General features: G+C 47.0%; 1 protein-coding gene, 1 long non-coding RNA gene and 2 pseudogenes across 7 annotated transcripts; 2 read left to right on the forward strand and 2 right to left on the reverse strand.

Moving 5' to 3' along the window:
- Positions 1–9,554: 9,554 nt before the first annotated feature.
- On the reverse strand, positions 9,555–269,067 carry LOC134927658 (uncharacterized). Of its 2 annotated transcripts, XR_010177699.1 has the most exons (7): positions 268,917–269,067; positions 210,516–210,552; positions 120,255–120,356; positions 112,705–112,806; positions 105,132–105,233; positions 93,109–93,181; positions 9,555–11,120 (listed from the first exon to the last, which is right to left on the reverse strand). It is a non-coding gene; the product is annotated as an uncharacterized LOC134927658 (long non-coding RNA). The 2 variants fall into 2 exon arrangements; XR_010177700.1 differs by lacking the exon at positions 93,109–93,181.
- Positions 209,120–915,309, forward strand: LARS2 (leucyl-tRNA synthetase 2, mitochondrial). Of its 5 annotated transcripts, XM_063922423.1 has the most exons (22): positions 209,120–210,258; positions 280,968–281,038; positions 344,982–345,231; positions 366,329–366,457; positions 464,114–464,205; positions 520,876–520,936; positions 618,007–618,096; positions 657,982–658,125; positions 706,160–706,267; positions 708,297–708,456; positions 720,667–720,771; positions 722,301–722,416; positions 722,538–722,821; positions 724,050–724,148; positions 761,113–761,250; positions 775,849–775,952; positions 783,935–784,117; positions 805,297–805,466; positions 814,675–814,752; positions 884,292–884,403; positions 914,189–914,316; positions 914,536–915,309. In XM_063922423.1, the coding sequence occupies exons 3-22, from the start codon at positions 345,001–345,003 to the stop codon at positions 914,713–914,715; spliced, it is 2,712 nt and encodes a 903-aa protein (XP_063778493.1). In that variant the 5' UTR covers positions 209,120–210,258; positions 280,968–281,038; positions 344,982–345,000; the 3' UTR covers positions 914,716–915,309. The 5 variants fall into 5 exon arrangements, 4 of the variants coding, with proteins under 4 accessions (XP_063778493.1, XP_063778494.1, XP_063778492.1 ...); XM_063922424.1 differs by lacking the exon at positions 280,968–281,038; XR_010177698.1 differs by lacking the exons at positions 209,120–210,258; positions 280,968–281,038; positions 914,536–915,309 and adding exons at positions 268,567–268,665; positions 889,964–890,078 and having other exon boundaries at positions 914,189–914,275.
- Positions 364,749–364,866, forward strand: LOC134929763 (5S ribosomal RNA; annotated as a pseudogene).
- Positions 915,310–1,135,888: 220,579 nt separating the features above from the next.
- On the reverse strand, positions 1,135,889–1,136,006 carry LOC134930241 (5S ribosomal RNA; annotated as a pseudogene).
- Positions 1,136,007–1,153,433: the final 17,427 nt, after the last annotated feature.

Below are 1,153,433 nucleotides of genomic sequence, written 5' to 3' on the forward strand. Positions count from 1 at the left end.
TGGGAGGGCAGCTTGCTTGACTGCAAATATGTCCAGTTCCTGGAAATAGATTTCTTAGCTTTCAATGGGATAAACAACAAGAGAGAACCACCTTTTAGGAGGGCCTGGGGACTTGGTGATCAGATTTCAGGAGCCAGAGCAATCCACCAATGAATATATAAAACTGCACACAAGGCGTGTGGAGCTGGAGCAGGGACCAGCTGCTGGAATGCTAATATCTCTGGTTATGGGCATAGTAGAGACAAGCTGTCAGTGTCCACCAAAAGGGGAGAGTCCCAGCTTTTGGAGTATATCCTCTGAGAAACTCTAAGTCAGACAGAACTCGAGATATTTGGCTTGGAAGAGCAATTAACAGGCTTGGATGGGGACCACTGCTTAGAAGGGAGATATCTCAGGTTCCGCATGGACAGTTTTCAAAAATCTGGTACCCCTGGAAAAAAGGGACCCTCAGTTATCAGCCTAGGGCCCTTAGACTCCTGGGGCCCTTGGGCAAGTGCCCCTTGAGACCATACGAAAAGACGGCCCGACCAGTACTGCACTTTCTAAGCACACATTCCCCAACTCATGGTAAGGCACCTGTCTCTTCTTCCTGGTAGCTACTCTCTGGTCCAGGTCACTGATTGAGGACTCACATCCACACACACCGCAATTTGGTAGAAGCTGCTACCACTGGGCACTTTGAGCAACTATGCTCTGTCCCTTAAACTGAATGATGTGGTGGCAGCTCTAGTAATCCTATTATATACCATTGCTATTGTTGTCATAATTTGAGCCACATGCCAAGAGGAGGGGGGTTTCTGGGCAACTGGAAACCCCCCTGCGTTTGCCTATGCCGGTAAATCCTTTTCTCTTAGTCCGTAGAGGATGCTGGGGACACTTCAAGAACCATGGGGTATAGACGGGATCCGCAGGAGACATGGGCACTTTAAGACTTTTAAGGGGTGTGAACTGGCTCCTCCCTCTATGCCCCTCCTCCAGACTCCAGTTATAGGAACTGTGCCCAGGGAGACGGACATTTCAAGGAAAGGATTTATAGATAACTAAGGTGCGACACCAGCTCACACCTCAAACATGCCGTACAACATGGCATTTAACAAAACTCCAGTCAACGGCATGAACAACGTCAGCAACAGGCTGACTACAACTTAACACAACCCGTGTGTAAACATAACTAATAACTGCCGATAGAGTCCGCACTGGGACGGGCGCCCAGCATCCTCTACAGACTAAGAGAAAAGGATTTACCGGTAGGTATTAAAATCCTATTTTCTCATATGTCCTAGAGGATGCTGGGGACACTTCAAGAACCATGGGGTTTATACCAAAGCTCTAGAACGGGCGGGAGAGTGCGGATGACTCAGCAGCACCGAATGACCAAACCTGAAGTCCTCATCAGCCAGGGTATCAAACTTGTAAAATTTCGCAAAAGTGTTTGAACCCGACCAAGTAACTGATCGGCAGAGTTGTAATGCCGAGACTCCACGGACAACCGCCCAGGAGGAGCCCACTTTCCTGGTAGAGTGGGCCTTTACTGATTACGGTAACGGCAATCCAGCCGTAGAATGAGCATGCTGAATCGTATTACAGATCCAGCGTGCAATAGTCTGCTTGGAAGCGGGCGTTCCAATCTTGTTGGCAGCATACAGGATAAACAGCCGCTGTTTTCCTAAGTTGAGCCGTTCTGGCGACATAAATCTTCAAGTCCCTGACAACAACGAAGGCGTCAGTAGCCACTGGTACCACAATAGGCTGGTTCATGTGGAACGATGAAACCACCTTCAGCAGAAATTGTTGATGAGTCCTCAACTCCGCTCTATCTTCATGGAAGATTAAATAAGGACTCTTGTGAGACAAAGCCGCTTACTCAGATACCCGCCTTGCGGATGCCAAGGCCAACAGCATGACCACTTTCCACGTGAGAAATTTCAACTCAACCTTCTGTAAAGGTTCAAACCAATGTGATTGAAGAAAATACAAAACCAGGTTAAGACCCCATGGTGCCACTGGGGGCACAAAGGGAGGTTGGATGTGCAAAACTCCTTTCACGAAAGCCTTAACTTCCGGAAAGGAGGCCAATGGTTTTTGAAAAAAAAACGATAAGGCCGAAATTTGTACTTTAATCGAGCCTAACTTTAGGCCCGCATCCACACCTGCTTGCAGGAAATGGAGAAAACGCCCTAGCTGAAATTCTTCCGTAGGAGCCTTCTTGGATTCACACCAAGACACATATTTCCTCCAAATACAGTGATAATGTGTAGACATCACTCCTTTCCTAGCCTGAAGAAGTGTGGGAATAACTTCATTGTGAATACCCTTTTGGGCTAGGATCCGGCGTTCAACCGCCAAGCCATCAAACGTAGCCGCGGTAAGTTGTGGTACACGCATGGCCCCTGTTGTAACAGATCCTCTCGAAGAGGAAGAGGCCAGGGATCTCTTATGAGTAATTCCTGAAGATCTGGATACCAAGTCCTCCTTGGCCTCCTTTGTTCTTCTTATGATCTTTAGCACCTTTGGAATGAGTGGAAGCGGAGGAAACACGTACACCGACTGAAACACCTATGGTGTTACCAGCGCGTCCACTGCTATTGCTTGAGGGTCCCTCAACCTGGAACAATATCTCTGAAGTTTCTTGTTGATGCAAGACACCATCATGTCTATTTGAGGAATTCCCCAAAGACTTGTCACTTCTGTGAAGACCTCTTGATGAAGACTCCACTCTCCTGGATGGAGATCGTGTCTGCTTAGGAAGTCTGCTTCCCAGTTGTCCACTCCTGGAATGAAGACTGCTGACAGAGCGCTTGTATGTCTTTGCACCCAGCTGAGAACTTTTGTGGCCTCTGCCATTGCCGCCCTGCTCTTTGTTCCGCCCTGGCAGTTTATGTTCGCTACTGCTGTTATATTGTCCGATTGTATTAGGACGGGCAGGTTGCGAAGAAGAAGTTCCGCTTGAAGAAGGCCGTTGTAAATGGCCCTTAACTCCAGTATGTTTATGTGTAGACGAACTTCCTGGCTTGACCATCTTCCCTGGAAGGTTTCCCCCTGTGTGACTGCTCCCCAGCCTCGGAGACTCGCATCCGTGGTTACTAGGATCCAGTCCTGGATCCCGAACCTGCGTCCCTCTAGGAGGTAAGAACTGTACAGCCACCACAGGAGTGAGAGTCTGGTCTTGGAGGATAGGACTATTTTCCGGTGCATGTGCAGATGGGATCCGGACCACTTGTCCAATAGGTCCCACTGAAACACTCTGGCATGGAATCTGCCAAACTGAATGGCCTCGTAGGCCGCCACCATCTTGCCCAGCAACCGAGTGCATTGATGAATTGATACTCTCGCTGGTTTCAGAATTTGTTTTACCAAACTCTGAATTTCCAGAGCCTTCTCTTCTGGAAGAAAAACTCTCTGTAATTCAGTGTCCAAAATCATTCCCAAAAACAACAGCCACTTCATCGGATTCAACTATGACTTCGGCAGGTTTAGGAGCCAACCCTGTTGTTGCAGCACTGTCAGGGAGAGTGCAATGTCCTGCTCCAGCTTGTCTTTGGATCTCGCCTTTATCAGGAGATCGTCCAGGTACGGGATAATCGTGATTCCTTGCCTGCGAAGGAGGACCATCATTTCCACCATTACCTTGGTGAAAATCCTCGGAGCCGTGGACAGACCAAACGGCAACGTCTGAAATTGGTAATGACAATCCTGAGTAGCAAACCTCAGGTAAGCCTGATGCGGAGGATATATGGGGATGTGTAAGCAGGCATTCTTTATGTCGACCGACACCATGAAGTCCCCTTTCTCGAGACTGGAGATCACTGCTCGGAGAGATTCCATCTTGAATTTTAATTTTCTCAGGTAAAGATTGAGGGACTTTAGGTTCAGAATTGGTCTGACCGAGCTGTCCGGCTTCGGGACCACAAACAGGCTTGAATAAAAGCCTTCTCCCTGTTGTGCCGGGGGAACCCTGACAATGACTTGATTTAGATACAACTTTTGTATTGCATCGCATACTACCTCCCTGTTTGGAAGAGAAGCTGGTAAGGCTGATTTGAAAAAACTTAGAGGGGGAACGTCTTGAAGCTCCAGTTTGTACCCCTGGGACACTATTTCTAAAATCCACGGGTCTGGGGCCGAACGAACTCAGAAATGACTGAAGAGCTTGAGACGTGCCCCCACCGGTGCGGACTCCCGCAGAGGAGCCCCAGCGTCATGCGGTGGATTTGGCAGAAGCCGGGGAGGACTTCTGCTCCTGAGAACTTGCAACGGCCGGAGATCTTTTACCTCTGCCTCTTCCTCTATTAGCAAGGAAGGAATAACCTCGGCCTTTTTTGAATTTATTCGCCCGAAAGGACTGCATCTGCAAGTGGTGCGCTTTCTTTTGTTGTGGAGGAACATAAGGCAAAAAAGATGACTTACCCACGGTAGCCGTAGATACCAGCTCAGCTAGACCTTCACCAAACAATACACCACCTTTTTACGGTAGAGACTCCATAGCTTTCTTAGAGTCAGCATCAGCATTCCATTGATGAATCCACAATGCTCTCCTAGCTGAGACTGCCATGGCATTGGCCCTTGATCCCAAGAGGCCAATATCTCTCGCCGCTTCCTTTAGGTAGGCTGCCGCGTCCCTGATATAACCCAGCGTTATAAGGATGGTATCCCTGTCCAGGGAATCTATATCAGATGACAAGTTATCTGCCCATTTTTCGATAACACTACTCACCCACGCAGATGCAATAGCTGGTCTGAGTAGTGTACCTGTGGTGACGTAAATGGATTTCAGCGTATTTTCCTGTCTACAATCCGCAGGATCGTTAAGGGCTGCCGTGTCAGGAGACGGTAAAGCCACCTTTTTAGACAACCTTGATAACGCCTTGTCCACAATGGGAGGTGACTCCCACTTTTCTCTATCCCCAGAGGGGAATGGATACGCCATTTGAATCCTTTTGGGAATCAGAAACTTTTTATCAGTTAGATACAGTAGATACAGTATGAAAGTACAGATTGTAACATGGGAGCAGTATATATGAAAAACAAATATGGCCAGAGGTAACAATCTTGTAAAACATTTCGACAAAATGAAAGTCAAGATGAAAAACATTAACATTTGGGCTAATTAACAGACTACTGGAACAAAATTACATATTTATGGTGGCCAATCCCGGGATCGGGATTGGCAGGATCCTGGATTTTGCCCAAAAAGCATCTGGGAATCAATCCCAGGATTGGAGCTTCCAATCCCGGGGATTTTCGGGATTAGCATACCCCTTTCGTTTTTCTTTGCCAAGCAGTGTTGAGTGTCCTCATGTGGTTCAGACGCTACCTGACTCCCACTGCTCAGCTCCCCATGCCTCTGGCTGTTTGCTCTGCTTATCGCAACGTTATGTCACAGGTCACACTGCACAGCCTGACGCCAGCCACTCACTGCTCGGATCTCACCGCCTGCACTGTCCCACAGCGAGTACACTCCCCACCCACCGTGCAGACGATGGTGAATTTTGTGTGCTAGGCTGGCGGGGCGGAGGGACACATTGAAAACAAACCAATCCCGGGTATCGCAGGAATCCTGGGATTAATCATTTTTGCCCGGGATTGGCCACATTAGACAGACTAGTATGAAATATTAGTAGTCCTAAATTATGGCCATATAATACGGCCTACACCTGGTGGAAAGGGAAGGGGTAGGATAAGTATAGAGTAAGAGGTTGGGGGAGACTAGAAGAGTGAGAAAGAGGACGAAGAGGAAGGACCAGAGGAAGGAGGAGGTACGGCCTGAAAGTAGTCTCTCCAAGGCATTCAAGTGTTAATAAAGTTAGATGGAGTATCATGTAATATCATGGAGTTTATTTGTACGATTCTATGGGTGGACCACATTGCATTGATAGTGGCTGACAGGGAAGGGGGTGTAGCTAATTTCCATTCTGTAGTGATCTGGCATTTTGTAGCACATAATATATGATTAGTTTTTGGAAATGGGCGTAAAATGTGCGGAATGGGCCGGGGCAACAGAGAACATAGAGGGGAATTTGACATTTGCAGTCCGGTGACTAATTAATGAAGTCATAAACCTTTGCCCAAAAGGACTGAACAAGAGGATAGGACCACCAAATATGCAGCAGGGTTCCTTGATGGGCTTCCTCTCCAGGCTAACTGACCAGATTCCGAAACTGCACACATACCCTTCATAAACTTTCCTATTCAATTTACATTCCCACTGTACAGTCCACACATATCCTGTCATATTTTCTCTCTCTTCACTTTCACATCCTCCTGACCCCTGCCCAACATTGCTGTGCGACCATATCTTACAGCCCACAAAGAATTTTTGCAACATGGTGGACCATTATGCAATAGATAACACTTATTCTTTTGTATCAATGCCTATTACCCTGTAAATTGTATGCTTGCTACCTCTATAACTGTTATTACCCAGTTTTGTTTTATCACTGTTGTTTCCAATTGTAAAGCACAATGGAATTTGCTGCGCTATATAAGAAACTGTTAATAAATAAATAATCACCAACATTGGTCAGTAGTAGCAGGGTAAATCGAGTGGAGACAGGTAGGTATTAGGTACCAGCAAAAGTAAAGCTTATAGGAATTTTCTTTAATGCAAACAGAGATGGGTCTCTTAGCTACTGACAGTCTAATTTTAGACCACTCCTCGGGAGTCAGTCTCACTCGCAATTTGGGGGTGAACATCAAAAAAGGATAGATGAGCATATAACTAGGGTATCCATTTCTATAGCTGTCCATACTCTGTAGCCAGATGGGGCATGCCATTGTAAACACGGTGCAAGGTAATATTTAATGAGATCTGGGACACCGAGCCTCCCCCCCCAGAAGTGTGATGTTTCTTTAAAAGCACTTTCTGTAAAGACACTTTGACCCTGAATTGTTTGGCTGCCCATATAAAATTGGTAATCTCACCCTAGAGATGTTTTAGTTTTTTCGTAGCAATAGTGACTACCAAAGGTGGAGCAATGTTCTGTTCTTATCCATTCTAGAGTGCTTTTACCTATGTGTTTTGGGTCATTATCCTGTTGGAAGACACATGACCTGTGACTGAGACAGAACTTACTGACACTTTGCAGTATGTTTCACTTTAAAATGCCTTGATATTTCATTGTCCGCTACACAGATTCAAGGCACCCCGTGCCAGACACAGCAAAGCATCCTTAAAAATAACCAAGCCTCCTCCATGTTTCATAGTAGGTATGGTGTTCTTTTCTTTTACAAATGAATTATTTCATCTGTGAATATACAGCAATGTGACTTGCAAAAAAGCTCCAGTTTTGAGTAATCTGTCCAAAGAACATTCTCCCAGAAGCATTGTGTCAATATGTAGTTTAGAATATTTGTTTGGAGTTTTTTATGTTGCTTTTTCAGAATGAGGAGCCCTCCTGGGTTTTTTTTTTCCATGGAGCCCACTGTCACTCAAAATTGAGTTATCAGACACTGACTCACAGTACACTGACATTGTCAGCTTGCAAATCTTTGAAAATTTTCCATGGCTCTTTCTTTTTTTTTTTTTTTTAAGGTATAACATTTTTTTATTAAAACATTGCTTCATGTTACAGAGTTGGTTGCATCGACAATAAATAGATACATACAAATAGTGTCATAACATGATGAGATGAGAACATAAAATGTTCGTTAATGAATCTTCTCAGATATATTACGTCATCTCACAGATATCATATAAAGGAAATTGCAAAACAAAAGTATATACTAAAGACCTGCCAGTCTAACCGTAGCAGAGATATGAGGAGGCCGGGGCCTCGTGGCACCCTCAACCCCTAATCCGTCAGTACTATGGGAGGATCCCTAATTGCCATTCGTGTTTCAAACCATTCAGTGTTTTTTAGTGAAGTTTGAATTCTAATTCGGAAATCTACCGGAAGGGTAGCCATATAGCTTAACATTCTCTATCCTTCTGTTTAATCTGGAGTTGATTTTACTCTTGTGGCGGCATCCAGAGAGGTTAGCTACAGTTCTATAGACTTTAAACTTCTTAATAATATATGCATCTGTTGTCAGAAAAACATCAAGCTGCTTGGACACAGTCTTATGGCCTTTAGTTTTAGCTTGCTTGTCTATATTTCCTTTCTGTTCTCCTTGCACAACTCTCTGCTATGTCTGGTCCATGGGCCTAATTCAGAGTTGATCACAGCAGCAAATGTGTTAGCAGTTGGGCAAAACCATGGGGGTCATTCCGAGTTGTTCGCTCGTTATTTTTTTCTCGCAACGGAGCGATTAGTCGCTAATGCGCATGCGCAATGTCCGCACTGCGACTGCGCCAAGTAAATTTGCTATGCAGTTTGGAGTTTTACTCACGGCATTACGAGGTTTTTTCTTCGTTCTAATGATCGGAGTGTGATTGACAGGAAGTGGGTGTTTCTGGGCGGAAACAGGCCGTTTTATGGGAGTGTGTGAAAAAACGCTACCGTTTCTGGGAAAAACGCGGGAGTGGCTGGAGAAACGGAGGAGTGTCTGGGCGAAAGCTGGGTGTGTTTGTGACGTCAAACCAGGAACGACAAGCACTGAACTGATCGCAGATGCCGAGTAAGTCTGGAGCTACTCAGAAACTGCTAAGAAGTGTCTATTCGCAATTCTGCTAATCTTTCGTTCGCAATTTTGATATGCTAAGATTCACTCCCAGTAGGCGGCGGCTTAGTGTGTGCAAAGCTGCTAAAAGCAGCTTGCGAGCGAACAACTCGGAATGACCCCCCATGTGCACTGCAGGGGAGGCAGATATAACATTTGCAGAGAGAGTTAGATTTGGGTGGGTTATTTTATTTCTGTGCAGGGTAAATACTGGCTGCTTTATTTTTACACTGCAAATTAGATTGCAGATTGAACACACCACACCCAAATCTAACTCTCTCTGCACATGTTATATCTGCCTCCCCTGCAGTGCACATGGTTTTGCCCAGTTGCTAACAGAATTCCTGATGCGATCAACTTGGAATTACCCCCAAGTGCACTGCAGTGTGGGCAGATATAACATGTGCAGAGAGAGTTAGATTTGGGTGGGATGCGTTCAAACTGAAATCTAAATTGCAGTGTAATAATAAAGCAGCCAGTGTTTACCCTGCACAGAAACAATATAACCCTCCCAAATCTAACTCTCTCTGCAAATGTTATATCTGACACACCTGCAGTGCACATGGGTGGTCATTCCGAGTTGTTCGCTCGTTGCAGATTTTCGCTATATTGCGATTAGTCCAGGGCCGGTGCAAGGTTTCTCAGCACCCTAGGCAAAACTTCTGCCTACTGCCCCTTCCCCATACCCGCCCTTCAGGTGAAAGACATGTTGCTGCTCTCCCCCACCCCCAGTCTGTTGCATGGCTGCTCTCTTCTCCCCAGTCTGTGTGGGTGCCTGCAGCTCTCACCCCCCCACTCTGTTAAATGTCTGCTGTTCTATCTCCTCCACATCTGTGTGCGTGCTGCTGCTCATTCCCCCCCCCCAGACTGTGTGCATGCCTGCTGCCCCCCCCTCCACAGACTGCTGCTCTCCCCCTCTTTCCTTATCAAATGCAGAGAGTGCACTGTGCAGCCACCTTACCTGCAGGATGCGATGCAGAGTTGGGACTGAGTAGTCTGCGAAAGAGCCTGCAATGAAGAGCAGCGCCACATGTCACCCCCAGCCAGGACTCCAGCAGCTGTCAAAGAAAGGCGGAGCTGGAGGCTGCAATACGGGAGCTTGCCAGTTGCGACTACTGTAAGATACGAGTGCTGAGGGGATTGCGGCGACTGTGAGGTAGGCCCATGCTACCTTTTTCAGGCAGCTGTAGCAGACGGCCCCCTCAGGATCCGGCGCTCCTAGGCAGCTGCCTAAAGCTGCCTAGTGGAAGCTCCGGCACTGGATTAGTCGCTTACTGCGCATGCGCAAGGTTCGCAGAGCGCATGCGGTTAGTTATTTTACACAAAAGTTAGGTATTTTACTCACGGCATAACGAGGATTTTTCATCGTTCTGGTGATCGTAGTGTGATTGACAGGAAGTGGGTGTTTCTGGGCGGAAACTGCCCGTTTTCTGGGCGTGTGTGAAAAAACGCTGGCGTTTGTGGGAAAAACGCGGGAGTGTCTAAAGAAACGGGGGAGTGTCTGGGCGAACGCTGGGTGGCGGCTTAGCGTGTGCAATGCTGCTAAAAGCAGCTAGCGAGCGAAAAACTCGGAATGACCACCATGGTTTGCCCAACTGCTATCAAATTTGCTGCTGCGATCAACTCTGAATTACCCCTTATGTTCAGTGGGGTGCACACAATGATACCAAACAGCAGAGTAACTACTTTTCTCCAATTAAATAGGCTGAATGACTGAGTACAAGTTTGAAGATATGTGTGAATCTAATTGAGAAAAACTATTACTTTGAAAAATCACTTTAATCAAATTGTATATTATCTTTTCTAAGGTCTACCAACAATCTCTCCAGGCCATTTTAGAATGTCTTTGGAGAATAAGCAGCAATTTGCCTGTTTTCAGTTTCTTTGCTCTATTCTATAAAATAGCAAAAGCATCCAGGTACACATTAGACAATAGCTTTTAATTGCATCACTTTTTAGGACAAATTTGTCCACATCTGTATTGTGTTTGTCAAGAACCACCCCAACATGTGTGTTTGTTGGTCCCTTGCCAATGCAGTTTGTACAGCTTATGTTTCCAAATTTAAATGGCTTACATGACAACCAGTAATTCCTCTTTAAATACGTTTTAGCATAATACCTTTTTGCATAAGGCCATATTCACACATTCTGTAAACATTTCATCCCATCATCTTTGTTGATTCCAATGGGGTTTATTTTCCCTTTAATTAGCGTGATTACTAAGCAATAGCCTGCAGTCTCTAGCAATACAATGAATGAAAGAATCATAATTCATTAAGCATTCCTGAAATATAAGAATTATCTGTCTTGCTAATGATATGCAGTTTTGGATACGACATCTGTTATACCAAAGGATCATACAGCACGTTGCGATTGCAGTGTTTGGTTTCTGTGTTGTTAAAGAAATAATGATCTCTTGACAGCTTGAGATGATTCATGTACTTGGCCCACACCCAGGGCTTCTATGTGGTCTTTTCTAATTTGAGTACATTGCTTTCAGTAATCCCCTTAGTGTGAAATACCTAAAATAAGAAGAAAAAAAACAGTCATGAATTGGCTGGAAATCAACAAGCTCTTGAAGTGGCAACATTATAATTGATTGATTGATATGCAGGTGTTTAACTGATCAAAATAAAGGCATTGTAAAAGTAAAATAGTCCCCAATTATGTGTAGAGTTTATTTTCACTCTATAGGACTAATTCACTGATATCACATTAAGGTACAATTAGCACTAAAATATAGCAAGTAATTTATTTTTATCAGTCTACTGCAAACTAGACAATGACAGATGTGTGATTGCGATGGGTTATTGTTAATTTACAGTTATAGGCAATGTTAGTAAATAAGCCCTTATATCAGAGGTTCTCAAACTCGGTCCTCGGGAGCCCACACAGTGCATGTTTTGCAGGTAACCCAGCAGCAGGGCTGTTTCTAGACAATTTGGCTCCCAGTGCGAGATTTGAAAATGCGCCCCCCCCCCCCCCCCCTTTGTTATAAAAAAAAAAAACCTGCGTCCCCCTCCCCCCATATAGCTATAAAAAGAAAATGCATGCGCTCGCCGAAGGCGCGCGCGCTCCCGACAAGGGTAAGTGGCCTGATTAAAATGGGTGTGGTCTCATTAAAGTGGGCATGGCCTCATCTGATATCATCACGCCCACCACAGGGGAAAAAAAATAAAAATAAGAAGTCCCCATTTTACACATTACAGCAGGCAAGTGTACCAATTTAAACACAGTGCGGCAGGCAGGCGTCCCAATTTAAACACAGTGCGGCAGGCAGGCGTCCCCATTTTACACAGCGCGGCAGGCAGGTGTCCCCATTTTACACAGTACGGCAGGCAGGTGCCCCCATTTTACACAGTACGCAGGCAGGTGCCCCCATTTTACACAGTACGCAGGCAGGTGCCCCCATTTTACACAGTACGCAGGCAGGTGCCCCCATTTTACACAGTACGCAGGCAGGTGCCCCCATTTTACACAGTACGCAGGCAGGTGCCCCCATTTTACACAGTACGCAGGCAGGTGCCCCCATTTTACACAGTACGCAGGCAGGTGCCCCCATTTTACACAGTACGCAGGCAGGTGCCCCATTTTTCACAGTGCGGCAGACAGGTGTCCCCATTTTACATAGTGCGGCAGACAGGTATCCCCATTTTACATAGTGCGGCAGACAGGTGTCCCCATTTTACATAGTGCGGCAGGCAGGTGTCCCCATTTTACATAGTGCGGCAGGCAGGTGTCCCCATTTTACACAGTGCGGCAGACAGGTATCCCCATTTTACATAGTGCAGCAGACAGGTATCCCCATTTTACATAGTGCGGCAGACAAGTATCCCCATTTTATATAGTGCGGCAGACAGGTATCCCCATTTTACATAGTGCGGCAGGCAGGTATCCCCATTTTATATAGTGCAGCAGACAGGTATCCCCAATTTATATAGTGCGGCAGACAGGTATCCCCATTTTATATAGTGTGGCAGACAGGTATCCCCATTTTTCACAGTGCGGCATGCAGGTGTCAAGTGGGGGGGAAGGAAGAGGGAGAGAGATTATACTTACATGTTCCCGCTCTTCAGGTCCGGCCGCCTCACGTCCGCCGGCCGCCTCCTCCTTCCACGCTTATCTTCTCTCCTCCCTCTTCCCGAGCGCTCCTGCTCGGGGGGCGGAGTTTCGCGGAATGACGCGTTTGCGTCGTGACGTCACGACGCAAACGCGTCATTCCGCGAAACTCCGCCCCCCGAGCAGGAGCGCTCGGGAAGAGGGAGGAGAGGAGAAAAAGACCCACGAAGTGCCGCGGCGGGCGCCCCGTGCGGTTGCACGGCTCGCCCGCCGCTAGAAACGGCACTGCCCAGCAGGTGCACAGGTGTATTAATTACTCACTGACACATTTTAAAAGGTCCACAGGTGGAGCTAATTATTTCACTTGCGATTCTGTGAGGAGACCTGCAAAACATGCACTGTGTGGGCCCCCGAGGACCGAGTTTGAGAACCTCTGCCTTATATCATCCAGAGACACAGGTTTCAGACACTGGTGGAAATAGTATAACATCTTCTTAACTTTACTGAGAATATTATACAGGTTGAGTCTCCCTTATCCAAAATGCTTGGGACCAGAGGTATTTTGGATATCGGATTTTTCCGTATTTTGGAATAATTGCATACCATAATGAGATATCATAGTGATGGGACCTAAGTCTAAGCACAGAATACATTTATGTTACATATACACCTTATACACACAGCCTGAAGGTCATTTTAGCCAATATTTTTTATAACTTTGTGCATTAAACAAAGTGTGTATATATTCACACAATTCATTTATGTTTCATATACACCTTATACACACAGCCTGAAGGTAATTTTAGACAATATTTTTTATAACTTTGTGCATTAAACAAAGTGTGTCTACATTCACACAATTAATTTATGTTTCATATACACCTTATACACACAGCCTGAGGGTCATTTAATACAATATTTTGAATAACTTTGGGTATTAAATAGTTTGTGTACATTGAGCCATCAAAAATCAAAGATTTCACTATCTCACTCTCACTCAAAAAAGTCCGTATTTCGGATATTTGGATATGGGATACTCAACCTGTATTAGCAGACCAGCTTTGGAGCAAAGTTCCAGTCTGTGATTAAAAAAAGGCTCTTCGATACTAGTGATGTGCACCGGAAATTTTTCGGGTTTTGTGTTTTGGTTTTGGATTCGGTTCTGCGGCCGTGTTTTGGAATCGGACGCGTTTTGGCAAAACCTCCCTGAAAATTTTTTGTCGGATTCGGGTGTTTTTTTTACAAAAAACCCTCAAAAACAGCTTAAATCATAGAATTTGTGGGTCATTTTGATCCCATAGTATTATTAACCTCAATAACCATAATTTTCACTCTTTTCCAGTCTATTCTGAACACCTCACACCTCACAATATTATTTTTAGTCCTAAAATTTGCACCGAGGTTGCTGGATGACTAAGCTAAGCGACCCAAGTGGCCGACACAAACACCTGGCCCATCTAGGAGTGGCACTGCAGTGTCAGACAGGATGGCAGATTTAAAAAATAGCCCCCAAACAGCACATGATGCAAAGAAAAAAAGAGGTGCACGAAGGTCGCTGGATGGCTAAGCTAAGCGACCCAAGGGGCCGACATAAACACCTGGCCCATCTAGGAGTGGCACTGCAGTGTCAAACAGGATGGCAGATTTAAAAAATAGTCCCCAAACAGCACATGATGCAAAGAAAAAAAAGAGGTGCACCAAGGTCGCTGGATGGCTAAGCTAAGCGACCCAAGTGGCCGACACAAACACCTGGCCCATCTAGGAGTGGCACTGCAGTGTCAGACAGGATGACACTTCAAAAAATAGACCCCAAACAGCACATGATGCAAAGAAAAATAAAAGAAAAAAGAGGTGCAAGATGGAATTGTCCTTGGGCCCTCCCACCCACCCTTATGTTGTTTAAACAGGACATGCACACTTTAATAAACCCATCATTTCAGCGACAGGGTCTGCCAGACGACTGTGGCTGAAATGACTGGTTGGTTTGGGCCCCCACCAAAAAAGAAGCAATCAATCTCTCCTTGCACAAACTGGCTCTACAGAGGCAAGATGTCCACCTCCTCCTCATCCTCCAATTCCTCACCCCTTTCACTGTGTACATACCCCTCCTCACAGATTATTAATTCGTCCCCACTAGAGATGAGCGGGTTCGGTTCCTCGGAATCCGAACCCGCCCGAACTTCATGTTTTTTTTCACGGGTCCGAGCGACTCGGATCTTCCCGCCTTGCTCGGTTGACCCGAGCGCGCCCGAACGTCATCATGACGCTGTCGGATTCTCGCGAGACTCGGATTCTATATAAGGAGCCGCGCGTCGCCGCCATTTTCACACGTGCATTGAGATTGATAGGGAGAGGACGTGGCTGGCGTCCTCTCCATTTAGATTAGAAGAGAGAGAGTGAGATTGATTTGAGACAGAGACACTTGATTTACTGGAGCTTAGGAGTACTGTAGAGAGTGCAGAGTTTAGTAGTGACTGACCACAGTGACCACCAGACAGTGCAGTTTTATTTAATATAATCCGTTCTCTGCCTGAAAAAAACGATACACAGTGACTCAGTCACATACCATATCTGTGTGCACTGCTCAGCCCAGTGTGCTGCATCATCTATGTATATATCTGACTGTGCTCACACAGCTTATAATTGTGGGGGAGACTGGGGAGCAGTGCCAGTTATAGGTTATAGCAGGAGCCAGGAGTACATATTATTAAAATTAAACAGTGCACACTTTTGCTGCAGGAGTGCCACTGCCAGTGTGACTGACCAGTGACCTGACCACACTGACCACCAGTATAGTTAGTAGTATACTATATTGTGATTGCCTGAAAAAGTTAAACACTCGTCGTGTGACTTGTGTGGTGTTTTTTTTTTTATTCTATAAAAAACTCATTCTGCTGACAGACAGTGTCCAGCAGGTCCGTCATTATATAATATATACCTGTCCGGCTGCAGTAGTGATATATATATATTTTTTATATCATTATTTATCATCCAGTCGCAGCAGACACAGTACGGTAGTTCACGGCTGTAGCTACCTCTGTGTCGGCACTCGGCAGTCCATCCATAATTGTATACCACCTACCCGTGGTTTTTTTTTCTTTCTTCTTTATACATACATACTACATCTCTTTATCAACCAGTCTATATTAGCAGCAGACACAGTACAGTAGTCCACGGCTGTAGCTACCTCTGTGTCGGCACTCGGCAGTCCATCCATAATTGTATACCACCTACCCGTGGTTTTTTTTTCTTTCTTCTTTATACATACATACTACATCTCTTTATCAACCAGTCTATATTAGCAGCAGACACAGTACAGTACGGTAGTCCACGGCTGTAGCTACCTCTGTGTCGGCACTCGGCAGTCCGTCCATAATTGTATACCACCTACCCGTGGTTTTTTTTTCTTTCTTCTTTATACATACATACTACATCTCTTTATCAACCAGTCTATATTAGCAGCAGACACAGTACAGTAGTCCACGGCTGTAGCTACCTCTGTGTCGGCACTCGGCAGTCCATCCATAATTGTATACCACCTACCCGTGGTTTTTTTTTCTTTCTTCTTTATACATACATACTACATCTCTTTATCAACCAGTCTATATTAGCAGCAGACACAGTACAGTACGGTAGTCCACGGCTGTAGCTACCTCTGTGTCGGCACTCGGCAGTCCGTCCATAATTGTATACCACCTACCCGTGTTTTTTTTTTTCTTTCTTCTTTATACATACATACTACATCTCTTTATCAACCAGTCTATATTAGCAGCAGACACAGTACAGTAGTCCACGGCTGTAGCTACCTCTGTGTCGGCACTCGGCAGTCCATCCATAATTGTATACCACCTACCCGTGGTTTTTTTTCTTTCTTCTTTATACATACATACTACATCTCTTTATCAACCAGTCTATATTAGCAGCAGACACAGTACAGTACGGTAGTCCACGGCTGTAGCTACCTCTGTGTCGGCACTCGGCAGTCCATCCATAATTGTATACCACCTACCCGTGTTTTTTTTTTCTTTCTTCTTTATACATACATACTACATCTCTTTATCAACCAGTCTATATTAGCAGCAGACAGAGTACAGTAGTCCACGGCTGTAGCTACCTCTGTGTCGGCACTCGGCAGTCCATCCATAATTGTATACCACCTACCCGTGGTTTTTTTTTTCTTTCTTCTTTATACATACTACATCTCATTATCAACCAGTCTATATTAGCAGCAGACACAGTACGGTAGTCCACGGCTGTAGCTACCTCTGTGTCGGCACTCAGCAGTCCGTCCATAATTGTATACCACCTACCCGTGGTTTTTTTTTCTTTCTTCTTTATACATACTACATCTCATTATCAACCAGTCTATATTAGCAGCAGACACAGTACGGTAGTCCACGGCTGTAGCTACCTCTGTGTCGGCACTCGGCAGTCCATCCATAATTGTATACCACCTACCCGTGGTTTTTTTTTCTTTCTTCTTTATACATACTACATCTCATTATCATCCAGTCTATATTAGCAGCAGACACAGTACAGTATGGTAGTCCACGGCTGTAGCTACCTCTGTGTCGGCACTCGGCAGTCCGTCCATAATTGTATACCACCTACCCGTGGTTTTTTTTTTCTTTCTTCTTTATACATACTACATCTCATTATCAACCAGTCTATATTAGCAGCAGACACAGTACGGTAGTCCACGGCTGTAGCTACCTCTGTGTCGGCACTCGGCAGTCCATCCATAATTGTATACCACCTACCCGTGGTTTTTTTTTCTTTCTTCTTTATACATACATACTACATCTCTTTATCAACCAGTCTATATTAGCAGCAGACACAGTACAGTAGTCCACGGCTGTAGCTACCTCTGTGTCGGCACTCGGCAGTCCATCCATAATTGTATACCACCTACCCGTGGTTTTTTTTTCTTTCTTCTTTATACATACATACTACATCTCATTATCATCCAGTCTATATTAGCAGCAGACACAGTACAGTACAATAGTCCACGGCTGTAGCTACCTCTGTGTCGGCACTCGGCAGTCCATCCATAATTGTATACTAGTATCCATCCATCTCCATTGTTTACCTGAGGTGCCTTTTAGTTGTGCCTATTAAAATATGGAGAACAAAAATGTTGAGGTTCCAAAATTAGGGAAAGATCAAGATCCACTTCCACCTCGTGCTGAAGCTGCTGCCACTAGTCATGGCCGAGACGATGAAATGCCAGCAACGTCGTCTGCCAAGGCCGATGCCCAATGTCATAGTACAGAGCATGTCAAATCCAAAACACCAAATATCAGTAAAAAAAGGACTCCAAAACCTAAAATAAAATTGTCGGAGGAGAAGCGTAAACTTGCCAATATGCCATTTACCACACGGAGTGGCAAGGAACGGCTGAGGCCCTGGCCTATGTTCATGGCTAGTGGTTCAGCTTCACATGAGGATGGAAGCACTCAGCCTCTCGCTAGAAAACTGAAAAGACTCAAGCTGGCAAAAGCACCGCAAAGAACTGTGCGTTCTTCGAAATCCCAAATCCACAAGGAGAGTCCAATTGTGTCGGTTGCGATTCCTGACCTTCCCAACACTGGACGTGAAGAGCATGCGCCTTCCACCATTTGCACGCCCCCTGCAAGTGCTGGAAGGAGCACCCGCAGTCCAGTTCCTGATAGTCAGATTGAAGATGTCAGTGTTGAAGTACACCAGGATGAGGAGGATATGGGTGTTGCTGGCGCTGGGGAGGAAATTGACCAGGAGGATTCTGATGGTGAGGTGGTTTGTTTAAGTCAGGCACCCGGGGAGACACCTGTTGTCCGTGGGAGGAATATGGCCGTTGACATGCCTGGTGAAAATACCAAAAAAAATCAGCTCTTCGGTGTGGAAGTATTTCACCAGAAATGCGGACAACATTTGTCAAGCCGTGTGTTCCCTTTGTCAAGCTGTAATAAGTAGGGGTAAGGACGTTAACCACCTCGGAACATCCTCCCTTATACGTCACCTGCAGCGCATTCATAATAAGTCAGTGACAAGTTCAAAAACTTTGGGCGACAGCGGAAGCAGTCCACTGACCAGTAAATCCCTTCCTCTTGTAACCAAGCTCACGCAAACCACCCCACCAACTCCCTCAGTGTCAATTTCCTCCTTCCCCAGGAATGCCAATAGTCCTGCAGGCCATGTCACTGGCAATTCTGACGAGTCCTCTCCTGCCTGGGATTCCTCCGATGCATCCTTGCGTGTAACGCCTACTGCTGCTGGCGCTGCTGTTGTTGCTGCTGGGAGTCGATGGTCATCCCAGAGGGGAAGTCGTAAGCCCACTTGTACTACTTCCAGTAAGCAATTGACTGTCCAACAGTCCTTTGCGAGGAAGATGAAATATCACAGCAGTCATCCTGCTGCAAAGCGGATAACTGAGGCCTTGACAACTATGTTGGTGTTAGACGTGCGTCCGGTATCCGCCGTTAGTTCACAGGGAACTAGACAATTTATTGAGGCAGTGTGCCCCCGTTACCAAATACCATCTAGGTTCCACTTCTCTAGGCAGGCGATACCGAGAATGTACACGGACGTCAGAAAAAGACTCACCAGTGTCCTAAAAAATGCAGTTGTACCCAATGTCCACTTAACCACGGACATGTGGACAAGTGGAGCAGGGCAGGGTCAGGACTATATGACTGTGACAGCCCACTGGGTAGATGTATGGACTCCCGCCGCAAGAACAGCAGCGGCGGCACCAGTAGCAGCATCTCGCAAACGCCAACTCTTTCCTAGGCAGGCTACGCTTTGTATCACCGCTTTCCAGAATACGCACACAGCTAAAAACCTCTTACGGCAACTGAGGAAGATCATCGCAGAATGGCTTACCCCAATTGGACTCTCCTGTGGATTTGTGGCATCGGACAACGCCAGCAATATTGTGTGTGCATTAAATATGGGCAAATTCCAGCACGTCCCATGTTTTGCACATACCTTGAATTTGGTGGTGCAGAATTTTTTAAAAAACGACAGGGGCGTGCAAGAGATGCTGTCGGTGGCCAGAAGAATTGCGGGACACTTTCGGCGTACAGGCACCACGTACAGAAGACTGGAGCACCACCAAAAACTACTGAACCTGCCCTGCCATCATCTGAAGCAAGAAGTGGTAACGAGGTGGAATTCAACCCTCTATATGCTTCAGAGGTTGGAGGAGCAGCAAAAGGCCATTCAAGCCTATACAATTGAGCACGATATAGGAGGTGGAATGCACCTGTCTCAAGTGCAGTGGAGAATGATTTCAACGTTGTGCAAGGTTCTGATGCCCTTTGAACTTGCCACACGTGAAGTCAGTTCAGACACTGCCAGCCTGAGTCAGGTCATTCCCCTCATCAGGCTTTTGCAGAAGAAGCTGGAGACATTGAAGGAGGAGCTAACACGGAGCGATTCCGCTAGGCATGTGGGACTTGTGGATGGAGCCCTTAATTCGCTTAACAAGGATTCACGGGTGGTCAATCTGTTGAAATCAGAGCACTACATTTTGGCCACCGTGCTCGATCCTAGATTTAAAACCTACCTTGGATCTCTCTTTCCGGCAGACACAAGTCTGCTGGGGTTGAAAGACCTGCTGGTGAGAAAATTGTCAAGTCAAGCGGAACGCGACCTGTCAACATCTCCTCCTTCACATTCTCCCGCAACTGGGGGTGCGAGGAAAAGGCTCAGAATTCCGAGCCCACCCGCTGGCGGTGATGCAGGGCAGTCTGGAGCGACTGCTGATGCTGACATCTGGTCCGGACTGAAGGACCTGACAACGATTACGGACATGTCGTCTACTGTCACTGCATATGATTCTCTCAACATTGAAAGAATGGTGGAGGATTATATGAGTGACCGCATCCAAGTAGGCACGTCACACAGTCCGTACTTATACTGGCAGGAAAAAGAGGCAATTTGGAGGCCCTTGCACAAACTGGCTTTATTCTACCTAAGTTGCCCTCCCACAAGTGTGTACTCCGAAAGAGTGTTTAGTGCCGCCGCTCACCTTGTCAGCAATCGGCGTACGAGGTTACATCCAGAAAATGTGGAGAAGATGATGTTCATTAAAATGAATTATAATCAATTCCTCCGCGGAGACATTGACCAGCAGCAATTGCCTCCACAAAGTACACAGGGAGCTGAGATGGTGGATTCCAGTGGGGACGAATTGATAATCTGTGAGGAGGGGGATGTACACGGTGATATATCGGAGGATGATGATGAGGTGGACATCTTGCCTCTGTAGAGCCAGTTTGTGCAAGGAGAGAATAATTGCTTCTTTTTTGGGGGGGGTCCAAACCAACCCGTCATATCAGTCACAGTCGTGTGGCAGACCCTGTCACTGAAATGATGGGTTGGTTAAAGTGTGCATGTCCTGTTTATACAACATAAGGGTGGGTGGGAGGGCCCAAGGACAATTCCATCTTGCACCTCTTTTTTCTTTTATTTTTCTTTGCGTCATGTGCTGTTTGGGGAGGGTTTTTTGGAAGGGCCATCCTGCGTGACACTGCAGTGCCACTACTAGATGGGCCCGGTGTTTGTGTCGGCCACTAGGGTCGCTTATCTTACTCACACAGTCAGCTACCTCATTGCGCCTCTTTTTTTCTTTGCGTCATGTGCTGTTTGGGGAGGGTTTTTTGGAAGGGCCATCCTGCGTGACACTGCAGTGCCACTCCTAGATGGGCCCGGTGTTTGTGTCGGCCACTAGGGTCGCTTATCTTACTCACACAGTCAGCTACCTCATTGCGCCTCTTTTTTTCTTTGCGTCATGTGCTGTTTGGGGAGGTTTTTTTGGAAGGGACATCCTGCGTGACACTGCAGTGCCACTCCTAGATGGGCCCGGTGTTTGTGTCGGCCACTAGGGTCGCTTATCTAACTCACACAGCTACCTCATTGCGCCTCTTTTTTTCTTTGCGTCATGTGCTGTTTGGGGAGGGTTTTTTGGAAGGGACATCCTGCGTGACACTGCAGTGCCACTCCTAGATGGGCCCGGTGTTTGTGTCGGCCACTAGGGTCGCTTATCTTACTCACACAGTCAGCTACCTCATTGCGCCTCTTTTTTTCTTTGCGTCATGTGCTGTTTGGGGAGGGTTTTTTGGAAGGGACATCCTGCGTGACACTGCAGTGCCACTCCTAGATGGGCCCGGTGTTTGTGTCGGCCACTAGGGTCGCTTATCTTACTCACACAGCTACCTCATTGCGCCTCTTTTTTTCTTTGCGTCATGTGCTGTTTGGGGAGGGTTTTTTGGAAGGGACATCCTGCGTGACACTGCAGTGCCACTCCTAGATGGGCCCGGTGTTTGTGTCGGCCACTAGGGTCGCTTATCTTACTCACACAGCGACCTCGGTGCAAATTTTAGGACTAAAAATAATATTGTGAGGTGTGAGGTATTCAGAATAGACTGAAAATGAGTGTAAATTATGGTTTTTGAGGTTAATAATACTTTGGGATCAAAATGACCCCCAAATTCTATGATTTAAGCTGTTTTTTAGGTTTTTTTGAAAAAAACACCCGAATCCAAAACACACCCGAATCCGACAAAAAAAATTCGGTGAGGTTTTGCCAAAACGCGGTCGAACCCAAAACACGGCCGCGGAACCGAACCCAAAACCAAAACACAAAACCCGAAAAATTTCCGGCGCTCATCTCTAGTCCCCACTGGAATCCACCATCTCAGGTCCCTGTGTACTTTCTGGAGGCAATTGCTGGTGAATGTCTCCACGGAGTAATTGATTATAATTCACTTTGATGAACATCATCTTCTCCACATTTTCTGGAAGTAACCTCGTACGCCGATTGCTGACAAGGTGAGCAGCTGCACTAAACACTCTTTCGGAGTACACACTGGAGGGGGGGCAACTTAGGTAAAATAAAGCCAGTTTCTGTAAGGGCCTCCAAATTGCCTCTTTTTCCTGCCAGTATACGTACAGACTGTCTGACGTGCCTACATGGATGCGGTCACTCATATAATCCTCCACCATTCTTTCAATGGTGACAGAATCATATGCAGTGACAGTAGACGACATGTCAGTAATCGTTGGCAGGTCCTTCAGTCCGGACCAGATGTCAGCACTCACTCCAGACTGCCCTGCATCATCGCCAGCAGGTGGGCTCGGAATTCTTAGCCTTTTCCTCGCAGACCCAGTTGCGGGAGAATGTGAAGGAGGAGCTGTTGACGGGTCACGTTGAGCTTGACTTGACAATTTTCTCACCAGCAGGTCTTTGAACCTCTGCAGACTTGTGTCTGCCAGAAAGAGAGATATAATGTAGGTTTTAAATCGATGATCGAGCTCGGTGGCCAAATGTAGTGCTCTGATTTCAACAGATTGACCACCCATGAATCCTGGTTAAGCGAATTAAGGGCTTCATCCACAAGTCCCACATGCCTAGCGGAATCGCTCTGTTTTAGCTCCTCCTTCAATCTCTCCAGCTTCTTCTGCAAAAGCCTGATGAGGGGAATGACCTGACTTAGGCTGGCAGTGTCTGAACTGACTTCACGTGTGGCAAGTTCAAAGGGTTGCAGAACCTTGCACAACGTTGAAATGATTCTCCACTGCGCTTGAGTCAGGTGCATTCCCCCTCCTTTGCCTATGATGGTCCTCAGTTTCCGTAAGAGGTTGTCAGCTGTGTGCCTCTTATGGAAAGCGGTGATACAAAGCGTAACATGCCTAGGAAAGAGTTGGCGTTTGCGAGAAGCTGCTACTGGTGCCGCCGCTGCTGTTCTTGCTGCGGGAGGCAATACATCTACCCAGTGGGCTGTCACAGTCATATAGTCCTGAGTCTGCCCTGTTCCACTTGTCCACATGTCCGTGGTTAAGTGGACATTGGGTACAACTGCATTTTTTAGGACACTGGTGACACTTTTTCTGAGGTCTGTGTACATTCTCGGTATCGCCTGCCTAGAGAAGTGGAACCTAGATGGTATTTGGTACCGGCGACACACTAACTCAATAAATTCTCTAATTCCCTGTGAATTAACGGTGGATACCGGACACACGTTTAACACCACCCAGGCTGCCAAGGCCTGAGTTATCTGCTTTGCAGCAGTTTGACTGCTGTGATATTTCATCTTCCTCGCAAAGGACTGTTGGACAGTCAATTGCTTACTGGAAGTAGTACAAGTGGTCTTCTGACTTCCCCTCTGGGATGAGGATCGACTCTCAGCAGCAACAACAGCAGCGCCAGCAGCAGTAGGCGTTACACTCAAGGATGCATCAGAGGAATCCCAGGCAGGAGAGGACTCGTCAGACTTGACAGTGACATGGCCTGTAGGACTATTGGCTTTCTTGTCTAAGGAGGAAATTGACACTGAGGGAGTTGGTGGTGTGGTTTGCAGAAGCTTGGTTACAAGAGGAAGGGATTTAGTTGTCAGTGGACTGCTTCCGCTGTCACCCAAAGTTTTTGAACTTGTCAATGACTTCTGATGAATGCGCTCCAGGCAGGGCCGGTGCTAGGGTGTCCGGCGCCCCCCTGCAAACAATAAATTTGCGCCCTCACTCCCATGTGTAGTAAAGGGACAGTGCTCGCCAAAGGGGCGTGGTCTCACATGGAAGGGGCATGGCCATATAATAGTGTCTCCAAATCAAACTACGCTACACAGTATCACAATCATATTAACATTATACCACACGTAGTGCCCCTGATTCATATTGCACCAAATAGTTGTGTATCTAATTCACATTATGACACACAGTAGTGCTCCTTATACACAATAACCTGTCAAAGTCAGAAAAATATCTCTATGCACACTGCCATATTTGCACCTCATTCAGGTCCGCGCTGCGCATGCGTGCGCTCTCCCGTGAGTGCGCATACCCGCTGTTGCGTGCACCCGCTGGTGCTCGGTATGCGTATTTACGGTAAAGTTTGTGTAGTCGTAGCGTGCGACTCAATCGTTACATATTTTCACTAATAAGGTATTTTATAGATCATGGTCCCTTTGATAGATTCTGAAAGTTTGGTTAACATAGCATGTTCCTGAACAGAGAGATCCCTCTTTGTATTGTACGAAGGGTCTAACAGGGGTCATACAGTAGTGTTTGGTACCCATCAGAAGAGTATTTAAATAGCAATATTCCGGTGTTGGTTTGGAGCGGATTAATCGCTCGTGCGAATGGTTATGGACATAAGAAGTTTATGTCCATTTACTATTATTTGTTCTTACTTAGTCATGCGGCGGGAAACCCAGTATCCCACCCACCTGAACAGTTGGAAACAGTCACAGCCCACCTGTATGAATCAACCTATGACCTTTTGTTATAATGCGAAGCCGAATTCCTGTGTCCAATGGACAATGAGATTGTAGGGACCATTGAATTGTATTGTGTGTGGGGCATAAATAGGCAGGCCGACCATATCCAGATTCACTCTCATCAACGGTTCTCATTGCTGATAATCGGGAGCTGGATATCGAGGCGCATGCGATCGTTCCCCTTGTGCGTAAGTTTTCTCCGTAATCATATTGTCTTACTGTGAGCCATCTCTCTCTCTCTCTCCCTACTCTTTCTCTCGTATTTTCCTTTAATTGTATTGTATTGTATTTCCCGTGTAGTTATCTGGTTAGTTAGTCTATGTTATATTGTAGTGTATCATTTGTACTGTGATTCCTTTTGCAAGTATAATAGTTATAATACATATAATAGGTTTTGGACCCTAAGCCCAGGTATCTGTGTATTCTTTATAGGGTTAAGTATTCTCTGAGCGTCGGTGACGCTCAAGCAACTTTGTAGTTAATCAGGTTACACCAGGTTGCACTTACACTCTGTCTCTACACTAAGGTATACTGTGTATCTCATTGTTAAAGGTATAGATATAAAGGTTTTAACGTTGTAAGCGTCTGCACCGCTGGTGATCTCCTCGTGGTCCCGAGCGTACGCTACGCTATAGCGAATCATTACGTTAGTCGGCAGCCAATAGCGTGCCTGCCTGTGATCACTGGGCCGTAAGCGAACATGACGCTTGAGCGTCTCGACTACGGTTGAGCGATCGCTACACAACTTGCGTACCCTTACGGTACTTCTTACGTAGATAGCGTACAGTGTTCTTAGACCTCTTAAAGTGTTTTATATACGATAAATATTTAGCTTTATCAATTGGCGGCTCGCCCGTCCCTCACATATCTGCACTAGGTAGATCAGCAGACATTATCCAGCAGCAAAGGGCGGGAGATCATATTCCTCGTAGTGCTGTTTGGATAAGCGTCTGCTTCTCTTAGTAAAGGGTGCTGAAGGAATCCGGGAACCGGAGGTAAGAACAAAACGCTAGTGTCTTTTAAAACTGTTTATTTTTCTGTCTTGCGTACACACGCACGCACACATATATATATCTGCATTTCTTTTTCATTTGTGTATTTTCGTATATCACTCTCCTGTCTGCCAGTTTTATAGTTGATAAAAGTGCTAAAAGAGAGTTGCCGTTATTTCATAGTTTAAGAATAGATAACATAGTTAAAGGATAGACAAACACACAGTTTTGCCTGGGAGATAAGGCGAAGTCAGTGTGTTGTGTGGTAGATGATCAAGGATCATCTACATTGATAAAAGTATAAATTGTGTTACGGTGGATCTTTGCTTTGCGTATACGTGTCTCTAACAAAGACTTGCGTACGCAATCCAAAGGCCGACGCACGCAGCGTACGTTACGCAACGGAGCGTCCGGTTACGCCCACGTAGCTCAAAGTCACGATAAGTTGATTTTTAATGCAAAACGATAAATAACGCAAAGCGATAAATAACGCGAGGCGAGAAATAACGCAAGTCTATTTTTGGGTGTCCGAAATTTAATTAACAGATCCTGCTCCTAATTGGTAACACACCTGATCTAAAGAAAAATTTCTGCGCAGAAATAGAAATAGAAACAAAAGTGTACATGTGATGAGTGAGTGTTTTTACAATTTTTAAAGGCTGAACCACAAGAAAAGTCGAGTACTCGTGAGGTACATGCGTGTAAGTGACGTGCACGGTGGCTAGGGAGGCATCCCTGGTTAAATATACAATTTTGAGCATTAGAGTATAGCAGACCAGGAGGTCATACTGTAACAAGACCAGGAGGTCATACTGTAACAAGACCAGGAGGTCATAGCAGACCAGGAGGTCCAGGTACAGCCGACAAGGAAGTCCGCTATACAGTTCACAGGCACAACACCGAAAAGGGTTGGTGCAACACCCATATAGGCCATATAAGCTCTGGCTGAAGGAATTCGCAGCCGTAATTTTCGATTCCATTGGTCTTTCCGTACATAAGCTTAGTTGTTTGTGTACTGAACGATTGGACCGCACGTAATTGTGTACATTAGTTAGTAATCTGACCTAATACCATTAGAGTAAAGGGGTCACAAATGCTATTTGTACACTCTAACGTGATTTGTGTAATTTTTTTATTTTAAGGGAAGTTTGCTGCTCACTCAGGAACTATCCAGCAACCAATAGTTACTGGAAAGAGTAAGTGTTCTTCGGATAACCCTCGCAGGTTCCAGTAAATAGAGGTTCAGGTCGCAGGGGCCCTAGGTCGAGTACGCCAGCACCATATCGGTGTGATCAGGTCGTATTGGTCGGCGTGGGCGAGTGAGTGGGGTACTCGGTAAACCGCCACCGTCAGCCTATTTTGGACATTTGGTTTTGCGTAAGAGTTGGCTAAATAAAGCAACACTTTCGAACTATGGGGGCCACTTGTTCAGGTAGGGGGCGATCAACCTCGGTTCGGGTTGATTCAGTGGTCCGACCAATTGGGTCGGCCAGGTATATAATGTGTGAGAAATATGGAAGTCACACAGAAACTTTATGTGATGAATGGGAGAGAATGACTGTACATGACGGGGAGAAATTCCCAAGAGTAGGTAGCTTCAGCTCAGAAGTGTTACAAAATTTAAGGAGGAGGATATGTCTCATAAAATCAACAAAGAGACGAATCCAGCATTATGATTATTTACAGTTGTGGCAACAGGAAGGTGAGATACAGAGAGGTTTGGCTCAGGCGGCGGGATCTGGCTCTAACAGAAAACTGATTGCCACGGCCCCACCGCCACCATACATATCAGGAGAGAAGTTGATTGCGGAGAAAGACGCACTAAGGTGTAACACAAAATCACTTAGTAACTGTGTAAATGTTAATGATAATGTTAACCCATTAACCCATGCAAGTATTAACCCGTGCAAGTTGTACCCTGTTTTGAACTTTCCTCAGGAGTGTGATCAAGAGGACGAATCGGCAACGATTTCAGCGCTCTCTCTAGCAGCCACCATAGCAGAGACCACAGTAGGCACAGCTCCACCCACGAGATTAGTAAAGGCCCCTAGCGGAGGGATAGGTGAGGTCGTATCAACTGGTAAGTACGGCACCATGCATTATGCTGAGACTATTTCACCACAGCCTGTAGAATCTACACAGAATGAGGTTGTTAGAATTACACCTGTTAGAGTAATAGCAGTGCCAAATGGGAAAACAGACACATCAGGAGCCACTCCCATTAGGAACATTGCCATGTACACCCCATTTTCCCGAATGGAATTAAGGACCATAGTGTCTGAATTTCCTGACCCTAGAAAAGACTTAGTTGCCAGTCAAAAATACATCAGAGACTTAGGTAACACTGTAGAGCCCAACAATAAAGACTGGCAGATATTGCTGAGAGCATGTTTACCCTCAAATGTCGACGCAACTCAATTTTTAGCTGATTGCGGACTAGATCATGATGTACCTCTTACAGATGTGTACAACCAAGATAATGTGAAAAGAATAAACTTGCAGTTAAAAGAGTATTTCCCAGCAGTAGCTAAATGGAATAAGATATTCTCCATTAAACAGAAGGAGTCAGAGACAGCTGCAGAGTATTTTCACAGAGCATTATTAGAAATGGCAAAATACACAGGCATAGAGGACATTAAAACAGACACAAACCATCGGGAAGTAGCAGTATCGGTACTGATGGATGGTTTAAAAGAGTCATTGAAGACTAGGGTACAGACCACACAACCATGTTGGCGAGGTCTGTCTGTGGCTACTTTGAGAGAGGCTGCTATTGATCACGATAGAAACATCACCAGACACAGAGAACAACAAGGTGATAAATTAATGTCAGTAAGTATACAGGCTCTGACCACAAGGCAGCCTTTGTTTGTATCACCAAATCCTGTGGGTAAGTCAAGTATGGTTACTTGTTATTCTTGTCACAAACAGGGACACATGGCACGAGATTGTAGAGTAAAGAATCCACGAAACTCATACCAACCCCCTAGACAACGACACGACACACGACATTGGGATCGGGGTCCACAGAAACGGAGTTATGAGCCACATACAGGGGAAACAAAAAGATATCCCCCGAACAGAGACTGGCATGCCTCTGGTAGTTCCCAGCTAACTCCCTCACAAGTAGTTGCTGCCAGCGGGATTCAGGAAGGTCACCATACCCAATAGGGGTGTGGCCATACCTGTAATCTGCAGCCAGTAAAATTAATTGCCAACCTTGGAAGTGAACCCGAGATCGCAATTAATGTAGCTGGTAAAACTTTAAACTTTCTTGTAGACACAGGGGCGGCCAAGTCAGTGATAAATTCGACAGTGGGCATGAGAACCACTGGTAGGACAATTCCAGCCATGGGAGTAACAGGAGTAGTCCAGCACTACCCTGTTAGCAAACCAGCCGAGATTACAATAGGGCCTTTGCATACCAAGCATTCCTTTTTGCTGGCTGCATCGGCACCAACCAATCTCCTGGGAAGAGACTTACTGTGTAAAATGGGGTGCGTCATTTATTGTACTCCTGAAGGTGTATTCTTGGACATACCTGAGAAACACGCTCAGGAAGTGCGAGACATGTTAGACTCCCCATCAAAATTAATGTCACATACCATTATGACAAATAGGAATCCATCCCAAATAGAAGAGATGACATCTCAGATACCAGAGTCACTTTGGACAAAAGACGGACAAGACACTGGATTAATGGCAAACGTAGCTCCAGTAGTTGTACAAGTAAAAGATGGTAGGATAGCTCCAAAAATCCCACAGTACCCTCTGAAGCCAGAGGTGGAGTTAGGAGTTTACCCAGTCATAGAGCGCTTGCTACAACAGGGCATTCTGGTAAGAACGTCCAGCACTGCCAATAGTCCCATCTTCCCTGTTAAAAAGAGTGGGGGGAGGGGTTACAGACTAGTGCAGGATCTAAGGGGGATTAACAAAATAGTTGAGAGTCAGTTCCCCGTAGTGCCAAATCCAGCTGTCATCCTAATGCAAATCCCTCCCACTGCCAAATTTTTCACTGTTATTGACCTCTGCTCCGCTTTCTTTTCGGTACCTCTGCACCCTGACAGCCAATATTTGTTTGCATTTACATACAGAGGAGTCCAATACACGTGGACTCGATTACCCCAAGGTTTCATAGATAGTCCAAGTATATTTTCTCAGGCTTTGCATGATTGTTTACAGTCTTTCCAACCAGACAGTGGATCAGTATTGATACAGTATGTGGACGATTTACTGCTGTGTTCAGATTCACTGGAAGCATCTCTGAAGGATACGAAACAGCTCCTGTTTCATCTTTCAGACACCGGACACAAGGTGTCCAAAGACAAGTTACAATTATGCCAAACTAAGGTAAAATATTTGGGACACTGTCTAACACAAGGACTGAGACACCTGACCGCTGATAGAATCCAAGCAATTAGAGACATGACTCTGCCACAAACCCAGCAACAGATCAGAACGTTTTTAGGAATGTGTGGGTATTGCCGTAATTGGATCCCAGGGTTTTCCATTTTGGCGTTACCTTTGCAGGAAATGGTCTCCTCAAACAAACCTGATCGGATTTCGCATACAGACGAGTCCGAAACAGCATTTGAGAGACTTAAACAGTGCCTAACACAGGCACCAGCACTAGGTATGCCAGACTATGGAAAACCCTTTGAACTATACGGAACAGAAAGTGCTGGTTGCGCGGCAGGTGTACTAACCCAAAAACACGGTGATGCCAGTAGGCCAGTTGCATACTACAGCGCTCAGCTAGACACGGTAGCGCGATCCCTCCCCACATGCTTGCGAAGCGTTGCTGCGATAGCATTGCTAGTGACAAAAAGCGAAGATGTCGTGCTAGGCCACAACCTCACAATCCATACGCCACATGCAGTATCAGCCTTATTGAATTCTGCCCAAACCAGACACGTCTCATCAGCGAGGTTTACAAGATGGGAATTGGCACTAATGGCCCCCGTAAACATCACCATAAGGAGATGCAGTGCAGTAAATCCTGCAACGTATCTCCCAGGTGTGCCTGGTCAGGCACAAAGGGTGGAAGGTGAGAGTGATGGGGAAGGAGGATTTAATATAAAGGAAGATACACATGATTGTATGGAATATTTGACCCAAAATTTTACCGCAAGGCCTGACATCAGTGACAACCCACTGGAAGATGCAGAACTCACGTTCTACACGGACGGTAGTTGTCATAGACAGTCAGACTCGGGAGACTTGTGTACTGGATACGCAGTCGTAGATGACCAAGACACCATAGAAGCGGAACCGCTAGGCCCACCTCACTCAGCCCAGGTTGCTGAACTGGTCGCCCTAACCAGAGCATGTGAATTGGCTAAGGGTAAGTCAGCCAATATCTACACCGATTCTAGATACGCATTCGGGGTAGTCCATGATTTCGGAGCCCTATGGCGCCTCAGAAATTTCATGACGGCAGCTGGTACACCGGTAGCGCATGCAACTCACATAAAAAGGCTTCTAACAGCGATACAGGAACCCGACAGAGTGGCTGTTATCAAATGTAAAGCACACACATATAGCCAAGACCCGGTATCACTTGGTAACAGCCGAGCAGACGAAGCTGCTAAGTTAGCAGCTGCTACCCCCATACAGACAGACACCACACAATTGATGGTATTTAATACCATTAACACACAGAAGTTGTGTGAAATGCAAAATTTGTGTTCCACACAGGAAAAGGCAGTCTGGAAGGCAAAGGGATATGGCCAGGAGTCCTCAGGACTCTGGACGGATGGACATGGTAAACCAGTGGCCCCCAGAGCATATCTTCCATGTCTGGCTGAAGCAGCTCACGGGCTGACTCATCTAGGCAAGGAAGGGATGTGCAAATTGGTGAGAGCATATTGGTGCGCCCCAGGATTCTCCTCTCATGCGAGTAAAAGAGCAATGTCATGCCTTACCTGTTTGAGAAAGAATATTGGAAAGGCAATACCTACAGAACCATCCCATATCCCACCTGCCGGCGGCCCTTTCCAGGTAATACAAATTGACTTTATACAATTACCCCCTTGTCGGAATTTGAAATATGTACTTGTTTGTATAGATGTTTTCTCAAATTGGGTCGAAGCATTTCCTGCGGCTACAAATACTGCTATGTTTACTGCTAAGAAAATTGTGCAGGAATTTGTATGTAGATATGGTATCCCTAGAATAATCGAAAGTGATAGGGGTACCCATTTTACAGGTGATGTCTTTCAAGGAATGTGTAAGTTGATGGGAATTGATAGCAAGCTGCACACTCCGTACCGTCCACAGGCGAGTGCGAAGGTCGAAAGAGTGAACAGCACTATTAAAAATAAATTGAGTAAAGTGATGGCAGAGACAGGATTGACATGGCCAGAAGCTTTACCCATTGTATTGTACAGTATCAGAACCACTCCCAGGTCCCCCCTTAATCTGTCTCCCTTTGAAATCTTGTTTGGTCGACAACCGCATGTCATGATTAACCCTCAGGATGATTTGAAATGTAACAATGAAGTAACTATAAAGTACTTGATTAACATGAGTAAACAGTTAAGGAATCAAAATGATAATCTGAAGTTGGTGATTCCTGATCTACCTGATAGTAATTGTCATGACATTGAACCTGGGGATTATGTAATGATACGGAATTTTCTACGCTCAGGTTGCCTTATTGACAGATGGGAAGGACCATACCAGGTCTTATTGACTAGCACTACAGCATTGAAGGTTGCTGAGAGAGAGACTTGGGTCCATTCATCCCACTGCAAGAAGGTTGCTGATCCAGAGAAGTCCCGTGATAAGGAACAGACGGTAGAGGTTGTATCACTGGAGTGTCTGTTCCAGGAGGACTGAGGCGGCACCTGAGCCTTGAAGACCGAGAGCTGTTGTCGACTCCCCACTCCCTTTTATTGTTTTCCTCCACTTCCCATCCCCTCTCCCTCAAATTTCTTTTTCCTCCTTCTCATTCTTCTCCGTTTCCTCCTATAAGATGGACTTGCCCCAAGAGACTGTGATCCGGATTTTCCTGTTGACCATGATGTTGACCAGAGCAGTCTGTTCCGGCGAGAGTACCATGGAGGTCGATAGAGGTTCTGGAATGGGTTCTGATGATAAAGATGGAGGCGTAGTTTTCCAAGATCAACCTAACCAACAAGCAAAGGCGAGTATCAGAAAACGATCCGATAGCATTGACCATAGAAGGAATTGTGACGGATTGTTAGCTGAGGAAAACTGTATCTGTAGGCTCTGTAACAATGTCATTGAAGGTGGGTGCATTAAGAAATGCCAATCCAGTTTTAATATCCATATGGACCGGCATCCATTGAGTGACTATCACTCCTTAGTGGGTAATGTGTTAAACAAAACAGATTGTTGGGTATGCTCTCAAGTACCTCAAGGTCATAGCAAATCAGGGCTAGTACCATTTCCTTTAACGATAGGGGAGGTACTTGAGTTAAATGGTGGGAGACCGGTGGACAGGAGGTTTAATATCTCCAGCCCTCCTAGTTTGAAGCTCCACCAATACCATGTGGATAGGTCCCTATTATGTTTCAACATCTCTAATCCCAGAAAGCCGGGAAATTGGGAAGTGTCATGGAGTAACCACACCATGACCTTTTCGCATAGAGCAGATAGAATGCCTACAGATACAGAGCTTGTACGCCACATAGCTAGTAGAGGAAAATCTTTCCGGTATAGGTACACCTTAGGAAATAGGATTACGAGAGTTGGAGAAGTATCACCAGGATACTGTGCACATATCGTACAACCTGATACGTGTATTAAGCAGATGGAAGAATTAGGGTTAGGAGATTTCACCTGGAAGGTGTGTAATATGGTTATGTCCTTCTCCGTCCCATATGTTCTCCCCTATGATGCATATTTCATATGCGGGAGAAAGGCGTACAAGTGGCTTGCCCCAAACTCTGAAGGATTGTGTTATATTGGAAAAGTATTGCCTGAAGTAATGACTGTAACACATGATAAAATGAAAGACATACATCGTGGTGCCCAAGCTCCTTATACTCACACCCATTACGAGCACGTTGTTAAAAGGCACCTGATAGAGAAGACAGAGCATCCGGCCTCTGATCTGATAAGTGAATCCACCGGGATTCAATTCTTAATCGCGTTAGATTTCACCCGCACCGCTAGAGGAGTGCTAAATTATAAATACATATCGGCGCTCGCAAATTTGTTAGATAATATCACTGAAATGTATGATGACACGTTTAGATATACTGGAAGGGAACTTCAAGCTTATAAAACAGAACTGGTGCAGCATAGAATGGTTCTTAATTACCTCACAGCAGTGACAGGCGGATATTGTGTTACATTGGCAACACAGTACGGCGTGAAGTGTTGCACGTATATCACAAATAGCACCGAGGATCCGGTCGAGGTCATAGACCAAAAGATGGACGATATTCTCCAATTGAAGTGGGAATTTCGCCGAAAACACAATCTCACTCTTGCTGCTGTAGGTAATGAGCTGACTGGTTGGGTGTCATGGTTGAACCCGCGAAATTGGTTCTCCGGTTTGGGAGACTGGGCTCAAGGAGTCATAATGGATGTTGGGAAGTTTCTCCTATGTATCTTAGGTGTTGTCATATCAATTGGCTTGATATTTAGATGCGGGCAGGCTTTAATGAAGTGCAAACATCGTACCAGGGTAATGAGTTTGAGGAGTGAGGAAACTGTAATTAACCTGGATTTGATTTATGACCCAATGATAGAAATAATGATGTAATGAAAATGCGATTATACGGTCCGTTTCTTTCACCTGTTTTTCTGGTTTTTCTCCAAGATAAAAAGACCCACTTGGACGAGGAAGTTGACGAGACGCTATACAGACAACAGATAGACCAAAGAAGAAGTTTTGACCACTTGAGATACGGACATTTGATGAACTTTGCCATGGATCCCCAGTTTCCCTAGAATTCTTAAACTTACGCTAGCCCAACATTTTTTGTAAATCTAATGGCATTGACAAAGCTTTTTGCTCACACCTAATGGGCAACACAGCGCAAAGAAGACGACTTTCAACTGATACCGAACAAAACTTCAACCGACAGATGTACATTAACCTGACATAGAATACTACTGCATTTTCCATAAGTGTTCTTTATCTTCATCTCTACAACCCTCAGGTAATGACACACATAGTCGATAGGGAATACAGGTACAAATGTCAGCAACCACATACCTCCCCTAATCATGTATCATCAACTAAAATGTGCTTCCCCATTTTGTTACAACCACAGCCGAAAAGAGCTCGGTAGAGTTTGACAGCCCATCCACAGACCCTTAATACGGGATAAGAAGGAATTCAAATGTATACTTCGCAATACCTCGAAGCTTGATGTACAACACGTACGGCACGATGATACATGACCCCCCAAACATGGACTCATACACACATGCTTCTGCTATCTCACTAGGTCATACCCTCTTCCCACCTACTCCTCTCTCCTCCCTTACCCAACCATGGAAATGAATTAACCCCTGACATATATTTTTCTCCTTTTGAAATGTTTTAGAAGGTGGCAGTTATTATTGACTGCCAAAGGGTGGACTGTCAAAGTCAGAAAAATATCTCTATGCACACTGCCATATTTGCACCTCATTCAGGTCCGCGCTGCGCATGCGTGCGCTCTCCCGTGAGTGCGCATACCCGCTGTTGCGTGCACCCGCTGGTGCTCGGTATGCGTATTTACGGTAAAGTTTGTGTAGTCGTAGCGTGCGACTCAATCGTTACATATTTTCACTAATAAGGTATTTTATAGATCATGGTCCCTTTGATAGATTCTGAAAGTTTGGTTAACATAGCATGTTCCTGAACAGAGAGATCCCTCTTTGTATTGTACGAAGGGTCTAACAGGGGTCATACAGTAGTGTTTGGTACCCATCGGAAGAGTATTTAAATAGCAATATTCCGGTGTTGGTTTGGAGCGGATTAATCGCTCGTGCGAATGGTTATGGACATAAGAAGTTTATGTCCATTTACTATTATTTGTTCTTACTTAGTCATGCGGCGGGAAACCCAGTATCCCACCCACCTGAACAGTTGGAAACAGTCACAGCCCACCTGTATGAATCAACCTATGACCTTTTGTTATAATGCGAAGCCGAATTCCTGTGTCCAATGGACAATGAGATTGTAGGGACCATTGAATTGTATTGTGTGTGGGGCATAAATAGGCAGGCCGACCATATCCAGATTCACTCTCATCAACGGTTCTCATTGCTGATAATCGGGAGCTGGATATCGAGGCGCATGCGATCGTTCCCCTTGTGCGTAAGTTTTCTCCGTAATCATATTGTCTTACTGTGAGCCATCTCTCTCTCTCTCTCCCTACTCTTTCTCTCGTATTTTCCTTTAATTGTATTGTATTGTATTTCCCGTGTAGTTATCTGGTTAGTTAGTCTATGTTATATTGTAGTGTATCATTTGTACTGTGATTCCTTTTGCAAGTATAATAGTTATAATACATATAATAGGTTTTGGACCCTAAGCCCAGGTATCTGTGTATTCTTTATAGGGTTAAGTATTCTCTGAGCGTCGGTGACGCTCAAGCAACTTTGTAGTTAATCAGGTTACACCAGGTTGCACTTACACTCTGTCTCTACACTAAGGTATACTGTGTATCTCATTGTTAAAGGTATAGATATAAAGGTTTTAACGTTGTAAGCGTCTGCACCGCTGGTGATCTCCTCGTGGTCCCGAGCGTACGCTACGCTATAGCGAATCATTACGTTAGTCGGCAGCCAATAGCGTGCCTGCCTGTGATCACTGGGCCGTAAGCGAACGTGACGCTTGAGCGTCTCGACTACGGTTGAGCGATCGCTACACAACTTGCGTACCCTTACGGTACTTCTTACGTAGATAGCGTACAGTGTTCTTAGACCTCTTAAAGTGTTTTATATACGATAAATATTTAGCTTTATCAAACCACAGTAGTGTCCCTTATACACATAACACCCGCAGTAGTAGTGCCACACAAAATGCCCACAATGATAGCGTGCCTAATACATAATGCTCACAGTAGTCGTGCCACACAGAATGCCCACAGCAGTAATGCCACACTGAATGCCCACAGTAGTTGTGCCACACAGATCGCCCACAGTAGTTGTGCCACACAGAACGCCCACAGCAGTTGTGCCACAAAGAACGCCCACAGCAGTTGTGCCACAAAGAACGCCCACAGCATTAGTGCCACACAGAACGCCCACAGTAGTTGTGCCACACAGAACGCCCACAGTAGTTGTGCCACACAGAATGCCCACAGAAGTAGTGCAACAATTAATGCCCCTTACACTTAAGTCAACCGGAGGGGAGGGAAGGAGATAGAGGTGGTGTGTGGTACTTACCGCACACAGATCCGTGGAGAGTGCTGCCAGCGCCGCTGCCTAAAGTGCAGTGAGGAGGGAGAGAGCCGGAGGGACCAAGCCAGAGCCGTGCTTCACGCTGCTGAGCGGGAGAGCACCGGCTCTGTGCGGATTAAGCTTTAGGGGGGCCCGGAGCACTTAAGACATTTGCGTTATTATCCAACGCACATTTCGGGCCGATCGCCCATCGTAAGGGTTTGTCCCTGAGGACAGGCAATCGGCTTGGATAATAACGTAAATAAAGATGGATTCACTGTGGTAACAACGTCTCCTGAGTGCCGCCTCACCAAACCTGCATATATATGGCTATATATATACATATATATATATATATAATATCCAGAGGTTTGGCACTCCATGTAAATGAACAGGGGGAATTTATACAATCACACACACACAGGGGGAAAAAAATATGTGGGAGGGCACAGTACGATATATATCTCATAGAGCACCACTTTATTCCTGGCACCACAGCAGGCAGAAGAAGTGGCCAGTAACTGCTGGCACACTGCACGGGGGGTACAGTTCACGGTACAGTTCTCTCCCCCCCCCCCCCCCGTCCCCGTCTGTCAGCTTACAGTTGTTTGCAGCAACTTCCCCGGCGCTGTGTGGAGCGCTTCAGAGAAGTGAAGCTGCTCCCTGGGTACTTCGCCGGGACAGACCGTTTGCGGAGGTACTGTCCCGGCAACTGCTTTCAATTAGTACTGCCCCTCAGCCCCTCTCCTTTAATCCAGCTCGTGCCGGCGCTGCCTAAACTGCAAGAGGAGGGGGCGGAAACAGGAGGGAGGGAGCCAGAGCCGCGCTACACGCTGTCTGCGTCTGTCATACAGTGTGACAGACGCAGAGGCAGCCCAGAGCCAGCAGCAACAGCAAAGCGGGGAGAGCGCCTCTTCCGACCAGCGCCTCCCTGCTTTGCAGGAGCTGCTGAGCGGGTAGCGCCGGCACTGGCTCCAGGTGACGTATAAGGGAGGATGTTCCTAGGTGGTTAACGTCCTTACCCTACTTATTACAGCTTGACAAAGGCAACACACGGCTTGACAAATGTTGTCCGCATTTCTGTTAAAATAATTCCACACCGACGAGGTGATTTTTTTTTTGTAATTTGACCAGGCATGTCAATGGCCATATTCGTCCCACGGACAACAGGTGTCTCCCCGGGTGCCTGACTTAAACAAACCACCTCACCATCAGAATCCTCCTTGTCAATTTCCTCCTCAGTGCCAGCAACACCCATATCCTCATCCTGGTGTACTTCAACAGTAACATCTTCAATTTGACTATCAGGAACTGGACTGCGGGTGCTCCTTCCAGCACTTGCAGGGGGCGTGCAAATGGTGGAAGGCGCCACCTCTTCCCGTCCAGTGTTGGGAAGGTCAGGCATCGCAACCGACACAATTGGACTCTCCTTGGGGATTTGTGATTTAGAAGAACGCACAGTTCTTTGCTGTGCTTTTGCCAGCTTAAGTTTTTTCATTTTTCTAGCGAGAGGATGAGTGCTTCCATCTTTATGTGAATCTGAACCACTAGCCATGAACATAGGCCAGGGCCTCAGCCGTTCCTTGCCACTCCGTGTCGTAAATGGCATATTGGCAAGTTTACGCTTCTCATCAGACGCTTTTAATTTTGATTTTTGGGTCATTTTACTGAACTTTTGTTTTTTGGATTTTACATGCTCTCTACTATGACATTGGGCATCGGCCTTGGCAGACGACGTTGATGGCATTTCATCGTCTCGGCTATGACTAGTGGCAGCAGCTTCAGCACGAGGTGGAAGTGGATCTTGATCTTTCCCTATTTTACCCTCCACATTTTTGTTCTCCATTTTTTTATGTGTGGAATTATATGCCAGTAATATATCAATAGCAATGGCCTACTGTACCGTACTGCTATATATATATATATACTGTTGGTCACAGCAAAATTCTACACTGTCCTCCTACTATATATACTGCGCACAACTAAAATGCAGCACAGGTATGGATGGATAATATACTTGACGACACAGAGGTAGGTAGAGCAGTGGACTACTGTACCGTACTGCTATATATATACTGGTGGTCACAGCAAAATTCTGCACTGTCCTCCTACTATATGCTGCGCACAACTAAAAATGCAGCACAGGTATGGATGGATAATATACTTGACGACACAGAAGAAGGTAGAGCAGTGGACTACTGTACTGTATTGCTATATATATACTGGTGGTCACAGCAAAATTCTGAACTGTCCTCCTACTATATATACTGCGCACAACTAAAATGCAGCACAGGTATGGATGGGTAGTATACTTGACGACACAGAGGTAGGTAGAGCAGTGGACTACTGTACCGTACTGCTATATATATAATGGTGGTCACAGCAAAATTCTGCACTGTCCTCCTACTATATATACTGCGCACAACTAAAAATGCAGCACAGGTATGGATGGATAGTATACTTGATGACACAGAGGAAGGTAGAGCAGTGGACTACTTTACCGTACTGCTATATATATATAAACTGGTGGTCACAGCAAAATTCTGCACTGTCCTCCTACTATATATACTGCGCACAACTAAAATGCAGCACAGGTATGGATGGATAGTATACTTGACGAAACAGAGGTAAGTAGAGCAGTGGACTACTGTATCGTACTGCTATATATATACTGGTGGTCACAGCAAAATTCTGCACTGTCCTCCTACTATATATACTGCACACAACTAAAAATGCAGCACAGGTATGGATGGATAGTAAACTTGATGACACAGAGGAAGGTAGAGCAGTGGACTACTGTACCGTACTGCTATATATATATACTGGTGGTCACAGCAAAATTCTGCACTGTCCTCCTACTATATGTACTACGCACAACTAAAATGCAGCACAGGTATGGATGGATAGTATACTTGACGACACAGAGGTAGGTAGAGCACTGGACTACTGTACCGTACTGCTATATATATACTGGTGGTCACAGCAAAATTCTGCACTGTCCTCCTACTATATATACTGCGCACAACTAAAATGCAGCACAGGCAGTGGTGCAAGTAGAAAAAATGTCTTACAGGTACTGTGTGCCAAAAAATGGGTGTGGCCAAATGCCATATGGGGCGTAGCCAATGAAAATGTGGGCGTGATACACATATGGGGGAGGGGCAGATACACATATGACCCCCACAGTGCCAGATACATGTTGCCCCACAGTGCCAGATACACGTTGCCCCACAGTGCCAGATACACGAATGCCCCACAGTGCCAGATACACGTTGCCCCACAGTGCCAGATACACGTTGCCCCACAGTGCCAGATACACGAATACCCCACAGTGCCAGATACACAAATGCCCCACAGTGCCAGGTACACGAATGCCCCACAGTGCCAGATATACATTGCCCCCACAGTGCCAGATATACATTGCCCCCCACAGTGCCAGATATACATTGCCCACAACAGTGCCAGATATACATTGCCCCCCACAGTGCCAGATATACATTGCCCCCCACAGTGCCAGATATACATTGCCCACAACAGTGCCAGATATACATTGCCCGCCACAGTGCCAGATATACATTGCCCGCCACAGTGCCAGGTATACATTGCCCCCCACAGTGCCACGTATACATTGCCCCCCACAGTGCCAGATATTCATTGCCCGCCACAGTGCCAGATATACATTGCCCCCCACAGTGCCAGATATACATTGCCCCCCACAGTGCCAGGTATACATTGCCCCCCACAGTGCCAGGTATACATTGCCCCCTACAGTGCCAGATATACATTGCCCCCCACAGTGCCAGGTATACATTGCCCCCTACAGTGCCAGATATACATTGCCCCCCACAGTGCCAGGTATACATTGCCCCTTACAGTGCCAGATATACATTGCCCCCCACAGTGCCAGGTGCAGGCTGCGCTCTCCTCCCCTCACATCAACGGTAGCAAGAGGCGTCCCGTCGGTGTGGGTACGGTGTACCCACGGCAAAATTCTTAAGGGTACGCCGTACCCACCCGTACCCGCATACTTGCACCGCTGAGCACAGGTATGGATGGATAGTATACTTGACGACACAGAGGTAGGTAGAGCAGTGGACTACTGTACCGTACTGCTATATATATATACTGGTGGTCACAGCAAAATTCTGCACTGTCCTCCTACTATATATACTGTGCACAACTAAAAATGCAGCACAGGTATGGATGGATAGTATACTTGACGACACAGAGGAAGGTAGAGCAGTGGACTACTGTACCGTACTGCTATATATATACTGGTGGTCACAGCAAAATTCTGCACTGTCCTCCTACTATATATACTGCACACAACTAAAATGCAGCACAGGTATGGATGAATAGTATACTTGACGACACAGAGGTAGGTAGAGCAGTGGACTACTGTACCGTACTGCTATATAATACTGGTGGTCAGCAAAATTCTGCACTGTCCTCCTACTATATACTACAATGCAGCACAGATATGGAGCGTTTTTCAGGCAGAGAACGTAGATATTTTCAGCACACTGAGCACAGATATTTGCAAGCACACTGAGCACAGATATTTGCAGCACACTGAGCACAGATATTTGCAGCACACTGAACACAGAAACTGAGAGAACGCTGCACGTCCTCTCGCTATCATCTCCAAAGCACGAGTGAAAATGGCGGCGACGCGCGGCTCCTTATATAGAATACGAATCTCACGAGAATCCGACAGCGGGATGATGACGTTCGGGCGCGCTCGGGTTAACCGAGCAAGGCGGGAAGATCTGAGTCTGCCTCGGAACCGTGTAAAATGGGTGAAGTTCGGGGGGGGGGGGGTTCGGATCTCGAGGAACCGAACCCGCTCATCACTATTCGATACCCGTCCTGTTTCACTTAAACCTAAATTACAAATCATCTTCAGCACAATACTTAGTGTGAACTAAAGCTGGGTACACACTAGACTATATATCGTATGATCTGGCCGATATAGGTCGGATCGTACGATATATTGTTCGCATCGTCTAGTGTGTACGCACTATTAGGGTAATTCAGATCGCAGTCTGAAGCCCTTTGTGGAGGGCGCTCGCGCACCCCAGAAGGCCCAGTGAGATGCTAACAGCATCTCAGGGCTGTGATCACCTCTGCCTGATTGACAGGCAGAGGCGGTCGCGGGTGGGGAGTGCCAACGCAGGTGTATCTGGACCATTGCGGGGGTGGGCCGCGGCGGCTGCGTGGTCACACACGACATTGTGCTGGGTACACATCATCTAGTGTATACCTTGCCTTAGAATGGTGGCTGCAGATCCTGCTTATCAATTTACCCCTACCTCTACTGCAAGTCAGTCTTCTAAGGTGTGATTCTGCATCATTTCTTTTTTGTTCTTGGGAAACGTGCAGTAGGCTCAGGTACAGTGCCAGATTATTCACTGCGAATGTGCAATGGGTGTGGGTAGGGAGCACACTGATATTGCACAAGGTAAGACACTCATACTAAAGCAAACAACACTAATAATGACAATTGTAACAATGAGTAACAACATATTGGTAAGAAAATAAACACTACTTAAATGTGGAAGAAACTAAAGATCTATGTATAAATTGAGGTATATGTGAATAAAAATAATAAAAAATAAGTAGTGAGATATAGTAAAACTTAAAGATGGTAAGCATGTCGTTGGCATGTCTAACACATTAATGGATCACTGGCTCAAGAAAAGAAAATACAAGGTGATGTAAATGCATAAATAACTTACAAATGCATGAAGGGTAGGTAAAGAGAATAAAATTAGTGACAATCTCAGCTACAAAAAAAGATGGGACCCAAATAAAGGTTACCAATGATAAAGAAGATACATGGGAGGGAGTGGGTGTCAGGGGAAAGAAAAAAGGACTACCAGGAAGCACTTAGCCCCTAGGGAAATTATGAGTCCACTGCAATCTGTGACTAGGGAGGTCGATTTTTTTTCAATCCTGGGATTTGGGACTGTAAAATAATCATTCCCAGGATTGGGTTAGTGGAAAAATAAATAAAATGAAGGGAGGGATCCTGACTTCAGCTCTGTGCAAGATCATCGCAGCGGGTGAGTAAGTCCTGAGCTGTGCAGAAACTGCACAAACTTTTGTTTGTGTAGCTCTCTGCACAGCGGTTCGTAGCCCTGCACAGCGGTTCGTAGCCCTGCACAGCGAATCCCCCCTCCCCTGTAGGCGGTGTCTACCTGATCGCAGCAGTGCCAAAAGTAGCCTGCTAGCGATCAGGTCGGAATCACCCCCTTAATCTTTTCTATATCTTTTATAATCAGTTCATTAATAATGCTCTACTAGCATAAAAGAAACTGTTGTGATAAAGTGTTTGTTGATGTTTTATGATAAATGGTTCTCCAGCCAATCAGCTCCTAACTGTCATGTGTTTGGAAAATGATAGTTAGAAGCCGATTGGCTGGAGCATCATTTATCATACACAACAAGTTTTATCATTCGCAACGAGTTTTATCACTCGTTGATAAATAGGCCCCCTAGTGTGAAGAGATCGTGTAGTCTTATCTGCACACTGGATACAACGCTTACACTGCATACCATAAATCACACGATTTGACTTGCAGTTGATTGGTTATATAAAATTGCTCATCAGTACTGTTAGACATTTATCTCTGCCACATAATAAAAAAGCCTTAAACCTCCTAATGATAATGTGTGGACCCCTTATTCAAAAGTAAAGCATTCAGTACCTTTAATACCAAGAAATAATGACACGGAGACTTGAATTTGGCAGAAAATTGTTAGCTATTTATTGTACCTTAACCATTAGAAAACCTGTAAAATGAAAATTTTAGTTAACATGCCGATTCAGCCGGCATATGGTGGCAGAAAAAAGAACGGCTATATTCAACTGACGATAACCTCAAAACATTAAATTTCCAAACGATCCTAATTTAACACAAACTATATAATAGGTAATAGGTGCCCGACTCAGACCCCCACGGTGACTACCCACCCTGATGGGTGATGACGCTGCCCCCGGACGGGTGGTCAAGCGGCCTTAAAAGTCAATGGAGGTGAGTGCACCTAAACCACACCAAACTGTAAATCACTGCAACTAACAAGACAAACTACAACCTGCCGTTCTTTTCCGCCAACAGCGAAAGACTCCTCCCCAGAGTCTTCGCACCGCCACCATACCCTCAACCTAACTCCTGCAACACCAGAAACAGATCCTCCAGGAAAAGCATCATCCCCTCATTGGACAGATGCACACCATCAGGCCGAAAAAGGTGACTGTCACGAAACCGAATCCTAGGGTGGCGAACCACTTTGCCTCCGTGGGTCAACACCCACTTCGCCACCGCCCCATTCACCTTTTGCCTGGCCTCATCAATCAGGCGACCGTTCGCCACACCTCGCCAACTCAACCTTGGCACCATCATAGAGAACACCAAGACACAATTGGTCCACGCTGCGGCCACACTGGCCAGATCCTTCATCATGGCCCACCGCAGCTCCAAAGATGTCCTCTTCCCCAGGTCATTGCCACCTAAATGGACAACCAGCACCCTAGGGACTCCATGCTCGCTGACCTGACTGACCAATCTACTCTTCAGATCTTTCCACATCATCCTCCGCCAACCAAGCCAACGAACGCCATGAGCCCTAGGAAACATCTGTGCCCCCTCCGAGGCCAAAATCCTGGCTGCCCAGTAAACATAAGAGTGGCCAACCACCCAGATTGCCAAATCATCGTCTACCCAACCTGAAGAGAAGGAAAGGGGTAAAAAATCGGTTAATAAGAATCTAAAGCAGAGTTTATTAAACGCATTAACCTGAAGGATCTGCCAAAAGAAAAAATGGGGTTTCCGTGTCTTGCAGAAGTCACGGCCTAGCCGATCTGCACAAGCTTCCAGCCAATTGAAGCAGAACATAAACACACAACGGGAAAAATAAAAATAATATAAGGAAAATAAACGGGGGGGGGGGTATAAAATGGGAAAAAAACATGTAAGAACTCAGCTGGAGGTGAAAGCATAAAAACCTGCTGAGGGACTTTGATTTGAACTGATCAGCCGAATTGTAGATCAGAATTCAGTCCGTCAAGTCAGGCAAAAAATCGCAAAAGAACTCCAGACCCCCGCTGCCAGCAGCGGCGAGTGGCTAATCCCTGAGTAGGATAAACAGGGGAGACAAACAGACACACAACACAAGGACGTACTGAACTTTACAACAAGACTTATACAACTACAAATAAACAGAACCGTTAGTCAAACAAACAAATCATGCAACGGGGCGAATATATCGTCTGTAACTCGACGACTTCCATCGCCCCACTGCCTGGATTTCCGCCACGGAAAGCCCTGCCGACGCAGCCGACGACGCAGCCCCGATGCGGAAGGAATGCGTCCCGAAAGCAGCGGGTGGAAGGCCCAAGCTCGCCAGACAGCGACCCAGCATCCAACGAAACTGATATTTAGTCAAGGGCAGACCGTCATAATGCAGCAACCACGACCCCCGACCACCGGGCCGAACTGCCGCATACGGAACCAAGGTGACCCATCGCCCTCTACCTACCTGGTCCGTCTTAGAGCGACGCAATCTGCACAGCAAGGACCTCTCACCCACCACCACATCCTCGAGAAGCATGCGCGAATCCGCCCGCTTAGATGGCGCTACCAGCTCCGAAACCCGAAAGGCTCCGTGGTAAGCCATGGAGAACGCCAACTGGAACAAAAGCGATTAAAAAATTGACGACGCGATACCGCCAACCGCATCGATGACAGCCGGTAGCAAGGCCGCATCGATGGGCCGTCGCCTATCAGGCGGCGTTGGCGCCACGCGCGCCCACCCTTTCATCGCCTTAACCAGAAGCCCGCTCTTTGTCACGTCAGGGACCCCCTTGATTTTATTAAAGAACGAAATCCCTGCTAAATACCGGGACACCACCACTCTGGACCTTCCCGTGACAAACAGCTGCCAAATAAAAGAAAGCATCATCCGATGCCCGCTCTTACCTTGTTGACTTCGTCCTCGGACAAACTCCTCCCACTCGCTCCAAGCTTGTCCGTAAGCCTTGAGCGTGTCCGGAGCCACTGACCGCATCGCTAGACCCTCCAGTCTGGCCCGATCACCTGCCAGACATAACCGGGACATTGAAACCCTTGCTCATCGGCCTCGGGTGCCAACAAACGAAATCTCTCCCACTGACCTTGTGACAACGCGTCGGCAATTCCGTTCTCCAGACCAGGCACATGCTGCGCGCGGAACCACACATTCCTATGCAAGCATGTCAGCAGCAACCGCCCCAGCACCCTCAGGACCACCAGCGACTTCGCCCTCTGGTTATTGATCGCATGCACCAAGCCTAGATTGTCACATCTAAACAAGATGCTGCGATGAGCCAGACGATCGCCCCAAACCTCCAGTGCCACCATAATGGGGAAAAGCTCCAGCAGCAAAAGGTCCTTAGTTAAACCCTCGCGATGCCATTCCTCCGGCCACGAGGCCACGCACCAAGATCCTCAAGGTAGCAACCGAACCCAGAGGAACCCGCCGCGTCGGTAAACAGCTGCAGCCGAGCGCTGTCGACCGTTGGGGCCTGCCAGATACGCACCCCGTTGAAGTCCCCTAGGAACGAGGCCCATACGGCCAAATCCCTCTTAATCTCGGAGGACAAGCGGATGAAATGATGCGGCCTGGCACACCCCGCAGTCGCCCTCTCCAGCTTCCGGCAGAAAACCCTGCCCATCGGGATTACCCGACAAGCAAAGTTCAAAAGGCCCAGCAAGGACTGCGCCTGCCGCAGCGTGACTTTGCGCGACCTTACGAACTGGCAGATAGCTTCGCGGAGCTTCGCAACCTTGGCCTGAGGCAGGCGACACAATCCTGCTACCGTGTCGATTTCGATCCCCAAGAATGACAAACAGGAAACCGGCCCCTCCGTTTTATCCTCGGCCACAGGAACGCCAAAGTGAAAAAACAGAGCTCGGATGCTGAACAGCAAGTCGCCGCAGCAGGGGGAATTCGCCGGACCCACACACAGGAAGTCATCGAGGTAATGTGCAACTCCATGACCCCCTGACGAAGACTCCACGCACCAATGTAAAAATGTGCTAAAACGTTCAAAAATCGAGCAGGAAACGGAACATCCCATCGGCAAACATTTGTTGATGAAATACTCCGCTCCGATCCGAAAACCCATAAAACGGAATGAGTCCGGATGCAACGGTAGCAACCGAAACGCGGATCTTAGCCATCAGGGCCCCAGGGCCGTAACTACGGACCAACTCTAGCGCCTCATCAAACGACTGGTACACCACCGAGCAATGAGCCGGTGGTATCGCGTCGTTGACCGACGACCCAGACGGGTAAGAAAGATGCTGAATTAGCCGAAAAGCACCTGGAGTCTTCTTGGGAACTACCCCCACTGGGGAGATGACCAAGTCATCCACCGGGGGTGAGCTAAACGGGCCCTCCATCCTACCCAGCCGTAACTCCTCATCACTTTCTCTCTCAGAACCGACGGCAAGGCGCGAGCAGACTGAAGGTTCCGGTGAGCCCGAACCGACACCTCGCTCGCAACAAGCGAAAACCAAACTGAAAACCCTGAAACAAAAGCTGAGCGTCTACATTATTTGGATACCAATCCAACCATTTGGCCATTGCATCCAAATTAATTGGCGTTGGTGCCCTGCGGAGCGCTCCCGCTCGTGCCGGGTCTTGTGTAACTTTGCTTACCCCGTGTACCCTGGCGACTGCCTTTAAAACAGGTAGAGTCTGAGTGGGAGCCGCCACATTGCAAGCACAAATGTCGAAACCGACACTGCTTGCCGAAGGATCAGGACGCATTGTTAAATGCGAAGCACTTCCCTTTCGCGGCGGCCTGCCCCACCCCCACGGACGCCCAATCTACCTGTCTTGCCCGATCCGCCATCCGCGCCGGTCCCTTGGGCGGACGGCCCTGCGCGGTGCCCGTCCGCCCCCGGATTCCGGGCTCCCTAACGGGTTGAGAAGTCCGGGTGACCTGGAGCCAGACTTCCACGTCCTTGCAACCAAAGTCAATCACCTGCAGTCCTGTTTCTCCCGGAATTTCTCTTCATACATCCGCCATTCGATGCCTGACGATGTGCGCTGCATATCGTGTATTAAGTGCAGGTATCTAATGACGTTCATATGTTCGTCAGGCCTATCTTCTAGGTAACAAGCCACAAAAACCGGCCAGCCAGTTGTCGAAGGTACGGAAAGCCTCAGCTCCGATGCCCTTCTTAGCTGCCGCTGACTTACAGTCCTTCTTTGCGTCCTTCGTCAGGACGAACATATCAACGTAATCGCTCCTGCAGATCTTCCTACGGCAGCTATCCCGCAACCCCTGCAGCACGGCCGTGTAATCGCAGTGGACTACCCCAGGCAAATCGCGACGCTTCTTGGCCCTGCGAGCGTCCTCGCTAAGCCGCTTACGTCTCTTCCGCCTCTCCTGCTGCCCCGCCGCCCTCTTGGCGTATTTTGTTGCGCGCTTTTTCGCACTAGTAGTGCTACTGACTTCGGACGCCGGCGACGACAGGGAAGAAGAAGAGGAAGAACTGAGAGAACTGGAGCGCGTGCTGGAGCCAGACGCCGACTGCTCAACCTCACCTGATGCTGTCGACTGCTCGGACTGGGAATCCTCCGGTGTGGAAACTGCGAAATCCTCCTCGTCGCTCCCAACCACCTCAACTTCACCGCGATCACCTGAAGAAGACGGAGCAAAGGACCCAGAAACCACTCGGGGCGCATGCCTAGCACTCCGGGGCGAAGGTGTCCCCACCTTGCGCCCCCGCTCGACCCGCACGGGACGGTGACCCAGCTGCACCGCGGCCGCCCCCAGATCACGGCAAGCGCGAGCAATTTGCTGTGCCGCCGACCCCGGCCGCGCACCGGACACGCTTGCTACCGCGCGTGTGCTGGAACGCCTTGCCGCCCTCGGGGATGCGGCAGCGGGCCCAATGCCGCCACCACCGTTGACAGGGCCGACGCCAACTCTCCAGAGGGGTCCTGACCTCCCCAAAAGTCACTGCCGGCACCCACGGGAGCCCCCGCAGATGCCGGCGCGCGCCTCCCTGCCCGGCGCCCGGCAGGCGCCAACAGGGGGCCCGATGGCCGAAGCTCCGACTGACCCGATGGGGAACCGCTGGCGTCCCTGACCACAAGCGGCGCGGTCCCCCACCAGTCACTGCCCCCAACTTGCGCCTGCTGGCCATCGCTAGCGCTGCTCCTGCCGCTATTGCCCCCCCCCGTGCGCGCCCTCCCCCCGCAAGCCGGAGCTCCCTCCGCCCGCAGGGAAGGCACCTCGGCGGGACTCCATGTTGCCTTGATTGCCCCCGTTACGTCCCCCCCGCCGCCGCTCCCCGCCAGCCTCCGGCTGCAAGGGAGGCAGCAGGGGAGATGAGGACACCAGTGGCGCCGCTGCACGCACACGTGCTCCAACGGCGCTACCTGTTGAGAGCGCGGGCGTGTGCGCACCCTGTGTGCGCTGCCCGCTGCTTTCCGCCACTAACCCTCCACTACTGGGCACCGCTGAGAGGACCGTCGGACGAGACCCCGCGACAGGCCTCGTCCGACTTACCGCCGCCGTCCGCCCGCTCCGCCCTCCTCGTCCGGCACCACCTCGCGGCCGCGACAAGGGGGAAGAGAGGGGAGACGAAATGGCAGCCTCCGTCGGCCGCCAAACTTGGCGCGCATGCGCCCAAACGCAGCACCTGAGCCGCAGGGCCGGTTCTTGGCCTTGTGGCGCCCCGGGCAAAATATAGGGGCGTGGCTTCAAATGGGGGCGTGGTCACGACGCTGAAAGAAAAAATGTAATTAAAAAAAAAGTATACTTACCATCCCCGTTCCTGATCCAGACCGCTGCAGACCCCCTCCGCCGGCGGCGCCGCTCTTCTCCTCTCCTCTCTTCGATCTATGGGAGAGACGTTATTACGTCTCTCCCATAGAACAGCATAGACAATAGAGGTCAATTATGACCCCTAGTGTCTGTGCCACTATGCTGTCCGGTGCGCGATGACGTCATCGCGCATCGCACAGCAAAGGTCCTCTACGTGAAGGGAAACTAGACCGTAGCGTCTAGTTCCCCTTCATGGAGAGGACCTTTGCTGTGCGGTGTGCGATGACGTCATCGCGCACTGCACAACTAAGGTCCTCTCAATGAAGGGAAACTAGACGCTACGCGTCTGGTTCCCTTCAAATCGGGGGGGCACAGCAGGGCACTGCGGGGGGCACAGTGGCGGATCTTGCCCTGGTGCGGCGCCCTCCGGATGGCGTCGGCGCCCTCCGGAAGGCGGCGCCCCGGGCAAAAGTACCGCTTGCCCGTGGCAAGAACCGCCACTGCTGAGCCGCGAACTATGCACCCGGAGGTGAGGGCCGATGCCCGGCCACCTCCGGGCGTCCTGCCTGTGCCCCCAGCCCTCCCTGCCGCCCGCGCCCGGCCGGCAACACCGGACCGGAAACCAGCGGCAAGGAGGACCGAGTCCGCCGAGCCACGGCCGCACCGGCGCCCGCGTCTGCCCCGGAAGATGGGTAGCCGGCAGCAGGGCCAGCCAGCCCATCCTCGGGCCCAGCCCCACCGCCTGATGAGCGGTAGCGAGCTGGGGTCCCGGTGGCACGGCGAGGGCGAGAGGCGGCCATCTCAAGCACGGTGTGAATTGAAGGAGGGTGGCAAAAAGAAAAAACAATGCAATGCAAAGCTATAGTAAAAAAAAACAAGCTAAAAATCTAGTGACTCTGCAATGCAGCACTCACCAAAGGCAATTCAGCAGCAAGAGAGACCAAGCTGGCCTAGCAATCCCTATATATACTGAACCCTCCCCTCTCTAGCATGGGCTGTACTTTTCCTCACAGTTAGATCCACCCCTCACAGGAGGTTTAACTCTCTCTATTCCTATGCAGTCATTTCGCTCTCCTTAAGTTTTGGTGATAACCAGTTAGTGGGTTAGGGTACTAGCATCGTTCTTAAAAAGGCTAGGAGCCAATTTTTGTTTAACTTTCATTGCTATTCTAAAGAAACCTTGGTTGTCATTCCGAGTTGTTCGCTCGCTGCTATTTTTAGCAGAATTGCTAATAGGCTAAAATCCGGCAGTTCTGCGCATGCGTATGCACAGCAGGGCGCACGCGCTAAGCAATTTTACACAAACTAAGCTAATTTACTCACGGGCGAACAAAGCTTTTGAATCGCTCTGCTGATCGTAGTATGATTGACAGGAAGTGGGTGTATCTGGGCGGAAACTGGCCGTTTTCAGGGAGTGTGCTAAAAAACGCAGGCATGCTAGGTAAAAACGCAGGAGTGGCTGGAGAAACGGGGGAGTGGCTGGTCGGACGCTGGGCGTGTTTGTGACGTCAAACCAGGAACTAAACGGACTGAGGTGATCGCAATCTAGGAGTAGGTCTGGAGCTACTCAGAAACTGCAAGGAAATACTTATAGCAGAATTGCTAATCTTTCGTTATGCTATGCTATTGCTAATCTTTCGTTATGCTATGCTAAGATACACTCCCAGAGGGCGGCGGCTTTGTTTGCATTTCTGCTAAAAGTAGCTAGCGAGCGAACAACCCGGAATGAGGGCCCTTATCCTCTCTTGGGTAAAGCTGGTTCTAGGAATGTCTATTTGTAAAAGGGAGGATTTTTTTTTATTTTACAAATCTTTTGCAGAATTGTATTGTGTGATGAAGGAAAGAGATCTGTGCTGCCAGAAACTTTGTTGACTATGGGGGTAATTCCAAGTTGATCGCAGCAGGAATTTTTTTTGCAGTTGGGCAAAACCATGTGCACTGCAGGGGAGGCAGATATAACGGGTTCACTACGATATGCCGGCGGTCGGGCTCCCGGCGACCAGCATACCGACGCCGGGAGCCCGACCGCCGGCTTACCGACAGTGTGGTGAGCGCAAATGAGCCCCTTGCGGGCTCGCTGCGCTCGCCACGCTACGGGCACGGTGGCGCGCTACGCGTGCCACACTATTTTATTCTCCCTCCAGGGGGGTCGTGGACCCCCACGAGGGAGAATAAGTGTCGGTATGCCGGCTGTCGGGATCCCGGTGCCGGTATACTGTGCGCCGGGATCCCGTCAGTCGGCATACAGAAGACCACCCGATATAACATGTGCAGAGATAGATAGATTTGAGTGTGGTGAGTTCAATCTGCAATCTAAATTGCAGTGTAAAAATAAAGCAGCCAGTATTTACCCTGCACAGAAACAAAGTAACCCACCCAAATCTAACTCTCTCTGCACATGTTATATCTGCCTCCCCTGCAGTGCACATGGTTTTGCGCAACTGCTAAAAAATTTCCTGCTGCGATCAACTTGGAATTACCCCCTGTGTTAGGTCTTTCATGCAGCTTGTGGCTTAAGCTAAGTACTGTTTCCCCAGCTTGACCCTCTGCGTGCCCTGTACACAATGTGATTGAAATAGTTGCGGTTGGGCTTCTATGAGATCCCAAGGTTGGGTCAACACCCAATCCCGACCACTGCAGGAGCGTTATAATTTGGTTATTGGCTAACACTCCTGCAATGGACCTGCATACACACCTGTACAATCATCGGCCCATTAACCAGATATTTGGTGATCGGGCCATGGATTGTAAAAGTAAGTTCCCAGCTTTAGAGCTTCAAAAGAGTGATGATCTAGAACAGATACAGACAGTAGATGCCTCATTTAGGGCTTTGTCTAAAATGTGTACAGGGGAGTCTTTTCTCATAAAGGCAGAATACATATCTTTGGTTTGTAAAAGCTTCTTCTAAGAACAATTCCATCTCAGGTTCAGATATTGCCTTTTTGGTATATTGTTTCTCCAAAGTCTATAGTGGCTACTTGTATAGTGTAAGTAATTGTGACAATTAACATCCTTAATGTAAGTTGCATAGTTCATTTTACTGTCTTAGAGATAGTGATATCAAGAAAAATAGGAATTTAATACCTACCAGTAATTCCTTTTCTCGCTGTCTGAAGGGGATACTGGGATGGTCTAAAATCATGGGGTATAGATAGGGTCCATTGGAGCCTGGCACTTTAAATTTCTTTAGAGTGTGCTGGCTCCTCCCCTCTATGCCCCTCCTGCAGACCCAGTCTAGAAAACAGTGCCCGAGGAGACGGACATACTATGAGAAGAGGAAAATAGACTAGAAAGTATTGAGAAACAAACCAGTACACAACACAACAAGAGGATAGCAACGCTAACCACAACTTGAAAATAGGGACAGCAACAGCAGACCCAAACAAGAACAATACTTGCAGAAAAAATGAAGCCCAGAGTTGGACGCCCAGTATCCCCTACAGACTATGAGAAAAGAAATTACCGGTAGGTATTAAATTCTAATTTTCTCTAACGTCCTAGTGGATACTAGGATGGTCTAGTATAATGGGGAAGTCCCAAAGCTCCCAGACCGGGTGGGAGAGTGCTGAGACCCCTGCAAAACCGATTGCCCAAACTGAAGATCCTCTGCAGCCAAGGTATCAAACCTGTAAAACTTTACAAATGTGTTTGAACCCAACCAAGTAGCAGCTCGGTACAACTGTAAAGCCGAGACACCCTGGTAAGCCGCCCAGGAAGGTCCCACCGACCTTGTGGAGTGGGCCTGAAAGTGTTTGTAAACTTCAAGCCAAGTGTTGGGGTTACATTGATTAAATTAGTGAGTGAAGATACGCGTACATCCCAATTTTTAGTGCAAAATATGTTTATTGAAAAAATGAGTAGCAATAACAAACGGTTAACATACAGACAGTCGCAATAAAAAAATAGTATCGTAATACAACTGCAAGCCTGTCTAGCTCCCGTGGGCAATAACAAGAGAGTATGTACTCAATGTTTTATAACAGCTCAAACACATAGAACGGTATAATTTAAAAGTCAAACATATCTTGATAACCTTATTAATCCAAAGCAAGAACAAGATAAAGAAGAAGAAGAAAGAAAAGCGGAAAGAGGTAGAGGAGAAAAAGAAGGGGGAAAGGACAAGAACAAGCATAAGAATCACCCGATCCACAGCGCGAGTCTCTTGCTTACCACATAACAAGAAGCAGTACATTGAGGCGGGGAAATGTCTAAGAGGACGTGGGGGAACTGGAGGCGAGAATGGACCTAAAAGTTGGGGAATCTTTCAAAAGTAGCCTTCGAGCCCACGTATCCCTGAAGGATGAATAGCCCCCATCAGCAGATGCCATTATATCATCCAAATCCATATAAATATCTACTCTATTCAACCAATCTCTAACAGTTGGAGGGGAGGAGGATCGCCAGCGGACAGGAATCACCACCTTGGCGGCATTGTTGAGATGGCATAATAAGGAGTGTTTATAGCTCGAGATGGGTTTGGACGAGTAGTGAAACAGCCAAAACAGGGGGTCCGTTGGTACCTCGTCACCCATAATTTCAGCAGAGAGTGAAAGTATCTCCTTCCAGTAGGGTTGGAGCAAGGGGCATGACCACCATATATGGAGCGGTTTCCCGGGGCCAGAAGAGCAGCGCCAACAGGTATTTGGGAGACCAAGACCCATCTTAGAAAGAATATCAGGGCATCTATACCACCGAGAGATCAATTTGTACTGGGTCTCTACTACCAGTGTACTAGGGGAGCAAGCATAAGCCAGTTTGAATATTTTTTCCCAAACGTCCTCGCCAAGCTCCCTGCCGAGATTTCTATCCCACGTCTCAGTAAAGGGAGGGAGAGTTGAGCTGGAGTCTGTCAATAGAAGGTTGTATATCAGGGAGATAGAGTGGGGCGGGGGCGACGGGCTGTCGCAGAGGCGTTCAAACGGCATGAGGGCTGGGGGCCTCCCTCCAGGATAGCCCTGAGACACCAAAAAGTGGCGAACTTGCAGATAACGCCAAAAGTCCCTGGGCGGCAAATGCCATTTCTCTTGTAGATTCGAATAGGAGACAACCCCACCCCCATCCATCAGCTGTCCGACCCTCCAGAGTCCCAAGTCATACCAAGACTGGAAGGCCCGCATGGCCATACCAGGGGGAAATCGTTCATTAAATAAAAAGGACATGTAAGCGGAAGTCGGCGAGGAAACAGAGGGGGATTTTCTCATCGCTTTCCAACACGTCAAAGTGGGGCCTATAGTGGGATGGGAAATGGCAGGGAGGGTATGCAACCACGGAGCGACAGCAATTGGTGTCGGGAGCACCTGACTCTCTATCTGCACCCATTGTTTAGATGGTACAGCTCTAGACCACCAAAGGATCCTTTGGAGATGGCAGGCTCGATAGTAGCCTTGTATATCTGGCAGGCGGAGGCCACCTTTGTCTCTCTGCCTAACCATTATGGAAAATTTCAAACGCGGCCTCTTGCCTCCCCAGATAAATTCTCTAAATGGCAGTTGGACCTCCCGGAACCATGTTGAAGGAATTTTGATTGGTAGGGTCTGCAATAGATACAAGATTTTAGGGAGGGAATTCATCTTGAGAATACCCAGTCTGCCTAGCCAGGAAAAAGACTTGGAAGTCCAGGACTGGAGGTCTGCACGAAGTTTAGTTAGGAGGGGGGTAAAGTTAGAATCGAAAAGGCGTGCAAGATCCCTGGTAATGGTATTCCCCAAGTTTTTCAAGTGAGAGGTGTGCCAGGTGAAGGGGAGTGCAGCTTTAAGTCCTGATACCATGGCAGATGGGGCATTAAGATTCAGGGCCACCGATTTTTAATAATTTATTTTAAAATTAGAGAGCTCTCCAAAGAGCTTAAACTCATCCATTAAATTAGGCAAGGAGACTGTAGGGTTTGTGATTGTAGCCAGTAAGTCATCGGCGAAGAGGGCAAGTTTGTATTCATCATCCTGGAGCCTGATCCCAGAAATATTTGGATTAAGCCTAATCGCCCTAGCTAAGGCCTCCATGCAGAGAATAAAAATCATGGGGAATAGGGGGCAGCCCTGCCTAGTCCCATTATTAATATTGAACGATCCGGACAAGGAACCGTTAATCACAATTCTGGCCGAAGGGGAGGCGTAGAGGGGTAGAACGCGATGCAAGCAAGTCGGACCCAGTCCCATGTGTCTCAACACCCCGGCCATAAACCCCCAGTCAATTCTATCGAACGCCTTTTCAGCGTCAGTAGATAGTAGGATCGTCGGGGAGTCCTTTGAGGAAACGTAGTGTATAAGAGCTATGATCTTAGACGTAATGTCCTTCGCCTCTCGACCAGGGACAAACCCCACTTGGTCATTGTGTATAAGGGAGGGTAGGAGGGACCTGAGCCTATTAGCAAGGAGCTTGGCGAACAGATTAACGTCAACATTGAGAAGGGATATAGGCCGGTAGCTGGGACACAGGGAGGGGTCCTTACCTTCCTTAGGGATGACCGTGATGTGGGCCTCAAGGGATTGCCTAGAAAAAGGGTTAGTATCGGAGACTGTGTTGCATGCGTCTAAGAGGAGAGGGGACAATTTATCCCTAAAGGCTTTATAATAATTGATGGTAAAACCGTCAGGGCCAGGACTCTTTCCAGAAGGAGTGGATTTAATGGCATCATCGAGTTCTTGGGAAGTAAAGGGCTTTTCCAACTCCTCCCCGGCATCTTCCGAGAGTTTAGGGAAGCCAATCTTTGTAAGGTAAGCGTCCACGTCGCGCGACCGATCGCTAGCCGAATCGGGGGAGGGGAGATTGTAGAGGGATGTGTAGTACGAACAGAATGTCTCCGCAATTTTGTCCGTGTTGTGGAAAAGACGGCCCTGTGCGTCCTTTATGGAGGAGATAAATGTGAGCGCCCTCTGGGTACGTAAAGCCCTGGCAAGCATTTTGCCTGGCTTGTTGCCCCAGCGGTAATACCGATTGCGACACTTCCGAAAAGAGAATTTCACTTTATCTAATAGCAATTTATTCAAGGACGAACGGACCGCGACCAAATCTACATAGGTGTCAGGGGAGAGGGAGGCCTTATGGGCGGTTTCTAGGGATTCAATTTGCCGCAGAAGTCCCTCAATTTGGCCCAAACGTTGTTTCTTTAAATAGGAGCCCAATTGAATGCACTTTCCCCGAATTACACATTTATGAGCCTCCCAAATTGTCAAATCAGAGACATCAGAGGAGACATTACAATCAATATACATATCAATGGCATCCTCCAGTTGGGCTTTACAGTATGGGTCGTGCAATAGAGACTCGTTAAAGCACCACGAGCGTCGCTGAGCAGGAGGGGGTCCGATGGAAATGTCCAGTCTGACCGGAGCATCGTTGGACCATGTCATCTGGCCTATGGAAGCATCGCAAGCCAGGGACAGGTGTCTGTGGTCAAGTAGAATATAGTCTAGCCTAGAGTATGAACAATGAGGGACCGAATAATATGTATAATACCAGTCTGATGGGTGAAATATACGCCAGATGTCGGACAGCTGATGGACGTGAAGGAGGCGTCGCACCTTCCTGGACAAGCGGTGACGCACCAACGGGGACTCGGAGGAGGTGTCTAGGGTGTAGTCGAGGGCCCAGTTGAAGTCACCTCCCACAATCAGGATCCCCTGTTTCAGCGCATCAACCCTGTCCATAATAGCCTTGAGAAAGGCAGGTTGACCCTGATTGGGAGCATATATATTAACAATTGTAAAGGTTGTGTTAAAAATTGAGCATACAAGTACGAGGCATCTCCCCTCCTCCAACCTGTGGGCCACGACATTCGTAACAGGTAAATGTTTAGCAAAAAGGATGGCCACACCTTTAGATTTAGATTGGGAATAATTACAATAATACAAAGTGGGAAAAAACCTATTCCTAAGGTGGGGTGCAGAGGGGGAGTGTCGGAAATGGGTCTCCTGCACAAGGACAATATCAGCCCTCTCCACGTGAAACGAACGGAGAGCACTGGCCCTCTTCTCAGGGACGTTTAAACCCCTGGCGTTTATGGAGATGATTCTAAGTGTAGAAGCCATATGTCGGGGTATTGTAGGACCTCAAAGATCGTACTCTGTGGACCAGGTGACAAGAGGAAAAAAAGGAATAATGGGACTAGGAAGAAAAGAGAAAATAGAAGAGAATCCATGAACAAGAAAGAGAGAAAGTGACATACCTGAGTAAGTTGAACAGTAAGATACCGCAACCGGACAGGAAAGGGACCGTAAGGGTGCCTCTGTCTCGGGAAAACCGTAGCGATAGGGGGTACGTTAGGGGGCCGCAGCCCGCCATCCTAAAATCATTTATTTCAAGTGGAGCGTAAGCAACAAAAAATAAGAATTTACTCACCGGTAATTCTATTTCTCGTAGTCCGTAGTGGATGCTGGGAACTCCGTAAGGACCATGGGGAATAGCGGGCTCCGAAGGAGACTGGGCACTCTAGAAAGAATTAGGACTACCTGGTGTGCACTGGCTCCTCCCTCTATGCCCCTCCTCCAGACCTCAGTTAGGGAAACTGTGCCCGGAAGAGCTGACACAATAAGGAAGGGATTTGGAATCCCGGGTAAGACTCATACCAGCCACACCAATCACACCGTACAACTCGTGATACTATATCCAGTTAACAGTATGAATAACAACTGAGCCTCACGAACAGATGGCTCATAACAATAACCCTTTAGTTAAGCAATAACTATATACAAGTACTGCAGACAATCCGCACTTGGGATGGGCGCCCAGCATCCACTACGGACTACGAGAAATAGAATTACCGGTGAGTAAATTCTTATTTTCTCTGACGTCCTAGTGGATGCTGGGAACTCCGTAAGGACCATGGGGATTATACCAAAGCTCCCAAACGGGCGGGAGAGTGCGGATGACTCTGCAGCACCGAATGAGCAAACTCAAGGTCCTCCTCAGCCAGAGTATCAAACTTGTAGAATTTTGCAAATGTGTTTGAACCCAACCAAGTAGCAGCTCGGCAAAGTTGTAAAGCCGAGACCCCTCGGGCAGCCGCCCAAGAAGAGCCCACTTTCCTCGTGGAATGGGCTTTTACAGATTTAGGATGCGGCAGTCCAGCCGCAGAATGTGCAAGTTGAATCGTGCTACAGATCCAGCGAGCAATAGTCTGCTTAGAAGCAGGAGCACCCAGCTTGTTGGGTGCATACAGGATAAATAGCGAGTCAGTTTTCCTGACTCCAGCCGTCCTGGAAACATATATTTCTAGGGCCCTGACTACGTCCAGTAACTTGGAATCCTCCAAGTCCCGAGTAGCCGCAGGCACCACAATAGGTTGGTTCACATGAAAAGCTGAAACCACCTTAGGAAGAAATTGGGAACGAGTCCTCAATTCCGCCCTATCCATATGAAAAATCAGATAAGGGCTTTTACATGACAAAGCCGCCAATTCTGATACACGCCTGGCCGACGCCAAGGCCAACAGCATGACCACTTTCCATGTGAGGTATTTTAGCTCCACGGTTTTAAGTGGTTCAAACCAATGCGACTTTAGGAAATCCAACACCACGTTGAGATCCCACGGTGCCACTGGAGGCACAAAAGGGGGCTGAATATGCAGCACTCCTTTAACAAAAGTCTGAACTTCAGGCAGTGAAGCCAGTTCTTTTTGGAAGAAAATCGACAGAGCCGAAATCTGGACCTTAATGGAACCCAATTTTAGGCCCATAGTCAGAAATCGACCGAGCTGAAATTCCTCCGTTGGGGCATTCCTGGCCTCACACCAAGCAACGTATTTTCGCCATATGCGGTGATAATGTCTTGCGGTCACATCTTTCCTAGCTTTAATCAGCGTAGGAATGACTTCCTCCGGAATGCCCTTTTCTTTTAGGATCCGGTGTTCAACCGCCATGCCGTCAAACGCAGCCGTGGTAAGTCTTGGAACAGACAGGGCCCCTGCTGCAGCAGGTCCTGTCTGAGCGGCAGAGGCCATGGGTCCTCTGAGATCATTTCTTGAAGTTCTGGGTACCAAGCTCTTCTTGGCCAATCCGGAACCACGAGTATAGTTCTTACTCCTCTCCTTATTATTCTCAGTACCTTGGGTATGAGAGGCAGAGGAGGGAACACATAAACCGACTGGTACACCCACGGTGTCACCACAGCGTCCACAGCTATCGCCTGAGGGTCCCTTGACCTGGCACAATATCTTTTTAGCTTTTTGTTGAGGTGGGACGCCATCATATCCACCTGTGGCCTTTCCCAACAGTGTACAATCATTTGGAAGACTTCTGGATGAAGTCCCCACTCTCCCGGGTGGAGGTCGTGCCTGCTGAGGAAGTCTGCTTCCCAGTTGTCCACTCCCGGAATGAACACTGCTGACAGTGCTAACACATGATTTTCCGCCCATCGGAGAATCCTTGTGGCTTCTGCCATCGCCATCCTGCTTCTTGTGCCGCCCTGACGGTTTACATGGGCGACCGCCGTGATGTTGTCTGACTGGATCAGCACCGGCTGGTGTTGAAGCAGGGGTTTTGCCTGACTTAGGGCATTGTAAATGGCCCTTAGTTCCAGAATATTTATGTGTAGGGAAGTCTCCTGACTCGTCCATAGTCCTTGGAAGTTTCTTCCCGTGTGACTGCCCCCCAACCTCGAAGGCTGGCATCCGTGGTCACCAGGACCCAGTCCTGTATGCCGAATCTGCGGCCCTCTAGAAGATGAGCACTCTGCAGCCACCACAACAGCGACACCCTGGTCCTTGGAGACAGGGTTATCAGCCGATGCATCTGAAGATGCGATCCGGACCACTTGTCCAACAGATCCCACTGAAAGATCCCCGCATGGAACCCTCCGAATGGAATTGCTTCGTAAGAAGCTACCATCTTTCCCAGGACTCGCGTGCAGTGGTGCACCGACACCTGTTTTGGTTTTAGGAGGTCTCTGACTAGAGATGACAACTCCTTGGCCTTCTCCTCCGGGAGAAACACCTTTTTCTGTTCTGTGTCCAGAACCATCCCCAGGAACAGTAGACGCGTTGTAGGAACCAGCTGCGACTTTGGAATATTCAGGATCCAGCCGTGCTGTTGTAGCACTTCCCGAGCTAGTGCTACTCCGATCAACAACTGTTCCCTGGACCTCGACTTTATAAGGAGATCGTCCAAGTACGGGATAATTATAACTCCCTTTTTTCGAAGGAGTATCATCATTTCGGCCATTACCTTGGTAAATACCCTCGGTGCCGTGGACAGACCAAACGGCAACGTCTGGAATAGGTAATGACAGTCCTGTACCACAAATCTGAGGTACTCCTGGTGAGGAGGGTAAATGGGGACATGCAGGTAAGCATCCTTGATGTCCAGTGATACCATGTAATCCCCTTCGTCCAGGCTTGCAATAACCGCCCTGAGCGATTCCATTTTGAACTTGAACCTTCTTATATAAGTGTTCAAGGATTTCAAATTTAAAATGGGTCTCACCGAACCGTCCGGTTTCGGTACCACAAACATTGTGGAAAAGTAACCCCGTCCCTGTTGAAGGAGGGGTACCTTGGTTATCACCTGCTGGGAGTACAGCTTGTGAATCGCCTCCAGCACCGCCTCCCTGTCTGGGGGAGTAGTTGGCAAGGCTGATTTGAGGAAACGGCGAGGGGGAGACGTCTCAAATTCCAGCTTGTACCCCTGAGATACCACTTGTAGAATCCAGGGATCCACCCGTGAGCGAACCCACTGGTCGCTGAAGTTCCGGAGACGGGCCCCCACCGCACCTGGCTCCACCTGTGGAGCCCCAGCGTCATGCGGTGGACTTAGAGGAAGCGGGAGAGGACTTTTGTTCCTGGGAACTTGCTGTTTGGTGCAGCTTTTCCCCCCTACCTCTGCCTCTGGGCAGAAAGGACACGCTTTTAACCCGCTTGCCTTTCTGGGGCCGAAAGGACTGTACCTGATAATACGGTGCTTTCTTTGGCTGTGAGGGAACATGGGGTAAAAATGTCGACTTCCCAGCCGTCGCTGTGGAAACGAGGTCCGAGAGACCATCCCCAAACAATTCCTCACCCTTGTAAGGCAAAACCTCCGCATCACCTGTCCACTGCCGAGTCCATAATACTCTCCTGGCAGAAATGGACATTGCATTTATTCTAGATGCCAGTTGGCAAATATCCCTCTGTGCATCTCTCATGTATAAGACTACGTCTTTAATATGCTCTACAGTTAGCAATATAGTGTCCCTGTCAAGGGTATCAATGTTATCAGACAGGGAATCTGACCACGCAGCTGCAGCACTGCACATCCATGCTGAAGCAATAGCCGGTCTCAGTATAATACCTGAGTGTGTATATACAGACTTCAGGATAGCCTCCTGCTTTCTATCCGCAGGCTCCTTTAGGGCGGCCGTATCCGGAGACGGTAGTGCCACCTTCTTTGACAAGCGTGTGAGCGCTTTATCCACCCTAGGGGATGTCTCCCAACGTATCCTATCCTCTGGCGGGAAAGGGTACGCCCTTAGTAACTTTTTGGAAATTACCAGTTTCTTATCGGGGGAAACCCACGCTTCATCACACACTTCATTTAACTCTTCAGAAGGGGGAAAAACCACAGGTTGCTTTTTCTCCCCAAACATAATACCCTTTTTTGTGGTACCAGGGTTAATGTCAGAAATGTGCAACACATTTTTCATTGCCGTAATCATGTAACGGATGGCCCTATTGGAACGTACACTAGTCTCATCGTCGTCGACACTGGAGTCAGTATCCGTGTTGACATCTGTGTCTGCCATCTGAGGTAGCGGGCGTTTTTGAGCCCCTGATGGCTTTTGAGACGCCTGGGCAGGCACGGACTGAGAAGCTGGCTGTCCCACATCTGCTATGTCATCAAACCTCTTATGTAAGGAGTTGACACTGTCACGTAATTCCTTCCACATATCCATCCACTCAGGTGTCGACCCCGCAGGGGGTGACATCACATTTATCGGCACCTGCTCCGCCTCCACATAAGCCTCCTCATCAAACATGTCGACACAGCCGTACCGACACACCGCACACACACAGGGAATGCTCTGACTGAGGACAGGACCCCACAAAGTCCTTTGGGGAGACAGAGAGAGAGTATGCCAGCACACACCACAGCGCTACCTTAATGAAGACCGGAGTCTTCAGCTGCCGATTTCCTGGACGTTCTTCTTGCTTCTGGCTCTGCAAGGGGGACGGCGGCGCGGCTCCGGGACCGGACGACCGAGGCTGGGCCTGTGTTCGATCACTCTGGAGCTAATGGTGTCCAGTAGCCTAGAAGCCCAAGCTAGCTGCAAGCAGGTAGGTTCGCTTCTCTCCCCTAAGTCCCTCGTAGCAGTGAGTCTGTTGCCAGCAGATCTCACTGAAAATAAAAAACCTAAATATACTTTCTTTTCTAGAAGCTCAGGAGAGCCCCTAGTGTGCATCCAGCTCGAGCCGGGCACATATTCTAACTGAGGTCTGGAGGAGGGGCATAGAGGGAGGAGCCAGTGCACACCAGGTAGTCCTAATTCTTTCTAGAGTGCCCAGTCTCCTTCGGAGCCCGCTATTCCCCATGGTCCTTACGGAGTTCCCAGCATCCACTAGGACGTCAGAGAAATAACCGGTGTTGGTTGTGCATTCCAAGAACAGTAACATGAATAACAACAATAATAGCAATACTAATAATAATAATAATAATAATGGGAAATGTCCTTTCAGGGCAAAAAAAAAGGGGGGGAGGGGTTCAAGCGGCACCAATAAGGGCTAAAACTGCGTGAAGTAAATGCGTAGAAGTAAGGGCCTAGGTCTAAAAACAAATTAGTAATTGACAGCTATGACATGATACAATGATGAAATACAGGATACGAATATTGTCAAGCACCTAGGGGGACTGAAGGGAGAAGGAGAGAGAGGAGGGGAAAAAACCCACCACAAATCTGAAGTCATCCAACAGAAACAGAGAAACAAAGCAAATAAATCTCACAGGGGAGTCCATCTACAAACTCGACACGAGAGCCAGTAGAATCAGAACTGGAAAAAGGACTAGCAAAGTCCTTCAGCCGTACTCCCATCAAGTGGCATCCACCAAGTGGAGAGGGTCTTCGCCTTTGGATTTCCGTTTTGGATTCTGGACCTTGTGCCACCTCTCTCTTCTGGTCGGATTGGTGGAGGCCAGGGTGGGGAGAGTAAAAGCTCGCCAATCAGGGAGGGAAGTATCTTCAAGTCCCAAAGCAGAGCAAAATCCAGGCAAATCCACCGGGGATTGGAGAGAGAGGACCCTACCAGCATGGGATACTTGTAAGGAAAACGGGAAACCCCATCTGTACTTCAGATCACGTTTGCGCAGCGTTTCTGTCAGAGGCTTCAGCAATCTCCGCTGTTGGAGCGTGCGCCAGGAGAGGTCTTGGAAAATTTGGATCCGAGTACCATTAAAATCGACTCCTTCCAAGTCTCGTACCTTGCGAAGAATCTCCTCTTTCTGTGAGAAATAATGGAGTCTGCAAATGACGTCCCTCGGGCGTTCAGAAGCTGGCCCTTTAGGTCTGAGGGCTCTGTGAGCCCGGTCAAATTCAATCTAGTCAGAGGAGTCCAGGCCCAGGATTTCGCTGAATATTTTGGTTAGAGCGTCAGCAAGGCCGGATGAAGGAACCTCTTCAGGGAGGCCCCGAACTCTAATATTATTCAGTCGACCTCTGTTGTCCAAATCGTCTAATTTATTCTGCATCAGTTCCATGTCCGACCCCTGTTGAGCAATCGTGTCACGAAGCTGGAGTAATTGGTCCTCTACTGTGTACCTTTCCTCCTCTAGGGAAACAATTCTGGATCCCAAATGTTTTATGTCAGATTGTACCGACGAGATCTGGGTTTGAATGGAGTCCTGAAGTCGGCATTCCAAAGCTTGCATGTCTTGTTTAGAAGGAAGGGAGCGGACGTGGGTCAGGATTTCCCCAATTTCACCCTGCAGTTGGGACATTTGAGCCCGTAGATCTCCAGTCGGGGGAGAGGAAGCCATCGTGGGTGGGGCAATACCTGTATCAGGCGTAGTAGGAGGGGGATCAACAACAGACGCTATGGACAGGTAGGATCGGAGATTCGATTGAGATGAAGTGCTACGTGTAGACCGGGCGGATTTTCCCTGTTGCTTTTTTCTTGCCTCTGTCCATCAGAAAAGGGTAAATGAAAGGACCATTTCAAAAGGACAACACCATAATCTTAGAAGGATGATGGGGGATACACTCCCCTACTAGTTAGACAGCATAGCCAGTGGAGAGCAGCCGCACTCACATCCCATCAGCGACCCCGGGGTGGACGCCCGGGAGTATGTAAATGAGAAAGAGTCCAGCAATATAGTGCACCGCTGTTGGAGAGGGAGGGTCAGAGTAGAGCAAAAGGCACTGCGTAAATTCTCGTGAAAGTTCCCAGATACTGAGGGGCACGTATAGCGGAGCAGTGCGGAGCCCGCAGCTCAGGAATACAAGGCAACAGCAGCTATCACAAAGCGGGGGGGAGTCACGCACAGCACAAGCGCAGATCACAGAGAGCCCCCACGAGCGGCAGCAGGGTAGGGACACTGACCCCCACCAGATCGCCAGGAACAGGAGCCAGGCGCAGAGAGGCAAGCAGCCAGGCAGCAGGGGTGGAAACAGTGCTCACGGTGGGGAGCCATCCTGGAGGGTTCCAGGGCCCACTGACCCAGCAAGAGGACTTACAGGAGGGGTACTGCAGGGCAAGGTGGGTGGCAGAGAGGAGGTTCCAGCCAGATGAGGCAGCTCTGGCCGCTTGTGAACTCCCAGTCCCCCGAAGCACACAGACGGACCCTGGTTGTCAGAGGAGACCTCAATTCAGCCCCACCACCGCTAGTAGGCGCCCCCAGGACCAGCGCCCGCACCCCGGGAAACTCTGGTTCAACTGCGGCCCCTGTCCACGGAGCTCCGGCGCTTATAGCTGGGGGAAAGCAGGAGGCAAGCGGGCGCCGGCGGGGAGGCAAGCGGGGTCTGGGCAGCTTACAGCACAGCGTCGCGGGCCTCCGGCTGCAGGGGAGAGGAAGGAGACACGTCAGTGAGGATGCGGTCAGCGGCTCAGCGGCTCCAGGCGGCGGCAGGCAAGATGGCCACCGCTCGAGCGCCGGTCCCAGTGTAACCTCTTCCTCACGTCCAGCTCCAGCACCCATCCTCCAGACGAGGGTGCGGGGGACCTGGACGGCGTGACGGAAGACTGGTGGTGCCTGTGGGAAGCAAATGGCAGCGAGATCCCGCCTCCGGACACCCGCCCCGGGCCATCTCCAAACTCGAGGCCCCGGCTTCACGCTGGGGGAAGGCCACAATCCGCAGGAGTGCTTAAAAGCACTCCCCGACTCCGCGGGTCCCCCACAGCGGCAACAGCTACTCAGGAGGGGACACAGAGGATAATCTGGAGCATTCAGGTACAAGGCAGGAGGGGAAAAGGGCTTTTTTAAGGGCTATGCCTGCAGGAGCTGGGAAGAGCACGTCCACTCTCCAGAAAGGCCAGGCCACGCCCCCTACATCCCAATTTTTAACAAAATATTAATTGTCTATATATCTGCCATAATAAACCAAATATTTCCTCAAATTACTGGCCCAAATGTATCGTTCTTCAAAAAAGCCCATATATAGATTAGCAAAGCTAGAGGCAAATCTGGTCCTCATGGTAGTACCACGTGTCTACAGAATGTCTGTGAATCAAATGAAAATAAAAATGTTATGTGATGCCTGTTTACATCTGAAGCTAATAGACCTAGTTCATGTGGCATATTGGTGTAAAGGGACTCAACATCACAAATTAATAGTAAATATGACTCTTTAGAATCAACTGAATCTAATTTATGTATTAAATGAGTACTGTATCTGATATATGAGGGAGAAACATCACACAACTTTGTAAATGTTCATCAACAAGTTGATAAATTAGTGGTAAGAGAACAAACACCGGAAATAATAGGGCGCATGGTGGACAAAGAAAAGATTTCTATCTCTGACAACATGTGTAGCTTTGTGTGCTTGCAGGCTCCCCCCACTTAGATTCCACTTGCTGCTGTTAACCATTCACTGCCTCTAGTGGACTGCACCATGCAGTAGAGGGTGCAGTAATATAGCTGTCAGTGTGGTGTGGAACTATAATATGGCTGCCAATATAGTATGGAACTGCGATATGGCTGTAAATGTGGTGTTGTACTGTAATATGGCTTGGTAGTGTAGTGCAGTAATGTAATATGGCTATCAGTGTGGTATGAATTAGGGAGTGGCAGTGAGAGAGGGGTTTTTCAGTTGATGCCCTGTGGGGTCAATTCAGTTTTGGGCAAGCTGAGCGAAGAGCCGTTGCCATGGCATAGAAATGCTGGTAATGACACTGTATCTTACCCCAGACACAGACATTTGTATGCAGCCCTATAAAAGCCTAAGTGCGGCATATAGCTGCACTTACTTGCACTGTGATCCGACTCATGGCCAATTGCATCAGCTCCATGTTGTCAGAAAGTGGTGATGAGTAAAATGTATTTCAATGATTGAGCTATGGTGTCCAGGAATATTAGTGTTTGAGGAATAGTATCTGTGAGTAGTAATGGATAAGAGGCACTGTATTCTGCATCGATGGTTAAAAGATATTTGAGTGGGTTGGTGCTGTATTATGTGGCGGCTAAGTGTGCTGGCAGCGACACTTATTTCTGAGTCCTGACACAGCAGAGCCTGCAATCAGCGTCTCAACTCCTTGCGCCACGACATATGCTCCATTTAACAGTGATGACATTCTGGACATTCCAGAACCACAGACTAAAAGGCATCAAGAGTTGTCATCTTAATGTAATGCGCTTAAATAAAAAGGTTGTATCCTCACCCAACAAACATTTAAATCTGTACATGGGTGACACTAAACAGGGAGTGTTAGCTTAACATTTTCTAATATATGTCTAGTCAAAAATCAGGGTTTGAAGGTTAGCCCATATGTAAAAGGTTGGTGATATAAACCTATTGTACAATATACTAAAGAGCTGTGGCTAAGTTAATGTGACATATGACAGTGCCAAGGGTGATGTGGTTTGAGTGGGACCTGGCCCTTCTTTTATAGCATATAATTAATCAGGCATTAAAGCACTGAGGAATTAAAAAAATAAGTGCAATTGGTAATGTTAATTTGACAATTTGTGCAAGAAATGACATTGGCGCCTCCCCCCCCCCCCCATGCAAGATAGGGTGTGTGGCTTCATGGGGAAGGGGCGTGGCCACAAAATAATAGCAATTCATACTACGGTGCACAGTAGTCTCCATTATTCAAATTACGGTGCACAGTAGCGCCACTACACCAGGTAGAGCCCCTTTTATACATTACAGCAGACAGCGTCCCCCTTTTTACACAATACAGCAGACAGTCCCCTTTTTACACATTGCGGCAGCCATTCCCCCTTTTTACACATTGCGGCAGCCAGTCCCCCTTTTTACACATTGCGGCAGCCAGGCCCCCTTTTTACACATTGCGGCAGCCAGGACCCCTTTTTACACATTGCGGCAGCCAGTCTCCCTTTTTACACATTGCGGCAGCCAGGCCCCCTTTTTACACATTGCGGCAGCCAGGCCCCCTTTTTACACATTGCGGCAGCCAGGCCCCCTTTTTACACATTATGGCAGACGGTGTCCCAGAGAGAGAGAGAGAGAGAGAGAGAGAAAGAGAGAGAGAAAGAGAGAGAGAGAAAGAAAGAGAGAGATACATACTTACCTTCTCCCCGCTGACAGGCTACTCGTGCTGGCATCTCCCTCTCTGTGCAGGCAGGTGAGAAGGAGGAGGAGGGAGGGGGACTGGAGCCGCAGCAGCGCTATGTCATTGGTAGTAAGCGCCGCTGCAGCATCCCCCTCTCCTTCCGTATAGGCTGCCCGGCGCTGCTGTGGATGCTGGGATGAGTACATGTACATGTTAATACTTTCTTTATGGGGATCCGTTTGCCGGTATGTGGGTGTGCAAATGTATCACCTTTTTCAAGGTAACTACATGTAGTGCACCCCACACACCGGTAACATCCCGGCTTTCTAGTTAGAAAGTTTGATTTCATCTGGACTTTGGTATTTTCAGATATATCGTTTTTTACAAGCCACTGTTTGAGATTTTTGCTTCGTTTGAAGCTAGGCATTAGTCTCGCTTTTCGGAGTACCTTTAAATCAGGGTCTGTGGTGACTAGTGGCCACAACATCTTAGCTTCCTTAACCACTAGCTGACTCTGCGCATGAAATTGTTGGACAAATGGTATTCTGGAAGTGTCCCCTTGTGACTTCCTGCTAACTGATAATAGTTGCTCCCTAGGTGTCCGCAATGCTTTAATTTTGGCTTTAAGCAATTGGTCATATTTGTAACCTCTAGCCATAAATTGCCTGATCATGCGATCTATTTCCTTGGTCGTTTCTTCCATATCGTCAGAAATTCGATGGACTCTGACGAACTGGGAGAAAGGGAGCCCTTCCTTGGTCGCTCTAGGATGCTGGCTTGAATGATGCAACATGTTGTTGCGATCTGTTTTCTTCCTGTAAAGTGAGGTGTGTAATACACCTTCTCTCAGTTGGATCGTTACATCAAGGTAATTTACTTCACAATCACTAATCAGGTATGTGAACTTGATATATTCATTAGCAGTGTTAGCCATGGTCATTAGATAATGGAAGTCACTCTCCTCTCCCAACCAAATAATAAATAATTTGTCTATGTATCTTAAAAAGACCAAAATTTAGATGCTATGTTGGGACCAGAGAAAAATATCTCTCGTTCTACCTCAAACATATAGCTGTTTGCAAAGGCTGGGGCCACACAAGACCCCATTGCACAGCATTGCTGCTGTAAATACCATTTATTGTTGAACAGGAAATAATTCTTTTTTAAAGTCAATTCCAAAAAAACAATAAAAAATGAAACATCTGGACCAGTGTACAAGGGGCTATTGGTGATGAGTCTCCTAGCTGCACTTAAGCCCCCTTCATGAGGTATACTGGTGTATAGATTTATGACATCCAGGGAACATAAAAAACACTTTGGTAGTGGGACTGGTAATTGTTTCAATTTAAGAATAAAGGATGTAGTATCCTTTAAATACGTGGTCTGGGCCTGTATCACTGGTTGGAAATATGTATCTAAATATTTTGAAACATTGTAATAAATGGAGTCCCGGGCTGAAATTATTGGACATCCAGGTGGGGAAATGGGATCATTATGGACCTTCGGGATTGTATATAGTACAGGTGCTATTGGAAACCGCTGATACAGTGCATTTTTTAATGTATCTGAAATTATATTATCTGATACAGCTTTTGTAAGTACAGAAAATAACTCATTATTAAATGCAATCGTAGGGTCAGCTTGTAATTCACAGTATACAGTACTATCTCCCAATTGACGATAAACTTCTTTACAATATTGATCCAAGTCCTGAACCACAATCCCTCTCCCCTTGTCCGCTGGACGGATGACAATACTTGTGTCTTTACTGAGACTGTGCATGGCCTCAAATTCTACTTTAGACATATTAGAACCACTAGATTTTATATCTGTCTTAATGTCCCCGATTTTCTGATCCAACCTTCGCTGGAAACATTTAAGTGAGACATTGTTCGTATATGGATCAAATGTGGATCTAGGTCTTATGGCCAGAGGTACTTCACTTTCTCTCATCTCAGATTCGGACGACTGGAAGTGTTCTCTTAATCTTAAATTTCTATTAAATTTGTATGAGTCCACCTTCCACTGAAAACAGTCCATGTTGCATGAAGGGACAAAAGAGAGACCATTGTTAAGGACAGCTGTCTCACTTTCCGTTAGTTGTCTATGTGAGAGATTGAAGACTATGTTGTTTTCTTCTTGTTTGATTTGGCTTTTGACTTGCCTGAGCCACTGGCTACCTCTCCTTGTCTGGTGTCTTTTAACGGTCCGCACTTGGCGCGGGTACTGACTCCTAAAGGGGGTTTCTTATCCAATTTTCTTCGTGTGTCTTCGTTGTCACTTTGGGAAGATGCTCCCCCACTGGAGGTTTCTGTGTCGCCCGGAAACTTCCTGTAATTTCGGGGCGACTTATAAAAGAAACGTTTTCGTTCAGGATTAAATGCCCATGTACAGACTTTATTCTCCGCGTAATCTCGTTGAACTGTCGTGAGTTTTTCACGTTTGAAACGTACCAAATCCCTCCGATAAGTTTCAACCTGTGATGCAAGTTTCTCCATCCATGACTGACTTTTGTCAGACGTCAATTTTGGTACATGTAGTTCCTCAAATGCAGTAATCTTGGATTTGACCAGCTCCAGTTCCCTCAAGGATTCCTGGATCACCAACAGGATCAGGTCTAGACTGCATTTATTTACAATAGCAGCCCATTTACGGCAAAAGTCGCTGCTAAATTTACCGATGGTAGGGGTATTCCTTATACGGAAACCGCGTGGTATCTGACCACTTCTGTGGTAATCCGATAACTTTACCCAGAAAGTAGTCTATTTCCTTCTTGCAGAGCCTGAGAAGTTGTGTAAATAGTTGTTCATTGGTGTCATCACCGCCTGTATTGGAAAAATTTTCTTTAAATCGGATCTCATCCGCATCAATGTTGGAGAAACTCCATGTTTCTCCCACCGGCAGTGTTATATTTTTCAGTCCGCCGCTATCTGCCATGGCAATGATAAGAGCTGAAGAACTGCTACAAAATGCTGAAATACATACAGCATACAGAGTCACCGAAGTCCATCCAATAGATGATACTCAATAATAGGTGCCTTACCCAGGTCACTGTTCTCACTTGCATTCCCAATACCTTGGTTGCGCCGGAATCACTTATGTCCTAATGTATGTGCAATTCTGGTCGGCACTCTCCAGTACAAATGTCAACATGCCCTGGTGCCCTCCTAGGTGTGTCACACCAACAATACGGGATGTAGGCTGGCGGCACTCACGGGACTTTTACCACAAATTACACGGGACTGCCCCCATAGGTATCAACGTTTCGATTGTTTAATCGTCTTCAGGATAATACATAATGCAAAAAACAAACATTTATAACTCACCCGGTGAATAGACGCCGCCTCACGCTGCCGGGCTATCATCAATTGGGAGATAGTACTGTATACTGTGAATTACAAGCGGACCCTACAATTGCATTTAATAATGAGTTATTTTCTGTACTTACAAAAGCTGTATCAGATAATATAATTTCAGATACATTAAAAAATGCACTGTATCAGCGGTTTCTGATAGCACCTGTACTATATACAATCCCGAAGGTCCATAAAGATCCCATTTCCCCACCTGGACGTCCAATAATTTCAGCCCGGGACTCCATTTATTACAATGTTTCAAAATATTTAGATACATATTTCCAACCAGTGATACAGGCCCAGACCACGTACTTAAAGGATACTACATCCTTTATTCTTAAATTGAAACAATTACCAGTCCCACTACCAAAGTGTTTTTTATGTTCCCTGGATGTCATAAATCTATACACCAGTATACCTCATGAAGGGGGCTTAAGTGCAGCTAGGAGACTCCTCACCAATAGCCCCTTGTACACTGGTCCAGATGTTTCATCTTTTATTGGTTTATTGGAATTGACTTTAAAAAAGAATTATTTCCTGTTCAACAATAAATGGTATTTACAGCAGCAAGGCTGTGCAATGGGGTCTTGTGTGGCCCCAGCCTTTGCAAACAGCTATATGTTTGAGGTAGAACGAGAGATATTTTTCTCTGATCCCAACATAGCATCTACATTTTTGGTCTTTTTAAGATACATAGACGATTTATTTATTATTTGGTTGGGAGAGGAGAGTGACTTCCATGATCTAATGACCATGGCTAATACTGCTAATGAATATATCAAGTTCACATACCTGATTAGTGATTGTGAAGTAAATTACCTTGATGTAACGATCCAACTGAGAGAAGGTGTATTACACACCTCACTTTACAGGAAGAAAACAGATCGCAACAACATGTTGCATCATTCAAGCCAGCATCCTAGAGCGACCAAGGAAGGGCTCCCTTTCTCCCAGTTCGTCAGAGTCCATCGAATTTCTGACGATATGGAAGAAACGACCAAGGAAATAGATCGCATGATCAGGCAATTTATGGCTAGAGGTTACAAATATGACCAATTGCTTAAAGCCAAAATTAAAGCATTGCGGATACCTAGGGAGCAACTATTATCAGTTAGCAGGAAGTCACAAGGGGACACTTCCAGAATACCATTTGTCCAACAATTTCATGCGCAGAGTCAGCTAGTGGTTAAGGAAGCTAAGATGTTGTGGCCACTAGTCACCACAGACCCTGATTTAAAGGTACTCCGAAAAGCGAGACTAATGCCTAGCTTCAAACGAAGCAAAAATCTCAAACAGTGGCTTGTAAAAAACGATATATCTAAAAATACCAAAGTCCAGATGAAATCAAACTTTCTAACTAGAAAGCCGGGATGTTACCGGTGTGTGGGGTGCACTACATGTAGTTACCTTGAAAAAGGTGATACATTTGCACACCCACATACCGGCAAACGGATCCCCATAAAGAAAGTATTAACATGTACAAGTACTCATGTAGTGTATCTCATCCGGTGCCCGTGTGGTCTTCTCTATGTAGGAAAGACCACCAGGCAATTCAAGGAACGGATGAATATGCATCGGTCATCCATTAGAAAAGCCATAGAAGGACAAATAGTAGCCCAGGAACAACCAGTAGCAAGGCACTTTAGAATGTACAAACATGGTTTATCAACTTTAAGATATATGATTATCGATCAAGTGGAAAAAAGGGTTAGAGGTGGTGACAGAGACAAATGTCTATTACAATGTGAGGCCAGGTGGATACATAAATTAAATACTGTATCCCCATATGGCCTCAATGAGAATTTTGGCTTGAATTGTTTCCTTAAAAAGGATATGACAGGTGAGAGGAATAGAGTGCTTTTTCCGGTTCTTATAACAGAATACTTTGGCATTTATGTATAAAAGTATATTAATGACCGATTAGGAAACCCAAATGCAGATTGGTGGGCACGTTGAACTGCTTTTTAAACTTTTTTGTACATGTAATGTGGTGGAGGATGCAAATCACATGATTATGCCCCTTCTCGTCGCTAGGCAACGGGAGTCCAGTACGGAACTTGGTGCGAGCGCTGGAGAGCACACGTCGCCGATGTGTGACGTCATCAGGGGACGACGGACGCCCGGTGCCCGGCAGCGGGAGGCGGCGTCTATTCACCAGGTGAGTTATAAATGTTTGTTTTTTGCATTATGTATTATCCTGAAGTCGATTAAACAATCGAAACGTTGATATCTACGGGGGCAGTCCCGTGTAATTTGTGGTAAAAGTCCCGTGAGTGTCGCCGGCCTACATCCCGTATATATATATATATATATATACACATACACACACACACACACACACACACTCACTCACTCACTCAAGTGTCCAAGGTCTGGCCCTCCCATTAGCCAAAGTATATAGCTGCTGCAGGTGCTCTCACTAAGTAATGTAATGCTGAAGACGGAGGAGAGGCACACAGGGCAAATAAAACTCTCAGATGCGACTATAGCTGAACCAAAAAAACATTATTTGGTTCAGCTATAACCGCATCAGAGAATTTTATTTTAATTAGAGGAAAAAAACATTTGCCGCGCCTGTCTATGTAAGTTTAAGCAGCTCTGTACAATGATTGGTTAATTGTTATGATGAAACAAAGCGCTAAAAGACAATGCTTAGAGTGAGAAGAGGAAAAAAAAAGAAAGGTAGACAAACAAAATAAAATGAAAAATAACGAAAAAATAACTAAAAATAAATAATAATAATGTTTCAGCTTTTTTTTGTATGAGTGCAGCTTATTCCGGTAAGTACTAGTAATGGAGTCCATATGAGTGCCATGCACCACCTCTTTCAACTAAGCTATCCCTATGATCTAACCTTTTGCTCCGGGAGTCTCGTAGCTGGAGCTTGTTGTTGCCGGGTGCTCTGTTCAGCAGGCTGTGTGCGGCTGGTCTCCTCGCGGCTGGGTGTGCTATCTCCGTGCTGTATCTCATATATATATATATATATATATATATATATAAAAAAGGAGATTTATGGTAAGACTTACCATGGTTAAATCTCTTTCTGCGAGGAACACTGGGTTCCACAGGGAATAACATCGGGGGTGCAGAGTTGTATCTTGATCCGAGGCACCAACAGGCTAAAGCTTTGACTGTTCCCAAGATGCACTGCGCCGTCTCCTCTATATCCCTGCCTCCAGGTACTGGAGCTCAGTTTTGTTAACCAGTCCAATGCAGTAGCAGGTAAAAGAGACGGTAGATGTTAGCCACATAGAACCACATTCTCACTACAGGAGAAGGTACCAGCGGCTAATGCCATACAAACCCAAAGAAGCTAAGTGCGTCAGGGTGGGCGCCCTGTGGAATCCAGTGTACCTTGCAGAAAGAGATTTAACCATGGTAAGTTTTACTATAAATCTCCTTTTCTGCAGCGGGGTACACTGGGATTCCACAGGGAATAACATTGGGGATGTCCTAAAGCAGTTCCTCACTGTAGCGGGCACAAGAACCCGGTGTCCAAAGGAGGCATCCTGTGAGGCGGAGGTATCAAAGGCATAGAACATTATGAATGTATTCATTGAGGACCACATAGCCGCCTTGCACAGTTGTTCTAGGGACGCGCAATGGTGGGCCGGCCAAGAAGGTCCAACAGACTGAGAAGAATGAGCCTTGATAGCAGAAGGAGCTGGAAGTCCAGCCTGCGCATAAGCTTGTGCAATCACCATTCTAATCCATCTGGCCAAAGTTTGCTTATTTGCAGGCCATGTTTGTGAAAACCAAAAAAGGACAAAGAGAGAAACAGATCTACTAAGGGAGGTAGTTCTCTTCACATAGATATAGAGAGCCCACACCACATCCAAAGAACGCTTTTTGGAGGACAAACCAGGAGAGATAAAGGCCGGAACCACAATCTCTTGGTTAAGGTGGAAAGATGACACCACCTTAGGTAGATAAACAGGGCGAGTTCGAAGAACTGCACGGTCATGGTGAAAAATCAGAAAGGGTGACCGGCATGATAATGCACCCAAGTCTGAAACCCGTCGAGCAGATGCAATAGATAGCAAAAATAAGACCTTAAGCGTAAGCCATTTAAGGTCCACAGACTCAAGAGGCTCAAATGGAGACTCTTGCAGGGCATTCAGAACAACAGACAAATCCCATGGAGCCACGGGAGGGACATAAGGAGGTTGAATCCATAAAACACCCTGAGTGAAAGTGTGAATGTCAGGAAGAGACGCAATCTTTCTCTGAAACCACACCGACAAGGCAGATATATAAACCTTGGGGGAGGACAGACGAAGGCCTAAGTCCAGGCCCTGTTGTAGAAAAGTCAAAAGTTTGTCAGTACTGAACTTGTATACATTGTAAATCTTAGCCGCACACCAGGTGAAGTAAGAATTCCAATGGAAGGAACACGTACGGCAGCCGAAAGTTCCATGGAATTGCCAGTGCGTCCACAAACACTGCTTGAGGATCCCTTGTTCTTGCTCCGAAGACCGAAACCTTGTGATTGTGTTGAGATGCCATCAGGTCTACAACTGGTAGGCCCCACTTGTCCACTAGGAGTTGAAATACTTCTGTATGAAGGCTCCACTCTCCGGCGTGTACGTCCTGACGACTGAAGAAGTCCGTTTCCCAGTTGAGGACCCCCGGAATGAACACTGCCGATATGGCTGGCAAATGGCGTTCTGCCCATTGAAGAATCTTTGATACTTTTAACATTGCCATGCGGCTTCGCTTGTCGCCTTGATGATTTATGTACACCACCGTAGTGGCATTGTCCGATTGTACTTGAACAGGCATGTTCCTTTACCAGAGGCAGGGCAAGTTTCAGAACATTGAACACTGCCCGCAACTCCAGAATATTTATCGGGAGGAGAGATTCCTCCCTGGTCCACCAACCCTGTAGAGAGTGTTGCTCCAACACCGCACCCCAACTCCGCAGTCTGGCATCCGTCGTTAGGAGGACCCTGTTGGAGATCCAGAAGGGACGACCCCTGCTCAATTGTTGGTCCTGTAGCCACCAGCTCAGTGACAAACGAACCTCCGGAGTCAAGGAGATCATGTAAGATCTGATCCGGTGAGGCAGGCCATCCCTCCTGGCAAGGATTAGCTTCTGCAACGGGCAAGAGTTAAATTGAGCGTACTCTACCATGTTGAAAGCCGACACATGAGGCCTAGTACTTGCATCGCCGAGTGTATCGACACTCGTGGGCGAGAGAGAAAGCATCTTATCCTTTCCTGAAGCTTCGGGACCTTCCCTGGAGACCAGAACAAACGTTGGTTGTGTGTGTCCAGTAATGCCCCCAGGTGCACCATGCTCTGAGCAGGGACCAGTGAGGATTTCTTCCAATTGATGAGCCACCCGTGTGCTTGTAGGAATTGGACCATCAGTACCAGATGACGAGTGAGAACCTCTGGGGAGTTCCCCAGGATCAGCAAGTCGTCCAGATACAGCAGGATCCTGATACCTTGCCGACGGAGAATGGCCGTCATGACTGCCATGACCTTGGTGAAGATCCGAGGAGCTGTGGTCAGTCCAAAGGGCTAGGCTTGGAATTGATAATTTAGGTTGCCAATAGCAAACTGCAGATACTGTTGATGCAATACGACAATAGGTATGTGTAGGTAAGCATACCGTATGTCCAGGGATACCATATAATCCTTGGGCTCCAAAGCCAGAACAATAGAGCAAAGAGTTTCCATACGGAATTTGAATACCTTCACAAATTTGTTCAAAGATTTGTGGTTGAGAATGGGCCCGGAGGATCCATTTGGCTTCAAGACTAGGAACAGTGTTGAATAATACCCCCTGCCCCTCTGAGACAGAGACACCAGCACCACCACCAAACGTAGAGTTTTTGCCTTTAACGGATCCGAAGGGATAACCGTCGAACAAAACCTGTAAGGGGGACGTGTCTTGAAAGAGATGGCGTATCCGCGAGTGATGACTTCCCTCAGCCAGGCGTCCGAAGTGATCTGTAACCATACCTGGGTGAACCGCAGAAGTTGGCTGGGATCCCCCAGGGGGAGGTCGCCCCGTCATGCAGCAGGCTTGTCTGGTTTGGAAGCAGGCTGACTGGCAGCCCAAGAACATTTAGGCTTGGACTTAGAGGTTTTGGAAGTGCGAGCCTGTTTCGGGTACACCTGACCCTATGCTTTACTTGGAGGTCGAAAGGAACGAAAGGAGGTACTTTTAGCCTTCGGAGCCGAAGGATTAGTACTTGGTAGACATGCAGTTTTAGTAGACACTAAATCAGCAACAATCTTGTACAAATCTTCCCCGAATAGGATGTCTCCCTTAAAAAGTATCACCTCCAAGTCTTTTTAGAGTCCAGGTCTACCGACCAGGATCGCAACCACAGAATCCGGCGATCCGGAATGGATGTAGTAGACGCTTTGGCCACCAGAACACCGGCATCAGAGGCTACCTCCTGAATGTAATGAGAGGCTGTGGTAATATATGAAACTATAATGCCACTGTCTGGCATTATCAGAAAAATTCAGAGGTAGCACTACCTCAACAGCTTGAAACCAGGCTTCAATACCTTTTGCAGCCCAAGAAGCAGCTATAGTGGGTCTATGTACAGCACCCGCAAAAATGTAAATAGACTTCAAGCAACCCTCCACGCGCTTATCCATCGGTTCTTTCAGAGAAGTGACGGTAGTGACAGGCAGAGTAGACGACACCACAAGACGAGCTACATGTGAGTCCACCGGTGGTGGTGTTTCCTAATTCTTACTTAACTCTGCAGAGAGGGGATAACAAGCTAGCATCTTTTTAGACAGGGAGAATTTCTTCCCTGGAGACTCCCAGGATTCCTGACGTATGTCAACCAAATGGTCAGAATGGGGCAAAACTAATTTAGTAACCTTCTGACGTTTAAACTTATCAGGTTTCTTAAACGTATCTGGAGGATCAGTTTCATCCTCAATCTGAAGAATCAGTTTGATAGCCTCCAACAGGTCAGGAACATCAACCTGCATTGTAGATTCCTCATCAGAAACATCTGCATCAGTGTCTGATGGGTCAGTATATACCCCATCTCCATCGGATGAAGTATCCGAAGCATGAGTGGATTGTGAGGAAGAAATGGCCCGCTTAGATGACACCTTGGTCCTAGGAGGGCGAGGGTTAGACTTTTGTTTAACCAAAGACTGATTTCATTGCTGTAACTGAGTAGACAGAGTATCCGCCCATGGCAGATTAACTACAGGGACAATATGTGGCTGTAATGGCACAGGAGGTCCAACAGGGGGCGTAAGTTTCGTTGCCAGCGTAGTCAGTAAATTAGAAAAAGCAGCCCAAGGTGGGTCTTGGTGTGCCACCGCTGCTGCAGACTGATTGAGGGGTACAGAACTCCCGTTACCTGGACCCTCAGCTGGAATATTTTCCTCAGATAAATCCGCGGTGTCAGCACTGCATGATGCAGGATCAGCCACGGATCTCCCGCCCTGTGTAGCAGACATTATATGGAAACGTAGCCTTAGGGCGTAACAGTACAATATAGCCAGACACAGTACCTGACAAAAAAACCCTGTGGAGTGTGACTGCCAAAGCAGAACACAAACAGAGGATTTAAGTGGTATATGGTGACTGAAAACACAGAGAAAAATACAAAAAACAGTATATCCTGTGAAACACTATATATACACTATATATATATATATATATATATATATATATATATATATATACACACACACACACACTGGATGTATATCAAAGATTACTTGTACTAAATATTCTTGTAGTTATGAACTTGTTCTTAACTAACACTGTCTAAACGACATGTAGAATACTTAGGTGTCCTGTAAATGCACAGCCCTTGATGAAGTCTATCATAGACGAAACGCGTTGGGATAACCCTTGATGACCTCTATCCAAGATAAGATATACACATATCTTTTATCTATATTCATGCGCTTTTATTCTAATACTTTGTATATCTTGAATTTATTTTATTTTTTGTGTTCCTATGAACCAATTATTTTGGTATATGTCAGATGTGAATATTTTTAGAATTTTTTTTAATTCTTTTTTATTGGCTCCTGTGATTATAAGAAATTGTATATATATTCTTTATACACTGGGTACTATTCTTTTAAATAGCTGTATAAACACCGTTGGTCGCTTAGAACCCCTCAACATCTCTCTCTCTCTCTCTCTCTATACACACACTGGATGTATATCAAAGATTACTTGTACTAAATATTCTTGTAGTTATGCACTTGTTCTTAACTAACACTGTCTAAACGACATGTAGAATACTTAGGTGTCCTGTAAATGCACAGCGCTGATGAGGCAGGCGGCTTTACAAAGGAGACAGTGCCCAGCAGTCCCAGGATCAGCGCAGCTCTGTGTAACGGCGCCCAAATGCTGACTGGGAGTGAAGGAGAGAGAGAGATGCAGCTCCAGGGCGGGAACATCTGCTGTAGATGGCTCCTAGGGCTGGGGGAGGGGCTACAGGTCAGCGCCTTATCCCCTTTGCTGGGCTTCACCACCGGGTACTATGGAGCCTGTAATAAACGGATTTTAATAAATCCGACCTGTGATATTTGCCCTTGTGGATATAGTGGGGTCCCTGTACGACCTCAGGGTCCATGCCAGCGCGGTCCGTCTACTGGGATCGTGTCCCAATTGCAATTTCGGTGAGATCCACTTGGGGGACCCTCTTACCTCCTCCCTGTAAGTGTGGCCATGCGATCCAGGACAGCAGCAGCAGTGATGTGTGCCTGATGAGACCGGAGCGCTTCCGCTGTAAGTACCCAGAAACCAGGGTGTGGGATTATACAGCGCCGCTTTGGGAGGTGATGGAGCTGCAGCACGATATGTCAGTATGACATACTGTATAGCATCTAGTACCTGTGCTGCGGCCCTTGAAGTCTTCTTTCTTCTCAGAAAAGCTCTTTTCAGGGCTGCCTAATACAGCCCTCCTTGTTAGCTGCCTGCACTGCAGGCACCACCTTACAAACTGAGCTCCAGTGCCTGGAGGCGGGGATATAGAGGAGACGGTGCAGTGCATCTTGGGAACAGTCAAAGCTTTAGCCTGTTGGTGCCTTGGATCAAGATCCAACTCTACACCCCGATGTTATGACTTGTGGAATCCCAGTGTACCCCGCTGCAGAAATATATATATATATATATATATACACACACACACACACACACACACACACACACACTACTCAAAAAATTAAAGGGAACACTAAAATAATACATCCTAGATCTGAATAAATTAAATATTCTTATTAAATACTTTGTGTTTACATAGTTGAATGTGCTGACAACAAAATCACACAAAAATTATCAATGGAAATAAAATTTATTAACCCATGGAGGTCTGGATTTGGAGTCACACTCAAAATTAAAGTGGAAAAATATACTACAGGCTGATCCAACTTTGATGTACTGTCCTTAAAACAAGTCAAAATGAGGCTCAGTAGTGTGTGTGGCCTCCACTTGCCTGTATGACCTCCCTACAATGCCTGGGCATGCTCCTGATGAGGTGGCGGATGGTCTCCTGAGGGATCTCCTCCCAGACCTGGACTAAAGCATCCGCCAACTCCTGGACAGTCTGTGGTGCCACATGGCGTTGGTGGATGGAGCGAGACATGATGTCCCAGATGTGCTCAATTGGATTCAGATCTGGGGAATGGGCGGGCCAGTCCATAGCATCAATGCCTTCGTCTTGCAGGAACTGCGGACACACTCCAGCCACATGAGGTCTAGCATTGTCTTGCATTAGGAGGAACCCAGGGCCAACCGCACCAGCATATGGTCTCACAAGGGGTCTGAGGATCTCATCTCGGTACCTAATGGCATTCAGGCTACCTCTGGTGAGCACATGGAGGGCTGTGCGGCCCCCCAAAAAATGCCACCCCACACCATTACTGACCCACTGCCAAACCGGTCATGCTGGAGAATGTTGCAGGCAGCAGAACGTTGTCCTTGGCGTCTCCAGACTCTGTCACGTCTGTCACATGTGCTCAGTGAGAACCTGCTTTCATCTGTGAAGAGCACAGGGCACCAGTGGCGAATTTGCCAATCTTAGTGTTCTCTGGCAAATGCCAAACGTCCTGCTAGGTGTTGGGCTGTAAGCACAACCGCCACCTGTGGACGTCGAGCCCTCATACCACCCTCATGGAGTCTGTTTCTGATCGTTTGAGTAGACACATGCACATTTGTGGCTTGCTGGAGGTCATTTTGCAGGGCTCTGGCAGTGCTCCTCCTGTTCCTCCTTGCACAAAGGCGGAAGTAGTGGTCCTGCTGCTGGGTTATTGCCCTCCTACGGCCTCCTCCACATCTCCTGATGTACTGGCCTGTCTCCTGGTAGCTCCTCCATGCTCTGGACACTACGCTGACAGACACAGCAAGCCTTCTTGCCACAGCTCGCATTGATGTGCCATCCTGGATGAGCTGCACTACCTGAGCTACTTGTGTGGGTTGTAGACTCTGTCTCATGCTACCACTAGAGTGAAAGCACCGCCAGCTTTCAAAAGTGACCAAAACATCAGCCAGAAAGCATAGGAGCTGAGAAGTGGTCTGTGGTCACCACCTGCAGAACAACTCCTTTATTGGGGGTGTCTTGCTAATTGCCTATAATTTTCACCTGTTGTCTATTCCATTTGCACAACAGCATGTGAAATTGATTGTCAATCTGTGTTGCTTCCTAAGTGGACAGTTTGGTTTCACAGAAGTGTGATTGACTTAGAGTTACATTGTGTTGTTTAAGCGGTCCCTTTATTTTTTTGAGCAGTGTATACATATATATATATATATATATATATATATATATATATATATGAGATAAAGGGGCTACGGGCCCCAAAACATTGGCCTTTTGCGACTTTTTATAAATCCATTTTTGCACCTTTCAAATCCTGGAGTGCCATTGCCTTTCTTGGATTCTATACATGGCTTATTTATGCTGAGGGCACCCAGCTACATTTATCGACTACAGCGAGTGCCAGGCACCAAACAGTGCTATATATATATATATATATATATATATATATATATATGTATATATATATATTATATATATATATATGGGACGTGCGGTGAGCTAAATGGCTCAGGAGGCACTGGCTAACCCCAGAGCCAGATTTACATGCAATATATGAGCCAAAGGGTACATCTGGGCATTATACACAGGTGCAGCATTATAAACTCCTGGAAATCTGATGAGTTTTGATTAGAGATGTGTGGAAAGGATACACAGGTGAGGCACTGCCTCACCTGCCATAGACTTTTTATTCGAGTTTGGGCTATAAAAATGATTACAATAATGCAAAGAATATATTTCAAACAAATTATTAGTATTTTTCATATATTTTATTCAATCAAAACTCTGGTTTAAACGTAAGTATGACAGGATAGGCTCTGCCTTACCTCACTGATATACATATATATATATATATATATATATATATATATTATTTATACACACAGTATATATATATATATATATATATATATATATACACACACACATTTATCTGCCATGCAGATGGCACTATATATATATATATATATATATATATATATATATATATAACTCCAACAGGCGGTAGCACTCACATCTTCGTGATAAACAAACACTGGGGTGTCCACTCAAATACCAAGGTATCCAAATTGTAGATAAAATTCAGAGGGGGCACTCTCCAGACTTTTTTCATAAATACACCAATTCATTTATTTGTAATATACTTTACATATTTCAGCGTAATGGCAAGGTTTTCCTCAAGCGCTTTCGGCCCTACACGGGCCTTTCTCAGGAGGCACTGCACATCAATAGCAACTTCCAATAGGAAAGGAACAGAAATCCAGACATCCAGCAGTAACGCTGGTCCTGCCTGACTGGCTCTAAATACCCTCATCACTCAAAAAAGGCGCCAAAGGTGCTGTGATGTCATCAAGGTGAGACAGCAATTATTTCATGCTTAGTTATCACATCTCAGGCGGTCATATACTACTGCAATGATCCCCACCAACAAGTGCCCATCTCTATAGGTTGAATATTGAGACCTAGCGTACCTAAACAACTTAAAGGAAGGTTTCCCTGGGTAACCAAGTTTAATACTAGCAGCCCCCAGTTAGCGAAACGTACCAGGCAATTGTGGCCCATTATCTCGTCTGATCGTGATTTGGGCGAAGCCTACCAGTCAAGACTACTGCCCAGCTATTCTAGGGGGCGCAGTATTAGGGATTTTGTGGTCAAGACTGACATATCCTCGTTCAACAAAAGTAACCCTAAAAATTTCCTTAAACGTAGAAACGGCTGCTTTAAATGTAGTGGATGCACAACCTGTGGGTATATGGTACAGGGAGATAGTTTCCTGCATCCACACACAGGGAAAAAATATAGCATCCGATACCCTCTATCATGTGACTCAAAGTTCGTCATCTACTTACTAACCTGCCCATGTGGGTTAGCCTACGTCGGCAAAACCGACTGTGCCTTCAAGACCAGAATGGCACAGCATAGGTACGCCATACGTGAGGCCATCAAATCGGGTGGCAGTGACCAGCCTGTGGCACGCCACTTTGCACAAGCGAAACATGGAATGGCCACCCTCCGTTATAAAATAATTGACCAAGTACCGCAAACATTGCGGGGTGGTGACCGATCAAAGAGGCTGCTTCAGGTTGAATCCAAATGGATTTATGTCCTCAATCCCCAATCCCCTATGGGTCTTAATGAGGCTCTTAGTTACAGATGTTTTCTATGATTAATCAAGAACAGGGTGTTGTAGCATTGACAGGTCCTTCCCTCACTGTCATACTATAACCCATTTTTATTGTTATAAGTGTCTATGCTAGGTTTGTGCAGGGTAGTTTTGTGGCATTGTTTTGTAATGACTAGCCCCAGTCAGGCATTCAACATGAAGAAGCCCTAGGAACAGCATGGCTTATGCCAATTGTTAATATTGTGCCCTCATTAGTTTGTGAGATCTGAGAGTGCATTTGCACTACAGTACTCACACAGGCTCATTTAGTTGCCTATATATCTCCACCATGGGCGTTACATTGCTGGACAGTGCTGTGTAGTTATTCTATTTTATTTTCATATTTATATTCACATGTATTGTTTGATGTTTTGCACTCATTTTTCATATTTTTCATATTTTGCATTTTTACTGTGGTGTTGCGGCGAGTCTGCAATACCCCAGTCCTGATCTATGTTGTTATTTCTATGTATGTGATGCACAAAGCACTTTATGCAGAGTTGTTGTGATATGTCGTTTGTGTAACCGGTTACTATGGTTACTCTTTCCCTAGCCCCAATGCGCTAGCCGCACGGACCGGAGCCGCGTCACTTCCGGTTGAGCGGAGCGACGCCAGACCGGGATCCGGGCAGCGTGGCGGGTGGCAGTGGTGAGTACCTCCTACACTGTATGGTATTTAAACACAGTATTTTGCACTATGTGGTTATCCTGACGAAGGGGCTGCGTCCCCGAAACGTTGACACAATAAAGGACACGATTTCATCACCTTCAGTTACAAGTCTCCCAGTGCCGCACTTATTTGCATTGCTATCTATGGGATCCAGGACCAAGGAGGTGAGGGCACGGGAGCACAAGCGTGACGCTGGGGAGCGTGAGGAGTGCCGGGTCGTCTGCAGTGTCTATATATATATATATATATATATATATATATAAAAAATAATAAAATAATCCTTTAACTATTAACTACGTCAAAGCTTTCAACTTACTACATGGTATAACATGACAGTGTTAGATACCGGCCACCCCTTTTAGATCTACACTGGGAACTTATTGTCTCCATTCTTTTTTTTAAATCATGTACCATTCTTTTTTTTAAATCATGTATTTTTTATTGAGTTTGCATCTAAGTACATAAGTAAGAAGAACAAAAAACATTTACCGTACAAAACAGTACAGTGTACTGGTCATTTGTTGTTACATTAGTTTACATTATAATACACAGTCAATTGAAAGAAGGGAAAAGCTCTCAGAATGCTTGGTATGATCATTACAACAATAACACCATTAAGTCAATATTATACATGAGCAAAAGAGAAGTCACATATACGAATGTAGGAATGTGTATACAAGAAAAAAAATAATATCACCATAAGAAATATGAAGGTGTCAGGGGGTGTCAGAGGGCGTCGGCCTTGGCCAGCAAAAAACAAAAACAAAAAGGAACTACACACTCTGCATGTCAAAGTGCTCCACCACATCTGCACCCGGGCGTTCCAGAATCCACCTGTCCCATTTACAGTGAAACTTGGACATAGAGTTGCGGGATAAGTACATATGTTTTTCTTGTTTTATGACTAAAGCCACCAGAGCCCTCCACTCCGATAATTTGGGAGAGGCCTCCGCAAACCAGGAGCGTGCAATAACAACTTTGGCAAGCGTGGACAGGCATAGGACATAGTGATATGTGAGTAATGAGTGGGTTTTTTCTAGGTCCACACCGAAAAGACAGGCCCTGGGGTTAAGTTGAGGAAGAGATGGGTCAGTAGTTAGTATGTCAGACCAAATTTGAGTCCAAAAGCTGTAAACTTTCGGACAGTCCCATAGCAAATGCCAGAACTCGGTGTCTGCCATCCGGCATTTGGGGCACAAAGCATCAGGCCTCAAGCCAGCTTGTTGGAGGAATTGAGGGGTACGGTAAACCCTATGCAGGATATAAAAAATGCACCTGTTGATATCTGACACAAGGGGTGGTAGACCTGGTGGAGCTTAAAATTTGCAACCATTGCTCATCTGACAAAGGGCCCACATCACTCTCCCAGCTTAGTTTAAGTGGATCTAAAGATGCAGGTAGGACTCTATTGTTCAATGATGCGTATAGCGATGAGACTTTGCCCGCAGGGGGCAAACGTTGTAGCATGAGTTTAATCGGTGAGGGGGAGATGGAGGGGGCGGTTCTAAATTGGGTCTGTAGTGCATGCCTCACTTGGAAATATCTGAATAAGGCTGTTCTCGGGAGCCCAAAATCAGTCTGTAGTTGTGTGAACGATTTAAGGTAACCATCCACATACAATTGTCCCAGGGAGATCACCCCACTCTTTACCCAACTATTGTCTGTAGACAGCTTTTGAAGTTCCATATAGGAACTGTTGAACCATAAGGGTGATTCTATTTCCAAGTCGACCAATCATAAACGTTGTGCACCTGCCTCCAGACTAAAAGAGCTGCAGAATAGGAGGAAGACCCGATACGGACAAGCCAGAAAGCAAGAAAAGTAGGGGAGTGAAGAGGGGACCCACCCGTTCAGTCAAGTATCCCTGTAGGGTCGGCCACCCACTCCTGTGACCCATCCGGAGAGGTGTACTAGCTGGGCTGCTAGATAGTACAATCTAAGATTAGGTAAGCCCACCCCTCCAGTGAGTTTGGACTTACAAAGCGTTTTTATGGCTATCCTCGCTGGTTTATGACCCCAGATAAAGGAAGAGATTAGACTGTCAATACTGGCAAATACTTTCTTAGGTATATAAATGGGGGAGTGTTGCAAGACGTATAGGTATTTAGGCTGGATAGACATCTTAAAGAGGTTAATGCATCCTAAAACAGTCAACGGTAGCACTTTCCATGTATGGATTTAACGTTTAAAAAAAAAGCTGTGATAGGGTCAATGTTCCATCTGACGGATTCTGATGCTGGCCCTGTGACCCAAACACCCAAGTATTTAAATTTCAGAGTCCATTGTAATGAATGTGATGCACATGCCCTCTCCGGAATATGTCCAGAAATGGAAAAAATAGAGGATTTGTCCCAGTTTATACGCAGACCAGAGTATTCCCCAAATTCATTAACTGTGTGGAGCACAGACTAGAGAGAGATATCCGAATCTCTCTGGAACAATAACATGTCGTCGGCGTATAGAGCCACCTTATCTACTACGGAGCCGGCCACAAGTCCATGAATATCATGATTATCCCGTATATTACAAGCTAACGGCTCTATAGCCAGTGCAAACAGGGCAGGGGGCAGTGGGCAGCCCTGACGCGTGCCCCTGGCCAGAGAGAATGAGGCTGAAGTATACCCATTAACAGAAACACGGGCCACTGGAGAGGAGTACAGCAGCTGAGCCCATCTGATGATCGTAGGGCCAAAGCCAAACCCTCGCAGTACCTGCCACAGGTAGGACCATTCGACCGAGTCGAAGGCCTTGGCGACAGCCAGAGACACCACCACTGCCACCGAACCCAGCAAATCCTCCCTCTGCAGATGATAGAACAATTTACGCATAGTGGACCTCCCTGGCATAAAACCCATTTGGTCCAGGTGTATAACAGAACCAATGACAGTGTTTAGACTAATGGCAAGCATCTTAGCAAGGATTTTAACGTCAGAGGACAGCAATGAAATAGGGCGGTAGGACTCGGGAACCCTGGGATCCTTCCCAGGCTTGGGCAGTACTATAATAGTGGCCTCAGACATGGACGGGGGGAGTACACCAGTCTCAGAGTGTTAAATAAATCTAATAAATAGGGACAGAAATGGGAGTTAACTTTTTTATATATCTCCACTGGGAGACCATCCCCACCGAGTTCCTTGGATGAGGGGAGCGACGACACTGCGCGCTCAACCTCCTCCAGGGTGAAAGGAGCTTCAAGCAATTCAAGCGCCTCCCATGACAAACTAGGTAAGTTCACCCATGAGAGGTAGGATTGTATCTGCTCATCGGAGTGGGAGACCCCAGATGAGTACAGCTTGGAATAAAATTTTTGAAAACCCCCAGCTATATCTTTCCAGGATAACAGAGATTGTCATCCCCATCGGTGATGAATTGAACAGTACGGGAGTGGGACTCATCCCTGGCCAGAAAGGCCAGGTAACTGCCCCCCAGCTACGCCTGAAAATACTGCCTGTGACTGGAAAACAACAGTCTGCTTTTGGATTTATCAAAGAGATAGTCGGCCCACTCTCTCTGCGCGTCCAGCCATGCCCCACGATCCGATTGGGAATGTGACTCTATATATACAGATTCCAAATAGCGGCAAGCCTGTTCAAGTCTTGCTTCCTCCCTCCTGTTAAACCACTTAATGCCAGCAATTCTCTTAATAAAGGTGCCTCTGATATATGCTGGTCTGCGTATAAACTGGGACAAATCCTCCGACTTAATGCCAGCAATTCTCTTAATAAAGGTGCCTCTGATATATGCCTCTGATAAAGGTGCCTCTGATATATACATGCCTGACAGTAGGACAGGAATCAGGGGGATTGGAATTAAGAAAGTCATTCCATTCCGAAATAAGGTCGGACCCCTCTGCCATTAAGTTTAACCAAAATGGGTGCAATTTCCACAAACTAGTGCCCCTATTGTGCGTCATGGACAGCTTTAATAAAACTGGAGAGTGGTCTGATATACCCCTGGATAAATATACTAGTTCAGATATTCTAGGTGATAAACTCGGGGAAATAAGGCATAAGTCTATCTGGGACAGTGTGTTGTGAGCAGCGGACTGACAGGAATAGTGCGCCGTAGTAGGGTTTCGCAGTCTCCAGACATCTATCCAGCCAAGTTCAGCGATAAGCCTTGCAAAGGGGGTCGGGACAGAGGGGGGGGGGGAGTGGAGTCGCGGGACTCCCGCCAGCAGTCAATAGACAAGTCCATGACGTTATTGAAGTCACCCACACTAATAACCGGTGTGTCAGGGGATTGAGCAATAAAGTCAGCAGCTTTACCCAAAACTTCACTGTTGTAGGGAGGGGGGATGTATATAGCCAAGATATGATACAGTGTGTGATGTATAACAGCCCGTAAAAAAACAGCGACCATGAGGGTCCACCCTACTATCCTTCAAATGAAAATGTACAGACTTCTTAACCAGAACCGACACCCCTCTGGCGCCGGAAGAGAAAGTTGAGTGATAAGCCCATCCCACCCAGGGTCTCTTAATGGCCATGACCTTACTACCACATAGGTGAGTTTCAGATAGGCATACTATGTCAGCTTGATATTTTTGAAGTTGCTTCAGAACAAGAGAGCGTTTCATTTTGTTGTTTAAACCACGGACATTCCATCCCAACAATCTAATCGTGTCCCTCCCCATAGAGTCAGTGTTGGAACCCATACCGTAGACCACAGTGCATGGACACAAGGAGAGAAATCATGGAAAATAAAAAAGGCAGAGTATGTGAAATTTGAAGCACAGCAAACCAGATTATAACAGAGCTATACTCTCTGGCATAGAAAGCCTGAGTAACACCGGGAGGCCGAGGCCGAGCACCCTCCAAATGTGACACCTGAAAAACCGAGCAGTTCCACAGCGGTTTAACAAAATGACCTGTTGTACAGAAGAAAAACCCCAACAACAAATAAACATCCCAACCCACACCCACCCTGTATGGTCAGCAAACAACCTAGTGGCATACCTGATCCCTAACAAGAAACTAAAATTAAACTAAATTGGTTCGAAGTGAACCAATTGGGAAAACTGTGAGAGCTATCTACAGCAAGGAACTCCCGCACATAGAACTTAACAAAAGTAGCAGCCTGATGCTATATAGGAAAAACAAGGGAAAAAACAAACAGATAAATGTCAAACATCAGCCCATAAAGGCAAAGACATTAGCAACCTTAGGGTTCATGTTGAAATAGTTACCACACGCCAATAACATATGACCAATACGAGTTCATTCAGGAGCCGGAGGTCTTCACTCCAACCAGGTCTCCACATCTTTCGGGCTAGAAAAGTAGTGCGTGGTATCGTTGAATATAACCCTCAGACGAGCAGGAAACAACATTGAGTTTTGGATATTCTGATCCATACGTTTACGCTTGACAAGAGAAAACTGGGCACGGGATTTCTGAACTTCGAGGGCAAAGTCCGGGAAGACTGAGATCGTGTGGTTGTCAAACAGCAACGGGCCTTGGAGTCGAGCCAGACGGAGTATAGTGTCTCTATCTTTAAAATGAAGAAGACGGGCAATAAACGTCCGAGCAGTAGCACCGGGTGGAGGAGGACGTGAAGGAAGATGATGCACCCTTTCTACTGCGAATTGCATGCTAAAGACATCACGTGTAAATATCTTAATCAGCCAGTCTTCAAAGAATTTCTCCGGTGATGTTCCCGGAGGCATAGAGCTACAGACCATCGTCTTTCCGGCCCGAACTTCCCGATGCCTAGCCACAGTGTGACGTCATCGAGCCGCGACCCGATAACAAGCCACGATCCTTTACCGTTGGATTGGATGCAGCGGAGTGAAATTGAAGGACTACAACATTTTCTTGTGCACGGGACTGACTAGGAGGTAGGGACAGTTAGCATATTCACAATACAAACTGTGAATTGGTACGGACTGAGCTCAAACCACTTACTCCATAAAGGAGTTGTAAACATACTGTCTAAATAACCCAAAAACTTTTTTTTCCACAGGTGACACTTTTTACACACAAATTACTCATGGCAATACACATTTTAATTTAGAATTGTTAGCGCTCGTTACACGTTCCTAATAGCAGCATTTTTAAACTGAGCAGCTTTTAGCCACATTCAGCGCAGTTGTCACATACCTTTACTTTTGGAGATCCTGGCGAAGGAAAGAGACATCTATCTGAACACGCTAAATTTTATCGGAGACACGTTGCTCCGAGGCAGCAATAGCCTGTATTATTTTCTGAGTAGAGTGCGTCGAGTCGTCAGGGCTAAATCAACACTCTCGGAGTGCGGTGAAGGAGGGTTGCGGGTTGTAGAGGGGGTAGATTGGGAAGAAGAGGATTCCCTTGCATATTTCTGCAACTTTGCAGCTGCACCTGTTTTCCCCATTGTAGTATCCAATACAGGGCACAGACCTAGGGGGTAATTCCAAGTTGATCACAGCAGGAAATTTTTTAGCAGTTGGGCAAAACCATGTGCACTGCAGGGGGGGGGGGGGGCAGATATATATAATTTGCAGAGAGAGATAGATTTGGGTGGGTTAATTTGTTTCTGTGCAGGGTAAATACTGGCTGCTTTATATTTACACTGCAATTTAGATTGCAGATTTAACTCACCACACCCACATCTATCTCTCTCTGCACATGTTATATCTGCCTCCCCTGCAGTGCACATGGTTTTGCCCAACTGCTAAAAAATTTCCTGCTGCGATCAACTCAGAATTACCCCCCTAGTGCAGGATGCGGGTAGATTCGGGTGAGATAACAAGTATGGAGGAGTAGCAATAGCACCCGTCAGTGAAGATGAACAGACGTATCTCCGGTGTAAATATTAGTAAATGAACACAGCCTCTATGTGTATCAAGCAGGAGGGCCAGATAAGTTAATATAGCATATGTATAAGCCAGTACACTATGCCCTATGCAGCCTTTGACTATGATCCCAGGTAGGTGCACAGTCCCAAACAGCAGGGGTGTAAAGCAGGGTAAAATAACAGAGTACCTTCCTGCACAGGGTCACAGCAGGCAGTTGTAGTGTAGTCACAGTGAGCCGTGGAAGCAGATCCGGGATCACTCGGCTGGCAGATCCAGGCACACTTCCCACAGTGAGAGGCGAGGTACAAACAGAAGGGGAGCAGAACGAAGGGTGCAGGCTGTGCAGTGTCTCCCAGCAGAGGAAAAGGCTTTCCTCCAGAGACACCTCGTGGCAGGCGGACGGAGAGCAGCGCCGGCCCCCAGTGTCACACGGAGCTCCAGCAACAGGAGAGGAAGGAGCGGAGGGGGCAGCCGGCGGTATTTCAGGCGCCGCAGCCGGAGGGCTGAGGCAAGTGGCTAGGGAGCACAAGGTAGAGTGTGGAACAGACGTCCCGCACCACGCCGTTAAGATGGCCACCGGGACCAGTGTCGGGACACCACAGGCAGTATTTCACCGTCCCACGGCGGCAGCACGGATCCGCGGTGACAAGTAGCATGCCAGGAGACTCACAAACACTCGGGGCTGGTGTGAGAGTGTTTTTTAGACGGGCAGCATCAGGCAGGAACGGATAAATGCAGGATTTTGTGCAGGAACTTGCAAGCTATGCACCTACTCCATGCTGCACCAAGCTCCGCCCCCTATTGTCTCCATTCTTACTCAAAAGCCATATCTATGTTATTGTATTTTTACCAATCAATGGTAACCCCCCGAACATACTTTTTGTCTGTAGCCTGACTTTATCTGATATATGTCTTGAAGATGTGTGACTTGCTCTCTGTTTACAATTTTCCTGTCAATAAAAATGTAAAAAAAAAAAATTAATTTTTTTCCAAAAATAAAATAATAATAATAATAATAATAAATATAATCCTTTAATTGCAGACAATCAGGGGTCTACCATTAACAATATCAAAGGATATTAAATATTTTAAAATGTTTAGGAATAAATAAATCTGTATGGAGAAAGAAAAGGACAATGTTCCTTTTAATAAAGACTGCTTTAATCTATTTTTCACATTGTCGTCAGAACATAAGGAGAGAAAAATGGATAAGGAGAAACTTAACTGAATTTAGAGAGCTTAATAATTGACTCAAGGATCTGCTAAAGCAGGTTTAAAGTACAATCTAGTATAAAAGGGAATAAATAATAAGATCTGAAGATTTGGAAATATTCAATTTAATGACCTATAATGACTGCTCACATCCTTAAACCCAGTCTATCACATTATTTGGTTGAAGTACAGTATCATCTTTCATAAGTAAAAGTGGTATTAATGTGTTAATATCCCAATTCAACAAAAATTAAACATAAGGAGAACTGTATCCAGATGACCAGATTAACCCTTCTGTATCACCCAATGCTCCATACATATTTTTTGGATGCTAAAATGTTGGTTCTATTTCTTGGCTTTGCAAAAACAAGTATTTTACCCTATTTTATTCAAACCATTTGTCTATTTTTACTGTTATTATAACTACCAGATGGTGCTCTAGAAAAAAATCATATTTAAATAAAAAAGTTTTTATGCGACACATAAGTAAACATGACAAAAATAGCATTGGCCAGTAGTCAAAAATGAATAACTATGTAGCAAAAGTATTAAAAAACAAACCAAAAAAACCCAGATTGCGCATCAAAGAACTTAAAAAGTTTCTACATCTAAAAATGTAGGTGTATTGCATCTCTGCAAGTACTGTAAATGCATATCAGGGGACTCCAAAACAAATTCAGAGATTGGCTTCAATCAGCGCAACATCTCAAAGAATTATATAAAATAAGTATGTGGTGCTGAGTCCGTTTAACACTCCACCTTCAGAAAATGTCCATAAAATATAAAGTTCATATGAAAATTTCTCCCAACGATTCTCAATAGAAAGGCACTCTGCTGAAAATATCCTTTTATAATAATAATAATTATTATTATAATAATAATTTTATTTATATAGCGCTTTTTCACCAATAGGACTCAAGGCGCTTGACAGATCGAATGAACATAATATAGTTCAGAAACAACAAAGTACAGAAAAGCTTTTCATAAAATACAGAGGGCATGGAGATACTAAAGGGACATTAAGGAAATGCTTGAGTAAACAGGAAAGTCTTGAGTCTGTTTTGAAGGATTCTAGAGTGGGGGCCTCTCGAACTGTGCGGGGAAGTGAGTTCCATAGAGTCAGAGCCACATGACTAAAAGCTCAACCCCCAGATGAATTACGGGAGATTCTAGGTACTGCTAAAAGTCCTTCATCTATAGATCGCAGTAATCGAGTGGGGCAGTATCGATTCAAAAGCTGCTTCAGGTACCTTGGGCCCTGGTCATGTAGTGCTTTGAAACTCAGTATGCCAATCTTGAAGAGGATTCGCCATCTTACAGGCAACCAGTGAAGGGAGTAGAGAATGGGTGTTATGTGGCTAGAACGGGGCTGGTTAGTTAACAGCCTGGTAGCTGTGTTTTGCACCAGCTGTAATGCAGCTGCACCTGCATAATCAGGTTTTAAGGATATCCATGCTAGAGCACAGGTGACTTAATGAGTAATTCAGTCAATTTCATTTAGCCATCTGTTCTCAAACCATGACTATCCTTAAAACCTGGACTCTTAGGGTGCTTTGAGGGCTGATTTTGGTAACCACTGATCTACACTAACTAGTTTGTAATATGTCACTAAACATACAAGATTCCTGGATAAAAACAAAATAAAAAACAGGCTCAGTATGCTATGTCCTGATTACCACATGCCATATCTGTAATGAGGGCTGTTTCTAGAAAATTTGGCTCCCAGTGCAAACAGTAAAAAAATGTGCCCCCCCCCAACAGACATTCTGAAGTGCGCCCCCCATATACATAAATAAACTACTGACTTCCTGTTCCAGCTGCTGTATGTGAGGCAGCTGAGAGAGTGATCTCTTCTTCAATCCGCCTGCATCTTACCATTTACAAGACTTTTTAGCCTCCAAATTGGCTCTCCTGGCTCCCCCCAGTGTGCCTTATACTTTGTCCGCTGTATGGACAAGTTTTTGCTGCCACAGGTGCCTTCAGGAAAGCACAAGAAGCAGGAGGAGCAGCGCAGGGTGGAATCCAAGATGGCTCTGGATGCTGATCAGCGGGACCTCCTGCCTGCAGGCTCATCCACAGACTTGCAATGGATCTCTTCCCCAGTACCCTCACCATAAGTCCTTTACTGAAAGCACAGAGGACATCAACAGGCAGCTCTCTCAACTCACTCAGTGAGTCCTAGACTCAGAGCATAAACTGGGAGAGACATTTGCTAATGTGGCTGCTATGAAAATCACTGTTGCACGTCACACTAAATCTATTTACCACATACAAAACAAGATTGACTACCTGGAAAATAGAGCCATGCAAACAATCTTCGCATCATAGGATTGCCAGAATCCCTTAAAGGGCAAGAACTTTATGATTTCATCAGTACTACCTTACCTACACTATTGAATGTCCAGGACTCCTGTGCGAATCTCATCGTTGAACGTGCACATAGGATAGGCCCTGCTCGCACCGAAGAGGGAAACAGACCATGTGCAGTTATCTTTAGAGCGCTGAATTATCTACACAAAGAAGCGTTATGGTTGGCGTCTCGCAAACATAGGAATATCTCCTGGCAGGGTCACAAGGTACTCAGATTTCAAGATTACTCGGCTGAGTTGTCTAAGGCACGCAAAGCCTTCTCCCTGATATTCTCCAAACTGGTACAGTCTAATCAAAAGTTTGCCCTTCTGTATCCTGCCGTTTACGCCTGTTTCGTTGTGGTTCCTTTAAGGACTTTACATCTGCTCCAGAAGCAGAGGCCTTTTTACGTGAGGAATCAGCTGATGAATCCCCCTTCGAGTGATTTATATATCCTGTTTGTTTGCACTCATGGTATCTAAATTGTGCTGATTGTTTATTTTGGAACTCCCACACCACTGCTTTGCTATTTCCTCGTTGACTAGTATTATGGTCACTTTCCTATGTTGCTTCTCCATTTATTGACGGCATATACTGTTCTTCACCAGCCATGTTCTTTGTAATCAGGAACATTCCCATCCATCTCTTGGATGTGCACTGGATGTTTGCCGAATTTGTAGCCATACCGTTCACAGGCTACAGCCTATGGGCTTTACATGTTCTGTTTTGATACCTACCTTTATCTATTGATCCAGAGAAGTCGGTATACAATGGATATGAGAGCTCGTTGCTCATTTTTCTATCTCTTTTCTTTAATTTTCATGTTACTCTTTGTATTTTTCTGTGTGTGCCCCCCTTTTCTCCCTTGTGTGTCCTCTCCTCCACTCCCGACAGGTATACATTCTGACAACCAGGATTACTACTACTGTGACCTTACTGGTGATGGATTGAGTAAGATGGATATGCATGCTATGTCTACTGTTACTTATCATAGATGTCAATGATTAAGATTGGTAGCTGGAATGTGGATGGGATAAATTCCCCCAAAAAATGCAAGAAAATTATTATGTATCTTTCCAAATTGCATATAGACCTGGCTTTCCTACAGGAATCTCATTTAATTCCTGCTGAGGATCAGAAACTCAACATGCTGCGGTGGAAGGTTCTGGCTTCGGTGTCATTCTCATTGAAAGCTCGTGGGGTAATCATTTTGGCACGGCAACACTTACCTATTGTTATACAGAATATTACTGTTGACCCCAATGGCCGATATGTCCTTTGTCATGTTTTGACTGAGAAACAATTTGTATACTGTAATGTTTATGCACCCAATATTTATGATAGGAGCTTTTTCCAATCTTTGCTGAGTCGGCTGACTCCTCACACTCATTTGCCGATAATCATGTGTGGAGATTTTAATCTCATCTCCTCAGCTCAACTTGATAAACAAATTCTTAGAGAACGAGGTGGAAAACCTCCCAAATTTGGAGTCCCAGCGTTGGTAAAGCAATTACACCTCTTGGATATTTGGAGGGTGTTACACCCAATTGATAGAGAGTTCACTTGCTCTCAGCGGCACAAGGCACTGTGTCCCGTATTGACTATATTTTAGCTTTGCACTCCCTTTTTCCCTATATACCCAAAGTTGAAATTTAACCAATCTCCCTTTCGGACCACGCTGTGGTCTGCCTGGAATTGTATATAGCACAAGAAAAAAGGCAAGTCATATCTTGGCGTTGCCCCTCTACTGTAGCCAGTTCCCCGACACTTAGACAATCTATCAATACTGCTTGGGAGGATTTTCACCACCATAATGCTGCTTTTTGTACGGACGACCCATTGCTCTATTGGCAATCCTCCAAAGCCACTATTCAAGGCCATATTATATTGCTTACTGCTTCCTCTAAGAACAAATTTCTTCAAGAATATATACAGGCCCAGAGTAAGTTAACGGATGCTTTTCATCTCTATAAGGCAGACCCCACTCGTACTAATAAACGATCTTACAGCGTAGCTAAGACTTTATTTGATGAGCTTTTTTCCAAAATGGAGGCATCCAATACATTTCACAGGGAATATCAGTTTCATAGGTTTGGGAACAAATCTAGTAAATTATTATCTAACTTATTGAGAGGCCAATGTCCCCCGGGCACCACTCATCCATTAAAGAATCCTGAGGGCTCTCTGTCCGCCTCTAACGCACAAACTGCATCTATACTTACTACCTACTATACAGCATTATATCCCCCCCCCTTATGCGATACCTCTGCCTTTTGGGCTCGTCTACCCATCCCACAGATATCTGCTGACCACAGTAACTCTTTAACTGCCCCCATTAAAGAGCATGAAGTCACGAGAGCAATCTCAAGCCTCAAAGCGGGCAAGGCTACCTGCCTGGACGGTTTTGCATCTATTATAGGGTACTCTCCAGAAAAATTTCACAGATACTCATGAAGGTCTTTAATATGCCATACTTTCCTCCAGAAAGATGCCAACATATTTCAATGCTGCAGTACTGTGTGTACTACCCAAACCGGGGAGGGACCTGTCTGATCCTGGTTCCTAGTGCCCTATTTCCCTTCTTACATTAATTTAGATTATAAACTCTTGACAAAAATTTTAGCTGACCGTTTGAAACTGATTTTACCCACAGTGATACACCGGGATCAGAAGGGTTTCATCATGGGTAGGAACCCAGTTGCAAACATACGTAGGGTCCTTGCAGTAGTAGAGGACTCCCGGCGTACCATGTCAAACACGCCAAGGGCCATACTTTCTTTGGATGCGGAGAAAGCATTTGACATGGTGGTCCACTTATATGATTCCTTGACACGCTTTGGATTCTCTGTGCAATTCATCTCATTCCTCCGCACGTTGTATACTGCCCCTTTTTCTCAAATAATATGCACTGTGCTTTCAGATGGCTTCCCCATACTGAGAGGTACCAGGCAGGGTTGCCCACTTTCGCCCCTCCTATTTGCCGTGGCCTTAAAGCGCTTGGCTATTGCTTTGAGGCACTCCCTTATATCAGGGTATTCAAATTGGGAATATTGATCTCCGTCTTGCTTTATTCGCAGACGATATGTTACTGTTTTTATCTAACCCTAGTCACTTCATTCCTATAGCGTTTGATATCATAAAACAGTATGTTCCCAGGGTATAAAATCAACGTTAACAAATCCGAAATGTTGATCCTCAAAGGCCCTCCCCTTTCTCTGCCGCCGAGAGACCAATTGGACGCTTTCAAAATAATGCCAACACATTTAAAATATCTAGGTATTAATGTTCCTCACACGGCTTCACTTTTGCAGAAACTTCATTACACACCGATGCTACTTGCCTTAGCTAAATCACTGGATAATTGGCAAAACCTGCCTCTTTCTCTTCTGGGTAGAGTGGAGGTCATTAGGTCCATGATATTACCAAAACTCACCTACATAATGCAAATGTTGCCCATTACTCTTTCCCTTTCGAGTATTAATGAAGCCACAAAATTATTTAGGAAGTTTATCTGGCAAACTAAAAAAACTAGAATTTCGAAGATTAGACTCCAACTACCCAGATGTGAGGGTGGATTGGGTTTTCCAGATCTCTTAAAATATTCCCGAGCACTCCTCTTCCGATATATTATGGATTTGTTCATGGAAAGTAGTGTTTTTACAATGTATGATCTTGATTGCGCCTTATTTGATCCCTACGTGCCGAGTGCACTATTACACCCCCCTAAATCCCACCTTCCAGCAAACCTTTACCACCATACTTTTCTCAAAGATACCTATGACACATGGGGGCAGATGTATTAAGCCCGGAGAAGTGATAGAGAAGTGATAAGTGCAAGGTGATAACGCCCCAGCCAATCAGCTCTAATATGTAAATTGACATTTAGCAGCTGACTGGCTGGTGCGTTATCACCTTGCAGTTATCACTGCTGTATCACTTCTCCGGGCTTAATACATCTGCCCCATGGTGGGCAGTAAATAAATCCCTCCATCGAGACCCGACCTATTCGGCCTGGTTACCCATGTGTTGCAACCCTATGTTCACACCTAGCTTAGAGAACTCTTTTCTATATAGACTTCAACATAATGGTCTCAGAAAAGTGACACAAGTATTTGACCCGGGAGGTCTGATACTGTCTCTTCAGATTTTGAAGGACACTTATGATCTCTCCCATCAATACTTCTTCACCTACCTGCAGATCAGACATTATGTTAACTCATTATCTCCATCGAGAGCTGACTCAATAATCTCAGATCCTATGTCACCTTTGTTTAATTGTTTATACAGGTCCTCTTTTAAGACTAGGAATCTATATAGTTTGCTTATAGAATCTCAGACATTGGGTACGTCGCAATCAATCACCCTAATGTGGCAGAAAGATATGCCTACTGTACCTTACCATTGGATAACACACTATTTAAATATTTTGATAAGATAATGAGAATGATTAGATCAACTGCATTGCAGGAGGTCCAATTCAAATCCACTTACAGGGCTTACATTTCTCAAAAACAAAGAAGCTTCTATGTGCTTGATGAATCTGGATTATGTTTGAAATATTCGCACTCATCAGCTACTCTGTTTCATAATTTCTGGTCGTGTAGATATGTACAACGTTTCTGGAACAAAATACTTGTATTTATAAATGTATCCTTCTCCCTCAGAGTTCTCCTGGACCCTGCTCCCCTTCTGTTTTCAAATTTTGATAATTGGCAGATTCCCAGTCACACCGACCTTTACTCCCGTTTTTAACAATTTTTGTGAAAGTTGCCAAAAAGGTTATCTTACAGTCATGGTCCTCCAAATCTTCTCCCACCCTCTCTAAGGTACATGGTTTACTAATTAAAAACGTATACTTTGATCGGTTTTCAACTTTACCAAATGCACAAGAAGGGGATCCGAAGTTTTTTTTAGAAAATGGGGACCATACATTCCTACTAGACCTTATTCACAGCAATTGCAAATTGAAACGACTGTATGTTCACATGAGGACTCTTTCCCACTTCTGATGTACCCTATTAATATGCACGCTGTCAATGTTTTATGATTGTAGCGTTCCCCTACGCTATAGCAGCTTCTCGCCTACCTTGGGCCATGCATGTCTACTGGCCCGATGCTAGATGTTCTTTATTATTACTCAGTCCTTTTTACCCAATTCGATATTTCGGAGTTGTCCATTCAAACAAATACTTGATGTCAGAATATCCCCCCTTCCCTCCCTATCCCTCCTCCCTCACTTCTCTTCTCTTTACTGTTTTTGACTTGTGTTTGTTTGATTTTGACTTGTATTATATTGGCTAGTCTGATGTAGTGACGACTTGCTTTCTTTAATTGTCACACGTCACACTTTACTCAGTTTCATGGCTCACTGTGTTTTGTTAATGTGCAAAATTTCATGGTATATGTCATCTCCCATTATTAATGATGTTTGACACTTTCGCCTTCTGGAAATTTATCTTATGGTAGCGATTGATTTCTTCCATAGTACCTGCCTTTATATGTATGCATGTACACCTGCTATGTTTTTTCACAATGTCATTTCCTTTTGTAAAATGCTGAAACTCTTCAATAAATATATTTTAAACAAAAACTATTTTGCGTGCGCCTCCGGCGAGGGGGCGTTGCCTCACTGATATGGACATGGCCTCATAGGAAAAAGACTACCTTACACCCCAGTTTTTGACCGTGCACCAACAGACCTCGGCCACCACAGGAAGGAAAAAGATTCCACCATATTAAGCCCCACACAGTAATGTCCCTTGCACAATATTATGCCCCCTGCACTATATTATGCCACACACCATAATGCCCGTGATACATTATGCCCTACAGTAAGGCTTCTAATTACTTTTAAATTACATGCTCGTTGCCAGGTTTCATGCTTCAGGTTTCATGCTCATTGCCAGGGGTTCCATGCTCGTTGCCAGGGGTTTCATACTCTGGCTCTGGGTGTCATGCCCGTTGCCAGGGGTGTATACTCGCTGGCGCCCCCTGCTGCACTTGCTGGCTCCTATCCTGCTCCCCCTCCTCCCTCCCTTAGTACTCCACTCGGGGGCAGAGTTTTGCGAAATGACACAGTTGCATGATGACATCACCACGCAACCGCATCATTTCACAAAACTCTGCCCCCTGAGTGGAGTACTATGGGAGGGAGGAGGGGGAGCAGAATAGGAGCCAGCAAGTGCCTCGGCCAGCACCCCATGCAGTCGCTCAGCTCGCCTGCTGCTAGAAACGGCACTGTCTGTAATCTCCCTACATATCCAGCTAGACTTAAATAAATCTACAATATAGTATATATATATATATATATATATATATACATACACATACATACATACATACATACACACACACACACACAGGTTGAGTATCCCATATCCAAATATTCAAAAATATGGAATATTCCGAAATACAGAATTTTTTGAGTGAGAGTGAAATAGTGAAACCTTTTTCTGATAGCTCAATGGGGGTCATTCCGAGTTGATCGCTTGCTAGCTATTTTTTGCAGCGCTGCAAACAGATAGTCGCCGCCTATAGGGGAGTGTATTTTAGCCTTGCAAGTGTACGATCGCATGTGCAGCCCAGCTGTACAAAAACATTTTGTGCAGTTTCTGAGTAGTTCTGAACTTACTCAGCCCTTGCGATCACTTCAGCCTGTCCGGGGCCGGAATTGACGTCAGACATCCGCCTTGCAAACGCTTCGACACGCCTTCGTTTTTCCAACCACTCCCAGAAAACGGTCAGTTGACACCCACAAACGCCCTCTTCCTGTCAATCTCCTTGCGATCGTCTGTGCGAATGGATTCTTAGTAAAATCCATTGCTCAGCAACGATCCGCTTTGTACCCGTGCGACGCACCTGCACATTGCGGTGCATATGCATGCGCAGTTCTGACCTGATCGCAGCGAAAAATCCTAGCATGTGATCAGGTCGGAATGACCCCCAGTGTACACAAACTGTGTTTAATACACAAACTTATTAAATATATTGTATTAAATGACTGTGTGTATAAGGTCTACATGAAACATAAATGAATTGTGTGAACATACACACATATTGGCTAAAATGACCATCAGGCTGTGTGCATAAGGTGTATATGAAACATAAATGCATTCTATGCTTAGACTTGGGTCTCATCGCCATGATATCTCATTAAATGCAATTATTCCAAAATACGGAAAAATACGATATCCAAAATACTTCTGGTTCCAGGCATTTTGGATAAGGGATACTATATATATATATATATATATATATATATATATATTCCTCCAAATCAGTCGGCACTTAGATATATTAATGCAGCATCCCCCGGTGCCTGAATCCTCTAAATGTAGTGCTCCAAGGTCGGTACAAACGACACTCACAGGTTTTCAATTAGACAAAACTGCTGGTCCATTTATTGTGTAACGTTTCGGAGCTCTAGCTCCTTCTTCCAGACAACACCAAGCCAAATGACATACAAACACTTACCCTCAGAAATACCCCATGAATCAGCGTCGCTCACTGCACCTGGCCGCACCTGAAGTCCGGATCCAGCCTCAATGACGCACTTCCGAGCGGATACTTCCGGTCGTTGCCATAGTGACAACCCGGCTTGCTTTCCGTCCCAGCGGTCGCCATGGAAACCCGGCTTCCAGCGCCCATCAGCGCAGTAGCACAACAGCTGAAACAAAACACATAAAGACACACATGTTAAAGCAATTCATAATACATCAACCCCGGGGGAACACAAGATATATATAACAGTGTCCTATGAACACAGATAATCAGCCTGCGGACACAATCTTATTTAAGCAATATCATGATAAAAACTCCGGAGCATCTGATTCTGCCTGCTACACCCCTGTATAAAGGTAAATACAACGAACAATACCGCACTAGTTAGGAATGATACATCATATACCATACAACACTTAACAGCATTCACATAATACTGTTCCAGTTAATTTTTTCATTCAAGCCGAGCAGAGCCATGGTGTTCAACCTGAACATCCACCTGGCTTCAGTCAGTAACAAAGCTTTACCACGATCACCCCCTCGTAAAGACTCGGGGACATGATCGATCATGAAATAACGTAAATCCGATAGTACATGTGTAATACCCTGTTATTGTAGTAAATTAATTTACTCAGTTAATGAAATGTTAATATAACTGTGAAAGGTTTTATAGTAAAATTAATATGTTTTAAAGATTGTGTTACTCTCACAGAGAGCAAAGAACTTATGATAAAAACAGTTTATCACCCTCATGGAGGGTAAATGGGACAGGCTGGGCAGCTTGGCAGCCCAGAGTTTGGACGGGCTCGTGGCCTCAGGACTGGTTGATTGGCCGACTGTAGGGGAGCTCTGGTCACCTATAGAACTTAGACAAGTCGGCGCGTGAAGGGAAGAAACGGCGGGACTGATCCGGGGACTTAAACTGAGCCTATTTAAGAGGAGAACGAAGAAGACTGATGGGTAATGCTGAGGTGACTTCGGGGACGCGGAGGTGCGGCGGCTTCCCAGACACAACGTGTGGATACAGAGCGGGCTGAAGTGACGTCCGGACGGCTGTGTAGTGAGCGAAGGACGGAGCAGAGACCGCGGGAGTCAGGGAGCTTCAGCGGTGATTGATAAGGAGGAAAGCCGGACTCTTACCTGACGCGGTCTGCAGGGATCTTGTGCGGCTCAGCGGGTCTCCGGCAACGGATCACACTGGAAGAAGACAGCTGTGATAAAGGAGGTACTTGGGCGTACATATTGGAGTAAACGCCCTGGGAACATCCGGAGGGTGGTGATTAAAGAGGGTTTGACCAACTTGCCCAGGCTATCAGAGACAGTGGAGATGTGAGTGACAGGGCAGGGGAGGACTAAAAGCCGTGCAGTGACACTCCTTACAAGGCAAGAGGCGGGCACAGTGATAGAGAGAGAGAGGCAGTGGATTAGGAGAATATTACACTAATAGAGATTTATTAAAGTCTGACACTTCTCCTTATTAAATCTTTGGTAAAGAAAAGAATATAAAGTAAAACAAGAAAAACCTAGATTTCGTGGCATAGTACCTTATCTCATGAGAGCTATCACACCTGGAGGGACATTGCCGCAACGCCTCACAGCTTTACCTGCATTAATCTCACAGCTTTACCTGCATTAATCTCACAGCTTTACCTGCTATAATCTCACCGCTTTACCTGCATTAATCTCACAGCTTTACCTGCATTAATCTATGAGTGACAGATGAGGGATTTTCCTAAGCAAATGGGGTGTCAGTATTGAAGGAAAATAATGACCAGTGAGATGAAACAACAGTAGTCAGCTGAAATATAACATTGAGACTTTGTTTTGAGTGAGATTTACCTCTGCTACAGCACAGATTAGGAATCAGATGCCGTTCTCTTGGCTATATTGACACGCTGCCGTAGATTCAGTAAGCCCTCCTTACACATTGTAAAGAAAAAGCTACAGGAAAGGAAAGAAAAGAAATAAAACAAAACAATTCACATCAATTTCTTAAGGCGTTCTTCAGGATAACCAATCCCGTCCAGAGTAACTCAGATAATTGCACATATTTGAAGATATCCCTACGTCAACTAACTAAATAAATGTTATAGTTACTGCACACTTCGGGATACTGAAATTTAGTTACATGTCAGTAACAATTGAAGATTTCAGCACGCACACACGTTGGATAGGATACAAGGAATAATTAGGAGGAGCTATCCCAGAGTAACTCTGCAACCTAAGCAAGGATTCCACTCACTAGACTTCGTCATTAATGCATTAATGCGTAAAGACTCCATGTGCACCAACGGAATGGCCATAGTTTAATGCCCAGTATAAACATTGAAGGGTTAATAGACTATTAAGAAAAAGGTATAGAGTAAGTACGGTTCCACATACTGAGAGGTCTTGCTGGTTATAAAATTTATTTGATATCATACACGATGCAAGGGTATTGATGCACAGCATATGTGGGCTTAATTGTGGTTTATATCCTAACCCTTTTCCCTCTAGAACCGAGAACTACTGGGATCACTAATCTGCAGTTAAATAAAGCAAGAATTTGTATTTATTTTGTACGTCTATGCTAGGATGCCATTACATGGTAGTGTGAAATGTACTGGATACCATAGAACTGTAGTCAATGTCATCCATTGTTTTTTTTTATGTATTATTAGATGTTAACAAAATTATATCTGAGTGTCCTGTTATTGGAAATTAAAGTACATGTTCGTTTTCTTCTGTGATAATTCATTGATTGATCCGTTATTTTTATGAAGAGGAGGAAGATCCGATAGAGAGGAAAAGGTACGACTTATAGAGACTAGCATACCTTATCATTAGTTTTCTCTCAACGTTTAGAGAACAAGACAAGAGATCGGTTACCATCTTAAGTGTATTGTTACATAAATTTTTGGCGTCTGCGAACAGGATAGAATGTCGGAATCACAGGAACCCCAGACTCCTGCATCAACAACATCTACGCGGAGGAGGCTGCCTGCGTCACCAGGTCAATCTCCAACAGGGCAGAACCGAGGCATAACATCACCCATTACGATGCCATATTATTTTGGCGCTTCATGGCTTCCTACCTATTCTGGAGACATGCGTACCCAAGGAACCAGTCAGCTTAAAGACTTCAAAAAAAAAATGTGTTCCATGTTCAGGTTATATCCGCTGAGTGAAGTGCAGAAGGTGGAGATACTGTTGGGACAGTTAAAAGGTTCTGTACTGCGGGAGACAGAGGCATGGGGAAAAGAAGAGAAAGAGACCGCGGAAGGCATCCTGGAAAAATTGGGGCGTATCTTTGCTTTAAAAACCATTTCCAATTTAAAAAGTCGACTATATGCTAGGAAACAACGAGCTGGCGAAACATTGCGGGACTTTGCATTGGGGTTGCAGGAAGCAATGAGGGCAGTTCAAGCTCTGGATCCCCGTGAAGTACAGCAGGCTGAGGAGACATTAATTAACCTTTTTATTGAAGGAGCACAAGGGGAAGCCATTCAGGCTCAACTAAGAATGTGGCGACGTCAACAACCGAAGTGTTCCTTTTCTGAGTTCAAAGAAGACATTTTTCACATTCTTGGACTAAATTCCTGTGAGGATCCTGAGTATGAGGTGTCAGCTGAGCAAGAGGAAGGGGAAGACATAAAAGAAATAAAATCACACACAAAAACCGATGTTGCTTCGCCTAAGACAGTCACCCAACAGGCACAAGTTCCATCTAGTCAGGATCCAATGGGGACTCTAAATTCTAAACTTACGGAACTTACCTTGCACCTAGCTAGGATGGATCAGAAACTCGAGGAATTGAGTCAAGGCCAAAACGTCGGCCGACGTCGGGAATGGCGGCAAGACCGGAGTTCAAGGAATCACTCTCGATGGGATGTACCAAGGGGAGCTGGCAGACGTTCTACCGACCAATTTGATGCTCAGGGACAGCCTATATGTAGAGGTTGCAGACAAAGTGGACACATTGAGAGAAATTGTCCCAATGGGGCTTTAAACGAGGAGACCCCGAGGCAGGGGACCGACCCTCGGGAGGAGATGTATCAATAGGTCCGAATTCGCAGGAGTGGTGGCCCAGGTATGTCGGTGAATGTCCTCGCCTGAAGATTCAGATCAATGGCGTGGAGATGGCTGCTCTCCTGGATACAGGATCTCAAGTTTCGACCATCAGACTTAATGAATTTCTCCAACACTGGGATGAGCGAACAATAGTCTCTCCACCGACTACCTGGCTACATCTATTAGCCAGTAACGGACAACCTATTACTTATCGTGGATATTGGGAAGCAGACATGACAGTTGGTCGAGCCAACTTAGCCAGACAGGGATGTCTAGTAACCACTGTTTCAAATGACTTTCTACCTCCAGTTATCCTTGGAATGAATATCCTCCGAAATTGTCCTGATGAACTAGTCGAAGCTCTGCGCCTGGAAATGCAGACAGCCGCCCCGCGGGAACGAAGGACGCTCCAACAGACGATTCGGCTACTGGAAGGTCAAAAAAGATTTGCCAATGACAGAGGGGAGGTTGGAAAGGCACGAATCGCTGACCGACGGCCCGTGATGTTGAAGCCCAACTCAGAACAAGTAGTGTGGTGTAAAGTTCGGATTGGCCCTGGCGGACAAGGCTATGATGCCCTCATAGAATCTTGTGACCCGGACGGACAACAGCCGTTTGCAGTAGCCAGGACATTGGCAAAAGTGGAGCAAGGTAGAGTACCTGTCCGTATTTTGAATCCTCAACACTATCCCGTTCGACTCTTTCGGCATTGCATGGTAGCAAAGGTGTCTCAAGTCCACTTCCAAGATGTAATGGGAGAAAGTATACCAACTGCGTGTCAAGGAACAGTGACTGAAGGGTTATCTGCCATTGAGAGTGAGGGCCCCTGGTGGAAGGAGATCCAGATTGGAGACTCGAATACCCCAGACCAACAGCGGGAAGGAGTGTTACAACTAGTCCAACGGAATTCAGTGGCTTTTAGCCAGAATCCCTCCGACTTTGGAAAAGCTGACGGTGTGTATCATTCCATTAAGACCGGAAATAATCCACCTATCAAAGAAAGACACAGACCACTACCACCTGCAATGTACCAACCAGTGCGAAAAATGATTTCCGACATGAGAGCGGCAGGTGTCATTCGTGAGAGTTATAGCCCGTGGGCCGCCCCTCTAGTTATTGTCAAAAAGAAAGACGGAAGTCTCCGGTTCTGCGTGGATTATCGCAAACTGAATGCCGTGACACATAAGGATGCATATCCGCTACCAAGAATAGAAGAGTCATTGACAGCCTTGAAGACAGCGGCCTACTTTTCTACTCTAGACCTCACTAGCGGATATTGGCAAATTCCGATGGCACCGGAGGACCGGAAAAAAACTGCTTTTACCACACCAATGGGGTTGTTTGAATTTAATAGAATGCCCTTCGGACTCTGTAATGCACCAGCTACCTTTCAACGGGTAATGGAGCACTGTTTAGGACATCACAACTTTGAAATGGTCCTGCTCTACTTAGATGACGTTATCATCTTCTCAAGAAGTTATGAAGAACATCTCAGGCATCTAGAGGAAGTGTTCCAGCAGCTCATCAAATTGGGGCTGAAACTCAAGCCGGCAAAATGTCATCTACTCAAACCAGAGGTCCAGTATTTGGGACATATTGTCAGTGCTGAGGGTGTCACACCAGACCCAGAGAAAATACGCGCGGTCCAAGAGTGGCCCATACCTAAGACCGTAAAGGAGGTGCGGAGTTTTCTGGGATTCGTGGGTTATTACAGGCGGTTCGTGCCCGGTTTTGCTAAACTGGCAGCTCCATTGCATGAATTATTACGCGGCAAGTCTGGACAAGAAAGGAGGAGTTCGTCTTCAATTCTCTGGGGCGAAGATCAGCAAGGTGCCTTTGAACTGCTCAAGACATCCATGGTGACTGCTCCACTACTGGCCTATCCTGATTATGAGAAACCTTTTCAAGTTTATACAGATGCAAGTCACCGTGGCTTAGGAGCTGTGCTATCCCAGATGCAGGATGGCCGTGAAAGGGTGATAGCATATGCCAGTAGAGGCCTTCGTAAAACCGAGCGGAACAGCGAGAACTATAGTACCTTCAAGTTAGAATTACTCGCTCTTATCTGGGCCATAACCGAAAAGTTTAAGAACTACCTGGCTGCTTCTCCAGTCATTATTATGACCAACAATAATCCGTTGGCTCATCTGTCCAATACACGATTGGGAGCACTCGAGCAACGTTGGGTATCCCGATTGGCCAACTTTCAATATACGGTTGCTTACCGGAGTGGAAAAGCGAATGGGAATGCCGACGCTCTATCCCGCTTACTCGTTGCTGATCTTCCTGAATTGAACAAAGATGACGCTGAGGACGCCGAGACCCCAGTGTTCCATACGATAAACCAAGGATTGGTCGTGACATCTGGTCCAGGTTCGGCGGAAACCCCTATCCGACCTGAAAATCCTCCTACTGCGTTACCTGCATTGGAATGGATAAAAATCCAGCAAGAAAGCCCAGTTTTGAGCGAGCTTATGGGCCTTATTCAGCAGAAGCGTTCCTTGAATAAGACACAGCGGGCTGAGGCTGACCCAGAACTGATCAAACTATTGAGACACCGAGACCGCATCCGGGTAAGGAAAGGACTTATAATCCGTAGTAGCCTTGATCCCAGCACACATCAACCTAATACGCAAGTGGTAGTTCCAAAACGTCAGGCTACCCTTCTGCTTGAGGCCTATCACGATCAATCCGGTCACTTTGGTATTCAGAAAACCGAGACAGTGTTAAGAAAAAGGTACTTCTGGGTTGGAATGAGGGAGGATATTAAGAAGTGGTGCTGCAACTGTGTACCTTGCAACTTGAAAAGGCATCCGGCTCACAGCCAAAAAGACCTCCTGCATTCCATCAAAAGCCAACGCCCCTTGGAGATCGTCGCCCTAGATCACGTTAAATTAGACTCTAGCAACACTGGATTTCAGTATGCGCTAACCATGACGGATCATTACAGTAAGTTCCTTGTTGTTGTTCCTACAAGAGATTTAACTGCAAAAACCACAGCTGAGCTCTTTTTGAAACACTTCGTAAGACCCTATGGGTATCCTGACCGAATCCTGACCGACCAAGGCCCAGCCTTTGAATCACAGTTGTTCAATGAACTTTGCTTTCTGTATGGATGTCTAAAAGTAAGGACAACGGCCTACCATCCCCAGGGGAATGGGTTATGTGAAAGAGCAAATAGGACCATCATTGGAATGCTCCGAAGTCTATCTGCAGAGAAGCGTGCCCAATGGCCTGCCCTTCTTCCTGAACTCACTTACTTATATAATAATACCGAACATTGTTCCACCGGGTTCACACCCTATTATCTAATGTTTGGCAGGCAAGGCAAGTTGCCTAGAGATTTGAAATTGAACCCTGTTGAGATCGACCCAGTTGATCCCCGAGTTGATTGGGTACGCGAACATCATCGACGAATTGCAACAGCTAGACGGATCGTAGAACAGAGGATGGAAGCAGCCCATCAACGACAGGGGAGAGCTTATAACGCCAATGCTCGGCCCCTTCCTTTACATGAAGGTGACAAGGTCTGGTTGAAGAAGAATCATCGTTCTAGTAAACTTGATGCCATGTGGGAGGATGTTCCATATGTTGTGGTCAGTATTCCAGCCGGTCATATCCACACCTATCGAATCCGTCGTGGTCAAGAGGAACCCGTCAGAGTTGTATCCCGGGATCAATTAAAACCTTGTACAATGGAGGTTCCGAGGGCGAAAGAGAACTTAGGTTGGACAGCTGACCCGCCAATCCCAGGGGATATTCCACTACATGACCCCATGGAACTCCTGTTGTTCATGAGCGGTACCGGTCCGCAGAGCTCAATGAGAATTATAGCTCCGGAAACGATGGAGGAGAAATCTCTTGAATACAATGACTTCTCTTGTGTTGGGGATGGTACAGTCGAGGATGGGGTATCCATCCCAGCAACTAGAAGATCGAAACGAAGTACTAAAGGCCTATTACCTCTAAGATATCGTGATTAAGATCCTTCGGGGATGTACTTGTACTTCCTGTGCTTGTAAATATATATATATGCATGGATCCAAGTACAAATTTATAGGATGTGTGGGGACACCCATCGTTCCAGAGGGGGAACGTGTAATACCCTGTTATTGTAGTAAATTAATTTACTCAGTTAATGAAATGTTAATATAACTGTGAAAGGTTTTATAGTAAAATTAATATGTTTTAAAGATTGTGTTACTCTCACAGAGAGCAAAGAACTTATGATAAAAACAGTTTATCACCCTCATGGAGGGTAAATGGGACAGGCTGGGCAGCTTGGCAGCCCAGAGTTTGGACGGGCTCGTGGCCTCAGGACTGGTTGATTGGCCGACTGTAGGGGAGCTCTGGTCACCTATAGAACTTAGACAAGTCGGCGCGTGAAGGGAAGAAACGGCGGGACTGATCCGGGCACTTAAACTGAGCCTATTTAAGAGGAGAACGAAGAAGACTGATGGGTAATGCTGAGGTGACTTCGGGGACACGGAGGTGCGGCGGCTTCCCAGACACAACGTGTGGATACAGAGCGGGCTGAAGTGACGTCCGGACGGCTGTGTAGTGAGCGAAGGACGGAGCAGAGACCGCGGGAGTCAGGGAGCTTCAGCGGTGATTGATAAGGAGGAAAGCCGGACTCTTACCTGACGCGGTCTGCAGGGATCTTGTGCGGCTCAGCGGGTCTCCGGCAACGGATCACACTGGAAGAAGACAGCTGTGATAAAGGAGGTACTTGGGCGTACATATTGGAGTAAACGCCCTGGGAACATCCGGAGGGTGGTGATTAAAGAGGGTTTGACCAACTTGCCCAGGCTATCAGAGACAGTGGAGATGTGAGTGACAGGGCAGGGGAGGACTAAAAGCCGTGCAGTGACACTCCTTACAAGGCAAGAGGCGGGCACAGTGATAGAGAGAGAGAGGCAGTGGATTAGGAGAATATTACACTAATAGAGATTTATTAAAGTCTGACACTTCTCCTTATTAAATCTTTGGTAAAGAAAAGAATATAAAGTAAAACAAGAAAAACCTAGATTTCGTGGCATAGTACCTTATCTCATGAGAGCTATCACACCTGGAGGGACATTGCCGCAACGCCTCACAGCTTTACCTGCATTAATCTCACAGCTTTACCTGCATTAATCTCACAGCTTTACCTGCATTAATCTCACAGCTTTACCTGCATTAATCTCACCGCTTTACCTGCATTAATCTCACAGCTTTACCTGCATTAATCTATGAGTGACAGATGAGGGATTTTCCTAAGCAAATGGGGTGTCAGTATTGAAGGAAAATAATGACCAGTGAGATGAAACAACAGTAGTCAGCTGAAATATAACATTGAGACTTTGTTTTGAGTGAGACTTACCTCTGCTACAGCACAGATTAGGAATCAGATGCCGTTCTCTTGGCTATATTGACACGCTGCCGTAGATTCAGTAAGCCCTCCTTACACATTGTAAAGAAAAAGCTACAGGAAAGGAAAGAAAAGAAATAAAACAAAACAATTCACATCAATTTCTTAAGGCGTTCTTCAGGATAACCAATCCCGTCCAGAGTAACTCAGATAATTGCACATATTTGAAGATATCCCTACGTCAACTAACTAAATAAATGTTATAGTTACTGCACACTTCGGGATACTGAAATTTAGTTACATGTCAGTAACAATTGAAGATTTCAGCACGCACACACGTTGGATAGGATACAAGGAATAATTAGGAGGAGCTATCCCAGAGTAACTCTGCAACCTAAGCAAGGATTCCACTCACTAGACTTCGTCATTAATGCATTAATGCGTAAAGACTCCATGTGCACCAACGGAATGGCCATAGTTTAATGCCCAGTATAAACATTGAAGGGTTAATAGACTATTAAGAAAAAGGTATAGAGTAAGTACGGTTCCACATACTGAGAGGTCTTGCTGGTTATAAAATTTATTTGATATCATACACGATGCAAGGGTATTGATGCACAGCATATGTGGGCTTAATTGTGGTTTATATCCTAACCCTTTTCCCTCTAGAACCGAGAACTACTGGGATCACTAATCTGCAGTTAAATAAAGCAAGAATTTGTATTTATTTTGTACGTCTATGCTAGGATGCCATTACATGGTAGTGTGAAATGTACTGGATACCATAGAACTGTAGTCAATGTCATCCATTGTTTTTTTTTATGTATTATTAGATGTTAACAAAATTATATCTGAGTGTCCTGTTATTGGAAATTAAAGTACATGTTCGTTTTCTTCTGTGATAATTCATTGATTGATCCGTTATTTTTATGAAGAGGAGGAAGATCCGATAGAGAGGAAAAGGTACGACTTATAGAGACTAGCATACCTTATCATTAGTTTTCTCTCAACGTTTAGAGAACAAGACAAGAGATCGGTTACCATCTTAAGTGTATTGTTACATAAATTTTTGGCGTCTGCGAACAGGATAGAATGTCGGAATCACAGGAACCCCAGACTCCTGCATCAACAACATCTACGCGGAGGAGGCTGCCTGCGTCACCAGGTCAATCTCCAACAGGGCAGAACCGAGGCATAACATCACCCATTACGATGCCATATTATTTTGGCGCTTCATGGCTTCCTACCTATTCTGGAGACATGCGTACCCAAGGAACCAGTCAGCTTAAAGACTTCAAAAAAAAAATGTGTTCCATGTTCAGGTTATATCCGCTGAGTGAAGTGCAGAAGGTGGAGATACTGTTGGGACAGTTAAAAGGTTCTGCACTGCGGGAGACAGAGGCATGGGGAAAAGAAGAGAAAGAGACCGCGGAAGGCATCCTGGAAAAATTGGGGCGTATCTTTGCTTTAAAAACCATTTCCAATTTAAAAAGTCGACTATATGCTAGGAAACAACGAGCTGGCGAAACATTGCGGGACTTTGCATTGGGGTTGCAGGAAGCAATGAGGGCAGTTCAAGCTCTGGATCCCCGTGAAGTACAGCAGGCTGAGGAGACATTAATTAACCTTTTTATTGAAGGAGCACAAGGGGAAGCCATTCAGGCTCAACTGAGAATGTGGCGACGTCAACAACCGAAGTGTTCCTTTTCTGAGTTCAAAGAAGACATTTTTCACATTCTTGGACTAAATTCCTGCGAGGATCCTGAGTATGAGGTGTCAGCTGAGCAAGAGGAAGGGGAAGACATAAAAGAAATAAAATCACACACAAAAACCGATGTTGCTTCGCCTAAGACAGTCACCCAACAGGCACAAGTTCCATCTAGTCAGGATCCAATGGGGACTCTAAATTCTAAACTTACGGAACTTACCTTGCACCTAGCTAGGATGGATCAGAAACTCGAGGAATTGAGTCAAGGCCAAAACGTCGGCCGACGTCGGGAATGGCGGCAAGACCGGAGTTCAAGGAATCACTCTCGATGGGATGTACCAAGGGGAGCTGGCAGACGTTCTACCGACCAATTTGATGCTCAGGGACAGCCTATATGTAGAGGTTGCAGACAAAGTGGACACATTGAGAGAAATTGTCCCAATGGGGCTTTAAACGAGGAGACCCCGAGGCAGGGGACCGACCCTCGGGAGGAGATGTATCAATAGGTCCGAATTCGCAGGAGTGGTGGCCCAGGTATGTCGGTGAATGTCCTCGCCTGAAGATTCAGATCAATGGCGTGGAGATGGCTGCTCTCCTGGATACAGGATCTCAAGTTTCGACCATCAGACTTAATGAATTTCTCCAACACTGGGATGAGCGAACAATAGTCTCTCCACCGACTACCTGGCTACATCTATTAGCCAGTAACGGACAACCTATTACTTATCGTGGATATTGGGAAGCAGACATGACAGTTGGTCGAGCCAACTTAGCCAGACAGGGATGTCTAGTAACCACTGTTTCAAATGACTTTCTACCTCCAGTTATCCTTGGAATGAATATCCTCCGAAATTGTCCTGATGAACTAGTCGAAGCTCTGCGCCTGGAAATACAGACAGCCGCCCCGCGGGAACGAAGGACGCTCCAACAGACGATTCGGCTACTGGAAGGTCAAAAAAGATTTGCCAATGACAGAGGGGAGGTTGGAAAGTCACGAATCGCTGACCGACGGCCCGTGATGTTGAAGCCCAACTCAGAACAAGTAGTGTGGTGTAAAGTTCGGATTGGCCCTGGCGGACAAGGCTATGATGCCCTCATAGAATCTTGTGACCCGGACGGACAACAGCCGTTTGCAGTAGCCAGGACATTGGCAAAAGTGGAGCAAGGTAGAGTACCTGTCCGTATTTTGAATCCTCAACACTATCCCGTTCGACTCTTTCGGCATTGCATGGTAGCAAAGGTGTCTCAAGTCCACTTCCAAGATGTAATGGGAGAAAGTATACCAACTGCGTGTCAAGGAACAGTGACTGAAGGGTTATCTGCCATTGAGAGTGAGGGCCCCTGGTGGAAGGAGATCCAGATTGGAGACTCGAATACCCCAGACCAACAGCGGGAAGGAGTGTTACAACTAGTCCAACGGAATTCAGTGGCTTTTAGCCAGAATCCCTCCGACTTTGGAAAAGCTGACGGTGTGTATCATTCCATTAAGACCGGAAATAATCCACCTATCAAAGAAAGACACAGACCACTACCACCTGCAATGTACCAACCAGTGCGAAAAATGATTTCCGACATGAGAGCGGCAGGTGTCATTCGTGAGAGTTACAGCCCGTGGGCCGCCCCTCTAGTTATTGTCAAAAAGAAAGACGGAAGTCTCCGGTTCTGCGTGGATTATCGCAAACTGAATGCCGTGACACATAAGGATGCATATCCGCTACCAAGAATAGAAGAGTCATTGACAGCCTTGAAGACAGCGGCCTACTTTTCTACTCTAGACCTCACTAGCGGATATTGGCAAATTCCGATGGCACCGGAGGACCGGAAAAAAACTGCTTTTACCACACCAATGGGGTTGTTTGAATTTAATAGAATGCCCTTCGGACTCTGTAATGCACCAGCTACCTTTCAACGGGTAATGGAGCACTGTTTAGGACATCACAACTTTGAAATGGTCCTGCTCTACTTAGATGACGTTATCATCTTCTCAAGAAGTTATGAAGAACATCTCAGGCATCTAGAGGAAGTGTTCCAGCAGCTCATCAAATTGGGGCTGAAACTCAAGCCGGCAAAATGTCATCTACTCAAACCAGAGGTCCAGTATTTGGGACATATTGTCAGTGCTGAGGGTGTCACACCAGACCCAGAGAAAATACGCGCGGTCCAAGAGTGGCCCATACCTAAGACCGTAAAGGAGGTGCGGAGTTTTCTGGGATTCGTGGGTTATTACAGGCGGTTCGTGCCCGGTTTTGCTAAACTGGCAGCTCCATTGCATGAATTATTACGCGGCAAGTCTGGACAAGAAAGGAGGAGTTCGTCTTCAATTCTCTGGGGCGAAGATCAGCAAGGTGCCTTTGAACTGCTCAAGACATCCATGGTGACTGCTCCACTACTGGCCTATCCTGATTATGAGAAACCTTTTCAAGTTTATACAGATGCAAGTCACCGTGGCTTAGGAGCTGTGCTATCCCAGATGCAGGATGGCCGTGAAAGGGTGATAGCATATGCCAGTAGAGGCCTTCGTAAAACCGAGCGGAACAGCGAGAACTATAGTACCTTCAAGTTAGAATTACTCGCTCTTATCTGGGCCATAACCGAAAAGTTCAAGAACTACCTGGCTGCTTCTCCAGTCATTATTATGACCGACAATAATCCGTTGGCTCATCTGTCCAATGCACGATTGGGAGCACTCGAGCAACGTTGGGTATCCCGATTGGCCAACTTTCAATATACGGTTGCTTACCGGAGTGGAAAAGCGAAAGGGAATGCCGACGCTCTATCCCGCTTACCCGTTGCTGATCTTCCTGAATTGAACAAAGATGACGCTGAGGACGCCGAGACCCCAGTGTTCCATACGATAAACCAAGGATTGGTCGTGACATCTGGTCCAGTTTCGGCGGAAACCCCTATCCGACCTGAAAATCCTCCTACTGCGTTACCTGCATTGGAATGGATAAAAATCCAGCAAGAAAGCCCAGTTTTGAGCGAGCTTATGGGCCTTATTCAGCAGAAGCGTTCCTTGAATAAGACACAGCGGGCTGAGGCTGACCCTGAACTGATCAAACTATTGAGACACCGAGACCGCATCCGGGTAAGGAAAGGACTTATAATCCGTAGTAGCCTTGATCCCAGCACACATCAACCTAATACGCAAGTGGTAGTTCCAAAACGTCAGGCTACCCTTCTGCTTGAGGCCTATCACGATCAATCCGGTCACTTTGGTATCCAGAAAACCGAGACAGTGTTAAGAAAAAGGTACTTCTGGGTTGGAATGAGGGAGGATATTAAGAAGTGGTGCTGCAACTGTGTACCTTGCAACTTGAAAAGGCATCCGGCTCACAGCCAAAAAGACCTCCTGCATTCCATCAAAAGCCAACGCCCCTTGGAGATCGTCGCCCTAGATCACGTTAAATTAGACTCTAGCAACACTGGATTTCAGTATGCGCTAACCATGACGGATCATTACAGTAAGTTCCTTGTTGTTGTTCCTACAAGAGATTTAACTGCAAAAACCACAGCTGAGCTCTTTTTGAAACACTTCGTAAGACCCTATGGGTATCCTGACCGAATCCTGACCGACCAAGGCCCAGCCTTTGAATCACAGTTGTTCAATGAACTTTGCTTTCTGTATGGATGTCTAAAAGTAAGGACAACGGCCTACCATCCCCAGGGGAATGGGTTATGTGAAAGAGCAAATAGGACCATCATTGGAATGCTCCGAAGTCTATCTGCAGAGAAGCGTGCCCAATGGCCTGCCCTTCTTCCTGAACTCACTTACTTATATAATAATACCGAACATTGTTCCACCGGGTTCACACCCTATTATCTAATGTTTGGCAGGCAAGGCAAGTTGCCTAGAGATTTGAAATTGAACCCTGTTGAGATCGACCCAGTTGATCCCCGAGTTGATTGGGTACGCGAACATCATCGACGAATTGCAACAGCTAGACGGATCGTAGAACAGAGGATGGAAGCAGCCCATCAACGACAGGGGAGAGCTTATAACGCCAATGCTCGGCCCCTTCCTTTACATGAAGGTGACAAGGTCTGGTTGAAGAAGAATCATCGTTCTAGTAAACTTGATGCCATGTGGGAGGATGTTCCATATGTTGTGGTCAGTATTCCAGCCGGTCATATCCACACCTATCGAATCCGTCGTGGTCAAGAGGAACCCGTCAGAGTTGTATCCCGGGATCAATTAAAACCTTGTACAATGGAGGTTCCGAGGGCGAAAGAGAACTTGGGTTGGACAGCTGACCCGCCAATCCCAGGGGATATTCCACTACATGACCCCATGGAACTCCTGTTGTTCATGAGCGGTACCGGTCCGCAGAGCTCAATGAGAATTATAGCTCCGGAAACGATGGAGGAGAAATCTCTTGAATACAATGACTTCTCTTGTGTTGGGGATGGTACAGTCGAGGATGGGGTATCCATCCCAGCAACTAGAAGATCGAAACGAAGTACTAAAGGCCTATTACCTCTAAGATATCGTGATTAAGATCCTTCGGGGATCTACTTGTACTTCCTGTGCTTGTAAATATATATATATGCATGGATCCAAGTACAAATTTATAGGATGTGTGGGGACACCCATCGTTCCAGAGGGGGAACGTGTAATACCCTGTTATTGTAGTAAATTAATTTACTCAGTTAATGAAATGTTAATATAACTGTGAAAGGTTTTATAGTAAAATTAATATGTTTTAAAGATTGTGTTACTCTCACAGAGAGCAAAGAACTTATGATAAAAACAGTTTATCACCCTCATGGAGGGTAAATGGGACAGGCTGGGCAGCTTGGCAGCCCAGAGTTTGGACGGGCTCGTGGCCTCAGGACTGGTTGATTGGCCGACTGTAGGGGAGCTCTGGTCACCTATAGAACTTAGACAAGTCGGCGCGTGAAGGGAAGAAACGGCGGGACTGATCCGGGCACTTAAACTGAGCCTATTTAAGAGGAGAACGAAGAAGACTGATGGGTAATGCTGAGGTGACTTCGGGGACGCGGAGGTGCGGCGGCTTCCCAGACACAACGTGTGGATACAGAGCGGGCTGAAGTGACGTTCGGACGGCTGTGTAGTGAGCGAAGGACGGAGCAGAGACCGCGGAAGTCAGGGAGCTTCAGCTGTGATTGATAAGGAGGAAAGCCGGACTCTTACCTGACGCGGTCTGCAGGGATCTTGTGCGGCTCAGCGGGTCTCCGGCAACGGATCACACTGGAAGAAGACAGCTGTGATAAAGGAGGTACTTGGGCGTACATATTGGAGTAAACGCCCTGGGAACATCCGGAGGGTGGTGATTAAAGAGGGTTTGACCAACTTGCCCAGGCTATCAGAGACAGTGGAGATGTGAGTGACAGGGCAGGGGAGGACTAAAAGCCGTGCAGTGACACTCCTTACAAGGCAAGAGGCGGGCACAGTGATAGAGAGAGAGAGGCAGTGGATTAGGAGAATATTACACTAATAGAGATTTATTAAAGTCTGACACTTCTCCTTATTAAATCTTTGGTAAAGAAAAGAATATAAAGTAAAACAAGAAAAACCTAGATTTCGTGGCATAGTACCTTATCTCATTAGAGCTATCACACCTGGAGGGACATTGCCGCAACGCCTCACAGCTTTACCTGCATTAATCTCACAGCTTTACCTGCATTAATCTCACAGCTTTACCTGCATTAATCTCACCGCTTTACCTGCATTAATCTCACAGCTGTACCTGCATTAATCTATGAGTGACAGATGAGGGATTTTCCTAAGCAAATGGGGTGTCAGTATTGAAGGAAAATAATGACCAGTGAGATGAAACAACAGTAGTCAGCTGAAATATAACATTGAGACTTTGTTTTGAGTGAGACTTACCTCTGCTACAGCACAGATTAGGAATCAGATGCCGTTCTCTTGGCTATATTGACACGCTGCCGTAGATTCAGTAAGCCCTCCTTACACATTGTAAAGAAAAAGCTACAGGAAAGGAAAGAAAAGAAATAAAACAAAACAATTCACATCAATTTCTTAAGGCGTTCTTCAGGATAACCAATCCCGTCCAGAGTAACTCAGATAATTGCACATATTTGAAGATATCCCTACGTCAACTAACTAAATAAATGTTATAGTTACTGCACACTTCGGGATACTGAAATTTAGTTACATGTCAGTAACAATTGAAGATTTCAGCACGCACACACGTTGGATAGGATACAAGGAATAATTAGGAGGAGCTATCCCAGAGTAACTCTGCAACCTAAGCAAGGATTCCACTCACTAGACTTCGTCATTAATGCATTAATGCGTAAAGACTCCATGTGCACCAACGGAATGGCCATAGTTTAATGCCCAGTATAAACATTGAAGGGTTAATAGACTATTAAGAAAAAGGTATAGAGTAAGTACGGTTCCACATACGGAGAGGTCTTGCTGGTTATAAAATTTATTTGATATCATACACGATGCAAGGGTATTGATGCACAGCATATGTGGGCTTAATTGTGGTTTATATCCTAACCCTTTTCCCTCTAGAACCGAGAACTACTGGGATCACTAATCTGCAGTTAAATAAAGCAAGAATTTGTATTTATTTTGTACGTCTATGCTAGGATGCCATTACATGGTAGTGTGAAATGTACTGGATACCATAGAACTGTAGTCAATGTCATCCATTGTTTTTTTTTATGTATTATTAGATGTTAACAAAATTATATCTGAGTGTCCTGTTATTGGAAATTAAAGTACATGTTCGTTTTCTTCTGTGATAATTCATTGATTGATCCGTTATTTTTATGAAGAGGAGGAAGATCCGATAGAGAGGAAAAGGTACGACTTATAGAGACTAGCATACCTTATCATTAGTTTTCTCTCAACGTTTAGAGAACAAGACAAGAGATCGGTTACCATCTTAAGTGTATTGTTACACATGGCCCTTTATCTTAAAGTGCCGTGCTACCGGTTGATCAGTGGATTTGCCTGAGAGTGATAGGTCAATACTGGAGCGATGGAGAGCCATACGTTCTCTGAAACTACGTGTGGTCTGTCCCACGTAGTATAAACCACAGGGACACACCACTATGTACACCACATACGTGCTCTTGCAAGTGAGCACATGACGAATATCAAAGGTTCTCTCCGTATGAGGATGTTTAAAACTTTTACAAGGTGACATATATTGACAAGTGACGCAATTAAAGCAGCTATAGCAACCTGTTTTTTTAAAGAGTACATTAGGGTGTCTAGGTATACCTCTCCCCGAGATGTCGGTTTTCACCAGCCTATCCTTTAGATTACGACCGCGCTTAAATGCGGCCATAGGTCTACAGTCCTTAAAGCACATCAGATCCCTATCTGATTTTACAATCGGCCATAAAGCTTTTGTGGCTTGATTAATGATAGGGCTTGCTACCGTGAATGTACTCACCCAGGGGATTACCTTTTCATCATTACACCTTGATGGTTCAAGTAATTGAGACCTTGGCATCCCTAAGACCTGTCTCTTTTGTTGCTGTAGCACCTCATGATCGTACCCACGGGCCCTAAACTTACTAATCAATACATCAAGATCCTCCGGGATTTTTGATGCATCACTCGTAATCCTGGCCACTCTCATCATCTGTGACAATGGTAGTCCTCGTTTTAAAGAGGACGGGTGATGACTTCCTGCCAGGAGGAACGTATTGCGATCCACGTCCTTGAAATGGACGCTGGTCCCAACACGGCCCCCCTTGACCTGAACCCTCACATCCAAAAATTGTATCTCCTCATAGCTATGGGAGTAGGTAAATTTAATTGTCGTATCCAACTGATTCACCTCCAGCATCAGCTGTTCAAACGCATCCGTACCCCCGGACCACATGATGAAAATATCATCTATGTACCGGGTGTACATGAGTATATTGCAACTAACCTCAGGCCTATATCTATCAGAATCCGACGTCGCACCGTGGCCGTCGGATTCTAACGCGCGGACCTGGGGCCACCGGGCGCCGCCGAGCAGGTGAGTGCACTTGTGTTTCAATTATGTGTTGTTGGAAGTGTATATATATATATATATATATATAGATCCAACAAACGGTAGCACTCACATCCTCATAGTATGCAAACGCTGGGGTGTCCACTCGAATACCACGTATCCAAATATGTAGATAAAATTCAGAGGGGGCACTCTCCAGACTTTTTTACTATAAACAACTGTTCATTTATTAATGGTATACTTTACATAATCAGCATAATGACAAGAATTTCCTCAAGCGCTTTCGACCCAAGCAAGGGCCTTCCTCAGGAGGCACTGTACATCAATCACAGCTTCCAACATCCATGAGCAGAAATCCAGACATCCAGCAATAACGCTGATCCTGCCTGACTGGCCCTAAATACCCTCACCACTTGAAAAACGGCGCAAAAGGCATTATGATGTCATCAAACAGGGACAAAGCTTCTCCTCAATGAAAAACCACCCATTCAAAGGATAAAGAACACCACACTCGCCCCTATCAGGGAGCACAAACAGCCAAACTCACAATCAGCAAGTAGGAGACGATGGGGCCGCCGCAACCCATCTCTGACACCCGCCGAGTCCCGGAGCGGAGCACTTCCGGTCCGTGGGACGCAAACGTCACACGGCCGGAAGTGCCCACCCGGAACGCAAACAGGAAGTCAGACACTAGTTCCCATACAAAGAGGTTATAATTTAAATACAACCAAAGGACATCATAAGTAGGTGGACTGTCATTCCGATTTATCAGCCCTATAAATCACACCCATATTGGGCAAGTGTGCAAAGCAAATGCAAGTGGCCATATGCATATAAAATGCACGACCGAGGGTAGTAGAGCCAGGCAGGGCAGTATTGAACAATCCCCAATAAACCCTCATCCCTCCAAAATTAGCTAGATCCCCAGAGTGCAATGGTCAAACGACACCGAACGTTATATACAAACCAAGTTCTAAAGTATTATACTGCTATTCATTTAAATCGGTTCAGCGCATCCCCATTGCACCCTGAAGATCAAAGCAAAAAACACACAATATATATAATACAGAAAATACATATACCAGACAGACAACATTAAAAAGTGCATCGGGCAAGGAAAAAACCTAGATTTCACTAAACTAGTTTAGCGTAAGAATACGTTTAACGGGTTCGACTCATTCAGACCATTGGGTGTCACTGAGCCCAATCTATGTATCCACCTTGCTTCTAGCTTTCTTAAGAGAAGTGAACGATCACCCCCTCTATTGGGGACGGGGACCCAATCAATGATTCTGCATTTCAAAGATGCCACTTGATGTCCTTCATTTAGGAAATGCTGGGCCACCGGTTTGTCAGTGCGACCTGTTTGCAGCGCTTGATGAATTGAGCTACGATGGTTTGCCATCCGCTCTCTGAACGAACAGGTGATCATCCCCACATACGGAAGTCCACAAGGACATAGTAGCATATAGATGACATGATCCATCCGACAATGTAATCGGTATCGAATAGTGATTGGTTTTCCACTGAGTGGATGAGGAAACTTCTCACCGACCAACATCGAGCGACATGTCACACAACCCAGGCATTTGACGCAGCCTTTTCTTGTTTTATTTAGCCAATTATTTTCAGAGCCACCCGTTTGTCTCGCAGGGTGCATCAGCAATTGTTTCAAATTGCGCCCACGTCTATAAGCCAGCATGGGTGGATGTTCAAGTGACTTTTTAAATTTTGGGTCTGAATTCAATATAGGCCAGTGCCTCCTTATTGATGCTCTGACAACAGGCGACTTTGCATCAAATTGTGTGACATATATCATCCGCGGTTCTTTGGTCGGTTTCGCGAATTTGACGCCTGACCAACGTACAGCCTTGAGATCTTTAAGAAATAACGATAAAATTGTTATCCGGCCCGCTGATAAAGGCGGTGCCGTGGTGGTTCAGAACTTCGTTGATTATGAAACTGAGGTCAGGCGCCAACTTGCAGATCCCGAGACTTACTCCAAATGTGGGCATAACCCTATGCCTCTTGTGAAAAGAAGGGTTGACACGTTGATTGATAGATCAGTAAACCTGGGGTGGTTGACTGAGCAGATGTCGTCCTATTTGAAGGTTGACTTCCCAATTTGTCCTATGCTTTATACACTCCCCAAGGTCCATAAATCCATGGTCAACCCTCCGGGCAGACCTATTATCTCTGCCAGGGGGTCCCTCTTACAACCTCTAGCTATGTTTGTGGATGTTTTTTTACAAGAATTAATACCATATATACCGAGCTACCTTAGAGACACTGGTGATTTTCTGACTAAGGTTATGGACCTTGGGGAGATTAAGGAGGATGTGTTGCTTGCAGTTAATTTCCCTTGCTTGGGTCGAAAGCGCTTGAGGAAATTCATTGTCATTATGCTGATTATGTAAAGTATACCATTAATAAATGAACAGTTGTTTATAGTAAAAAAAGTCTGGAGAGTGCCCCCTCTGAATTTTATCTATCTATATATATATATATATATATATATATATATATATAAAATAAGATTTTACTCACCGGTAAATCTATTTCTCGTAGTCCGTAGGACCAATACCGACGGGAGCTCTTGAAGTTTAAAAGAAATAAGAAGGCAATGGTGGACCAGGATTATGAGGAGAATAAGGTGTATAGGTGGCTGACTGGTGCAGAGCCTGACAGGAATTCCAGGTCATCCATGAGAAGACGCCCCTGGCAGAACCCTAGGCGCAGGGGTGAAAAGAGCGGAATTTTGAGTAGTGACAGTGAATTCGCCTTTTCAGAATCAGAAGACACTCCCACCCAGAGTGGGGCCCCTTTAGGACAACAAGCCCAGGATGGGGCCAGAGGCTCAGGAAATCTGCCACCCGCAGGGGTGGCCAGAACAAAAGGCATACGAGCAGTCACTCTCAAGAAGAACACTTAATATTTAATCTCTCTAAACGATCCCTGTCCGCCATAGAAGTTCAAGTGCTCAATAAGGGACTCAGTTTTGTACCCACTAATAATCACGACCCGTTTAATTGGTCGCGTGATCTATACAATTTCTCACGAAAACTGCGGCTCAAAGAATTTTTTCAGAACTCAACATCTATAACAGCGAATTCTGTCTTTGATTCTTTTCTGTGTAGTAGGTCCAGGTCTAGGTTTGACCCTCCATCTCACAACGCTTCCATTAGAACATTTAGCCGTTTGATGGATAATTCTGTGAATAGATATCTAGCAGCACCTGCTAGAATCAAATTCAACCTTTCCAGAGCAGAACGTGAAGCAGTTAATCAGCTATCTTCGTACCAGGATATTGTGATTAGGCCCGCCGATAAAGGCGGGGCTATAGTGATTCTGGACCTGGACTACTATAGAAAAGAGATACAAGTACAATTGTCGGAAGCTGGAGTTTATCAGAAACTCAGAAATAATCCGGTTCAGGAATATCAGAAAGAGCTGATGGACATCCTATTAAAAGCAAAGAAGGAAGGTCTACTTCCGGACAAAGTCCACGAAGCACTTTGTATTAAACACCCTAAAAATCCGGTGCTGTACACACTGCCCAAACTACACAAACATGACACCCTCCCGCCTGGCAGACCGATAATCTCTGCAAGGGATTCATTGTACCAACCAGTGGCACAACTGCTGGATAGTATCTTGCAACCATTATTGCAGATTGAAGAGACGTTCTTAAAAGACACGACCTCATTCCTACTCAAGTTGGAGACACTACGGGACATTCCCCCCAATGCTTGGCTATGTTGTCTAGATGTTAAGAGCTTATATACGTCTATCCCTCACCATGAGGGAATGCGGGCTATGCAGGCATTTCTTAACAGGAACCTGGCTCCTAATGTATTCAATCATGACCTATTTCTGACCCTACTTGAGCTGACGCTATACCGCAACTATTTCCTGTTCGACAGTGAATTTTATTTACAGCTGCGAGGGTGCGCGATGGGTTCATCGGTAGCACCCTCGTATGCTAATGTGTATATGTTCGACCAGGAACAGAAATTGTTTTTTAACAATCCTGCGGTACGAAGCAAGATACTCATGTATACCCGATACATTGATGATGTGTTCCTAATGTGGGGGGGTGATCGGTTATCTTTTGAGGCACTGATGTTGGAGATTAATAATGCATCATCTCCAATTAAATTCACATATTCATGTCATAACAAGATAGCCAATTTTTTAGATGTGAAAGTGATGCTTGAAGACGGGGTCTTACAATCAGAGATATATTCCAAACCCACGGATCGCAACACATTGCTGATCGCCTCTAGTCACCATCCTCCTGCATTAAAGAGGGGTTTACCAATATCGCAAATGATGCGAGTGGCACGCATCACCAGTGACCAGAGTAAAGTACCTCATCTTTTGGATGAAATGGTTTCTAAATTTGAGCGTCGAGGGTATGATAAACACCTACTGCAGACACAAAAACAGAAAGTACTGGGTATGTCCCGTAAGGACTTACTCATATCTAATAAGAACCAGGCAAGTACCATTCTGCCCTGGAGCAGTGATTATTCGGTAGCCAGCCCCATTATACATAGGGCCTCTAAGGCACTTTGGCCTATTGTAGCATCAGACCCTGAACTCCCCAGTTTCAGGGAAATTAGACCAGTTGCAGCGTTCAGGAGAGGGCGAAACCTAAGGGACCGACTGGTACGTACGGACATCACAGGCATGGGCATGGGGGTTGCACCCAATGTCTATCGTAAGGCTCCCGGGTGTTACAGATGCCCCAAATGTACTACATGTCGCTATATGACGGTGTGTAAAGAGTTCAAGCACCCACACATTAATGACAAAAAGTATGACATCAGATACGTCATTACATGTAGTACTTCGTTTGTGGTATACATTATAGTTTGTCCCTGTGGTCTATATTATATAGGCCAGACAGTACGTAAACTTAGTGAGAGGATGGCAGCTCACAGGTCTGCTATCAAGCTTACGCTGGAGGGCAAGGTAATAGACCAACCTGTGGCGCGTCATTTCAAACAAGCAGGCCACAAACTAAGCGACCTAAGCTATTTTGGCATAGACCATGTTCCACTTACTTTACGGGGAGGCGATAGGGCTAAATGGTTGTTGGAAAAGGAATCAAGATGGATTCTGAGACTTAACACATTCACTCCTTTTGGCCTGAATGATAAGATAAATTGGAACGTGATGTAGTGTGAGTACAGTATTGCAGGGTGCAAAGGGGGTATGCCCTGAAGGTATAACACACTGGGCCACGGGGTTCTGAGTGAGTGAGATGTTAGCTAGCAGTGCCGTGATATAATGTCTCTAGTTCCCCATGTATTCTCATTTGACCCTTTTGTATTAGGGGTTTCCTATATTTTAGCTTAGATATATATGTCTAATGTTTATGTGATTTGTTTAACCCTTTTTTTCTCCCTTTAATGTCTGTTGTATGTGTTTATTATTTGTTGTTGTGGTCCCTGTCAGGCTTGTGCCGCAAATCCCGGGTGAACCAGTCTCGGAGCTGCAGTACCAGTAACGTCCTGTTCTACAGACTGTGGGGCTGGTGACGCGCAAACATAGTGTTACCTAGCAACATGAGGTCAGGAGCCGGAAACGGAAGTGAGCGCAGCGGTGATGAACGGGAACCAGGGGGACGGCGGCGGTGCTGGACGGGACCTCCACAGGTATTTAAATGTGTGTACTGTCATTTATTGTTTGTTCTTGTATGGTACTGAGGAAGGAGCGTTTGCTCTGAAACGTGCGTCTTTGCATATGAAATTGGTCTCCAGTGCCGTGTTTTGAGAAGGAGTGTATGCGGTTTTTACACAGGCACGGGACGCATTACTTATTAAGACACAGAGTGCCGGCTGCTATGGACTAGTATATATATATATATATATATATATATATATAAAATAAGATTTTACTCACCGGTAAATCTATTTCTCGTAGTCCGTAGTGGATGCTGGGAACTCCGTAAGGACCATGGGGAATAGCGGCTCCGCAGGAGACTGGGCACAACTAAAGAAAGCTTTAGGACTACCTGGTGTGCACTGGCTCCTCCCTCTATGACCCTCCTCCAGACCTCAGTTAGGATAATGTTATGATTCCAGCACTCTGGTCTGAGGAGATCTTATTGCAAGGACCGGAGCACTGGAACGTAATGCTGGGAAAGGGGAATGGAAAGGGAATAGCCCCTGGCGCCCTATCTCCGTTGTCTCGCCCGTGCTGTCAGTACACTCTTGCGAGACTATGGTTGCTTGAGCCCATGGCAGCCGCGTTTGAAGGGCGGATTACGTCTGCTCAACTTCGATGCCCCCTCAGGTCTTAATGAGAGACAAAGAGTGTACCGAGACAGGGTGATAACAAGGGGCCCTCTTACTGAAACAACCAAAAGCCAGGGGCTACTAACTAGCCTAAAACTAAATGTATGTGCGGTTTGCCGCCAAAGGAAAAGAACAACAAAGGAAATGCTGACAACACGCCCACACAATACTTTTGTGTACCGGCGGTGACAGCATAAGCAGAACCCTCTGCAAAACACCAGTGACAGAAATAATAATGGAATACAGCGGCCTAGGCCGACGGACGCGGCAGAGCCGCTACTCACGGAGCCGGTACGAATACTGGCAAACGGACAGGAACTCCCAATGCTGCTGACACAGACTCTAAAAACTGGAGGACAGGCAGAATCCCAAACGAAAGACCGGTGGACACCAAGAAGCCAGAAACTTGACCAGGCACAGGCAAAGGCACTGGACCTCAGGACAGGAACGCCTCATGGCAGGACACGGGATCAGACATAGGAATCGACACAGGGACTGACACAGGAATCGACACAGGAAGCTCAGGAACTAGCAGGAACCAAGCTCAGAACTCAAGCAGACTGGATACCCAGAAATATCACCAGCGTCTGTGAATTGCAGTCAGCCAGCATATAACAGAGAGGCCTAATTAATAATCTCATGCAGCTGCCCTGTTGCATGACTCCAAACTGACAAGATGCAATTAGCAGCCAGGTGAGGCTGAACACATGGGAACAAGCTGCAATTACACAGACTCACCAGCGGCAGCAGACAAGAGTATTCTAAAACAGAGCAACAGGAAATCCTGGCATGCAAGACAACTTTATAAACATAAAATAGGAATGAACCACTACCTGTGGTTCATAACAGTATCCCCTCCTTAAGGGTGAGCTCCGAGCACCCCATGACACACACGGGGAACATGAACAGAAGTATAACATAAAATACATAACCAAAATGCAAAAATGGAAATGAGCCACAGCCGTGGCTCATAACATTACCCCCCCCCCCTCTTGAGGAGGGGTCAAAGGACCCCAAAATACAGACTATCCAAAACAAGGGATACACAAAAAAAAACCTGACACACTGGTCTAACAGACACGAAAACAGAAACAAGCTGCAACCACAGCTTGTAACAGTGCCCTCCCCCTGACGGTGGCCACTGGACACAAGATAAGGGAAAAAAAAATCTTTTTTTTTTTTTTTTTTTTTTTTTAATATATCAAGGCAAGAGTCAAAAATTATTTCTTTTTCTTCTTCTTCTTTTTACAAAGCTCTTTAGGTCTGACCAAGGTAATTTCCCAAACATTGTCTGAACTGATGGTACCACCCAGCAAGGCTGCGTTCAAATCAGAGACAGGTTTCTTACCCTTGGGAGCTGAACTTTCTGGCAAAGTACTATTATTAGAAGAAGAAGAAGTCAGAAAAGCACATCCTGCAGTCAAAACAACGGGCTGGGACTCTTGTGCCGAGTTTACAGTATTTGGTGGACTCTCAGCAGACAAGACGGGTGACTTAGAGGAACCTGAACCAATTTCTTTGGAACCATATCTTTTAATAATTGCATCACTGAATGCTGGGGGATCCTGAAGAATGGGATCTTCAGCTTTCATTAGGCTGGTCGCCCACTCAAAAGGCTCTCCTCTAAAAGAATAAATCAGATAAAGCACAAGGTTCTCTGAAGTGATGCCCAGAAATGGTCTAGACAACATAATAATGTAATAGTGTTTGTAAAGCGCCAGAAAATGGGCTAAGTCTCCATCAAAGATTATGGATGTTGAGATATCAGAGTCAGGATCTGTTTCCTTCCCATCTGACTGACTGGAGTGCTTTGCTAGGACCTGGTCACTATTGACCTTACTCGAGGCTGAGACTCTCTGAACCCCACCCGGGGCAGTGACTTTCTGAACCCCACCCGCGGCAGTGACTTTCTGAACCCCACCCGGGGCAGTGACTTTCTGAACCCCACCCGGGGCAGTGGCCTCCGGGAACCCCGCTGGGGCAGTGGCCTCCGGGAACCCAGCTGGGGCAGTGGCCTCCGGGAACCCCGCTGGGGCAGTGGCCTCCGGGAACCCCGCTGGGGCAGTGGCCTCCGGGAACCCCGCTGGGGCAGTGGCCTCCGGGAACCCCGCTGGGGCAGTGGCCTCCGGGAACCCCGCTGGAGCAGTGGCCTCCGGGAACCCCGCTGGAGCAGTGGCCTCCGATTCTTTTACTGGGACCGAGCCGTCGGCCTCCCCCACTGGGACCGAGCCATCGGCCTCCCTCTCTGAATCGATAATTATCGAAACTTCTCCCGGGACTATGACTTCTGGAACTTTTGCTGAAGCTATAACCTTCAGCACCTCCACTAATGCTACACCTCTTAAGTTCTTTCCTGGGGAAGCGACCTCTAGACCCTTCTTAGAGGTTGCGTCTCTTGAGACCCCACTTGGGGATATTACTTCAAAGATCCCTTCTGGGGTTTTGCTTCTCGAGTTCCCTTCTAGAACTATGGTTTCAGATACCCTTTCTGGGGTTGCGCTCTTCAAGTCCCTACCTGGAGTAACAGCTTCAGAGACCCCTTCTGGTATGGAAACCTGAGCTAAAATATTTGATGTCCCTCTATAAGCTAGAGCATCGGGTACTGCACCAGCACTCTGGGCATCGGGTACCGCTCCAACACTCTGGGCATCGGGTACCGCTCCAGCACTCTGGGCATCGGGTACCGCACCAAGATCCTGAGCATCGGGCACCTCTCCAGGACCCTGGGCAATGGGCACCACTCCAGGAACCTGGGCAACGGGCACCACTCCAGGAACCTGGGCAACGGGCACCACTCCAGGAACCTGGGCAACGGGCACCACTCCAGAAACCTGGGCAACGGGCACCACTCCAGGAACCTGGGCATCGGGCACCACTCCAGGAACCTGGGCATCGGGCACCACTCCAGGAACCTGGGCATCGGGCACCACTCCAGGGGCTTGCAACTCTGCTTCAACAGGAACCTCAAGAGAGGAGAGAAACATTCTCTTTTGATTCCTAAATCTATAATGGGGCTCCCTTGCCCAAGGACCCCAATTATAGGACAGAGAGCTTTTTAGTGTGGGTTGTGTGACAAGTACCTCTGCCACAGTAGAGACAGGAGTAGGTCTTGTATCCTGACTCAACTTGGCCAGAGGGCAAGACTCGTCACCACACTTTGGCTTGCGCAACTCACAGGTCTGCAGATAGTGGCCTAAACCCCCACAATATAGGCATAAGTTTAAGTTTCTGCGACGCAGACGCTCCTCTTCTGAGAGCCTGGGCCGCAGAAAACTTTTAAACCTTTTCTCTTCAATTAAACCAGAGGATTCTCTTGTCACCATACTGTGAACAAGAGTCTCTTTAGAGATAGATGTACTCTCAACGACTTCTGGCAAGATGAGCAAGATTTTAGTCAGAAGGTTTTGCAGTTGCTTTAGGGATTGCTGCAAAACTTCTAGTCGCTCTGGTCTCAAAGCACTGAAAACAGAGTTCAGGGCTGCGAGAGAAGCCTGCAGGGCTTGCATAGTAGACATAGGAGGATTTAAAACTAGACAAGACTAGACAAGGCAAGACTAGACAAGGCAGGACTAGACAAGGCAGGACTAAATTTTGCTAAACAAAACAAGACTTTTTTTTTTTTAAACACCGAACTGGATTCTAAACACCGGACTGGATTCTAAACACCGGACTGGATTCTAAACACCGGACTGGATTCTAGACTAGACACTGGACTGGGCCAAAAAAGAAAAAAAGTTTTATTTCTTTTTTGTGGTATGGCTGGTGATAATGTTATGATTCCAGCACTCTGGTCTGAGGAGATCTTATTGCAAGGACCGGAGCACTGGAACGTAATGCTGGGAAAGGGGAATGGATAGGGAATAGCCCCTGGCGCCTATCTCCGTTGTCTCGCCCGTGCTGTCAGTACACTCTTGCGAGACTATGGTTGCTTGAGCCCATGGCAGCCGCGTTTGAAGGGCGGATTACGTCTGCCCAACTTCGATGCCCCCTCAGGTCTTAATGAGAGACAAAGAGTGTACCGAGACAGGGTGATAACAAGGGGCCCTCTTACTGAAACAACCAAAAGCCAGGGGCTACTAACTAGCCTAAAACTAAATGTATGTGCGGTTTGCCGCCAAAGGAAAAGAACAACAAAGGAAATGCTGACCACACGCCCACACAATACTTTTGTGTACCGGCGGTGACAGCATAAGCAGAACCCTCTGCAAAACACCAGTGACAGAAATAATAATGGAATACAGCGGCCTAGGCCGACGGACGCGGCAGAGCCGCTACTCACGGAATCGGTACGAATACTGGCAAACGGACAGGAACTCCCAATGCTGCTGACACAGACTCTAAGAACTGGAGGACAGGCAGAATCCCAAACGAAAGACCGGTGGACACCAAGAAGCCAGAAACTTGACCAGGCACAGGCAAAGGCACTGGACCTCAGGACAGGAACGCCTCACGGCAGGACACGGGATCAGACATAGGAATCGACACAGGAAGCTCAGGAACTAGCAGGAACCAAGCTCAGAACTCAAGCAGACTGGATACCCAGAACTATCACCAGCGTCTGTGAATTGCAGTCAGCCAGCATATAACAGAGAGGCCTAATTAATAATCTCATGCAGCTGCCCTGTTGCATGACTCCAAACTGACAAGATGCAATTAGCAGCCAGGTGAGGCTGAACACATGGGAACAAGCTGCAATTACACAGACTCACCAGCGGCAGCAGACAAGAGTATTCTAAAACAGAGCAACAGGAAATCCTGGCATGCAAGACAACTTTATAAACATAAAATAGGAATGAACCACTACCTGTGGTTCATAACAGTATCCCCTCCTTAAGGGTGAGCTCCGAGCACCCCATGACACCCACGGGGAACATGAACAGAAGTATAACATAAAATACATAACCAAAATGCAAAAATGGAAATGAGCCACAGCCGTGGCTCATAACAGATACTGTGCCCGGAAGAGCTGACACAATAAGGAAAGGATTTGGAATCCCGGGTAAGACACACCAATCACACCGTATAACTCGTGATAGTATACCCAGTTAACAGTATGAAATATAACTGAGCCTCTCAACAGATGGCTCAACAATAACCCTTTAGTTAAACAATAACTATATACAAGTATTGCAGACAATCCGCACTTGGGACGGGCGCCCAGCATCCACTACGGACTACGAGAAATAGATTTACCGGTGAGTAAAATCTTATTTTCTCTAACGTCCTAAGTGGATGCTGGGAACTCCGTAAGGACCATGGGGATTATACCAAAGCTCCCAAACGGGCGGGAGAGTGCGGATGACTCTGCAGCACCGAATGAGCGAACTCTAGGTCCTCCTCAGCCAGGGTATCAAACTTGTAGAATTTAGCAAATGTGCTTTACCCCGACCAAGTAGCTGCTCGGCAAAGTTGTAAAGCCGAGACCCCTCGGGCAGCCGCCCAAGAAGAGCCCACCTTCCTCGTGGAAAGGGCTTTTACAGATTTAGGATGCAAGTTAAAGAATAATGGATGTGTGCATTGGCGCCCTTGTAACAAAGATGATGGCAGTACCAAATGGGTTTTATATAAAACCACAGTGCTTTATTACATAAAAACAATATACATGTAAAATAACAATATGCCAATCCCAAAACAAGATCTCACCCTCTATTGGGTTTGCGGTGGGCAGAGAGCCTCTTATTTAGAAAAAGGCAATCCGATCCCGGTGGAATATTCGTCGCACCACCGCAAACAGCTTATTCCATTCGGAGGTTTAGAATAGGGATTCAGGCAATGCAGATCAAAAGGCAGATGTCCGTGTCGTCCAAACGACGCGTTTCGGAGAATGTTCTCCTTTTTCAAGCTTGGATGACATGGACTATCACAGTTCATATATTTATACCCCCTCTAATTGAAATAATCAATCAATTAGTCACACCAAACTTCCGGATCATAATTAACCGGAAGTGACGTATGTGGCGCATACTGCATTTCCGTTTACGTTTCATATGTACAAAAAACCTATTAAACTAGCACTTATTTCAAAGCAGATAGTCAATGGTGCATAACACTATAGCCATAGGTAAAAAGATGCCACAAAATAGGAGACCTTAACATAGCACGATTAGATAGACAGTGTTTTACTTCCGTTCTCCGTGACCGGAAGTGACGAATGCGTGTCACCGCTACGTCCCGTGCGTTCCATACGACGGCCATCTTTGAATCTGTATCTCGTACATATTCATACAGATCTAAGAGACCCAGCTTTTTCCACTTTCAATGGCCGGAAATGACGAATGCGTTTCACAGATGTGTTCCATATAGCAGCCATTTTAATTTTATTCACAGTGTAAGTCCGTGAAGTTCTTGAGGATGACGTCATTCGGAACAAATAAAAGAAAGATGCCATATCTCCTCAACCAATCTTAGCTGTACTTTATATTCCAGGCCAGTCCATCCCTATTACCGGGAGATAGGCATTTGATGGGAATATTTGTCCTTATTCCAATATCTCAACTCGGAAAAGAGGGAAAATAGAAATAACATTATTAACAGTATACTCAATATTGTAAAACACCCCTATAAAAACTATCATGTAAGTGTCTAGTGCACTAAAAAATCATTCTAAAAACCATTTCAATTCAAAATCTGAATTGTGCCCTTCTGGTAAAAGTGTGTTAAGATTAAAAATCCACCTCATTTTGCTCTGTGCTAATTTAGTTTCTATATTTCTACATTTCCAGTTGCCTCTAATTTGTTGAATACCTAAAAATCTTTTTATTCCTTGTTCACATTTCTCATGAACCAATGAGAAATGTTCGGACAATGGGTGGGTCTTAAGGCCCTTTTTTATATTATAAATATGCTCTGCCATTCTTGTTTTTAGGCATCTAGTGGTTTTGCCTATATACAGTTTTCCACAATGGCATTCTATAAGATAAATTATGTTGCGTGAGTGGCAAGTAATAAATTCTTTTATTTTATATTTCTTGCCCTTTACTTCAAATTCAGTAATTTTCCTTTCGATCCCATTCTTTGTGGTGGATCTGCACATGAGGCATGATCCACAACGATGGAAACCAATGCTCCGTTCACTTGTTGTTTTTTCTTTTTGTAATGTGCTTTTAACCAAGATGTTTTTGAGAGAAGGAGCTTTTTTATAAAGATTTAGGATGCAGCAGTCCAGCTGCAGAATGTGCAAGTTGAATCGTGCTACAGATCCAGCGAGCAATAGTCTGCTTTGAAGCAGGCGCACCCAACTTGTTGGGTGCATGCAGGATAAATAGCGAGTCAGTCTTTCTGACTCCAGCTGTCCTGGAAACATAGATTTTTAGGGCCCGGACTACGTCCAGCAACTTGGAATCCTCCAAGTCACGAGTAGCCGCAGGCACCACAATAGGCTGGGTCAAATGAAAAGCTGAAACCACCTTTGGCAGAAATTGGGAACGAGTCCTCAATTCCGCCCTATCCTTATGAAAAATCAGATAAGGGCATTTGCATGACAAAGCCGCCAATTCTGATACACGCCTGGCCGACGCCAAGGCCAACAGCATGACCACTGTCCACGTGAGGTATTTTAGCTCCACGGATTTAAGTGGTTCAAACCAATGCGACTTCAGGAAATCCAACACCACGTTGAGATCCCACGGTGCCACTGGAGGAACAAACGGGGGCTGAATATGCAGCCCTCCCTTAACAAAAGTCTGAACTTCAGGCAATGAAGCCAGTTCTTTTTGGAAGAAAATGGACAGAGCCGAAAACTGGACCTTACTGGAACCCATTTTAGGCCCATAGTCACTCCTGACTGTAGGAAGTGCAGAAATCGACCCAGTTGAAATTCCCCCGTTGGGGCCTTCCTGGCCTCACACTAAGCAACATATTTTCGCCATATGCGGTGATAATATTTTGCGGTCACATCTTTCCTAGCCTTAATCAGCGTAGGAATGACTTTATCCGGAATGCCCTTTTCCTTTAGGATCCGGTGTTCAACCGCCATGCCGTCAAACGCAGCGGCGGTAAGTCTTGGAACAGACAGGGCCCCTGCTGCAGCAGGTCCTGTCTGAGCGGCAGAGGCCATGGGTCCTCTGAGATCATTTCTTGAAGTTCTGGGTACCAAGATCTTCTTGGCCAATCCGGAACCACGAGTATAGTTCTTACTCCTCTCCATCTTATTATTCTCAGTACCTTGGGTATGAGAGGCAGAGGAAGGAACACATACACCGACTGGTACACCCACGGTGTTACCAGAGCGTCCACAGCTATCGCCCGAGGGTCCCTTGACCTGGCGCAATAACATCCTAGCTTTTTGTTGAGGCGGGACGCCATCATGTCCACCTGTGGCCCTTCCCAATGGTGTACAATCATTTGGAAGACTTCTGGATGAAGTCCCCACTCTCTCGGGTGGAGGTCGTGTCTGCTGAGAAAGTCTGCTTCCCAGTTGTCCACTCCGGGAATGAACACTGCTGACAGTGCTAACACATGATTTTCCGCCCATCGGAGAATCCTTGTGGCTTCTGCCATTGCCATCCTGCTTCTTGTGCCGCCCTGTCGGTTTACATGGGCGACCGCCGTGATGTTGTCTGACTAGATCAGCACCGGCTGGTTTTGAAGCAGGGGTCTTGCCTGACTTAGGGCATTGCAAATGGCCCTTAGTTCCAGAATATTTATGTGTAGGGAAGTCTCCTGACTTGACCATTGTCCTTGGAAGTTTCTTCCCTGTGTGGCTGCCCCCCAACCTCGAAGGCTGGCATCCGTGGTCACCAGGACCCAGTCCTGTATGCCGAATCTGCGGCCCTCTGGAAGATGAGCACTCTGCAGCCATCACAACAGTGACACCCTGGCCCTTGGAGACAGGGTTATCAGCCGATGCATCTGAAGATGGTGCACCGACACCTGTTTTGGTTTTAGGAGGTCTCTGACTAGAGATGGCAACTCCTTGGCCTTCTCTTCCGGGAGAAACACTTTTTTCTGTTCTGTGTCGAGAACCATCCCCAGGAACAGTAGACACGTTGTAGGAACCAGCTGCGACTTCGGAATGTTCAGGATCCAGCCGTGCTGTTGTAGCACTGCCCCAGCTAGTGCTACTCCGATCAACAACTGTTCCCTGGACCTCGCCTCTATAAGGAGATCGTCCAAGTACGGGATAATTATAACTCCCTTCCTTCGAAGGAGTATCATCATCTCTGCCATTACCTTGGTAAATACCCTCGGTGCCGTGGACAGACTAAACGGCAACGTCTGGAATTGGTAAGGACAGTCCTGTACCACAAATCTGAGGTACTCCTGGTGAGGGGGGTAAATGGGGACATGCAGGTAAGCATCCTTGATGTCCAGTGATACCATGTAATCCCCTTCGTCCAGGCTTGCAATAACCGCCCTGAGCGATTCCATTTTGAACTTGAACCTTCGTATATAAGTGTTCAAGGATTTCAAATTTAAAATGGGTCTCACCGAACCGTCCGGTTTCGGTACCACAAACATTGTGGAATAGTAACCCCGTCCCTGTTGAAGAAGGGATACCTTGACTATCACCTGCTGCGAATACAGCTTGTGAATTGCCTCCAGCACTGCCTCCCTGTCTGAGGGAGCTGTCGGCAAGGCAGATTTGAGGAAACGGCGAGGGGGAGACGTCTCGAATTCCAGCTTGTACCCCTGAGATACTACCTGTAGAATCCAGGGATCCACCCGTGAGCGAGCCCACTGGTCGCTGAAATTCTTGAGACGGGCCCCCACCGTACCTGGCTCCGCCTGTGGAGCCCCAGCGTCATGCGGTGGACTTAGAGGAAGCGGGGGAGGACTTTTGTTCCTGGGAACTGGCTGTATCTGCAGCTTTTTCCCTCTACCTCTGGGCAGAAAGGACGCGCCTTTGACCCGCTTGTCTTTCTGGGGCCGAAAGGACTGTACCTGATAATACAGTGCTTTCTTTGGCTGTGAGGGAACATGGGGCAAAATGTTGATTTCCCAGCTGTAGCTGTGGAAACGAGGTCCGAGAGACCATCCCCAAACAACTCCTCACCCTTGTAAGGCAAAACTTCCATGTGCCTTTTAGAATCAGCATCACCTGTCCACTGCCGAGTTCCTGGCAGAAATGGACACTGCGTTTATTTTAGATGCCAGTCGGCAATTATCCCTCTGTGCATCTCTCATGTACAAGACTGCGTCTTTAATATGCTCTATGGTTAGCAATATAGTGTCCCTGTCTAAGGTACAGAGAATCTGACCACGCAGCTGCAGCACTGCACATTCATGCTGAAGCAATAGCTCGTCTCAGTATAATGCCTGAGTGTGTATATACAGACTTCAGGATAGCCTCCTGCATTCTATCTGCAGGCTCCTTTAGGGCGGCCGTGTCCTGAGACGGTAGTGCCACCTTCTTTGACAGACGTGTGAGCGCTTTATCCACCCTAGGGGATGTCTCCCAACGTGACCTATCCTCTGGCGGGAAAGGGTACGCCATTAGTAACCTTTTAGAAATTACCAGTTTCTTATCGGGGGAAACTCACGCTTCTTCACACATTTAGTTCATCAGATGGGGGAAAAACCACTGGAAGCTTTTTTCTCCCCAAACATAATACCCTTTTTTGTGGTACCTGGGGTAATATCAGAAATGTGCAACACATTTTTCATTTGAGTAATCATGTAACGGGTGGCTCTATTGGAATGTACAGTAGTCTCATCGTCGTCGACACTGGAGTCAGTATCCGTGTCGACATCTGTGTCTGCCATCTGAGGTAGTGGGCGTTTTAGGGCCCCTGATGGCTTTTGAGACGCCTGGGCAGGCACGGGCTGAGAAGCCGGCTGTCCCACATCTGCTATGTCGTCAAACCTTTTATGTAAGGAGTTGACACTGTCACGTAATTCCTTCCACATGTCCATCCACTCAGGTGTCGACCCCGCAGGGGGTGACATCACATTTATCGGCATCTGCTCCGCCTCCACATAAGCCTCCTCATCAAACATGTCGACACAGCCGTACCGACACACCGCACACACAGGGAATGCTCTGACTGAGGACAGGACCCCACAAAGTCCTTTGGGGAGACAGAGAGAGAGTATGCCAGCACACACCAGAGCGCTATATAATGCAGGGATTCACACTACCCACAGTGATTTTTCCCTTATAGCTGCTATAATACACAGATTTGCGCCTAAATTTAGTGTCCCCCCTCTCTTTTTAACCCTTTGAGCCTGAAAACTACAGGGGAGAGCCTGGGGAGCTGTCTTCCAGCTGCACTGTGAAGATAAAATGGCGCCAGTGTGCTGAGGGAGATAGCCCCGCCCCGTTTTTGGCGGACTTCTCCCGCTATTATAATCATAATGTGGCAGGGCTATTTTACACATATATAGCTTATTAGGCTATATTATGTGTGATTTGCCACTCTTAAGGTACTCTAATTGCTGCCCAGGGCGCCCCCCCCAGCTCCCTGCACCCATCAGTGACCGGAGTATGTGGTGTGCACAGGAAGCAATGGCGCACAGCTGCAGTGCTGTGCGCTACCTTAATGAAGACCGTAGTCTTCTGCCGCCGATTTCCTGGACTTTCTTCTTGCTTCTAGCTCTGCAAGGGGGACGGCGGCGCGGCTCCGGGACCGGACGACCGAGGCTGGGCCTGTGTTCGATCCCTCTGGAGCTAATGGTGTCCAGTAGCCTAAGAAGCCCAAGCTAGCTGCAAGCAGGTAGGTCCGCTTCTCTCCCCTAAGTCCCACGTAGCAGTGAGTCTGTTGCCAGCAGATCTCACTGAAAATAAAAAACCTAAAATATACTTTCTTTTCTAGGAGCTCAGGAGAGCCCCTAGTGTGCATCCAGCTCGGCCGGGCACAAAATTCTAACTGAGGTCTGGAGGAGGGTCATAGAGGGAGGAGCCAGTGCACACCAGGTAGTCCTAAAGCTTTCTTCAGTTGTGCCCAGTCTCCTGCGGAGCCGCTATTCCCCATGGTCCTTACGGAGTCCCCAGCATCCACTTAGGACGTTAGAGAAATATATATATATATATATATATATATATATATATATGTGTGTATTTGAGGTCTTTAATGTTTGTGAGTCCTGCCCTGACGACAGGTGTAAGCCCGAAACGTAGGTGTAATAAAGGCAACTTTTAAACTACACTACCAGACTGCTGAGTGCCGCCGATATCCGAATTCTCTGTGTGGAGTGTATTAGCTCATGGAAGGCACCGCAGCAAGATAATTATTTCCCCTACTTAGAGTGCCGGACGTTCGGGTGAATATATATATATATATATATATATATATCGGGTAGTGGGGGTATGGCGCCACAGGTATGTGTGAGCAGATACTTATTACAATATAATACTTTGGTTAAAGACACTCCTTTTAATAATATAAGGTGTCAGCTAACCCCTAAGTACTCAGCAGTGATAAGCTGCCCCTTGATGAAGTCTGATGGACGTAACGCGTTGGGTGTACCTCTACTGACTCTCCATTTTTAAAGATAAGCATTATTCTCTTATCCTAAAATACTTTTTATCAGTACAAAATAGTTTTTACTGATTTTATGTGATTCTGGGTTCTAGCTAAATTATACATTTTTTATCTATTATCTATTTTTTTTTTGTATTACCAAGCTTTTATCTTCTATTTTTATCCCATCATCATGTTTCAAATTGTATAAATAAATATATTGTTACCTTTTTTTCTAAACCGTATCCCGCTATATTCTTCATATTTATATCAATATATTAGACACTGCAAGTCGCTGATACCCTTATCCCCCCTTTTTTTCCATAACGTTCGGATAGATGAATTAAATGACTGGGGATCAAAGGTCGAAGTCGGACGGAACCTCTTGTGCTCCCCTGTATTTTCTTGTGAAGAAGAATTCACCGGCTCACCTTTGATCCCCAGTCATTTAATTCATCTATCCAAACGTTTTCAAGACTGGTAGAGTCAAGTAGTAAGGCATCCACTAAGAGAAAACCTTTTTTTCATCATAATCTTTCTAAGGAAGAACAAGGTGCGCTACGGGACTTAAGTTTACGACAAGATATCATCATCCGTGGAGCCGACAAGGGCGGGGCCATAGTGGTAATGGACTTGGCCATGTATAAGGATGAATGCTCCCATTTGCTTGGTGATCATGAGACGTATAAAAGCTTGGACAGGGATCCTACGGACTTGTACAAAAGAGAGCTGGAATTACTAGTTCGGTCTGGTGTTTCTAGTGGCATCATTGATTCAGAGACTGGTGCTTATTTATGCCCGACACACCCTATTGTACCTATATTTTTCATCATCCCCAAACTACATAAGGATCCGGTGAGACCCCCTGGCAGACCTATCATCTCAGCCAGGGGGTCTCTTTGTGAACCGGTGGCGGTTTTCCTGGACACATGGTTACAACCTGTGATCCAGAACACCGCCACATATCTCAAAGATACATCATCACTGTTACGTAAATTAGCTGACATGACAGGGTTACCCTCTGATTTAGTGATGGACAGTATTGATGTGGCGAGTTTATATACCTGCATTCCCCATGAGTTGGGGCTTAAAGCAGTACGTGAGTTGATCTCGTCTAGTCACCTATATAAAGGGCCGAATGTAGATTTCTTTATTGATTTGTTGGAATTTACGCTCAAACATAATTATTTTCTGTACGATGGCTCCTTTTTCCTCCAACAGTCCGGCTGTGCCATGGGCAGTTGTGTGGCACCTGCCTATGCTAATGCCTTCATGTATATGGTAGAGATGCAACTGTTTTTCAAGTCACCATCTATTGCTGAGAGAGTGTTCAAATACTATCGGTATATAGAGGACATTCTATTGCTGTGGAGTGGCCAAGGTGAACAACTGGAGGAGGTCATCGAACAGCATAATAATTCCAACTGTCCAGCCAAATTGACCATGTGTTCTAGTACAGAACAAATCCATTTCTTAGATGTAAGCATAGAAATCAAGGAGGGCCAGTTTAAGACCAACCTGTATGTGAAACCCACGGATAGAAATACTATCCTCCGACATGATAGCTTTCACCCTAGGGCTACAGTGGACAGCTTACCGTACTCACAATTTGTACGGGCATGTCGTATTACTAGTGACACTGTTGAGAGGGGACAACAATTGGAGGTGTTAACGAAGAAATTTCTTGCTAGGGGATACCCCAAGTCAGTGTTACTACAAGCCAAAACCAAAGCCATGGCCCTAGACAGAAAAACGCTTTTAGCAACTGAAAAAAGCAAGGTCAAAACAGGTAAAGCTATCCCATGGGTCAACCGGTATACAGTAGCAAGTGAGACCATAAAAAAAGAAGTAAAAAATTATGGCCAATAGTAAACTCGGACAGTGAACTTCCTTCTTTACTTAACAACAAACTTTTACCTAGTTATACTAGAGGCCCTAACCTTAAAGATCTTTTAGTTAGGACTGACGTTACGGGGGTAGGCATAGACAGACCACAGCACTTCTTAAGTAGAAAAGGAGGTTGCTATAGGTGCACAGGCTGCACTACGTGCAGAGCTTTGATCACGGGGAACAAATTCCCACATCCATACACAGGAAAAATGTATGAGATCAAAGTCCCTTTGACATGCACTTCTAGGTTTGTTGTGTATCTCCTGTCTTGCCCATGTGGTTTACACTACGTGGGCAAGACAGAGAAACAATTTAAGGTGCGCATTGCACAACATAGGGCAGCCATGAGAGCTGCACTGCTTTCAGGAAACAGTGATCAAGCGGTAGCTAGACACTTTGTACAGGCCAGACACAACATGGCCATGTTAAAATATAGAATGATTGCGCAAGTGCCTAGCTCCTTAAGAAGAGGAAATAGATCAAAAAAATTGCTTCAATTAGAGGCTAAATGGATTTTCACCCTGGATACGGTTAATCCAAGGGGTTTGAATGAATCCCTCAGCCTGACATGCTTTCTGTAAAGAATTGAAGTTACCTAAAAGTGCATCCATGGTTACAGTTAGTTCCCTGTAAGGGTAGATACCCTCATGTAGTTTATGATATAATATATAGTTCTAAGTAATAATATAGGGGTTGATAGTATATGGCCCGGTGACCCAGTATCCTGTGCAGGGTAATGTTTCAGTTTTATATGGTTGATTTTTATTTCTCTGACGTCCTAGTGGATGCTGGGAACTCCGTAAGGACCATGGGGAATAGACGGGCTCCGCAGGAGACTGGGCACTCTAAAAGAAAGATTAGGTACTATCTGGTGTGCACTGGCTCCTCCCTCTATGCCCCGCCTCCAGACCTCAATTAGAATCTGTGCCCGGCCAGAGCTGGGTGCTCCTAGTGGGCTCTCCTGAGCTTGCTAGAAAGAAAGTATTTGTTAGGTTTTTTATTTTCAGTGATATCTGCTGGCAACAGACTCACTGCTACGTGGGACTGAGGGGAGAGAAGCAAACCTACCTGCTTGCAGCTAGCTTGTGCTTCTTAGGCTACTGGACACCATTAGCTCCAGAGGGTTCGAACACAGGGCCTGACCTCGATCGTCCGTTCCCGGAGCCGCGTCGCCGTCCCCCTTGCAGAGCCAGAAGACAGAAGAGAAGCGATGAAATCGGCGGCAGAAGACTCCTGTCTTCATTAAGGTAGCGCACAGCACCGCAGCTGTGCGCCACTGCTCCCACAGCACACCACACACTCCGGTCACTGTAGGGTGCAGGGCGCTGAGGGGGGGGGGGGGGGGCGCCCTGGGCAGCAATAAAAATACCTTTGGCATAAAAATACACATAATACAGTCTGTGACTGTATATGTGTAAAACCCCTGCCATTTTTAGTCAGAAACAGGACAGAAGCCCGCCGCTGAGGGGGCGGGGCCTTCTTCCTCAGCACACCAGCGCCATTTTCTCTTCACAGCTCTGCTGGAAGGAAGCTCCCCAGGCTCTCCCCTGCAGTATCCTGGTACACAAAGGGTGAAAAGAGAGGGGGGGGGGGGCACATAAATTTAGGCAAAAAATTTGTATATACAGCAGCTACTGGGTAAACACTGAGTTGTAGTGTAATCCCTGGGTTATATAGCGCTGGGGTGTGTGCTGGCATACTCTCTCTCTGTCTCTCCAAAGGGCCTTGTGGGGGAACTGTCCTCAAATAGAGCATTCCCTGTGTGTGTGGTGTTTCGGTACGCGTGTGTCGACATGTCTGAGGTAAAAGGCTCCTCTAAGGAGGTGATAGAGCGGATATGTGTGTGAGAGGGTGTCTCCGTCGACAACGCCGACACCTGTTTGGATATGTGTAAGTGCTAAGGTGAATTTATTGCACAAAAGGTTAGGGAACAGACAGGAAATCTACCCATGTCTGTCCCTATGTCACAGAGACCTTCAGAGTCTCACAATGCTCACTATCCAAAATAACAAACACTGGTATCGACACTGAGTTTAACTCCACTGTCGACTACGATAATGCAAAGTTACAGCCAAGATGGCTAGAAGGTATTCAATATATGATTATTGAAATAAAAGATGATTTGCATATCACTGATGACTCATCTGTCCCTGACACGAGAGTACACATGTGTAAGGGGAAGAATGCTGAGGTAAATTTCCCTCCTCTCATGAGGAAAAAGAGCGGGAATCTCCAGACAAGAGACGGCAGCTTCCCACAAGAGAATTCTCAGGCTGTATCCTTTCCCCATTAGGGCCAGGATATGTTGAGAATCTTCCCCTAGGGTGTCCTGTTTGCACAGACGGTAGCACTTGCTATTCTCAGGGATCCTGCAGATAGCGTGCACTTTCTAGTATACTACCCAGACCGGCGATTGTGTCGGCATGGGTTTATAGCGCTGTGGCAGCGTGGACAGGTACCTTATCAGCAGAGATTGAGACCCTAGTAAATATATTAAAGATGCTGTCTTAAGTGATAGATATATAGTTATAAAGCATGCCCAAAGAGACATGAGTATACTGGGTCCTAGAGTCAAAGCTATGTCGATCTCTGCTTGACGTGTCCTGTAGAATATGCATTGGACAGATGATACCGACTTAAGAGGCATATGGAAGGCTGAGGATTGTGTGGAGAAGGGTTCTCGGGCCTGGTCTCCACAGCTATAGCTGGTAATTCTGCTAGTTTGCCTTATATTCCTGCACAGCCTAAGAAAGCACGACATTATTAAATGCAGCCTTCCGAATAAAGGAACAAGAAAGTCTAAGGTGCGTCCTTTCTTGTCAGAGCCGGGATCAACACAGTTTTTTTTTTTTGTTTTTTTTTCAAAAACTGTTTTATTATAGTTTTTTGTCAGGTTGAATGAGTACTTATACATAATGATAGTTTTAACAGTAAATAAAGGAGATCATAACAGACATAAACAAATGCTCAGTGAGATTGGGCCACAACTGGCCAATAACAATAGTGTATAACTAGGGCTGTCTTGGCGAAGACAAGCACAATACTAAACTGAAAAAGGGTAAGGGAAGGGATGGAGAGAGGGGGTGGAGAGTGGGGAGGGATGGCGCTACCAGAGTATGTGTGCACGATGAGTAATATCATAATGAAGATAGCAACATGTGCATTAATAAAACATATTGAAGGCAAAAAAAAAAATTTTTAAACAAGCATCTGTAATTCCGGAGTCGGACTGAAACCAGAAAGTAAGTGGAAGGAAAGAGAAAAGAGGACGCTCCTGGGGGGGAATCAATACAATTTTACCTAAGTTTCAGTGACATTGCATTTCTCCTGTGACAGGATTGTGGGCGGCAAAGATCCGCTGGGGAGGGAGAGAGAGATAGATAAATATTGAAGAGGGATAGAGGAGATAGAGGGGAGACATGAGGGGGGCTGAAACTCTGAAATTATCTGGCTATTGTCCAGGAAGTGTTTTCAAAGGACTGAGTAAACGTGACGTAGGTCGGGGGGTCTAAGGTGGTAATATAGGGGTCCCATTTCCTATGATAGCTCACAAGACCTGGGTGGTCAGGGAGCTGTACGGTCCTACGGTCTAGGTAGAGGTTTTGTAGCATAATTTTTAAAACTTCACGTAATGATGGGGCAGAGCTAACAATCCAGTGTTTCAGGATTGTCTTTTTCGCGACCGTGAAGAGCATAGTGATCATGGGGAACAAGGGTTTGAGGCCCTTGACGTCATGCCATATTTTGAAGTTTATGCAGAGACACGCCAGGGGGTCGGGTTTCAGGGAAAGCGAGAAGTGGCTGTTAATAAACCCAAAAAGCTTATTCCAGAAACGCCTAATCTTGGTACAATTCCAGAGACATTGAAAGAAATCCGCTCTTGCTCCCTTGCATTTTGGGCATCTGTCAGAGATAGTTGGGTCGATGTAGGATTGGGTACAGGGAGGGAGGTAGGCTCTATGTATGGATTTGAGATGTACCTCTTGCAGGTAGGCTGATCCCAGGGTGGACATGGTAGAGAGAAAATGTTGGGTGACAATTTCATATGGAGGCATTTCAGGAATATCTGTCTTCCAGGAGGCAGTCAATTTTTGTATGTAAGGCGTGGCGGGGTCATTTACTATAAGAGTGTATATGTTTTTCAGTTTATAGGGGTGAGATTCCCAGTATCTGAGGACTTTTGCTAAGGGGGAAGTAGGGGTAGGGATATATGACTCGAGAGGTAAGGAAGAGATATAATGTCTAGTTTGTAGGAACATGAAGAAGTGTGAAGAGGGGAGGGAGTACCTGTCTCTCAGTGTGGTAAATTGTGAAGTGTGGCCCCCAGGGTCAAATACCTGGGTGGCTGTACATAGTCCTCTCTCTCTCCAGCGGGTGAAAAGAGAGTTGTGAAGAGATGGGGTGAATGAAGGGTTTCCCCATAGGGTTACATACGGAGAGGCTGTATGGTCGCTGCGCAGTTTTTTGTGAAGTATCACCCAGCTAAGGTAAGTGTCTTTGAAGAGAGGGTGTTCCATTATGGAGGGTGGGATACAGGGTCGTTTAGAGTGTAGTAGAGCACAAGGGGAGAAGATGGCAGAGTCTAGGGCTAAATCAGTATATGTGCTTCGTCCGAATAGCCAGTCTGCAGCGTACCGGAGAAACACCACTAAAGAATATGAGAGGAGGTCGGGGACGCCCGCTCCTCCCACAGCTCGATCCATCACAAGTTTAAGGAAAGCAATTTTAGGTTTCTTCCCTTGCCACAGAAAGTGAGTCATAGCCTTCCGCAATCTGTACCCGTCTGTATCCCGTAAGCGTATTGGGAGGGATTGGATGATGTAGAATATTTTCGGGAATATAACAGATTTAAGGACTGCGACTCTGCCCAACAGTGAGAGGGGCAAGTTAAGCCATCCCTCTAATCTGGTAAGTGTATCTTTAATGACTGGGGAGAAGTTGAGATCGTAGATCTTAGATATATCACAGGGTATGTTAACACCTAGGTATTTAAAATGTGACTGAGTAATCTAGAATGGGGTGGTAAGTGTGAGGGAGGAGAGGTCTGGAAGGGGGATGTTGATTGGTAGCATTTCAGATTTAGTGACATTGATTCTGTAGCCTGCCGTCTTCCCGAAATCTGAGATCAGGTGCATAATTTCAGGTATGGAGGAGAGCGGTTTAGAGATGAATAGCAGCATGTCGTCTGCAAAGAGACCGACCTTTAGTTCAATGTCACCAATAAGAATGCCGTTATAAGATTTAGACTGCCTGAGGGCCAAGGCTAGGGGTTCTAGTGCAATGGCGAAGAGGAGGGGAGAGAGAGGGCAACCCTGTCTCGTGCCCCTTCCTATGGAGAAGGCATCAGAGAGAAACCCATTGCAAGAGACATATGAGGTGGGGTTAGAGTAAAGGGCCTTGATTGCTTGGATGAAGGAGTCTGGGAAGAGGAATTGACGCATGGTGGCATAAAGGTGAGGCCATTCAACGAGATCAAAGGCCTTTTCGGCATCCAGGGAGAGTATGGCATACCCTTCGGGAGACGCATGCTTGTTGGAAGTGTGGAGGGCCGCGATCACTTTTCGTACATTTACTACAGAGTGTCTGGTCTGGGTGTATGATGTGGGGAAGTAGTACCTTGAGGCGTTCCGCTAGTATCTTTGCCAGGAGTTTGTAGTCGAGGTTTGGTAGTGATATTGGGCGATAGGAGCCCGGGAGTGAAAGGTCTCTGCCTGGTTTAGGGAGGACTTTGATAACGGCCGAGTTAAAGTGTGGGGGAGGGGAGTTCGATGTTAATATTGAGTTGAAAACTGCAACAAGGATAGGGCTGAGGCGGGTAAGCAGCAGCTTGTAAAAGTCACCGCTATAACCATCAGGGCCTGGAGCCTTGTTGAGTTTTAATTGCTTAATCGCTTTTTGGACCTCAATGGAGGTGATAGGGGCTTGGAGTGTTGAGATCATGTCAGTCTCGAGGGTGGGGCGGGGGAGGCTGTCCCAAAAAGAGGGTAGGGATCGGGTATCCGTGGTGGAAGGAAGAGTAGAGGATGCGTCGGCGGGGGGGGAGTACAGCTGTTTATAAAAATTTTGCATAATGTGTGCTATTTGTTTGTTGGTTGTAGTTAACGAACCCTGGGGATTGCGTAGGGGGTGTACTGTGGATGGGGAGTAGGTTCCTCTTAATAAGTTAGAGAGCAGACGTCCCGTTTTATTTCCGAATTTGTGAAACTTGTGATGGATCGAGAAGAGATATTTGTCACCCATTTCGGTCAGGTATTCCTCGAAATTAGTTTTGGACAAAAGATAGGCTAGTTTTGGACAAAAGATAGGCTTGTTTTGTAGAGGGAGATAGAGACAATTTGTAGGTTTGGAACGCCGCAGACAAAGCATCCTGCAGTGAGAGGTAGCGGGTTGAGTATCTTTTGTTAGAGGCTGCGGTGAACGAGATAATCGCCCCCCGGAGCAGGGACGTGCAGTCAGGGGAGGCAGGGGAGGCAGTGCCTCCCCTGTCATTATGATTAAAATAATACAAAGATAATAATAAGAATTTACTTACCGATAATTCTATTTCTCGGAGTCCGTAGTGGATGCTGGGGTTCCTGAAAGGACCATGGGGAATAGCGGCTCCGCAGGAGACAGGGCACAAAAGTAAAGCTTTCCGATCAGGTGGTGTGCACTGGCTCCTCCCCCTATGACCCTCCTCCAAGCCAGTTAGGTACTGTGCCCGGACGAGCGTACACAATAAGGGAGGAATTTTGAATCCCGGGTAAGACTCATACCAGCCACACCAATCACACCGTATAACTTGTGATTTAAACCCAGTTAACAGTATGATAACAGCGGAGCCTCTGAAAAGATGGCTCACAACAATAATAACCCGATTTTTGTAACTATGTACAAGTATTGCAGATAATCCGCACTTGGGATGGGCGCCCAGCATCCACTACGGACTCCGAGAAATAGAATTATCGGTAAGTAAATTCTTATTTTCTCTATCGTCCTAGTGGATGCTGGGGTTCCTGAAAGGACCATGGGGATTATACCAAAGCTCCCAAACGGGCGGGAGAGTGCGGATGACTCTGCAGCACCGAATGAGAGAACTCCAGGTCCTCCTTAGCCAGGGTATCAAATTTGTAGAATTTAGCAAACGTGTTTGCCCCTGACCAAGTAGCTGCTCGGCAAAGTTGTAAAGCCGAGACCCCTCGGGCAGCCGCCCAAGATGAGCCCACCTTCCTTGTGGAATGGGCATTTACATATTTTGGCTGTGGCAGGCCTGCCACAGAATGTGCAAGCTGAATTGTATTACACATCCAACTAGCAATAGTCTGCTTAGAAGCAAGAGCACCCAGTTTGTTGGGTGCATACAGGATAACAGCAAGTCAGTTTTCCTGACTCCAGCCGTCCTGGAACATATTTTCAGGGCCCTGACAACATCTAGCAACTTGGAGTCCTCCAAGTCCCTAGTAGGTGCAAGGCACCATAATAAGCTGGTTCAGGTGAAACACTGACACCACCTTAGGGAGAGAACTGGGGACGAGTCCGCAGCTCTGCCCTGTCCGAATGGACAAACAGATATGGGCTTTTTTGAGAAAAAACCACCAATTTGACACTCGCCTGGTCCAGGCCAGGGCCAAGAGCATGGTCACTTTTCATGTGAGATGCTTCAAATCCACAGATTTGACTGGTTTTAAACCAATGTGATTTGAGGAATCCCAGAACTACGTTGAGATCCCACAGTGCCACTGGAGGCACAAAAGGGGGTTGTATATGCAATACTCCCTTGACAAACTTCTGGACTTCAGGAACTGAAGCCAATTCTTTCTGGAAGAAAATCGACAGGGCCGAAATTTGAACCTTAATGGACCCCAATTTGAGGCCCATAGACACTCCTGTTTGCAGGAAATGCAGGAAACGACCGAGTTGAAATTTCTTTGTGGGGCCTTCCTGGCCTCACACCACGCAACATATTTTCGCCACATGTGGTGATAATGTTGTGCGGTCACCTCCTTTCTGGCTTTGACCAGGGTAGGAATGACCTCTTCCGGAATGCCTTTTTCCCTTAGGATCCGGCTTTCCACCGCCATGCCGACAAAACGCAGCTGCGGTAAGTCTTGGAACAGACATGGTACTTGCTGAAGCAAGTCCCTTCTTAGCGGCAGAGGCCATAAGACCTCTGTAAGCATCTCTTGAAGTTCCGGGTACCAAGTCCTTCTTGGCCAATCCGGAGCCATGAGTATAGTTCTTACTCCTCTACCTCTTATAATTCTCAGCACCTTAGGTATGAGAAGCAGAGGAGGGAACACATACACCGACTGGTACACCCACGGTGTTACCAGAACATCCACAGCTATTGCCTGAGGGTCTCTTGACCTGGCGCAATACCTGTCCCGTTTTTTGTTCAGACGGGACGCCATCATGTCCACCTTTGGTATTTCCCAACGGTTTACAATCATGTGGAAAAAACTTCCCGATGAAGTTTCCACTCTCCCGGGTGGAGGTCGTGCCTGCTGAGGAAGTCTGCTTCCCAGTTTCCATTCCCGGGATGAAACACTGCTGACAGTGCTATCACATGATTTTCCGCCCAGCGAAAAGTCCTTGCAGTTTTTGCCATTGCCCTCCTGCTTCTTGTGTCGCCCTGTCTGTTTACGTGGGCGACTGCCGTGATGTTTTTCCCACTGGATCAATACCGGCTGACCTTGAAGCAGAGGTCTTGCTAAGCTTAGAGCATTATAAATTTACCCTTAGCTCCAGTATATTTATGTGGAGAAAAGTCTCCAGACTTGATCACACTCCCTGGAAATTTTTTCCTTGTGTGACTGCTCCCCAGCCTCTCGGGCTGGGCTCCGTGGTCACCAGCATCCAATCCTGAATGCCGAATCTGCGGCCCTCTAGAAGATGAGCACTCTATAACCACCACAGGAGAGACACCCTTGTCCTTGGATATAGGGTTATCCGCTGATGCATCTGAAGATGCGATCCGGACCATTTGTCCAGCAGATCCCACTGAAAAGTTCTTGCGTGAAATCTGCCGAATGGAATTGCTTCGTAGGAAGCCACCATTTTTACCAGGACCCTTGTGCAATGATGCACTGTTTTTAGGAGGTTCCTGACTAGCTCGGATAACTCCCTGGCTTTCTCTTCCGGGAGAAACACCTTTTTCTGGACTGTGTCCAGAATCATCCCTAGGCACAGCAGACGTGTCGTCGGGATCAGCTGCGATTTTGGAATATTTAGAATCCACCCGTGCTGTTGTAGCAGTATCCTAGATAGTGCTACTCCGACCTCCAACTGTTCCCTGGACTATGCCCTTATCAGGAGATCGTCCAAGTAAGGGATAATTAAGACGCCTTTTCTTCGAAGAAGAATCATCATTTCGGCCATTACCTTGGTAAAGACCCGGGGTGCCGTGGACAATCCAAACGGCAGCGTCTGAAACTGATAGTGACAGTTCTGCACCACGAACCTGAGGTACCCTTAGTGAGAAGGGCAAATTTGGGACATAGAGGTAAGCATCCCTGATGTCCCGGGACACTATATAGTCCCCTTCTTCCTGGTTCGTTATCACTGCTCTGAGTGACTCCATCTTGATTTGAACCTTTGTAAGTGTTCAAAAATTATTATTATTTTTTTTTTTTTTTTTAGAATAAGTCTCACCTAGCCTTCTGGCTTCAGTACCACAATATAGTGTGGAATAATACCCCTTTTCTTGTAGTAGGAGGGGTAATTTAATTATCACCTGCTGGGAATACAGCTTGTGAATTTTTTCCCATACTGCCTCCTTGTCGGAGGGAGACCTTGGTAAAGCAGACTTCAGGAGCCTGCGAAGGGGAAACGTCTCGACATTCCAATCTGTACCCCTGGGATACTACTTGTAGGATCCAGGGGTCCTGTACGGTCTCAGCGCCATGCTGAGAACTTGTCAGAAGCGGTGGAACGCTTCTGTTCCTGGGAATGGGCTGCCTGCTGCAGTCTTCTTCCCTTTCCTCTATCCCTGGGCAGATATGATCTTATAGGGACGAAAGGACTGAGGCTGAAAAGACGGTGTCTTTTTCTGCAGAGATGTGACTTAGGGTAAAAACGGTGGATTTTCCAGCAGTTGCCGTGGCCACCAGATCCGATGGACCGACCCCAAATAACTCCTCTTCCTTTATACGGCAATACACCTTTGTGCCGTTTGGAATCTGCATCACCTGACCACTGTCGTGTCCATAACATCTTCTGGCAGTTATGGACATCGCATTTACTCTTGATGCCAGAGTGCAAATATCTCTCTGTGCATCTCGCATATATAGAAATGCATCCTTTAAATGCTCTATAGTCAATAAAATACTGTCCCTGTCAAGGGTATCAATATTTTTAGTCAGGGAATCCGACCAAGCCACCCCAGCTCTGCACATCCAGGCTGAGGCGATCGCTGGTCGCAGTATAACACCAGTATGTGTGTATATACTTTTTATGATATTTTCCAGCCTCCTGTCAGCTGGTCCTTGAGGACGGCCCTATCTATAGACGGTACCGCCACTTGTTTTGATAAGCGTGTGAGCGCCTTATCCACCCTAAGGGGTGTTTCCCAACGCGCCCTAACTTCTGGCGGGAAAGGGTATACCGCCCATAATTTTCTATCGGGGGGAACCCACGCATCATCACACACTTTATTTAATTTATCTGATTCAGGAAAAACTATGGTAGTTTTTTCACATCCCACATAATACCCTCTTTTGTGGTACTTGTAGTATCAGAAATATGTAACACCTCCTTCATTGCCTTTAACGTGTGGCCCTAATAAGGAATACGTTTGTTTATTCACCGTCGACACTGGATTCAGTGTCCCTGTCTGTGTCTGTGTCGACCGACTAAAGTAAACGGGCGTTTTAAAAACCCCTGACGGTGTTTTTGAGACGTCTGGACCGGTACTAATTGTTTGTCGGCCGTCTCATGTCGTCAACCGACCTTGCAGCGTGTTGACATTATCACGTAATTCCCTAAATAAGCCATCCATTCCGGTGTCGACTCCCTAGAGAGTGACATCACCATTACAGGCAATTGCTCCGCCTCCTCACCAACATCGTCCTCCTACATGTCGACACACACGTACCGACACACAGCACACACACAGGGAATGCTCTGATAGAGGACAGGACCCACTAGCCCTTTGGAGAGACAGAGGGAGAGTTTGCCAGCACACACCAAAAACGCTATAATTATATAGGGACAACCTTATATAAGTGTTTTCCCTTATAGCATTTTTTATATATTTCTAACGCCAAATTAGTGCCCCCCCCTCTCTGTTTTAACCCTGTTTCTGTAGTGCAGTGCAGGGGAGAGCCTGGGAGCCTTCCCTCCAGCCTTTCTGTGAGGGAAAATGGCGCTGTGTGCTGAGGAGATAGGCCCCGCCCCTTTTTCGGTGGCCTCGTCTCCCGCTCTTAACGGATTCTGGCAGGGGTTAAATATCTCCATATAGCCTCCGGAGGCTATATGTGAGGTATTTTTAGCCAAAATAGGTATTCATTTGCCTCCCAGGGCGCCCCCCTCCCAGCGCCCTGCACCCTCAGTGACTGCCGTGTGAAGTGTGCTGAGAGGAAAATGGCGCACAGCTGCAGTGCTGTGCGCTACCTTTAGAAGACTGAGGAGTCTTCTGCCGCCGATTCTGGACCTCTTCTTACTTCAGCATCTGCAAGGGGGCCGGCGGCAAGGCTCCGGTGACCATCCAGGCTGTACCTGTGATCGTCCCTCTGGAGCTGATGTCCAGTAGCCAAGAAGCCAATCCATCCTGCACGCAGGTGAGTTCACTTCTTCTCCCCTAAGTCCCTCGTTGCAGTGATCCTGTTGCCAGCAGGACTCACTGTAAAGTAAAAAACCTAAGCTAAACTTTTCTAAGCAGCTCTTTAGGAGAGCCACCTAGATTGCACCCTTCTCGGCCGGGCACAAAAATCTAACTGGCTTGGAGGAGGGTCATAGGGGGAGGAGCCAGTGCACACCACCTGATCGGAAAGCTTTACTTTTGTGCCCTGTCTCCTGCGGAGCCGCTATTCCCCATGGTCCTTTCAGGAACCCCAGCATCCACTAGGACGATAGAGAAAACACATTATACTTTGTATTATTTTAATCATTTTTAACCCGACAATGCTGCTAAATCTCTATGGGAGGCAGCGAGAGCGCTGCCTCCCAGTGACAATGATAAAGTGTCTGTAGAGGGGGCGGGCAGGGGGCGGAGCCAAATCACGGGCTGGAAAAGCCAACTGAAAATTGAATGGAAAGCGGCACCATCACAATTGCCTCATTGACAGGGGCTGTGCCTTGAGCTCACATCAAGGCACACCCCTGTCAATCATTGGACAGCAGCAGCGGGTGGGCTGGAACGGATGGGCAGGGTCAGATGCCCCCATTCCTAGTGGCTGCGTCTCCACACTGCTTTCAGCAGCTCCTCCCGTCCCCGGTCCGCTCTTGCAGGACCAGTGGGAGCCGCTGTGTGCTGTGCTGTCTCGCCCCCCTTAACCATACCTCCCAACTTTCGGATTGCTGGAATACGGCGCCGAAAAGGGGCGTTGCCTATCGTGAAGGGGCGTGGCCTCGCGGGATGCCGTGCCCCCCCCTTAAAACTCCAGCAAACTCAGCTGCGTTCCCGCGCCCCCTACCCCTGCTACCTTAGCCCCCGTGTTTTCGGCCTCGGCCCCCCGCTCTGTCCCCCCTGTGCTCAATGGCCTGCCTCCTCTCCTGGACCTCAGGAGCTCACTACTGAGCTCCTGCGCCCCCCACCCCCACACACTCCCTTTGGCCTGCAGTGCAATGGACAGACCGAGGGAGTGCCGTGTCAGGAGCCTGCAGCCAGAAATCAAGTAAGTGGCTGACACTACACTACACCTACACTACACTGCACTGCACCTACACTACACTGCACTGCACCTACACTACACTGCACTGCACTGCACTACACTGCACTTACACTACACCTACACTACACTGCACTACACCACACCCTAAGGGTAGAGGGGGGAAGGGGGGGTGTAAAGTGCTCTACCTGTCGTAATGTGTACAAAAAAGGAGGGCTGTCTGCTAAAATGTGTAAAAAAGGGGGACACTGTCTGTCGTAATGTGTACAAAGGGGACGCAGTCTACCGTAATGTTTAAAAAGGGGACGCAGTCTGCCGTAATGTCTAAAAAGGGGACGCTGTCCGCCGTAATGTCTAAAAAGGGGACGCTGTCCGCCGTAATGTGTAAAAAGGGGACGCTGTCCGCCGTAATGTGTAAAAAGGGGACGCTGTCCGCCGTAATATGTAAAAAAAGGGGACGCTGTCTGCTGTAATGTGTAAAAAGGGGACGCTGTCTGCCGTAATGTGTAAAAAGGGGGACGTTGTCTGCCGTAATGTGTAAAAAGGGGGACGTTGTCTGCCGTAATGTGTAAAAAGGTGGACGCTGTCTGCCGTAATGTGTAAAAAAGGGCAATCTGTCCGCCGTAATGTGTTAAAAGAGGACGCTATCTGCCGTAATGTGTAAAAAGGTGGACGCTTTCTGCCGTAATGTGTAAAAAGGGGACGCTGTCTGCCATAATGTGTAAAAAGGTGGACGTTGTCTGCCGTAACGTGTAAAAAGGTGGACGTTGTCTGCCTAACGTGTAAAAAGGGGACGCTGTCCGCCGTAATGTGTAAAAAGGGGGGACGTTGTCTGCCATAATGTGTAAAAAGGTGGACGTTGTCTGCCGTAACGTGTAAAAAGGTGGACGTTGTCTGCCTAACGTGTAAAAAGGGGACGCTGTCCGCCATAATGTGTAAAAAGGTGGACGTTGTCTGCCGTAATGTGTAAAAAGGTGGACGTTGTCTGCCGTAACGTGTAAAAAGGGGACGCTGTCCGCCGTAATGTGTAAAAAGGTGGACGCTGTCTGCCGTAATGTGTAAAAAGGTGGACGTTGTCTGCCGTAACGTGTCAAAAGGGGACGCTGTCCGCCGTAATGTGTAAAAAGGTGGACGCTGTCTGCCTTAATGTGTAAAAAGGGGGACGTTGTCTGCCGTAACGTGTAAAAAGGTGGACGTTGCTCCTGTTTTACATAAAGGGGGGGCTCTGATGCCGTTTCCTGCACACAGCGCTAAAATGTCTAGTTACGGCACTGTTGCTAGGTGTCCATTTCCCTGGCCCTGAGCAGTTCTCCCTCACCATATCCTCTCCAGGGGTGAGGGGGTGGACTTGGATGGGATGGGGAAGGGGGTCCAAAGCATTTTGTCACACCTGGGCCCACCGCTCGCTAGTTCCGCCACTGGCTCTACCTGCTGTAATGTGTAATAGGGGGCTGTACCTGGCATAATTTGAAAAAAGGGATCTCTACCTGCCGTAATGTGTAATAGGAGGATATACCTGCCGTAATGTGTAAAAGGGAACTCTACCTGCCGTAATGTGTAATAGGAGGCTATACCTGCCGTAATGTGTAAAAGGGAACTCTACCTGCCGTAATGTGTAATAGGAGGCTATACCTGCCATAATGTGTAAAAGGGAACTCTACCTGCCGTAATGTGTAAAAGGGAGCTCTGCCTGGCGTAATTTGTGTAAGTGGCGCTACTATGCGGCGTAATTTGACTAATGGAAGCCCTGGACAACAAAATTGCATTCATGTCCTCCTCCCACTCCCTTCCCAGTTCCAAACACTAATTATTATTATTTTTTTCTATAAAAATGTACAATATATCACAAGTATGATGAGCAGGCAGGCAGCGGGCATTGGTGGCATCGGACTGAGATGCAAATTAGTGACGGAGGGCTGGGTCAGTTGATGGTGGGCGAGTTTGTACGTCATTGGCGGTGGCAGCAGGCATCGGCGCAGGGGCAGTAGTGGGCATTGGCTCGGCGGCGGTAGGGGTCATCGGCAGGATTCGGATGACATTATGGCTGTAGTGCCTCACCAGCCACTGACCTCACCGCACGCCACTGCCCCGGAGCACAGCCTTTGCCGACATCCAGAATAAGGAAGGGTCGGTTTCAATGTGCTCAGAGTTAGACGCGCTAAAGTCATCCCACGCAGCCTCCAACATGGTTTTAAACGTGGAGGAGCGGTTGAGTCTGGAGGGAAACTTCCATAGTTTAGGGGAGTTCTGCTCATCAGGGAAGTGAATTGTGGTGGAGACCAATGCGTGGTCAGAGAGAGAGAGGGGAGCTATATTGCAATCGGTGATGAGGGGGAACAGAGCATGGGAGACAAAGAGGTAGTCTATGCGGGAAAGGGTGCCATGGGCCGCTGAAAGACAGGTGTAATCCCTATCGGTGGGGTGTAAGGCTCGCCATAAATCTACAACCTGCAGTGTTTTTGAGAAGAAAGGGACGCCTATTTTAGGGAGGGATGGTGGGGTACCGCGTGACATGGATTTATCTAACAAAGCTGAGGAGACCAGGTTAAAATCTCCCCCAATTATTAAATTATCGCCAATGAAGGGGGTCAGGAGAGTCATCAATTGTCGAAAGTAGGTCCTAGAATATGGGGTGGTGGCATAGATATTGGCTAGTGTGAGTTGTTTACCCAGTATTGTGGCAGACGTTATAACGTATCGGCCTTTGGGATCAGGGGTATTGTGTGTAATCTCAAAGGGGAGAGAGCGTCGGATTAAAGTAACTACCCCACGGGCTCTGGAATTGTAGGAGGACGAGGCCATAACAGACCACACAAACATGCCCAGCTTAGCAGTTTCCACAGTGGTCAGGTGCGTTTCTTGAAGGAATGCAACATCTACTCCGCTCTTCTGTATAAACAACAGAAGTTTTCTCCTCTTGGCCGGGGAGTTAATGCCTCCAACATTCCAAGTGGCACAGCGTAGATCAGGCATGATTCAAGGAACTAGTGGGAAGTGTAAGTAGGCCGCCATAACATAGAGCCAGCATGTTCCATCCTCATCATGAATATCTGGAGAGCCTTGGACAGCGCATAGGGGGAGAGGGAAAGAGAAGGGAGGGAGATTGGAAATGGAAAAGAAGGGGGGGAATAGACACCAATGAGAGAGAAAATCGGCACTCCAAGTGAAGTGCCGATAGACTTCCTAGACTTATAAAAAAGCATAAGAAAAACATTATTACGAAACATCCGGGGGGAGAGTAGGCGCCCCAATCCTCTCCCTCGGGCACTTGAGAAAGATAGCTGAGGCTCGGAGGCCTCTACACTAATAACTGTAACAAATACAATGAAAGAAATAAGTATCGATATGAATTCCGTACATAACATCTTGCTTCAGTATGAAGGTTGAGCTTACACAGAAGAAAATAAGCAGAAAAGGTATTGTGAAGATGTTCATATCTTTGCAGAGTAATAAGGGTACACTGTGATAATTCGAGAGAACATCTAGCATGCAGGTAATAACTTCAGCATATAGAGAGTAGTCAGAGGGTTTCTTTTACGTCAATCCGCAATGTCATTTATACCCGAGACTGTCGCATGAGCAAGTTCTTGAAGAAACGCCATAGCATCAGAGGGATTGGAAAAATCCTTAAAAGAAGTACCATCATATATGCGTAGCCTTGCAGGGTACAAAAGGCCAAATTTGCGCCCTTCCGCTACAAGGCGGGAGCAAACAAGGGAAAAGGATTTTCTGTCTCTAGATAGCTCGGCGGAGTAGTCCTGAAATATATGAAGTTTGTGACCTTCCCAGGATAGTGATTTCGTCTTGCGGGATGCTGACCAGATTTCTGTTTTGTGTAAATAGTTTAAACAGCGGAACAGGGTAACACGTGGTCTCGGCCTGTTAGGGGACGGTGTCGGTCCTACCCTATGGACCCTCTCGATAACCATGTCTTGGCAAACCACTTCTATGCCTAGGAGCGAGGGGAGGGTGTTGCGGACAAAATGGGACAAAGCAGTCCCCTTGATAGATTCAGGGAGGCCGACCAATCTAATGTTGTTACGACGCGAGCGATTTTCTAAATCGTCGATCTTGTTCCAAAGCTGATAATTTTAATTGGTAAGGCGTTTAACTGAATGGTGTAGGTCTTCAACCTCATGGGAGACTCCAGCAATGCGTTGCTCTGTTTCAGATACCCTGTGTGTGAGTTGCTGCAGCTGGCCTGTTATATCAGCCACTGCTTTAGATAATAGTGGGGACATTGTGGCTGTAATGGCGTCTACCACATCTTTATATGTAACTGGGGCATCAGAGCTCAGACTCACATGACCGCTTGTGGAGTATCCCTCTGCTGCGGGCTTCTTATGTAGAGGGAGAGCGCTCTCTGCAGCGGTGTCTCGTTTCATGTTCTCCGCAGCGCGCTTTTTCTCCAGGCGTGGAGGCTGAGGCGGCTGTGGCGGATGCTGGGGAGACAGTGCGGGCGGCGTCTGCGATGCGGCGGACCGATCCATCCGGATCGTAGGTGAAGCCGGAGGTAGTGTGGAGGACCCCGGGGTCAAATGGAGGCTTGAGAGCCTTGTAAAAGGTATGTGCCGTGGGGTGAGAGACGGAGCTCAGACACGGAGCTCCTCACTCCATGAAACCGGAACCGGAAGTCTGGGATCAACACAGTTAGTTCCCAGGAACAGAAGTCCTCCCCGGCCCCTACAAAAATCCACCTATGCCGCTGGGGCTCCACAGGCGGAGCTAGGCCCGGTGGGGACACGCCTTCGTAAGTTCAGCCACAAGTGGGTTCACTCCCTGTTAGGTCCCTGGGCAATAGATATTGTGTCTCAGGGATACTGTTAGGATTTCCTGCGCTGTGCTGCCACGTCGCCATGGCAACCGGGAGGCAAGTGTTAGCGAAGTAACCTGAGCGCAGCTGATACTCCGGTCCGGGTTTTTACTGTGTAGTGGTTACAGGCTCTGTGCACGGCAGGGAATCCGGCGCTGGTTTTGTGCTCACAGCCTGTGAGGTCTGAGTGGGGCGTGGACAGCACCTGCTATATAAACCATCCTCTCAGGCTAGGCAAATGCTGCTGAATCTTTGTTTGTTAGTCAGTTCCAGAGAGTTAGCTAGTACTGTGTGACTTTGTATTTACTTGTTGCTTACTGCGAATAGGCCTTGGGATTTGGTACTTCATTCTGCCAATCCGGACATAGCAGTAAGACTGGAGTCAGTTGTTTGACCTGCTGGGGTTCTTTTGCTATTCTGTGAACCCAGCAGGTTTGCGGCTGTACTCTTAGACCTGCTAGCTTAATCCTCCCTCACTGTGCAGGGCGTCCAGGTGTCAGTTTAGTGGCAGTAAGCTGAACCTGTGCCCTGCAAGTGGGGGTTAGGATTGTGGATACTCTACTTGTGTCTATATTTCTATCTCTGACCAAGGAGTTTATTCCCACACCCGTTGGTAACCCTTTGGGGTTTTTTCTGTTGCTCTTAGCAACATCATTTCAGGTGCTCCACATGTTAAATCACTACACCTCGCTTCATTGTCCGCTCTATTCCATCTGAGCATTCCTGACACTAGGGAGACACCCAATTCCTGAGCCTTTGGGCTTCTCCATTCACTCTGTGTTTATTAGTTATTCCATCACCTCCTGTGTATGTTATGTTATATTGTCTGTGAGTTCGTTTGCTTCGCTTCCCTCTCTGTTCATACACCGGTATACTCCTGTTAGCACTGGTGTGCGTAACATATTCAGCAGCCCTACTCCTGTTGAAATTTTGTGGGAATATGGAGCATACCCCTCAAAATACTTTGCAACAGGTGGTCGATCAGGTGCAGGTCCTGACTCGACAATTTAATGAGATGTCCATTAAAATGAACACCCCGCAGGCCGCTAGCGGAGCTCCCGCAGCAGCGGCAAGTTTAGGGGTTAAGGAGCCGAAAGTAAATCTCCCGGATCGTTTTTCTGGAGATCGCTCGCAGTTTTTTTGTTTCAAGGAGAGCTGTAAGCTATATTTCAGGCTTAGGCCCCAGTCTTCTGGGTCGGAGATTCAGCGGGTGGGCATGGTGATTTCCTTGATACAAGGAGACCCACAGGTCTGGGCATATGGGTTACAGCCTGACTGTCCGTCGCTTAAAAGTGTTGATGCTTTTTTTACGGCACTGGGCATGTTGTATGATGACCCTGACAAGATGGCTTCAGCCGAGGCTCAGATTACGGTTCTTAAGCAAGGGCGACGGCCAGCTGAGGTTTATAGTAGGAGTTTCGGAGGTTGGCTCATGATACCCAGTGGAATGACCCAGCCCTGAGAAACCAGTACCAAAGGGGCCTTTCTGACCAGATAAAGGACCAACTGGTACAATATCCCTCGCCTGATAGCTTAGATCAGCTCATGCAGTTATCCATCCGGGTGGATAGACGGCTGAGAGAGCGTAGGCTTGAAAGGGAGACCGCAGTTTCCTTTTTTCCCAAGGGAATCTCAGACTCTGAGGAATATTTCGAGGAGCCTATGCAGATTGGGGCTACCCGCCTCTCCTCGCGTGAGAAGACGCGGAGGAGACAGCAGGGTTTGTGTTTGTACTGTGGGAATAAAGGTCATGTTGTAGTATCATGCCCAGAAAAACCGGAAAACTTCAGGGCCTGAGGGTGATGGGAAATATCCTGTCAGGCCAGAAGTCAGAATTTCCTAAAAAGACTTTTCTCATTCCGGTGACTTTGGAGATCCTCGGTCAAACTGTCAAGACTGAGGCCTTTGTTGACAGTGGGGCCGATGGGGTTTTCATGGACCGTCAATTCGCCCTGGAACACTCTGTTCCCTCAGTACCTTTGGCATCAGAGATTGAGATCTGTTGGTTAAACGGGGAACCATTGTCCCAGGGTAAAATTACCTCCTGCACCAGCCAAATTCCTTTGTTTATTGGAGCCACACACTCTGAAAAATTGTCTTTTAATGTGACTGTCTGTTCTTTTGCCCCATTGGTTTTGGGGTTACCATGGTTAAGGGCCCATAACCCTCAATTTGACTGGGTCTCTGGGGAGATTCTTAGTTGGGGTAGTGATTGTTTCAGGAGTTGCTTGAGCCTTCCAGTCAGGCTCTCGCAGCTAAATTTGCCAGGATTGCCAGGATGTTTTGCAGATTTTGCGGATGTGTTCTCCAAAAAAGTTGAGGAGGTACTACCTCCCCATCGCCCCTATGACTGTGCCATGGATTTGTTGCCGGATGCTAAGCTTCCCAAGAGCAGGTTGTACTCCCTGTCACGTCCTGAGACTCAGGCTATGGCAGAGTACATTCAGGAGAACTTGGCTAAGGGATTTATCAGACCCTTACAGTCCCCAGTTGGGTCGGGGTTCTTTTTCGTGGGTAAAAAGGACGGTTCGTTGCGACCCTGCATCGACTTCAGGGAATTGAACCGTATCACGATTAAAAACTCGTACCCACTGCCTCTCATTTCGGTTTTGTTTGACCAGCTTCGTACTGCCACCATTTTTTCTAAGATTGACCTACGCGGTGCTTACAATCTAATCCGAATAAGAGAGGGGGATGAATGGAAGACTGCCTTTAATACCCACTCAGGGCATTATGAATATTTGGTGATGCTTTTTGGGCTCTCTAATGCCCCGGCAGTCTTCCAGTAATTCATGAACGATGTGCTCAGGGAATATTTGGATAGATTCTTAGTTGTTTATCTAGATGACATCCTAATCTTCTCTCATTCCCTGGAGGAACATCGGAAGCATGTACGCTTAGTCCTCCAGAAACTCAGAGACCACCAGCTTGGGGCGAAGCTGGAGAAGTGCGAGTTTGAAGTCCAGCAAATCGCATTTCTAGGGTATATTATCTCCTCAGAAGGTTTCCAAATGGAGGGTTCTAAGGTACAGGCAGTCCTGGATTGGGTGCAGCCCACTAGTTTGAAGGCGCTTCAGCGTTTTCTGGGCTTTGCAAATTTTTATAGACGGTTTATCGCTGGATTTTCATCTATAGTGGCCCCCTTGGTGGCACTCACTAAGAAAGGGGCGGATGTTGCTCACTGGTCTTGTGAGGCCAAAGCGGCCTTTGCCCGTCTCAAAAGGGCATTTGTCTCGGCCAAGGTGCTGCGACACCCAGATCCAGAGCGTCCTTTTGTGGTAGAAGTGGATGCCTCTGAGATAGGTATTGGGGCAGTGCTCTCTCAGATGGGGGTATCTGATAATCGCCTTCATCCCTGTGCTTACTTTTCCCGTAAATTTTCGTCTGCCGAGATGAATTATGATGTGGGTAACCGGGAATTGTTGGCTATAAAGGATGCACTCGGGGAGTGGAGACACTGGCTTGAGGGGGCTAAGTTTGTGGTCTCAATTCTCACCGACCATAAGAATCTGGCATATTTAGAGTCAGCGAAGCGGCTCAATGCCAGGCAGGCACGATGGGCTTTGTTTTTTGCTTGCTTTAATTTTTTGATAACATATCGCCCTGGGTCAAAAAACATCAAGGCTGATGCGCTCTCGCAGAGTTTTGCTCCAGTTCAAGAGACCACCGAGGAGCCATTGTCCATTGTGTCCCCATCATGTATTAAAGTGGGCATTACCCAGGACCTCTTGTCATTAGTCCTTAGAGCACAGGAGCAGGCTCCTCCAGACCTTCCGGTAGGTCTCTTGTTTGTGCCTCCTAGGTTAAGACAGCGAGTGTTCCTGGAATTCCATGCCAAGAGGTCGGCAGGGCATCCGGGTATTGCCAGAACTCGGGAGTTGCTGTCTAGGGCGGTGTGGTGGCCCTCGGTGGCTAGGGATGTGGATCAGTGGGTTCGGGCATGTGACGTTTGTGCCCGAAATAAAACTCCTAGAGGGGTTCCTGTCGGCCCATTACATCCACTCTCTATTCCGTCTAAGCCATGGGCCCACATTTCCATGGATTTTGTGGTGGACTTGCCCAAATCCTCGGGGATGACAGCCATTTGGGTTGTCGTTGACAGGTTTTCGAAGATGGCGCATTTCGTTACACTGGTTGGGTTGCCATCGGCCAGACGCCTGTCTGAGTTATTTATGCAGCATGTTGTGCGCCTCCACGGGTTGCCACTTGATGTGGTCTCTGACCGTGGATCCCAGTTTGTGGCCAAATTCTGGAGGGCATTTTGTTCTGATCTCCAGATTTCTGTGAGCTTGTCGTCAGGCTACCATCCACAGTCTAATGGGCAGACTGAGAGGGTAAACCAGTCCTTGGAGCAGTTCCTCAGGTGTTATGTCTCCAAGTGTCATACTGACTGGGTGGCTCATCTGTCCATGGCGGAGTTTGCCTTTAACAACGCGGCTCACTCTGCTACAGGGATCTCTCCCTTCCTTTGTGTGTATGGGCATCATCCTAAGGCCAATTCTTTTGACCCCCTGGATTCCACGTCTGGTGGTTCCTCTGTTGTTTCGGTCCTTAGGGGTATTTGGAGGAAAGTGAAGAAAGCCCTTGTGTCTGTGTCATTAGTGACCAAAAGGGTTTTTGATAAGCGGAGAAGACCCTGCAGCTTCAAAATTAGGAGACTTCGTCTGGTTGTCCACCAAGAATTTGAAGTTGAGACAGCTATCTCATAAGTTTGGCCCCCGGTTCATCGGCCCTTATAAGATCACCAGGGTTATCAATCCGGTGGCATTTCAGTTAGATCTGCCCCGTTCATTGGGTATCAATAAAACATTTCATTGTTCCCTTTTAAAACTGGCGGTTAGTAATCCTTCTTCCAGTGGAAGACCTTCTCCTCTTCTGATACGGGGTCAGAGGGAGTTTGTGGTTGAAAGGGTTCTTGACTCCAAGATGGTTCGGGGTCGGCTGTCATTTTTGGTGCACTGGAAGGGGTATGGCCCGGAGGAGCGGTCGTGGGTGCGCAGTTGTGATCTTCATGCCCCCAGACTGATACGCTCTTTCTTCTCGCAGTTCCCCGATAAACCCGGTGGTAGGGGTTCTTTGACCCCTCGTCAGAGGGGGGGTACTGTTAGGATCTCCTGCTCTGTGCTGCCACGTCACCATGGCAACCGGGAGGCAAGTGTTAGCGAAGTAACCTGAGCGCAGCTGATACTCCGGTCCGGGTTTTTACTGTGTAGTGGTTACAGGCTCTGTGCACGGCAGGGAATCCGGCGCTGGTTTTGTGCTCACAGTCTGTGAGGTCTGAGTGGGGCGTGGACAGCACCTGCTATATAAACCATCCTCTCAGGCTAGGCAAATGCTGCTGAATCTTTGTTTGTTAGTCAGTTCCAGAGAGTTAGCTAGTACTGTGTGACTTTGTATTTACTTGTTGCTTACTGCGAATAGGCCTTGGGATTTGGTACTTCATTCTGCCAATCCGGACTTGCAGTAAGACTGGAGTCAGTTGTTTGACCTGCTGGGGTTCTTTTGCTATTCTGTGAACCCAGCAGGTTTGCGGCTGTACTCTCAGACCTGCTTGCTTAATCCTCCCTCACTGTGCAGGGCGTCCAGGTGTCAGTTTAGTGGCAGTAAGCTGAACCTGTGCCCTGCAAGTGGGGGTTAGGATTGTGGATACTCTCCTTGTGTCTATATTTCTATCTCTGACCAAGGAGTTTATTCCCACACCCGTTGGTAACCCTTTGGGGTTTTTTCTGTTGCTCTTAGCAACATCATTTCAGGTGCTCCACATGTTAAATCACTACACCTCGCTTCATTGTCCGCTCTATTCCATCTGAGCATTCCTGACACTAGGGAGACACCCAATTCCTGAGCCTTTGGGCTTCTCCGTTCACTTTGTGTTTATTAGTTATTCCATCACCTCCTGTGTATGTTATGTTATACTGTCTGTGAGTTCGTTTGCTTCGCTTCCCTCTCTGTTCATACACCGGTATACTCCTGTTAGCACTGGTGTGCGTAACAGATACAAGCTGGACTGTGAGAAGATGCCCCCTCACCGACGGCCCGGCGGGCTTCCCCCCAAGAGAGGGAGCCAGTGTTAACTGCAATTCACAAATTGTATCTTTAACAGGTGGTGGTCAAGGGTCCCCTCCTTCAACAAGAGGGTGTTATTATTCGACCATGTTGTAATCCCGAAACCAGACGGTTCGGTCAGACCCATATTGAATTAAAAATCCCTGAACATATACCTGAGAAGGTTCAAGTTCAAGATGGAATCGCTAACAGCGGTCAGTGCAAGCCTAAAAAGGGGGAGACTTTATCGTGAATCGGGACATAAGGGATGCATACCTTCATGTCCCCATTTATCCACCTCATTAGGCGTACCTCAGAATTGCGGTACGGGATTGTCATTACCAATTTCAGATGTTGCCGTTTGGTCTCTACACGGCCCCGAGAATATTCACCAAGGTAATGGCGGATATGATTGTGCTCCTGCGGAAGCAAGGTGTCACTATTATCATGTACTTGGACGATCTCCTCATAAAAGCGAGATCAAGAGAGCAGTTGCTGAACAGCGTATCACTTTCTCTGGAAGTGTAACGGCAACACGGCTGGATTCTATATATTCCAAAGTCGCAGTTGGTTCCTACAGCTCATCTGCCTCTCCTAGGCACGATCCTAGACACAGACCAGAAAAGGGTTTATCTCCCGATAGAGAGAGCTCAGGAGCTCATGACACTGGTCAGGAATCTATTAAAACCAAAACAGGTGTCAGTGCATCACTGCACTCGAGTCCTGGGACGGATGGTGGCATCATACGAGGCGATCCCCTTAGGCAGGTTCCATGCGAGGACCTTCCAATGGGACTTACTGGACAAGTGGTCCGGATCACCTCTTCAGATGCATCGGTTAATCACCCTATTCCCCAGGGCCAGGGTGTCTCTCCTGTGGTGGCTGCAGAGTGCTCATCTTCTCGAGGGCCGCAGATTCGGCATTCAGGACTGGATCCTGGTGACCACGGATGCAAGCCTCCGAGGGTGGGGGGCAGTTACACAGGGAGGAAATTTCCAAGGTCTGTGGTCAAGTCAACAGACTTGCCTTCACATCAATATCCTGGAACTAAGGGCCATATATAACGCCCTAAGTCAAGCGGAGATCCTGCTTCGCGACCAACCGGTTCTGATCCAGTCAGACCGCAGGGGTTCATGTAAACCGCCAAGGCGGCACAAGGAGGCGGGGTGGCGAGGGTAGAAGCCACCAGAATTCTTCGCTGGGCGGAGAATCAAGTAAGCGCACTGTCAGCAGTGTTCATTCCGGGAGTGGACAACTGGGAAGCAGACTTCCTCAGCAGGCACGACCTCCACCCGGGAAAGTGGGGACTTCATCAGGAAGTCTTCACGCAGTTTGCAAATTGATGGGAACTGCCTCAGGTGGACTAGATGGCGTCCCACCTCAATAAAAAGCTAAAAAAGGTTTTACGCCGGGTCAAGGGACCCTCAGGCGATAGCTGTGGTCGCACTAGTAACACCGTGGGTGTTCCAGTCGGTCTATGTATTCCCTCCTCTTCCTCTCATACCCAAGGGCTGAGAATTGTAATAAAAGGAGGAGTGAGAACAATATTCTTTGCTCCGAATTGGCCAAGAAGGACTCGGTACCCGGAGCTGCAAGAAATGCTCTCAGAGGACCCATGGCCTCTGCCTCTCAGACAGGACCTGTTGCAACAGGACTCATCCCCAATTTCTCCCTAGGGTGGTATCGTTTCATTTGAACCAGCCTATTGTGGTGCCTGCGGCTACTAGGGACTTGGAGGATTCCAAGTTGCTGGACGTAGTCCGGGCTTTGAAAATGTATGTTTCCAGAACGGCGGGAGTCAGAAAGTCTGACTCGCTGTTTATTCTGTATGCAGCCAACAAGGTTGGCGCTCCTGCTTCGAAGCAGACTATTGCTCGCTGGATCTATAGCACGATTCAGCTGGTTCACTCTGCGGCTGGATTGCCGCATCCAAAATCGGTGAAAGCCCATTCCACAAGTAAGGTGGGTTCTTCTTGGGTGGTTGCCCGAGGGGTCTCGGCTTTACAGCTTTGCCGAGCTGCTACTTGGTCGGGGTCAAACACGTTTGCTAAGTTCTACAAGTTTGATACCCTGGCTGAGGAGGACCTTGAGTTTGCTCATGCGGTGCTGCAGAGTCATCCGCACTCTCCCGCCCGTTTGGGAGCTTTGGTATAATCCCCATGGTCCTTACGGAGTTCCCAGCATCCACTAGGACGTCAGAGAAAATAAGAATTTACTCACCGGTAATTTTATTTCTCGTAGTCCGTAGTGGATGCTGGGTGCCCGTCCCAAGTGCCCTACCCCTTGAAGAAGTCTGGTGTGACGAAACGCGTTGGGCTCCCTGCAGTGACCCCCTTGCCTATTTTAAAAAGCTAAGTCCTTACCTTTACATTTTTTACTTAATCTTTTACCTGTGTGTTTTAAAATTTCTTTATCTGGAAATTTTATGTATTTTATTTATACGTGCTATTAAACTGTTTGTTCAAATTCTATATTTTTTGGCTTATAAATCTTAGATTTCAGTACACTCACACAACATTGGTCGCCGGTACCCTTATCCCCCCACTGTATATCTCTTTGGCAGCACTGTACTAGCGTTGCAATCTTAAGGGGTGGCAGACGCCTATAACAAGGATCGTTGTGTTTTTAGTATCTTTTAACTAATTTATATTCAAATTATTACTGAGGTCATACCCCACAAGTGGCGCCGTATCATCCTTTGCAATATATATATATATATATACACACACACTGAAGCTGAAGAGATGATTTTGAGATCCTCTGAAAAAAGACAACTGTAATATTTGTAGTTCTATAATATATATATATATATATATATATATATATATATATAGTTACAGATTTACAGTATTACTTAGAAATGTAGCAGTATATATACTCAGTATAAATACTCATGCAGTGCTTTGTGTGTTGTCGAAGTCAAAAATATTACATACACAACATACAAACTCCAAACAGAGAGGTCTCTGTTCATGCGCATACACGCAGCGTGCACAGGATATACGGTAGCATACGCATTCACACAGACAAGCCACAAAGATATATTCAACACATATTTCATACAACACATAAATTACACATAGATAAAACATGACAAGCACCAGACATTATAATGTATTTATATAATAGAGTGTAACATCAGATATATATATATTTTTGGAAAGGAACAAGTTAATCATATCATGCTTAGTGTCAAAATGATCAGGAGAATGTGTGGATTAATTTGATAGCTATGGGTAAATTGTAGCACATTGCAACGATTAGTTATGATTAAATGTATGAAATCTAAAGTCACTCTTATTAGAGCAAATAAAGCAAGTGTGCAGAAAACCAGTGGCTAACCCCTATAACTGCATCTTAAAACTGGACGTTGCTTGCATATGAACTGACCAATAACACATCATGAATGAGAGACCTCCCTCCCCTGGACCAATAGCAGAAGACTCAGCCCAGACATGTACATCCCCCAATACAAAGTATATAGGTATTTTCCCTCACCCAGGAAGTTGGTGCAGATTCTAAAATGGAGACGACTCTTCACTGAGCATGGGGTGACATATGTATATTGGCTGTAACTGATTCTTATGTAACTGCAACTGCTTCTTTTATAACTGTAAATCTGTAACCATATTTATACATGTTATACTTAATGATATACTGTACATGTTATTTTGTATGCATGCCCTTTTAATATCAAATATATATATATATATATATATATATATATATATATATCTCTGAGCGTTGGACCTCAGTATACCATGTGTGGGACTGCTTGCTTTCTCTTAAGGGACATAGGGCTGCAACATTCAGTGCACTTTTATTGTATATGGTAATAAGATGCACCTTGCGTCCGCAGTATATATTAACGCTGGCATTTGAAATGTTTATTTAAAATAATTGGAAATTCACAGTGTGTATACATATACACTTACATACATATGCATGCATACACTTTATATATAATATATACACGTCAATCAGGTAAAAATTATATTAAGAGGCTGTTACATTAGCTTTCAAACGTATTAAACCCACTACAAAGTCAAATGATTTGTCTTTATTACAATTGCAACTTCCAAAGATTGTTCCAGACAGTATTTTCCTTATGAACCAGTAAGCACTTTTAGTAAATTTGCAAACTCATAATTCATTATACTAATCCACATCACATCAATAAAGAGCACAGGTAGGCTGCTCTCCATATACAATCTTTCTGTCACACAACAGCAGGGACAGACTGGCGAGTCCAGCTGCCCCTGGCATACGTGCGCCTCGGTGCACGCATGAGAAATGGGGCGCTCGCCGTGTAAAGGGTGCACGGGCACTGCAAATGGGTGTGTGTCGCGAGTCAGTGGGCGTGGAATTGCAGCACGCCCCCATATTGCTTAGCAATGGGAGGCAGCAGCAGCAGGGGACAAACCAGAGAGCCGGGAGCTGTGCTGAGCGCAGCCTTCCCGGCTCTCTGTGGACCGGATCACCAGCCCATTGGCCCTTCTGGCATTTGCTAGAAGTGCCAGATGGCCAGTCCGGCCCTACACAACAGCATAATACGTACTTACAGACCCAGCCATTATTCAGCAATTACTCTCGGCAACTCAGAAAAACACAACTCTAGCAACTTATATTAGTTTGGATGTTCTCAGAGCTAACCGCACTACAGGCAAGATGTAGCAAGCCTTGGAGAGAGATTAAGTGTAATAGTTGCACAAACCAATCAATCAGCTTCTAATTGTCATTTCAAAGACTGTGCTTGATAAATGACAGAAGCAGAATGGTATCTTTGGGCAAATTCTTCACATTTTTTCTGTCCAAAGCGTGACACATCTGCCCATCTATCCATAAGACACTGGTGGTCATTCCGAGTTGTTCGCTCGGTAATTTTCTTCGCATCGCAGCGATTTTCCGCTAACTGCGCATGTGCAATGTTCGCACTGCGACTGCGCCAAGTAAATTTGCTATGCAGTTAGGTATTTTACTCACGGCATTACGAGGTTTTTTCTTCGTTCTGGTGATCGTAATGTGATTGACAGGAAGTGGGTGTTTCTGGGCGGAAACAGGCCGTTTTATGGTAGTGTTTGAAAAAATAAGATTTTACTCACCGATAAATCTATTTCTCGTAGTCCGTAGTGGATGCTGGGAACTCCGTAAGGACCATGGGGAATAGCGGCTCCGCAGGAGACTGGGCACAACTAAAAGAAAGCTTTTAGACTACCTGGTGTGCACTGGCTCCTCCCACTATGACCCTCCTCCAAGCCTCAGTTAGGATACTGTGCCCGGAAGAGCTGATACAATAAGGAAGGATTTTGAATCCTGGGTAAGACTTATACCAGCCACACCAATCACACCGTATAACTTGTGATACTATACCCAGTTAACAGTATGAAATATAACTGAGCCTCTCAACAGATGGCTCAACAATAACCCTTAGTTAGGCAATAACTACATACAAGTATTGCAGACAATCCGCACTTGGGATGGGCGCCCAGCATCCACTACGGACTACGAGAAATAGATTTACCGGTGAGTAAAATCTTATTTTCTCTGACGTCCTAGTGGATGCTGGGAACTCCGTAAGGACCATGGGGATTATACCAAAGCTCCCAAACGGGCGGGAGAGTGCGGATGACTCTGCAGCACCGAATGAGAGAACTCAAGGTCCTTCTCAGCCAGGGTATCAAATTTGTAGAATTTTGCAAACGTGTTTGCCCCTGACCAAGTTGCAGCTCGGCAAAGTTGTAAAGCCGAGACCCCTCGGGCAACCGCCCAAGATGAGCCCACTTTCCTCGTGGAATGGGCTTTTACTGATTTAGGATGCGGCAATCCAGCCGCAGAATGCTCCAGCTGAATTGTGCTACAAATTCAGCGAGCAATAGTCTGCTTAGAAGCAGGAGCACCTATTTTGTTGGGTGCCTACAGGATAAAAAGCGAGTCAATTTTCCTGACTCCAGCCGTCCTGGAAATATAATTTTTTTTTTTTTAAGGCCCTGACTACGTCCAGTAACTTGGAATCTTCCAAGTCCCTAGTAGCCGCAGGCACTACAATAGGTTGGTTCAAGTGAAAAGCTGATACCACCTTAGGGAGAAACTGGGGACGAGTCCTCAATTCTGCCCTATCCATATGGAAAATCAGATAAGGGCTTTTACATGACAAAGCCGCCAATTCTGACACACGCCTGGCCGAAGCCAAGGCCATTAACATGACCACTTTCCACGTGAGATATTTCAAATCCACAGTTTTAAGTGGCTCAAACCAATGTGATTTTAGGAAACTCAACACCACGTTGAGATCCCAATGTGCCACAGGAGGCACAAAAGGGGGCTGAATATGTAGCACTCCCTTTACAAATGTCTGAACTCCAGGCAGTGAAGCCAGTTCTTTCTGGAAGAAAATCGACAGAGCCGAAATCTGGACCTTAATGGAACCCAAGTTTAGGCCCATAGTCACTCCTGACTGTAGGAAGTGCAGAAAACGACCCAGCTGAAATTCCTCTGTTGGGGCCTTCCTGGCCTCACACCACGCAACATATTTTCGCCAAATACGGTGATAATGGTTTGCGGTTACTTATTTCCTGGCTTTTATCAGCGTAGGAATGACTTCCTCCGGAATGCCCTTTTCCTTTAGGATCCGGAATTCAACCGCCATGCCGTCAAACGCAGCCGCGGTAAGTCTTGGAACAGACAGGGCCCCTGCAGTAGCAGATCCTGTCTGAGCGGTAGAGGCCATGGGTCCTCTGATATCATTTCTTGAAGTTCTGGGTACCAAGCTCTTCTTGGCCCATCCGGAACCACGAGTATCGTTCTTACTCCTCGTCTTCTTATTATTCTCAGTACCTTTGGTATGGGAGGCAGAGGAGGGAATACATAAACCGACTGGTACACCCACGGTGTCACTAGAGCGTCCACCGCTATCGCCTGAGGGTCCCTTGACCTGGCGCAATATCTAGTTTTTTGTTTAGGCGGGACGCCATCATGTCCACCTGTGGCCTTTCCCAACAGTTTACCAACAGTTGGGAGACTTCTGGATGAAGTCCCCACTCTCCCGGGTGTAGGTCGTGTCTGCTGAGGAAGTCTGCTTCCCAGTTGACCACTCCCGGAATGAATACTGCTGACAGTGCTAAGACGTGATTTTCCGCCCATCGGAGAATCCTTGTGGCTTCTGCCATCGCCATCCTGCTTCTTGTGCCGCCCTGTCAGTTTACATGGGCGACTGTGATTGGATCAGTACCGGTTTTGAAGCAGAAGCCTTGCCAGACTTAGGGCATTGTAAATGGCCCTCAGTTCCAGAATATTTATGTGTAGGGACGACTCCTGACTTGACCAAAGTCCTTGGAAATTTCTTCCCTGTGTGACTGCCCCCCAGCCTCGAAGGCTGGCATCCGTGGTTACCAGGACCCAGTCCTGTATGCCGAATCTGCGGCCCTCTTGAAGATGAGCACTCTGCAGCCACCACAGTAGAGATACCCTGGTCCTCGGAGACAGGGTTATCAGCCGATGCATCTGAAGATGCGATCCCGACCACTTGTCCAAGAGGTCCCACTGAAAGGTTCTTGCATGGAACCTGCCGAATGGAATTCTGCTTCGTAAGAAGCTATCATTTTTCCCAGAACTCGTGTGCAGTGATGCACCGATACCTGTTTTGGTTTCAGGAGGTCTCTGACTAGAGATGACAGCTCCTTGGCTTTCTCCTGCGGGAGAAATACTTTTTTTTTTTTTTTTTTTTTCTGTTCTGTGTCCAGAACCATCCCCAGGAACAGTAGGCGTGTGGTAGGAACCAGCTGTGACTTTGGAATGTATAGAATCCATCCGTGCTGTTGTAGCACTTCCCAAGATAGTGCTACTCCGACCAACAACTGCTCCTTGGACCTCGCCTTTATAAGGAGATCGTCCAAGTACGGGATAATTAAAACTCCCTTTTTTCGAAGGAGTATCATCATTTCTGCCATTACCTTGGTAAAGACCCTCGGTGCCGTGGACAGTCCAAACGGCAGTGTTTGGAATTGGTAATGGCAATCCTGTACTACAAATCTGAGGTACTCCTGGTGAGGATGGTAAATGGGGACATGTAGGTAAGCATCCTTGATGTCCAGGGATACCATGTAATCCCCCTCCTCCAGGCTTGCAATAACCGCCCTGAGCGATTCCATCTTAAACTTGAATTTTTTTATGTATGTGTTCAAGGATTTCAAATTTAACATGGGTCTCACCGAACCGTCCGGTTTCGGTACCACAAACAGTGTGGAATAGTAACCCCGTCCTTGTTGAAGTAGGGGCACCTTGTCTATCACCTGCTGGGAATACAGCTTGTGAATTGCCTCTAGCACAGCCTCCCTGCCTGAGGGAGTTGCCGACAAGGCAGATTTGAGGAAACGGCAGGGGGGAGACGCCTCGAATTCCAGCTTGTACCCCTGAGATACTACTTGAAGGATCCAGGGATCCACCTGTGAGCGAGCCCACTGATCGCTGAAATTTTTGAGGCGGCCACCCACCGTAACTGGCTACGCTTGTGGAGCCCCCGCATCATGCGGTGGACTCAGAGGAAGCGGGGGAAGAATTTTGATTCTGGGAACTGGCTGACTGGTGCAGCTTTTTCCCTCTTCCCTCGTCTCTGTGCAGAAAAGAAGCGCCTTTGACCCGCTTGCTTTTCTGAAGCCGAAAGAACTGTACCTGATAATACAGTGCTTTCTTAGGCTGTGAGGAAACCTGAGGTAAAATTTTTCCTTCCCAGCTGTTGCTGTGGATACGAGGTCCCAGAGACCATCCCCAAACAATTCCTCACCCTTATAAGGCTCTATGTGCCTTTTCAAGTCAGCATCACCTGTCCAGTGTCGGGGTCTCTAATACCCTCCTGACAGAATGGACATTGCATTAATTCTGGATGCCAGCCGGCAAAATATCCCTCTGTGCATCCCTCATATATAAGACGACGTCTTTAATATGCTCTTATGTTCGCAAAATAGTATCCCTGTGTGACAGGGTCACAGACCACGCTGCAGCAGCACTATCTGCAGGTCTCAGTCTAGTACCTGAGTGTGTAAATACAGACTTCAGGATAGCCTCCTGCTTTTTATCAGCAGGTACCTTCAAAGTGGCCGTATCCTAAGACGGCAGTGCCACCTTTTTTAACAAACGTGTGAGCGCCTTAACCACCCTAGGGGATATCACCCAGCGTAACTTATCCTCTGGCGGGAAAGGGTACGCCATCAGTAACTTTTTAGAAATTACCAGTTTCTTATTGGGGGAACCCACGCTTTTTCACACTTCATTCACTCATTTGATGGGGGAACAAAACACTGCCTGCTTTTTCTCCCCACACATAAAACCCTTTTTTAGTGGTACTTGGGTTAATGTCAGAAATGTGTAACACATTTTTTATTGCCGGGATCATGTAACGGATGTTCCTAGTGGATTGTGTATATGTCTCAACCTCGTCGACACTGGAGTCAGACTCCGTGTCGACATCTGTGTCTGCCATCTGAGGGAGCGGGCGTTTTTGAGCCCCTGATGGCCTTTGAGACGCCTGGGCAGGCGCGGCTGAGAAGCCGGCTGTCCCACAGCTGTTATTTCGTCATCCAGCCTTTTATGTAAGGAGTTGACACTGTCGGTTTATACCTTCCACCTATCCCTCCACTCTGGTGTCGGCCCCACAGGGGGCGACATCACATTTATCGGCATCTGCTCTGCCACCACATAAGCCTCCTCATCAAACGTGTCGACACAGCCGTACCGACACATCGCACACACACAGGGAATGCTCTTACTGAGGACAGGACCCCACACAGCCCTTTGGGGAGACAGAGAGAGAGTATGCCAGCACACACCAGAGCGCTATATAATTTAGGGATTAACACTATATTGAGTGAATTTTTCCCAATAGCTGCTTGTATATACAATATTGCGCCTAAATTTTGTGCCCCCCCTCTCTTTTTAATCCTTTGAGCCTGCAAACTACAGGGGAGAGCCTGGGGAGCTGTCTTCCAGCTGCACTGTGAAGAGAAAATGGCGCCAGTGTGTTGAGGGAGATAGCTCCGCCCCTTTTTCGCGGACTTTTCTCCTGCTTTTTTAAGGATTCTGGCAGGGGTAATTATCACATATATAGCCTCTGGGGCTATATATTGTGATTGTTTTGCCAGCCAAGGTGTTTTTATTGCTGCTCAGGGCGCCCCCCCCCCAGCGCCCTGCACCCTCAGTGACCGGAGTGTGAAGTGTGTATGAGAAGCAATGGCGCACAGCTGCAGTGCTGTGCGCTACCTTGGTGAAGACAGAAGTCTTCATGCCGCCGATTTTCCGGACTTCTTCTTGCTTCTGGCTCTGTAAGGGGGACGGCGGCGCGGCTCCGGGACCGAACACCAAGGCCAGTTCCATGCGGTCGATCCCTCTGGAGCTAATGGTGTCCAGTAGCCTAAGAAGCCCAAGCTAGCTGCAAGCAGGTAGGTTCGCTTCTTCTCCCCTTAGTCCCTCGTTGCAGTGAGCCTGTTGCCAGCAGGTCTCACTGTAAAATAAAAAAACTAAAATATACTTTCTTTCTAAGAGCTCAGGAGAGCCCCTAGTGTGCATCCAGCTCGGCCGGGCACAAAGATCTAACTGAGGCTTGGAGGAGGGTCATAGTGGGAGGAGCCAGTGCAGTGTGCACACCAGGTAGTCTAAAAGCTTTCTTTTAGTTGTGCCCAGTCTCCTGCGGAGCCGCTATTCCCCATGGTCCTTACGGAGTTCCCAGCATCCACTAGGACGTCAGAGAAAACGCTACCGTTTCTGGGAAAAACGCGGGAGTGGCTGGAGAAACGGAGGAGTGTCTGGGCGAACGCTGGGTGTGTTTGTGACGTCAAACCAGGAACGACAAGCACTGAACTGATCGCACTGGAAGAGTAAGTCTCGAGCTACTCAGAAACTGCACAGAGAAGTCTTTTTGCAATATTGCGAATCTTTCGTTCGCAATTTTGATAAGCTAAGATTCAATCCCAGTAGGCGGCGGCTTAGCGTGTGCAAAGCTGCTAAAAGCAGCTTGCGAGCGAACAACTCGGAATGAGGGCCACTATTCAGTTCTAACATCACAGATGCACTACTGTTGCTTATAACTTACATCACAAAGGCACTCATGCTTGACTATACAGTAATAAATACTAACTAGATGATGTGCCTGGTTTGAACCAGGCAAAGGTGTGCTGGGCGGAATATTTTACCCCTTTTCACCCCTTTAGTAGAATTTAAAAAAATCCCTGCTTAGTGGGTGGCTGCAAATAACTATCACAGTTTCCAGACCACCCAGCAGCTCACATGCAGGGGTGTATCTAGGGGTCTGAGCGCCCCTGGCAAAGTAAAGGACTGGCGCCCCACACCCACCCATATTTGAAATATCGAAGACGCATGTGCCAAAAAGGGGGCGTGGCCACTCAATAATACTCAAATACGAATTACACCACTCAGTAGCATTCCTTACTAACATAACACAGCACAGTAATGCCCATTGTTGTCCTTAAGTGTAGTGTACCACATCATATACCCCTTATACACATTATGCACCACAATAGTAGGACCCCTTATACCATCTAGTACTGGTGCCCCATACACATTATGCCACACTGCATGAGCCAAAATTCACATTATGCAACACGGAATGAGCCAAAATTCACATTATGCAACATGGAATGAGCCAAAATTCCCATTATGCAACACAGACTAAGCCAAAATTCACATTACCCCACACAGTATGAGCCAAAATTCACATTACCCCACACAGAATGAGCCAAAATTCACAATACCCCACACAGTATGAGTCAAAATTCACATTTCCGCACACAGTATGAGCCAAAATTCACATTACCCCACCCACATTACCCCACACAGTATGAGCCAAAATTCACAGTACCCCACGCAGTATGAGCCAAAATTCACATTACCCCACACAGTATGAGCCAAAATTCACATTACCCCACACAGTATGATCCAAAATTCACATTACCCCACACAGTATGATCCAAAATTCACATTACCCCACACAGTATGAGCCAAAATTCACATTACCCCACACAGTATGAGCCAAAATTCAGGGACAGTGACAGCAGGGACAGGGAGAGTGACAGCAGGGATAGTGACAAAGAGCCAGCAGGGACAGTGACAGAGAGAGTGACAGCAGGGACAGGGAGAGTGACAGCAGGGATAGTGACAGAGAGCCAGCAGGGACAGTGACAGAGAGAGTGACAGCAGGGACAGGGAGAGTGACAGCAGAGACAGGGAGAGTGACAGCAGGGACAGAGAAAGTGACAGCAGGGACAGAAAGAGTGAGTACCTGAGCAGCTGATGGGGCTGTGGTCAGCGGCGGTGCAGAGGCTGTAGTCAGCGGTGGTGAGGAGGAGGCCCTGGGCAGTGGTGGTGACCAGGAGAAGGCCCCGGGTGGTGTAGCTGAGGATGACATGGGCAGCGGCGGAGGACATGGGCAGCAGCGGTGAAGAGGAGGAAGCCCGGGGCAGCGGCTCTCTGGAGATGGTCTTCGGTCCCTATGACCACGGCATCACCATTTGAAATATATATATATATATATATATACACACACACACACACACAACTCAGCAGGTGCCGGCTCTCCCATAAGCTCCTAATAACGCACCGGGTGCCCGCATGTGAAGGTTTCAATAGATAGGCAGGTGTGTGCGGCACTCACGGCGACTTTCAATAAGCAGACTTTAGACAGCAAGAAGTTAGCAACGTTTCAATGCTTTAAGCATTGAAACGTTGCTAACTTCTTGCTGTCTAAAGTCTGCTTATTGAAAGTCGCCGTGAGTGCCGCACACACCTGCCTATATATATTTATATATATATATATATATATATATATATACACACACATACCTTTTTATGTGTTTAAATTCAATAATCATACAAAAACAACCCTTTTCTCTGACGTCCTAAGTGGATGCTGGGACTCCGTAAGGACCATGGGGAATAGCGGCTCCGCAGGAGACTGGGCACAACTATAAAGAAAGCTTTAGGTCTAACTGGTGTGCACTGGCTCCTCCCACTATGACCCTCCTCCAGACTTCAGTTAGAATCTTGTGCCCGGCTGAGCTGGATGCACACTAGGGGCTCTCCTGAGCTCCTAGAAAGAAAGTATATTTAGGTTTTTTATTTTACAGTGAGATCTGCTGGCAACAGACTCACTGCAGCGAGGGACTAAGGGGAGAAGAAGCGAACCTACCTAACAGGTGGTAGTTTGGGCTTCTTAGGCTACTGGACACCATTAGCTCCAGAGGGATCGACCGCAGGACCCGACCTTGGTGTTCGTTCCCGGAGCCGCGCCGCCGTCCCCCTTACAGAGCCAGAAGCATGAAGAGGTCCGGAAAATCGGCGGCAGAAGACTTCGGTCTTCACCAAGGTAGCGCACAGCACTGCAGCTGTGCGCCATTGCTCCTCATGTACACCTCACACTCCGGTCACTGATGGGTGCAGGGCGCTGGGGCGGGGGCACCCTGAGGGCAATATATGACACCTTGGCTGGCAAATCTACATCATATATAGTCCTAGAGGCTATATAGATGTAAAAATATCCCTGCCAGTATTCCAGAAAAAGCGGGAGAAGTCCGCCGGAAAAGGGGCGGAGCCATCTCCCTCAGCACACTGGCGCCATTTTTCCCTCACAGCTCCGCTGGAAGGAAGCTCCCTGGCTCTCCCCTGCAGTCTGAACACTACAGAAGGGTAAAAAAGAGAGGGGGGGCACTAAATTTAGGCGCAGGATAGATATATATATATATATATATATAGATATATAAAAAGCAGCTATAAGGGAAAACACTCATTTATAGTGGGATCCCTGTGTTATATAGCGCTCTGGTGTGTGCTAGCATACTCTCTCTCTGTCTCCCCAAAGGGCTTTGTGGGGTCCTGTCCTCTGTCAGAGCATTCCCTGTGTGTTTGCGGTGTGTCGGTACGGCTGTGTCGACATGTTTGATGAGGAGGCTTATGTGGAGGCGGAGCAGATGCCTGTAAATGTGATGTCACCCCCTGCGGGGTCGACACCTGAGTGGATGGTGCTGTGGAAGGAATTACGCGACAGTGTCGACTCCTTGCATAAAAGGTTTGACGACATACCTAATGTGGGACAGCCGGCTTCTCAGCCTGTGCCTGCCCAGGCGTCTCAAAAGCCAACAGGGGCTCTAAAACGCCCGCTACCTCAGATGGCAGACACAGATGTCGACACGGATACTCACTCCAGTGTCAACGACGATGAGACTAATGTAACTTCCAGTAGGGCCACACGTTACATGATTGAGGCAATGAAAAATGTGTTGTACATTTCTGATGTTACCCCCGGTACCACAAAAAAGGGTATTATGTTTGGAGAGAAAAAACTACCAGTAGCTTTTCCTCCATCTGAGGAGTTAAATGAAGTGTGTGAAGAAGCGTGGGCTTCCCCTGATAAGAAGCAGAGGATAGGTCACGCTGGGAAACATCCCCTAGGGTGGATAAAGCGCTCACACGTTTGTCAAAGAAGGTGGCACTACCGTCTCCGGATACGGCCGCCCTGAAGGAATCTGCTGATAGAAAGCAGGAGGCTATCCTGAAAATAAGAATTTACTTACCGATAATTCTATTTCTCGGAGTCCGTAGTGGATGCTGGGGTTCCTGAAAGGACCATGGGGAATAGCGGCTCCGCAGGAGACAGGGCACAAAAAAGTAAAGCTTTACTAGGTCAGGTGGTGTGCACTGGCTCCTCCCCCTATGACCCTCCTCCAGACTCCAGTTAGGTACTGTGCCCGGACGAGCATACACAATAAGGGAGGCATTTTGAATCCCGGGTAAGACTCATACCAGCCACACCAATCACACCGTACAACTTGTGATCTAAACCCAGTTAACAGTATGACAACAGAAAGGGCCTCTTAAAGATGGCTCCTTAACAATAACCCGAATTAGTTAACAATAACTATGTACAAGTATTGCAGATAATCCGCACTTGGGATGGGCGCCCAGCATCCACTACGGACTCCGAGAAATAGAATTATCGGTAAGTAAATTCTTATTTTCTCTATCGTCCTAAGTGGATGCTGGGGTTCCTGAAAGGACCATGGGGATTATACCAAAGCTCCCAAACGGGCGGGAGAGTGCGGATGACTCTGCAGCACCGAATGAGAGAACTCCAGGTCCTCCTTTGCCAGGGTATCAAATTTGTAAAATTTTACAAACGTGTTCTCCCCCGACCACGTAGCTGCTCGGCAGAGTTGTAATGCCGAGACCCCTCGGGCAGCCGCCCAAGATGAGCCCACCTTCCTTGTGGAGTGGGCTTTTACAGTTTTAGGCTGTGGCAGGCCTGCCACAGAATGTGCAAGTTGAATTGTGTTACAAATCCAACGAGCAATCGACTGCTTAGAAGCAGGTGCGCCCAACTTGTTGGGTGCATACAATATAAACAGCGAGTCAGATTTTCTGACTCCAGCCGTCCTTGCAATGTATATTTTTAAGGCTCTGACAACGTCCAACAACTTGGAGTCCTCCAAGTCGCTAGTGGCCGCAGGCACCACAATAGGTTGGTTCAGATGAAATGCTGATACCACTTTAGGGAGAAAATGCGGACGAGTCCGCAGTTCTGCCCTATCCGAATGGAAGATTAGATAAGGACTTTTATAAGATAAAGCCGCCAATTCAGATACTCTCCTGGCAGAGGCCAGGGCTAGTAACATAGTCACTTTCAATGTGAGATATTTCAAATCCACCTTTTTCAATGGTTCAAACCAATGGGATTTGAGGAAATCTAAAACTACATTTAGATCCCACGGTGCCACCGGAGGCACCACAGGAGGCTGTATATGCAGTACTCCCTTGACAAAAGTCTGGACCTCAGGGACAGAGGCCAATTCTTTTTGGAAGAATATTGACAGGGCCGAAATTTGAACCTTAATGGATCCCAATTTGAGACCCATAGATAATCCTGATTGCAGGAAATGTAGGAAACGACCCAGTTGGAATTCCTCCGTCGGAACCCTCCGATCCTCGCACCACGCTACATATTTTCGCCAAATGCGGTGATAATGTTTCACGGTGACTTCCTTCCGTGCCTTAATCAAGGTAGGAATGACTTCTTCTGGAATGCCTTTCCCTTTTAGGATCTGGCGTTCAACCGCCATGCCGTCAAACGCAGCCGCGGTAAGTCTTGAAAAAGACAGGGACCCTGCTGTAGCAGGTCCCTTCTCAGAGGTAGAGGCCACGGTTCGTCCGTGAGCATCTCTTGAAGTTCCGGATACCAAGTCCTTCTCGGCCAATCCGGAACCACTAGTATTGTTCTTACTCTTCTTTGCCGTATGATCTTCAATACCTTTGGTATGAGCGGCAGAGGAGGAAACACATACACTGACTGGTACACCCAAGGAGTTACCAGTGCGTCCACAGCTATTGCCTGTGGATCTCTTGACCTGGCGCAATATTTGTCCAGTTTCTTGTTGAGGCGAGACGCCATCATGTCTACAATTGGTCTTTCCCAACGGTCTATTAACATGTTGAAGACTTCTGGATGTAGACCCCACTCTCCCGGATGAAGATCGTGTCTGCTGAGGAAGTCTGCTTCCCAGTTGTCCACGCCCGGGATGAACACTGCTGACAGTGCTATCACGTGATTCTCCGCCCAGCGAAGAATCTTGGCAGCTTCTGCCATTGCACTCCTGCTTCTTGTGCCGCCCTGCCTGTTTACATGGGCGACCGCCGTGATGTTGTCCGACTGAATCAACACCGGCTTTCCTTGCAGGAGAAGTTCCGCCTGGCTTAGAGCATTGTAGATTGCTCTTAGTTCCAGAATGTTTATGTGAAGAGACTTTTCCAGACTCGTCCATACTCCCTGGAAGTTTCTTCCTTGTGTGACTGCTCCCCAGCCTCTCAGGCTGGCGTCCGTGGTCACCAGGATCCAATCCTGAATGCCGAATCTGCGGCCTTCTAATAGGTGAGCCTTCTGCAACCACCACAGAAGTGACACCCTTGTCTTTGGTGACAGGGTTATTCGCAGGTGCATCTGCAGATGCGACCCTGACCATTTGTCCAACAGATCCCTTTGGAATATTCTTGCATGGAATCTGCCGAATGGAATTGCTTCGTAAGAAGCCACCATTTTTCCCAGGACTCTTGTGCATTGATGTACTGACACTTTTCCTGGTTTTAGGAGGTTCCTGACCAGATCGGATAACTCCTTGGCTTTTTCCTCTGGAAGGAAAACCTTTTTCTGAACCGTGTCCAGAATCATTCCTAGGAACAGCAGACGAGTTGTCGGGATTAAATGGGATTTTGGAATATTCAGAATCCACCCGTGTTGTCTTAGCACCTCTTGAGATAGTGCTAAAGCTGTCTCCAGCTGTTCTCTGGACCTTGCCCTTATTAGGAGATCGTCCAAGTATGGGATAACTAATACGCCTTTTCTTCGAAGAAGAATCATCATCTCGGCCATTACCTTGGTAAAGACCCGAGGCGCCGTGGACAATCCGAACGGCAGCGTCTGAAACTGATAGTGACAGTTTTGAACAATGAACCTGAGGTACCCCTGGTGTGCGGGGTAAATCGGAACGTGTAGATACGCATCCTTGATGTCCAAGGATACCATAAAGTCCCCTTCTTCCAGGTTCGCTATCACTGCTCTGAGTGACTCCATCTTGAACTTGAACTTTTTTATGTAGAGGTTCAAGGACTTCAGATTTAGAATAGGCCTTACCGAGCCATCCGGCTTCGGTACCACAAATAGAGTGGAATAATACCCCTTTCCTTGTTGTAATAGGGGTACTTTGACTATCACCTGCTGAGCGTACAGCTTGTGAATGGCTTCCAACACCCTCTCCCTTTCGGAAGAGACGGTTGGTAAGGCAGACTTCAGGAAACGATGAGGAGGATCCGTCTCTAATTCCAACCTGTACCCCTGAGATATTATCTGCAGGATCCAGGGGTCTACCTGCGAGTGAGCCCACTGCGCGCTGTAATTTTTGAGACGGCCCCCCACTGTCCCCGAGTCCGCTTGAGAGGCCCCAGCGTCATGCTGAGGTTTTTGCAGGAGCCGGGGAGGGCTTCTGTTCCTGGGAAGGAGCTGCCTGTTGGTGTCTCTTCCCTCTTCCTCTGCCTCGTGGCAGGTACGACAAGCCCTTTGCTCTCTTATTTTTGTAGGAGCGAAAAGGCTGCGGTTGAAAGGTCGGTGCCTTTCTCTGTTGGGGAGTGACTTGAGGTAAAAAAGTGGATTTCCCGGCAGTAGCCGTGGCCACCAAGTCTGATAGACCAACTCCAAATAACTCCTCCCCTTTATACGGCAAAACCTCCATGTGACGTTTTGAATCCGCATCGCCTGTCCACTGTCGTGTCCATAAGGCTCTTCTGGCTGAAATGGACATAGCACTCATCCGAGATGCCAGTGTGCAAATATCCCTCTGTGCATCACGCATATAGATAAATGCATCCTTTATTTGTTCTAACGACAGTAAAACATTGTCCCTATCTAGGGTATCAATATTTTCAATCAGGGATTCTGACCAAACTACTCCAGCACTGCACATCCAGGCAGTTGCTATAGCTGGTCGTAGTATAACACCTGCATGTGTGTATATATTCTTTTGAATAACTTCCATCTTTCTATCTGATGGATCCTTAAGTGCGGCCGTCTCAGGAGAGGGTAACGCCACTTGTTTGGATAAGCGTGTGAGCGCCTTGTCCACCTTAGGGGGTGTTTCCCAGCGCGCCCTAACCTCTGGCGGGAAAGGGTATAATGCCAATAACTTTTTTGAAATTATCAACTTTTTATCAGGAGCAACCCACGCTTCATCACACACGTCATTTAATTCTTCTGATTCAGGAAAAACTGTTTGTAGTTTTTTCACACCATACATAATACCCTGTTTTACGGTATCTGTAGTATCAGCTAAATGTAACGTCTCCTTCATTGCCAAAATCATATAACGTGTGGCCCTACTGGAAAATACGTTTGAATTTCTACCGTCGTCACTGGAATCAGTGCCCGTGTCTGGGTCTGTGTCGACCGACTGAGGCAAAGGGCGTTTTACAGCCCCTGACGGTGTTTGAGGCGCCTGGACAGGCATTAATTGATTGTCCGGCCGCCTCATGTCCTCAACTGACTGTTTAAGGGAAGATAAACCATCACGTAATTCCACAAATAAAGGCATCCATTCTGGTGTCGACCCCCTGGGGGGTGACATCTGCATATTTGGCAATTGCTCCGCCTCCACACCAATATCGTCCTCATACATGTCGACACCACGTACCGACACACACCGCAAACTCACAGGGAATGCTCTAATGAAGACAGGACCCACTAGCCCTTTTGGGGAGACAGAGGGAGAGTCTGCCAGCACACACCACAAAGCGCTATATATACAAGGGATATCCTTATATTAAGTGCTCCCTTATAGCTGCTTTAATATATATATATATAGCCATTAATGTGCCCCCCCTCTCTGTTTTACCCTGTTTCTGTAGTGCAGTGCAGGGGAGAGACCTGGGAGCCGTCCTGACCAGCGGAGCTGTGACAGAAAATGGCGCCGTGTGCTGAGGAGATAGGCCCCGCCCCTTTTTCGGCGGGTTCTTCTCCCGCTATTTTTCCAGTCAGGCAGGGGTTAAATATCTCCATATAGCCCCTATGGGCTATATGTGAGGTATTTTTAGCCTTGTATAAGGTTTATATTTGCCTCTCAGAGCGCCCCCCCCCAGCGCTCTGCACCCTCAGTGACTGCCCAGTGAAGTGTGCTGAGAGGAAAATGGCGCACAGCTGCAGTGCTGTGCGCTACCTTATGAAGACTGAGGAGTCTTCAGCCGCCGGTTTCCGGACCTCTTCACGCTTCAGCATCTGCAAGGGGGTCGGCGGCGCGGCTCCGGGACCGGACTCCACGGCTGGGCCTGTGTTCGATCCCTCTGGAGCTAATGGTGTCCAGTAGCCAAGCAGCAAATCCACTCTGCATGCAGGTGAGTTTACTACTTTCCCCCTAAGTCCCACGTTGCAGTGATCCTGTTGCCAGCAGGACTCACTGTAAAGAAAAAAACCTAAACTAAACTTTCTCTAAGCAGCTCTTTAGGAGAGCCACCTAGATTGCACCCTTCTCGTTCGGGCACAAAATCTAACTGGAGTCTGGAGGAGGGTCATAGGGGGAGGAGCCAGTGCACACCACCTGACCTAGTAAAGCTTTACTTTTTTGTGCCCTGTCTCCTGCGGAGCCGCTATTCCCCATGGTCCTTTCAGGAACCCCAGCATCCACTTAGGACGATAGAGAAATCTATATATACACACACAGGTGTTATACTGAGACCGGCTATTGCTTCAGCCTGGATGTGCAGTGCTGCTGCTGCATGGTCATATTCCCTGTCAGAAAATATAGATACCCTAGACAGGGACACTATATTGCTAACCGTAGAGCATATAAAAGACGCACTTTAATACATGAGGGATGCACAGAGGGATATTTGCCGGCTGGCATCCAAAATTAGTGCAATGTCCATTTCTGCCAGGAGAGGGTTATGGACTCGGCAGTGGACAGGAGATGCAGATTCCAAAAGACACATGGAAGTTCTGCCTTATAAGGGTGAGGAGTTGTTCGGGGATGGTCTCTCGGACCTCGTTTCCACAGCAACAGCTGGGAAGTCTACATTTTTACCCCATGTTCCCTCACAACCAAAGAAAGCACCGTATTATCAGGTACAGTCCTTTCGGCCCAATAGGGGCAAGCGGGTTAAAGGCGCGTCCTTTCTGCCCAGAGGCAGAGGTAGGGGAAAAAAGCTGCAGCATACAGCCAGATCCCAGGAGCAAAAGTCCTTCCTCGCTTCCTCTAAGTCCACAGCATGACGCTGGGGCTCCACAGGCGGAGCCAGGTACGGTGGGGGCCCGTCTCAAATATTTCAGCAATCAGTGGGCTCGCTCACGGGTGGATCCCTGGATTTTTTTAGATAGTATCTCAGGGGTACAAGCTGGAATTCGAGACGTCTCCCCCCCGCCGTTTCCTCAAATCTGCCTTGCCAACCACTCCCTCAGGCAGGGAGGCAGTGTTACAGGCAATTCACAAGCTGTATTCACAACAGGTGATAGTAAAGGTACCCCTACTTCAACAAGGAAGGGGTTACTATTCCACAATGTTTGTGGTACCGAAACCGGACGGTTCGGTGAGACCCATTTTAAATTTGAAATCCTTGAACACATATATAAAAAAATTCAAGTTCAAGATGGAATCGCTCAGGGCGGTTATTGCAAGCCTGGACGAGGGGGATTACATGGTATCACTGGACATCAAGGATGCTTACCTGCATGTCCCCATTTACCATCCTCACCAGGAGTACCTCAGATTTGTAGTACAGGATTGTCATTACCAATTCCAGACGTTGCCGTTCGGTCTATCCACGGCTCCGAGGGTCTTTACCAAGGTAATGGCCGAAATGATGATACTCCTTCGAAAGAAGGGAGTTTTAATTATCCCGTACTTGGACGATCTCCTGATAAAGGCGAGGTCCAGAGAGCAGTTGTTGGTCGGGGTAGCACTATCTCGGGAGGTGCTACAACAGCACGGCTGGATTCTAAACATTCCAAAGTCACAGCTGGTCCCTACGACACGTCTACTGTTCCTGGGGATGGTTCTGGACACAGAACAGAAAAAAGTGTTTCTCCCGGAGGAGAAGGCCAAGGAGCTGTCATCTCTAGTCAGAGGCCTCCTAAAACCAAAACAGGTGTCGGTGCATCACTGCACGCGGATCCTGGGAAAAATGGTAGCTTCCTACGAAGCGATTCCATTCGGCAGGTTTCATGCAAGAACCTTTCAGTGGGACCTGTTGGACAAGTGGTCCAGATCGCATCTTCTGATGCATCGACTGATAACCCTGTCTCCAAGGACAAGGGTGTCTCTGCTGTGGTGGCTGCAGAGTGCTCATCTTCGAGAGGGCCGCAGATTCGGCATACAGGACTGGGTCCTGGTGACCACGGATGCCAGCCTTCGAGGCTGGGGGGCAGTCACACAGGGAAGAAACTTCCAAGGACTATGGTCAAGTCAGGAGACTTCCCTGCACATAAATATTCTGGAACTAAGGGCCATTTACAATGCCCTAAGTCAGGCAAAACCCCTGCTTCAAAACCAGCCGGTACTGATCCAGTCAGACAACATCACGGCGGTCGCCCATGTAAACCGACAGGGCGGCACGAGAAGCAGGACGGCAATGGCAGAAGCCACAAGGATTCTCCGATGGGCGGAAAATCACGTGTTAGCACTGTCAGCAGTGTTCATTCCGGGAGTGGACAACTGGGAAGCAGACTTCCTCAGCAGGCACGACCTCCACCCGGGAGAGTGGGGACTTCATCCAGAAGTCTTTCAAATGATTGTAAACCGTTGGGAAAGGCCACAGGTGGACATGATGGCGTCCCGCCTAAACAAAAAGCTAGAAAAGTATTGCGCCAGGTCAAGAGACCCGCAGGCGATAGCTGTGTACGCTCTAGTGACACCGTGGGTGTACCGGTCGGTTTATGTGTTCCCTCCTCTTCCTCTCATACCAAAGGTACTGAGGATAATACGGAGAAGAGGAGTAAGAACTATACTCATTGTTCCGGATTGGCCAAGAAGAGCTTGGTACCCAGAACTTCAAGAAATGACCTCAGAGGACCCATGGCCTCTACCGCTCAGACAAGACCTGCTGCAGCAGGGGCCCTGTCTGTTCCAAGACTTACCGCGGCTGCGTTTGACGGCATGGCGGTTGAACACCGGATCCTGAAGGAAAAGGGCATTCCGGAGGAAGTCATTCCTACGCTGATTAAAGCTAGGAAAGAAGTAACCGCAAACCATTATCACCGCATATGGCGAAAATATGTTGCGTGGTGTGAGGCCAGGAAGGCCCCAACGGAGGAATTTCAGCTGGGCCGTTTCCTGCACTTCCTACAGTCAGGGGTGACTATGGGCCTTAAATTGGGTTCCATTAAGGTCCAGATTTCGGCTCTATCGATTTTCTTCCAGAGAGAACTGGCTTCACTACCTGAAGTTCAGACTTTTGTTAAGGGAGTGCTGCATATTCAGCCCCCTTTTGTGCCTCCAGTGGCACCTTGGGATCTCAACGTGGTGTTGGATTTCCTAAAGTCACATTGGTTTTGAGCCACTGAAAACCGTGGATTTGAAATATCTCACGTGGAAAGTGGTCATGTTGTTGGCCTTGGCTTCGGCCAGGCGTGTATCAGAATTGGCAGCTTTGTCATGTAAAAGCCCTTATCTGATTTTCCATATGGATAGGGCAGAATTGAGGACTCGTCCCCAGTTTCTCCCTAAAGTAAAGCTTTTCATCTGAACCAACCTATCGTGGTGCCTGCGGCTACAAAAGACTTGGAGGCTTCCAAGTTGTTGGACGTAGTCAGGGCCCTGAAAATATATGTTTCCAGGACAGCTGGAGTCAGAAAGACTGACTCGCTATTTATCCTGTATGCGCCCAACAAGTTGGGTGCACCTGCTTCAAAGCAGACTATTGCTCGCTGGATCTGTAGTACGATTCAGCTTGCACATTCTGCGGCTGGACTGCCGCATCCTAAATCAGTGAAAGCCCATTCCACGAGGAAGGTGGGCTCTTCTTGGGCGGCTGCCCGAGGGGTCTCGGCTCTTCAACTTTGCCGAGCAGCTACTTGGTCGGGGTCAAACACGTTTGCTAAATTCTACAAGTTTGACACCCTGGCTGAGGAGGACCTAGAGTTTGCCCATTCGGTGCTGCAGAGTCATCCGCACTCTCCCGCCCGTTTGGGAGCTTTGGTATAATCCCCATGGTCCTTACGGAGTCCCAGCATCCACTTAGGACGTCAGAGAAAATAAGAATTTACTCACCGGTAATTCTATTTCTCGTAGTCCGTAGTGGATGCTGGGCGCCCATCCCAAGTGCGGATTGTCTGCAATACTTGTATATAGTTATTGCTTAACTAAAGGGTTATTGTTGAGCCATCTGTTGAGAGGCTCAGTTGTTATCATACTGTTAACTGGGTATTGTATCACGAGCTATACGGTGTGATTGGTGTGGCTGGTATGAGTCTTACCCGGGATTCAAAATCCTTCCTTCTTGTGTCAGCTCTTCCGGGCACAGTATCCTAACTGAAGTCTGGAGGAGGGTCATAGTGGGAGGAGCCAGTGCACACCAGTTAGACCTAAAGCTTTCTTTATAGTTGTGCCCAGTCTCCTGCGGAGCCGCTATTCCCCATGGTCCTTACGGAGTCCCAGCATCCACTACGGACTACGAGAAATAGAATTACCGGTGAGTAAATTCTTATTTTTTTGAACTATTAAAGAGGACAAATACATGCTGCCTGGATTGATATTGATTAAAATGTTTTGTACTCAAAGAGGAGCCATTATATTTTGTCAATATAGAAAGTTGTAAATGTTAACACATCTGTTTAGTCTTTGGTAAATGTGTGCTAGGGTGATAAGGATAGCTCCATTCAACAAGTGAGGTATTGCTGGCAGTTCTCTGTATGGGAGCATTACATGCTGACTTTATTATACTCAATCTGTATGTTTCGTGGCAACTCTGGAACAATGTGCATGTTCAGTTTAATTGTGAAGGCAAAACTTTGTAGAATATAATTATACCCCGAGCACTCCCCCCCCTCCCCTCCCCCGTTAGTTCCTCACCCGCACTGACGCCCTGGACCATAGCAGGAAGCCGCAGCACCGGCAGTCACTGTAATTGGCGCCGGGGTCCGACACCGCGCTACAATCAAGAAACTACACCTTACCAGCAGCCCTTTCTGCAGTGACCTCCCGGCAGCAAGGGCTGCTGGGAGCTGTAGTTTCTTGATTGTAGCGCGGTGTCGGACCCCGGCGCCAATTACAGTGACTGCCACTGCTGCGGCTTACTGCTATGGCATACTTGCCTACTTTTGAAAACTAGTTTCAGGGAGATTCCAGGTGGTAGCAGAATGGCGTGCCGTTGCGGGGGCGTGTCATGTTCTGCTCAACGGATGTGTCTAGCTCCACCTATGGGTGTATTTATTGACACTCAGGGGTATGTCCTAGTACTTAAAGCAGCAATAAAAAAAAAGTATATAGGTGCACTCTATACACAAGTAGAAAATCTATATACACTGGTGCGAGATTGTGTGTTTGTATACCCACACACACCCAGACATACTCTCACTCTATATATATATATATATGTATGTATGTATGTATGTATGTATGTATGTATGTATGTATGTATGTATGTATATATATATATATATATATATATATATATATATACCGTATATACTATAAAGTTCGAAAATTTACTGTTCTATCCTTCTAATATATTTTGTTTGGCTCTGCCACCACATTACAGAATGAGGGGATCCTGCGTGGGTCACACCTGGAGGGAACAGTAGTATATGCTCCTGGGTTACTCTAGAGCAGTGGTTCTCAAACTCGGTCCTCAGGACCCCACACAGTGCATGTTTTGCAAGTAACCCAGCAAGTGCACAGGTGTATTAATTACTCACTGACACATTATAAAAGGTCCATAGGTGGAGCTAATTATTTCACTTGTGATTCTGTGAGGAGACCTGCAAAACATGCACTGTGTGGGGTCCTGAGGACCGAGTTTGAGAACCTGTGCTCTAGAGCATACTTGCCTACCTGACCCTCTCCATGAGGGAGAAAATGCTCTGTTCCTGGACTTTCCTGGTAATGTATGATTGCCATCACCTATGGGGAAACACCTTTCTTATCAATTAACTAGCTCACCACAGGTGATGGCAATCATACATTACCAGGAAAGTCCAGGAACAGAGCATTTTCTCCCTCATGGAGAGGGTCAGGTAGGCAAGTATGCTCTAGAGCAGTGGTTCTCAAACTCGGTCCTCAGGACCCCACACAGTGCATGTTTTGCAGGTAACCCAGCAGGTGCACAGGTGAATTAATTACTCACTGACACATTTTAAATGGTCCACAGGTGGAGCTAATTATTTCACTTGTGATTCCTTGAGGAGACCTGCAAAACATGCACAGTGTGGGGTCCTGAGGACCGAGTTTGAGAACCTGTGCTCTAGAGCAGTGTTTCCCAACCACGGTCCTCAAGCCACACTAACAGTGCAGGTTTTAGTGATATCCAGGCTTAAGCACAGGTGACCATAGGTGTGCGCAGGGGGGGTGCCTGGTGCGCACAGGCACCCCCTAATGTCTGGCACCCCGATCTCACATGCCTGATGCAGCGATAACCGAGCGGGCTGATTACTGGCCCCTCTGCGCTGCACCCTGTCAGGACTGCATTACTGACCGGACGCCTGGGTTAATCAAGGGTGCCATTGACACCGGCTTTCAAATTCCCAGCTCCATCTCCATGTACAAAAACAGCGTGATGTGATTATGTCATGCTGCTCACATGCCCACCCGCCACATGCCCACCTCTCTTCTTCTATGCTATGCCAACGCCAGCCACTGATGAGGATCAGCATGCAGCCAGCGTTCCTCTTAGGAAGACAAATTCAATACTGGCAGGCGGCTGGCAGCAGCATTGACACATCACTCGTTTTTCCAGCAGCAGCAGTACTAGTCTGCGACTGTCAGTGTCAGTGAGTGACTGACTTGTAAGTAAGCTGCTGCAGCTTTCAGGGGAAAGAGAGGGGGAGCCAGACCAGGCTGAGGAGGAGCAGTGTAATTGCAGTGAGTGCCATCAGGGGTGTTTGTTTGGTGCACCCCATAACATCTGATAATGTATCTGCTTTATTAGGATTGGTACAAGGGTGGATATTTTATATTGCGTTGACCGTCAATAGATGGTGCTAGACACGCCCAAAAGGCGGTGGTAGACACACCCCTCCGATGGTGCACCCCCTAATAAAATGTGCTGCGCACGCCTATGCAGGTGACTTAATTAGTAGTTCAGTTATTTTGATTTAACCATCTGTGCTGCGGCCTGGATATCACTAAAACCTGCACTGTTGGTGTGCCTTGAGGAACGTGGTTGGGAATGCCTGCTCTAGAGAGAACAGTAGTGTATTCGACTGGATTACACAGGAGAGAACAGTAGTAGTGTATGTGCCTTGGTGTGTGCTGGTGGGTGCTCATTCTGGGAAGACCAAGTAGCTACCCCGTGGCTGCATCCCGGGGTCTGCACTAGCAATGAGTGTACCATCCACAGCTTCACCAAAGTGCATACAGTATATGAATGCCTAAGAGTGCGCTCAAACAAAGCAGCCAGGCAAGTTCTATATTATATACAAAGGTTTCCTCACACCTACACCAAATCACATGCAAACAAAGAATTGAATAAGTTAACTAGCGCTACTGCATATGATGGTCATGCAGGAGTTGTCGTCTCTTATTACACTCTCCTTTCTTAATATTGTGCTCGTCCGTAATTACCCAGTGGAGAGAAGGTAACAATGCAAATATAGTGAAGTACTATTTAATACATTAAAATGCAATTAACATCACATTAAACACATAAAAACTTCACACAAAAGGCAGATGATCCCAAGTGGTTAAACTTGTGACAATTACCGAATGTAATGTGAACTGTCAGAAGGCAGTACAAAGAGCGCTTCACTCAGTAAAAAGACCCGGGTGCTCATCTGATGCGGGCTCAGTTGTTGAATACCCGAACTCGTATCAGTCACGCCACCTGGTTTCCTCTGCTACAGGCCAATGCGTTTATACCGCATGCTGGGGTCTTTTTCAAGGTCCAGAAATGTGTGGTAAATCAATCTTAAGTTTCCTAGTACATACTCCTAATCTACCAATCTTGTGCCGCTGTGAACACCTGATCGATATATATATATATATATATATAAAATATACTAATAAAATAGTCCCATGATCCTCTGCTGCGCACAGCGTGCTTCCCTATCACTATAGATCGCTATGGAAACAGCAAGGATATGTCACTTCCGGCGGGTCAACAAAAAATAAGAATTTACTCACCGGTAATTCTATTTCTCGTAGTCCGTAGTGGATGCTGGGACTCCGTAAGGACCATGGGGAATAGCGGCTCCGCAGGAGACTGGGCACAACTATAAAGAAAGCTTTAGGTCTAACTGGTGTGCACTGGCTCCTCCCACTATGACCCTCCTCCAGACTTCAGTTAGGATACTGTGCCCGGAAGAGCTGACGCAAGAAGGAAGGATTTTGAATCCCGGGTAAGACTCATACCAGCCACACCAATCACACCGTATAACTCGTGATCCAATACCCAGTTAACAGTATGATAACAACTGAGCCTCTCAACAGATGGCTCAACAATAACCCTGTAGTTAAGCAACAACTATATACAAGTATTGCAGACAATCCGCACTTGGGATGGGCGCTCAGCATCCACTACGGACTACGAGAAATAGAATTACCGGTGAGTAAATTCTTATTTTCTCTAACGTCCTAAGTGGATGCTGGGACTCCGTAAGGACCATGGGGATTATACCAAAGCTCCCAAACGGGCGGGAGAGTGCGGATGACTCTGCAGCACCGAATGGGCAAACTCTAGGTCCTCCTCAGCCAGGGTGTCAAACTTGTAGAATTTTGCAAATGTGTTTGACCCCGACCAAGTAGCTGCTCGGCAAAGTTGTAGAGCCGAGACCCCTCGGGCAGCCGCCCAAGAAGAGCCCACCTTCCTCGTGGAATGGGCTTTCACTGATTTTGGATGCGGCAGTCCAGCCGCAGAATGTGCAAGCTGAATCGTACTACAGATCCAGCGATCAATAGTCTGCTTTGAATCAGGTGCGCCCAACTTGTTGGGCGCATACAGGATAAATAGCGAGTCAGTTTTCCTGACTCCAGCGGTCCTGGAAACATATATTTTCAGGGCCCTGACTACGTCCAACAACTTGGAAGCCTCCAAGTCTTTTGTAGCCGCAGGCACCACAATAGGTTGGTTCAGATGAAACGCTGATACCACTTTAGGGAGAAACTGGGGACGAGTCCTCAATTCTGCCCTATCCATATGGAAAATCAGATAAGGGCTTTTACATGACAAAGCTGCCAATTCTGATACACGCCTGGCCGAAGCCAAGGCCAACAACATGACCACTTTCCACGTGAGATATTTCAAATCCACGGTTTTCAGTGGCTCAAACCAATGTGACTTTAGGAAATCCAACACCACGTTGAAGCCAGTTCTCTCTGGAAGAAAATCGATAGAGACGAAATCTGGACCTTAATGGAACCCAATTTAAGGCCCATAGTCACCCCTGACTGTAGGAAGTGCAGGAAACGGCCCAGCTGAAATTCCTCCGTTGGGGCCTTCCTGGCCTCACACCACGCAACATATTTTCGCCATATGCGGTGATAATGATTTGCGGTTACTTCTTTCCTAGCCTTAATCAGCGTAGGAATGACTTCCTTCGGAATGCTCTTTTCCTTCAGGATCCGGTGTTCAACCGCCATGCCGTCAAACGCAGCCGCGGTAAGTCTTGGAACAGACAGGGCCCCTGCAGCAGCAGGTCTTGTCTGAGCGGTAGAGGCCATGGGTCCTCTGAGATCATCTCTTGAAGTTCTGGGTACCAAGCTCTTCTTGGCCAATCCGGAACAATGAGTATAGTTCTTACTCCTCTTCTCCTTATTATCCTCAGTACCTTTGGTATGAAAGGAAGAGGAGGGAACACATAAACCGACCGGTACACCCACGGTGTCACTAGAGCGTCCACAGCTATCGCCTGCGGGTCTCTTGACCTGGCGCAATACTTTTCTAGCTTTTTGTTTAGGCGGGACGCCATCATGTCCACCTGTGGTCCTTCCCAACGGTTTACAATCATTTGGAAGACTTCTGGATGATGTCCCCACTCTCCCGGGTGGAGGTCGTGCCTGCTGAGGAAGTCTGCTTCCCAGTTGTCCACTCCCGGAATGAACACTGCTGACAGTGCTAACACGTGATTTTCCGCCCATCGGAGAATCCTTGTGGCTTCTGCCATCGCCGTCCTGCTTCTCGTGCCGCCCTGTCGGTTTACATGGGCGACCGCCGTGATGTTGTCTGACTGGATCAGTACCGGCTGGTTTTGAAGCAGGGGTTTTGCCTGACTTAGGGCATTGTAAATGGCCCTTAGTTCCAGAAAATTTTTGTGCAGGGAAGTCTCCTGACTTGACCATAGTCCTTGGAAGTTTCTTCCCTGTGTGACTGCCCCCCAGCCTCGAAGGCTGGCATCCGTGGTCACCAGGACCCAGTCCTGTATGCCGAATCTGCGGCCCTCTTGAAGATGAGCACTCTGCAGCCACCACAGCTGAGACACCCTTGTCCTTGGAGACAGGGATATCAGACGATGCATCTGAAGATGCGATCCGGACCACTTGTCCAACAGGTCCCACTGAAAGGTTCTTGCATGAAACCTGCCGAATGGAATCGCTTCGTAGGAAGCTACCATTTTTCCCAGGATCCGCGTGCAGTGATGCACCGACACCTGTTTTGGTTTTAGGAGGCCTCTGACTAGAGATGACAGCTCCTTGGCCTTCTCCTCCGGGAGAAACACTTTTCTCTGTTCTGTGTCCAGAACCATCCCCAGGAACAGTAGACGTGTCGTAGGGACCAGCTGTGACTTTGGAATGTTTAGAATCCAGCCGTGCTGTTGTAGCACTTCCCGAGATAGTGCTACCCCGACCAACAACTGCTCTTTGGACCTCGCCTTTATCAGGAGATCGTCCAAGTACGGGATAATTAAAACTCCCTTCTTTCGAAGGAGTATCATCATTTCGGCCATTACCTTGGTAAAGACCCTCGGAGCCGTGGATAGACCGAGCGGCAACGTCTGGAATTGGTAATGACAATCCTGTACCACAAATCTGAGGTACTCCTGGTGAGGATGGTAAATGGGGACATGCAGGTAAGCATCCTTGATGTCCAGTGATACCATGTAATCTCCCTCGTCCAGGCTTGCAATAACCGCCCTGAGCGATTCCATCTTGAACTTGAACCTTCTTATATAAGTGTTCAAGGATTTTAAATTTAAAATGGGTCTCACCGAACCGTCCGGTTTCGGTACCACAAACATTGTGGAATAGTAACCCCTTCCTTGTTGAAGTAGGGGCACCTTTACTATCACTTGGTGTGAATACAGCTTGTGAATTGCCGGTAACACTGCCTCCCTGCCTGAGGGAGTGGTTGGCAAGGCAGATTTGAGGAAACGGCGGGGGGGAGACGTCTCGAATTCCAGCTTGTACCCCTGAGATACTACTTGAAGGATCCAGGGATCCACCCGTGAGCGAGCCCACTGATTGCTGAAAAATTTGAGACGGGCCCCCACCGCACCTGGCTCCGCCTGTGGAGCCCCAGCGTCATGCTGTGGACTTAGAGGAAGCGGGGGAGGACTTTTGCTCCTGGGAACTGGCTGTATGCTGCAGCTTCTTTCCCCTACCTCTGCCTCTGGGCAGAAAGCACGCGCCTTTAACCCGCTTGCCCCTATTGGGCAGAAAGGACTGTACCTGATAATACGGTGCTTTCTTTGGTTGTGAGGGAACATGGGGTAAAAATGTAGACTTCCCAGCTGTTGCTGTGGATACGAGGTCCGAGAGACCATCCCCGAACAACTCCTCACCCTTATAAGGCAGAACTTCCATATGTCTTTTGGAATCTGCATCTCCTGTCCACTGCCGAGTCCATAACCCTCTCCTGGCAGAAATGGACATTGCACTAATTTTGGATGCCAGCCGGCAAATATCCCTCTGTGCATCCCTCATGTATAAAAGTGCGTCTTTTATATGTTCTACGTTTAGCAATATAGTGTCCCTGTCTAGGGTATCTATATTTTCTGACAGGGAATCTGACCACGCAGCAGCAGCACTGCACATCCAGGCTGAAGCAATAGCCGGTCTCAGTATAACACCTGTTTGTGTATATATAGATTTCAGGATAGCCTCCTGCTTTCTATCAGCAGATTCCTTCAGGGCGGCCGTATCCGGAGACGGTAGTGCCACCTTCTTTGACAAGCGTGTGAGCGCTTTATCCACCCTAGGGGATGTTTCCCAGCGTGCCCTATCCTCTGGCGGGAAAGGGTATGCCATTAGTAACCTCTTAGAAATTACCAGCTTTTTATCAGGGGAAGCCCACGCTTCTTCACACACTTCATTTAACTCTTCAGATGGAGGAAAAGCTACTGGTAGTTTTTTCTCTCCAAACATAATACCCTTTTTTGTGGTACCGGGGGTAACATCAGAAATGTGCAACACATTTTTAATTGCCTCAATCATGTAACGTGTGGCCCTACTGGAAGTTACATTAGTCTCATCGTCGTCGACACTGGAGTCAGTATCCGTGTCGACATCTGTGTCTGTCATCTGAGGTAGTGGGCGTTTTAGAGCCCCTGATGACTTTTGAGACGCCTGGGCAGGCACAGGCTGAGAAGCCGGCTGTCCCACATTAGGTATGTCGTCAAACCTTTTATGCAAGGAGTCGACACTGTTGCGTAATTCCTTCCACAGCACCATCCACTCAGGTGTCGACCCCGCAGGGGGTGACATCACGTTTACAGGCATTTGCTCCGCCTCCACATAAGCCTCCTCATCAAACATGTCGACACAGCCGTACCGACACACCGCAAACACACAGGGAATGCTCTGACAGAGGACAGGACCCCACAAAGCCCTTTGGGGAGACAGAGAGAGAGTATGCCAGCACACACCAGAGCGCTATATAACACAGGGATCCCACTATAAATAAGTGTTTTCCCTTATAGCTGCTTTTTATATATCATATATATATATCTATACTGCGCCTAAATTTAGTGCCCCCCCTCTCTTTTTTACCCTTCTGTAGTGTTCAGACTGCAGGGGAGAGCCAGGGAGCTTCCTTCCAGCGGAGCTGTGAGGGAAAAATGGCGCCAGTGTGCTGAGGGAGATGGCCCCGCCCCTTTTTCGGCAGACTTTCTCCCGCTTTTTCTGGAATACTGGCAGGGGTAATTTTACATCTATATAGCCTCTAGGACTATATATGATGTAGATTTGCCAGCCAAGGTGTCATATATTGCCCTCAGGGCGCCCCCCCCCCAGCGCCCTGCACCCATCAGTGACCGGAGTGTGAGGTGTACATGAGGAGCAATGGCGCACAGCTGCAGTGCTGTGCGCTACCTTGGTGAAGACCGAAGTCTTCTGCCGCCGATTTTCCGGACCTCTTCGTGCTTCTGGCTCTGTAAGGGGGACGGCGGCGCGGCTCCGGGAACGAACACCAAGGTCGGGTCCTGCGGTCGATCCCTCTGGAGCTAATGGTGTCCAGTAGCCTAAGAAGCCCAAACTACCACCTGTTAGGTAGGTTCGCTTCTTCTCCCCTTAGTCCCTCGCTGCAGTGAGTCTGTTGCCAGCAGATCTCACTGTAAAATAAAAAACCTAAATATACTTTCTTTCTAGGAGCTCAGGAGAGCCCCTAGTGTGCATCCAGCTCAGCCGGGCAGAAGATTCTATCTGAAGTCTGGAGGAGGGTCATAGTGGGAGGAGCCAGTGCACACCAGTTAGACCTAAAGCTTTCTTTATAGTTGTGCCCAGTCTCCTGCGGAGCCGCTATTCCCCATGGTCCTTACGGAGTCCCAGCATCCACTTAGGACGTTAGAGAAATAAGAATTTACTCACCGGTAATTCTATTTCTCGTAGTCCGTAGTGGATGCTGGGGACTCCGTAAGGACCATGGGGAATAGCGGCTCCGCAGGAGACTGGGCACAACTAAGAAAGATTTAGGACTACCTGGTGTGCACTGGCTCCTCCCTCTATGCCCCTCCTCCAGACCTCAGTTAGGAAACTGTGCCCGGTAGAGCTGACACAATAAGGAAAGGATTTGGAATCCCGGCTAAGACTCATACCAGCCACACCAATCACACCGTACAACTCGTGATACTATACCCAGTTAACAGTATGAATAACAACTGAGCCTCTCAAACAGATGGCTCCAAACAATAACCCTTTAGTTAGGCAATAACTATATACAAGTATTGCAGAAAATCCGCACTTGGGATGGGCGCCCAGCATCCACTACGGACTACGAGAAATAGAATTACCGGTGAGTAAATTCTTATTTTCTCTGACGTCCTAGTGGATGCTGGGGACTCCGTAAGGACCATGGGGATTATACCAAAGCTCCCAAACGGGCGGGAGAGTGCGGATGACTCTGCAGCACCGAATGAGCAAACTCAAGGTCCTCCTCAGCCAGGGTATCAAACTTGTAGAATTTAGCAAATGTGTTTGAACCCGACCAAGTAGCAGCTCGGCAAAGTTGTAAAGCCGAGACCCCTCGGGCAGCCGCCCAAGAAGAGCCCACTTTCCTCGTGGAATGGGCTTTTACAGATTTAGGATGCGGCAGTCCAGCCGCAGAATGTGCAAGTTGAATCGTACTACAGATCCAGCGAGCAATAGACTGCTTTGAAGCAGGAGCACCCAGCTTGTTGGGCGCATACAGGATAAATAGCGAGTCAGTTTTCCCGACTCCAGCCGTCCTGGAAACATAGATTTTCAGGGCCCTGACTACGTCCAGCAACTTGGAATCCTCCAAGTCCTTAGTAGCCGCAGGCACCACAATAGGTTGGTTCAAATGAAAAGCTGATACCACCTTAGGAAGAAATTGGGGACGAGTCCTCAATTCCGCCCTATCCATATGGAAAATCAGATAAGGGCTTTTACATGACAAAGCCACCAATTCTGACACACGCCTGGCTGAAGCCAAGGCCAACAGCATGACCACTTTCCACGTAAGATATTTTAGTTCCACGGTTTTAAGTGGCTCAAACCAATGTGACTTAAGGAAATTCAACACCACGTTAAGATCCCAAGGTGCCACTGGAGGCACAAAAGGGGGATGAATATGCAGCACTCCTTTAACAAACGTCTGAACTTCAGGCAGTGAAGCCAGTTCTTTTTGGAAGAAAATCGACAGAGCCGAAATCTGGACCTTAATGGAACCTAATTTGAGGCCCATAGTCACCCCTGACTGTAGGAAGTGCAGAAATCAACCCAGCTGAAATTCCTCCGTTGGGGCCCTTCTGGCCTCACACCACGCAACATATTTTCGCCATATGCGGTGATAATGGTTTGCGGTCACCTCCTTCCTAGCTTTAATCAGCGTAGGGATGATTTCCTCCGGAATGCCCTTTTCCTTCAGGATCCGGCGTTCAACCGCCATGCCGTCAAACGCAGCCGCGGTAAGTCTTGGAACAGACAGGGTCCCTGCTGCAGCAGGTCCTGTCTGAGCGGCAGAGGCCATGGGTCCTCTGAGGTCATTTCTTGAAGTTCTGGGTACCAAGCTCTTCTTGGCCAATCCGGAACCACAAGTATAGTTCTTACTCCTCTCCTTCTTATTATTCTCAGTACCTTGGGTATGAGAGGCAGAGGAGGGAACATATAAACCGACTGGTACACCCACGGTGTCACTAGAGCGTCCACAGCTATCGCCTGAGGGTCCCTTGACCTGGCGCAATATCTTTTTAGCTTTTTGTTGAGGCGGGACGCCATCATGTCCACCTGTGGCCGTTCCCAGTGATTTACAATCAGCTTGAAGACTTCTGGATGAAGTCCCCACTCTCCCGGGTGGAGGTCGTGCCTGCTGAGGAAGTCTGCTTCCCAGTTGTCCACTCCCGGAATGAACACTGCTGACAGTGCTATCACGTGATTTTCCGCCCATCGGAGAATCCTTGTGGCTTCTGCCATCGCCATCCTGCTTCTTGTGCCGCCCTGACGGTTTACATGGGCGACCCCGTGATGTTGTCTGACTGGATCAGCACTGGCTGGTGTTGAAGCAGGGGTCTTGCCTAACTTAGGGCATTGTAAATGGCCCTTAGTTCCAGAATATTTATGTGTAGGGAAGTCTCCTGACCCGTCCATAGTCCTTGGAAGTTTCTTCCCTGTGTGACTGCCCCCCAACCTCGAAGGCTGGCATCCGTGGTCACCAGGACCCAGTCCTGTATGCCGAATCTGCGGCCCTCTAGAAGATGAGCACTCTGCAGCCACCACAACAGCGACACCCTGGTCCTTGGAGACAGGGTTATCAGCCAATGCATCTGAAGATGCGATCCAGACCACTTGTCCAACAGATCCCACTGAAAGATCCTTGCATGGAACTTTCCGAAAGGAATTGCTTCGTAAGAAGCCACCATCTTTCCTAGGACTCGCGTGCAGTGGTGCACCGACACCTGTTTTGGTTTTAGGAGGTCTCTGACTAGAGATGACAACTCCTTGGCCTTCTCCTCCGGGAGAAACACTTTTTTCTGTTCCGTGTCCAGAACCATCCCCAGGAACAGTAGACGCGTTGTAAGAACCAGCTGCGACTTTGGAAAATTCAGGATCCAGCCGTGCTGTTGTAGCACTTCCCGAGCTAGTGCTACTCCGATCAACAACTGTTCCCTGGACCTCGCCTTTATAAGGAGATCGTCCAAGTACGGGATAATTAAAACTCCCTTTTTTCGAAGGAGTATCATCATTTCGGCCATTACCTTGGTAAATACCCTCGGTGCCGTGGACAGACCAAACGGCAACGTCTGGAATTGGTAATGACAGTCCTGTACCACAAATCTGAGGTACTCCTGGTGAGGATGGTAAATGAGGACATGCAGGTAAGCATCCTTGATGTCCAGTGATACCATGTAATCCCCCTCGTCCAGGCTTACAATCACCGCCCTGAGCGATTCCATCTTGAACTTGAACCTTCTTATATAAGTGTTCAAGGATTTTAAATTTAAAATGGGTCTCACCGAACCGTCCGGTTTCGGTACCACAAACATTGTGGAATAGTAACCCCGTCCTTGTTGAAGGAGGGGTACCTTGATTATCACCTGCTGAGAAAACAGCTTGTGAATCGCCTCCAGCACTGCCTCCCTGTCCGGGGGAGCTGTCGGCAAGGCAGATTTGAGGAAACGGCGAGGGGGAGACGTCTCGAATTCCAGCTTGAACCCCTGAGATACTACTTGTAGAATCCAGGGATCCACCCGTGAGCGAGCCCACTGGTCGCTGAAGTTCTTGAGACGGGCCCCCACCGTACCTGGCTCCGCCTGTCATGCGGTGGACTTAGAGGAAGCGGGGGAGGACTTTTGTTCCTGGGAACTGGCTGTATGTTGCAGCTTTTTCCCCCTACCTCTGCCTCTGGGCAGAAAGGACGCGCCTCTAACCCGCTTGCCTTTCTGGGGCCGAAAGGACTGTACCTGATAATACTGTGCTTTCTTTGGCTGTGAGGGAACATGGGGTAAAAATGCTGACTTCCCAGCTGTCGCTGTGGAAACGAGGTCCGAGAGACCATCCCCAAACAACTCCTCACCCTTGTAAGGCAAAACTTCCATGTGCCTTTTAGAATCTGCATCTCCTGTCCACTGCCGAGTCCACATTCCTCTCCTGGCAGAAATGGACATTGCGTTTATTTTAGATGCCAGCCGGAAAATATCCCTCTGTGCATCTCTCATGTATAAGACAGCGTCTTTAATATGCTCTACGGTTAGCAATATAGTGCCCCTATCTAGGGTATCAATGTTTTCCGACAGGGAATCTGACCACGCAGCTGCAGCACTGCACATCCATGCTGAAGCAATAGCCGGTCTCAGTATAATTCCTGAGTGTGTATATACAGACTTCAGGATAGCCTCCTGCTTTCTATCCGCAGTCTCCTTTAGGGCGGCCGTGTCCGGAGACGGTAGTGCCACCTTTTTTGACAGACGTGTGAGCGCTTTATCCACCCTAGGGGATGTCTCCCAACGTGATCTGTCCTCTGGCGGGAAAGGGTACGCCATTAGTAACTTTTTAGAAATTACCAGTTTCTTATCGGGGGAAGCCCACGCTTCTTCACACACTTCATTTAATTCATCAGATGGGGGTAAAACCACTGGTAGCTTTTTCTCCCCAAACATAATACCCTTTTTTTTGGTACCTGGGGTAATATCAGAAATGTGCAACACATTTTTCATTGCCGTAATCATATAACGAATGGCTCTATTGGAATGTACACTAGTCTCATCGTCGTCGACACTGGAGTCAGTATCCGTGTCGACATCTGTGTCTGCCATCTGAGGTAGTGGGCGTTTTAGAGCCCCTGATGGCTTTTGAGACGCCTGGGCAGGCACGGGCTGAGCAGCCGGCTGTCCCACATCTGCTATGTCGTCAAACCTTTTATGTAAGGAGTTGACACTGTCGCGTAATTCCTTCCACATGTCCATCCATTCAGGTGTCGACCCCGCAGGGGGTGACATCACATTTATCGGCACCTGCTCCGCCTCCACATAAGCCTCCTCATCAAACATGTCGACACAGCCGTACCGACACACCGCACACACACAGGGAATGCTCTGACTGAGGACAGGACCCCACAAAGTCCTTTGGGGAGACAGAGAGAGAGTATGCCAGCACACACCAGAGCGCTATATAATACAGGGATACACACTACACACAGTGATTTTTCCCCTATAGCTGCTATAATACACAATTTGCGCCTAAATTTAGTGCCCCCCCTCTCTTTTTTACCCTATTGAGCCTGGAAACTGCAGGGGAGAGCCTGGGGAGCGTCCTTCCAGCGGAGCTGTGAGAGGAAATGGCGCCAGTGTGCTGAGGGAGATAGCTCCGCCCCCTTCACGGCGGACTTCTCCCGCTTTTTTCAGGATATTTTTGGCAGGGGATTTTACACATATATAGTCTTACTGACTATATTATGTGTTTTTTTGCCAAGCTAAGGTATTTATATTGCAGCCCAGGGCGCCCCCCCCAGCGCCCTGCACCCATCAGTGACCGGAGTGTGTGGTGTGCATGGGGAGCAATGGCGCACAGCTGCAGTGCTGTGCGCTACCTTAATGAAGACCGGAGTCTTCAGCCGCCGATTTTCTGGACGTTCTTGCAAGGGGGACGGCGGCGCGGCTCCGGGACCGGACGACCGAGGCTGGGCCTGTGTTCGATCCCTCTGGAGCTAATGGTGTCCAGTAGCCTAAGAAGCCCAAGCTAGCTGCAAGCAGGTAGGTTCGCTTCTTCTCCCCTCAGTCCCTCGAAGCAGTGAGTCTGTTGCCAGCAGATCTCACTGAAAATAAAAAACCTAAATATACTTTCTTTTCTAAGAGCTCAGGAGAGCCCCTAGTGTGCAACCAGCTCGGCTGGGCACAAAATTCTAACTGAGGTCTGGAGGAGGGGCATAGAGGGAGGAGCCAGTGCACACCAGGTAGTCCTAAATCTTTCTTAGTTGTGCCCAGTCTCCTGCGGAGCCGCTATTCCCCATGGTCCTTACGGAGTCCCCAGCATCCACTAGGACGTCAGAGAAAAGATGTTTAAGTTGTTGTTTAGGGATTGGGTAAGTCTGATCCGTCACTTCCGTCTAGTAGTCAAGGTGACATACATCACCTTGAAGACTAGCTGGAAGTGACGGCTGCCCACAGTAGTATTGCCTCTAATAGACATAATGCCCCCAATAGTAGTGCCCCTTGTACACATAACGCCCACAGTAGTAGCGCTGCTTATACATATAACGCCACAGTAGTAGTGGCGCTTATACATAACGCCCACATAGACATAATGTGCCCACTAGTAGCCCCCAGTAGTAGCACCACTTGTACAAATAATGCCCCCAGTAGTATCGCCACTTATACACATAATGACCCCAGTAGTATCGCCGCTTTTACACATAATGCCTCCAGTAGTATCACCGATTATATGCATAACGTCCATAGTAGTGCCACTTATACATAACACCCACAGTAGTAGCGCCACTTATACACATAACGCCCACAGTAGTAGCGCCGCTTATACACAGAACGCCCACAGTAGTAGCGCCTGTTATACTCGCAAAGGCCCTCATTCAGACCTGATCGCACGCTAGCTTTTTTTGCAGCGCTGCAATCAGGTCAGAACTGCGCTTGCGTAGGCACCGCAATGTGTAGGCACAGGTACAAAGTGGATCGTTGCTGTGTTATGGGTTTTACGAAGAATCCATTCGCACAGCCGATCGCAAGGTGATTGACAGGAAGAACGCGTTTGTGGGTGTCAACTCACCGTTTTCTGGGAGTGGTTGGAAAAATGCAGGCGTGTCCAAGCGTTTGCAGGGCGGGTGTCTGACGTCAGTTCCAGGCCCAGACAGGCTGAAGAGATCACAGAGGCTGAGTAAGTTCTGAGCAACTCCGAAAACGCACAGTTTTTTTGTACAGCTCGGCTGCACATGCGATTGCACAGCTAAAATACACTCCCCTGTAGGCGGCGACTATCTGATCGCAGTGCTGCAAAAAACTGCTAGCGAGCGATCAGGTCTGAATGAGGTCCAATGCCCCTCATTCAGACCTGGTCGTACGCAGGCGGTTTTTTGCACTGCTGCGACCAGGTAATCGCCGCCTACAGGGTAGGGGGTAATCGCTTTGCAGGGGTGCGATCGGCTATGCAGTGAGCTGCACAAACAAAAGTTTGTGCAGTTTCTGCACAGCCCAGGACTTACTCAGCCGCTGCGACGATCCGGGCCGGTGGTGACGTCAGGAGTCCTCCTCCTGAACGGTTGGGCACGCCTATGTTTTTCCAGACACTCCCAGAAAACTGTGAGTTGCCACCCACGACGCCTTCTTCCCGTCAATTTTCTTTGTGATCGCCGGTGCGATAGCTTTCTTAAGTTTTGTTGCTGCCTGGCGATCCCCGTCGACAGCAGCCAACACGCCTGTGCATTGCGGTGCATGCGCTGTTCAGACCCGATCGCACGGCTGCGAAAAAAGGCAGTGTGCGATCGGGTCTGAATGAGGCCCAATGTTGCTAGTAGTAGGACTCCCCGAAGTGAAAATAGACAGAAGCCTACCCCTGCATTGCTGTGTTTGCTGAGCACATTGTGCCAGCCCTGCCTACAGTGCTCCATCCCGTGTCAGGGATGTCAGGTTTAAAGGACACAAATCACGGAGCTGGGTTTAATTCAGACCAAACACTGTAATTTTAATGGAAAAATACTGGGCACATATAATGACAATATGATGATGCTTTCTAGAGATGTCTTATTGGTGGTTGAGCATTGAAAATGGTGACCACACAGTGCTCTTACCTGTACGAGCTCTGTGCTGGTTCCAACCCTCACAATTTAGGTGGAGGGGGTGGGGTGGGGGAATCGCGGGTCATGGGAGGGACGGGGCCTGTGAAAGGGGCGGGGCCTCGGCTTCTGGATGGTGCAGCAGCTGTATCAGGAAAACAAACGTTTTCCTGTCTCTGAGTGGGGAGGTGAGGGCGCAGAGACCCGGCCATAACGAACGGCACTGCTGTTGTGCAGCAGGGAGAGCACCTCTTCAACACGGCGCCTCCCTGCATTGCTTACACCGCACCCCCTTCGGGCACCACAGCGGTGGCAGGGTGCAGTCTCTGTCTGCAGCTCCTGTCCCGTACTGAGGCAGGCTGCAGTGAAGAAGAGCATCTGCAGAGCAGTCACAAATAGCGGCAGTAACTGCAGGGCACGCCCCCCGGCAATCTCTGGACTTGCGCATGCGCAGTTCAGATTGTCAGAGGGACCCATAATAACCAGGAGGAGAAGCAGGGTTTGCGGGGCAGCGGGAGGCTCAATCAAAAAACGTGAGCCTCCCGCTGAATGCGGGAGGGTAGGCAAGCCTGTCTATGGTCTTCAGTGCGGCCAGCCTGCCAGGTGTCAGTTCGGGGAGACGAACTACCAGGGAGTGGGGGGAGACACACCTTGGGGGGCCGGAGTGGACAGTTGCTTACATTAATATTAAATCTACCTACTGGCCGCGGGTGGCACCGCTGGGTGGCGCCCCTCCTTGGCTGGCGCCCCTGGCGAGTGCCATCCTGGCCAATAGGTAGATACGCCCCTGCTCACATGTTCCAGGTCACCCCACAGGTGCACAGGCAGAGTGCACCAACTAGCACATTTTCCAGAGAGCAATGGTGATGCATTGAACACTTTTTCCACATAACTCTGAAACGAAGCAACCAATTACAGTGTCAATAATATTCTGCAAATCTACGGGCCAAGACCTTTAATTTGGTATATGATGTCAGGCAACATCATCCTAGAAATATGTCATTCATAAAAGTCGTCCTTCTGCTATTAATATATAGATATCACTGAGGCACAATTGCTGCCTAATCATATCACAAAAGCAGCATTACTTGACTATACAGTAGTAACTACTGTCAACACAAAGGCATTACTGCTGCTTTAACCGTACCAATAATTGACATCACAATGGCACTATTGCTTGATTGCACTGTAGTAAATGCTAACATGAGTGGGATTTTTGTAGCCTATACTGTAGTAACTACTAACATTACAAAGGCAGTACTGCTTCACTATATATTTGTAACTAATGACATCACAAAGGTAGAATTGCATGACTATACATTATTCAGTTCTGATAATACAGAGGGACTAGATAAGTAATTACTGTATGTAGCCCAGATAAATAAAACAATATTAAAATATAGAGACAAGTGTGACTTCTAAATACAAATATGTATATAACTTTAATGATAGTGTGCTATATGATATTGTTATAATGTACATGCATGCATATATATATTGAACAAGAAAGTATGGATATGCAACGCAGGGAACAGGAGAACTTTCTAGAGCGGGGGTGTCTCGAGGAATGGGACTTTTCCCTGCTGGGAAGGGAGCGTGAGCCAGTAGAAACGGACTACATATGGGACCCGAAGTAACGGCTGAAAAAGACAGTTGGTGCGAGCGGCAGTGCTGAGGGAGAGCACAGCAGCAGCAGCAGATCAGGCGGATAGAGAAAGAGGGATATGTGGAGACACCACCGGCGGTGGTGGTATTGAAGGAGAAGAGAACGGCAGCGGCAGCAGCAGTACAGTGAGGTCAGGTATCTAACAGGTACCCGTAGCAACGCACCTGCAGAGGAGGTCGGTGAGGTGATTGTGCTCAGTGCCCGTGTCCCTGAACTACACGTCAGATAAGTCAGGACTAGTGTGGAGGAAGAGAGTCGGGGGAGTACTTACATATACACATTGACTGACACTAAAGAGAGAGGCGGAGAAGAGGGGAAGATCAAAGGATAAAGTACATCAATAGGGGACCAGATTATAGTTAAAACCTGGTAGCCCAATTCATAGCCCTCTATGTACGGGGACAGGCTGCTAACGGTGATAGCAGTGGAGAAGTAGTTTTTCCTCGTATTTGGATATGGCACTCTGAACATTTACATATTGAATGTGATACCATTAACACAGGGAGACTGAGCGGTATACATAAATGCATTACTGGAAGTAATATCAGGAGGAAGAGGACTAAGTCATTTATGAGCTGCAGCCTAAATATACAGATGTTAATAAGTTATTGACTACTCAGAGTAGAAAGAGAGCACTACTCCCTCTCGACTGTTCACAGGTCAATAGGAAAGGGAGTATGATGGACATTAATGCTCAGTGTCAGTGAAACCAACCCCTCAGGGTACAAGGATCTCCTCCCCCCCTGCCAGAAATTGTATGGATGGACGAGGGGTGTGCCACTTTAGCAAAACCACTCTCCGAGCCACGTGAGGTAGAAACACAATGCACCTATATGGATACCCCCTTCTAGCGAATAGACACCACTATACCCCTGACCCACCAAGTAGTCATTTGACTAAGACAATTTGAACTATATGACCTTGGAAGCCCAGTGGTGAAGTACTCCCTGAAAGAGTGTCCTTAATTGGCCTTAGCGACAAAGTAATCACTTACATCATCAGTCTGCTGACTACAAGAGGTGATCGTTTTGCTTACTAGTGTACCGCAGAGGAAATATCACAGCTATACTACTGGAGATAGTTAAGTTGAGCAGAAGACTGATGGATAATACGAATAAACCAAGACTACCAGGTAAACCAGAACACTGTTAGAGTGTGAACTAATTTACCAGGGCCCCAACAGTGCACTAAATAACTCTGAGTACCCAGGTCACTCATATATATGGTATTATTATTATTTTGTTTTTTTGTATTGCATGCAAATCTGTTTGTATAGGCCCATAGAGAGGGATTAGCGGGGAAAACCCTACTGCATGTTATTGAGTGTTTCATAAGAGTTATTGGTCATATGCTATTCATTTGCAACATAATAAAACCTGTTATACTTACCATCACTGAGTCGAAGTGAAAGAAGGATCCAAAGAACCTAGAGGGAAAAGGAGAGAAAGGTATAAGGTATGCTAGTGTATATAAATAGCACAACATACTGATCATACATACATACACTAGCTAACGGCAGGGCTTACCCAAACAAGCCCGGGTTTACAAATTGGTTTGGGTGGAGGCACAAGATATTCATAGTTATTTTCACTTAACGGTAACCCCCAGATAACTATCAGCTTAGAGAGAAGGGGTTACATGTAGTAAATACTGAAATCACAAAGGCACTATTTCTTGAGTATAGTGTAGCAAATACTAACATCACAGAGGCGTTTTTGGGACCTATACTGTAGTAACTGTTGACAACACAAAGGCAGTATTGGTTTATATACTATAGTATATACTGCTCTCACAAGACCACTATTGCAGCCTATACAGTAGTAACTACTGCTATAACAAATGCACTATTGCTTGATTATTCAGTAGTCATTTCTGACATCATATATGCACTGTTGTAGCCTATACTATTGTAACTACTGATATCACAAAGGCACTCCTGCTGCTTTGACCATAGTAATAACAGACATCATAGAGGCACTGTTTCTATACTATTCAATAGTAATTCGAACATCAGAGGAACTATTGCTGCTTTAACAATGTTAACGACTGACATCAAAAGGGCACAATTGCTTGACTATACAGTAGTAAATTCTGACATCACAAAGTACAGCCTATACAGTAGTAACTACTGACATTACAAAGGCAGTACTACTTCACTATAAAGTAGTAACACCACAAAGGTAGCATTGCTTGATTATACAGCAGTCCATTCTGATAACACAAAGGTAGTCTAGCCTATATTGTAGTAAATACTAACATCGCAAGCAGGGGCGTAGACAGAACTTTGTGGGCCTCAAAGCAACATTTTGAAGGGGCCACTGTACCAATGCTCCTAGAGACACCTCTACACAGCAGCTGTAAATTCTGTGCCCCATAATAGTGCCCTCATTGTTAATTTCTCATACATCCTAGATGATGCTGAGGTCCACTTCATGACCATGGGGTATAGACGGTTCGTAGGAGCCATGGGCACTGTTCAAACTTTTCAATGGGTGTGAATGGGCTCCTCCCTCTATGCCCCTCCTCCAGAACTCAGTTTTAGAAATGTGCCCATGCAGACTGGATGCACTCCAGGGGAGCTCTACTGAGTTTCTCTGAAAAGACTTATGTTAGGTTTTTTATTTTCAGGGAGAACTGCTGGCAACAGTCTCCCTGCTTCGAGGGACTGAGGGGGCAGAAGTAGGAACCAACTACCTGAAGAGTTTCATGGCTCTGCTTCTGGCTGACAGGACACCATTAGCTCCTGAAGGGTACTGAACGCTAGTCGTGTCTAGATGCTCACTCCCACAGCGCACCGTCACCCCCCTCACAGAGCCAGAAGACAGGTGAGTGTAAGAAGATAGATCTTCAATCAAGTAAAGTGACGGCTGAGGTACCGCGCGGCTGGTGGGAGCGCAGCGCGCCATTGCTGCCCACACACACAGGCACTGCAGGGTGCAGGGCGGGAGCGCCCTGGGCAGCAACATACCTATATAAACTGGCTAAAAGGGGGCATAAGAGGCCCAGGCACAGCCCTACCCCCTGCCAGTATTAATAATATGAAAACTCTGAGGTAAAAACGCGCCATTGTGGGGGCGGAGCTTCTTCCTCAGGCAGCCAGCACACTGCTCAGCGACATTTTCTATCTCTCCTCAGGCTGTAGAGACATCGCTGGTCCTCCTCCACTTCTGACTACAAGTATCAGGGTGCAAAACAGGGGGGGGTACTGTGTAAAACAGCGCTGCATGTCAGTGGGCATTTTGTGTTCACAGGCATTAGATACTGGCGCTGGGGTTGTGAACTGGCTGCTCCTAAACTGTGTCCCTCTGACAGATTTTACTGTGGATCTGTCCCCTATGAGTCCCAGTATGTCTGTGTGGGTGTTGTACACAAGTGTGATATGTCTGAGGCAGGGAGTTCTTCCCCGGAGGAAACCATTTTAGGGACACAGAGTTGTAATGTGGTGGTGCTGCCGACACACCAAGAGCCTGCATGGGTGAAAGAAAATAGGATTTTAGTACCTACCGGTAAATCCTTTTCTCCTAGTCCGTAGAGGATGCTGGGGACTCCAAAAGGACCATGGGGTATAGACGGGATCCGCAGGAGCTTGGGCACACTGAAAAGACTGACTGGGTGTGAACTGGCTCCTCCCTCTATGCCCCTCCTCCACACCTCAGTTATAGGAACTGTGCCCAGGAGAGACAGACATTTCGAGGAAAGGATTTTTGTTTAAACCAAGGGCGAGAAAACCTACCAGCCCACACCACAACATACCGTACAACCGGAGTATCAGGAAACCAGATAACAGTATGAATTAACAACAGCAACAAGCTGAATACAACTAATACACAACCCGCGTGTAAACAAATTTAACCAGCAATAATACACTGCAAGTAACAGTCCGCATTGGGTAGGGCGCCCAGCATCCTCTACGGACTAGGAGAAAAGGATTTACCGGTAGGTACTAAAATCTTATTTTCTCTTACGTCCTAGAGGATGCTGGGGACTCCAAAAGGACCATGGGGTCTATACCAAAGCTCCAGAATGGGCGAGAGGGTGCGGACGACTCTGCAGCACCGATTGAGCAAACATGAGGTCCTCATCAGCCAGGGTATCAAACTTGTAAAACTTAGCAATGGTGTTTGAACCCGACCACGTAGCAGCTCAGCAAAGCTGAAGTGTCGAGACCCCTCGGGCAGCCGCCCAAGACGAGCCCACTTTTCTGGTAGAATGGGCCTTTACTGACTTCGGCAACGGTAGCCCAGCCGAAGAATGAGCTTGCTGAATCGTACTACAAATCCAGCGTGCAATAGTCTGCTTAGAAGCAGGATTTCCAATCTTGTTGGAAGCATACAGGACAAAGAGAGCCTCTGTTTTCCTGGCAAGAGCCGTTCTGGCGACGTAAATCTTCAAAGCTCTTGCAACATCAAGAGACTTTGTAACTGCCACAGCATCCGTAGCCACAGGTACCACAATCGGTTGGTTAATGTGAAAGGAAGAAACCACCTTCGGCAGAAATTGTTAACGGGTCCTCAATTCTGCTCTATCCGAATGGAAGATCAAATATGGACTCTTGTGAGATAAGGCCGCCAACTCTGACACTCGCCTGGCAGACGCCAGAGCCAAAAGCATGACTACCTTCCAAGTGAGAAACTTTAACTCAACCTTACGCAAAGGCTCAAACCAGGGAGACATAAGAAACTGCAAGACCACTTCAAGATCCCACGGCGCCACAGGCGGTACAAATGGAGGATGGATATGAAGCACTCCCTTCACAAAAGTCTGAACCTCTGGAAGGACGGACAATTCCTTTTGAAAGAAAATAGATAAAGCCGAAATCTGCACTTTGATGGAACCCAATTTCAGGCCTGCATCGACGCCTGTCTGCAAAAAATGGAGAAACCGACCCAAGTGAAATTCCTCCGCAGGAGCAGTTTTGGTCTCACACCAAGAAACATACTTTCTCCAAATACGGTGATAATGTTTCGCCGTAACCTCCTTCCTCGCCTTAAGGAGAGTGGGGATGACCTCCCCAGGAATACCTTTTCGAGCTAAAATTTGGCGCTCAACTTCCATGCTGTCAAACGCAGCCGCGGTAAGTCCGGAAACACGCATGGTCCCTGCAGTAACAGGTCCTCTCTTAGAGGGAGCGGCCAAGGCTCTTCCACCAATAATTCCTGAAGATCCGGATACAAGGCCCTGCGCGGCCAATCTGGAACTACGAGAATCGGCTGAACCTTTGCTCGTCGTATGATTCCCAGCACCTTTGGAATGAGAGGAAGTGGAGGGAACACATATACCGACTGAAACACCCACGGGGTCACCAGGGCGCCCACTGCACTGGCTTGGGGGTCCCTTGACCTGGAACAATACCTCGGAAGCTTCTTGTTGAGGCGAGACGCCATCATGTCTATCAGAGGAATTCCCCAACGCTTTGTCACTTCTGCCAATACCTCTTGATGAAGAGCCCACTCTCCCGGATGGAGATCGTGTCTGCTGAGGAAGTCTGCTTCCCAGTTGTCCACTCCTGGGAGGAAGACTGCCGACAGAGCGCTCACGTGCTGTTCCGCCCAGCGAAGGTTCCTAGTGACCTCCACCATAGCCGCCCTGCTCCTTGTTCCGCCTTGACAGTTTACATGCGCCACCGCTGTTATGTTGTCCGACTGGATCAGGACGGGTCGACCCTGAAGAAGGCTCTTTACTTGTAGCAGGCCATTGTAAATGGCTCTTAACTCGAGGACATTTATGTGGAGACAAGATTCCTGGTTTGACCATTTCCCCTGGAAATTTCTTCCTTGGGTGACTGCGCCCCAGCCTCGGAGACTTGCATCTGTTGTCAGTGACCCTCTGTTGACACAACTTTTGTATTGCTGCCTTCACGACCTCCCTGTCCGGAAGAGACATTGGCAAGGCCGAAATGAAAAAGCGGTGAGGGGGCATCTCCTGAAACTCCAGCCTGTATCCCTGAGACACTATTTCTAGGACCCAAGGATCCAGGCCTGATTGAACCCAGACCTGACTGAAGATCTGCAGATGGCCCCCAACCGGTCCGGACTCCCCCAGGGGAGCCCCAGCGTCATGCGGTGGACTTGGTAGAGGCGGGGGAGGACTTTTGGTCCTGGGCGCATGATACTGCAGGTGACTTTCTTCCCCGTCCTCTACCCTTTGAAGCGAGGAAGGACGAGCCTTTTCCTCGCTTGTATTTATGTGGACGAAAGGACTGCATCTGCTGATGGGGTGCCTTTTTCTGATGTGTGGGAACATAGGGAAGAAAAGATGACTTACCCGCAGTCGCGGTAAACAACAGGTCAGTCAAGCCGTCACCAAACAAGACACTACCTTTGAAGGGGAGAGCTTCCATAGCTTTCTTGGAGTCGGCATTAGCATTCCATTGATGGATCCACAGCGCCCTCCTGGCCGAGACCGCCATGGCATTGGCTCTTGATCCCAAGAGACCAACATCCCTCGCCGCATCCTTCAGGTAATCTGCAGCGTCCTTGATATAACCAAGAGTCAAAAGAACATTATCTTTATCAAGGGTATCCATATCAGAAGCTAAATTATCAGCCCATTTAGCAATAGCACTACTCACCCATACCGACGCCACAGCAGGTCTGAGCAATGCACCCGTATTAGCGAAAATGGCCTTCAGAGACGTCTCCAGCTTGCGATCCGCCGGATCCTTGAGAGCTACCGTGTCAGGGGACGGAAGCGCCACCTTCTTAGACAAACGGGAAAAAGCCTTGTCGACATTCGGAGACGACTCCCATTTTTCCCTGTCATCAGAGGGGAAAGGATACGCCATGAAAATTCTCTTGGGAATCTGCCACCTCTTGTCCGGCGACTCCCAAGCCTTTTCACAAAGAGTATTCATTTCATGAGAGGGGGGAAACTTCACCTCAGGTTTTTTCCCTTTAAACAAACAAATCCTTGTTTCCTGCACCGCAGGTTCGTCAGAGATACGTAAAACATCTTTAATAACCACAATCATGTACTGAATACTCTTAACTAGCCTTGGGTGTAAAGTAGCCTCAGTGAAGTCGACATCGGAATCAGAATCCGTGTCGGTATCCGTATCTACCATCTGGGTAAACTAACGCTTTTGCGACCCTGACGGGGCCTGCCCTTGAGACAAAGCATCCTCCATGGATTTCCTCCACACTTGAGTCTGAGACTCAGATTTATCCAATCTCTTAGACAATGAGGCCGCATTTGTATTAAGTGCACTTAACATTGTAAGCAAATCAGGTGTCGGCTGTGCCGACAGAGCCATCTCCAGACCCGCATCAGCGCCCCCAGCAACCTCCTCCGGGGAGTAACACTCAGCTTCAGACATGCCGACACATAGTACCGACACACAGACACTGCCTCAGCTAGGGGACAGACCCACAAGGAAGCCCGGATAGAGAAAACACAGAGGGAGTATGCCAGCTCACACCCCAGCGCCCATATATCCCACCAAACGATATATGTGGAAAAGCGCTGCTGTTAATTACAATATATGCACCGATTTGCTCCCTTTTACTTGAGTGGAGCTTGGAGGTCCCGGGCCAGCGTCTCATGCAGCGGCTGTGGATGAGAGAAAATGGTGCTGGTGAGCTGTGCAGCTAAGCCCCGCCCCTTCCCGGCGCGCTTCAGTCCCGCAAAAATGTAAACTTGAATGCTGGCGGGGGTACGGAAAACGGTGCCCGGGCACCGGAAATGCCTGTCTGCCAGCCCTTAAAAGACCCAGTAACATGCTGCCCAGGGCGCTGCCCCCCAGCGCCCTGCACCCGCAAGTGCCGTTAGTGAAGTGTGTGGGAGCATGGAGCGCAGCGCTACCACTGCGCTGCTACCTCGTTACTGAAGTCTTCTGCCGTCTGATGTCTTCGGATCTTCACATACTCACTCGGCTTCTTTCTTCTGGCTTCTGTGAGGGGGGTGACGGCGCGGCTTCGGGAACAAGCAGCTAGGCGCACCAAGTGATCGAACCCTCTGGAGCTAATGGTGTCCAGTAGCCTAAGAAGCAGAGCCCTTAACTAAGCAGAAGTAGGTCTGACTTCTCTCCCCTCAGTCCCTCGATGCAGGGAGCCTGTAGCCAGCAGGTCTCCCTGAAAATAAAAAACCTAACAAAAGTCTTTTCTAGAGAAACTCAGTAGAGCTCCCCTAGTGAGTGTCCAGTCACTCCTGGGCACAAAGTCTAACTGAGGTCTGGAGGAGGGGCATAGAGGAAGGAGCCAGTTCACACCCAGTCAAAGTCTTTTCAGTGTGCCCAAGCTCCTGCGGATCCCGTCTATACCCCATGGTCCTTTTGGAGTCCCCAGCATCCTCTAGGACGTAAGAGAAACACGTGATAGTATGCATCATATCAATAGGAGATTAGATAAGTCTGAATCTCATGCAGAATGCTGAAGAAAATCTGTGGAAGATGTGATTTTTCAGGGTTCTGTTCTTCCATCCGCAGGCGACCCCTCTGGGTCACATAAGAGACCATTTGCAAATATTGTGAATACGGATACCGACATGGACACTGATTCCTGTGTCGACGATAGTGACTCCAGGGAAATAGATCATCAATCGGCAAAAAGTATACAATATATGATTGTGGCTATAAGGGAGGTTTTGGAAGTCACGGAAGCCACTCCTGTACCTCAGGAGAAGGCCTATTTCTATAAAGAAAATAAATCTAAGGTCACTTTCCCTCCTTCCCACGAGCTAAATACTCTCTTTGAAGGGGTGTGGGTAAATCCCGAAAAGAAATTTCATATTCCCAAGAGGATTCAGATAGCTTATCCTTTCCCTGTAGAGGACAGAAAAAAATGGGAGTCACCCCCTGTGTTAGACAGTGCACTGTCCAGGTTGACAAAGAAGGTAATTCTCCCTGCACCTGGCACGGCTTCACTAAAGGAGCCAGCAGACCGCAAAATGGAGACTACATTGAAATCCATTTATGTTGCCAATGGTACGCTGCTCAGGCCCACAATTGCTTGCGCGTGGGTGAGTTGCGCTATTGAAAAATGGTCAGAAAGCCTGTCATCGGAAATTGACACTATTGATAAAGATGAGATACTTCTTAAATTAGGGAATATCAAAGATGCTGCAGCATACATGCTAGAGGCGATGAAAGATATTGGACTTTTGAGTTCACAAGCCGCTACCATGGCAGTTTCGGCTCGGTAGGCGTTGTGGATTCGCCAGTGGAATGTGGATGCAGATTCCAAGCGGAATATGGAGGCTCTCCCATATAAAGGTGAGGCCTTATTTGGTGATGGACTGGATGTGTTAGTCTAGGCGGCTACCGCAGGTAAGTCGACTTTTTTGCCTTATGCTCCTGCACCGGCAAAAAAGACATATCACTCTCAAATGCAGTCCTTTCGCCACAATAAATACAAGAAGGCAAAAGGTTCCCCCTTTCTTTGCAGGTAGGGGAAGGGGAAAAAAGCCCACAGCGGTTTCAGGATCCCAGGAGCAGAAGTCAACCCCTACTTCTGCCAAATCTACAGCATGACGCTGGGGCTCCCTTGTGGGAGGCCGCTCGGGTGGGGGCATGTCTCAAACTTGTTCAGCCAAGGTTGGATTCAGTCTGGCCTGGACCCCCTGGGTTTTGCAGATAGTATCCCAGTGGTACAAGCTGGAGTTTCAAGACGTTCCCCCAAACCGATTTTTCAAATAGACCTTGCCAGCTTCTCTTCCAGAACGAGAGGCAGTAACAGCGGCAATTCAAAAATTATGTCAGGATCAGGTCATAGTCCTGGTACCTTTGTCACAACAAGGGGAGGGGTTTTATTCAAGCCTCTTTGTAGTTCCGAAGCCGGACAGCTCGGTCAGACCGATCCTAAACCTAAAAAAATCTGAATCTCTACTTGAAACGATTCAAGTTCAAGATGGAATCACTCAGGGCAGTGATTTCCAGTCTGTAGGAGGGGGATTACATGGTGTCAGTAGACATAAAGGATGCTTACCTGCATGTTCCCATTTATCCTCTTGACCAGGCTTATCTGAGATTCGCGATTCAGGATTGCCATTACCAATTACCAGTTCCAGACGTTGCCTTTCGGTCTCTCCACGGCGCTGAGGGTATTCACCAAGGTGATGGCGGAGATGATGATCCTCCTTCGTCAAAATGGAGTCAATATAATTCCTTATCTGGACGATCTCCTGATAAAGGCGAGATCCAGGGAGCAGTTGCTACAGAACATCACACTCTCCCTGTCCATACTCCAACGACACGGTTGGATCATAAATTTTCCAAAGTCACAGTTGGAACCGACGACAAGATTGTCTTTTCTCGGGATGATTCTGGACACAGAAGTTCAGAGAGTATTTCTTCCGGTGGAAAAGGCTCTGGAAATCCAGAAAATGGTAAAACAGATATTGAAAACCATCAAGTGTGTCGATCCATCAGTGCATTCGGTTGTTGGGGAAAATGGTGGCGGCCTACGAGGCCATACAGTTTGGCAGGTTCCATGCCAGAGTATTCCAGTGGAACCTGTTGGACAAGTGGTCGGGATCCCACCTACACATGCACCGGAAGATAGTCCTGTCGTCAAAAGCCAGGCTATCGCTCCTATGGTGGCTACACAGTTCACACCTACTAGAGGGACGCAGGTTCGGGATTCAGGACTGGGTCCTGGTAAGCACATATGCAAGTCTCCGAGGCTGGGGAGCTGTCACTCAGGAGGAAAGCTTCCAAGGAAAATGGTCAAGTCAGGAAGCCTGCCTTCACATAAACGTGCTAGAATTGAGAGCCATTTACAACGGCCTTCAACAAGCGGTACATCTTCTTCAAGATCATCCCGTGCAGATCCAGTCGGACAATGTAACAGCAGTGCCGGTATCCGGATTCCAGATCGACACCAAAAAGGTCGACACACCTTAGGTCGACACCAATTGGTCAACACGCCTTAGGTCGACGTGGACAAAATGTCGCCATGGGCAAAAGATCGACATGAACAAGGTCAACATGGAAATGGGTCGACATGAGTTTTTCAATTTTTTTTATGTTTTTAACTTTTTCATACTTTACAATCCACGTGGCCTACAATTGGGAACGGTAACCTGTGCCGAGTGCAGTGGTAGCAGAGCGAGGCACCTTGCCCGAAGCATGGCGAGCGAAGCGAGCCATGTGAGGGGACGCGGTGCACTAATTGGGGTTCCCGGTCACTCTACGAAGAAAACAATACCAAAAAAACATAAAAAACTCACGTCGACCTTTATCCATGTCGACCTTTTGTCCATGTTGACCTAATGTGTGCCGACCAATTGGTGTCGACCTAAGGTGTATCGACCTTTTTGGTGTCGGCCTGGAGTGCCATACCCAGCAGTGCCGTAGTTACCGTTATGTCCCATAGTAGTGCCCTAGTTACTGTTATGCCCCATAGTAGTGCCGTAGTTACTGTTATGCCCCATAGTAGTGCCCTAGTTTATTTTTTGTAAGTTTAGTAGTGCCCTAGTTCACGTTATGGCACATTGTAAGGCTGCCAGTACATATTATACAACACAGTACCCCCAATTCACATTATGACATACAGTGTCCCCAGTTCATATTATAAAATGTTAGTGACCACAAGTTCATATTATGCCACACTAAAGTGCTTCCATTTCATACTGTGCCACATTACAGTGTCCCGGATCATATTATGTATCATTATAATGCCCTCCAGTTCATTTTATACTACATTACAATGACCAGGTCTAGGGGCAAACAAAATGCAGACTTGCAGTCAAAAGTCTGTAAGCACCCCTATGTATCACCCACTGGGGAAAAATTAATATAGCACATGTAACTTTGACAGGGAGGGTGGGCCCCTCTCAGCTCTGGGCCCCATAGCAGCTGCACTTCCTGCACCTATGGTAGCTACGCCCTTGATCACAAGGTACAATTGATTGACCATACAGCAGTAACTATTGACATCACAAAGGCACTATTGCATGACTATACAGTAGTAAATTCTGACATAAAGGCATTACTGCAGACTAACTTTTTGCATCACAAAGGCAATATTGCTGTACTATACAGTATTAAATGCTGACATCACAAAGGCACTGTTTCCTCTTTGACCATAGTAACTACTGACATCAGAGGAACAATTTCTTAGCTATAAGTAGCAACCATATACATCACAGAGGCACTATTGCTTGAGTATACAGAAGTCAAAGGCACTATAGAAGCCTATACAGTAGTAACTACTGATATCATAAAGGCAATATACTGTAGCTTGACTATATGATAGTCAATACTGACATAAGAAAGGCATAATTGTGACCTATAAAGTGGTACCTACTAAAATCACAATAGCAACTACTGGAGTCACAAAGGCACTATAGCTTGACTAAACAGTAGTAAATACTAACTTCACAAAGGCACTATAGCAGCCGGCTATACAGTAGTATCTAATGATACCACAGAGGCACTATTGCTGCTTTTACTAGTTACTAGTAACTAGTGACATCACAAAGGTCTTATTTCAGCCTATATTGTAGTAAAGACCAACATCACTGATGCAGTATTGCTGCTTCACAATTGTAACTACTAACATCACAATTGCACTATTGATTGAATATATTGTACATAATACTGACATCACAGAAACATTATTACTCAACAATACAGCAGGAAATACTGACATCACAGAGGCACTATTGCATGACTATACAGCAGTATCTCTTGACATCACAAAGGCATTATTTCAGCCTATACTGTAGTAAACACTAACATCACTGATGCAGTACTGATTCTTTACAATAGTAAATACTGACATCACATGGGCACAATTGCTTAACTATACTGACATTACAAAGGCCTTAGTAACATAGAAGCATAGACTTTGACGGCAGATAAGAACCACTTGGCCCATCTAGTCTGCCCCTTTTTTTTATCCTTTAGGTAATCTCAACCCTTTTTGAACCTTAATTCTTTGTAAGGATGTTCATATGCTTATCCCAAGCATGTTTAAATTGCTCTACAGTCTTAGCCTCTACTGATGGGAGGCTATTCCACTTATCCACTACACTTTCTTTGAAGTAATTTTTCCTTAAATTTCCCCTGAACCTGCCTCCCTCCAGTTTCAGTGTATGTCCTCGAGATCTAATACTTCTCTTCCTTTGAAGATTATTTCCCTCCTGAACTTTGTTAAGACCCTTGGTATATTTGAAAGTTTGTATCATGTCCCCCCTTTCCCTTCTCTCCTCCAAACTATACATGTTAAGATCTTTTAGCATTTCCGGGTAAGTTTTGTGATGTAGGCCATGCACCATTTTAGTTGCCCTTCTACAACATACAGTAGTAACTACTGTCATCACAAAGGTAGTATTGCTTGACTATACATTAGTCAATTCTGATAACACAAAGGCACTACTGCAGCCTATACTGTAGTAAACACTTGCATCAGAGAAGCATTATTGCTGCCTATACAGGTGAAACTCAGAAAATTAGAATATCATGCAAAAGTTCATTTATTTCAGTAATTCAATTTAAAATTTGAAACTAATAAACTAATATATTATATAGACTCATTACATGCAAAGTAAGATATTTCAAGCCTTTATTTGTTATAATTTTGATGATTGTGGCTTACAGCTTAAGAAAACCCAAAATCCAGAATCTCAGAAAATTAGAATATTGTGAAAAGGTTCAAAATTGTAGGCTTAAAGTGTCACACACTAATCAGCTAATTAATCAAAACCACCTGCAAAGGGTTCCTGAGCCTTTAAATGGCCTCTCAGTCTGGTTCAGTACAATTTACAATGATGGGGAAAACTGCTGATCTGACAGTTGTGCAGAAAACCATAATTGACACCCTCCACAAGGAGGGAAATCCTCAAAAGGAAATTGCAAAAGACGTTGGATGTTCTCAAAGTACTGTATCGAAGCACATTGATAGAAAGTTAAGTGGAAGGGAAAAGTGTGGAAGAAAAAGGTGAACAAGCAGCAGGGATGACTGCAGCCTGGAGAGGATTGTCAGGAAAAATAGGATTTTGGTTACCTACCGGTAAATGCTTTTCTCGTAGTCCGTAGAGGATGCTGGGGTCCATATTAGTACCATGGGGTATAGACGGGTCCACCAGGAGCCATTGGCACTTTAAGAGTTTAATAGTGTGGGCTGGCTCCTCCATCTATGCCCCTCCTACCAGACTCAGTCTAGAAACTGTGCCCGAGGAGACGACATACTTCGAGAGAAGAAATTACACAGATAGTGGCGAGATTCATACCAGCTCACACAAACAAGAGAATCCGGCCAACACGCCGGAACAACTTCAGCAACTGCTGAAACAGTAAATAATGCAGAACTTACCTATGAACCAGGTAACACTGAACCATAAAACCAATGCAGGAAAACAAAGCGCTGGGCGGGCGCCCAGCATCCTCTATGGACTACGAGAAAAGTATTTTCCGGTAGGTAACCAAAAACCTATTTTCTCTTACGTCCTAGAGGATGCTGTAGTCCATATTAGTACCATCAGGATGTACCAAAGCTCCCAGTACGGGAGGGAGAGCGCGGAGGCTCCTGCAACACTGCTTGACCAAACTTGAGGTCATTAGCGGCCGAAGTATCGAACTTGTAAAACTTGGCAAACGTGTTCTACCCAGACCAAGTAGCTGCTCGGCAGAGTTGTACCACCGAGACACCCCGGGCAGCCGCCCAGGATGAGCCCACTTTACGAGTAGAGTGGGCCTTTACCAATTTCAGACATGGCAATCCTGCCGTGGAATAAGCATGCTGGATAGTGAACCTGATCCAGCGTAAAATCGACTGCTTAGAAGCAGGACATACAATTTTCTTTGGATCATAGAGGACAAACAGGGAGTCACTTTTCCTGTGACGAACCGTCCTTGTCATGTAAATCTTCAAAGTCCTCACTATGGGGGTCATTCCGAGTTGTTCGCTCGCAAGCGGATTTTAGCAGATTTGCTCATGCTAAGCCGCCGCCTACTGGGAGTGAATCTTAGCATCTTAAAATTGCGAACGATGTATTCGCAATATTGCGATTACACACCTCGTAGCAGTTTCTGAGTAGCTCCAGACTTACTCGGCTTCTGCGATCAGTTCAGTGCTTGTCGTTCCTGGTTTGACGTCACAAACACACCCAGCGTTCGCCAAGACACTCCCCCGTTTCTCCGGCCACTCCTGCGTTTTTTCCGGAAACGGTAGCGTTTTTCCCCACACGCCCATAAAACGGCCTGTTTCCGCCCAGTAACACCCATTTCCTGTCAATCACATTACGATCGCCAGAACGAAGAAAAAGCCGTGAGTAAAATTCCTAAGTGCATAGCAAATTTACTTGGCGCAGTCGCAGTGCGGACATTGCGCATGCGCATTAAGCGGAAAATCGCTGCGATGCGAAGATTCTTTTTTTTTCAATCATAAAGTTTTGTTGTGAGAAATAAACAACGTTAACAACATTCGGTAATAAAGCGAACAATGATACAATAAATGAGTCACGAATCAAATTTCACAAGACTCGTCATGAAGAATGTTATGACAATAGAGATTCATGTGTGATCAGAGGGGAGAAAATATCAGAAGAAAGAAAAAGCGTACTTCCAAAAAGTATAATCGTCGTATTAAGAGGTCTAGGCAAATTGAGTAAGTGAGGTTGTTGGGGGAATATAAGGAAGGTAGGGGAGGCGGAAAGCATAGAGAGAACTCCGACGAGCCAGGGGCCCAGGCGGTAGGGAACAGGGAAAAGGAGAAAGGGAGAGAATTGTGAGAGGGGGAAGAGAAAGAAAAGTGGAGAGAGAGGGAAAAAAATAAAAAAAATAAACAAGTAAGTAAATAGAAAAAAAAAAAGGGGGGGGGGGGGGGGGGGTTAGTAGGGGAGGGATATCAAACGCGCCCAGTTTGAGTAGCAATCTAGCTGAGTCCTGGGAGGGGTGAATTTTTATATCTGTACCAAGGAAGCCAAGTGGAATGGAATTTTTGGACTGTGTTGTGTTGGAGGCTTGTGATGTATTCCATTTGTGCAATGAACCAAATCCTATTTGTTAGTGCCTGGCGGTTAGGAGCGTCTGGTGCTTTCCAGTTGCGTGCTATTTGGTATTTAGCTGCACAGGAGATATGGAGGATCAGTTTATTTGAGTCTTTAGGTACCTGGTCCACGGGGGCACAGAGGAGTAGATTATTGGGTGAGAGAGGTTGCGGGAGATCTAGCAGCTGGGCAAGCAGGGCACGGACCATGGTCCAGTAACGTGTGATCACTGGGCAGGACCACCATGTGTGGAAAAAAGTGCCCACTTGTCCACAGTTCCTCCAGCAAAGGTTTGAGGTACCAGGATACATTTTATGTAGGCGGTCTGGAACCAAATACCATCTTGTATATATTTTAAACGAGTTCTCACGGATGGCCACGCTAATGGAGCACTTCGAGACCGCGGCCCGGATAGTTTCCCACTCCTCGGCCTCGAATTGTCGTCCCAAGTCTGTTTCCCAAGCCTGTTCGTGAGGTTCAAGGGCGGGGGTTACCGGGGACAAGATGGTTTTGTAGAGAAGAGAGATGACTCCTCTGTTAGTGGGGTTATGCAGGCAAAGCCTTTCGAAAGAGGAAGGGATTGGAAGTGGGAATGAAGGGTGTAGAGAGGAGATGTAGTGCCGTATTTGTAGGTATTGGTAGTGTAGGGAGTTGGGCAGGCCATATGTAGTCTGTAAATCAGAGAAAGATCTGATAGCGTGGGTTCCTGTAAAGTGGTGAATTCTAGTGACACCAGCAGAGATCCAAGGACGGGCCATTGCTGAGGATAGACCTGGGGGAAATGCTGAATTGTTCCAGATAGGGGTTAGGGGGGAGGGGTAAATAGGCAGTTTCAATTTTTTGCTCAGGAGCTCCCAGTTTCCGAGTGTGAACGCTACAGTAGGTGTAGGGAGGCTAAATTGGGGATAGTTTTTGCGGTGAATCCAAGGTAGATAGGAGACCGAAGGAACGCCAATTAAATCGCTCTCCAGGTCGACCCATCGCTTAGTGCCCCTCGGAGCGTGCCAAGCAACCAATTGGCTCAGTTTAGTCGCAGCAAAATAGCGTTGAAGGATGGGAAGGCCTAGGCCACCCAGCTGAGTGTGTTTGGCCAGGGTTTCCCGTCGGAGTCGAGGTTTTGTATGGTTCCAAATAAAATCACCTAGCGAGGACTGGAGGGAGCGGAGGGTGTGCGAGGGGATCTGGATTGGAAGTGTTTGGAATAAGTACAGGAGTTTGGGGAGTACATTCATTTTTATGGCGTTAATACGTCCAATCCAAGAGAGATAATAAGATTCCCATTGGCGGATGTCCTTGAAAATTGAAGTTATGAGTGGGGGGTAGTTAGCTCGGTAGAGAGAGTTGTATGATTTGGTAATGAAGACTCCTAAGTATTTAAGTGAATGTTTGCGCCATGAGAATTTGAAGTTTGTTTGTAACAGGGTCTTGGCGCTCTTGGGGATATGTAAGGAAAGGGCCTCGGATTTTGACTGATTGATTTTATATCCCGAGAGGTTGCCGTATATAGACAGCTCTCGAAGTAGATTGGGAAGGGAGATGGTCGGGTTCGTCAGTGTGAGGAGTATGTCGTCTGCGAATAGGGAGACAGTGTAGTGAGTGCGGTTAACAGCGATCCCAGAAATATCTGGGTTGGCTCTGATGCGGCACGCGAGGGGTTCGATTATCAGCGCGAAGATGAGGGGGGATAGCGGGCATCCTTGTCTGGTTCCGTTGGAGATTGTGAAGGGATCCGATAGTAGGCCATTTGTGTGTACTGAAGCCGAGGGGATGTGGTACAAAGCTTGTATAGCCTGTAGGAATTTACCGTGAAAGCCAAAGTGTTGTAGGGTTTGCAGCATGAAGGGCCAGGACACCCTATCGAAGGCCTTCTCCGCGTCCAGAGCAAGCGCCAGAGATGGGATTTTGTGGAGATTAACATAGTGAATAATGTCAATCGTGCGTCTGGTGTTGTCAAGCGCTTGTCTGGACGGGACAAAGCCCACCTGGTCAGGGTGAATCAGGGAGGGGAGAATGGGGTTGAGCCTGTTAGCTAAGACTTTGGCGAAAATTTTGAGGTCTGTATTCAGTAATGAAATGGGCCGGTAGTTAGTAATTAGTTGGGGGTCTTTATTTGGTTTCGGAATTACAGTGATGGTAGCCTTGGTGGTTTGAGAGTGGAAGGGGGAGCCCTCTAGTATTAGGTTAAATACCTTCGTGAGATGGGAAAGTAATGAAGATTGAAAGGTTTTGTAGTATGACATAGGAAAGCCGTCTGGGCCAGGGGCTTTAGACGGTTTCTGAAATTTAATAGCGAAGGCAATTTCTTCCTCAGAAATGGGCCCGTCCAAGCCCAATGAGGTCTCTGGATCTAAGCGGGGCAGATCGCACGATGTCAGGTAGTCAGAAGCAGGCGGGTAGGTCTGGTCGGGAGTGGGCGATCTATCCGGGAGATTGTAAAGTCGCTCATAATAAGCTTTAAAAAGGGAGTTGATGGTGGAGGGGTTATATTGGGGTGAGCCCTTGTCATCTTTGATCGCTGAGATGGCGGATTGCGCTTTCCGAGCCCTCAGTCTGCTGGCCAATAAAGTGTCAGCTTTGTTGCTCTTTTCATAAAATCTTTGTTTCAGCCAGCGGAGTGAGTGCTCAGTTTTTTCGGCCAGCAAAGCGTTCAGGGCCGCTCTAGCAGCGGTAAGTTGTGTATAAAGAGGGCGAGAGGGCCGCTGTTTATGTTGGGTTTCCAGGTTGTGGACCTCTTCTGTGAGGGAGGTCAATTTTTGTTTGTGTTCCTTATTCCTGTGTGAGGCGTAACTAATGATGTGACCTCTGATGACGGCCTTGTGTGCTTCCCATATTAATGGGGTGCAAGAGGAGTCAGTGATGTTTAAAGTAAAGTAGTCTGCAAGGGCAAGTTTGATTTTTTCCTGAAATTGAGGAATTTTCAGCAGCGTCTCATTTAAACGCCAGGCAGGTCGGGATGTCGGGGTGTCAAGGAAATCAAAGGTGGCGGTGACGATGGAGTGATCTGACCACGGGTTGGTGATAATGGATGAGTCGGATATGTGCTTGGAGGCCTGGGTACTACAGAAAAAAAGGTCGATACGGGAGTAAGATTGATGTGGACACGAGTAGAATGTGTAATCCTTGGATGTGGGGTTGAGGGCCCGCCAAACGTCAGTGAGACCGGATTCCCGTGTGTGTTTATTTAAAGCTCGGGATGAGGGGTCACGGTGTAGGCGTGGCTGGGGAGAGGATTTATCTAAGTGAGTATCCGGGGCAGTATTAAAATCTCCACCTAATATTAAGTAGCCTTTTCTGATTTTGGACAGTGTGGAGAAGAAGGAGTTAAAGAAGGACGCTTGTCCAGAATTAGGGGCGTAAACAGTGGCTATTGTGCATTCTAAGTGTCCGAGCCTGCCCGTTAAAATGATGAACCGCCCGTCTTTATCCGTATGTGAGGAACCCAACACAAACGGGATTTTAGAGTTTACCAAAATGGCCACCCCATTGTGTTTGGATTGGCTCGAGGAATAGAAAGCCATTGGGTAACGTTTAGAGGTGAGGGCCGGGTGTGACTGGGATTTGAAGTGAGTCTCCTGGATAAATACTAGGCCCGCTTTAAGGGTGCGAAGGGATCGGAATAGAGAGGAGCGTTTCTGGGGGGTGTTGAGGCCCTTGACGTTCAAAGATGCTATCAACAGAGGCATTGTGAGTTGGTAATAAGAGGAGGTGGAGAAAGAGAGGGAGAGAAGAAGAAGGAGAGAAAAAAGAAGGAGGGTAGAGAGAGAGAGAAAAAGGTGAGAGGAAAAAAAAAAAAAAAAAAACCCCGGGGAGAGGGGGGGTGGGGAGGTTAGAGCTGGTGGGGGGTCCCGGCTCGTCGGAAGAAAAAGGGGAGTTGGCGGTGATCGGCCAGAAGAGGACAAAAGCAAAAAAAAAAAAAAAAAAAAAAAGGGAAAAGAGGGGAAAGGGTCCGTGTAAGGAACCTCACGACCAGCGAGGAGGAACCAGCACAGAAATTAGGACCGATTGGTCCAAGGTGGGGAAGCAGCGGGTGATAACCGTACTCCCTCCTAGGAGGTAGGGTGGGGGGGAGTGTGTTTACAAGTAGGAGTTCGGCAACATGAACTCGTGGGTTATGTAGAGTGGAAGAGGGATCGTGGCCCTCCAGTGGTGGAATATTTAGAGAGTAAGCTAATATTGGCCTTAGGGGAAAAAAGCATCAAAGAGAAGTAATGTAGAATAAACGTGTAAGCAGTAAATAACATAACAGTAACATTAGTTAAGTAGAAGCAGAGCAAACAGGGTAGAGTCGTGAACATCAACCAGTACCCTGTGTGCTCCAACATAGTATCCTCAGAGGTCGGGTCACTCCCTATGGAGGTGTTCCGAGTCACATGCCCAGATGTGTCCAGTATGACCGGGGCGTTGACTCTAAAACAGTGAGTATGATAGCTAGGCGGAGGGGTCTCGCAACACATTCGGAAGCCCTCCGTAGCATTAAGCATTGTGGAGGGGCTAGGTGGTTGCTATATAAACCTCCCCCCCGCATGGTAACAACCAATATATATTATATGTAATAAACATCAACTGGTCAAGTAGATCTAAGCGTCAACAAACAAAAAAAATAAAAAAACAAAAAAAAAACATTTCACACGGGTGGGCCAAGATGCTTCAATTAAGCAAAAAGTTTAGGTGGCATTTGGAGTGAGGATAGTTAGGTCGACTGGTGGATAGGGGTTGCCGCCTGTACAGAGTCGGAGTCCTCTAGGTGTGACAAGAAGTCTCTACCCTCTCTCGGGTCCCTGACGATAAGAGTTTTTCCATTGAGGTCAATCAGCAGCTTGAATGGGAACCCCCAGCGATATCGAATTCCGCGCGTGCGAAGCGCGGAGGTCAGATCTTTTAGCTCTCTCCGTTTGAGTAGCGTGGAGGGAGCCAAGTCCTGAAAGAATTGCAACCTAACATTTTCGAATAAGATGTATGGCTTGCTCCGGGTGGGATTAAGAACCAGTTCTTTATCTTTGAAGTTAAGAAAGCGCAAGATTACATCTCTGGGGGGGTCACCATCACGTGGTTTGGGCCGGAGAGCTCTATGGGCCCTTTCTAGCGGCAGTTCACGGGAGCCTAGAGTCGGAACCACGGCGGAGAATAATTTGTGTAGGTATGTTTCGAGGTTCGCGGGAAGGACGGATTCCGGGACGTTCCGTATGCGGAGATTGTTTCTTCTCTCGCGATTCTCCAGGTCCTCGTTCTTGTCGCGTAGTTCCGAGATGTCCCGGATGAGATGGTCGATGTCTCTAACGGTCTCACTCTGCTCTTTGTGCAGAGTGTCCTGACGGGATTCAAGTTTGGAGGTCCTAGAGGAAAGTGACGTAATATCCGACCTAATGGAGGTAACCACGTTGTCTAGTTTGGACTCCAGTGACTCCTTGAAATCCATGATGAGCGATTTCAGAGCTAGGATGTCCTCCTTGGTTGAAAGAGCGGGGGATGAAGACGAGTCTTCCTTGTCGGACACCGAGAGGCTAGGGGAGGGGGGTCCAGAGAGCAAGGATGGTTTGTCGTTTTTGTCGGCTCTGGTGAAGTGCTGGGTTATGTCTGTCCCCGCACGTTTTCTGATGGAGGCGGCGGATTTAGACATGGTGGCAGTCTGTTGGATTGAGTCGGGAAGGGTTTAGAGAAATTGTTGAAGCGGCTCGTGGAGATGTGCAAGCGATAAGGCCTGAGAGCGAACCACTGGAGGGCTAGATTATGGTGTCTTCAGTGGGGCATGAGGCCCATCAGCAGTAGTGTAGAAGAAGAATCACAAGGGGTAGAACGGTGCCCTGCGAGTTGTGGCTGAAGGTAGTCTAGCAGTAGATGGGGGGGGAGGTAAGGGCTCCTTGTGTTGGTGCGACCTCCTAGTGAAAGGAGAGTGCAGGGTGGTATAAGTGGACCCCAGGAGGGTATTTGGGGGTACGTTTGGGGCGGGTAATTGCGGGAGCTGCAGCCACTAACCCCCAGCGTCTCCCGCAGCAAGCCTCCACGTCTTTTTTTCTTGTCTTTCCCCCCTTCGTTCCCTTCTTCGATCCCCCTCCTGTTCCCTTTCTCCTCTGATGTTGGCAGGGGGATAGCAGAGGGCAAGCAGGTCTCACCTGAAATGGGCGCCGGGCCTCATGCGGCTCCGTCCGGCCACCGAGGGTCCCGACACCTCCGGGTAACAGAGACAGGCAGGATGCGGTGGTGGATGACGCTCCGCCGCTGCGAGCCGAGATCCAGGTTCCAGGAGGTGGCGGCGGGTTCAGCGGGGGATCACCGAGGCTCCGGTCACCCTCCTCAGCAAATTGAGGCCCCGGCTTCGTAGGTTCCTGTAGGCCGCAATCCGCGGGAGCTTTAGGCGTCGCTCCCCGATTCCGCAGCACGAACAGGGGTGCACCAGGGAGACAGGGGCAGGCAGGCAAGCCGTTAGGAGAAGGAAAGGGATGCTGAGGGGTGATATGAAAGGGATTTAGGGATCTCAGCTGCAGGAGCTCCCTCAATGTGTATCTGCTTCCCACAGCAGCCAGGCCACGCCCCCTATTATTATTTTATTTTTATATTAGGGTATGGGGATGTACAGGAGCAGGGGGGGTCAGGTGGGGGGGAGACAAGTTTGTTTGCTGGTGCTCCAGTGGTTGGCAAACTAGGCTCCAGGGGTGAAGGAGTTAAAGGCCCCTCAGTTGGTGGACCACAGGCCCAGGCTGACGCAGCTTCCCTCCGGTTCACCCCCAGCTCAGGGCACAGCCCGAAGGTCGCTCTCCCCTGCTGATGCGCAATGTGTGGGACAGAGGCAGCAGGGAGTGCGATGCAAAGATTTTTACCGAGCGAACAACTCGGAATGACCCCCTATATCCAAGGCCTTTGAAGCAAGTGAGGTGTCAGTAGCCACTGGCACCACAATAGGTTGGTTGATATGGAAAGCCGAAACAACCTTAGGCAGGAACTGGGGACGAGTCCTAAGTTCCGCCCTGTCTTCATGGAAGATCAGATATGGGCTTTTACCATATAAAGCCCCCAATTCCGACACATGTCGGGCAGAAGCCACGGCCAACAAGGTGACCGCCTTCCACGTGAGAAACTTGAGATCAGCCTCCTGTAGAGGCTCAAACCAAGCAGACTGCAGGAACTGCAACAACACATCAAGATCCCATGGAGCCGTAGGCACCACAAAGGGAGGCTGGATGTGCAGAACTCCTTTCAAAAGGGTCTGACCTTCAGGAAGAGCAGCCAGAGCCGGCCCTAGGCATAGGCAAACTAAGCAATTGCCTAGGGCATCTGGTATGCCTAGGGGCACAAGCAGCTGCTGCTGATTAAAATGATATGCAGCATGCCTATATTCTGTGTGTAGCATTTCGTATGTAGATACTGCCACAGTCGCACACAGTATATAGGCATGCCACATATAATTTTAATCAGCAGAAGCTGCTTGTGCATCCTAGCCACATAGCAATGCAAATAAGCTGCATTTTCATAAAAAATAGGCACCCAATGTTAGCAGAGATGCCAGTTGACTCACGCCAGGAACTATATGTGTCATTATGTGTATAAGGGCATTAATAATGTGTAACATATGTGTAAGGGGCACTATGTGTGTCTTTATGTGTATAAGGGCACTAATAATGTGCGGCATATGTGTAAGGGACTTTATGTGTGTCATTATGTGTATAAGGGCATTAACACTGTGCGGCATATGTGTAAGGGAAATTATGTGTATAAGGGCATTAATAAGGGTTGGCATAATGTGTAAGGTGCATTATGTTTATTATGACATTAATAATGTGTGTCATATGTGTAAGGGGCATTACTGTGTGGCATTATGTGTATAAATGCATTACCAATGTATGGCATTATGTGTATAAGGTGCTCTACTGTGTGGCATAACGTATAGAAAGGGCACCACTGTGTGGTCTAATGTGAATAAAGAGCAATATGGTGTGGTGTAATGTGAATAAGGAGCAATATGGTGTGGTGTAATGAGAATAAAGAGCAATATGGTGTGGTGTAATGTGAATAAGGAGTAATTCAGTATGATGTTATGTGAATGAGGGGCACTACTGTGAGGAGTAACGTATATAAGGTAAAGTGGTACTACTGTGTGATGTAATGTCAATAAGGGACACTATCGTATTATAAATTGTGAATAAAGTTGCACTACTGTAAGGCAAAATTTGAATTGGGGGTACTATTGAGTGGCCATGCCCCTTGCCAGCCAAAACACATACCTTTTTGGCCTGTGCGCCGAATGTGCACACTGTTCTTATTTATTTATTACCAGTTATTTATATAGCGCACACATATTCCGCAGCGCTTTTACAGAGAATATTTTGGCCATTCACATCAGTCCCTGCCCCAGTGGAGCTTACAATCTATATTTCTTACCACATGTACACACACACATTCACGCTAGGGTTAATTTTGTAGGGAGCCAATTAACCTACCAGTATATTTTTGGATTGTGGGAGGAAACCGGAGTACCCGGAGGAAACCCACGCAAGTACGGGGAGAATATACAAACTCCACACAGTTAGAGCCATGGTGGGAATCGAACCCATGACCTCAGTGCTGTGAGGCAGTAATGCTAACCATTACACCATCTGTACTTATTTAAATTACAGGGGGTAGGAAAACAAAAAAAAAAGGACTGCTATGGGTGGGGGGTGATGGTGCTGGGAAAGGGGTGCAGGGTCAGAGGCGGAACTAGCGGTGGTGCTAGGGGGCACCAGACAAAATCTTGCTTAGGGCATCTTATTGGTTAGGGCCAGCTCTGAGAGCAGCCAATTGTTTTTGGAAGAAGATGGACAAAGCAGAGATCTGGACCTTGATGGAGCCCAGCCTCAGTCCCACATCCACCCCTGCTTGCAGGAAAAGGAGAAAACGTCAAAGTTGAAACTCCACCACCGGAAACTTCTTTGCCTCACACCAAGAAACATATTTCTTCCAAATGCGATGGTAATGCTTAGACGTTACCCCATTCCTAGCCCGTATCAGGGTAGGAATGACTTCACTCAGAATACCTTTCCGAGCTAATATCTGGCTTTCAACCGCCATGCAGTCAAACGCAGTAAGTCTTGATAGGCGAACGGCCCCTGCAGTAGCAGATACTCCCTAAGAGGTAAGGGCCTTGGATGTTCTAGTAGAAGATCCAGCAGATCCGCGTTCCAAGCCCTCCTTGGCCAGTCCGAAGCAGTGAGGATTGCCAGAACCTTTGTTCTTCTTATCAGCTGAAGAACCTTTGAAATCAGAGGAAGTGGAGGGAACACATACACTGACCTGAACACCCACGGCATTACCAGTGCGTCCACCGCCACTGCCTGAGGGTCTCTCGACCTGGAACAGTACCCCCCCAGCTTCTTGTTTAGGCGGGAACCATCATGTCTATGTGGGGAACCCCCCACCAACCGGTGACCTCCTTGAACACCTCCGGGTGGAGACCCCACTCCCCTGGATGGAGATCGTGTCTGCTGAGGAAGTCTGCTTCCCAGTTGTCTACTCCCGGAATGAAGATTGCTGACAACGCCACTGCGTGCCTTTCCGCCCAGAGGAGTATTGTTGACACCTCTGACATAGCAGCTCTGCTCTTCGTTCCGCCTTGTCAGTTTATGTAAGCCACCGTGGTCACGTTGTCCGACTGCACCTGAACAGCCCGACCCTTTAAAAGGTGTGCTGCTTGCAGAAGGGCGTTGTACATGGCCCTTAGTTCCAGGATGTTTATTGGGAGAAGAGATTCTTGATTCGTCCACTTTCCTTGAAAGGTTTCCCCCAGAGCGACTGCTCCACAACCTCTTAGACTTGCATCTGTGGTCAAAAGGATTTAGTCCTGAATTCCGAACCTTCGCGGAAGTTGTAGCCACCAGAGGAGTGAAATCCTGTCTTTCGGAGACAGACGTATCCTCTTGTGGATGTGTAGGTAAGAGCCCGACCGCTGGTCCAATAGGTCCAGTTGAAAAGGACGAGCATGAAACCTGCCGTATTGCAGAGCCTCGTAGGCGGCAACCATCTTCCCCAGAAGGCGGATGCATTGATGAACCAAAACCCGGGTAGGCTTTAAGACATCCCGAACCATTGACTGAATCACCAATGCCTTCTCCACTGGGAGTAAAACCCTCTGCACCTCCGTGTCGAGGATCATTCCCAGGAAAGACAGCTGCCTTGTCGGCTCCAGATGAGACTTTGGAAGATTCAGGATCCAACCATGCTTCCGGAGCAGCTGTGTCGAGAGCGCAATGTTTGCGGAGGAGAACCATCATCTCCGCCATCACCTTGGTGAAGATTCTTGGTGCTGTGGAGAGGCCAAACGGCAGCGCCTGGAACTGATAGTGATCGTCAAACAGTGCAAATCTAAGGTATGCCTGATGCGGCGTCCAAATGGGAATGTGGAGGTAAGCATCCTTGATGTCCAGCGACACCAGGAACTCCCCCTCCGTCAGTCCTGAGATGACAGCTCTCAGAGATTCCATCCTGAATTTGAACTCCCTGAGATAAGGGTTCAAAGACTTTAGGTTTAGAATAGGCCGTACCGAACCATCCGGTTTCGGTACCACGAAAAGGTTCGAATAATAACCCTTGTTCCACTGTTGAGGTGGAACCGGAACAATTACCTCCAACACCACCAATTTCCTGATGGCATTCAGAAGAACTGTTCTGTCTGCCAGCAGCGCCGGCAAGCCTGACTTAAAGAAACAGTGAGGCGGGGGATCTTGAAACTCCAGTCTGTAGCCCCTGGACACTATATCCAGGAACCAGGGATCCAGATCAGATGACGCCCAGAGGTGGCTGAACTGTCGGAGTCTCGCCCCCACCTGACCTTTCTCCAGGCCTAGCTGTCCACCGTCATGCGGAGGACTTGGTGGTATCAGAAGTGGGCTTCTGGGCTTGGGAACCTGCGGAAGCAGGTTTTATTCCTTTGGCCCGACCACCTCTGAAGAAGGTATTCGAAGGCTTGCTCTTTCTAGACTTCGCAGGCCGAAAGGACTGTGACGTGGCAGGTGTAAAAGGCTTCTTTGTAGCCGGTGCAGTCAAGGGGAGAAAAGGAGACTTACCCGTGGCAATCCACGCATCCAGTGCCTCCCCAAAGAGAGCCTGACCTTTATACGGCAGACCCTCCACAATTTTCCTAGATTCCGCGTCCGCAGACCAGTTGCGCAGCCAGAGACCCCTGCGAGCCGAGAGGGACATGGAGGAGATCCCAGCCGTCATGGAACCCAGGTCCTTCATGGAATCCACCAGGAACCCTGCAGAATCCTGAATATTACGTAAAAATAAATCAACGTCACCTTTATCCAGCGTAGTTGATTCCTCCTGTAGAGTGATTGACCACCTGGCAATAGCTTTTGCAATCCAAGCACAGGCTATAGTAGGCTGCAATATAGCCCCAGAAGCCGTGTAAATGGATTTTAGCGTAGCATCCAGTTTGCGATCTGCCGGGTCCTTCAACGCAGTGGACCCCGGGACTGGTAACACCACCTGTTTTGACAGCCTGGATACAGAGGCATCGACTATCGGCGGGGACTCCCATCTCTTCCTATCTTACTCTGGGAAGGGAAAAGCCACCAAGACCCTCTTGGGAATCTGGAATTTCTTTTCCGGAGTTTCCCATGCCTTTTCAAAGATAGCATTCAATTCTTTGGACGCCGGGAAGGTGTGGGGGGGCTTCTTATTATCCGTAAAGAAGGCCTCCTCCACCTGTTCCGGAGCTGGGTCCGAAATGTGGAAAACATCTCTTACAGCCTCAATCATCAACTGCACCCCCTTGGCAAGTGATGCTGACCCCCTCAATACATCCCCATCACCGTCAGCCGTGTCAGAGTCGGTGTCCATGTCATCCTGCAGAATTGCACGTTTGTGAGAATGTACCGCAGGGGACCCCGAGGAGGCAGTATCAGACCATACAACCATCGAGGACTGAAGGACCTGAGTTGCATGCTCGGTCCTAGCAACCCTATCAGAAATCTGAGAAATATTCCCCCTCAGAGAGACCAACCATTCTGGCTCACTAAGCGGGATCTGTGCTATATCAGTGCAATCCTGATTGCATGGTATGGAGTCTTCCTGGGAAGACAAATCCTCTGCAGCATATGAAACAGTGTCCCTAGACATGCTGTCACACACACCAAACACCCCCTAATCACACAGGGTACTGGACGACAGAGTCCCCCCCCCCCCCAAGAATGGCAGACAGACAGAGATTGGAGCCAACCCACACACAGTATAGTATGAGTATAGGGAGACCCTAAACCCGCACTGACTGTGTCCCTTAATAGGTGACACAGTCTTAACACCGTCTCCTTCCCCTTCTACAACCCTCTGGTACCGTAGTGAGCTGCAGGCTGGAAAATGGCACTGAACGCTGCTGGGTCCGCTCTGATGAGAAGCTCCGCCCCCTCAATGGTGCTGTCTTCCCGCTCTGTACAGATTATACTGGCCGGAGGTGTTTATGCTGGCTTGGATCCTTAGACCCCGACAGGCTGTTCTTGGTCAGTTTTGGGTTCAGAGCTGGCCCAGGGCGCCCCCCCCCAGCGCCGCACCACTGAGCATTCCCGGAGCGCGGTTAAGACCGCGCTCCTACCCATAGCCGCCTTCTTCACACTGTCCCCCCGCTTGCAAGGGGGGACAGTGACTCACTCGCCTATTTTCAGCTCTCTGAGGGGGTGGCGGCTGGCTGCCGGGGCGAGCGTTCCCCTGCGGCGGGGCGCGATCAGACCCCTCTGGAGCTTTACGTCCAGTCAGCGGGTGGCAGTGGCTCAAGACCCCGCGGGGCGGACACTGCTCCCCCCCCTCAGTCCCACGCTGCAGGGAGGCTGTTACCAGCAGCCTCCCTGTAAAAAAAGAAACTCTGAAAAAAATAAATTAAACTTTTACCAAGAGACCTCTGTAGAGCTCCCCTAGCTGTGACCGGCTCCTCCGGGCACATTTTCTAAACTGAGTGGGTAGGAGGGGCACAGAGGGAGTAGCCAGCCCACACTATTAAACTCTTAAAGTGCCAATGGCTCCTGGTGGACCCGTCTATACCCCATGGTACTAATATGGACCCCAGCATCCTCTAGGACGTAAGAGAAAGGCCATTCAAAAGTGTGGGGGAGCTTCACAATGAGTGGACTGAGGCTGGAGTTAGTGCATCAAGAGCTACCACACACAGACGGATTCTGGACATGGGCTTCAAATGTCGTATTGCTCTTGTCAAGCCACTCCTGAACAACAAACAATGGGGGTAATTCCAAGTTGATCGCAGCAGGATTTTTGATAGCAATTGAGCAAAACCATGTGCACTGCAGGGGAGGCAGATATAACATGTGCAGAAAGAGTTAGATTTGGGTGGGTTATTTTATTTCTGTGCAGGGTAAATACTGGCTGCTTTATTTTTACACTGCAAATTAGATTGCAGATTGAACACACCCCACCCAAATCTAAAGGTGGGTACACACTAATAGATATATCTGCAGATCAATTGATCTGCAGATATATCTATGGACGGATCGGGCAGTGTGTTGAGCATACACACTGCCCGATCCGTCGGGGACTGAGGTCACGAACTGGGTGGGCGTGTGTACACGCCCGCCCAGTTTAGCTGTCAATCACCAACGGCCGCAGCATGTGTACGGGCGGTCGGCCAACCGCCCCGTACACACACAGCGACGCGCCAATATACCGGTAGATATATTGGCCGTCGGCTGTGCTTCGCGGCCGACGCGATACGTCTGTGAACGACGGAGTTCACAGACGTATCGGCCCTACACACTGGCCGACGGTCCCGCGATATATCGGCCGTTCAAGAGAACGGCCGATATATCGACCAGTGTGTACGGGCCTTAACTCTCTCTGCACATGTTATATCTGCCTCCCCTGCAGTGCACATGGTTTTGCCCAATTGCTAACAAAAATCCTGCTGCGATCAACTTGGAATTACCCCCCATGTCAGAAGTGTCTTACCTGGGCTAAAGAAAAAAAGAACTGGTCTGTTGCTAAGTGGTCCAAAGTCCTCTTTTCTGATGACAGCAAATTTTGCATCTAATTTGGAAACCAAGGTCCCAGAGTATGGAGGAAGAATGGAGAGGCACACAATCCAAGATGCTTGAAGTCCAGTGTGGGAAGTTTCCACAGCCTGCGTTGATTTGGGGAGCCATGTTATCTGCTGGTGTTGGTGCTTTATCAAGTCCAGAGTCAACGCAGCCGTCTACCAGAACATTTTAAAGCACTTCATGCTTCCTTCAGCAGACAAGCTTTATGGAGATGCTGACTCAATGGAGCAATTCAATTGTTTTGGGCGGCCTTTAATTTTAGCACTTGTCAAGCTCAAATACAATGGTTGAGCCAAGTATTAGTTTAGATCAGTACTACAGTAAAAATTGTGACTGGAAAAATAAGATTTTAAACCTACCAGTAAATCTTTTTCTCGTAGTCCGTAGAGGATGCTGGGACTCCGTAAGGACCATGGTGATAGACGGGCTCCGCAGGAGACATGGGCACTTTAAGAAAGATTTTGACTCTGGGTGTGCACAGGCTCCTCCCTCTATGCCCCTCCTCCAGACCTCAGTTAGAGAAACTGTGCCCAGAGGAAATGGACAGTACGAGGAAAGGATTTTAGTTAATCCAAGGGCAATATTCATACCAGCCACACCAATCACACCGTATAACTTGTGTTAAACTAACCAGTTAACAGTATGAAAAACAACATAGTTTCGGTCCAAAACCGATGAAACTATAACATAACCCTTATTTAAGCAATAACTATATACAAGTCTTGCAGAAGTAGTCCGCACTTGGGACGGGCGCCCAGCATCCTCTACGGACTACGAGAAAAAGATTTATCGGTAGGTTTAAAATCTTATTTTTTCTAACGTCCTAGAGGATGCTGGGACTCCGTAAGGACCATGGGGATTATACCAAAGCTCCCAAACGGGCAGGAGAGTGCGGATGACTCTGCAGCACCGATTGAGCAAACATGAGGTCCTCCTCAGCCAGGGTATCAAACTTATAATACTTTGCAAAGATGTTTGACCCCGACCAAGTAGCACCTTCTAGTGGAATGGGCCTTAACCGATTTTGGTAACGGCAATCCTGCCGTAGAATGCGCTTGCTGGATCGTGTTACAGATCCAACGAGCAATAGTCTGCTTTGAAGCAGGGCCGCCAACCTTGTTGGCTGCATACAGGACAAACAGTGCTTCGGTTTTTCTGATCCTAGCCGTTCTGGCCACGTAAATTTTCAAAGCCCTGACCACATCAAGGGACTCGGAATCCTCCAAGTCACGAGTAGCCACAGGCACGACAATAGGTTGGTTCATATGAAAGGATGAGACCACCTTAGGTAGGAATTGAGGACGGGTCCGCAACTCCGCTCTATCCATATGGCAAACCAGATAGGGGCTTTTATGTGATAAAGCCGCCAATTCCAAAACTCGCCTAGCCGAAGCCAAGGCTAAAAACATGACCACCTTCCAAGTGAGATATTTTAACTCCACCGTTTTGAATGGTTCAAACCAATGTGACTTAAGGAAACGTAACACCACGTTAAGGTCCCAAGGCGCCACCGGAGGTACAAAAGGAGGCTGAATATGCAGTACTCCCTTTACAAAAGTCTGTACTTCAGGTAGAGAGGCCAATTCCTTTTGAAAGAAAATGGATAAGGCCGAAATCTGAACTTTTATGGAGCCTAATTTTAGGCCCAAATTCACTCCAGTTTGCAGGCAGTGAAGGAGACGACCCAGACGACTCCGTAGGAGCATTCCTGGCCTCACACCAAGAAACAGATTTTCTCCATATTCGGTGATAATGTTTTGATGTCACGTCCTTCCTAGCCTTTATTAGCGTAGGAATGACCTCATCCGGAATACCTTTTTCCGCTAGGTTCCGGCGTTCAACCGCCATGCCGTCAAACGCAGCCACGGTAAGTCTTGGAACAGACAGGGCCCCTGCTGTAGCAGGTCCTGTCGTAGAAGAAGAGGCCACGGATCTTCTGTGAGCAATTCCTGTAGATCCGGATACCAAGTCCTTCGTGGCCAATCTGGAACAATGAGGATTGTTCTCACTCTTCTTTGTCTTATTATTCTCAACACCCTGGGTATAAGAGGAAGAGGAGGAAACACATAGACCGACCGAAACACCCACGGTGTCACCAGGGCGTCCACAGCTATCGCCTGAGGATCTCTTGACCTGGCGCAATACCTTTTTAACTTTGTGTTGAGATGGGACACCATCATGTCTATCTGGGGCAGTTCCCACCGACCTGCGATCTGCGCGAAGACTTCCTGATGAAGTCCCCACTCTCCCGGATGCAGGTCGTGTCTGCTGAGGAAGTCTGCTTCCCAGTTGTCCACTCCCGGAATGAACACTGCTGACAGTGCGCTTACATGATTTTTTGCCCAGCGAAGAATCCTGGTGGCTTCCGCCATTGCCACCCTGCTCCTTGTGCCGCCTTGGCGGTTTACATGAGCTACTGCGGTGACATTGTCCGACTGAATCAGAACTGGTTTGTCGCGAAGTAATGCCTCCGCTTGACGTAGGGCGTTGTATATGGCCCTCAACTCCAGGATGTTGATGTGGAGACAAGTCTCTAGACTCGACCAAAGACCTTGAAAATTTCTTCCCTGAGTGACTGCTCCCCAACCTCTGAGACTTGCGTCTGTGGTCACCAGGATCCAGTCCTGAATGCCGAACCTGCGACCCTCTAGGAGGTGAGCACTCTGCAGCCACCACAGGAGAGACACCCTTGCTATGGGGGACAGGGTGATCCTCTGATGCATTTGTAGATGTGACCTGGACCACTTGTCCAGTAGGTCCCATTGGAAGGTCCTCGCATGGAACCTGCCGAAGGGAATGGCTTCGTACGATGCCACCATTTTCCCCAGGACTCGAGTGCAGTGATGCCCTGACACCTGTTTTGGCTTCAATAGGTTCCTGACCAGAGTCATGAGTTCCTGAGCTTTTTCCATTGGAAGAAAAACCTTCTTCTGGTCTGTGTCCAGAATCAAGCCCAAGAAGGTCAGACGCGTCGTAGGAACCAACTGTGACTTCGGGATATTGAGAATCCAGCCGTTTTGCTGTAACACCTTCAAAGACAGAGACACGCTGTCCAGTAACTGTTATGATTCCCGTACTCCAGACCAGAGGAGATCTTATGGCAGAGGTCTGAGTACTGGAAAGATATGCTGGTTACGGGAATAGGAAAGCCTAGTAACCCCTGGCGCCCTAACTCCGTTGTCTCGCCCGTGTTATCAGAAATCCCCTGCGAGACTATGGTTGCTTGAGCCCATGGCAGCCGCGTTCGAAGGGCGGATTATGTCTGCCCAACCCCGATGCCCCCTCAGGTCTTAATGGGAGACAAAGGGAAATCCGAGACAGGGTGATAACAAGGGGCCCTCTGACTAAGCAACCAGGCCAGGGGTTACAAGCTATCTAACTTAACCAAAAGTATGTGCGGACAAACCGCCAGGGAAAAGGACAACCAAAGATCCACTGATCCGTTACTCCTATCCAGCACCGCTGGATACCAGAGTGGACTTGTGGGAGCGGAATCCTCCGCAAAAGCTCCAGAACACAATAAAACTAAATAATAAATAGTAAGCGGTCAAGCCGCAACACACGGCTACGCCGCGACTCACGAACACCACAGGATGTTAAAGGTGCTCGGTAGGACTCCAGGAATAGCTGACAAATTCCGAGTACTGGATCACTGAGGACAGGAACAACCGAATTGAGCAGGACTGGAAACTCTCTGTAACTGACACAGCCAACAGGAAGCTAACACCGGCGTCTGTGAGAAGTCCTGAGAGTGCTTTTATTAGGAAACCCTCCAATCCGGATCCAGACAGGGTAATCATAATTATGCCGTGCAGCTGCATGCTGCACGGCCAGGATACAATTTGACCTGATTAATTAGACCTAGCAACGGGGAACGCGGTCCGACAGTGGCGTCCCCGTTGCTATGGTCTGAGCGGCTCCGTGCGCCCGGCGTCTAGCGTTGCTAGGGAGCCGGCGGCTGTCTGCCTGCGGCGTCCCTAGTTGCTAGGCGCCGGGCCGCACTGACGGGCGGACCCTCGGCGCCTAACAGTACCCCCCCCTTGAGGAGGGGTCAAGGAACCCCTAAGGCCAGGTTTCTGAGGAAATTCTCGAAAAAATGCCCTTTTGAGCCTCGGGGCATGGAGATCCTCGTCCAGGACCCAAGACCTTTCTTCTGGACCATAACCTCTCCAATGTACCAAAAAATAAAGCCGACCCCGGGACAACTTGGAATCGAGAACCTTCTCCACTAAGAACTCCTGCTGACCCTGTACGTCTATTGGTGATTTCCCCTGAGAGATCTTGCGAGGAAATTTACTGGACGAAAAATATGGTTTTAACAAGGAGCAATGGAAGGTATTTCCGATCCGTAAAGTTTTTGGTAACCGTAACCGGAAAGCCACTGGATTGACTTTTTTGATAATATGAAATGGTCCAATAAATTTAGGACCCAATCTGGCCGAGGTTTGTCGAAGCTTAATGTTGCGAGTCGACAACCATACCCTATCTCCAACTTTAAAAGTGCATGGCCGCCGGAGCCTGTCAGAAAATTTTTTCTCCCGAAATGCCGCTTTTCTGAGAGCCAGGTGCACTTTTCTCCAAATGAGTTTGAGATGAGAGGTCAAGGTCAGTGAGGAGACAGAGGAATGTTGAAAAAGGGAATTAGCTCTGGGGTGAAAACCAAAAACTGTAAAAAATGGAGATACATTGGTGGAGGAATGACAGGCATTGTTGTAAGCAAACTCTGCTAACGGAAGAAACTCAGACCAGTCATTTTGGAGTTTGGCCGAGTACAAACGCAAATATTGTTTTAATGATTGATTGACTCGCTCAGTCTGCCCGTTGGATTGGGGATGGTAGCCAGACGTTAAAGATAATTTCATCTTCAATGAGGCACAAAAAGACTTCCAAAATTGTGCAATGAATTGTGGACCCCGATCAGAAACAATATCAGTGGGTAACCCATGGAGTCTGAAAACATGGCGGAGGAACAAGACTGCCAATCCCTGGGCAGATGGCAATCGGGGAAGAGCAATGAAATGGGCCATCTTGCTAAAACGGTCCACTACCACCCATATGACTCGGCATCCGGCTGACAGAGGAAGGTCCACCACAAAATCCATGGAAATATGAGACCATGGCCTAAGAGGAACATTCAAGGGCAAAAGTTGACCGATAGGCAAGGAACGGGGAACCTTATGCTGTGCACAGACCTGACAAGAAAAAACAAACTCCTTAATGTCTTTGGAAAGACCAGGCCACCATACCGAGCGGGAAACTAATTCAAAAGTTTTAGCGATCCCCGGATGCCCGGCAACTTTGCTATCGTGAAACTCCGTCAAAACCGTTGCTCTCAAAAACTCGGGGACAAAAAGACGACCAGCAGGAGTATTACCAGGAGCTTGATGTTGAAGCTGCTTCAACTGGGTAAATAAATCTTGTGTGAGGCCTGCCCGAATGACTGAAGACGGAAGTATGGGAGTAACAGGACTGTTGTCTTGAACTGGAAGAAAACTGCGTGACAGGGCATCTGCCTTAGTATTCTTGGAACCTGGCCTGAAGGTGATAATGAACTTGAAACTAGTAAAAAATAAAGCCCAACGAGCTTGCCGGGCATTCAGCCGTTTAGCTGATTCAATGTATTGAAGATTTTTGTGATCAGTCAAAACTGAAATGGTATGAGTGGCTCCTTCAAGCCAATGTCTCCACTCCTCGAAAGCCCATTTAATAGCCAGTAATTCCCGGTTACCAACATCGTAGTTGGATTCAGCAGACGAGAATTTCCTGGACATAAAGGCACAAGGATGTAATTCTAGGGAATCCGGATCCTTCTGAGACAGGATAGCCCCTACTCCAACCTCCGAGGCATCGACCTCAACAATGAAAGGCAATTCTGGGTTGGGATGTCTGAGGACAGGGGCTGAGACAAAGGCTTGTTTCAAGGCCTGAAAAGATAACTCCGCTTCACGTGACCAGTTGGTAGGATCTGCTCCCTTTTTAGTCAGTGCCACAATGGGAGCAACTAGGTCAGAGAAAGAGTGAATAAATCGTCTATAGTAATTCGCAAACCCTAAAAAGCGCTGAATTGCTTTTAAATTGGTGGGTTGCGCCCAACTAAGGATGGCTTGGAGCTTCTTTGGTTCCATACAGAATCCCCGAGGGGAAATAATGTACCCTAAAAAGGATACCTCCGTGACATGAAATTCACACTTCTCCAGCTTGGCATAAAGGTGATTTTCACGTAATTTTTTTAAAACCTGACGCACCTGGGTAACATGTTGTTCTATAGAGTCAGAATATATCAAAATATCGTCTAAGTAGACTACAACGAATCTTCCAAGAAATTCACGGAGCACATCGTTAATGAGATCCTGGAAAACTGCCGGAGCGTTGGACAGGCCGAATGGCATAACCAGATACTCATAGTGGCCTGACTGAGTACTGAATGCCGTTTTCCACTCATCCCCTGACTTGATTCTGATGAGGTTATATGCTCCTCTTAGGTCAATCTTAGAAAAAAATCACAGCCGAACGTAGCTGATCAAAGAGGACAGAAATCAGCGGCAAAGGGTAAGTATTCTTTACTGAGATTTTATTCAAGGCTCTAAAGTCAATGCAGGGTCTGAGTGATCCATCCTTCTTCTCCACGAAGAAGAAGCCTGCACTTAAAGGGGATTTAGATGGCCTGATAAATCCTTTCCCTAGGCTTTCTTTAACATACTCATTCATGGCCACAGTTTCAGGTCCGGACAATGCATATAACCTTCCCTTAGGCAAAGTGGCACCAGGAATTAACTCAATAGCACAATCATAAGGCCTATGGGGAGGCAGAATATCCGCATTGCCCTTGGAAAATACATCAACAAAATCCTGGTATTCCACAGGAATGGGTGCGGGAATGACAGCAGCAATTCTGATGGGAAGCGTAATACATTCCTTATTACAGATGGTACCCCATTGTAAGATCTCCCCCAACTGCCAATCAATGATGGGATTATGAAAGGCCAGCCAAGGGTGACCCAGAACCACAGGAACTGCTGGGCAATGGGTAAGGAAAAACTCAATCTTTTCAGAATGCAGAGCTCCTACCGAAAGAAGAACAGAAGGTGTACAGAGAGAAATAACCCCATTGGACAAGGGACTCCCATCTAAACCATGCATGGTGATACACCTACCCAGGGCTAACTGAGGAATACCTAAGGCCTTGGCCCATGTTAAATCCATAAAGTTCCCTGCAGCTCCACTGTCCACAAAAGCCGAGACCGAGGATCAGAGGCTGCCAAAGGAAACTTTAGCTGGAACTAACAGCGAATTATTTGAGGAGATAAGCTGTAAACCAAAGTGAACCCCCTCACCACTCACTTGGTCGAGGCGTTTCCCGACTTGTTCGGACAACTACGGGCAAAATGTCCCTTACCCCCACAGTATAAACAAAGACCAGAATTTTGCCTTCTGGTTCTTTCTTCAGGAGACAGTTTGGAGAGGCCTATCTGCATGGGCTCCTCTATGTCCACAGGAATGGAAAAAACACAAGGAGTAGACCCGACAGATGCTCCTTTTTCAGCCCTCCGCTCTCTGAGACGACGATCAATCTTAATAGAGAGCTCCATGAGTTTATCGAGAGTCTCAGGAGCGGGATACTGAAGGAGACTGTCTTTTATAGACTCAGATAAGCCGAGGCGAAACTGACTGCGCAGGGCTGGGTCATTCCATCCACAGTCGTTCGACCAACGGCGAAACTCCGTACAATAAATCTCTGCGGGATTCCTACCGTCTGAGAGCACGCAACTGACTCTCGGCGGATGCCTCTCTATCAGGGTCGTCATACAAAAGCCCTAAGGACCCCAGAAAGGCGTCTACAGACAATAAAGCTGGATCGTCTGTCTTTAAACCAAAAGCCCAGGTCTGAGGATCCCCCTGTAGCAGAGAAATAATAATTCCTACCCGCTGAGATTCCGTACCTGAGGAGACTGGTCTTAAACGAAAATACAGTTTACAAGATTCTTTAAAATTAAAAAACTGCTTTCTATCCCCAGAAAAACGGTCAGGCAGATGCATTTTTGGTTCAGGGATGACCCTCGGGGAAGTCCGTAACAGATCTTCCTGTGACCTCACCCGAAGGGACAGATCCTGAACCATCTGAGTAAGCTCTTGAATCTGGCTAACTAAAAGCTGGCCCGGATTTGGCCCAACTCCGGTGGGATTCATGAGGCTGACAAATCTCCCAACTGAATAAGGGAAAAAATTAACTCCTGTTAATTTTAAATTTTAGTATGGCCGGTGTTAATGTTATGATTCCCGTACTCCAGACCAGAGGAGATCTTATGGCAGAGGTCTGAGTACTGGAAAGATATGCTGGTTACGGGAATAGGAAAGCCTAGTAACCCCTGGCGCCCTAACTCCGTTGTCTCGCCCGTGTTATCAGAAATCCCCTGCGAGACTATGGTTGCTTGAGCCCATGGCAGCCGCGTTCGAAGGGCGGATTATGTCTGCCCAACCCCGATGCCCCCTCAGGTCTTAATGGGAGACAAAGGGAAATCCGAGACAGGGTGATAACAAGGGGCCCTCTGACTAAGCAACCAGGCCAGGGGTTACAAGCTATCTAACTTAACCAAAAGTATGTGCGGACAAACCGCCAGGGAAAAGGACAACCAAAGATCCACTGATCCGTTACTCCTATCCAGCACCGCTGGATACCAGAGTGGACTTGTGGGAGCGGAATCCTCCGCAAAAGCTCCAGAACACAATAAAACTAAATAATAAATAGTAAGCGGTCAAGCCGCAACACACGGCTACGCCGCGACTCACGAACACCACAGGATGTTAAAGGTGCTCGGTAGGACTCCAGGAATAGCTGACAAATTCCGAGTACTGGATCACTGAGGACAGGAACAACCGAATTGAGCAGGACTGGAAACTCTCTGTAACTGACACAGCCAACAGGAAGCTAACACCGGCGTCTGTGAGAAGTCCTGAGAGTGCTTTTATTAGGAAACCCTCCAATCCGGATCCAGACAGGGTAATCGTAATTATGCCGTGCAGCTGCATGCTGCACGGCCAGGATACAATTTGACCTGATTAATTAGACCTAGCAACGGGGAACGCGGTCCGACAGTGGCGTCCCCGTTGCTATGGTCTGAGCGGCTCCGTGCGCCCGGCGTCTAGCGTTGCTAGGGAGCCGGCGGCTGTCTGCCTGCGGCGTCCCTAGTTGCTAGGCGCCGGGCCGCACTGACGGGCGGACCCTCGGCGCCTAACAGTAACTTCTCCAGAGATCTCGCTTTTATGAGGAGATCGTCCAAGTATGGGATAATTGTGACCCCTCGCTTGCGCAGGAGCACCATCATTTCCGCCATTACCTTGGTGAAAATCCTCGGGGCCGTTGAAAGCCCAAACGGCAACGTCTAAAATTGGTAATGACAATCTTGTACAGCAAATCTCAGGAACGCCTGATGAGGAGGAAATATTGGAACATGAAGGTATGCATCCTTTATGTCCAGGGAAACCATAAAATCCCCCCCTTCCAGGCTGGCGATGACCGCCCTGAGCGATTCCATTTTGAATTTGAACCTTTTCAAGTATAGGTTCAGGGATTTTAAATTCAAAATTGGTCTGACCGAACCGTCCGGTTTCGGAACCACAAACAGGGTTGAGTAATAACCCTTTCCTTGCTGCAGTACAGGAACCTTGACCACTGCCTGTTGAAGGTACAATTTTTGTATTGCATTCAACACTAACTCTCTCTCTGAGGGAGCCGCAGGTAGAGGCGATTTGAAAAACCGGCGAGGAGGCACCTCTTCGAATTCCAGCTTGTATCCCTGAGAAACAATTTCTATTTCCCAGGGATCCACCTGTGAATGAACCCAGATGTGGCTGAAAAGTCGAAGACGTACCCCCACTTGAGCGGACTCCCCAGGGAAGCCCCAGCGTCATGCGGTGGATTTTGCAGAGGCAGGGGAGGACTTCTGTTCCTGGGAACTAGCTGTGTGCAGCTTTTTTCCTCTGCCCTTACCTCTGGCAAGAAATGACGATCCTCGTACTCTTTTGCTTTTATTCGAACAAAAGGACTGCATTTGATAATGAGGCGCTTTCTTAGGCTGTGAGGGAACATAAGGCAAAAAAATAAGAATTTACTTACCGATAATTCTATTTCTCATAGTCCGTAGTGGATGCTGGGAACTCCGTAAGGACCATGGGGAATAGCGGCTCCGCAGGAGACTGGGCACAAAAGTAAAGCTTTAGGACTACCTGGTGTGCACTGGCTCCTCCCCCTATGACCCTCCTCCAAGCCTCAGTTAGGATACTGTGCCCGGACGAGCGTACACAATAAGGAAGGATTTCTGAATCCCGGGTAAGACTCATACCAGCCACACCGATCACACCGTACAACCTGTGATCTGAATCCAGTTAACAGCATGATAACAGAGGAGCCTCTGGAAAGATGGCTCACAACCACAATAACCCGATTTTTGTAACAATAACTATGTACAAGTATTGCAGACAATCCGCACTTGGGATGGGCGCCCAGCATCCACTACGGACTATGAGAAATAGAATTATCGGTAAGTAAATTCTTATTTTCTCTGACGTCCTAGTGGATGCTGGGAACTAGGTAAGGACCATGGGGATTATACCAAAGCTCCCAAACGGGCGGGAGAGTGCGGATGACTCTGCAGCACCGAATGAGAGAACTCCAGGTCCTCCTCAGCCAGGGTATCAAATTTGTAGAATTTAGCAAACGTGTTTGCCCCTGACCAAGTAGCTGCTCGGCAAAGTTGTAAAGCCGAGACCCCTCGGGCAGTCGCCCAAGATGAGCCCACTTTCCGTGTGGAATGGGCTTTTACAGATTTTGGCTGTGGCAGGCCTGCCACAGAATGTGCAAGCTGAATTGTGCTACAAATCCAACGAGCAATAGTCTGCTTAGAAGCAGGAGCACCCAGCTTGTTGGGTGCATACAGGATAAACAGCGAGTCAGATTTTCTGACTCCAGCCGTCCTGGAAACATATATTTTCAGGGCCCTGACTACGTCCAGCAACTTGGAGTCCTCCAAGTCCCTAGTAGCCGCAGGTACCACAATAGGCTGGTTCACGTGAAACGCTGAAAACAGCTTAGGGAGAAATTGAGGATGAGTCCTCAATTCCGCCCTGTCTGGAAGATCAGATAAGGGCCTTTACAGGATAAAGCCCCCAATTCTGACACGCGCCAGGCCGAGGCCAGGGCCAACAACATGACCACTTTCCATGTGAGATATTTTAACTCCACAGATTCAAGTGGGTCAAACCAATGTGACTTTAGGAACCCCAAAACTACATTGAGATCCCAAGGTGCCACTGGAGGCACAAAAGGAGGCTGTATATGCAGTACCCCTTTTACAAAACGTCTGAACTTCAGGAACTGAAGTTAGTTCTTTCTGGAAGAAAATTGACAGGGCCGAAATTTGAACCTTAATGGACCCCAATTTTAGGCACATAGACACTCCTGTTTACAGGAAATGCAGGAATCGACCTAGTTGAAAATTCCTCCATCGGGGCCTTACTGGCCTCGCACCCCGCAACATATTTTCGCCAAATGCGGTGATAACGCTTTGCGGTTACATCCTTCCTGGCCTGATCAGGGTAGGGATGACTTCATCCGGAATGCCTTTTTCCTTCAGGATCCGGCGTTCAACCGCCCTGCCGTTAAACGCAGCCGCGGTAAGTCTTGGAATAGACAGGGTCCTTGCTGGAGCAGGTCCCTTCTTAGAGGTAGAGGCCACGGGTCCTCCGTGAGCATCTCTTGAAGTTCCGGGTACCAAGTCCTTCTTGGCCAATCCGGAGCCACGAGTATAGTTCTTACTCCCCTCCGTCTTATAATTCTCAGTACTTTTGGTATGAGAGGAAGAGGAGGGAACACATACACTGACTGGTACACCCACGGTGTTACCAGAGCGTCCACAGCTATTGCCTGAGGTTCCCTTGACCTGACGCAATACCTGTCCAATTTCTTGTTTAGGCGGGACGCCATCATGTCCACCTTTGGTTTTTCCCAATGGTTTACAATCATGTGGAAGACTTCTGGGTGAAGTCCCCACTCTCCCGGGTGGAGGCCGTGCCTGCTGAGGAAGTCTGCTTCCCAGTTGTCCACTCCCGGAATGAATACTGCTGACAGTGCTATCCCATGATTTTCCGCCCAGCGAAGAATCCTTGCAGCTTCTGCCATTGACTGCTTCTTGTGCCACCCTGTCGGTTTACATGGGTGACTGCCGTGATGTTGTCCGACTGGATCAACACCGGCTGACCTTGAAGCAGAGGTCTTGCTAAGCTGAGAGCATTGTAAATGGCCCTTAGCTCCAGGATATTTATGTGAAATGATGTCTCCAGGCTTGACCATAAGCCCTGGAAATTTCTTCCCTGTGTGACTGCTCCCCAGCCTCGCAGGCTGGCATCCGTGGTCACCAGGACCCAGTCCTGAATGCCGACTCTGCGGCCCTCTAGAAGATGAGCACTCTGCAACCACCACAGGAGGGACACCCTTGTCCTTGGTGACCGGGTTATCCGCTGATGCATCTTAAGATGCGACCCGGACCATTTGTCCAGCAGGTCCCACTGGAAAGTTCTTGCGTGGAATCTGCCGAATGGCTTTTCTTCGTAGGAAGCTACCATTTTTCCCAGAACCCTTGTGCATTGATGCACTGAGATTTGGCTCGGTTTTAGGAGGTTCCTGACTAGCTCGGATAACTCCCTGGCTCTCTCCTCCGGGAGAAACACCTTTTTCTGAACTGTGTCCAGAATCATCCCTAGGAACAGAAGACGAGTCGTCGGAACCAGCTGCGATTTTGGAATATTGAGAATCCAATCGTGCTGTCGCAACACTACCTGAGATAGTGCTACACCGACCTCCAACTGTTCCCAGGATCTTACCCTTATCAGGAGATCGTCCAAGTAAGGGATAACTAAAACTCCCTTCCTTCGAAGGAGTATCATCATTTCGGCCATTACCTTGGTAAAGACCCGGGGTGCCGTGGACCATCCAAACGGCAGCGTCTGAAACTGATAGTGACAGTTCTGTACCACAAACCTGAGGTACCCTTGGTGAGAAGGGTAAATTTGGACATGAAGGTAAGCATCCTTGATGTCCAGAGACACCATGTAGTCCCCTTCTCTTGAATTTGAACCTCTGTATGTAAGTGTTCAAAGATTTTAGATTTAAAATCGGTCTCACCGAGCCGTCCGGCTTCGGTACCACAACAGTGTGGAGTAATACCCCTTTCCCTGTTGCAGGAGGGGTACCTTAATTATCACCTGCTGGGAATACAGCTTGTGAATGGCTTCCAACACTGCCTCCCTGTCTGCTTGTAAAGCCCCAGCGTCATGCTGAGGGCTTGGCAGAGGCGGGGGAGGGCTTCTGTTCCTGGGAACTGGCTGATTTCTGCAGCCGTTTCCCTCTCTGTCACGGGGCAGAAATGAGGAACCTTTTGCCCACGTGCCCTTATGGGAACGAAAGGACTGCGCCTGATAATACGGCGTCTTCTTATGTTGAGAGGCGACATGGGGTAAAAACGTGGATTTCCCAGCTGTTGCCGTGGCCACCAGGTCTGAAAGACCGACCCCAAATAACTCCTCCCCTTTATAAGGCAATACTTCCATATGCCATTTGGAATCCGCATCACCTGACCACTGTCGTGTCCATAACCCTCTTCTGGCAGAAATGGACAGCGCACTTACTCTTGATGCCAGTCGGCAAATATCCCGCTGTGCATCACACATATATAGAAATGCATCTTTTAAATGCTCTACAGGCAATAATATACTGTCCCTATCTAGGGTATCAATATTTTCAGTCAGGGAATCCGACCACGCCAACCCAGCACTGCACATCCAGGCAGAGGCGATTGCTGGTCGCAGTATAACACCAGTATGTGTGTAAATACATTTTAGGATACCCTCCTGCTTTCTATCAGCTGGATCCTTAAGGGCGGCCATCTCAGGAGAGGGTAGAGCCCTTGTTTTGACAAGCGTGTGAGCGCTTTATCCCCCCTAGGGGGTGTTTCCCAACGCACCCTAACCTCTGGCGGGAAAGGATATATGCCAATAACTTTTTAGAAATTATCAGTTTTTTATCGGGGGAAACCCACGCTTCATCACACACCGCATTTAATTTCTCAGATTCAGGAAAACTACAGGTAGTTTTTCCTCACTGAACATAATACCCCTATTGGTGGTACTCGTATTATCAGAAATGTGTAAAACATTTTCCATTGCCTCAATCATGTAACGTGTGGCCCTACTGGAGGTCATTTTTGTCTCTTCCCCGTCGACACTGGAGTCAGTATCCGTGTCGGCGTCTGTATTTGCCATCTGAGGTAACGGGCGCTTTAGAGCCCCTGACGGCCTATGAGACGTCTGGACAGGCACAAGCTGAGTAGCCGGCTGTCTCATGTCAATCACTGTCTTTTGTAAAGAGCTGACACTGTCATGTAATTCCTTCCAGCAGTTTATCCACTCAGGTGTCGACCCCCTAGGGGGTGACATCCCTATTACAGGCAATTTGCTCCGCCTCCACATCATTTTCCTCCTCATACATGTCGACACAAACGTACCGACACACAGCACACACACAGGGAATGCTCTGATAGAGGACAGGACCCCACTAGCCCTTTGGGGAGACAGAGGGAGTGTTTGCCAGCACACACCAGAGCGCTATATATATATATATACAGGGATAACCTTATATAAGTGTTTTTCCCCTTATAGCTGCTGTATTGTTTATACTGCGCCTAATTAGTGCCCCCCTCTCTTTTTTAACCCTTTCTGTAGTGTAGTGACTGCAGGGGAGAGCCAGGGAGCTTCCCTCCAACGGAGCTGTGAGGGAAAATGGCGCCAGTGTGCTGAGGAGATAGGCTCCGCCCCTTTCTCGGCGGCCTTTTCTCCCGTTTTTCAGTGTAATCTGGCAGGGGTTAAAATTCATCCATATAGCCCTGGGGGCTATATGTGATGTATTTTCGCCAGCCAAGGTGTTTTTATTGCTGCTCAGGGCGCCCCCCCCTAGCGCCCTGCACCCTCAGTGACCGAAGTGTGAAGTGTGCTGAGGAGCAATGGCGCACAGCTGCAGTGCTGTGCGCTACCTTGGTGAAGACAGGATGTCTTCTGCCGCCGATTTTCCGGACCTCTTCTTGCTTCTGGCTCTGTAAGGGGGCCGGCGGCGCGGCTCTGGGACCGGACTCCATGGCTGGGCCTGTGTTCGATCCCTCTGGAGCTAATGGTGTCCAGTAGCCTAAGAAGCCCAATCCACTCTGCACGCAGGTGAGTTCGCTTCTTCTCCCCTTAGTCCCTCGATGCAGTGAGCCTGTTGCCAGCAGGTCTCACTGAAAATAAAAAACCTAAAACTAAACTTTTCACTAAGCAGCTCAGGAGAGCCCCTAGTGTGCACCCTTCTCGTTCGGGCACAAAAATCTAACTGAGGCTTGGAGGAGGGTCATAGGGGGAGGAGCCAGTGCACACCAGGTAGTCCTAAAGCTTTACTTTTGTGCCCAGTCTCCTGCGGAGCCGCTATTCCCCATGGTCCTTACGGAGTTCCCAGCATCCACTAGGACGTCAGAGAAATTCGATTTACCTGCCGTAGCTGTGGAGACGAGGTCCGAGAAGCCTTCTCCAAATAACTCCTCACCTTTGTAAGGCAAAGACTCCATATGCCTCTTTGAGTCGGCATCACCCGTCCACTGTCGGGTCCATAAGACTCGCCTAGCAGAAAATAAGAATTTACTTACCGATAATTCTATTTCTCGTAGTCCGTAGTGGATGCTGGGGACTCCGTCAGGACCATGGGGTTTAGCGGCTCCGCAGGAGACAGGGCACAATAATAAAAGCTTTAGGATCAGGTGGTGTGCACTGGCTCCTCCCCCTATGACCCTCCTCCATGCCTCAGTTAGGATACTGTGCCCGGACGAGCGTGCATAATAAGGAAGGATATTGAATCCCGGGTAAGACTCATACCAGCCACACCAATCACACCGTACAACCTGTGATCTGAACCCAGTTAACAGTATGATAAGAACGAAGGAGCCTCTGAAAAGATGGCTCACAACAAGAATAACCCGATTTTTGTAACAATAACTATGTACAAGTATTGCAGACAATCCGCACTTGGGATGGGCGCCCAGCATCCACTACGGACTACGAGAAATAGAATTATCGGTAAGTAAATTCTTATTTTCTCTAACCTCCTAAGTGGATGCTGGGGACTCCGTCAGGACCATGGGGATTATACCAAAGCTCCCAAACGGGCGGGAGAGTGCGGATGACTCTGCAGCACCGAATGAGAGAACTCCAGGTCCTCCTCAGTCAGGGTGTGCCCCTGACCAAGTAGCAGCTCGGCAAAGTTGTAAAGCCGAGACCCCTCGGGCAGCCGCCCAAGATGAGCCCACTTCCTTGTGGAATGGGCTTTTACTGATTTTGGCTGTGGCAAGCCTGCCACAGAATGTGCAAGCTGAATTGTACTACAAATCCAGCGAGCAATCGTCTGCTTAGAAGCAGGAACACCCATCTTGTTGGGTGCATACAGGTTAAACAGCGAGTCAGATTTTCTGACTCCAGTCGTCCTGGAAACATATATTTTCAGGGCCCTGACAACGTCAAGTAACTTGGAGTCCTCCAAGTCCCTAGTAGCCGCAGGTACCACAATAGGTTGGTTCATGTGAAAAACAGAAAACACCTTAAGGAGAAATTGAGGACGAGTCCTCAATTCTGCCCTGTCAGAATGAAAATTAAGTAAGGGCTTTTATATGATAAAGCCGCTCATTCTGACACACGCCTGGCTGAAGCCAGGGCTAATAGAATCTTCACCTTCCATGTGAAATATTTTAATTCCACAGTGGTGAGTGGATCAAACCAATGTGACTTTAGGAAACTCAAAACAACATTGAGATCCCAAGGTGCCACTGGGGGCACAAAAGGAGGCTGTATATGCAGTACCCCTTTTACAAACGTTTGAACTTCAGGCACTGAAGCCAGTTCTTTCTGGAAGAAATTCGACAGGGTCGAAATTTGAACCTTAATGGACCCTAATTTTAGGCCCATAGACAGTCCTGTTTTCAGGAAATGTAGGAAACGACTCAGTTGGAATTCCTCTGTAGGGACCTTCTTGGCCTCACACCACGCAACATATTTTCGCCAAATGCGGTGAAAATGTTTTGCGGTTACATCCTTCCTGGCTTCGACCAGGGTAGGGATGACTTCATCTGGAATGCCCTTTCAGGATCCGGCGTTCAACTGCCATGCCGTCAAACGCAGCCGCGGTAAGTCTTGGAACAGACAAGGCCCCTGCTGGAGCAGGTCCTTTCTTAAAGGTAGAGGCCACGGTTCTTCCGTGAGCATCTCTTGAAGTTCCGGGTACCAAGTCCTTCTTGACCCATCCGGAACCACGAGTATCGTTCTTACTCATCTCCTTCTTATGATTCTCAGTATTTTTGGTATGAGATGCATAGGAGGGAACACATACCCTGACTGGTACACCCACAGTGTTACCAGAGCGTCCACCGCTATTGCCTGAGGGTCCCTTGACCTGGCGCAATATTTGTCTAGTTTTTTGTTCAGGCGGGACGCCATCATGTCCACCTTTGGTTTTTCCCAACGGTTTACAATCATGTGGAAGACTTCCCGCTGAAGTCCCCACTCTCCTGGGTGGAGGTTATGCCTGCTGAGGAAGTCTGCTTCCCAGTTTTCCACTCCCGGAATTAACACTGATGAGAGTGTTATCACATGATTTTTCGCCCAGCGAAGAATCCTTGCAGTTTCTGCCATTTCCCTCCTGCTTCATGTGCCGCCCTGTCTGTTTACGTGGGCGACTGCCGTGATGTTGTCCCACTGGATCAATACCGGCTGACCTTGAAGCAGAGGTCTTGCTAAGCTTAGAGCCTTGTAAATTGCCCTTAGCTCCAGTATATTTATGTGGAGAGAAGTCTCCAGACTTGATCACACTCCCTGGAAATTTTTTCCTTGTGTGACTGCTCCCCAGCCACTCAGGCTGGCATCCGTGGTCACCAGGACCCAGTCCTGAATGTCGAATCTGCGGCCCTTTCATAGATGAGCACTCTGCAGCCACCGCAGAAGAAAACACCCTTGTCCTTGGAGACAGGGTTATCCGCTGATGCATCTGAAGATGCGATCCGGACCATTTTCCCAGCAGATTCCACTGAAAGGTTCTTGCGTGAAATCTACCGAATGGGATCGCTTTGTAAGAAACCACCATTTTTCACAGGACCCTTGTGCAATGATGCACTGATACTTTTCCTGGTTTTAGGAGGTTCCTGACTAGCTCGGATAACTCCCTGGCCTTCTTCTCCGGGAGAAAACATCCTTTTCTGGACTGTGTCCAGAATCATTCCTAGGAACATTAGACGTGTCGTCGGAAAAAGCTGCGATTTTGGAATATTTAGAATCCACTCGTGCTGTCGTAGAACTAATTGAGATAGTGCTACTCCGACCGCCAACTGTTCTCTGGACCTTGCCCTTATCAGGAAAGCGTCCATATTTCTTTTAGGAAGAATCATCATTTCGGCCATTACCATGGTACAGACCCGGGGTGCCGTGGACAATCCAAACGGCAGCGTCTGAACTGATAGTGACAGTTCTGTACCACGAACCTGAGATACCCTTGGTGAGAAGGGCAAATTTTGGACATGTAGGTAAGCGTCCCTGATATCCAGTGACACCATATCGTCCTGGTTCGCTATCACTGCTCTGAGTGACTCCATCTTGATTTGAACCCTTGTATGTAATTGTTCAAATCTTTTAGATCTCACCGAGCCGTTTGGCTTCAGTACCACAATATAGTGTGGAATAATACCCCTTCCCTTGTTGTAGGAGGGGTACTTTGATTATCACCTGCTGGGAATACAGCCTGTGAATTTTTTTCCCAATACTGCCTCCCTGTCGGAGGGAGACGTTGGTAAAGCAGACTTCAGGAACTTGTGAGGGGAAGACGTCTCGAATTTCCAATGTACACCTGGGATACTACGTGTAGGATCCAGGAGTCCACTTGCGAGTGAGCCCACTGCGTGCTGAAACTCTTGAGATGACCCCCCACCGCACCTGAGTCCGCTTGTATGGCCCCAGCGTCATGCTGCGGACTTGGCAGAAGCTGTGGAGGACTTCTGTTCCTGGGAATGGGCTGCCTGCTGCAGTCTTCTTCCCTTTCCTCTAACCCTGGGCAGATATGACTGGCCTTTTGCCCGCCTGCCTTTATGGGTACGAAAGGACTGAGACTGAAAAGACTGTGTCCTTTTCTGCTGAGATGTGACTTGGGGTAACAAAAGTGGATTTTCCAGCTGTTGCCATGGCCACCAGGTCCGATGGACCGCCCCTTTATACGGCAATACTTCCATGTGCCGTCTGGAATCTGCATCACCTGACCACTGTCGTGTCTATAAACATCGTCTGGCAGATATGGACATCACATCTACTCTTGATGCCAGAATGCAAATATCCAGGCGATTGCTGGTCGTAGTATAACACCAGTATGTGTGTATATACTTTTTAGGATATTTTTCAGCTTCCTATCAGCTGGCTCTTTGAGGGCGGCCGTATCTGGAGACGGTAACGCCACTTGTTTTTATAAGCGTGTGAGCGCCTTATCCACCCTAAGGTGTGTTTCCCAACTCGCCCTCACTTCTGGCGGGAAAGGGTATACCTCCAATAATTTTCTATCGGAGGAAACCCACGTATCATCACACACTTTAATTTATCTGATTCAGGAAAAACTACAAGTAGATTATTCCCACCCTACATAATACCCTTATTTGTGGTACTAGTAGTATCAGAAATATGTAACACCTCCTTCATTGCCCTTAACATGTAACGTGTGGCCCTAAAGGAAAATACGTTTGTTTCTTCACCGTCGACACTGAAGTCAGTGTCCGTGTCGACCAACTGAGGTAAATGGGCGTTTTTACAAGCCCCTGACGGTGTCTGAGACGCCTGGACAGGTACTAATTTGTTTGCCGGCCGTCTCATGTCGTCAACCGACCTTGCATCGTGTTGACATTATCACGTAATTCCTAAATAAGCCATCCATTCCGGTGTCGACTCCCTAGAGAGTGACATCACCAATACAGGCAATTTGCTCCGCCTCCTCACCAACATCGTCCTCCTACATGTCGACACACACGTACCGACACACAGCACACACACAGGGAATGCTCTGATAGAGGACAGGACCCCACTAGCCCTTTGGGGAGACAGAGGGAGAGTTTGCCAGCACACACCAAAAACGCTATAATTATACAGGGACAACCCCTTATACAAGTGTTTTCCCTTATAGCATTTTCACATATGTAATCATATCGCCAAATAAGTGCCCCCCCCTCTCTGTTTTAACCCTGTTTCTGTAGTGCAGTGCAGGGGAGAGCCTGGGAGCCTTCCTCACAGCAGAGCTGAGCAGGAAAATGGCGCCGTGTGCTGAGGAGAATAGGCCCCGCCCCCTAAAACGGCGGGCTCTTCTCCCGGAGTTTGTGAGATCTGGCAGGGGTTAAATACATCCATATAGCCTCAAGGGCTATATGTGATGTATTTTAGCCATAAAAAAGGTATAATACATTGCTGCCCAGGGCGCCCCCCCCAGCGCCCTGCACCCTCAGTGACCGCTGGTATGAAGTGTGCTGACAACAATGGCGCACAGCTGCAGTGCTGTGCGCTACCTTATGAAGACTGAAAGTCTTCTGCCGCCTGTTTCTGGACCTCTGGACCTCTTCAACTTCGGCATCTGCAAGGGGGGTCGGCGGCACGGCTCCGGGACGAACCCCAGGGTGAGACCTGTGTTCCGACTCCCTCTGGAGCTAATGGTGTCCAGTAGCCTAAGAAGCAAATCCATCCTGCACGCAGGTGAGTTTACTTCTCTCCCCTAAGTCCCTCGTAGCAGTGAGCCTGTTGCCAGCAGGACTCACTGAAAATAAAAAACCTAACTTAAACTTTTATTCTAAGCAGCTCAGGAGAGCCACCTAGATTGTACCCTTCTCGGCCGGGCACAAAAATCTAACTGAGGCTTGGAGGAGGGTCATAGGGGGAGGAGCCAGTGCACACCACCTGATCCTAAAGCTTTTATTATTGTGCCCTGTCTCCTGCGGAGCCGCTAAACCCCATGGTCCTGACGGAGTCCCCAGCATCCACTTAGGACGTTAGAGAAACATAGCGTTTATTCTGGAACTTAGCAAACAAATGTCTCTTTGAGCATCCCTTATATATAACGAAGCATCTTTTATATGCTCTAGGGCAGAGGTTCCCAAACTGTGTGCCGTGGCTCCCTGGGGTGCCTCGGGACACTTGCAGGGGTGCCCTGGGTTGGTGGTCCAGGACCAATTCAAATTATTCATGGTCAATATAATAGGCAAAACCAGTGCTGGTGGCTGCCAGTCATAAAATATGTGGCCAAACAGAAGCAAATCGTGTCCCTCACCACACAACTGACCCTAAGGATGACATATAAACGCAATCGACTTAATGTAATATTTCTTTCTAAATTTCTCAATAAGAAATTTTTGGCCTAGGGGTGCCGTGAAAGAAATTCTCATATTCTAGGGCGCCGTGATTCAAAAAAGTTTGGAAACCACTGCCCTAGGGACATTAAAATGGTATCCTTATCTAGGGTCTCAATTTCCGTAGATAAGGAGTCTGTCCATGCTGCGACAGCACTACAAACCCAGGCCGACGCCATTGCCGGTCTAAGAATTGTACCTGAATGTGTGTAAATGGACTTCATGGTAACCTCCTGTCTGCGATCAGCAGCATCCTTGAGGGTAGCCGTATCTTGGGATGGCAGCGCTATCTTCTTTGATAAACGTGTTAAAGCCTTGTCCACCTTAGGAGAAGACTCCCATCGTATCCTATCCGTTTGCGGGAAAGGATACGCCATAAGAATCCTTTTGGGAATCTGCAGCTTCTTGTCTGGAGATTCCCAAGCCTTTTCGCACAGCTCGCTCAGCTCATACGAGGATGGAAAAGTGACCTCAGGCTTTTTCTCTTTATACATGTGTACCCTCTTGTCAGGGACAGAGGGTTCCTCTGTGATATGCAAAACATCTTTTATTGCAATAATCATATATCGAATGCCCTTAGCCACTTTTGGCTGTAATTTTGCCTCCTCATAGTCGACACTGGAGTCTGAATCCGTGTCGGTATCTGTGTCCATTATTTGGGACAATGTGCGCTTCTGAGACCCGGAAGGTCCTGGTGACACAGGGACAGACATGGTCTGACTACCTGACTGTTCCCTAGCCTCAGCCTTGTCTAATCTCTTGTGTAACAAATTTACACTAGCACTCAAGACATTCCACATCTCCATCCAGTCCGGTGTCGGCGCTGCTGACGGAGATCTGACATTCATACACTCCCCCTCCTCCTTAGGTGAGCCTTCCACTTCATACATGTCGACACACACGTACCGACACACCCCACACACACAGGGAAGCTCTTATCTGAAGACAGTTCCCCACCAGGCGCTTTGGAGAGACAGAGAGAGAGTATGCCAGCACACCCCCCAGCACTATATAACCCAGGCAAAACACAGAATGTTTCCCCAGAAGCGCTGAAATAATAAGAATTTACTCACCGGTAATTCTATTTCTCGTAGTCCGTAGTGGATGCTGGGAACTCCGTAAGGACCATGGGGAATAGCGGGCTCCGAAGGAGACTGGGCACTCTAAGAAAGAATTAGGACTACCTGGTGTGCACTGGCTCCTCCCTCTATGCCCCTCCTCCAGACCTCAGTTAGGGAAACTGTGCCCGGAAGAGCTGACACAATAAGGAAGGGATTTGGAATCCCGGGTAAGACTCATACCAGCCACACCAATCACACCGTACAACTCATGATACTATATCCAGTTAACAGTATGAACAACAACTGAGCCTCACGAACAGATGGCTCATAACAATAACCCTTTAGTTAGGCAATAACTATATACAAGTATTGCAGACAATCCGCACTTGGGATGGGCGCCCAGCATCCACTACGGACTACGAGAAATAGAATTACCGGTGAGTAAATTCTATTTTCTCTGACGTCCTAGTGGATGCTGGGAACTCCGTAAGGACCATGGGGATTATACCAAAGCTCCCAAACGGGCGGGAGTGCGCGGATGACTCTGCAGCACCGAATGAGCAAACTCAAGGTCCTCCTCAGCCAGGGTATCAAACTTGTAGAATTTTGCAAATGTGTTTGAACCCGACCAAGTAGCAGCTCGGCAAAGTTGTAAAGCCGAGACCCCTCGGGCAGCCGCCCAAGAAGAGCCCACTTTCCTCGTGGAATGGGCTTTTACAGATTTAGGATGCGGCAGTCCAGCCGCAGAATGTGCAAGTTGAATCGTGCTACAGATCCAGCGAGCAATAGTCTGCTTAGAAGCAGGAGCACCCAGCTTGTTGGGTGCATACAGCATAAATAGCGAGTCAGTTTTCCTGACTCCAGCCGTCCTGGAAACATATATTTTCAGGGCCCTGACTACGTCCAGTAACTTGGAATCCCCCAAGTCCCGAGTAGCCGCAGGCACCACAATAGGTTGGTTCACATGAAAAGCTGAAACCACCTTAGGAAGGAATTGGGAACGAGCCCTCAATTCCGCCCTATCCATATGAAAAATCAGATAAGGGCTTTTACAAGACAAAGCCGCCAATTCTGATACACGCCTGGCCGACGCCAAGGCCAACAGCATGACCACTTTCCACGTGAGGTATTTTAGCTCCACGGTTGTAAGTGGCTCAAACCAATGCGACTTTAGGAAATCCAACACCACGTTGAGATCCCACGGTGCCACTGGAGGCACAAAAGGGGGCTGAATATGCAGCACTCCTTTTACAAAAGTCTGAACTTCAGGCAGTGAAGCCAGTTCTTTTTGGAAGAAAATCGACAGAGCCGAGATCTGGACCTTAATGGAACCCAATTTTAGGCCCATAGTCACTCCTGACTGTAGGAAGTGCAGAAATCGACCGAGCTGAAATTCCTCCGTTGGGGCCTTCCTGGCCTCACACCAAGTAACATATTTTCGCCATATGCGGTGATAATGTCTTACGGTCACATCTTTCCTAGCTTTAATCAGCGTAGGAATGACTTCCTCCGGAATGCCCTTTTCTTTTAGGATCGGGTGTTCACCCGCCATGCCGTCAAACGCAGCCGCGATAAGTCATGGAACAGACAGGGCCCCTGCTGCAGCAGGTCCTGTCTGAGCGGCAGAGGCCATGGGTCCTCTGAGATCATTTCTTGAAGTTCTGGGTACCAAGCTCTTCTTGGCCAATCCGGAACCACAAGTATAGTTCTTACTCCTCTCCTTCTTATTATTCTCAGTACCTTGGGTATGAGAGGCAGAGGAGGGAACACATAAAGCGACTGGTACACCCACGGTGTCACTAGAGCATCCACAGCTATCGCCTGAGGGTCCCTTGACCTGGCGCAATATCTTTTTAGCTTTTTGTTGAGGCGGGACGCCATCATGTCCACCTGTGGCCTTTCCCAACGGTGTACAATCATTTGGAAGACTTCTGGATGAAGTTCCCACTCTCCCGGGTGGAGGTCGTGGCTGCTGAGGAAGTCTGCTTCCCAGTTGTCCACTCCCGGAATGAACACTGCTGACAGTGCTAACACATGATTTTCCGCCCATCGGAGAATCCTTGTGGCTTCTGCCATCGCCATCCTGCTTCTTGTGCCGCCCTGACGGTTTACATGGGCGACCGCCGTGATGTTGTCTGACTGGATCAGCACCGGCTGGTGTTGAAGCAGGGGTCTTGCCTGACTTAGGGCATTGTAAATGGCCCTTAGTTCCAGAATATTTATGTGTAGGGAAGTCTCCTGGCTTGACCATAGTCCTTGGAAGTTTCTTCCCTGTGTGACTGCCCCCCAGCCTCGAAGGCTGGCATCCGTGGTCACCAGGACCCAGTCCTGTATGCCGAATCTGCGGCCCTCTAGAACATGAGCACCCTGCAGCCACCACAACAGCGACACCCTGGTCCTTGGAGACAGGGTTATCAGCCGATGCATCTGAAGATGCGATCCGGACCACTTGTCCAACAGATCCCACTGAAAGATCCTTGCATGGAACCTTCCGAATGGAATTGCTTCGTAAGAAGCTACCATCTTTCCCAGGACTCGCGTGCAGTGGTGCACCGACACCTGTTTTGGTTTTAGGAGGTCTCTGACTAGAGATGACAATTCCTTGGCCTTCTCCTCCGGGAGAAACACCTTTTTCTGTTCTGTGTCCAGAACCATCCTCAGGAACAGTAGACGCGTTGTAGGAACCAGCTGCGACTTTGGAATATTCAGGATCCAGCCGTGCTGTTGTAGCACTTCCCGAGCTAGTGCTACTCCGATCAACAACTGTTCCCTGGACCTCGCCTTTATAAGGAGATCGTCCAAGTACGGGATAATTATAACTCCCTTTTTTCGAAGGAGTATCATCATTTCGGCCATTACCTTGGTAAATACCCTCGGTGCCGTGGACAGACCAAACGGCAACGTCTGGAATTGGTAATGACAGTCCTGTACCACAAATCTGAGGTACTCCTGGTGAGGAGGGTAAATGGGGACATGCAGGTAAGCATCCTTGATGTCCAGTGATACCATGTAATCCCCTTCGTCCAGGCTTGCAATAACCGCCCTGAGCGATTCCATTTTGAACTTGAACCTTCTTATATAAGTGTTCAAGGATTTCAAATTTAAAATGGGTCTCACCGAACCGTCCGGTTTCGGTACCACAAACATTGTGGAATAGTAACCCCGTCCCTGTTGAAGGAGGGGTACTTTGGTTATCACCTGCTGGGAGTACAGCTTGTGAATCGCCTCCAGCACCGCCTCCCTGTCTGGGGGAGTAGTTGGCAAGGCTGATTTGAGGAAACGGCGAGGGAGAGACGTCTCGAATTCCAGCTTGTACCCCTGAGATACCACTTGTAGAATCCAGGGATCCACCCGTGAGCGAACCCACTGGTCGCTGAAGTTCCGGAGACGGGCCCCCACCGCACCTGGCTCCACCTGTGGAGCCCCAGCGTCATGCTGTGGACTTAGAGGAAGCGGGAGAGGACTTTTGTTCCTGGGAACTTGCTGTTTGGTGCAGCTTTTTCCCCCTACCTCTGCCTCTGGGCAGAAAGGACGCGCCTTTAACCCGCTTGCCTTTATGGGGCCGAAAGGACTGTACCTGATAATACGGTGTTTTCTTTGGCTGTGAGGGAACATGGGGTAAAAATGTTGACTTCCCAGCCGTCGCTGTGGAAACGAGGTCCGAGAGACCATCCCCAAACAATTCCTCACCCTTGTAAGGCAAAACCTCCATGTGCCTTTTAGAATCCGCATCACCTGTCCACTGCCGAGTCCATAATACACTCCTGGCAGAAATGGACATTGCATTTATTCTAGATGCCAGTTGGCAAATATCCCTCTGTGCATCTCTCATGTATAAGACTACGTCTTTAATATGCTCTACAGTTAGCAATATAGTGTCCCTGTCAAGGGTATCAATATTATCAGACAGGGAATCTGACCACGCAGCTGCAGCACTGCACATCCATGCTGAAGCGATAGCCGGTCTCAGTATAATACCTGAGTGTGTATATACAGACTTCAGGATAGCCTCCTGCTTTCTATCCGCAGGCTCCTTTAGGGCGGCCGTATACGGAGACTGTAGTGCCACCTTCTTTGACAAGCGTGTGAGCGCTTTATCCACCCTAGGGGATGTCTCCCAACGTATCCTATCCTCTGGCGGGAAAGGGTACACCCTTAGTAACTTTTTGGAAATTACCAGTTTCTTATCGGGGGAAACCCACGCTTCATCACACACTTCATTTAATTCTTCAGAAGGGGGAAAAACCACAGGTTGCTTTTTCTCCCCAAACATAATACCCTTTTTTGTGGTACCAGGGTTAATATCAGAAATGTGCAACACATTTTTCATTGCCGTATTCATGTAACGGATGGCCCTATTGGAATGTACACTAGTCTCATCGTCGTCGACACTGGAGTCAGTATCCGTGTCGACATCTGTGTCTGCCATCTGAGGTAGCGGGCGTTTTTGAGCCCCTGATGGCTTTTGAGACGCCTGGGCAGGCACGGACTGAGAAGCCGGCTGTCCCACATCTGCTATGTCATCAAACCTCTTATGTAAGGAGTTGACACTGTCACGTAATTCCTTCCACATATCCATCCACTCAGGTGTCGACCCCGCAGGGGGTGACATCACATTTATCGGCACCTGCTCCGCCTCCACATAAGCCTCCTCATCAAACATGTCGACACAGCCGTACCGACACACCGCACACACACAGGGAATGCTCTGACTGAGGACAGGACCCCACAAAGTCCTTTGGGGAGACAGAGAGAGAGTATGCCAGCACACACCACAGCGCTATAAATCACAGGGATGTACACTATAATGAGTGATTTTACCCTATAGCAGCTATATATATATATATAGTATTTGCGCCTAAATTTAGTGCCCCCCCTCTCTTTTTTACCCTATTGAGCCTGGAAACTGCAGGGGAGAGCCTGGGGAGCGTCCTTCCAGCGGAGCTGTGAGAGGAAATGGCGCCAGTGTGCTGAGGGAGATAGCCCCGCCCCCTTCACGGCAGACTTCTCCCGCTTTTTTTTTTTTATATATGGCAGGGGATTTTACACATATATAGTCTTAATGACTATATTATGTGTATTTTTTGCCAATGTAAGGTAATCTTATTGCAGCCCAGGGCGCCCCCCCCCAGCGCCCTGCACCCATCAGTGACCGGAGTGTGAGGTGTGCATGGGGAGCAATGGCGCACGGCTGCAGTGCTGTGCGCTACCTTAATGAAGACCGGAGTCTTCAGCCGCCGATTTCCTGGACGATCTTCTTGCTTCTGGCTCTGCAAGGGGGACGGCGGCGCGGCTCCGGGACCGGACGACCGAGGCTGGGCCTGTGTTCGATCCCTCTGGAGCTAATGGTGTCCAGTAGCCTAGAAGCCCAAGCTAGCTGCAAGCAGGTAGGTTCGCTTCTCTCCCCTAAGTCCCTCGTAGCAGTGAGTCTGTTGCCAGCAGATCTCACTGAAAATAAAAAACCTAAATATACTTTCTTTTCTAGAAGCTCAGGAGAGCCCCTAGTGTGCATCCAGGTCGAGCCGGGCACAGATTCTAACTGAGGTCTGGAGGAGGGGCATAGAGGGAGGAGCCAGTGCACACCAGGTAGTCCTAATTCTTTCTTAGAGTGCCCAGTCTCCTTCGGAGCCCGCTATTCCCCATGGTCCTTACGGAGTACCCAGCATCCACTAGGACGTCAGAGAAAACACTTTTTTCGCCAATTATGTGCCCCCCCCTCTTGAAAAACCCACTGTCACCTCAGTAAGCAGGGGAGAGTCCGGGGAGCTTCCTCTCATCGCTGTGCTGTGGAGAAAAATGGCGCTGGTGAGTGCTGAGGGAGAAGCCACGCCCCCTCGGCGGCGGGCTTCTGTCCCGCTCAAATTATTCAAAAACATGGCGGGGGCTCTTTATATACATGTACAGTGCCCAGCTGTACATGTATATATGTGTTTATGCCATAATAGAGGTTCATATTGCTGTCCAGGGCGCCCCCCCTGCGCCCTGCACCCTTACAGTGACCGGAGTGTGTGAGGTGTATGGGAGCAATGGCGCACAGCTGCAGTGCTGTGCGTTACCTCAGTGAAGATCACGAAGTCTTCTGCCACCTTTAAAGCCTTCTTACTTCTCATACTCACCCGGCTTCTATCTTCTGGCTCTGCGAGGAGGACGCCGGCGCGGCTCTGGGACGAACTCCAGGGTGAGACCTGTGTTCCGACTCCCTCTGGAGCTAATGGTGTCCAGTAGCCTAAAAAACAGGACCTTGAAACTCAGAGAAGTAGGGCTGTTTCTCTCTCCTCAGTCCCACGATGCAGGGAGTCTGTTGCCAGCAGTGCTCCCTGAAAATAAAAAACCTAATTAAAATACTTTCTTAGCAGGAAACTCAGGAGAGCTCCCTGCAGTGCACCCATATCCTCTGGGCACAGTATCAAACTGAGGTCTGGAGGAGGGGCATAGAGGGAGGAGCCAGTGCACACCCAGAGTCAAAGTCTTTCTTAAAGTGCCCATGTCTCCTGCAGAGCCCGTCTATCCCCATGGTCCTTACGGAGTCCCAGCATCCTCTAGGACGTCAGAGAAACTGTACTACACTAGGCCGCCACACAGCCTGCAACTACTGCCACGTATAAAGGTCACAGCTAGGCATGGACATTAGTTTCGGATGGTTCATACCCATCAATGTTTTTCTTCAGATATGTGTTTCTGCCATTCAATTGCAGCTTTGCGATGGCAGTTGCCATTGAATAGTGAATGAACTACAGCTAACTTCAGCGGTTTAACATCAGTAACAGCCATGCTTTTGCGCAAACACACTTTTTTGCTGATGTGCAAATCATATGAAAATGTATTTCCATCGAATACTATTGATGTGATGGTTAAAACCCAACCATCATTTGGCAGCAGGCAGTAGCCTGACTACAGCTCCCCCAGCCGCACACACAGTCCTACACACAGACATGACACTGTCACACACACACGGCAGCATTATTCGACTTTCCCGCGGCCACAGAGTAAGTGATGTCGTCACTCCCAAGTCAGGTCACATGACCGTAATATCAGGCAGGCGTGAGTCTCCTGGAGAGAGGTAAGGGACATCGGAGTGGTGCTGGTGCAGGCTGCAGGACTGGAAGTGGTCGTAATATTAGCGCATCGGTGAATTATGCACGGTGTAACCACGTCACGTATACTGTGTGTATGAGGGTGTATGAGGGGTAATTTTACACAGCGCTACAGGAAGCCGGCATTGAGCGCTGTGCTGTGTGATGAGCTCTGCACACCTCGGGTCTCCCACCGGCTGGGGTGCCTGACATTACAATATGACATTACGTTACGTACTATGGGAGGCTGGCATATACAGGACGCTCTAACGTGCGGTGCTGCCCGAAGGACGGGGCTTATTAGTTGCCGGACATTTGACCTTGGCGTTGCGTCCCCTTTTACAAGATACTGACTTGTAGAACTACAGCACGCCCGGCACTGGCGGCTGCATGTGATTCCACCACAGCTGGAGACTGACAAGTAGCAGATTTCCGTTTTGAAACAATGTTTTGTCTCCTGTCCTGCGCCATTTCTGGGTGTATATTTAATGCTTAGAATGAAATGTTGGTCTTCATAAAAATGGCTTCCAGCTCATAGTTGTACAGAAGTCATTAACTGGGGTTTGATAATGTACTTATACTATTGTGACTCTTGAACTTTGCATTTCTTGTTATATATGTATTAAATATTTTTATTTTTAGACTGCTTTTTATATCTTTCTTTTTTGACAGGTTTTTTATTTTATCATTGTGAATTTTGCTTTTTTTTTATTTTTTTTAATGTACTGTACATAGTTTTGTGTATCACTAAAAGTTTATACATGATCACCAGATAAACATACTGGGGACCACGTATTTGCAGATTTTATTATGTGGGTGGAGATCCCCCTACAAATTAAAAAGCAGCACTAGACTTTAAAGCCTAAGCTTGTGATAAAAATGGCGTGCGGTCCTCCCAATTCTTTAATAGCCAGCACTATGCTGAATTAGTCCGCGCTAGGAACAGTATAGCAGGGAAACGTGGCATGGGGTCCCCCATGCATTAATGTCAGCACTGGGCTGTGAGCTCTAGGGAGGTGAGGACTTCCCAAAAATGTTGGGGGCTCTTCTCTAAACCCCAGGGTGGTGGGTACAGACATAGTTATCATAACATTGTTCTTTACAGGGGGACTACTGGGCCCACCAGGCCTGCAAAAGCCAGCTGACACCTGTAAAAAAACAAATTGATTGGTCAAAGCCAGAGGTGAGCAATCAGAACAGGCACTATTCATTTCTATGATATTGTTCTGAAGTAACCTCTCTGTCACATCAGGCTCACAGTAGGTGCAGCCACTTTGTTTTTTGTTTTGTTTTGATAAGACCATGGATGCTGCATGGACTAAAGGGGGGTACACACAGAGCGATAATCTAAGCAATCTGACTAGATTGCTTAGATTTTCAGCAAGATCGCTCCGTGTGTAGCCCTAACAGCGATAGCGATGCGCAGCCCCGCGCATCGCTATCGCTGCTGCTAGATTGGCCTGCATGCAGGCCAATCTAGCGGGTCGCTCACTTCACCCGCTGGGTGAAGTGAGCGGCCCCCCCGTCTCCCCCCGCACGCTCAGCACAGATCGCGCTGTGCTGAGCGCCAGGAGAGATGTGTGCTGAGCGGTTCGCTCAGCACACATCTCTCCAGCATCGGGCCGTGAGTACTGGCCTTAAAGTGAATTTATTCCATAAATGTAATAATTTGGAGAATGAGAGTGTGCGGAAATATCTTTAATAAAATCTTACAATATTTGGTTTAAAGGCCTAATTAGCAGAGGATCCCCACACTTTTTTTTTTTTTTTAATGTGTTTTTACTATATATTTTTTCTATTTTACAACATACAAGCCATTTATTTGGGTGGGATTACAGTGGTTGTTAGGTGGGTTCTAAATGCACTGCTTAGTAAATCTGGAGTTTCTATTTTTCTAATGGAAAATTTTATTCTAAAGTTTTGTTTCACAACTGTTTTGGCAGTAAACCACATGAAAACTGGCAGCATTTCAAACCTGCTGTAAACGAATGCTGGGTACACTGGGAGATATTCTCATTGTTCGAGTGAATAGCTGATAAATCGCTAGCAGTTTGGAGGGTGTGCTGCATAGCCAACGCGATATGTCTGTGAATGATGTCGTTCACAGATATATCGTGTCGGCTTTGCAGTACAGCCGATTGCTGATTTATCTGCAGATATATTGGACATCTGGCTGTGTGTATGGGTGGTCCGCTGACCGCCCGTACACTTGTTGCAGGGGTTGATGTCATAGCTGGGCAGGCAAATTCAAATGCCTGCCCAGCTATATGACAGGACCGGCTCGTCAAGCAGCTGATCAGTAAGTGTTTATGCTTATGCTCTCTTGGCACAATTGCGGGTCTGCCGACATCTCTTGTTTGGCGTGTACCCAGCTTTTATACCCCTATCAGACCACCTGAGGCGGGTCGCACCCGGGAGCCTAACACAGTCTCTTCCGGGTGCGACCCACCTCAGGCCCCCCGCCACATGATCTCCAAGCGCCTCCCATTCGCACTGGACAGCGAGCCGGGTGAAACACGAGTTCAACCCTGATCGATACCAGGGTTAAAATATCGGATCGCTCGACCCGGGATATTTCCTCTGGCACCTTTCAGATTGCAAAGGATAGGGGAAAAGAAGGTCGCACACATGTATTTTAATTCTGTCAATAATTCCAATAAGTCACATGAAATCCTTTCCCATAGATTGCAATTTAATTGTTATGCATATCAATTTAGTTATATGGGAGGTGCTCCTGGTAATAAATTATAGATACATAGAGACCAAGAGAAGGAAGTATTCCCTATTCTGGGCACACTCGGACTGTGTGACAATAATCTCAAAGTCAGATGTCAATGACACCTGACCACTAATGTTAAAATATAACTTTTATTTATGGATATCTTAAAACTTCTGCGAAAATATTGTGCAAGTGAAAGGAAAATGTGAATGTGCTAAACAAATGTGAAAATAAAAGTTCAGCCACTGCAGCCTTCAATTATTTCACTCTCCCAAGTGTTCAGAATGTATCCATATTAGTTGTAATGTTTTCTTTCCTAATTGAAACAATTGTATCTTTTTAGTGTGACACAGTGAGATAGCTAATTCCACTACCTGGGACTGGGTTGTCTTCTTAATCTATTGTCTCTTTCAGTATTGACAGTGTGCGCATCACTGTTACCACAAGAGTAATCTGTATATTGAGACAATACCCTATCCTATCTGGACGTATCGTTATGTCCTAATTTTCAGGTTCAAGTGGATGTCTATCACACAGGGTTATCCTTGATAGCCTCCCAATTCAAGAGTAATGATTTGTGGGGACTCAAATATAATATGCCCCTTTTCTTATGTTCTCAACCACTGACCCAGATCATCCAATAATAGAATTCCTTCTTAATGGATGTGTGTAATACTAATCCTATATTGTGTTAATAATTGATGCACAAATAAGGCATAGCTATCACAGGTGAGATTGATATGTGTATGAATTTATGGTATTAATTCATACATATACTTCGTTCATTTTGTATGTCTTGTGGGGTGAAAAAAATCCCCTATTGCTTTTAATTTTTGTAGTCCCACCAGTTGAAAATATGAGGCGGAGCTCTCCTATCAGCTATTATCTGCTGGTCGTGGCTTGTGTTACCACAATCGCCCTCTATCTTTGAAACCCTGTCAATCGATGTATGTGGCAGCTATGTTTTGCTAGTGTGCATTTTATACAAAGATAAGTGGTGAGGACAAAGTGATATAATGTTTTACTACCATATATACCTGTTAGTATCTATTGGTCGTGGTTTATATCCCCAAGACCAAAACTGTAATTGACAGCGTTTTATGATCTAATTATTATTCCTATCCAAGATAACAGGTGATTTAATTCATGATGCTCAGTATATCTCACATAAATAAATGGTATTTGTCAGTCAGTGTAAATTCTTGAAATTAATGGAGGGCTGATACTATAGTTAGCTGGTGGCTACATATGGCAACTTTTGTATGCTATCTATAATAATACTGTTTCAAAGTTTACATATTGTTCCCAATAGTGTTAAACAAGTATGTATAGCTATAGGGGTGCAACGCGTCTTGGCGTGCATCCTCTTGCCGCGGCTCTCAGCTCCCAGGTCATACACGTTACAGACACCGTGCGAGACCGTCTGGGGCAAGGTTAATAGAGCCGCGGTCTGTTACAGCGTGCAGCCACCAGCCGCTGTTAGCCGTCTCCCTGATCACACACGCTGCGAGCAGCGTCTATCAGTGTAAAGCCGCCGGGTGTATATCCCGCTGCGGCCGTGGCTAGTATATTGATCCGTGTCACAATAAGCATATAGAATACATAAAGTGCAGTGGCTTAAACAGTTAAAATGACAGACACACTGCCGTGTGAGCTGTCGCCCTAACGATCGTTTCGCATGAGCTTAGTCATAGGAACAATTGGCACAATTGCGGGTCTGCCGACATCTCTTGTTTGGTGTGTACCCAGCTTTTATACCCCTATCAGACCACCTGAGGCGGGTCGCACCCGGGAGCCTGACACAGTCGCTTCCGGGTGCGACCCACCTCAGGCCCCCCACCACATGATCTCCAAGCGCCTCCCATTCGCACTGGACAGCGAGCCGGGTGAAACACGAGTTCAACCCTGATCGATACCAGTGTTAAAATATCGGATCGCTCGACCCGGGATATTTCCCCTGGCACCTTTCAGATTGCACATGAACACAGGTTATGGGCGCTTATGTGCAATAATCCGTGTTCAAAGCTGGTGGTCTGAAAGGCGTATCTGTCTGCGGTTTAAGCTGTGTTGTCTGTCAAAATCACCATTTCTCTGACGTCCTAAGTGGATGCTGGGGACTCCGTCAGGACCATGGGGAATAGCGGCTCCGCAGGAGACAGGGCACAAAAGTAAAAGCTTTAGGATCAGGTGGTGTGCACTGGCTCCTCCCCCCACGACCCCCCTCCAAGCCTCAGTTAGGTTTTTGTGCCCGGCCGAGAAGGGTGCAATCTAGGTGGCTCTCCTAAAGAGCTGCTTAGAGTAAAAGTTTTGTTAGGTTTTTTATTTTCAGTGAGTCCTGCTGGCAACAGGCTCACTGCAACGAGGGACTTAGGGGAGAAGAAGTGAACTCACCTGCGTGCAGGATGGATTGGCTTCTTAGGCTACTGGACACTAGCTCCAGAGGGACGATCACAGGTACAGCCTGGATGGGTCACCGGAGCCGCGCCGCCGACCCCCTTGCAGATGCTGAAGAGAGAAGAGGTCCAGAAATCGGCGGCTGAAGACTTCTCAGTCTTCATGAGGTAGCGCACAGCACTGCAGCTGTGCGCCATTGCTCTCAGCACACTTAGCACCAACGGTCAATGAGGGTGCAGGGCGCTTGGGGGGGCGCCCTGGGCAGCAATGAATGTACCTATGCTGGCTAAAAATACATCACATATAGCCCCTGGGGCTATATGGATGTATTTAACCCCTGCCAGGTTGTCAGAAAAACGGGAGAAGAAGCCCGCCGAAAAGGGGGCGGGGCCTATTCTCCTCAGCACACAGCGCCATTTTCCTACACAGCTCCGCTGCTAGGAAGGCTCCCAGGCTCTCCCCTGCACTGCACTACAGAAACAGGGTTAAAACAGAGAGGGGGGGCACTTATTTGGCGATATTATTATATATTAAGATGCTATAAGGGAAAACACTTATATAAGGTTGTCCCTGTATAATATAGCGTTTTGGTGTGTGCTGGCAAACTCTCCCTCTGTCTCCCCAAAGGGCTAGTGGGGTCCTGTCCTCTATCAGAGCATTCCCTGTGTGTGTGCTGTGTCGGTACGTGTGTGTCGACATGTATGAGGACGATGTTGGTGAGGAGGCGGAGCAATTGCCTGTAATGGTGATGTCACTCTCTAGGGAGTCGACACCGGAATGGATGGCTTATTTAGGGAATTACGTGATAATGTCAACACGCTGCAAGGTCGGTTGACGACATGAGACGGCCGGCAAACCAATTAGTACCTGTCCAGGCGTCTCAAACACCGTCAGGGGCTTTAAAACGCCCATTTACCTCAGTCGGTCGACACAGACACAGACACGGACACTGACTCCAGTGTCGACGGTGAAGAAACAAACGTATTTTCCATTTGGGCCACACGTTACATGTTAAGGGCAATGAAGGAGGTGTTACATATTTCTGATACTACAAGTACCACAAAAGAGGGTATTATGTGGGGTGTGAAAAAACTACCTGTAGTTTTTCCTGAATCAGATAAATTAAATGAAGTGTGTGATGATGCGTGGGTTTCCCCCGATAGAAAATTATTGGCGTTATACCCTTTCCCGCCAGTAGTTAGGGCGCGTTGGGAAACACCCCTTAGGGTGGATAAGGCGCTCACACGCTTATCAAAACAAGTGGCGTTACCGTCTCCAGATACGGCCGCCCTCAAGGAGCCAGCTGATAGGAGGCTGGAAAATATCCTAAAAAGTATATACACACATACTGGTGTTATACTGCGACCAGCGATCGCCTCAGCCTGGATGTGCAGCGCTGGGGTGGCTTGGTCGGATTCCCTGACTGAAAATATTGATACCCTTGACAGGGACAGTATTTTATTGACTATAGAGCATTTAAAGGATGCATTTCTATATATGCGAGATGCACAGAGGGATATTTGCACTCTGGCATCAAGAGTAAGTGCGATGTCCATATCTGCCAGAAGATGTTTATGGACACGACAGTGGTCAGGTGATGCAGATTCCAAACGGCACATGGAAGTATTGCCGTATAAAAGGGAGGAGTTATTTGGGGTCGGTCCATCGGACCTGGTGGCCACGGCAACAGCTGGAAAATCCACCTTTTTTACCCCAAGTCACATCTCGGCAGAAAAAGACACCGTCTTTTCAGCCTCAGTCCTTTCGTCCCCATAAGGGCAAGCAGGCAAAAGGCCAGTCATATCTGCCCAGGGATAGAGGAAAGGGAAGAAGACTGCAGCAGGCAGCCCATTCCCAGGAACAGAAGCCCTCCACCGCTTTTGCCAAGTCCTCAGCATGACGCTGGGGCCGTACAAGCGGACTCAGGTGCGGTGGGGGGTCGTCTCAAGAGTTTCAGCGCGCAGTGGGCTCACTCGCAAGTGGACCCCTGGATCCTACAAGTAGTATCCCAGGGGTACAGATTGGAAATTCGAGACGTCTCCCCCTCGCAGGTTCCTGAAGTCTGCTTTACCAACGTCTCCCTCCGACAGGGAGGCAGTATTGGAAACAATTCACAAGCTGTATTCCCAGCAGGTGATAATCAAAGTACCCCTCCTACAACAAGGAAAGGGGTATTATTCCACACTATAAATCTGAAATATTTGAATACTTACATACAAAGGTTCAAATCAAGATGGAGTCACTCAGAGCAGTGATAGCGAACCAGGAAGAAGGGGACTATATGGTGTCCCTGGACATCAAGGATGCTTACCTCCATGTCCCAATTTGCCCTTCTCACCAAGGGTACCTCAGGTTCGTGGTACAAAACTGTCACTATCAGTTTCAGACGCTGCCGTTTGGATTGTCCACGGCACCCCGGGTCTTTACCAAGGTAATGGCCGAAATGATGATTCTTCTTCGAAGAAAAGGCGTCTTAATTATCCCTTACTTGGACGATCTCCTGATAAGGGCAAGGTCCAGAGAACAGTTGGAGGTCGGAGTAGCACTATCTCAAGTAGTTCTACGACAGCACGGGTGGATTCTAAATATTCCAAAATCGCAGCTGTCTCCGACGACACGTCTGCTGTTCCTAGGGATGATTCTGGACACAGTCCAGAAAAAGGTGTTTCTCCCGGAGGAGAAAGCCAGGGAGTTATCCGAGCTAGTCAGGAACCTCCTAAAACCAGGAAAAGTGTCAGTGCATCATTGCACAAGGGTCCTGGGAAAAATGGTGGCTTCTTACGAAGCGATTCCATTCGGCAGATTTCACGCAAGAACTTTTCAGTGGGATCTGCTGGAAAAATGGTCCGGATCGCATCTGCAGATGCATCAGCGGATAACCCTGTCTCCAAGGACAAGGGTGTCTCTTCTGTGGTGGCTGCAGAGTGCTCATCTACTAAAGGGCCACAGATTCGGCATTTAGGACTGGGTCCTGGTGACCACGGATGCCAGCCTGAAAGGCTGGGGAGCAGTCACACAAGGAAAAAAAATTCCAGGGAGTGTGATCAAGTCTGGAGACTTCTCTCCACATAAATATACTGGAGCTAAGAGCAATTTACAATGCTCTAAGCTTAGCAAGACCTCTGCTTCAAGGTCAGCCGGTATTGATCCAGTGGGACAACATCACGGCAGTCGCCCACGTAAACAGACAGGGCGGCACAAGAAGCAGGAGGGCAATGGCAGAAACTGCAAGGATTCTTCGCTGGGCGGAAAATCATGTGATAGCACTGTCAGCAGTGTTCATTCCGGGAGTGGACAACTGGGAAGCAGACTTCCTCAGCACGAGAGTGGGGACTTCATCGGGAAGTCTTCCACATGATTGTGAACCGTTGGGAAAGACCAAAGGTGGACATGATGGCGTCCCGCCTGAACAAAAAACTGGACAGGTATTGCGCCAGGTCAAGAGACCCTCAGGCAATAGCTGTGGAAGTTCTGGTAACACCGTGGGTGTACCAGTCGGTGTATGTGTTCCCTCCTCTGCTTCTCATACCTAAGGTACTGAGAATTATAAGACGTAGAGGAGTAAGAACTATACTCGTGGCTCCGGATTGGCCAAGAAGGACTTGGTACCCGGAACTTCAAGAGATGCTCACAGAGGACTCATGGCCTCTGCCGCTAAGAAGGGACTTGCTTCAGCAAGTACCATGTCTGTTCCAAGACTTACCGCGGCTGCGTTTGACGACATGGCGGTTGAACGCCGGATCCTAAGGGAAAAAGGCATTCCGGAAGAGGTCATTCCTACCCTGGTCAAAGCCAGGAAGGAGGTGACCGCACAACATTATCACCACAGGTGGCGAAAATATGTTGCGTGGTGTGAGGCCAGGAAGGCCCCACGAAGAAATTTCAACTCGGTCGATTCCTGCATTTCCTGCAAACAGGAGTGTCTATGGGCCTCAAATTGGGGTCCATTAAGGTTCAAATTTCGGCCCTGTCGATTTTCTTCTAGAAAGAATTGGCTTCAGTTCCTGAAGTCCAGAAGTTTGTCAAGGGAGTACTGCATATACAACCCCCTTTTGTGCCTCCAGTGGCACTGTGGGATCTCAACGTAGTTCTGGGATTCCTCAAATCACATTGGTTTAAACCGCTCAAATCTGTGGATTTGAAATATCTCACATGGAAAGTGACCATGATGTTGGCCCTGGCCTCGGCCAGGCGAGTGTCAGAATTGGCGGCTTTGTCTCACAAAAGCCCATATCTGATTGTCCATTCGGACAGGGCAGAGCTGCGGACTCGTCCCCAGTTTCTCCCTAAGGTGGTGTCAGCGTTTCACCTGAACCAGCTTATTGTGGTACCTGCGGCTACTAGGGACTTGGAGGACTCCAAGTTGCTAGATGTTGTCAGGGCCCTGAAAATATAGGTTTCCAGGACGGCTGGAGTCAGGAAAACTGACTTGCTGTTATCCTGTATGCACCCAACAAACTGGGTGCTCTTGCTTCTAAGCAGACGATTGCTAGTTGGATGTGTAGTACAATTCAGCTTGCACATTCTGTGGCAGGCCTGCCACAGCCAAAATATGTAAATGCCCATTCCACAAGGAAGGTGGGCTCATCTTGGGCGGCTGCCCGAGGGGTCTCGGCTTTACAACTTTGCCGAGCTGCTACTTGGTTTGGGGCACACCCTGGCTGAGGAGGACCTGGAGTTCTCTCACTCGGTGCTGCAGAGTCATCCGCACTCTCCCGCCCGTTTGGGAGCTTTGGTATAATCCCCATGGTCCTGACGGAGTCCCCAGCATCCACTTAGGACGTCAGAGAAAATAAGAATTTACTTACCGATAATTCTATTTCTCGTAGTCCGTAGTGGATGCTGGGCGCCCATCCCAAGTGCGGATTGTCTGCAATACTTGTACATAGTTATTGTTACAAAAATCGGGTTATTATTGTTGTGAGCCATCTTTTCAGAGGCTCCGCTGTTATCATGCTGTTAACTGGGTTCAGATCACAGGTTGTACAGTGTGATTGGTGTGGCTGGTATGAGTCTTACCCGGGATTCAAAATCCTTCCTTATTGTGTACGCTCGTCCGGGCACAGTATCCTAACTGAGGCTTGGAGGGGGGTCGTGGGGGGAGGAGCCAGTGCACACCACCTGATCCTAAAGCTTTTACTTTTGTGCCCTGTCTCCTGCGGAGCCGCTATTCCCCATGGTCCTGACGGAGTCCCCAGCATCCACTACGGACTACGAGAAATAGAATTATCGGTAAGTAAATTCTTATTTTTTCTTTCTGCAGTTATCCACATGTTAAAATATCCTTTAGTGCTTAAACTTTGCAGTTTTCTTGTGAATTTGCAGCAATTTAGAAAATGCAGAACAAACTGCAAAAATGGCAATAGATCCAATATGCTGCTTAATAAACGCTACTCCTTGTGGTCTTGGGAATGAAAACTTATACCCTTGTCACACGGCCGCTTTGATTCGGGTTATTGCCAGGTTGATCTGGGTCGTTGCTTGGTGTGAAACGGTCCCCGAAAGATAACCTGGGTCCAGTGAAAACCTGGGAATCCAACTCGGGTAGCGGGCACCTTTGGTTCCAGGGAGGATTCGGGGTAAGGGGCAGTGAGAACAGGTGTTTACAACAAAGGGAGAGCCGAATCCCTGGCCCTTGGAGATGATGTTATTTCCAAGTGTCCACAGAACATTTAACACTGCACCTGAATGCAGTGTAAACTGAGCCGGCCTGGGAATAACCCAGGTCGGAGATCTGGTGTGTGATAGGTCTGAACCGGATTGGAGCTATGGGGGTCATTCCGAGTTGATCGCTAGCTGCTTTTATTCGCTGCGCAGCCATCAGGCAAAAAAAGGCACTTCTGCGTATGCGTTGCAATGCGCTCGTGCGTCGTACTATTACAACAGCCGATGTAGTTTCAGGTCTAGCGAAGCTTTTCAGTCGCACTGCTGGCCGCAGAGTGATTGACAGGAAGAGGGCGTTTCTGGTTGTCAACTGACCATTTTCAGGGAGTGTTCGAAAAAACGCAGGCGTGCCAGGAAATATGCAGGCGTGGCTGGTAGAACGCAGGGCGTGTTCGTGACGTCAAAACAGGAACTGAATAGTCTGAAGTGATCGCAAGCGCTGAGTAGGTCTGAAGCTACTCTGAAACGGCACAAAATTATTTTGTAGCCGCTCTGCGATCCTTTAGTTCGCACTTCTGCTAAGCTAAAATACACTCCCAGTGGGAGGCGGCATAACGTTTGCACGGCTGCTTAAAACTGCTAGCGAGCGAACAACTCTGAATGACCACCTATGTCCCAAATCCCTGGTTGGACTCGGGATTTTGGTGTGAAAGGTGTATTAAAGAGTTGTTTAATAAAATATTTCAAGGAGGATGTGTTCATGTGCATAGAAATTAATATGATATTAGCTTACATTAGGCTGGAAATTCTGGAATAATGCAATTGACTACATTGCAATCTTATTTTTGTTTTACTTTATTCTGTTATCTCCTCGTGGTATCTATAGATGATTGATGAGTTTGATGTACATGTAAGAAGGCTATTAACCATGTTTTGCCCTTCCCAATAACATTAGTAAACTGTCCTATTCTTTCTTTTTATAATTAGCTAAAATAATTTCCTGCATGAGATAGATTTTAACCCTGAGCTTCCATTCAAGAATTTTACTACTAAATTCTTTTCTGTGTGATACTTGGGCTGGTGAATTGACTTGGCCAAGATGGAATTAGGTTAAGCAGGCCAGACAAGTTGCTAACTTTGAAGTTACTTTGTTGAAAGACAGTATTGCAAGTATGCAAAGTTCTGCCAGGCTCTGACACAGCTGCTTCCAAAGAAGGGGCACAGATGGCAGATGCTATGAGTCTGACAGTGTCTCCATATCGCTCCACTCCACTGTGGGTAGTGATCATCCAGTAACATACATCGTTAATTCTTTAAAAGGGACATTTGATGCTAAGTAACTTGAAGATCACGAAGATATAAGTTTACACTGTTTAGATTATTATTTTTTTTTAAAGGAATATTTTATTGAAAAGATGAGAAACAATACAGAAACACTGCAAAATTAAACCAACACAGAGGTCTAGGAACAATGTCAGACAATTAAAGAAGTCAATTTTCTAGACTAAACCCCGATACAAAAAGATATATAAAACTGTTAAATAGTCTCTTCTTATTTTTTTTAAATATAAGAAGCAGTATACGAAAACAGGAAGAGAGGAAAAAGCAGAGAAAAGAAGAGTAAGAAGGGAAGGAAAGAGTAGGTAAGAGAAGCAGTAAGCACCTTGACTGGTCAAATCTTTATCTATTTAACTAGAGCTTAGTATTGGGGTTATTTTTTCTAGTATATAAAGGGAGCAAAAGAATGTTTAATTAAATATGGGGGGAGTTTGAAAAAAGAAAAACCCATGGTCCCCAAGCTTTAATCATTTTTTTAGAGGATCCCTTCAGTATGCTAGTAATATATTCCATAGAGTGGATGTGCCAGGTTTTAATTATGATATCCCCCATAATAGGTACCTCTGTAGATTTCCAAGCCGAAGCTATGGCACACCTAGACGCCAGGACTATATGGGTGAATAATTTATTTTGGCATTTGGAAGCCTCAGGGACACACGGCAAGGAGAAAGTATTTAGGGCAAAGATGGATTTGAATATCTAGGAGGGAGTTGGTCAGAAATCCTAGTTCTTTCCATAAAGGGAATCATTTTGAGCAACCCCATCAAATATGTAAAAACGTTCCGTCAGTCGTGTTGCACCTCCAGCATAAGGGAGATATTTCAGGATAAATTTTATTAGGAAGGGAAGGGACATAATACCATCTCCAAAATAGCTTATATATATTGGGATGCAGTTAAAGTGCCAAGTACCCCTTTCCCCGAATACAGAGACCCCCCGTGACTCCTGTCACAGAAAGGTCTCTTCAGCCAATCGGGAAGCGCCACTTCGTGGCACTCACCTGATTGGCTCTGCGCGTCTAAGCTCAGACGCGCATTGCACAGCCCCCTCCATTACTTTCAATGGTGGGAACTTTGCGGTCAGCGGTGAGGCTGACCGCGGGTAACCCCACCGCTGACCGCAAAGTTCCCACTATTGAAAGTAATGGAGGGAGCTGTGCGATGCGCTGTCTGCCAGCTCAGACGCGCATACAGCCAATCAGGAGAGTGCCACGAAGTGGCGCTTCCTGATTGGCTGAAGGGACCTTTCTGTGACAGCAGTCACGGGGGGGTCTCTGCATTCAGGGAAAGGGGTCCCATGTGTAAACATGGGACCCCTTTCAGTCCGCCTGGTCCGGGTGTTCGTTTTTTTTTTTTTTGCCAAGTACGTGGATTATAATAAAAGACCACAGGACACTGGATCAGGTGAGTATAATTTTGTTTTCAGGTACACCGTTGATTCTACTTGGACAAGTGGACAGAGGTCGGCGTGTGAACATAGGTAAGTATGTATGTGTCGACATGTGTGAAATAAAGTTTTACTCTCACGGTGTGCGTGTCCTGTTTTTATTTGGGTATTTTTTTTTCAGTAGAACTACAGGTACCAGCGGGCCTGTTTTTCTCCCGCATGCTGGTACTTGTGGTTCTCCAAGTACCAGCTTGCGGGGGAGGCTTGCTGGGACTTGTAGTACTACTGGAAAAACGATATTCTTTCAATTTTCAAAAGGCTATCAGCCCCCCATCCGCAGCCCTTGGATGGGGGGGACAGCCTCGGGCTTCACCCCTGGCCCTTGGGTGGCTGGAGGGGGGGGACCCCTTGATTGAAGGGGTCCCCACTCCTCCAGGGTACCCCGGCCAGGGGTGACTAGTTGCGTATTTAATGCCACGTCCGCAGGGCGCTGTATAAAAGTGACCCCTGGCTGTGGCATTATCTACCCAGCTAGTGGAGCCCGATGCTGGTGTAAAAAATATGGGGGACCCCTACTCTTTTTGTCCCCCGTATTTTTTGCACCAGCACCAGGCGCAGAGCCCGGTGCTGGTTTTAAAAATACGGGGGATCCCATGTCAGTTTTCCCCCCGGATTTTTAGAACCAGGACCGGCTCGAAGAGCCCGAGGCTGGTTATGCTTAGGAGGGGGGACCCCACGCATTTTTTTTTTCTGATTTTTACCATTCCATTTAAAAATAAAAATAATATTTTTAAAAATATATAAATAATACTTGTGCCTCCAAAATAGACAAACCAAGTACCTAATCCCTTCTAATATAAATAGATATGCTATTACCAATTAAAAAAAACACAAAAAAAAAACATGTTTTTAAAATTTTTCATTAGATTCCACCAGCAAAGTGTGGCGGATTGAAAATGACGAATTTACTGTCTAAAAGCACTGTTGTCGAATTTACAATCTTCAATTGAATATACTTTTGTCGAATTGCCGCATTTGTAACATTGCAGAAATGTCGAATTTGACAAATGTCGAATTTCAAAAAGTCGAATTTTGAAAGTCCGGTTTTTTGACGAAAAGTACTGAATTGCACTGTCGAATTTTTTTTTTTTTGGCGAAAATGTCCCGTTTTTCGACATTTTCGGGAATTCGACCGCAATTGCATATACCCCTATGTATCTTCCCCAGAGGAGTCTATTCCATATACCCAGGATGCAATATACTGTCTCAGCCTTCTGAATCCGAACCCCAGTGGGTGACTTCTATTAAGGGAAAGAGATCCCAGATTTCATCTAGGATAGCTCATTATGAGACTGAAACACAGGTTTTGAAAAAATCTGTAGAGGTTTTGTCGTTTTCTACTCCCACTACCTCCTCAAAATCCCCTAGTATATGCCCACAAAAGCGTGCTCTTGCCCAGATAATGCAGGGGGACACGGATACCGACTCTGAAACGGGAGACGGTGGTGGAGATATACTGAGGGTGGAAGCATCCTTTGCAAAGGGGGTGCAGCTCATGATTGAGGATATTCAGGACATTTTACACATTACTGAGAAAGTACCTGAGCAGGTAGAGGAGGCTTACTTTACAGACAATAAGAAAGCCTCCCTTGCCTTCCTTGCGTTTTAAGGAATTAAACGCATTATTTGAAAAATCCTGGTAAAACCTGGAGAAAAAATTCCAGATCCCAAAGAGAGTTCTTGTTGCTTTTCCTTTTCCTGAAGAAGATAGGAAAAAGTGGTAAAACCCCCCTATTGTAGATGCCGCTGTATCTAGATTGTATAAAAAGGTGGTGTTACCTGTCCCTGGGTCTACCGCTTTCAAAGAGCCGGCAGACCGCAAGATTGAGACTACGCTCAAATCCATATACACTGCTTCAGGCGTGGCGTTAAGGCCCACTATCGCTTGTGCATGGATTTCTAAAGCCATAGTAAAGTGGTCAGGCACGTTACTAGAGGATTTAGATACTATGGATGGAAGTGACATTGAAATGTTTTTAAGTTACATGCAGGATTCTGCAGGTTTCATGGTGGAGGCCATGAAGGACCTTGGTCATCTGAGTGAATGGACGTCTTCCATGGCTGTTTCGGCACGCAGGGGACTCTGGCTGCGACAATGGTCTGCGGATGCAGAATCCAAGAAGAGTGTGGAGAACCTACCATTCACAGGTCAGGCTGTATTTGAGGAGGCTTTGGATGCGTGGATTTCCAAGTCAACTTTTCTTCCCTCAACCCCTCCGACGCAGAAGTCGTTTTTTTCTACATCCACAATGCAGTCCTTTCGGACCGCAAAGGTTAAGAAGTCCAAAGCCATCTTCAGAGGTGGTCGGGGAAAATCCAGAAAACCTGCACCGACAGGTTCTGTTTCCTCAAAATTCTCAGCATGAAGGTGGACCTCCCAGCCTGGAGATCGGGCAGGTGGGAGCTCGTCTACCGGATTTCAGTCAGGTCTGGGTTTCCTCAGGCCTGGACCCCTGGGTGCAAGATATTATATCACAGGGGTACAGACTGTAGTTTCAAGAACTTCCACCTCACAGATTCTACAAATCAGGCTTACCAGTTTTGCTGACAGAAAGGGCTATCCTGCAGGAAATTGGAAAAAGCAAATGTAATTGTTCCAGTTCCACCTCATCTGGTAAACAAGGGTTACTACTCAAACCTATTTGTGGTGCCAAAACCGTACGGTTTGGTCAGACCAATATTGAACCTCAAATCGTTAAATCCATATTTGAAGGAATTCAGGTTCAAGATGGAATCTCTGAGAGCGGTGATCTCAGGTCTGGAGGACGGGGAATTCCTAGTATCCCTGGATATCAAGGATGCATACCTTCACATTCTGATCTGGCCGCCTCACCAGGCTTATCTCAGATTTGCGCTGCTGGGCTGTCGCTATCCGTTACAGGCGCTGCCATTCGGCCTATCTACGGCACCGAGGGTGTTCACCAAGGTCATGGCAGAGATGATGCTACTCCGCAGACAGGGTGTGAACATAATTCGATATCTGGATGATCTGCTGATAAAAGCATCTTCCAAGGATAAGATGTTGCAGAGTATTGCTATCTCAACTCGGCTACTCCGGGATTATGGGTGGATCCTGAATCTTCCAAAGTCACATTTGGAGCCGACAAAGAGACTGCCCTTCCTGGGGAAGATACTCGACACGGAAGTGCAAAAGGTGTTTCTACCGGTGGAGAAAGCACTGATGATCCAATCAGTGGTCCGGGAGCTTCTGAAGCCAGCCCGGGTATCGGTTCATCAGTGTATTCGCCTACTGGGGAAGATGGTTGCCTCCTACGAGGCTCTTCAGTATGGAAGATTCCATGCGAGGTTCTTCCAACTGGATCTCCTAGACAAGTGTCGGGATCACACCTTCACATGCACCAGCGGATATGCCTGTCGCCAAAAGCCAGATTTTCACTCCTCTGGTGGCTCCAAGCTTCTCACCTACTCGAAGGCCGCAGGTTCGGGATTCAGAACTGGATCCTTTTAACCAAGGACGCAAGTCTCAGGGGTTGGTTGGGTAGCAGTCACCCAAGGGGAAAATTTCCAAGGAAGCTGGTCCACTCAGGAATCTCTCCTTCTAATAAATGTTCTGGAACTAAGGGCCATTTACAACGGCCATCTACAAGCGTCACATCTTCTGCAAAATCAAGCCATTCAGGTTCAGTCGGACAACGTCACAGCTGTGTCCTACATAAACAGACAGGGCGGAATGAAGAGCAAAGCTGCGATGTCAGATGTAACAAGAATCCTCCTCTGGGCAGAAAAGCACGCGATGGCGCTGTCAGCAATCTTCATTCCGGGAGTGGACAACTGAGAAGCGGACTTCCTCAGCAGACACGATCTCTATCCAGCAGAATACCAGTCGGTGTATATGTTCCCTCCACTTCCGCTCATCCCAAGGATTCTCAGGCTAATAAAAAGAACAAGAGTTCAGGCAATCCTCATTGCTCCGGAATGGCCAAGACGGGCATCGTACGCGGATCTTTTGGAATTACTGCTGGAGGATCCAAGGCCTCTTACTCTTCACGAGGTCCTTCTACAGGGGCCGTTCGCCTATCAAGACTTACCGTGGCTATGTTTGACGGCATGGAGGTTGAACGCCAGATCTTAGCTCGGAAAGGCATTCTGAAAAAGGTAATTCCTACCCTGATACAGCTAGGAAGGGAGTAACGTCAAAACATTATCATCGGATTTGGAAAAAGTATGTGTCTTGGTGTGAATCCAAGAAGTTTCCTGCGGTGGAGTTTCAACTGGAACGGTTTCTCCTCTTTCTGCAAGCAGGTGTGGATGTAGGCCTACGCTTGGGCTCCATAAAGGTCCAGATTTCGGCCCTATTCATTTTTTTTCCAGAAACAATTGGCATCTCTTCCTAAGGTTCAGACAATCTTGAAAGGGGTTCTGCATATTCAGCCACCCTTTGTGCCTCCTACGGCACCTTGGGATCATAATGTGGTGCTGCAGTTCCTGCAATCGGATTGGTTCGAACCTTTACAGGACATGGACGTCAAGTTTCTTACTTGGAAAGCGGTCACACTGTTGGCATTAGCGTCTGCTCGACGTGTGTCGGAATTGGAGGCTTTGTCATGCAAGAGCCCCTATTTGATTTTCCATGAGGATAGAGCTGAGCTCAGAACGCGTCAGCAATTTCTTCCAAAGGTTGTGTCAGCCTTTCATATCAATCAGCCAATTATGGTGTGCCAGTGGCTGATGGCTCTTCAATTCCCTCAAGGTCCTTGGATGTTGTGAGGGCTTTGAAAATATATGTGAAGAGATCTTCTTGTCACAGAAAGTCGGACGCTCTATTTGTCTTTTATGAGCCCAACAAGGTTGGGTGTCCTGCTTCTAAGCAGACAATTTCTCGCTGGATCAGGTTCACCATCCAACACGCTTATTCTACGGCAGTATTGCTCTGTCTGAAATCTGTTAAGGCCCACTCTACTCGTAAAGTGGGTTCTTCCTGGGCGGCTGCCCGGGGTGTCTCGGCTCTTCAGCTTTGCTGAACAGCTACTTGATCAGGATCAAACACGCTTGCTAAGTTCTACAAGTTCGATACTTTGGCCTCTGAGGACCTAAAGTTTGTTCAATCAGTTCTGCAGGAACCTCAGCACTCTTCCTCCCGTACTGGGAGCTTTGGTACATCCCCATGGTACTAATGTGGACCCCAGCATCCTCTAGGACGTAAGAGAAAATAGGATTTTAATTACCTACCGGTAAATCCTTTTCTCGTAGTCCGTAGAGGATACTGGGCGCCCGCACAGTGCTTTATATTACTGCATTGTTACTTGGTTCAGTTTGTGAGTTCAGCCGTTGCTGAATCGTTCCAAGTTGGTTAGCTTGGCTTTCCTTTTGTTGTACGTGTGAGCTGGTGTGAATCTCACCACTATCTGTGATTTTCCTTCTCTCAAAGTATGTCCATCTCATCGGGCACAGTTTCTGGACTGAGTTTGGTAGGAGGGGCATAAAGGGAGGAGCCAGCCCACACTATTCATCTCTTAAAGTGCCCATGGCTCCTAGTGGACCCGCCTATACCCCATGGTACTAATGTGGACCCCAGCATCCTCTACGGACTACGAGAAAAGGATTTACCGGTAGGTAATTAAAATCCTATTTTCATTTTCAGAGCCAGTCCTATTCTAATTTTGCCTATGCAACTCTGCCGATACTACCATAACTTCTAAGAGTTTAGCTATTATATTAGATGGGCCTGACTGTGATATTAGGATGACGTGCCCTTATCTCAAATCTTTGTTGTGTGTTATTACCAATGCAGTGTTCTACCCATAAAATTCTGCCAGCCGGGCAGCATCAACAAGTAGCCGAACGGTGACCTTCGCACTAATGAAATGTTGAAATCCTGACCCTATATTGAATTAAACATTTTCTACATCAATTCTTCTTTTCTGCAGCGGAGTACACTGGTATTCTACAGGGAATAACATCGGGATGTAGAGTAGGATCTTGATCTGAGGCACCAACAGGCTAAAAGCTTTGACTGTTCCCAAGATGCTCTGCGCCGCCTCCTCTATAACCCCGCCTCCGTGCACAGGAGCTCAGTTTGTAAGTTGGTGCCTGCAGTGCAGGCAGCTAATAGGCAGGGCTGCTCCAGCAGCCCTAAGAAGAGCTATTTTAAAGAAGATAGAAGACTTCAAGGGCTGCAGCAGAGGCACTCCAGATATCATTCTGATATCTCCTGCTGCAGCTCAATCACCTCCCACAGTGGCGCTGTATGCTCCCGCGTCCCTGGTTGCCGGGTACTTACAGCGGAGGCTCCGGTTCTTCACTCCGGGCACACCACTAACCGAAGTTCTCCGGGATCGCGTGGCCGCACTCAGGGAGGAGGTAAGAGGGTCCCCCAGGCGGAACCTGCTGTAAATCGCGATCCGCTGCGGCCATTAGGAGGCAGACTGTACGCTCTGGCGTGGACACTGTGGCAGTACAGGGACCCCACTAGACCACCAGGGCAAGGGCACAGGTCGGATTAGGCTATAATCCATTTTATTAAGGCCCGCAGCACCCAGTGGTGAAATCCAGCAGAGGGATAAGGGTCTGGCCTGTAGCACCCCCAGCCCCTGGGCGCCATTTAGAGTAAATGTTCCCGCCCTGGAGCTGCATCTCTCTGTCTCCCTCACTCCCTGTCAGCGTTTGGTCGCCATTACACACAGCTGCGCTGATTCTGGGACTGCTGGGTGATGCCTCCTCTGTAAAGCCGCCTGCATCATCAGCGCTGTGCATTTACAGGACACTTAAGTATTCTACATGTCGTTTAGACAGTGTTAGTTAAGAACAAGTCCATACTTCAGGGTTATTAAGTACAAGTATCCTGTGATATTCATCCAGTTTTCTCTATCGTCCTAGTGGATGCTGGGGTTCCTGAAAGGACCATGGGGAATAGCGGCTCCGCAGGAGACAGGGCACAAAAGTAAAGCTTTCCGATCAGGTGGTGTGCACTGGCTCCTCCCCCTATGACCCTCCTCCAAGCCAGTTAGATTTTTGTGCCCGGCCGAGAAGGGTGCAATTCTAGGTGGCTCTCCTAAAGAGCTGCTTAGAGAAAGTTTAGCTTAGGTTTTTTACTTTACAGTGAGTCCTGCTGGCAACAGGATCACTGCAACGAGGGACAGAGGGGAGAAGAAGTGAACTCACCTGCGTGCAGGATGGATTGGCTTCTTGGCTACTGGACATCAGCTCCAGAGGGACGATCACAGGTACAGCCTGGATGGTCACCGGAGCCTTGCCGCCGGCCCCCTTGCAGATGCTGAAGTAAGAAGAGGTCCAGAATCGGCGGCAGAAGACTCCTCAGTCTTCTAAAGGTAGCGCACAGCACTGCAGCTGTGCGCCATTTTCCTCTCAGCACACTTCACACGGCAGTCACTGAGGGTGCAGGGCGCTGGGAGGGGGGCGCCCTGGGAGGCAAATGAATACCTATTTTGGCTAAAAATACCTCACATATAGCCTCCGGAGGCTATATGGAAATATTTAACCCCTGCCAGAATCCGTTAAGAGCGGGAGACGAGGCCGCCGAAAAAGGGGCGGGGCCTATCTCTTCAGCACACAGCGCCATTTTCCCTCACAGAAAGGCTGGAGGGAAGGCTCCCAGGCTCTCCCCTGCACTGCACTACAGAAACAGGGTTATAACAGAGAGGGGGGGCACTAATTTGGCGATATGCTTATATATATTAAGATGCTATAAGGGAAAACACTTATATAAGGTTGTCCCTATATAATTATAGCGTTTTTGGTGTGTGCTGGCAAACTCTCCCTCTGTCTCTCCAAAGGGCTAGTGGGTCCTGTCCTCTATCAGAGCATTCCCTGTGTGTGTGCTGTGTGTCGGTACGTGTGTGTCGACATGTAGGAGGACGATGTTGGTGAGGAGGCGGAGCAATTGCCTGTAATGGTGATGTCACTCTCTAGGGAGTCGACACCGGAATGGATGGCTTATTTAGGAAATTACGTGATAATGTCAACACGCTGCAAGGTCGGTTGACGACATGAGACGGCCGACAAACAATTAGTACCGGTCCAGACGTCTCAAAAACACCGTCAGGGGTTTTAAAACGCCCGTTTACTTTAGTCGGTCGACACAGACACAGACAGGGACACTGAATCCAGTGTCGACGGTGAATAAACAAACGTATTCCTTATTAGGGCCACACGTTAAAGGCAATGAAGGAGGTGTTACATATTTCTGATACTACAAGTACCACAAAAGAGGGTATTATGTGGGATGTGAAAAAACTACCATAGTTTTTCCTGAATCAGATAAATTAAATAAAGTGTGTGATGATGCGTGGGTTCCCCCCGATAGAAAATTATGGGCGGTATACCCTTTCCCGCCAGAAGTTAGGGCGCGTTGGGAAACACCCCTTAAGGTGGATAAGGCGCTCACACGCTTATCAAAACAAGTGGCGGTACCGTCTATAGATAGGGCCGTCCTCAAGGACCAGCTGACAGTAGGCTGGAAAAATATCATAAAAAGTATATACACACATACTGGTGTTATACTGCGACCAGCGATCGCCTCAGCCTGGATGTGCAGAGCTGGGGTGGCTTGGTCGGATTCCCTGACTAAAAATATTGATACCCTTGACAGGGACAGTATTTTATTGACTATAGAGCATTTAAAGGATGCATTTCTATATATGCGAGATGCACAGAGGGATATTTGCACTCTGGCATCATGAGTAAATGCGATGTCCATAACTGCCAAAAGATGTTATGGACACGACAGTGGTCAGGTGATGCAGATTCCAAACGGCACAAAGGTGTATTGCCGTATAAAGGAAGAGGAGTTATTTGGGGTCGGTCCATCGGACCTGGTGGCCACGGCAACTGCTGGAAAATCCACCGTTTTTTACCCTAAGTCACATCTCTGCAGAAAAAGACACCGTCTTTTCAGCCTCAGTCCTCTCGTCCCTATAAGATCATATCTGCCCAGGGATAGAGGAAAGGGAAGAAGACTGCAGCAGGCAGCCCATTCCCAGGAACAGAAGCGTTCCACCGCTTCTGACAAGTTCTCAGCATGGCGCTGAGACCGTACAGGACCCCTGGATCCTACAAGTAGTATCCCAGGGGTACAGATTGGAAGGTCGAGACGTTTCCCCTTCGCAGGCTCCTGAAGTCTGCTTTACCAAGGTCTCCCTCCGACAAGGAGGCAGTATGGAAAAAAATTCACAAGCTGTATTCCCAGCAGGTGATAACTAAATTACCCCTCCCACTACAAGAAAAGGGGTATTATTCCACACTATATTGTGGTACTGAAGCCAGAAGGCTAGGTGAGACTTATTCTAAAAAAATTTTTTGAACACTTACAAAGGTTCAAATCAAGATGGAGTCACTCAGAGCAGTGATAACGAACCAGGAAGAAGAGGACTATATAGTGTCCCGGGACATCAGGGATGCTTACCTCTATGTCCCAAATTTGCCCTTCTCACTAAGGGTACCTCAGGTTCGTGGTGCAGAACTGTCACTATCGGTTTCAGACGCTGCCGTTTGGATTGTCCACGGCACCCCGGGTCTTTACCAAGGTAATGGCCGAAATGATGATTCTTCTTCGAAGAAAAGGCGTCTTAAGTATCCCTTACTTGGATGATCTCCTGATAAGGGCATAGTCCAGGGAACAGTTGGAGGTCGGAGTAGCACTATCTCGGATACTGCTACAACAGCACGGGTGGATTCTAAATATTCCAAAATCGCAGCTGATCCGACGACACGTCTGCTGTGCCTAGGGATGATTCTGGACACAGTCCAGAAGAAGGTGTTTCTCCCGGAAGAGAAAGCCAGGGAGTTATCCGAGCTAGTCAGGAACCTCCTAAAAACAGTGCATCATTGCACAAGGGTCCTGGTAAAAATGGTGGCTTCCTACGAAGCAATTCCATTCGGCAGATTTCACGCAAGAACTTTTCAGTGGGATCTGCTGGACAAATGGCCCGGATCGCATCTTCAGATGCATCAGCGGATAACCCTATATCCAAGGACAAGGGTGTCTCTCCTGTGGTGGTTATAGAGTGCTCATCTTCTAGAGGGCCGCAGATTCGGCATTCAGGATTGGATGCTGGTGACCACGGAGCCCAGCCCGAGAGGCTGGGGAGCAGTCACACAAGGAAAAAATTTCCAGGGAGTGTGATCAAGTCTGGAGACTTTTCTCCACATAAATATACTGGAGCTAAGGGTAAATTTATAATGCTCTAAGCTTAGCAAGACCTCTGCTTCAAGGTCAGCCGGTATTGATCCAGTGGGAAAAACATCACGGCAGTCGCCCACGTAAACAGACAGGGCGACACAAGAAGCAGGAGGGCAATGGCAAAAACTGCAAGGACTTTTCGCTGGGCGGAAAATCATGTGATAGCACTGTCAGCAGTGTTTCATCCCGGGAATGGAAACTGGGAAGCAGACTTCCTCAGCAGGCACGACCTCCACCCGGGAGAGTGGAAACTTCATCGGGAAGTTTTTTCCACATGATTGTAAACCGTTGGGAAATACCAAAGGTGGACATGATGGCGTCCCGTCTGAACAAAAAACGGGACAGGTATTGTGCCAGGTCAAGAGACCCTCAGGCAATAGCTGTGGACGTTCTGGTAACACCGTGGGTGTACCAGTCGGTGTATGTGTTCCCTCCTCTGCTTCTCATACCTAAGGTGCTGAGAATTATAAGACGTAGAGGAGTAAGAACTATACTCATGGCTCCGGATTGGCCAAGAAGGACTTGGTACCCGGAACTTCAAGTGATGCTTACAGAGGTCTTATGGCCTCTGCCGCTAAGAAGGGACTTGCTTCAGCAAGTACCATGTCTGTTCCAAGACTTACCGCAGCTGCGTTTGTCGGCATGGCGGTGGAAAGCCGGATCCTAAGGGAAAAAGGCATTCCGGATGAGATCATTCCTACCCTGGTCAAAGCCAGAAAGGAGGTGACCGCACAACATTATCACCACATGTGGCGAAAATATGTTGCGTGGTGTGAGGCCAGGAAGGCCCCACAAAGAAATTTCAACTCGGTCGTTTCCTGCATTTCCTGCAAACAGGAGTGTCTATGGGCCTCAAATTGGGGTCCATTAAGGTTCAAATTTCGGCCCTGTCGATTTTCTTCCAGAAAGAATTGGCTTCAGTTCCTGAAGTCCAGAAGTTTGTCAAGGGAGTATTGCATATACAACCCCCTTTTGTGCCTCCAGTGGCACTGTGGGATCTCAACGTAGTTCTGGGATTCCTCAAATCACATTGGTTTAAAACCAGTCAAATCTGTGGATTTGAAGCATCTCACATGAACAGTGACCATGCTCTTGGCCCTGGCCTGGACCAGGCGAGTGTCAAATTGGTGGTTTTTTCTCAAAAAAGCCCATATCTGTTTGTCCATTCGGACAGGGCAGAGCTGCGGACTCGTCCCCAGTTCTCTCCCTAAGGTGGTGTCAGTGTTTCACCTGAACCAGCTTATTGTGGTGCCTTGCACCTACTAGGGACTTGGAGGACTCCAAGTTGCTAGATGTTGTCAGGGCCCTGAAAATATGTTCCAGGACGGCTGGAGTCAGGAAAACTGACTTGCTGTTATCCTGTATGCACCCAACAAACTGGGTGCTCTTGCTTCTAAGCAGACTATTGCTAGTTGGATGTGTAATACAATTCAGCTTGCACATTCTGTGGCAGGCCTGCCACAGCCAAAATATGTAAATGCCCATTCCACAAGGAAGGTGGGCTCATCTTGGGCGGCTGCCCGAGGGGTCTCGGCTTTACAACTTTGCCGAGCAGCTACTTGGTCAGGGGCAAACACGTTTGCTAAATTCTACAAATTTGATACCCTGGCTAAGGAGGACCTGGAGTTCTCTCATTCGGTGCTGCAGAGTCATCCGCACTCTCCCGCCCGTTTGGGAGCTTTGGTATAATCCCCATGGTCCTTTCAGGAACCCCAGCATCCACTAGGACGATAGAGAAAATAAGAATTTACTTACCGATAATTCTATTTCTCGGAGTCCGTAGTGGATGCTGGGCGCCCATCCCAAGTGCGGATTATCTGCAATACTTGTACATAGTTACAAAAATCGGGTTATTATTGTTGTGAGCCATCTTTTCAGAGGCTCCGCTGTTATCATACTGTTAACTGGGTTTAGATCACAAGTTGTACGGTGTGATTGGTGTGGCTGGTATGAGTCTTACCCGGGATTCAAAATTCCTCCCTTATTGTGTACGCTCGTCCGGGCACAGTACCTAACTGGCTTGGAGGAGGGTCATAGGGGGAGGAGCCAGTGCACACCACCTGATCGGAAAGCTTTACTTTTGTGCCCTGTCTCCTGCGGAGCCGCTATTCCCCATGGTCCTTTCAGGAACCCCAGCATCCACTACGGACTCCGAGAAATAGAATTATCGGTAAGTAAATTCTTATTTTTAGTGTGCATTGATATATCTGTTTATATACATTCAGTAATAGTATTTCTAGTCCAGTGCAGTTTTATTGTTTGTCATAATTCCTGCATTGTACATGTGACTGTGTGTGTGTGCACATAGCTGCTGGGTGATCTCTACTCCGTGTATCTCACTCCTACTGCTATCCCTATATTCTGTAACCTGAGGAGGCTCTGTGCGTCAGGGTTATTAGATAATATAGGTATTTCACAGGATATACTTATTTTGTATTTTTCTCTGTGTTTTTCAGTCACATTTTACCTCAGAAATCCTCTGTTTGTGCTGTTACACTGCACAGGGGATGTGTGTTCGTTATTTTCTCTAACGTCCTAGTGGATGCTGGGGACTCCGTAAGGACCATGGGGAATAGACGGGCTCCGCAGGAGACATGGGTACTTTAAGAAAGAATTTGGATTCTGGTGTGCTCTGGCTCCTCCCTCTATGTCCCTCCTCCAGACCTCAGTTTGAATCTGTGCCCGGACGAGCTGGGTGCTGTTCAGTGAGCTCTCCTGAGCTTGCTGTAAGAAAGTATTTTGTTAGGTTTTTTATTTTCAGGGAGCTCTGCTGGCAACAGACTCCCTGCATCGTGGGACTGAGGGGAGAGAAGCAGCCCTACTCTCTGTAGATAGGTCCTGCTTCTTAGGCTACTGGACACCATTAGCTCCAGAGGGATCGTACACAGGATCTCACCCTCGTCGTCCGATCCCGGAGCTGCGCCGCCGTCCCCCTCGCAGAGCCAGAAGACAGAAGCTGGGTGAGCATAAGAAGCAAGAAGACTTTGAAATCGGCAGCAGAAGACTCCAGTCTTCACTGAGGTAGCGCACAGCACTGCAGCTGTGCGCCATTGCTCCCACACATACCCACATACTCCGGTCACTGTAGGGTGCAGTGGGGGGGGGGGGGGGGGGGGGTTATATAGCGCTGGGGTGTGTGCTGGCATACTCTCTCTCTGTCTCTCCAAAGGGCCTTGTGGGGGAACTGTCTTCAAAAAGAGCATCACCTGTGTGTGTGTGATGTGTCGGTACGCTTGTGTCGACATGTTTGACGAGGAAGGCTATGTGGAAACAGAGCGGGAGCAAATGAATGTGGTGTCTCCGCCGACGGCGCCGACACCTGATTGGATGGATATGTGGAAGGTTTTAAATGATAATGTTAATTCCTTGCAAAAAAGGTTGGATAAAGCTGAAACCTTAGGACAGTCGGGGTCTCAGCCCATGCCTGATCCTATGTTGCAGAGGCCGTCAGGGTCTCAGAAGCGCCCACTATCCCAAATTGTTGACACAGATACCGACATGGATTCTGACTCCAGTGTCGATTACGATGATGCAAAGTTACAGCCTAAATTGGCTAAATCCATCCGTTATATGATAATAGCAATTAAGGATGTGTTGCGCATCACAGAGGAAACCCCAGTCCCTGACAAGAGGGTTCATATGTATGGGGAAAAAAGGCAGGTGGTGACCTTTCCCCCTTCACACGAGCTAAATGAGCTATGTGAAAAGGCTTGGGAATCTCCAGATAAAAAACTGCAGATTTCCAAACGGATGCTTATGGCGTATCCTTTCCCGCCAACGGACAGGTTACGCTGGGAATCCTCCCCTAGGGTGGACAAAGCTTTAACACACTTATCCAAGAGGGTAGCCCTGCCGTCACAGGATACGGCCACCCTAAAAGATGCTGCGGATAGAAAGCAAGAGGGTAACCTGAAGTCCATTTATACACATTCAGGTACCTTACTAAGGCCGGCAATTGCGTCGGCCTGGGTGTGTAGTGCTGTAGCAGCATGGACGGATACCTTATCTGAGGAACTTGATACCTTAGACAAGGATACTATATTGATGACCCTGGGGCATATAAAAGACGCTGTCCTATATATGAGAGATGCTCAAAGAGACATTAGCCTACTGGGCTCTAGAATAAATGCAATGTCGATTTCTGCCAGAAGGTTCCTGTGGACTCGGCAATGGACAGGTGATGCCGACTCAAAAGGGCACATGGAGGTTTTACCTTACAAGGGTGAGGAATTGTTTGGGGAGGGTCTCTCGGACCTGGTCTCCACAGCTACGGCTGGAAAGTCAAATTTTTTGCCATATGTTTCCTCACAACCTAAGAAAGCACCGTATTACCAAATGCAGTCCTTTCGATCACAAAAAGGCAAGAAAGTCCGAGGCGCGTCCATTCTTGCCAGAGGCAGGGGCAGAGGAAGGAAGCTGCACAACACAGCTAGAAGTCCTCCCCGGCTTCCACTAAATCCACCGCATGACGCTGGGGCTCCACAGGCGGAGCTAGGCCCGGTGGGGGCGCGTCTCCGAAATTTCAGCCACAAGTGGGTTCACTCCCAGGTGGATCCCTGGGCGATAGAGATTGTGTCTCAGGGATACAAGCTGGAATTCGAAGAGATGCCCCCTCACCGATACCTCAAATCGGCCCTGCCAGCTTCCCCCTTAGAGAGGGAAATAGTGTTAGCTGCAATTCACAAATTGTATCTTCAGCAGGTGGTGGTCAAGGTTCCCCTCCTTCAACAAGGAAAGGGTTATTATTCGACCATGTTTGTGGTACCGAAACCGGACGGTTCGGTCAGACCCATATTGAATTTAAAATCCCTGAACATATACCTGAAAAGGTTCAAGTTCAAGATGGAATCGCTCAGAGCGGTCATCGCAAGCCTGGAAGGGGGGGATTTTATGGTGCTCTGGACATAAAGGATGCATACCTTCATGTCCCCATTTATCCACCACATCAGGCGTACCTCAGATTTGTGGTACAGGATTGTCATTACCAATTTCAGACGTTGCCGTTTGGTCTCTCCACGGCACCGAGAATATTTACCAAGGTAATGGCGGAAATGATGGTACTCCTGCGGAAGCAAGGGGTCACAATTATCCCATACTTGGACGATCTCCTCATAAAGGCGAGGTCCAGAGAGCAGTTGCTGATCAGCGTAGCACGCTCTCGGGAAGTGTTACAACAGCACGGCTGGATTCTAAATATTCCAAAGTCGCAGTTGATTCCTACGACTCGTCTGCCTTTCCTGGGCATGATTCTGGACACAGACCAGAAGAGGGTTTATCTCCCAATGGAGAAGGCTCAGGAGCTCATGACACTGGTCAGAGACCTATTAAAACCAAAACAGGTGTCTGTGCATCATTGCACGCGAGTCCTGGGAAAGATGGTGGCATCATACGAGACCATTCCCTTCGGCAGGTTCCATGCGAGGACCTTTCAATGGGATCTGTTGGACAAGTGGTCCGGATCACATCTTCAGATGCATCGGTTGATCACCCTATCCCCCAGGGCCAGGGTGTCTTTCCTGGCCCTGAATGCCGAAGGTCGCAGATTCGGCATTCAGGACTGGGTCCTGGTGACCACGGATGCAAGCCTCCGAGGCTGGGGGGCAGTCACACAGGGAAGAAATTTCCAAGGGCTGTGGTCAAGTCAGGAGACTTGCCTTCACATCAACATCCTGGAACTAAGGGCCATATACAACGCCCTACGTCAAGCGGAGTCCCTGCTTCGCGACCAACCGGTTCTGATTCAGTCAGACAACATCACCGCAGTGGCTCATGTAAACCGCCAAGGCGGCACAAGGAGCAGGGTGGCGATGGTAGAAGCCACCAGAATTCTTCGCTGGGCGGAGAATCACGTAAGCGCACTTTCAGCAGTGTTCATTCCGGGAGTGGACAACTGGGAAGCAGACTTCCTCAGCAGGCACGACCTACACCCGGGAGAGTGGGGACTTCATCAAGAAGTCTTCACGCAGATTGCAAGTCGGTGGGAACTGCCACAGGTGGACATGATGGCATCCCGCCTCAACAAAAAGCTACAGAGGTATTGCGCCTGGTCAAGAGACCCTCAGGCGATAGCTGTGGACGCACTGGTGACACCGTGGGTGTTCCAGTCGGTCTATGTATTTCCTCCTCTTCCTCTCATACCCAGGGTACTGAGAATCATAAGAAAAAGAGGAGCGAGAACAACACTCATTGTTCTGGATTGGCCAAGAAGGACTTGGTATCCAGATCTGCAAGAAATGCTCACAGAGGACCCGTGGCCTCTGCCTCTAAGACAGGACTTGTTGCAACAGGGGCCCTGTCTGTTCCAAGACTTACCGCGGCTGCGTTTGACGGCATGGCGGTTGAACGCCGGATCCTAGCAGAAAAAGGCATTCCGGATGAAGTTATTCCTACGCTGATAAAGGCTAGGAAGGATGTGACGGCTCAACATTATCACCGTATATGGCGAAAATATGTGGCTTGGTGTGAGGCCAGGAATGTCCCTACGGAGGAATTCCAGCTGGGCCGTTTCCTTCACTTCCTACAGGCGGGAGTGACTTTGGGCCTTAAATTGGGTTCCATTAAGGTTCAGATTTCGGCCTTATCCATTTTCTTTCAAAAAGAACTGGCTTCTCTGCCTGAAGTTCAGACGTTTGTAAAGGGAGTGCTGCATATTCAGCCCCCTTTTGTGCCTCCAGTGGCACCTTGGGATCTTAACGTGGTGTTGAGTTTCCTGAAATCACACTGGTTTGAACCACTCAAAACGGTGAAATTGAAATATCTCACGTGGAAGGTGGTCATGCTATTAGCCTTGGCTTCGGCTAGGCGTGTGTCATAATTTGCGGCTTTGTCACATAAAAGCCCTTATCTGGTTTTCCATGCGGATAGAGCAGAATTGCGGACCCGCCCACAATTTCTGCCGAAAGTGGTTTCATCCTTTCATATAAACCAACCTATTGTGGTGCCTGTGGCTACTACGGACTTAGAGGATTCCGAGTCACTGGATGTGGTCAGGGCTTTGAAGGTTTATGTAGCCAGAACGGCTAAGGTCAGGAAAACAGAATCTTTGTTTATCCTGTATGCTTCCAACAAGCTTGGGGCGCCTGCTTCAAAGCAAACTATTGCTCGCTGGATCTGTAACACGATTCAGCAGGCTCATTCTGCGGCTGGGTTGCCGCTGCCTAAATCAGTTAAGGCCCATTCCACAAGGTAGGTGGGCTCTTCTTGGGCGGCTGCCCGAGGGGTCTCGGCATTACAGCTTTGCCGAGCGGCTATTTGGTCATGTTCAAACAACTTTGCAAAGTTCTACAAGTTTGATACCCTGGCTGAGGAGGACCTTGTGTTTGCTCTTCGGTGCTGCAGAGTCATCCGCACTCTCCCGCCCGTTTGGGAGCTTTGGTATAATCCCCATGGTCCTTACGGAGTCCCCAGCATCCACTAGGACGTTAGAGAAAATAAGATTTTACTTACCGGTAAATCTATTTCTCGTAGTCCGTAGTGGATGCTGGGCGCCCGTCCCAAGTGCGGACTTCTTCTGCAATGCTTGTATATAGTTATTGCTTAAATAAGGGTTATGAAATCGTTGCATCAGGGTTGATCTGATGCTCTGTTGCTGTTCATACTGTTAACTGGGTAAGTTTATCACAAGTTATACGGTGTGATTGGTGTGGCTGGTATGAGTCTTACCCTGGATTCCCAAAATCCTTTCCTTGTACTGTCAGCTCTTCCGGGCACAGTTTCTCTAACTGAGGTCTGGAGGAGGGACATAGAGGGAGGAGCCAAAGCACACCAGAATCCAAATTCTTTCTTAAAGTGCCCATGTCTCCTGCGGAGCCCGTCTATTCCCCATGGTCCTTACGGAGTCCCCAGCATCCACTACGGACTTCGAGAAATAGATTTACCGGTAAGTAAAATCTTATTTTATCTGCTGATATTGTACTGTGTCGCACGTGGTTTACGCCTTCATATCATGTCGGCTACAGGAGGTGATGGGTCTGGGGCTGATACGGCTGTGCGCAGTTATGATGTCCCAAATGCATTTGAGGATAACATGGCTGCGGAGGGTTCAGGTTTTGGGGTTTCTGTACCCCCCAGTCAGTTTGTAACAACGGGGGCTCATCAGGGCCCGCCTTGGGCTGCCTTTTCTGATTTACTGTCTACGCTGGTAACCAGGCCCCCCCCACATGGGACCTCTCCTATGCCTTATCAGCCTTATATGGTCCCTGCGGTTAATCCGCCATGGACAGATGCTCTGTCCACTCAGTTACAGCAATTTAATAACTCTTTGGGTAAACGTATTCCTGACCCTTGCCCGCCTAAGACTAAACCTAAAAAGTTCTCTAAGCGGGCTGTTATTTCCTCTCAATCCACGCATGTTCCAGATACCTTGGCGATGAAGATGGCATGTATGCTGACCCCACAGACTCTGATCATGATGTTTCTGATGGGGATTCTGTTTCACAGGTGGATGTTCCTGATCTATTAGAGGCTATCAGGCTCATTCTACAGATTGATGATGATCCTGAGCCTGCTACTACATCTAAGAAACCGGACAGGTTCAAACGTCAGAAGGTTACTAAATTGGTTTTACCTCATTCTGACCACTTGGTTGACATACTTCCAGAATCCTGGGAGAACCCAGGAAAGAAATTCACCCTGCACAAGAAGATGCTATCCCGCTATCCCCTTGAGGCAGAATTGAGAAAAAATTGGGAAACGCCACAGCCGGTGGTTTTGCAAATCGCTCGGCTGGTGGTGTCATCTGCTCTGCCTGTCACTACCTTCACTTCTCTCAAGGAGTCAACGGATAAGCGTGTGGAGGGCTGCTTAAAAGCTATCTATACCCTCGCAGGGGCTGCGCATAGGCCCACCATTGCGGCTACTTGGGCTGCAGAAGCTATTGAGACGTGGGCTCAGGAAATAGAGGCTGAATTTCTGTCCAATTTTTCTAAATTGCCAGACAATGTCTCTCTTATATTGTCATGGCATCTCATTACATTAAAGAATCATCTTCAGATGCAGGTGTTCTGGCGGCCAAGGCTGCTATGACATCCATTTTGGCTCGCCGTATTCTCTGGTTGCGGTCCTGGTCAGTGGACTAGGACTCTAAGAAAACCCTGGAGGTGCTCCCGTTTAAAGGAAACATCCTCTTTGGTGAGGATCTCAACAAGATTGTCACTGGCTTGGCGTCTGCTAAGGCTGCATGTCTACCTAGTACTACTCCTTCGGCCCCGAAGGCTAAGAGTACTCCCTTTTTGTTCCTTTTGCCCTCCAGGAAAAGCAAAGGGTCAGGCGTACCCGAAACAGTCTTGCACTTCCAAAACCACCAAGCCCAAGCCTAAACGTGCCTGGGCTGTCCGTCAGCCGGCTTCCAAATCTGACAAGCCTGCGGTATGACATGGCGGGCCTCCCCCTGGGGGATCCCAGGGTGGGAGGCCGACTTCTACAGTTCACCCAGGTATGGTTGAAGACCACTTCAGATGCTTGGGTGCGGGAAGTCGTCACTCACGGATACGCTATATCCTTCAAGACACGTCCCCCTCCTCGCTGTTGCCTGACGGACATCCCTTCGGATCAGGTGAAGGCTACAACTCTCCGTTTAGTGGTACAACCCTCCTGGACACCCGAGTGGTGGTAGCGGTGCCTCTGACTCAGAGGGGCAGGGGGTACTATTCAACGCTGTTCCTAGTTCCCAAACCGAATGGTTCCTCCCGGCCCATTCTCAACCTCAAATCTTTGAACAAGTTTGTGAGGGTCTCCAAGTTTCGTATGGAGACCCTTCTCTCTATTGTCCTGGCTTTGGAACCAGGGGACTATATGGTATCCCTGGATATACAGGATGTTTACCTGCATATCCCTATTGCCATGTCACATCAGCAATACCTGCGGTTTGCTATTGACAATCTCCACTACCAATTCCAGGCCTTACCGTTTGGTCTGTCCACGGCTTCGCGAATTTTCAACATGGTCATGGCAGTTATGTTGGCTTCACTCCGCCTTCGGGGCATCCGGATCCTGCCGTATCTGGACGATCTGCTGATCCTGGCCAATTCCCCAGAAGTTCTCCTCCGTCATTTGGATCTGACGGTCCAGTTTCTGCAAGCCCACGGGTGGCTCATCAACTGGAAGAAATCATCCCTGGTTCTTGCCCAGAGCATGGTGCATCTGGGAGCATTGTTGGACACACACAACCAGAGGTTGTTTTTGACACAGGAGAAAGTCCTGAAGCTTCAGGACAAGATACGTTGCTTCCTCTCTCGTCCGCGTGTGTCGATAAACGCAGGTACTAGGCCTCATGGTGTCGGCTTTCGACATGGTGGAGTATGCTTAATTTCATTCCCGCCCTCTGCAGAAACTGATTCTTGCCAAGTGGGATGGCCTGCCTCACCAGATCAGGTCTCAAATGATCTCCTTGTCACCGGAGATCCGTCTATCACAGACCTGGTGGCTGCAGGACCATCGATTGAGCAGGGGTCGTTCCTTCTGGATCTCCAACTGGGTCCTTCTGACAACGGATGCCAGTCTGAGGGGTTGGGGCGCAGTGTTGGAGCAACACTCTCTTCAGGGTTGGTGGACCAGGGAGGAGTCTCTCCTCCCGATAAACATTCTGGAATTGCGGGTAGTGTTCAATGCTCTGAAACTGGCCCGTCATCTGGTATTGAACAGGCCTGTTCACAGTCTGAACAACGCCACCACGGTGGTGTACATAAATCATCAAGGCGGCACTCGAAGCCGCATGGCAATGTTGGAAGTGTCAAAGATCCTTCAATGGGCGGAACGCCATCTGCCAGCCATATCGGCAGTGTTCATTCCGGGGGTCCTCAACTGGGAAGCGGACTTCCTCAGTCGTCAGGACGTACACGCCGGAGAGTGAAGCCTTCATCCAGAAGTATTTCAAATCCTAGTGGACATGTGGGGCCTACCAGATGTAGACCTGATGGCGTCTCGACACATTCACAAGGTTCCGGTCTTCGGAGCAAGAACAAGGGATCCTCAAGCGGCGTTCGTGGACGCACTGGCAATACCTTGGAACTTTCGGCTGCCGTACGTGTTCCCTCCGGTGTCACTCTTGCCCAGAGTGGTGAGGAAGTTCAAGCAAGAAGGAGGAATCCTTCTTCTAATAGCTCCAGCGTGGCCCAGACGGCATTGGTTCTCAGACCTACAGGGTCTCTCGCAAGAGCGTCTTCTTCTACTTCCGCAACGACCAGACCACCTCGTTCAGGGCCCTTGTTTGTACCAGGATTTGGCCCGACTGACTTTGACGGCGTGGCTTTTGAAGCTTCCATACTGAGGGCCAAAGGATTTTCTGAGTTGGTCATTCAAACTATGTTGAAGGCCCGTAAGCCGGCTTCTGCTTGAATTTATCATAGGGTCTGGAAATCTTACTTTGCTTGGTGCGCATCTAACAATCATGATGTTTACAAGTTTAGTACGGCCAATCTTTTGGCTTTTGCTACAACAGGGCCTGGACTTGGGCCTTCGGCTGGCCTCCCTCAAGGTTCATATTTCTGTCTTGTCGGTATGGTTTCAGAGAAAAATTGCGACTCTGCCTGATGTTCGTACCTTCACTCAGGGTATTTTACGGATTCAACCTCCCTATGTCCCACCTGTGGCTCCTTGGGATTTGTTGATGGTTCTGGAGGTTTTGCAAGAGTCTCCATTTGAACCTCTTGAATCTGCGGACCTTAAGTGGCTTTTCCTCAAGGTCTTTTTTCTGCTGGCAATTGCCTCTGCTAGACGGATATCATATTTGGGTGACTTGTCTCGTAGGTCCCCCTATCTGATTTTTCACCGTGACCGGGCGGTTCTTCGAATGCGCTCTGGTTATCTACCTAAGGTGGTGTCTTCTTTCCACCTTAACCAGGAGATTGTGGTTCCGACCTTTGTCTCTCCGGATTTATCCTCCAAAGAGCGGTCTTCGGATGTGGTACGGGCTCTCCGTATCTATGTGAAGAGGACAGCCTCCGTTAAGAAGACTGATTCTCTCTTTGTACTGTTTGGTTTTCACAAACGTGGCTGACCTGCTAACAAGCAGACCTTGGCCAGATGAATTAGAATGGTGATTGCACATGCTTATGTACAGGCTGGCCTTCCAGCTCCTGCTACCATCACAGCCCATTCTACTTGGTCTGTTGGACCTTCTTGGGCGGCCCGCCGCGGTGCGACCCTTGAACAATCGTGCAAGGCGGCTACATGGCCCTCAGTGAACACGTTCATAAGGTTGTATGCCTTCGATACTTCCGCCTCCCAGAATGCTTCCTTTGAACGCCGGGTTCTTGTACCTGCTACAGTGCGTCCCCTCCTATATGGAACTTACTTTAGGACATCATGATGTTATTCCCTGTGGAATACCAGTGTACCCCGCTGCAGAAAAGGAGATTTATGGTAAGAACTTACCCTTGTTAAATCTTTCTGCGGGGTACACTGGATTCCACAGGACGGCCCACCCTGACGCACTTAGCTTCTTTGGGTTGGTATGGCATTAGCCGCTGATACCTTCTCCTGTCGTGAGAATGTGGTGTACTTGGCTACTAACGCTGTTGTCTCTTTTGCCTGCTACTGCATTGAACTGGTTAACGAAACTGAGCTCCTGTGCACGGAGGCAGGGTTATAGAGGAGGCTTTTAGACTGTTGGTGCCTCGGATCAAGATCCTTCTCTACACCCCGAAGTTATTCCCTGTGGAATCCAGTGTACCTCGCAGAAAGAGATTTAACAAGGGTAAGTTCTTACCATAAATCTCCTTTTCTTCATAGAGACCCAGTTGTCTGCAGCTTTTTCATTATCAAAGTCTGTAAGATCTGGTCCCTCTTGTGAAATAAGCATCATCTTATTAATACCCCTTTCAGACTGCCAGCAATAACCTGGGTTGCTGTGCGGTCTGAAAGGGCCCAGTTGGAACAATCTGGATCGAACTCATGTTCAACCTGGATCACTGTGCGGTGTGAACGGGTAAGTCAGAGACATGCGACCCGTTACCCGTTCACTGTATAGGAACAGGCGGCATTTAGAGATCATCTGATCTCCAAGCACCGCCTCTGGGATGCGTCGTTGGTGACGTCACCAACCCCGCATATTGCCAGGTTGGGGAAGCAGTCTATAGGAGGCTCTTGCCGGGTCACACCCGTTTACGGCTCCTGGGTGCGACCTTGCAATGCGGTCTGCAAGGGGTATTAGTATGATTTGCTTCATGTGATGCCTTAAACAGATTAGAAATTCCTCTTTCACATTCAGCTATACATACAAGTATAGTCAGTCCAATAGCAGCTAGTTTAATTTCATTTGGAAAATGTATGCATTATTTCTTTTAAATCTATTTTCTCATACGTCCTAGAGGATGCTGGGGTCTACTTCATGACCATGGGGTATAGACGGTTCCGCAGGAGCCATGGGCACTTTTAAGACTTTTCAATGGGTGTGAACTGGCTCCTCCCTCTATGCCCCTCCTCCAGACCTCAGTTTAGAAATGTGCCCAGGCAGACTGGATGCACTCTAGGGGAGCTCTACTGAGCTTCTCTGAAAAGACTTATGTTAGGTTTTTTGTTTTCAGGGAGAACTGCTGGCAGCAGTCTCCCTGCATCGTGGGACTGAGGGGGCAGAAGTAGGAACGAACTTCCTGAAGAGTTTCATGGCTCTGCTTCTGGCTGACAGGACACCATTAGCTCCTGAAGGGTACTGAACGCTAGCCGTGTCTAGATACTCACTCCCACAGCACGCCGTCACCCCCCTCACAGAGCCAGAAGTCAGAAGACAGGTGAGTAGAAGAAGACAGATCTTCTATCAAGTAAAGTGACGGCTGAGGTACAGCGCGGCTGGCGGGAGCGCAGCGCGCCATTGCTGCCCACACACACAGGCACTGCAGGGTGCAGGGCATGGGCGGGGCGCCCTGGGAAGCAAAAACACCTCTATAAACTAGCAAAAAGGGGGCATAAGATGCCCAGGCACAGCCCTACCCCTGCCAGTATAAATATTATGAAAAGTTTCTGAGGTAAAAAGGGCAGAGCTTCTTCCTCAGGCAGCCAGCACACTGCTCAGTGCCATCGCTGGTCCTCCTTCACTCCTGACTACAAGTATCAGGGTGCGAAACGGGGGGGCACAAGTAAATTTGGTGCTTTACAAGTGTGTTTTACTGTGTAAAAAGCGCTGCATGTCAGTGGGCATTCTGTGTTCACAGGCATTAGATACTGGCGCTGGGGTTGTGAACTAGCTGCTCCTAAACTGTGTCCCTCTGACAGATTTTACTGTGGGTCTGTCCCCTATGTGTGTGTGTTGTACACGTGTGTAAGACATGTCAGAGGCAGGGAGTTCCTCCCCGGAGGAAACCATTTTAGGGACACAGAAGTGTAATGTGGTGGCGCTGCCGGCACACCAAGAGCCTGCATGGGTGAAAGAAATATGTGATAGTATGCATCATATCAATAGGAGATTAGATAAGTCTGAATCTCATGCTGAGTGCTGGAGAAAATCTGTGGAGGATGTGATTTTTCAGGGCTCTGTTCTTCCATCCGCAGGCGACCCCTCTGGGTCACATTAGAGACCATTTGCGAATATTGTGAATACTGATACCGACACGGACACTGATTCTTGTGTCGACGATACTGACTCCAGAGAAATAGAAAAATATACAATATATGATTGTGGCTATAAGGAAAGTTCTGGAAGTTACGGAAGCAACTCCTGTACCTCAGGAGAAGGCTTATTTCTATAAAGAAAATAAATCGATCACTTTCCCTCCTTCCCACGAGCTTAATACACTCTTTGAAGGGATGTGGGTGAATCCCGAAAATACATTTCATATTCCTAAGAGAATTCAGATAGCTTATCCTTTCCCGGTGGAGGACAGGAAAAAATGGGAGTCACCCCCTGTGTTAGACAGTGCACTGTCCAGGTTGACAAAGAAGGTAATTCTCCCTGCACCTGGCACGGCTTCACTAAAAGAGCCGGCAGGCAACCGAAAGATGGAAACTACATTGAAATCCATTTATGTTGCCAATGGTACGCTGCTCAGGCCCACAATTACTTGTGTGTGGGTGAGTCGCGCTATTGAAAAATGGTCAGAAAGCGTGTCATCAGAAATTGACACGATTGATAAAGATGAGATACTCCTTAAATTAGGGAATATCAAAGACGCTGCCGCATACATGCTAGAAGTGATGAAAGATATTGGACTTTTGAGTTCACAAGCCGCTACCATGGCAGTTTCGGCTCGGTAGGCGTTGTGGATTCGCCAGTGGAATGTGGATGCAGATTCCAAGCGGAATATGGAGGCTCTCCCATATAAAGGTGAGGCCTTATTTGGTGATGGACTGGATGTGTTAGTCTAGGCGGCTACCGCAGGTAAGTCGACTTTTTTGCCTTATGCTCCTGCACCGGCAAAAAAGACATATCACTCTCAAATGCAGTCCTTTCGCCACAATAAATACAAGAAGGCAAAAGGTTCCCCCTTTCTTTGCAGGTAGGGGAAGGGGAAAAAAGCCCACAGCGGTTTCAGGATCCCAGGAGCAGAAGTCAACCCCTACTTCTGCCAAATCTACAGCATGACGCTGGGGCTCCCTTGTGGGAGGCCGCTCGGGTGGGGGCATGTCTCAAACTTGTTCAGCCAAGGTTGGATTCAGTCTGGCCTGGACCCCCTGGGTTTTGCAGATAGTATCCCAGTGGTACAAGCTGGAGTTTCAAGACGTTCCCCCAAACCGATTTTTCAAATAGACCTTGCCAGCTTCTCTTCCAGAACGAGAGGCAGTAACAGCGGCAATTCAAAAATTATGTCAGGATCAGGTCATAGTCCTGGTACCTTTGTCACAACAAGGGGAGGGGTTTTATTCAAGCCTCTTTGTAGTTCCGAAGCCGGACAGCTCGGTCAGACCGATCCTAAACCTAAAAAAAATCTGAATCTCTACTTGAAACGATTCAAGTTCAAGATGGAATCACTCAGGGCAGTGATTTCCAGTCTGTAGGAGGGGGATTACATGGTGTCAGTAGACATAAAGGATGCTTACCTGCATGTTCCCATTTATCCTCTTCACCAGGCTTATCTGAGATTCGCGATTCAGGATTGCCATTACCAGTTCCAGACGTTGCCTTTCGGTCTCTCCACGGCGCTGAGGGTATTCACCAAGGTGATGGCGGAGATGATGATCCTCCTTCGTCAAAATGGAGTCAATATAATTCCTTATCTGGACGATCTCCTGATAAAGGCGAGATCCAGGGAGCAGTTGCTACAGAACATCACACTCTCCCTGTCCATACTCCAACGACACGGTTGGATCATAAATTTTCCAAAGTCACAGTTGGAACCGACGACAAGATTGTCTTTTCTCGGGATGATTCTGGACACAGAAGTTCAGAGAGTATTTCTTCCAGTGGAAAAGGCTCCCAGAAAATGGTAAAATAGATATTGAAACCATCGAGTGTGTCGATTCATCAGTGCATTCGGTTGTTGGGGAAGATGGTGGCGGCCTACAAGGCCATACAGTTTGGCAAGTTCCATGCCAGGGTATTCCAGTGGGACCTGTTGGACAAGTGGTCGGGATCCCACCTACACATGCACCGGAAGATAATCCTGTCGTCAGAAGCCAGGATTTCGCTCCTGCGGTGGCTACAGTTCTCACCTAGTAGAGGGACGCAGGTTCGGGATTCAGGACTGGATCCTGGTAACCACAGATGCAAGTCTCCGAGGCTGGGGAGCTGTCACTCAGGGGGAAAGCTTCCAAGGAAAATGGTCAAGTCAGGAAGCCTGCCTTCACATAAACGTGCTGGAATTGAGAGCCATTTACAACGGCCTTCAACAAGCGGTACATCTTCTTCAAGATCATTCCGTGCAGATCCAATCAGACAATGTTACAGCAGTCGCGTACATAAACAGGCAGGGCGGAAGGAAAAGCAGAGCGGCAATGGCAGAGGTGACGAAGATCCTCTTCTGGGCAGAAAGACATGTAAAGGGTCTGTCGGCAATTTTCATTCCGGGAGTAGACAACTGGGAAGCAGACTTCCTCAGCAGACACGATCTCCATCCAGGAGAGTGGGGCCTCCACCAAGAAGTCTTCGCAGAGGTGACAAGTCTTTGGGGAGTTCCTCAAGTAGACATGATGGCATCTCGTCTCAACAAGAAGCTTCAGAAATATTGTTCCAGGTCGAGAGACCCTCAAGCAATAGCAGTGGATGCGCTAGTGGCCCAGTGGGTGTTCCGGTCGGGATCCAGTCTCTAAGTCGACAGTAACTAGGTCGACCACTATTGGTCGACAGTAACTAGGTCGACAGGGTCTTTATGTCGACATGTTTTAGGTCGACAGGTCAAAAGGTCGACATGAGTTTTTCACAATTTTTTTCTTTTTTTGAACCTTTTCATACTTAACGATCCACGTGGACTACGATTGGAATGGTAATCTGTGCCGAGCGAAGCGGTAGCGGAGCGAAGGCACCATGCCCGAAGCATGGCGAGCGAAGCGGTGCACTAATTGGGGTACCCGGTCACTCTACGAAGAAAACGACACCAAAATAACATAAAAAAACTCATGTCGACCTTTTGACCTGTCGACCTAGAACATGTCGACCTAAAGACCCTGTCGACCTAGATACTGTCGAACAATAGTGGTCGACCTAGTTACTGTCGACTTTCAATACCACTCCCGTTCCGGTCGGTGTATGTCTTCCCTCCACTTCCGCTGATCCCAAAGGTGCTCAGGATCATAAGGAGAACAAGAGTTCGAGCAATCTTCATTGCCCCAGACTGACCAAGGAGGACTTGGTACCCAGATCTTCAGGAGTTGCTCATAGAAGATCCTCGGCCTTTTCCTCTTCGCGAGGACCTGCTGCAGCAGGGGCCGTGCGTGTATCAAGACTTACCGCGGCTACGTTTGACGGCATGGCTGTTGAGCGCCGGATCCTAGCCCCGTAAGGGTATTCCCAAGGAAGTCATCCCCACCCTTATTCAGGCCAGGAAAGGAGTAACGTTGAAACATTACCACCGTATTTGGAGAATATATGTGTCTTGGTGTGAATCCAAGAAGGCTCCTACGGAAGAGTTTCAGTTGGGACGTTTTCTCAATTTTCTGCAGGCTGGTGTGGAGGCGGACCTCCGATTGGGGTCAGTCAAGGTCCAAATTTCGGCCTTGTCAGTGTTCTTCCAAAAACAATTGGCCTCTCTTCCAGAAGTTCAGACCTTCGTGAAAGGGGTTCTGCACATCCAGCCTCCATTTGTGCCTCCAGTGGCACCATGGGACCTTAATGTGGTGTTGCAGTTTCTTCAATCGGATTTGTTTGAGCCTCTACAAGAGATAGAGTTGAAGTTTCTCACTTGGAAAGTGGGGATGCTTTTGGCATTGGCATCCGCACGGCGGGTGTCTAAGTTGGGGGCCTTGTCTCAGAAGAGCCCTTACCTGATCTTCCAGGAAGATTGGGCAGAGTTGAGAACTCGTCAACATTTTCTTCCAAAGGTGGTTTCATCTTTCCACATAAACCAACCTATTGTAGTGCTAGTAGTTACTGACACGTTCTCTGAGTCAAAGTCTCTAGATGTGGTTAGAGCTTTGATTATGTCGCTAGAACAGCTCGAATACGGAAAACAGAGTCTTTGTCTGTCCTGTATGCTCCCAACAAGATTGGGTGTCCTGCTTCCAAGCAGACTATTGCGCGTTGGATCAGAAATAAAATTCAGCACGCTCATACTACGGCTGGATTGCCGTTACCGACGTCGGTGAAGGCCTATTCCACTAGGAAGGTGGGCTCATCCAGGGCGGCTGCCCGGGGGGTCTCGGCATTGCAACTTTGCCGAGCAGCTACTTGATCGGGGTCAAACGCATTTGCAAAATTCTACAAGTTTGACACCTTGGCCGATGAAGTCCTCAAGTTCGGTCAATTGGTGCTGCAGGGTCATCCGCACTCTCCCGCCCGTACTGGAGCTTTGGTATAAACCCCATTGTCATGAAGTGGACCCCAGCATCCTCTAGGACGTATGAGAAAGCAGGATTTTGATACCTACCGGTAAATCCTTTTCTCCTAGTCCGTAGAGGATGCTGGGCGCCCGTCCCAGTGCGTACTTTACCTGCAGTTTTGTTTATCAGAGTTACACATGTTGTGTTTTATTCGTTTCAACATGTTTGCTGTAATTGGTTCATGCCTGTTGGCATGTGTTATGTTGAATGCCATGTTGTGCGGCATGGTTGAGATGTGAGCTGGTATGTATCTCACCATTAGTATTAAAGTAAATCCTTTCCTCGAAATGTCCGTCTCCCTGGGCACAGTTACTATAACTGAGGTCTGGAGGAGGGGCATAGAGGTAGGAGCCAGTTCACACCCATTGAAAAGTCTTAAGAGTGCCCATGGCTCCTGCGGAACCGTCTATACCCCATGGTCATGAAGTGGACCCCAGCATCCTCTACGGACTAGGAGAAAAGGATTTACCGGTAGGTATCAAAATCCTGTTTTTTTGTTGGCTTCTAGATAAAACAATTTAGATGCAACTGCCCATTCTAGTTTGCTATTTTCATAGTTCAATATAGCAGGACTTCCATTTGTAGAATAATGATCAAAAAGAATCTCACAAGCCTCATTTGATCGCGACTGGGCCTCTCCAGGCCTCACAGTTTTTGAGATATAGGGGGTCAAAGTTTCGAAAAATTCCTGTGAAATGCCTCTTCGGATGCTCTGTTTTTTTTCTGAGGTGTATCTGGAAAAAATTTACATCTCTGTGACTAATCCACGTATCATTTTGAAATTTTGACCCTTTGTCAATCAAAATATGGAGATACCAGTAAAAAATGTTTTAGTAATCTTGCCTGACTCCGAGAGTTCATTATACATTCCTTTACTTCATACTTAATAATTTTTTTGGTGCAAAAAAAAAGTGGGTTCAACTAGCATTACCAACCTAAGTCAGATGAGTTATCATGCCCCTTATTTTTATTTAAATGGAACCTTAAAGTATACTTTAAAAGGCTACGAAAGAAAAATAATGGAATTTTGATTGCCTGTATGAGTATTTTAATGTTTAATTATAATTCTCTCGTTAAAAACGAAAATTACCATTAGGTATAACTTTGCCGGCCAGGGGAGTATTTTCATTTGCATATTTCTTTGTATATGTGCAGATTTCTAATTACATTTAGGGGAGTATTCATTTAGCTGCGATAACACATTTCTATTGTGAAAAACTGGTTTTACTGCAAATCGTGAAAGACCACTATTCAGTTACCTGCAATCATTTATTGTCGATAATTTTACCGTGAATTTCACTTCACCTACTTGAGCAGGTGCAAAGTTGGGGAACATCTCTATTTTAAGGTACAGAATGTCACCCTCACCTAACGAAAAAATAGGCACTTTGACATTTTTAATTATTTTTAGCTGGCCAATAATGACGTCATTTTTGGGGTGAAAATGTGCAACGTGACAGAATTCGGTGTTCAAGGTATGGGACAGGTGTATTGGGGTGCTTTATGAGTGGGACAAATGTTTTTAGGCTTGAATATGGGAGTAGTCAGTCTTTTTCCACTTTTTTTCTCTCCTAAAATGGCCCAACTATATACTTGTACAGGTTGAGTATCCCTTATCCAAAATGCTTGGGACCAGAAGTATTTTGGATATCGGATTTTTCCGTATTTTGGAATAATTGCATACCATAATGAGATATTATGGCGATGGGACCCAAGTCTAAGCAGAGAAGCATTTATGTTTCATATACACCTTATACACACAGCCGTCATGTGCACCCGGCTGACGCTTGGAGATGAGAACATCTCCAATCGCCAGCTTTCCTATAGTGTGAATGGGTCCCAGGTTGCATTTACCCTGCACACGTTCACACTGCACTTCAACCAGGGTTAACCGTGCTTTAAGCCGAAGTTGAAATCCCAGGTCGGACGACCTGGGAAATTGTTAGTGGTGCTTTCATACTGCACCTAGACCTGACAATAACGGGATATTTTGGCGAAGCGAAAGGGGTATTAAAGACTGTACAGCAACATTATTAGATAGTCACCTAGTGTCATTATCCATTTTAAGTTTAATTTGAATACTATTAGTATATAAGGATTTCTGTTAAACCAGCCATTCTAACTGGGGAAGAACAGTTGTCTCAAGATATCATTACATTTTCCTAAATTAGGCACCTCAGCAGCTGCTTGGGCACTAGCTATTCCTTTGTGCTCCCCAATCATGACAGCTGCTCTATCAGAGCCTAGACCCACCATGTTAGATTTTTTTCAACCCTGTATTAGCAATTTATTTTCAGTTGTGTTGTTATACTTTCAAATTTGCCATCAGTGATAGTACATGTTGATATACATTAAAACATACAGTAATCTCTTTTTTAAATTGACAGACATATTTAATGTATATAATAAGTTGATTCAAAACTTAGTTATCTGTCATTATATCACACAGAACAGTGAAGCAATCTGCTGAATACAAATGTTTTCATGTTATTTGTGAAGCTAATGGCCCCATCGCATCTGTGACTGATTGACGCAAATTTACAATCCCCCGATGCCAGGTCCGGGAATCATGGTATATTCAACAGCTTGAAAAATCTTGGTTCCCTGATCTCCCGACCTGAAAAATGGTCAAGAGTGCCAATTCGGGGATTCCCTGACGGGTCATCGATGATCAACGGTTCCAGGCAAATAAGGAAAAACGGCCGTCAGATGTATGGGGCCATAAGATGTCAAGCAATGTTTGCATTATTCTTTCCAAGATGTAATTTTCATTCTTCCCTATATCAAGATGATTTAAGTATATACATTTTCTCATATCCTTGAGCAATTTTCATACAATGTAGTATGTGGTAGGTGGTAGTTTTTTGCAAACCAATGCATAGTACTTAAAGCTCCCTCAAAAGCATCTTGTGCATATAGATGTAGCCAGGCTCATCATTGCTGCGATATGTACGCACACATTGCCGCAACGGCTGGCTACACCTGGCCAAGCTAATGCAATGCGTATGGGTCACGGGTGTGAGTATATGCATGCGTACGCCTGTGCGACTAGGTGCAACCACAATGAGCACTCAATTTCTCCTAACCCAGTTTCTTCAAGAACATGTCTTTAAAGTATATTTGAACACGAATCAGTGTGTAACATGAACAAGTAAACTATCTTTCAAAGTCTTATTGCATGGAGTCATCACCCAAGTCACTTCCTTGTTTGTCATGAGTTTCTTTTACATATTTTATACAGGTGGAACATATCAAGCCATTATCTTTCACCAACAACCACTGAAATGTTTTATAATCTCTCTGTTTAGCATAATAAACCAGTCACTGTTTACTCCTGATACGTAATGTTTAGAGACTCAGGGGCAGATTTATTAAGCCTGGTGAAGTGATAAAGTGGAAGGTGATAAAGTACCAGCCAATCAGCTCCATACTGCCATGTTACAGGCTGGGTTTGAAAAATGACAGGAGCTGACTGGCTGGTGCTTTATCACCTTCTACATTATCACTTCACCAGGCTTAATAAATCTGCCCCACAGTTTCATGTGAAACAGACTGTGATTCATAAGATGGGCCAGTCTCGCGGGCAGTGTCTTTGTTGGAAATTTCTGGCTAACTGAACACACATCATTTTTAAGAACGGACCAGATACTGCCCACTTGCTAGTTGGACATAAATGTAATTTTCACCAGTACAGCAGCCAGCTAGGGAGAGTGAGGAGAATACTGTTACTCAGTGAGCGCTGGGCTGGTTACGGACACTGCTATAGCTGAGCAGCAGCAATATCCTCTTTCTCCCTTACCGATGTGCAGCCGCATAGTGTGTAGTTACCCAGCAGGGGACAATTTCAGTCTGAAATATTTTTTTTTGGCTTTTTGTCACTACTATAATCACTTAAAGTCTTACTAAGCCTTATGCTAGCCATACATCAGGAAGATATCGTTCCAACCAACCAACTAGATAATCTGGCAGTGTGTGGGAGCAAACGATTATCGTCAGTTTGCTCCCACACGCTAAAAAATGGCCAGAAACGTTTAGTCCAACTAGTTGGGAAAATCAAACCTGTTTGATTTTCCCAACTAATCGTTCAGGTGGTGGGCGGAACTGTCCCCCCAACTGAACGATAAGTAGGCAGACACTGGCCAGCGGTGTCTGCCTACATCTGTCACGCAACCTGGATCCCTGGCAGCGGCAGCACTGGAGAGCAGGATCCGGGAGGAGGTTCAGGGGCAGCTGCGTCAGTTCATCACTGCTGCTGGGCTGCCCCTGTTACATCGGGACATCCAGCAGTGGAACCCCCTCCCCCCCCCTCCCGTGATCACTGCAGCCCTTGCATTCGCGGCACCCTGCCCGCGATCGCAGTGGGGAAGGGGGGGGGGGAGGGGTACAGTAGCTGGGCAAGCCTTATACGTCAAAGATGCTATTACCGACGGGGTCAGGACTGGGGCGGATGCATGGGGCCGGCTGTTGTGTCTCACATGAGGCAGGCTGCGCTCTCTGTGTACAGCAGGCTAGGAGGGAGGTGACAGCGCCTCGCTGACTGCTGTATACACCGCGCTGCTGCACCTCCACTCTTGATACATTTGTGGAGCTGCTACTCCTGGCTGCAGCGCCCCTGGTATTATCAGGGCTGCTCTGTGCTCAGCCCCTGGCTGTCAGTGGGAGAAGAGAGCGCTGACCTGTGTGCTGTACCAATGCAGGTACTGTACATCAACATACATTGCAATATACTGTATCAGTGTACCCCATCTCCCCCATATAGAATAGGCTCTACTTGGTCTAATGCATGTCAGGGGCTCTACCTGTTATAATGCGTGTTCGGGGTTATACTGGCGTAATGCGTGTAAGGGGCTCTACCTGGCGTAATGCGTGTAAGGGGCTCTACCTAACGTAATGTACGTAAGGGCCTGCAAAATTTATTTGTTACCTTCAACAAAAGTAAATTAATTCAGCTTTAATGCAGTAGTTCAACAGGTCAGTCCTGTTCCCTAGATTACTGAAAACCTGTCAATAGCATAAAAAAGCATTTCTCTAACGTCCTAGAGGATGCTGGGACTCCGTAAGGACCATGGGGAATAGACGGGCTCCGCAGGAGGCATGGGCACTTTAAGAAAGACTTTGGACTCTGGGTGTGCACTGGCTCCTCCCTCTATGCCCCTCCTCCAGACCCCAGTTTTACACTGGGCCCAGAGGAGAATGGGTGCACTGCAGGGAGCTCTCCTGAGTTTCCTGCTTAGAAAGCATTTTTGTTAGGATTTTTTCTCTTTTTCAGGGAGCACTGCTGGCAACAGGCTCCCTGCATCGAGGGACTGAGGAGAGAGGAGCAGACCTACTTAAATGATAGGCTCTGCTTCCTCGGCTACTGGACACCATTAGCTCCAGAGGGAGTAAACACAGGTTTGTCCTGGGCGTTCACCCCAGAGCCGCGCCGCCGTTCTCCTCACAGAAGAAGAAACAAAGACAGAAGACGTCTCAGGCGGCAGAAGCCTTCGGTGCTTCACTGAGGTAACGCACAGCACCGCAGCTGTGCGTCATTGCTCCCATACACCTCACACACTCCGGTCACTGTAAGGGTGCAGGCCGGAAGGGGGCGCCCTGGGCAGCAATAAAACACCTCTCCTATGGCAAAAGTCTATATACATGTACAGGTGGGCACTGTACATGTATATAAAAGAGCCCCCGCCATTTTTTAGTAAGTTTGAGCGGGACAGAAGCCTGCCGCCGAGGGGGCGGGGCTTCTCCCTCAGCACTCACCAGCGACATTTTCTCTCCACAGCACCGCTGAGAGGAAGCTCCCCGGACTCTCCCCTGCTTGACACACGGTGAAAGGGGGTTTTAAAGTAGAGGGGGGCACATTATTGGCGTTTATACATTAAGCAGCGCTACTGGGTAAACAATCTGTGTTTTTCTCCAGGGTTATATAGCGCTGGGGTGTGTGCTGGCATACTCGCTCTCTGTCTCTCCAAGGGGCCTCAGGGGGAACCTGTCTTCAGAAAAGAGATTCCCTGTGTGTGTGAAGTGTGTCGGTACGTGTGTGTCGACATGTTTGACGAGGAAGGCTCACCTAAGGAGGAGGGGGAGTGCATGATGGTCAGGTCGCCGACACCGGACTGGGTGGATATGTGGAATGTCTTGAATGCAAATGTAAATTTACTGCATAAACGATTAGACAAGGCTGAAGCTAGGGATCAGCCAGGTAGTCAGACCATGCCTGTCCCTGTGGCACCAGGACCTTCGGGGTCTCAAAAACGCACCATATCCCAGATCACTGACACAGATACCGACACAGATACTGACTCTAGTGTCGACTATGAGGATGAAAAATTACAGCCAAAGGTGGCGAAAGGTATTCGTTACATGATTATTGCCATTAAAGAGGTTTTGCATATCACTGAGGAACCCCCTGTCCCTGACACGAGGGTACACATGTATAAAGGGAAAAAGCCTGAGGTCACTTTTCCGTCCTCATTTGAACTAAGCGACTTGTGCGAAAAGGCTTGGGAATCTCCAGATAGGAGACTACAAGTTCCCAAAAGGATTCTTATGGCGTATCCCTTTCCACAAAAGGACAGGATACGATGGGAATCTTCGCCGAAGGTAGACAAGGTGCTGACACGCTTATCCAAGAAGGTGGCACTGCCTTCTCAGGATACAGCTTCCCTCAAGGATCCTGCTGATCGTAAGCAGGAGGTTACCATAAAGCACATTTACACACATTCCGGTACTATCGTTAGACCGGCTATGGCATCGGCCTGGGTGTGTAGTGCTATCGCAGCATGGACAGATTCCTTATCTACGGAACTTGACACCCTAGATAAGGATACCATTCTAATGACCCTAGAGCATATCAAAGATGCTGCTTTATATATGAGGCATGCTCAAAGAGACATTTGTTTACTAAGCTCCAGAATAATTGCTATGTCTATTTCTGCTAGGCGACTCCTGTGGACCCGACAGTGGACCGGGGATGCCGACTCAAAGCGGCATATGGAGTCGTTGCCTTACAAGGGGGAGGAGTTGTTTGGAGAAGGCCTCTCGGACCTTGTCTCTACTGCTACGGCCGGTAAATCGAATTTCTTACCTTATGTCCCCCCGCAGCATACTAAAAAGGCACCTCATTATCAAATGCAGTCCTTTCGTTCCAATAAAAGCAAGTAGGTACGGGGATCGTCCTTCCTTGCCAGAGGAAAAGGCAAGGGAAAAAAGCTGCATGCAGCTAGTTCCCAGGAGCAGAAGTCCTCCCCAACATCTGCAAAGTCCACCGCATGATGCTGGGGCTTCCCGGGGGGAGTCAGCTCAAGTGGGGGCACGTCTTTGATTTTTCAGCCAGGTCTGGGTTCACTCACAGGTGGATCCCTGGGCTATAGAGATTGTTTCTCAGGGATACAGGCTGGAATTCGAAGACGTGCCTCCTCGCCGGTTTTTCAAATCGCCTCTGCCAGCTTCCCCGTCAGAGAGGGAGTTCGTGTTGACTGCAATTCAAAAATTGTATCTTCAACAGGTGATAGTCAAAGTTCCTCTTCCCCAGCAAGGAAAGGGGTATTACTCAACCCTGTTTGTGGTCCCGAAACCGGACGGTTCGGTCAGGCCCATTTTGAATCTAAAATCCCTGAACTTGTACTTGAAAAAGTTCAAGTTCAAGATGGAATCGCTCAGAGCGGTCATCGCCAGCCTGGAGGGGGGGGATTGGATGGTGTCCCTGGACATAAAGGATGCATACCTTCATGTTCCGATTTTCCCCCCTCACCAGGCGTTCCTGAGATTTGCAGTACAGGACTGTCATTACCAATTTCAGACGTTGCCGTTGGACTTTCCACAGCCCCGAGAATTTTCACCAAGGTAATGGCGGAAATGATGGTGCTCCTGCGCAAGCAGGGTGTCACAATTATCCCATACTTGGATGATCTCCTCATAAAGGCAAGATCTCGGGAGAAGTTGCTGGACAGCGTGTCGCTGTCGGTGAGGATGTTGCAGGGGCACGGCTGGATTCTTAATATACCGAAGTCCCAGCTAGTCCCTACAACGCGCCTGACCTTTCTGAGTCTGATTCTAGACACAGACCAGAAAAAGGTTTCTCTGACGTCCTAGTGGATGCTGGGAACTCCGTAAGGACCATGGGGAATAGCGGCTCCGCAGGAGACTGGGCACAACTAAAAGAAAGCTTTTAGACTACCTGGTGTGCACTGGCTCCTCCCACTATGACCCTCCTCCAAGCCTCAGTTAGATTTCTGTGCCCGGCCGAGCTGATGCACACTAGGGGCTCTCCTGAGCTCCTAGAAAGAAAGTTTATTTTAGGTTTTTTATTTTACAGTGAGACCTGCTGGCAACAGGCTCACTGCATCGAGGGACTAAGGGGAGAAGAAGCGAACCTACCTGCTTGCAGCTAGCTTGGGCTTCTTAGGCTACTGGACACCATTAGCTCCAGAGGGATCGACCGCATGGAACTGGCCTTGGTGTTCGTTCCCGGAGCCGCGCCGCCGTCCCCCTTACAGAGCCAGAAGCAAGAAGAGGTCCGGAAAATCGGCGGCAGAAGACTTCAGTCTTCACCAAGGTAGCGCACAGCACTGCAGCTGTGCGCCATTGCTCCTCATGCACACTTCACACTCCGGTCACTGAGGGTGCAGGGCGCTGGGGGGGTGCCCTGAGCAGCAATAAAAACACCTTGGCTGGCAAATATATCACAATATATAGCCCCAGAGGCTATATATGTGATAAATACCCCTGCCAGAATCCATAAAAAAGCGGGAGAAAAGTCCGCGAAAAAGGGGCGGAGCTATCTCCCTCAGCACACTGGCGCCATTTTCTCTTCACAGTGCAGCTGGAAGACAGCTCCCCAGGCTCTCCCCTGTAGTTTGCAGGCTCAAAGGGTTAAAAAGAGAGGGGGGCACTAAATTTAGGCGCAATATTGTATATACAAGCAGCTATTGGGAAAATTCACTCAATATAGTGTTAATCCCTAAATTATATAGCGCTCTGGTGTGTGCTGGCATACTCTCTCTCTGTCTCCCCAAAGGGCTGTGTGGGGTCCTGTCCTCAGTCAGAGCATTCCCTGTGTGTGTGCGGTGTGTCGGTACGGCTGTGTCGACACGTTTGAAGAGGAGGCTTATGTGATGGCAGAGCAGATGCCGATAAATGTGATGTCGCCCCGACACCAGAGTGGGGCCGACACCAGAGTGGATAGATAGGTGGAAGGTATAAACCGACAGTGTCAACTCCTTACATAAAAGGCTGGATGACGTAACAGCTATGGGACAGCCGGCTTCTCAGCCCGCGCCTGCCCAGGCGTCTCAAAGGCCATCAGGGGCTCAAAAACGCCCGCTCCCTCAGATGGCAGACACAGATGTCGACACGGAGTCTGACTCCAGTGTCGACGAGGTTGAGACATATACACAATCCACTAGGAACATCCGTTACATGATCCCGGCAATAAAAAATGTGTTACACATTTCTGACATTAACCCAAGTACCACTAAAAAAGGGTTTTATGTTTGGGGAGAAAAAGCAGGCAGTGTTTTTGTTCCCCCATCAAATGAGTGAATGAAGTGTGAAAAAGCGTGGGTTCCCCCGATAAGAAACTGGTAATTTCTAAAAAGTTACTGATGGCGTACCCTTTCCCGCCAGAGGATAAGTTACGCTGGGAGATATCCCCTAGGGTGGATAAGGCGCTCACACGTTTGTCAAAAAGGGTGGCACTGCCGTCTTAGGATACGGCCACTTTGAAGGTACCTGCTGATAAAAAGCAGGAGGCTATCCTGAAGTCTGTATTTACACACTCGGGTACTAGACTGAGACCTGCAGATAGTGCTGCTGCAGCGTGGTCTGTAACCCTGTCAAACAGGGATACTATTTTGCGAACATAAGACGTCGTCTTATATATGAGGGATGCACAGAGGGATATTTTGCCGGCTGGCATCCAGAATTAATGCAATGTCCATTCTGTCAGGAGGGTATTAGAGACCCGACACTGGACAGGTGATGCTGACTTTAAAAGGCACATAGAGCCTTATAAGGGTGTGGAATTGTTTGGGGATGGTCTCTGGGACCTCGTATCCACAGCAACAGCTGGGAAGAAATTTTTTTTACCTCAGGTTTCCTCACAGCCTAAGAAAGCACTGTATTATCAGGTACAGTCCTTTCGGCTTCAGAAAAGCAAGCGGGTCAAAGGCGCTTCCTTTCTGCACAGAGACGAGGGAAGAGGGAAAAAGCTGCACCAGTCAGCCAGTTCCCAGAATCAAAATTCTTCCCCCGCTTCCTCTGAGTCCACCGCATGACGCGGGGGCTCCACAGGCGTAGCCAGGTACGGTGGGGGGCCGCCTCAAAAATTTCAGCGATCAGTGGGCTCGCTCACAGGTGGATCCCTGGATCCTTCAAGTAGTATCTCAGGGGTACAAGCTGGAATTCGAGGCGTCTCCCCCCCGCCGTTTCCTCAAATCTGCCTTGCCGACAACTCCCTCAGGCGGGGAGGCTGTGCTAGAGGCAATTCACAAGCTGTATTCCCAGCAGGTGATAGTCAAGGTGCCCCTACTTCAACAAGGACGGGGTTACTATTCCACACTGTTTGTGGTACCGAAACCGGACGGTTCGGTGAGACCCATTTTAAATTTGAAATCCTTGAACACATACATAAAAAAATTTAAGTTCAAGATGGAATCGCTCAGGGCGGTTATTGCAAGCCTGGAGGAGGGGGAGTACATGGTATCCCTGGACATCAAGGATGCTTACCTACATGTCCCCATTTACCATCCTCACCAGGAGTACCTCAGATTTGTGGTACAGGATTGCCATTACCAATTCCAAACACTGCCGTTTGGACTGTCCACGGCACCGAGGGTCTTTACCAAGGTAATGGCAGAAATGATGATACTCCTTCGAAAAAAGGGAGTTTTAATTATCCCGTACTTGGACGATCTCCTTATAAAGGCGAGGTCCAAGGAGCAGTTGTTGGTCGGAGTAGCACTATCTCGGGAAGTGCTACAACAGCACGGATGGATTCTATACATTCCAAAGTCACAGCTGGTTCCTACCACACGCCTACTGTTCCTTGGGATGGTTCTGGACACAGAACATAAAAAAGTGTTTCTCCCGCAGGAGAAAGCCAAGGAGCTGTCATCTCTAGTCAGAGACCTCCTGAAACCAAAACAAGTATCGGTGCATCACTGCACACGAGTCCTGGGAAAAATGGTAGCTTCTTACGAAAACAAAATTCCATTCGGCAGGTTCCATGCAAGAACCTTTCAGTGGGACCTCTTGGACAAGTGGTCGGGATCGCATCTTCAGATGCATCGGCTGATAACCCTGTCTCCAAGGACCAGGGTATCTCTACTGTGGCGGCTGCAGAGTGCTCATCTTCAAGAGGGCCGCAGATTAGGCATACAGGACTGGGTCCTGGTAACCACGGATGCCAGCCTTCGGGGCTGGGGGGCAGTCACACAGGGAAGAAATTTCCAAGGACTTTGGTCAAGTCAGGAGTCGTCCCTACACATAAATATTCTGGAACTGAGGGCCATTTACAATGCCCTAAGTCTGGCAAGGCCTCTGCTTCAAAACCAGCCGGTACTGATCCAATCAGGCAACATCACGGCAGTCGCCCTTGTAAACCGACAGGGCGGCACAAGAAGCAGGATGGCGATGGCAGAAGCCACAAGGATTCTCCGATGGGCGGAGAATCACGTCTTAGCACTGTCAGCAGTGTTCATTCCGGGAGTGGACAACTGGGAAGCAGACTTCCTCAGCAGACACGACCTACACCCGGGAGAGTGGGGACTTCATCCAGAAGTCTTCCAACTGTTGGTAAACCGTTGGGAAAGGCCACAGGTGGACATGATGGCGTCCCGCCTAAACAAAAAACTAGATATTGCGCCAGGTCAAGGGACCCTCAGGCAATAGCTGTGGACGCTCTAGTGACACCGTGGGTGTACCAATCGGTTTATGTATTCCCTCCTCTGCCTCTCATACCAAAGGTACTGAGAATAATAAGAAAACGAGGAGTAAGAACGATACTCGTGGTTCCGGATGGGCCAAGAAGAGCTTGGTACCCAGAACTTCAAGAAATGATATCAGAGGACCCATGGCCTCTACCGCTCAGACAGGATCTGCTACAGCAGGGGCCCTGTCTGTTCCAAGACTTACCGCGGCTGCGTTTGACGGCATGGCGGTTGAATTCCGGATCCTAAAGGAAAAAGGCATTCCGGAGGAAGTCATTCCTACGCTGATAAAAGCCAGGAAAGAAGTAACCGCAAACCATTATCACTGTATTTGGCGAAAATATGTTGCATGGTGTGAGGCCAGGAAGGCCCCAACAGAGGAATTTTAGCTGGGTCGTTTTCTGCACTTCCTATAGTCAGGAGTGACTATGGGCCTAAACTTGGGTTCCATTAAGGTCCAGATTTCGGCTCTGTCGATTTTCTTCCAGAAAGAACTGGCTTCACTGCCTGAAGTTCAGACATTTGTAAAGGGAGTGCTACATATTCAGCCCCCTTTTGTGCCTCCTGTGGCACCTTGGGATCTCAACGTGGTGTTGAGTTTCCTAAAATCACATTGGTTTGAGCCACGTAAAACTGTGGATTTGAAATATCTCACGTGGAAGTGGTCATGTTATTGGCCTTGGCTTCGGCCAGGCGTGTGTCAGAATTGGCGGCTTTGTCATGTAAAAGCCCTTATCTGATTTTCCATATGGATAGGGCAGAATTGAGGACTCGTCCCCAGTTTCTCCCTAAGGTGGTATCAGCTTTTCACTTAAACCAACCTATTGTAGTGCCTGGGCTACTAGGGACTTGGAAGATTCCAAGTTACTGGACGTAGTCAGGGCCTTAAAAATTAATATTTCCAGGACGGCTGGAGTCAGGAAAACTGACTCGCTTTTATCCTGTAGGCACCCAACAAAATAGGTGCTCCTGCTTCTAAGCAGACTATTGCTCGCTGAATTTGTAGCACAATTCAGCTGGAGCATTCTGCGGCTGGATTGCCGCATCCTAAATCAGTAAAAACCCATTCCCCGAGGAAAGTGGGCTCATCTTGGGCGGCTGCCCGAGGGGTCTCGGCTTTATAACTTTGCCGAGCTGCAACTTGGTCAGGGGCAAACACGTTTGCAAAATTCTACAAATTTGATACCCTGGCTGAGGAGGACCTTGAGTTCTCTCATTCGGTGCTGCAGAGTCATCCGCACTCTCCCGCCCGTTTGGGAGCTTTGGTATAATCCCCATGGTCCTTACGGAGTTCCCAGCATCCACTAGGACGTCAGAGAAAATAAGATTTCTCTGACGTCCTAGTGGATGCTGGGGACCCTGTAAGGACCATGGGGAATAGACGGGCTCCGCAGGAGACTGGGCACACTATAAGAAAGATTTGGTACTACCTGGTGTGCACTGGCTCCTCCCTCTATGCCCCTCCTCCAGACCTCAGTTAGATTTCTGTGCCCGGCCGAGCTGTATGCACACTAGGGGCTCTCCTGAGCTCCTAGAAAGAAAGTATATGTTAGGTTTTTTATTTTACAGTGAGACCTGCTGGCAACAGGCTCACTGCAACGAGGGACTAAGGGGAGAAGAAGCGAACCTACCTGCTTGCAGCTAGCTTGGGCTTCTTAGGCTACTGGACACCATTAGCTCCATAGGGATCGACCGCAGGACCCGTCCTTGGTGTTCGTTCCCGGAGCAGCAATAAAATCACCTTGGCTGGCAAAATAACCACAATATATAGCCCCAGAGGCTATATATGTGGTAATTACCCCTGCCAGAATACAGAAAAAAGCGGGAGAAAAGTCAGCCGAAAAAGGGGCGGAGCCATCTCCCTCAGCACACTGGCGCCATTTCTCCCTCACAGTTCCACTGGAAGGAAGCTCCCTGACTCTCCCCTGCAGTCTACACTACAGAAAAGAGTAAAAAAGAGAGGGGGGGCACAAATTGATGCGCAGTAAATATTATAGCAGCTATAGGGGACATAATTCAGTTAGTCCCTGCATTATATAGCGCTCTGGTGTGTGCTGGCATACTCTCTCTCTGTCTCCCCAAAGGGCTTTTGTGGGGTCCTGTCTCCTTTTAAGAGCATTCCCTGTGTGTGTGTGCGGTGTGTCGGTACGGCTGTGTCGACATGTTTGATGAGGAGACTTATGTGGAGGCGGAGCAGATGCCTATAAATGTGATGTCACCCCCTGCGGGGCAGACACCTGAGTGGATGGACTTATGGAAGGAATTACGTGCAAGTGTCGACTCCTTACATAAAAAATTTGACGACATGCCAAATGCGGGACAGCCGGCTTCTCAGCTCGTGCCTGCCCAGGCAATTCAAAGGCCATCAGGGGCTCTAAAACGCCCACTACCTCAGATGGCAGACACAGATGTCGATACGGATACTGATACCAGTGTCGACGACGATGAGTCAAATTTAATGTCCACTAGGGCCATTCGTTGCATGATTGAGGCAATGAAAGAGGTTTTACACATTTCTGATATAAACCCAGGTACCTCAAAAAAGGGTATTATGTTTGGGGAGAAAAAACTACCAATAGTTTTTCCCCCATCTGAAGAATTAAATGAAGTGTGTGAAGAAGCGTGGGCTTTCCCTGATAAAAAATTGGTGATTTCAAAAAAATTACTAATGGCGTTCCCTTTCTCGCCAGAGGATAGGTCACGTTGGGAGACTCCCCCTAGGGTGGATAAAGCGCTCACACGTTTGTCTAAAAAGGTGGCACTACCGTCTCCGGATACGGCCGCCCTAAAGGAACCTGCTGATAGAAAGCAGGAGGCTATCCTAAAGTCTATATATACACACACTGGTGTTATACTGAGACCAGCTATTGCTTCAGCGTGGATGTGCAGTGCTGCTGCTGCTTGGTCAGATTCCCTGTCAGAAAATATTGACACCCTAGACAGGGACACTATATTGCTAACCGTAGAGCATATAAAAGACTCGGTCTTGTACATGAGAGATGCACAGAGGGAGATCTGCCGGCTGGCATCTAGAATAAGTGCATTGTCCATTTCTGCTAGGAGAGGCTTATGGACTCGGCAGTGGACAGGGGATGCAGATTCTAAAAGGCACATGGAAGTTTTGCCTTATAAGGGTGAGGAGTTATTCGGGGATGGTCTCTCAGACCTTGTTTCCACAGCAACAGCTGGGAAGTCAGCATTTTTGCCCCATGTCCCCTCACAGCCTAAGAAAGCGCCGTATTATCAGGTACAGTCCTTTCGACCCCAGAAAAACAGGCGGGGAAAAGGCGGGTCCTTTCTGTCTAGAGGCAGAGGAAGGGGAAAAAAGCTGCACCACGCAGCAGGTTACCAGGAACAAAAGTCCTCCCCCGCTTCTTCCAAATCCGCCGCATGACGGTGGGGCTCCACAGGCGGAGCCAGGTACGGTGGATCTCAAAAATTTCAGCGATCAGTGGCTTCGCTCACGGGTGGATCCCTGGATCCTTCAAGTAGTATCTCAGGGGTACAAGCTGGAATTCGAGGCGCCTCCCCCCCCGCCGTTTCCTCAAATCGGCCTTACCGACAACTCCCTCGGGCAGGGAGGCTGTACTAGAGGCAATTCACAAGCTGTATTCCCAGCAGGTGATAGTCAAAGTACCCCTACTTCAACAAGGACGGGGTTACTATTCCACACTGTTTGTGGTACCGAAACCGGACGGTTCGGTGAGACCCATTTTAAATTTGAAATCCTTGAACACATACATAAAAAGATTCAAGTTCAAGATGGAATCGCTCAGGGCGGTTATTGCAAGCCTGGACGAGGGGGATTACATGGTATCCCTGGACATCAAGGATGCTTACCTGCATGTCCCAATTTACCTTCCTCACCAGGAGTACCTCAGATTTGTGGTACAGGATTGCCATTACCAATTCCAGACACTACCGTTTGGACTGTCCACGGCACCGAGGGTGTTTACCAAGGTAATGGCAGAAATGATGATACTCCTTCGAAAAAAGGGAGTTTTAATTATCCCGTACTTGGACGATCTCCTAATAAAGGCGAGGTCCAGGGAGCAGTTACTGGTCGGAGTAGCACTATCTCGGGAAGTGCTACAACAGCATGGCTGGGTTCTAAACATTCCAAAGTCACAACTGGTTCCTTCCACACGCTTACTGTTCCTGGGGATGATTCTGGACACAGAACAGAAAAAAGTGTTTCTCCCGCAGGAGAAAGCCAAGGAGCTGTCATCTCTAGTCAGAGACCTCCTAAAACCAAAACGGGTATCGGTGCATCACTGCACACGAGTCCTGGGAAAAATGGTGGCTTCGTACGAAGCAATTCCATTCGGCAGGTTCCATGCAAGGACCTTCCAGTGGGACCTCTTGGACAAGTGGTCGGGATCGCATCTTCAGATGCATCGGCTGATAACCCTGTCTCCAAGGACCAGGGTATCTCTACTGTGGTGGCTGCAGAGTGCTCATCTTCTAGAGGGCCGCAGATTCGACATACAGGACTGGGTCCTGGTGACCACGGATGCCAGCCTTCGGGGCTGGGGCGCAGTCACACAGGGAAGAAATTTCCAGGGACTTTGGTCAAGTCAGGAGTCGTCCCTACACATAAGGCCCCTGCTTCAAAACCAGCCGGTTCTGATACAATCAGACAACATCACGGCAGTCGCCCATGTAAACCGACAGGGCGGCACAAGAAGCAGGGTGGCGATGGCAGAAGCCACAAGGATTCTCCGATGGGCGGAAAATCATGTACTAGCACTGTCAGCAGTGTTCATTCCGGGAGTGGACAACTGGGAAGCAGACTTCCTCAGCAGACACGACCTACACCCGGGAGAGTGGGGACTTCATCCAGAAGTCTTCCTCCTGTTGGTAAACCGTTGGGAAAGGCCACAGGTGGACATGATGGCGTCCCGCCTCAACAAAAAGCTAAAGAGATATTGCGCCAGGTCACGGGACCCTCAGGCGATAGCTGTGGACGCTCTAGTGACACCGTGGGTGTACCAGTCGGTTTATGTGTTCCCTCCTCTGCCTCTCATACCAAAGGTACTGAGAATAATAAGAAGGCGAGGAGTAAGAACGATACTCGTGGTTCTGGATTGGCCAAGAAGAGCTTGGTACCCGGAACTTCAAGAAATGTTATCAGAGGACACATGGCCTCTACCGCTCAGACAGGATCTGCTACAGCAGGGGCCCTGTCTGTTCCAAGACTTACCGCGGCTGCGTTTGACGGCATGGCAGTTGAATTCCGGATCCTAAAGGAAAAGGGCATTCCGGAGGAAGTCACTCCTACGCTGATAAAAGCCAGGAAAGAAGTAACCGCAAACCATTATCACCGCATTTGGCGAAAATATGTTGCGTGGTGTGAGGCCAGGAAGGCCCCTACAGAGGAATTTCAGCTGGGTCGTTTTCTGCACTTCCTATAGTCAGGAGTGACTATGGGCCTAAAATTGGGTTCCATTAAGGTCCAGATTTCGGCTCTATCGATTTTCTTCCAGAAAGAACTGGCTTCACTGCCTGAAGTTCAGACTTTTGTAAAGGGAGTGCTTCATATTCAGCCCCCTTTTGTGCCTCCTGTGGCACCTTGGGATCTCAATGTGGTGTTGAGTTTCCTAAAATCACATTGGTTTGAACCACTTAAAACCGTGGATCTGAAGTATCTCACGTGGAAAGTGGTCATGTTATTGGCCTTGGCTTCGGCCAGGCGTGTGTCAGAGTTGGCGGCTTTGTCATGTAAAAGCCCTTATATGATTTTCCATATGGATAGGGCAGAATTGAGGACTCGTCCCCAGTTTCTCCCTAAGGTGGTATCAGCTTTTCTCTATCGTCCTAAGTGGATGCTGGGGTTCCTGAAAGGACCATGGGGAATAGCGGCTCCGCAGGAGACAGGGCACAAAAGTAAAGCTTTTACAGGTCAGGTGGTGTGTACTGGCTCCTCCCCCTATGACCCTCCTCCAGACTCCAGTTAGATTTTTGTGCCCGGCCGAGAAGGGTGCAATTCTAGGTGGCTCTCATAAAGAGCTGCTTAGAGAGTTTAGCTTAGGTTTTTTATTTTACAGTGATTCCTGCTGGCAACAGGATCACTGCAACGAGGGACAGAGGGGAGAAGAAGTGAACTCACCTGCGTGCAGGATGGATTGGCTTCTTGGCTACTGGACATGAAGCTCCAGAGGGACGATCACAGGTACAGCCTGGATGGTCACCGGAGCCACGCCGCCGGCCCCCTCACAGATGCTGAAGCAAGAAGAGGTCCAGAATCGGCGGCTGAAGACTCCTGCAGTCTTCTTAAGGTAGCGCACAGCACTGCAGCTGTGCGCCATTTTCCTCTCAGCACACTTCACACGGCAGTCACTGAGGGTGCAGGGCGCTGGGGGGGGGGCGCCCTGGGAGGCAAATGAAAACCTTTAAAAAGGCTAAAAATACCTCACATTTAGCCCCAGAGGCTATATGGAGATATTTACCCCTGCCTAAATGTACTAAATAGCGGGAGACGAGCCCGCCGAAAAAGGGGCGGGGCCTATCTCCTCAGCACACGGCGCCATTTTCTGTCACAGCTCCGCTGGTCAGGAAGGCTCCCAGGTCTCTCCCCTGCACTGCACTACAGAAACAGGGTATAACAGAGAGGGGGGGCAAAATAAATGGCAATATATTAATATAAAAGCAGCTATAAGGGAGCACTTAATCATAAGGCTATCCCTGTCATATATAGCGCTTTTTGGTGTGTGCTGGCAGACTCTCCCTCTGTCTCCCCAAAGGGCTAGTGGGTCCTGTCTTCGTATAGAGCATTCCCTGTGTGTCTGCTGTGTGTCGGTACGTGTGTGTCGACATGTATGAGGACGTTATTGGTGTGGAGGCGGAGCAATTGCCAAATATGAGGATGTCACCTCCTAGGGGGTCGACACCAGAATGGATGCCTTTATTTGTGGAATTACGGGATAGCGTCAACTCGCTTAAGCAGTCGTTTGCCGACATGAGGCGGCCGGACACTCAATTAGTGCCTGTCCAGGCGCCTCAAACACCGTCAGGGGCTGTAAAACGCCCCTTGCCTCAGTCGGTCGACACAGACCCAGACACAGGCACTGATTCCGGTGGTGAAGGTGACGAATCAACCGTATTTTCCAGTAGGGCCACACGTTATATGATTTTGGCAATAAAGGAGATGTTACATTTAGCTGATACTACAGGTACCACTAAACAGGGTATTATGTGGGGTGTGAAAAAACTACCAGTAGTTTTTACCGAATCAGAAGAATTAAATGACGTGTGTGATGAAGCGTGGGGTGCCCCGATAAAAAACTGCTAATTTCAAAGAAGTTATTGGCTTTATACCCTTTCCCGCCAGAGGTTAGGGAGCGCTGGGAAACACCTCCTAGGGTGGACAAAGCGCTAACACGCTTATCAAAACAAGTGGCGTTACCCTCTCCTGAGACGGCCGCACTTAAAGATCCATCAGATAGGAGGATGGAAAATATCCAAAAAGGTATATACACACATGCAGGTGTTATACTACGACCAGCTATTGCGACTGCCTGGATGTGCAGTGCTGGGGTAGTTTGGTCAGAGTCCCTGATCGAAAATATTGATACCCTGGACAGGGACAATATTTTACTGTCGTTAGAACAAATAAAGGATGCATTTCTTTATATGCGTGATGCACAGAGAGATATCTGCACACTGGCATCACGGGTAAGTGCTATGTCCATTTCGGCCAGAAGAGCTTTATGGACACGACAGTGGACAGGCGATGCGTAGAGGAGTTATTTGGGGTCGGTCTATCGGATTTGGTGGCCACGGCTACGGCCGGGAAATCCACCTTTCTACCTCAAGTCACTCCCCAACAGAAAAAGGCACCGACCTTTCAACCGCAGCCCTTTCGTTCCTTTAAAAATAAGAGAGCAAAGGGCTATTCATATCTGCCACGAGGCAGAGGACGAGGGAAGAGACAGCAACAGGCAGCTCCTTCCCAGGAACAGAAGCCCTCCCCGGCTTCTACAAAAGCCTCAGCATGACGCTGGGGCTTCGCAAGCGGACTCGGGGGCGGTAGGCGGTCGTCTCAAGAATTACAGCGCGCAGTGGGCTCACTCGCAGGTAAATCCCTGGATCCTGCAGATAATATCTCAGGGGTACAGGTTGAAATTAGAGACAGAGCCACCTCGCCGTTTCCTGAAGTCTGCTTTACCAACGTCCCCCTCCGAAAGGGAGACGGTTTTGGAAGCCATTCACAAGCTGTATTCTCAGCAGGTGATAGTCAAGGTACCTCTTCTACAACAAGGGAAGGGGTATTATTCCACTCTTTTTGTGGTACCGAAGCCGGATGGCTCGGTAAGGCCTATTCTAAATCTGAAGTCCTTGAACCTGTACATAAAGAAGTTCAAGTTCAAGATGGAGTCACTCAGAGCAGTGATAGCGAACCTGGAAGAAGGGGACTTTATGGTATCCTTGGACATCAAGGATGCGTATCTCCACGTTCCAATTACCCCTCACACCAGGGGTACCTCAGGTTCAGGTTCGTTGTACAAAACTGTCACTATCAGTTTCAGACGCTGCCGTTTGGTTTGTCCACGGCACCTCGGGTCTTTACAAAGGTAATGGCCGAGATAATATTTCTTCTTCGAAGAAAAGGCGTATTAATTATCCCATACTTGGACGATCTCCTAATAAGGGCAAGGTCCAGAGAACAGCTAGAGATGGGTTTAGTACTATCTCAAGAGGTGCTAAAGCAGCACGGATGGATTCTGAATATTCCAAAATCCCAATTAATGCCGACAACTCGTCTGCTGTTCCTGGGGATGATTCTGGACACAGTTCAGAAAAAGGTTTTTCTTCCCGAAGAAAAAGCCAAGGAGTTATCTGATCTGGTCAGGAACCTCCTAAAACCAGGAAAGGTGTCTGTACATCAATGCACAAGAGTCCTGGGAAAAAATGGTAGCTTCTTACGAAGCAATCCCTTTCGGCAGATTCCATGCAAAGGGATCTGTTGGACAAATGGTCAGGGTCGCATCTTCAGATGCACCTGCGGATAACCCTGTCGCCGAGGACAAGGGTATCCCTTCTGTGGTGGTTGCAGGAGGCTCATCTATTGGAGGGCCGCAGATTCGGCATGCAGGATTGGATCCTGGTGACCACGGATGCCAGCCTGAGAGGCTGGGGAGCAGTCACACAGGGAAGAAATTTCCAGGGAGTGTGGTCGAGCCTGAAAAAGTCTCTTCACATAAGCATTCTGGAACTAAGAGCAATCTACAATGCTCTAAGCCAGGCGGAACCTCTGCTTCAAGGAAGACCGGTGTTGATCCAGTCGGACAACATCACGGCAGTCGCCCATGTAAACAGACAGGGCGGCACAAGAAGCAGGAGGGCAATGGCAGAAGCTGCCAGGATCCTTCGCTGGGCGGAGAATCACGTGATAGCACTGTCAGCAGTATTCATCCCGGGCGTGGACAACTGGGAAGCAGACTTCCTCAGCAGACACGACCTTCACCCGGGAGAGTGGGGACTTCATCCAGAAGTTTTCCACATGCTATTAAACCGTTGGGTAAAACCAATGGTGGACATGATGGCGTCTCGCCTCAACAAAACACTGGACAGGTATTGCGCCAGGTCAAGAGATCCGCAGGCAATAGCTGTGGACGCGCTGGTAACACCTTGGGTGTACCAGTCGGTATATGTGTTTCCTCCTCTGCCTCTCATACCAAAGGTATTGAGGATTATACGGCAAAGAGGAGTAAGACTAGTGGCTCCGGATTGGCCAAGAAGGACTTGGTACCCGGAACTTCAAGAGATGGTCACGGACGATCCGTGGCCTCTACTTCTGAGAAGGGACCTGCTTCAGCAGGGTCCTTGTCTTTTTCAAGACTTACCGCGGCTGCGTTTGACGGCATGGCGTTTGAATGCCAGATCCTAAAAGGAAAAGGCATTCCAGAAGAAGTCATTCCTACCTTGATAAAGGCAAGGAAGGAAGTCACCGCGAAGCATTATCGCCGTATTTGGCGAAAATATGTTGCGTGGTGCGAGCAGCGGAGTGCTCCGATGGAGGAATTTCAACTGGGTCGTTTTCCTACATTTCCTGCAATCAGGATTGTCTATGGGTCTCAAATTGGGATCTATTAAGGTTCAAATTTCGGCCCTATCAATATTCTTCCAAAAAGAATTGGCCTCAGTCCCTGAGGTCCAGATTTTTATCAAAGGAGTACTGCATATACAGCCTCCTGTGGTGCCTAAGGTGGCACCGTGGGATCTAAATGTAGTTTTAGATTTCCTCAAATCCAATTGGTTTGAACCACTAAAGAATGTGGATTTGAAATATCTCACATGGAAAGTGACTATGTTACTGGCCCTGGCTTCGGCCGGGAGAGTATCTGAACTGGCGGCTTTGTTTTATAAAAGCCCTTATTTAATTTTCCATTCGACATAGGGCAGAGCTGCGGACGCGTCCGCATTTTCTCCCTAAGGTGGTATCAGCGTTTCACCTGAACCAGCCTATTGTAGTGCCTGCGGCTACAGACGACTTGAAGGACTCCAAGTTGTTGGACGTTGTCAGAGCCTTAAAAATATACATTTAAAGGACGGCTGGAGTCAGAAAATCTGACTCGCTGTTTATACTGTATGCACCCAACAAGTTGGGTGCACCTGCTTCTAAGCAGTCGATTGCTCGTTGGATTTGTAACAAAATTCAACTTGTACATTCTGTGGCAGGCCTGCCACAGCCTAAATCTGTTAAGGCCCATTCCGCAAGGAAGGTGGGCTCATCTTGGGCGGCTGCCCGAGGGGTCTCGGCATTACAACTCTGCCGAGCAGCTACGTGGTCAGGGGAGAACACGTTTGTAAATTTTTACAAATTTGATACCCTGGTAAAGGAGGACCTGGAGTTCTCTCATTCGGTGCTGCAGAGTCATCCGCACTCTCCCGCCCGTTTGGGAGCTTTGGTATAATCCCCATGGTCCTTTCAGGAACCCCAGCATCCACTTAGGACGATAGAGAAAATAAGAATTTACTTACCGATAATTCTATTTCTCGGAGTCCGTAGTGGATGCTGGGCGCCCATCCCAAGTGCGGATTATCTGCAATACTTGTACATAGTTATTGTTAACTAATTCGGGTTATTGTTTAGGAAGCCATCTTTCAGAGGCTCCTCTGTTATCATACTGTTAACTGGGTTTAGATCACAAGTTGTACGGTGTGATTGGTGTGGCTGGTATGAGTCTTACCCGGGATTCAAAATCCTCCCTTATTGTGTACGCTCGTCCGGGCACAGTACCTAACTGGAGTCTGGAGGAGGGTCATAGGGGGAGGAGCCAGTACACACCACCTGACCTGTAAAAGCTTTACTTTTGTGCCCTGTCTCCTGCGGAGCCGCTATTCCCCATGGTCCTTTCAGGAACCCCAGCATCCACTACGGACTCCGAGAAATAGAATTATCGGTAAGTAAATTCTTATTTTCACTTGAACCAACCTATTGTGGTGCCTGCGGCTGCTAGGGACTTGGAGGATTCCAAGTTACTGGACGTAGTCAGGACCTTGAAAATTTATGTTTCCAGGACAGCTGGAGTCAGGAAAACTGACTCGCTTTTTATCCTGTATGCACCCAACAAAATAGGTGCTCCTGCTTCTAAGCAGACTATTGCTCGATGGATTTGTAGCACAATTCAGCTGGCGCATTCTGCGGCTGGATTGCCGCATCCTAAATCAGTGAAGGCCCATTCCACGAGGAAGGTGGGCTCATCTTGGGCGGCTGCCCGAGGGGTCTCGGCTTTACAACTTTGCCGAGCTGCAACTTGGTCAGGGGCAAACACGTTTGCTAAATTCTACAAATTTGATACCCTGGCTGAGGAGGACCTTGAGTTCTCTCATTCGGTGCTGCAGAGTCATCCGCACTCTCCCGCCCGTTTGGGATCTTTGGTATAATCCCCATGGTCCTTACGGAGTCCCCAGCATCCACTAGGACGTCAGAGAAAATAAGAATTTACTCACCAGTAATTCTATTTCTCGTAGTCCGTAGTGGATGCTGGGTGCCCATCCCAAGTGCGGATTGTCTGCAATACGTGTATATAGTTATTGCCTAACTAAAGGGTTATTGTTGAGCCATCTGTTGAGAGGCTCAGTTATATTTCATACTGTTAACTGGGTTTAATATCACGAGTTATACGGTGTGATTGGTGTGGCTGGTATGAGTCTTACCCTGGATTCAAAATCCTTCCTTATTGTGTCAGCTCTTCCGGGCACAGTGTCCTAACTGAGGTCTGGAGGAGGGGCATAGAGGGAGGAGCCAGTGCACACCAGGTAGTACCAAATCTTTCTTATAGTGTGCCCAGTCTCCTGCGGAGCCCGTCTATTCCCCATGGTCCTTACGGAGTCCCCAGCATCCACTACGGACTACGAGAAATAGAATTACCGGTGAGTAAATTCTTATTTTTACTCACCGGTAAATCTATTTCTCGTAGTCCGTAGTGGATGCTGGGCGCCCCTCCCAAGTGCGGATTGTCTGCAATACTTGTATGTAGTTATTGCCTAACTAAGGGTTATTGTTGAGCCATCTGTTGGGAGGCTCAGTTATATTTCATACTGTTAACTGGGTATAGTATCACAAGTTATACGGTGTGATTGGTGTGGCTGGTATGAGTATTACCCGGGAATCAAAATCCTTCCTTATTGTGTCAGCTCTTCCGGGCACAGTATCCTAACTGAGGCTTGGAGGAGGGTCATAGTGGGAGGAGCCAGTGCACACCAGGTAGTCTAAAAGCTTTCTTTTAGTTGTGCCCAGTCTCCTGCGGAGCCGCTATTCCCCATGGTCCTTACGGAGTTCCCAGCATCCACTACGGACTACGAGAAATAGATTTACCGGTGAGTAAAATCTTATTTCTCTGACGTCCTAGTGGATGCTGGGACTTCCGTAAGGACCATGGGGAATAGCGGCTCCGCAGGAGACTGGGCACAAAAAGTAAAAGCTTTAGACTAGCTGGTGTGCACTGGCTCCTCCCCCTATGACCCTCCTCCAAGCCTCAGTTAGATTTTTGTGCCCGAACGAGAAGGGTGCATGCTAGGTGGCTCTCCTGAGCTGCTTAGAAGTAAAAGTTTAAATAGGTTTTTTATTTTCAGTGAGTCCTGCTGGCAACAGGCTCACTGCATCGTGGGACTAAGGGGAGAAGAAGCGAACTCACCTGCGTGCAGAGTGGATTGGGCTTCTTGGCTACTGGACATTAGCTCCAGAGGGACGATCACAGGTTCAGCCTGGATGGGTCCCGGAGCCGCGCCGCCGGCCCCCTTACAGAGCCAGAAGAGCGAAGAGGTCCGGAGAAATCGGCGGCAGAAGACGTTCCTGTCTTCAGATAAGGTAGCGCACAGCACTGCAGCTGTGCGCCATTGCTCTCAGCACACTTCACACTCCGGATCTCTGAGGGTGCAGGGCGCTGGGGGGGAGCGCCCTGAGACGCAATAAAACATGTTTAAACCTTATATGGCTAAAGAAATACATCACATATAGCTCCTGGGCTATATGGATGCATTTCACCCCTGCCAGTTTTCCTAAAAAAAGCGGGAGAAAAGGCCGCCGTGAAGGGGGCGGAGCCTATCTCCTCAGCACACAAGCGCCATTTTCCCTCACAGTTCCGCTGGAAGGAAGGCTCCCAGACTCTCCCCTGCAGTCCTGCTACAGAATCAGGGTAAAACAAGAGAGGGGGGGCACTATTGGCAGCTAATATAAAACAGCAGCTATAAATGGAGTAACACTTACATAAGGTTATCCCTGTATATATATATAGCGCTCTGGTGTGTGCTGGCAAACTCTCCCTCTGTCTCCCCAAAGGGCTCGTGGGGTCCTGTCCTCTTTCAGAGCATTCCCTGTGTGTGTGCTGGGTGTCGGTACGATTGTGTCGACATGTATGAGGAGGAAAATGATGTGGAAGCAGAGCAATTGCCTGTGTTAGTGATGTCACCCCCTAGGGAGTCGACACCTGACTGGATGGTCGTATTTAAAGAATTACGTGACAGTGTCAGCACTTTGCAAAAAACTGTTGACGACATGAGACAGCCGGCAAATCAATTAGTGCCTGTTCAGGCGTCTCAGACACCGTCGGGGGCGCTAAAACGCCCGTTACCTCAGATGGTCGACACAGACCCAGACACGGATACTGAATCCAGTGTCGACGGTGAGGAGACAAACGTAATGTCCAGTAGGGCCACACGTTACATGATCACGGCAATGAAGGAGGCATTGAATATTTCTGACACTACAAGTACCACAAAAAAGGGTATTATGTGGGGTGTGAAAAAACTACCAGTAGTTTTTCCTGAATCAGATGAATTAAATGAGGTGTGTGATAAAGCGTGGTTTTCCCCCGATAAAAAACTGCTGATTTCTAATAAATTATTGGCACTATACCCTTTCCCGCCAGAGGTTAGGGCGCGTTGGGAAACACCCCCTAGGGTAGATAAGGCGCTCACACGCTTATCAAAACAAGTGGAGTTACCGTCTCCCGATACGGCCGCCCTTAAGGAACCAGCTGATAGAAGGCTGGAAAATATCCTAAAAGGTATATACACACATACTGGTGTTATACTGCGACCAGCAATCGCCTCAGCCTGGATGTGCAGTGCTGGAGTGGCTTGGTCGGATTCCCTGACTGAAAATATTGATACCCTGGATAGGGACAGTATATTATTAACTATAGAGCATTTAAAGGATGCATTACTATATATGCGAGATGCACAGAGGGATATTTGCACCCTGGCATCTAGAGTGAGTGCGATGTCCATTTCTGCCAGAAGAGCGTTATGGACGCGACAGTGGTCAGGTGATGCGGATTCCAAACGACATATGGAAGTATTGCCGTATAAAGGGGAGGAGTTATTTGGGGTCGGTCTATCGGACCTGGTGGCCACAGCAACGGCTGGAAAATCCACCTTTTTACCCCAGGTCACCTCTCAGCAGAAAAAGACACCGTCTTTTCAAACTCAGTACTTTCGTTCCCATAAGGGTAAGCGGGCAAAAGGTCACTCATTTCTGCCCCGGGGCAGAGGAAGGGGAAAAAGACTGCACCAGGCAGCCTCTTCACAGGAGCAGAAGCCCTCCCCCGCTTCTGCCAAGTCTTCAGCATGACGCTGGGGCCTTACAAGCGGACTCAGGCACGGTGGGGGGCCGTCTCAAGAATTTCAGCGCGCAGTGGGCTCACTCGCAAGTGGACCCCTGGATCCTGCAGGTAGTATCACAGGGGTACAAATTGGAATTCGAGACGTCTCCCCCTCGCCGGTTCCTGAAGTCTGCTCTACCAACGTCTCCCTCCGACAGGGAGGCGGTAGTGGAAGCTATTCACAAGCTGTATTCCCAGCAGGTGATAATCAAGGTACCCCTCCTACAACAGGGAAAGGGGTATTATTCCACGCTGTTTGTGGTACCGAAGCCGGACGGCTCGGTGAGACCAATTTTAAATCTAAAATCCTTGAACACTTACATAAAAAGGTTCAAATTCAAGATGGAGTCACTCAGAGCAGTGATAGCGAACCTGGAAGAAGGGGACTATATGGTGTCTCTGGACATCAAAGATGCTTATCTCCATGTCCCAATCTACCCTTCTCACCAAGGGTACCTCAGGTTTGTGGTACAAAACTGTCATTATCAGTTTCAGACGCTGCCGTTTGGATTGTCCACTGCACCACGGGTCTTTACCAAGGTAATGGCCGAAATGATGATTCTTCTTCGAAGAAAAGGCGTCTTAATTATCCCTTACTTGGACGATCTCCTGATAAGGGCAAGGTCCAGGGAACAGTTAGAGGTCGGAGTAGCACTATCTCAGGTAGTGCTACGTCAGCACGGGTGGATCCTAAATATCCCAAAATCACAGCTGATTCCAACAACACGTCTACTGTTCCTGGGGATGATTCTGGACACAGTCCAGAAAAAGGTGTTTCTCCCGGAGGAGAAGGCCAGGGATTTATCCGAGCTAGTCAGGAAACTCCTAAAACCAGGCCAAGTGTCAGTACATCAATGTATGAGAGTCCTGGGAAAAATGGTGGCTTCTTACGAAGCGATTCCATTCGGAAGATTCCATGCAAGAACTTTTCAGTGGGATCTGCTGGACAAATGGTCCGGATCGCATCTTCAGATGCATCAGCGGATAACCCTATCTCCAAGGACAAGGGTGTCTCTCCTGTGGTGGTTATAGAGTGCTCATCTTCTAGAGGGCCGCAGATTCGGCATTCAGGATTGGATGCTGGTGACCACCGATGCCAGCCTGAGAGGCTGGGGAGCAGTCACACAGGGAAGAAATTTCCAGGGCTTGTGGTCAAGCATGGAAACGTCTCTTCACATAAATATCCTGGAACTAAGGGCCATTTACAATGCCCTAAGTCAAGCAAGGCCTCTGCTTCAGGGTCAGTCGGTATTGATCCAATCGGACAACATCACGGCAGTCGCCCACGTCAACAGACAGGGCGGCACAAGAAGCAGGAGGGCAATGGCAGAAGCTGCAAGGATTCTTCGCTGGGCGGAAAATCATGTGGTGGCACTGTCAGCAGTGTTCATTCCGGGAGTGGACAACTGGGAAGCAGACTTCCTCAGCAGACACGACCTCCACCCGGGGGAGTGGGGACTTCACCCAGAAGTCTTTCAAGTGATTGTAAACCGTTGGGAAAAACCAAAGGTGGACATGATGGCGTCCCGTCTCAACAAAAAACTGGACAGATATTGCGCCAGGTCAAGGGACCCTCAGGCAATAGCGGTGGACGCTCTGGTAACACCGTGGGTGTACCAGTCGGTGTATGTGTTCCCTCCTCTGCCTCTCATTCCAAAAGTACTGAGAATCATAAGAAGGAGAGGAGTGAAGACTATACTCGTGGCTCCGGATTGGCCAAGAAGAACTTGGTACCCGGAACTGCAAGAGATGCTCACGGAGGACCCGTGGCCTCTACCTCTAAGAAAGGACCTGCTCCAGCAGGGACCTTGTCTGTTCCAAGACTTACCGCGGCTGCGTTTGACGGCATGGCGGTTGAACGCCGGATCCTGATGGAAAAAGGCATTCCAGATGAAGTCATCCCTACCCTGATCAAAGCCAGGAAGGATGTAACTGCGAAACATTATCACCGCATTTGGCGAAAATATGTTTCCTGGTGTGAGGCTAAGAAGGCCCCCACAGAGGAATTTCAACTGGGTCGTTTCCTGCATTTCCTGCAAGCAGGACTGTCTATGGGCCTAAAATTAGGATCCATTAAGGTTCAAATTTCGGCCCTGTCGATCTTCTTCCAAAAAGAACTGGCTTCATTGCCTGAAGTTCAGACGTTTGTCAAGGGGGTACTGCATATACAACCTCCTTTTGTGCCACCAGTGGCACCTTGGGATCTCAATGTAGTTTTAGGGTTCCTAAAATCACATTGGTTTGAACCACTCACCACTGTGGAATTAAAATATCTCACATGGAAGGTGGTCATGCTGTTAGCTCTGGCGTCAGTCAGGCGTGTCTCAGAAATGGCGGCTTTGTCATATAAAAGCCCTTACCTAATTTTTCATTCAGACAGGGCAGAATTGAGGACTCGTCCTCAATTTCTCCCTAAGGTGGTTTCAGCGTTTCACATGAACCAACCTATTGTGGTGCCTGCGGCTACTAGGGACTTGGAGGACTCCAAGTTGTTGGACGTAGTCAGGGCCCTGAAAATATATGTTTCCAGGACGGCTGGAGTCAGAAAATCTGACTCGCTGTTTATCCTGTATGCACCCAACAAGCTGGGTGCTCCTGCTTCTAAGCAGACGATTGCTCGTTGGATTTGTAGTACAATTCAGCTTGCACATTCTGTGGCAGGACTGCCACAGCCAAAATCTGTTAAAGCCCATTCCACAAGAAAAGTGTGCTCATCTTGGGCGGCTGCCCGAGGGGTCTCGGCTTTACAACTTTGCCGAGCAGCTACTTGGTCAGGGGCAAACACGTTTGCAAAATTTTACAAATTCGATACCCTGGCTGAGGAGGACCTGGAGTTCTCTCATTCGGTGCTGCAGAGTCATCCGCACTCTCCCGCCCGTTTGGGAGCTTTGGTATAATCCCCATGGTCCTTACGGAAGTCCCAGCATCCACTAGGACGTCAGAGAAAATAAGAATTTACTTACCGATAATTCTATTTCTCATAGTCCGTAGTGGATGCTGGGCGCCCATCCCAAGTGCGGATTGTCTGCAATACGTGTATATAGTTATTGTTACAAAAAAATCGGGTTGTTTATTGTTGTGAGCCATCTTTTCAGAGGCTCCTACGTTTATCATACTGTTAACTGGGTTCAGATCACAGGTTGTACAGTGTGATTGGTGTGGCTGGTATGAGTCTTTCCCGGGATTCAAAATCCTTCCTTATTATGTACGCTCGTCCGGGCACAGTATCCTAACTGAGGCTTGGAGGAGGGTCATAGGGGGAGGAGCCAGTGCACACCAGCTAGTCTAAAGCTTTTACTTTTTGTGCCCAGTCTCCTGCGGAGCCGCTATTCCCCATGGTCCTTACGGAAGTCCCAGCATCCACTACGGACTATGAGAAATAGAATTATCGGTAAGTAAATTCTTATTTTTTTCTTTCGATGGAAAAGGCTCAGGAGCTCATAGCCCTGGTCAGGAACCTATTAAAGCTAAAAAAGGTTTCAGTGCATCACTGCACGCGTGTCCTGGGGAAGATGGTGACATCGTACGAGGCCATCCCCTTCAGAAGGTTCCATGCGAGGACCTTTCAATGGGATCTACTGGACAAATGGTCCGGGTCCCATTTACATATGCATCAGAGGATCACCCTGTCTCCAAGAGCCAGAGTATCTCTCCTGTGGTGGCTGCACAGTGCTCACCTCCTAGAAGGCAGCAGGTTCAAGCCTCCGAGGTTGGGGAGCAGTCACACTGGGAAGAAATTTCCAAGGTCTCTGGTCGAATCTAGAGACTTGTCTCCACATCAACGTCCTGGAGTTGAGGGCCATATACAATGCCCTACGCCAGGCGGAGGCATTGCTTCGGGACAAACCGGTTCTGATTCAGTCAGACAATGTCACAGCAGTGGCTCATGTAAACCGCCAAGGCGGCACAAGGAGCAGAGCGGCCATGGCAGAAGCGACCAGGATTCTTCGCTGGGCGGAAGGCCATGTAAGCGCCCTATCAGCTGTATTCATCCCGGGGGTGGACAACTGGGAAGCGGACTTCCACAGCAGGCACGACCTGCATCCGGGAGAGTGGGGACCTCATCAAGAAGTGTTCGCACAGATCGTGGGTCGGTGGGGACTGCCTCAGATAGACATGATGGCGTCCCGTCTCAACAACTCAGGCAGTAGCGGTGGACGCTCTAGTGACACCTTGGGTGTTCAGATCGGTCTATGTGTTCCCTCCTCTACCTCTCATACCCAAGGTGTTGAGAATAATAAGACTAAGAAGAACAATCCTCATTGTTCCAGATTGGCCACGAAGGACTTGGTATCCGGATCTGCAAGAGTTGCTCACAGAAGATCCGTGGCCTCTTCCTCTAAGACAGGACCTGCTGCAGCAGGGGCCCTGTCTGTTCCAAGACTTACCGCGGCTGCGTTTGACGGCATGGCGGTTGAACGCCGGATCCTAGCGAAAAAAGGTATTACGGAGGAGGTCATTCCTACCCTGATCAAGGCTAGGAAGGACGTGACATTGAAACATTATCACCGTATATGGCGAAAATATGTTTCTTGGTGTGAGGCTAGTACTGCTCCTACGGAGGAGTTCCATTTGGGTCGTCTGCTTCACTTCCTGCAAACAGGAGTGACTTTGGGCCTAACATTAGGGTCCATAAAGGTCCAAATTTCGGCCTTATCCATTTTCTTTCAAAAGGAATTGGCTTCTCTTCCTGAAGTACAGACATTCGTGAAGGGGGTGCTGCATATTCAGCCTCCTTTTGTACCTCCGGTGGCGCCGTGGGATCTTAATGTGGTATTAAGTTTCCTCAAGTCACCTTGGTTTGAACCACTCACAACAGTGGAGTTGAAATATCTCACTTGGAAAGTGGTCATGTTGTTGGCCTTGGCTTCTGCGAGGCGTGTATCGGAATTAGCGGCTTTGTCACATAAAAGCCCCTATCTGGTTTTCCACGTGGATAGGGCAGAATTGAGGACTCGTCCTCAATTTCTGCCTAAAGTGGTCTCTTCTTTTCATATGAATCAACCTGTTGTCGTGCCTGTGGCTACACGGGACTTGGAGGATTCCGAGTCCCTTGATGTGGTCAGGGCTTTGAAGATTTATGTGGCAGAACAGCGAGGGTTAGGAAAACTGAAGCGCTGTTTGTTCTGTATGCAGCCAACAAAGTTGGCGCGCCTGCTTCAAAGCAGACTATTGCTCGCTGGATCTGTAACACGATTCAGCAGGCGCATTCTACGGCAGGATTGCCATTGCCTAAATCGGTTAAGGCCCATTCCACTAGAAAGGTGGGCTCGTCTTGGGCGGCTGCCTGAGGGGTCTCGGCATTACAGTTGTGCCGAACAGCTACTTGGTCGGGGTCAGACACCTTTACAAAGTTCTATAAATTTGATACCCTGGCTGAGGAGGACCTCCTGTTTGCTCAATCGGTGCTGCAGAGTCACCCGTCCACAATTTCTGCCAAAAGTGGTGTCATTCTTTCATATGAACCAACCTATTGTGGTGCCTGTGGCTACTCGTGATTTGGAGGATTCCGAGTTACTAGATGTGGTCAGGGCTTTGAAGGTTTATGTAGCCAGAACGGCTAGGGTCAGGAAAACAGAATCTTTGTTTATCCTGTATGCATCCAACAAGCTTGGGGCGCCTGCTTCAAAGCAAACTATTGCTCGCTGGATCTGTAACACGATTCAGCAGGCTCATTCTGCGGCTGGGTTGCCGCTGCCTAGATCAGTTAAGGCCTATTCCACAAGGAAGGTGGGCTCTTCTTGGGCGGCTGCCCGAGGGGTCTCGGCATTACAGCTTTGCCGGGCGGCTACAAGGTCAGGTTCAAACCCCTTTGCAAAGTTCTACAATTTTGATACCCTGGCTGAGGAGGACCTTGTGTTTGCTCATTCGGTGCTACAGAGTCATCCGCACTCTCCCGCCCGTTTGGGAGCTTTGGTATAATCCCCATGGTCCTTACGGAGTCCCCAGCATCCACTAGGACGTTAGAGAAAATAAGATTTTACTTACCGGTAAATCTATTTCTCGTAGTCCGTAGAGGATGCTGGGCGCCCGTCCCAAGTGCGGACTTCTTCTGCAAGACTTGTATATAGTTTTTGCTTACATAAGGGTTATGTTATAGTTTCATCGGTTAAGACCGAGACTATGTTGTTTGTTCATACTATTAACTGGGTAGTTATCACAAGTTATACGGTGTGATTGGTGTGGCTGGTATGAATCTTGCCCTGGGATTCCCAAAAATCTTTTCCTCGTACTGTCCATCTCCTCTGGGCACAGTTCCTCTAACTGGGGTCTGGAGGAGGGGCATAGAGGGAGGGGCCAGTGCACACCCAGAGTCCAAAGTCTTTCTTAAAGTGCCCATGCCTCCTGCGGAGCCCGTCTATTCCCCATGGTCCTTACGGAGTCCCAGCATCCTCTACGGACTACGAGAAATAGATTTACCGGTAAGTGTAAAATCTTATTATCGAAATATATTTCTAGAATTTTTTATTTAAAACATGCAAAGTAGGCAGTCACTGTCCGTCTACTTCTGTGACATCACGAGTTGGAGAGAAGTTGGCTGGGTGGCTGGTTGGATGAAAAAGTTGGTTAGGTGTATGCGGCAGCATTTTAGTTGGACAGACAAGTTGGACGGTTGGTCAGTTGGATGGTTGGGGGAAAGTTGGCATTAGATATTATCCAAAGGGTTGCTGTAAAATATTTTTAGACTGATCCATTGTTTTGATTTCAGGGTCTTCTCCATCTGAAGAATGGGTCCTCCAATGGGGCTCGGATTCTGCAGCTCCTGTCTGAGAGGGAGGCTGAATGGATTGGCATTGCAAAAGACTTGGCTTAAGGTCATATATTATGGAATTACTCGGACTATTTACAGTGAAACAGGACAGTGGGAAAAAGTATATGGATTGGAAACTAGAAGAAAGGTGGAGACTTTTTGGCATTACAGGATAAAAGACCATTTTACCAAAATCAGTGAAGTAGATGTAAGTATTTATGAAGAAACATAAACTGTGCCCTTTTAATGTTTCTGGTAGTACTTGTGTTCCCATTTCATGGATTCCCTTTCTCCAGCAGACTACAAATGATGGCTGATCCATGTGGATATTGTTAGTGCCTCAAGTGACAGAAGCTACTGTAGTCTTACAGTAGGTCTATATTTTGCTGAATTTATACACTAGATTCAGTTAGCCATGGATTGAATCGTATGGTTTGTTTTCTCATGTAAAGAGCTTTTAAGTTTCAGACCCGCAATCAGCCTGCAAGCGGCCCTGATGCAGCAGAGATGAGTGTTAACTGCTGCTTCAAGGCTTCTCCCGAGTTGATTGTGGGCCTGTATAGCTCTGGCAGACTAGACCGCAAGGACTCAACTCATGGCTAATTGAATCTACCCCTAGGTTCATGATGGATGCTCATATGTGGATAATCCCGTGCATTCATGGGGTGTGACAAGAGAATGCTCAACAATTGATTAGCTCCTGTCACTTTAGGTGGGAGCTATATTATTTTTCTAAAATCAAAATATGGACATAATGTATGACATTCTGCATAGAGGGCCTGATTCATTTGTAAGTAAAGCAAGTAACTTTGTACCTGAACAAACCATGTTGCCATGCAAGGGGAACAAATCCACTTATAGTTTCCTGAGCAGGGTTAATACTGTCTGCTTTTGCATGTAGCCCACAAATGTTAGACAGCTTTATTTTTACACTGCAATTTAGATTTTAGTTTGGACATACCTCACCCAAATCTAAACCTCTCTGCACATGTTACTCCTGGGTTGGATATGCGTCATCGCTGCTGGGTATCCCGGCGGTCAGCATACCGGGGGGGGGGGGGGGGGAAGAGGGCGTTGCGCAACAAGCCCCTTGCGGTCTCGTCACGGGTTCTTTTCCCGTGGACCCACATAAGTGGGAATAGCTAGTTGGCATGCCCACTGTCGCGATTAGGAGGTTGCGGGATGTAGGTGTTGGTAATGTGACCGGTGGTCTCTGTTATTCAATTCTTTCCGCCCCCTTCCACACCCATTCTGTTTCTGCTGACGGGTGTGGTATCATCATTTCTCTAACGTCCTAAGTGGATGCTGGGGACTCCGTCAGGACCATGGGGATATAGCGGCTCCGCAGGAGACAGGGCACAATAATAAAAGCTTTAGGATCAGGTGGTGTGCACTGGCTCCTCCCCCTATGACCCTCCTCCAAGCCTCAGTTAGATTTTTGTGCCCGGCCGAGAAGGGTGCAATCTAGGTGGCTCTCCTGAGCTGCTTAGAATAAAAGTTTAAGTTAGGTTTTTTTCTTTCAGTGAGACCTGCTGGCAACAGGCTCACTGCTACGAGGGACTTAGGGGAGAGAAGTAAACTCACCTGCGTGCAGGATGGATTTGCTTCTTAGGCTACTGGACACCATTAGCTCCAGAGGGAGTCGGAACACAGGTCTCACCCTGGGGTTCGTCCCGGAGCCGTGCCGCCGACCCCCCTTGCAGATGCCGAAGTTGAAGAGGTCCAGAGGTCCAGAAACAGGCGGCAGAAGACTTTCAGTCTTCATAAGGTAGCGCACAGCACTGCAGCTGTGCGCCATTGTTGTCAGCACACTTCACCAACAGTCACCAACTGTCACTGAGGGTGCAGGGCGCTGGGGGGGGCGCCCTGGGCAGCAATGTATAATACCTTTTTATGGCTAAAATACATCACATATAGCCCTTGAGGCTATATGGATGTATTTAACCCCTGTCAGATCTCACAAACTCCGGGAGAAGAGCCCGCCGAAAAGGGGGCGGGGCCTATTCTCCTCAGCACACGGCGCCATTTTCCTGCTCAGCTCTGCTGTGAGGAAGGCTCCCAGGCTCTCCCCTGCACTGCACTACAGAAACAGGGTTAAAACAGAGAGGGGGGGCACTTATTTGGCGATATGATTACATATATAAAAATGCTATAAGGGAAAACACTTGTATAAGGGGTTGTCCCTGTATAATTATAGCGTTTTTGTTGTGTGCTGGCAAACTCTCCCTCTGTCTCCCCAAAGGGCTAGTGGTGTCCTGTCCTCTGTCAGAGCATTCCCTGTGTGTGTGCTGTGTGTCGGTACGTGTGTGTCGACATGTAGGAGGACGATGTTGGTGAGGAGGCGGAGCAAATTGCCTGTATTGGTGATGTCACTCTCTAGGGAGTCGACACTGGAATGGATGGCTTATTTAGGAATTACGTGATAATGTCAACACGCTGCAAGGTCGGTTGACGACATGAGACGGCCGGCAAACAAATTAGTACCTGTCCAGGCGTCTCAGACACCGTCAGGGGCTTGTAAAAACGCCCATTTACCTCAGTCGGTTGACACAGACACGGACACTGACTCCAGTGTCGACGGTGAAGAAACAAACGTATTTTCCTTTAGGGCCACACGTTTCATGTTAAGGGCAATGAAGGAGGTGTTACATATTTCTGATACTACAAGTACCACAAATAAGGGTATTATGTAGGGTGTGAATAAACTACTTGTAGTTTTTCCTGAATCAGATAAATTAAATGAAGTGTGTGATGATACGTGGGTTTCCTCCGATAGAAAATTATTGGCGGTATACCCTTTCCCGCCAGAAGTTAGGGCGAGTTGGGAAACACACCTTAGGGTGAATAAGGCGCTCACACGCTTATAAAAACAAGTGGCGTTACCGTCTCCAGATACGGCAGCCCTCAAGGAGCCAGCTGATAGGAAGCTGAAAAATATCCTAAAAGTATATACACATATACTGGTGTTATACTACGACCAGCAATCGCCTCAGCCTGGATGTGCAGCGCTGAGGGGGCTTGGTCGGATTTTCTGACTGAAAATATTGATACCCTTGACAGGGACAAGATTTTATTGACTATAGAGCATTTTAAGGATGCATTTCTATATATGCGAGATGCGCAGAGGGATATTTGCATTCTGGCATCAAGAGTAAATGTGATGTCCATATCTGCCAGACGACAGTGGTCAGGTGATGCAGATTCCAGACGGCACATGGAAGTATTGCCGTATAAAGGGGCGGTCCATCGGACCTGGTGGCCATGGCAACAGCTGAAAAATCCACCTTTTGTTACCCCAAGTCACATCTCAGCAGAAAATGACACAGTCTTTTCAGTCTCAGTCCTTTCGTCCCCATAAGGGCAGGCGGGCAAAAGGGCCAGTCATATCTGCCCAGGGGTAGAGGAAAGGGAAGAAGACTGCAGCAGGCAGCCCATTCCCAGGAACAGAAGCCCTCCACAGCTTCTGCCAAGTCCGCAGCATGACGCTGGGGCCGTACAAGCGGACTCAGGTGCGGTAGGGGGTCATCTCAAGAGTTTCAGCACGCAGTGGGCTCACTCACAAGTGGACTCCTGGATCCTACACGTAGTATCCCAGGTGTACATTGGAAATTCGAGACGTCTCCCCCTCACAAGTTCCTGAAGTCTGCTTTACCAACGTCTCCCTCCGACAGGGAGGCAGTATTGGGAACAATTCACAGGCTGTATTCCCAGCAGGTGATAATCAAAGTACCCCTTCTACAACAAGGAAAGGGGTATTATTCCACACTATATTGTGGTACTGAAGCCAAACGGCTCGGTGAGATCTAAAAGATTTGAACAATTACATACAAGGGTTCAAATCAAGATGGAGTCACTCAGAGCAGTGATAGCGAACCAGGACGATATGGTGTCACTGGATATCAGGGACGCTTACCTACATGTCCAAATTTTGCCCTTCTCACCAAGGGTATCTCAGGTTCGTGGTACAGAACTGTCACTATCAGTTCAGACGCTGCCGTTTGGATTGTCCACGGCACCCCGGGTCTTTACCATGGTAATGGCCGAAATGATGATTCTTCCTAAAAGAAATATGGACGCTTTCCTGATAAAGGCAAGGTCCAGAGAACAGTTGGCGGTCGGAGTAGCACTATCTCAAGTAGTTCTACGACAGCACGAGTGGATTCTAAATATTCCAAAATCGCAGCTTTTTCCGACGACACGTCTAATGTTCCTAGGAATGATTCTGGACACAGTCCAGAAAAGGATGTTTTCTCCCGGAGAAGAAGGCCAGAGAGTTATCCGAGCTAGTCAGGAACCTCCTAAAACCAGGAAAAGTATCAGTGCATCATTGCACAAGGGTCCTGTGAAAAATGGTGGTTTCTTACAAAGCGATCCCATTCGGTAGATTTCACGCAAGAACCTTTCAGTGGAATCTGCTGGGAAAATGGTCCGGATCGCATCTTCAGATGCATCAGCGGATAACCCTGTCTCCAAGGACAAGGGTGTTTTCTTCTGCGGTGGCTGCAGAGTGCTCATCTATGAAAGGGCCGCAGATTCGACATTCAGGACTGGGTCCTGGTGACCACGGATGCCAGCCTGAGTGGCTGGGGAGCAGTCACACAAAAAAAAAAAAAAAAATTTTTCCAGGGAGTGTGATCAAGTCTGGAGACTTCTCTCCACATAAATATACTGGAGCTAAGGGCAATTTACAAGGCTCTAAGCTTAGCAAGACCTCTGCTTCAAGGTCAGCCGGTATTGATCCAGTGGGACAACATCACGGCAGTCGCCCACGTAAACAGACAGGGCGGCACATGAAGCAGGAGGGAAATGGCAGAAACTGCAAGGATTCTTCGCTGGGCGAAAAATCATGTGATAACACTCTCAGCAGTGTTAATTCCGGGAGTGGAAAACTGGGAAGCAGACTTCCTCAGCAGGCATAACCTCCACCCGGGAGAGTGGGGACTTCAGCGGGAAGTCTTCCACATGATTGTAAACCGTTGGGAAAAACCAAAGGTGGACATGATGGCGTCCCGCCTGAACAAAAAACTAGACAGATATTGCGCCAGGTCAAGGGACCCTCAGGCAATAGCGGTGGACGCTCTGGTAACACTGTGGGTGTACCAGTCAGGGTATGTGTTCCCTCCTATGCATCTCATACCAAAAGTACTGAGAATCATAAGAAGGAGATGAGTAAGAACGATACTCGTGATTCCGGATGGGTCAAGAAGGACTTGGTACCCGGAACTTCAAGAGATGCTCACGGAAGAACCGTGGCCTCTACCTTTAAGAGAGGACCTGCTCCAGCAGGGGCCTTGTCTGTTCCAAGACTTACCGCGGCTGCGTTGACGGCATGGCAGTTGAACGCCGGATCCTGAAAGGGCATTCCAGATGAAGTCATCCCTACCCTGGTCGAAGCCAGGAAGGATGTAACCGCAAAACATTTTCACCGCATTTGGCGAAAATATGTTGCGTGGTGTGAGGCCAAGAAGGTCCCTACAGAGGAATTCCAACTGGGTCGTTTCCTACATTTCCTGAAAACAGGACTGTCTATGGGCCTAAAATTAGGATCCATTAAGGTTCAAATTTCGACCCTGTCGAATTTCTTCCAGAAAGAACTGGCTTCAGTGCCTGAAGTTCAGACGTTTGTAAAAGGGGTACTGCATATACAGCCTCCTTTTGTGCCCCCAGTGGCACCTTGGGATCTCAATGTTGTTTTGAGTTTCCTAAAGTCACATTGGTTTGATCCACTCACCACTGTGGAATTAAAATATTTCACATGGAAGGTGAAGATTCTATTAGCCCTGGCTTCAGCCAGGCGTGTGTCAGAATGGGCGGCTTTATCATATAAAAGCCCTTACTTAATTTTTCATTCTGACAGGGCAGAATTGAGGACTCGTCCTCAATTTCTCCTTAAGGTGTTTTCTGTTTTTCACATGAACCAACCTATTGTGGTACCTGCGGCTACTAGGGACTTGGAGGACTCCAAGTTACTTGACGTTGTCAGGGCCCTGAAAATATGTTTCCAGGACGACTGGAGTCAGAAAATCTGACTCGCTGTTTAGCCTGTATGCACCCAACAAGATGGGTGTTCCTGCTTCTAAGCAGACGATTGCTCGCTGGATTTGTAGTACAATTCAGCTTGCACATTCTGTGGCAGGCTTGCCACAGCCAAAATCAGTAAAAGCCCATTCCACAAGGAAGTGGGCTCATCTTGGGCGGCTGCCCGAGGGGTCTCGGCTTTACAACTTTGCCGAGCTGCTACTTGGTCAGGGGCACACCCTGACTGAGGAGGACCTGGAGTTCTCTCATTCGGTGCTGCAGAGTCATCCGCACTCTCCCGCCCGTTTGGGAGCTTTGGTATAATCCCCATGGTCCTGACGGAGTCCCCAGCATCCACTTAGGACGTTAGAGAAAATAAGAATTTACTTACCGATAATTCTATTTCTCGTAGTCCGTAGTGGATGCTGGGCGCCCATCCCAAGTGCGGATTGTCTGCAATACTTGTACATAGTTATTGTTACAAAAATCGGGTTATTCTTGTTGTGAGCCATCTTTTCAGAGGCTCCTTCGTTGTTATCATACTGTTAACTGGGTTCAGATCACAGGTTGTACGGTGTGATTGGTGTGGCTGGTATGAGTCTTACCCGGGATTCAATATCCTTCCTTATTATGCACGCTCGTCCGGGCACAGTATCCTAACTGAGGCTTGGAGGAGGGTCATAGGGGGAGGAGCCAGTGCACACCACCTGATCCTAAAGCTTTTATTATTGTGCCCTGTCTCCTGCGGAGCCGCTATATCCCCATGGTCCTGACGGAGTCCCCAGCATCCACTACGGACTACGAGAAATAGAATTATCGGTAAGTAAATTCTTATTTTCAGCTCGCTACCCCATGAGGTAGCGAGGCCGCCAACCCTTTACGCAGCTAAACCTGATTACTATGGGCATGATAATGGGGACACACCCGGAAAACGTCAGGTTTTAGCACAGAAACACTGGCTTTCTGTCAGTCAAACAGCATCTGCATTGCGATCACGATGTGTACGCATTTTCTGTCGCTATTACTCACGCGTGCACAAAACTAACTGCACATGCACAGTTGTTCGATAATCGGACAGATTGCGATTCGCAAAATTTGCAGTCCTTACTGAATAAGGTCCAGAGTTTGTAAAATGTGCGAGTTTACCACTACACTTGCACATTTTATCATACGTCCTAGAGGATGCTGGGGATGCTTCAAGAACCATGGGGTATAGACTGGATCCGCAGGAGACATGGGCACTTTAAGACTTTAAATGGGTGTGAACTGGCTCCTCCCTCTATGCCCCTCCTCCAGACTCCAGTTAGATTCTGTGCCCAGAGAGACTGGTCACACACTGAGGAGCTCTCCTGAGTTTCTCTGAAAAAGACTTTTGTTAGGTTTATTATTTTCAGGGAGACCTGCTGGCAACAGGCTCCCTGCATCGTGGGACTGAGGGGAGAGAAGCAGACCTACTTCTCTGAGTTCAAAGGCTCTGCTTCTTAGGCTACTGGACACCATTAGCTCCAGAGGGTTCGATCACTTGGTCCACCTAGCTGCTTGTGAGAGTGACCGTGTCGGCACCGCCGACGGATGATTGGGTAAATACAGTATGTTGAGTGTTTTGAATGCAAATGTGACTCGGTTGTCTAAGAGGTTTGATAAATCTAAGAACCAGACATGGAGAAAATCCATGGAGGATGCATTGTCACAAGCTCAGACCGCTTCGGGGTCACAGAAACGTGCTTTTACCCAGATAGCAGATACAGATAACGACACGGACTTTGATTCCAGTGTCGACTATAGTGATGCCAGATTGAATCCAAAACTGGCTAAGAGCATTCAGTATATGATTGTGGCAATAAAAGAAGTGTTGCATATAACAGAGGACCCTGCTGTTCCTGATATTAGGGTCTGTATGTATAAAGGAAAGAAACCTGAGGTAATGTTTCCTCCCTCTCATGAACTGAACGCTCTTTTTGAAAAGGCTTGGGAAAATCCTGACAAGAAGATACAGGTTCCCAAAAGAATTCCAGTGGCATATCCGTTTCCTTTTGGGGACAGGGAAAAGTGGGAGTCAACCCCCACGGTAGACAAGGCTTTGTCGCGTCTATACAAAAAGGTGGCACTTCCGTCTCCTGACACGGCAGCCCTAAAGGATCCTGTGGATCGTAAGCAGGAAAATACACTAAAATCCATTTATGTCACTACGGGTTCAGTACTCAGGCCTGCCGTTGCTTCGGCATGGGTGAGTAGCGCTATTGAAAAGTGGGCAGATAACTTGTCATCTGAGGTAGATACCCTAGACAGGGATAATGTGCTTTTGACTCTGGGTCATATCAGGGACGCTGCAGCATATTTAAAAGAAGCTGTAAGGGATACTGGCCTTTTGGGATCAAGGGCCAATGCCTTGGCAGTCTCAGCAAGGAGAGCATTGTGGATCATCAATGGAATGCTGATGCTGACACTAAGAAGGCGATGGAGTCGTTACCGTTTAACGGTAGTGTCTTGTTTGGTGACGGCCTCACTGACCTGGTATCTACGGCTACCGCGGGTAAGTCTTCATTTTTACCTTATGTTCCTGCACAACAGAAGAAAACGCCCCACTATCAGATGCAGTCCTTTCGGCCTAATAAATACAAGAAAGGACGAGGGTCCTCCTTCCTTGCTGCGAGAGGAAGAGGAAGTCAAAAAAGGTCACCGGCTGTGGCAAGTTCCCAAGAGCTGAAGTCCTCTCCGGCTTCTACCAAATCCACCGCATGACGCTGGGGCTCCTCTGCGGGAGTTTGCACCAGTGGGGGCATGTCTGAGGCTCTTCAGTCTGTTTTGGGTGCACTTGGACCTTGGATCCTTAGATACTAGAAATAGTAGACCAAGGATACAAATTAGAGTTTCAGGACATGCCCCCTCACCGATTTTTAAAATTGGCCTTGCCAGTTTCTCTTCCAGAAAGAGAGGTTGTATGCGCTGCGATACTAAAGCTGTGTCAAAATCAAGTCATTGTCACGGTACCCCCATCACAACAGGGGGAGGGTTTTTATTGGAGTCTGTTCGTGGTACCGAAGCCAGATGGCTCGGTCAGACCGATTTTGAACCTAAAATCTCTCAATTTCTTCCTAAAAAAATTCAAATTCAAGATGGAATCTCTCAGAGCAGTGATCTCCAGTCTGGAGGAGGGCGATTTTATGGTGTCGGTCGACATAAAGGATGCCTACTTACACGTTCCCATATATCCTCCACATCAGGCACACCTGAGGTTTGCTGTTCAGGATTGTCGTTACCAATTTCAGACGTTGCCGTTTGGTTTGTCCACGGCTCCGAGGATTTTCACCAAGGTTATGGCAGAAATGATGGTTCTCCTGCGCAAGCAGGGAGTCACAATTATCCCGTACTTGGATGATCTCCTGATAAAGGCGAGATCAAAGTAACAATTGCTGAAAAACGTTGCACTCTCTCTGACGATTCTGCAACAACATGGTTGGCACCTAAACTTGCCAAAATCACAGTTGGTTCCGACGACACGGTTGTCGTTCCTGGGTATGATTCTGGATAGAGGTCTTTGCAGAAGTGACAAGTCGTTGGGGAATTCCTCAAATAGACATGATGGCGTCCCGCCTCAACAAGAAACTTCAGAGATATTGTTCCAGGTCAAGGGACCCTCAAGCGATGGCGGTGGATGCCCTAATGACACCGTGGGTGTTTCCGTCAGTATATGTGTTCCCTCCACTCATTCCAAGGGTGATAAAGATGATAAGAAGAACAAGGGTTCAGGCGATACTCATTGTCCCAGACTTGGCAAGGAGGGCCTGGTATCCCGATCTTCAGGAATTACTCATAGAAGATCCCTGGCCTCTTCCTATACGAGAGGACCTGTTGCAACAAGGACCGTGCGTGTATCAAGACTTACCGCGGCTGCGTTTGATGGCATGGCGGTTGAGCGCCAAATCCTAGCTCGGAAGGGTATTCCCAGTGAAGTCATTCCCACACTTCTTCAGGCTAGAAAAGAAGTAACGGCAAAGCATTACCACCGTATTTGGAGGAAATATGTGTCTTGGTGTGAATCCAAGAAGGCTCCTACGGAGGAATTTCAGCTGGGGCGTTTGCTCCATTTTTTGCAAGCTGGCGTGGATGCGGGCCTAAAGTTGGGCTCAATTAAAGTACAAATTTCGGCCTTATCAATTTTCTTTCAGAAAGAATTGGCCTCCCTTCCAGAAGTTCAGACCTACGTGAAAGGCGTACTACACATCCAACCTCCCTTTGTGCCCCCAGTGGCGCCATGGGATCTGAATGTGGTGTTGCAGTTCCTGCAATCTCATTGGTTTGAACCTTTGCGTAAGGTTGAGTTAAAGTTCCTTACTTGGAAAGTAGTCATGTTGTTGGCCTTGGCTTCCGCAAGGCGGGTATCTGAATTTGCGGCTTTCTCTCACAAAAGCCCCTATTTAATCTTCCATGCTGGTAGAGCGGAGTTGAGAACTCGTCAGCAATTTTTGCCAAAGGTGGTTTCATCGTTTCGCGTAAACCAGCCTATTGTGGTGCCTGTGGCTACTGACGCTTTGGCGAAATCGAAGTCTCTCGATGTGGTCAGAGCTTTGAAAATCTATGTCGCCAGAACGGCTCAAATTAGGAAAACAGAGGCTCTGTTTGTCCTGTGGGCTCCCAACAAGATTGGGGCTCCTGCTTCCAAGCAGACTATTGCACGTTGGATCTGTAATACGATTCAGCAAGCTCACTCTACGGCAGGATTGCCGTTAGCAAAATCTGTGAAGGCCCATTCTACCAGAAAGGTGGGCTCATCCTGGGCGGCTGCCCGAGGGGGTCTCGGCATTACAGCTTTGCCGAGCGGCTACCTGGTCGGGATCAAACACCTTTACGAAGTTTTACAAGTTTGATACCCTGGCTGAGGAGGACCTCTTGTTTGGTCAATCGGTGCTGCAGAGTCATCCGCACTCTGCTTTGGTATAAACCCCATGGTTCTTGAAGCATCCCCAGCATCCTCTAGGACGTATGAGAAAATAGGATTTTAATACCTACCGGTAAATCCTTTTCTCTTAGTCGGTAGAGGATGCTGGGCGCCCGTCCCAGTGCGGGCTGTATCTGCAGTTTGGTTGTAGTTACGCTCATGTTGAGTTAAGTTCAGTCAGTCTGTGACTGATATTGGTCATGTCGTTGCATGCGTTGTTGTTGAATGCCATGTTGTACGCCGTGTTTTGAGGTGTGAGCTGGTATGTATCTCACCTTAGTTTAAAAACGTTAAATAAATCCTTTTCCTCTAAATGTCCGTCTCCCTGGGCACAGTTCCTATAACTGGAGTCTGGAGGAGGGGCATAGAGGGAGGAGCCAGTTCACACCCATTTAAAGTCTTAAAGTGCCCATGTCTCCTGCGGATCCCGTCTATACCCCATGGTTCTTGAAGCATCCCCAGCATCCTCTATGGACTAAGAGAGAAGGATTTACCGGTAGGTATTAAAATCCTATTTTTAGAACTCAGACAATGTAATAGGATGGAATATGCAAACTTGCATGTTTCCCGCAGTCCCACAACTCGCAATGGACAAACTTGCATCCAGATGTTTTCCTATGGAAAACATACAACTCAGCCAATGTAATAGGGTGCGAGTCTAAACAAAACCATGCCAAAAAGTCACCTGTAAATAGACCAGCTTTTTAGTTTCAGTGAGATCCATGCATGCTTATGTCTGAAAAAGTTAAGAAATAGTTAAAAAAAAAAAAAAAAAAAAAAGCATAACCAGCCCAAGATCTTTAAGCTGGCCCTGGTTTAAAAATATGAAGCGAAAAATGTGTGAGGTCCCCTGTATTTTAAAAACCAGCACCGGGCTCTTGGACCAGTCCTGGTTTAAATAATACGGGGGGAAAAAGATATAGGGATGCCCTGTATTTTTAAAACCAGCACCGGACTCCACTAGCTGGGAGATAATGCCACAGCCAGGGCACATGCTTTTATACTCGTCCCCGTGACTGTAGCATTACCCTCCCTAACTAGCCAGCCCTGGTTTGAGATTCTTGGGGTAGTGAGGACCCTTAATAAAGGGGTGTCCCCCCCCCCCCCCCCCCTCTAGGGTACCCAAAGCCAGGGTGCCAACTTGATAGTCCATCAGCAAGCCTCCCCGCATGCTAGTACTTGGAGAACCACAAGTAACAGCACGCGGGGCATTAAGGATCCGCTGGTACCTATAGTCCCCTGGTAAAAAAAATAAGAATTTACTTACCGATAATTCTATTTCTCGGAGTCCGTAGTGGATGCTGGGGTTCCTGAAAGGACCATGGGGAATAGCGGCTCCGCAGGAGACAGGGCACAAAAGTAAAGCTTTCCGATCAGGTGGTGTGCACTGGCTCCTCCCCCTATGACCCTCCTCCAAGCCAGTTAGGTACTGTGCCCGGACGAGCGTACACAATAAGGGAGGAATTTTGAATCCCGGGTAAGACTCATACCAGCCACACCAATCACACCGTACAACTTGTGATCAAAACCAGTTAACAGTATGATAACAGAGGAGCCTCTGAAAGATGGCTTCCTAACAATAACCCGAATTAGTTAACAATAACTATGTACAATTATTGCAGATAATCCGCACTTGGGATGGGCGCCCAGCATCCACTACGGACTCCGAGAAATAGAATTATCGGTAAGTAAATTCTTATTTTCTCTATCGTCCTAGTGGATGCTGGGGTTCCTGAAAGGACCATGGGGATTATACCAAAGCTCCCAAACGGGCGGGAGAGTGCGGATGACTCTGCAGCACCGAATGAGAGAACTCCAGGTCCTCCTTAGCCAGAGTATCAAATTTGTAAAATTTTACAAACGTGTTCTCCCCTGACCACGTAGCTGCTCGGCAAAGTTGTAATGCCGAGACCCCTCGGGCAGCCGCCCAAGATGAGCCCACCTTCCAAGGCCTGCCACAGAATGTGCAAGTTGGATTGTGCTACAGATCCAACGAGCAATCGTCTGCTTAGACGCAGGAGCACCCATCTTGTTGGGTGCATACAATATAAACAACGAGTCAGATTTTCTGACTCCAGCTGTCCTTGCAATATATATTTTTAATGCTCTGACAACGTCCAGTAACTTGGAGTCCTCCAAGTCACTTGTAGCCGCAGGCACTACAATAGGCTGGTTCAGATGAAATGCTGACACCACCTTAGGGAGAAAATGCGGACGAGTCCGCAGTTCTGCCCTGTCCGAATGGAAAATCAGATATGGGCTTTTGTAAGATAAAGCTGCCAGTTCTGACACTCTCCTGGCCGAAGCCAGGGCTAGTAACATGGTCACTTTCCATGTGAGATATTTTAAATCCACCTTTTTTAGTGGTTCAAACCAATGAGATTTTAGAAATTCCAAAACCACATTGAGATCCCACGGTGCCACTGGAGGCACCACAGGAGGCTGTATATGCAGCACTCCCTTAACAAAAGTCTGGACTTCAGGAACTGAAGCCAATTCTTTTTGAAAGAAAATCGACAGGGCCGAAATTTGAACCTTAATAGATCCCAATTTGAGACCCATAGACAATCCTGATTGCAGGAAATGTAGGAATCGACCCAGTTGAAATTCCTCCGTCGGAGCACTCCGATCCTCGCACCACGCAACATATCTTCGCCAAATGCGGTGATAGTGTTGCACGGTTACTTCCTTCCTTGCTTTAATCAAAGTAGGAATGACTTCTTCCGGCATGCCTTTCTCCTTTAGGATCCGGCGTTCAACCGCCATGCCGTCAAACGCAGCCGCGGTAAGTCTTGAAACAGACAGGGACCCTGCTGAAGCAAGTCCCTCCTTAGAGGTAGAGGCCACGGATCTTCCGTGATCATCTCTTGAAGTTCCGGGTACCAAGTCCTTCTTGGCCAATCCGGAACCACTAGTATCGTTCTTACGCCTCTTTGCCGTATAATTCTCAATACTTTTGGTATGAGAGGCAGAGGAGGAAACACATACACCGACTGGTACACCCAAGGCGTTACCAGTGCGTCCACAGCTATTGCCTGCGGATCTCTTGACCTGGCGCAATACCTGTCCAGTTTTTTGTTGAGGCGAGACGCCATCATGTCCACCATTGGTCTTTCCCAACGGGTTACCAGCATGTGGAAGACTTCCGGATGAAGTCCCCACTCTCCCGGGTGAAGGTCGTGTCTGCTGAGGAAGTCTGCTTCCCAGTTGTCCACTCCCGGGATGAACACTGCTGACAGTGCTATCACATGATTCTCTGCCCAGCGAAGAATCCTTGCAGCTTCTGCCATTGCACTCCTGCTTCTTGTGCCGCCCTGTCTGTTCACATGGGCGACTGCCGTGATGTTGTCCGACTGGATCAACACCAGTTTTCCTTGAAGCAGAGGTTCTGCCTGGCTTAGAGCATTGTAGATTGCTCTTAGTTCCAGAATGTTTATGTGAAGAGACGTTTCCAGGCTCGTCCACACTCCCTGGAAGTTTCTTCCTTGTGTGACTGCTCCCCAGCCTCTCAGGCTGGCGTCCGTGGTCACCAGGATCCAATCCTGTATGCCGAATCTGCGGCCCTCCAATAGATGAGCACTCTGCAACCACCACAGAAGAGATACCCTTGTCCTTGGAGACAGGGTTATCCGCTGGTGCATCTGAAGATGCGACCCTGACCATTTGTCTAACAGATCCCTCTGGAAAATTCGTGCATGGAATCTGCCGAATGGAATTGCTTCGTAAGAAGCCACCATTTTTCCCAGGACTCTTGTGCATTGATGTACAGACACCTTTCCTGGTTTTAGGAGGTTCCTGACAAGCTCGGACAACTCCTTGGCTTTTTCCTCCGGGAGAAAAACCTTTTTCTGAACCGTGTCCAGAATCATCCCTAGGAACAGCAGACGAGTTGTCGGCATTAACTGGGATTTTGGAATATTCAGAATCCAGCCGTGCTGTTTTAGCACTTCTTGAGACAGTGCTAATCCCCTCTCTAGCTGTTCTCTGGACCTTGCCCTTATTAGGAGATCGTCCAAGTATGGGATAATTAATACGCCTTTTCTTCGAAGAAGAATCATCATCTCGGCCATTACCTTTGTAAAGACCCGAGGTGCCGTGGACAATCCGAACGGCAGCGTCTGAAACTGATAGTGACAGTTTTGTACAACGAACCTGAGGTACCCCTGGTGTGAGGGGTAAATTGGAACGTGGAGGTACGCATCCTTGATGTCCAAGGACACCATAAAGTCCCCTTCTTCCAGGTTCGCTATCACTGCTCTGAGTGACTCCATTTTGAACTTGAACTTCTTTATGTACAGGTTCAAGGACTTCAGATTTAGAATAGGTCTTACCGAGCCGTCCGGCTTCGGTACCACAAATAGAGTGGAATAATACCCCTTTCCCTGTTGTAGAAGAGGTACCTTGACTATCACCTGCTGAGAGTACAGCTTGTGAATGGCTTCCAAAACCGTCTCCCTTTCGGAGGGGGACGTTGGTAAAGCAGACTTCAGGAAACGGCGAGGCGGATCTGTCTCTAGTTCCAACCTGTACCCCTGAGATATTATCTGCAGGATCCAGGGATCTACCTGCGAGTGAGCCCACTGCGCGCTGAAATGCTTGAGACGACCGCCCACCGCCCCCGAGTCCGCTTGAGAAGCCCCAGCGTCATGCTGAGGCTTTTGTAGAAGCGGGGGAGGGCTTCTGTTCCTGGGAAGGAGTTGCCTGTTGGTGTCTCTTCCCCCTTCCTCTGCCTCGTGGCAGATATGAATATCCCTTTGCTCTCTTGTTTTTAAAGGAACGAAAGGGCTGCGGTTGAAAAGTCGGTGTCTTTTTCTGTTGGGGAGTAGCTTGAGGTAAAAAGGTGGATTTCCCGGCTGTAGCCGTGGCCACCAAATCTGATAGACCGACTCCAAATAACTCCTCCCCTTTATACGGCAAAACTTCCATATGCCGTTTTGAGTCCGCATCGCCTGACCACTGTCGCGTCCATAAACTTCTTCTGGCCGAAATGGACATAGCACTTACCCGTGATGCCAGTGTGCAGATATCCCTCTGTGCATCACGCATATAAAGAAATGCATCCTTTATTTGCTCTAAAGACAGTAAAACATTGTCCCTATCCAGGGTATCAATATTTTCAATCAGGGACTCTGACCAAACTACTCCAGCACTGCACATCCAGGCTGACGCTATAGCTGGTCGTAGTATAACACCTGTATGTGTGTATATACTTTTTTGGATATTTTCCATCCTCCTATCTGTTGGATCTTTAAGTGCGGCCGTCTCAGGAGAGGGTAACGCCACTTGTTTAGATAAGCGTGTGAGCGCCTTATCCACCCTAGGAGGTGTTTCCCAGCGCGCCCTAACCTCTGACGGGAAAGGGTATAAAGCTAATAACTTCTTTGAAATTAGCATCTTTTTATCGGGGGCAACCCACGCTTCATCACATACATCATTTAGTTCTTCTGATTCAGGAAAAACTATAGGTAGTTTTTTCACACCCCACATAATACCCTGTTTAGTGGTACCAGTAGTATCAGCTAAATGTAACGCCTCCTTCATTGCCAAAATCATATAACGTGTGGCCCTACTGGAAAATACGGTTGATTCGTCACCGTCGCCACTGGAATCAGTGCCTGTGTCTGGGTCTGTGTCGACCGACTGAGGCAAAGGGCGTTTTACAGCCCCTGACGGTGTTTGAGGCGCCTGGACAGGCACTAACTGATTGTCCGGCCGTCTCATGTCGACAAACGACTGCTTTAGCGTGTTGACACTATCCCGTAATTCCATAAATAAAGGCATCCATTCTGGTGTCGACCCCCTAGGAGGTGACATCCCCATATTTGGCAATTGCTCCGCCTCCACACCAATATCGTCCTCATACATGTCGACACACACGTACCGACACACAGCAGACACACAGGGAATGCTCTTAACGAAGACAGGACCCCACTAGCCCTTTGGGGAGACAGAGGGAGAGTTTGCCAGCACACACCAAAAGCGCTATATATGACAGGGATAGCCTTATAATAAGTGCTCCCTGTATAGCTGCTTTTATAATATAATTTTTGCCACTATTTTGCCCCCCCTCTCTTGTTTTACCCTGTTTCTGTAGTGCAGTGCAGGGGAGAGACCTGGGAGCCGTCCTGACCAGCGGAGCTGTGTAAGGAAAATGGCGCTGTGTGCTGAGGAGATAGGCCCCGCCCCTTTTCCGGCGGGCTCGTCTCCCGCTCTTTAGTGTATTCTGGCAGGGGTTAAATACCTCCATATAGCCCCGGAGGCTATATGTGAGGTATTTTTTTAGCCAAATAGGTTTTCATTTGCCTCCCAGGGCGCTCCCCTCCCAGCGCCCTGCACCCTCAGTGACTGCCGTGTGAAGTGCGCTGAGAGGAAAATGGCGCACAGCTGCAGTGCTGTGCGCTACCTTAAGAAGACTGAGGAGTCTTCTGCCGCCGATTCTGGACCTTCTTCTCTTTTCAGCATCTGCAAGGGGGCCGGCGGCGAGGCTCCGGTGACCATCCAGGCTGTACCTGTGATCGTCCCTCTGGAGCTAATGTCCAGTAGCCAAAGAAGCCAATCCATCCTGCACGCAGGTGAGTTCACTTCTTCTCCCCTAAGTCCCTCGTTGCAGTGATCCTGTTGCCAGCAGGACTCGCTGTAAAATAAAAAACCTAAGCTAAACTTTCTCTAAGCAGCTCTTTAGGAGAGCCACCTAGATTGCACCCTTCTCGGCCGGGCACAAAAATCTAACTGGCTTGGAGGAGGGTCATAGGGGGAGGAGCCAGTGCACACCACCTGATCGGAAAGCTTTACTTTTGTGCCCTGTCTCCTGCGGAGCCGCTATTCCCCATGGTCCTTTCAGGAACCCCAGCATCCACTAGGACGATAGAGAAAATCATTTAAAAAAAAACACAAGACACACACACCGTGAAAGTAGAACTTTAATAAACACACTTTCACATACTTACCTACACTCCCTATAGCTTTTCGGTCCTCCTGTCCAGTAGCATCCATGATACCTGTAATAAAAAAATCCATACACCCCTATTCCTAGTGTAGATCAGGTCCTCTTCATTCCAAGTAGGCATCCAAGGGGTTAAAAAAAAATAACAAACCAAACATCCAATCCAAGACGGACTTAGGAATTGTATGTGTTAACACATACACTTCCTCTTTGAGAATAACCGGGACCGACATTAGTCCTGTCAGAGCTGCCAACCATTCAGCGGTTGTCTCCTTAAAAGATTTTTTTTTTTTTACAAATTACAAATTCACTGATGGACTATCAGCTTGATACCCACCGCCTTGGGGTGCCGGAGATAGCTCTGGGCTTCAGCCCTTGCCTTGAGTGCCTGGAGGGGGTGTACCCTTTTCTTTGGAGTCCCCACTCCCCAGGAAACCCCGGTCAGGGCTGACTAGTTATGGGGGTTAATGCTACGGCCACAGGGACTAAAATAAGTGTGTTCCCTGGCTGTGGCATTACCTCCGTGACTAGTGGAGCCCGGTGCTGGTTTTAAAAATACGGGAGACCCGTACATCTTTTTTTACCCCTGTATTTTTTAAACCAGGACCTGTCCAAGAGCCTGGTGCTAGTTCTTAAAATACAAGGGAACCCTACACAATTTTTCCCCTGTATTTTTGAACCAGGACGGGCTTAAAGATCTCGCTGATCTGTGCATGCTTATGTAAACTCACACCTTGTGATGAAACTTGCATTACAAGGTGCGAGTTTACATACAAAAACACTTACACATTGTAATAGCCTTGAACTTGCAAATTCGCAGACTATTGCAAACTCTCACCTTCAAATGTGCAAGAAGGTGCGATTTTATCCCGCACCGTAAACACGGACCCTATTACATATGGCCCCTGGTGTTTTTGTTGGGATCAGTATGAGATCTCAGCGGTCAGGAGACCGACTCCGGAATCCCGGCAGCAAGTGCAGCATGTCCCCTTGCGGGCTCGCTGCGCTCACCACGCTTCGGGCCTGGTGGTGACCTGTAGTCGCCACAGGGTTCTAATTCCCCTCAGGTGGTGGCGTGGACCACCACCTGAGTGGGGATACTAGCCAATGGTCAGGATTCTGATCGCCGGTATTGCAGCAGGTGTCGGGATTCTGGCATTAGTATCCTGACAGCCGGGATCCCATCCGGCGGTCAATTGACTGCCTCCCGTTTTTGTCATCCAGTATTACATTACAGCTTTCAGTCTATACTCCAAAGTAGCTTGCATATTTTAATAGTCTTCCCTCTAGGCTGTTTCAGCGGGGTGCTACACCCTGCCCGGATTTTAAAATGAAAAATAAAAAATTCACCCTTCCCTTATGGAGAAGCCCCGCTGGAACAGCCTGCACTCTGACGTCCACACCCACGCGTCGCAGTGTCCTGCGGGAGGGAAGAGTTGCTGTTTAGCTCTCACTGTTAGTAAACAGATGGCGAATGTTTGAGCAGCTTGTGGGCAGCCCAGCATCTCCGTAAGTGCTGGGCACGCCCCCAAGAGTAACAAATTAAGTATGTGTCACGAAGGCACACCCCTTCCCAAGTGGCTGCACCCCTTTTCAGCTGTGCATAAGTGACCCATTTCAGCAACGTTGCCCTGCCCACTAGAGTGAACACTATCTTAACATTAATTACATCATAAGTAATAATTGAATATTACTTTTAGTAGTGGCTTCTATTTATCCTAAATCTATCTATTTTTTCTACCTTTCCTAAATTCTCTATCACTTCATAACTTTTTTTTTACGTGAATTCTCATCAGTGATCCCAGAGTAACTAGGGTAATGATATTCCTATTATCATACCACACTGTAAACGCCCGACCCCGTCCGATCTTGGAAGCGAAGCAGTGTTGGGCTTGGTCAGTACTTGGATGGTAGACCCCTAGGAAGACCAAGTTTAGTAGAGGTTGGAGTGCTTTGGCATACTCTGTGTCTAACGCTGACAGCAGATTCACTATCTTTTATCTACCTTCTAAAGTACGAATACGCACGGTCATCTCTGCTGTTTTCTTAATCCTTATATCAATGGTTCATGCAATTAAGGTGTGAATTCCCTCATATGTGAATTTTCTACTTCAATGTTTAGCCATTTTCAAGACCTACTTCTCAATACCAACAAGTGAGCATACCCGTGAATCCACATAATACTGACCGATTTAGGGTCTCAATGACTATCACGGACTACTAATATCACATATTTGGTCCCCCGATGTGGGGTTATTCTATGCAATAATAATAATTAAGAGATCATTTATGTGGAACGTTTAACCACTATGTATGTTGCTTATATGTTTGTCTAGGACACATCAACTGTCAAATTTCTAATAACGGATCAATAAACATATATGTTTTAATTTTTCAATACTTTAGTCTTCTTTTGACTAATCTCAAGAGTGCACCCACAAGAGTCTACTTTCTTTCCATGTTCAATTAGCCTAAATGTTCCCTACTATTTTGTTTTAAATGTATTATTTTATTTTAAATATAAATTTGGCTGTTTTTTGTAGCTGTTTCTGCTGTGCTGTACATTTCTGAGGTCTAAATATTTAGTCATATTAGAAGTGCAAAGTGTTCAATTGATGTTAGTCTTGTAAAATTCTACAGTAATTGGAGTATATCGTTCAGTCGTTGCTACTGTTAATGTGGTCTTAAATATGTACCTGCATAATTGAATAATCTAATAAAATGACCTTGTCCTTCTGACGCTGAAAGATACTTCAGCATTTGTTGCAGTATAGTGCTTAATACATAGGCTTACCATACTATCCCTTTAAACAGGGTTCTATGGTTGATTAAAACCAGGTGAAATGGTGGCTTGAATTAAGCTGGCCACAGAACCTGTGTAGTTAATCGGTGTCTCAGTTTAAATGTAAGCCGGGATGCAGTTAGGTTGCCGGCAGTCGGGATCCCGGCAATCAGGGTACTGACGCTGGGATCCCGGCGGTCAGGATACCAGCGATGGGATCCCGACCTCCGACAGTGCTGCCATCCGGAATCCCGGCTAACAGGGGCTATTCCCACTCTGTGGGTGTCCACGGCACCCATAGAGTGTGAATAGAACCCGTGGCAAGCGCAGCGAGCCACCGAGGCCGCAACGTTGGGGACTCTTTGCGCTTGCCATGCTGCTGGCATACCGGCGATCGGGATGTCGTTGTTGGTGTACTGATGGCCGGCATCCTGGCCGCTGGTATATCATACTGAAACCGGTAAGCCTACTTGTACATTACAATTGCTATTGAAACGTGAGCTTTGCTTTGCATACAATTTGTGTAAAACCGTAATGGCAGTGGATTTTAATTGGAAAATTCTAAGTACATGGCTTTTCTTTCTCTACTAAGAGCATTTTTTTTTTTCATTTTTGCTTTGTAGAAATCAAAACCGAAGTTTTATGTCTTATCCATGTTTCCGTATCCCTCTGGAAAATTGCACATGGGACATGTACGAGTTTACACACTAAGTGACACAGTAGCACGATTTCAGAAGATGCGAGGCATGCAGGTAAGGAAGGGCTAGATATAGATTGTCTCTAACAGCATTTACAGTCATGTTTAATCAGAACTCCACATATATTTTGAACACACATTTGTCATGATGCGATCAATCTACGCTTATTGGCTTTTAGTAAGAGTTGGTTAAAGGACCATGGGGTTTGGATGTGAGAAAGGAGTTTGGGCTTCGTTGATTAGGCCCAGCCTGTGTCTTAAGGCTTGTAGCCTCAGGGCAGGCTATTTAGTGATTTCACCTGCATTGGGGTGTAAAAAAGGTTGCTAGCCTAATCTTTAAGACTCTCACTGCCTTGAGAACAGGGACTGCACAGTCTCTGTGAAAGAAAACCTGCTAATGTATACAAGTGAGCTATACTGGGTGACATGTTGCGTATGGTTTTGTAGTTTTAGTCAGGAATGACTTATGTTTCGTTAGCACCAGACGGCAAGGTGTTTATTTTGATCTTTCACTTTATTTTTCTGCCTAATAAAACTGGTTGAGGCCAGTTGCACCAGAAACCTTGGACTTCAGTGATCTCTCGGCTGCTGTGTGCGACCATCTACCCACTATATGGTACATGTTTCCATAACACTGTTGCAATATATCTGTCTTAATAGCCCAATAAAACCACCATAGTCCAATTCTCCATTAAAATTGTCTTATTGATTTTATGCTAACATACTGAAAAGTCAGGCTACATTAGAAGACCTGGGTGTTACCACTATGGAGCTCATACAGCGTTGTACAGCCATGGCCAACATTTTTGAGAATGACACAAATATTAATTTTCACACAGTCTGCTGCCTCAGTTTTTATGATGGCAATTTGCATATACTCCAGAATGTCATGAAGAGTGATCAGATGAATTGCAATTAATTGTAAAGTCCCTATTTGCCATGACAATGAACTTAGGGCCTGATTCAGCATGGATCGCAAAAATCTTTCTCTAATGGGCAAAACCATGTGCACTGCAGGTGTGGCAGATGTAACATGTTCATAGAGAGTTAGATTTGGGTTACTTTGTTTCTCTGCAGGGTAAATACTGTCTGCATTATTTTTACACTGCAATTAAGATTTCAGTTTGAACACACCCCACCCGAATGTTACTCTTTCTGCACTTGTTACATTTACCCCACCTACACGGCACATGGGTGGTGATTCAGACTTGATCGCTGCTGTGCGTTTTCGCACAGCAGGCGATCAGGTCCTAACTGCACATCCATATGCACCGCAATGCGCATGCATTGCACGTCGGACAACAACAACGGGCATCGCCGGTCAGCGACGGGTTGGTGCGAAAAATCAATAGCACAGGCGTTCGCAAAGTGATTGACAGGAAGAGGCCAGTAGTAGGTGGCAACTGACCGTTTACTGGGAGCGTCCGGAAAATGCAGGTGTGCCCAAGCGTTTTCAGAGAGGGTGTCTGATGTCAGCTCCGGCCCTGATCAGCCTGTTCTGTTCGCGCTGTAGGAGTAAGTCCTGGGCTGCGCAGAGACTGCACAAAGTGGATTTTTGCAGCTCTTCGTACACATGGGATCGCACACTTGCATGCACACTTGCATGTCGAATTTACACTCCCGCTGGAGGCGGTGACTATCCGAATGCAGGACAGCAAACTTTGCAGCCCAGCGATCAGGTCTGATTCAGCCCCATGGTTTGTCCATTAGAGAAAGATTTTGCTTTTGCGATCCATGCTGAATCAAGCTCTTAATCCCAAAAATAACATTTCCTTGCCACAAAAGGACCCGCTGACATCATGTCAGTGATTCTTTCGTTAACACAGGTGAGAGTGTTGACGAGGACAAGGCTGGAGATCACTCTGACATGCTGATTAGAATAACAGAATGGAAACTTTAAAAGGAGGGTGATGCTTGAAATCATGGTTCTTCCTCTGTTAACCATGGTTACCTGCAAGGTAATATGTGCATTCATTATTGCTTTGTACAAAAAGGGCTTCACATTCAAGGATATTGATGCTAGTAATATTGCACCTAAATCAACCATTTATCGGATCATGAAGAGCTTCAAGGAGAGAGGTTCAATAGTTGTAAAGAAGGCTTCAGGGCGCTCAAGAACGTCCAGCAAGCGCTAGGACCGTCTTCTAAAGTTGATTCAGCTGCAGGATCGGGGCACCACCAGTGCAGAGCTTGCTCAGGAATGGCAGCAGGCAGTTGTGAGTGCATCTGCACGCACAGTGAGGCGAAAACATTTAGAGGGTAGCCTAGTGTCAAGAAGGAAACCACTTCTCTCCAGGAAAAACATCAGGGACAGACTGATATTCTGCAAAAGGTACAGTGATTGGACTGCTGAGGACTGGGGTAGAGTCATTTTCTCTGAGGAATCCCCTTTCAGATTGCTGGGGCATCTGGAAAAACGCTTGTCCGGAGAAGAAAAAGTGAGCGCTACCATCAGTCCTGTGTCATGCCAACAGTAAAGCATCCTGAGACCGTTCATGTGTGGGGTTTCTTCTCAGCCAGGGGAGTGGGCTCATTCACAATTCTGCCTAAGAACACAGCCATGAATAAAGAATGGTACTAAAACATCCTCCAAGAGCAACAATGTATTTTCCAGCATGATAAAGCACCTTGCCATAAGGCAAAAGTGATAACTAAGTGGCTCGGGGAACAAAACCTCAAAATATTGGGTCCATGAACAGGAAACTCTCCAGACCTTAATCCCATTGTGGTCAATCCTCAAGAGGCAGGTGGACAAACAAAAACCCACAAATTCTGACAAACTCCAAGCAGAGCTGGATTAAGGCATTGGGGGGCCCGGGGTACTTAAGACAGGAGGGCCCTAAACTCTAAAATTAAAAGTATAGCGTATCGGGTAGTTTGGATAAATTATACTATATACCAAGCAGATGCTCAGCACTCCCGCACAATAGTGCCCTCGAAGCAATATAGCATAGAGTATTGGCGGCACTCACGGACTTGCAAGAATAAGCTCAGGTCGACACACCTGTCTTCTTTCAACGTTTCTAATTATTTCAATCTTCGTCAGGAATGACAAAGGTTGAAATTAACCAAAACTTTGAAAGAAAACAGGTGTGTCGACCTGAGCTTATTCTTACAAGTCCGTGAGTGCCGCCAATACTCTCTCTATATATATATATATATATATATATATATATATATAGGGTCTGATTTGCTGGCGGTCAGAATACCAATCGCGGCACCTTTCCCCAATGCCCCCCTAACCCTTCCTTCCCAGTCTAAAGCTCACCCTCCCCCACCCCTGCAGTCTAACCCTAATCCTCCCTGGGTGGTGCCGAAATCTAACCTCCCCTTCCAGCAGCCTAAACCTAATCCTCCTCCTCCACCGCAGCCTAACCATAACCCTCCCCAGGGGTTCCTAAACCTAAACCCCCTCCCCGCAGCCGAACCCTAACCTAGACCCCCCCCCCCTTCCTGCGACTTAACCCTCTGGTGGTCCGGCAAACATTCGTTCGGGATTCAAGCAGTGTCGGGATTCCGGCATCATATATATATCCGAAGGTAATGGGCGGCACTCCATGGTTTTGCAAGAAATCAAGACAGCTACAACATTTCTTGCAAAACCGTGGAAAGCCGCCCGTTTTCTTCAGTACATTGCATGGGAAGGCACCCAGGTATTATAGCATTTACGGTATGCGGAGTGACATTCAAATTGTGGTATATATATATTAGTGATGAGCGGGTTCGGTTTCTCGGAAACCGAACCCCCCCGAACTTCACCCTTTTTACACGGGTCCGAGCCATACTCTGATTCTCCCGTATGGTTCGGGTAACCCTAGCGCGCCCGAACGTCATCATCCCGCTGTCGGATTCTCGCGAGATTCGGATTCTATATAAGCAGCCGTGCGTCGCCGTCATTTTCACTCGTGCATTGCAAATGTTAGGGAGAGGACGTGGCTGGCGTCCTCTCCGTTATTGTTAAATTTGATTGTGCATTATTGCTTAATTCATTGTGGGGAGGACTGGGGAGCAGCTGTATAATATAGGAGGAGTACAGTGCAGAGTTTTGCTGATCAGTGACCACCAGTTATCCGTTCTCTGCCTGAAAAAAACGCTCCATATCTGTGCTCAGTGTGCTGCATATATATCTGTGCTCACACTGCTTAATTGTGGGGACTGGGGAGCAGCTGTATTATATAGCAGGAGTACAGTGCAGAGTTTTGCTGACAGTGACCACCAGTATACGTTGTCTGCCTGAAAAACACTCCATATCTGTGCTCAGTGTGCTGCTTTATTTTAATGTGGGGACTGGGGACCACCAGTATAATTAATATTATATAGGAGGAGTACAGTGCAGAGTTTTGCTGACAGTGACCACCATTATACGTTGTCTGCCTGAAAAACACTCCATATCTGTGCTCAGTGTGCTGCTTTATTGTGGGGACTGGGGAGTCGGGACCACCAGTATAATATTATATAGGAGGAGTACAGTGCAGAGTTTTGCTGACACAGTGACCACCAGTATACTATATATAGCAGTACGGTACGGAAGGCCACTGCTGTACCTACCTCTGTGTCGTCATTAAGTATACTATCCATCTACATTCTATACCTGTGGTGCATTTTAGTTTTGCAGTTTGCTGACACAGTGACCACCAGTATACTATATATAGCAGTACGGTACGAAAGGCCACTGCTGTACCTACCACTGTGTCGTCATTAAGTATACTATCCATCTACATTCTATACCTGTGGTGCATTTTAGTTGTGCGCAGTATATATAGTAGTAGGCCATTGCTATTGATACTGGCATATAATTCCACACATTAAAATATGGAGAACAAAAATGTGGAGGTTAAAATAGGGAAAGATCAAGATCCACTTCCACCTCGTGCTGAAGCTGCTGCCACTTGTCATGGCCGAGACGATGAAATGCCATCAAAGTCGTCTGCCAAGGCCGATGCCCAATGTCATAGTAGAGAGCATGTAAAATCCAAAAAACAAAAGTTCAGTAAAATGACCCAAAAATCAAAATTAAAAGCGTCTGAGGAGAAGCGTAAACTTGCCAATATGCCATTTACGACACGGAGTGGCAAGGAACGGCTGAGGCCCTGGCCTATGTTCATGGCTAGTGGTTCAGCTTCACATGAGGATGGAAGCACTCATCCTCTCGCTAGAAAAATGAAAAGACTTAAGCTGGCAAAAGTACAGCAAATAACTGTGCGTTCTTCTAAATCACAAATACCCAAGGAGAGTCCAATTGTGTCGGTTGCGATGCCTGACCTTCCCAACACTAAACGGGAAAAGCTTGCGCCTTCCACCATTTGCACGCCCCCTGCAAGTGCTGGGAGGAGCACCCGCAGTCCAGTTCCTGATAGTCAAATTGAAGATGTCACTGTTGAAGTACACCAGGATGAGGATATGGGTGTTGCTGGCGCTGGGGAGGAAATTGACAAGGAGGATTCTGATGGTGAGGTGGTTTGTTTAAGTCAGGCACCCGGGGAGACACCTGTTGTCCGTGGGACGAATATGGCCATTGACATGCCTGGTCAAAATACAAAAAAAATCAGCTCTTCGGTGTGGAATTATTTCAACACAAAAGCGGACAAAAGGTGTCAAGCCGAGTGTTGCCTTTGTCAAGCTGTAATAAGTAGGGGTAAGGACGTTAACCACCTCGGAACATCCTCCCTTATACGTCACCTGCAGCGCATTCATCATAAGTCAGTGACAAGTTCAAAAACTTTGGGTGACAGCGGAAGCAGTCCACTGACCACTTAATCCCTTCCTCTTGTAACCAAGCTCCTGCAAACTACACCACCAACTCCCTCAGTGTCAATTTCCTCCTTACCCAGGAAAGCCAATAGTCCTGCAGGCCATGTCACTGGCAAGTCTGACAAGTCCTCTCCTGCCTGGGATTCCTCCGATGCATCCTTGAGTGTAACGCCTACTGCTGCTGGCGCTGCTGTTGTAGCTGCTGGGAGTCGATCGTCATCCCAGAGGGAAAGTCGGAAGACCACTTGTACTACTTCCAGTAAGCAATTGACTGTCCAACAGTCCTTTGCGAGGAAGATGAAATATCACAGCAGTCATCCTGCTGCAAAGCAGATAACTCAGGCCTTGGCTGCCTGGGCGGTGAGAAACGTGGTTCCGGTATCCACCGTTAATTCAGAGGCAACTAGAGACTTGATTGAGGTACTGTGTCCCCGGTACCAAATACCATCTAGGTTCCATTTCTCTAGGCAGGCGATACCGAAAATGTACACAGACCTCAGAAAAAGACTCACCAGTGTCCTAAAAAATGCAGTTGTACCCAATGTCCACTTAACCACGGACATGTGGACAAGTGGAGCAGGGCAGACTCAGGACTATATGACTGTGACAGCCCACTGGGTAGATGTATTGCCTCCGGCAGCAAGAACAGCAGCGGCGGCACCAGTAGCAGCATCTCGCAAACGCCAACTCGTTCCTAGGCAGGCTACGCTTTGTATCACCGCTTTCCAGAAGAGGCACACAGCTGACAACCTCTTACGGAAACTGAGGAAGATCATCGCAGAATAGCTTACCCCAATTGGACTCTCCTGGGGATTTGTGACATCGGACAACGCCAGCAATATTGTGTGTGCATTACATCTGGGCAAATTCCAGCACGTCCCATGTTTTGCACATACATTGAATTTGGTGGTGCAGAATTATTTAAAAAACGACAGGGGCGTGCAAGAGATGCTGTCGGTGGCCCGAAGAATTGCAGGCCACTTTCGGCATTCAGCCACCGCGTACAGAAGACTGGAGCACCACCAAACAATCCTGAACCTGCCCTGCCATCATCTGAAGCAAGAGGTGGTAACGAGGTGGAATTCAACCCTCTATATGCTTCAGAGGATGGAGGAGCAGCAAAAGGCCATTCAAGCCTATACATCTGGCCACGATATAGGCAAAGGAAGGGGAATGCACCTGACTCAAGTGCAGTGGAGAATGATTTCAACGTTGTGCAAGGTTCTGCAACCCTTTGAACTTGCCACACGTGAAGTCAGTTCAGACACTGCCAGCCTGAGTCAGGTCATTCCCCTCATCAGGCTTTTGCAGAAGAAGCTGGAGACATTGAAGGAGGAGCTAAAACAGAGCGATTCCGCTAGGCATGTGGGACCTGTGGATGGAGCCCTTAATTCGCTTAACCAGGATTCACGGGTGGTCAATCTGTTGAAATCAGAGCACTACATTTTGGCCACCGTGCTCGATCCTAGATTTAAAACCTACGTTGTATCTCTCTTTCCGGCAGACACAAGTCTGCAGAGGTTCAAAGACCTGCTGGTGAGAAAATTGTCAAGTCAAGCGGAACGTGACCCGTCAACATCTCCTCCTTCACATTCTCCCGCAACTGGGGGTGCGAGGAAAAAGCTAAGAATTCCGAGCCCACCCGCTGGCGGTGATGCAGGGCAGTCTGGAGCGAGTGCTGACATCTGGTCCGCACTGAAGGACCTGCCAACGATTACTGACATGTCGTCTACTGTCACTTCATATGATTCTCTCACCATTGAAAGAATGGTGGAGGATTATATGAGTGACCGCATCCAAGTAGGCACGTCAGACAGTCCGTACGTATACTGGCAGGAAAAAGAGGCAATTTGGAGGCCCTTGCACAAACTGGCTTAATTCTACCTAAGTTGCCCTCCCTCCAGTGTGTACTCCGAAAGAGTGTTTAGTGCAGCCGCTCACCTTGTCAGCAATCGGCGTACGAGGTTACTTCCAGAAAATGTGGAGATGATGATGTTCATCAAAATGAATTATAATCAATTCCTCCGTGGAGACATTCACCAGCAGCAATTGCCTCCACAAAGTACACAGGGACCTGAGATGGTGGATTCCAGTGGGGACGAATTAATAATCTGTGAGGAGGGGGATGTACACAGTGAAAGGGTTGAGGAATCGGAGGATGATGATGAGGTGGACATCTTGCCTCTGTAGAGCCAGTTTGTGCACGGAGAGATTAATTGCTTCTTTTTTTGGTGGGGGCCCAAACCAACCAGTCATTTCAGTCACAGTCGTGTGGCAGACCCTGTCGCTGAAATGATGGGTTCGTTAAAGTGTGCATGTCCTGTTTATACAACATAAGGGTGGGTGGGAGGGCCCAAGGACAATTCCATCTTGCACCTCTTTTTTCTTTCATTTTTCTTTGCATCATGTGCTGTTTGGGGACAATTTTTTTGAAGTGCCATCCTGCCTGACACTGCAGTGCCACTCCTAGATGGGCCAGGTGTTTGTGTCAGCCACTTGTGTCGCTTAGCTTAGTCACACAGCGACCTTGGTGCGCCTCTTTTTTTCTTTGCATCATGTGCTGTTTGGGGACTATTTTTTTGAAGTGCCATCATGCCTGACACTGCAGTGCCACTCCTAGATGGGCCAGGTGTTTGTGTCGGCCACTTGTGTCGCTTAGCTTAGCCATCCAGCGACCTTGGTGCAAATTTTAGGACTAAAAATAATATTGTGAGGTGTTCAGAATAGACTGGAAATGAGTGGAAATTATGGTTATTGAGGTTAATAATACTATGGGATCAAAATGACCCCCAAATTCTATGATTTAAGCTGTTTTTTTTAGGTTTTTTTGTAAAAAAAACACCCGAATCCAAAACACACCCGAATCCGACAAAATATTTTCGGTGAAGTTTTGCCAAAACGCGTCCGAATCCAAAACACGGCCGCGGAACCGAATCCAAAGCCAAAACACAAAACCCGAAAAATGTCCGGTGCACATCACTAATATATATATATTTTGAATCAGCCGAGAGTGCCACATCTCATGTGTATATATCATTGCCGTTCAGCCGATGAGGGCACCGGGTGACAAGATGCTGGTTATGTGAGTGCTATATATATATATATATATATATATATATATATATATTCATATATACACACACACACACACACACACACACACACACACACACACACACACACACAATTCAGAGCCTAATTTCCGATTTAATTTATAACTTTAAATAAAAACATCAATATAGCCATACTTACAAACCATGCAGGCTGAGAGCTTGAATGTTGCTCTGCACTCTGCCCCAGCACAAATCCCCACGCAGCTGGGGAACTTCCTTCTTCCAGCCTGCGTGCTCAGCCAGTCACTGAGCCGCAGGCTGTAGCTTGACTTCTTGTTGGGCGGCTGAGCCGTCGCTCAGCAAACTGCCCAGCCAGCTCTGCAGCCGCAGCGCCGGCGGCTGTGATGAACGGTGGCTGGCGGGCTGGAGGCAGTGGGGAGGGGAGCGCAGCGCACTGCCGCGGATCTGAAAAGATCCGATCTCCGGCAGGGGCCCTTTCATTTAGGGGGGCCCCGGGGTACTTACCCCCGGAGCCCACCCCTTAATCTGGCTCTGACTCCAAGCATTGATTAGGCAAGAATGGGCGGCCATCAGTTAGTATGTGGCACAGAAGTTAATGCCAGGGTGAACTGCAGATATCTTGAAATAGAAGGGTCAGCACTGCAAATGCATAAACTTAATGTAATTGTCAGCCTTTGACACTTATGAAATGCTTGTCATTGTACTTTAGTATACGATAGTAACATAGTAACATAGTACCTAAGGTTGAAAAAAGACAATTGTCCATCGAGTTCAACCTATTTGTGGTCTCCTATGCACGATTATTTTGTATAAAATTTTGACTGAAGTTGATGACTGCCGTTACGTTTTACCCCTCTTTGTTATAATAACCATAGTGCGTGACTATGCCCCGTAACCCTGGATATCCTTATCCATTAGGAATTTATCTAACCCATTCTTAAAGGTGTTGACTGAGTCGGCCATTACAACTCCCTCAGGCAGGGAATTCCAAACACGTATCATCCTTACCGTAAAAAAGCCTTTACGCTGTATTGTGCGGAATCTCCTCTCTTCTAACTTGAGCGAGTGTCCACGAGTTCTCTGTGTTGATCTAACCAAAAACAGGTCCTGCGCAAGATCTGTATATTGTCCCCTTATATATTTGTAAATGTTGATCATGTCCCCTCTTAATCTCCTCTTTTCCAGTGTAAACATGCCTAGTCTTGCAAGCCTTTCCTCGTATTCCAGCCTCTCCATACCCTTAATTAGTTTGGTCGCCCGCCTTTGAACCTTTTCTAGCTCCAGGATATCTTTTTTGTAGTAAGGTGCCCAGAATTGTACACCGTATTCAAGGTGTGGCCTCACAAGTGATTTATATAACGGGAGTATAATACTCTCGTCCCTAGCATCAAGTCCCCGTTTTATGCATGCTAATATCTTATTAGCCTTCTTTGCTGCAGTCCTACTTTGGGTACTACTGCTTAGTTTGCTATCTATGAGGACACCTAAGTCCTTTTCCAGTTCAGAATCCCCTAATTTTACCCCATTTAGTAGGTAGGTGTTATTTTTGTTCTTGTTACCACAGTGCATTACCTTACACTTGTCTGTATTGAAGCACATTCTCCATTTTGCTGCCCTTGCTTCTAATTTAACTAAGTCGTTCTGAAGCGACTCAGCATCCCCCTCCGCATTTATAACTTTACACAATTTGGTATCATCTGCAAAAATTGACACCATGCTCTCTAGACCTTCTGTTAGGTCATTAATGAAAATATTGAACAATAGCGGTCCTAATACTGAGCCTTGCGGTACACCACTTAGCACTTCAGTCCAAGTTGAAAAAGATCCATTAACCACAACGCGCTGCTCCCTATAATCTAACCAGTTTTTGACCCAAGTGCATATTGTGCTTCCTAGCCCTGATTCTTGTAGCTTGTAGATAAGTCTCATGTGTGGTACAGTGTCGAATGCTGTGGCAAAATCTAAAAAGATTACATCCACCTCTTTACCCTGATCTAGGTTTGCGCTTACTGTTTCATAAAAGCCAAGTAAGTTGGTTTGACAGGATCTGTCCTTCATAAACCCATTTGATTCCTTTTAATGACCTTATTGACTTCAAGGAACTTCTGAATACTATCTCTTAGAATACATTCCAATACTTTCCCCACTATAGATGTAGGACTAACTGGTCTATAATTACCTGGTTCAGCTTTACTTCCCTTTTTGAATATAGGCACTACTTCTGCTATACGACAGTCTTTGGGAACCATACCTGATATTACTGAATCCTTAAAGATCAAAAATAGCGGTTTTGCAAGTTCAGAGTGAAGCTCCATTAGAACCCTTGGGTGAATACCATCGGGACCTGGTGACTTATTAATCTTTAAATGTTTTAATCGGTCACAGACTACTTCCTCGCTTAAATAAGTACCTATCAGTGGGATATTCTCATTATTGAGATTATGTGTTAGTCCCTGAATTGGGTCCTCTCTAGTAAATACTGTTGAAAAAAACTCATTTAGTGTGTCCGCTATGTGATTATCATTTTTGCTTAAGACTCCCAACTTGTCTTTTAAAGGACCTATACTCTCCTTCTTTAATCTCTTGCTATTAATGTATTTAAATAATTTTTTGGGATTCGCTTTGCTTTCCTTTGCTACTAGTTTTTCAGTTTCTACTTTAGCCGCTCTTATTTCTTTTTTGCATATATTTTGTTACATTCCTTATAGTGCTGAAATGACTCTGCTTCCCCGTCAGATTTGTACTTTTTAAATGCTTGCCTTTTCTTGCCCATAAGTTCCTTTATCTTTTTGTTAAGCTACATCGGTTTATGGTTTTTATTCCTTTTTTTGCTGCTCGTAGGAATAAATTTGAGTGTATTTTTAGCTAGCAGGAATTTTAGTACCTCCCATTTCTCTGTAGTATTTTTTCCTAAAAACAAACCTTCCCATTCAATATCCCTGAAAAATACCCTCATCTTTTCGAAATTCGCTTTGCTAAAGTTTAGAGTACTAGTTGAGCCAGTATAGGGCTGTTTATGAAAATTGATATTGAATGTGACCATATTGTGGTCGCTGTTTACTATGGGTTCCCCTACTATAATACCTGATACCAAATCCCCATTGTTTGTTAATACCAGGTCTAAGATTGCATTGTACCTAGTTGGTTCCTCAATTAGTTGAACTAAGTAGTTATCATTGTGTTTAAAAACATATTGCCCCTAGCAGTATCGCATGAATCGTTTTTCCAGTTTATCTCTGGATAGTTTAAATCTCCCATCACTACTATGTCTCCTACTCCTGCTGCTCTTTCAATTTGCTTTAGTAACAATTCCTCATCAGATACGTTGATACCAGGCGGTTCCTTTTTCCCCGTATGCAATTTCTACCCATAATGTCTTGATAGTGTCTACAGTCCCCTCCTGAATATCTGCCTGTATATCAGGTTTTAAAAACGGCTTTACGTAAAGACACACCCCTCCACCCTTTTTATTTAGTCTGTCTCTCCTAAACAGTGTATAGCCCTCTAGATTGACTGTCCAATCATGGGATTCGTCCCACCAAGTTTCAGCAATGCCTATAATATCATACTGTTTGCTTGCTGCAAGTATTTCTAGTTCGCCCTTTTTACCAGTAATGCTTCTAGCGTTTACATACATACAACTAAGATAAGTATTTTCCCTTGCGTTAGGGACATCTTTCACCTTATGTAGCAATGGTGACCTGTAATCGTCATTGGTTAGTGCTTTGGTAAAATCTCTTTTAGTACCCATGTTAGTAACCTTACCGCCTGCTCTTACCCTCCCCCCAAATTCTCCCCCATTTCGTTTACTACCGCCATCCCCACTATTCTCACTGCATGACCCGTAGTTTCTAGCTAAATCCTCCCCCCAGGCTCCTAGTTTAAAATCTCCTCCAACCTTCTAACCATCCTTCCCCCCAGCACCGCTGCCCCCTCCTCAGTCAGGTGCAATCCGTCACGACAAAAGAGATGGCGCCTGACTGAGAAGTCCGCCCAGTGTCCCAGGAACACAAACCCCTCTTTCCTGCACCAATCCCTAAGCCACACATTTACCTCCCTAATCTCCCTCTGCCTCCCTGGACTAGCGCGTGGCACGGGTAATATTTCAGAGAATATTACCTTAGATGTCCTTGCCTTAAGTTTCTTTCCTAAATCCCTATAGTCTTTCTTAAGGACATCCCACCTTCCGCTAACTTTGTCATTGGTGCCAACGTGCACCAAGACCGCCGGGTTTTTCCCAGCCCCACCCAACAATCTATCTACCCAGTCCGCGATGTGCCGTACCTGAGCACCCGGGAGACAACAGACTGTACGGCGATCACGGTCCCGGTAGCAGATTGCCCTATCTGCCTTCCTGATGATAGAATCCCCTACCACCACCATCTGACTAGGTACCTCACTATCTTTTATCCCAACTGCGCCAACGGGACCGCTCCTCTGGATGCTAGAGGGAGCAGTCTCCTCCGGCACCGTCATTTCTTCACTATCATCCTCCGATTCCTCGTCCAGTCGGGCAAATTTGTTCGGGTTTGATAGTTCGGAGATGTCGAGCCTCCCCCTCTTTTTCTTCCTTCTAACTGTGACCCAGCTGGCTACCTGATCATCATCCTCTTCTACCAGTGACCCCTCCCGCAACTCCTCCACCATTCTGTCTAAACTTTGCTCGAGATTGTGAATCTCCCTCAGTCGCGTAACGGTTTGCTCTAGATCAGTTATCTGGGCTTCCAGGGCAACTGTTCGCACACACCTCGTGCAGATGTAATCACACTGGGCCGGTAGCTCCAGGTGTGCATACATCTTGCACGACATGCACTGAGTGAGGTCCCCAATCACAGCACCTCCCATATTGTTTGTAAGGTCTAACTCCCTGTTACTCTCAAAGAAAAATAATCAAAAAGAAAAAGTAGAAGACAAACAATCTCACTTATACAATAATTAAGCTGGCTTATACTTATCTATCTTTGTGCAGTTCTTGGACCATCACTTTTATGCAGCCGTAGTACTCCAGTGCCCCCTCTGAGTGGGACCTCTCCTGCGGCACCGATACTCCACTTAGCAGTTGCAGTTGTTCCAGCTCACTGCACCTCCTTTTCACTCGACTTCCAGCTCCTGCTAAAAAAAAAAAAAAATGCCCCTCACACACGCAAAATCACAGCCCCTCTGCTACTCCAAGTAAGAGACTTTCTCACTCACTCACAAGGTCAGCCCCTTGCAGCCTCATCAGAAGTTTAGTGTTCCTGATTGTGTATTATAAAACTCACCTTTTTCTGTATTCTAACTCACTTTTTGCTGTTACCAACTCACATACACTTACAAATCCAAGCAACTCTTTAAAATACAAGCCCTTACAATGAGCAAGCTCCAATGAGTCTAATCACTGATTATATAGGCTCAGCCAGCTGCTTTTGTCAGCCCCTCCTCCTCCTGATTACTCACACCTGATTCAACCCCCTCCCTCTGGCTTTCTCCTCACACTTTTTTTTTATTTTTTCCTTCAAAAAAAAACCCCCCAGTACAGATACAAACAAAAAAAACAGTATAGATACAAACAATCAGATTCAGATTAACTTTCTCTCACAATATTACTATCCCTATATGGATAGACAGAATAATCAGAACTCACTTTTTGCTGTTACCAACTCACATACACTTACAAATCCAAGCAGCACTTTAAAATACAAGCCCTTACAATGAGCAAGCTCCAATGAGTCTAATCACTGATTATATAGGCTCAGCCAGCTGCTTTTGTCAGCCCCTCCTCCTCCTGATTACTCACACCTGATTCAACCCCCTCCCTCTGGCTTTCTCCTCACACTTTTTTTTTTTTACCTCCAAAAAACAAACAAAAAACCCAGTACAGATACAAACAAAAAAACCAGTATAGATACAAACAATCAATCAGATTCAGATTAACTTTCTCTCACAATATTACTATCCCTATATGGATAGACAGAATAATCAGAACTCACCTTTTGCTGTTACCAACTCACATACACTTACAAATCCAAGCAACACTTTAAAATACAAGCCCTTACAATGAGCAAGCTCCAATGAGTCTAATCACTGATTATATAGGCTCAGCCAGCTGCTATAGTCAGCCCCTCCTCCTCCTGATTACTCACACCTGATTCAACCCCCTCCCTCTGGCTTTCTCCTCACACTTTTTTTTTTCCACCCAAAAAAAAACAAAAACCAGTACAGATATGCTGCTTTCAGATCGCAAATACCGGATCCCACCCGGTAAGAGAAACGTGTCCTTACCGGGTGGGATCCGGCATTTGCGCTCCTTTGCTGGCTTTATACCGGGTCGGTTGCCATAGCAGCGGGGTGCGCAGCAGCAGCAGGGGTGGAGGCGTCGCCGGGAGGTGAGCTCATCTCCTGCGCCGCCTCTCCCTATGCTGTGAATGGGAGCCGTGTCGCATCGGAACGGCTCCCATTCACACTGCACCTGACCCGGTATTCAACCCGGTAATAACCCTTCTTTTTTACCGGGTTGAATTACCGGGTCAGGAGACCCGCTAATTCAGCAAAGGAGCTTCCACATCGCACACTGACCCGTTTCGACACGGCAATATGCCGTGTCAATACCGGGTTATTTGTGCGATGTGAAAGGGGTAATACAAACAAAAAAAACAGTATAGATACAAACAATCAGATTCAGATTAACTTTCTCTCACAATATTACTATCCCTATATGAATAGACAGAATAATCAGAACTCACCTTTTGCTGTTACCAACTCACATACACGTACAAATCCAAGCAACACTTTAAAATACAAGCCCTTACAATGAGCAAAAAGGTGTAAAAACACTGAAGCACTAAACTTTGTGAAATCCATTAATTGTGTCATTTTCAAAACTTTTGGCCATGGCTGTAAGTCTGCCATGTAATTGCTCCTTGTGTGCAAGGATATATACCTGTATGCAGAGTTATACGAATCTCTGTGGACAGACTGCCACATCAGTATGCTAAGTTTTTAGCTGCCATCAGGACACACTTGTACCAGCATGCTACAAAACTATTCACTACTTTTTCTCCCTCCTGGTCCCCGAAACTTTGTTTAGCATGGTCCTATCCACAGTTAGCAGCTGCAGTGAGCTTCAAAAGCCAGAGAAACTTTTTTGTAGGTTAGACAGTTTTTAACTGAGTGTAGTCACTATGTCGACATTCGAAATGTCAACTGCATGGAGCCTAGGGGTAGGTTAGGCACTTAGGGGAGGGATTGGGTTCAGCTATGGGATGGGAGGGTTAGGATTAGGCACAAATGGAGTATGGTTAGGGTTAACCTGCAGGAGGTTAGGGTCACTTACTGTACACTGGGAACCGCTACATGACAACCAGATGTCATGATCACCAGACCCCTTTACCCAGAAGACACTGACTAAGATCTGCTACCAAGTAACTGAAGCCGCAGCACTGAGACACACTGTTTTGTCAACATTCTAATCATATCAACATTTCTACAGTGTCGACATGATGAATGTCCACAAAATATACTGACCCCATTTTTAATCAGGCTGATAACTGTTTGGGAGCTGCTGGAGAAGGAACAATTTAGAGTGGAAGCAGGTAAAATGTAAATCATTTTATAAATGCGAATTTAGAGGGAGGCTGGGAGCCACAAAATATTGGGGCCCCGTGGGTAATTTCTCATAGTGACTTCCCCTTTTTACCCCCACAAAATGCAGCGTTGCTGACAACGGGCACATAAATGTATGTTAATGCAGTGTGTTGTTGGCAGGTCCTTGTGAAAGAGGTCTTTGCTCTTGGAGACCCAAAGGGATGACGGTCATTAGGTCGGCATGAGTTGTGGTCGACATACATTGGGTCGACCACATTTGCTTGACATGTATTATGTCGACATGATCACTAGGTCGACATGGTCATTATGCCGATGTGTACTAGGTCGACATGAGTTTTTCACAATTTTTTTTTACCTTTTTCATACGTAACGATCCACGTGGACTACAATTGGGAACGGTAACCTGTGCCGAGCGCAGTGAGGCACCGTGGCCGAAGCTCGCTTGCCATGCAATGGGTTATGGTGCACTAATTGGGGTTTCCCGTCACTTTTCAAAGAAAACAACACCAAAAAAAGTAAAAAAAACTCATGTCGCCTTTTTCCATGTCAACCTAGTGACCATGCCGACCTAATGCACGTCGACCTAACTCATGTCGACCTAATGTACCACATCCGACCCAAAGTGCTTGAGTCCTCTATTGTAATAAAACTTGTAATATGGTGTTCCTTCCTCAGCACAAGGAGTATAATATCTAAGTGAGCAATTAATGTAGAATGGAACAGGAGGGATACTAAAAATTAATCTTGTTCCAAGCCACAAAGCACTGTAATTGAGAACTACTGTGGTATGGAAACCAGATGAAAAGAACATGAAAATTAAAGAGTGGAGAAAAAAAACACTTCCCTCTCCCAAGGGAGAATATAAAAAATGATGGTTGGTGGTGTTGTTTTAATATTGCTCACAACCTACTGTAGTTTTTCTGTGATGTCCACCTCACAACCAACCTGTTGTGTACCTAGATCTGCCATTTCTGGTTTTCTCCTTTGTCAGTGTGGGGGACTCTCTTGGCCATGGTGGTTAGTGAGGGATGAAGAGCTAGCCTTTTTGTAGCAAATAAGCTCCTTACTTCCAACCCCTTACCAGTTTTGTATTAAGGGGTTCAGTGTGAATGACCGGCGGCTGGGATGCCGTCCGTCAGTACACCGACAGCGGCATCAGGGCGAGCGCTAGAAAGCCCCTTGTGAGCTCGCTGCGGACACGGTGGCTCACTACGCTTGCCACAAGTTATATTCTCCCTCTATGGGTGTTGTGGACCCCATAGAATATTGAATAGCCCCGGGCACTTACTGCCACGAGCCGACTCGTAGCTAATATGTTTGCACTTATTGAGTTCATGTTAGAATTCATTTTATAACCATGTCTTCTTATTTATATTAGAAAACAGTTTTTTTATATGATCTATAGTCAAAAATGTAAATTCTGAATGTAACTGCATAGAAATGTCAAGAGCCCCAGATCTCGTGTGTTGAGTATAAACCCACTTTCCAATGTAACCTTCCTAAACAATTGCTCAATTTCCTACACTATAATCTAGTTTTTTCTATGAAGAACAGTAGGGTTTATATTTAAAAAGGAGGTGACTGTTCATATTGAATGTTTTTACTGAACAGAAGTATGTCAATATTAAGTGAGTGGGTGTAAAAGAACAATTATTTTGGTATGGTAGGGGTCTAGCTGAAGGCAAAGGTAACATACTCAAATAGAGAAACTGTGACAAAAGTCATCCATCCATTATCAAGGAAAAAAAAAAATTCTGTTTACAGAATTCAGTGTACCTGAAACATATCAACCAATTAACTTGCTGAAAACGAATGTAACAGGAAACAAACGAAAGTTTGATTTAAATGTAATATCATAGAACATTATTATTCTCTTTTATTTTATTGATTACTAATAATCCCTAGCAAAAAAAAATGTCTCTTCTACAGTCGCTACCTTAACCAGTCTATAAATTCTACTCTGTAATAGGCGATCGGTTTCTGGAAGGCGCTGTGGGTCATACTCATTTGCGCAGGGCCTATACTGATTCATATCTCTAAGCGGCACTTGTATGATGATGGCATATCTAGTACAAGGCCACATCAAGTTATGCTTAAAGTGTATCTGTGTACACATTCTGCCACATTATGCTTTTGTAGACAGAACTGGAGAGGGAATTGGTATGCATATGCAGACTGTGCTGGAGACACGGCCCACATGGCCAAGATGGTGGCTGTGGCACTGAGGGGGTTAATCCACTGTGCTTAAGCGCTATTTTCATATGGATCATATTACATGTACTGTAAATGTATATTTAATCATGTATTTTAACATGTTATATTTAAAGCACTATGGGGTCTATTCATTGAGAAGTGAGCCTGTGGAGAAGTTACCCATGGCAACCAATCAGCTGCTCCATACAATTGTATAGTATGCAAATTTTAAATGTTACTTCAATGCTGATTGGTTGTCATGGGCAACATCTTCACTGACTCACGTCTCCACACTTTTCACTACTTCATGAATAGACCCCTATGCACAGTTCTGAAATTGGAGAAACGTTTAACTACTGTATGCAGACAGTGCACTTCTGTTTTTTCATTTTAGGAGCAATTGCCATCTTCTGTGGCATGGAAAGTGATGGTAATTGTCCTGGCTCTAGCAGAGGTTAGGTGTTGAATGGGCCAGCCTTTGTTTACAGCACTTCCTTTGAAGTGCACTCCTGTGTGTCCCTATGTAAAATGTCCAGCAGCTTTGGGGAAAAGCAGTTTGTGTTCACAGATTTCCTGTAGTGTAGCACTTTCTAAGAAGGTGATTATGGAAGAGACGGTTATGTGCTAAATCAGATTGTGTTTATGGAAAGCAGACTGGTTCAGGTGGTATATGTATGAAATGAAGCAAACAGCCCAGTTCCTTTTAAATGTAGATGTATTTATTTATATTTTGTGAGACATTTTGATTAGTTAAGGGGCCCAGGGTGGATTTATCCCCTGTCCTACTATATGTTATAATAAGAATTTACTTACCGATAATTCTATTTCTCGGAGTCCGTAGTGGATGCTGGGGTTCCTGAAAGGACCATGGGGAATAGCGGCTCCGCAGGAGACAGGGCACAAAAAAGTAAAGCTTTACTAGGTCAGGTGGTGTGCACTGGCTCCTCCCCCTATGACCCTCCTCCAGACTCCAGTTAGGTACTGTGCCCGGACGAGCATACACAATAAGGGAGGCATTTTGAATCCCGGGTAAGACTCATACCAGCCACACCAATCACACCGTACAACTTGTGATCTAAACCCAGTTAACAGTATGACAACAGAAAGGGCCTCTTAAAGATGGCTCCTTAACAATAACCCGAATTAGTTAACAATAACTATGTACAAGTATTGCAGATAATCCGCACTTGGGATGGGCGCCCAGCATCCACTACGGACTCCGAGAAATAGAATTATCGGTAAGTAAATTCTTATTTTCTCTATCGTCCTAAGTGGATGCTGGGGTTCCTGAAAGGACCATGGGGATTATACCAAAGCTCCCAAACGGGCGGGAGAGTGCGGATGACTCTGCAGCACCGAATGAGAGAACTCCAGGTCCTCCTTTGCCAGGGTATCAAATTTGTAAAATTTTACAAACGTGTTCTCCCCCGACCACGTAGCTGCTCGGCAGAGTTGTAATGCCGAGACCCCTCGGGCAGCCGCCCAAGATGAGCCCACCTTCCTTGTGGAGTGGGCTTTTACAGTTTTAGGCTGTGGCAGGCCTGCCACAGAATGTGCAAGTTGAATTGTGTTACAAATCCAACGAGCAATCGACTGCTTAGAAGCAGGTGCGCCCAACTTGTTGGGTGCATACAATATAAACAGCGAGTCAGATTTTCTGACTCCAGCCGTCCTTGCAATGTATATTTTTAAGGCTCTGACAACGTCCAACAACTTGGAGTCCTCCAAGTCGCTAGTGGCCGCAGGCACCACAATAGGTTGGTTCAGATGAAATGCTGATACCACTTTAGGGAGAAAATGCGGACGAGTCCGCAGTTCTGCCCTATCCGAATGGAAGATTAGATAAGGACTTTTATAAGATAAAGCCGCCAATTCAGATACTCTCCTGGCAGAGGCCAGGGCTAGTAACATAGTCACTTTCAATGTGAGATATTTCAAATCCACCTTTTTCAATGGTTCAAACCAATGGGATTTGAGGAAATCTAAAACTACATTTAGATCCCACGGTGCCACCGGAGGCACCACAGGAGGCTGTATATGCAGTACTCCCTTGACAAAAGTCTGGACCTCAGGGACAGAGGCCAATTCTTTTTGGAAGAATATTGACAGGGCCGAAATTTGAACCTTAATGGATCCCAATTTGAGACCCATAGATAATCCTGATTGCAGGAAATGTAGGAAACGACCCAGTTGGAATTCCTCCGTCGGAACCCTCCGATCCTCGCACCACGCTACATATTTTCGCCAAATGCGGTGATAATGTTTCACGGTGACTTCCTTCCGTGCCTTAATCAAGGTAGGAATGACTTCTTCTGGAAATGCCTTTCCCTTTTAGGATCTGGCGTTCAACCGCCATGCCGTCAAACGCAGCCGCGGTAAGTCTTGAAAAAGACAGGGACCCTGCTGTAGCAGGTCCCTTCTCAGAGGTAGAGGCCACGGTTCGTCCGTGAGCATCTCTTGAAGTTCCGGATACCAAGTCCTTCTCGGCCAATCCGGAACCACTAGTATTGTTCTTACTCTTCTTTGCCGTATGATCTTCAATACCTTTGGTATGAGCGGCAGAGGAGGAAACACATACACTGACTGGTACACCCAAGGAGTTACCAGTGCGTCCACAGCTATTGCCTGTGGATCTCTTGACCTGGCGCAATATTTGTCCAGTTTCTTGTTGAGGCGAGACGCCATCATGTCTACAATTGGTCTTTCCCAACGGTCTATTAACATGTTGAAGACTTCTGGATGTAGACCCCACTCTCCCGGATGAAGATCGTGTCTGCTGAGGAAGTCTGCTTCCCAGTTGTCCACGCCCGGGATGAACACTGCTGACAGTGCTATCACGTGATTCTCCGCCCAGCGAAGAATCTTGGCAGCTTCTGCCATTGCACTCCTGCTTCTTGTGCCGCCCTGCCTGTTTACATGGGCGACCGCCGTGATGTTGTCCGACTGAATCAACACCGGCTTTCCTTGCAGGAGAAGTTCCGCCTGGCTTAGAGCATTGTAGATTGCTCTTAGTTCCAGAATGTTTATGTGAAGAGACTTTTCCAGACTCGTCCATACTCCCTGGAAGTTTCTTCCTTGTGTGACTGCTCCCCAGCCTCTCAGGCTGGCGTCCGTGGTCACCAGGATCCAATCCTGAATGCCGAATCTGCGGCCTTCTAATAGGTGAGCCTTCTGCAACCACCACAGAAGTGACACCCTTGTCTTTGGTGACAGGGTTATTCGCAGGTGCATCTGCAGATGCGACCCTGACCATTTGTCCAACAGATCCCTTAGGAATATTCTTGCATGGAATCTGCCGAATGGAATTGCTTCGTAAGAAGCCACCATTTTTCCCAGGACTCTTGTGCATTGATGTACTGACACTTTTCCTGGTTTTAGGAGGTTCCTGACCAGATCGGATAACTCCTTGGCTTTTTCCTCTGGAAGGAAAACCTTTTTCTGAACCGTGTCCAGAATCATTCCTAGGAACAGCAGACGAGTTGTCGGGATTAAATGGGATTTTGGAATATTCAGAATCCACCCGTGTTGTCTTAGCACCTCTTGAGATAGTGCTAAAGCTGTCTCCAGCTGTTCTCTGGACCTTGCCCTTATTAGGAGATCGTCCAAGTATGGGATAACTAATACGCCTTTTCTTCGAAGAAGAATCATCATCTCGGCCATTACCTTGGTAAAGACCCGAGGCGCCGTGGACAATCCGAACGGCAGCGTCTGAAACTGATAGTGACAGTTTTGAACAATGAACCTGAGGTACCCCTGGTGTGCGGGGTAAATCGGAACGTGTAGATACGCATCCTTGATGTCCAAGGATACCATAAAGTCCCCTTCTTCCAGGTTCGCTATCACTGCTCTGAGTGACTCCATCTTGAACTTGAACTTTTTTATGTAGAGGTTCAAGGACTTCAGATTTAGAATAGGCCTTACCGAGCCATCCGGCTTCGGTACCACAAATAGAGTGGAATAATACCCCTTTCCTTGTTGTAATAGGGGTACTTTGACTATCACCTGCTGAGCGTACAGCTTGTGAATGGCTTCCAACACCCTCTCCCTTTCGGAAGAGACGGTTGGTAAGGCAGACTTCAGGAAACGATGAGGAGGATCCGTCTCTAATTCCAACCTGTACCCCTGAGATATTATCTGCAGGATCCAGGGGTCTACCTGCGAGTGAGCCCACTGCGCGCTGTAATTTTTGAGACGGCCCCCCACTGTCCCCGAGTCCGCTTGAGAGGCCCCAGCGTCATGCTGAGGTTTTTGCAGGAGCCGGGGAGGGCTTCTGTTCCTGGGAAGGAGCTGCCTGTTGGTGTCTCTTCCCTCTTCCTCTGCCTCGTGGCAGGTACGACAAGCCCTTTGCTCTCTTATTTTTGTAGGAGCGAAAAGGCTGCGGTTGAAAGGTCGGTGCCTTTCTCTGTTGGGGAGTGACTTGAGGTAAAAAAGTGGATTTCCCGGCAGTAGCCGTGGCCACCAAGTCTGATAGACCAACTCCAAATAACTCCTCCCCTTTATACGGCAAAACCTCCATGTGACGTTTTGAATCCGCATCGCCTGTCCACTGTCGTGTCCATAAGGCTCTTCTGGCTGAAATGGACATAGCACTCACCCGAGATGCCAGTGTGCAAATATCCCTCTGTGCATCACGCATATAGATAAATGCATCCTTTATTTGTTCTAACGACAGTAAAACATTGTCCCTATCTAGGGTATCAATATTTTCAATCAGGGATTCTGACCAAACTACTCCAGCACTGCACATCCAGGCAGTTGCTATAGCTGGTCGTAGTATAACACCTGCATGTGTGTATATATTCTTTTGAATAACTTCCATCTTTCTATCTGATGGATCCTTAAGTGCGGCCGTCTCAGGAGAGGGTAACGCCACTTGTTTGGATAAGCGTGTGAGCGCCTTGTCCACCTTAGGGGGTGTTTCCCAGCGCGCCCTAACCTCTGGCGGGAAAGGGTATAATGCCAATAACTTTTTTGAAATTATCAACTTTTTATCAGGAGCAACCCACGCTTCATCACACACGTCATTTAATTCTTCTGATTCAGGAAAAACTGTTTGTAGTTTTTTCACACCATACATAATACCCTGTTTTACGGTATCTGTAGTATCAGCTAAATGTAACGTCTCCTTCATTGCCAAAATCATATAACGTGTGGCCCTACTGGAAAATACGTTTGAATTTCTACCGTCGTCACTGGAATCAGTGCCCGTGTCTGGGTCTGTGTCGACCGACTGAGGCAAAGGGCGTTTTACAGCCCCTGACGGTGTTTGAGGCGCCTGGACAGGCATTAATTGATTGTCCGGCCGCCTCATGTCCTCAACTGACTGTTTAAGGGAAGATAAACCATCACGTAATTCCACAAATAAAGGCATCCATTCTGGTGTCGACCCCCTGGGGGGTGACATCTGCATATTTGGCAATTGCTCCGCCTCCACACCAATATCGTCCTCGTACATGTCGACACCACGTACCGACACACACCGCAAACTCACAGGGAATGCTCTAATGAAGACAGGACCCACTAGCCCTTTTGGGGAGACAGAGGGAGAGTCTGCCAGCACACACCACAAAGCGCTATATATACAAGGGATATCCTTATATTAAGTGCTCCCTTATAGCTGCTTTAATATATATATATATAGCCATTAATGTGCCCCCCCTCTCTGTTTTACCCTGTTTCTGTAGTGCAGTGCAGGGGAGAGACCTGGGAGCCGTTCTGACCAGCGGAGCTGTGACAGAAAATGGCGCCGTGTGCTGAGGAGATAGGCCCCGCCCCTTTTTCGGCGGGTTCTTCTCCCGCTATTTTTCCAGTCAGGCAGGGGTTAAATATCTCCATATAGCCCCTATGGGCTATATGTGAGGTATTTTTAGCCTTGTATAAGGTTTATATTTGCCTCTCAGAGCGCCCCCCCCCAGCGCTCTGCACCCTCAGTGACTGCCCAGTGAAGTGTGCTGAGAGGAAAATGGCGCACAGCTGCAGTGCTGTGCGCTACCTTATGAAGACTGAGGAGTCTTCAGCCGCCGGTTTCCGGACCTCTTCACGCTTCAGCATCTGCAAGGGGGTCGGCGGCGCGGCTCCGGGACCGGACTCCACGGCTGGGCCTGTGTTCGATCCCTCTGGAGCTAATGGTGTCCAGTAGCCAAGCAGCAAATCCACTCTGCATGCAGGTGAGTTTACTACTTTCCCCCTAAGTCCCACGTTGCAGTGATCCTGTTGCCAGCAGGACTCACTGTAAAGAAAAAAACCTAAACTAAACTTTCTCTAAGCAGCTCTTTAGGAGAGCCACCTAGATTGCACCCTTCTCGTTCGGGCACAAAATCTAACTGGAGTCTGGAGGAGGGTCATAGGGGGAGGAGCCAGTGCACACCACCTGACCTAGTAAAGCTTTACTTTTTTGTGCCCTGTCTCCTGCGGAGCCGCTATTCCCCATGGTCCTTTCAGGAACCCCAGCATCCACTTAGGACGATAGAGAAAATGGGATAAAAACAGTGATTCACAAACTTTTTTGAGCCACGGCACCCTAGAGTATCAGTATATTTCTCTGACGTCCTAGTGGATGCTGGGAACTCCGTAAGGACCATGGGGAATAGCGGGCTCCGAAGGAGGCTGGGCACTCTAGAAAGATTTATGACTACCTGGTGTGCACTGGCTCCTCCCACCATGACCCCCCTCCAAGCCTCAGTTAGATTTTGTGCCCGGCCGAGGTTGGATGCACACTAGGGGCTCTCCTGAGCCTTTAGAAAGAAAGTATAGAAATTAGGTTTTTTATTTTCAGTGAGACCTGCTGGCAACAGGCTCACTGCAGCGAGGGACTAAGGGGAGAAGAAGCGAACCTGCCTGCTTGCAGCCAGCTTGGGCTTCTTAGGCTACTGGACACCATTAGCTCCAGAGGGATCGACCGCAGGCCCAGCCTTGGTGTTCGGTCCCGGAGCCGCGCCGCCGTCCCCCTTACAGAGCCAGAAGCAAGAAGAGGTCCGGAAAATCGGCGGCAGAAGACATCAGTCTTCACCAAGGTAGCGCACAGCACTGCAGCTGTGCGCCATTGCTCCTCACACACACTTCACACTCCGGTCACTGAGGGTGCAGGGCGCTGGGGGGGGCGCCCTGAGAAGCAATAATAACACTTTGGCTGGCAAAAATACCACAATATATAGCCCCAGAGGCTATATATGTGGAAAATACCCCTGCCAGAATATAGGAAAAAGCGGGAGAATAGTCTGCGGAAAAGGGGCGGAGCTATCTCCTTCAGCACACTGGCGCCATTTTTCCCTCACAGCTCCGCTGGAAGGAAGCTCCCTGGCTCTCCCCTGCAGTCTACACTACAGAAAATGGTAAAAAAGAGAGGGGGGGCACTAAATTTAGGCGCAGTATACATTTATATACAAAAAGCAGCTATAGGGGACATAACTCAGTTAGTCCCTGCATTATATAGCGCTCTGGTGTGTGCTGGCATACTCTCACTCTGTCCCCCCAAAGGGCTTTTGTGGGTCCTGTCCTCTGTTGGAGCATTCCCTGTGTGTGTGCGGTGTGTCGGTACGGCTGTGTCGACATGTTTGATGAGGATAATGATGTGGAGACGGAGCAGATGCCTTTCGAAGGGATGTCACCCCCTGCGGGGCAGACACCTGAGTGGATGAGCTTATGGAAAGAAATGAGTGCACGTATAGACTCCTTACATAAGAAATTTGACGACATGCCAAATGTGGGACAGCCGACTTCTCAGCTCGTGCCTGTCCAGGCGTCTCAAAGGTCATCAGGGGCTCTGAAACGCCCGCTACCTCAGACCGCAGACCCAGATGTCGACACTGATACTGACACCAGTGTCGACGACGATGAGTCTAACCTGATGCCCACTAAGGCCATTCACTGCATGATTGAGGCAATGAAAGAGGTGTTACACATTTCTGATATAAATACAGGTACCACTAAAAAGGGTATTATGTTTGGGGAGAAAAAACTACCCGTAGTTTTTCCCCCATCAGATGAATTAAATGAAGTGTGTGAAGAAGCGTGGGCTTTCCCTGATAAAAAAATTGGTGATTCCTAAGAAGGTACTAATGGCGTTCCCTTTCCCGCTAGAGGATAGGTCACGTTGGGAAACACCTCCTAGGGTGGATAAAGCGCTCACACGTTTGTCTAAAAAGGTGGCACTACCGTCTCCGGATACGGCCGCCCTCAAGGAACCTGCTGATAGAAAGCAGGAGGCGATCCTGAAGTCTGTATACACACACTCAGGCATTATACTTAGGCCAGCTATTGCGTCAGCATGGATGTGCAGTGCTGCCGCCGCGTGGTCAGATAAACTGTCAGAAAATATTGACACACTAGACAGAGACACGATCCTGCTAACCATAGACCATATCAAAGACTCAGTCTTATATATGAGAGATGCACAGAGGGAAATCTGCCGGCTGGCATCTAAAGTAAGTGCATTGTCCATTTCTGCTAGGAGAGGCTTATGGACTCGCCAGTGGACAGGAGATGCAGATTCTAAAAGGCACATGGAAGTTTTGCCTTATAAGGGTGAGGAATTATTTGGGGATGGTCTCTCGGACCTAGTTTCCACAGCAACGTCTGGGAAGTCAGCATTTTTACCCCATGTCCCCTCACAGCCTAAGAAGGCGCCGTTTTATCAGGTTCAGTCCTTTCGGACCCAGAAAAACAAGCGTGGAAAAGGCGGGTCTTTTCTGTCCAGAGGCAGAGGTAGGGGAAAAAGGCTGCAACAAACAGCAGGTTCCCAGGAGCAAAAGTCCTCCCACGCTTCTTCTTCCAAGTCCGCCGCATGACGGTGGGGCTCCACAGGCGGAGCCAGGTACGGTGGGGGGCCGCCTCAAGAATTTCAGCGATCAGTGCGCTCGCTCACAGGTGGATCCCTGGATCTTTCAAATAGTATCTCAGGGGTACAAACTGGAATTCGAGGCGTCTCCACCCCACCGGTTCCTAAAATCTGCCTTGCCGATTGCTCCCTCAGACAGGGAGGCGGTGCTAGCGGCAATTCACAAGCTGTATTCCCAGCAGGTGATAATCAAGGTACCCATACTTCAACAAGGCCGGGGTTACTATTCCACACTATTTGTGGTGCCGAAACCGGACGGTTCGGTGAGACCCATTTTAAATTTTAAATCCTTGAACACATACATAAAAAAAAAAAATTCAAGTTCAAGATGGAATCGCTCAGGGCGGTTATTGCAAGCCTGGACGAGGGGGATTACATGGTATCCCTGGACATCAAGGATGCTTACTTGCATGTCCCCATTTACCATCCTCACCAGGAGTACCTCAGATTTGTGGTACAGGATTGCCATTACCAATTCCAGACGCTGCCGTTTGGACTGTCCACGGCACCGAGGGTATTTACCAAGGTTATGGCGGAAATGATGATACTCCTTCGAAAAAAGGGAGTTTTAATTATCCCGTACTTGGACGATCTCCTAATAAAGGCGAGATCCAAGGAACAGTTGTTGGTGGGAGTAGCACTATCTCAGGAAGTGCTGAGCCAGCACGGCTGGATTCTGAATATCCCAAAGTCACAGCTGGTTCCGACGACACGGCTACTGTTCCTGGGTATGATTCTGGATACAGTCCAGAAAAAAGTGTTTCTCCCGGAGGAGAAAGCCAGGGAGTTGTCATCTCTAGTCAGAGACCTCCTGAAACCAAAACAGGTATCGGTGCATCACTGCACGCGGGTCCTGGGAAAGATGGTAGCTTCTTACGAAGCAATTCCCTTCGGCAGGTTCCATGCCAGAATCTTTCAGTGGGACCTATTGGACAAATGGTCCGGATCGCATCTTCAGATGCATCGCTTAATAACCCTGTCTCCAAGAACCAGGGTGTCTCTACTGTGGTGGCTGCAGAGTGCCCATCTTCTAGAGGGCCGCAGGTTCGGCATACAGGACTGGGTCCTGGTGACCACGGATGTCAGCCTTCGAGGCTGGGGGGCAGTCACACGGGGAAGAAACTTCCAAGGACTATGGTCGAGTCAGGAGACTTCCCTTCACATAAATATTCTGGAACTAAGGGCCATTTACAATGCCCTAAGTCAAGCAAAATCCCTGCTCCTACACCAGCCGGTGCTGATCCAGTCAGACAACATCACGGCAGTCGCCCATGTAAATCGACAGGGAGGCACAAGAAGCAGGATGGCAATGGCAGAAGCCACAAGAATTCTCCGATGGGCGAAGAATCATGTACTAGCACTGTCAGCAGTGTTCATTCCGGGAGTGGACAACTGGGAAGCAGACTTCCTCAGCAGACACGACCTCCACCCGGGAGAGTGGGGACTTCATCCAGAAGTCTTCCAGATGCTGGTAAACCGTTGGGAAAAACCACAGGTGGACATGATGGCGTCCCGCCTCAACAAAAAGTTAAAAAGATATTGCACCAGGTCAAGGGACCCTCAGGCGATAGCTGTGGACGCTCTAGTGACACCGTGGGTGTACCAGTCGGTTTATGTGTTCCCTCCTCTGCCTCTCATACCAAAGGTATTGAGAATAATAAGAAAGCGAGGAGTAAACACAATTCTTGTGGTTCCGGATTGGCCAAGACGAGCGTGGTACCCGGAACTTCAAGAGATGATCTCAGAGGACCCGTGGCCTCTGCCGCTCAGACAGGACCTGCTACAGCAGGGGCCCTGTCTGTTCCAAGACTTACCGCGGCTGCGTTTGACGGCATGGCGGTTGAACGCCGGATCCTGAAGGAAAAGGGCATTCCGGAAGAAGTCATTCCTACGCTTATTAAAGCCAGGAAAGATGTTACGGCAAATCATTATCACCGCATATGGCGGAAATATGTTGCATGGTGCGAGGCCAAAAAGGCCCCAACAGAGGAATTTCAACTAGGTCGATTTCTGCATTTCCTGCAAGCAGGAGTGAATATGGGCCTAAAACTAGGCTCCATTAAAGTACAGATCTCGGCTCTGTCGATTTTCTTTCAAAAAGAACTAGCTTCAGTACCTGAAGTTCAGACATTTGTGAAAGGAGTGCTGCATATTCAGCCCCCGTTTGTGCCTCCTGTGGCACCTTGGGATCTCAACGTGGTGTTGAGTTTCTTAAAATCACATTGGTTTGAGCCACTAAAAACCGTGGATCTAAAATATCTCACGTGGAAAGTGGTCATGTTATTGGCCTTGGCTTCAGCCAGGCGAGTGTCAGAATTGGCGGCTTTATCATGTAAAAGCCCTTATCTGATTTTCCATATGGATAGGGCAGAATTGAGGACTCGTCCCCAGTTTCTCCCTAAGGTGGTGTCAGCGTTTCCCCTGAACCAGCCTATTGTGGTGCCTGCGGCTACTAGGGATTTGGAGGACTCCAAGTTGCTAGACGTTGTCAGGGCCCTGAAAATATATGTTTCCAGGACGGCTGGAGTCAGAAAATCTGACTCGCTGTTTATCCTGTATGCACCCAACAAGCTGGGTGCTCCTGCTTCTAAGCAGACTATTGCTCGCTGGATTTGTAGTACAATTCAGCTTGCACATTCTGTGGCAGGCCTGCCACAGCCAAAATCTGTAAATGCCCATTCCACAAGAAAGGTGGGCTCATCTTGGGCGGCTGCCCGAGGGGTCTCGGCTTTACAACTTTGCCGAGCAGCTACTTGGTCAGGGGCAAACACGTTTGCAAAATTCTACAAATTTGATACCCTGGCTGAGGAGGACCTGGAGTTCTCTCATTCGGTGCTGCAGAGTCATCCGCACTCTCCCGCCCGTTTGGGAGCTTTGGTATTATCCCCATGGTCCTTACGGAGTTCCCAGCATCCACTAGGACGTCAGAGAAAATAAGAATTTACTCACCGGTAATTCTATTTCTCGTAGTCCGTAGTGGATGCTGGGCGCCCATCCCAAGTGCAGATTGTCTGCAATACTTGAAAATAGTTATTGCTAACTAAAGGGTTATTGTTGAGCCATCTGTTGAGAGGCTCAGTTGTTTTCATACTGTCAAACTGGATATAGTATCACGAGTTGTACGGTGTGATTGGTGTGGCTGGTATGAGTCTTACCCGGGATTCAAAATCCTTCCTTATTATGTCAGCTCGTCCGGGCACAGTGTCCTAACTGAGGCTTGGAGGGGGGTCATGGTGGGAGGAGCCAGTGCACACCAGGTAGTCATAAATCTTTCTAGAGTGCCCAGCCTCCTTCGGAGCCCGCTATTCCCCATGGTCCTTACGGAGTTCCCAGCATCCACTACGGACTACGAGAAATAGAATTACCGGTGAGTAAATTCTTATTTTTTTGCGGAACCCCTAGGCCAAGAGTTTCTTACTCAGGAATTCAGAAAAAAAAAAATGACATTACATAAATTGTGTTTATTTGTCATCCTTATGTTCAGTTTTATGTGATGAGGGACAGGATTCACTTCTGTTTGTCCACATATTTTATGATTGTCAGCCACCAGCTCTGGTTTTGTCTATTACATTGACCATAAATAGTTTGAATTGGTCCTGGTGGACCACCAATCCAAGGCACCCCTGCAAGTTCCTTTGAGGCACCCCAGGGTGCCTAGGCACACAGTTTGGGAACCACTGGGATAAACACTTGCTGTCACACTGCGGGGTCCATCTTAACTCACCCAGTGCTGCCAATTCACTGATTGGCCTGCCTCCACCGGCCAGTCATCTCAAAATGTTCTTGTTTATTCGTTTTCAGTGTGATGTCCCTGCTGCATTTGCGCAGCCATCTTGCCTGAGGTTTGCTGACACTGTTGCAGCTAGTCACAGAGACCTTACTACTTACATGACTCTAGTGCAGACTGCTCCATATAAACCATTCTCAGGCAATTTACTAAACGTCGATTTTCATCGATTTAAAATAGATGAGAATTGATAAAAATTTATGTTGTACGGTACATTTATTAATACTTAAAAATTAATATATAAAAAAAAAATCACCTGTTAGCAAATGTGTGTTTCAGCCCCTGAAACCCAACATCGATTGAGAGCAATTTTCATTGTTTTAAAATATATTAAAATTGACCTTTAGTAAATTCCCCCCACACTGTGCTTTGACAGTTCAACTTGTAAGCTTTAGAATACACTTGTTCCTGGTTCTTCCTCAGGAGCTTTACCTACTGACTTCTGCTGCAGACTGTACATTCCACAGCACCATCCTGCTTCAGATGTGGGAGGAGAGAGCATTGCTGCTATTTACTTGGAAGTAGCAGCGATGCTAGCATATGTTAATGCGGCAGAAGGCATCAGGTAGATGCCTCCTGCATGCATGAATGCAGCATTGAATCTCTTGCACCACCATTGGGCAGCTAAATGACCCATGATGTCACGTAGGCCGGCTGCTGTAGCTCCTTCCAGGAGGCCAGGAAATCTTGGCTTTACCACTGCCTCAAATGGAGGCGTCACGCCTCCATTTTGTTAAACGGCTGCCGTCGCCGCTCCATTCCTGCCCCCAAAACACCTGCAGACTGTCAATCACTTGACATCTGCAGCCGTAATGCATCCGACAATGCATGACCTGTACTGCACATGAGTAGTACGAGACCGGCACATGTGAAAAGTACCGAACATCTGTAATTTGCGTCCGCTTCCACAATGGAGTCGAGATCTGAATCCGGCCCATTAAGTGCATTTACTTCTCTTGCTTCCAGCTTTCTGCATTGTCATTGTGCTCAGTGCTTTCAGCTAGACCTTGTGCTCATCATTACAGATCCCAGACATCATTACCAGCCTTCAATACTGTTACACTGTTTCAAGCGGTATGTCCATCTCCATGCACTGTACTTGTGCTCTCATGTTATTCCTACTATTCAGTTTAGTGCTCAGCCTTCCCTATTTACATCAGTGTTCTTTTCTGCCTCAGCCTACATACCTGTCTGCGGACGTAACTTGCGCATACCTTCCTGCGGACTTACCTGTACTTGTGTGTGCAGTGTCCACCAGTATTCCTGCATGCATCTCATCATTGTCTGTTAATCATTGAGCAGTCTCAGTCAGCCTGTGTATACAGCTCATACTACAAGTCGGCTTAGTCTAATCCACATACCCTCCAACATTTTACACACAAAAATCGGTGCAAATTAGAAAAGGGGGCGTGGTCATGGGTAAAGGGGTGTGGTCACGCTCCTTTTCCTATGCTTTCAATGGAAGTTTGGAGAGCCAAAGGTACTGTACCTGCTAAAAAGGTACAGTTTGAGGGTATGAATCCATATTGTTTCTGTCACAACCATCAAGCAACATTTATTCTTTATGTTCTAAGCTTCATTTGTGTAGCTGCCACAGTGCACACCTATCCCTTAGCCTAGTATTACTCTGCTCTCCTTTCTATTAAGTATGATGTCCAATTCTCCAGTTTGTATTAGTCTTGCCCATTGTCCTAGTCCTGAGCCCATGACAAATAAAAAATCTGACACATGGCTTGCAGTGTGTATCCTCTGACTGTCCAAGAGCAGAATACTTGTGTAACATCCGATCTGTATGCTGTGAATGATCCCTAGCATTTTTAGCAACAGGACTTTGAGCAGTAAACATCTTGCCTTTAAGATGACCGGTGTATCCTGTGACCACCAGAATAGCGCAAAACGCTATTCTGTTCTCCGGCTTTTCTGGATTGCACCCAGTATCTCCAAACTCAAGCACTCTGCCAGCTACCCTGCACAGACTGGTCCATGGTGAGGGACCAATGATAATTAGCCGACAGCAAGCAAGAACTGTTGCAGCAGCGTGTCTACGTATACCCAAGCAATATTTTTTTTCTTCACTATGAAACAGTACCATGCTGATTTTTTGTGGTAGTAATGTATACCTTTTTCTCTTACGTCCTAGAGGATACTGGAGATCCATTTAGTGGGGTATAGACGGGTCCACTAGGAGCCATGGGCACTTTAAGAATGATAGTGTGGGCTGGCTCCTCCCTCTATGCCCCTCCTACCAGACTCAGTTTACAAAATGTGCCCGGAGGAGCTGGTCACGCTTATGGAAGCTCCTGAAGGGTTTTCTGCATTTATTTTTCAGTTTGTTATTTTCAGGCAGGACTGGATGGCACTGGATGGGGGGACCAACCTCTTGAAGGGTTAATGGTCCCGTTCCCTACTGACAGGACACTAGCTCCTGAGGGAACTATTCGCAAGCCTCACCACAGCGAGCGTACATTCCCGCAGCACGTCGCCACCCCTAACCGAGCCAGAAGAAAGAAGAGTGGCGAGTACGAAGCCAGTGGTCCTGGTTAGCAGGTCGCTGGCCATTATGGCTGCATTAGGGTACAGAGACACACGGCTTCTAACCGGGGCGGATTGCGTCTCCAGACTCAGTACAGAACTGCATCTCAGTACACTGTACACAGTACACACACGGGCAAACTAAGCCTTAAAACGGTTCTGTCTCAATTTTAAGCACAAATTACCTCAGCCAGTATAAAAACAGCAGGAAGACCGCGCGCCGTTGAAGGGGTGGGGCTTCACTATGAGCAGATCCAGCAGCTCACCAGCGCCATTTCCCCTTTGCATTGGACACAGTCGCTGACTGACGGACGCGCAGCTCCTGCGGTGTGACTCCAGATTACCTCAGCGGTACCAGGGGGTCATAGCAAGGGGAAGCGATTATTAGTGTACCAAGTCTCCAATCTGGGTACTTAGTCTGCGACCCGGCTAAGCTTGGCATTAGCGATAAGGGCGCGGTGTGCTGGCTCCAAATACCTCTGTGTCTCCCTGGAAGGGCTCTTTGCGGGTTAATTGTGTTTCTGCTGCAAGGTACACTGGGCTCCACAAGGAATGGACAATGGGGTGTAGAGTAGGATCTTGATCCGAGGCACCAACAGGCTCAAAGCTTTGACTGTTCCCAGAATGCATAGCGCCACCTCCTATATCACCCCACCTCCCTGCACAGGATCTCAGTTTTGTAGTTGGTGCTGCAGTAGCAGGCACTTAATAGAGGGGCTGCTCCAGGAAGCCCTAAGAAGAGCTTTTTTTCTGAGGAAAAAAGTGAAGACTTCAAGGGCAGCAGCAGTGTTACATGTCAGTGGACATTCACGGCTGCAGCTCCGGCTCTCCACAGCGGCGCTGTACACTCCCGAGCCCTGGTTGCCGCGTAACTACAGCAGGAGGCTCCGGTTTTCTTCTGGTCAGGCACACACGACGGGGGCTCTCCGGGATCGCGTGGCCGTGCTTCGGGGGCTCCTTGCCCCCCAGTGGGACGATGGCAACGGGGGCAAATAATGACCCGCTGTGGGCCGCTTTTTCCACGCTTCTACATACGCTAGTTCATAAACTAACACCCCCTATGGGACGGGTGGTCTTCAGTATGCCGGCGGTCGGGCTCCCGGCGACCAGCATACCGGCGCCGGGAGGGAGAATAAAATAGTGTGGCGTGCGCAGCGCGCTACCGTGCCCGCAAGGGGCTCATTTGCGCTCGCCACACTGTCGGTAAGCCAGCGGTCGGGCTCCCGGCGCCGGTATGCTGGTCGCCGGGAGCCCGACCGCCGGCATATCGTAGTGAACCCTATGGGACCCCCAATGCCGGTGCAACCGTTTGTGGTCCCTGCAGCTAACCCGCCGTGGGCGGACGATTTATTTGCTCAAATAAAGACGTTGAACCAGTCCCTGACTACTAAAAAGTCTGACCGTTGCTCGCTTACGTCCAAGGGGTCCTCTAAGCGAGCGCTTGTCTCCTCACAATCCACTGCTATCACTGACACCTCGTCGGATGAAGACTGCACTTACACTGACCCCACAGGTTCTGACTCAGATACGGCTGATGTGGAGGGTGGTTCACATGTGGATGTTCCTGATCTTTTGGAGGCTATTAGGTTAATTTTACAGATGACGGATGATCCCGAGCCATCCGTTCCTCCTAAGAAACCAGATAGGTTCATGCGTCAGAAGGTGATTAAACAAGTTTTACCTCACTCTGACCACCTAATTGATATACGTCAGGAACCCTGGGAAAACCCGGGTACGAAGTTTGTGCCTCAAAAGAAGATGCTGGCTCGCTATCCCCTCGCGCCGCAGCTGTCTAAGAATTGGGAAACGCCTCCTCCAGTGGACTCACATGTGGCTAGGATAGTGGTTTCCACAGCTCTGCCAGTCACCACCGTCACGTCTCTAAAAGAGCCTACGGTTAAACGGGTGGAGGGTTGTCTGAAAGCGATTTACACCCTCACGGGTGCTGCACAAAAGCCCACTATTGCAGCTACTTGGGCTGCAGAGGCCATTGAAGCATGGGCCTTGGAGTTAGATGCTGAAATCTCCTCTGACCATGCTAGACAATGCTTGTCTTATATTGTCACAGCTTCTCGTTATATTAAAGAGGCAGCTTCTGATGCCGGTATCCTGGCAGCCAAGGCCTCTACTACGTCAGTCCTGGCTCGCCGGATATTGTGGCTGAGATCCTGGTCTGTGGATCTGGACTCTAGAAAAACCCTGGAGGTACTCCCTTTTAAAGGAGATATTCTGTTTGGGGAGGATTTAAATAAGATTGTAGCGGACTTGGCTGCTTCCAAAACTGCCTGTCTTCCAAGTACTGCTCCTTCTGTGCCGAAGGCTAAATGTACTTCCTTTCGCCTTTTTCGTCCTTCAGGTAAAGCAAAAGGTCAGGCGTACAACAAGCAGGCCCGCACTTCCAAACCTGGTAAGCCTAAGCCCAAAAGAGCCTGGGCGGCCCGTCAGCCAGCTTCCAAGACAGATATGCCTGCCGCATGACGGGGCGGGCCTCCCTCTGGGGGATCCCAGGGTGGGGGGCCGGCTTCTAGGGTATACCCAGGAATGGTTGAAGACCACTTCAGATGCCTGGGTACGGGAAGTCGTCACGCGAGGTTACGCCATAGCCTTCAAAAACCGACCCCCCCTCATCGATTTTGCCAGACAGATGTCCCGTTGGACAAGACAAAGGCAAACACTCTACATTCGGTGGTACAGACCCTCCTGGATACAGGAGTCGTAGTACAGGTGCCTCTTGCACAGAGGGTCCGGGGGTACTATTCTCCGCTGTTTCTAGTCCCGAAACCGAATGGGTCCTCCCGGCCCATTCTCAACCTCAAGGCATTAAACAGTTTTGTGCAGGTTTCCAGGTTCCGGATGCAAACCCTTCGCTCTATAGTTCTGGCCTTGGAACCTGGGGACTTCACGGTCTCCCTGGATATACAGGATGCTTACCTGCATATTCCTATAGCAGTATCTCATCAGCAATACCTGAGATTTGCGATTGGCAACTGCCATTACCAGTTTCGGGCGTTACCTTTTGGTTTAACAACGGCTCCGCGAATCTTTACAAAAGTCAATGGCGGTGATGACGGTGGTACTCCGCCGTCAAGGGGTCAGGATACTGCTGTATTTGGATGACTTGTTAATCCTGGCAAATTCCCCAGAACTTCTCCTGCGTCATCTAGACGTGATGGTCCAGTTTCTGCAAGCCCACGGGTGGCTCATCAACTGGAAGAAGTCATCCCTGATCCCTGCTCAGAGCATGGTGCATCTGGGAGCACTATTGGACACTCACAACCAGTGGTTGTTCCTGTCTCAGGAGAAAGTCCTGAAACTTCATGACAGGATTCGTTGCTTCCTATATCGTCCGCAAGTGTCGATACATTCGGCGATGCAGGTGCTGGGCCTCATGGTGTCAGCATTCGACATGGTGGAGTACGCTCAATTTCACTCTCTCCCTCTCCAGAGGCTGATTCTAGCCAAATGGGACGGCCTGCCTCACCGGATCATGTCTCAAATGATCTCATTGACTCCGGAGGTCCATCTGTTGCTGCTCTGGTGGCTCTGGGACCAACAACTGTGCAGGGGCCGTCCGTTCTGGATATCCGACTGGGTCCTGTTGACGACAGATGTCAGTCTAAGAGGTTGGGGCGCGGTGCTGGAGCAACACTCCCTTCAGGGGCGATGGACCAAGGAGGAGTCCCTCCTCTTGATCAATATTCTGGAGTTGTGGGCGGTCTTCAATGCCTTGAACCTAGCCCAGCATTTAATTCAGAACCGTCCTGTTCAAGTACATTCGGACAACGCCACCACAGTGGCTTACATAAATCATCAAGGCGGCACTCGAAGTCGCCTAGCAATGAAGGAAGTGTCACGGATTCTACAGTGGGCAGAACGCCATCTACCGGCCATATCGGCAATATTCATTCCGGGAGTCCTGAATTGGGAAGCGGACTTTCTCAGTCGTCAGGACGTGCATGCCGGCGAGTGGGGCCTCCATCCAGAAGTGTTTCAACTCCTAGTGGAAAGGTGGGGCCTTCCAGACGTATATCTGATGGCGTCTCGACACAATCACAAGGTTCCGGTCTTCGGAGCAAGGACAAGGGATCCTCAAGCAGCATTCGTGGATGCGCTGGCGGTACCGTGGAGGTTTCAGCTGCCGTACGTGTTCCCTCCGGTGTCACTCCTGCCCAGGATAGTTCGGAAGTTCAAGCAAGAAAAAGGAATTCTTCTTCTCATAGCTCCAGCGTGGCCCAGACGCACTGGTTCTCAGACCTGCAAGGCCTATCGTCAGAGCGTCCAATTCTACTTCCACAACGCCCAGACCTCCTCGTTCAGGGCCCCTGTGTCTACCAGGACCTAGCCCGGCTGTCTTTGACGGCGTGGCTCTTGAAACTTCCGTCTTAAAGGCTAAAGGGTTTTCTGAGGCGGTCATTCAAACTATGTTGCTGGCGCGGAAACCGGCTTCGGCTCGGATATACTATAGGGTCTGGCATTCTTACTTTGTTTGGTGCGCATCTAACGATTATGACGCTTCCAAGTTTAGTATAGCCAAGTTGTTGGCTTTTCTTCAGCAGGGCCTGGACTTAGGCCTGCGTCTGGCGTCCCTCAAGGTTCAAATATCTGCCTTGTCGGTGTGGTTTCAGAGAAAAATTGCGACCTTACCTGATGTGCCTACCTTTACTCAGGGCGTGTTGCGTATCCAACCTCCCTATGTCCCGCCTGTGGCTCCTTGGGACTTGTCGGTGGTTTTGGAGGCGTTACAAGAGTCTCCGTTTGAACCTCTTGGTTCAGCTGACCTTAAGTGGCTTTCCCTTAAGGTGATTTCTCTGACGTCCTAGTGGATGCTGGGAACTCCGTAAGGACCATGGGGAATAGCGGCTCCGCAGGAGACTGGGCACAAAAGTAAAGCTTTAGGACTACCTGGTGTGCACTGGCTCCTCCCCCTATGACCCTCCTCCAAGCCTCCGTTAGATTTTTGTGCCCGGCCGAGAAGGGTGCACACTAGGGGCTCTCCTGAGCTTCTTAGTGAAAGTTTAGTTTTAGGTTTTTTATTTTCAGTGAGACCTGCTGGCAACAGGCTCACTGCATCGAGGGACTAAGGGGAGAAGAAGCGAACTCACCTGCTTGCAGCCAGCTTGGGCTTCTTAGGCTACTGGACACCATTAGCTCCAGAGGGACCGAACACAGGCCCAGCCTCGGAGCTCGGTCCCAGAGCCGCGCCGCCGGCCCCCTTACAGAGCCAGAAGCAAGAAGAGGTCCGGAAAAATCGGCGGCAGAAGACATCAGTCTTCAACAAGGTAGCGCACAGCACTGCAGCTGTGCGCCATTGTTACTCAGGCACACTTCACACTTCGGTCACTGAGGGTGCAGGGCGCTAGGGGGGGGCGCCCTGAGCAGCAATGTAAACACCTTGGCTGGCATAAATACACCACATATAACCCCCAGGGCTATATGGATGTATTTTAACCCCTGCCAGAACTCACCAAAAAGCGGGAGAAAAGGCCGCCGAGAAGGGGGCGGAGCCTATCTCCTCAGCACACGGGCGCCATTTTCCATCACAGCTCCGCTGGAAGGACGTCTCCCTGACTCTCCCCTGCAGTCCTGCACTACAGAAAAGGGTAAAAAAGAGAGGGGGGCACTAATTTGGCGCAGTTTTGATACTAACAGCAGCTATAAAGGGAAAAGCACATTTTATAGTGGTATTCCTGTCTATATATAGCGCTCTGGTGTGTGCTGGCATACTCTCCCTCTGTCTCCCCAAAGGGCTAGTGGGGTCCTGTCCTCTATCAGAGCATTCCCTGTGTGTGTGCGGTGTGTCGGTACGATTGTGTCGACATGTTTGAGGAGGAAAATGAGATGGAGGCGGAGCAGTTGCCTATTATAGAGTTGTCACCCCCTAGGGAGTCGACACCTGAGTGGATGAGCTTATGGAAGGAATTGCGTGACAGTGTCAGCTCTTTACGACAGACAGTTGACGACATGAGACAGCCGGCTACTCAGCTTGTGCCTGTCCAGGGGTCTCAAACGCCATCAGGGGCTTTAAAACGCCCGTTACCAAATGGCAGACACAGACACGGATACTGACTCCAGTGTCGATGATGAGGAGACAAACGTGACTTCCACTAGGGCCACACGTTACATGATTGAAGCAATGAAAAATGTATTGCATATCTCTGATAATACAAGTAACACTAAAAAGGGTATTATGTTTGGTGAGAAAAAACTGCCTGTAGTTTTTCCTGTATCCGAGGAATTAAATGAAGTGTGTGATGATGCGTGGGTTTCCCCCGATAAAAAACTGATAATTCCTAAAAGGTTATTGGCATCGTACCCTTTCCCGCCAGAGGATAGGGCACGTTGGGAAACACCCCCTAGGGTGGATAAAGCGCTCACACGCTTGTCTAAACAGGTAGCACTACCCTCTCCTGATACGGCCGCCCTAAAGGAACCTGCCGATAGAAAGCTGGAGAATATCCTAAAATGTATATACACTCACACGGGTGTTATACTGTGACCAGCAATCGCCTCAGCCTGGATGTGCAGTGCGGGTCGGATTCTCTGACTGAAAATATTGATACCCTAGATAGGGACAGTATATTATTGACTATAGAGCATTTGAAGGATGCATTTCTATATATGCGTAATGCACAGAGGGATATTTGCCGACTGGCATCAAGAGTTAGCGCGCTGTCCATTTCTGCAAGAAGAGGTTTATGGACGCGGCAGTGGTCAGGTGATGCGGATTCTAAAAGGCACATGGAAGTATTGCCTTATAAGGGGGAGGAGTTATTTGGGGTAGGTCTATCAGACCTGGTAGCCACGGCAACTGCTGGAAAATCCACATTTTTACCCCAGGTAGCTTCTCAACCTAAGAAGACGCCGTATTATCAGGCGCAGTCCTTTCGGCCCCATAAGGGCAAGCGGGCAAAAGGCGCCTCATTTCTGCCCCGTGGCAGAGGGAGAGGAAAAAGGCTGCAACAAACAGCCAGTTCCCAGGAACAAAAGCCCTCTCCCGCCTCCGCAAAGTCCTCAGCATGACGCTGGGGCTTTACAAGCGGACTCAGGCACGGTGGGGGCCCGTCTCAAGAAGTTCAGTGCGCAGTGGGCCCACTCGCAAGTGGACCCCTGGATCCTTCAGGTGGTATCTCAGGGGTACAAATTGGAATTCGAGACGTCTCCCCCTCGCCGTTTTCTAAAGTCTGCTTTACCGACGTCTCCCTCAGACAGGGAGGCAGTATTGGAAGCCATTCACAAGCTATATTCCCAGCAGGTGATAATCAAGGTACCCCTCCTACAACAGGGAAAGGGGTACTATTCCACACTATTTGTGGTACCGAAGCCGGACGGCTCGGTGAGACCAATTTTAAACCTAAAATCCTTGAACATTTACATACAAAGGTTCAAATTCAAGATGGAGTCACTCAGAGCAGTGATTGCAAACCTGGAAGAAGGGGACTATATGGTGTCTCTGGACATCAAAGATGCTTACCTACATGTCCCAATTTACCCTTCTCACCAAGGGTACCTCAGGTTTGTGGTACAGAACTGTCACTATCAGTTTCAGACGCTGCCGTTTGGATTGTCCACGGCACCCCGGGTCTTTACCAAGGTAATGGCCGAAATGATGATACTCCTTCGAAGGAAGGGAGTTTTAGTTATCCCTTACTTGGACGATCTCCTGATAAGGGCAAGATCCAGGGAACAGTTAGAAGTCGGAGTAGCACTATCTCAGATAGTGCTGCGCCAGCACGGTTGGATTCTCAATATTCCAAAATCGCAGCTGATCCCGACGACACGACTTCTATTCCTAGGGATGATCCTGGACACAGTCCAAAAAAAGGTGTTTCTCCCGGAGGAGAAAGCCAGGGAGTTATCCGAACTAGTCAGAAATCTCCTAAAACCAGGCCAAGTCTCAGTGCATCAATGCACAAGGGTCCTGGGAAAGATGGTGGCTTCTTACGAAGCAATCCCATTCGGCAGATTCCACGCAAGAACCTTCCAGTGGGATCTGCTAGACAAATGGTCCGGGTCGCATCTTCAGATGCATCAGCGGATAATCTTGTCACCAAGGACAAGGGTGTCTCTCCTGTGGTGGTTGCAGAGTGCTCATCTTCTAGAGGGCCGCAGATTTGGCATTCAGGACTGGGTCCTGGTGACCACGGATGCCAGCCTGAGAGGCTGGGGAGCAGTCACACAGGGAAGAAATTTCCAGGGCTTGTGGTCAAGCCTGGAGACATCACTTCACATAAATATCCTGGAGCTAAGGGCCATCTACAATGCTCTAAGCCTAGCAAGACCTCTGCTTCAAGGTCAGCCGGTGCTGATCCAGTCAGACAACATCACGGCAGTCGCCCACGTAAACAGACAGGGCGGCACAAGAAGCAGGAGGGCAATGGCAGAAGTTGCAAGGATTCTTCGCTGGGCGGAAAATCATGTGATAGCACTGTCAGCAGTGTTCATTCCGGGAGTGGACAACTGGGAAGCAGACTTCCTCAGCAGACACGACCTCCACCCGGGAGAGTGGGGACTTCACCCAGAAGTCTTCCACATGATTGTGAACCGTTGGGAAAAACCAAAGGTGGACATGATGGCGTCCCGCCTCAACAAAAAACTAGACAGGTATTGCGCCAGGTCAAGGGACCCTCAGGCAATAGCTGTGGACGCTCTGGTAACACCGTGGGTGTACCAGTCAGTGTATGTGTTCCCTCCTCTGCCTCTCATACCCAAGGTACTGAGAATCATAAGAAGGAGAGGAGTAAGGACTATACTCGTGGCTCCGGATTGGCCAAGAAGGACTTGGTACCCGGAACTTCAAGAGATGCTCACAGAGGACCCGTGGCCTCTACCTCTAAGAAGGGACCTGCTCCAGCAGGGACCCTGTCTGTTCCAAGACTTACCGCGGCTGCGTTTGACGGCATGGCGGTTGAACGCCGGATCCTGAAGGAAAAAGGCATTCCGGATGAAGTCATCCCTACCCTGATCAAAGCCAGGAAGGATGTAACCGTACAGCATTATCACCGTATTTGGCGTAAATATGTTGCGTGGTGCGAGGCCAGGAAGGCCCCTACAGAGGAATTTCAACTGGGTCGTTTCCTGCATTTCCTGCAAACAGGACTGTCTATGGGCCTAAAATTAGGGTCCATTAAGGTTCAAATTTCGGCCCTGTCGATTTTCTTCCAGAAAGAACTGGCTTCAGTTCCTGAAGTTCAGACGTTTGTCAAGGGGGTACTGCATATACAGCCTCCTTTTGTGCCTCCAGTGGCACCTTGGGATCTCAATGTAGTTTTGGGGTTCCTAAAATCACATTGGTTTGAACCACTCACCACTGTGGACTTAAAATATCTCACATGGAAAGTGGTAATGCTGTTGGCCCTGGCTTCAGCCAGGCGTGTCTCAGAATTGGCGGCTTTATCCTATAAAAGCCCTTACCTAATTTTTCATACGGACAGGGCAGAATTGAGGACTCCCTAAGGTGGTTTCAGCGTTTCACTTGAACCAGCCTATTGTGGTACCTGCGGCTACTAGGGACTTGGAGGACTCCAAGTTGCTGGACGTAGTCAGGGCCCTGAAAATATATGTTTCCAGGACGGCTGGAGTCAGAAAATCTGACTCGCTGTTTATCCTGTATGCACCCAACAAGCTGGGTGCTCCTGCTTCTAAGCAGACTATTGCTCGTTGGATTTGTAGTACAATTCAGCTTGCACATTCTGTGGCAGGCCTGCCACAGCCAAAATCTGTAAAAGCCCATTCCACATTGAAGGTGGGCTCATCTTGGGCGGCTGCCCGAGGGGTCTCGGCTTTACAACTTTGCCGAGCAGCTACTTGGTCAGGGGCAAACACGTTTGCTAAATTCTACAAATTTGATACCCTGGCTGAGGAGGACCTGGAGTTCTCTCATTCGGTGCTGCAGAGTCATCCGCACTCTCCCGCCCGTTTGGGAGCTTTGGTATAATCCCCATGGTCCTTACGGAGTTCCCAGCATCCACTAGGACGTCAGAGAAAATAAGAATTTACTTACCGATAATTCTATTTCTCGTAGTCCGTAGTGGATGCTGGGCGCCCATCCCAAGTGCGGATTGTCTGCAATACTTGTACATAGTTATTGTTACAAAAATCGGGTTATTATTGTTGTGAGCCATCTTTTCAGAGGCTCCTCTGTTATCATGCTGTTAACTGGGTTCAGATCACTGGTTGTACGGTGTGATTGGTGTGGCTGGTATGAGTCTTACCCGGGATTCAAAATCCTTCCTTATTGTGTACGCTCGTCCGGGCACAGTATCCTAACTGAGGCTTGGAGGAGGGTCATAGGGGGAGGAGCCAGTGCACACCAGGTAGTCCCAAAGCTTTACTTTTGTGCCCAGTCTCCTGCGGAGCCGCTATTCCCCATGGTCCTTACGGAGTTCCCAGCATCCACTACGGACTACGAGAAATAGAATTATCGGTAAGTAAATTCTTATTATTTCTGCTGGCTATTGCTTCAGCTAGAAGAGTGTCGGATTTGGGTGCCTTGTCCTGTAGTTCCCCATATCTGATATTTCACCGTGACCGGGCGATTCTTAGGACTCGTCCCGGCTGTCTACCTAAGGTGGTTTCTTCGTTCCACCTTAATCAGGAGATTGTAGTTCCGGCACTTGTTTCTCCTGATCTGTCTCGCAAAGAGCGGTCTTTGGATGTGGTACGGGCTCTCCGTTTCTATGTGAAGAGAACTGCTCCTATTAGGAAATCTGATTCTCTTTTTGTTGTGTTTGGGTTACACAAACGTGGCTGGCCTGCTCACAAGCAAACTCTGGCCAGATGGATTAGAATGGTGATTGCACATGCTTATGTGAAGGCTGGTCTCTCTACTCCTGATCACATTAAGGCCCATTCTACTCGGTCTGTTGGACCTTCTTGGGCGGCCCAACGTGGTCCGACCCTTGAACAATTGTGCAAGGCGGCTACGTGGTCCTCTGTGAACACGTTCATAAGGTTCTATGCCTTCGATACTGCCGCTTCCCAGGATGCTTCCTTTGGACGCCGGGTTCTTGTGCCCGCTACAGTGCGTCCCCTCCCATAAGGAACTGCTTTAGGACATCCCCATTATCCAGACTTGTGGAGCCCAGTGTACCCCGCAGCAGAAAACAAGTTTTATGGTAAGAACTTACCTTTGTTAAAACTCTTTCTGCGAGGTACACTGGGCTCCACAAGGCGCCCACCCTGACGCACTTAGCTTCTTTGGGTTGTTATGGCATTAGCCGCTGACACGTCTCCTGTTGTGAGAATGCGGTGTTGTGGCTTCTAACCGTTGTCGTCTCTTTTCCTGCTTCTGCATTGGACTGGTTAACGAAAAACTGAGATCCTGTGCAGGGAGGTGGGGTGATATAGGAGGCGGCGCTATGCATTCTGGGAACAGTCAAAGCTTGGAGCCTGTTGGTGCCTCGGATCAAGATCCTACTCTACACCCCATTGTCCATTCCTTGTGGAGCCCAGTGTACCTCGCAGAAAGAGTTTTAACAAAGGTCAGTTCTTACCATAAAACTCGTTTTTTAACCTTTCCTGTTTGTGTGTGTGCTGTCACATTTACAATATGTCAGGCAAATAGTGTGTTTCTGCTGCGGGGTACACTGGGCTCCACAAGGAATAACATCGGGGTGTAGAGTAGGAACTTGATCCGAGGCACCAACAGGCTCAAAGCTTTAGTCTGTTCCCAAGATGCACAGCGCTGCCTCCTCTATAACCCCGCCTCCATGCCAGTGAGCTCAGTTTGTAGTTGGTGCCTGCAGTAGCAGGTCACTTAACAGGGGGCTGCTTATGGCAGCCTATTCTTAAGAGGATTCTACAAAGGGCTGCAGCAGGCTGTGTCTGATAGACGTCTCTGCTGCAGCTCCATCACCCCCAGCGGCGCTGTATACTCCCACGCCGCGGTTGCCGGGTCACTACAGCGGAGGCGCCGGTTTCTTCCTCTGTCCTCACGTGAGTCACACACACGCCGCCATCTCCCAAATCGCGGGGCCGCTGACAAGGGGGAGGTAAGGGGCTTCTGTGCCGCACTTTGCACCGCGATCCTGCGCGCCCTGGAGCTGCATATCTCTCCCTCACTCCTGACCTGCGGCCATCACAGATTGAGCTGAGCTGTTTCTAGGACTGCTGGGGCAAATCCTCCTCTGTGGAACCGCCTGACTGCCAGTGCTGTGCTTCCTACAGGACACTTGAGTATTCTACCTGTCACTGCGACTGTGTTAGTTAAGAAGAGTGCATACTGTCAGGGTTGTGTGGTACAAACACCCTGTGATATACATCCAGTGCTTACTGCGTTTGTTATATCTATTGTTATCACATATAGCCATACTGAGTATTACTTTGTATTGCTAGTCCAGTGCAGTTTATGGTACATAATTTCTCTGACGTCCTAGTGGATGCTGGGAACTCCGTAAGGACCATGGGGAATAGCGGCTCCGCAGGAGACAGGGCACATCTAAAGAAAGCTTTAGGATCACCTGGTGTGCACTGGCTCCTCCCCCTATGACCCTCCTCCAAGCCTCAGTTAGATTTCTGTGCCCGACGAGAAGGGTGCACACTAGGGGCTCTCCTGAGCTCTTTGTGAAAGTTTTAGTTTAGGTTTATTATTTTCAGTGAGACCTGCTGGCAACAGGCTCACTGCATCGAGGGAAGAAGCGAACTCACCTGCGTGCAGAGTGGATTGGGCTTCTTAGGCTACTGGACATTAGCTCCAGAGGGACGATCACAGGTTCAGCCTGGATGGGTCACCGGAGCCGCGCCGCCGGCCCCCTTACAGAGCCAGAAGAGCGAAGAGGTCCGGAAAAATCGGCGGCAGAAGACTTTCCTGTCTTCAGATAAAGGTAGGCGCACAGCACCGCAGCTGTGCGCCATTGCTCTCAGCACACTTCACACTCCGGTCACTGAGGGTGCAGGGCGCTGGGGGGGCAGCGCCCTGAGACGCAATAAATCGTTAGAAAACCTTTTATGGCTAAAATAAATGCATCACATATAACTCCTGGGCTATATGGATGCATTTAACCCCTGCCAAAACATACAAGAAAACGGATGATAAGGACGCCGAGAAAGGGGCGGAGCCTATCTCCTCAGCACACTGGCGCCATTTTCCCTCACAGCTCAGTTGGAGGGAAGCTCCCTGGCTCTCCCCTGCAGTCACTACACTACAGAAAGGGGTTAAAAAAGAGAGGGGGGCACAAATTAGGCGCAGTATAAACAATACAGCAGCTATAAAGGGAAAAACACTTATATAAGGTTATCCCTGTATATATATAGCGCTCTGGTGTGTGCTGGCAAACTCTCCCTCTGTCTCCCCAAAGGGCTAGTGGGGTCCTGTCCTCTATCAGAGCATTCCCTGTGTGTGTGCTGTGTGTCGGTACGTTTGTGTCGACATGTATGAGGAGAAAAATGATGAGGAGACGGAGTAGAGTGTCTGTAATAGTGTTGTCACCCCCTGGGGGGTCGACACCTGAGTGGATGTGCTGTGGAAATTGCGTGACAGTGTCAGCTTTGTATAAAAGACAGTGGTTGACATGAGGCAGCCGGCTACTCAGCTTGTGCATGTCCAGACGTCTCATATAGGGGCTCTAAAGCGCCCGTTACCTCAGATACAGACGCCGACACGGATACTGACTCCTGTGTCGACGGTGATGAGACAACCGTGATTTCCAAATAGGGCCACACATTGCATGATTGAGGCAATGAAAAAAGTTTACACTTTTCTGATAATATGAATACCACCAAAAAAAAGGGGTATTATGTTGGTGAGGAAAAACTTCCTGTAGTTTTCCTGAATCTGAAAAATAAAATGCGTGGGTTTCCCCCCGATAACAATTGATAATTTCTAAAAAGTTATTGGCAGTATACCTTTTCCCGCCAGAGGTTAGGGTGCGTTGGGAAACACCCCCTGGGGGGGATAAGGCGCTCACACGCTTGTAAGAACAAGGGCTCTACCCTCTCCTGAGATGGCCGCCCTTAAGGATCCTGCTGATAGAAAGCAGGAGGGTATCCTAAAATGTATTTACACACATACTGGTGTTATACTGCGACCAGCAATCGCCTCAGCCTGGATGTGCAGTGCTGGGTTGGCGTGGTCGGATTCCCTGACTGGAAATATGATATCCTAGATAAGGACAGTATATTATTGCCTATAGAGCAATTAAAAGATGCATTTCTATATATGCATGATGCACAGCGGAATATTTGCCGACTGGCATCAAGTATAAGTGCGTTGTCCAATTATACCAGTAAAGTGGTCAGGTGATGCGGATTCCAAACGGCATTTGGAAGTATTGCCTTAAAAGAGGGGATGTACCCCAGGTCGCCTCTCAAAATAAGACGCCGTATTATCAGGCGCAGGCCTGGTTGGCAAGCGGACAAAAGGGTTCCTCTTTTCTGCACGTGACAGAGGGAGAGGAAAATGGCTGCAGAGATCAGCCAGTTCCAAGGAACAGAAACTCTTTTCCGCCTCCGCCAAGCCCTCAGTATGACGCTAGGGCTTTACAAGTTCAGGCACGGTGGGGTCCCGTTCTCAATGAATTTCAGTGCGCAGTGGGCTCACTCGCAAGTAGACCCCTGGATCCTTCTGGTAATATTTCAGGGGTACAAATTGGAATTCGAGACGTATCCCCCTCGCCGTTTCCAAAGGTCTGTTTTACCAACGTCTCCCGCTGACAGGGAGGCAGTTTTGGAAACCATTCACAAGCTGTATTCCCAGCAGGTGATAATCAAGGTACCCCTCCTGCAACAGGGAACGGGGTATTATTCCACACTATTGTGGTACCGAAGCCAGACGGCTCGGTGAGACCGATTTTAAAATCTAAAATCTAAAATCTTTGAACACTTGCATACAGAGGTTCAAATTCAAAATTGAGTCACTCAGAGCAGTGATTGCAAACCTGGAAGAAGGGGACTACATGATGTCTCGGGACATCAAGGATGCTTACCTTCATGTCAAAATTTACCCTTCTCACCAAGGGTATTTCAGGTTATGGTACAGAACTGTCACTATCAGTTCGGACGCTGCCGTAGGGATGGTCCACGGCACCCCGGGTCTTTACTGAAGTAATGACCGTAATGATGATATTCCTTCGAAGGAAGGGAATTTTAGTTATCCGTTACTTGGACGATTCCCTGATAAGGGTAAGATCCAGGGAACAGTTGGAGATCGGTGTAGCACTATATCAGGTAGTGTTGCGGCAGCACGATTGGATTCTCAATATTCCAAAATCGCAGCTGGTTCCGACGACTTGTCTTCTGTTCCTAGGGATGATCCTGGACACAGTCCAGAAAGAAGTGTCTCTCCCGGAGGAGAAAGCCAGGGAGTTATCCGAGCTAGTCAGGAACCTCCTAAAACCGAACCAAGTCTCAGTGCATCAATGCACAAGGGTTCTGGGTAAAAATGGTGGCTTCCTACGAAGCAATCCCATTCGGCAGATTCCACGCAAGACTTTCCAGTGGAACCTACTGGACAAATGGTCCGGGTCGCATCTTCAGATGCTTCAGCGGATAACCCTGTCACCGGGGACAAGGGTATCCCTCCTGTGGTGGTTGCAGAGTGCTCATCTTCTAGAGGGCCGCAGATTCGGCATTCGGGACGGGGTCCTGGTGGCCACGGATGCCAGCCTGCGAGGCTGGGGAGCAGTCACACAGGGAAGGAATTTCCAGGGCTTATGGTCAAGCCTGGAGACATCTCTTCATATAAACATTCTGGAACTAAGGGCCATTTACAATGCCCTAAGTCAAGCGAAACCCCTGCTTCAGGGTCAGGCGGTATTGATCCAATCGGACAACATCACGTCAGTCGCCCACGTAAACAGACAGGGCGGCACGGGAAGCAGGGGGGCAATGGCAGAAGCTGCAAGGATTCTTCGCTGGGCGGAAAATCATGTGATAACACTGTCAGCAGTGTTCATTCCGGGAGTGGACAACTGGGAAGCAGACTTCCTCAGCAGACACGACCTTCACCCGGGAGAGTGGGGACTTCACCCAGAAGTCTTCCACCTGATTGTAAACCGTTGGGAAAAACCAAAGGTGGACATAATGGCGTCCCGTCTAAACAAAAAACTAGACAGATATTGCGCCAGGTCAGGGGACCCTCAGGCAATAGCGGTGGACGCTCTGGTAACACCGTGGGTGTACCAGTCAGTATATGTGTTCCCTCCTCTGCCTCTCATACCAAAAGTACTGAGAATCATAAGAAGGAGAGGAGTAAGAACTATACTCGTGGTTCCGGATGGGCCAAGAAGGACTTGGTATCCGGAACTTCAAGAGATGCTCACGGACGAACCGTGGCCTCTACCTCTAAGAAAGGACCTGCTCCAGCAGGGGCCTTGTCTGTTCCAAGACTTACCGCGGCTGCGTTTGACGGCTTGGCGGTTGAACGCCGGATCCTGAAGGAAAAAGGCATTCCAGATGAAGTCATCCCTACCCTGGTCAAGGCCAGGAAGGACGTAACCGCAAAACATTATCACCGCATTTGGCGAAAATATGTTGCGTGGTGGGAGGCCAAGAAGGCCCCTACAGAGGAATTTCAACTGGGTCGTTTCCTCCATTTCCTGCAAACAGGACTGTCTATGGGCCTAAAATTAGGGTCCATTAAGGTTCAAATTTCGGCCCTGTCGATTTTCTTCCAAAAGGAACTGGCTTCAGTGCCTGAAGTTCAGACATTTGTAAAAGGGGTACTGCATATACAGCCTCCTTTTGTGCCTCCAGTGGCACCTTGGGATCTCAATGTTGTGTTGAGTTTCCTAAAGTCACATTGGTTTGAACCACTCACCACTGTGGACTTAAAATATCTCACATGGAAGGTGACGATGCTGTTAGCCCTGGCTTCAGCCAGGCGTGTGTCAGAACTGGCGGCTTTATCATATAAAAGCCCTTATTTAATATTTCATTCTGACAGGGCAGAATTGAGGACTTGTCCTCAATTTCTACCTAAGGTGGTTTCTGCATTTCACATGAAGCAACCTATTGTGGTACCTGCGGCTACTAAGGACTTGGAGGATTCCAAGTTGCTTGACGTGGTCAGGGCCCTGAAAATATATGTTTCCAGGACGGCTGAAGTCAGAAAATCTGACTCGCTGTTTATCCTGTATGCACCCAACAAACTGGGTGCTCCTGCTTCTAAGCAGACGATTGCTCGTTGGATTTGTAGTACAATTCAGCTTGCACATTCTGTGGCAGGCCTGCCACAGCCAAAAATCTTAAAATGCCCACTCCACAAGGAAGGTGGGCTCATCTTGGGCAGCTGCCCGAGGGGTCTCGGCTTTACAACTTTGCCGAGCAGTTACTTGGTCAGGAGCAAATACGTTTGTAAATTTCTACAAATTTGATACCCTGGCTGAGTAGGACCTGGAGTTCTCTCATTCGGTGCTGCAGAGTCATCCGCACTCTCCCGCCCGTTTGGGAGCTTTGGTATAATCCCCATGGTCCTTACGGAGTTCCCAGCATCCACTAGGACGTCAGAGAAAATAAGAATTTACTTACCGATAATTCTATTTCTCGTAGTCCGTAGTGGATGCTGGGCGCCCATCCCAAGTGCGGATTGTCTGCAATACTGGTACATAATTATTGTTACCAAAAAATTCGGGTTATTGTTGTAGTGAGCCATCTTTTATAGAGGCTTCTCTATTATCATGCTGTTAACTGGGTTCAGATCACAAGTTGTACAGTGTGATTGGTGTGGCTGGTATGAGTCTTACCCGGGATTCAAAATCCTTCCTTATTGTGTACGCTCGTCCGGGCACAGTATCCTAACTGAGGCTTGGAGGAGGGTCATAGGGGGAGGAGCCAGTGCACACCAGGTGATCCTAAAGCTTTCTTTAGATGTGCCCTGTCTCCTGCGGAGCCGCTATTCCCCATGGTCCTTACGGAGTTCCCAGCATCCACTACGGACTACGAGAAATAGAATTATCGGTAAGTAAATTCTTATTTTCTGCATGGTACGTTTGTGACTATGTAGCTGCTGCGCTGCGTGGTTGCCTTTTTGCAGGGTATTTCACTCAGCATGCTATTCCTATATTACTATACCTGTGGGGGCCAAGTGTTTCAGGTTTTCTCTGATAATATAGTTTTGTTTCACAAGATATGCTACTGGAGTATTTTTTACTTGTGAATTATAGTCACCATATGTTCTATTCCTATTGAACCCTCGGTCTGTGCCAGCTTTGGCTGTTTCTCTAAGAGTTCTTACTAGGTATAGTGCTGCTACAAAAAAAAACTACAAAAAAAAAACTTTTTGTACCGGGTTGTCCATTACTGTGCGCATTGTTATGTCTGCTACACGTGGCAACGACGTTGGGGCCTCTCCCACACTGCGTGGTAGTGAGGCCACTGACGGAGGATAATTTAGCAGCTGAGAGTTCAGGTTCAGGGGCTTCCTTGCACCCCAGTGGGTCGGTAGCACTCGGGGCATCACAAGAACCAACTTGGCTACATTTTTCACATTGTTAAACATGCTTGTAACTAAATTGACGCCCCCTGTGGGACCACCTGTGCCGCTACCACAGATTATGGTCCCCGCTGTGAACCCACCATGGGCGGATCAGCTTTCCACTCAGTTACAGCATTTGAACCGATCCATGTCCAAATCTAAGGGTCACTCTCGCCCGCATAAATCTAAGTCGTCTTCTAAAAGGGCCATTACCTCCTCCCGATCCGCGGCCTTAACTGACACGTCCTCCGAGGAGGACGGTGCTTATACTGACCCCTCGGACACTGATGCTGATGTTTCAGATGGGGAGGGGAAATCGTCCGTGGATGTCTCGGATTTGATTGAGGCGATACAGCTCATTCTTCAGGTAGCTGATGATTCTGAGCCTGAGACTGTCTCCAAGAAACCTGATAGGTTTAAGCGTAAGAAGGTGGTTAAGCAGGTTTACCCTATTCTAAACACCTGATTGACATACGTCAGGAATCCTGGGAAAATCCGGGGACAAAGCTTACACCGAATAAGAGACTGTTGGCTCGCTATCCTCTCTCTGCGGAGGTGTGTAAAAATTGGGAAACCCCTCCGCCTGTAGATTCTCAAGTGGCGCGTATGTTTGTTTCCCCTGCTGCTGCCCTGCCAGTAACTACCGTCACCTCTCTGAAGGAACCGACGGATTGTCGGGTGGAGGGCTGTCTAAAAGCGATTTATACCCTGTCTGGGGCTGTTCAAAGGCCAACTATTGCAGCGACTTGGGCTGCTGAAGCTGTTGAGGCGTGGGCTCAGGAACTCGAGGCGGAACTGCCTTCTGATGCTTCTGAGCATGCTCGACAATGTCTCTCATATATTGCCACGGCTTCTCTGTACCTTAAGGAGGCGGCCTCCGATGCCGGGGTGCTCGCGGCCAAGGCTGCTACTGCGTCTGTTTTGGCCAGACGTATCCTTTGGTTGAGATCCTGGCCAGTGAATTTGGATTCCAGAAAATTCCTGGAGGTACTTCCTTTCAAGGGAGACATTCTCTTTGGAGAAGACCTCAATAAGATTGTGGCTGACCTAGCTACTGCTAAAACAGCCTGCCTACCTAGTATGGCTCCTCCTGCACAGAAGGCTAAAAGTACTTTCCCTCGGCCCTTTTGTACTCCAGGTAAAGCAAAAGGTCAGGCGTACCCAAAGCAAGCCCGTACTTCCAGGCCGCCAAGCCCAGACCGAAGCGTGCTTGGGCCTCCCATCAGCCAGCTTCAAAAACTGATAAGCCGGCCGCATGACGGGGCGGGCCTCCCTCTGGGGTATCCCAGGGTGGGGGGGGCCGACTTCTAGGTTTTACCCAGGAATGGTTGAAGGCCACTTCGGATACCTGGGTGAGGGAAGTCGTTGCTCGAGGTTACGCCATACCCTTCAAGAATCGTCCCCCTCATCGATTTTGCCTAACAGATGTGCCTCTAGATCCGGCAAAAGCAAACACGTTGCACTCGGTGGTACATTCCCTCCTGTCCACAGGAGTGGTGGTATAGGTGCCTCTGACTCAGAGGGGTGAGGGGTTCTATTCACCGCTGTTTCTAGTCCCGAAACTGAACGGGTCCTCGCGGCCCATTCTCAATCTGAAGTCCTTGAACAAGCATGTGCGAATTTCCAAGTTCCGTATGGAAACGCTGCGCTCTATTGTTCTGGCCATGGAGCCTGGGGACTATATGGTCTCCCTGGACATACAGGATGCCTACCTACATATTCCTATTGCGGTATCTCATCAGCAGTACCTGCGATTTGCAGTGGGCAACCTTCATTACCAATTTCGGGCGTTACTTTTTGGTTTGACAACGGCTCCGCGAGTCTTCACCAAGGTTATGGCGGTCATGACGGCCACGCTACGCCGTCAAGGGGTCAGGATACTAACATACCTAGACAATTTGTTGATCCTGGCGAGTTCCCCAGAACTTCTCCTGTGTCATCTCGATTTGACAATCCAGTGCATGAAAGCCCACGGATGGCTGATCGACTGGAAGAAATCCTCCCTGGTTCTGGCTCGGAGCATGGTACACCTGGGAGCGTTATTGGACACCCACAACCAGTGGTTGTTCCTATCTCTGGAGAAAGTCCTGAAGCTTCAGGACAAGATCCGATGCTTCCTATCCCGTCCCCAAGTGTCGATTCATTCGGCGATGCAAGTGCTAGGTCTCATGGTGTTGGCTTTCGACATGGTGGAGTATGCTCAATTCCATTCTCGCCCTCTGCAGAAGTTGATTCTGTCCAAGTGGGACGGCCTGCCTCACCAGATCAGATCTCACATGATCTCCCTATCTCCGGAGGTCCGTCTGTCCCTGAGCTGGTGGCTTCAGGACCAACGATTGAGCAGGGGCCGTCCCTTCTGGATATCCAACTGGGTCCTGCTGATGACGGATGCCAGTCTGAGAGGTTGGGGCGCAGTGTTGGAACAACACTCTCGCCAGGGTCGTGGACCGAGGAGGATTCTCTGCTCCCGATAAACATTCTGGAACTGCGGGCAGTGTTCAATGTGTTGACAATGGCCCAGCATCTGATATAGAGCAGACCTGTTCAAGTACAATTGGACAACGCCACCACGGTGGCGTACATCAATCATCAGGGCGGCACTCGAAGCCGCATGGCAATGAGGGAAGTATCACAGATTCTTCAGTGGGCAGAACGCCATCTGCCGGCCATATCCGCAGTGTTCATTCTGGGCGTTCTGAGGAGGCGGACTATCTCAGTCGTCAGGACGTGCACGCCGGAGAATGGAGCCTACATCCGGAGGTGTTTCAACTTCTCGTGGACAAGTGGGGTCTCCCAGATGTGGATCTGATGGCGTCTCGACACAATCACATGGTTCTGGTCTTCGGAGCAAGGACAAGGGATCCTCAAGCAGCGTTTGTGGATGCTCTGTCAATCCCGTGGAACTTTCGGCTGCTGTATGTGTGTTCCCTCCGGTGTCCCTCCTACCCAGAGTAATACGGAAGTTCAAGCGAGGAGGAGGAAACCTACTCTTCTAGTCGCTCTAGCATGGCCCAGGCGGCACTGGTTCTCCGATCTAGAGGGCCTCTCGTTGGATCGTTCCCTTTTACTTCCACAACTACCAGACCTCCTCGTTCAGGGCCCTTGTGTTTACCAGGATTTGGCCCGTCTGGCTTTGACGGCATGGCTCTTGAAGCTTCCGTCCTAACGGCCAAGGGTTTTTCTGAGGCGGTCGTTCAAACTGTGTTGAAGGCCCGTAAGCCGGCTTCTGCTTAGATATACCATAGGGTCTGGAATGCTTACTTTACTTGGTGTGCATCTCACAATTATGACTTTTTCAATTTTAGTACGGCCAAACTATTGGTCTTTCTACAACAAGGCCTGGATTTAGGCCTGCGTCTGGCCTCCTTCAAGGTTCACATCTCAGCCTTGTCGGTTTGGTTTCAGAGAAAGATCGCTACCCTACCTGATGTCCATACATTCACTCAGGGTGTGCTGAGGATTCAGCCTCCTTATGTGTCACCTGTGGCCCCTTGGGATCTGTCGGTGGTTTTGGAGGCTTTACAAGAGTCTCCGTTTGAGCCTCTTACCTCTGCTGACCTTAAGTGGCTTTCCCTTAAGGTGTTGTTTTTGCTGGCTATTGCTTCAGCTAGAAGGGTCTCGGACTTGGGTACCTTATTCTATAAGTCCCCCTATTTTATTTTTCACCGTGACCGGGCGGTTCTTCGGACACGCCCAGGTTATTTACCCAAGGTGATGTCTTCCTTCCACCATAACCAGGAGATTGTGGTTCGGCCTTTAATTCTCCTGAGTTGTCTTCCAAAGAGCGGTCTTTGGATGTGGTACGGGCTCTCCGTATCCGCTTCCCAGGATGCTTCCGTTGGACGCCGGGTTCTTGTGCCAGTTACAGTGCGTCCCCTTCCATAAGGAACTGCTTTAGGACATCCCTGATGTTATTCCTTGTGGAGCCCAGTGTACCCCGCTGCAGAAAACGAGATTTATGGTAAGAACTTACCGTTGTTAAATCTCTTTCTGCGAGGTACACTGGTCTCCACAAGGCGCCCACCCTGATGCACTTAGCTTTTTTGGGTTGGTATTGGCATAGCCGCTGACACCCTCTCCTGCGGTGAGTGTGTGGTGTAATTGGCTACGAGCGGTTGTCGTCTCTGGTACCTGCTACTGCATTGGGCTGGTTAACTAAACTGAGCTCACTGGCATGGAGGCGGGGTTATAGAGGAGGCGGCGCTGTGCATCTTGGGAACGGTCTAAAGCTTTGAGCCTGTTGGTGCCTCGGATTAAGATCCTGCTCTATACCCCGATGTTATTCCTTGTGGAGCCCAGTGTACCTCGCAGAAAGAGATTTAACATCGGTAAGTTCTTACCATAAATCTCGTTTTCATGTACGGCAGAGTACTCCTCCTCCCCAGGGAGCTCACTACTATGTACTCAGTGTAGTGCATCTTCTCAGGCTAGCGGGGCTGAACCAGCGCGGCTAGATTCCCTCAAAGGAATGATTTCTAATATCTCTAATAAATTGTCCCGCAATGAGAAAGAGACGCAATATTTAAGACAGTCTGTGGATGAGATTATGAACAGAGACTCGAGCCCTCATTCCGAGTTGATCGCTCGCTGCCGTTTTTCGCAGCATAGCGTTCAGGCTAAAAACCGGCTGTTCTGCGCATGCGTATGGGCCGCAGGGCGCATGCGCCAAGTACTTTCACACAAAACTAAGCAATTTTACACAGGGGCAAGCGACGCTTTTCAGTCGCTCTGCTGATCGGTGTGTGATTGACAGGAAGTGGGTTTTTCTGGGCAGAAACAGACCGTTTTCGGGGAGTGTGCTAAAAAACGCAGGCGTGTCAGGCTAAAACACAGGAGTGGCTGGGGAAACGGGGGACTGGCTGGCCGAACGCAGGGCGTGTTTGTGACGTCAAATCAGGAACCAAACAGTCTGCAGTGATCGCACTCTAGGAGTAGGTCTGGAGCTACTCAGAAACTGCAGGAAAAGATTTTCGAGCAATTCTGCTAATCTTTCGTTCGCACTTCTGCTAAGCTAAGATACACTCCCAGAGGGCGGCGGCCTAGCGTTTACACTGCTGCTAAAAGCAGCTAGCGAGCGATCAAATCAGAATGAGGGCCCCAGTCCGCAAACAAGCGTCTCAGTCCCTTGCCATTTGTCCACAAAAATGAACTCTGGCCCATATCCTGCAGTCTGACTCTGACGCTGAGGGGTCAGACATGGAGGAGGGGGAGGTGGGTTCAGAAGGGGGGGATGCAGCTCTGTCACAGGGAATACAGGCTCTTATAGAAGCTATCAGAGAGTACAAATTCCTGATAAGGTGACAGAGGAGTGTTAGGAATCTTATTTTAATGTAAAAAAGAAGTCCTCTGTCACTTTTCCTGTGTCAAAGGAATTAGATACCCTGTTTGAAGAACCGTGGGTTAATCCTGATAAGAAATTTCAAACCGCTGATCGTAAGATTGAGACTACACTCAAATCCTTGTACACAGCTGCTGGGGTGGCTCAGAGACCCACTATAGCATGTGCGTGGATTACTAAAGCCATTGCTAAATGGTCGGGTAACCTTATTGAAGGGTTAGACTCCTTATCTAGGGGGAGATTTGTATTGCTCCTACAACATATATAGGATTCTGTGAACTTGTTGGTGGAAGCCATAAAAGAAGTAGGTTTGCTTAATGCACGCACCACTGCTATGGCAGTATCAGCACGCAGGGGCTTATGGTTATGCCAGTGGACTGCGGACTCGGACACCAGGAAAGGTGTGGGAGACCTACCCTTCACAGGAGAGGCCTTATTTGGAGATGAACTGGACAAATGGATCTCCAAAACTACTGCGGGTAAGTCCACATATCTTCCTTCTGCAGCTACCCCAACCAGTAAGACCTACTCAGGACCTACCCTACAGTCCTTTTGGACTGCCAAGTTTAAGGGCAAAGTCAGAGGATCTTCTACTGCCAACATAGGCGCTAGAGGTAAACCACGCTAACCAGCAACTGCTGGTTCTCAGGAACAGAGCTCCAATTCTGCTTCCTCAAAGCCTTCTGCATGACGGTGGACCGCGTGGCCTGGAAAACTGGCAGGTGGGAGACCAACTAAGAAATTTCAGTCATATCTGAACAACATCATGCCAAGATCCCTGGGTCATAGATCTTATTTCCCAGAGCTACAGACTGGAGTTTCAGGAGCTCCCACCTCACAGATTCTTCAAATCGGGCTTACCAGCTTCACAAGAGCCAAATATAACCTTACAGGATGACATTCAAAAACTGGTACAGACTCATGTCATTATTCCAGTTCCACCTCATCTGCAAAACAAGGGGTACTATCCTTCTGATGAAGCTGCTGAGGTTCTGAAGGCGGAGAAACGCATAGAGGATGAGGAGTGTGACCCGCGGCTGGCGGCATACCCATCAAACACTGCAGTAACGGCATGAGTACCGGAGGCTTATCAAGCGGGTGAGACATCACCCGGACTAATAGCTATATACCGGTCTGCTACACGCTGAGCTGTGCACCATATAATATATGCGTGACCATGCAAGTATATCATATACATGGACTGTGCCTTAATACATTGAACTGTGAATGTGAGCTTGCAAGCGTGCATACTAACATCAGCTTAGAATACGCTGGACACTAATGCTGTTCATCTGATATGCTTTTTAACCTGGTCATGCTGGAATAATGGGATACAAATCATCACCATCACTAACATATTAACTTTTGCTTCATGTTGGATGAATGTATTTTTAATCTATTGCAATTGCTGCCACTAACCAATGTACTCTAATTCATTACCAATATATTGCGGCTTAACATCGAATATATGGGAGCAGTGATTGTGATTATAATCATATAATTTTAAATTATAATTTAATCACCGGCCGTGTAGTATATAGTTTAATGTACTGTATGTATTATATGTTTTCAAAAATATTTTATAGAGTCAAGCAGCGCATAATTTTTTCTATATATTCGTTTTTTTGTGTATTAGGCGGTTCAGTGACCTCTGTCAATGAAGCAGCAGCTTTGATTCTATGTAACTGCAGGATTGTGTATTGTCAGCGCCTGAGGATTGCATTATTTCTTGGTACTATTCCAACTTGTTTGTGGTACCGAAACCGGACGGTTCGGTGAGACCGATTTTGAATCTAAAATTGTTGAACCCTTACGAGTGTTCAAATTCAAGATGGAGTCTCTGAGACCGGTGATCTCAGGTCTGGAGGAGGGGGAAATCCTAGTGTCTCTGGATATCAAGGATGCGTACCTTCACAATCTGATCTGGCCGTCTTACCAGGCTTATCTACGCTTTGCACTACAGGGCTTTCATTACCAGTTCCAGGCCCTGCCATTTGGTCTCTCCACGGCACCGAGGGTGTTCACCAAGGTGATAGCAGAGATGATGTTTCTCCTTCGTAAGCAGGGAGTGAACATAATTCTGTACCTGGACGATCTTCTGATAAAGGCACCATCCAGGGAAAGGTTGTTGAGCAACATTGGTCTCACAACCAAACTACTCCTGGATCACGGGTGGATTCTAAATCTCCCGAAATCTCATTTAGAGCCTACTCGGAGGCTCCCATTTCTGGAAATGATGCTGGACACCCAGTCTCAGCAAAGGCATTGGTAATCCAGTCGATGGTGCGGGATTTCCTGAAGCCAACCCGGATATCGGTGCATCTATGCATTTGCCTTCTGGGGAAAATGGTGGCCTCTTATGAGGCACTTCAGTACGGAAGGTTTCATGCGAGGCCCTTCCAGCTGGATCTGTTAGACAAATGGTCCGGATCGCATCGTCACATGCACCAGAGGATCCGTCTGTCGCCAAAGGCCAGGATTTCCCTTCTGTGGTGGCTACAGACTTCTCACCTAATCGAGGGTCGAAGGTTCGGGACTCAGAATTGGATTCTGGTAACCACAGACGCAAGCCTCAGAGGTTGGGAGCGGTCACCCAGGGGGTCCAGTTTCAAGGAAGATGTTCAAGTCAGGAAGACGTCCTTCCAATCAACATTCTGGAACTCAGGGCTGTAAACATTCCCTTCTGCAGGCCGCATATCTTCTTCAAGATCGGCCATTCAGGTTCAGACGGACAATGTGACGGCAGTAAAGTACATAAACCGTCAGGGAGGGACGAAAAGCAGAGCAGCAATGTCAGAGGTAGCAAGAATTCTCCTCTGGGAAAAAAAACATGCTGTGGCGTTGTCGGCGGTTTTCATTCCGGGAGTAGACAACTGGGAAGCAGACTTCCACAGCAGACACAACCTTCACCCGGAGGTGTTCAGGTGCTTGACACGTCGATGGGGATATCCACAAACCGACATGATGGCCTCTCATCTCAACAAGAAGCTCCAGCGGTATTGTTCCAGGTCAGGAGACCCACAGGCAGTGGACGCTCTGACAACTCCATGGGTCTATCAGATGGTGTACATGTTCCCTCCACTTCAGCTGATCCCAAGAATTCTCAAAAGAATAAAAAGGGAAAAAGTTCAAGCAATTCTCATTGCTCCAGACTGGCCAAGAAGGTCCTGGTACACGGACCTTCTGGGGATGCTCCTGGAAGATCCGTGACCTCTACCTCTTTGCGAGGATCTCCTGCAACAGGGGCCGTTCGTCCATCTATGTCACGATCCTGACTGTAGTTCTCGTATTTGGTGACTTACCCCTGCCATCTGTCCCGGATCCTGTGTCTTTTTACTCACTGAGTTAAACAGCTTGTCAGCACTATGAGTTTTCCTGAGTTCTCTGCCTGAAAGGTAATAGTTAATTAGCTCCACCTGTGGTGATCTCCTGTGTGAGGCTGAATTCAGTAATCTGAAGTTTAGGCCTAAAAGCCAGCATCCTATGTTTTGCAGAAGTTCATGCTTCAGTGTTCTCTCGGCCTGCTATGCCTCATTCTACATCACAGCCTAGTCTAGAGTACTCACATGACAGTGACTGTTCACCTGACCCAGAGTTGTCCAATCCTCTGCCAGCCTGAGACTCTCTGCATCACCTAATCCTGCTCACCAATCACCAAGGACCAGGAAGTATAAGTTGGGAGACTGAGTTGGAAACTGGGCCAGTTCCTCGTGTCACACACAGCTCTGTGCGAGTCTTAAAGCTGAGCTCCCTAAAGGTAACCTTTGTACTTTAGTTCCTGTGGAAACTCTGTTCCCTTGTTACCCCGTTTGGTTTATTTTTGTGTTGCCACTGATATTCACTATTTCCACGAGTCTCAATGTAAAGGCACAGTACTGTATTCCATAGTCTCAACTGAAAACCACAGCTGCCGTGTTTCATCTTTACTGCTGTTGTAGTTGTGATCTCCAGAGCTCCCGTATCCCTGTGGCTTCCGTGCCTCAGTATCTTCGTGCCTCAGCACCCCCGCGCCTCAGCACCTCCGTGCCTCAGCACTTCCATGCCTCCAAGAACCTCCGTGCCTCAGCACTTCCGTGCCTCCAAGCACCTCAGTGTCTCCAAGCACCTCAGTGTCTCCAAGCACTTCTGCACCTACAAGCACTTCTGCACCTCAGTGCCTCCAAGCACCTCAGTGCCTCCTAGCACCTCAGTGCCTCCAAACACCCAGTGCTCACAAGCGTAGTTGGTGTCTCCAGCATCCGGTACTCCTTAATTCATTCCTCAGCACCTTTTCAAGTTCTGTCTTTCAGGAGACCTCCAGCATCCATACGTGCTTCCTGTCTGCCGACCAAATCCTGCATGAGGAAAACCTAGATTCGGCCATCTCTGCTGCGGTTCCTCTTCCCGGTCACCGGAAGAAACCCGAGCCCACAACACTCCCAAACCAGGTCAGTGAAAGTATTCACATAGTCCTCCAGTCGCCCGCACAGACTTCACTAACACCGGGTTCACAAAACCACAGTCATGACAGTAGGAACTGGCCACATGGACCCGGCCGAAAGTGTTTGTCTGACGCAGGACCTCCTAAGCAATATTGCAGGACGCTTGGAGGGTTTGGAGTCGACTCAGCATCAATTGGCACAGTGTCTGCAGCGGAATTCGTTCTCCAGAGATTCTCAGACCTTCTGCACTAAGACTCCTGACCAACTGCAGGTTTTCTACCAGATGTTATTACAGTTACAAGAACTTTTGTCTAGTATTCTTTCTGTTATGCCTGATCTCTTCAGGAATACTACCAACGTTGTTGAACCTGTTTTGTCCCATCCAGTTAATAAAGTCTCTTTCTCTGTGCAAGGAAAAGTTGTTTATCAGAGCTATCCACGGCCCAAGCTCTCTGAAGCTGAACGTCAGCGGCGTAGGGAGCTACACCTCTGTCTTTACTGTGGAAATTCCGGTCATTTTGTTAAAGACTGCATTCTTCGCAAGCCAGGGAATGGTGACAAATCTCAGTATCATGGTGCTCATGTCTACAAGTCGTTCACAGTAGCCGATCCTGCTACTGCTGACGGGGGTATCAAGAAGGCTACTCTGAAAGAGACTCAAATTTATGACTGGGGTCCGGTGATTAAAAGACCTTATCCCAAGTTGGGTGTCCAGAGAAGAATGTTCAAGCCATTTAGAGTCACAGAGGAGTCCGTGTCTACAGCCCAAGGAGGGGCTTCCGTGTCTACAGCCCAAGGAGGGGCGTCCGTGTCTACAGCCCAAGGAGGGGCGTCCGTGTCTACAGCCCAAGGAGGGGCATCCGTGTCTTCAGCCCCAGTGAGGGGTTCAGAGTGTCCAGCCCCAGGAGGGGGTTCTTCAGAGTGTCCAGCCCCAGGAGAGGGTTCTTCAGAGTGTCCAGCCCCAGGAGGGGGTTCTTCAGAGTGTCCAGCCCCAGGAGGGGGTTCTTCAGAGTGTCCAGCCCCAGGAGGGGGTTCTTCAGATGATCCAGCGCCAGAGAGTCTTCAGAGCGCTGCCCAGCCAGAGAGTCTTCAGAGCGCTGCCCAGCCAGAGAGTCTTCAGAGCGCTGCCCAGCCAGAGAGTCTTCAGAGCGCTGCCCAGCCAGAGAGTCTTCAGAGCGCTGCCCAGCCAGAGAGTCTTCAGAGCGCTGCCCAGCCAGAGAGTCTTCAGAGCGCTGCCCAGCCAGAGAGTCTTCAGAGCGCTGCCCAGCCAGAGAGACTACAGAGCGCTGTCCAGCCAGAGAGACTACAGAGCGCTGTCCAGCCAGGGAGACTACAGAGCGCTGCCCAGCCAGAGAGACTACAGAGCGCTGCCCAGTCAGAGAGTCTACAGAGTGCTGCCCAGCCAGAGAGTCTACAGAGTGCTGCCCAGCCAGAGAGTCTACAGAGTGCTGCCCAGCCCCGTGAAGTGGGGGCTCTTGCCTCAGCCCAGCCCCGTGAAGTGGGGGCTCTTGCCCCAGCCCAGCCCCGTGAAGTGGGGGCTCTTGCCTCAGCCCAGCCCCGTGAAGTGGGGGCTCTTGCCTCAGCCCAGCCCCGTGAAGTGGGGGCTCTTGCCTCAGCCCCGTGAAGTGGGGGCTCTTGCCTCAGCCCAGCCCCGTGAAGTGGGGGCTCTTGCCTCAGCCCAGCCCCGTGAAGTGGGGGCTCTTGCCTCAGCCCAGCCTCGTGAAGTGGGGGCTCTTGCCTCAGCCCAGCCCCGTGAAGTGGGGGCTCTTGCCTCAGCCCAGCCCCGTGAAGTGGGGGCTCTTGCCTCAGCCCAGCCCCGTGAAGTGGGGGCTCTTGCCTCAGCCCAGCCCCGTGAAGTGGGGGCTCTTGCCTCAGCCCAGCCCCGTGAAGAGGGGGCTCTTGCCTCAGCCCAGCCCCGTGAAGAGGGGGCTCTTGCCTCAGCCCAGCCCCGTGAAGAGGGGGCTCTTGCCTCAGCCCAGCCCCGTGAAGAGGGGGCTCTTGCCTCAGCCCAGCCCCGTGAAGAGGGGGCTCTTGCCTCAGCCCAGCCCCGTGAAGAGGGGGCTCTTGCCTCAGCCCAGCCCCGTGAAGAGGGGGCTCCTGCCTTAGTTCAGCCCCGTGAAGAAAGGGCTCCTGCCGGTCCAGCAATACCCCAGGCCCTGCCTGGTCAGTCCGTCCCGGTTCCATCCGGTCCAGCGATACTCCAGGACCAGCCTGGTCAGTCTCCTTTGGCTCCAGCCAATTCAAGTATCCTCGGATCCAATCCAGTCCTACTCGTCCAGCCAAAAATTTCTCCAGTTTCAGTCTGTTTAAGCTCATCTGGACTCAAACCGATTCCAAGCATTGGCTCGAGTAAAGAACTTTTGACAGTTGGTCACAGTAAAGGACTTCCACCATTTAGTTCTAAAATTAGACTTCAGTCTGTCTCTGATTCTGTTTCCTCGTCTTCCAGCATTGAGTCCACAGCTTCTGCAGGGAAAACTAATACCTCTTCTCAGCAATGTCAGAATAATTCTGCTGTAGCCACCAAAGTCAAGAAAAATACCAAGGCTATTGACCTTATGTCTGAATGTGTACCTCAGTCTAATGTTTCAGTGGCATCTGTTTCCATGAGTCCAATTTCATCCTCCACTCAGTCTTCAGAACATTCAGCCAATGCGTTTTTTGACCCATCGCTTTCTGAGCAAGATAATGCCTTGATGAACCAATACTTTTAGAATTTCAGTGATGCCAAGAATTGGAAAACAGTACAAAGACAACAGCCTGTGGATTTAAGAATTGGTTATGTTTCCATTGATTCCACTCCAAATTCCTTGTGTTGTTCAGAACTTGTTAATGCAGCTTACAAAACGGATGTAGTTACTCCCAAAGAAGACTTGTATCTTCCAATAGACTTGGACTCAGACTCTAAATTTGATCCAGTTTATGATGCTACTTCTTTCAGGGGAGGTCCCATGTTTTCTAAGGAAGTTTTTTCTTTACAGGAGATTCCGCTCTCCCTGGTCAAAACCAAATGTTCCCGTAAGAAGAAGAGGCATCAACAAAGGTCCTAAGTTCTTCTATATGAATTTCATCAAGTTCCTCTAAGACCAAAGATGGGTGTTCGGAGTCCACCCTTGAAGAGGGGGGTACTGTCACGATCCTGACTGTAGTTCTCGTATTTGGTGACTTACCCCTGCCATCTGTCCCGGATCCTGTGTCTTTTTACTCACTGAGTTAAACAGCTTGTCAGCACTATGAGTTTTCCTGAGTTCTCTGCCTGAAAGGTAATAGTTAATTAGCTCCACCTGTGGTGATCTCCTGTGTGAGGCTGAATTCAGTAATCTGAAGTTTAGGCCTAAAAGCCAGCATCCTATGTTTTGCAGAAGTTCATGCTTCAGTGTTCTCTCGGCCTGCTATGCCTCATTCTACATCACAGCCTAGTCTAGAGTACTCACATGACAGTGACTGTTCACCTGACCCAGAGTTGTCCAATCCTCTGCCAGCCTGAGACTCCCTGCATCACCTTATCCTGCTCACCAATCACCAAGGACCAGGAAGTATAAGTTGGGAGACTGAGTTGGAAACTGGGCCAGTTCCTCGTGTCACACACAACTCTGTGTGAGTCTTAAAGCTGAGCTCCCTAAAGGTAACCTTTGTACTTTAGTTCCTGTGGAAACTCTGTTCCCTTGTTACCCCGTTTGGTTTATTTTTGTGTTGCCACTGATATTCACTATTTCCACGAGTCTCAATGTAAAGGCACAGCTGCAGTGGTTCATCTTAAAGGCACAGTACTGTATTCCATAGTCTCAATTGAAAACCACAGCTGCCGTGTTTCATCTTTACTGCTGTTGTAGTTGTGATCTCCAGAGCTCCCGTATCCCTGTGGCTTCCGTGCCTCAGTATCTCCGCGCCTCAGCACCCCCGCGCCTCAGCACCCCCGCGCCTCAACACCCCCGCGCCTCAGCATCTCCTTGCCTCAGCACTTCCGTGCCTCCAAGAACCTCCGTGCCTCAGCACCTCCGTGCCTCAGCACCACCGTGCCTCAGCACCACCGTGCCTCATCACCTCCGTGCTTCAGCACTTCCGTGCCTCCAAGCACCTCAGTGTCTCCAAGCACCTCAGTGTCTCCAAGCACTTCTGCACCTACAAGCACTTCTGCACCTCAGTGCCTCCAAGCACCTCAGTGCCTCCAAACACCCAGTGCTCACAAGCGTAGTTGGTGTCTCCAGCATCCGGTACTCCTTAATTCATTCCTCAGCACCTTTTCAAGTTCTGTCTTTCAGGAGACCTCCAGCATCCATACGTGCTTCCTGTCTGCCGACCAAATCCTGCATGAGGAAAACCTAGATTCGGCCATCTCTGCTGCGGTTCCTCTTCCCGGTCACCGGAAGAAACCCCGAGCCCACAACACTCCCAAACCAGGTCAGTGAAAGTATTCACATAGTCCTCCAGTCGCCCGCACAGACTTCACTAACACCGGGTTCACAAAACCACAGTCATGACAATCTAGACTTAACACGGCTACTTTTGACGGCATGGAAGTTGAACGGCTGATTCTAGCAAGGAGGGGTATTCTTGACAAGGTCATCCTGACTATTGGGGTCATTCAGACCCGATCGCACGCTGCAGTGTTTTGCGATCGGGTCTAAACATCGCATGCGTGCGGTCCGCAATGCGCAGATGCCTCAACAAGAAGAATGAAGCAAGCGATCGCAGCGGCGAATGCAAGATGATTGACAGGGAGAGGCCGGCCGGGGATGTCAACTCATCGTTTTCCGGGAGTGACAAAGAAAACGCAGGGGTGTTGGATGTTGCAGGGAGGGATCCTGACATCAGCTCCAAGAAGAATCATTGCAGCGGGTGAGTAAGTCTTGAGCTGTGTAGAGACTGCACAAACGTTTTGGTTGTGCAACTCTCTGCACAGCCAATTGCAACTCTGCACAGCTCTAACCCCCTCCCCAGTAGGCGGGGATTACCTGGTTGCAGCAGTGCAAAAAATAGCCTGCATGCGACCAGGTCTGAATTAGGCCCCATGATCCATGCCAGGAAGGGGTAACGTCTAAACATTACCACCGTATTTTGAAGAAATATGTCTCCTGGTGTGAGAGCAGAAAATATTCTGCGGTGGAATTTCATCTGGGACGTTTCCTTCTTTTTCTGCAGTCAGGTGTGGATGTGTGCCTACGTCTGGGCTCCATAAAAGTCCAGATTTCGGCCTTGTCCATTTTCTTTCAGAAACAATTGGCGTCTCTTCCTGAGGTCCAGACGTTCTTGAAAGGGGTTCTGCACATCCAGCCTTCCTTTGTGCCTCCCACGTCACCTTGGCATCTCAATTTGGTGCTGCAGTTCCTCCAATCGGACTGGTTTGAACCGTTACAGGAGGTAGACGTAAAATATCTTATGTGGAAAACAGTCACACTGTTGACCTTGGCTTCTGCAAGACTTTTGTCGGAGCTGGGGGCGTTGTCTTACAAGAGCCCCTATTTAATCTGTCATGGAAATAGAGCTGAATCAGCAATTTCTTCCTAAGGTGGTGTCATCAACCAACCAATTGTTGTTCTGGTTGTGACCGACACCTCTGTTACTTTAAAGTCTTTGGGTGTTGTGAGGGCTTTGAAGGTGTAAGTGAAGAGAACAGCTCATCACAGGAAATTGGACTCGCCGTTTGTTCTTTACGATCTCAATAAGATTGGGTGTCCTGCTTCAAAGCAGTCAATTGCACGTTGGATCAGGCTCATTGTCCAGCATGCTTATTCCACGGCAGGATTGCCAATTCCAAAATCTGTACAGGCCCACTCGACTAGGTCAGTGGGTTCTTCTTGGGCGGCTGCCAGCGGTGTCTCGGCCTTACAGCTCTGCCGAGCAGTTACTTGGTCAGGTTCGAACACGTTTGCAAAGTTCTACAAGTTCGATACCTTGGCCTCTGAGGACCTTCAGTTTGGTCAATCAGTTCTGCAGGACTCTCAGCACTCTCCCACCCAGTTTGGGAGCTTTGGTACATCCCTATGGTACTAAATGGATTCCCAGTATCCCCTAGGACGTAAGAGAAAATAGCATTTTAATTACCTACCGGTAAATCCTTTTCTCGTAGTCTGCCCGGTGCTTTGTTCGTCCTGCACTGTTACTTGGTTAAGTATTGTTGTTTGGTTCAGCTGTTGCTGTTCCTATTCCAAGTTTGGTTAGCATGGCTTTCCTTTTTTTTTGTGTGTGCTGGTTCGGAATCTCACCACTATTCTTTTATATCCTTCTCTAAAAGTATGTCCGTCTCCTCGGGCACAGTTTCCTAGACTGAGTCTGGTAGGAGGGGTATAGAGGGAGGAGCTTACCCACACTATCAAATTCTTAAAGTGCCCATGGCTCCTAGTGGACCCGTCTATACCCATGGTACTAAATGGATCCCGAGTATCCTCTACGGACTACGAGAAAAGGACTTACCGGTAGGTAATTAAAATACTATTTTTAAGCATCCCCCCCAAAAAAAAAAATTGTAATCACTACTGTCAATTGAACCTAGTGTTTTTAATTCTATTAAAAAAAACTTGCGTTTTTGCCGTAACGCAAAAAATGAGGCAGATAAAGTAATTTGGTTTAGATTTTTGGATTCGGTGGGAAAAGTTACCTTAGGGGTCCAAATTTCATGGTGATTCCTTGATAAATACTTCAAATAAACTGGACAAAGAAGAATTGTCAGACAGTCGAGATATTTGGCAGAAATAGTTGTTTTGACATCCTATCTTAACTAAAAGTTTTTGTAGGAATCTAAAGGCCCGTACACACTGTTCGATATATCGGCCGTTCTCCTGAACGGCCGATATATCGTGGGACCGTCGGCCAGTGTGTACAGCCGATACGTCTGTGAACTCCGTCGTTCACAGATGTATCGCGTCGGCCGCGCAGCACAGCCGACGGCCAATATATCTACCGATATATTGCCGCGTTGCTGTGTGTGTACGGGGCGGTCGGCCGACCGCTCGTACACATGCTGCGGCGGCCGGCGGTGATTGACAGGTGAACTGGGCGGGCGTGTGTACACGCCCGCCCAATTCATGACGTCAGTCCCCGACGGATCGAGCAGTGTGTATGCTGAACACACTGCTCGATCCGTCCATAGATATATCTGCAGATCAATTGATCTGCAGATATATCTGTTAGTGTGTACCCACCTTAAGATGGTTGGTGGACACCCCTGGTTGAACTGACTTGGAATGACCCAAGAGCTATTTACTGTAAACCCTATTCAGTATATTTTATTAACAAATATGTAGATATGGTAATAATAGCATACTAAATAAGGGTTAAATAGCTCTTATTTTCATAATTTGACCATTTAAAAAAGAACAAAAACTTTGGGGTAAATTGTGGGAAAAAGTTTTATACAGTAAAAAATATATATTTCTATATACAGAACTCTGCAAAAGTTTTAGGCAGGTGTGGAAAAAAATGCTGCAACGTAAGAACGCAAAGTGAATGAACAGAAGAAAAATCTTAAATCAATATTTGGTGTGTCCACCATTTGCTTTCAAAACAGCAACAGTTCTTTTAGGTACGCTTGCAAACAGTTTTTGAAGGAACTTGGCAGGGAGGTTGTTCCAAACATCTTGGGGAGCTAACCACAGACCTTCTGTGGATGTAGGCTTACTGTGAAACCCTTCTGTCTGACAGACTTGATGATGTTGAGATCAGGGCCCTGTGGGGGCCATATCATCACTTCCAGGACTCCTTGTTCTTCTTTACGCTGAAGATAGTTCTTAATGACATTGGCTGTATGTTTGGGGTCGTTGTCCTGCTGCAGAATAAAATTGGAGCCAATCAGACGCCTCCCTGATGGTATTGCATGATGGATAAATATAGTTTTTTTTTTTATTTTAAGTAATTAATAATTTAAGTAACACGTTAACTGGGATGCAAAATTTTTATTTTTTAAATTTACTTTAAAAACATTGAGGACTTGATCGGACACCTTTTGTAATCTTAATTTAATTTTAATTTTGATAGCTTTTGTTGTAACTTGGCAGCCATGGTACAAACATACAGTGGATCCCGGAAAGTATTCACAGCACTTCACTTTTCCCACAATTTGTTATGTTACAGCCTTATTCCAAAATGGAATAAATTATTTTTTCCCCTCAAAATTCTACACACGATACCCCATAATGACAACGTAAAAACGTTTTTTTTTTAGATTTTTGCAAATTTATTAAAAATAAAAAAACTAAGAAATCACATGTACTCAAGTATTCACAGCCTTTGCTCAATACTTTGTTGATGCACCTTTGCCAGCAATTACAGACTCATGTCTTTTTGAATATGATGCCGCAAGATTTGCACACCTATCTTTGGGCAGTTTCATCCATTCCTCTTTGCAGCACCTCTCAAGCTCCATCAGGGTGGATGGGAAGCGTCGGTGCACAGCCATTTTCAGATCTCTCCAGAGATGTTCAATCGGATTCAAGTCTGGGCTCTGGCTGGGCCACTCAAGGACATTCACAGAGTTGTCCTGAAGCCACTTCTTTGATATCTTGACTGTGTGCTTAGGGTTGTTTTCCTGCTGAAAGATGAACCGTCGCCCCAGTCTGAGGTCAAGAGCACTCTGGAGCAGGTTTTTATCCAGGATATCTCTGTACAGTGCTGCATTCATTTTTCCCTCTATCCTGACTAGTCTCCCAGTTCCTGCCACTGAAAAACATCCCCACAGCATGATGCTGCCACCACCATGCTTCACTGTAGGGATGGTATTGGCATGGTGATGAGCTGTGCCTGGGTTCCTCCAAACATGACACATGGCATTCACGCCAAAGAGTTCAATCTTTGTTTCATCAGAACAGAGAATTGGTCTAAGAGTCCTTCAGGTGTATTTTGGCAAACTCCAGGTGGCTGCCATGTGCTTTTTTACTAAGGAGTAGTGTCCGCCTGGCCACTCTACCATATAGGCCTGATTGGTGGATTGCTGCAGAGTTGGTTGTCCTTCTGGAAGGCTCTCCTCTCTCCACAGAGGAATACTGTAGCTCTGACAGAGTGACCATTGGGTTCTTGGTCACCTCCCTGACTAGGGTCCTTCTCCCCCGATTGCTCAGTTTAGATGGCTGGCCAGCTCTAGCAAGAGTCCTGGTAGTTCTGAACTTCTTCCATTTACGGATGATGGAGTCCACTGTGCTCATTGGACTTTCAAAGCAGCAGATATTTTTCTGTACATTTCCCCAGATTTGTGCCTCGAGACAACACTGTCTTGGAGGTCTACAGACAATTGCCTTGACTTCATGCTTGGTTTGTGCTCAGACATGCACTGTCAAGTGTGGGACCATATATAGACAGGTGTGTGCCTTTCCAAATCATGTCAAATCAACTGAATTTACCACAGGTGGACTCCAATTAAGCTGTATGAACATCTCAATGATGATCAGTAAAAACAGGATACACCTGAGCTCAATTTTGAGCTTCACGGCAAAGGCTGTGAATTCTTATGTACATGTGATTTCTTAGTTTTTTCTGACGTCCTAGTGGATGCTGGGCACTCCGTAAGGACCATGGGGAATAGACGGGCTCCGCAGGAGACTGGGCACTCTAAAAGAAAGATTAGGTACTATCTGGTGTGCACTGGCTCCTCCCTCTATGCCCCTCCTCCAGACCTCAGTTAGAATCTGTGCCCGGCCAGAGCTGGGTGCTCCTAGTGGGCTCTCCTGAGCTTGCTAGAAAGAAAGTATTTGTTAGGTTTTTTATTTTCAGTGAGATCTGCTGGCAACAGACTCACTGCTTCGTGGGACTGAGGGGAGAGAAGCAAACCTACCTGCGTGCAGCTAGATTGTGCTTCTTAGGCTACTGGACACCATTAGCTCCAGAGGGTTCGAACACAGGGCCTGACCTCGATCGTCCGTTCCCGGAGCCGCGCCGCCGTCCCCCTTGCAGAGCCAGAAGACAGAAGAGAAGGAGATGAAATCGGCGGCAGAAGACTCCGGTCTTCATTAAGGTAGCGCACAGCACTGCAGCTGTGCGCCATTGCTCCCACTGCACACCACACACTCCGGTCACTGTAAGGTGCAGGGCGCTGGGGGTGGGGGCGCCCTGGGCAGCAATAAGATTACCTTTTGGCACAGTATGCACATAATACAGTCTGGAAAACTGTATATGTGCAAAAACCCCGCCATTAAGATATACAAAACGCGGGAGAAGCCCGCCGCTGAGGGGGCGGGGCCTTCTTCCTCAGCACACCAGCGCCATTTTCTCTTCACAGCTCCGCTGGAAGGACGCTCCCCAGGCTCTCCCCTGCAGTATCCTGTACACGGAGGGTAAAAAAGAGAGGGGGGGCACATAAATTTAGGCGCAAATAAGATAATAAGCAGCTATTGGGGAAAATCACTCAGTATAGTGTAAATCCTTGTGTTATATAGCGCTGTGGTGTGTGCTGGCATACTCTCTCTCTGTCTCCCCAAAGGACTTTGTGGGGTCCTGTCCTCAGTCAGAGCATTCCCTGTGTGTGTGCGGTGTGTCGGTACGGCTGTGTCGACATGTTTGATGAGGAAGGTTACGTGTAGGCGGAGCAAGGGCAGTTAAGTGTGGTGTCGCCCCCGACGGGGCCGACACCGGATTGGATGGATATGTGGAAGGTCTTAACAGACAGTGTCAACTCCTTACATAAAAGGTTCGATGACGCAGCAGCCTTGGGACAGCCGGGATCTCAGCCCGCGCCTGCCCAGGCGTCTCAGAGGCCATCAGGGGCTCATAAATGCCCGCTAGCTCAGATGGTAGACACAGATGTCGACACGGAGTCTGACTCCAGTGTAGATGAGGATGAGACAAATGCACAGTCTACAAAAGCCATCCGATGCATGATTACTGCAATGAAAAATGTATTGCACATTTCTGATATTAACCCGGTTACCACCAAGAAGGGTATTATGTTTGGGGAGAAAAAGCAGCCAGTGACTTTTCCCCCATCTGATGAATTAAATGTATTGTGTGAGGAAGCGTGGAGTTCCCCCGATAAGAAACTAGTGATTTCTAAGAGGTTACTGATGGCGTACCCTTTCCCGCCAACGGACAGGTTACGTTGGGAAACATCCCCTAGGGTGGACAAGGCGCTCACACGCTTATCAAAAAAGGTGGCACTGCCGTCTCAGGACACGGCCGCCTTAAAGGAGCCTGCAGATAGAAAGCAGGAAGCTATCCTGAAGTCTGTGTATACGCACTCAGGTACTATACTGAGACCTGCTATTGCTTCAGCATGGATGTGTAGTGCTGCAGCCGCATGGTCTGATTCCCTGTCAGACAACATTGATTCCCTCGACAGGGATACTATTTTGCTAACCATAGAACATATAAAAGACGTCGTCTTATATATGCGGGATGCACAGAGGGACATTTGCCTGCTGGCATCTAGAATTAATGCAATGTCCATTTCTGCCAGGAGAGTATTATGGACTCGGCAGTGGACAGGTGATGCTGATTCTAAAAGACACATGGAGGTTTTGCCTTATAAGGGTGAGGAATTGTTTGGGGACGGTCTCTCGGACCTCGTATCCACGGCAACAGCCGGGAAGTCAACTTTTTTACCTCAGGTTCCCTCACAGCCTAAGAAAGCACCGTATTATCATGTACAGTCCTTTCGGCCTCAGAAAGGCAAGCGGATCAGAGGCGCATCCTTTCTGCCCAGAGGCAGGGGTAGAGGAAAGAAGCTGCACCAGGCAGCCAGTTCCCAGGAACAAAAATCCTCCCCCGCTTCCTCTAAGTCCACCGCATGACGCTGGGGCTCCACAGGCGGAGCCGGGTGCGGTGGGGGCGCGTCTCCGACACTTCAGCAACCAGTGGGTTCGCTCACAAGTGGATCTCTGGGCTGTACAAATTGTATCCTAGGGATACGAGCTGGAGTTCGGGCCGACTCCCCCTCGGCGTTACCTCAAATCAGCCTTGCCAGCTGCTCCCAGGGAAAGGGAGGTAGTACTGGCGGCAATTCACAAGCTGTACCTCCAGCAGGTGATAATCAAGGTTCCCCTCCTTCAACAGGGACGGGGTTACTATTCCACAATGTTTGTGGTACCGAAACCAGACGGTTCGGTGAGACCCATTCTGAATTTAAAATCCTTGAACACTTATATAAAAAAATGGAATCGCTCAGGGCGGTTATTGCAAGCCTGGAAGAGGGGGATTTTATGGTGTCGCTGGACATCAAGGATGCTTACTTGCATGTCCCCGTTTACCCACCTCACCAGGAGTACCTCAGGTTTGTGGTACAGGATTGTCATTACCAATTCCAGACGTTGCCGTTTGGTCTGTCCACGGCACCGAGAGTATTTACCAAGGTAATGGCTGAAATGATGATACTCCTTCGGAAAAAGGGAGTTATAATTATCCCGTACTTGGACGATCTCCTTATAAAGGCGAGGTCCAGAGAGCAGTTGTTAGTCAGCGTAGCACTCTCTCAGGAAGTGTTGCAACAGCACGGCTGGATTCTGAATATCCCAAAGTCGCAGCTGATTCCTGCGACACGTCTGCTCTTCCTGGGCATGATTCTGGACACAGAACAGAAGAAGGTGTTTCTCCCGGTGGAGAAGGCCCAGGGATTGTCATCTCTGGTCAGGGACCTCCTGAAACCAAAACAGGTGTCGGTGCATCACTGCACGCGAGTCCTGGGAAAGATGGTGGCTTCTTACGAAGCAATTCCCTTCGGCAGGTTCCATGCAAGGATCTTTCAGTGGGATCTGTTAGACAAATGGTCCGGATCGCATCTTCAGATGCATCGGTTGATCACCCTGTCCCCAAGGGCCAGGGTGTCTCTGCTGTGGTGGCTGCAGAGTGCTCATCTTCTCGAGGGTCGCAGATTCGGCATACAGGACTGGGTCCTGGTGACCACGGACGCAAGCCTCCGAGTATGGGGGGCAGTCACTCAGGGAAGGAACTTCCAAGGACAGTGGTCAAGTCAGGAGACTTCACTACACATAAATATACTGGAACTAAGGGCCATTTACAACGCCCTCAGTCTAGCAGAGCCCCTGCTTCAAAACCATCCAGTGCTGATTCAATCAGACAACATCACGGCGGTCGCCCATGTAAACCGCCAGGGCAGCACAAGAAGCAGGATGGCGATGGCAGAAGCCACAAGGATTCTCCGATGGGCGGAAAATCACGTGCTAGCACTGTCAGCAGTGTTCATTCCGGGAGTGGACAACTGGGAAGCAGACTTCCTCAGCAGGCACGACCTCCACCCGGGAGAGTGGGGACTTCATCCAGAAGTCTTCACGCAGATTGTAAACCGTTGGGAACGCCCACGGGTGGACATGATGGCGTCCCGCCTTAACAAAAAGCTAAAAAAATATTGCGCCAGGTCAAGGAACCCTCAGGCGATAGCTGTGGACGCATTAGTGACACCGTGGGTTTACCAGTCGGTTTATGTGTTCCCTCCTCTTCCTCTCATACCCAAGGTACTGAGGATAGTAAGAAAGAGAGGAGTAAGAACTATACTCATCGTTCCGGATTGGCCAAGAAGAACTTGGTACCCAGAACTACAAGAAATGATCTCAGAGGACCCATGGCCTCTGCCTCTCAGACAAGACCTGTTACAGCAGGGGCCCTGTCTGTTCCAAGACTTACCGCGGCTGCGTTTGACGGCATGGCGGTTGAACGCCGGATCCTAACGGAAAAGGGCATTCCGGATGAAGTGATTCCTACGCTGATAAAGGCTAGGAAAGACGTGACAGCACAACATTATCACCGTATATGGCGAAAATATGTTGCTTGGTGTGAGGCCAGGAAGGCCCCTACAGAGGAATTCCAGCTGGGTTGATTCCTGCACTTCCTACAGTCAGGAGTGACTATGGGCCTAAAATTAGGATCCATAAAGGTCCAGATTTCGGCCCTATCTATTTTCTTTCAAAAAGAACTGGCTTCACTGCCTGAAGTTCAGACGTTTGTTAAGGGAGTGCTGCATATTCAGCCCCCTTTTGTGCCTCCAGTGGCACCTTGGGATCTTAACGTTGTGTTGGATTTCCTAAAATCCCACTGGTTTGAGCCACTTAAGACCGTGGAGCTAAAATATCTCACGTGGAAAGTGGTCATGCTATTGGCCTTAGCTTCGGCTAGGCGGGTGTCAGAATTGGCGGCTTTGTCATGTAAAAGCCCTTATCTGATCTTCCATATGGACAGGGCAGAATTGAGGACTCGTCCCCAATTTCTCCCTAAGGTGGTATCAGCGTTTCATTTGAACCAACCTATTGTGGTGCCTGCGGCTACTCGGGACTTGGAGGACTCCAAGTTACTAGATGTAGTCCGGGCTTTGAAAATCTATGTAGTCAGGAAAACTGACTCGCTGTTTATCCTGCATGCACCCAACAAGCTGGGTGCTCCTGCTTCAAAGCAAACTATTGCGCGCTGGATCTGTAACACGATTCAGCAAGCTCATTCTGCGGCAGGATTGCCGCATCCTAAATCAGTAAAAGCCCATTCCACAAGGAAGGTGGGCTCTTCTTGGGCGGCTGCCCGAGGGGTCTCGGCTTTACAGCTTTGCCAAGCTGCTACTTGGTCGGGTTCAAACACTTTTGCTAAGTTCTACAAGTTTGATACCCTGGCTGAGGAGGACCTTGCCTTTGCTCATTCGGTGCTGCAGAGTCATCCGCACTCTCCCGCCCGTTTGGGAGCTTTGGTATAATCCCCATGGTCCTTACGGAGTTCCCAGCATCCACTAGGACGTCAGAGAAAATAAGAGTTCACTCACCGGTAATTCTATTTCTCGTAGTCCGTAGTGGAAGCTGAGCGCCCGTCCCAAGTGCGGACTCTCTGCAATACATGTATATAGTTATTGCTTAACTAAAGGGTTATTGTTATGAGCCATCTGTTACTGAGGCTCAGTTGTTGTTCATACTGTTAACTGGGTATAGTATCACGAGTTGTACGGTGTGATTGGTGTGGCTGGTCTGAGTCTTACCCTGGATTCCAAATCCTTTCCTTGTTGTGTCAGCTCTTCCGGGCACAGTTTCCTTAACTGAAGTCTGGAGGAGGGGCATAGAGGGAGGAGCCAGTGCACACCAGATAGTACCTAATCTTTCTTTTAGAGTGCCCAGTCTCCTGCGGAGCCCGTCTATTCCCCATGGTCCTTACGGAGTGCCCAGCATCCACTACGGACTACGAGAAATAAGAATTTACTCAACGGTAATTCTATTTTTTATATTTAATAAAATTGCACACAAAAAAAAAACCTTTTTCACGTTGTCATTATGGGGTATTGTGTGTAGAATTTTGAGGGAAAAAATTAATTTGGAATAACGCTGTAACATAACAAAATGTGGAAAAAGTGAAGCGCTGTGAATACCTTCCGGATGCACTGTATATTCAAAACTGGCCAACACCTCATTGTCAACCCCACTGACACTGAGACCACAAAAGAATAGCCAAAAAAGAATGATTGGAAAAAAAAATGAAAAGGTAAGAAGAAATAAAAGCAAAAAAGGGAAAAATAAATCTGGAGGAGATGTTACAGGTACCTCTTCTGTGGAACACAAACACCTCCTTTGCCAGCAGTGGTAGTTTTATTGAGCCCATATTGATCTGCATTTATTTAGGATTATCACAGTGTTACAGTTGCAGCCCCATGAGACCGTGTAGCTCCGAGCAACATGTCCATGCTTCCTTTGCAGTATGTGTGTCCATGATGACTGCAATTTTGGTTAGTAAAGGAGAAGACCCCACCATTACATAACAGAACAGGATTTACCATGCTGAGTCCGGAGGGCTACAAATGAATTGCTAGAGGCCATATGTGACTTTTAGACCATCTACCAGTGTGCTGTGAGCATTGGGTATTTATTGTTGGTATGTGATAAATGCATGTAATCTGCATGTTGCAGGAACAGCCATAATGGATAATGGTTGATGCACACGTCATGAGCAAATTTTTACCATTCCTTATTTTGTAACAGAATATAGTCAGCTCAGCACCCTAGCAGAGGTACATTCTCCCTCGGGTGTCAGTTTCTGTCCCCAATAAAGATGCATTGCTGTTTATTATCCTGTGTGTGAAATAACCTGCTGAAGATGTCAGCCCAAATATGTGCAATAATCAATGAGCTTTGCTTTTGTTGCCCAATATATTATCTTTTCACTCTTGAATTTCAATCATATTTGATGGGGATTAAGGAGCTCAGACTTTACTGTTGCCCTTAAACTGCTTTGGCGAAGTGGGATTTAACAAAATAGAAATGGCTTAATTTTGTTATTCTTAAGAGACAGAAAAAAATAAGAAATTGCTTTATTGCATAATCTTTGCTGGCATCATAAGGTAAGGTACGGGAATTGATGTTCCTTTGTTTTTAGTACAAAACCAACAAGCCAAGAATTAATAGTCCTCAAATGATTGCTGGTAATTCTTCAAAACAGTCAGGTTTCCAAAACACGCAGGATTATAAAATTGCTACAATTTTCCAATACAATGCAGTACAATCTAGGCCAGTTTTCCAGCTAAATTTAGCATAAAGCTGTTTGAACTTTTAAATGAAGGTGGTTTATAATTGTTGCAATCCATACTGTCAAACTGATTGCCTTCACAGGCTTTCTATATAATTTGCTACTTCTGAGATTAACCTCAGTTGTATGTCGTGTTTTCCAAATACATACCGTTGGATAGCACTGATTTAACATGCGTGGACACTCAAAATATATTCATAACTATTGAAATAGCAATTGAAGCACTTGGACTTTCTTAATACTAAATAAATTGGTAGTTTATGTAAATTTTTTTAAGATTTCAAATTCTTTTGCCAATTACAGTTTAACAGCAAATGTGGGTTTATACCGATCACTGCTTGCTAGGGTCAGTGAGACAGATATACTGTACTGTAGATGCATTGGTACAGCATAAAAAAGTCGATGCATTTCAGAAAACATTTTCCATAATGTGTATTTTCATTTATCAAAGAAAAATCTAACAAAGGACTACAGACATCAGCAAAGAGTGCTCAGAGGTGACCTTCAGCGCTTTTGTACTTCACTGCAGGACTATGCACTCTAGAATGAAGATCACATGGTATTGAGGTCGGCAGGCACAGACCGCTACATTACTGCCTGGGTGTTGGGGCATGCAGTGGGACGGTACTGACAGTGAATGCCCGACTGGTTGTGGTCACATCCTATACGACCGTGCCAGTTATATGATATGAATGTTAGTCCCAATAGCTCCGTGACTAGGTCTGCTTATCTTTGTTTTTGTTTTTAGGGACGTTCTCCATCAAGAAATATTGCAGAGTTGAATATGCACCAGTTTGCATAGTGTATCTTGCATGCTGATAAAATGTATGCACACATATACAAGAAAGCAGAGCTGAATGCATTCTAAATGCAGCTACACTTAAGATCATAGAGGTTGAACTGGGGATCTGTAAAATGTGTTCTGACATAGGCAAAGTTCAGTAAGGCCATATTCTCGCAGGTGCGACTCATGCAGACCAGCGCGTAAGCTTATATACGCCTGTTATAAAGCATGTATTTTGCACTGAGTATATGGTGTCACGGCTGAGGTTGTTTATGAATCCGGACTAGGTTGAGCTGCTGGGTTTTGGCTTGAGATCTTATGACGGAATTGGGCAGGCTCAATATAGGGTCTACTCATTCATAGACCTGACAGTTTGGTTATTCAGGAACACCTGACTGGAGGCTGTATGAGGTGAGTAGAGATAGTGATGTGGTACCAGCTATATCGGAACTGGAACACTGGGGTATAGTTTTACCAGTGTAATAGGTAGCTAAGAAGTTAATAACCAAGAGTTCACTATCATTGGGAAGAGATTAAGCAGTGAATCTGGAGATGTTGCAACGGATTTTCAGGAGCAGCTTTTCAGGAACGCTGGGATAGGCTATACAAGCAAATTAGGGTTGCAGGGGCAGCCCTTTGGGATCACTGGCATTGGCTATACCAGTGAATCTGGATATGCTTCGTTGGTGAAGCAGTAGCATCCCTTCAGGATCACTGGGATTGGCGGTACCGGTGAATCTGGATAAGCTGCGATGATGAAGCAGTAACAGCTATACTGGAAAGCTCGGGAAGCCAGGGAGTGCTAGAGATAGAAACCGCACTTGTCTAGAATCCAACAGGAGAGTAAGGAGCTCACAGCAGGTTGATAGACAACAAAGCACTGGCATTTTGCCTGTGCTGGAATTCAGGATTTTTACCCCTGGTTTGCTGCTGATTGGTGGTGATGATCACATGACTGTAAACATGGTTCCTGATTGGACTCTGGGCAGTCAGCTGATCAGAACTGTTGTGCATCCATTATTTATATATCCTTCAGAAATGGTAAATTGACATGTGCTGTACATAATAACTCTTGAGCTTGCACATGAAATACAGATAATTATAAAAAAATATAATAACAAAGAATATAAAGAATTATCAGAAAATATAACAAGTCAACATGATGTTGCCCATTCCTTCTGTATTACAGTATCTTCTTTGAAAAGGTATGTTTGTCACATACTGTCAGACACATATTTTTATTTTCTCTGACGTCCTAGTGGATGCTGGGGACTCCGTAAGGACCATGGGGAATAGCGGCTCCGCAGGAGACTGGGCACAGCTAAGAAAGATTTAGGACTACCTGGTGTGCACTGGCTCCTCCCACTATGACCCTCCTCCAGACCTCAGTTAGAATCCTGTGCCCGGCTGGGCTGGATGCACACTAGGGGCTCTCCTGAGCTCCTAGAGAGAAAGTATATTTTAGGTTTTTTATTTTACAGTGAGATCTGCTGGCAACAGACTCACTGCAGCGAGGGACTAAGGGGAGAAGAAGCGAACCTACCTAACTGGTGGTAGCTTGGGCTTCTTAGGCTACTGGACACCATTAGCTCCAGAGGGATCGACCGCATGGAACCGGCCATTGATGTTCGGTCCCAGAGCCGCGCCGCCGGCCCCCTTACAAAGCCAGAAGCAAGAAGAGTCCGGAAAATCGGCGGCAGAAGACATCAGTCTTCACCAAGGTAGCGCACAGCACTGCAGCTGTGCGCCATTGCTCCTCATACACACTTCACACTCCGGTCACTGAGGGTGCAGGGCGCTGGGGGGCGCCCTGAGCAGCAATAAAAACGCCTTGGCTGGCAAATATATCACAATACATAGCCCCAGAGGCTATATATGTGATAAATACCCCTGCCAGAATCCATAAAAAAGCGGGAGAAAAGTCAGCGAAAAAGGGGCGGAGCTATCTCCCTCAGCACACTGGCGCCATTTTCTCTTCACAGTGCAGCTGGAAGACAGCTCCCCAGGCTCTCCCCTGTAGTTTTCAGGCTCAAAGGGTTAAAAAGAGAGGGGGGGCACTAAATTTAGGCGCAAAATTGTTTATACAAGCAGCTATTGGGGGAAAAATCACTCAGTTATAGTGTTAATCCCTGCATTATATAGCGCTCTGGTGTGTGCTGGCATACTCTCTCTCTGTCTCCCCAAAGGACTTTGTGGGGTCCTGTCCTCAGTCAGAGCATTCCCTGTGTGTGTGCTGTGTGTCGGTACGGCTGTGTCGACATGTGGGATGAGGAAGGTTACGTGGAGGTGGAGCAGAGGCCGATAAATGGGATGTCGTCCCCTGTGGGGCCGACACCAGAGTGGATGGATAGGTGGAAGGTATTAACCGACAATGTCAACTCCTTACAAGGCTGGATGACGTAAAACAGCTGTGGGACAGCCGGCTTCTCAGCCCGCGCCTGCCCAGGCGTCTCAAAGGCCATCGGGCTCAAAAAAGCGCCCGTTACATCAGATGGCAGACACAGATGTCGACACGGAGTCTGACTCCAGTGTCGACGAGGTTGAGACATATACACAATCCATTAGGAACATCCGTTACATGATCTCGGCAATGAAAAATGTGTTACGCATTTCTGACATGAACCCAAGTACCACATAAAAGGGGTTTTATTTTTGGGGAGAAAAAGCAGGCAGTGTTTTGTTCCCCCATCAAATGAGTGAATGAAGTGTGAAAAAGCGTGGGTTCCCCCGATAAGAAACTGGTAATTTCTAAAAAGTTACTGATGGCGTACCCTTTCCCGCCAGAGGATAGGTCACGTTGGGAGATATCCCTTAGGGTGGATAACGCGCTCACACGTTTGTCAAAAAAGGTGGCACTGCCGTCTTAGGATACGGCCACCTTGAAGGAGCCTGCTGATAAAAAACAGGAGGCTATCCTGAAGTTTGTATATACACACTCAGGTTATATACTGAGACCTGCAATTGCCTCAGCATAAATAGTGCTGCTGCAGCGTGGTCTGATACCCTGTCAGATAATATTAATACTCTAAGACAGGGATAATAGTTTGCTAACATAGAGCATATTAAAGACGTCGTCTTATATATAAAGGATGCACAGAGGGATATTTGCCGGCTGGCATCCAGAATAAATGCAATGTCCATTCTGCCAGGAGGGTATTAGAAACCCGGCAGTGGACAGGTGATGCTGCCTATAAAAGGCACATGGAGATTCTGCCTTATAAGGGTGAGGAATTGTTTGGGGATGGTCTCTGGGACCTCGTATCCACAGCAACAGCTGGGAAGAAAAAAAAAAAATTTTACCTCAGGTTTCCTCACAGCCTAAGAAAGCACCGTATTTTCAGGTACAGTCCTTTCGGCTTCAGAAAAGCAAGCGGGTCAAAGGCGCTTCCTTTCTGCACAGAGACAAGGGAAGAAGGAAAAAGCTGCACCAGCAGCCAGTTCCCAGGATCAAAAATCTTCCCCCGCTTCCTCTGAGTCCACCGCTTGACGTTGGGGCTCCACAGGTGGAGACAGGTGCGGTAGGGGCGCATCTCGGGAACTTCAGGGACCAGTGGGTTTGACCACAGGTGGATCTCTAGGTTCTGCAAATAGTATCACAGGGATACAGGCTGGAGTTCGAGGCGACTCCCCCTCGCCGTTACCTCACCTCAACCTTGCCTGCTGCCCTCGGAGAAAGGTAGTACTGGCGGCAATTCACAAGCTGCACCTCCTGCAGGTGAAATCAAGGTACCCCTCCTTCAACAAGGCCGGGGTTACTATTCCATAATGTTGTGGTACCGAAACCAGACGGTTCGGTTAGACCCATTCTAAAATTGAAAGCCTTGAACACTTATATACGAAGGTTCAAGTTCGAAATGGAATCGCTCAGGTCGATTATTGCAAGCCTGGAGAATTTCATGGTATCACTGGACATCAAGGATGCTTACCTGCATGTCCCTATTTACCCTCTTCACCAGGAGTACCTCAAAATTGTGGTACAGGATTGTCATTACCAATTCCAGACGTTGCCGTTGGTCTGTCCCCGGCACCGAGGTATTTACCAAGGTAATGGCCGAAATAATTATCCCGTACTTGGACGATCTCCTTATAAAGGCGAGGTCCAGGGAGCAGTTGTTCGGCGGAGTAGCACTATCTCGGGAAGTGCTACAACAGCACGGCTGGATTCTGAATATCCAAAGTCGCAGCTGGTTCCTACGACGCGTCTACTGTTCCTGAGTATGGTTCTGGACACAGAACAGGATAAAAAGGGTTTCTCCCGGAGGAGAAGTCCAAGGAGTTGTCGTCTCTAGACAGAGACCTCCTAATACGTATACAGGTGTCGGTGCATCAATGCACGCGAGCCCTGGGAAGGATGGTAGCTTCTTACGAAGAAATTCCATTCGCCAGGTCCCATACAAGGATTTTCCAGTGGGATCTGTTGGACATGTGGTCCGGGTCGCATCTTCAGATGCATCGGCGGATAACCCTGTCTCCAAGGGCCAGGGTGTCGCTGCTGTGGTGGCTGCAGAGTGCTCATCTTCTAGCCAGCCTTCGAGGCTGGGGGGCAGTCACACAGGGAAGAAACTTCCAAGGCTATGGAAAAGTCAGGAGACTTCCCTACACATAAATATTCTGGAACTAAGGGCCATTTACAATGCCCTAAGTCAGGCTAGACCCCTGCTTCAACACCGGCCGGTGCTGATCCAGTCAGACAACATCACGGCGGTCGCTCATGTAAACGACAGGGCGGCACAAGAAGCAGGATGGCGATGGCAGAAGCCACAAGGATTCTCCGATGGGCGGAAAATCATGTGTTAGCACTGTCAGCAGTGTTCATTCCCGGAGTGGACAACTGAGAAGCAGACTTTCTCAGAAGACACGACCTCCACCCGGGAGAGTGGGGACTTCATCCAGAAGTCTTCCAAATGATTGTACACCGTTGGGAAAGGCCACAGGTGGACATGATGGCGTCCCGCCTCAACTAAAAGTTACAAAGATATTGCGCCAGGTCAAGGACCCTCAGGCGATAGCTGTGGACGCTCTGGTAACACCGTGGGTGTACCAGTCGGTGTATGCGTTCCCTTCTCTGCCTCTCTTATCCAGGGTAATGAGAATAATAAGAAGGAGAGGAGTAAGAACTATACTCATTGTTCCGGGTGGGCCAAGAAGAGCTTGGTAACCAGAACTCCAAGAAATAATCTCAGAGGACCCATGGCCTCTGCCGCTCAGACAGGACCTGCTGCAGCGGGGGGCCTGTCTGTTCCAAGACGTACCGCGGCTGCGTTGGACGGCATGGCGGTTGAACGCCGGATCCTGAAGGAAAAGGGAATTCCAGAGGAAGTTATCCCTACGCTATTTAAAGCTAGGAAAGAAGTGAACGCTAACCATTATCACCGCATATGGCGGAAATATGTTGCGTACTGTGAGGCCAGGAAGGCCCCAAAGGAGAAATTTCAGCTAGGTCGATTTCTGCACTTCCTACAGTCAGAGGTGACTGTGGGCCTACAATTGGGTTCCATTAAGGTCCAGATTTCGGCTGTATCGATTTTCTTCCAAAATGGTACTTGCTTCACTGCCTGAAGTTCAGACTTTGGTTAAGGGAGGGCTGCATAGTCAGCCCCCGTTTGTGCCTCCAGTGGCACCGTGGGATCTCAACGTGGTGTTGGATTTCCTGAAGTCGCATTGGGTTGAGCCACTTAAATCCGTGGAGCTATAATACCTCACGTGGAAAGTGGTCATTCTGTGGGCCTTGGCGTCGGCCAGGCGTGTATCAGAATTGACAAAAGCCCTTATCTGTATTTTATATGGGAAAGGCGAAATTGAGGACTCGTTCCCAATTCCTTCCTAAGGTGGTATCAGTTTTTCATGTGAACCAACCTATTGTGGTGCCTGCGGCTACTTGGGACTTGGAGGATTCCAAGTTACTGGACGTAGTCAGGGCCCTGAAAAGTATATGTTTCCAGGACAGCTGGAGTCAGGAAGACTGACTCGCTATTTATCCTGTATGCACCCAACAAGCTGGGTGCTCCTGCTTCTAAGCAGACGATTGCTCGCTTGATCTGTAGCACGATTCAACTTGCACATTCTGCGGCTGGACTGCCGCACCCTAAATCTGTAAAAGCCCATTCCACGAGGAAAGTGGGCTCTTCTTTGGCGGCTGCCCGAGGGGTCTCGGCTTTACAACTTTGCCGAGCTGCTACTTGGTCAGGGGCAAACACGTTTGCAAAATTCTACAAATTTGATACCCTGGCTGAGGAGGACCTTGAGTTCTCTCATTCGGTGCTGCAGAGTCATCCGCACTCTCCCGCCCGTTTGGGAGCTTTGGTATAATCCCCATGGTCCTTACGGAGTCCCCAGCATCCACTAGGACGTCAGAGAAAATAAGATTTTACTCACCGGTAAATCTATTTCTCGTAGTCCGTAGTGGATGCTGGGCGCCCGTCCCAAGTGCGGACTGTCTGCAATACTTGTATATAGTTATCATTAACTAAAAGGGTTATTGTTGAGCCATCTGTTGAGAGGCTCTGTTATGTTCATACTGTTAACTGGGTATCATATCACGAGTTATACGGTGTGATTGGTGTGGCTGGTATGAGTCTTACCCGGGATTCAAAATCCTTCCTTATTGTGTCAGCTCTTCCGGGCACAGTATCCTAACTGAGGTCTGGAGGAGGGTCATAGTGGGAGGAGCCAGTGCACACCAGGTAGTCCTAAATCTTTCTTAGCTGTGCCCAGTCTCCTGCGGAGCCGCTATTCCCCATGGTCCTTACGGAGTCCCCAGCATCCACTACGGACTACGAGAAATAGATTTACCGGTGAGTAAAATCTTATTTTTTTTGTCAGAGGTACTACACACAATTCCAATAGCTCATTTGAATATTACGGTACTTTCCCCAAATAATAGATGCCACTATTGTTAGCAAACAAGTCCACTTTATTTTATGCACCCAGCTTTCTTTACAAGTACCCTTGGGATATGACCCCAGTTAGTTTGGCGCATTTGCACCCCTGTTTTGACCACACCTGTTTATGTTTTAGCTGAAATATGCTATGTATGCTTTAGCTTCGCATGTAACCCAAACATATTATTATATGGATATGTACTATATCAAACTGTTGCAGTTAGGTTTATGATATCTTGGACATTTTTATTATAAAATATATTTGCTTTAATTACTGATATTTTATTTTATTATTATTTTTTGGGGGGGGGGGGGGGGGCTGGGTTATGGACAGGTAACATTTGTGCACAGCCTGTAAGTAACATGAAGCTCACACAGATAGCCTCTTCTGTCGCTTCACTGTATAAACCTACAGCATGTTTCTTGGATAGCAATATGAAAGCTACAGTAAGTGTCCTGTCTTTAGATCTATTGATTAACTGCTATTCTTAAACTGGGTATACACCTATACAATCGTCGACCCGTTCACAAACGATTGTATAGGTGTGTATGCAGGAGCATTATACAATAAATGACATTAAAACAATTCTGCAATGTTTGGGATTGGGAGGTCACATCTTATGTACTGTTTAATATTTATCTGCCTGACCTCCCGATCCCATAGAAGTCCATACACACTTAGCTATTTCTAGCACAGTGCATACAGGGCTCACAGAGGGTCAAGCTGGGTACAGAAAACTCAGCGTTTACCTGATCAGCTGAGTGATCACAAAGGTGTGCAACCAGCCTTAGTTAATGATGAACAAACATATACATTCTGTAGCGTTATGGTAAATTTAAAATATATATTCTGTGAACGGAGACAGTACCTTTTTTTATGCTGAAATTGTATTTCTGTTAAACAGGAAAGAAACAAACAATATTTTGCTTTAATTTAATAAATAGAATTAGAACAGATGACATATTTTAGCTTTTCAATTTATAAACTGGAACCACAGATTGTTATTGTTACATGACTTCAGTGCATAATCACAGATCTAATTTAGTTGAATATTTTGGTTATGTTTATCTGCAAGGAAGTACAGCTGGCATCTGGTGGCACCAAACTAGATTTATAAATATGGAAGGCATGACATCACCTGTCTTTTCAAATGTTCGACACAGCCGGACACACAACATAGCCAGGTCAGCGGAACCTGAGGATTATGTCACCATCAAAAAGAGGATCTTGCAGCTGAATTTTTTTAAATTAAAATAGCAACTTTTTAAATATTTATATAAAACTGTTATTCTTTACACTAGTGTAATTATTAGAGTTGATTGCCATGGCAACTCTGTATTTGCACCTGGCATGCAGCATGCAAAGAAGTAGGCAAATCAAACTTGGTTACCTAATGTTTTTATTTCAGGGATCTTGTGTGTGTCTGGTTGTGTTAAGCAAATTCCAAGTGCAGTTTATACAAAGACAGTACTCCTTGGGTAAGAAAAAGGTGTTAAAAAAGTGGATTCATTTATTTGTGCTTCTTTATAAAACCACACAACTCTTTCCTGAGGGTGGTCTTCAGTATGCCGAATGTCGGGATCCCGGCGCACAGTATACCGGCGCCGGGATCCCGACACCCGGCATACCGACAGCTATTCTCCCTCGTGGGGGTCCACGACCCCCCTGGAGGGAGAATAAATAGCGTGGCGCGCGTAGTGCGCCACCGTGCCTGCAGCGTGGCGAGCGCAGCGAGCCCGCAAGGGGCTCCTTTACGCTCGCCACACTGCCGGTATGCCGGCGGTCAGGCTCCCGACGCCGGTATGCTGGTCGCCAAGGAGCCCGGCCGCCGGTATACCATACTACACCCCTTTCCTGGTATAAATAGCAGTGTAGAAGTTATGCTATTATGACTGAGTCCAGCACTTAAATATCAGTGCTCCACAGTGCTTCATTTTAATTTGACAATATAAATAGTAACAGAGTAAAGTGAACATTTTCAAATCAAATCAACTGATATACACACACACACACACACACACACACACACACACACACACACACACACACACACACACAGTGTTGCTATTAATTAAAGAGACTGTACTTGTAAACCATACTGTCAGGGGTGTTGTAAGAGAGGAGGGGACCCGCGTGCAGCCTCCTCTGTTGCGGGCCCCTTCCACTCCAGCAGCAGTAGACTTTTGCATAATGCTAGAGTTTACTGCTAATGTGCAGGTCTCCGGGAACACGGCGTCCGTGCATTGTTCCTAGGGACATCTACAGTGTGCAAATCACTCGGAAATGGAAGTGGCGGCCATTTTCCAAGTGATTCCTGTCCGCAGTGCAGGTCTGCTGTCGCGGGACTCCGGAGGACTAAGTATAATATATATAGGTGCTGTGTGGGGCCCTTGTGCACTACACACACTTCACCCATTATTGAAACGCCTATACATACTGTGTTAACGTTAAGTTATTAGTTAAATTTAACAAAACGCCCCCACCCTTCCCCTCGGACCTTCCCATATGCAAACCAAGGGCTTATAGGTCAGATTTTATGTGTGCTTGAGTTTGTGTTAAGATAGTTCCAAGGCTCCTCACTGCCAAACAGAAAGATAATCTAAAGTGAATTTGAACAGACATTTTGGAACAAATTCAGGCGGATTCGCATTTTTATTACCTGTGATGATACTTGGATCTTCTTGAGACAAAACCCCAGTCCATGAACTGGAAAACACCATCATCACCAAGAATGAAAAAAGCATGTCAAAGCCATGTTGTTTTCTTTGATATCAAGGTTGTTACTTTGTCAGACTGGGTACCACCAGAAGGCACACCAGTGAATCAGCATTACTGCAAAAATGTCCTGGAAACTTTGCAGGAAAGAATCAGAAGAAAGAGGCCAGAATCTGTACTCAAGGGAACCCGTTTTGTACCAGTTACTGAAGTAAAGAAGAAAACTGTTCAGACAACTGACAGATTGTGTGCTACAGCATGGCTTTCACCAATAGAAAATAAGGTGGCTGTGGTGTGTGGTTGCAGAAGGGGAGTACATAGTAGGGGAACAGACTTAAAATGTACTTAATATAAGTAAACGTATATTATAGCATCAGTCTCGTTATTTACTAGTCCCACCCTGTATGTACTGTATATTAGCCTTGTTTTCTTTATATATATATAGAGAGAGAGAGAGAGAGAGAGAGAGAGAGAGAGAGAGAGAGAGACATTCCCCCCATTAAAGAGAAGTTTGTAACTCTTCTCCGTGTACAGATAATGGTAGGGTTTATGGAGAGTAGAGCGACCTAGGGCCTGATTCTAAGGTGTATGCAAACCTGATTTTTTCCCCTCAGTTAAGCTATTATCGGTGGTCTGTGTCTCACTGCACATGTGCCGCGATGGTCTTTCTACAGCAGAGATTTATACACAAAGTGATTGATAGTCAGTCATGGGCGCAGACAGCTTTGTGGGATCCTGGTAATGGGAAGGGCCGTGGCACATAGTGGCTGACTGCTGCCTTCGTCTCTAGCCCAGCACGCAGCAGCGTCTGCTCCACTGGGGGAGAGAGCAGTCAGTCCCCCTGCATATCTGCTGTCTGCAAAGGGGAAGGGAGGGGCAGTGTGACTCGGGCCCGAGTAAAGAGTGCCCCCCCCCCCCTTCCCCTTGGTGTCACTGAAGTCAGGAGCTGTTTGGAGAAGGAGGGGGGAGCACAGGTGCAGGTGACGCGACCATGCACAGTAGAAATGTCTCCAGCATCTTCCTTCCTATGGCCATAGTACTGCACGGGTGGCGGATATTTGCCTGTTGTACATGTGATGGTTGCACTTTTGTACACAAGCAGTGGATCAGAGACGCTGATTATTGGTGTGTCTGTACAACTCCTGGCACATGCGGCATTAGCAGATTTTTGCACAGCCGCTGTGTACAAATTGACAGCTGTGAAGGCATTTGCATACATCTTTGGATTAGGCCCGTACAGTGTAAAGATGCACCATACGTTCAGGAGGGATCAATATGGGATCCCAACGGTCGGGATCCTGCGGTCATAATATCGATGCTGGAATCCCGATATACGGGATCCCGACGGCGAGCGCATCGTGTCCCCTCGCGGGCTCGCTGCACTCTCCATGCTCGGGCCCGGTGGCGAGCTTTTCTCGCCACACTAATTTATTCCCCATCGCACCCACCCCCCAAGTGTGGTTTCGGGACCCTGGTCGGGATTTCGACCGCCGGGATTCTCATGGATATTGGGATTCTGGCGTCGGTATTATGACCGCAGGGACCCTGACCGTCGGGAAACAATCGAGTTATTTTCCTTTAGAGAAATTTTTGTATCTACCTATCTATCTTTCTGTATTACATAGAAATCTAATTTATACGTGTATGTGGGAATATTGTTAGACTGTTTACAGGTCTTCAATACAATATGGCTTCTCATGTTATTTTTCAGCATCAAAAGAAATAGCTTTTTAACGCCTTTACACCCAACCTTTGCCCCCATCATCTTTGCATTTGTCATTGAATTTTTCATTATTTAAGATAAAACTTAATGACAAAAATATACTTTGTTGCGGGTTACAGCATGCCTCTACAGTTTCCACTTTGGTATTAAACAAGCCACAAAGAGATATAGATGATTGCACCTATCCTCATCCTGTTATTTGTAGATAGAAGTGTAACAGTCAAGGAAGAGAATACTGGGAGCAAAAGGGAGGGCATTTATGTGCTCTGGGCCAACCCTTGCCCCAGCATATGTTATGTCACACAAGAGTGGCATGGGATTAGGAAGATACCAGCCAGACGCATCACAAGGATGTCCCTAGCTCCTCTCCGGAGTCGGTCTTACAACTGCCGGGATCCCGACCGTCGGGATCCTATACTGATCCTGTCTAGAATCACAGTCCCCAAGAGTATCTGCATTTCTTTCATGGCACCCCTAAGTCAAAACTTTGTTATTGAGAAATTCAGCAAAAATGATTAAAGAAGTTAATTGTGCTTACTGTCATCCTTACACATGTGTCCTATCTCATCATTGCTGCAGTCACATTAAACTTTCCTTCTAGTCGCGCCTTGTCATAAGCACTTTTACTAACGCCAGACTTCTTTTTGTGCATTTTTTCTCCAGAAAATTACTATAAGACACACAAGCAGACTCTGCTGATTAAAATGATATGCCACATGAGTATATTCTGCGTGGGACTGTGACTGTATCTACATAAGAAATTCTACGTTAAAGTGTTTCTCTGACGTCCTAGTGGATGCTGGGAACTCCGTAAGGACCATGGGCAATAGCGGCTCCGCAGGAGACTGGGCACAAAAAAGAAAAGCTTTAGGACTACCTGGTGTGCACTGGCTCCTCCCCCTATGACCCTCCTCCAAGCCTCAGTTAGATTTTTGTGCCCGACCGAGCTGGGTGCAATCTAGGAGGCTCTCCTGAGCTTCTTAGGAAAAGTTAGTTTTAGGTTTTTTATTTTCAGTGAGACCTGCTGGCAACAGGCTCACTGCATCGAGGGACTAAGGGGAGAAGAAGCGAACCTGCCTGCTTGCAGCCAGCTTGGGCTTCTTAGGCTACTGGACACCATTAGCTCCAGAGGGACCGAACACAGGCCCAGCCTCGGAGTCCGGTCCCAGAGCCGCGCCGCCGGCCCCCTTACAGAGCCAGAAGCAAGAAGAGGTCCGGAAAATCGGCGGCAGAAGACATCAGTCTTCACCAAGGTAGCGCACAGCACTGCAGCTGTGCGCCATTGCTCCTCATGCACCACACGCTCCGGTCACTGATGGGTGCAGGGCGCTGGGGGGGGGCGCCCTGAGCAGCAATATAAACACCTTGGCTGGCTAAATTACATCACATATAACCCCCAGGGCTATATGGATGTATATTAACCCCTGCCAGATTCCTGAAAAAAGCGGGAGAAAAGTCCGCCGAGAAGGGGGCGGAGCCTATCTCCTCAGCACACTGGCGCCATTTTTCCTCACAGCTCCGCTGGAAGGACGTCTCCCTGACTCTCCCCTGCAGTCCTGCACTACAGAAAATTTTGGTGTTATCCCAACATATATATAGCACTCTGGTGTGTGCTGGCATACTCTCCCTCTGTCTCCCCAAAGGGCTAGTGGGGTCCTGTCCTCTATCAGAGCATTCCCTGTGTGTGTGCTGTGTGTCGGTATGACTGTGTCGACATGTATGAAGAGGAAAATGATGTGGAGGCGGAGCAATTGCCTGTACTGGTGATGTCACCCCCTAGGGAGTCGACACCTGAGTGGATGAGCTTATGGAAGGATTTACGTGAAAGTGTCAGCTCTTTACAAAAGACGGTTGATGACATGAGACAGCCGGCTACTCAGCTTGTGCCTGTCCAGGCGTCTCAAAGACCATCAGGGGCTCTAAAACGCCCGCTACCTCAGATGGTAGATACAGACGCCGACACGGATACTGACTCCAGTGTCGACGATGAAGAGACGAATGTGACTTCCAGTAGGGCCACACGTTACATGATTGAGGCAATGAAAAATGTTTTACACATTTCTGATAGTACAAGTACCACTAAAAAGGGTATTATGTTTGGTGAGAAAAAACTACCTGTAGTTTTTCCTGCATCTGAGGAATTAAATGAAGTGTGTGTTGAAGCGTGGGTTTCTCCCGATAAAAAACTGATAATTCCTAAAAAGTTATTGGCATCATACCCCTTCCCGCCAGAGGATAGGGCACGTTGGGAAACACCTCCTAGGGTGGATAAAGCGCTCACACGCTTGTCAAAACAGGTGGCACTACCGTCTCCGGATACGGCCGCCCTTAAGGAACCTGCTGACAGAAAGCAGGAGAATATCCTAAAATGTATATACACTCACACGGGTGTTATACTGCGACCAACAATCGCCTCAGCCTGGATGTGCAGTGCTGGGGTGGCTTGGTCGGATTCCCTGACTGAAAATATTGATACCCTGGATAGGGACAGTATATTACTGACTATAGAGCATTTAAAAGATGCGTTTTTATATATGCGTGATGCACAGAGGGATATTTGCCGGCTGGCATCAAGAGTAAGTGCGCTGTTCATATCTGCCAGAAGAGGGTTATGGACGCGGCAGTGGTCAGGTGATGCTGATTCCAAAAGGCATATGGAAGTATTGCCTTATAAAGGGGAGGAGTTATTTGGGGTAGGTCTATCGGACCTGGTATCCATGGCAACTGCTGGAAAATCCACATTTTTACCCCAGGTAGCCTCTCAACATAAAAAGACGCCGTATTATCAGGCGCAGTCCTTTCGGCCCCATAAGGGCAAGCGGGCGAAAGGCTCCTCATTCCTGCCCCGTGGCAGAGGGAGGGGAAAAAGGCTGCAGCAAACAGCCAGTTCCCAGGAACAGAAGCCCTCTCCCGCTTCTGCCAAGTCTTCAGCATGACGCTGGGGCTCTACAAGCGGACTCCGGCACGGTGGGGGCCCGTCTCAAGAATTTCAGCGCGCAGTGGGCTCACTCACAAGTGGATCCCTGGATCCTTCAGGTGGTATCTCAGGGGTACAAATTGGAATTCGAGGCGTCTCCCCCTCGCCGTTTCCTAAAGTCTGCCTTACCGACGTCTCCCTCCGACAGGGAGGCGGTATTGGAAGCCATTCACAAGCTGTATTCACAGCAGGTGATAATCAAGGTACCCCTACTGCAACAGGGAAAGGGGTATTATTCCACGCTGTTTGTGGTACCGAAGCCGGATGGCTCGGTGAGACCTATTTTAAATCTAAAATCTTTGAACACTTACATACAGAGGTTCAAATTCAAGATGGAGTCACTCAGAGCGGTGATCGCGAACCTGGAAGAAGGGGATTATATGGTGTCTCTGGACATCAAGGATGCTTACCTCCATGTCCCAATTTACCCTTCTCACCAAGGGTACCTCAGGTTTGTGGTACAGAACTGCCACTATCAGTTTCAGACGCTGCCGTTTGGATTGTCCACGGCGCCCCGGGTCTTTACCAAAGTAATGGCCGAAATGATGATACTCCTTCGAAGGAAGGGAGTTTTAATTATCCCTTACTTGGACGATCTCCTGATAAGGGCAAGATCCAAGGAACAGTTGGTAGTCGGAGTAGCACTATCTCAAGTAGTGCTGCGGCAGCACGGTTGGATTCTAAATATCCCAAAATCGCAGCTGATCCCGACGACACGTCTTCTATTCCTAGGGATGATCCTGGACACAGTCCAGAAAAAGGTGTTTCTCCCGGAAGAGAAAGCCAGAGAGTTATCCAAGCTAGTCAGAAACCTCCTAAAACCAGGCCAAGTATCAGTGCACCAATGCACAAGGGTCCTGGGAAAAATGGTAGCTTCCTACGAAGCAATCCCATTTGGCAGATTCCACGCAAGAACATTCCAGTGGGACCTGCTGGACAAATGGTCCGGATCGCATCTTCAGATGCATCAGCGAATAACCCTGTCCCCAAGGACAAGGGTGTCTCTCCTGTGGTGGTTGCAGAGTGCTCATCTTCTAGAGGGCCGCAGATTCGGCATTCAGGACTGGGTTCCGGTGACCACGGATGCTAGCCTGCGAGGCTGGGGAGCAGTCACACAGGGAAAAAACTTCCAGGGCTTGTGGTCAAGCCTGGAGACATCACTTCACATAAATATCCTGGAGTTAAGAGCCATTTACAATGCTCTAAGCCAAGCAAGACCTCTGCTTCAAGGTCAGCCGGTGCTGATCCAGTCGGACAACATCACGGCAGTCGCCCACGTAAACAGACAGGGCGGCACAAGAAGCAGGAGGGCAATGGCAGAAGCTGCAAGGATTCTTCGCTGGGCGGAAAATCATGTGATAGCACTGTCGGCAGTGTTCATTCCGGGAGTGGACAACTGGGAAGCAGACTTCCTCAGCAGGCACGACCTCCACCCGGGAGAGTGGGGACTTCACCCAGAAGTCTTCCACATGATGATAAACCGTTGGGAAAAACCAAAGGTGGACATGATGGCGTCCCGCCTCAACAAAAAACTGGACAGGTATTGCGCCAGGTCAAGGGACCCTCAAGCAATAGCTGTGGACGCTCTGGTAACACCGTGGGTGTACCAGTCGGTGTATGTGTTCCCTCCTCTGCCTCTCATACCCAAGGTGCTGAGAATTATACGGCGGGGAGGAGTAAGAACTATTCTCGTGGCTCCGGATTGGCCAAGAAGGACTTGGTACCCGGAACTTCAAGAGATGCTCACAGAGGACCCGTGGCCTCTACCTCTGAGAAGGGACCTGCTCCAGCAGGGACCCTGTCTGTTCCAAGACTTACCGCGGCTGCGTTTGACGGCATGGCGGTTGAACGCCGGATCCTGAAGGAAAAAGGCATTCCAGACGAAGTCATCCCTACTTTGATAAAAGCCAGAAAGGATGTAACCGCAAAGCATTATCACCACATCTGGCGGAAATATGTTGCGTGGTGCGAGGCCAAAAAGGCCCCGACGGAGGAATTTCAACTGGGTCGATTCCTGCATTTCCTGCAAGCAGGAGTGTCTATGGGCCTAAAATTAGGATCCATTAAGGTCCAGATTTCGGCCCTGTCGATTTTCTTTCAGAGAGAACTGGCTTCAGTGCCTGAAGTCCAGACGTTTGTTAAGGGAGTGCTACATATACAGCCTCCTTTTGTGCCTCCAGTGGCACCCTGGGATCTGAATGTTGTTTTGGATTTCCTAAAATCACATTGGTTTGAACCACTCAACACTGTGGAATTAAAATATCTCACATGGAAAGTGGTCATGTTGTTGGCCCTGGCTTCAGCCAGGCGTGTGTCCGAATTGGCGGCTTTATCCTGTAAAAGCCCTTACCTGATTTTTCATACGGACAGGGCAGAATTGAGGACTCGTCCTCAATTTCTCCCAAAGGTGGTTTCAGCGTTTCATCTGAACCAGCCTATTGTGGTACCTGCGGCTACTAAGGACTTGGAGGACTCCAAGTTGCTGGACGTTGTCAGGGCCCTGAAAATATATGTTTCCAGGACGGCTGGAGTCAGAAAATCTGACTCGCTATTTATCCTGTACGCACCCAACAAGCTGGGTGCTCCTGCTTCTAAGCAGACTATTGCTCGCTGGATTTGTAGTACAATTCAGCTTGCGCATTCTTTGGCAGGCCTGCCACAGCCAAAATCTGTAAAAGCCCACTCCACAAGGAAGGTGGGCTCATCTTGGGCGGCTGCCCGAGGGGTCTCGGCTTTACAACTCTGCCGAGCTGCTACTTGGTCAGGGTCAAATACTTTTGTAAAATTTTACAAATTTGACACTCTGGCTGAGGAGGACCTGGAGTTTTCTCACTCGGTGCTGCAGAGTCATCCGCACTCTCCCGCCCGTTTGGGAGCTTTGGTATAATCCCCATGGTCCTTACGGAGTTCCCAGCATCCACTAGGACGTCAGAGAAAATAAGAATTTACTTACCGATAATTCTATTTCTCGTAGTCCGTAGTGGATGCTGGGCGCCCATCCCAAGTGCGGATTATCTGCAATACTTGTACATAGTTATTGTTAACAAATCGGGTTATTGTTGTTGTGAGCCATCTATCCAGAGGCTCCTCTGTTATCATGCTGTTAACTGGGTTCATATCACAGGTTGTACGGTGTGATTGGTGTGGCTGGTATGAGTCTTACCCGGGATTCAAAATCCTTCCTTATTGTGTACGCTCGTCCGGGCACAGTATCCTAACTGAGGCTTGGAGGAGGGTCATAGGGGGAGGAGCCAGTGCACACCATGTAGTCCTAAAGCTTTTCTTTTTTGTGCCCAGTCTCCTGCGGAGCCGCTATTCCCCATGGTCCTTACGGAGTTCCCAGCATCCACTACGGACTACGAGAAATAGAATTATCGGTAAGTAAATTCTTATTTTTCATGGAATGCAGATACAGCTGCAGTTGCACACAGAATATAGGCATACGGTATATAATCTTATTCAGCAAAGTCTGCTTGTGTGATTTAGTCACATAGCGATGCAAATAAGATGCATTTTCAGCAAGAAAGACACCCAATGTTATCAGAGTTGCAAGGTAACTGCCGGCTCACTCACGCCAGGAACCTCGCGGTGTCTGGCGTATTGAGGCAAGATGTATGAGGACACATCTGTAGGTTCAGTTATCTAGTCGTGGACAGGTTTAAGCTTTTGTTTGTCCACATAGATTATGATTGGCAGCCACCAACACTGGTTTTACCTATCTCATGAGCCATAAATAATTTGATTTGGTACTGGACCACCAGCCCGTGGCACACCTGCATGTTCCCCATTGCACCCAGTTTTGGATTCACTGCTCTATGTTATAAGTAGCGTCCATGAAACCAGCCAACTGTCTGGGCAGGAAGGGTCAAGCAGCAAGGGCAGGCACCTCCCACTTTGCCAGAGGAAAGCGCTAGTCAGTGTGCAGTCAAACATTCGCTTTCATAAGATACATTACAGTAGGTACATAAGGCAAGTCACATATCAAAGATTGTTTGGTGTAAACAGATGTTTCCTCATACACTATTGCTGCACTCGTGTCAAACATACCTCCTCCTTTTGCCAGGTCCTGTGCAGCGTCTTTTTCGGAGGCTAAAGAATCTTGTGGAGGAGAAATAATAACTGTCCTGCTTAGATTTATTTATGAGAAATTGGGTTCCCTCCTGTCTGCAAAGCTAATTTAGAGGAATTAATGAACCATTTTATTTCTAGTTATTATGCCGTTGTCTTAGTTTGGGGACAAACAATTCATATTTATCTTTGTGTTCCCTTGTGTCTATCAGGTTATTAATCCAATGGGCTGGGATGCGTTTGGACTGCCTGCTGAAAATGCCGCCATTGAACGTGGCTTGAGCCCTGACACCTGGACCCGAAGGTACCCTGTTGTTAATCTATTGTTAATATGTACTGTTTATATGGAATACACAGAACAACAAAAAGAAAAAAGGTGCACTGACCTACTGGTGGATATATATATATATATATATATATATATATATATAATATACAACATAAAAACCTGTATGGTTATATCACCAAATGGAATTGGCTGCTGCTTCCCCAAAAAGAGGTGATTGCAACCCTCTTATTTATGAAGAACAAAAAAAACTATACAATTGGGAGGGCTCTTTCTGGTCAGCAGTGCTGTATAACTTTACATGGCAATATCTGTCGGGCTCTCTGCACGGAATACATACTATTTACCAGCAGACAGGATGCCAGCTGTCAGTATATAGACAGTGGCGTACGGTCTGTTTGAATCCCAGCAGCAAGTCCCCTTGCGGGCTCGCAGCACTTGTCACGCTACGGGCCAGGTGGCTCACTTAGCTCACCACAGGTTATGGTCCCACTCGGTTGGTGTCGTGGACCCACCAAATGTATTTTTCTCTAACGTCCTAAGTGGATGCTGGGGACTCCGTCAGGACCATGGGGTTTAGCGGCTCCGCAGGAGACAGGGCACAATAATAAAAGCTTTAGGATCAGGTGGTGTGCACTGGCTCCTCCCCCTATGACCCTCCTCCAAGCCTCAGTTAGATCTTTGTGCCCGGCCGAGAAGGGTGCAATCTAGGTGGCTCTCCTGAGCTGCTTAGAATAAAAGTTTAAGTTAGGTTTTTATTTTCAGTGAGTCCTGCTGGCAACAGGCTCACTGCTACGAGGGACTTAGGGGAGAGAAGTAAACTCACCTGCGTGCAGGATGGATTTGCTTCTTAGGCTACTGGACACCATTAGCTCCAGAGGGAGTCGGAACACAGGTCTCACCCTGGGGTTCGTCCCGGAGCCGTGCCGCCGACCCCCCTTGCAGATGCCGAAGTTGAAGAGGTCCAGAGGTCCAGAAACAGGCGGCAGAAGACTTTCAGTCTTCATAAGGTAGCGCACAGCACTGCAGCTGTGCGCCATTGTTGTCAGCACACTTCATACCAGCGGTCACTGAGGGTGCAGGGCGCTGGGGGGGGCGCCCTGGACAGCAATGTATTATACCTTTTTTATGGCTAAAATACATCACATATAGCCCTTGAGGCTATATGGATGTATTTAACCCCTGCCAGATCTCACAAACTCCGGGAGAAGAGCCCGCCGTTTTAGGGGGCGGGGCCTATTCTCCTCAGCACACGGCGCCATTTTCCTGCTCAGCTCTGCTGTGAGGAAGGCTCCCAGGCTCTCCCCTGCACTGCACTACAGAAACAGGGTTAAAACAGAGAGGGGGGGCACTTATTTGGCGATATGATTACATATGTGAAAATGCTATAAGGGAAAACACTTGTATAAGGGGTTGTCCCTGTATAATTATAGCGTTTTTGGTGTGTGCTGGCAAACTCTCCCTCTGTCTCCCCAAAGGGCTAGTGGGGTCCTGTCCTCTATCAGAGCATTCCCTGTGTGTGTGCTGTGTGTCGGTACGTGTGTGTCGACATGTAGGAGGACGATGTTGGTGAGGAGGCGGAGCAAATTGCCTGTATTGGTGATGTAACTCTCTAGGGAGTCGACACCGGAATGGATGGCTTATTTAGGAATTACGTGATAATGTCAACACGATGCAAGGTCGGTTGACGACATGAGACGGCCGGCAAACAAATTAGTACCTGTCCAGGCGTCTCAGACACCGTCAGGGGCTTGTAAAAACGCCCATTTACCTCAGTTGGTCGACACAGACACAGACACGGACACTGACTTCAGTGTCGACGGTGAAGAAACAAACGTATTTTCCTTTAGGGCCACACGTTACATGTTAAGGGCAATGAAGGAGGTGTTACATATTTCTGATACTACAAGTACCACAAATAAGGGTATTATGTAGGGTGGGAATAATCTACTTGTAGTTTTTCCTGAATCCGATAAATTAAAGTGTGTGATGATACGTGGGTTTCCTCCGATAGAAAATTATTGGAGGTATACCCTTTCCCGCCAGAAGTGAGGGCGAGTTGGGAAACACACCTTAGGGTGGATAAGGCGCTCACACGCTTATAAAAACAAGTGGCGTTACCGTCTCCAGATACGGCCGCCCTCAAAGAGCCAGCTGATAGGAAGCTGAAAAATATCCTAAAAAGTATATACACACATACTGGTGTTATACTACGACCAGCAATCGCCTCAGCCTGGATGTGCAGCGCTGAGGGGGCTTGGTCGGATTTCCTGACTGAAAATATTGATACCCTTGACAGGAACAATATTTTATTGACTATAGAGCATTTTAAGGATGCATTTCTATATATGCGAGATGCGCAGAGGGATATTTGCATTCTGGCATCAAGAGTAGATGTGATGTCCATATCTGCCAGACGATGTTTATAGACACGACAGTGGTCAGGTGATGCAGATTCCAGACGGCACATGGAAGTATTGCCGTATAAAGGGGCGGTCCATCGGACCTGGTGGCCATGGCAACAGCTGGAAAATCCACTTTTGTTACCCCAAGTCACATCTCAGCAGAAAAGGACACAGTCTTTTCAGTCTCAGTCCTTTCGTACCCATAAAGGCAGGAGGGCAAAAGGCCAGTCATATCTGCCCAGGGTTAGAGGAAAGGGAAGAAGACTGCAGCAGGCAGCCCATTCCCAGGAACAGAAGTCCTCCACAGCTTCTGCCAAGTCCGCAGCATGACGCTGGGGCCATACAAGCGGACTCAGGTGCGGTGGGGGATCATCTCAAGAGTTTCAGCACGCAGTGGGCTCACTCGCAAGTGGACTCCTGGATCCTACACGTAGTATCCCAGGTGTACATTGGAAATTCGAGACGTCTTCCCCTCACAAGTTCCTGAAGTCTGCTTTACCAACGTCTCCCTCCGACAGGGAGGCAGTATTGGAAAAAAATTCACAGGCTGTATTCCCAGCAGGTGATAATCAAAGTACCCCTCCTACAACAAGGGAAGGGGTATTATTCCACACTATATTGTGGTACTGAAGCCAAACGGCTCGGTGAGATCTAAAAGATTTGAACAATTACATACAAGGGTTCAAATCAAGATGGAGTCACTCAGAGCAGTGATAGCGAACCAGGACGATATGGTGTCACTGGATATCAGGGACGCTTACCTACATGTCCAAATTTTGCCCTTCTCACCAAGGGTATCTCAGGTTCGTGGTACAGAACTGTCACTATCAGTTCAGACGCTGCCGTTTGGATTGTCCACGGCACCCCGGGTCTTTACCATGGTAATGGCCGAAATGATGATTCTTCCTAAAAGAAATATGGACGCTTTCCTGATAAGGGCAAGGTCCAGAGAACAGTTGGCGGTCGGAGTAGCACTATCTCAAGTAGTTCTACGACAGCACGAGTGGATTCTAAATATTCCAAAATCGCAGCTTTTTCCGACGACACGTCTAATGTTCCTAGGAATGATTCTGGACACAGTCCAGAAAAGGATGTTTTCTCCCGGAGAAGAAGACCAGGGAGTTATCCGAGCTAGTCAGGAACCTCCTAAAACCAGGAAAAGTATCAGTGCATCATTGCACAAGGGTCCTGTGAAAAATGGTGGTTTCTTACAAAGCGATCCCATTCGGTAGATTTCACGCAAGAACCTTTCAGTGGAATCTGCTGGGAAAATGGTCCGGATCGCATCTTCAGATGCATCAGCGGATAACCCTGTCTCCAAGGACAAGGGTGTTTTCTTCTGCGGTGGCTGCAGAGTGCTCATCTATCAAAGGGCCGCAGATTCGACATTCAGGACTGGGTCCTGGTGACCACGGATGCCAGCCTGAGTGGCTGGGGAGCAGTCACACAAGGAAAAAATTTCCAGGGAGTGTGATCAAGTCTGGAGACTTCTCTCCACATAAATATATTGGAGCTAAGGGCAATTTACAAGGCTCTAAGCTTAGCAAGACCTCTGCTTCAAGGTCAGCCGGTATTGATCCAGTGGGACAACATCACGGCAGTCGCCCACGTAAACAGACAGGGCGGCACGTGAAGCAGGAGGGAAATGGCAGAAACTGCAAGGATTCTTCGCTGGGCGAAAAATCATGTGATAACACTCTCAGCAGTGTTAATTCCGGGAGTGGAAAACTGGGAAGCAAACTTCCTCAGCAGGCATAACCTCCACCCGGGAGAGTGGGGACTTCAGCGGGAAGTCTTCCACATGATTGTAAACCGTTGGGAAAAACCAAAGGTGGACATGATGGCGTCCCGCCTGAACAAAAAACTAGACAAATATTGCGCCAGGTCAAGGGACCCTCAGGCAATAGCGGTGGACGCTCTGGTAACACTGTGGGTGTACCAGTCAGGGTATGTGTTCCCTCCTATGCATCTCATACCAAAAGTACTGAGAATCATAAGAAGGAGATGAGTAAGAACGATACTCGTGGTTCCGGATGGGTCAAGAAGGACTTGGTACCCGGAACTTCAAGAGATGCTCACGGAAGAACCGTGGCCTCTACTTTTAAGAAAGGACCTGCTCCAGCAGGGGCCTTGTCTGTTCCAAGACTTACCGCGGCTGCGTTTGACGGCATGGCAGTTGAACGCCGGATCCTGAAAGGGCATTCCAGATGAAGTCATCCCTACCCTGGTCGAAGCCAGGAACGATGTAACCGCAAAACATTTTCACCGCATTTGGCGAAAATATGTTGCGTGGTGTGAGGCCAAGAAGGTCCCTACAGAGGAATTCCAACTGGGTCGTTTCCTACATTTCCTGAAAACAGGACTGTCTATGGGCCTAAAATTAGGGTCCATTAAGGTTCAAATTTCGACCCTGTCAAATTTCTACCAGAAAGAACTGGCTTCAGTGCCTGAAGTTCAGACGTTTGTAAAAGGGGTACTGCATATACAGCCTCCTTTTGTGCCCCCAGTGGCACCTTGGGATCTCAATGTTGTTTTGAGTTTCCTAAAGTCACATTGGTTTGATCCACTCACCACTGTGGAATTATAATATTTCACATGGAAGGTGAAGATTCTATTAGCCCTGGCTTCAGCCAGGCGTGTGTCAGAATGGGCGGCTTTATCATATAAAAGCCCTTACTTAATTTTTCATTCTGACAGGGCAGAATTGAGGACTCGTCCTCAATTTCTCCTTAAGGTGTTTTCTGTTTTTCACATGAACCAACCTATTGTGGTACCTGCGGCTACTAGGGACTTGGAGGACTCCAAGTTACTTGACGTTGTCAGGGCCCTGAAAATATATGTTTCCAGGACGACTGGAGTCAGAAAATCTGACTCGCTGTTTAGCCTGTATGCACCCAACAAGATGGGTGTTCCTGCTTCTAAGCAGACGATTGCTCGCTGGATTTGTAGTACAATTCAGCTTGCACATTCTGTGGCAGGCTTGCCACAGCCAAAATCAGTAAAAGCCCATTCCACAAGGAAGTGGGCTCATCTTGGGCGGCTGCCCGAGAGGTCTCGGCTTTACAACTTTGCCGAGCTGCTACTTGGTCAGGGGCACACCCTGACTGAGGAGGACCTGGAGTTCTCTCATTCGGTGCTGCAGAGTCATCCGCACTCTCCCGCCCGTTTGGGAGCTTTGGTATAATCCCCATGGTCCTGACGGAGTCCCCAGCATCCACTTAGGACGTTAGAGAAAATAAGAATTTACTTACCGATAATTCTATTTCTCGTAGTCCGTAGTGGATGCTGGGCGCCCATCCCAAGTGCGGATTGTCTGCAATACTTATACATAGTTATTGTTACAAAAATCGGGTTATTCTTGTTGTGAGCCATCTTTTCAGAGGCTCCTTCGTTGTTATCATACTGTTAACTGGGTTCAGATCACAGGTTGTACGGTGTGATTGGTGTGGCTGGTATGAGTCTTACCCGGGATTCAATATCCTTCCTTATTATGCACGCTCGTCCGGGCACAGTATCCTAACTGAGGCTTGGAGGAGGGTCATAGGGGGAGGAGCCAGTGCACACCACCTGATCCTAAAGCTTTTATTATTGTGCCCTGTCTCCTGCGGAACCGCTAAACCCCATGGTCCTGACGGAGTCCCCAGCATCCACTACGGACTACGAGAAATAGAATTATCGGTAAGTAAATTCTTATTATTTATTTATTACCAGTTATTTATATAGCGCACACATATTCCGCAGTGCTTTACAGAGAATCACATCAGTCCCTGCCCCAGTGGAACTTACAATCTATATTCCCTTCCACATGTACACACACACACATTCACACTAGGGTTCATTTTGTTGGGATCCAATTAAACTACCAGTATATTTTTGGATTGTGGGAGGAAACCAGAGTACCTGGAGGAAACCCACGCAAGTATGGGGAGAATATACAAACTCCACACAGAGCAATGGTGGGAATCGAATCCATGACCTCAGTGTTGTGAGGCAAGTTTGCTAACCATTACACCATTCATACTGCCACCAAATGAGTGGGAATACCCCGCATTTGTCGGAATTCCACTCAGCTGCATTTCACCGGCTTTCAGGATTCTGGCGTCGGTCTCCTGAATGCCGGGATCTCGACAGATGGTATATTAACTGTATCCTGTTTATATAAAAATAATAATATTACTACCACCACCATATTTGTCCATTGAATAGTTTACAAATATTGTCACACACATATAATTAAGTTTTGGGGTAATGGGCTATTATTGTATGTTAGGGGTCTAGTTTGTCATTGTTTTTTTTTTTTTTTAGCTACTCAGGTTTAGTTCTCCATCTTCTGCTTCCTATGTAAGCAAACAATGCGTATTGGCCATAAACCAGTCTCTGCTGTGAATGTGATACTAATTATTATTATAGGCCTATCTTACTCAACACAAATAGATTTAAAAAATAAAATAAACACCTGTGTATGTGTTGCTGATCTGATAATATACCTGACAGTAAAATAAGTCTGTTACCGAAGTGCCTGATTCAGAGATGGACACAGAATCCGATTCAGCATGGGTTGTAGTTGTGCGGCAAATTGCACAACTACAACTCTTTACACTAACATGCGGGGGGACACCCAGCACAGGGCAAGTCCGCCCCGCATGCCGGGTCCTGAGCTCCCCATCCGCTAACATGCGAGCGCATTGCATGATTATGGTTGCCCCTGCCAGCGCATCCATCTTATGGGTTGCAGCGGCTGTTTGTGATGTCATGCAGCCGCCTCAGTCCGCCGTGCAAATGGTGCGGACACTCCTGCATTGCCTGGACTGCGTCCCCCAAACAGTGCGTCGACGCCCACAAAAAGTGGCGTCGACCCTTTCCCCCCCCCCCCCCCCCCCCCACCCCGAGGACTTAGACTGCATTCTGAATCAGACCCAAAATTCGTACAGCATCTTTGTCTATGCAAAAGCAGCAGAATGCATCTTGAGTAAATAGACACCTCCTGTATGCTTGTGTGATCAGCTGAGTCTGACGACGCAGCATTAGCCATCTGAGTAACTCTCAGGATGCACAGAATAGCCGGGCTGTTCATACCTCAAAGACCAGGAAATTTGCTTTCTGATATACAACCATATGCATCAGGTTTATGTACATCTTTGAATCAGGTCCTAACTCTGTCCAGAATGTTTTCGGTATCACTGCTTAAATAAGCAGAGCTTCTGTGTTTTCAATCACTCTAGGTTAGGAAGGAGAAATTATGCAGACTGATTGGTTTGTACAGTATCATCCTCTTTAACAATTATTTGAACAGTTTTGTGCTTTCATGCATTATATGCAAGCTTATAGTGATATGCACAGTTTCACACACCCCCATGCCATATTATGTATTTCTTTTTATGATTTAATCTGCTTTAATGCTTATCTTAAATATTGTCAGGTTTAAGAGATGCTTTTTTTCTTTCATTTGTTTTATGTAATATAATATTACATTCTATAGTGCTGCAGCAACGTACACTTCTAAAACATTCTGATAATAGAACAAAAGTAATGACATCTTGGCGAGTGAGTCACCGACCCCCTGGCAAGCGGGGGGCCGGTGTGAAGATGGTGGCTACAGGGTAGGAGCGCAGTACTAACTGCGCTCCGGGGGAGGCTTAGGTGCGGCGCTGTGAGAGGCGCCCTGAGCCGGCGCCTTAACTCTACCGTGACCAGAAAGCCTGTCGGGGTCTGCGGATCTCAGCCAGCAAAAAATCCTCAGCCCAGTATAATCTTGTAAGAGCGGGAAGACAGTGCCATTAAGGGGGCGGAGCTTCTCAGAGCGGACCCAGCAGCGTTCAGCTCCATTTTCCTGCCTGCAGACACGCTGCCAGTGGAAGAGCAGTCCCTCCAGAGCAACTCCAGCTATCTGTACGGTACCAGGGGGTTGTAGAAGGGAGGGGAGGCTGTGTAAGACTGTGTCACCTATTAAGGGACACAGTCAGCGCTGGTTAAGGGTCTCCCTATACCTATATAGAGCTGTGTGTGGGTTGGCTCCAATCTCTGTGTCTCTCAGCCATTCTTGACGGGGAAACTCTGTCTGCCCTGTACCCTGTGTGTATGTGGGGTGTACAAGCAAACATGTCTAGAGACTCTGTCTCATATGCTGCAGAGGATTTATCTTCTCAGGAAGATCCCATCCCATGTAATCCGGAATGCACTGTTGTAGCGCAGATCCCAGCTAGAGAACCGGAGTGGTTAACCTCTCTAAGGGGGGCTATTTCTCAGATTTCTGAACGGGTTGCAAGGACTAAGCATGCTACTCAGGGGTTGCAATCCTCTATGGCAGTATGGTCTGATACTGCTCCCTTGGGGCCCCCTGCGGTACATTCTCACAAACGTACTCTTGCTCAAATTATGCAGGATGACACGGATACCGATTTTGACACAGCAGACGGTGATGGGAATGTGTCGAAGGGGACGGCATCACTTGCTAAGGGGGTACAGTTGATGATTGAGGCCAAGCGGGATGTGTTACATATTTCTGACACACCTCCTGAGCAGGTTGAGGAGGCCGTTTTCACCTTCCCGGCAACTAAGGAATTAAATGCTATATTTGAAAAAGCCTGGGAAAACCCAGAGAAAACATTTCCGATCCCTAAAAGAGTTCTGGTTGCTTTCCCTTCCCGGAAGACGATAGAAAAAAATGGGAGTCCCCGCCTATAGTTGACGCCTCTGTCTCCAGGCTGTCAGAACAGGTGGTATTGCCAGTACCGGGATCTACCGCGTTGAAGGACCCGGCTGATCGCAAAGTGGATGCTACGCTCAAATCCATATACACGGCTTCAGGGGCTATACTGCGGCCTACTATTGCTTGTGCATGGATTTCTAAAGCTATAGCCAAGTGGTCAATCGCTCTGCAGGAGGACTTGACCACGATAGATAAAGGTGACGTTGATTTGTTTTTACATAACATACAGGATTCTGCAGGGTTCCTGGTAGAATCCATGAAGGACCTGGGTTCCATGGCTGCAGGGATCTCCTCCATGTCCGTCTCGGCTCGCAGGGTCTCTGGCTGCGCCACTGGTCTGGGGACGCGGAATCCATGAAAAGTGTGGAGAGCCTACCCTATACAGGTCAGGCTCTGTTTGGGGAGGCACTGGATGCATGGATTGCCACGGCTACCGCGGGTAAGTCTCCTTTTCTCTGACGTCCTAGTGGATGCTGGGGACTCCGTAAGGACCATGGGGAATAGACGGCTCCGCAGGAGACTGGGCACATCTAAAGAAAGATTTAGGACTATCTGGTGTGCACTGGCTCCTCCCCCTATGACCCTCCTCCAAGCCTCAGTTAGATTTCTGTGCCCGGCTGAGCTGGATGCACACTAGGGGCTCTCCTGAGCTCCTAGAAGAAAGTATAGTTTAGGTTTTTTTTATTTTCAGTGAGACCTGCTGGCAACAGGCTCACTGCAACGAGGGACTAAGGGGAGAAGAAGCGAACCTACCTAAGTGGTGGTAGCTTGGGCTTCTTAGGCTACTGGACACCATTTGCTCCAGAGGGATCGAACACAGGATCCGACCTCGTCGTCCGTTCCCGGAGCCGCGCCGCCGTCCCCCTTACAGAGCCAGAAACAAGAAGGTGGTCCGGAAAATCGGCGGCTGAAGACTTCTGTCTTCTCCAAGGTAGCGCACAGCACTGCAGCTGTGCGCCATTGCTCCTCATGCACACCACACACTGCGGTCACTGATGGGTGCAGGGCGCTGGGGGGGGGGGCGCCCTGAGCAGCAATAATAACACCTTGGCTGGCAAAACTAACACCATATATAGCCCCAGAGGCTATATAGGTGTATATTAACCCCTGCCAGAAACGATAAAATAGCGGGAGAAAGCCCACCAAAAAAGGGGCGGAGCCAACTCCCTCAGCACACTGGCGCCATTATTCCCTCACAGCTTCGCTGGAAGGAAGCTCCCTGGCTCTCCCCTGCAGTCCTGCACTACAGAAAGGGTAAAAAAGAGAGGGGGGGCACAATTTAAGGCGCAGTTTATATATATTATAGGCAGCTATAGGGGAAAACACTCTGTATAGTGATATCCCTGTGTTATATAGCGCCCTGGTGTGTGCTGGCATACTCTCCCTCTGTCTCCCCAAAGGGCTTTGTGGGGTCCTGTCCTCTGCAAGAGCATTCCCTGTGTGTCTGCTGTGTGTCGGTACTGCTGTGTCGACATGTATGATGAGGATAATGATGTGGAGGCGGAGCAAATGCCTGTGAATGTGATGTCACCCCCTGCGGGGTCGACACCAGTGTGGATGGACTTATGGAAGGAATTACGTGACAGTGTCAGCTCCTTACATAAAAGGTTTGACGACATAGGACAGCCGGCTACTCAGCTTGTGCCTGTCCAAGCGTCTCAAATGTCATCAGGGGCTATAAAACGCCCGCTACCTCAGATGACAGATACAGATGTCGACACGGATACCGACTCCAGTGTCGACGATGATGAGACGAGTGTACCCTCCAATAGATCCACCCGTTATATGATTGAGGCTATGAAAAATGTATTACACATTTCTGATGATACCCCAGGTACCACAAAAAAGGGTATTATGTTTGGTGAGAAAAAACTACCAGTAGTTTTTCCTGCATCTGACGAATTAAACGAGGTGTGTGAGGAAGCGTGGACTTCCCCATTTCTAAACGGTTAATGGCTGCGTACCCTTTCCCGCCTGAGGATAGGTCACGCTGGGAAACACCCCCTAGGATAGATAAAGCGCTGACACGCTTATCAAAGAAGGTGGCACTACCGTCTCCGGATACGGCCGCCCTAAAAGAACCTGCTGATAGAAAGCTGAAAAGTACCCTAAAAGCTATATACACACACACTGGCATTATATTGAGACCCGCTATTGCATCAGCTTGGATGTGCAGTGCTGCTGCTGCGTGGTCAGACTCCCTGTCGGAAAACATTGATACCATGGATAGGGACAATATTTTGCTAACGATTGACCATATAAAAGACGCGGTCTTATACATGCGTGATGCACAGAGGGATATTTGCCGGCTGACATCAAAAATAAGCGCTATGTCCATTGCCGCCAGACGGGGGTTATGGACTAGGCAATGGTCAGGTGATGCCGACTCCAAGCGGCACATGGAAGTTTTACCCTATAAAGGGGTGGAACTTTTTGGGGAAGGTCTTTCAGACCTCGTTTCCACAGCTACTGCTGGGAAATCGACTTTTTTGCCACAGGCTACCCCACAGCAAAAGAAAGCACCGTATTATCAGGTACAGTCCTTTCGGCCCCAGAAAAATAAGCGGGCTAGAGGCTCATCCTTTCTGCCGAGGGGCAGAGGAAGGGGGAAAAAGCTGCAACACACAGCTAGTTCCCAGGAGCAGAAGTCCTCCCCTGCGTCCGGTAAGTCCACAGCATGACGCTGGGGCTGCTCAGGCGGAATCGGGAACGGTGGGGGCACGTCTCAGGTTTTTCAGCACACAGTGGGCTCTCTCACAAGTGGATCCCTGGGTCCTTCAAGTAGTATCTCAGGGGTACAGGCTGGAATTCGAGACGTCTCCCCCCCGCCGTTTCCTAAAATCTGCCTTGCCGGCAACTCCCTCTGCCAGGGAGGCAGTGTTGGTGGCTATTCAAAAACTGTATTCACAGAAAGTGATCGTCAAGGTACCCCTCCTTCAGCAAGGAAAGGGTTACTACTCCACAATGTTTGTGGTACCGAAACCGGACGGTTCGGTGAGACCCATCTTAAATTTAAAAGCCTTGAACACTTATATCAAAAGGTTCAAGTTCAAGATGGAATAGCTCAGGGCGGTTATTGCGAGCCTGGAGGAGGGGGATTACATGGTATCCCTGGACATCAAGGATGCGTACCTGCATGTCCCCATTTACCCTCCGCACCAGGAGTACCTCAGATTTGTGGTACAGGACTGTCACTATCAGTTCCAGACGCTGCCGTTTGGGTTATCCACGGCACCGAGGGTCTTTACCAAGGTAATGGCCGAAATGATGATACTCCTTCGCAAGAAGGGAGTTTTAATTATCCCGTACTTGGACGATCTCCTGATAAAGGCGAGGTCCAAAGAACAGTTGATAGTGGGGGTGGCACTTTCTCAGGAAGTGCTACAACAGCACGGCTGGATTCTCAATATTCCAAAGTCACAGCTGGTCCCGACGACACGTCTTCTGTTCCTGGGAATGATTCTGGACACAGACCAGAAAAGAGTGTTTCTTCCACCGGAAAAAGCCGAGGAATTGTCATCTCTGGTCAGAGACATCCTAAAACCAGGAAAAGTGTCGGTACATCAATGCACACGAGTCCTGGGAAAAATGGTAGCTTCGTACGAAGCAATTCCATTCGGAAGGTTCCACGCAAGGACGTTCCAGTGGGACCTGTTGGACAAATGGTCCGGGTCCCATCTCCAGATGTATAGCGGATAACCCTATCGGCCAGAACCAGGGTGTCGCTGCTGTGGTGGCTGCAGAGGGCTCATCTACTAGAGGGCCGCAGATTCGGAATACAGGACTGGGTCCTGGTGACCACGGATGCCAGCCTTCGGGGCTGGGGGGCAGTCACAAAGGGAAGAAATTTCCAAGGACTGTGGTCAAATCAGGAGATTTCTCTTCACATAAATATCCTGGAGCTAAGGGCCATTTACAATGCCCTAAGCCAGGCAAGACCCCTGCTTCAAAACCAGCCGGTACTGATCCAGTCAGACAACATCACGGCGGTCGCCCATGTAAACAGACAGGGCGGCACGAGAAGCAGGATGGCGATGGCAGAAGCCACAAGGATTCTCAGATGGGCAGAGAATCATGTGTTAGCACTGACGGCAGTGTTCTTTCCGGGAGTGGACAACTGGGAAGCAGACTTCCTCAGCAGGCACGACCTCCACCCGGGAGAATGGGGACTTCATCCAGAAGTCTTCCAAATGCTGGTCAACCGGTGGGAAAAGCCACAGGTAGACATGATGGCGTCCCGCCTCAACAAGAAGTTGAAAAGATATTGCGCCCGGTCAAGAGACCCTCAGGCGATAGCGGTGGACGCTCTAGTGACACCATGGGTGTACCAGTCGGTTTATGTGTTTCCTCCTCTACCTCTCATACCCAAGGTACTGAGAATAATAAGAAGGCGAGGAGTGAAAACCATACTTGTGGTTCCGGATTGGCCAAGAAGAGCTTGGTACCCGGAACTTCAAGAGATGCTTACAGAGGACCCTTGGCCTCTGCCGCTCAGACAAGACCTGCTGCAGCAGGGACCCTGTCTGTTCCAAGACTTACCGCGGCTGCGTTTGACGGCATGGCGGTTGAACACCGGATCCTGAAGGAAAAGGGTATTCCGGAGGAAGTCATCCCTACCCTGATCAAAGCCAGGAAGGATGTCACCGCAAGACATTATCACCGCATTTGGCGAAAATATGTTGCTTGGTGTGAGGCCATGAAGGCCCCGACGGAGGAATTTCAACTGGGTCGATTCCTGCACTTCCTGCAAGCAGGGGTGACGTTGGGCCTCAAATTGGGGTCCATAAAGGTCCAGATTTCGGCTCTGTCGATTTTCTTCCAAAAAGAACTGGCTTCACTGGCCGAAGTTCAGACTTTTGTCAAAGGAGTACTGCATATTCAGCCTCCTTTTGTGCCCCCAGTGGCACCTTGGGATCTCAATGTGGTTTTGGCATTCCTGAAATCACATTGGTTCGAACCACTTAAGACTGTGGATTTAAAATATCTCACGTGGAAAGTGGTCATGCTGTTGGCCTTGGCGTCGGCCAGGCGGGTTTCAGAATTGGCGGCTTTGTCTTGTAAAAGCCCTTATCTGATTTTCCATATGGATAGGGCGGAATTGAGGACTCGTCCTCAGTTTCTCCCAAAGGTGGTCTCAGCTTTTCACTTGTACCAACCTATTGTGGTGCCTGCGGCTACTAGGGACTTGGAGGATTCCAAGTTGCTGGACGTAGTCAGGGCCCTAAAAATTTATATTTCCAGGATGGCTGGAGTCAGAAAGACTGACTCGCTGTTTATCCTGTATGCACCCACCAAGCTGGGTGCTCCTGCTTCTAAGCAGTCTATTGCGCGCTGGATTTGTAGCACTATTCAGCTGGCGCATTCTGCGGTAGGCTTACCGCAGCCTAAATCTGTAAAAGCCCATTCCACACGGAAGGTGGGCTCATCTTGGGCGGCTGCCCGAGGGGTCTCGGCTTTACAACTTTGCCAAGCAGCTACTTGGTCGGGGGCAAACACGTTTGCAAAATTCTACAAATTTGATACCCTGGCTGAGGAGGACCTGGAATTCTCTCATTCGGTGCTGCAGAGTCATCCGCACTCTCCCGCCCGTTTGGGAGCTTTGGTATAATCCCCATGGTCCTTACGGAGTCCCCAGCATCCACTAGGACGTCAGAGAAAATAAGAATTTATTCACCGGTAATTCTATTTCTCGTAGTCCGTAGTGGATGCTGGGCGCCCATCCCAAGTGCGGATTGTCTGCAATACCTGTACATAGTTATTGTTACAAAAATCGGGTTTTGTTGTGAGCCATCTCTTCAGAGGCTCCATTTGTTATCATACTGTTAACCGGGGTTCCTATCACGTGTTATATGGTGTGATTGGTGTGGCTGGTATGAGTCTTACCCGGGATTCAAAAATCCTTCCTTATTGTGTCAGCTCTTCCGGGCACAGTTCCTAACTGAGGCTTGGAGGAGGGTCATAGGAGGAGGAGCCAGTGCACACCAAATAGTCCTAAATCTTTCTTTAGATGTGCCCAGTCTCCTGCGGAGCCGTCTATTCCCCATGGTCCTTACGGAGTCCCCAGCATCCACTACGGACTACGAGAAATAGAATTACCGGTGAGTAAATTCTTATTTTCTCTCTCAGCTGCATCGGCTACGAAGAAGCCTTTTACTCCCAACACGTCACAGTCCTTTCGGCCCGCGAGGCCTAGAAAGAACAAGCCTTCTCACACCTTCTTTAGAGGTGGTCGTGCCAAATCCAAAAAGCCTGCCCCCACAGGTTCCCAGGACCAGTAGCCGGCTTCTGGTGCCTCAAAGTCTTCAGCATGATGGTGGACCGCACAGCCTGGAGGTAGGTCAGGTGGGAGCAAGATTCCGGCATTTCAGCCACGTCTGGGTGTCGTCAGGCCTGGACCCCTGGATACAGGATATTGTGTCCAGGGGGTACAGGCTGGAGTTTCAACTCTCCTGCCTCACCGTTTCTTCAAATCAGACTTGCCAGCTTTGCCGGCAGACAGAGCTATTCTTCTGGACGCTATCTGAAAATTGGTAGTGTCTGAGGTCATTGTTCCAGTTCCACCTCATCAGTTGAACAAAGGTTACTATTCGAACCTATTTGTGGTACCGAAGTGGGATGGTTCGGTAAGGCCAATTCTGAACTTGAATTCTTTAAACCCTTATCGCAGGGACTTCAAATTCAAGATGGAGTCTCTGAGAGCAGTTATCTCAGAACTGTCGGAGGAGGAGTTCCTGGTGTCCCTGGACATCAAAGATGCGTACCTCCACATTCCCATTTGGTCGCCGCACCAGGCCTATCTCAGGTTTGCACTGTTAGATGATCACTATCAGTTTCAGGCACTGCCGTTCGGTCTCTCCACGGCACTGAGGGTCTTCACCAAGGTGATGGCAGAGATGATGGTTCTCCTCCGCAAGCAGGGGGTGAACATAATTCCGTATATGGATGATCTGCTGATCAAGGCATCGTCCAGAGAGAATTTGTTAAGATCCATTGCTCTCACGACCCATCTGCTCAAGGAGCACGGTTGGATCCTGAACCTTCCAAAGTCTCCTCTGGAGCCGACAAGGAGGCTGTCTTTCCTGGGGATGATCCCCAACACAAAGGTGCATAGGGTGTTTCTACCAGTGGAGAAAGCGTTGATGATTCAAACAATGGTCCGGGATGTCTTGAAACCGGCCCGGGTATCGGTTCATCAGTGCATCCGCCTTCTGGGGAAGATGGTTGCCTCCTACGAGGCTCTGCAGTACGGATGGTTTCATGCTCGATCCTTTCAGCTGGATCTCTTGGACCAGTGGTCGGGATCTCACCTACATATGCACTAGAGGATTCATTTGTCACCGAAAGCCAGGATTTCACTACTCTGGTGGCTTCAACTACCACACCTTCTGGAGGGCCAAAGGTTCGGAGTTCAGGACTGGATCCTTCTAACGACGGATGCAAGTCTAAGAGGTTGGGGAGCAGTCGCTCATGGGGAAACCTTCCAAGGAAGGTGGTCAAGTCAAGAAGCCCTTCTCCCGAGAAACATACTTAAGCTAAGAGCCATATACAACGGCCTTCTTCAAGCAGCTCACCTTCTACAGGATCGGGCTGTTCAGGTGCAGTCGGACAACGTGACCACAGTGGCCTACATAAACCGACAAGGTGGAACGAAGAGCAGGGCTGCAATGTCAGAGGTGACAAGAATTCTCCTCTGGGCAGAAAGGCACGCGGTAGCGATGTCACCAATCTTCATTCCGGGAGTAGACAACTGGATCTCCATCCAGGAGGTGTTCGAGGAGGTAACCGGTTGGTGGGGGGTTCCTCATCAAGAAGCTGCGGGGGTACTGTTCCAGGTCAAGAGACCCACAGTCAGTGGCGGTGGACGCACTAGTAACACCATGGGTGTTCACGTCAGTGTATGTGTTCCCTCCACTTCCTATAATTCCAAAAGTTCTACAACTTATAAAAAGAACAAAGGTTCTGGCAATCCTCATTGCTCCAGACTGGCCAAGGAGGGCTTGGTACGCGGATCTGCTGGATCTACTGTTGGAAGATCCAAGACCCCTACCTCTTCGAGAGGATCTTCTACTGCAGGGGCCGTTCGCTTATCAAGACTTACCACGGCTACGTTTGACGGCATGGCGGTTGAGTGCCAGATCCGAGCAAGGGGGGTTATTCCGAGTTGTTCGCTCGGTATTTTTTGCTCGCAACGGAGCGATTAGTCGCTAATGCGCATGCGCAATGTCCGCAGTGCGACTGCGCCAAGTAAATTTGCTATGCAGTTAGGAATTTTACTCACGGCATTACGAGGTTTTTTCTTCGTTCTGGAGATCGGAGTGTGATTGACAGGAAGTGGGTGTTTCTGGGCGGAAACTGGCCGTTTTATGGGAGTGTGTGAAAAAACGCTACCGTTTCTGGGAAAAACGCGGGAGTGGCTGGAGAAACGGAGGAGTGTCTGGGCGAACGCTGGGTGTGTTTGTGACGTCAAACCAGGAACGACAAGCACTGAACTGATCGCACTGGCAGAGTAAGTCTCGAGCTACTCAGAAACTGCACAGAGAAGTCTTTTCGCATTATTGCGAATCTTTCGTTCGCAATTTTGAGAAGCTAAGATTCACTCCCAGTAGGCGGCGGCTTAGCGTGTGCAAAGCTGCTAAAAGCAGCTTGCGAGCGAACAACTCGGAATGACCCCCAAGGTTATTCCTACCCTGATACAGGCTAGGAAGGGGGTAACATCTAAACATTTGAATTTGGAAAAAATATGTGTCTTGGGGTGAATCCAAGAAATTTCCTGCGGTGGAGTTTCAGCTTGGACGTTTTATCCTTTTACTGCAAGCAGGTGTGGACATGGGCTTGAAATTGGGCTCCATCAAAGTCCAGATCTTAGCTTTATCCATTTTCTTCCAAAAACAATTGGCTGTCCTCCCTGAGGTTCAGACCTTTTTGAAAGGGGTTCTGCACATCCAGCCTCCCTTTGTGGCGCCAACGGCACCCTGGGATCTTGATGTGGTGTTACTGTTCCTGCAATAGGATTGGTTTGAGCCGCTACAGGAGGCTGAAATCAAATTTCTCACGTGGAAGGCGGTCACTTTGTTGGCCTTGGCTTCTGCTCAACGTGTGTCGGAATTGGGGGCTTTGTCCTGTAAAAGTCCCTATCTGGTCTTCCATAAAGATAGGGCGGAACTCAGGACTCGTCCACAGTTCCTTCCTAAGGTTGTGTCAGCTTTTCATATCAACCAACCTATTGTGGTGCCAGTGGCTACTGACTCCTCAATTGCTTCAAAGGCCTTGGATGTTGTGAGTGCTTTGAAGATTTATGTGAAAATCTGACTCTTTGTTTGTCCTCTATGATCCCAAGAAAATTGGGTGTCCTGCTTCTAAGCAGTCGATTTCATGCTGGATCAGGTTCACCATCCAGCATGCGTATTCTATGGCATGATTGCAGTGTCCAAAATCTGTTAAGGCCCACTCTACTCGTAAGGTGGATATTTCCTGGGCGGCTGCCCAGGGTGTCTCGGCTATACAGCTTTGCCGTGCATCTTCTTGATCTGGGTTGAACACGTTTGCTAAGTTTTACAAGTTCGATACTTTGGCTTCTGATGACCTTAAGTTTGGTCAAGCAGTTTTGCAGGAGCCTCCGCGCTCTCTTTCCTGTTCTGGGAGCTTTGGTACATCCCCATGGTACTAATATGGACCCCAGCATCCTCTAGGACGTAAAAGAAAATAGGATTTTAATTACCTACTGGTAAATCCTTTTCTCGTAGTCCGTAGAGGATGCTGGGCGCCCGCCCAGCGCTTCGTTTTCCTGCAGTGATTATTTAGTTCAGTACTGCCTGGTTTCTAGGTAAGGACTGCATTTTTTTTTTTACTGTTTCAATACTTTTTCAGCTGTTGCTGAGTTATCCGGCGTGTTGGACGGATTTGTCTTGTTGTGTGAGCTGGTATGAATCTCGCCACTATCTGTGTATAATCCTTCTCTCGAAAGTATGTCGTCTCCTAGGGCACAATTTCTGGACTGAGTCTGGTAGGAGGGGCATAGAGAGTGGAGCCAGCCCACACTGTTAAACTCTTAAAGTGACAATGGCTCCTGGTGGACCCGTCTATACCCCGTGGTACTAATATGGACCACAGCATCCTCTACAGACTACGAGAAAAGGATTTACCCGTAGGTAACCAAAATCCTATTTTACAGATTATATATTCTGACATATATGTTGACATTTTCACTTTATGTTAAGTTCTACTGTAGGTTAAAATATAATTGATTTGGCCAATTCATTAGAGCTGCAGCACTCTTTAATGAGGGATTCATCGTCACTGCGAGATGCCGAAGTGGTTATAACCATTATTTTATAAAACTGTATAAAATACAGATGTGTCCTGTTGAGTCTTTGCCAACTTACTTCGGCCCCGTTTGCACCATGTAATCCTATGGAATAGCGTGTGCAAGCGCACGCATGTGCCTATCAGTGGGCACTTTTCGCATGGCATGCATGCTATGGCGTCCCGAGGCGGGGGCAAAGACGCAACAGAACACATCTGTATAATTAGTACCATTATTATTAGACTTTTTTTATATTGCGCCACCATAGGCCCTCATTCCGAGTTGTTCGCTCGCTAGCAGATTTTAGCAGCATTGCACACGCTAGGCCGCCGCCCTCTGGGAGTTTATCTTAGCATAGCAGAATTGTGAACGAAAGAGTAGCAGAATTGTGAATAGAAAATTTTTAGCAGTTTCTGAGTAGCTCGAGACTTGCTCCTACACTGCGATCAGCTCAGCCCATTTCGTTCCTGGTTTGACGTCACAAACACTCCCTGTGTTCGGCCAACCACTCCCCCGTTTCTCCAGACACTCCTGCGTTTTATCCTGGCACGCCTGCGTTTTTCCGCACACTCCCAGAAAACGGTCAGTTTCCGCCCAGAAACACCCACTTCCTGTCAATCACACTCCGATCACTTCAACGATGAAAAATCTTCGTTCAGACGTGAGTAAATCTACTAAGTTTTGTGCTAAAATACTTAGCGCATGCGCACTGCGTACCATGCGCATTTTTGCCTTAATCGCTCCGTTGCGAAAATCGGTAATGAGCGAACAACTCGGAATGACCCCCCCTAGTCCTTTGCACTTTATAATTGACTGTCAGATTAATAGGCAAGTTGTTTTTGTTTTGTTTTACTATTCAGTAAACTTCGACTACAAATAGTACATCCCATTAGCTATATTAAAAGGGTTAACCAGTTTGGAACAGCCTTACACTTCATATAATGTCTCACTGTTATTCCATACTGTAGCTACCGCCATTAGGCAGGACACAGCAGCAGGAAAATATGAGGGGAGATTTATTAAACCTCCTAAAAGGTGTGGAGTGGCCTATAGCAACCATTGAATTTAGTACAATGTAGAACGTGATAGGTGGTTGCAATAGGCAACATATCCACTTTGCTTTTTAGAAAGTTTGAAATCTCACAAAAGAAGGGAAAAAAGAAAAAGCCAGAAAAGCATTCTTGAGCAAATACTAGTTTGGTTGACAGGTAGTTTTTATGGTTGTGCTGAAATGACAGGCCCAATCCATTTTTGTCACTTGAGTAAATTAGAAAATATTCGTCAGTGGAATGTGTGGCTGTATCTAAACTAATACACTGATGTATGAAGATAATGTGTATTGTAAACGGCTTTGTTATATAGCGATAAATCAGATTATTGATGTGCGCACTCATATACTGAGTTGTACGTAAAGCAGCTGCATCTGTGACTGCATTGTGTACATGGAAGTAAATGTGGATCTTTGCCTGGATTCATAGTTTGGCGCATCTACGCATCCACACTGCACTGAGGTTCTGGTACATAGACCGTAGCCTTGCTGCCCCCACGGTCCTTGCTTCTGGCTAGCAGGATTTCTGGAATGGCAGCCTACAGCCAGTATCGTTGATGTAGTACAGGAGTGTCCTTTGGATGCTCCAGGCACGCAGCCTGCAGTCTGTACAGCTGTTCGGACAGAGCTGCACTTCTCGTTGCTGGTGATATTGATGGCGACTACTGTCAAATGTGAATTTATAGGCAGCAGAGTAACAGGACGGCATTGTGCCCTGTGCCAGCTTTGCTCCCTGTGCACATTGGCCCAAATGTATTAAGGCTTAAAAAGTAATAGAGAGGAGACAGAGTGATAAATGACCAGCCAATTAGCTTCCTAACTGCCATGTCACAGGCTGTGTTTGAAAAATGAGGAGTTGATTGGCTGGTCATTTATCACTCTTTATCCGTCTCCACTTTTTAAGGCTTAATACTTTTGGGCCTTTATGTCATGATGTCCAGCAGAGGGGGTGTAGGTGGCACAGGGTGCACTGCCACCTCCTTTCTCCTTCTTACGCTGCTGACTTTTCATTCACCTTTGAAAGTAGTCATCATCAGTGGCATGTGCACCAGCCATATCCTCCACTTACGCTTACCTTTTAATAGGCCGCAATTCTGTCTACTCGCATTATTTCACATTTAGCCACAAATAGAGAGGTGGCTTGGTTGCATGTGACTATGATTAGATTGTAGATTTGCAGTAATGCTTATGTTCACATTGGCACATACCTGTTTAACAATGTTATTACACATTAACAAAAAAAAAAAAAAACTGCCATTGCTGTAGAAAACAGTCAACTATATGGCCTTTGTTGTATAGTTGTATTTGCACCTTTTATGCAGTTATTATCCTTGTGTGTAAAGGAATGGTAAATAAACCAAAGATTTGTATTCAGAATGATCGTTTTAGTTGTAATCATCTATATATATAAATGCAGAAGCCCTCACTCAGTCACTCACTCACTCATCACTTATTCTCTTACTACCCGATATGTTAGGAAGCTGAAATTTAATGTAGGTATTCTTCAGGTAGGAAGTAGGAAAACTACTTAAATAGATTTCTCATACGTCCTAGAGGATGCTGGGGTCACATCAAGAACCATGGGGTATAGACGGGATCCGCAGGAGACATGGGCACTTTAATACTTTCAAAGGGGTGTGAACTGGCTCCTCCCTCTATGCCCCTCCTCCAGACTCCAGTTTAGAATTGTGCCCAGGGAGACTGGATGCACTCTGAGGAGCTCTACTGAGTTTCTCTGAAAAGACTTATGTTAGATTTTTTATTTTCAGGGAGAACTGCTGGCAACAGTCTCCCTGCTTCGTGGGACTTAGGGGAGAGAAGTTAGACCTACTTCTAGTGAGTTTCATGGCTCTGCTTCTTGGCTACAGGACACCATTAGCTCCTGAGGGTCTGATCGATAGGTACGCCTAGATGCTCGTTCCCAGAGCCGGCCGTCACCCCCCTTGCAGAGCCAGAAGTCAGAAGACAGGTGAGTAGAAGAAGCAAAGAAGACTTCAGTGACGACTTCTGAGGTACCGCACAGCGTTCGCGCTGCGTGCCATGCTCCCACAGACAGCGGCACTACAGGGTGCAGGGCGCGGAGGGGGGGGGGGTGCGACCTGGGCAGCATATAAACCTCTATATGACACTGGCAACAGGGGACATAGTGCCAGGGCACTGTCCTAACCCCCGCCAGTATAAAAGTTTTTGAAAAATAGCGGGACTGAAGCGCGCCATTACGGGGGCGGAGCTTAGACCTCACAGCTCACACAGCCAGCGCCACATAGGCTGCAGAGACGCTGGTCCTTCCTCTCACTGCTGCATAAGTATCAGGGTGAAAACGGGGGGGGGGGGGGGGCACATTAAATTTGGTGCAATATATGTTGATTATAAAAGCGCTGCAGGTCTGGGGCATTATTTAGTGTTTTCAGAACCGTTGGTGAAGCGCTGGGTTGTGAGCTGGCAAACTCCCTCTGTGTCACTCTGACAGACTTTGGGTGGGTCTGTCCCCTATATGCCCAGTGTGTCTGTGAGTGGTGAATACACGTGTGTCTGCATGTCTGAGGCGGAGTGCTCTTCCCAGGAGGAGACTGTATTAGGGACACAAACGGCTGTGGGAGTGACCCTGTCGGCACTGCCGACTCCTGATTGGGTAAATGTGTTGAATGCTTTGAATGCTAATGTGGCTCTTATTAATAAGAGATTGGATAAATCTGAGTCTCAGAATTAGGCATGGAAGATATCTGTGGAGGATGTATTGTTACAAGTCCAGACACCCTCAGGATCACAAAAGCGATCATTTGCCCAGTTGGCAGACACAGATACCGACACGGACTCTGACTCCAGTGTCGACTATGGTGATACCAGATTAGATCCGAAATTGACAAAGAGCATTCGGTACATGATTGTGGCGATAAAAGACATATTACATATCTTGGAGGACCCTCTTGTTCCTGACAAAAGGGTCTGTATGTATAAGGGGAAGAAGCCTGAGGTAACGTTTCCTCCCTCTCATGAACTGAACACTCTATTTGAAAAGGTTTGGGAAAATCCTGACAAAAAGTTTCAGATTCCCAAAAGCATTCTGGTGACGTATCCGTTTCCCTCTGGGGATAGGGAAAAGTGGGAGTCACCACCCATTGTGAACAAGGCTCTATCACGGCTGTCCAAAAAGGTGGCTCTTCCGTCCCCTGACACGGCAGCCCTTAAGGATCCTGCGGAAACTACATTGAAATCCATTTATGTCACCACAGGTACGCTGCTCAGGCCAGCCATTGCATGTGCGTGGGTGAGTAGTGCTATTGAAAAATGGGCAGATAACTTGTCATCTGACATAGATACCCTGGATAGGGATAGCGTTCTATTGACACTAGGTTATATCAGGGACGCTGCAGCCTAGCTAAAGGAAGCTGCGAGGGATATTTGGCCTTTTGGATGAAAAGGCCAATGCTATGGCAGTCTCAGCTAGGCGAGCATTGTGGATTCATCAATGGACTGCTGATGCTGACTCTAAGAAAAATATGGAATCTCCACAATATAGAGGTGGTGTCTTGTTTGGTGACGGCCCCGCCGATTTGGTATCTACGGCTACCGCGGGTAAGTCATCCTTTTTACTTTATGTTCCTGCACAACAAAAGAAAACATATCAGATGCAGTCCTTTCAGCCCAATAAATACAAGAAAGGCTGAGGTTCTTCCTTCCTTGCTACTAGAGGAAGGGGGAAAGGAGAAAAGTCACCGGCAGTGGCAGGTTCACAGGAACAGAAGTCCTCCCCGGCTTCTGCCAAATCCACCGCATGACGCTGGGGCTCCTCTGCGCACCGGTGGGGGCGCGTCTCAAACTCTTCAGTCAGTTCTGGGTTCGTTCGGCCCTGGACCCATGGGTTTGGAAATAGTGTCCCAGGAGTACAAACTAGAGTTTCAAGACGTTCCCCCTCGCCGATTTTTCATACCGGCCTTACCAGCTTCTCTTCCGGACAGGGAGGTTGTATGCGACGCAATACAAAAGTTGTGTCACAATCAGGTCATTATCAAGGTTCCCCCGTCACAAATGGGAGGATTTCGAGCCTGTTCGTGGTCCCGAAACCGGACGGCTCGGTCAGACCAATCCTGAATCTAAAGTCCCTCAATTTCTATCTAAGAAAATTAAAATTCAAGATGGAATCTATCCGGGCGGTGATCTCCACTCTTGAGCAAGGGGATTTTATGGTGTCGGTAGACATAAAGGAAGCCTGCTTGCATGTTCCCATTTATCCTCCGCATCAGGCTTACCTGAGGTTTGCAGTTCGGGATTGTCATTACCAATTTCAGACGTTGCCGTTGGTCTGTCCACTGCTCCGAGGGTTTTCACCAAAGTAATGGCGGAAAAGATGGTTCTCCTGCGCAAGCAGGGAGCCACAATTATCCTGTACTTGGACGATCTCCTGATAAAGGCGAGATCCAGGGACCAGTTACTGCAGAGCACTCCCTGACAGTTCTGCAACAACATGGTTGGCTCCTAAACTTGCCGAAATCACAGTTGGTGCCGACGACGCGGCTGTCGCTTTTGGGAATGATTCTGGACACAGAATTACAGAGAGTTTTTCTTCCAGTGAAAAAAGCTCTGAAAATTCAGAACCTGGTCAAACAAATTCTGAAACCGGCAAGAGTGTCAATCCATCAATGCACTCGGTTACTGGAGAAAATGGAGGCGGCCTACGAGGCCATTCAGTTTGGCAGATTTCATGCCAGAGTGTTTCAGTGGGACCTGTTGGACAAGTGGTCCGGATCCCACCTGCACATGCACCAAAGAATAATCCTGTCTTCCAGGACCAGAAGCTCACTCCTGTGGTGGCTGAACAGCTCTCACCTCCTAGAGGGGCGCAGGTTCGGGATCCAGAACTGGATCCTGGTAACCACGGATACGAGTCTCCGAGGCTGGGGTGCAGTCACACAGGCGGAAAACTTCCAGGGAAGATGGTCAAGCCAAGAAACTTGTCTACACATAAACGTTCTGGAGTTAAGGGCCATGTACAACGGCCTTCTTCAAGCAGAGGTGACAAGTCGTTGGGGAATTCCTCAAATAGACATGATGGCGTCTCGTCTCAACAAGAAACTGCAGAGATATTGTTCCAGGTCAAGGGACCCTCAAGCAATAGCAGTGGACGCACTAGTATGGTGTATGTATTCCCTCCGTTTCCTCTCATTCCAAAAGTGTTAAAGATCATAAGAAGAACAAAGCTTCAGGCGATCCTCATTGTTCCAGACTGGCCAAGGAGGGCTTGGTATCCAGATCTTCAGGAATTACTCATAGGAGATTCCTGGCCTCTCCCTCTACGAGAAGATCTGTTACAGCAGGGGTCGTGCGTGTATCAAGACTTACAGCGACTACGTTTGATGGCTTGGCGGTTGAGCGCCGGATTCTAGCCCGAAAGGGTATCCCCTGTGAAGTCATTCCCACACTACTTCAGGCTAGAAAAGGGGTAACGTCTAAACATTACCACCGTATTTGGAGGAAATATGTGTTTTGGTGTGAATCCAAGAAGACTCCTACGGAAGAGTTTCAGTTAGGACGTTTTCTCCATTTTCTACAAGCAGGTGTGGATGCGGGCCTAAAGTTGGGCTCAATTAAAGTACAAATTTCAGTCTTATCGGTTTTCTTTCAAAAACAATTGGCCTCCCTTCCAGAAGTTCAGACTTTCGTGAAAGGCGTGTTGCACATCCAACCTCCCTTTGTGCCCCCAGTGGCTCCATGGGATCTTACCGTGGTGTTGCAGTTCCTTCAGTCACATTGGTTTGAACCTTTACAGAAGGTAGAGTTGAAATTCTTCACTTGGAAAGTGGTCATGTTGTTGGCCTTGGCATCCGCGAGGCGGGTGTCTGAATTGGCAGCTTTGTCTCACAAGAGACCTATTTGATTTTCCATGAAGATAGAGCGGAGTTGAGGACTCGTCAGCAATTTCTGCCGAAAGTGGTTTCATCATTCCACATGAATCAACCTATTATGGTGCCAGTGGCTACTGACGCCTTAGTGGAATCAAAGTCTCTCGATGTAGTCAGAGCTTTGAAATTTTATGTTGCCAGAACGGCTCGGATTAGGAAAACGGAGGCTCTGTTTGTCCTGTTTGCTCCCCACAAGATTGGGGCTCCTGCTTCCAAGCAGACTATTGCGCACTGGATCTGTAATACGATTCAGCATGCCCATTCTTCGGCTGGATTGCCGTTACCGACTTCGGTGAAGGCCCATTCTACCAGAAAAGTGGGCTCGTCCTGGGCGGCTACCCGGGGGGTCTCGGCATTACAACTATGCCGAGCAGCTACTTGGTCGAGTTCAAACACCTTTGCGAAGTTTACAAGTTTGATACCCTGGCCGAGGAAGACCTCATGTTTGGTCAATCGGTGCGGCAGAGTCGTCCGCACTCTCCCGCCTGTTCTAGAGCTTTGGTATAACCCCATGGTTCTTGATGTGACCCCAGCATCCTCTATGACGTATGAGAAAAGGATTTACCGGCAGGTATTAAAATCCTATTTTTTAACAAACCTCCCCTAAGGGAATGAAAAGGGGGTTGACATAATGAAGTCATTACTGATGCATGAACAATAACGCCTAAATGGACAATCGGATCAAAATTTGGATTGCACCTCCAGTGTGTAGAATTTCATAAACTACAAAAATGTTCCTGTCACTTTTTACCGTATCTACTACGCATGCTCCTCGGGTAAGGCCAAGAATCATGGATTAATATCCACTTACATTAACACGTCTCAAATTTACATCTCTATAGATTTACCAAATTATTGACACTCATTTATATGTACAACCGTGAAATTCCCAAACTCCCTTGCCAGGAACAGGTAGAACAGCTAGGTTTTAATAAATTATCCTTTTTTTCCCCCTGTGTACCAGTTTAAATCTTTCTTTGTTTTGATTATTTAATACCTAATCTTGGTTCCAATTCATTGAGCATAAAAGAGACCGCCTGAGTGCATGCGTTCTGTGTTCTGGAAAAAAAATCAAAATTTAAAGTAAAGTGAAACATTCATGATTGCAATGCTCCTCGCTTCTCATGTGGAGATTAGATTGAAAAGTTGTCAGCGTAGAGCAATATTTTAATACAGAGCGAAAAGAACAATGAGATATGACTCATAGTCACAAAATGCACCAAGCAGCATTCACCTGCAATGCACAGGAATTGTATATAAAGCTGTGCTATGGAAAGAAACAGCGTTTCCAGCAATCTCGGTTCTTTGTACATTTGTGTTAGAAACTTTGAATAAAAGATCAAGAACCATCTCCATGTTTGTAGCTCAGAATGCTATTAAAAAGTCAGCGGTCCTGCAGGAAATAGACTATCCACAGCAGACCCCTGATCTCTGAAATATTAGCTGAACATGCCAAGCCAATTTTATAATTTCATTTCAAAATGACAAAGGCACAATATTTTATTAGACATCCTAGATGGAAAATCAGTGCTGTTCTAAAGTATATTGTAGGCACTTATAGGCATTGTATCTTTAAGATACAGGTTAATAAGGCAGCAGAGTCAACTAATGCACTAGACCTGGAAAAATCATCTTCTTCATCTTCATCATCTTCATCAGATGTGTCCTAATACACCCAGCATCTATATGCCATATGGCGCAAGATGCCCAGCGCAACTAAGACGCTTAAAGAGGAGTAGCGTACCATATTTTTCTTTACATTTTGCATCTTCTACACATTACAGAATCAGTGAAGCACTACTCATACCCCTTTCAGACTGACAGAGCCGGGTCACAACCGGGAATGTGTTCCTTGATGGTTTTACATAGGAAACTTGTTCTGGCTATTTGCATCAAAGCCTTTTTTGCAAAGATTCATTCGCATACAGTACCAATACAGCAAAACAGTAGTTTTATTATAAGATGTACATTTTGAGTGAAGACCTGCTTGGCGTGGCTGAGTCTCCCCCATGACCCGAGGGGTGTTAATTGGCTCAGCATTTGTCCTGTACATGTAATGTGTGCAGTATTTTTGTCACAAGTCTCTTGAGATTAGTCCGTGAGTACCGCCTATCACGCAGATATATCACCCTTACAGAAGGAGGGCACCGGGCAGGTTGAATACATTCTTCACAGAATCTGGAGTGCCGAGCGCAGATTGACATTTTATATATATATATATATATATATATATATATATATATATAAAGTCCCAACATAGAAGACAGCGGCACTCAGGGAATTTCAAAACAAATAGTTGTATTCAAAGTGTACAAGAAAGCCGACGTTTCGGGGCTCACCCGCCCCTTTGTCAAGGTGTGTAACAATAGATAACAACAAACACATACCTTATATCTAAAAGAAGCCCGCCAGTGCTCGTCCGTGGACCGGAGACGCGGCTTCCCGCTGTACTTTCGGTCCCTCTGTGATGACCTCACTCCGGCTGCGCCTTTTGGTTGTCTAGGCAACCCGGACGCTCCTCCGTGCACAGGTCTTTCTGTTAAGTAAAACATCAGTGACAGAAGTGTATCCTCACAGCCTACAGAACCCAACACCTTATCACTGATTGTGGCGCACATCTCATGTCACCTGGTGGGCAGCCCGGTCTGTAAAAGTTAAATACACATACGGATCCATACATGACGGTACTGTACATATATAGCGTTCTGCCATAACAGATCGTATAGCTATAAGGCTACGGGGGCCTCCCTATAGGAGCCGTATTGAGTATAGGGCTCAATTACCCAAACTAAGCAGCTGTCCCCTTACGTGTAGTCTGCAGTGTATACACAAAAACTAACACATTGTACGTGACGACTATATCCTGTGCTTAGTGCACGGGTAATTCATCGTGCTGGAATGATTGAAAACACTGACCATATCCGATACCATAGAGGTGTACAACACATAGCAAACCTAAAAAAAATAAAGATAAAAATAAAAATAACAATAAAAATGATAACCACAACTGTAAAATAAAAAACTCTATAGATGTGTGAAAAAAGTCAAGTGCACAAAATAAAAAAAAGTTCAAACATGTTGCTCCTGCATAGTAGAAGGCTAGGAGTAGCTTGCTGACGTAAACAAAAAAAGTCCTTTCCAGAAATTTAGGTGTGTGACTATGATGAGGGGGACTAAAAAAAAACCTGCACGGGGGTCCTAGTGATTATGAGCAGACTGTACTGGGGGGTTATGCTGGATAAAATGGGGTCCTATATCACAAAAAAACAAGGAAAATGAAGGTTACTAGCTTACCGGTTGCCCTAAGGGTTCATGAGAGGTGCGCCTATAATAAACGGATTTCTTGTTGGACGGTAGTCCAAATCGACAAATATCTAAGAATCACACCAGACGGCATCCACTGGAGCAATTAACGGGTGCTTGCTGATTACTCAAAGTCCTCGATCATCCGTTTGAGAAGCTTCAATACATTAAGGATCTCTGATGGCCAAATTCATAATCTCATTTCTTCCTATTGGCATGGATGGACAGGTCACCGTCTTTGGGGTGTTTAGGGCAAACTTGCTTTACAGGAAGACATTCCAAGAGAATTTCTCGTTTAATCCTCCTGGACTGACCGTGCCCAACTCATGGATCCACTTGGATTCTATTTGTAAAAGTTTGTGGTCACGGTCACCCCCTCTGGGGTTCCTGGGGACATGGTCAATGATCTGATGTTTCATGTCATTTAGGGAATGGCCCGCAATCGCATAGTGATGTGCCACCGGCTGTTCTGATGTTTTACCCGACAGGGCCTGCTTATTTGCCGTCCTGTGCAGGGCCATTCTCTCCCGCATTGTCCTTATTGATTTACCTACGTAAAATAACCCGCAGGGGCATGTAAGTAGGTATACTATGTGCGTCGTTGTGCAAGACAACACATGTCTGATGTGGTATCTCTTCTCTCTGTGGGGATGTTTGAAGGAGGTCCCGACTATCATACTTGCACACGTTGTACATCCTAGGCACTTATAGCACCCTGGTGCCTTGGTCAAGAAGGAGGAAGATTTCTTCTCTACCTCCCCTTGAAACCCTGTGATGTCGGTGTGGACGATGATGTATTTGATGTTCCTGCCCCTAGAGAAGCACAACATGGGTCTTTCTCTAACGTCCTAAGTGGATGCTGGGGACTCCGTCAGGACCATGGGGTTTAGCGGCTCCGCAGGAGACAGGGCACAATAATAAAAGCTTTAGGATCAGGTGGTGTGCACTGGCTCCTCCCCCTATGACCCTCCTCCAAGCCTCAGTTAAATCTTTGTGCCCGGCCGAGAAGGGTGCAATCTAGGTGGCTCTCCTGAGCTGCTTAGAATAAAAGTTTAAGTTAGGTTTTTTATTTTCAGTGAGTCCTGCTGGCAACAGGCTCACTGCTACGAGGGACTTAGGGGAGAGAAGTAAACTCACCTGCGTGCAGGATGGATTTGCTTCTTAGGCTACTGGACACCATTAGCTCCAGAGGGAGTCGGAACACAGGTCTCACCCTGGGGTTCGTCCCGGAGCCGTGCCGCCGACCCCCCTTGCAGATGCCGAAGTTGAAGAGGTCCAGACGTCCAGAAACAGGCGGCAGAAGACTTTCAGTCTTCATAAGGTAGCGCACAGCACTGCAGCTGTGCGCCATTGTTGTCAGCACACTTCATACCAGCGGTCACTGAGGGTGCAGGGCACTGGGGGGGGCGCCCTGGGCAGCAATGTATTATACCTTTTTTATGGCTAAAATACATCACATATAGCCCTTGAGGCTATATGGATGTATTTAACCCCTGCCAGATCTCACAAACTCCGGGAGAAGAGCCCGCCGTTTTAGGGGGCGGGGCCTATTCTCCTCAGCAGACGGCGCCATTTTCCTGCTCAGCTCTGCTGTGAGGAAGGCTCCCAGGCTCTCCCCTGCACTGCACTACAGAAACAGGGTTAAAACAGAGAGGGGGGGCACTTATTTGGCGATATGATTACATATGTGAAAATGCTATAAGGGAAAACACTTGTATAAGGGGTTGTCCCTGTATAATTATAGCGTTTTTGGTGTGTGCTGGCAAACTCTCCCTCTGTCTCCCCAAAGGGCTAGTGGGGTCCTGTCCTCTATCAGAGCATTCCCTGTGTGTGTGCTGTGTGTCGGTACGTGTGTGTCGACATGTAGGAGGACGATGTTGGTGAGGAGGCGGAGCAAATTGCCTGTATTGGTGATGTCACTCTCTAGGGAGTCGACACCGGAATGGATGGCTTATTTAGGAATTACGTGATAATGTCAACACGATGCAAGGTCGGTTGGCGACATGAGACGGCCGGCAAACAAATTAGTACCTGTCCAGGCGTCTCAGACACCGTCAGGGGCTTGTAAAAACGCCCATTTACCTCAGTTGGTCGACACAGACACGGACACTGACTTCAGTGTCGACGGTGAAGAAACAAACGTATTTTCCTTTAGGGCCACACGTTACATGTTAAGGGCAATGAAGGAGGTGTTACATATTTCTGATACTACAAGTACCACAAATAAGGGTATTATGTAGGGTGGGAATAATCTACTTGTAGTTTTTCCTGAATCAGATAAATTAAAGTGTGTGATGATACGTGGGTTTCCTCCGATAGAAAATTATTGGAGGTATACCCTTTCCCGCCAGAAGTGAGGGCGAGTTGGGAAACACACCTTAGGGTGGATAAGGCGCTCACACGCTTATAAAAACAAGTGGCGTTACCGTCTCCAGATACGGCCGCCCTCAAAGAGCCAGCTGATAGGAAGCTGAAAAATATCCTAAAAAGTATATACACACATACTGGTGTTATACTACGACCAGCAATCGCCTCAGCCTGGATGTGCAGCGCTGGGGGGGCTTGGTCGGATTTCCTGACTGAAAATATTGATACCCTTGACAGGAACAATATTTTATTGACTATAGAGCATTTTAAGGATGCATTTCTATATATGCGAGATGCGCAGAGGGATATTTGCATTCTGGCATCAAGAGTAGATGTGATGTCCATATCTGCCAGACGATGTTTATAGACACGACAGTGGTCAGGTGATGCAGATTCCAGACGGCACATGGAAGTATTGCCGTAGAAAGGGGCGGTCCATCGGACCTGGTGGCCATGGCAACAGCTGGAAAATCCACTTTTGTTACCCCAAGTCACATCTCAGCAGAAAAGGACACAGTCTTTTCAGTCTCAGTCCTTTCGTACCCATAAAGGCAGGCGGGCAAAAGGCCAGTCATATCTGCCCAGGGTTAGAGGAAAGGGAAGAAGACTGCAGCAGGCAGCCCATTCCCAGGAACAGAAGTCCTCCACAGCTTCTGCCAAGTCCGCAGCATGACGCTGGGGCCATACAAGCGGACTCAGGTGCGGTGGGGGGTCATCTCAAGAGTTTCAGCACGCAGTGGGCTCACTCGCAAGTGGACTCCTGGATCCTACACGTAGTATCCCAGGTGTACATTGGAAATTCGAGACGTCTTCCCCTCACAAGTTCCTGAAGTCTGCTTTACCAACGTCTCCCTCCGACAGGGAGGCAGTATTGGAAAAAAATTCACAGGCTGTATTCCCAGCAGGTGATAATCAAAGTACCCCTCCTACAACAAGGGAAGGGGTATTATTCCACACTATATTGTGGTACTGAAGCCAAACGGCTCGGTGAGATCTAAAAGATTTGAACAATTACATACAAGGGTTCAAATCAAGATGGAGTCACTCAGAGCAGTGATAGCGAACCAGGACGATATGGTGTCACTGGATATCAGGGACGCTTACATACATGTCCAAATTTTGCCCTTCTCACCAAGGGTATCTCAGGTTCGTGGTACAGAACTGTCACTATCAGTTCAGACGCTGCCGTTTGGATTGTCCACGGCACCCCGGGTCTTTACCATGGTAATGGCCGAAATGATGATTCTTCCTAAAAGAAATATGGACGCTTTCCTGATAAGGGCAAGGTCCAGAGAACAGTTGACGGTCGGAGTAGCACTATCTCAAGTAGTTCTACGACAGCACGAGTGGATTCTAAATATTCCAAAATCGCAGCTTTTTCCGACGACACGTCTAATGTTCCTAGGAATGATTCTGGACACAGTCCAGAAAAGGATGTTTTCTCCCGGAGAAGAAGACCAGGGAGTTATCCGAGCTAGTCAGGAACCTCCTAAAACCAGGAAAAGTATCAGTGCATCATTGCACAAGGGTCCTGTGAAAAATGGTGGTTTCTTACAAAGCGATCCCATTCGGTAGATTTCACGCAAGAACCTTTCAGTGGAATCTGCTGGGAAAATGGTCCGGATCGCATCTTCAGATGCATCAGCGGACAACCCTGTCTCCAAGGACAAGGGTGTTTTCTTCTGCGGTGGTTGCAGAGTGCTCATCTATGAAAGGGCCGCAGATTCGACATTCAGGACTGGGTCCTGGTGACCACGGATGCCAGCCTGAGTGGCTGGGGAGCAGTCACACAAGGAAAAAATTTCCAGGGAGTGTGATCAAGTCTGGAGACTTCTCTCCACATAAATATACTGGAGCTAAGGGCAATTTACAAGGCTCTAAGCTTAGCAAGACCTCTGCTTCAAGGTCAGCCGGTATTGATCCAGTGGGACAACATCACGGCAGTCGCCCACGTAAACAGACAGGGCGGCACATGAAGCAGGAGGGAAATGGCAGAAACTGCAAGGATTCTTCGCTGGGCGAAAAAATCATGTGATAACACTCTCAGCAGTGTTAATTCCGGGAGTGGAAAACTGGGAAGCAAACTTCCTCAGCAGGCATAACCTCCACCCGGGAGAGTGGGGACTTCAGCGGGAAGTCTTCCACATGATTGTAAACCATTGGGAAAAACCAAAGGTGGACATGATGGCGTCCCGCCTGAACAAAAAACTAGACAAATATTGCGCCAGGTCAAGGGACCCTCAGGCAATAGCTGTGGACGCTCTGGTAACACTGTGGGTGTACCAGTCAGGGTATGTGTTCCCTCCTATGCTTCTCATACCAAAAGTACTGAGAATCATAAGTAGGAGATGAGTAAGAACGATACTCGTGGTTCCGGATGGGTCAAGAAGGACTTGGTACCCGGAACTTCAAGAGATGCTCACGGAAGAACCGTGGCCTCTACCTTTAAGAAAGGACCTGCTCCAGCAGGGGCCTTGTCTGTTCCAAGACTTACCGCGGCTGCGTTTGACGGCATGGCAGTTGAACGCCGGATCCTGAAAGGGCATTCCAGATGAAGTCATCCCTACCCTGGTCGAAGCCAGGAAGGATGTAACCGCAAAACATTTTCACCGCATTTGGCAAAAATATGTTGCGTGGTGTGAGGCCAAAAAGGTCCCTACAGAGGAATTCCAACTGGGTCGTTTCCTACATTTCCTGAAAACAGGACTGTCTATGGGCCTAAAATTAGGGTCCATTAAGGTTCAAATTTCGACCCTGTCAAATTTCTTCCAGAAAGAACTGGCTTCAGTGCCTGAAGTTCAGACGTTTGTAAAAGGGGTACTGCATATACAGCCTCCTTTTGTGCCCCCAGTGGCACCTTGGGATCTCAATGTTGTTTTGAGTTTCCTAAAGTCACATTGGTGATCCACTCACCACTGTGAAATTAAAATATTTCACATGGAAGGTGAAGATTCTATTAGCCCTGGCTTCAGCCAGGCGTGTGTCAGAATGGGCGGCTTTATCATATAAAAGCCCTTACTTAATTTTTCATTCTGACAGGGCAGAATTGAGGACTCGTCCTCAATTTCTCCTTAAGGTGTTTTCTGTTTTTCACATGAACCAACCTATTGTGGTACCTGCGGCTACTAGGGACATGGAGGACTCCAAGTTACTTGACGTTGTCAGGGCCCTGAAAATATATGTTTCCAGGACGACTGGAGTCAGAAAATCTGACTCGCTGTTTAGCCTGTATGCACCCAACAAGATGGGTGTTCCTGCTTCTAAGCAGACGATTGCTCGCTGGATTTGTAGTACAATTCAGCTTGCACATTCTGTGGCAGGCTTGCCACAGCCAAAATCAGTAAAAGCCCATTCCACAAGGAAGTGGGCTCATCTTGGGCGGCTGCCCGAGGGGTCTCGGCTTTACAACTTTGCCGAGCTGCTACTTGGTCAGGGGCACACCCTGACTGAGGAGGACCTGGAGTTCTCTCATTCGGTGCTGCAGAGTCATCCGCACTCTCCCGCCCGTTTGGGAGCTTTGGTATAATCCCCATGGTCCTGACGGAGTCCCCAGCATCCACTTAGGACGTTAGAGAAAATAAGAATTTACTTACCGATAATTCTATTTCTCGTAGTCCGTAGTGGATGCTGGGCGCCCATCCCAAGTGCGGATTGTCTGCAATACTTGTACATAGTTATTGTTACAAAAATCGGGTTATTCTTGTTGTGAGCCATCTTTTCAGAGGCTCCTTCGTTGTTATCATACTGTTAACTGGGTTCAGATCACAGGTTGTACGGTGTGATTGGTGTGGCTGGTATGAGTCTTACCCGGGATTCAATATCCTTCCTTATTATGCACGCTCGTCCGGGCACAGTATCCTAACTGAGGCTTGGAGGAGGGTCATAGGGGGAGGAGCCAGTGCACACCACCTGATCCTAAAGCTTTTATTATTGTGCCCTGTCTCCTGCGGAGCCGCTAAACCCCATGGTCCTGACGGAGTCCCCAGCATCCACTACGGACTACGAGAAATAGAATTATCGGTAAGTAAATTCTTATTTTTACCCTTCATGGACGGTAGCATCTTATCTGTTGAGATGATCGGCCATAGAGCCCTAGTCGCTCTCTGAACTATTGGACTAGCGGCGTTGAAGGTATTTACAAATGGGATCACTGCTTTAATAGGCTTGGGGGTGGATCTCAGGAGCATATCCCTCGGGATCAGCATGACTTCTGCCTTTTGTTGTTGCAATTTATGTGGATCATAGCCCCTCCGCTCAAACTTCCTCACCATCAGTTCTAGCTCCTGGTCCAGGAGGGAGCGGTCGCTGATTATCAGCGGTTGACCGCGAGTAAACTCAACCGCTGACCGCAAAGTTCCCACCATTGAAAATAATAGAGCGGCATAGTGCTATGCGCCGCCTGACAGCTCAGACGCGCACAGCCAATCAGGAGAGTGCCACGACAGGAGTCACGGGGAGTCCCGGCATTCTGGGACCCCTTTCAGTGTGTGGTCCGGGTTTTGCGTTTTATTATTTTGCCAAGTACGTGGATTACAAACAGAAGAGGACAGATCTACACTGGATTTTTGTGAGTATAATTTTATTTACAGGTACCCCATGGATTCTACTGGTGAAGGGGACCGAGTCGGCGTGTCAGCATAGGTAAGTATGTGTGTGTCGGTGTGCATGTATGTAATAAAGTTTTACTATCACGGTGTGTGTGTACTGTTTTTCTTTGGGTATTTTTTTTGTAGTAGGACTACAGGTACCAGCGGGCCCGTTCCCCCCCCCGCATGCTGGTACTTGTGGTTCTCCAAGTACCAGCTTGTGGGGGGGCTTGCTGGGACTTGTAGTTCTGCTACAGAAAATAAGATTTTACTTACCGGTAAATCTATTTCTCGTAGTCCGTAGTGGATGCTGGGGACTCCGTAAGGACCATGGGGAATAGACGGGCTCCGCAGGAGACAGGGGACTTTAAGAAAGAATTTGGATACTGGTGTGCTCTGGCTCCTCCCTCTATGTCCCTCCTCCAGACCTCAGTTAGAGAAACTGTGCCCGGAAGAGCTGACAGTACAAGGAAAGGATTTTGGAATCCAGGGCAAGACTCATACCAGTCACACCAATCACACCGTATAACTCGTGATTAACTTACCCAGTTAACAGTATGAACAACAACGGAGCATCAGATCAACCCTGATGCAACCAACATAACCCTTATTTAAGCAATAACTATATACAAGTATTGCAGAAGAAGTCCGCACTTGGGACGGGCGCCCAGCATCCACTAAGGACTACGAGAAATAGATTTACCGGTAAGTAAAATCTTATTTTCACTAACGTCCTAGTGGATGCTGGGGACTCCGTAAGGACCATGGGGATTATACCAAAGCTCCCAAACGGGCGGGAGAGTTCGGATGACTCTGTAGCACCGAATGAGCAAACACAAGGTCCTCCTCAGCCAGGGTATCAAAATTGTAGAACTTTGCAAAGGTGTTTGAACCTGACCAAGTAGCCGCTCGGCAAAGCTGTAATGCCGAGACCCCTCGGGCAGCCTCCCAAGAAGAGCCCACCTTCCTTGTGGAATGGGCCTTAACTGATCTAGGCAGCGGCAACCCAGCCGCAGAATGAGCCTGCTGAATCGTGTTAGAGATCCAGCGAGCAATAGTTTGCTTTGAAGCAGGCGCCCCAAGCTTGTTGGATGCATACAGGATATGATAAGATAAGATTCTGTTTTCCTGACCCTAGCCGTTCTGGCTACATAAACCTTCAAAGCCCTGACCACATCTAGTAACTCGGAATCCTCCAAGTCACGAGTAGCCACAGGCACCACAATAGGTTGGTTCATATGAAAAAATGACACCACTTTTGGCAGAAATTGTGGACGGGTCCGCAATTCTGCCCTGTCCATATGGAAAACCAGATAGGGGCTTTTATGTGACAAAGCCGCTAATTCTGACACACGCCTAGCTGAAACCAAGGCTAATAGCATGACCACCTTCCACGTGAGAAATTTTAACTCCACGGTTTTGAGTGGCTCAAACCAGTGTGACTTCAGGAAACTCAACACCACGTTAAGATCCCAAGGTGCCACTGGAGGCACAAAAGGGGGCTGAATATGCAGCACTCCCTTTACAAACGTCTGCACTTCAGGAAGAGAAGCCAGTTCTTTTTGAAAGAAAATGGATAGAGCCGAAATCTGGACCTTAATGGAACCCAATTTCAGGCCCAAAGTCACTCCCGACTGTAGGAAGTGAAGGAAACGGCCCAGCTGGAATTCCTCTGTAGGGGCATTCCTGGCCTCCCACCAAGCAACATATTTTCGCCATATACGGTGATAATGTTTAGCCGTCACGTCCTTCCTAGCCTTTATCAGCGTAGGAATAACCTCATCCGGAATGCCTTTTTCTGCTAGGATCCGGCGTTCAACCGCCATGCCGTCAAACGCAGCCGCGGTAAGTCTTGGAACAGACAAGGCCCCTGTTGCAACAAGTCCTGTCTTAGAGGCAGAGGCCATGGGTCCTCTGTGAGCATTTCTTGCAGATCCGGATACCAAATCCTTCTTGGCCAATCCGGAACAATGAGTATTGTTCTCACTCTTCTTTTTCTTATGATTCTCAGCACCTTTGGTATGAGAGGAAGAGGAGGAAATACATAAATCGACTGGAACACCCACGGTGTCACTAGTGCGCCTACAGCTATCGCCTGAGGGTCTCTTGACCTTGCGCAATATTTCTGTAGCTTTTTGTTGAGGCGGGATGCCATCATGTCCACCTGTGGCAGTTCCTACCGCCTTGCAATCTGCGTGAAGACTTCTTAATGTAGTCCCCACTCTCCCGGGTGGAGGTCGTGCCTGCTGAGGAAGTCTGCTTCCCAGTTGTCCACTCCCGGAATGAACACTGCTGACAGTGCTCTTACGTGATTCTCCGCCCAGCGAAGAATTCTGGTGGCTTCTACCATCGCCACCCTGCTCCTTGTGCCACCTTGGTGGTTTACATGAGCCACTGCGGTGATATTGTCTGACTGAATCAGAACCGGTTGGTCGCAAAGCAGGGACTCCGCTTGACGTAGGGCGTTGTATATGGCCCTTAGTTCCAGGATGTTGATGTGAAGGCAAGTCTCCTGACTTGACCACAGCCCTTGGAAATTTCTTCCCTGTGTGACTGCCCCCCACCCTCGGAGGCTTGCATCCGTGGTCACCAGGACCCAGTCCTGAATGCCGAATCTGCGACCTTCGAGAAGGTGAGCACTCTGCAGCCACCACAGGAGAGACACCCTGGCCCTGGGGGATAGGGTGATTAAACGATGCATCTGAAGATGTGATCCGGACCACTTGTCCAGTAAGTCCCATTGGAAGATCCTCGCATGGAACCTGCCGAAGGGAATGGCCTCGTATGATGCCACCATCCTTCCCAGGACTCGAGTGCAGTGATGCACTGACACCTGTTTTGGTTTTAATAGATTCCTGACCAGTGTCACGAGCTCCTGAGCTCTCTCTATCGGGAGATAAACTTTTTTCTGGTCTGTGTCTAGGATCATGCCTAGGAGAGGCAGATGAGCTGTAGGAACCAACTGCGACTTTGGAATATATAGAATCCAGCCGTGTTGCCGTTACACTTCCAGAGAAAGTGATACGTTGTTCAGCAACTGCTCTCTTGATCTCGCTTTTATGAGGAGATCGTCCAAGTACGTGATAATAGTGACACCTTGCTTCCGCAGGAGCACCATCATTTCCGCCATTACCTTGGTGAACATTCTCGGGGTCGTGGAGAGACCAAACGGCAACGTCTGAAATTGGTAATGACAATCCCGTACCGCAATTCTGAGGTACGCCTGATGAGGTGGATAAATGGGGACATGAAGGTATGCATCCTTTATGTCCCGAGTCACCATAAAATCTCCCCCTTTCAGGCTTGCAATGACCGCTCTTAGCGATTCCATCCTGAACTTGAACCTTTTCAGGTATATGATCAGGGATTTTAAATTCAATATGGGTCTGACCGAACCGTCCGGTTTCGGGACTACCACATGGTCGAATAATAACCCCCTCCTTGTTGAATGAGGGGAACCTTGACCACCACCTGTTGAAGATACAATTTGTGAATTGCAGTTAACACTGTTTCCCTCTCGTGGGGGGAAGCCGGCAGGGCCGTCGGTGAGGGGGCATCTTCTCAAAGTCCAGCTTGTATCCCTGAGACACAATATCTATTGCCCAGGGATCTTTCAGGGAGTGAACCCACTTATGGCTGAACGTACGAAGGCGTGCCCCCACCGGGCCTAGCTCCGCCTGTGGAGCCCCAGCGACATGAGGCGGATTTTTGTAGAGGCCGGGGAGGACTTCTGTTCCTGGGAACTAGCTGTGTTGTGCAGCTTCTTTCCTCTGCCCCCGCCTCTGGCAAGAAAGGACGCACCTCGGACTTTCTTGTTTCTTTGTCCGAAAGGCTGCATTTGATAATGTCGTGCTTTCCTAGGCTGTACAGGAATATAAGGCAAAATATCAGAATTACCAGCTATAGCTGTGGAGACCAGGTCCGAGAACCCTTCTCCTCACAATCCTCAGCCTTCCATATGCCTCTTAAGTCGGCATCATCTGTCCATTGCATATTCTACAGGACACGTCAAGCAGAAATCGACATAGCTTTGACTCTAGGACCCAGTATACTCATGTCTCTTTGGGCATGTTTTATATATATATATATATCTTAAGACAGCATCTTTAATATATATATATATCTCTATATATACATATATATATCTACATACTAGGGTCTCAATCTCTGCTGATAAGGTACCTGTCCACGCTGCCACAGCGCTATAAACCCATGCCGACACAATCGCCGGTCTGAGTAGTGTACCAGAATGTGCACGCTATCTGCAGGATCCCTGAGAATAGCTGTTACGTCAGGGCTACCTTTTGGGCAAATGTGACACCCTAGGGGAAGATTCCCATCCTATCCTGGCCCTAGTGGGGAAAGGATACTGCCTGAGAATTCTTTGTGGGAAACTGCAGTCTCTTGTCTGGAGATTCCCGCTCTTTTTCATCATGAGAGGAGGGAAATTTACCTCAGCTTTCTTCCCCTTAAACATGTGTACCCTTGTGTCAGGGACAGATGAGTCATCAGTGATATGCAAATCATCTTTTATTACAATAATCATATAATGAATACTTTTCTGCCATTTTGGCTGTAACTTTGCATTATCGTAGTCGACACTGGAGTCAACCTCTGTGTCGATATCAGTGTTTATTATTTTGGATAGTGAGCATTGAGAGACTCTGAAGGTCTCTGCGACATAGGGACAGACATGGGTAGATTTCCTGTCTGTTCTCTAATCTTTTGTGCAATTAATTCACCTTAGCACTTAATTACACATATCCAAACAGGTGTCGGCGTTGTCGACGGAGACACCCTCACACACATATTTGCTCTATCTCCTCCTTAGGGGAGCCTTTTACCTCAGACATGTCGACACACATGTACCGACACACCACACACACAGGGGATGCTCTATTTGAAAACAGTTCCCCCACAAGGCCCTTTGGAGAGACAGAGAGTATGCCAGCACACACCCCAGCGCTATATGTCCCAGGAATCACACAGTAACTTAGTGTTAACCCAGTAGCTGCTGTATATACTGTTTTTGCGCCAAATTTATGTGCCCCACCTCTCTTTTTACCCTCTTCTACCGTGATTCTGCAGGGCAGAGCCTGGGGAGCTTCCTCTCAGCGGAGCTGTGGAGAGAAAATGGTGCTGGTGAGTGCTGAGGAAGAAGCCCCGCCCCCTCAGCGGCGGGCTTCTGTCCTGCGTTTTTGTGTAAAAATATGGCGGGGGCCCATGCATATATACAGTGCCCAACTGTATATATGCCCACTTTTGCCAAGAGGTCTCTAATCGCTGCCCCGGGCGCCCCCCCCCCCTGCACCCTACAGTGACCGGAGTATGTGGGTTTAGTGTGGGAGCAATGACGCACAGCTGCAGTGCTGTGCGCTACCTCATATGAAGACTGGAGGCTTCTGCCGCAGATTTCGAAGTCTTCTTGCTTCTGTCACCGGCTTCTGTCTTCCGGCTCTGCGAGGGGGACGGCGGCACGGCTCCGGGATCGGACGACCAAGGGTGCGATCCTGTGTACGATCCCTCTGGAGCTAATGGTGTCCAGTAGCCTAAGAAGCAGGACCTATCTTCAGTGAGTAGGGCTGCTTCCCTCCCCTCAGTCCCACGTAGCAGAGAGTCTGTTGCCAGCAGATCTCTCTGAAAATAAAAAAAACCTAACAAAATACTTTCTTTTTAGCAAGCTCAGGAGAGCTCACTAAGTAGCACCCAGCTCGTCCGGGCACAGATTCAAACTGAGGTCTGGAGGAGGGACATAGAGGGAGGAGCCAGAGCACACCAGTATCCAAATTCTTTCTTAAAGTGCCCTGTCTCCTGCGGAGCCCGTCTATTCCCCATGGTCCTTACGGAGTCCCCAGCATCCACTAGGACGTTAGAGAAAACAATATTCTTTATTTTGTCACTTGGCTATCAGCCTCCCATCCGCCGCCCTTGGATGGGGGTGACAGCCTCGGGCTTCACCCCTAGCCCTTGGGTGGCTGGAGGGGGGTGCCCTTGATTTAAAGGGTCCCCACTCCTCCAGGGTACCCCGGCCAGGGGTGACTAGTTGGGGATTTAATGCCACGGCCGCAGGGACCGGTATAAAAGTGTCCGCCGGCTGTGGCATTATCTCTCCAGCTAGTGGAGCCCGGTGCTTTTGTGATAAATACGGGGGACCCCTATGTCTTTTGTCCCCCGTATTTTTTGCACCAGGACCGGATGCAGAGCCCAGTGCTGGTTATGAAAATACGGGTGATCCCCAGTCATTCCCCCCCCCCCCCCGTATTTTTACAACCAGGACCGGCTCAAAGAGCCCGAGGCTGGTTATGCTAAGGAGGGGGGACCCCACACATTTTTTTCTTGATTTTTAACCCATTTCCACCCCTTCCCACTGAAAAGCATGCTCTGATCTCTCCATATTATTTTAGTCAGTAAAAAAATATATATATTCTTTTAAAAAATATATTAAATAATAATTGTGGCTCCTAATAGACAAACCAAGTAGATAATCTCTTCTAATATAAATAGATATGCTATTAGCAATATAAAAAAACACACAAAAAACATTTTTTTAAATTTTTTTATTAGATGCCGCCAGCAAAATGAGGCGGACTGAAATTGACGAAATGACTGTCGAAAAGCAGTGTTGTCGAATTGACATTCTTTAATTGAATATACTTTTGTCGAAAAGCCGCATTTTTACCATTGCAGACATGTCGAAATTGACAACTGTCGAATTGCAAAAACTCGAATTTGAAACGGACGTTTTTTTGTCGAAAAGTACTGTATTGCATTGTCAAATTAATTTTTTACGTCGAAATTGCCCCGTTTTTCGACATTTGCGGCAATTCTACCGCAATTGCATATGGCCCATAGTATCTAAGGTTGAAAAAAGACAATTGTCCATCGAGTTCAACCTATTTGCGGTCTCCTATGCAGGGTTATTTTATATAATAAAAAATTATAGGAATAAAAAAAAAAAAATTGACTGATGCTGAAGTCTGCCGTTGCTTTATATCCCTTTTTTAGAGTAACTATAGTGCGTGACTATGCACCATAACCCTGAATATCCTTATTCATTAGGAATTTATCTAACCCATTCTTAAAGGTGTTGACAGAGTCCGACATTACAACTCCCTCAGGCAGGAAATTCCATATACGTACTGTCCTTACCGTGAAAAAGCCTTTACGCCGTATTGTGCGGAATCTCCTCTCCTCTAACCTGAGCGAGTGTCCACGAGTTCTCTGTGTTGATATAACCTAAAACAGGTCTTGTGCAAGTTCGGTGTATTGTCCCCTTATATATTTGTAGATGTTGTTCATGTCCCCTCTTAGTTTCCTCTTTTCCAATGAAAACATGCCTAGTCTTTCAAGCCTTTCCTCATATTCCAGCGTCTCCATACCCTTAATTAGTTTGATTGCCCGCCTCTCAACCTTTTCTAGTTCCAGGATATCCTTTTTGTAGTAGGGAGCCCAGAATTGTACACAGTATTTAAGGTGTGGCCTCACCAGTGATTTATATAACGGGAGTATAACATCCTCGTGCCTTGCATCAATTCCCCGTTTTATGCATGCTAATATCTTATTAGCCTTCTTTGCTGCACTCCTACTTTGGGTACTGCTGCCTAGCTTGCTATCAATGAGAACACCTAAGTCCTTTTCCAGTACAGTATCCCCTAATTTTACACCTCTCCGTATGTAGGTGTTATTTTTGTTCCTGCTACCACAGTGCATTACCTTACACTTGTCTGTGTTGAAACACATTCTCCATTTGGCTGCCCATGCTTCTAATTTAACTAAGTCGTTCTGAGCAGACTCAGCATCCTCCTCTGTATTTATAGCCTTACACAATTTGGTATCATCTGCAAAAATTGACACCATGCTCTCTAGACCTTCTGTTAGATCGTTAATGAAAATGTTGAACAATAGCGGTCCTAATACCGAGCCTTGTGGCACACCACTTAACACTTCAGTCCAATTTGGAAGAGATCTATTAACCACAACGCGCTGCTCCCTATTATCTAACGAATCACATCGACATCGGATAAAAACGAAAATAGAAAACTTGGCAGCTTAGTAAATTACCGTAGATGGATTAAAAAAACTTGCAGTAAAATACGTCCGATAAAATTTGAGATCAAACGCCCTAAAAATCAGCACAAACACGAATATTAGTAAATAAACCCCCATGTTAGTATCCAAATACTTATGGACCTAACTTCTTTTCATTATTGCTTATTGTTTCTTTCTATAGTTTTTTTTGTTTCTATTTTATTGAATAAAATACCTACAGTAATTGATTATTTTCTCTAATTATAGTGAGGTTACACTAAATCTCGCTGCTAGAATATTACTGTCCATTGGGTACTTTATATCTATAATTTGGCAATGGTGTATTTCTATTAATATTTATTTTGTTTTAGCTCCTAGGTTATGTTGTTTTTTTTGTTTTGCTTAATTAATGTAAGAATGTGAGTCTAGGGGTTAAAAATGTGCACTATTTGTTTATAAAGGGTGGCACTTGATATTCCAGCTGTTGGGATCCCGACGCACAGTATACCGCCGCCGGAATCCGGACCGCTGGTATACCCACAACTATTCTCTCTCTTGGGGTGTCCACGACACCCCTGGAGGGAGAATAAATAACGTAGTGCGCCACTGTGCCCGTAGCGTGGCGAGCGCAAAGTGGCAAACGCAGCCAGCCCGCAAGGGACTCTTTTGCACTCACTCCGCTGCCAGCATTCCGGCGGTCGGGATCCCAGCACCGGGATCCCGAGCGCCGGCGAATCATACTACACCCGTTTATAAATGACGCTGATATATTCATATTGATTCTTTGTTAACACAAATACTTATTGCTTAATAGAGCTTATACAAGACATATGTGTCAGGTAGAGCTGCTCTCCTGCGGGTGCTTACTTGGTTTGTCCCAGGTACAGTATTTGTCATGGCTTTGTACATTTGAATGTCCCTGCTTGACTTCACATTCTGCTGGGCTCTCCTGGACAGCGTCTCTATGTAGGCAGATACAGTACGCAGCTCTTTCTGCACTTTATGCTTGTTATTATGTGACCAATGTTCTCACATGGGGTTGTATGTTTTAATCAGTGCTCCTTTAGAATTGATCTTCTGGCAAGTGATGGTTGCCATTGCATTAGGCTTTACTCTTGGTCTCCAGCATTCCAGTTTGTGTCTACTGGTCATGAAATGTTAGCTAGTAGTACAAATCCTTATATATATGCTCGACTTGTGACATTATCCTTACAGCGAGATGACTGGGATATTGAGGCTTATTTATAATGTTGTCCAGTGTTGCTAAATGTAAGATTATGCCTTTAAGTATGTGAGACTATGCCTGAAATAGCGGTAGTCTTCTAATGGTGCATATACACAGGTCGATTACAGCCACGATGTGGGCGTTCTCGATCAAATGGAACGACACATCGTGCACATCGGTGCGTGTGTATGACCGATGCAGATGGTGATGCCCGCACCAGCGGGTCGCTAGTTACAGCCCCTGATAATTTGAACATGCAAGAAGATGAGGGACTGCCGAATGCAGCAATTCCACCGCACCCCCCCGCTCCCCCCCTGCCGTTCATTGCTGCCGGCATCGACAAGTGTGTATACTGGTATTGCCTATCCCATTGAGTTTAAATAATTTAATTTGGTGCTGAACCACCAACCTGTGGCACCCCAGCTGGTGCCCTGTGGCACCACAAGAGCAGATAAACAACAAAGGAAAATGTTGCTAAGAACTATACTGAGAATACTGAGAAGCAAGTGACTGACACAGTGAGGTGAATAGAGGATGGAACCCAAAACCTAATTCACTGGCAAATAAGTCGCCATACTGTAACTCTGTATTTGAGCATTTTTTGTTTTGGCTTCTTCATTGGTAGTTCACAAGCACTGGTATATGTAATGTACAGGGCCAAGGATTTGCAGGCAAGCCTCAGTGATCTAGAGCACTGGACATGTGGAATGACTGAGCAATAACTCTAACAATTGATTTAATAGTTGAATGAGGATTATCATTAAAATTGAAAAGTTGAAGTGAATGAGAGGGTTGTTCTAATGCTATAGTAGGCAGTGAGGGTCGTACCCTTCGTTCCATCCATAATACCATCTGTACCTGCACATCGCTTTGCATAATGTGTTATGGGACTGTTCCATAAAGCACTTCAGCATGCAAGAGTAGACCATATACAGATGTAGCCACCTTTATCTTGACCGATTCTCCGCCAAGACGGACGTTTAGTCACGCTAAGGCGATAGCTGAGTTTAATCACAGTTGAGGCGATTCTAGATACTCAGCATGCATTACACATCTCCACCACTGGGTGGCGAATGCTCCACTAATCCAGTACTTTCGATCGTACAGTATAGTGGCGGATTGATCTACAGCTCTGGCAATTGGTCAGTGACGACTGTAATGTTAATACTGTAGGCGTAACGGGAGGCGGTGGAAAAAGATGGTGACCTACACTGCTTTTAAAATACATGTACAGTACATGAGCGTCTGAGTTCCCTAAGGCATAATGGGAATGGTGGGCTAGCGGAAGGCGATGGAAAATACCGTGCTTTACAAATGCGAGCGTCTGAGTCCCCTAAGGCATAAACCAACACCAATGGGGAGGGGGCCGGGCGCTGTTTGCTGTACTTTTACACATGAAATTGGGAATCTCTCATGAGGCGTTGTGGGCTAGCGATGAAGGCTCCCACCTCCCACGCTGGGGGTCCAGGGTTCGAGACCTGATGTGCCTTTTTTTTTTTTTATTGTAATAATATACTGTATTATTTTATTTTCATTGTAAGACAGTCAATGGAAAGGTGCACATAAGTTACATATAAATCAGAGTACATCTGCAGGAGCGATTCTTTACGCTAAATGCAACTACATAGCGGCAATGAGTAGAAATGAGTGTATTCTGATGCAACGAATTGAGCAAAACAGTACAGTAGATCTTCGGCGTTTGTGTATTGCACAGGACCTGAATTCCCTCCCTGTCTACTGCATGATCTGTGCAGGCTCCCAGGGGGGAAGGGCGATGGGGGTAGGGGGAGACGATGGAAAATACCGTGCCTTTGAAATGCAATTATATGAGCGTCCGAGTCCCCTACGGCATAAACCAACACCAATGGGAAGGAAGTGACAACCTTATTTTTTTAATGTGTTCCCGTGACATTCACTTTAATATTTTTTTTTTCTCTCTACATCCAATGGAAGGATGCACACAAGTTTCACATAAATCAGAGTAGATCTGCAGGAGCGATTCTTTACACTAAATGCATCTACACAGCGGTAATGAGTAGAAATGAGTGTATTCTGAGTGAGCAAAACAGTACTGTAGATCTTCGGCGTTTGTGTATTGCACAGGACCTGAATTCCCTCCCTGTCCACTGCATGATCTGTGCAGGCTCCCAGGGGGGAAGGGCGATGGGCTAGCAGGAGGCGGTGGAAAATACCGTGCTTTACAAATGCGAGCGTCTGAGTCCCCTAAGGCATAAACCAACACCAATGGGAAGGAATTGCCAACCTTTTTTTTTTTAATGTGTTCCCGTGAACAAGCACAAACAGCTAATTAGTACCCTAATAGAACATACTGTACAGAGATACTAAGTACGGTGATTTGGCATCCGGTAAAACAGCTGTTCATGCTAATTAGTACACTAGTAGAACATACTGTACAGAGATACTAAGGATGGTGATTTGGCATCTAGGAACTTTCAGAGGAGCTTTTATCTCTCTCCATTATACATAGAAAGATTAAACTTGCCACTCTACGTTACAAGCTGTTCGTGCTAATTAGTACACTAGTAGAACATAGAGTACAGAGATACTAAGGACAGTAATTTGGCATCCAGGAATTTAGGGAGGAGCTTTTATCTCTCCATTAAACTAAGAAAGATGACAATGGAGAGATTAAAGCTCCTCCCTAAATTCGTGGATGACAAATCACTGTCCTTAGTATCTGTGTACAGTATATTATACTAGTGTACTAATTAGCACGAACAGCTTGTAACGTACAGTGGCAATTTTAATCTTTCTATGTATAATATAGAGAGATAAAAGCTCCTCCCTAAGTTCCTGGTTGCCAAATCACCATCCTTAGTATCTCTGCATAGTATTTTCTATTAGGGGACTAATTAGCACAAACAGCTAATTAGTACCCTAATAGAACATACTGTACAGAGATACTAAGTACGGTGATTTGGCATCCAGGAACTTACTGAGGAGCTTTTATCTCTCTCCATTATACATAGAAAGATTAAACTTGCCGCTGTACGTTACAAGCTGTTCGTGCTAATTAGTACACTAGTAAAACATACTGTACAGAGATACGAAGGACGGTGATTTGGCATCCGGTAAAACAGCTGTTCATGCTAATTAGTACACTAGTAGAACATACTGTACAGAGATACTAAGGATGGTGATTTGGCATCTAGGAACTTTCAGAGGAGCTTTTATCTCTCTCCATTATACATAGAAAGATTAAACTTGCCACTCTACGTTACAAGCTGTTTGTGCTAATTAGTACACTAGTAGAACATAGAGTACAGAGATACTAAGGACAGTAATTTGGCATCCAGGAATTTAGGGAGGAGCTTTTATCTCTCTCCATTATACTAAGAAAGATGACAATGGAGAGATTAAAGCTCCTCCCTAAGTTTGTGGATGACAAATCACTGTCCTTAGTATCTGTGTACAGTATATTATACTAGTGTACTAATTAGCACGAACAGCTTGTAACGTACACTGGCAATTTTAATCTTTCTATGTATAATATAGAGAGATAAAAGCTCCTCCCTAAGTTCCTGGTTGCCAAATCACCATCCTTAGTATCTCTGCATAGTATTTTCTATTAGGGTACTAATTAGCACAAACCGCTAATTAGTACCCTAATAGAACATACTGTACAGAGTTACTAAGTACGGTGATTTGGCATCCAGGAACTTACTGAGGAGCTTTTATCTCTCTCCATTATACATAGAAAGATTAAACTTGGTGCTGTACGTTACAAGCTGTTTGTGCTAATTAGTACCCTAAGAGAACATACTGTACAGAGATACGAAGTATGGTGATTTGGCATCCAGTTAAAAGCTGTTCGAGCTAATTAGTACACTAGTAGAACATACTGTACAGAGATACTAAGGATGGTGATTTGGCATCTGGGAACTTCCAGGGGAGCTTTTATCTCTCTACATTTTACATAGAAAGATTAAACTTGCCGCTATACGTTACAAGCTGTCCGTGCTAATTAGTACCCTAATAGAAAATACTATACAGAGATACTAAGGACGGTGATTTGGCATCTAGGAACTTACAGAGGAGCTTTTATCTCTCTCCATTATACATAGAAATATTAAACTTGCCACTGTACGTTACAAGCTGTTCGTGCTAATTAGTACACTAGTAGAACATAGAATACAGAGATACTAAAGACGGTAATTTGTAACCCAGGAATTTAGGGAGAAGCTTTTATCTCTCTCCATTATACTTAGAAAGATTACAATGGAGAGAGATTAAAGCTCCTCCCTAAGTTCGTGGATGCCAAATCACTGTCAGTATCTCTGTACAGTATGTTCTACTAGTGTACTAAATAGCACAAACAGCTTGTAAGGTACAGTGGCAAGTGTAATTTTTCTAAGTATAATGGAGAGAGAAAAAAACTCCTCCCTATGTTTCTGTATGTCAAATTACCATGCTTAGCATTTCTGTACAGTATTTCCTATCTAGCCAGAAACTCTGCATCCTGTGCAAGTTAGGCGAACAACTAGAGGGGACCCGAAACTCGGTTGCTTCCCGTTTCCCTTCCCAGTGTCACATAAACTAGTGGTTGGTCTCCCCCGAAAGCCAAGAGTCTCCTCTTTTGTATGGTACAAGTCCTGAGTCTCTGGTACACCCAGAACTAGAGATATCAGTACGCAAAGTGGACCCATTTTCCCATAGACTATAATGGGACCGTTAATTCAGACCCACCATAGGTTCCGACGCTTGCCATGAGCCTTGTGGGGGTCACAGAAACTTGGGGTTGGTACCCTCCGGTAGCTAATTGTCTCCCCTTCCATACCAACCTAGTGATGAAGGCTCCCACCTCCCATGCTGAGAGTCACAAAGTGCCAACCTTTTTTTTTCTATGTTCCCGTGACATTCACTTTATTATTTTTTTTCTTTGTTGTACATTCAATGAAAGGGTGCACACAGGTTTCACATAAATCAAAGTAAATCTGCAGCAGCGATTCATTCCGCTATATACAAATACACAGCGGTAATGAGTATAAATTAGTGTATTCCGACGCAACTAACTGAGCAACACAGTACTGTAGATCATCGGCATTTCTGTATTTTACCTGACCTGAACTCCCTCCCTGTCAACTGCATGACCTGGGCAGGCTCCCAGGGGGGAAGGGCGATGGGGGTAGGGAGAGGCGGTGGAAAATACTGTGCTTTTGAAATACAAGTATTAGCGTCCGAGTCCCCTAAGGCATAAACCAACACCAATGGGAAGGAAGTGTCAACCTTTTTTTAATGTGTTCCTGTTACATTCACTTTATTATTATTTTTCTTTGTTATACATTCAATGGAAGGGTGCACACAGGTTTCACATAAATCAGAGTGGGCGGTGGATTTTCCTACATACAGTAGTATACTGTTGCACATGTCTTGTAACCTGATCGGAACTCCCTCCCTGTCTACTGCATGTACTTTGCAGGCTCCCAGGGGGGAAGGGGAAAGAGGGATGGGGGTAGGGTGAGGCAGTGGAAAATACTGTGTTCAAAGAAAAGGCATAATCAAAACCATGGGGAACTTTGCGGTGTATCGTTATGTGCAAAGACCTCACTTATCCCTATCACCCCTGTGTATTTTAGCTAGGGGATTCTGACGCTCCTTCAGCATTGCCCCGTGACCTACCAAATCTGTGCTGTTACTTGATCCATAGCCGAGAGCCTCCATTGGGCGAGGAGTCACAGGCGGTAGCCATTTCAATTGAGTCTGCCCTGCTACAGAATTGTATGTGTACCATATGGTGCATAGACCCTTAACAGTACAACTGCTCCTGCAGATTTGCCCTGGTTTATGTGAATAACCCCCTCCCTGTCTACTGCATGACCTGTGCAGGATCCCAGGGGGGAAGGGCGATAGGCTAGTGGGAGGCGGTGGAAAATACTGTGCTTTTGAAATGCAAGTACTGTATGAGTCTGAGTCCCCAGTATGTTCTTCTAGTGTACTAATTAGCATGAACAGCTTGTAAAGTACAGTGGCAAGTTTAATTTTTCTATGTATAATGGAGAGATCAAAGCTCCTCAGTAAGTTCCTGGATGCCAAGTCACCGTCCTTAGTACCTCTGTACAGTATGTTATACTAGTGTACTAATTAGCATAAACAGCTTTTAATTGGATGCCAAATCACCGTACTTAGTATCTCTGTACAGTATGTTCTATTAGGGTACTAATTAGCAAGAACAGCTTGTAAAGTACAGCGGCAAGTTTAATCTTTCTATGTATAATGGAGAGAGATAAAAGCTCCTCAGTAAGTTCCTGGATGCCAAATCACCGTCCTTAGTATCTCTGTACAGTATTTTCTATTAGGGTACTAATTAGCACAAACAGCTAATTAGTACCCTAATAGAACATACTGTACAGAGTTACTAAGTATATTATATTAGTACCCTAATAGAAAATATTATACAGAGATACTAAGGACAGTGATTTGGCAACCAGGAACTTAGGGAGGAGCTTTTATCTCTCTATATTATACATAGAAAGGTTAAACATGCCACTGTACGTTACAAGCTGTTCGTGCTAATTAATACACTAGTAGAACATACTGTACAGAGATACTAAGGACGTTGATTTGGCATCTAGGAACTTACAGAGGAGCTTTCATCTCTCTCCATTATACATAGAAAGATTAAACTTGCCACTCTACATTACAAGCTGTTCGTGCTAATTAGTACACTAGTAGAACATAGAGTACAGAGATACTAAGGATGGTAATTTGGCATCCAGGAAGTTAGGGAGGAGTTTTTATCTCTCTCCATTATACTTTGAAAGATTACAATGGATAGAGATTAAAGCTCCTCCCTAAGTTCGTGGATGCCAAATCACTGTCCTTAGTATCTCTGTACAGTATGTTATACTAGTGTACAAATTAGCACGAACAGGTTGTAACGTACAGTGGCAAGTTTAATCTTTATGTATAATGGAGAGATAAAAGCTCCTCTGTAAGTAACTAGATGCCAAATCACCGTCCTTAGTATTTCTGCATAGTATTTTCTATTAGGGTACTAATTAGCACAAACAGCTAATTAGTACCCTAATAGAACATACTGTACAGAGTTACTAAGTACGGTGATTTGGCATCCAGGAACTTACTGAGGAGCTTTTATCTCTCTCCATTATACATAGAAAGATTAAATTTGCCACTCTACGTTACAAGCTGTTCGTGCTAATAAGTACACTAGTAGAACATAGAGTACAGAGATACTAAGGACAGTAATTTGGCATCCAGGAATTTAGGGAGGAGCTTTTATCTCTCTCCATTATACTTAGATAGATTACAATGGAGAGATTAAAGCTCCTCCCTAAGTTCGTGGATGCCAAATCACTGTACTTAGTATCTCTGTACAGTATGTTCTACTAGTGTACTAATTAGCACGAACAGCTTGTAACGTACACTGGCAATTTTAATCTTTCTATGTATAATATAGAGAGATAAAAGCTCCTCCCTAAGTTTCTGGTTGCCAAATCACCATCCTTAGTATCTTTGCATAGTATTTTCTATTAGGGTACTAATTAGCACAAACAGCTAATTAGTACACTAGTAGAACATAGAGTACAGAGATACTAAGGACAGTAATTTGGCATCCAGGAATTTAGGGAGGAGCTTTTATCTCTCTCCATTATACTTAGATAGATTACAATGGAGAGATTAAAGCTCCTCCCTAAGTTCGTGGATGCCAAATCACTGTACTTAGTATCTCTGTACAGTATGTTCTACTAGTGTACTAATTAGCACAAACAGCTTGTAACGTACAGTGGCAAGTGTAATTTTTCTAAGTATAATGGAGTGAGATAAAAACTCCTCCCTATGTTCCTGGATGTCAAATTACCATGCTTAGCATTTCTGTACAGTATTTCCTATCTAGCCAGAAACCCTGTATCCTGTGCAAGCTAGGCGGACAACTGGATGGGACCCGAAACACGGTTGCTTCCCGTTTCCCTTCCCAGTGTCACATAAACTAGTGGTTGGTCTGCCCCGAAAGCCAAGAGTCTCCTCTTTTGTATGGTACAAGTCCTGAGTCTCTGGTACACCCAGAACTAGAGATATCAGTACGCAAAGTGGACCCATTTTCCCATAGACTATAATGGGACCGTTAATTCAGACCCACCATAGGTTCCGACGCTTGCCATGAGCCTTGTGGGGGTCACAGAAACTTGGGGTTGGTACCCTCCGGTAGCTAATTGTCTCCCCTTCCATACCAACCTAGTGATGAAGGCTCCCACCTCCCATGCTGAGAGTCACAAAGTGCCAACCTTTTTTTTTCTATGTTCCCGTGACATTCACTTTATTATTTTTTTTCTTTGTTGTACATCCAATGAAAGGGTGCACACAGGTTTCACATAAATCAAAGTAAATCTGCAGCAGCGATTCATTCCGCTATATACAAATACACAGCGGTAATGAGTATAAATTAGTGTATTCCGACGCAACTAACTGAGCAACACAGTACTGTAGATCGTCAGCATTTGTGTATTGTACCTGTCCTGAACTCCCTCCCTGTCCACTGCATGACCTGTGCAGGCTCCCAGGTGGGAAGGGCGATGGGGGTAGGGAGAGGCGGTGGAAAACACTGTGCTTTTGAAATACAAGTATTAACGTCCGAGTCCCCTAAGGCATAAACCAACACCAATGGGAATGAAGTGCCAACCTTTTTTTAATGTGTTCCTGTAACATTCACTTTATTATTATTATTTTTCTTTGTTATACATTCAATGGAAGGGTGCACACAGGTTTCACATAAATCAGAGTGGGCGGTGGATTTTCCTACATACAGTAGTATACTGTTACACATGTCTTGTAACCTGATCGGAACTCCCTCCCTGTCTACTGCATGTACTTTGCAGGCTCCCAGGGGGGAAGGGGAAAGTGGGATGGGGGTAGGGCGAGGCAGTGGAAAATACCGTGTTCAAAGAAAAGGCATAATCAAAACCATGGGGTACTTTGCGGTGTATCGTTATGTGCATTGACCTCGCTTATCCCTATCACCCCTGTGTATTTTAGCTAGGGGATTCTGACGCTCCTTCAGCATTGCTTCAAATCTGTGCTGTTACTTGCTCCATAGCCGAGTGCCTCCATGGAGCTAGGAGTCACAGGCGGTAGCCATTTCAATTGAGTTTGCCCTGCTATAGAATTGTATGTGTACCGTAAAGTGCATAGAACCTTGACAGTAGAAACTCTCCTGCAGCTTTGCCCTGCTTTATGTAAAACTTGTGTTTTGTCAGTTTGCCATGCGATCGAGCCCGGTGTAACGTAATGTGCATAGACCTCACTTATCTCTATCGCCCCTGTGTATTTTGGCTAGGGGATTGTGACGCTCCTTCAGCATTGCCCCGTAGCCATCGCTGCCTGCCACGAGGTGGGGGTTCAGGGGTAATGGTCATTTTGCCAGTGTGCTATGCGATTGAGTCCGGTGTACCGTAATGTGCAGACCTAGCTTATCCCTATCGCCCCTGTGTATTTTAGCTAGGGGATTGTGACGCTCCTTCAGCATTGCCCCATAGCCTGTAAAATCTGGACTGTTACTTGCTCCGTAGCCTAGGGCCTCTGTGGGGCAATGAGTCATAGGTGGTAGCCATTTCTATTGAGTCTGCCCAGCTACAGAATTGTATGTGTACTTTACGGTGCATAGAACCTTAACAGTAGAACCGCTCATGCAGCTTTGCCCTGGTTTATGTGAATAAAAAAAATAATAAAGTGTCTGGAAAAAACTAACATGCATTTGTACTTTAGGAATCGAACTCAGGACTCTGAGTATAGGAAGCGGAACACTTCACCACTTCGCCGCAGACAGATGAATAAATCCATTGGTTTTGATTATGCTGTAATGACTACGGGATTAGGACGCTAACATACTGTACAAAATTCCTAATCTCAAGAGGCAATAGTGAACTTCTAACACGTCCATTTGCGACAGTGTACACTACTGGTTTTCTGTTGTTTTGTCTGCGGGATTTGGACGCTCACATATTCATAAAGTACTGTAGATAGATCATATACTGTATGCTGTACTATCTGTGTCTGTATTGTATATACTGTATTAAATAATGCAGCGTAATGAGTATTTACTGTATGCAGCGTAATGAGACGCCTTAGTAAAGTAGTCCTTATTATATATTTCAGTATTGTATTTTACGGGAGACCACACGCATGCTCAGTGGTGATTGTAAAAAGCGACATCTGGTGGCTGATCGCAGGTATTACACGTAAAGGTAACGCCAAACGCTCTGTCTGCCTCTGTGCGATTAGGTACGCCTCTCTGTGACTAGGCGCGCCTCCCTACGCTGCGTATGCTCGATCGGGACAAACGCCTCAGCCAGTCAAGATAAAGGTGGCTACATCTGTATGTGAATATGCCAAAATCATTATCATTTATTTGTATGACACCAGACATACAGAGGGGCAGATGTATTAAGCCTGGAGAAGTGATAAGTGGAAGGTTATAATGCACCAGCCAATCAGCTCCTAACTGTCATTTTTCAAACCCGTAATGATTGGCTGGTGTGATATCACCTTCCACTTATCATTGCTTTATCATTTCTCTAGGTTTAATACATCTGCCTCAGAGTTGCAAATCATACAGAGTTGCCCACATAACAAGTATTTACAAGATTGAGAAGTATGTATAAATGTGGTTGCCAACATCTCTTCTTCTAAAAACCCGCACTTTAGTAAATATACCACCTAGACTTTTTCCCAATTATGTCAGACCCAACTGTTGCCACTAATGCACGCTATTATTTTCCAAAATCTGATTTATTTGACAACGTATTAAAACATCCATGTAATATAATTGTATCTTTCAGTAATATTGAGAACATGAGGCAGCAGCTGGAAAGGATAGGCCTGTCGTTTAGCTGGGATAGGGTAAGTGAAGAGCAATGATTTTTTTTATATCAGTGTTATGTGATCAGTGTGTAACTTACTGTTATGTCGGGGTCAATTCCGAGTTGATCGCTTTCAAGCTACTTTTTGCAGCGCTGCGATCAGATAGTCGCCGCCTATAGGGGAGTGTATTTTGCAATGCACAGGCATTGCAAGTGTGCGAACGCCTGTGCAGCCGAGCTCTGCAAAAACATTTTGTGCAGTTTCTGAGTAGCTCTGAACTTACTCAGCCCTTGCGATCACTTCAGCCTGTCTGGTCCCGGAATTGACGTCAGACACCCGCCCTGCAAACGCTTGGACACGCCTGCGTTTTTCCAAACACTCCCAGAAAACGGTCAGTTGACACCCATAAACGCCCTCTTCCTGTCAATCTCCTTGCGATTGGCTGTGCGACTGAATTCTTCATTAAATCCATCTCTCAGCAACGATCCGCTTCGCACCCATATGATGCGCCTGTGCATTGCGGTCCATACAGATGCGCAGTAGTGACCTGATTGCTGCACTGCGAAAAATGGCAGCGTGTGAACAGGTCGGAATGACCCCCTTAGTTCCTTGCCATTTATATTCTCTGTTTATTACATTGAACAAACATTCTAGTATTCACAGCATAGTTTTTTTTTCTTCTGTCTCTTTTAAAGATGGTCTCTCATTATTTTTATTATTATAAAAGTAGCTGCAGCATTTTATTTATGATGATACTAATATCACATTTCTTCTGACTAAAGTTCATGTATTAACAGCAATGGTAGTGCATATGAATCTGCTTGATTAAGACATGGGCGGGAATTCCATTAGGGTGAGGGTTAGCTAGGCAAAAACCTTGCGGACCTCACGACGCAGGTATACACGCTCCTGACCAGTGGTGGTCTCCGCAGCTCCCATGGTCTCCTCTATATCTTTACATTAGGTATAGGGCTAAGAGGAGTGGGGGCTGCTGGGAGGCTGAGGCTGCAGGGAGATGTAGCTCTCCCAGTTGCTGCGTCTGGGTGGGGTGGGGTGGGGGTGAATACAATCACACAGACTTATGGTCATACACACACACACACACACACACACACACACACACACTTACCCACGCTCATATACACTCATGCACACTCCCATACACCTCACACACCTATACTCACCGCTGCTGCAGGAGTCTGTATCACGACACTGGAGGAGAAGACTCCACTTCAGAAGGTGACTAATTAAGCTAATTTGGAACTTCTAATTGCTTCATTATTCCTTAGGGGGAAGTTTCTTGGATTTTTCCTAAAAATAACGGTTTTAGGAAAAATTAGCCGTGCTCTGGAGGTACACCGCTCATTTTCATTTTCAGCCCACTAAATGAATAGCAAAACCCCGTGCCATGAGGTTTTTAGGATTTCTCACCCTCAGTTGAATTCCCCCCTTGGTATCTACATTCTTGTAGAGTATCTGGAATGTGAGGTTGGTCTCTGCCTCTATCCTTGATGAATCTATTTACAACTATATTCACTTTACTGATAACTTTTCAATGTTTGTTACATTGCACGGAAATGGCATATCCCTTAAGGTGGGTACACACTAAAAGATATATCTGCAGATCAATTGATCTGCAGATATATCTATGGACGGATCGGGCAGTGTGTTCAGCATACACACTGCCCGATCCGTCGGGGACTGACGTCATGAACTGGGCGGGCGTGTACACATGCCCGCCCAGTTCACCTGTCAATCACCGCCGGCCGCCGCAGCATGTGTACGGGCGGTCGGCCGACCGCCCCGTACACACACAGTGACGCGCCAATAAATCGGTAGATATATTGGCCGTCGGCTGTGCTGCGCGGCCGACGTGATACGTCTGTGAACGACGGAGTTCACAGACGTATCGGCCGTACACACTGGCCGACGGTCCCGCGATATATCGGCCGTTCAAGAGAACGGCCGATATATCGACCAGTGTGTACGGGCCTTAAGATCTATCACATTGTGCCTGAGAGTACATTTGACAGCTTCAGTGAGTGAAACATCTGCTCTTTGCGTGGGGAGAGATTCAGTGAGCAGACAGGGAGTGCGCCCACAGCTCGGGAGGAGACAGGGAGATCTCATTTAGATATTATTACTGCTGCCTCAATGTGAAACCAGTCTGTGTATGTAATAGAGATACAAAAAAATTTAAAATGAAAAATTTTCTTTCAAATTATTAGTTTTAATTTTGACCTATTATATGACATTCTTAAAACATATTAAAAAAAGATGAATAGATCTTCAGTAATGGCTCCAATGTTGACATTTTTAGCCTTCTAATCAGTAAAATGTCAGCTACTTCTAAAGCTGATCAGCACCTGTTAAAAATTTAAATAACATAATCTATATTGTATCTATAGCCTAATGCTTCCGGCCTTCAGCATAGAAAAGCTTTTCTTATGCATCAATGTTAGTTTTTATGATAATTCCACACAATACTGATGATTGATTGACAATTACATTTTGAGATCTAATTAATGTACACTATAACAAATAACTGCTGCGTTATCCCAGAATCGTTGCCAATGTAAGAGTGTAGGAATAATAAGTATTCACACTGTTCCATGAGAAGAAGACTTTTTACAACACAAACTATGGTGGGATTCACTTACCTGCAATAACCCATTGTTGGATGACTCAATTATGGGCAGAGCCCTGGTGGAGGAATACATACTAATTACCTGCGGTTGGGATGCCAATTGTCAAGATCCTGATAGCGGCATCCCGCCCGCCAGAATGCCAGCAGTGGGGTGAGCGCTAAAAGTCCCCTAGCGGGCTCGATGACTTGCTGCATTTGCCACAGGTTCTGTTCTCATGCTGTGTGTGACATGGACACCATCCCTGTGTATTCCATTTGTTGTCGGGTTTCCAGTGTTAGGATCCTGACAGCCAGCAAGTTGATTGCATCCCCTGGTGGAAACATGAACACTGGGGTACACAAGCTGCCAACATATGGCACTGGACAGTTGGTTTGGGCGTCACCTGACATTCCAGGCCAGGACAAGCTCTGTGTCAGGCACTTCAGTGTAAGGTCTATCTCCGGGTTACTGTCAAAAGTGGTTTCATGGGTATCCGACACCAGTTACGCAGGAAAGCTCCCTGGGGGACCAGTTGGACATATTCCCTGTCTGGCCTATCCACTTCTGTCTTCCTGGCTACCCTGTAGCTTAACCCTTCCTTCCAGGTTACACTCCCTGTCCTCATTCTGTAAAGGTCGCTGCCAGCTTGGTGCCTCATGCCTTCCAGGGATGGGTTAGAGAGCTGAGCCTCCCTAATCTCCTGCCTGCAGCCCTTACTTTCTTTTAAATTAGGATGCTCTACAGCGGGATCTAAGTTGGGATTGCTAGGGTCAGTCATAGTGAAGTCCTTGTGGCCACTCAAACGTACTGCCAGAGTTTGCAAACCACTAGGGACAGGAGCATCATTGTGTACCCCAACAGGATCCAATGTGCTGGGACCAACGTCCTCTGTGTTGCTTGGGGGCATAGACATATCAGAAATAAAAGGCATGTTGGGTAGCTGTGCTGATCTAGCCGCTCTAATTGTTTCCTCTGGGCTGGTTGATGCTGTAATTAGCTATGTCTAGCTACTGTGGTCTCTTCCTCTGGGTTGTGCTGGTGCAGATGGTGATGACTGTATTCTGGCTGCCAGACTCCAGATGATGGCGTTGACCTTCCACTACCAAGATCATTTCCAATCACTACATCAGTTGGGAGGCAATCCATGATGGCAACATCTCACTCTTGGCCAGCTCCCTACTCCAGTTGGACAGTACTACAGCAGGATCAATAAGGTGGGGGCACACTACGGTGATTGTGGCCCCAGAGTCTCTTAGACCTTCTCGCTGTAGGGGGTTTCCTTTTGGACCGTCTGCAGGTGGCGCCACATATTTTGTGGGGGCTTCTTGTCCATGCAGGTGACTCTCTCTGCCACTTTGCATGCACCTCTATGAGTTAAACAAGCAAAACGTTATCCCAATTTCCCTCACTGTTTTGAAAAAGCATTGTTCCTGACTCTGAGTTGCACCCAAATACAGCCGTGTTGTATTCTTGGAAATTAATGTGAATCTTTGTATTCAGAGATGTCCACATCTGTGCGGCCATACCACCACTATTTCCCACATGTGAGAGTAGCCGTGATCACTGTCAGCATGTGTGCTCATACATCATTGCTAGAGTTGCATCACCCACATGTGACCACTGTCAGCACGTGTGCCCATACAGTACATCATTGCTAGAGTCGCACCACCACTATCACTCATATGTGAAAATAGATGTCACCACTATCAGCACGTTGAAAGGATATGTCCCTATATTCTTTAACCCTCGATGTGATGGCCTCTCAGACGTCTGTGAGTGTAAACCTTTAGCCACAAGGAACATGCACAACACAAGCAGTAAAGATTCACACTGTTTATTGTTCGTTTAACAAAAGTATATAAAAGAAAGGATTTAGGGCGTGTATATCCCAAGTCAATAACTAATTGGACAGAACACAAAAAGGGGCTAACATAACATGATTGGCTAGGAACTGCCGCAGTGGAAGGATATGCATATATGGGCAAGTTTGTATTTCAAATAGGGAGGTTGTTCACACGGTATAAGAAAAAGATAAGAGACAAGGACAGTAGCAAGGAATGTGCTGGAACATTAAGTTCTATAACACAAGCAATTCTATGACATTGAAGCAGAGACGAGCTTTAACCCTTTCAATCCCCTCTTAGAATCATTATTGTTATACTATATGATTCTTGCAAAGCTTACGTCTTTCTGCACACCAATGGCGCAATTTTTAGCCTGAGCGGGAGTTGCAGTAATTGTTGGGCATTTTAAGAAGGGTTAATCGTTGGGTTAATGATGTTCCGTGTTTATCCTTTTCATCTAAGGCTTCAGCGGGCTTATAGCCCCATGGGGTACCTGTGTTCCAGGCAGCCGCGGACCATGAGCTGCAATCATTTCCCCAGTTATGGCCTGTAACGCAAATATAGGGTACCTCGGGGCTTAGGTTGTCTGTGGTGTCAGCGCGGATCTGGTAGTCAACAGACTTTTGGACAGCAGCTAGTTGGGGGAATTGGAAATAATCTAGTATGTAGGTTGCGGTGTATGTGGTGGAAGAGTTATACCATAGTGTCAGTTTCCCTTATTCTGAGTTATATCAACCTCAGTCATTGAGAGGGGAAAATGGGCCAGTAGGGCTATCAAGATAGTCCCCAGGGTAAAGATAGGGGGCAGGTTCTTCATCGTTTTCTGTTCTTCTGTCTTCGCTAGGTGGGAGGTCAGGGCTGTCTGCCCCGGTTCGTACCTCACTGGAATCACTTGCTTCCCTCTCTAGGTCTGGTCTAGGAACCTTTTTTACTCGGGAAGCATGGATCCAGGTGGGACTCTCTTCTGTCAGGACTGCGGTTCGGGTTACAGCAACGACTTCCGCCTCTGGGCCATAGGTGAAGTCTCCTGGGCTCTTGCTGCGGGGGAGGATCTTCACCACTACTCTGTCTCCGACCTTAAAAGGGTGTGTTGGTTCCTGTGGATTCAGAGGGTTTTTTACAAGCGACATCATGTTCAATTTCATCAAGTTTGGTTATGAGGGCCCTGACATACTCTTCCCTTATAAATTCTAGATCTCCTTCCTGTATCATCAACGGTTTCTTAGCCCAGGGTGTGGGGAAGGGTCTACCCATTAGTATTTCAAAGGGTGAGTATCCTAGAGTTTTCTGTGGGGTCATTCTGATTTCTGCTAGGATAATGGGAAGGACCTGCTTCCATTTGTGGAAGGTACCTCCTGTGGCCTTCCTTAGTTTGTCTTTGAGGGTCCTATTCATTCTTCCTACGACCCCTGAACTCTGCAGGTGGTACGGGATGTGAAACTTCCACTCCACCTGCAGAGCTTTTACTAAGGCCTGTGTGATTTTGGCTGTAAAGGCTGAGCCTTTATCACTATTTATTTGCAGGGGGCACCCCCATCTAGGGATGATTTTCTGTGTTAGGATTCTTGCTACTGTCTTGGCATCCTCTGACTTAGTTAGGAATACTTCTGGCCAGCGAGAGAACATATCTACAATGACCAGGGCATATTCTTGTTTACCTGTACCAGGGATATGGGTAAAATCAATTTGTAAGTGTGTAAAAGGGGTGGTGGGGTATTCAAGATGCTGGTGTTTAGCTTTATTAGGGTTGTTAGGGTTGTTCCTGAGGCAAGTGATGCATCTGCTAACATACTGGTCCACAAGTGATTTGGCATTAGTGACATAAAAATCATTGGTTAGTAGGAGGAGTGTTGTGGCTTCACCACGGTGACCAACACCACGGCAATGGGCAACGAGCAAAGGGGCACTGGACTGGGGTATACAGGGTTTCCCCTCTTTGCAGATTAATCCTGATTTAGGATTTTTTCTGCAGAATTGGGTAAGTCCAGTCGGAGAGATCAGTATTAGTCGCAGCAGCTTGAAGTTGAGTGAGCAGATGGACGTTGTCAAGGGAGGGACATGCTCTAGTGAGTGCAATGAGTTCTGCAGCTTGCGCGGACTGATAAGGTATTGGCAGGGTTTCCAACACAGTGTCAGGGAGGGTGACAATGGCATAGCCAGCCTGGTATGTATTGTCATTGGGCCTACTACAGGAGCCGTCAACAAAAACTATGTCTGCGCCTGGTATGGGAACGGGAGACATGTCAAGTCTGGGAGAAGTTTCAGCTTCAATGGAAGCAGCACAGCCATGTAGGTCGGGTGGTTCATCCTCGGGACCTTTCAAGCCTAAAAGGGCATTGAGAATGGGTGCAGGGCCAGAAGAACTAGCAGTGTACTTGATGGTAAGGGTAGGGTTACTCAAAAGGAGTACTTCATATCCACTAAGGCGTTGTGCTGACATGTGCTGTGTGTGCAAGCCTTTAAGTATTGCCAGGACATCATGTGTGGTGTGGAGTACTGTGATGTGGCCTAAAGTGAGGGTAGTGGCCATTTCTGCAACCATTGCACAGGCTGCCAAAGCCCTGAGGCAGGCAGGCATACCTTGCACAGACACTGGCATGACTTTGGAAAAAAAATGCCACGGGGCGCAACTTCCCTCCATGAAACTGTGTGAGCACCCCCGCCATGGTTTTACAATTGTCCCTTGCATATAGATGGAAAGGTAGTACATAATTGGGGAGGCCAAGTGCCGGACTTTTCATCAACATACATTTTAAACTTTCATATGCAGTTAACATTTCTTGTGACCATTGTACAGTTTTAGGTTTGTCCTTCAGTGTGGCTTGTCTCAAAATGTTATCATAATAAGAGCAATCAGATATCCACTGTCTGCAGTAATTTACCATACCCAGGAAGGACAGTAGTTCCTTCTGGGTAGTTGGGGTGACCAGGCCCAATACAGACTGTATGCGTTGTGGACTGATTTTCCTCTCTCCCTGAGTGAGCACAAAACCTAAGTAATCAACATGCTTTTTACATCATTGCATTTTTGTTTTGGACACCTTGTGTCCACATTCACAAAGCCAGTTTAGTAATGAAACACCATCCTCTCGGCAGGCCTCCTCAGTTTGACTACAGAGCAGCAGATCATCTGCATACTGTAGCAGGACTGAACCATGGTGAGGTTGCCAGGGCCCCAATGTGGCCTGGAGACAACAGGTGCGTCAATAATCTGCACCAGGTAAGTTGTTTACCCTTAAAAGAAAAGGCAAAAAGTAATTGTGTCTGTGAATCTACAGGTATGCTGAAAAAAGGCATTCTTCAAATCAATTACAGAGAAGAACGCAGCATCTGCAGGGATTGCAGAAATGAGTGAGTTTACATCTGGAACAATTGGTGCAATTGGGACAATTAACTGATTGATCGCTCTGAGATCCTGTACAAATCTTATACTGCCATCAGCTTTGGCAACAGGGTTCACAGGAGAATAGTATGGTGATACAATATGTCTGAGAATACCCTGTTGTAAGAATTGCTGTATCATGGGGCGGAGACCTTCTATCTTTTCTGGTGAGAGGGGATACTGCATAGGTCAGAACACAAAACACTGGTTGTTGCACCGCTGTCCACTAAAAAGGGAATTTTACTTCCATTTATAATAAGTGGCAGCAGAGGTGAATCTTTACTATGACGGGTGAGTTGAATAAAGGCTGGGATACCCTCCTCCGGGCCCCGTCAGTGCGCGGGGTCTTTGGAATCTTCCCTGACTGCGGGGTTGGTTCTGTCTGTCAAAGCGTCTGGAGTTCTGATAGTTATGAGTGAGTGCAGGTTTCTTTACATCAAAACACCCTGCAGCCTCTTTCTCATACAGATGTTTTTTTTTTCAAAATCTATCGTACTATCAGAAGTCCAGGAAGAGACGTTAGACGTTTTGCTTAACAGAAACTATGACAGAAGGTAGAAGGTTGTTAATGAAGGTGGAAATGAGTAAGCTTTCTGAGTTAAGCAAAGGTAAGCCAGCGTCATCTGTCCAGCAGTCCTTAAACCTTTTCCAAAACTCAGTAACAGACTCCGAAGGTTTCTGTTTACAAGCTACAGCGACAGGCAAAAAAGCACAGTCAAAGGAGCACGGGTTTTAAAGACTTCCTTCATATGTGTATAGCTGCGTCCTTTGCAAGCTTTGCGCAAATAAGATATACAGCCATCGAGGGTAATAGTGGGCTTGGGACAGTGTTTTACTATTATCTAAACTCTGGGCTACTGGTGCGTTAGGGATAGAGCTAGTGGACGCACCCTCCAGCAGTGGAGTTGGAGGCGATCCCATCTGGTGTGAAAGGGTTACTGCTGCCAAGAGATCTGTGTCTCCGAGCGCAGGATACATTGGAATGCAAGGGGGAGGCGAGAGGGATTTCAAAGACTTACAGTTTCTCACTTCTTCGCTTCTGTGCTGTTGGGAACTGACATTTTTTTTTTAATCCTCCATATAGAAAGGGTAATTACTGCCTTCCCGTAGGAATGGGTCCTGTCCTGCTTTCTCTGTCCATCCCGCTAAATTATCCACCCAGGGGTTAACTAAGTAATACTCTGAGGTAGAGTTGCGGGCGACATACATCTTGCATGTCTCACCAGGGAGGGGCGGGGGATATGTAGTTTTTTTTACTCTGACTAGAGCCCATTGTCAGACAGTAATATAAATCAACAGTACAACTTTAAAAGAAAATATCTAAAATTTACAACACTCTACTTACTATACATGCATCAGCTAACCAGTTAATTAGTCATTGACAATATCACAATATTATCTGTATAGTGAGAACATGAAATCTTTTGACGTGTACGATACTTACCATTCGTACAAGATGTCAGAAAAATACAGCGTTTTAAACAGGAAGCAGGAAAAGTGTTTGAGTAAAGATATCTGGCAGACGAAAACTTACCAGCCGTCTGGACCAAATATAAGAACTTATCTCACTACAAACATACAAGAATATATAGACGATCAAATCGAGGTATTCTCTACGTTACGTATAGACCCCAGGTCTATTTTTAAGTATCCCAGATACTAACGTCACGTTATGTATAGACTCCCAGGTCTATTTTAAGTATCCCAGATACTAACGTCTTTGGAGAATTGCGCTTGGACCCCTGGTCCCTTCTCAGACGTATCTTTAAGTCCCAGACATTAAAGATGTTTGGTCACGTGTTCCCAGAACACTGACACGGATTCAGCTTCAGTGTATGACCGCAATCCCGTATGGCAAAGACAGACAATAAATTCTCTATCTTTACCATCCAGGGACGATCACTGAATCGCGGACGTAGCCCCCACTTGAAAGGATATGTCCCTATATTCTTTAACCCTCGATGTGATGGCCTCTCAGACGTCTGTGAGTGTAAACCTTTAGCCACAAGGAACATGCACAACACAAGCAGTAAAGATTCACACTGTTTATTGTTCGTTTAACAAAAGTATATAAAAGAAAGGATTTAGGGCGTGTATATCCCAAGTCAATAACTAATTGGACAGAACACAAAAAGGGGCTAACATAACATGATTGGCTAGGAACTGCCGCAGTGGAAGGATATGCATATATGGGCAAGTTTGTATTTCAAATAGGGAGGTTGTTCACACGGTATAAGAAAAAGATAAGAGACAAGGACAGTAGCAAGGAATGTGCTGGAACATTAAGTTCTATAACACAAGCAATTCTATGACATTGAAGCAGAGACGAGCTTTAACCCTTTCACACGTGTCCTGATAAATCATTGCTAGGGTCGCACCACCTCTATGTAAGAGTAGCCATGACCATTATCAGCACAGTACATTACCTCGTACATTGCTAGAGTCGCACCAAACAGCCCCTCTCAGCGTGCCAGGTCCCGTGAGACTCTGCTGGCATCAGACGTCCTTGTTGCATCTTTTTTTGCTGTAAAAATCTTAGTTGCAAAGTATAGACTGTGCTGATTAATTTGATATGTGACACTTGTATATCTGTATGCTACCGAGTCCATGAATCTGTATATGACGTGCTACAATGCAGCAGCCGCAGCTTTTTTCCAATACAAGTTCTGTTCTGCTCCATATACAGACTCACTCATATGCAGATATACAAGTGTTGTATAGCAAATTAATCAGCACAGTCTTTTGGTGCGTCCTAGTTGCATCGCATTGTGACTAAGACGCATTTACGTAAAAAAAAAAGACACCAGACGCTTGTAGAGTAGTACGGGACCTGGCGGCTGACTCCTGCCAAGCATCTCGCATACCGTGGCGTATTGAGAATAGATATATGAGGACACATCTGCATGTTTGTCACAGAATAGCCTATAATACCGCCTATATGATTATGACTCCCTCAGAACACTTAGCTTACATGTGAACGAACACCAGTTACACCCACTCAGCTGCAAGTGGATGAGTTACATACATCTCTGAATTATCTGTCATTACTCAGAGTTACCTATGCAGGCTCAGATACATGCACAAGGTGAAAAATCGCAAGATCCGTCTGCAAAAAGGGCTTTGCTTACAATTTGGAACCAGGCCCTTTGTATTTACATTAGCATAGAATTTATTCACACACAGCCCTATTAATCATGACTTTTTTTATGGATGTATTGTGTTAAACCTTCAAGCTGCCATATAGCTTTTCTTTACAAGCGATTACATTGTACCACAATCTAGCATAAGCTGTCACTATTGTCCGCCATAATAATGTCACTTCTCACAGTGGATCTGCGAAAACTGTGTTGAAGTACATCTTGCAAACAATTCATTCTTCTAGCACAGCGTGATTTCAGCAACATTCTCTTCTCTCGTACAATCAATGCCAATATGTCTTTATGCTGCCTGTGTCATTAGCGCTACATTACAGCAACAGCAAGCAGGATCCGCTTTATGGATTCTCTAGAACATCCTGACAGTAAAAGGAATTATGTTGTTAAGTGTTCCCCATGTTACATTATGTGCATCCCAACAGTAATACTCCTTGGCACACACGGAGAGTGGAGATATAGCTCTCAGTATATATGTAAAGCAGCTGCCAGTCTAACCTGGAGCACAGGTTTGTTTTCTAGTTATTTGTAAATAAGGAACAACAATATTTGCATACAAGATGAGTCTAGTACTGTATAATCTCTTTGGCTCAGTATTGTCATCCATATTCCTTGTATACATGTAAATGCATGTTCTTTATGCTATATGTTGGGTTAAGCCGGCTGTCTGCCATTAATAGAAAGGCAAGTTATTGTTTGTTTCTCTGACGTCCTAGTGGATGCTGGGGACTCCGTAAGGACCATGGGGAATAGACGGGCTCCGCAGGAGACTGGGCACACTAAAAGAAAGATTTGGTACTACCTGGTGTGCACTGGCTCCTCCCTCTATGCCCCTCCTCCAGACCTCAGTTAGATTTCTGTGCCCGGCCGAGCTGGATGCACACTAGGGGCTCTCCTGAGCTCCTAGAAAGAAAGTATATGTTAGGTTTTTTATTTTACAGTGAGACCTGCTGGCAACAGGCTCACTGCAACGAGGGACTAAGGGGAGAAGAAGTGAACCTACCTGCTTGCAGCTAGCTTGGGCTTCTTAGGCTACTGGACACCATTAGCTCCAGAGGGATCGACCGCAGGACCCGTCCTTGGTGTTCGTTCCCGGAGCCGCGCCGCCGTCCCCCTTACAGAGCCAGAAGCAAGAAGATGGTCCGGAAAATCGGCGGCAGAAGACTTCAGTCTTCACCAAGGTAGCGCACAGCACTGCAGCTGTGCGCCATTGCTCCTCATACACACTTCACACTCCGGTCACTGAGGGTGCAGGGCGCTGGGGGGGGGGCGCCCTGAGCAGCAATAATATCACCTTGGCTGGCAAAATAACCACAATATATAGCCCCAGAGGCTATATATGTGGTAATTACCCCTGCCAGAATACAGAGAAAAGCGGGAGAAAAGTCTGCCGAAAAAGGGGCAGAGCCATCTCCCTCAGCACACTAGCGCCATTACTCCCTCACAGTTCCGCTGGAAGGAAGCTCCCTGACTCTCCCCTGCAGTCTACACTACAGAAAAGGGTAAAAAAGAGAGGGGGGGCACAGATTTGAGGCGCAGTAAATATTATAGCAGCTATAGGGGACATAATTCAGTTAGTCCCTGCATTATATAGCGCTCTGGTGTGTGCTGGCATACTCTCTCTCTGTCTCCCCAAAGGGCTTTTGTGGGGTCCTGTCTCCTTTAAGAGCATTCCCTGTGTGTGTGTGCGGTGTGTCGGTACGGCTGTGTCGACATGTTTGATGAGACTTATGTGGAGGCGGAGCAGATGCCTATAAATGTGATGTCACCCCCTGCGGGGCAGACACCTGAGTGGATGGACTTATGGAAGGAATTACGTGCAAGTGTCGACTCCTTACATAAAAAATTTGACGACATGCCAAATGCGGGACAGCCGGCTTCTCAGCTCGTACCTGCCCAGGCAATTCAAAGGCCATCAGGGGCTCTAAAACGCCCACTACCTCAGATGGCAGACACAGATGTCGACACGGATACTGATACTAGTGTCGACGACGATGAGTCAAATTTAATGTCCACTAGGGCCATTCGTTGCATGATTGAGGCAATGAAAGAGGTTTTACACCTTTCTGATATAAACCCAGGTACCTCAAAAAAGGGTATTATGTTTGGGGAGAAAAAACTACCAATAGTTTTTCCCCCATCTGAAGAATTAAATGAAGTGTGTGAAGAAGCGTGGGCTTTCCCTGATAAGAAATTGGTGATTTAAAAAAAAATTACTAATGGCGTTCCCTTTCTCGCCAGAGGATAGGTCACGTTGGGAAACTCCCCCTAGGGTGGATAAAGCGCTCACACGTTTGTCTAAAAAGGTGGCACTACCGTCTCCGGATACGGCCGCCCTAAAGGAACCTGCTGATAGAAAGCAGGAGGCTATCCTAAAGTCTATATATACACACACTGGTGTTATACTGAGACCAGCTATTGCTTCAGCGTGGATGTGCAGTGCTGCTGCTGCTTGGTCAGATTCCCTGTCGGAAAATATTGACACCCTGGACAGGGACACTATATTGCTAACCGTAGAGCATATAAAAGACTCAGTCTTGTACATGAGAGATGCACAGAGGGAGATCTGCCGGCTGGCATCTAGAATAAGTGCATTGTCCATTTCTGCTAGGAGAGGCTTATGGACTCGGCAGTGGACAGGGGATGCAGATTCTAAAAGGCACATGGAAGTTTTGCCTTATAAGGGTGAGGAGTTATTCGGGGATGGTCTCTCAGACCTTGTTTCCACAGCAACAGCTGGGAAGTCAGCATTTTTACCCCATGTCCCCTCACAGCCTAAGAAAGCGCCGTATTATCAGGTACAGTCCTTTCGACCCCAGAAAAACAGGCGGGGAAAAGGCGGGTCCTTTCTGTCTAGAGGCAGAGGAAGGGGAAAAAAGCTGCACCACGCAGCAGGTTCCCAGGAACAAAAGTCCTCCCCCGCTTCTTCCAAATCCGCCGCATGACGGTGGGGCTCCACAGGCGGAGCCAGGTACGGTGGGGGGCCGCCTCAAAAATTTCAGCGATCAGTGGGCTCGCTCACGGGTGGATCCCTGGATCCTTCAAGTAGTATCTCAGGGGTACAAGCTGGAATTCGAGGCGCCTCCCCCCCGCCGTTTCCTCAAATCGGCCTTACCGACAACTCCCTCGGGCAGGGAGGCTGTACTGGAGGCAATTCACAAGCTGTATTCCCAGCAGGTGATAGTCAAAGTACCCCTACTTCAACAAAGACGGGGTTACTATTCCACACTGTTTGTGGTACCGAAACCAGACTGTTCGGTGAGACCCATTTTAAATTTGAAATCCTTGAACACATACATAAAAAGATTCAAGTTCAAGATGGAATCGCTCAGGGCGGTTATTGCAAGCCTGGACGAGGGGGATGACATGGTATCCCTGGACATCAAGGATGCTTACCTGCATGTCCCAATTTACCTTCCTCACCAGGAGTACCTCAGATTTGTGGTACAGGATTGCCATTACCAATTCCAGACACTACCGTTTGGACTGTCCACGGCACCGAGGGTGTTTACCAAGGTAATGGCAGAAATGATGATACTCCTTCGAAAAAAGGAAGTTTTAATTATCCCGTACTTGGACGATCTCCTAATAAAGGCGAGGTCCAGGGAGCAGTTACTAGTCGGAGTAGCACTATCTCGGGAAGTGCTACAACAGCATGGCTGGATTCTAAACATTCCAAAGTCACAACTGGTTCCTTCCACACGCTTACTGTTCCTGGGGATGATTCTGGACACAGAACAGAAAAAAGTGTTTCTCCCGCAGGAGAAAGCCAAGGAGCTGTCATCTCTAGTCAGAGACCTCCTAAAACCAAAACGGGTATCGGTGCATCACTGCACACGAGTCCTTGGAAAAATGGTGGCTTCGTACGAAGCAATTCCATTCGGCAGGTTCCATGCAAGGACCTTCCAGTGGGACCTCTTGGACAAGTGGTCGGGATCGCATCTTCAGATGCATCAACTGATAACCCTGTCTCCAAGGACCAGGGTGTCTCTACTGTGGTGGCTGCAGAGTGCTCATCTTCTAGTGGGCCGCAGATTCGGCATACAGGACTGGGTCCTGGTGACCACGGATGCCAGCCTTCGGGGCTGGGGCGCAGTCACACAGGGAAGAAATTTCCAGGGACTTTGGTCAAGTCAGGAGTCGTCCCTACACATAAACATTCTGGAACTGAGGGCCATTTACAATGCCCTAAGTCAGGCAAGGCCCCTGCTTCAAAACCAGCCGGTTCTGATCCAATCAGACAACATCACGGCAGTCGCCCATGTAAACCGACAGGGCGGCACAAGAAGCAGGGTGGCCATGGCAGAAGCCACAAGGATTCTCCGATGGGCGGAAAATCACGTACTAGCACTGTCAGCAGTGTTCATTCCGGGAGTGGACAACTGGGAAGCAGACTTCCTCAGCAGACACGACCTACACCCGGGAGAGTGGGGACTTCATCCAGAAGTCTTCCTACTGTTGGTAAACCGCTGGGAAAGGCCACAGGTGGACATGATGGCGTCCCGCCTCAACAAGAAGCTAAAGAGATATTGCGCCAGGTCAAGGGACCCTCAGGCGATAGCTGTGGACGCTCTAGTGACACCGTGGGTGTACCAGTCGGTTTATGTGTTCCCTCCTCTGCCCCTCATACCAAAGGTACTGAGAATAATAAGAAGGCGAGGAGTAAGAACGATATTCGTGGTTCCGGATTGGCCAAGAAGAGCTTGGTACCCGGAACTTCAAGAAATGTTATCAGAGGACCCATGGCCTCTACCGCTCAGACAGGATCTGCTACAGCAGGGGCTCTGTCTGTTCCAAGACTTACCGCGGCTGCGTTTGACGGCATGGCGGTTGAATTCCGGATCCTAAAGGAAAAGGGCATTCCGGAGGAAGTCATTCCTACGCTGATAAAAGCCAGGAAAGAAGTAACCGCAAACCATTATCACCGCATTTGGCGGAAATATGTTGCGTGGTGTGAGGCCAGGAAGGCCCCTACAGAGGAATTTCAGCTGGGTCGTTTTCTGCACTTCCTACAGTCAGGAGTGACTATGGGCCTAAAATTGGGTTCCATTAAGGTCCAGATTTCGGCTCTGTCGATTTTCTTCCAGAAAGAACTGGCTTCACTGCCTGAAGTTCAGACTTTTGTAAAGGGAGTGCTTCATATTCAGCCCCCTTTTGTGCCTCCTGTGGCACCTTGGGATCTCAATGTGGTGTTGAGTTTCCTAAAATCACATTGGTTTGAACCACTTAAAACCGTGGATCTCAAATATCTCACGTGGAAAGTGGTCATGTTATTGGCCTTGGCTTCGGCCAGGCGTGTGTCAGAATTGGCGGCTTTGTCATGTAAAAGCCCTTATCTGATTTTCCATATGGATAGGGCAGAATTGAGGACTCGTCCCCAGTTTCTCCCTAAGGTGGTATCAGCTTTTCACTTGGACCAACCTATTGTTGTGCCTGCGGCTACTAGGGACTTGGAGGATTCCAAGTTACTGGACGTGGTCAGGGCCTTGAAAATGTATGTTTCCAGGACGGCTGGAGTCAGGAAAACTGACTCGCTTTTTATCCTGTATGCACTCAATAAAATAGGTGCTCCTGCTTCTTAGCAGACTATTGCTCGCTGGATTTGTAGCACAATTCAGCTGGCGCATTCTGCGGCTGGATTGCCGCATCCTAAATCAGTGAAAGCCCATTCCACGAGGAAGGTGGGCTCATCTTGGGCGGCTGCCCGAGGGGTCTCGGCTTTACAACTTTGCCGAGCTGCTACTTGGTCAGGGGCAAACACGTTTGCTAAATTCTACAAATTTGATACCCTGGGTGAGGAGGACCTTGAGTTCTCTCATTCGGTGCTGCAGAGTCATCCGCACTCTCCCGCCCGTTTGGGAGCTTTGGTATAATCCCCATGGTCCTTACGGAGTCCCCAGCATCCACTAGGACGTCAGAGAAAATAAGAATTTACTCACCGGTAATTCTATTTCTCGTAGTCCGTAGTGGATGCTGGGCGCCCATCCCAAATGCGGATTGTCTGCAATACTTGTATATAGTTATTGCCTAACTAAAGGGTTATTGTTGAGCCATCTGTTGAGAGGCTCAGTTGTATTTCATACTGTTAACTGGGTTTAATATCACGAGTTATACGGTGTGATTGGTGTGGCTGGTATGAGTCTTACCCGGGATTCAAAATCCTTCCTTATTGTGTCAGCTCTTCCGGGCACAGTATCCTAACTGAGGTCTGGAGGAGGGGCATAGAGGGAGGAGCCAGTGCACACCAGGTAGTACCAAATCTTTCTTTTAGTGTGCCCAGTCTCCTGCGGAGCCCGTCTATTCCCCATGGTCCTTACGGAGTCCCCAGCATCCACTACGGACTACGAGAAATAGAATTACCGGTGAGTAAATTCTTATTTTTTCAGTGTGGATATATATCAAATAGGGATGTAGTTATGTGACCGGCGGTCAGGAGACTGACGGTCACGTGCCCTCCCCCTACATCCCGCCCCCCCTCACAGTCCCGACAGTTGGCATGCCGACCAACAGGGTCTTTTCTCACTCTTGGGTGTCCACGACACCCAAAGAGTGGGAATAGAATCTATGGCGTCCGCAGGTCGCCATTGAGCCCGCAAGGGGCTTGCTGCACCCCCCCTCCACCGGGATTACGCTGCCGGGATCCCGGCGTCGGTATGCTGACCGCGGTCACGCATACCACACTCATCAACTATATCTGCAGAACCTTATTAGACAAATAAAAGCTATATATTTAGGGTAATATGAAGGTATGCAGCTTTACCATACAGTGTGTTTACCAATGCAATGATATATTGTGTGTGAGAGAAACCCAGGAGAAGCTATAGAAATTACTTTATAATGTATTCTCTCAGAAAGCATAGCGGTTGCTTAGAATTGATTGTAGGCAAATACTTGATTACCAGCAAGTGGTCCTGATGTTAATCCACCTCTGCAAATACTGTACATTGCGTTATTGCATTATTGTTTATGTAAAGCTATCAAACGTTTTATGTAAATAATATGATTCTAATCTGTTGTATGTTAGCAATCATTCTAATGCTTTGATTAGTCAAGTGCAAGTTACAATTAAATAAGCCTTTTAAAGTAAACAGCACACTGAACACTACATAGGCTACATAGAAAAGGCAACTGGCTACTGCATGTAATCTGTATGTATTACTGGCAGATGGGAGGCCAGCTATCAGTATACCAACAGCAGTATTCCGTCTGTCGGAATCCCGGCAGCAAGTCCTCTCACGGGCTCGCTTCGCTCGCCACAGGTTATATTCCCACTTGGTTGGAGCGTGGACTCACCAACTGAGTGGGAATACCCTGCGGAGGTTGGGATTCCATTTGGTGGTATTTCACCGGCTGTCTCGATTCTGGCGTCGGTTTCCTGAACGGATCCCGACAGCCGGCATTTAACTGCATCCCTTCTAAATGTGTTTCCATCATAATAGATTAAATCAGCCTGACTTTTAGCTGAAATCCTGACTAGTAATCACTGACTTTGTAGCCTTTATGGTGAAATCCAATGCTCTATGCCAGGGGTGGGGAACCTTTTTTCTACCGAGTGCCATTTGGATATTTATAAAATCCTTTGGGGGCCATACAAAAATTTTCAACTTAAAAAATGACCCTGCCCCCCAGTAGGTCTGCCCCTTAGAGTTACTGTGCACGCGCCAAAAAAATGGGTGTGGCCAGTTAAAATGGGACGTGATACACATATGCCCCCAATAGTGCGGTGCCAGATCCACAATTGCCCCCACAGTGCCAGGTATACAATTGCCCCTCACAGTGCCAGGTATACAGATGCCCCTCACAGTGCCAGGTATACAGATGCCCCCACAGTGCCAGGTATACAGATGCCCCCACAGTGCCAGGTATACAAATGCCCCTCACAGTACCAGGTATACAAATACCCCCCACAGTGCCAGGTATACAAATGCCCCTCACAGTGCCAGGTATACAAATGCCCCTCACAGTGCCAGGTATACAAATGCCCCCCACAGTGCCAGGTATACAAATACCCCCCACAGTGCCAGGTATACAGCCCCCACAGTGCCAGGTATACAGATTCCCCCACAGTGCCAGGTATACAAATGCCCCCCACAGTGCCAGGTATACAAATACCCCCCACAGTGCCAGGTATACAGCCCCCACAGTGCCAGGTATACAGATTCCCCCACAGTGCCAGGTATACAAATGCCCCCCACAGTGCCAGGTATACAAATACCCCCCACAGTGCCAGGTATACAGCCCCCACAGTGCCAGGTATACAAATACCCCCCACAGTGCCAGGTATACAGCCCCCACAGTGCCAGGTATACAAATGCCCTCCCCTCTCCCCTCCGTGCTGCTTACCGTGGACGCGACGGAGGAGAGCGAGGCTGTCGGGTGAAAGCGGCGGCGTGTAGTACTTCAAATCAGCCGCCGGTTCGAGAGCCAATCAGAGCTCGCGGACCGGCAGCCGCGGCTCGTGATTGGCTGCCGGTCCGCGAGCTCTGATTGGCTCACGGACCGGCGGCTGGTTTGAAGTACTACACGCCGCTGGTCCCATTCTACAGCCGCGCTCTCCTCCGTCTCCCTGCTCTGACAGCTGAGACACGCTGCCGCCCGACTGAGCGGCAGCGTGTCTCACTGACACAACCTGGTGGGCCGGACCAAGCGGGCCGGAGGTTCCCCACCCCTGCTCTATGCATTGCATTATGAATGCATATGTACTGAATACCTGCATATTTACATTTATTGTTGTCTTTAGGTGCTGCCTTATTTGTATGTAAAAGTGAATACCGTTTCTAGTGGTATTTGGCAACCTGTAACACTTTAAAGTGCCACACATCACTCTTAGCGGCCTATTTATCGGTGGATATTTAAAGGATATCCCATTTTGGTGGCTACCTGCAAATATAAAGTGTCCCTGGTACTGCATCAGATATTGGGCCTAATTCAGACCTGATCGCTCGCTAGGGTTTTTTTGCACTGCTGCAAACAGATAGTCGCCGTCCATAGGGGAATGTATTTTTGCTTTGCAAGTGTGCGAACGCATGTGTAGCAGAGCTGTACAAACAGATTTTGTGCAGTCTCTGAGTATACTAAATTGTCATTCTGAACACCTTCCTTGCATAATCCATGGAAACATAGAATTTGACGGCAGATAAGAACCACTTGGCTCATCTAGCCTGCCCCCTTTTTTTTTTTAATCCTTTAGGCAATCTCAACCCTTTTTGAACCTTAATTCTTTGTAAGGATATTCATATGCCTATCCCAAGCATGTTTAAATTGCTCTAAAGTCTTAGCCTCTACCACCTCTGATGGGAGACTATTCCACTTATCCACTACCCTTTCTGTGAAGTAATTTTTCCTTACATTTCCCCTGAACCTCCCCCCCTCCAGTCTCAGTGTATGTCCTCGAGTTCTAATATTTCTCTTCCTTTGAAGAATGTTTCCCTCCTGAACTTTGTTAAGACCCTTGATATATTTGAACGTTTCTATCATGTCCCCCCTTTCCCTTGATAATGCTAAATATTTATCTTATATAATACCCTTTATGAGGTCTAAGAACACTGTACGCTATCTACGTATGAAGTACCGTAAGGGTACGCACGTTGCGTAACAATCGCTTAGCCGTAGTCGAGACGCTCAAGCGTCACGTTCGCTCACGGCCAAGAGATCACAGGCAGGCACGCTATTGGCTGCTGACTAACGTAATGATTCGCTATAGCGTAGCGGACGCTCGGGACCACGAGGAGATCACCAGCGGCGCTGACGCTCACAATGTTAAACCTTTGTATCTAAACCATAAACAGTGTATTGTGCAGTAAAACCTTAGTGTAATGATAGAGTGTAAATGCAACACAGTATAACCTTATTACCTTTAAAGCTGTTCTAGCGTCACCGACGCTCTGAGAATACTTAACACTATAAGAAATACACAGATACCGTGCTCAGGGTCCAACGCCTAATATATATATTATGAATGATATACTTGCAAAAGAATTAATACAAATACAAATCATACACTACAATATAACATAGACTACCTAACCAGATAACTACACAGGAAATACAATACAATTACTATTTAAGGGAAAATAAAAGAGAAAGAGGAGAAGAGAGAGAGAGAGAGAAATTGGCCCACAATAACAAGAAGATCAATATAGTTGCGGAGAAACACTTACGCACAAGGGGAAACGATCGCATGCGCCTCGATATCCAGCTCCCGATTATCAGCAATGAGAACCGTTGAAGAGAGTGAACTGGATATGGTCGGCCTGCCTATTTATGCCCCACACACAATACAATTCAATGGTCCCTACAATCTCATTGTTCATTGGACACAGGAATTCGGCTTCGCATTATAACAAAAGGTCATAGGTTGATTCATACAGGTGGGCTGTGACTGCTTCCAACTGTTCAGGTGGGTGGGATACTGGGTTTCCCGCCGCATGACTAAATAAGAACAAATAATAGTAAATGGACATAAACTTCTTATGTCCATAACTATTCGCACGAGCGATTAATCCGCTCCAAACCAACACCGGAATATTGCTATTTAAATACTCTTCCGATGGGTACCAAACACCACTGTATGACCCCTGTTAGACCCTTCGTACAATACAAAGAGGGATCTCTCTATTCAGGAACATGCTATGTTAACTAAACTTTCAGAATCTATCAAAGGGACCATGATCTACAAAATACATTATATAGTGAAAATATGTAATGATTGAGTCGCACGCTACGATCACATAAACTCTACCGTAAATACGCATACCGTGCGCCTGCGGGTGCCCGCGACTGTGAGTATGCGCACGTACGGGAGAGCGTACGCATGCGCAGCACGGACCTGTGTGAGGTGCAAATATGGTAGTGTGCATAGAGATATTTTTCTGACTTTGACACCCTTCTCTCCTCCAAACTATACATGTTAAGATCTTTTAGCTTTTCCGGGTACATTTTGTGATGTAGGCCATGCACCATTTTAGTTGCCCTTCTTTGTACACTCTCTAATGTATTTATATCCTTCTGGAGATATGGTCTCCAGAACTGGACACAGTATTCCAGATGGGGCCGAACCAATGACCTATACAGTGGCATTATCACTTCTTTTTTCCTACTACTGATTCCTCTCCCTATGCAACCAAGCATCTGACTTGCCTTTCTCATTGCTTTGTTGCATTACTTTCCTGCCTTCAAGTCACTTGAAATAGTGACTCCTAAATCCCTTTCCTCCTCAGTAGTTTCCATTATAGTACCCTTGATACTATATTTAGCCTTTGGGTTTTTGAGACCCAAGTGCATGATTTTGCATTTTTTGGCATTAAACTGTAGTTGCCACTTTCTTGACCATTTCTCAAGCCTACCTAGGTCATCAATCATTTGTTTTACTCCTCCCGGTGTGTCTACCCTGTTGCCTATCTTTGTATCATCTGCAAAAAGGCATACCTTCCATTCAATACCATCTGCAATGTCACCAACAAAGATATTAAAGAGAATTGGACCAAGTACAGATCCCTGGGGTACTCCACTGGTAACATTTCCCTTCATAGATTGCACTCCATTAACTACAACTGTCTGTTTCCTATCCTGCAACCAGGTTCTTATCCATTTAACTGTTTTATAATCCGCCCCCACGTTTTCAAGTTTATTTAGCAGTCTGCGATGTGGGACAGTGTCAAATGCCTTACTAAAGTCTAGATATGCTACATCTACAGCTCCCCCTTGATCTATTATTTTCGTCACAGAGTCAAAAAAGTCAATAAGATTTGTTTGGCATGATCTCCCACCAGTAAATCCATGTTGTTTTGGATCCTGTAAGTGGTTTGATTTAAGATATTCCACAACTCTTTCTTTTAATAGTTTTTCCATTACTTTCCCTACTACTGATGTAAGGCTTACTGGTCTGTAGTTACTTGCTTCTTCATTGCTTCCACCGGCTGACTATGTTAAAATAGCTAAGTATGGGAGTCAAATTGTAAAAACAAATTCATCCCAGGATTCCACATCAATGGAGCATTCCATCCAATCCATTTGGTATAGATATGCCAAACGGGGCAACATTAGGGAAACAGAGATACAGGTAGGCTCTTTATCCATTAGGACAAATGAGGCATGTGTAATAGGTCGGAGTTTGCCGGTGGTGTGGGATGCTGGCCGGTGGTTATGCCTTGTAAATGATTGGCGCTTTAAAAAACCCCTCAGAAATTGGCTGACATCCTGCACTTGCAACAAACTCAGACCCTGTTACATATGCCCCAATATGTTTATTTAAAACTGCCGCTATACGGGCCAAAAGTAATCGAACACCTTTCGAATTAATACACTGGGCTGTAGAGGTGTAATAATCCCAAAGGCCAAAGTCATATGGACAGTAAATGGTTACACCAAGATCATTGTTTATGTAGGTTTGAACATCTGTCCGAAAGATTTGTACCACCGGACATGCCCATATGCAATGTATGAGATCTGCACCAGTAGTGGAACATTTAAAATAATCAGAGTTATCGGAAGCTCCCGTCAGAAACCGTAGTTTCAGTGTACAGATCTTTCCTTTTACATATTTGCTCACGTTGTTGCATGTATGCCGTGAAAAAGAGGCCGGCTGCACGAGCATGTGCGGTGTTCCTACCCACAATCCTATAGGATTGCATGGTGTGAACGGTGCCGCAGTGTGGCATATTGTGTCCAGCACATGCATGAAAATTGGCGTACTGCAAGCAACAATGGGCCTAATTCAGACCTGATCATAGATGTGCGAGAAAACGCGCATCTTTGATCAATTTCTTTGATATGCACGGGGACGCCCAGCACAGGGCAAGTCCAACCCGCATGCCGGGTACTGCCCTTGCACACATGCGAAAGCATCATCACATGGCAGCAATGCTTTTGCATGTTTCGAGTAGCCCTCTGCCTGTGAAGCCTAGCTGTGAAGGCAGTGTGCTACCCTCCATGTTAAGGGTCGCAGCGACTGCGTGTGACGTCACTCAGCCACTGCGTCCCGCCCCTCCAATGGCCTGGACACACCTCCGTTGTCCGGACCACGCCCCTAAAACGGACCGTTGATGCCCACAATGTGGCGCCGACGCCCTATTTCCGCCACCTCCAGGTCTCAAACTGCGTTCTGAAGAGAACGCAATTTAGGACCTTGCACGTTCACGTAATGGCATACACGCATGTACAGATGTGCAGAAATAGCTTCATAGCAATTTTGACACATCTGTGACAGGGTCAGAATCAGTCCCAATGTAAGTTGACACATCTGTATAATAGGTCCTTTGAAGTAATTTGTAATGCATTTCTGCATAAGAGGAAGAAACTAGTTTCTTATTTAGTTTGACAAGTTAGGTTTCAGATCAGTCCCTGTCAAGGTGTCCTTCCATTTAGCCATCCCTGTGGTTAATTTGGTAAGATCCAGCTTCCGTCTAGTATGGGTATATATTAACGAAGTAGGATAGGGGTGTTAAGTTTACAGCCTCACTGTACTATTAAGAGGTCTAGATAAATCAGCAGGCTTTAAACAAGATAACAAATGTGTAATATACAGTAACTACAGACCTGAAAGTAAGCAAAAAGGGGGAAATAGAGAGAAGCATTCGACTCTAATTTGTGACAGGTTGAGCACAGAGGAGCATTCTGTATTACAAAATGTATATACCAACTTAAGTCTCTGGAGATGGCAAGATCAAACCACCGCGTTAGCCTTACCATTTTAATCTGAATTAGATATTAAAGGCAAAAACAGCGAGTGAGATGTGAACAGACATAGGGGTATATGCAATTCACGGCGAATCGCGGCAATTTTTCGCCGTTTTTTTTTCCCGACTCAATTCGCCAGGTGAATTCCGGCAGGTGCCTGCCGGAATTCACCATATTCAATTAAAAACGGATTCGCCAGAATCGCGGGCGAAAATCGGCCGATTTGGCGGATTTTGCCGCGATTTTAAAAAACGGTAAAAAACGGGAAAAACCCGGAAAAAAAAATGGCGTGGGGTCCCCCCTCCAAAGCATAACCAGCCTCGGGCTCATCGAGCTGGTCCTGGTTCTAAAAATCCGGGGAAAAATTGGCCAGGGATCCCCCGTATTTTTAAAACCAGCACCGGGCTCTGCGCCTGGTGCTGGTGCCAAAAATACGGGGGACAAAAAGAGTAGGGGTCCCCCGTATTTTTAACACCAGCATCGGGCTCCACTAGCTGGACAGATAATGCCACAGCCGGGGGTCACTTTTATGCCGTGCCCTGCGGCCGTGGCATTAAATATCCAACTAGTCACCCCTGGCCGGGGTACCCTGGGGGAGTGGGGACCCCTTCAATCAAGGGGTCCCGTCCCCCAGCCACCCAAGGGCCAGGGGTGAAGCCCGAGGCTGTCCCCCCCCATCCAATGGGCTGCGGATGGGGGGGCTGATAGCCTTTTGTGATAATAAAAAGATATTGTTTTTTCCAGTAGTACTACAAGTCCCAGCAAGCCTCCCCCGCAAGCTGGTACTTGGAGAACCACAAGTACCATCATGCTCGAGAAAAACGGGCCCGCTGGTACCTGTAGTACTACTGGGGAAAAAATACCCCAAAAAAAACAGGACACACACACCGTGACAGTAAAACTTTATTACACACTACCGACACACACATACTTACCTATGTTGACACGCCGACTGCCACGGTCTCCGACGATCCGAGGGTACCTGTGAAAAAATGATACTCACCTTCCAGCGTCCAGAGATAAATCCACGTCCAGAGAGATAAATCCACGTACTTGTAAAAAAAAAAGAAAACGCAAATACCCGCTCCATACCGGACTAGAAAGGGGTCCAATGCTTTCACATCAGACCCCTTTCTCCCGAATGCCGGGACATCACGTGACTCCTGTCACTGAAGTCCCTTCAGCCAATCAGGAAGCGCTACTTCCGTGGCGCTCACCTGATTGGCTGTGCGCTGTCTGTACTGTAACAGCACACCGCAAAGCCGCTCCATTACTTTCAATGGTGGGAACTTTGCGGGTAGCGGTGGGGTCACCCGCCGGTCAGCCGCTGACCGGTGGGTGACCTTACCGCTAGCCGCTAAGTTCCCACCATTGAAAGTAATGGAGCGGCTTTGCGATGTGCTGTCACAGTACAGACAGCGCACAGCCAATCAGGTGAGCGCAACGAAGTTGCGCTTCCTGATTGGCTTAGAGACCTTTCTGTGACAGCTGTCACTGACAGGTCTCATTCGTGGAAAGGTGTCCCATGTGTCAGCATGGGACCCCTTTCAGTCCGGCATGGAGCGGGTGTTCGGTTTGTTTTTTTGCCAAGTACGTGGATTTATCTCTGGACCATGGCTGAGGTGAGTATATTGATCTTTTCTTTTCAGGTATCCTTGGATTCTACATGGAGAAGAGGACCGATGTCGGCGTGTGAACATAGGTAAGTATGTGTGTGTCGACGTATGAAATAAAGTTTTACTGTCGACGGTGTGTGTGTCCTGTTTTTATTTGGGTATTTTTTTCCCAGTAGTACTACAGGTACCAGCGGGCCCGTTTTTCTCCCGCATGCTGGTACTTGTGGTTCTCCAAGTACCAGCTTGCGGGGGAGGCTTGCTGGGACTTGTAGTACTACTGGAAAAAACAATATCTTTATATTATCACAAAAGGCTATCAGCCCCCCCATCCGCAGCCCATTGGATGGGGGGGGACAGCCTCGGGCTTCACCCCTGACCCTTGGGTGGCTGGGGGGGGGACCCCTTGATTGAAGGGGTCCCCACTCCCCCAGGGTACCCCGGCCAGGGGTGACTAGTTGGATATTTAATGCCACGGCCGCAGGGCACGGCATAAAAGTGACCCCCGGCTGTGGCATTATCTGTCCAGCTAGTGGAGCCCGATGCTGGTGTTAAAAATACGGGGGACCCCTACTCTTTTTGTCCCCCGTATTTTTGGCACCAGCACCAGGCGCAGAGCCCGGTGCTGGTTTTAAAAATACGGGGGATCCCCTGTCAATTTTTTCCCCGCATTTTTAGAACCAGGACCAGCTCGAAGAGCCCGAGGCTGGTTATGCTTTGGAGGGGGGACCCCACGCCATTTTTTTTTATGATTTCACCGTTCCAGCATTAAAAAATAAATAAATAATAATAATAATATTTTAAAAAATATATAAATAATATTTGTGCCTCCCAAAAAAAAAAAAAAAAGTACCTAATCCCTTCTAATATAAATAGATCTGCTATTCCCCCAAAAAAAAACACAAAAAAAACATGTTTAAATTTTTTTTATTTGTTTTCACCCTCCAAACTGTGGCGGATTGAAAATGACGAATTTGCTGTCTAAAAGCACTGCTGTCGAATTTCCAAACTTGAATTGAATATGCTTTGGTCGAATTGCAGCACTTGTATCATTGCAGAAAAGTCGAATTTGCAAAAATTCGAATTTCAAAAAGTCGAATTTTGAAAGTCCGTTTTTTGGTCGGAAAGCACTGAATTGTATAGGCGATTTTTTTTTTTGGTCGAAAATGACCCGAAATTCGACAATTTCGGGAATTCGACCGCAATTGCATATACCCCCAAGCCTTTTCTGAAGTGTGCTCCAGGCGTAACAGGGCATAGAGAGGAGGGGGTTACTAATCAAGTCAGGGGAGAACTGACTAGGAGACGTATGAAGTAGATTCACTATATCCAGGCATGAACTAATAGCCTCACTATATCCAGGCATGAACTAATAGCCTCACTGTATCCAGGCATGAACTAATAGCCTCACTATATCCAGGCATGAACTAATAGCCTCACTGTATCCAGGCATGAACTAATAGCCACTATATCCAGGCATGAACTAATAGCCTCACTATATCCAGGCATGAACTAATAGCCTCACTGTATCCAGGCATGAACTAATAGCCTCACTATATCCAGGCATGAACTAATAGCCTCACTGTATCCAGGCATGAACTAATAGCCTCACTATATCCAGGCATGAACTAATAGCCTCACTGTATCCAGGCATGAACTAATAGCCTCACTATATCCAGGCATGAACTAATAGCCTCACTAGGGTGGTCATTCCGAGTTGATCGCTAGCTGCAGTTCGCAGCGCAGCGATCAGGCTAATAAATGTCTGTTCTGCGCATGCGGCGCAATGCACACGTGCGTCATACGAGCACAACGAACGATGTAGTTTTGCACAGGGTCTAGCGAAGCATTTCAGTCGCACTGATGGCCGCACTGTGATTGACATGTAGTGGACGTTTCTGGGTGTCAACTGACCGTTTTCAGGAAGTGTTCGGAAAAACGCAGGCGTGCCAGGAAAAACGCAGGCGTGGCTGGCCGAACGCTGGGCGGGTTTGTGACGTCAAAACAGGAACTGAACAGTCTGAAGTGATCGCAAGCGCTGAGTAGGTTTTGAGCTACTCTGAAACTGCACAAAAAAAAAATTTGTAGCCGCTATGCAATCCATTCGTTCGCACTTCTGCTAAACTAAAATACACTCCCAGTGGGCGGCGGCATATCGTTTGCACGGCTGCTAAAAACTGCTAGCGAGCGATCAACTCGGAATGACCACCTATATCCAGGCATGAACTAATAGCCTCACTATATCTAGGCATGGACTAATAGACTCACTATATCCAAGCATAAACTAATACCCTTACTATATCCAGGCATGAATTAATAGCCTCACTATATCCAGGCATGAACTAATAGCCTAACTATATCCAGGCATGGACTAATAGCCTCACTATATCCAGGCATGGACTAATAGCCTCACTATATCCAAGCATAAACTAATAGCCTCACTATATCCAGGAATGAATTAATAGCCTCACTATATCCAGGCATGAACTAATAGCCTCACTATATCCAGGCATGGACTAATAGCCTCACTATATCCAGGCATGGACTAATAGCCTCACTATATCCAGGCATGGACTAATAGCCTCACTATATCCAAGCATGAACTAATAGCCTCACTATATCCAAGCATGAACTAATAGCCTCACTATATCCAAGCATGAACTAATAGCCTCACTATATCCAAGCATGAACTAATAGCCTCACTATATCCAAGCATGAACTAATAGCCTCACTATATCCAGGCATGAACTAATAGCCTGATCTAAAGCCGTATAAACATAATTATCGCCTCTTCCCATCCAATCCAAAGCATACCTATAATTAGTTGCTAGAGGATAATCTTGAATGCAAGGAAGATTATCCCCACCAAGATTTAATGGCTGTTTAGTTTAAATAAAGAGAAGTGAGAGCATTTGTCAGCCCATATAAACTTGTTGAATGCAGTATCAATAATTTTATAATCACGTTTGGCGAGTATAAATGGAAGTATTTTAAGTGGATAGAGGAGGCAAGGAAAGGAGACCATTTTAAATAATTGACAGCGCCTAGATAGGAAACCGTAAGGTGCTTCCATTACACAATGTCTGCCAAAATTTGGTTATTAAAATGTGGAAAATTGGAAAAATATATAGGTCAGAGGGAGAGGGAGAGGGAGGAGTTCTTAAACCAAGATAGGTTAAATGTCCCTGGGCCCATCTAATTAATTAATTAATTTATTTATTTATTTATTAGCAGTTTCTTATATAGCGCAGCATATTCCGTTGCGCTTTACAATTGGAACAACAATTATAGAACAAAACTGGGCAAAGACAGACAGACAGAGGTAGGAAGGCCCTGGTCGCAAGCTTACAATAGAAAACTAATCATCCCACTCAGTCTTGGCATCAATGTGAAGGGGATGCAGTCAACATCCCGCTGGACGGGATCCCGGCGGTCGAAATACCGACGCCGGAATCCCGACCGCCACAATCCCGACATATTCTCCCTACGTGGGTGTCCACGACACCCATAGAGGGAGAATATAATAGTGCCCGCAGCGTGGCGAGCGAAGCGAGCCCGCAAGGGGCTGCGTTCCGCTCGCCACCCCTGTCGGGATTGTGTGGTCGTGATTCCGGCGTCGGTATTTCGACCGCCAGGATCCCGTCCAGCGGGATTACGTACTGATCCCATGTGAAGTGCTAGAGCTTTTGTTGTTGTGAAGTTAACAAGAAATCCTGACAATATATTAAAGTCTTGAAGGATCATCTGCAAAAGCAGAAACTTTTTAATATTATGAGCTCCAAGAGAGATCCCTCACCAAGACCAATCCCAGACAAATGTTCGAATCAATGGATCCAAAGCTACATTTTAAAAGCAACGGGAAAAGTTGGAGCAAAGAGGAGGGAGTGTTAAGTCCATTAATTGTGAGGAATGCAGTCGTCTGATCATAACGCATCCGGAATAGGTGTATAAATGCTGGGCTAAATTGCTGTAAGTCAAGAGCCAGGAAACACGGGCAAGAGCCTTGTCAGCATCACAACTAACGATAATGAAATTCCGAAGAGCATTATCATGCGAGTGAAACATTGCAGCTATTAACAAACGAATAATGGGCCTAATTCAGACCTGTTCGCTGCTGTGTGTTTTCACACAGCAGCGATCAGGTCTGAACTGCGAAAGATGCCAGACAGCCGACGGCTATCTCAGCCCTGCGATCGCCTCTGCCTGATTGACAGGCAGAGGCGGTCACTAAGCGGGAGGGCTGCCAGCGTTTGGCCGCCATTTCGGGGGCACGGTCTGGGCAACGTAGGCACGCCTGGACCATTAGGGGGGGGGGGGCGCGGCGGCTGTATGACGTCACACGCAGCTGCTGCAACCCTCACAGCGATGGGTAGCTCCCTGCCAGCGCGCAGGAGCTGTGCTGGTTGGGAGCTACTCTTCATGTACAAAAGCTGTGATGCTTTTGTACTTGTGCGACGTGGCAGGTCCTGTCATGCGGGGCGGACTAGCCTTGTGCTGGGCGTTACCCCGCATGTCAGGGAAGCTGATTGTAGATGTTCTAAATTTAGCACATCTACGATCAGGTCAGAATTAGGCCCACTGTGCATACTGTGGATGTAGAATGCAGGGAGAACAAGTTGAAGATGTTGGGCAATTAATCTAGTAAATTGCTTTAAGTCCTGATTTAGTAGTGATATAGGGCTATAATATTGTACTGGGTCCTTCACCAGTTTTTGGATAACCACAATTCTAGCGGCATTAAAGCCATTCGGAGGGGGGTTCCCTCCATCAATGAGTTAATTTAGCTAACAAGTGAGGTAGTAAGTGTATGGCCAATATTTGATAGTATTCAGCTCCGAAAACCATCAGGTCCTGGTGATTTCCTCTTTTTCATGGATTTTATTAAGGAGAAAATTTCTGATTCAATGACCGTGTCCATTAATAATCTCTTAGCACAAAAATACAGGTAGACCAGCATATTATTGAGAAATTGCATGATCAATGCAGGAGCCTGACGCTGATGACGTCAGATGCCAGGTTTGAACAACCTATAGTACAAGATGCTGGCTTTTGTCTGCGTAAGTGCTCCAACGTGTTTCAAATCTGGATTCTTTGTCAAGAAGTGGTCATCCCATCACAAGGGGTCTTTTTATTGTAAAAAAAATGTTATTGAAAAAAAGGTAACAGGAAGTTTGTCCTTTTCAGCGGCAAACATATGCTCCAGAATAAACTAATAAAATCAGTTAAAACCAAGCGTTGCTGGTTATCATTCTTCTGCTACAATAATAATTATAATAGGAAATAAAAGAAGTAAATTAAAATAAATACAAATAAAGAATACAAATAAATAAAATAAAATTACATTAAAATAAAAATAAATATAAAAATCAAAATATAAAAAATATAACAATAAAAAAAGTAAAATACCACATAAAATAGGCAAGAAGAGAACAATTTGGAGGTGGTTAGTGTAGCTTTTTTATTTCTAGGTGTCACATGGTAGAGTATTACTGTAAGTCATATAAATTTTGTTGTTCTTCAAGTTGAAGCCTACTTCTGATGTTGTTACGGGAAGGCATTCAATTCGATGTCGATATTAAGTCCCTCTGTTTAGTTTTGTATATCCATTTGGTTTAATTGATTTTGAGAGTGTTTACTATAGCCTCTCCTCTCCAAAACGGGGTTATGAGTTGGATTCCTGTAAAAATTAGTCCTGTGGGATCTTGATTGTGTTTTTCTATGGGTTTTTAAATCTCTTTTGGTGTTATCAGAGCCGGCCCTAGGCATAGGCAAACTAGGCAATTGCCTAGGGCATCTGGTATGCCTAGGGGCACAAGCAGCTTCTGCTGATTAAAATGATATGTGGCATGCCTATATTCTGTGTGTAGCATTTTGTATGCAGATATAGTCACAGTCGCACACAGTATATAGGCGTGCAGCATATCATTTTAATCAGCAGAAGCTTCTTGTGCATCCTAGCCACATAGCATTGCAAATTAGATTCATTTCATAAAAAAATAGGCACCCAACGTTAGCAGAGCTGCCAGATGACTCACGCCAGGAACTATAAGTGTCATTATGTGTATAAGGGAATTAATAATGTGTAACATATGTGTAAGGGGCACTATGCGTGTCATTATGTGTACAAGGGCACTAATAATGTGCGGCATATGTGTAAGGGACATTATGTGTGTCATTATGTGTATAAGGGCATTAACAATGTGTAGCATATGTGTAAGGGAAATTATGTGTATAAGGGCATTAATAATGGTTGGCATAATGTGTAAGGCGCATTATGTTTATAAGGACATTAATAATGTGTGTCATATGTGTAAGGGGCATTACTGTGTGGTATTATGTGTATAAATGCATTACCAATGTGTGGTATTATGTGTATAAGGTGCTCTACTGTGTGGCGTAACCTATAGAAAGGGCACTACTGTGTGGTCTAATGTGAATAAAGAGCAATATGGTGTGGTGTAATGTGAATAAGGAGCAATATGGTGTGGTGTAATGAGAATAAAGAGCAATATGGTGTGGTGTAATGTGAATAAGGAACAATTCAGTGTGATGTTATGTGAATAAGGTGCACTATTATGAGGAGTAATGTATATAAGGTAAAGTGGTACTACTGTGTGATGTTATGTGAATAAGGTGCACTATTATGAGGAGTAATGTATATAAGGTAAAGTGGTACTACTGTGTGATGTAATGTGAATAAGGGACACTATCACATTATAAATTGTGAATAAAGTTGCACTACTGTGAGGCATAAGTTGAATTGGGGGTACTATTGTGTGGCCATGCCCCTTGCCAACAAAAACACATACCTTTTTGGTCTGTGCGCCGAATGTGCACACTGTTCTTATTTAAATTACAGGGGGTAGGGAAAAAAACCCGACTGCTATGGGTGGGGGGGGGAGATGGTGCTGGGAAAGGGGTGCAGGGTCAGAGGCGGAACTAGCGGCGGTGCTAGGGGGCACCAGCCAAAATCTTGCCTAGGGCATCATATTGGTTAGGGCCGGCTCTGGGTGTTATATACTGTATATGTTTTGCTATCCGAACTTTTTATTTACGTTTTGTCTGCTCTATGTATATATTGTACTGTATGTCACATGGGCATTCTAATAAATAATTCTTTCTGAGTTACAAGATATTTGTTCCTTGAATCTGTATTTCTGCTTCGATTTTCGTGATTGTATTGTCTTGATAGGTTTCATTACATTGTAAAAGAAAAAAAGGAACGATCTCACTTTGCGCTGAATTGTGACCTGCCAAACAAACACTGTGTTGACGCGTTTCGACGCTATGCAGCGTCTTCTTCAAGATTCACAGTGTGAAATCACGCTGGAGGCAGCGTGCCTTGTCCGGTCAGCTGAGAAAACAAAAAGGTTTTCACAATTCAGCTCATCCATGGAGGGGATCATAACAATATGACACCCGGGTCTATTGTTGTCTGCTGATTACCATCATTTGCTTTTCCCCATATGGTATGGCTATTTGTTCACCCGTTTATTATACTCTAAAAATAAAAAGAGTGTCTTTGTCCTAATTGGAGTTTATCTCTGGCTTTTTATTTGTCACTAGGGGAATCGTTGCATAATTGCATGTATGAGGAGTGTTCAAAGATCGCCAAAAGAAACCTTTATGTGCTTTGAATACGTCTTACACAAGTAAGCATACATGTAAGGATTCACTACCATTATTCCTGAACACCAATTTGGGTACCTTTTGAAAGGAGGTGGATCTCTGGATTTCTATTGGGACTATACCAACACCTCTACTTTTCATTCTTCACGGCTTGGAAAGATTTATAACCTATTGCAGTATTACACTATGTTGTGTTTTCTGTTTTTCTTTTTATATTGATTTGAATATCATATGTCCACGGGGACAAATCTGGATTTCTGGGACATTGGAGCGCAAAGTGAGATCGTACCTTTTTTTCTTTTACATTGTATATAGGTTGGTGACCTATTTTGTACTTTTCATCGCAGCTCCTTACTGCAGCGCCAAAAGAGAAAAAACTATTTTTTTTGTCTAGGTTTCATTCCATTGTTCTTATTCCTGCAGCACATAGAGTTGGTGCAAACATGGAAGCCATTTAATCCATGTCCCATGGTTTGATTTTCTGGATTTGAGAGATGACTATTTCTTAGAGTCTGTTTCAAGTTCTTTGCTTCACGATATATGATTCTTTGTTTGGTGGGTAGTTCTTTTTTTAAGTTTTTGTCCAGAAGAAGTATATGCAAATGGTTGTTGAGAATTTTTTCAATTTCTGCATGATTGCTATTGTATTGGGTAATGAATGATACTGGTCTCTTCAGTAGTTTCTTTGGTTTGTTGTTTATAAGTTCCTTTCTTTCCAGCTTTCTGATGTTTTCCAATTGCTGTTGGAGTATCGATTTTTTTTGTAACCTTTTTGAACAAATTTTTCTTCTCGTTTTTCACTTTGTTGTTTTAATGTTGTGTCTACTGTACAGTTTTATGTAATGTCCGGAATTGGCCTCCTGGGATGTTTCTGATCAATTGTCTATGGTGGTTACTATGGTATGACAATGCAGTGTTTCCATTGACTTTTTTGATGTGTGTTCTTGTTTCCAATTTCTTGTCTTTTATGTAAATTTCCAAGTCCAGAAAAATGACCATACTTTGACTAGATGTTATGGGGAACTCTAGATTTAGAGTGTTGGTGTTCATGTATACCATAAACGCATCCAGTTCTTTTTGTGTTCCAGTCCAGATAAAAAATACATTGTCTATGTATCTACTGTATTCCATTTTAAAATTTTGTTGTGGTATTGGTTGTTTGTCCATATGTTTTGTTCCTCCCACCAGGCCACAAAAAGGTTTTCATAACTTGGTGCAAAGGAGCTCCGCATTGCTGTGCCCCGATCTTGTATGTAGAATGCTCCTTCGTACCAGAAGTAGTTGTAGCGTAAGATGAAATCTATATTCTCCATCAAAAAGTTAATCTGTGCATTTGAAATGTTGGTTTGGTTGGATAGATAGGGACGTGTTGCTTCACATCCTGCTGTGTGGTCTATTACAGGATATAGCAACTTTATGTCGCTCATACAAAGAATATAAGTGTCTTTCCATTCTATTGTGTTTAGGATTTCAAGATTACTCATGACCTCCTTCAACTAGCTACTCCACCTGTTTCTCCACCAAATCTTGTAAAAAAAATAATCTATGTATTTTAATAGAATGGATGAAATGGATCCCAGAAACTATGGGTCTTCCTTGCGGGTTCTTCTGGTCTTTGTGGACTTTTGGTAAATGGTAGAATACTGTAATCTTGGGGTGTTTCATATAAATGAAGTCATATTCTTTTCTTGTGATTATTCCATATTTAAACCTTCTTCTAGTTGTTCTACAGGGTCTTTTTGGAAATCTTCTATTGAATCTTTATCCAGTTTTCTGTAGGTATGGGCATCAGCCAAGAGTTTTGATGCTTCTTCTTTGTAGTTTTGTGTGTCTTGAATAACGACCCCTCTGCCTTTGTCAGCTGGTTTTCTGACAATTGATGTGTCGTTCAGTGCTTTTTTCCCCTGCAGTGTGATATTGTATTTTATCTTTGTCCTTTTCGGGAGGTTCTCTATGTCCTTTTCAATCAGTTTTTGGAATGTGGCTATATAGGGACCTTTGATGTGGATTGTGAAAAAGGTTGATGCCGGTTTAAGTTGGTATGAATGTATTCAGTGGGTATATCCGTGACTGGTTTTGTAGTCTGTTCTTTGGAAAATCATCTTTTTATGCAAATTCCTTTCTTTAGGACATTTTCCTCATCTTTGGTTAAAATGTTTTGGCTTAAGTTGAAAATCGATTCTGTTTCCTCTCTTCCTTGTGTTGGGTTGTTTCTCCTTCTTTGCTGACAGGACGTAGTCTGGCGTGTTTTTTTTTCTGAAGCCCAGACTGTTTCTAAAAAATCAGTCTTCATAGTCACTCTCACTTTCTGAGTTGTTTTGATAATGTCTCTTTTGTGACTTTCCTTCCTGTTGGACTTTTTCTCTTGTTTTTTATCTTGTTGAGGAGATTTGATGTTCTTCTTCCTTTGCTTCCTCTTTTTCTCGCCTAAAGGATTGTCTGATGAGTTTGTAGGGATTACGGTAATTGTGTTAATAATTCTTTGTATTTTGTAATGGTTGTGGTTTGAATCGTTGTCTGTATTGTGGGTCTCCTCTAGATGCATTAGGTCTCTCATAGGAGTGTTGTTCTCTTGTTTGTAGCCTTCTTGTATCCATCATTCTGGTCTTCTCCATATTTCTAGGGAGCCCTCTTTTTTCATTTCTCATTCTTGAATATGTATCTTTCTCTTCATGGTCCATCATGCCCACCGCTTCCACCTCCTGATTCTTCAGTGGTACAGGACAGACCGCCAACGGCATTCATGGCAAGGTAGGTACAGTACCTCCAACAGCCCAGATGGGCAAAACGGACTATGTTATAAGTAGGGGTGTGCACCAGACTATTTTTTCGGGTTTTGTTTTTTGGTTTTGAATCTGGATCTCCTTCGTGTTTTGGATCTTTGCCAAAACCACCTGTATTTTTTTTTTTTTTTTAAATCATCAAAACAGCTAAAACATAATTTTTGGGGTGTTTTTGTTCCTACAGTAGTATTAACCTCAATAACATTCATTTCCACTCATTACCAGTCAATTTTGACCACCTCACTGCTCACAATATTGTTCACCAACATAGGGGGTAATTCAGACCTGATCGTAGCAACAAATTTGTTAGCAGTTGGGCAAAAACATGTGCACCGCAGGTGTGGCAGATATAACATGTGCAGAGAGAGAGTTAGATTTGGGTGGGTTATTTTGTTTCTGTGCAGAGTAAATACTGCCTGCTTTATTTTTACACAGCAATTTAGATTTCAGTTTGAACACACCCCACCCAAATCTAACTCTCTCTGCACATGTTATATCTGCCCACCCTGCAGTGCACATTGGGGGTCATTCTGACCCGTTCGCTTGCTGCTGTTTGTCACAGCCGAGCGAACGGGTCTCTGCTGCGCCGGCGCCGTAGTGCGCCGGAGCATGCCAGACAGCTGAAAGCCGTAGCAGGGATGCGATCGCCTCTGCCTGATTGATAGGCAGAGGCGGTTGCTGGGCTGGAGGCGGAACAGCGGCGTTTGACGCCGTTTCTTGGGAGCGGTCCGGCCAACGCAGGCGTGGCAGGACCGAACGGGGAGCGGGCCGCAGCGGCTGCATGACGTCATACGCAGCCGCTGCGGGCCGGGGAGCGATGAGTAGCTCCCGTCCAGCACACTAAAGCTGCGCTGGCCGGAAGGTACTCTTGAAGTGCAAAGGCATCACCGCTGTGTGATGCCTTTGAACTTCTGCGTGGGGATGGGGTCGGCACTGACATGCACGTCGGAGTAGCCCTGTGCTGGGCGTCCCCCCGCATGTCAGTGTGAATGATCGTAGCTGAGATCAACTCGGATTGACCCCCATGGTTTTGCCCAACTGCTAACAAATTTTCTGCTACATTCTGGTCTGAATTATCCCCTTAGGCCAAAGCCTGGCTGGCTAAATTAAGCAAAAGAGAAGCGGCACAAACACATGGCAGTTATATCTGTTTAAAAAATGTTTTAAAAATTGGTTATTGCTAATACATTACTAATCAAACCAACTCACAAGTACTATCAATAGAAAACAATCCAACACAGAAATTTCCTGAGAACCGTGTGTACAATATTATTGCTCTAAAGTAGTTACCAAACAGCAAAGAAAAAAACGAAACCACGTGTAAAATAGCAAAAGCAGACATTGATGCCTCCTACACAAGTGCACATGCCCCCAGCACATGCCTATTCTCAGTGCCCAGTCTGTACCTCCCTTCGGGGGTCCTGGGTCACTGATGACTGGCACTCTGGCCCATGTAAAGCCCCGATCAATCAGTCTTTTTGTCAAGCAGCTCCCCAAAATCTCTCCAATCACAAAAAACAGCATTCCGTACCTGTGTAGTACAGTGCGGAATACTTTGGGACACACAGTTAAATATTGACCAGGTTACAGTGCTGGTCGGACACAGTGCGGGTTACAGCGCAGGTTGGATACAAAGCGCATCGGATACAATGCAGATTACAGTGTGGGTCAGATACAGTGCTGGTGGATACAAGGCAGATCGGCTACAGTGTAGGTGGAATTCATTGCGGGTTGTATATAATGCAGATCGCATACAGTGCGGGTTGGATACAGTGCAGATCAGAGTGTGGGTTGGATACAGTGTAGGCTACAGTGCAAGTTGGATACAATGAGGAGGTTGGCTACAGTGCAAGGTCAGATACAGTACGCGTCGGATACAAATACAGTACGGGTCGCATACACTGAGTTGTAAAGATTGTGGGTCATATACAGCATGGGCCGGATAAAGGGGGTAATTCTGAGTTGATCGCAGCAGCACGTTTGTTAGCAATTGGGCAAAACCATGTGCACTGGAGAGGGGGCAGATATAACATTTGCAGAGAGAGTTAGATTTGAGTGGGTTATTTTGTTTCTGTGCAGGGTAAATACTGGCTGCTTTATTGTTACACTGCAATTTAGATTTCCGTTTGAATACACCCCACCCAAATCTAACTCTCTCTGCACATGTTATATCTGTCCCCCCTGCAGTGCACATGGTTTTGCCCAATTGCTAACAAAATTGCTTCTGCGATCAACTCAGAATTAGGCCCAAAGTGCGGGTCAAATACAGTGTGGGTTGGATACAGTGCAGGTCGGATACCATCAGAATGCCGTCAGGGGGGGCGAGAGCAACGAAGCCCCTTGCGGGCTCACTGCGCTCGACACACTGCAGGTTGTGGACACCCAGGAGTGAGAATAGCTGTGGCAACGCTGCCAGCATTCTGGCGGTCAGGATCCCTACTACATCCCGATGTGGATTTGCTGCAGTTTTGTTTTCCATGTAGCAAGGATTCTTGTTTTCTCTTACGTCCTAGAGGATGCTGGGGTCCACATTAGTACCATGGGTATAGACAGGTCCACCAGGAGCCATTGGCACTTTAAGAGTTTGAGAGTGTGGGCTGGCTCCTCCCTCTATGCCCCTCCTACCAGACTCAGTTTAGAAAATGTGCCCAGAGGAGCCGGTCACACCTAGGGTAGCTCTCCAGAGATTTTCTAGAAAAAAAGTTATTTTAGAGTTTCTTATTTTACATGGAGGCTGCTGGCAACAGCCTCCCTGCAGCGTGGGACTAAGGGGGGGGGGGGGGGGGGGGAGTAGTTTCCACCCTGCGGGTCTGAGCCACTTACTCCGCTGACAGGACACTGAGCTCCTGAGGGGTCAGATCGTTCCCCGCCGCCGGAGATCGCTCGCCACAGCAGCATGCCGCCACCCCCTTACAGAGCTGAAGTATCGGTGGTGAGTGAGGCACCGACCCCCCTAGCAAGCGGGGTGTCGGTGTGAAGATGGCGGCAGCAGGGTAGGGGCACAGTATTAACTGTGCTCCGGAAGGCTCAGCGGTACATTGTGCGGCGCTGTGAGGGGCACCCTGAACCAGCGCTACACCCTACACTGGTCCAAAAGCCTGTCGGGGTCCCCGGATCTCAGCCAGCGCTCAATCCTCAGGCCAGTATAATCCTATGAAGAACGGGAAGACAGCACCATTTTGGGGGTGGAGCTTCTCAGAGCAGACCCAGCAGCGTTCAGTGCCATTTTCCTGCCTGCACAACGCTGATCGGGAGAAAAAAGGTCCCTCCACAGCAACTCCAGCTATCTGTAAACGGTACCAGGGGTTTGTAGAAGGTGGGGGGGAAGGCTGCAATACGACTGTGTATCCTCTTAAGGTGCACAGTCAGCGCTGAAAAGGGATCTCCCTTTGGTTAAAAGCGCTGTGTGTGGGTTGGCTCCATTCTCTGTCTCTCTTGCCATTCTTGGGGGGGAAACTCTGTCTGCCCTCCCCTGTGTGTGTGGAGTGTTGGGTGGTCTCCTTTAGCTATGTCCAGGGACACTGTGTCATATGCTGTGGAGGATATGTCCTCCCAGGATGATCCCATTCCATGTAATTAGGATAGCACTGGTTTAGCACAGATTCCAGCAAGGGAACCTGAGTGGTTTTCCTCTATCAAATCTTGGATTTCTCAGAATTCAGACAGGGTTGCAAGTAATGAATCTGCAACCCAGGTATTACAGAACTCTATGGCAGTATGGCCCGATTCTGGTACCTCAGGACGCTCCGCTAAATACCCCCACAAACGTGCGCTTGTTCAGGTCACACAAGATGACACGGATACCGATTCTGACACCACAGACGGTAATGGGGATGTGTTGCCGGGGGTCTGCCTCTCTTGCAAAGGCGGTGCAATTGATGATAGAGGCTATCAGGGATGTGTTGAATATTAGGGATACCACACCTGAGCAGGTTGAGGAGGCTTTATTCACTGAAAATAAGAAAGCCTCGCTAACCTTCCCTGCGTCAAAGGAATTAAATGCTATATTTGAGAAAGCATGGGAAAACCCTGAGAAAAAATTCCAGATCCCTAAAAGGGTCCAGGTGGCGTTCCCTTTCCCTGAGGAGGATAGAAAAAAATGGGAAAACCCTCCAATTGTTGACGCATCTGTGTCCAGACTCTCAAAAAAGGTGGTTTTGCCTGTCCCGGGATCTACCGCCTTAAAGGAGCCGGCTGATCGCAAAATTGATATAACACTTAAATCAATAGTGGTCATTCCGAGTTGTTCGCTCGTTGCCGTTTTTCGCAACGGAGCGATTAGGTGGAAAATGCGCATGGTACGCAGCGCGCTTGCGTTCAGTAATTTAACACAAAACTTTGAAGATTTGCACAAGTTCGAGCGACGTTTTTTCATCGCTCGAGTGATTGTAGTGTGATTGACAGGAAGTGGGTATTTCTGGGCAGAAACTGGCCGTTTTCAGGGAGTGTGCTAAAAAACGCAAGCGTGCCAGGTAAAAACGCAGGAGTGGCTGGAGAAACGGGGGAGTGGCTGGCCAAACGCAGGGCGTGTTTGTGACGTCAAACCAGGAACTAAACGGACTGAGGTGATCGCAATCTAGGAGTAGGTCTGGAGCTACTCAGAAACTGCAAGGAATTATTTAGTAGCAGTTCTGCTAACCTTTCGTTCGCTATTCTGCAAAGCTAAGATACACTCCCAGAGGGCGGCGGCCTAGCGTTTGCAATACTGCTAAAAGCAGCTAGCGAGCGAACAACTCGGAATAAGGGCTCATGTACACCGGGCCATATCACGTCCCACTATTGCTAGTGCATGGATTGCAAAAGCTTTAGTAAAGTGGTCAGGCACATTACTTGAGGATTTGGATACGATGGATAAGAGTGATGTTGAATTGTTTTTGCGTAACATTCACGATTCAGCAGGTTTTATGGTAGAATCCATGAAAGACCTGGGTTCCATGGCTGCGGGAATCTCTTCCATGTCTGTTTCAGCTCGTCGGGGACTGTGGCTGCGCCAGTGGTCGGCCGGCGCAGAATCCAGAAGGAGTGTAGAGTCCCTACCCTATACAGGTCAGGGTCTCTTTGGGAAAGCTTTGGATGCATGGATATCCACGCCTACAGTGGGTAAGTCTCCGTTTCTTCCCTCAGCTGCACCTGCTCCAAAGAAATCCTTTTCTTCATCAGCATCACAGTCCTTTCGGCCTAGCAAGCCTAGAAAGGCCAAACCGTCCAATACCTTCTTTAGGCGAGGTCGAGTTAAATCCAGGAAACCTGCTGCCACAGGTTCTCAGGAACAAAAGCCTGTTTCAGGTACGCCAAAGTTCTTCGCATGAAGATGGACCGCGCGGCCTGGAGGTGGAGCCAGTGGGAGCGAGACTCAGACAGTTCAGTCACGTCTGGGTATCGTCTGGCCTGGATTGCTGACTGATATTGTGTCCCAGGGATACAGGCTGGAATTTCAAAATCTCCCTCACCGATTTTTCAAATCAGGCTTGCCAGTTCTGACAGACAGAACTGTCCTACAAGAGGCTGTCCAGAAGTTGGTGGAGGCACAGGTCATTGTGCCAGTTCCTCCTCATCTTCAAACCACAGGTTACTATTCGAACCTTTTCGTGGTACCGAAACCGGATGGTTCGATCAGGCCCATTCTGAACCTAAAATCACTGAAACCCTTTCTAAAGGTGTTCAAGTTCAAAATGGAGTCTCTCCGGGCGGTGATATCAGGTTTGGAAGAGGTTGAATTCCTGGTATCCCTGGATATCAAGGATGCGTACCTCCACATTCCGATTTGGCTGCCACATCAGGCTTATCTCCGTTTCGCATTACTGGACTGTCATTTCCAGTTCCAGGCCCTGCCATTCGGCCTCTCAACAGCACCAAGGATGTTCACCAAGGTGATGGCAGAGATGATGGTTCTCCTCCGCAAACAAGGGGTGAACATTATTCCATATCTGGACAATCTGCTAATAAAGGCATCGTCCAAGGAGAGGCTGTTGCAGTCCATTGTTCTCACAACCCAACTACTCAGATTCCACGGTTGGATTCTGAACCTTCCAAAATCACATTTGGAACCAACGCAGAGGTTGTCTTTTCTGGGGATGATCCTCGACACAGAAGTGCAGAGAATGTTTCTCCCGCAGGAAAAGGCGTTGGTGATACAAACAATGGTCCAGGATGTCCTGAAGCCAGCCTGGGTGTTGGGTCATCAATGCATTCGCCTTTTGGGAAAGATGGTGGCCTCTTACGAGGCTCTCCAGTACGGGAGGTTCCATGCTTGGGCATTCCAACTGGATCTCCTGGACAAGTGGTCAGGATCTCATCTCCACATGCACCAGAGGATTCGTCTATCGCCAAAGGCCTGGATTTCACTTCTCTGGTGGCTCCAATTGCCTTACCTTCTGGAGGGCCGCAGGTTCGGGATTCAGGACTGGGTCCTTCTAACCACTGATGCGAGCCTCCAGGGCTGGGGCACAGTCACTCAGGGGGAAACCTTCCAAGGAAGGTGGTCAAGTCTGGAGGCCGGCCTGCCGAACAAAACCTCCTGGAACTAAGACCCGTCTACAACGGTCTTCTTCAGGCGGCCCATCTTCTAAAAAAATCGGGCCATTCAAGTACAGTCGGACAATGTAACGACGGTGGCTTACATAAACCGACAGGGCGGAACAAAGAGCAGAGCTGCAAAGGTAACAAGAATCATCCTCTGGGCAGAAAGACACGCGTTGGCGCTCTCAGCAATCTTTATTCCGGGAGTCGACAACTGGGAAGCAGATTTCCTCAGCAGACACGATCTCCATCCAGGGGTGTGGGGTCTCCATCCGGAGGTGTTCAAGGAAATAACAGACCTTTGGAGGTTACCCCAAATAGGCATTTTGGCCTCTGGTCTCAACAAGAAGCTTCGACGCTATTGTTCCAGGTCGAGGGACCCACAAGCAGTGGCAGTGGACGCCCTGGTGTCTCCGTGGGTGTTCCAGTCGGTGTACGTGTTTCCACCACTTCCACTCATTCCAAGAGTTCTAAAGCTCGTAAGGAGAACAAGAGTTCAAGCAATGCTTATTGCTCCAGACTGGCCAAGGCGGGCTTGGTACGCGGACCTTCTGAATCTTTTGCAGGAAGAGCCGAGGCCTCTTCCTCTACGGGAGGACCTGCTACAAGAGGGCCCGTTCACCTATCAAGACTTACCACTGCTACGTTTGACGGCATGGAAGTTGAGCGCCTGATACTTAGGGGTATATTTACTAAAATTCGTATTTTCCCGTTTGAGGTCAAAGTTCAATCACGAATGACATCGAAAGTGTAAAATTGCAACTTTTTGAATTTAGTACGACTAATTTACTAAGCTGCCGTATTCTGCACTTTCGGATTTGCCGATGTCGTTGTCATTCGTTTTTTTAGGCAGTGTTTTACGTGAGTGACTTGTAAAACACTGCCGACTTTAATACAATGAATCTCAGCCGGATCTGAGAGATCCGTGCTGGGCTTCATTGTGCACCTTTTTAAAAAAAAATCAGTGTTAAAATAAAAAATAAAAATTGCGTGGGGTCCCCCCTCCTAAGCAAAACCAGCCTCGGGCTCTTTGAGCCGGTCCTGGTTGCAAAAATATGGGGGGGGAAATGAAAGAGGTTCCCCCATATTTAAACAACCAGCACCGGGCTCTGCGCCTGGTCCTGGTTCCAAAAATACAGGGGACAAAAAGAGAAGGGGTCCCCCGTATTTCTGAAACCAGCACCGGGCTCCACTAGCCAGATACATAATGCCACAGCCGGGGGACACTTTTATATAGGTCCCGGCGGCCCTGGCATTACATAACCAACTAGTCACCCCTGGCCGGGGTATCCTGGAGGAGTGGGGACCCCTTCAATCAAGGGGTCCCCCCCCTCCAGACACCCAAGGACCAGGGGTGAAGCCCGAGGCTGTCTCCCCCATCCAAGGGCTACGGATGGGAGGCTGATAGCCGTTTTGTAAAAAAATGAATATTGTTTTTATTAGCAGTACTACAAGTCCCAGCAAGCCTCCCCCGCAAGCTGGATCTTGGAGAACCACAAGTACCAGCATCCGGAGGAAAACCGGGCCCGCTGGTACCTGTAGTACTACTACTAAAAAAATACCCCAATAAAAACATAAGACACACACCTTGAAAGTATAACTTTAATGCATACATCCACACCTCCATATACACATACTTAGCTTATGTTCACACGAGGGTCGGTCCTCTTCTCCATGTAGAATCCATGAGGTACCTGTTGAAAAAATTATACTCACAAAATCCAGTGTAGAATGCTCTTCTTGTAATCCATTTGTAATCCAGGTACTTGTCAAAATAAAAAAAGGACACCCGACCTCGCACTGAAAGGGGCCCCATGTTTTCACATGGGACCCCTTTCCCAGAATGCCAGAAACCCCTTCTGACTTATGTCTAAGAGGGTTCCATCAGCCAATCAGGGAGCGCCACGTTGTGGCACCCTCCTGATTGGCTGTGTGCTCCTGTACTGTATGACAGGCAGCACACGGCAGTGTTACAATGTAGCGCCTATGCGCTCCATTGTAACCAATGGTGGGAACTTTGTGGTCAGCGGGTGACCGAAAGTAACCTCACCGCTGACCACAAACTTCCCACCATTGGTTACAATGGAGCGCATAGGCGCTACATTGTATCACTGCCGTGTGCTGCCTGTCATACAGTACAGGAGCACACAGCCAATCAGGAGGGTGCCACAACGTGGCGCTCCCTGATTGGCTGATGGAACCCTCTTAGACATAAGTCAGAGGGGGTTTCTGGCATTCGGGGAAAGGGGTCCCATGTGAAAACATGGGGCCCCTTTCAGTGCGAGGTCGGGTGTCCGTTTTTTTATTTTGACAAGTACCTGGATTACAAATGGATTACAAGAAGAGCCTTCTACACTGGATTTTGTGAGTATAATTTTTTCAACAGGTACCCCATGGATTCTACATGGAGAAGAGGACCGACCCTCGTGTGAACATAAGGTAAGTATGTGTATATGGAGGTGTGGATGCATGCATTAGAGTTATACTTTCAAGGTGTGTGTCTTATGTTTTTATTGGGGTATTTTTTTAGTAGTAGTACTACAGGTACCAGCGGGCCCGGTTTTCCTCCGCATGCTGGTACTTGTGGTTCTCTAAGTACCAGCTTGCGGGGGAGGCTTGCTGGGACTTGTAGTACTGCTACTAAAAACAATATTCATTTTTTTACAAAACGGCTATCAGCCTCCCATCCGCAGCCCTTTGATGGGGGGGACAGCCTCGGGCTTCACCCCTGGTCCTTGGGTAGCTGGAGGGGGGGGACCCCTTGATTGAAGGGGTCCCCACTCCTCCAGGGTACCCCGGCCAGGGGTGACTAGTTGGTTATGTAATGCCAGGGCCGCCGGGACCTATATAAAAGTGTCCCCCGGCTGTGGCATTATGTATCTGGCTAGTGGAGCCCGGTGCTGGTTTCAGGAATACGGGGGACCCCTACGCTTTTTGTCCCCCGTATTTTTGGAACCAGGACCAGGCGCAGAGCCCGGTGCTGGTTGTTTAAATATGGGGGAACCCCTATCATTTTCCCCCCCATATTTTTGCAACCAGGGCCGGCTCAAAGAGCCCGAGGCTGGTTTTGCTTAGGAGGGGGGACCCCACGCATTTTTTTTTAAAGAAAATAACACTTTCCCATCCCCTTCCCACTGATAAACATGCACGGATCTCATGGATCCGTGCATGCCTATCCAAGCACGGGATAAAAAAGCAGGTCTGTTTTTTTTTAGCACTTTTTCACGAATTGTATTTCTGCACGGCAGTGTTTGGCTATTGTCGGCAGTGTTTGTGATTTGCACTTTTTAGTAAATTACCGATTTCTACCAAATTGCAGGCGTATTTTTCCGATGGTGTATTGATTTCGTGATCTTTTCCTAGGACTTCCAAAATATTACGAATGCCCTCATCACTGCCGAGATTTTTGCTTAGTAAATTACCGAAATGACACTTTGGAGAAAAAACGGCATCTCGGTCAAAATCGGGACCTTAGTAAATATATCCCTTACTCGGAAAGGGCATTCCGAAGACGGTCATTCCTACCCTAATACAGGCTAGGAAAGGGGTAACATCTAAACATTACCATCGTATTTGGAAGAAATATGTCTCTTGGTGTGAATTGAATAAATTTCCTGTGGTGGAGTTTTGACTGGGACGTTTTCTCCTCTTCCTGCAAGCAGGTGTGGATATGGGCCTGCGGTTGGGATCTGTGAAGGTCCAGATTTTGGCCCTGTCCATTTTCTTCCAGAAACAATTGGCTGCCCTCCCTGATGTTCAGACCTTTTTTAAGGGAGTTCTGCACATCCAACCTCCCTTTGTACCGCCTACGGCGCCTTGGGACCTTAACGTGGTGTTGCAGTTTCTCCAGTCGGACTGGTTTGAGCCTCTACAGGAGGTTGAGGTCAAATTTCTTACATGGAAGGCTGTCACGTTGTTGGCCTTAGCTTCTGCTAGACGTGTGTCAGAATTGGGGGCTTTGTCCTGTAAAAGCCCTTACTTGATCTTCCACGAAGATAGAGCTGAGCTCAGAACACGTCAGCACTTTCTTCCAAAGGTTGTGTTAGCATTCATATCAACCAACCTATTGTGGTGCCAGTGGCTACTGACTCCTCAATTTCATCAAAGTCCTTGGATGTTGTGAGGGCTTTGAAAATCTATGTGAAGAGGACTGCTCGTCACAGGAAATCGGAGTTTGTCCTGTATGATCCCAAGAAAATTGGATGTCCTTCTTCAAAGCAGAGTATCTCGCTGGATTAGATTCACTATCCAGCATGCGTATTCTACGGCAGGATTGGCGTGTCCAGAATCTGTTAAGGCCCACTCTACTCGTAAGGTCTTCCTGGGTGGCTGCTCGGGTTGTCTCGGCGTTACAACTTTGCCAAGCGGCAACTTGGTCTGGGTCAAACACGTTTGCTAAGTTCTACAAGTTCAATACTTTGGCCTCTGATGATCTGAAGTTCACTCAATCAGTTCTGCAGGAGCCTCCGCGCTCTTCCTCCCGTTCTGGGAGCTTTGGTACATCCCCATGGTAGTAATGTGGACCCCAGCATCCTCTAGGACATAAGAGAAAATAGGATTTTGGTTACCTACCGGTAAATCCTTTTCTCGTAGTCCATAGAGGATGCTGGGCGCCCGCCCAGCGCTTCGTTTTCATGCAACAGTTATCTGGTTCAGTGCATCTTTGTTTAGTTATGTACTGCATTGTTACTTGGTAAGTAATATTTCAGCAGTTGCTGAGTGTTTCAAGCTAGTTAGCTTGATGTGCCTTGTATGTGTGAGCTGGTACGAATCTCGCCACTATCTGTGTGAAATCCTTCTCTCGAAGATGTTCGTCTCCTTGGGCACAGTTTCTAGACTGAGTCTGGTAGGAGGGGCATAGAGGGAGGAGCCAGCCCACACTCTCAAACTCTTAAAGTGCCAATGGCTCCTGGTGGACCCGGCTATACCCCATGGTACTAATGTGGACCCCAGCATCCTCTACGGACTACGAGAAAAGGATTTACCGCTAGGTAACCAAAATCCTATTTTTCCCTTACCAAATTTTAAGTGGGGAAATATTTTGATAGCATTGACAAGCACCTGGAGAGCTCAGTTTAAATATATTGAAACCTATTCACTGAATAGTTTAAGATAAAAGCTTAGTGCCGGAACATTTTCCCAGTTAGTACAGAACATGTTTCCTGTTTGCAACATCCTGATTTTTGCAGTGGTAACAACCATCAGGCTCATTTAAATACATTATGAGCAATGGTTTTGTTTCCCACAATGCGTGGTGCTCTAGTGTTTTAAAAAGGTATTTCAGAAGCACTCAAGGTAATAATCGCTATAGAATCTAGTTACTCATGTTTTTGTTCCCTCACATGCTATAATCAGATTTTTTTTTTAACTCTCTGCTTGGCAGCATATTTAGGGGCTGATTGGGAGAGAATGCCTTGCATGTCTGCAGCCTCTACACATATGTAAAACAGTACAGGTAATGCAGTGTATTCACAGTGCATCCGGAAAGTATTCACAGCGCTTCACTTTTTCCACATTTTGTTATGTTACAGCCTTATTTCAAACTGGAATAAATTAATTTTTCCCCCTCAAAATTCTACACACAATACCCCATAATGACAATGTGAAAAAAGTTATTTTGAGATTTTTGCAAATTTATTAAAAATAAAAAACTAAGAAATCACATGTATATAAGTACTCACAGCCTTTGCTCAATTCTTTGTTGATGCACCTTTGGTAGCAATTACAGCCTCAAGTCTTTTTGAATATTATGCCACAAGCTTAGCACACATATCTTTGGCCAGTTTCGCCCATTCCTGTTTGCAGCACCTCTCAAGCTCCATCAGGTTGGATGGGAAGCGTCGATGCACAGCCATTTTCAGATCTCTCCAGAGATGTTCAATCGGATTCAAGTCTGGGCTCTGGCTGGGCCCCTCAAGGACATTCACAGAGTTATCCTGAAGCCACTCCTTTGATATCTTGGCTGTGTGCTTAGGGTTGTTGTCCTGCTGAAAGATGAACCGTCGCCCCAGTCTGAGGTCAAGAGCGCTTTGGAGCAGGTTTTCATCCAGGATGTCTCTGTACATTGCTGCATTCATCTTTCACTCTATCCTGACTAGTCTCCCAGTTCCTGCTACTGAAAAACATCCCCACAGCATAATGCTGCCACCACCATGCTTCACTGTAGGGATGGTATTGGCCTGGTGATGAGCTGTTCCTCGTTTCCTCCAAAATGACACCTGGCATTCACGCCAAAGAGTTAAACTTTTGTCTCATCAGACCAGATAATTTTGTTTCTCATGGTCTGAGAGTCCTTCAGGTGCATTTTGGCAAACTCCAGGTGGGATGCCATGTGCTTTTTACTAAGGAGTGGCTTCCGTCTGGCCACTCTACAATACAGGCCTGATTGGTAGATTGCTGCAGAGATGGTTGTCCTTCTGGAAGGTTATCCTCCCTCCACAGAGGAATGCTGTAGCTCTGATAGAGTGACCATCGGTTTCTTGGTCACCTCTCTGACTCGGACTTTTCTCTGACGTCCTAAGTGGATGCTGGGACTCCGTAAGGACCATGGGGAATAGCGGCTCCGCAGGAGACTGGGCACAACTATAAAGAAAGCTTTAGGTCTAACTGGTGTGCACTGGCTCCTCCCACTATGACCCTCCTCCAGACTTCAGTTAGAATCTTGTGGCCGGCTGAGCTGGATGCACACTAGGGGCTCTCCTGAGCTCCTAGAAAGAAAGTATATTTTAGGTTTTTTATTTTACAGTGAGATCTGCTGGCAACAGACTCACTGCAGCGAGGGACTAAGGGGAGAAGAAGCGAACCTACCTAACAGGTGGTAGCTTGGGCTTCTTAGGCTACTGGACACCATTAGCTCCAGAGGGATCGACCGCAGGACCCGACCTCGATGTTCGGTCCCGGAGCCGCGCCGCCGGCCCCCTTACAGAGCCAGAAGCAAGAAGTGTTCCGGAAAATCGGCGGCAGAAGACTTCTGTCTTCAACAAGGTAGCGCACAGCACTGCAGCTGTGCGCCATTGCTCCTCATGCACACCTCACACTCCGGTCACTGATGGGTGCAGGGCGCTGGGGGGGGTGCCCTGAGGGCAATATAATACACCTTGGCTGGCAAATCTACACCATATATAGTCAGGAAGGCTATATAGGTGTAAAAATACCCCTGCCAGAATTCCAGAAAAAGCGGGAGAAGTCCGCCGAAAAAGGGGCGGGGCTATCTCCCTCAGCACACTGGCGCCATTTTTCCCTCACAGCTCCGCTGGAAGGACGCTCCCTGGCTCTCCCCTGCAGTGTCAAGCTACATAAGGGTAAAAAAGAGAGGGGGGGCACTAAATTTAGGCGCAGTATATATAATATAAGCAGCTATAAGGGAAAATACACTCATTTATAGTGGGATCCCTGTGTTATATAGCGCTCTGGTGTGTGCTGGCATACTCTCTCTCTGTCTCCCCAAAGGGCTTTGTGGGGTCCTGTCCTCTGTCAGAGCATTCCCTGTGTGTATGCGGTGTGTCGGTACGGCTGTGTCGACATGTTTGATGAGGAGGCTTATGTGGAGGCGGAGCAAATGCCGATAAATGTGATGTCACCCCCTGCGGGGTCGACACCTGAGTGGATGGTTCTGTGGAAGGAATTACGCGACAGTGTCGACTCCTTGCATAAAAGGTTTGACGACATACCAAATATGGGACAGCCGGCTTCTCAGCCTGTGCCTGCCCAGGCGTCTCAAAAGCCATCAGGGGCTTTAAAACGCCCGCTACCTCAGATGGCAGACACAGATGTCGACACGGATACTGACTCCAGTGTCGACGACGATGAGACTAATGTATCTTCCAATAGGGCCACACGTTATATGATTGAGGCAATGAAAAATGTGTTGCATATTTCTGATGTTACCCCGGGTACCACAAAAAAGGGTATTATGTTTGGAGAGAAAAAACTACCAGTTGTTTTTCCTCCATCTGAGGAATTAAATGAAGTGTGTGAAGAAGCGTGGGCTTCCCCCGATAAGAAACTGGTAATTTCTAAGAGGTTACTAATGGCGTACCCTTTCCCGCCAGAGGATAGGTCACGTTGGGAAACATCCCCTAGGGTGGATAAAGCGCTCACACGCTTGTCAAAGAAGGTGGCACTACCGTCTCCGGATACGGCCGCCCTGAAGGAATCTGCTGATAGAAAGCAGGAGGCTATCCTGAAGTCTATATATACACACACAGGTGTTATACTGAGACCAGCTATTGCTTCAGCATGGATGTGCAGTGCTGCAGCTGCGTGGTCAGATTCCCTGTCGGAAAATATTGATACCCTAGACAGGGACACTATATTGCTAACCGTAGAGCATATTAAAGACGCACTCTTATACATGAGGGATGCACAGAGGGATATTTGCCGGCTGGCATCTAAAATAAGTGCAATGTCCATTTCTGCCAGGAGAGGGTTATGGACTCGGCAGTGGACAGGAGATGCAGATTCTAAAAGGCACATGGAAGTTTTGCCTTATAAGGGTGAGGAGTTGTTCGGGGATGGTCTCTCGGACCTCGTTTCCACAGCAACAGCTGGGAAGTCTACATTTCTCTAACGTCCTAAGTGGATGCTGGGGACTCCGTCAGGACCATGGGGAATAGCGGCTCCGCAGGAGACAGGGCACAAAAATAAAGCTTTAGGATTAGGTGGTGTGTACTGGCTCCTCCCCCTATGACCCTCCTCCAAGCCTCAGTTAGGTTTTTGTGCCCGTCCGAGCAGGGTGCAATCTAGGTGGCTCTCCTAAAGAGCTGCTTAGAAAAAGTTTTTAGGTTTTTTATTTTCAGTGAGTCCTGCTGGCAACAGGCTCACTGCATCGAGGGACTTAGGGGAGAGAATTTCAACTCACTTGCGTGCAGGATGGATTGGATTCTTAGGCTACTGGACACCATTAGCTCCAGAGGGAGTCGGAACACAGGTCTCACCCTGGGGTTCGTCCCGGAGCCGCGCCTCCGACCCCCCTTACAGATGCTGAAGATTGAAGGTCCGGAAACAGGCGGCAGAAGGCTCTTCAGTCTTCATGAAGGTAGCGCACAGCACTGCAGCTGTGCGCCATTGTTGTCACACACTTCACACCAAGCGGTCACGGAGGGTGCAGGGCGCTGCTGGGGGCGCCCTGGGCAGCAATATTTAATACCTTTATGGCAAAAGAATACATCACATATAGCCATTGAGGCTATATGTATGTATTTAACCCATGCCAGAGATCTAAAACTCCGGGAGAAAAGCCCGCCGAAATAGGGGGCGGGGCTTATTCTCCTCAGCACACAGCGCCATTTTCCTGCTCAGCTCCGCTGTGAGGAATTCTCCCAGGACTCTCCCCTGCACTGCACTACAGAAACAGGGTAAAACAGAGAGGGGGGGCATTTTTTGGCGATATTTTGATATATTTAAGCTGCTATAAGGAACAACACTTATATAAGGTTGTTCCCATATATATTATAGCGCTTGGGTGTGTGCTGGCAAACTCTCCCTCTGTCTCCCCAAAGGGCTAGTGGGGTCCTGTCTTCGATAAGAGCATTCCCTGTGTGTCTGCTGTGTGTCGGTACGTGTGTGTCGACATGTATGAGGACGATGTTGGTGTGGAGGCAGAGCAATTGCCGATAATGGTGATGTCACCCCCCAGGGAGTCGACACCGGAATGGATGGCTTTGTTTATGGAATTACGTGATAATGTCAGCACATTACAAAAATCAGTTGACGACATGAGACGGCCGGCAAACCAGTTAGTACCTGCCCAGGCGTCTCAGACACCGTCAGGGGCTGTAAAGCGCCCTTTACCTCAGTCGGTCGACACAGACCCAGACACAGACACTGAATCTAGTGTCGACGGTGATGAAACAAACGTATTTTCAAGTAGGGCCACACGTTATATGATCACGGCAATGAAGGAGGCTTTGCATATCTCTGATACTGCAAGTACCACAAAAAGGGGTATTATGTGGGGGGTGAAAAAACTACCTGTAGTTTTTCCTGAATCAGAGGAATTAAATGATGTATGTGATGAAGCGTGGGTTAACCCAGATAGAAAAGTGCTAATTTCAAAAAAGTTATTAGCATTATACCCTTTCCCGCCAGAGGTTAGGGCGCGCTGGGAAACACCCCCTAGGGTGGATAAGGCGCTCACACGCTTATCAAAACAAGTGGCGTTACCGTCTCCTGATACGGCCGCCCTCAGGGATCCAGCTGATAGGAGACTGGAAACTACCCTAAAAAGTATATACACACATACTGGTGTTATACTGCGACCAGCCATCGCCTCAGCCTGGATGTGCAGTGCTGGGGTCGTCTGGTTGGATTCCCTGACTGAAAATATTGATACCCTGGATAGGGACAGTATTTTATTGACTATAGAGCAATTAAAGGATGCTTTCCTTTATATGCGAGATGCTCAGAGAGATATTTGCACTCTGGCATCGAGAGTAAATGCGATGTCCATATCTGCCAGACGGAGTTTATGGACGCGACAGTGGTCAGGTGATGCGGATTCCAAACGACATATGGAAGTATTGCCGTATAAAGGGGAGGAATTATTTGGCGTCGGTCTATCGGATCTGGTGGCCACGGCAACTGTCGGAAAATCCACCTTTTTACCTCAGACCCCCTCCCAACAGAAAAAGACACCGTCTTTTCAGCCGCAGTCCTTTCGGTCCTATAAGAACAAGCGGACAAAAGGACAGTCATATCTGCCTCGGAGCAGAGGAAGGGGTAAGAGAGGGCAGCAAGCAGCCCCTGCCCAGGAACAGAAGCCCTCTCAGGGTTCTGCAAAGCCCTCAGCATGACGCTGGGGCCTTACAAGCGGACTCAGGAGCGGTGGGGGGTCGACTCAAGAATTTCAGCGCACAGTGGGCTTGCTCACAGGTGGACCCCTGGATCCTGCAGGTAGTATCTCAGGGTTACAGATTGGAATTCGAGAAGTCTCCCCCTCGCAGGTTCCTAAAGTCTGCTTTGCCAACGTCTCCCTCAGACAGGGCGACGATATTGGAAGCCATTCACAAGCTGTTTTCTCAGCAGGTGATAGTCAAGGTACCCCTCCTACAACAGGGAAAGGGGTATTACTCCACGCTATTTGTGGTACCGAAGCCGGACGGCTCGGTAAGACCTATTCTAAATCTTTGAACCTGTACATACAAAAATTCAAGTTCAAGATGGAGTCACTCAGAGCAGTGATAGCGAATCTGGAAGAAGGGGACTTTATGGTGTCCCTGGACATAAAGGATGCTTACCTGCATGTCCCAATTTGCCCTTCACATCAAGGGTACCTCAGGTTCGTGGTGCAAAACTGTCATTATCAGTTTCAGACGCTGCCGTTTGGATTGTCCACGGCACCTCGGGTCTTTACCAAGGTAATGGCCGAAATGATGATTCTTCTGCGAAGAAGAGGCGTATAAATTATCCCTTACTTGGACGATCTCCTGATAAGGGCAAGGTCCAGAGAACAGCTGGAGGAAGGAGTTGCACTAACCCGACTAGTGCTGCAACAACACGGGTGGATTCTGAATTTTCCAAAATCTCAGTTGACCCCGACGACACGTCTGCTGTTCCTGGGAATGATTCTGGACACGGTTCAGAAAAAGGTGTTTCTTCCGGAGGAGAAAGCCAGGGAGTTATCCGAACTTGTCAGGAACCTCCTAAAACCAGGGAAAGTGTCTGTGCATCAATGCACAAGAGTCCTGGGAAAGATGGTGGCTTCTTACGAAGCGATTCCATTCGGCAGATTCCACGCACGAACTTTTCAGTGGGATCTGCTGGACAAATGGTCCGGATCACATCTGCAGATGCATCAGCGGATAACCTTATCGCCACGGACAAGGGTGTCTCTTCTGTGGTGGTTGCAGAGTGCTCATCTGTTAGAGGGCCGCAGATTCGGCATACAGGACTGGGTCCTGGTGACCACGGATGCCAGTCTGAGAGGCTGGGGAGCGGTCACACAGGGAAGAAACTTCCAGGGAGTATGGTCAAGCCTGGAGATGTCTCTTCACATAAATATACTGGAGCTAAGAGCGATTTACAATGCTCTAAGTCTGGCAAAAACCCCTGCTTCAGGGTCAGCCGGTGTTGATCCAGTCGGACAACATCACGGCAGTCGCCCACGTAAACAGACAGGGCGGCACAAGAAGCAGGACAGCAATGGCAGAAGCTGCAAGGATTCTTCGCTGGGCGGAAGATCATGTGATAGCACTGTCAGCAGTATTCATTCCGGGAGTGGACAACTGGGAAGCAGACTTCCTCAGCAGACACGATCTACACCCGGGAGAGTGGGGACTTCATCCAGAAGTCTTCCACATGATTGTGAACCGTTGGGAAAAACCAATGGTGGATATGATGGCGTCCCGCCTCAACAAAAAACTGGACAGGTATTGCGCCAAGTCAAGAGACCCTCAGGCAATAGCTGTGGACGCTCTGGTAACACCGTGGGTGTTCCAGTCAGTGTATGTGTTCCCTCCTCTGCCTCTCATACCAAAAGTACTGAGAATTATACGGCAAAAGGGAGTAAGAACGATACTAGTGGCTCCGGATTGGCCAAGAAGAACTTGGTACCCGGAACTTCAAGAGATGCTCACGGAGGATCCGTGGCCTCTACCTCTAAGACGGGACCTGCTTCAGCAGGGACCGTGTCTATTCCAAGACTTACCGCGGCTGCGTTTGACGGCATGGCGGTTGAACGCCGAATTCTAAGGGAAAAAGGCATTCCGGAAGAGGTCATTCCTACACTGGTAAAAGCCAGGAAGGAGGTGACTGCACAACATTATCACCGCATTTGGAGGAAATATGTTGCGTGGTGTGAGGCCAGGAAGGCCCCCACGGAGGAATTTCAACTGGGTCGATTCCTACATTTCCTGCAAACAGGATTGTCTATGGGCCTCAAATTGGGGTCCATTAAGGTTCAAATTTCGGCCCTGTCGATTTTCTTCCAGAAAGAATTGGCTTCAGTTCCTGAAGTCCAGACTTTTGTAAAAGGAGTACTACATATACAGCCCACGGTTGTGCCCCCAGTGGCACCGTGGGATCTTAATGTAGTCTTGGATTTTCTCAAATCCCATTGGTTTGAGCCGCTCAAATCGGTGGAGTTGAAGTATCTTACATGGAAAGTAACCATGCTACTGGCCCTGGCTTCAGCCAGGAGAGTATCAGAATTGGCGGCTTTATCATATAAGAGCCCATATCTGATTTTCCATACGGACAGGGCAGAACTGCGGACGCGTCCTCATTTTCTGCCTAAGGTGGTGTCAGCGTTTCACCTGAACCAGCCTATTGTGGTGCCTGCGGCTACTAACGATTTGGAGGATTCCAAGTTGTTGGACGTGGTCCGGGCATTGAAAATATATATTTCAAGAACGGCGGGAGTCAGAAAGTCTGACTCACTGTTTATATTGTATGCACCCAACAAGATGGGTGCTCCTGCTTCTAAGCAGACGATTGCTCGTTGGATTTGTAGCACAATTCAACTTGCACATTCTGTGGCAGGCTTGCCACAACCTAAATCTGTCAAGGCCCATTCCACAAGGAAAGTGGGCTCATCCTGGGCGGCTGCCCGGGGGGTCTCGGCATTACAACTCTGCCGAGCTGCTACTTGGTCAGGGGCAAACACGTTTGCAAAATTCTACAAATTTGATACCCTGGCTGAGGAGGACCTTGAGTTCTCTCATTCGGTGCTGCAGAGTCATCCGCACTCTCCCGCCCGTTTGGGAGCTTTGGTATAATCCCCATGGTCCTGACGGAGTCCCCAGCATCCACTTAGGACGTTAGAGAAAATAAGAATTTACTTACCGATAATTCTATTTCTCGTAGTCCGTAGTGGATGCTGGGCGCCCATCCCAAGTGCGGATTGTCTGCAATACTTGTACATAGTTATTGTTACAAACAAATTCGGGTTGTTATTGTTGTGAGCCGTCTGTTCAGAGGCTCCTACGTTTGTCATACTGTTAACTGGGTTCAGATCACAAGTTATACGGTGTGATTGGTGTGGCTGGTATGAGTCTTACCCGGGATTCAATATCCTTCCTTATTGTGTACGCTCGTCCAGGCACAGTATCCTAACTGAGGCTTGGAGGAGGGTCATAGGGGGAGGAGCCAGTACACACCACCTAATCCTAAAGCTTTATTTTTGTGCCCTGTCTCCTGCGGAGCCGCTATTCCCCATGGTCCTGACGGAGTCCCCAGCATCCACTACGGACTACGAGAAATAGAATTATCGGTAAGTAAATTCTTATTTTTTACCCCATGTTCCCTCACAGCCAAAGAAAGCACCGTATTATCAGGTACAGTCCTTTCGGCCCAATAAGGGCAAGCGGGTTAAAGGCGCGTCCTTTCTGCCCAGAGGCAGAGGTAGAGGGAAAAAGCTGCAGCATACAGCCAGTTCCCAGGAGCAAAAGTCCTCCCCCGCTTCCTCTAAGTCCACAGCATGACGCTGGGGCTCCACAGGCGGAGCCAGGTACGGTGGGGGCCCGTCTCAAAAATTTCAGCGATCAGTGGGCTCGCTCACGGGTGGATCCCTGGATCTTTCAAGTAGTATCTCAGGGGTACAAGCTGGAATTCGAGACGTCTCCCCCCCGCCGTTTCCTCAAGTCTGCCTTGCCAACAAATTCCTCAGGCAGGGAGGCAGTGTTAGAGGCAATTCACAAGCTGTATTCCCAGCAGGTGATAGTAAAGGTGCCCCTACTTCAACAAGGACGGGGTTACTATTCCACAATGTTTGTAATACCGAAACCAGACGGTTCGGTGAGACTCATTTTAAATTTGAAATCCTTGAACACATATATAAAAAAATTCAAGTTCAAGATGGAATCGCTCAGGGCGGTTATTGCAAGCCTGGACGAGGGGGATTACATGGTATCACTGGACATCAAGGATGCTTACCTGCATGTCCCCATTTACCATCCTCACCAGGAGTACCTCAGATTTGTGGTACAGGATTGTCATTACCAATTCCAGACGTTGCCGTTTGGTCTATCCACGGCTCCGAGGGTATTTACCAAGGTAATGGCCGAAATGATGATACTCCTTCGAAAAAAGGGGGTTATAATTATCCCGTACTTGGACGATCTGATAAAGGCGAGGTCCAGGGAGCAGTTGTTGGTCGGGGTAGCACTATCTCGGGAGGTGCTACACCCGCACGGCTGGATTCTAAATATTCCAAAGTCACAGCTGGTCCCTACGACACGTCTACTGTTCCTGGGGATGGTTCTGGACACAGAACAGAAAAAAGTGTTTCTCCTGGAGGAGAAGTCCAAGGAGCTGTCATCTCTAGTCAGAGGCCTCCTAAAACCAAAACAGGTGTCGGTGCATCACTGCACGCGGATCCTGGGAAAGATGGTAGCTTCCTACGAAGCAATTCCATTCGGCAGGTTCCATGCAAGAACCTTTCAGTGGGACCTGTTGGACAAGTGGTCCGGATCGCATCTTCAGATGCATCGGCTGATAACCCTGTCTCCGAGGACCAGGATGTCTCTGCTGTGGTGGCTGCAAAGTGCTCATCTTCAAGAGGGCCGCAGATTCGGCATACAGGACTGGGTCCTGGTGACCACGGATGCCAGCCTTCGGGGCTGGGGGGCAGTCACACAGGGAAGAAACTTCCAAGGACTATGGTCAAGTCAGGAGACTTCCCTACACATAAATATTCTGGAACTGAGGGCCATTTACAATGCCCTAAGTCAGGCAAAACCCCTGCTTCATAAACCAGCCGGTACTGATCCAGTCAGACAACATCACGGCAGTCGCTCATGTAAACCGACAGGGCGGCACAAGAAGCAGGACGGCGATGGCAGAAGCCACAAGGATTCTCCGATGGGCGGAAAATCACGTGTTAGCGAGGTCAGCAGTGTTCATTCCGGGAGTGGACAACTGGGAAGCAGACTTCCTCAGCTGACACGACCTCCACCCGGGAGAGTGGGGACTTCATCCGGAAGTCTTCCAACTGATTGTAAACCGTTGGGAAAGGCCACAGGTGGACATGATGGCGTCCCGCCTAAACAAAAAGCTAGAAAGATATTGCGCCAGGTCGAGAGACCCTCAGGCGATAGCTGTGGACGCTCTAGTGACACCGTGGGTGTACCGGTCGGTTTATGTGTTCCCTCCTCTTCCTCTCATACCAAAGGTACTGAGGATAATAAGGAGAAGAGGAGTAAGAACTATACTTATTGTTCCGGATTGGCCAAGAAGAGCTTGGTACCCGGAACTTCAAGAAATGATCTCAGAGGGCCCATGGCCTCTGCCGCTCAGACAGGACCTGCTGCAGCAGGGGCCCTGTCTGTTCCAAGACTTACCGCGGCTGCGTTTGACGGCATGGCGGTTGAATACCGGATCCTGAAGGAAAAGGGCATTCCGGAGGAAGTCATTCCTACGCTGATTAAAGCTAGGAAAGAAGTTACCGCAAACCATTATCACCGCATTTGGCGAAAATATGTTGCGTGGTGTGAGGCCAGGAAGGCCCCAAGGGAGGAATTTCAGCTGGGCCGTTTTCTGCACTTCCTACAGTCAGGGGTGACTATGGGCCTAAAATTGGGTTCCATTAAGGTCCAGATTTCGGCTCTATCGATTTTCTTCCAGAGAGAACTAGCTTCACTACCTGAAGTTCAGACTTTTGTTAAGGGAGTGCTGCATATTCAGCCCCCTTTTGTGCCTCCAGTGGCACCTTGGGATCTCAACGTGGTGTTGGATTTCCTAAAGTCACATTGGTTTGAGCCACTAAAAACCGTGGAATTGAAATATCTCACGTGGAAAGTGGTCATGTTGTTGGCCTTGGCTTCGGCCAGGCGTGTATCAGAATTGGCGGCTTTGTCATGTAAAAGCCCTTATCTGATTTTCCATATGGATAGGGCAGAATTGAGGACTCGTCCCCAGTTTCTCCCTAAAGTGGTATCAGCTTTTCATCTGAACCAACCTATCGTGGTGCCTGCGGCTACTAAAGACTTGGAGGCTTCCAAGTTGTTGGACGTAGTCAGGGCCCTGAAAATCTATGTTTCCAGGACAGCTGGAGTCCGAAAGACTGACTCGCTATTTATCCTGTATGCGCCCAACAAGTTGGGTGCACCTGCTTCAAAGCAGACTATTGCTCGCTGGATCTGTAGTACGATTCAGCTTGCACATTCTGCGGCTGGACTGCTGCATCCTAAATCAGTGAAAGCCCATTCCACAAGGAAGGTGGGCTCTTCTCTGGCGGCTGCCCGAGGGGTCTCGGCTTTACAACTTTGCCGAGCAGCTACTTGGTCGGGGTCGAACACATTTGCTAAATTCTACAAGTTTGACACCTTGGCTGGGGAGGACCTAGAGTTTGCCCATTCGGTGCTGCAGAGTCATCCGCACTCTCCCGCCCGTTTGGGAGCTTTGGTATAATCCCCATGGTCCTTACGGAGTCCCAGCATCCACTTAGGACGTCAGAGAAAATAAGATTTTACTCACCGGTAAATCTATTTCTCGTAGTCCGTAGTGGATGCTGGGCGCCCATCCCAAGTGCGGATTGTCTGCAATACTTGTATATAGTTATTGTTTAACTAAAGGGTTATTGTTGAGCCATCTGTTGAGAGGCTCAGTTGTTGTCATACTGTTAACTGGGTATTGTATCACGAGTTATACGGTGTGATTGGTGTGGCTGGTATGAGTCTTACCCGGGATTCAAAATCCTTCCTTATTGTGTCAGCTCTTCCGGGCACAGTATCCTAACTGAAGTCTGGAGGAGGGGCATAGAGGGAGGAGCCAGTGCACACCAGATAGTACCAAATCTTTCTTATAGAGTGCCCAGTCTCCTGCGGAGCCCATCTATTCCCCATGGTCCTTACGGAGTAAAATCTTATTTTTACTAAGGAGTGGCTTCCGTCTGGCCACTCTACAATACAGGCCTAATTGGTAGATTGCTGCAGAGATGGTTGTCCTTCTGGAAGGTTATCCTCCCTCCACAGAGGAATGCTGTAGCTCTGATAGAGTGACCATCGGTTTCTTGGTCACCTCTCTGACTAGGACCCTTCTCCCCTGATCGCTCAAGGATGATCAGTGGAAACAGGATGCACCTGAGCTCAATTTTGAACTTCATGGCAAAGGCTGTGAATACTTATGTACATGTGATTTCTTAGTTTTTTATTTTTAATAAGTTTGCAAAAATGACAAAAAAATATTTCTCTTATGTCCTAGAGCAGGAGTGGGGAACCTCAGGCCCGCGGGCCGTATAAGGCCCTCAAAGCCACTTGATCCGGCCCTCCCAGGCTCACCTAACCAAGGGAGATGCCGGGCGCCTGCTCTCAGCAGCAGCCAGAGGTAGGAGCTCACTCATGTGCTCCGGCAGTGTGCATGAGTGCCTGTGCGGTGCTATGGGAGAGATGTCATGACATCTCTCCCGTAGTTCTGAGGAGTGGGCAGCCAAGCAGAGGGCAAAGGTCCGGAAGCAGGAGCGGGACTGGTGAGTATTGTGTTTTTTCTTTCTTTTAGTGTGTGTGTGTGTGTGTGTGTGTGTGTGTGTGTGTGTGTGTGTGTGTGTGTGTGTAAGCGGCGCTACTAGGGGTCATATCTAATGGGGGCATATCTACTGGGGGCAGACTAATTTTTAAGTTGATCATTTTTGTATGGCCCCCGAAGGATTTTATAAATATCCAAATGGCCCTTGGTAGAAAAAAGGTTCCCCACCCCTGTCCTAGAGGATGCTGGGGTTCCATTTAGTACCATGGGGTATAGACTGGTCCCTTGGGAGCCATGGGCACTTTAAGAATTTAATAGTGTGGGCTGGCTTCTCCCTCTATGCCGCTCCTACCAGACTCAGTTTAGAGAATGTGCCCGGTGGAGCCAGTCACAGCTAGGGGAGCTCCTAGGAGTTTTTCTAGTTTTATTGTTTTTTTAAAAGAGTTAGGTACAGGGAGACTGCTGGCAACAGCCTCCCTGCTTCGTGGGACTTAGGGGGTGAGTAGGATCCAACCCTAAAGGTTAATGGCTCCTATCTCCGCTGACAGGACACTGAGCTCCTGATTGTGCTGATCGCAATCCCACGAGGCGACCACTCACTCCCGCAGTACGGCCGCCACCCCCTAACAGAGCCAGAAGATGGAGTGGTGAGTATGACGCCGATGCCCCGTTAAGCTGGTCACCGTCGAGAATGGCGGCATAAGGGTTGGAGCGCAGCCCTGTGAAGCTGCTCTATGGAGGACTTAGCGGTACATGTGCTGCGCTGTGAGGGGCGCCCTGAGCCAGCGCACAGACCCTACACTGGTATACAGAGGCTAACAGGGGCTAATCATGCTGTTAGTAACCACATTTACCTCAGGCCAGTATAATCTCAGCAGCCGGAAGACGCACCATTACAGGAGGCGGGGCTTCTTCCTCAGAGTGGATCCAACATTCATCAGCGCTATTTCCTCCCTGCAGATCACACTACAGAGACACTGACAGAGAGCGCTGCCCTCCTCTTCACTCCAGATATCCTCTGCGGTACCAGGGTGTATTAGACAAAGGGGGGAGAGTGTTATATTTCACTGTGTAATATATTGAGGTTATTCAGTCAGCGCCAGGCATTTATCATAATAACTGCCTACTGGGGCGCTGTGTGGCTGGCTCCTTATACTCTGTGACTCTCTGAAGGTATTCTGCGTGGTGCTCTAGTGTTTTAAAAAGGTATTTCAGAAGCACTCAAGGTAATAATCGCTATAGAATCTAGTTACTCATGTTTTTGTTCCCTCACATGCTATAATCAGATTTTTTTTTTAACTCTCTGCTTGGCAGCATATTTAGGGGCTGATTGGGAGAGAATGCCTTGCATGTCTGCAGCCCCTACACATATGTAAAACAGTACAGGTAATGCAGTGTATTCACAGTGCATCCGGAAAGTATTCACAGCGCTTCACTTTTTCCACATTTTGTTATGTTACAGCCTTATTCCAAACTGGAATAAATTAATTTCTCTAACGTCCTAAGTGGATGCTGGGACTCCGTAAGGACCATGGGGAATAGCGGCACCGCAGGAGACTGGGCACAACTAAAAGAAAGCTTTAGACTACTGGTGTGCACTGGCCCCTCCCACTATGACCCTCCTCCAGACTTCAGTTAGATTCTTGTGCCCGGCTGAGCTGGATGCACACTAGGGGCTCTCCTGAGCTCCTAGAAAGAAAGTATATTTAGGTTTTTTATTTTACAGTGAGATCTGCTGGCAACAGACTCACTGCAGCGAGGGACTAAGGGGAGAAGAAGCGAACCTACCTAACTGGTGGTAGTTTGGGCTTCTTAGGCTACTGGACACCATTAGCTCCAGAGGGATCGACCGCAGGACCCGACCTTGGTGTTCGTTCCCGGAGCCGCGCCGCCGGCCCCCTTACAGAGCCAGAAGCAAGAAGTGTTCCGGAAAATCGGCGGCAGAAGACTTCAGTCTTCAACAAGGTAGCGCACAGCACTGCAGCTGTGCGCCATTGTTCCTCATGCACACCTCACACTCCGGTCACTGATGGGTGCAGGGCGCTGGGGGGGGGGGGGGCGCCCTGAGGGCAATATAAGACACCTTGGCTGGCAAATCTACACCATATATAGTCAGGAAGGCTATATAGGTGTAAAAATACCCCTGCCAGAATTCCAGAAAAAGCGGGAGAAGTCCGCCGGAAAAGGGGCTGGGCCATCTCCCTCAGCACACTGGCGCCATTTTTCCCTCACAGCTCCGCTGGAAGGACACTCCCTGGCTCTCTCCTGCAGTGTACAAGCTACAGAAGGGTAAAAAAGAGTGGGGGGGCACTAAATTTAGGCGCAGTATATATTATATAAGCAGCTATAAGGGAAAAACACTCATTTATAGTGGGATCCCTGTGTTATATAGCGCTCTGGTGTGTGCTGGCATACTCTCTCTCTGTCTCCCCAAAGGGCTTTGTGGGGTCCTGTCCTCTGTCAGAGCATTCCCTGTGTGTATGCGGTGTGTCGGTACGGCTGTGTCGACATGTTTGATGAGGAGGCTTATGTGGAGGCGGAGCAAATGCCGATAAATGTGATGTCACCCCCTGCGGGGTCGACACCTGAGTGGATGGTGCTGTGGAAGGAATTACGCGACAGTGTCGACTCCTTGCATAAAAGGTTTGACGACATACCAAATGTGGGACAGCCGGCTTCTCAGCCTGTGCCTGCCCAGGCGTCTCAAAAGCCATCAGGGGCTCTAAAACGCCCGCTACCTCAGATGGCAGACACAGATGTCGACACGGATACTGACTCCAGTGTCGACGACGATGAGACTAATGTAACTTCCAGTAGGGCCACACGTTACATGATTGAGGCAATGAAAAATGTGTTGCACATTTCTGATGTTACCCCCGGTACCACAAAAAAGGGTATTATGTTTGGAGAGAAAAAACTACCAGTAGCTTTTCCTCCATCTGAAGAGTTAAATGAAGTGTGTGAAGAAGCGTGGGCTTCCCCTGATAAGAAACTGGTAATTTCTAAGAGGTTACTAATGGCGTACCCTTTCCCGCCAGAGGATAGGTCACGTTGGGAAACATCCCCTAGGGTGGATAAAGCGCTCACACGCTTGTCAAAGAAGGTGGCACTACCGTCTCCGGATACGGCCGCCCTGAAGGAATCTGCTGATAGAAAGCAGGAGGCTATACTGAAGTCTATATATACACACACAGGTGTTATACTGAGACCAGCTATTGCTTCAGCATGGATGTGCAGTGCTGCAGCTGCGTGGTCAGATTCCCTGTCGGAAAATATTGATACCCTAGACAGGGACACTATATTGCTAACCGTAGAGCATATTAAAGACGCACTCTTATACATGAGGGATGCACAGAGGGATATTTGCCGGCTGGCATCTAAAATAAGTGCAATGTCCATTTCTGCCAGGAGAGGGTTATGGACTCGGCAGTGAACAGGAGATGCAGATTCTAAAAGGCACATGGAAGTTCTGCCTTATAAGGGTGAGGAGTTGTTCGGGGATGGTCTCTCGGACCTCGTTTCCACAGCAACAGCTGGGAAGTCTACATTTTTACCCCATGTTCCCTCACAGCCAAAGAAAGCACCGTATTATCAGGTACAGTCCTTTCTGCCCAATAGGGGCAAGCGGGTTAGGGGCGCGTCCTTTCTGCCCAGAGGCAGAGGTAGAGGGAAAAAGCTGCAGCATACAGCCAGTTCCCAGGAGCAAAAGTCCTCCCCCGCTTCCTCTAAGTCCACAGCATGACGCTGGGGCTCCACAGGCGGAGCCAGGTACGGTGGGGGCCCGTCTCAAATATTTCAGCAATCAGTGGGCTTGCTCACGTGTGGATCCCTGGATCCTTCAAGTGGTATCTCAGGGGTACAAGCTGGAATTCGAGACGTCTCCCCCCCGCCGTTTCCTCAAATCTGCCTTACCAACCACTCCCTCAGGCAGGGGGGCAGTGTTACAGGCAATTCACAAGCTGTATTCACAACAGGTGATAGTAAAGGTGCCCCTACTTCAACAAGGACGGGGTTACTATTCCACAATGTTTGTGGTACCGAAACCGGACGGTTCGGTGAGACCCATTTTAAATTTGAAATCCTTGAACACATATATAAAAAAATTCAAGTTCAAGATGGAATCGCTCAGGGCGGTTATTGCAAGCCTGGACGAGGGGGATTACATGGTATCACTGGACATCAAGGATGCTTACCTGCATGTCCCCATTTACCATCCTCACCAGGAGTACCTCAGATTTGTGGTACAGGATTGTCATTACCAATTCCAGACATTGCCGTTCGGTCTATCCACGGCTCTGAGGGTCTTTACCAAGGTAATGGCCGAAATGATGATACTCCTTCGAAAGAAGGGAGTTTTAATTATCCCGTACTTGGACGATCTCCTGATAAAGGCGAGGTCCAGGGAGCAGTTGTTGGTCGGGGTAGCACTATCTCGGGAGGTGCTACAACAGCACGGTTGGATTCTAAATATTCCAAAGTCACAGCTGGTCCCTACGACACGTCTACTATTCCTGGGGATGGTTCTGGACACAGAACAGAAAAAAGTGTTTCTCCCGGAGGAGAAGGCCAAGGAGCTGTCATCTCTAGTCAGAGGCCTCCTAAAACCAAAACAGGTGTCGGTGCATCACTGCACGCGGATCCTGGGAAAGATGGTAGCTTCCTACGAAGCAATTCCATTCGGCAGGTTCCATGCAAGAACCTTTCAGTGGGATCTGTTGGACAAGTGGTCCGGATCGCATCTTCAGATGCATCGGCTGATAACCCTGTCTCCAAGAACCAGGGTGTCTCTGCTGTGGTGGCTGCAGAGTGCTCATCTTCAAGAGGGCCGCAGATTCGGCATACAGGACTGGGTCCTGGTGATCACGGATGCCAGCCTTCGAGGCTGGGGGGCAGTCACACAGGGAAGAAACTTCCAAGGACTATGGTCAAGTCAGGAGACTTCCCTGCACATAAATATTCTGGAGCTGAGGGCCATTTACAATGCCCTAAGTCAGGCAAAACCCCTGCTTCAAAACCAGCTGGTACTGATCCAGTCAGACAACATCACGGCGGTCGCCCATGTAAACCGACAGGGCGGCACAAGAAGCAGGACGGCGATGGCAGAAGCCACAAGGATTCTCCGATGGGCGGAAAATCACGTGTTAGCACTGTCAGCAGTGTTCATTCCGGGAGTGGACAACTGGGAAGCAGACTTCCTCAGCAGGCACGACCTCCACCCGGGAGAGTGGGGACTTCATCCAGAAGTCTTCCAACTGATTGTAAACCGTTGGGAAAGGCCACAGGTGGACATGATGGCGTCCCGCCTAAACAAAAAGCTAGAAAGATATTGCGCCAGGTCAAGAGACCCGCAGGCGATAGCTGTGGACGCTCTAGTGACACCGTGGGTGTACCGGTCGGTTTATGTGTTCCCTCTTCCTCTCATACCAAAGGTACTGAGGATAATAAGGAGAAGAGGAGTAAGAACTATACTCATTGTTCCGGATTGGCCAAGAAGAGCTTGGTACCCGGAACTTCAAGAAATGATGTCAGAGGACCCATGGCCTCTGCCGCTCAAACAGGACCTGCTGCAGCAGGGGCCCTGTCTGTTCCAAGACTTACCGCGGCTGCGTTTGACGGCATGGCGGTTGAACACCGGATCCTGAAGGAAAAGGGCATTCCGGAGGAAGTCATTCCTACGCTGATTAAAGCTAGAAAAGAAGTAACCGCAAATCATTATCACCGCATATGGCGAAAATATGTTGCGTGGTGTGAGGCCAGGAAGGCCCCAACGGAGAAATTTCAGCTGGGCCGTTTCCTGCACTTCCTACAGTCAGGGGTGACTATGGGCCTAAAATTGGGTTCCATTAAGGTCCAGATTTCGGCTCTATCGATTTTCTTCCAGAGAGAACTGGCTTCACTACCTGAAGTTCAGACTTTTGTTAAGGGAGTGCTGCATATTCAGCCCCCTTTTGTGCCTCCAGTGGCACCTTGGGATCTCAACGTGGTGTTGGATTTCCTAAAGTCACATTGGTTTGAGCCACTTAAAACCGTGGAATTGAAGTATCTCACGTGGAAAGTGGTCATGTTGTTGGCCTTGGTTTCGGCCAGGCGTGTATCAGAATTGGCGGCTTTGTCATGTAAAAGCCCTTATCTGATTTTCCATATGGATAGGGCAGAATTGAGGACTCGTCCCCATTTTCTTCCTAAAGTGGTATCAGCTTTTCATCTGAACCAACCTATCGTGGTGCCTGCGGCTACTACAGACTTGGAGGCTTCCAAGTTGTTGGACGTAGTCAGGGCCCTGAAAATCTATGTTTCCAGGACAGTTGGAGTCAGAAAGACTGACTCGCTATTTATCCTGTATGCGCCCAACAAGTTGGGTGCACCTGCTTCAAAGCAGACTATTGCTCGCTGGATCTGTAGTATGATTCAGCTTGCACATTCTGCGGCTGGACTGCCGCATCCTAAATCAGTAAAAGCCCATTCCACGAGGAAGGTGGGCTCTTCTTGGGCGGCTGCCCGAGGGGTCTCGGCTCTACAACTTTGCCGAGCAGCTACTTGGTCGGGGTCAAACACGTTTGCTAAATTCTACAAGTTTGACACCCTGGCTGAGGAGGACCTAGAGTTTGCCCATTCGGTGCTGCAGAGTCATCCGCACTCTCCCGCCCGTTTGGGAGCTTTGGTATAATCCCCATGGTCCTTACGGAGTCCCAGCATCCACTTAGGACGTTAGAGAAAATAAGAATTTACTCACCGGTAATTCTATTTCTCGTAGTCCGTAGTGGATGCTGGGCGCCCATCCCAAGTGTGGATTGTCTGCAATACTTGTATATAGTTATTGCCTAACTAAAGGGTTATTGTTGAGCCATCTGTTGAGAGGCTCAGTTGTTATCATACTGTTAACTGGGTATTGTATCACGAGTTATACGGTGTGATTGGTGTGGCTGGTATGAGTCTTACCCGGGATTCAAAATCCTTCCTTATTGTGTCAGCTCTTCCGGGCACAGTATCCTAACTGAAGTCTGGAGGAGGGTCATAGTGGGAGGAGCCAGTGCACACCAGTAGTCTAAAGCTTTCTTTTAGTTGTGCCCAGTCTCCTGCGGAGCCGCTATTCCCCATGGTCCTTACGGAGTCCCAGCATCCACTACGGACTACGAGAAATAGAATTACCGGTGAGTAAATTCTTATTTCTCTAACGTCCTAGTGGATGCTGGGAACTCCGTAAGGACCATGGAGAATAGCGGGCTCCGAAGGAGGCTGGGCACTCTAGAAAGATCTTAGACTACCTGGTGTGCACTGGCTCCTCCCACTATGACCCTCCTCCAAGCCCCAGTTAGATTTCGTGCCCGGCCGAGGTTGGATGCACACTAGGGGCTCTCCTGAGCTCTTAGAAAGTTATAGTCTTAGAATTTGTTATTTTCAGTGAGACCTGCTGGCAACAGGCTCACTGCAGCGAGGGACTAAGGGGAGAAGAAGCGAACTCGCCTGCTTGCAGCCGGATTGGGCTTCTTAGGCTACTGGACACCATTAGCTCCAGAGGGATCGACCGCAGGCCCAGCCTTGATGTTCGGTCCCGGAGCCGCGCCGCCGTCCCCCTTACAGAGCCAGAAGCAAGAAGATGGTCCGGAAAATCGGCGGCATGAAGACTCTGTCTTCACCAAGGTAGCGCACAGCACTGCAGCTGTGCGCCATTGCTCCTCTCACACACTTCACACTCCGGTCACTGAGGGTGCAGGGCGCTGGGGGGGGCGCCCTGAGGCAGCAATAAAAACACCTTGGCTGGCTAAAATACCTCAATATATGGCCCCAGGGGCTATATATGAGGTAAATACCCCTGCCAGAATTCCATAAAAAACGGGAGAATAGGCCGCGAAAAAGGGGCGGAGCCTATCTCCTCAGCACACTGGCGCCATTTTTCCCTCACAGCTCGGCTGGAAGGAAGCTCCCTGGCTCTTCCCTGCAATTCTACAGTACAGTAAGAGGGAAAAGAGAGGGGGGGCATTAAAATTGGCACTGTATACAGTATATTATATAAAAAGCAGCTATTAGGGACATAACTCAGTTAGTCCCTGTATATATATATATAGCGCTCTGGTGTGTGCTGGCATACTCTTACTCTGTCCCCCCAAAGGGCTTTTGTGGGTCCTGTCCTCGTTTAGAGCATTCCCTGTGTGTCTGCGGTGTGTCGGTACAGCTGTGTCGACATGTTGAATGAGGAGGCTTATATGGTGACAGAACAGAGGCCGATATATGTGATGTCGCCCCCTGTGGGGCCGACACCAGAGTGGATGGATAGGTGAAAGGTATTAACCGACAGTGTCAACTCCTTACATAAAAGGGTGGATGACGTAACAGCTGTGGGACAGCCGGCTTCGCAGCCCGCGCCTGCCCAGGCGTCTCAAAGGCCATCAGGGGCTCAAAAACGCCCGCTCTCTCAGATGGCAGACACAGATGTCGACACGGAGTCTGACTCCAGTGTCGACAAGGTGGAGACATATACACAATCCACTAGGAACATCCGTGACGTGATCCCGGCAATAAAAAATGTGTTATACATTTCTGACTTTAACCCAAGCACCTCTAAAAATGGGTTTTAGGTTTGGGGAGAAAAAACAGGCAGTGTTTTGTTCCCCCATCAGATGAATAAATGAAGTGTGTGAAAGCGTGGGTTCCCCCGTTAAGAAACTGGTAATTTATAAAAAGTTACTGATGGCGTACCCTTTCCCGCCAGGTGGATAAGTTACGCTGGGAGATATCCCCTAGGATACAACGCTCACACGTTTGTCAAAAAAGGTAGCACTGCCGTCTTAGGATACGGCCACTTTAATAGGTACCTGTTGATAAAAAACAGGAGGCTTTCCTGAAGTCTGTATTTACACACTCAGGTACTAGACTGAGACCTGCAGATAGTGCTGCTGCAGCGTGGTCGGTGACCCTGTCAAACAGGGATACTAGTTGGCAAACATAAAAACATATTAAAGACGTCGTCTTATATATGGGGGATGCACAGAGGGATATTTTGCCGGCTGGCATCCAAAATAAATGTAATGTCCATTCTGTCAGGAGGGTATTAGAGACCTGTCACTGGACAGGTGATGCTGACTTAAAAAGCGCATAGAGAGCCTTATAAGGGTGAGGAATTATTTGGGGATGGTCTCTGGGACCTCGTATCCACAGCAACTGCTGGGAAGAAATAATTTTACCTCAGGTTTCCTCACAGACAAAGGTACAGTCCTTTCGGCTTCAGAAACAAATGGCGCTTCCTTTCTGTACAGAGACAAGGGTAGAGGGAAAAAAGCTGCACCAGTCAGCCTGTTCCCAGAATCAAGATTCTTCCCCCGCCTCCTGTGAGGCCACACCATGACACGGGTGCTCCACAGGTGTAGCCAGGTACGGTGGGGGGCCGTCTCAAAAATTTCAGCAATTAGTGGGCTCGCTCACAGGTGGATCCCTGTTTCTTTCAAGTAGTATTTCAGGGGTACAAGCTGGAATTCGAGATGTCTCCCCCCAGCCGTTTCCTAAAATATGCCTTGCTGACAACTCCCTCAGGCAGGGAGGCTGTGCTAGAGGCAATTAATAAGCGGTATTCCCAGCAGGTAATACTCAAGGTGCCCCTACTTCAACAAGGACGGGGTTACTATTCCACACGGGTTGGGGTACCGAAACCGCATGGTTCGGTGTGACCCATTTTATATTTAAAATCCTTGAACACAAAAATTCAAGTTCAAGATGGAATTGCTCAGGGCGGTTATTCCAAGCCTGGACGAGGGGGATTACATGGTATCCTGGGACATCAAGGATGCTTACCTGCATGTCCCCATTTACCATCCTCGCCAGGAGTACCTCAGATTTGTGGTACAGGATTACCATTACCAAGTCCAGACACTGCCGTTTGGACTGTACATGGCACCGAGGGTGTTTTATCAAGGTAATGGCCGAAATGTTGATACTCCTTCAAAAAAAAAAAGGGAGTTGTAATTATCCCGTACTTGGACAATCTCGTTATAAGGGCGAGGTCCAAGGAGCAGTTGGTAGTCGGGGTAGCACTATTTTGGAAAGTGCTACAACAGCATGGTTGGATTCTAAACAGTCCAAAGTCACAGCTGGTTCCTATGACACGTCTACTGTTCCTGGGGATGGTTCTGGACATAAACCAGAAATAGTGTTTCTCCCGGAGGAGAAAGCCAAGGAGTTGTCATCTCTAGTCAGAGACCTCCTGAAGCCAAAATAGGTAGCGGTGCATCATTGCACGCGAGTCCTGGGAAAAATGGTATCTTCCTACGAAGCAATCCCATTAGGCAGGTTCCATACAAGAACTTTTTAGAGGGACCTGTTGGACAAGTGGTCCGGATCGCATCTTCCGATGCATAGGCTGATAACCCTGTCTCCAAGGACCAGGGTATCTCTACTGTGGTGGCTGCAGAGTGCCCATCTTCAAGAGGGCCGCAGGTTCGGCATACAGGACTAGGTCCTAGTGACCATGGATTCCAGCCTTTGAGGCTGGGAGGCAGTCACACAGGGAAGAAATTTCCAGGGACTTTGGTCAAGTCAGGTTATTTCCCTACACATAAATATTCTGGACCTGAGGGCCATTTACAATGCCCTGAGGCCGGCAAGGCCTCTGCTTCAAAACCAGCCGGTACTGATCCAATCAGACAACATCACGGCAGTCGCCCATGTAAACCAACAGGGCGGCACAAGAAGCAGGATGGCGATGGCAGAAGCCACAAGGATTCTCCGATAGGCGGAAAATCATGTGTTAGCACTGTCAGCAGTGTTCATTCCCGGAGTGGACAACTGGGAAGCAGATCTTCTCAACAGACACGACCTCCACCCGGGAGAATGGGGACTTCCTCCAGAAGTCTTCCAATAGGATTGTACACCATTGGGAAAGGCCACAGGTGGACATGATGGCGTCCCGCCTCAACAAAAAGCTATAAAAGATATTGCACCGGGTCAAGGGACCCTCAGGCGATAGCTATGGACGCTCTGGTAACACCGTGGGTGTACCAGTCGGTTTATGTGTTCTCCCCTCTGCCTCTCATACCAAAGGTACTGAGAATAATAAGAAGGCGAGGAGTAAGAACGATACTCGTGGATGGCCAAGAAGAGCTTGGTACCCAGAACTTCATAAATTTATATCAGAGGACCCATGGCCTCTGCCACTCAGACAGGACCTGCGGCAGCAGGGGCCCTGTCTGTTCCAAGACTTACTGCGGCTGCGTTTGTCGGCATGGCGGTTGAACGCCGGATCCTGAAGGAAAAGGGCATTCCGGAGGAAGTCATTCCTACGCTTACTAAAGCCAGGAAAGAGGTTACAGCAACTCATTATCACCGCATATGGCGAAAATATGTTGCATGGTGTGAGGCCGAAAGGGCCCCAACAGAAGAATTTCAACTAGGTCGATTTCTGCATTTCCTGCAAGCAGGAGTGACTATGGGCCTTAAATTGGGTTCCATTAAGGTACAGATCTCGGCTCTGTCGATTTTCTTTCAAAAAGAACTAGCTTCAGTACCTGAAGTTCAGACATTTATAAAAGGAGTGCTGCAGAGTCAGCCCCCGTTTGTGCCTCCTGTGGCACCTTGGGATCTCAACGTGGTGTTGAGTTTCTTAAAATCACATTGGTTTGAACCACTAAAAACCGTGGATCTGAAATATCTCACGTGGAAGGTGGTTATGTTATTGGCCTTGGCTTCTGCCAGGCGAGTATCAAAGTTGGCGGCTTTGTCTTGTAAAAGCCCTTATTTGATTTTCCATATGGATAGGGCAGAATTGAGGACTCGTCCCCAGTTTCTCCCAAAGGTGGTGTCAGCGTTTCACCTGAACCAGCCTATTGTGGTGCCTAGGCTACTAGGGACTTGGAGGACTCCAAGTTGCTAGACGTTGTCAGGGCACTGAAAATATATGTTTCCAGAACGGCTAGAGTCAGAAAATCTGACTCGCTGTTTATCCTATATGCACCTAACAAGCTGGGTGCTCCTGCTTCTAAGCAGACTATTGCTCGTTGGATTTGTAGTACAATTCAGCTTGCACATACTGTGGCAGGCCTGCCACAGCCAAAATCTGTCAATGCCCATTCCACAAGGAAGGTGGGCTCATCTTGGGCGGCTGCCCGAGGGGTCTCGGCTTTACAACTTTGCCGAGCAGCTACTTGGTCAGGGGCAAACACGTTTGCAAAATTCTACAAATTTGATACCCTGGCTGAGGAGGACCTGGAGTTCTCTCATTCAGTGCTGCAGAGTCATCCGCACTCTCCCGCCCGTTTGGGAGCTTTGGTATAATCCCCATGGTCCTTACGGAGTTCCCAGCATCCACTAGGACGTTAGAGAAAATAAGAATTTACTCACCGGTAATTCTATTTCTCGTAGTCCGTAGTGGATGCTGGGCGCCCATCCCAAGTGCGGTTTATCTGCAATACTTGTACATAGTTATTGTTAACTAAATCGGGTTATTGTTGAGCCATCTATTGAGAGGCTCTATTGTTTCATACTGTTAACTGTGTTTCATATCACGAGTTGTACGGTGTGATTGGTGTGGCTGGTATGAGTCTTACCCGGGATTCAAAATCCTTCCTTATTGTGTACGCTCGTCCGGGCACAGTACCTAACTGAGGCTTGGAGGAGGGTCATAGTGGGAGGAGCCAGTGCACACCAGGTAGTCTAAGATCTTTCTAGAGTGCCCAGCCTCCTTCGGAGCCCGCTATTCTCCATGGTCCTTACGGAGTTCCCAGCATCCACTACGGACTACGAGAAATAGAATTACCGGTGAGTAAATTCTTATTTTTTTTCCCCTCAAAATTCTACACACAATACCCCATAATGACAATGTGAAAAAAGTTATTTTGAGATTTTTGCAAATTTATTAAAAATAAAAAACTAAGAAATCACATGTATATAAGTACTCACAGCCTTTGCTCAATTCTTTGTTGATGCACCTTTGGTAGCAATTACAGCCTCAAGTCTTTTTGAATATTATGCCACAAGCTTAGCACACATATCTTTGGCCAGTTTCGCCCATTCCTGTTTGCAGCACCTCTCAAGCTCCATCAGGTTGGATGGGAAGCGTCGATGCACAGCCATTTTCAGATCTCTCCAGAGATGTTCAATCGGATTCAAGTCTGGGCTCTGGCTGGGCCACTCAAGGACATTCACAGAGTTATCCTGAAGCCACTCCTTTGATATCTTGGCTGTGTGCTTAGGGTTGTTGTCCTGCTGAAAGATGAACCGTCGCCCCAGTCTGAGGTCAAGAGCGCTTTGGAGCAGGTTTTCATCCAGGATGTCTCTGTACATTGCTGCATTCATCTTTCACTCTATCCTGACTAGTCTCCCAGTTCCTGCTACTGAAAAACATCCCCACAGCATAATGCTGCCACCACCATGCTTCACTGTAGGGATGGTATTGGCCTGGTGATGAGCTGTTCCTCGTTTCCTCCAAAATGACACCTGGCATTCACGCCAAAGAGTTAAACTTTTGTCTCATCAGACCAGATAATTTTGTTTCTCATGGTCTGAGAGTCCTTCAGGTGCATTTTGGCAAACTCCAGGTGGGCTGCCATGTGCTTTTTACTAAGGAGTGGCTTCCGTCTGGCCACTCTACCATACAGGCCTGATTGGTAGATTGCTGCAGAGATGGTTGTCCTTCTGGAAGGTTATCCTCCCTCCACAGAGGAATGCTGTAGCTCTGATAGAGTGACCATCGGTTTCTTGGTCACCTCTCTGACTAGGACCCTTCTCCCCTGATCGCTCAAGGATGATCAGTGGAAACAGGATGCACCTGAGCTCAATTTTGAACTTCATGGCAAAGGCTGTGAATACTTATGTACATGTGATTTCTTAGTTTTTTATTTTTAATAAGTTTGCAAAAATGACAAAAAAATATTTCTCTTATGTCCTAGAGCAGGAGTGGGGAACCTCAGGCCCGCGGGCCGTATAAGGCCCTCAAAGCCACTTGATCCGGCCCTCCCAGGCTCACCTAACCAAGGGAGATGCCGGGCGCCTGCTGAGATTTTGTTACTAGCGGGCCCCCGGCTTCTTCCCCTCAGCAGCAGCCAGAGGTAGGAGCTCACTCATGAGCTCCGGCAGTGTGCGTGAGTGCCTGTGCGGTGCTATGGGAGAGATGTCATGACATCTCTCCCGTAGTTCTGAGGAGCGGGCAGCCAAGCAGAGGGCAAAGGTCCGGAAGCAGGAGCGGGACTGGTGAGTATTGTGTTTTTTCTTTCTTTTAATGTGTGTGTGTGTGTGTGTGTGTGTGTGTGTGTGTGTGTGTGTGTGTGTGTGTGTGTGTGTGTGTAAGCGGCGCTACTAGGGGTCATATCTAATGGGGGCATATCTACTGGGGGCAGGCTAATTTTTAAGTTAATAATTTTTGTGTGGCCCCCGAAGGATTTTATAAATATCCAAATGGCCCTTGGTAAAAAAAAAAGGTTCCCCACCCATGTCCTAGAGGATGCTGGGGTTCCATTTAGTACCATGGGGTATAGACTGGTCCCTTGGGAGCCATGGGCACTTTATGAATTTAATAGTGTGGGCTGGCTTCTCCCTCTATGCACCTCCTACCAGACTCAGTTTAGAGAATGTGCCCGGTGGAGCCAGTCACAGCTAGGGGAGCTCCTAGGAGTTTTTCTAGTTTTATTGTTTTTTTAAAAGAGTTAGGTACAGGGAGACTGCTGGCAACAGCCTCCCTGCTTCGTGGGACTTAGGGGGTGAGTAGGATCCAACCCTAAAGGTTAATGGCTCCTATCTCCGCTGACAGGACACTGAGCTCCTGATTGTGCTGATCGCAATCCCACGAGGCGACCACTCACTCCCGCAGTACGGCCGCCACCCCCTAACAGAGCCAGAAGATGGAGTGCTGAGTATGACGCCGGTGCCCCGTTAAGCTGGTCACCGTCGAGAATGGCGGCATAAGGGTTGGAGCGCAGCCCTGTGAAGCTGCTCTATGGAGGACTTAGCGGTACAATGTGCTGCGCTGTGAGGGGCGCCCTGAGCCAGCGCACAGACCCTACACTGGTATACAGAGGCTAACAGGGGCTAATCATGCTGTTAGTAACCACATTTACCTCAGGCCAGTATAATCTCAGCAGCGGGAAGACGCACCATTACAGGAGGCGGGGCTTCTTCCTCAGAGTGGATCCAACATTCATCAGCGCTATTTCCTCCCTGCAGATCTCACTACAGAGACACTGACAGAGAGGGCCGCCCTCCTCTTCACTCCAGATATCCTCTGCGGTACCAGGGTGTATTAGACAAAGGGGGGAGAGTGTTATATTTCACTGTGTAATATATTGAGGTTATTCAGTCAGCGCCAGGCATTTATCATAATAACTGCCTACTGGGGCGCTGTGTGGCTAGCTCCTTATACTCTGTGACTCTCTGAAGGTATTCTGGGGGGGAAACTGTGCTGACATTTTCCTGTGTGTATGTGTAAACCAATTTACCATATTTAAGGGACTTTGTCCTGTACTACAGAATGTATATCTTCTCCTGGGGAGTCTATACCATGCCCAAAACTGTACAAATTCTCAGGCAGGTGGCAGTCCCCCTGGGGTGGCCTCCATAAGGTGTACTTTGATTTATATTTCTTAAATATTTCCCATACTGGGAAGAAGCCGCAGTTTTGGAGTAGTCTGGGGATTAAAATCCAACAGTTGTGCCTCTGGCCCCATTTACGTACCCTAACAAGCGTACTCTTGCCCATATAATGCATAACATATGAGGGGGGCAACATCTGTTTGAGGCTATTTTTATACATATATATATATGTAATAAATTAGTTATTATCCACATCCCTAAAGAGTGTCTAAATTGTCAAAGGTTGTGTTACCTGTACCTGGTACAACCTCCATAAAGGCTGATCGCAGATTAAGACTAATCTCTAATACTATACACTCCTGCTGGTGTGACTCGGAGACCCACGATTGCGTAGATCTCTGGAGATATTGTAACATGGTCAGGCTCTTTACTTGATGATTTAGATTCTATGTGTAGTAGTGACATGTACTTGTTTCTATGTCACATACAGGATTCTACAGGCTTCACGCTGGATGCCATAAAGAAGATTGGCCTGCGTAACGCAGGGCCACTGCTCTGGCAGTTTCGACACGCAGGGGGCGGTGGCTACACCAATGGACTGCAGATACAGAATCCAAGAATGGTATGGTAAGTCAGCCTATGACGGGTGGGCCCTATTGGGATGCTCGGGATACGTGAATATCCGAGCCAACTGCGGGTAAGTTGCCACATCTTCCTTCTGCAACTACACAGACTAGGATCCTACACCTATACTGCAATCCCTTCCAAGGGTTCCTCCACTTCCATTTTAGGATGTTGGGGAAATTCCAGAAAACCTGCACCGCCAGGTTCCCAGGAACGGATATCGGGTTCGGCATTCTCATAACCTTCGTTTTGACGGTGGACCTCACTGCCTGGGGATCAGGCAGGTGGGAGAGAGACTAAAAAGATTTCAGTAAAACATCTAGGCGATATCCTGCCTAGTCCACTGGGAAATGTTAGACTGCCCAGGGGTACAGACTGGAGTTGCTAGTACTCCCGCCTCAGAGATTCTTCACATCAGGCTTACTAGCTTCTCAGGCTGAAAGTACGATACTGCTGGAAGCTATTCTAACATTTGTCAAACATGTGTCATTATTCCGGTTCCACCTCATTTACGTAACAGGGGTTACTATTCAAAGATAAGGTCATTGGACCCCTACTGGTGGGTGTTCAATTCAGGAGGGAGTCAGAGGGGGTCATTCCGAGTTGATCGCTAGCTGCCGTTGTTCGCAGCGCAGCGATCAGGCAAAAAAAAAATCGCCATTTCTGTGCATGCGTATGGGCCGCGATGTGCACGCGCGTCGTACGGGTACAAAGCCCATTGTGGTTGTACACAGGATGTAGCCAAGTTTTCAGTCGCACTGATGGCCGCAGGAAGATTGACAGGAAGGGGGCATTTCTGGGTGTCAACTGACCGTTTTCAGGGAGTGTTTGCAAAAACGCAGGCGTTTCTGAAAAAACGCAGGCGTGGCTGGGCGTTCGCTGGGCGGGTGTATGACGTCAAATCCGGACAGGAATAGGCTGAAGTGATCGCAAGCGCTGAGTAGGTTCAGAGCTACTCTGAAACTGCACAAACTGTTTTTCAGAGTTCGCCTGCACATGCGTTCGCACTTCTGATAATCTAAAATAAGCTCCCCCGTGGGCGGCAGCATAGCGTTTGCACGGCTGCTAAAACTAGCTAGCGAGCGATCAACTCGGAATGACCCCCAAAGAGCTGTGATCTTTGAACGAGATATAGGGGAATTCCTGGTATCCCGGGATATCAGGGGTGCATACCTTCACATTCCAATCTTGCCGCCTCTCTAGACCTATCTAAGGTTGCACTACAACTATGTCACTTCCAGTTCCAAACACTGCCCTTGGCATCTACACGACACCAGTTGTGTTCATCAAGGCCATGGCGGCGATTGTGTTCCTACTCCACAGTCCAGGAGTGGACATAATTCCATAGCGGGATGACCTTAACTTCTTCCAGGGGGATGTTGTTACAGAGTGTTGCTCTCTCAAATCACCTGTCCCGGGATCTTGGATGGATCCTGAAACTTCCAATTTTCACATTTGGAACCGACAAGAAGGCGTTCCTTCCTGGAGATGATTCTCGACATGGAAGTGCAGAGGGTGTTTCTATCGGTGGAGAAAGTGTTGGTGATGCAATCCATGGTCTGGGATGTCCTGAAGCCAGCCCGGGTATCGGTCCATTAGTGCATTCCCCTTATGGGGAAAGTGGTTGCCTCTTACGAGGCTCGACAGTACCTAGCAGGGTCTTTCCAACTGGATCTCCTGGTCAAATGGTAGGGATCTCATCTTCACTTGCACTAACAAATACGCCTGTTACCAAAAGCCAGAATTTCATTCCTCTGGTGGCTGCAAACTTCTCACCTTCTCGACTGAGGTTGGGGAACTGTCACCCAAGGGAAAAAAGGAAAGTGGTCAAGTCTGGAATCCATCCTTCCGATAAACATTCTGGAGCTAAGGGCCGGGTTCAACGGCTTTCTACGAGCGGCACATCTTCTTCAAGATCAGGCAATTCAGGTTCTGTCGGACAACTTACAGCGGTCTCCTACATAAACCGACAGGGTGGAACGAAGAGCAGAGCTGTAATGTCAGAGGTGATAAGAATACTTCTCTGGGCAGAAAATCACGCGGAGGGGCTGTCAGCAATCTTCATTCTGGGAGTGAATAACTGGGAAGCGGACTTCCTTAGCAGACATGATCTTCTTCCAGGAGAATGGGGCCTCCATCCTGAGGTATTCGTAGAGGTCACAAGCCGATAGGGTGTGCCTCAGATAGGCATGATGGCCTCTCGCTTCAACTAGAAGCTTCGGAGGTACTGTTCCAGGTCGAGAGACCCACATGCAGTGGCGACGGACGCCCTGGTTACTCCGTGGGTGTTCCAGTCAGTGTATGTGTTCCCTCCATTTCCACTCATCCCAAGGATTCTCAAACTAATAAAAAGAACAAGAGTTCAGGCGATCATCATGACTGGCCAAGAAGGGTTTGGTACGCGGATCTTCTGGAATTACTGCTGGAGGATCCGAGGCCTCTTCCACTTCGCGAGGACCTTCTGCAACAGGGGCCGTTCGCTTATCAAGACTTACCGCGGCTACGTTTGAAGGCACGGAGGTTGAACGCCAGTATTGTTACTTGGAAGGGCATTCCGAGTAAGGTCATTCCTACCCTGATACAGCATAGGAAGGGAGTAACGTCTAAACATAACCATCGGATTTGGGAAAAAGTATGTGTCTTGGTGTGAATCCAAGAAGTTTCCTACGGTTTCTCCTCTTTCTGCAAGCAGGTGTGGATGTGGGCCTACGCTTGAGCTCCATAAAAGTCCAGATTTCGGCCCTGTCCATTTTATTCCAGAAACAACTGGCTGCTCTCCCTGTGGTTCAGACTTTCTTGAACGGGGTTCTGCACATCCAACCACCTTTTGTGCCTCCTACGGCACCATGGATCTTAATGTGGTGCTGCAGTTCCTGCAATCGGATTGGTTCGAACCTTTACAGAAGGTTGAGGTCAAGTTTCTTACTTGGAAGGCTGTCACACTGTTGGCATTGGCATCTGCTAGGCGTGTGTCAGATTTGGTGGCATTGTTCTACAAGAGCCCTGATAAAGCCTAATATTTATCTTACTTAAAACCCTCTAAAAGGTGAAAGAACACAGTACGCTATTGGCGTATGGTATACCGTAAGGGTACGCACGTTGCGTAACAATCGCTTAGCCGTAGTCGAGACGCTCTATCTTCACGTTCGCTTACGGCCAAGAGATCACAGGCAGGCACGCTATAGGCTGCCGACTAACGTAATGATATGCTACGAGCGTAGCGGACGCTTGGGACCATGAGGAGATCACAAGCGGCGCTGATGCTCACAATGTTAAACCTTTATAACTATACCATAAACAATGTACTTATACTGTAAACCCTTGTGCAGTGATAAGGTGAAAATGCAACACAGTGTAAGCTGGTTTACACTAAAGCTGTTTGAGCGATAGAGACGCTCCTATTACCCACTGCAATATAATGAACACACACACAATACCGGTCTAAGGGTCTAACGCCTTTTAAGGAAATGAATGAACGTTCAAAAAGAATAATACAATACAAGTCATACACTACCAATATAACATAGACTACCTAACCAGATAACTACACATGAAATACAATAGCAGTACAATAACACTTAAGAGAAAGAGAGAGAAAGAGGAGAAGAGAGAGAGAGAGATATATGGCTCACAATAACAAGAAAGACAATATGATTGCGGAGAAAACTTACGCTCAAGGGAAACAATCGCATGCGCCTCTGGATATCCAGCTCCCGATTATCAGCAATGAGAACCGTTGAAGAGAATAGAGAGCTGGCCCAGATCGGCTTGTCCTTTTATACCCTACACATAATACTGTACAATGGTCCCTATATTCTTATTGTTCATTGGACACAGGAATTCGTCTTCGCATTATAACAAAAGGTCATAGGTTGATTCATACAGGTGGGCTGTGACTATTTCCAACTGCTCAGGTGGGTGGGAAACTAGGTTTCCCGCCGCATGGATAATAAAGTGCAAATAATAGTAAATGTCCATAAACTTCTTATGTCCATAACTATTCGCACGAGCGATTAATCTGCTTCAAACCAACACCGGAATATTGCTAATTAAATACTCTTCCGATGGATACTAAACACCACTGTATAACCCTTGTCTGACCCTTCGTATCAAACAAAGAGGGATCTCTTTGTCTATGAACATGCTACATTAACTAAACTTTCAGATTCTATCAAAGGGACCATAATCTACGAAATACATTATATGGTAAAAATATGTAACGATCGAGTCGCACGCTAGGAGCACATAAACTCTACCGTAAATGCGCATACCGTGCGCCTGCGGGTGCACGCAACAGCGAGTATGCGCACGCACGGGAGAGCGTACGCATGCGCAGCGGGGACACATATGAGGTGCAAATATGGCAGTGTGCATCATGATATTTTTCTGACTTTGACAGTCCACCCTTTGGCAGTCAACAATAACTGCCACTTTCTAAAACATTTCAAAAAGAGAAAAATATATGTCATGTATAATACATTTCTATGATTGGGTAGGGGAGGAGAGGAGAAGGTAGGAAAAGGGTATGACCTAGTGAGATAGCAGAAGCATGTGTGTATGAATCCATGTTTTGGGGTGGTCATGTATCATCGTGCCGTACGTGTTTTAAATCAAGCTTCGAGGTATTGCGAAGTATACATTTGAATTCCTTCTTATCCCGTGGTACGGGTCTGTGGATGGGCTGTCAAACTTTACCGAGCTCTCTTTGGCTTTTGGTTGCAACAAAATGGGGGAGCACATTTTAGTTGATGATACATGAATGGCGGAATATGTGAGTGCTGATATCTGTGCCGGTATTCCCTATCGACTATGTGTGTCACTACCTGAAGGTTGTAGAGATGAAGATAAAGAACACTTATGGTAAATGCAGTGGTATTCTATGTGAGGTTAATATGCATTTGTTGGTTTAAGTCTTGTCTGAAGTCTTCTTTGGGCTTTTGCTATTAACGGTAAGCAAAAAGCCTTGTCAATGTCCATAGACTTACAAAAAAAGTTGGGCTAGCGTAAGTTTAAAATTTCTAGGGAAACTGGGGGTCTATGGCATAGTCCATCTGTTTGTCTGTGTACAAGGTTGTCAAACTTCTTCTTTAGTCCATCTGTTGTCTGCATACAAGGTCGTCAAATTCCTCTTCCAAGCGGGTCTTTTTACCTTGGAGAAAAACGAGAAACAGGTGAAAGAAACGGACCGTGGAATCACATTTTCATCACAACATTGTCTCTATCGTTGGGTCATAAATCACATCAGTCGTTGTTATTACAGTATCTTCACTCCTTAAACTCATCACTCGGGCGCTACGTTTACACTTTGTTAAAGCCTGAACGCATCTAAATATCAAGCAAATCGATATGACAACACCCAGGATACATAGAAGAAACTTCCCTACATCCATTATGACTCCTTGAGCCCATTCTCCTAAACCAGAGAACCAATTTCGCGGGTTCAACCATGACACCCAACTGGTCAGCTCATTACCCACAGCGGCAAGGGTGAGATTGTGTCTCCTGCGGAATTCCCACTTTAATTGGAGAATGTCGTCCATCTTTTGGTCTATGACCTCGACCGGGTCCTCGGTGCTATTCGTAATATAAGTGCAGCATTTTACGCCGTACTGAGTTGCCAGGGTGACACAATACCCACCCGTCACAGCTGTGAGATAATTGAGAATCATCCTATGCTGAACCAGTTCTGTTTTATAAGCTTGGAGCTCCCTTCCAGTATACCTGAATGTGTCATCATACATTTCAGTGATATTGTCTAATAAATTTGCAAGCGCAGATATATATTTATAATTTATCACTCCTCTGGCGGTACGAGTGATATCCAACGCGATTAGGAATTGAATCCCGGTGGATTCACTGATCAGGTCAGAGGCCGGATGCTCTGTTCTCTCTATCAGGTGCCTTTTAACTACGTGCTCGTAATGGGTGTGAGTATAAGGAGCTTGGGCACTGCGGTGAATATCTTTCATTTTAGTATGTGATACAGTCATTACCTCAGGCAGTACTTTTCCAATATAACACAACCCTTCTGAGTTTGGGGCAAGCCACTTATACGCCTTCCTCCCGCATATGAAATATGCATCATCGGGGAGAACATATGGGACGGAGTAGGACATAACCATATTACACATTTTCCATATGAAATTTCCTAACCCTAATTCTCCCATCTGTCTAGTACACGTATCTGTTTGTATGATATGTGCACAGTATCCTGGTGATACCTCTCCAACTCTCATGGTCCTACTTCCTAGGGTATACCTATATCGGAAATATTTTCCACTACCGGCTATGTGGCGTATAAGTTCTGTATCTGTTGGCATTCTATCGGCTCTGTATGAAAAGGTCATGGTTTGGTTATTCCATGACACTTTCCAATTTCCCGGCTTTCGGGGATTGGAAATGTTAAAACATACTAGGGATCTATCCACATGATATTGGTGGAGCTTCAAACTAGGAGGACTGGAGATATTAAACCTCCTGTCCACCGGTCTCCCACCGCTTAGCTCAAGTACCTCCCCTATAGTTAACGGGAAGGGCACTAATCCTGATTTGCTATGGCCTTGAGGTACTTGAGAGCATACCCAACAATCTGTCTGATTTAACACTTTACCCACTAAGGAGTGATAGTCACTCAATGGATGCCGGTCCATGTGGATATTAAAACTGGATTGGCATTTCTTGATACACCCATCCTCAACTACACTGTCACAGAGCCTACAGATACAGTTCTCTTCAGCTAACAATCCATCACAATTTCTTCTATTGTCAATGCTACCAGATCGTTTTCTGATACTCGCCTTTACTCTGTGATTATGTTGTTCTTGGAAATCTACGCCTCCATCTCTGTCATCAGAACCCATTCCAGAACCTCTCTCGACCTCCATGGTACTCTCGCCGGAACAGACTGCTCTGGTCAACATCATGGTCAACAGAAAAATCCGGATCACAGTCTCTTGGGGCAAGTCCATCTTATAGGAGGAAATGGAGAAGAATGAGAAGGGGGAAAGAAATAATTGAGGGAGATGGGATGGGAAGTGGAGAAAAACAATAAAAGGGAACAGGGGATCGACAACTGCCTCCGATCTTATTATTTTCAATGCTCAGGTGCCGTCTCAGTCCTCCTGAAACAGACACTCCAGTGATACAACTTCCTCTACCGTCTGTTCTTTATCACGGGACCTCTCTGGATCAGCAACCTTCTTACAATGAGACGAATGAACCCAAGTCTCTCTCTCGGCAACCTTCAACGCTGTCGTGCTAATCGATAAGACTTGGTATGGTCCTTCCCATCTGTCAATAAGGCAACCTGAGCGTAGAAAATTCTGTATCATTACATAATCCCCAGGTTCAATGTCATGACAATTACTATCTGGCAAATCAGGAATCACCAACTTCAGATTGTCATTTTGATTCCTTAGCTGTTTACTCATGTTAACCAGGTATTTTACAGTCACTTCATTGTTACACTTCAAATCATCCTGAGGGTTAATCATAACATGCGGTTGTCGACCAAACAAGATTTCAAAGGGGGACAGATTAAGAGGGGACCTGGGAGTGGTTCTGATGCTGTATAGTACAATGGGTAAAGCTTCTGGCCATGTTAATCCTGTTTCTGCCATAACTTTGCTCAATTTATTTTTAATAGTGCTGTTCACTCTTTCCACCTTCGCACTCGCCTGGGGGCGATATGGAGTGTGCAGCTTACTATCAATTCCCATCAACTTACACATTCCTTGAAAGACATCACCTGTAAAATGGGTACCCCTATCACTTTCAATTATTCTAGGGATACCATATCTACACACAAATTCCTGCACAATTTTCTTCGCAGTAAACATAGCGGTATTTGTGGCCGCAGGAAATGCTTCGACCCAATTTGAGAATACATCTATACAAACAAGTACATATTTCAAATTTCGACAAGGGGGTAATTGTATAAAGTCAATCTGTATTACCTGAAAAGGGCCGCCTGTAGGTGGGATATGAGATGGTTCTGTTGGTATTGCCTTTCCGATATTCTTCCTCAAACAGGTAAGGCATGACATTGCTCTCTTACCTGCATGAGATGAAAATCCTGGGGCGCACCAATATGCTCTTACCAACTTACACATTCCCTCCTTGTCCAGATGAGTCAGCCCGTGTGCTGCCTCAGCTAAACATGGAAGATATGCTCTGGGGGCCACTGGTTTACCCTGTCCATCTGTCCAGAGTCCTGAGGACTCCTGGCCATATCCTTTTGCCTTCCAGACTGCCTTTTCCTGTGTGGAACACAAATTTTGCATTTCACACAACTTCTGTGTGTTGATGGTATTAAATACCATCAGTTGTGTGGTGTCTGTCTGTCTGGGGGTACCAGCTGCTATCTTAGCAGCTTCGTCTGCTCGGCTGTTACCAAGTGATACTGGGTCCTGGCTATATGTGTGTGCTTTACACTTGATAACAGCCACTCTGTCGGGTTCCTGTATCGCTGTTAGAAGCCTTTTGATGTGAGCTGCATGCGCTATCGGTGTACCAGCTGCCGTCATGAAATTTCTGAGGCGCCATAGGGCTCCGAAATCATGGACTACCCCGAAGGCGTATCTAGAATCGGTGTAGATATTGGCTGACTTTCACATGCTCTGGTTAGGGCAACCAGTTCAGCAACCTGGGCTGAGTGAGGTGGGCCTAGCGGTTCTGCTTCTATGGTGCCTTGGTCATCTATGACTGCGTATCCAGTACACAAGTCTCCCGAGTCTGACTGTCTGTGACAACTACCGTCAGTGTAGAAAGTAAGATCTACATCTTCCAGTGGGTTGTCACTGATGTCAGGCCTTGCCGTGAAATTTTGAGTCAAATATTCCATACAATCATGTGTGTCATCCTTTGTATTAAATCCTCCTTCCCCACCACTCTCATCCTCCACCCTTTGTGCCTGCCCAGGCACACCTGGGAGATATGTTGCAGGATTTAATGCACTGCATCTCCTTATGGTGATGTTTACGGGGGCCATTAGTGCCAATTCCCATCTTGTAAACCGCGCTGATGAGACGTGCCTGGTTTGGGCAGAATTCAACAAGGCTGACACTGCATGTGGCGTATGAATTGTGAGGTTGTGTCCTAGCACTACATCTTCGCTTTTTGTAACTAGCAATGCTATCGCAGCGACACTTCGCAAGCATGTGGGGAGGGATCGCGCTACCGTGTCTAGCTGAGCGCTGTAGTATGCTACCGGCCTGCTGGCATCACCGTGCTTCTGGGTTAGGACGCCTGCCGCGCAACCAGCAATTTCTGTTCCGTACAGCTCAAAGGGTTTCCCATAATCTGGCATACCTAATGCTGGCGCCTGCGTTAGGCACTGTTTAAGTCTCTCAAATGCCATCTCGGATTCGTCTGTATGCGAAATCCGATCAGGTTTGTTTGATGAGACCATCTCCTGCAAAGGTAATGCTAGAATGGAAAAACCTGGGATCCTGTTACGGCAATACCCACACATTCCTAAAAACGTTCTGATCTGTTGCTGGGTTTGTGGCAGAGTCATGTCTCTAATTGCTTGAATTCTATCAGCGGTCAGGTGTCTCAGTCCTTGTGTTAGACAGTGTCCCAGATATTTTACTTTAGGCTGGCATAATTGTAGTTTGTCTTTGGAAACCTTGTGTCCTGTGTCTGAAAGATGAAACAGGAGCTGTTTCGTATCCTTCAGGGACGCTTCCAGTGAATCTGAACACAGTAGTAAATCGTCTACGTACTGTATCAATATTGATCCACTCTCTGGTTGGAAAGACTGTAAACAATCATGCAAAGCCTGGGAAAATATACTTGGACTGTCTATGAAACCTTGTGGTAATCGAGTCCATGTGTATTGGACTCCTCTGTATGTAAATGCAAACAAATATTGGCTGTCAGGGTGCAGAGGTACCGAGAAGAAAGCGGAGCAGAGGTCAATAACAGTGAAAAATTTCGCAGTGGGAGGGATCTGCATAAGGATGACAGCTGGATTTGGCACTACGGGGAACTGACTCTCAACTATTTTGTTAATCCCCCTTAGATCCTGCACTAGCCTGTAACCCTTCCCCCCACTCTTTTTCACAGGGAAGATGGGACTATTGGCAGTGCTGGATGTTCTTACCAGAATGCCCTGTTGTAGCAAGCGCTCTATTACGGGATATACTCCTAACTCCACCTCTGGCTTCAGAGGGTATTGTGGGATTTTTGGAGCTATCCTACCATCTTTTACTTGCACAACTACTGGAGCTACGTTTGCCATTAATCCAGTGTCTTGTCCATCTTTAGTCCACAGTGACTCTGGTATTTGGGATGTCATTTCTTCTACCTGGGATGGATTCCTATTTAACATAACAGTGTGGGACATTAATTTTGATGGGGAGTCTAACATGTCTCGCACTTCCTGAGCGTGATTCTCAGGTATGTCTAAGAATACACCTTCAGGAGTACAATAAATGACACACCCCATTTTACACAATAAATCTCTTCCCAGGAGATTAGTCGGTGCCGATGCCGCCAGCAAAAAGGAATGCTTGGTATGCAAAGGCCCTATTGTAATCTCTGCTGGTTTGCTAACAGGGTAGTGCTGGACTACTCCCGTTACTCCCATGGCTGGAATTGTCTTACCAGTGGTTCTCATGCCCACTGTCGAATTTATCACTGATTTGGCCGCCCCCGTATCTACAAGAAAGTTTAATGATTTACCAGCTACATCAATTGCAATTTCGGGTTCACTTCCAAGACTTGCAATCAATTTTACTGGCTGCAGATTACAGGTGTGGCCACACCCCTATTGGGTATGGTGACCTCCCTGAATCCCGCTGGCAGCAACTACTTGAGAGGGGGTTAACTGGGAGCTACCAGAGGCTTGCCAGTCTCTGTTCGGGGGATATCTTTTTGTTTCCCCTGCATGTAGCTCATAACTCCGTTTCTGCGGACCCTGATCCCAATCTCGTGTGTCATGTCGTTGTCTAGGGGGTTGATATGATATTTGTGTGTTTTTCGCTCTACAGTCTCGTGCCATGTGTCCCTGTCTATGACAAAAATAACAAGTTACCACATTTGACTTACCCACAGGGTTTGGTGATTTATACAAAGGTTGCCTTGTGGTCAGGGCCTGTATACTTACGGACATTAACTTATCACTTTGTAATTCCCTGTGTCTGGTGATATTCCGATCATGATCAACAGCTGCCTCTCTCAAAGTAGCCACCGACAGACTTGCCAACATGGTTGCGTGGTCTGTACCCTTGTCTTTAATGCTTCTTTTAAACCATCCATTAGCACAGATACTGCTACTTCTCTATGATTTATGTTTGTTTTAATGTCTTCTATGCCTGTGTATTTAGCCATTTCTAGTAATGCCCTGTGAAAATATTCTGAAGCTGTCTCTGACTCTTTTTGTTTAATGGAGAAAATTTTGTTCCATTTAACTACAGCTGGAAAATACTCTTTCAATTGTAAATTTATTCTTTTCACATTGTCTTGGTTGTACACATCCGTAAGGGGTACATCCTGATCCAATCCACAGTCAGCTAAAAATTGAGCTGAGTCGACATTGGAGGGGGAACATGCCCTCAGCAATATCTGCCAGTCTTTGTTATTGGGCTCTACAGTGTTCCCTAGGTCTCTGATGTATTTCTGACTTGCAACTAGATCTTTTCTAGGATCAGGGAATTCAGACACTATGGTTCTTAATTCCATTCGGGAAAACGGGCTGTACATGGCAATGTTCCTGACAGGAGTGATTCCTGTAGTGTCAGTTTTCCCATTTGGCACTGCTATTACCCTAACGGGATTAAGTCTACTAACATCCTTCTGAATAGATTCTACAGCTTGTGGTGAAATGGTTTCAGCATAGTGTATGGTGCCGTACTTACCCGTTGATACGACCTCACCTGTCCCTCCGCTAGGGGCCTTTGATACTAATCTTACGGGTTGGGCCGTGCCCACTGCTGTTTCTGATATGGTGGCTGCTAGAGAGAGCGCCGATATTGTTGTCGATTCGTCCTCTTGATCACACTCCTGGGGAAAGTTTAGAACAGGGTACAACTTGCATGGGTTAATATTTGCATTAGTTAACTTATTAACATTATCCTTAACATTTATACAGTTACTAAGTGCTTGTTTATTACACCCTAGTGCGTCATTCTCCGCAACCAACTTCTCTCCCGTTATGTAAGGTGGCGGTGGTGCCGTAGCTATCAGTTTCCTGATAGGGTTAGATCCCGCCGCCTGAGCCAATCCTCTCTGTATTTCACCCTCCTGTTGCCATAACTGTAAATAATCATAATGTTTGATCCGTCTCTTTGTTGATTTAATGAGACATATCCTTCTCCTTAGATTTAGTAACACATCTGGGCTAAAGCTGCCTACTCTTGGGAACTTCTCCCCGTCATGTACAGTCATTCTTTCCCATTCATCACATAAAACTTCTGTGTGTGAACCATATTTTTCACACATTACATACCTTGCCGACCCGATTGGTCGGTTTACTGAATCAGCCCGAACCGAGGTTGATCGCCCCCTACCTGAACAACTGGCCCCCTTAACTTGCAGGTGTTGCTTTCACTACCTCTGACCTTCAATCAGGGTCTTCAGCGAACCCTTACAAAAACCAAGATGTTCAAGATAGGCCGACGGTGGCGGTTTACCGAGTACCCCACTCACTCGCCCACGCCGACCAATACGCCCACACACTGCCTTAGCGCTGGCGTTCTCGACCCAGGGCCCCTGCGACCTGAACCGCTATTTACTGGAACATGTGAGGGTGATCCGCAGAGCACTTACTCTTTCCAGTAACTCTTGGTTGCTGGATAGTTCCCAAGTGACTGGCGAACCTCCCTTAAAATAAAAAAAAATTACACAAATCACGTTAGAATGTACAAATAGCGTTTATGACCCCTTTCGTACGCAAATGGTACTGGGTCAAATTACTAACTAATGCACACAATTACGTGCGGTACAATCGTTCAGCACATAAGCAACTAATCTTATGTGCGGAGCGACCAGTGGAATCGAAATTTAGCAGCTGCGAATTCCTTCAGCCTGAGCTTTATGGCCTATATGGGTTCCGCACCAACCCTTCCTGGTGTTGTGCTCTTGTCTCTATTTATAGCGGACTTCCTTGTCTGCTGTACCTGGACCTCCTGGTCTGTTCTGGACCTCCTGGTCTGTGCTACAGTATGACCTCCTGGTCTGCTATACTCTAATGCTCTTTGTATATTTAACAAGGGATGCCTCCCTAGCCACCGTGCATGTCACTTACATGTATGTAATTCACGAGAACTCGAATTTCCTTTGGTTCAACCTCAAAAAATTGTAGAAACTTATATATGCAAACACTCACTCACCACATGTACACTTTACTTTTGTTTCTATTTCTATTTCTGCGCAGAAATTTCTTTCCTTTAGACCAGATGAGTCGTAAATTTAGAGAAGGATCTATTAATTTAAATTTCAGACACTAAAATTGACTTGCGCTATTTATCGCGTTGCCACCTTTTCGCCTGTTAAAATAACACTATCGTGTGATTTGAGTTACGTGGGCGTACCCAGACGCTCCGTTGCGTAATATACGCTGCGTGCGTCGGCCTTTGGGTTACGTACGCGAGTCTCAGCCTTTTGTTAGAGACACGTGTACGCAAGGCAGATATCCACCGTAACACAATTAACACGTTTATCAATGTAGGTGATCCTCGATCACCTACCGAGCACCACACAAGTCTTTCCTTGTATCTTAGGCAAAGCTGTGTGCGTGTTTTACAAATTACCCCTTAAATGTATTACCTTTACTCTTTAACTACTGATAGCAACAAATCTTTCTTAGCCCGTTAACAATTGTGAAATGGCAAACAGGAGAGTGATATGAAAATACACGAATGAAAAAGAGATGCAGATATATGCGTGCGTGCGTACGCAAGACAGAAATAAACAGTTTTAAAAGACACTAGCGTGTTGTTCTTACCTCCGGTTCCGGATTCCTTCAGCACTCTTTACTAAGCGAAGCAGACGCTTATCCAGACAGCACTACGAGGAATATGACCTCCCGCCCTTTGCTGATGGATAATGTCTGCTGAAATTACCTAGTGCAGATATGTGAAGGACGGACGAGCCGCCAATTGATAATGCCTAATATTTATCTTACTTAAAACCCTCTAAAAGGTGAAAGAACACAGTACGCTATTGGTGTATGGTATACCGTAAGGGTACGCACGTTGCGTAACAATCGCTTAGCCGTAGTCGAGACGCTCTAGCGTCACGTTCGCTTACGGCCAAGAGATCACAGGCAGGCACGCTATAGGCTGCCGACTAACGTAATGATATGCTACGAGCGTAGCGGACGCTTGGGACCATGAGGAGATCACAAGCGGCGCTGATGCTCACAATGTTAAACCTTTATAACTATACCATAAACAATGTACTTATACTGTAAACCCTTGTGCAGTGATAAGGTGAAAATGCAACACAGTGTAAGCTGGTTTACACTAAAGCTGTTTGAGCGATAGAGACGCTCCTATTACCCACTGCAATATAATGAACACACACACAATACCGGTCTAAGGGTCTAACGCCTTTTAAGGAAATGAATGAACGTTCAAAAAGAATAATACAATACAAGTCATACACTACCAATATAACATAGACTACCTAACCAGATAACTACACATGAAATACAATAGCAGTACAATAACACTTAAGAGAAAGAGAGAGAAAGAGGAGAAGAGAGAGAGAGAGATATATGGCTCACAATAACAAGAAAGACAATATGATTGCGGAGAAAACTTACGCTCAAGGGAAACAATCGCATGCGCCTCTGGATATCCAGCTCCCGATTATCAGCAATGAGAACCGTTGAAGAGAATAGAGAGCTGGCCCAGATCGGCTTGTCCTTTTATACCCTACACATAATACTGTACAATGGTCCCTATATTCTTAATGTTCATTGGACACAGGAATTCGTCTTCGCATTATAACAAAAGGTCATAGGTTGATTCATACAGGTGGGCTGTGACTATTTCCAACTGCTCAGGTGGGTGGGAAACTAGGTTTCCCGCCGCATGGATAATAAAGTGCAAATAATAGTAAATGTCCATAAACTTCTTATGTCCATAACTATTCGCACGAGCGATTAATCTGCTTCAAACCAACACCGGAATATTGCTAATGAAATACTCTTCCGATGGATACTAAACACCACTGTATAACCCTTGTCTGACCCTTCGTATCAAACAAAGAGGGATCTCTTTGTCTATGAACATGCTACATTAACTAAACTTTCAGATTCTATCAAAGGGACCATAATCTACGAAATACATTATATGGTAAAAATATGTAACGATCGAGTCGCACGCTAGGAGCACATAAACTCTACCGTAAATGCGCATACCGTGCGCCTGCGGGTGCACGCAACAGCGAGTATGCGCACGCACGGGAGAGCGTACGCATGCTCAGCGGGGACACATATGAGGTGCAAATATGGCAGTGTGCATCATGATATTTTTCTGACTTTGACAGCCCCTACTTGATTTTCCATGAAGATAGGGCTGAGCACAGAACGCGTCAGCAATTTCTTCCAAAGGTTGTGTCGGCTTTTCATATCCAACAACCTATTGTGGTGCCAGTGGCTACTGACTACTCAATCACATCAAAGTCCTTGGGTGTTGTGAGGGCTTTGAAGATTTATGTGAAGAGGACTTCTAATCACAGGAAGTCGGACGCTCTGTTTGTCCTTTATGCTACCAACAAGGTTGGGTGTCCTGATTCGAAGCAGACGATTTCTCGCTGGATTAGGTTCACTATCCAGCATGCTTATTCTACGGCAGGCTTGCCATGTCCAAATTCTGTTAAGGCCCACTCTACCCGTACAGTGTGTTCTTCCTGGAAGACTGCCCGGGGTGTCTCGGCTTTACAGATTTGCTGGGCAGCTACTTGACCAGGGTCGAACATGTTTGCTAAGTTCTACAGGTTCGATACCTTGGCCACTGAGGACCTTCAGTTTGGTCAATCAGTCCTGCAGGAGCGTCCGCGCTCTCCCTCCCGTACTGGGAGCTTTGGTACATCCCCATGATACTAAATGGAACCCCAGCATCCTCTAGGACGTAAGAGACAATAGGATTTTAATTACCTACTGGTTAATCCTTTTCTCGTAGTCCGCAGAGGATGCTGGGGGCCCGCCCAGCGCTTCATTTCCTGCGTTGTTACTGGGTTATGTATTGGTTCAGCTGTTGCTGTTCCTCTTTCCTGCTGATTAACATGGTTTCTTCTAATCCTGCTGGTTAGCATGTTTTCTTCACGTTGCATGCTGGTTAACATGGTTTCTCTATGTTCCGGTTGTTTAGCATGGTTTCTTTTATGTTGCATGCCGGTTGGCATGGTTTCTTCATTTTCATGCTGGTTCGCTTGATTTCTTCAAGTTGCATGCTGCTTTGCATGGTTTCTCCATGTTGCATGCTGATTACCATGGTTTCTCTATGTTGCATGCTGGTCAGCATAGTTTTTCATTTCGGTGTGAGCTGGTGTGAATCTTACCACTATCTGTGTATTTCCTCTCTCGAAGTATGTCCGTCTCCTCGGGCACAGTTTCTAGACTGAGTCTGGTAGGAGGGGCATAGAGGGAGGAGCCAGCCCACACTATTAATCTCTTAAAGTGCCAATGGCTCCCAAGGGACCCGTCTATACCCCATGGTACTAAATGGAACCCCAGCATCCTCTACGGACTACGAGAAAAGGATTTACCGGTAGGTAATTAAAATCCTATTTTTTCACGTTGTCATTATGGGGTATTGTGTGTAGAGTTTTGAGGAAAAAAATAAATTTATTCCATTTTGGAATAAGGCTGTAACATTACAAAATATGGAAAAAGTGAAGCGCTGTGAATACTTTCCGGATGCACTGTACACTTATGTGAATGTAAGGTGTAATGTGAGGTGTAATGGGTTGAACTCCCACAAGCAAAGTTCAGCAAGGGCATGTCAACAAAATTGCAGGCTAAACAGAGCTGCATGTGGAGGTGTATAGCTGCAGTGACATGCGGTGGGGTGAGCCAGAGCCTTTTCCTGTCATACTAACGTTTGTGCCAGAGTTTTGACTGTATAAAGTATATGAAAAATATAGGCAAAACTCTGAAGTAAAAAGTCTATGGCATAATAGGCAGTGCCTCCCCAGCCTATTTTATCCGCACATCTCTGATCAATACTCACCAAATTTCCTGGAGTTTATACTGCTGCACCTGTGTATAATGCCCAGATGTACACTTTGGCTCATATATTGCGTGTAAATTTGGCTCTGGAGCCAGTGCCTCCTCAGTCATTTAGCTCACCGCATGTCCCTGCCTGCCTAGCTGGTAAGGGCAGCACAAGATGTGCCAACTCTAAATACAGGCAGATATACACGGTGCATCTGGAACCTGATTCAGGGATGTATGCTGTGAATGTGTACGCAGAGAATGAATGAATATATGCAAATGATGCAGCCTTCTGGTTATGCACTGAGACACCCACTCGCGGCTTTGTGAGTCCCAGTGGTTGCGCTGAAAGAGACAGAGTTGGTCACAGGTAAGTCGATTATGGAACTTCGGGTAGCCCGATGGTCACACAGCATGGCCACAGGTAGTATGCTGCCGGAGTCATTGCAGCTGTGTATGGGATCATAGTCACAGGCTGAGACACGTCCCAACAATAGTCACGACATGCCTGCGTTTTTACCGCCACTGCCTGTAACAGAACCCAAACGCTTCCTAAGTGTCAACTACTTTGCAAATAAATCCTGTCAGCAACCGCCATCACAAGTACATGGCGGCACATCGCAGTGCAATTTAGGTGCACGTACGGTTGCCCGGTAATCGCTGAACTGTGTAAAAATCAGGTTTGCATCCAACTGAGTATCAAGACCCTAGTTCGGGGGCAATTTACACCTGATTTCTGTTCCACTCTGCATCAGATTCCTCAAATCTTACTTGTTGTTCTTGTGCAAAAACTAAATACAGCTGGATTGTGCTGTATAGGGAGGCCAATCCCGGGATCGGGATCTGCGGGATCCCGGGATTTGGGACCAAAAATGCTGGGATTTGAATCCCGGGATTGGAGCATCCAATCCCGGGATTCACGGGATTACACTGCGCATGTGCGGGAGGGAGTGTGTGTAAGTAATACTACTTACACTTAGGCGGGCGGCAGCCATAGACGAACGCTGAACGCGGCGGCACTTCAAATGTGGCGCCGGCCGCCAGCCAATCAGAGCTGGCGGACCGGCAGCCAATCAGGGAAGCTGCCGCGGCAGCCAATCAGGAGCGACTGCTGCGGCCGCTTCCCTGATTGGCTGCTAGTCCGCCAGCTCTGGTTGGCTGGCGGACAGCGCTTCATTTGAAATGCTGCCGCGTTCAGTGTGTCCATGGCTGGCGCCCACCTAATAGTAAGTGGTACTTACACCCACCCTCCCTCCCGCGCCGCTACCAACCCTCCCCGCTACCTACATCCTCCCGCCCAGCTACCTACACCCTCCCGCCCAGCTACCTACACCCTCCCGCCCAGCTACCTACACCCTCCGCACCGCTACCTACACCCTCCCGCCCAGCTACCTACACCCTCCTGCACTGCTACCTACACCCTCCCTCCCTTCCCCGCCGCTACCTACACCCTCCCGTACCGCTACCTACCCTCCAGCGCTGCTCCCTACACCCTTCTTCACTGATCCCTACTGCAATCCCGGGATCCCGGGAATCCCGGGATTGATCGTTTTTCAATCCCGAATCCCGGGATTGAAAAAACGGCCCGGGATTGGCCTCCCTAGTGCTGTATAATTCAGGCGCATGCATAATGATCTCTACGCCAAGTTGTCAAAGAAGCACTGTAGGAATATATTTGGATGCCAGATAATGTACATACACATAGCAGTGTATTTGTGTGCTAGCTTAAAGCATCCTCCTAGCCTCCGTGCACAGAGCCAGTCCCATCAGAAGGAATGGTGACATCTCTTACAGCATTTTTTCACATCTCCCCTGCTTATGGGAATCCTGTCAGAGAGATGAAGTCTCATCATTGCCATCTGTCTCAGTCCCTGGTCTCCACAGTTACATTCAAGGCGAAGAAAAACCCACTGAGTTCATTCTGCTCCTTCAAACTTTTTGTCACACATTGAAATACCATATGACATTGGTGTCCCTAAACAGTGTCCTTCCAGCACAGCAAATATCAACTGAGCAGTTTTCCTTCAGTGATCATAAGAATTGTATTCACTCTATAGAACTGCATATTTCTCAAATAATGGAATGTTCAGATAATAACACAAATGATCAGTAAACAAGTACTGCTGAGTGCTTGATGTGTATGTCTATGTACCTTACATCTATTTGTTTCTTTTACGTTTCAGGAAATTACCACTTGTGCGACGGATTATTATAAATGGACACAGTATTTGTTTGTAAAGATGTATGAATCTGGACTTGTTTATCAGAAAGAGGTAAGTAATGCACAGCGTAACTGACTCCCCGTGTATGTGCCACTCACAGAGGTTTTCTTATGGTCCAGTGGTGGCCACCACCTGCTTTACATGTCTGGTTACCAAAATGCTAGTTAGGGCATGGAAAACACATCAACTATCATGCTGTAGGTCACACTTATGTTGCTATACTGTTAACGTAATTAAAAATCAGTGAGCACACAGAAAATGCCTATTTCTCTATGTTAAATACACAATTGCCCCCCTTTATAAACTGATGTGTCCTCATACATTGTTGCTGCAGTCGCGCCAAACAGTCTCTCTCCGCACGCTGGGTCCCGTGAGACTCTGCTAGCACAATGCATATTTATTCACGTCTGTTTACCCGAAATGCGTCTTAGTCACAATCCTAATAGGATGTACAAGGAGACTGTGCTGACTTCATATGCGACACTTGTATATCTCTGTGCGACTAAGTGTCTGAATCTATACAGTATATGAAATGCTTTAGTACAGCGGCTGTGGATTTCTTCCATGCCAAGTTCCATTGTGCTTCGTATATAGACTCAGTCGCACACAGTGTCGCTTATCAAATTAATCAGCACAGTCTCCTGGTGCATCCTAGCTGCATTGCGCTGAGACTAAGACCCATTTTTGGCAAACATTGCTAGCAGAGTTGCACGGGACCTGGCAGCTCACTCCCGCCAGGCATCTCGTGATGCTAGGCGTATTGGGGCTACATGTATGAGGACAAATCTGTAGGAAAAGGCATAGCCTTGATTTTAGATTCTGCAAGGATAAATAAATATGTGCCATCTAATGTGATGGGCTGGACAGATTAAGGGGTATATTCAATAACTGTTGGAAGCTGCCGTCTTGTCGGAAAGACGGCAGCTTTTGACAGTTTTAGGTCGGAAGGGGTTCCGACCTATTCATTAGTGTCTGGCCGTCCCCCGGCCAGGCACCTCTATCCCTGCAGCGCCACCCCCTGCCGCCGCAGACATGTACCCCCGCAGCCAGCTAATGCCGCCGGCCGCCGATCTCTGCTTCCCCCGCCGCAGACATGTCCCCCGCAGCTTGCTCCCCCTGCCGCCGTCCCGCTCACGACCGCCGGCGCCATCTGCACCGCTGCTGTTAGCGCATCAGCAGCCGCTGACAGCAGCGGCAGCACAGTACCTGTGTACGGCCAAATCCGACAGGGTATTGTATTTAAGGTGGCATTCATAGTCTAGATTATGCTCATAAAGATTTTTACACATCTTGATAGTTGGTAGATGTATTTTTCGTTTACACTTACTGAGATGCTTTTTGTACTATCCATTGATATACTATACCAGAAAGTGCACAAAATTAGGATCAAAAACAGGTTTTAAAGCGTAATTATCTATATATTAATAGCAGGAGGATGACTTTTATGAGTGATATATTTTTATGATGCTGTTGTCTAAGCAGGGCACATCATATGCCAACTTAAAGCTCTTGGGGGTGGTATTTAATAAACAAAATTATCTAAAAAAAAAAAGATTAGAAAATGTGATATTTAAGTTTCCTGGAAATGGAGATAAGTTTGTTAAAAACCCACCAAGCAGGGATTTTTCGACTCCTAAGGGGATGAAAAAGAGTGTTCCGCCCAGCAAACTTTTGTCCGGTTGAAACCGGGCATACTGTATTAGCTAGTTATTATAATTATCGTTTATTTATATGTTCCACAAGGGTTCTGCAGCACGTATCAAAGTACAGAAACAAATCAGCAAAACAAGAAAACAGCAACTTACAGTAGAAGACAATGTAGGACAAGTACATGGTATATAAACATTTCTGCATCAGGGGACCGGACACTGAAAAAAGCTTCAGGGTGGCAGAAACCGAGGGTTACTCAGTTCAAGTTGAAAGACAAGAGTATTCTGTTTGTGTCTGCCATTAAATCTACACAGTGCGTAATATGTCACAAACTACCGTCAGAGGCAACATTGACATAGTATATAGTATATAACGTATTGACACCTTGACTTAGTTTTTTTGGGTGGGGGGGGGGGGGGTGATGGATCAAATGAAAGGATTACTATAAATCTGCTTTCCTTGATCATTATTAGTTCTAATTTAAATGTTTACAGCCCTGAAGATATTGTTATCAAATATATATGAATTGAGCAAATTACTGTGCAGGAATAAACAGGACCCAGGAAACTATACAGGTGAGAATAAGGACATATGATGAATGTGAGAGCATAAGGATACATGGGATGGAAAGGTGAAATAAAAGACCAAGTAAGCTGACAGGTCAGAATTCTGATGGCAATGACCAAGGACTCAGAATTTTGCTGGAATTCAAAAAGGACAGAGAAAAATGACAGAAATGTACTAATAAAGAGGAGTAACTTGAATGGACATTGGTAGTAAAGAGTGATGGGAGTAGATGAGGACAGAGAGGGATGGTGGGAGTGAATAAGGATTATGGTGTGGTGTGGGTGTGAATGGTGAAAGATGGGTAATCACTGCAGTAAATGGTCTTAGGGGGTGATTCAGACCGGATCGCACGCAGGCGTTTTTCTCTGACGTCCTAAGTGGATGCTGGGGACTCCGTCAGGACCATGGGGGGATAGCGGCTCCGCAGGAGACAGGGCACAAAAATAAAAGCTTTAGGACTAGGTGGTGTGCACTGGCTCCTCCCCCTATGACCCTCCTCCAAGCCTCAGTTAGGTTTTTGTGCCCGGCCGAGAAGGGTGCAATCTAGGTGGCTCTCCTAAAGAGCTGCTTAGAATAAAAGTTTGTTAGGTTTTTTATTTTCAGTGAGACCTGCTGGCAACAGGCTCACTGCATCGAGGGACTAAGGGGAGAAGAAGTGAACTCACCTGCGTGCAGGATGGATTGGCTTCTTAGGCTACTGGACACTAGCTCCAGAGGGACGATCACAGGTACAGCCTGGATGGGTCACCGGAGCCGCGCCGCCGGCCCCCTTACAGATGCTGAAGAGAGAAGAGGTCCAGAAATCGGCGGCTGAAGACTTCCCAGTCTTCTTAAGGTAGCGCACAGCACTGCAGCTGTGCGCCATTGCTCTCAGCACACTTCACACCGCGGTCACTGAGGGTGCAGGGTGCTGGGGGGGGCGCCCTGGGCAGCAATGTAATTACCTTTACTGGCTAAAAATACATCACATATAGTCCCTGGGCTATATGGATGTATTTAACCCCTGCCAGGATTACAGAAAAAACCGGGAGAAGAGCCCGCCGTGAAGGGGGCGGGGCCTATCTCCTCAGCACACAGCGCCATTTTTCCCACACAGATCCGCTGGTGGGAAGGCTCCCAGGCTCTCCCCTGCACTGTACTACAGAAACAGGGTTAAAACAGAGAGGGGGGGCATATTTTGGCGATATAAATATATATTAAGCTGCTATAAGGGAAAACACTTACTATAAGGTTGTCCCTGTATAATTATAGCGCCTTGGTGTGTGCTGGCAAACTCTCCCTCTGTCTCCCCAAAGGGCTAGTGGGGTACTGTCCTCTATCAGAGCATTCCCTGTGTGTGTGCTGTGTGTCGGTACGTGTGTGTCGACAGGTATGAGGACGATGTTAGTGGAGGCGGAGCAATTGCCTGTAATGGGATGTCACCCCCTAGGGAGTCGACACCGGAATGGATGGCTTTATTTATGGAATTACGTGATAGTGTCAACACGCTACAAGGTCGGTTGACGATATGAGACGGCCGGCAAACCAATTAGTACCTGTCCAGGCGTCTCAAACACCGTCAGGGGCTTTAAAACGCCCATTACCTCAGTCGGTCGACATAGACACAGACACGGACACTGACTCCAGTGTCGACGGTGAAGAAACAAACGTATTTTCCAGTAGGGCCACACGTTACATAATCACGGCAATGAAGGAGGCGTTACATATTCTGATACTACAAGTACCAAAAAAATGGGTATTATGTGGGGTGTGAAAAAAACTACCTGTAGTTTTTCCTGAATCAGATAAATTGATTGAAGTGTGTGATGAAGCGTGGGTTACCCCCGATAGGAAGTGCTAATTTCAAAGAAGTTATTGGCATTATACCCTTTCCCGCCAGAGGTTAGGGCGCGCTTGGAAACACCCCCTAGGGTAGATAAGGCGCTCACACGCTTATCAAAACAAGTGGCGTTACCGTCTCCTGATACGGCCGCCCTCAAAGATCCAGCTGATAGGAGGCTGGAAAATACTCTAAAAAGTATATACACACATACTGATGTTATACTGCGACCAGCATCGCCCCAGCATGGATGTGCAGTGCTGGGGGGGTTTGGTCGGAATCTCTGACTGAAAATATTGATACCCTTGACAGGGACAGTATTTTATTGACTATAGAGCATTTAAAGGATGCATTTCTATATATGCGTGATGCACAGAGGGATATTTGCACTCTGGCATCAAGAGTAAGTGCGATGTCCATTTCTGCCAGAAGATGTTTATGGACACGACAGTGGTCAGGTGATGCGGATTCCAAACGGCACATGGAAGTATTGCCGTATAAAGGGGAGGAGTTATTTGGGGTCGGTCTATCGGACCTGGTGGCCACGGCAACAGCTGGAAAATCCACCTTTTTTATCCCAAGTCACCTCTCAGCAGAAAAAGACACCGTCTTTTCAGCCTCAGTCCTTTCGTCCCCATAAGGGCAAGCGGGCAAAAGGCCAGTCATATCTGCCCCGGGGTAGAGGAAAGGGAAAAAGACTGCAGCAGGCATCCCCTTCCCAGGAACAGAAGCCCTCCACCGCTTCTGCCAAGGCCTCAGCATGACGCTGGGGCCTTACAAGCGGACTCAGGTACGGTGGGGGGTCGTCTCAAGAGTTTCAGCGCGCAGTGGGCTCACTCGCAAGTGGACCCCTGGATCCTACAGGTAGTATCCCAGGGGTACAGATTGGAATTCGAGACGTCTCCCCCTCGCAGGTTCCTGAAGTCTGCTTTACCAACGTCTCCCTCCGACAGGGAGGCAGTATTGGAAGCAATTCACAAGCTGTATTCCCAGCAGGTGATAATAAGAGTACCCCTCCTACGACAGGGAAAGGGGTATTATTCCACACTATTTGTGGTACCGAAGCCAGACGGCTCGGTGAGACCTATTTTAAATCTGAAATCTTTGAACACTTACATACAAAGGTTTAAATTCAAGATGGAGTCACTCAGAGCAGTGATAGCGAACCTGGAAGAAGGGGACTATATGGTGTCCCTGGACATCAAGGATGCTTTCCTCCATGTCCAAATTTGCCCTTCTCACCAAGGGTACCTCAGGTTCGTAGTACAGAACTGTCACTATCAGTTTCAGACGCTGCCGTTTGGATTGTCCACGGCACCCCGGGTCTTTACCAAGGTAATGGCCGAAATGATGATTCTTCTTCGAAGAAAAGGCGTCTTAATTATCCCTTACTTGGACGATCTCCTGATAAGGGCAAAGTCCAGGGAACAGTTGGAGGTCGGAGTAGCACTATCTTGGATACTGCTACAACAGCACGGGTGGATTCTAAATATTCCAAAATCGCAGCTGATCCCGACGACACGCCTGCTGTTCCTAGGGATGATTCTGGACACAGTCCAGAAAAAGGTGTTTCTCCCGGAGGAGAAAGCCAGGGAGTTATCCGAGCTAGTCAGGAACCTCCTAAAACCAGGAAAAGTGTCAGTGCATTATTGCACAAGGGTCCTGGGAAAAATGGTGGCGTCCTACGAAGCGATTCCATTCGGCAGATTTCACGCAAGAACTTTTCAGTGGGATCTGCTGGACAAATGGTCCGGATCGCATCTTCAGATGCATCAGCGGATAACCCTGTCTCCAAGGACAAGGGTGTCTCTTCTGTGGTGGCTGCAGAGTGCTCATCTACTAGAGGGCCGCAGATTCGGCATTCAGGACTGGGTCCTGGTGACCACGGATGCCATGCTGAGGGGCTGGGGAGCAGTCACACAGGGAAAAAATTTCCAGGGAGTGTGGTCAAGTCTGGAGACTTCACTTCACATAAACATACTGGAGTTAAGGGCAATTTACAATGCTCTAAGCCTAGCAAGACCTCTGCTTCAAGGTCAACCGGTGCTGATCCAGTCGGACAACATCACGGCAGTCGCCCACGTAAACAGACAGGGCGGCACAAGAAGCAGGAGGGCAATGGCAGAAGCTGCAAGGATTTTCCGCTGGGCGGAAAATCATGTGATAGCACTGTCAGCAGTGTTCACGATCTCCACCCGGGAGAGTGGGGACTTCATCCGGAAGTCTTCCACATGATTGTGAACCGTTGGGAAAGACCAAAGGTGGACATGATGGCGTCCCGCCTCAACAAAAAACTGGACAGGTATTGCGCCAGGTCAAGGGACCCTCAGGCAATAGCTGTGGACGCTCTGGTAACACCGTGGGTGTACCAGTCAGTGTATGTGTTCCCTCCTCTGCCTCTCATACCCAAGGTACTGAGAATTATAAGACGGAGAGGAGTAAGAACTATACTTGTGGCTCCGGATTGGCCAAGAAGGACTTGGTTCCCGGAACTTCAAGAGATGCTCACAGAGGACCCATGGCCTCTGCCGCTAAGAAGGGACTTGCTTCAGCAAGGACCCTGTCTGTTCCAAGACTTACCGCGGCTGCGTTTGACGGCATGGCGGTTGAACGCCGGATTCTAAGGGAAAAAGGCATTCCGGAAGAAGTCATACCTACCCTGGTCAAAGCCAGGAAGGAGGTGACCGCACAACATTATCACCGCATTTGGCGAAAATATGTTGTGTGGTGTGAGGCCAGGAAGGCCCCCACGGAGGAATTTCAACTCGGTCGATTCCTGCATTTCCTGCAAACAGGAGTGTCTATGGGCCTCAAATTGGGGTCCATTAAGGTTCAAATTTCGGCCCTGTCGATTTTCTTCCAGAAAGAATTGGCTTCAGTTCCTGAAGTCCAGACATTCGTCAAGGGAGTACTGCATATATAACCCCCTTTTGTGCCTCCAGTGGCACCGTGGGATCTCAACGTAGTTCTGGGATTCCTAAAATCACATTGGTTTGAACCGCTCAAATCTGTGGATTTGAAATATCTCACATGGAAAGTGACCATGCTGTTGGCCCTGGCCTCGGCCAGGCGAGTGTCAGAATTGGCGGCTTTGTCTCACAAAAGCCCATATCTGATTTTCCATTCGGACAGGGCAGAACTGCGGACTCGTCCCCAGTTTCTCCCTAAGGTGGTGTCAGCGTTTCACCTGAACCAACCTATTGTGGTGCCTGCGGCTACTAGGGACTTGGAGGACTCCAAGTTGCTAGACGTTGTCAGGGCCCTGAAAACATATGTTTCCAGGTCGGCTGGAGTCAGGAAAACTGACTCGCTGTTTATCCTGTATGCACCCAACAAGCTGGGTGCTCCTGCTTCTAAGCAGACGATTGCTCGTGGATTTGTAGTACAATTCAGCTTGCACATTCTGTGGCAGGCCTGCCACAGCCAAAATCTGTAAATGCCCATTCCACAAGGAAGGTGGGCTCATCTTGGGCGGCTGCCCGAGGGGTCTCGGCTTTACAACTTTGCCGAGCTGCTACTTGGTCAGGGGCAAACACGTTTGCAAAATTCTACAGATTTGATACCCTGGCTGAGGAGGACCTGGAGTTCTCTCATTCGGTGCTGCAGAGTCATCCGCACTCTCCCGCCCGTTTGGGAGCTTTGGTATAATCCCCATGGTCCTGACGGAGTCCCCAGCATCCACTTAGGACGTCAGAGAAAATAAGAATTTACTTACCGATAATTCTATTTCTCGTAGTCCGTAGTGGATGCTGGGCGCCCATCCCAAGTGCGGATTGTCTGCAATACTTGTACATAGTTATTGTTACAAAAATCGGGTTATTATTGTTGTGAGCCATCTTTTCAGAGGCTCCTCTGTTATCATGCTGTTAACTGGGTTCAGATCACAAGTTGTACAGTGTGATTGGTGTGGCTGGTATGAGTCTTACCCGGGATTCAAAATCCTTCCTTATTGTGTACGCTCGTCCGGGCACAGTATCCTAACTGAGGCTTGGAGGAGGGTCATAGGGGGAGGAGCCAGTGCACACCACCTAGTCCTAAAGCTTTTATTTTTGTGCCCTGTCTCCTGCGGAGCCGCTATCCCACCATGGTCCTGACGGAGTCCCCAGCATCCACTACGGACTACGAGAAATAGAATTATCGGTAAGTAAATTCTTATTTTTTTGCAGTGCTGCGATCAGGTAGTTGCCGCCTACAGGGGGAGGGGGTAATCGCTGTGCTGGTTTGCGAATGCATGTGCAGAGAGCTGCACATACAAAAGTTTGTGCAGTCTCTACACAGCTCAGGTCTTACTCAGCCGCTGCAACGATCCGACCTGGAGCTGACGCCAGGAACCCTCCCTTAAAACGCCTAGACACGCCTGCGTTCTCCCGGACACTCCTTAAAAATGGTCAGTTGACACCCACAAACGGTCTCTTCCTGTCAATCTTCTTGCGAACGCCGGTGCGATCACTTTATTTGTTAAATCCGTCGCTGTCCAGCGATCCCCATCGCTGGCGGCTGACGCGCCTCTGCATTGTGGAGCATACGCATGCGCAGTTCAGACCCAATCGCACCGCTGCAAAAAAAGCTAGCGTGCGATCGGGTCTGAATGACCCCCTGAGTGAAGAGTGAAATAAATCTAAGGCAGAGATGACATTCCTGTATATTTAGAGATAAGTGATGGAAGTGAATGAAGACTGACATAATGGACGGAGAAAAAAAGGAGGAGCAGTAATAGACAGGAGGAAAAAGGGGCAACAGGAGTGGATGGGCTAAGTGGACAGGGAGGAGGAAAAACAAGTATGGATAAGCGAAAGCAAATTAAGTGACAGAAGAGTGATGGTATTGAATAACAGCACAGGAGAGCGTGAAGAACGGCAGCGATCGCAGTCCGAAGCCCTTTGCGGAGTGCTCATGCACAGCCCGGGAGCCCAGTGAAATGCTAAAAGCATTTCAGGGCTGCGATTGCCTCTGCCTGATTGACAGGCAGAGGCGATCGCGGGGAGGGATAGGGCGTGCAAACACGCTGTTGGTGGGGAGCGGTCCGGACAACGCAGGCGTTGGGTGCAAGATGCGGCAGCTGCGTGATGTCACAAGCAGCCGTTGCGACCCGGGACAGGCCAGGCAGGGAGCTACTTGCCGGGTGCAAAAGTGTTGCCGCTGTGCGATACTTTTGCTCCCGTGCGGGGTTGGGGGGGGCAGAACAGAACCAGACATGCGGGGCGGACTCGCCCTGTGCTGGGCATCCCCCCATATGTTTGAGAAACTGATCGTAGATCTGAATTACATCAGAGAGTAGGGATGGTTAATGAGGGCAATAAAGAGTGTCAAAAGTAGACCATGATGAGAAAAAGTGACCAAGGCAGATATATACGAGTGGGATTACTGATCAAAAAGGTAGTAAATGGGTGAAGGGCACACGGGCAGGGAGAATATGTGGGAGGGGGCTAGGACAAAAACAAAGCAATAACTGGATTATGAGGGACAAAAGTGACAGTTGTGAGGACTGGTACATGGATTTTGACAGTACAGTAAACACTGGCAAAGAAAAGTTTTCTGAGTGGATGACTACAGAGAAGAAAGATTGGAGTAAACGAGGACATAAGAGTGTTCATAGTGAACAAATAAGAGAAAAGTAGAGTTGGATATTTGACAAAACTGCAGTGAACAAGATCATGGAATAAGACTATAGTTTGTAAAGAAACTGTTGGTGGGAACGGTCAACAATGGATATATTGCAATAATTGTTTTACAAACTGTATTTTTTTTTTTTTTTTTACTTAATCTACGTTTGTGATGAGCAATCACATTACCATTATTTAGTTTGCATTTTACTTGTAAATGGTTTGTGGAACTCCCAACAGATGCATACAAATATAAATAAATCATGCAGCACGCTCAGAAAGTCACTGGTTTGATAAACACTAAGATATGAAAATGAGTAAGAATTCAACAGAATTAAATCCAGAGGTCCACGGATCACAGCAGCTTGACTTCATTGCAATTACTATTAGCAGCTGTTTTGCTGCCACAGGACTTTTAGCTCACAAGAGAGTTTTATCACCTTTTTTGCACATCCTTCTGCTTAATATAGTTTGTCAACAGTGCTTTAGCATTTACTTCCACAAATGTTGTCCATTTCAGAAGGAATATAACTGGCCAGCTCTGAACACTTAGATGAATCATAGCAATTCACATTCTGTTGCTGGCGTTCTGATTGAATGAACCCAGGAGAACATTTGTTCTCGCTATTATTGTATTTGGAGGCTGGCTGCTTATCAGAGCTTTGTGTTCTTTTTGCAGTTAATTAAAGGAGTTATTTTTGCAGTTTTTGATGTATATTTTAGTGTGTTCAGTTTTGATCCTTGATTTAATTGGGAAAAGCACATATGGCATATCACAAATATACAAAATTTCAGTAATTGGTATACACTGATTTCAGCGAGTCTTACTATTGCATTTCAACGAAACCTGATTGCTGAAAGTCCACTAGAGGAAATGAGGAGTTGTTTCTGACACTAATTTCATGTGATCATTCAGAACCAATGTAGCGGAAGCTGGCATAATTGTGTAGGTTCATGAGGCCACAGAAAGTGTTTTTACAAACACAGTAAAGCTGGGTACGCACTTGTGTCCAATCCTCTGGAAATCCGACTCCCAAACGACCGGGGTTTGCCTGACATTTGACAAGTGTGTACCCTCCACCGACCGACCCGTACGCCTGATCTTGGTCGCCTGTCACGTTTCCTGGTTTTTAAACATGCTTATAAACCTGAAAAATTATTTTGTAGTGGGTAGATCGCCGAGACCAGAGCTGGAGACTGATCTCTGTTCCCAGCAGCCCAGCACACTATCAGCGTGGCGACGGTGCGGGATCCGGGGAATACTGGCCGTGTAAAGCATGGTGGAAAGAGGTAGCGGAGGACCTGGCAGCAGTGGGCATGTCGGCAGGACTGGAGCTCATTACCTGCATGCAGAGTTCAGCAGTTGGCTGCGTGCACAACAGCAGTGTGTCACTTTCAAAAATGGCGCCACCGGCACCATTTAGAAACAAAAAGGAGAAGGCTCCTGCCCTACAGGTGAAGACGACGTAGAAATCTTGGAAGTGCACTACCCATGTAAAAGAGCTTAAAGGCTGGTGCCCTACAACAAAGACGCTATTGAAGTCCTGGGAGGGAGGATCATTAATGCATGCAGGAGGTGTAACACCTCCTGCTGCACTACCATATAAATGTTATCACTGTTGCTTCCATGTGAAAAGCAGCGATAGCAGCTCTGTCTACATCTGAATCAAGCCCAGGGTGGAACTCCTTTAGTTTGCTCAGATATACATTATGGGACAGTAAATTATTGGAAGTTTTTCATGTGGTCTGATGAATCACGTTCCCAATTCCACCATGCAGATCGGAGGGTAGGGTTATGGAGACAACTTCACATTGGCAGAGGCAACATTGTGGTATGGGACATGTTTTCATGGGAGTGCCTGGGCCATGTTATTTATGTGGACAGTTAGTTGAAACCATGCCTAGAAAAAATGTAAGCCCTATGTGAAAATCCTGGTTATTTAGTTCTGTAGAGGTTTTAGTGGTGCAGTGTTTTGTTGCTTGAATCAGGGTCTACACACAGCCTTTCAATGTTCAATAAATAAACGTGGAGCTTTTACTGTCAGCAGAAAAAATTAAAACAGCCTGGGCCTCACTCAGGGCATAGCTAACTTCTTGGTTACTCTCCTTCTTGGTCCCTCTCTACAAAGTCTCAAAGTCTTTAAAGGTATGGCTTCCTAGCCTGACCAGGCTTGGCCTCTAGCTGCTGCCTTCTGGCTGCCTCAGCCCCACTAGGACTCTCTACTAAGGGCAGCCTTGCTTGCCTTCCACAGTCTCTCCAACACTGGGGGTCATTCCGAGTTGATCGCTGGCTAGCTACTTTTAGCAGCCGTGCAAACGCATAGTCGCCACCCACGGGGGAGTGTATTTTCGCTTTGCAGGAGTGCGAACACCTGTGCAGCCGCGCGGCAGCAAACACATTTTGTGCAAAACAAGACCAGCCCTGTAATTACTTATCCTGTGCGACGATTGCTGCGATGAGTGACACGTTAATGACGGCAGATACCTGCCCAGCAAACGCCCGTCCACGCCCTCTTCCTGTCAATCTCCTTGCGATCGGCTGTGCGACTGAAATCGTCGCTAGAACCTGTGAAAAACCACGATGCTCTTTGTACCCGTATGTCACGCGTGCACATTGCGGTCCATACGCATGCGCATATTAGCAGTTTTTTCCACTGATCGCTACTCAGCGATCAACGGCAGCTAGCGATCAACTCGGAATGACCCCCACTGTCTCCACACAGCGGCAGCCTGTATGGCCTGCCCCAACATCACCTGGATTGTATACACCCTGCAGCACTTCACTTTATTTTATATGTGAATATCTTTGAATATTGGCCCTCATTCCGAGTTGTTCGCTCGCTAGCTGCTTTTAGCAGCCGTGCAGACGCTAAGCTGCCGCCCTCTGGGAGTGTATCTTAGCTTAGCAGAAGTGCGAACGAAAGGATCGCAGCGCGGCTACAAACAAATTTTCAAGCAGGTTCTGAGTAGCTCCAGACCCACTCCTAGCTTGCGATCGCTTCAGTCTATTTAGTTCCTGTTTTGACGTCACGAACACGCCCTGCGTTCGGCCAGCCACTCCCCCGTTTCCCCAGGCACACCTTTGTTTGTATCTGACACGCCTGCGTTTTTCAGCACACTCCCTGAAAACGGTCAGTTACCTCCCAGAAACGCCCCATTCCTGTCAATCACTCACCGATCAGCAGTGCGACTGAAAAGCATCGCTCGACCTTCTGTGAAACTGCATCGGCTTTTGTGAAATTACGTCGCGTGCGCACTGCGCTGCATATGCATGTGCAGAAGTGCCGATTTTTAGCCTGATCGCTGCGCTGCGAACAACGGTAGCTAGCGATCAAATAGGAATGACCCCCCTTGATTGTTAAAAGTTTATATATATGTAAGATAATATCATGCTTCAATAAAACAAAAACACTTCCTAGAACTGTTGTACAGTATTCTTTGTTTTAAACTAAAACATAACCTAACCAATAAATACATAAAACTCAAAACGTTTACTTAATATTTGACAATATAGCGAGAAAACATGAACAACAACCTTTATCAATTAATTAAACTGAAATTGTACATTCCAATAAGTGGGCAGTTGTACGCTCATGCACAGATTACTTGCAGAGACCAATCCCCTTCCTTAACTTAGCATTGATGCCACAGCACATGTGCCAAATTTATAATTGCTGGCCACAATTAAAACACGGTAATAATCATGTAAAAAAAAAAAAAGGTGGTTTGGGGGTAAAATCAAGGAAAAAAAGGATATCTGGCACAAGATCCTTTACTACATTAAACATAACCAAAGACACACCGCCTATCATCTCATTGGCTATTTCAGTACCAGGACACCTAACCGCCTATTATCTCACTGGCTATCTCAATTCCAGAACACCTAACCTAGGGCCCGATTCAGACCTGATCGCTGTTGTGCGAATTCGCTAGGCGGCTGATTATTGATCGACTACGTAAGCATATGGCATGTAGTGCACAAGCGCGAGGCCAAACTGCAGAAAAATCCAGCTACTTTTTTGATCGCTAGGCGTATTCAAGTTGATTGACAGAAAGCCAGCGTTTGGGGGGTGGTAACTGGCCGTTTTCTGGGAGTGTCAGGAAAAATGCAGGCGTGTCCAAGGGTTTTCAGGGAGGATGTGTGACGTCGGCTCTGGCCCCTTTCAGCCTGATTCTATCGCACTGTCGGAATAGGTCCTGGGCTAACCACAGACTGCACAGCTGCAAAAATCATTTGATGGTGAGTGAGTTGCGAATGGCTTTGCAGCTGACCGGCGTTCACAGAGATTTTCACACGGTGTCCGCAGACTTGCACGGGGCGGGTTTTCACTCTGTCTGGTCAGCTACTATCTGATCGCATACCTCTGCAAATTTGCAGGGGAGCAATCAGGTCTGAATTACCCCATTAATTAAGCAATCTATGTTGAAATCCAATTACATACAAGAGCACAGAATTTAATCCCTTTAAAGCTTATGCAGACATCAGGTACCATAAATTTCTATGCAGTGTTTTCAAAAGGTATATTTCTATTACGTCCTAGAGGATACTGGGGTCCACATTAGTACCATGGGGTATAGACGGGTCCACTAGGAGCCTTGGGCACTTAAAGAAATCAATAGTGTGCGCTGGCTCCTCCCTCTATGCCCCTCCTACCAGACTCAGTTTAGAAAATGTGCCCGGAGGAGCCGTCACGCTTAGGGAAGCTCCTGAAGAGATTTCTGCATTTATTTTCTGTTTGTTGTTTTCAGACAGGTCTGGTTGGCACCAGCTTGTCTGCTTCGTGGGACTTAGGTGGGGGGACGGCCCAACCTCCTATAGCGTTAATGGTCCCGTTCCCCGCTGGCAGGACACTGAGCTCCTGAGGGTCCTATTCGCAAGGCCCACCACAGCGAGCGTACAATCCCGCAGCACGCCACCTCCCCTAACAAAGCCAGAAGTATGAAGAGTGGTGAGTAGGTAGCCGGCATCCCGGCTGTAATGGCGGCATCAGGGTATGGAGCGCAGCACTGACATGCAGGCTGCATCTCCAGGGTCAGTACAACATGCTGTATGTGTGTGTGTGTGTGTGTGTGTGTGTGTGTGTGTGTGTGTGTGTGTGTGTGTGTGTGTGTGTTCCGCTGTGAGGGGCGAGCTGAAATTTTTAACATTACCCTACACTGGCAAACAGTTTACAGGGGTTCTAACCCGCTGTTTAGCTTCTCAGACACCTCAGCCAGTATAATAAAACCGGGAAGACCGCGCGCCATTATGGGGGCGGGGCTTCACTATGAGCGGATCCAGCAGCTCACCAGCGCCATTTTCCCTCTGCAGCTCACACTGACAGGACTTGCAGGGAAGCACAGCTCCTCCACAAAGACTCCACGTTTACTCAGCGGTACCAGGGGGTCATAGTAAGGGGGGGCAGCGGTGTTAGAAAACTAAGCCCTATTAAGTATTATTAGTTTGCGACCCAGCTGAGCTTGGCTTTAGCATAAAGGGCGCGGTGTGACTGGCTCCGTCTTCTTTGTGTCTCCTTGCGGGCTCTGTGTGGGTTAACTGTGCTTTCACCTTTACTGTGTGTGAATGTGTGTGTCCCTTCACATTACCATGTCAAGGGAGTGTGTTTCCTGCACAGCAGAGTGTTTGTCTTCCCTGGGGGATTCAATACAGTGTACCCAGGATAGTACACATTCTCAGGCTAGTGGGTCTGAACCCGCTTGGTTGGATTCCCTTAAAGGGATGATCTCACATATTTCTAATAAATTATCCCATAATGAGAAAGAGACGCAATACTTAAGACAGTCTGTGGAGGACATGATGACTAGAGATTCAGTTCCCATACCAGCATCTCAGACCCCTGCCATTTGTCCACAAAAGCGTACTCTGACCCAAATCCTGCAGACTGACACTGATGATGACGTATCAGACGCGGAGGAGGGTGAAGTGGACTCGTGTGGGGGGGATGCAGCCCTGTCACAGGGAATACAGGCCCTGATAGTAGCTATTAGAGAAGTCCTGCACATTCCTGACAAGGTGGCGGAGGTGGATGAGGAATCTTATTTTAATGTAAAATAGAAATCCTCTGCTACTTTCCCTGCTTCAAAGGAGTTAAATTCTCTGTTTGAAGAAACTTGGGTTAATCCGGACAAGAAGAAGTTTCAGATACCTAAAAGGCTACTCACATCCTTCCCTTTCCTCAGGATGATAGGAAAAAGTGGGAAAATCCACCTATTGTTGACGCATCGGTATCTAGGTTGTCACGTAAAATAGTCTTACCTACCCCTAGGGCAGCCTTCTTAAAGGACACGGCTGACCGCAAAATTGAGACCACTCTCAAATCCCTGAACACAGCTGCTGGGGTGGCCCAGAGACCCACTATTACTAGTGCATGGATCACTAGGGCCATTGCAAAATGGTCAGGTAATCTAATTGATGGATTAGATATCCAGGAGGGGGGGGGGATAATTTTACTCCTACAGCATATACAGGACTCTGCTAATTTTATGGTGGAGGCCATAAAGGAAATTGGTTTACTCAACACACGCACCACTGCCGTGGCAGTGTCAGCACACTGGGGCTTGTGGATACGCCAGTGGACTGCGGATGCGGATTCCAGGAAAGGCGTGGAAAGTTTACCATTCACAGTTGAAGCCCGTTTTAGAGATGAACTGGATTAGTGGATATCCAAGGCTACGGCAGGTAAGTCTACATACCTTCCTTCCGCAGCACCCCCAGCTAGGAAAACCTACTCTGTTCCAACTTTGCAGTCCTTTCGGACAGCGAAATTTGAAAGTAAATCCAAAGGTTCTTCTACAGCCTTCAAAGGCAATAGAGGTAATCCCAGAAAATCTGCAACTGCAGTTTCACAGGAACAGTTCTCAACTCCGGTTCTGTTTCCTCAAAGCCTTCAGCATGACGGTGGACCACATTGCCTGGAAGACAGGCAGATGGGAGCCCGATTAAGATATTTCAGTCACATATGGGCAACATCATGCCTGGATCCATGGGTCAAAGATCTTATCGCCCAGGGCTACAGACTGGAGTTTCAGGAACTCCCACCTCACAGATTCTTCAAATCAGGCTTACCAGTTTCTCCAGAAGCAAGCATGACTTCACAGGCAGCAAGTCAAAAACTGGTACAGACTCAGGTCATTGTTCCAGTTCCACTTCAACTGTAAAACAGGGGTTATTATTCCATCCTGTTTCTGATACCGAAACCGGACGGTTCGGTAAGGCCCATTTTATACCTCAAGTCACTGAACCCGTACTTACGTGCGTTCAAATTTAAGATGGAGTCTCTGAGAGCAGTGATCTCCAGTCTGGAGGAGAGGGAATTCTTGGTGTCTCTGGATATCAAGGATGCGTACCTTCATATTCCGATTTGGCCGCCTCATCAGGCTTATCTAAGGTTTGCATTACAGGACTGTCACTACCAATTCCAGGCCCTGCCATTTGGCGTCTCCACGGCACCGAGGGTGTTCACCAAGGTAATGGCAGAGATGATGTTTCTCCTCCGCAAGCAAGGAGTGAACATAATACCATTACTGGACGATCTGCGAATAAAAGCACCATCCAGGGAAAGGTTGTTAGATAACATTGCCTCTCAACACGACTACTCCAGGATCATGGGTGGATTCTAAACCTGCCAAAATCTCACCTGGAACCAACACGGAGGCTTCCGTTCCTGGGAATGATACTGGATACGGAGGCACAGAAGGTATTCCTTCCATTGGAAAAGGCATTGGTAATTCAGTCGATGGAGCGGGACATTCTAAGACCGATCCGGATATCAGTGCATCTATGCATTTGCCTCCTGGGGAAGATGGTAGCCTCTTACAAGGCACTGCAGTACGGAAGGTTTCACGCAAGGCCCTTCCAGCTGGATTTGTTGGACAAATGGTCCGGATTGCATCTTCACATGCACCAGAGGATACGTCTGTCGCCAAAAGCCAAGATTTCTCCTCTGTGGTGGCTTCAGATTTCTCACCTGACCGAGGGCCGAAGGTTTGGGATTCAAAATTGGATTCTGCTAACCACAGACGCATGCCTCAGAGGTTGGGGAGCAGTCACCCAAGGGGAACAGTTTCAAGAAAAATGGTCAAGTCAGGAAGCCATTCTTCCGATCAACATTCTGGAACTAAGAGTTATATACAATGCCTTTCTACAGGCATCACATCTTCAGGATCACGCTATTCAGGTTCAGTCGGACAATGTGACGGCGGTAACTTACATAATTCAACAGGGTAGAACGAAGAGCAGAGCAGCAATGTCAGAGGTAACAAGGATTCTCCTCCCGGCAGAACGGCACGCTGTGGCGTTGTCGGCAGTCTTCATTCCGGGAGTGGACATCTGGGAAGCAGACTTCCTCAGCAGACACGACCTCCACCCAGGGGATTGGGGCCTTCACCCGGAGGTGTTCGGGTGCTTGACATGTCATGAGGAATTCCACAAATCGACATGATGGCCTCTCTTCTCAACAAGAAGCTCAAGCGGTATTGTTCCAGGTCGAGAGAACCACAAGCAGTGGCAGTGGACGCTCTGGTGACTCCTCCATGGGACTACCAGGTAGTGTACATGTTTCCACCACTTCCATTGATCCCAAGGAGTCTCAAAAGAATAAAAAGGGAAAAGGTTCAAGCTATTTTCATTGCTCCGGACTGGCCAAGAAGGGCCTGGTATGCGTATCTACTGGAGATGGTCATAGAGGACCCATGGCCTCTACCTCTTCACGAGGATCTTCTACAACAGGGGCTGTTGGTCTATCACAACTTACCTCGGCTACGTTTGACGGCATGGAGGTTGAGCGTCAAATTCTAGCCCAGAATGGGATCCCAGACAGGGTTATTCCAACCTTGATCCAAGCCAGAAAGGGGGTAACGTCTAAATATTACCACCGTATTTGAAAAAATATGTCTCTTGGTGTGAGAACAGGAAACTTCCTGCAGTGGAATTTCAACTGGGACGTTTTCTCCTTTTTTCTGCAGTCAGGAGTTAATGCGGGCCTATGTTTGGGCTCCTTAAAAGTCCAGATTTCTGCCTTATCCATTTTCTTCCAGAAATAAGTGGCTTCTCTCCCGGAGGTTCAGACATTTTTGAAGGCTGTTCACATCCAACCGCCCTTTGTGCCTTCTACGCCACCTTGGGATCTCAACGTGGTGTTGCAGTTCCTACAATCGGAATGGTTTGAGCCTTTACAGGACGTTGACGTCAAGTTTCTTACATGGAAGGCCGTCACAGTGTTGGCTTCAGCAAGGCGCGTGTCGGAGCCGGGGGCATTGTCTCACAAAAGCCCCTATTTGATTTTTCATGAAGATAGAGCTGAACTCAGAACTCGACAGCAATTTCTTCCAAAGGTTGTGTCTGCGTTTCATATCAACCAACCTATTGTGGTTCCGGTGGTTACCGACACCTCTGCTACTTCAAAGTTCTTGGATGTTGTGAGGGCTTTGAAGATCTATGTGAAGCGGACAGCTCATTACAGAGAATCAGACTCGCTGTTTGCTCTCTATGATCCCAATCAAATTGGGTGTCCTGCTTCGAAGCAGTCTATTGCTCGCTGGATCAAGCTTACTATCCAGCATGCTTATTCTACGCCAGGTTTGCTGGTTCCAAGATCTGTACAGGCCCACTCTACTAGGTCGGTGGGTTCTTCCTGGGCGGCTGCCCGGGGTGTCACGGCTTTACAGCTCTGCCGAGCAGCTACTTGGTCAGGTTTGAACACGTTTGCTAAGTTCTACAAGTTTGGTACTATGGCCTCTGAGAACCTTCAGTTTGGTAAATCTGTATTGCAGGAACCTCAGCACTCTCCCACCCGGTTTGGGAGCTTTGGTACATCCCCATGGTACTTATGTGGACCCCAGTATCCTCTAGGATGTAAGAGAAAATAGGATTACTTACCGGTAAATCCTTTTCTCGTAGTCCATAGAGGATACTTGGCGCCCGCCCAGTGCTTTGTGTTTTCCTGCACTGTTGGTTCAGTATTGTTGTTGGTTCAGCTGTTGCTGTTCCTGTTCAAGTTTGGTTAGCATGGCTTTCCTCTTGTTTGTGTGTGCTGGTTCGATTCTCACCACTGTTCTTTTAAATCCTTTTCTCAAAGTATGTTCCGTCTCCTCGGGCACAGTTTCTGAACTGAGTCTGGTAGGAGGGGCATAGATGGAAGAGCCAGCGCACACTATTGATATCTTCAAGTGCCCAAGGCTCCTAGTGGACCCGTCTATACCCCATGGTACTAATGTGATTAGTTATAATTAGTTATTAAGCAATATATTATATCTGCTTGACTATTATATAGTGATGAGCGGGTTCGGTTTCTCCGAAACCGAACCCCCCCGAACTTCACCTTTTCCACACGGGTCCGAGGCAGGTTAGAACCTTCCCGCCTTGCTCGGCTAACCCGAGCGCGCCCGAACGTCATCATCCCGCTGTCGGATTCTCGCGAGATTCTGATTCTATATAGCAGCCGCGCGTCGCCGCCATTTTCACTCGTGCATTGGAGATGATAGGGAGAGGACGTGGCTGGCGTCCTCTCCGTTTATTGCAGAAGTTGATTGGTTTACTTTATTTCTTATTTGTGGGGAGGATTGGGGAGCAGCTGTTAGGAGTACAGTGCAGAGTTTTGCTGATAAGTGACCACCAGTTTTTTTTATCCGTTCTCTGCCTGAAAAAAATGCTCCATACCATATCTGTGCTCAGTGTGCTGCATGATATATCTGTGCTGAGTGCTCACACTGCTTAATTGTGGGGACTGGGGAGCAGCTATAGCAGGAGTACAGTGCAGAGTTTTGCTGACAGTGACCACCAGTATACGTTGTCTGCCTGAAAAACACTCCATATCTGTGCTCAGTGTGCTGCTTTATTGTGGGGACTGGGGACCACCAGTATAATTAATATTATATAGGAGTAGTACAGTGCAGAGTGCACTGCTGTACCTACCTCTGTGTCATCACTCGTAATCCATTAAGTATACTATCCATCTACATTCTATACCTGTGGTGCATTTTAGACAGTTTTGCAGTTTGCTGACAGTGTCCACCAGTATACTATATATAGCAGTACGGTAGGCCACTGCTGTGTACCTACCTCTGTGTCGTCACTCGTCATCCATTAAGTATACTATCCATCTGCATTGTATACCTGTGGTGCATTTTAGACAGTTTTGCAGTTTGCTGACAGTGTCCACCAGTATACTATATATAGCAGTACGGTAGGCCACTGCTGTGTACCTACCTCTGTGTCGTCACTCGTCATCCATTAAGTATACTATCCATCTACATTCTATACCTGTGGTGCATTTTAGACAGTTTTGCAGTTTGCTGACAGTGTCCACCAGTATACTATATATAGCAGTACGGTAGGCCACTGCTGTGTACCAACCTCTGTGTCGTCACTCGTCATCCATTAAGTATACTATCCATCTGCATTGTATACCTGTGGTGCATTTTAGACAGTTTTGCAGTTTGCTGACAGTGTCCACCAGTATACTATATATAGCAGTACGGTAGGCCACTGCTGTGTACCTACCTCTGTGTCGTCACTCGTCATCCATTAAGTATACTATCCATCTGCATTGTATACCTGTGGTGCATTTTAGACAGTTTTGCAGTTTGCTGACAGTGTCCACCTGTATACTATATATAGCAGTACGGTAGGCCACTGCTGTGTACCTACCTCTGTGTCGTCACTCGTCATCCATTAAGTATACTATCCATCTACATTCTATACCTGTGGTGCATTTTAGACAGTTTTGCAGTTTGCTGACAGTGTCCACCAGTATACTATATATAGCAGTACGGTAGGCCACTGCTGTGTACCAACCTCTGTGTCGTCACTCGTCATCCATTAAGTATACTATCCATCTGCATTGTATACCTGTGGTGCATTTTAGACAGTTTTGCAGTTTGCTGACAGTGTCCACCAGTATACTATATATAGCAGTACGGTAGGCCACTGCTGTGTACCTACCTTTGTGTCGTCACTCGTCATCCATTAAGTATACTATCCATCTACATTCTATACCTGTGGTGCATTTTAGACAGTTTTGCAGTTTGCTGACAGTGTCCACCAGTATACTATATATAGCAGTACGGTAGGCCACTGATGTGTACCTACCTCTGTGTCGTCGCTCGTCATCCATTAAGTATACTATCCATCTACATTCTATACCTGTGGTGCATTTTAGACAGTTTTGCAGTTTGCTGACAGTGTCCACCAGTATACTATATATATATACTTATAGCAGTACGGTAGGCCACTGCTGTACCTACCTCTGTGTCGTCACTCGTCATCCATTAAGTATACTATCCATCTACATTGTATACCTGTGGTGCATTTTAGTTTTGCGCAGTAAATATAGTAGTAGGCCATTGCTATTGATACTGGCATATAATTCCACACATTAAAAAATGGAGAACAAAAATGTGGAGGTTAAAGGGAAAGATCAAGATCCACTTCCACCTCGTGCTGAAGCTGCTGCCACTAGTCATGGCCGAGACGATGAAATGCCATCAACGTCGTCTGCCAAGGCCGATGCCCAATGTCATAGTAGAGAGCATGTAAAATCCAAAACACAAAAGTTCAGTAAAATGACCCAAAAATCAAAATTAAAAGCGTCTGAGGAGAAGCGTAAACTTGCCAATATGCCATTTACGACACGGAGTGGTAAGGAATGGCTGAGGCCCTGGCCTATGTTCATGGCTAGTGGTTCAGCTTCAAATGAGGATGGAAGCACTCATCCTATCGCTAGAAAAAAGAAAAGACTTAAGCTGGCAAAAGCACAGCAAAGAACTGTGCGTTCTTCAAAATCACAAATCCCCAAGGAGAGTCCAATTGTGTCGGTTGCGATGCCTGACCTTCCCAACACTGGACGGGAAGAGCTTGCGCCTTCCACCATTTGCACGCCCCCTGCAAGTGCTGGAAGGAGCACCCGCAGTCCAGTTCCTGATAGTCAAATTGAAGATGTCACTGTTGAAGTACACCAGGATGAGGATATGGGTGTTACTGGCGCTGGGGAGGAAATTGACCAGGAGGATTCTGATGGTGAGGTGGTTTGTTTAAGTCAGGCACCCGGGGAGACACCTGTTGTCCGTGGGAGGAATATGGCCCTTGACATGCCTGGTCAAAATACAAAAAAAATCAGCTCTTCGGTGTGGAATTATTTCAACACAAATGCGGACAACAGGTGTCAAGCCGTGTGTTGCCTTTGTCAAGCTGTAATAAGTAGGGGTAAGGACGTTAACCACCTCGGAACATCCTCCCTTATACGTCACCTGCAGCGCATTCATCATAAGTCAGTGACAAGTTCAAAAACTTTGGGTGACAGCGGAAGCAGTCCACTGACCACTAAATCCCTTCCTCTTGTAACCAAGCTCCTGCAAACCACACCACCAACTCCCTCAGTGTCAATTTCCTCCTTACCCAGGAAAGCCAATAGTCCTGCAGGCCATGTCACTGGCAAGTCTGACGAGTCCTCTCCTGCCTGGGATTCCTCCGATGCATCCTTGAGTGTAACGCCTACTGCTGCTGGCGCTGCTGTTGTTGCTGCTGGGAGTCGATCGTCATCCCAGAGGGGAAGTCGGAAGACCACTTGTACTACTTCCAGTAAGCAATTGACTGTCCAACAGTCCTTTGCGAGGAAGATGAAATATCACAGCAGTCATCCTGCTGCAAAGCGGATAACTGAGGCCTTGGCAGCCTGGACGGTGAGAAACGTGGTTCCGGTATCCATCGTTAATTCAGAGCCAACTATAGACTTGATTGAGGTACTGTGTCCTCGGTACCAAATACCATCTAGGTTCCATTTCTCTAGGCAGGCGATACCGAAAATGTACACAGACCTCAGAAAAAGAGTCACCAGTGTCCTAAAAAATGCAGTTGTACCCAATGTCCACTTAACCACGGACATGTGGACAAGTGGAGCAGGGTAGACTCAGGACTATATGACTGTGACAGCCCACTGGGTAGATGTATTGCCTCCCGCAGCAAGAACAGCAGCGGCGGCACCAGTAGCAGCATCTCGCAAACGCCAACTCGTTCCTAGGCAGGCTACGCTTTGTATCACCGCTTTCCAGAATAGGCACACAGCTGAAAACCTCTTACGGCAACTGAGGAAGATCATCGCAGAATGGCTTACCCCAATTGGACTCTCCTGGGGATTTGTGACATCGGACAACGCCAGCAATATTGTGCGTGCATTACATCTGGGCAAATTCCATCACGTCCCATGTTTTGCACATACCTTAAATTTGGTGGTGCAGAATTATTTAAAAAACGACAGGGGCGTGCAAGAGATGCTGTCGGTGGCCCGAAGAATTGCGGGCCACTTTCGGCATTCATGCACCGCGTATAGAAGACTGGAGCACCACCAAACATTCCTGAACCTGCCCTGCCATTATCTGAAGCAAGAGGTGGTAACGAGGTGGAATTCAACCCTCTATATGCTTCAGAGGATGGAGGCGCAGCAAAAGGCCATTCAAGCCTATACATCTGGCCACGATATAGGCAAAGGAGGTGGAATGCACCTGACTCAAGCGCAGTGGAGAATGATTTCAACGTTGTGCAAGGTTCTGCAACCCTTTGAACTTGCCACACGTGAAGTCAGTTCAGACACTGCCAGCCTGAGTCAGGTCATTCCCCTCATCAGGCTTTTGCAGAAGAAGCTGGAGACATTGAAGGAGGAGCTAAAACAGAGCGATTCCGCTAGGCACGTGGGACTTGTGGATGGAGCCCTTAATTCGCTTAACCAGGATTCACGGGTGGTCAATCTGTTGAAATCAGAGCACTACATTTTGGCCACCGTGCTCGATCCTAGATTTAAAACCTACGTTGTATCTCTCTTTCCGGCAGACACAAGTCTGCAGAGGTTCAAAGACCTGCTGGTGAGAAAATTGTCAAGTCAAGCGGAACGTGACCCGTCACCATCTCCTCCTTCACATTCTCCCGCAACTGGGGGTGCGAGGAAAAGGCTAAGAATTCCGAGCCCACCCGCTGGCGGTGATGCAGGGCAGTCTGGAGCGAGTGCTGACATCTGGTCCGGACTGAAGGACCTGCCAACGATTACTGACATGTCGTCTACTGTCACTGCATATGATTCTCTCACCATTGAAAGAATGGTGGAGGATTATATGAGTGACCGCATCCAAGTAGGCACGTCAGGCAGTCCGTACGTATACTGGCAGGAAAAAGAGGCAATTTGGAGGCCCTTGCACAAACTGGCTTTATTCTACCTAAGTTGCCCTCCCTCCAGTGTGTACTCCGAAAGAGTGTTTAGTGCAGCCGCTCACCTTGTCAGCAATCGGCGTACGAGGTTACTTCCAGAAAATGTGGAGAAGATGATGTTCATTAAAATGAATTATAATCAATTCCTCCGTGGAGACATTCACCAGCAGCAATTGCCTCCAGAAAGTACACGGGGACCTGAGATGGTGGATTCCAGTGGGGACGAATTAATAATCTGTGAGGAGGGGGATGTACACAGTGAAAGGGGTGAGGAATCGGAGGATGATAATGAGGTGGACATCTTGCCTCTGTAGAGCCAGTTTGTGCAAGGAGAGATTGATTGCTTCTTTTTTGGTGGGGGCCCAAACCAACCAGTCATTTCAGTCACAGTCGTGTGGCAGACCCTGTCACTGAAATGATGGGTTCGTTAAAGTGTGCATGTCCTGTTTATACAACATAAGGGTGGGTGGGAGGGCCCAAGGACAATTCCATCTTGCACCTCTTTTTTCTTTCATTTTTCTTTGCATCATGTGCTGTTTGGGGACAATTTTTTGGAAGGGCCATCCTGCCTGACACTGCAGTGCCACTCCTAGATGGGCCAGGTGTTTGTGTCGGCCACTTGTGTCGCTTAGCTTAGTCACACAGCCACCTTGGTGCGCCTCTTTTTTTCTTTGCATCATGTGCTGTTTGGGGAGTATTTTTTTGAAGGGCCATCCTGCCTGACACTGCAGTGCCACTCCTAGATGGGCCAGGTGTTTGTGTCGGCCACTTGTGTCGCTTAGCTTAGTCACACAGCCACCTTGGTGCGCCTCTTTTTTTCTTTGCATCATGTGCTGTTTGGGGACAATTTTTTGGAAGGGCCATCCTGCCTGACACTGCAGTGCCACTCCTAGATGGGCCAGGTGTTTGTGTCGGCCACTTGTGTCGCTTAGCTTACTCACACAGCCACCTTGGTGCGCCTCTTTTTTTCTTTGCATCATGTGCTGTTTGGGGAGTATTTTTTTGAAGGGCCATCCTGCCTGACACTGCAGTGCCACTCCTAGATGGGCCAGGTGTTTGTGTCGGCCACTTGTGTCGCTTAGCTTAGCCACACAGCCACCTTGGTGCGCCTCTTTTTTTCTTTGCATCATGTGCTGTTTGGGGACAATTTTTTTGAAGGGCCATCCTGCCTGACACTGCAGTGCCACTCCTAGATGGGCCAGGTGTTTGTGTCGCTTAGCTTAGTCACACAGCCACCTTGGTGCGCCTCTTTTTTTCTTTGCATCATGTGCTGTTTGGGGACAATTTTTTGGAAGGGCCATCCTGTCTTGATTGACACTGCAGTGCCACTCCTAAATGGGCCAGGTGTTTGTGTCGGCCACTTGTGTCGCTTAGCTTAGTCACACAGCGACCTTGGTGCGCCTCTTTTTTTCTTTGCATCATGTGCTGTTTGGGGACAATTTTTTTGAAGGGCCATCCTGCCTGACACTGCAGTGCCACTCCTAGATGGGCCAGGTGTTTGTGTAGGCCACTTGTGTCGCTTAGCTTAGCCATCCAGCGACCTCGGTGCAAATTTTAGGACTAAAAATAATATTGTGAGGTGTTCAGAATAGACTGGAAATGAGTGGAAATTATGGTTATTGAGGTTAATAATACTATGGGATCAAAATGACCCCCAAATTCTATGATTTAAGCTGTTTTTTAGGGTTTTTTGAAAAAAACACCCGAATCCAAAACACACCCGAATCCGACAAAAAATTTTCGGTGAGGTTTTGCCAAAACGCGTCCGAATCCAAAACACGGCCGCGGAACCGAACCCAAAACAAAAAACGCGAAAAATTTCCGGTGCACATCACTACTATTATATAATGAGGGCCCTCATTATAATGAGAAATAGCACAGAAAATCCCCAGAAAATAATATACATCTTTAACACAAATTTAGGGGAGAATTCAGTTGTGCCTGAAAACTTTTCAGGCAAAACGAACGGGCTTTACTGATGTTTTTTTTTTTTGACCAAAGTTTTGATTCAGGCAATTCAATTTAAGTCGCCCCCCTCCCCCCAAAAAAGATGAAGTTCCCAGATCGATGTATTTTTGCAATCGCAGCCACGAAAAGTAACTGTACTCGTCAGGGTTTTTGTTTAAGGACCTCAGCGGTTCTCGGAAATGAATGCCCGATGAATGGCGGCATCTGGGCTAATTGGATAGCCCCCAGGGGATCAATTAGCCGTGGTTAATCGATGTGGCTAATTGAATTCCCCTTTAAATGTAATACAGGTTGAGTATCCCTTACCCAAAATGCTTGGGACCAGACGTATTTTGTATATCGGATTTTTCCGTATTTTGGAATAATTGCATACCATAATGAGATATCATGACGATGGGACCCAAGTCTAAGCACAGAATGCTTTTATGTTTCATATACACCTTATACACATAGCCTGAAGGTCATTTTAGCAGATATTTGTAATAAATTTGTGCATTAAACAAAGTGTGTGTACATTCACACAATTAATTTATGTTTCATACACACCTTATACACACAGCCTGAAGGTCATTTAATACAATATTTTTAATAACTTTGTGTATTAAACAAAGTTTGTGTACATTGAGCCATCAGAAAACAAAGGTTTCACTATCTCAGTCTCACTGAAAAAATTCCGTATTTCGGAATATTCCGTATTTCGAAATATTTGGATATGGGATACTCAACCTGTATTCATATGTGTTGTTTGTTCTCATTCCGTTTAGTAAGTAGTTTATAAATTATGACAGGTCTGTTTTTATAAAAAAATTATGTTCTGTTGGCAATGGATTTATTTTTCCATAAACAAGATGTTATTATGGGGAAGTCCTTACAGTATTAAAAAGTTATTGCTCCATGGTTTTATGTTGATGAGTTAATTTGATATCTCTGTGAATGAAGTGGACTTTGGTCATGTCTGAGAACAAAGTCACTAAAAATGCAGTGTATATACTTTTCTTTGTATCTTCAGAGCATACTAGGACTAGTTGAGTGCCTGATTTTACATTTTGCCCTAAAAACTGATCGTTGTATATTATATGTTATATTATTTGTTTTAAAGCGGACCATTTTTTATGGGTTTGTTATTTAAAATTGTAAACAGGAAATTAACTACTATAATTAAGTTCTAGTATCACAAAGGTAGTTTATCCTACTTACCTGTAATACATGCAAGACCCCAAAAACAATAAGAGGAAACAAACCGTTCCACTGACCTTCAAGGCCTGTATTCAAGTCTATGTAATGTTTGGCTGCAGACATCATGGTACAATACAGTGCCTCCATCGCGTCAATTTTCCAGTGCACCTTTATGGTGTGCAGTGGAATGTTGGTGGTCGGGAAGGGCCACCATTCCAATGGCACTTCGGAACTACTGCCCATGTTTGAATTTCCCCTTTAGTATATTACAATAGCTCTTTGTGCAGTGGCTGATGTAATACCATCCCGGTATCCAAGTCCTTGTCAGGAATCGGCGCGCTGCTGCGTCTCACTTACCAGCGCGCTGGTGTGCAGGCCTCCGGAGGTCGTGGCCCCAGTTGCGGCTGCGTGAGTGCAGTGGCCGCGAGCGTCACCTTCCGCATTGCTGAGTACCCCTGAGTCTGGTCCTGTGTGGGTTTTGCTGCGTGCCGGTGTCCGGCCTGTGTGGGCGTTGCCATGACACCTGCACTCAGCTGATCCTGGTGCTCAGTCCAGCGCTGTGTCTCCGCCTGCAGCTCAGTGTCCAATCGCTGCTGAGCAGGGGGTTTAACTTCCAGTCCGTGGCTCTCTCACATTGCCTCGGACAACGAGTCACATACCGTGTGCCTAAATTCTCCTGGTTCCTGTGTTCCTGTTTCCAGCGTTCCCCGTGGTTATTTCCATTGTTCCAGTTTCACCTTCACAGCTCTCCTGTTACTCCGGACTTCAATTACAACCAGCCACAATCCACCAGCAGCAGAGACTCTCCTCAGGTGTTCGTATTACCATCTTGCCTGTGCACTTGCTATCAGTATTCCATCTGTGCATTCCAGCAGTATAACAACTAGTTGCTTAGAGACTGTCTCCTGCTTGAGCCTAGTAAGGCTATCTGGACTTGTGCTTTATAGAGACTGTGTGTTTCTTATGCATATCGGAGTTCTGCTTTTCAAGTCACTTTATTTTATGTTATACCGAGACTGTGTGCTATCAAGTACTACTGGACTTTAGTTTATATCATCTGCCTTCAGTATTTGTTGTTTCATATTTCCTTTGCAAGAGACCTCAGTTATTCAAATTCCGTTATCAATCATTGTCATTCCATTACCGGTTTTCTGTTCACTCTGTGTTATCCCATCTGCTCAGTTATAATAAAACATTAGCGCCTATGCGCAGGACTTTCATATTGCCTCCACGTTTTATCCATCATACAAACACTGATCCACTAGCGCCCCTGCCGGGGATAGACAAATCTAGAGACCTGACAGTTTGTCCGAGGCCCATGGACCCGGACGGTGGTCAGAGTGTGGGGTCAGGGACACTCCAAGACCTAGAGTCACGACTGGATGGTCAAGAGGCTGCGCAGCAGCAGATTATTCAATTTCTGCAAGGAATGTCTTCACGTTTAGATACTCTGCAACAATCACTTCCAATTTCAGTTTCCCTAGTGTCCTCTCCAGTTCCAGTTCCTGTTCCTAGTTCCTCAGTTTCTAGCTCTCCAGTTGCTTCTGTTTCAATGTCTCGCATCCATCTTCCTACACCAAGTAAATTTGATGGTAATGCTAAGATGTGTCGTGGATTTCTTAATCAATGCGAGGTTCAGTTTGAATTGCAGCCACAGAACTTTCCAACACCCAGATCAAAGGTTGCTTATATTGTTTCTCTTCTAGCTGGCTCTGCTCTGAACTGGGTCTCTCCGCTGTGGGAGCGAGCAGATGCTTTATTGAACAACTATACTGAATTTATTGCCGCATTCCGACGCATCTTTGACGAACCTGGGCGTACGACCTCTGCTTCTTCAGACCTCCTTCAGATCCGCCAGGGAACACGTACTGTGGGTCAGTACGTTATCCAGTTCCAGACATTGGCATCAGAGGTGAAGTGGAACAACCAGGCATTGGTTGCCGCCTTCTGGCATGGTCTGTCCGACCGCATAAAGGATGAGTTGGTTACTCGAGATTTACCAGAGCAACTGGAAGCTCTAATTTCCATATGTGTCAAGTTGGATCTACGTTTACGCGAGCGAGCATGTGAACGCTCTCGAGGTGATCTTCGCAAGCACCAAGCTATGCCTCCTGTACAGTCTCTACCTATTACTGCTGATGAACCCATGCAGGTAAACAAATTTCGTTTAACACCTGAGGAGCGGTCCAGAAGATTGAAGGAAAGACTGTGTATCTATTGTGCTGCTGCTGGTCATCTGATTGGTTCCTGCCCTGTTCGGCCGGGAAACGCCAGGTCCTAACTTGTAGAGGAGGAATCAAGTTAGGGACCTTGAATAAAGCTCCTTCATCGCAAGATCTGATATTACCTGTCACCTTGGAAAGGCCAGAGGGACTCCAGTCTTTGTCTGCCTTAGTGGATTGTGGTGCTGCTGGGAATTTTATCACGCAAGCTGCAGTGGATAGACTTCATCTATCAGTGTCTAAGCTGTGTCGTCCAGTGTATCTCACGGCCGTGGACGGAAGCCGTATTCCTGAGGGTTTCATCTCTCAGCAAACCAAGCCGGTAATTCTGGGAATAGGCTTTCTGCATTCTGAGCTCATTGAGTTCCTGGTTATACCTAAAGCGAGCTATGAAATTGTACTGGGTATGCCTTGGCTCCAACTGCACAATCCACAATTCGACTGGTTTACATTACAGTTAACATCATGGAGTTCTTCCTGTCATCAGTCTTGTCTTGCTCAAATATTTCCAATAAAGTCTTCAAGTGTAAAGTCCCAGTCCGGACTTCCGAAGGCCTATCAGGAATTCTCTGACGTTTTTAGTGAGAAAGCAGCGGATGTCTTGCCTCCCCATCGAGAGTGGGATTATCCCATCGATCTGGTTCCAGGGAGCAAGCCGCCCTAGGGCGTACATACCCTCTTTCAGTCCCAGAGACTCAAGCAATGAGTGAATACATAAAGGAAAATTTAAAGAAAGGATTTATCCGTCCATCCTCTTCCCCAGCTGGTGCTGGATTCTTCTTCGTCAAGAAGAAAGATGGAGGACTTCGCCCCTGTATCGATTACCGGGGTTTAAATGACATCACGATCAAAAATAGCTACCCGTTACCTCTCATCACAGAGTTGTTTGACAGAGTTAGAGGGGCTTCCATCTTCACGAAACTAGATCTTCGCGGGGCTTACAACCTTATTAGGATTCGAAGTGGTGATGAGTGGAAAACCGCCTTCAATACTCGTGACGGCCACTATGAATTTCTAGTGATGCCCTTCGGTTTAAGTAAAGCCCCGGCCGTGTTTCAAAACTTTGTCAACGAAGTGTTTAGAGATCTCCTGTATAAATGTGTGGTAGTTTACCTCGATGACATCTTGATATTCTCCCGTGATTTAGTTTCTCATCGCCAACAGGTGAAGGAGGTTCTTCACCGTCTTCGACAGAATTATCTGTATGGCAAACTATCTAAATGCACATTTGAAGCTTCTTCAATATCTTTCTTAGGATACATCATTTCCGGAACAGACCTTCAAATGGATCCAGCTAAACTGGAAGCTATAGAAAGCTGGGCTCTTCCAACAACACTCAAGTCAGTTCAACGCTTTATTGGCTTCGCCAATTACTACAGAAAGTTTATTAAAGGATTTTCCACGTTAATAGCTCCAATTACCTGCCTTACCCGGAAAGGGGAAAATCCTTCTCAATGGTCTGACGAAGCACTGTCTGCTTTTCATAAAATAAAACAAGCTTTTATTTCAGCTCCTGTGTTACAACAGCCGGATGTCAGTAAGGCCTTCATCTTGGAAGTTGATGCCTCAACGGTTGGCGTGGGCGCAGTCCTGTCTCAGATTGGCATTGATGGTAAGACTCACCCCTGTGGGGTTTTTTCTCGTAGGTTCTCGTCCGCAGAAATGAACTATACCATCGGTGACCAGGAGTTGTTGGCAATTAAATTGGCCCTTGAAGAATGGAGGTATCTGCTGGAAGGTACGAGATTCCCCATTACCATCTATACGGATCACAAGAATCCTCTCTACTTGAAAGCCGCGCAGTGCCTGAATCCTCGGCAAGCAAGGTGGGCCCTATTCTTTTCCCGTTTTGATTTTAAGTTAATGTTTAGACCTGGCTCACAAAACGTCAAAGCAGATGCTTTGTCTCGCTCCATGAGCTCAAATGAGGAATCCTCAGAACAGGCTGCTCGACCAGTATTAAATCCGGTGGTTTTCGCAGCTACAGGGATGTCGCAAGTCCCGCCTCCAGGCAAGATGTTTGTCTCTCCAGAGCTTCGTCCAAACCTTCTGTCCTGGGCTGATACGTCCAAATTTACTGGTCACCCTGGAGTTCTAAAGACTTTTAAGTTTCTGTCTCAAACATATTGGTGGCCTCGTATGAAGGTAGATATTCAAGAATTCATAGCCTCATGTCCCAAATGTGCTCAGCTTAAAATTTCTCGTCAGGCTCCCGCAGGCCAATTGATACCCAATTCCATTCCCAAGCGCCCCATGTCCCATTTGTCGATGGATTTTATTTCTGATCTCCCTCCATCCAAAGGGTATGACACCATCTGGGTAGTAGTCGATAGGTTTTCAAAAATGGCGCACTTCATTCCACTCATGGGGTTACCATCTGCTCCAAAATTGGCACAGTTGTTTCTTCACGAAATATTCAGGTTACATGGACTTCCAACAGAAATCATATCTGATCAGGGGGTAAAATTTGTGGCCAAGTTTTGGAGGGCTCTGTGTTCTGCGCTGCAGGTAAAACTAAAATTCTCTACGGCCTATCATCCTCAAACAAATGGGCAGACAGAGAGGGTAAATCAAGAACTTGAGACATATTTGAGACTGTATATTTCTTCTTCACAGGACGACTGGGTAGATTTATTGCCCTGGGCGGAGTTTGCTCATAATTTCCGTTATCATACTACTACAGATACAACTCCTTTTTTCGCAGTTTATGGTCAGCATCCTAGAGTACCAGACTTCCAAGAGTTACCTACCATAGATGTGCCTGCGGCTGATTCTGCTCTTCAGCGGTTCGCTCAAATTTGGAAGAAGATCCATTCATCTCTTAAAAAAGTTTCTCAACGGTATAAAATGTTTGCTGATCGGAAGAGACGAGCAGTTCCTAGTTTGAAACCGGGCGATAAAGTCTGGTTATCTACTCGAAATCTCCGTCTCAGAGTGGCGTCAATGAAGTTTGCTCCACGGTTTATTGGACCATTTCCAGTAGAAAGTGTCATTAATCCGGTGGCTTATAAATTAAAACTGCCTGCTTTTTTGAAAGTACCCAACTCATTTCATATTTCTCTCCTCAGACCACTAATTTTTAATCGTTTCCAGAGAACACTTCCAGCGACTCCAAAGGTACAAACTCATCGGGGCGTGGAATACGAGGTGGAAAAGATCTTAGACTCTCGACATCGTTATGGTCATCTGCAATATCTCATTGACTGGTCTGGATATGCTCCTGAAGAGAGGAGTTGGGTCAACGCCACGGATATTCATGCTCCACGTTTGATTCAAGCCTTCCACAGACTCTTCCCTGCCAAGCCTCGTGGGTGTTCGGTGCCCACCCATAAAGGAGGGGGTAATGTCAGGAATCTGCGTGCTGCTGCGTCTCACTTACCAGCGCGCTGGTGTGCAGGCCTCCGGAGGTCGTGGCCCCAGTTGCGGCTGCGTGAGTGCAGTGGCCGCGAGCGTCATCTTCCGCATTGCTGAGTACTCCTATATCTGGTCCTGTGTGCGTTTTGCTGCGTGCCGGTGTCCAGCCTGTGTGGACGTTGCCATGACACCTGCACTCAGCTGATCCTGGTGCTCAGTCCAGCGCTGTGTCTCCGCCTGCAGCTCTGTGTCCAATCGCTGCTGAGCAGGGGGTTTAACTTCCAGTCCGTGGCTCTCTCACATTGCCTCGGACAACGAGTCACATACCGTGTGCCTAAGTTCTCCTGGTTCCTGTTTCCAGCGTTCCCCGTGGTTATTTCCATTGTTCCAGTTTCACCTTCACAGCTCTCCTGTTACTCCGGACTTCAATTACAACCAGCCACAATCCACCAGCAGCAGAGACTCTCCTCAGGTGTTCGTATTACCATCTTACCTGTGCACTTGCTATCAGTATTCCATCTGTGCATTCCAGCAGTATAACAACTAGTTGCTTAGAGACTGTCTCCTGCTGAGCCTAGTAAGGCTATCTGGACTTGTGCTTTATAAAGACTGTGTGTTTCTTATGCATATCGGAGTTCTGCTTTTCAAGTCACTTTATTTTATGTTATACCGAGACTGTGTGCTATCAAGTACTACTGGACTTTAGTTTATATCATCTGCCTTCAGTATTTGTTGTTTCATATTTCCTTTGCAAGAGACCTCAGTTATTCAAATTCCGTTATCAATCAGTGTCATTCCATTACCGGTTTTCTGTTCACTCTGTGTTATCCCATCTGCTCAGTTATAATAAAACATCAGCGCCTATGCGCAGGACTTTCATATTGCCTCCACGTTTTATCCATCATACAAACACTGACCCACTAGCGCCCCCGCCGGGGACAGACAAATCTAGAGACCTGACAGTTTGTCCGAGGCCCATGGACCCGGACGGTGGTCAGAGTGTGGGGTCAGGGACACTCCAAGACCTAGTGTCACGACTGGATGGTCAAGAGGCTGCGCAGCAGCAGATTATTCAATTTCTGCAAGGAATGTCTTCACGTTTAGATACTCTGCAACAATCACTTCCAATTTCAGTTTCCCCAGTGTCCTCTCCAGTTCCTGTTCCTGTTCCTAGTTCCTCAGTTTCTACCTCTCCAGTTGCTTCTGTTTCAATGTCTCGCATCCATCTTCCTACACCAAGTAAATTTGATGGTAATGCTAAGATGTGTCGTGGATTTCTTAATCAATGCGAGGTTCAGTTTGAATTGCAGCCACAGAACTTTCCAACACCCAGATCAAAGGTTGCTTATATTGTTTCTCTTCTAGCTGGCTCTGCTTTGAACTGGGTCTCTCCGCTGTGGGAGCGAGCAGATGCTTTATTGAACAACTATACTGAATTTGTTGCCGCATTCCGACGCATCTTTGACGAACCTGGGCGTACGACCTCTGCTTCTTCAGACCTCCTTCAGATCCGCCAGGGAACACGTACTGTGGGTCAGTACGTTATCCAGTTCCAGACATTGGCATCAGAGGTGAAGTGGAACAACCAGGCATTGGTTGCCGCCTTCTGGCATGGTCTGTCCGACCGCATAAAGGATGAGTTGGTTACTCGAGATTTACCAGAGCAACTGGAAGCTCTAATTTCCATATGTGTCAAGTTGGATCTACGTTTACGCGAGCGAGCCTGTGAACATTCTCGAGGTGATCTTCGCAAGCACCGAGCTATGCCTCCTGTACAGTCTCTACCTATTATTGCTGATGAACCCATGCAGGTAAACAAATTTCGTTTAACACCTGAGGAGCGGTCCAGAAGATTGAAGGAAAGACTGTGTATCTATTGTGCTGCTGCTGGTCATCTGATTGGTTCCTGCCCTGTTCGGCCGGGAAACGCCAGGTCCTAACTTGTAGAGGAGGAATCAAGTTAGGGACCTTGAATAAAGCTCCTTCATCGCAAGATCTGATATTACCTGTCACCTTGGAAAGGCCAGAGGGACTCCAGTCTTTGTCTGCCTTAGTGGATTGTGGTGCTGCTGGGAATTTTATCACGCAAGCTGCAGTGGATAGACTTCATCTGTCAGTGTCTAAGCTGTGTCGTCCAGTGTATCTCACGGCCGTGGACGGAAGCCGTATTCCTGAGGGTTTCATCTCTCAGCAAACCAAGCCGGTAATTCTGGGAATAGGCTTTCTGCATTCCGAGCTCATTGAGTTCCTGGTTATACCTAAAGCGAGCTATGAAATTGTACTGGGTATGCCTTGGCTCCAACTGCACAATCCACAATTCGACTGGTTTACATTACAGTTAACATCATGGAGTGTAAAGTCCCAGTCCGGACTTCCGGAGGCCTATCAGGAATTCTCTGATGTTTTTAGTGAGAAAGCAGCGGATGTCTTGCCTCCCCATCGAGAGTGGGATTATCCCATCGATCTGGTTCCAGGGAGCAAGCCGCCCTAGGGCGTACATACCCTCTTTCAGTCCCAGAGACTCAAGCAATGAGTGAATACATAAAGGAAAATTTAAAGAAAGGATTCATCCGTCCATCCTCTTCCCCAGCTGGTGCTGGATTCTTCTTCGTCAAGAAGAAAGATGGAGGACTTCGCCCCTGTATCGATTACCGGGGTTTAAATGACATCACGATCAAAAATAGCTACCCGTTACCTCTCATCACAGAGTTGTTTGACAGAGTTAGAGGGGCTTCCATCTTCACGAAACTAGATCTTCGCGGGGCTTACAACCTTATTAGGATTCGAAGTGGTGATGAGTGGAAAACCGCCTTCAATACTCGTGACGGCCACTATGAATTTCTAGTGATGCCCTTCGGTTTAAGTAAAGCCCCGGCCGTGTTTCAAAACTTTGTCAACGAAGTGTTTAGAGATCTCCTGTATAAATGTGTGGTAGTTTACCTCGATGACATCTTGATATTCTCCCGTGATTTAGTTTCTCATCGCCAACAGGTGAAGGAGGTTCTTCACCGTCTTCGACAGAATCATCTGTATGGCAAACTATCTAAATGCACATTTGAAGCTTCTTCAATATCTTTCTTAGGATACATCATTTCCGGAACAGACCTTCAAATGGATCCAGCTAAACTGGAAGCTATAGAAAGCTGGGCTCTTCCAACAACACTCAAGTCAGTTCAACGCTTTATTGGCTTCGCCAATTACTACAGAAAGTTTATTAAAGGATTTTCCACGTTAATAGCTTCAATTACCTGCCTTACCCGGAAAGGGGAAAATCCTTCTCAATGGTCTGACGAAGCACTGTCTGCTTTTCATAAAATAAAACAAGCTTTTATTTCAGCTCCTGTGTTACAACAGCCGGATGTCAGTAAGGCCTTCATCTTGGAAGTTGATGCCTCAACGGTTGGCGTGGGCGCAGTCCTGTCTCAGATTGGCATTGATGGTAAGACTCACCCCTGTGGGGTTTTTTTCTCGTAGGTTCTCGTCCGCAGAAATGAACTATACCATCGGTGACCAGGAGTTGTTGGCAATTAAATTGGCCCTTGAAGAATGGAGGTATCTGCTGGAAGGTACGAGATTCCCCATTACCATCTATACGGATCACAAGAATCCTCTCTACTTGAAAGCCGCGCAGTGCCTGAATCCTCGGCAAGCAAGGTGGGCCCTATTCTTTTCCCGTTTTGATTTTAAGTTAATGTTTAGACCTGGCTCACAAAACGTCAAAGCAGATGCTTTGTCTCGCTCCATAAGCTCAAATGAGGAATCCTCAGAACAGGCTGCTCGACTAGTATTAAATCCGGTGGTTTTCGCAGCTACAGGGATGTCGCAAATCCCGCCTCCAGGCAAGATGTTTGTCTCTCCAGAGCTTCGTCCAAACCTTCTGTCCTGGGCTGATACATCCAAATTTACTGGTCACCCTGGAGTTCTAAAGACTTTTAAGTTTCTGTCTCAAACATATTGGTGGCCTTGTATGAAGGTAGATATTCAAGAATTCATAGCCTCATGTCCCAAATGTGCTCAGCATAAAATTTCTCGTCAGGCTCCCGCAGGCCAATTGAAACCCAATTCCATTCCCAAGCGCCCCATGTCCCATTTGTCGATGGATTTTATTTCTGATCTCCCTCCATCCAAAGGGTATGACACAATCTGGGTAGTAGTCCATAGGTTTTCAAAAATGGCGCACTTCATTCCACTCATGGGGTTACCATCTGCTCCAAAATTGGCACAGTTGTTTCTTCACGAAATATTCAGGTTACATGGACTTCCAACAGAAATCATATCTGATCGGGGTGTACAATTTGTGGCCAAGTTTTGGAGGGCTCTGTGTTCTGCGCTGCAGGTAAAACTAAAATTCTCTACGGCCTATCATCCTCAAACAAATGGGCAGACAGAGAGGGTAAATCAAGAACTTGAGACATATTTGAGACTGTATATTTCTTCTTCACAGGATGACTGGGTAGATTTATTGCCCTGGGCGGAGTTTGCTCATAATTTCCGTTATCATACTTCTACAGATACAACTCCTTTTTTCGCAGTTTATGGTCAGCATCCTAGAGTACCAGACTTCCAAGAGTTACCTACCATAGATGTGCCTGCGGCTGATTCTGCTCTTCAGCGGTTCGCTCAAATTTGGAAGAAGATCCATTCATCTCTTAAAAAAGTTTCTCAACGGTATGAAATGTTTGCTGATCGGAAGAGACGAACAGTTCTTAGTTTGAAACCGGGCGGTAAAGTCTGGTTATCTACTCGAAATCTCCGTCTCAGAGTGGCGTCAATGAAGTTTGCTCCACGGTTTATTGGACCATTTCCAGTAGAAAGTGTCATTAATCCGGTGGCTTATAAGTTAAAACTGCCTGCTTTTTTGAAAGTACCCAACTCATTTCATATTTCTCTCCTCAGACCACTAATTTTTAATCGTTTCCAGAGAACACTTCCAGCGACTCCAAAGGTACAAACTCATCGGGGCGTGGAATACGAGGTGGAAAAGATCTTAGACTCTCGACATCGTTATGGTCATCTGCAATATCTCATTGACTGGTCTGGATATGCTCCTGAAGAGAGGAGTTGGGTCAACGCCACGGATATTCATGCTCCACGTTTGATTCAAGCCTTCCACAGACTCTTCCCTGCCAAGCCTCGTGGGTGTTCGGTGCCCACCCATAAAGGAGGGGGTAATGTCAGGAATCGGCGTGCTGCTGCGTCTCACTTACCAGCGCGCTGGTGTGCAGGCCTCCGGAGGTCGTGGCCCCAGTTGCGGCTGCGTGAGTGCAGTGGCCGCGAGCGTCATCTTCCGCATTGCTGAGTACCCCTGAGTCTGGTCCTGTGTGCGTTTTGCTGCGTGCCGGTGTCCGGCCTGTGTGGACGTTGCCATGACACCTGCACTCAGCTGATCCTGGTGCTCAGTCCAGCGCTGTGTCTCCGCCTGCAGCTCTGTGTCCAATCGCTGCTGAGCAGGGGGTTTAACTTCCAGTCCGTGGCTCTCTCACATTGCCTCGGACAACGAGTCACATACCGTGTGCCTAAGTTCTCCTGGTTCCTGTTTCCAGCGTTCCCCGTGGTTATTTCCATTGTTCCAGTTTCACCTTCACAGCTCTCCTGTTACTCCGGACTTCAATTACAACCAGCCACAATCCACCAGCAGCAGAGACTCTCCTCAGGTGTTCGTATTACCATCTTACCTGTGCACTTGCTATCAGTATTCCATCTGTGCATTCCAGCAGTATAACAACTAGTTGCTTAGAGACTGTCTCCTGCTGAGCCTAGTAAGGCTATCTGGACTTGTGCTTTATAGAGACTGTGTGTTTCTTATGCATATCGGAGTTCTGCTTTTCAAGTCACTTTATTTTATGTTATACCGAGACTGTGTGCTATCAAGTACTACTGGACTTTAGTTTATATCATCTGCCTTCAGTATTTGTTGTTTCATATTTCCTTTGCAAGAGACCTCAGTTATTCAAATTCCGTTATCAATCATTGTCATTCCATTACCGGTTTTCTGTTCACTCTGTGTTATCCCATCTGCTCAGTTATAATAAAACATCAGCGCCTATGCGCAGGACTTTCATATTGCCTCCACGTTTTATCCATCATACCAACACTGACCCACTAGCGCCCCCGCCGGGGACAGACAAATCTAGAGACCTGACAGTCCTTAACCGATTAACTAACAATTATTCCCTTCAAAATCATTCATAACATTGTTATTTTTTTTTTGTTATTCAATATAGTTTAAAAAGCATTTTTGCAAATATTTAAATATTATATTATTCACATCATCTGAACTTATCTCCTCGTCAACAACTGGGGGACACAGTGGTGTGGCGCGTCGCATGTGGTCTGACCATGCCAGTTAAGTGGTTAAAGCAGGTTTGTGTTTTGTGATTGCAGGCACTCGTAAATTGGGACCCTGTAGATCAGACAGTGCTTGCTAATGAGCAGGTGGACGAAAATGGATGTTCCTGGCGTTCTGGAGCAAAAGTGGAGCAAAAATACCTAAAGCAGTGGTTTCTTAAAACAACAGTATATGCAAAGGTAAGGTGCATTAAAAATGAAGAAATAACTTATGTTGCATTTTTATATTGAAATTGCATCTGAGACACAGCACAAGTATGTTTTTGTTGTGTACGAGGGTGGTTCAATAAATAAGGTAACAAGACCCCTCTTTACTCAAATTATTATGACCACCTACTACATTTTACATCGACAGCGCATAGCCCATGAAGTATGTCACGTGCCATGCGCTGCTTTGGTGATAGACAGTCTGCACACTTATCATTTGTTGCTGTCATGGATAAAAGGGCCGATTTATCCTAGTTGCAAAAAGGAACGATTATCGGTTTTTGGGCCAAAGGTGGCAGTATTTCTGAAACAGCGCAGTTTATGAACTGTTCGCGTGCTGCTGTGGTGAAGGTCTTTCCTGACTGCACAAATGACACGATTGTGACTAACCGACATGGAAACTGCGGAGCACCACATGCCATTGATGTGAGAGGTGATCGTCGGCTACGGAAGTGCGTGAGGGCCAACCGACGTGCTACGGTGGAGCAGCTCACCGTCAAAATGATCCTGAGGGCTAACAGACGTGTGCATAAAACAACAGTTCAGCCCATCTAGCTGCTGTCCGTGCTGCACACGGCAGTTACTCAGGCTATTAGCTGGTGGTCATAATAATGTGACTCGACCATGTATTTAATTTGTACATATATATGTGTTATCAATAGTATGGTCTTGGTACAGATTATGTTTCCACGTGGTTCCCCAAAGTTATCTAAACATTTGTTTTAATGCTACACCAAGGCATCAATCATGGCATAGAAGAAATCAGTGTCAAGCGCCTGAAAACAGAACAAGGCGGCTGCTGAGCTTTACCGTCTGTTGCAAATCGCCCTCTACCAGGTGCTTCTTCAGTGGTCCAAAGTGATGATGCCAGGTCAGGGTTGTAGGGAGGATGGTCTCGTACCTCCCAATGGATCGCTGCTCATCTTGAACTTCTGCCCTGCAGCGCACCACACCCAAACATTTAGGCAAAGAAATCTGATCACATTACGCACCTCAGTGTTTCACCATGTGTCCGCCAACCCTGCCATCGAACAACTGATGTTGGGACAATGTGACTGATATGAGGCGCAGTCTAATGGTTAAGGAGGGGAAGCATTCGTCTACTTGTTCTGACCTGGTGGGAAATTAGGATGAAATAGAGAACATTACATCTAAGAGAGGTCTTGTTACCCTCCTTATTGAAGCACCTTCATATTTTGGGCAAAATAGCCATTGGGTCTTAGCCAGCAGACATTGTACAAATGTTCTTAATTTACCTATTTGAAGAAATTGCTCACTTTTCACATCATGCCACTGCTGTTGTTTTTTTGTTTGACTGTTCCCTATTCCTGCCAGCCTCTGCTATGCCAAGTGCCAAAGTACAGAGTGGGGTCTTCCCACTGTTTAGGTAGATTGTGGTCTTGCCTAGGCATGACTTAACAGAAGAGAATTGCTTAATTAATTTACTTATTTGTTTCAGAACTGTTGGAAAGAACTAATTTCCAACAATCTTGTACAATAGGCACGCATGCAGAAAAAATAGACATGATAGCAACTTAAAGCATTGCATTTGAAATCATGTTATAGAGTCATGGGCATGCATAAGTGGTTGCCATGGTGACTGTTCTCCACATGTTGGTCTTTGATGCTAAATTTCTGTTTTGAGGAGTCTTTGTGATTGTCAGCAATTGTGTTGCCCTGAGGAATACAGTGAGATTTCTCTCAGCAGCAGCAATCGCTCTCAACTAAATGCAGACCATTTAACACTGTCTTTGCCAAATGTGTTTGATGGTGTAATATGACTTTTCCCATCTGGAATGGCTATAATTTGCTGTGAAGCACATAGGCCAGCTACATTGTCCTTATTAGACTTACCATATTATCTCTTTAAACCGGGACACTCATAAATTAAACAGGTTTTGCGGCTGAATAAATCCAGGTGAAATGCAGGCTTGAAGTCAGCCAGCCCAGAAACTGTGTAATTCATGAGTGTCCTGGTTAAAAGGGATAGTATGGTAAGCCTATCCATAGTCTGTATGCCCACTTCAATTCCAATGCAGGTCTATTCATGCAAGATCTGGCTGTGCCATGTGTGTCTGATTTAAGGGCATATTTATCTAGGTTATTCTGCCTGTAAAACATGACAGAATTAAGTATCACTAGTATGTAACATGACTGAAAGTAGGAAATGTTGGAAATATCTCCTGCTTTCTGATCATAAGCAATCACAAGAAGCATATCCGTATTTTTCTATGGCTATGTAACAAGCTCCATAAAAAAGAAATATATATATATATATATATATATATAAAACTCCTTTTGGTCTGGCACTCCCCTCAACAGATAACTTCACCTGCACCGGTGCCTTCATATATGTTTTAAACACTCTTCCAAAGATGTGACACTCTGGTTCACCTTTGTAAATGAAAACGGGTGTGGACTCCCATGTAGCTGTCAACTTTTCAATATTTATATTGTCATCAGGATAAGAAATACAAACAAAACCATACCTTTATAGAGAACCTTCACCACGTGCATGCCGGGAGCGGGGCCGCTTACCCGCCCCGATGCCGTGTTCAAAGCTGACGTCACAGACAAGCGCCCCGTGCCTCCAGTGTATTATCACCATGACAACAAATCGACCTTGGATACATTAAAGCACAATAAGTTTCAATCAATGCAGAACAAGCTTACAAAATACACTGCTCAAAAAAATAAAGGGAACACTAAAATAACACATCCTAGATCTGAATGAATGAAATATTCTTATTAAATACTTTGTTCTTTACATAGTTGAATGTGCCGACAACAAAATCACACAAAAATTATCAATGGAAATCAAATTTATTAACCCATGGAGGTCTGGATTTGGAGTCACCCTCAAACTTAAAGTGGAAAAACACACTACAGCCTGATCCAACTTTGATGTAATGTCCTTAAAACAAGTCAAAATGAGGCTCAGTAGTGTCTGTGGCCTCCTCGTGCCTGTATGACCTCCCTACAACGCCTGGGCATGCTCCTGATGAGGTGGCAGATGGTCTCCTGAGGGATCTCCTCCCAGACCTGGACTAAAGCATCCGCCAACTCCTGGACAGTCTGTGGTGCAACGTGGCATTGGTTGATGGAGCGAGACATGATGTCCCAGATGTGCTCAATTGGATTCAGGTCTGGGGAACGGGCGGGCCAGTCCATAGCATCAATGCCTTTGTCTTGCAGGAACTGCTGACACATTCCAGCCACATGAGGTCTAGCATTGTCTTGCATTAGGAGGAACCCAGGGCCAACCGCACCAGCATATGGTCTCACAAGGGGTCTCATCTCGGTACATAATGGCAGTCAGGCTACTTCTGGCAAGCACATGGAGGGCTGTGCGGCCCCCCAAAGAAATGCCACCCCACACCATTACTGACCCACTGCCAAACCGGTCATGCTGGAGGATGTTGCAGGCAGCAGAACATTCTCCTTGGCGTCTCCAGACTCTGTCACGTCTGTCACATGTGCTCAGTGAGAACCTGCTTTCATCTGTGAAGAGCATAGGGTGCCAGTGGCGAATTTTCCAATCTTGGTGTTCTCTGGCAAATGCCAAATGTCCTACACGGTGTTGGGCTGTAAGCACAACCCCCACCTGTGGACGTCGGGCCCTCATAGCACCCTCATGGAGTCTGTTTCTGATCGTTTGAATAGAAACATGCACATTTGTGGCTTGCTGGAGATCATTTTGCAGGGCTCTGGCAGTGCTCCTCCTGTTCCTCCTTGCACAAAGGCGGAGGTAGCGGTCCTGCTGCTGGGTTGTTGCCCTCCTACGGTCTCCTACACGTCTCCTGATGTACTGGCCTGTCTCCTGGTAGCGCCTCCATGCTCTGGACACTACGCTGACAGACACAGCAAACCTTCTTGCCACAGCTCGCATTGATGTGCCATCCTGGATGAGCTGCACTACCTGAGCCACTTGTGTGGATTGTAGGGAGGTCATACAGGCACGTGGAGGCCACACACACTACTGAGCCTCATTTTGACTTGTTTTAAGGACATTACATCAAAGTTGGATCAGCCTGTAGTGTGTTTTCTCTGACGTCCTAAGTGGATGCTGGGACTCCGTAAGGACCATGGGGAATAGCGGCTCCGCAGGAGACTGGGCACAACTAAGAAAGCTTTAGGACTAACTGGTGTGCACTGGCTCCTCCCACTATGACCCTCCTCCAGACCTCAGTTAGAATCTTGTGCCCGGCTGAGCTGGATGCACACTAGGGGCTCTCCTGAGCTCCTAGAGATAAAGTATATTTTAGGTTTTTTATTTTACAGTGAGATCTGCTGGCAACAGACTCACTGCAGCGAGGGACTAAGGGGAGAAGAAGCGAACCTACCTAACTGGTGGTAGCTTGGGCTTCTTAGGCTACTGGACACCATTAGCTCCAGAGGGATCGACCGCATGGAACCGGCCTTGATGTTCGGTCCCGGAGCCGCGCCGCCGGCCCCCTTACAGAGCAAGAAGTGATCCGGAAAATCGGCGGCAGTAGACTCCTGTCTTCAACAAGGTAGCGCACAGCACTGCAGCTGTGCGCCATTGCTCCTCATGCACACCTCACACTGCGGTCACTGATGGGTGCAGGGCGCTGGGGGGGGCGCCCTGAGCAGCAATATAAACACCTTGCATGGCAAAATCATCACAATATATAGCCCCAGAGGCTATATATGTGATAAAATACCCCTGCCAGAATTCCTGAAAAAAGCGGGAGAAGTCCGTGAAAAAGTGGGCGGAGCAATCTCCCTCAGCACACTGGCGCCATTTCTCCCTCACAGCTCCGCTGGAAGGAAGCTCCCTGGCTCTCCCCTGCAGTCTACACTACAGAAGGGTAAAAAAGAGAGGGGGGGGCACTAAATTTAGGCGCAATATACATATATAGCAGCTATAAGGGGATATAATTTAGTTAATCCCTGTATTATATAGCGCTCTGGTGTGTGCTGGCATACTCTCTCTCTGTCTCCCCAAAGGGCTTTGTGGGGTCCTGTCTCCTGTCAGAGCATTCCCTGTGTGTGTGCGGTGTGTCGGTACGGCTGTGTCGACATGTTTGATGAGGAGGCTTATGTGGAGGGGGAGCAGATGCCTATAAATGTGTTGTCACCCCCTGCGGGGCAGACACCTGAGTGGATGGACTTGTGGAAGGAATTACGTGAAAGTGTCGACTCCTTACATAAAAATTTGATGACATGCCAAATGCGGGACAGCCGGCTTCTCAGCTCGTGCCTGCCCAGACGTCTCAAAGGCCATCAGGGGCTCTAAAACGCCCGCTACCTCAGATGGCAGACACAGATGTCGACACGGATACTGATACCAGTGTCGACGGCGAAGAGATTAATGTAATGTCCAATAGGGCCACTCGTTACATGATTGAGGCAATGAAAAATGTTTTACACATTTCTGAGGTGACCCCAGGTACCACAAAAAAGGGTATTATGTTTGGAGAGAAAAAACTACTAGTAGTTTTTCCCCCTTCTGAAGAATTAAATGAAGTGTTTGAAGTAGCGTGGGCTTGCCCAGATAAAAAATTGGTAATTTCTAAAAAGTTACTAATGGCGTACCCTTTCCCGCCAGAGGATAGGTCACGTTGGGAAACACCCCCTAGGGTGGATAAAGCGCTTACACGCTTATCAAAAAAGGTGGCACTACCGTCTCCGGATACGGCCGTCCTAAAGGAACCTGCTGATAGAAAGCAGGAGGCTCTCCTGAAGGCTATATATACACACACTGGTATTATACTGAGACCAGCTATTGCTTCAGCATGGATGTGCAGTGCTGCAGCTGCGTGGTCAGATTCCCTGTCAGAAAACATTGACACCCTAGACAGGGACACTATATTGCTAAACATAGAGCATATTAAAGACGCTGTCTTATACATGAGAGATGCACAGAGGGATCTTTGCCGGCTGGCATCTAAAATAAGTGCACTGTCCATTTCTGCCAGGAGAGGGTTATGGACTCGGCAGTGGACAGGGGATGCAGATTCTAAAAGGCACATGGAAGGTTTGCCTTATAAGGGTGAGGAGTTGTTCGGGGATGGTCTTTCAGACCTAGTGTCCACAGCAACGGCTGGGAAGTCAGCATTTTTACCACATGTCCCCTCACAACCAAAGAAAGCACCGTATTATCAGGTACAGTCCTTTCGTCCCCAAAAGAGCAGGCGGGGTAGAGGCGCGTCCTTTCTGCCCAGAGGCAGAGGTAGGGGAAAAAAGCTGCAGCATACAGCCAGTTCCCAGGAACAAAAGTCCTCCCCCGCTTCTTCGTCTAAGTCTGCCGCATGACGCTGGGGCTCAACAGGCGGAGCCAGGTACGGTAGGGGCCCGTCTCAAAAACTTCAGCAATCAGTGGGCTCGCTCACAAGTAGATCTCTGGATCCTTCAAGTGGTATCTCAGGGGTACAGGCTGGAATTCGAGACATTTTCCCCCCCGCCGTTTCCTCAAATCTGCCTTGCCAACAACTCCCTCAGGCAGGGAGGCTGTGATAGAGGCAATTCACAAGCTGTTTTCCCAGCAGGTGATAGTCAAGGTGCCCCTACTTCAACAAGGACGGGGTTACTATTCCACAATGTTTGTGGTACCGAAACCGGACGGTTCGGTGAGACCCATTTTAAATTTGAAATCCTTGAACACATATATAAAAAAATTCAAGTTCAAGATGGAATCGCTCAGGGCGGTTATTGCAAGCCTGGACGAGGGGGATTACATGGTATCACTGGACATCAAGGATGCTTACCTGCATGTCCCCATTTACCATCCTCACCAGGAGTACCTCAGATTTGTGGTACAGGATTGTCATTACCAATTCCAGACGTTGCCGTTCGGCCTGTCGACGGCACCGAGGGTATTTACCAAGGTAATGGCCGAAATGATGATACTCCTTCGAAAAAAGGGAGTTTTAATTATCCCATACTTGGACGATCTCCTGATAAAGGCGAGGTCCAGGGAGCAGTTGTTGGTCGGCGTAGCACTATCTCAGGAGGTGCTACACCAGCACGGTTGGATTCTATATATTCCAAAGTCACAGCTGGTTCCCGCGACACGTCTACTGTTCCTGGGGATGATTCTGGACACAGTCCAGAAAAAAGTGTTTCTCCCGGAGGAGAAAGCCAAGGAGCTGTCATCTCTAGTCAGAGGCCTCCTGAAACCAAAACAGGTGTCGGTGCATCACTGCACGCGAGTCCTGGGAAAGATGGTAGCTTCCTACGAAGCAATTCCATTCGGCAGGTTCCATGCCAGAACTTTTCAGTGGGACCTGTTGGACAAGTGGTCCGGATCGCATCTTCAGATGCATCGGTTGATAACCCTGTCTCCAAGGTCTATCTCTGCTGTGGTGGCTGCAAAGTGCTCATCTTCAAGAGGGCCGCAGATTCGGCATACAGGACTGGGTCCTGGTGACCACGGACGCCAGCCTTCGAGGTTGGGGGGCAGTCACACAGGGAAGAAACTTCCAAGGACTTTGGTCAAGTCAGGAGACTTCCCTACACATAAATGTTCTGGAACTGAGGGCCATTTACAATGCCCTAAGTCAGGCAAAACCCCTGCTTCAAAACCAGCCGGTTCTGATCCAGTCAGACAACATCACGGCAGTCGCCCATGTAAACCGACAGGGCGGCACAAGAAGCAGGACGGCGATGGCAGAAGCCACAAGGATTCTCCGATGGGCGGAGAGTCACGTGTTAGCACTGTCAGCAGTGTTCATTCCGGGAGTGGACAACTGGGAAGCAGACTTCCTCAGCAGGCACGACCTCCACCCGGGAGAGTGGGGACTTCATCCAGAAGTCTTCCAACTGATTGTGAACCGTTGGGAAAGGCCACAGGTGGACATGATGGCGTCCCACCTAAACAAAAAGCTAGAAAAATATTGCGCCAGGTCAAGGGACCCTCAGGCGATAGCTGTAGACGCTCTAGTGACACCGTGGGTGTACCGGTCGGTTTATGTGTTCCCCCCTCTTCCTCTCATACCCAAGGTACTGAGGATAATAAGGAAAAGAGGAGTAAGAACTATACTCATTGTTCCGGATTGGCCAAGAAGAGCTTGGTACCCGGAACTTCAAGAATTGATCTCAGAGGACCCATGGCCTCTGCCGCTCAGACAGGACCTACTGCTGCAGGGGCCCTGTCTGTTCCAAGACTTACCGCGGCTGCGTTTGACGGCATGGCGGTTGAACACCGGATCCTAAAAGAAAAAGGTATTCCGGAGGAAGTCATTCCTACGCTCATTAAAGCTAGAAAAGATGTAACCGTACAACATTATCACCGCATATGGCGAAAATATGTTGCGTGGTGTGAGGCCAGGAAGGCCCCAACGGAGGAATTTCAGCTGGGTCGATTTCTGCACTTCCTACAGTCAGGGGTGACTATGGGCCTAAAACTGGGTTCCATTAAGGTCCAGATTTCGGCTCTGTCGATTTTCTTCCAAAAAGAACTGGCTTCACTGCCTGAAGTTCAGACATTTGTTAAGGGAGTGCTGCATATTCAGCCTCCTTTTGTGCCTCCAGTGGCACCGTGGGACCTCAACGTGGTGTTGGGTTTCCTGAAGTCACATTGGTTTGAGCCACTTAAAACCGTGGATTTAAAATATCTCACGTGGAAAGTGATCATGCTTTTGGCCTTGGCTTCGGCTAGTCGAGTGTCAGAATTGGCGGCTTTGTCGTGTAAAAGCCCCTATTTGATTTTCCATATGGATAGGGCAGAATTGAGGACTCGTCCCCAGTTTCTCCCTAAGGTGGTATCAGCTTTTCACTTGAACCAACCTATTGTTGTGCCTGCGGCTACTAGGGACTTGGAGGACTCCAAGTTACTGGACGTAGTCAGGGCCTTGAAAATTTATGTTTCCAGGACGGCTGGAGTCAGGAAGACTGACTCGCTATTTATCCTGTATGCACCCAACAAACTGGGTGCTCCTGCTTCGAAGCAGACTATTGCTCGCTGGATTTGTAGCACAATTCAGCTTGCGCATTCTGCGGCTGGCCTGCCGCAGCCTAAATCTGTAAAAGCCCATTCCACGAGGAAAGTGGGCTCTTCTTGGGCGGCTGCCCGAGGGGTCTCGGCTTTACAACTTTGCCGAGCTGCTACTTGGTCAGGGGCAAACACGTTTGCAAAATTCTACAAATTTGATACCCTGGCTGAGGAGGACCTTGAGTTCTCTCATTCGGTGCTGCAGAGTCATCCGCACTCTCCCGCCCGTTTGGGAGCTTTGGTATAATCCCCATGGTCCTTACGGAGTCCCAGCATCCACTTAGGACGTCAGAGAAAATAAGATTTTACTCACCGGTAAATCTATTTCTCGTAGTCCGTAGTGGATGCTGGGCGCCCATCCCAAGTGCGGATTGTCTGCAATACTTGTATATAGTTATTGTTTAACTAAAGGGTTATTGTTGAGCCATCTGTTGAGAGGCTCAGTTGTTGTCATACTGTTAACTGGGTATTGTATCACGAGTTATACGGTGTGATTGGTGTGGCTGGTATGAGTCTTACCCGGGATTCAAAATCCTTCCTTATTGTGTCAGCTCTTCCGGGCACAGTATCCTAACTGAGGTCTGGAGGAGGGTCATAGTGGGAGGAGCCAGCACACCAGTTAGTCCTAAAGCTTTCTTAGTTGTGCCCAGTCTCCTGCGGAGCCGCTATTCCCCATGGTCCTTACGGAGTCCCAGCATCCACTACGGACTACGAGAAATAGATTTACCGGTGAGTAAAATCTTATTTTTACACTTTAATTTTGAGGGTGACTCCAAATCCAGACCTCCATGGGTTAATAAATTTGATTTCCATTGATAATTTTTGTGTGATTTTGTTGCCGGCACATTCAACTATGTAAAGAACAAAGTATTTAATAAGAATATGGGTTAATAAATTTGATTTCCATTGATCATTTTTGTGTGATTTTGTTGTCAGCACATTCAACTATGTAAAGAACAAAGTATTTAATAAGAATATTTAATTCATTCAGATCTAGGATGTGTTATTTTAGTGTTCCCTTTATTTTTTTGAGCAGTGTTTTTCATGACCCTATATAGCTATACTTACTACCTAAAAATGTTGGTACTAATCCTAATGTACTGGTGACATACGAAAAATTATCGTAATGCTGCATAAGCTATATTTCTCTATTGTCCTAGTGGATGCTGGGGTTCCTGAAAGGACCATGGGGAATAGCGGCTCCGCAGGAGACAGGGCACAAAAAGTAAAGCTTTAGGATCAGGTGGTGTGCACTGGCTCCTCCCCCTATGACCCTCCTCCAAGCCTCAGTTAGATTTTTGTGCCCGGCCGAGAAGGGTGCAATCTAGGTGGCTCTCCTAAAGAGCTGCTTAGAAAAGTTTAGCTTAGGTTTTTTATTTTACAGTGAGTCCTGCTGGCAACAGGATCACTGCAACGAGGGACTTAGGGGAGAAGAAGTGAACTCACCTGCGTGCAGGATGGATTGGCTTCTTTGGCTACTGGACATTAGCTCCAGAGGGACGATCACAGGTACAGCCTGGATGGTCACCGGAGCCTCGCCGCCGGCCCCCTTGCAGATGCTGAAACGAGAAGAGGTCCAGAATCGGCGGCAGAAGACTCCTCAGTCTTCTTAAGGTAGCGCACAGCACTGCAGCTGTGCGCCATTTCCTCTCAGCACACTTCACACGGCAGTCACTGAGGGTGCAGGGCGCTGGGAGGGGGGCGCCCTGGGAGGCAAATGAAAACCTTTTTTGGCTAAAAATACCTCACATATAGCCTCCGGGGGCTATATGGAGATATTTAACCCCTGCCAGAATCCATTAAAGAGCGGGAGACGAGCCCGCCGAAAAAGGGGCGGGGCCTATCTCCTCAGCACACAGCGCCATTTTCCCTCACAGAAAGGCTGGAGGGAAGGCTCCCAGGCTCTCCCCTGCACTGCACTACAGAAACAGGGTTAAAACAGAGAGGGGGGGCACTAATTTGGCGTTAGAAATATATAAAAGATGCTATAAGGGAAAACACTTATATAAGGTTGTCCCTATATAATTATAGCGTTTTTGGTGTGTGCTGGCAAACTCTCCCTCTGTCTCTCCAAAGGGCTAGTGGGTCCTGTCCTCTATCAGAGCATTCCCTGTGTGTGTGCTGTGTGTCGGTACGTGTGTGTCGACATGTATGAGGACGATGTTGGTGAGGAGGCGGAGCAATTGCCTGTAATGGTGATGTCACTCTCTAGGGAGTCGACACCGGAATGGATGGCTTATTTAGGGAATTACGTGATAATGTCAACACGCTGCAAGGTCGGTTGACGACATGAGACGGCCGACAAACAATTAGTACCGGTCCAGACGTCTCAGAAACACCGTCAGGGGTTTTAAAACGCTGGTTTACTTTAGTCGGTCGACACAGACACGGACACTGAATCCAGTGTCGACGGTGAATAAACAAACGTATTCCTTATTAGGGCCACACGTTAAGGGCAATGAAGGAGGTGTTACATATTTCTGATACTACAAGTACCACAAAAGAGGGTATTATGTGGGATGTGAAAAAACTACCGTAGTTTTTCCTGAATCAGATAAATTAAATGAAGTGTGTGATGATGCGTGGGTTCCCCCCGATAGAAAATTATGGGCGGTATACCCTTTCCCACCAGAAGTTAGGGCGCGTTGGGAAACACCCCTTAGGGTGGATAAGGCGCTCACACGCTTATCAAAACAAGTGGCGGTACCGTCTATAGATAGGGCCGTCCTCAAGGAGCCAGCTGACAGGAGGCTGGAAAATATCATAAAAAGTATATACACACATACTGGTGTTATACTGCGACCAGCGATCGCCTCAGCCTGGATGTGCAGAGCTGGGGTGGCTTGGTCGGATTCCCTGACTAAAAATATTGATACCCTTGACAGGGACAGTATTTTATTGACTATAGAGCATTTAAAGGATGCATTTTCTATATATGCGAGATGCACAGAGGGATATTTGCACTCTGGCATCAAGAGTAAGTGCGATGTCCATATCTGCCAGAAGATGTTTATGGACACGACAGTGGTCAGGTGATGCAGATTCCAAACGGCACAAAGGTGTATTGCCGTATAAAGGAAGAGGAGTTATTTGGGGTCGGTCCATCGGACCTGGTGGCCACGGCAACTGCTGGAAAATCCACCGTTTTTACCCTAAGTCACATCTCTGCAGAAAAAGACACCGTCTTTTCAGCCTCAGTCCTTTCGTCCCTATAAGAGTCATATCTGCCCAGGGATAGAGGAAAGGGAAGAAGACTGCAGCAGGCAGCCCATTCCCAGGAACAGAAGCGTTCCACCGCTTCTGCCAAGCTCTCAGCATGACGCTGGGACCGTACAGGACCCCTGGATCCTACATGTAGTATCCCAGGGGTACAGATTGGAATGTCGAGACGTTTCCCCTTCGCAGGCTCCTGAAGTCTGGTTTACCAAGGTCTCCCTCCGACAAGGAGGCAGTATGGGAAACAATTCACAAGCTGTATCCCAGCAGGTGATAATCAAATTACCCCTCCTACAACAAGAAAAGGGGTATTATTCCACATTATATTGTGGTACTGAAGCCAGAAGGCTAGGTGAGACCTATTCTAAATCTAAAAAAATTTGAACACTTACAAAGGTTCAAATCAAGATGGAGTCACTCAGAGCAGTGATAACGAACCAGGAAGAAGGGGACTATATAGTGTCCCGAGACATCAGGGATGCTTACCTCCATGTCCAAAATTTGCCCTTCTCACTAAGGGTACCTCAGGTTCGTGGTACAGAACTGTCACTATCAGTTTCAGACGCTGCCGTTTGGATTGTCCACGGCACCCCGGGTCTTTACCAAGGTAATGGCCGAAATGATGATTCTTCTTCGAAGAAAAGGCGTCTTAATTATCCCTTACTTGGACGATCTCCTGATAAGGGCAAAGTCCAGGGAACAGTTGGAGGTCGGAGTAGCACTATCTCGGATACTGCTACAACAGCACGGGTGGATTCTAAATATTCCAAAATCGCAGCTGATCCCGACGACAAGTCTGCTGTGCCTAGGGATGATTCTGGACACAGTCCAGAAAAAGGTGTTTCTCCCGGAAGAGAAAGCCAGGGAGTTATCCGAACTAGTCAGGAACCTCCTAAAATCAGTGCATCATTGCACAAGGGTCCTGGTAAAGATGGTGACTTCCTACGAAGCAATTCCATTCGGCAGATTTCACGCAAGAATTTTTCAGTGGGATCTGCTGGACAAATGGTCCGGATCGCATCTTCAGATGCATCAGCGGATAACCCTATATCCAAGGACAAGGGTGTCTCTCCTGTGGTGGTTACAGAGTGCTCATCTTCTAGAGGGCCGCAGATTCGGCATTCAGGATTGGATGCTGGTGACCACGGAGGCCAGCCCGAGAGGCTGGGGAGCAGTCACACAAGGAAAAAATTTCCAGGGAGTGTGATCAAGTCTGGAGACTTTTCTCCACATAAATATACTGGAGCTAAGGGTAAATTTATAATACTCTAAGCTTAGCAAGACCTCTGCTTCAAGGTCAGCCGGTATTGATCCAGTGGGAAAAACATCACGGCAGTCGCCCACGTAAATAGACAGGGCGGCACAAGAAGCAGGAGGGCAATGGCAAAAACTGCAAGGACTTTTCGCTGGGCGGAAAATCATGTGATAGCACTGTCAGCAGTTTTCATTCCGGGAATGGAAACTGGGAAGCAGACTTCCTCAGCAGGCACGACCTCCACCCGGCAGAGTGGAAACTTCATCGGGAAGTTTTCCACATGATTGTAAACCGTTGGGAAATACCAAAGGTGGACATGATGGCGTCCCGTCTGAACAAAAAACGGGACAGGTATTGCGCCAGGTTAAGAGACCCTCAGGCAATAGCTGTGGACGTTCTGGTAACACCATGGATGTACCAGTCGGTGTATGTGTTCCATCCTCTGCTTCTCATACCTAAGGTACTGAGACTTATAAGACGTAGAGGAGTAAGAACTATACTCATGGCTCCGGATTGGCCAAGAAGGACTTGGTACCCGGAACTTCAAGAGATGCTCACAGAGGACTTATGGCCTCTGCCGCTAAGAAGGGACTTGTTTCAGCAAGTACCATGTCTGTTCCAAGACTTACCGCAGCTGCGTTTGACGGCATGGCGGTGGAACGCCGGATCCTAAGGGAAAAAGGCATTCCGGAAGAGGTCATTCCTACCCTGGTCAAAGCCAGAAAGGAGGTGACCGCACAACATTATCACCACATGTGGCAAAAATATGTTGCGTGGTGTGAGGCCAGAAAGGCCCCACGAAGAAATTTCAACTCGGTCGATTCCTGCATTTCCTGCAAACAGGAGTGTCTATGGGCCTCAAATTGGGGTCCATTAAGGTTCAAATTTCGGCCCTGTCGATTTTCTTCCAGAAAGAAGTGGCTTCAGTTCCTGAAGTCCAGAAGTTTGTCAAGGGAGTATTGCATATACAACCCCCTTTTGTGCCTCCAGTGGCACTGTGGGATCTCAACGTAGTTCTGGGATTCCTCAAATCACATTGGTTTAAAACCAGTCAAATCTGTGGATTTGAAGCATCTCACATGAAAAGTGACCATGCTCTTGGCCCTGGCCTGGACCAGGCGAGTGTCAAATTGGTGGTTTTTTTCTCAAAAAAGCCCATATCTGGTTGTCCATTTGGACAGGGCAGAGCTGCGGACTCGTCCCCAGTTCTCTCCCTAAGGTGGTGTCAGTGTTTCACCTGAACCAGCTTATTTTGGTGCCTTGCGCCTACTAGGGACTTGGAGGACTCCAGGTTGCTAGATGTTGTCAGGGCCCTGTAAATATAGGTTCCAGGACGGCTGGAGTCAGGAAAACTGACTTGCTGTTATCCTGTATGCACCCAACAAACTGGGTGCTCTTGCTTCTAAGCAGACTATTGCTAGTTGGATGTGTAATACAATTCAGCTTGCACATTCTGTGGCAGGCCTGCCACAGCCAAAATATGTAAATGCCCATTCCACAAGGAAGGTGGGCTTATCTCGGGCGGCTGCCCGAGGGGTCTCGGCTTTACAACTTTGCCGAGCGGCTATTTAGTCAGGGGCAAACACGTTGGTAAAATCCTACAAATTTGATACCCTGGCTAAGGAGGACCTGGAGTTCTCTCATTCGGTGCTGCAGAGTCATCCGCACTCTCCCGCCCGTTTGGGAGCTTTGGTACTATCCCCATGGTCCTTTCAGGAACCCCAGCATCCACTAGGACGATAGAGAAAATAAGAATTTACTTACCGATAATTCTATTTCTCGGAGTCCGTAGTGGATGCTGGGCGCCCATCCCAAGTGCGGATTATCTGCAATACTTGTACATAGTTACAAAAATCGGGTTATTATTGTTGTGAGCCATCTTTTCAGAGGCTCCGCTGTTATCATACTGTTAACTGGGTTCAGATCACAGGTTGTACAGTGTGATTGGTGTGGCTGGTATGAGTCTTACCCGGGATTCAAAATCCTTCCTTATTGTGTACGCTCGTCCGGGCACAGTATCCTAACTGAGGCTTGGAGGAGGGTCATAGGGGGAGGAGCCAGTGCACACCACCTGATCCTAAAGCTTTACTTTTTGTGCCCTGTCTCCTGCGGAGCCGCTATTCCCCATGGTCCTTTCAGGAACCCCAGCATCCACTACGGACTCCGAGAAATAGAATTATCGGTAAGTAAATTCTTATTTTTCATTTAACCCTTTGGGAGAAATCACATTCAAGCGATGGATCCATTGAGCCTCATAGCGCAACAGTTGTAGGGACCGATTGCCCTCTCTGATGCTTACCGGGACCATATCAATCATACGGTACTGGAGACTATTTAGAGGGTGTTTTAACATTGCAAAATAACGGGCCACGGGCTGGTCACTAGTCCCAGACACGATGGCCGCACGTATAGCTGCTCTATGATTACCCATGCGCTCTTTAAATTTACTTTCGGTCTTGCCAATATATGACAAACCGCACGGGCATAAGATTTGGTACACAACAAAGGTGTCAATTAAGAACAAACGCTTGCACACCAAACTTTTTACAAAAGAAACAGATAGGAACATGCTATTGAAACCGCAAAGCTGTCACCCTAGATCATTAATTAACGGTCTTCCATATTCCCAAATGATCAGAGTGGTTAGGATTAATGATGATAGACAGATTGCAGAAGAGCAATTAGATGTCATGATTGCAAATTTTTTTGAGCGAGGCTATAATCTTAATTTCTCTAACGTCCTAGTGGATGCTGGGGACTCCGTCAGGACCATGGGGATTAGCGGCTCCGCAGGAGACAGGGCACAAAAATAAAGCTTTAGGATCAGGTGGTGTGCACTGGCTCCTCCCCCTATGACCCTCCTCCAAGCCCCAGTTAGGTTTTTGTGCCCGTCCGAGCAGGGTGCAATCTAGGTGGCTCTCCTAAAGAGCTGCTTAGAAAAAGTTTTTAGGTTTTTTATTTTCAGTGAGTCCTGCTGGCAACAGGCTCACTGCAACGAGGGACTTAGGGGAGAAGAAGTGAACTCACCTGCGTGCAGGATGGATTGGCTTCTTAGGCTACTGGACACCATTAGCTCCAGAGGGATCGAACACAGGCCCAGCCATGGAGTCCGGTCCCGGAGCCGCGCCGCCGACCCCCTTGCAGATGCCGAAAAGCGAAGAGGTCCAGAAACCGGCGGCAGAAGACTTTTCAGTCTTCATGAGGTAGCGCACAGCACTGCAGCTGTGCGCCATTGTTGTCACACACTTCACACCAGCGGTCACGGAGGGTGCAGGGCGCTGCAGGGGGCGCCCTGGGCAGCAATGAGAATACCTTGTTCTGGCTAAAAAATACATCACATATAGCCCTTGGGGCTATATGGATGTATTTAACCCCTGCCAGGTCTCACAAACTCCGGAGAAGAGCCCGCCGAAATAGGGGGCGGGGCCTATCTCCTCAGCACACAGCGCCATTTTCCTGCTCAGCTCCGCTGCGAGGAAGGCTCCCAGGACTCTCCCCTGCACTGCACTACAGAAACAGGGTAAAAAAGAGAGGGGGGGGCACTTTTTTTGGCGTTTTTGATATATATTAAGCTGCTATAAGGGAGACAACACTTCTATAGGGTTGTTCCTATATATTTATAGCGCTTAGGTGTGTGCTGGCAAACTCTCCCTCTGTCTCCCCAAAGGGCTAGTGGGGTCCTGTCTTCGATAAGAGCATTCCCTGTGTGTCTGCTGTGTGTCGGTACGTGTGTGTCGACATGTATGAGGACGATGTTGGTGTGGAGGCGGAGCAATTGCCGGTAATGGTGATGTCACCCCCTAGGGAGTCGACACCGGAATGGATGGCTTTATTTATGGAATTACGTGATAATGTCAGCACATTACAAAAATCAGTTGACGACATGAGACGGCCGGCAAACCAGTTAGTACCTGCCCAGGCGTCTCAGACACCGTCAGGGGCTGTAAAACGCCCTTTACCTCAGTCGGTCGACACAGACCCAGACACGGACACCGAATCTAGTGTCGACGGTGAAGAAACAAACGTATTTTCCAGTAGGGCCACACGTTATATGATCACGGCAATGAAGGAGACTTTACATATCTCTGATACTGCATGGTACCACAAAAAGGGGTATTATGTGGGGTCTGAAAAAACTACCTGTAGTTTTTCCCGAATCAGACGAATTGAATGAAGTGTGTGATGAAGCGTGGGTTAACCCCGATAGAAAACTGCTAATTTCAAAGAAGTTATTGGCATTATATCCTTTCCCGCCAGAGGTTAGGGCGCGCTGGGAAACACCCCCTAGGGTGGATAAGGCGCTCACACGCTTATCAAAACAAGTGGCGTTACCGTCTCCTGAAACGGCCGCCCTCAAGGATCCAGCAGATAGGAGGCTGGAAACTACCCTGAAAAGTATATACACTCATACTGGTGTTATACTGCGACCAGCCATCGCCTCTGCATGGATGTGCAGTGCTGGGGTGGTTTGGTCGGATTCCCTGACTGAAAATATTGATACCCTGGATAGGGACAGTATTTTACTGACTATAGAGCATTTAAAGGATGCATTTCTATATATGCAAGATGCACAGAGGGATATTTGCACTCTGGCATCGAGAGTAAGTGCGATGTCCATATCTGCCAGAAGAAGTTTATGGACGCGACAATGGTCAGGTGATGCGGATTCCAAACGGCATATGGAAGTATTGCCGTATAAGGGGGAGGAATTATTTGGGGTCGGTCTATCGGATTTGGTGGCCACGGCAACAGCCGGGAAATCCACCTTTTTACCTCAGGTCCCCTCCCAACAGAAAAAGACATCGTCTTTTCAGCCGCAGTCCTTTCGTTCCTATAGGAACAAGCGGGCGAAAGGACAGTCATATTTGCCCCGAGGCAAAGGAAAGGGTAAGAGTGTGCACCAAGCAGCTTCTTCCCAGGAGCAGAAGCCCCCCCCTGGCTTCTGCAAAGCCCTCAGCATGACGTTGGGGCTTTACAAGCGGACTCAGGGGCGGTGGGGGGTCGACTCAAGAATTTCAGCGCACAGTGGGCTCACTCACAGGTGGACCCCTGGATCCTGCAGATAATATCTCAGGGTTACAGGTTGGAATTCGAGAAGTCTCCCCCTCGCCGGTTCCTAAAGTCTGCTCTGCCAACGTCTCCCTCAGACAGGGCGACGGTATTGGAAGCCATTCACAAGCTGTTTTCTCAGCAGGTGATAGTCAAGGTACCCCTCCTACAACAGGGAAAGGGGTATTATTCCACACTATTTGTGGTACCGAAGCCGGACGGCTCGGTAAGACCTATTCTAAATCTGAAATCTTTGAACCTGTACATACAAAAATTCAAGTTCAAGATGGAGTCACTCAGAGCAGTGATAGCGAATCTGGAAGAAGGGGACTTTATGGTGTCCCTGGACATCAAGGATGCTTACCTGCATGTCCCAATTTGCCCTTCACATCAAGGGTACCTCAGGTTCGTGGTGCAAAACTGTCATTATCAGTTTCAGACGCTGCCGTTTGGATTGTCCACGGCACCTCGGGTCTTTACCAAGGTAATGGCCGAAATGATGTTTCTTCTACGAAGAAAAGGCGTATTAATTATCCCTTACTTGGACGATCTCCTGATAAGGGCAAGGTCCAGGGAACAGCTGGGGGACGTAGTAGCACTAACCCAAATAGTGCTGCAACAGCACGGGTGGATTCTGAATTTTCCAAAATCTCAATTGACCCCGACGACACGTCTGCTGTTCCTGGGAATGATTCTGGACACGGTTCAGAAAAAGGTGTTTCTTCCGGAGGAGAAAGCCAAGGAGTTATCCGAACTTGTCAGGAACCTCCTAAAACCAGGGAAAGTGTCTGTGCATCAATGCACAAGAGTCCTGGGAAAGATGGTGGCTTCTTACGAAGCGATTCCATTCGGCAGATTCCACGCACGAACTTTTCAGTGGGATCTGCTGGACAAATGGTCCGGATCGCATCTGCAGATGCATCAGCGGATAACCTTGTCGCCACGGACAAGGGTGTCTCTTCTGTGGTGGTTGCAGAGTGCTCATCTGTTAGAGGGCCGCAGATTCGGCATACAGGACTGGGTCCTGGTGACCACGGATGCCAGTCTGAGAGGCTGGGGAGCGGTCACACAGGGAAGAAACTTCCAGGGAGTATGGTCAAACCTGGAGATGTTTTTTCACATAAATATACAGGAGCTAAGAGCGTTTTACAATGCTCTAAGCCTGGCAAAACCCCTGCTTCAGGGTCAGCCGGTGTTGATCCAGTCGGACAACATCACGGCAGTCGCCCACGTAAACAGACAGGGCGGCACAAGAAGCAGGAGAGCAATGGCAGAAGCTGCAAGGATTCTTCGCTGGGCGGAAGATCATATGATAGCACTGTCAGCAGTGTTCATTCCGGGAGTGGACAACTGGGAAGCAGACTTCCTCAGCAGACACGATCTACACCCGGGAGAGTGGGGACTTCATCCAGAAGTCTTCCACATGATTGTGAACCGTTGGGAAAAACCAAAGGTGGACATGATGGCGTCTCGCCTCAACAAAAAACTGGACAGGTATTGCGCCAGGTCAAGAGACCCTCAGGCAATAGCTGTGGACGCTCTGGTAACGCCGTGGGTGTTCCAGTCAGTGTATGTGTTTCCTCCTCTGCCTCTCATACCAAAAGTACTGAGAATTATACGGCAAAGGGGAGTAAGAACGATACTCGTGGCTCCGGATTGGCCAAGAAGAACTTGGTACCCGGAACTTCAGGAGATGCTCACGGAAGATCCGTGGCCTCTACCTCTAAGACGGGACCTGCTTCAGCAGGGACCGTGTCTATTCCAAGACTTACCGCGGCTGCGTTTGACGGCATGGCGGTTGAACGCCGAATTCTAAGGGAAAAAAGGCATTCCGGAAGAGGTCATTCCTACACTGGTAAAAGCCAGGAAGGAGGTGACTGCACAACATTATCACCGCATTTGGAGAAAATATGTTGCGTGGTGTGAGGCCAGGAAGGCCCCACGGAGGAATTTCAATTGGGTCGATTCCTACATTTCCTGCAAACAGGATTGTCTATGGGCCTCAAGTTGGGGTCCATTAAGGTTCAAATTTCGGCCCTGTCGATTTTCTTCCAGAAAGAATTGGCTTCAGTTCCTGAAGTCCAGACTTTTGTAAAAGGAGTACTACATATACAGCCCCCGGTTGTGCCCCCAGTGGCTCCGTGGGACCTTAATGTAGTTTTGGATTTTCTCAAATCCCATTGTTTTGAGCCACTCAAATCGGCGGATTTGAAATATCTTACATGGAAAGTAACCATGCTACTGGCCCTGGCTTCAGCCAGGAGAGTGTCAGAATTGGCGGCTTTATCGTATAAAAGCCCATATCTGATTTTCCATTCGGACAGGGCAGAACTGCGGACGCGTCCTCATTTTCTGCCTAAGGTGGTGTCAGCGTTTCACCTGAACCAGCCTATTGTGGTGCCTGCGGCTACTAGCGATTTGGAGGATTCCAAGTTGCTGGACGTTGTCAGGGCATTGAAAATATATATTTCAAGGACGGCTGGAGTCAGAAAATCTGACTCGCTGTTTATACTGTATGCACCCAACAAGCTGGGTGCTCCTGCTTCTAAGCAGACGATTGCTCGTTGGATTTGTAGCACAATTCAACTTGCACATTCTGTGGCAGGCCTGCCACAGCCTAAATCTGTCAAGGCCCATTCCACAAGGAAGGTGGGCTCATCCTGGGCGGCTGCCCGAGGGGTCTCGGCATTACAACTCTGCCGAGCAGCTACGTGGTCGGGGGAGAACACGTTTTTAAAATTCTACAAATTTGATACCCTGGCTAAAGAGGACCTGGAGTTCTCTCATTCGGTGCTGCAGAGTCATCCGCACTCTCCCGCCCGTTTGGGAGCTTTGGTATAATCCCCATGGTCCTGACGGAGTCCCCAGCATCCACTAGGACGTTAGAGAAAATAAGATTTTACTTACCGATAAATCTATTTCTCGTAGTCCGTAGTGGATGCTGGGCGCCCATCCCAAGTGCGGATTGTCTGCAATACTTGTACATAGTTATTGTTACAAAAAAATCGGGTTGTTATTGTTGTGAGCCGTCTGTTCAGAGGCTCCTACGTTGTCATACTGTTAACTGGGTTCAGATCACAAGTTGTACGGTGTGATTGGTGTGGCTGGTATGAGTCTTACCCGGGATTCAAAATCCTTCCTTATTGTGTACGCTCGTCCGGGCACAGTATCCTAACTGAGGCTTGGAGGAGGGTCATAGGGGGAGGAGCCAGTGCACACCACCTGATCCTAAAGCTTTATTTTTGTGCCCTGTCTCCTGCGGAGCCGCTAATCCCCATGGTCCTGACGGAGTCCCCAGCATCCACTACGGACTACGAGAAATAGATTTATCGGTAAGTAAAATCTTATTTTAGTGCTGGAGTGTAAGGATAAGGTTCTAGCACTTGATCGTACAACGTTGCTGAACAGGGTGGACGTCACTGATTCCAAGGGTAAAAAGAATAAACTCCCTTGGGTGAATCAATATAACGACATGTCATCGGTCATCATAAATAAAGCAAAAAAATGATGGCCTATTATTCAAAGTGACAATAATTTGCACTTAAATGATCATGATCTAATGCCAAGTTTTTCGAGGGGTAGAAACCTGAAAGATTCACTAGTTAAAACTCTAACATCTGTACATATTAACAAAAAAACTACCTTTTTATCTAATACTAGAGTGGTGTGCTTCAAATGCACTTGCACCACATGCCAGTTTCTTCTTACAGGAGATGTCTTTTCCCATCCACATTCTGGAAAAGAGTTTTATATTAGACATTATTTTACATGCAACTCCACCTTTGTTGTGTACCAAATCTTATGCCCGTTGAATTTGTCATATATTGGCAAGACCGAAAGTAAATTTAAAGAGCGCATGGGTAATCATAAAGCAGCTATACGTACGGCCATCGTGTCTGGGACTAGTGACCAGCCCGTGGCCCGTCACTTTGCGATGATAAAACACCCCCTAAATAGTCTCCGGTACCATATGATTGATACGGTCCCGGTAAGCATCAGAGGGGGCAATCGGTCCCTACAACTGTTGCGCTGTGAGGCTCAGTGGATCCATCGCTTGAATGTGATTGCTCCCAAAGGGTTAAATGAAAATATAGCCTATGGAGCATTACAATATTTTTTCGTATGTCACTAGTACATTAGGATTAGTACCAACATTTTTAGGTAGTAAGTATAGCTATATAGGGTCATGAAATATTCTGTAAGCTTGTTCTGCATTGATTGAAACTTATTGTGCTTTATTGTATCCAAGGACGATTTGTTGTCATGGTGATAATACACTGGACGCACGGGGCGCTTGTCTGTGATGGCAGCTTTCAGCGCGGCAACGGAGTGGGTGAGCGGTCCCGCTCCCGGCGCCGGCATGCACGTGGTGAAGGTTCTCTATAAAGGTATGTTTTTGTTTGTATTTTTTATCCTGATGACAATATAAATAAATATTGAAACGTTGACAGCTACATGGGAGTCCACACCCGTTTTCATTTACAAAGGTGAACCAGAGTGCCGCATCTTCGGAAGAGTGTGTGTATATGTATATATGTATATATATATATATATATATATATATATATATATACATACACACAGTGCATCTGGAAAGTATTCACAGTGCTTCACTTTTTCCACACTTTGTTATGTTACAGCCTTGTTCCACACTGGAATAAAATTAATTTCTTCCCTCAAAATTCTACACACAATACCCCATAATAACAATGTGAAAAAAAAGTGTTTTTTAGATTTTAGCAAATTTATAAAAAAAATAAGAAACTAAGAAATCACATGTACATAAGTATTCACAACCTTTCCAATACTTTGTTGATGCAATTACAGACTCAAGTCTTTTTGAATATAATGCCCCAACCTTGGCACACCTATCTTTGGGCAGTTTCGCCCATTCTTCTTTGCAGCACCTCTCAAGCTCCATCAGGTTGGATGGAAAGCGTCAGTGCACAGCCATTTTCAGGTCTCTCCAGAGATGTTCAATCGGATTCAAGACTGGGCTCTGGCTGGGCCAATCAAGGACTTTCACAGAGTTGTCCTGAACCCCACTCCTTTGATATGATGGCTGTGTGCTTAGGGTCGTTGTCCTAATGAAAGATAAACTGTCGCCCCAGTCTGAGGTCAAGAGTGCTCTGGAGACGGTTTTCATCCAGGATGTGTTTGTACATTGCTGCATTCATCTTTCCCTCTATCTTGACTAGTCTCCCAGTTCCTGCCGCTGAAAAACATCCCCACAGCATGATGATGCCACCACCATGCTTCACTGTAGGGATGGTATTGGCCTGGTGATGAGGGGTGCCTGATTTCCTCCAAACATGACGCCTGGCATTCACGCCAAAGAGTTCAATCTTTGTCTCACCAGACCAGAGAATTTTGGCAAACTACAGGTGGGCTGCCATGTGCTTTTTTACTAAGGAGTGGCTTCCGTCTGGCCGCTCTACCATACAGGCCTGATTGGTGGATTGCTGCAGAGATGGTTGTCCTTCTGGAAGGTTCTCCACAGAGGAATGCTGTAGCTCTGACAGAGTGACCATCGAGTTCTTGTTCACCTCCCTGACTAGGTCCCTTCTCACTCTCTCGCTCAGTTTAGATAACCGGCCAGCTCTAGGAAGAGTCCTGGTGGTTCCGAACTTCTTCCATTTACAGATGATGGAGGCCACTATGCCTTGGGACCTTCAAAGCAGCAGATATTTTTCTGTACCCTTCCCCAGATTTGTGCCTCGAGACAATCCTGTCTCGGAAGTCTACAGACAATTCCTTTGACTTCATGCTTGGTTTGTGCTCAGACATGCACTGTCAAGTGTAAAACCTTTGTCGGAGATAAACCTCCTACTATCAATCTCCTTCAATTGTCTGTTCTTTACCCTTTGTTTACCAATCGATTGGGAATCCCAGGAAGCAGACAACACACGCATTTATGTCCACCAAATGAGACTGGCTTTACTTTATTCAGCATGTCGTTATATAGAGAAAAAAAGGTACTTGCATGAACACTTGATACACATCACATTTTCAAAACAATAATGCATCTCTTCTCATAACTCCTCTCAGGCTGACACCTTCCTACGTGTCCTACACAAGAAGTCTAAACACACAGAAACTGTCTAATAACATGTTTTCAAGACTTATAGCTACGACCTTGCTTCGCACAGAACATACTAACTTTGAAATGTCAGCATTATTATGATTTATCCAGCAAAGCATACTTCTACTTCACTACATCATGGCTGCTACTGAACAAAACGGCTGACACTGCTTAAGCTAAATACATCTATCTTCCTCATTCCCTCCTATTCATAATAAAATTACATTACAGCTGATAACAATATGACATTACAGTTGAGCTACAAGGCATCACACAAACTCTACCTATAAGAGACTAAGCAAACAGTCTAGCTATAATGGAGCTAAAGGTTATGTTCCCATAGGATCGTGCTTGTCACTCTATCCCACGGAAGGTAAAGAACCGTTCACATATCCATTAAGGTAGACTGCTCACGGCTCCTTGTCAAACTCTTCTGTAGTTTCTTAAACTTGGAGGTTTCACATCTTTGAGTTTACAGTTTTCTTTCAAGCTGAAAGGAAAGGAAACAAAATAGCATCTTAAAATACAGATATATGCAAATTGCTAAGCCAACAATTTTTAATAAAAACATCACTATTTCAACAATCTACTCTTTGATCCCGCTAAACCAATTAGCTGGGTTTGAGCATGACATTTCTCTAAACCACTTCTTGCGCACTATTTGATTCATTAGTAATAAATATACAACACAGTCTTGGAGTTCTCTTCATACATATTCTAAAAAATATTACACTCTATTTAGTAGTATGTATTTGCTTTAAACAAATCAAAACCCTTATACGCTTATATGTAGTGGGGACAAATGTCCATTCCCCTCCTTTTTCAGATGTGGGCCCATGTGAGCCCAGCATTTCTTAATTAACTGGTATCTTTGAACTTCTAGAGATTTCATGATCTTTACTTTAATTTGCTTAACACAAGATCTAGTGTGATACCACACTTCTTATAAACTATATATATATATATATATAGAAGAGGTGTCCTTCCCCACCTGTGGCTCAGGTGTTTAGCGGCGAAGGAACAGGCGGCACTCCAAGGACTTGTGAAAAATCTTGTTTAGTGTTTAAAACATAGTGACAACAGATGACATTGTGTCAAAAAAACCAAACAAAATGCAGGTATCTTACAACGTTTCAAGGCATGGCAGCCTTTTCATCAGGTAAGTTAACCCTAGTACTGTGAAAAAAACACAAAACGAACCAAACTAAACCCAGAAACACTCACCTGTTAAATAGCGTGAAGAGCAGAGGCGAGGTGTTCCCGGCGTCTGTAACCAGGACTTCCGGGTGGGTCACGTGAGCGGCTCACCGATGACGTGTATGTTGCTAAGCAACGCGTTCGTGAGTTAGCAGGCGCAGGGTAAGCCTGTCAGTGAAGCGCAAAAAGAAAAAGAGTGTGAAGGCATGTGAATTACATGCAGTACCCAGCAAACTAAAGCTGATGAAAGTGAAGTGAGACATACAGTGTATTTAAAATAGGTTGAAAAAGGATTAAAAAGTCACTGTTCGGCAGCTGTGAAGCTAAAAAGAGTGCAAGTATGCAGATACAGATATAAAGAATAAAGACTTGTGATATTCAGACATATGGACATATTATAACTGTGTGTCCCATATACATAAAGAAGTTTTGATTTAGTTAACTTGGGCACTGTGCCCTGGTTGTCGTCTATCTCAAGGCAATACAAGGGAAGGAAGGAGGGGAGAGGAACGGGAGGGAGAGGGACGGGAAGGAAAAGGTGAGGGGAAAAAAGGGGGGGGGGCAAAGGACTGTGGAGAAAGGGGGAGGGGGAGAGGGGGAAAAATGAAAAACGAGGCTGATATTAGATATTAAAGCTTCTTAAGGTGACATAATGTCATGTCCCTCATTATAAGAATATGTTCCAAGTAAATTTTTCATTAAGTCCCTTGGGTGATAGTGCATCCAGAAGAAAGATCCATTTGGATTCACACTTAGATAGAGCCCGCTATCTATCGCCTCCTCTTGGTGGTACCGGGATGTGGTCAATGATTTTATATCGAAGGCTGGACAGAGGATGGCCACATAATCTGAAATGGCGTGCCACTGGTTGGTCAATCTGTTTGCCTTCCAGGGATGCTTTTATGGCCGATCGATGGAGCGCCATCCTGTCACGTAGATTTCTGATGGTTTGTCCAACATACAACATGCCACATGGGCAAATAATAATGTACACAATGAAAGGTGTGGTGCATGTGAGCACGTGACGAATTTTGTATTTTTGGCCTGTATGTGGATTGAAAAACTCATGGCCCGTTTCCAAATATTTACATGTGGTGCAGGATGCACACTTGTAGCACCCTGGTTTTTTCGTCTGAGTGGTCAAAGTTTTGGAGTGGTCCTTTGGGACAATATTAGTTTTTACTAGGATGTCCCTAATGTTCGGTCCCCTTTTGTAACTAGGCATCAATGTAGTATTCTTGAAGCAGGGGAGTTCTTTATCACCTGAAACAATGGGCCACAGACCTTTTGTGGCTCGTGGTATAACTTTGCTGGCAGTGGTAAATTGAGTCACGAAGGGGATTCGTGATCCAAGTTGTTTTTTTGACACGCTATATAGCAGCTGATCTACAGCTGTTGTATAGCAATTGACACTGTGCTTGCTGTCGCCTTCACGAGGCAGTATGACAACTCCCCCTACATCGGGACCTCTGTCGTTCATTGACCTTAAACAGCATTTGGATGAAACCCTGAGTTATAATGAAGAACAAGCTCACCAGATTCTCTTTGGCGAAGATCTTAGCATCAAACCAGAACCATCTACTACAGACGAAATTTTTCAAATACTTCTTAAATTGCGTAATAAGGAAACAGATTACCTCCTACATGGAACTTTTCTGTCGGATTATTTCGTTCAAAGATGATACCACGAGGATACAGAATAAAGAATACGCCTACCATCGGCCGCAACAGCGCAGAATTTTGTCGCAAATGGGTATCTATACTCAATAAATGCAGCTTCGACCTTATGTTACTCATTATTGACGAAGCAAGATCTGCACTATCGGATACCAGGTCTAAATTATCAGCAGCTACCACCAAATATAAACTACAGTTGGAGGATAAGAAACATCAGTCCCAATGGGAAAGATTGGAACAACAGTGCAATACATATCGACAAGACCTAATCAAATTTGAACAGAAAAAACTTATTACAGTACAATCCGATTACGAGGACCAAAGAGTATACCGGTGGCTGCAGGGATCCGATCCACCGTTCCGTTCTAGATCCCGGGTCTCTTGGAGAGATAGAAAGGCATCACAAAGAAGAAATAGATCACAGTCTAACAGCGACAGTGACTTTTTAGTCACCGACTCTGAAGACCCTCAGTCATCCCGCACTACCCCTTTAGCCAGGGCCACACGTTCAAAGGTAGAAAATCTCAACAAGGAAGAACGCGACGTGGGGGCCAAAATCAAAGGATCTTCCAAACCACCCATCAACAAAGGGAGGAAATAATTTTTAATTTATCATCTCGTGAATTCACCGATACCGAATTAAAGGTTCTCAACAAAGGACTGTCCTTCGTGCCCACACACAGTCACCGCGACTTATATTGGAAGGTGGACCTGTATGGTCTCCATAGGACTTTAAAAACGAAAGAATTCTTCCAGCATAAGCACGATTCCCTTTGTGACTCTAATAAAGGCAGGACAATACATAAAAGAACCACGTTTGATCCCACGTCAACGAATGCTTCATTAAAATCATTCAACCGGTTAATGGATATGGCAGTTACCAAATATTATGCAGCTCAGCCCAATGTTATTCCAAACCTCACCAAAGCAGAACAAAGGGCCTTACGCGATCTGTCACATTATTTAGATATCATTTTCCGCCCTGCGGATAAGGGAGGTGGTATTGTAATTCAGGACACTAATAAATACATTAACAATATTGACCTGCTTCTTCAAGATCAATCTACTTACCGCCACTTGCCCGTCAACCCTACGGATTCATTCAAATGGGAATTGGATCTGACTTTAGCAGAAGCTTACAATTTGGGACATTTTGATAAAAAGACCTATGGTTCATTGATCACAGATCACCCGATTACACCGGTATTATACACAATCCCCAAGCTTCACAAGAATCCGGTAGACCCACCACCTAGACCAATCATTTCAGCACGAGGATCGTTGTTACAACCTATATCTCAGTTTCTGGATCAACTTATTCAGCCGTATATCATGCAACAGCCCACGTTCCTTAAGGACACTACTCAATTATTAATTAAATTAAAGCACCTTGGAACCGTACCTACCAATACCCTGTTATGCACTCTAGATGTCAAAAATCTATATACGGTCATCCCCCATACCAGTGGCTTAGCTGCGATGGAATTGTTCCTCTTTAAACACCATTTTGATGCTATACCTATCCCACTGTTCCTACATTTGCTGTCCAAAACCTTAACACAGAATTATTTAATTCACCATGGCCAATATTATGTACAAACAACTGGGTGTGCGATGGGGTCCTCAGTGGCCCCATCATTCGCTAATGTATTTATGTTCCAACAGGAAGATCTGTTTTTCTTTTCATCACCGGATACAGTAGGCAAAATGCTACTTTACACACGCTATATTGATGATTTGCTGATCATCTGGTCTGGAACAGAGGAGGAACGTATCAAATTAATCAATCGGATTAATACAGAGGATTCCCCCATTAAATTTACTTATCAGATCAGTTCCACCAGCATCAACTATCTAGATGTAACCATTGAGATTGCACACAACCAGCTTCAAACCAAGTTGTTCTCGAAACCCACGGACCGCAACACGCTGCTTCACCACAGCAGTTGCCACCCGCCAGCATTGATACGGGGGCTTCCAAGATCTCAGATGCTCAGGGCAGCCCGTATATCTAGCGACAAGCTTACCTTAGCTAATACGCTAGAACAGATGATCCACAAATTTGCGGACAGAGGTTACAAACTCAGAGAATTAATTAAGATAAGAGACGAGGTATTACAAATCCCCAGAGATCAGCTGCTTTATAGCGTGTCAAAAAAACAACTTGGATCACGAATCCCCTTCGTGACTCAATTTACCACTGCCAGCAAAGTTATACCACGAGCCACAAAAGGTCTGTGGCCCATTGTTTCAGGTGATAAAGAACTCCCCTGCTTCAAGAATACTACATTGATGCCTAGTTACAAAAGGGGACCGAACATTAGGGACATCCTAGTAAAAACTAATATTGTCCCAAAGGACCACTCCAAAACTTTGACCACTCAGACGAAAAAACCAGGGTGCTACAAGTGTGCATCCTGCACCACATGTAAATATTTGGAAACGGGCCATGAGTTTTTCAATCCACATACAGGCCAAAAAATACAAAATTCGTCACGTGCTCACATGCACCACACCTTTCATTGTGTACATTATTATTTGCCCATGTGGCATGTTGTATGTTGGACAAACCATCAGAAATCTACGTGACAGGATGGCGCTCCATCGATCGGCCACAAAAGCATCCCTGGAAGGCAAACAGATTGACCAACCAGTGGCACGCCATTTCAGATTATGTGGCCAGCCTTCGATATAAAATCATTGACCACATCCCGGTACCACCAAGAGGAGGCGATAGACAGCGGGCTCTATCTAAGTGTGAATCCAAATGGATCTTTATTCTGGATGCACTATCACCCGAGGGACTTAATGAAAAATTTACTTGGAACATATTCTTATAATGAGGGACATGACATTATGTCACCTTAAGAAGCTTTAATATCTAATATCAGTCTCGTTTTTCCTTTTTTTCCCTCTCCCCCACCCCCCTTCCCCTTTCTCCACAGTCCTTTGCCCCCCCCCTTTTTTCCCTCCCCTTTTCCTTCCCGTCCCTCTCCCTCCCGTTCCTCTCCCCTCCTTCCTTCCCTTGTATTGCCTTGAGATAGACGACAACCAGGGCACAGTGCCCAAGTTAACTAAATCAAAACTTCTTTATGTATATGGGACACATAGTTATAATATGTCCATATGTCTGAATATCACAAGTCTTTATTCTTTATATCTGTATCTGCATACTTGCAGTCTTTTTAGCTTCACAGCTGCCGAACAGTGACTTTTTAATCCTTTTTCAACCTATTTTAAATCCACTATATGTCTCACTTCACTTTCATCAGCTTTAGTTTGCTGGGTACTGCATGTAATTCACATGCCTTCACACTCTTTTTCTTTTTGCGCTTCACTGACAGGCTTTCCCGGCGCCTGCTAACTCACAAACGCATTGCTTAGCAACATACACGTCATCGGTGAGCCGCTCACGTGACCCACCCGGAAGTCCTGGTTACAGATGCCGGGAACACCTCGCCTCTGCTCTTCACGCTATTTAACAGGTGAGTGTTTCTGGGTTTAGTTTGGTTCGTTTTGTGTTTTTTTCACAGCTCTAGGGTTTACTTACCTGATGAAAAGGCTGCCATGCCTTGAAACGTTGTAAGATACCTGCATTTTGTTTGCTTTTTTTGACACCATGTCATCTGTTGTCACTATGTTTTAAACACTAAACAAGATTTTTCACAAGTCCTTGGAGTGCCGCCTGTTCCTTCGCCGCTAAACACCTGAGCCACAGGTGGGGAAGGACACCACTTCTATATGATTATTAGGAGGGCACCCAGGCATTTTTTCCTTTAATCAGAGTGCCGGATGTTTTTTCTTGTGTATATATATATATATATATATATATATATATATATATAAGAAGCACATACTTTTATACTAAACACTGGTACGGAACTTTGGATTGTCGGACATGCCAGTTTCCCTGCCCTCTCCTATAAGAGATATAGAGTATATTATGACAACAATGGGTACTGAAGTTCCCAATATAGTCTGTCTGTCTAGTTTAGGCCCAATTAGCCTTTGGATGTTTGTGTATTTCATTGTTCAAACTTAACTTGAGCAAATTTTCAGTGGAACCCAAGTCTCTCTTTCCTTAATTGACACAGAAGTGGGCGTGGTCAGCAATACTCGATATGGACCATCAAATCTGAGCTCAAGTGACTCCCTCACGTGTCTTTCCAGATGCACCCGATCTCCTGGTTAAAGCTTGTGGGGATTCAGATTTGCTCCTGAATCTGTGAGAAAGGCAAACTAGAGAATACAGAAGTGTCAGTTTCTTCAGTAAGATTTTTTAACATATGCAGTCAAATGACCATATTTATGCTGTAACTCTTATGGATAATAACATCCTATCTTTGGTATGCTATCAAACAATATTTCATATGGTGAATAACCTATGGTTTTACTGAATATGGTACTACTATTAACCAGTACTAAAAATAATCACCTTAGCATCCCTTTCTGGTTTCTGTGACACAGCCACTAACCTGTGGGGGATACATGGAATGCCTGTTGTATTCCCAAATCATACCTTATGTACTACATTATTTATTTAATGAAATAAATACCGCTATCTGCTACTATAACTTCTGGTACTCCATATCTGCAAATAACTTCTGAAACTAATTTTCTAGCTATTGATTTTGCTGTGGCTTTTGCCATTGGCAGATAATTGAAAATGTCTGTGGCTACCAATACATTTTTGGCAGTTAGATATAGTCAATTTGCAGTCTTTGAAATGGAAAATAACTTTTGGGGGATTGCTCCAAGGGTTGACTTGATCTTCTGTCCTGGATTGGACATTTCCAGTAGGCCTACATATCTATTAGGCTTGTACAAACTTGGTTGCGGTAGGATAACATCCTGGAACTATCCATCTTTTATTAACTGAATTTTCCATTTGATCCTCTCCCAGGTGTGAGAGTCCATGGCTGACTTAACACATAAGTGGATATAAGCTTCTGGGTAAGTATAATCTCTCTTCTAATTTTAATAAGCCAGTGTCTTCTTCTCTGGCTCTTCTTCTTTGCCATGCTGCTTTTTCTTCAGGACCTGCTTGTTCCTGAAATTTCTTCAAATCCTGTAGACCAGGCATTTGAGGCTTTGCTTCTTTCTGTTTCTTCTGTCTGTGTGGTGTAGACTGCTACCTTCACTGGTTTGTTGTTTGGTTGCTTTCTCTTTCCACAGGCTACTTTCTCACTCTCTCCTGTTTGGTTCTGAAGTTCAATCAGTGTAGCATAATCAGGCATCTGGTCTGGCACTGGAATGGTTACAGGCTTCCTGGGGGCATCTTGCTGCCCTCTTGGCTTCAGCATCTTGCCAGATTGTTGCCTCTTGTTTCAGGAGTGTCATTTCTTGCATGTTCCTGGATCTTCATTACTGCAACCTTTCCTGTGGCCCTTGCAGAGCTCTGAACTGGTGTCTGATCAGTGAAGTGAAGCATGTTGTATGTTTTCACTACTTGCCTTCTTGAAGCCTCTGCTTTTCCATATCTGGCCCACACTCTTGTACTGGGATGGTAAGGATCCTGAATTCACAACTTCATGTGTAGTGGTTACTATATATCCTGTATGAGGAACTCCATCTTCATGGTACCTTGATCCATCCACATATAGCTCATGTTGAGCATAAGGTAGTTCTTGTTCCAGTAAAGCCACACAAGGAGAAGGAAACATTTTGATTACTAGAATTATTCTCTTCCTCTTCTGGACCATCCCTCTGGTCCTGCATCCATGATGCTCTGTCTGTATCTTGCTCTTCTGGACCACCTTCCTGGTCCTTATCATCATCTTTATCATCATCTTCTTGCTTCCGGATTCATCAGTAGATAATCCGTTTTTCCCTCCAGATAATTTGTTTTTCCCTCCTTTTGAATCTTGAGATTCAACACCTTTATTGATTAATGCTGGACAAGGGTTGCTGGGTTGAGGGTAGTACATCTTCTGATGGTTACATTTGGTGCACTCAGCAGTGCTACTTCATACTTGGTAAGTCTGGCAGCTGACAGTGTTTAGTTGTTGCTTGTTGAAGCTTCTCTGCACCTGCATGTGGTACCTGGATGATAAGTTCATGATTCAGCACTATGCCTGTGCTCTTGTCCTCTTCTAGGACTGCTGATTCAGGACTGTGTCTGTGCTCTTGTCCTCTTATAGGACTGTTGCTGCTGCCACTGCTCTGATGCCGGTAGGTGCTCCTTGAGTACTGCTGTCAAGCTTGCTTGAGTGGTAGGCCACTGGTCTTCGCCTCAGTCAATAATTTTGCGTAAGGACTTCTATGTATGGCCTCCTTCTTCAATAGTCAGGTAATTCTAGGGCTTGCAATGAGGCAACTGCTGTTTCCAATTGTTCAATTGCTTCATCCATCTGTTGCTGTGTGTAGGATGCGGACCCTCCTCCCTTTCAGTGTTGTCATTGCATGTAGACTGATGCTAGAGGTATCCATTTTCTGCAGTATCCTACTAGGCCCAGGAATGATCATCTGACTTGCTTGACACTACTTGGCATCTTAGCTTGCAGTATGATTTTGTTTTTCCTTCTCACTTTTGTTAGATGTCGGGTACCTTGAGTGCCCTAGGAAGATTACCTCTTGCTTGGCTAGCTGCAATTTCTCCTTCTGAGGCTCTGCAGTCTTGTCCTTCCAGAAACTTTGATAAGGACACCATCTCTTCTTGGTACTTCTTTTAGTGGTGGCAATCAGCAGTTCATTCACATCCTGTATTTAGCTGTGTGTCTTGTGGATAAATCACTTGGTGATGCAGCCCCTCCCTGGGGTACTCTGGTCCTAGTAGTATTGCTTACTTGCTTCCAAAACTGGTACTGTGGAAATGAGCCAATACTGAACTTCTGTTCTAACTTGCTTCTTAATGGTTCTGTTCTTTCCTTTGATAAGTTGCTGGAAAGTTCAACTTCTGCTGGTGTGTGCTGTATTCTCGCTTGGATAAGCTTCAGTACATTGTGCTCCAGCAAAGTCACTGCACATGTACTCCGAGGTCAAGCCTGGACTGGTATTAGTGACTGTAGTTCTTGCATCTCCTGTCCCTTTAAGAGTTTCTGATGTCATCAGTTCTTGTGATACCTCCCTCTGCTATCTTCTGCGTCTGCTGGCTCCAGTATGCATTAAGCACAACACAATTATGCACGTCCTGCTCCAGTGGGCAAGGTGACTGCAGTTATACCTTCCATTGTTTCTTCTGGAGACATTATGTTCACTGGGATGCACCTGAAGAAGCTTGTACTTCATATTGGCAGAGGAAGCATCATTCATTTGCCTTCATACTTTGTCCTTTCTTCACTTGCATATCTATTTCTTCTGCTGCTGTCATGTTATCTCCTTAGTCCAGGTCCACTCATGCTGGTGTTCAACATAATGATATCCATGCTGGGAGTTGTTGTTCCTCTTTGTCTTACTTTTCCTGTGAGAGGTATCCTTGTATAGCAGCTTGTATTTCAGGTTAGATCCTTGCTGGAATGTTGTAGGTACATCTTACTTTCTTGCAGGGGGTAGGGCTTGACCTCCCAATCCAGTTGCTTCGATGGCCTGATCTGTAAGTAAACGTGGAGGAATCTGGTTGTGCATAAAAAAACAGTTCTTGAAGCCCTTGTGTCTCCTGTGGGTAAAGTCACTTTTGTCGAACTGCCAGTGGCGACTGAGTACACTGTTTCCGACACAGGGGTTGCACACCCTCATATTCTATCATCTTGTGTGTGCTGCCTAACATATGGCTGATAAGAAACCTGTTGCCGTGCTTTTAAAACCTGTTCTAAATTTACTTAACAGGGTCTATCTATCTATATATATATATATACCGCTCTGTTGGGTCTGGCACTCCTCGTACCCGCTGGGAATGTGCTCCGGTGCCCTCCTTGAGCAGGATGGCTCTATGTATAGTGCATGGAAGCCGGCACTCAGGAGACTTTCAAGAATGTAGAAAAACGTGCTTTAATGTCAACGTTTCAGGAGACGCACTCCCTTCCTCAAGACACAGCAAGACAAGACTACGGGCTCGTAGTCGTACACAGGAGCGCCAGGAAAAGGAGAAGCGCCGCGGTCAGTGAGTGTCCGGCAGAGAGTGAGCCGGACAGCCCTGCTAATCACACACTCCGAGTCGCGGGCCGCAGTGTCTGTTGGGGAGTCTTAGATCACCGCTGCTCTACTCTGCAAAGCGACCAATGATCCTTGAATAGATGCCATGGGTGTAGGCATCAGCACAGTGCAGGGTTTTGCTGAGAGCTGCAAACTGTGAGAGACCAGAGAAAATCAGACTCTATTTTATTTCTAAGGGTCCCCAACAAGAACCACAGGAGAAGAACCATATAAAGTTATTCCTACATGCAAGTTTTACAAGTCTTGAGGGTACTTATATATATTACTACAGGCGGTGGGCACTTTCTCACAGTCATTCTATTATGACACTAGGTGCACTGTTTATTTAAAGGCACTATTACCAATCACATCAGAAAATTCACTTATGCACACCTTCATATACGCTGGCAATATTACACTATTTTGTGGTATTCTTCTAATTTTCATACGGACCGTCCACGAAGTTTGTGGGAAAGCTACAGGACCGACATCAGGAGAACTACGATTTATATCACATGCTTGATATCCACATGGGATGCGGTACGCATATAAGTATTTAATTTGCACTTGGAGTTTGCATAACACAGAAGGCGCTGGGTTCTACCATTCTGTACATATATATATATATATATATATAACAGAAAACAGTTTATGCGCAAATACCAGTCCTCTTTGCAAGTGTTTTACTGTGGAACCACAAGTCCCAGTTTCAGCTGTAAAAAAGGAGAATGTCCACGCTTTCAAATGGATTCCAATATATCCCCTTAAGCACCAGGATTCTTTGAATCGGCAGCTCCACTGGACACCAATACCCACAGTTGGTAATGAATTTTGTAATTAAATGGAAGAAAAGGAGCGCTCCATAGTGCGTATCAGTTTTAAAATTGTAGTTTATTACAACAGTCCGACACACATGAGGTAAGAACACGTACCACAAGTGGCAGTATAAACCACCGTAAGTATAACAAGTGCAAGATCAATACCAGACTTCGCCGTCTGTGAAAGGTGCTTCTCGGCTGCACAAAGATCCTGTATATATACAGTATATCATACATCATACACTTATTTGCTCAAAGAATGCAGCAGGATTCTATTCCCTCATACCTGGTAACTTGTTTACAATTCCCAACACATTTGACTGACACCATGGTATGTAATGTTCTCAATCAATATGTTTGGAGCTGCAATGTCCAACTAATTTTCCCCTGCATCAAAACTGCATCACAAAACATTTAATATTTTAAATAATAATAAAGCACTGTAATAATAAGCACTATGCTTACTATCCTGAGCTGACAGATGAGAATTATTCTCTAACCCAAAACTAAAATACACATTGCATATGTGAAAAAATTACTTTATGGAAATATATATAAATCTGCCAAATTATGCATAGTCACCCATTAATATACTTTGCAGTAGCATGTTCTATAAAACTTACTGCTTTCTAATTATCTTTAAAACATTCTAAGGCATTCAGGAATAAAATGACAATTATTTTTCTAATGCAATTTTTGCTTACTGTTGTATTATGTATATTATATTATATTATCCATATTCCATAGTCATAAACATTTGTACATCCGCATGTCATTAGTCACGTAGAACTAACAGGTAAATTGTTACCTTGTTTCCCATCCCCAACCCGCATATTTGCAGAGTACATAGAATAACAGATTATACTTGATAATGTTACTATTATGATAAACCTTGATATATCTGTTATCTATTGTTCAAGTTTTGTAATATTTTGGATTTACACACTAGTACTTCGGCCATATGGAATCAGCTTCTGTGGTTTCCCTGAGGGATTTACAACATAGACGGGCTGTAGCTGTATGATTACTTTGCCTGTTGGAACCTTTCTCTTTGCTTATCACATTTCCAGGAACCTTGCTTATAGGGAGTAACCCTTAACTTTCCCTTATTACTGCTTCTAGTACTACGTGCTGTGGGCAGTATCCCAGAATTATTAGGTCTGCATTTTTCAGACCTAATATTAAATTTTGACAATCTCTATTTGTACATTTCCATCCTGATACTTTTGTATAAACCAGGGAACAATTTGGATCCACTGTTCTTGGAGGTTGGGTACAACCAAACCATTAAGTATTTTAACACTCAAGTATATTAAACTTAGGTAACATTTAACACTTAGGTACTTTTCCAAGTATCAATATCCAGGATCCAAAGGATAGTAGGATATGAAGCTATGTGCTCGATTTCCTGTACTAGCAAGGAAACTCAGCCACTCTCTACCGATATCACTTGGTTTTGGAATAAAGTGACATCCCATCAATATATAAACTCTTTCTACTGAGTACGTAGTGTTTCTCCACACTTCTGGTTCAGCTCAAAACGAAATGGCTCTCAATATGAAAGGGCCCTGCCCTTTCTTTTCTGTAAATGCCACACACATTCTGAGCATACGTCTTTTGTCGACATGTGTATACGCTTTTAACTACTTATTCATTCAGGTGATGTATTAAACCTTATTCCTCTGAAACAGTTTGTCAAATTCTTAACAGTGTCAGTAAAACCTTGTTTATCAATCCAGTGTTTGTTGTTTGTTTCAAATCTCCATCATTAGTAAACACTTTTCTTCCTCTGGGAAGTTTTGACCCTTACGCAAATTGCACCAATAAGTGCCTATTTTTTCTTCCCTAGTACTTCCAATTTACTATGCGGTCCCTTCACGTGATTGATCAATTCACTTTGCGATATCCTTCGGGGCTGCACCTTTACTTGTACTGCGCAGTATCAAAAACAAAAGTCAGTATATACCTCAGCTTAAAAGATTTACTCTTTAAAGCATCACACTTATAGTAATAAGTGTTTTCTAGGGAACTCTTAGTTTAAAAGACTTAGGGCAGGGGTGTCAAACTCAAATTCATCGGGGGCCGCATCAGCAGTTTGGTCCCCATCAAAGGGCCGGTTGTATCTGTAGGTCAGTATATCCAAAATTTACCGCTCCACCTGCCTTATATGTGCCCAGCCATCTGCCCCCTTTTAAAGTGCCCAGCCATGTGCCCCCTTTTATAGTGCCCAGCCATGTGCCCCCTTTTATAGTGCACAGGTCCCCATTTTACACATTGCGGCAGGTACAGGTCCCCATTTTACACATTGTGGCAGGCACAGGTCCCCATTTTACACATAGCGGCAGGTACAGGTCCCCATTTTACACATTGTGGCAGGCACAGGTCCCCATTTTACACATTGGCACAGGTCCCCATTTTACACATTGTGGCAGGCACAGGTCCCCATTTTACACATTGTGGCAGGCACAGGTCCCCATTTTACACATTGGCACAGGTCCCCATTTTACACATTGGCACAGGTCCCCATTTTACACATTGTGGCAGGCACAGGTCCCCATTTTACACATTGTGGCAGGCACAGGTCCCCATTTTACACATTGGCAGAGGTCCCCATTTTACACATTGTGGCAGGCACAGGTCCCCATTTTACACATTGGCACAGGTCCCCATTTTACACATTGTGGCAGGCACAGGTCCCCATTTTACACATTGTGGCAGGCACAGGTCCCCATTTTACACATTGGCACAGGTCCCCATTTTACACATTGTGGCAGGCACAGGTCCCCATTTTACACATTGTGGCAGGCACAGGTCCCCATTTTACACATTGGCACAGGTCCCCATTTTACACATTGTGGCAGGCACAGGTCCCCATTTTACACATTGGCACAGGTCCCCATTTTACACATTGTGGCAGGCACAGGTCCCCATTTTACACATTGGCACAGGTCCCCATTTTACACATTATGGCAGGCACAGGTCCCCATTTTACACATTGTGGCAGGCACAGGTCCCCATTTTACACATAGCGGCAGGTGGTGGAAGGAGGGAGAGAGAGAGAAAGAGAGGAAGGGAGAGGGGCTGACTTACATTTGAAGCGGTTCTCGCCGCTCTTCAGCCGCCTCTCCCTCCTCGTCTGCGCGGCTCCCTTCTTCTCCCTCCTCCGACGGGGTTTCGTTGAATGACGCGTTTGCGCCGTGACGTCACGACGCAATCGCGTCATTCCGCGAAACCCCGCCCCCCCCCCGAGCTGGGCACTCGGGAGAAGGGGGTTTCATGGCGGCGGCACCGCGGGCCATCAGACGAGGTCTGGCGGGCCGGATTCGGCCCGCGGGCCTTGTCTTTGACACCCCTGACTTAGGGGGTCATCGCTCGCTAGCTACTTTTAGCAGTCGTGCAAACGCTAAGCTGCCGCCCTCTGGGGGTGTATCTTAGCTTAGCAGAAGTGCGAACGAAAGGATCGCAGAGCGGCTTCAAAAAAAAAAGTGCAGTTTCAGTGCATGTCCAGACCTACTCAGCGCTTGTGATCACTTCAGACTTTTCAGTTCCGGATTTGACGTCACAAACACGCCCTGCGTTCTCCCAGGCATGCCTGCATTTTTTCGAAACTCCCTGAAAATGGTCAGTTGACACCCAGAAACGCCCACTGCGGCGAGCAGTGCGACTGAAAAGCTTCGCTAGACCTTGTGTGAAACTGCATCGGCCGTTGTGAAAGTACGTCACGCGTGCACATTGCGCCGCATGCGCAGAAGTGCCGATTTTTTGCATCATCGCTGCGCAACGAACATTTTCAGCTAGCAATCAACTCGGAATGACCCCCTTAGTCTTACAAACATCACACTAGTATTAAGTGTTTTCTTATGAAAATACCTCAGTTTATAAGCTATATCTTCTTATTTAAGTGTTTTCTGTATTCATCAGCAATGCGGGACCAAATGAAGCAAACCACTTGGATCTTAATCCTCTGACACAACAAACCAAAATTCTGTCATTTCTGACTTGACTTTATCTAGTTTACAAAGACTTCTTAAATCACTGAGTCATAGGTTTTTTATATATGAATAAGTTACCTTTGTCAATAACGGCTTTAACGTCTACTTCTAATAATGTTAAACCAGGAATACATTTTAAGTGACAAAAAGACTTAGTATGATTTACTATGAAAAAAAAACTGATACCGTTATTACAAAACCTTGTCTGTTAAATCTCGGCTTCAGATTCTGGATTTAAAAGGCTGAGTATGTGAGTGTTCAGTGTCTTAACCGTACTGGTTAAATGTTGTTTACAATCAGTAGAATTTCCTTCACTAACTATAACTGTGGAACCAAAGAGTATATAATTAACAGGTAATTTTCAAGACAACATGGAAATTTATCACCAATAAATTTTCTATCACCACATTATCAACATGCCATCCCGCAACTGTTGCAAAACCTATCTTAGGTTCCCTACAAAACTGAAATCACTATATTGCAATATACCTTTAAATTCACAATATTCAGACTCAATAGCAGGATTATACCACAAAAATTCTGACACGTCATTTAAAAATAAAACCACATATTTTTTACTTGCAAAAGTGAAACTGAAACTTAGAGCTTTAAAATAAAACCACATTTTTTCCCTTGCAACAGTGAAGCTAAAACTTATAGGGGGTAATTCCAAGTTGATTGCAGCAGGAATTTTTTTAGTAGTTGGGCAAAACCATGTGCACTGCAGGGGAGGCAAATATAACATGTGCAGGGAGAGTTAGATTTGGGTGGGTTATTTTGTTTCGGTGCAGGGTAAATACTGTCTGCTTTATTTTTACACTGCAATTTAGATTGCAGATTGAACACACCACACCCTAATCTATCTCTCTCTGCACATTATATCTGCCTCCCCTGCAGTGCACATGGGGGGTAATTCCAAGTTGATCGCAGCATGACATTTTTTAGCAGTTGGGCAAAACCATGTGCACTGCAGGGGAGGCAGATATAACATGTGCAGACAGAGTTAGATTTGGGTGTGGTGAGTTCAATCTGCAATCTAAATTGCAGTGTAAAAATAAAGCAGCCAGTATATATACTGCACAGAAATAAAATAACCCACCCAAATCTAACTCTCTCCGCACATGTTATATCTGTCCCCCCTGCAGTGCACATGGTTTTGCCCAACTGCTAAAAAAATATCCTGCTGCGATCAACTTGGAATTACCCCCATGGTTTTGCCCAACTGCTAACAAAAATCCTGCTGTGATCAACTCAGAATTACCCCCATAATCTTTATCAGCGCACACAGACAAATAATGAATGTTTATCAAACAGACAATCAGGTCCAAATGATCGAGTATTGCTTACCTAATCAAATGAACAGACCACATGACTGTATACAATTACTGACAGAGTAATCAGGTTGATATATAATGATCAGTCTTCAGATTACTTACCCGAGTATGCTAGTAGTTGCACACATCCAGCAGTTGCGTCGTCATCTGATATTGACAAGCTCATCGATTCCGGAACAAGAGCCCCCATGTAACTGTCGGAGATGAACCTACTACTATCAATCTCCTTCAATTGTCTGTTCATTACCCTTTGTTTACTAATCGATTGGGAATCCCAGGAAGCAGACAACACACGCAGTTATGTCCACCAAATGAGACTGGCTTTACTTTATTCAGCAGACATTATATAGAGAAATAAGGTACTTGCATGAACACTTGATACACGTCACATTTTCAAAACAATAATGCATCTCTTCTCATAACTCCTCTCAGGCTGACACCCTCCTACGTGTCCTTCACAAGAAGTCTAAACACACAGAAACTGTCTAATAACGTTTTCAAAACTTATAGCTACAACCTTGCTTCACACAGAACGTACTAACTGTGAAATGTCAGCATTATTATGATGTATCCGGCAAAGCATACTTCTACTTCACTACATCATGGCTGCTACTTAACAAAATGGCTGACACTGCTTAAGCTAAATACATCTATCTTCCTCACCTTTTACAGACAGGTGTGTGCCTTTCCAAATCATGTCCAGTTAACTGAATTTACCACAGGCAGACTTCAATTAAGCTGTAGGAACATCTCAAGGATGATCAGTGGAAACAGGATGCACCTGAGCTCAATTTGAAGCTTCATGGCAAAGGCTGTGAATACTTATGTACATGTGATTTCTTAGTTTTTTTGTTTTTTTTTTTACATTTTTAATAAATTAGCAAAAATCTCAAACTTTTTTCACGTTGTCATTATGGGTATTGTGTGTAGAATTTTGAGTGAAAAAATTAATTTATCCCATTTTGGAATAAGGCTGTAACATAACAAAATGAGGAAAACGCGAAGCGCTGTGAATACTTTCTGGATTCACTGTATATATATCTTTTTAGGGATCTGGTAATAGTGCGCTCGCCATGCTTCGGGCCTGGACCAACCAACGAGTGGGCATAGCCGGTTGGTGTTGGGCTATTGTCTGTCGGTAAAATGCTGGCTGTCGGGATTCAGATGTCGGTCTCCTGAACGCAGGCATTTTAACTGTATCCCCTTTTTAGAACTATCCTGAAGTAGCTAACTTCCTCTTCAGAAGACGATCTACCCTGTGGGTGAAATTAGCCATAGAGAACGCATCACACATTTTTTGCAATGTGCATGTGGAGCTTTATAGTTGAAGTAAAGTGATAACATAACATAGTAACATAGTTGGTGAGGTTGAAAAAAGACCAGTAGTCCATCTAGTTCAACCTAAAATATATTATATTCCCTGTTCTATTCTGGTCAAAGGCTATATCCTCGGATATCTTTTTCTGTTAGACATTTATCTAACCCTTTTTTAAACGCATTGACTGAGTCCGCCATTAAAACTTCTCTGGCAGTGAATTCCATATTCATATTGCCCTTACGGTGAAGACTCCCTTCCTGCGCTGATAAGCAGTCACTTTACTATTTTCTCGTCACATGGACAGGTTTATGAACTTTAGCTCTAGAGTAAATAACAGTATGTAAATTAATGAAACAAATGAATAACGGATCCATAAAAGTCACTCTGGAGTGGTATTATTGGTGTAGTAATATTATTGGACAGTGCCATGCTTTTCCCAGTGCTATGTTTTTTTAACGTACTGCTAAAAGAGCCTGATTCAGGAAGTAGTACTGATTGCCGGTACTTTGTGCATGCTCCGGACCCATACAGTGCATATGCAGTAGGTGTCCTGCGTCGGCGGAAGCAGGACAGCTGCAGTCGTCAAGTGATTGACAGTCTGCAGCCATTTGGGGGTGGGGAGGTGGCGGTGATGGCAGCCTTTTTACAAAATGAAGGCGTGCCAAGGCCAGAGACTCCGTCTTCCAACGGAGATTTCCTCGCCTCTTGGTAGGAGCTGTGGCGATAAACAGGTCTATGACAGCTGCTTATCGCGGATAATGCTTCGGGTGCCTCAGGCACCTATAGCCTAATCCCTGATAAATGGTAATTGTTGTGGCTAACTGGATAGCCCTAGGCCGATCCTTTAGCTGCTGTAAATTACCGCATCTAATTGGATACCAGCATATGTGTTCTGTGCACTTTCAAGTAAATTTTCCATGTGAACATAAAAGCGTTTGTAAAGTAAAAAAGGTGTTTGATAGACTTATTTTTCTTTGTCTTTTTTATATAATAATTTTTTAATTGATGTTTGTTACTGTCTCAATGTGCAGTTATTATATACTGTGCTGTATCATACATTGTACAACTTCAGGGATCAGCACAAGAACCGTTTCAAAACAGGAGTCCTTAAGGCAACAGGGATTTTTATTGTTTACTTTCATGTGTGTTTTCCATATACAAAGAGAAGTAGGTGTCAATCCCCTGTCATGTGTACAAGGCCTGTTTAGGTTGGATGCTTGAAAAGCCAGGATCTGCATTCCATAGACTGTTCTCTGCTGATGCATCCATTCTACCTTGACCTCCAATCCTGCATGCATGGAAGTGTCCTTCAAGACATACTGTCAGAGCCAGTATCTTCCAAAATAATGGCTTTAAGCATAAGGGATATAAGGGTTAAACTTCTGCACATATCCTGCACTAAAATTACTGCTTAAGGCAGGAATAGGCAAATGTTATAGGATAGCAGAGCCTCACAGAGCTTATTGTTAACTTGTTATTTATTTATTAACATTTACTTACATAACACCTGCATATTCTGTTGTGTTTTAAAATTGGTAATAAAGCATTAATAGAACAGTAGTAAACCATGACTGGGGAATAACAAAGAGGAAAGAGGCGCCTTACTTGCAAGCTTACAAGCTTTGAACTTTTTAAACATCTCTTGTATTCTCTTTTGATAAAGTGAATTGGCATTAGATAGGCTTTGAGATCTAAAATCTGTTTCAGCAGTCAATATTTGCTAATTTAATCTTCAGACTGAAAATATATTTATAAGCATTGTATGCTCTATTATAGCGAGTATATGCATTTCTTAGTGGCCATATTGTTTATTATATTGACAGAAGGTAAATAATTAATTGATATTACATGGGTGCGGGTTCTCTGTATCTCACGGGATACAATCAGACAGACTGATGAATCGATTTCACCCTCCATGATATATACTGTATATGAGAGAAAATAACTTATATATCCAATCTAGTCTAGTAAATAAAATTAGTTGTGGAAAAAGTCCCAGTGAAATTCACAGCACTCCAGAGGTATTATAGGATGGATACCTCTCCTTCATCACATGATAGATTCCCTTGTTTCCACACCTACATGTGGTTGCTCTTACCTCAGAAACTCTCTGTAACAGCTTAATATATTTTTTTTTTTAATTCCTCCTCTTACAGGCTTAATGCTCCAGCCGTCAGTATGTACATGAATAAAAATAGGAAAAATTCACTTTTGAAAAAGACTGTTCAGTCAAAACACATTAAGCCAGCGCCACCCCTACATTCTCTTTTAGGAAAGCTGAGACTTCAATAAGGACATTGGGATCCAGTTATCCCACATTGAGCTCTGATTATGGCACAGATTTATCAAGCCTTGGAGAGTGATAAATAGCCTAGTGATAAAGTGTCAGCCAATCATAACTGTCATTTTTTAAACACAGCCTGTAACATGGCAGTTAGAAGCTGGTACTTTATCACCGTGCTATTTATCACTCTCCAAGGCTGATACATCTGGTCCAATAATCAGATCTCAATGTGGGATTTTGCCATTAGTTTTCTGGTAGGAAAGCTGTGACTCCTAAAAGGGGATTATGGTCTAAAGAATGTATGTTTTTTTTTTATTTTTTAACTTTATATATAAGTTCCTTGATGAACGGCATTCCAAATTGTAGTCAGTTTGTCACAATCCTGACTGTAGTTCTCATATTTGATGACTTACCTCTGCCATCTGTCCCGGACCCTGTGTCTTTTTGCTCACTGGGATAAACAGCTTGTCAGTACCATGAATTTCCTGAGTGCAGAGTTAACGAGCTCCACCTGTGGTGTTTAATCTTCTGTGTGAAGCTGAATTCAGCAATCTGACGTTTAGGCCTAATAGGCCCTACACACTGGGCGATAATGCTCAAAGATATGAACGATCTCGATCATTAATGAACGAGATACCGTTCATATCTTTAAGTGTGGAGGCACCAGCGATGAACGATGCGCGGCCCCGTGCTCATTCATTGCTTGTGCCACATCGCCTGTGCATACAGGCCAATATGGACGATCTCGTCCATATTTGCCTGCACTTCTATGGAGCCGGGTGATGGGGGGAGTGAAGAAACTTCACTCCCCCTGTCACTGCCCCCCCCCCCCCCAGCCGCCGGGTCGCCGGTCGGCCGTATCCGCCGTCGGGCAGCTCGGCGGCATATCGCTCAATGTGTAGGGCCCTTAAAAGCCAGCATCCTCTGTTCATTTGCAGAAGTTCAGGCTTCACTGTTCTTTCAGCCTGCTAGGCCTCACTCCACATCAGAGCCTAATCTAGAGAACTCATGTGACAGTGACAGTTCACCTAATCCAGAGCTGTCCAATCCTGTGCCAGCCTGAGACTCTCTGAATCACCTCACACTGCTCACCAATCACCAAAGACCAGGAAGTATAAGTCAGGAGACTTGAGCAGGAGTCTCTGCCAGTTCCTTGTGTCACACAAGTGTGAGCTTAGAAGCTGAGCTCCCTAAAGGTAACACTTGAACTTCGGTTCCTGTTAAACTCTGCTCTTTTGCTACCCAGTCTGGATTACAGTTGTGTTACCATTGATATCCAGTATTTCTACAGTCCCATCTTAAAGACACAGCTGCAGTATTCTACAGTCTCATCTTAAAGTCACAGTTGCAGTATTCTACAGTTTTATCTTAAAGCCACAGCTGCAGTATTCTACAGTCTCATCTTAAAGTCATAGTTGCAGTATTCCACAGTCTTGTCTTAAAGTAAGAGCTGCAGTATTCAACAGTCTTATCTTAAAGGCACAGCTGCAGTATTCTACAGTTTCATCTTAAAGCTACAGCTGCAGTATTCTACAGTCTCATCTTAAAGTCACAGATGCAGTATTCTACAGTTTCATCTTAAAGACTCAGCTTCCGTATTCTACAGTCTCATCTTGAAGCCACAGCTGCAGTATTCTTCAGTCTCGTCTTAAAGCCACAGCCGCAGTGTTCTTCAGCCTTGTCCTAAAGTCACAGCCACAGTCATCGTTCTACTTTCAGTTGAGTTTCCAGTTATATCCAGTACCAGCCTGGATTACAGTTGCGTTCCAGTATACAGGTACACAGCCCGGTTCTCAGTCTCACCAGTAACCAGTCCAGCTTACTATCTCACCAGTAATCAGCCAGTTCAATCTCACCAATACATTCACCATCCTGCTATCAATACCAAGTCTCTGGTGAGCCAGTGGTCAGGATACGGCTTTCTCTGCCGAGGCCCGGGTTCGATCCCCGGTCAGGTATTGCTCCTTCTCACTGATTCCTACAGACCAGCCTAATATTCACATAGTCCTCCAGTCGCTCGCACAGACTTCACTAACACCAGGTTCACAAAAACCACAGTCATGACACAGTTGCATAAACCCATTGCTTTATTAAAGTTTACAATGTTTTGGACCACACAGGTTCTTTTACAAGTTTTGTTTTTGCATAAAACCAACGGGTTTATGCAATTGACTACAGATTGGAATGCCGTTCATCAAGGAACTTATATAATTATTTTCAGGCACCCAACCAATTGTATATCATCAATGGTGAACTTGATTCATCAATCTACAAGATGTAGTCTGTGGTAGATAGAGAACATGCGCCCTAGTAATATAATTTCATCCTATATAATAAAAAGCTAACGCTGCTCCTCACTTCTATGGGGGGAATTCAAGTGTTTTGTGTGCTGGTGGCCACTAGATGGCGCCCGATGGAGCAATTCAAGTGTTGCTGCGTTCTGGAACACACAGCGCCGGCGCTGACATTACTGTTATTTTGTTCCGTTATTTTGACGGGCTGGTAACTAGTTATTTGATCATGTATTCTACAAGGTGGATGTGTCTAGTTTAATGATAATATAGGCTATATAATTTTTATGTGCTGGTTAAGGCAAAATTGTTATTGACAGAACAGACAGTACATGGAAATTGTAATGAAAAGATAGTACAGAATGTGCAAAATAATGACAATCATTTGTAAAATAATAAACCTAAAACTAGATTAGATTTTCCCTTTTACTGGTGAACTCACGATTACTTATGTTATGGTTATTGCAGGCTATGCGAGATGCTCTAGCTTATCTTCCCGAATGGTATGGTGTGAAAAGTATGCAAGCAAACTGGATTGGCGACTGCATTGGCTGCTTTTTTGAATGCATGTTAAAGGTAATGTAAATTATACTTATTGTCAACCAGCAATCTTAACCACTGTGCTACCATGATACACTTATACAGCACATATACATATATTCCCAGCGCTACAGAAAGTCAGTGTGCATAGATTATCACTGTGTGATGCAACCCACTAGAGAGCAGATTTTATGCCGGGTAGATGGCATTTTAACACAATTTCTTAAATGGTTTTGTAAGGGATAACATATATTATAGACTTACATAGAGAAGCACATGGTACAAATGTAAAGTGCATTTTTTCTTCATTAGAAAATAGAATATATTTTCTTTTAATTAATTATTTTGAATAAAAGAGTCGTTTCAGCAATTCTTCATGGAGAATGTTAATGGTTAAAAAAAAAAAGTTTTTCAAAGTTGTACTACAACATTCATAAAATAGTGTATTGATCAAAGATCTTCAGCACTTAGCTTATGTTATATTTATACATTTAATAAACATCTATCTATATTTCCTAGGACAGTGATCGAACTATTGCACAGTCTCATGTACACTGATTTATCATAGGTTTATGTTCCATATTGCACAATCCAGAGGGAAGCAAACCAGCAGATTCTCCAATACAGGTGCAATGTGTGCGTCTGCCGGTATTTTCCCACTGGCTCTGGTAAATGTCAAGGGCTTTGTGAGTCAACGATAATAGATCTTCTGTGTAATTAATGTCTCACACAATTGAAACCCTTGATGGTATTGTGCTCAGATAAATTCATGCACAAACATATATTAGGGATACTTTAATAAAAGGCACTTTAAAAAAAAAATGTAATTCTAAATTGTGCTCAGCAGCATTGAGTAGACCAGATACATATTTTATGAAGGCTGATGTGATTAGCAGTTCTCTATTGTGGTTTCACTTCTGTTGTTTCCACTGCGTCTACAGGCCTACAGCTATATTATGCTCTCTGTCCACTGGCTATAGCATAACTCAGAGGTTCCAAAACTGTGTGCCGTGGCTCCCTGGGGTGCCTCGGGACACTTGCAGGGGTGCCCTGGGTTGGTGGTCCAGAACCAATTCAAATTATTCATGGTCAATATAATAGGCAAAACTAGTGCTGATGGCTGTCAGTCATAAAATATGGGGACAAACAAAAGCAAATCTTGTCCCTCACCACACAACTGACCATAAGGATGACATATAAACGCGATCTACTCAATGTAATATTTGTTTCTAAATTTCTCAATAATACATTTTTGGCCTAGGGGTGCCGTGAAAAAAATTCTGATATTCTAGGGCGCCGTGATTCAAAAAAGTTTGTAAACCACTGGCGTAACTGCTCAAATGCTCTGTTATCTTTGTGGTTTCACCGCTGCTGCTTCCAATGTGGCTATAGCTATAACGGGGTCTGTGTCCTCCAACTGCAGCTTGGTGCACAGTCAGTAGATATCACGCTGTTTCCCTCTGCTCCCAATGATGGGCAATCACTTAGTTAATTTCAAAGTCTGATCTGCTCAAAGGTCTTATGCAGTAGTTGCCGTATGTTCAGGGTCTCCCACTACAGGCTACCATGTTTCTTTGCATGACTACCAATTTCCTCAGAGCCATTAATGGGTTTTTTTTGTCTCCTGCATTCATTGGGGAACATTTTGTAGGCCCAAAAAATTACACTGGTGCATGGAAGTGGCGTACTAGATTTGTACTAGTGTTCATACTAGATATTTCTAATGAATAGTATCCATTCTAAACAGTTTGTTAAGCGCAGGGGTGGCAAAAATGGGTGGGTACAGATTACCCAGAATGGGCTCATCCAGGGAAGGGGGCCGAGTAGGACCTGTAAGGGACTTGGAAAACCGCCTTTCGCAGGGCCTTGTATACCAAGCTAGGCATGCTGTCTCTACCGTATGCAGACAAATGGGTACATTTTAAGAAGTAAGGACTGTCATACTGGTTGCAGTGTTACTGTAAAATAAATATTCAGAGTGTAAAGGGGGTCACCTGTCCTGGCTGCCTCTGTCATTTCACTATGTACGGCGCTACAGATAAAGAAAATTCTAATAATTTCACAGGTGAACAATGTGGAAACTGGAGAAAAGATTTCTGCTTACGCTTTTAACCCAGAGGCTATTTATGGAGCATCTCACATTGCTATATTACCAAACCACAGACTACTACATGGTGGCAGCAGTGTGAAGGGAGCCCTTCAGAAAGCATTCACAGAAGGCAAAGGTGAGGAAAGAACTGTTGTGCATGATTTGACCTGATTTATGCAATAGTAAGTTTAGTCATCTCTTGTAGGCAGGGCTGCTTTAATGCATTGCTTGGCTCTACACAAAGTTCCCATCATAGCTTGTGACAGGTGGAAGGTGCAGGTTGCATAGAATCATGTCATTCACCATGTCATTGTGACACTGTTCCCTGCTGCTATAAAAGCCACAATTCGTAGCATTAGACATTGGGGCATAGCCACAATGACGTGGTTCACTGAGGATTTGTCCAACAAGTGAGGTGGCTAGCCTACTCTAGAGCCTGGGAGAGCTCCCCAAAATCCATGGATCACGTTGGCCCTCAACCCATTTCTTGTACACTAAGGGTAGGTTTTATATATACCCTAAAGCAGATGATACATAGAGGACCTAATTTATGCTTGAATGGAATTGCACAACCGCAAGGAAGCGACTCTGCAGTTCTGTGTAATTAAGAATAAATGCAGCAGGAGGCGTCTGTAGGAGATAGATGCCTCCTGCATGCATTTCCAAGATCCTAGTGCTGTGTCTGAGGATGTAGCCTAAGAACACCATCGCAACTGCCGGTCGTAATTCACAATGTTTTAAATCACCAATAAGCCTACTCAGGCTGGCCATCGGATCCGTACACCCAGGTCAAATTAGTCTGCTTCTGACGATGCAGACTCTGGGTCCATCACACCTTGGGGTAAATTTACTAAGAATCGTATTTTCCCGTTTGAGGTCAAAGTTCAATCACGAATGACATCGAAAGTGTAAATATGCAACTTTTTGAATTGATTACGACTAATTTACTAAGCTGCCGTATTCTGCATTTTCGGTTTTTCCGATGTCGATGTCATTCGTTTTTTTAGCCAGTGTTTTACGTGAGTGACTTGTAAAACACTGCCGACTTTAATACAATGAATCTCGGCCGGATCTGAGAGATCCGTGCAGGGTTTCATTGTGCACCTTGTAAAAAAAAAAAAAAAAAAATGTTTAAACTTAAAAAAAAAATTGCGTGGGGTCCCCCCTCCTAAGCCAAACCAGCCTCGGGCTCTTTGAGCCGGTCCTGGTTGCAAAAATATGGGGAAAAAATGGACAGGGGTTCCCCCATATTTAAGCAACCAGCACCGGGCTCTGCGCCTGGTCCTGGTTCCAAAAATACGGGGGACAAAAAGCGTAGGGGTCCCCCGTATTTTTGAAACCAGCACCGGGCTCCACTAGCTGGACAGATAATGCCACAGCCGGGGGTCACTTTTATACAGTGCCTTGCGGCCGTGGCATCAAATATCCAACTAGTCACCCCTGGCCGGGGTACCCTGGGGGAGTGGGGACCCCTTCAATCAAGGGGTCCCCCCCCCAGCCACCCAAGGGCCAGGGGTGAAGCCCGAGGCTGTCCCCCCCATCCAATGGGCTGCGGATGGGGGGCTGATAGCCTTTGTTGAAAGTTATGAATATTGTTTTTAGGAGCAGTACTACAAGTCCCAGCAAGCCTCCCCCGCAAGCTGGTACTTGGAGAACCACAAGTACCAGCATGCGGCGGTAAACCGGGCCCGCTGGTACCTGTAGTACTACTACTAAAAAAATACCCCAATAAAGACATTACACACACACCTTGAAAGTATAACTTTAATGCATACATACACACCACCATATACACATACTTACCTTATGTTCACACGAGGGTCGGTCCTCTTCTCCATGTAGAATCCATGGTGTACCTGTTGAAAAAATTCTACTCACCAAATCCAGTGTAGAGGGCTCCTCGGATAATCCATTTGTAATCCACGTACTTGTAAAAATAAAAAAACGGGACACCCGACCACGAACTGAAAGGGGCCCCATGTTTTCACATGGGACCCCTTTCCCCGAATGCCAGAAACCCCCTCTGACTGATGTCTAAGTGGGTTTCTTCAGCCAATCAGGGAGCGCCACGTTGTGGCACCCTCCTGATCGGCTGTGTGCTCCTGTACTGTCTGACAGGCGGCACACGGCAGTGTTACAATGTAGCGCCTATGCGCTCCATTGTAACCAATGGTGGGAACTTTGTGGTCAGCGGTTGACCGAAAGTGACCTCACCGCTGACCACAAAGTGTATTTCTGTTTGGCTATTGTCGGCAGTGTTTGTGATTTGCACTTTTTAGTAAATTCCCGATTTCTACCAAATTGCAGGCGTATTTGATCGATGCTGTATTGATTCGTGATTTTTTTCCTAGGACTTCCAAAATATTACGAATGCCCTCATCACTGCCGTGATTTTTGCTTAGTAAATTACCGAGATGACACTTTAAAGAAAAAACGGCATCTCGGTCAAAATCGGGACCTTAGTAAATATACCCCCTTGTGAGCAACACGACCCCCTTTTGAAAAACTGTCCGGGGTGCTGCCCCCACTCTGACCCGCAAATCTGCAGCATGGCAATCATGCTTTGGCTGACATGGAGCTGCGAGCGATATCGCCAGACCCATTCTGCACATGAGTAGAACAGGTCTTGTTTCTGTGCATAAATAAATAGATTTACTTCTTGGCTTACGTTTAGTCTTATATGAGCTTTAGTTGGGGTCTTCTTATGGTTAGGACTAGCAATACATTTAGGTGTCATTTTTAGCATTACATTTTTTCATTTTTAATTGTCACTCAGGAGATCATTTAAAGACCTGAGTAACGTGAATCAGATAACCCTTTATTTAAAACTCGCAGCTCCCTTCTTTTACCTCTTATGTACAAAAGTAAATGTTTACTGGTCACCGAGTTTTATATATGTCTGTTTTTTTGATGAAATTTTTATAATTATCAACAAACAGCAGTGAGTTAACTAGTTCACCACCACCAACACCTGCTGGGTGCACAACCTAGACACTCCTTACAGAACTCCCTGTCTGGAAATTTCAGTGATCACAACCTTTGCTTTCTATTCTTCAAAATATTACTATCTACTGTGTCACAATTTCAGTTTGCCGTTATTTCCCCCAAAATCCGGTCTGCACTGTCTTTGCTTTTTGTATACCTGTTTTTAACTTTTTCTGTATTTTCTGTTGTTGTTCTCACACTCTCCATTCTCACAATCTTCATCTTATCACCACTAAAGTACTGCACAGGAGCTATGGCTCCTAGACCCTTAGACCCTGTCCCATACCAGTACATTCTGCCAGCTCTCACCAAACCCCCCCCCACCACCACCACCACCACCACCCAGGTCCCTCGCACTCGTGTTCCAGCCAACCTGATCCGCATCTCTCCTGTCCCTTCCCTACCCTTCTTCTGTGCACTCTGGAATGCCAGATCAGTCTGCAACAAGCTGCCCGCTATCCTCAACCTCTCCATCTCCCACTCTCTTAACCTTCTTGGATTACTGAAACCTGGCTCTCGTCCTCTGACTCCATCTCCCCTGCTGCCTTCTCCTATGGGGGCTTCACCTTCACCCACTCTATCAGATCTGACAACTGCCAAGGTGGCGGAGTGGGAATCCTCCTCTCCGCAAACTCCACCTTCCATGTCATCCCACCCTAACCCTCCCTCATTTTCTCCACCTTTGAGGTCCACTCTATCCGCCTTTTCTACCCCATCCACCTCCATGTGGCGGTCATCTGCCGACACCTGGCCCCTCCGCCCCCACTCCTCGACAACTTTGCTGCCTGGATTCTCCACTTTCTGTCCTCTGACCTACCCTCTATCATCCTCGATGACTTTAACATCCCTATTGACATCACTAAACCAGCATCATCTAATATTCTTGCCCTCTCTTCCTCCTTTGCCCTATTTTAATGGACTTCTACCCCAACTTACAGTCTCGGCCACTCCCTTGACCTTGTCTTCACCCACCGGTGTGATCTATCTGACTTCGACAACTCTCCCTTCCCCTTCTCTGACCATCATTTACTGTCTTTTACCCTCTCATCTCCTCCCCACACCTAGACCCACCATTACCAGATGCAATCTCGGGTCTCTTGACCCCGCTGTCCTATCCTCCCTCGTTACACTCCTTTCTCCACCTTGGCCTGCCCCAACCAGGCAGCCTTTTCTATAACTCAACTCTCACCTCCGCACTCGATTCTGTTGCCCCAAGACCTCTGTCCCCCTCCACCGTTCTAAACCCCAACCGTGAAACTCCAAACTTGCCCGTTTCCTGCAAAAATGATCAAGCATTGCTGAGCGTCATTGGAGTAAATTTCGCTCTCTGGTGGACTTCCTCTATTTAATGTTTATTTTCTCTTCCTACGGCTCTGCCTTCTCCCTCGCCAAGCAATCCTTTCCAAGTCCTCCAGTCCCCACCACCTCTTTGATACTTTCAGCACACTCCTTCAACCCCCCCCCCCCTCCACCCCTCCCATCCTCCCTCACTGCCACTGACTTTGCCTCCTTCTTCTCCTCCAAAATTGAAGCAATCCATCATGAAATCTCCTCTCGTCAGCCCCACTGCCCCCACCACCCCTTCCATACAGCCAGCCATCCCACCTTGTATTCCTTCCTCCCCACCACAGACGAGGAAGTCTACTCCCCCACCTTCTCTGCTCCCTCTCCCCCACTGCCTGCTCCCACCTTGCTCATCTGTTCAACCTGTCACTCTCTACCAGCATCTTTCCCCTCACCATTTAAACATCCTCTTGTCTCACCTATTCTTAAAAACCCCAACCTTCTAGCTACCGCCCCATCGCTATTTTCCCATTTGCCTCCAAATTATTTCAGAGGCTGGTGTACAGCCGGATCTCCAGCTACATCTCTGACAACTCTATCCTTGATCCTCTTCAATCTGGCTTTCACCCCCTACACTCCACTGAAACTGCCCTTGTCAAAGTCACCAATGGCCTGCTTTTGCCCAGATCCAGGGGTTACTTCTCTCTGCTCATCCTCCTGGACCTCTCTGTTGCCTCTCACACTGTGTATTATTCTCTCCTCCTCCACACCCTCCAACCCATTGGCCTTTCCAGCACTGTCCTTGCCTGGTTTACCTCTTACCTCACTAACCGCTCCTTCTTGGTGTCTGCCTCTGGCTCCACCTCACCCCCTTCCATCTTTCTCTTCTCCCTGTACACTTCTTCCCTGGGTGCGCTCATAAGCTTCTTCGGCTTTCAATACCACTGCTATGCCAATTATAAGCAACTATACTTCTCTTCGCACCTCTCCCTCTCTGTCCTCTGTTGGGTACTCAGCTGCCTCTCCGCCATCTCCTCATGGATGTCTGAGCGCTCCATGGAGCTCAACATGGACAAAACCGAACTCATCACCTTTCCAATACAGAGTTTCCACCCTCCCTAATATCTCTGTCACTGTTAACAACACCATCATCCAACTTGTTCCCCAACTCCGCTGCTTGGACGTCACTCTTGTCTCCTAACTCTCCTTCACCCCTCACGTTCAGTCTCTTGCCAAATCCTCTTGGTTCCAGCTATGCAACATCGCTCGGATCAAGCCATTCCTCTTCCAGAGTGCGACTAAACTTATTATCCACTCACTGGTCATCTCACAGCTTGACTATTGCAACATTTTCTTCACTGCCCTCCCATGCTCCTATCTTGCTCCACTCAAATCTATTCTGAACTCCGTAGATTGACTTATCTTCTCCTTCCACCGCTCCACATTTGCCACTCCTCTTTGACAAAACCTTCACTGGCTTCCATTCCCCCACACTTACATACAAGGCCCTCTCTAACTCCACTGCTTCCTATATCTCCAACCTCCTCTCCCTACATACTACCTCCTGCCCACTCCAGTCGGCCAATGACCATCGCCTGGCCTCTTCCCTGGTCACTGCATCCCATCCGCGAATCCAAGATTTAACCCGTGCTGCCCCCCTACACTGGAATGAGCTCCTTCGCTCTATTAGACTCTCCCTGGCCTTGCAAAGCTTCAATAACCGTCCATATATCAGGCCGCCTTTTGCTTGCTCGCACCTCATGTCACCTGTTTGTCTCCCCCCACCCCCTTGATTATGAGCATCTTGGAGCAGGGCCCTCTTCCCTCCTGTTGTCACAACCCTCTTCTCTTACACTTCAATTACAGCCTATGTAGCAAATGTCTATACCTGCATCTCCTTTCGCTCGTTACTATTTATCTCTTTCAGTGGCTGCTTGCCCCTAGTAGTATGACGACTACTCCTTTGCTTCCTTTCATCTCGGCTGTAGTGTATACTGATAATTGTGTTGCTAATTGTTACCTGTGCTCTGTTTTAGTTTTTCTCCTTCGTCCTAGAGGATGCTGGGGACTCCAAAAGGACCATGGGGTATAGACTGGATCCGCAGGAGACATGGGCACTTTAAGACTTTAAATGGGTGAGAACTGGCTCCTCCCTCTCTGCCCCTCCTCCAGACCTCAGTTAGATTCTGTGCCCAGAGAGACTGGACACACACTAGGGGAGCTCTCCTGAGTTTCTCTGGAAAATACTTTTTTTAGGTTTATTATTTTCAGGGAGCACTGCTGGCAACAGGCTCCCTGCTTCGTGGGACTGAGGGGAGAGAAGCAAACCTACTTCTGTGAGTTAAAGGCTCTGCTTCTTAGGCTACTGGACACCATTATCTCCAGAGGGTCTGATCACTTGGTATAGCCAAGCTGCTCGTTCCCGGAGCCGCGCCGTCGTCCCCCTCAGTCCCCCTCACAGAGCCAGAAGAAAGAAGCCGGGTGAGTAACTGAAGTACAGAAGACTTCACAAAAGACGGCAGAAGACTTCAGTCAGAGGTACTGCGCGCGCCATTGCTCCCACACACCAGCGGCACTACTTGGGTGCAGGGGGGGGGGGGGGGGGGGGCCTGGGCAGCAAGAAGTCCTCATATCAGCCTGTCAACAGTACATACAGTGCATAGGCACTGTATACTAACCCCCGCCAGTATAAAAAATAGCGGGACATAAGCGCGCCATTACGGGGGCGGGGCTTGGTCCTCACAGCTCTAATCAGCGCCATTTTATCTCCACAGCGAGCTGCAGAGATGCTGGTCCTGGCCTCCTACACTTCTGTTACAAGTAACAGTGTGCTTAATGGAGGGGGGGGGGGGGGGTACAGCAAAATTGGTGTTGATTATTATTAAAAGCACTGCCAGGTCGGGGGCATTATATATATATATATATATATATATATATATATATATATATATATATATATATGTGTGTGCTTTCAGACTGGGATAGGCGCTGGGTGTGAGCCGGCAAACTCCCTCTGTGTTTCTCTAATAGGCCTTTTTTGTGGGTCTGTCCCCTATAGCCCAGTGTGATAGTGGTGTCGGTACGAGTGGGTCGACATGTCTGAGGCTGAAGGCTCTTCCCAGGAGGAGGCTGGAGTAGAGACAGAACAGTGTGGGGGAGTGAATCTGTCGGCACCGCCGACTGCTGATTGGATAAATATGTTGAGTGCCTTGAATGCAAATGTGGCTTTATTAAATAAGAGATTGGATAAATCTGAGGCTCAGAACAAAACATGGAGACAATCCATGGAAGATGCTTTATCCCAAACGCAGGCTCCCTCAGGGTCACAGAAACGGCCATTTACCCAAATAGCAGACACTGATACCGACACGGATTCGGATTCCAGTGTCGACTATGGTGATGCCAGGTTGAATCCTAATCTGGCTAAGAGCATTCAGTACATGATTGTGGCAATAAAAGAAGTGTTACATATCACAGAAGACCCTGCTGTTCCTGAGACAAGGGTCTGTATGTTTAAAGGAAAGAAACCTCCGGTAACGTTTCGTCCCTCTCATGAACTGAACACTCTTTTTGAAAAGGCTTGGGAAATTCCTGACAAAAAGTTGCTGATTCCCAAGAGAATTATTATGGCATACCCGTTTCCCTCTGAGGATAGGAAAAAGTGTGAGTCGTCCCCCAACGTGGACAAGGCTCTAGCACGGCTGTCTAAGAAGGTGGCACTTCCGTCCCCTGACACGGCGGCCCTAAAGGATCCTGCGGATCGTAAGCAAGAAACTACTTTGAAATCTACTTATGTCACTACGGGTACACTGCTCAGACCTGCAGTGGCATCAGCATGGGTGAGGAGTGCAACTGAAAAGTGGGCAGATAACTTATCATCTGACTTGGACACCCTGGATAGGGATAGCGTTCTTTTGACGCTGGGTCATATCAGGGACGCTGCAGTCTATCTAAGGGAGGCTGCGAGATATATTGGCCTCTTGGAATCAAGGGCCAATGCCATGGCAGTCTCGGCTAGGAGAGCGTTATGGACTCATCAATGGATTGAGGGCCTCGCGGACCTGGTATCTACAGCTACCGCGGGTAAGTCATCTTTTCTACCGTATGTCCCTGCACAACAAAAGAAGACGTCTCCTTATCAGATGCAGTCCTTTCGGTCTAATAAATACAAAAAAGGACGAGGGTCCTCCTTCCTTGCTGCTAGAGGTAGGGGAAGGGGTAAAAAGTCGCCGGCTGGGGCAAGCTCCCGAGAGCAGAAGTCCTCCCCGGCCGCTGCCAAATCCACATGACGCTGGGTCTCCGCTGCTGGAGTCCGCACCGGTGGGGGCACGTCTTCAACTCTTCAGTCAGGTCTGGCCTCGTTCGGCCCTGGATCCTTGGGTGCTACAAATAGTGGTCCAAGGGTACAAACTGGAGTTTCAAGACGTGCCCCCTCACCGATTTTTCAAATCGGCCTTACCAGCTTCTCTTCTGGAAAGGGAAGTAGTATGTGCTGCGATACAAAAGCTGTGTCTGCAGAAAGTTATTGTCACGGTCCCCCGGTCACAGCGGGGAGAAGGTTTTTATTCAAGCCTGTTCGTGGTCCCCGAAACCGGATGGCTCGGTCAGACCGATTCTGAACCTAAAATCCGTCAATTTCTTTCTAAAACAATTCAAATTCAAGATGGAATCTCTCCGAGCAGTGATCTCCAGTCTGGAAGGGAGGGGGATTTTATGGCGTTAGTCGACATAAAAGATGCTTACTTACATGTCCCAATATTTCCTCCACATCAGGCTTACCTGAGGTTTGCTGTTCAGGATTGTCATTACCAATTTCAGATGTTGCCGTTTGGTCTTTCCACAGCTCCGAGGATTTTCACCAAAGTAATGGCGGAAATGATGGTGCTCCTGCGCAAACAGGGTGTCACAATTATCCCGTACTTGGACGATCTCCTGATAAAGGCGAGATCAAAGGAGCAGTTACTAAGAAACGTTGCGCTCTCCCTGACAGTCCTGCAACAACATGGTTGGCTCCTAAATTTGCCAAAGTCACAGTTGGTTCCGACAACGCGGCTGTCATTCTTGGGCATGATCCTAGACACGGAACTGCAGAGAGTCTTTCTCCCAGTAGAAAAAGCTCTGGAAATCCAGTACATGGTCAAGGAGATTCTGAGACTGGCAAGAATGTTGATTCATCAATGCACGCGAGTGCTGGGGAAGATAGTGGCAGCATACGAAGCCATTCCGTTTGGCAGGTTCCATGCCAGGGTGTTTCAGTGGGACCTGTTGGACAAGTGGTCCGGGTGTCACCTGCACATGCACCGGAAAATAAGCCTATCCTCCAGGACCAGAGTATCTCTCCTGTGGTGGCTCCACAGTTCGCACCTCCTGGAGGGACGCAGGTTCGGGATCCAGGACTGGGTCCTGGTGACTACAGATGCAAGTCTCCGAGGCTGGGGAGCAGTCACACGGGAGGAAAATTTCCAGGGAAAATGGTCAATCCAGAAAGCTTGTCTGCACATAAACATTCTGGAATTAAGAGCCATCTACAACGGCTTTCTACAAGCGGAACATCTTCTTCGCGGTCTGCCCGTCCTGATTCAGTCGGACAACATTACAGCAGTGGCATACTTAAACCACTAGGGTGGAACAAAGAGCAGAGCAGCGATGGCGGAGGCCACAAAAGTTCTCCGCTGGGCAGGAAAAACATGCAAGCGCTCTGTCAGCGGTCTTCATTCCGGGCGTGGACAACTGGGAAGCAGACTTCCTCAGCAGACACGATCTTAATCCAGGAGAGTGGGGTCTGCATCAAGAGGTCTTTGCAGAAGTGACAAGTCATTGGGGAATTCCTCAAATAGACATGATGGCGTCTCGCCTCAACAAGAAGCTTTAGAGATATTGTTCCAGGTCGAGGGACCCTCAAGCCTGTGCAGTGGACGCCCTGGTGACACCGTTGGTGTTTCCGTCGGTATATGTGTTCCTTCCACTTCCACTCATCCCAAAGGTGATAAGGATCATAAGAAGAACAAGGGTTCAGGCGATACTCATTGTTCCAGATAGGCCACGGTGGGCCTAGTATCCGGATCTTCAGGAATTACTCATAGGAGATCCCTGGCCTCTTCCTCTGTGAGAGGACCTATTACAACAAGGGGCGTGCGTGTTCCAAGACTTACCGCGGTTGCGTTTGACGGCGTGGCGGTTGACCGCCAAATCCTAGCTCGGAAAGGTATTCCCGGTGAAGTCATCCCCACTCTGCTTAAAGCTAGAAAGGAAGTAACGGCGAAGCATTATCACCGAATTTGGAGAAAATATGTGTCTTGGTCTGAATCCAAGAAGGCTCCTACGGATGAATTTCAGCTGGGTCGTTTTCTCCCATTTTTTGCAAGCAGGTGTGGATGCGGGCCTAAAGTTAGGCTCCATTAAAGTGCAGATTTTGGCCTTATCGATTTTCTTTCAAAGAGAATTGGCTGCCCTTCCAGAGGTTCAGACTTTCGTGAAGGGAGTGCTGCACATCCAACCTCCATTTGTGCCCCCGGTGGCACCATGGGACCTTAACGTGTTGTTGCAGTTTTTTATGTCACACTGGTTTGAACCTTTACGAAAGGTTGAAATAAAATTTCTCACTTGGAAAGTAGTCATGCTTTTGGCCTTGGCATCCGCAAGGCGGGTGTCGGAGTTAGCGGCTTTGTTTCACAAGAGCCCCTATTTTATCTTCCATGAGGATAGAGCGGAATTGAGAACTCATCAACAATTTCTGCCAAAGGTGGTTTCTTCGTTTCACATAAACCAACATATTGTGGTGCCTGTGGCTACTGAAGCCTTGGCTGTTTCAAAGTCTCTCGATGTGGTCAGAGCTTTGAAAATTTATGTAGCCAGAACGGCTCGTATTAGGAAAACAGAGGCTGTGTTTGTCCTGTATGCTCCCAACAAAATTAAGGCTCCTGCTTCTAAGCAGACTATTGCGCGCTGTATCTCTGATACGATTCGGCATGCTCATTCTACGGCAGGATTGCTGTTACCAGATACGGTGAAGGCCCACTCTACCAGAAAGGTGGGTTCATCTTGGGCGGCTGCCCGAGGAGTCTCGGCGGTTCAACTTTGTCGAGCAGCTACTTGGTCGGGTTCAAACACCTTTGCTAAGTTCTACAAGTTTGATATCCTGACTGATGAGGACCTCATGTTTGCTCAATCGGTGCTGCAGAGTCATCTGCACTCTCCAGCCCGGTCTGGAGATTTGGTATAAACCCCATGGTCCTTTTGGGGTCCCCAGCATCCTCTAGGACGAAGGAGAAAATAGGATTTTAATACCTACCGGTAAATCCTTTTCTCTTAGTCCGTTGAGGATGCTGGGCGCCCATCCCAGTGCGGACTCTATCTGCAGTACTTGTTCATAGTTATTGCTTTTGTTACACAAAGGTTGTGTTTTTGGTTTCGATCAGCCTGTTGCTGATTTTTTTGGTTCATGCGTTTAAATGGTTTTAGTTCAATGCCATGTTGTACGGTGTGTTGTGGTGTGAGCTGGTATGTATCTCACCCTTGGTTAACAAAAATCCTTTTCCTCGAAATGTCCATCTCCCTGGGCACAGTTCCTATAATTGAGGTCTGGAGGAGGGGCATAGAGGGAGGAGCCAGTTCACACCCATTTAAAGTCTTAAAGTGCCCATGTCTTCTGCGGATCCCGTCTATACCCCATGGTCCCTTTGGAGTCCCCAGCATCCTCTACGGACTAAGAGAAAAGGATTCACCTATTTTCTGTTACTGTACTGTTTAATTTTGTGTACCCTGTATTGTTCTAATGTCTGCCGCATGTACGCCCTATGAATAAAATGTAATAATAATAATAATAATAACAATAAAAAACAAACACCAACCTCAGTATGTTTCTTTCAATACAGAATGTTAATACCTGTGAGTATAAGACCTCTATGTGGTCATTATACCATTCTCAAGCAGAGTGATAATTGGTTTTAATGAAAATTAATAAACTATGATGACTCAGTCACTGCATAACATGTCCCAAGAAAAGGTGAAACGGTGATGATTAGAAATGTGAAAGAACATTTGTGATGTCCATTTATCATTACTGATGTGATTGCAGATTGCCTTACTCGAGTCTCAGCAATAAATCTCTTTACTAAGCAAGAGCTTCCTGTTATTATATCTGCAAATTGTGCGTTTGAGGGCTATCTGGACAGTAAAATTGGTAAGTTAATTTTGTGTTTTCTAAAACTAGGCTATTAAACTATTAAGTTAATTTTGTTTGTTGGTTATTAGTCATTGTCCGTAATTAAACATTTAATGCTTATTGCATGTCTTCTAACTGCATACATAAAATTTTAATTTAAATAGCAGACATTTTAGCTGAACTGAATGGACCAATGTATAACCAAATTTACAATAATTATCTAATAAATAAGGCTGTGTAATCACAATCGAATTAAGATCAGCCTTTTGCATTACCCTGAACTGTGTCATGCTTGCAAAATAGTGATCGGTCCCAGCTATTTTGAAAGAATAGATAAACAACAACAAAAAACTCAGACGCTAACTTGGGTACACACTAGGCAATGTGCTCCATGAGCGACATTGCCTAGTGTGACCCGGGCCGCCCGACGGCGGGCATACACACTGTGCGATATCGGTAGCAATACTGTACAGTGGGGCAGATATATTAAGCCTGGAAAAGGGATAAAGAAGTGATAAAGTAGTGGTAAGTGCAATGTGACAACGCACCAGCCAATCAGCTCCTAAATATCATTTTTCAAATCTGTAATGATTGGCTGGTGCATTATCATCTTGCTTTATCACTTCTTTATCCTTTCTCCAGGTTAAAACATCTGCCCCAGTGTCGTTATGCCGCGGCTGGGCTGTACATGCAGCTTTCAACGATGAGCCCAAATTGAGCTGCATGTGAGGCCGACACCGCGGATCGTTAACGACCCCCGGGGCCGCGCATCAGCCGTCGTCAGCTGCATACACAGTAGGCGATATAGTAAATGATATAGCTCAAGAGGGGGAAAATGAGTGATATCATTTATTATATTGCTAAGTGTGTATGCACCTTAACTTGACCTTTTTACAACTGTTAAATGGGGTCTGCACTCCTCCGACTAAAAGAACAGAAAACAAACAATAAAAGGAAACATTGATCGGTCAATGAAAAATAAGCAAACCAATAATAAAAAAAATATTGATAATAAAAAATGGAAAACTGTGTCTCTGAATCACTATATTAAGTGTACAGAACACAGAAACATTTTTAGACATGTCTCTACAAACAGGTCACACACAGAGACATTGAAGAGATTAGGATGTAGCATACATCTATTCTTTCAACCCCTCTGGATTTTCACATACTGAGACAACAAATAGAGGTCTCTAGTATCCCACATTTGTACCTTTTGGTTTTAATGCGTCTTCATTCATATCTTAATGTATAATTTTTTTTATGTATATCTGGGTTATTATTGTTTCACAATTATTAAATTGTTAATTTTAATATAGTGATTCACAGACAATTTTCCTCTACATCATCTATATTTTATTTATTGGTGTTTATGTTAATTATTTAATATTGACCTGTATTACTATTTTCTTTTTTTCTTTTATGGCTTAGCCATATTCAATGCAGTTATAGTAAACGGCAGGCAGATCAGTTAGTACCCCTCTTGTTAACTTGATAATTAAGCATTATTTGGGTATATATAATTTGTTATGCTTTTCCATCTATAGGTATTCCAAGCACAAACTCTGAAGATGCCATTTTGGCTGATAAATTAGGCCTGGCCTATGTCAGGGTTACAGAGACACTTAGTGATGGTACAGAGAGGATTACAAATTCTGCAAAGGTAAGTGTCCAGAGTAGGATAGAGCTGCGTTGTGTAATTAATTTTCTATCTACCTATACAGTTTTTTGCACATGTAAGTGTTCCTTAGTCTAACAACCCTAAATGTATGTCCCTTTTCCAGTTCACAGGCCTGTCCAGACATGAGGCTTTCCAGGCCATAACCCAACAAGCACAGGATGAAGGAGTGGGTGGACACCTGACCAGTGACAAGCTGAGGGACTGGTTGATATCAAGGCAGCGTTACTGGGGTACACCTATCCCCATCATCCACTGTTCATCCTGTGGCACTGTCCCTGTGCCTTATGATGACTTACCTGTGGTCTTGCCCAGTGTGTCTTCCTTTACAGGCAAGGGTTCTTCCCCTTTATCAGTGGTTTCTGACTGGATAAACTGCAAATGTCCAAGGTAACAATTGCAAAATACAATGTTTTACATATTTAAATTATAATCTTGTTCTTTAGAAATACAGTAGCAGTACTCTGGGATTCCTATGTCCCCTGACTATACAACACAGAGACTGGGTGGCATTTATTGTATGATCAATCAGCTCCCTTTCAGTATATTTACATTGAATAATTCTCTAGGCTGTTAAGTCCAGAGAATGCTACAGTAATGGGTGTAGTGTAACTCAGTAATATGGTATTGGGGACTAATAGTACTAGCAGATGGAGGATGTAAAAATGTAAAGGGAGACTAGAATTCTCTTTATAGCCAAAATGTCATTTAACTGCAATGTGGATGAAACCCTTATTTCTTTCTTGTGCAATGAGACAGGAGTGATGGGTTGTGTCATGCCTCCATAAAAGCGGGCATTCAGTACAGCAGTCACAAACATTCAGTCCAGGTTTGATGGAAAATCACTATATTGGGTTGGCCTACTTATTTTTATAAAGAACGGTATGCAAAAATATCAGCATCATTTAAACCTCACACAACTCTTGATATTCTGCCTTTTCCCCAAGTTAATTAACAATGGGCCTAATACAGACCTGATCGTAGCTGTGCAAAATTTTGCACGGCTACGATCAGTTACTCAGACATGTAGGGGGACGCCCAGCACAGGGCTAGTCTGCCCCGCATGTCTGGCCCTAACCCCCCCTGCACAAGTACAAAAGCATCGCACAGCAGCAATGCTTTTGTGCCTGACGAGTAGCACCCTACCTGCGCAGCTCCTGCGCGCTGACAGGGAGCTACCCATTGCTGTCCGGGTCGCAGCAGCTCCGTGTGACGTCACGCAGCCACCGCGGCCTGCCACCCACACGGTCCGGGCCTACTTCCCACCCAGATACCGCCCCCTCCCACCCAGCGATCGCAGGGCTGAGAAGGCCATCGGCTGTCTGGCTTGCGCCGGCGCACTGCGGCACCTGCACATGCGCAGTTCAGACCTGAACGGCTGCTGTGCGAAAACGCACAGCAGCGATCAGGTCTGAATTAGGCCCCATGTTACTCTACAGTATACAATTCCAGATTTCATATTTACTTTGCATTTACATGTGTGCATTCAGCCTACGAGTAGTCCTGGCACGTAGGTCCTAGCAGGTAGTGGGTCTTGAAATTGATTTTCATTATTATCCTACATCTTTGTTTTGCTCGCTGTTTTAGATTATTTCACTTGTATTTTTGTTTTTCCTAGGTGTGCAAGAGCAGCTTTGAGAGAGACAGATACAATGGATACTTTTGTTGATTCGGCTTGGTACTATTTGAGATATACTGATCCCTGTAACTCTGAAAGGTATAATAGCAGATTCTGTAGCTAGGAAGCCCTGCTACTGTTATGCTTGGAAATTTGAGAATACTATATACATGTTGCTTGCTTTTATTAAAGTTTCTCTTACGTCCTAGAGGATGCTGGGGACTCCAAAAGGACCATGGGGTATAGACGGGATCCGCAGGAGCTTGGGCACACTGAAAAGACTTTGACTGGGTGTGAACTGGCTCCTCCCTCTATGCCCCTCCTCCAGACCTCAGTTAGTCTTTGTGCCCAGGAGTGACTGGACACACACTGGGGAGCTCTACTGAGTTTCTCTAGAAAATACTTTTGTTAGGTTTTTTATTTTCAGGGAGACCTGTTGGCTACAGGCTCCCTGCATCGAGGGACTGCGGGGAGAGAAGTCAGACCTACTTCTACTTAGTTAAGGGCTCTGCTTCTTTGGCTACTGGACACCATTAGCTCCAGAGGGTTCGATCACTTGGTTCGCCTAGCTACTTGTTCCCGGAGCCGCGCCGTCACCCCCCTCACAGAAGCCAGAAGAAAGAAGCCGGGTGAGTATGTGAAGATCCGAAGACATCAGACGGCAGAAGACTTCAGTAACGAGGTAGCAGCGCAGCGGTAGTGCTGCGCTCCATGCTCCCACACACTTCACCAACGGCACTTGCGGGTGCAGGGCGCTGGGGGGGGGAGCGCCCTGGGCAGCATGTTACTGTGGTCTTTAAGGGGCTGGCAGACAGGCATTTTCGCTGCCCGGGCACCGTTTTCCATACCCCCGCCAGCATACAAGTTTGAATTTTTGCTGGACTGAAGCGCGCCGGGAAGGGGCGGGGCTTAGCCGCACAGCTCACCAGCGCCATTTTTTCTCATCCACAGCCACTGCATGAGATGCTAGCCCGGGACCTCCAGGCTCCAGTCACGTAAAAGGGAGCAAAACGAGGGGGGGGGGCACAGATATGTGGTGCTTATATATTCATTAAGAACAGCGCTATTGTCATATATTTGTTTGGTGGGATATATGGGCGCTGGGGTGTGAGCTGGCATACTCCCTCTGTGTTTTCTCTCTCCGGGCTTCCTTGTGGGTCTGTCCCCTAGCTGAGGCAGTGTGTGTGTGGGTGTGTCAGCGCTACGTGTCGGCATGTCTGAGGCTGAGTGTTACTCCCCGGAGGGGGTTGCTGGGGGCACAGAAACGGGGCTGGACAGCCGACACCTGATTTGGTTACCATGTTAAGTGCACTTAATGCAAATGTGGCCTCATTGTCTAAGAGGCTGGATAAATCTGAGTCTCAGACACAAATGTGGAGGAAATCCATGGAGGATGGTTTGACTCAGGTGCAGGCCCCGTCAGGGTCACAAAAGCGTTCGTTTACCCAGATGGTGGATACGGATACCGACACGGATTCTGATTCCGATGTCGACTTCAGTGAGGCTACTTTACACCCAAGGGTAGTTAAGAGTATTCAGTACATGATTGTGGCTATTAAGGATGTTTTGCGTATCTCTGACGAACCTGCGGTGCAGGAAACAAGAATTTGTTTATTTAAGGGGAAAAGGCCTGAGGTGAAATTTCCCCCCTCTCATGAAATGAATGCTCTTTGTGAAAAGGCTTGGGAGTCGCCGGACAAGAGGTGGCAGATTCCCAAGAGAATTTTCATGGCGTATCCTTTCCCCTCTGATGACAGGGAGAAATGGGAGTCGTCTCCGAATGTCGACAAGGCTCTATCCCGCTTGTCCAAGAAGGTGGCACTTCCGTCCCCTGACACGGCAGCTCTCAAGGATCCGGCGGATTACAAGCTGGAGACGTCTTTGAAGGCCATTTTCGTTAATACGGGTGCATTACTCAGACCTGCTGTGGCGTCGGTATGGGTGAGTAGTGCTATTGCTAAATGGGCTGATAATTTAGCTTCTGATATGGATACCCTTGATAAAGATAATATTCTTTTGACTCTTGGTTATATCAAGGACGCTGCAGATTACCTGAAGGATGCGGCGAGAGATGTTGGTCTCTTGGGATCAAGAGCCAATGCCATGGCGATCTCGGCCAGGAGGGCACTGTCGATCCATCAATGGAATGCTGATGCTGACTCCAAGAAAAATATGGAAGCTCTTCCCTTCAAAGGTAGTGTCTTGTTTGGTGATGGCCTAGCGGACCTGGTGTCTACCGCGACTGCGGGTAAATCGTCTTTTCTTCCTTATGTTCCCACACAACAGAAAAAGGCACCCCATCAGCAGATGCAGTGCTTTCGACCCAATAAATACAAGAGAGGAAAAGGCTCGTCCTTCCTCGCTTCAAAGGGTAGAGGTAGGGGAAGAAAGTCGCCTGCAGTATCAGGCGCCCAGGACCAAAAGTCCTCCCCTGCCTCTACCAAGTCCACCGCATGACGCTGGGGCTCCCCTGGGGGAGTCCGGATCGGTGGGGGGCCGTCTCCGGATCTTCAGTCACATCTGGGTTCAATCAGGCCTGGATCCTTGGGTCCTAGTAGTGTCTCAGGGATACAGGCTGGAGTTTCAGGAGATGCCCCCTCACCGCTTTTTCGTTTCGGCCTTGCCAGTGTCTCTTCCGGACAGGGAGGTGGTGAATACAGCAATACGAAAGTTGTATCAACAGAGGGTCATTGTTCCCGTTTCCCCGTCCCAATGGGGGGAGGGGTTCTACTCGAGCCTCTTTGTTGTACCGAAGCCGGACGGTTCGGTCAGACCAATTCTGAACCTAAAATCCCTCAACCCATACTTGAAGGTGTTCAAGTTCAAGATGGAATCTCTTCGAGCTGTGATCTCCAGCCTAGAAGGGGGGGATTTTATGGCATAAGTCGACATAAAGGATGCCTACTTACACGTCCCGATATATCCTCCGCATCAGGCCTTCCTGAGATTTGCGGTGCAGGATTGTCATTACCAATTTCAGACGTTGCCGTTTGGGCTTTCCACGGCCCCGAGTATTTTCACCAAAGTCATGGCGGAAATGATGGTTCTCCTTCGCAAACAAGGGGTTACAATTTTCCCGTACTTGGACGATCTCCTGATTAAGGCGAGGTCCAAGGAACAATTGTTAAGAAGTGTGGATTTGTCTCTGTCGGTTCTGCGACAGCACGGTTGGGTTCTAAATTTGCCAAAGTCTCAGTTGATTCCGGCCACTCGGCTGCCCTTTCTGGGCATGATTCTAGATACGGAGTTACAGAGAGTGTTTCTTCCGGAAGACAAAGCTCTGGAACTACAGACAATGGTCAGGGAGCTTCTGAGGCCGACAAGTGTGTCGATTCATCAATGTACTCGGGTTCTGGGGAAAATGGTTGCGGCGTACAAAGACATTCCGTTTGGCAGGTTTCATGCCCGGGTGTTTCAGTGGGATCTGCTGAGCAAATGGTCCGGGTCTCACCTGCACATGCACCGGAAAATAAGTCTATCTTCCAGGGCCAGGATTTCTCTCCTGTGGTGGCTACAAATCTCTCACCTTCTAGAAGGGCGCCGATTCGGAATCCACAGGACTGGGTCCTGCTGACAACAGATGCAAGTCTCTGAGGCTGGGGCGCAGTCGCCCAAGGAAGAAATTTCCAGGGGAAATGGTCAGACCAGGAATCTTGTCTCCACATAAATGTTCTCGAGTTAAGAGCCATTTACAACGGCCTGCTACAAGCAAAGAACCTTCTTCAGGGTCGGCCTGTCCTGATCCAGTTGGACAACATAACAGTGGTGGCGCAAGTAAACCGTCAAGGCGGAACAATGAGCAGGGCGGCTGTGGTGGAGGCCACAAGAATCCTTCGCTGGGCGGAACAACACGTGAGAGTTCTGTCAGCAGTCTTCCTCCCGGGCGTGGACAACTGGGAAGCAGACTTCCTCAGCAGACATGATCTCCATCCGGGAGAGTGGGCTCTTCACCAAGAGGTATTTGCAGAGGTGACGAAGGGTTGGGGAATTCCTCTGATGGCGTCGCGCCTCAACAAGAAGCTTCCGATGTATTGTTCCAGGTCAAGGGACCCCCAAGCCAGTGCAGTGGATGCCCTGGTAACGCCGTGGGTGTTTCAGTCGGTATATGTGTCCCCTCCACTTCCTCTCATCCCAAAGGTCCTGGGAATCATAAGACGAGCAAAGGTTCGGGCGATTCTCGTCGTTCCAGACTGGCCACGCAGGACCTGGTATCCGGATCTTCAGGAATTACTAGTGGAAGATCCTTGGCCACTTCCTATAAGAGAGGACCTATGACTGCAGGGACCATGCGTGTTTCCGGACGTACCGCGGCTGCGTTTGACGGCATGGAAGTTGAGCGACAAATCTTAGCTCAAAAACGTATTCCTGTGGAGGTCATCCCCACTCTCCTTATGGCTAGGAAGGAGGTAACGGCGAAACATTATCACCGTATTTGGAGGAAGTACGTTTCGTGGTGTGAGACCAAAACTGCTCCTGCGGAGGAATTTCACTTGGGCCGGTTTCTCCATTTTTTGCAGGCAGGCGTAGATGCAGGCCTGAAATTGGGTTCCATCAAAGTGCAGATTTCGGCTTTATCTATTTTCTTTCAAAAGGAATTGGCCGTTCTTCCAGAGGTTCAGACTTTTGTGAATGGAGTGCTGCATATCCATCCTCCATTTGTGCCGCTTGTGGTGCCGTGGGATCTTGAAGTGGTCTTACAGTTTCTTATGTCTCCCTGGTTTGAACCTTTGCGTAAGGTTGAGTTAAAATTTCTCACTTGGAATGTAGTCATGCTTTTGGCTCTGGCATCTGCCAGGCGAGTGTCAGAGTTGGCGGCCTTATCTCACAAGAGTCCATATTTGATCTTCCATTCGGATAGAGCAGAATTGAGGACTCGTCAACAATTTCTGCCGAAGGTGGTTTCTTCGTTTCACATTAACCAACCTATTGTGGTACCTGTGGCTACATATTCTGTGGCAGTTCCAAAGTCTCTTGATGTTGTAAGAGCTTTGAAAATTTACGTTGCCAGAATGGCTCTTACCAGGAAAACAGAGGCTCTGTTTGTCCTGTATGCTTCCAACAAGATTGGAAATCCTGCTTCTAAGCAGACTATTACACGCTGGATTTGTAGTACGATTCAGCAAGCTTATTCTTCGGCTGGGCTACCGTTGCCGAAGTCAGTAAAGGCCCATTCTACCAGAAAGTGGGCTCGTATTGGGCGGCTGCCCGAGGGGTCTCGGCACTTCAGCTTTGCCGAGCAGCTACGTGGTCGGGTTCAAACACCTTTGCTAAGTTTTACAAGTTTGATACCCTGGCTGAGGAGGACCTCATGTTTGCTCAATCGGTGCTGCAGAGTCGTCCGCACTCTCCCGACCGTTCTGGAGCTTTGGTATAGACCCCATGGTCCTTTTGGAGTCCCCAGCATCCTCTAGGACGTAAGAGAAAATAGGATTTTAATACCTACCGGTAAATCCTTTTCTCCTAGTCCGTAGAGGATGCTGGGCGCCCATCCCAGTGCGGACTGTTACTTGCAGTATTATTACTGGTTACATTTGTTTACACGTGGGTTGTGTATTAGTTATATTCAGCTTGTTGCTGTTGTTAATTCATACTGTTATCTGGTTTTCTGATACTCCGGTTGTACGGTATGTTGTGGTGTGGGCTGGTAGGTTTCTCGCCCTTAGTTTAAACAAAAATCCTTTCCTCGAAATGTCCGTCTCTCCTGGGCACAGTTCCTATAACTGAGGTCTGGAGGAAGGGCATAGAGGGAGGAGCCAGTTCACACCCAGTCAAAGTCTTTTCAGTGTGCCCAAGCTCCTGCGGATCCCGTCTATACCCCATGGTCCTTTTGGAGTCCCCAGCATCCTCTACGGACTAGGAGAAAAGGATTTACTGGTAGGTACTAATATCATATTTTTACTGCCATGAAGAAATAATGTGTATTTTTTAGTGATGAGCGGATTCGGTTTTACTCGGTTTTACTCGGTTCTCAAAACCGAATCTTATTGGCTCACTGATGTCACGTGTTTTGGATAGCCAATAAGATTCGGTTTTGAGAACCGAGTAAAACCGAATCCGCTCATCACTAGTATTTTTACATAAATTAGCCTGGCTTGCTATACGGAAATACATGGTGGTGGTCCATTTTCCTTACCTTTATACTGTAAGCTGCTACTAATGTTTTACAGATTGCTAATGGTCATGTTGCTACTATGGAAACCACGTCACATGATGTAGTGAGCAGAGATTTTTTGGAATGTCCCTCTTATCAGCATGACCATTCATAGCACAATTTACCCGGGTGTCGAACTGTCGGCATGCAGCGTGTTGACAGTGACCATGTCTACGTCCATGTCTACCTGGATTTTGTGTTGACATGATAAACTGTCAACAAAACAAAGTGGCTTCTTACCACTCCCAGCTGCAGCTCCACCATCTTTTTCCGGGACTTGGTGGTACTGTGACAGTCACTTTTGGGTGAGAGCTGCAGCCCTCCAGTGGTCTGGTGAGTATATTTCCCCTATCCCTAACTCTCCTCATAGTGCCTAATCCTAACTGTTGGCAACTGTCAACTTTTCACATGGTGACATTTCAGATGTCGATATTGTGAACCTGACAACAGTTTGAGGATGTCGACATCCTGCCTGTCAGCATGATTACTGTCGACCATTCAACTGGATACCAATTTACCCAACTCCTCCTTTCTGGGCCTTCATGTACTTTGAGAGAGGTCTGACATGCAAATGATTTCCAGCAGAAAGGCTTTGGCTTTAGTGACGGCCTTACCAGTCAGCAGATATGGCATGCCTCCAGAGGACCGGTATAGCTAGGAGCACTGCTTCCTTAAAGCTACACCCCTGGAACTGCACACTTTTTCCAAGGTTTGCAGCATACTCGACCTACAGCCCCTTGCATAGTCAGATAGTTAATAGTCTTAGCCAGCTGTGTTTGTCTGCCACTAAGGGGTTTGGCACCGCAGACCAATAGGAAGCACAAAGCTTTCTGCAATAGGTTCCTATTGGTCCATCACAGCTCCTAAGATGGAGCAAGCAGCATCAAGTTCTGTTGTACAGTAAAGTTACAGCCTTGTGGGGGGAAATGCTTTGTGCATACAGTACATGGGGGGGTCATTCAGACCTGATCGCACGCTAGGTTTTTTTGCTGCACTGCGATCGGTTCAGAACTGTGCATACGTATGCACCGCAATGCGCAGGTGCGTTGCACGGGTACAATGCGGATCGTTGCTGGACCATGAATCCAATCGCACAGCCGATCGCAAGGAGATTGTCAGGAAGAAGGCGTTTGTGGGTGGTAACTGACCGTTGGAAAAATGCAGGCATGTCCAAGCGTTTGTAGGGCAAGTGTCTGACGTCAATTCCGGGCCCGGACAGGCTGAAGTAATCGCAGCGGCTGAAGGGGCACAGGCAATTGGTGCTATATTTATATATATATAAACAGCGCAGACATCATACATTTTTTTTTTTGTAGTATATGGGCGCTGGGGTGTGAGCTGGCATACTCCCTCTTTGTTCTCTTTACAGGCTTCCCTGTGGGTCTGTCTCCTTTGGCCAGTGTGAGTGTGTGTGTCGGTACCGTGTGTCGACATGTCTGAGGCTGAATGCTTCTCCCCGGAGGAAGTTACTGGGGGCGCAAAGAAGGATTTGGGAGTGGTTTTGTCGGCATAGCCGACTGCTGATTGGGTGAATATGTTGAGTACACTGAATGCAAATGTGGCGTTATTATCTAAGAGGCTGGATAAATCTGATTCTCAGACACAAACGTGGAGAAAATCCATGGAGGATGCCTTGGCTCAGGTACAGGCCCCCTCAGGGTCACAGAAACGTTCCTTTACCCAGATGGCAGATACGGATAACGACACGGACTCTGATTCCAGTGTCGACTTTAGTGAAGCCACTTTACATCCAAAATTGGTAAAAAGTATTCAGTACATGATTGTGGCTATTAAAGATGTTTTACATATTTCTGAGGAACCTCCTGTTCCAGATACAAGGGTTTGTTAATTTAAAGGGAAAAAGCCTGAGGTGAAGTTTCCCCCCTCTCATGAACTGAACGCTTTTTATGAGAAGGCTTGGGAGTCGCCTGACAAAAGGTTGCAGATTCCCAAGAGAATTTTTATGGCATATTCTTTCCCCTCTGACGACAGGGAGAAATGGGAGTCGTCTCCCAATGTCGACAAGGCTCTGTCCCGACTGTCCAAAAAGGTGGTGCTTCCGTCTCTTGACACGGCTGCCCTCAAGGATCCTGCGGATCGCAAGCAGGAAACGACATTAAAAGCCATTTATGTCACTACGGGTGCACTCCTCAGGCCTGCCGTGGTGTCGGCGTGCTATTGCTAAGTGGGCTGATAATTTGGCATCTGACATGGATACCCTTGATAAGAATAACATTCTTTTGACTCTTGGTTATATCAGGGACGCTGCAGCTTACCTAAAGGATGCGGCGAGGGATATTGGCCTCTTGGGATCAAGGGCCAATGCCATGGCGGTCTCGGCCAGGAGGGCGCTGTGGATTCATCAATGGAATGCTGATGCCGACTCCAAGAAAGCTATGGAAGCTCTCCCTTTTAAAGGTAGTGTCTTGTTTGGTGACGGCCTAGCTGACCTGGTGTCTACCGCTACTGCGGGTAAGTCATCTTTTCTTCCTTATGTTCCCGCACAACAGAAAAAGGCGCCCCATTATCAGATGCAGTCCTTTCGGCCTAATAAATACAAAAAAAGGAAGGGGCTCGTCCTTCCTCGCTTCAAAAGGTAGGGGAAGGGGAAAAGGGTCGCCTGCTGTGTCTGGCGCCCAGGACCAAAAGTCCTCCCCCGCCTCTACCAAGTCCACCGCATGACACTGGGGCTCCCCTACGGGAGTCCATGCCGGTGGGGGCCCGTCTCTGAATCTTCAGTCAGGTCTGGTTTCAATCGGGCCTAGATCCTTGGGTCCTAGACATAGTGTCCCAAGGGTACAAACTGGAGTTTCAGGAGATGCCCCCTCGCAGATTTTTCAAGATAGCCTTGCCAGTTTCTATTCCAGAGAGGGAAGTAGTAATTGCTGCAATACAAAAGCTGTGTCAACAGAGGGTCATTGTTCCGGTTCCCCCGTCCCAACGGGGGGAAGGGTTCTATTCGAGCCTCTTTGTCGTGCCGAAGCCGGACGGCTCGGTCAGACCAATCCTGAACCTAAAATCCCTCAATCCGTACTTGAAAACTTTCAAGTTCAAGATGGAATCTCTTCGAGCTGTGATCTCCAGCCTAGAAGGGGGGGATTTTATGGCGTCAGTCGACATAAAAGATGCCTACGTACACGTCCCGATATATCCTCCTCATCAGGCCTTCCTGAGATTTGCGGTGCAGGATTGTCATTACCAATTTCAGACGTTGCCGTTTGGGCTTTCCACGGCCCCGAGGGTCTTCACCAAAGTGATGGCGGAAATTATGGTACTCCTACGCAAGCAGGGTGTCACAATTATCCCGTACTTGGACGATCTCCTGATAAAGGCGAGATCAAAAGAGCAGTTGCTAAGGAATGTGGAACTCTCCCTGACGGTTCTGCAACATCATGGTTGGATTCTAAATTTGCCAAAGTCTCAGTTGATCCCGATAACTCAGCTGCCCTTCTTGGGCATGATCTTAGACACAGAACTACAGAGAGTGTTTCTTCCGGCGGAAAAGGCTCTGGAAATCCAGACCATGGTCAAGGAGATTCTGAAACCGGCAAGAGTGTCGATTCATCAATGCACTCGAGTGCTAGGGAAGTTAGTTGAGGCTTACGAAGCCATTCCGTTTGGCAGGTTTCATGCCCGGGTGTTTTCAGTGGGACGTGCTGAACAAATGGTCCAGGTCTCACCTGCCCATGCATCGGAAAATAAGTCGATCTTCCAGGACCAGAATTTCTCTCCTGTGGTGGCTGCAAAGTTCTCACCTTCTAGAGCGACGCAGGTTCGTAATCCAGGATTGGGTCCTGCTGACCACAGATGCAAGTCTCCGAGGCTGGGGTGCAGTCACACAAGGAAGAAGATTCCAGGGAAAATGGTCAAGCCAGGAATCTTGTCTCCACATAAATGTTCTGGAGTTAAGAGCCATTTACAACGGCCTTCTGCAAGCGAAAAACCTTCTTCAAGGTCTACCTGTCCTGATTCAGTCGGACAACATAACAGCGGTGGCGTACGTAAACCGCCAGGGCGGAACAAAGAGCAGAGCGGCAATGGCAGAGGCCACAAGAGTTCTCCGTTGGGCGGAACAACACGTGAGCGCTCTGTCAACAGTCTTCCTTCCGGGCGTGGACAACTAGGAAGCAGACTTCCTCAGCAGACACGATCTCCATCCGGGAGAGTGGGCCCTTCATCAAGAGGTATTTGCAGAAGTGACAAGGCGTTGGGGAATTCCTCAAATAGACATGATGGCGTCTCGCCTCAACAAGATGCTTCCGAGGTATTGTTCCAGGTCAAGGGGCCCCCAGGCCAGTGCAGTGGACGCCCTGGTAACTCCGTGGGTGTTTCAGTCGGTGTATGTGTTCCCTCCACTTCCTCTCATTCCAAAAGTGTTGAGGATCATAAGACGAACAAGGGTTCAGGCAATACTCGTCGTTCCAGATTGGCCACGGAGGGCCTGGTATCCGGATCTTCAGGAATTGCTCATAGAAGATCATTGGCCGCTTCCTCTCAGAGAGGACCTGTTACTGCAGGGGCCATGCGTATTTCAGGACTTACCGCGGCTGCGTTTGACGGCGTGGAGGTTGAACGCCAGATCCTAGCTCGTAAAGGTATTCCCGGGGAAGTCATCCCCACTCTCCTTAAGGCTAGAAAAGAGGTCACGGCGAAGCATTATCACCGTATTTGGAGAAAATATGTGTCATGGTGTGAAGCCAAAGGAGCTCCTACGGAAGAGTTTCAGCTGGGTCGTTTCCTCCGTTTTTTGCAGGCAGGCGTAGATGCAGGCCTGAAATTGGGTTCCATCAAAGTGCAGATTTCGGCTTTATCTATTTTCTTTCAAAAAGAATTGGCCGCTCTTCCTGAAGTTCAGACTTTCGTGAAGGGGGTGCTGCATATCAATCCTCCGTTTGTGCCACCCGTGGCACCGTGGGATCTTGACGTGGTGTTACAATTTCTTATGTCTCACTGGTTTGAACCTTTGCGAAAGGTTGAGTTAAAATTTCCCACTTGGAAAGTGGTCATGCTTTTGGCCTTGGCGTCTGCCAGACGAGTGTCGGAGTTGGCGGCTTTGTCTCACAAGAGCCCATATTTGATTTTTCATGTGGATAGAGCGGAGTTGAGGACTCGTCAACAATTTCTGCCGAAGGTGGTTTCTTCGTTTCACATAAATCAACCTATTGTGGTACCTGTGGCTGCGGATGCTGTGGCAGTCCCAAAGTCTCTTGATGTCGTCAGAGCTTTGAAAATTTATGTCGCCAGAACGGCTCTTGTTAGGAAAACGGAGGCTCTGTTTGTCCTGTATGCTTCCAACAAGATTGGAAATCCTGCTTCCAAGCAAACTATTGCACACTGGATTTGTAATACGATTCAGCACGCTCATTCTGCGGCTGGGTTGCCGTTGCCGAAGTCAGTAAACGCCCATTCTACCAGGAAGGTGGGCTCATCTTGGGCGGCTACTCGAGGGGGTCTCGGCACTTCAACTTTGCCGAGCAGCTACGTGGTCCGGTTCAAACACTTTTGCTAAATTCTACAAGTTTGATACCCTGGCTGATGAGGACCTCATGTTTGCTCAATCGGTGCTGCAGAGTCGTCCGCACTCTCCCGCCCGGTCTGGAGCTTTGGTATAGACCCCATGGTCCTTTTGGAGTCCCCAGCATCCTCTAGGACGTAAGAGAAAATAGGATTTTAATACCTACCGGTAAATCCTTTTCTCCTAGTCCGTAGAGGATGCTGGGCACCCATCCCAGTGCGTACTGTTACTTGCAGTTGTATTGTTGTTTTCGGTTACACGAAGGTTGTATATCGGTTATGTTCAGCTTGTTGCTGTGTTCGTTCATACTGTTATCTAGTATGCCTGCTCATCCAGTGGTATGGTGTGTTGTGTTGTGGTGTGGACTGGTATGTATCTCACCCTTAGTTTAACAAAAAAAAAATATTTTTCCTCGAAATGTCCGTCTCCCCTGGGCACAGTTCCTATATCTGAGGTCTGGAGGAGGGGCATAGAGGGAGGAGCCAGTTCACACCCAGTAAAAGTCTTATAGTGTGCCCATGTCTCCTGCGGATCCCGTCTATACCCCATGGTCCTTTTGGAGTCCCCAGCACCCTCTACGGACTAGGAGAAAAGGATTTACCGGTAGGTATTAAAATCCTATTATATGTTGAAGTTCCCATACTTTGGCAAAGCATGAGATATTTCCATTTGCTATTCAGCTTGTACAGTGCTTGCTATGGCTCTTTGGTATCGACCATTTAAGGCAGAGACAAACCACAATATGTAAAGACTGCAAAACTGATGTGCATAGGAAAACAGACTTCCTCTGTGTTTCTAGCTGTACCCAAACAGCTTATTTCTATTAAGCCTTTGGATCCTTAGCATGTATGTTTGTGTGCACTGTTTGTACTTTTTATTTTATATGAGACAAGTTGCATTTTATGTGCATTGTTGTTTTTACTTGTTCATTAACTGAGTAGAGTAATAGCTGCTACTATATTAGTGCAAGGCTCTTATAGAAACACAGTGACCTGCACAATCGGTGATCCTATATAAATAAAACATTGAACAAATATTCACTTCACTCAAATGAGATCACAGCAGCAAACAATAGGCCAGCTCAACTTTTCCGCACAGTGGAGATGCTTTGCAAGCCAGCATGCCTGCAGACTGATGAGACCCTCTCCCAGGCAAGATGCAACGAGTTTGCAAACTTCTTTGCAGATAAAATATCCACCATCCGGGCTGGAATCTCCACAGTGCCATCAAAGGAGTGCCAAACTACAAAGCCTGCCAATATAAGCTACCTGCCTTCATGGACCAGCTTTGACCCAGTGGATGTAAAGGACACTGCTGAAATTGCTCGGATTTTGCGTCCCACCACCTGTGATCTGGACCCAGCCTCAACCAAGCTTCTAATAGGTTGTATGGATATAATTGGTCCTGTCTTTGCAAAAATTGTTCAATGCTCTTTGCAGACAGGCATTTTTCCTGGACCCCTAAAGGAAGCAATTGTTAGACCGCTTCTTAAAAAACCTAATTTAGATCCCGACTGCATGACCAACTACAGACCGGTATCAAACCCTCCTTTCCTAGGAAAGGTTATTGAGAAAGTGGTTGCAAATCAACTGGAAACCCGCCTGACAAACCATGATATTTATGATCCATTTCAATCAGGATTCAGGAGAAGACATAGCACTGAAACAGCTCTGGTGTGTGTGTTAAATGATCTTCTGATTGCAAGAGACAGAGGTGACTGTTCAATATTAATCCTTCTGGATCTCTCGGCAGCATTTGATACCGTGGACCATGGGCTTCTGATTGAGCGACTGATACATTTCTGTGGTCTGGATGGCACAGTCCTAAGCTGGTTCAAATCATTTCTCACAGGCAGGTCACAGAGAGTATCATCTGGATTATACTCATCACCACCAGTGCCATTGCCATGTGGTGTCCCACAAGGTTCTATACTATCCCCCATGCTTTTTGCAGTATACATGCTCCCATTGGGCGAAATAATCAGGCGCCATGGCCTGGTCTACCACTGCTATGCAGATGATACACAACTGTACTTGTCCTTTGCTCCGGGCACTGATAACCTTATAGCAACCCTAAATGGCTGTCTAGCTGAACTACAGGAGTGGATGAGCGCCAGTTGGCTGCGACTAAACCCGGATAAAACAGAGGTCCTTATGATACGACCGCAACATCAAAGGACAAGACTGCAGCATAGCCAACCAACTGGACTTACACTCGGGGATTCAGAATTACAGACCAGTGATCGTGTGCGGAATCTTGGCGTTGTCCTGGATGGTGGCTTGACACTTAAACATCAGATATCAGCCACAATCAAATCCTCATTCTTTCACCTGAGGAACATAGCCAGGATCAAGCACTTAATTCCCTCAGATGACATGCCAAAAGTCATACATGCATTTGTATCATCTCGTTTAGACTACTGTAATGCCCTCTACCTTGGTCTACCAGCAAAAGAATTGCAACGCTTACAGCTGGTGCAAAACACAGCTGCCAGGCTATTAACCAACCAGCCCCGTTCTAGCCACATAACACCCATCCTCTACTCCCTTCACTGGCTGCCTGTAAGATGGCGAATCATCTTCAAGATTGGCTTACTGAGTTTCAAAGCATTACATGACCAAGGCCCAAGGTACCTGAAACAGCTTCTGACCCCATACTGCCCCACTCGATTACTGCAATCTGTAGATGAAGGACTTTTAGCATTACCAAGAATCTACCGTAATTCATCTGGGGGTCGAGCTTTTAGTCATGCGGCTCCAACTCTATGGAACTCACTTCCCCGCACAGTGCGAGAGGCCCCAACTATAGAATCCTTCAAAAGTAGACTCAAGACTTTTCTGTTTACTCAAGCATTTCCATAATGTCCTTTCTCTAACGTCCTAGTGGATGCTGGGGACTCCGTAAGGACCATGGGAATAGACGGGCTCCGCAGGAGACATGGGCACTCTAAGAAAGAATTTAGATTCTGGTGTGCTCTGGCTCCTCCCTCTATGTCCCTCCTCCAGACCTCAGTTTGAATCTGTGCCCGGACGAGCTGGGTGCTTTACAGTGAGCTCTCCTGAGCTTGCTGTGAGAAAGTATTTTGCTAGGTTTTTTTATTTTCAGGGAGCTCTGCTGGCAACAGACTCCCTGCATTGTGGGACAGAGGGGAGAGAAGCAGCCCTACTCTCTGAAGCTAGGTCCTGCTTCTTAGGCTACTGGACACCATTAGCTCCAGAGGGATCGTACACAGGATCTCACCCTCGTCGTCCGATCCCAGAGCCGCGCCGCCGTCCCCCTCGCAGAGCCGGAAGTAAGAAGCCGGGTGAGTATGAGAAGCAAGAAGACTTCGAAATCGGCGGCAGAAGACTCCGGTCTTCACTGAGGTAACGCACAGCACTGCAGCTGTGCGCCATTGCTCCCACACCCCTCACATACTCCGGTCACTGTAAGGGTGCAGGGCGCAGGGGGGGGCGCCCTGGGCAGCATATGGACCTCTTTTGGCAAAAGTACACATATATACAGTTGGGCACTGTATATATGTATGAGCCCCCGCCAAGAAAATGTATATTTAAGCGGGACAGAAGCCCGCCATCAAGGGGGCGAGGCTTCTTCCTCACCACTCACCAGCGCCAGGTTTTTCTCTGACGTCCTAGTGGATGCTGGGGACTCCGTAAGGACCATGGGGAATAGACGGGCTCCGCAGGAGACTGGGCACTCTATAAGAAAGATTTGGTACTATCTGGTGTGCACTGGCTCCTCCCTCTATGCCCCTCCTCCAGACCTCAGTTAGATTACTGTGCCCGGCCGAGCTGGATGCACACTAGGGGCTCTCCTGAGCTCCTAGAAAGAAAGTATATGTTAGGTTTTTTATTTTACAGTGAGACCTGCTGGCAACAGGCTCACTGCAACGAGGGACTAAGGGGAGAAGAAGCGAACCTACCTGCTTGCAGCTAGCTTGGGCTTCTTAGGCTACTGGACACCATTAGCTCCAGAGGAATCGACCGCAGGACCCGTCCTTGGTGTTCGTTCCCGGAGCCGCGCCGCCGTCCCCCTTACAGAGCCAGAAGCAAGAAGATGGTCCGGAAAATCGGCGGCAGAAGACTTCAGTCTTCACCAAGGTAGCGCACAGCACTGCAGCTGTGCGCCATTGCTCCTCATACACACTTCACACTCCGGTCACTGAGGGTGCAGGGCGCTGGGGGGGGCGCCCTGAGCAGCAATAAAATCACCTTGGCTGGCAAAATAACCACAATATATAGCCCCAGAGGCTATATATGTGGTAATTACCCCTGCCAGAATACATAAAAAAGCGGGAGAAAAGTCCGCCGAAAAAGGGGCGGAGCCATCTCCCTCAGCACACTGGCGCCATTTCTCCCTCACAGTTCCGCTGGAAGGAAGCTCCCTGACTCTCCCCTGCAGTCTACACTACAGAAAAGGGTAAAAAAGAGAGGGGGGGCACTAAATTTAAGCGCAGTAAATATTATAGCAGCTATAGGGGACATAATTCAGTTAGTCCCTGCATTATATAGCGCTCTGGTGTGTGCTGACATACTCTCTCTCTGTCTCCCCAAAGGGCTTTTGTGGGGTCCTGTCTCCTTTAAGAGCATTCCCTGTGTGTGTGCGCGGTGTGTCGGTACGGCTGTGTCGACATGTTTGATGAGGAGGCTTATGTGGAGGCGGAGCAGATGCCTATAAATGTGATGTCACCCCCTGCGGGGCAGACACCTGAGTGGATGGACTTATGGAAGGAATTACGTGCAAGTGTCGACTCCTTACATAAAAAATTTGACGACATGCCAAATGCGGGACAGCCGGCTTCTCAGCTCGTGCCTGCCCAGTCAATTCAAAGGCCATCAGGGGCTCTAAAACGCCCACTACCTCAGATGCAGACACAGATGTCGACACGGATACTGATACCAGTGTCGACGACGATGAGTCAAATTTAATGTCCACTAGGGCCATTCGTTGCATGATTGAGGCAATGAAAGAGGTATTACACATTTCTGATATAAACCCAGGTACCTCAAAAAAGGGTATTATGTTTGGGGAGAAAAAACTACCAATAGTTTTTCCCCCATCTGAAGAATTAAATGAAGTGTGTGAAGAAGCGTGGGCTTTCCCCGATAAAAAATTGGTGATTTCAAAAAAATTACTAATGGCGTTCCCTTTCTCGCCAGAGGATAGGTCACGTTGGGAAACTCCCCCTAGGGTGGATAAAGCGCTCACACGTTTGTCTAAAAAGGTGGCACTACCGTCTCCGGATACGGCCGCCCTAAAGGAACCTGCTGATAGAAAGCAGGAGGCTATCCTAAAGTCTATATATACACACACTGGTGTTATACTGAGACCAGCTATTGCTTCAGCGTGGATGTGCAGTGCTGCTGCTGCTTGGTCAGATTCCCTGTCGGAAAATATTGACACCCTAGACAGGGACACTATATTGCTAACCGTAGAGCATATAAAAGACTCAGTCTTGTACATGAGAGATGCACAGAGGGAGATCTGCCGGCTGGCATCTAGAATAAGTGCATTGTCTATTTCTGCTAGGAGAGGCTTATGGACTCGGCAGTGGACAGGGGATGCAGATTCTAAAAGGCACATGGAAGTTTTGCCTTATAAGGGTGAGGAGTTGTTCGGGGATGGTCTTTCAGACCTAGTGTCCACAGCAACGGCTGGGAAGTCAGCATTTTTACCACATGTCCCCTCACAACCAAAGAAAGCACCGTATTATCAGGTACAGTCCTTTCGTCCCCAAAAGAGCAGGCGGGGTAGAGGCGCGTCCTTTCTGCCCAGAGGCAGAGGTAGGGGAAAAAAGCTGCAGCATACAGCCAGTTCCCAGGAACAAAAGTCCTCCCCCGCTTCTTCGTCTAAGTCTGCCGCATGACGCTGGGGCTAAAAGGCACATGGAAGTTTTGCCTTATAAGGGTGAGGAGTTATTCGGGGATGGTCTCTCAGACCTTGTTTCCACAGCAACAGCTGGGAACTCAGCATTTTTGCCCCATGTCCCCTCACAGCCTAAGAAAGCGCCGTATTATCAGGTACAGTCCTTTCGACCCCAGAAAAACAGGCGGGGAAAAGGCGGGTCTTTTCTGTCTAGAGGCAGAGGAAGGGGAAAAAAGCTGCAACACACAGCAGGTTCCCAGGAACAAAAGTCCTCCCCCGCTTCTTCCAAATCCGCCGCATGACGGTGGGGCTCCACAGGCGGAGCCAGGTACGGTGGGGGGCCGCCTCAAAAATGTCAGCGATCAGTGGCTTCGCTCACGGGTGATCCCTGGATCCTTCAAGTAGTATCTCAGGGGTACAAGCTGGAATTCGAGGCGCCTCCCCCCCCGCCGTTTCCTCAAATCGGCCTTACCGACAACTCCCTCGGGCAGGGAGGCTGTACTAGTGGCAATTCACAAGCTGTATTCCCAGCAGGTGATAGTCAAGGTACCCCTACTTCAACAAGGACGGGGTTACTATTCCACACTGTTTGTGGTACCGAAACCGGACGGTTCGGTGAGACCCATTTTAAATTTGAAATCCTTGAACACATACATGAAAAGATTCAAGTTCAAGATGGAATCGCTCAGGGCGGTTATTGCAAGCCTGGACGAGGGGGATTACATGGTATCCCTGGACATCAAGGATGCTTACCTGCATGTCCCAATTTACCTTCCTCACCAGGAGTACCTCAGATTTGTGGTACAGGATTGCCATTACCAATTCCAGACACTACCGTTTGGACTGTCCACGGCACCGAGGGTGTTTACCAAGGTAATGGCAGAAATGATGATACTCCTTCGAAAAAAGGGAGTTTTAATTATCCCGTACTTGGACGATCTCCTAATAAAGGCGAGGTCCAGGGAGCAGTTACTGGTCGGAGTAGCACTATCTCGGGAAGTGCTACAACAGCATGGCTGGATTCTAAACATTCCAAAGTCACAACTGGTTCCTTCCACACGCTTACTGTTCCTGGGGATGATTCTGGACACAGAACAGAAAAAAGTGTTTCTCCCGCAGGAGAAAGCCAAGGAGCTGTCATCTCTAGTCAGAGACCTCCTAAAACCAAAACGGGTATCGGTGCATCACTGCACACGAGTCCTGGGAAAAATGGTGGCTTCATACGAAGCAATTCCATTCGGCAGGTTCCATGCAAGGACCTTCCAGTGGGACCTCTTGGACAAGTGGTCAGGATCGCATCTTCAGATGCATCAACTGATAACCCTGTCTCCAAGGACCAGGGTGTCTCTACTGTGGTGGCTGCAGAGTGCTCATCTTCTAGAGGGCCGCAGATTCGGCATACAGGACTGGGTCCTGGTGACCACGGATGCCAGCCTTCGAGGCTGGGGCGCAGTCACACAGGGAAGAAATTTCCAGGGACTTTGGTCAACTCAGGAGTCGTCCCTACACATAAATATTCTGGAACTGAGGGCCATTTACATGGCCCTAAGTCAGGCAAGGCCCCTGCTTCAAAACCAGCCGGTTCTGATCCAATCAGACAACATCACGGCAGTCGCCCATGTAAACCGACAGGGCGGCACAAGAAGCAGGATGGCGATGGCAGAAGCCACAAGGATTCTCCGATGGGCGGAAAATCACATACTATCACTGTCAGCAGTGTTCATTCCGGGAGTGGACAACTGGGAAGCAGACTTCCTCAGCAGACACGACCTACACCCGGGAGAGTGGGGACTTCATCCAGAAGTCTTCCTACTGTTGGTAAACCGTTGGGAAAGGCCACAGGTGGACATGATGGCGTCCCGCCTCAACAAAAAGCTAAAGAGATATTGCGCCAGGTCAAGGGACCCTCAGGCGATAGCTGTGGACGCTCTAGTGACACCGTGGGTGTACCAGTCGGTTTATGTGTTCCCTCCTCTGCCTCTCATACCAAAGGTACTGAGAATAATAAGAAGGCGAGGAGTAAGAACGATACTCGTGGTTCCGGATTGGCCAAGAAGAGCTTGGTACCCGGAGCTTCAAGAAATGTTATCAGAGGACCCATGGCCTCTACCGCTCAGACAGGATCTGCTACAGCAGGGGCCCTGTCTGTTCCAAGACTTACCGCGGCTGCGTTTGACGGCATGGCGGTTGAATTCCGGATCCTAAAGGAAAAGGGCATTCCGGAGGAAGTCATTCCTACGCTGATAAAAGCCAGGAAAGAAGTAACCGCAAACCATTATCACCGCATTTGGCGAAAATATGTTGCGTGGTGTGAGGCCAGGAAGGCCCCTACAGAGGAATTTCAGCTGGGTCGTTTTCTGCACTTCCTACAGTCGGGAGTGACTATGGGCCTAAAATTGGGTTCCATTAAGGTCCAGATTTCGGCTCTGTCGATTTTCTTCCAGAAAGAACTGGCTTCACTGCCTGAAGTTCAGACTTTTGTAAAGGGAGTGCTTCATATTCAGCCCCCTTTTGTGCCTCCTGTGGCACCTTGGGATCTCAATGTGGTGTTGAGTTTCCTAAAATCACATTGGTTTGAACCACTTAAAACTGTGGATCTGAAATATCTCACGTGGAAAGTGGTCATGTTATTGTCCTTGGCTTCGGCCAGGCGTGTGTCAGAATTGGCGGCTTTGTCATGTAAAAGCCCTTATCTGATTTTCCATATGGATAGGGCAGAATTGAGGACTCGTCCCCAGTTTCTCCCTAAGGTGGTATCAGCTTTTCACTTGAACCAACCTATTGTGGTGCCTGCGGCTACTAGGGACTTGGAGAATTCCAAGTTACTGGACGTAGTCAGGGCCTTGAAAATTTATGTTTCCAGGACGGCTGGAGTCAGGAAAACCGACTCGCTTTTTATCCTGTATGCACCCAACAAAATAGGTGCTCCTGCTTCTAAGCAGACTATTGCTCGCTGGATTTGTAGCACAATTCAGCTGGCGCATTCTGCGGCTGGATTGGCGCATCCTAAATCAGTGAAAGCCCATTCCACGAGGAAAGTGGGCTCATCTTGGGCGGCTGCCCGAGGGGTCTCGGCTTTACAACTTTGCCGAGCTGCAACTTGGTCAGGGGCAAACACATTTGCTAAATTCTACAAATTTGATACCCTGGCTGAGGAGGACCTTGAGTTCTCTCATTCGGTGCTGCAGAGTCATCCGCACTCTCCCGCCCGTTTGGGAGCTTTGGTATAATCCCCATGGTCCTTACGGAGTCCCCAGCATCCACTAGGACGTCAGAGAAAATAAGAATTTACTCACCGGTAATTCTATTTCTCGTAGTCCGTAGTGGATGCTGGGCGCCCATCCCAAGTGCGGATTGTCTGCAATACTTGTATATAGTTATTGCCTAACTAAAGGGTTATTGTTGAGCCATCTGTTGAGAGGCTCAGTTATATTTCATACTGTTAACTGGGTATATTATCACGAGTTATACGGTGTGATTGGTGTGGCTGGTATGAGTCTTACCCGGGATTCAAAATCCTTCCTTATTGTGTCAGCTCTTCCGGGCACAGTATCCTAACTGAGGTCTGGAGGAGGGGCATAGAGGGAGGAGCCAGTGCACACCAGATAGTACCAAATCTTTCTTATAGAGTGCCCAGTCTCCTGCGGAGCCCGTCTATTCCCCATGGTCCTTACGGAGTCCCCAGCATCCACTACGGACTACGAGAAATAGAATTACCGGTGAGTAAATTCTTATTTTTCTCAACAGCACCGCTGAGAGGAAGCTCCCCAGCCTCTCCCCTGCAGATACACGGTAGAAGAGGGTAAAAAGAGAGGGGGAGCACATAATTAGGCGCAAAAATCAATATAAACAGCAGCTACTGGGTTAACATTAAGTTACTGTGTTATTCCTTCGTTAATAGCGCTGGGCTGTGTGCTGGCATACTCTCTCTCTGTCTCTCCAAAGGGCCTTGTGGGGGAATTGTCTTCAGATGAGCGTTCCCTGAGTGTGTGGTGTGTCAGTACATGTGTGTCGACATGTCTGAGGTAAAAGGCTCCCCTAAGGAGGAGATGGAGCAAATGTGTGTGTGAGGGGTGTCTCCGTCGACAACGCCGACACCTGTTTGGAAATGTGTAATTAAGTGCTAAGGTGAATTTATTGCACAAAAGATTAGAGAACAGACAGGGAATCTACCCATGTCTGTCCCTATGTCGCAGAGACCGTCAGAGTCTCTCAATGCTCACTATCCAAAATAATAGACACTGATATCGACACGGAGTCTGACTCCAGTGTCGACTACGATAATGCAAAGTTACAGCCAAAATGGCAGGAAAGTATTAAATATATGATTATTGTAATAAAATATGTTTTGCATATCACTGATGACTCATCTGTCCCTAACACAAGGGTACACATGTTTAAGGGGAAGAAAGCTGAGGTAAATTTCCCTCCTCTCATGATGAAAAAGAGCGGGAATCTCCAGACAAGAAGCTGCAGCTTCCCACAAAGAATTCTCAGGGAGTATCCTTTCCCTATTAGGGCCAGGATACGATGGGAATCTTCCCATAGGGTGTCACGTTTGCCCAAAAGGTAGCGCTAACTTAACAGCTATCCTCAGGGATCCTGCAGATAGCGTGCACATTCTGGTACACTACTCAGACCGGCGATTGTGTCAGCATGGGTTTATAGCGCTGTAGCAGCGTGGACAGGTACCTTATCAGCAGAGATTGAGACCCTAGTAGGTATATATATATATATATATATGTATATATATATATAGATATATATATTAAAGATGCTGTCTTAGATATATATATATATATATAAAACATGCCCAAAGAGACATTAGTCTACTGGTTTCTAGAGTCAACGCTATGTCGATTTCTGCTTGACGTGTCCTGTAGAATATGCAATGGACAGGTGATGCCGACTTAAGAGGCATATGGAAGGCTGAGGATTGTGTGGAGAAGGGATCTCGGACCTGGTCTCCACAGCTATAGCTGGTAATTCTGATCTTTTGCCTTATATTCCTGCACAGCCTAGGAAATCACGACATTATCAAATGCAACCTTTCGATCACAAAGAAACAAGAAAGTCCGAGGTGCGTCCTTTCTTGCCAGAGGCAGGGGCAGAGGAAAGAAGCTGCACAACACAGCTAGTTCCCAGGAACAGAAGTCCTCCCTGGCCTCTACAAAATCCACCGCGTGTCGCTGGGGCTCCACAGGCGGAGCTAGGCCCAGTGGGGGCACGTCTTCGAAATTTCAGCCACAAGTGGGTTCACTCCCTGTTGGATCCCTGGGCAATAGATAATGTGTCTCAGGGATACAAGCTGGACTTCGAGGAGATGCCCCCTCACCGACAGCCCTGCCGGCTTCTCCCCACGAGAGGGAAATAGTGTTAACTGCAATTCACAAATTGTATCTTCCACAGGTGGTGGTCAAGGTTCCCCTCCTTCAACAAGGAGGGGGTTATTATTCGACCATGTTGTAGTCCCGAAACCGGACGGTTCGGTCAGACCCATATTGAATTTAAAATCCCTGAACATATACCTGAAAAGGTTCAAGTTCAAGATGGAATCGCTGAGAGCGGTCGTCGCAAGCCTGGAAGGGGGGGATTTTATGGTGTCTCTGGACATAAAGGAGGCATACCTTCATGTCCCCATTTATCCACCTCATTAGGCGTACCTCAGATTTGTGGTACAGGATTGTCATTACCAATTTCAGACGTTGCCGTTTGGTCTCTCCACGGCACCGAGAATATTTACCAAGGTAATGGCGGAAATGATGGTACTCCTGCGGAAGCAAGGGGTCGCAATTATCCCATACTTGGACGATCTCCTCATAAAAGCGGGATCAAGAGAGCAGTTGCTGATCAGCGTAGCACTTTCTCTGGAAGTGTAACGGCAACACGGCTGGATTCTAAATATTCCAAAGTCGTAGTTAGTTCCTACGGCTCGTCTGCCTTTCCTAGGCATGATTCTAGACACAGACCAGAAAAGGGTTTATTTCCCGATAGAGAGAGCTCAGGAGCTCATGACACTGGTCAGGAACCTATTAAAACCAAAACGGGTGTCAGTGATGCATCACTGCACTCGAGTCCTGGGAAGGATGGTGACATCATACGAGGCCATTCCCTTCGGCAGGTTCCATGCGAGGACCTTTCAATGGGACTTACTGGACAAGTGGTCCGGATCACATCTTCAGATGCATCGGTTAATCACCCTATCCCCCAGGGCCAGGGTGTCTCTCCTGTGGTGGCTGCAGAGTGCTCACCTTCTCGAGGGCCGCAGATTTGGCATTCAGGACTGGGTCCTGGTGACCACGGATGCAAGCCTCCGAGGGTGGGGAGCAGTCACACAGGGAAGAAATTTCCAAGGTCTGTGGTCAAGTCAGGAGACTTGCCTTCACATCAACATCCTAGAACTAAGGGCCGTATACAACGCCCTAGGTCAAGCGGAGACCCTGCTTCGTGACCAACCGGTTCTGATTCAGTCAGAAGCCACCAGAATTCTTCGCTGGGCGGAGAATTACGTAAGCGCACTGTCAGCAGTGTTCATCCCGGGAGTGGACAACTGTGAAGCAGACTTCCTCAGCAGGCACGACCTCCACCCGGGAGAGTGGGGACTTCATCAAGAAGTCTTCACGCAGATTGCAAGTCGGTGGGAACTGCCACAGGTGGACATGATGGCATCCGGCCTCAACAAAAAGCTACAGAGGTATTGCGCCAGGTCAAGAGACTCTCAGGCGATCGCTGTGGACGCACTGGTGACACCGTGGGTGTTCCAGTCGGTCTATGTATTTTCTCCTCTTCCTCTCATACCCATAAGAAAAAGAGGAGTGAGAACAATACTCATTGTTCCGGATTGGCCAAGAAGGACTTGGTATCCAGATCTGCAAGATATGCTCACAGAGGACCCGTGGCCTCTTCCTCTAAGACAGGACTTGTTGCAGCAGGGGCCCTGTCTGTTCCAAGACTTACCGCGGCTGCGTTTGACGGCATGGCGGTTGAACGCCGGATCCTAGCCGAGAAAGGCATTCCGGATGAGGTTATTCCTATGCTGATAATGGCTAGGAAGGACGTGACAGCTCAACATTATCACCGTATATGGCGAAAATATGTTGCTTGGTGTGAGGCCAGGAATGCCCCTACGGAGGAATTCCAGCTGGGCCGTTTCCTTCACTTCCTACAGTCAGGAGTGACTTTGGGCCTAAAATTGGGTTCCATTAAGGCCCAGATTTCGGCCCTATCCATTTTCTTTCAAAAAGAGCTGGCTTCTCTACCTGAAGTTCAGACGTTTGTAAAGGTGCTGCATATTCAGCCCCCTTTTGTGCCTCCAGTGGCACCTTGGGATCTTTACGTGGTGTTGAGTTTCCTGAAATCACACTGGTTTGAACCACTCTAAACGGTGGAATTGAAATATCTCACGTGGAAGGTGGTCATGCTACTAGCCTTGGCTTCGGCTAGGCGTGTGTCAGAATTGGCGGCTTTGTCACATAAAAGCCCCTATCTGGTTTTCCATACGGATAGAGCAGAATTGCGGACCCGTCCACAATTTCTGCCGAAAGTGGTTTCATCCTTTCATATAGACCAACCTATTGTGGTGCCTGTGGCTACTACTGACTTGGAGGATTCCGAGTTGCTTGATGTGGTCAGGGCTTTGAAGGTTTATGTATCCAGAACGGCTAGGGTCAGGAAAACAGAGTCTTTGTTTATCCTGTATGCTTCCAACAAGCTTGGTGCTCCTGCTTCAAAGCAAACTATTGCTCGCTGGATCTGTAACACGATTCAGCAGGCTCATTCTGCGGCTGGATTGCCGCTGCCAAAATCAGTTAAGGCCCCTTCCACTAGGAAGGTGGGCTCTTCTTGGGCGGCTGCCCGAGGGGTCTCGGCATTACAGCTTTGCCGAGCGGCTACTTGGTCAGGTTTAAACACTTTTGTAAAGTTCTACAAGTTTGATACCCTGGCTGAGGAGGACCTTGTGTTTGCTCAGTCGGTGCTGCAGAGTCATCCGCACTCTCCCGCCCGTTTGGGAGCTTTGGTATAATCCCCATGGTCCTTACGGAGTCCCCAGCATCCACTAGGACGTTAGAGAAAATAAGATTTTACTTACCAGTAAATCTATTTCTCGTAGTCCGTAGCGGATGCTGGGCGCCCGTCCCAAGTGCGGACTTCTTCTGCAATGCTTGTATATAGTTATTGCTTCAATAAGGGTTATGTTATGGTTGCATCAGGGTTGGACCTGTTGCTCTGTTGTTGTTCATACTGTTGACTGGGTATGTTTATCTCAAGTTATACGGTGTGATTGGTGTGGCTGGTATGAATCTTGCCCTGGATTACCAAAATCCTTTCCTTGTACTGTCAGCTCTACCGGGCACAGTTTCTCTAACTGAGGTCTGGAGGAGGGACATAGAGGGAGGAGCCAGAGCACACCAGAATCTCAATTCTTTCTTAAAGTGCCCATGTCTCCTGCAGAGCCCGTCTATTCCCATGGTCTTTACGGAGTCTCCAGCATCCACTACGGACTACGAGAAATAGATTTACCGGTAAGTAAAATCTTATTTTTTAGTATCTTCATGCTTCTGTATTTTATGAAAATGTACTTCATTATTTTCTGTACTATATTATGCTATGTATCTGTTAAGCGCCTTGAGTCCTATTGGAGAAAGAGCGCTATATAAATAAAATTATTATTATTATTATTATTATTGTGGTAACATTAATTAAAGGATGCTACCATATTCTTCTTATAGTATATTAGAGCTCATAATAATGTAATGATCCTATTAACCCCTTCGCTGCGGAGAATGAGTTGGACCCATCCTCCTCCTTTACCTTAAGACTGCAGTGAGTATAAAAAAAACAGTAAAACTAAATGACATTCTCCTCACCGGTCCTGGAAGTGGGTACCAGCCAGAGATCATAAAAAAACTTTTCTACATTTTAATGGAATCTAAAGCCCAGATCTCCTCCATCTTGTCAAATAAAGTTAATGCGGTAGGTTTTTTAGTTTAAAAAAAATGGTTGGGCAGGGGCGTCACTGCCCCTAATGACACCCAGTGCGGACGGCCGTGAAATGGGGTGTGGCTTAGCGGAGGGGCATGGCCTCGCGGCCCGATCCCCCGTTTTTTCATTCTGTGGGTTCGGGAGATACAGGCTACAGTGGCTGCGGTGTCGGCTCCTACACAGTGAGAGGAACCAGGTGCTGCACGTAAAAGAAGGAGCCAGCATTTTGGTGTCACCCCTCAGCAGGTGACACCCAGGTGCGGCCTGCACCCCCCTTATGACGCCAATGTGGTTGGGTTACCATATTATTTCTACATATAGTAAGCGTTTAGCTTGACGTGGTGAAAATAAACAAAAATTATTATCATGTCCAAGTGGCTACCTTTCTTGAAATTTAATTGAAAAAAGAACAGACTTTTTGGGCCATTTTAGTTCCTGTTTTTAGCGTTGCTATCGTGAGCAAAAAGACCTATAAATATAACATATGGTATAATTTGTGTGGGCACTTAATAAAAGAACAGTGTGGTCTCCACTTTACACACACCTCCAGACCCGATAACCATAAAGGAGGAGGAGTTGGACTTTTACTTTCCCAATCTTTTGCATACACTGTTCTACCACAGGTTCCATCACTCACATTTACATCATTTGAAGTGCATTCCATTAGGGTTTACTCTCCTTTCTCTCTGCGTGTTGCAGCTATCTACCGCCCACCTGGGCATCCAAAACAATTTTTGGAAGATTTTTCTGCCTGGCTCCCTCACTTCCTATCCTCTGACATCTCCACCATTATCATGGGTGATTTCAATATTGCTATTGATTGTCCAAAATCTGCTGTGGACGCCTCCAAACTACTCTCTCTAACCTCCTCTCTTGGCCTCTCCCAATGGACTGACTCCTCTACTCATCAGGCGGGCCACTGCCTTGATCTAGTATTCACCAGACTATGCTCCATCTCTGAACTCACTAACACTCCTTTCCCCTTCTCAGATCACAACCTTATCACCTGCATGCTCTCCTCTGTTAATTCAAACCCTGTGTTGGTGAAGTCCTCCAATCTTCCTCAAACCCGCAAAAATATTAACACAATTAATCTTCAAGAACTTTCCACTTCACCCCAACAACTGCTTTCACCTATTTCTGCATTCACCTCTCCTGAGATGGCTGTATCACACCTTAATGAGACTCTAGAACTAGCCCTTGATGAAGTGGCTCCAGCTACCCATCACACTCCACGTAGGCCTAGATGTCAACCATGGCACTCCAAATTAACAAGACAACTACAAAAACTCACACGAAAACTTGAACGTCAGTGGCGTCAATCTCGTATTTCAAGTGACTTCCTCATATATAAGACTGTCTACCATTCTTATAAAAATGCCCTGGACACTGCCAAACAAACATATTTCCAAACTCTTATCTCTGCTCAAGCCTCTAACCCCAAACGACTCTTTAATACATTTAAATCACTTCTGAATCCTCCCGCACCTACCCCACCCGCCACTATCAAGGCACAGGATCTTGCTTCCTACTTCAAGGAGAAGATTGATAAGATCCGAGATGAAATGGTATGCTCTTCGGCAGCCAGTGACCGGCTCCGTTCTTTACCTGAACCCTCTGGCACTCTTTCTTCGTTTGATCCCACAAATGAAGATGAAGTATCATCACTCTTCTCATCCTGCTTCTCTACTACCTCTCCTCTTGATCCTTTACCCTCACAAATAAGTAAAGCTCTGTCTCTGGTGCTCATCCCTACCTTAACTAACATCTGTAATCTCTCTCTCTCTACTGGTATTTTTCCTTCACTCTTCAAGCATGCAGTGATTACTCCCATTTTAAAAAAACAAAATTCTGACCCTAATGCTCTCTCAAACTACCGCCCTATCTCTCAGCTCCCTTGTCTCTCTAAGCTACTTGAGAGACTTGCCTACACTCGACTCACACACTTTCTTAACTCATACACTTTGTTGGACCCACTTCAGTCAGGCTTCCGTTCCCAACATTCCACAGAGACAGCACTGACTAAAGTGGTTAATGATTTGGTCACTACGCAGTCTAAAGGCCACTACTCACTACTTATTCTTCTAGATCTATCTGTTGCATTTGACACTGTAGACCACTCTCTTCTCATACAGACACTACAATCCCTAGGTCTTAAAGACACAGCCCTTTCTTGGTTCCTGTCCTACCTATCTAATCGCTCCTTCAGTGTTCGCTTCTCTGAATCTACCTCCTCTTCGCTACCTCTTTCAGTTGGAGTACCGCAAGGCTCAGTCTTGGGTCCTCTGCTTTTCTCTATCTATACCTCATCTCTTGGTAAACTAATCAGCTCTTTTGGTTTTCAGTATCATCTGTACGCAGATGATACTCAAATCTACCTATCCTCCCCTGACTTGTCCCTATCTGTACTGGACCGTGTCACTGAATGCCTTTCTGCCATTTCATCCTGGATGACATCTCGCCACCTCAAACTGAATATTTCAAGGACAGAGTTAATTATATTTCCACCGGCCAATAGTAGGTGCAAACCTGATATCTCTATCACTGTTGAAAACTCGACTATCTACCCTACCCCACAAGCTCGCTGCCTAGGTGTCATCCTTGACTCTGATCTGTCCTTTGTTCCCCACATTCAATCTGTCTCAAGATCATGTTACATGCATCTAAAAAACATATCCAAAATACGACCATACCTTACACAAGACACTGCTAAAACACTAATCCACGCTCTCATTATCTCCCGCATTGATTATTGCAATAGTCTCCTAACTGGTCTTCCCAAAACGAGACTCTCACCACTTCAATCCATTCTGAATGCAGCGGCGAGGCTTATCTTCCTCACTAGACGTTCATCGTCTGCAGATCCACTCTGTCAGTCCCTCCATTGGTTACCTGTACTCTACCGCATTCAATATAAAATACTTTTACTCACACACAAGGCCATTAACCAAACTACACCAACGTACATCACTTCGCTTATCACAAAATATCTCCCAACCCGACCTCTTCGCTCTTCACAAGACCTGCGTCTCTCATCCACACTCATTACTCGCTCCCACTCACGACTGCAGGACTTTCATCGGGCTGCACCCACTCTGTGGAATGCCCTACCAAGCACAATAAGACTCTCCTCTAGTCTCCAAACCTTCAAGCGTTCCCTGAAAACTCACCTCTTTAGGCAAGCGTATCAAATTCCAGAACCGCCCACATAACTTTCATAAACCTTCCTATCAAATTGCATCCACTCTGTACAGTCCACACATATCCTCACATGTCTTCTCATTCTATGCAATAGATAGGCATATGTACACAAGGAAAGGTGCTATTTCCCTATAGATTGTAAGCTTGCGAGCAGGGCCTTCCTACCTCTATGACTGTAATCACCCAGTTTGTTATTGTTATTTCAAATTGTAAAGCGCAACAGAATTTGCTGCGCTATATAAGAAACTGTTAATAAATAAATAATAATAAATTGATGTTGGAACATGAAAACGGTGAAAGATAGCCTTAGCAGAGAAAACTCCCATCAGAAAAGGGATAAATTAACTGGGGTTTACCAATCCTGTTAGGTAATTACCTTTTCCTGCTCACAGGACATTCTAAGAGGGTATGCGGTTAAAATCCCGAAGCCGTAATCCCGACAGGGGTACTATCCCACCACCGGAATACAGCTGAGGTAGGTGATTCTCCCTCTGTGGGTGTCCACGACACCCATAGAGGGAGAATAACCGCTGGTGAGTGAAGGGGCCTCGATGCGCTTGTTCCGCTGCCAGCATTCTGGTGCCCAGGATGCCGATGACGGTATAGTGACATTCGGCATCCCGTACGCTGGGATCCCGTACTGGTCCCCCCAAGAGATGTACATTCTAATGAACTACAGGCTCCCCAGTGGAATTACCATTCCATTAATATTTATGGATGCAGTTTTATAACCTAACATCAGAAGAAAAGCGTAACTCGCAATGGAGCTGATTGTATGGTGGACACAATGCAGATATTTGCAGAGCTGAGTGTTTTTTTATACTGCACATGCGTCTGAGTCTCATGGCTGACTACTAACGGAGGTCGCTGGGAGAATTTGGACGCAAAGTGATTGACAGCCAGTGTGCATTTATAGAAAGTAATGGGTGTAGGGTTGCTCTGAACTTTGATGCTACCAATGGTACGTCTGTACGCAAGTGGTGAATTAGAGATGCCACCGGTGGTCATCTCTGAACAAATCCTGGCAGCTGCGACATTAAGATATTTTCACATTACTGACATGTACAAAGACACAGTTGTGAATACAACTGAATAACCTATGAATCAGACCCAATATGATCTAATATACACATATCTCTACAGTAGTAATATAATAATATGTTATTGTGTTAGTGAAGTGCTACTGCCAAACTCTTGATTATGCAATACAGTGCACAGAAAGAGCAGGACGAATTTTTATGGTGTAGCACAGCTGTATAATGTTAGGGCCTAATGTACACCACAACTTTTCTGTGTACTATATTGCCTGGGATGCTGCAATGAAGAGGATTCCTCTGTACAGTCTATATACATTTTCACTTGGTCTTGGGTCTGATACCTGTCTAACCCTGTACAAACTATTGATCTGCCTTTGCTGAGTTTATATCTAGGCAATCAGGTGAATGTAGGTATGGGTCAGCTAGTTAGTGGAGGGGAGGAGAGGGTTGGAAAAAAGAACAGCTAAAATGTATAAATGCGATATATAATTGTACATAATAATAGAGAATAATATGATTTATAATATCAGTTTTGCACAATATTATTTCTCTAACGTCCTAGTGGATGCTGGGGACTCCGTAAGGACCATGAGGAATAGACGGGCTCCGCAGGAGACTGGGCACTCTAAAGAAAGATTTAGTACTACCTGGTGTGCACTGGCTCCTCCCTCTATGCCCCTCCTCCAGACCTCAGTTAGAATCTGTGCCCGGCCAGAGCTGGGTGGTTTTAGTGGGCTCTCCTGAGCTTGCTAAGAAGAAAGTATTTTAGTTTAGGTTTTTTTATTTTCAGAGAGCTTCTGCTGGCAACAGACTCTCTGCTACGTGGGACTGAGGGGAGAGAAGCAAACCTACTAACTGCGGCTAGGTTGCGCTTCTTAGGCTACTGGACACCATTAGCTCCAGAGGGATCGAACACAGGTACCTAACCTTGATCGTCCGTTCCCGGAGCCGCGCCGCCGTCCCCCTCGCAGAGCCAGAAGTACAGAAGCATGAAGACATCGAAATCGGCGGCAGAAGACTCCTGTCTTCACTTAAGGTAGCGCACAGCACTGCAGCTGTGCGCCATTGCTCCCGCAGCACACCCGCACACTCAGGTCACTGTAGGGTGCAGGGCGCAGGGGGGGGGCGCCCTGGGCAGCAATTAAGGTACCTTTTGGCAAAATAACACATATATCCAGTCAGGCACTGGATATATGTTCGAGCCCCCGCCATTTTTTACACATAGAAGCGGGACAGAAGCTTGCCGCTGAGGGGGCGGGGCCTTCTTCCTCAGCACACCAGCGCCATTTTCTCTTCACAGCTCCACTGGAAAGACGCTCCCCAGGCTCTCCCCTGCAGTATCCAGGTGCAAAAATAGTAAAAAGAGAGGGGGGGCACATAAATTTAGGCGCAAAACGATCACAAACAGCAGCTACTGGGTAATCACTAAGGTACAGTGTAATTCCTGGGTTATATAGCGCTGGGGTGTGTGCTGGCATACTCTCTCTCTGTCTCCCCAAAAGCCTTTGTGGGGTCCTGTCCTCAGTCAGAGCATTCCCTGTGTGTGTGCGTTGTGTCGGTACGTCAGTGTCGACATGTTTGATGAGGAAGGATATGTGGAGGCAGAACAAGTGCAGGTGAATGAGGTGTCGCCGCCGACGGTGCCGACACCTGATTGGATGGATATGTGGAAGGTGTTAAATGATAATGTAAGCTCCTTGCATAACAGGTTGGATAAAGCTGTAGCCTTGGGACAGTCAGGGTCTCAACCCATGCCTGATCCTACAATGCAGAGGCCGTCAGGGTCTCACAAACGCCCACTATCCCAGATGGTTGACACAGATGCCGACACGGAGTTTGACTCCAGTGTCGATGACAATGATGCAAAGTTGCAGCCTAAAATGACTAAAGCCATCCGCTACATGATTATAGCAATGAAGGATATATTGCACATATCAGAGGAAAACCCTGTCCCTGACAAGAGGGTTTATATGTATGGGGAGAAAAAGCAAGAAGTGACTTTTCCCCCTTCACATGAATTAAATGAATTATGTGTAAAAGCGTGGGATTCCCCTTATAGGAAAGTAGTAATTTCCAAGAGATTACTGATGGCGTATCCTTTCCCGCCAACGGACAGGTTACGCTGGGAATCCTCCCCGAGGGTAGACAAGGCGTGGACACGCTTATCTAAGAGGGTGGCCCTGCCGTCTCAGGATACGGCCGCCCTAAAGGATCCTGCGGATAGAAAGCAGGAAGCTATCCTGAAGTCTGTTTATACACATTCTGGTACTCTACTGAGGCCAGCAATTGCTTCGGCCTGGATGTGTAGTGCTGTAGCAGCTTGGACTGATAATCTCTCGGAGGAGATAGATACCCTGGACAGGGACACCGTTCTACTGACCCTGGGACATATCAAGGACGCTGTCCTATATATGCGCGATGCCCAGAGGGACATTTGCCTGCTGGGCTCTAGAATAAACGCTATATCCATTTCTGCCAGAAGGGTCTTACGGACTCGGCAATGGACAGGGGATGCCGACTCTAAAAAACACATGGAGGTTTTGCCTTATAAGGGTGAGGAATTATTTGGGGACGGTCTCTCGGACCTAGATTCCACTGCTACGGCAGGGAAGTCAAATTTCTTGCCATATGTTCCCTCACAGCCGAAGAAAGCACCGTATTACCAAATGCAGTCCATTCGTTCGCAAAAGAGCAAGAAAGTCAGAGGGGCATCTTTTCTTGCCAGAGGCAGGGGTCGAGGAAAAAAGCTGCACCATGCAGCTAGTTCCCAGGAACAAAAGTCCTCCCCGGCTTCCACTAAATCCACCGCATGACGCTGGGGCTCCACAGGCGGAGCCAGGAGCGGTGGAGGCGCGTCTCCGAAATTTCAGCCACCAGTGGGTTTGCTCACAGGTGGATCCTTGGGCTATACAAATTGTGTCTCAGGGATACAAGCTGGAGTTCGAAGTGACGCCCCCTCACCGTTACCTAAAATCGGCCTTGCCAGCTTCCCCCATGGAAAGGGAGGTAGTGCTGGCGGCAATTCACAAGCTATACCTCCAGCAGGTGGTAGTAAAGGTTCCCCTCCTTCAACAGGGAAGGGGTTACTATTCCACTATGTTTGTGGTACCGAAAGCGGACGGTTCGGTCAGGCCCATCTTGAATTTAAAATCCCTGAATATTTATCTGAGGAAATTCAAGTTCAAAATGGAATCGCTCAGAGCGGTCATTGCAAGTCTGGAAGAGGGGGATTTCATGGTGTCTCTGGACATCAAGGATGCTTACTTGCATGTCCCCATTTATCCGCCTCATCAAGAGTACCTCAGGTTTGTGGTACAGGACTGTCATTACCAATTCCAGACGCTGCCGTTTGGCCTGTCCACGGCACCGAGAGTATTTACCAAGGTGATGGCGGAGATGATGGTGCTCCTTCGGAAGCAAGGAGTTACAATTATCCCATACTTGGACGATCTCCTCATAAAGGCGAGGTCCAGGGAGCAATTACTGATCAGCGTAGCACACTCTCAGGAAGTGTTGTGGCAGTACGGCTGGATTCTGAATATTCCAAAGTCGCAGCTGATCCCTACGAAGCGTCTGCCCTTCCTGGGCATGATTCTGGATACAGGCCAGAAGAAGGTATTTCTCCCGGAGGAGAAGGCTCAGGAGCTCGTGACTCTGGTCAGGGACCTCCTGAAACCAAAACAGGTGTCGGTACATCACTGCACGCGAGTCCTGGGAAAGATGGTGGCGTCATACGAAGCCATTTCCTTCGGCAGGTTCCATGCCAGGATTTTTCAGTGGGATCTGTTGGACAAGTGGTCCGGATCGCATCTTCAGATGCATCGGCTGATCACCCTGGCCCCCAGGGCCAGGGTGTCTCTTCTGTGGTGGCTGCAGAGCACCTCCTCGAGGGCCGCAGGTTCGGCATACAGGACTGGGTCCTGGTGACCACGGATGCAAGCCTCCGAGGTTGGGGGGCAGTCACTCAGGGAAGAAACTTCCAAGGGCTGTGGTCAAGCCAGGAGACTTGTCTGCACATAAATATCCTAGAACTAAGGGCCATATACAACGCCCTAAGCCAAGCGGAGCCTCTGCTTCGAGACCAACCAGTGCTGATTCAGTCAGACAACATCACTGCAGTGGCCCATGTCAACCGACAGGGCGGCACAAGAAGCAGGGTGGCGATGGCAGAAGCCACCAGGATTCTTCGTTGGGCGGAGAATCACGTGCAGGCACTGTCAGCAGTGTTCATTCCGGGGGTCGACAACTGGGAAGCAGACTTCCTCAGCAGACACGACCTCCACCCGGGAGAGTGGGGACTTCATCAAGAAGTCTTCACGCTGATTGCAAATCGATGGGAACTCCCACAGGTGGACATGATGGCGTCACGCCTCAACAAAAAGTTAAACAGGTATTGCGCCAGGTCAAGGGACCCTCAGGCGATAGCTGTGGACGCACTAGTAACACCATGGGTGTTCCAGTCGGTCTATGTGTTTCCTCCTCTTCCTCTCATACCCAAGGTGCTGAGAATTGTAAGAAAAAGAGGAGTGAGAACAATATTCATTGCTCCGGATTGGCCAAGAAGGACTTGGTACCCGGAACTGCAAGAAATGCTCACAGAGGACCCATGGCCTCTGCCTCTCAGACAGGACCTGTTACAACAAGGGCCCTGTCTGTTCCAAGACTTACCGCGGCTGTGTTTGACGGCATGGCGGTTGAACGCCGGATCCCAGCGGAAAAGGGCATTCCGGATGAAGTTATTCCTACGCTGATAAAGGCTAGGAAAGACGTGACGGCAAAACATTATCACCGTATATGGCGAAAATATGTTGCTTGGTGTGAGGCCAGGAAGGCCCCTACAGAGGAATTCCAGCTTGGTCGATTCCTTCACTTCCTACAGTCAGGAGTGACTATGGGCCTAAAATTAGGGTCCATAAAAGTCCAGATTTCGGCCCTATCCATTTTCTTTCAAAAGGAACTGGCTTCACTGCCTGAGGTTCAGACGTTTGTTAAGGGAGTGCTGCATATTCAGCCCCCTTTTGTGCCACCAGTGGCACCTTGGGATCTTAACGTGGTCTTGGGGTTCCTGAAATCCCACTGGTTTGAGCCACTTAAGACCGTGGAGCTAAAGTATCTCACTTGGAAAGTGGTCATGCTGTTGGCCTTAGCGTCGGCTAGGCGTGTGTCAGAATTGGCGGCCTTGTCATGTAAAAGCCCCTATCTGGTTTTTCATATGGACAGGGCAGAATTGCGGACTCGTACGCAATTTCTACCAAAGGTTGTGTCTTCGTTTCATTTGAACCAACCTATTGTGGTGCCTGCGGTTACTCGTGACTTGGAGGATTCCAAGTTGCTGGACGTGGTCCGGGCTTTGAAGACTTATGTTAACAGAACGGCTGGAGTCAGGAAGACTGACTCGCTGTTTATCCTGTGTGCATCCAACAAGTTGGGTGCTCCTGCTTCAAAGCAAACTATTGCGCGCTGGATCTGTAACACGATTCAGCAGGCTCATTCTGCGGCAGGATTGCCGCATCCAAAATCAGTGAAAGCCCACTCCACAAGGAAGGTGGGCTCTTCTTGGGCGGCTGCCCGAGGGGTCTCGGCATTACAGCTTTGCCGAGCTGCTACTTGGTCGGGTTCAAACACTTTTGCAAAATTCTACAAGTTTGATACCCTGGCTGAGGAGGACCTTGTGTTTGCCCATTCGGTGCTGCAGAGTCATCCGCACTCTCCCGTCCGTTTGGAGGCTTTGGTATAATCCCCATGGTCCTTACGGAGTCCCCAGCATCCACTAGGACGTTAGAGAAAATAAGATTTTACTCACCGGTAAATCTTTTTCTCGTAGTCCGTAGTGGATGCTGGGCGCCAGTCCCCAGTCCGTACTTTCTGCAATACGTGTATATAGTTATTGCTTAATAAAGGGTTATGTTATATTGGCATCCTTTGGTTGATGCTATGTTGTTTGTTCATACTGTTAACTGGGTAAGGTTATCAAAAGTTATACGGTGTGATTGGTGTGGCTGGTATGAGTCTTACCCTGGATTCCAAAATCCTTTCCTTGTAATGCCAGATCTTCCGGGCACAGTTTCCTTAACTGAGGTCTGGAGGAGGGGCATAGAGGGAGGAGCCAGTGCACACCAGGTAGTACTAAATCTTTCTTTAGAGTGCCCAGTCTCCTGCGGAGCCCGTCTATTCCCCATGGTCCTTACGGAGTCCCCAGCATCCACTACGGACTACGAGAAAAAGATTTACCGGTGAGTAAAATCTTATTTTTTTCTTTACTATTACATTGTTAAACCTAATGTCATGTATGTTCGTGTCTTTATTTTTCAGGCCATTTGACAAGTCTTTGGCTGACTATTGGATGCCTGTTGATTTGTACATTGGAGGAAAGGAACATGCCGTGATGCACTTGTACTATGCCCGCTTCTTCAGCCACTTCTGCAAGTCGCAGGACATGGTGACGCACAGGTTAACTATCATCCCCATGACTTTTTTCTGCAGATTTCCATCAAGCACATAAGTGATTGCATATCAGAGTTCCTCTTGATTCAAGTAGTGCAGTCTGAATTTGTTGAGCAGCGGATATTCCTCAGCCTGTTCCACTTGTACGTCTACCGCGCAGATCATTCACATGTCTCCCAGTCAGATTCTCAGCATTTAAAGTTTAATTTGTCAACAAATTGAATGGCCTGAATAACCCGTATTTCCCATCCTGCAGTGCAGTATTCAATCCTTTTCTAATGTTCCTTTGAGACTTTATTAAAATATATACGTAATACGTGATGGGATATTTTAGTACCTTGCATTACAAAAGACACATCTCAGAGGCCTTAGAAATCACTGCCCATGCAACCAGGTAAGACCTAATCTGAACCAAGTGTTACCTAGTAGATTGCAGGTCTCAGGCTTCTGCACAGCCCCTACTTCATGCAAAAAAATAGATATAGGGGCTGATTCTGAGTTGGGAGCAAAGCAAAACTGCTACGCAGATGGTGCAGATTTAAAGTGTGCAGAGAGATTAAAGCCGGGTACACACTAAAACCATCTGTATCTGGACGATATGCCAGTCAACATATCATATCTGCGGTACACATCAGAACGAGATGATGAAGAATGGAACAATCCCTTGTTCCTTCCTTCATTACACTGCTAGGCGCAGCATGCAATATTGTCCGGTTGCATGCTGATTGGGCGTACACACTGGACAATCTAAATCAGTGATGGCTAACCTTGACACTCCAGCTGTTGTTGAACGACATATCCCAGCATGCCCTGCTTCAGTTTTGTTATCTGGCCATGCTAAAACTGATGCAGGCCATGCTGGGATGTGTAGTTCAACAACAGCTGGAGTGTCAAGGTTAGCCATCACTGATCTAAATGATACGTTGTTCCGATTAGGCCAGAAGCTACATATCTCGCTAAGATTGCTCTAGTGTGTACCCGGCCTTAGATTTGAGAGGGGTGTGTCATAACTGAAATCTAAAGTGTTTCCGCTACTTCCCTAATCAGTACCCCTCCCTCTAGTGCAGGCCTGGCCAACCTGTGCTCTCCAGCTGTTGTAAAACTTCAAGTATCGGCATACCATCCACGATCAGCTGGTAAAGCTGAGTAAGCCTGCACATATGCTTTACTCCAATCCCAACCTCCCACCCCCCTGCTGCCTAACCTGAACGCAGCCTAAACTTCCTGCTAACAGCCTAACCCTAATGTCAACATTTCACATGTACACATTTTGAGAATGTCTACAGATTGTCTTTTAACAATATCAGTACCATAACAGTTAAAATTGGGGTGGCAACATTATGAATATTGACATTGTAAATGTCGACCTAATAACTATATCCCGTCCAGCATTTGTGTGCTACATGCAAAAGCAGCCAGTATTTACCCTGGATTAGAGCGCCAGAACATTTTTAGGTTAGGGGGGCACAAGGGGGAGGGGTGGATGGTGCCTTATTGGAGGGGTGCCGCAATTGGGTGGGGTAGTCAGGGGCCGCTAGTAGGAGGACAAGAAAGAAAGGATTAAGGGGGAGCTGCGGAGAGGAATGTGGGAGGTGAGAAAGATGCAGGGCTGTTCCCAGAGAAGGGGCCAGCCCACAGTAACTGGCCAAACATTGGTCGGTGCTAGGAACACAAGGGTGGAAGGTCCCGGATGCTGAGACCGGAGAAAGTATGTGGGGATGGAGTAGGTGGAACAGCCTGTGACCCAGTACATTGATTGGCGCCACTCTCAAGTGAGCCACCCCCGTGCCTCTATCCGCCAGGGGCGTATTTAGGGGTCTGGACGCCCCTAGGCACATACAGGTAATTGGCCCCCACCCCCCTCCCTCCCAATTATGTCACTGTTTCCATAATTTCGGGGCCAGTCCGGATACATGGAGGCCAACAAATCCGCTCCAACCTCACCCCACTACCAGCTCCTGGACTACAATTTGCTGCCCATTGACCCACTCCTGTCAGTAGCAAAATCAAATATTAAAACATGTGTTGTAATGACAAAAAAAGAATCACCAGGCCTTATCAGCCTTGTGTGCCGCCCCCCAACCAGTGCCGCCCCTAGGCACGTGCTTTGTGGGAAATCAATCACTGCCCCCACCCCCACCTCGATTCTAGCACCTATGCCCAGCATGTATTTGCACCACTTGCATTGCAGCTTGGCTTGATCCAGATACAAAGTTACTTGCTGTTTTTGCTTTGCTCCCACCTCAGAATAAACCCCACAATATCTGCCTACACAGCGTGTTACAAGCATAAAGATGAGACAGGAAATACACTTAATACGTTATTGTTCAACAACGGTTTGCATGCTGAAAACTTTCAATGTAGTTTTTAGCTACTTTCTGAGTATCATTATGAATGTTCTCAGTGGCGTGTTCATCTCATTTCTCCTGGCTGGTCCTCTACAGCCACCCTTTTATGGAGATCTTTTGCACTTGCACTGAATAGTAAACTGCATCCCACTTTATTTACTTCTGGATACGGCAGCCTTTATTATTTCCAGCATGGACGCCAACTGGCAGCTGCAATGATTTATCTGTCAAAAGTATTTTGTAGAAATAGATATTGTTCTTACCAATGTATTAGAATTGTAAAATACCCTTTCTCTAACGTCCTAGTGGATGCTGGAGACTCCGTAAGGACCATGGGAAATAGACGGGCTCCGCAGGAGACATGGGCACTTTAAGAAAGAATTTGTATTCTGGTGTGCTCTGGCTCCTCCCTCTATGTCCCTCCTCCAGACCTCAGTTTGAATCTGTGCCCGGACGAGCTGGGTGCTGTTTAGTGAGCTCTCCTGAGCTTGCTATAAGAAAGTATTTTGTTAGGTTTTTTATTTTCAGGGAGCTCTGCTGGCAACAGACTCCCTGCATCGTGGGACTGAGGGGAGAGAAGCAGCCCTACTCTCTGAAGATAGGTCCTGCTTCTTAGGCTACTGGACACCATTAGCTCCAGAGGGATCGTACACAGGATATCACCCTTTGTCGTCCGATCCCGGAGCTGCGCCGCCGTCCCCCTCGCAGAGCCGGAAGACAGAAGCCGGTGAAAGAAGCAAGAAGACTTCGAAATTGGCGGCAGAAGACTCCAGTCTTCACTGAGGTAGTGCACAGCACTGCAGCTGTGCGCCATTGCTCCCACACTACACCCACATACTCCGGTCACTGTAGGGTGCAGGGCGCAGGGGGGGGCGCCCTGGGCAGCAATTAGGACCTCTTGGCAAAAGTTGGACACATATACAGTTGGGCACTGTATATGTGTATGAGCCCCCGCCATAATATAGTACAAAATCGCGGGACAGAAGCCCGCCGCTGAGGGGGCGGGGCTTCTTCCTCAGCACTCACCAGTGCCATTTTTTCTCCACAGCTCCGCTGAGAGGAAGCTCACCAGGCTCTCCCCTGCAGATTCACGGTAGAAGAGGGTATAAAGAGAGGGGGGGGGCACATAAATTAGGCGCAAAAACATAATATACAGCAGCTACTGGGTTAACACTAAGTTATTGTGTGATTCCTGGGACATATAGCGCTGGGGTGTGTGCTGGCATACTCTCTCTCTGTCTCTCCAAAGGGCCTTGTGGGGGAACTGTCTTCAAAAAGAGCATCCCCTGTGTGTGTGTGGTGTGTCGGTACGCTTGTGTCGACATGTTTGACGAGGAAGGCTATGTGGAAACAGAGCGGGAGCAAATGAATGAGGTGTCTCCGTCGACGGCGCCGACACCTGATTGGATGGATATGTGGAAGGTTTTAAATGATAATGTTAATTCCTTACATAAAAGGTTAGACAAAGCAGAAGCCTCAGGACAGTCAGGGTCTCAACCCGTGCCTGATCCTATGTCGCAGAGGCCGTCAGGCTCTCAGAAGCGCCCACTATCCCAAATTGTTGACACAGATACCGACATGGATTCTGACTCCAGTGTCGATTACGATGATGCAAAGTTACAGCCTAAATTGGCTAAAGCCATCCGATATATGATTATAGAAATTAAGGATGTGTTGCACATCACAGAGGAAACACCAGTCCCTGACAAGAGGGTTCATATGTACGGGGAAAAAAAGGCAAGTGGTGACCTTTCCCCCTTCACATGAGCTAAATGAGTTATGTGAAAAGGCTTGGGAATCTCCAGATAAAAAAACTGTAGATTTCCAAACAGACAGGTTACGCTGGGAATCCGTCCCTAGGGTGGACAAAGCTTTAACACGCTTATCCAAGAGGGTAGCCCTACCGTCACAGGATACGGCCACCCTCAAAGATGCTGCGGATAGAAAGCAGGAGGGTACCCTGAAGTCCATTTATACACATTCAGGTACCTTACTCAGGCCAGCGATAGCATCGGCCTGGGTATGTAGTGCTGTAGCAGCATGGACTGACACCTTGTCTGAGGAACTGGATACCTTAGACAAGGATACTATATTAATGACCCTGGGGCATATAAAAGATGCTGTCCTATATATGAGAGATGCTCAAAGAGACATTAGCCTACAGGGCTCTAGAATAAATGCAATGTCGATTTCTGCCAGAAGGGTCCCGTGGACTCGACAATGGACAGGTGATGCCGACTCAAAAAGGCACATGGAGGTTTTACCCTAGAAGGGTGAGGAATTGTTTGGGGAGGGTCTCTCGGACCTGGTCTCCACAGCTACTGCTGGAAAGTCAAATTTTTTGCCATATGTTTCCTCACAGCCTAAGAAAGCACCGTATTACCAAATGCAGTCCTTTCGATCACAAAGAGGCAAGAAAGTTCGAGGTGCGTCCTTTCTTGCCAGGGGCAGAGGAAGAAAACTGCACAACGCAGCTAGTTCCGAAGAACAGAAGTCCTCCCCGGCTTCCGCTAAATCCACCGCATGACGCTGGGGCTCCACAGGCGGAGCTAGGCCCGGTGGGGGCGCGTCTCCGAAACTTCAGCCACAAGTGGGTTCACTCCCAGTTGGATCCCTGGGCAATAGAAATTGTGTCTCAGGGATACAAGCTGGAATTCGAAGAGATGCCCCCTCACCGTTACCTAAAATCGGCCCTGCCAGCTTCCCCTTTAGAGAGGGAAATAGTGTTAGCGGCAATTCACATATTGTATCTTCAACAGGTGGTGGTCAAAGTTCCCCTCCTTCAACAAGGAAAGGGTTATTATTCGACCATGTTTGTAGTACCGAAACCGGACGGTTCGGTCAGACCCATATTGAATTTTAAATCCCTGAACATATACCTGAAAAGGTTCAAGTTCAAGATGGAATCGCTGAGAGCGGTCATTGCAAGCCTGGAAGAGGGGGATTTTATGGTGTCTCTGGACATAAAGGATGCATACCTTCATGTCCCCATTTATCCGCCTCATCAGGCGTACCTCAGATTTGTGGTACAGCATTGTCATTACCAATTTCAGACGTTGCCGTTTGGTCTCTCCACGGCACCGAGAATATTTACCAAGGTAATGGCAGAAATGATGGTACTCCTGCGGAAGCAAGGGGTCACAATTATCCCATAATTACGATCTCCTCATAAAAGCGAGGTCAAGAGAGCAGTTTCTGATCAGCGTAGCACGCTCTCTGGAGGTGTTAGGATCTAAATATCCCAAAGTCGCAGTTGATTCCTACGACTCGTCTCCCTTTCCTGGGCATTATTCTGGACACAGACCAGAGGAAAGTGTATCTCCCGAGGGAGAAGGCTCAGGAACTCATGACACTGGTCAGAGACCTGTTAAAACCAAAAAAGGTGTCGGTGCATCACTGCACACGAGTCCTGGGAAAGATGGTGGCATCATACGAGGCCATTCCATTCGGCAGGTTCCATGCGAGGACCTTTCAATGGGATCTCCTGGACAAATGGTCCGGATCACATCTTCAGATGCATCGGTTAATCACCCTATCCCCCAGGGCCAGGGTGTCTCTCCTGTGGTGACTGCAGAGTGCTCACCTTCTAGAGGGCCGCGGATTCGGCATTCAGGACTGGGTCCTGGTGACCACGGATGCAGGCCTCCGGGGGTGGGGGGCAGTCACACAGGGAAGAAATGTCCAAGGCTTGTGGTCAAGTCAGGAGACTTGCCTTCACATCAACATCCTGGAACTAAGGGCCATATACAACGCCCTACGTCAAGCGGAGTCCCTACTTCGCGACCAACCGGTTCTGATTCAGTCAGACAACATAACCGCAGTGGCTCATGTAAACCGCCAAGGCGGCACAAGGAGCAGAGTGGCGATGGCGGAAGCCACCAGGATTCTTCGCTGGGCGGAGACTCACGTAAGCGCACTGTCAGCAGTGTTCATCCCGGGAGTGGACAACTGGGAAGCAGACTTCCTCAGCAGACACGACCTACACCCGGGAGAGTGGGGACTTCATCAAGAAGTCTTCACACAGATTACAAGTCGGTGGGAACTGCCACAGATAGACATGATGGCGTCACGCCTCAACAAAAAGCTACAGAGCTATTGCGCCAGGTAAAGGGACCCTCAGGCGGTAGCTGTAGACGCCTTGGTGACACCGTGGGTGTTCCAGTCGGTCTATGTATTTCCTCCTCTTCCTCTCATACCCAAGGTACTGAGGATAATAAGAAAAAGAGGAGTAAGAACAATACTCATTGTTCCAGATTGGCCACGAAGGACTTGGTATCCAGATCTGCAAGAATTGCTCACAGAAGATCCGTGGCCTCTTCCTCTAAGACAGGACCTGTTGCAACAGGGACCCTGTCTCTTCCAAGACTTACCGCAGCTGAGTTTGACGGCATGGCGGTTGAACGCCGGATCCTAGCAGAAAAGGGTATTCCGGAGGAGGTCATTCCTACGCGGATAAAGGCTAGGAAGGACATGACAGCTAAACATTATCACCGGATATGGCGAAAATATGTTTCTTGGTGTGAGGCCAGCAAGGCTCCTACGGAGGAGTTTCAGCTGGGCCGGTTCCTTCACTTCCTCCAGTTGTGAGTGGATTTGGGCCTGAAGTTAGGCTCAATTAAGGTCCAGATTTCGGCCCTTTCCATTTTCTTTCAAAAGGAGTTGGCTTCTCTGCCAGAAGTTCAGACGTTTGTGAAGGGAGTGCTGCATATTCAGCCTAATTTTGTGCCTCCAGTGGCACCTTGGGATCTTAACGTGGTGTTAAGTTTCCTGAAATCGCACTGGTTTGAACCACTTAAAACAGTGGAGTTGAAATATCTCACGTGGAAGGTGGTCATGCTATTAGCCTTGGCTTCGGCTAAGCGCATGTCAGAATTAGCGGCTTTGTCTCATAAAAGCCCATATCTGGTTTTCCATATGGATAGAGCGGAATTGAGGACACGTCCACAATTTCTGCCAAAAGTGGTCTCATCCTTTCATATGAACCAACCTATTGTGGTGCCTGTGGCTACTCGTGATTTGGAGGATTCCGAGTTGCTAGATGTAGTCAGGGCTTTGAAAATTTATGTAGCCAGAACGGCTAGTGTCAGGAAAACGGAGTCACTGTTTGTCCTGTATGCATCTAACAAGCTTGGTGCTCCTGCTTCAAAGCAGACTATTGCTCGCTGGATCTGTAACACGATCCAGCAGGCTCATTCGGTGGCTGGATTGCCGCAGCCAAAATCAGTGAAAGCCCATTCCACTAGGAAGGTGGGCTCTTCTTGGGCGGCTGCCCGAGGGGTCTCGGCATTACAACTATGCCGAGCTGCTACTTGGTCAGGTTCAAACACGTTTGCAAGGTTCTACAAGTTTGATACCCTGGCTGAGGAGGACCTATCGTTTGCTCAATCGGTGCTGCAGAGTCATCCGCACTCTCCCGCCCGTTTGGGAGCTTTGGTATAATCCCCAAGTGCGGACTTCTTCTGCAATACTTGTATATAGTTATTGCTTAAATAAGGGTTATGTTATAGTTGCATCAGGCTTTATCTGATGCTCTGTTATTGTTCATACTGTTAACTGGGTAAAGTTATCACAAGTTATACGGTGTGATTGGTGTGACTGGTATGAGTCTTACCCTGGATTCCCAAAATCCTTTCCTTGTTCTGTCAGCTCTTCCGGGCACAGTTTCTCTAACTGAGGTCTGGAGGAGGGACATAGAGGGAGGAGCCAGAGCACACCAGAATACAAATTCTTTCTTAAAGTGCCCATGTCTCCTGCGGAGCCCGTCTATTCCCCATGGTCCTTACGGAGTCCCCAGCATCCACTACGGACTACGAGAAATAGATTTACCGGTAAGTAAAATCTTATTTTTAGCTTTGTCTTTGAGCAATGATTGCCTCTATGATTTAAAGGGAAACAAGTGTACTTGTAAGTTCTGAGGTCACACAATGCACTATAGACTATTTAGTGACACTTCAGGTGGCCATTTTGCTTGAATGTTTTCCCTTTGGCATCCTCAGATATAATCACAGGTCAGCTATGCCTGGTGGCTGAGCTTTTCATCTTGCCACTTCCAGTAATTCTGAAAAACCAATTATTTAGTTTATGTTGCTGTTCTCCAGGATAATTTGTTTTCTGCACATCCATAATGTTTATTTAATCTGGAATATATTATAAGCACACATCAGAAGAAGAAATGTTGCCTCAACAAAAACAAAGTGTCATTTTTTTCACAGATATTTTACCATGCCAACCATTTCTGTCTGTCATTTATATTCAGATACTTTACTGTAACAGCTGCTGGAGTCATTAAACTGAGCATAAGCACTATTCGTGTGATGGGGAGCTAAATGTTTCGTTAGCACAGCTGTAGTCAACCTGTGGCACACTTCATACACGCTGAAGAGCAAACAGGTTATCTACCTCAGTTGTAGCACTTGAGTCACATAGAGCAGTGGAATTACACAGATTCATAGAATTTGATTGGAGAACAGAAAACTGCAGGTCCATATGGATGACCCTTTCTTATGTGTGCTTGGATTTAGATTTTTTTGTAATACTAGCTATGCAAGTCGTCTTATCAATAGTAATAGCTTGGATTGAATGGTGGAACGAGTGACATACCGTCACTCAATCTTACAGTCTAACACACAGTATGACGGGATCAGTATGGTTTGCCGGTGCACGGGATCCCGGCGGCCGTAATACCGACGCCGGGATCCCGATGTTTGAGAAGCCGACGGGTGAGTAAGGGGTGTTTCCCCAACTCCCTAACTTTCCCTAGCCACAGCCTAACCCTAACCACCCCCCTTGTTGCCTACCACTAAATTCCCCCCCCCCCCCACCCCGTAGGTGCCTAAACCTAACCCTCCGAGGGGGGTGGCTAAACCTAACCCCTTCCTCCCCGCTGCTTAACCCTTACCTCCTGGGATGCAGCCTAACCGCTACCCTCCCGCAGCCTAACCTCCCTCCCTATCCCCCGCTGCTTACCTGACTTGCGGCACGGTCTGTCCTCATTCGGGATTCCGGCTGTTAGTATTCCGGCGCCGGGATGGTGTACCCATTCTGGATGACGATGGCGGCAGTCAGAACAGGATCGGTATTCTGACTGCCGGGATCCTGACTGCATCCCATTATGACACAGTTTCAGGCAGCTGACGAGTCACAATCTTTTAGCCATATATTAAATGCTTTACTGCACAGAATTGTTGGTCCCCCAAACATGAGTTAATTTAAAATGTTAAACCTGAAAACTAAGAGTTATACAAATATATAAGAAATATATATTATCATTCAAAGAGCCGTAGAGAGCTGGGCCGGGCCCAGGTACATTTCCGGGGCGCACACAGGCAAAACAGCCTCCCTGGCCCCAATGCAGCCCTGCACACAGCAGCGTGTACTGAGCTGGGGCGAGAGGCTGATGCTGCTTACAAGTAAGAGGTGGGTGGACCTGAGTAATTAGTATTCCCTCCCCCACCCACCTCTCTCCTAGGCAGCCCTATTCATTCATTACATATCTGTACAAGTTGTTCTAGACCTGTATGAAGTACGTAAGCATTGCTTTGTAAAATTATGAGGTTAGCTAGGAGCTTTCTCTGGTACTTTTTATTGTTGATGTTGATGGTGTTGTTGTTGCCCATACTAACCAATTAGCTTCTAGCTAGTATTTATCACGTACATTGTATAAAATGATAGGTAGAATTCGATTTGTTTTTATAGGCAACTTCTTTAGAATGTTTGTTACATTGCCTTGTCTGTCTTTGGGTGAAGCTCTCTCTCTGTACGGCATCTTAAGGGGATAAGAAGGGCAACAGTTGAGATGCTTCCTCAGGTAACAGAATGCAGGGTGGGCCCTTATGGGAGAACATGCTGTGCATGAGTAGAAATTGTTTTCTATTGAAGGAATGGTGATTCATGTTGACGTTATGACATGCAAAATGTCAAAAAGGAGAATGTGACATATTTTTCATTTCCTGAAAAATATCTTAGAACGTTGCTTATCTTACAAACCTATATCTACACAGCGTGAGCTGTGAGCTGTGGGGAGGTGTTATCAAACGCTGGGTGTTGCTGTTACTTCTGCTGTGTTTGAAGAAATCTGCTTACCGCAGATGAGAGCAACAATATGCAATCTTCTGTTATAGAGACACAGTAAATTACATCCCTATATTACTACTAAAGTACCATTAGTTTTTAATGTAAATTTGCAAACATTAAAAATTAATATGTTCACTGTCATTCAGCGTCACCACTGACAGTTTATCAATATAACTACTTCATGTGTATTAATATTTTATGTACAGCCGCATGATCATACGCTAAATCAATTCTAGAGCACATAAAAACATTTTGTGGCTTAATACCCAGTGATGACCTTGGTGTGTAAGATGACATTATTGGGCCTTTGATCAAGGGCATTCTAACCTCCGGTGACATCATATGAGTACAGGGAATACTTAGAGAAATTCAGTTTCAAATAGAGCAGAAAACAATGAATTTCACATATAAGTGTATGTACTTAGAATCACAGCATAACGTAGTGTATATACAGTCTGGCGATGAGTACTGTTTAAAACAGAATTAATAGTTACTATATTTGTATACAGTACCTGCAATCACTGTATGCTGAATCACTCACAATAGATTGTATGTATGTATGGTATGCACAGCCAGAGGTTCAGTTTTTTTTTTTGTTTGTTTTTTTTGTCGTATTACAGAACATTGTCATTCGAATGCTAGCTTTGACTAAGGTGAAGACTCCTCATAGATGAATGCTTTGAGCACATCTAAAATTCTGTTTGTCACTTAGAATGCCTGGCATCTAAAACCTCTGGCAGCGTGATTTTGTATCTCCAAGTGTATTACTGTATGTACAAATCTGGCTGTGCTGAAAACGTCATTCCACAGATGTTTAGGCATTTTTCTGCATACTACTTTTACCAGATCACTGTTCGGTAAAATCAGAATTGTATATTTCAGCTTGTTTGTTAGCATAATCTCTAAATGGAAAGGAAGGTAGAAAAAAATAAACTATGTCCCCCAATATCCAAACATCAGTGTGCCATAGTTGAAATTGCCCCCCTCCTCCTATTTGTACCTCTTTAATGTTGCCATTTATTTCTGTATTAGAATAAAACTAACACTGCCATAGTAATGCAGTAATAGGAGTGTATTGAGCATTCTGTACAAGTGGGCCCTAGAATCTATACATCTTTAAGCCATAGTTTATAAATCCAGTGTCCATTAATAATTGTGCACCAGAAGTCTCATACCGGACTCAAGGCCCCATTCAGACCTGATTGCTGCTGTGTGTTTTCGCACAGCGGGCAATTATTGATTGACTGCACATGCGTATACACTGCAATGCGCACGCGGGTCGCCAAACAACAATAGGCATTGCCAAACAGCAACAAGCTGGTGCAAAAATTTCGATCGCACAGCCAATCGCAAGCTGATTGACAAGAAGAGGCTGTTTGTGGGTGGTAACTGACCGTTTTTAGGGAATGTCAGGGAAAACGCAGGCGTTCCCAAGTGTTTTCTGGGAGGGTGTGTGATGTCAGCTCCGGACCCGATCAGCCTGTTCTTTTCGCACTGTAGGAGTAAGTCCTGGGCTGTGCACAGACTGCACACACTGGAAAAACAATTTGATGGTGAATTGCGAACGGATATGCAGCTGTCCGCTGACTGAGGGACATTTTCGCATGGCGTACACATGTGATCGCACACTTGCACTGGCGAATTTACACTCCCTTCGGGTGGAGACTATCTGATTGCAGGATAGCAAACTTAGCAGCACAGCGATCAGGCCGGAATTAGGCCCTCAGTGTTCTCACCAGGCTTTATTTGTTGGGTGTTTTGCCCAGCACAAATACCCTGCCGTCCGGAACTCACCCAGCACTCTCCCCTCCTGGCACAGTGATATCTGCTGCAGCCCATCAGTGAAGCATGACTTATTGGGGGTCATACCGAGTTGATCGCTAGCTGCCGTTGTTCGCTGTGTAGCGGTCAATGAAAAAAATGGCTAAGCTGCGCATGCATATGCACCGGAAAACGCACGTGAGTCGTACGGGTACAGTGTCCATTGTGGTTTTGTACTGGTTCTAGCGACGATTCCAATTGCACGGGTGGTCTTCAGTTTGCCGGCTGTCGGGATCCCGGCGCCGGAATCCCGACAGCCGGCATACCGACATTTTTTCTCCCTCTTGAGGGTCCACAACCCCCCTGGAGGGAGAATAAATAGCGTGGTGCGCGTAGCGAGTCTGCAAGGGGCTCATTTGCGCTCGCCACGCTGTTGGTATGCCGGCGGTCGGGCTCCCGGCGCTGGTATGCTGGTCGCCTGGAGCCCAGCCGCCGGCATAGCATACTACACCCCAATCGCACAGCCGGCCGCAAGGAGATTGACAGAAAGAGGGCGTTTCTGGGTGTCAACTGACCATTTTCAGGGAGTGCTTCGAAAAAAGCAGGTGTGGATAGAAAAAACACAGGCGTGGCTGGGCGTTCGCTGGGCGGGTGTGTGACGTCAAAAGCCATCCCTCCATCGTTAGAATAAACGCACACGAAGAGTAACTACAGGGCTGGTCTTGTTTTGCACAAAAAGATTTTGCAGGCGCTCTGCTGCACAAGCGTTCGCACTTCTGCAAAGCGAAAATACACTCTCCAGTGGGCGGCGACAATGCGTTTGCATGGCTGCTAAAAACTGCTAGCAAGCGATCAACTCGGAATGACCCCCATTGGCCGTACCACACTGCATCTCAGAGAATACCGGCCACCATCTCCACCCCTTTGCCCTCGCTGTCAGATGAGCCCCCATCAGATAGAGGACACCAGCCCAACAGTACTGTAAGTTAGATTACCTCCACCCGATTCGGTCTGCACCTCCCCCCCATCCCTTTTTGGTACGCATGCGCAGTAGAGAAGTCCCCGGTGACAAGCCCCCAGTGCACTGCCTGAGAGGAGGGTACCCGCACGAAGCCTGCACATGGTCCATCTCCTCTCTTAAAACACCCATGCTTGTACGGCACTATATTTTTTCTTATCGACAAATTTTGGATTAACATTTTTTTTATGCCATTCTACCTATTAGTTTGAGCTTACAGACAGTTAGAGGCAGGGCCGGTTCTAGACCATGTGGCGCCCAGGGCAAATGTTTCTGTTTGCGCGCCCCCATCCCCATTAAAAACAAGGGACAGTGCGCAACAGAGGTGTGCAGCTAACATATAGTGGGTGGCTTCATGGGGAAGGGGCGTGACCACAGAATATTACCAATTCACATTACACTGCACAGTAGTGTCCGTCAGTCACATTACACTACACAATAGTACCCCTTATATACAGTATGCCATGTTAGAGTCCCTTACACGCATTACACCACAGTAGAGCAGAGCCCCTTATACACATAACACCAGGTAGAGCCCCTAATACACATTGTGCCAGGTAGAGCCCCTTATACACATTTTGTCAGATAGAGCCCCTCATACACATTGTACCAGGTAGCCCCTTATACACATTGCACCAGGTAGAGCCTGTTATACACATTGTGCAAGGTAGAACCCTTTATATACATTGCACCAGATAGAGCCCCTTATACACACTGCGCCAGATAGAGACCTTTATACACATTGCGCCAGGTAGAGCCCCTTATACACATTACGCCAGGTAGAGCCTCTAAAGAGAGAATGAGAGGGAGTGTGTGTGTGTGTGTGTGTGTGTGTGTGTGTGTGTGTGTGTGTGTATAAGTCATCCACTGCCTGTGTCACTGACCAGCTCTCTGGACTCAGCAGTAGGTCCCCCAGCTTCTGACAAAGCAAGCCGCCGCCTCTTCTTCCTTGCTGTTCGTGGAGTCCTGCAGTCGCATCCTCTCACCAGAGTCAAAGCTGCGGGAAGCAGGGGGCTGGGAGGCGGTCAGTGCGCTGCGGGACGTAGATGGTGTGGGCAGTGGCAGGCCGCACAAAAATCATATCGCACTGCCGGGGTGACGGGCCACAGCACCCCGGGGCAACCCGCTCTGCTAGCCCACACCTAAAACCAACACTGGTTGTAGGGAAACTGTAATTATGCCAGTTTGGACTACTTTATATGTTAAATGTCTCTCAAATTCAATTAGCGATATTTTGCTAAAAAATAAAATTGTTTCGTATTGTAACCATTGGAGGCATTTGATTGCATTGGAGTGTGTGGATTATATTTTATTTTACATTAGCATACAATTAGTATTGTTTATTGTTAAGAAACTTTTTCATTGTATTGCTCTGTTAATGTCCTTGTTTTTCTTTTTCTGAAGAGAACCTTTCAACAAGCTCTTAGTACAAGGCCTCATCAAAGGACAGACTTTTAGGCTTTCCTCCTGTGGCAGATACTTGAAGAGGAATGAAGTGGATATTAGTGGTAAGCTAAATCATGTGTGGATGCTTTGGATGGACTATTTTACCAGAAACAAAAAAATGAACTTATATGTGTGTTTATCCAGGAGAAATAGAAATATATGAGACTCTTGGTTTTACGCGTGCAAACGGGCTTCCATGTCAGTTCAACCAGGCGTGTCCACCACCCATCTCAGATTTTTATGAAAATGTTTTCGTTAAGAGATGACGTAAAAAAAAAACTATTTCTGCCAAATATCTCGACTGTCTGACAATTCGTATATTAAATATTGATTTTTCAATTTATTACCGTAAATTATTTACTAATCGCGGCTTCTTTATCCAGTTTATTTGAAGTATCGCAGGTGTTTATTAAGGGATCACTACAAAATTTGCACCCCTAAGGTAACTCTTCCTCCCGAATCCAAAAATCCAAACCAAATCACTTTATCTGCTTTACGTTTCGAGAAACGGTAAAAACGCATGTTTTTCAAAAATACTTAAAAATGCTAGGTTCAATCAACATTAGATATCCCACATTTTTTTTAGGTGCTTAACAAAGGTATACATAACTACCACACAAAAAATTAGCATGGTACTCTGTTCGTAGTGGAGAAAAAAAATCATGAAGTTGACGTTCAATGACTGGTGTGGACAGATTCACTTGGATGACTGGGGCAGACGGGCTTCACACAGGTAACTAGTGGGGATAGGTTTCACATGGGTGACTGGTGTGGATGGGCCTCACATGGGTTAATGGTGTGGATGGTCTTCACACAGGTGACTGGTGTAGACGGACTTCACATGTGTGACTGGCATGGGCGGGCTTCATAGATTATGTTCAAAATCCCTGCAGTTGGGATCCTGACAATCAGAAGACTGGCATTGGATCCCAGAGGTAAGTACGGGGGCGGGGGTTAGGGTTAAGCACTAGGGGTAGGGTTAGGCTGCACTGCTGGGTGACGTTAGGTTTAGGATACGGGTAGAGGGAAGATTGTAGACATGCTTCACAGGAGTGACTGGTGTGCATGGGCTAGAGTCTTTGATGTTACGTGTGCGGATGGGCTTCACATGGGTGATGTGTAAGGATAAGCTTCCACACGTGACTGGTGTGGACAGATTTCACATGGGTGACTAGGGCACACTGTCTTCAAATAGGTGACTGGTGCAGACGGGCTTGATTAGCGTGACTGGCACAGATGGGCTAGGTTGGAGTGACTACTGCAGACAGACTAAATATGACTGATGCAGATTGGCTTTACACAGGTGACTGGTGTGGACAGGCTTTATACTGGTGACTGTGCGGCTTGGCTGGATTTACAGTAGGTGACTGGTGTGGATGGGCTAGAATTGGGTAACTAGTGTGGATGGTATTCCTGTTGACATAAAAGTAAATTTTGTTAATCCAGGGTCGTGCGGCGATCTAAATAACTCAGGAGGCGCTGTTTAGCACCAGAGCCAGATTTACACACAATATATGATCCAAAGCGTACATCTGGGCATTATACACATGTGCAGCAGTATAAACTCCTGGAAATTTGGTGCGTTTTGATCAGAGATGTGCAGATAAGATAAGGAGGTGAGGCACTGCCTCACCTGCCATAGACTTTTTGCTTCAGAGTTTTGGCTATAAAAATTATTAGAATAATGCAAAGAAGATATTTCAAACATATTCTTTGTATTTTTCATATACTTTATACAGTCAATACTCTGGCCTCACCTGCCTCACCCCACCGCACGTCACTGTGTTAATCTGTTCATGTCCTGACATCACAAAACCTCCCTAATATAGAGATATATTTAAACATATAATATTCCAGGTCAAAACAGAAAAATGTTGAAATGCAGTGCAACTAGGATAGCACCTTGCTAAAGCCATTACGACCACTGTATAGGGGAGCTATTAAGTATTGTGTCATCAAAAACATTTTAGAAATAATATTACGTAAGCATTTGACGTTCAAAGGAGTACAAGTGGCATAAGAATGAAATAATTTTGTGCTTTTATTGAATTTCATTTGGTCATTCTTTCTTTTGTAACTTTGGAAGATCCCCCAAAAGCAATGGTAAAGCAGGGATCTACCAAAAGTCAAATTTATAACCTTTTTATTGCCATGCATCACAAGAAAAAAACAGAAAGTTCTTGGCCCAGCACTCTAGTCCTTGAAGCATCAAAAAGTAAAATGTAGATTTTGCACTCCACTCATGAAGCTGCTTCACCCTGGAACCCAATGCTCGGTGGACCCACCTTAAGTGGATCATGTTGAAAGGTTTTTCACCATCATAGTGCACAATCTATGGGGATGGGGGATTAACAGTGACTATCTTGACCCCGGATTTCATGTTGCCAGTGTTAACATGCTATTTAGAGTATGTTAATTAGATCGACATTAGTTAATGTTTAAATGTTTTGATGCTATTATTTTAATGCTACATGTATAATGCTACATTCTTTAAATCTGCAGCGTCAAAACCTTACTGTTACATCAACAATTTGTTTACAAAACATCACATCTACACAGGGGCGTAACTAGAGAGGAGGAGGCCTGTGTGCGGGCTCAGTCAGGGCCCCCTCCTCTAAAGCCGGTGGCAGCGCTGTGAATCTGGGACCCTTGCGCTGTCTAGAGTCTAGAGCGCATGTGCAGATTTCTGTTTAAATGGTGCGGTGGCCATTTTCCCAGTGAATTTCCTACTGCACATGCGCAAAACACCGGGAAAATGGTGCAGCGCTATTTTTCCAGTGATTTCCGCAACACTGCTGCTTCACTGCGAGACACCAGAGGGTAAGTATTACAAATAATGGGTGTGCGATGTGGGCCCCCCTGTATCCCGGGGGCCCATGTGCGCTGCACACAGTGTATCCATTATAAATACGCCAGTGCATCTACAGATGTGCATAAAACCTAACATGTATTTGTTTACCCATCATAACAATTATCATGGTGTACAACACACATATTTACAGAATACGCAATGATACGCATGTGTGAAAGAACTACAAGTGAGGTTCCTACTTACAGTATAACCCCACCTTATCTCACATAATTATTTATTTCTCTTACATCCTAGAGCAGGCCTGGCCAACCTGTGGCTCTCCAGATGTAGTGAAACTACACATCCCAGCATGCCCTGCCACAGTTTTAGCATTCCCGAATAGCAAAACTGTGGCAAGGCATGATGGGACTTGTAGTTTCACAACAGCTGGAGAGCCACAGGTTGGCCAGGCCAGTCCTAGAGGATGCTGGGGACTCCGTAAGGACCATAGGGATAGACGGGCTCCGCAGGAGACATGGGCACTTTAAGAAAGACTTTAGATCTGGTGTGCACTTGCTCCTCCCTCTATGCCCCTCCTCCAGACCTCAGTTTGATAATGTGCCTAGTGGGTGCTTTTCAGGGAGCTCTCCTGAGCTTTCTGACAGAAAGTATATTTGTTAGGTTTTTTATTTTCAGGGAGCCTGCTGGCAACAGACTCCCTGCATCGAGGGACTGAGGGGAGAGAAGCAGACCTACTTCTGTGAGTTTCAAGTCTCTGCTTCTTAGGCTACTGGACACCATTAGCTCCAGAGGGAGTCAGAACACAGGTCTCACCCTGGAGTTCGTCCCGGAGCCGCGCCACCGTCCTCCTCACAAAGCCGGAAGATAGAAGCCGGGTGAGTATGAGAAGAAAAGTATTCAATATATGATTATTGTAATAAAAGATGTTTTGCATATCACTGATGACCCATCTGTCCCTGACACGAGGGTACACATGTTTAAGGGGAAGAAAGCTGAGATAACATTTCCCCCCTCTCATGAACCAAATGAATTGTGTGAAAAAGAGAGGGAATCTCCAGACAAGAAACTGCAGTTTCCCAAAAGAATTCTTATGGCGTATCCTTTCCCTGCTAGGGCCAGGATACGATGGGAATCCTCCCCTAGGGTGGATAAGGCGTTGACAACGTTTACCCAAAAGGTAGCGCTGACATACCAAGATACAGCTACCCTCAGAGATCCTGCAGAGAGCATGCAGAAAAGTACTTTGAAGTCCATTTACACACATTCTGATACACTACTCAGACCGGCGATTGTGTCGGCATGGGTTTATAGCGCTGTAGCAGCGTGGACAGATACCTTATCAGCGGAGATTGAAACCCTAGATAAGGATACCATGTTATTGACCCTAGGATATATAAAAGATGCTGTCTTATATATAAGACATGCTCAAAGAGACATTGGTCTACTGGGTTCTAGAGTCAACGCTATGTCGATTTCTGCTAGACGTGTCCTGTGGAACATGCAATGGACAGGTGATGCCGACTAAAAGAGGCATATGGAGGTTTTACCTTACAAGGGTGAGGAATTGTGTGGAGAAGGGCTCTCGGACCTGGTCTCCACAGCTATAGCTGGTAAATCTGATCTTTTGCCTTGTATTCCCTCACAGCCTAAGAAAGCACGACATTATCAAATGCAGTCCTTTTGGTCGCAGAAAAACAAGAAAGTACGAGGAGCGTCCTTTCTTACCAGAGGTAAGGGCGCAGGGCACAGCTAGTTTCCAGGAACAGAAGTCCTCCCCGGCCTCTACTAAATCCACCGCATGACGCTGGGGCTCCGCTAAGGGAGTCCGCCCCAGTGGGAGCACGTATTCGACTCTTCAGCCACATCTGAGTTCACTCACAGGGGGATCCCTGGGCAATAGAAATTGTTTCTCAGGGTTACAAGCTGGAATTTGAAGAGGTGCCTCCTCGCCGGTTTTCCTTATCGGCCCTACCGGCTTCTCCCCCAGAAAGGGAGATAATATTAAATACAATTCACACATTGTATCTCCAACAGGTGGTGCTCAAGGTTCCCCTCCTTCAACAGGGAAGGGGATATTACTCAACCTTGGCTGTAGTCCCGAAACCGGACGGTTCAGTCAGACCTATTTTAAAATTAAAATCTCTGGACCTAAACTTGAAAAGGTTCAAATTCAAGGTGGAATCGCTCAGAGCGATCTTTGCCAGCCTGGAAGGGGGGGATTTTATGGTGTATCTAGACATAAAGACTGCATACCTTCATGTTCCCATTTATCCACCCCATCAGGCGTACCTGAGAATTACGGTACAGTATTGTCATTACCGATTTCAGGGTAATTGGCGGAAATGATGGTGCTCCTACGCAAGCAAGGTGTCACAATTTTCCCATACTTGGACGATCTCCTAATAAGGCGAGATCAAAAGAGCAGTTGTTGAACAGCGTGTCACTTTCGCTGAAGGTGTCACAGCAACTCGGCTGGATTCTCAATCTCCCGAAGTCACAGTTGGTTCCTATGACTCGTCTGCCCTTCTTGGGTATGATTCTGAATACGGACCAGACATGGGTTTATCTTCCGATAGAGAAGGCCCAGGAACTAATGACTCTGGTAAAAAAAAACTATTAAAGCCAAAACAGGTGTCAGTGCATCACTGCACTCGGGTCCTGGGAAAGATGGTGGCATCTTACGGGGCCATTCCCTTCGGCAGGTTCCATGCAAGGACTTTCCAATGGGATCTACGGGACAAGTGGTCCGGATCACATCTACAGATGCATCAGTTAATCACCCTGTCCCCTAGGGCCAGGGTGTCTCTCCTATGGTGGCTGCAGAGTGCTCACCTTCTGCAGGGTCGCAGGTTCGCCATCCAGGACTGGATTCTGGTAGCCACAGACGCGAGCCTCCGAGGTGGGGGAGCAGTCACACAGGGAAGAAACTTCCAAGGTCTTTGGGTCAAGTCAAAAAACTTGTATTCAAATCAACATCCTGGAGCTGAGGGCCATATACAACGCCCTTCGGCAAGCGGAAGCATTGCTTCGCGACCTACCGGTTCTGATCCAGGCAGACAACATCACCGCAGCGGCTCAAGTAAACCGCCAAGGCGGCACAAGGAGCAGAGTGGAATTGGCAGAAGCCACCAGGATTCTCCGCTGGGCGGAAAATCATGTAAACGCATTTTCAGCAGTTCATTCCGGGAGTGGACAACTGAGAAGCAGACTTCCTCAGCAAACACGACCTGCATCCAAGAGAGGACTTCTTTAGGAAGCCTTCGCACAGATTGCAAGTCAGTGGGAACTGCCACAGATAGGCATGATGGCGTCCCGCCTCAACAAGAAGCTACAGAGGTATTGCACCAGGTCAAGAGACCCTCAGGCAGTAGCTGTAGATGCCCTAGTGACACCGTGGGTGTTCCAGTCGGTCTATGTATTTCCCCCTCTTCCTCTCATACCCATGGTGTTGAGAATAGTAAGAAAAAGAGGAGTGAGAACAATCCTCATTGTTCCAGATTGGCCACGAAGGACCTGGTATCCGGATCTGCAGGAAATGCTCACAGAAGATCCGTGGCCTCATCCTCTAAGACAGGACCTGTTGCAACAGGGGCCCTGTCTATTCCAAGACTTACCGTGGCTGCGTTGGACAGCATGGCGGTTGAACGCCGGATCCTAGCGGATAAGGGTATTCCGGATGAGGTCATTCCTACGCTAATAAAGGCTAGGCAGGACATGACATCTAAACATTGTCACCGTATATGGCGAAAATATGTTTCTTGGTGTGAGGCCAGGAATGCTCCTACGGAAGAATTCCATCTGGGCCGTTTCCTTCGCTTCCTGCAAACTGGAGTGAATTTCGGCCTAAAATTAGGATATATTAAGGGTCAGATTTCGGCCTTATCCATTTTCTTTCAAAAGGAATTGGCCTCTCTCCCTGAAGTACAAACTTTTGTGAAGGGAGTACTGCATATTCAGCCTCCTTTTGTACCTCCGGTGACTCCTTGGGACCTTAACGTGGTGTTAAGTTTCATTAAGTCACACTGGTTTGAACCACTTAAAACGGTGGAGTTGAAAAATCTCACTTGGAAGGTGGTCATGTTATTAGCCTTGGCTTCGGCTAGGCGAGTGTCGGAATTAGCGGCTTTATCACATAAAAGCCCCTATTGGGTTTTTCCATATGGATAGAGCGGAATTGCGGACCCGTCCTCAATTCCTGCCAAAAGTGGTTTTCATCCTTTCATATGTACTATTGTGGTGCCTGTGGCTACGCGTGACTTGGAGGATCCCGAGTCCCTTGATCTGGTCAGGGCTTTGAAAGTTTACGTGGCCAGATCGGCTACAGTCAGAAAAACAGAAGCTCTGTTTGTCATATATGCAACCAACAAGATTGGTGCCCCTGCTTCAAAGTAGACTATTGCTCGCTGGATCTGTAACACGATTCAGCAGGCGAATTCTACGGCGGAATTGCCGTTACCTAAATAGGTCAAGGCCCATTCCACTAGGACGGTGGGCTCTTCTTGGGCGGCTGCCAGAGGGGTCTCGGCGCTACAGCTGTGCCGAGCTACTACTTGGTCGGGTTCAAACTCCTTTGCAAAGTTCTATAAGTTTGGGACCCTGGCTGAGGAGGACCTCCTGTTTGCTCAATCGGTGCTGCAGAGTCATCCGCACTCTCCCGCCCATTTGGTAGCTTTGGTATAATCCCCATGGTCCTTACGGAGTTCCCAGCATCCTCTAGGACGTAAGAGAAAATAAGATTTTAAACCTACCGGTAAATCTTTTTCTCGTAGTCCGTAGAGGATGCTGGGCGCCCGTCCCAAGTGCGGACTACTTCTTCAAGACTTGTATATAGTTATTGCTTAAATAAGGGTTATGTTATAGTCTCATCGGTCTTGGACTGATGCTATGTCGTTTTCATACTGTTAACTGGATAGTATATCACAAGTTATACGGTGTGATTGGTGTGGCTGGTATGAGTCTTGCCCTTGTATTAACAAAAATCCTTTCCTCGTACTGTCCGTCTCCTCTGGGCACAGTTTCTCTGAGGTCTGGAGGAGGGGCATAGAGGGAGGAGCCAGTGCACACCAGATCTAAAGTCTTTCTTAAAGTGCCCATGTCTCCTGCGGAGCCCGTCTATCCCCATGGTCCTTACGGAGTCCCCAGCATCCTCTACGGACTACGAGAAAAAGATTTACCGGTAGGTTTAAAATCTTATTTTTTCTTGTAACATTGTACATTTTTTCTTCCCCAAAGGATCTGAATATATTCATGCTGAGACCGGGGAGAAACTCCAGGTAACGTGGGAGAAGATGAGCAAATCCAAACACAATGGAGTGGATCCGGAGGAAATGGTGGAGAAATATGGCATTGATACCACTCGTCTCTATCTTTTATTTGCAGCCCCCCCAGAGCAAGACATATTATGGGATGTAAAGAGTAAGTAGCTTCTCCTACCTTCCATCATAGAACATATTATGGGATGTAAAGTCAGTAGCTTCTCCTACCTTCCATCATAGAACATATTATGGGATGTAAAGAGTAAGTAGCTCCTCCTACCTTCCATCATAGAGCATATTATGGGATGTAAAGAGTAAGTAGCTCCTCCTACCTTCCATCATAGAACATATTATGGGATGTAAAGAGTCAGTAGCTTCTCCTTCCTTCTATCATAGAACATATTATGGGATGTAAATAGTAAGAAGCTCCTCCTACCTTCCATCATAGAGCATATTATGGGATGTAAAGAGTAAGTAGCTCCTCCTTCCATCATAGAGCATATTATGGGATGTAAAGAGTAAGTAGCTCCCCCTACCTTCCATCATAGAACATATTATGGGATGTAAATAGTAAGAAGCTCCTCCTACCTTCCATCATAGAGCATATTATGGGATGTAAAGAGTAAGTAGCTCCCCCTACCTTCCATCGTAGAACATATTATGGGATGTAACAGTTATCGTTATTTTTTTCTTCTAATCATTTCCCCTGTGGTCATGATGCACATAGCAGGGTGAGAGGCAGCTGGAGAGGTGCCTCCTGCTGACAATAGTACAGTTCATCAAGCAGGGGGCGAGGCCAAGCTATGGGCTTAAAAAGCCCATTGAAAATGTATATAAAAGCGGCACCAGTACAGGTGCCTGAATGACAGGGGCGTGCATTCACTCACATGAAAGCACGCCCCTGTCAGTCCAGGAGATGTGATTGGCCCAGCGGATCCAGTGCTGGATCCGCTGGGTAGCGAGCAAATGCGGTGGGACATGAGGGGTTTGTGACGGCGGGACCCGGCGGACATAGCGCGGCTGGCGGCTGGCCTGAATCCGGGTGGATCCAGTGCCTGCTAGCCATTTTGCAGAGTTCGGCAGCGGATACCTATTCATAAAGCATCTACAGGTAAAGAAATGACAAATATAAAAAAATGACAGCGTAAGTTATATGCTTGTGAAGACATGGCATGGGAAAAGGGCAGTTGGTTATAAAAAGCAAATATTTATGGACAAATTAATATTTCTTATTTTGAATTTAAAAAACAGTAGTTTCTGAGATGATAATAATGTACATTGATGATATTGATAATATTCAAGATTATGGTTTCGTTTCAATTTTCTATTCTCATATTTAATGAGATAAGGTGTTCTCAATATTAAAGGTGAGTAATATCACTGCTGATTATTTTTTTTTCTTTTTAAATTACTTTAGCAATTTACCTCAGAAAGTAGAATATATAACAAGGGATTAATGAGCATGGCTTTTATTTGAAAATGCCTTTGTAGAGTTCAAGGGTTTTCAGTTATTCCATTATTAATGACTCATGTAGTGCTTTCAGAAGCTCTACTTTATAACTGTGCTATTTACTAAGCGGTTTCAATTTTAAAACTGCACACGTAATGAAAAATATGCTCTAACTTCTAACCAGGGCCCTGGGGGCTGCTACGGGATTCGGGATGATTTCCAGATGGACGGGATGCCGGCGTCAGAATCCTGACAGCGGCATCCCGACCCTCTAAATCCCGACAGCCCAACCCCCCTTTCCAGGTAAAAATCCTAACCCTCCCCTGTTCCCCACCCTAACCTTCCTTTGGAGGTGCCTAACCCTCCCCGGGGTTCCTAACCCTCCCCTGTGGTGCGCAACCTTCCCTTTCTCGCTGCCTAACCCCTCCCTGCTTGGTGCCTAACCCCCATCCCCACCCCCCTTCCACTCTGGTACCTTTAGATGCCGGGCTTATGCCTTAGTTCGGGATTCCGGCGTCTGTATTTTGACTGTTGGGTTCTTATCCATTAGCATATTAACTGCGCAACCATTTGTCCCAGGATCTGTAGGCTCTATAAGACAGAACCAGCAAATCAGTTCATCACTACTAAATGATGGCTGAGTGGGATGTGTGAGTAGGAGGACCCATCTCAAGCTGCTTGCATTCATTTTAAAAGTCAGTATTAGTATTACAAGGCCACTATTCTTTTCAGCTCTTTGCTCTTTAGATTCATAACTATTCCCTGCTAATATGCAGATTACTCCTAAAGTATGCAGATCAGTGTGACGATAGGACATCATGTATGCGTACAATTAATTATTGTCATGATATATAATATATGGTGTAGTGTTATGTATTTGTTTGATTTTTATCAATGTTCCCAGCTGAAGTGGGACAAGAATAATTTTATTTCGGTTGTATTTATAAGATTTACGAGACTCTTTAGCAAAATATGGAAACTGTGTTAAAAGCTTTGATTGATTTAGGCTAAATTGACGCAGGATTGTTGTTTATGTGAGGATCCATGATTGCCGAGAAGGATAAATGCAAATTGATTTTTAGCATTCCTGGTGAAAAATAATGATTAACTGATGATTGCTGTTTGTATGTGTGCAGTTGTCAATGAATGAACCATATTGATTGAGGTTCCAAATTGGATCTGGTTTCTGGCAATCAACCTGAACAGCTGGATACTTACATACAGTATCTGTCCATTTATTTTTTTTGTAGAATAATACTGTCAGTATCTTTAAAGTAATTCTACAGCCTTTTAGTTTTCTTAAATCTCCATTTAGTCTCTGTCAATGGTAATGATAATGATAGACCCCTCTGTTAATGTTAGTGTTAATAATAGCCCCCTGAACATAATAAGTCGTGTCTTGTTTCCGTAGAGCTGTCCAGGTTCTCAATTGCCTTCAGTTACTTATATGAACATACTGCCGTCTGTGAGGTTACATTAAGTATGAAATTAGAAAAATAAAGTAAGATTTAGAGCCAATATTTACTGAGCTTATCGGTTGAGTTTAATGACTGCCATGCTTCTGTTCTGATGCCATGACCTGCACACAAGGTTTAAGGTTTGGAAGACAGATCTCCTTTCGCTCTACTGTTTAGAGACTGTTTGATCCTCGCTCTACTTTTTAGAGACTGTTTGATCAGACCAAGTTTTCCTCCGTCTTTCCTGTAACCTGAAGGAACATTTTATTCCCTGCAAGTATGGCAGATGTTGGGTTAGCTTTTCGGTAACTGCTATTTTAGACATAGAAAAGAGATACAGAATTCTCAGTTTATAGGAAATGAATAGTTTCATTTAACCATGCATTTATGCTGTAGGCAGTGAAAGTGTCTGCTAGTCTTGCTTTGATGTAAGGCACAAAATCATAAATATATTTTAATCTAAAACAATATTATTTTCTCTTAAATCCCCAACATATATTAGACAGCACAGTACATTGAGGGGATCATTATACAAACAAATGACATACAATAGCATGAAAGAGAAAATAAATATTGCTTTGTGCAATCTAGTGTGTGAAACTGATACAAAGTAGTAGATTAGTAATTAGAACTAGAGTATCTAGTGTTGCTTCTAATGGTGCGATTCTCACATGCTATTTCATCTTTTTAGTTCAAATAGCATTGTGTCTTGTTCAAATCGCACCGTGTGTATTGTTCCTTGCAATGCGATGCACGCTCCCGTCTAGTCCATATCTCAAGGCAAAATAGTATGTGCAGGTAGGTATTTTTGTAGTACATCGCATATAGGGGGTAATTCAGACCTGATCACTAGGGTAAATTTTTTGCATCCCTGCGATCAGGTAGTCGCCTCCTACAGGGGGAGGGGGAATTCGATGTGCAGGTGTGCGATCGCATGTGCAGGAGAGCTGCACAAACAGCAGTTTATGCAGTCTCTGCACAGCCTAGGACTAACTCAGCCGCAGCGATGATCGGGGCCGGAGCTGACATCACGAATCCTCACACAAAACGCTGGGTCCCTCCTTTTTTTTTCTGGACACTCCCTAGAAACGGTCAGTTGCCACCCACAAACGCCCTCTTCCTGTCAATCTTCTTGCGATCGCCGGTGCGATCGGTTTTGTCGCACCATCCCGTTGCTGCCCGACGTTCCCCGTCGCAGCAGACCGTCGTGCCTGCGCATTGTAGTGTGTTCAAAATTGGATGTAGTTCAAATAACATGTAGTTAAAATAGCATACCCACTTGGTCCAAATCGCATAGCACACATTGTATAGGCTGAAATCACACCTAGCACAAATATCACTGTGTGTGGGCCCCATTATAGTAACACTTCTGGGAAGCTGTTAATAATAAGGTGGTCACTTTTCAAGAAACAGCACAAATCTACAGAGGATGCATTAAAAATGCCAGCGGTCGGGATCCCGGCGTTCAGGAGACTGATGCCAGAATTTTGACATTTTATCGGCGGTCTGAATTCCGCCCCCACCAATTCCCACTCTGTTGATCGTGCCACGCCACCAACCGAATGGAAATAGTGGGCCCAAAGCGTGGCGAGGGGACTCGCTATCTCCCTGCCGGTATACCGGCATGTGGGATGCCGTTGTCAGTATACCGACAGCCGGCATCCCGCCTGCCAGTATATCACACCGCACCCATCTACAGGAATAGAAAGCACAACGATAAGTAAAAATACTAGAACTATTGCATATGTGAAATATTAACATTTATTTATTACTTAATAAAAGAGCTAAATTACATGTTAAACGTTATAATTATATACATAACTTAAATGATATCATGTGCCTTAGTTAATGAGACCGATATGTCCCCCTCTAGACTCCAAATGTATGTCAGTTTCAAATTGCTTAAGTAAAACCAGGCCCATCAGGATTATTGTTGTTAACATTCTTCTAAGTGAGGGAACAACCTGCAGTGAGCACCCCGAGCTAGAGTCCAGGTATAGTCCAAACCAGATTGCTGAAAGTTTGTATAAATTAAAATTCGGAAGAAGTATGTAAGGTCTGCAAGATAAACACAGGAGTTCTATTGCATGGATTAGTGAAGGTAAATAAAAGTGTGTGTTATAAATTGGTATTTCTCCTGCAGGGTCCACAGTGGTATCCACAGGATATACTTTGGGGGTATTAGGTAGCGACAGCGGAATGGCACCAACGATCAAAGATTTTCAGACTCCCAGGATGCAATGGGCCAGTCTCCTATATCTCCGCCTCTTGGCTCAGGCAATTTAGTTTTTTGTTTGGTGTGGCAGGAGCCAGACCACGGTCTATTGTGCTGCTGATTTTTTGCAACCATAAGCTATTTATTATTTTATTTTTATAGCCTTACATTTTATGAGTGATTTTTCTAAAAAGTGTCTTATACTCACCTTAGAAAAAGTTGCTCCATCAACTCTCCGCCGGGTCACGACAACGCTAACTTCCGAGTGCAGTGCTGTTTCAGCGGGTGTCAGCTAGGATGTACTAGCAAGTCCAGACTGACATTACCAGGCTGTGGCCGGAGAACGGGGAGAAGGTAAGGCGTCAGTTCTACTTAGCGGATTGAGATGCAAGACACAGCCATACTGTTTCGGGGGGAGGCTGCCACCTCGGGTGCACCAGCGCTAGGCCACAGGGATCATAGGTTCCAGGGATTAGTGTGAGGCTGCAATCCCTGGGGTTGATGTCAGCAGTGGGGAATAAGACGCTCCCCTGGTCGCCTCTCCACCCGGTTCATGACCAGTTACTTCCGAATTTCCCACCATGAACTGTTTTCCCTGTTTCCGTCTGAGACGCTAGAAATCAAACTAACCCAGGCTCAGTGCGGTGCGGCTGTGTCTCTGGTGTGTCTGTGTTCACTGGTAGCGTCCGGATCCACTCATCATTTCTTAGCGCAATGATCAATCCTTGAAGTCTCCCTGTATACCGCTCTCCTGAGGCAGGTGAGTATATACCTACCCTTGTGGCAGTAAATAGTTGTATAAGTGCCTGATGCATATGAGTCTTGTAAACTGTTACTGCTGTATCTTTCGCTGTGCGTCTGAGTACGTTAAAGTCCTATATAAGGTAATGCAGTAATATGTTTTTTCCTACATACCTGAAATGTATTCTGTAGTTGAATATGTGCTCATATTGCTAATGATTACTAATGTATTACAATGTGACTGATTGCTAGTGTGGCTGCTGACTGATACTATGTTTCTGTCAGTTCTACTTTTATCATATATCTGATCCTCAATGCTGGTGCAAAGCAGGGAGGGATCTGATTGTATATCACTTTAACAAGAGATAAAGTGAATACTGTCACACATTGTGTAGTTAAACCATATGTGTGTGTGATAAAGTTGCCATGTCTAAGAGAGGCAAGGGTGAAGAGGATACACTCTCTATAGCAGCACCTGCATCAATATCATGTTTGTCCTGCAAAGCAGGGTTAACCTCTCAAGATCTGATACAAAATGGGTTATGTGCAAATTGTTATAGTTTCCATCGGGTGGTCTTCTGTATGCCGGCGGTCGGGCTCCCGGCGCTCAGTATACCGGCGCCGGGAGCCCGACAGCCGGCATACCGACACTTATTTTCCCTCGTGGGGGTCCACAACCCCCATAGAGGGAGAATAAAATAGTGTGGCGCGCGTAGCGCGCCACCGTGCCCGTAGCGTGGCGAGCGCAGCGAGGCCGCAAGGGGCTCATTTGCGCTCGCCACGCTGTCGGTAAGCCGGCGGTTTGGCTCCCGGCGCCGGGATGCTGGTCGCCGGGAGCCCGACCGCCGGCCATCCGTAGTGAACCCTTTCCATCAGAGCCTCCTTAATAAACCAAGGCAGGCACAGGTTCAGGCAGAACCTCCATGGGCATCATTTGCACTAACGTTATCCAATATAGCTGAGCGAATTATGCTAGCTCCTGTACCACGTATAGGTTATCCTATTAACCCTTACGTGCAACATTCCCCCTGTGTTATGACACATCCAGTTCATGAAGCTGCAGCCTTTCAACAAAAACAGGCTGACAGGCCTATAGAAATTAAATCACATAGACATGAAACAACATCTTCACAGTCTACACATGTTTTAGAAGTGGACACTTCAGATGATGAAGCTGATTCCTCACATTCTGGGTCTGCATACAGAGATGATGAATGTTTCAGCTCGGTAGATATACCTGAGCTAATTAATGCAGTGAAAGCCATTCTGTCTTTAGAGGAGGCAGCAGAGCCTTTGATAAAATCTAAGGCACCTGTGTTTAAATGTCCCAAAACAGCCAAAACAAAATTTCCAGGGTCAGATTATCTGATGGAAATTATGCAAGAGGCATGGGTCACACCTAGTAAGTTCAAAATTCCTAAGAAATGGAACTCTCATTACCCTTTTGCGGCTGGGGAATGTTTGAAAAGGGAGATTTCTCCCAGAGTAGATGCACATGTGATTCGACTAGTGCGTAAATCTACATTACCTCTGCCTTCAACATCATTAAATGATGTAACAGATAGGACAATAGCTGGTTTTCTTAAAATTGTTTTCTCTTACGTCCTAGAGGATGCTGGGGACTCCAAAAGGACCATGGGGTATAGACGGGATCCGCAGGAGCCTGGGCACACTGAAAAGACTTAAACTGGGTGTGAACTGGCTCCTCCCTCTATGCCCCTCCTCCAGACCTCAGTTGTTAGACTTCTGCACTCCTGAGTTTCTCTAGAAAATACTTTTGTTAGGTTTTTCATTTTCAGGGAGACCTGCTGGCTACAGGCTCCTTGCAGCGAGGGACTGAGGGGAGAGAAGTCAGACCTATTTCTTCTTAGTTTAAGGGCTCTGCTTCTCGGCTACTGGACACCATTAGCTCCAGAGGGTTCGATCACTTGGTGCGCCTAGTTGCTTGTTCCCGGAGCCGCACCGTCACCCCACTCACAGAAGCCAGAAGAAAGAAGTCGGGTGAGTATGCAGAAGGCAGAAGACTTCAGGACGGCAGTAGACTTCAGTAACGGAGGTACAGCGCAGCAGCTCCATGCTCCCAAACACTATCACCAACGGCACTCACAGGGTGCAGGGCGCTTGGGGGGGGGCACCCTGGGCAGCATGTTACTGAGATCTGGGAGCCGGCAGAAGCCTTTTCGGTGCCATTCTCAGACCCCCGCCGGCATTTTCAGTTTTTCAAATTTCGCGGGCTGAAGCGCGCCGGGAAGGGGCGGAGCTTAGCCGCGCGGCTCACAGCGCCATTTCTTCTCCACACGCGGCTGAAGGAGACGCTGACCCGGGACCTCCACAGCTCCTCTGAAAGTAACGGGGAGCTACTCGGGGGCGGGCGCAGTCTGTGGTGCATATTATTATACTTTGAGCAGCGCTGGTCACATATATCCCTTGACGGGATATTTGGGCGCTGGGGTGTGAGCTGGCATACTCCCTCTGTGTTTCTCTATTCGGGCTTCATTGTGGGCCTGTCCCCTAGCTGAGACAGTCTGTGTGTGTGTCCGTGTGTCGATAATACGTGTCGGCATGTCTGAGGCTGAATGTTATTCACCGGATGAGGTTATTGGGGGAGCAGATGCGGGTGTCGATTTGGCCCTGTCGGCGCAGCCGACACCTGATTTACTCACTTTGCTAAGTACAATTAATATGAATGTAGCTTCTTTGTCAAAGAGGTTGGATAGATCTGAGTCACAGACACAGGTGTGGAAAAAGTCCATGGAGGATGCTTTGTCTCAGGTGCAGACCAAATCGGGGTCACAAAAGGCCATTTACTCAAGTGGTAGATACTGATACCGACACAGACTCTGATTCCGAGGTCGATTTCACTGAGGCTGCTTTACATCCACGATTAGTTAAGAGTATTCAATACATGATTGTGGCTATAAAAGATGTTTTACGCATTTCTGATGAACCTGCGGTACAGGAAACAAGGATTTGCTTGTTCAAGGGGAAAAAAACTGAGGTGAAGTTTCCCCCTCTCATGAAATGAATACTCTTTGTGAAAAGGCTTGGGAGTCGCCGGACAAGAGATGGCAGATTCCCAAGAGGCTTTACATGGCGTATCCTTTCCCCTCTGATGACAGGGAAAAATGGGAGTCGTCTCCAAATGTTGACAAAGCTCTATCTCGTTTGTCTAAGAAAGTGGCACTTCCGTCTCCTGACACGGCAGCTCTCAAGGATCCGGCGGATCGCAAGCTGGAGACGTCTCTGAAGTCCATTTTCGCTAATTCGGGTGCATTGCTCAGACCTGCTGTGGCGTCGGTATGGGTGAGTAGTGCTATTGCTAAATGGGCTGAGAATTTAGCTAATGATATGGATACCCTTGATAAAGATAATGTTATTTTGACTCTTGGTTATATCAAGGATGCTGCAGATTACCTGAAGGATGCGGCGAGGGATGTTTGTCTCTTGGGATCAAGAGCCAATGCCATGTCGATATCGGCCAGGAGGGCGTTGTGGATCCATCAATGGAATGCTGATGCCGACTCCAAGAGAGCTATGGTAGCTTTACCCTTCAAAGGTAATGTCTTGTTTGGGGATTGCTTGGCTGACCTGGTCTGTACCGCGACTGCGAGTAAGTCCTCTATTCTTTCTTATGTTCCCACGCAACAGAAAAAGGCACCTCATCAGCAGATGCAGTCCTTTCGTCCAAATAAATACAGGCGTGGCAAAGGTTTGTCCTTCCTCGCTTCAAAGGGTAAAGGAAGGGGAAGAAAGTCGCCTGCCGTGTCAGGCGCCCAGGACCAAAAGTCCTCCCCTGCCTCTACCAAGTCCACCGCATGACGCTGGGGCTTCCCTGGGGGAGTCCGGACCGGTGGGGGGGCCATCTGCGGATCTTCAGTCAGGTCTGGATTCAATCAGACCTGGATCCTTGGGTCCTAGAGATTGTGTCTCAGGGATACAAGCTGGAGTTTCGGGAGGTGCCCCCTCACCGGTTTTTCATTTCGGCCTTACCAGTGTCTCTTCCGGACAGGGGGTTGGTGCTGGCAGTGATACAAAAGTTGTGTCAACAGAGGGTCATTGTTCCCGTTGCCCCGTCCCAACGGGGGAGGGGTTCTACTCGAGCCTCTTTGTTGTACCGAAACCAGATGGTTCGGTCAGACCGATTCTGAATCTAAAATCCCTCAATCCATACTTGGAAGTTTTCAAGTTCATGATGGAATCTCTTCGGGCTGTGATTTCCAGCCTAGAAGGGGGGGATTTTATGGCATCAGTCGACATAAAGGATGCCTACTTACACGTCCCAATATATCCTTCGCATCAGGCCTTCCTCAGGTTTGCGATACAGGATTCTCATTACCAATTTCAGACGTTGCCGTTTGGGCTTTCCACGGTCCCGAGGATTTTCACCAAGGTCATGGCAGAAATGATGGTTCTCCTTCGCAAGCAAGGGGTTACAATTATCCCGTACTTGGACGATCTCATGATAAAGGCAAAGTACAAGGAACGGTTGCTGAGAAGTGTGAATTTGTCGCTGTTCTGCGACAGCACGGTTGGGTGCTAAATTTGCCAAAATCTCAGTTGATTCCGACCACTCGGCTGCCTTTTCTGGGCATGATTCTGGACACGGAGTTACGGAGAGTATTTCTTCCAGAAGAAAAAGCTCTGGAACTGCAGACGATGGTCAGGGAACTTCTGAGGCCGACAAGTGTGTCGATCCATCACTGTACTCGGGTTCTGGTGAAAATGGTTGCGGCGTACAAAGCCATTCCATTTGGCAGGTTTCATGCCCGGGTGTTTCAGTGGGACTTGCTGAGCAAATGGTCCGGGTCTCACCTGCACATGCACCGGAAGATAAGTCTATCTCCCAGAGCCAGAATTTCTCTCCTGTGGTGGCTACAAAGTTCTCACCTCCTAAGAGGACGCAGGTTCGGTATCCAGGACTGGGTCCTTCTGACAACAGATGCAAGTCTCCGGGGCTGGGGCGCAATCACCCAAGGAAGAAACTTCCAGGGGAAATGGTCGCTCCAGGAAGCTTGTCTCCACATAAATGTTCTCAAGTTAAGAGCCATTTACAACGGCCTTCTACAAGCAAGAAGCCTTCTTCAGGGTCGACCTGCCCTGGTACAGTCAGACAACATCACAGCGGTGGCACATATAAACCATCAAGGCGGAACAAGGAGCAGGGCGGCTATGGCGGAGGCCACAAGAATCCTTTGCTGGGCGGAACAACACGTGAGCGCCCTGACAGCAGTCTTCCTTCCGGGAGTGGACAGCTGGGAAGCAGATTTCCTCAGCAGACACGATCTCCATCCGGGAGAGTGGGCTCTTCACCAAGAGGTATTTGCAGAGGTGACAAGGCGTTGGGGAATTCCGCTGGTCGACATGATGGCGTCTCGTCTCAACAAGAAGCTTCCGCGATATTGTTCCAGGTCAAGGGACCCCCAAGCCAGTGCAGTGGACGCCCTGGTGTCTCCGTGGGTGTTCCAGTCGGTGTATATGTTCCCTCCACTTCCTCTCATTCCAAAGATACTGGGATCATTCGACGAGCAAGGGTTCAGGCGATTCTCGTCGTTCCAGATTGGCCAAGAAGTGCCTGGTATCCGAATCTTCAGGAATTACTGGTGGAAGATCCTTGGCCGCTTCCTCTAAGAGAGGACCTGTTGTTGCAGGGTCCATGCGTGTTTCCAGACTTACCGCGGCTGCGTTTGGCGGCATGGAAGTTGAGCGCTCGTAAGGGTATTCCCGGGGAGGTCATTCCCACTCTCATTAAGGCTCGGAAGGAGGTTACGGTGAGACATTATCACCGTATTTGGAGAAAGTATGTTTCCTGGTGTGAGACTAAAACGGCTCCTGCAGAAGAATTTCACTTGGGTCGATTTCTCCACTTTTTGCAGGCAGGCGTAGATGCAGGCCTGAAATTAGGCTCCATCAAAGTGCAGATTTCGGCTTTATCTATTTTCTTTCAAAAGGAATTAGCTGTCCTCCCAGAGGTTCAGACTTTTGTGAAAGGAGTGTTGCATATCAATCCTCTGTTTGTGCCTCCTGGGACCTTGAGGTGGTCTTGCAGTTTCTCATGTCTTCCTGGTTTGAACCTTTGCGTAAGGTTGAGTTGAAGTTTCTCACTTGGAAGGTAGTCATGCTGTTGGCTCTGGCATCTGCCAGGCGAGTGTCAGAGTTGGCGGCCTTATCTCATAAGAGCCCGTACTTGATTTTTCTTTCGGATAGGGCGGAATTGAGGACTCATCAACAATTTCTGCCGAAGGTGGTTTCTTCGTTTCACATTAACCAACCTATTGTGGTGCCGGTGGCTACAGATTCTGTGGCAGTTCCAAAGTCTTGATGTTGTGATAGCTTTGAAAATCTACGTCGCCAGAACTGCTGTTGCCAGGAAAACTGAAGCGCTGTTTGTCCTGTATGCTTCCAACAAGATTGGTCATCCTGCTTCTAAGCAGACTATTGCACGCTGAATTTGTAGTACGATTCAGCAAGCTCATTCTTCGGCTGGGCTACCAGTGTCGAAGTCTGTAAAGGCCCATTCTACCAGAAAAGTGGGCTCATCTTGGGCGGCTGCCCGAGGGGTTTCGGCACTTCAGCTTTGCCGAGCAGCTACGTGGTCGGGTTCAAACACCTTTGCTAAGTTTTACAAGTTTGGTACCCTGGCTGAGGAGGAGCTGATGTTTGCTCAATCGGTGCTGCAGAGTCGCCCGCACTCTCCCGCCCAGGTTGGAGCTTTGGTATAGACCCCATGGTCCTTTTGGAGTCCCCAGCATCCTCTAGGACGTAAGAGAAAATAGGATTTTAGTACCTACCGGTAAATCCTTTTCTCCTAGTCCGTAGAGGATGCTGGGCACCCATCCCAGTGCGGACTGTTACTTGCAGTGTATTCTTGCGGGTTAAGTTAGTTTATACACGGGTTGTGTATTTATGGTTTTCAGCTTGTTGCTGTTGTATTTCATACTGTTATCTGGTCTACTGTTACTCCGGTTGTACGGTATGTTTGTGGTGTGGGCTGGTATATATATATATGTATAGTAGCCCTTAGTTAAACAAAAATCCTTTCCTCGAAATGTCCGTCTCTCCTGGGCACAGTTCCTATAACTGAGGTCTGGAGGAGGGGCATAGAGGGAGGAGCCAGTTCACACCCAGTTTAAGTCTTTTCAGTGTGCCCAAGCTCCTGCGGATCCCGTCTATACCCCATGGTCCTTTTGGAGTCCCCAGCATCCTCTACGGACTAGAAGAAAAGGTTTTACCGGTAGGTACTAAAATCCTATTTGTGAGGATTTTGCAGTTGTGAGGCCGGCCATGGCCACAGCATGGATGGCGAAAGCAGTGGCGGCCTGGGCTAATTAATGCAGTGAAAGCCATTCTGTCTTTAGAGGAGGCAGCAGAGCCTTTGATAAAATCTAAGGCACCTGTGTTTAAATGTCCCAAAACAGCCAAAACAAAATTTCCAGGGTCAGATTATCTGATGGAAATTATGGCGAAAGCAGTGGCGGCCTGTGCTGATGCAATGGAAAATGTTCTTTCATTGGCTACTAAGTCCCATATTGCACATATTAAACAAGCAGCTGTCTTTATGGAAGAAGCAGCCTTGGATATGGGTACAGTAGCTTCTCAAGCATCAGCTTCAGCAGTGGCAGCCCATAGAGCTGTTTGGCTGCGTCCAAAAAGGTACTAGAGCAGTGATTTTCAACCTTTTTTTTACTCGCGGCACACCAAACAATATTTTAAAATTGCTAAGGCACACCATAAGTTCCCCACAGAAAAAAAAAAACACACACACACACATTGGCCCTCACAGTAAAAAAAAAATCCACACATACTTTGGCCTACACAGAAAAAGCATTCACATTGCTCCCCACATAAATCATGTTGCTCAATACATAAATCCTATTGATCCCCACATAAATCATGTTGCTCACACATAAATCAATCACATTTCTCCCCACATAAATCCTATTGCTCCCTACATGAATTATTCACATTGTTCCCCCCATAAATCCTTATTCTCCCCACATAAATCCTTTTGTTCCCCACAGGAGAACTAAAATAACAAATATTAGCCCCTACCGGTCAGCTGTCCTCCTTCCTGTCCCTCAGTGGTGGGGGTTGTTCATAGTGGAGTGCTGCGAATACTGAGCAGTGGGCAGTCGGGCAGGTGTGGATGTGGATGGGCAAGGAAAATTGTGTATGCAGGCAGGAACTGGAAGATGTGTATGCAGGCGGGTGGGCTGGCTGGGTTGTGAGATGCGGCTGGCCGTGACCTATGATATCACACCGCCGCATCTTCAAGGCATAGGTCACGACTAATCCTCTAAGAAGAGCCCGGGCCAACAGTTCACTCTGAAGCTGCAGGAAGCTGCTCTGGCTCCGCGGCACACCTTGCAATGGTCGCCGCACACTAGTGTGCCACGGTACACTGGTTGAAAAAGCCTGTACTAGAGTCTTTGCCATTTGATGGAGATATTCTGTTTGGTACAGAATTAAACAATATTCTGGAGTCAGAAACAGATTCTAAGAAAGTGAAGTTTCCTTCAACATACAAATCTAAACACAGTTTTCGAGCTTATCTGTCCTTTCAGACACAAGGTAAAGCAAAAGGAAAGAGTTACAGCAAACAGTCCAAATCAGATAAGTCTGGGAAGACTGAAAAGCATTGGGCAGCCAGAAGACCACCATCTAAACCAAAGGATAAGCCATCAGCCTGATGGCACGGGCCTCCACCTGGGAGATCCTAGGGCGGGAGGCCGTCTTCTTTTTGCACAAATCTGGCATTTGTCCACCACAGATGCCTGGGTGCAAGAAGCGGTGTCTCCCAGTTATGCCTTTGCCTTCAAGAAAAACCCTCTGCAAAGGTTTTTTGTACCAGCCCGTCTTCAGTGGAAACGAAGGCCAGGGCACTTCAAGAGGCAGTTCAGAAATTGTTACAATCAGGGGTAATAATACCATTTCCTCCTGCACAGCAGGGACAGGGTTTCTATTCCAATCTGTTTCTGGTACAGAAACCAAATGGGTCATATCGGCCCATTCTCAATCTCAAAACTCTGAACAAATACATTTAGGTTCCTCGTTTTCACATGGAGACCTTGCGTTCCATTATTTTGGCTATGGAGCCGGGGGATTTTATGGTATCCCTAGATATCCAGGATGCTTGCCTTCATGTAATTATAGTACCATCCCATCAGTGCTATCTTAGCTTTGCGAGCCTCCTGAAACATTTCCAGTTTCAGGCTCTACCCTTTGGACTGGCTGCAGCTCCAAGAGTGTTACCAAAATTATAGTGGTTATGGCAGTTTATCTTCGTCGTCAGGGTATAAGAATTATCCCATACTTAGACGACCTGTTAATCCTGGCTCGGTACCAGGAATCTCTGCAGTGCCATCTTCAACTGGCAATAGCATGCTTACAAATCATGGCTGGCTCATAAATTGGGCAAAGTCATCCCTGGTTCCATCACAACGTATGACCCGTCTAGGGGCCGTGTTGGATTCACTAATTCAGAAAATCTTCCTACCTCTGAACAAAATATCCATATTACAAATGCGGATTCATGGGCTACTACACAGTCGGAGGGTATCAATTCATGCATCAATGCAAGCGACATTCAACATGGTGGAATATGCTCAATTCTAGGCCCCTTAAGCATCTGATTCTTTCCAAACAGAATAGACTGCATCAGACAATAAAAACCCAGACTATGATTCTTCCTCAGGAAGTGTGTCGGTCATTAGCCTGGTGACTACAGACATCCCATCTGGACAAAGGGCGGCCCTTTTGGATCTCAGATTGGGAGGTTCTGACCACGGATACCAGCCTTCAGGGTTGGGGAGCCATGACAGAATAGTGCTTCTTCCAGGAACAGTGGATCAAGGAAGAAAGCTGTCTACCAATCAATATACTGGAACTTCGGGCCATATACATGGCACTCACCCAGGCAAAATAAATACTTCACAGCAAGCCGATTCAGATTCGCTCGGACAATGCAACAGCAGTAGCGTACCTCAAACACCAAGGAGGAACACACAGCTGAAGGGCAATGAATGAGGGTAGCTGGACGTTAAGATGGGCAGAACTTCATCATCCAGCTGTGTCCGCAGTGTTTATTCCGGGAGTCTTAAATTAGTAAGCGGACTTTCCCAGCCAGCACGCCATTCATGCAAGCGAATGGGCTTTACACCCAAAAGTTTTTTAGATTCTGGTAAACAAAGGGAGACTGCCGGAAGTAGACCTCATGGCTTCTCGTCGGAACAACAAAGTACCCGTATACGGGTCAAAAACAAAGGATCTTCGTGGATGCCCTGTCAGTGAAGTGGGAGTTTCATCTGGTCTATGTGTTTCCACCAATCTCCCTGTTGCCCAGGGTGATTAGAAAATTCAAATAAGAAAAGGGCGCTGTGATACTAATAGCTCTGGCATGGCCCAGACGACATTGGTACACGGATCTGCAGAGGCTGTAAGCGGATACTCCATTTCTACTGCCTCAACGTCCAGATCTACTGTCCCAGGGTCCTTGTCTCTCCAAACACCTGGATCGACTGTCTTTGACGGCGTAGCTCTTGAGACATCCATCTTGAAAGCAAAAGGGTTTTCACAACAGGTAATTCAAACAATGCTTAGAGCAAGGAAACCATCATTGGCTCACATTTATTACCGGATATGGCATGTTTATATTCAGAAATTATGACCCTAGGTCTTTCAGAGTTTCAAGAGTTCTAGCATTCCTTCAGTCAGGAATGGATAAAGGTCTACGTGTGTCTTCTTTGAAGGTACAAGTGTAATCACTAACTGTATGGTGCCAATAGAAAATTGCTAACCTACAAGATGTTCGCACTTTTTTTCAAGGAATGCTTCACATTCAACCGCCTTTTGTTCTCCCAGCAGCCCTTAGGATCTAGAAATAGTCCTTAGGGCACTTCAAGTTGCTCCATTTGAAATACTGAATAAAGTGGATTTGAAATGGTTGACAGCTAAAGTTCTCTTTCTACTGGCAATTGCTTCTGCTAGAAGAGTCTCAGATTTAGGGGCGTTATCATGTCGTCCTCCTTTTCTGATATTTCATTCAGATAGAGCAGTTCTAAACTAAATCTGGATATCTTCCTAAGGTGGTCTTCCTAAGGTGGTCTCTAAGTTCCTCCTTAACAAAGAAATTGTTGTACCGGCTTTTCAGGAACCGGACCTCTCTGCAGGAGATGCATTATTGGACGTAGTCCGTGCTTTAAGTATCTACGTGGATAATACATCAGAAAGACAGACACTCTCTTTGTTTTCTAAGGATTTCATAAGAGAGGATGGCCTGCTGACAAGCAAATACTGGCGAGATGACTTCAGATGACTATTTTAGAAGTGTATTCTCAAGCTGATTTCCCTATCCCGGCTAATGTCTTTGCCCACTCTACTCATAAGGTAGTTCCTTCATGGGCAGCACAACGTGGTGCCTCAGCCGAACAGATATGTAAGGCAGCCACATGGTCTTCCATTAACACATTCATTAGACATTATGCCTTTGATACCTTTGCCTCTCATGGCGCTGCTTTCGGGCAAAGGATTCTCCTGTCCAATCAGGAGCGTCTCCTCCACTAAATTCTGCTTTGGGACGTCCCAAGGTGGATACCACTGTGGACCCTGCAGGAGAAATAAGAAGTTATGCTAGACTTACTGTCTATAACTATTTTTCTCTTAAGTCCACAGTATCCACAGGGATCTCACCCTGACACACCTGATTTGAGGATCCTTACACTTATTAACCTCTTCCTTCTTGTATGGAAGTGTGTCTATGTTATTCTCGCCTGATTAGGGCTCTCCATTATGCTCCTGCCTTGAGCTTTGGGAAAACAACTGAATTGCCTGATCCAGGAGGCGGGGATATAGGAGACTGGATCATTGAATCCTGGGAGTCTGAAAAGCTTTGATGGTTGGTGCCATTTCACTGTCCCTACCTAATAATCCCAAGGTATATCCTGTGGATACTGTGTACTTAGGAGAAAAAGAGTTATCGACGGTAAGTCTACTATAACTTCTTATATCCAGGCCTTACGTGTTATGTTGGTATTCCCAACTTCATCAGAAGTAATTGAGTTTTGTTGAAGGAAGCCAATTGGCACTGTTGGCGGGGGATGTACTTTTTCTAAGTAAAATAATGTTAAGAAATCAGTGGATATATTTAGAATCATTAAACATTATCAAATTAACATCAAAACCATGGTTCATATTTTATATGCAGTCTATAACATCCTTCAGCTCGGAGTACCCGTTTGCAGGGGTGTATCTTCCTTTTGGCCAGAATGGCACTCGCCAGGGGCGCCAGGGGTATTTGAGTGTCCGGCACTGTGGGGGCATACGAGTGTCCGGCACTGTAGGGGCATACAAGTGTCCGTCACTGTAGGGGCATATGTGTATCTGGCACTGTGGGGGAATATGTGTAACTGGCACTATACTGGGGGACATTATGTGTAAGGAGAACTACTGTGGGTATTGTGTGTAAGGCTGCTAATTGTGTGTGTGCGCGCATGTGTAGGGGGTGTGATAATATATTTATAGTTTGACATCATTATATAAAATTGTGAAGCCATGCCCACTTTCCCAGGAGCGTGCACGCCTTCCCATATACATATGTGGGCACTACTGTGTGGCATAATGTGTTTTAGGGGTACTACTGTGCAGGGCCGACTCCAGGTCTACTAGCACCCTGAGCGAGAAAATTTAAAAGCCCCCCCCCCCCATGCGCGCGCTGAAGGCGTGTGCGCTCCTGGAAAATTGGGCGTGGCCTCCTGAAAAAGTGGGCGTGGCCTCATACCTTTATATCATCAAACTATAAATAAATATATTTTCACACCCCCTCTACGCACACAATTAGCAGCATTACACCTAACAGCCACAGTAGTGTTCCTTACACACAATGTCTCCAGTATAGTGTCAGACAACCTAATGTCTCCAGTATAGTGCCAGATACACATAATGTGCAGTGCCAGATAGATATGATATGCCCCCCAGCAGTGCCAGCTACACGACATGCCCCGCAGCAGTGCCAGCTACACATGACATGCCCCACAGCAGTGCCAGCTACACATAACATGCCCCGCAGCAGTGCCAGCTACACATGACATGCCCCGCAGCAGTACCAGCTACACATGACATGCCCCCCAGCAGTGCCAGCTACACACATTATGCCCCCCAGCAGTGCCAGCTACACATGATAGTGTTCACTTTTTAAGGCAGGGTGCTGATCACAGGGTGGGTACATTTTTAAGTTAGGAGGGCAAAATTATGTACGTACTATAATGCTTGTTCCCATACCCATATGCCAAAGCCTAAGGCGTGCAGCGAAAATATAGGGACGTTGCTTTGTGGGGAAGGTGCGTGGCCACATAATAGTGGCAATTCGCATTGCACCACACATTAGTGCAGCTAATATACATTACACCAGGTAGAACCTCCTATACACTTTGCGCCGGGCACAGCACGTTAGACACTTTGCGCCAGGCACAGCATGTTAGACACTTTGCGCCAGGCACAGCACGTTAGACACTTTGCGCCAGGTAGAGCACTGAGACATATTGCGCCAGGTAGAGCACTGAGACACATTGCCTAGCCACAGACGCCTAGCGGGAACACTACATGATATTCTCCCCAGCAGTGCCAGCTACACGTGACATGCCCCCAGCAGTGCCAGTTACACGTGACATGCCCCCCAGCAGTGCCAGCTACATGAAACATGACCCCCAGCTGTGACAGCTACACGTGACATGCCCCCCAGCAGTGCCAGCTGCACGTGAGATGCCCCCCGGCAGTGCCAGCTACACGTGACATGCCCCCCAGCAGTGCCAGATACATAAATGGCCACACAGTGCGAGATACGTCCCCACAGTTCCAGATACATAAATGCCCCCACAGTGCCAGATACATAAATGCCCCCACAGTGCTAGATACATAAATGCCCCCACAGTGCCAGATACATAAATGCCCCCAGTGCCAGATACATAAATGCCCCCATAGTGCCAGATACATTAATTCCCCTTACAGTGCAGATATTCCCCCACAGTGCCAGATAAATAAATGCCCCCACAGCGCCAGATATGCCCCCACAGTGCCAGATACATAAATGCCCCCACAGTACCAGATACATAAATGCCCCCAACAGTGCCAGATACATAAATGCCCACACAGTGCCAGATATGTCCCCACAGTGTCAGATACATAAATGCCTCCTCAGTGCCAGATACATAAATGCCCCCACAGTGGCAGATACATAAATGCCCCCACAGTGGCAGATACATAAATGCCCCCAACAGTGCCAGATACATAAATGTCCCCACAGTGCCAGATACATAAATGCCCACACAGTGCCAGATACATAAATGCCCACACAGTGCCAGATATGTCCCCACAGTGCCAGATACATAAATGCCCACACAGTGCCAGATATGTCCCCACAGTGCCAGATACATAAATGCCCCCACAGTGCCAGATACATAAATGCCCCCACAGTGCCAGATACATATATGCCCCACACAGTGCCAGATACGTATATGCCCCACACAGTGCCAGATATGCCCCTAATGCAAGATACACTTGTCCCCACAGTGCCAGATATGCCCCCAATGCCAGATACACATGTCCCATGCCCCCAGTGCCAGACATGTCCCCAGTGCCAGATATCCTCCCCACCTGCCCCTATGCTGCTCACCGCGCTTCTGTTGCTGAGTCTGCTGCTGCTCTTTAGCTGAGGGCAGGGAGGAGAGCGCAGCGTGCGCCTCTCCTAGCCCTCAATCTCCGGCGGCCGCGGCGGTGTACAGCTCTAACTAGGCGCCGGTCCGCAAGCAAATCAAAGCTTGCGGTCCGGCAGCCAATCAGCCTCAGCTGCCGGACCGCGAGCTCTGGTTGCCGGGCTTTGCATGTAGTGCACGTCTCTGCTAGGAGACGGACACTGCAGTGCTGCTGCTGTAGGGACGGCTCCAGGCTCCAATATGGCGGCCAGAGCTAGCAGCGCCCATAAAGTGCGGCGCCCTGTTCGGCCGCTCTATTGGAACATGCCTGGAGCCGGCCCTGCTACTGTGTAGAGTAACGTGAATAATGTACATTACTGTGCTGTGTAATGTGAGGGGTACTATTGAGTGGCCACGCCCCTTTTTTGGCACACGTGCCTTCCCTATTTCAAATATGGGGGGGCACCAGTCCTTTACTTTGCCAGGGGCGCTCGGACCCCTAAATACACCCCTGCCCGTTTGCCCTATTATTTTATTTGTATTTCCTTCATTCTCGCTGATTCATGACACCAAGTATGCAGCAAAGATCACTAAAGAATACGCTTTGTTGCCCATCAACGATCTTAGGAGCATTGTACTGTTTTTTGGTGTTTCAATAAAAACTGTACTTAAAAAAAACCCAAATATATAGTTTCTTATAAAAAAAAATATAATGGAAGCAGCCTCTGATTTGTTGTATTTGTGCGAATTTACATTTGATTTATTTCTGATTAGGGCTGTTTGTTGTTTTCACAGCTGACGCAATACCTGGGGTACAGAGGTGGCAGTCACGAGTGTGGACAATTGCAAGCAAGTTTATTGAAGCTAGAAGCTCCTTATTTCTACCATCTCCTAAACATCTCAATAAGAATGAAATAGCAGAGGCCCAAAAAATCTGGCAAAACAGAAACCTTGCTGTTTGTAAGGTAATCAATCTTATAAGCGTTAACATGAGATTTTGGAATGCAATTAAATATTTTCAATTTTCAAGTGATTGTACACATGAAGTGTTGAGTAGAAGTGGAAATTGTTAAAATAAATATAAAAATATTGTGCTTCTGTCCTGCTTCTACAAAAGCCCAAATGTGAATCACTGTTTCCTAACTAACCCTATATAATGCAAACTTCTTTGGTCATGGTTAGATAATTATACTGATTTTTATTTGTGCAGAATGTTGTGTTGTTAGTTAAAGGGAATTGACATTTTCAGTCATCTTATTTAAATGAACTATATTAGGCCCACATTACATGAGCTTCCGTTCAGAAGATCTAGAAATGCTGGCTTGTGGAGTAATGTTGTTTGGGTAACAGTCACTGCTATTCAGGCTTAGAACAGTCCGGCCTGTCCCACTTTTGTCCCACAATTAATGCAACTGTTGACTCTAATTATAATTAAAACACTAGGTACTCCAACTGAGCTGCAAACTGTTTGTTGATACTGCATGGAAAACAGTGACTGCAGTGCATTACTGTACAGTGCCTTGCTAAAGTATTCACCCCCCTTTGCATTTTTCATGTTTTGTTGCCTCACAACCTGGAATTAAAATGGATTGTTTGAAGGTTTGCATAATTTTATTCACAGAACATGCCTACAACGTTGAAGATGTTTTTTATTTTTTATTGTGAAGCAAACAACAAATAGGACAAAATAACAGAAAACTTCAGCGTGCATAACTATTCAGCCCCCTAAAGTCAGTACTTTGTATAGCCACTTTTTGCTGCAATCTATGAGCTTGCCACATCATGCCACTGGGATTTTTGCCCATTCCTCAAGGCAAAACTGCTCCAGCTCCTTCATGTTGGATGGTTTCCACTTGTGAACAGGAATCTTCAAGTCTGACCACAGATTCTCAAATGGATCTCAATCTGGGCTTTGACTAGGCCATTCCAACACATTTAAATGTCACTTCCTTATATACATGCATTCCTCATCGAAAATGTTTTGAAGCAGTAAGATGGTTTCTGGACCAAAGTGAATATTCAGAAGGAAAAAAAAACTTTATCCTTCAGAATATTTATTTTTATTTTGATGGAAGTTATTATATACAAAGGACCGAGACAGCAATGGGAACCAAATTCGCCCCAAGCTATGCTAATTTATTTATGGCTTATAGGGAGAGGAGCATGGCTTGGGATACGAAGTTGGTGTCATGGTTTTGTTTTATCTTCTTCGTTTGGAGAGGATCAGAGGAGAGTCTACAAGCATTCTGTGAAGACCTCAACAACAATTCATTTAACATAACTTTAACCTTCTCTATGAGTAAATAATGCATACATTTTTTAGATCTTCTAATTTATGCAGAAGAAGTCGGCCTCGAGACCAAATGTTACAGCAAGCCAACAGATGCCAATAATTATATAACTACTTCAAGTGAGCATCACGCTAACTGGCTTAACAGTGTGCCAAAAAGCCAGTTTTTAAGACTCAGGAGAAACTGCAGCAAGGATAACATTTGTGAAGAATAACTTAGAATAATGGGGGAGTGCTTTGTAATGAAAGGATACAACTCTGAAAAGATTACTGCTCTGAATGAAGAAATCCTAAAGTTAGACAGAAAACAACTTCTAAAAAAGAAAGAGAAACAGAAAAAGGATGATAGTTATCAATGGGCCTTCATCATTGGCTTTTTATGCCAACACAAGAGTCTGGAAAGAATTGTCAAGAAACATTGGCACATCCTAAAAAAAGATCAGACCCTGAAGGGATGTTTTCCAGATGCTCCACGCTTTATATATAGAAGGGCTCCCAATCTGAAGAACAGATTAACAAGAAGTGCACTACCAGTAACCAATATACATCCTGTAAGACCAAAAGGTTTTCATCTGTGTGGTACATGTTTAGCATGTAAAGAAGTTAAAACATCAACCTCGAAATACACCAAATTTACAGTTGGAGAATAAGAGTAAAATTTAAAACATTTTATGACCTGCCACACAAGCTATTTAATACAGTGCAGCTGTAAACTGTTTTATGAAGGACGAACAAGTAGGGCACTCGAAACACACCTTGAGGAGCATTTACGGAACTTTAGGAAAGGACTCAGAACACAATCCAATCATTTTAAAGAGGTCCATAACTGCTCAACATCAGCAATCACAATGTTTTTAACTATAGATAACATCCGAAGCAACTGGAGAGAAAGAAATGAGGAAAAAATGTTGGCAACTGCAGAAATGCGTTGGATACATAAATTAAAGACTCTCGTTCTGAAAGGGCTGAATCAAGACTTCGAAGTGAAATGGTTTCTGGAATAATAATTATCACCAGAGCAACAGGAATATATCTACCATTTATCCCCTATCTATTATCTGTCCCCCTTCATTATCCACTACGAACCGAAATGGTTTCTAGAATAATAATTATTACCAGAGCAACATAAATATATCTTTCATCTATCCCCCGTCTATTACCTGTCCACCTTCGTTATCCACCTCTTGGGTGTCATCACTTTCCTGGTAAAATTATGAGTTCACTGCACTATATTGATTACTTTTATTATGCAGTATGACTATGTAATTGTTCATATATTGTCTTTTCATTATGTAGAACCTGGAAGGAAATTTATTTTATTGAATTATATATATATATATATATATATATATATATGGAAAAACATGAAATATGAGAGGCCGAAAGTACACATCACTTCCGAGGAGATGCATTCCAAATGGACTTCTAGTTCATGGTTACACATTCCTAAGATCCATAGAGTGGACATGAGCAGTTTTTATACGTGTTAACCAGAAAAAACTATATACTGTATATACAAATTTTAGACCACTGAATCTCCATTTCTATAAAATATAAGAGAAAACAACCACGTTACTTCAGAACTTACAACCGGAAGTTGACATCACTTCCGGCGGGTGCGTTCCAGGAACACTCTGGCTCCAGGGACCCTGCGTTCCACGGCCTGGGGGAGGAGCTCATGATAAACACAAAGTTAAACAAGCAGAAGTAGATCAATTCCCGGTGAGATGCGTTCCAATAGCGCTCCAGGTCCCGTGGCTTGTGTTCCACAGCCGAAATGATGTGTGCGGGGGAGTCACCCCCACATTCTTTTCCACATTTAAATGTTTCCCCTTAAACCACTCAAGTGTTGCTTTAGCAGTATGCTTCGGGTCACTGTCCTGCTGGAAGGTGAATCTCCATCCCAGTCTCAAATCACAGGCAGACTGAAACAGGTTTTGCTCAAGAATATCCCTGTATTTAGCACCATCCATCTTTCCCTCAACTTGAAACAGTTTCCCAGTCCCTGCTGCTGAAAAACATCCCCACAGCAGATGGTATTCTCAGGGTGATGGGATGTGTTGGGTTTGCACCAGACATAGCATTTTCCTTGGTGGCCGAAAAGTAAAATTTTAGTCTCATCTGACCAGAGCACCTTCCTCCATACATTTGGGGAGTCGTCCACATGCCTTTTTGCAAACTCGATATGTGCCTTCTTATTTTTAACACTAAGTAATGGCTTTTTTCTGCCCACTCTTCCTTAAAGCCCAGCTCTATGGAGTGTACTGCTTACTTATTGTGGTCACATGCACAGATACACCAGTCTCTGCTGTGGAACTCTGCAGCTCATTCAGGGTTACCTTTGGTCTCTGTGCTGCCTCTCTGATTAATGCACAAAAGACAAAATACCAGCGCTATAAGGAATTAGTATACTATGCTTTTATCCTATTGGTCGAATACCATACTTTTTAATAATTTGTTAAGCAGCAGGAAAGCTCTGACTTGGGGTTAACAAGTCAAATCAAGCACCGGAATACCCAGATGCATACAACCAACATACTATAACAACTATCCCCCTGCGTTATATGAAAAATACGATATGGCCGAAAATCAAAAAATTACAACTCTGTATTTTATATATAATATACAATTTATTAAAAAGCTTTCTTATTTAAACTTGACCGGTCATTAAGAAAATAGAGTACAATCACATACAATATATTTAATAATGCTATGGAGGTGGATCCAAACTTAATCTGTGCACAGAGATGTATAACATTATTAAAAATCAGTCTGTGGACTAGAGTACGCTTATATATTCCTTATAATTAATGGTGGTTTAGCTTAACACCATAAACATGCTTGATTCCAACATAGGGGGTCATTCCGAGTTGATCGCTCGCTGCCGTTTTTCGCAGCATAGCGATCAGGCTAAAAACCGGCTGTTATGCGCATGCGTATGGGCCGCAGGGTGCACGCGCCAAGTAATTTCACACAAAACTAAGCAATTTTACAAAGGGGCGAGCGACGCTTTTCAGTCGCTCTGCTGATCGGTGTGTGATTGACAGGAAGTGGGTGTTTCTGGGCGGAAACTAACCGTTTTCCAGGAGTGTGCTAAAAAACGCAGGCGTGTCAGGTTAAAACGCAGGAGTGGCTCGGGAAACGGGGGAGTGGCTGGCCGAACGCAGGGCTTGTTTGTGACGTCAAAGCAGTAACTAAACGGACTGAGGTGATCGCAATCTAGGAGTAGGTCTGGAGCTACTCAGAAACTGCAGGAAAAGATTTTCGAGCAGTTCTGCTAATCTTTCGTTCGCTATTCTGCTAAGCTAAGATACACTCCCAGAGGGCGGCAGCCTAGTGTTTGCAATGCTGCTAAAAGCAGCTAGCGAGCGAACAACTCGGAATGAGGGACATAGTCACTTTATAACAAAGTTCCTTGTTAGCTTGCCACTTAGCAATACAATGTTGCAGTATAACAAACCGCTCCACGTTGGAGCCTTACGTGCGGCTTCCACCAGCAGTGTCAGCAAGGAAGAGTCCTGGTAACATACGAGGCGGTCTCTGGCTGCGGGAACCGGCACTTAGCAAGCGCTTGCTGTTTAGATTACTCCCGACCTCAAGGCACTTTGAGTCCTATCCTCCGTGTACTGCGTGCATGCACCAATGTGCGGTCTCTCTCCTATCGGCTCCTAAACGACTGGTGGTCAGCAAAACAATAACGGTGACAAGGCAGGGGTCCAATACTCTGACGCGTTTCACTCCTGTTACAGGGGCTTTATCATATATATTGTATGTGATTGTACTCTATTTTCTTAATGACCGGTCAAGTTTAAATAAGAAAGCTTTTTAATAAATTGTGTATTATATATAAAATACAGAGTTGGAATTTTTGGACTTTCAGCCATATTGTATTTTTAATATAGCGCAGGGGGATAGTTGTTATAGTATGTTGGCTCTCTGATTAATGCCCTCCTTGCCCGGTCTGTGAGTTTTGGTGGCCGACCCTCTCTTGGCAGGTTTATTGTGGTACAATGTTGTTTTCATTTGAAGATGATGGATTTGATGGTGCTCCAGGGGATCATCAAAGATTTTGATATGTTTTATAACCCAACCCTGACTTTTATTTCTCCACAACTTTGTCCTTGACTTGTTTGGAGAGCTCCTTGGTCTTCATGGTGTGATGCCTCTTGCTAATACCCATTTTACACTCGCAAAAAAATCCCAGGATATTGCACATGAACGCGCATCATCCCAGGATTTTTCTCAGCGTGAAAGGGTACAGGTACAATTTCCCGGGACGAGCATCCCGGGATTTCAACCCAGGTCTTGACCTGGGTTGAAACCGGGACCGTCCCGGGAAGCTGTGTAGTGTGAAAGGGCCCGTGCCGGGATTCACTACCCGGGACTGTTAAAAGCCCTTGGATTGGAGCTTTCTTGGGCTTGTCACCCATTGTCAGCAGCCCGGCTGCCCGCGCCAAGCTCTCTCCTCGCATGCTCCGGGGATACGGTGCGGCAAGGCCCAGCGATTTAGCTCCTAGTCCCCATTTTGGTGTACACCGTGTGCGGCAGGCGTGGGTTCCCGGGGCGTGGTGCGATGTGCTGCATTACCCCGGGCTGTACGCGCAGAGTGTCCGGGATGTGTGCCCCCGGGTGCCCGGTATATGCCAGCCGTGGGGTCAGCTGGAAACGGTGGTGGGGGGCAGCCGGAGGGAGTGCTCGGTGCCCGCCGCTAGCGGTAGGGGGGACCTGCCCTGTGCACGCCGCAGCTTCCCCTTCATTGTCTCCGTGCGGCGCTGCTGGGCATGTCTTCGATGCCTCATATGCCGCATCCCCGGTGCCTCATCCCTGGCAGCCCCGTACGCCCCATCCCCGGGAGCTCTGGCCACTGTGAGGGGTGGCTGCAGGCATGTGGGCTGTATGTGACACTGAGCATATATACAGTGTTGCTGCATGCCGTATGGTTATAGTGCATGTTGCAGGGATATCCCGGGATCAGTGTAAATGGGGCTGTCCCGGGTCGATCCCAGGTCTTAGTGCAGTGTGAAAGGGGTCAGTCCCGGGAAGCATCCCGGGAGTGACCCGGCTGTGTGAGTGTAAAAGGGGTATTAGTGGTGTTGCAGCTTCTGGGGCCTTTCAGAAAAGGTGTGTTTATACTAACAGATCATGTGACACTTAGATTGCACACAGTTGGACTTCACTTCACTAATTATGTGGCTTCTGAAGGTAACTGGTTGCACATGCACATGTCAATTTTCAAATTTTTATTTATAAAAATTCTTTTTTACATAAATTGTACTCATTTCACTTCAACTTAAACTATTTTGTGCAGATCCATCACATAAAATTCAGATTAAAAAAATAAATAAATTACAGGTTGTAATGTCACAAAATAGGTCAAAAGCCAAGGGGGTGAATACTTTAGCAAGGCACTGTACATGTAGGCTTCAGCCTGAGTCACTTGTCACTGTGCTGTGCTGCCACTGCATAATGCCATTCAGCTACCAGAGCTGCATTTTGAAAAGAATATAAGGCACAAATCTGTTACTGGATTCATTGAAGTGAGTAAAAGATTTATTTTTAGGTTTGCAGTAATACTATCTATCTATCTATCTATCTATCTATCTACAAGGTTTCTGGTGCAATTGGCATCAGACAATTTTATTGTGCGGAAAAATAAAATAAAACATCAAAATAAACACCTTGCCTGTCCAACACTAACTTAACCATAAGTCAATCCTGACTCTCACAGAGACTCTGCAGTTCCTTTCCCCAGGTAGTCTCATAATGAATGTCCAGCCTGGCAGCCTTTTAACAAAGTCACACAGCTGCAGATGCTAATTAGCTGAATATTAGGACCCGGAATGGGCCTCATAGATGGAGCCCACCCTCACTCTTCATCCATAATCCTGGGAACCCTTAGGTATCTTTTAACCAAAGCCCAAAAGCTCTTGGCAAAGCATCTATTTTTAAAACGGTATGCAATTTAGATGTAACCCGGGAAGGGGGGGGGGGAGGTTAGCTTTAGGCTAGGCACTAAGGGGGAGGGTTAAATTGCAGGGAAGGGGGTAGGGGTTAAGGTTAAGCACTAAGGTGGGAGGTTAGGGTTAGGCTGCGGGAATGGAGGATTAGGGGAGGGGGATAAGATAGTTGCCCCTAGAAAACTTGTAGGTAGGAATCCTGGATCGCTCTCACTCATAATCCATAATCTCAGAAACCGTTATCTTTTAACCAAACACTAAAAGCTCTTGGCAAAACATTTAAAACATTTTCCTGTGGTTTTTAAAAGGTCGGAATCCTTTGACAAATATACTGTACCTGCAAAAGACCTTTACTTCTCTTTTGTTAAAGACAGCATAGTAAGAATACAAAGTTCATACTTGCATCCCACCACCAAGTGCTCAGACACACTGACACATTTCACAGCGCGGTTACGATGACATACAATGGCACACAGGCGCATCGGTTGACTCACAAAGAGCATTTCTACAACAGTGCAGCCATCAGTATAGCCATCACCAAGGTAAATGTACTAGACACGCCATTTGTGAGTCAGCCTGTGCCCCGAGAGAGATTTTACAGTGCATCCGGAAAGTATTCACAGCGCTTCACTTTTTCCACATTTTGTTATGTTACAGCCTAATTCCAAACTGGAATAAATTAATTTGTTCTCTCAAAATTCTACACACAATATCCCATAATGACAACGTGAAAATTTTTGATTTTTGAAAATTTATTAAAAGTAAAAAACTAAGAAATCACATGTACATAAGTATTGACAGCCTTTGCTCAATACTTTGTTGATGCACCTTTGGCAACAATTACAGCCTCAAGTCTTTTTGAATATGATGCCACAAGCTTGGCACACCTATCTTTGGGCAGTTTCGCCCATTACTTTTTGCAGCATCACTCAAGCTCCATCAGGTTGGATGGAAGCGTCGGTGCACAGCCATTTTCAGATCTCTCCAGAGATGTTCAATCGGATTCAAGTCTGGGCTCTGGCTGGGCCACTCTAGGACATTCACAGAGTTGTCCTGAAGCCACTCCTTTGATATCTTGGCTGTGTGCTTAGGGTCATTGTCCTGCTGAAAGATGAACCGTCGCCCCAGTCTGTGGTCAAGAGCGCTCTGGAGCAGGTTTTCATCCAGGATGTCCTCTGTACATTGCTGCATTCATCTTTCCCTCTATCCTAACTAGTCTCCCAGTTCCTGTCACTGAAAAACATCCCCACAGCATGATGCTGCTACCACCATGCTTTACTGTAGGGATGGTGTTGGCCTGGTGATGAGCTGTGCCTGGTTTCCTCCAAACATGACGTCTGGCATTCATGCCAAAGATTTCAATCTTTGTCTCATCAGACCAGAGTATTTTGTTTCTCATGGTCTGAGAGTACTTCAGGTGCATTTTGGCAAACTCCAGGCGGGCTGCGCTCTGGCAGGCCGCAACTCGCCACGTCCTGGGTGGCAACGGCTGCATGTGACGTCACGCAGCCGCCGCGGCCCACCTCCCCAAAGGTCCGGATGCGCCTCCGTTGTCCGGACCGCACCCCGGCAACGTTGTCCGGACGCACCCACTCCCAGCCCGAGTTTGCCTCTGCCTGTCAATCAGGCAGAGGCGATCGCAGCGATCCAGTCTGAATTAGGCCCATGGCTCAATCTTATGTATACAGCAATATTCGCCCCCTGCATGCGTTAGCATTGTCTCCCTCCTTTCTTTTTATACTTATCAAAAACAAAAGTTGCTGTCAGTATTTTAATTATGAATACTTTCCAAAAAAGGTGCAGCCCTGTAACCACTGTATGCATGAAAAGGATAAAATTATTCACCTGTGTTGAGGAATTAGCCCATTTCTGTTGAGTTCCATAAATGAATAATTGTAGAAATGCTTTTTTTGTTTGTGTTGCTAGGTAACCAGCTACTTCACTGAGGATTTCGTTTTCAATGCAGCTATTTCCCAGCTAATGAGTCTAAGCAACATACTCTTGGTAAGTGCATCTGCTGCCTCCAGCGCTCCATCCTTTACAAATGTGACCTGTGGTCGGCAATAATATGAATCTGAGGATTCCTCTTCTTTGAACTGGTGGAACAGATTGTTTTGCTTCTGCTTTTTGTTAAAGTAAAGAGCAGTTTTAGTAATACTATACATTGTTCTACAGATACACAAGAAAAATGCACCAGTCTCTTTTATTGTTCTCTCTCTCTTAGAAATTTTTTCTCTGTGTTACAGTAGGGAAGAAAGGATTTATTCAGAGTGGTCAAGGGCACAGTAGTTTATATGCATTCTATGGATAATTTATCATTTTCTGCTAAATGATAGATTGGTCATGGACTTCGTTCACGACAAACAGAATGGATAAGGTGCAGTGAAAAATAATTGCCTATTTTGTCTAGATTTCTGCCAAACAGTATAGGCCTGAGTTACAGGCAAAGTGGCTGGAGTAGCGGGCATCCGCAGAAGCCTGATTCACTATCTTATTCTTTTGAGAGACTATCTAGAGTCGACTAATGTAGGAGTTTGTGTGTCTGGCAGTGGAAACCCGTGTCACACATGATTTTATACCAGCCACTGCAACCAGCATCTATATCGGCACTTGCACCATCCCCATGCTAGGTGTAAGGGATTTGATGCCCATGAAGCCAAACCCCCTTTGGTCACATGCGCGCATAAAGTAGGGGGCTCTAGGCCATGACGGGTTTCATTGATCCTGCTGCCGACACTGGATTCAGAATCCCTGTATTTGGTTAGAAAAATAAGATCTGGTACATACAAATAGTCAATGCATAAAAAAATGATTATATAATCTCCTACTACAGTACATGAGTATAGCATAAGCACAGTAGAGAGCTGGTGGGACACCTTGTCCCCAACATCTCCCACAACTCTCACTGCCTGCCTTACAGACACAGACTCTCTTCTCCCCTATCACTGTACAGATGTAAGGAGAAGAGTTAGCTGCTTCCCCCTGTATGCCTATGTTCCCACACACCCTTCTGGTCCTCCCAACCACCCTCTGCACAGAGACACAGATGGGAAGGTGGGGAAATAATGGGTATAAAATACGAGTTATACCACAATAGCATAACACCACTGTTAGGGAGGAAAAATAGTGGTATAAGTATTTTGAACGTAATCCCTCTTTCTGTGAGAGATGAGGTGCATAGTGGTAGAGGTAAAAATGAATGCCTCGTCTCATCACAGTAGGAAGCAAAGGAAAAGCAGAGTAGGGACCAAGTATAGGACAACTACACAGAGTACACAAGCCAAAGATCAGTAAATGCAGAATTCATTGCAGAAAGAGGTCACAATGTACAAATTGGTGCAGATATCAATCAGTACAGAATCAGAAAATTCAGAAAATAGAAGGTAATTTCCCGCATCATACAGAGCAGAGTCGGGGTAGTCCAGGTTGCGATTAAAACAGAATCAGATTCACATATTTGTTGAGTAACCAAGCAGAGCAGCAGACCTCAGAGCGAGGGAGTAGTAGCATGGGAATACTGTACTCCCGCCAAAGGATTCTATTTAAAGCAGCTGGTGCCTATGAAAATCCAGAATAAGACCAGCCCCAGATAAGTGACCACAAGTATCTGGGATGCATGGGAGACAGAATGAAACAGCAGCAGTGAAAGGCAACAGCAAACGGTTTGAACTGTTACCAGAGCAGACTCTGTTGCTGGCTGTTTCTGGCCAACTTCATTGCTAGCGAATGGCATCTAAACTAGCCATCCTTTCTTAATGCTAATTTATTGCAACTTCTTTACAATTAACTAGTTTTGTATTTTGAAAGGAATGCTAATGAAGATGGTTCCTTTGCAATGGTATGGGCTGCACATGAAGTGGTGTATGTGGTTTCCATTAAAAGTGTACTTTATCATAAATTGGCTAAACTACAGGGAGAAAAAACAAGCATTCTAGAACTGGTAGTCCATCCATATTGCTGGACCTAACTCGTGCTAGAAACCAACTTTAGATTTTGCTATAATTAATCTAAAGATTTCTTGTGGTCCAGTCTTAGCATTCAGGACCTTAATTATGTTACTTATGAAGACTAAAGGGTCTATTCATGAAGCAGTGAAAAGAGTGGAGAAGTTGCCCACGACAACCTATCAGCTGCTCCGTACGATTTTGTGGTATGCAAATTATAAATGTTAGTTCAATGCTGACTGGTTGCCATTGGCAGCTTCTCCACTGGCTCACTTCTCCACCCATTTCACTGCTTCATGATTAGACCCCTATGAGACTAAAAAGTTTGCCTCATATGTAGTGATGAGCGGGTTCGGTTTCTCGGAAACCGAACCCCCCCGAACTTTACCCTTTTTACACGGGTCCGAGCCATACTCGGATTCTCCCGTATGGCTCGGCTAACCCGAGCGCGCCCGAACGTCATCATCCCGCTGTCGGATTCTCGCGAGATTCGGATTCTATATAAGCAGCCGCGCGTCGCCGCCATTTTCACACGTGCATTGAGATTGATAGGGAGAGGACGTGGCTGGCGTCCTCTCCGTTTATATAGTTATAGTTAGTTGATCTGATTGCTACTGCTTAGCTTATTGTGGGGAGGATTGGGGAGCAGCTGTTAGGAGGAGTACAGTGCAGAGTTTTGCTAGTTTTTTTTTTATCCGTTCTCTGCCTGAAAAAAACGCTCCATACCATATCTGTGCTCAGCCTCAGTGTGCTGCATGATATATCTGACTGTGCTGAGTGCTCACACTGCTTAATTGTGGGGGAGACTGGGGAGCAGCTATAGCAGGAGTACAGTGCACAGTTTTGCTGACAGTGACCACCAGTATACGTTTGTCTGCCTGAAAAACACTCCTGTGGTGTCTTTTTTTCTTTATACTATAAGTATAAACGCAGTCTGCTGACAGTTTCCACCAGGTCCATTATACTGTATATAGCAGTACGGTAGGCCACTGCTGTACCTACCTCTGTGTCTTCAGTCACTCGTCGTCATACATAAAGTATACTATCCATCCATCTACATTGTATACCTGTAGTGTCTTTTTTTCTTTATACTATAAACGCAGTCTGCTGACAGTGTCCATCAGGTCCATTATACTGTATATAGCAGTACGGTAGGCCACTGCTGTACCTACCTCTGTGTCTTCAGTCACTCGTCGTCATACATAAGGTATACTATCCATCCATCTACATTGTATACCTGTGGTGTCTTTTTTTCTTTATACTATAAACGCAGTCTGCTGACAGTGTCCACCAGGTCCATTATATTGTATATAGCAGTACGGTAGGCCACTGCTGTACCTACCTCTGTGTCTTCAGTCACTCGTCGTCATACATAAAGTATACTATCCATCCATCTACATTGTATACCTGTGGTGTCTTTTTTTCTTTATACTATAAACGCAGTCTGCTGACAGTGTCCACCAGGTCCATTATACTGTATATAGCAGTACGGTAGGCCACTGCTGTACCTACCTCTGTGTCTTCAGTCACTCGTCGTCATACATAAGGTATACTATCCATCCATCTACATTGTATACCTGTGGTGTCTTTTTTTCTTTATACTATAAACGCAGTCTGCTGACAGTGTCCACCAGGTCCATTATATTGTATATAGCAGTACGGTAGGCCACTGCTGTACCTACCTCTGTGTCTTCAGTCACTCGTCGTCATACATAAAGTATACTATCCATCCATCTACATTGTATACCTGTGGTGTCTTTTTTTCTTTATACTATAAACGCAGTCTGCTGACAGTGTCCACCAGGTCCATTATACTGTATATAGCAGTACGGTAGGCCACTGCTGTACCTACCTCTGTGTCTTCAGTCACTCGTCGTCATACATAAAGTATACTATCCATCCATCTACATTGTATACCTGTGGTGCCTTTTAGTTGTGCGCATTAAAATATGGAGAACATAAATGTGGAGGTTAAAAAAAATAGGGAAAGATCAAGATCCACTTCCACCTCATGCTGAAGCTGCTGCCACTAGTCATGGCCGAGACGATGAAATGCCGCCATGGTCGATGCCCAATGTTATAGTACAGAGCATGTAAAATCCAAAACACAAAAGATCAGTAAAAAAATGACCCAAAAATCAAAATTAAAAGCGTCTGAGGAGAAGCGTAAACTTGCCAATATGCCATTTACGACACGGAGTGGCAAGGAACGGCTGAGGCCCTGGCCTATGTTCATGGCTAGTGGTTCAGCTTCACATGAGGATGGAAGCACTCATCCTCTCGCTAGAAAAAAGAAAAGACTTAAGCTGGCAAAAGCACAGCAAAGAACTGTGCGTTCTTCGAAATCACAAATCCCCAAGGAGAGTCCAATTGTGTCGGTTGCGATGCCTGACCTTCCCAACACTGGACGGGAAGAGCTTGCACCTTCCACCATTTGCACGCCCCCTGCAAGTGCCGGAAGGAGCACCCGCAGTCCAGTTCCTGATAGTCAAATTGAAGATGTCACTGTTGAAGTACACCAGGATGAGGATATGGGTGTTGCTGGCGCTGGGGAGGAAATTGACAAGGAGGATTCTGATGGTGAGGTGGTTTGTTTAAGTCAGGCACCCGGGGAGACACCTGTTGTCCGTGGGACGAATATGGCCATTGACATGCCTGGTCAAAATACAAAAAAAATCAGCTCTTCGGTGTGGAATTATTTCAACAGAAATGCGGACAACAGGTGTCAAGCCGTGTGTTGCCTTTGTCAAGCTGTAATAAGTAGGCGTAAGGACGTTAACCACCTCGGAACATCCTCCCTTATACGTCACCTGCAGCGCATTCATCATAAGTCAGTGACAAGTTCAAAAACGTTGGGTGACAGCGGAAGCAGTCCACTGACCACTAAATCCCTTCCTCTTGTAACCAAGCTCCTGCAAACCACACCACCAACTCCCTCAGTGTCAATTTCCTCCTTACCCAGGAAAGCCAATAGTCCTGCAGGCCATGTCACTGGCAAGTCTGACGAGTCCTCTCCTGCCTGGGATTCCTCCGATGCATCCTTGAGTGTAACGCCTACTGCTGCTGGCGCTGCTGTTGTTGCTGCTGGGAGTCGATCGTCATCCCAGAGGGGAAGTCGGAAGACCACTTGTACTACTTCCAGTAAGCAATTGACTGTCCAACAGTCCTTTGCGAGGAAGATGAAATATCACAGCAGTCATCCTGCTGCAAAGCGGATAACTGAGGCCTTGGCAGCCTGGGCGGTGAGAAACGTGGTTCCGGTATCCATCGTTAATTCAGAGCCAACTAGAGACTTGATTGAGGTGCTGTGTCCCTGGTACCAAATACCATCTAGGTTCCATTTCTCTAGGCAGGCGATACCGAAAATGTACACAGACCTCAGAAAAAGAGTCACCAGTGTCCTAAAAAATGCAGTTGTACCCAATGTCCACTTAACCACGGACATGTGGACAAGTGGAGCAGGGCAGACTCAGGACTACATGACTGTGACAGCCCACTGGGTAGATGTATTGCCTCCCGCTGCAAGAACAGCAGCGGCGGCACCAGTAGCAGCATCTCGCAAACGCCAACTCGTTCCTAGGCAGGCTACGCTTTGTATCACCGCTTTCCAGAATACGCGCACAGCTGAAAACCTCTTACGGCAACTGAGGAAGATCATCGCAGAATGGCTTACCCCAATTGGACTCTCCTGGGGATTTGTGGCATCGGACAACGCCAGCAATATTGTGCGTGCATTACATCTGGGCAAATTCCAGCACGTCCCATGTTTTGCACATACCTTGAATTTGGTGGTGCAGAATTATTTAAAAAACGACAGGGGCGTGCAAGAGATGCTGTCGGTGGCCAGAAGAATTGCGGGCCACTTTCGGCGTACAGGCACCGCGTACAGAAGACTGGAGCACCACCAAAAACACCTGAACCTGCCCTGCCATCATCTGAAGCAAGAGGTGGTAACGAGGTGGAATTCAACCCTCTATATGCTTCAGAGGATGGAGGAGCAGCAAAAGGCCATTCAAGCCTATACATCTGGCCACGATATAGGCAAAGGAGGTGGAATGCACCTGACTCAAGCGCAGTGGAGAATGATTTCAACGTTGTGCAAGGTTCTGCAACCTTTTGAACTTGCCACACGTGAAGTCAGTTCAGACACTGCCAGCCTGAGTCAGGTCATTCCCCTCATCAGGCTTTTGCAGAAGAAGCTGGAGACATTGAAGGAGGAGCTAAAACAGAGCGATTCCGCTAGGCATGTGGGACTTGTGGATGGAGCCCTTCATTCGCTTAACCAGGATTCACGGGTGGTCAATCTGTTTAAATCAGAGCACTACATTTTGGCCACCGCGCTCGATCCTAGATTTAAAACCTACGTTGTATCTCTCTTTCCGGCAGACACAAGTCTGCAGAGGTTCAAAGACCTGCTGGTGAGAAAATTGTCAAGTCAAGCGGAACGTGACCCGTCAACATCTCCTTCACATTCTCCCGCAACTGGGAGTGCGAGAAAAAGGCTACGAATTCCGAGCCCACCCGCTGGCGGTGGTGCAGGGCAGTCTGGAGCGAGTGCTGACATCTGGTCCGGACTGAAGGACCTGCCAACGATTACTGACATGTCGTCTACTGTCACTGCATATGATTCACCATTGAAAGAATGGTGGAGGATTATATGAGTGACCGCATCCAAGTAGGCACGTCAGACAGTCCGTACGTATACTGGCAGGAAAAAGATGCAATTTGGAGGCCCTTGCACAAACTGGCTTTATTCTACCTAAATTGCCCTCCCTCCAGTGTGAACTCCGAAAGAGTGTTTAGTGCCGCCGCTCACCTTGTCAGCAATCGGCGTACGAGGTCACTTCCAGAAAATGTGGAGAAGATGATGTTCATTAAAATGAATTATAATCAATTCCTCCGTGGAGACATTCACCAGCAGCAATTGCCTCCAGAAAGTACACGGGGACCTGAGATGGTGGATTCCAGTGGGGACGAATTAATAATCTGTGAGGAGGGGGATGTACACAGTGAAAGGGGTGATGAATCGGACGATGATGATGAGGTGGACATCTTGCCTCTGTAGAGCCAGTTTGTGCAAGGAGAGATTGATTGCTTCTTTTTTGGTGGGGGCCCAAACCAACCAGTCATTTCAGTCACAGTCCTGTGGCAGACCCTGTCGCTGAAATGATGGGTTCGTTAAAGTGTGCATGTCCTGTTTATACAACATGTGGGTGGGAGGGCCCAAGGACAATTCCATCTTGCACCTCTTTTTTCTTTCATTTTTCTTTGCGTCATGTGCTGTTTGGGGAGTATTTTTTTGAAGGGCCATCCTGCGTGACACTGCAGTGACACTCCTAGATGGGCCAGGTGTTTGTGTCGGCCACTTGGGTCGCTTATCTTAGTCACACAGCTACCTCATTGCGCCTCTTTTTTTCTTTGCGTCATGTGCTGTTTGGGGAGTATTTTTTTCAAGTGCCATCCTGTCTGACACTGCAGTGCCACTCCTAGATGGGCCAGGTGTTTGTGTCGGCCACTTGGGTCGCTTATCTTAGTCACACAGCTACCTCATTGCGCCTCTTTTTTCTTTGCGTCATGTGCTGTTTGGGGAGTATTTTTTTCAAGTGCCATCCTGTCTGACACTGCAGTGCCACTCCTAGATGGGCCAGGTGTTTGTGTCGGCCACTTGGGTTGCTTAGCTTAGTCACACAGCTACCTCATTGCGCCTCTTTTTTTCTTTGCGTCATGTGCTGTTTGGGGAGTATTTTTTTGAAGGGCCATCCTGCGTGACACTGCAGTGCCACTCCTAGATGGGCCAGGTGTTTGTGTCGGCCACTTGGGTCGCTTATCTTAGTTACACAGCTACCTCATTGCGCCTCTTTTTTTCTTTGCGTCATGTGCTGTTTGGGGAGTATTTTTTTCAAGTGCCATCCTGTCTGACACTGCAGTGCCACTCCTAGATGGGCCAGGTGTTTGTGTCGGCCACTTGGGTCGCTTAGCTTAGTCACACAGCTACCTCATTGCGCCTCTTTTTTTCTTTGCGTCATGTGCTGTTTGGGGAGTATTTTTTTGAAGTGCCATCCTGCGTGACACTGCAGTGCCACTCCTAGATGGGCCAGGTGTTTGTGTCGGCCACTTGGGTCGCTTATCTTAGTCACACAGCTACCTCATTGCGCCTCTTTTTTTCTTTGCGTCATGTGCTGTTTGGAGAGTATTTTTTTGAAGGGCCATCCTGCGTGACACTGCAGTGCCACTCCTAGATGGGCCAAGTGTTTGTGTCGGCCACTTGGGTCGCTTATCTTAGTCACACAGCTACCTCATTGCGCCTCTTTTTTTCTTTGCATCATGTGCTGTTTGGAGAGTGTTTTTTTGAAGGGCCATCCTGCGTGACACTGCAGTGCCACTCCTAGATGGGCCAGGTGTTTGTGTCGGCCACTTGGGTCTCTTAGCTTAGTCACACAGCTACCTCGGTGCAAATTTTAGGACTAAAAATAATGGTGTGAGGTGTTCAGAATAGACTGAAAATGAGTGGAAATTATGGTTATTGAGGTTAATAATACTATGGGATCAAAATGACCCCCAAATTCTATGATTTAAGCTGTTTTTTTAGGGTTTTTTGAAAAAAACACCCGAATCCAAAACACACCCGAATCCGACAAAAAAAATTTCGGTGAGGTTTTGCCAAAACGCGTTCGAACCCAAAACACGGCCGCGGAACCGAACCCAAAACCAAAACACAAAACCCGAAAAATTTCCGGTGCACATCACTACTCATATGTACTGAAGGGGAAATGTGGGCAAAAACCCTTTGCCCGCATTTCCCATATGCACTAAGCCCCGTGTCCCTTCAGTGCGGTGGGTAACGCCAGCTTTTGCTGACATTACCCTATAGAAGCCTAAGGGCCACTTTCTACATTACTACAGCAGACAGTTGTAGTAAATGGAGTGCAATCGATGGAGTGAAATGTTACCAGTGGAGTACCCCAGGGATCTGTAGTACTCTTTAATATCTTTATTGGTGACATTGCAAATGGTATTGAAGGGAAAGTACGCCTTTTGCAGATGATACAAAGATATGAAACAGGGTAGACACACCGAGAGGGTAAAATAAATGATTGATGACCTAGGTAGGCTTGAGAAATGGTGAAGAACGTGGCAACTACAGTTTAACACTAAAAAATGCAAAATCATGCACTTGGGTCTCAAAAACCCAAAGGCTAAATATAGTATCAAGTGTACTATAATGGAAACTACTGAGGAGGAAAGGGATTTAGGAGTCACTATTTCAAGTGACTTAAAGGCAGGAAAGCAATGCAACAAAGCAATGAGAAAGGCAAGTCAGATGCTTGGTTGCATAGGGAGATGAATCAGTAGCAGGAAAAAAGAAGTAATAATGCCACTGTGTAGGTCATTGGTACGGCCCCATCAGGAATACTGTGACCAGTTCTGGAGACCATATCTCAGAAGGATATAAATACATTAGCGAGTGTACAAAGAAGGGCAATTAAAATGGTGCATTGCCTACATCACAAAACTTACCAGGAAAGGCTAAAAGATCTTAACATGTATAGTTTGGAGGAGAGAAGGGAAAGGGGGGACATGATAGAAACTTTCAAATATACCGAGGGTCTTAACAAATTCAGGAGGGAAACATTCTTCAAAGGAAGAGAAGTATTAGAACTTGAGGCCATACACTGAAACTGGAGGGAGGTAGGTTCAGGGGAAATTTAAGGAAAAATTACTTCACAGAAAGGGTAGTGGATAAGTGGAATAACCTCCCATCAGAGGTGGTAAAGGCTAAAACGGTAGAGCAATTTAAACATGCTTGGGATTGAGCCTTACAAAGCTATAAGGTTCAAAAAGTGTTGAGATTACCTAAAAAAAAGGGGCAGACTAGATGGGCCAAGTGGTTCTTATCTGCTGTCAAATTCTATGTTTCTAAGACCGCGTGCCATTGAAGGGGTGGGGCTTCACTACGAGCGATCCAGCAGCTCACAGGCGCCATTTTACCTCACTGCATCAACACATACGCTGACTGCAGGGACGCGCAGCTCCTCTGGAGATCCTCCAGATTGCTTCAGCGGTACCAGGGGGTCATAGTAGGGGGGAGCTTTATACTTGTGTACTAAGTCCCTGATCTAGGTACTTAGTCTGCGACCCGGCTAAACTTGGCTTTAGCGATAAGGGTGCCGTGTGCTGGTTCTCTCTCTCTCTCTCTCTCTCTCTCTCACTCGGGAATGGCTCTTTGTATGTTAATTGTGCATTTAACTGTTTCCTGTTTGTGTAACATGCAAGGCACAGTGTTCCTCTTCTCCAGGGGGTTCACTAGTGTGTTCTCGGTGTAGTATACCTTCTCAGAAAAGTAGCTGCGGAGCCAGCGTGGCTAGACTCCATTAGGGGGATTATTACAAACATTTCTACTTAATTAACTCAAAATGAGCAGGAGACGCAATATTTAAGAAAGTCTATGACAGAGTTTATGCAAAAGGATTCAGTCAGACCAGCATCTCAGTCCTCTATCATTGGTCCGCAAAAACGTACTTTGGCCCATGTCCTACAATCTGACTCTGATAATGGCCCTCATTTCGAGTTGATCGCTCGCTAGCTACTTTTAGCAGCCGTGCAAATGCATAGTCGCCGCCCACGGGGGAGTGTATTTTCACTTTGCAGAAGTGCGAATACCTGTGCAGCCGCACGGCAGCAAACACATTTTGTGCAGAACAAGACCAGCCCTGTAGTTACTTATTCTGTGCGATGATTGCTGCGACGAGTGACACGGTAATGACGTCCGATACCCGCCTATCAAACGCCTGGCCACGCCTGCGTTTTTCCAAACACTCCCAGAAAACGGTCAGTTGCCACCCAGATACTCCCACTTCCTGTCAGTCTCCTTGCATTTGGCTGTGTGATTGGAATCGTCGCTAGAACCAGTGCAAAACCACAAAGGACTTCGTACCCATACGACGCGCGTGCGCATTGCAGTGCATGCGCAGATTAGCCTTTTTTTTCACCGATCGCTACGCAGCGAACAACGGCAGCTACCGATCAACTCGGAATGACCCCCAATGACGGGACAGAAATGGACTCTGTAACCTACTCTGTCACAGGGTGTAGAGGCTCTCATAGACTCCGTCAGAGAAGTCCTAAATATCCCTGATAAGGTGACAGAGGTGTGTGAGGAATCTTACTTTAATGTAAAGAAAAATATCCTCAGCAACTTTTCCTGTGTCAAAGGAACTCAATACCCTGTTTGAAGAACCATGGGTTAATCCCGATAATTCCTAGGCGGTTATTGTCATCTTTTCCTTCTGAGGATAGGAAAAAATGGGAAAATCCATGGATAGTGGATATGTCGGTCTCCAGGCTCTCACGTAAAATAGTATCACCTGTTCCTGGGGCAGCCTTCCTAAAGGATTTAGCTGATCGTAAGATTGAGACTACCCTAAAATCTTTGTATACAGCAGCAGGGGTGGCCCAGAGACCCACTATAGCATGTGGGTGGATTACACGAGCCATTGAAAAATGGTCTGGTAATTTAATTGAGGGGTTAGACACCTTGCCTCAAGATGAAATTATTATACTCCTGCAACACATACAAGATTCTGCGAACTTTATGATTGAAGCCATTAAGGAGATAGGGCTACTTAATGCACACACCACGGCTATGGCAGTGTCAGCACGCAGGGCATTATGACGGCGTCAGTTGACTGCTGACGCAGACTCAAAAAAAGGTGTGGAAGGCCTGCCTTTCACATGTGAGGCCTTATTTGGCGAAGAGCTTAATAAGTGGATTTCACAAGCTACTTCAGGTAAATCCACCTATTTACCTTCTGCAACTCTGCCAATTAGGAAGGCCTATTCAGGACCCAATGTGCAGTCCTTTCGGACTGCAAAGTTTCGAGGCAGGGACAGAGGTTCCTCTACCGCCGCCAGAGGTACTAGAGGAAAACCGCGCAAACCAGTGGCTGTTGGTTCTCAGGAACAGAGCTCCGGTTCTGTCCCCTCAAAGCCCTCTGCATGACGGTGGGCCGCGACGCCTGGGAGACAGGCAGGTGGGAGCCCGACTAAAATATTTCAGTCACACCTGGACTGGTTCGTGCCAGGACCCATGGGTAATAGACCTTATATCGCAGGGCTACAGGCTGGAGTTCCAGGATATCCCACCTCACAGATTCTTCAAATCAGGCTTACCAGTTTCCCAAGAAGCAAGAATAACCTTACAAAAAGCCATACAAAACTGGTACAGACCCAGGTCATTGTTCCAGTTTCACCTCATCTACAAAACAGGGGATACTACTCCAGCCTGTTTGTTGTTCCGAAACCTGACGGTTCGGTAAGACCGATCCTAAATCTCAAGTCATTGAACCTGTACTTACGGGTGTTCAAGTTCAAGATGGAGTCTCTGAGAGCGGTGATCTCAGGTCTGGAAGAGGGGGAATTCCTAGTGTCTCTGGATATCAAGGATGCATACCTTCACATTCCGATCTGGCCACCTCATCAGGCTTATCTATGATTTGCACTGCAGGACTGCTACTACCAGTTCCAGGCCCTGCCATTTGGTCTCTCCACGGCACCGAGGGTGTTCACCAAAGTTATGGAAGAGATGATGATGCTACTCCGCAATCAGGGTGTGAACATAATTCCTTATCTCATATATAGGTGATTTTCAGTCACAAATTGTGTAGTCATTAACAGATTATTACCATGTCTGTGAGCGGCAAAAGTGATGAGGAGAATTTATCAAGCACTCCTACATCCCTAGCATGCTTATCTTGTAAGACAGGGTTAATTGGTATGGACCAATTGGTCACTTATGAGGGGTTGTGTGCGAACTGTTTTGCTTTTCAGCAAAGTAAAAAACGAGTTGGTTCAACCACCAACAGAGCCACCATGGAATATGTTCGCAAAGACTTTATCCTCAATAGCGGACAGGTTAACTCCGGTAGCACCACAGGTAAGACTAAGACAGATGCGTCTATGTGGCAGACTACACAAGATGATACAACAGATGATGATACAGTATATTCAAATACTCCGTATGATGATCAGTCGCAGAGTTTTAGTTCAGAGGATGTAGCTGAACTTATTGATGCTGTGAAGGCTGTTCTCTCTTTGCAAGAGCCAGCCAAGGCAGTGTTAAAACTAAAGCACCTGTGTTTAAACGAACAAAATCAGTTAAAACTAAATTACCAGCGTCAGATGAGCTGACGGAAATGATGGCTGAGTCTTGAGCGACGCCCAGTAAGAAATATAAGATTCAGAAAAGATGGAATTCTTATTATCCATTTCCAGCTGCTGATTGTTCGAATAGAGAAGTTCCTCCAAAAGTAGATGCACATGTACTGCGACTTGTGCATAAATCTGCTTTACCACTGTCATCTACCTCACTAAATGATGTCACAGACAGAAGGGTAGATAGCTTCCTGAAAAATGTATTTTCTCCAGTAGGAGCAGTGGTAAGACCTGCTATGGCTTTGGCCTGGGTAGCAAAGGCAATGGGCGAATGGATAGAGGAACTAGAGAATGACATCTCTTCTCCTAATAGAGAGCAAGAGTATAATTTAAGCCGTCTAAGACAATCTGCCCAATACTTGGAAGAAGCAGCAATTGATATGGGTATAGTTGCTTCTAAAGCTTCAGCCTTGACAGTAGCCGCTCGCAGAGCAGTTTGGCTTCGTACCTGGAAAGCAGATGCGGAATCCAAGAAAGAATTGGAAGCATTGCCTTTCATTGGTAATATATTGTTTGGGAAACCATTATCTGATATCCTAGAATCAGAGGCTGAATCAAAGAAGGTCAGATTTCCGGCTACTTATAACCCTAAGTCTAAGGGTTCAAAGTTTCGCTCATTTCGATGGCGAAGCAAAGCGAAGGCTAAAGAGGAGTCTAAGCAGCTCCAGTCCAATAGATCGGCTAGGGGTAGGAAGCAATGGGCCAGTAGAAAGCCATCTTCCAAGGGGGGGCGTGGCTTTGCCGAGCATGGAGTAGGAAGCTAGGAGTTAGAGCTCCGTCTATCCTGCCTTATATATCCTGATTCCCCCGCTCGTGGCTACTACTGACCCGGCTCACGCGTTGTGGCTTTTAACCCTCATATTGAGGGGTCTGCGGGACTGTGTTTCTGCCCTGGGAAGCCGCTGGACGAATCGCGGCCTACACCGCTCGGCCTCACTCCTTCCGCCCGGCGCCATCTTGGGAACTAACGGCTGAGTCCGGAGCCGCGCTGGGACGGAGCTCCCTTCACTCGCACCCTCTGCTGTTTTCTGCTGAACCGGAGGTCGTTGTGTGTCCCTGTCTCCTTCCACCTTGCGTCTGGCTGACTGCATGTCCCTCTGTGGCGGTGATAGTTGCTGACGGCGCGGGGGTGCATCTGCCTACACGGACCGTCTCTCCTCACATCCCCTGCCTCTCTGCACTGCTGGTCGGAGCCTCCCAGTCTGCACTACTCTGCCTGCGGGGCTGCCTTGATACCTGCAACTACCCTGCTCTACCCACACTGCTGGGTGACGCTTCCATATCTACACTACTCTCTGAGAGGGTCCACTCAAAAGCCTGCTGTTGATTATACTGCCTGACTACTGACATTAAAGATTTCCTTTTCCTTGCCTGGGTTTATTCACCTGCGTGAGACTCTGGAGTCCTGGGGATTTTACAGCCTGTGGTGAGTACGTATTGTTTATTCTATATCATTGAATCCGCCCGTCTCCCATCATGGTACGTGGGGGCAGTGCTGCTGCTGCTACCGCTGCTGCTAAACTTGAGAAATATGCTAGAGGCTCTCAATCCTCCTCCCAACCCACCCGGGCTGCTGCTCCCCCATCCCCCTCTTCCCCCTCGGGATCACCACCTCGTGAAGACGACACGTCTCAGTCGACACAGCAAATTCTCTTAGCCATATCCACGTCCGAGCACAGAGTCATGGATAAAATTGGCCAAGTACAGGTGGATATCACTTTAATCAGGCATGACATGCAAAAGATTCGTGAACGGGTGGGGGAGGCGGAGCACCGTATCTCCGACCTAGAAGACGTCACCAATCCTCTTAAAGACACAGTTTCCAACCTCACAACCCAGATGTCGGCAGTTAAGGCGAAGCTCTCCGATATTGAAGGAAGACTGCGTCGTAATAACGTTCGCTTTGTGGGCCTCCCGGAGAGAGCGGAGGGCTCCTCCCCAGAATCGTTCCTCGAAACATGGCTTCTCCGCCTATTTCAACGCGATGACTTTGGTCCTCGGTTCTCTGTGGATAGGGCCCATCGATTGCCTGCCAGGGCTCCTCCCCCGGGCGCACCTGCACGCACTTTCATAGCCCGTTTTCTACATTACCGGGACCGGGATGCGGTCCTACGGCTGGCCCGCACACAGGGTCCTTTGAAATTTGACAACCATGATATTTCTGTTTACCCAGACTTTGCCGTAGAAGTCCAGAAGTCGCGTACGCAGTTCCTACAGGTCAAAAGAAAGCTTCGTGACCATCAAATTCAATATGCCATGTTGTTTCCAGCACGTTTAAGGGTGGTGTATGATGGCTCCACACACTTCTTCAATACCCCTCAAGAGGCGGAGGCCTGGCTGGAGCGCAGACCCAGGCCCCCTATTTAGGGACTGTTTCTCCCTCAGAGGTCGCATTGACTGCTGGGTTCTGTACTCCTCCTAACCATGTAGCGGGAATGATCTTTATTTCTAGGAGCTGAATGCTAGGATATAGCCTTTTTGCAGAGGCATTAGTTGTCTCTACTCCCTAGGGTTGTTATAGGTTCTCAGCCTTAGTTTAGTTAGGGTTTTTTTGGGATCCAGGCGTGTCTAGTTTGGGATGGATATGCAGGGAGGGGGGGGGGGGGGTTTGGGATGTTCTGGGTTTGTTCTTCTTTTTGTACATGTATTGCTTCATGTGTCACTGTGCTATTTTTTTTTCTCGAACTGTAATGTGTCCATGATTTCTTCTATGTATGCCTTCTGCTCTCCGTATGCTCTGCCTGTGTGCTGGCGGGGGGCCGTAGTGATCCCTTTGCTCCTTCCCCCTCTACGTTATGGGTTCCTCTCTTTTGCGCGCCTTGCTTGCCTTGGATTTCCCTCTTCTCCTGCCTCTCCGTATTTGCCCCTTGCCCTTTTTCTCCTTCTGTCCTTTCTCTTTTGTATCCATGGCTGCAGGGGTTGATGGACTCCGCATACTCGGCTGGAATGTGAGGGGCCTGAATGACCGCATTAAGCGGGCTCTGGTTTTATCTCAGGTGAGAAAGTATAGGGCAGATATCATATGCCTTTCCGAAACGCACCTAGTTGGTACTAGAACCTTGGCTCTCAGAAAGCCCTGGGTGGGTCTCTCCTATCATTCCACCTTCTCTGCTAACTCCAGGGGGGTTTCAGTTTTGGTGCGGAAGTCGGTTAATTTCCACTTAGTTCATAGCCAAATTGACCAATATGGCAGGTATGTATTTCTAAGGGCCTATGTTAACCGTACACTTTTACACATACTTGCTGTCTACGTCCCTCCCCCCTACAATAATGAGGTACTCAGGCAGGCAATGTCGTTTCTTGCTACTTCTCCCTCAGCTCCGGTCCTTTGCATCGGTGACTTCAATAATGTTTTGGATAAAGTTTTAGATAGATGGGCTGAACTTCCCCCTTCTCTACCCTCTGCCTCCCCGTCCCCCACTCCGTTCGCGAGGTTGGTTTCCGAGCTTGGACTACTGGATATTTGGAGGTTGAGACACCCTAAACAACTCCAATACTCCTGCCACTCGGCCAGCTTTCACTCGTTCTCGAGAATAGACTTGGCCCTCGTCTCCCCTGATCTCACTGCTAGAATACTGGATGTCCGGTACCTTCAGAGGGGAATCTCGGATCACTCACCTGTGCTGGTGGTCCTAGATTCTGTTCCTCCCTGTGGGGCTAAACTCTGGAAATTGAATCCCTTCTGGTTGACCTTGCTGACTGACCACGAGGCCTTGCTTAGTGAATGGAGTGATTTTGGGGTTCATAATGCGTCCTGTTCTGATCCACTGGTTAAGCATGACGCATTTAAAGCTTCACTACGGGGCTCCTTCATACGACAAATAGCTAATGTCAAGAAATCTAGTAGGGAGGAAGAGATGCGCCTGGAGCTTGCCTGTTCCCAATCCGAATCTGCTTACCTCACTACTAGGACCCTTGATGATCGGGCAAGTTGGGATTTGGCCAGGAAAGCCTGGTCTGACCACTTGCTTGATAAATCAAAGCGCAAATTACTTTTCTCCCAGCACGCCCTCTATTCACAATCGGACACGGGGGGTAGTTACTTGGCCTTTCTGGCTCGGGGAGAGAGAACGGGGGGTTCCATTCAGCAGGTCTGTGATACTCAGGGCGACATGGTACATGCCACTCCTGAAATAGCCCAGGTTTTCCAGTCCTTTTATTCTTCGTTGTATGCCTCTAGGGTCACCTATACCCCCACTCAACTACAGCAATATCTTTCAGACATTGCCCTGCCACAGCTGTCCCAACAATCTGTAGATATTTTGGATGCTAATATCACCCCAGAGGAGGTTGAGGCTGCTATTGCCTCCTTCCCTAATAAAAAGGCCCCGGGTAGCGACGGTATACCGGTTGAAGTTTATAAACAATATCGTGCATACTTTGTCCCCTATCTTTTGACTCTCTTTAATACATTGATAGAGGGCGCTCGTCTACCTCCCTCTATGTCCGAAGCTATTATTGTGGTGATCCTTAAACCGGGTAAAGACCCTACGGCCCCAGAGTCCTACCGCCCGGTCTCATTGCTACCTACTGATGTCAAGATTTTGGCCAAAATTCTGGCACTTAGACTCAATAGTGTTATCACCTCGATCATTCATGATGACCAGACAGGATTTATGCCAGGCAAGTCCACCCTCCAAAATTTGAGGCGACTGTTTTGTCACCTGCAGGTGGAAGACCGCCCCGAGTCGGGGGCTGTGGTAGTTTCCTTGGATGCTGCCAAGGCCTTCGACTCTGTAGAATGGGAGTATTTGTGGGAAGTCCTTAGACGGTTTGCTTTTGGCCCCAAATTCCTACGCTGGGTACAATGACTCTATTCCTCCCCCGTGGCTCGAATATCTGTCAATGGCTATGTGACGTCCCCATTTGCTTTATCCCGTGGTACCAGACAGGGCTGCCCACTCTCCCCTGCCCTTTTTGCCCTGGCTGTAGAGCCATTGGCATGTTTCATCAGAGCGTCCCCTGATGTTAGGGGCATCACCATTGACGGACATGAGGATGTTATTGCATTATATGCCGATGACATGCTCTTGTTCCTCAGAGACCCTGATGCTTCCCTGACCTCCCTTCTGGGTATTGTTGATACATTTGGCCTTTACTCCGGCCTGACTATCAACTGGAATAAATCTAATGTCTTTCCCATCTCTGGTATTCTTCCTGACCCGTTGCCAGATGTGTCCTCCTTGGCCTGGACCCTTCGCTTTCAGTATCTTGGTGTCTGGATCACTCCGAATGTGAAGCGACGGGTTCATGTATGGAAGAAGCTTCCCCTTACTGTCACGGGTCGCATTAACCTTATCAAGATGGTGATGCAACCAAAGTATCTTTATCTATTGCAGCACTCTCCTACTTATATCCCCAAGAAAATATTCACTAACATTGATAGTGTGCTTTCCTCCTTTGTTTGGGGCGACAAAACGCCTAGGGTTGCCCTTAGAGCTCTGATTAGGGCTAAATCGGATGGAGGTTTGGGCTTTCCCAATCTCCGGGCCTATTATATAGCTGCTCAGCTTGCACACCTGTCTAATTGGATTCTCAGTAGGGATAGTCTCACATTTGAGAGATTCTTTGCCGAGTGTGTGGGGTCTCATTTCTCCCCTCTCCAGTTTCTTCTTTCTGCCTCTTCTACTGCTGGTCTTCCTCCTTTGCTCCGACAATCGCTACTTGTGTGGCGTCAGGCTCACTCCTATTATTCATGGCAAGGCACAGACTCTGACACGCCACTTTGGTTCAATACAAGATATAGGGAGTTGTTGCAGCTCTCACAGGACAACATATGGATTGGGGCGGGCCTTACCACAGTCTCGCAACTGTATGATAATGGTGTTTTCAAGTCTTTCGCACAACTGAAGGAGGAGCTTGAAATATCCAATAGATCCTTTTATCGCTATCTACAGCTCCGCCATGCGGTGCAGGCACAGTTTGGGGCCTCGCCCCCGCCCATTTCTGACTCCCCGATTAAAGATATGGTTAGGAATTTGGGTGCAAGACACCAAGTTTCCATTTTATATAGTAGTCTGAATGCCCACATCTGTCCGAATATATTTGACCAACTTAAACTCAAATGGGAACAAGACATTGGCCCAATTGCAGACGACCAGTGGCTACAGGTGTTGAGCTCACTTAAATACTCTACTCAGTGTATCAAATATCAGCAGGTTTATTTCTTTGTTCTGCATAGGACATACAGAACTCCAGTTTCTTTGTATAAAGCAGGCCTACGGCCTGATAGTACCTGCCCCAGATGTGGTGTCCTTGAATCTACTTTTTGGCACCTATTATGGCTGTGCCCCACTGTGCATGCCTTTTGGGAAGCAGTTTGGGCGGACATTCTGCTCACTGAACCTACGCTGCCCCCCCTCTCTTCTACTATATGTATGTTTGCGCTAGACTTAGAGGAATCCTACTGCCCGGCACTATACAAATATGTTCTTTGCCTGACTACCTTAGCTAAGGTGATTATAGCGCGTAACTGGTTTGCTACTTCTTCCCCCAATGTGTACAACTGGCGAGCCCTAGTAAATGAGGTGTCAGGACATGAGAGGTTTACACATAGGTCTAGAGGGACCCTACCCCATTACTTTAGCAAGTGGGACAGGTGGAATACCTCCCGTCTGGCTACAGCTGGAGCACTATTCTCTGACTAATAGAGGCTTCATATTTGAATTTGCGATGTTGCCGTGACACTTATTATCTTTTTCCATGTGACACTGTGACACAGATGGTATTAATTTCTGTATTTTTCCTGTAATTTTTTTTTTTCTCTGTTTTGTTTGTTGTTCTGGTTTTGTTCTGTATTTTTCGTGTTGTTGGTTTTTTTTTAATCTTGTCCCTGTGAAAAACTCTAATAAAAAACTACACAAGTTAAAAAAAAAAAAGAAAGCCATCTTCCAAGCCTGAACAGAAACCATTAGCCTGAAGAGACGGGCCTCCGTCTGGAGGATTCCAGGGTTGGGGGCCGACTCCTTCATTTTGCACACATATGGCAACAGTCAACAACAGATGCTTGGGTGCAGAAGGTGGTATATCAGGGGTATGGGTTCCCATTCAGGAGGCAGCCTCCTCACAGATTTTTTTGCACCAGCCCGTCTCGTATAGAGTCGAAGGCCAATGCCCTGCAAGAAGCAGTCCAATAATTACTGCAGTCAGGTGTGATTGTCCCAGTACCGCCATCACAGAGGCGACAGGGGTTTTACTCCAATCTATTTCTGATCCAGAAGCCAAATGCGTCATTTCGACCAATTCTCAATCTGAAAATAGTTTGTTTACAGAGACACGGGTGGCTCATAAATTGGGAAAAGTCGTCTCTGAATCCGTCACAGCGGATGGTTCATTTGGGGGGCATATTGGATTCAGACCTACAGAAAGTTCTCTTACCAGAGAAAAAGATAGTCAAGGTGCAGGTCATGGCTCAGGAAGCGTTGCACGCCCAGACAATGTCAGTCCATGCAGCAATGCGACTGTTGGGTCTGATGGTATCAACCTTCGACATGGTGGAATATGCGCAATTCCACTCCAGACCATTGCAGCACCTTATTCTGACCAAATGGAACGGAAATCATCAGACGATAAAAAAGCAGATGATAAAGTTTCCAGTAAACGTAAAAAGGTCTCTAGCGTGGTGGCTACAGACAGACCATTTAAACAAGGGGAGACTCTTTTGGATAAAGAATGGCAAGTCCTGACAACAGATGCCAGCCTGCAAGGCTGGGGTGCGGTACTCGGAAGCCTGTGGTTCCAGGGAAAATGGACCGCAAGGGAAAGTCGCCTGCCAATAAATCTGTTGGAAATAAGGGCCATTTACATGGCTCTAGTTCAGGCAAAGGACAGTCTGCAAGGAAGACCGGTCCAGATTCGCCCAGACAATGCGACAGCAGTAGCGTACCTCAATCATCAAGGAGGAAATCACAGCAAAAGATTGATGGAGGAAGTAACTCCCATTCTAAGATGGGCAGAGCTCCATCTCCCAGCATTGTCAGCAGTGTTTGTCCCAGGTGTACTGAACTGGGAATCGGATTTTCTCAGTCGACACACCATTCAGGAAACCGAATGGGCATTACACCCAGAAGTGTTTCAGACACTAGTGAACAGATGGGGTCTATCAGAGATAGACCTCATGGCGTCTCGTCTAAACCACAAAGTTCCAAGGTACGGATCGAGAACAAGGGACCCAGGAGCGGTCCTTGTAGACGCACTGTCAGTAGAATGGAAATTTCATGTGGCGTATCTGTTCCCTCCAATATCTCTGTTACCCAGAGTAGTGAGAAAAATAAAGCAAGCAAAGGGAGCCATAATTCTAATAGCTCCAGCTTGGCCAAGAAGGCATTGGTACACAGATCTACTGAGGATGTCCGTGGAAGCACCAATACTGCTCCCTCAACGTCCAGATCTGCTAATGCAGGGTCCTTGTTGGCACAGTCATCTGGATCGTCTGTCTTTGACGGCGTGGCTATTGAAACCTCTATCTTAAAAGCGAAAGGATTTTCAAAACAAGTAGTCCAAACTATGCTTAGAGCAAGAAAGCCTTCTTCAGCTCGTGTGTATCATAGAATATGGCAAGCCTATATTCATTGGTGTACTGGAAAAAGTCTGAATCCAAGATCTTTTAAAGTATCCAGGATTTTGGATTTCCTTCAAGCAGAATTGGATAAAGGTTTGAAAGTTGCTTCCTTGAGAGTTCAAGTATCAGCATTAACTGTATGGTTTCAGCGAAAGATTGCTGATTTACAGGATATACGTACTTTCTTTCAGGGAGTGGTACATATTCAACCTCCATTTGTTCTTCCTGCAGCTCCCTGGGATTTGAATTTAGTTCTTAAATTCCTCCAGGGTCCTCCGTTTGAACCGCTTAAGAGGGCAGATCTTAAATGGTTAACGGCTAAAGTGCTTTTTCTACTGGCAATGGCGTCAGCCAGATGAGTGTCAGATTTAGGAGTGTTATCGTGTAAATCTCCTTTCCTAAGTTTTTTTTTCCAGACAGAGCAGTTCTCAGAACGAGATCTGGTTATCTTCCAAAGGTGGTTTCAAAGTTTCACCTGAATGAATAGATTGTAGTCCCAGCTTTTCAGGTATCAGGACTATCTGCGGGAGAAGCGTCGCTGGACGTAGTCCGAGCTTTAAGAATCTACATAGATCGTACTAGTACCATCAGGAAAACAGATTCTCTCTTCATCCTCTACAGATTTCATAGAAGAGGATGGCCTGCTAGTAAACAGACGCTGGCGAGATGGCTCCGAATGGTAATATCAGAAACTTATTCTCATGCAGATCTCCCTACTCCGGCTAATGTCTCTGCTCATTCTACACGTAAGGTAGGTCCTTCATGGGCAGCACAACAGGGTGCTTCAGCAGAACAGATTTGTAAGGCAGCCACATGGTCTTCCATAAACACATTCATTAGACATTATGCCTTGGATACTTTTGCCTCTCATGACGCAGACTTCGGGCGAAAGGTCCTCCTGTGTAATCAGGAGCATCCCCACCACTAAAATTGGCTTTGGGAATCCCAATGTTATCCTGTGGATAATCCTATGGACCCAGCCAGAGAAATAGACGTTATGGTAAGAACTTACCGTTGATAACGTGATTTCTCTTATGTCCACAGGTATCCACAGGGATCCCACCCTGACGCACCTGATTTGAGGATCTTGACAATCACTAAACCTCTTCCCTCTTGTATGGAAGGGTTTGCATGTGTGTTCTTATCGCCTAAATAGGTTTCTACCTGATGCTCCTGCCTAAATCGCTGTGGAAAGAACTGATTTGACTGAGTCAGTGGGCGGGACTATATGGGGAAGCCCCGATGCATCCTGGGAGGCCAGAAAGCTTGTGACCGTGTTGGTGCCATTTCCGCTGTCGCTCAACCATATCCCAATGTTATCCTGTGGATACCTGTGGACATAAGAGAAATCACGTTATCAACGGTAAGTTCTTACCATAACGTCTATTTTGGGAATAATACTGGACACAGAACTTCAGAGAGTTTTTCTTCCAGTGGAAAAGGCTCTGGAGATCCAGAGTCTGGTCAAACAAATTCTGAAACCAGCAAGAGTGTCAGTCCATCAATGCATTCGGTTGCTGGGGAAGATGGTTGCGGCCTACGAGGCCATTCAGTTTGGCAGGCTCCATGCCAGAGTGTTCCAGTGGGACCTGTTGGACAAGTGGTCCGGGTCCCACCTACACTTGCACCGGAGGATAATCCTGTCTTCCAAGACCAGGGTCTCACTCCTGTGGTGGCTGCACAGCTCTCACCTCCTAGAGGGGTGCAGGTTCGGGATCCAGGACTGGATCCTAGTAACCTCGGATGCAAGCCTCCGAGGCTGGGGGGCAGTCACGCTGGGAGAAAACTTCCAAGGAAGATGGTCAAGTCAGGAAACTTGTCTCCACATAAACGTTCTGGAGTTAAGGGCCATTTACAACGGCCTTCTGCAAGTGGAACATCTTCTTCGAGATCTGCCGTACTGATCCAGTCGGACAATGTAACAGCAGTAGCGTACATAAACCGTCAGGGCGGAACGAAAAGCAGAGTGGCGATGGCAGAAACCACAAGGATTTTCCGCTGGGCGGAAAAGCATACAAGCGCTCTGTCAGCGATCTTCATTCCAGGAGTGGACAACTGGGAAGCAGACTTCCTCAGCAGACACGATCTCCATCCAGGAGAGTGGGGCCTCCACCAAGAAGTCTTCGCAGAGGTGACAAGTCGTTGGGGAGTTCCTCAAGTAGACATAATGGCATCTCGTCTCAACAAGAAGCTTCAGAGATATTGTTCCAGGTCAAGGGACCCTCAAGCAATAGCAGTGGATGCACTGGTGACACCGTAGGTGTTTCAGTCGGTGTATGTATTCCCTCCACTTCCTCTCATTCCAAAAGTTCTAAAGATCATAAGAAGAACAAAGATTCGGGTGATCCTCATTGTCCCATACTGGCCAAGGAGGGTTTTGTATCCAGATCTTCAGGAATTACTCATAGGAGATCCCTGGCCTCTTCCTCTGTGCGAGGACCTGTTACAACAGGGGCTGTGCGTGTATCAGGACTTACCGTGGCTACGTTTGACGGCATGGCGGTTGAGCGCAAAATCCTATCCCGTAAGGGTATTCCCAGGGAAGTCATTCCCACACTTATTCAGGCCAGAAAAGGGGTAACGTCTAAACATTACCACTGTATTTGGAGAAAATATGTTTCTTGGTGGGAATCCAAGAAGGCTCCTATGGAAGAGTTTCGGCTAGGACGTTTTCTACATTTTCTACAAGCAGGTGTGGATGCGGGCCTAAAATTGGGCTCGGTTAAGGTACAGATTTCAGCCTTATAGGTTTTCTTCAGAAATAATTGGCCTCCCTTCCAGAAGTTCAGACTTTCGTGAAAGGCGTGTTGCACATCCAACCTCCATTTGTGCCTCCAGTGGCACCATGGGATCTTAATGTGGTGTTGCAGTTCCTTTAATCACATTGGTTTGAACCTTTACAGAAGGTGGAGTTGAAGTTCCTCACTTGGAAAGTGGTCATCCTGTTGGCCTTGGCATATGCAAGGCGGGTGTCTGAGTTAGCGGCCTTGTCTCACAAGAGCCCTTATTTGATCTTCCATGAAGACAGAGCTGAATTGAGGACACGTCAGCAATTTCTACCGAAGGTGGTTTCCTCTTTCCACATGAACCAACCTATTGTGGTGCCTGTGGCTACTGACGCCTACGCTGAGTTAAAGTCTCTGGATGTGGTCAGAGCTTTGAAGATTTATGTCCCCAGAACGGCTCAGATTAGGAAAACAGAGGCTCTGTTTGTCCTGTATGCTACCAACAAGATTGGGTGTCCTGCTTCCAAGCAGACCATTGCGTGCTGGATCTGTGGTACGATTCAGCATGCTCATTCCATGGCAGGATTACCATTACCGAAATTGGTGAAGGCCCATTCTACTAGAAAGGTGGGCTCGTCCTGGGCGGCTGCCCGGGGGTCTCGGCGTTACAGCTTTGCCGAGCAGCTACTTGGTTGGGATCAAACACTTTTGCTAAGTTTTACAAGTTTGATACCTTGGCCGATGATGACCTCAAGTTTGGTCAATCGGTGCTGCAGAGTCATCCGCACTCTCCCGCCGTTCTAGAGCTTTGGTATAACCCCATGGTTCTAATGTGACTCCAGCATCCTCTAGGACGTATGAGAAAACAGGATTTTAATACCTACCGGTAAATCCTTTTCTCTTAGTCCGTAGAGGATGCTGGGCGCCCGTCCCAGTGCGTGCTGTATCTGCAGTTATTAGTTGTGGTTACACACATGTTGTGTTACGTTTATTGTCAGCATGTTGCTGACATTGTTCATGCCATTGGCTTGTGTTCTGTTGAATGCCATGTTGTGCGGCATGCTTGAGGTGTGAGCTGGTATGAATCTCACCTTAGTTTAAAAATAAATCCTTTCCTCGAAATGTCCGTCTCCCTGAGCACCGTTCCTATAACTGGAGTCTGGAGGAGGGGCATAGAGGGAGGAGCCAGTTCACACCCTTTCAAAGTCTTAAAGTGCCCATATCTCCTGCGGATCCCGTCTATACCCCATTGTTCTAATGTGACCACAGCATCCTCTACGGACTAAGAGAAAAGGATTTACCGTTAGGTATTAAAATCCTATTTTTAATTACCTACCGGTAAATTCTTTTCTCGTAGTCCGTAGGGGATACTGGGCGCCTGCCTCGTTCTTCGGGTTTCCTGCAAGGTTGCTTGTTGTTGTTGTTTGGTTCGGCTGTTGCTGTCCCTGTTTTCAAGTTATGGTTAGCGTGGCTATCCTCTTGTCATGGTTGTGCTGGTTCGAAATCTCATCACTTTTACTCAGCTGTTTTCCTTCTCTCAAAATATGTCCGTCTCCTCGGGCACTGTTTCCTAGACTGAGTCTGGTAGGAGGGGCATAGGGGGAGGAGCCAGCACACGTTATCAAACTTCTATCGTGCCCATGGCTCCAAGTGGACCCGTCTATACCCCATGGTACTAGGATTCCCACTATCCCCTACGGACTACGAGAAAAGGATTTACCAGTAGGTAATTAAAATCCTATTTTTTCACTCCAGCCAGACAGGCTTCTTTCTGTGAAGCTTTTCAAGATTATAAGGATATATAAGAAAATCCAATTTTCAGAAAATACTATAAATTAGCTGCAAATGTTGGGAGGTATGTATATGTATATCATACTTGCCTACCTGACCCTCTCCATGAGGGAGAAAATGCTCTGTTCCTGGACTTTCCTGGTAATGTATGATTGCCATCACCTGTGGTGAGCTAGTTAATTGATAAGAAAGGTGTTTCACCACAGATGATGGCAATCATACATTACCAGGAAAGTCCAGGAACAGAGCATTTTCTCCCTCATGGAGAGGGTCAGGTAGGCAAGTATGATGTATATATATATATATATATATATATATATATATATATATATATATATATATTAGAGATGTGCACCGGAAATTTTTCGGGTTTTGGTTTTGGATTCGGTTCCGCGGCCGTGTTTTGGATTCGGACGCGTTTTGGCAAAACCTCCCTGAAAATTTTTTGTCGGATTCGGGTGTGTTTTGGATTCGGGTGTTTTTTTTACAAAAAACCCTCAAAAACAGCTTAAATCATAGAATTTGGGGGTCATTTTGATCCCATAGTATTATTAACCTCAATAACCATAATTTCCACTCATTTCCAGTCTATTCTGAACACCTCACACCTCACAATATTATTTTTAGTCCTAAAATTTGCACCGAGGTCGCTGAATGACTAAGCTAAGTTACCCAAGTGGCCGACACAAACACCTGGCCCATCTAGGAGTGGCACTGCAGTGTAGGACAGGATGGCACTTCAAAAAATAGTCCCCAAACAGCACATGATGCAAAGAAAAAAGGAGGTGCACCAAGGTCGCTGTGTGACTAAGCTAAGCGACCCAAGTGGCCGACACAAACACCTGGCCCTTCTAGGAGTGGCACTGCAGTGTCAGACAGGATGGCACTTCAAGAAATAGTCCCCAAACAGCACATGATGCAAAGAAAAAAAGAGGTGCACCAAGGTCGCTGGATGGCTAAGCTAAGCGACCCAAGTGGCCGACACAAACACCTGGCCCATCTAGGAGTGGCACTGCAGTGTCGGACAGGATGGCAGATTTAAAAAATAGTCCCCAAACAGCACATGATGCAAAGAAAAAAAGAGGTGCAATGAGGTAGCTGTGTGACTAAGCTAAGCAACCCAAGTGGGCGACACAAACACCTGGCCCATCTAGGAGTGGCACTGCAGTGTCAGAAAGGATGGCACTTCAAAAAATAGTCCCCAAACAGCACATGATGCAAAGAAAAATAGAGGTGCACCAAGGTCGCTGGATGGCTAAGCTAAGCGACCCAAGTGGCCGACACAAACACCTGGCCCATCTAGGAGTGGCACTGCAATTTTCTAGTGAGAGGATGAGTGCTTCCATCCTCATGTGAATCTGACCCACTAGCCATGAACATAGGCCAGGGCCTCAGCCGTTCCTTGCCACTCCGTGTCGTAAATGGCATATTGGCAAGTTTACGCTTCTCCTCAGGCGCTTTTAATTTAGATTTTTTGGTCATTTTACTGAACTTTTGTTTGCCTTGGCAGACGACGTTGATGGCATTTCATCGTCTCGGCCATGACTAGTGGCAGCAGCTTCAGCACGAGGTGGAAGTGGATCTTGATCTTTCCCTATTTTACCCTCCACATTTTTGTTCTCCATTTTTTAATGTGTGGAATTATATGCCAGTAATATATCAATAGCAATGGCCTACTGTACCATACTGTTATATATTATATACTGGTGGTCAGCAAAATTATGCATTGTCCTCCTACTACTGCGCACAACAACTAAAATGCACCACAGGTATGGATGGATAGTATACTTGACGACACAGAGGTAGGTAGAGCAGTGGACTACTGTACTGTACTGCTATATATTATATACTGGTGGTCAGCAAAAATAGGATTTTGGTACTTACCAGGTAAATCCTTTTCTTTGAAACCATAGGGGGCACTGGAGTACGCTTGGGATATGGACGGCTTCCGCAGGAAACAGGGCACTGAATATTTAAATTTAGAACTCTCCACCCCTCCATATCCCAGAGTACCTCAGTGTTTTCTACTAAGCCGAACAGGAACTATAGAGAGGTGTACAATGGAGAATTACATATAACATAACGGACAACAACAAAGTTGACACATAACGTTACTGACAACTAAACAGTTGTCACCATAACCGATAGAACTTTATAATTTGAACCAGTCAGTGAAATGTGTTACCATAAGATCCCCTGAGCTTACCACAAACCAGGTAAAACTGCTCTGGGTGGGCGTCCAGTGCCCCCTATGGATTCAAAGAAAAGGATTTACCTGGTAAGTACCAAAATCCTATTTTCTTTTTCATCCACTAGGGGTCACTGGAGTACTCTTGGGACGTACCAAAGTTTCCCTTGTGGGCGGGAGAGCTGTTTGGCACCTGTAACACTATGCGGCCAAATCTAGATGCTGATGCCGCAAACGTATCAAACTTGTAACAGCGCACAAACGTGTGCACTGATGACCATGTAGCCGCACGGCAAAGCTGCGTCGTAGAAGCTCCACGACCAGATGCCCATGAAGTTCCCACAGAACGTGTGGAATGAGCTGTTACTGTATGCGGCTGTAACCTAGCATGAAGGTAAGCCTGACGTATAGTCAGTTTTATCCATCCGGATAAGGTCTGCTTAGAAGCTGGCCAACTCATGTTGGCAGCATCATAGAGAGCAAACAACGTATCCGTTTTACGAACTGTAGACGTTCGGAATACATAAACGCGAAATGCGCGTACCACATCCAGAGTTCCAGAATGTCCGGTTAACACAGGAACTACTATTGGTTGATTGATGTGAAAAGATGACACTACCCTTTGGTAAGAAAACGGGATTCGGCCGAAGTTCCGCTCTGTCATCATGAAACCCCAAATACGGTGGCTTGCATGACAAGGCACCCAAACCTGAAACACGCCTTGCCGAAGCTAAGGCTAGGAGAAAAATTGTTTTACAAGTGAGAAACTTTATATCCACTTGCTGTAAGGGTTCAAAATATGAAGACTGTAAGAAATCTAAAACCAGATTGTCCCATGGCGCTGTAGGTGGAAAGAATGGAGGCTGTACTCTGAGGACCCCTTGCAGAAAGGTGTGTACAGACGGCAATAGAGCCAATCGTCTTTGAAAGTAAATACCTGCACCTTTAGTGTAGATAAACGCAGTCGTCCATCTAACCCCGTTTGTAGAATAACAAAAGACGGGATAACTTGAAAGATGATGTCGGAAACTTCCGAGTTTCACACCAACCTAAATAGGCACGCCAAATTCTGTAATAATGAGCTGCCGTAACTGGCTTCCTAGCTCGTAACATGGTTGGTATAACCAATTCTGGAATGCCCTCTGTTCTTAAGAGGGCGGTCTCAACATCCACCCCGTCAAACGCAGCCGCGCTAAATCGGGGTAAAGGAACGGACCCTGTTGTAACAAGTCCGGACGTAGTGGGAGCGGCTAAGGATCGCCTGCGAGTAGTCCGCGGAGATCCGAGAACCAAGCTCTCCGAGATCAATGAGGCGCCACTAGTATGACTGTGACGGACTCTCTTTGGATCCGTGTTAGCAACCGAGGGAGCAGCGGAAACGATGGAAACAGATACACGAGGCTGTACGGCCACGCGATTGTGAGAGCATCCACCGCCACTGCCTTTGGATCTCTCGTTCTGGACACATACTGGGGCGTTTGGTGATGGTGGCGAGATGCCATCAGGTCCACCTGAGGGTAACCCCACCTCTGGACCAACATGTGAAACACTTCTGGATTTAATGCCCATTCTCCTGGATGAAAAGCCCGACGGCTGAGATAATCCGCCTCCCAGAATGAACACTGCCGACAATATCACGTGGTGGTATTCTGGCCAATTGAGGATTCGAGCTACTTCCCGCATTGCCATGTGGCTTCTCGTTCCTCCTTGTTTGTGTATGCGACTGCCGTCGCGTTGTCTGACTGCACCTGGACAGTCTGAGAGCGAAGCATGTGTACTGCTTGTCGTAGTGCATTGTAAATTGCGCGGAGTTCCAGGACATTTATATACAGCAATCTGTTGTGATCCGCCTAGAGACCCTGGAACTGACAATTTTGAACTACAGCTCCCCAATCTCTGGGACTCGCGTCCGTCGTTAGAATTATCCAATTCCAGCCGCCGCCTGCGGTTAAATTGTGTACCTTGAGCCACCAGAGTAGAGACACCCTTGCCTTTGGCGACAACCTCACCCTGTGGTGAATCTGCAGATGCGAGGCCGACCACTGTGCGAGCACATCCAGTTGAAATGGACGTGAGTGAAATCTTCCGAACTGAAGCGCTTCGAAAGCCGCCACCATTGTTCCTAATAGGCGAATACACAAATGTACCGAGACTGTGCGTGGCTTGAGCACTAATTGTACCAGATGGCGAATAATCTGTACTTTCTGTTGTGGTAGGTAAATTCTTTGATTTACCGTATCGAGAATCATACCTAGGAATTGAAGTCGTTGAGACGGAATTAGATGTGATTTCTTGAAGTTGACACTCCAACCGTGGTGAACCATTACATTGTACGTTTGCAGCGCCTGTTGGAGGAGCATCTGTTGAGACGGAGCTTTTATGAGCAGATCGTCTAAGTACGTAACGATTGTCACTCCCAGGGATCTGGGATGAGCTATCATCACAGACATCACTTTGGTGAATACCCGAGGCGCTGACGAGAGGCCAAACGGTAGAGCCTAAACCTGGTAATGGTTGTGGCGCATTGCAAAACGCAAGAACCTCTGATGAGGTGACCAAATCGGAATGTGTAAGTACGCATCCTTGAGATCTAGCGCAATCATGCATTCTTGTGGCTCTAAATCTGCAATTACTGACCTCAGAGATTCCATCTTTAATCTGTAGTAAGTGACTTACTGATTGAGACTCTGACGGAGCCATCAGGCTTCGGTAGCCCAAACAAACTGGAATAATAACCCTGCCCTTGTTGGTGTACCATGCCTGGAATTAAAACTGCTGAATCCAGCAGAGACTGAATGGCAATTTGCCGAACCGCCTTCTTGTCGTCCGACAGAGGCAGGCGCCTTAGTGACCCAAATGCCCTTCTATCTTACGTCTGAAGGGTCTTTATAAGGTTTGACACAGACGAATCCACCAATGGTGGATTTTCCAATGTAGATGTCTGTCTTGAAAAAGCGCAGTGGCGGGAGACAGCTTTCTTTTAACACTAAATTGCGGATACATACATCAGTGGATGTCTGGAATCCCGACAAATGTAACGTCTGAAGGCACGCTCCCACTATTGGAACTCCGAGATGACCTGGGAGCCCGTCAAGCCACTGGCTTGTCGGTGACCTTAGTGCCCTGACGTTACAAGGCGTGGCTGTTTCTCTACCACAGCCTTGAAAGGACTGAAGTCTAAAGGATCTAAACGCCGGGCCAGAGTATTTCCGTCTCGGTACCAGTGGAGGCAATGGCAGGAAACTAGACTTTCCCCCTCCCCCCTCGTGGCCCGAGAAAAGCATTTGTCCAATTTAGGACCAAACAACTTCTGGCCACCGTATGCTTTGGACCTCTGACTCCGCTTGCCAAGAACGCAGCCAGAGTACTTGTCATGCTGTAACTAGTGACGATGAAATGCGAGAAGTGAGCTGACAGCCGGCAGCCGAAGCTGTACACAGATACTCAGCAGCTTCTCAGATTTGATTAGCGATAAGTATAACGTGATCGTCATGTAGAGCAGACTTGATTTACGTTATCCATACAAATATCACTGTGTGGAAACGGGTAAGTAGACTTAAATCTGTGAGGTAAAGAACCGGTTATTCGGTTCTTTCGTGCTTCTACTAACATCTTATTAAGATATTCCTAAAGAAGAACCCCATTGGAGATATCTGTCGTTTAGTAAATACGACTTTATTATATGTCAGAGGCTCCTTAGTCTCTGTAAACTTCAGAGACTGATGCACTGGCCTGATGAGATTATCAATGTCTAGGCTGTCAAAAGCTGCACTATCTGACTGCTGGTCTAATTTGCCCTCCTCACCCTTATTTAGCGCCGTGAGGTCTGGCATAGAATTGTTAGACTGCAACAAAGCAGAAACGGGTAAATTATAAGACAAATTAAATTTATCCCTTGTACCCAAAGTGAAGTTGGACCTTTGCAAAGGCTGAGACTCCTCCGTTAGATCTGGCGGTCTCACCCGAGACTCCGATCTTGCCGCTCGTGTCGAGCGGCGGCCAATTCTAATTGCAACCCAGCCATTACATTTGCTTAACATAGGATCTGGGAATGAAAACCGGCTTCCGGAGTGGAAACCTACAAAACATACTGAACATGTGGTAGATTTATGTAAGACATTGCAGTAAAACTTCTTTTTAAACTTTGCTGGTGCCTTACTCATTATGCAGACAGACAACACAATAGACAAAGACAGACACTTGCACGACTCAGTAAAATTGTTACTTAAGGTGTGTAATATATATATATATATATATATATATATATATATAATATGGCCGAAGTGCAGGTCACATGGCCAGCCTATATGAAACCTGAACCAAAAATTCCCACTAACACCCCTGCGCCTCCGGTGGAGTAGAGATGTTGGACAGGAACGTTCTGGAATTACAAACAGGAAGAAATAGGAAGCATGGTTAAAATGGCCCCCATGCCATGCTTACACTGATAATCACAGGACAGGTTACAATACAAGCCTCCTGACTGCAGTTTAATATAGGCTCAGTAGTCTATTAATACAACCTATGGTGCATATGGCAGCCTGTTATACAGGCTATTCTTCCCATATAAGTTTTTCTCCCCTGCAGCAGCGCTGTAATCAGACTTGTCCCCCCCCCCCCCCCCCCTCCCCTTGTGCTCCCTGTAGCACTGTGTCTCAGCGGGGAGCGTTGCCGGGAAGCTGACCTTGTCATTGCAGGGAGGCGGGGGACGCTTATGAAGATAGCAGCCGAGGGAACATTATGCAGACAGCAGAGTTCGGCTGGCCGGAGCGGCGCGTAGCGGCTTCCGGCGGCGCTAGCTGAGCTGCAGCGGTTCTCCCCCTCTTAGCGCTGGTACTTTGATGGACGTACAGCGCTGACGGAGTGGCTGGGCCAGGCGGACGGAGCAGCTGGGGCGGGCGGACGGAGCGGCTGGGGCGGGCTGTATCAGCGGCGGGTGCGGGCGGCGTTATAACACGGACCCCACACAGCGGGGCGGCAGCGTGCGCTGACCACCCCGTTCCCCCCAAGCATACCTTGTCTCCTGTAGGGAGGGCTGCGACGGGGCTTCTTTCTGTAAGCTCCGTCCAGCTCTTGCAGCAGGCAGTGAGCTGCGTGTGGCTGTGAGGGTGCTCTTTGTGAGGACCGACACGCCATGCGCTGCTCCGTGCAGCGGCACTATCCCGGACCCATGTTTTTAGTAGAAACTGGGAAGGGATGTGTTTAAGTAGTAATAAAAAAGGTAAAAATTAAAAACAAAATCAAAAAATATTCAAAGAAAAGTGTGGATCCCCACACAAGCCTCTGTTAGTGCATGAGCACAGAAAAAACACTGAGGTACTCTGGGATATGGAGGGGTGGAGAGTTCTAAATTTAAATATTCAGTGCCCTGTTTCCTGCGGAAGCCGTCCATATCCCAAGAGTACTCCAGTGACCCCTAGTGGATGAAAAAGAAATTATGCACTGTCCTCCTATTACTGCGCACAACAACTAAAATGCACCACAGGTATGGATGGATAGTATACTTGACGACACAGAGGTAGGTAGAGCAGTGGACTACTGTACCGTACTGCTATATATTATATACTGGTGGTCAGCAAAATTATGCACTGTCCTCCTACTACTGCGCACAACAACTAAAATGCACCACAGGTATGGATGGATAGTATACTTGACGACACAGAGGTAGGTAGAGCAGTGGACTACTGTACCGTACTGCTATATATTATATACTGGTGGTCAGCAAAATTATGCACTGTCCTCCTACTACTGCGCACAACAACTAAAATGCACCACAGGTATGGATGGATAGTATACTTGACGACACAGAGGTAGGTAGAGCAGTGGACTACTGTACCGTACTGCTATATATTATATACTGGTGGTTAGCAAAATTATGCACTGTCCTCCTACTACTGCGCACAACAACTAAAATGCACCACAGGTATGGATGGATAGTATACTTGACGACACAGAGGTAGGTAGAGCAGTGGACTACTGTACCGTACTGCTATATATTATATACTGGTGGTCAGCAAAATTATGCACTGTCCTCCTACTACTGCTCACAACAACTAAAATGCACCACAGGTACGGATGGATAGTATACTTGACGACACAGAGGTAGGTAGAGCAGTGGACTACTGTACCGTACTGCTATATATTATATACTGGTGGTCAGCAAAATTATGCACTGTCCTCCTACTACTGCGCACAACAACTAAAATGCACCACAGGTACGGATGGATAGTATACTTGACGACACAGAGGTAGGTAGAGCAGTGGACTACTGTACCGTACTGCTATATATTATATACTGGTGGTCAGCAAAATTATGCACTGTCCTCTTACTACTGCGCACAACAACTAAAATGCACCACAGGTATGGATGGATAGTATACTTGACGACACAGAGGTAAGTAGAGCAGTGGACTACTGTACCGTACTGATATAATACTGGTGGTCACTGGTCAGCAAAATTCTGCACTGTCCTCCTACTATATACTACAATGCAGCACAGATATGGAGCGTTTTTCAGGCAGATAACGTATAATACTGGTGGTCACTGGTCAGCAAAACTCTGCACTGTCCTCCTACTATATAATACTGGTGGTCCCCAGTCCCCACAATAAAGCACAATGAGCACAGATATTTGCAGCACACTGAGCACAGATATGGAGCGTTTTTCAGGCAGAGAACGTAGATATTTTCAGCACACTGAGCACAGATATTTGCAAGCACACTGAGCACAGATATTTGCAGCTCACTGAACACAACTGAGAGAACGCTGCACACGTCCTCTCCCTATCATCTCCAATGCACGAGTGAAAATGGCGGCGACGCGCGGCTCCTTATATAGAATACGAATCTCGCGAGAATCCGACAGCGGGATGATGACGTTCGGGCGCGCTCGGGTTAACCGAGCAAGGCGGGAGGATCCGAGTCTGCCTCGGACCCGTGTAAAATTGTTGAAGTTCGGGGGGGGTTCGGAATCCGATGAACCGAACCCGCTCATCTCTAATAATAATGCATTTGTTTAATCATTGTTTGTTTTACTAGTTTGCATTGTTTTAAATGCAAATTAATAATATGTTTAGCACAACAAAGAATACAACTGGGGAGGGGTTGGAACTGGGACCACCCATTACCAAATCTACCCCCGAGCCTCTACTGCCAACAGACTTCTATCGGGTAGCTAACCATCTGCCCTCCTTATCTATGACATAGAGTCTGAGAGTGGGCTGAAGGTTAGCTAGCCAATAAAAGTCTGTTGGCAGCAGAGGCTGGGGATCAAGCTGACAAAGATCTGATGCTGGTCGGCAGGGCCACCATTAGGGGGGTACTGCCGGGCCTGTCGTCCCATGCCAGAACAGAGAGGGGGCCCAGATGGCAGTGGAGTGGATCGGCGTTACCAGCTGATTGCAAGCAGTTGGCGAACCGAGTGGCAGCCAGGCAGAGACAGCACAGGCAACATACAGAGCCGGCCACAAGCCAATAGGAACTCGCGAACCAACAGCCAATCGGGAGCCATCGCTGCAGTTGCTGCTGATTGGCTGTCGGTCTGGAGCTTCAATTGACTCGATGCCACCTCCATATTCAAAATGCAGCTGGTGCTGTCTGTCTCTGCCTGGCTGCCACCTGGTGCGCCAGCTGCCTGCAATCAGCTAGTGGCGCCGATCCACTTCACTACCACCCGGGTTCTCTCTCCTTGCGTGTTGCTCTTGGCAGATAATTGCCACTGATGCTCCGCCCCAGCCTCATCTGTTCTTGGGCATGGTGGTCCAATCCTCAATTTAGGCAGTGAGCGGGGCTGCCTATATTGTCAGTTCTGGGCCCTACAATTTCTGATGGCAGCCCTGCTGGATCGGTGTCCTGTCTGCTGTGTTGCTGCTGGTTTCCAGTGGCTTCACAATACCGACGCCAGAATTCCGATCTGTGAAATCCCAACAGGGTTGAGGTAAGTATGTTCCCCCCTCTCCCCTACCCCCTAACCCTCCCCACAGCCTAACACTTACCTCCCCTGGTGGTGCCAAAAACGTAACCCCCCCTTTCCCGTTTCCTACCCCTAACCATGACCCCTTAGTGCCTAAACCTAGCCTCCCCCCCATTGGTGCCTAACTTTATTCCCCCCCGCATCCTAACCCTTATCAACCTCGGGTGGCACCTAAACACACACACCCGGCCCTAACCTGCCCGCTATAGTTATGATCGGGATGCCGGCGTCGGTCTCCTGAGCCTGTCAGGATTCTGCCATTGGCATTTGATGGGTGTCAGGATTCCTGCATCAGTATTCTAACTGCCGTGGTCCAGACTGCCGGCTTCTTAACCGCATCCCTGGGGGGGTGCCAGTCCTTCACTTTGCCAGGAGCGCTTGGACCCCTAGATACTCCCCTGTCAACTGCATCAAATGATCTGACCATTAAGATTATTGGAGCCAGGATGGGGGAGATCTGGGCATGATATTTCTGCCATCCCTGAAAAGCGTAATGCTTTGTGTTGAATGGGGACAACAGACAGTAACTAAGGGGCACATTATTTGAAAGAAGGAAGTATCCTATTACAAGTGAGGGGTCTCTAGTTTTTAGGAGTCAGGAAGTGGTAGCTCTGGGAATTGCAACACTCCTCCCCCAACCCTATGATGCTTTTTGTTTTTTATAGGGGAAGTCTTACTATATGGTGATCACGTTATTACCAGACAATACCTTCTAAAGGGATGACATTGGGACAGATGTATTAAGCCTGGAGACAGCATAAGGAAGTGATAAACCAGTGATAAGTGCAAGGTGATAAACGCACCAGCCAATCAGCTCCTAATTGTTAATTTATTGGAGCCGATTGGCTGGTGCGTTTATCACCTTGCACTTAACCCTGGTTTATCACCTCCTTATACCTTCTACAGGTTAATACATCTACACCATTGTTTGAAAGATCTATTTTCTCTTTAAAATGACAGTACCTTTGTGTCTCTGTGTGCTAGGGTGGCGGAGATTGGACACATGTTGTGCTCTCCATATCCCCTGATGCTTCCAATATTTCTATATTGTAATGGTTGAGTGACATCATTATGCACTGCTTTTTACCCTGGTCCCAACCGGCATAACACACTGTGCAGAATAGCGAATTCCTTAAGTACAGGAACAGTGACAATTATTACATCTATAGCCAAGAGTGCTAAGGACAATGTTACATTTTTAGAAAAGTCATTGTTATAGTATTTGAATAGACTATATACACGTAGGGCATGCCAAGAAGTAAATGATAATTCCAGTTCATACGGTAGAGGTCCGATCTTAACATATTAATTGAACTTGAGTTATGCATCATAGCTGCATAGATGACTCACCGATGGCTCCGGCTGCTGACCTGGTAATGTTTTCTTGCCTCCGTCATAGACTTACATGATTTTATATATTGTAGAACTTAAGTTACATTAGGTAAGGTAGACAATGATAATCCAGTTGTGATCTTTTATTATATGTTAGACCTGTGACCTTTGGTTGCAGACTTCTGGACGCCACTATCCAAATTTATTCATGATGTAATGGGCTCCCAGTAACTTTTTACTTGCTTAGTCTCAGACATAAGCTGCATTTCTCTTATGTCTTAGAGGATCCTGGGGTCCACATTAGTACCATGGGGTATAGACGGTTCTACTTGGAGCCTTGGGCACTTTAAGAAATCAATAGTGTGCAGTGGCTCCTCCCTCTATGCCCCTCCTACCAGACTCAGTTTAGAAAATGTGCCCGGAGGAGCCGGTCACGCTTATGGAAGCTCCTGAAGAGTTTTCTGCGTTTATTTTCTATTTTGTTGTTTTCAGGCAGGGCTGATTGGCACCAGCCTGTCTGCTTTGTGGCACTTAGGGGGGAGAATGGCCCAACTTCCTGGAGAGTTAATGGTCCCGTTTCTCCGCTGACAGGACACTGAGCTCCTGAGGGAGTTATTCGCAAGCCACACCACGGCGCAGCTTACCCTCCCGCAGCACGCCGCCACCCCTAACAGAGCCAGAAGAGTGGTGAGTACAGCGTCGGCGTCCCGGTTAGCGGGTCACCGGCGGGAATGGCGGCACAAGGGTAGGAGTGCAGCACTGAGTACAAGCTGCGCTCCAGGGGGCTCAGAAGGGCATGCGGCTGCGTGTAAGGGGCGCACTGAGCCACCAATGATACCCACACTGGCACCCATGGCTGACAAGGGTGTTAACCCTCTATTAGTCTGAAAATGACCTCAGGCCAGTCTAAATTAAAGCCGGAAGCCGAGCGCCATTAAGGGGCATGGCTTTACTGAGAGCGGATCCAGCAGCTCACCAGTGCCATTTTCCCTCTGCAGCATGCTCTGACAGTAATCACAGGGAAGCGCAGCTCCTCCACAAAGACTCCAAGTCTCCTCAGCGGTACCAGGGGGTCTTAGAAGTGGGGGGAGCAGTGTTATACTAAGCCCTCGTAAGGGACTTAGTGTGGCGACCCAGCTGATATTTTCTTGGCTACAGGGGCGCTGTGTGTGACTGGCTCCGATTTCTGTGTCTCCCTGGGGGCTCTGTGTGGGTTAAACTGTGTTTTTCCCCTTCTGTGTGTGTGCCTTCACATTACCATGTCCAGGGACTGTGTACGGCTGAGTGCCTTTCTTCCCCTGGAGACTCACTACCCTGTACCCAGGATAGTGCTCATTCTCAGGCTATTGGAGCAGAACCCCCATGGATGATATTGAATATTTCAACTAAATTATCCAATAATGAGAAAGAGACACAAATTTTAAGACAGTCTATGGATGATCCTGATAAATAGAGATTCAGTTCCCATACCAGTGTCTCAAACCCCCGCCATTTGCCCACAAAAGCTATCTCTGGCCCAGCGCATGCAGGATGACACTGATGTCGATACAGCAGATCCAGAGGAGGGTGAGGTGGATGCGAGCGGGGGGGGATGTTGTCTTATCACAGGGCATACAGGCCCTGATAGAGGCTATCAGAAATGTCCTGCACATTCCTGACAAGACGACAGAGGTGGAGGAGGAATCCTTTTTTTAATGTAAAAAATAAATCCTCTGCTACTTTTCCTGCATCAAAGGAATTGAATGCCCTGTTTGAAGAAACTTGGGCTAACCCTGACAAGAAATTTCAGATCCCTAAAAGGTTGATTACATCCTTTCCCTTTCCCCTGGATAATAGAAAGAAATGGGAAAATCTGCTGATTGTCAACGCATTGGTATCTAGGTTGTCACGTAAGATTGTCTTACCGGTGCCTGGGACAGCATCCTTAAAGGACATAGCTGACCGCAAAATTGAGAACACTCTTAAATCACTGTACATGTCGGCGGGGGTGTCCCAGAGACCCACTATTGCTTGTGCATGGATCACTAGAGCCATCGCAAAAAGGTCAGGTAACCTAATTGACAGTTTGGATACCTTACCCGGGGGGACATTGCTTTACTCCTGCAGCATTTTCAAGATTCTGCTAATTTTAGGGTGGAGGCCTTAAAGGAAATTGGTTTGCTCAACACACGCACCACTGCCATAGCAGTGTCAGCACGCAGGGGATTGTGGCTATCTCAGTGGACTGCGGATGCGGACTCTAGGAAAGGTGTCGAAAATCTGCTTTTCACAGGAGAGGTCCTGTTCGGGGATGAACTGGATAAGCTAATATCCAAGGCTACGGCGGGTAAGTCTACGTACCTTCCTTCCGCTACACCCCCAGCTAGGAAAACCTACACTGCTCCAACTCTACAGTCCTTTCGGACAGCAAAGTTCAAAGGCAAGTCCAAGGGTTCCTCTTCTACCTTCAAAGGTAATAGAGGTAAAACCAGGAAACCAGCAGCTGCAGGTTCTCAGGAACAGACCTTTAGGTCTGCTTCCTCAAAACCTTCAGCTTGACGGTGGACCGCACTGCCTGGAAGACAGGCAGGTGGGGCACGGTTACGTTATTTCAGTCACGTTTGGGCCGCGTCTTGCCAGGACCCCTGGGTCACAAACCTTATTGCCCAGGAATACAGACTGGAGTTTCAGGAACCCCCACCTCACAGATTCTTTAAATCAGGCTTACCAGCTTCTCCGGAAGCAAGTGTGACTTTACAGGTGGCAATTCAAAAACTGGTGCTGACTCAGGTCATTGTCCCAGTTCCACTTCAACTACAAAACAAGGGTTATTACTCAAACCTGTTTGTGGTACCGAAACCGGATGGTTCGGTGAGACCCATTCTCAACCTCAAATCTCTGAACCCGTATTTAAGGGTGTTCAAATTCAAAATGGAGTCTCTGAGAGAGGTGATCTCAGGTCTGGAGGAGGGGGAATTCCTGGTGTCTCTGGACATCAAGGATGCGTACCTTCACATTCCGATTTGGCCGCCTCATCAGGCGTATCTAAGGTTTGCACTGCAGAACTGTCACTATCCGTTTCAGGCCCTGCCATTTGGCCTCTCCACGGCACCGAGTTTATTAACCAAGGTAATGTCGGAGATTATGTTTCTCCTCCGCAAATAGGGAGTGAACATAATACCATACCTTGACGATCTGCTGATCCTCTTCCAGGGAGAGGTTGTTGGACAGCATTGCCCTCTCAACCCCATTTCTCTAGGATCACGGGTGGATTCTGAACTTGCCAAAATCCCACCTGGAACCAACATGGAGGCTTCCGTTCCTTGGAATGATCCTGGATACGGAGGAACAAAAGGTATTCCTTCTGTTGGAAAAGGCATTGGTAATCCAGTCCATGGTGTGGGATGTCCTAAAACCAACCCGGATATCGGTGCATCTGTGCATTCGCCCTCTGGGGAAGATGGTAGCCTCTTACGAGGCTCTGCAGTACGGAAGGTTTCATGCCAGGCCATTCCAGCTGGATCTGTTGGACAAATGGTCCGGATCGCATCCACACATGCACCAGAGGATTTGTCTGTTGCCAAAATCCAGGATTTCTCTTCTGTGGTGGCTTCAGACTTCTCACCTGACCGACGGTTCAGGATTCAAAATTGGATTCTGCTAACCACGGACGCAAGCCTCAGAGGTTGGGGAGCAGTCACCCAAGGGGAACAGTTCCAAGAAAAATGGTAAAGTCAGGAAGCCATTCTTCCGATCAACATTCTGGAAAATACGACCATACCTTACACAAGACACTGCTAAAACTCTAATCCACGCTCTCATTATCTCCCGCATTGATTATTGCAATAGTCTCCTAACTGGTCTTCCCAAAACGAGACTCTCACCACTACAATCCATTCTGAATGCAGTGGCGAGGCTTATCTTCCTCGCTAGACGTTCATCGTCTGCAGATCCACTCTGTCAGTCCCTCCATTGGTTACCTGTACTCTACCGCATTCAGTATAAAATACTTTTACTCACACACAAGGCCATTAACCAAACTACACCAACGTACATCACTTCGCTTATCTCAAAATATCTCCCAACCCGACCTCTTCGCTCTTCACAAGACCTGTGTCTCTCATCCACACTCATTACTCGCTCCCACTCACGATTGCAGGACTTTCATCTGGCTGCACCCACTCTGTGGAATGCCCTACCACGCACAATAAGACTCTCCTCTATTCTCCAAACCTTCAAGCGTTCCCTGAAAACTCACATCTTCAGGCAAGCATACCAAATTCCAGAACCGCCCACATAACTTTCATAAACCTTCCTATCAAATTGCATCCACTCTGTACAGTCCACACATATCCTCACATGTCTTCTCATTCTATGCAATAGATAGCACCTTTCCTTATGTACACATGCCTATTTCCCTATAGATTGTAAGCTTGCGAGCAGGGCCTTCCTACCTCTATGACTGTTATCACCCATTTTGTTATTGTTATTTCAAATTGTAAAGCGCAACGGAATTTGCTGCGCTATATAAGAAACTGTTAATAAATAAATAAATAATAAACTAAGGGCCATATACAACGCCCTTCTACAGGCATCGCATCTTCTTCAAGGTCAAGCCATTCAGGTTCAGTTGGACAATGTAACAGCAGTAACTTACATAAACCGACAGAGCGGAACAAAGAGCAGAGCTGCAATGTCAGAGGTTACAAGAATTCTCCTCTGGGCAGAAAGACACGCGGTGGCGCTGTCAGCAATCTTCATTCCGGAAGTAGACAGCTGGGAAGCGGGCTTCCTCAGCAGACATGACCTCCACCCAGGAGAGTGGGGCCTTCACCCGCAGGTGTTCGAGTCCTTAACAAGTCAGTGGGGAATCCCACAGATAAACATGATGGCCTCTCGTCTCAACAAGAAGCTAAAGTGCTATTGTTCAAGGTCGAGGGACCCACAAGCAGTGGCGGTGGATGCTCTGGTGTCTCCATGGGTCTACCATATGGTTTACGTGTTCCCACCTCTTCCACTGATCCCAAGAGTTCTTAAGAGAATAAAAAGGGAAAAGGTTCAAGCAATTCTCAATGCTCCAGATTGGCCGAGAAGGGCCTGGTACGCGGATCTACTGGAGTTGCTCCTGGAGGACCCGTGGCCTCTGCGAGAGGATCTTCTGCAACAGGGGCAGTTCGTCTGTCAAGACTTACCGCAGCTACGTTTGACAGCTTGGAAGTTGAGCGTCAGATTTTAGCCTGGCAAGGCATTCCGGACAAAGTTATTCCAACCCTGATCCAAGCTAGGAAGGGGGTAACATCTAAACATTACCACTGTATTTGGAAAAAATATGTCTCGTGGTGTGAAAACAGGAAATTTCCTGCAGTGGAATTTCAACTGGGACGTTTTCTCCTTTTTCTACAGTCAGGTGTGGATGTGGGCCTACGTTTGAGTTCCTTGAAAGTCCAGATTTCTGCCTTGTCCATTTTCTTCCAGAAACAATTGGCTTCCCTCCCTGAGGTTCAAACGTTCTTGAAGGGTGTTATGCACATCCAGCCGCCCTTTGTGCCTTCCATGGCACCTTGGGATCTTAACGTGGTGTTGCATTTTCTGCAATCGGACTGGTTTGAACCTCTACAGGAGGTTGACGTTAAGTTTTTTACGTGGAAGACTGTTACACTGTTGGCCTTGGCTTCTGCAAGGCGTTCGAACTAGGGGCATTGTCTCACAAAAGCCGCTATTTCATTTTTCATGAGGATAGAGCTGAACTCAGAACTCGTCAGCAATTTCTTCTTAAGGTGGTGTCTGCGTTTCATATCAACCAACCTATTGTGGTTCTGGTGCTTACTGCTACCTCAAAGTCCCTGGATGTTGTGAGGGCTTTGAAGATCTACGTGAAGAGGACAGCTCATCACAGAAAATCTGACTCGCTATTTGTTCTCTATGATCCCAAGAAAATTGGGTGTCCTGCTTCAAAGCAGTCTATTGCTCGCTGGATCAGGCTTCTATCCAGCATGCTTATTCATCGGCAGGATTGCTGGTTCCTAAAATACAGGCCCACTCTACTAGGTCAGTGGGTTCTTCCTGGGCGGCTGCCCGGGGTATCTCGGCTTTACAGCTCTGCCGAGCAGCTACTTGGTCTGTATCTATTGCTAAGTTCTACAAGTTCGATACTTTGGCCTCTGAGGACCTTAAGTATGATCAATCAGTTCTGCAGGAACCTCAGCACTCTCCCACCCAGTTTGGGAGCTTTTGTACATCCCCATGGTACTAATGTGGACCCCAGTATCCTCTAGGATGTAAGAGAAAATAGGATTTTAATTACCTACCGGTAAATCCTTTTCTCGTAGTCCGTAGAGGATACTGGGCTTCGTGTTTCCTGTCCTGTTACTTAGTTAAGTAATGTTGTTGGTTCAGCTGTTGCTGTTCCTGTTCCAAGTTTGGTTAGCATTGCTTTCCTCTTGTTTGTGTGTGGGTGCTGGTTCGACTCTCACCACTGTTCTGTTACATCCTTCCTCAGGATATGTCCGTCTCCTCAGGCACAGTTTCTAGACTGAGTCTGGTAGGAGGGGCATAGAGGGAGGAGCCAGTGCACACTATTGATTTCTTAAAGTGCCCAAGGCTCCTAGTGGACCAGTTTTTACCCCATGGTACTAATGTGGACCCCAGTATCATCTATGGACTACGAGAAAAGGATTTACCGGTAGGTAATTAAAATCCTATTTTTTCCAATCATAGAAAATGTGGTTAGTTATTTGTTCTGGCTACACCTAATTCTCCTACGTGCACAATTGGCTCAAACTTTCATTTACTCCTTCCCACATAAAAATGATGGTAAACCTTGTCCTGAGACAGCAGCAACATCCTGCTGACCTGGCCTTCGCCTTACCTTCTTATGTGCAAATGGACATCCTTAATGTCATACACACATTTCTATTTGGATTCCCCAAACCCCATTTGATCACTTAGAGATAATCTTTTACATATATAAATACCTTGGAATCTGGTGTGCCTTTCTACTATTACTTAACCAAAATACGTGATAACATTACTTATTTCCATTCTGTCTTTGCAACTGATAGCACCTACATGTTGTTTATTGAGATATTTATTAACTCTCTTGTCTGCATGGGTAGTAACAAAAAGGTTACCTTGGTTTCCAAATATATACATCACACAAATCAGGTGTAATACAGAAACAAATAACTGATAACAAGGTTTAATATAATTATAGTGAATAAGAATAAAAGTAAAAACATCATTCAAGAGGTTCTTCAGCAGTATCACACACACATTAATGACCGCTAGCTAAGCCCAAACTCTGTCATCTGGCCACTAACTAGCGTTGGAAGCTCTGGCCACTGGTTCCCACCAACCTTTATACCTTCACACAACTAATTATTAGTGCATTTGTGTGTATTATCTTGCTGTAGCAAAGAGCAGTTGGCGGTCACATGACCAACCGCGGCATCCCGACAGTGAAGACGCCGATATCAGAGGGGGTAAGTATTTGTACCCCCATCCTGTTCCTTAACCCTCAGGGGGTGCCGGCTAGGGCTAACCCACTGGGGGTGTTGGCTACGGGTAAGCCTCAGGGGTTGCGGTATTGCTAAACCCCCCTTCCCCCAGTGCCTAACCCTGACCCTCTCTACTCCGTCACCCGGCCCTAAGCCTGAATCCCGATACCTTTGGGATGTCAGCTATCTATGGTCCAGTGCCGGTGTCCTGAGTGGTGTCGGGATTCCGGCATCCAGACAGCCGGGATGCTGAACGCATCCCATATATATGTCAATCCAGTAGATGGCGCACCAAGACAAATACTACATGCTATGGTTATGCATAATGCGAGTTGATATATATCATAGAACCGCTGGTCATGTTGCTTGAAACCTGTTGTGAGATTAAATAGCAACTGATTGGCACTACTGTCTCTGTAAAATTAGTTCCACTAAGCAAAAACAGACATCTTTGCAAACAAATATGCAGGCAAACGCTAGTTCTAGATATTAATAGAACTGATAAGGTGACCCAAAAACGGATCTATATATATCTATATTCAAGAGCTGAAATAGAAGAATTGTGTCAAAAGATCGACAGTAAATAGTCAGTAGGTCAACACCAGATGGTTAACATGGTCAATAAGTCAGCATGCAGTCGACACAGAAAAGCTCAAAAATTTTTTTTTAAATAATTTAACCCTTCCCAAGTGCCTAACCCTTCCCCTGGTGCCTAACCCTAACCGTCCCCTTCGGCAGCCTAATCCTAGCCATCCCCCAAGTGCCTAACCCTTGTCCCCAAATTAAGAAAAACCATGTACAACCTTTTCTATGTCAACCATTTGCTTGTCGACCTTTTGACAGTCGGCATAAGTCCATACTGACCATCTGGTGTAGACCTATTGACTGTCTATTTACTGTCTGTCTTATGGATACCAGAAGAATCAATAACCGGCACATATTAAATAGTAAGTGTCGAAGTCAAAAATATTACATACGGAAAACATACAAACTCCACACGGATGAGTCGCTGTGCGTGCAAATACGCACAGCGTGCACAGCGATATATGATAGCATACGCACTCACACAGACACGCCACAAAGATATATTCAACAGATATTTCATACCGCACATAAATTAAACATGTCAAGCACTAGACATTAAAATGTTTTCTCTAACGTCCTAGTGGATGCTGGGGACTCCGTAAGGAGCATGGGGAATAGACGGGCTCCGCAGGAGACTGGGCACAGAAATATTTAGTACTACCTGGTGTGCACTGGCTCCTCCCTCTATGCCCCTCCTCCAGACCTCAGTTAGAATCTGTGCCCGGCCAGAGCTGGGTGCTTTTAGTGGGCTCTCCTGAGCTTGCTAAGAAGAAAGTATTTTAGTTTAGGTTTTTTATTTTCAGAGAGCTTCTGCTGGCAACAGACTCTTTGCTACGTGGGACTGAGGGGAGAGAAGCAAACCTACTAACTGCGGCTAGGTTGCGCTTCTTAGGCTACTGGACACCATTAGCTCCAGAGGGATCGAACACAGGTACCTAACCTTGATCGTCCGTTCCCGGAGCCGCGCCGCCGTCGTCCTCGCAGAGCCAGAAGTACAGAAGCATGAAGACATCGAAATCGGCGGCATAAGACTCCTGTCTTCACTTAAGGTAGCGCACAGCACGGCAGCTGTGCGCCATTGCTCCCGCAGCACACCCGCACACTCCGGTCACTGTAGGGTGCAGAGCGCAGGGGGGGGCGCCCTGGGAAGCAGTTAAGGTACCTTTTGGCAAAATAATACATATATCCAGTCAGGCACTGGATATATGTTCGAGCCCCCGCCATTTTTTACACATAGAAGCGGGACAGAAGCCCGCCGCTGAGGGGGCGGGGCCTTCTTCCTCAGCACACCAGCGCCATTTTCTCTTCACAGCTCCGCTGGAAAGACGCTCTCCAGGCTCTCCCCTGCAGTATCCAGGTGCAAAAAGGGTAAAAAAGAGAGGGGGGGCACATAAATTTAGGCGCAAACGTTCACAAACAGCAGCTACTGGGTAATCACTAAGTTACAGTGTAATCCCTGGGTTATATAGCGCTGGGGTGTGTGCTGGCATACTCTCTCTCTGTCTCCCCAAAAGCCTTTGTGGGGTCCTGTCCTCAGTCAGAGCATTCCCTGTGTGTGTGCGGTGTGTCTGTACGTCAGTGTCGACATGTTTGATGAGGAAGGATATGTGGAGGCAGAACAAGTGCAGATGAATGAGGTGTCGCCGCCGACGGTGCCGACACCTGATTGGATGGATATGTGGTAGGTGTTAAATGATAATGTAAGCTCCTTGCATAACAGGTTGGATAAAGCTGTAGCCTTGGGACAGTCAGGGTCTCAACCCATGCCTGATCCTACAATGCAGAGGCCGTCAGGGTCTCACAAGCGCCCACTATCCCAGATGGTTGCCACAGATGCCGACACGGAGTCTGACTCCAGTGTCGATGACGATTATTCAAAGTCGCAGCCTAAAATGACTAAAGCCATCCGCTACATAATTATAGCAATGAAGGATATATTGCACATATCAGAGGAAAACCCTGTCCCTGACAAGAGGGTTTATATGTATGGGGAGAAAAAGCAAGAAGAGTAGTAATTTCCAAGAGATTACTGATGGCGTATCCTTTCCCGCCAACGGACAGGTTACGCTGGGAATCCTCCCCTAGGGTAGACAAGGCGTTGACACGCTTATCTAAGAGGGTGGCCCTGCCGACTCAGGATACAGCCGCCCTAAAGGATCCTGCGGATAGAAAGCAGGAAGCTATCCTGAAGTCTGTTTATACACATTCTGGTACTCTACTGAGGCCAGCAATTGCTTCGGCCTGGATGTGTAGTGCTGTAGCAGCATGGACTGATAATCTCTCGGAGGAGATAGATACCCTGGACAGGGAAACTGTTCTACTGACCTTGGGACATATCAAGGACGCTGCCCTATATATGCGCGATGCCCAGAGGGACATATGCCTGCTGGGCTCTAGAATAAACGCAATGTCCATTTCTGCCAGAAGGGTCTTATGGACTCGGCAATGGACAGGGGATGCCGACTCTAAAAAACACATGGAGGTTTTGCCCTATAAGGGTGAGGAATTATTTGGGGACGGTCTCTCGGACCTAGTTTCCACTGCTACGGCAGGGAAGTCAAATTTCTTGCCTTATGTTCCCTCACAGCCGAAGAAAGCACCGTATTATCACATGCAGTCCTTTCGTTCGCAAAAGAGCAAGAAAGTCAGAGGGGCATCCTTTCTTGCCAGAGGCAGGGGTAGAGGAAAAAAGCTGCACCATGCAGCTAGTTCCCAGGAACAAAAGTCCTCCCCGGCTTCCACTAAATCCACCGCATGACGCTGGGGCTCCACAGGCAGAGCCAGGAGCGGTGGGGGCGCGTCTCCGAAATTTCAGCCACCAGTGGGTTCGCTCACTGGTGGATCCTTGGGCTATACAAATTGTGTCTCAGGGATACAAGCTGGAGTTTGAAGTGACGCCCCCTCACCGTTACCTAAAATCGGCCTTGCCAGCTTCCCCCATGGAAAGGGAGGTAGTGCTGGCGGCAATTCACAAGCTATACCTCCAGCAGGTGGTAGTAAAGGTTCCCCTCCTTCAACAGGGAAGGGGTTACTATTCCACTATGTTTGTGGTACCGAAACCGGACGGTTCGGTCAGACCCATCTTGAATTTAAAATCCCTGAATATTTATCTGAGGAAATTCAAGTTCAAAATGGAATCGCTCAGAGCGGTCATTGCAAGCCTGGAAGAGGGGGATTTCATGGTGTCTCTGGACATCAAGGATGCTTACTTGCATGTCCCCATTTATCCGCCTCATCAAGAGTACCTCAGGTTTGTGGTACAGGACTGTCATTACCAATTCCAGGCGCTGCCGTTTGGCCTGTCCACGGCACCGAGAATATTTACCAAGGTGATGGCGGAGATGATGGTGCTCCTTCGGAAGCAAGGAGTTACAATTATCCCATACTTGGACGATCTCCTCATAAAGGCGACGTCCAGGGAGCAGTTACTGATCAGCGTAGCACACTCTCAGGAAGTGTTGCGGAAGCACGGCTGGATTCTGAATATTCCAAAGTCGCAGCTGATCCCTACGAAGCGTCTGCCCTTCCTGGGCATGATTCTGGATACAAGCCAGAAGAAGGTTTTTCTCCCGGAGGAGAAGGCTCAGGAGCTCGTGACTCTGGTCAGGGACCTCCTGAAACCAAAACAGGTGTCGGTGCATCACTGCACGCGAGTCCTGGGAAAGCTGGTGGCGTCATACGAAGCCATTCCCTTCGGCAGGTTCCATGCCAGGATCTTTCAATGGGATATGTTGGACAAGTGGTCCGGATCGCATCTTCAGATGCATCGGCTGATCACCCTGGCCCCCAGGGCCAGGGTGTCTCTTCTGTGGTGGCTGCAGAGTGCTCACCTCCTCGAGGGCCGCAGGTTCGGCATACAGGACTGGGTCCTGGTGACCACGGATGCAAGCCTCCGAGGATGGGGGGCAGTCACACAGGGAAGAAACTTCCAAGGGCTGTGGTCAAGTCAGGAGACTTGTCTGCACATAAATATCCTAGAACTAAGGGCCATATACAATGCTCTAAGCCAAGCGGAGCCTCTGCTTCGAGACCAACCAGTGCTGATTCAGTCAGACAACATCACTGCAGTGGCCCATGTCAACCGACAGGGCGGTACAAGAAGCAGGGGGGCGATGGCAGAAGCCACCAGGATTCTTCGTTGGGCGGAGAATCACGTGCAAGCACTGTCAGCAGTGTTCATTCCGGGGGTCGACAATTGGGAAGCAGACTTCCTCAGCAGACACGACCTCCACCCGGGAGAGTGGGGACTTCATCAAGAAGTCTTCACGCTGATTGCAAATCGATGGGAACTCCCACAGGTGGACATGATGGCGTCACACCTCAACAAAAAGCTAAACAGGTATTGCGCCAGGTCAAGGGACCCTCAGGCGATAGCTGTGGACGCACTAGTAACACCATGGATGTTCCAGTCGGTCTATGTGTTTCCTCCTCTTCCTCTCATACCCAAGGTGCTGAGAATTGTAAGAAAAAGAGGAGTGAGAACAATATTCATTGCTCCGGATTGGCCAAGAAGGACTTGGTACCCGGAACTGCAAGAAATGCTCACAGAGGACCCATGGCCTCTGCCTCTCAGACAGGACCTGTTACAACAAGGGCCCTGTCTGTTCCAAGACTTACCGCGGCTGCGTTTGACGGCATGGCGGTTGAACGCCGTATCCTAGCGGAAAAGGGCATTCCGGATGAAGTTATTCCTACGCTGCTAAAGGCTAGGAAAGACGTGACAGCGAAACATCACCGTATATGGCGAAAATATGTTGCTTGGTGTGAGGCCAGGAAGGCCCCTACAGAGGAATTCCAGCTGGGTCGGTTCCTGCACTTCCTACAGTCAGGAGTGACTATGGGCCTAAAATTAGGATCCATAAAAGTCCAGATTTCGGCCCTATCCATTTTCTTTCAAAAGGAACTGGCTTCACTGCCTGAGGTTCAGACGTTTGTTAAGGGAGTGCTGCATATTCAGCCCCCTTTTGTGCCACCAGTGGCACCTTGGGATCTTAACGTGGTCTTGGGTTTCCTGAAATCCCACTGGTTTGAGCCACTTAAGACCCTGGAGCTAAAGTATCTCACATGGAAAGTGGTCATGCTGTTGGCCTTAGCGTCGGCTAGGCGTGTGTCAGAATTGGCGGCTTTGTCATGTAAAAGCCCCTATCTGGTTTTTCATATGGACAGGGCAGAATTGCGGACTCGTCCGCAATTTCTACCAAAGGTTGTGTCTTCGTTTCATTTGAACCAACCTATTGTGGTGCCTGCGGCTACTCGTGACTTGGAGAATTCCAAGTTGCTGGACGTGGTCCGGGCTTTGAAGATTTATGTTAACAGAACGGCTGGAGTCAGGAAGACTGACTCCCTGTTTATCCTGTATGCATCCAACAAGATGGGTGCTCCTGCTTCAAAGCAAACTATTGCGCGCTGGATCTGTAACACGATTCAGCAGGCTCATTCTGCGGCAGGATTGCCGCATCCAAAATCAGTGAAAGCCCACTCCACAAGGAAGGTGGGCTCTTCTTGGGCGGCTGCCCGAGGGGTCTTGGCATTACAGCTTTGCCGAGCTGCTACTTGGTCGGGTTCAAACACTTTTGCAAAATTCTACAAGTTTGATACCCTGGCCGAGGAGGACCTTGTGTTTGCCCATTCGGTGCTGCAGAGTTATCCGCACTCTCCCGCCCGTTTGGAGGCTTTGGTATAATCCCCATGGTCCTTACGGAGTCCCCAGCATCCACTAGGACGTTAGAGAAAATAAGATTTTACTCACCGGTAAATCTATTTCTCGTAGTCCGTAGTGGATGCTGGGCGCCCGTCCCAAGTGCGGACTTTCTGCAATACGTGTATATAGTTATTACTTAATAAAGGGTTATGTTATACTGGCATCCTTTGGTTGATGCTATGTTGTTTGTTCATACTGTTAACTGGGTAAGGTTATCACAAGTTATACGGTGTGATTGGTGTGGCTGGTATGAGCCTTACCCTGGATTCCAAATTCCTATCCTTGTAATGTCAGCTCTTCCGGGCACAGTTTCCTTAACTGAGGTCTGGAGGAGGGGCATAGAGGGAGGAGCCAGTGCACACCAGGTAGTACTAAATCTTTCTTTAGAGTGCCCAGTCTCCTGCGGAGCCCGTCTATTCCCCATGGTCCTTACGGAGTCCCCAGCATCCACTACGGACTACGAGAAATAGATTTACCGGTGAGTAAAATCTTATTTTAAATTATATAATGGAGTATAACATCATGTATATGTATTATTGGAACAGAACAAGATAAACATGTCATGCTTGGTGTCAAAATAATCAGAGGAATGTGTGGATTAATTTGATACCTGTGATTAGGTTGTAGCACATTGCAATGATTAGTTATGATTAAATGTAGGAATATGAAGTCACTCTTATTTGAACAAAGAACATTCCAAAGGAAGCATATGAGGGCAGAAACCAGTGGCTCAAGGCTGGATGTTGCTTGCATATGAACTGACTAATGACACATCATGAATGAGAAAGTTCCTTCCCCTGGACCAATAACAGAAGACCTGTACTCCCCCAATATACACAGTGTAGAGCATTGCAGACACACAAGTTGTTCTGTTTTGCAAGGTTGCAGTTCCAGTTGCTGTTTGTTTTTGCTAAGAGAGAGATATGGGCCCTCATTCCGAGTTGTTCGCTCGCAAGCTGCTTTTAGCAGCATTGCACACGCTAAGCCGCCGCCTACTGGGAGTGAATCTTAGCTTAGCAAAATTGCGAACGAAAGATTCTCAAAATTGCGAATAGAAATTTCTAAGCAGTTTCTGAGTAGCTCGACACTTACTCTGCCACTGCGATCAGTTCAGTCAGTTTCGTTCCTGGTTTGACGTCACAAACACACCCAGCGTTCGCCCAGACACTCCCCCGTTTTTCCAGCCACTCCTGCGTTTTTCCCAGAAACGGCAGCGTTTTTTCACACACTCCCATAAAACGGCCATTTTCCGCCCAGAAACACCCACTTCCTGTCAATCACACAACGATCACCAGAACGAAGAAAAAACCTTGTAATGCCGTGAGTAAAATATCAAACTTCTTAGCAAATTTACTTGGCGCAGTCGCAGTGCGAACATTGCGCATGCGCAGTTTGCGGAAAATCGCTGTGATGCGATGAAAAAGAACGAGCGAACAACTCTGAATGAGGGCCATGGAGCAGAGTGTGCATTGAGCAAATATGGTGAAGTATGCTGACTGTGGCTGTAATTAATTCTTTTGTATCTTTCTGCTTCTTGTGTAATATACTGTACATGTGATATATTGTATACATATCCTTTTAATATCAAATATATACATGAGCATTGGCACTCAGACAATGTGTGCGTGTACTTGATTTCTCTTGAGGGATGTAGTGTTTGCGATGTACAGCGCACTTTTATCGTATATGGTAATAAGATGTGCCTTGCGTCCGCAGCATATATTAACGCTGGCATTTTAAATATTTATTAGAAATTAATCTGAAATTCACATAAGGCATTTAGTTAATGTCTGGGTAATCAGTGAAGTTGAGTCTGAGTTCCAGCCTACTACTAATACATCATCACCTGAGATACAACCCAATGGAGAAGAGACACAGCCTGTGTATCCAAGGAAACCTATTTAGGTGTCAGGCTGGTTCTAACACCAATTAATGAAAGCCTGAGAGCTGAGTATAGGCAAACCTCTCAAAAAGCATGGGATAACAGAGGAGCAGAGAGATGGAACAGTTTGAGAGAGTTTGGGTCACCATTTTGTTTTCTCAGAATAACAGTAATTGCTGCATGCTTAATGATAGCAGTTGAAAAAAGGACTACAGATTTTGGTTAAGGTAGGGATGAGATCAGGAGAAGGGATCAGCTGATATATGAGGCTATAGGATAAAGAGATGTAATATAGTAGTTTAAGAAGATACTGTAAGAGGAGAGTAGATTCCACATCTTCATTTGATTATATAAATGAAGAAAAGGTAAATCTAGCATTGAGTTGGTTGCTACTAGCTGAGGAAGAGTATATAATTTGACATTGTATCTGTAAATTTTGGGGTGATGTTTCAGTACAGGTGAGTAAAGTGGAAAGGAGAACAGGGACCATTTGAATTTCAAACTTAACATTTTTTTCTGGGTGAAGATCAGAACCATTTATTGAATACAGTTGAGACACAAGCTTTGTTCTTACATATGAGCGCTAGTATTGAAAATAAAGTTCCAGTACAGAGATCAGTTGTAAATATTTGGGCCATGGCAACAATGGCGAGGTGGGGAACAGTAACAAATTTAGGGGGCAAAATCCAGACCTGTGAGCAAGCACTGTAAGCAAAATGCTTATCTGATAAAACCTACCTGTGAGCAAGCACTGTAAGTGAAATGCTAATATCATAAAACCTACCTGTGAGCAAGCACTGTAAGTTAAATGCTTTGTTAAAAAGACAATCCGTTATGCTATACCCAGGAAAAAAAAAATTGTTTTTTGCATATCAATCAAATAAGCCTTTTTAAACAAGGTACATTTTATGTCACTGTGCCCGCAATTGTACTTTCTATATTTTTCTGCTTAGTGTTCTGTATCTATTCTGATGGATTTTTTTTCATAGTTTGAAGCACTTTAATTAAGATCTACGCTAACAGAAATGGTTATTCGCAATCCTCAATTATATTGTTGGCTTAATTTAGAAGCGCTTGTTGAAAAGTTGAAAGCAGATAATGGCAAATTATGAGAAGGTTTTTGCTTCTATTGTACATTTTCGACAGATTCAGAGGATTATTTTTTTTATTTTTTTTTTATAGAAATGCAGATAATGATTTTGTCTGCATTTTATAATTGTTACATGGGGAGGTAGGCGATGAACCATGAACGATTAGACAACAGACATCTATTATATGGCAAGATGTAGCTTTCAAAAGTCTGCTGTTATGTCTGTTTCCAGCTTGGCTGTTATATTCCTCACAAATGAAAGGGCTCTCAATCTTAAAAGGAACATTGAGGATATTTGCCTCTTATCTATTGGGCTAAAACACAGCTACTCAGGCCCTTGGGAGTGTTCATGAATAAACATTTCATGCGAACGTCAGCAGAGTACTAAAATTCCTCCTCATTATAGTTAAAGTCATCTCTCATCCAAATCCTTTGTCCCATGCAGTAGAGGATTTCCCACTAGGCACGTGGGGCACTTTCCTAGGGGCGGTACTTGCTGGGGGGTGGCACACCTGGCTGATCAGGGTCAGATGATTTTTTTTTTTTCGTCATTACAATTGCTATTATTTAGCAAATGATGGGACAATGGGCAGCAAATTGTGGTCCAGGAGTTGGTAGTATGGTGAGGTTGGAGCTGCTTTGGTGGTCTCGAAGCATCCAGAATGGCGCCCGAAATGAAAGGAGCAATGACGTGGGGAGGGAGGGGGGCTTAGGCCAATAATGTGTCTAAGGGCGGCCTGACCCCTGAATTTGGCCCTGGTCCCATGCACACTGTCTACCCCATCTATGTCACCTCTGTCTGTCTGCCCCTCCCTATTAGATTGTAAACTATCACAAGCAGGGCCTTCTTCCCTCATGTGCTTTCCTTCCCTTACTTACACTATGCTATCACCTACTCTGTAGTATACTTCCTACAACGGTGCCTAACCCTTGGTTTCTGCCACCCTGCTGCTTATTTGATGCATTAATGTTTATAAACCATGTACTTTTCCTGTAATGTCTTATACTGTAAGTCACTGTTGTCTTGTTGATGTACATTGTCAGGCACTATGGAACGCTTGTGGCGCCGTATAAATAAAGGATGATAATAATAATAATAATAATACAGTGTTTGTATTAGACACAGGAGAGGTATAACAAAAAAATAATACAGAAATGTAATCCTATGAACTAAATCAAACAATTTATAAACAAAGCTTTGGACATTCCACGCTGTATAATAATTTTTCCTACAGTACACAATAATATCAATATATTGTAAGCCATTTGTACTGGCGAGGAGCTGATAAGTAACTGATGATGCATTAAGTATAGTTAGCTTTGAAAAGCTGCTGTGTAACAGAGGATGCCCTTTTCAAAGTGCTGAAAAAGGAAAGTGAAAACCCATGTACCACAAGTCCTCTACATTCCGGGCCTAATTCGTAGGTATACGCAAATACGATCATATGCGTACATTTACGATGGTGGGGCGTCGTTGCATGCAGTGCCACTTGAGCAGCTGCAGCCTTTTGGGGGCGGGCAGTGGGCACAGCTGGGAGTGCCGAGGCAGACTTCCTGGTCTTAGCTACGAGGCTGTGAAGGCCAATCTCTCCAGCCCCTAAACTCCACACACACACACACACACACACACACACACACACACACACACACACCCACACACACACACACACACACACAAGTCAACCCCACATAACTCTTCATATTTACATTACTACATGTACTTTAGTATATTTATGCTAAATTTCAACACCCGTTTCAAATTCAAAGCTCCCTTTGAAGCCAAAAAAGGCTTCAAGGAGTTCTTCCTAACATGACAGAGCTGGGGACCTGCGCAACAGGTAATGAAAAAAAATCCATCTGAAAAAGAAGTCCACTTGCATACTAGCACTGACTGATGCTTAAAGAATCAAAGCAGAAGTCTCTGGGACTCTCCTCCAGCAGCCAATTGTACAGTAAATGGTTTCCTATACGGTCTTCTTGTGGCCTGTTGTAGTGAATGGTAGTTATGAGAAATCCCATGTTTGATTAGAGCAATGGGCGTTACTAGACCTTTGTGGGCCCCATAGCAACATTTTGAAAGGTCACCCATCCTCCCCCTCAGTGTATACCCAGCTTTACTCAGGAAGCTGTTAATTCGCAGTATGCAGTCGCTGGGATTATCAAGGTTGCCGGTACGCGTCTCAATACAAATCTAGGCGGCTGCGGTATTTGCATATTGTAGCACAGTCGCTGAGTGCAAAATCGCAGATGCAAATTAGTGTACTTCATGACTCACATAGCATTTTACAAGGGGGTATCGAAAAAGGCACTCTGAGTTAAGAGCCTGCAATCTAGGGAATCCATGAACACACTGCTTCATTAATAAATTCCGGAGAATCACCATAAAAGCATTTTTTTCACAAAAGAGCTGTTAACATTACTGGTATTACTAACTTTTATTTCCACAGCGCTCCATTATATTTATTGAAGCTTACATAGGCTGGCAATAGGATCCAAGCACTGGTGTCCAGTTACTAGGCGTCCAACAATGCAGACCCTGGACCCGACACGCCCCCGGTATTGAGAGCCACACCCCAAACGCTGCAGCATGTCAATCATACTGCAGCTGACTGGACTGTAAGCAATATTGCAAGGCCTGTTCTGCACGTGTGCCTGCGTAGACCCCAACACATTGTATTTGTACTGAAACCATCGGACACCACTTGGAAGGTGTGACGATGGCCAGCGTTACAGAAAACGGGGGGATGCCCAGTTCAGTGTGTAACCTGAGGGTTACGCAGATGTCTGATGGTCACACAGATGATCCAACGCTGGGTCAGAGAAGCCGACAGTGGGTGTCTAGTTACACAAGACGCCTCCTGTGGCATTAGCATATTATGACACAGCTGCTGTGTGGTCTGCGTCCATCTCTGAATCAGGCCCAATGATCAGAATACTTTTCAAACTCAAATTGTTATCATTTAGTAGCATATCTGCATAATGGGCCTGTTTCCGGTTTCTAAGCAAAGCAAAAGAGCGCACGACTGGGCAAAACCATGGGGGTCATTCCGAGTTGATCGCACGTAGCAACTTTTTGCTGCCCGTGCGATCAACTAGACACCGCCTATGGGGAAGTGTATTTCTGCATAGTAGGGCTGCGAACGCTTGTGCAGCCCTGCTACGCAAAAAAAGATTCCTGTAAAACAAGACCAGGGTAAGAGTTACCGTATTTGCCGGCGTATAAGACGACTGGGCGTATAAGACGACCCCCAACATTTCCACTCAAAATATAGAGTTTGTTATATACTCGCCGTATAAGACTTCCCCCTTCCACACACCAAATAAAACGTAAAAGAACATCAGATTTGTGACATACTGTATATTATGACCTGATAAGAGATTTGGATAGGGAGTATTTATCAAGGTATGCATAAGAAGGGGGGAGGGGGCGAGGAGAAAGTTGTAAAATGTATAAAAGTATACCCCTGTGTGCATTTATTGTTACCGGTTTCACATGAGTGCCATTAGTATTAGTATTAGTGCCATTACAGTACCTGTCATTGTCACCATTGTACGGCCACAACGCGACCGCAGCGCCTCCGGCCAGTCCCTGCATCTCCCTGTAATTGGCACTAGTTACCCGCCGTGGCCGCACTGGATACCGTGCGATACTGGATGGTATGTAGAATAAGGTGGGCGGAGATCGGGAGGCCACTATGGGCACCGGGCGAGTATCGGAAGGCCACTATGGCAGCTATGTCTATCCCAACTGAAGTGCACCCGGCGTATAAGACGACCCCCCCACTTGGAGGCATGTTTTTCAGGGCAAAAAAGTAGTCTTATACGCCAGCAAATACTGTACTTGCCCTGTGCGATCAATCCAGCGATGCAGGTCCTGGAATTGATGTCAGACATCCGCCCTCCAAACGCCTGGACACACCTGCGTTGGACTCACCACTCCCAGAAAACGGTGAGTATCTGCCCCGGAACGCCTTCCTCCTGTCAATCTACTTGCGATCGCGCTAGTGATCACTTTCTTCTTCTTCTAGTCGTTGCCCGGCGACGGCTGTCGCTGGGCAACGACACGCGTGGGCATTGCAGCCGCTGCGCAGTCCCGACTCGTTTGCAGTGCTGCGACAACCAGCAGCGTGCGAACGGTTCGGAATGACCCTCCCATTTGCACTGCAGGTGGCACAGATGTAACATGTGCTGAGAAAGTTAAATTTGGGTGGTGTGTGTTCAAACTGTAATCTAAATTGCAGTGTAAAAATAAAGCAGCCAGTATTTCCCCTGCACAGAAACAATAAAACCCACACAAATCTAACTCTCTCTCTGCACATGTTACATCTGCCCCACCTGCAGTGCAGCATGCTTTTGCCCAGTTGTGTGCTCTTCAGCTTTGCTTAAAAGCCTGAAACAGGCCCATTATGCAGATATGCTACTAAATGTTAACTTTTAGAGTCTGAACAATGGCCCTCATTCCGAGTTGTTCGCTCGCAAGCGGATTTTAGCAGATTTGCTCATGCTAAGCCGCCGCCTACTGGGAGTGAATCTTAGCATCTTAAAATTGCGAACGATGTATTCGCAATATTGCGATTACACACCTCGTAGCAGTTTCTGAGTAGCTCCAGACTTACTCGGCATCTGCGATCAGTTCAGTGCTTGTCGTTCCTGGTTTGACGTCACAAACACACCCAGCGTTCGCCCAGACACTCCCCCGTTTCTCCGGCCACTCCTGCGTTTTTTCCGGAAACGGTAGCGTTTTTTCCCACACGCCCATAAAACGGCCTGTTTCCGCCCAGTAACACCCATTTCCTGTCAATCACATTACGATCGCCAGAACGAAGAAAATGCCGTGAGTAAAAATCCTAAGTGCATAGCAAATTTACTTGGCGCAGTCGCAGTGCGGACATTGCGCATGCGCATTAAGCGGAAAATCGCTGCGATGCGAAGATTTTTACCGAGCGAACAACTCGGAATGACCTCCAATATGAACATACAATATATAATTTTTTTGCAATTTTAACGAGATTCTCAGTGATAAATTGGTCTGTCAAACTTCATGTCACTGGCAAGATATCGTCACCCACTACTTTTATGAAAGGGGAACAAATGGGGAAATGTAATAGGGTGTGAGCATCAGAAAATGAGAGATTTTGTGCGAGTTGTCTGGGTTTCATTTTGCTGTGTAAATGATTGCCGCATTAAAAAACAAACAAACAAACAGAAAACTTACAAAATCTCTCACTTTCTGATTCTCACACCCTATTACATACAGATTAATCTATCTTTACCATTTTATTATGTGTATTTAATGGGTTTTTCTCTTACAGACCCTAAGAGAACACAAACATACATACATGTTTTTGGGTTTTTTTTCAGAATCTCATAATCTCAAATTTTCTTTGGTTCTGGATATTATATATATATATATATATATATATATATATATATATATACACACAGTCCAAATAACAGGCACACTCCCCTTCACTTCTTATGATGCCGTGGTGCTCGTTGCAGACTTCAAACACACACTACCAAGGCACGGCACTCACTGGACTTTTTCAGAAATAAATCAGACAGCTGTCATCTAAGCAACGTTTTGGGTTTAATTACCCATTATCAAGCAGCACATCAGGGCCGTAACTACGTGTGTGCCAAGTGGGCTTGGCACACAGCGCATTTGCCCTGAGGGCGCACGGCCAGTGGCATGTAATGAGTCAAATTGACTCATTACATGCCGCCTCTAAGTCTGCGCCGTGCGCCGCAGCCGCGCTGTGCAGGGAGGAGAGCTACAGGCTAGCGCCGTGCAGGTGAGAAGGAGGGAGGGGGAGCAGGGAGCCGCAGCAGCGCTATGTCATTGGTAGTAAGCGCCGCTGCAGCATCCCCCTCTCCTTCCGTATAGGCTGCCCGGCACTGCTGTGGATGCTGGGATGCGGTTCCTCCATCCCAGCATCCACAGCAGCGCCGGGCAGCCAATACGGAAGGAGAGGGGGCTGCTGCAGCGGCGCCTCTACCAATGAAATAGCGCTGCTGCGGCTCCAGTCCCCCTCCCTCCTCCTCCTTCTCACCTGCCTGCACCGAGGGAGATGCCAGCACGAGGAGCCTGTCAGCGGGGAGAAGGTAAGTATGTATCTCTTTCTCTCTCTCTCTCTGTCTGGGGGACACCGTCTGCCATAATGTGTAAAAAGGGGGCCTGGCTGCCGCAATGTGTAAAAAAGGGGCCTGGCTGCTGCAATGTGTTAAAAGGGGGACTGTCTGCTGTGATGTGTAAAAAGGGGACGCTGTCTGCTGTAATGTATAAAAGGGGCTCTACCTGGTGTAGTGGCGCTACTGTGCAGCGTAATTTGAATAATGGAGACTACTGTGCACCGTAGTATGAATTGCTATTATTTTGTGGCCACGCCCCTTCCCCATGGAGCCACGCCTCTATATATTTTTCGCGCGACTACGGCGCGCACTGCCCCTATCTTGCATTGGTGGGGGGCGCCAATGTCATTTCTTGCACACAGCGCTAAAATGCCTAGTTACGGCACTGCAGCACATATATGCTGGTAGTGTGTGCATGTATGTATATATATATATATATATATATATATATATATATATATATATATATATATACATACCTCCCAAAATGACCCTCTCCAGGAGGGACAGAATGCTCTGTTCCTGGACTTTTCTCTTAATTTATGATTGCCATCGCCTGTGCTGAAACACCTTTCTTATCCATTAACCTGTACAACACAGGTGCCAGCAATCTTAAATTAAGAGAAAAGTCCAGAAGCAGAGCATTGTGTCCCTCCTGGAGAGGGACATGTTGGGAGGTATGTATATGTATATCATACTTGCCTACCTGACCCTCTCCATGAGGGAGAAAATGCTCTGTTCCTGGACTTTCCTGGTAATGTATGATTGCCATCACCTGTGGTGAGCTAGTTAATTGATAAGAAAGGTGTTTCACCACAGATGATGGCAATCATACATTACCAGGAAAGTCCAGGAACAGAGCATTTTCTCCCTCATGGAGAGGGTCAGGTAGGCAAGTATGATGTATATGTATATATATATATATATATATATATATTAGAGATGTGCACCGGAAATTTTTCGGGTTTTGTGTTTTGGTTTTGGATTCGGTTCCGCTGCCGTGTTTTGGATTCGGACGCGTTTTGCCAAAACCTCCCTGAACATTTTTTGTCTGATTCGGATGTGTTTTGGATTTGGGTGTTTTTTTACAAAAAAAACCTCAAAAACAGCTTAAATCATAGAATTTGGGGTCATTTTGATCCCATAGTATTATTAACCTCAATAACCATAATTTACACTCATTTTCAGTCTATTCTGAACACCTCACAATATTATTTTTAGTCCTAAAATTTGCACCGAGGTCGCTGGATGGCTAAGCGACACAAGTGGCCGACACAAACACCTGGCCCATCTAGGAGTGACACTGCAGTGTCAGACAGGATGGCACTTCAAAAAAATAGTCCCCAAACAGCACATGATGCAAAGAAAAAAAGAGGCGCACCAAGGTCGCTGTGTGACTAAGCTAAGCGACACAAGTGGCCGACACAAACACCTGGCCCATCTAGGAGTGGCACTGCAGTGTCAGACAGGATGGCACTTCAAAAAAATAGTCCCCAAACAGCACATGATGCAAAGAAAAAAAGAGGCGCATCAAGGTCGCTGTGTGACTAAGCTAAGCGACACTAGTGGCCGACACAAACACCTGGCCCATCTAGGAGTGGCACTGCAGTGTCAGACAGGATGGCACTTCAAAAAAATTGTCCCCAAACAGCACATGATGCAAAGAAAAAAAGTGGCGCACCAAGGTCGCTGTGTGACTAAGCTAAGCGACACAAGTTTCCGACACAAACACCTGGCCCATCTAGGAGTGGCACTGCAGTGTCAGACAGGATGGCACTTAAAAAAATAGTCCCCAAACAGCACATGATGCAAAGAAAAATGAAAGAAAAAAGAGGTGCAAGATGGAATTGTCCTTGGGCCCTCCCACCCACCCTTATGTTGTATAAACAGGACATGCACACTTTAACGAACCCATCATTTCAGCGACAGGGTCTGCCACACGACTGTGACTGAAATGACTGGTTTGTTTGGGCCCCCACCAAAAAAGAAGCAATCAATCTCTCCTTGCACAAACTGGCTCTACAGAGGCAAGATGTCCACCTCATCATCATCCTCCGATTCCTCACCCCTTTCACTGTGTACATCCCCCTCCTCACAGATTATTAATTCGTCCCCACTGGAATCCACCATCTCAGATCCCTGTGTACTTTCTGGAGGCAATTGCTGGTGAATGTCTCCAAGGAGGAATTGATTATAATTCATTTTGATGAACATCATCTTCTCCACATTTTCTGGAAGTAACCTCGTACGCCGATTTCTGACAAGGTGAGCGGCTGCACTAAACACTCTTTCGGAGTACACACTGGAGGGAGGGCAACTTAGGTAGAATAAAGCCAGTTTGTGCAAGGGCCTCCAAATTGCCTCTTTTTCCTGCCAGTATACGTACGGACTGTCTGACGTGCCTACTTGGATGCGGTCACTCATATAATCCTCCACTATTCTTTCAATGGTGACAGAATCATATGCAGTGACAGTAGACGACATGTCAGTAATCGTTGGCAGGTCCTTCAGTCCGGACCAGATGTCAGCACTCGCTCCAGACTGCTCTGCATCACCGCCAGCGGGTGGGCTCGGAATTCTTAGCCTTTTCCTCGCACCCCCAGTTGCGGGAGAATGTGAAGGAGGAGCTGTTGACGGGTCACGTTCCGCTTGACTTGACAATTTTCTCACCAGCAGGTCTTTGAACCTCTGCAGACTTGTGTCTGCTGGAAAGAGAGATACAACGTAGGTTTTAAATCTAGGATCGAGCACGGTGGCCAAAATGTAGTGCTCTGATTTCAACAGATTGACCACCCGTGAATCCTGGTTAAGCGAATTAAGGGCTCCATCCACAAGTCCCACATGCCTAGCGGAAGCGCTCTGTTTTAGCTCCTCCTTCAATGTCTCCAGCTTCTTCTGCAAAAGCCTGATGAGGGGAATGACCTGACTCAGGCTGGCAGTGTCTGAACTGACTTCACGTGTGGCAAGTTCAAAGGGTTGCAGAACCTTGCACAACGTTGAAATCATTCTCCACTGCGCTTGAGTCAGGTGCATTCCCCCTCCTTTGCCTATATCGTGGGCAGATGTATAGGCTTGAATGGCCTTTTGCTGCTCCTCCATACTCTGAAGCATATAGAGGGTTGAATTCCACCTCGTTACCACCTCTTGCTTCAGATGATGGCAGGGCAGGTTCAGGACTGTTTGCTGGTGCTCCAGTCTTCGGCATGCGGTGGCTGAATGCCGAAAGTGGCCCGCAATTCTTCGGGCCACGACAGCATCTCTTGCACGCCGCTGTCATTTTTTTAATAATTCTACACCGCCAAATTCAATGTATGTGCAAAACATGGGACGTGCTGGAATTTGCCCAGATGTAATGCACGCACAATATTGGTGGCGTTGTCCGATGTCACAAATCCCCAGGAGAGTCCAATTGGGGTAAGCCATTCTGCGATGATGTTCCTCCGTTTCCGTAAGAGGTTGTCAGCTGTGTGTCTCTTATGGAAAGCGGTGATACAAAGCGTAGCCTGCCTAGGAACGAGTTGGCGTTTGCGAGATGCTGCTACTGGTGCCGCCGCTGCTGTTCTTGCTGCGGGAGGCAATACATCTACCCAGTGGGCTGTCACAGTCATATAGTCCTGAGTCTGCCCTGCTCCACTTGTCCACATGTCCGTGGTTAAGTGGACATTGGGTACAACTGCATTTTTTAGGACACTGGTGACTCTTTTTCTGACGTCTGTGTACATTTTCGGTATCGCCTGCCTAGAGAAATAGAACCTAGATGGTATTTGGTACCGGGGACACAGTACCTCAATCAAGTCTTTAGTTGCCTGTGTATTAACGGTGGATACCAGACACACGTTTCTCACCTCCCAGGCTGACAAGACCTGAGTTATCTGCTTTGCAGCAGGATGACTGCCGTGATATTTCATCTTCCTCGCAAAGGACTGTTGGACAGTCAATTGCTTACTGGAAGTAGTACAAGTGGTCTTCCGACTTCCCCTCTGGGATGACGATCGACTCCCAGCAGCAACAACAGCAGCGCCAGCAGCAGTAGGCGTTACACTCAAGGATGCATCGGAGGAATCCCAGGCAGGAGAGGACTCGTCAGACTTGCCAGTGACATGGCCTGTAGGACTACTGGCTTTCCTGTGTAAGGTGGAAATTGACACTGAGGGAGTTGGTGGTGTGGTTTGCAGGAGCTTGGTTACAAGTGGAAGGGATTTAGTGGTCAGTGGACTGCTTCCCCTGTCATCCAAAGTTTTTGAACTTGTCACTGACTTCTGATGAATGCGGTCCAGGTGACATATAAGGGAGGATGTTCCTAGGTGGTTAACGTCCTTACCCCTACTTATTACAGCTTGACAAAGGCAACACACGGCTTGACACCTGTTGTCCGCATTTGTGTTGAAATAATTCCACACAGAAGAGGTGATTTTTTTTGTATTTTGACCAGGCATGTCAATGGCCATATTTGTCCCACAGACAACAGGTGTCTCCCCGGGTGCCTGACTTAAACAAACCACCTCACCATCAGAATCCTCCTTGTCAATTTCCTCCCCAGCGCCAGCAACACCCATATCCTCATCCTGGTGTACTTCAACAGTGACATCTTCAATTTGACTATCAGGAACTGGACTGCAGGTGCTCCTTCCAGCACTTGCAGGGGGCGTGCAAATGGTGGAAGGCGCTAGCTCTTCCCGTCCAGTGTTGGGAAGGTCAGGCATCGCAACCGACACAATTGGACTCTCCTTGGGGATTTGTGATTTCGAAGAACGCACAGATCTTTGCTGTGCTTTTGCCAGCTTAAGTCTTTTAATTTTTCTAGCGAGAGGATGAGTGCTTCCATCCTCATGTGAATCTGAACCACTAACCATGAACATAGCCCAGGGCCTCAGCTGTTCCTTGCCACTCCTTGTCGTAAATGGCATATTGGCAAGTTTACGCTTCTCATCAGACGCTTTCAATTTTGATTTTTGGGTCATTTTACTGAACTTTTGTTTTTTGGATTTTACATGCTCTCTACTATGACATTGGGCATCGGCCTTGGCAGACGACGTTGATGGCATTTCATCGTCTCGGCCATGACTAGTGGCAGCAGCTTCAGCACGAGGTGGAAGTGGATCTTGATCTTTCCCTATTTTAACCTCCACATTTTTGTTCTCCATTTTTTAATGTGTGGAATTATATGCCAGTATATAGCAATGGCCTACTACTATATATACTGCGCACAACTGAAATGCACCACAGGTATGGATGGATAGTATACTTGACGACACAGAGGTAGGTAGAGCAGTGGCCTTCCGTACCGTACTGCTATATATATTGGTGGTCACTGTCAGCAAACTGCAAAACTAAAATGCACCACAGGTATAGAATCTAGATGGATAGTATACTTGACGACACAGGGGTAGGTAGAGCAGTGGCCTTCCGTACCGTACTGCTATATATACTGGTGGTCACTGTCAGCAAACTGCAAAACTAAAATGCACCACAGGTATAGAATCTAGATGGATAGTATACTTGATGACACAGAGGTAGGTAGAGCAGTGGCCTTCCGTACCGTACTGCTATATATACTGGTGGTCACTGTCAGCAAACTGCAAAACTAAAATGCACCACAGGTATAGAATCTAGATGGATAGTATACTTGACGACACAGAGGTAGGTAGAGCAGTGGCCTTCCGTACCGTACTGCTATATATACTGGTGGTCACTGTCAGCAAACTGCAAAACTAAAATGCACCACAGGTATAGAAACTAGATGGATAGTATACTTGACGACACAGAGGTAGGTAGAGCAGTGGCCTTCCGTACCGTACTGCTATATATACTGGTGGTCACTGTCAGCAAACTGCAAAACTAAAATGCACCACAGGTATAGAATCTAGATGGATAGTATACTTGACGACACAGAGGTAGGTAGAGCAGTGGCCTTCCGTACCGTACTGCTATATATACTGGTGGTCACTGTCAGCAAACTGCAAAACTAAAATGCACCACAGGTATAGAATCTAGATGGATAGTATACTTGACGACACAGAGGTAGGTAGAGCAGTGGCCTTCCGTACCGTACTGCTATATATACTGGTGGTCACTGTCAGCAAACTGCAAAACTAAAATGCACCACAGGTATAGAATCTAGATGGATAGCATACTTGACGACACAGAGGTAGGTAGAGCAGTGGCCTTCCGTACCGTACTGCTATATATACTGGTGGTCACTGTCAGCAAACTGCAAAACTAAAATGTACCACAGGTATAGAATCTAGATGGATAGACTACTTGACGACACAGAGGTAGGTAGAGCAGTGGCCTTCCGTACCGTACTGCTATATATACTGGTGGTCACTGTCGGCAAACTGCAAAACTAAAATGCACCACAGGTATAGAATCTAGATGGATAGTATACTTGACGACACAGAGGTAGGTAGAGCAGTGGCCTTCCGTACCGTACTGCTATATACACTGGTGGTCACTGTCGGCAAAACTCTGCACTGTACTCCTCCTATATAATACTGCTGGTCCCCAGTCCCCACAATAAAGCAGTGTGAGCACAGATATATGCAGCACACTGAGCACAGATATGGAGCCTTTTTCAGGCAGAGAACGGATAAAACTGGTGGTCACTGATCAGCAAAACTCTGCCCTGTACTCCTCCTATGTAATACAGCTGGTCCCCAGTCCCCACAATTAAGCAATAAGCACAAATATTTGCAGCAACATTAATAAATGGAGAGGACGCCAGCCACGTCCTCTCCCTAACATTTCCAATGCACGAGTGAAAATGGCGGCGACGCGCGGCTCCTTATATAGAATATGAATCTCGCGAGAATCCGACCGCGGGATGATGACGTTCGGGCGCGCTCGGGTTAACCGAGCCATACGGGAGAATCCGAGTATGCCTCGGACCCGTGTAAAATGGGTGAAGTTCGGGGGGGTTCGGTTTCCGAGGAACCGAACCCGCTCATCACTAATATATATATATATATATATATTTATATATAAATACCTCCCAACATGACCCTCTCCAGGAGGGACACAACGCTCTGCTTCTGGACTTTTCTCTTAATTTATGATTGCTGGCACCTGTTTTGAGCAGGTTAAGAATAAGAAAAGTGTTTCAGCACAGGTGATGGTAATCATAAATTAAGAGGGAAGTCCAGGAGCAGAGCATTCTGTCCCTCCTGGAGAGGATCATGTTGGGAGGTATGTATATATAGAGAGAGCAAAAAAGAAAAAATTCTGTCTTCCATTTAGATTGACCTGTTCTGACTTATCTGGGAGTCTCAGCTGTAGCAGTGTTCTGAATACATTAGCAAGTGACAGAACTATGATGTCATTCCTTTTTCCTATTGACACCTTTTTTTCCTTAGTTTCCATTAAAAAAAACTCTGCTATAGAGAGCATTTTTCAATTTCATTTGTAATTATTTTAGCTGACACTACTGACTAATATTAATTAAAACTCCATAAATGTGGGTTGTTTCTTTTTTCCGCTTTTTTAATTTTTATTTTTTTTGCTTGAAACAAATGTTTCTTTCGTACAGTAAGTAAAGAACTCATTGCATTGTAGTTCTAGCACCCCCTAGTGTACAGATGCCATATATAGGGAATAGTGTACAGTATGTCTGTGTCTTTAGCATCGTACCGTATTAGGCAGGTGACAGTCTAATCTGGACCACTACAGCAGTGTTTCCCACAGCACCCTAGAGTATCAGATTTTTTTTCCACAGACCACCAAGGCCAAAAGTTTCTTATTTATGGCCTGTTTCCCATTTATATTATTTTGTTATAAGTAATGAGACCTAGCAATATTGTGGAATAAAGTACAGTGTGTGATGGCTGCATATGAGATTACTGTAGCTCTTTTTCTCCATAGAGGTGGATGGTTCAACAATACGTTTGTAAAGAGGTGTGACCGGCGTCTCACCATACCGACGGTGGGATCCCAGCGGGGGTGTCGAGCGCAATAAAGCCACAGGTAGTATTCCCACTCTATGGGTGTGAGTGGGAATAGTCTCTGTTAGTCAGCATGCCGACTGTCGGGTTTGTGAGGGGGGGCGGTATGTAGCCGTCGGTATTGTGACTGGCAGTCTCCTGACCGCCGGTCACATAACTACATCCCGTAAAGAGACCCGGGTCAGATTAAATGAGTATTGTCAGGTGTATTATAGATCAACTAATGTTTGCAATGGACGTTAATGACAAAGACTATTATAAAACAGGGATTCCACGTAACAATAGCAAAGCCTGGGGGAACTAGGAATACACAGCGCATACCTAACTGCATGTTACTAAATAGCAAGGCCATATCACACACCTGTCACAGGACGTTGTGTTCTCAGAGCAAGGAATATCATTTCCTGACCTGACTACATCACAGCTGACATATTACTGTCTGCATTTCCTAATAAAGCATAACCCTGACTTCTGCACAAGATGAATTTGTCGTTTAAAGACGTGATAAAAATAAAAAAAATTTTTTTTATAGTTAAGTAGAATGCAAACTAGCCCAGTGCGGATTGGAGGGGTGTGGGGGTTGCAGTGGAGATATAGCATATTTAGAAGCCAGGTGAAAAGACAATAAGAGATAACCATGAATTGTTTTGTAAAAATAAAGCAAAGCTAATTGTTAAGTAAAAGGTCACACTTCCTGAATGCTGCTAGAAAACCTACATTTTCATTGCTTTTTGTGTCTGTACATCTCTTTGTATAAACATTGTTTTTAGAAAGCTATGTAATATAAAGCTCTCACTGTGCTGTTTGTCTTCTGTGAAAGAAAATAACAACACATAGGTAATCAGACTTCTTTATACAGTATGCAAATCATCTTGCTGCTAAATGTTCCAATTTTGTCTGGATCCCTACATGTGGCTGTCTACAACTGGTGTAGCTGCCACCTGTAACCTCTGCTGCATTTAGTGAGAGCAAGTTATCCAACACGTGACTTATACCCCTTTCTGTCTTTTCTCTCAGCATTCATCTTCAGGTGTCGTTCAGCACAGCAGTGAATTTGAGGACGCATTAGCAAGTCTCATCATTATGATGTCACCCATGGCCCCGCACTTGGCATCGGAGTTATGGAAAGGTAAATCTTTTGTCTATATACTTTGTTCTTTATATATAGACCAATTCATATTTCAGAACATTTTTTTATTTTTGAGATATTACTAATAATAGACCAGTTTTACAGGTTTATAATTTGTACCTATTAAATAATTACTTAAATAATGTCTCTCTGCTGTCTATGAGTACCATTGTTCTACTCAGTGCAGTAGTGATCAGCACTTGCTCCTTTCTTCTGACATAAGTGTTCATCTAATCACATGTCCACTTGTGCAACTAGCACATGTGAAGCTACATTGTTGGAAGGGGAGAGGTCTGTTGCCTTTAAGAGCATGGCTACACTCTACATCAATCTGAATTAAACGTTATCAGAGAATGTGCTGCCGCACTGTGCATTCTGCAGTATTTCCACATTTGTCATTAGCAGAAGATAACAAAATGCAGATTCTAGAATGCAGCTGGCGGAGAGATATCACTGAGTGCTCTGCCACGCCTCCATAACTCCAAATTGCAATCTCGTCCTAGAACCATTAGGAACACGCAGACGTGTCCAGAAACATGCTATTTACATTTCTCATACGTCCTAGAGGATGCTGGGGTCACATCAAGAACCATGGGGTATAGATGGGATCCACAGGAGACATGGGAACTTTAAGACTTTCAAAGGGGTGTGAACTGGCTCCTCCCTCTATGCCCCTCCTCCAGACTCCAGTTTAGAATCTGTGCCCAGGCAGACTGGATGCACACTGAGGAGCTCTACTGAGTTTCTCTGAAAATACTTTGTTAGGTTTTTTATTTTCAGGGAGCACTGCTGGCAACAGTCTCCCTGCTTCGTGGGACTTAGGGGAGAGAAGTCAGACCTACTTCTGTGAGTTTAAAGGCTCTGCTTCTTTGGCTACAGGACACCATTAGCTCCTGAGGGTCTGATCGCTAGGTACGCCTAGATGCTCGTTCCCAGAGCCCGCCGTCACCCCCCTTGCAGAGCCAGAAGTCAGAAGACAGGTGAGTAGAAGAAGATCAGAAGACTTCAGTGACGGCTTTGAGGTACCACACAGCGGCCGCGCTGCGCGCCATGATCTTACACTCAGAGGCACTACAGGATGCAGGGGGGGGGGGGGGGCGCCCTGGGCAGCATTTTAACCTCAAAATGACTGACTGGCAAGAGCGGACATAGTGCCAGGGCACTGTCCGGACCCCCACCAGAATAAAAAAGTTTTAAAAAAAGAGTTGGTCTGAAGCGCGCCATTACGGGGGCGGGGCTTAGCCCTCACAGCACACAGCCCGGCGCTATTTTCTCTGCACAGGCTGCACAGACGCTGGTCCTTCCTCACACTGCTGTACAAGTAACAGGGTGCAAAACGGGGGAGGGGGGGCACAGTGATTTTGGTGCATTGTATGTATGGGACATTTTCTGTAGTGTTCAGACCGGGTTTGGGCGCTGGGGTGTGAGCTGGCAATATCTCCCTCTGTGTCTCTCTGACAGGCTTTACTGTGGGTCTGTCCCCTATAGGCCCAGTGTATCTGCGTGTGGTGGGTGCACGTGTGTCGGCATGTCTTAGGCTGAGTGCTCTTCCCAGGAGGAGACTATGTTAGGGAACAAACGGCTGTGGGAGTGACCCTGTCGGCACCGCTCCAGTCCTTTCGGCCAAATAAATACAGAAGGGGCCGAGGGTCTTCCTTCCTTGCTACGAGAGGAAAGGGAAAAGGTAAACGATCACCGGCCGTGGCCGGTTCCCAGGAGCAGAAGTCCTCCCCGCCTTCTGCCAAGTCCACCACATGATGCTGGGGCTCCTCTGCGGGAGTCTGCACCAGTGGGGGCACGTCTCGGGCTCTTCAGTCAGTTCTGGGCTCGTTCGGCCCTGGACCCATGGGTTTTAGAAATAGTGTCCCAAGGGTACAAACTGGAGTTTCAAGACGTCCCCCCTCACCGATTTTTCAAATCATCCTTACCAGCTTCTCTTCCAGACAGGGAGGTGGTATGCACCGCTATACAAAAATTGTGTCACAATCAAGTCATTGTCAGGGTTTCCCCGTCACAACAGGGAGAAGGTTTTTATTCGAGCCTGTTCATGGTCCCGAAGCCAGACGTCTCAGTCAGACCAATCCTGACCCTCAAATCCCTCAATTTCTACCTAATAAAATTCAAATTCAAGATGGAATCTCTCCGGTCAGTGATCTCCAGTCTGGAGGAGGGGGATTTTATGGTGTCGGTAGACATAAAGGATGCCTACTTGCATGTTCCCATTTATGCCCCACATCAGGCTTACCTGAGGTTTGCAGTTCGGTATTGTCATTACCAATTTCAGACATTGCCGTTTGGTCTGTCCACGGCTCCGAGGGTTTTCACCAAAGTAATGGCCGAAATGATGGTTCTCCTACACAAACAAGGAGTCACGATTATCCCGTACTTGGACGATCTCCTGATAAAGGCGAGATCCAGGGACCAATTGATGCAGAACATTACACTCTCCCTGACAATTCTGCAGCAACATGGTTGGCTACTAAACTTGCCAAAATCACAGTTTGTTCCGACAAGACGGCTGGCATTTTTGGGAATGATTCTGGACACAGAATTACAGAGAGTTTTTCTTCCAGTGGAAAAGGCTCTGGAAATTCAGAACCTGGTCAAACAAATGCTGAAACCAGCAAGTGTATCGATCCATCAATGCACTCGGTTACTGGGAAAGATGGTGGCGGCCTACGAGGCCATTCAGTTTGGCAGATTCCATGCCAGAGTGTTTCAGTGGGACCTGTTGGACAAGTGGTACGGGTCCCATCTGCACATGCACCGAAGGATAACCCTGTCTTCCAAGACCAGAATCTCACTCCTGTGGTGGCTGCACAGCTCTCACCTCCTATAGGGATGCAGGTTCGGGATACAGGACTGGATCTTAGTGACCACGGATGCGAGTCTCCGAGGCTGGGGAGCAGTCACACAGGGGGAAAGCTTCCAGGAAAAATGGTCAAGCCAGGAAATGTGTCTACACATAAACGTTCTTGAGTTAAGGGCCATTCACAATGGCCTTCTGCAAGCGGAACATCTTCGCAGTCGACCCGTCTTGATTCAGTCGGACAACATAACAGCAGTAGCGTATATATAAACCGCCAGGGCGGAACAAAGAGCAGAGCGGCAATGGCAGAGGCCACAAAGGTGCTCCATTAGGTGGAAAGGCATACAAGCGCCCTGTCAGCGATCTTCATTCCAGGAGTGGACAACTGGGAAGCAGACTTCCTCAGCAGACACGATCTCCATCCAGAAGAGTGGGGTCTTCATCAAGAGGTCTTTACAGAAGTGACAAGTCTTTGGGGAATTCCTTAAATAGACATGATGGCGTCTCGCCTCAACAAGAAACTTCAGAGATATTGTTCCAGGTCAAGAGACCCTCAAGCAATAGCAGTGGATGCCCTAGTGACACCGTGGGTGTTTCAGTCGGTGTACGTGTTTCCTCCGCTTCCACTCATTCCAAAAGTGATAAAAGATCATAAGAAGAACAAAGGTTCGAGCGATCCTCATTGTTCCAGACTGGCCAAGAAGGGCTTGGTATCCTAATCTTCAGGAATTACTCGTAGGAGATCCCTGGCCTCTTCCTCTGAGGGTGGATCTGTTACAGCAGGGGCCGTGCGTGTTCCAAGACTTACCGCGACTTCGTTTGACGGCTTGGAGGCTGAACGCCGAAGCCTAGCCCGAAAGGGTATTCCCGAGGAAGTTATCCCCTCTCTTATTCAGGCCAAGAAGGGAGTAACGTCTAAACATTACCACCGTATTTGGAGAAAATACGTGTCTTGGTGTGAATCCAGGAAGGCTCCTACGGAAGAATTTCAGTTAGGACATTTCCTCCATTTTCTACAAGCCGGTGTGGATGCGGGCCTAAAGTTGGGCTCAATTAAAGTTCAAATTTCAGCTTTATCGGTTTTCTTCCAAAAACAATTGGCCTCCCTTCCAGAAGTTCAGACCTTCGTGAAAGGCGTGTTGCACATCCAACCTCCCTTTGTGCCCCCTGTGGCACCATGGGATCTTAACGTGGTGTTGCAATTCCTTCAATCTCATTGGTTTGAACCTTTGCAGAAGGTAGAGTTAGAATTTCTTACTTGGAAGGTGGTCATGCTGTTGGCCTTGGCATCCGCAAGGCGGGTGTCTGTATTGGCGTTCTTGTCTCACAAGACCCCTTATTTGATCTTCCATGAAGATAGAGCAGAATTGAGGACTCGTCAGCAGTTTCTGCCGAAAGTGATTTCGTCGTTCCACTTGAACCAACCTATTGTGGTGCCAGTGGCTACTGACGCCTTGCTCGAAGTTTCTCGATGTAGTAAGAGCTTTGAAAATTTATGTCGCCAGAACGGCTCAGTTTAGGAAAACAGAGGCTCTGTTTGTCCTGTATGCTCACAATAAAATTCTACGGCTGGATTGCCATTACCGAAATCGGTGAAGGCCGATTCTACCAGAAAAGTGGGCTCGTCCTGGGCGGCTGCCCGGGGGGTCTCGGCATTACAACTTTGCTGAGCAGCTACTTGGTCGGGTTCAAACACCTTTGCGAAGTTCTACAAGTTTGATACCCTGGCTAATTAGGACCTCATGTTTGGTCAATCGGTGCTGCAGAGTCATCCGCACTCTCCCACCCATTCTAGAGCTTTGGTATAACCCCATGGTTCTTGATGTGACCCCAGCATCCTCTAGGACCTATGAGAAAATAGGATTTTAATACCTACCGGTAAATCCTTTTCTCTTAGTCCGTAGAGGATGCTGGGCGCCCGTCCCAGTGCGTACTGTATCTGCAGTTATTAGTTGTGGTTACACACATGTTGTGTTACGTTTATAGTCAGCATGTTGCTGATGATGTTCATGCTGTTTACTTGCGTTGTGTTAAATGCCATGTTGTACGGCGTGTTTGAGGTGTGAGCTGGTATGTATCTCACCTTAGTTTAACAATAAATCCTTTTCCTCGAAATGTCCGTCTCCCTGGGCACCGTTCCTATAACTGGAGTCTGGAGGAGGGGCATAGAGGGAGGAGTCAATTCACACCCCTTTGAAAGTCTTAAAGTGCCCATGTCTCCTGTGGATCCCGTCTATACCCCATGGTTCTTGATGTGACCCCAGCATCCTCTACGGCAGGCATGTCCAAACTGCGGCCCTCCAGCTGTTGTGAAACTACATATCACAGCATGCCCTGACACAGTTTTGCTGTCAAAGAATGCTAAAGCTGTGTCAGGGCATGCTGGGATGTGTACTTTCACAACAGCTGGAGGGCCACAGTTTGGACATGCCTGCTCTACGGACTAAGAGAAAAGGATTTACCGGTAGGTATTAAAATCCTATTTTTTCATACACTGATTTTAAACATATTGTTAATGTCAATTATATTTTAATGTGTTACTTTCTCAATTAGATCAGTGGCTAATGTAGGACATCATTCATTTTTGTCACTAATTTCAGGCAGTAATTATCTTGATATACAATGCCTCTGGCCTTCCCAAATGTCACTGCAACTACACCCACGTGTATGAATCCACATCCACTATGCTGTTTGCTGGATGGATGTGTCATGGTCCTCGTTTTGTCTTGTTACGTTTTCCTCTTCCTCTAGGTATCTGACACAAGTTGAGAATTATAAGTACCCCTTCCCCTTAATTTGAAGTCGCCCTGGACTACATGAGGAGTTGAATTAATGATTCATTCCTTCTTGGATAGGATATCCCCAGGTACATTTTTAGAGTATGTTTTATTGAGCAGATTACCGTAACATAGAGCAGACAGATTATAGAGTTACATAACGTACAGGATATACACTCAGAATTGTGACCAGGCCTATGGTTGATGAACGTCTCCAGCAAATATTCTCAAAAGAAGTTAGTTGAGGGCCTACAAATCAGGATGGGGCTAATCTTGTAATGGCAGTGCCTAACTTGCAGGAAACATAAAAAATCTTTAGACTGGATTGCCATTCTGTCCTGAATTGAAGAAAATTAGTGTCATTAGTAATATCATTTAAATAAAAAATGTTCTTCACTAGCCAAATATTAAAGGATGACTTACACATACCCAGGGGGAAGTCAGGATTATGAAATATAAAGGTATAAAAGGAGACAGGCCCGGGGCTAACTTAAAACATCTACTGACAGAATCCCAGATGGCCAACAAACAGGAGGCTATAATGTGTGAAGCGACAGCCCGGGGTGGCGAGTCCTTGGGATCCACAGAAGATAGGAGACTGTCAACATACCCTACTCCTCTGCGTCAATATCAACCTAGACCTTCCCTGCACCAGGATTAAACCACTGTACACAGTGGGAGAGCTGTGCAGCATAGTAGTATTTCCTAAAATTGGGAATACCTAGGCCACCCCCTGAGAGGGACGCTATAATAGTTTTAGCTTTATGTAATCAACTGAGTTGGGTCTCTGTCAGGCTTAGGGATTACCATGATGTCAACCTAGGTTGTAGTAGGAGCAAAGCAAGTGCCTTCCAGAATATCGTTACATAGAGAGGTGAGATGCAGAGCTAGCTCCTTCATAAATAATACTGGGCCGTAAACCTGTCATGGAGTTTATGGGAGTACCATTCGTCTATCATGCCTGATGCTTGTTTGCGTCTTAGCTTATTCACCAGTAGTGAGTCAATTTTATCGGCTTTATCTTAAAAACATTAGCAGAGTTTCTGCAAAACAAGAGGGGCACAATGGGGTTAAAGTGTTTTACTGCCCTCTCAGACATTCTATTTGGGATAGCAGAGAGGTGCAGCGGGATAACTTACATTGGACCAACAATGTTGAGATTTGTGATTCGAGAAGTAGAATGTCCTGCGTGGCTTTCTTTCTGATCGCAGAGGTCTTGGCTATGAGGAAACACTATATGGTGGCCTTGGGGGCCTCCCAAAGAATACTCAAGGTAATATCAGGAGAAGTGTTCTCCTCAAAGTAACATTTCACTGCAAGCTTTTATTTCTGCAAAAGCTGAAAGGTGCTGCAGAAAGGAATCATCTAAACCTGGTTCATTTCTTATCGCTGCTGTGCATGTTTTCGCACAGCGGGCGATCCAGACCTAACTACACATGCGCAATGCGCACACGCGTCGGACAACAACAAAAGGCATCGCCGGTGAGCGACAAGATGGTGCAAAATTTTTATTTGCACGGTCTTTCGCAACGTGATTGACAGGAGGAGGCCATTTATTGGGAGTGTCCGGAAAAACGCAGGCGTGCCCAAGCGTTTTCAGGGAGGGTGTGTGACATCAGCTCCAGCCCCGATCAGTCTCTTCTCATCGCACTGTAGGAGTAAGTCCTGGGCTGCGCATAGACTGCACATAGTGGATTTTTGCAGCTCAGCGTACACATGGGATCGCACACTTGCACTGTGAATTTACACTCCCTCTGGAAGTGGCGACTATGTGAACGCAGGACAGCAAAGTTAGCAGCATAGCGATCAGGTCTAAATCACCCCCATATACATAGACATCCAGTAAGATGTAGACTCTTGCATGGTCAATCCATGTAAATGGGATAATGCCCGCATCTGCAACCAGTGGAACACTAAGGAAAGGCACATAAATCATATCAATCCTTGAATAGTGTTGATGCAGAGCTGAAAAGTGAGAAGTGGGAGCTGAGATAGTATTTAGCCTGAAAGTGTCTGAGATGCCAAAAATCACAAAGGCCATGATGCTTAAGAGAAGTAATAAGGGTACAGTAGGCCCTAGGGAGAGAGATTCCTCAGGTATGAGGGTTAGACCTATCTAACAAAGGACCATTAATAGTGTTAAAATGCCCGCCTAAAATTATTTGGCCTTGCGCCACTCGGCCAATGCACCAACATAAGCAATAAAAAAACTGGGGCTATTCCTGGTTAGGAGCATGTACCGAAAATAGAGTCAGGGTTTAAGAATGAAGTGTTCCAATCACCTCCTGGTCTGTTACAGTTTTCGTGTGGATAAATGGGATGTAGCAATGAATTAATAGCAGACCGGCATTTTTTTACAATTCGCTGATACAAAGAAGGCTGGGAAAAGCACCTAACTTGGAGCTGGGACTGTCACCCCGTAAGGCGTGTCTCCTGTAGGAAAGCAATGTCAGCCTTCTCCCTCCAACAGGCACCCAAGACAATTGTAAGTTTTCTAGGGAAGTCAATCCTGTTTACATTTATAGACAATAATTTTAGGGACATAGAATAACATAAGAGAGAGGACACTATATGCATAATAGGTTTGGTATGGGTGACCGGCGGTTGAGATACAGCCGGCTACCATACCGATGCCGGGATCCCGTTGTTTAGAATTCGGGGGGGGGGGGGGGGGGGCGAGCGCAATGAAGCCCCTTGCGGGCTCAGTATCTCGCTGCGCTTTCCACAGATTCTATTCCAACTCTATGGGTGTCGTGGACACCCACGAGTGGGAATAGTCACTGTCAGTCGGCATGCCGATTGTCAGGATGTCCACCGGGTGGGATTCCGGCGTCTGTATAGAGACCGCCGTCCGCTCACATAACCGCATTCCATGCATAATATACTAGCATGCTAAGTCACTTACAGGGCAGGAATATGTCCACACCAAGAGAAAAAAAATAATGGGAGGAAAACACGGGAGAGCCACAAGAAAAAAAATAAAATGAGGAAGCAAAGAAGAACATAGCGTATGTATGGGCAAAACCCTTACAAAGTGGGTTTTAATAAAGAACCGCCACTGAAACAAATAACATAATAGCTAATACAAGCAAAAAAGGGAGCATGGGGGTAGTGGTAGCTCTGTAGAACATAGTCAGGGCTGCCTAGACCCTTAGAAAAGTCGATGAAAGCCAAAATATTTAAACAAAATCCTAAAACAGGGATCAAACACCTGTGTCACGTCTATAAAAAGGGAGAGGTAGGGGAAGGGAAGGGGATAAAGGGGAGGTAGGAAAGGAATTGAAAAGGGGATAACAACATTAACAATGTATAACCAGTTGTTAGTAAAAAATGAAAACAATGGCAAAACCTTACAATACATCAAAATAGAGATGCAATATGCAAGCAGACAAAAGAGAGGACAATTCCTTCCATCAGCAAAGGAAATCAAAGAGCAGAGAGAAAACCCCTATAAGAGGAGAATGAATATCGAAGAAGCATTCACAACGTCTCAGGTGTTATCGTAGACCTCATGATGATGGCGCATCATTGTCCTTTCTGCTGAAGGAGATGTAAAGCCATCAGCAAAATCCACATGTATGAGAATACCTTACCACTCTTACCTTTGGGCTGGGGGAGCACTGTGAGTAAATAAAAGGACCCAATGTAGATAGCTCCACTGCTTTTATGACTTTGTGACAGCACTTCGTGATCAAGGCTAATCAATAGGTACATGAAACGAAGCCAGGCAAAAAGGGAAGGCACATTAGTTAGGCTTTACGAGGTGGACTTATCATAGCTGATCACTAGCGGGGGCTAATCTATAAAAAATGAATGCTTATTGTTTATGAATGCTTATGGGGCGCACTTGTCACGATAATGAATGCTTATGGGGCGCACTGGTCACGATCCATAGAGTGACCTAGGTGCCTCAGCAGACCACCTGGCTATGTGGGATATTGCTACGGGAGTCAGTAGTAGGCTGTAACAAAGATGACCGCAGTAAGCTGGGAAGACGGATCAACAGTTCCCTGACCAGCTGCTGAAGCTGGGTGTCCAGGCTCCAATACAACAGCAAGGCAGCAGGGGTCAGGCAAACAGGTCATCGGGATGCTGGATGGCAGTATGAGGCCCACCAGTCATCCGGATGTCTGCCGCAGCCACCAGACAAAACTGAGTCCCTGGCATGAAAGGGGCCACAACCTGCAGTGACACTGAAGGTGCCCTCCGGCTCCGCAGACCGTACCCCGCAATGTGGGTCAGCGACTTGGGGTATGTAGAGCTGTCTGACAGACATCAGCATCCCAGGGAGATAACCAGAAGGTATTTTTGTACTGATGCAGGGCAGGAGCTCATACAAGGCACGTCTGCTCACTTTGCTTGCTAGGCCATGCTACCACTGACAGGTTATTTTAAAATCTCATTCCAAGACCGTTTGGTTCCCACCCATACAAAGTGAGATCACTGTGTATTCGCCTCTGAAATGTTGGAGGTACAAATTGTGACCCTTCCTAAGCATGGGAAGGACTCCGCAACTTGTAATGTCTACGCTAAGTTAATTGCCAAGCAATTCAGTCCCCTTCTTCCCTCCTTAATTCACTCTGACCAGGTAGGGTTTGTGTCCAATAGACAAGCTCCAGATTATACCTGCAGGGTTTTTAACTTGATCAATCTAATCCTAAATCATGGAAAAGGTTTTGTGTTGCTTACTCTTGATGCAGAGAAAGCATTTGACCACTGCTCTCTTTTCCTTTCTTTTGGTGCTTTATAGTGCTACCTGTGTTTATGTATTCAGTAACGGGTTTCTGTCTGACTTGTTCCCCATTACCAATAGTACACGTCAAGGATTCCCTCTTTCCCTTCTTGTTTTTGTTTTGGCTATCGAACTAGTAGCTGCTAAACTTCCCAGGTGTTAAGATTGGTAACACGATTCAGAAACTTTGTCTTTTGCGTGTGATGTTCCCCTTTTTGTTACTAATCCAACTGACTCGTTAACCTGTCATGATAACAATACAATTGGCAAACCACTTCTCTTCTTTCTTTAGGTTTCAATTCCCCCAACTGTTTTCACTGTTATTGACATGAATCTCCCACCATTTATTGATCAGTTATTGTCTTTAACTAAGGCTGGGTACACACTTGATGATGCGCATAAGATGCGACATCGTCACGGCAAACAATATCGGGCATATACACTGAATGATATTTTTACCGATATCCTCAGTGACGGCATCCACCCACATCCAGGTGCATGCAGTCTTGTCCAATGGCTCTCATTCAGCTTCAATTGCAATTGCGATCACATCGCTGATTTGAGGAAGCCCCCCTGCCTCCATTCCGACGGCAGGCACAGGGCAGTCATTTTTCAGGTCGCAGCAACCGCATGTCATGTCACGTGGCCACCCAGAAACCGCCACCATTTCTGACGTCGCACCTGCCCAATGCCGAGTCAACACCGCGTCGCCACCCCCATGAACGCCTGTGCCTGTCAATTAGGCAGAGGCGATCGCATCAGTGAGATGCATGCGCACTACGGTGGGACATTGGAATATGCGATCGCATTGCAGCAGCATCTGCTGCTAAATAGGGTCCCAATTTCTTTAGCTTTCAAGGCTTGAACTAAAGATATTGGATATCGTTAGCGACCTGAGGGAGTGCGCATTGTTATCAATATACTGCATACACAGTGGACGATGTGAACGATACAACATCTGATCTGCCGGTGTAGACGATATATCGGCTGCATATTGTCAACTGTGTATCCAGCATAAATTTTTGTTTTAATACAATATTTTGATGCTGGACTATTTAGTAGCATTTAAGTTGTCATTGCTTTCGAAGCTTATGTATATATTTTGCACAGTTTTGTGTATCTTCCCTAGGAAATATTCGGATAAGTGGTAGGGTATTTTAAATAAATATGTATGAAAGAATAAATCCGTGAAATTTATAAATTCTAGGATGAATCTAGCCAAAATAATGGGTTGGTTGGTTTGTTGCTTGCAGACATCCGGTATCTAGAAGCTGGGTCATCTTGCTCAGCTGACTTGCTTTGGAGACGCAGCTTGCACTGTGTTTCTGCTGGCGGACCACCTAGAGACACATAAGTGCTCACGTCCTTCCAACTCCTTGACCCTTTCCTCCATGAGAGTCTTACTGCAGATAGGTAACTTTTTTCAGTGTAACACTGTTCCTATCCCTACTGCTAATATCTCCATTTTAGCACTTTTGAAATAGATTCTTTGTAATTAGCTGCTTGGAAATCTCTTGTCATTAGGTTCCTAGGGGATTTACTATATGGTGGTACCCTACTTTCGTTCTCCTGTTTGCAAGATCGTTCTTCCCTCTCAGGATTAATCTAAATATTATCAAGTTAGTCACTGATTAAAGAGTAATGCCTGTTCTCGGGATAGTTTGCATGCCCCCTCAGGTTTTTTTTTCTGTCACCTCACTTCATATAATGGAAAGGGGACTATATCAAATTTGTAGAGTTTTTTTATTTCATTGTGGTCCTATATTACATCGCCCTCTCAGGCTTGTTGGGAACTACATTTGGGTCATTCCTATATCTGATGCCCAATGGGAATTGATACAGTATATGCAGTGTTCTGCTGTATGTCCATGTGTATGAATCATTCTGAAATGCTTGTTCTATCTCACTCCTGTGTTGGTCATACTATGTGGCCAACACAATCTAAGTTTGGGGATGTTGATCATGTCTTTTTTTTATATATATATTTTCTTGGGCCTCTCCCCTGCTGTGTACTTTTAAGGATGAGATTTTGCTGAGGCTTTCTTTAACTCAAACCCCAGAAACTGGCCTCATTCACCTCTACCCTTCTGAAATGCAGTCCCATCAGATGTATGTGCAAGGTCACATATTTACTGCTGCACATTCTACAATAGCTCAATGCTGGAAGCTCCCTGTTCTCCCTCACTTACTTAAGGTGTTTCTCAAGATTCAGTTTCATTTCGATATGGGAACAGCCTATGTAGCATATTCATCATCTGCCTGGCATGACAGTGCTGTGGATAGTGAAGATGCTTTGCAGCTGCATAAACCTTCTGTGTCTGACCCACTTTCATTTGATTAAAATGGAAGCAATTCTCCTTGAAATACTGTTTCTGCTTTCTATGAATCATGTAAAAATACCATATGTTTTGCTTTCTTTCTTAGCCTTGGTACATATTAGACCGGTGGTTCTCAAACTGTGTGACGTCGCACCCTTGGGGACCGTGGGACACTTGCAGGGGTGCCTTGGATTGGTGGTCCAGGGCCAATTCAAATGATTTATGGTCAGTGTAATAGGCAAAACCACCACTGGTGGCTGACAATCATAAACTATGTAAATAAACAGCAGCAAATCTTGACCCTCACCACGCAGTTGAACCTATGGATTACATATAAACACAATTTACTTCATTTAATATTTCTTACTAAATTTCTCAATAAGAATCTTTTGGCCTAGGGGTGCCGTGAAAAAAATTCTGATGCTCTAGGGCGCCGTGATTCAAAAAAGTTTGGGAACCACTGTACTAGACAATATACAGTATCGTCCAATCCTGTGGATTGGAACAATATATCGAGCACATCGTGTAGTGTGTACAGACTACTGTGTGCTCCCGCAGGTCATTCATCGCATCTTCTAATCTGTCTGCATGCGACACCGTGTTTCTGGATGTACCCACTGAATTATTTATTGTGCAATCGTGCGCTAAATCGTTTAGTTGGTACGGAGCGGCCAATGTATCATTACATCAATCATCCCTTTGGCTGACAAGCACATCGTCTAGTGTGTACCCACCCTTAGGGGTCGATTCAATTCGGCAATTTAAGAATAGCGCCGGGAATTAGCTCCCGACGCTATTCAATTCAGCTAAAGTTAAGTCGGCGAAAGCCCGTTCTCGCCGACTTAACAGGTAGTTTTGTCGGGAGAACGGGCATTCTCCGACTTAACTACCCGCGGCTATGCTGATTCCCGACAGAATCAGCCTCGCGCCGGCCGCGCGGCAGCACTTTTGTCGGTTTTCTTCTCTCACCCCCCGGGGATGAGAGAAGAATTCCCGACAATTGCGGGTAACTAGCAGCTGAATTGAATAGCGTCGGGAGCTAATTCCCGGCGCTATTCTTAAGTTGCCGAATTGAATCGACCCCTTAGTGTATTGTGTATATTGGGTTTCCTATGTGATCCCTTTTCCCTGACCCCTATCTTTTTCTTTTCTGTACCCCTTACCTTGATATTTTTCTCAATACAAACTAATGATGAGGAAAAAAAACCCACTCAATATACAGTTGGTATGTGTTTGTGCTATGAAAGTAATCTATGTGTTCAGCCTTTAATGAATGTGGGCTGCCATGGTGATCTGTCATAGTGAGTGGCACTGTGTTGTAAGTTCTCAGAGCACAGAGAGATTCTCTGTTTCGCTTACATGTGAAATATAGAAGTAATTAGAAAATGTCTGCTGTGATATTGTATACAAGTAATATTAGCTACAATAAAGAATTGCAATTGTTGCTTGTGCCAAGGTGTGTAGTTAATAGTCCACAGAAATGCTAAAGCCTTTGTCTGGGATAGTTGTACACACAGGGCCGGTGCAAGGTTTCTCGGCACCGTAGGCAAAACCTCTGCCTACTCCCTCCTCCCTCCAGCCCCCCTCGCCCTTCAGTCTGTTGAATGGAGAATGTACCCTGCAAGACAAACAATTGTAAAAAAAAACACTAAGCATGACAGGAAGACTGTAGTTTAGGGATGTCAACACAGACAGGAGGTATGGATAGATATATAAGGAGTGTATTTTAGTTGTGGGAGAGGGAGGGTTCTTGCTCATTACAATGAGTATGACACATACATAAGTGTATGACACACATTAAAGTGCCCCCTTACTAACATCCACTACACACACCTCTCACTGACAATGTTATGTTATACAAATCAGGCTGGGCAATGGATCAGACCCAATTGCTTAGCACACAAATCTGGGTAATTGGTATGCAACTTTGGGCGAGATTCAAATGTTGCCTCCCCCTCCCGCCCGCGATCATCCCTTACGGCAGCTATTCAAATGTTGCTTACGGCGGGCGTGACATCAGCATTTCAGCTCGCTATCCCCGGAGGAGCCCAAACAGGACTTTTCGCATTGAGCCGGATAGTTTAGTCGGGGACCCAACTGCTTTGGGAGCGATCAGCATTAAAACGGGTGACATTTGTATATCACCCCTGCGATCTCCCGTCACTTTAGACGGGAGGTAGGGGGCGGTAGCATTTGAATCTCGCCCTTTATATCCTGGGTCCAGGCAACCCTAAGCCTCTTGCACCCATAGCATTGACACTCCTTGCAGAGAGCCATCTTTTACATTGAACATAATGGGCAGTTGGCAGTTGCCTATGGGCCCTGCCCACCCGTGGACATCACAGCCACCAGGATTAATAGTACCGCCCCCACCGGTGAAAGCAACCATCACTGCCACCCCCTCTTCCCCTTCCCGCGGATATAATAGCCGCTGCAGCATGTTCAACCCCCTCCCCTGTTCATCCCAACCACTGACGAGTTCCAAAGACAGGGTGGAGCTAAGCATGGGGAGAGGCAGTGACTGAGGTGACCCATTTTATACCGAGTCTGTTAGTGTGTGTGTGTATGTATGTTTGTGTGTAATATATATATATATATATATATATATATATATATATAGAAGAATTGAAATAAGGTGGCACTCAGGAGACTTGTATGTGGTGAAACCAGCAGGTGCTTTAGTCAACGTTTCGGGGATCGTGACCCCGTCTTCAGGACACACACCTCCCCTCCCGGTCTTCAGGTCACGATCCCCGAAACGTTGACTAAAGCACCTGCTGGTTTCACCACGTACAAGTCTCCTGAGTGCCGCCTTATTTCAATTCTTCTATGTATACGGAAGATATACGGGCTGCTGGCCTGGTTGGAGGGCACTGGAGCATCTTTTACTACTTGCTGTCCACCATTGAGTGCCGGACCAGTACACACACACACACTCTCTCTCTCTCTCTCTCTCTCTCTCTCTCTCTCTCTCTCTCTCTCTCTATATATATATATATATATATATATATATGTCCATGCCCGGAATTACAGACGAGGCGGCACTCCATCGGTCTTATATGAAAACATAAAAGTGATTTATTGCTCCATAGGGCACCGTTTCAAGGCTGTGCAGCCTTTTCGTCAGGGCGTGATATACCAGGAGGGCACCTCGGCAGTCGTACTACTGAACCCAGGGTGCCAATCTACACAGTATGTATGTATATATATATATATATATATATAGAGTCCTCCAGGAACAAACGGCACTCAGAGACAACGAATGACGTTAATCCATAGGATTAGGCATTAACATCACTATGGAATAACATCACTTTGATCATATTTGTTGTCTCTGAGTGCCGTTTGTTTCTGGAGGGCTATTGCACATAGATCTGGCACCGAAACAAGTTGTCCTATGTATGTAAGTGTCGGCTGCTGCTGGATGTACATATATATATATATATATATATATATATATATATTGTGCTTTAGTGATAGCATTACTGCATTACTGTGTTTAGACGTAAAAAATTGCAGCACTTCACCAGATCTAACATATATATATATATATATATATACACACATATCTATTTATATATGTATGTATATATATATATATATATATATGTATATATATATATACACACACACACACACAGTATATATCCACATATATTTATATAAGTGTGTACACAAAACCCTTTTCTCCCATACTTAACTTACTTAACATGTACCAGTGAGGTCAGCAGGAGGAAAAGCCACACCAGAGAGCCAGGTCACTGTTACTGATGGGATTGGGAGCCAGGTGTATCGAGCCATTAGGTTCCTTGCAGAGCGATTTGCGAGTATGTGGAGAGTGGGCGGGGCCAAATGCAACAGTGGGCGGAGCTTAACTTGGGTGCCGTGGCTGCATTTGTTGAAGATAAGTCCCACGGGCGTTTGAGAAGTTCCACAGGCTGCAGCTGCTGCAAGCACCGTGTGAAAGGACAGCAGACATCCTTTTTCTTTTTTTTTGTTAAGTGGCTCAGCGGCGCCCTCCAGTGGCTGGCACTCTAGGCAGCTGCCTAAAGTAGTGATGGGAAATCTAGTTCAGTTTGGTGATTAGTTCATTATGATCTAGTTCACTGAAGAGATTAGTTCAGAAGATTAGTTCATCTAGTTCATTTAGATCATCATTTCACTCACTGACTCTGAGACTGAAAGGAGTGATTAGATTTAGAACTAGTCTAGACTATTACACATAGAGTAGGTATTTCTAATACTAGCTCATTGTAGGAGTTATAATCTTTTTCAAATGATCAGATGTGTGTAATATGTCAGATTTTTTATTTTTAAGAAAAGCAATAAGTTATATAGCAACCTTATAGTGACATATGTATCTCTGCAATATTAATCCCATTGTTGGTACTCCTTTTTACTTCATAATATGCATGTGAAAGACCCAAATCCAGAGTAATGTCATAAGTCACTTTTAGTTTTTTCTGCTTTTAAAATACAGTAATTAAAAGAAAAGAAAAAGTCCCTTTGCCCCAATGTAACAGACCTTAGAGAGATAAAGTGGAGATGTTGCAAAGTAACCCATCAGCTTCTGTCATTTATCTTCAACAGTAATAGTATATAAAGTGACAGAAGCTGATTGGTTGCTAGGGACAACTGCTCAACTTTATGTCACTTGAAGGTTCATAGTACATATCCCCCTGTGTCTTGTGTGGAGTAATCATACCCTACAGAAGGCATGTCCAAACTGCGGCCCTCCAGCTGTTGTGAAACTACATATCCCAGCATGCCCTGACACCGTTTTGCCGTCAAAGAATGCTAAAGCTGTGTCAGGGCATGCTAAGATGTGTAGTTTCTCAACAGCTGGAGGGCCGCAGTTTGGACATGCCTGCCCTACAGGATAGCATGCAGCACTCAGCACTGTGTCTTTAGCTGATTGGGAGTGTAGCTTGTCACCTAAAATACTGGGGGAATGAATCATGGCTATATGCAGTTCAGCATCAGCTCCATACAATGCATATGCCTGTGCACAGCAGTGCCACACATGGTAGCTGAGAAGTACTGTACTGACTCGTATGGCTGTATGAGTCATTGAGTCAGTGAACTGTAATGAATCACTGACTGAACTACTGAACTACTTGCAAGGAGAGTGACTCGTGAGGACAATGCAGTTCAATCAGCTTCACAGAGTCCACTGACTCCATGAGCACAGCAGTGACCCCTGTGGCAGCTGAGGTAAACTGACTCATGAGTATTCAGTATTCACTCTCTCACACACACACACACACTGATTGGTTGCTATGGGCAACATCACTTCTATAGAACTACCTAAGTATATGTACCATCATATTTTTAATTATTTCAAGACTGAAGGTTCATCAGACAGACATACATATCCCCCTATGTCTTGTGTAGAGTAATCAGACCCTACAGCAGGCATGTCCAAACTGCGGCCCTCCAGCTGTTGAGAAACTACACATCCCAGCATGCCCTGACACAGCTTTAGCATTCTCTGACAGCAAAACTGTGTCAGGGCATGCTGGGATATGTAGTTTCACAACAGCTGGAGGGCCGCAGTTTGGACATGCCTGCCCTACAGGATAGCATGCAGCACTCAGAATTTGTCTTTGGCTGATTGGTAGTGACAGTGTACCTTGTGACCACCTAATATGCTAGGTGAATTAATCATGGCTATATGCAGTTCAGTATCAGCTCCATACAATGCATATGCCTGAGCACAGCAGTGCCACACATGGTAGCTTAGAGGTACTGCACTGACTCGTATGGCTGTATGAGTCATTGAGTCAGTGAACTGATCAGTGAACTGTAATGAATCACTGAACTACTGAACTACTTGCTGAACTACTGAACTACTTGCAAGGAGAATGACTCACGAGTCGTCAGGACAATGCAGTTCACTCAGCTCCACAGAGTGAGTCCACTCCATGTCTGAGCACAGCAGTGACCCCTGTGGCAGCAGAGATGTACTGACTCATGAGTATTGCTGAGTGACAGCTGAATAAAAATAGTGCTGCAGCAGCACCTACACAACACCCAGCAGAAGATTTAGCACAGCAGTATGCACAGGAGCCAGTAGTACCAGAAGTAGCAGCAAGTGTTTGGACATCTGGACTAATAGGACAGTGATTGTATCACAGAAAGGTGAGCAGCATGACCACACATGCTCACTCACAGACACACATAGGGGTAAATTTACTAAGGTGGGAGATTTTTACAACTGGTGATGTTGCCCATGGCAACCAATCAGATTCTACTTACCATTTATCTAGCTGCTTCTAGCAGATAATAGATATAATCGGATTGGTTGCTATGGGCAACATCACCAGTTCTAAAAATCTCCCACCTTAGTAAATTTACCCCATAGACTTTGGCTAGGCAGTGCAGATGCTATTTTTTATTAGATCTGTATTGCTGGGCTGTGTTGTACTTTTAACTTTCATTTCACAGCATCAGATTCAGGAAGTGAAAATCCAGTGAATGAGACAGTGAGAAGCCTAATGCTGGCTCTATTCTGTCTGTGTCTGACTCCTCCTTCCTGATGAACTAATCTTTGCCAAAGCTGTGAACTGAACGAACTAGTTCACTTTGAAGATTAGTTCATTTTGAACTAATCATTCATGAACTACCCATCACTAGCCTAAAGCTGCCTAGTGGTAGCGCCGGCCCTGTGTACACAGCCTTAATTTTGAAGTGAATGCAGTCCCTACATTGCCTATAATTCCAGCAGGCACCATGAGATCTATGAAGAGAGGGGAAGGACATAAGCACCTGCTAGTGTAGTGCATGAAATATAAATACAGTTATCACTTTTATTACATAAAAGTAAAATATATAAAAAATGTGAAAGATAATTTGGATATAAAGCAAAACTTGTTTCCATGGGTCCGGTGAAATTTAAACACATAATATGATTTTGTGTGAGGCTCGTGCTCCTTCACTTCTCAGTTACAAGTATTTCTTCCAATGACTGTACCTCAGGAAATGAGCTGCAATGGGGTAATAATGCTTGATGGCAAAGTATGTGAAAGGTAACAATGTAAAGTGCCAAATAATAAATAGGCTTATATGAAGAAATGGAGTCTTTGTTGTCCTCACTTTCACAGCACACCTCAGGGTTCTCTGAAGAAAGCAAATTATACTAGGCAGCATCCTAATGCAGCACTTAAATAAGATCAAGGTACAGTAATGCATGTACATCAAAGTAAAAACAAAGAGCTCAGGTATAATTTTTTTTCATTACTTAAAACTTCATCAGGGGGATAATAACAATGTCCATGTTAAGTATAAACACTAAACATGAATTGAAAAACAAGAATGTCGGGCATGATTGTACGTGCATCCATGTCATTTAAATTTTACTGCACATAGGGCCTAATTCAGATGTAGTTGTTCTTGTGATTGCTGTTGCTATCCTTTGCCGTTGGCATTCGCGGCTACATGCTAATATGGGCAGATGCTAACTTGAGCATAGGGATGCCCACTGCTGTCTCTTCATTTCCGTCCGACGATGTACAACTGCAAAAACATTAGTACCGTCATCACATATGGGGTCACGCCACAGATTCTGAGTGGCACTGAAGAATCGCAGGCTGAGCTGTTCTCCCATGACGCAGAGGGCTCCTGTAGCAACTGCTGAATTATGCACACCCAGAAAATGCCATCTGAACGTCTGTGACACGCATGCGTTTGGCCAACCACTCCGTTAACACCCACAAGCGCTGTCTACCTGTCCCTAATCCCTAATTTGGTGAAAGTGCCAAATTAAATGTAATGCTGCGATGCCCTGTTGTTGCCCAGCCACGGCAGTCCAGGAGGCCCCGTACTCCAGGAGCCACCCCATTTCTGACCTATTGTTCTGAATAATTGGACTTACCTAGAATTGTGCCATATTCACAAGTGCAGTCATGCTAGGTACCCTAGTTAAAATAAATGAGGGTCAGGTGCGGGTGGGTGCAAGTCTAAGAATGTTTATTATACATGTTACACATTTTTTTCACTTATATTAATTCACCCCCATAACACCCCTTTTTTTCTCACCTATCCCTTAATCCTTCTCACTACACATAATTATTCCCTGCGATGCCCTGGGGTTGCTTGGCTGTGGTTTTTTTGGGGGTCCCGTGCCCTAGGTTTGAACCCCTATAGTGTTAGGTACTGCAGCAGAGTGGAGTCCCTTGCCGCGGGGCTGCAGCTTCATGCATTGATCAATTCATAACTAAACTCCACTATTTATTATATGCTAAGCTGTATGATATCAGTAATGCTAGAGACAGTGCACCTACAACACCCCCCTTTTTTCTTCTGTTAATCAGAATGGTGCCAAGCTTCAAATGGGTGTATGAGCTCAAGGATACATATTGTCAATCAATGTAGATATTTTATCAAAGAGAATAGGAATCACACGTACAATAATAGAGTTTAAAACACCTTATTTGAATCACACAATTGTTGGAAACTATCATCCCAGTCCATTTCAGCTAGGAAAATATGCTGCACGGCCCGCCGGAAGACACTGTGTACGATGCCATGCCGAATGCAGCATGGCATTGTACATCACACCATCGTGCCCTGCATCATGCAAGTGTGTATGTACGGCAGGATGCAAGGTCCAGCCGCACGACAGATCAGCTGGGAACACATCGCTCTGATGTGTTCCAAGCCTAACTCTGATTCATTGCAAATTCCCTCTTCGTATACCCCTACACAGATATTCAGCACTGCAATGTACAGAACAGTAGCTAGACTCATTTACCGTGTAAACCATTCTTCTATCTGCAGTTCTAGACAGTATTTTACAGAATCCATTATGTCTCTAGTTACATACGCAGCCATAAACCGTTAAACAGCCATAAAAAGTTGCACCAACATGCACCAGTTTGAAAATACATCCGTTGTGCACAATATCTGTGCCTCTCATCCACACTCATTTCCTGCTCCCATTCAGTGTCGGACTGGGGCATGGAGGGCCCACCGGGGGAATGCAGTGATAGGGGCCCATACTTAGGGGTAAGGCCAGTCTAAAAAGGGGGTGTGGCCAGCCTCCACAGAGGCTTGAAATACACAATAGTCTAGTGCAGTGTAATGCAACATATCTACCATGTATAATACAAGTGCACAGTCTGGAACCTGATCCCTAGAGGAAGGAGTGGGCACTCAGGCAGTGGGGCCCACCGGTGGTTTCCCTGGTACCCCTGTGGGCCAGTCCGACCATGCTCCCATTCCTGGTTACAGGACTGTTTTTTCGGGCTGCACAAACTTTTCTCCTTGACACAAATTTCTTCAAAGCCGTCGGCGCTGCTAATACCGGAGAAATCACTCAGAAAATGGTGCAGCGGCCATTTTCCCGATGATTCATGCAGGTGCAGTAGAGAGTGGTGGGCGTCATGTTTCCAGAAGATCTGCGCATGTGCAGAGTCTAAGGCGCCACAGAGAGGAGGATGCCCACAGAGAGGTCTGCACATAGAGAGTCTGCACATGGGTCCCCTCCTCTCTAAAACTGCCCCTGCTTAGAAAATTGTTAAACCAATTCATATGATACTTATTCTGCTTATATGATAATAGGGGATGTAGTTATGTGACTGGTCAGTCACAATACCGATGACTACATCCCGCACCCCTCACAATCCCAACAATCGACATGCCAACTAACAGGGATTATTCCCACTCGTGGGTATCCACGACACCCATAGAGTGGGAAAGGAATCTGGGGCTTTGCACTCGCCTCCCACACCAGCCATCTTACAGCTGGGTTTCCGTCGACGGTGTGCCGCCGGTCACACACACCCAACCCGATAATAGCATGTGGTCAAATTGTAACTGCGCATACTGTAGTTTAACTTACAGCCAAACTATAAACAGGTCTACAAGCTTTGCTTGTCATTTATTTATCGCAACTATGAAAGGAATTACGGAGCTTCCGTGGCTGGTTTTCATGCAATTAATGTATGGCGCAGTGCAAAGTTGTCTAAAAAAAGGAGATGACAATGATTTTTATTAATGGACATTTAGAAAATGATTGGCTGACATGATAGGATCAGTGCAGGGGTGTATCTAGGGGTCTGAGAGCCGCTGGCAAAGTAAGGAACTGGTGCCCCTCACCTCCCCCACCTAGGGACACAGCGGGGGGAGTTACAGATAGGCTCAGGTCAGGGACACTGAGGGAGAATTACAGGGAGGGTGCGGGTAGGGACAGTGAGGTAGAGGGCTTACAGGAAAGCTGATGTCAGGGACACTGAGGGGCAATTACAGGGAGGGTGTGGGCAGGGACACTGAGGGGGAATCACGGGGAGGGTACAGGCAGGGACACTGAGGTGGAATTGCAGGAGGGTGTGGGCAGGGACACTGAGGAGCAGTGCCCGCCCCCCCACCACCACCATATTTAAAATTCGGCCAGTGCGCACTGTAGGTGTAAACTATAGGGGTGTGGCTTTATGTGTTAGGGGCGTGGCAACAAAATAATACCAATTCATATTACGCTGCACAGTGTCCTCCATTAATCAAATGATGCCACTTACACACATTACGCCAGGTAGAGCCCCGTTTTACACATTACTCCAGGTAGAGCCCCTATTACATATTACGGCAGGCAGAGCTCCTTTTTACACGTTATGGCAGGCATTACTCCCTTTTACACATTACGGCAGACAGAGCTCCCTTTTACACGTTACAGCAGGCAGAGCTCCCTTTTACACATTACATGCGGTTCTCTGTCCTCAGTGCCAATGTACTGTGGGCCGAGAACACTCGGCATACACCTAGCTACGGCCCTGTACAAAAATCATGAGAACTCGGAGGTAGGCAATGTCTGCTCTCCAGCTATGGTGGAACCACAAGTCCAAGCATGCTCTATCATGTAATGTCTGTCAGGGCATGATGGGACTTGTGGTTCCACAGCATCAGGACCCAGGCACTTCTCTCCTCTCACCTTTCTAAGGGCTGGCATGAAGAGTCCCTACCACTTGCTGCTGTTCTGCTCACCCAGTTGTAGTTGTGTGGCTGCTGCATGATCCTGATCTCATGGGACACTGTCCATCCGTTGCCCAGAGACCAGGCCGCTCACTGACAAGCACAGGCTCGGGCAGAGGGGCTGCTTAGGTGCAGTCCAGTAGCTCGCTGGCCGCTCACTGCCGCTGTGTGTGGTTGTAGATCTAGAGATTTTCAGCTGGCATGTCCCCTGGGAGTACAGGTCTACAGGAGTGCCGAAGATCGTCACTGTAACCTCCAGGCAGGAGAGGGAGGACATGACTGCCGGGTTGCCGTTGTATGCACTGCATTGTAACTCTGGCAGGAGCGGGTGCAAGGTGAGGGGAGGATCGGACACTACAGAAACCCGCAGCTCACTTTAACCTATGGTGGTGGCGTCGGGCACTACAGCAACCTGCAGCTCACTTTAACCCACGGTGGTGGTGGTGGTGGCGGCGGCGGAGGGGATCGGGCAGTATTGCCGCTGCTCATTATATCCTCTGAAGGGGAGCGGATGAGGAAGAGAAGGTGCCTCGCCCCTCCCCATACCTGGAAGTGCCCTGCTCCCCGGCTATAGTCACCATCATTGTGACTGTAGTCACAGAGACTGTCAGAGTGCAATACGCTTCTGAGAGTCCGGCAGTGTATGAGCACTGCTAAGGGATGTACTCAGTGAGAACTACTATGTCATTCCACCCCCTGGCGCGGGTGGCACTGCCAGGCGGCCCCCCTCTTGGCCGGCGCCCCTGGCAAGTGCCATCCTGTTCAATAGGAAAATACACCCCTGGATCAGTGTTCAGTGTCTTCTGTCAGTAGGCATTCTGTGGAAATCCAGCTGCTGTGAAACTGCACATACCAGCATACTATGCCAGTTTTAGCATGCCCTAATTTCAAATCTGTGGCAGGGCATGCTGGCATGTGTAGTTCCACAGTAACTAGAGTGTGACTAGTTGCCTAGCCTTGTTCTACACATTTCAAATGTCCGTTTTCCTATAGATTTGTCTATCTGTTAATAACCATTTTTGTTATATTACTGTGTTCCCATTTGTAAAGTGCTTTGGAATATGATATAACACTGTATAAATACAAGTTAATAATAATAATCTGATAAATGTACAGGCCAAATAAGCATTCGCCTTATCCGCAAATATTCTGAAGTATTGTTTAGATATACTCAAGGATTTGGCAGCTTTCGGTTGCAGTAAATAGTGAATGTGAATCCTAATAGTCTGGATGTGCCCCAACAACATTTCTGGAACAATTCCGCAGTTTCTCCACCTTACATACTGTAATGTGTGGATGAGTTCTGTATTTGGTTTTCTCACAGTGCTACTTTAAAACAATTCCTCTTTGCTCATGTAATTTAAGATAATAGATCTGCTGCTAATACCATTAATAAAGTAATACAGTAGATCATTAAACACTGATTTGTTGAAATAGATGTAATCTGTTTATTGGATACTACCCCATCAGTTAAATTAAAAAGTTCATTAATGTTTGTACTAGCCAATATAATATTAATTCAGTATTGCTGATAGAAATCATGGATACATGACACATCATGGCCGGGATGTAATGAAGGGCCTAATTCAGAGTTGATCACAGCAGAAAATTTGTTAGCAGTTGGGCAAAACCATGGGCCTACTTCAGACCAGCACATCTACGATAAGTCTTCAGACATGCGGGGGGACACCCAGCACAAGGCTAGTCCGCCTCGCATGTCAGGCCCTCCCCCCACCCCTCCATCCTCCACCCCACACATGTACAGAAGCATTGCACAGCGGCAATATTGGGTATTTTGTTTCTGTGCAGGGTAAATACTGGCTGCTTTGTTTTACACTGCAATTTAGATTTCAGTTTGAACACACCCCACCCAAATCTAACTCTCTCTGCACATGTTATATCTGCCCCCCCCCCCCCCCTTGCAGTGCACATGGTTTTGCCCAACTGCTAACAAATTTGCTGCTTCAATCAACTCTGAATTAGGCCCGAAGTCCGCATCCAGCGGCCGTGCAAGATGCCGGTCAGACTTGGAAGTTTTTTTAAAAGGGCAATCATTTACAAGGCATGGTTAGACTTGTAAATTATTGCCCCTTTAAAAAAATGTCGGAGTTCGGACGACATCCCGCATAGCTGCTGAACTCTGACTTCATTATATCCCGTCCCATATGGTAAATTATTTCTCAACATATCGCCACTTTTCTTTGCTTTAGTATTGTGATTCTTTAAAAAGGTGTTAGAATGGGATCGGTATGAAATACCTCCAATCAAAATCCCGACGTTCAAAATCCCGACACCAATTGACCGATGGTCAAAATCCCGACAAGGTCAAAATCCCGACGTGGACAAAATACTGACATTTAAAATACCGACAAGGTCAAAATACCGACATGTAAAATGCCGACAGGTCAAAATACCGACATGATGTTTTTGTTGTTTTTGTGTGTGTATGTCGACATAAGTCAACATGGACACCATATAAAGTGTACCGCGTCCCCTCGCATGGCTCGCTGCGCTCGCCATGCTTCGGGAACGGTGCCTCGCTGCGCTCGGCACACTATTATATTCCCCCTCCAGGTCCACTGGGATGGTAAAGTATGAACAAGTCGGTTTCAATGAAAAAAATCATGAAAAACTCATGTCGGTATTTTGACCTGTCGGCATTTTACATGTCGGTATTTTGACCTTGTCGGTATTTTAAATATCGGTATTTTGTCCATGTCGGGATTTTGAACGTCGGGATTTTGATTGGAGGTAAACTGACTGCATCCCATTAGAATACTTTTTAGCATTATATTACAATAGTGTACTGTACTATCTATGGTTCTGCTAGGGTGTGACTCAGGTCCTCCACACTTCATTGCCTGCTTCTTGTCACTAAATTGGAGCCAGTGCTATGTGATCTCTCCATGTTCTCTGGGGTAATGGGTTCCCACGACACCCCTGGAGGGAGAATAAATAGCGTGGCGCACGTAGCAAGGGGCTCTTTTGCGCTCACCCTGCTGCAGAAGTATATAAGGCCTCTTTATATTGGACGTTGCAAGCGCAATTTGTGACTTGTCCCTTTGGCAGTCCTACATTTTATCTTTGATCTAACCTTACTGTGTTCTCTTTCTTAGTCGCGACTTCCATTTTTTGTATTAGTCTTCATCTTATGTATCCTGCATTATTTAGTCTGTTCTTGCCTGTTCTATTATCGTCTTTATTTTATTCTGGTCCCATCACCCTTAGCCAGTGTTGGACTGGGTCATGAAGGGCCCACCGGGAAAATGCAGTGGTAGGAGTCCATGCTTAAGGGTGTGGCCAGACAATAATGGAGGTGTGGCCAACCACCACAGAGGCTTGCCTAACCTTTATGGTAATGTACCAGATTAATAACAGCAATGCACTGTAGAAAATACACCACAGTCCTGTGCAGTATAATGCAAGTTATGTATAATTAGATTACATTAGGATAGAGTTTGGAACCTAATCCCTAGAGGAGGAGGAGGGCCCACAGGCAGAGGAGGTGGGCCCACAGGCAATGGGGCCTACCGGATGTTTCCCCTGTGGGCCAGTCCGAGCCTGCCCTTAGCTTGCCTTGCTATTGTTCTGAAGTTTTCCAAGCTATTCAAGTCCTTTGGGAATCCAGGTACATATGGGCAGCCCTGAGGTAAAGGAAGCTGCTGTAGACACTAGGGCATACTAAAACCATGATATTGTGTGTTGTATCCGTGCTCTGTTTACTGTTTGTTTTGACTGGCTTGACTTCACAGTTCTCTTTTTAATAATGCCTTTGTTATCTCTTGTTATGTTCATGAATTGTAATCCTTCTCTGCATAATATTCCTACCCTTCCTATCCATTTATGTTAGCTCCTTCCTCCCTCCAGTATTGATCAGTGATGTCCTGCAGGGCGATATAATTGCATAGTGGCATAGTGGATAGGATTACTACCTTGCAGCACTGAGATCATGAGCACAATTCTTAACCAGGGTGCTGTGTGGAGTTTGCCTGTTTCCCCTGTGTTTGGATGTTTTTTTGTCTGGTGCTCGATTTTCTTCCCACACTGCAAAATCACACTGGTCGGTTAATTGGATTCTGACAAAGTGATCACTAGTGTGTGTGCTTATATATTAGGAAATTTACATTCTAATCTCCAATGGGGCACTGATATGAATGACAAATACTCTAGGTATATCACTGTGGCATTATATAAACAGTAATAATAAAAATCATTATACTGTACTTAACATAGAGTAGTATAAAATCCTAGTCCTGTCTAGCAGTTCCCAGTTTGTTATGTTGGGCCATTGTTGTGGTGTATGATGAAATGCATTCCATTTTCCATTAGAATAACAAGCAGTGATATGTGGAACTTTCTGTTGTTATGTCCTCTGTAATGGGTTTAATGTTGTTGTGCCTTTGTAAGGTGGCAGGAGCAGCATCAGCAGAAATAATCATTTTAATGTTATTTGTCTGGTAGCGTACAGAGAGGCTGAGTCACACAGATACGGCTACTAGCGGTCATCCGTCTGAGTATATGCCGATCTTCTTTCTGGCCCAGCTGCTGCAGCACATCTTCATGCCCCAGCTGCTGCTGCAGCACTTCTCTCTGCAGCAGCTGCTGCAGAACTCCTTTCTGACCCGGATACTGCAGCATTTCTCTCTAAATTGATGGTGCAGCACCACTCTGTGCCCCAGCTGCTGCTGCAGCACCTCTCTCTGCATTACAAGCTGCAGCACCTCACTCTGCCTCTCAGGCTGCTGCAGCACCTCTCTCTGCCTCTCAGGCTGCTGCAGCACCTCTCTCTGCCCCTCAGGCTGCTGCAGCACCTCTCTCTGCTTTTCAGGCTGCTGCTGCAGCACCTCTATCTGCCCCTCAGGCTGCTGCTGCACCTCTCTCTGCCCCTCAGGCTGCTGCAGCTCATCTCTCTCTTCCCCTCAGGCTGCTGTTGTGCGGCTCTCTCTGCTCCTCAGGCTGCTGCAGCACCTCTCTCTACCCCTCAGGCTGCTGCAGCACCTCTCTCTGCCCCTCGGGCTGCTGCAGCACATCTCTCTCTTCCCCTCAGGCTGCTGTTGTGCGGCTCTCTCTGCCCCTCAGGCTGATGCAGCACAGCCCCCTCTGCCCCTCAGGCAATTGTGGACATTATTTTAATTGACACATAGTGGGATTATCAGGTCTGGGCTGGCAATTTTGGGGTATTATTTTCATTGAGTCATTGGGGGATTTTAAAATCTGGGAGCAGGGGCAATGATGATGCATTATTTTCAGAGAGTTTGGGGATCACATTTGGGGAATTATTTTGAATTGAGGCATTAGGAGATTATCAGATCTGGGGGTGTCCGTTTTGGGGCATTATTTTCATTCAGAGATTGGGTGGTTATCAGGTCTGTGGGGGGGTCACATTTGGGGCTTTATTTTCATTGAGAGATGGGGGGGTTGTGAGGTCAAGTCAATCATTGCATATATAGTGTTTTTAATTTTTTTAAATTAAACAAGTAAATAGATAAATACAGCTACTTCCGTAGCGACTCTACCATGGTGTAATCTGTATAAGGGGCTCTACTGTGGGGCGTAACGTGTATAAGGGGCTCTACTGTGTGGCATAATGTGTATAAGGGGTAGTACTGTGCGGTGTAATGTGAATTGGTACTAATCTGTGGCCACGCACCTTCCCAATGAAGCCATTGTTTATTTATTATCACCAGTAATTTATATAGAGCACACATATGCACGGGGAGAATATACAAACTCCACAAAGTTAGGCCATGTTGGGAATCGAACCTATGACCTCAATGCTGTGATGGAACAATGCTAACCATTACACCGTCCGTACTGCCATGCCCCTATATTGTTGTTGCAAACCTTCGTCATGCACTGACTATATTTTAAACATAGGAGGCACCCAAAAGGAAACTTTTGCTCTGCGCTTCACGAGGTCTAGAACCGACCCTGTCACCAATTTAGGATTTTTAAATATTGTTTCTTTTCAAATGTTACATGCCACTACATGTTGGCTAGGTCCCCAATTCAGTGCAGGGAAGGGGGGCACCAAAACACGCCCTTGCTCCGGGCACCATGGCGCCTAGCTACACCTTTGGTACTTACCATTCCTGCTCAGTACTGCATATGGTTCTACCATCATGTCTTTTATGTGTGCTAAGAAGACTTCTGTGATATCTATGACTTTGCTTATTGTTTCTAGGTGTGGCACAGGTGGAGCATAAGCTATGCACTCAGTATGACTGGAGCAAGGATGTCCTCCTGCAAGCCTGGCCCACAGCTGACCCTGAATATCTTCGTCAGCCTGACACAGTGGAGATGTCTGTAATGGTAAGAACGCGATACCCCTCAGTTGTACTAAACACAATACTTTGGCGCTAGAAATTGGGAATTTAGGCATTGTATAATGTTATAGGCATTGTTTCAGCTCAAATACATGTAGCATATTTAGAACTATATTTAATGTATTTGTTATAATTTGTAACTAAAAGAAAGTTGCACATGAGGAGTAAGGACAGTCCATAACATTTACTGTGATCTGTTTTGCAGATTAATAATAAAATCTGTGGGACAATCAGCCTTCCGTTTACTGTATCGCAGGATGCAGAGAAGGTGCAAACCCTGGTCCTGCAGAGTGAACTGGGCACATCATACCTGCAGGGACGCACCATCAAGAGGGCGATCCTTTCTCCGAGAACCGCTCTCATCAACTTCCTTGTGCAGCAGTAATGTGTTTCACATTAAAAGCCTTGATACCAGCTATCCGTATGTGGACGAATTGTATGGAAAATGTTGCAGAATTGACTGCGTTAAGTACTTTTCAGTGCATCCATTACATGAATCTTCACAACATATTTTCTTTATTTTATTTATTTAATTTTTATACAAAGTACAGTACATGCGGACCCTCAGTTATTTGCGTTTCAGTCAACGTCAGATGCATACCGAGGTCTGGAGATCTACAGACGCTGCTTCGTTTGTGTCTGATTTCTGTCAAAATTTGGTTAATTCCTTTATAAAAGCTTTCAAATGATATAAGAGGTGCTCACTTACTGACATATTCTGTATTTGTTGGTTATTGCTTTGATGATTTGTTTATATGTATCATTTCCTTCATCCGCTGCCTCTTTATTTAATTTTTTGGTTTTTGCTTTAATCTCATAGCAAATTGTTACTGTTCATCTGGAGTGCCAGGAACTGAATTTACTTACATTTTTTTTTTTTATTGACTTAAAAAAATGTTGTGCTATATATAAAATTATGAATGAAATAAAACAATTTTGGGCCATAGGGGAACACTGATTAAAGCAAATGTGACATATAGCTGAAATGCTGCAGTTACTGGCCTACCACCTTTTCAAGATCTCCTTGATGCCATCTATAGTGTTTGTGACTGAGGACCTAATTCAGAGTTATATGCAAATTGATTTTATAATTGTGATATTTAGGCTATAGAACTGCTAATGTTAGCAAGTGAAGCTGCCGGACAAAAATGAAATGAGCCGCCCACTGAAGCGATCGCAAACCCATTCGCAACTCCGTACACTGGCCACAGCAGTAGCAGTGCAAGCTCAATGTTTCTCTGTGTACATGATCGCAGCTGCCGTCAGATGCACACCCCAAAAATCTCCATGACACGCGTGAGTTTTTGCTGCCACTTCCTGTTAACACCCCCAAAAGATCACTTCCTGTTAATCACTCTGCAAAAAAAAATCCACACTGCAAGCAGAATCGCAAAGCCACTTTTACACATACACAGTGCAATCGCGGCACATGCGCATTGTACAACTCTGCATTAGACCCTAAGTCAGGTGACTTGGCTGAAGCAGATAAGGAAGGGAGGGCATTATTGCAAGCTGGTGCACAGAAAAATACAAAATCACAGTGTAACACATAGCTTTATTATTATTATCATTTATATGGCACCACAAGGGTTCTGTGGAAGCTAACATAGTACATAAACAAATTAGCAAAACAAGAAAACAATGACTTACAGTACAAGACAATGTAGGACAAGTACATGGTATATTAACATTGCTGCATCAGGGGACATGACACTGAAACATCAGGGTGGCAGAAACCGAGGGTTGAAAGGGAGTATGGAGTAGAAAATAGTCGGTAAGAGAGGAAAAAGCACATGAGGGGAGAGGGCCCTGCTTGTGAGAGCTTACATTCTGAAGGGGTGAGGCAGACAGACTTTGGTGACATGCACAATTATTCCACAGTTGACATAAATGTCCCAATATAATTTCGACTCCCATGGCCAATAATAATTTGCAGTTATGTACAACATGATTCAGTTATATTAAGGCAGGCATTGATAATTATTTTAAACATTTAGTAATGTATATTTTCAAAGAAAATCTTCCATCTGCAGTTTTTATTTATGCAATAAACTTCTCTACCCAAGCAGTTTGCAGAGGTCTAATTTAAAAAAAACTTTAGTTGTAAACTCTGGGTACAAATAGATTTATTATTCAAAACACATTGACAATTGAAGAAAAAACAGCATCTGTTATTATTACTTTTAGTAAGGTTCTAATAATCCTCACTTATGTGTACGTCAGCTGCTCAGACTGCTACCTCACACAGCTCCCTAATCGTCCGTGACAGCTGCTTTTTAAAATCTCTGCTTCTTAACCTGCGCGTGCTGGCTGCCTTCCCGCCAGACTCACGTGCTGCTCACTGCTTCTTTCTCTGTCTTCTCCAGTATCCTCGTGCCAGGGTATGGGCAGGGTCCCCTCAATAATAGGAATCCTAAATGGAACTTTTTACTTAACTTTTGGGGGCACAATAAAGTAAATAACCATGTACAACAGGCATAAACATTTACTGCAGGCTCACCTGTGTGAACATCGGTCATTTGAGTAACCCTTAGGTTATTGAGAATGGTTGGTGTTTTTACGCAGCCAAGGTCAAATAAGCTGCGTCTTAATATGTATGACATGCCAAGAAAATAGGTCCGACACTCAGGGGGCCCTCGCCACCCCAAACAGTCACAGCATGTGTAGGGGGCACAGCGACCGTCATCGCACACAGAGATCTGCGCATGTGCAGTACAGATCCTACACATGAGCAGATTTGAAAACATTGTAGATGAACGCAAACCATTGGGTTTACATACATCTCTGAGTCTGGTCCTGTGCGTATAGAGCTTCAAGCTTTATAATACTAGTGACTTAAACTGAAAGCTTAATACTTCCAAGCAGATCTGTCATAATGTTTTCTGTTGAACTATATTTATTCATTTTACTGCATATTGTTACTGCTTGTATTTTTCCAATCAAATGTATCAGATGAGTACATGAATGCAGGTAAAAGCACACAGGACTATTTCTAGACAATTTGTCTCTCCCCCTCCCCCATAGATATTGTAAAAATAAAAAGGGGTGTGCCTCACTTCAGGGGTGTGGCCTTCACTGTAATTGGAGTGGCCTTGCAGGAAAAGACTACCTTACACCGACACTGCTCCTTACACCAAATTATGCCCCACACAGTAATTCCCCTTGCACCAAATTATGCCCCACACAGCAATGTCCCTTGCACCAAATTATGCCCCACACAGTAATGCCCCTGATACCATATTATGCCCCACACGATTATGCCTGACACAATATTATGCCTCACATAGTAATGCCCCTTACAATTATGCCACACTACCTGCTCGTTGTCAGGGGTTTGATGATGCGTGGTCCCAGCACTGCTGTGCTGTTCACGTCTGTCTAGTAAATGTCCCTCCTAAAATGGTGAGACATTTTCAACAGTATTCCATGCGGATGGTCTGAGCACATGGAATACTGGCTAAAACAGACAGTGGCCATGGCCGCAGGTGACCCGTGCAACTGTACGGCTCGCCCAGCCCTAGAAATGGCCCTGAAAGCACATGGCTAATACAGATTTACTTCATACTTGTGTTTAAGTCGGTGAGATTTTCAAACATCAAAATTGAAATGTTGAAATATAACCCATGAACATAAACTACACTGTTCATTGTTAATCTGCCATTCCACTGCAGCTATGTTAAAAAGCGATGTTTTCCACCCTCTTCTCTACAGAGAGCTATAGCTCCTTACCTATCTTTAATACATGCCTTAATGGGGTCTGGTACAAGTCCAAAAGTTAGGAATTCAGTCATTTGACATTACTTGCCTGCCCCTGTGTATACATCAGTCCTGTCAAGTTGACAGCCTGTGTCTGTTCACCTTATTAGCAGGACACTTTGCTTCAGAGTAGTGACCAAGAATGCGGGGGATATATTGAGCATAAACACTCCACATATTTCATTTGTCTCACTCAGCTCCATAATACACAATCAATAATATATTGTTCTTAAGTAGTAACCGCATTACTACTGGAACCCCCACTGCAGCATCTCTCTTCCTGTCCAGCTTTCCCTCTCTAGGAGTACAGATGTCCATAGCTCCCATAGGGACGCACGCGCCGCTCTGTTTAAAATTTCAAGAGACAGGTGCCCAGAAGTCACATTGGCACCAAATTTGAACACCACCTATATCAGGAAGTTCCGGGGGACTCTCCTATGCCAGAGTATAAACTCTCATACCGTACTCCAGTGTTACAGCCTCAGTGCTATGCCCTGTGTGTTCCTTCCTGCATCCCCCTTGCTCCGTCCCTGATCCTGCCTTCTCTGTACTCCTTTCCTGACATCCTAGTGTCCGCTCCCTGTTCCAGTTCCTGATCTGTCCAGCTCCAACCCAGTTGTCTAAATATCATCAACCCCTGTACATAGGAACCTAGACAGAGGGCCGTGACCTGCTTGTTGGTTGCATTGAGGCCCAAACCTCCTTGCGAGGATACCTGGTGAACACCACCAGGCAGCATGTTAGACTCTGCACCTCTATTCTGGGTCTCTGCCATTCCTAAGGTATGGGTTAGCATCCACTAATCCATTCGTGAGTTACGACAATGTGTATTATAATAAGGGAAAATATTCCTTGTAATAATATTGTCTATATACTAATTAAACATGCCCTAAATACAGAGCAGATACAACATTGTTGATTATTGGGGCTATACATTTATACATTTATTTTAAAAATATTTTAATATAGGGGTTAATTCAGTAAGGATCGCTAGTGCTATCCTGACTGCATTTCCTGATGTTTGAGTCCTGCGCATGTGCAGAATGAGTCCTGCGATCGCGTCGCACATATGCAAACGCCTCTACCTGATTAACAGGCAGAGGCGTTCGCAGGGCAGGGGCGGCCAGCGTTGGGTGGCGTATTGCCCTCGATTTCCATGAGTGCCAGGGACTGCATCGCAAGATGTAGTTACCTTGGCATCAGAAGCCACACTGAACATTTTCTATTTTCAGAAAATATTAGCCTAAACAAAGAAACAGCATCAGCCATAGATCAGTAGAAGTGAGACGCCAGAGTCACTATATGGGATCGCAGACTGAGACAGCCCCAAAACGGTCACGACACAACTGCATTTTGGCCAGCACTCCCCATAACCGCCCCCAAATGGTGCCTGGCTGTCACTCACTTTGCTAGTAAATCCTTTCTGGGACCCCCATCATAAGCTTGTTGCACACTGCACAGTGCGACATAGACGCATGCGCAGTCAGCCGATAATTACTCAACTGCAAAAATATCAGCTCTGCCTCCATCTTTGAATCAGGTCCAATATTTTGAGAATTGTCTTAAATTTGGAGAACACATTTTGTAAAGTTATATTGTTACTACAACACAACGTTTGCTATGCACATATATCTTCCAGAGACACAGATACCAAAGTCTATTATTTCATCTAAAAGCCAAAACAAATAAGAAAAAAATTAGTACCATACAGTACATAAGATATCAGAACTACTCTGTTTTATGTTTTATCTACTAACGTTTAATACACATGGTTCACACAGCAAATGATAAGTGCAGTGGTGTTAACTTGGGCATGCACAATACAATTATCTGGAAGACAATCCGCCAGATCTGGCTGGTTGGAATGAAAATCTGGTAATGGATGAGAGCAAATGACAAATCAACAACATTTGCTCCAAAACACTGAAAAACAGACAAAAATGTTTTTTCATGTTAATTGGTTAAAGCCTTAATTAAACCAATTTGTCTAAGTTATGCTAGCCATACAGCAGAACGATTTCTCTCCAACCAGCCAACTTTTTGGCTGGTTGGAAAGATAACCTGGCAGCAGTGTGTGGGAACAAACGATTATCAGCCGTTTGCTCCCACACGCTAAAAAATGGCCAAAAACGGTCAGGCCAACTAGTTAGGAATATCAAACCTGTTTGATTTTCCCAACTAATCGTTCAGGTGTAGGGGGAACTTCCCCCCAACTGAACGATAAGTAGGCAGTGTCCGCCTACTTCTTTTCCTTCACTGCTGGCCCAGAGTGTCTGTCAGCGGCAGCATTGTGGTGCGGGAGGAAGTTCAGGGGCAGCTGTGGCAGTCTATCACTGCTGCCGTGCTGCCCCTGTCACCCCGGCAGAGGCAGAAGTGGTCCTGGAGCTGGGAGGAGGTTCAGGGGCAGCTGCAGCAGTCTATCACTGTTGCTGGGCTGCTCCTGTCACCCGGCAGAGGCAGAAGTGGTCCTGGAGCTGGGAGGAGGTTCTGGGGCAGCTGTGGTAGTCTATCACTGCTGCCGGGCTGCCCCTGTCATCCCGGCAGAGCAGAAGTGGTCCTGAAGCCGTGAGGAGGTTCAGGGGCAGCTGCGGCAGTCTATCACTGCTGCCGGGCTGCCCCTGTCACCCCGACGGAGGCAGAAGTGGTCCTGGAGCCGGGAGGATGTTCAGGGGCAGCTGCGGCAGTCTATCAATGCTGCCGGGCTGCCCCTGTCACCCCGGCAGAGGAGGTGCTGCCTGGCTGTAATCACTGGGGTCAACTGCAGTGTTGGAGCAGAAGGATCACTACCTGGGGTAGCTGGAGCCGGGGGGAGAGGTGTTCGCGGGTATCACTGTCAGGCTGCAGTCCTTGTCATTGGCCAGTCACCTGACCCCTGCTGCCCATACCTGATATTCATCTGTACAGCAGCCTGCGCTCAGCACTCCCAGGAGATGGACTGGGACCGGCTGAATGCTGTATCAAAGGGTATTACAGTTGAATGAATTGAACATATTGGGATTAAATACTGCAGCAAAAAGGCATCCTCAATACTGTGGAATTAAGCATGTATTAGCACTGCTGCTTCTTATAGTAGCCGTTGTACCTGCCTAGAGCAGTGTATTTGGCAATAATAAGCATTGCTGTATACATTCTTTCGAGTTGTGCATATATATTTACCAAGCGCTGTTACTTTATATATTGGCAGCTACTCATCTTCCTAAAAGCAGTGCATCCATTCAAATATATTGCCTTAAAATAACATACATCAATGGTTAATACACTAATGTACAGTATATGTAAGAAATTTGTGTTAATTTTCCCTCACTGCATGTGGCAAGAGCAGCATACGTGGCTGTGGATACTTTCTTCGCTTGAATAATTCTGTATGTATGTGCTAAATAGAACAGCCAGATGCTCATTTAAAATACAACATGTTTAATAGCTGCCTAGATTTTTAGTTACATAGCACTGTTCTTTTCCTCATTGTGTAAAGGGCCCTACACATTAAGCGATCCACCTCCGAGCTGCCTGACGGCGGATACGGGCGACCCGGCGGCAGGGGGGGGGACTGACGGGGGGTGAAGTTTCTTCACTCTCCCCCGTCACACGGCTCCATAGAAGTGCAGGCAAATATGGACGAGATCGTCCATATTGGCCTACATGCACAGGCGACGGGGCACCAGCGATAAATGAGTGCGGGGCCGCGCATCGTTCATCACTGCTGCCTCAACACTCAAAGATATGAACGGTATCTCGTTCATATCTTTGAGTATTGTCGAAGTCCTGCGTATTAGCGCGGGGTATGAGTAATTACGGTAGTATTTGTAATCGCACGGAAACGCCATCAAAAGCCATATTCAATATTTTACCTATATAATGCATAAATCACACACTGATTTATCCTTCTAGTAGCTAGTTACAGTTCACACATAAATTATCCTCCTAGAAACTCTAGCACAATGTACCAGATGGCCTTGTTTACGCAAAGCTTTGAAATCCTATGAAGAAGACAAATACCTTTGGTTACTCCTATTGTTCTAGAGTTGTCCAGTATCTGTTGAAGACAATAAATACTGGATTGTCATTGTCTTATCTGAAGACAGGAAAAACAAAAAGACAATATCCAGGAACCTAGTTTAACTGGAGAGAACTCAATTAGCAATAGCTGACAAATTACATACCAGACATTTAGATATCTAAGGTAATAACATTCATGGTCTGAACTCTTGGAAATGTGTGTAAATTTATATATATATATATATATATATATATATATATATATATGTTCCCTAACAAATTGTAGTAACAGGAATATGTATGTGTGTGTATGTATATATAGATAGATAGATAGATATATGTATATCTTGAGGATGGAAATAGAAAATCATATCATGTGTGGGATCATATTGTTCAGGGTCACATAAACAGTAATCTGGTGGGTATAAGAATATTGTCACATATTGCAACAATAAGTTATTAATAATACCAGATTTATGTATGATTAATGTGAGGGGTTTAACTGGTCATGGAGCAGGAACTCAGATGCAAACAACAGAAATCACATCTCAAGTCTTAGCCATGGCCCACCGCTTGAGCTGACCAATGATCCCCGGTGCACAGGATATGTCCCACCCCCGAACCAATGGAAGAAGAGCATACAGTGTCTATTGTATTGTGTTTTGACCAAATGTATAAAAAGCCAGCTGCAGGCCCGGTCACACACAATCTCTGAAAGATCATCTACCTTGATGATTGAGGACCGGGAAGCGCAGGCGAACAAACGTATGTAACATTGACTGTAGCCTTTATCTTTAATTGTATTGTGTTATTATTGTAACCCCCTGCTAAGTAAAATAACCGTTGGTCGGTTGGACCCCAACATAGTTTTTCAAATACAATTGGTGTTGTGTCTCTCCCTGCTAGATTTGTAAGTGTATTTCAGACACACGTGAAGCTGCATAGTGCTCATGGCGTGTCGTGTGTGTATGCACTGCATGTACTTTGTTCGTCCGTCACGGCGTTTGTACACAAAGTGCGTACACGGTATGGGACTTTGTACGCTAACTGAGTAATAAGTATGTAGGTTAAGGATTGCATACAGCGGCCACAGCGGCTTGAATTTAAGTGTATTGAATGTGTTTAAAGTATTGCTTTTAGTCCTGCAAGTAAATCAGCATTTACAATTGGGGGCTCGATCCGGTTTTTTCACATGCTCACAGGCTAGCAGATCATAGCAGACTTTAATCTATCAGCAAAGGGTGGAAATACATCTTTAAGTTAAACCTTTTTCTGGTTGCTTGGATGTTTTAAAACTCTATTTTTGTGCTGTTAGATTGCGTCTGCTCTGTCTGGTCTGCAGAGGTGCTGATAGAACCCGGAGGTAAACAGGAAAAAAGCTATTTAAAAAATCTGTGTAATTTTCTTTGGTGCCAAAAGCATAACAAAGCGTACCAATATTTTGCATACTCCCCCCACATAGTGTTTCCATAGGTTATTAGTCATTTCTAAACCTGTGTGAAATCAGATACATTTGTTTGCTATACAGTTAAATTTGAAATAAATGTATTTAAGGGAGTAATTATAAAAATACAAAACGCAGTCTGGCCCAGTCGTAAAGGGTTATACAGAAAAAGTGTGGGTTGTGTTTGTGAGCAATTATAGTTGGTATTGCTCACATTTATAGAGATTGTGTGATTTGTTTTATTGCGGATGCACGTTTGTACACGTGGTCCGGACAAAGTACAGGAGAGCACTCGTGGCGTAAAAGGTTGCGTAGGAATACGGACGCTAAGTACAAAGCACACAATATTTGTTCAATTAAAGGCGGGATAGTATACATTTAATACAATAGCACATAACTATCCAATTTCAAAAACAGGATACCTTAAAAATTTAGTTTAAAAAACTGTAAGTACCTCTGGGGTAGAGCGGCCAACCTAAGGGAGTAAACATTTTCTGTACAGAAAAGAAAAACAAGGTGTATTTGAGTGAGTGAAAGTGGAGTGAGGATTTGAACCCCGGAACTTCGGGTCTCGTGGGTACACCACGGGAGGCTTGGTGGCGTGAAGTGGCTGACTTACGTTAATACAGATAGAGATAATACGCAAATCGTAAGGAGATTACGTAGAGGAGCATGATATAGAATTGTGCAGAAGTATAGAAATTGTGAATTGAAGTTTAAAGGTTTTGTATTATGCTCCAGCTGAGGATCGCAGCTGTATATTCAATTCCAGTGGTCGTGGGGCGGATAGGTAACAAGTACCTATACACTGTGTGATTGGACCGCATGTTTGTGGGTGCGATACATAGCACAACTTGATACCCCTTTACGAGCTTTTGCATAAAATCACGGTATCATTAGCGCTGTGTAGAGCATATGCAAGCGTGATTTGTGTAAGTCAAAAAGGGAAGTTTTCGCTGGTCTCTCTCAGGAAAATCTTCAATGGTAGATATTCACTGGAAAAGGTAAGTTACTCCTAAAACTTCCAGTGAATAGAAGGCAGTTAGGTCCTCACTGGGTACGCGGTGGTCACTATTGGAGTGAGTCGTGGTAAGTCAGTGGAGAAGGAGCGAGTGAAAGCATTAGGTGTCTTCCACCGTCTATTGTGTTGTGCATTTGGGGATTGCGTTTATAGGCAAAAAGTCCGCGATGGGATCCAATTGCACAAGCAGTGGGCGTTTGGTAGCTAGGGTTCAGGCTGAAGAGTTGGGATCGAGAAGGTCAGAATTGCGGCCGAGAGGGTCAGCGAGGTTTATTATGTGTGAGAAATATGGGCCCTCATTCCGAGTTGTTCGCTCGGTATTTTTCATCGCATCGCAGTGAAAATCCGCTTAGTACGCATGCGCAATGTTCGCACTGCGACTGCGCCAAGTAACTTTACTATGAAGATAGTATTTTTACTCACGGCTTTTTCTTCGCTCCGGCGATCGTAATGTGATTGACAGGAAATGGGTGTTACTGGGCGGAAACACGGCGTTTCAGGGGCGTGTGGCTGAAAACGCTACCGTTTCCGGAAAAAACGCAGGAGTGGCCGGGAAAAACGGTGGGAGTGCCTGGGCGAACGCTGGGTGTGTTTGTGACGTCAACCAGGAACGACAAGCACTGAACTGATCGCACAGGCAGAGTAAGTCTGGAGCTACTCTGAAACTGCTAAGTAGTTAGTAATCGCAATATTGCGAATACATCGGTCGCAATTTTAAGAAGCTAAGATTCACTCCCAGTAGGCGGCGGCTTAGCGTGTGTAACTCTGCTAAATTCGCCTTGCGACCGATCAACTCGGAATGAGGGCCATGGTTCACACACGGAGGCTTTTTGCAATGAGTGGGTACGTATGACTGTGGAAGATAGGGCCCCATTCCCAAAGGTGGGTAGCTTTGAATCAGAGGTGTTACAGAACATAAGGATTAAAATATGTCTGATTAAATCCAGAAAACAAAGGGTCAGACATACAAATTGTTTAAACGTGTGGCAGCAAGAGGGGGAGGTGCAGAAGGAACTGGCTTGCACAGCAAGTTCCAAATCTATTGGGAAAGTGATTGCGAGTGCACCACCACCACCATATATTGATGGGGAGAAATTAGCTACAAGCAATGGTACATCTGTAAATGATAGAAAAGTGCAGAATCAATGTGTTAACCTTAACCCTTGCAAGTTGTATCCTGTTTTGAATTCTCTCCAAGGTTATAGGTCAGAGGAAAATGATGTATCCATCCCACTCTCAGCCCTCATCCAGGCAGTCGCCTTACAGGAAATTCAGGTGGGCCCTGTCCAACCAGTAAGAGCAGTAACAGTATCCCCCACTGAAAGGACTGGTGAGATCACAGACATCGGTAAGTGTGAGACTGTTCATTACACAGAGACATTAACACCTCACAGTGAGCAGATTAGAAATGGAATGGTAGGGTTATATCCTGTCTTGGAAATAGTAACTCCCAATGGGAGAACCGATAGTCAGGGAGTAACCCTCACCAGGAATAATGTAGTGTATTGCCCATGGACCAGATCAGAACTGCGGTCAATCATTTCAGAATTCCCCGATCCCTGGAAGCATTTAGCCAGATGTCAGAAGTATGTAAAGGATCTGTGTAATGCTTATGAACCTGCAAACAAAGATTGGCAGATACTTTTGAAAGCGTGCCTACCCCCTAATATTGACACCCAAAAATGTATTACTGATTGTAAATTGGAGTCAGATGGTCCTATGACTGACGAACACAATTAGGAGAACGTGGAACGAATTAACATGCAACTAGGGTTGTATTTCCCTACTATTGTTAAGTGGAGAAAAATTTTCTCCATAAAACAAAGAGAAAATGAAGTGACATCTGAATATTTCCATAGGGCTTTGCAAATAATGCCTAGATACACTGGGGTATCGGATATAGGGAACAGTGCAAATTACAGGGAGGTGGCTGTCTCTGTGCTAATGGACGGGCTCAATAAGACATTAAGGGACAGGGTGCAAACATCTTTGCCTAATTGGAGAGGGGTCACTGTAGCTTATCCTAGAGAGTGCGTCATTGAACAACACAAGAATATTGCTAGGCGCAGAGAACAACAGGAGAAGAGGTTGAGGACGGTAAGTATACAGACTCTTACAGGAAAGACTCATCAGCCCAAACCCCAGACCCCTAATGGTAAGCCAAGGTTAATATGTTACACTTGTAGGAAGAAAGGGCATTTTGCCAGAGATTGTAGGAGTAGTAGGACACATAGTCAATATAGACCCCTAGACAGAAAACACAAGCCACATTATTAAACACATAGACGGGACCAAGGGACATATAGTAAGGAATCACGAGCCATATAGAAAACACAGATTCAGTTAATGGGAAGAACGGAATATATGCAACAGTACCCTTTGACAAAACTTGCTGGGGTTAAGATGGGGCCTCTAAACTTTTGCTTCTTTCTCTAGCAGAAATGGCCCCTGATTAACGTAACAGGAGCTTCGTTAAGAGATGATATACATATAATGTGCTCCCACTCAGGAAGTAGAAAGTATGTTAGACACCCACAAAGACTAATGTTACATTTCACTGTTCTAGATTCATGTCCATCACAGGTAGAGGAAATTATCTCAAAGATACCGGGTTCCCTATGAACTTAGGATGGACAGGACACTGGATTGATGGCTGTCCCAGTAGAGATACAACAGTAGAGATACAACACACATAGTCCCAGTAGAGATACAACACACATAGAATTTTTTTTAAGGGGAGTAGACCAAGTAGAAAAGTCATTCCCCATAGTGCCCAATCCAGTTGTCAAATTTTATAAAATCCTCTTTGCCTCTACAAACTTATCCGTTACTAACCTCTATGTGATTTTTCTTTAAAGTTTCCTCTTCATCTCTTACGTTCACCTACAGGAGGGTACAATACATGGACCCGGTTACAGTTCAAACACCACATGCCTACTCGGTCCTTCAGAGTTCTGCACAAACCCAGTTTCTCTAACGTCCTAGTGGATGCTGGGGACTCCGAAAGGACCATGGGGAATAGCGGCTCCGCAGGAGACTGGGCACAAAGCAAAAGCTTTAGGACTAGCTGGTGTGCACTGGCTCCTCCCCCTATGACCCTCCTCCAAGCCTCAGTTAAGATTTTGTGCCCGAACGAGAAGGGTGCAATCTAGGTGGCTCTCCTGAGCTGCTTAGAGTAAAAGTTTAAATAGTTTTTTTTTTTTTCAGTGAGACCTGATGGCAACAGGCTCACTGCATCGAGGGACTAAGGGGAGAAGAAGCGAACTCACCTGCGTGCAGAGTGGATTGGGCTTCTTAGGCTACTGGACATTAGCTCCAGAGGGACGATCACAGGCCCAGCCATGGATGGGTCCCGGAGCCGCGCCGCCGGCCCCCTTACAGAGCCAGAAGAGTGAAGAGGTCCGGAAAATCGGCGGCAGAAGACGTCCTGTCTTCAATAAGGTAGCGCACAGCACCGCAGCTGTGCGCCATTGCTCTCAGCACACTTCACACTCCGGTCACTGAGGGTGCAGGGCGCTGGGGGGGGGCGCCCTGGGACGCAATGAAAATACCTTAAATGGCTAAAAATACATCACATATAGCTCCTGGGCTATATGGATGTATTTAACCCCTGCCAGTTTTCCACAAAAAAGCGGGAGAAAGGCCGCCGAAAAAGGGGCGGAGCCTATCTCCTCAGCACACAAGCGCCATTTTTTAATCACAGCTCCGTTGGAGGAAGGCTCCCTGACTCTCCCCTGCAGTCCTGCACTACAGAAACAGGGTAAAACAAGAGAGGGGGGGCACTAAATTGGCATATTAATATATACAGCAGCTATATTAGGGAAAAACACTTATATAAGGTTATCCCTGTATATATATAGCGCTCTGGTGTGTGCTGGCAAACTCTCCCTCTGTCTCCCCAAAGGGCTAGTGGGGTCCTGTCCTCTGTCAGAGCATTCCCTGTGTGTGTGCTGTGTGTCGGTACGCTGTGTCGACATGTATGAGGAGGAAAATGGTGTGGAGGCGGAGCAATTGCCTGTGTTAGTGATGTCACCGCCTAGGGAGTCGACACCTGACTGGATGGTCTTATGGAAAGAATTACGTGATAGTGTCGGCACTTTACAAAAGACTGTTGACGACATGAGACAGCCGGCAAATCAGTTAATACCTGTACAGGCGTCTCAAACACCGTCAGGGGCTATAAAACGCCCGTTACCTCAGGTCGATACGGACACTGACTCCAGTGTCGACGGTGAGGAAACAAACGTATTTTCCAGTAGGGCCACACGTTACATGATCACGGCAATGAAGGAGGTTTTGAACATTTCTGATACTACAAGTACCACAAAAAAGGGTATTATGTGGGGTGTGAAAAAAACTACCCGTAGTTATTCCTGAATCAGATGAATTAAATGAGGTGTGTGATGAAGCGTGGGTTTCCCCCGATAAAAAACTGCTAATTTCTAAAAAATTATTGGCATTATACCCTTTCCCGCCAGAGGTTAGGGCGCGTTGGGAAACACCCCCTAGCGTAGATAAGGCGCTCACACGCTTATCAAAACAAGTGGCGTTACCGTCTCCTGATACGGCCGCCCTCAAGGAACCAGCTGATAGGAAGCTGGAAAATATCCTTAAAAGTATATACACACATACTGGTATTATACTGCGACCAGCAATCGCCTCAGCCTGGATGTGCAGTGCTGGGGTGGCTTGGTCGGATTCCTTGACTAAAAATATTGATACCCTGGACAGGGACAATATATTATTGACTATAGAGCATTTAAAGGATGCATTTCTATATATGCGAGAAGCACAGAGGGATATTTGCACTCTGGCATCAAGAGTAAGTGTGATGTCCATTTCTGCCAGAAGAGGATTATGGACGCGACAGTGGTCAGGGGATGCGGATTCCAAACGGCATATGGAAGTATTGCCGTATAAAGGGGAGGAGTTATTTGGGGTCGGTCTATCGGACCTGGTGGCCATGGCAACGGCTGGAAAATCCACCTTTTTACCCCAAGTCACCTCGCAGCAGAAAAAGATACCGTCTTTTCAGGCTCAGTCCTTTCGTCCCCATAAGGGCAAGCGGGCAAAAGGCCACTCATATCTGCCCCGGGGCAGAGGAAGGGGAAAAAGACTGCAGCAAACAGCCTCTTCCCACGAACAGAAGCCTTCCCCCACTTCTGCCAAGTCCTCAGCATGACGCTGGGGCCTTACAAGCGGACTCAGGCACGGTGGGGGCCCGTCTCAAGAATTTCAGCGCGCAGTGGGCTCACTCGCAAGTGGACCCCTGGATCCTGCAGGTAGTATCTCAGGGGTACAAATTGGAATTCAAGACGTCTCCCCCTCGCCGGTTCCTGAAGTCTGCTTTACCAACGTCTCCCCCCGACAGGGAGGCGGTATTGGAAGCCATTCACAAGCTGTATTCCCAGCAGGTGATAATCAAGGTCCCCCCCCTACAACAGGGAAAGGGGTATTATTCCACGCTGTTTGTGGTACCGAAGCCGGACGGCTCGGTGAGACCCATTTTAAATCTGAAATCCTTGAACACTTACATAAAAAGGTTCAAGTTCAAGATGGAGTCACTCAGAGCAGTGATAGCGAACCTGGAAGAAGGGGACTATATGGTGTCTCTGGACATCAAGGATGCTTACCTCCATGTCCCAATTTGCCCTTCTCACCAAGGGTACCTCAGGATTGTGGTACAGAACTGTCACTATCAGTTTCAGACGCTGCCGTTTGGATTGTCCACGGCACCCCGGGTCTTTACCAAGGTAATGGCCGAAATGATGATTCTTCTTCGAAGAAAAGGCGTCTTAATTATCCCTTACTTGGACGATCTCCTGATAAGGGCAAGGTCCAGAGAACAGTTAGAGGTCGGAGTAGCACTATCTCAAGTAGTACTACGACAGCACGGATGGATTCTAAATATTCCAAAATCGCAGCTGATTCCGACGACACGTCTGCTGTTCCTAGGGATGATTCTGGACACAGTACAGAAAAAGGTGTTTCTCCCGGAGGAGAAAGCCAAGGAGTTATCCGACCTAGTCAGGAACCTCCTAAGACCAGGCCAAGTGTCAGTACATCAATGCACAAGGGTCCTGGGAAAGATGGTGGCTTCTTACGAAGCGATTCCATTCGGCAGATTCCACGCAAGAACTTTTCAGTGGGATCTGCTGGACAAATGGTCCGGATCGCATCTTCAAATGCATCAGCGGATAACCCTGTCTCCAAGGACAAGGGTGTCTCTCCTGTGGTGGTTACAGAGTGCTCATCTCCCAGAGGGCCGCAGATTCGGCATTCAGGATTGGGTCCTGGTGACCACGGATGCCAGCCTGAGAGGCTGGGGAGCAGTCACACAGGGAAGAAATTTCCAGGGCTTGTGGTCAAGCATGGAAACGTCACTTCACATAAATATCCTGGAACTAAGGGCCATTTACAATGCCCTAAGTCAGGCAAGACCTCTGCTTCAGGGTCAGCCGGTGTTGATCCAGTCGGACAACATCACGGCAGTCGCCCACGTAAACAGACAGGGCGGCACAAGAAGCAGGAGGGCAATGATGGAAGTGGCAAGGATTCTTCGCTGGGCGGAGAATCATGTGATAGCACTGTCAGCAGTGTTCATTCCGGGAGTGGACAACTGGGAAGCAGACTTCCTCAGCAGACACGATCTTCACCCGGGGGAGTGGGGACTTCACCCAGAAGTCTTCCACATGATTGTGAACCGTTGGGAAAAACCAAAGGTGGACATGATGGCGTCCCGCCTCAACAAAAAACTGAACAGATATTGCGCCAGGTCAAGGGACCCTCAGGCAATAGCTGTGGACGCTCTGGTAACACCGTGGGTGTACCAGTCAGTGTATGTGTTCCCTCCTCTTCCTCTCATACCAAAAGTACTGAGAATCATAAGAAGGAGAGGAGTAAAGACTATACTCGTGGCTCCGGATTGGCCAAGAAGGACTTGGTACCCGGAAATTCAAGAGATGCTCACGGAAGACCCGTGGCCTCTACCTCTAAGAAAGGACCTGCTCCAGCAGGGACCATGTCTGTTCCAAGACTTACCGCGGCTGCGTTTGACGGCATGGTGGTTGAACGCCAGATCCTGAAGGAAAAAGGCATTCCGGATGAAGTCATCCCTACCCTGATCAAAGCCAGGAAGGATGTAACCATACAACATTATCACCGTATTTGGCGTAAATATGTTGCGTGGTGCGAGGCCAGGAAGGCCCCTACAGAGGAATTTCAACTGGGTCGTTTCCTGCATTTCCTGCAAACAGGACTGTCTATGGGCCTCAAATTAGGGTCCATTAAGGTTCAAATTTCGGCCCTGTCAATATTCTTCCAAAAAGAACTGGCTTCTGTTCCTGAAGTTCAGACGTTTGTCAAGGGAGTACTGCATATACAGCCTCCTTTTGTGCCTCCAGTGGCACCTTGGGATCTCAATGTAGTTTTGGGATTCCTAAAATCACATTGGTTTGAACCACTCACCACTGTGGACTTAAAATATCTCACATGGAAAGTGGTAATGCTGTTAGCCCTGGCTTCAGCCAGGCGTGTCTCAGAATTGGCGGCTTTATCCTATAAAAGCCCTTACCTAATTTTTCATACGGACAGGGCAGAATTGAGGACTCGTCCTCAATTTCTCCCTAAGGTGGTTTCAGCATTTCACTTAAACCAGCCTATTGTGGTGCCTGCAGCTACTAGGGACTTGGAGGATTCCAAGTTGCTGGACGTAGTCAGGGCCCTGAAAATATATGTTTCCAGGACGGCTGGAGTCAGGAAATCTGATTCGCTGTTTATCCTGTATGCACCCAACAAGCTGGGTGCTCCTGCTTCTAAGCAGACGATTGCTCGTTGGATTTGTAGTACAATTCAGCTTGCACATTCTGTGGCAGGCCTGCCACAGCCAAAATCTGTAAAAGCCCATTCCACACGGAAAGTGGGCTCATCTTGGGCGGCTGCCCGAGGGGTCTCGGCTTTACAACTTTGCCGAGCAGCTACTTGGTCAGGGGCAAACACGTTTGCTAAATTCTACAAATTTGATACCCTGGCTGAGGAGGACCTGGAGTTCTCTCATTCGGTGCTGCAGAGTCATCCGCACTCTCCTGCCCGTTTGGGAGCTTTGGTATAATCCCCATGGTCCTTTCGGAGTCCCCAGCATCCACTAGGACGTTAGAGAAAATAAGAATTTACTTACCGATAATTCTATTTCTCATAGTCCGCAGTGGATGCTGGGCGCCCATCCCAAGTGCGGATTGTCTGCATTACTTGTACATAGTTATTGTTACAAAAATCGGGTTATTGTTGTTGTGAGCCATCTTTTCAGAGGCTCCTTCTGTTATCATGCTGTTAACTGGGTTCAGATCACAAGTTGTACGGTGCGATTGGTGTGGCTGGTATGAGTCTTACCCGGGATTCAAAATCCTTCCTTATTGTGTACGCTCGTCCGGGCACAGTATCCTAACTGAGGCTTGGAGGAGGGTCATAGGGGGAGGAGCCAGTGCACACCAGCTAGTCCTAAAGCTTTTGCTTTGTGCCCAGTCTCCTGCGGAGCCGCTATTCCCCATGGTCCTTTCGGAGTCCCCAGCATTTACTACGGACTATGAGAAATAGAATTATCGGTAAGTAAATTCTTATTATTACTGCAGTGTGCCTGGTCATGCAGAAAGGGTGGAGAATGAGAATACTGGTGAAGGGAGACTGTGTACAGACACCGATATGCATGATGGTGTGACAGCCTGATGGTGAACGCATACCTGACATTTTCTTTTTTTATTATTTCCCCTCTTTTCGCTTTCCACAGATGTTCTACTTCACACAACTGATAACACACAACAGCAAATCGAAATGCAAAATTTGTGTTCCCTAGAGGAAGAGGTAGTCTGGAAGGTGAAGGGGTATGGTCAGGAGTCCTCAGGACTTTGGACAGATGGACATGGTAAGCCAGTGGCCCCCAGAGCATATCTTCCAAGTTTAGCTGAGGCGGCACACGGTCTGACTCATCTGGGCAAAGAGGGTATGTGCAAGCTGGTAAGAGCCTACTGGAGTGCGCCAGGATTCTCTTCCCATGCAGGTAAGAGAGCAATGACATGTCTTACTTGCTTGAGGAAGAATATCGGTAAGACAATACCAACAGAGCCATCCCATATCCCTCCTACAGACGGACCTTTTCAGGTAATACAAATCGACTTCATACAGTTACCACCCTGTAGGAATTTGAAATGTGTTAGTATGTACTGATGTGTTTTCCAACTGGGTAGAAGCGTTCCCTGCTGCCACAAATACTGCTACGTTCACTGCAAAGAAAATTGTGCAGGAATTTGTGTACAGATATGGTATCCCTAGAATGATTGAAAGTGATAGGGGTACCCATTTTACAGGCGAAGTCTTTCAGGTCATGTGCAATCTGATGGGAATTAATAGCAAGCTGCATACTCCGTACCGACCACAGGCGAGTGCGAAGGTAGAGAGAGTGAACAGTACTATTAAGAACAAGCTGAGCAAAGTGATGGCTGAAACTGGATTGCTGTGGCCAGAAGCTTTGCCACTAGTAAACAGAAAATAGGTGAATTAGATAGGTGGCGCCCTTCTAAATGAACAACGGAAGATATTCAATTAATATAAGCTCTCAAAACATATCAAAGAATGTTTCAGCGATATACATTCCTGTTAACAGCTTGAATCTTCAGCATGTAATAGGTCAATCCCCCCGTATTCCGTATGGTACTCTTCCTCTTATCTTGTTTCCTCTCGGAGTAACCATAAAACAGAGGAAATAATAGCAGGATAGTGTAGCAACGTTTTTTTATTTTACATATAACAAACAAACATGATCCAGTAAAACCGTGTACATTTAAAAATTAGACACACAAGTGGCAAGACAAAATCCCAGTGAATAGTGGTGATGCAATTACCGGATAATAAGAGAACCTGATAAATTCTCAAAATCGCATAGATGTTATGGAAATACCAGGCAGCCTCCCGGGTTCTCAGCTCCCTGGATCCGGAAGTCACTTTCACCAAATGTCGTCTGGGTAGTTGCTTGCGCTGCACCAACGCGTTTCAGGTCTGTTCCAGACCCTTTTTCAAGGTAAGTGTGTCCACATAAAATAACCAGCCTATTTATTTAAAAGTCCACCAATGAACAGAATCATCCTATTTTTTCTAAATAGCAGCACCTGTTTACAAATGGCTGCCCCCATGTTGTTATTAGCAGTAACCCTAGCAACCGTCTCTGGTATCCAATCATATATCACCGCGTGTCTAATTGTGTGACATCATGTGCTCCTCCCATGGTCCCCTGCTCGTCCTCTAGCGAGACCACACTCTCCTCAGTCTCTACATGCTGGGCGGGCACTTCCGCCCTTACCCGATCGTCATATCCGTCCTCTCATGGTACTCCGTCCCTATCCATTTCTACATAGCATCATCGCTGCCAAGCGGTCACTTCCGCCCTTACTCGATCACGAGATAATCGTCATGTCCGCCCTCATCTTTGGAAACTGCTCGTGTCCTGGCAGTTGCTAAGTAACAACAGCGTCCTTAAGTCCTCTCATATATATTAATACATCTCGGGCAGCATCTTTTAAGTTCATTGAAGATTCAAATTTTGATAACAGTAATTACCCGTTTTCTTGAAAATATCGTCACTGTCAATAAGAAATTAATTCCTTAAGTAATGCATATAAATTCATTCAGTAATACCAAACATGAATAAATATCAAATACAGGCATAATCTCATATACTAGGAAAACAAGGGTATATTAAAATAGATAATTTAAAAATGGAGAAACTAAAATTGTATAAATATGTATATCCCCAAAATAAAACCTACATAAGTCCCTAAGATTATAGTAAAACAGTGTTGCAGATAAAATTAGTCTCCCAAATAACAGAAAGGGGGGGGGGGGGGCAATGCCAGCAGGGGAGGTCTGCTAGAGAAACCACTTCAGTTCGAAATCAGAGTTTAACCCATGGGGTATAAGTGTATTATATTTGTAGATCAATTCCATCTCTGTTCTAGCCAGGCATTTAGAGATGTCTTTCTGTCGACGACTACATTCTGCCCTCTTGATGCCCACAAATCTAATGATATGTTTAGGATCGCAATTATGGTGTTTTTTGAAAAGACTAGACAGTGCGTGCGTGTCCAACCCCCTTCTGATATTCCTAAGGTGTTCTCTCACACGTATTTTAAACTATCTCGAGGTCTGTCCGATGTAGAATAAGTGGCATGAACATTCGATGGCGTAAACCACATTTTTCACGTTACACGTGATGAAGTCCCGTATTTCATGGATTGTCCCATTAATGTCAAGGTTTTCTAATTTTTTCCCACTATCTGTGGTAATTTCCCTGCACCCTATGCAGGAACCGCACCTGTGAAATCCTTTAGTACTTCTTATACCTTCCTTTTTGATCGGTGGGAGATCACTTTTCACTAGTGGGTTCCTAAGGTTCGGAGCTTTTCTATAAATGAAGATAGGTTGTATAATATACCCTTGTTTTCCTAGTATATGAGATTATGTCTGTATCTGATATTTATTCATGTTTGGTATTACTGAATGAATTTATATGTATTACTTAAGGAATTAATTTCTTATTGACAGTGACAATATTTTCAAGAAAACGGGTATTTACTGTTATCAAAATTTTAATCTTCAATGAACTTAAAAGATGCTGCCCGAGATGTATTAATATATATGAGAGGACTTAAGGATGCTGTTGTTACTTAGCAACTGCCAGGACTCGAGCAGTTTCCAAAGATGAGGGCGGACATGACGATAATCTCGCGATCGAGTAAGGGCGGAAGTGCCCGCTTGGCAACGATGATGCTATGTAGAAATGGAAAGGGACGGAGTACCATGAGAGGACGGATATGACGATTGGGTAAGGGCAGAAGTGCCCGCCCAGCATGTAGAGACTGAGGAGAGTGTGGTCTCTCTAGAGGACGAGCAGGGGACCATGGGAGGAGCACATGATGTCACACAATTAGACACGCGGTGATATATGATTGGATACCAGAGACGGTTGCTAGGGTTACTGCTAATAACAACATGGGGGCAGCCATTTGTAAACAGGTGCTGCTATTTAGAAAAAATAGGATGATTCTGTTCATTGGTGGACTTTTAAATAAATAGGCTGGTTATTTTATGTGGACACACTTACCTTGAAAAAGGGTCTGGAACAGACCTGAAACGCGTTGGTGCAGCGCAAGCAACTACCCAGACGACATTTGGTGAAAGTGACTGCCGGATCCAGGGAGCTGAGAACCCGGGAGGCTGCCTGGTATTTCCATAACATCTATGCGATTTTGAGAACTTGTCAGGTTCTCTTATTATCCGGTAATTGCATCACCATTATTCACTGGGATTTTGTCTTCCCACTTGTGTGTCTAATTTTTAAATGTACGTGGTTTTACTGGATCATGTTTGTTTGTTATATGTAAAATAAAAAAACGTTGCTACACTATCCTGCTATTATTTCCTCTGTTTTATGGTTACTCCGAGAGGAAACAAGATAAGAGGAAGAGTACCATACGGAATACGGGGGGATTGACCTATTACATGCTGAAGATTCAAGCTGTTAACAGGAATGTATATCGCTGAAACATTCTTTGATATGTTTTGAGAGCTTATATTAATTGAATATCTTCCGTTGTTCATTAAGAAGGGCGCCACCTATCTAATTCACCTGTTTTCTGTTTACTATTGTCTATTCTTGGGGGTGAGGGAAACGCCCCTGTTGTGTGATTTGGATTCAGGCTGCATCTTGTTTTTTGCGCACTTCCCTGAAGTCAGGCTTTTTGTGTTCATTATTGTTTAAACTTTTCCCTTTCTGACTATCAACTTAGTGCTGCATTTAGTATGTTCAAATTTAGAGACCACAGACGCTCAATGTTAGAAAATTTGTTCAAAGATGATGGGGAACATATTGAGTTACTGGACGAAAGTCTAGAAACAATTATGCGAAAACTTGAGAATACCCTCATCAAAGAGAACAAATCATGGTGGGAGATGGTAACCCTAGAAAAATATGTGCCAAAAACAAAAATACTACTTAAACAGCGCCTCACTAATGTACCTAACATCAACAAATAAAGAGAGAATGGAAACTACTGGGGCATTGCGCTTGCCATAACCACTATGTGTGGGAATGGAATAATAGACAGAAAAAACAACAACAATGGCTGCGCTATGAATCAGTAGTTATATATATATATAGAGAGCAAACGTGTAATAAAAATTTGTAATTTAATATAAAAATGAAATGGCAATAAAACAAATATTTAAAACACCTATATCTGTCACAGGTAATACCTAGTTCATAAAGCCGTAAGAATGATTATGGCTAAATAAAAGTTCATATTCCACAGTTCATAACGGAATGGGACACATCAGTGCCAATCTTGACTGTTAACTCTGGAAATCACCAGGTGAATAATTGTAAGCATATAGTACCTCTCCGAATGGGCTGGTAATAATTAGCCAAGCGTCCCCGGCTAATAAATCCTGCGTTGCCCAGTGTACTGCACAGCGGAGAGGAGAAATTGATGCTGCCCAGTAAAACACACACGCTATTGCAGAGGAGTGAGTGACAGCCTCCTGTAGCAGTGGAAGCGGCTCAGCGATGTTCACCCGCCGCAGCGATGAAGTGAGCGGCGGCCTCCTGCAGCGGTGGGCCGGGCGGTGATGATGGTGAAGGAACCAGAGAGGATTGCACGTGGGTAATCACCTGGACCAGGTGTGTATAGAGGCGGGGTCCTGGCGCGTTTCGTCACGATCACGTGACTTTATCAAAGGTATGATCCGATCCTACCTCTACAATGGTCGGTATTTAAAGACCAAACGGCTGATAAAAGACAGATGTCCATAATCAATAATTAAGACAATGTGTTAAATACACGTTTAGCTCTCATAATACAACAGTTTAAAACATAAAACAAACAACATATATGGCAGAACTACTTGCGTGAAAATATCCTAAACCTCAAATCAAATACATATATATATATATATATATATATATAATCCCGTCATATATCTCAGTATTTAATCAGGGGAAATAGAGATACACTAATTAAACAAAGCTAAGACATTAGGTGCTTATAACCTTATTAAAACGCTGGTGTCAAAATCTCCTGAGACAGTCATTAGGAACAATCATTAAGGACGACCAGGGTGATACTGGACGTCAGGTAATAGCTCTCTTTGTATTATATGGGCACATATTAAATATAAACATATTAAATGAATCTATTACTCTTCAGCATTTGATCACTCTACAGATTCATCTAAATAAAAAATAATAAATAAAATAGTATACAATTCACATGCGCCGATGTGGCCACCGTGGATTCGAACCTAGGTCCGGACAAAATCACTGTTCAGTGGCCTAACCTGATGCGCCACTGGTCCCGCTAAATATAGAGGGACCAAGTTCAGACCTATGGTTACACAATATTCGGTCTAATAGGGTGCGCTTATGAGATCTCAGTCTTATATAATTATAATACATACAGGAATGAAAGAGGGGGAGAGAGGTCGTAATTATGAATGAGTTATAATCCAGATTGCTCATAACCTCAATACGACACCCATATCTAATGATCTATACACAGCCAGAGTGGAAAATCGTCAGGGTGTCAGGCTGAGAACAATGGCTGTCTTGTACATGTCAATGTGTATATTAAACCACTACTTAATTTATTTCCATCCAGCACTCCATCACTCCAACAATTAATCTAAAAACAAGATAAAAATTCTAAATAAAATATGTATATATCCGGCAGACGCCAGTGTAGCTATCATGGGTACGAACTACTATCTAACGGAGTCACTGTTAGTGTGTCCTAACCTAATACAACACTGGTTCCGCTGAGGATGAAAAAAATCGTGCCAGTGATGATAAATAGATAAAAACAAAAGAGAAGGAGCAGTGGAACGGATAGGCGTGCAGTATTGAATAGAAAAAATAATAAAAATGAATAATAACTACAATGAAGAAAAAGAAGTTTAATAATATATAGCAGCACATCTATCCCTTAACCACACTCTAACAGAAGTGGGCTTCACATAAGACAGACAGGGGGAAAGAGACCAAAAAGGTCTCAATGACACTTGTTCAACATCTTGGGATTCACAAGATAGACGGTAATCCTCCTGTTTTTAATATCCATATGTTCACCCAGTGGGTTGAAACGATAACATACAGGCCACTCAGGATATTAAGATGATTCACAATAAATTGAGCATAAAAAACTGCTACTAATTAATTATACCAGAGAGAAAAAGAGATATTCAATATGATCATTATGCCTAAATCATAGACTGGTTCTACTCAGAGATCAAATTCAATGCATTCATTTAGACCTTCCGGCACGAGCGTTTTCAATTTGTGGATCCAATCATTCTCCCTCAGACATAACTTTCTATGTCTGTCTCCCTCGCGAACTGTCGGTTTGATCGTTTCGATACCAATTAACTGGATATCATCTGGATTTTTAAGATGTTTATCTAAAAAGTGTCTAGAGACACTGTGAAACATGAATCCTTTTTGGATATTCCGTCTGTGTTCAAGGAATCTAGTTCTCAATTTACGAGTTGTCCTTCCCACATAGAATAAATTACATTTGCAAATCAATAGGTATATTACAAAAGAACTGTTACAGTTGATATGTGAACGAATTTCTACCTTTGAAGAATTGGGCATATTGAAAACTTTCACATTATTTAAGATGTATGAACAGGTGATACATTGTTTCGCCCCACATCTAAAGCATCCCATAATTGTGGGAAGCCATTGGACTGTTTCGACGGAGGTGATATTGCCCTCTATTTTTCTTTTGTCTACAAAAAGACTTGGTGCAAGAAATTGCTGCAGATTATTAGATTTTTTAAAGATAACTGACGGTGTATCTTTCAGCTCGGTTCTAAGGATCTGATCTGTCAAGAGAATAGGGTAGTTGTTATAAACAATATTCTTAATCTTAGATGAAGAGCTATTAAATTGGGATATAAAGTGCGGTTGGTCTTGTTAAAATTTACGGGAGTGTGTTTTATGAACTAATAAGTCTTTTCTGTCTAAGCTATTTGCCTTTTCGCGGGCTGCTTTATTCAGGGTTGCAGGGTATCCTCGATTCTGAAACGAGGTTGAAATCTCATCTGCTTGTAATTGATAATCTGATGGATCACTGCAATTGCGTTTAATACGTCTTAATTGTCCAAAAGGGATGTTATTTAGCCATGATTTATAATGAGAACTGTTGTAATGTATGAAATTCAAGGTATCAACCTCTTTACGGAAAGTTTTGGTGGAGATTTTACCATCAATAATACTAAGTGAAATATGCAGAAAAGAAATAGAAAAATATGTGGTTAATAACATCATACCAAGGGGTTTACAAATAAACAAAAAAGCATCTTTTGACAATTCATCTAGTGCATTTAAAGAAGAATGGGAAGGTATTGTTAACGACTGTTCCATCTCCCTCATGAATTTGATTATAAAAGAACGTAAAAGAGAACTAGAAAAATATGATGAGGAAATTAAGATATATAGGGACCTCATCACTCCTTTCGCAGATAACAGTGAATTCAAGGACTTAGAGCAGAGAATAGAAGCCAACTTAAAGAAAACTGAGAAAGCATTGGTAGATAGAAAAATAAGAAAATATATTAGGGATAAGAAAGAAAAATACGAAAAATCCAGACAAGAGGAAGAAGACTCTAACGTATCATTTGAGATACAGACCCACCATTCTCCCAGATTGACAGATAAACGATTTGAGAGAAATGGAGGGCAGGGACAAGGCAACAGAAGGAGGAAAATAGATCCGTCAAATAACCGATATAGAAAGGATGCAAAAATACCATTACATAGGAGATATGGACAACAGGATAGGAATCAGGGCCAACTGAGATCTTGGGATGCTAGGAGGCGAGAGGAATACTCCAGGATACCAGTGAGGAGGGACCATTATGAACCTATAAGAAACAGATCACGAAACAGGATTCAAAATCATGAATGGAGGGCTAATCTTGAATACAGAAATAACACACCACTTGAACAGAGAAATAGATTTATCCCATTGGACGGGGAGTTTAGGGAGGAACCTTTTTTAGAGAGAGGGAGGAGGAGGAACAACCTAAGATAGATCAAAAAATTAGGAAATCTAGTGGTAAGAGGGGTGGGAAAAAGAGGAAACAACGCAAAAAGAAAAAAGTTAAGTCTGGCATTCAACAGGAAGCAGAAATGAATCCTGATTCCGATACCCCTACTCTAGATATAGAAAATGAAAATCAGAGAGAGAAGGAATTTGAAAAAGGAGGGATAAAAATCTTCAACATTAGTTCCCATAATCTGTCAATTTACGAGACTAAAGTTTTAGAGAAAGGGATGAAGTACACCCCCACTACCTCCATTAATAAGTTTTCCACTTTTGTGGATATACATAGGTTTATTAGAAAATTATGTCTTAAAAAATTCTTCCTAATGAAGGAATGTACACAAGAATCGGGTGCTACAAACTTAGAAGCAACCACCCCCTTTAAACCAAGATCTATCTACTTCCCACAACACGTAAAAGGGAATTTTATGGAAACTTTTTCTTCTTTAGTGCAAGATGATTTAAAAAGTATTCATAATCAAGGGGAAAAATGTAACCTTACAATGAAGGAAAGGGAGGCATTAAAGCAACTTAAAAACAATCAAGAACTGGTTATTAAACCAGCAGATAAAGGGGGAGGTATAGTGGTCATGGACAGAAGCTGGTATGTCCATGAAGTAGAAAAACATCTGAGTGATTATAGTGGTCATGGACAGAAGCTGGTATGTCCATGAAGTAGAAAAACATCTGAGTGATAAGGACACTTATCAAAAACTAAGGGTGGATCCCACAGTTAAGATTCAAACGAAATTAGAAGAATTAATTAAAAAGTATGGAGATATAGAGGTACTCACTAAAAAAGAACAGGAGTTCATTGTGAATAAAGATCCTACAGTCCCTGTGATCTATCTCTTACCAAAAGTTCATAAGGATGCGCAACATCCACCCGGGAGACCAATAGTCTCAGGGATTGGATCAGTGACAGCCAATCTATCCGAAATGGTGGATCTCTACCTACAACCGTTGGTAATGAACAACAGATCACACTAACAGGACACTAAAGATCTTTTAAACTTTCTTCAAACAGTTCCATGGGAAGATAATATGTGCATGGTAACGGCGGACGTAAAGTCCCTTTATACCATCATAGACCATCAGATGGGTATAAGGGCTGTAGTGGACTCCCTTAGTCTTAGTGATTTAGAGATAAACACTCAGAATTTTGTCATTGAAAGTGTATGCTTTATTCTGGAGAATAATTACTTCATGTTTAACGGGGACTTCTTCTTGCAGAAAGTTGGTACAGCCATGGGCACCAGGTTCGCCCCTAGCTATGCGAACATCTTTATGGGAAAATGGGAAACCGATTTTATTTGGGGACCCCACCCATTTGGGGTGGGGTCCTGGAAACGTTATATAGATGACGTTATTTTTCTGTGGAAGGGTGAAAGGGAAGAACTGGACGATTTTTGCATTTATCTTAATGACAACCCCTGTAACATAGAATTTACCTTCAATGTGAGTAACATTGAAGTCAATTTCTTGGACATCACTTTATACATAAAGGATGGTATTTTATATACAAAAACATTCACCAAACCGACTGATTCACAGACCTACATTGACAAAAACAGCTGTCACCATAGAAATTGGCTTGATTCAATTCCAAATAGCCAATTCAAATGTATTAAACGGAATTGTTCCGATGAGGCTGTATGTAGCGAACAACTCAATCAATTGGAAAGCAGATTCCAAAGATGTGGTTATGAAGAGGCCCCTTTAAAAGCAGTTAAAAATATAGTTACCCATCTGGATAGGAAAACTCTTTTGAATAATAGAGAAAAAGTAGAAACTACCAACAAGTTCGAGTACGCTTTTATAACAGGCTATAATGTCCAACATAAAATTTTAGAAAAATCCTTTAGAAAACATTGGGGAGTACTTAGAAAAGACCCCATCTTGAAGGAAGTATTACCTGAACAACCCATCTTCATTTATAGAAAAGCTCCGAACCTTAGGAACGCACTAGTGAAGTGATCTCCCACCGATCAAAAAGGAAGGTATAAGAAGTACTAAGGGATTTCACAGGTGCGGTTCCTGCATAGGGTGCAGGGAAATTACCACAGATAGTGGAAAAAAATTAGAAAACCTTGACATTAATGGGACAATCCATGAAATACGGGACTTCATCACGTGTAACGTGAAAAATGTGGTTTACGCCATCGAATGTTCATGCCACTTATTCTACATCGGACAGACCTCGAGATAGTTTAAAATACGTGTGAGAGAACACCTTAGGAATATCAGAAGGGGGTTGGACACGCACGCACTGTCTAGTCTTTTCAAAAAACACCATAATTGCGATCCTAAACATATCATTAGATTTGTGGGCATCAAGAGGGCAGAATGTAGTCGTCGACAGAAAGACATCTCTAAATGCCTTGCTAGAACAGAGATGGAATTGATCTACAAATATAATACACTTATACCCCATCGGTTAAACTCTGATTTCGAACTGAAGTGGTTTCTCTAGCAGACCTCCCCTGCTGGCATTTCCCCGCCCCCCCCCCCCCCCCCCTTTTCTGTTATTTAGGAGATTCATTTTATCTGCAACACTGTTTTACTATAATATTAGGGACTTATGTAGGCTTTATTTTGGGGATATAAATATTTATAGAATTTTAGTTTCTCCCTTTTTAAATTATCTATTTTAATATACCCTTGTTTTCCTAGTATATGAGATTATGTCTGTATTTGATATTTATTCATGTTTGGTATTACTGAATGAATTTATATGTATTACTTAAGGAATTAATTTCTTATTGACAGTGACGATATTTTCAAGAAAACGGGTAATTACTGTTATCAAAATTTGAATCTTCAATGAACTTAAAAGATGCTGCCCAAGATGTATTAATATATATGAGAGGACTTAAGGACGCTGTTGTTACTTAGCAACTGCCAGGACACGAGCAGTTTCCAAAGATGAGGGCGGACATGACGATTTTCTCGCGATCGAGTATGGGCGGAAGTGCCCGCTTGGCAGCGATGATGCTGTGTAGAAATGGAAAGGGACGGAGTACCATGAGAGGACGGATATGACGGTCGGGTAAGGGCGGAAGTGCCCGCCCGGCATGTAGAGACTGAGGAGAGTGTGGTCTCAATAGGGGACGAGCGGGGGACCATGGGAGGAGCACATGATGTCACACAATTAGACACGCGGTGATATATGATTGGATACCAGAGACGGTTGCTAGGGTTACTGCTAATAACAACATGGGCAGCCATTTGTAAACAGGTGCTGCTATTTAGAAAAAATAGGATGATTCTGTTCATTGGTGGACTTTTAAATAAATAACAAGATCAAGGACAGTTGTCGCACCATTTTCTTTTTTCACCCCCCACTGCATTTTCCTTTCTTTTCTCCTCCTTATTTTCCTTCTTTCCCCTAACAAAATGCATCTATCACAAGAGACTGCGTTTCGGGTTCTGCTAGTAATATTGTTTTTGCTCAGGACAATTTGTTTTGGTGAGGGTCCCAGAGAGGTTGAGCAAGGATCTGGAATGGATTCTGATGGCGAGTACGAATGGATGTCAGGAGCAGCACATCACTCGAGTAAAGGCTGGTATTAGTAAGCGCTCTGGTAGTCATGGAGCTCGGAGGCAATGTGAAGGGTTATTGTCTGATGAATATTGTATTTGTAGATATTGCGAGAACATAGTCGAAGATGGGTGCATCCAGAGATGTCAGTCCAACTTTAATATTGACCTGGACCGACATCCATTGAGTGATTACGACTCATTAGTGGGTAAGGTCTTAAACCAGAAAGAATGTTGGGTGCGCTCACAGGTACCTCAAGGACAGAGTAAGTCAGGATTAGTACCATACCCTTTAGCAATAGATGAGGTACTCGAATTACGGGGTGGGAGACCGGTGGACAAGAAATTCAATATATCTAGGCCCCCTAGCTTGAAGCTCCACCAGTACAACGTAGATAGGTCCCTGTTGTGTTTTAATATTTCCAATTTCTGAAAACCAGGAAATTGGGAAGTGACTTGGAATAACCAGACAATGACCTTTTCACACAGAGCTGATAGGATACATATTGACTCTGAACTTGTACGCAAGATAGCCAACAGTGGGAGGTATTTTCGGTATAGGTATACACGTGGGAACAAGACCATGTGGGTTGGAAAAGTATCGCCGGGGTATTGTGCCCACATCATCCAACCTGATACTTGTACTGAGCAAATGAGAGAATTAGGGAATGGTTTATTTACCTGGAAGATTTGCACTATGGTGATGTTACATTTTGTCCCCTATGTTCTCCCAGATGATGCCTATTTCATATGTGGGAGGAAAGCGTACAAGTGGCTAACTCTGAGCTCTGAGGGATTGTGCTATATTGGGAGAGTACTACCAGAGGTCATGACCATAACCCATGATAAAATGAAAGACATTCACCGCAGCGCTTAGACTCCTTATACTCATACCCACTATGAACACATCATCAAGAGACACCTCATAGATAGGGCAGAGCACGCAGCCTCTGATTTGATCCACGAATCCACCGGGATTCAGTTCCTTCTCACATTAGATATCACCCGTACTGCCAGAGGAACTATAAATTATAGGTACATCCATGCGCTAGCGAACTTGATAGATAATATCACTGAGATGTATGATGACACCTTCAGGTATACAGGAAGGGAGTTACAAGCTTACAAGAAAGAGCTGATCCAGCACAGAATGGTCCTTAATTACGTTACAGCTGTGACAGGTGGGTACTGTGTTACTTTGGCAACACAATAAGGCGTGAAGTGTTGTACGCATATCATGAATAGCACTGACGACCCCACGGAGATCATCGATCAAAAGATGGATGAGATCTTACAGTTGAAGTGGGAGTTCAGGAGGAAGCACAATCTTACCTTGACGGCTGTGGGTAATGAATTGACTGGCTGGGTCTCATGGTTGAACCCACACAAATGGTTCTCAGGGTTAGAAGAGTGGGCACAGAATGTTATTATGAGTGTGGGGAAGTTTCTCCTTTGTATCTTGGGAGTCATCATAATTATTGGTCTGATATTCAGGTGTGTTCGAATTCTAACGCGGCGCAAGCACGGCACAAATTTGATGAGTCTAAGGAGCGAGGGTGTTGTTACAGCAGCAGATTTGGTTTATGACCCATCCATAGAGACAGTGTAACAGTGACAATAAGGATTGCAAATGAATTTCATGGCCTGTTTCTTTCACCATTTTTCTCTGTTTCCTCCTTTACCCAGAAACATCCAACCGGAAAAGACATCAGCCCTACCCCCCTGCCGTGCGTGCACATGATAGCAGTATCATGGACAGAGGGAAAGGGGTACACACGTAGCCTCCATCATGGTGCATATGTGCAGTTAGCTTGAAAACAGTAGATATGTGTTCTGTAAATGTGCCCCACCTGCAGTTTCTTAATAGCCTGAATGAGATGGCAGTATACTATACACGGGATCAATATGATTGTTCAACAGTCAGTGGGGCAGATGTATTAAGCCTGGAGAAGGCATAAGGAACTGATAAACCAGTGGTGATAAGTGCAAGGTGATAACGCACCAGCCAATCAGATCCTAACTTAATTTACATATTGGAGCTGATTGGCTGCTGGGTTATCACCTTGCGTTTATCACTGCTTTATCACTTCTTTATGCCTTCTCCAAGTTAATACATCTGCCCCAGTGTCCCCATAACAATTGTTATGGGGACACTGAAATGCCGGACTGTTATCTCGACACACTTTTAATTCTGCTTGCCGCATTTCCAAGTGGACAGCATTAGACATTTGCACACGCTGGTTAGCAGCATCATAAACATGCCGCAATAACAGTCTGGCATTTCATTGTCCCCAAGAGATTATCAGCATCACGGCATGACAGTATCACTGCACATCCCATATACATGGTCAGGTGAGGCCAGTATGCTGAATAACACAAAAGTGGAAATGTTATGCAATTGCCTTGTGACAGTGACAAGTTAATACAAATGAAGTTGTGAATCTGATAGAGCCCAACCTTACATCATATTATGTACAATAGTGGAGTGGCTCACACAGATGACTTTTAACACCCTTTCTAAGATTGGTTTGTGACAGAAGCACAAATGAAAATCAATGTTGGATTAACAACTTCCTGTATGTTTGCTGACACTTGATTATTGCTGCTGAGGTAAGTGTGATCTTGGTATTAACAGTCAGTTCGATTTCTTTAAGCTATAATAGAATGTCAGCCTAATAGCACACCTTTTTATAAGGGTGAGATGGGAGCTTATCTGGAAGTATCTTTACTTGAAATTCACATAACAGTGATACCGGACCCATAGTAAATCGAAGCTGGAAACTGGCAGATATTTTGTTACAAAGGAATTGTCAGCAGATAGGGGTAGGGATGCCATCTCCTGGGGTAAATGGGTGCACTTTCTTCAGCAGCCCCAAATAGGAATACCCCAGTCCTGGATATTTGGTACAAATAGCCTCAGCTACTTTTATTTGCAACAAATGTAAAACAAAACATAAATCCTATCCCATCTGAGCATTAACTCTACATAAGGTTTCCCTTTCTATGTGTGAGAAGGACCTACTGTCCAACCCAACAAATAGCAGTTCAACACAGCACTCGCTTCAGGCAGTAATGGGGTCTCTGCACTCTCTAAACATCGCTAATCAGAATCATGGTAATAAATTCTGCAATTTAACATTGAGTAAATGTGAGGTTCTTTGCATAATTTTGTCTCTCGTCCATGTAACACTTTTAACACATAGCAGCTGCTTTTTACTTATCTAACACCCTCTAACACTTCACTTGCTATATTTCACTAATGTGGTACCTTGGGGTGGTTTGGTTGGGCTGACCTGGGGGAGTCCCATGCCCTGGACTTGAACTTTTAGAATGCTAGGGACATACCTGATGCTGAGATCACCTGGACAAGGTGGGTAGGCCGATACATTTGGCTAAAATTATGCAATGAACCTCACTTTTACTCAATGTTAAATTGCAGAAATTATAATTATTCTGATTAGTAATGTTTGTAGAGTGCAGCTGGACTCCTTTGTGTGCGTGTATTGGAAGAAATGAAGACGTGGTTTGTGATTGAAAGACGAGGCTGAAGAACTTGGACTTTGAAGAAATGAAGACTGTGGTTTGTGATTGAAAGACGAGGCTGAAGAACGTGGACTTTGAAGAAATGAAGACTGTGGTTTGTGATTGAAAGACGAGGCTGAAGAACTTGGACTTTGAAGAAATGAAGACTTCTGCGGGAACCGCCGTTAGCACCTGGAGCTCCTCTATGACCTGGGACCCCGTGAGCGCTTCCACGAGTGGCAACGTACTTAGACAGCAGGACTGCAGCAGCATTTAGATAACCGATGGATGAGAGCAACCAGTATCAGGGAACCAGAAGTAACCTGGGAGCACAGAGCTGGAGAACCTTTCACAAGGAGGTAACTTAAAGCACTGGCACTCTCCCTCTGAGCCAGCCCCCTTTTGTAAGGGGAGAACACGCAGGATTGGCTGGACACAGATTGGGAACTTCATTGCTAATACTCTGGTCTCCAACATGGCTGCCCCCAGCACAGGAGACATACTTAGCTGTTAGCACACAGCTTTAGCCAGCTTCTGTCTCTGACACACTATACTGTGTCACCACCAGAGGACCTTACCGCAGCGATCCCCGCTGCAGCAACCGGCTCTCGAGACTTTCGGCCCCCGCCCCTTGGCAGCCGCACATCCGTTTAGGAGGACCCGCCGCCAGCAGCTTCCTGTCGCCGCAGCTGTGCCAACCAGCGGGACGGTAACCCGTGGGAGCACCTGCCGGAGGTAAGGCTCCGGAGCCTGACAGTACCCCCCTTAGGGTGGGCTCTGAACACCCTTGTGCTTTTATCGGATTCTTGGTATGAAAGGCCCGGACTAATCTTGGAGCATGGACGTCCTCTTCAGAAACCCAGGACCTTTCCTCCGGTCCATATCCCTTCCAATCAATAAGATATTGGAGACGACCATATCTTTTACGACAGTCAAGGATCCTATGAACTTCAAATTCTTCTCCCTGAGCAGTTTGCACCTTGGGAGGTCTAGGGAGTGCAGCCCGAAAACGGTTAAGTATGAGAGGCTTCAGTAAGGAGATGTGAAATGCATTTGGGATCTTCAAGTACGGAGGCAACGTCACCTTGTATGCTACTGGATTCAATACTTTTTCAAGAGGATATGGTCCAATGGATCTGGGGGCAAATTTTTTGGAAGGGACCTTGAGTCTTAAGTTTCGAGTAGAAATCCAGACTTGATCACCCACTTTGAGACTAGGGACAGCCTTCTGTTTCCGATCTGCAAAAAAATTGTATTTATTGTATGTTTTAAGCAGAGCCTGATGAACTTGTTTCCACATCTTAGTGAATTGCTGAAGGGCTAACTCTACGGCAGGTACTTCGAGAGCTGGAAGAGATTGGAAAGCAGGAACACGTGGATGAAGTCCATAACTCACATAAAAGGGTGTGGAATGGGTAGCGGAATGGTAGAGATTATTGTGAGCAAATTCAGCAAATGGAAGATAGTCCAGCCAATCGTCCTGAGCAGAAGGCATGAAGAGTCGTAGGAAAGTCTCTAAGTCTTGGTTCACTCTCTCAGTCTGGCCATCCGTTTGGGAATGGTATGCAGAGGAGAAACTTAATTCCATTCCAAGAGCTGAACTCAGTGCTCTCCAGAATTTAGCCACAAACTGAGGCCCTCGATCGGAAACTATCTCTTGTGGAAGTTCATGTAACCGGTAGATGTCTGATATGAACATTTTTGATAGTTGTGGAGCGGTTGGAAGACCTGTGAGTTGGCCCAAGTGCACCATTTTGGAAAATCGGTCCACAATGACCCAAATGGTGTTTCGTCCTCTGGAGACAGGTAGGTCAGTTATAAAATCCATGGAGATGTGTGTCCAGGGTTTTTGTGGAACCGATAGCTGATGAAGAAGACCCGATGGTGATCCTCTTGGACTTTTATGTTGGGCGCACTTTGGGCAGGCAGCTATGAATTCCAAAACATCCGTCTTCAAATGAGGCCACCAATAGGAGCGTTGGATGAACTTAAGAGTCTTGAGGCTACCTGCGTATCCCATACACGGTGAGGTATGAGCCCACGTGAGCAGTTTTTTTGGAGTTCTGGTGCAACTAAGGTTTTTCCCGGTGGAGGAAGCGGAGTAGTCTGAGGTGCAGCAAAGGAGGCAGGATCTAGGATGAATTGTCTGTCCGGAAGATCTGTGGGCTCATCTGAACTCAATGAACGAGAGAGCGCATCTGCTTTCCGATTGAGAAACCCTGGACGATAACTGAGCTTGAAAGAAAAACGTGAGAAGAACAGTGCCCACCTGGCTTGCCGTGGGTTTAAACATCAGGCGGTCTGAAGATATAAAAGATTTTTGTGATCTGTGGTTACTGAGATTGGGTGCTGAGCTCCTTCCAGCAAGTACCTCCACTCTTTAGTGCCTCAGGTGGCCAAGCTGTAGAATTAGACCATTTTTTTTGTTAGTGCTGTAATCTGGGCAATGATGGAGGAATAATCTTTAATAAACTTCCTATAGAAATTGGTGAAGCCTAAAAAACGCTGGATTCCCTTCAGAGTGGTAGGAAGGGTCCAAACTCTGATTGCTTGGACTTTGGCAGGATCCATCTGTAATTCCCTCCCGGAAATTATGTAACCTAAAAAATTGACCTCAAACGTGCATTTTTCCAGCTTACAAAAGAGTTGATTTTCCCTTAGACATCTCAAGACTTCTCTGATTTGTTCACGATGGACTTTCAGATCTTTGGAAAATATTAGAATATCGTCCAGATACACAACCAGGCACTTATAGAGGAGATCTCGGAATAATTCATTGACATAATTCTGGAAGACTGCTGGAGCATTGCATAAGCCAAAGGGCATCACCAGATATTCGTAATGCCCGTCACGAGTATTGAACTCAGTCTTCCACTCATCTCCTGTGCGAATGCGTATAAGGTTATAAGCTCCCCGCAGGTCCAAATTGGTGAAAATGGTAGCCCCCTTTACTCGGTCAAATAGTTTGGGAATCAAGGGCAAGGGGTATTTGTTCTTAACTGTAACTTCGTTAAGGCCCTGGTAGTCGATGCAAGGCCGTAGGCCCCCGTCCTTCTTCTTAACAAAAAAAAACGTGCCCCGGCTGGAGAAGAGGAAGGGCGAAGGAACCCTTTGGCCAAATTCTCTTGTATGTACTGACATCGCTTGGGTTTCCGGGAGAAATAAAGGGTATGTTCGGCCTCTAGGAGGTGTTTTACCAGGCAGTAAATCGATAGGGCAGTCCCAACTTCGGTGGGGAGGCAAGGTATCTGCCCCTTGCTTACTGAACATGTCCAGAAAGGGCTGATAGAGTGTAGGGTAAAGAGTGGCTTGACTGTGGATAAACAGCTTTGAGAACATGACTCCCCCAGGCGAGTACATCCATAGTTTGCCAATCCAAGCAGGGGTTGTGCTCCTGCAACCACGGGAATCCTAGGATTATTTTTTGAGAGGCTTTGGGAATTACCAGAAAAGAGATAACTTCAGAATGGAGAATACCAACTTTCATTTTCACAGAAACTGTATGGTGGGTGATGATGCCTTCAGGTGTCAAAGTCAGAAAAATATCCCCATGCACGTTGCCATATTTGCACCGCACACTGGTCCGTGCTGCGCATGCGTACGCTCTCCCGTGAAGGCGCATACCCGCAATAGCGTGCACTCGCAGGCGCGGTATGCGTATTTACGGTAGAGTTTATGTAGTCGTAGCGTGCGACTCATTCGTTACATATTTTCACAATTAATGTAGTTTATAGATCATGATCCCTTTGATAGTTTCTGAAAGTTTGGTTAATATAGAAGGTCCCTGTTTAAAGTAATCCCTCTTTGTATTGTACGAAGGGTCTAACAGGAATCATACAGCAGTGTTTGGTACCCATCGGAAGAGTATTTAATTAGCAATATTCCGGTGTTGGTTTGGAGCGTATTAATCACTCGTGCGAATAGTTATGGACATAAGAAGTTTATGTCCATTTCTATTATTTACTCATACTCAGGTATGCGGCGGGAAACCTAGTTTCCCACCCACCTGAGCTGTTGGAAATCGTCACAGCCCACCTGTATGAATCAACCTATGACCTTTTGTTGTGATACAGGGTCGAATTCCTTCATCCAATGGACAATGGGATTGTAGGGACTATGAGATTGCATTGTGTGTGGGGCATAAATAGGCAGGCCGACCACATCCAGCTCTCACTCTTCAACGGTTCTCATTGCTGAAAATCGGGTGCTGGATGTCCAGGCGCTTGCGATCGTTTACCCTGTGCGTAAGTTTCTCTCCGTAATCATTGTCTTTCTGTGAGCCAATTTCTCTCATCTCTCTCCGTCTCTCTCTCTCTCTTTCCCTTCTCTCTCTCTCTCGTATCTCCCCTAGACTAGTATTGTATTGTATTAGATAGTATTGTATTTTGGTTAGGAAGTCTCTGTTATATTGTAGTGTATCATTTGTACTGTTATCCCCTTTTACAAGTATATTAGATATAATACAGTTAATAGGCTTTGGACCCTAAACCAGTATCTGTGTATTTTTCTATAGTGTTAAGTGTTCACTTGAGCGTCGGTGACGCTCAAGCAGCTTTGTAGTTAGTCAGGTTACACAAGGTTGCACTTACACCCTGTATTCACATTAAGGTATTCTGTGTATTTCATTGGTATAAGGTTTAGACATAAAGGTATAGCATTGTGAGCGTCTGCGCCGCTGGTGATCTCCTCGTGGTCTCGAGCGTCCGCTACGCCATAGCGAATCATTACTCTAGTCATAGCCAATAACGTGTCCTGTGATCACTGGGCCGTGAGCGAACGTGACGCTTGAGCGTCTCGCCTACGGCTGAGCGATCGTTACGCAACTAGCGTACCATTACGGTACTTCTTAAGTAAACAGCGTACAGTGTTCTTAGACTTCATAAAGGGTTGTTTATACGACAAGGGAATTTAGCATTGTCAATTGGGGACTCGTCCTATCCTTCTCATATCTGCACTAGGTAGATCAGCAGACATTATCCCCCCAGCAAAGGGTGGGAGGTTGTCTCGCAGTGCTGACGGGATAAGCGTCTGCTTCGCTTAGATAAAGAGTGCTGAAGGAATCCGGGAACCGGAAGTAAGAACAAAACGCTTGTGTCTTTTAAAACTGTTTTACTTCTCTTCTGTCTTGCGTATACACGCACGCATACATTTATCTGCATTTCTTTTTCAAATTTCGTATATCACTATTCCTGTTTGCCAAGTTTTATAGTTGATAGAAAGTGCTAAAAGAGATTTGCTGTTATTTCATAGTAGAGGTAATAGTTAAAGTATAGACCAACACACGGCTTGTCTGGGAGATAAGGCAGTCAGTGTGGTGTGCGGTAGATGATCAGGGATCATCTACATTGATAAAGGTAGAAATTGTGCTACGGTGGATCTTTGTTTTGCGTACACGTGTCCCTAACAAAAGACTTGCGTACGCAATCCAAACGGCAGACGCACGCAGCGTACATTACGCAACGTAGCGTCTGGTTACGCAACGTAGCTCAAGTCACGAAAAGTTGAATTAGCGCAAAGCGATAATTAGCGCAAAGGCGATAAATAACGCGACGCGGTAAATAACGCAAATCTATTTTTGGAAAAATCTGAAATTTAGTTTAACAGATCCTGCTCCTAATTGGTAACACAGTTGGACTGAAGACAATTTCTGCGCAGAAATAGATATAGAAACAAAGTGTACATGTGTTGAGTGAGTGTGTTTTTATCACATAAGTTTATATAACTTAGAGGTTGAACCAAAAGGAAAGTCGGGTACTCGTCAAGGGACACACGTGTAAGTGACATATACGGTGGCTGGGGAGGCATCCCTGGTTAAATAATATTCGAGCATTAGAGTATAGCGGACCATAAGGTAACAGACCAGGAGGTCATAAGGTAACAGACCAGGAGGTCATAAGGTAACAGGTAAAATAGACAAAGAGGTCCGCTATAAAGGTACAAGAGGCACAACGCCTGGGGTGTTGGTGCAGAACCCATATAGGCCATAAGCTCTTGCTGAAGGAATCGCGGCCGGAAACATCGATTCCATTGATCTTTCAGTACATGACAAGTAGTGCTTATGTACTGAACGATTGGACCGCACGTAATTGTGTGCAGTAGTTAGTAATCTGACCTAATACCATTAGAGTAAAGTGGTCACAAACGCTATCTGTACATTCTGACGTGATTTGTGTAATTTTTTATTTTTAAAGGGAAGTTCGCTGGTCACTCAGGAACTATCTAACAACCCCAACTTTACTGGAAAGAGTAAGTGTCCTGCGGGTAACCCTCATATGTTCCAGTAAACCGAAGGTTCTTTTGGTAGGGCCCTGTATCGAGTACGCCAGCACCACGTCGGTGTGATCAGGTCGTATTGGTCGAGGTGGGCGAGTGAGTGGGGTACTCGGTAAACCGCCACCGCCGGCCTATTTTTGAATAATTTGGTTTGCTGTAAGGGTTTGCTGAAAACCTTGATATAAAGATCCAAGGAGGAATAAGCAACACCTGCAGAATTATGGGGGCCAGTTGTTCAGGTAGGGGGCGATCAACCTCGGTTCGGGTTGATTCAGAGAACCGACCCGTTGGGTCGGCAAGGTACATCATGTGTGAAAAATACGGAAGTCACACAGAATCTTTATGTGATGAATGGGAGAGAATGACTGTACAAGACAGGGACAAATTCCCAAGAATAGGTAGCTTCAGTCCAGACGTGTTACAAAATTTAAGGAGGAGGATATGTCTCGTAAAATCAACAAAGAGACGAATTCAGCATCATGATTATTTACAGTTATGGCACCAGGAAGGTGAGATACAGAGAGGTTTGGCTCTGGCGGCAGGATCTGGGGCAGTCAGTAAGCTGATAGCCACAGCCCCTCCTCCACCATACATTGCAGGAGAGAAGTTGATTGCGGAGAGAAACGCACTGGGTTGTAAAACACAAACACTTAGTAACCCTGTAAATGTAAATGATGTTAACCAAGTAACTCATGCTATTATTAACCCGTGCAAGTTGTACCCTGTTTTGAACCTTCCTCAGGAGTGTGATCAAGAAGAAGATTCGGCAACAATTTCAGCTCTCTCTCTTGCGGCCACCATAGCAGAGACCACAGTAGGCACAGCGACACCCACGAGATTAGTGAAAGCCCCTAGCGGAGGGATAGGTGAGGTCGTGTCAACGGGTAAGTACGGCACCATGCACTACACTGAAACAATTGTACCACAAGTTGTAGAATCTACGCAGAATGAGGCTGTTAGAATTGCTCCTGTAAGGGTAATAGCAGTTCCCAATGGAAAAACAGATGTGTCTGGAGCCACTCCCATAAGGAACATTGCCATGTACACTCCATTTTCCCGAATGGAATTAAGAACAATAGTGTCCGAATTTCCTGACCCCAGGAAAGACTTAGTTGCTAGCCAAAAATACATCAGGGATCTAGGTAACACTGTAGAACCCAACAACAAGGATTGGCAGATACTGCTAAGAGCTTGTTTACCTTCCAATGTCGACGCAACTCAATTCTTAGTTGACTGCGCCCTGGATAAAGATGTACCGCTTACAGACGTGTACAACAAGGATAATGTAAAAAGGATAAATTTACAGCTAAAGGAGTATTTCCCAGCCGTTGTTAAATGGAACAAGATATTCTCCATTAAGCAAAAGGAGTCCGAAACGGCAACAGAATATTTTCACCGGGCACTATTAGAAATGGCAAAGTACACTGGTATAGAAGACATTAAGACCAACCCAAACCATCGAGAAGTAGCAGTATCTGTACTGATGGATGGTTTGAAAGAAACATTAAAAGCTAGGGTACAGACCACACAACCATGTTGGCGAGGTCTGTCAGTGTCCACATTGAGAGAGGCTGCTATTGATCACGACAGAAACATCACTAGGCACAGGGAGTCGCAAAGTGATAAGTTGATGTCCGTAAGTATACAGGCGCTGACCACAAGGCAGCCTGCGTATGTACCACCGAATCCTGTGGGTAAGGCAAGTGTAATGACATGTTTTTCTTGTAACAGACCGGGACACTATGCACGAGAATGTAGAACAAAGAGTGTACAAAGATCTTTTCAACCCCCTAGACAACGACACGACACACGACATTGGGAGCAGGGTCCACAGAGGCGGAGTTTTGAGCCACATACAGGGGAAACAAAAAGATATCCCCCGAACAGAGATTGGCATGCCTCTGGTAGTTCCCAGCTAACCCCCTCACAAGTAGTCGCTGCCAGCGGGATACAGGGAGGTCAGCATACCCACTAGGGGTGTGGCCATACCTGTAATCTGCAGCCAGTTAAGTTGATTGCCAGTCTTGGAAGTGAACCAGAGATTGCAATCAATGTAGCTGGTAAAACTTTAAACTTTCTTGTAGACACAGGGGCGGCCAAGTCAGTGATAAATTCGACAGTGGGCATGAGAACCACTGGTAGGACAATTCCAGCCATGGGAGTAACAGGAGTAGTCCAGCACTACCCTGTTAGCAAACCAGCCGAGATTACAATAGGGCCTTTGCATACCAAGCATTCCTTTTTGCTGGCTGCATCAGCACCAACTAATCTCCTGGGTAGAGACTTACTATGTAAAATGGGTTGCGTCATTTATTGTACTCCTGAAGGTGTATTCTTGGACATTCCTGAGAATCACGCTCAGGAGGTACGAGACATGTTAGACTCCCCATCAAAATTAATGTCACATTCCATTATGACAAATAGGAATCCATCCCAAGTAGAAGAGATGATATCTCAGATACCAGAGTCACTTTGGACAAAAGATGGACAGGACACTGGATTAATGGCAAACGTAGCTCCAGTAATTGTACAAGTAAAAGATGGTAGGATAGCTCCAAAAATCCCACAGTATCCTCTGAAGCCAGAGGTGGAGTTAGGAGTTTTTCCCGTAATAGAGCGCTTGCTACAACAGGGCATTCTAGTAAGAACGTCCAGCACAGCAAATAGTCCCATCTTCCCTGTTAAAAAGAGTGGGGGGAGGGGTTACAGGCTAGTGCAGGATCTAAGGGGGATTAACAAAATAGTTGAAAGCCAGTTCCCCGTAGTGCCTAATCCAGCTGTCATCCTAATGCAAATTCCTCCCACTGCCAAATTTTTCACTGTTATTGACCTCTGCTCCGCTTTCTTTTCGGTACCTCTGCACCCTGACAGCCAATATTTGTTTGCATTCACATACAGAGGAGTCCAATACACGTGGACTCGGTTACCCCAAGGTTTCATAGATAGTCCAAGTATATTTTCTCAGGCTTTGCATGATTGTTTACAGTCTTTCCAACCAGACAGTGGATCAGTATTGATACAGTATGTGGACGATTTATTACTGTGTTCAGATTCACTGGAAGCATCTCTGAAGGATACGAAACAGCTCCTGTTTCATCTTTCAGACACAGGTCACAAGGTTTCCAAAGACAAGTTACAATTATGCCAAACTAAGGTAAAATATTTGAGACACTGTCTAACACAAGGACTGAGACACCTGACCGCTGATAGAATCCAAGCCATTAGAGACATGACACTGCCACAAACCCAGCAACAGATCAGGACGTTTTTAGGAATGTGTGGGTATTGCCGTAATTGGATCCCAGGGTTTTCCATATTGGCGTTACCTTTGCAGGAAATGGTCTCTTCAAACAAACCTGATCGGATTTCGCATACAGACGAATCCGAAACAGCATTTGAGAGACTCAAACAGTGCCTAACGCAGGCACCAGCACTAGGTATGCCAGACTATGGGAAACCCTTTGAACTATACGGAACAGAAAGTGCTGGGTGCGCAGCAGGTGTACTAACCCAAAAACACGGCGACGCCAGCAGGCCAGTCGCATACTACAGCGCCCAGCTAGACACGGTAGCGCGATCCCTCCCCACATGCTTGCGTAGCGTTGCGGCGATAGCATTGCTAGTGACAAAAAGCGAAGATGTCGTGCTAGGCCACAACCTCACAATCCATACACCACATGCGGTATCTGCCTTATTGAATTCTGCCCAAACCAGACACGTCTCATCTGCAAGGTTTACAAGATGGGAATTGGCATTAATGGCCCCAGTAAACATCACCATAAGGAGATGCAGCGCATTAAATCCTGCAACTTTTCTCCCAGGTGTGCCTGGTCAGGCACAAAGGGTGGAAGGTGAGAGTGATGGGGAAGGAGGATTTAATGCAAAGGAAGATACACATGATTGTATGGAATATTTGACCCAAAATTTTACCGCAAGGCCTGACATCAGTGACAATCCACTGGAAGATGTAGATCTAACTTTCTACACGGACGGTAGTTGTCACAGACAGTCAGACTCGGGAGACTTGTGTACTGGATACGCAGTCGTAGATGACCAAGACACCATAGAAGCGGAACCGCTAGGCCCACCTCATTCAGCCCAGGTTGCTGAACTGGTCGCCCTAACCAGAGCATGTGAATTGGCTAAGGGTAAGTCAGCCAATATCTACACCGACTCTAGATACGCCTTCGGGGTAGTACATGATTTCGGAGCCCTATGGCGCCTCAGAAATTTCATGACGGCAGCTGGTACACCGATAGCGCATGCAGCATATATAAAAAGGCTTCTAACAGCGATACAGGAACCCGACAGAGTGGCTGTTATCAAATGTAAAGCACATACATATAGCCAAGACCCAGTATCCCTTGGTAACAGCCGAGCAGACGAAGCCGCAAAGCTTGCAGCTGCTACCCCCATACAGACAGACACCACACAACTGATGGTATTTAATACCATCAACACACAAAAGTTGTGTGAGATGCAGAATTTGTGTTCCACACAGGAAAGAGCAGTCTGGAAGGCAAAGGGATATGGCCAGGATTCCTCAGGGCTCTGGACGGATGGACATGGTAAACCAGTGGCCCCCAGGGCATACCTTCCATGTCTGGCTGAAGCAGCTCACGGGCTGACTCATCTAGGCAAGGAGGGGATGTGCAAATTGGTAAGAGCATACTGGTGCGCCCCAGGATTCTCCTCTCATGCGAGTAAAAGAGCAATGTCATGCCTTACCTGTCTGAGAAAGAATATTGGAAAGGCAATACCTACAGAACCATCCCATATCCCACCTGCCGGCGGCCCTTTCCAGGTAATACAAATCGACTTCATTCAATTACCCCCATGTCGAAATTTGAAATATGTACTTGTTTGTATAGATGTTTTCTCGAATTGGGTCGAAGCTTTCCCAGCAGCTACAAATACCGCTATGTTTACAGCTAAGAAAATTGTGCAGGAATTTGTATGTAGATATGGTATCCCTAGAATCATTGAAAGTGATAGGGGTACCCATTTTACAGGTGATGTCTTTCAAGGAATGTGTAAGTTGATGGGAATTGATAGCAAGCTGCACACTCCGTACCGTCCACAGGCGAGCGCGAAGGTCGAAAGAGTGAACAGCACTATTAAAAATAAATTGAGTAAAGTAATGGCAGAGACAGGATTGACGTGGCCAGAAGCTTTACCCATTGTTTTGTATAGCATCAGAACCACTCCCAGGTCCCCTCTTAATCTGTCTCCTTTTGAAATCTTGTTTGGTCGACAACCGCATGTCATGATTAACCCTCAGGATGATTTGAAATGTAACAATGAAGTAACTGTAAAGTACTTGATTAACATGAGTAAGCAGTTGAGGAATCAAAATGATAATCTGAAGTTGGTGATTCCTGATTTACCAGATAGTAATTGTCATGACATTGAACCTGGGGATTATGTAATGATACGAAATTTTCTACGCTCAGGTTGTCTTATTGATAGATGGGAAGGACCATACCAGGTCTTATTGACTAGCACCACAGCATTGAAGGTGGCTGAGAGAGAGACTTGGGTCCATTCATCCCACTGCAAAAAGATTGCTGATCCAGAGAAGTCCCGTGATAAGGAACAGACGGTAGAGGTTGTATCACTGGAGTGTCTGTTCCAGGAGGACTGAGGCGGCACCTGAGCCTTGAAGACCGAAAGCAGTTGTCGACTCCCCTCTCCCTTTTATTGTTTTTCTCCACTTCCCATCCCCTCTTCCTTGAAATTTCTTTTCCCCCTTCTCATTCTTCTCTATTTCCTCCTCAAAGATGGACTTGCCCCAAGAGACTGTGATCCGGATTTTGATGTTAACCGTGATGTTAACCAGAGCAGTCTGTTCCGGCGAGAGTACCATAGAGGTCGAGAGAGGATCTGGAATGGGTTCCGATTATGATGATGGAGGCGTAGTTTTCCAAGATCAACCAAACCAACAAGCAAAGGCGAGTATCAGAAAACGATCCGATAGAAGAAATTGTGATGGATTGTTAGCTGAAGAAAATTGTATCTGTAGGCTCTGTGATAATCTGGTTGAAGATGGATGCATAAAGAAATGCCAATCCAGTTTTAATATCCATATGGACCGGCATCCATTGAGTGACTATCACTCTTTAGTGGGTAATGTGTTAAACAAAACAGATTGTTGGGTATGCTCTCAAGTACCTCAGGGTCATAGCAAATCAGGGCTAGTACCATTTCCTTTAACGTTAGGGGAGGTACTTGAGCTAAGTGGTGGGAGACCGGTGGACCGGAGATTTAACATCTCCAGCCCTCCTAGTTTGAAGCTCCACCAATACCATGTGGATAGGTCCCTCTTATGTTTTAATATCTCCAACCCCCGTAAGCCGGGAAATTGGGAAGTGTCATGGAGCAACCTTACCATGACCTTTTCACACAGAGCAGATAGAATGCCTACAGATACAGAGCTCGTACGCCACATAGCCAGTAGAGGAAAATCTTTCCGGTATCGATATACCTTAGGAAATAGGATTACTAGAGTTGGAGAGGTATCACCAGGATACTGTGCACATATCGTACAAACTGATACGTGCATTAAGCAGATGGAAGAATTAGGGTCAGGAGATTTCACCTGGAAGGTTTGTAACATGGTCATGTCCTTCTCCGTCCCATATGTTCTCCCCGATGACGCATATTTCATATGCGGGAGAAAGGCGTACAAGTGGCTTGCCCCAAACTCTGAAGGATTGTGTTATATTGGAAAAGTATTGCCTGAAGTGATGACTGTTACACATGACAAAATGAAGGACATACACCGTGGTGCCCAAGCTCCTTATACTCACACTCATTACGAGCACCGAGTTAAAAGACAACTGTCAGAAAGGTTAGAGCATCCGGCCTCTGATCTTATCCATGAATCCACCGGGATTCAGGTTCTGGTAGCGTTAGATTTCACTCGTACCGCTCGGGGAGTGATGAATTATAGATACATTTCCGCACTCGCCAATTTGTTAGATAATATCACTGAAATGTATGACGACACGTTTAGATACACTGGAAGAGAACTTCAAGCTTACAAAACAGAACTAGTTCAGCATAGGATGGTTCTTAATTATCTTACAGCAGTAACAGGCGGATATTGTGTTACATTGGCAACACAGTACGGCATAAAGTGTTGCACGTATATCACAAATAGCACCGAGGATCCGGTAGAGGTCATAGACCAAAAGATGGACGATATTCTGCAATTAAAGTGGGAATTTCGTCGAAAACACAATCTCACCCTTGCTGCTGTAGGTAATGAGCTGACTGGTTGGGTGTCATGGTTGAACCCGCGAAATTGGTTCTCCGGTTTAGGAGACTGGGCTCAAGGAGTCATAATGGATGTTGGAAAGTTTCTACTATGTATCTTAGGTGTTGTTATATTTATTGGATTGATATTTAGATGCGGGCAGGCTTTAATGAGGTGCAAACAAAGTACAAGAGTGATGAGTTTGAGGAGTGAGGAAACTGTAATTAACCTGGATTTGATTTATGACCCAATGATAGAAACCAGGATGTGATGAAAATGCGATTATACGGTCCGTTTCTTTCACCTGTTTTTCTGCTTTTCTCCAAGATACAAAGACCCCCTTGGACGAGGAAGTTGATGAGACGCTATACAGACAACAGACAAGCACCAAAGATGAAGTTTTGACAACCTATGATATGGACACTTGATGAACTTTGCCATGGATCCCCAGTTTCCCTAGTACTTTTAAACTCACGCTAGCCCAACATTTTTGTAAATCTGATGGCTCAGACAAAGCTATTTGCTCATGCCCAAGGAGCAATACAGCGCAAAGAAGACGACTCTCAACAGATACCGAACACAACTTCGACGACAGATGTACATTTCCCTGACATAGAATATCATTGCATTTTCCATAAGTGTTCTTTATCTTCATCTCTACAACCCTCAGGTAATGACACACATAGACGATAGGGAATACAGGCACAGATATCAGCAACCACATACCTCCCCCATTCATGTATCATCAACTAAAATGTGCTCCCCATTTTGTTCAAAATCCGAAAAGAGCTCGGTAAAGTTTGACAGCCCATCCACAGACCTGTACCACAGGATAAGAAGGAATTCAAATGTATACTTCGCAATACCTCGAAGCTTGATTTACAACACGTACGGCACGATGATACATGACCCTCCAAACATGGACTCATACACACATGCTTCTGCTATCACACTAGGTCATACCCTCTTCACACCTACTCCTCTCTCCTCCCTCACCCAACCATGGAAATGAATTAACCCCTGACATATATTTTTCTCCTTTTGAAATGTTTTAGAAGGTGGCAGTTATTATTGACTGCCAAAGGGTGGACTGTCAAAGTCAGAAAAATATCCCCATGCACGTTGCCATATTTGCACCGCACACTGGTCCGTGCTGCGCATGCGTACGCTCTCCCGTGAAGGCGCATACCCGCAATAGCGTGCACTCGCAGGCGCGGTATGCGTATTTACGGTAGAGTTTATGTAGTCGTAGCGTGCGACTCATTCGTTACATATTTTCACAATTAATGTAGTTTATAGATCATGATCCCTTTGATAGTTTCTGAAAGTTTGGTTAATATAGAAGGTCCCTGTTTAAAGTAATCCCTCTTTGTATTGTACGAAGGGTCTAACAGGAATCATACAGCAGTGTTTGGTACCCATCGGAAGAGTATTTAATTAGCAATATTCCGGTGTTGGTTTGGAGCGTATTAATCACTCGTGCGAATAGTTATGGACATAAGAAGTTTATGTCCATTTCTATTATTTACTCATACTCAGGTATGCGGCGGGAAACCTAGTTTCCCACCCACCTGAGCTGTTGGAAATCGTCACAGCCCACCTGTATGAATCAACCTATGACCTTTTGTTGTGATACAGGGTCGAATTCCTTCATCCAATGGACAATGGGATTGTAGGGACTATGAGATTGCATTGTGTGTGGGGCATAAATAGGCAGGCCGACCACATCCAGCTCTCACTCTTCAACGGTTCTCATTGCTGAAAATCGGGTGCTGGATGTCCAGGCGCTTGCGATCGTTTACCCTGTGCGTAAGTTTCTCTCCGTAATCATTGTCTTTCTGTGAGCCAATTTCTCTCATCTCTCTCCGTCTCTCTCTCTCTCTTTCCCTTCTCTCTCTCTCTCGTATCTCCCCTAGACTAGTATTGTATTGTATTAGATAGTATTGTATTTTGGTTAGGAAGTCTCTGTTATATTGTAGTGTATCATTTGTACTGTTATCCCCTTTTACAAGTATATTAGATATAATACAGTTAATAGGCTTTGGACCCTAAACCAGTATCTGTGTATTTTTCTATAGTGTTAAGTGTTCACTTGAGCGTCGGTGACGCTCAAGCAGCTTTGTAGTTAGTCAGGTTACACAAGGTTGCACTTACACCCTGTATTCACATTAAGGTATTCTGTGTATTTCATTGGTATAAGGTTTAGACATAAAGGTATAGCGTTGTGAGCGTCTGCGCCGCTGGTGATCTCCTCGTGGTCTCGAGCGTCCGCTACGCCATAGCGAATCATTACTCTAGTCATAGCCAATAACGTGTCCTGTGATCACTGGGCCGTGAGCGAACGTGACGCTTGAGCGTCTCGCCTACGGCTGAGCGATCGTTACGCAACTAGCGTACCATTACGGTACTTCTTAAGTAAACAGCGTACAGTGTTCTTAGACTTCATAAAGGGTTGTTTATACGACAAGGGAATTTAGCATTGTCACAGGGATATAACTTCCGTCAACCGCGGTGATAGAGATAGCTCGCTCCAAACGAGTGGTTGGTATTTCAGACTGTCGGACTAAGGTGGAAGTAATGAAACTTTCTGCAGCTCAAGAATCCAAAAGTAATGTAACATGAAGGGAGGTAGAGGGAAGTTCCAGACATACAGCCAACAGTGATTCCTTCCTGGTAAATTGGTTGGGGAATGCTCCTAGCTTAACCTCTCCTGCATAAGCTAGGAACGGGAGTTTCCCGGTCGTTGAATACAAGACTTTACAAAGTGGTCGGCCGCCCCACAATACATGCAGAGGTTGCCCTGTCTGCGTCTTTGACGTTCCTCATTGGTGAGACGAGAGCGGTTGACCTGCATGGGTTCTTCAGTAAACGGTGAGGATGGTCTAGGAGTGGGACAGGCCCGAGGTTTGGGTCGCTCGAACCTTGTTCTCTCAAGACAGTGCTCCTTGTATCTCAGATCAATCTTGTTACATAAAGAAATAAGATGATCGAGCTTAACTGGCACATCCTGAGTGACCAGGTCATCTTTAATTTTGTCGGAGAGACCGTTCCAAAAGGCGGCAATGAGAGCCTCTTCATTCCAGCCCACTACGGAAGACAGAGTACGGAATTGGATCACGTGTTGGGCGACGTAACGGGTTACCTGACGCAGACGCAGAATCTCCAAAGAGGCAGAGGTGTCCGCCCTGGCTCGTCAAAGATTTTACGAAAAGTTGCCACGAATTCCGGGTTATTCGAGAGTATGGAATCAGTTCTCTCCCATAAGGGTGAAGGCCAATCCAGAGCTGGTCCGGTCAGAAGTGAAATGATGTATGCGATTTTGGTCCGATCAGACGGAAAGCTAGTTGACTGAAGCTCAAACTGGATCTCGCATTGATTGAGGAACCCTCGGCATTGCTTTGGACTACCCTCAAATTTACTGGGTGGCGATAGTTGTAAACGAGGAACTGGAATCGACACTAGAGGATTAGGTGCTGGCGGATTGGAAGCTGGAACCAGAGTCCGAGATTTGGAAATGGCTGTGTGAAGAGAATCCAAACGAGCGGACATATTCTGCATGAACTGTACAATCTGTGCCTGTATGGCCTCCTGTTTATTTAGACGAGACAGAATATCCACAGAGGCATCGCCCCAGTAGCCTGCTCACTTGCCGAATCCATTGGGCCAGTGTTTACTGTCACGCTCGGCGTAAGTTGGGGTTCCGACAACTGAGTTTTGGCTGAAGGGACAGCTACCTGTGAGGAGAGTAAACGAGGTGGCTGAATGTAATTCCTCCTCATGGGGTGGAAGCCAAACTAAGTGTTAACGTTGGCCGGAGGGCGTAAAGAAAAGGAGGACTTCGTAGGAAGATAACTGTAGTTTTAATGAATAATCAGGCTGTACACGAATATTGGAGAAATTGAAGAAACTGGAAGAACTAGAGTCTATGGTTAAATGACTTGAAGAGTGAAGCTGAAGAACTCTGGTAAAGAAGAACTGAAGACTGTGATCTTGACAGCGGCATCCCGCCCACCAGAATGCTGGCAGTGATGTGAGCATTAAGAGTCCCCTTGTGGGCTCGCTGTGCTTGCTACGCTGCAGGCTCGGTGGCTATCTGCGCTCGCCACAGGTTCTGTTCTCACTCTATGGGTGTCCTGGTCACCCAGGAGTGGAAATAGCCCCAGTGTGTTAGGATTCCAGCTGTCTGCATTGTTGACTGTCGGGATTTCGGCATCGGTATTCTGACCGCCGGCAAATTGATTGCATCCCTTGGACATATATGCCTGCCCTCGAACACAATTCCACTGCTTTTATCACAGAATACATACACACAAAACAGGAAATGCATTCGTTTACACTGTAACATTTCAATGTTAATTGACAGGATTTAATGGTGTATGTTTCCATATCTGTCCATGGAAAGGCCATATTTAAGGACATATTAATTGCTAAGCAAATGCACATCATTTTTTGTATTTAGTACAAATTTGCATGTATGACCCCCGAGTTTTACAAGATCAAGCCCTCTAATATCACAAGTGGAAAAGGTCACTTTGCCCATCGAATATTTCTCAAAAGTATATGCTCACGTCAACCATCCAAGCAACACATAACAGACACGTCCCTCTTGTCTATCCATGTACACTTCTACTATGTTACAGGAAAACAGTATTATAATGCATATAATTATACACAGGTTCATAAACTCCATGGGTAGGCTAGTGCTTGTAGAGCTATACCCATGACTGCCAGTGGATATTGACGCTTTTAGAACTACAAAAGCCAGCATGCCCTGATATTCACGGTACACCATAGGAGTATAGATAATACACAAATAGTGCATTCAAAAACATACAGTAAGTAATATAACCATACCTCCCAACTGTCCCGATTTTGGTGGGACAGTCCCGTTTTTTCACAGACTGTCCCGCTGTGGAGGGAAGTTGGGAGACCCCCTCTCACTTGCTGCTCTGCTTAGCAGAGCAGCAGTGAATAGATGCTGTGCGCATGTGTGCAGCATCTATTCACTGGTAAAGAGGGAAAGGTGGCATGGCCAGCAGCTCACAGAGCACTGGGCATATCCACATAGTGATGAAAATGGGGGCATGGCTCGAAATTGTGGCACTTCCTGTGATGTCACACCCCCTAGCCGTGAGACCATGCCCCCTAATTTTGGGCAGATGTCCACCTCAGACAAGCAAGGAGTTTGTCCTGTCCAGCGTCCCTTCATTGGCTGCCCGTCACCCCTATGCAGGCCGCCGCCAGCCGCCGCCAATCGCTGCAGTGTTCACGGAAAGCTTCTGCGCATGCGCAGAAGCTCAGTGAAGCACTTTGAAAGTGGCCACCGTTTGAGCTTCTGCGCATGCGCAGTAGCCCCTCCTCCTCCCCATGATGCTCAGTAATGTGACGTCCCATCCATCACTTCTTGCGCTGCGCTGCCTACTGCCCGTTCTCGGCCCGCCTCCCCTCCACAGCATCACATGTTCCGCCTCCCAGTCCCTTAACAGCACACTGTGACTGCACAAACAGGGCTCGAGGCTGCTGCAGCTAGAGGAAAAAGCGGTAGCCGGCGGCAACCTGCAATTCTGACTGTAGTGGTACATAAATAATTATATAGTGCCATGCTGCATTATATAATATATATATGTAATTTTATATATATATATATATATATATATATATATAAAACCCATGGATGATGTAGAAATACCATCATACAGCACGGCACTGCAGTTTGAGTTGTAATAGATTTCATGCTGCCACTAGTAGCAGCATTAAATCTATTTAAATGATGGTGTATCTACATCATCCATACTCAGTTATTATGCAATTTTGAGCAAGGGCACACAGACAGCTATGGTGACACTAGGGAGTGCCAGACCAAATTGAACACTATGGGGTATATTCAATTAGTTCAGAGTTTTCCAACAGTCGGAAAATCGGCAGTAATTTGACGTGGGTGTATTCAATATCGGATGATTTCGCAGGGTTTTTTAATCCAATTTTCGCTCATTTTTTTTTTGTCGAATCGGCATAGGCAAAAAACGGACCTAAAAACAGGCCAAAATGCCAGCAAATTAGAAAAAATTTGTGTATTGGCAGCAAATTTGCTGATACACGTGGTTTTTACCCAAGTGCCATCGACAAAATGGCACTAATTGAATACCCCCCTATATATATATATATATATATATATATATATATATGTCCCACCAAGGTACAGCGCACAGGACACTTCCTCCCATTAGGTGGAACGCATGATGTCATTGCGTTCCACCGTTTACGTACACTCCCCCTGCCAGGCTTGTTGTATTAGTGTTATTTATCAGCGCTCCCCCGCACAGATTCTCTTAGGCAAAAAGACTGCTGGAGTGAAAGGAACAGGAGAAAGGACTTCCGCCAGAAGGTCTTCACATTGATTGAACTCACAGCTAGTACAGATCGGTACTAAGAATAATGCATCTAGAGATATAATAATCTTCAACAGGTATTTGAACAAATACACTAAAGGTGTCCCCGACATACAAAAAAAAAACATTAGAAGGAATTGAGTTCTTTAAAACAGGAGCAAATCAACCGACTGGTTTTTGGCTTGGGATATTATTACCATCCGATTTAACCAGCAAGAGTCGTCTAGACTTGAGTGAAACACGCCTGATATGAAGTCAACACTAACGAAACGCGTTGGGTGATATGCAAGTTGTGTCTGAAGTTGACAAAAACCTTTGGCCCTAATAAGGCACACTGACAACTAAAGCAATCAATGTATAAATGTACTGTATGGACTGATAGTCAAACAAATTTTAAAGTTTTAATGATTTTAAGAAAATGTTTTGTAATAAATTGAATGATTGGTTAATGATTTTATTTAAAAAAAAAATTATTGAAGAAAATTGGTTTCTAGCATAAGCTATACGTACTATAGGTGCCCCATTAGATACTTTTTGTTCTATTTCCATTTATAAGGTCCAAATCTGGCAGAGGGCCATGTGCAGGGTATACAGCAGCCAAATTTATAATCACATAAAAGTATATTAAGAATATTTTAGAGCGCAGTAACGGTAATAACAATATATATATATATATATATATATATATATATGTATACACTGCTCAAAAAAATAAAGGGAACACTTAAACAACACAATGTAACTCCAAGTCAATCACACTTCTGTGAAATCAAACTGTCCACTTATGAAGCAATACTGATTGACAATCAATTTCACATGCTGTTGTGCAAATGGAATAGACAACAGGTGGAAATTATAGGTAATTAGCAAGACACCCCCAATAAAGGAGTTGTTCTGCAGGTGGTGACGACAGACCACTTCTCAGCTCCTATGCTTTCTGGCTGATGTTTTGGTCACTTTTGAAAGCTGGCGGTGCTTTCACTCTAGTGGTAGCATTTGACGGAGTCTACAACCCACACAAGTGGCTCAGGTAGTGCAGCTCATCCAGGATGGCACATCAATGCGAGCTGTGGCAAGAAGGTTTGCTGTGTCTGTCAGCGTAGTGTCCAGAGCATGGAGGCTCTACCAGGAGACAGGCCAGTACATCAGGAGACGTGGAGGAGGCCGTAGGAGGGCAACAACCCAGCAGCAGGACTGCTACCTCCTCCTTTGTGCAAGGAGGAACAGGAGGAACACTGCCAGAGCCCTGCAAAATGACCTCCAGCAAGCCACAAATGTGCATGTGTCTACTCAAATGATCAGAAACAGACTCCATGGCCAGTATTTACTAAAAATCCGAGTTTGTCCGATTTGTGTTTTTTTTTTCTAAGTCCCAATCCGGGAATTCACTAAGCACAAATCTCGGCAGTGTTTGGACTATTCGTAATGGTTTGAATGACAACGTTCAGAAATCCGAATGAATAGACCATCGGTCAAACGCGGCTGTTATTACATAGAATACGGGAATTCACTATTCATTCGTATTTGGGTGTTAGTCTCTGAGTGCTCAAATGTGGTCGTATTTTTTTGCGATTCGTTAAAAAAAGCGGCAAAAAAATAGACCTGCTTTTTTCAGGCGTGTTTACATGTGTTGCAAATAAAAAATCACTCACACCTGAATTAGGATGCCTATAAAAGGATGTTAGGCCCATTTCAATACACCTACACTCAGAAATGGCAGCAGGGCTGTGGACCAGTGATCTTTTGTGTGCTGTGGGATTCCTCAGACTCAGACATCAGCCTGTAAGTACCCAGGGCCAAGAAACTGAACATGGTCAGCAGGTTGTACAGGTTCCGCGGAGGCTGCGCTGGCCTCGTTTTTTTAGGGGGCGTTTAAACTTGAACGCATTGTCTGATGATAAGGTCATACAGATGTTGCGTCTAAATCGTAACAACATTTTCCGTCTGTATGACCTTGTCAAACTGGGCCTAGACCCTGAGACAGCACGCTCTCGCTCTGTCTCAGGCCTGCACAAACTCCTGGCTGTGTTGCACTTTCTGGCTACTGGCAGCTTTCAGGCTGTGTCTGGGGATGTCATAGGAATCTCACAGCCCTCATTTTCCAGAATCCTAACACAGGTGATGTATACCTAACTACCTCTTCTGTTTTTTGTTTGTTTTAATTTCTCGGTGGCCAGTTCTGTCCTAAAATCTCATGTTTATTGTTCTTTAAAATATACACACAGGTGTTGGCTGTTTTGCAGCCCCACATCGAGGCCTCAATCTGCTTCCCTACCCAGGAGTTTCAGTGGCATGCCGTCAGGGTAGATTTCGATGAGCTGGCTGGCATGCCCAATGTGCTTGGAGCCATAGATTGCACACACATTCAGCTGAGACCACCTAGGGGCAGGCAGCACATATATACTAATCGCCATTTCGAACACTCCACAATTGTGCAGGTGGTTTGTGATGCAAATCTCAAAATAATGAGTGTTGTTGCTGGTTACCCTGGGGGCTGCCATGACTCCTTCATCCTCAGTCAGTCATCCCTCTTTGATAAGTTTGAGGATGGACAAATGCCAGATGGATGGCTGCTGGGTATGTAATTTGATATGTGTAGGCCTGCGTATACTTTGTCCAAATACAGGTGCAGATGTATTAACCTGTAGAAGGCATAAGGAAGTGAGAAACCAGTGATCTGTGCAAGGTGATAAAGGCACCAGCCAATCAGCTCCAATATGTAAATGAACATTTAGGAACAGATTGTCTGCTGCCTTTATTACCTTGCACATATCACTGGTTTATCACTTCCTTATGCCTTCTACAGGTTAATACATCTGCCCCACAGTGTGTTACTTATGTGTTGCTGTATCTTAACATGAATCACGTTACTATATCTGTCTTTTAGGTGATGGAGGATATGGCTGTTTCTCTTGGCTTCTAACTCCATTGTCCCGACCTGATACCCCTGCTGAACACAATTACAATCATGCACATAAGTCCACGCGGAATGTGATAGAAAGATGTTTTGGTGTGCTGAAATCTAGGTTTCGGTGTCTGGATAAGTCTGGTGGCCTTTTGTTGTATAGTCCCTCCAAGGTGACTCAAATTGTGTTCTGCTGCTGCTTTCTTCATAACATGTGTTTGTAACAACATCTGCCATATGTTGAGGAGGAGGAGGAGGAGGAAGAAAGCAGCCAGCAAGCAGAGGAATTAGAGACATCTGGTGATACTTGGAGTACAGATGTAGGGAGGCAGGTTAGGCAAGAGCTCATCACTCGCTATTTCTAAGGTAAGTTTGGTTTGCTTATTTCATTTGTTGTGTAATCATAAATAGATGTTTTGCCATTTTTATTGGCAAAACCATTACTCAGAATGTGTCTGTCTCCTTGACACATACAAACATACCCTCGCTTTATGCAAAACAAATGTCGCATGTGTATTGTGTGTATTTTTAAAGTCAAAACAATAGATTATGAGTGGCATGCATTAAGTCTGGATAAGTGATCGTAAACTTGCAGTGCTAATTTATTACAAGCCCACATAATCCATTTAGTATTTCACTTTATCATTGTGTGTAACGTCCTAATGCACAGGTTCACAAACTCGGCTCTCAGGACCACACACAGTGCATGTTTTTCACGTAACCCAGTAGAAGCACAGGTGTATGAATTACTCACAGACATATGTTAAAAGGTTCACAGGTGGAGCTAATTATGTCACTTGTGATTCTGTGAGTAGACCTGCAAAGCATGCACTGTGTGGGGTCCTGAGGGCCGAGTTTGAGAACCTGTGTTCCCAAAAAACACTCCTCAACATATAATATGTTAGCCTTCAGGAATACATGTGTCCCTATGTGTGATGCTCCATCATATTTAAGAGACACAAACTTACTGTAATCAGGAATAATTTATTTCCTAATGTTTGATGCAGTAAACTTGATGATGTGTAAGTAAATACACAGTTTGCCACATATATACATTATTATACACATTCTTTGTTTTTTGGTTAAAAAGTTCTTATTTGTTGGTTTCTGCATCATGTGTGATAACATTCTTACTAGTTTTTAACACACACAAACATGTCCCAACAATACTGACATTCATTTTGTCAATGTTTTGTTAAAAATTAAATGCCAACATATTAAAAGCTTTTTACGCAACTCAATTGTGTTCTTCTTGTAATGTTGTATAGAGAAGAAAGGTAAAATAGTTAACAATAACATTGTAATTTGGATTGTCTGCAGGAAAAGAGAATGATTGGAATCTAGAAAGAGTAATGATTAGAAAAAAATCAAGTGGTCAGTTTACTTCCTGCTAAAGACATTCTGCCTGGCTGCCAATTATTGTGTCTGCAGGAAAAGAGAATGATTGGAATCTAGAAAGAGTAATGATTAGAAAAAAATCAAGTGGTCAGTTTACTTCCTGCTAACATGTATGTGCGACTCCATCAACATTTCCCTCCTCCAATACCCCAAAAAAATGGTAAAGAATAAATGTGCGTACAAATTTTATGTTGTTGTTTGTACCACTTATAATTAATGATGTTGTAAAAATTGTCATGGAGCTAAGTGTTATATATTTTTTGCCAAACATACACTTACTATTTTGAGTTACTTATCACAAATGTCTAACTTGTATTATTTTCACGTTTTTTTTGGTGGCTGCTTGTCCTGCCCTTTGCCTTTAGCACTGTCATGTTGTTGTGCTCTGGTGGAGCGTCTTGGTGGTGATGAGACTGGCGTGATATTTGGAGTAGTCGTACCAGAACTGCTGCTTGTTTGCTGTTGGTGCATGCATCTGAGTGTTTCATTCAGGTTAGTGAGGGTGGCATTTAGTTCACGTGTAGCAGCATTTTGATTGTCTACAATTCGGAATAAACTTTCATTAATCTTTTGATTGTTTTGAAAAATGTTCATATAACTTTGCTGTTGTCTGTGCTGTTCTTCCATTAGTCTGTGCTGTTCTTCCATTATGCGTTGTAAGTTGCCCATGACCTGTGTAATGTCTGTACGCATGAGTTCCATGGTATTGCCTATTCTGGTTGTTTGTTCATTTTGTCTACTCAGATTTCTTGATATTCTTCTGAGGTGAGATGGTAGGCTTGCAAACATTTGTGTCTGCCTACGCAGGCAATCTTCATTAGTGGCCTGCTGTCTAGCCGAAATGGACCAAAACACCTGATCAGGGCCTTGTGTTACTGGTGTTGTTTGGCTGTATTGTGGTGGTGGTATGCTTTGCTGTGGTGGTGTACTCACAGGTGCTGGGGGGCTCATTCCTTGCCTTAATGTCTGCATTTCTAATATGTTTGTCTCCTCCATGTCACTGTGTTGCTGTTGTTGCGGAGGGATGCCGTTCCCAGGACTAGAAGCTGAAATGTAAAAAAAAATCTCCGTTAGCTATCCATATGTTTGAGAAATGTAAACAAATCACTACACATGGAACACATGTCATTCACCGTTGCTTTCAACTATTCTGCCTAGCAACATCATCACTCATAACTTAAATACATACATATGCCTGTTTGTGACAAATGTGTCTGGTTACTTAATTGTGAAAGCAAACACATTAGTTTAATTGTAGCTCACCATAAAAACACATTGGAATCCATAATGTGTTACCTTATAGCTTTGATCAAACAAACATAGTAATGTTTTTATATGTATTTTGCAATGTTACCTCAAACACACATGTGAAATTTGGAAAAACAACCTTACTTTTTTCAATTAAAAAACATGCTTTTTTGTTGCAGCATCTTACACACAATGTCATACTGTATGGCTCAAGTGGACATACATATCTTTACTGGATGTGGACAAGGCCATTTAGCTAGGATTCCATTTCAGCTTTTACTTACTGCGGTAAGTATCTAAGTTTTTGATGTGTTTTGGCTTAATGCGGTTATGGAAAATTTTGATTACGTTCAGAAATTTTTTACATTTATTTCTGTTTGATACTCACAATCAAGATGAGGGGAGTGTGGATGACGTCTTGGAGGTGTGTCCAAAATTTGGAGTGGGGGGACAGAACATACGGACGATAATCTTCGTGGCGGGGTAGCCTGCTGTGGTTGGCCTGGGACATACGACCTTGCTTTCTTTTCGGCCACAGGTTTTTTGTGGTGATGTCTTACAGAAGTGCCACTTCTGCTGCTCCATACTTCTTTTGATGGACCTTTTAATGAAAGTGCAATTTTGTTATGGCCATTCCTTTACAAACATACCCCATACTACAATGGACACTTTACCTGCTTCTGCAGCATCAATCATCATCATCAGATGTGATAGGAGTTACTGGCCGACGAGTAGTACTGCTTTTTTCAAACACTGTATAAAATTTAAAAAAAGAAAAATTTGTCATGAATCTGCATTCTCCATCGCATCACTACTGTGGAACTACAGGTCCCAGCAGTTCCAGTTCCGTTCCAGTTTCCAGTTCCAGGTTCCAGCCTTGGACAACACGTCACATTCTGTGAACAGGCGTCTCCTGTTTGCAGTCCTCTGTCTGCAGAGATACCCCTGTGTATTGGACCTGTGGAACTACAGGTCCCAGCAGTTCCAGTTCCGTTCCAGTTTCCAGTTCCAGGTTCCAGCCTTGGACAACATGTCACATTCTGTGAACAGGCGTCTCCTGTTTGCAGTCCACTGTCTGCAGAGATACCCCTGTGTATTGGACCTGTGGAACTACAGGTCCCAGCAGTTCCGTTCCAGTTTCCAGTTCCTGTGTTCCAGTCTCCATTCTTAATTGTTCCAGTTTGCAACAAACTCCAGCCACAGTCTGCTACACCAATATGCAGTAGTGACTTTCCTCAGGTGTGTTCTCAGCCTCTTCACCTAATTACCAGCATTCCACACTGTGCATTGCCTTTAGCACTTAACATCTTGCTGTGTTGGGACTGTCTCCTGCTAGGGCCTTGCTTGGCTTAAAGACGTATGCTTCTACAGAGACTGTGTGCTTTGATGGCTATTCGTTATATACCAGAGTTTTGTTTGCTGCATCTGATTTCATTATTGCTTTATCATTTATATCAAGTTTCAAGTTCATCTTCATTGCTTATTTGTTACCAGTGACTTTTGAAATATTAATTTATCGGATTAAGTTATTATTCATTGTTCCTGTCATCGGTTATCCCTGTGTGATAATAAATATCAAGCGCACATGCGCGGAACTTTTTGTCCGTTTCCCAGTGTCCTCTTATCACTCCTACACTGACCCACTAGTGCCCCCTCCGGGGACATACTAAATCAGAATCCTGACAATATTCATGCTATTGTGGATACATCCACCCATTCTGCTTATAAACATTTATTCTCTAAGAAATGCTTGGGTTTTTTAAAAAAAAAAACAAGGACTGGAAACAAAAAAAATAAAACATAAAACAATAAACATTGTCCAATAGACATATGCACTATGGCAAAATCAACACAGGAAAACATGTACAGGACACTGACATAGGCCACAAGTAAAAAAAAAAACATTACCAACCAAAAACACACACATCTTAATTTTGTATTGAAGGGAAAAATATTACAGATGCAATATATAAATTGCTCTGTGATGTGGCACTCCAAACACACATTACCACTATATGAGCTAAACCAAAATGTAGCAATATTTTAAAAATTACACTGCAGTGTGGTGTCACGGTACAAATACAAGCTAAAAATTATCAATGAAATAGTGTTATTTTGTTTAAATATTTTACATTATCTAATAATGACATTACACATGTAAGTGGTTTCCAAACCACTTTCCACTACTCCAGCCTCTAACATGACAACCACTGTTTTTTAAACATTGCACATGGATCACAAAAATATAAAACATAGTCACAATTTTATATTAAAAAACGGCCAAAAAGAAAACATTATTGCAGGACAATTCAGAGACACACCAAGTCCAAACTACACAAGCAAAATATCTTTCATAAAAACACATGACATACAATAAAGTAAGATGTTACATTGGCTTTTGTATAAAACAGTAACCAAAACAATGTATTTGCTGACACACACTTGAAGATGGGAGTAATATGCAACGTCACATGACACACATTTAAAAAAAAAATCATAGAATGTAAATGCAAATACACATGCTCACCATTCTTCCTGGGCCTATCTGAATCCCGGACATGGGTTGCAGAGACAACTTCAGGAGGTATTACACTCCGCATGGGCTCCTCATACTCCAGATATCTTGCAATATAGGGCTGCCCACCACCGGTTTTCCGAGCCTCCTTGGCCTCCTTGGCCATTTTGGACTTGACACGTCGCTTTATGTCATAGTACCGTTTGCGGCACGTGTCCTCCGTCCGCTTGACCACCCCCTCACTATTGACAGCAGCAACAACTTTCGCCCACAACACCGTCTTCCTCCGTGTTGGCATCTTGGCGGACTCAGGGCCAAATAGCTGCCTCTGATACTTCATCAGCTCACGCACCAATGCCACATTTTCAGCAAAACTAAACTTTACATTCAGCCCAGTCTTAGTAGTGGTGCGTGGCTGCGGAGCACTCTGACTGTCACTATCACTTGAGGCTGCTGCAGCAACCTCACCCACCTCACTAACCTCACTAACACTCACCTCCTCCACCTGACCAACCTCCTCCCCCTCACTCACACCCTCCACCTCACCCACCTCTGAGTCACACATAATTGTGTGTCTAAACAGTTAACACAGAAAAAAAAATGACAAACAACACACTCCTCCACTACCACTACACAACTCACACACACACACACACACACACACACACACACACACACACACACACTGACAAGGGACTATAAAGAAAAATAACTTGGACTAAAAATGAAACAAAACCACAAAATACAAGACAACAAGAATGACAAGACAACTTACAAACACAATACCACACTCAGAAATTGCTACCAACACTCCTCACCAAACCACAAATTCACCTATCTCCACAGCACAACCTCCCTCCTCCTCACCACTAACTAAACCCACGAGGTGCAGACGGTTTGGGGCGTATTTATATGGTTGTGACAGACACTTCTACCATCTAAAACACAACCAATCACGAACGGGGATTTAAATCGAAACTGAAAGTTAAAATGCGGCCGTGGGAAAAGAAAAACCCTGCCGCGTTTAACTTAGGGAAAAAACCTGCAAATACAACAAAAACACGTACGCAAATGACAATGACGGCCGTAAATGTGCCAAAAAAAACCGACTGGCATCGACATCGGAAAACACGAAAACCATAAAGTCGACTGCTTCGTAACTTTGCGTATATGGATTCAAAAAGTTGCATGAAAATGCACCCGATACAAAACGAGTTTAAACACTACACAAACCGACTCAAACACGTATATTAGTAAATATTGGCCCATGAGGGTGGTATGAGGGCCCGACGTCCACAGGTGGGGGTTGTGCTTACAGCCCAACACCTTGCAGGACATTTGGCATTTGCCAGAGAACACCAAGATTGGCAAATTTGCCACTGGCGCACTGTACTCTTCACATATGAAAGCAGGTTCTCACTGAGCACATGTGACAGACGTGACAGAGTCTGGAGTCGCCAAGGAGAACGTTCTGCTGCCTGCAACATCCTCCAGCATGACCGGTTTGGCAGTGGGTCAGTAATGGTGTGGGGTGGCATTTCTTTGGGGGACCGCACAGCCCTCCATGTGCTCGTCAGAGGTAGCCTGACTGCCATTAGGTACCGAGATGAGATCCTCAGACCCCTTGTGAGACCATATGCTGGTGCGGTTGGCCCTGGGTTCCTCCTATTGCAAGACAATGCTAGACCTCATGTGGCTGGAGTGTGTCAGCAGTTCCTGCAAGACGAAGGCATTGATGCTATGGACTGGCCCACCCGTTCCCCAGACCTGAATCCAATTGAGCACATCTGGGACATCATGTCTCGCTCCATCCAACAATGCCACGTTGCACCAGAGACTGTCCAGGAGTTGGCGGATGCTTTTGTCCAGGTCTGGGAGGAGATCCCTCAGGAGACCATCCGCCACCTCATCAGGAGCATGCCCAGGCGTTGTAGGGAGGTCATACAGGCACGTGGAGGCCACACACACTACTGAGCCTCATTTTGACTTGTTTTAAGGACATTACATCAAAGTTGGATCAGCCTGTAGTGTGTTTTTCCACTTTAATTTTGAGTGTGACTCCAAATCCAGACCTCCATGGGTTAATAAATTTGATTTCCATTGATAATTTTTGTGTGATTTTGTTGTCAGCACATTCAACTATGTAAAGAACAAAGTATTTAATAAGAATATTTCATTCATTCAGATCTAGGATGTGTTGTTTAAGTGTTCCCTTTATTTTTTGGAGCAGTATATATATATATATATATATATATATATATATATATACATACATATATATATATATATATGAAAAAAGTTGTGAAGACTTTTGGTGCGCTTGAGCTGCCTATAGACTTTCAAGTGAAAACAAAGGTGTCACCACACACCCCAAATAAATAACAAGAAAAAGAGATATCACCGATATGTCTTCAGGCGCTGATGTAGGTCATAAGGGGTATTAAACATCAATTTTCAACCCTCAAATAAAACATAAGGAAATACAATAGTGTAATACTGATAAGCAAATAATCATTGATGTCTTTCGTATGCAGGTAACATCCGTACCGTATTGTAGTGTCTAACTAATAGACAATATGCGCATAAGGGGGAGTGGATGCAGTCCTAATGAAATCTCAGATTTTCATTCTTCCATCACTTCCTTTCCAGTATTCTCATAAAAGAGTAAAGAGCAAATATAGTGTAATACTGCTTTATTAATAAATAAAAAGCCAATGAGGATGGCCGGACTCTCACCATAAAGCAGGAAAAACAAGGCAGTTAGAATAAACAACCAGGCGTCCCCAGTCCCTCGTGATTCCTCCTGTGGATTGATCCCAGACTCCAAAAAGGCAAACCAGCCAACGCGTTTCAATACTTTCAAGTATCTTTTTCAAGGCACATGTTTCTTCCTCCCCAGGATATCCTATTTATACCCCTCTTCCTGGTTGTTTATTCTAACTGCCTTGTTTTTCCTGCTTTATGGTGAGAGTCCGGCCATCCTCATTGGCTTTTTATTTATTAATAAAGCAGTATTACACTATATTTGCTCTTTACTCTTTTATGAGAATACTGGAAAGGAAGTGATGGAAGAATGAAAATCTGAGATTTCATTAGGACTGCATCCACTCCCCCTTATGCGCATATTGTCTATTAGTTAGACACTACAATACGGTACGGATGTTACCTGCATACGAAAGACATCAATGATTATTTGCTTATCAGTATTACACTATTGTATTTCCTTATGTTTTATTTGAGGGTTGAAAATTGATGTTTAATACCCCTTATGACCTACATCAGCGCCTGAAGACATATCGGTGATATCTCTTTTTCTTGATATATATATATATATGCATATATGTATATATATTTACATATATGTGTATAAATATCAAAACAAATACTCTCCCTCTGCGCTAGTGGATTATTCCAATTAAAACAGTCACTCTAATTGATACAAGGGCAATTTAAGGAAGGCAGCCTAATTCAACTAAGTTCCCTGTTAGGAGGAACTAAGGATAGGAATGTATAACAATAGCAGAATCGGCGCCAAAGGGTCGTATCAATGCCCAATTTTTAACAAAACCCTTTAATTGGTTTCAATATTTAAAACATAATAACATGTTCCATCATAAAAAATTTTTTTATTAAAACATGATGACAAATTCAATGTCAGAATTAATACAGAGGAGAAATGTTGCTACACACTTATAGCAATATGACTTTTAGCATTGAATACAATTGTAGGTGATTCACAATAGTCTCCTCCTTAATATTGGTTCGGAGATAACATCACAATAAAGATAACCCAATGTGTTTTGTCTTATACCAAGACTTCATCAGGGGTGTATCTATAATCATAAAATAATTTATCAAAACTAAATACTATATAAAAAAAATTCTAAACTAAAATCATAGATTCTATATATGCATAAGAGGAACATACAGTTGTGCAAGGTTTAAACGTACCTGAGCAGACAGAAAACAGATCACAAAAGAAGAGAACAATGAAGAAAACACATGAAAAAATCCAAGAAACATCATAGTTATATCTTAGGTCATACCTCAACTGACTGGTAAGTATAGTTGTTCAAACGAATAACACGACTTGACCAATCATTCCTACGTGCTTGATGGAAAATCCCATATATCACTGGGATTTTTTTTTTTGAAGGACAATCAGTCTGGCCCAATTAAAAAATATAAATTTTAATCAAGTATGTTGAACTATAGTATTATATACTAAGTGTGGACATATCAATATATCAAAATACCACCCCACGCAGTGGCAGATACAGACAGGGGCGAAATGGGCAAACGCCCCCCCTACAAATATTGCGGCGGGATAAAAGGGGCCGGTTCCGGTAACCGCGACGAGCAGGACCTTCGGCTGCGGCAGCACTAACACAGCCCGCAGCGCCCGCCACCGCTGAGAGTCTGACTGAGGGAGAGGCTAGTGAGTGCAGGAGCCGGAGCCCCAAAGCAAGCAGTGTTCTCACTGTCATATCCACCGCGCCCGGCTCCCCAGTCCCCCGTACCAGCGGTAGCGTCTAATTTCCCTTCATGGAGAGGACCTTCCAGGTCCTGATCACGAAGGGAGCATAGACACAACCCTGTCTCAGCCGCTCCAGCTCCTCCTCCTCCTCAGTGATACGATGCCTCTGCGCAATGACAAACACTGTCATGCGCAGTAGGCAATGGGCATTTGTGTACGCCAAGGTTTTATTCAGGGGCAGGCTGGCGCCATTTTTCCAGCAGCAGAGGAGTGGGCACGGAGAGAGGAGCTAAAGCCTGTAATTGCCTCATTGTGTGTGTAGGTGAGCTGTTTAGATCTGTCACTTTCCCTGTCACTCTGTCACTACCTATGTCCCTGCTGTCACTTTCCCTGTCCCTCTGTCACTCTCCCTGTCCCTATGTCCCTGCTGTCTCATTCCATGTGGCATGATGTGAATTTTGGCTCATTCAGTGTGCTATATTGTGAATTTCGGCTCATACCCTGTGCTATATTGTGAATTTCGTCTCATTCAGTGTGCTATATTGTGAATTTCGGCTCATACCCTGTGCTATATTGTGAATTTCGGCTCATACCCTGTGCTATATTGTGAATTTTGGCTCATTCAGTGTGCTGCACTGTGAATTTCGGCTCATACCCTGTGCTATATTGTGAATTTTGGCTTATTCAGTGTGCTACAATGTGAATTTCAGCTCATTCAGTGCGCTACAATGTAAATTTCGGCTCATTCTGTGCGCTATAATGTGAATTTTGGCTCATTCAGTGTGCTATAATGTGAATTTCAGCTCATTCAGTGTGCTATATTGTGAATTTCGGCTCATTCAGTGTGCTACAATGTGAATTTCAGCTCATTCAGTGTGCTACAATGTGAATTTCGGCTCATTCTGTGTGCTATAATGTGAATTTCGGCTCATACTGTGTGCTATAATGTGAATTTCGGCTCATACTGTGTGGTATAATGTGAATTTCGTCTCATTCTGTGTGCTATAATGTGAATTTCGTCTCATTCTGTGTGGTATAATGTGAATTTCGGCTCATACTGTGTGCAATAATGTGTACCATTGTTGTCTTATTACTTATGCCATCACAGGATTTCCTGCTAAAGTAAATTTATTTCACTTTTTCTCTAACGTCCTAAGTGGATGCTGGGGACTCCGTAAGGACCATGGGGAATAGCGGCTCCGCAGGAGACTGGGCACATCTAAAGAAAGCTTTAGGACTATCTGGTGTGCACTGGCTCCTCCCCCTATGACCCTCCTCCAAGCCTCAGTTAGATCTCTGTGCCCGAACGAGAAGGGTGCACACTAGGGGCTCTCCTGAGCTTCTTAGTGAAAGTTTTAGTTTAGGTTTTTTATTTTCAGTGAGACCTGCTGGCAACAGGCTCACTGCATCGAGGGACTAAGGGGAGAAGAAGCGAACTCACCTGCGTGCAGAGTGGATTGGGCTTCTTAGGCTACTGGACATTAGCTCCAGAGGGACGATCACAGGCCCAGCCATGGATGGGTCCCAGAGCCGCGCCGCCGGCCCCCTTACAGAGCCAGAAGACAGAAGAGGTCCGGAAAATCGGCGGCAGAAGACGTCCTGTCTTCAACAAGGTAGCGCACAGCACTGCAGCTGTGCGCCATTGCTCTCAGCACACTTCACACTTCGGTCACTGAGGGTGCAGGGCGCTGGGGGGGGGCGCCCTGAGCAGCAATAAAAACACCTTGGCTGGCGAAAATACATCACATATAGCCCCCAGGGCTATATGGATGAATTTTAACCCCTGCCAGAATCCATAAAAAAGCAGGAGAAAAGTCCGCGAAAAAGGGGCGGAGCCTATCTCCTCAGCACACTGGCGCCATTTTCCCTCACAGCTCCGTTGGAGGGAAGCTCCCTGGCTCTCCCCTGCAGTCACTACACTACAGAAAGGGTTAAAAAAGAGAGGGGGGCACTAATTAGGCGCAGTATTAACAATACAGCAGCTATAAGGGGAAAAACACTTATATAAGGTTATCCCTGTATATATATAGCGCTTTGGTGTGTGCTGGCAAACTCTCCCTCTGTCTCCCCAAAGGGCTAGTGGGGTCCTGTCCTCTATCAGAGCATTCCCTGTGTGTGTGCTGTGTGTCGGTACGTTTGTGTCGACATGTATGAGGAGAAAAATGATGTGGAGACGGAGCAGATTGCCTGTAATAGTGATGTCACCCCCTAGGGGGTCGACACCTGAGTGGATGAACTGTTGGAAGGAATTACGTGACAGTGTCAGCTCTGTATAAAAGACAGTGGTTGACATGAGACAGCCGGCTACTCAGCTTGTGCCTGTCCAGACGTCTCATAGGCCGTCAGGGGCTCTAAAGCGCCCGTTACCTCAGATGGCAGATATAGACGCCGACACGGATACTGACTCCAGTGTCGACGGTGAAGAGACAAATGTGACTTCCAGTAGGGCCACACGTTACATGATTGAGGCAATGAAAAATGTTTTACACATTTCTGATTATACGAGTACCACCAAAAAGGGGTATTATGTTCGGTGAGGAAAAACTACCTGTAGTTTTCCTGAATCTGAGAAATTAAATGAGGTGTGTGATGATGCGTGGTTTTCCCCCGATAACAACTGATAATTTCTAAAATGTTATTGGCATTATATCCTTTCCCGCCAGAGGTTAGGGTGCGTTGGGAAACACCCCCTAGGGTGGATAAAGCGCTCACACGCTTGTAAGGGCTCTACCCTCTCCTGAGATGGCCGCCCTTAAGGATCCTGCTGATAGAAAGCAGGAGGGTATCCTAAAATGTATTTACACACATACTGGTGTTATACTGCGACCAGCAATCGCCTCAGCCTGGATGTGCAGTGCTGGGTTGGCGTGGTCGGATTCCCTGACTGAAAATATTGATACCCTAGACAGGGACAGTATATTTTTGCCTATAGAGCATTTAAAAGATGCATTTCTATATATGCGTGATGCACAGCGGAATATTTGCCGACTGGCATCAAGTCTAAGTGCGTTGTCCATTTCTACCAGTAGAGGGTTATGGACACGTCAGTGGTCAGGTGATGCGTATTCCAAACGGCATTTGGAAGTATTGCCTTAATAAGGGGAGGAGTTATTTGAGGTCGGTCTTTCAGACCTGGTGGCCACGGCAACAGCTGGGAAATCCACGTTTGTACCCCAGGTCGCCTCTCAACATGAGAAGACGCCGTATTATCAGGCGCAGTCTTTTCGTGGACAAGCGGGCAAAATGTTCCTCATTTCTGCCCCGTGACAGAGGGAGAGGAAAAAGGCTGCAGAAATCAGCCAGTTCCCAGGAACAGAAACCCTCTCCCGCCTCTGCCAAGCCCTCAGTATGACGCTGGGGCTTTACAAGCAGAATCAGGCACGGTGGGGGGCCCGTCTCAATGAATTTCAGCGCGCAGTGGGCTCACTCGCAAGTAGACCCCTGGATCCTTCAGGTGATATCTCAGGGGTACAAATTAGAATTCGAGACGTCTCCCCCTCGCCGTTTTCCTAAAGTCGGCTTTACCGATGTCTCCTTCTGACAGGGAGACAGTTTTGGAAGCCATTCACAAGCTGTATTCCCAGCAGGTGATAATCAAGGTACCCCTCCTGCAACAGGGAACGGGGTATTATTCCACACTGTTGTGGTACCGAAGCAGGATGGCTCGGTGAGACCGATTCTAAATCTAAAATCTTTGAACACTTACATACAGAGGTTCAAATTCAAGATTGAGTCACTCAGAGCAGTGATTGCGAACCTGGAAGAAGGGGACTACATGATGTCTCGGGACATCAAGGATGCTTACCTTCATGTCAAAATTTACCCTTCTCACCAAGGGTACCTCAGGTTTATGGTACAGAACTGTCACTATCAGTTCAGACGCTGCCGTATGGATGGTCCACGGCACCCCGGGTCTTTACCAAGGTAATGGCCGAAATTATGATATTCCTTCGAAGGAAGGGAATTTTAGTTATCCCTTACTTGGACGATTCCCTGATAAGGGTAAGATCCAGGGAACAGTTGGAGGTCGTTGTAGCACTATCTCAGGTAGTGTTGCGGCAGCACGATTGGATTCTCAATATTCCAAAATCGCAGCTGGTTCCGACGACTTGTCTTCGGTTCCTAGGGATGATCCTGGACACAGTCCAGAAAAAGGTGTTTCTCCCGGAGGGGAAAGACAGGGAGTTATCCGAGCTAGTCAGGAACCTCCTAAAACCGAGCCAAGTCTCAGTGCATCAATGCACAAGGGTTCTGGGTAAAATGGTGGCTTCCTACGAAGCAATCCCATTCGGCAGATTCCACGCAAGAACTTTCCAGTGGGACCTGCTGGACAAATGGTCCGGGTCGCATCTTCAGATGCATCAGCGGATAACCCTGTCACCAAGGACAAGGGTGTCCCTCCTGTGGTGGTTGCAGAGTGCTCATCTTCTAGAGGGCCGCAGATTCGGCATTCAGGACTGGGTCCTGGTGACCACGGATGCCAGCCTGCGAGGCTGGGGAGCAGTCACACAGGGAAGGAATATCCAGGGCTTATGGTCAAGCCTGGAGACATCACTTCACATAAATATCCTGAAGCTAAGGGCCATTTACAATGCTCTAAGCTTAGCAAGACCTCTGCTTCAAGGTCAGCCGGTGTTGATCCAGTCGGACAACATCATGGCAGTCACCCACGTAAACAGACAGGGTGGCACAAGAAGCAGCAGGGCAATGGCAGAAGCTGCAAGGATTCTTCGCTGGGCGGAAAATCATGTGATAGCACTGTCAGCAGTATTCATTCCGGGAGTGGACAACTGGGAAGCAGACTTCCTCAGCACGACCTCCACCCGGGAGAGTGGGGACTTCACCCAGAAGTCTTCCACATGATTATAAACCGTTGGGAAAAACTCGACAGGTATTGCGCCAGGTCAAGGGACCCTCAGGCAATAGCTGTAGACGCTCTGGTAACACCGTGGGTGTACCAGTCAGGGTATGTGTTCCCTCCTCTGCCTCTCATACCCAAGGTACTGAGAATTATAAGATGGAGAGGAGTAAGCACTATATTCGTGGCTTCGGATTGGCCAAGAAGGACTTGGTAACCGGAACTTCAAGAGATGCTCACGGAGGTTCCGTGGCCTCTACCTCTAAGAAGGGACCTGCTCCAACAAGGACCCTGTCTGTTCCAAGACTTACCGCGGCTGCGTTTGACGGCATGGCGGTTGAACGCCGGATCCTGAAGGAAAAAAGGCATTCCGGATGAAGTCATCCCTATCCTGATCAGAGCCAGGAAGGATGTAACCGCAAAACATTATCACCGCATTTGGCGAAAATATGTTGCGTGGTGCGAGGCCAGTAAGGCCCGACGGAGGAAATTCAACTGGGTCGATTCCTACATTTCCTGCAAACAGGAGTGTCTATGGGCCTGAAATTGGGGTCCATTAAGGTTCAAATTTCGGCCCTGTCAATTTTCTTCCAAAAAGAACTAGCTTCAGTCCCTGAAGTTCAGACGTTTGTAAAAGGGGTACTGCATATACAGCCTCCTTTTGTGCCTCCAGTGGCACTTTGGGATCTCAATGTAGTTTTTTGGGTTCCAAAAGTCACATTGGTTTGAACCACTTAAATCTGTGGAGTTAAAATATCTCACATGGAAAGTGGTCATGCTGTTGGCCCTGGCCTGGGCCAGGCGCGTGTCAGAATTGGCGGCTTTATCCTGTAAAAGCCCTTATCTGATTTTCCATTCGGACAGGGCGGAATTGAGGACTCGTCCTCAGTTTCTCCCTAAGGTGGTTTCAGCGTTTCACCTGAACCAACCTATTGTGGTGCCTGCGGCTACTAGGGACTTGGAGGACTCCAAGTTGCTAGACGTTGTCAGGGCCCTGAAAATATAGGTTTCCAGGACGGCTGGAGTCAGAAAATCTGACTCGCTGTTTATCCTGTATGCACCCAACAAGCTGGGTGCTCCTGCTTCTAAGCAGACTATTGCTCGTTGGATTTGTAGTACAATTCTGCTTGCACATTCTGTGGCAGGCCTGCCACAGCCAAAAATCTGTAAATGCCCACTCCACAAGGAAGGTGGGCTCATCTTGGGCGGCTGCCCGAGGGGTCTCGGCTTTACAACTTTGCCGAGCAGCTACTTGGTCAGGAGCAAATACGTTTGTAAAATTCTACAAAATTGATACCCTGGCTGAGGAGGACCTGGAGTTCTCTCAATTGGTGCTGCAGAGTCATCCGCACTCTCCCGCCCGTTTGGGAGCTTTGGTATAATCCCCATGGTCCTTACGGAGTCCCCAGCATCCACTTAGGACGTTAGAGAAAATAAGAATTTACTTACCGATAATTCTATTTCTCGTAGTCCGTAGTGGATGCTGGGCGCCCATCCCAAGTGCGGATTGTCTGCAATACTGGTACATAGTTATTGTTACCAAAAAATCGGGTTATTGCTGTAATGAGCCATCTTTTCTAGAGGCTCCTCTGTTATCATGCTGTTAACTGGGTTCAGATCACAAGTTGTACAGTGTGATTGGTGTGGCTGGTATGAGTCTTACCCGGGATTCAAAATCCTTCCTTATTGTGTACGCTCGTCCGGGCACAGTATCCTAACTGAGGCTTGGAGGAGGGTCATAGGGGGAGGAGCCAGTGCACACCAGATAGTCCTAAAGCTTTCTTTAGATGTGCCCAGTCTCCTGCGGAGCCGCTATTCCCCATGGTCCTTACGGAGTCCCCAGCATCCACTACGGACTACGAGAAATAGAATTATCGGTAAGTAAATTCTTATTTTTTTTTCTCTGAAAGTGGACTGGTAGCCCAAATCTGGTCTGCATGATTGTGCATGTGTGATCTACGAATGTGCAGATGCATGCAGGAATGGCGATTCGCCAGTCTGTATCACCAGTGCGCATGGTTCTCTCCACTAACTGGCAATAATAGGACATTTTAGAAGCGAACGGGAGGGACATTTCAAAGTGGGAGGAGCTATGATTAGGGGGAGGGGGTCATCATGCTTAAACCGCCCCCCCCCCCTAAAAGTTAAGTCTAGATCCGCCACTGACCCCACGTACCTTGTAGTAAAACTACTTGCATTAGAAAATTCGGATACTCAGGTACAGAGGAAAAATCACATAGGTAGGAAACCTAGCAAATTCATATTAGGGAAAATTAATCACTGAGTACATATGCATACTTAATTAATTGATACTGTTTATTCTAATCATAGGTGATTAATACACCTCTTAAGGGAACCCCCTTAAAACTGTGGGGCAGTCCCATAATGTGAGGGACCTGTAACGGGCATTCTCAACAGTGTTATCTAAGCAGAAAAAATATGCCCCATCAATATGTATCATTGCCGATTAGAAACGCTGCTATTACTAATAGCCATTACATTATTTATTTCTAGTGCCAAAAATTTCCATATTAATGATCCTCACTCTCAGTGGAACTGCATTAGAAGCTCAGTACCTGGGCAATGAAACACTGAGCCTGACCAAACCCTTATAAGAGGATCATTAATATGGAAATTTTTGGCACTATTTTGAACAAAGTTCTATTTAAATGTTAATTTTTATGTATATCACATTGTGATACTATGTTCCAGAGCTTATACAGCCTGGGTGTATACATTTGTTTCTATGTGTATTTTTTAAGTCACATGATAGCGATGAGCACATTTTTTGTTTTATACATCACACTTTATTAATGTCTCAAAAAAAAAAAAATGGGCTGCGTCCATAAATTTCCCGAGCTGGTTTTCGATCCCAATCTGCCCCTGGATATAACACATAATACAATTCAAGGTTCTATGAACAAAAAACAAACACAGAAAGAAAGAAAAACCACTGCCATAAACAAAAAGTTCATCATATATCAGAAATGGTAACCAGAAAAGAATACACATGGAAGAACCTCACAGGAAAATTGCACATGGAAAAAGCATCACTGTCATAATGCAATTTCCCTGAGAGCTTTTTTTCCGTGTGGGTTTTTTCCTGGTTACCTTTTTAACACCATAAATATTTGTGCTGATGATAATCATCACCACTGATGTTTACTCCAGGGGTATCTACGGCAGGTTCCACTTGTAATCATCTTGCAATTATGTGAACGTGCTTCTACTGTATTCAGTCTTGGTCGCCACTACCCGTCATTTCCGGAGGAAAGAAAGCGCAAGTCAGGCATATGCTAAACCTTAATACAGACCAAAGCTGACACATTTTTGGAACACATGCAAAATTTTCTCTAAAGATACAACATATTAGGATTACACGCACTATTATTTAATTTTAGTAAATGTTATTAGGAGAAATAGCAAAAGGCCAGTCAAGAGCAGCAGGGGAAGGGGAATGAGAGCAAAGAAATCTGTAACTGTCTGTAATCAATTAATTGCAACCACTGCATCAAGACCAGCCGAATGTACTGTGATGCTCAGCTGTATATATGCTCTCAGAATTTACCTTCTTTACACTTATGGTGACTGTGACAATTTAGATGTGCTTTGTTATCTTCATCATGTGTGCATTACTGTATATTTTTCAGACATGATTTTAGACTTACAAATGAGAAAAGGACTTTGTTTTTCTTATAGTATAACCCGAGACTGAAGAAAGGCATGATGGGAGACTAAAATACAAAGCAAGCCATCAGTCCATTGAGTTGCAGTGATTAACACTTGCCGATGCTGTAAAACACAATTCATTACAAACGTGCTACAGATTTATCAAAATAATGAAGCGTTTTCCCCAAAATGTCATACTACACAGACGAAGAAGCAGGATTGTTATTTTATCCTGTAGCTGAGCCCTCCCACACTAATCCTATGACATCCTTTTGTATATGTTACAAAGAGGCAGAACAATTAACCCTATTCATGACTTGCTTTCCGGTGAGAATACATGGAAAGGATCTATAGAGGGATACACTTAACCCAACTAATAAACTTGATGGGCCAAATGTAATAGAGCGAGGGTTTCAAAAAGTGAGAGATTTGGTAAGGTTTTGCAGTTTTTTTTTTAAAGTGGCATTCATACACACACATGCACATTACACAGCAAGATCAACCTGGTTTTACAGTGTAAATGATTGCCACTTTAAAAAACCTTACCAAATATCTCACTTTCTGAAACTCTCACTTTATTACATTTGGCCCTATGTGTTTAATTTGTAGCTTTACACAGACACATACATTTTAGTCTATTTTTATTGATTTTATGGTAACATTGCTTTTATGTCATTTTTATTTTTATTTTATTTTATTGAAAGTAGATTAACTGGGCCAGTGTACCAAACAGAGATAATACACTTCACTAGGGTAAGAAAACGCATATGTATATTATAGCTGTGACTTAAATGCAAAAAAAAAAATGCTAATACCTGAAGGTAATTGCAATTGTTAAATTATGCTTGTAGAAAATAATACTAACTTTGACCGTAGTTGGAACCTAGAAGGGGGGGAGGGGGGAGTAAAGCCTAATGATGGGTAATCACGTGTTCGATCCCCAGGCTGTGTGTGTATCCAGCCGTGACCACTTGTGAGGTGGGGGTAGCAACTCCCCTATGAGGATTGGGATGTCACATGTGCAGCACATAAAATGCGACCTCCTGGTCCCAACCATTGCAGTAGCGTTATAATCTAAGGATAGCCATCAACCATCGATGATTCAAAATCATCGATGGTTTGAGACCAATGACGAATACTTTTACCATTGATGATCTCCCGCCATCGAAGGTTCAGTGCTACCAAATTTATTTATTTTTTCCTCAGTGTCAGGACACGGAGCTTAGCCTGACCCCCTGGCACCAGTGAAGCAACGCCCATTGTCTCTGATTGGCCTGCATTTCATTATACAGTAATGCAGGGGAGACCATTGATGGGTAAAACAATCAATGGTTCACTTACGGAAGGTTTTACACAATAGAGGTTATCAATCCATGGTACCAACGATGGTGTCCATCGATGGATAACTCACCGATGGCAATCCCTATTATAAGCCATTTATTAGCTAACACTCCTGCATCTGCGTTGCCTACACAATTATACAATCAACGGTGGTTCACCCAATATAAGGAGAATGGGCTGACTATAGAATAGGAGTGTACCCAGCTTTAGACAGAACGAGTGGAAGGGAGGTGGTCAGGGTCAAGGGATTGTGATAAGGTGAGTAGGAGTGCAAGGACTGTTCTCCAATGAAAATGAGATAGGTACTATATATAAAACCTCAGGGTTACTATTTCTCTGCTGTGGTATTAATGGTTTCTGAGCAGTATTTTTATGTGACATGTTTTAATGTGAGAGGATATTGCTAACCTCACTTTTGACATTTGAAGTCAATTGAAATTCTGACTCTTCAACCTGAGGTGGAATTCTAAGTTTTTTTGCAACTGTGTCAAGTATGATCAGTAAGATGTTCTTTCACTTTTCCTGATTCCTTTTTCCCTGTGTTCCTTTTTTTGTCTTTCCCCATGAGTCTCAGGAGGTAGAACTGTTGTAGGTAATAAGAGGGAAGCTCGCAATATTTAAGTCTTGAAAAAGTTTTTCGTTTACAAAACAAAACGCGTTGAGTCAATTTGGACACACTGCTCACAATTCCTAGCTGCATTCGCCTATTGTGGACAGTAGTCTGATACAGCTAAACCTTTACTAGCTAGCACTGAATGGTTCATTGATTTGGTCAAGCACTGCGACTTTGTACACTACCTCATTGCAGTTTATTGTTGCAGAACTTTATCAAATCACATTACCACTGACATCATTTCCTGGCTATTTGTCTGACCAATGGCCGACATATATTTGTAGGATAACTTCAAACCTCATAAATTGCTGGACATTCAGTTATTTACCATGGGTTTATTTTTCTGAAGTGTCCCAAATTGCTGCTACCTACTACTTTTCAAACTGCAAGAAGAAGGTAAGAATGAATGATCCAGAGTATATTACCTATCTATGCAGCTATATGATTCTATATAAATTATTATTATTATTATTATTATTATTATTATTATTATTATTACTTTTTATTTATAGGGCGCCACAAGTGTTTCGCAGCGCCGTACAAAGTACAATACAGGGAGACAAAACTTAGCATTACAGTAAATAAATAACAAAAATAGAGTACAGGTAACAAAGAGCACCACAATTCTCAAAACATAATACAGCTAAGATGTAAATAGTGAGGGAGTAATCATTATACTACTTAGGGCTGGCGGCCATAGATAGAGATGAGCCTTTACCAGCAGGAGAAGAATCGGGTAAAGATGGTCGCTGAGTAGGAAAGAGCTGTGAGTGAAATGAGTCGAGAAGAGGGTTTTGACAACAAGAGGTAAGAGGGGCCCTGCTCTGAAGAGCTAACAATCTAGTGGGAAGGGGCAACAGACAGATGACATGAGGTGCAAGCAAGTGGGAGGTAGCATGATGACAGCATGTAAACAAAGCAGAGATGTTCAAGGCATGAGGCAGGATGGATGGAGGAGGAGCCTCAGGACTAGGTTATGCATCGGAAGGGTATGCTTTGATGAATAGGTGGGTTTTCAGTTCCCGTGTGAAGCTTTGCAAGGTCGGGGAGAGTCTGATGGAGCGGGGCAGGGGCAAACGCAGGATTTGCACAAGGGGGTTTCCAAAGAGGGGTGGAGCCAACCACGGGGGTGGAGACTTAGGTGACCCAGTATATGCTGGGTCTGTTAAACTAGTGTAGATAGATAGATAAATGAACCAGCACAGGGTAATAAATGTGAGCTCCCACTCCCCGTTACTTGTGTAGCGGGAAGGTGACAATACGCTCCGGCTATCATCGCAGGCTATGGGAAACAGCTGCGGGAGGCTGCGTTATGCTGCGACGAGTACGCATCACAGCAACGCCACACTATGCAGCCTCCCGCAGCAAGGATGTTAGAGGACACTTTTGTATATATGTGTGTGTGAATATATGTATATATGTATATATATATATATAGGAATCTGTGGTTTTCTAGAGAGGGGTTAGCCTCGGCCCGCTCCCAATCAATAAAAACCAGGCGGCACTCCAGGGACTTGTAAACTCAAATAGAGTGTATTAATTAATCAAAAAATAGTGAACAAAGGCATATCTTGCCGACGTTTCAGCGCCACGCAGGATGCTTTTCTCAAGGCTATATGCAGTGCAGGAACCAAAAAACAAACAGAATGTGACACATACCTTTATGTGCTGGTGAATCATTCAGACCGCGCGTTGGGACAGCGGGAGCCAGCGTCCGGCGGGACTTCTGGTAAGTTCCTGTACCCCGTTACCAGGAAGTGACGTCCTGTGGTAACCAGGCAACCGCGGGCGTCACCACCGCCGCTAGTAACCCGCTGTTCCTGGCGGAAAATACATAACATAAGTGCTGGTGACAAGTAACTAAAATTTTATATATATGTGTATATATACAAATGGCAGGCTATGCAGCAAACAGCGGCACTCAGAGACTGACAAAGCAAAAGTAAAGTGCTAGTGCTTTTAATTCATGGCTGGTATGAAATTTCTCCAGAGGGCACCAGAGCAACATACTTCGTCTCCAGGAGAGTGCCGATCCGACATTTGCAAGTATGTGTATATATATATATATATATATGTATATGTGTGTGTGTATATATATATATACACCTTTTGCTGACATGCTGTTAACTGTCTCTATGTGAGACACACCAATAAAGTTTTCATCATCAAGGAAGTGGTGAGTGCCTGTATCTTTTTTGGATATATTTTTGGATTTCTTGTGAATCTCTTATGGAGCACCGCCCAGGTTGCAAATTGGAGCAGTGAGTGTGGACTTTCTGGATATATATATATATATATATATATATATATATATACACATCTCCAATGGCGGGACTCCTGGACTTTTGCAAATAAATCACGGCTCAAGCAGGCAGGTATAATAACGTTTCAGTGCCGGCTCCTCATATGTAATATGTAAATGTTTGTTATGCACTAGCACTTTTTGATGTTTGTATATTCATTCATGTGGGGGTTTTTAGTGAAACTCCAGCCCGCCCAGGTGAGGCGTGTGTTGGAATAACGTCATTGATGACGAGGAGCCGGCCAGGTGGGAGGTCCTGGATTTTGGCTTCCGGCTATTGGCGTCCATGTGGAGGGTACACTTATTTAGGTGAGTTATTTTGTATGATGTATTGTCTGATGAAAGTGCCCCAATAAAGTGGCACTGAAACGTTATTATACCTGCCTGTTTGAGCCGTGATTTATTTGCAAAAGTCCAGGAGTGCCGCACTTGGAGATGTGTGTGGATGCATGTACGTGAAGGCACCCGGACGAGTATTTCCATTAGAAGGAGAGCCGGACCATACGGATATATATATATGTATATATATATATACATATATACACACACATATGTACAATATATATATATATATATATATATATATATATATACTGTATATAAATACATATAAGACATTTAAATCTTTTTTGCAGGAGGAGCTACAAATACAAGTATTGTATTTTGGAGCAATCTAAAGTTGTAATACTTACAAGTGACTGAGCCTCCAAGAAGGGGATCCTGGCACTCAGACAGTAAGCAGCAGCAAGTTGAGGGACTGGGGACTGAGACAGAGGAGTGGAGACTGCAGCAGCTGCAGTGCCAAGATACACGCAAATTTAGTGCACAGCCCGCGATTCGCGGGTCATTTGAAGGGGCGGCGCCTATTGCCAGGGAGCGGGGCTTAAATTGCGGGCCGCGGCGACGGCTCTTTTACCTGAAAAAAAACAACAATCTGGTCTATCGGGGGGTTTCTGGGTACTCAGAAACTCCCCCTGCATGCGCTAGTGCGGGGGAGCGCGTTCCACTGAAGGGGTGCAGCACGGGCAAAATCTTGAACTCGAGCATGGGAAGCAGTGACCAGGGCAGTGGAGAGGTGATGGTCATTGGCTGACCATAGTGGGTGGGAGGGAGTATGAAGGGAGAGGAGGTTAGATATGTAGGGAGCAGTGGAATTGGAGATGGCCTTGTATGTGAGAGTGAGGAGTTTGAAGAGGATTCTGTAGGGGAATGTGAGCCAGTGTAGATTTTGTCGAAGGGGAGTGGCAGATGTGGAGCGGCGGGAGAGGAAGATAACCCTAGCTGCGGAGAACATTGCAGTAGTCGAGTCGTGAAATTACTGTGTGTTTATCATGTGAACTAAATTGTTTTTATTTATTGAATTTGGTTTATTTTTTATTTTATGGTTTTTTTTCTTTATTATTTAAATAAACAATTTATTTTATACATTTTCTCAAACAATCTTTCACCAGCACAGTGATAAATTATATGTGTTTAAGTTTGCAATATTTAAGCAGCCAATTTAGGTAATTGGCTCAATTGTTTTTCAGCCATCTTGGATAAAACTGATATGTGTTATTGTCATCATGTATAAATATTTATAATATAATAGGGCGGAATATCTCTGGTTTATGTTGAGATCATTCTCAGAAGAAAATCTGGACCCTACTTGTTGAAAGTTGTTTTTGATTCTACACCCAATGTGGAGTTGATTGCAGGGTTGTAGACTGACCGGTATTTCAAGTCTGATGTCTTCCATGCTTTAAGCTGCCCCTTTACTCTCAGACCTGCAGGAATGAAGTTGGCATCAGTGGTCAGAAGACCGGCGACAGAATCCTGACAATGCGGAGAAGCCAGACATTGAAATTCCGACAGCATCCTGAACGTAAGTATGCCGGGGAGGCTGCCTTGGGGAGGTTAGGGTTAGGCACTAGGGGGAGGTTCAGGGTTAGGCTGCAGGAGGGAAGGGTTACAGTTAGACTGCGGGACAGAGGGGTTAGGCTGCGGGACGGTAGCGTTAGGGATAGGCTGCGGGACGGTAGGGTTAGGGAGAGGGTGAGGGATAGAGTTAGCATACTTACTAAAAAGTATCAGGATTGTGACAGTCGGCATCCTTACTGTCGGGCAGGGGTGTATCTAGGGGTCCAGGCGCCCCTGGCAAAGTATGGGACTGGCGCCCCCCATATTTTTAATAGGGAAGGTGCATGTGCAAAAAAGGGTCATGATCTTGTGGGAAAGGAGCATGACTATACAATAGTACCCCCTAATCAAATTACGCTACCCATCATGCCCACACAGTAGCAGTTCCCTTTACACATCATGCCTATACAATAATCCTTTTCACACTGTGGAGACATCAGCAGTGCCTGGCCTGGCCGAGGAGACAATGCCACCTAGGCCAGGTGGTATAATCAAATAGTAGTGCAGTGAAAAATAGTGCAGTGCAGCGCACTACCTAACTCAGATGTCCGGCACCACACCATACTACGAGATCAAACTGAAAATAAACTGCAGCTCCCGACAGCAAGGGTTGTTGGGAATTGTAGTTTAATTTCAGTTTCTTCCCTGTACTGCATTGTGGTGCTGGACACCGGTGCCAGCTTCAGCCTGCTGAGCGAGCCTCCACACTCCATCCCAGGCAATGCACAGGCAGCTCGGCACACCAGGTATTGCCAGACGCTATGGCCCTCATTCCGAGTTGATCGCTCGCTAGCAGTTTTTAGCAGCCGTGCAAACGCATAGTCGCCGCCCACGGGGGAGTGTATGTTTGCTTTGCAGGAGTGCGAACGCCTGTGCAGGAGTGTGCCTGTAAACACATTTTGTGCAAAACAAGACCAACCCTGTAGTTACTTATCTTGTGCGAAGATTGCTGCAACGAGTGACACGGTATTGACGTCAGATACCCACCCAGAAAACACCCGTCCACGCCTGCGTTTTTCCAAATACTCCCAAAAAACGGTCAGTTGACACCCAGAAACTCCCACTTCCTGTCAATCTTCTTGCGACTGCCAGTGCAACTTAAAGCGTCGCTAGAACCTGTGCAAAACCACGATGCTCGTTGTACCCGTAAGTCGCACGTGTGCATTGCGGTGCATACACATGCGCAGATTTGCCATTTTTTTTACCTGATCGCTGCGCTGCGAAAAACGTCAGCGACTGATCAACTCGGAATGACCCCCTATGGCTTAAGGCAGGGGTCTTCAACCTTTAAGACAGTGTGGGCCACATTAAAAAAGTCAGTGAAATCCGAGGGCCACTAAACACATTTTGCTGCCTGTGCTCCAGGTCTCCGCGTGTTCCCCGCTCCCTCCCCAGCAGTTATCCCAGGCTCAGGAGGCCTTCCACATATTATATATACATATTTACAGTGGTGCAAGTAGAAAAAAATGTGTTAATGGTACTGTGTGTGTGCGCCAAAAAACGGGTGTGGCTAATAAAAAATGGGGGCGTGATACACATATGGGGGGGCCAGATACACATATGTCACCAATAGTGCAGTGCCATATACACATACACCCCCAATAGTGCAGCGTCAGATACACATATGACCCCAATAGTGCCAGATACACATATGCTTCCAATAGTGCCAGATTTAGATATGCCCCCAGTAGTGCACCACATACGCCCCCAATAGTGCAGTGCCAGATACACATATGCCTCCAATAATGCCAGATTCACATATGCCCCAGTAGCGCAGTGCCAGATACACATAAGCCCTCAATAGTGCCAGATACACATGTGTCCCAGTAGTGCAGTGCCAGTCCAGATGCACATACTGTATGCCCCCAATAGACAGCACAGGCTCCATAATCATTCCCCCCTACATATAAAGACAGCACAGGCATCATGATTAATCCCCCTCCTCCCCCCCACCACATTGAGAGAGCACAGGCACCATGATAAATCCCCCCCCCCCACACACACAAACATATACAGACAGCACAGGCACCATAATTAATCCCCCACCCCCCCACATGTACAGACAGCACAGGTATTATGAATAATCCCCCCCCCCCACACACACACACATGTACAGACACCATAATCGCCCACCCCCCACATATACAGACACCATGATCACCCCCCTAACATAGACAGACAGCACAGGCATCATGATTAATCTCCCTCCCACACATTGAGAGACAGCACAGGCACCATGATAAATCCCCCCACACACACAAACATATACAGACAGCACAGGCACCATAATTAATCCCCCCCCCCCCCCCACACATGTACAGACAGCACAAGCATCATGAGTAACAAACATACACACGCAGCACAGACACCATGATTATTCCCCCCCCTTATATATAGACACACACTTCTATACAGACAGCACAGGCAGACTTACAATCATTCCCCCCCCCCCCTCCTCACGCAGAACAAGGTTACTTCCCCGGCATATGTAAACATAATACCTCACCGCAGAAATGAGTGGAGCCTCTCACCACACACGATCAGGCTCAGCCTGAGAGGAGCACGCTACCCGGAACTCAACGCCGCGTCACGTGACACTGGCAGCTACTTCCCCTACTTCCCAGCAGCCAGTGCAGCTGCTGCAGCGCAGGGATTCATGCAACGCGGTGCTGAGCTCCAGAGCGCTCCGGAGGATATTTATTTAAAAAAAAAAAAAAGTAAAAATATAAATCAATGCTTGGCGGGCGGATTCAACCCATTGGCCAAGGGTGGCAACGTCGGGCGGCGCCCCCTGCTCGGCTGGCGCCCCTGGCGAGTGCCATCCTGGCCAATAGGTAGATACGCCCCTGCTGTCGGGATCTCATACCCAACCCCTTCCACGTAGTTTTAATGTCTGATTGCACATTTGCATGCTGACAGAGTAAACAACTATAAGGGTAAAAGAGAGTATGGCTTCTAAACCTAAATAATGTTACTTTTGTTGCTCCATGATTTCTCAATATCTTATGTAGATGTGTTCCTTTTGGAGAGTGAGGTGTATAATGAGCCTAAATTTTGTGCCTGCTTCTCTCTTAAAAGGCTGCTTTTTGAAACAGTGGCCTAGCCATCCCCAAGGTATTAATTGGTAAGTTTAATTACCTCTAGTTAGGGCCATATTATCAATAAGACTGACTTAGCCGAAGCCTAGGGGCCCTGCAGTGACCAGGGGCCCATCAACTCTTTTGCTGAGGCACTGTTACCTGTGCCTTAGGGCTCCAATAGTTAAAGGCTTTCTGCACTGTAGTGAGGCACATAGCTGAGGTTTGTTTTGAGACAATGGGGGGGGGGGGGGGGGGGAGTGGACCAATAGCACACTAGCACTATTTTAAAAGTGAAAAGAAGAGTGATTGCCCTGTGAGAAAAGAGGTCAGCAGACTTTATTTCAACTGGTGTCCGTGTGAATGCTGAAAGTGTCAATGATGGCACAATCTCTGGTTCCCAGTGTCAGCTGTAGTGGGGTTAAAGATTAAAGTGTTGGAGGGGGCCCAAAATACCTAAAAGCCTAGGGGCCTGGTCATGGGTTAATAAGTCCCTGCTTCTAGCAAGTTCTCCCCAGAGGCCTGGTGAAATGTTGGTGCTCTTGAAGACAGACAGAAATACCCAAAGCTTGAAATCCTGATCCCACTAACCTGCTGCTGTGAGGGCATGGCTGCGCTTATCTGGATCCTGCTGTCAATAAGAAACTTTCAGATGCTCAGAGGAGCTGGCTATTAGTGGTCAGGATGTTGTTAGTGATATGTACAGGCAAGATGATTTGGCAGGCTGTGGCCCTGGATAAGACAGGGATTCCCGTGTTGATATACTGTATGAAGTCTGAGGGTTGAGTCCCTTACTGGCCTCAGCAGCTTGTAAATTGGTAATTGGGTAGAATAGCCTAGGGAAGTTAAGAAGATGGCTCAGAAATGTGACAAGATTTGCTATAAAAAGATTCGATAAAAAGTCATGGTCACATTTATATTGTGTTCTAGAGGAGAGATAGAGAGCGTTTGGCCCTGTTTTTATTAGTTTAATTAATTTTCTATATTCTGATCCAACAATGGCCCTCATTCCGAGTTGATCGGTCGCAAGGCGAATTTAGCAGAGTTACACACGCTAAGCCGCCGCCTACTGGGAGTGAATCTTAGCTTCTTAAAATTGCGACCGATGTATTCGCAATATTGCGATTACTAACTACTTAGCAGTTTCAGAGTAGCTTCAGACTTACTCTGCCTGTGCGATCAGTTCAGTGCTTGTCGTTCCTGGTTGACGTCACAAACACACCCAGCGTTCGCCCAGGCACTCCCACCGTTTCCCCGGCCACTCCTGCGTTTTGTCCGGAAACGGTAGCGTTTTCAGCCACACGCCCCTGAAACGCTGTGTTTCCGCCCAGTAACACCCATTTCCTGTCAATCACATTACGATCGCCGGAGCGAAGAAAAAGCCGTGAGTAAAAATACTTTCTTCATAGTAAAGTTACTTGGCGCAGTCGCAGTGCGAACATTGCGCATGCGTACTAAGCGGATTTTCACTGCGATGCGATGAAAAATACCGAGCGAACAACTCGGAATGAGGGCCAATAAGCTAATAAACGACTTGCAAGAACATTATATCAAAATGTCCAGAGGCACGAGATAAGGATGCCTATAGTCTCCTTTCTGTTTAACTTGGCCTTAGACTCTCTGTTACAGATTCTGCAGTCGATGAACAGTTTCAAGGGCATATCTATAGGGAAGAATTCACAGACGATTTGCTTCTTTTCTACCCCTTGGAGAGTTTATGAGAAGTAATGACTAAGATCTCTCAATTTGCGCAAATCTCTTGCTTTACTATTAACATACAAAAATCAATAGCTATGGCTTTATCTTCTGTGACCTGCCCTTCTTAGGCGTACTTTCTCAACCTGGATTTGCTCCTTTTAACTTTCCATGTTTAGGCATACACCTCCCTAAAAATCTTTCTTTGTTATACTCTCTTAATATCTCCTATATAATAGCCCTGTGATTCTGTGCCTGGGTCTCTAACGCTGGGCGTGGCTAGGAGCTATCATTGGGTTAGTGGCAGGTCTATCACACCCAGTCCACAGCTGATTGGGCGAGAAACACCCCCCACACAGGTTACATCCAATGGGAGGCTCTGCCCTTTGCCTGCTGTGTTTTCACAGAGCACGATTAGCAATGGGACTGATGGAGCTGCAGCACCGGCCCCACATCCCAAAATAGGCCCACTGCCTCTGCAGCACCATACCCTCCCAGTGGCGCACCCAGGGGGGTTTCCGAGCACCCAGAAACCCCCCTCCACTAAAAAAAAATGTATTTTTTTTTATTATTTTTTTAGCTGCATGAGTATTATTAATGGCTGTCTAGCGTCCTCTGCAGCCTGCTGTCTTCCTGGTGGCACTTGTAAGTGCAATAAAAGTTTACTTTATTTTAATTATAGTACATATATATCCATGTGCATACATATATACACATGTATATACATACATACATACATACATACATACATATAAGCACACACACACACACACACACACACACACATGATATATATATACATGTGTATATATATGTGTACTGTATGTGTGTGTACATATATATATATAAATGCATGTTTAATATCCTATGTATATGTGTATATGTATGTGTGTGTGTATGTATATATATATATGTGTAGATATATATATATATATATATGTACACACACACACAGACAAACTAGTTTTACGGACCCAGCATATACTGGGTCACCTCAGTCCCCACCCCCGTGATTGGCTCCGCCCAGTTCTGGAAACCCCCCCATGCAAATCCTGCGTTTGCCACTGCCTCCAAGCTCCAACACTTTACACATAAACATTGATACACATTCGAAAAGGGGGCGTGGCCACGGGTACACCCGCGTGGCCACGCCCTTTTTCCTATACTTTCAATGGAAGCTTGGAGAGTCAAAAAACAAACGGTACAGACCATATAAAAAAGGGACTGTACCTGCCTAAAAGGTGCAGCTGGAGGGTATGCCACTGCATCTGCAGCACGTCTCTGCGCTGCAAATAGGGGGAAAAGCAATCCTTTCACTGCAGCGTCCTATGGGGGTCATTCCAAGTTGATCGCTAGCTGCATTCGTTCGCTGTGCAGCGATCAGGCAAAAACTCTGCACTTCTGCGCATGCATATGCAGCGCAATGCGCACGTGCGGCGTACTATTACAACGAACGATGTAGTTTTACACAGGGTCTAGCGATGCTTTGCAGTCGCACAGGCAGCCGCAGAGTGATTGACAGGAAGAGGGCGTTTCTGGGTGTCAACTGCCCGTTTTCAGGGAGTGTTCGGAAAAACGCAGGCGTGGCTGGCCAAACGCAGGGCGTGTTCATGACGTCAAATCAGGAACTGAATGGTCTGAAGTGATCGCAAACGCCGAGTAGGTCTGAAGCTACTCTGAAACTGCACACAATATTTTTGTACCCGCTCGCCGATCCCTTCGTTCGCACTTCTGCTAAGCTAAAATACACTCCCAGTGGGTGGAGCCATAGCGTTTGCACAGCTGCTAAAAACTGCTAGCGAGCCATCAACTCGGAATGACCACCAATGTCTTGCTGCCAGTCCACCTGCCCCCTCCGGCATCAACAATCCACACTCCCTAGCCGTGCCGCAGGTGGAACAAAAGCTGCTGCGCCCACCGCCATAGATGTGTATGAAAGCGGCGCTTTCATAGGCCTCCCTGCGCCGCATACTCTCTGAGCCCCGGAGCCTCCTCTGCGCATGATGTCACAGAAGTGCCTCCCCGCCACAGCCGCTCCCAGAACCCCAGAGGCCCTGACTCCGCAACACAGCACCTGGGCTGCCGGCCTGGAAGCCCCGAGATGGTTAATGTAGCGGATAGAGAGGGTGATATCCCGGAGGGTAATGTATGGTCGCTGAATCAATGTAAAAGGTGCAGTGCAGTTGGTGTGCAGTCAGGGCCGTTGCTAGAGTGTTCGGCGACCCCCTGAAAACTATAAATTTGCACCCTCGCATACTTTACAAACGCACAGCGCACATAATGACCCCTGTAGTAGAGACACTTACACATGTAATGCCCCCTGTACCAGAGACGCTTACACATGTAATGCCCCTGTACCAGTGACGCTTACACAAGTAACACCCCCTGTACCAGTGACGCTTACACACGTAACGCCCCCTGTACCAGTGACGCTTACACACGTAATGCCCCCTCTACCAGTACCGCTTACACGCGTAACGCCCCCTCTACCAGTGACGCTTACACACATTATGCAGCAGTCACACATACACACACAACAGACACATATATATATATACAAACACACACACATACATACATTACACACATTACACACATACACAGTCACACATATATACAGTATACACAGACACTGTATATACACACACACACACTCATTCTCTTTCCAGACACTTATCTAATGAAGTCTCGCTGGCCGAAGCTGTAGCTGCTCATCCTCCTGCAGCATGGACCCGTATAGCTCCGTCCCTTACTCCCATCTAGCTCCGCCCACTTTGGCTCCCTCCCGGCTCCCTCCCGGCTACTGAATGTCACACAGGGGAGAGGAGGGGGGAGAGGAGGTTTTGTGCTGACGGCGCCGAGGGGGAGAGGAGGCTTTGTGCTGCCAGCGCCGAGGGGGAGAAAATGTTTTGTGCTTCCGGCGCCGCTGCATGTGTGACAGCAGCCGGCAGCAGCAGTGATAGCAGCAGCAGCTCAGCACAGGGATGCAGAGCAGGGAGAACGTCTCTCCTTCTTGGTGCCTCCCTGCACTGCATCCCTTTGCTGAGCACCTAGCACCGGCCCTGTGTGCAGTGTCACTGATACTGCACAGCACTCTCACCTTTTACATTGATTCAGCCAGTCACTCACTTCTGCCAGCCACTCTCTATTGTTAGCACCAGTGTCCCAACTAGAGATGAGCGGGTTCGGTTCCTCGGAATCCGAACCCGCCCGAACTTCAGCTTTTTTTACACGGATCCGAGCGACTCGGATCTTCCCGCCTTGCTCGGTTAACCCGAGCGCGCCCGAACGTCATCATGACGCTGTCGGATTCTCGCGAGGCTCGGATTCTATCGCGAGACTCGGATTCTATATAAGGAGCCGCGCGTCGCCGCCATTTTCACACGTGCATTGAGATTGATAGGGAGAGGACGTGGCTGGCGTCCTCTCCATTTAGATTAGAAGAGAGAGAGTGAGATTGAGACAGAGACACTTGATTTACTGGAGTTTAGGAGTACTAGAGAGAGAGTGCAGAGTTTACTAGTTACTGACCACTGACCAGTGACCACCAGTGCAGTTTTATTTAATATAATCCGTTCTCTGCCTGAAAAAACGATACACAGTGACTCAGTCACATACCATATCTGTGCTCAGCCCAGTGTGCTGCATCATCTATGTATAATATCTGACTGTGCTCACACAGCTTAATTGCGGGGGAGACTGGGGAGCAGTTATAGGTTATAGCAGGAGCCAGGAGTACATACATATTATTAAAATTAAACAGTGCACACTTTTGCTGCAGGAGTGCCACTGCCAGTGTGACTGACCAGTGACCTGACCACACTGACCACCAGTATAGTATACTATATTGTGATTGCCTGAAAAAGTTAAACACTCGTCGTGTGACTTGTGTGGTGTTTTTTTATTCTATAAAAAACTCATTCTGCTGACAGACAGTGTCCAGCAGGTCCGTCATTATATAATATATACCTGTCCGGCTGCAGTAGTGATATATATATATTTTTTATATCATTATTTATCATCCAGTCGCAGCAGACACAGTACGGTAGTTCACGGCTGTAGCTACCTCTGTGTCGGCACTCGGCAGTCCATCCATAATTGTATACCACCTACCCGTGGTTTTTTTTTTCTTTCTTCTTTATACATACTACATCTCATTATCATCCAGTCTATATTAGCAGCAGACACAGTACAGTACGGTAGTCCACGGCTGTAGCTACCTCTGTGTCGGCACTCGGCAGTCCATCCATAATTGTATACCACCTACCCGTGGTTTTTTTTTTCTTCTTTATACATACTACATCTCATTATCATCCAGTCTATATTAGCAGCAGACACAGTACAGTACGGTAGTCCACGGCTGTAGCTACCTCTGTGTCGGCACTCGGCAGTCCATCCATAATTGTATACCACCTACCCGTGGTTTTTTTTTCTTTCTTCTTTATACATACTACATCTCATTATCAACCAGTCTATATTAGCAGCAGACACAGTACAGTACGGTAGTCCACGGCTGTAGCTACCTCTGTGTCGGCACTCGGCAGTCCATCCATAATTGTATACCACCTACCCGTGGTTTTTTTTTTCTTCTTTATACATACTACATCTCATTATCATCCAGTCTATATTAGCAGCAGACACAGTACAGTACGGTAGTCCACGGCTGTAGCTACCTCTGTGTCGGCACTCGGCAGTCCATCCATAATTGTATACCACCTACCCGTGGTTTTTTTTTCTTTCTTCTTTATACATACTACATCTCATTATCAACCAGTCTATATTAGCAGCAGAAACAGTACAGTACGGTAGTCCACGGCTGTAGCTACCTCTGTGTCGGCACTCGGCAGTCCGTCCATAATTGTATACCACCTACCCGTGGTTTTTTTTTCTTTCTTCTTTATACATACTACATCTCATTATCATCCAGTCTATATTAGCAGCAGACACAGTACAGTACGGTAGTCCACGGCTGTAGCTACCTCTGTGTCGGCACTCGGCAGTCCATCCATAATTGTATACCACCTACCCGTGGTTTTTTTTTCTTTCTTCTTTATACATACTACATCTCATTATCAACCAGTCTATATTAGCAGCAGACACAGTACAGTACGGTAGTCCACGGCTGTAGCTACCTCTGTGTCGGCACTCGGCAGTCCATCCATAATTGTATACTAGTATCCATCCATCTCCATTGTTTACCTGAGGTGCCTTTTAGTTGTGCCTATTAAAATATGGAGAACAAAAATGTTGAGGTTCCAAAATTAGGGAAAGATCAAGATCCACTTCCACCTCGTGCTGAAGCTGCTGCACTAGTCATGGCCGAGACGATGAAATGCCAGCAACATCGTCTGCCAAGGCCGATGCCCAATGTCATAGTACAGAGCATGTCAAATCCAAAACACCAAATATCAGTAAAAAAAGGACTCCAAAACCTAAAATAAAATTGTCGGAGGAGAAGCGTAAACTTGCCAATATGCCATTTACCACACGGAGTGGCAAGGAACGGCTGAGGCCCTGGCCTATGTTCATGGCTAGTGGTTCAGCTTCACATGAGGATGGAAGCACTCAGCCTCTCGCTAGAAAACTGAAAAGACTCAAGCTGGCAAAAGCACCGCAAAGAACTGTGCGTTCTTCGAAATCCCAAATCCACAAGGAGAGTCCAATTGTGTCGGTTGCGATGCCTGACCTTCCCAACACTGGACGTGAAGAGCATGCGCCTTCCACCATTTGCACACCCCCTGCAAGTGCTGGAAGGAGCACCCGCAGTCCAGTTCCTGATAGTCAGATTGAAGATGTCAGTGTTGAAGTACACCAGGATGAGGAGGATATGGGTGTTGCTGGCGCTGGGGAGGAAATTGACAAGGAGGATTCTGATGGTGAGGTGGTTTGTTTAAGTCAGGCACCCGGGGAGACACCTGTTGTCCGTGGGAGGAATATGGCCGTTGACATGCCTGGTGAAAATACCAAAATAATCAGCTCTTCGGTGTGGAAGTATTTCACCAGAAATGCGGACAACATTTGTCAAGCCGTGTGTTCCCTTTGTCAAGCTGTAATAAGTAGGGGTAAGGACGTTAACCACCTCGGAACATCCTCCCTTATACGTCACCTGCAGCGCATTCATAATAAGTCAGTGACAAGTTCAAAAACTTTGGCCGACAGCGGAAGCAGTCCACTGACCAGTAAATCCCTTCCTCTTGTAACCAAGCTCACGCAAACCACCCCACCAACTCCCTCAGTGTCAATTTCCTCCTTCCCCAGGAATGCCAATAGTCCTGCAGGCCATGTCACTGGCAATTCTGACGAGTCCTCTCCTGCCTGGGATTCCTCCGATGCATCCTTGCGTGTAACGCCTACTGCTGCTGGCGCTGCTGTTGTTGCTGCTGGGAGTCGATGGTCATCCCAGAGGGGAAGTCGTAAGCCCACTTGTACTACTTCCAGTAAGCAATTGACTGTCCAACAGTCCTTTGCGAGGAAGATGAAATATCACAGCAGTCATCCTGCTGCAAAGCGGATAACTGAGGCCTTGACAACTATGTTGGTGTTAGACGTGCGTCCGGTATCCGCCGTTAGTTCACAGGGAACTAGACAATTTATTGAGGCAGTGTGCCCCCGTTACCAAATACCATCTAGGTTCCACTTCTCTAGGCAGGCGATACCGAGAATGTACACGGACGTCAGAAAAAGACTCACCAGTGTCCTAAAAAATGCAGTTGTACCCAATGTCCACTTAACCACGGACATGTGGACAAGTGGAGCAGGGCAGGGTCAGGACTATATGACTGTGACAGCCCACTGGGTAGATGTATGGACTCCCGCCGCAAGAACAGCAGCGGCGGCACCAGTAGCAGCATCTCGCAAACGCCAACTCTTTCCTAGGCAGGCTACGCTTTGTATCACCGCTTTCCAGAATACGCACACAGCTGAAAACCTCTTACGGCAACTGAGGAAGATCATCGCGGAATGGCTTACCCCAATTGGACTCTCCTGTGGATTTGTGGCATCGGACAACGCCAGCAATATTGTGTGTGCATTAAATATGGGCAAATTCCAGCACGTCCCATGTTTTGCACATACCTTGAATTTGGTGGTGCAGAATTTTTTAAAAAACGACAGGGGCGTGCAAGAGATGCTGTCGGTGGCCAGAAGAATTGCGGGACACTTTCGGCGTACAGGCACCACGTACAGAAGACTGGAGCACCACCAAAAACTACTGAACCTGCCCTGCCATCATCTGAAGCAAGAAGTGGTAACGAGGTGGAATTCAACCCTCTATATGCTTCAGAGGTTGGAGGAGCAGCAAAAGGCCATTCAAGCCTATACAATTGAGCACGATATAGGAGGTGGAATGCACCTGTCTCAAGTGCAGTGGAGAATGATTTCAACGTTGTGCAAGGTTCTGATGCCCTTTGAACTTGCCACACGTGAAGTCAGTTCAGACACTGCCAGCCTGAGTCAGGTCATTCCCCTCATCAGGCTTTTGCAGAAGAAGCTGGAGACATTGAAGGAGGAGCTAACACGGAGCGATTCCGCTAGGCATGTGGGACTTGTGGATGGAGCCCTTAATTCGCTTAACAAGGATTCACGGGTGGTCAATCTGTTGAAATCAGAGCACTACATTTTGGCCACCGTGCTCGATCCTAGATTTAAAACCTACCTTGGATCTCTCTTTCCGGCAGACACAAGTCTGCTGGGGTTGAAAGACCTGCTGGTGAGAAAATTGTCAAGTCAAGCGGAACGCGACCTGTCAACATCTCCTCCTTCACATTCTCCCGCAACTGGGGGTGCGAGGAAAAGGCTCAGAATTCCGAGCCCACCCGCTGGCGGTGATGCAGGGCAGTCTGGAGCGACTGCTGATGCTGACATCTGGTCCGGACTGAAGGACCTGACAACGATTACGGACATGTCGTCTACTGTCACTGCATATGATTCTCTCAACATTGAAAGAATGGTGGAGGATTATATGAGTGACCGCATCCAAGTAGGCACGTCACACAGTCCGTACTTATACTGGCAGGAAAAAGAGGCAATTTGGAGGCCCTTGCACAAACTGGCTTTATTCTACCTAAGTTGCCCTCCCACAAGTGTGTACTCCGAAAGAGTGTTTAGTGCCGCCGCTCACCTTGTCAGCAATCGGCGTACGAGGTTACATCCAGAAAATGTGGAGAAGATGATGTTCATTAAAATGAATTATAATCAATTCCTCCGCGGAGACATTGACCAGCAGCAATTGCCTCCACAAAGTACACAGGGAGCTGAGATGGTGGATTCCAGTGGGGACGAATTGATAATCTGTGAGGAGGGGGATGTACACGGTGATATATCGGAGGATGATGATGAGGTGGACATCTTGCCTCTGTAGAGCCAGTTTGTGCAAGGAGAGATTAATTGCTTCTTTTTGGGGGGGGGGGGGTCCAAACCAACCCGTCATATCAGTCACAGTCGTGTGGCAGACCCTGTCACTGAAATGATGGGTTGGTTAAAGTGTGCATGTCCTGTTTTGTTTATACAACATAAGGGTGGGTGGGAGGGCCCAAGGACAATTCCATCTTGCACCTCTTTTTTCTTTTATTTTTCTTTGCGTCATGTGCTGTTTGGGGAGGGTTTTTTGGAAGGGACATCCTGCGTGACACTGCAGTGCCACTCCTAGATGGGCCCGGTGTTTGTGTCGGCCACTAGGGTCGCTTATCTTACTCACACAGTCAGCTACCTCATTGCGCCTCTTTTTTTCTTTGCGTCATGTGCTGTTTGGGGAGGGTTTTTTGGAAGGGACATCCTGCGTGACACTGCAGTGCCACTCCTAGATGGGCCCGGTGTTTGTGTCGGCCACTAGGGTCGCTTATCTTACTCACACAGTCAGCTACCTCATTGCGCCTCTTTTTTTCTTTGCGTCATGTGCTGTTTGGGGAGGGTTTTTTGGAAGGGACATCCTGCGTGACACTGCAGTGCCACTCCTAGATGGGCCCGGTGTTTGTGTCGGCCACTAGGGTCGCTTATCTTACTCACACAGTCAGCTACCTCATTGCGCCTCTTTTTTTCTTTGCGTCATGTGCTGTTTGGGGAGGGTTTTTTTAAAGGGACATCTTGCGTGACACTGCAGTGCCACTCCTAGATGGGCCCGGTGTTTGTGTCGGCCACTAGGGTCGCTTATCTTACTCACACAGTCAGCTACCTCATTGCGCCTCTTTTTTTCTTTGCGTCATGTGCTGTTTGGGGAGGGTTTTTTGGAAGGGACATCCTGCGTGACACTGCAGTGCCACTCCTAGATGGGCCCGGTGTTTGTGTCGGCCACTAGGGTCGCTTATCTTACTCACACAGTCAGCTACCTCATTGCGCCTCTTTTTTTCTTTGCGTCATGTGCTGTTTGGGGAGGGTTTTTTGGAAGGGACATCCTGCGTGACACTGCAGTGCCACTCCTAGATGGGCCCGGTGTTTGTGTCGGCCACTAGGGTCGCTTATCTTACTCACACAGTCAGCTACCTCATTGCGCCTCTTTTTTTCTTTGCGTCATGTGCTGTTTGGGGAGGGTTTTTTGGAAGGGACATCCTGCGTGACACTGCAGTGCCACTCCTAGATGGGCCCGGTGTTTGTGTCGGCCACTAGGGTCGCTTATCTTACTCACACAGCGACCTCGGTGCAAATTTTAGGACTAAAAATAATATTGTGAGGTGTGAGGTATTCAGAATAGACTGAAAATGAGTGGAAATTATGTTTTTTGAGGTTAATAATACTTTGGGATCAAAATGACCCCCAAATTCTATGATTTAAGCTGTTTTTTAGGGTTTTTTGAAAAAAACACCCGAATCCAAAACACACCCGAATCCGACAAAAAAAATTCGGTGAGGTTTTGCCAAAACGCGGTCGAACCCAAAACACGGCCGTGGAACCGAACCCAAAACCAAAACACAAAACCCGAAAAATTTCCGGCGCTCATCTCTAGTCCCAACGCGCCATATTACAGGGAAGTAGACACACTAAATAAATTACAGCTCCCAGAAGCCCTTAGCGACTAAACATTCCGGCCCTTAGGGCTGCTGGGAGCTGTAGTTTATTGAGTGCATCTTCTTCCCTGTAATGCGGCGCGTTGGGACACCGGCGCTAACAATAGTGACTGGCTGCTGTGCGAGTCTCCGGGAGAGCCACTGCCAAAGGGAGGACAGCAGCTTAGCTGCTGACAGGAGGAGAAGCAGGATAAGCATTACTCACCCCTCCCCCACTCACAGTACCTCCGGGCCCCATCTGTGGCACCCCCACACACCCCCTCCAGTACCCGCGGTAGCTCCGAACACCCTCCCCCGCCTGCAGCAACCCCGCTCCCGCCGCACCACCACAACCACCCCTCCCCCACCCAGGACACCCCCGCAACTGCTCCTCCCCCACCCGCAGTGGCTCCGGACCACCACCCGTGGCACCCATGCACCCTCCCCCACCTGTGGCACCACCGCACCAGCCCCTCCCCCACCTGCGGCACCACCGCAACCGCCCCACCCGCAGCACCCCAGGGTCCCATCCGCATCTTCCCCGCACCCGCCACTCCCCCAACCAAAGCACCTACTAGGTGATTCATCAGGCTCTGCGTGCACTGTTCACGCTGTTGCAAGGGGCTTCGACCCCTTAACCATTGCACGCCCTTTGTCCGTGCAATATGTAACCACTCACACAATTATGATTGGATGTAATACTGCATATAATAAAAATATTGCACACCACAAGGGTGTGCAAGAGTTAAGGGGGTGTAGCCCCTTACGACGGTGTGAAGAGCGCCCGTAGGGCGCGATGAATCACCTAGTAACCAATATAATATCTAAAGTTACTGAAGAACTTAAGAGATGGCAAAATCTACATCTTTCATTCCTAGGACTGGTTCACCTTTTAACAATGATATCTTTCCCAAACCTCTTATAGACGCTACAGGTCCTACCCCTGTTACCACCTAATAAAGACAAGCAAATACTTAATTCAGCATTCCACCGCTTTATCTGGAAAGGAAATAAGCCTACAATTAGTCCCCTTATACACATTACGCTACACAGTAGTATGCCTTATAAAGATTATGCCAACACTACAGCCCCTTATTAACATTATGACACACAGTAGTGCCCCTTATACAAGTTATACAACACAGTAGTACTTCTTATACACATTACGCCACCCAGTAGTACCTCTTATACATGTTACACCACACAGTACCCCTTATATACGTTACTCCACACATTAGTCCCCTTGGACATGTTACACTACACAGTAGTATGCCTTATTAACATTATGCCACACAGTAGTGCCCCTCATACACATACTGTGCCCCTTAAATACGTTATGCCACACACTAGAGTGCTTATTCACATTACGCTACACAGTAGTACACCTTATACCTATACATATTATGCCACATATATTGTGTTGCACTTTACAATTGTTTGTTGAATAAATTATAGTTTGTAGTGTGAAATCCATCTATCCTGTACTTGTAGTTTTACACTATCCTGTACCTGTATATGGTGATGGGACACTATCTTATGGTGCCCTTTGTCTACACAGCTTGGGTGAGGCCACCAGTTACGTTCTGCTATCCCTGGAGCTGTCTGCCCGGCTTCAGCATCACAGTGAGCACCTGCGGCTGCAATACATTCACTTCCTCCCTCAGCCACCCAGAATAGCCCAATCTCAGCTGCCATCACTGTCTTCCTCCCACCTACCATGGGTAAGCCTGGGACCACCATGCAGTGGGAGGGAATAGGAACCTAGACATGCCCCCTGCCTGTGGGTTTATGTGTTGCCGCCGGTGCTGCTGTTCGGTGCTGTGCAGATGTAACTGATTACTGGTAGTTCTAGCACTGTGGAAATCTACAGCACTTTTGAACTACTGTGATTAATTTCTACCCCCAGGCTCCTGGTGACACTGTCGGGCAGTGTCCCCCTCTCATCTGGCGCCCCTGGCGAGTGCCATCCTGGCCAAGGGGTAGATACTTCTCTGCCAAGCAGCTATTTGCAGATATATCAAAGATTGCTTTTTATCTAACAATCAGTATACTGACTCTGATCTAGAACAACAGCTAATAACAGAAATCCACTTAGCAGCTCTTTTGCACATGACAAAAAAGGATACCTCTCCTTTAATCATAGACAATCTTTACTAATGTCTACAAGAACGTTCTGAGTTCCTGAATCCTCCAGATGCCTTAAAAGTGATATTTCTCCTGCTACGTTGTTTCACTCTCTTTGGAGCTGCTACTTGATGAAAATCTCAGAATCTACAAATTGTTTATGTGTGATGGCTGATATATGGGGCTTTTACTTGTGCCTAGTGATCAGCAATTTACTGAGCACCACCACCAGCCGGAAATTTGTAAATTGACTAAACATATGGAGCCTGCTGCAGACGTGTAACCATGTGTTTTACATAGAACAATGAAAGAAACATTACAAATGTGATAAAACATTTTTTTTAATAGTACATTGTTTACTGTAACATCTTCATGTATACAAGTTAAATGTATATATATATATATATATATATATATATATATATTATTATTCCCCCCCCCCCCATTATAAAGGTTTAGTTGCAGTCAACATGTGATCATAACAATAATAATCAAGGGTCATTAAGTGTCCCCAAATGTCTGAGCACACACAAAAATCTGGTGTTAGATAAAGCACCAAAGTACACATGACAGGAAAGAAAATCACCAACACACACACAAAAAAAATTAAATACAAAAATAACATTGGCAAAGACCAAACAAATGTTACCTACAGGTACTGAGTAGAGACACTGTACCTCTAAAATATCCAATAAATTAAGAGGGCATAAAAGTCTAAACACTCTCCCATCTTAGTGATAATTACTGAATAATCAATGCTGTCCCTAATTTTAACTTAAAATGTTGATATCTATCACCTATAATAATAACTAAATGGGCTCAATACAACTAAGTTGCCCCTGCACACACGGGGGCGAGTTGTCATTGTAACATTGTGTAGACGCCAGCAACTGCATCAGAACTCGCTACCCTCCAGTCCGATCTCACCCCAGATTCGTGGATTTTTGTATACAGCCCTATGGGGCTGCAAACAAAAATTTTGCAAATCCAGTGGTACTGGTAGTGTGCCATATAGTGCAGCATATAGCCGCACTCACTCTGACCTGTGATTAGATTGTGTCTTATTGGACTGAGCCCAATGTATGAGAACATTGGTGGTCATTCCGAGTTGATCGCTCGTTATTTTTTTTCCGCAACGGAGCGATTAGTCGCTAATGCACATGCGCAATGTCCGCAGTGCGACTGCGCCAGGTAAATTTGCTATTAAGTTAGGTATTTTACTCACGGAATTACGAGTTTTTTTCTTCGTTCTGGTGATCGTAGTGTGATTGATAGGAAGTGGGTGTTTCTGGGCGGAAACTGGCCGTTTTATGGGTGTGTGCGAAAAAACGCTGCCGTTTCTGGGAAAAACGCGGGAGTGGCTGGAGAAACGGGGGAGTGTCTGGGTGAACGCTGGGTGTGTTTGTGACGTCAAACCAGGAAAGAAACTGACTGAACTGATCGCAGTGGCAGAGTAAGTCTCGAGCTACTCAGAAACTGCTAAGAACTGTCTATTCGCAAATCAGCTAATCTTTCGTTCGCAAATCTACTATGCTAAGATTCACTCCCAGTAGGCGGCGGCTTAGCGTGTGCAAAGCTGCTAAAAGCAGCTTGCGAGCGATCAACTCGGAATGACCACCATTATCAACTAAGCTTCATGTAAAGTTGTCACTTCAAATATGTGTATGTTTCAAATGCTTCCAAACTGTATAGGTAAAATGCGTGCTGCAAAACCTGGCACATTTATGTGTTTATGTTGATTTGCTCTTAAAATATGTCTGCGGCATATCACATAGTAAAAAACACCTGCCGTCATCATCAACTTGATGATGATAATGATGACTTGTGCTTTAATATTCATTAAATTAACGCTGTGTGCCTTACTAAAACCAAACTAAATACCAGAGCTCTTAGCGTAGGCTGGTTACTGCTAATGCAAGAGGATAGTGTATGAGTTCACTGCAAGTAGCATGTGGCTATGAGTGGCAGCATTTTCTTCAGGGACTTCTTCCCTTCTCCTCAGCCTAACCAGGAAAGTGCGCATTTTGGAGTACCTTTCCGATTTCTGGTGGCTGCTGAGCATTTTTAGCCTAGTAAAGCAACCTGGTTTGTACATGTCTTTAAGGGTGGAGGAAATACAGCATCAGGCAGTGCTTTCAGGGGGAGGTCATTTGCACCACTAGAGGCAATTCATACAATTACTGTAGGTGCACAAATGCACATGTAATAATGATGCAAAAAGACCAGTGGCCCTCATTCAGTAGCCATCACTACTGCTTCTTGTACGCTGATGGACGCTTTCCGGTCATCTGTGCATGCGCAGCAACGGCAGTGCGCAAGTGCAAGGAGTTACTATGCAATCACATACTGGAAGGATGCGTTCGCATAATTTTTGACAGCGGCAGCTGTGGGGTGGGCGACAATGGGGTGTTGTCCAGCCAATGCATGCGTGGCTGTACAATTTTTAGGGTGGCCGCTGCAACCGAAAAATGGCAGTGATTCGCCTGCATACGCAGCTATGCGTATAGAGGGGGTCATCCCTAATTTCCCATTCTACGATGCAATCCCAATTGCATTACTATCGCATCACTGAGCGGCCTTGCCCTGTGCTGGGTGGCCCACAGCATGCAATCTTCAGCAGTAGCAGATTCTGCTTTTTTAACCAAATCTGCTACAGAAGCTGAATAGGGTCCAGTGCACAACTCTGACCCAAGATAAAACCTCACAATGGGGGTGATTCAGACCTGATTGCACGCAGGCGTTTTTTTGCAGTGCTGCGATCAGGTAGTTGCCGCCTACAGGGGGAGGGGGTAAACGCTGTGCAGGGGTGCGAATGCTTGTGCAGAAAGCTGCACAAACAAAAGTTTGTGCAGTCTCTGCACAGTTCAGGACTTAGCCGCTGCGATGATCCGGCCAGGAGCTGACGTCAAGAATCCTCCCTCGAAAAAGGCTGGACATGCCTGCGTTTTTCCGGACACTCCCTAGAAACGATCAGTTGACACCCACAAACGGCCTCTTCCTGACAATCTTCTTGTGATCGCCGTTGCGATCGCATTCTTTGTTAATCCGTTGCTATCCGGCAATCCCCATCGCCGGCGGCCGGCACGCCTGCGCATTGCGCAGCATACACATGCGCAGTTCAGACCCGATCGCACCGCTGCAAAAAAAGCTAGCGTGTGATCGGGTCTGAATGATCCCCAATGTCCTATGTAATGTAATAAAAGTGACCTTTATATTCATCTTCTGCAATGTGTTTACCCATTTCTGGCTGTAATCCTGTAAGAGTACAGATAAACCTTTTGCACCATCTCTAATGGGGCCTACACACCTGCCGACTGCCGCGCAAGGTGCCCGACGGGCGATACGAGATTGTCCATATTGGCTTGCATGTATAAACGAGACGGTACCAACGACGAACGAGCGTGGGGCCGCGCATCATTCTTCGTTGGTGCATACACACTGAAAGATATGAACGATGGCCCTCATTCCGAGTTGTTCGCTCGTTATTTTTTTCTGCTACGGAGCGATTAGTCGCAAACTGCGCATGCGCAATGTTCGCAGTGCGCCTGCGCCAAGTAAATTAGCACAAAAGTTTGGAATTTTACTCACGGCCTAACGAGGATTTTTCATCGTTCTGGTGATCGTAGTGTGATTGACAGGAAGTGGGTGTTTCTGGGCGGAAACTGCCCGTTTTCTGGGAGTGTGCGAAAAAACGCTGGCGTTTCTGGGAAAAATGCGGGAGTGTCTGAAGAAACGGGGGAGTGTCTGGGCTAACGCTGGGTGTGTTTGTGACGTCAAACCAGGAACGAAACTGACTGAACTGATCGCAGTGTAGGAGTAAGTCTCGAGCTACTCAGAAACTGCTAAGAATTTTCTATTCGCAATTCTGCTATGCTAAGATACACTCCCAGTAGGCGGCGGCTTAGCGTGTGCAATGCTGCTAAAAGCAGCTAGCGAGCGAACAACTCGGAATGAGGGCCGATAGCTCGTTCATTAATGAACGAGATCGTTCATATCTTTCAGTGTAATTGCTAAGTGTGTAGGGCCCATAAGACACTCACCAAAGACAGCTTGTGTGTGTACAGCTATGCATACACAAGTAAATACATTTAGACAAATTAAAGCGCACTGTATATCATTTAACATTTAGTAACTGACCTTATTTTCTTCAGCAAAATGATGGCAAGCACAATACAATCACCTACCTGACTGTAACTACTCTCTATAGATTTCTCACCTGACTGTAAGGGCTGGTCTTGCTGAGGGTGGTCTTCAGGTTGCCGATTGTCGGGATCCCGGCGCACAGTTACCGGCTCCGTAATCCCGACAGCCGGCATACCAACACTTTTCCTCCCTCGTGGGGGTTCACGACCCCCCTGGAGGGAGAATAAATAGCATGGCGCGCTTAGCGCGCCACTGTGCCCGCAGCATGGCGAGCGCAGCGTGGCAAGAGCAGTGAGCCTGCAAGGGGCTCATTTGCGCTCACAGCGCTGTCGGTATGCCCGGCCGCCGGCATACAATACTACACCCCTTGCTGACATTATCTATAGTTATAGCAACTTTAACATTTGAATCTGGGTCTCTGCAGCTTTATATACTGCTGATTCATGTTTATTAACAATCCTTACCATGGTATAACCTGGCTAATAAAAATATATTGCTATTGAGAAGAAAAGTCCAGTACAACATGTGGTACAGTAAATGTATGTATTGCTGTTTACCCAGCAGCAGGGGGCAGCAGTGTGCAAGTGTATGTGTCACAGAAAAATTAGAAAATGTAAAAACAAAAGCGAAATACTGAGCAGTCTATATCCTTAACCAAAATCATTGTGGTTCCCAGATTATGGAACTTGCATGATTTTAGTGAGTTTGCAGCTACATTTAATGTGGCAATCAGTAACAAGTCAAACTTAGCCTTATTATTATTATTATTATTATTATCCTTTATTTTTATGGCGCACATGGGATTCGCAGCGCCCAATTACAGAGTAAACAAATAAGCAAAACATGAAAACGGTGACTTACAATTCAATACAATATAGAACAAGTACAGGGTATATAAACATAGCTGCGTCAGTAAACAGCACTGAAATAACTGTCAGGGTGGCAGAAAACTGAGGGATTTGGTGCCATCAAAGGGAGTATTGAAAAGAAGGTTAAGTAAGAGACGTAAAGGCACATGAGGGAAGAGGGCCCTGCTCGTGAAGATTGATTGCCACTTTAAATGTAGTTACAAATCATTTGCAATCTCTACATATTACATATTCCCTAATGTGTGAAAACAGGTTCCTGACAAATGACTTTATATACTTGGACAAGATAAGGTTGTCAGAGCAGAGTATTTATTCATGATTAACAGTAATGGTGATGTTAAAATTAAAGATTTACTACTTTACCATATTTCTGGAATTGTCCATTGACGTCTATTGTGGAAGCCTTGTAGCTTTGTCTCCATCATTAATATTATACTCTTGAAGCAAATATTCTATTTTGGCTATTTAATAATTTGTCTTAATGTCATAATAAATACTTAATTACATACTGTTACACTCACAAAGTTATTCCCAGGAAATATACCTGCCCACGTATTGCAAGGACAATTATATACAAGGAAGACTGCACAGAGGATATAGGTTCATTCAAACTACAGAGTATATTAATTTCAAAATAAATATTTAATGATGTTCACATATAATATAAAGCATAGCATTATCGCATCGTTAAATACAATACAATATTTATGTTTTATTTATATAGATGTGGGTGTGTATTTATGTATGTATGTTGTATGTGTAGGGAGACATAGAAATTAATTGTAAGACGGTTGGGAAGGGTGGAGTATAAATTGAGGGAGCTTGCTGGTTTATCCCAGTATCCATTGGTGCCTCATAGCTTGAATCGATTGTCCATAAACACTACCCGGCACTGAAATGCCAGGTAAAAGCCAGGATATTCAGACATTTCTGTCTGAAAAGGGGATTAATGTCTATCCTGACATTAGTTTGGTATCTAGCGTTTTTGTAGGTACCTAACAAACAGCTATATGGAAAATGTACGTCAGGGCAGATGTCCAGAGAGTCATCCTATGATGTGGAAAATCTTGGTGTAAAAATGTTTGCCGGGTGCTAATTGAAAGCATGAAGCGGTGATTAACACTGCGAACATCAGGATCTGTGTTTAAAAAAAACCCACAATGTTAATTGTGACACACTTAACTAAAATGTAACAAATGGTTAATAATGGTCAATGGTAAAATAAAAAACAGAACAGTCCAAGAACCAGAATGGCAATCTTATGCTACAGTGAGCCAAATATATATCAGCAGTGGCGGATTACCAAATAGCCAGAGCAGGCACCAGTTACGACGGATCAAAATAATTTGACTTTGAAAGAAAATTACAATTACGTTTTCTTAAATTGTTTCCAAAAGATAGAAAAAAATTTATCAAATCATAGAAACAAAAAAATTATATTAAAGACTCTACAGAATATAATATAATGAAATGTACTTAATGTAATGTACCCATTAACAACTTAAAGTACATAAACAATAGACATCAGATTCACATTACAGTTTCTAGATCGTAGACTGTTGGTTGGTAAAATTAAATACGTATTAGGAGATAAGTTGCAAGGGGAGCCCTCAGTTTTCGACTGCCTAGGGGCCTCCACAGGGTTTAATCCGACTCTGTATAACAGGTATTAGGATAGCCCAGAGGTTCCCAAACGCGGTCCTCAAGGCTCCCCAACAGTCCAGGATTTAGGTATATCCATGGCTTAGCACAGATGGTTACATCAAATTGACTTGGGTGCTAATTAAGTCACCTGTGGCCAAGCATGGATACATTTAAAACCTGGACCGTTGGGGGCCTTGAGGACCGCATTTGGGAACCTTTGGAATAGCCTTTAAAATGGCAAAAGAGTGGGAGTGCAATAATATTAAACAAATACAAAAGCTAAACAGTCTCAGTGAATGCATAATATAGTATAATTTAAATGCAAGTTGGGTATTGCAAATTGGATGTGAAATTGAAAGAGCACACATTTGTGCAAATGTGCATTTGTTGAGTTTACCTACTGAGACTAATAGATCTGGAACGGCACTTGCTACCATAGAAAACATGATGGGCCCCATTTATCAACGATACATAACTCACTCACTAAATGTGTTATGTTCTACATTCAGTATTCAACAACAGCGCTCTTTGGGCCTAATTCAGCTTGGATCGCTATTGAGACAGAAATTGCGATTTTCTCAATCCAGCTTCCACTAAAAAGCGCATGTGAAGAACCGTCCAAAAAGGTAAAAGACACCCACCAATGCAATTTCAAAATTGTATATGCATACTGTAGGTAAATAATGCTGAATACCAGCTGCATATTCATTAGTATCACAGTGATACTAAACAAAACATGCCTCTGGCAATGGCTTTTAATGTGGGCCTGTATGTGGAGCATGCCATAATAAGCATATCAACAGAAGAACATACAACTTGTATCATATACTGTATATGGCTCTAGAGCTGCCTTATTAAGGAAGATTTCGAATAGTGGAATAAGAGACAGTCAATATAGATAATACAGCTTAGAAATGGTACGCATATGTAACCAAACCCATCAGTTTTAACAGAGATAAAGATGCAGATTATGAAATCATTACAGAACTACTAGAACAGCCCTGTCAGACTGTAATGAGGTTACACTACTTCAAACCAGAGCAGAAGCAAGAATATTTTTGTGCTACAAAGGACCCAAGTACTATTACACTGCAGCAGATCTTAACTGCCGGGTACAAACACACACAGTGAATCAGAGGCTGTGAGCAAGGTGATTTGCAAAAGAACAGCCTCTTACCTCTGACAAGCAGTCACAATATTTCCTTCTTAAGGATATAAGGTGAAGGAATGAACAAATTAATTACAAGATCGTAAATTTGTAACAATTGGTCACACACAAAGATATAATTAAACTCTCCAGAGATCTCTTAATTTTAATCACTATTTCTTTTTTCTTTTGACACCATCATTGTATAATATTTTGCAGCTATAATAATCCAATTAAGTGACTTTAAAGATAAGAAAAAAATGTAGTTTAAATATATATTTAATATATCCTGAGTGGAGTGGACATGTGTGCCTCATAAAACACAATCTGCTTTTCATGTAAATAAAGTGAGGTAAGTGTGAGCGAACTGAAGTCTAATTAGTCATACCGTAGCTTTGGGAAAAATCTGTAAGTGGTGGCAAAATAGGGTAGGTGAAGGTAGGTGTGACTGGGATATTAAAGGGGAATTTTAATTAGTATAGACATGTAGTGGAGGGGCAATGATTTTGCCTTGTAAGTGATTGCCTGTTTAAAAAAAATGTTCGAGATAGCCCAGCATCCCGCACCTCTGGTGATCTCGGACTCCATTACATCCCGCCGGTAGTTTGGTGATTAACACTTGCAGACCAGAGGGAGGACACACTTGCAGACCACACAGATTCAGGTGAGTACTACTTGTGACACATGACTTTAAGGGAGTTATAACTCTTTCTTATACCTTTAGGTGCACGCCTCCCTGATGCAAAAAATGGTATACAGGAGACATACACCGATCAGTCATAACATTAAAACCACTAATAGGTAAAGAGAACACTGATCTTGTTACAATAGTACCTGTCAAGGGGTGGGATATATTAGGATGGGTACACTTTAGAGTTTTGGCCAGTCATCCTGATGGTTGGGGCCGAAGTCCCTTTGGCCCATATCAGTGGAGATTGGCTGTTCACACTAGCTGATTTAATGAACAATGAAATGTTATCTCGGGGTTGCATGTGATATCTTCCTGTTGGCCGTGCAGAAAGGAAGATGTTGTATGCGACCCATGGGAGTCCGCAATCATCCATACACATTAGGCGACGTGCAGAACTGGGATGCGGTCAAGCTCCCGCCAGACGAAATCCCGGCGGTCGAAATACTGACACCGGGATCCCGACCGGCACAATCCCGACATATTCTCCCTGGGCAATGTTTTGGAACCTGTCACTCATGTGGATCTTATTTTGACACGTACCACCTACCTAAACATTATTGCATACCAAGTATACCCCTTCATGGCAATTCTAATCCCTGATGGCAGTAGCCTCTTTCAGCAGGATAATGCACAAAGCAAACATTGTTGAGGAATGGTTTGAGGAACATGACAAGTATACCCCTTCATGGCAATTGTATTCCCTGATGGCAGGGGCATTTTAAGAGAGGAGAGGACCCGTGTGCAGCCTCCTTTGCGGCCCCTTCCACTCCAGCAGCTAGTAAACTTTGGCATAATGTAATGCAATGTAATAGTTGAATGGCCCCCTTTCCCCTTTCTGCCTAAGTCTTATCTAGCAGTAAGACTAATGGTTTAAATTGTCAATAATACTGTGTGGCATACTGTAATTGTTTCTACTTTGTGGCATAATGTGTATAAGGGGTACTACTGTGTGGCATACTGTATATAAGGGCTACAACTGGGGCGTACTGTGTATAAGGGGTACTATTGTGGCGTACTGTGTATAAGGGGTATTGCTGTGGCAAACTGTGTATAATGGGTACTATTGTGGCATTCTGTGTATAAGGTGTTCTATTATGTGGCATACTGTGTAGCATTCTATTGTGTGGCGTAACGTATAAAAGGGGTACTATGTGGCATACTGTGTATAAGGGGTACTACTGTGGCATAATGTGGACAAGTGCCAGTACTATGTGATGTACATGCAAAACCATTCACACTGTCCCTATTCAGAAAATTAAGGGGGTGCAGTGCTGTTTCTGGTACAGGGCACCAAAATATCTAGTTACGGCTCTGCTTATAGTGCCTGATTCATGCCAATTGCACAGCACAAAATAACACCCAAAAAACTTTTTGGTGTCAACCTTTTGACCCTGATGACCTTTTGACCCTAACTTTTGACCTTGTCTAACTTTTGACTGTTTAACTCTTGACCCTGTCAAACTTTTGACTGTTGACAATATGGTATCGACCTATTGACTGTCTATCTTTTTAATGTCTATATTCTGTACAACACCCACACACTTTACACCTGAATCTGTATTTTTATTTTATTTTTAAATAATTTTTATTCATGGGATCACAAATGCAAACAGATACCAACAGATAGTGGTTTCAGCTAATTACATTGCAAATATAGCATAACATTTGGTAATTATAAAGATAGCTGGAAAAAAAACAGTGACCCATCTTTGACCCAGAGAGCGGGTGGTATAAAATAGAAAAAAGGCCAGTCAGTAGCGCAGCTAACCGACTAACGTTAAAGAGTAAGAGTAGAAGAAGGTCAGGAAGAAAAAAAGACAGAGAAGAAGAGAAAAAAGGAGAGGGATGGACAAAATAGAATAGGATAGAGTCCCCGGGAGGGTCCCATCAAATATGGTGCAGGGTATCACAAATTAAAGGGTGAACGGGCATGCTGGGAGGCCAGCCATGGACTCCATATTTCATCGAATGACTTAGAGGAGCAGTTTATAATGCTAGTCATGTAGTCCATGTGGTAAACGTACCAGATACGGGCAATTATAGACTGCATGGAAGGCGGGATAGGGTTTTTCCAATCTGCAGCTAGTTGACATGTTGCTGCGGATACTATATGACGTAACAATTTATTTTGAAATTTTGTCAGCGTTGACAGGTTTAAGGGGAGGAGAATGTATGTAGGGTCAAAAGGAATAGAAATCTGCAACAATCTAGATATAAAGTTAATCACTTCCCTCCACATATGCACTATTTTAGAACATGACCACCATATATGTAGAAAAGAGCCCTCTGCGCCACAACCTCTCCAGCACCTATCCGACATATCTGGGTACATTTTGCCCAAGCGAGATGGTACATAATACCATCTGTACAATAATTTATAGACATTCTCTTTGATTCTAACGCAGATGGAGCTAGACGCCGCGTTACCCCAGGCCTCAGACCATTCCTCGTCATCTAAAGCCGAGCCTAGGTCCGTTTCCCATGCTCTCTCATGAGGATCACGCTGAGAGGAAGTGTCCCCAGTGAGAGTAGTATATAAGAGGGAAATTAGGCCTTTGGTTGAGTGACGTCTAAAACATATAGTCTCAAACGTGGTCAGAGGTCTACTAGAGAGGATGCGGCCCATTGAGGAATGAAAATGTCTGAGTTGTAAAAATTGATAAAAGTACCTAGAGGGAATGTCAATAGTTTCTTGAATCTGAGAAAACTGTGGAAAACTAGTATCCCTGGTAATATAATTCAGATATAAGATACCTCTATCTTGCCAAGGAGCAAACAGTGATTTATTTGTACCAGGAGGGAATGCAGGGTTGTGTAATATTGGGATGATAGGGGATGGGGCTGGGGCCAAGCCATACTTCCTATTGGCCAAGTCCCAAACCGTTAGTGAGCGGGAAACCACGGGGTGGGATGCTATAGTTCTGGGGCGGTGTTATGCACACCAGTGCCTGCAGGAAAGTACTAGTGTCAGAACTGTTATGCACTCCAGTGTCTGCAGGAATGTACTGGTGTTTGAACTGTTATGCAAAACAAATGGACTCACAGACAAACTGGGGAATATGACATAACGTACACAGAAGGTGATAGGGTAACAAAATACACACACAGTGAACAGAGAAGCCCAGAGGCTAAGGAACTGGGTATCTCCCTTGTATTAGAACTGCTCAGATGTAAAAAGCAAGATGTTGTGTTTTAATACGTAGAGAACCCGAAATGCTGTTGCTAAGGGCTACAGCAAAACCCTAAAGGGTTACCAACGGGTGTGGCAGTAAACTCCTTGGTCAGAGATGGAATGATAGACACAAGGAGAGCCTCCACAATCCTGATTCTCACTTGCAGTGCACAGGTTTAAGCTTACTGCCACTAAACTGACCCCTGACACCTAGCACAGTGAGACAGGATTAGACAGGCAAGTGTTAGAATACAGCCGCAAACTTGCTAAGTTCACAGAGTAATAACAGAACCCCAGCAAGCTAAACGACTGACTCCAGTATTACTGCTAGGTCTGGATTGGCAGAGTGTAATACCAAATCCCCAGGCCTATTTGCAGTAAGCAACAAACAAATACAAAGTTTACACAGTACTGGCTAACTTTCATGAACTGACTAACCAACAGAGATTCAGCAGCATCTGCTTACCCTGAAAAGAGGCCTTATAAAGCAGGTGCTGTCCACGCCCCACTCAGACCTCACAGACTGTGAGCACAAAAACCAGCACCGGATCCCCTGCCGTGCACAGAGCCTATAACCACTGCACAGCAAAAGACCCGAACCGGAGTATCAGCTGCGCTCAGGTTACTCCACTAGCACTTGTCTCCCGGTTGCCATGACGACGTGGCAGCACAGGGCAGGAGACCCTAACAGTACCCCCCCTCTGACGAGGGGTCAAAGAACCCCTACCACCGGGTTTATCGGGGAACTGCGAGAAGAAAGAGCGTATCAGTCTGGGGGCATGAAGATCACAACTGCGCACCCACGACCGCTCCTCCGGGCCATACCCCTTCCAGTGCACCAAAAATGACAGCCGACCCCGAACCACCTTGGAGTCAAGAATCCTTTCAACAACAAACTCCCTCTGGCCACGTATCAGAAGAGGGGAAGGTCTTCCACTGGAAGAAGGATTACTAATCGCCCGTTTTAAAAGGGAACAATGAAATGTTTTATTGATACCCAAAGAACGGGGCAGATCTAACTGAAATGCCACCGGATTGATAACCCTGGTGATCTTATAAGGGCCGATGAACCGGGGCCCTAACTTATGAGATGGCTGTCTCAACTTCAAATTCTTGGTAGACAACCAGACGAAGTCTCCTAATTTGAAGCTGCAGGGTCTTTTCCGCTTATCAAAAACCCTTTTGGTCACTAATGACACAGACACAAGGGCTTTCTTCACTTTCCGCCAAATACCTCTAAGGACCGAAACCACAGAGGAACCACCAGGCGTGGAGTCCAGGGGGTCAAAAGAATTGGCCTTAGGATGATGCCCATACACACAAAGGAAGGGAGAGATCCCTGTAGCAGAGTGAGCCGCGTTGTTATAGGCAAACTCCGCCATGGACAGATGAGCAACCCAGTCAGTCTGACACTTGGAGACATAACACCTGAGGAACTGCTCCAAGGACTGGTTCACCCTTTCAGTCTGCCCATTAGACTGCGGATGGTAGCCTGACGACAAGCTGACAGAAATCTGGAGATCGGAACAAAATGCCCTCCAGAATTTGGCCACAAACTGGGATCCGCGGTCAGAGACCACATCAAGTGGCAACCCGTGGAGACGCACAACATGCAGCATAAATAATTCAGACAGGCGTCTGGCTGATGGCAGCCCAACCAGTGGAACGAAGTGCGCCATCTTCGAAAACCTGTCAACGACAACCCAGATGGCTGTCATCCCCGAGGATTTGGGCAAGTCCACCACAAAATCCATTGAAATGTGGGTCCATGGCTTAGATGGGATAGAGAGTGGATGTAATGGGCCAACAGGAACCCCTCTAGGAGTCTTATTTCGGGCACAGATGTCACATGCCCGAACCCACTGATCCACATCCTTAGCCACCGAGGGCCACCACACCGCCCTAGATAGCAACTCCCGAGTTCTGGCAATACCCGGGTGACCTGCCGACTTCTTGGCATGGAATTCCAGGAACACTCGCTGTCTTAACCTAGGAGGCACAAACAAAAGACCTACCGGAAGGTCTGGAGGAGCCTGCTCCTGTGCTCTAAGGACTAATGATAAGAGGTCCTGGGTAATGCCCACTTTAATACATGATGGGGACACAATGGGCAACGGCTCCTCGGTGGTCTCCTGGATTGGAGCAAAACTCCGCGAGAGCGCATCAGCCTTGATGTTTTTTGACCCAGGGCGATATGTTATCAAAAAATTAAAGCGAGCAAAAAACAAAGCCCATCGTGCCTGCCTGGCATTGAGACGCTTCGCTGACTCTAAATATGCCAGATTCTTATGGTCAGTGAGAATTGAGACCACAAACTTAGCCCCCTCAAGCCAGTGTCTCCACTCCTCGAGTGCATCCTTAATAGCCAACAATTCCCGGTTACCCACGTCATAATTCATCTCGGCAGGCGAAAATTTACGGGAAAAGTAAGCACAGGGATGAAGGCGATTATCAGACACTCCCATCTGAGAGAGCACTGCCCCAATACCCATCTCAGAGGCATCCACCTCCACCACAAAAGGACGCTCTGGATCTGGGTGTCGCAGCACCTTGGCCGAAACAAATGCCCTTTTGAGACGGGCAAAAGCCGCTTTAGCCTCACAAGACCAGTGAGCAACATCCGCCCCTTTCTTAGTGAGTGCCACCAAGGGCGCCACTATAGACGAAAATCCAGCGATAAATCGTCTATAAAAATTCGCAAAGCCCAGGAAACGCTGAAGCGCCTTCAAACTAGTGGGCTGCACCCAATCCAGGACTGCCTGTACCTTGGAACCCTCCATTTGGAAACCTTCTGGGGAGATAATATATCCTAGAAATGCGATTTGCTGAACTTCAAATTCGCACTTCTCCAGCTTCGCCCCAAGCCGGTGGTCTCTGAGTTTCTGGAGGACTAAGCGTACATGCTTCCGATGTTCCTCCAGGGAATGGGAGAAGATTAGGATGTCATCTAAGTATACAACTAAGAATCTATCCAAATATTCCCTGAGCACATCATTCATGAAATCCTGGAAGACTGCCGGGGCATTACAGAGCCCAAAAGGCATCACCAAATATTCATAATGCCCTGAGTGGGTATTAAAGGCAGTCTTCCATTCATCCCCCTCTCTTATTCGGATTAGATTGTACGCACCGCGTAGGTCAATCTTAGAAAAAATGGTGGCAGTACGAAGCTGGTCAAACAAGACCGAAATGAGAGGCAGTGGGTATGAGTTTTTAATCGTGATACGGTTCAATTCCCTGAAGTCGATGCAGGGTCGCAACGAACCGTCCTTTTTACCCACGAAGAAGAACCCCGACCCAACTGGAGACTGTGAAGGTCTGATAAATCCCTTAGCCAAGTTCTCCTGAATGTACTCTGCCATAGCCTGAGTCTCAGGACGTGACAGGGAGTACAACCTGCTCTTGGGAAGCTTAGCATTTGGCAACAAATCAATGGCACAGTCATAGGGGCGATGGGGAGGTAGTACCTCTGCAACTTTTTTGGAGAACACGTCCGCAAAATCTGCATAACACCCTGGCAATCCTGGCAAACTTAGCTGCGAGAGCCTGACTGGAAGGCTCAAGCAACTCCTGAAACAATCAGTACCCCAACTAAGAATCTCCCCAGAGACCCAGTCAAATTGAGGATTGTGGGCCCTTAACCAGGGTAACCCCAACACCAATGGGGCAAAAGTACAGACAGTCACATAAAAGGACAATTTTTCAGAGTGTGTGGCTCCAATAAACAAAGAAATCTGGCTAGTGCAAGAGGTAATTTTACCTTGGGATAATGGTTCCCCGTTTAACCCACAAATCTCAATTTCCGATGCCAAGGGTACTAAGGGAACAGAGTGTTTTAGGGCGAATTGGCGGTCCATAAAAACCCCGTCGGCCCCACTGTCCACAAAGGCCTCAGTCTTGACAGTTTGACCGAGGATCTTCAAGGTCACCGGAATGATAAAAGTCTTCTTGGGAAATTCTGACTTCTGGCCTGACAGGATATTTCCCATCACCCTCAGGCCCTGAAGTTTTCCGGCTTTTCTGGGCATGATACTACCACATGACCTTTATTCCCACAGTACAAACACAACCCCTGCTGTCTCCTCCGCGTCTTCTCACGCGAGGAGAGGCGGGTAGCCCCAATCTGCATAGGCTCCTCAGAAAATTCCTCAGAGTCTGAGGTTCCCTTGGGAAGGAAGGAAATCTCAGTCTCCCTTTCAAGCCTACGCTCTCTCAGCCGTCTATCCACCCGGATGGATAACTGCATGAGCTGATCCAAGCTATCAGGCAAGGGATATTGTACCAGTTGGTCCTTTATCTGGTTAGAAAGACCTCTTCGGTACTGGTGTCTCAGGGCTGGGTCATTCCACTGGGTATCATGGGCCAACCTCCGAAACTCCGTACAGTAAACCTCAACTGGCCTTCGCCCTTGCTTAAGGATCGAAATCTGAGCCTCGGCTGAGGCCGTCTTGTCAGGGTCATCATACAACATGCCCAGTGCCGTAAAAAAAGCATCAACACTTTTAAGCGACGGACAGTCAGGCTGCAACCCATATGCCCAGACCTGTGGGTCTCCTTGTAGCAAGGAAATCACTATGCCCACCCGCTGAATCTCCGACCCAGAAGACTGAGGCCTAAGCCGGAAGTATAGCTTGCAGCTCTCCTTGAAACAAAAGAACTGCGAGCGATCTCCAGAAAAACGATCCGGGAGATTTACTTTCGGCTCCTTAACCCCTGCAGGTGCTGCTGCTGCGGGAGCTCCGCCAGCAGCCTGGGAGGTGTGCATTTTAATGGACAAATCATTAAATTGCCGAGTCAGGACCTGCACCTGATCGACCACCTGTTGCAACGTATTTTGAGGGGTATGCTCCATATTCCCACAAAATTTCAACAGGAGTATTAGGCTGCTGAATATGTTATGCACACCAGTGCCTGCAGGAAAGTACTAGTGTCAGAACTGTTATGCACTCCAGTGTCTGCAGGAATGTACTGGTGTTTGAACTGTTATGCAAAACAAATGGACTCACAGACAAACTGGGGAATATGACATAACGTACACAGAAGGTGATAGGGTAACAAAATACACACACAGTGAACAGAGAAGCCCAGAGGCTAAGGAACTGGGTATCTCCCTTGTATTAGAACTGCTCAGATGTAAAAAGCAAGATGTTGTGTTTTAATACGTAGAGAACCCGAAATGCTGTTGCTAAGGGCAACAGCAAAACCCTAAAGGGTTACCAACGGGTGTGGCAGTAAACTCCTTGGTCAGAGATGGAATGATAGACACAAGGAGAGCCTCCACAATCCTGATTCTCACTTGCAGTGCACAGGTTTAAGCTTACTGCCACTAAACTGACCCCTGACACCTAGCACAGTGAGACAGGATTAGACAGGCAAGTGTTAGAATACAGCCGCAAACTTGCTAAGTTCACAGAGTAATAACAGAACCCCAGCAAGCTAAACGACTGACTCCAGTATTACTGCTAGGTCTGGATTGGCAGAGTGTAATACCAAATCCCCAGGCCTATTTGCAGTAAGCAACAAACAAATACAAAGCTACACAGTACTGGCTAACTTTCATGAACTGACTAACCAACAGAGATTCAGCAGCATCTGCTTACCCTGAAAAGAGGCCTTATAAAGCAGGTGCTGTCCACGCCCCACTCAGACCTCACAGACTGTGAGCACAAAAACCAGCACCGGATCCCCTGCCGTGCACAGAGCCTATAACCACTGCACAGCAAAAGACCCGAACCGGAGTATCAGCTGCGCTCAGGTTACTCCACTAGCACTTGTCTCCCGGTTGCCATGACGACGTGGCAGCACAGGGCAGGAGACCCTAACAGGCGGCAGGATTTCGAAAGCCAGAGAAGAGAAGAGAGATTAGAGAGACCCATTTTGGCGGCTTCTATAGATACCCAGACCCTTCTAGATTCGGGGTTGCACCATTGTACGCAGGATGAGAGCTGTGTGGCTAAATAATATCTTCTAAAATCTGGGATGCCTAGGCCGCCACTAAATGTGGGGCTGTTAGGGTCTCCTGCTCTGTGCTGCCACGTCATCATGGCAACCGGGAGACAAGTGCTAGCGGAGTAACCTGAGCGTAGCTGATACTCCGGTTCGGGTCTTTTGCTGTGCAGTGGTTACAGGCTCTGTGCACGGCAGGGGATCCGGTGCTGGTTTTTGTGCTCACAGTCTGTGAGGTCTGAGTGGGGCGTGGACAGCACCTGCTATTTAAACCCTCTTCTCAGGTTAGGCAGATGCTGCTGAATCTTTGTTGGTTAGTCAGTTCCTGAAAGCTAGCTAGTACTGTGTAAACTTTGTATTTGTTTGTTGCTTACTGCAAATAGGCCTTGGGATTTGGTATTACACTCTGCCAATCCAGACCTAGCAGTAAGACTGGAGTCAGTCGTTTAACCTGCTGGGGTTCTTTTGCTACTCTGTGAACCTAGCAAGTTTGCGGTTGTATTCTCAGACTTGCCTGCCAAAATCCTTTCTCACTGTGCAAGGTGTTCAGGTGTCAGTTTAGTGGCAGTAAGCTGAACCAGTGCACTGCAAGTGAGGACTAGGATTGTGGAGACTCTGCTTGTGTCTATTATTCCATCTCTGACCAAGGAGTTTACTGCCACACCCGTTGGTAACCCTTTAGGGTTTTGCTGTTGCCCTTAGCAACAGCATTTCGGGTTCTCTACGTATTAAATCACTACATCTTGCTTCTTTCCATCTGAGCATTCCTAATACTAGGGAGACACCCAGTTTCTTAGCCTTTGGGCTTCTCTGTTCACTTTGTGTTTATTTTGTTACCCTATCACCTTCTGTGTATGTAATGTCATATTCCCCAGTCTGTCTGTGAGTTCATTTGTTTTGCATCCCTCACCGTTCAGACACCAGTACATTCCTGCTGGCACTGGTGTGCATAACATATTCAGCAGCCTAATACTCCTGTTGAAATTTTGTGGGAATATGGAGCATACCCCTCAAAATACTTTGCAACAGGTGGTCGATCAGGTGCAGGTCCTGACTCGACAATTTAATGATTTGTCCATTAAAATGCACACCTCGCAGGCCGCTGGCGGAGCTCCCGCAGCAGCAGTACCTTCAGGGGTTAAGGAGCCGAAAGTAAATCTCCCGGATCGTTTTTCTGGAGATCGCTCGCAGTTCTTTTGTTTCAAGGAGAGCTGCAAGCTATATTTCCAGCTTAGGCCTCAGTCTTCTGGGTCGGAGATTCAGCGGGTGGGCATAGTGATTTCCTTGCTACAAGGAGACCCACAGGTCTGGGCATATGGGTTGCAGCCTGACTGTCCATCGCTTAAAAGTGTTGATGCTTTTTTTACGGCACTGGGCATGTTGTATGATGACCCTGACAAGACGGCCTCAGCCGAGGCTCAGATTTCGATCCTTAAGCAAGGGCGAAGGCCAGTTGAGGTTTATTGTACGGAGTTTCGGAGGTTGGCCCATGATACCCAGTGGAATGACCCAGCCCTGAGACACCAGTACCGAAGAGGTCTTTCTAACCAGTTAAAAGACCAACTGGTACAATATCCCTTGCCTGATAGCTTGGATCAGCTCATGCAGTTATCCATTCGGTTGGATAGACGGCTGAGAGAGCGCAGGCTTGAAAGGGAGACCGAGGTTTCCTTCTTTCCCAAGGGAACCTCAGACTCTGAGGAATTTTCCGAGGAGCCTATGCAGATTGGCGCTACCCGCCTCTCCTCGCGTGAGAAGACGCGGAGGAGACAGCAGGGGTTATGTTTGTACTGTGGGAATAAAGGTCATGTGGTAGTATCATGCCCAGAAAAGCCGGAAAACTTCAGGGCCTGAGGGTGATGGGAAATATCCTGTCAGGTCAGAAGTCGGAATTTCCCAAGAAGACTTTTATCATTCCGGTGACCTTGAAGATCCTCGGTCAAACTGTCAAGACTGAGGCCTTTGTGGACAGTGGGGCCGACGGGGTTTTTATGGACCGCCAATTCGCCCTGAAACACTCTGTTCCCTTAGTACCCTTGGCATCGGAAATTGAGATTTGTGGTTAAATGGGGAACCATTATCCCAGTGTAAAATTACCTCTTGCACTAGCCAGATTTCTTTGTTTATTGGAGCCACACACTCTGAAAAATTGTCCTTTTATGTGACTGTCTGTACTTTTGCTCCATTGGTGTTGGGGTTACCCTGGTTAAGGGCCCACAATCCTCAATTTGACTGGGTCTCTGGGGAGATTCTTAGTTGGGGTACTGATTGTTTCAGGAGTTGTTTGAGCCTTCCAGTCAGGCTTTCGCAGCTAAGTTTGCCAGGATTGCCAGGATGTTATGCAGATTTTGCGGACGTGTTCTCCAAAAGAGTTGCAGAGGTACTACCTCCCCATCGCCCCTATGACTGTGCCATTGATTTGTTGCCGAATGCTAAGCTTCCCAAGAGCAGGTTGTACTCCCTGTCACGTCCTGAGACTCAGGCTATGGCAGAGTACATTCAGGAGAACTTGGCTAAGGGATTTATCAGACCTTCACAGTCTCCAGTTGGGTCGGGGTTCTTCTTCGTGGGTAAAAAGGACGGTTCGTTGCGACCCTGCATCGACTTCAGGGAATTGAACCGTATCACGATTAAAAACTCATACCCACTGCCTCTCATTTCGGTCTTGTTTGACCAGCTCGTACTGCCACCATTTTTTTCTAAGATTGACCTACGCGGTGCGTACAATCTAATCCGAATAAGAGAGGGGGATGAATGGAAGACTGCCTTTAATACCCACTCAGGGCATTATGAATATTTGGTGATGCCTTTTGGGCTCTGTAATGCCCCGGCAGTCTTCCAGGACTTCTTGAACGATGTGCTCAGGGAATATTTGGATAGATTCTTAGTTGTATACTTAGATGACATCCTAATCTTCTCCCATTCCCTGGAGGAACATCGGAAGCATGTACGCTTGGTCCTCCAGAAACTCAGAGACCACCGGCTTGGGGCGAAGCTGGAGAAGTGCGAATTTGAAGTTCAGCAAATCGCATTTCTAGGATATATTATCTCCCCAGAAGGTTTCCAAATGGAGGGTTCCAAGGTACAGGCAGTCCTGGATTGGGTGCAGCCCACTAGTTTGAAGGCGCTTCAGCGTTTTCTGGGCTTTGCGAATTTTTATAGACGATTTATCGCTGGATTTTCGTCTATAGTGGCGCCCTTGGTGGCACTCACTAAGAAAGGGGCGGATGTTGCTCACTGGTCTTGTGAGGCCAAAGCGGCTTTTGCCCGTCTCAAAAGGGCATTTGTCTCGGCCAAGGTGCTGCGACACCCAGATCCAGAGCGTCCTTTTGAGGTGGAGGTGGATGCCTCTGAGATGGGTATTGGGGCAGTGCTCTCTCAGACGGGGGTGTCTGATAATCGCCTTCATCCCTGTGCTTACTTTTCCCATAAATTTTCGCCTGCCGAGATGAATTATGACGTGGGTAACTGGGAATTGTTGGCTATTAAGGATGCACTCGAGGAGTGGAGACACTGGCTTGAGGGGGCTAAGTTTGTGGTCTCAATTTTCACCGACCATAAGAATTTGGCATATTTAGAGTCAGCGAAGCGCCTCAATGCCAGGCAGGCACGATGGGCTTTGTTTTTTGCTCGCTTTAATTTTTTGATAACATATCGCCCTGGGTCAAAAAACATCAAGGCTGATGCGCTCTCGCGGAGTTTTGCTCCAATCCAGGAGACCACCGAGGAGCCATTGCCCATTGTGTCCCAATCATGTATTAAAGTGGGCATTACCCAGGACCTCTTGTCATTAGTCCTTAGAGCACAGGAGCAGGCTCCTCCAGACCTTCCGGTAGGTCTTTTGTTTGTGCCTCCTAGGTTAAGACAGCGAGTGTTCCTGGAATTCCATGCCAAGAAGTCGGCAGGTCACCCGGGTATTGCCAGAACTCGGGAGTTGCTATCTAGGGCGGTGTGGTGGCCCTCGGTGGCTAGGGATGTGGATCAGTGGGTTCGGGCATGTGACATCTGTGCCCGAAATAAGACTCCTAGAGGGGTTCCTGTTGGCCCATTACATCCACTCTCTATTCCATCTAAGTCATGGACCCACATTTCAATGGATTTTGTGGTGGACTTGCCCAAATCCTCGGGGATGACAGCCATCTGGGTTGTCGTTGACAGGTTTTCGAAGATGGCGCACTTCGTTCCATTGGTTGGGCTGCCATCGGCCAGACGCCTGTCTGAATTATTTATGCTGCATGTTGTGCGCCTCCACGGGTTGCCACTTGATGTGGTCTCTGACCGCGGATCCCAGTTTGTGGCCAAATTCTGGAGGGCATTTTGTTCCGATCTCCAGATTTCTGTCAGCTTGTCATCAGGCTACCATCCGCAGTCTAATGGGCAGACTGAAAGGGTGAACCAGTCCTTGGAGCAGTTCCTCAGGTGTTATGTCTCCAAGTGTCAGACTGACTGGGTGGCTCATCTGTCCATGGCGGAGTTTGCCTATAACAACGCGGCTCACTCTGCTACAGGGATCTCTCCCTTCCTTTGTGTGTATGGGCATCATCCTAAGGCCAATTCTTTTGACCCCCAGGACTCCAAGCCTGGTGGTTCCTCTGTGGTTTCGGTCCTTAGAGGTATTTGGAGGAAAGTGAAGAAAGCCCTTGTGTCTGTGTCATTAGTGACCAAAAGGGTTTTTGATAAGCGGAAAAGACCCTGCAGCTTCAAATTAGGAGACTTCGTCTGGTTGTCTACCAAGAATTTGAAGTTGAGACAGCCATCTCATAAGTTAGGCCCCCGGTTCATCGGTCCTTATAAGATCACTAGGGTTATCAATCCGGTGGCATTTCAGTTAGATCTACCCCGTTCTTTGGGTATCAATAAAACATTTCATTGTTCCCTTTTAAAACGGGCGATTAGTAATCCTTCTTCCAGTGGAAGACCTTCCCCTCTTCTGATACGTGGCCAGAGGGAGTTTGTTGTTGAAAGGATTCTTGACTCCAAGATGGTTCGGGGTCGGCTATCATTTTTGGTGCACTGGAAGGGGTATGGCCCGGAGGAGCGGTCGTGGGTGCGCAGTTGTGATCTTCATGCCCCCAGACTGTTACGCTCTTTCTTCTCGCAGTTCCCCGATAAACCCGGTGGTAGGGGTTCTTTGACCCCTCGTCAGAGGGGGGGTACTGTTAGGGTCTCCTGCTCTATGCTGCCACGTCGTCATGGCAACCGGGAGACAAGTGCTAGCGGAGTAACCTGAGCGTAGCTGATACTCCGGTTCGGGTCTTTTGCTGTGCAGTGGTTACAGGCTCTGTGCACGGCAGGGGATCCGGTGCTGGTTTTTGTGCTCACAGTCTGTGAGGTCTGAGTGGGGCGTGGACAGCACCTGATATATAAACCCTCTTCTCAGGTTAGGCAGATGCTGCTGAATCTTTGTTGGTTAGTCAGTTCCTGAAAGCTAGCTAGTACTGTGTAAACTTTGTATTTGTTTGTTGCTTACTGCAAATAGGTCTTGGGATTTGGTATTACACTCTGCCAATCCAGACCTAGCAGTAAGACTGGAGTCAGTCGTTTAACCTGCTGGGGTTCTTTTGCTACTCTGTGAACCTAGCAAGTTTGCGGCTGTATTCTCAGACTTGCCTGCCAAAATCCTTTCTCACTGTGCAAGGTGTTCAGGTGTCAGTTTAGTGGCAGTAAGCTGAACAAGTGCACTGCAAGTGAGGACTAGGATTGTGGAGTCTCTCCTTGTGTCTATTATTCCATCTCTGACCAAGGAGTTTACTGCCACACCCGTTGGTAACTCTTTAGGGTTTTGCTGTTGCCCTTAGCAACAGCATTTCGGGTTCTCTACGTATTAAATCACTACATCTTGCTTCTTTCCATCTGAGCATTCCTAATACTAGGGAGACACCCAGTTTCTTAGCCTTTGGGCTTCTCTGTTCACTTTGTGTTTATTTTGTTACCCTATCACCTTCTGTGTATGTAATGTCATATTCCCCAGTCTGTCTGTGAGTTCATTTGTTTTGCATCCCTCACCGTTCAGACACCAGTACATTCCTGCTGGCACTGGTGTGCATAACAGGGGCGCTGTAAGAGTTTCAATCGGACACGGGGACGCTTATTCGCCCATATGAATTGTGATGTATGAAATTGTAAGAATTTAAAAACAGATGGAGGAATAAATATTGGGAGGGTCTGGAACAGGTAAAGTATCCGAGGGAGCACGTTCATCTTCACCGAGTTAACCCTACCTATCCAGGAGATAAAGAGGCTAGACCAAGAAGACAAATCCGACTTAATTCGATCTAAAAGCCTAGGGAAATTAGCTTGGTAAAGTTGATGATGGCTATGCGTTAGAAAAATACCTAGGTATTTAATCTTTTGCTTGTGCCATTGAAATGGAAAGGAATTTTCCAAAGAGAGCTTAATCGGTCCAGGGATATAAAAATTCAATACTTCAGTCTTACTCGTATTAAGTTTATAACCTGAATGTTTAGAGTAGAGTTCTATCTCAGAAAGGAGCGGCTGCAGCGACTGAGATGGGGATCCCAGAGAAATTAGGACATCGTCAGCGTATAACGCAATTTTATGTTCAGTAGGGCCCACCCGCACTCCAGCTATATCTATCCTTGCTGCCAGCGGTTCCATAACCAGGGCAAATAGCAATGGGGAGAGCGGGCATCCCTGTCTGGTGCCATTAGTGATATTGAACGCGGAAGAGGTGAGGCGATTAACAGAAACCATGGCAGTAGGGGATCTGTAAAGCGCCGAAACACCCTCCAGAAATTTGCCAGAAAAACCCATCCTCCGGAGTACCAAGAAAGCGAAGGGCCAGGAAATTCTGTCAAAAGCCTTCTCGGCATCTAATGCTAGCAACAACGAGGGTAGTTTCTGTTTATGGATAGAGTGAATCAAATCTATGGCTCTCCTGGTATTATCGGATGCCTGGCGGCCAGAAATGAAGCCCACTTGGTCCGGGTGTATCAGTTGTGTAAGTAGGGGAGCTAAGCGGTTGGCTAAGATTTTAGCATATATCTTAAGATCTACAGAAAAAACGTACAATATACAGCGCTTGGAAAAAACTGGATATGGAGAAAAACAATTGGGTTTTATTTAGTAAATTATGTTGCAACAATTAATTAAAAATTCATGGATGTACATCAATTAAAAAATAAAATAAAAGTAATATTATACTGATATATAAGCTTATTGGGCAAGCACAGCACAGCAGAATGGTTTGGTATATTACCATATGAGAAGTTGAAAGATCAATTGGTGCATATACTCCTTGGAACTTGTGCCACAGTCCTGGGGGCAATTTGCAATGCAGGCAGATGTGAGTCCACAAATTTCTTTTAGAAACCGACCTTTTGCTTTGTTCCGAGCGGCAGCTCAGTCCTATTTGTAGCTTGGTCTTCTTTCGTTATAGTGGATATCTGTCAATTCCCCATTTAGGCAGGTGGATGGACTTCCAGGCTTGTTCCAGGTGTTTTGGCAATTGGAGTCTATATGTCCAACTTCTCCAGACCAACGCGTTTCACTGTAACAACAGCTTTCTCAAGGTATAGATGTTTGCTGTGGAAGTGCCCTTTTTAAAGGCTGTGCTGATTGCCCATTACTGACAGCTGATAATAATTTTAACATCACTAAAAATCATTAAAACAGAACCATATCCAGTTTAAAATATTCATCATTATAGAAGACAAATGCATATGTGTATGTAAATCGATTCAGCCGCATGTCTCTCGATTAAGGTCTCACATAAGAGACACGATGCATTTCTTAGAACTCATCCAAAGTGTTGCTTGGAAACCTACTTATGCTTTTGCCACTCTAGACGTTTCAAGCTTATATACCAATATACCTCATGAATTGGGAGTACAGATGATTGGCCAAATATTGGCAGCAGATGGAGACCTTTCCGAGAGACATCAACAATTTATTTTAGAGTCCATCACATTCATTCTTTCTCACAATTATTTTCTTTTTTCCGACACGTTTTACCGTCAAACGATGGGGACCGCCATGGGGACGAGGTTCGCGCCGAGCTACGCCAACCTATATGTAGGGCAGCTTGAAGAGGCCCTCGTTTGGGGGGGCGGGCTCGGCGGGCATCTCGTCCTCTATGGGCGGTACATAGATGATTTGTTTTTTATTTGGGATGGGGACTATGACACATTTACTGATTTAGTTAAATCTCTTAACACCAACACATTTAACCTTACCTTCACTTCTAATTTTAGCACTTCGAAGATTAATTTTTTGGATATCACTCTAGAAATAATTGATAACCATATACATACTTCGAACTACACAAAGGATGTAGGCCACAATTCATACCTAAACTATAAGAGTGCCCATTATCCCTCCTGGAAAAATAATATTCCTAAGGGACAACTACTAAGAGTGAAAAGAAATTGTTCCTCGACTAAATCATTTCAAATACAGGCTACCAAATTAATGGAATCCTTTGCAGATAGAGACTATCCTCAATATATTTTAGATAAAGCTATCTCTGAAGTAGAGAAGATAGAAAGAGATACTCTTCTCCGTCCAAAAGAAAAAACTCAGTCGGATAGAGGTGACCTAGCTTATATATCTAAATTTAATAGTAAGTCCAATAATATTAAAAAAATAATAAAACAAAATTATCACATGCTTCAAAATGACCCTATTCTGGGAGGTGTTCTCCCTACACAACCAGATTTCATTTTTAGAAAAAATAGGTCCCTGAAAACCATATTAGCTCCCAGTCAACTAAAACATGTATCAGCTGATATAGACAAAAAGTCCAAAAAAAGCTGGTTAACCACAAAACCGAATGGTTTCTATAAATGTGGAGGTAATAGGTGCACGACATGTTCTTACGCATGCAATAGAACAAAAATGGTGAATACAATATCAAAAGAAAAACATATAAACATTTCTAGTTTTATTAATTGCAATACAACATGGGTGGTGTATCTGCTAGAATGTGGATGTAATCTAAAATATGTGGGCAGAACAACTAGAGCTCTAAAATCCAGATTCATGGAACATCGCAGAAATATTACTAACGGATTAACAAAACATAGTGTATCAAGACACTTTTTACATCACCATAAAAAAGATCCCAGTTCTTTAAGACTTGTCGGATTAGAACACATAGCACCAACCAATCGGGGGGGTGACAGATTCATAAAATTATGCCGGCAAGAGATTTTTTGGACATTTCAATTAAATTCCCTATACCCGAGTGGCCTCAACGAAGCATTAGAGTTAAATGTGGTATTATAAAAGGTTTTGATATACATAACTTTAGTGCTACATATATGAACTTTTTTGAGTAGTATAGGTATAAATAAACCATCTTCCTCTTTCTTCCTCCTCATATTTATTTATTCATATTTATTTATTATTATTATTATTATTATTTTTACCAGTATTATTAATATTTTTTATTCTCTGTATTTTTGTCTCCTTCTTTTGAATTTGTAACTATGGAATTATAACTCAAGATGGCAGTAGTGAGTACAAATAAATAGACAAATGGACATTATTGAATGAAAATGTCCTTTGTCTAATTTCTCACGTATATATATCAAGATATATTGCCTTACAATATCCTTGCAATGAAAATAACTTAACAGATGTATAATAGAATGCTTCTTTAGATATGAGAATATTTACATCATTTTGAATATTAGAAAGTCCAATGGCCATCTATTGTCATGTGACTTATATTGGCAAAAAATATAAATAAAAATAAAAATTATAATACTTCTTCATAAAAAGGATATGTATAGTTGTAGAACCCGTAATGGGGAATACCTAGGTATAATGAAAGAAATTGATAGACTATTTATCTAAAAGAAGGTAAATCCATTGAACACACTAAGGGCAAAAGTATTCCTGAAAGATCCGATCACGTGATTACATTTGGCATCAGATCAAGGGAATGACGCACTTCCGGTGACACGTGTTGATCACGGGGCCGGATCACGTGATCGGAGCACGTGACCGGACCGCCGGACGAATCGGGATCTACAAACATAAACACACGTGCATCGTAGAGTGGGCTGTGTTTACATATAACCAGCCATGTGACCAGGAAATCACCCACTGACCACCAATGATTGGTTACTTATGCGTTTCAATTACAGGAAATGACCCTAATGATCACGTGATCGGACCGAGAAACAGGAAGTGTGCACCCTCCTTTATTTACCTTTTTATTATCTTTTCTATTTCTTTCAATAAATATATATCAAAATCGATTTACATACACATATGCATTTGTCTTCTATAATGATGAATATTTTAAACTGGATATGGTTCTGTTTTAATGATTTTTAGTGATGTTAAAATTATTATCAGCTGTCAGTAATGGGCAATCAGCACAGCCTTTAAAAAGGGCACTTCCACAGCAAACATCTATACCTTGAGAAAGCTGTTGTTACAGTGAAACGCGTTGGTCTGGAGAAGTTGGACATATAGACTCCAATTGCCAAAACACCTGGAACAAGCCTGGAAGTCCATCCACCTGCCTAAATGGGGAATTGACAGATATCCACTATAACGAAAGAAGACCAAGCTACAAATAGGACTGAGCTGCCGCTCGGAACAAAGCAAAAGGTCGGTTTCTAAAAGAAATTTGTGGACTCACATCTGCCTGCATTGCAAATTGCCCCCAGGACTGTGGCACAAGTTCCAAGGAGTATATGCACCAATTGATCTTTCAACTTCTCATATGGTAATATACCAAACCATTCTGCTGTGCTGTGCTTGCCCAATAAGCTTATATATCAGTATAATATTACTTTTATTTTATTTTTTAATTGATGTACATCCATGAATTTTTAATTAATTGTTGCAACATAATTTACTAAATAAAACCCAATTGTTTTTCTCCATATCCAGTTTTTTCCAAGCGCTGTATATTGTACGTTTTTTCTGTTATTCTCAGGGGCTAACTACCCCTCCTTTTACAGCTGCTCAACGAGAAGCACCACACCTCATAAGCGCCGAACTTATTACCTTGGTAATTTTCTCTTTTGCAATCTTAAGATCTACGTTCAGCAAGGAAATCGGGCGATAGTTGGAACATCGCGTGGGATCCCTTTCTGGCTTCGGAATCACAATAATGTCAGCTTGTACAGTCGCTGGCGCAAATGATGCTCCCTCTAGAACACTATTAAAGAGCGAGGTAAGGTATGGAGCCAATTCCGTATGGAATGTTTTGTAATACTGAGCGGTAAAGCCGTCTGGACCAGGGGCAGCTGACGACCGCATAGATTTGATAGCGACAACCGTCTCTTCCAGCGATATATCCGCATTAAGAAGAGAAATCTGTTGCTCTGTCAAATCCGGCAAGGGGGCACCCAACAAATATGAACATGCTCCCTCCGGACCATCGGAGGGAAGAGGGGGGGGCAGGGAGATTATATAAGGAGCTATAATAGTTCCGAAATTCCTCCACCATCATTTTAGGATCATAAGTGAGTGCGTCAAGTGTAGAAGAATGTAGTTTTTCTATCATTCCCACAGCTCGCTTACTTCTTAACTTATTAGCTAAGAGACTATTTTATCTGCTTTATCATAAAATTTTTGACGGAGCTTCTGTAGTATAGCTGCCGCTCTCCGCGATAAAAGGGTGTTTAACTGACCTCTGACGTTATTTATCTGGGAGAGTAGAGAGTCGCGTGGGGCAGTTTTATGTTGGGCTAAAAGCGTAGAAATTTGAGATTCCAATGAGGAAACTTCCTGTGCTGCTTTCTTACGTATGGCTGAGGCCTTAGAAATAAAGTGGCCGCGAATAGTGGCTTTATGTGCTTCCCAAACTAGGCTAGGAGAGACTTCTGGGGAGGCGTTTTCCTCAAAAAAAAATTTCAGGTTCAATTTAGTGTCTGAGAGAGTGGAGGGGTGCGAAAGAAGAGTATCATCAAGACGCCATTTACGGGACTTATTAGGGGTTCCATAGAGGTCGACCAGGATATACACTCCTGCATGGTCCGTCCATGAACAGGGAGTGATGCCTGAATCAGATATCAACGTCGAGAGTGAGTGAGATACATGTATCATATCTATTCTAGAGTAATGCTGATGAGGTGCAGAGAAGTGGGTATAGTCTCTAGCGTTGGAGTGTTTAAGACGCCAGGTATCTCGTAAATCAAGTTGCGTGAGGGAGGATGTCAATGTGATGGCAGCATCAGACGGGGATGCTTCCTTCTTAGTTTTAGGAGGAGTAGATTTATCTAAGAAGGGATCAAGCACAGTGTTAAAGTCCCCACCTAAAATAATGTGGCCTTGTGCTACTCTATTAAGACGCACAAAGAGTGTGCGAAAAAAACGGGATTGGTCTTGATTAGGGGCGTATACAGACACGAGCGTTACAATATCAGTGCGGAGCGTTCCAATCACTATCAGGTATCAGCCATCTGGATCAGCTATGGTTGTAGTGTGGACAAATGGGATAATGCGGTGGATTAATATAGCTACCCCCCTTTTTTTACAGTCAGCAGAGGCAAAAAAGGTCTGGGTAAATTGCTTACCGTGAAGTTGAGAATGTGTACCGGTGAAATGGGTCTCTTGGAGGAAAACTATATCAGCCTTCTCTCTCCGACAGGCGGACAACATCACTGTACATTTCTTGGGAGAGTTAAACCCGTTAACATTTATAGAAAACAGTTTAAGCGCCATGTGATACCAAAGAACAAAAGAGGAGCAGTGTAAACCCGTCCCGGGGAAGAAGGAAAAGGAAAGAAGAACAGCAGAAAACAAGAATCAGAAATATAGAAGAAAAGAAAGTGATAGAGAACCCATACGGGAGAAAACCCTGAATGATAGGGTCCCAATCAAGGACCGCTACACAAATATAAAACATCATACTTTGAAGTAGCAAATAAAGGAAGCACGGGGGTAGTGGGAACAGCAAACTAATGCAGGAGAAGCGGGACCCTCTGGACCGCAATAGTTGAGTCGACTGGAGCCGAAGATACAATAATGTAACCCAAAATATGAAAAACAATACACAAAAAACATACTGTGTCATAACCAACAAAAAGAAGGGGGAGAAAAAAAAAAGGTAGGAAGGGGGTGGAGGGGAGGGGGGGGGGGGGCAAGGGGGAGACAAGGCAAACAGGATAAGCCCAGCGTAGTAGTACCAGGCTAGGCGAAACACATGACAAACATTAAATCTTGTTGAGCAATATCAGAGCCCATGACATGCACATTAAACAATGGAAGATGATAGCAAGAGTCTCCTCTCGTCAGAAGACACATTTCTAAAGTGTTGAGAACTGTCCAAGTGTAATCAGAAAGAGTTCGCCAAAATTAAGGAGGGTCATTGGTGTCGTTGCGGTGATGAGCTACCCTCGTCCAGTCAGGCGGGGGCATCTGGGAGTGTCGTGGCCCAGAGGAAGAGGCAGTCCCACCATCAGGTGACGTTGCAGGGAGGAGACCAAATTTAGCCAACAGATCCTGACCTTGATTTAAGGTTTTGATGGAGTAAGTAGAATTGCTCACTGTAACTTGTAACATGAAGGGAAATCCCCACCTGTATCGTATTTGTTGTTGGCGTAGTATACGAGTAACAGGTTGGAGGTCCCGTCTCTTTTGAATGGTGGAGGGGGCCAGATCCTGAAAAACTTGCAATTGCATATCCCGGAAGTCGATCACTGGAGAGTCTCGTATTGACATCAGAATACGTTCTTTTGAACGAAAATAATGTAGACGAACTATGACATCCCTGGGCGGCTGTGTCGGGGCCGGTTTCGCTCGGAGCGCTCTGTGGGCTCTATCACAAAGACAATCAGCATCTGAAAGGTTAGGTAAGATGTGTTGAAAGAAGTCTTTCAGAAAGGACGGTAGTGCAGAGCTAAGGATTGATTCCGCCACATTGCGGATGCGCAAATTGTTGCGACGGGAGCGATTCTCTTGATCTTCTTGACGTTCCTTGAGGTCCTCCAGCTCATCATGGAGTCTGGAGAGCTCCGAATCAAGACGCTGCTGAGAGCGGCAAAGGTCGTCTGTCTTCGATTCAAGAGCGTCTGTACGATTACCAAGGACTGTGAGATGAGATTTGAACTCGGCGATAGCTGTGGAAAGTTCTTGCTTAAAGGCGGACTGTACCCCTTCAAGTAAACTGGTCATAACTGCTTGGATCTGTGGGTCAATGCAGGAGTTGGGGGGCCCCTAGATTTCTGTCCAAAAATTTGTGGGGGCCTGCGTGTTTTTCTTGTTTCTTTGCGCCATTATGGGAAAGTGGAGAGGGTAGGCGGGGTATCACAAATGTAAAAAGAGACACAGATATTGTTTGTTGGATGTATGTTAAGTAGAAAAGGGAAAGGTATAAAAAAACTATTGCGGTCCAGGTAGGACAAATTGCTTTGCTATGCCAGCATCCCAGACAGTGCAGAGGGGGAGATAAGGGCCAGTGACCCTAACGCTATCCACCTAGGGCAGCTGATAAATAGTGAGTGGCACTAACAGCAGAGCCGGGGAGAGTAAGGACCAGGCAGTGTCGGAGGGAGGAACAAGAGTAGGCGGTCCCACAATCGTACCTGGTCGTCTGTAAATGAGTGACCCCAGAAGCCGTCTATTGCAGTGTGGCACCGGAGCTTGTCCTCTGTTAGGTCTGCCGGCAGGCAGCGTGCGCCAGCCGGAACCGGCGGTAACAACACGGCCTCAGATGCTTCTCTCCTTCCGGGCGGCTGGCAGACAACAGGTGGTGTAATAGGCTGGGAGCTGCACTGTAGTTCTGAGGAGAGCAGGGGCTATGAGAGCTGATTAATAATAAAACAGAAAACGGATCCCACATGCCACCCCTAAGATGGCCGCCGCTGCTGAGCTCCAGCAGGTCCGCAAACAATCAGTGAGTCAGCCCAGGAGCCCCTTGGGCTGATGCACGCCGCCAGCCCCACAGAAGTACCCCCACAGCCTGAAAGTTCCGGCCAGTATGAGCCGTTCGGGCGCGCACTTCGTCCGCGCGGCTCTCCCTGCCTCCTCCAAGATGGCTGCCGGCACCGGACGTCCACCGGCACTTCGCAGCTCCAGTCAGCGCTCGGCTCCCGGCTCCAGGGGCCCGTGCGCGCCTCCTTCTACTCTCGGTAAGGATCCATGGGGGATGGGGAGAGTGTGATCAGTGAGGGTCACTGTAATCCTCGCGTCTCCCGCAGGTCCGGGTCGTCTGGCCAGGAGGGATGCAAAATTTAAGTCCCGGCTTCTAGATAGGGGGAAGGCCGCAACCTGCAAGAACAGGAAAAACCTGTTCCCCGGCTCCGCAGCTCTTCCACCCTGATTGCCCTGCCTCAGGGACAATATAACAGTGCACCAGGATCAAATAAAGTGCAGGTGGCTCAATTACAATGGGGTGATGTGAGGCTTTTTCTAGGAGCTCTCCAGGGACACCTCTGCTCAGTCAGGCCGTAAGCCACACACCCCCACACCTGAATCTGTATTATAGCAAAAGAAAAGGCAATTCCATAAAAATATGGCCAGAGCCTAAAACATAAAAGTCAACACAGGTACAAGATGTTGGCATTCTTAACAGAGGGCAATAATTTGATTTGTGATTTAGTACTTCATATTAGGGCTCTTTATTAGTGCTCACAGAATGAAAACAATATTATGGACAGGCTTTCATTCAGTTTCATATAAAGCAAACAAAAAATGGGGTAGATGGATGAACTGTCGATATGGGGGAGAAGTGGTATCAGGGCGCGGTTCTTCTCCCCCATGTATGAATACAGAGAAGAGTGGATATGGCAGCTGCCAGCTCCAGGATGCATGGTAGAGCTTGTGATAGTAGCAAATTCTCACATATGCCCTGTGGAGAGGGACAGAAGGTTCTCAGAAGGTTCTCCTCAGAGCCTCTGCATCCTGCAATAGGAAGCACGGCGCATGCGCTAAGCTGGAGCAGGGGCCCGCTTAGAGAGGGAGACTCAATAGCACCTGCGCAGTAGGGACTACACTGCCAAAAAGGACTACAGATAGTGGGAGAGAGCACATCACCAGACAGGTGGTTTAACCCTTTCCCACATCGGCTGCTACAAGTATACAACATTGCGAAGATATGTGGAGCCGCATCCCTGCAATCCAGTGGTGAAGCAGGTCCACACACATAATGGACGAAACATGAACAATAATAAATTTACCCTAATGTGTTTTATTAAATGACATCATGATATCAATATTGATATAATGAAAATAAGGCAATTTAATGTCCATAAATAATTCTCTCTCCATGATATAGTTATAAAAAAAAAAAAAAAAAGAAAACAATAAAGGTGATTCAAAGTTTTTAAATACAAGCTAATTTTTAAAAGGGGATGGTCCTAAAAAAATTTTTTTACAGGCTGCAGTCTGAGGTCACCATATTTTTAGTAATGGAATCACCATGTTTTTGGTAATGGAATCACATTAGGTTGCTTCTTTGATCAGGAAGTTGATCTAAAGAGTAAGGGCCACCATATATACAGCTGATCTCAGGCATTGTTTACACAGGCTGCAGTGAAACAGTTTCCAGGTCAAAATTAAGCCATCAACTGCTGCAGAGAATTAAAGACTTTACAAGGAATGACTAAAGATTATAGGCAAATATGAAGAGGTTAAACAAAAAGACAGAATTCGTAAGAAGAAAGAACAACATACTATAACTCAGGAAATGAAAAAAAGCCTGTGCAAAGCAGCACAGGGAGGCACAAAGAAAATATATAGGGAGACTTCAACATAATGAAAATGTCGAATTTGAAAATGTTTACAAATCTCTTTCTACTCTGAGTAAAGCAATTGCTCAAAGATCACTCCTCAACAGATAGGGGTGGATTGGGATGGAAAACCAGCCTGGTAACTTTCTGGTAGCAGCCCTAATAGAGGGGGGGGGGAGGAGTGTCTGTTGAGGGGGTGGGGCTTTGTGGAGGGGGAAGATACTCCTTCCTGAGGGACTGATTCTGAGTTGGATGCAGTTGTGGCATTTCTTGTGTCTTTTGCCACAGTTATGTAGGTGACTATGGGTGTAATTCCAAGTTGATCGCAGCAGGAATTTTTTTAGCAGTTGGGCAAAACCATGTGCACTGCAGGGGGGGCAGTTATAACATTTGCAGAGAGAGTTAGATTTGGGTGGGTTATTTTGTTTCTGTGCAGGGTAAATACTGGCTGCTTTATTTTACACTGCAAATTAGATTGCAGATTGAACACACCACACCCAAATCTAACTCTCTCTGCAAATGTTAAATCTGCTTCCCCTGCAGTGCACATGGTTTTGCCCAACTGCTAAAAATTTTCCTGCTGCGATCAACTTGGAATTACCCCCTATGCTAATACAGCTACAAAACCCTTCCCTGATGTACATCTGTGTGTCCGAATGTGCAAGGACTGAGATGCCCACTTTTAATGTGAACAGACGCTGCAATCATGCTTTGTGCATCTTTAGACCCCACTATTGGTCATACCAAACTTGCACCAGCCCATTGTTGATGTCTGTTACTGCGTCATTCATATATAGAAGTACTTTTTCAATAAAAACAGTTAACTAAAACTTGAATTATGTGTCTGGGTATGGCCTCCAATGTGAGTGATTCAGCATCTCTGTAGACAACTACTATCAGTAACATGCCCATACTATGTTAAAACTGCATCTGATTAGCCAACACACTGTAATTGCCCAGATATGCCACACACAATTGTAAAACATTAAATCTGTACAAACACCATTTGGACGCGTGTGCAGACAATAAGACATAGCACAAAACAAAATAATTAAAACATATTGGACCCCACAGGAGAAAAACACACACATTGTGCCTCACAGAAAAATACACAGACAATGGCCTCAAACAGGAACAAAATAAAACAGTATGGCCTCTGACAGAAAAGAAAGCAAACACAATGGCCACTGTAAGGAAAACCCCAATCAAAATCGCTACTGACAGGGGGGGAAAAACCCCAATGGCCCCAACAGGAAAACCTTAACAAACACATTAGTGGTCATTCCGAGTTGTTCGCTAATTTTTTCGTTCGCACAAGGTATTCGCAAAATTGCGAACATGTTGCACAATAGCGAATATCCTCCTCCAACGTATTTTTGCGACGTCCTACACAGTATTACACAAAGTAGGCGTATGGCAAATGCCATCGCACTAATGTGAACCCATCGCATTACCACAAACCGCATCGTAAAAATACAAACTTCTCGTAGATTTACACATTCTTCTTAACATTGCACACGCTTTTGCAGAAAAACGCACAGCAATGGGTTTTTTTTTCCAAGTTAAATTACAACTTTCAATTCAAACTCAACAAGCCTTCCTCAATTACGAATCCAATTAGTGTAATGAATGATTGTGGTCATGACCAATTAAGTCTTCAAAGAATACATACAGAACACTTTGTAGGCATAATTGGCCATTACCATGTTTGTTTATAAATAAGTGAAATAGATGTGGAAACTGCCTGGCCTAATGTTAAATAGCATATTTTTGTGTGGAGGTGTAGTGTGAATATATGTGTTTACATGTTTTTCTAAACAATAAGCTCCTAACTGACATAATTTTTTGTTTGTTTGTAAATAATAAGATTAATAATCGTAAGTTTGATGTGTGATTTTTGTAAGGTAACCAATTTCTGCTAGGCAATATGCTGTTCCTTTATTGCATTAAAAAACACAACAACCGCTTAACTGTAAACACATTTTTTTATTTTTGAACATATTGGGTTTTTTTTTGTAACAAATAAAAAATAGTTTTAAATTAAAAAAAATTGTTGCAGCCGGTCAACATCGGCCAGCATGGCCCGCAAATTTGCCTTTAGGCTGGCAAGGATGCCAGGCAGGCTTGTGGGATCTCCAACTGCACCATCTGAAATGAAGAGCAAAAATAAAAATAAAAAACTTACTCAAATTACCTATTACACAAGCAAGCCACAAAGCACACTTTAATGGCAAAGGGACTACATTATGGATGTTTGAATGTTAAAACAGTAGCATACCAACACACAAGCATGCTCAGCAATGTTTGTTATTGTTAAATTAAAAATTTAAAAAGTGTACCACACCATGATGTACATTTAATAAGATGGGAGTTCTATTTAAGATGGGACGTTGCCCATAGCAACCAATCAGATTCCACATATCTTCTAGAAGGTGCTAAATAAATGAGAAGTTGAATCTGATTGGTTGCTATGGGCAACATCCCATCTTGAATAAAACTCCCATCTTAGTAATAGTAACCCCATGCTGGGATTCATTCACATCTGGAGTGAAGCAGACTTGTCTTTTTTGGTGTTTGCCCTGCATCATCACACTGCATATCAACATCTTCAGAAGGACAACATATCCTAGCATGCCCACACTCCCTGAAAGCCTGCCTTACTACATAAGGTGAAACAGGTTTTTTTTTTTTTAAATAATCAATTTTTGAGTGTAACTTTTCCAACACAAATCATTGTGTCCTTAGCCTGGCTAACAAAGTGAAGCATGCGAGTTGAATGTGCAAATATTAGGAATACCCAGGCACAAGTGTAAAAGACCAACAACATACTAAACTCCACTCAGGTCTAACTGTTTCACTGACAACCTAGCACATATAAACCCTGTTGTCCTGGCAACCCTGTCGACCTACTGAGTGTCGACCTAGAGTGGACACCCTAAACATTGCAGACATAGACACTGTACATCTAATGATACTCACACAAATGTAAATGCAACATCCATACCATGATGAAGAACACAAACATTTTTCCTTGGGCCAAGATTGGCCACAGTACAACACTGCATGTATTGGAATTTGAAGTTTAAGTAGGTAACAAATACATTTTAAATGTGTAAAAACTTACTCTCATCTGCCACATGCGCAGTACCCTGAAGATTCGCATGGGCTTCTGCTGCCCATTCACTGGGTGGGGAAGGAGGCTGGATGGGGGAAGGAGGCTGGATGGGGGAAGGAGGATGGATGGGGGAAGGAGGAGGTATTGGGGAAGGAGGCTGGATGGGGGAAGGAGGATGGATTGGGGAAGGAGGAGGGATTAGGGAAGGAGGCTGGATGGGGGAAGGAGGATGGATTGGGGAAGGAGGATGAATTGGGGAAGGAAGATGGAATGGGGAGGTGTTTACAGAGGGTGGGTCTGATTGAGGGGGAGGGGGCGGAGAGGGTGTTTGGGCCACAGAGGGGGAGGAGGCCAGAGAGGGGGAATGGGAAAGAGAGGGGGAGGTGGGCGGAGTGGTGGTTTGGCCTACAGAGGGGGAGGGGGACAGAGAGGGGTATTGGTAAAGAGAGGGGGAGGGGGGCAGACAAGGGGATTAGGAAGGAGAGGGGGATTGGGCCACAGAAGGGGAGGGGGGCTGAGAAGGGGATTGGAAAGGAGAGGGGGATTGGGCCACAGAAGGGGAGGGGGGCTGAGAAGGGGATTGGGAAGGAGAGGGGGATTGGGCCACAGAAGGGGAGGGGGCTGAGAAGGGGATTGGGAAGGAGAGGGGGATTGGGCCACAGAAGGGGAGGGGGGGCTGAGAAGGGGATTGGGAAGGAGAGGGGGATTGGGCCACAGAAGGGGAGGGGGGCAGAGAAGGGTACTGGGAAGGAGAGGGGGATTGGGCCACAGAAGGGGAGGGGGGCTGAGAAGGGGATTGGTCCAGGCTTCCAGCAGCAGCTTGCCATTGTGCTTGCCCTAGAATGACATATGTAATATTTAGGTTGTGGCTTTAAAAATTATAACAACAGCATTTTTCTATTACACTGTTCTGTCCCATGTTAAAGGCACAGGGGTAAAATTACTAAGTTTTTTTATTTTTGAAACTGGTGATGTTGCCCATAGCAACCAATCTGATTCTACGTAACATTTATTAAGCTGCTTCTAGAAGATAATAGATAGCATCTGATTGGTTGCTATAGGCAACATCAGCAGTTCTAAAAAAATCCCACCTTAGTAAATTTACCCCACAGAGCAAGTAATTGGGTTCATTCGACAGCCTGTGTATCAACTCAGTACAACAACATTCACTTTTTAAGAAGCACTTTGCTACACAGTCAGTACTGCTTGCCATAACCACACACACTGTGTCATGTTTGTTTTACAATAGTACATTGACAGTCTGCCAATTTACACACTATATAACATTAGTGAAAATATGCAGTCTGTACATTAAAAGATTCTGCTAACAATCTCAGTGTTATTTAATGTAATGTGAAACTTACTGCGTCTTCGTCTATTGCGGATTTGTTGGCGTATCTCCACCAACAGGTCCGTCGTGCGCCTGCGGAGGTCGCTCCAGCGCCTCTCTAGTTGGATAATGCTCCTCCTGCTCCGGGCGCAGGTTCGCAATAAGCGGCGGACCTCCGCGTAGGCCTCGTGCTTTACCCTTTTTGGGATAAAGGGCCCTACGCGGCCTACGCGGTGGTCCATTACCGCAACCAGCAGGCGCAGCTCCTGTCGGGTAAAAGCAGCTGTGCGCATGGTGCCAATGGCGTTTTCCATACATGGGCATATATTTATAATGTATGCTGCCATTTGATTGGATGTCAATTGATGGTGTCATCTGTAATAAACTTTATTGATATGTGTGCATTAATGTGAAATACAGTGGGTACAGTGCGCATTAGCGGGAATTCGCACCAGCGGAAGAAAAAAACACATACACTCACACACACTCACATACACACACAAACACACAATCACACTCACACACACTCACATACACACACACTTATTGAAAAGTAATTGTTACAATCTGTGTACTCACCACATTTTTCAATAACAATCAGCTGCACAAAGTCACAAAGTTCTCGACATTTAGGAACATATGTTGTGTCATTTGTAATGTAAACAGATGCACAAGCCAAAACAAAAAGAAAAAAAATATTTACACAATTTACCTATGTAAAATTTATAATAAATTACCAAAAAACAAACATTGTCAACAACAATGGCCCTCATTCCGAGTTGTTCGCTCGGTATTTTTCATCGCATCGCAGTGAAAATCCGCTTAGTACGCATGCGCAATGTTCGCACTGCGACTGCGCCAAGTAACTTTACTATGAAGAAAGTAATTTTACTCACGGCTTTTTCTTCGCTCCGGCGATCGTAATGTGATTGACAGGAAATGGGTGTTACTGGGCGGAAACACGGCGTTTCAGGGGCGTGTGGCTGAAAACGCTACCGTTTCCGGAAAAAACGCAGGAGTGGCCGGGGAAACGGTGGGAGTGCCTGGGCGAACGCTGGGTGTGTTTGTGACGTCAACCAGGAACGACAAGCACTGAAATGATCGCACAGGCAGAGTAAGTCTGAAGCTACTCTGAAACTGCTAAGTAGTTAGTAATCGCAATATTGCGAATACATCGGTCGCAATTTTAAGAAGCTAAGATTCACTCCCAGTAGGCGGCGGCTTAGCGTGTGTAACTCTGCTAAATTCGCCTTGCGACCGATCAACTCGGAATGAGGGCCAATATTCCAACAAAATACATGATAAGGAGAACATTACAGATTTATTTCTTAAACAAAGAATAATATAGACTCACAAAACAAAGATTTAGCTGATGTAGTTTAGAAGTTGGTTTATTCACACTTGATTGCATTTGCTAGTATTAAAGAAATAATTACAACATGCATTTAACATCAATGTTTATTTTGCAAATAAAATAAATAATGCATTATTTGTTAGCGTGTCAGATTTATATGTGATAACAATCAAAATGTTATGTGTACAGACAATTGCTGTTTGTAGTATTTTGGCAGAGCAGTGTATGTCAAGTAATTGGACAACAGGTGATTTCATTGGCAAAAGAATTGCTAATTAGGGCAGACACACTTGTAACAGTAGTTCGCAAGTGCTGAGTAACTGCAGACTTACTCCTCGGCTGCGACAAGATAGCGAACATTTGTTGTGTACATTTTACCATTGGTTACGCATTTCTGCTAAAAACACGCCTACTGCTGGTTGCATACTCCCACACTAGCCGCCCACTTTCATGCCCATTTCGTTAGATAGCGAAGCCGAGCCTCTGTCACTCCCTGTTTTCGGTGGTGTAGTACGAGCAGATTTTCAGTTAGTAATTTTGCTCAAGCGTCGTATCGCTACCTTTGCGCATGCGCAGTTAAACGTTCGCGCATGCGCAGTTTGCGGAATTTCGCCGTTTGCGATGCGATGAACTGCTGCGATTAACTCGGAATGAGGGCCATTGACCCAACAAGACAAACATTGGCACCTGACAGGAAAAAATAAAACACATTGGTCCCCACAGGAAAAAACACACATTGGCTCCCACAAGTAAAAATTTTAAAAAAAGGGTCTCACAGGAACCCCCCCCCCCACACACACGCACACACAATGGTCCCGATAGGAAAAGACAAACACATTGGTCCCTAACAGGATAAAAATAGGATTTTAATACCGACCGGTAAATCCTTTTCTCTTAGTCCGTAGAGGATGCTGGGGTCACTTCAAGAACCGTGGGGTATAGACGGGTTCCGCAGGAGACATGGCTACTTTAAGTCTTTCAAAGGGGTGTGAACTGGCTCCTCCCTCTATGCCCCTCCTCCAGACTCCAGTTATAAGAACTGTGCCCAGGGAGACGGACATTTAGAGGAAAAAGATTTATTGTTAAACTAAGGTGAGATACATACCAGCTCACACCTCAAGCACGCCGTACAACATGGCATTCAATACAACGCAAGTCAACGGCATGAACAACATCAGCAACAGGCTGACTATAAACGTAACACAACATGTGTGTAACCATAACTAATAACTGCAGATACAGTATGCACTGGGACGGGCGCCCAGCATTCTCTACGGACTAAGAGAAAAGGATTTACCGGTAGGTATTAAAATCCTATTTTCTCATACGTCCTAGAGGATGCTGGGGTCACTTCAAGAACCATGGGGTTTATGCCAAAGCTCTAGAACGGGCGGGAGAGTGCGGATGACTGCAGCACCGATTGACCAAACATGAGGTCCTCATCAGCCAAGGTATCAAACTTGTAGGACTTCGCAAAGGTGTTTGAACCCGACCAAGTAGCCGCTCGGCAAAGTTGTAATGCCGAGACCCCCCGGGCAGCCGCCCAGGACGAGCCCACCTTTCTGGTAGAATGGGCCTTCACCGAATTCGGTAATCTGCAATCCAGCCGTAGAATGAGCCTGCTGAATTGTATGACAGATCCAGCGCGATATAGTCTGCTTGGAAGCAGGAGCCCCAATTTTGTTGTGAGCATACAGGACAAACAGCCTCAGTTTTCCTAAACTGAGCCGTTCTGGCCACATAAATTTTCAAAGCTCTGACTAGGTTGAGAAACTTTGATTCCAGCAAGGCGTCAGTAGCCACTGGCACCACAATAGGTTGGTTCAAGTGGAACGACGAAACCACTTTTGGCAAAAACTGCTGACGAGTCCTCAACTCTGCTCTATCTTCATGGAAGATCAAATAAGGTCTCTTGTGAGACAAGGCCCCAATTCAGACACCCGCCTGGCGGATGCCAAGGCATACAGCATGACCACTTTCCAAGTGAGAAATTTCAACTCCACCTTTTGTAAAGGTTCAGACCAATGAGATTGAAGGAATTGCAACACCACGTTAAGATCCCACGGTGCCACAGGGGGCACAAAGGGAGGTTGGATGTGCAACACGCCTTTCACAAAAGTCTGAACTTCTGGAAGGAAGGCCAATTGTTTTTGGAAGAAAACCGATAAGGCTGATATTTGTACTTTAATGGAGCCCAACTTTAGGCCCGCATCCACACCGGCTTGTAGAAAATGGAGAAAACGTCCTAATTGAAATTCTTCCGTAGGAGCCTTCTTGGATTCACACCAAGACACATATTTTCTCCAAATACGGTGGTAATGTTTAGACGTTACTCCTTTCCTGGCTTGAAGAAGAGTGGGGATGACTTTCTTGGGAATACCCTTTTGGGCTAGGATGCGGCGTTCAACCTCCAAGCCGTCAAATGAAGTCGCTGTAAGTCTTGGAACACGCACGGCCCCTGCAGTAACAGATCCTCCCTCAAGGAAGAGGCCATGGATCTCCTATGAGTAATTCCTGAAGATCTGGTTACCAAGCCCTCCTTGGCCAGTCTGGAACAACGAGGATCGCTTGAACCTTTGTTCTTCTTATAATCTTTATCACTTTTGGAATGAGTGGAAGCGGAGGAAAGACGTACACTGACTGAAACACCCATGGTGTCACTAGGGCGTCCACTGCTACTGCTTGAGGGTCTCTTGACCTGGAACAATATCTCTGAAGTTTCTTGTTGAGGCAAGACGCCATCATGTCTATTTGAGGAATTCCCCAAAGACTTGTCACTTCTGCAAAGACCTCTTGATGAAGACCCCACTCTCCTGGATGGAGATCGTGTCTGCTGAGGAAGTCTGCTTCCCAGTTGTCCACTCCTGGAATGAAGATCACTGACAGAGCGCTTGTATGCCTTTCCACCCAGCGGAGAACCTTTGTGGCCTCTGCCATAGCCGATCTGCTCTTTGTTCTGCCCTGGCGCTTTATGTACGCTACTGCTGTTATGTTGTCTGACTGAATCAAGACGGACTGATTGCGAAGAAGATGTTCCGCTTGCAGAAGGCCGTTGTGAATGGCCCTTAACTCCAGAACGTTTATGTGTAGACACATTTCCTGGCTTGACCATCTTCCCTGGAAGCTTTCCATCCCGTGTGACTGCTCCCCAGCCTCGGAGACTTGCATCCGTGGTCACTAAGATCCAGTCCTGGATCCCAAACCTGCGTCCCTCTAGGAGGTGAGAGCTGTGCAGCCACCACAGGAGTGAGATTCTGGTCTTGGAAGACAGGGTTATCCTTCGGTGCATGTGCAGATGGGACCCGGACCACTTGTCCAACAGGTCCCACTGAAACACTCTGGCATGGAATCTGCCAAACTGAATGGCTTCGTAGGTGCATTGATGGATCGATACTCTTGGCGGCTTCAGGATTTGTTTGACCAGGCTCTGAATTTCCAGAGCCTTTTCCACTGGAAGAAAAACTCTCTGTAATTCTGTGTCCAGAATCATTCCCCAAAACGACAGCCGTCTCGTTGGAACCAACTGTGATTTTGGCAAGTTTAGGAGCCAACCATGTTGCTGCAGAATTGTCAGGGATAGTGTAATGTTCTGCAGCAATTGTTCCCTGGATCTCGCCTTTATCAGGAGATCGTCCAAGTACGGGATAATTGTAACTACTTGCTTGCGCAGGAGAACCATCATTTCGGCCATTACCTTGGTGAAAACCCTCGGAGCCGTGGACAGACCAAACGGCAACGTCTGAAATTGGTAATGACAATCCTGAACTGCAAACCTCAGGTAAGCCTGATGTGGAGGATAAATGGGAACATGTAAGTAGGCATCCTTTATGTCTACCGACACCATAAAATCCCCCTCCTCCAGACTGGAGATCACTGCCCGGAGAGATTCCATCTTGAATTTGAATTTCTTTAGGTAGAAATTGAGGGATTTGAGGTTCAGGATTGGTCTGACTGAGCCGTCTGGCTTCGGGAACACGAACAGGCTCAAATAAAAGCCTTCTCCCTGTTGCGACAGGGGAACCTTGACAATGACTTTATTGAGACACAATTTTTGTATTGCGGCGCATACCACCTCCCTGTCCGGAAGAGAAGCTGGTAAGGCCGATTTGAAAAATCGGCGAGGGGGAACGTCTTGAAACTCCAGTTTGTACCCCTGGGACACTAGTTCTACAACCCATGGGTCCAGGGCTGAATGAGCCCAGAACTGACTGAAGAACCTGAGACGTGCCCCCACCGGTGCAGACTCCAGCAGAGGAGCCCCGGCGTCATGCGGTGGATTTGGCAGAAGCCGGGGAGCGCTTCTGCTCCTGGGAACAGGCCACGGCCGGTGATCGTTTACCTTTTCCCTTTCCTCTAGTAGCGAGGAAGGAAGACCCTAGTCATTTTCTGTATTTATTGGGCCAAAAGGACTGCATCTGATAGTGGTGTGCTTTCTTTTGTGGTGCAGGCACATAAGGTAAAACCGAAGACTTACCCGCGGTAGCTGTAGATACCAACTCAGCGAGGCCGTCACCAAACAATACACCACCTTTATACAGTAGAGACTCCATAGCTTTCTTAGAGACAGCATCAGCATTCCATTGATGAATCCACAATGCTCTCCTAGCTGAGACTGCCATGGCATTGGCCCTTGATCCCAAGAGGCCAATATCCCTTGCAGCCTCCTTTAGGTAGACTGCAGCGTCTCTGATATAACCTAGTGTCAAAAGAATGCTATCCCTATCCAGGGTATCTATTTCAGATGACAAGTTATCTGCCCATCTTTCCATAGCACTACTCATCCACGCAGACGCAATGGCTGGTCTGAGTAGCGTACCCGTGGTGATATAAATGGATTTCAATGTATTTTCCTGCCTACGATCTGCAGGATCCTTTAGGGCTGCTGTGTCAGGGGATGGAAGAGCCATCTTTTTGGACAGCCGTGATAGAGCTTTGTCCACAATCGGGGGTGACTCAAATTTTTCCCTATCCCCAGAGGGAAATGGATACGCCACTGGAATCCTTTTGGGAATCTGAAACTTTTTGTCAGGATTTTCCCAAACCTTTTCACAAAGCGCGTTCAGTTCATGAGAAGGAGGAAACGTTACCTCAGGTTTCTTTCCTTTATACATACAGACCCTAGTATCGGGAACAGTAGGGTCCTCAGTGATATGTAATACGTCTTTTATAGCCACAATCATGTACTGAATGCTTTTTGCCAACTTTGGATCTAATCTGGCATCACTATAGTCGACACTTGAGTCAGTGTCCGTGTCGGTATCCGTGTCTGTCAACTGGGTAAATGAGCGTTTTTGTGACCCCGAGGGGGTCTGGACTTGTAACAACACATCCTCTACGGATTTCTTCCAAGCCTGGTTCTGAGACTCAGATTTATCCAATCTCTTATTTATCAGAGCCACATTAGCATTTAGAGCACTCAAAACATTCACCCAATCAGGTGTCGGTGGTGCCGACAGGGTCACTCCGACAGCCGTTTGTGTCCCTAACATCGTCTCCTCCTGGGAAGAGCCTTCAGCCTCAGACATGCCAACACACATGTACGCAGCACACACAGACACACTGGGCATATAGGGAACAGACCCACAATGAAGCCTGTCAGAGAGACACAGAGGGAGTTTGCCAGCTCACTCCCAGTGCTTAAACCCGGTTCTGACACAGTCACAGAATGTCCCAGACCTGCAGCGCTTTTATAATAACTTATATTGCATCAAAATTCACTGTCCCCCCCCCCCCCCCCCGTTTTGCACCCTGTTACTTGTACAGCAGTGTGAGGAAGGACCAGCGTCTCTGCAGCTTCTGTGAAGAGAAAATGGCGCTGATGTGAGCTGTGAGGGCTAAGCCCCGCCCCCATAATGGCGCGCTTCAGTCCCGCTATTTTTGTTAAAATCTTTATACTGGCGGCGGTTAGGACAGTGCCCTGGCACCTATGTCCCCTGTTGCCAGTCTCATATTGAGGTATATATGCTGCCCAAGGCGCCCCCCCGTGCCCTGGTGCCTCTGTGTGTGGGAGCATGGCGCGCAGCGTGGCCGCTGTGCGGTACCTCTGAAGCCGTCACTGAAGTCTTCTGTCTTCTTCTACTCACCTGTCTTCTGACTTCTGGCTCTGCAAGGGGGGTGACGGCGGGCTCTGGGAACGAGCATCTAGGCGTACCTAGCGATCAGACCCTCAGGAGCTAATGGTGTCCTGTAGCCAAAGAAAAAGAGCCTTTAAACTCACAGAAGTAGGTCTGACTTCTCTCCCCTAAGTCCCACGAAGCAGGGAGACTGTTGCCAGCAGTTCTCCCTGAAAATAAAAAAACCTAACATAAAGTCTTTTCAGAGAAACTCAGTAGAGCTCCTCAGAGTGCATCCAGTCTGCCTGGGCACAAATTCTAAACTGGAGTCTGGAGGAGGGGCATAGAGGGAGGAGCCAGTTCACACCCCTTTGAAAGTCTTAAAGTGCCCATGTCTCCAGCGGATCCCGTCTATACCCCATGGTTCTTGAAGTGACCCCAGCATCCTCTAGGAAGTATGAGAAAAACATATTAATACATAAACATCCAATGCACATTAATACATTTACAAACAGCACCAACTAATTCTTGCAGAACCCATTACTTCATTCACACCCAGCACCTATTAATACCTTTACAACCCAAACCCATTAATCCCTCCTTGCCACTTTTAACTCCCCATCAACACAACAATCATTCCACTCAAAGAATCCATCAATTCATACTTCCAGCACCCATTCATCTACTTGTCATCACACAAGAACCAACCAACCCACCTGCCCACCCACACCCAGTATTATATTCACCCCTAGCACCTGTTTCCAAATACCCATTAACTATTTCACCCAACAAACATTAACAAAAGCTGTTAAAAATGAACTTGCCAAGCTAGCGCTTTGTACTCGTATAGTCTAGGAGGTGAAGCTTCAGGTATGATTGACTGTTTGGAAGGGGATGGGGTGGGTGTCTCTCTACCTGCTACACCATACTTGAATGATGTCAGTGGTGGTTCTGGTTGGTAAGCAACCAGAAGTGCTTGCTAACCAGAGCATATGACAGCTTCCAGTTTGCATTCTATAGTGCAATGCAAATCCCAGAAGTGCGGTAGCGGGCACTGCCTGGCAGACAGTGTCAGCTGGCCGATCAAAGGGGAGCAGGGGATTGACTCAACGGAATCCTTCCCACTTTCCCGGTGACCCAATCCGCTCCTGCCAACAGTCATAGAAAACAGCGTATAGTCATTTCTGTTAGCTAAGAAAAATGGAATCCAACTGAATATCCCTGTAAAAAAATGGAATCCAACTGAATATCCCTTCATCACAAAACTCTTGACACACTTGAAAACTTGAAAATTAGTGTGAATCAATTTTTATAAAAGACCTGATATTTCATAGCAAGCCTCAGAAATGAAATACATGGGTACAAATTGCAGTACAAAACTAAAGAATATTGTTAAAATAATATTTAATAATGGATGTCCATGAAGCTTATAAGTTGTTCATTGAAGAAAATAGAGAAATAATAGGTGTTTCAAAGGTTTATGAGAAGATAAAGCTTTTACAAGACACATTAAGGAAACATTTCACAAACATTCCAGTGCATTTTAGGGAATTCTTGGCTTCTGTCGTGTGTGATTAAGAAAATGAATAATGTAAATGCTGCAAATACCTGTGCAAATCTCATTGTTTAAAAGCATTACCCTACGGCAGGTATCTTGGATGCTTCAGGTACCGTTGTCTACCAAAGGGAAAACACCAATGGAAAAATGAGCAAAGATAATAAAGAGGGGTCACACGATGAGTGTTAGTTTGCTTCTATCACAGATACCCTCATTTTGTGTTCACACATTTATAAAATGTAAACAGAGCATTTTTTTTAATTTTTTTTAAGAATCAAAAGTTCATCCTCAGCTCGAAAGAGTGGTTGTACAAATGAAGTTTGCAGAGAATTACAAAACTCAACCACATGAAAATTCAAAGTGCTCATTGGGCTATTCGCCAAGTAACCCCATTCACTGAATATGCCTGGATGGGTAAAGGGCAAGGACAGAGATTCACAATAATTAGTAATGACATGAAAACAAATACTCAGTTCACACACTTATTTGAGCACCATTCTTGGCCATCTGAAACCAGAAAATCCAGACCTCAAAGGGATCATTTGTTTTAGTGATGGTGTCATAACACTGGTTTAAACAAAAGTTCCTATTTTACAAACTTACTTTGTAAAATAGGAAAAAAGAGAGATTGATGTCACAGTTTCTTGGCATTTTTTTGCCACAAGCCACAGAACAGGGTGTTGTTGATGGAATTGGTGGCACAATTAAAAGAGCTGTGTGAAGGGCATGCATAGGAGGAACAATGTTAACACTGCTTAAGAAGTCTACAATGTGCCATTTCAAAAGTTCAGAATGTTCAAATCATATTTGTTAGTAGGGGGAGATGTTTGAATGAGAGATGGGAAGGTATATCTTCTTGCCACAAACACACCAAACTCGCTGTGTTAAGCCAGTGAGGAAAGGTGTAGTCGAATTCAAGTCATATTCCTAATCTCTTGCAGTGAAAATACACTCATTTCTGGACAAGCACAATGCAACTACAAGAAGTAATATTGGACTCAAGGTGGCCTAAGGTCTAACTGGGTCAGTGGCACAGAAATGTTTACTGTGAGGCTAGTGATGGAGCATCAGGATTCAGAAGCCAAGTAGAAGCAGACCACAGGCACTGTATCCTCAAAGATTGTCTTGGTCCACCGGAGGCACTCTGCAGACCATTGAATGTTGTTGCAAGCCCAGCAGATAGGTGATGTAAGGTAATCTCTGTTACAGCTGGAAGGGGTAATCATCATCCTTGTCACATGGGACATATCGAGTTTGGAATGTGTCATTCTGAGCAACATGTGGTGGAGTCGCAACTGCGATTTGCGGCAAATGTGGGATGAGTTGTGAGTGCGGATGATGATCACATTGTGAGCAGCAATGCTGAGGAAATGTAACAGAGCAGGGCATGAGCATCTTCAGCTGTAGAGGCCCAGAGGATAGTAAAGACCAGGGATGTGCGGTGCAGGCTGAGGAGGCACTGGCTAGTACCAGAGCCAGATTTACACACAATATATGAGCCAAAGGGTTCATGTAGGCATTATACATGGGTTCAGTATGATTTACCAACGGACACAATACCGACAGTCATAATTCCAACAGCCAGTGACCGACAGTCAAAATACTGATATTCATTATGCCGACATGTTCAATATGCTGACATAGTCAGAATACCAACATTTGAAATGCCGACATTTCAAAATACAGTTTTTTTGTGTCAATGTCGACATGGACATAGTGTAAGTGTACCACGTCCCCTCACATGGCTCGCTGTGCTCGCCATGCTTCGGGCACGGTGCCTGACTGCACTCGGCACCCTGGTATATTCCCCCTCCAGGTCCACTGGGATGGTAAAGTATGAACAAGTCTATTTTGGGACAAAAATTCCTTAAAAACGCATGTCGGCATTTCAAATGTCGCTATTCTGACTATGTTGGCATTTTGAACATGTTAGTGTAATGAATGTCGGTATATTGACTGTCAGTCAATGGCTGTTGAGATTATGACCGTCGGGATTATGACTGCTGGTACATCAACGGCTACCCTTATACACAGGTGCAGCAGAATATACTGCTGGAAATTTGGTGAGTTTTGATTAGAGATGTGCAGAAAAGTCTTTTTTAAAAGACTTTTTACTCCAGAATTTTGACAATAAAAATGAGTAGAAAAATACAAAGAAGATATTTCTAATATAATATTTGTATTTTCCATGTACTTTATATAGTTATGTGGTGCAAGTAGGAAACATTTCTCAGTGGTACTGTGTGCGCACACCAAAGGCGCATGCCCCCCAAAAATGGGTGTGTGATACACATATGGGGGCCAGATGCAAATATGCCCTCAGTAGTGCAGTGCCAGATACACATGTGCCACCAATAGTGCCAGATACACATATGCCGTCAATAGTGCAGTGCCAGATACACATATGCCCCCAATAGTGCCAGATACAAATATGCCACCAATAGTGCCAGATACACATATGCCGTCAGTAGTGCAGTGCCAGATACACATATGCCCCTAAAAGTGCCAGATACACATATGTCCCAGTGCCAGATAACACACATCCCCCCACAGTACCAGATACACATATGTCCCAAAGTGAAAGATACATATATGCAGGAGAAGCACCAATATACATTTATACTCAATTTAATTTACTTTTATTTGGCTGACTGTGGCTGGTGGCATCTTCGTTGCTCCAGGGCCCGCAGGTTCCTTCTTCATATGGCTCCTCATCACACTGCTGAGCTCTCTCTTCTTAGATGCAGAAGGGGGTGGGGGGCAGCTCTATACTGTCTGCCTGGAGCAGCTTGGGGCCAGGTGTGGGTTGCAGGGCCTGTCGGCTGTGTCTGGAGGGTGGAGACGGAGAGAGTGCCCTTCAGGCACCAAAGACTGAAGTCGCCACTTTGCACTCCCCGGCTCCGCCGCCACATAAGCAGTGACGTGATGGCGTATCATACATGTAAGCAGCGCACCAGTTGCAGGGTACCGCTGCAGTATGATAGCGACGTCCGGTCCGTGCTGACCCCGGCTCTCCTTTGGTCCCACCCTCCTGTTTTGCGCCACCTCCTGCACTGTGTGGAGTCCACACAGGGCAGAAAGCGGCGCAAAGAACGTAGTGTGGGACCAAGGGGGATCCGGGGACAGCATGCGCCGGACGCCGCTATTCTATAATACACTGCAGCGGTACCCTGCAACTGGTGGCTGCTTACATGTATGGGACTGGCATACAGAGGCTGGGGGCCGCAAAAGTAGGCGGTAGGGGCTGCATGCGGCGCCGCGAGTTTGACATGTCTGATCTACAAAGATGAAGAATTTTTTAAATCATAGCTGAACACCATCTCTAGCTAATAATAAGCAAAATACCAATGACCTTATTTATTTATTAACAGCTATTTATATAGCGCCAACATATTACTCAGCACCATGCAAAGTATATTTCAGTCCTTCACACCAATCCAGTGGGCTTGCAATCTATACTCCATATTGCACTTATATCCACACTAAGATTATTGTTTTGCCAAGTCAATTAACCTACCAGTATGTTTTTGGAGAATGCACGAAACTCACATAAAATTGAGAACATACAAATACCACACAGCTCAGGAATTTAACACATGACCTATGAGGCAGTAATGCTAACCATTATGCCAAAGAGACTACTAGTATAATAAACAGATAAGAAATTTAACTCTCTTACTGTATATTAAGTGCAAAATCCATTACAACTACTTAGGCAATATCAGTCAGTGGCGTAAGTTCATCACAGTTGCCCGGAGGCAAGATAAATATTGGTGCCCCCCTATTTCCTATATTAATATTTAATTGTCTTTTATTTTAAATCACACATTTCTTAGCAGTCATACCCAGGATTAGAACCCATGATCTGTTACACTAACAGCATACACTTTACTGATGGAGTTATTTGCTCCTGTACAGGAAGCATGAGAATTCTAACTATATGAAGTTATGAGAAGTATCTTCATATAGTTAAAATTCTCATATTTCCTATACAGGAGCAAACAGCTTCATCAGTAAAGGTGCATACACACGGAGCGATATAGCAGAGCGATTTTGACTATATAGTCAAAATCGCTCAGAAAGTTAGTGCATATCGCTCCGTGTGTACACAGGCAGCGATAGCGATGCACGTCCCCGCCAGGTCGCTATCGCTGGGAAAAATAGACAGTGCAGGCAAGTCAATTTAGACTATGTCGCTGAAAAAGTTAGTTAAAATCGCTCATATTTTGTGTGCACAAGCGATTTTTCCCAGCGATAGCGATCTGTTTCCTTCTAGCCGCTCCCCGCCGCCCATAGCTCAGTGTGCGGAGACTGAAGAGGGAAGAGCCAGCAGCATTCAGGAGCTCCAGACGTGAGTATGATTACGAGGTGCCTGGCCAATTCCCGCTGCTCTCCTCTGCCTAGCTGCTGCTCCGTGAGGTGGGGAAGGGGGGGAGATGCTGGTGGAAGCGCTGTGCGTTTCAAGCTGACAGCCGACAGCCGTTGCAGGTCCGGGGGGGGGGGGGGACTTTGCGGCGGCGGCCGGGCGGTGGTCTATTCCTGAGGGCTGCTGACAGCCTGGGGGGGGTGCTTGGGCAGAGCCTTGTGCGCTGTGTGGTGTGTCCGTTGCTGGCCGGGCGGGGGGGGGGGGGGGGGTTAGGCGGCGGCCGGGCGGTGGTGCGCTCTGTCCGTAGCTGGCTGTGAGGGGGGGGGTGCGCTTGGCCAGAGCTGTGTGTTGTGTCCATGGCTGGCCCTGAGAGATGGTGACAGCTAGTGCGGGGGGGAGCAGCTATGTGGTGTGTCCATAGCTGTCCCTGAGGGGGGGGGGGGAGGGGAGGGAGGAGAGAGCGAGATGGTGCTCTGCTGCCTGGCGGGTGGCGGGGCTGCTTGCTGTTGTCCCGGCTGCTGTTGTCCCGCAGGCATGATGGTGGAGTGCGCTGTCTGCTGTAATGTGTACAATGGGTGCGCTGTCTGCCGTAATGTGTACAATCGGTGCGCTGTCTGCTGTAATGTGTAAAATGGGTGCGCTGTCTGCCGTAATGTGTACAATGGGTGCGCTGTCTGCTGTAATGTGTAAAATGGGTGCGCTGTCTGCGTAATGTGTACAATGGGTGCGCTGTCTGCTGTAATGTGTACAATGGGTGCGCTGTCTGCCGTAATGTGTACAATGGGTGCGCTGTCTGCTGTAATGAGTAAAATGGGTGCGCTGTCTGCCGTAATGTGTACAATGGGTGCGCTGTCTGCTGTAATTTGTAAAATGGGTGCGCTGTCTGCCGTAATGTGTAAAAAGGGGACGCTGTCTGCCGTAATGTGTAAAAAGGGGATGTTTTTTTTTTTGTTTTTTTTTTGCAGGTACCCCTATTGGATTCTACTGGACAAGGGGATGTGATTGGCGGCGTGGGATGAAGGTAAGTATGTGTGAGTGTGTAAGTGTGTTTAAATAAAGTTTTACTTTCACGGTGTGTGAGTTGTGTTTTTATTTGGGTATTTCTTTTGTTGTGGAACTACAGGTACCAGCGGGCCCGTTATTTCCCCGCATGCTGGTACTTGTGGTTCTCCAAGTACCAGCATGCGGGGGAGGCTTGCTGGGACTTGTAGTTCCACAGCAAAAGACAATATTCTTTTTATGTCATTTTGAAAGGCTATCAGCCTCCCATCCACCGCCCACGGATGGGGGGGGGGGGCAGCCTCGGTCTTCACCCCTGGCCCCTGGGTGGCTGGAGGGGGGGGACCCCTTGATTTAAGGGGTCCTCACTCCTCCAGTGTACCCCGGCCAGGGGTGACTAGTTTGGGGGGTAATGGCACGGCCGCAGGGACCAATATAAAAGTGTCCCCCGGCTGTGGCATTATCTCCCTGGCTAGTGGAGCTCGGTGCTGGTTTTAAAAATACGGGGGACCCCTATGTCTTTTGTCCCCCGTATTTTTTAAACCAGGACCGGACGCAGAGCCCGGTGCTGGTTGTCTAAATATGGGGGAACCCTACTCATTTTTTCCTCTGTATTTTAACAACCAGGACTGGCTCAAAGAGCCCGAGGCTGGTTATACATAGGAGGGGGGACCCCACGCAATTTAAAAAAAAAAAAACTTTTAGCTATTTAAATACCAGCCACCCTGTAAAATTGTCCTATATACGACACTCCCCCACTCATCCCCTTATTTAAATGAGAGTCAAAATCTCCCATAGCCAAAATCTCTTGCATAGTTAGACAAAATCTCTGGTAAAGTTAGTCAAAATCTCCTACTGCCAGTTCAAGGGAAATCTCTCAGTCAAAATCTCTCCGTGTGTATGCACCTTAAGGTGTCTGCTTCCAGTGTAATAGGTCGTGGTTTCTAAGCCTGGGTGTGATACTTGTAAAATGTGTATATTCAGGGTGTGATTTGTAACTTGGTGCAGGGACCCGTGAGGAAGTCGGCCACTGGAAAGACAGCGACAGCTATCAATTAACTTTATTCAGTGGTGTCACAGAATTGGAGGAGAGGCAGTGGTGCAAGTAGAAAAAATGTCTTACGGGTACTGTGTGCGCGCGCCGAAGGCGCGCGCGCAAAAAAATGGGTGTGGCCAAATGCCACATGGGGCGTGGCCAATGAAAATGGGGGCGTGATACACATATGGGGGAGGGGCAGATACACGTATGACCCCAATAGTGTCAGATACACGTTGCACCACAGTGCTAGATATACATTGCCCCACAGTGCCAGATACATATAACCCCACAGTGCCAGATACACATTGCCCCACAGTGCCAGATACACAAATGTCCCCAGAGTGCCAGATACACAAATGTCCCCAGAGTGTCAGATACACATTGCCTCACAGTGCCAGATACACATTGCCCCACAGTGCCAGATGCACATTGCCCCACAGTGCCAGATACACAAATGTCCCCAGAGTGCCAGATACACATTGCCCCACAGTGCCAGATACACATTGCCCCACAGTGCCAGATACACAAATGTCCCCAGAGTGCCAGATACACATTGCCCCACAGTGCCAGATGCACATTGCCCCACAGTGCCAGATGCACATTGCCCCACAGTGCCAGATACACATTGCCCCACAGTGCCAGATACAGAAATGCCCCCAGAGTGCCATACATTGCCTCACAGTGTCAGATACACATTGCCCCACAGTGCTAGATACACAAATGCCCCCACTGTGTCAGATATACATTGCCCCCCGTGCCAGATACAGAAATGCCCCTACAGTGCCAGATATGCCCCCAGTGCCAGATATCCTCCAGTGCCAGGTATACATGCCCCCCTGTGCCAGATATCCCCCAGTGCCAGGTATATATGCCCCCCTGTGCTAGATATGCCCCCAGTGCCAGATATCCCCCAGTGCCAGGTATACATGCCCCCCCAGTGCCAGATATCCCCCAGTGCCAGGTATACATGCCCCCCCAGTGCCAGATATCCCCCAGTGCCAGGTATACATGCCCCCCCAGTGCCAGATATCCCCCAGTGCCAGGTATACATGCCCCCCCAGTGCCAGATATCCCCCAGTGCCAGGTATAACATGCCCCCCCAGTGCCAGATATCCCCCAGTGCCAGGTATAACATGCCCCCCCAGTGCCAGATATCCCCCAGTGCCAGGTATACATGCCCCCCTGTGCCAGATATCCCCCAGTGCCAGGTATATATGCCTCCCTGTGCCAGATATGCCCCCAGTGCCAGGTATACATGCCCCCCTGTGCCAGATATCCCCCAGTGCCAGGTATATATGCCCCCCTGTGCCAGATATGCCCCCAGTGCCAGGTATATATGCCCCCCTGTGCCAGATATGCCCCCAGTGCCAGGTATACATGCCCCCCTGTGCCAGATATCCCCCAGTGCCAGGTATATATGCCCCCCTGTGCCAGATATGCCCCCAGTGCCAGGTATATATGCCCCCCTGTGCCAGATATGCCCCCAGTGCCAGGTATACATGCCCCCCCAGTGCCAGGTATAACATGCCCCCCTCCCCTACTCACCGCTGCCGTCGCTGTCCTCCTGTCTGTCATGTGAGGGAAGGAGAGTGCAGCCTGCGCCTCTCGTTCCCCTCAGTCTTCGGCGGGTGTCTGTTTAATTCAGCGCCGATCCGTGAGCCAATCAGAGCTCGCGGGTGCGAGCTCTGATTGGCTCACGGATCGGCGCTGAAGTAAACTGAAACACCCACCGGAGACTGAGGGGAACGAGAGGCGCAGGCTGCACTCTCCTGCCCTCACATCAGAGGCGTGTGCGGCGGTGCGGCGTGGGGGAGGGAGGGAAGGAAGAGGAGCGGCGGCCCGTCGGTGTGGGTACGGCGTACCCACGGCTAAATTCTTACGGGTACGCCGTACCCACCCGTACCCGCCCACTTGCACCACTGAGGAGAGGTGCCCCCCTTCAGAGGAGGAGCCCAGCGGCAGATGACTCCGTTGCCTCCCAGAGTTCTGCCTCTGATATCAGTAATTCTTCTCAGTTTAAAAGGTTTTACTGACGTAAAAAGATTAAACCTTATGCAATACCACCTAGTGGCAAAAGAGTGTATATGAAACCTAGGATGAAATGACAGGAATGAAAGAGCAAGGAGTGAATCTTAGGCTGGGTACACACTTGATAATATGCACCCGATATATCGTCTGAACCGGCAGATCGGACGATATATCGTTCATATGTGCAGTGTGTATATGCTATATCATTAAAGAAGTCCAATATCTTTAGTTCCAGCCTTGAAATCTAAAGATATTGGACAAGACTGCATGCACCTGGATGTGGGTGGATGCCATCACTGATGATATCTTTTCACTTGACAATGTTGCTTCTTAATTCTTATGCGCATCGCCAAATGTGTACCCAGCTGTAGGATTTCAAAGTAACAAGATCTGTGTCACTGTTTTGGTTATCAGATCCAGGTCAGGAGCCATGGACTGGGCAAATGAATGATACTGGAATTTGAATAAGTGTTTCAGATGTTTACACGTGGATAGCTACCAGCTAGGGAGTGACCTTTCATCATCAAAGAGATCTGCAACAACTGGGCACCCTCTGCCTACCCCTGGAACCAATTGAGAGGAACCCAACCTCAGGCCTTAACTTTAGGACAATGGGGGGCTGAAACCAATACTTGAGAACTCAGGAGCAGATTAGAGGATAAAAGGAGATTTATGGTAGACTTACCACAGTTAAATCTCTTTCTGCGAGGTACACTGGATTCCACAAGGAATAACATCGGGGTGTAGAGTTGGATCTTGATCCGAGGCACAAACAAGCTAAAGCAGTGGTTTCCAAACTTTTTGGAATCACGGCGCCCTAGAATATCAGAATTTTCTTCATGGCACCCCTAGGCCAAAAATTTCTTATTGAGAAATTTAGAAAGAAATATTACATTAAGTAGATTGTATGTCATCCTTAGGGTCAGTTGTGTGGTGAGGGACAAGATTTGCTTCTGTTTGGCCACATATTTTATGACTGGCAGCCACCAGCACTGGTTTTGCCTATTATATTGACCATGAATAATTTGAATTGGTTCTGGACCACCAACCCAGGGCACCCCTGAAAGTGTCCCGAGGCACCCCGTGGAGCCACGGCACACAGTTTAGGAACCTCTGTGCTAAAGCTTTGACTGTTCCCAGGATGCATTGCACCGCCTCCTCTATAACCCTGCTTCCAGGCACTGGAGCTCAGTTTCATTAACCAGTCCAATGCAGTAGCAGGTAAAAGAGACGGTAGATGTTAGTCACATAGAACCACATTCTCACGACAGGAGAAGGGACTAGCGGCTAATGCCATACAAACCCAAAGAAGCTAAGAGTGTCAGGGTGGGCACCATGTGGAATCCAGTGTACCTCGCAGAAAGAGATTTAACTATGGTAAGTCTACCATAAATCTCCTTTTCTGCAGCGGGGTACATTGGTATTCCACAGGGAATAACATCGGGGATGTCCTAAAGCAGTTCCTCATGGGAGGGGATGCACTGTAGCGGGTACAAGAACCCGGCGTCCAAAAGGAGCATCCTGGGAGGCGGAAGTATCAAAGGCATAGAACCTGATAAACGTGTTCACTGAGGACCACGTAGCCGCCTTGCACAATTGTTCAGCGGATGCACCACGGCAGGCTGCCCAAGAAGGTCCAACAGACTGAGTAGAATGGGCTTTGATAGCAGCAGGAGCTGGGAGACCAGCCTGCGCATAGGCTTATGCAATCACCATTCTAATCCATCTGGCCAAGGTCGCAGGCCAGCCACGTTTGTGAAAACCAAAAAGTACAAAAAGGGTATCTGACCTCCTGAGGGAGGCAGTCCTCTCTACGTAAATGGAGGACAAACAAGAAGAGATAAAGGCCAGAACCACAACCTCTTGGTTAAGATGAAAAGATGATACCACCTTAGGGAGATAACTAGGGCGAGTTCGAAGAACTGCCCGGTCACAGTGAAAAATCAGCGAGGGTGGACGACAGGACGAAGCGCCTAAGTCCGACACCCTCCTAGCAGAGGCAATAGCCAATAAAAACACGACCTTAAGTGTAAGACATTTAAGATCCACAGACTCAAGGGGTTCGAATGGAGACTCTTGCAGGGCATTTAAGATAACAGACAGATCCCATGGAGCCACAGGAGGGACATAGGGAGGCTGAATGCTTAAAACACCCTGAGTGAAAGTATGAACGTCAGGAATAGACGGAATTTTCCTCTGAAACCATACTGACAAGGCAGATATATGAAACTTGAGGGATGCCAGACGAAGGCCTGAGTCCAGGCCCTGTTGTAGAAAAGCCAAAAGTCTGGAAGTTGTGAAAGTATATGCATCATAATTCTTACCAGCACACCAGGTGAAGTAAGAATTCCAGACCCTATGATAAATCCGTGCATAAAGCCGGTTTACGAGCTTTCAACATAGTTTGAATAACCGCCTCAGAGAATCCCTTGGCCTTCAGGAGTGAAGCTTCAAGAGCCACGCCGTCAAAGCCAGTCTAGCCAGGTCTGGGTAGACACAAGGGCCCTGAACGAGAAGGTCTGGGCGTTGAGGAAGTAGAAGAGGACGCTCTATCGAGAGACCCTGCAGGTCTGAGAACCAATGCCAACTGGGCCACGCTGGAGCGACTAGAAGAAGTCTTGCTTAAACTTCCGCAGTACCCTGGGCAGGAGTGACACTGGAGGGAACACGTATGGCAGCCAAAAATTCCATGGAATTGCCAGTGCATCCACGAACTCTGCTTGAGGATCCCTTGTCCTTAATCCGAAGACCGGAACCATGTGATTGTGTCGAGACGCCATCAGGTCTACATCTGGTATGCCCCACTTGTCCACTAGAAGTTGAAAGACTTCCGGATGAAGACTCCACTCTCCGGCGTGTACGTCCTGACAACTGAGGAAATCCGATTACCAGTTGAGTACTCCGGGAATGACCACTGCTGATATTGCTGGCAGATGGCGTTTCGCCCAAAGGAGGATCTTTGATACTTCCAGCATTGCCATGCGACTTCAAGTGCCACCTTGATGATTTATGTACACCACCATGGTGGCGTTGTCTGACTGTACTTGAACAGGCCTGTTCTATACTAGAGGCAGGACCAGTGTCATCGCATTGAACACTGCCCGCAATTCCAGAATGCTTACCGGGAGGAGAGATTCCTCCCTGGTCCACCGACCCTGGAGAGAGTGTTGCTCCAACACCGCGCCCCAACCCCGCAGACTGGCATCAGTTGTCAGGAGGACCCAGTTGGAGATCCAGAAGGGACGGCCCTTGCTCCACTGTTGGTCCTGTAGCCACCAGCTCAGTGACAGACGAACCTCCGGAGTCAAGGAGATCATTTGAGAACTGATCCAATGAGGCAGGCCATCCCACTTGAAAAGGATTAACCTCTGCAGAGGGTGGGAATGAAATTGAGCGTACTCTACCATGTCGAAAGCCCATGTCAAAAACCGACACCATGAGGTCTAGTACTTGCATCTCTGAGTGTATCGACACTCTTGGGTGAGAGAGAAAATATCTGATCCTGTCCTGAAGTTTCTGGACTTTCTATGGAGACAAAAACAATTGTTGGTTGTGTGTGTCCAGTAGTACCCTCAGGTGCACCCTGCTCCGAACCGGGACCAGCGTGGACTTTTTCCAGTTGATGAGCCACCCGTGGGCTTGTAGGAATTGGACCATCAGTTTCAGATGACTGAGGAGAACCTCTTGGGAGTTCGCCAGGATCAGCAAGTCGTCCAGATATGGCAGGATCCTGATTACCCGACGGCGGAGAAGAGCCGCCATCACGGCCATGATCTTGGTGAAGATCCGAGGGGCCGTAGCCAATCCAAAAGGCAGTGCCTGGAATTGATAATGTAGGTTGCCAATAGCAAACCGCAGATATTGCTGATGTGGCATGGCAGTAGGTATGTGCAGCTAAGCATCCTGTATGTCCAGGGATATCATATAGTCTTCGCGTTCCATGGCCAGCACTATAGACTGTAGAGTTTCCATACGGAATTTGGATACTCTTACAAACATGTTCAAGGATTTGAGGTTGAGTATAAGCCGGAAGGACCCATTTGGCTTCGGAACTAGAAACAGGGTCGAATAGTATTCCCTGCCTCTCCGAGACAGAGGTACCGGCACTACCACTCCTGTATCCAGAAGGGATTGGACAACCAAGTGTAGAGCTTGCGCTTTTAACGGATCCACAGGGATAACGATTGTACAAAACTGGTGAGGGGGATGTCTCTTGAAAGAGATTGCGCTCCTGGGAGAGACAACTTCTCGCACCCAGGCGTCCGAAGTGGTCATTAACCAGGCCTGGGCGAACTGCAGAAGTTGGTTTCCCACCCTGGGGTACCCCATGGGGAGGACCGCCCCATCATGCAGCAGGCATGTCTTGTTTGGAAGCAGGCTGATGAGCGGCCCAGGATTGTTTAGATTTAGGCTTAGTGGTTTTGGAAGCACGAGCCTGTCATGGATACGCCTGACCCTTTGCTTTTCCTGGAGGGCGAAAGGAATGAAAGGTGGTACTCTTAGCCTTCGGAACAGAAGGATTAGTATTTGGGAGACACGCAGTCTTGGCAGTAGCCAAGTCAGTTACAATCTTGTTCAGATCCTCCTCAAATAGGATGTATCCCTTAAAAGGGAGCACCTCCAAGGTCTTTTTGGAGTCCAGGTCCATCTTCCAGGACCTGAACCACATAATTCGATGAGCCAGGATGGACGTAGTAGATGCCTTTGCCGTCATTACACCTGCATCAGAGGCCGCCTCCTGAATATAGTGGGAGGCTGTGGTAATATAAGACAGATATTGTCTGGCAGTGTCAGAAAAATCCTGAGGCAGCTTATCCTCAATTGCCTGAACCCATGCTTCAATACATTTCGCATCCCAGGAGGCTGCCATAGTGGGTCTATGTACAGCGCCAGTGAGGCAGTAAATAGACTTCAGGCATCCCTCCACGCGCTTATCCGTCGGTACCTTCAGTGAGGTGACGGTGGTGACAGGCAGAGTAGATGACACCACAAGATGGGCGACCGGTGGTGGAATTTCTCACTTGTTACTCAACTCCACAGGGATAAGATAACGAGCTAGCATATTTTTAGACAGGGAAAATTTCTTTCCTGGTGACGACCAGGATTCCTGCGTATGTCAATTAAGTGGTCAGAATGTAGTAAGACTACCTTTGCAACCTTCTGACGTCTGAACTTATCAGGTTTCTTAGACGCAGTAGTTGGCTCAATGTCATCATCTATTTGAAGAATTAACTTAATAGCCTCTACCAGGTCAGGAACATCAACCTGGGTTGTAGATTCCTCATCAGAAGCACCCTTATCAGTTTCTGACGGATCAGTATATTCCCCATCCTCATCAGAAGAATTATCCGAAATATTAGTGGATTGTGAGGAGGAAATAGCCCTTTTAGATAACCCCTTGGCCCCAGAGGGGTGTGGGGTAGACTTTTGTCTAACCAAGGATTGATTTAATTGTTGTAACTGGGTAGACAGAGTATTCGCCCAGGGCGGATCAACTACAGGGACAACATGTGGCTGCAGTGGCACAGGATGTCCCACAGGGGGTGCAAGACGTGTCACAAGTGTACTCAGCATACTTGAGAACGCTGCCCAAGGTGGGTTTGATTGGCCACAGGTACTGCAGGTAGACTGGGTGTATGGCACTCAGCGCCTGAACCAGCAGCCAGCTTCCCCCTCAGGTAAATCCGTGGTGCCAGTACTGCAGGATGCAGAAGCGTCCACGGATTTCCCGCCCTGTGTAGCAGACATTATAGGGAATGAAGCCGTAGGGCATAACGGTACAATATAGCCAGACAAACACAATATCTGCAAAAAAAAACCTATGTTATGTGACAGTAAACACAGAACACAAAACATAGGATTTAAGCGATATGAGGTGACTGAAACACACAGTAAAAATACCAAATTGTATATTCTGTGCAACACACACACACACACAGACACACACACACACACACATATATATATATATATATATATATATGTGGGACCCTGACGCACCTAGCCCCTCAGGGTACAGAATATAGTGATAGCAATATAAGTAATTATATACCAGTAAATCCTTTTCTCGTAGTCTGTAGAAGATGCTGGGGTCCATTTTAGTACCATGGGGTATAGACGGGTCCACCAGCAGCAATGGGCACGTTAAGAGTTTAATAGTGTGGGCTGGCTTCTCCCTCTATGCCCCTCCTACCAGACTCAGTCTAGTAACTGTGCCCAAGGAGACGGACATACTTTGAGAGAAGGAAATACACAGATAGTGGTGAGATTCCCACCAGCTCACACATACAAAAAGAAAAGCCAAGCTAACCAACTTGAAACGATTCAGCAACGACTGAACCAACAATACTTAACCAAGTAACAACGCAGTAATACGAAGCACTGGGTGATCACCCAGCATCCTCTACGGACTACGTGAAAAGGATTTACCGGTAGGTAATTAAAATCCTATTTTCTCTTACGTCCAAGAGGATGCTGGGGATGTACCAAAGATCCCAGTACGGGAGGGAGAGTGCTGAGGCTCCTGCAAAACAGATTGACCAAACTTAAGGTCCTCAGCGGCCAAAGTATCGAACTTGTAGAACTTAGCAAACGTGTTCAACCCTGACCAAGTAGCTGCTCGGCAAAGCTGTAAAGCCAAGACACCCCGGGCAGCCACCCAGGAAGAACCCACTTTATGAGTAGAGTGGGCCTTAACAGATTTTGGAATCGGCAATCCTGCCGTAGAATAAGCATGCTGGATAGTAAGCCTGATCCAGCGAGAAATCATCTGCAGGACACCCAATCTTGTTGGGATCATAAAGGACAAATAGTACGTCCGACTTTCTGTGACAAGAAGTCCTCTTCACATAAATCTTCAAAGCCCTCACAACATCCAAGGCCTTTGAGTTAATTGAGGTGTCAGTAGCCACTGGCACCACAATAGGTTGGTTGATATGAAAAACCGACACAACCTTTGGAAGAAATTGCTGACGCGTTCCAAGCTCAGCTCTATCCTCATGGAAAATCAAGTAGGGGCTCTTGTGCGACAATGCCCCCAATTCTGACACACGTCGAGCAGATGCCAATGCCAACAGTGTGACAGCCTTCCAAGTAAGAAACTTTACATCCATCTCCTGTAAAGGTTCGAACCAATCCGATGCAGGAACTGCAACACCACATTAAGATCCCAAGGTGCTGTAGTAGGCACAAAGGGTGGTTCGATGTGCAAAACCCCTTTCAAAAATGTCTGAACCTCAGGGAGAGCAGCCAATTGTTTCTGGAGGAAAATGGAGAAGGCCGAAATCTGGACTTTTATGGAGCCCAAACGTATGCCCACATCAACGCCTGCTTGCAGAAAGAGGAGAAACCGTCCTAGTTGAAACTCCACCATAGGAAACTTGTTGGATTCACACCAAGACACATACTTTTTCCAAATTCGATGGTAATGCTTAGACGTTACTCCCAAGCTTGGATCAGAGTAGGAATGACCTTGTTCGGAATGCCTTCCGAGCTAAGATCTGGCATTCAACCTCCATGCCGTCAAACGTAGCTGTGGTAAGTCTTGATAAGCGAACGGCCCCTGTTGCAGAAGGTCCTCGCGAAGAGGAAGAGGCCTCGGATCCTCCAGCAGCAATTCCAGAAGATCTGCGTACCAAGCCCGTCTTGGCCAATCCGGAGCAATGAGGATTGCCTGAACCCTTTTTCTTTTTATTAGTTTGAGAATCCTAGGGATGAGCGGAAGTGGAGGGAACACATACACCGACTGGAACACCCACGGAGTTACCAGGGCGTCCACCGCCACTGCTTGTGGGTCTCGTGACGTGGAACAGTACCTCCGAAGCTTCTTGTGGAGGCGAAAGGTCATCATGTCTACCTGAGGTACACCCCATCGGCTTGTTACCTCTGCGAATACCTCCGGGTGGAAGCCCCATTCTCCTGGATGGAGATCGTGTCCGCTTCCCAGTTGTCCACTCCCGGAATGAAGATCGCCGACAGCGCCACCGTGTGCCTTTCTGCCCAGAGGAGGATTCTTCTTACATCTGACATTGCAGCTCTGCTTTTCGTTCCGCCTTGATTGTTTATGTAGGACACCGCCCTGACATTGTCCGACTGAACCTGAATAGCTTGATCTCGCAGAAGATGTGCCGCCTGTAGAAGGGCGTTGTATACAGCCTGTAGTTCCAGAATGTTTATTGGAAGGATGGATTACAGACTTGACCCCTTTCCCTGGAAGTTTTTGCCTTGGGTGACTGCTCCCCAACCTCTGAGATTTGCATCCGTGGTTAGAAGGATCCAATTCTGAATCCCGAACCTGCTGCCCTCGAGTAGGTGAGAAGTTTGCAGCCACCAGAGGAGTGAAATCCTGTCCTTTGGCGACAGGCGTATCCGCTGGAACATGTGAAGATGCGATCCCGACCACTTGTCTAGGAGATCCAGCTGGAAGAACCGTGCATGGAATCTTCCGTACTGGAGAGCCTCGTAGGAGGCTACCATCTTTCCCAGAAGGTGAATGCACTGATGAACTGTTATGCACACCAGTGCCTGCAGGAATGTACTGGTGTTTGAACTGTTATACACACCAGTGCCTGCAGGAATGTACTGGTGTCTGAACAGAGAGGGATGCAAAACAAATGAACTCACAGACAGACTGGGAAATATGACATAACGTACACAGAAGGTGATAGGGTAACAAAACCAACACAGAGTGAACAGAGAAGCCCAGAGGCTAAGAAACTGGGTGTCTCCCTAGTATTAGAAATGCTCAGATGGAAAAAGCAAGATGTTGTGTTTTAATACGTAGAGAACCCGAAATGCTGTTGCTAAGGGCAACAGCAAAACCCTAAAGGGTTACCAACGGGTGTGGCAGTAAACTCCTTGGTCAGAGATGGAATAATAGACACAAGGAGAGTCTCCACAATCCTAATTCTCACTTGCAGGGCCCAGGTTCAGCTTACTGCCACTAAACTGACACATGGACGCCCTGCACAGTGAGAGAGGATTATGCAGGCAGGTCTGAAAGTACAGCCACAAACCTGCTGGGTTCACAGAATAGCAAAAGAACCTCAGCAGGCTAAACGACTGACTCCAGTCTTACTGCTAGGTCTGGATTGGCAGAGTGTAGTACCAAATGCCCAGGCCTATTTGCAGTAAGCAATAACAAAATACAAAGCTACACAGTACTGGCTAACTTTCAGGAACTGACTAACCAACAAAGATTCAGCAGCATCTGCTTAATCTGAGAAGAGGCCTTATAAAGCAGGTGCTGTCCACGCCCCCCTCAGACCTCACAGACTGTGAGCACAAAAACCAGCACCGGATCCCATGCCTGTAAACACTGCACAGCAAAAGACCCGAACCGGAGTATCAGCTGCGCTCAGGTTACTCCGCTAGCACTTGTCTCCCGGTTGCCATGACGACGTGGCAGCACAGGGCAGGAGACCCTAACAGTACCCCCCCTCTGACGAGGGGTCAAAGAACCCCTACCACCGGGTTTATCGGGGAACTGCGAGAAGAAAGAGCGTATCAGTCTGGGGGCATGAAGATCACAACTGCGCACCCACGACCGCTCCTCCGGGCCATACCCCTTCCAGTGCACCAAAAATGACAGCCGACCCCGAACCATCTTGGAGTCAAGAATCCTTTCAACAACAAACTCCCTCTGGCCACGTATCAGAAGAGGGGAAGGTCTTCCTCTGGAAGAAGGATTACTAATCGCCCGTTTTAAAAGGGAACAATGAAATGTTTTATTGATACCCAAAGAACGGGGCAGATATAACTGAAATGCCACCGGATTGATAACCCTGGTGATCTTATAAGGGCCGATGAACCGGGGGCCTAACTTATGAGATGGCTGTTTCAACTTCAAATTCTTGGTAGACAACCAGACGAAGTCTCCTAATTTGAAGCTGCAGGGTCTTTTCCGCTTATCAAAAACCCTTTTGGTCACTAATGACACAGACACACGGGCTTTCTTCACTTTCCTCCAAATACCTCTAAGGACCGAAACGACAGAGGAACCACCAGGCGTGGAGTCCAGGGGGTCAAAATAATTGGCCTTAGGATGATGCCCATACACACAAAGGAAGGGAGAGATCCCTGTAGCAGAGTGAGCCGCGTTGTTATAGGCAAACTCCGCCATTGACAGATGAGCAACCCAGTCAGTCTGACACTTGGAGACATAACACCTGAGGAACTGCTCCAAGGTCTGGTTCACCCTTTCAGTCTGCCCATTAGACTGCGGATGGTAGCCTGACGACAAGCTGACAGAAATCTGGAGATCGGAACAAAATGCCCTCCAGAATTTGGCCACAAACTGGGATCCGCGGTCAGAGACCACATCAAGTGGCAACCCGTGGAGGCGCACAACATGCAGCATAAATAATTCAGACAGGCGTCTGGCCGATGGCAGCCCAACCAGTGGAACGAAGTGCGCCATCTTCGAAAACCTGTCAACGACAACCCAGATGGCTGTCATCCCAGAGGATTTGGGCAAGTCCACAACAAAATCCATTGAAATGTGGGTCCATGGCTTAGATGGAATAGAGAGTGGATGTAATGGGCCAACAGGAACCCCTCTAGGAGTCTTATTTCGGGCACAGATGTCACATGCCCGAACCCACTGATCCACATCCTTAGCCACCGAGGGCCACCACACCGCCCTAGATAGCAACTCCCGAGTTCTGGCAATACCCGGGTGACCTGCCGACTTCTTGGCATGGAATTCCAGGAACACTCGCTGTCTTAACCTAGGAGGCACAAACAAAAGACCTACCGGAAGGTCTGGAGGAGCCTGCTCCTGTGCTCTAAGGACTAATGACAAGAGGTCCTGGGTAATGCCCACTTTAATACATGATGGGGACACAATGGGCAACGGCTCCTCGGTGGTCTCCTGGATTGGAGCAAAACTCCGCGAGAGCGCATCAGCCTTGATGTTTTTTGACCCAGGGCGATATGTTATCAAAAAATTAAAGCGAGCAAAAAACAAAGCCCATCGTGCCTGCCTGGCATTGAGACGCTTCGCTGACTCTAAATATGCCAAATTCTTATGGTCGGTGAGAATTGAGACCACAAACTTAGCCCCCTCAAGCCAGTGTCTCCACTCCTCGAGTGCATCCTTAATAGCCAACAATTCCCGGTTACCCACGTCATAATTCATCTCGGCAGGCGAAAATTTACGGGAAAAGTAAGCACAGGGATGAAGGCGATTATCAGACACTCCCATCTGAGAGAGCACTGCCCCAATACCCATCTCAGAGGCATCCACCTCCACCACAAAAGGACGCTCTGGATCTGGGTGTCGCAGCACCTTGGCCGAGACAAATGCCCTTTTGAGACGGGCAAAAGCCGCTTTGGCCTCACGAGACCAGTGAGCAACATCCGCCCCTTTCTTAGTGAGTGCCACCAAGGGCGCCACTATAGACGAAAATCCAGCGATAAATCGTCTATAAAAATTTGCAAAGCCCAGGAAACGCTGAAGCGCCTTCAAACTAGTGGGCTGCACCCAATCCAGGACTGCCTGTACCTTGGAACCCTCCATTTGGAAACCTTCTGGGGAGATAATATATCCTAGAAATGCGATTTGCTGAACTTCAAATTCGCACTTCTCCAGCTTCGCCCCAAGCCGGTGGTCTCTGAGTTTCTGGAGGACTAAGCGTACATGCTTCCGATGTTCCTCCAGGGAATGGGAGAAGATTAGAATGTCATCTAAGTATACAACTAAGAATCTATCCAAATATTCCCTGAGCACATCGTTCATGAAATCCTGGAAGACTGCCGGGGCATTACAGAGCCCAAAAGGCATCACCAAATATTCATAATGCCCTGAGTGGGTATTAAAGGCAGTCTTCCATTCATCCCCCTCTCTTATTCGGATTAGATTGTACGCACCGCGTAGGTCAATCTTAGAAAAAATGGTGGCAGTACGAAGCTGGTCAAACAAGACCGAAATGAGAGGCAGTGGGTATGAGTTTTTAATCGTGATACGGTTCAATTCCCTGAAGTCGATGCAGGGTCGCAATGAGCCGTCCTTTTTACCCACGAAGAAGAACCCCGACCCAACTGGAGACTGTGAAGGTCTGATAAATCCTTTAGCCAAGTTCTCCTGAATGTACTCTGCCATAGCCTGAGTCTCAGGACGTGACAGGGAGTACAACCTGCTCTTGGGAAGCTTAGCATTCGGCAACAAATCAATGGCACAGTCATAGGGGCGATGGGGAGGTAGTACCTCTGCAACTTTTTTGGAGAACACGTCCGCAAAATCTGCATAACACCCTGGCAATCCTGGCAAACTTAGCTGCGAGAGCCTGACTGGAAGGCTCAAGCAACTTCTGAAACAATCAGTACCCCAACTAAGAATCTCCCCAGAGACCCAGTCAAATTGAGGATTGTGGGCCCTTAACCAGGGTAACCCCAACACCAATGGGGCAAAAGTACAGACAGTCACATAAAAGGACAATTTTTCAGAGTGTGTGGCTCCAATAAACAAAGAAATCTGGCTAGTGCAAGAGGTAATTTTACCCTGGGATAATGGTTCCCCGTTTAACCCACAAATCTCAATTTCCGACGCCAAGGGTACTAAGGAAACAGAGTGTTTCAGGGCGAATTGGCGGTCCATAAAAACCCCGTCGGCCCCACTGTCCACAAAGGCCTCAGTCTTGACAGTTTGACCGAGGATCTTCAAGGTCACCGGAATGATAAAAGTCTTCTTGGGAAATTCTGACTTCTGGCCTGACAGGATATTTCCCATCACCCTCAGGCCCTGAAGTTTTCCGGCTTTCCTGGGCATGATACTACCACATGACCCTTATTCCCACAGTACAAACACAACCCCTGCTGTCTCCTCCGCGTCTTCTCACGCGAGGAGAGGCGGGTAGCCCCAATCTGCATAGGCTCCTCGGAAAATTCCTCAGAGTCTGAGGTTCCCTTGGGAAAGAAGGAAACCTCGGTCTCCCTTTCAAGCCTACGCTCTCTCAGCCGTCTATCCACCCGGATGGATAACTGCATGAGCTGATCCAAGCTATCAGGCAAGGGATATTGTACCAGTTGGTCTTTTATCTGGTTAGAAAGACCTCTTCGGTACTGGTGTCTCAGGGCTGGGTCATTCCACTGGGTATCATGGGCCAACCTCCGAAACTCCGTACAGTAAACCTCAACTGGCCTTCGCCCTTGCTTAAGGATCGAAATCTGAGCCTCGGCTGAGGCCGTCTTGTCAGGGTCATCATACAACATGCCCAGTGCCGTAAAAAAAGCATCAACACTTTTAAGCGACGGACAGTCAGGCTGCAACCCATATGCCCAGACCTGTGGGTCTCCTTGTAGCAAGGAAATCACTATGCCCACCCGCTGAATCTCTGACCCAGAAGACTGAGACCTAAGCTGGAATTATAACTTGCAGCTCTCCTTGAAACAAAAGAACTGCGAGCGATCTCCAGAAAAACGATCCGGAAGATTTACTTTCGGCTCCTTAACCCCTGAAGGTGCTGCTGCTGCGGGAGCTCCGCCAGCGGCCTGGGAGGTGTGCATTTTAATGGACAAATCATTAAATTGCCGAGTCAGGACCTGCACCTGATCGACCACCTGTTGCAACGTATTTTGAGGGGTATGCTCCATATTCCCACAAAATTTCAACAGGAGTATTGGGCTGCTGAATATGTTATGCACACCAGTGCCTGCAGGAATGTACTGGTGTTTGAACTGTTATACACACCAGTGCCTGCAGGAATGTACTGGTGTCTGAACAGAGAGGGATGCAAAACAAATGAACTCACAGACAGACTGGGAAATATGACATAACGTACACAGAAGGTGATAGGGTAACAAAACCAACACAGAGTGAACAGAGAAGCCCAGAGGCTAAGAAACTGGGTGTCTCCCTAGTATTAGAAATGCTCAGATGGAAAAAGCAAGATGTTGTGTTTTAATACGTAGAGAACCCGAAATGCTGTTGCTAAGGGCAACAGCAAAACCCTAAAGGGTTACCAACGGGTGTGGCAGTAAACTCCTTGGTCAGAGATGGAATAATAGACACAAGGAGAGTCTCCACAATCCTAATTCTCACTTGCAGGGCCCAGGTTCAGCTTACTGCCACTAAACTGACACATGGACGCCCTGCACAGTGAGAGAGGATTATGCAGGCAGGTCTGAAAGTACAGCCACAAACCTGCTGGGTTCACAGAATAGCAAAAGAACCTCAGCAGGCTAAACGACTGACTCCAGTCTTACTGCTAGGTCTGGATTGGCAGAGTGTAGTACCAAATGCCCTGGCCTATTTGCAGTAAGCAATAACAAAATACAAAGCTACACAGTACTGGCTAACTTTCAGGAACTGACTAACCAACAAAGATTCAGCAGCATCTGCTTAATCTGAGAAGAGGCCTTATAAAGCAGGTGCTGTCCACGCCCCCCTCAGACCTCACAGACTGTGAGCACAAAAACCAGCACCGGATCCCATGCCTGTAACCACTGCACAGCAAAAGACCCGAACCGGAGTATCAGCTGCGCTCAGGTTACTCCGCTAGCACTTGTCTCCCGGTTGCCATGACGACGTGGCAGCACAGGGCAGGAGACCCTAACATGAACTGATACCTGGGCTGGCTTCAGGACATCCCGGACCATTGATTGGATCACCAACGCTTTCTCCACCGGTAGAAACACCCTATGCACTTCCGTGTCGAGTATCATCCCCAGGAAGGGCAGTCTCCTTGTTGGCTCCAAATGGGACTTTGGAAGGTTCAGGATCCATCCATGATCTTGGTATAGTTGAGTTGAGAGAGCAATACCCTGCAACAGCCTCTCCCTGGAAGGTGCTTTTATCAGGAGATCATTCAGATATGGAATTATTTTCACCCCCTGCAAGCGGAGGAGGAACATCATCTCTGCCATGACCTTGGTGAACACCCTCTGAGCTGTGGAGAGGCAAAACAGCAATGTCTGGAAGTGATAGTGACAATCCTGCAGCGCAAATCTTATGTAAGTCTGGTGAGGCGGCCAGATCGGAATGTGAGGGTATACGCATCCTTGATATCCAGGGATACTAGGAATTCCCCCTCCTCCAGACCTGAGATCACCGCTCTCAGAGACTCCATCTTGAATTTGAATGCCCACAAGTAGGGGTTCAATAACATTAGGTTTAATATTGGTCTTACCGAACCGTCCGGTTTCGGTACCACAAACAGGTTTGAGTAATAACCCTTGTGTTCTAGGTGAGGTGGAACTGGAACAATGACATTTGTTTGCACCAATTTTTGATTGAATTCCTGTAGGATAGCACTTTCTGTCAGCGAAGCTGGTAAGCCTGACTTGAAGAATCTGTGAGATGGGAGTTCTTGAAATTCCAGTCTGTAGCCATGAGTATAGAGATGAGCGGGTTCGGTTTCTTTGAATCCGAACCCGCACGAACTTCACTTTTTTTTTCACGGGTCCGAGCGACTCGGATCTTCCCGCCTTGCTCGGTTAACCCGAGCGCGCCCGAACGTCATCATGACGCTGTCGGATTCTCGCGAGACTCGGATTCTATATAAGGAGCCGCGCGTCGCCGCCATTTTCACACGTGCATTGAGATTGATAGGGAGAGGACGTGGCTGGCGTCCTCTCCATTTAGATTAGATTTAGAAGAGAGAGAGAGAGAGAGATTGCTGTGATACTGTAGATTAGAAGAGAGTGCAGAGTGCAGACAGAGTTTAGTGACTGACGACCACAGTGACCAGTGACCACCAGAGACAGTGCAGTTGTTTGTTTTATTTAATATATCCGTTCTCTGCCTGAAAAAAACGATACACAGTCACACAGTGACTCAGTCTGTGTGCACTGCTCAGCCCAGTGTGCTGCACATCAATGTATTGTATATAAAGCTTATAATTGTGGGGGAGACTGGGGAGCACTGCAGGTTGTTATAGCAGGAGCCAGGAGTACATGATAAATAATATTATATTAAAATTAAACAGTGCACACTTTTGCTGCAGGAGTGCCACTGCCAGTGTGACTAGTGGTGACCAGTGCCTGACCACCAGTATATTAGTAGTATTGTATACTATCTCTTTATCAACCAGTCTATATTAGCAGCAGACACAGTACAGTGCGGTAGTTCACGGCTGTGGCTACCTCTGTGTCGGCACTCGGCAGGCAGTCCGTCCATCCATAATTGTATTATATACCACCTAACCGTGGTTTTTTTTTCTTTCTTTATACCGTCGTCATAGTCATACTAGTTGTTACGAGTATACTACTATCTCTTTATCAACCAGTGTACAGTGCGGTAGTTCACGGCTGTGGCTACCTCTGTGTCGGAACTCGGCAGGCAGTCCGTCCATCCATAATTGTATTATAATATATACCACCTAACCGTGGTTTTTTTTTCGTTCTTTATACCGTCGTCATACTAGTTGTTACGAGTATACTACTATCTCTTTATCAACCAGTGTACAGTGCGGTAGTTCACGGCTGTGGCTACCTCTGTGTCGGAACTCGGCAGGCAGTCCGTCCATCCATAATTGTATTATAATATATACCACCTAACCGTGGTTTTTTTACCGTTCTTTATACCGTCGTCATACTAGTTGTTACGAGTATACTACTATCTCTTTATCAACCAGTGTACAGTGCGGTAGTTCACGGCTGTGGCTACCTCTGTGTCGGCACTCGGCAGGCAGTCCGTCCAACCATAATTGTATTATATACCACCTAACCGTGTTTTTTTTTTCATTCTTTATACCGTCGTCATACTAGTTGTTACGAGTATACTACTATCTCTTTATCAACCAGTGTACAGTGCGGTAGTTCACGGCTGTGGCTACCTCTGTGTCGGCACTCGGCAGGCAGTCCGTCCAACCATAATTGTATTATATACCACCTAACCGTGTTTTTTTTTTCATTCTTTATACCGTCGTCATACTAGTTGTTACGAGTATACTACTATCTCTTTATCAACCAGTGTACAGTGCGGTAGTTCACGGCTGTGGCTACCTCTGTGTCGGCACTCGGCAGGCAGTCCGTCCAACCATAATTGTATTATATACCACCTAACCGTGGTTTTTTTTTCATTCTTTATACCGTCGTCATACTAGTTGTTACGAGTATACTACTATCTCTTTATCAACCAGTGTACAGTGCGGTAGTTCACGGCTGTGGCTACCTCTGTGTCGGCACTCGGCAGCCCGTCCATAATTGTATATACCAGTGACCTAACCGTGGTTTTTTTTTCTTTCTTTATACATACATACTAGTTACGAGTATACTATCTCTTTATCAACCAGTCTATATATTAGCAGCAGACACAGTACAGTGCGGTAGTTCACGGCTGTGGCTACCTCTGTGTCGGCACTCGGCAGCCCGTCCATAATTGTATATACCACCTAACCGTGGTTTTTTTTTCTTTCTTTATACATACATACTAGTTACGAGTATACTATCTCTTTATCAACCAGTCTATATATTAGCAGCAGACACAGTACAGTGCGGTAGTTCACGGCTGTGGCTACCTCTGTGTCGGCACTCCGCAGCCCGTCCATAATTGTATATACCAGTGACCTAACCGTGGTTTTTTTTTCTTTCTTTATACATACATACTAGTTACGAGTATACTATCTCTTTATCAACCAGTCTATATATTAGCAGCAGACACAGTACAGTGCGGTAGTTCACGGCTGTGGCTACCTCTGTGTCGGCACTCGGCAGCCCGTCCATAATTGTATATACCAGTGACCTAACCGTGGTTTTTTTTTCTTTCTTTATACATACATACTAGTTACGAGTATACTATCTCTTTATCAACCAGTCTATATATTAGCAGCAGACACAGTACAGTGCGGTAGTTCACGGCTGTGGCTACCTCTGTGTCGGCACTCGGCAGCCCGTCCATAATTGTATATACCAGTGACCTAACCGTGGTTTTTCTTTCTTTCTTTATACATACATACTAGTTACGAGTATACTATCTCTTTATCAACCAGTCTATATATTAGCAGCAGACACAGTACAGTGCGGTAGTTCACGGCTGTGGCTACCTCTGTGTCGGCACTCGGCAGCCCGTCCATAATTGTATACTAGTATCCAATCCATCCATCTGCATTGTTTACCTGAGGTGCCTTTTAGTTGTGCCTATTAAAATATGGAGAACAAAAATGTTGAGGTTCCAAAATTAGGGAAAGATCAAGATCCACTTCCACCTCGTGCTGAAGCTGCTGCCACTAGTCATGGCCGAGACGATGAAATGCCAGCAACGTCGTCTGCCAAGGCCGATGCCCAATGGCATAGTACAGAGCATGTCAAAACCAAAACACCAAATATCAGTAAAAAAAGGACTCCAAAACCTAAAATAAAATTGTCGGAGGAGAAGCGTAAACTTGCCAATATGCCATTTACCACACGGAGTGGCAAGGAACGGCTGAGGCCCTGGCCTATGTTCATGGCTAGTGGTTCAGCTTCACATGAGGATGGAAGCACTCAGCCTCTCGCTAGAAAACTGAAAAGACTCAAGCTGGCAAAAGCACCGCAAAGAACTGTGCGTTCTTTGAAATCCCAAATCCACAAGGAGAGTCCAATTGTGTCGGTTGCGATGCCTGACCTTCCCAACACTGGACGTGAAGAGCATGCGCCTTCCACCATTTGCACGCCCCCTGCAAGTGCTGGAAGGAGCACCCGCAGTCCAGTTCCTGATAGTCAGATTGAAGATGTCAGTGTTGAAGTACACCAGGATGAGGAGGATATGGGTGTTGCTGGCGCTGGGGAGGAAATTGACCAGGAGGATTCTGATGGTGAGGTGGTTTGTTTAAGTCAGGCACCCGGGGAGACACCTGTTGTCCGTGGGAGGAATATGGCCGTTGACATGCCAGGTGAAAATACCAAAAAAATCAGCTCTTCGGTGTGGAGGTATTTCACCAGAAATGCGGACAACAGGTGTCAAGCCGTGTGTTCCCTTTGTCAAGCTGTAATAAGTAGGGGTAAGGACGTTAACCACCTCGGAACATCCTCCCTTATACGTCACCTGCAGCGCATTCATAATAAGTCAGTGACAAGTTCAAAAACTTTGGGTGACAGCGGAAGCAGTCCACTGACCAGTAAATCCCTTCCTCTTGTAACCAAGCTCACGCAAACCACCCCACCAACTCCCTCAGTGTCAATTTCCTCCTTCCCCAGGAATGCCAATAGTCCTGCAGGCCATGTCACTGGCAAGTCTGACGAGTCCTCTCCTGCCTGGGATTCCTCCGATGCATCCTTGCGTGTAACGCCTACTGCTGCTGGCGCTGCTGTTGTTGCCGCTGAGAGTCGATGGTCATCCCAGAGGGGAAGTCGTAAGCCCACTTGTACTACTTCCAGTAAGCAATTGACTGTTCAACAGTCCTTTGCGAGGAAGATGAAATATCACAGCAGTCATCCTACTGCAAAGCGGATAACTGAGTCCTTGACAACTATGTTGGTGTTAGACGTGCGTCCGGTATCCGCCGTTAGTTCACAGGGAACTAGACAATTTATTGAGGCAGTGTGCCCCCGTTACCAAATACCATCTAGGTTCCACTTCTCTAGGCAGGCGATACCGAGAATGTACACGGACGTCAGAAAAAGACTCACCAGTCTCCTAAAAAATGCAGTTGTACCCAATGTCCACTTAACCACGGACATGTGGACAAGTGGAGCAGGGCAGGGTCAGGACTATATGACTGTGACAGCCCACTGGGTAGATGTATGGACTCCCGCCGCAAGAACAGCAGCGGCGGCACCAGTAGCAGCATCTCGCAAACGCCAACTCTTTCCTAGGCAGGCTACGCTTTGTATCACCGCTTTCCAGAATACGCACACAGCTGAAAACCTCTTACGGAAACTGAGGAAGATCATCGCGGAATGGCTTACCCCAATTGGACTCTCCTGTGGATTTGTGGCATCGGACAACGCCAGCAATATTGTGTGTGCATTAAATATGGGCAAATTCCAGCACGTCCCATGTTTTGCACATACCTTGAATTTGGTGGTGCAGAATTTTTTAAAAAACGACAGGGGCGTGCAAGAGATGCTGTCGGTGGCCAGAAAAATTGCGGGACACTTTCGGCGTACAGGCACCACGTACAGAAGACTGGAGCACCACCAAAAACTACTGAACCTGCCCTGCCATCATCTGAAGCAAGAAGTGGTAACGAGGTGGAATTCAACCCTCTATATGCTTCAGAGGTTGGAGGAGCAGCAAAAGGCCATTCAAGCCTATACAATTGAGCACGATATAGGAGATGGAATGCACCTGTCTCAAGTGCAGTGGAGAATGATTTCAACGTTGTGCAAGGTTCTGATGCCCTTTGAACTTGCCACACGTGAAGTCAGTTCAGACACTGCCAGCCTGAGTCAGGTCATTCCCCTCATCAGGCTTTTGCAGAAGAAGCTGGAGGCATTGAAGAAGGAGCTAAAAGGGAGCGATTCCGCTAGGCATGTGGGACTTGTGGATGCAGCCCTTAATTCGCTTAACAAGGATTCACGGGTGGTCAATCTGTTGAAATCAGAGCACTACATTTTGGCCACCGTGCTCGATCCTAGATTTAAAGCCTACCTTGGATCTCTCTTTCCGGCAGACACAGGTCTGCTGGGGTTGAAAGACCTGCTGGTGACAAAATTGTCAAGTCAAGCGGAACGCGACCTGTCAACATCTCCTCCTTCACATTCTCCCGCAACTGGGGGTGCGAGGAAAAGGCTCAGAATTCCGAGCCCACCCGCTGGCGGTGATGCAGGGCAGTCTGGAGCGACTGCTGATGCTGACATCTGGTCCGGACTGAAGGACCTGACAACGATTACGGACATGTCGTCTACTGTCACTGCATATGATTCTCTCAACATTGATAGAATGGTGGAGGATTATATGAGTGACCGCATCCAAGTAGGCACGTCACACAGTCCGTACTTATACTGGCAGGAAAAAGAGGCAATTTGGAGGCCCTTGCACAAACTGGCTTTATTCTACCTAAGTTGCCCTCCCACAAGTGTGTACTCCGAAAGAGTGTTTAGTGCCGCCGCTCACCTTGTCAGCAATCGGCGTACGAGGTTACATCCAGAAAATGTGGAGAAGATGATGTTCATTAAAATGAATTATAATCAATTCCTCCGCGGAGACATTGACCAGCAGCAATTGCCTCCACAAAGTACACAGGGAGCTGAGATGGTGGATTCCAGTGGGGACGAATTGATAATCTGTGAGGAGGGGGATGTACACGGTGATATATCGGAGGGTGAAGATGAGGTGGACATCTTGCCTCTGTAGAGCCAGTTTGTGCAAGGAGAGATTAATTGCTTCTTTTTTGGGGGGGGTCCAAACCAACCCGTCATATCAGTCACAGTCGTGTGGCAGACCCTGTCACTGAAATGATGGGTTGGTTAAAGTGTGCATGTCCTGTTTTGTTTATACAACATAAGGGTGGGTGGGAGGGCCCAAGGATAATTCCATCTTGCACCTCTTTTTTCTTTTCTTTTTCTTTGCATCATGTGCTGATTGGGGAGGGTTTTTTGGAAGGGACATCCTGCGTGACACTGCAGTGCCACTCCTAAATGGGCCCGGTGTTTGTGTCGGCCACTAGGGTCGCTAATCTTACTCACACAGTCAGCTACCTCATTGCGCCTCTTTTTTTCTTTGCGTCATGTGCTGTTTGGGGAGGGTTTTTTGGAAGGGACATCCTGCGTGACACTGCAGTGCCACTCCTAGATGGGCCCGGTGTTTGTGTCGGCCACTAGGGTCGCTAATCTTACTCACACAGCTACCTCATTGCGCCTCTTTTTTTCTTTGCGTCATGTGCTGTTTGGGGAGGGTTTTTTGGAAGGGACATCCTGCGTGACACTGCAGTGCCACTCCTAGATGGGCCCGGTGTTTGTGTCGGCCACTAGGGTCGCTAATCTTACTCACACAGTCAGCTACCTCATTGCGCCTCTTTTTTTCTTTGCGTCATGTGCTGTTTGGGGAGGGTTTTTTGGAAGGGCCATCCTGCGTGACACTGCAGTGCCACTCCTAGATGGGCCCGGTGTTTGTGTCGGCCACTAGGGTCGCTAATCTTACTCACACAGTCAGCTACCTCATTGCGCCTCTTTTTTTCTTTGCGTCATGTGCTGTTTGGGGAGGGTTTTTTGGAAGGGCCATCCTGCGTGACACTGCAGTGCCACTCCTAGATGGGCCCGGTGTTTGTGTCGGCCACTAGGGTCGCTAATCTTACTCACACAGCTACCTCATTGCGCCTCTTTTTTTCTTTGCGTCATGTGCTGTTTGGGGAGGGTTTTTTGGAAGGGACATCCTGCGTGACACTGCAGTGCCACTCCTAGATGGGCCCGGTGTTTGTGTCGGCCACTAGGGTCGCTTATCTTACTCACACAGCGACCTCGGTGCAAATTTTAGGACTAAAAATAATATTGTGAGGTGTGAGGTATTCAGAATAGACTGAAAATGAGTGTAAATTATGGTTTTTGAGGTTAATAATACTTTGGGATCAAAATGACCCCCAAATTCTATGATTTAAGCTGTTTTTTAGTGTTTTTGGAAAAAAACACCCGAATCCAAAACACACCCGAATCCGACAAAAATAATTCGGTGAGGTTTTGCCAAAACGCGTTCGAACCCAAAACACGGCCGCGGAACCGAACCCAAAACCAAAACACAAAACCCGAAAAATTTCAGGCGCTCATCTCTACATGAGTACATGGGTAACAATATCCCTTACCCAGGGGTCTAGGCAAGAAGACGCCCAGACGTGACTGAAATTTTTTAACCTCGCCCCCACCTCCCTGATCTCCAGGCTGGGAGGTCCACCGTCATGCTGAAGATTTTGAGGAAGCAGAACCTGGTTTCTGTTCCTGGGAACCTGTTGGTGCAGGTTTTCTGGATTTACCCCGACCTCCTCTAAAGAAGGTGGAAGGTTTGGATTTCTTAACTCTTGCAGTCCGAAAAGACTGCAGTGTAGCAGAAGGATAGGATTTCCTAGCCGGTGTTGCTGCAGAGGGAAGAAAGGTTGACTTACCCGCAGTTGCCGTGGAAATCCACCTATCCAATGCGTCCCCAAACAGGGCCTGACCTGTGAAAGGTAGGTTCTCCACACTTTTCTTGGATTCTGCGTCTGCCGACCATTAGCGTAGCCAGAGTCCTCTGCGTGCCAAGACTGCCATGGAAGTAGCCCATAAGCAGGCCAATGTCCTTCATGGCCTCCACCATGAAACCTGCAGGATCCTGTATGTGACGTAAAAACAAATCAATGTCACTCCTATCCATAGTATCTAATTCCTCTAGTAATGTGCCTGACCACTTTACTATGGCACAAGCAATGGTGGGCCTTAACGCCATGTCTGTAGCAGTGTATAGTGATTTGAGTGTAGTCTCAATCTTGCGGTCAGCCGGCTCCTTTAAAGCGGTTGAACCAGGGACAGGTAAAAAACAGCTTTTTAGACAATCTAGATACAGAAGCGTCTACTATAGGTGGGTTTTCCCACTTCTTTCTATCCTCTTCAGGGAAAGGGAAATCAATGAGAATTATTTTAGGGATCTGGATTTTTTTCTCTGGGTTTTCCCAGGATTTTTTGAACAAGGAGTTTAACTCCTTCGAAGCAGGGAAGGTAAGCGAGGATTTCTTATTTACTGTAACATAAAATTCCTCTTCCTGCTCAGGTACCTTCTCAGAAATATGCAAAACATCCCAAATGGCTTCAATCATCAGTTGCACCCCCTTAGCAAGGGATGCATCACCCCCCTGCATATCCCCATCACCGTCCCCTGTATCAGAGTCGGTATCAGTGTCAGCTTGCATTATCTGGGTAAGTGTACGTTTTGGTGGGTAGGTAGGTGGGATTTTTGACGAAGTAGTAGGGGTTGAGTATGCCAAACCCTCCACAGATTTCCTCAAAAACTGTGTTTCTTTCTCAGTATGAGACGTCTGTGTTGAAATCTGGGATATCATCCCCTTAAAGAATCCACCCATGGGGGTTCGGATTCAGAAGGCTGGGAAATCACATTGCAGTCCTGAGTACATGGAATAGACTCCTCAGGAGAATATAAACACTCTGCAGCACAGGACACAGAGTCCTTAGACATGGTAATGTGGGATATACACACTTACACACACCCACACAGGAAAATGTCAGACACAGTTTCCCCCAGAGTACCTTCAGAGAGTCACAGAGTATAAGGAGCCAGCCACACAGCGCCTCTGTAGGCAGTTATTATGATAAAAGCCCGGCGCTGACCAACTAACCTTAATAGGTTAATCAGTAATACAACCCCCCCCCCCCCCCCCTGTCTATAACACCCTGGTACCGCAGAGGTATAGCTGGAGTTATGTGGAAGCCAGAACTCCCTGTCAGCGTCTCTTTCCTATGATCTGCAGGGAGAAAATGGCGCTGGTTAGTGCTGGGTCCGCTCTGAGAGGAAGCCCCACCCCTTGTAATGGCACACGGCTTCCGGTACAAATTGTTTATACTGGCGTGAGGTTTCTTGTGCCAACAGCGGGATTAGCCTCTGGTAGCTTGCTTGACCAGTGTAGGGTATATTGCGCTGGCTTAGGACGCCACTCACAGCGCCTACACAGTGTGTTGCTGAGCCTTCCCGGAGTGCAGCCTGTCAGAGCTGCGCTCCCACCCTTGTGCCGTCATACCCGGCGGCGACCCGCTTACTGGGACGCCGGCGCTGTACTCACCGCTCTTCTTTCTTCTGGCTCTGTTAGGGGGTGGCGGCCATGCTGCGGGAGTGAGCGGTCACCTAGTGGGCTTGCGATCAGCACCCTCAGGAGCTCAGTGTCCTGTCAGCGGAGTAGAGAACCATTAACTATTCAGGAAATTGGTTCCTACTCCCCCCTAAGTCCCACAAAGCAGGGAGGCTGTTGCCAGCAGCCTCCCTGTGCCTAAATTACTCTTAGAGAAAAAACGAGTTTTATGGTAAGAACTTACCCTTGTTAAAACTCTTTCTGCGAGGTACACTGGGCTTCACAAGTCTGGACAATGGGGTGTAGAGTAGGATCTTGATCCGAGGCACCAACAGGCTCAAAGCTTTGACTGTTCCCAGAATGCACAGCGCCGCCTCCTCTATAACCCCGCCTGCCAGCACAGGAGCTCAGTTTAGTTAACCAGCCCAATGCAGTAGCAGGAAATGAGACGACAACGGTTAGTAGCCACATACACCACACTCTCACGACAAGAGAAGTGTCAGCGGCTAATGCCATATCAACCCAAAGAAACTAAGTGCGTCAGGGTGGGCGCCTTGTGGAACCCAGTGTACCTCGCAGAAAGAGTTTTAACAAGGGTAAGTTCTTACCATAAAACTCGTTTTCTGCTGCGGGGTACACTGGGCTCCACAAGTCAGGACATTGGGGATGTCCTAAAGCAGTTCTTTATGGGAGGGGACGCACTGTAGCGGGCACAAGAACCCGGCGTCCAAAGGAAGCATCCTGGGAAGCGGCAGTATTGAAGGCATAGAACCTTATGAACGTGTTACCGGAGGACCACGTAGCCGCCTTGCACAATTGGTCAAGGGTCGCACCATGTTGGGCCGCCCAAGAAGGTCCAACAGACCGAGTAGAATGGGCCGTAATGTGAACAGGAGCTGACAGACCAGCCTTCACATAAGCATGCGCAATCACCATTCTAATCAACCTGGCCAGGGTCTGCTTGTGAGCAGGCCAGCCACGTTTGTGAAATCCAAACAAAACAAAGAGAGAATCAGACTTTCGAATAGAAGCAGTTCTCTTCACATAGATACGGAGAGCCCGTACCACATCCAAAGACCGCTCTTTGGGAGACAAATCAGGAGAAACAAAAGCTGGAACCACAATCTCCTTAGGTAAATATCCGGGACGAGTCCTAAGAACCGCCCGGTCACTGTGAAAAATCAGATATGGGGAACTACAAGACAAGGCACTCAAATCCGACACTCTTCTAGCAGAGGCAATAGCCAGCAAGAACACCACCTTAAGGGAAAGCCACTTAAGGTAAGCTTGAACCAAGAGGTTCAAATGGAGGCTCCTGCAACGCCTCCAAAACCACCGACAAGTCCCAAGGAGCCACAGACGGGACATAGGGAGGTTGGATACGCAACACACCCTGAGTGAAAGTATGAACATCAGGTAAAGTCGCAATTTTTCTCTGAAACCACACCGACAAGGCAGAAATATGAACCTTGAGGGAGGCCAGACGCAGGCCTAAATCTAGGCCCTGCTGTAGAAAAGCCAAAAGTTTGGCTGTACTAAACTTAAAAGCGTCATAATGGTTAGATGCGCACCAAACAAAGAAGGAATGCCAGACCCGATGGTAAATCCGAGCAGAGGGCGGTTTCCGGGCCCGCAACATAGTTTTAATGACCTCTTCAGAAAAACCCTTAGCTCTTAAGACGGAAGCTTCAAGAGCCACGCCGTCAAACACAGCCGGGCTAGGTCCTGGTAGACACAGGGGCCCTGAACGAGGAGGTCTGGGTGTTGTGGAAGTAGAAGTGGACGCTCTGACGATAGGCCTTGCAGGTCTGAGAACCAGTGCCGTCTGGGCCACGCCGGAGCTATGAGAAGCAGATTTCCTTTTTCTTGCTTGAACTTCCGAATTACCCTGGGCAGGAGTGACACCGGAGGGAACACGTACGGCAGCCGAAACCTCCACGGCACTGCAAGCGCATCCACAAATGCTGCTTGAGGATCCCTTGTCCTTGCTCCGAAGACCGGAACCTTGTGATTGTGTCGAGACGCCATCAGATCCACATCTGGAAGACCCCACCTTTCCACGAGGAGTTGAAACACTTCTGGATGGAGGTCCCACTCGCCGGCATGCACATCCTGACGACTGAGAAAGTCCGCTTCCAAATTCAGGACTCCCGGAATGAATATTGCCGATATTGCCAGTAGATGGCGTTCTGCCCAACGTAGAATCCGTGAGGCTTCCTTCATTGCCAAACGGCTTCGAGTGCCACCTTGATGATTTATGTAAGCCACTGTGGTGGCGTTGTCCGACTGTACTTGAACAGGACGGTTCTGAATCAAATGCTGGGCTAGGTTCAACGCATTGAAGACCGCCCGCAATTCCAGAATGTTGATCGAGAGGAGAGATTCCTCCTTGGTCCACTGACCCTGCAAGGAGTGCTGCTCCAGCACCACGCCCCAACCTCTTAGACTGGCATCTGTCGTCAACAGGACCCAGTTGGATATCCAGAAGGGACGGCCTCTGCACAATTGTCTTTCCAGGAGCCACCAGAGCAGCGACAGACGGACCTCCGGAGTCAAAGAGATCATGTGAGACCTGATCCAGTGAGGCAGGCCGTCCCAATTGGCTAGAATCAGCTTCTGGAGGGGGCGAGAATGGAATTGAGCATACTCCACCATGTCGAATGCTGACACCATGAGGCTCAGCACCTGCATTGCCGAATGTATCGACACTTGCGGACGAGAAAGGAAGCAACGAATCCTGTCCTGAAGTTTCAGGACTTTCTCCTGAGACAAGAACAACCTCTGGTTGTGAGTGTCCAACAGCGCTCCCAGATGCACCATGCTCTGAGCAGGGACCAGGGAGGATTTCTTCCAGTTGATGAGCCACCCGTGGGCTTGTAGAAACCGGACCGTCATATCCAGATGACGCCGGAGAAGATCTGGGGAATTTGCCAGGATTAACAAGTCGTCCAGATACGGCAGTATCCTGACCCCTTGACGGCGGAGTACCAACGTCATCACCGCCATAACTTTGGTGAAGACTCGCGGAGCCGTTGTTAAACCAAAAGGTAACGCCCGAAACTGGTAATGGAGGTTGCCAATAGCGAACCTCAGGTATTGTTGATGTGACACTGCTATGGGAATATGCAGGTAAGCATCCTGTATGTCCAGGGAGACCATGTAGTCCCCAGGTTCCAAGGCCAGAACTATAGAGCGAAGGGTTTCCATACGGAACTTGGAAACCTTCACAAATTTGTTCAGTGCCTTGAGGTTGAGAATGGGCTGGGAGGACCCATTCGGTTTCGGGACTAGAAACAGCGGAGAATAGTACCCCCGGCCCCTCTGAGCAAGAGGCACCTGTACTACGACTCCTGTATCCAGGAGGGTCTGTACCACCGAATGCAGTGTTTGCCTATGTCTCGTCCGACGGGACGCCTGTCTGGCAAAATCGATGAGGGGGTCGGTTTTTTAAGGCTATGGCGTAACCTTGAGTGACGACTTCACGTACCCAGGCATCTGAAGTGGTCTTCAACCATTCCTGGGTATACCCTAGAAGCCGGCCCCCACCCTGGGATCCCCCAGGGGGAGGCCCGCCCCATCATGCGGCAGGCTTATCGGTCTTGGCTGCTGGCTGACGGGCAGCCCAGGCTCTTTTGGGCTTCGGCTTACCAGGTTTGGAAGTGCGGGCCTGCTTATGGTACGCCTGACCTTTTGCTTTACCTGAAGGACGAAAGGGGCAAAAGGATGTGCCTTTGGCCTTCGACACAGAAGGAGCTGTATTAGGCAGACAGGCAGTTTTGGCAGTAGCCAAGTCAGCCACTATCTTATTTAAGTCCTCCCCAAACAGAATATTCCCCTTGAAAGGGAGTACCTCCAGGGTTTTTCTAGAGTCCAGATCCACAGACCAGGATCTCAGCCACAATATCGTGCGAGCCAGGACTGACGTTATAGAGGCCTTGGCTGCTAGGATACCGGCATCAGAAGCCGCCTCTTTAATATAGCGAGAAGCTGTGACAATATATGACAAGCATTGTCTAGCATGGTCAGAGGAGATTTCAGCCTCTAACTCCAAGGCCCATGCTTCAATAGCCTCTGCCGCCCATGTAGCTGCAATAGTGGGCCTTTGTGCAGCACTCGTGAGGATGTAAATCGCTTTTAGACAACCCTCGACACGTTTATCCGTAGGCTCTTTTAGAGACGTGACGGTAGTGACAGGTAGAGCTGAGGAAACCACCATCCTAGCCACATGTGAGTCTACTGGAGGAGGCGTTAACCAATTCTTAGACAGCTCTGGCGCGAGGGGATAGCGAGCCAGCATCTTCTTTTGAGGCACAAACTTCATACCCGGGCTTTGCCAGGGTTCCACTAGGTGGTCAGAGTGAGGTAAAACTTGTTTAATCACCTTCTGACGCTTGAACCTATCTGGTTTCTTAGGAGGAATGGATGGCTCGGGATCATCCGTAATCTGCAGAATTAACTTAATAGCCTCCAAACGATCAGGAACATCCACATGTGAACTTCCCTCCCCATCAGCCGTATCTGAGTCAGAACCTGTGGGGTCAGTGTATGTGCTGGCTTCATCAGACAAGGTGTCAGTGACAACAGTGGATTGTGAGGAGACGAGCGCTTGCTTAGAGGACCTCTTGGACTTAGGCAAGCATAGGTCAACTTCTTTAATTGAGCATATAAATCGTCCGCCCACGGCGGGTTAGCTGCAGAGACCACATACGGTTGTACCGGCATTGGGGGTCCCATAGGGGGTGTAAGTTTATGAACTAGCGTATGCAGAAGCGTGGAAAAAGCGGCCCACGGAGGGTCAGTATGTGCCTCCGTTGCCACAGTCCCACTGGGGGGCAAGGAGCCCCCAGAACCAGAGCCCACAGCTGCAATATTCTCCCCATATGTGCCTGTGGCTTCAGCAACACCAGCAGTGTGTTCCGCCCCAGAACCGTTACCCTCAGAAGCAGACATGATATAACTTGCAGTATGAGGTAACACAGTACAATTATTAGCAGCACTATATCCCTAAACCCAAACCCCTGCGCAGTGTAGTCAGCACCAGCAGAGATAAAGGAGAGATATGGTGACTAAATCACAGAGAAAAATACGTAATACAGTATATCTTTGTGAAAATCCTATATTAAATAACACCTGACGCACCAAGCCCCCTCAGGTTATAGAATATAGGGATAGCAAGTTGAGTGAAAGACACGAGATGGACACCACTCAGCTATCAATGCACACACAAATAGTCACAGTTTGTACAATGCAGAGGTTATTACAGACAATAATACTGCACTGGACTAGCTTACACAGCTATATAGTCAATAGATATAACACTAAACAGTAAGAAACTGGATGTATATCACAGGGTAATTGTACTATAAACTAGAGATGAGCGGGTTCGGTTTCTCTGAATCCGAACCCGCACGAACTTCATGTTTTTTTTCACGGGTCCGAGCGACTCGGATCTTCTTGCCTTGCTCGGTTAACCCGAGCGCGCCCGAACGTCATCATGACGCTGTCGGATTCTCGCGAGACTCGGATTCTATATAAGGAGCCGCGCGTCGCCGCCATTTTCACACGTGCATTGAGATTGATAGGGAGAGGACGTGGCTGGCGTCCTCTCCATTTAGATTAGGAGAGAGAGAGAGAGATTGACCTGAGGCTGATACTGTAGAAGAGAGTGCAGAGTTTAGTGACTGACCACAGTGACCACCAGCAGTGCAGTTGTTTTATTTAATATATCCGTTCTCTGCCTGAAAAAAACGGTACACACAGTGACTCAGTCACATACCATATCTGTGTGCACTGCTCAGCCCAGTGTGCTGCATGCCTGCATCATCTATGTATATATTATATATCTGACTGTGCTCAGCTCACACAGCTTATAATTGTGGGGGAGACTGGGGAGCACTGCAGTGCCAGTTATAGGTTATAGCAGGAGCCAGGAGTACAAGACAGTCACATACCATATCTGTGTGCACTGCTCAGCCCAGTGTGCTGCATCATCTATGTATATATTATATATCTGACTGTGCTCAGCTCACACAGCTTATAATTGTGGGGGAGACTGGGGAGCACTGCAGTGCCAGTTATAGGTTATAGCAGGAGCCAGGAGTACATATTATATTAAAATTAAACAGTGCACACTTTTGCTGCAGGAGTGCCACTGCCAGTGTGACTGACCAGTGACCTGACCACACTGACCACCAGTATAGTTAGTAGTATACTATATTGTGATTGCCTGAAAAAGTTAAACACTCGTCGTGTGACTTCACTTGTGTGGTGTTTTTTTTTTAATTCTATAAAAAACTCATTCTGCTGACAGACAGTGTCCAGCAGGTCCGTCATTATATAATATATATACCTGTCCGGCTGCAGTAGTGATGTATATATATTTTTTATATCATTATTTATCATCCAGTCGCAGCAGACACAGTACGGTAGTTCACGGCTGTAGCTACCTCTGTGTCGGCACTCGGCAGTCCATCCATAATTGTATACCACCTACCCGTGGTTTTTTTTTCTTTCTTCTTTATACATACATACTACTACATCTCTTTATCAACCAGTCTATATTAGCAGCAGACACAGTACAGTACGGTAGTTCACGGCTGTGGCTACCTCTGTGTCGGCACTCGGCAGTCCGTCCATAATTGTATACCACCTAACCGTGGTTTTTTTTCTTTCTTCTTTATACATACATACTACGACATCTCTTTATCAACCAGTCTATATTAGCAGCAGACACAGTACAGTACGGTAGTTCACGGCTGTGGCTACCTCTGTGTCGGCACTCGGCAGTCCGTCCATAATTGTATACCACCTAACCGTGGTTTTTTTTCTTTCTTCTTCATACATACATACTACGACATCTCTTTATCAACCAGTCTATATTAGCAGCAGACACAGTACAGTACGGTAGTTCACGGCTGTGGCTACCTCTGTGTCGGCACTCGGCAGTCCGTCCATAATTGTATACCACCTAACCGTGGTTTTTTTTTCTTTCTTCTTTATACATACATACTACGACATCTTTTTATCAACCAGTCTATATTAGCAGCAGACACAGTACAGTACGGTAGTTCACGGCTGTGGCTACCTCTGTGTCGGCACTCGGCAGTCCGTCCATAATTGTATACCACCTACCCGTGGTTTTTTTTTCTTTCTTCTTCATACATACATACTACGACATCTCTTTATCAACCAGTCTATATTAGCAGCAGACACAGTACAGTACGGTAGTTCACGGCTGTGGCTACCTCTGTGTCGGCACTCGGCAGTCCGTCCATAATTGTATACCACCTAACCGTGGTTTTTTTTTCTTTCTTCTTCATACATACATACTACGACATCTCTTTATCAACCAGTCTATATTAGCAGCAGACACAGTACAGTACGGTAGTTCACGGCTGTGGCTACCTCTGTGTCGGCACTCGGCAGTCCGTCCATAATTGTATACTAGTATCCATCCATCTCCATTGTTTACCTGAGGTGCCTTTTAGTTGTGCCTATTAAAATATGGAGAACAAAAATGTTGAGGTTCCAAAATTAGGGAAAGATCAAGATCCACTTCCACCTCGTGCTGAAGCTGCTGCCACTAGTCATGGCCGAGACGATGAAATGCCAGCAACGTCGTCTGCCAAGGCCGATGCCCAATGTCATAGTACAGAGCATGTCAAATCCAAAACACCAAATATCAGTAAAAAAAGGACTCCAAAACCTAAAATAAAATTGTCGGAGGAGAAGCGTAAACTTGCCAATATGCCATTTACCACACGGAGTGGCAAGGAACGGCTGAGGCCCTGGCCTATGTTCATGGCTAGTGGTTCAGCTTCACATGAGGATGGAAGCACTCAGCCTCTCGCTAGAAAAATGAAAAGACTCAAGCTGGCAAAAGCACAGCAAAGAACTGTGCATTCTTCGAAATCCCAAATCCACAAGGAGAGTCCAATTGTGTCGGTTGCGATGCCTGACCTTCCCAACACTGGACGTGAAGAGCATGCGCCTTCCACCATTTGCACGCCCCCTGCAAGTGCTGGAAGGAGCACCCGCAGTCCAGTTCCTGATAGTCAGATTGAAGATGTCAGTGTTGAAGTACACCAGGATGAGGAGGATATGGGTGTTGCTGGCGCTGGGGAGGAAATTGACCAGGAGGATTCTGATGGTGAGGTGGTTTGTTTAAGTCAGGCACCCGGGGAGACACCTGTTGTCGGTGGGAGGAATATGGCCGTTGACATGCCAGGTGAAAATACCAAAAAAATCAGCTCTTCGGTGTGGAGGTATTTCAACAGAAATGCGGACAACAGGTGTCAAGCCGTGTGTTCCCTTTGTCAAGCTGTAATAAGTAGGGGTAAGGACGTTAACCACCTCGGAACATCCTCCCTTATACGTCACCTGCAGCGCATTCATAATAAGACAGTGACAAGTTCAAAAACTTTGGGTGACAGCGGAAGCAGTCCACTGACCAGTAAATCCCTTCCTCTTGTAACCAAGCTCACGCAAACCACCCCACCAACTCCCTCAGTGTCAATTTCCTCCTTCCCCAGGAATGCCAATAGTCCTGCAGGCCATGTCACTGGCAATTCTGACGATTCCTCTCCTGCCTGGGATTCCTCCGATGCATCCTTGCGTGTAACGCCTACTGCTGCTGGCGCTGCTGTTGTTGCTGCTGGGAGTCGATGGTCATCCCAGAGGGGAAGTCGTAAGACCACTTTTACTACTTCCACCAAGCAATTGACTGTCCAACAGTCCTTTGCGAGGAAGATGAAATATCACAGCAGTCATCCTACTGCAAAGCGGATAACTGAGGCCTTGGCATCCTGGGTGGTGAGAACCGTGGTTCCGGTATCCATCATTACTGCAGAGCCAACTAGAGACTTGTTGGAGGTACTGTGTCCCCGGTACCAAATACCATCTAGGTTCCATTTCTCTAGGCAGGCGATACCGAAAATTTACACAGACCTCAGAAAAAGAGTCACCAGTGTCCTAAAAAATGCAGCTGTACCCAATGTCCACTTAACCACGGACATGTGGACAAGTGGAGCAGGGCAGGGTCAGGACTATATGACTGTGACAGCCCACTGGGTAGATGTATGGACTCCCGCCGCAAGAACAGCAGCGGCGGCACCAGTAGCAGCATCTCGCAAACGCCAACTCTTTCCTAGGCAGGCTACGCTTTGTATCACCGCTTTCCAGAATACGCACACAGCTGAAAACCTCTTACGGCAACTGAGGAAGATCATCGCGGAATGGCTTACCCCAATTGGACTCTCCTGTGGATTTGTGGCATCGGACAACGCCAGCAATATTGTGTGTGCATTAAATATGGGCAAATTCCAGCACGTCCCATGTTTTGCACATACCTTGAATTTGGTGGTGCAGAATTATTTAAAAAACGACAGGGGCGTGCAAGAGATGCTGTCGGTGGCCAGAAGAATTGCGGGACACTTTCGGCGTACAGGCACCACGTACAGAAGACTGGAGCACCACCAAAAACTACTGAACCTGCCCTGCCATCATCTGAAGCAAGAAGTGGTAACGAGGTGGAATTCAACCCTCTATATGCTTCAGAGGTTGGAGGAGCAGCAAAAGGCCATTCAAGCCTATACAATTGAGCACGATATAGGATGTGGAATGCACCTGTCTCAAGCGCAGTGGAGAATGATTTCAACGTTGTGCAAGGTTCTGATGCCCTTTGAACTTGCCACACGTGAAGTCAGTTCAGACACTGCCAGCCTGAGTCAGGTCATTCCCCTCATCAGGCTTTTGCAGAAGAAGCTGGAGACATTGAAGGAGGAGCTAACACGGAGCGATTCCGCTAGGCATGTGGGACTTGTGGATGGAGCCCTTAATTCGCTTAACAAGGATTCACGGGTGGTCAATCTGTTGAAATCAGAGCACTACATTTTGGCCACCGTGCTCGATCCTAGATTTAAAGCCTACCTTGGATCTCTCTTTCCGGCAGACACAAGTCTGCTGGGGTTGAAAGACCTGCTGGTGAGAAAATTGTCAAGTCAAGCGGAACGCGACCTGTCAACATCTCCTCCTTCACATTCTCCCGCAACTGGGGGTGCGAGGAAAAGGCTCAGAATTCCGAGCCCACCCGCTGGCGGTGATGCAGGGCAGTCTGGAGCGACTGCTGATGCTGACATCTGGTCCGGACTGAAGGACCTGACAACGATTACGGACATGTCGTCTACTGTCACTGCATATGATTCTCTCACCATTGAAAGAATGGTGGAGGATTATATGAGTGACCGCATCCAAGTAGGCACGTCACACAGTCCATACTTATACTGGCAGGAAAAAGAGGCAATTTGGAGGCCATTGCACAAACTGGCTTTATTCTACCTAAGTTGCCCTCCCACAAGTGTGTACTCCGAAAGAGTGTTTAGTGCCGCCGCTCACCTTGTCAGCAATCGGCGTACGAGGTTACATCCAGAAAATGTGGAGAAGATGATGTTCATTAAAATGAATTATAATCAATTCCTCCGCGGAGACATTGACCAGCAGCATTTGCCTCCACAAAGTACACAGGGAGCTGAGATGGTGGATTCCAGTGGGGACGAATTGATAATCTGTGAGGAGGGGGATGTACACGGTGATATATCGGAGGGTGATGATGAGGTGGACATCTTGCCTCTGTAGAGCCAGTTTGTGCAAGGAGAGATTAATTGCTTCTTTTTTGGGGGGGGTCCAAACCAACCCGTCATATCAGTCACAGTCGTGTGGCAGACCCTGTCACTGAAATGATGGGTTGGTTAAAGTGTGCATGTCCTGTTTTGTTTATACAACATAAGGGTGGGTGGGAGGGCCCAAGGACAATTCCATCTTGCACCTCTTTTTTCTTTTATTTTTCTTTGCGTCATGTGCTGTTTGGGGAGGGTTTTTTGGAAGGGACATCCTGCGTGACACTGCAGTGCCACTCCTAAATGGGCCCGGTGTTTGTGTCGGCCACTAGGGTCGCTAATCTTACTCACACAGTCAGCTACCTCATTGCGCCTCTTTTTTTCTTTGCGTCATGTGCTGATTGGGGAGGGTTTTTTGGAAGGGACATCCTGCGTGACACTGCAGTGCCACTCCTAAATGGGCCCGGTGTTTGTGTCGGCCACTAGGGTCGCTAATCTTACTCACACAGTCAGCTACCTCATTGCGCCTCTTTTTTTCTTTGCGTCATGTGCTGATTGGGGAGGGTTTTTTGGAAGGGACATCCTGCGTGACACTGCAGTGCCACTCCTAAATGGGCCCGGTGTTTGTGTCGGCCACTAGGGTCGCTAATCTTACTCACACAGTCAGCTACCTCATTGCGCCTCTTTTTTTCTTTGCGTCATGTGCTGATTGGGGAGGGTTTTTTGGAAGGGACATCCTGCGTGACACTGCAGTGCCACTCCTAAATGGGCCCGGTGTTTGTGTCGGCCACTAGGGTCGCTAATCTTACTCACACAGTCAGCTACCTCATTGCGCCTCTTTTTTTCTTTGCGTCATGTGCTGATTGGGGAGGGTTTTTTGGAAGGGACATCCTGCGTGACACTGCAGAGCAACTCCTAAATGGGCCCGGTGTTTGTGTCGGCCACTAGGGTCGCTAATCTTACTCACAGTCAGCTACCTCATTGCGCCTCTTTTTTTCTTTGCGTCATGTGCTGATTGGGGAGGGTTTTTTGGAAGGGACATCCTGCGTGACACTGCAGTGCCACTCCTAAATGGGCCCGGTGTTTGTGTCGGCCACTAGGGTCGCTTATCTTACTCACACAGTCAGCTACCTCATTGCGCCTCTTTTTTTCTTTGCGTCATGTGCTGATTGGGGAGGGTTTTTTGGAAGGGACATCCTGCGTGACACTGCAGTGCCACTCCTAGATGGGCCAGGTGTTTGTGTCGGCCACTAGTGTCGCTTAGCTTAGTCATCCAGCGACCTTGGTGCAAATTTTAGGACTAAAAATAATATTGTGAGGTGTGAGGTATTCAGAATAGACTGAAAATGAGTGGAAATTATGGTTTTTGAGGTTAATAATAATATGGGATCAAAATGACCCCCAAATTCTATGATTTAAGCTGTTTTTTAGGGGTTTTTTTAAAAAACACCCGAATCCAAAACACACCCGAATCCGACAAAAAAAATTCGGTGAGGTTTTGCCAAAACGCGGTCGAACCCAAAACACGGCCGCGGAACCGAACCCAAAACCAAAACACAAAACCCGAAAAATTTCAGGCGCTCATCTCTACTATAAACCCCTGACTAAATGCACTCTTTCTTACTAACACTGACTAAAAAGGCAGGTAGAATACTTAAGTGTCATGTAAAGTCACAGCACTGACAACCAGGCGGCTTTACATAGGAGGATTTGCCCAAGCAGTCCCAGGAACAGTGAGCTGAGGAGTAATGGCGCCGCAGACACTGACAGGGAGTGAGGAAAGACAGAGATGCAGCTCCAGGGCGGGAACACTTGCTGGAAATGGCGCCCTGGGGCTGGGGGAGGGGCTTCAGGCCTAAGCCTTATCCCCCTTGCTGGCAAAACCACCGGGTACTGTGGCCGATATTAAAATCGGTTTTAAGAGAAAACCTGACCTGCGCCCATGCCCTAGTGATCTAGTGGGATCGCCTGTATCCACAGTGTCCACCGCCAGCGCGTGCGGCCCGCCTCCCACTGACCGTGCCGGATCGCGATAAAGACCGGGTCCCGCGAGCGGGACCCACTTACCACCTCCCGAAGCGCGGCCACGCGATCCTGGAGAGCCCCAGCCGTGTGTGCCTAACGTGAAGTAAACCGGAGCCTCCGCTGTAGGTACCCGGCAACCAGGGCTCGGGAGTGTACAGCGCCGCTGGGGAGAGCTGGAGCTTCAGCAGAGAATGTCAGAAGACATTTACCCCTGCTGCTGCCCTTGAAGTCTTCACTTTTTACCTCATAAAAAGCTTTTCTTAGGGCTGCCTGGAGCAGCCCCTCTGTTAAGTGCCTGCTTACTGCAGCACCAACTGACAAACTGAGCTCCTGTGCTGGGAGGCAGGGTTATAGAGGAGGCAGCGCTGTGCATTCTGGGAACAGTCAAAGCTTTGAGCCTGTTGGTGCCTTGGATCAAGATCCTACTCTACACCCCATTGTCCAGACTTGTGGAGCCCAGTGTACCCCGCAGCAGAAATAAAACTAAAGAAGCTCTAGGAGCTCCCCTAGCTGTGACCGGCTCTTCCGGGCACATTTTCTAAACTGAGTCTGGTAGAAGGGGCATAGAGGGAGGGGCCAGCCCACACTATTAAACTCTTAAAGTGCCCATGGCTCCTGGTGGGCCCGTCTATACCCCTTGGTACTAAAATGGACCCCAGCATCCTCTAGGACGTAAGAGAAAGCACAGTGCTGATGAGACAGGCAGCTTTACAGGGGAAACAGAGCCCTGCAGTCCCGGAGATCAGCCCAGCAAGTAGTGTAGATAGCGCCAAAATCTCTGTCAGGGAGTGAGGGAGAGATGCAGCTCCAGGGCGGGAACACCAGCAGAAGACGGCGCCCGGAGCTGGTGAAGGCGCTACAGGTCAGCGCCTTATCCCCTATGCTGGATTTCACCACCGGGTACTATGGAGCCTATTGTAAACGGATTTTAGTAAATCCGACCTGTGCTTCCTGCCCTGGTGGATATAGTGGGGTCCCTGTGCAGTACAGTGTCCACGCCAGCGGCGCAGTCCGTCTCCTGGGACTGTGCCAGGACCACGATTTACCGGTGGGTCCCACCTGGGGGACCCTGTTACCTCCTTCCTGATGTGCAGCCACGCGATGTAGGAGAGTGTCAGTGGTGTGTGCCTGAAGTCCAGTGCGCCTCCGCTGCAAGTACCCGGGAACCAGGCCGCAGGAGTATGCAGCGCTGCTGGGGGAGGTGATGGAGCCGCAGCACAGAATGTCAGACTGACATAAATAGTGCTGCGGCCCTTGAAGTCTTCAAAAAAAGCTCTTTTCAGGGCTGCCTAGCGCAGTCCCACCTGTTAGTGACCTGCACTGCAGGCACCAACTTACAAACTGAGCTCCAGTGCCTGGAAGCGGGGTTATAGAGGAGGCGGTGCAATGCATCCTGGGAACAGTCAGAGCTTTAGTCTGTTGATGCCTCGGATCAAGATCCAACTCTACACCGCAATGTTATTCCCTGTGGAATACCAGTGTACCCCGCTGCAGAAACAGGTAATCAATAGCCTGCCTGGAATCCATTTAGGAATAGTACAACCCAGATACCAGAAATGGGTGCCTGGAGCCTAAGCCCTGAGAGAGGGACACAGATCCAGTATCCAGTCTCCAAAACCCAAAGTTAGTCACTCCAGTGGAGACTAGAGATGAGCGCCTGAAATTTTTCGGGTTTTGTGTTTTGGTTTTGGGTTCGGTTCCGCGGCCGTGTTTTGGGTTCGACCGCGTTTTGGCAAAACCTCACCGAATTTTTTTTGTCGGATTCGGGTGTGTTTTGGATTCGGGTGTTTTTTTCAAAAAACACTAAAAAACAGCTTAAATCATTGAATTTGCGGTCATTTTGATCCCATAGTATTATTAACCTCAATAACCATAATTTATACTCATTTTCAGTCTATTCTGAACACCTCACAATATTATTTTTAGTCCTAAAATTTGCACCGAGGTCGCTGTGTGACTAAGATAAGCGACCCAAGTGGCCGACACAAACACCTGGCCCATCTAGGAGTGGCACTGCAGTGTCACGCAGGATGGCCCTTCAAAAAAATACTCCCCAAACAGCACATGACGCAAAGAAAAAAAGAGGCGCAATGAGGTAGCTGACTGTGTGAGTAAGACTAGCGACCCTAGTGGCCGACACAAACACCGGGCCCATCTAGGAGTGGCACTGCAGTGTCACGCAGGATGTCCCTTCCAAAAAACCCTCCCCAAACAGCACATGACGCAAAGAAAAAAAGAGGCGCAATGAGGTAGCTGACTGTGTGAGTAAGACTAGCGACCCTAGTGGCCGACACAAACACCGGGCCCATCTAGGAGTGGCACTGCAGTGTCACGCAGGATGGCCCTTCCAAAAAACCCTCCCCAAACAGCACATGACGCAAAGAAAAAGAAAAGAAAAAAGAGGTGCAAGATGGAATTGTCCTTGGGCCCTCCCACCCTTATGTTGTATAAACAAAACAGGACATGCACACTTTAACCAACCCATCATTTCAGTGACAGGGTCTGCCACACGACTGTGACTGATATGACGGGTTGGTTTGGACCCCCCCCAAAAAAGAATCAATTAATCTCTCCTTGCACAAACTGGCTCTACAGAGGCAAGATGTCCACCTCATCATCACCCTCCGATATATCACCGTGTACATCCCCCTCCTCACAGATTTTCAATTCCTTCCCACTGGAATCCACCATCTCAGCTCCCTGTGTACTTTGTGGAGGCAATTGCTGCTGGTCAATGTCTCCGCGGAGGAATTGATTATAATTCATTTTAATGAACATCATCTTCTCCACATTTTCTGGATGTAACCTCGTACGCCGATTGCTGACAAGGTGAGCGGCGGCACTAAACACTCTTTCGGAGTACACACTTGTGGGAGGGCAACTTAGGTAGAATAAAGCCAGTTTGTGCAAGGGCCTCCAAATTGCCTCTTTTTCCTGCCAGTATAAGTACGGACTGTGTGACGTGCCTACTTGGATGCGGTCACTCATATAATCCTCCACCATTCTATCAATGTTGAGAGAATCATATGCAGTGACAGTAGACGACATGTCCGTAATCGTTGTCAGGTCCTTCAGTCCGGACCAGATGTCAGCATCAGCAGTCGCTCCAGACTGCCCTGCATCACCGCCAGCGGGTGGGCTCGGAATTCTGAGCCTTTTCCTCGCACCCCCAGTTGCGGGAGAATGTGAAGGAGGAGATGTTGACAGGTCGCGTTCCGCTTGACTTGACAATTTTGTCACCAGCAGGTCTTTCAACCCCAGCAGACTTGTGTCTGCCGGAAAGAGAGATCCAAGGTAGGCTTTAAATCTAGGATCGAGCACGGTGGCCAAAATGTAGTGCTCTGATTTCAACAGATTGACCACCCGTGAATCCTTGTTAAGCGAATTAAGGGCTCCATCCACAAGTCCCACATGCCTAGCGGAATCGCTCCGTGTTAGCTCCTCCTTCAATGTCTCCAGCTTCTTCTGCAAAAGCCTGATGAGGGGAATGACCTGACTCAGGCTGGCAGTGTCTGAACTGACTTCACGTGTGGCAAGTTCAAAGGGCATCAGAACCTTGCACAACGTTGAAATAATTCTCCACTGCGCTTGAGACAGGTGCATTCCACCTACTATATCGTGCTCAATTGTATAGGCTTGAATGGCCTTTTGCTGCTCCTCCAACCTCTGAAGCATATAGAGGGTTGAATTCCACCTCGTTACCACTTCTTGCTTCAGATGATGGCAGGGCAGGTTCAGTAGTTTTTGGTGGTGCTCCAGTCTTCTGTACGTGGTGCCTGTACGCCGAAAGTGTCCCGCAATTCTTCTGGCCACCGACAGCATCTCTTGCACGCCCCTGTCGTTTTTTTAAAAATTCTGCACCACCAAATTCAAGGTATGTGCAAAACATGGGACGTGCTGGAATTTGCCCATATTTAATGCACACACAATATTGCTGGCGTTGTCCGATGCCACAAATCCACAGGAGAGTCCAATTGGGGTAAGCCATTCCGCGATGATCTTCCTCAGTTGCCGTAAGAGGTTTTCAGCTGTGTGCGTATTCTGGAAAGCGGTGATACAAAGCGTAGCCTGCCTAGGAAAGAGTTGGCGTTTGCGAGATGCTGCTACTGGTGCCGCCGCTGCTGTTCTTGCGGCGGGAGTCCATACATCTACCCAGTGGGCTGTCACAGTCATATAGTCCTGACCCTGCCCTGCTCCACTTGTCCACATGTCCGTGGTTAAGTGGACATTGGGTACAACTGCATTTTTTAGGACACTGGTGAGTCTTTTTCTGACGTCCGTGTACATTCTCGGTATCGCCTGCCTAGAGAAGTGGAACCTAGATGGTATTTGGTAACGGGGGCACACTGCCTCAATAAATTGTCTAGTTCCCTGTGAACTAACGGCGGATACCGGACGCACGTCTAACACCAACATAGTTGTCAAGGCCTCAGTTATCCGCTTTGCAGCAGGATGACTGCTGTGATATTTCATCTTCCTCGCAAAGGACTGTTGAACAGTCAATTGCTTACTGGAAGTAGTACAAGTGGGCTTACGACTTCCCCTCTGGGATGACCATCGACTCCCAGCAGCAACAACAGCAGCGCCAGCAGCAGTAGGCGTTACACGCAAGGATGCATCGGAGGAATCCCAGGCAGGAGAGGACTCGTCAGAATTGCCAGTGACATTGCCTGCAGGACTATTGGCATTCCTGGGGAAGGAGGAAATTGACACTGAGGGAGTTGGTGGGGTGGTTTGCGTGAGCTTGGTTACAAGAGGAAGGGATTTACTGGTCAGTGGACTGCTTCCGCTGTCACCCAAAGTTTTTGAACTTGTCACTGACTTATTATGAATGCGCTGCAGGTGATGTATAAGGGAGGATGTTCCAAGGTGGTTAACGTCCTTACCCCTACTTATTACAGCTTGACAAAGGGAACACACGGCTTGACACCTGTTGTCCGCATTTCTGGTGAAATACTTCCACACCGAAGAGCTGATTTTTTTGGTATTTTCACCAGGCATGTCAACGGCCATATTCCTACCACGGACAACAGGTGTCTCCCCGGGTGCCTGACTTAAACAAACCACCTCACCATCAGAATCCTCCTGGTCAATTTCCTCCCCAGCGCCAGCAACACCCATATCCTCCTCATCCTGGTGTACTTCAACACTGACATCTTCAATCTGACTATCAGGAACTGGACTGCGGGTGCTCCTTCCATCACTTGCAGGGGGCGTGCAAATGGTGGAAGGCGCATGCTCTTCACGTCCAGTGTTGGGAAGGTCAGGCATCGCAACCGACACAATTGGAGTCGGACTCTCCTTGTGGATTTGGGATTTCGAAGAACGCACAGTTCTTTGCGGTGCTACTGCTTTTGCCAGCTTTAGTCTTTTCATTTTTCTAGCGAGAGGCTGAGTGCTTCCATCCTCATGTGAAGCTGAACCACTAGCCATGAACATAGGCCAGGGCCTCAGCCGTTCCTTGCCACTCCGTGTGGTAAATGGCATATTGGCAAGTTTACGCTTCTCCTCCGACAATTTTATTTTAGGTTTTGGAGTCCTTTTTTTACTGATATTTGGTGTTTTGGATTTGACATGCTCTGTACTATGACATTGGGCATCGGCCTTGGCAGACGACGTTGCTGGCATTTCATCGTCTCGGCCATGACTAGTGGCAGCAGCTTCAGCACGAGGTGGAAGTGGATCTTGATCTTTCCCTAATTTTGGAACCTCAACATTTTTGTTCTCCATATTTTAATAGGCACAACTAAAAGGCACCTCAGGTAAACAATGGAGATGGATGGATTGGATACTAGTATACAATTATGGACGGGCTGCCGAGTGCCGACACAGAGGTAGCCACAGCCGTGAACTACCGCACTGTACTGTGTCTGCTGCTAATATATAGACTGGTTGATAAAGAGATAGTATACTCGTAACTAGTATGTATGTATAAAGAAAGAAAAAAAAACCACGGTTAGGTGGTATATACAATTATGGACGGGCTGCCGAGTGCCGACACAGAGGTAGCCACAGCCGTGAACTACCGCACTGTACTGTGTCTGCTGCTAATATAGACTGGTTGATAAAGAGATAGTATACTCGTAACTAGTATGACTATAAAGAAAGAAAAAAAAAACACGGTTAGGTGGTATATACAATTATGGACGGGCTGCCGAGTGCCGACACAGAGGTAGCCACAGCCGTGAACTACCGCACTGTACTGTGTCTGCTGCTAATATATAGACTGGTTGATAAAGAGATAGTATACTCGTAACTAGTATGTATGTATAAAGAAAGAAAAAAAAAACACGGTTAGGTGGTATATACAATTATGGACGGGCTGCCGAGTGCCGACACAGAGGTAGCCACAGCCGTGAACTACCGCACTGTACTGTGTCTGCTGCTAATATAGACTGGTTGATAAAGAGATAGTATACTCGTAACTAGTATGTATGTATAAAGAAAGAAAAAAAAACCACGGTTAGGTGGTATATACAATTATGGACGGGCTGCCGAGTGCCGACACAGAGGTAGCCACAGCCGTGAACTACCGCACTGTACTGTGTCTGCTGCTAATATATAGACTGGTTGATAAAGAGATAGTATACTCGTAACTAGTATGTATGTATAAAGAAAGAAAAAAAAACCACGGTTAGGTGGTATATACAATTATGGACGGGCTGCCGAGTGCCGACACAGAGGTAGCCACAGCCGTGAACTACCGCACTGTACTGTGTCTGCTGCTAATATATAGACTGGTTGATAAAGAGATAGTATACTCGTAACTAGTATGTATGTATAAAGAAAGAAAAAAAAACCACGGTTAGGTGGTATATACAATTATGGACGGGCTGCCGAGTGCCGACACAGAGGTAGCCACAGCCGTGAACTACCGCACTGTACTGTGTCTGCTGCTAATATAGACTGGTTGATAAAGAGATAGTATACTCGTAACTAGTATGTATGTATAAAGAAAGAAAAAAAAACCACGGTTAGGTGGTATATACAATTATGGACGGGCTGCCGAGTGCCGACACAGAGGTAGCCACAGCCGTGAACTACCGCACTGTACTGTGTCTGCTGCTAATATAGACTGGTTGATAAAGAGATAGTATACTCGTAACTAGTATGACTATAAAGAAAGAAAAAAAAACCACGGTTAGGTGGTATATACAATTATGGACGGGCTGCCGAGTGCCGACACAGAGGTAGCCACAGCCGTGAACTACCGCACTGTACTGTGTCTGCTGCTAATATAGACTGGTTGATAAAGAGATAGTATACTACTAATATTATATATACTGGTGGTCAGGTCACTGGTCACTAGTCACACTGGCAGTGGCACTCCTGCAGCAAAAGTGTGCACTGTTTAATTTTAATATAATATTATGTACTCCTGGCTCCTGCTATAACCTATAACTGGCACTGCAGTGCTCCCCAGTCTCCCCCACAATTATAAGCTGTGTGAGCTGAGCACAGTCAGATATATATATACATTGATGCAGCACACTGGGCTGAGCAGTGCACACAGATATGGTATGTGACTGAGTCACTGTGTGTATCGTTTTTTTCAGGCAGAGAACGGATATATTAAATAAAACAAACAACTGCACTGTCTGGTGGTCACTGTGGTCGTCAGTCACTAAAATCTGCACTCTCTTCTACAGTATCACAGCCTCAGGTCAATCTCTCTCTCTCTCTCTCAACCCTAATCTAAATGGAGAGGACGCCAGCCACGTCCTCTCCCTATCAATCTCAATGCACGTGTGAAAATGGCGGCGACGCGCGGCTCCTTATATAGAATCCGAGTCTCGCGAGAATCCGACAGCGTCATGATGACGTTCGGGCGCGCTCGGGTTAACCGAGCAAGGCGGGAGGATCCGAGTCTGCTCGGATCCGTGAAAAAAACCATGAAGTTCTGGCGGGTTCGGATTCAGAGAAACCGAACCCGCTCATCTCTAGTGGAGACTCAGCATAAACCCCAACACTGGGGTAAATTTACTAACATTCGTAATTTTCCGTTTGAGGTCAAAGTTCAATCACGAATGACATCGAAAGTGTAAACATGGGGCCCCTTTCAGTTCGTGGTCGGGTGTCCGTTTTTTTTATTTTTACAAGTACGTGGATTACAAATGGATTACCCGAGGAGCCCTCTACACTGGATTTGGTGAGTAGAATTTTTTCAACAGGTACACCATGGATTCTACATGGAGAAGAGGACCGACCCTCGTGTGAACATAAGGTAAGTATGTGTATATGGTGGTGTGTATGTATGCATTAAAGTTATACTTTCAAGGTGTGTGTTATGTTTTTTTTGGGGTATTTTTTTAGTAGTAGTACTACAGGTACCAGCGGGCCCGTTTTTCCGCCGCATGCTGGTACTTGTGGTTCTCCAAGTACCAGCTTGCGAGGGGAGGCTTGCTGGGACTTGTAGTACTGCTACTAAAAACAATATTCATAACTTTCAACAAAGGCTATCAGCCCCCCATCCGCAGCCCTTGGATGGGTGGGGACAGCCCCGGGCTTCACCCCTGGCCCTTGGGTGGCTGGAGGGGGGGGACCCCTTGATTTAAGGGGTTCCCACTCCTCCAGGGTACCCCGGCCAGGGGTGACTAGTTGGGTATTTAATGCCACGGCCGCTGTATAAAAGTGACCCCCGGCTGTGGCATTATCTGTCCAGCTAGTGGAGCCCGATGCTGGTTTAAAAAATACGGGGGACCCCTACGCTTTTTGTCCCCCGTATTTTTGGAACCAGGACCAGGCGCAGAGCCCAGTGCTGGTTGTTTAAATATGGGGGAACCCCTGTCAATTTTCACCCCATATTTTTGCAACCAGGGCCGGCTCAAAGAGCCCGAGGCTGGTTTGGTTTAGGAGGGGGGACCCCACGCATTTTTTAAAAAAAAATTAAAACATTTCCCACCCCTTCCCACTGAAAAACATGCACGGATCTCATGGATCCGTGCATGCCTATACAAACACGGGATAAAAAAGCAGGTCTGTTTTTTTTTAGCACTTTTTCACGATTTGTATTTCATCACGGCAGTGTTTGGCTATTGTCGGCAGTGTTTGTGTTTTGCACTTTTTAGTAAATGACCGATTACTACCAAATTGCAGGCGTATTTGACCGATGGTGTATTGATTCGTGATTTTTTCCTAGCACTTCCAAAATATTACGAATGCCCTCATCACTGCCATGATTTTTGCTTAGTAAATTACCGAGATGACACTTTGAAGAAAAAACGGCATCTCGGTCAAAATCGGGACCTTAGTAAATATACCCCACTGAGAGAGAGGACATTTAGAACACAACCATCATCATCAATAGTCACACCGATAGCATATTGAGCAAAGCATCCCAGAGATAGTCTTGGAGCTGTGGTGATGAGAAGGTGATGTAGAATACACTGAGCAGTAGTGCAGACTGCAGTGTAGTTAAACCAGAAACAGTCCACTTAAACCTGCAATGAGCCGTTGAGATAAAGGGGGTAATTCCAAGTTGATCGCAGCAGGACTTTTTTAGCAGTTGGGCAAAACCATGTGCACTGCAGGAGAGGCAGATATAACATTTGCAGAGAGAGTTAGATTTGGGTGTGGTGAGTTCAATCTGCAATCTAAATTGCAGTGTAAAAATAAAGCAGCCAGTATTTACCCTGCACAAAAACAAAATAACCCACCCAAATCTAACTCTCTCTGCACGTTATATCTGCCTCCCCTGCAGTGCACATGGGCCCTCATTCCGAGTCGTTCGCTCGGTATATTTCATCGCATCGCAGTGAAATTCCGCTTAGTACGCATGCGCAATATTCGCACTGCGACTGCGCCAAGTAATTTAACAATGAAGATAGTATTTTTACTCACGGCTTTTTCTTCGCTCCGGCGATCGTAATGTGATTGACAGGAAATGGGTGTTACTGGGCGGAAACACGGCGTTTCAGGGGCGTGTGGTTAAAAACGCTACCGTTTCCGGAAAAAACGCAGGAGTGGCCGGAGAAACGGAGGAGTGTCTGGGCGAACGCTGGGTGTGTTTATGACGTCAAACCAGGAACGACAAGCACTGAACTGATCGCAGATGCCGAGTAAGTCTGAAGCTACTCTGAAACTGCTAAGTAGTTTGTAATCGCAATATTGCGAATACATCGGTCGCAATTTTAAGAAGCTAAGATTCACTTCCAGTAGGCGGCGGCTTAGCGTGTGTAACTCTGCTAAAATCGCCTTGCGAGCGATCAACTCGGAATGAGGGCCATGGTTTTGCCCAACTGCTAAAAAATTTCCTGCTGCGATCAACTTGGAATTACCCCCCAAATGCAGAAGACTTGCTTGAAGTCACTCACTGAAATGCAGACTGGAGATTTGGCACTTGACAGCACTATAACAGTCATTGATATATTGGATCCCTCATAGTAAGGTGGTAAAAAAAAAGGTCGAACCAAGCTGGAACTGGAGTTTCAGACATAGGCTGCACAAGACTGAAAACCCAGACTGGAGAAACCGGAGTAATACATCTGGTAGGGGTGTAGTACGGGTGACCGGTGGTCTCCTGACCGCCGGTCACCTTACCGACGCCGGGATCCTGGCAGCATACCGACGCCGGGATCCCGGCGGGGAGGGGCGAGTGCAGCAAGCCCCTTGCGGGCTCGCTGCGCTCGCCACACTGCGGGCTCGGTGGCGACCTGCGGTCGCCACGGGTTCTATTCCCACTCTATTTCCACTCGTGGACACCCACGAGTGGAAATAGTCCCTGTTGGTCGGCATGCCGACCATCGGGATAGTGAGCCGTCAGGCTCACGGAGGAGGTCATGTGATTGTCGGTCAGCCGACCGGCGGTCACATGACTACCACCCTCTGGTAGAATTGGACTGGTGGAGAACGGAATGCTGAACAGGACTGAAACTAGAAGATGACAGCAGGTGAGACAAGACTGGAGCCGGAGGTGAACACAGGCACTGAACACAGGCTGAGATAATGCAGGCTTGGTCACTGGAAATAGCAGTGAGCTGCAGGGTGAAGGTAACAGCCTCACAGGTAGCAGGATGGAAGCAGCTTGCACAGATCCCAGGAGCAGAGGTGTAGGTTCAGGCAGTAGATCGGAGACAGAAGGCACAAACTGGAAAGTAAGTTCACATAGGAGCACAGTCCCATATTTTTCCAACAGTGTGCTTTTGTCAGGTGCAGCTTAAATAGGGAGCTTTTACAGAGGGTAGGAGGAAACAGTAACGTGCGTGCATTAGATAGGTAGAGACTGTGGGGGTCATTCCGAGTTGATCGCTCGCTAGCAGTTTTTAGCAGCCGCGCAAATGCTATGCCGCCTCCCACTGGGAGTGTATTTTAGCTTAGCAGAAGTGCGAACGAAAGGATCGCACAGCGGCTACAAAATTATTTTGAACAGTTTCAGAGTAGCTCCAGACCTACTCAGCGCTTGCGATGACTTCAGACTGTTCAGTTCCTGTTTTGACGTCACGAACACGCCCTGAGTTCGTCCAGCCACGCCTGCGTTTTTCCTGGCACGCCTGCGTTTTTCCGAACACTCCCTGAAAACGGTCAGTTGACACCCAGAAACGCCCACTTCATGTCAATCACTCTGCGGCCTGCAGTGCGACTGAAAAGCTGAGTTAGACCTTGTGTGAAACTACATCAGCCGTTGCGAAAGTACATCGCGCGTGCGCATTGCGCCGCATACGCAGAAGTGCCGTTTTTTGCATCATCGCTGTGTAGCGAACATTTTCAGCTAGCGATCAACTCGGAATAACCCCCTAGATACTAGTACTCACCTGAGCAGAACCATCATGGCTGTGCCAGTGTACCTAAGGGAAGCTCCGACATCTACCTGGGACAGAAAAGCTCACCTGAAGGAAGGAGTGCCGGACAGGTTATAGAAGACTATGCTAGGAATTCAATTGTGGGCGAAGGGGGAAAATTGCGGTTGCCGCGTGTTTAAACCATGGCAATGACAGCTCAGTTCGCCCCCTTTGTCTGGCCAAATGCATGATTCACCTAAAAGTACACACTGCCCCATGGGGTAGTGAACACTTTTGAGCGTGATTCCTGCCACTGTAAACAGTGGCAGTGTCGGGCAGATTCACCGGGCAAATCCTTTCGGCACATAATTGATTTCCCTCCTAAGGTCCAGATTTGTGACACTCCGACGGTGAGTTGAGAGATGTAGAGTAATCAACTTTTACGGAAGAGAATGAGCTGACTTTGAGTGTAGCTGAACATAATCTATGTAAAAATAGGATTTTGGTTACCTACCGGTAAATCCTTTTCTCGTAGTCCGTAGAGGATGCTGGGGTCCATATTAGTAACATGGGGTATAGAAGGGTCCGCCCGGAGCCATTGGCACTTTAAGAGTTTAATAGTGTGGGCTGGCTCCTCCCTCTATGCCCCTCCTACCAGACTCAGTCTAGAAACTGTGCCCGAGGAGACGACATACTTCGAGAGAAGGAATTACACAAATAGTGGCGAGATTCATACCAGCTCACACAAACATGAGAATCTGGCCAACATGCCGGAACAACTCAGCAACAGCTGAAACAGTAAATAACGCAGAACTTACCTAGGAACCAGGAAACACTGAACCATAAAACCAATGCAGGAAAACGAAGCGTTGGGCGGGCGCCCAGCATCCTCTACGGACTACGAGAAAAGGATTTACCGGTAGGTAACCAAAATCCTATTTTCTCTTACGTCCTAGAGGATACTGGGGTCCACATTAGTACCATGGGGATGTACCAAAGCTCCCAGAACGGGAGGAAGAGCGCGGAGGCTCCTGCAGAACTAACTGACCAAACTTCAGGTCCTCAGCGGCCAAGGTATCGAACTTGTAGAACTTTGCAAACGTGTTCGACCCCGACCAAGTAGCCGCTCGGCAAAGCTGTAAAGCCGGGACAGCCTGGGCAGCTGCCCAGGAAGAACCCACCATACGAGTAGAGTGGGCCTTAACAGACGTAGGACACGGCAATCCTGCCGTAGAATACGCATGCTGGATAGTGAACCTGATCCAGCGAGAGATCGTCTGCTTAGAAGCAGGACACCCAAGTTTCTTGGGATCATACAGGACAGAGTCAGATTTTCTGTGACGAGTAGTCCTCTTTACATAGATTTTCAGAGCCCTTACAACATCCAAGGACTTTGATGAAATTGAGGAGTCAGTAGCAACTGGCACCACAATAGGTTGGTTGATATGAAATACCGACACTACCTTCGGAAGGAACGGCTGACGTGTCCAGACCTCAGCTCTATCTTCATGGAAGATCAAGTAGGGGCTCTTACAAGACAAAGTCCCCAGCTCCGACACACGTCTAGCAAAAGCTAAGGCCACCAAAGTGACAGCCTTCCATGTGAGAAACTTGACCTCAACCTCCTGTAGAGGCTCGAACCAATCCGATTGGAGAAACTGCAGCACCACGTTAAGATCCCATGGTGCCATAGGCGGCATAAAGGGAGGCTGGATGTGCAGAACCCCTTTCAAAAAGGTCTGAACCTCCGGGAGGGAAGCCAACTGTTTCTGGAAGAAAATGGATAGGGACGAAATCTGGACCTTTACGAATCCCAACCTCAGGCCCATATCCACACCTGCTTGCAAGAAGAGGAGAAACCGTCCCAGTTGAAACTCCACCGTAGGAAATTTCTTGGACTCACACCAAGATACATATTTTTTCCAAATACGATGGTAATGTTTAGACGTTACTCCTTTCCTAGTGTCAGACTTGGTTTTGTCTGTGTCCCCGGAGGGGGCGCTAGTGGGTCAGTGGAGGTAGGAGGGAGAAAGTGAGGAGGCTGGATTAAGTTTCTGCGCATGGGCGCAATGATGTTTATTAAACACAAAGTTCACAAAAGGCAGCAGAAATAAACAATAAGGAATACAATGTCAATGGTACAGCGTGGAAGCTAAAAGTCTATGGCAACAGAGATATGACAATGGATGAATGATAACTGATGAATGACAACTGATGAATGATAACTTGATAGATGATAATCTGGTATGGGAACCAGAGCAGTTTAAAACATGGAGCCAGCAGAGATGGTAACATACAGCAAACCTGGTAGCAGAGGCAGGAGACTGGCAACGTTCACAGTGCAGGTGATGAGGCACAAGCAGCAAGCAAGCTGCATCACAGGTGAGGAGATGGAATGCACCTGGAGCGAGTCTCTACTGCTAGGCTGAAGCACACTGGGTTGGTGATTAGTGTGAAGCCTGTAAACAGAAGCAGGTGTTGCTGAGGCTTGTAGTTCCACGGAGCTGTAGGAGGATAACCAGGAGCACAAAGTCACAGGTAGGTAACCAGGAACACGGAGGTGTAGGTAGGTAACCAGGAACACGGAGGAACAGGTACCAGATCCAGACACATGGGTCGCAGGAGTGACACAAAGTTCAGGATAACAACAGGCTCACCCTGCAGCTCCTGATATACCCCCTGGTGTGCAGGCATTGGTTGGAGTGGGAAAAGGAGGTGCGGCCAAGCACCGGATTGGCCGCCGTACTCTGACCGATGGAGACTGTCATGGCGGCGCCCATGCCGCGGCCCGGCGGGAACGCGGCGTGCTCACACACCCGCTGTCACAGGAGCGTTCCTAGGCCCAGGATGACGTCTGGCGGCAGAGGTGCGGATGACAGCAGAACGTAGGAACCCCGGACGGAGTCCACACCGACGGACAGATGTCACTGTGGTGAGTCGATTCCTGACAGTACCCCCTCCTTTATGGGTGGGCACTGAACACCCACGTGGCTTGGAAGGATGAGTGCTGTGGAAGACACGGACCAACCTTGGAGCATGGACATCTGACGAATTCACCCAACTTCTCTCCTCCGGACCATAACCGGACCAGTCGATAAGATATTGAAGACGACCGTACCGGCAACGGGAATCCAGAATCTTCTCTATCTCGAACTCCACGCCCCGCTGAGTTCGAACTTTGGGGCCGACTGGAAGAGCTCTTTGGAAGCGATTCAGGACTAATGGTCTGAGGAGAGAGACATGAAAGGCATTAGGTATTCGTAGAGAAGGTGGTAACTTAAGCTTGTAGGCCACAGGACTGATGACTCTGTCAATAGAAAAGGGACCGATGAAACGTGGTGCGAATTTCATCGACGGGACTCTAAGACGGAGGTTCCGCGTAGAAAGCCAAACCTTGTCACCAGGTTTCAGGCTAGGAACTGCACGTCTTTTGCGGTCAGCAAAGAATTTATACCGGCTGGAGGCCTTTTTGAGGGAAGCATGAATCTTCCTCCAGGTTGAAGAAAACTGACTCAGGACAGCAGTGGCAGCAGGAACATCAATGTGAGGGAGTTCTTGGAAATCTGGAACACGAGGATGTTGTCCATATACAGCAAAGAACGGAGTTGTCTCAGTAGCGGTGTGGTAGCGGAAGTTGTGGGCAAATTCGGCCCACGGGAGCAGATCCAACCAGTCATCTTGAGAAGATGAAACATAAAGTCTTAAAAAGTTTTCCAATTCCTGGTTTACCCTCTCTGTCTGCCCATTCGTCTGAGGGTGGTAAGCTGACGAGAACTTCAGTTTAACTTGCATGGCAGAACAGAGGGCTCTCCAAAACCTCGCTACAAACTGAACACCTCGGTCGGATATTATTTCCGAGGGTAGTCCATGTAGACGGAAAATCTCCCGTAGGAAGATTTGGGCGAGTTTTGGGGCAGAAGGGAGACCCTGGAGAGGAACGAAATGGGCCATTTTGGTAAATCTATCCACCACAACCCAGATGGTATTCTATCCTTGAGAAGGGGGCAGGTCGGAGATAAAATCCATGGACAGATGTGACCAGGGGCGACTGGGAACAGATAATGGTTGTAACTGACCTGCTGGAGACTGACGAGGAGTCTTGTGCTGCGCACACTTAGGACAGGATGCCACGAAATCTTTGATGTCAGCTTTCATCTTCGGCCACCAGTACGTTTCAGAGAGGAACTTGAAGGTTTTCAGGATACCAGGATGTCCAGTGAACTTGGACTGATGAGCCCAAGACAACAACTTGGGACGGAGTTCTGGGGAAACAAAAGTCTTACCAGGAGGAGGAGCAGGAGAAACTTGAGATGCGGCAAATACCACTGGACTCAGGATGGAATGCGGAACTGAGTCAGACGTTTCCTCTTCGGACTCCATAGATCGGGATAAGGCGTCAGCTTTAATATTCTGAGAACCTGGGCGGAAATGAAGCTTAAAGTTAAAACAAGAGAAAAACATAGCCCACCGGGACTGGCGAGGATTAAGGCACTGGGCTGCCTTTAAATAAAGCAGATTCTTATGATCCGTATAGATGTTGAACGGATATTTGGCCCCTTCCAGGAGATACCTCCATTCCTCAAGGGCCAGCTTGATCGCTAGTAGTTCTTGATCTCCAATGGAATAGTTAGCTTCAGCAGAGAGGAATTTACGAGAATAGAATCCCCAAGGGTGAATCTTCCCATCAGTTCCCTTCTGGGAGAGAACAGCTCCAACTCCTACCGTAGAGGCATCCACCTCCAACTCGAACGGCTTGTTTACATCTGGTTGAGACAGAACTGGAGCAGACATAAAGGCCAGCTTGATCTTTTGGAATGCCGCTAAAGCTTCTTCTGACCAGTTGGAATGATCTGCCCCTTTCCGAGTTAAGTTGGTAATAGGAGCGATGAGAGTTGAGAATCCTCGAATAAACTTCCTATAGTAATTGGCGAATCCCAGGAATCGCTGAATAGACTTGAGAGAATTTGGAATGGACCAATTGGCAATGGCTTCCAACTTTGTCGGGTCCATCTGGAGATCCGATCCGGAAATTATATACCCCAGGAAGGGTATAGAGGAAACTTCAAAGGTGCACTTGGACAGTTTACCGTAGAGCCGGTTCTCACGAAGACGTCGGAGGACTTCACGGACTTGTAGACGATGAGAGGAGAGGTCTTGGGAGAAGATGAGGATATCATCCAGATAAACCACAAGATACTTGTACAGAACGTCACGGAAGATTTCGTTCACAAAGTGCTGGAACACTGCTGGGGCATTACTTAACCCGAATGGCATTACCAGGTACTCGTAATGACCATCTCGAGTGTTAAAAGCTGTCTTCCATTCGTCACCACTCCGGATTCTGATGAGGTTGTAGGCACCGCGGAGATCTAACTTAGTGAAGATGCGGGCTCCCTTAACTCTGTCAAACAATTCGATGATGAGTGGTAATGGATAGCTATTTTTGATGGTAATGTCATTGAGACCCCGGTAGTCGATGCATGGACGTAATCCTCCATCCTTTTTCTTAACAAAGAAGAAGCCCGCACCAGCGGGTGAAGATGAAGGACGGATAAATCCTTTCTGTAAGTTCTCCTTGATGTAGTTGCTCATCGCTTCAGTTTCAGGAACGGACAACGGATAGGTACGCCCCCTAGGTGGTTTCTTGCCGGGAATGAGGTCAATGGGGCAATCCCACTCTCTATAGGGCGGCAGAACGTCAGCGGCTTTTTCACTGAAGACGTCAGAGAAACCTTGGTAAGCCGCAGGAAGACTTGACTGGGTTTTAACTTCAGTAGACTTGATAGGACAAACTTGGGCTAAACAGGCCTGGCGGCAATGTGAACCCCAGGTAGTAAGTTGTAAAGTAGACCAATCAATCTGTGGATTATGTAGTTGGAGCCAGGGCATACCCAAAACGACCTCTTGGGTTGCCTGAGGAATAACTAAGAACTTTATTAATTCTGAGTGCAGGAACCCAACTCCCAGAACTACTGGTACAGTTTGGTGAGAGATATTCCCCTTGGAGATTCGGCTAAAATCTACAGCGGTAATGTAGACTGGGTATGAGAGTTCACAGACAGGCAAACAAAACTTATCTACCGCAGCTTGAGTGATGAAGTTTCCTGCGGCTCCACAGTCCACTAACGCAGATGCAGATTGAAGACCAACCGAAGTTTCTAAAGTCACGGGAAGGATAAGGTCTTGATTTGAAGGAGCTTGTCTAGAAGATCCCAACTTGACTCCTCCTTTACAAGTCAGGATCTGGCGTTTCCCGAACGCACTGTACAAGAATTAATCTGGTGACCTGCAGCCGCACAATAAAGACACAGTCTCTCACGAAGTCTTCTTGACCGCTCTTCAGGAGTTAAGCGGGACCTATTTATTTGCATAGGCTCATCAGAAGGTGGAGGCTGAAATTGTACAGAAGGTACCATTCTTGACCTGCGTGGCTCACTACGAGCACGTTCACTGTTGCGTTCGCGAATGCGAGAGTCCAACTTGATGCATAGGGAAATTAAATCAGACAATTGCTCAGGGAGATCGCGGGTTGCCAGTTCATCCTTGATCCGATCTGAAAGACCATGCCAGAAGGCTGCTACCAGGGCTTGATTGTTCCACTGAATCTCTGCGGCTAACGTCTGGAACTGGATGACATACTGTCCCATACTACGGGTACCTTGACGAAGTTGAATAAGATCTGCAGAGGCTGACGTTGCACGACCCGGCTCGTCAAAGATTCGTTTGAAGGTTGACACGAATTCAGCGTAGTTGTTCATCAGAGGATCAGCACGTTCCCACAGAGGAGACACCCAACTCAAGGCAGAACCAGAGAGCAGTGAGATGATGTAGGCAACCTTGGATCTTGGCGTGGGGAAATTGTGTGATAATAATTCGAACTGGATTTCACATTGGTTAAGAAACCCGCGACATAACTTTGGGCTGCCATCACACTTGCTAGGCACGGGCAGGTGCAAGCGTGACACTGGAGCTGATGCAGCCGGCATAGAAGAACTCACAACACTTGCAGGCGCTGGAGTAACTGGAACTGAAGTAGTAGGTACACTAGGCAGGGTTTGCTGTAGTGTATCAATCCGGGAGGACATCCCTTGCAGGAACTGAAACATCTGCTGCTGCACAGCCTCTTGACCATCCAAGCGGGAGACCAGATTTTGTAAGGCCTCTGACCCCACACTCCGACCACCGTCCGAGTCCATCGATCCTGGACTTACTGTCAGACTTGGTTTTGTCTGTGTCCCCGGAGGGGGCGCTAGTGGGTCAGTGGAGGTAGGAGGGAGAAAGTGAGGAGGCTGGATTAAGTTTCTGCGCATGGGCGCAATGATGTTTATTAAACACAAAGTTCACAAAAGGCAGCAGAAATAAACAATAAGGAATGCAATGTCAATGGTACAGCGTGGAAGCTGAAAGTCTATGGCAACAGAGATATGACAATGGATGAATGATAACTGATGAATGACAACTGATGAATGATAACTTGATAGATGATAATCTGGTATGGGAACCAGAGCAGTTTAAAACATGGAGCCAGCAGAGATGGTAACATACAGCAAACCTGGTAGCAGAGGCAGGAGACTGGCAACGTTCACAGTGCAGGTGATGAGGCACAAGCAGCAAGCAAGCTGCATCACAGGTGAGGAGATGGAATGCACCTGGAGCGAGTCTCTACTGCTAGGCTGAAGCACACTGAGTTGGTGATTAGTGTGAAGCCTGTAAACAGAAGCAGGTGTTGCTGAGGCTTGTAGTTCCACGGAGCTGTAGGAGGATAACCAGGAGCACAAAGTCACAGGTAGGTAACCAGGAACACGGAGGTGTAGGTAGGTAACCAGGAACACGGAGGAACAGGTACCAGATCCAGACACATGGGTCGCAGGAGTGACACAAAGTTCAGGATAACCACAGGCTCACCCTGCAGCTCCTGATATACCCCCTGGTGTGCAGGCATTGGTTGGAGTGGGAAAAGGAGGTGCGGCCAAGCACCGGATTGGCCGCCGTACTCTGACCGATGGAGACTGTCATGGCGGCGCCCATGCCGCGGCCCGGCGGGAACGCGGCGTGCTCACACACCCGCTGTCACAGGAGCGTTCCTAGGCCCAGGATGACGTCTGGCGGCAGAGGTGCGGATGACAGCAGAACGTAGGAACCCCGGACGGAGTCCGCACCGACGGACAGATGTCACTGTGGTGAGTCGATTCCTGACACCTAGCCTGCCTCAGGGTAGGAATAACCTTGTTCGGAATGCCCTTCCGAGCTAATATCTGGCGTTCAACCTCCATGCCATCAAACGTAGCCGCGGTAAGTCTTGATAAGCAAATGGCCCCTGCTGCAGCAGGTCCTCCCGAAGAGGAAGAGGCCTCGGCTCTTCTAGCAGTAGATCCAGAAGATCCGTGTACCAAGCCCTTCTTGGCCAGTCCGGAGCAATGAGCATCGCCTGAACTCTTGTTCTCCTTATGAGTTTTAGAACTCTTAGAATGAGTGGAAGTGGAGGAAACACGGACACCGACTGGAACACCCACGGAGTCACTAGGGTGTCCACCGCCACGGCTTGCGGGTACCTCGATCTGGAACAATACTGCCGAAGCTTCTTGTTGAGACGAGAGGCCACCATGTCTATTTGAGGTACACCCCAAAGATCTGTTACCTCCGTGAACACCTCCGGATGGATTCCCCACTCTCCTGGATGGAGATTGTGTTTGCTGAGGAAGTCCGCTTCCCGGTTGTCTACTCCCCGAATGAAGATTGTTGACAGTGCCAACACCTGTTTTTCTGCCCAGAGGATGATTCTTGCTACCTCTGACATTGCAGCTCTGCTCTTCGTTCCGCCCTGTCGGTTTATGGTTTATGTAAGCCACTGTCTTTACATTGTCCGACTGCACTTAAATGGCTCGATCTCGCAGAAGATGGGCCACTTGGAGAAGACCGTTGTAGACGGCTCTTATAGTTCCAGAATGTTTATTGGTAGGCTGGATTCCAGACTTGACCACATTCCTTGGAAGGTTTCCCGCTGAGTGACTGCGCCCCAGCCCCGGAGACTTGCATCCGTGGTTAGAAGGATCCAGTCCTGAATCCCGAACCTGCGGCCCTCCAGAAGGTGAGGTAGTTGTAGCCACCAGAGGAGTGAAATCCTGGCTTTTGGTGACAGACGTATTCTCTGGTGCATGTGTAGATGAGATCCCGACCAGTTGTCCAGGAGATCCAGTTGGAAGGGCCGAGCATGAAACCTTCCGTACTGTAGAGCCTCGTAAGAGGCCACCATCTTCCCCAGAAGGCGAATGCACTGATGAACCGAAACCCGGGCTGGCTTCAGGACATCCCGGACCATTGTTTGTATTACCAACGCTTTCTCCTCCAGAAGAAACACCCTCTGCACTTCTGTGTTGAGGATCATTCCCAGAAAAGACAAATCGGAATGTGGTGCATCCTAGCTGCATTGCGCTGAGAGTAAGACCCATGTTTGTACAAGATAGCTGGAGTTGACTTGGAGGGATAGAACTCCCTGTCAGCGCTTCTGCAGGCAGGAAAATGGAGCTGAACGCTGCTGGGTCCGCTCTGAGAAGTTCCGCCCCCTTTCATGGCGCTGCTTCCCACTCTCCTGTAGTTTATACTGGCCTGAGGAATTGTCCTGGGAGCGATCCTGGGACCCTAACAGGCTTGCTGGACAGTGTAGGGTGTAGGTGCTGGCTCAGGGCGCCCCTCACAGTGCCGCACCATGTACCGCTGAGCCCCGGAGCGCAGTTAGTACTGCGCTCCCTACCCTGTTACCGCCATCTTCACACCGGCTCCCCGCTTGCCAAGGCTGCCGGTGACTAACTCGCCACTGAGGTCTTCTGGCTCTGTAAGGGGATGACGGCATGCTGCTGGGGTGAGCGATCCCCTGTGGCGGCGAACATTCAGTCCCCTCAAGAGCTCAGTGTCCTGTCAGCGGAGATGGTGGCTCAGACCCCGCAGGGCGGACACTACTACCCCCCTTAGTCCTTCGAAGCAGGGAGGATGTTGCCAGCAGCTCTAAAAAAACAAAAAAACTAATATGGAGCTCCCCTAGCTGTGACCGACTCCTCTGGGCACATTTTCTAAACTGACTTTGGTTGGAGGGGCATAAAGGGAGGAGCCAGCCCACACTCTCAAACTCTTAAAGTGCCAGTGGCTCCTAGTGGACCCGTCTATACTCCATGGTACTAATGTGGACCCCAGCATCCTCTAGAACGTAAGACAAAATAAGATTTTACTTACCGGTAAATCTATTTCTCGTAGTCCGTAGTGGATGCTGGGGACTCCGTAAGGACCATGGGAATAGACGGGCTCCGCAGGAGACATAGGCACTTTAAGAAAGAATTTAGATTCTGGTGTGCTCTGGCTCCTCCCTCTATGTCCCTCCTCCAGACCTCAGTTAGAGAAACTGTGCCCGGAAGAGCTGACAGTACAAGGAAAGGATTTTGGGAATCCAGGGTAAGACTCATACCAGCCACACCAATCACACCGTATAACTTGTGATAACTTTACCCAGTTAACAGTATGAACAATCACAGAGCATCAGATAAACTCTGATGCAACTATAACATAACCTTTATTTAAGCAATAACTATATACAAGCATTGCAGAAGAAGTCCGCACTTGGGACGGGCGCCCAGTATCCATTACAGACTACGAGAAATAGATTTACCGGTAAGTAAAATCTTATTTTCTCTAACGTCCTAGTGGATGCTGGGGACTCCGTAAGGACCATGGGGATTATACCAAAGCTCCAAAACGTGCGGGAGAGTGCGGATGACTCTGCAGCACCGAATGAGCAAACACAAGGTCCTCCTCAGCCAGGGTATAAAACTTGTAGAACTTTGCAAAGGTGTTTGAACCTGACCAAGTAGCCGCTCGGCAAAGCTGTAATGCCGAGACCCCTCGGGCAGCCGCCCAAGAAGAGCCCACCTTCCTTGTGGAATGGGCCTTAACTGATTTAGGCAGCGGCAACCCAGCCGCAGAATGAGCCTGCTGAATCATGTTACAGATCCAGCGAGCAATAGTTTGCTTTGAAGCAGGCGCCCCAAGCTTGTTGGAAGCATACAGGATAAACAAAGATTCTGTTTTCCTGACCTTAGCCGTTCTGGCTACATAAACCTTCAAAGCCCCGACTACATCCAGTGACTCGGAATCCTCCAAGTCAGTAGTAGCCACAGGCACCACAATAGGTTGGTTTATATGAAAGGATGAAACCACTTTCGGCAGAAATTGTGGGCGGGTCCGCAATTCTGCTCTATCCGCATGGAAAACCAGATAAGGGCTTTTATGTGACAAAGCCGCCAATTCTGACACACGCCTAGCCGAAGCTAAGGCCAATAGCATGACCACTTTACACGTGAGATACTTTAGCTCCACGGTCTTAAGTGGCTCAAACCAGTGAGATTTCAGGAAACTCAACACCACGTTAAGATCCCAAGGTGCCACTGGTGGCACAAAAGGGGGCTGAATATGCAGCACTCCCTTAACAAACGTCTGAACTTCAGGAAGCGAAGCCAGTTCCTTTTGAAAGAAAATGGATAGGGCCGAAATCTGGACCTTTATGGACCCTAATTTTAAGCCCATAGTCACTCCTGACTGTAGGTAGTGCAGGAAAAGGCCCAGCTGGAATTCCTCCGTAGGGGCCTTCCTGGCCTCACACCAAGCCACATATTTTCACCATATACGGTGATAATGTTTTGCTTTCACGTCCTTCCTAGCCTTTATCAGCGTAGGAATAACTTAATCCGGAATGCCTTTCTCCGCTAGGATCCGGCGTTCAACCGCCATGCCGTCAAACGCAGCCGCGGTAAGTCTTGGAACAGACAGGGCCCCTGTTGCAACAGACCCTGTCTGAGAGGCAGAGGCCATGGGTCCTCTGTGAGCATTTCTTGCAGTTCCGGGTACCAAGTCCTTCTTGGAAAATCCGGAACAATGAGTATTGTTCTCACTCCTCTTTCTCTGACGTCCTAGTGGATGCTGGGTACTCCGTAAGGACCATGGGGAATAGACGGGCTCCGCAGGAGACTGGGCACTCTTTAAAGAAAGATTAGGTACTACATCTGGTGTGCACTGGCTCCTCCCTCTATGCCCCTCCTCCAGACCTCAGTTAGAATCTGTGCCCGGCCAGAGCTGGATGCACTTAGTGGGCTCTCCTGAGTTCACTAAAAAGAAAGTATTTGTTAGGTTTTTTATTTTCAGTGAGATCTGCTGGCAACAGACTCACTGCTACGTGGGACTTAGGGGAGAGAAGCAAACCTACCTGCTTGCAGCTAGCTTGTGCTTCTAAGGCTACTGGACACCATTAGCTCCAGAGGGATCGAACACAGGGCCCGACCTCGATCGTCCGTTCCCGGAGCCGCGCCGCCGTCCCCCTTGCAGAGCCAGAAGACGGAAGATACAAGAGAAAATCGGCCGCTGAAGACTCCGGTCTTCAATAAGGTAGCGCACAGCACTGCAGCTGTGCGCTATTGCTCCCACAGCACACCACACGCTCCGGTCACTGGTGGGTGCAGGGCGCTGGGGGGGGGGCGCCCTGGGTGAAGGGGCGGGGCTATCTTCCTCAGCACAGCCAGCGCCATTTTCTCTTCACAGCTCCGCTGGAAGGACGCTCCCCAGGCTCTCCCCTGCAGTATACACTACGGAAAGGGTAAAAAAAGAGAGGGGGGGCACATAAATTTAGGCGCAAATTGTGATAATAAGCAGCTATTGGGGGAAAATTCACTTTGTACTAGTGTAAATCCCTCTGTTATATAGCGCTCTGGTGTGTGCTGGCATACTCTCTCTCTGTCTCCCCAAAGGACTTTGTGGGGTCCTGTCCTCAGTCAGAGCATTCCCTGTGTGTGTGTGCGGTGTGTCGGTACGGCTGTGTCGACATGTTTGATGAGGACGCTTACATGGAGGCGGAACAGGAGCCGATAAGTGTGATGTCGCCCCCTGCGGGGCCGACACCAGGGTGGATGGATATGTGGAAGGTATTAACCGACAGTGTCAACTCCTTGCATAAAAGGTTCGATGACGTAACAGCTTTGGGACAGCCGGCATCTCAGCCCGCGCCTGCCCTAGCGTCTCAGAGGCCATCAGGGGCTCAAAAACGCCCGCTACCTCAGATGGCAGACACAGATGTCGACACGGAGTCTGACTGCAGTGTCGACGAGGATGAGACGAATGTACAATCCACAAGGGCCATCCGATGCATGATTACGGCAATGAAAAATGTGTTGCACATTTCTGACATTAACCCGGTTACCACAAAAAAGGGTATTATGTTTGGGGAGAAAAAGCAGCCAGTGACTTTTCCCCCATCTGATGAGTTAAATGAATTGTGTGAAGAAGCGTGGTGTTCCCCAGATAAGAAGCTAGTGATTTCTAAGCGGTTACTTATGGCGTACCCTTTCCCGCCAACGGATAGGTTACGCTGGGAGACATCCCCTAGGGTGGACAAGGCGCTCACACGCTTATCAAAAAAGGTGGCACTGCCGTCTCAGGATACTGCCGCCTTAAAGGAGCCTGCAGATAGAAAGCAGGAGGCTATCCTGAAGTCTGTGTATACACACTCAGGTACTATACTGCGACCTGCTATTGCTTCAGCATGGATGTGTAGTGCTACAGCAGCATGGTCTGATTCCCTGTCAGATAACATTGATTCTCTTGACAGGGATACTATTTTGCTAACCATAGAGCATATTAAAGACGTAGTCTTATATATGAGGGATGCACAGAGGGACATTTGCCGGCTGGCATCTAGAATTAATGCAATGTCCATTTCTGCCAGGAGAGTATTATGGACTCGGCAGTGGACAGGTGATGCTGATTCTAAAAGGCACATGGAAGTTTTGCCTTATAAGGGTGAGGAATTGCTTGGGGACGGTCTCTCGGACCTCGTGTCCACAGCAACAGCTGGGAAGTCGACCTTTTTACCTCAGGTTCCCTCACAGCCTAAGAAAGCACTGTATTATCAAGTACAGTCCTTTCGGCCCCAGAAAGGCAAGCGGGTCAGAGGCGCGTCCTTTCTGCCCAGAGGCAGGGGTAGAGGGAAAAAGCTGCACCAGTCAGCCAGTTCCCAGGAACAAAAATCCTCCCCTGCTTCCACTAAGTCCACCGCATGACACTGGGGCTCCACAGGTGGAGCCAGGTGCGGTGGGGGCCCGTCTCCGGAACTTCAGCGACCAGTGGGTTCGCTCACAGGTGGATCTCTGGGTTCTACAAGTGGTATCTCAGGGATACAAGCTGGAATTCGAGACGTCTCCCCCTCGCCGTTACCTCAAATCAGCCTTGCCAGCTACTCCCAAGGAAAGGGAGGTAGTACTGGCGGCAATTCACAAGCTGTACCTCCAGCAGGTGATAATCAAAGTTCCCCTCCTTCAACAGGGACGGGGTTACTATTCCACAATGTTTGTGGTACCGAAACCAGACGGTTCGGTGAGACCCGTTCTAAATTTGAAATCCTTGAACACTTATATAAGGAAGTTCAAGTTCAAAATGGAATCGCTAAGGGCGGTTATTGCAAGCCTGGAAGAGGGGGATTTTATGGTATCACTGGACATCAAGGATGCGTACCTACATGTCCCCATTTACCCACCTCACCAGGAGTACCTCCGATTTGTGGTACAGGACTGCCATTACCAATTCCAGACGTTGCCGTTTGGTCTGTCCACGGCACCGAGGGTATTTACCAAGGTAATGGCCGATATGATGATACTCCTTCGAAAAAAGGGAGTTATAATTATCCCGTACTTAGACGATCGCCTTATAAAGGCGAGGTCCATGGAGCAGTTGTTGGTCAGAGTAGCACTATCTCAGGAAGTGCTACAACAGCACGGCTGGATTCTTAATATCCCAAAGTCGCAGCTGGTTCCTACGACGCGTCTGCTGTTCTTGGGTATGATTCTGGACACAGAACAGAAGAAGGTGTTTCTCCCGGAGGAGAAGGCCAAGGAGTTGTCATCTCTGGTCAGAGACCTCCTGAAACCAAAACAGGTGTCGGTACATCACTGCACGCGAATCCTGGGAAAGATGGTAGCTTCTTACGAAGCGATTCCCTTCGGCAGGTTCCATGCAAGGATCTTTCAGTGGGATCTGTTAGACAAGTGGTCCGGATCGCATCTTCAGATGCATCGGTTGATCACCCTGTCCCCGAGGGCCAGGGTGTCTCTGCTGTGGTGGCTGCAGAGTGCTCATCTTCTCGAGGGCCGCAGATTCGCCATTCAGGACTGGGTCCTGGTGACCACGGATGCAAGCCTCCGAGGTTGGGGGGCAGTCACTCAGGGAAGAAACTTCCAAGGACAATGGTCGAGTCAGGAGACTTCCCTACACATAAATATTCTGGAACTAAGGGCCATTTACAATGCCCTAAGTCAAGCAAAACCCCTGCTTCAAAACCAGCCGGTGCTGATTCAGTCAGACAACATCACGGCGGTCGCCCATGTAAACAGACAGGGTGGCACAAGAAGCAGGATGGCAATGGCAGAAGCCACAAAGATTCTCCGATGGGCGGAGAATCACGTGATAGCACTGTCAGCAGTATTCATTCCGGGAGTGGACAACTGGGAAGCAGACTTCCTCAGCAGGCACGACCTCCACCCGGGAGAGTGGGGACTTCATCCAGAAGTCTTCCAGCTGATTGTAAATCGTTGTGAAAGGCCACAGGTGGACATGATGGCGTCCCGCCTCAACAAAAAGCTAAAAAGATATTGCGCCAGGTCAAGGGACCCTCAGGCGATAGCTGTGGACGCTCTAGTGACACCGTGGGTGTACCAGTCGGTTTATGTGTTCCCTCCTCTTCCTCTCATACCAAAGGTACTGAGGATAATAAGAAAGAGAGGAGTAAGAACTATACTCATCGTTCCGGATTGGCCAAGAAGAACTTGGTACCCGGAACTACAAGAAATGATCTCAGAGGACCCTTGGCCTCTGCCGCTCCTACAGGACCTGCTACAGCAGGGGCCCTGTCTGTTCCAAGACTTACCGCGGCTGCGTTTGACGGCATGGCGGTTGAACGCCGGATCCTGATGGAAAAGGGCATTCCGGTGGAAGTCATTCCTACGCTGATAAAAGCTAGGAAGGATGTGACAGCAAAACATTATCACCGCATATGGCGAAAATATGTTGCTTGGTGTGAGGCTATGAAGGCTCCAACGGAGGAATTTCAGCTGGGTCGATTTGTGCACTTCCTACAGTCAGGAGTGTCTATGGGCCTAAAATTGGGATCCATTAAAGTCCAGATTTCGGCCCTGTCTATTTTCTTTCAAAAAGAACTGGCTTCACTGCCTGAAGTTCAGACGTTTGTTAAGGGAGTGCTGCATATTCAGCCCCCTTTTGTGCCTCCAGTGGCACCTTGGGATCTCAACGTAGTGTTGGATTTCCTAAAATCACATTGATTGAGCCACTTCAGACCGTGGAGTTGAAGTATCTCACGTGGAAAGTGGTCATGCTTTTGGCCTTGGCTTCGCTAGGCGTGTGTCAGAATTGGCGGCTTTGTCTTGTAAAAGCCCTTATCTGATCTTCCATATGGACAGGGCAGAATTGAGGACTCGTCCCCAATTTCTCCCTAAGGTGGTATCAGCGTTTCATTTGAACCAACCTATTGTGGTGCCTGTGGCTACTCGGGACTTGGAGGATTCCAAGTTGCTGGACGTAGTCCGGGCCCTGAAAATCTATGTTTCCAGGACGGCTAGAGTTAGAAAAACTGACTCGCTGTTTATCCTGCATGCACCCAACAAGCTGGGTGCTCCTGCTTCTAAGCAGACTATTGCTCGCTGGATCTGTAGCACGATTCAACTTGCACATTCTGCGGCTGGACTGCCGCATCCTAAATCAGTAAAAGCCCATTCCACGAGGAAGGTGGGCTCTTCTTGGGCGGCTGCCCGAGGGGTCTCGGCTTTACAACTTTGCTGAGCTGCTACCTGGTCGGGATCAAACACGTTTGCAAAATTCTACAAGTTTGATACCCTGGCTGAGGAGGACCTTGAGTTTGCTCATTCGGTGCTGCAGAGTCATCCGCACTCTCCCGCCCGTTTGGGAGCTTTGGTATAATCCCCATGGTCCTTACGGAGTACCCAGCATCCACTAGGACGTCAGAGAAAATAAGAATTTACTCACCGGTAATTCTATTTCTCGTAGTCCGTAGTGGATGCTGGGAGCCCGTCCCAAGTGCGGACTTCTGCAATACTTGTATATAGTTATTGCTTAACTATAGGGTTATTGTTCTGAGCCATCTGTTGAATGAGACTCAGCTATTGTTCATACTGTTAACTGGGTATAGTTATCACGAGTTGTACGGTGTGATTGGTGTGGCTGGTATGAGTCTTATGGAAAGGGGGGTGATAGAGTCTGCACAGGATCTCTCAATCTAAATACTTGCTGATTTAATTGGTATAGGATAAACCTATAGCTATAACGTAAACCAACATATGGCCATGAATGAGTTAATAATTAATATCTGGCACTGGGTTGGCGGTGCTCCCAGAGGTAGTTCAGTAAACTTAGTCAAAGGAGAGTGTATGGTTCCTGTATAGTACAGGAGCCAAAAGAGAAAAGAAGAAAGAATACAAGTCTCTTCTGGGGCACACTTTTGTTGTGAAATGTGTAATATTGTTATATTAAAAAATAACTTTTATTAATATTCCTCTAAAATAAGGGGCTATGAGGCAAAAAAGAACAGAGAAATGATAAGGATACTATCAATTATCAAAAGGTTAATCTATCCAATTTGAGCATAATTGATTGAATCACGTGATACAAATCAAACTGAATGACTCCGTTTGGCGAAATTATATGTGTGTCTCTAATGTTAGAGGAAATACAATTAAAGTATAAATAATGTGTGGGTTATCTTCTTCCGAAAAAAAGAGATGTACTTATAATAAAAATAACAATAACAATATATCGGAAGAGAGAGGTATTTCTCTGTCTAACAAACCGGGCTCCACCCTGATAATTGGTAAGAAATCAACTTCCACAATCTGAAGTAAATGTAGTGATTGATAACAACAATACTTTGGCTCCGGGTCCTGTGTTCTGAATTAGGATATAGGATATAAATACCTGCGGTACCAAGTATTCTCTGGTGGTCTCCCAACCAGGTACTGACCTGGCCCACAGTGCTTGGCTTCCAAGATCAGACGAGGTTGGGCATACTCAGTGTGGTTTGACCGCAGGTAAATATATCCTGCTTAATGATGTCCGGAACCAAGTATTTAGTTCTGAAAGATCTCACATTTTTGGTGAGATATTTGGGAGCTCTTATAATCCAGACACTAGTAACACCTGGTATTCCCTGATGTTCACCAAGGGTATACTCTTTATCGGTCCCTCTGGTCTAAACCTCAAAAAAAAAAAAAAAAAGGGACTGGAATAGTCTTTTACAGTGTTATAGACTTTGGGTTGAAGTCTGGATGGCACCGGTGGTTGGTGGCGGTCAATGGGGAAATGGAGAATCAGCTACGAGCTAATTTGGGGTTTAATTCAAGTATTTAAAGATTCTCCAGATTCGGCCAGGAGTCTTGCGTGACTGTAATGCTGGTATTGGTCCCAAAATACTGGCCTAAAAATAGCAGATGATCCAGAGGGAATTAATGATCAAAAAATCAAAGAAGCGGGAAAGACCCTGTTAAGAACCATGTGTGGATTGTGTTGAAGTTACAAAAATTATATATATACAGAAAATATATATTAATAATAATAATGGTAACAAATTGAGGATAAGTCCTGGACCAGGGTACGGCTTACTAATAAGCCTGATGCATTCCCCTTGTTGCCATGTTTCTTATATATTTCAACTTAGTATAAGATATCTAAGTGAAAAGTCACATCAGTATCTGAGAAACTTAAAGCCACAAAAAATATATATGCAGTTTGGCGGAAGTTTCGTCTCGGATGGTGCATCAGACAAAAAGATTATATCCTACTGTTAGGTGGAGGGGTGAGATACCCCCCTTAGTCGATGGAGACTGCCGCTAGAGGTCCATGGTGGAGGGGGAGCCCAGCAGAAAGACGCCGTAGCTCGTAGCTAATTCTCCATTTCCCCATTGACTGCCACCAACCACCGGTGCCATCCAGACATCAACCCAAAGTCTATAACACTGTAAAAGACTATTTCAGTCCCTTTTTTTTTTTTTGAGGTTTAGACCAGAGGGACCGGTAAAGAGTATACCCTTGGTGAACATCAGGGAATACCAGGTGTTACTAGTGTCTGGATTATAAGAGCTCCCAAATATCTCACCAAAAATGTGAGATCTTTCAGAACTAAATACTTGGTTCCGGACATCATTAAGCAGGATATATTTACCTGCGGTCAAACCACACTGAGTATGCCCAACCTCGTCTGCAGTGGCGTCACAAGGCGGGTGCGGGGGGTGCGGCCCGCACCCGGGTGTGACACCTGGAGGGGGTGACACCAAATGTCAGCTCCTCCGCAGTGACAGGAGCCAGGTGCTGCAGTGTGAAATTCCGCTACAGCACCCGGCTCCTGTCATAGCAGAGGAGCCGACCGCACACTGAGACCGTCTCTGGGGGAAGCCCAGCATCTCCGGAGATGCTGGGCACGCCCCCAGAGTGACGATCCCGGTATCCCCGCGAAGCCACGCCCCCTAGCTGTAAGGCCACGCCCCCTTTTTGCCGCGATCGCGGCAGTACATCAGGGGTGCGCACCGGGTGTCACCACACCTGGTGACGCCTCTGCTCGTCTGATCTTTGAAGCCAAGCACTGTGGGCCAGGTCAGTACCTGGTTGGGAGACCACCAGAGAATACTTGGTACCGCAGGTATTTATATCCTATATCCTAATTCAGAACACAGGACCCGGAGCCAAAGTATTGTTGTTATCAATCACTACATTTACTTCAGATTGTGGAAGTTGATTTCTTACCAATTATCAGGGTGGAGCCCGGTTTGTTAGACAGAGAAATACCTCTCTCTTCCGATATATTGTTATTGTTATTTTTATTATAAGTACATCTCTTTTTTTCGGAAGAAGATAACCCACACATTATTTATACTTTAATTGTATTTCCTCTAACATTAGAGACACACATATAATTTCGCCAAACTGAGTCATTCAGTTTGATTTGTATCACGTGATTCAATCAATTATGCTCAAATTGGATTGATTAACCTTTTGATAATTGATAGTATCCTTATCATTTCTCTGTTCTTTTTTGCCTCATAGCCCCTTATTTTAGAGGAATATTAATAAAAGTTATTATTTAATATAACAATGGCCCTCATTCCGAGTTGTTCGCTCGGTATTTTTCATCGCATCGCAGTGAAAATCCGCTTAGTACGCATGCGCAATGTTCGCACTGCGACTGCGCCAAGTAACTTTACTATGAAGAAAGTATTTTTACTCACGGCTTTTTCTTCGCTCCGGCGATCGTAATGTGATTGACAGGAAATGGGTGTTACTGGGCGGAAACACGGCGTTTCAGGGGCGTGTGGCTGAAAACGCTACCGTTTCCGGAAAAAACGCAGGAGTGGCCGGAGAAACGGTGGGAGTGCCAGGGCGAACGCTGGGTGTGTTTGTGACGTCAAACAGGAACGACAAGCACTGAACTGATCGCACAGGCAGAGTAAGTCTGGAGCTACTCTGAAACTGCTAAGTAGTTAGTAATCGCAATATTGCGAATACATCGGTCGCAATTTTAAGAAGCTAAGATTCACTCCCAGTAGGCGGCGGCTTAGCGTGTGTAACTCTGCTAAATTCGCCTTGCGACCGATCAACTCGGAATGAGGGCCAATATTACACATTTCACAACAAAAGTGTGCCCCAGAAGAGACTTGTAGTCTTTCTTCTTTTCTCTTTTGGCTCCTGTACTATACAGGAACCATACACTCTCCTTTGGTATGAGTCTTACCCTGGATTCCAAATCCTTTCCTAGTAATGTCAGCTCTTCCGGGCACAGTTTCCCTAACTGAGGTCTGCAGGAGGGGCATAGAGGGAGGAGCCAGTGCACACCAGATGTAGTACCTAATCTTTCTTTAAAGAGTGCCCAGTCTCCTGCGGAGCCCGTCTATTCCCCATGGTCCTTATGGAGTACCCAGCATCCACTACGGACTACGAGAAATAGAATTACCGGTGAGTAAATTCTTATTTTTTCTTACGATTCTCAGCACCTTGGGTATGAGAGGAAGAGGAGGAAACACATAGACCGACTGGAACACCCACGGTGTTACTAGTGCGTCCACAGCTATCGCCTGAGGGTCTCTTGACCTGGCGCAATACCTTTGTAGCTTTTTGTTAAGGCGGGATGCCATCATGTCCACCTGTGGCAGTTCCCATCGATTTGTAATCTGTGTGAAGACTTCTTGATGAAGTCCCCACTCTCCCGGGTGGAGGTCGTGCCTGCTGAGGAAGTCTGCTTCCCAGTTGTCCACTCCCAGAATGAACACTGCTGACAGTGCTTGCACGCGATTCTCCGCCCAACGAAGAATCCTGGTGGCTTCCGCCATCACTACCCTGCTTCTTGTGCCGCCCTGGCGGTTTACATGAGCCACTGCGGTGATGTTGTCTGACTGAATCAGCACCGGTTGGTTGCGAAGCAGAGGCTCCGCTTGACTCAGGGCGTTGTATATGGCCCTTAGTTCCAGGATATTGATGTGCAGACAAGCCTCCTGACTCGACCACAGCCCTTGGAAGTTTCTTCCCTGAGTGACTGCTCCCCATCCTCGGAGGCTTGCATCCGTGGTCACCAGGACCCAGTCCTGTATGCCGAACCTGCGGCCCTCGAGAAGGTGAGCACTCTGCAGCCACCACAGAAGAGACACCCTGGCCCTGGGGGATAGGGTGATAAGCTGATGCATCTGAAGATGCAATCCGGACCACTTGTCCAACAGATCCCACTGAAAGGTCCTCGCATGGAACCTGCCGAAGGGAATGGCTTTGTATGACGCCACCATCTTTACCGGGACTCGCATGCAGTGATGCACCAACACCTGTTTTGGTTTTAAGAGTTCTCTGACCAGAGTCACGAGCTCCTGAGCCTTCTCCGCCGGGAGAAACACCTTTTTCTGGTCCGTGTCCAGAATCATGCCCAGGAAGGGCAGACGAGTCGTAGGGATCAGCTGTGACTTTGGAATATTCAAAATCCAGCCGTGCTGTTGCAACACTTCCTGAGAGTGTGCTACGCTGATCAGCAACTGCTCTCTGGACCTCGCCTTTATGAGGAGATCGTCCAAGTATGGGATAACTGTGACACTCTACTTTCGAAGGAGCACCATCATTTCCGCCATTACCTTGGTAAATATTCTCGGTGCCGTGGAGAGACCAAACGGCAACGTCTGGAATTGGTAATGACAGTCCTGTACCACAAATCTGAGGTACTCCTGATGAGGTGGATAAATGGGGACATGCAGGTAAGCATCCTTTATGTCCAGAGACACCATAAAATCCCCCTCTTCCAGGCTTGAAATGACCGCTCTGAGCGATTCCATCTTGAACTTGAACCTTTTCAGGTAAATGTTCAGGGATTTTAAATTCAATATGGGTCTGACCGAACCGTCCGGTTTCGGAACCACAAACATTGTGGAATAGTAACCCCTTCCCTGTTGAGGGAGGGGAACCTGTACCACCACCTGCTGGAGATATAATTTGTGAATTGCCGCTAACACTACTTCCCTTTCTATGGGGGAAGCAGGCAGGGCTGATTTTAGGTAACGGTGAGGGGGCATCACTTTCCAGCTTGTATCCCTGAGACACAATCTGTATAGCCCAGGGATCCACCTGTGAGCGAACCCACTGGTGGTTGAATTTTCGGAGACGCGCCCCCACCGCTCCCGGCTCCACCTGTGGAGCCCCAGCGTCATGCGGTGGATTTAGTGGAAGCCGGGGAGGACTTCTGTTCCTGGGAACTAGCTGTATGGTGCAGCTTCTTTCCTCTACCCCTGCCCCTGGCAAGAAAGGACGCATCTCTGACTTTCTTGCCTTTTTGTGATCGAAAGGACTGCATTTGGTAATACGGTGCTTTCTTAGGCTGTGAGGGAATATATGGCAAAAAATATGACTTCCCAGCTGTAGCTGTGGAATCTAGGTCCGAGAGACCGTCCCCAAACAATTCCTCACCCTTGTAGGGTAAAACCTCCATGTGCTTTTTAGAGTCGGCATCGCCTGTCCATTGCCGAGTCCACAGGACCCTTCTGGCAGAAATCGACATTGCATTTATTCTAGAGCCCAGTAGGCAAATGTCCCTCTGGGCATCCCTCATATATAGGACAGCGTCCTTTATATGCCCCAGGGTCAGTAAAATAGTATCCTTGTCCAAGGTGTCCAGTTCCTCAGACAGTGTATCTGTCCATGCTGCTACAGCACTACACATCCAGGCCGACGCAATTGCCGGCCGCAGTATGGTACCTGAATGTGTATAAACAGACTTCAGGATACCTTCCTGCTTCCTATCCGCAGGATCCTTTAGGGAGGCCGTATCCTGTGACGGCAGGGCCACCTTCTTAGATAAGCGTGTCAGAGCTTTGTCTACCCTAGGGGAGGATTCCCAGCGCATCCTGTCCGTTGGCGGGAAGGGGTACGCCATAAGTAACCTTTTGGAAATCAGCACTTTCCTATCAGGAGAATCCCAAGCTTTTTCACATAACTCATTTAACTCATGTGAAGGGGGAAAAGTCACCTCTTGCTTTTTCTCCCCAAACATATAAACCCTCTTGTCAGGGACAGGGTTTTCCTCTGATATGTGCAATACATCCTTCATAGCTACAATCATGTAGCGGATGGCTTTAGCCATTTTAGGCTGCAATTTTGCATCATCGCCATCGACACTGGAGTCAGAATCCGTGTCGATATCTGTCAACAATATGGGATAGTGGGCGCTTCTGAGACCCTGACGGCCTCTGCGCTGTAGGATCAGGCATGGGCTGAGACCCCGACTGTCCCAAGGCTTCAGCTTTATCCAACCTTTTATGCAAGGAGTTTACATTATCATTTAACACCTTCCACATATCCATCCAATCAGGTGTCGGCGCCGTCGGCGGGGACACCTCATTCATCTGCACCTGCTCTGCCTCCACATAGCCCTCCTCGTCAAACATGTCGACACAAGCGTACCGACACACCACACACACAGGGAATGCTCTATATGAGGACAGGACCCCCACAAGGCCTTTTGGAGAGACAGAGAGTATGCCAGCACACACCCCAGCGCTATATGACCCAGGAATCACACAGTAACTGCTGTATATATGATTATTGCGCTAAATTTATGTGCCCCCCCCTATCTTTTTACCCTCTTTCTACCGTGAGTCTGCAGGGGAGAGTCTGGGGAGCTTCCTCTCAGCGGAGCTGTGGAGAGAAAATGGCGCTGGTGAGTGCTGAGGAAGAAGCCCCGCCCCCTCAGCGGCGGGCTTCTGTCCCGCGATTTGGTGTAAAAAATGGCGGGGGCTCATGCATATATACAGTGCCCAGCTGTATATATGCTGCTTTTGCCAGGAGGTACTCAATTGCTGCCCAGGGCGCCCCCCCCTGCGCCCTGCACCATACAGTGACGGGAGTGTGTGGGCGCAATGGCGCACGGCTGCAGTGCTGTGCGCTACCTTATGTGAAGACAGGAGTCTTCTGCCGCCGATTTTGACGTCTTCTTGCTTCATCCGCCGGCTTCTGTCTTCTGGCTCTGCGAGGGGGACGGTGGCGCGGCTCCGGGAACGGACGACCAAGGTTAAGTTCCTGTGTTCGAACCCTCTGGAGCTAATGGTGTCCAGTAGCCTAAGAAGCGCAACCTAGCCGCAGTTAGTAGGTTTGCTTCTCTCCCCTCAGTCCCACGTAGCAGAGAGTCTGTTGCCAGCAGAAGCTCTCTGAAAATAAAAAAACCTAACTAAAATACTTTCTTAATAGCAAGCTCAGGAGAGCTCACTAAAATGCACCCAGCTCCTTCCGGGCACAGATTCTAACTGAGGTCTGGAGGAGGGGCATAGAGGGAGGAGCCAGTGCACACCAGTAGTACTAATTCTTTCTTAGAGTGCCCAGTCTCCTGCGGAGCCCGTCTATTCCCCATGGTCCTTATGGAGTCCCCAGCATCCACTAGGACGTTAGAGAAATATATATATATATATACACAGGTTGAGTATCCCATATCCAAATATTCCGAAATACGGACTTTTTTGAACGAGAGTGAGATAGTGAAACCTTTGTTTTTTGATGACTCAATGTACACAAACTTTGTTTAATACACAAAGTTATTAAAAATATTGTATTAAATGACCTTCAGGCTGTGTGTATAAGTTGTATATGAAACATAAATGAATTGTGTGAATGTAGACACACTTTGTTTAATGCACAAAGTTATAAAAAATATTGGCTAAAATTGCCTTCAGGCTATGTGTATAAGGTGTATATGTAACATAAATACATTCTGTGCTTAGATTTAGATCCCATCACCATGATAATAAGATTTTACTTACCGATAAATCTATTTCTCGGAGTCCGTAGTGGATGCTGGGGTTCCTGAAAGGACCATGGGGAATAGCGGCTCCGCAGGAGACAGGGCACAAAAAGTAAAGCTTTTTCAGATCAGGTGGTGTGCACTGGCTCCTCCCCCTATGACCCTCCTCCAGACTCCAGTTAGGTACTGTGCCCGGACGAGCGTACACAATAAGGGAGGATTTTGAATCCCGGGTAAGACTCATACCAGCCACACCAATCACACCGTACAACCTGTGATCTAAACCCAGTTAACAGTATGATAACAGCGGAGCCTCTGAAAGATGGCTTCCTTCAACAATAACCCGAATTAGTTAACAATAACTATGTACAATTTATGCAGATAATCCGCACTTGGGATGGGCGCCCAGCATCCACTACGGACTCCGAGAAATAGATTTATCGGTAAGTAAAATCTTATTTTCTCTATCGTCCTAGTGGATGCTGGGGTTCCTGAAAGGACCATGGGGATTATACCAAAGCTCCCAAACGGGCGGGAGAGTGCGGATGACTCTGCAGCACCGAATGAGAGAACTCCAGGTCCTCCTTAGCCAGAGTATCAAATTTGTAAAATTTTACAAACGTGTTCTCCCCTGACCACGTAGCTGCTCGGCAAAGTTGTAATGCCGAGACCCCTCGGGCAGCCGCCCAAGATGAGCCCACCTTCCTTGTGGAGTGGGCCTTTACAGATTTAGGCTGTGGCAGGCCTGCCACAGAATGTGCAAGTTGGATTGTGCTACAGATCCAACGAGCAATCGTCTGCTTAGACGCAGGAGCACCCATCTTGTTGGGTGCATACAATATAAACAACGAGTCAGATTTTCTGACTCCAGCTGTCCTTGCAATATATATTTTTAATGCTCTGACAACGTCCAGTAACTTGGAGTCCTCCAAGTCACTTGTAGCCGCAGGCACTACAATAGGCTGGTTCAGATGAAATGCTGACACCACCTTAGGGAGAAAATGCGGACGAGTCCGCAGTTCTGCCCTGTCCGAATGGAAAATCAGATATGGGCTTTTGTAAGATAAAGCTGCCAATTCTGATACTCTCCTGGCAGAAGCCAGGGCTAGAAGCATGGTCACTTTCCAAGTGAGATATTTCAAATCCACCTTATTTAGTGGTTCAAACCAATGAGATTTTAGAAAGTCCAAAACCACATTGAGATCCCACGGTGCCACTGGAGGCACCACAGGAGGCTGTATATGCAGCACTCCCTTAACAAAGGTCTGGACTTCAGGGATTGAAGCCAATTCTTTTTGAAAGAAACTCGACAGGGCCGAAATTTGAACCTTAATAGATTCCAATTTGAGACCCATAGACAATCCTGATTGCAGGAAATGTAGGAATCGACCCAGTTGAAATTCCTCCGTCGGAGCACTCCGATCTTCGCACCACGCAACATATTTTCGCCAAATTCGGTGATAATGTTGCACGGTTACTTCCTTCCTTGCTTTAATCAAAGTAGGAATGACTTCTTCCGGCATGCCTTTTTCCTTTAGGATCCGGCGTTCAACCGCCATGCCGTCAAACGCAGCCGCGGTAAGTCTTGAAACAGACAGGGACCCTGCTGAAGCAAGTCCCTCCTTAGAGGTAGAGGCCACGGATCTTCCGTGATCATCTCTTGAAGTTCCGGGTACCAAGTCCTTCTTGGCCAATCCGGAACCACTAGTATCGTTCTTACGCCTCTTTGCCGTATAATTCTCAATACTTTTGGTATGAGAGGCAGAGGAGGAAACACATACACCGACTGGTACACCCAAGGCGTTACCAGCGCGTCCACAGCTATTGCCTGCGGATCTCTTGACCTGGCGCAATACCTGTCCAGTTTTTTGTTGAGGCGAGACGCCATCATGTCCACCATTGGTCTTTCCCAATGGGTTACCAGCATGTGGAAGACTTCTGGATGAAGTCCCCACTCTCCCGGGTGAAGATCGTGTCTGCTGAGGAAGTCTGCTTCCCAGTTGTCCACTCCCGGGATGAACACTGCTGACAGTGCTATCACATGATTCTCTGCCCAGCGAAGAATCCTTGCAGCTTCTGCCATTGCACTCCTGCTTCTTGTGCCGCCCTGTCTGTTCACATGGGCGACTGCCGTGATGTTGTCCGACTGGATCAACACCGGTTTTCCCTGAAGCAGAGGTTCTGCCTGGCTTAGAGCATTGTATATTGCTCTTAGTTCCAGAATGTTTATGTGAAGAGACGTTTCCAGGCTCGTCCATACTCCCTGGAAGTTTCTTCCTTGTGTGACTGCTCCCCAGCCTCTCAGGCTGGCGTCCGTGGTCACCAGGATCCAATCCTGTATGCCGAATCTGCGGCCCTCCAATAGATGAGGACTCTGCAACCACCACAGAAGAGACACCCTTGTCCTTGGAGACAGGGTTATCCGTAGGTGCATCTGAAGATGCGACCCTGACCATTTGTCCAACAGATCCCTTTGGAAAATTCTTGCGTGGAATCTGCCGAATGGAATTGCTTCGTAAGAAGCCACCATTTTTCCCAGGACTCTTGTGCATTGATGTACAGACACCTTTCCTGGTTTTAGGAGGTTCCTGACAAGCTCGGATAACTCCTTGGCTTTTTCCTCCGGGAGAAAAACCTTTTTCTGAACCGTGTCCAGAATCATCCCTAGGAACAGCAGACGAGTTGTCGGCATTAACTGGGATTTTGGAATATTCAGAATCCACCCGTGCTGTTTTAGCACTTCTTGAGACAGTGCTAATCCCATCTCTAGCTGTTCTCTGGACCTCGCCCTTATTAGGAGATCGTCCAAGTATGGGATAATTAATATGCCTTTTCTTCGAAGAAGAATCATCATCTCGGCCATTACCTTTGTAAAGATCCGAGGTGCCGTGGACAATCCGAACGGCAGCGTCTGAAACTGATAGTGACAGTTTTGTACAACGAACCTGAGGTACCCCTGGTGTGAGGGGTAAATTGGAACGTGGAGATACGCATCCTTGATGTCCAAGGATACCATAAAGTCCCCCTCTTCCAGGTTCGCTATCACTGCTCTGAGTGACTCCATCTTGAACTTGAACTTCTTTATGTACAGGTTCAAGGACTTCAGATTTAGAATAGGCCTTACCGAGCCATCCGGCTTCGGTACCACAAAAAGAGTGGAATAATACCCCTTCCCTTGTTGTAGAAGAGGTACCTTGACTATCACCTGCTGAGAGTACAGCTTGTGAATGGCTTCCAAAACCGTCTCCCTTTCGGAGGGGGACGTTGGTAAAGCAGACTTCAGGAAACGGCGAGGTGGATCTGTCTCTAATTCCAACCTATACCCTTGAGATATTATCTGCAGGATCCAGGGATCTACCTGCGAGTGAGCCCACTGCGCGCTGTAATTTTTGAGACGACCGCCCACCGTCCCCGAGTCCGCTTGAGAAGCCCCAGCGTCATGCTGAGGCTTTTGTAGAAGCCGGGGAGGGCTTCTGTTCCTGGGAAGGAGCTGCGTGTTGCTGTCTCTTCCCTCGACCTCTGCCTCGTGGCAGATATGAATAGCCCTTTGCTCTCTTATTTTTAAAGGAACGAAAGGGCTGCGGTTGAAAAGTCGGTGCCTTTTTCTGTTGGGGAGTGACTTGAGGTAGAAAGGTGGATTTCCCGGCTGTAGCCGTGGCCACCAAATCTGATAGACCGACTCCAAATAACTCCTCCCCTTTATACGGCAAAACTTCCATATGCCGTTTTGAATCCGCATCGCCTGTCCACTGTCGCGTCCATAAAGCTCTTCTGGCCGAAATGGACATAGCACTTACCCGTGATGCCAGTGTGCAGATATCCCTCTGTGCATCACGCATATAAAGAAATGCATCCTTTATTTGTTCTAACGACAGTAAAATATTGTCCCTGTCCAGGGTATCAATATTTTCAATCAGGGACTCTGACCAAACTACCCCAGCACTGCCCATCCAGGCAGTCGCTACAGCTGGTCGTAGTATAACACCTGCATGTGTGTATATACTTTTTTGGATATTTTCCATCCTCCTATCTGATGGATCTTTAAGTGCGGCCGTCTCAGGAGAGGGTAACGCCACTTGTTTAGATAAGCGTGTTAGCGCCTTGTCCACCCTAGGAGGTGTTTCCCAGCGCTCCCTAACCTCTGGCGGGAAAGGGTATAATGCCAATAATTTCTTTGAAATTATCAGCTTTTTATCAGGGGCAACCCACGCTTCATTACACACGTCATTTAATTCTTCTGATTCAGGAAAAACTATAGGTAGTTTTTTCATACCCCACATAATACCCTGTTTAGTGGTACCTGTAGTATCAGCTAAATGTAACGCCTCCTTCATTGCCAAAATCATATAACGTGTGGCCCTACTGGAAAATACGGTTGAATCGTCACCGTCACCACTGGAGTCAGTGCCTGCGTCTGGGTCTGTGTCGACCGACTGAGGCAAAGGGCGTTTCACAGCCCCTGACGGTGTTTGAGTCGCCTGGACAGGCACTAATTGATTGTCCGGCCGCCTCATGTCGTCAAACGACTGCTTTAGCGTGTTGACACTATCCCGTAGTTCCATAAATAAAGGCATCCATTCTGGTGTCGACTCCCTAGGGGGTGACATCCTCATATTTGGCAATTGCTCCGCCTCCACACCAATATCGTCCTCATACATGTCGACACACACGTACCGACACACAGCAGACACACAGGGAATGCTCCTAACGAAGACAGGACCCACTAGCCCTTTGGGGAGACAGAGGGAGAGTTTGCCAGCACACACCAAAAGCGCTATATATATATCAGGGATAGCCTTATAATAAGTGCTCCCTTATAGCTGCTTTGTTATATCAAAATATCGCCATAAATTTGCCCCCCCCTCTCTGTTTTACCCTGTTTCTGTAGTGCAGTGCAGGGGAGAGACTTGGGAGCCGTCCTGACCAGCGGAGCTGTGAGAGGAAATGGCGCCGTGTGCTGAGGAGATAGGCCCCGCCCCTTTTCTGGCGGGCTCGTCTCCCGCTATTTAGAAAAATCAGGCAGGGGTTAAATATCTCCATATAGCCTCTAGGGGCTATATGTGAGGTATTTTTAGCCTTTATAGGTATTCATTTGCCTCCCAGGGCGCCCCCCTCCCAGCGCCCTGCACCCTCAGTGACTGCCGTGTGAAGTGTGCTGAGAGGAAAATGGCGCACAGCTGCAGTGCTGTGCGCTACCTTTAGAAGACTGCAGGAGTCTTCAGCCGCCGATTCTGGACCTCTTCTGACTTCAGCATCTGCAAGGGGGCCGGCGGCGCGGCTCCGGTGACCATCCAGGCTGTACCTGTGATCGTCCCTCTGGAGCTTGATGTCCAGTAGCCAAGAAGCCAATCCATCCTGCACGCAGGTGAGTTGACTCCTTCTCCCCTCAGTCCCTCGCTGCAGTGATCCTGTTGCCAGCAGGAATCACTGTAAAATAAAAAACCTAGCTAAACTTTTTCTAAGCAGCTCTTTAGGAGAGCCACCTAGATTGCACCCTTCTCGGCCGGGCACAAAAATCTAACTGGAGTCTGGAGGAGGGTCATAGGGGGAGGAGCCAGTGCACACCACCTGATCTGAAAAAGCTTTACTTTTTGTGCCCTGTCTCCTGCGGAGCCGCTATTCCCCATGGTCCTTTCAGGAACCCCAGCATCCACTAGGACGATAGAGAAATCTCATTATGGTATGCAATTATTCCAAAATACAGAAAAATCCGATATCCAAAATACGTCTGGTTCCAAGCATTTTGGATAAGGGATACTCAACCTGTATGTATATATATATATATATATATATATATATATATATATATATATAAATAAAACAGGATTTTGGTTACCTACCGGTAAATTATTTTCTCGTAGTCCGTAGAGGATGCTGGGGTCCCCATTAGTACCATGGGGTAAAGACGGGTCCACCAGGAGCCATTGGCACCTTAAGAGTTTTAGAGTGTGGGCTGGCTCCTCCCTCTATGCCCCTCCTACCAGACTCAGTCTAGAAACTGTGCCCGAGGAGACGACATACTTCGAGAGAAGGACTTAACACAGATAGTGGTGAGATTCATACCAGCTCACACATTCAAGGCACGTCAAGACAACTAGCTTGAACTACTCAGCAACAGCTGAACCATTACTTACCAAGTAACAATGCAGTACTCAATTAAAACAAAGTGGCAGTGAACCAAATAACAATTGCAGGAAAACGAGGAGCTGGGCGGGCGTCTGGGCGCCCAGCATCCTCTACGGACTACAAGAAAAGGATTTACCGGTAGGTAACCAAAATCCTATTTTCTCTTGCGTCCTAGAGGATGCTGGGGCCCACATTAGTACCATGGGGATGTACCAAAGCTCCCAGAATGGGAGGGAGAGCGCGGATGCTTCTGCAGAACTGATTGACTGAACTTCAGATCATCAGAGGCCAAAGTATCGAACTTGTAAAACTTTACAAACGTGTTGGACCCAGACCAAGTTGCAGCTCTGCAAAGTTGTAATGCCGAGACATCCCGGGCAGCCGCCCAGGAAAACCCCACCTAAAGAGTAGAGTGCGTCTTGACAGATTTTGGACACGGCAATCTAAACGTAGAATAAGCATGCTGGGTAGTGAACCTGATCTAGTGAGATATCGTCTGCTTAGAAGCAGTACACCCAATCTTCTTGGGATCATACAGGACAAACAGAGAGTCCAACTTCCTGTGATGAGATGTTCTCTTCACATAAATCTTCAGAGCCCTTACGACATCCAAAGGCTTTGATGTTGATATGAAATGCCGACACAACCTTTGGAAGAAACTGCTGGTGTGTCCGGAGCTCAGCCCTATCTTCATGGAAGATCAAGTAACGGCTTTTACAGGATAAAGCCCCCAGTTCGGACACCCACCTAGCGGAAGCTAAGGCCAACAAAGTGACCTCCTCTTCCTGTAGAGGCTCAAACCAATCCGACTGGAGGAACTGTAACATCACGTTAAGGTCCCAGGGTGCCGTAGGCGGTACAAAGGGAGGTTGGATAAGCAGAACACCCTTCAAAAAGGTCTGAACCTCAGGGAGGGCAGCCAATTGTTTCTGAAAGAAAATGGATAGGGCCGAAATCTGGACCTTCACAGACCCCAATCGCAGGCCCATATCCACTCCTGCTTGCAGGAAGTGGAGGAAACGTCCCAGTTGAAACTCCACTGCAGGAAAGCTCTTGGACTCACACCAAGAGACATATTTCTTCCAAATACGATGGTAATGTTTAGACGTTACCCCTTTCCTAGCCTGTATGAGGGTAGGAATAACATTCTTCGGAATGCCCTTCCAAACCAGAATCAGGCGCTCAACTTCCATGCCGTCAAATGTAGCCGCGGTAAGTCTTGATAGGCGAACGGCTCTTGCTGTAGCAGGTCCTCCCGAAGAGGAAGATGCCACGGATCTTCTTGTAGTAGATTCAGAGGGTCCGCGTACCAAGCCATTCTTGGCCAGTCCGGGGCAATGAGGATCGCTTGAACCCTTGTTCTCCTTATGAGCTTTAGGATTCTTGGGATGAGTGGGAGTGGAGGAAACACGTACACTGACTGGAACACCCACGGAGACACCAGGGTATCCACCGCCACTGCCTGTGGGCCCCTCGACCTGGAACAATAACGCCAAAGCTTCTTGTTGAGACGAGAGGCCATCATGTCTATTTGGGTCAAGCCCCAAAGATCCGTTATGTCCTTGAACACTTCCGGATGGAGTCCCCACTGTTAGGCGCCGGGGTCCGCTCGTCGGTGCGGCCCGGCGCCTAGCAACCAGGGACGCCGTACGCGTACAGCCGCCGGCTCCCTGGCAACGCTAGACGCCGGGCGCACGGAGCCGCACGGACCCTAGCAACGGGGACGCCACTGGCGGACCGCATTCCCCGTTGCTGGGTCCATTTAAATTAAGTAGGGCACCTGTTTCCTGGCCGTGCAGCAAGGCAGCTGCACGGCTTCCACGCAATTAGCCCTGTCAGCAGTTGATTGGAGGGCTTCAGTTTATATGCTCTTGCAGTGCCTCACACAGACGCCGGTAATAGCTTCCTGCATGCTGTCTCTGTTTGCTGAGAGTGTTTCCAGTCTTGCTGTATCCGGTCGTTCCAGTCCTCAGTTGTCCTGCACTCGGAAGTCGTCATCTTGTTCCTGGAGTCCTGACTGAGCACCGTTTAAACATCCAGTGGTGTTCGTGAGTCGCGGCGTTGCCGTGTGTTGCGGCTTGGCCGCTTTATTATTTATCACTTATTATTTGTGTTTCGGAGCATTTTGCGGAGGATTCCGCTCCCACAGATCCACTCTGGTATCCAGCGGTGCTGGGTAGGAGTTATGGACTAGTGGATTTTGGTTGTCCTTTTACCTGGCGGTTTTTCCGCACATACTTCAGGTTTGGTTACTTAGCTTGTTGCCCTTGGCCTTTTGTTAGTCAGAGGTCCTCTTGTCATCATCCTGCCTCGGATTTCCCTTTGTCTCTCACTAAGACCGGGGGGCACCGGAGTTGGGCAGACATAATCCGCCTTTCAAACGTGGCTGCCAGGGGCTCAAGAAACCATAGTCTCGCAAGGGATTTCCGATAGCACGGGTGAGACAATAGAGTTAGGGCGCCAGGGGCAACTAGTCTTTCCTGCTCCCGTAACCAGCATTCCCTTCCAGTACTCTGGCCATTGTCATAAGATCTCCTCCGGTCAGGAGTACTGGAATCATAACATTATTACCGGCCCATACCAAAACTTAAAATTAAAACAGGGTTTAATTTTTTCCTTATTCAGTTTTGTAAGAGTTATCGGCCTCATGAATCCCACAGGTTTAGGGCCAAATCCTGGTCAGCTCCTAGCCAGCCAGATTCAAGAACTTACTCAGATGGTTCAGGATCTTTCCCTTCGGGTGAAGTCGCAGGAAGATCTTTTACGAACTTCCCCGAGGGTAGTCCCTGAACCAAAAATGCACTTGCCTGACCGTTTTTCTGGTGATAGGAAAGAGTTTTTTTAATTTTAAAGAATCCTGTAAACTTTATTTTCGTTTAAGACCGATCTCCTCAGGTACTGAATCTCAGCGGGTCGGGATTATTATTTCTTTGCTCCAGGGGGATCCTCAGACCTGGGCATTTGGTTTAAAAGCAGAGGATCCGGCGTTGTTGTCAGTAGACGCTTTTTTTGGGTCTTTAGGGCTTTTGTATGATGACCCTGATAGAGAGGCATCCGCTGAGAGTCAGTTGCGCGCTCTCAGACAGGGTAGAAATCCTGCAGAGGTTTATTGTACGGAGTTTCGCCGTTGGTCGAACGACTGTGGCTGGAATGACCCAGCCCTGCGCAGTCAGTTTCGCCTCGGCTTATCAGAGTCTATAAAAGACAGTCTCCTTCAGTATCCCGCTCCTGAGACTCTCGATAAACTCATGGAGCTTTCTATTAAGATTGATCGTTGTCTCAGAGAGCGGAGGGCTGAAAAAGGAGCACCTGTCAGGTCTACTCCATGTGTATATTCCATTCCTGAGGACGTAGAGGAGCCCATGCAGATGGGTCTCTCCCGGCTGTCTCCAGAAGAAAGAGCCAGAAGGCAAAACTATGGTCTTTGTTTGTACTGTGGGGGTAAGGGACATTTTGCCCGTAATTGTCCGAACAAGTCGGGAAACACCTCGACCAAGTGAATTGTGAGGGGGTTCACTTCGGTCTGCAGCTTATCTCCTTGAATAACTCCCTTTTAGTCCCAGCTAAAGTTTCCTTGGGCAGCCTCAGTTCTTCGGTGTCGGCTTTTGTTGACAGTGGAGCTGCAGGGAACTTTATGGACTTAACTTGGGCCAAGGCCTTAGGCATTCCTCAGTTAGCCTTGGGTAGGTGTGTCACCATGCATGGTTTAGATGGGAGTCCTTTGTCCAATGGGGTTATTTCCCTCTGTACACCCCCTGTACTACTTACGGTAGGAGCTCTTCATTCTGAAAAGATCGAGTTCTTCCTTACCCATTGCCCAGCAGTTCCAGTGGTTCTGGGTCACCCTTGGCTGGCCTTTCATAATCCCACCATTGATTGGCGGTCGGGGGAGATTTCACAATGGGGTACCATCTGTAATAAGGAATGTATTACGTTTCCCGTCAGAATAGCAACTGCCATTCCTGAACTCATTCCCGTGGAATACCAGGACTTTGTTGATGTGTTTTCCAAGGGCAATGCGGACATTCTGCCTCCCCATCGGCCTTATGATTGTGCTATTGAGCTAATTCCTGGTGCCACATT

This window comes from Pseudophryne corroboree, chromosome 5 (assembly GCF_028390025.1).
Source record: "Pseudophryne corroboree isolate aPseCor3 chromosome 5, aPseCor3.hap2, whole genome shotgun sequence".
In the NCBI taxonomy this organism is placed as follows: Eukaryota; Metazoa; Chordata; class Amphibia; order Anura; family Myobatrachidae; genus Pseudophryne; species Pseudophryne corroboree.

What these genes read in the sequence shown, in the direction of transcription:
- LARS2 (XM_063922423.1), top strand. Translation starts at nt 345,001, where the DNA reads ATGGGTCCTCCAATGGGGCTCGGATTCTGCAGCTCCTGTCTGAGAGGG. An exon ending in AGAAGATGCGAGGCATGCAG is followed by an intron (nt 366,458 to 464,113) that starts GTAAGGAAGGGC and finishes TGTGTCTATCAG; the next exon opens with GTTATTAATCCAATGGGCTG. An exon ending in CCTGACACCTGGACCCGAAG is followed by an intron (nt 464,206 to 520,875) that starts GTACCCTGTTGT and finishes TGTATCTTTCAG; the next exon opens with TAATATTGAGAACATGAGGC.